The sequence below is a fragment of the Crocodylus siamensis genome, chromosome 1 (assembly GCF_052110815.1).
Source record: "Crocodylus siamensis isolate JL-2025a chromosome 1, ASM5211081v1, whole genome shotgun sequence".
Taxonomy (NCBI): Eukaryota; Metazoa; Chordata; order Crocodylia; family Crocodylidae; genus Crocodylus; species Crocodylus siamensis.
Genome location: NC_143395.1, coordinates 54464165 through 55577897, shown reverse-complemented (window position 1 = coordinate 55577897; position 1113733 = coordinate 54464165). Strand labels below are relative to the sequence as shown.

Sequence of the window (1113733 nt, the reverse complement as noted above, 5' to 3'; positions counted from 1 at the left end):
ATGCACGTGGGATTTATTGAAGGTTATTATTGGCCACATCAGCCAAAAAAAGCCAATTGCCGATCATGTCAATATTCCTTTTGTTGATGCTGATATGATATGGACTGATGTATTGGTGCACCTCTACTGCTTTGATTCATGGGTTTTAGTTCAAAGGGGCTGGGAAGGTATGGTGAAGGGTTATAGTCAAGTAGAAAGTGAGGATAGTTCTGTGTACCAGAGTGACCAGTTACCGCAGTAAGGTGGGGAGGGGGGAGGAATGATGCAATGTGAGATATTTGGAGGACAGGTCTGATGAGCCCCATGTCATCAAATGTTTGGTATCTACAACTTACACATAAATTGGTAGAAGTGGTTGGAAACCAGTTCAAATCTGTAACACAACAGAAGTTCATTGCACATAAACCGCTTTCAAAATAGCTGAAACTGGTTAAAGATAGACCTGGAGAGACGCAGTATCAGACTTGTGCAGTATCAGACTTATTCAGGTTAAATCAGTTTATTGAACTGTTTCAGATCCCCTCCAGATTTAAGTTAACTCATAGTCCACCAACATCCCATCCAGAGACCTAGCGGACCTACTGTGGCTAAAAAGGAAAGCCTACAAAGGATGGAGGATGGGATTCACCTCCACGGAGGATTACTCCGCTCTGGTCTGGTCCTGCAGGGACCAAACCAGGAAAGCCAAGGCTGCAACTGAACTCCAACTAGCTTCAAGCATCAAGGACAACAAAAAGTCCTTTTTCAGATATGTGGGGAGCCGGAGGAAAAGCAAGGCCAGTGTTGGACCCCTGCTAAACCAGATGGGGCAACTGACAACTGACTCCCAGGAAAAAGCCAACCTATTAAATAGGTACTTTGCGTCAGTCTTTCATCAGTCACACGGGATGCCCATGCCTGCTATGGGACAGGGAAATCTGGGTGAGGGGGATCCCCTACCCTCCATCAATGCTGACCTTGTGAAGGAACACCTTGAGAAGCTGGATACCTTCAAGTCAGCTGGCCCTGACAACCTGCACCCCAGGGTACTCAAGGAGCTGGCGAGCGTCATAGGCCAGCCCCTGGCACAGATCTTTGAAAACTCCTGGCGCTCTGGTGTAGTGCCCGAAGACTGGAAGAAGGCCAATGTGGTGCCGATCTTCAAGAAAGGGAGGAGAGTAGATCCGGCTAACTACAGGCCCATTAGCCTGACTTCTATCCTGGGGAAGATCTTAGAAAAGTTTATTAAGGAGGCCATCCTTGAGGGACTGGCCCAGGCTAACATTCTAAGGGACAGCCAGCACGGGTTTGTTGCGGGTAGGTCTTGTTTGACCAATCTCATTTCCTTCTATGACCAGGTGACCTATCACCTGGACAAGGGAGAAGAGATTGATGTCATATATCTTGACTTCAAAAAAGTTTTTGATCTGGTATCCTATGATCACCTCTTGGCCAAACTGGCCGGTTGTGGCCTTGGCTCCACCACGATCCGCTGGCTGGGAAATTGGCTTCATGGTCCGACCCAGGGGGTTGTGATTGATGGCAGTCACTCATCATGGTGCCCTGTGACCAGTGGGGTCCCTCAAGGCTCTGTCCTGGGACCCATACTGTTCAACATCTTCATTAATGATGTGGACATTGGAGTCAGGAGCGGACTGGCCAAGTTCGCCGATGACACCAAACTTTGGGGCAAAGCATCCACGCCAGAAGATAGGCGGGTGATCCAGGCTGACCTGGACAAGCTCAGCAAATGGGCAGACGAGAACCTCATGGTGTTTAACACCAATAAATGCCAGGTTCTCCACCTTGGGAGGAAAAAACCTGCAGCACCCTTATAGGCTCGGCAGTGCTACGTTGGTTAGCACTACAGAAGAAAGAGACTTGGGGGTCATCATTGACCACAAGATGAACATGAGCCTCCAATGCGATGCTGCAGCTAGTAAAGTGACCAAAATGCTGGCGTGCATCCATAGATGCTTCTCGAGCAAATCCCGGGCTGTCATGCTCCCCTTGTACTCGGCCTTGGTGAGTCCGCAGCTGGAGTACTGTGTCCAGTTTTGGGCTCCACAATTCAAAAAGGTATGTGGAGAAGCTTGAGAGAGTCCAGAGGAGAGCCATGCGCATGATCAGAGGTCAGGAAAACAGATCTTACGATGACAGGCTGAGAGCCATGGGACTCTTTAGCCTGGAAAAGCGCAGGCTCAGGGGTGATCTGATGGCCACCTATAAGTTTCTCAGGGGTGACCACCAGGATCTGGGGGAATGCCTGTTCACCAGAGCGCCCCAAGGGATGACTAGGTCGAACGGTCACAAACTCCTGCAAGACTGTTTCAGGCTGGACATAAGGAAGAATTTCTTTACTGTCCGAGCCCCCAAGGTCTGGAACAGTCTGCCAGCGGAGGTGGTTCAAGCACCTACATTGAACACCTTCAAGAGTAAATTGGATGCTTATCTTGCTGGGATCCTATGACCCCAGCTGACTTCCTGCCCTTTGGGCAGGGGGCTGGACTCGATGATCTCCCGAGGTCCCTTCCAGCCCTAATGTCTATGAAATCTATGAAATCCCAGGATGTTTTGTACATCTCCCACAAACTCCATTTGCAGGGTGGGTGGGCTAGGCTTAGCCCAAGCTGTCTGCTCCAACCAAGCAAGGAGGTGTGCTCCAGTGCAGCGTTTCTCAACCTGTGGGTCATGACCCAACAGTGGGTCTCAAGAATATATGAAATGGTCATGAACAAGCTTTAAAAATGGATTCTTCTTTAAAGGAGAAAAGCATGGGAAACTGTAGCTTTTCTCTTGTAGGCTGGCAGAATTCTAGCCTGCAGGGGGATGCTTGCCCCCCCCCCCCGACCCAGGCCCCATACACTTGAGGGCTGGGCCCTGGAAGAGGAGACAGGAGTGAGGGGCACTGGGTTGAGGCTGGCCATCATGTTGGCAAATGGTACTTGGTACAAAAAGGGTTGAGAACTACTGCTCTAGTGCACCCCGGCTTCTGGGCTAGGCCACTGCAGGCATGTGGCTGTATTTCCAGAATCAAAAGTGAATGTCTGTTCACTTGCTTATTTGTTCAATCTACATACCTCAGACTAACCTGTGAAGACTGAATCGATTTAGCCTTGGGCTTTTTGATAGTCTCTACTTAGCCCACATATGACACTGAACCAGTACCACAGTGAACTGGTTCAAAATAGTGCTTGATTTTCCAGGTACCTGTTTGAACCATTCAGTGTCCACTTCAGGTTTCAATCACTTTTAAACCTTTTAAAATATTACGTGTATCCAGGCTTCTGAGTCTTCTAAGTTATAGCTGTCCATTTTCTAAATGGTTGAAGGCAAAAGGCTGTAGAGGCTGCACCGGTGGAGGCCACATGCTCATGTGCTGTGCAAAGGGGACACTGGGCTGGAAGCTGTGTGAATGCACATCCTTCTCACAGCATTATATGAGCCTGTAAGCCTCCTCCTCTTCTGTAGTGAACACCCACCTCCTTCACCCCCACTGCTGCAACATACACCTGTGTGACCCTAGCTCCTCTTCAGGTCCTTCAGCCATATTGCACTGCACTGCTCTGGAGGGAGATCTTAGAAACTCTGGAGCAATGAAGGAAGAATCATCAATTTGGTAGGAGCCTAGGGGGCTGCAACTTAATCCTTCCTGGGCCATATGCAGCCCAGGACCACCATATGGACAGGTCTGTTCTAAATACTTGCAGAAGTATCAGCATGCCACAGGTAAAAATACCAAGTCTGAGCAGTAGTCAATATTGCAGTGCTTCAGAGAAAAGGGAAAAATACCCCACAAGGTAGCAAAGTGTATGAGGGGAAAACATTGATTGCCTGGCCCCAACAGAAGGTCAGAAAAAGCCCTGAAGCTTTGCATTACCAGACACCTACTACACTGGAAGATTTAACTTGTATGCATAGTACACATAGTTAAATCCCTAATTCTCCTGATCTTTTTATATTAAATTGATTCTCCTGTTTTTAAAGCTTTAAGGTTTTAAGAAAGTGTTGTGCTACTTCATTCATGCTGCCTAACTGGCCTATCTTGGATTGTGGTGGCAGTTAGTGAAGTTATAGCTTTGTGCAACGTGGCCTGTGTACTTTTCATTTTTCCGTAATATTAATGCTGTATCAGATTTATGAGGCTCAGAGTGAAATTGTTCTGTTAAGATTCATTCATTCTTTTATTAATTTATATAAACTTTATTCACACATATACACTAGTATTTCAAAATTTCTGAAAGGTGTACAAATCACAGGTAAAAAAGGTTGTAATGAGAATTCATAAAATGTTCATAGATTGATAGATATTAGGGCCAGAACAGATCTCAGCAGATCATCAAGTCTGACCCCCTGCCCTGGGCAGGAGAGAGCGCTAGGGTCAGATGATCCCAGTCAGGTGCTAAGAAAGATTATTGAGCTGTAGTTAGATGTATTAATTAAAATTAATGTAGACAACTTAACTTTGTGCATAACCACAGGTATAGCCCTACCTAACCTTTGTCTGCCCCAGCAAGAAGATTCAAAATAACCCTGTTAAATAACTAGAATCTCTATGAAGTTAAGGGAGAGGGATGTTTAAGAGCAATTCATGTCTAGATACCTAGGTGCTTTGTACAGGGAGTAAGGAGTAATGTGTGCCCCCCAAGGGTGATTTAGAAGGCGGGGAGATGCTGCAAGGCAAAGGGGAAACCATAAATAAACCATGAGCTGTGTAGATTGAACTGATAAGCAAGCTTCTGAACTCCTCACATCAAGCTATTTGTGCAGGGAGTGTACATTTGTCTCTGTTCACTTGCAATCCCCATATACTGACATTTCTCAAATAGTCACCCTGAAATACCTTGAACTGTCCTAGGAAGTAGAAACTGGAGTTTAAGGTATTTTAGGGTGAGGAGGATCTAAAGCCCAGGTCTCCCACTGCTTTGTGTGAGTGTTCACACTACCAGGCTATGGGGCCAAAGATGGGCACAACCTCAATGCTGCATTTTGAATCATATACTTAGCAATAAATAACTTTTATGGTGGTTTAAAATGGACTTAGGTGAAGGCATTCTTCACCCCTCCCACTGAGCTAGGACACCAGGCAGGGTGCAAGGTTCATGGGACTAGATGGCAAATGAGCAAAAGGGAAGCTGACCTTGGGCAAGTTGAGTACTGGGTTCTACTTCTTAGTATTGCTTATGAATTTTACACTAGTCATTGGAAAAAAAAAGGACGTAAGCCCGGCCACAGGAACTGGGATCCAGGACCACCCACCTTGCCAGGGAAGTACTTTCAAAACTAGGTTCTAGGGTTCGGTTCCTTTTGGCTTGTTCTTCTTCTGGCCTCAAGAGCCTTGTACTCCTATCTGCCCTAGTTCAATGGGAGGGATAGAGAATGCTTTTGTCTACACCCATGCTCTAGTCTGATAATTAGGACAGTCTCCTGTGATGTAGGAATCTATGGTTTGAATTCATTCAGGGTGAGGAGGATCTAGAAATTAGGACTCCCATGTCCTGGGTAAATCTTCCAACTGCTAGGGAATTGGGTCAAAGAAAGGAAACCCTCATCATTTTTCACCAAAATCAGTGATGTTGATGCCCTCCTAACAGTTGGGGCCTCTTGAAGGCTGTATGCAGAATTTGTACATATCCAGTGAGTGATCTGTATCATAAAGGAGATCAGGCAGTAGACAGGCTGCTCCAGGGATGATCTGACCATATAATTGAGCATCAGTGGAAATGTTAAATACCAAAATGGAGGCAATGTGAATTGTTCCCCAGGCCTTAGATGTCCAATTCCTATTATGGGTGTGTCCAGATGAGCCTGCAAGTGCCTCTTGCTGCATCTCAAAGCAGTTTGAGATGTGGCAAATGGCATGCTGATGTGATGGGTTAGCTGGCAGTGACCTAGCTCAGGGGTTCTGAAGGGCAAAAGATGATTGGAGGACTTGGGATTCCCTTCTGCACCAATCAGGCCCCAGAGACTCACCCCCTGTGTCCCGACTGGCCCCTTGGGTCACCTGGAGGGGGGTAAGAGGGGCAGCATGGGCTGACTCAGGAGAGCAACCAGTGAGGGACAACAAGGAAGGAGCTTCACAGAACTGGCAAGAGCTGAGCTAGTGGGGTAGGAGCAGTGCCCCCGAAGAGCCTGAAAGAGCAGGACCTGCAGGCAGCAGTGGGACCCTCAGCAGCACGGCGTATAGCTGGCAGGAGAGGCTTCCCACTGGGCTCCAAGATCCCCTACAAGAGGCTGCAGCCAGCAGGAGAGGCTCCCTCTGCTCCAGGAAGGATCTGAGCAGCGACCTGAGGGGTTCCCAGTTCTGCTTCCAGCTCCTCCAATCAGAGGCCAGGCAGCTCAACATGAGGCCAGGGCTCCAGGAAGGTCAAGACCCTTAGGAAACTGGAGTAGTGCTACCACTGGTGGCTGTGTGGCAGTGTTCCTGTCTACCCTGTGTGAGACTTGAGTTCAAGTCCCAGCTGAGGTGACTTTGGGTGAGTGAAATAACAAGAAGCAAATCTTCTTGCAGTGGAAAGGGGCCATTGTGTTTTCCCCCCTTCCTCCCCCTCCAGGTACCAAGGCCCTATGTTTCTTTGTCATTTGACATTTTGCGCCTTTTTATATTTCACCAACCCATATTGTTTGTTCTGCTGTTTGTGTTTTATATTTTGTTAACCCTGTTTTTTGTCAATGATTGTAAGTGTCTGATCTTTGTTGAATCCTGCTCCCTTGGGGCATTGTAGTGTCCACTATACCCTCTGATTTATGCCTGTTATGTTCCTAGTATTAAAAAGTACATGGTTAAGTCCCCCTTGATGATCTGGCTCTGCTCTATAGGGGAGGAGAGCCCCTACACCTCCCACAGCGTTTGTGCACCTGCTTTGATCTCTTCAATTTAGAGAGGGGGTACCTCTTGGAGTACCGCCCAGGTTACACTGAGAACAAAAAAACATTCTTCGTGCTGCATATGTGTAGCGGGGGCTCAAAAATGGATACCTAGATATCTAGGTATCAAAATAAAACATGGGAGGCAAAAAGTTGAGGCAACCGGAGGCTTAGGTCCTCCAAAGAGACACTTTGGTAGTCAGCCAGAGCATCTTTATGCCTGCCCCTTGCCCTGGTGCTGAAGCACACTGACTGCCTATGCAGGGCCAACAGTGGTGCAGGCTGCAGGGACCTGGACCTGATCTCTGTTCCAGGTAAGCAGGGGTGGGGGGTTGGGAGGATGTGAGGGGTGGGGGACTGTAGGGGGAGGCAGCTTAGGAAGGGTGGGTCCCCTGCCCACCCCCCACATAACCCAGCCCCCCTGCATGGCCCACAGTTTACTAGCAGGGGTGCTCAGGGTCTCGTGGTACAGCCCCCCTGCATGGCACAAAGTGGCATGTTTCTGCCCTGGCTGCCTGGCACCTGGTGCTGCCTCTGCAACATCATGTGGGTGCAGCCCAGCTTGGTGTGGCACTGCGTGTGGCCATGAGCCTTCAGGCAGCTTTAGGCCATTTGTCGCTTGCAGGGACTATCTGTCCTGCCAGGTTGGGTCCTGAATGCACAGCCCCATGCGCTGTTGGGCCGCGCCAGTTCCCTGAATGCAGGACTTGGCCTGGCATGACAGGTGATCTCTGTGAGCAGCGCAGGGCCCCAGGTGACAGCCCGAGTGGCCCAGAGCTGTCCAAAGGTGCATGGCTCTGTGCAGCATGGCGCCGAGCTGGGCCACATCCATGTGACGTGGCAGAAGCAGCACTGACTGCTGGGCAGCTGGGGCTGAGCTGTGCTGCCCTGCACTGTCCTGTGCCATGCAGAAGTGGGAGAGGCTGTGTCACAAGCCCCCGAGCGCCCCAATGGCCACTGTTGCTGCCAGTGAACTGTAGCCCCTGTGAGGTAGCTTTGGCCACTGCAGAGAGACTCTGGGGTCTGCAGCATGGCTGTAGCCTCTGTGGGGGGAACTTTGGCCCCTGTGAGGGGCTCTGAGCCCTGTAGCTCCTGCAGGGGGGCTGTGGCTCCTGTGGGGGTAGCTGTGGCCCCTGTGGGGGCCTCTGGCCCTGTGGTGGGGAGCTCTGTGAGCTGTGCGGGGGTGGGGTTATGCACTGCAGGTGGCAGAGGGCCCACCACTCCTGAGTGGCTCCCCCATACAGTCCCCCACACCCACAGTCTCCCCACAAACCCCACATCCCCAAGTCACCCCCAAAAAACTGTCACCCACATAACTGGCCTTGTGGGTCATAAGTGAGGGGACTGGGGTGGGGGGAAGGTTGTGGGTTAAGAGTGAGGGGCAAGGGCAAGGGCAGGGGCAGGGCACTGTGCTGCACATCCTGGTAAGCAAAGCGGTAGACAAAAAAACCAAAAGTGAATGCCAAAGTGTATAGATATTTAGAATTTATTTTATTATGATGATAGAGACACTGGTAGGCTTCGAGACTGCTTTATACTTATAAAGATATCAATAAAACATTGCCTAACTGATCTCTTTCTATATAGTGGCATTTCATTTTAATAGTGAAAGAACACTATTTTGGGGATTTTAATGAGAGGGCTTTTCGGGTTTCTTAAGAAATCCCTGGTTCAAATTTGCATTGCTTCTACTTGGGCTGCTGCAAGCGCATGCGCTAGCAGCAGCTCAAATAGAAACGGTGCAAATTTGAGCCAGGGCTTTTTACTTCAGCACATGTGCCTAGCTCCCCCCGGATCTTGAGCCAGGGGTCTAATTTTTTCCCTGCACTGCAAGTTTGCAGCACGGGGAATATTTTTTCATTTCCTCATGTGTCTGTCGCCCCACCTCAAAGGGGTTTGAGGTGGGGCAAGAGGCATGTTCTCACTCATCTGGACATGCCCCATGTATCTACAGAAACAATTTGGTCCTATATTTATTAGGCCCCATCCTGAAAACTATTGAGCAGTAGTCTCATTGATTTTAATGAAACTACAAACTAAAATTCTTAGCTGTATAACACAAAGGGTGAAATTCATCTCCGCATGGAAAGCCAGCACAAGGCCCATGGCCATTTAAATGTTATTTATTGGGTATAAATTATCCAGAGGTCTTTTGCTGGCTCAATACATAAGGGAGAAATTTCGCTCCATTTGAATGGTTAATAAAGAAAATATTGTGTTAAAAGAGTCCTTCTGCATTCAAACAGGATTACTTTTTGCAAATGACTCATCAGTGTAATTATCTAAAATTAGAGTAGATCCTATATCTGTAAGTCATATTATGGAGAAGAATTTGTTGATTTTATCTTATCCTTGGAATAATGGATAAATTAGATTTAGTTTGTGAAATACCAGTAACAGGCAGTAAAAGAAACCAATGTAAGGTAACAAAACTATTTTGACATTTTTAGTGATTAGTTCTAACAGACATAATGTCATGTTTAATGCAGTGCTGCATAGGTAAACTGGAGAACATGAATTAAAAATTGAAGAGTCCATTTGTAGCCATACCTTTTTTACTGAGAAATTCAACATATAGAGATAGCATGGCATTAAACTTTCATAGTTTCATAGTAGCTAGGGTCAGGAGGGACCTGAACAGATCATCTAGCTGACCCCCTGTCACATGCAGGAATGAATGCTGGGTTCACAAGACTCCAGACAGGTGATCATCCAACCTCCTCTTGAATTTCCCCAAGGTAGGGACGAGGACAACTTCCCTAGGAAGTTGGTTCCAGATTCTGGCCACCCTAACTGTAGAAAATTGCCTTCTAATTTCTAACCTAAGCCTATTCTCCATCAGCTTATTACCATTGTTCCTCGTCACCCCAGGTGGTGCTGGGGAGAATAGGTCTCTTCCTATTTGCTGATGATCTCCCCTGATAAATTTGTAGGCAGCCACCAGGTCCCCCCTCAGCCTCCTCTTGCTGAGGCTGAATAGGTTCAGGTCCCTCAGTCTCTCCTCATAGGGCCTGTCCTGCTGCTCTCTCACCAAACGGGTGGCCCTCCTCTGAACTCTCCCCAGGTTGGCCACATCCTTTTTGAAGTGCAGTGACCAGTACTGGACACAGTACTCCAATTGCAGCCTGACCAATGTTGCATAGAGGGGGAGTATCACCTCTCTGGACTGGCTTGAGATGCATCTTTTAGATGCATGACAAAGTATGGCTGGCCTTGCTGGCTGTGGTCTGGCATTGGCTGCTGTGGTCTGGCATTAGCAGCTAGATTTCATAGATTTCATAGACATTAGAGCTGGAAGGACCTCGGAAGATCATTGAGTCCAGCCCCCCACCCAAAGGGCAAGAAGTCAGCTGGGGGTCATAGGATCCCAGCAAGATAAGCATCCAGTTTGCTCTTGAAGGTGTTCAGTGTAGGTTCTTGCACCACCTCTGATGGCAGGCTGTTCCAGACCTTGGGGGCTCGGACAGTAAAGAAATTCCTCCTTATGTTGAGCCTGAAATGGTCTTGCAGTAGTTTATAACCACTCGGCCTTGTCACCCTTGATGAACAAACATTCCCCCAGATCCTGGTGGTCACCCCTGAGAAACTTATAGGTGGCCATCAGATCACCCCTGAGCCTGTGCTTTTCCAGGCTAAAGAGTCCCATGGCTCTCAGCCTGTCGTCGTAAGGTCTGTTTTCCTGACCTCTGATCATGCGTGTGGCTCTTCTTTGGACTCTCTCAAGCTTCTCCACATCCTTTATGAATTGTGGAGCCCCAAACTGGATGCAGTCCTTCAGTTGTGGCCTCACCAAGGCTGAGTACAAGGGGAGAATGACGTCCCGGGATCTTCTGTAGTGCTAGCCAGCGTAGCACTGCTGAGCCTATAGCATAGCACTGCCTAGCCTATAATGACTTTATGCCTTTACACCTCTGTGCTTTCAAGAGGGAAACTCCCCAGCCTGTATGCTGTGGATTCCTTCTCCCAAGGTGCAGCACCCTGCATTTGTCTATGTTGAACCCCATCCTATTCTCATCTGCCCACTTTTGTAGTCTGTTTAAATCTAGTTGCAGCCTCTCTTTCCCTTCAAGTGTGCCCACCTCGCCCCACATCTTAGTGTCATCAGCAGACTTGGACAACGTGCTTTCAATCCCCTCATCCAAGTCGCTGATGAAGATATTAAACAGTGCGGGCCTGAGGACCAAACCCTGGGGTACCCCACTGCTCACATCTCACCAGGTTGAGTACAACACATCCACCACCAATCTCTGGGTGCACCCCATCAGCCAATTTTTTACCTATCCAACTGTGTAGGCATCAATGCCACAGTCACTCAATTTATTGATGAGCATGGGGTGAGAGACAGTGTCAAAGGCCTTCTTAAAGTCCAGAAAGACTACATCCATGGTGAGACTATCATCCAAGGATTTAGTTATTTGTTCATAAAAGGCAACCAGGTTGGTCAGGCAGGACCTGCCTTTGATGAACCCATGCTGATTGCCCCTGAGCATGATCTCCCCTGTTAGCCCCCCACAGATGTGCTCCTTGATAATTCTCTCCAAGTTCTTCCCGAGGACTGAGGTGAGGCTTACGGGCCTATAGTTACTTGGGTCCTCCTTCCTCCCTTTCTTAAAAATTGGGACCATGTTAGCTAGTTTCCAATCCTTTGGCACCTGGCCAGATGACCATGAATGCTCATACAGCTGGGCCAAGGGCTCCATGATGACCCCTGCCAGCTCCCTCAACACCCTTGGGTGGAGGGCATCTGGACCTGCAGATTTAAAAATGTCCAGCCCTTCCAGAAGATCCCTAACTACATCTGCAGTGACCAAAGGCCTGACAGACCTTTCCCCAAGATTGTCCCTACCTCTGGTAGGGGGAATGTCCTGATCCCTGTTTAAGAAAACAGAGGCAAAGAAACTGTTAAAAGTATCAGCTCTCCCATCTGGTGTAGCCACAAGATTACCATTTGAGTCTTGCAGGGGCCCTACATTGCCTGGTGCTCTCTTCTTGCTCCCCATGTACTTGAAAAAGGACTTTTTGTTGTCCTTAATCCTGGATGCTAGCCTGAGTTCTATCTCTGCCTTGGCCTTCTTAATAGCCCTCCTACACTCCAGGGCAGAGGAGGAGTACTCCTCCTTGGTGATAACTCCTCCTTTCCACTGGTTGTATGCCCCCTTTTTAATCCTCAGGCATTCCTGAATGCCCCTGCTAAGCCAAGGGGGGTTCTGAGCACTCTTTCCCCACTTGCTTCTCTCACAGACTGTTACCCTTTGGGCCTGGAGGATCATCCCCTTAAGGTACGACCATCCCTCGTGGACTCCCGTCTCCTCTACCTCTGGGCCCTCAGTGCCTCCCCCACTAATCTCAGAAGCTCATTGAAGTTGGCCCTTCTGAAATCAAGGGCTTTAGTCTTGCTGTAAGCCCTTGACACCCTGCACTGGATAGTGAATTCCAGCAGGTGATGATCACTATCGTCCAGGTGGTGAAGGACCTGCAGTCCCCTCACCAGATCATCCCCAGTGGCCAGGACCAGGTCCAGCAAGGCATTACATCAAGGGGTGTCTGGGGAGCAGGCACAGCAGTAGTACGAGCTGCCTTGGCCTTGACAGAAACCTGCTGCCACAGATTAGTTGAACGTTTTGGACGTGGGATCTCTCTGGTGGATTCCTGTTCCTGCAGAGAACGGAAATACAGATCAATTTCATTCTCCGCCACCTGGATCCCCCGCAACATGTTCACCTTGGCCTGGAGCTCTGCTACCTGCCCCTCCAAAGCCTGAAGATGCTTACAAGAGGGGCAGGCGGGGGAGTCACCAGACCTCAGTCCCACCTCCAGGGACCCCACCCAGCTGCCCCCACAGCTCGGGGGGCAGGTGGTCACCAGGCCCCCCAAAGGCTCTGGGCAGCAACCTCAGAGGAGCCCGGGAAGGGTGGCACCACTGGGGCAGGGCCCCTGGCAGCACTGCGAGTCCTCACCATGGCTTGCAGGTAGTTCTTACCTGTCTCCTTGTTGGTGGAGCCTCCTACCTCCTGAGGAAGACTCTCTCGCTGCCCAGCCTGCTTCCGCCTGCACTCCCTTACAGAGTGTGCCTATTTGCACACTCTGTTCATGCTCGGCTTGGGAGCACGGCTCAGCAAAGAGGGATCCAGGGGCTTCCCCTCCAGATCCTCTGCAGCTGTGCCAGCTCCTGCCCCACCTACCTTTGGGGGATCAGCTGCTGCTGTCCCCGCTGTTGATCCTCAGCTTTCACCGCCGCTGGTAAGTTACAGGGCACACATGTGTGCTGAGAGCCCCCATGTGTGTCCAGTCAGCCCCCTCTCAACTCCTTCAGCTCCCAACTGCCAGGTGCTTTTTAAAGCCCAGGGTCTGAATTTTCCTGCACTGGTTGAGCAGCCAATCAGGTGCTCCGGATTACCTGGAAGTGCCTGCTGGCTGCCAGCTGTCCCTCCCCCCACACTGCCCTCCTGCTGGGGGGGGGTCTTGGATCCTGGTGGTCTGGGGCAAGCCCCTAGGAGCAGCCTCCGAGGGATCCCCTTGTCACCTGGGGGACAGGTCCCCCCTAGCCAGCTCCCTGTTTGCACGCTCTGTTCATTCTCTGCTGAACTTCATGTAGACATTAATCCTATTTTGAAGGTTTTTCCTTTAAATGATAAATTATAGTAATGAGTTCACATACAGGGACACAGTGTGATTGCTATTGGAACCTTTAAAATGTTGCTTTTTATCTAATTACCATAATCAGGGAAGCTATAGTTTTCACAAACTGTAAATATAAGCAACTTATAAATGTTGATTTTTTACAAGCAGTAAAAGACTTTTAAAAGAGCTCTTATTAGAACTGTGACTTTGTATGTGTGAAAAATCTTTAAACAGCTTGGAGTAGGATTTTATTTCACTATTCCGTAAAAGACTTCATACTAATTCTTAGCTATTACCTCAGATTGGGAATAATAAAATACAGCACAAGATTAAATTACTCTCATGGTTTATTTACTAAAACAAGTCCAATATATAGATAATCATTATAGTTAAAATAACAGATCCATGGCTATCACAAATCTTTAGCATTTCTTTTTATAGTCTTAATAATTCTTATTTAGTTATGGCTCTGTGGTGTCCATTATTTTAATATCTTATTGGTAAGGTGTTCAATACTATAGCGTTCATAAAAAGTTTATATATTCAAAATGCAGATTTTTCCCCCCATTTGGGAAAAGAACACTTTTAGCACTGTTCATAAAAATATTGAATTCTTCATAGCCATAGCATGTGTGACATTTTGTTTTCAAAGCATACATAATTAATGAATACTAATGACATTAAGGAAGACTAGTTGTGGTGGATTTGTTACATATAAATAAATAATATGAAATACAAAAAATGCCAAAAAGAACATGCATAAAATAACTGCTAAGATTTTTTTACCTTTTCTCTCCGAGCTCAAGATACCATTTTACCTGTTTCTATGTTTGAAAATTAACCAGAATTGCCTTCTTGTCTTTTTTATTTCACTTTTATTACTTTTAACGACAAGTATTTTTTTCCTTGAAAAAAGTGTTTGTTGAACATTTATGACCTTTTCTGTTATTTTTTTCATAAACTGTTCCTGATTTCTACAAATGTGTTTATTATTCTAATGTATTTACTAAATAGTGTAGGACAGGGGTTTTCAATTTTTTTTCAGTTATATGTCCCCATTTAAGTTTGTTATACTTCTGTATGCACCCATGATACTGCGTCCTGGATTAGGGGTGAGGGGTAGCTAACCTGTGATATGCATGCCACAAGTGGCAGAGGCAGCCTGTGTGTGGCACATAGCAGATTAGGGAGGCAGCAGGGACCAGAAAGAATACAAGGGTGAATCCAGAGGGGGTGCAGTGGTGTGACATTTTGGGAACTTCTGGGGACTTTTTTAAAGTTCCCAAAGAAGGTAAGAATCCTGCCTCTTTCCCTCTGGGCTCAGGCTCATGTCCCCTCTCATTCCCCCACCTGCTGCTGCTTTCCATACTGCCCCAGAGGCAGGGAAAGCTTCAGACCCACTTCTGCCCATTCCACCAGGGCTGCCTGGGGACCAGGCTCAGCTGGGAAAGCAAAAGAGGCAGCATCAATGGGAGGTGCATGGGTCCTTCTCCCTGCATCTGCTCCAAGTGGAGGACCAGGCATGATTGGAGAACCCATGCCCTGTCTGTTTGTGCTGCTGTCACTGTCCTGAGTACAGCCCCCACTGCAGACTGGCAGTAACAGGCAGGGGCAGCTACTGAAGCTTCCTCCTACCCTGGGAACAGTGCTGAAAACAGCAGTAGTGACCAGGCGATCAGGGGAAAGTCAGGAGAGGACATGACTCTGAGCATGGAGGGGAAAGTAGGGATTCGCACCTGCTCTGAGGACTTTAAAAAGTCCTCGAAGGCTCCCACAGCTTGGTCTACTCTGCACCAGTGGGTGGGAAAGCAGAGGAGGCGGGGAGAACGGTTCAGCCACCCCTGCAACAGAGATTGTTGCTCCTGTACTCCTCTTTGACAAATCCTGGATCTGCCCCTGAAAGAAGAGAAGCAGATTGGGCAGGGGAAAGGGACTGGAGTGACATAAGGGAGGTTCGGGCTTTAATTTGTGGAATGCCTGCAAAAAAGGTATCCTGCATAATTGTAACAACTGATGTTACTACAAGTGTAACCAATAACCTAAAAAATATTGCAGAATTGTTCTTTGGTTTTCCTTTTTTTTCCATTTATATTTTGCCTTTTTCTTCTTCCATTTTCCCACCCCTTCCTCTCTTCTATGCTCTAGAAGTTCACAGCATTCCCTGGGGAGTAGATATTGTCTAGTTTTAGAAATGCTTGTGTAGGATAATAAAGGTTAGCTCTGGAATACGGTGAATTGTTCACCTCAACTGTATTGCTGTATGTGGTGTGTGAGTAGTCAGCTAAGTCATATAGGAATGTTCCTACTTCATGACTGGGAGAATAGAGCTTTTTGAACAGGTGGACAACAAATTGGAGTCAGGCAGAGATATGAGATCGACTTTAATAGAAACTAAGGATAAGCAAAAATGTTACCAATTTCTGCATCAAGAACAAGATACATTTTTTGGATACAATTCTTCTGCTTTGCCTTCTTTAATATAAACACATAGGATTATGCATATTAAAAAGCACCATAAAAAAATGCAGCAAAAGAAAACACTTCAGAGGATATAAAATTCTTTGTGTGGGGAGATGAGGGGTAAAAAATATTACACGTGACAGACAAGAGTCATATCACTAAATGTGCTACTTTTGTGTAAAAATATAGTGTCATGGGACAGGGTCCTTAGGGATGGCTGTGAGACCCCTAGGTCCCCTTGACCATGCCAATCCTGCCTAATGGGCACCCTCTTTCTCACCTGCCATGTCTTGTTAGTGATTATTATGAATATAGAGTCTGCCCTTGAGTTTATATTGGGCACGGTTCTTATGGACCCTGCTGAATTCTGTGGCTTCTTGGACTCCTTTTGGGTCCCGTTCCAAAATGGATGCCTCTCAGGACACCCTCAGCCTTATGGGCTAGATGCATAGCTCTAAACCGTCCCTTTACTATGCCCCGAGCCTCACAGCTGGCATTCACTCATTGTCCCTCCAAGGCCCTAATTTAGCTTGACCTTTGGTCATCACTGGGCTTTCCGCAGCCCTGTCTCTCTCTCTCTCGGCACCCACCCTGGCACTTGGGTCCCCACACGCCAAATCCTGCACCCACCCTGGCCCTGGGGTCTCCACACTGTAGTTGGTCCCCAGTGAGGCCTCCTTCCTCAATAGCATCAGCCCAATCTACCGGTCTTATAAGAGAGTAACCAAAACGTAAGCCCCTGGGCTATAACATAACACAAAAAGTTCAGGGTGTGTTCTGCCCCTTTAAAAGAGTCAAACTTCTACACCAGCACTAAGTGCCTTGTAGGCGAGAGTATTTGGTGAGTACCCCATTAGCCCTAAGTGCAGCATATCAGGCAGCTGCAGCATCTCTGGGCAATTCCTCCCTGGAAGCTCCTTCCCGTTTGACTGCTGGCAGGGAACTGACTCTCTAGTCCCAGCCCTGGGGTTTATATGGGCCCAGAGCCCTGCCTCTTCCAGTCAGCTGACCAGCTGCAGGTGCAGGCTAATTCCCTCATGAGTTTGCTGGCACAGTAACCTGCACTTATGGGGTTCCTGCCTGACTGCTAGGGCCATCTCTCTAGACAGTTTCTGCCTTTAAAGGAACAGGCACCTTAATGCCCTGCACTGTATAGGAACAAAGGGTGTTTATAGATGTGCTTGGGGGAGAGGGGTGGCTTTAATCAGAATGGCTCTGAGACCTTCTCTAATTAAAACACCACGAGCATCGTATGTATCAGCATCCCTGTGCTGAAAAATGTCAGTGGGGGCACTTTAATTAAAGCTCATTGAATGAGCTTTAGTTAAAATGCCCCTGCCACCATTTTTTAGGGTGGGGACACTGATACACATGACACTAGAGTCTGCTGGAGCATGGTAATTACCACGCTCCAGCAGACTTGATTAATCGAGTCTGTTCCAAAGCACTGTAACTTCAGCGCATCGGAGCAGCCTTGCTGCATGTGTATAGGCAGCCAAAGGTTTGAAAGAGGCCTTCAGGATCATGAGTCCGGTTCTCTGTGCTTGCAGGCAAAGAATTCCTAACCAAACTAACCAAAGAATTCCTCAAAATCACCACTTCAAATTTTTACCCACAGCCACAAGGAACAACACTGAAACCCAAATTGCACTCCATAACTTGCCACAGGATACAGCGAGAGAGATAAGAGCCCTGCTACTGAAATGACAGGGCAGAAGATCCTAGGAAAAGGACCATGTCCCTTGCTCAGAAGGCATACTCCTCCACAGTCTGTGCCAAAACTGGCATATAGAAAACATTCCTTCCTGATGCCAAATTTGTCTGAAGACCTGAAGAGCAAGACTCGTTAGCCAGGGACCTGGCAGAAGCATCAGTGCACCACAGTGATATAACCCTCCTAGTCTTAGTTGTGGCCTAGATCCCAAGGCCTCAGAAGGAAACCCCCCCACCCCCGAAATAAACAAAAAACCTCCCCCAAAGACAGCGGTGTTCATGGGTGGAAAAATATCATACATAGACTTAGGGTTGGCAACTGACCAATCAAATAATGTCAACTGACCACCATGGTCAAATATTCCACAAAGTCAAGAATGTACTTTTGTAGGTGGCAGCCTGCCTTCTTAACTTACCTGGTGTCATCTGTTAGCAAAGGAAGGAGTGAGGGCCCCTTGCTCTCCAACTTGGTCGGAGTCAGGGCACCCCCCTGCCCCCCATAGAATGGCTTCTTTTACTGACCATCTGCTCTAACTGCAGGCATCTCCAAACAGGAAGAGGAAAATGTAAACAGCAACATTTTGTGAAGAATTGGCCTGCTGCCTACTTAGCATAACTGGATTTAAAAACTGACTTGTTGCGAAGTGTGTTTTATTTCTCTTTCATTTACTTGTTCAGTTTGTAATGTTTTGGGCTGACCCTGGAATTTCAGGATAAATGTTAAGTGGAAGACAAAGAAGCATTGTCTTGATTACTGCTCACATTTATGCTTACTTAAGATTGATAATTATAATAATACAATACTATTTTTAGAATTTAATTTCATTGTTTCACAGTAACAGTCAACTATCTGAAAGACATGGCTGTTCACTATATAGTAAACTCAGGTATATTTCCATGTATAACATAACCAAACTTCACTCTGCAATAAAAGTTTAAAAAGAAAGTTGGTAAGAGCTGCAAATTAAGTATCAGATTCAAGACAAAATCCCATTGTCTAAAACAGTGACTAATGCACTAGATTAGAACACTTCCCAGCCAAGTGGCTAAACCTTACTGTGGTGTTTACTCAACCTGAAAAAAAAGTGGTTCACGATAACATTTTCCACTTTCATACTGCTTTTATTTTTTTTGGATGTCAAAGCAGTTCTTCTTTTGTATGACAAAAACAGTTTCCGTATCTTTATCTTTATGTGCTTTGGCTTTTTTGTCAGTTTGGAAGTTCTTGGCTGTTGGAAACGTTACCAGGGATCACTATGCGGAAGTGGCTCTCGTCAATCCATGTCAAAGCAGTTGACTAAGATGGATAACAGCATTATTAACCCAGTATTTTAGTTGGCCTAATTAAGTAAAGGTATTTGAAGTCTTGTGTGTCAAACATGGTAGCCTTGCAGATAAATCACTGAGTATGAGTACAAGATCAGGATGGCATTCCTGGCTCCGCTATTAACTGCCTATGTCATGTCCTGGAAAGTCACATACGAGCTTTGTTTTTCAGTTACTTTAGCTGGAACATGGCCCTACATGTATTATAATTCTAGGCTAAAAAGATGCTAGTGAGGAATCCAAGAAGCAAAGTCCTTTAATCAGATGTTTGATTTCAGTTGGAGTTTCATTTACATTTTTAAATAGTCTCTAACTGGTTTAGAGGTCAATACTGAATGTATTTTCTGTTCTCATAGATTTTGTTGTTGTTTTAATTTGCAAGCTTCATAACAAAAAGCATCTTGTACAGTTTAGAGATAATGGCAATTTCATAAACATTTTACGGTTGCTTCCCTTGCAAACTGAGTCAATGCCAAAATCTAGGTATATTTACGTTTCATAATATAACATGATTTCACTGGGCAGACTAAAATGGATACTAAAATACTAGAAGTGCTGTGATCATTAAAAAATGAACCATTTTAACATCTTTTAATCTCAGTAAATATTTACACATATTAATTCAAATTGTTTAGACAGGCAGCTGCAGTGAAACAGCCTAAGAACAGAAAGCATGAAGATTTTTCTATTTTTTCTCTCAGAGGTACAAGAAACAGTAAAGTTATCCTTAGTATGAGATCATGAAATAAAGTTCAGTCTTGAACTACACAATCGCATAAAGTTCTGGTATGTAGGAGGGAGTCTAGGTGGCTATTAGTGGACTTTTTAATTTCCTTGTCATTTTCACATGTATGGAACTATTTAACACTTGTTACTTGTTAAGCAAGAAGTTACAAGTTTTACTTATTTGAATTATATGAGAAAATTCTCAAGTCAAAGGTGATATCTTTATCTAAACAGCACTGGAGGTAAGGTTGGTGCACAAGAAATAATAGTAATTAGAATGAGGTGCTAGTGAACTGTATCTTTTCCTACTAATGGAGTGGGCTAAGGTGACCTTGTGGGACTACCACCAAAACAGATTCACTCCAATCCTCCCAAACCAGAGGTGTAACTGGGTAGCTCAGACTCATGAGGCAGTGCGGGTCCTGTCATGCCAATCACAGTGACATGATCAGCCACTGCTGTGGTGATGACTATTTTTGTGCTCTGTCCCAACAAAGGCATCTCCTGGGGCTGCTGCCCAGGTCGCCCCCACCTCAGTTATTCTACTGTCCCAGCGTATAAAGAAATCATTTCCATATATGGCTTCTCTCTGACATTAGAGAGGTGACTGTAACACATGAGGCCTCAAGGTTGTATCTGTTAACCCTATTAGCCATTCATTAGAAGCTTCTGAAAACTCATCATCTATGCAAGGCCTTCTTCAGCATTACTGACTAAACACCCCTCGGTGCTCACCTTCACAACTATACTTACTGTTTGCATAAGTATTTGCAGTGCTTAAAGTCCATTAAGTGAATTTTACAGGGATGAAGATCTAATCAAAGACATCCTTAAGGTGTTTATGTAATGATGGTTACTGGGATAGCTCCATCATCATAACCAGGGATCCTGGTTTTCTCCAATTTAAAAAAAATCCCAATTTTTGGTTAACCTCCCCCCCCGAATCCACATTTTTCCATGATTAAAACGAAGCACCACTTACATAAGAAGAATGTTCAGTTGCTGTACCAAGAAATAGAGACAGAAATGAAGAAGAGGATAATGCAGATTAGAAGAAGGACGAGTAATATAAGAGAAGAGTAATAGAAGAGGAGAGAAACAGAAACAATGTGTAGGTGAAAAGGAAGGTGCAGGCTAACATGAGAAAGATTAAGTGAAAGGCAACGGGCAAAAGGAAGAAAACAAACAAGGCAGCAGGGAGTAATTATAAGGAAGAAGATGGAGAAAAGGAGATGCAAGAATTAGGGGAAATGTTGGGAGGAGCCTCAGAAAATCAATGGAAGAGAGAATGGAGAAAATAGTAAAAATGCAGGAAAAGAGCAATAGAGAAGAAGCACTGATTCAAGAAAATTCACTTTTAGAAGTAAATAACTGCAGGAGACCAGAGAAAGAAGAATAAAATACTTTAGCCTTTGATTATAAAAAAAGAGAGAGTGCTCAGGCTTCAAACCATAAGCAACTGCCTTTGGTCACAAGATGCCAGAGGAAAAGTATCTTCTTCCCATAACTTAAATTCTTTGCCTGAATAAAATAACACTAGTAAAAATGAAAGCAGAGACCATGGGTTAAATTCCCAACAGGATAAAAAACATGCATCTTGATTCCTTTAAGGACATGAATATAAAGCAGGTTGTTGATTTAACGTCTCCAAAAATCAGCTCTGTACATCTTTAAATGTATGTCAGACTCCCAAAGAAGTTCATAAATATGCTGGACTACAGAAATACAATGTAATGTTGAGCTCTTTGGCAAATAATGTTTGATTCTGCAGCAGGGAACTGCATGTAATCATTTTGGAAACAAATGAATATACTGAAATTGTCACCCACCTAGTTCTGTGTTTTTGTTGCTTACCCTCCCTTCCTTCCAATCTTAGACAAGGATTCCTAAAGATTTGCCATTGCCTTGTGTTTGCCTACTCATCACCAGATTTCTTGGAAGCAAAGCAGACACACAATTCACTTGGAGGCTAGCAAGAAATAGGAGGGGGTGGATGGGCATGTAGGTATAGTGTTTCCTTGTAGGTTGAAGCTGCCAGAGTCTTGGAGGCTGTACATTCCTTCTCCCCCTCAAAAGAGGGGGAGTTCCCAGTATTAGCACATGTTCATGCCTTCCCCTCCCACAAGCATTGGGAAGGGGACTTTTTGACACATTGCGACAGATTCTCTGACCTGCAGACTTTGTGATTAGGGAGAGAAACGCACAGAATTCCTTGCCCATTCCTATGGCCACAGAATCAGAGAACCACCAGTTAGAGGGATTATGGCAATTACATTAAAATCTTGGAGGATTAAAATGAATACCGGCCAAAGTATCCACTATCATAACCTTTACCAGGGATTTCTGATTGCAAACTAGTCCCGGGCTAATTGGTGGTTTCCACAGGTCATCAGCTGTGATGGACTCCTGGTTTTATTGGGGCACCTCTGTCTTGGCTGCGTTCACCTTGCTGTGGTATGGTGTGACTTGCTTTCCCTCCTTAGCTGGAGCACAGAGAAATGAAGTGTTAAGTGCCAGGCCTGCCAATCTGCAGGACTACCTGGACCTTCAGCCTCACCAGTTTTTTTTTTTAGTTACTTTATTTCATGTTCCAGGTCATACCAGCTAAATCAGCTCCAAATCACAGGTGACGTGTAGGAGGGGCACGGACTGGGGCACGTGTCCCCCCCCAGGTAGGCCCTTGTGGGCCAGTGCCTTCCCAAGATCAGTGCCGGCCGGGAGCGCGGGTGCTGAGAGAAGTGCCATCGGCACTTCCGGTTTTGCTGCCGGCGCTTCCGGGGCTGGCGATCGGTCACCCCACGCTCCCACTCCCAGGTCAGCTATGGGTTGATGGGAGGCCCCCCGGCCAGCTGCTGGTGCTCCTCCAGACTCAGGAGGCATCAGTTGCCCATGATCCAAATCATATCGACTGAGGAGAACTTAGCGGTTCCAGAAAGGGTATCGACTGAGCAGGCAGAACTCAGTCGTTGTAAACGCCACGTACGGCGCTACAACCAGCCAGCATCCTCCGTCCCAGGCGCTCACTCTGGGACTTCGGAGACTCCCAAACCCATTGGCAGGGTCCTACGTGCAGGCCCAAACCCGGAGGTTTTGGAATTCGGATGCCCCCGTTTGATCTTAGTCTGCAGCCAAGAAGCCTCACCAGAGTTTTGCCAGCTTTGTTGATGGGTCAGTGAAGGTGAGGGGCAGGACACCCGGGGGTGGTTCTGGGGGGATACAGGTGACCGGGCTGGAGCAGGCTGGGACAAACTAGGAGCGTAGGGACTGAGGGGCGGGGAGGAGCTCTGGAGAGACTGGGAAGGGAAGAGCTGAGTTCCGCCCGGCCCGGGACCCTACGCCCTCGCATGACTGCCTCTACCAGACCTGTCGCGCTCCCAGGGCTGGGGACCGACAACTGAAACGAGGCGCCGCTGGCAATTCGTGCCCCTGCGCTCCGCCCTCTCCCTTCATTGGCCTCCGGGGCGGTGACGCAAGGCGCTGTGCGACGCGCGGTTGTTTGGCGGTGCTCATGGTAACCGACGCCTCTCCTCCCGCCCCTCTTAAAGGGCCCCGCCCCGGGGCGGTGCTACTGCGCGGCCGGAAGCGAACATGGCGGCGGCGGCCGCGTCTGACCTGCTCACGGGCTGGTGCCTCTTCGGCCTCGCGCTGCTGGTAGGAGGCGGGGCCCGCCCCCGGGGAGGCCGCGGTCGCTTGGCCCGCGCGGGGCGGCCTGTCTCCTGTGACGCTCGCTCTCCGCCCCCCGGGGCCTCGTGCCCGGCGGCGGGAGCGGGGCTGTTGCGGGAGGCGGGTGGAGGTGTCCAGTGGAAACCCCCGTGCTGGACCCGCCGGCTGTAGTCTCGGGGCTGTGTGGAGGGCCGGGCAGAGCCGTAGCGAGTTGGGGGCTGGATGGGACCTTGTCTGCCCCGTCCTCCCCCCCTGCCCAAAGCTCGGCCTGCCCCAGTTCCGTCCTCCCAGCCAAGGTTACGTCTACCTGGGTCTTTTTAAACCTCCAAGCAGGGTGGGTTTGATTTAAATCCAGTTGGTTTAAGTCACTGGCCAGGGAGCCTCGATTTAACCAGTTTTCTACAACAAGTGTGTTCTTGTTGTTTGATGTCCCCTAGTCATTTAACTTCTTGAAACTTTGCACTGTTAGAGTGGTAGAGGCTTGGTTGTGTGTACACAAACTTGTGGAGAGAGGAGGGGGCTGATGGGTGGGGAATTGAGTTTGTTCTCTTGTCTCCATACAGTGCTGTTAACAAAGATGTTTTCTCTGAAGATGCCAAACTCTCCCTATGCCTGAAGAAAGGTGTTTGTGCCCCCAAGCTTGCAAAGAGCAACTCTTCCAACTATTTAGCTGGTCTAATAAAAGATAGCACATTTACCTGAAGAACTTTCTCTGTCTGTGGTCTCTGGAGACATCCACAGTTTGAGAGCTGATTCTAAGCATCAGAGATGCTTAATGGGATCTTTTAGATTGAGCCCTGAGTCTGGTTGGGTAGTCCCATTCTTTAGTCTTTCTACTAAGATGTAAAGGAGCCTATGGCAACCCTTTAAGATTGGGCCCCTAATATAGTCCATGGTCTATTGTAACCTATTTATAAAACTTCTGCCAAGGTTACATGAATATATTGTCTCATAGTATATAATTATAAGGATTATAAAACTTATTCTGTAATGATATTTTTGAGCTTTGACATAAATTAAAACTATCTTTATATGAGGTTTTTTTTTATTTGGATGACCTGCTTTACTTTGGATTTAAAGTTCCATATTTAATGTATGAAATATGAATAAGAATTAAAGTGATGAACTAAGGCCTAAACCTCATGTAACTAGTAATCTATAGCTTCTGAAGTATAAGGCTCGTTTGTAAAGTTAGTATTGACTAACCAGTTCACAGGATTCACCATTATGGGTTGCCACAGCTATTCATTTATTGTATACATGTTCTGCAACTCATGTGAATGAAATAACCAGTACTCTCGATGCAGCATACAGCACTTCACTCCTTTTTTCCTCCTGTAATTACTCTGTGTACTTACTGAACACTGTCGACTTAATTTTCTAGCCTGTTTTCACAGGTGATAGAAACTTTTTAAACACATCAGGCATTTGCAGGTTGGCTACAAACTTTATGAGGCTGAGGGCAGTGTTACACCGCAGATGTTCATCTTTTCAGTTTCATTCAACTTAGAGCTGCACAAGTACAGGAACCATACAACAGGGTGCCTAGATTCTTCTGATCAAGGTGGCAAGAGATATTGGTATCAGGGGTGTAGTAAGTGGTGTTCCTTCTAATTGCTTTTAAAAGCCAAAAACAAATTGTTAAGCCTCTTAATAAAAACAATATGGTTAAATAAACAGATTTAAATTCACCTGGTTTTTTTTTTTTTTAAATTAAAAAAAAAAATGTTGTTTTATCCACCTGCCTCCTAGGATGGAGATTCTACAGCCTCTCTGTGGTGCCAGTTCCAGTGCAAAGAACATGCTATATCATAGTGAGCACTGTTGTTTGAATGAGGCTTAGTGGCACCCAGCTGGCAATGCCAACTCATCCTGTCGTCTTGTTCTTTCTCTGTCAGGTTATCTTGGCTTTCTGCTGGATTTATGTACGCAAGTACCAAAGTCGACGAGAAAGTGAAGTGATTTCCACCATCACAGCAATCTTTGCACTGGCAGTAGCGCTTATCTCCTCGGCCCTTCTACCCGTGGATATCTTCCTGGTTTCATATATGAAAAATCCAAATGGTACATTTAAGGTACTGAATAGCTTATGGAATGCCCACATCTTGGTCAAAACTTTTTGTCTTGTGGATAGAGGACACTTGTTGCTATATTCAGAAGATCAAATTATGTGAATTGCATTTAAGTATCTTAGTGGCTGGAGAGTGTGAGTGTGTGTGTGTGTTTTGTTGTTGTCTTTGTTTTTTTAATGGAAGGCTAGTATTGTTAACAGTTCTTTTATAGTTCTTAAGTAACTTCTGTTTTGTGTACTTTCATAATGTATATGTGCTATAAACTCAGATGAAAATAAATATGATGCTGTTAACACACTTATAACAGATACACAAAGAGCGTCTGGTCCATATTTGCATGTTATTTTAATACTGCATGAATAGAAATGACAAGACTGCAATATAGCCTGTGTAGGTGTGCTTAAGAGAGCATTACAAATGCTAAGAGCAGAGCAAGATGGGTCTATCCCAAAGAGTTGAGTCAAACTTGTATAAAAGCAAAACCTCAGATGACTCTTCTGCAAAAGTACATAGAGATGGTGTCATTAAGGACAGTATAAGATGTATATTCATGGAAGAGGAAGTGTTTTTGTTGTTGGTTGGTTTCTTTTTTGAGTTTAAGTTCAACAGATGATGCACTGTTCCTCATTTTGTGGCATCACAAGAGGCATATTCTTGAACAGGAGGGCAGGTATCCAAGTCCAGGTAAAAAGGTGGTGAATCTGGCATGAGCTACAGCAACACATCTATCCAAGTTCCAAACAGGCCTTTTTATTCAAAGCCCTCTGCAAAGGAAGTCAAAGGGGCTACAGTTTGTGTGTGGTGTGTTTTTCCTAACCTGAAATGGGGGGAGAATTGGCAAAACCCTGCCACTCTCCCTTTAGGCTCTCAAGATTTCTGTTTCAATAAGCTTCTGCTTCCATGCTCTCCTTCAGCTAGCCCTGCCTGTAGTTTTACTCCCATCCACCTGTACCTCATTAGCAAGCAGTGCTAGCTGCACTTTGGATTCTCAAAGCTTCTGCACTTTTTTTTTTTTTTCTCCTTGACCCAGATGAAAAACAGTTGACTCAAATTTTCTGAAAAGAGAGCCTGTTTTGAGTGTAGCAGAGTGGGGCTTTGAAAACCATGCAGTCTCCATTCTTTCTGTTAAGAGCAAAGGGAATATCTGTTTTTGATCATGTCCAATCAAGCTCTTCTACCAGAGTAATAGTGAAGAGGTGGCTCTGATCAACTAAAACCATATCGGGTCAAAGTACCCATCCTTGATAAATAAGAACTTGCACCGGTTTATCTCCCAATTAAGGTCAAAGAAAGCTATACCTGAATCTCTTTGTAACTGGCAAGGGAGAAAATGATTGATACTTAGTGTAGCAAAGCTATTAGTTGGTTCTGAATACTCCGTTATGGAGCTGTAAGGGGAGGGGAGGTAGAATTCTTGCACTCTTCTGCACTTAATTCTGGAAGGCAAACTGGCTTTCCATAATATCTTTATTCTACTTTCTGCTTTTCCCTTTCATGAAACGCTCATCAAACATTCAGATCTGCTTAGATATGAACCTTGTCCCCAGTGTAGAGAATGACGTGGTGAACTCACTTATTTTGTGTATTTAAACCCTTCAACTTAAGGAGGGGGGAGATATTAGACAGTTATCCAGTACTATCCCATTTTATTAGTGATCACCCTTTGGCTGATATTGCCATAGTAATGGAGTGGAGAGTAAGCTGTTGACCTGGATTGGTTCTGATTCTGTCACGCTTTAAGGAGGTATTGGAAGAGGGATCGATCATTGGTTGGTTTTTAAATCAAGGGTGGGGGGAAGGAACCCTCCTTTTTTTTTTCCTCCCCCTCCCCCCAAAACAAACAAACCTCCCAAAAAACTGAATGCTTAACTTTGACTGTTATGTACTCTTATCTAAACTTCTAAGACTTATGGAGGAGAGGGCACCATATGTATTGGTTCAGTTTTCTGCTTTGTAGAGAGCTGAGACAAGAATTGAAAGTAAATGTGAATTCTGTATTGGAGAAGCTACTGTCTGTAGATATAAGGAAGTACTGTTCAGTTGTGAAAGGCATCAGTAAGACTACTTTAGAATATCTGTGGCATGTTTTAGGGTTGGTTTTTTTTTTTTTTTTTTTTTTTTTAGGTTGTTTCCATAAGGTACTTTGAGGCTGTTGGTGGGGTGTGTGTGGAGAACTACAGTAAATAGTTCCTAGGATGCTAGCTGAATGGTTGCCTTCTGAGTGCAGGGGACTGGACTTCATAGTCTAGGGCAGTAGTCTTCAACATTTTTTTTTCATTTGCTGACACCTTTGGAAATTTCAAGTGGAGGTGCCAGACCCCTTTAAGTGTAAGTGTGGTTATTCACATACTTTTGATTATACTTTTTTTTTAGCAGACCACGTGTAAGGAGTCTGCAGACCTCCATGGGTCCGTGGACCATAAATTGAAAACCACTGTTCTAGGAATACCTTTCCTGGCATGTGTGGTGTTTGTTTGTGTGGCGTTTTTTTTTTTTTTAAGAAAATGTGAATACTTGGCTTGAAAGAACTAGCGCTTATTATTATGCATAAGAACTTCCATCCCCCCGCATAACCAATATTTCATTCTCCTTAAACCTTGCTTAAAACCTAACTCCTGTAGTGATCCTAAATCAGGGTTACAAGTAACAGCATATGGGCTAAGAGTTAATTTTCTACTGAACTCCATCTACTTGTGGTTATGTACTAGTGGACTTAATCTGCCGAAATCTGTATCTTTCAACTTTTCTAGACATGTTCTAAAGCTCATCTTGTTTTCTGACAATTAGTTATCAAATGGGTTGTTTTACCTTTTGCTAAGCAAGTCTGGAGCTGTATCTGATTTTTTTAAGCTATACATTTTAAAAGGTGCTAAAATTACTACCATACAGCTGATTATGGAGTTTTTGACTTCCTGGATGTTTTGCCCTTTAAATTTGCATGCATCTTGTGGCAGGGGTTGGTTTGTTTGTTTGTTTCTGTTTACAATCAATAGGTATTGAGGATGTCTTCCTAGATGAATTGTGTGGTAGGGCAATGATTTGAGAAGCTACTGTGTGTGCTTAAGTATGCTCTGTATGCTGAGGCCAAGGTGGCTTGTGTATACTTCTATCTCATAAGAACTAACAGGGTCTGATTTAAACAATACTGAGAAATTAAGGCTTAAGTTCTTCTGAAACTCAATACAACTTGACAGTTATTTATGAAAAAGGGTTATGGTCTAAGATCTATTTCCAGGAGTAGGCTTAAGAAATGACAAATTTAGAATTGTTTTTAATTCTTAAGGGTTATCTAAACACAAATTGTGCCACTCTTTACACACAGACTATACTGTTATAGTTCTGCATGCATAATGACATCTAGATGGACAAACTGCATTCCTCTAAGTAAGAGATGTGGTTTTTATAGTGTTGTCAAACTCACTTGGCCTGCTGTTTTGGTTTTAAGAGCATGGGAGTGGCTTCCAAATCCAGCCCCAGCCAGGAGTGCAGATTAGATGCAGCTGGGGCCACATGTGGTGCCTGTGCTGGACTGGATCTGGCATGTGGGGATAGTCCTGGGGCCTGATCTGAACTGGCTCCAAATCCAGCACTTGGGGGTAATCTAGCATTGGCATCTTAAGCAGCATCCACCCCAGGCTGGCCCTGTAAAGCATACAGCCCATGCCAGACAGGCTCAGTGTGTGCTGTGTATGTTGGGCAGCACTGGCCCAGATTATATGGCTTGCAGATTGTATCTTTGACATTCCTGCTCTAGTATAAAGCACCATTTTATGCTGGTAACTGTATCTGTACAAATATACTACTTTAGTAACTGTCACACACATTTTTTACGTTTAAACAGTGGATAGAAAAAAATGCTAGGAGTGTTATTTCGCATTAAAAAAATGTAAGACACAAACTTCATCGCTAAGTGAGTAGTACACGTGTGCTACCAAGCTGTTTGAAGAAAGTCAAACTGCTTAACTAGAAAACTACTAGCTAAGTTCCTGGAACTAGAGTGGTGATTTCTTAACCAGGGTGCCACAGCACCTTAAAGCACCTTCGCATCCTCTTGAGGGTGCAGCTGGTTGCCACACAGTATTGGCACCATTACATTTCCAGATATAAACTCAGAGACTTTAAATAGAAATTCATAGTTCTGGTCTTTCTGCTTTTGTTTGCAATAGAAAAAACTTTCTATTTTTCTGTAAGCAGAAAAAGTAAAAGCTAACAGCTGGTACCTCCCTTTTTTTTTAATCAAGGGGTATCTCAAGTCTAAAAGGTTGAGAACCACTGAGCTGAAGTGCTAAACCAGCTTTTGATAGCAGTAGCCTCTTGTAGAGTGAGACTGTTTCCAACCTTTTTGGCAGGTGTCCCACAAATTAGCTCTGTACCCTCCCCAAATGCTGCTGATTCCTCTATCCAATCTGTTGCTCAGGTTTCCATTCCTTGCCTTATTCCCTGAGCAATCTGATGTTCTGTTCTTGTTTTCTGTTTTGTTTTTGTTTCAGGTTGGTTTTTTTTTTTTTTTCCCCCCTCCTTGCCTGAGTTGATGCTCTTTCTGTTCCCTGCCCTATCTGCCACAGTGCTGCCTGTGCCACTTGTAGCACCTGTGCCACAGAGTGGCGGTTACTTGCCCTGTTTTTAGCTTTTTGGCTAATTCAACTCAATGACTGCTTCATTCAGATGTTGAAATCAATTGGGAGCTGAAAAAAAAAAATCCTCACTGAGTATCTCTTTAACTGTGGAGGCATCTTGATACAAGATCATAGGAAAGTAGGGCTGGAAGGGACCTCACAAGGTCATCTAGTCCCTGCCACCTCAGGGCAGGAATCATCTGTGATTTAAACTATTCCAGTCATATGTGTGCCCAACCTGCTCTTTGTCCTTGGAAACTTTGAAAATTTATTATCTCTAGATTGCCTGTTCCAGTGTTTCACTACTGTAACAGGAAGCTTAATGCTCCTGTTAATTAAGAAAAAGGCTGCAGAGTGGGCTTAATCAGCAATTGGAGGAGATGCCAGTCCAGAAAGGTGGTAGGCTTAGTTCATGTATAAGTCAAAGTCCTGAGCTGGGCAGGCAGTCTGTCCCTGGAGGCTGACGTGCTCCTGAGCAGGCTACAGAAGATGGGAGACTCCTGATGGGCACCAAGAAAGCTTGTGGGTAATATAGCCTTGGGGCTGGGATAACACTGTAAATTTAGGGTGGGACTAAAGAGAAGTGGAGGTCCAGCGATTGGAAGCTTGGGGGGGGGGCATGGTGGAGGAGGGGAACTATGGGGAAGGAGTAGGGCCAGAGGCCTGTAAGTAAGGCCAGAGCCTGGGAGCAGGGCAGAGAAGGGGTTAGGGATCCCAGGGCCCAGAGAGGGGCTGAGATGAGGCTAGAGAGCCCAGGACCCATGGAGGTGCTGAGTGAGGTGGACTGGGGCCAAGGGTCCATTTGATTGATTGATATTGTGTTAATTGGTAACATCTGAGGTATGGTTATGACTAAAAGGGGAGATGAGACCACAAAATTGCCTTTAAGGCAGTGAGCAGTTAGACCATGGCTTGTAAGCAGATGAGGTCTTGCTCAGGGATCCCTGGGGCAGCCTTCTATTTCTAAATAAAAACTAACGTCAAGTCATGCAAGGCAGGAAAATGGGAGTATGCTTAAAAGATGGCCTGAGTAGCTCTCAAGGGGCATCACAGCCACCCTTGGGGCTGGCTTTTCTTGTACCTCCCTCCTAGCCAGAAAGTTTCACCTTATTGCAGAGTAAATTCTGGTTAAAGCTTCAGACCATTGTTCCTAGTGTGGTTCCCTATGGCCACAGAGGACAGCTCATCTCCATCTATGCTGCAATTGCTCTTTAGGTATTTGAAGACTGTTTATCAAATCTCCTGTCAGTCTTCTTTTCTCCAGATAAATAGCTTGAGTTTTTACCCTATCCTCACAAGTATTGTTTTCTAGGCTCTAATCTCTCTCTCACATTTTTTTTACTGTGCTGGACTCTTTCTAAACTGTGCACATTCTTTCTGAATTGCAGGGCCTAAAACTATTCCAGGTGGGGCCTCACCAGCATTGAATGGAATAGAAGAGTCATCCTCTTTATTTGCAGGTGATGCTTCTTTTAATACAGCCTAGTGTGCTGTTGGCCTCTTGCAACAGTTGTAGATGGTTGGTTCATATTCACTTCATGGTCTACTGTAGTAGTCTTCAACCTGTGGTCTGTGGGCCCCTGGGGGTCCACAGACTGTCTAAGGTATGCGAAAGATGACTAATCAAACAAAAGTGTGTGAATACCTATACAGTTGAAAGGGGTCCACACCTCCATTAATTTTTTTTTTTAGGTGTCTGCAAATGAAAACAGTTGAAAACCACTAGTTTGCTGGGAACCACTGGTTCTTCTCTGCAGTACTGCAGTCTAACCAGTCATGCCCCAGTCTGTATTTCTGAAGGCAATTATTCTGTCCCAAATGCTGGACTTTGCACTTATTCTTGCTGAATCTTATCTTATTAGTTGTGGACTACTTCTAGTCTATCCAAGTCATTCTGGATTCTAGATTTTCCTTCCAGAGTGTCTGCAGTACCACTCAGCTTTTTCTATTGGTTTTCTCTAATAGGCAGGGATCTGGAATATTTCCTCAGGAAGGTGTGAGGCACCCAGCTTGGTGTCATTCCCCACTTGAGCAGGTTCAAACCCACTTCATGTTCTGGAGAATTGTTCTAAATGTCTGGGTCTTGGCAAAGCTGGTTAGTGTTAAACTCTACGTCTTTGGAGCTGGGTCACAGTACAGAAAACTTGTAAATTTTCTGGGGTCGGTGTACAAGAAGGAAAGCAGTGTTATCTCTCTTTCCAAGGAGGTGTGTGTGGGAGGGGGTCATTGAGGGCTTGGGGTCCTAGGGTTTTGGTTGTCATCCCAAGGACTCTCTTTAATCCAAGTGTTTAGTATAAAATGTATTTAAACAAGTAATGCTTAGGGCAGAATCAAAGGCTCCTTGCCCTAGGTGAGTACAGGCAGTCCTCAACTTACAATCTTTTGAGTTGCAATGAATGGCACTTAAAACGTTTATAAATTGACACCCTGTCTTGACTTTTTGATGTCAGGCCAGTGAAAAAGTTCGTTCTGTCTTGGGGAGCATCTGTCCGAAATTCCTTGGACACTTTTTTTTTTTTCTTCTTTAAGAAAGCAGCCCAGACTCCAACCAAGATCCCCTCCAAAAAGTCCAGCAAAGTCACCTCTAAGTCCTTCCAAATCAATATGATTGCTATTTACAATATAAATATGTTTAAATATATTACTCAATTCAGTACAACATTCTGGGTTATTTTGGGTGAAAAATAAGGTATTGGGCCTTGGTTCAGGAACCAATCCCCCATTCATAACACTGTTCCTATGGGGAAAATTGGTTCTGAGTTGCATTTCAACCTAAGACATGGTTTTCAGGAACTAGTTGTTGCAAGTCCAAGGGCTGCCTGTATCCCAACAAATAGGCTAGTGCCCAACCCTCTTCTTGGTCCCTTCTGGGCTTTAGGAATCTTGCTTTCCTTTCCACACAGTGCAGAAGAGCTGTTCTAGTTATAGTCTGCTTTAAGGCATTCTCTTGGTGGATGCCATGGCTGCCATTAGAATGGTGTGCTCTGTTTAGTTTCTTGAAAGGTGCCTGTTACTGAGGTTTTGGGTGTTAGATACCAGTTGATAACGAGTGCATTTGCAGCACTGACTGCAGTGTAAACTGAAAAGGTGTAGGATTTTAGGTGCTCTTGCTCTCTGTTCACTGTGCTGACTGTTCTGGATTATCTGTGGGTTCCTTGTTTTTTACCCTCTTTCTCCCCTCCCCTCTAGGTATAGGGGCCTAGACTAGACTACTGAGTTTTCTTGGATTCTATTGTGAGGGGTAGTTGCTTAGACTTTGCAATGCTTAATGCTCTGTTTCTCTACTGGGAGCAGTCCAGAGGATTTGATCACTATGGGTGTCTGTAGATGTGCTTGGAGGCTCTCTGATATGCTGTAATTACAACATGTCCAAGCAGCCTCGATTAATTGAGTCTGCTGGAATGTGCTGTTTTGGTATGTTCCAGCCAGGCTCGTGCATCAGCATCCCTGCTAAGTAAGCTTTAGTTAAAATGCCCCCACTGCCCTTTTGAAGCATGGGGATGTTGATATAGGAGATGCTGTGGGCACTTCAATTGGAGGTGCTCTCGGAGTTGCTCTGATTTTTTTGTTTTTGTTTGTTTTTTGTTTTTTTTAAAGAGCAAAAATCCCTTGCCAAAAAAAAAAAAAAAGGCAAACCAAAAAACCCAGAGTACATGTGGGGGGAAAATGCCCTATGTGCTAAACCATTAGTTTAGGACATATTTTAAAAAATATTTTAATATACTTTTATTGTGTGTGTGTACTTGTATATAAACAAAATGCTTTCTGAACCTTGCTGTAAAATATTAAGCATGTAAACAAAGTAGATTTATTTAACTAAAACTACTTGAAGTGCAATCTATGTGCATTTCTGATTTTCATTTTGGTTTCATCCAGCTATAATTTGACAGTAGTCAGAGGTAGAAAACAGACATTTTTTTTATTAGATTAACTTTGGCATAATACGTGGTAAACTATGTAATTGTGTAAATATGTATACAGCAAATCTTCCAGGCTAGAGAACAATCTCAACCAGGTGGAACCTAGCACTTAGCAATGCTTTCCTATATTTTTAACTTTCCTAGGAATCGGGGTTGTGTGTGTGGATCTATAGATATAGCAAGTGAATATCAAACACTTACTGCTAAGGGAAGAGTTAATGACTTATGAAGCCTATCTGAAATAACTGAATGAGGAGCTGGTACATTTTATGATAGTGGTTTGCTCATCTGGAAGTACTTTAAAACTATAGAGGACTTTAACTTTGTTCAGTTGTTTGGAAAATCTCAAGTTTCATTGAAATTCACTGGTTCTCTCACTTGTTTTAAAATTGGCAAGTAGCAAATGTAATAAGATTATCTCTTTAGATATTTGACCACAAATTGTTTTTAGGGAATCTGTTATTTGGTAGAGTATAACCTCATAAATCTGGACATCAAAAACTTGGAATTATCGAAAATCTGGCACTTTTTTCTTTAAAACTACTCTCCAGCAGGGAGTAGCAGTGGCCTGTCCTGGAGCAGTGGCAGGGGGGAAGCTTGCATGCAGTGGCTGCTGTGCCATTTACCACCCTGTTCTGCAGCTTTATATGCAGCTGCTGTTCTGGGACTGACCACTGCTAACCACCCACCCCACAACTCTGGGACCAGCCACTGCTGCTCTGGTTTAAAAAATGTGGAACTTTCACATTTCTAGCAGGTGCTTGGTCCAGAACATGCTGGATTCATGAGGTTATACTGTACTTAACAAGTGTTGGCTAGATGTTGGGGAATGCAGTCATTGACTTTCTAGTCTAGTCTAGTCTAAAATTTCCTTCTCTATTTATACTTGTTGTCTAACTTTGAGCCAAAGTTTGCTCCTTGTTCACAGATTTGATAATGCACATGCTATTACAGGAAGGGCTAATAAACTTGCATCAAGTTCTGCTTGCTTTTTCTGAAAGCCAGGGGGGGAGAGAGGGGGGAGTCAGTGGAGTTCTACATGGACATTCCCCCTGTTAGCAACTCGCTTTAGGGAAATGAAGTTACACATCTGTTGGCTTCCTCCACTATTTTGGGAGGTATGCTGCTGAGATGCCATAGTCTAGTCATTCTCAGTCAGGGTACAGTGGCACCCCGGGGTTTCTTGAGATGCTTTTGGGGTGCTGTGGGGTACCATGCAGTGTGAGGCACTTGAATATATAAACGTGGTTTACAAGGTAAATACGAAGCTTTTACATCGGAATTCATGGGGTCAAACCTTCTGACCTGCTACGGTCTTCCTGAGTTCTTTGCCACAAAATTGCTCTTTTTCTGTATTCAGAAAGGTGAAAATGAAGAGTTGGTATTTTCTGAGGGGTGCCTTGAGCCTGAAAAGGTTGAACTATTGCCCTAGTCCATTGAATGCTATCTCAGGCTGTTGGCTCACATAAGCCCTGATGCTGCCAGGTATGACCCTAGGCAAACCCAAAGTGACTTCCTGGCTTTGCAGGTTGGGGTGGAGGACATGGCTCTGGTCAGTGAGGGTCAGGAGCTGGAAGTGTTCTAGAGACGAATACTTGCTGTGCAGATGTTGCCTGCAAAGTTTGTTTCTTTGGCCATAGGGATGTCTTTCAACAAGGCAGTCCACCTTGTTTTGTGACTGCAGGTTGGGGAAAGGAGAAATTGTGTGAGGTAGACCTGTTTGAAAGTCTGAGTTGAGGTAAAGGGGGGATGGCAAGGGGAATATTGCTGTGAATATCTAGTATAAATTACCAAGTCAGAAAGAAAAGGTATACAAGGCTTAAAAATGTTTTCACAACCTAAAACATCCAAATAACAGGATCTGATGGGGTGTTTTTTTTTTTGTTTTTTTTTTTTTATGTGAGACTTGAATTACTGTGATAAGTGCTAGGGGAGATGACCCAACAGCATAATCCAAAACTTGCTGGATTATATTTAGGCCATGGCTTTTGGGGCACATGGTAGAGAAACCAGTCGGGGTGGGGCAGATCCCTAACTTGCTCATAAATAAGGAGGAAATAGTTGAGAATCTGAAAGTAGAAGACAACTTGAATTACACTCATGGTGGAGTTCATAGTCTGAAGGAAGTACGTAAGAACAGGATAAACACTGGACATGAGGAAAAGCAGACTTGCCATGGATCAAAAGTCCAGAGAGAAGAGGGAGTCCAGGACTTCTTGTGGATTCTGAAAGTATTAATATGACAAGATCAGGGGTCAGAGGATTTTCAAGTAAAATGTTGCTGCAGTTTAGTTTCATTCACAGCATCTTTGAACTTCATTAAAATATTGATTACTTGTGTGTCTACTCCATGGTGGCTATGAAACTTTTTTGTGGTTCTCAAGCCATGGACAGGTATTTAATTTCTAGTGAGAAACATGTCCTTTTGGCACTGCAAAAAGGCAGCATTCAAGTAGCTTTTTACTGGGGAGGAGGAGAATGCAAACCTCTCCACAACAGCAACTTCTCTGCAATTCGACAAATTCCAGTGCCACGTGTAACTGCTGTAGTTGTAAAGTGCGATGTGCATGCCTACAGATATAGTACCCCAAACTCTACTCCCCCAGGGAGGCTGAACCAGTTTCACAGGTGAATGAGGCTGAGCAGTGTGGTAGTCTGGCTTTCTTTGCAGATGAAATTTTAAAGTCTCCTGCCCAAGGAAGAACCCCCTCCTGAAGTGGAGCTGGTCAGAGCTCTTCTGCTGCTAACCTCCCATGGGTTCACAAACTGTGTTTATGTGGTAGGTAGCCAGGGACATGTGCACTGCTTCCCACACTGGGGACTTTCCTATTCTGAACTGGCTAGCAAACCCGGTCATGTCTGTATGGCCATATGTGGCCTTGTGCTCCAGCCTGCACAGGAGTTAAACAGGCTCTTGGAAGTGCTGGTTGGCTTCAGCTCTGTGCCACTAAGTACAGCATGCTCTGGACTTGCTGCACTAGACTTCAAGAAATTCAAGGTTCTCTCCTTTCATTTCCCTAAACTCCTCTTTCCACATGACTTCACTAACTAATTCCCTCAGTTTGTCAAAACTTGACCTTAGGGAATAACCTTTTTCTTTTTCTTTTTCTTTTCCAAACAGTAATAGACCATGACCAAGTAATAGTTCATGACCAAGGCTACCATATTTCATGCATATATATATACCCTGAAATATAATGCACATCTCCAGTTTGAAAGGGAAACTACAAGGAAAGATCACTTCCCTTCAGTTACTGAGTAGCAGCAGATCTGAGCCGCCTTGCTGTTTTGCTCCCTGTAGCTTCCTGCATACTTCACTGTAGGGTTCACCTGTAAGTGGTGGAACCTGCTCTTACCATATTTCTTGCACATCATGCACACTCCAACTTCCAGCAGCTGGCTTTTTGGGCAGGAGGGGGCGGGAAGGGATGGGATGTATGCAAGAATACAGTATTTATGATGGCCTCATCTTCAAAACTAAGTCAATAGAATAATCTGTACATGGACCTGCAGTACAGGTGGGTGCAGGGTCGCATTGTAGCTTGGAAGTGAAAATTGAACCCTCTTGGTTGAGAGGGCTGGGGGAAGTAGGTGGGAGTCTAGTGGGTTTAGTTCCCTAGGCAGCCAGTAGGCTTTGTCCTCTGGAATCTCTGTACGCTGTGGGAGTAGGGAGGGGAAGCAAAGCAGTTTAGGATATCAATATACCAACCTCCTAACTCTTGTGCTGGCAGTATAGGTTCTCGCCATGCTCTGCAGTACTCTGGGCTGTGAGGCACTTGAACACCTGTAAACACAATAAAATAGTGTCTGTGATGCTGAAATTAAATGTCCGTCCTTGCTCTTATTTCAGGGGTGTAGGCTGTAGCCACGTTGGTCTAAGGACATGGGCAAATAAGGTTCTTTTGGATAAATCCGATTATCTTTCCATCAGAACGACTCAAATAGTTGGAAAAATTCTTCTTAGCAAGCTTCTTCACAAGCTTGCCAAGAAGAATTTTTCCAGCTATGAGTTGGTTTAATAAAGTATGAAAGCATAAATTCTTCAGTCTAATCCAGAATAAACATGCATTCTTTCTACCATGTTCTTAATTGTTTCCTCAACCTATTGAGGTCTCGTAGCACTAGAAAAGATGAGAACAAATTTTATGCTTTTTAGGTAAACCATACTTAATTTTTTTTATAAGTTTTTTTTTGTTTGTTTGTTTGTTTTGTTTTTTTATGTAGATAAAGTGTTTAGAAAGAAAATAACCTCTTCTCCTTCAATCTTACTAGGACTGGGCTGATGCTAATGTTTCAAGACAAATTGAGGACACAGTATTATATGGATATTACAGTGAGTATTTTTTAAATGACTTCTGAAAAATAATCATTTCTTGTTGTTAAACCAAGCATTCACCACTCTTTATCTAAAGTGTAAGCCAGTTTTTAGGAGGATACAACTTAAGTTATTTTGTGATTTAAACTTGGGATTAGTGTGTATTTGGGATCTCTCATACACTTTGCTTTATAAATGGAGGATCACTTTCTTTTGTTACAGTTGTAACAACATCATAAATGTACTGGAAAGACTATATTAACAGACTAGCAGGTTTAATGCATGCACAATATAGACATTAGTGGCTTGCTTAAAGAAAATTTTGGCCTGCTCTGGTTCCTGGCAGACTACCTTTTATCATGTGGTTAGGGCATTAATCAAGTCATAAACTGTAATGTGGCACACATTCAACCAATTTCCTATGTCATTCATATAGTGGCAAACCATCCATAAGTGTTCCACATTTATGTGGTTTGTATCATGCTTTAGTTTGAAAATGCAGCCTTATCTAGGACACTTGAAGCTAGACTGTGCAGCCTGGCATTGGGAACAAGAATTTTATCCCAACTCCCCAAAATAGGATGTTCCATCTCCCAGATATAGCATAGTAGGTAGTACACTTGAATTTCTTTTTTAATCTTGGGTAAAATTCCTCCAATATCATCAGCCATTTTAGATTAACATTTGCCAGGGACATACATAATATTTTTCTTACAGTTAGCATGCAGTGTGTCAGCATTTCCAGCAATGTGAAACTTTACACCTGTTTCTTACTCGGCAAGTGATCTGATACTGCCATGCACATAGCATACAAGACCATCTGCTTTTAAGAGACTGTTGTATTTGGGGCTGTAGTATCATTGTAGATATGTATACTAGAACTGATTTTTTTTTTTGTTTAGGGGTAAAGTGCCTGGCCCTAAACAATTTTTATTCGCAACCCTTTATATCAAAGTTGATATTCCTGGTAAGCAATTTACTGTAAACTTACACTTTTAAGTATGAGGTTGATGCAATGAGACCTATTTTCACCTTTGTTTTACAAAATGCTGAAGACTTCCTTCAGTTACTAAGTAGTTTCTTGCTTATGACTTTTTTTCCATCCATGTTTTGCTTGGCAATGCATTCAGTATCTTTTTATTTACTAAAAATATCTCTTAGGTGTACTAGATGCCTGCTTTAACATCCCTGGCTTTAAAACTAACACTTATTACATATAGGAAATGCCTACGGAGTGAGCTGAATGGAAGATTTCTGTTCACTGTGCTGCAGGATCCTAGATCTCTTTTTCTCACTGATGGAATGGAAGAGAAAAAATGCTTCTCTTCTTCCCCTTGCTGCTTTGTCAACTTCCATTTGGTGTTTGAACTTGTCATTTTTACTGAAATTGCTGAATAAAACTGAAACAAATACAGAAAAGGGTACTTCTGTCAAATGGGATTAGCACTTCAACACTGAGCCTTTTAGTTCCTTAGTCAGTTGCTTGACTAACTTTTTAAAATTGGGATGCTTGTCTTAACCAGCTTCCCTGTTTTCCTTCATTGAAATAAAAGCATGGAGGTACTGTACTGTAATGGCTGTCCAGATAGCTGCTACTCTTCTTGGGGGGCCACTAAGTCGCAGGGGTGGAGTCCAGTTTAAACTCCTACAGTTCTTGCTAAACTGGCAGCTTTTGCCTGAGCAGCTAGAAAACTGCTGTCAGTTGACAGTGGCTATGAAAGGGTTAACATTAGCTTGTGTCTAGCAGCCTTTGAGCTTGCTCAGGATGAGTGAACTACTGCATTCAGTTGGCACTCTTGGCTATGACTCTGGAAAAGTCTTTCCTTTTACATAATGTTCTCCAAAAAGATGCATGTCACATGCAAAAAAAAAAAATTGTACTAATGAGTGTTTTGTGTACTGGGTTGTAACATACATGGCTATTTTACCTTTTTTAGAATAGGGTTACTCTAAAGCATTGTTTAAATGCACCCCTTTTATAATGTCAATTTCTTGTTATCCCTGTCTGTTTTACAGTCAACTATACTGATTTGACAGTATAGTTTAAATAACAAAATTTAAGGGGCCTGGCAAATGCTCACTTAATGGCATAATACAGATCTAGTCTGTGTTCCCAACAACAGTGCCTTCTGCCACGCTTGACATGGCAGGAGGTACAGTTCATAGGACTGGGGATCAACTTCAACTTCTAATTGTGACATGATCAGTAAGGAACCCAGGGTTTGGATTAGCAAGTGCTGGATTAGGGGGAGTTGGTCGACTCTTCCTGCATGACACCTACAAACTGTTGAACTCTCATTGATCCTAGGGGTCCTAGCCTGCTGGGAACTTTTAAAAACTGAACGTGCAGCTTGGCTGCACAGGCAGAAGATATACAAATACTATACACAGGGACACTGGGATTGAGATGATAATCCCTGATTCTGGGATCCCACTGTATGCCAGATGCACTAGAAGTGGCATGTGCAGCTGGGCTGGACACAGCTTCTGGACATCGTGGAGCAAGAAACCTGGGGGTCAAGAGCTATTCCTTGACCCCAGGTGTTCAGGCACTCATTTGCACACAGTGTTCTGGCATCCTGTTGCACAGGTGTTCTTGGGATCAGGGAGTCTCCTTGACATGTGAGGTCCCAGGGGCTGGGTCTTCTGAAATAGCCTTGTTCAGCAGCAGCTTCTTGGTAGCTGTATCCCCTGTGTCTAACCCACAGGCAGGCTGCTAATAGTGTGAGTCGTCTTATTTCTCTGGGTCAGTCATTATTTTACCTCATGAAAAAGCAATAAAGACCATTGCTTTTCCTCAAAAAAAACCCAAAACCATACGAACCCCAAAACCTCCCCTAGCAGACTTTACTTGCACTTTAATTGTTAGTAGAGCAATACATTGCAACATGCATCAGGTTCCGACAGTGTATTTGCCTGATGATGAACTGCAAAAATGGGGATGTTGAAATGTAAAGTACTTTGGCAGCTTGTTTGTATGTATCTATCTATCTATCTTATTTTATTTTGTTGTTTTTTATTTTGAATAGTGGGTTATTAGTTTGAACAGGGCTTTAAATATCCCAGGGTGGATTGATTATTTTATTTATTTATTTTTCCTTCCACACCTCCTTGCTGGAAGGTGACTCTGATTTAAGTCTATTGCTACGGGGTGCCTCAACAGCAGACGTTGGGATTTTGCTGCCCAACTTCGTATTAGCCTAACTAGCTTTCAAGACTGATCTTCTAAGTATCCATGTAGCATCTCTTGAGTGTTATCACTCATGGCTCTCACAAACAACAGGATGTGCTTTACTTGCACGTATAGGAAAGGGGGTGGAGGGGATAGGAAAAGCACATATGTAGCAGGAGATCAAAGTGTCCTTGGAGAATGTCTCATTTCCCTATTTTTTCCATCCCCCTCCTTTTTTTGCACATGTTTGGGAGGTGTAGCACAGTTGGAGGGAGGTAGGAGGGAATGACAGCCCCTGTGAGCAGCTCTCTAGCCCATCTTGCTGGCAAGTGCATCAAGCCCTCTTTTGCACCTCTTGGATAGCTTGTCCTGTGAATGTGAATCAAGTTTCCATTGAGCAATATTACTTGTTGCCTGCTGGAATTAGTCTGTCAGGGGTCAAAGAAACATTTCTTTGTACTACTCTTGATTGGGCCTACTACAAATAATTATGTTTCTGATTTGACAGTATAGGTTAAGTAACAAAATTACTTGTAATTTTTTTAAATCAAGGCTTGTCTTTTAATCTTCATGAAGTCCAATAGAGGAAGGAAAATAATTCCTACAAGTGACATTTGGATGCACTCAAAGACAGATGAGTTTTCTAGTTTTTTTTCCAGAGATTTGAGTCTGCTTTGAAATGACTACTTGACATTACTGGAACCAAATTCTGGTGGTGGTGGTACTGCTCTTTGGGAAGATGTGTGCAGGTTAATTTCATGAATAAGAGGGATATAATGTGGGTTTAAATTTCATGTTAAAATGTTGTTTTTCTCTGGGGATTTATACTTTTTTCATTATGCTTATCTATTTTACTTTTGAAGACTGGGTTTAAAGAGCTGTAGCTTTCTCACTGTAATATAAACCTTCTGGGTAAGGTACTTCAGTCAGGGCCAGTGGCCTCGATGCCTTTTTTTTAAAGGCCATCTGCATTGCTTACAGGTTTTTTAGATTTAGTTTTTTAGAAGATAAACAAGGAAGGAGGCTTTTTCAGTCTAATGTTAAGACTTAAAATGTGCTTTAGAAAACTTCAGTTCTGATTGAGGAAAAGAGCTCTCCTTGCATTTTTATAAAATGCATTTTCTGGGCTTCTATTTATATCTACTTCTGAAGAAAAGAAAAAAGTTGATAGTCATAGAAATAACTACTTTAACTATGTATGCTAAACTGGCTTGGAGAAAATTAGTCCTTCCTGGGCAACAGAACTTTTTTTTTTTGCTTAATGCTTGGTCAGAACAAAGAAGGCATTAGGACTCAGTAGATGGAACTGCTCCTTTCCTTCCCTTTTGCTATTTTAAAACGACACTTAACTTTTTTTTGGTGATCCATGGACAGGGAGAGTCTAGGTGAAAGATTGTGTAAATAACTAATCTGCTTTTAGTTCCTATGTAAAAGGCACTTCTGAAATAAAACTTTTGAATTGGTTTATAACCTCAGATCCTTTAGTACTCCTGCATTTCTAGGGAGTCTCACCAAAATAAATAAATTTTCTAGAAATACATTTTGAATTGTTAAATGCGGAAATGATGCATGCACAAATTAGATGCAGATTATCAGATGCTTGAACGAGAAAAATAAATGAACTTTTATCTAACCTGGCAGCTGCTGTATATTTAAAAAACCTGTTTTTAGTGTGAATAAGGTTTATGATTTTGAAAAAGATAGTTAGTGTGCTCTTCCCCCTGTCCCCCTACCAAATCGAGTTCTTGGGCTGTGCAACACATGCTAAAGCAGCCAGTTGATTTAAAATAAAGTAGTAATTTATTTTCCAGTGGCTTTTTTTTTTTTGAGTGTGTGCTACATAATCTGTTTTAGCAGTTTAAACCATCTAGAATATTAAAACATCTCAAACTACTACATTCTTAGCTGAGAACAAATATGAAAGAGGAAGGTAACTTGAGAGAGATTTGACACCACTGAAAGTGGCCATAATTATGGTTAGTCTCATGCTGCTGTAAGATGTAAAGCTGATTATCTTCATTTTAGTATGTAGATCTTAATGTTGTAGCACTGTGTAACCTCCAGATGGTGGTAGAGATTTAAGCATGAGTTTTTAAGTATTGCTTTTGCAGTATTGCACTTAAAACTTTGCACACTGTCTTAATATGAAGAATACACAATAATAACTGGAAGGTTCCTCTGGGGCAGGGGTGGGCAGTTATTTTGGGCAGAGGGCCACTTACTGAGTTTTGGCAAGCCAACCTCATGACAGGCAGCCCAAGGCAGATACAAAATTTAGGGAATAAATATTTAGGGGCCCTGTGAGCCAGATAGAATGGCCTGGCGGGTTGCATCCAGCCCCCAGGCTGCATTTTGCCCATCCCTGCTCTGAGGTCACAAAGTCCACTCCATTCTGTCTCTAAATTTATGCATAGCTTCCTGCTATAAACTGATGTGCTACATCCAAAGGCCAGTCATAGGGGGGTGGCGGTATAATTGTGGTATGGCAGTTTTTTGTATTGGAACAGCCAGAAGTGTCTGCAAAGTTTGCTGTAATTTTTGTTTTTAGCCTGTAAACCCACCCTTAAACTATTTAAGGCTTAGTAATCCATTGGGGGGTTGCTAAGGCCTTTTTGCTACTTTGTTCTTTTTTTTCTCTTGCTGCCTTATAATGTAGGTATAAAGAATTAGGGTTAACAAATGATGTTGGCATGAAAAGGTTAGGCGGAGAGGAAAGGAGATGTATGGAACAACATAGGAAGTATTCAGAGCCCCGGTTTTTTTTAATGGCTAGCCAGGTGCATAATGGTGGTATTTATTCCCAAATATTTTGGGGTTCTAAATCTTGTGCAACTGGTACTTTCTAAGTACTGCTGAACTAATTTGGATAAGCTCATAGAATTGTAGAGAAGTAGTGCTGGAAGGGACCTCCTCCATAGGTTAACTAGTCCAACCCCATACCTCAGGCAGGATCATCTTTATCCAGATCATCCTATACAAATCCATTGTCTAACCTCTTGGGAAAATTAGTCAACCCTGATGTAGTTTGGGCTGGTGATCCTGCAAAAGAGGTTTTCCTAAATTTCCAGTTCTATTGAATAAGTTTAATAAAAAGTGGTGTTTTCAGACGGGGGATATGATGGACTTGGTGTTGGTGGAGATAAGAGCTGTATGATAAATCATGTCTGTGCTTTGCAAACCCTGAAAGAGAATGGGGGGGTTGGGGGGTTAAACACTGAGCTTAGCTCTTCAAACCTTTTTGTAAAACTTTGGGGGTTTTTTTGTTGTTGGGGTGTGTGTGGGGGGGTTTTTTTTTTTGCCTATTCATTCTAGTAACGCCCTAAATACAGCTTGAGTTCAACTTTCCTGAATTGTGATTATTGCTGCTTATGTACGATTTGTAACTTTTTTTTTTATATGAGGTCTTCCCAGTGCCTTGCCTTGCATGATGACATTTAATGCTTAATTTCACTGGGAATAGCTTGTTTACTACGTCATAGAATTGCAATTGCCTTTTTGTGGTTTGAGTACATGGTCAGTTCAGTCATTCCACAATCAACTGATACACCCAGGTCCTTAAACTTTGGAGATCATTGGTTGGAAACGGATAGATCATGAATAAGTACTAAAAATGCACTTTTTCTGCTCTTTATTCCATTTGTTACTCTAGTTCTCCATATTTTTCCATAGTTTTCTACATCCAGGATGTGGAAAAGCTTGAGAGAGTCCACAGAAGAGCCACCCATTTGATCAGAGACTTGCAAGGCAAGTCATATCTTCAGCCTAAAAAAAAAAAAGGCCGATAGGGGGCTTGGTAGCAGCTTACTGCTACATGAAGGATGCAGTGAACAACTGTTCACCAGGGCAACCTTGTGGAAAAACAGGAGTAATGGCCACAAACTCCAGTCCTGGAAGACTGTTTCAGGCTTAACGCTGGGGAAAAACTTCTTCAGTCGGGGTGCCCAAACTGTGCAATCACCTACCCTGGAAGTCTTGAAGAGGAGACTAGACAGTCACTGTGCTGGGGTCACTTTACCCTAGTTATCTTTCCTACATAGTGCAGGGGAGCTGGCACTGATGATCTTGTGAGGTTCCTTCCAGCCCCTTACAATCTATGAATCTATATCGATCTGGTTCACTTTTTCTGATAGCCTAGTCTTCTCTTAATGCCCTGTAATGTTCTTACAATTTCAGTATACTTCTGCCTGCCTGATTTTGTTATTTGTGCTAAGGCAACTCCATGAGAAGAAAAGTTATTTTTGGCTTTTTTTTTAAACATTGCATTAAGGCTGGCTACTCTTTTTTCCTTCTCACTATTTGTGTATGTTTTGTCCCTGCTTTTCATCTTCGTATTCATGGGCAGTCCATATTGTAACTAAGACACTGCCATCATGCTGTGTTGTTTAAGATATTGATGTTTAAGACTACTTTTTAATGGAATCTGAAGAAAAATCTAGATGAAAATTTTACAGCTATCAGTACCCTAATACCATGTTTACTACTTCCTTATTCCCCAATTTTATTAAGGGCACTGACCATAGGACTGTGACAGACATTTTGTCTTGAGCTTTCATAGTAGACTATTAAATTGACTCTAAATTGATCTTCTCTCTCCCCACTCCTCCATCCAGAACAAGAATTATTCATTTTCATTGGTAGACTTCACCAAACCCTGCTTGCATACACATGTTCTGCAGGCTCTGTCTGTATCGTTTGAGTTACCTACCAGATTGTAGGGGTTCGCAAATATTCCCATCCTCATCCTATTTGGACACCATTATGATAAATTTTGCATGCAGGTTAGCTTCTGTAAGCAAGAAGCTTTCATCACTCTTAAATTAAACACATCACTGAAGGAATGAGACTTGTATCTATTTAAGGTGGTGGCTCTCAACAACAGTCACTAGATTGGAGAAACTGCTTCATAATGTTTGAATTGAGTGGTACCCAAAACTAACTTGTATGTTTTATAGTAATTGTTACCTGATGTTTCGGGAAGGCAGTGGAGGCAGAGGATCAGCCAGGCAAGGACAAGCTTGAGTCTGTGCTAATCTCATCCTTTGTGGCACTTTTCAAATGATCTGTTCGTATTGCAGGGTACCACGGCACTCGGGCTACATAGCAAAGTCTAGGTAACGTGCAGTTGGCACATGCACAGTATGGGGGGGATTGTGCATGTGTAGCCTTGACGTTGTGATCCACAACATGGTTGGCTTTCCCAGAAATGTTTTTGGTGTATAAATCCAACTTCAAAAAGGAAGCTATGTGGGTTAAAAAAACAGAAATCTTGAATAAAACTTGACCTGGAAAGATTGCAGCAACCAAATGTTTGGTAAATGTTAAACTAGTTTTGGCTAGCACCGAAACTGCCATCTAATAAGTTAATAGATACATTTTACAATTAAGGCCCAACTTGTGTAGAATACACTAAATAAATGCCATGAAGCATTTGAGAGCTAGCTCTCAACCTCTTTGTTCCCCTGCAAATTTTGCCAGCAATATGTTAATATGAGCCAACTGGGTGCCTTTTATCAGCTGTCCTGTACACATTTAGCAGTGGAGTCTGCCCAGTATAAAGCATACAGTGGAAGTATATATTGATACAGCAAAATTGATTTGGGTAAAATTTTTCAAAAGAGCATATATTCAAAGATCCATTTTGAAACACAACTCTGTGCTAGAAAATGTTATCCTAGGTGGCATTAATTTTCCATTTACTGCATAGGCTGTGCTGGTTTCAGGTTTATCAAGTGTTTGAAATAAAAACTCATGCACTTGGCCGTCTCCATTCAGATGCTATAGAATGGTCACTGAGCCTCAAATTACTTGTCTGTACATTCTAAAATAGTTTAAGTTGGGGAGGTCGGGTGTACAGCTTGTGGAGCCCTGCTGTATGTCCCCAGTACTGCCCCTGGGTCTGATTACAGCAGCATGGGACATGTTGCACATCTGTAGTGCGTGTGACCAGTCTGAGGCCTGGATTATGTTCATGGGGGGGCCCCCCCTCTGCCCTCCCACAACATAGCTGATGTAGTGCCTACTCTGGCTGGTTTGGGACCTGCACTGTATGAATCCCAGAGTGGCTAGAACAGGTGCCATGTGTGGCATAGCTTGTCCAAAGCAGAAGCCATGGTACACACAGTGGCCATCCCAGCCTGACTGAACCTTTCCCTTCCCCCACCCTGGCACCAGCTCTGGGATGTGCAGTGAATGCTGTGCCTGCTTCAGCCAGTCCAGGACCTGTGCTATGCTTGCAGGTGGGGTATGCAATGTGGGCTCTGGATTGGCAGGAGCAGACAGTGTGGTGCAGTCCCAGAACTGCCAGTGTAGTCACTTGTGGGTCTCAGGGGAGGGTGGACACTGCTTGCAGTGCACCGGTGCTCTAGCTGGCCTGCACTGTGTTTTTGTATCCCTGGTGGCTGCTTCTGGTTCTCTGCAGTGTGGGTTGTGCACTGGCTGCAACAGCCACTGGCTCAGGTGTGCTGAGTGACAGGATCCACGGGCCTGATCCAGCCTATGGACTGGCTTCCTGCCACTAACCTGGCTTGGGGGACCAGAGGGGTTTGACACCTTCAGTTGAAGTTGAACAGAGTGACAGTTTGGAAATGAAAGAAAAAGGGAAAAAATGACTTACCTGGCTATGGAAGTGCTATAGGTGGAAGCTACTCAGTTCTGTCTGAGTTGTGAAAAGAAGAGGCTGAGATGATTTTGGCTGAAGATTGGTGTTTGTAACTGGCTCTTTCGTTCTTTACCTGTCTTGAGTTTGAGGGGAAAAATGTCAGTTGGAACACTTCTTTTGTTGGTGGAGAATGGTCAGGAATCAATACTACTTTGTTAGATGGACACAATAACTTTGTAATTGTCTTTTACTGACTTGTACATAGTTTAAGGCTCTGATATCTATTTGTGTGCATTAAAAAGGTGGATGTTTAAAACTAGCTTTTCTTTTTCCCTTTTGATCAGTTACCTATTCAATCTAAAGTAGTAAGCAGTCAAGGAAGGTTTATTAAAACTCTAGAGTAGGGTCCAGGAGTAAATTCTTGGTGCTTACCTTGTGGAAGCAACTCAAGTCTTACATTTTAGGCATGGGTATGTGGTTAGAAAATTACTTGGTCAATTGACTGGTCAAATATATTGTCAAAAATTATTTAAGTATTTTACTACTATTAGGTTAGAGAGTCTTCAATAGGTTTGATGGCTAATGTTTTTTTACCCAAAAAGTAACTGTTACTTGAAGAAAATGAATGTTATTACTGTTTGATAATAGTTTTAAAATGGCTAACAATGCTATAAATGTGAACATTATTCAAGAATTAAGTATTTTTCTTGGCTCTTTATTCTAACGAGTTACAAAATGAAAAAAAATGGTGGAGGGAGAGTTTTAAATAAAAAATAAAATGCCTACAAAAGGCTAAAAGTCTATTTAAATGCCTTGCAGTAAATAGGCAGAAAGGCAATTCTGCAATTCTTCAGGCATTTTACTGTGTATTATCTTCATCTGCTTTAGCTCTTTTATTTGCATCACCTTTTGAGATCTCCTTTTAATGTCATCTGAATATCAAATTGGCTTCTGTATTGGGAAGTGTTAAAACTATTTCTGCCATAGTAGTTAGACTGTAGGGAGGACATGAGCCTTTTTTTCACTGTGATAAAGCCAAGTTCTTTTGGGTTTTTTCCAGCTTTTGGGATTGCGGTCCATGCTTTGATTTGATTGAGTTTCTGTTTGCTGTATTATTTCTTACTTAAGTCAGAATTGTTTGCTTAAAAATATATATCTTTTAAAAGTTACAGCATCTACTATAAAGCTGTAAGCTAAATTGAATTAATCAGAAAGGTCACTGCCTTGGACATGTAGGATAATAAGAAAATTGATCTGGATAGGACCTCACAAAGTCATCTGGTTCAGCCCTTGTTCAAGGCAGGATCATCCCTTACTAAATGGTCCCAACCAAGATAGATACATCTATGCTGCTCTTAAACTTTCAAGGATGGAGCTTCCACAGCCGTTCCAGGTAGATCAAGGTGTGCAGCACTTACATGCAGGAGTGATCACTTGACTTTGTATCTCTTTGCTGGGTCTCCTGTAGACCCAATTCATCGATATTATTAACTAGTTTAAAAATAAATATCATGCTGTATAGTGATGCTAAGCTGTGCATCGGAATGAGCCAAAAATTTTTTTTGAGGGTGTTACCATGAGGTTGATTTGCTTGTGGAGCCTGTTTAATAAGCATCGGTTTTTTCACATCTTCCAATTCAGCATTTGGAAGACTTTACACAAGCCGCTTCCTATTTGGAACTTTGTAAATTGGGATGGTTTCAAAAACTATATCCAGGGCATACAGCTTTTCATCTATATGAAATGCTGTATTGCTGGCATGAATATGTTTAGCAAGCATGTGGTCAAATTATTATTTTTTTTTTTCTGGTTGTCAGATACTTGATCCCAAAAAACCCTCTTAATACCAGTATAAACACCTGATGATATCTCAGGAGTAGGAGTCTTTGACTGAGAAGCACACAGAATATTCAACTTATTATTGGACCATGTGGAAATAGTGAAAGTAAAGGTAGTTATTGCTCGTGTCTTCACCATGTAGTTTTTTTGTTTTTGATTTTTACGTGCTGCTTCTGGAGATGGAGAATGTTGAGGGGGAAATAACAAATTTTAATGCAGACTAGTCTTCCTCTTGCTGTTTGACAGACTACAGTAATCTATTTTGTTGACAGTAGCTGGACACCTAGGACAGAAATGTTAACAAGCTTCTCCATTTTATATCTTCGTGTGATACAACTGGACTAAAAGGACTTGCACTGAGCTTTAATGCCCCCCCGTGTACCCCTTTTTAACTTAAAGTCTGAATTGGTTATTTTTACTCTTCTATTTCTTAATTTTTTTTTTCCCCAACTTCCTGTAATATCACAGTATCTCTCTTGTATTCAGTTCAACCAGTAGTCTTCCCTTTTTTGTTTCAAATGGCTCTATCTCCTAGAAGACTCAGCTTCTGTTAGTCCCAGAAGCTTTACAGAGCAGACTGTCAGATAATCTTAGGGTGGGAATAAGTGGCTTTACCTTGCAGCAAGTGCAGTGGGCCCAGGGGCCTAGTTACAGTGACCTTTTTGCGTTTCTGGTTCTGGTCCCTTGCAATGAGTGTCCCTGTTCCTGTTTTGGAGATGTCTGTAGTAGATAACCAGTAGAAAAACCTTTTACTTTAATCTAATTAATTTGGTTTTTTTCTTATGCGGCTGGTTTTGGTTCCTCCCTCAGCAGAGCAGCTCACTTGTAGCTGTATAGTATCCTAGGCAGAACCTTTTGGTTAATCGCCTGCTGATCTTAGCCAGATTCTCCATTCTCCAAACCAAGAAGATGCTGGCTGCAGGGGGCCTGGACAGCTGCCTTTCTTTCCCTTATCCATATGCATGTGAGTTAAGGATGTAAATATCAGTTAAAATATGCCCTGCTGCCACTTGCTCAGTCGGCATGCGAGGGGAGGGGGGAAATGCAGGCATGGCTTGCTTTGAGGGGCGGCAGGGCATAGTCCTTGCTCCCAGTGCTGCTGCACCTGCATCTGCTCTGGGAGTGGGTGCTCTGCCCTGCTGCTGCTTGCCAGCTGGTATGGGAGGCAGGCGCGGCAGCACTGGGCGCAGGGGCTATGTTCTGCTGCTACTTGCCCCTTTCTGTCTGGAGTGAGCCATGCCTGCATCCTACCTTGGCTGGGCAAGCAGCAGCAGGGCAGAGCCGAGCCCCTGTTCCCAGTGCTGCTGTGCCCACATCCTGAGCCCACTGGCCCCCTCCTCGAGTAACGTGCCCCCCTGACCCAGCTGTGCAGCTTGTCCCAGCCCTGATCCCTCCCTCCCCCAACCCCAGCAGAATTTCTGGCTGGAGGCAGCTGTCAGCTATGTGCTTAGTCTATGGCTAAATCTCCAAATCAGCTGAATTCTTCCAAATCTTTTTCCAAATTGATTTGGAGCTTTTACTTGGTCTCCTGATTTGAATTGGAATCTCTTCCAAATTGAATTGGCTACCAAAGCTTCACACAACCCTAATAAATGATAAACTCACCTGTTATCACTGCACTTTATAAGTTAAACAATTAGTTGTTTAATCTTTCACATCCCGAATCTGAGTGGAGTTTGTGGCATTATCCAGTGACTCCTAAAATGCCACTGAATGCTGGCTGTAGCTTCTTGCTTGGGGTTTTGCCTGGGCACACTGGTTATTAACTTCTAATCTTCACTTCTGTTTCTGTTATCCTGTTCCAAGGAATCTCTTGTGCATTTAGGAGCCTCCCTCTAGTCATTGTGAGGGATTGTCATTCTTGGTGGGCTTTTATTCCACTGACACTAGACAACCAACAAACCATGGGAGGCAGGCAAGAGGAGAAGGGTTGGGAATAGGAAGCTGGAAGAGTTTGTGGTGGGGGTGGGGGGGCAGGGATGTGCTCTTGAAAAGACCATGTATGCATATCTTGATATTTATAGGACTGAGTGTAAAGGAGCCTTTATTTCTGCCCTTAAGAGATGATGCATGCTATGATGTAATAAAAAAACGCAGCTATCTACACAACAGTGTTCTTGGCTTTGTGGAATACTTGACAATTTTTTACTGCAGTCAATTGACATTATTTGACTGGGGAATTGACTGGCTGGGTAATGCCAACTCATTTCAGAGGCATTGTGTTAAATGATCACTTTGGCTGGCTGGTATCTATCTCATGGTCAGTGGCCTCAAATTTGTCTCTTGTTTAGCTTTCATTGGACTGAGGAAAAATAAAACTTACTGCTAAGCACAGCTTAGTTAACAGAAACATGACTGCACCAGAAATAAGTTTTTGAATTTTAATTGTAAAAATAGTGCCACTTGGGCAAAGTAGATGCACAGAGAACAACTAGCCTTCCCCTAAAAGGGGATAATTTTTTTTTTTTTTTTTTTTTATGATTTAAAGGATTAGTAATATAGCATTTGCTACTGCACCAATTCTGTTAAGTTTTCCTCATGCAGTAGCACTTGAAGTAGTTTGTGGCTTTCAACAGAAGTAAAATGATATCAATAGTTTTATAGTAGGAGTTGACTAGAACCTATTTCAAGTTTGTCATTATTAATGACTAGAGAAATCTGAAGAATCCAGTCCATAGTGGACATGGCTAAAATAGAAGAGAATAATGCTGTCCACATTTAGATGGTCACATTTGCTGATTCTGTATCTTAGTTTCTGTGAATTGCTTGAAGATGCTGAAATGTATATCAAACCTGAAGATGGCAACAAATAAGCAAACTAAACAGATTTAAACATAGAAGTTTCCTTACACTGGTGGGGAATTTGTGTGGTGTGTTTTTTGTTTTTTGTCTTTTTTTTTTTTTTTTTAAATTGCCAAAATACAAAGCAAGATCAGTAAAACTGAAAGAAGGTAATGCTACAATATCTCCTTTAAAATGGAGTTGGTTCGTATTTTTAAAGTAACTTTTTGTTTAAAATTCTTCTAGAGAAGTTTTGATTTGATGCAACTAAAACAACAAAAAGCACCCTTTACTTAATATTATTCTGCACTGAAACCAAATCTGTAAAAACAGTGCTATTTTTCCTCATCTGATCTTCCCAGTCTAGTTACTATGGTAACAAAACCAATGAGTTTCTCTTCCTCTCCCATGAGCAAATTGCAGGCTGTTGCAATGATGGGGTGGTGAGCTGGATTTTATTTTAGTACATGTGAATTGTCAATTGCACTCCAATCGCAGTTCCAAATTCTTCCTTCCATTTACTACATCCATGTAAAGAAAGCTGTTGGTTTTTCATGCATATGAAGGTGCTTTGGCATTGAAAGTCTATAACATGTAAGATTTTGGAGGAGACTATTTAAAAAAAAAAAAAAAAAAAAAGTATTAACTTCTTAGCATGAGACTCCCTTTAAACTTTTTTTTTTTATCCTAGGTCATACATTGCAGCATGAGCCAGGCTCTTTGGTTAGGTTACATACCACCTTTTGCACAATACAAATAGCTGCTGCTTTAGTTGACTACTTGATTTGCTGTTAAGAGGCTGTTTTGTCAGGGTCTGTCTTCCACTAATCTTGATCTTGCATTTGGATACAGCTCAAAACAGTGCTATGTGCAGCTTCAGTACATGTTTTCCTCTGCACCATTGTATTTATTTCAGCAATTTAAAATTCCTGTCAGGGCAGGGATTGACTTACCTCTTTGTGTTTTTTCATCACCCTGGTCACTGATGCCAGGGTTATAATGTTAACATTTCTCAGGTTTCATTTAAAAAACATGTGCTCAGTATTCCCTGGTGCTTTTAAAATATATTCTTTTTTTTTTATATTGGGAATATTGGTTGAAGCTACTTTTTTAGTGTTTTACCAGCAGGTACTTGGTTACATATTTGGAGGGAGGAAAGGCGTTTGATCAGTGATGCCAAATGACAGCAGTGGGACAAGGCTACATTTAATCTTTGCACACACTTTAACTTCAACTTCTTTTAAAGGGGAGGTATAGTTGGTCCTCCAGCTTGCATTTCCTTAGTTACACTGTAATTGGGTGAGTGTTCACTTAAGGATACTGATAAGGTGAATAGCTAACAGTATTTCATTCAGGGTTAAAAATTATTTAAAGGTCCAAAAGCTTTGTATCGCCACTGGAGCATGCAGATGTAAATTGCCTCATTCTCTGTAATGCCAATATAACTTTGGCAAGAATGTCAGTACCCCAGTACCACAAAGAGGGTCCCTAATGAGCAAAGGGTAGCAAAACTACAGAAAGCCAGCACTAAAAGAAAAAGGCATCTTCAAGACTCCAGGGGAAATTGAGACTGAGACCAAGTGCCCTCTCATCTACTAAGTCCAAACAGCTGCTATGGTAACTTCACAGGATCATAGAAGATGGAGGTTGTAAAGGACCTCAGGAGGTCACATCTAGTCCAACCCCCTGCTCAAAGCAGGATCATCCCCAAATAACCAACAGGTATGTAAGCAATGCATCTTGAAGAACTTGTTACTGGAGTTCCTTTTCCCTACCTGTTAAATGTAGTAATGAGGTCTTGGATTGCACATGGAGCAATAAAAGATCCATCCTGGTGATCTTCAAAAAAGTCTTGACTTCTATTTTGCTGGAGTCATCTGATTCCCAGTTTCTCTTTTTGCCGAAGCACAGGGGGGCTGGACCCAATCTGTAAGGTCTCTTCCAGCCCCTAAGAACTATGAAATGATATAATAGCCTATGTCGGTATCATTTAATATTATTCCAGTTTTCACCCTCCTGGAATTGGCCATGATGTTTAAGTTGGGTAATATTGCCTGAAGATGGTTAAGATCACTAAACAAATGAGATGCTTCTCTACCATTTTCTTGAAGAACCTAAGTTCCAATGCACTAAGTCTTGCAGAAATCAGAAAGCCTCTAACCCAAAGCATGAAGGAACCAGGACTGACAATTGAGAGACTCTCCTTATTGCTGGAACAGACCTGGCTCAATTCTTTTTGTTAAAGATGAGCAGTATTATCACAGAAGTTAGCCAAATATTGAGGTTTCTAGATTTGATTTTTTTTTTTTCCCTTCCTTTTTAGTAGTCAGACTTGAACAATGAGTACCATTCTGTATTGGTGAAAAGAAAATATCTTTCTTATTACATTATATATTAGGAGCTCAATGCTCTATCAAGACCCAATTTTGAAAACCATTTTCTAAAATGTTTAATCTGGTCTACCTCTTGCATCATCCCATACTCAAATGGAGACTGAAGGCTTTAATTTCTGAAAGCAATCTTATTTATATTTTTGTGTATTGGATAGAATTCCTTTCCAAGCTTCTCTGTTCTGTTGCACTTTTATGGATGGTTATATTGACCATTTATCTAATGGCCAGGTAAATGACTAGAAAACATTAGTATTGAGCAGGCTTGCAGCAAAATTAAGTGTATGCTTATCTGAAACAACTGTCAAATGTCCTGATACAACCCCATATCTAATTTCCCTTATGCAGATTTGCTAGACCAGGGGATGGCAAAATGCTGCCCACAGGCCAGATGCAGCCTGCTGAGCCATTCTATCTGGCCTGTGGGGCCCCTAAAAAACTTAAAATAAATATTCATCTGCCCCTGGCTACCTGTCATGCAGTCCTTGATGGCTTGCCAAAACTCAGTAAGTGGCCCTCTGCCCAAAATAATTGTTCACCCCTGTCCTAAACTGTGTCTTTTTTTTTTTTTAAATAGTTGTAGGGCTAGAGCGAACCTCCAGGGGATCTAGCCAAACTTCCTGCCCACTGTCAGCTGCTCTGTTTTTAAGCCATTCCAGATGCATTCTATCTAGTTACTTATTGGAAAACCTCCATTGAAGGGAATTCCAAAACCTTTTCTGGGCAACCCATTTCATTGACTTATTATTCTTAGTTAAGACTTCTTTTAGTCTTCTGTAGACTTCAGGTGCAGCAAAAAATATTAGATTCAAACTGTTGCTTTTCCTGTTCTCCAACAGGGTAGAACTGTTCCCCTTTCTTTATAGCACTCTTCAAATACTTCAAAGGCTGCCATCATATTCCTCTCCTTATCTCTTCCCTTCTCCAACCAAAACAGTCAGGAAGAGAATAACATGTAGCTGCCAGTCACGCTCCCCCCACCCTTGGCTTGCTGCTGGATCCTCTCAAGCTTCTCCATGTCACTGTTAAAACGGGGAGCCTAGAACTGCACACCATACTTCATCCACTCTATCCATATGTGTTATTTCAAGTAGTCACTCCCATTTTGCATACAGTACTCTCTTACTACAGTATCACATTGACTCATTGAATCTTGGATCAGTCAAAGTATTGAGATGCTTCTCAGAAAAGTCACTGCCTAGCGGCTAGCCAGTTAGTTCCCATTTTGTTTGTATGTGTGTTTAAATGTTTCTTTTCTTTCTTTTAACCACATCAGTCTACCATGGCAGTTCTTACTATTTTTTTTTTTTTCTTGGGTCAGAATAGTTTGAGCCTCTTATCTACTTGTTCATTTTGTTGAAGCAACTGCCAGTCTTCCTGGACCTTTTTATCTGTCCACTGATGGGACCTTGCCACTCTATTTCAAGAGTTGGTTGAAATTTTTGCTCTTTTTTTGAAATTTAGTCCCCTTGTTCTGTTCTGACACTTTCCCTTTCTTCAACTTTGTGGTTCCATCATATTGTGGCAACTTCATCCTATTGCCTTTTATATTCACTTTCAGTTCTTCTTTTATTGTTCAGAACAGTATCAATGGTACGTTATCTTCTGTTTCCGAAAATGTAGGATATAGCTTGAAAGTTCTCTATACAAGTTGAGACCTGGCTTCCTGTTTTTGCTGCATTATTCTTGTAATGGAGGGGTTTCTTTTTCTCTTCTCTTTTAAGTCCTCCATGAGTACTACTTCATTACTATTGGAAGTTTTTGTTACTTGCTCAAAATCTCATTCACCCTCTTTCTGACTTAATTTTTTTTTCATGGTCTATAGTAAGTTTCCCAGTGTAGTATCACTTGCTCTTTACCCTCACTTTTTATAATTGATAGACCTGTTTCTTTCTTCTTCCTGGACTTACAGGATCAAGCAACCACTTTTTTTTTAGTCTTTTTCTCCTAAGCTTGGATGACACTTTTTTTTTTTTTCCTGGAGGTCATATGCTGACACTTGCCTTCCAGCTTTTCTTACGTTGCATTTCCTTGTCTTTTGAATCCTATCCCTCTTTCTCCAATATGGTCACAAGTTTGCACTTCATGCAGATTAATTCAATCTCTGCCTTTGTCAGTCTCCTCTGCGGCGCCGCCCCCCACCCCCCCCGAGATGTAGTACATTCCCGCAAATGGTCACAAGACAAGATCTACCACTATTTTTGTGCTTTCTTGTTTAAAACCCATTTAGGAACTCTTTTTTTTTTTTCTTCTCTTGTCTCTCCTTATGCAGCTGAACTTTGTTTAATCAGGGTGGCTCCGGTAGCCTTGGCTTTCTGTTCCACTTGACTCTTGAAGAGGCAAGCACCTACTTTGTACTAGGTATTGAATGTGAAATTGTGGTAGCAACTAAAAGGCCTCAAATAAGCTAACATCCACTGTATTTTTCAATAATACATGTACACTGTACTAAAATGTTTCTGTACCATATGCTAGTGGCAACTTTAAGGTCATGTCTGTCTTGCATCATCCAGTGGTCTGAAAGTTCAGAAAATAAAATCAGATTACCAGGAATAAATTTAATTGGAAAAAGTAGAGTGCTGAAGTCCCAAACAGTGCAGCAGACTCTGCTTCAGAAGTCTTTATTGTGCCACTACAGTTTCCTCTGTCCTTCCTTAGATTCTACTCTGTTCTCCCTGGGTCTGCCCTCTCCTTATTCCCCAGCTCTGAGCCTCACTTTTATTTTGTTTTTTTTCCTTCCAGCCTCAGTAGGCCACATAGTAACAAAACTGTTCAAAAGCTGTAGAATTGGCCTGAGGACAGCATTTGCTCAGTAAAATGAAACTAAGTAATGGGGAACCAGTCAGAGCAGTCTAAGCAGTCTCTTGTCAACCTAGACAACCATCTGCCCTGGGGTGAAAAGGGCACTTGGATATTTTGCTCATAAAACCAGGAACCATTTGCAGCATTTTGGATTTTTGTCAAGCAAACAGTAAGTATATATGACGACAAAGGTTAACTGGACTGAGTTCTAGCCTGCAGCTCTTTTGGGGAACTCTTTTTTTTTTTTTGCAGGGGACACCTGTATTTGATGCCTCCCTGAAGCACCTTCATGTTTTTAGACGGTCTTTACATTTTGATGTTCCACTTCTGATGGAACAGATGAAATGGATCAAGCTTCCTGATTGTACTGCTAATGGTATCCACAAATTGGAGCCAGAGGATAACATAGCTAATAATGCACTAATACCAGTGGCTCCCAAACTGTCAGATTGCACACAACCAACCTAAAATGATATAGCCTTAAGTACCACCAGGAAATGTTTTTCATATGAAGAAATTATAATAAATCTGATGCATACCATTGATAGGCTGTCTATACTACTACAGGTGGTACCTATTCCACAGATTGGGAACTGCTGCACTTTACAACATTCAGCTTGGTGTGCAGGTGAAGGTTTATATCCACTTGAAACACACACTTGCACTCATATTATCAGGCTGGCCATCACTTGATGGCTAGCTTGGCTGCATGCTGTCAGTATAGAGTTCATAGTCAAGTTAGACTTTAAGGCAAGATTAAATATTTGGAATGCCATCAATGGATATTGTAGTGGGGACAGTCGCCTCCAATGAGACCTGTTAAATTGTACAAGATTAACTTAAAGTGTATTTTAGGAGTAGGTCTGGACTCTAACAGGTCTTGGATATATAGAATGTCTTAAGATTGCTCTGACATGTCTATGAAGTATAGTGACATGGTGGCTTTTAGGCTGTTTTTATACTTCTATCTTCTACCTCAACCTGTAACAAGCTTAAAAATAGTAAGGCAAGTGTGTTTCTCTTGATATATACTTTTTTTAGTCAAGATTTTTAGACTTTCATAATAAACTGCCGTAAGACTTGTAAAGATGCTACCCTACAGAGTATTTGCCTACTATTTCCCCCTACAGCCCTGTCCCCCAGGCTGCACAGAGCCCTGCTGGCAACCAGTGCCCTAGTGGTGGCAGTGGCAATGTTATCCTAGGCTTGCATATGTTCTCCAGGAAGCGGGACAGCTGGCTGTAGGCTCTCTGAGGAAGACTCCTGAAACAAGGTTTTGGGCCTGGCAGTGAGGCAGGTGGCTCTGCATAGTACTGTGCGCACCACCACATAGATGACCTAATGTTTAAGGAAAACGGATGTTTACATCCGCTAAATGGACAACTTCCTAATTAAGGTACATATGCCTTGTATACCTTTTAAAGGTAGCAGCGTGGCCACTTCTGTCTTCACACACTAAAGAGCTTTTTGCTTGTTGGCTGGAGCAAACAAGTCAAAGTCACTGATGGACTTAGATATTTTGTAAAGGATGATTATAATGCTTTTGCACTACTACTGCTCCAACTTTAGTATCCTGCTTTTTGAGTTAACTTGTGAGTTTCATCCTGTGAGGGGATAGTCTTCAAAGAACAGTGTAGGGAAACTTTTTTCTTTGCATAGTTTTCTGTTCTTGCTTCCCCGGCCTGAAGAAGGGTGGGGGAACTTCCAGTGACTTAAAGCATCTAGTATATAGAGAGGGTCTTTGGAGGGTCCAACAGAGTGGCCATGGCCTCTCCTGCAGGGGCTGCCTAGTGTTGGTGACTGCCAGCACCAGTGGCACTGGCTGCTGGCTTTGCATCCAGCCAGTTGTGGCCCCCCCCCCCCCGCCATCAGTGGTGAGGGAGGGAGTGGGGCTGGGGAAGGGGCAGGGGCAGGTGCTGTCTTGCCAAGCCGGGGCACAGGATGGAGCACCCTCTTTTTGCTCCCAGCATACCTAAAGAAAGACTCTTTTTTTTTTTTATTGTCCTTAATCCCTATTGTTAGCCTCAGTTCTAGAGCTGCCTTGGCCTTTCTGACTGACTCCCTGCAGGCATGGGCCAAAGAAGTATATTCTTTGCTAGCTACCCCCTGCTTCCACTTCTTGTATGCCGCTTTTTTTTTTCCCTTCAAGTATCCTGGATGACCCTGGTTAGCCAAAGGGGCTTCCTGGCCCCCTACCTATTTTCCTCTGCCATGGGATTGTCTCATTCTGAGCCCAAATAATGGTTTTCTTGAGGAATGACCACCCATCCTGGACCCCCAAAGCATGTAGGCTCTTAGTTCCTAGTACCCTGCTAACGAATTGCCTGAGCCTATTAAAGTCAGCCTTTTTAAAGTTTAGTACCTGTGTCCTGCTGGGTATAATGCCCGCTCTTCTCTAGATAGTGAATTTTTATCATTTGGTGATCACTGCCCCCAAGTTGCCTTGAATCTGCAGGTCCCCCACCAGGCCATCCCCTGGGGCCAACACCAAGTTGAGCAAGGCGTTACCCCTGGTGGGACTCCTTACCTCCTGTGCTAGGTGGACGTCCTGAATACAAGTTAAGAACCTGCATGAGTGATTGGATATAGCTGACTGATCCTCGTAGCATATGTCTGGGTAGTTAAGGTCCCCCATGACTACCATATCTCTAGACGACACCGCTTCTGAGAGCTGCCTGGAAAATTCCTGGTCTAGCTCATCCTCTTGGTGCGCAGGCCTGTAGTAGACCCCCGCCATCAGGTCCCTTTTCCCCTGACCCCCTTGGATCCTAACCCACAGTTTCTGCTCGTCTATCCTCTGATCCCAGTTTGATTAGGGAAGATGTGTACTGTTTTCTGATGGAGAGAGCAACACCTCCTCCTTCTTTCTTTCTCTATCTCTCCTATACAACCTATAGCCTTTTATTCCTACCACCCAGTCATGAGTAGAGTCCCACTAGGTCAAAGTTGTCCCAATCCAAAGTCTGGGACGCTATTGACCCACAAGCCTACTTCTAATTTAGAATAGAATGTAGGGCTTGATGGCAAAACGTATTCCCAGCATATGAAAAAGCCAGAACAGCTTATACAAAGCGCTACACACTGGTCAGAATATTGTGAGGAATTGTAACAGAGGTTAAAAGATCAGATCTGCTGTACTTATTCATTCCCTCCAGGCCTTTCTTATGATCCTCAGCCACCAGTAAATGTGAATTCCTGTGTTTTGTGTTGGTAAAGGTATCAATTACTAGATTATAGCAGCTACACCCATAGACTTGAAGAAAGTCCATTCCAGCCATATTCTTTGAGGTGATCATCTAGTCCAACCCTCTGATCAAGGTAGGATCATCCATATCTAAACTGTTACAAATGCGTGTTTTTAATGTGCTCTTAACTTTGCAAGGATACAGATTCTGCAACCTCCCCTGTACTTTAATTTGTTCCAGTGCTTTAACCACTCGTTGTGTTTCTTACTATCCAAAACTTCCTTGTTGCAGTTTTAAGTCTGTTATATCCTGCAGTCATGGAGAACTAAGGCAAGAACAGTCACCCACCCCTTAAATAATCTGAAGAAAGTTTATAAAATCCTTCCCCTTCCCTTCAGTTATGATTTAATAACCCTTGGGTTTTTTGCCTTCTTTCTTGAAAGTTCTTTTTCCTGGTCTTCTAATAGTGATTATTGCCCTCTGCTGGATATTTTTGTGTTTTCTTTTTTTTCTTTTTTTTTCCAGCTGCATTGCCCAAAATTAGATGCAGTGGGCATTTTATACATGTGCCTGGAGGGAGGTGCTTTCATCTGAGAGCTGTTCTAATTAAAAACTCCCAGAGTGTCCTGTTCATCAGCGTCCCTATGCTCCAAAATGGCAGCAAGGGAGCTTTATCTAAAACTCATTCCAGCTTTGGATAAAGTGCCCCCACTACTGTTTTGAAGTACAAGGATGCTGATGCATGACATGAGGGAGGCTGCTGCAGTGCACGAATTGCCATGTGCTTTGGAGCATGCTTGTGTATAGGTACCCAGTACTTCCAAGTGAGGCCTCACCCATGCTGACTTGAATGGAAGAATCATTTCCTTTGACTTGCAGACTGTGTTCCTATTGATACAGCCCAATCTGTTTTGCTTTTTGACTCCTGTTCATCTTTTGGTTTGCTATAATCCTGAGGTCCTCTTTCTGCAGTATTGCAGAGTGGCAAGTTGTTCTCTAGTTATGCGTATGCAGATGTTCACCATCTCTCCACTTTCAGTGTGCTGGTATGAGTACATCTGATTGATTGTTCTGCCCTAGATGGAGGACTATGCATTTTATTCAATTCCATTTTGACTCTTTTGGACCATTTCTCTAGTTCTATCAAGGTAATTCAGAACCCTGATGCATCTTCCAGCTGTCTGCAGCTCCATCCAACTTGGTTTATCCATAGATCTGTAAAGTGTAAGTTTTTTAGTGCCATCCTCAAGTCTATATTAATGAAGTTATTAAACAGTTCTGCATCTAAGAGAAATCCTGGGACCTTCCTGCCCCTGCTTCAGACACCTGGCCATCTGTTCCAACCAGTTCAGTATTCACTTTTAGTCTGTATTTCCTTAGCTTCTTAAGACACTAATTATGTTATGGGAGATGCTGTCAGTCCTTGCTAAAGTCAAGGTTGATTACACCCATTGCTCTTTTTTTTTTTTCTCCTCCTTTGTCCTTCTGCCCTCAATCTATACAGCTGATCACTTCTTCTTATAAAAGAAAATCAGGTTGGTCAGGCATGTTGAAGCTTCGAATTGATGTTGGCTGTTCTTGATAACCTTGTTCTTTTTGTGCTTAAAAATGGATCCCTGGTTGACATGCTCTGTAAAATTTCTAGGTATCAAGGTTAAACTTATCAGACTAACTCCTGTGTATCCTCCTTTCCTTTCTTAAAGGTGGGGCCACTGTATTTACCCTTTTTCCAGTCATCCAGAACTTCACTTGACCTCTGTGAATTCTCAAAGAATAGCCAAACACTCTACAGTTACCACAGCAAATTCCTCCACTAATCAAAGATGCACCTCATTCAGTCCTGGGTACTTAACCTCTAGTTTCTCTGAACAAACTGAGCTGTTCTCCACCTATTTGTGCTGCCTACTGTGCTCCTAATCTCACTGCTGGCCTCTCATTTGTGAAAACTGAAGTGTAAAAACAAACAAAACCCAAACATTAAATACTTTAGCTTCTGTTCCTAGATCACCCTCCCTACTTACTAAGGGGCCTATGCATCCCATGGTTTTCCTTTTCTATGCTTATAGGATACTTTTTCAGGGGGGTTTCTTGGTCTCTTGTTCTTGCTAAGTTCAGTGTTACTTGTGCCTTATCTTCCATATTCTCTGACTGCATACAAATACTCTTTTTGTAGTTGGACCTGGTAACGTGTTAGTTTTTTCCACTTTTTATGTAGGATTCCTTTTTGAGCTGAAGCTTGCAGGAGGGGGTTGTTTTGCCAAGCCTTGCTGGACTTTCTATCAGTTTTCATTTAGATAACCTGCTCTTGTGCCCTTATAGTTCCTAGGGTATAAGCAGTTGTCTTAAACTACTGCCTGAGGGGAAAAGTGAAGGGATATTACTTTTTTTTTTTTTTTCTTGGGAGAAGGCCTTTGTCACCTGCATCCTAAAGATGTTCACACCGATTTGTCCTGCTTCAAGTACCTATGAAGTATGCTGGATAAAATATGCTAACAGTTGTTGGGGTATATGGGTTGTGGTGATGGTCATGTTTTGGTGGTTTTTTAATTCCAGGACATAACTGTAAGTTAGTTGTAGCTCATTTAACTTTAACTTTAATTGTGGCTCATTCTAGGGACAAGGCTATGTGCATTCCTTGCCTAATGACAGAGAAGCAGCAGTACAGCTTAGAAGGTGCACAAAGTGTTTTGCAGATCATATCAAGTTGAGATCAATCAGGACCACCTCAAAGTGCATTTACAACCTTGGAGTCTATCATTGGCAGTGACTGAAAGTGCAGACAGAAGTGACACTTGTTGCATAGTTGGCTCCTGAAAGTGCTCTACAGTCATATGGTGACACTTGTGCACTTCTGCAGAGCATTTTAAGTGGCTGATTTAACCCTCATCAAATGAGGGGTCAGATAAAGGCGCTCCACTTTGACCCTATGCAACTGTACCTGCACATGTCCTGGATGCCTGCTCTGACATGTGCTAATTAGCACACATCAGAGGAGACTGCCAGCAGCCTCCGTGTCATGTATATTCAGCGTCCCTGATCTTAGAATGGTGCTGGGGGTGCTTTAACTAAACCTTGTCAAATGAGTTTTTTAGTTAAGTTCCCTTGGCACCATTTTGAAGTGTGGGACACTGAATACATGTGATGCTGTGAATGTTTTAATTGGAGCAGCTCCTGAGAGCCACTCCAGTTAAAGTGTCTTCTCCCTCCCGCACCCCAGAGCACTTGTAAAGATGCCCAGAAGTTCCTGAAGCTGCTCCAATCCATTGTGTGATTGGGGCTAGGCTGATGCAGCCTGTGCTGTGTTCAGGAAGGGAGGGGTAGGGGAGGGGGGAGTAAGTCTTCCAGGCTTGGGTTTGCCTGGCCTGAGCTGCAGGGAGGGGATGGAGTGGGGATGGATTGGAGCCTCCCTGCGATGTGGGCCATCATCCCCACCAGCCCATTTGCTCAGCCTGCAAGTAGCATTGTTGGGGGGCCTGAAGGCTGGCTCTTCAGGTTTGATCAGCTCCAAAGTAGAGCTCTTTATCTTTTTTTCTTGTCCCCTCCCCACCGACCTAACAGGTGAACATCTGTTGGGTTGGAGCGCTCCTAACTTGTGGTGATTTATATAATGTGCCATGAGTTGGTGGGGGCCTGCATGTCTGTCAGCATCCAAAGTAACCTAGCAATCTGTATTGACTTCTCTGGTTTGATCTTCCAAATGTTGATGGAGGTGTTAACTCCTTCAGAACTTTAGCTTAAGAGCTTCAAAATTTTTGTTTTTTATGTCTTTCTTTAAATTGTGGGAACGCTTTTATTTCCAGATATTGGGATGAAATTTTGGCTTTTTAAAATTGCAGTTAATAATTTTAATTGCCTGAACACTTGTATCCATTCTGAGCACATATTGACAAATGTGAAGTGTTTAGTTATAGGACTGTGTCATCCTTTTTTTAACACCTAGTCTAGGGCTACTGGAGTTTAAGCTGTTTCAGGACTAAGTTAGGTCTGTACCCACCCTGTACACAGATTTGGGGGGTATGGGTTCCCTTTGCCTGCCCAGGAGTATGCACACAGGTGGGGAACTGGCCCCACCCCAGCTTGAACCCATGGCGGGGGGCGGGGAGCCAGGCTCTCTGCTCTGCTGCAGCAGCTACCACTGCCTCATGGGTGGCAGCTGGGACTTGGGTTCTGCTGCAGGGGTCTGTGGACTTAAGCTACAGCCCCCCTCAGATCAATACTGACTTGGGGGGTGGGTGGGAACAGACCTCACTCTGTATTTGAGTCAATACAATAACTAATTCTTTTTCTGTGTTTTCTTTTCTAGCTTTGTACTCGGTCATCCTATTCTGTGTTTTCTTGTGGATCCCTTTTGTCTATTTCTATTATGAGGAGAAGGCAGAAGATGATAGCAATACATGTTCAGTAAGTTTTGTTTACCTTTCTATAATCTGCATGACTACTCCATGAACACTCATGCAAAAAACGCTGAAGTCTAGTGAATTAGATTTTTTGTTGTTGTTGTTGTTGAATCTATTGAAAATAATTTACAGACGTTTGACTTTTTTTTTTTCTCCTAATGATTTTTCCAAAATGGAAGTAAGACTGCTTAAGTTAAGATGTGAGCTGAACTCCATGTTAAACTTGCAAAGATTTCATAAGGGTGGGTTGCACAAACATGCATATTTTTGAAATTGTCAGCGTCTTAGCTGAAATTAAGTTTAGCTTGAAGCCCTTCTCACTGATAGCAGCCACTTCCATTTTCAATATGTAGAAAGGCCTTTGTATTTATCTATGATGTGACTAGCACTGTGGATGCGGGAGATCAGTGGATGTAGTGTACCTTGATTTTTAGCAAGGCTTTTGGTACAGTCTCCCACAGCTTGCCTGCAAGGATGTTAAGGAAGTAAGAGCTGGATGAATGGGACTGTAAGGTGTATAGAAAACTGGCTGGAGCATTGGGCTTGGAGGGTACTAATCAATGGCTCTGTGTAGTTGGCGGCCGGTATCCAGTGGAGTGCCCCAAGGGACAGTCCTGGAGCTGTTTTTGTTCACTGTTTTCATCAAACATCTGGAAGATGGCATAGAGTATACCCTCAGCAAACTTGTAGGTGACACCAAGCTGGAAGGAGTAGTAGATAGCCTGGAGGATAGGGCTGGGATTCAGAGTGAGCTAGACAAATTGGAGGATTGGGCCAGAAGGAATCTTATGAGGCTGAACAAGTACAAGTGCAAAGTCCTGTATTTAGGAGAGAACAATCCCATGTACCAGTGCAGGCTGGAGCTGACTGGCTGGGCAGCAGCTCTGCAGAAAAGGACCTGGGGGTTACAGTGGATAATATGCTGAATATGAGCCAGCAGTGTGCTCCTGTTGCCAAGAAGGCAAACGACATACTAGGCTGCATTGGTAGGAGTGTTGCCAGCAGGTCAAAAGAAGTGATTATTCCCCTCTATTCAGCACTGGTGATGCCACATCTAGAGTACTGTCATGTCTAGAGTACCGCGCCCCCCCCCCCCCCCAACTACAAAAAGGATGTGGACAAATAAGAGAGCTCAGCAGAAGAGGGCAACAAAAATGGTTCGGGGTAAGGCACATGACATGTGAGAGAGACTGAGGGAACTGGGTTCTATTTTGGTGAAGAGAAGATTGAGAGAGGATTTCATAGCAGCCTTCAGCTACCTGAAAGGAGATTTGAAAGAGGATGGGGCTAAACTGTTCTTACTAGGTGTGCACTGATTTAAAGATTTTTTTCTTGGCTGTTACTAATCCAGTAACCGATTTTTATAGGAATGCAGCTAGGCAGCTTGGAGAGCAGAATCTTGCTAGTAAGTCGGTAGAGGGGAATGGTGTGGGGGGATGGATTGAGGCTCCCCACAGTGAGGGAGGGAGTAGAGCAGGTGCTGCCCTGCCAGGTGGTGAATGCAGCCAGGGTGCGTGGGGCAGATCTGTGGGTGGCTGGAGGAGGGGTGAGGGTGGTTCCCTGCCACTACATGCACTCCTGGGGTGCAGCATGGTGGGGCATGTGCCCCTCCTGGATTTGTGTAGGGCAGAAGTGGACTACCTGCTGCAGGCTCAGGGCCAGTCCAGGAGCTGCACCAGCCTCTTCCTGGTGGGGGTGCTGGGCTGTGACTACATTCAGGGGAGACTTGGCACTGCCACCCACCCCACACATCTAGGAGGGAGGGTTTATGGGGATCCTCCCCTAGTGCCACTGTGGCCCACCCGTGCAGCTGAGTCTGTGCTGAGCACAGCCCCAGCCCAGCCCAGCTCCATACTCCTGGAAGAGGCTGGTACAACCCTTTGTCCCAAGCTTGCATTGGGCAGCTGGCATCTTCCCTGCACACATCTGGGGGAGGCACATGCCTCTGGGGGTGCATGCAGCAGCAGGGAGCCACCCACCCTCTGCCCCCATCTCCTTGTACCCCCAGGATGAACTGCCATGCACCTTGGCTGGGCTGCCCCAGCCCCACTCCTTCCCTTACCAGGGGGCCTTGAGCTGGTTCCCCATGCCCCTGTCCTCCCCAACAAACTTATCAGTTGGATGCTGCTCTCCAAGCCACCAGACCTGCATTCCTACCTGCATGGATGCTGTGGCTGCACACATGCATGCAATGCTTATTGGTAACACTATTGGCAGTCTGCTTTTTTGGCCAATAATGTTAACTTTCCTGTTGGTGCCGATCTGATATGCGACCTGATGCATCAGTTCACCTCTAGTTCTCAGTGGTGGCAGATGACAGACCAAGGAGCAATGGTCTCAAGTTGTAGCAAGGGAAGTTTAAGTTGCCTATATTAGGAAGAATCTCCTCAGTAGGAGGGTAGTAAAACAGTGCAACAGCAGGTTACCCAGAGAAGTTGTGGAATCTCCATCCTTGGAGGTTTTCAAGACCCAGCTAGACAAAGCTTTGGTTAGTATGATCTAATTGGGGATGATCCTGCTTTTTCAGTAGGGGGCTGGACTAGATCACCTCCAGAAAGCCCTTCCAACCCTAACTATGTATAATTCTGTTTTTGTTTTTGTTTTTTTTAAAATCACTTCAGGTCTACTTCTAAACTGAGGCTTCTTGTCATGTTTCCAGTACAAGCAAAACAGGGAAAGTCATTGTTTACATCATTGAATAATATAACAAATATAGCCAGAGTACTTCTATTTCCTTTGCCAACAGCTTGGGTAGAACTTAATGGCTGATATCTCTTAATGACAAACTGCAATATTTGCATCTGAAGTGAATCTTAATTCTTAATATGCTGCCTCACTGAATTTCATGTAAATCTTTTACTAAAAAGAACAAAAACACGTCATACTAAATGTGGAATGTAACTTTACTTGGATTTGTTTGGTCAAATGCTTTTTTTTTTTCCAAGTTTCATTAGGTCAAATAAGCTAATGTTTGCTTTGATCTACAGCAGGTCAAAACTGCGCTCAAGTATTCTCTGGGATTTCTTGTGGTGTGCACAGTTCTTCTTTTAATTGGGTAAGTACAGGCCTTTCTATGTATTAGAGACAAAGATGGATCAGATTATTATTGCTGGAAATAAATACTTCATAATAAAAATCAAAGTATTTTTGGCATATACAACAATAAGCTTGGGTAGATAGTACAGATGTTAATTTCCCCAAAGTATCTTTTAATTCTTTTATAATATTCAGCTCTAAGAAAATTTAAGCAAATTCCTCAATCTGTTAAATGTGGAACTACTTAGCTTGCTGTATCTTGAGTTCTGTTCCTTGGAGTTTAGGCATTAAGGTGTAAATGCAGGTTTAACTTTAGCTTGCTTCTGACTGTCTTGCTTAAGACACTCTTATGAGAGACTTGCTTACTTTTAAGCTTACAGTTTAATATACACTAGAGTTGGTATCTTTTAACTTCTAGTTCGGTTACTTTACTTTCTAATTTTATGAATTAATGCCTTGATTCAGCAAACCATGTAAATATTAAGGGTTAAAACTTAAGTATACTTAATGTTTTCCCAAGCAGGGATTCTTTTTCTTTGTACTGATATAATCTTGTAGTCTTGATTACTTAATGTACATACACATGGGAATTATGGCACTGGACTAGAAAAGGGCCAATGTAGTGCTCTTTTAAAAAAAAAAAAAAAGTGGGGGGTGTGAAAAGGGGCCCCATGGAACTATAAACTGCTTAGGATCACCTCACTACCTGGGAAGTTACGGGAGTGTATTCCAGAGAATGCCACTTGCAAGCATTTAGAGGAGGAAAGGTGATCATAAGCTTGTCAAACACTTGATCTGCTTTTTTGCTTAAGTAACTACCCTTTAATGAAGAGAATGCTTTGCTATAGTGTTTGTCAACTTCAGCAAGGTTTTTTGACAGGGTCCTGCATGACCTTCTCAATAAACAAATTGGAGAAATGTGGGCTCAAAGAAAACATCTACCAGGTGGATAGGTAACTGGTTCAGTAGCTGCAAGTCAAAGGTAATTGTGAATAAGTGCATGTCAGAATGTGAGGAGGTATCAGATGGCGTCTGTAGAGGTCCATCCTGGGCCTGGTGCTGTTTAACATGTTTCATTAATAATTTGAATGCTGGCATAGAAAGCTCGTTGAGCAAGTTTGCAGATGATCCAAAACTGACAAGGATTATACACATGTTGGACGATGTGAGTGCAATTCAGAAAGATCTCAACAGAATGGAAAGTTGGGCTAGAGATAATAAGATGAAGTTACATGAGAACAAATACAATATCTATGCTATATCTTGGGAGGAATAATCAAAAAACACAAATGCAAACTGGGGGACACCTGGCTGGATAGAAGCACTATGGAAAAGGCAGTTGGGAGTCTTGGTAGGCCACAGACTTAGTACGAATTGTAGTGTGATGTAGCCACACAAGGCAAATGCAATTTTTGGGATGCGTCAAAAGCATTAGGTGCAAGATGGGGGTGGTGATAGTGCTTCTACTTGGCACTGGTTAGACCTCCATGTGGAGCACTGGATACAGTTCTAGTGCCATATTTAAAAAGATGCAGAAATGTTAGAGAAGATCCAGAGGTAGGAAATGAAGATGATCAAGGATTTGGAAGGCAAGTCATATGCGAGGGGGCTGAAGAAGCTAAGCATGCTCAGCTTGTGGAAAAGGTGCAGAGGGGACATCAGAGCAGTCTTCAAACACCTGAAGGGCTTCCACGAAGAAGAGGGAAAGCACCTTTTTTTTTTCTCTTGCTGCAGAAGATGTGGACCAATGGCTTGAAGTTGCAGCAAAATAAGTGTAGATTGGATATCCAGAAAAACCTTTTTCACATTTTAGAACAGCGAGGCAGTAGAATAAAACTGCTAGGGAAGCTGACCCTCCATCATTGGAGGTATTCAGGAAGAGGTTGTGGATGACTTGAGCATAGCTATACCTATATTTTAATTTCTGCCTGCTTCTGGGCTTTGGCTGCACCTGCACCCTCCCCTTCCTCACCTCTCATTTCCATTTTTTTTTCTGCTCCATGTCTTGGTGATTTTTTTAAGCCTTCTTCAAGAGTCATCCACTGTTGGCTACAGCCAAGGCTGGGGACTTCGACTAGGGTGTGCCAGTGTTCCTACTGGGCCCAAAGCCAGAGTTTCCTGGCTAGCAGGTCTTGCTTGTCCACTTGGTCAGACTGATTGCCATATTTGGGGTTGGGAAGGAATTTTTACCCCATGGTCAGATTGGTATGCTGTGGACTGTGTGGTGTTTCACCTTCCTTTGTAGTGGGGGTATCACTCTTTTACTGGGGATCTCTTGAGCATAGGTTGACATTTCATAACAACAGGATGCTTGCTGCTCTGGTTCCCCCTGCTTTTATCTGTGGTAAGTTTTATAGTGTTATGTCTGTTATGTCAGGGTTGACAGTCTTTTGTATGGGGTTTTGACTATAGATTGTTTAGATTAGTTTTGGATACGGAAGATTCTGCCTCAGGAAGGGGATGGACTAGATCCCTGGAGGTCCCTTCCAGCCCTACTTTTCTGTGACTCCCATGGTTGGTATTAGGGGTGCACCAACGAAGATTTTCTTGGCTGATACCAATAGCTGATTATTAATCGACCATATTGGCCGATGCTGATCCAATAACCAATTTACTTTTAAAATATGAGGCACTTGGCATTTTAAGTTACTGACACTAAATAAACCTTTTTGGGGGGCACTCTGTCTGGGAGCCTCCTGCTTCAGCATCCCAATGCTTAAAAATGGTGGGGGGGGTGCTTGAACTAAAGATTGCTGAATGAACTTGAATTCAAGTGCTGCTGCCACTATTTTTAAGCACAGGGACACTAAGTGGAGCAGGACGAGGGGTGGATGCAAGCTACCCACTGTGGGGCTGGGGATCCCTGCTCTGCTGCCTTTGCCCTGGGAGCCCCACACTGGCTGCAGCCCTGCTGCTTGCTCAGCAGTGGGAGGCACAACTCTGCATCCCGAGAGAGGCAGCAGAGCGGAGAGACCCATGCCCACAATGAGCAGCTCGCATCCACCCTGTGCACAAAACTGGGGGGGCACATGCCTCCCCTGGGGGGGGGGTGCATACAGTGGTAGGGAGCTGCCTGACATGTCCCCTGGGCAAATTGCCTATGGCTCCATCCCACTTTGGCCCTGGATCCCATGCATTGCCCTAGCTGGGGAGTGCCCCCATCCCCTGCCCTACTTCCTCCCTCATTGTGGGGGCTTCTGAGGCTTCTTCCCCACATGCACCTTCTATTCATAGACTTACCTGCAGGGAGCTGCTCTCCGTGCTTCCTGACTATTCCTGGCCATGTCCATTAGGGCTGTATGAAACAGCTGTGTTTTTGATTTGGTTTCAGATTTGGCCATTTTGGAGGACGGGGATTCATTTTGGTGTTTTGGATCACTGTCCTCTTGTTTCAGCCGAATCTGCTATGAGGATTTGGCTCTGCCAAATCTTCTTTGAACCCATTTCGAACAGGGTGCAAGGGAATCTTTGCATAGCCCTACCCAGCCCAATGAGGCTTGGGGCCAGGGGCTGCAGGGTCCCAGTAGGGAGCAGGTTGGGACAATGGGTGGCTTGTCTGGGGGGGGGGGAGGGGGGAAGACCACTGCCTTCCGTGCAGGGAAGGTGACCCCCATATGGATCTCCGATCCCTGTCATGCTAGGTCTCAGGGTAGGGAAACCAGTGCAGAGCAGTGAGCAGGTCTTGCTGGTCCCTGTCTCACAACTCTGCTCCACAGGGAGCAGATATCCATGCTGGGGTCTTTTCCCCACTGCTGCCAATCGCATGCTGCCCTGGGGACATGGGGCTGTGTAGGGCAGACAGTGGTGGGGAGGAAACCCTGGCACGGATTTCTGCTCCCTGTGGAGCCAGGGCATGCAGCAGGGATTCCTTGGCTCTTTCTGAGGGGCATGGGCCCCCACATCTGCATGCTGGGTTTCAGCAGGCTGCCGTTGCAAGGCTGGAGTGAATGGCAGCACTTCAGTTTTCCTGATACTCTGCTGCTGGCCCCAGCCCACAGTGGCAGCCTGCTGAAACCCCGTGCATAGATTGGGGGCCTGTGCCCCCTGGGAAGAGCTGGGGAAATGATCGGAGACCTGGGGGATTGAACTAGGAGCTAGATATCAATATTGGAGCAGTCCTTCCTCCCCTCTCTCTTTTTTTTTTTCCTCTGCCTCTTCCAAGTTTTTGCTTCCCTGCAAGCTTGACTCAAATTCTTTGAAACACTTTCTGAAACGTTTTGGAGCCTTCCATCTTGATTCAGTGTTCTGGGCGCAGAAATGCCTCCAAAACTAAACAGCTGCCAAAATTTTGCACGGCCCTAATGTTCATGCATGTGGCCACACGTATGCACACGGCACCCTGTGTCTCGCTTCTGGCAGCCCAAAGAGCAAGGCCCCTTGTAGGCTAGAATGCTGCCTGCCTGCCTGCAAGGTGAAACCTGCCATTTCTTAAGGGAACCGAGGCACCTGGGGACCATGGCCGCACAGGGGAGAGGGAACCCAGGTGTCCAGCACCCTGGCCAGAAGGCATAATCATTGGTAAACATTGGCTACAACAGTCAAAAAAAGCCAATAGCAAATTTAATGCAATTTCCTTTTTTATTAGCATTGATCCAGTAGGCAATAAATATATTGGGGCACCTCCTAGTTCATACTACATTCGGTTGGCATAAGTTCAGGCTATATACATTATGCCAGTGAAGGAACAATTTTTATTTTAAATTATCCATTGAAAAGCAGGAATCAAAATCCTGCTTATTTCATTTCTAGTAATTGGTTCAGACTTACTGAGGAGAATTGGCCATTAAAACATGGAAAAACAAACTTTCTAAGGTGTGCTGGAAACCAGATATTTAGTTCTGAGGTTTTGACAGATTCAGCAAATCCAGTAACTGTTGGATGCATGGCAAAACTCTCCCTATTTCTGCCCATGAATGCTGCTGCTGCTGTTGTTGTTGTTGATAACCAGGTCTCAGTAAAACCGAATACCAGGTTTTGGAATACTATTGGTTATTCTGGTGGTAAGAAGACAAAAATTGGAAAGGATTCTCAAGAGTTTTTAGAAACGATTAGGAAATAGGAAAAATTCATACTGAGACACAGTTCAGCCCTTTAAGTGTTTTAAGAGTAGTGATTTTTTGATGTGGAAATGCAGAGTCTAGTAGTCATGGAGTGCTAATGTTTGTTTTATTAAAGGATAATATTGCAGCCTGAATTTCTTTTAAAGCTAATCAGATTTCAGATTAACTAAACTCAATAACAATTATTTTTAATTAAAAAATACTAGAACAACTTGCTGGTAGGTAGGTAGAGGCACTATATCTGTCTACCGTATTCACTGAAATCAAAGAACTGTTTTGTGGCTTGTCCTTCCCTGTTCAAAAGTGGGGAGGGGGAGGTTCAAGTGTTGGCCTGGGGCAGGTGATGGTAATTCAATTCCATCTTCAGCTCTACCAGTGCAACTTGAAGTGTGGGGGAGACCATGCAGTCTACCTCCCTTTATCCTGAACTTTTAAATTTTGGGCTTGATCCTGTCCCCACATGCAACCCTCCTAGGTCCTGAGCTTCTACCACTGCTTTTGTCTGCCAAGGTTAGGTCAGGGTTGCAAAACAAAGTTTCTACCACCTGCCTGTCTTCACCTTCCCCTTTCCCTACCTGTGCTCTGGCAGGCTCCGTTCCAGCCACAACCTGGGTTACTGAGCACAGCCCTAGCCTGGCCCTTCAGCAGCAGTGCTGACTGCACTGCTGCTACAGGGCCAGGCTGGAGCCATGGTCTGCTCCAGGTGCCTGTGAAGGTGGAGCCAGCCTCCAGTGGAGCAAAGGTAAGGGGGAATGCAGTGCAGCCGAGGAGGTGGGGAATGCTGTTTGGGATAGGGGGCAGGCAGCAGCTGTGCTGCCAGCCCTGACCTGGATTTGGGGTCAGAGCCAGAGCTGCAGCAGCAGTCTGCCCCTAGCACTTTGTACTAGATTTGAAGATGTAGGGCTTCCCTTTCTCCTCCCCCCATGCTAAATGGAGAGGAAAAGCCTTGTCCCCTTAATTGAGTAAATACTTTACGTAGATTTATTTTAGTCTAAAATTATTTTCTGTTGTGAAGAGACATTTTTCTGAGATTTTCCTGCAGTTTTCAGACTTTTGCTTCAAGCTGTTTAACCTGTGACACCTTGCTCTTTCCAGCTGCGCGTGGAGATTCCTTAAAAATTAACCTGCAGTTTTGCTGCCATATGTCTGTGGGGCTGGGCTATAGTTTGCCTCAGTAGCATAAACAAGATATTAAAAGCTTTAAAGGAAAACCAGCCTGTTCTATGTAATGTCAGTTGTTTATCCCCTGTGCTATCTGAGAATTGGATTTTTGAAGTGAACTGATGTATATGGGGAATGCTCAGCTGTATCAGTCAGTTCATGATTGCAGCTTATCAAAGGTAGAGAGAGAAGAGGTGTTTTTCCTTGTCACAAAGTCCCTTATTCTCCACTTGTACAGTATGCATTGATGTCCAATTCACATGAAATTCAGTACAGTTTTGTTATATGAACTTAGCATGTTTTTACTAGAAAACAAAGTACACTGGGATAAAAAATAAATAATAAGTTTGGATGCCCAGTGGCTTATTTCTTTTATACTTCTGAGTCAAACTTTTTATGTTTTTGAAATGTTTACTTACAAAGGTTCCCAAGCTAAAAACTTGCATGTAGCTGCTGCTTTTGTTGGATCATCTGAGGTTTTATTAGCAATTCAGGATGAGAAAAACCTCTGGCTGGCTGGAAAGAAAGTTTTGACATGTGGTGGTAGCCTGGCCCTTTCTGCGTGTATCCCCTAAGTACAACTTTTTTCCTCTCTTGCCGTGTACCCAGAATAAGAGTTCATTCTTCTCTTCCCTTGGGGGAACCTATGAAACTTTCCCTGTTCTATGAGGTTTGGAGTTAGGAGTTGTCAGTGAAAGTTTTTATGGGCCTACACTACTGTTTGATTGCCCTTGGTCACTCGTGCGTGTTAAACATCCCTTTCTGACTGGGATTGCTTACTGGAATGCATCAGTTTCTGGGTTGGGCAAGGGTAGATGTGCTCATCATGTAGCAAAAAAATGAAGGTCATAATTTGATCCAGGTGTATGTCACAACAAGATTTTATTTTTAAACGTTTTTCAGAATTTATCTGTTTCTTTACTAGCATCTTTCACCCTACATTTTTCTTTATTTACTATGGACAATAGTAATTCTCTCATGCGTGGATGACCTCTACCTGACTCAAGAAGTCTGTGGGCCAATGAGAGGCAAAGCGCTGCTCGACCTGGTACTGGCTAAGGGGGACGACCTAATAGGCGACCTAGTGATGGATGGGAAGCTGGGTGACAGCGATCACCAGCTGATCACCTTCACCATCCGCTGTAAAGCTGGCAAGTCAGTCAGCACCACGGAAGTCCTTGACTTCAGAAAAGCCAACTTTGACAAGCTCAAGAGGCTTGTCGGTCAGGCCCTCAGGGACCATGACCCCAGGGAGATGGGAGTTCAAGAAGAGTGGTTGCTCCTCAAGGAAGCGATCCTCAATGCACAAGCTAAATCTATTCCAACACGGAGGAAAGGCAGCAAGAAGGCACAGCAGCCTTCCTGGCTCTCCAGGGACGTAGCAGACCTCCTGCGACTAAAAAGGGAAGCCTACAAAGGATGGAGGATGGGATTCGCCTCCAAGGAAAATTATTCTGCGCTAGTCCGGTCCTGCAGGGAGCAAACCAGGAAAGCCAAGGCTGCAGCTGAACTCCAACTAGCTTCAAGCATCAAGGACAACAAAAAGTCCTTTTTCAGATATGTGGGGAGCCGGAGGAAAAGCAAGGGCAGCATTGGACCCCTGCTAAACCAGACGGGGCAACTGACAACTGACGCCCAGGAAAAAGCCAACCTATTAAATAGGTACTTTTGCGTCAGTCTTTCATCAGTCCCATGGGACGCCCATGCCTGCTGTGGGACAGGGAGATCTGGGTGATGGGGATCCCCTACCCTCCATAAATGCTGACCTCGTGAAGGTATCCAGCTTCTCAAGACGTTCCTTCAAGTCAGCTGGCCTTGACAGTCTGCACCCTAGGGTATTCAAGGAGCTGGCGAGCGTCATAGCCCAGCCCTGGCACGGATCTTTGAAAACTCCTGGCGCTCTGGTGTAGTGCCCGAAGACTGGAAGAAGGCCAATGTGGTGCCGATCTTCAAGAAAGGGAGGAGAGTGGATCCGGCTAACTACAGGCCCATTAGCCTGACTTCTATCCTGGGGAAGATCTTAGAAAAGTTTATTAAGGAGGCCATCCTTGATGGACTGGCCCAGGCTAACATTCTAAGGGATAGCCAGCATGGGTTTGTTGCGGGTAGGTCTTGTTTGACCAATCTCATTTCCTTCTATGACCAGGTGACCTGTCACCTGGACAAGGGAGAAGAGATTGATGTCATATCTTGACTTCAAGAAAGCTTTTGATCTGGTATCCCATGATCACCTCTTGGCCAAACTGCCCAGTTGTGGCCTTGGGTCCACCACGATCCGCTGGCTGGGAAATTGGCTCTGTGGTCAGACCCAGAGGGCTGTAATTGATGGCAGTCACTCATCGTGGTGCCCTGTGACCAGTGGGGTCCCTCAAGGCTCTGTCCTTGGACCCATACTGTTCAACATCTTCATTTAATGGTGTGGACATTGCAGTCAGGAGTGGACTGGCCAAGTTCGCCGATGACACCAAACTTTGGGGCAAAGCATCCACGCCAGAAGATAGGCGGGTGATCCAGGCTGACCTGGACAAGCTCAGCAAATGGGCAGACGAGAACCTCATGGTGTTTAACACCGAAAAATGCAAGGTTCTCCACCTTGGGAGGAAAAACCTGCAGCACCCTTATAGGCTCGGCAGTGCTACGTTGGTTAGCACTACAGAAGAAAAAGACTTGGGGGTCATCATTGACCACAAGATGAACATGAGCCTGCAATGCGATGCGGCTAGTAAAGTGACCAAAATGCTGGCGTGCATCCATAGATGCTTCTCGAGCAAATCCCGGGATGTCATTCTCCCCTTGTACTCGGCCTTAGTGAGGCCGCAGCTGGAGTACTGCGTCCAGTTTTGGGCTCCACAATTCAAAAAGGATGTGGAGAAGCTTGAGAGAGTCCAGAGGAGAGCCACGCGCATGACCAGAGGTCAGGAAAACAGATCTTACGATGACAGGCTGAGAGCCATGGGACTCTTTAGCCTGGAAAAGCGCAGGCTCAGGGGTGACCACCAGGATCTGGGGGAACGTTTGTTCACCAGAGCGCCCCTAGGGATGACGAGGTCGAACGGTCACAAACTCTTGCAAGACCGTTTCAGGCTGGACACAAGGAAGAATTTCTTTACTGTCCGAGCCCCCAAGGTCTGGAACAGTCTGCCAGCGGAGGTGGTTCAAGCACCTACATTGAACACCTTCAAGAGTAAATTGGATGCTTATCTTGCTGGGATCCTATGACCCCAGCTGACTTCCTGCCCTTTGGGCAGGGGGCTGGACTCGATCTCCCGAGGTCCCTTCCAGCCCTGATGCCTATGAAAATCTATGAAATCATTCCTGATCAGATCTATTCTCTTTCTTAACTTAAACATTGTGCTGTTGCTTTCTCCTGCAGTGTCTCTGAGTTTCAGTCTTTCTCTTGGTCCAAATGCTAAAATTCTTACTCAAATTCCTATTCTTTTATCTTGAGTAAGAGTTTCCTGCTTTTTAGCATGGCAAATGCCACCATTGAAAATACAGCTCTCAAAACTACGTGGACAATACTTCCACTCTCTACTTCGCAGGGGTTGGTTCTGGCACCAAGCCAGCTCCCCCGCTGCCCCTGGGGTGGGACCTTCCTACCCCCAGGGGTTCAATCCTATGGAAGCAGCCTGCAGAGCACATACCAGTTAGCCACGTCACCGGGCATAGACGGGTCTGGTGGGCAGGAGGGGGGAGACAAGGTAGGGGGCCAGGCTTGGTCCTCATGAACTGAGGCTTCCTCTCCCCCCACCCTCCAGCACAACTAGCACCCCTCAATCCAAAACCCAGTCTATTAAAACATGAGACTTCCTTTTAATTTATTTCTTCTTTTTTTCCTTTTTTGAATTTTAACTTTTTAAATTGATCCTTCAGTAGCTGACTTCCTTCATCTTCCCCCATCCCACTCACACTTTTTTTTTTTTTTCCTCCCAGCTTTATTAACTCTGTGCCCACATCCCATGTCTCGCATAGCCCCACCTAGAGCAGGGATAGAGGTCTCCTGGGTCACCAGCTTTCCATTGGCAATTCACAGCTATAGCTCCTAGTCCAGCCCTTGGTGGTCAGCCCTCTGTGGCAACCAAATCACAGCTGTGCAGGTTAGACAGTTGGAAAAGGTTTTTAATTTTAGCCTTAAGGTGCCACTGCTCCAGACTTGAGCTAGCACTGAAATCGATCAACATTGAGCACAAAGTGCAGCATGTGACGAGGCCTGTAGTCTTCTTCAGAATTTCAATTTCCTGTCAAGCTTTTAAAATAAGTGTGCTATGAAAGCATCTTCTAGAGGTCCTTTCCTCTCTAATGTTTTTTTGCAGTTTATGATTTCTGTTTTGCATAAGTGGAATGGGCAGATTATCTAGTCTGACCCCCCTGCCATGGCAGGAAAGAGTACTGGGGTCAAACGACCCCAACAAGGTGTACATCTAGCCTCCTCTTAAAGACCCCCAGGGTAGGAGCCTGCACCACTTCGCCTGGAAGTTGGTTCCAGATCCTAGCTGCCCTGACGGTGAAGTAGCGCCTCCTGATGTCTAGCTTAAATCTACCCTCTGCCAGCTTGTGACCGTTATTCCTGGTCACTCCTGGCAGTGTTTGGGGGGGGGCAGGGCAGGGACTTCCCCGGTGCCTGCTGGTCTTCTCTGACTGGTTTGTAAGAGGCTACTAGATGCCCCCCTCAGCCTTCTCTTGTGGAGGCTGAACAGGTTCAGGTCCCATAGCCTCTTCTCATAAGGCCTGCCCTGCTGCCCCCGATCATGCGAGTGGCCCTCCTCTGGACCCTCTCCATGTTGTCCACATCCCTCTTGAAATGTGGTGCCCAGAACTGGACACAGTACTCCAGCTGCGGCCTGACCAGTGTTGCATAGAGGGGGAAGATCACCTCCTTGGACCTGCTTGAGATGCATCTGTGGATTCATGACCAGGTATGGTTGGCCTTCCTGACTGCATCCCCACACTGCCGGCCCATGTTCATCTTAGAGCGCTTCATATTTTTCTGTAGTTCTTACCTGCAAATGAAGCATCTAATATTCTTTTTGTCCTGCATTTCAGACTAATCACCAAACAGGAATTGGGTACTAGAGCAATTTTGTATTGGAACTATAGGACAGAACTAAGACTTTAACTGTTCTACTAGAAGTGTTTTGATGGTTGTAAATAGTTGCCTTTCAAAGCTTTCTTTGGCACTTCTTCAGCAGTGTTACAGATGTCCAAAAAAACCAAACTGCTACCCCTGTTCTTTCAACTAACTCTGCTTAGCAGGTTCTGAGGGGGTAAGAGGGGGGAAAACTTTGCTTCTTATGCATGTCTTAACATGTTAACTTTTAAAGTATTTTTCTTAGTGTCTGTGATTGTCCAGGTGGGACAGAACCCTGAAAGTCTGGGAACTCTGGTGGTTTTTGGGCATTGGTACCTTCTCTCTCTGGTGGAATAGGTCACTTAAACAGACTTAGGTGAAAGACTGAAAGTCAGTTTCCTGCATAGTAAGTCTACAGAACAAGATAACTCCCAATTAATTCATAATTTTGAGGACTAAAGGTGATCAGAAATATCCTGAAGCTTGGTTCTTGTATTGTTCTTTACTTGTAGGCTTCATATTTGGTTATTTTTTAAATGGCAGAATTTATCAATTTTTCCCTAGATGGGAACTATGAATAGTAGTATTTTTATGTTTGTTACTTGGTGTTGGGGCCCTATCCTTTTATACAGAATCTTGGTAGTCTGGTAGACTAATGCTTTAATGAGCAATAGAAAAAGCACAGATGCAACTATCTAATTACACTGAAGCTACTTAGTGTTAAGTCACCTTTTTATCGCTTCCATTTGTCAAATTTTGTTCTGGAATTGGGTAATTTATTCCAAATTGTTCGTCCAGTAAGTCCTTGTTTTTATAGGTGCTTTTGAAAACATGATTGCTTTTTGGAGGCTCCTGCCATATTTCATGCTGGAGCCAGTACTCTTGTGTTTTTTTTTTTTCTGAAGAAAACGGTTCACTTTTGAATAACATCTCTGTAATATTCCTTCTAGTAACTTAGTAGTTCAGCCTTGACCAACTTTGCACTTGAAACTATTTGTAACCACAACATCTCTTTTCCTCCTCCTCCTTCCTCTTCCTCTCCCCTCCCCCACCTTTTTTGGGTATGAGCATAGATCTGTTTTTTCTGGTCAATACTTGAAGTTTATGCAGCTGGGCAACTTTCTTACAGATGGAAGACCTCTGCTTTTTTATCAACCGATAAAACTTAAGTTGGTCAAGACTGGCAGCAGCACAAGGGCTGCCTCCTGAGAGAGAATTGGCATAGGGGCTCTGTTACCTGTGCACTCAGCACTGCTGAGTGAATATGATAATTAGCAGGCATGCAGTACCATCCAGAGGCTATCGCCTGAACTGTTCAGTTGAGATGGCTGCCTTTGTGGAGCAGGATGTTGTGATGTGAATGTGCTGTAATTTACAGTCTTGACATGTTGTGTACATCTTTGGGTATGTTTACTCAGCACAGTGCAGTGCTGAATATAAATACCTGATCTAATTCTGAGCATCTAGTTCTTGTGTTCATACCGTTCTTTGTATCTGAGCTTGCTTAGTTGGTTTAAATTCAGCCTTCGTATGTCTGTTCATCTTTTAGTGTTCTGGTATAGATGCTTTTGTGATGACTTTGATTCCAAAAGGTGTTATCAGTTAAGGAACCTTTTGATCCCTTTGTGTTGTCCTTGAGTAGCATTTTGCTGTTGTCATATTTGCCCATTAACCTTTTAATATTCATAAAATTCCCTTTAGTTTCACCTTGGTCGCTCTCTTTTTCATTCCACATTCTTCTTCTGTCCTGTCAAACTTGTTGATTTTGTGTACCGTATAACTAATTAAGCAAGATCTTGCATATTTCACTGTTCCAATCCAAGAATAAGGGTTTTACACCATTCTGCAGTAAAATCTCTGTTAACCAGCACCCCACATTTCCCACTCATGCTGGATATCTAAAAATTCCAGTTACTGGCACAGCAGGAGGCAAAGTGGTGCGGCACTGAAATTTGAGTTAATAACATATTACTGAAGTACCAGATAACAACAGATTTTACTGGTAAGGAAGAATTGCATCATGGCTGCTTCTTCCCCTTCAGTGTTCTTAATGGCACTTTATTCAGAGATCAAGAACACTGAAAATAACAATGGGTACTTCTACACAAGGTGTCTGCTACGCAGTTGACTAACTACTGAGTAAATGTCTATGTCTACAGGTGCACCCTTTTTAGGGTGTACCAAACGAATAAACTCTGCAGCAGGATAGAACTTGTAAATACAAGTCCTGCTCTGCCATGGAGTTTGTGGTGTTACGGTTTTTTTTTTTTTTGGTGCAGCAGCACATCTATAGACACCTGACCTGGCTGGCTGGGGAATGGGGGTGCTTCAGTGAGGGGAATGACTGCCTGCCAGTTAGCTCCACACTGAAACATCCTCATGCCCTAGCCAGCTCCTCTGCAGTACATTGAGCCTAGTCAGAGCAGCCCCAGACCAAGCTTCTGTGACCCAACTTAATGTGCTGTACCCCAGTAAGCTCTGCAGTTTATTGCTGTCCCCTACTGGCACATGTAGATGGGCCCTCTGTCTAGCAATTGGTAGTTTTCTTCATGTTTCCATTGGACTGCTCCCTTAATGTCTTAGAGCATGTCACTGCAGGAGGAAGAAGAATATTTTTGTGGCTTTACTGTAGTGGCACTTGCTTTCAGCAAAACTTGCAGCCTTGTGTTGTTCTCTGCTGGGCTTCCTTCCTCAGTTTTCATTGCTTTACTCCCTCTGTAAAATTAAGGTACAGTACTTCTACTTGACCTTTTTTATCTCTCTGGAGTCCTTAGTGTTAACTCCCTTCCCATTTTTTCAAGATTTTATATATGCCATATTCACTCAACTTTATAAATGTGATATAATTTTCTAGATATTCAAGACAAACCTTCAAAAAGGTTAGAGAATATGTGCCCTTCCCACTGCTACTGTGGGGTCCAAGCTCAACATGAACAAAAGCACTTGTTGGCTGTAGGGGGTATCTGTTGCCTGTGATTTTTTTTCATAGATTTCATAGACATTAGGGCTGGAGGGGACCCCGGAAGATGATTGAGTCCAGCCCCTGCCCAAAGACAGGAAGTCAGCTGGGGTCACAGGATCCCAGCAAGATAAGCATCCAATTTACTCTTGAAGGTGTTCAAAGTAGGTGCTTGAACCACCTCCGATGGCAGACTGTTCCAGACCTTGGGGGCTTGTACAGTAAAGAAATTCCTCCTTAGTCCAGCCTCAGACAGGCTTGTAGTAGTTTATGACTGTTTGACCTTGTCATCCCTTGGGGCGCTCTGGTGAACAAACGTTCCCCCAGATCCTGGTGGTCACCCCTGACAAACTTATAGGTGGCCATCAGATCACCCCGAGTCTGCGCTTTTCCAGGCTAAAGAGCCCCATGGCTCTCAGCCTGTTGTCGTATGGTCCGTTATCCTGACCTGATCATGCGCATGACTCTTCGCTGGGCTCTCTCAAGCTTCTCCACATTCTTTTTGAATTGTGGAGCCCAAAACTGGATGCAGTACTCCAGCTGCGGCCTCACCAAGGCCGAGTACAAGGGGAGAATGACATCCCGGGATTTGCTCGAGAAGCATCTATGGATGCAAGCCAGCGTTTTGGTCGCTTTTACTAGCCGCAGCATCGCATTGCAGGCTCATGTTCATCTTGTGGTCAATGATGACCCCCAAGTCTTTCTTCTGTAGTGCTAGCCAGCATAGCACTGCCGAGCCTATAAGGATGCTGCAGGTTTTTCTTCCCAAGGTGGAGACCCTTGCATCTTTCAGTGTTGAACACCATCAGGTTCTTGTCTGCCCATTTGCTGAGCCCATCCAAATCAGCCTGGATCACCTGCCTGTCTTCTGGCGTGGAATGCTTTGCCCCAAAAGTTGGTGTCATTGGCGAACTTGGCCAGTCCACTCCTGACTCCTCCAATGTCCACATCATCATTAATGAAGATGTTGAACAATATGGGTCCAAGGACAGAGCCTTGGGGACCCCACTGGTCACAGGACACCACGATGAGTGACTGCCATCTATTGCTACCCTCTAGGTCTGACTATGGAGCCAGTTTCCCAGCCAAGGGATCATGGTGGACCCAAGGCCACAATTGGCCAGTTTTGCCAAGAGGTGATCATGGGATACCAGATCAAAGGCTTTTTTGAAGTCAAGATATATGACATCAATCTCTTCTCCCTTGTCCAGGTGATAGGCCACCTGGTCGTAGAAGGAAATGAGATTGCCCAAGCAAGACCTACAGGCAACAAACTTGTGCTGGCTATCCCTTAGGATGTTGGCGTTGGCCAGTCCATTAAGGATGGCCTCTTTAATAAACTTTTTCTAAGACCTGATGGGCCTATAGTTAGGCGGATCCAGTTTTCCTCCCTTTCTTGAAGATAGGCACCACATTGGCCTTCTTCCAGTCTTCGGGAACTACACCAGAGCACCAGGAGTTTTCAAAGTTCTGTGTCAGAGGCTGGGCTATGATACTCAAGGAGCTGGCGAGCATCCTGGGGTGTAGACTATCAGGACTGGCTGACTCGAAGGTATCTAGCTTCTCAAGGTGTTCCTTCACGTGGTCAGCATTTGTGGAGGGCAGGGGTTCTCCCTCACCCAGACCTCCCTGTCCCGTAGTGGGCATGAGCGTCCCATGGGACTGATTTGAAGACTGACGCAAAGTACCCATTTAATAGGTTGGCTTTTTCCTGGGCATCAGGTGTTGTTAGTTGCCCCATCTGGTTCAGCAGGGGTACCGTGTTGCCCTTGCTTTTTCTCCGGCTCTCTACATATCTGAAAGACTTCTTATTGTCCTTGATGCTCGTAGCTAGTCAGAGTTCAGTTGCAGCCTTGGCTTTCCTGGTTTGCTCGCTGCAGGACCAGATCAGCTCAGAACAATCCTCCTTGGAGATGAATCCCATCCTCCATCCTTTGTAGGCCTTTCTTTTTAGCCTCAGGCGGTCTGCTAGGTCCCTGGAGAGCCAGGGGGGCTGCTGTGCTCTCTTGCTGCCTTTCTTTTTAAGATGGAATAGACTTAGCTTGTGCATTTGAGGATCGCTCCCTTGAGGAGCAACCACCCTTCTTGAACTCCCCTCTCCTTGGTGTTATGGTCTCTTAGGACCTGACGGACAAGCCTCCTGAGCTTGTGAAAGTCAGCTTTTCTGAAGTCAAGGACTTCTGTGTTGCTGACTGACTTGCCAGCTTTACGGCGGATGGTGAAGGTGATCAGCTCATGGTCGCTGTCACCCAGCTTCCCATCAATCACTAGGTTACTGATTTTTAGGTCATCCCCTGTAGCCAGTACCAGGTTGAGCAGCGCTTTGCCTCTTGTTGGCCCGTACACTCTCAAGTCAGGTAGAGGTCATTCATGCATGAGAAGGAAGCTTGGCGACCACTCGGATTTTGCTGAGTGGTCCTCCCACGAGACGTCCGGGTAATTGCAGTCACCCATGACAACCAAGGTCCTGGAGCAAGCAGCCTCAGTCAGTTCCTGGGTGAACTCCTGGTCAAGCTCAGGACTTTGAGTGGGAGGTCTGTAGTAGACTCCCACCGTTGTGTCCCCTGTGCCGTATTCCCCACGAATTTTTACCCAGAGGGTCTCTAGCTGTCTGTGCTGGTCGCCAACATCAGCTTGCAGGAACATGTAGCTTTCCTTGACATAGAGAGCTACACCCCCGCCCCTTTTGTCAACACGATCCCTCCTGTACAGGGTATAGCCCTCTATACCCGTGGTCCAGTCATGGGTGGAGTCCCACCAGGTCTCCGTTATCCCAATGACATCATAATTCTTTGCACTGAGCAGAAGGACGAGCTGCTCAGCAGGCCAGCAGTGGCGGTAGTCCCCCATGCCCCAGTGGGCTTAATTATGTGGTTAAGATCTTTGGTAGCGTTTGACCCCCAAGTTGGATGGATGGAAGGTAGGGGAGAAAATGGAGGCCAAAGTGAAATGGAGGTTGGGACTATGGCATGTGCTGCCTCTCCATGGAGGGGTGTGGCACCTGGTACTCATCTAGGCAGTGCTGCTACTGATGCTCCTGTACACTGCGCTAGTCTTTTTTTACCCCTGCCAAAACATGTCCATAGAAACCAGAGTCATGTGTTGCTGCTTCTGGAGATACAGATGGGGAAGAAGTACAGCATTTTACTTGTTAGAAGGCTAAGCAGACTGGGGTTGGGAATGCCAGATACCCAGCTGTTCCTTTGGGCCAAGTACATGAGCCAGATCTGCCTGCTGGTGACTGGGATAGAGATGAAAATGGCCTGCTTTGTTGAATACTAAGCTGGGCACCTGCTGAGATGTTGGCAGGTATACATGTATCCCCATGGGAAACCATGGACTTTGGAGAAACCATGATTCTCCAAGGTCTTGGATGCTTTCTGGAGTAAGTATATGTGCTCAAAGAAGCCCCTGGAACCATGATCAACCACTGCAAGATGGAGGAGGTGGTCGGAGCTGTCAAAGATCAAAGTCTTTGATTTTAGATGCTGATGGCAAAAGGTCAGAGGCTAACACAACAAACTCTGCAATTGTAGTCTATCCCTCTGTATTAACAGTGCTGCATATACACACCCGTGTCTGTGCCTCATTTCAAATCACTTGAGCTTCTCATACGAGAGAGAAACTAACCTTGACAGCCCAGCACAAAAGATAAAGTACCTATAGTAACGAGATTAGCTGACTTTAATGAAACTGTAAGATCAGAATAATGTGTCGTGCTTACCCTCTTGTGACCAAACAGTCTCAGTACCACCTAAACTAAAAGAAAGGCCCCCCCTTCTTGAAGGATGGGCTGCCAGCATGAAACTTGAGCAAACAACGAAAGCACAAGTGCCAACCTGTTAATTATTCATGCCTGGCTTGTAGTAATTGGCTACCCTGCCTAGTATAACTTTGAAAGAACTTCTGCCCAAAGCGGAGCTCTTGGAGCATTCCCAGGAGACACAATCTGTAATCTGATCAGTTACAGACATCTCCCTGCCCCGGTTTATTTTCTTTTGGCGTAACCCCGTTTCTGCCGGCTCGTCTTATTTTCGTCGTCCGTCTTTCTCGTCAAGAGCTCTCGGTAATCTGCAGACCGTAGTAATTTGTGTGAACTGCTTGAAACCTGTATTCAGCAAGTCTGCAACCCACTAATGGCTGGGTGACAGAGCATCTGCATGCTGTAACTGAGTAATCAACTCCTCTGCCTACGCTGCACTACATCAGTAGCGTAAGTAAACTTTCTGTGTAACCATCACGCTTTAAATAATCTGACTCCTGCTCACCGTTAACACCCACCTGTCAGGTCATAAATCCCTCCTCGCGCCAAGCTGGTCGTGCCGACCCAGGCTCGCAGGTCAAGGGTGCACTGGTCATTGGGGTGTGATAGCAGCCAAAGACCCTGTGGACTGTAGACCTATTCCCTGGCAGTGGCTGCCAGGCCATGTGGGAGCAGACCTTCCACAAAGGTCTACAGAAAGACTACAGGGACTTGAATGGGCAGGCAGTCCAGTAAGCACTCCCCATGTGGGTTGAGATGCAGAGAAGGGAAGAAGCCAACCCAGTTGCCCCAGGGAAACTTGCCAAGAGAAAGTGGAAACCATTGACCGTCTCCTGTGGTTCTGTCCATAAGTCTAGGAGGTATAGAAGAAAGTAAATTGGCTCTGCTAGGTGGTGATAGGAGTCAAAACCATGACCAGAGAAGTGGTGCTCACTTGACCAAACAAAAAGGGTCCCTATCAGCCTGCTTTGATTGGTTAGTCTCCTACGGCAGACACACCCTATGCAAGACCAGGAACCTTCTGATGTACTAACGGAAAACTCTCAGTCGAGACCTGTGTTTTTAAAGTGGGACTGAGCAAGCTGCAGATTTGCTACCAGAAGATATTAGGAGAGGATGGTGAAGAGGTGGCAAAGCTAACTTTGTAGAAGAACCACTGGCACAGATGGTTCAAAGACACCCCCCTGAGGAAGAGAGCATTGATAAAAAGGAAGAAGTAGAAGATGGTGGGTTGAATCGCCATGACTGAGGACAGTGACAGAGATGGTGGAGATACAGCAGTCAGTGACATGATAGTTGTAAAGGCTAGGGACTAAATAAAGAAACAGAAGGCAGAGGCAGGCAAGTGTAATTGTAAATCTGAAGGGTATGTGGATGGGAGCATGGGTACACAGGTGTGAGGATTGGAGCAGGTATGTGATACTGTAGTGTTTTATCTGCTTGAAGACTAGAAAGGTGTAGTTCCTGTATCAAAACGTATTGGGGGCGGAGGGGGGGTGGTGGTGGAAAGGGCTGCACTAGCATAGTCTAATAGTAAGCTCCAATGGGCGGGGGGAAGCAATGGGACTATTTGCACTTTTTTCTCCTATCTACTCTTAGTCTTTTTGGCTAGGAAGAAGTTAAGACTAGATGGCATCTGAACTCCAAAGGTTCTAGGTCTAAGGCTTGCAAATAGAATGCACTCCTCCCAAAAGTTCCTATTAGCATTTTGCCCAATATGGGCCATGTGCTTTTTATAGTCATGCTTCCTGTTGGCTACATCTAATCAACTTCATAGTTGGTTTTCATTGCTGAGCCCATGTTGCTTTTAGCATATAGACACTGTATTTAATGAGGTTTCCTCTTATGCAAATCTGAGGGGCTTTTTTCCCCTGATGCTGATTTTTTTTTTGGTGGTAGGAGGAGGAGGGGGCTTGTCTCTTGTATTTGTGTGAATACAGTATTTACATGATACAGAAATAGCTTATGGCCTAATATAACTGACTAGTGTTACTTGCAAAAAGAAGTTTGAGTAGCACTTGATCAGAGGAAGAAGCAAAAGGGCCTGTTCACTTATCAATTACTTTGGTGAATTTTTTTGATCTGGAGTCTGCATGAGGAAGTTGTGATGGTCTCACTTATAACAAAGCCTTATTTAGGACCTTGTAGCTTTGTTGCCTGTCCCCTATATGCAGTTATGCCTAATTTTGAGCTAGCCTCATCCCCCAGGCTTTGAAACCCAAACAGCCACTGAGAGATTGCAGAGCTGGCAAATAAGGTAGCTGGTGCTGATTTGTAGGGAGGAGTTTGGGGTATGGCTTCTTTTAAGGGAACTGAGTATTGGGTCCATGAGTCCCTTTTGTGTGAGTTGTTCTTTGTTGTGCAGATAGGGCAGTTTCTCTTACCAGGTGGTCTCAGATGGCAGGAAGGTGTAGAAATTTTGCTTTCTTGTTTGGCAGCGAAGTTTATAATTCCATGTGCTTCATCCATGGAACAAGATCCAAAGACTAGAAACCCAACTGAAGAAAATGGCATTTTAGGGATGTGATTGGAAAAAGGCATGGGTGACTGCACATAAGAATGAGAGGGTTTGCTTACTCTTCAGAAGAGGACAATCCATTGAGACTGGTGACTAGAGAAGCAAGATGGAGATAAACCTGGAACGCATTGATAGAATCAAATTTAAAAAAAAAAGAGGGGGGGTGGAAGGGACTTCAGGAGGTCATTTAATCCAACTCCCTGCTCAAAGCAGGACCATCCCCTACTAGATCATTCCAACCAGGGCTCTGTCAAGCCAGGCCTTAACCTCCAAGGATGGAGGTCACACCACCTCTCTAGGTAACCTCTTCCTGCGTTTCACTGCCCTCCAAGTGAGTTTTTCCTAATATCCAATTTAAAACCTCCTTTGCAACCTTATGATTGCTCCTTGTTCTGTCATGTCACCACTGAGAACTGTCTAGCTTCATCCTCTTTGGAACCACCCTTCAAGTAAAGGCTGCTATGAAATCCCCACTCAGTCTTCTCTTCTGCAGACTGAATAAACCTGATTTCCCAGCTTCTCAGAAGTCATGTGCCCCAGCCCCCAAACCATTTTCATTGCCCTCTGTTTGACTCTCTCCAACTTGTCCAAATACTTTTCATAGTGAAGGGCCCAAAACTGGGCACGGTACTTGGATGTGGCCTCACCAGTGCAGAATAATTATTTCCTTCGATCTGCTGGCAGTGCTCCTACTAATGCAGTCTAGTATGCCGTTAGCCTTCTTGGCAACAAGGGCACACTGCTGACTCATTCATCTTGATGCCAGCTAGACATTGAGCCATTGATTTACTACCTGTTGAGCCTGACAATCCAGCTAGCCTTCTATCCGTCTGCGGTCTATTCATCCATCCTTTACTCCTTCAACTCCTTAGCAAAGCTTTTGATACAGGCTCCCACAGCATTCTTGCAAAAGTCAAGATATATCACCTCTACTGCTTTCCCTGCATCCACAGAGCCAGTTACCCTGTCATAGAAGGCAGTCAGGTTGGTCAGTCATGGCCCTTGTTGAATCCATGCTGACTGTTCCTAATCACCTTCTCCAAGTGTTTAGAAATATAGATTCTAAGCACCTGCTCCAAAATCCTTCCAGGGACTGAGGTGAGGCTGACTGGTCTGTAGCTTCCTGGTTCCTCCTTTATTTGCCCTTTTTTCAGTTGTCTGGGACCTCCCCTGATTTATCATGTTTTCAAATATGATAATGGCCAGTGGCTCTGCAGTCGCATCAGCCAACTCAATCAGCACCTTCACATATATGATATTTGCATTGTCTCTTGACTGATGGACTTGTACGCGTCCAGCTTTCCTAAATGGTCCCTAACCTGTTCTTTCAACACAGTTGCCTGCTTACCTTCTCCCCAGACTGTGCTGCCCATTGCAGAAATCTGGGAACTGACCTAGCCAGTGAAGACCAAGGTGAAGAAGGCATTGAGTACTTCAGCCTTTTCTGCATAATCTGTCCATAGGTTCCCTCCCCTATTCACTAAGGGACCCAGACTTTCCCTGACCTTCCTCTTGTTGCTGACCTACTTGTAGAAACCCTTTTTGTTGCTCTTCATGTTACTTGCTAGCTGCAACTCTAATTGCTCTTTGGCCTTCCTGACTTTAATCCCTGCATGCCCAAGCAATATTCTTGTACTCCTTGTTGGACCCCGACTCCATGTGGTGTCCAGCGACTAGGGAGATGATCCAGTTCCTCATGGATCCTGTTACTCATTAGCCAGAGCAAGCAGGGAGCAAATGCTACTTGCACACATTGCTCACAACAGCTTTATTTAGAATGGAAATGGCTTTGGGTGAGCTCCCTCACAGACACACAGCCTGTGAACACAGGGGACAGCCACGAACAATAGTTCTTTCCACATTTATATACTTTGGCACATTTCAGTCCACCCTCACTCCTTTTTGTTCCACCCATTTCTCCTCCTGTCTTGAGCTCCACCTCTGTTTACTGTTTGTTTCATTAGCATGGAATTTCTTGTACTTACATGCTTCTCTGCTAAGAGGGCATGCATAAGATGTTGACCTCCGCTTCCTTCGGTCATTTTCTGTTCTTTAATGGTTTCTTGCTGACTCCATCTCCAAGGTCTTGCTTCTGCTTTATCTCCTGATGATAGCTGGTGGGCTGCATCTTGTTCTTCTTGCACCATATATGCTACACCCTACCCCACTGTTAAAAAACTGCTTGCTTCAACATTTGCAGAGTTGGTTTTAATATATCATCCTGCCTTATGACTAGCAGCTTTTACTGAGATGCAGATTTAAGAGCCTTTATTCAGCTGTAAATCCAGTGTTCCCCAAGATTCAAATGTGATCATCCTAATACTCCACCCAAGTTTTGATTGACCAAACTTTCACTTCTTGTAGGTGTCCTCTGCAGAAGGGAGTCTCTAGCTGCTGCCACCACCTGTTGCTGCTGCTGCTTCATGGCAATGATCTCAATCCTCCCCACCTTGGCTATTTCTGGCCTGGCCTCTTTAGCTAATGGAATGTTCTTTTCTTCCTCTCTTGCTAGCACTCTATCTGTTCTCCAGGCAAACCACTGCCGGAAGATGCAGGCTTCCACCTTTCTGGGAGTCCATGGCCCCTTCGTTTTCCTTCCTAGCATCACCTATGGCAATCCTTCTTCCACCATCCTAGAGGCTTCCTTCAGCATGGAATCAATGAAGGCCTTATGGCAGAGGATGCTTTAGAGCCTTGTTACCTTGTAGCTCTCTTTCCTTCTCCCTGGGGAATGCCACCAGAAGGCACCACTCATGCTGAAGGCTCTTCCCCTACCTTTTCTGACACTGGAAGGAATCTCCAAGCTGCAGTCTGCAGAGCACCAAACCAGGACCTGGGTGGAAACCTCAGCAGTGCAGTCCTGCCCAGACAGACACCTTGCAGTTGGAAGCAGAGGAGGACTTGGAAGTGGTAGTGGCTCTGGGATTGTGACATCTTCCAGCTTTCTCCCTGGGTCGTCTGGTCTTATCTGTTGCCCTTCACTACTTGCCTCTCTTTCGAAGCAGACCTTCCTTAGCAAACTCCTCTGTAGTGGGCCAGTTTGCTGTTCTTTGATCTGAAAGGAACAGCAAGCAGGCCTTTTCTTTACCCGCTTCCTCTCAGCAAGCTTACAGTGAATGAATGCAAGGGTTTCCAAGCAAACTTGCTAGCAAACTCCCCTTTGCTATAGACTTCAGTTTAAACAAGGGGCTTAAATCTTGGTCTAGTTGCTGAGTTTCAGCTGCTAAAAATAAGCGACTGGCAAACTGTTTGCTTCTCCCTGTTCGTTGTGCCTGTGGTTACTTGGTCTGTGTCCTTTTATATACTTCTGGGCGTGGACTGGCTAGGGCCCTTTGTCACACCCAGGTAACAAGGGCCATAACCAAGTCACTTAGGTGGAGTTGAAGAAGACTAAAAAAAAAACCCTCCCCAAAACAACCAACGCCCCAAAAGAGAGGCCATCAGGTGACGGGACTTAAGATGGCATGGAAGAGAACAGATGACCCCAAAATAATTAGGGAAGGGAGCAGTAACTGGTATATTTGGGGGGGAGGTTCATTCTTTGTAGAGAACATCCTAATGTTCTCTTTTGTTGCACCTTGTTTATAGAGTGCTTTTATGGCTGTGGCTAGGGTGCATGCTTTCTTGTGGGTGGTTTTGGACCATTATACTACCCTATGGTTCCTAACAACCGTGTATTTAATGACCCAGGTGGCTCTTCCAGTGCAACCTGTACGGAAAATGTTCAGCTCTGAAAATGAAACGGCTTCTATAACAACATGTTAGCAAATGAACACCCTTTGAAAAAAGGGGAGTTTTCAACTAATTACTTTTTTAGGAGAAAAAGTACTTAAACTTTGATTATTCTTTGTTGTTAGCTGCTGGTAAAGGTGGAGCAAGGGAATGGAAACTTGCATAATGCATTTTCTTAAATTAGTTTTTTGTTTTCATGCCAAGTGTCATGCTTTAAAATGGTTAAAGTCAAACTGGCATAAACCTGTACAACTGCAATAGGGCCTAAAAAAAATAGAAATCCAAATTTTTGGCTATTTACAGATCATTATATGAGATCCTAAAAAACTTAAAACTGGGCAACTGGTATTCTGAGAGTGTCAAGTGTATAGCTAAATAGGCCTTTTCACCACAGTACAAAAAGGATAATGTTACCTTGCACCAGCAGCTGAATGAAGAAATTGTCTTCCAGGTTTTAAGCTGTTCCATATCCCTGTTCTCCCCTTTTTATATACATAAAGAATCCTGTAAATGAAAACTGTCTAGAATAGTCTTCATAACAGAACATAAAGCTGTTCTAATAATTGACTTATAGGTAAAATGTCAGGTATAGGGAATAATTATGTGAAAACACGACTAATATGCAGGAAATATCGACTGAAGATGAAGAGGGTTTTTCTCCCTTTCTTGTTTTAACTTCGTAAGTCAGCTTGCTTTAGGGCAGTGTCTGTTTCCTAGGTGGGGGTGGCAAATAGACTGAATCCTTGGCGGCCTCTATCTCCCCCTAAATTGGTTAGTAGCAAACCACTGCATTATAACTGAAGACTTATGACTTCAAACAAGATTAACTTTTTTTTCTTAATACAGCGCTTTTGTTCCTTTGGATATTCCGTATAAGAAGAACTCCACGGAGTGGGAGAAAATGAAGCTCCTGGTTGAAGAATTTGGAAGCAGTCGTAAGTGCAGTGTTGTGTTTCTGTGCCCCCTCTCCCCCCAGACTGTCAAGAATTTGGTATTAAGTCAGTTTGTCACTTCATTTGGGTATGCCTACTCTAAAATTGATACACATACGAGAGATGGTATGTGCACTTCTTAACTGAGATTAAAACAATCTTTTCCTTGGTAACTGAAAGTTGAAACTTTTTATTTCTGTAGCCTGGGAATTGCCATCCTTGGTCAGACCCTGAGCCCATCTCTAAATCTAGTATTGTTTCAAATTGGCTGGCACCTAGATGCATAAGAGATGGTTGGAATGGTGTCCTACAATTTGATACCAAACCCTGATAGTTCTACTGGCTTAACCTCATTCAGGATTCATCCATTCAAAAACTGTTCTGGTATTATGCCTTGGAATATAATTTTTAAGGCATTTTATATTCATAGTCATTTTGAGGAAAGTGGATCTGGCTAACTTGTAGGCCCATCAGCCTGACATCTATCCTACAGAAGATCTTAGAAAAGTTTATTAAAGAAGCCATCCTTAATGGACTGGCCAATGCCGACATCCTGAGGGATAGCCAGCATGGGTTTGTTGCAGGTAGGTCTTGCTTGGGCAATCTCATTTCCTTCTACGACCATGTGACCTATCACCTGGACAAGGGAGAAGAGATTGTTGTCATATCTTGACTTCAAAACAGCTTTTGATCTGGTATCCCATGATTGCCTCCTGGCAAAACTGGCCAGCTGTGGCCTTGGGTCCACCACGATCCACCGGCTGAGAAATTGGCTCCATGGTCGGACCCAGAGGGTAGTAATTGACGGAAGTCAATAATCATGGTGCCCTGTGACCAGTGGGGTCCCCCAAGGCTCTGTCCTTGGACCCATATTGTTCAACATCTTCATTTAATGATGTGGACATTGGACTGGCCAAGTTTGCTGATGACACCCAAACTTTGGGACAAAGCATCCACAGCAGAAGACGGGCAAGTGATCCAGGCTGACCTGGACATGCTCAGCAAATGGGTGGACGAGAACCTGGTGGTATTCAACACTAAAAAAATTCAAGGTTCTCCACTTTGGGAAGAAAAACCTGCAGCATCCTTATAGCCAGTGTAGCACTGCCAAGCCTAGCACTACAGAAGAAAGAGATTTGGGGGTCATCATTGACCACAAGATGAACGTGAGCCTCCAATGCGATGCTGCGGCTAGTAAAGCGACCAAAACGCTGGCTTGCATCCATAGATGCTTCTCAAGCAAATCCTGGGACATCATTCTCCCCTTGTACTTGGCTTTGGTGAGGCTACAGCTGGAGTACTGCATCCAGTTTTGGGCTCCACAATTCAAAAAGGATGTGGAAAAGCTTGAGAGAGTCCAGAGAAGAGCCACGTGCATGATGAGAGGTCAGGAAAACAGACCATACGACAACAGACTAAGAGCCATGGGGCTCTTTAGCTGGAAAAGCGCAGGCTCAGGGGTGATCTGATGACCACCTATAAGTTTATCGGGGTGACCACCAGGATCTGGGAATGTTTGTTCACTAGAGCACCCCAGGGCATGACTAGGTTGAACGATCATAAACTACTGCAAAACCGTTTCAGGCTGGACATGGACAGTAAAGAATTTCTTCCCTAAGCCCCCAAGGTCTGGAACAGCCTGCCATTTGGAGGTGGTTCAAGCACCTACATTGAACACTTTTTTGAGAGTAAATTGGATGCTTATTTTGCTGGGATCCTGTGACCCCAGCTGACTTCCTGCCCTTTGGGCGGGGGCCTGGACTCGATCTTCTGAAGTCCCTTCCAGCCTTGATGCCTATGAAGTAAGCCTCCAAAGAAGTCTAGTCCAATGCCCTGCCTGAGACAGAATCATCCTTATCCAAATCATCCCATGTAGCCATAACCTAAACTCTGGGTAAGACTACCATCAACTGTGTTGCAACCTAGACCTAACATTCTAGCTTACGCAGGTAAAGCAAGGGAAGCAAGGCAGCTAATGTCCTGCTTCTATGAGATGTCAATATATGCTCAAGAAGTCTTGGGTAGAAGGCCATGCCCCCTGCTGCAGAAGAAGGCAAAAACCTTCACGGTCCTTGTCAATCTGACCATGGGGTGAAAAGTCCTGACTCTCTAAATATGGAGATCAGTTTGATTCTGAGCAGAGGAGCAAGATCCTCTAGATGGGAACTTCTGGCTTTGTTCTTAGCAGGAGAATTGGCACACCTCAGTTGAAATCCCCAGCCTTGGCTGTAGCCAGCATCCAGTGCCTCTGGGAAGCCTTAAAATATAAAATATATTATATGGAAGGGTGAGGTGGGGAGCAACTAGGCAAAGGCCAGAAGCATGGGAAATATCCATGGTAGAAAACCAGGCATAGCTACACCTAGATCATTCCTAACCCGTGGCTGTCTCTAACCTTCAACACCTCCAATGATGGAGAGTCCACAACTTATCTAGGCAGTCCATCCCATGCTATTCTCACAGTGAAGAAAATTTCTTTCCTAATATCCAATTTAAACTTACTTGTCTGTAACTTCAAGCCATTGGTTTCTGTCCTCTTTTCTGCAGCAAGAGAAAAAGGGTACTTTTTTTTCCCTTTTTCTTCATGGTTGTCCTTCAGGCATTTGAAGACTGCTCTCATGTCCCCTCTTCAGCACCTTTTTCCACAAGCTGAACATCTACATGTTTGGCCCCCCTCACATGACTTGTCTTCTATGGCAGGGCACTTGATGTGCCTGCCACTTGAAGAGGTCAGGCAGCCTTTTGAGCCACTGGCATGTTGGGATCAGGGCTAACTGCAGTTGGCTGACCCCGGGGCTAGCAGATATAGCTCGGTCTTGTCAAAGGAGCTATGTGACTTTCTTTAGGGAGTTACCCGATTTGGAGGAGGACTGGGCTTAGGCAGGTTATTGATCCAAATGGAGCAGAGCAGGCAGTTGCATCTTGGGAGCTGGGGTAGGAACATCACCAACAGGAAGGTGGCTAGGTAACTGGCTACAGGGTAGAACCCAAGGAGTACTAGTTGATGGGAGCAAATCAGTGTGGTGCAAGGTGACCAGTGGAGTTCCTCAGGGCTCGGTACTTGGGCCGGTACTCTAATATCTTCATTAACTGCCTGGATTTGGGAGTTGGATGCAAACTGGCCAAGTTTGCAGATGATACCAAATTATGGGGGAGGGTGGTCACACTGCAGGACATGCTGGGGATACAGGCTGACTTGGACATGCTCTCAAGGTGGGCTGACAAAAACTTGGTGGCCTTTAATGTAGAGAAGTGTAAGGTGTTGCATTTTGGTAGGAAGAACCCTCAGCATATTTACAGGTTCGGCAGTGCTTTGTCTACTAGCATAACAACTAAAAGTGACTTGGGGGATGGGGGCAGTCTTGATTGACCATATAATAAATAGGAGCCATCAATGTGATGCTGTGGCTGGCAAAACAAACCAAACTGTGGCATGCATCCACTGATGCATCTTGCACACAACCAAGAAAGTCATCTTCCTGCTTTACTTGGCCCTGGTGAGACTGCTGCTGGAGTACTGCATCCAGTGTTGGGCCCCCCATTTCACGAAGGATGTGGAGAAGCTTGAGGGAGTCCAGAGGAGAGCCACTCATGATCCATGGAGGTTGAGGGACTTGGGACTCCTTCAGTCTGGAGAAGAGAAGGCTCAGGGGGGACTTGGTGGCAGCTTTCAACTACATAAGAGGGGTACATCAGGACCTGGGAGAACAGCTGTTCACCAGAGTTCCACAAGGGATAACAAGGTCCAATGGCCACAGACTCCAGGAAGGCTGACTTTATTTATTTTTTTTAGACTAGACATAAGAAGAAAAGTTCTTCATGGTGTGAGTGTCCAGGGTCTGGAACAGACTCCCTTTATCAGGGTGATAAAAGCACCTACTCTAGACTTTCAAAAGACAGGTGGATGTATTTCTTGCTGGGGTCACTTTTGATCCCAGCTGACTTTCTGCCTATGGTGGGGGCGCTGGACTTGATCTCATGAAGTCCCTTCCAGCCCCTAATGTCTATGAAATTTATTATATCTATGAAGGCTGCTACTGCTGAATGCTGGCAGGGAGAAAATTCCTACCCAAACTTCTGGATGTCAAAGGGGATGGAGATTCCTGGAGACCCAGTGTGGGGTTCAGATCCCTGAGAGAGGGGCTGACTGCCTGGGGCCTGTTGGGGAGGATTCAGGACAGGACCAGAGAGGAGCTGTGTGCAGAGGGGCCTTGTGAGAGGCCAGGAGGGGCCCAGATGAGCCAAGAGAATGAAAGGGATTGTGTTGAGAGACCTGTTGGGGGCTCTGGGTGAGCCCAGAGAGAAAGAGGCAGTATGATCTATGGAGGTGCCCAAGAGGGCAGACCCACAGAGGAGAGGACTGGTGCTTGGAGGACTGACTCTGGGGAAACATGACTGGCCTATGCTGGGGTAAGGGCCCAGGAAGGGCCAAAAGGTGAAATAGCCCCTTGCTAGTGGTTGCCTGAACCAGCAGCCTGGAGCTTCAACTAGCCTGGAGATGGGGCCAGGTCTTAAGCACAGAGGTCCTTGTAGGGCCACAGCTGAAAGGGAGGGGTCAGGGAGCATGCAGCCTATGGTGACAATGGCTGGTAGGGGTCTGAGAGTGGGCTGGGGTCCAGAGATGGAGGACTTGATGTGAGAGAGGGCCAGGGGACCCATTGGTTAACAGCCCAGGAAGGGCATACAGCTTCTAGGCAACAGCCCAGAGAGGGATGTGCAAGACCAGAAAGGCTTGGAAACCAGTCCTGGGTAAGATCTAAAACTGCACCCTACTAGAGTTGGTTGATGTGGTGGGGCAGCCTCTGACATGCCATGCCTGGGCCATTCAAGAGAAAGGTGAGCATGGGGTGCTGGAAAGCCTCAGCTTCCATTCCCTTGTGGGTGACCCTGTGGAGGGGGAAGGGTAGGGGAGCGCACACCCTGACAGAAGAACACATGGCCAGGTGGGTTCAGCAGCTGGGAACAGAGCATAGGGCTGGGTGGGGCTGAGGGCCTGGACAGCAGTTGGGGAAAGTACAGAGAAGATAACGCTCTAGAGAGGGACCAGGAGAGAGATTGAGGAGCCTGGTAGCCCAGAGGGCAGTTGAGACTGAAGGGTCTGGCAACCGCAGAAAGGCCAGGAGAGAGACCAAGGGGTCTGAGGGCTAGCTCAGAAGCCAAGGAGTTGGAAGGCCTAGAAAGGGGTGGCATCAGCAACTGGCAGAACATCTGCAAGGATGCCATTTAAGGCATAGGGTGTGGTGTAGGGGACTATTTGGAGCCATGCAATTTTCCTTAAGGCTCAGAGTGCTATCTGGGGGCACATTTATGGAATGAGGCGCAGCAAGGGGCCTGGGTGCAGGTACTGGCTGATAAGGGTTCAGTGGACCTGGGCCATGTGAAGGCCTGTGGGCAATCTCCCTATTATATTTACCATCGGGGCATGGCAGGCAAAAGGCAAAGGCGCTCTAGGGATGGAATAACGTATGGTTGCAGAGCCTCTAGAAGAATGTCACGGCCACCCCTGGGACCTGACCTTGTGACACCCTTCCAAACTGATCATCTTTGCCTGTCTCTGGACCCTCCTTGGCTTCTCTGTGTCCTTCTTAAAAGTGTAGAGCCCAGAACTACACACAGTATAAGCCCTAGCCAGTGCCAAGCAGAGAGGAACTTTTGCCTCTAATGCTTCTATTGATGCATCCCAAAACTGCATTTACGTTCTATGCAGCTGCATCACACTGTAGACTTGTACTGAGTCTGTGGTCTACCAAGACTTCCAAATCCTTTTCCACAGTGCTGCCATCTAGCTAGTTCTCCCCCATTTCGTATTTGTGCGTTTTTTATTCCTCTTAGGATGCAGCACCTAGCACTTGTCCACGTGGAAGTTTATCCTGTTAGTTCTAGCCCAACTTTCCATTCTGTGCGATCCTTCTGAATTGCAGTCACATCCTCGGTGTTCACAATCCTTCCCAGTTTTGTCATTCTTAAACTTGCTTAAGAAGCTTTCCTTGCCTGTATTCAAATTATTAATAAACAGGTTAAATAGCACCAGGCCCAGGACAGATCCCTGTCAGACTGACATTCTGACATAGATCTATTAATAATTATCCTTTGCTTTATGGCTATTGAGCTAGTTATCTGTCCATCTAATAGCTTTGTTCAGTCCACACTTCTCCTATTTGTTTATGAGAAGGCCATACTGGACCTTGTCAAAAACTTTGCTGAATTCCAGGTACTGTATCCACAGCATTCCCATCATCTACCCAAATAGTGGAAGAAGGAGATTAAGTGTTTGACACTACAGTAGAACCTCATAAATCTGCCATCCTTGAGACCTAGCACCTGCCAGAAACTTGAAAATTTCCAGATTTTTGAAACATAATTTTCTTTGCTATTACGTTATACACGTGACTTACAATTACTTGAAACAATAGCTGTAGGCTGATTAACAAAAACAGTGGCGGTCAGAGAAGTGCCAGACTTCTGGTGAAATTTCTGGATCATTCAGAAGCCATTTTTAAAAGCGCCAAGTTTTTGAGACTTTTAGAATTTTGAAAGCCAGATTTGTGAGGTTATACTGTACTTGTTCTCCATAAATTCATGCTGGTTGCTTATGTTATCCTTTCCCCCTCCAGAGGCTTGCAAATGGTCTTCCTTATGATATGCTGCAGTAACTTCCTAGGTATTGAACTCTGTAGTGCCCCAGATCCTCCCTCCTTGCTTCTTTTTAAGAAGAGAAGCTATGTTGGCCCCTTTTCAGTCCTCTGGTACCTGGCATGTCTCCCATGCTTCATGAAAATCCATTGCCAGGAGCTCCCAGATATCCTTTGTCAGTTCCTTCAGGACCCTGGGATGAAACTCCTCCAGACTTACTGACTTGAATTCATTAAACCTGACAAAAGCTCTCTGATTCTCTTGTTATCTTGTTCCTCATCTTGGCACCTTCCTTATCCAGATAATCCCTATTAAAGTGCCTGGCAGCTTAACTTTTTTGTGGAGTCTGAGGCAAAGCAGTTGTTGTGTAGCTCCACCTTGTTTGTATCTTGTAGTAGGAGTTCTCCCTGGCTTATTAACAAAGGACCCACAGCCTCGTGTGGTGTGCATGTGTACTTACCCTGAACAAGATTTAAAAAAAAAACTGCTTGGATCAAAAATCTCAAAAGGAACATGTAGTCTTTACTTACAACTATCCTAATAGAATAATAGAAGAAACTTTTTTTAGCTCTTGAGATTTGGAGATGAGAGATCAGTATCTCTTTCAAATTTCTTGTGCACAATTTGTAATTACATTGAAAGGAAGGCAGTGTTGCCCATCTAGTTTTGTGTGGGGGACCAGTCTATTAATGACCTAAAACTTAAAGCAGAAAGTTGCTAAAGTGCCTCCTCTCCGCTGCTGTCTGTTCCTTGTTACCAGTGTTTCAGGAAAAGGGTTTTTGTAAAGATAAAGAGATTTTTTTTTTTTTTTCAGTATTCCTTTCTCTCTTCCCTAACCCCTCCCATATGGAAAAGCATTAACATAATATTTAAGTTGGTATACTTTTATTCTCCCTTCCCGTCCCTCCCCCCCCCCCCCCCGAAAACACCAGTGAAGTTTAGTATAATTGGTAAGAATTCTACTCGGAGGAATAGTGGGTAAAAAGCTATGAACAGCCGTAAATTGTACTTGAATGTTTTCAGTGATTTTTGATTTGTAGAATAAACTTTTTGGTCTCCAATGAGAGAGAATATTCTTCTAACAAGTATTTATAGGGGTAGAAATCAGTAGCTTGTACATGGTAGAAATATTGGGTAAACTTACACACCCATTATATGCTTCCAGCCTACAATTACAGAGAAAGCATCTCACTTCTGTACTTTTTCCAACACTCTTCTGAATTATTTAAAGACTATAAAAACTAGTAGTTTTTACAACATCCTCAGTAGATTATTGCATTTGATTTGACTGAAGGTGTAGAAAAGAATAAAGGCCTAACTGAGGATTTGATTATCTGAAACTACTATTTCTGCTTTCCTATAATAAACCACAACTATTTGAATGGCTTAAGGCAATGGTTCTCAACCTTCTTCATACCTGTACCTACTTGCCGGAGCCTATGGCTTGTCCCGATGTGCAGTCTGCTGCCCCCATTGTGCTTGGGCCAGAGTGCAAGCAGCTAGTGCTGCCCCTGTCCCATCCCCTGCGCGGAACTCTGCATGCATGGGCACTGGCCCCATGCCACCAGCCCAGGCATGCAGCTCCTTGCCACAAAGAACTGCCCCTGCCCCCTTCCCCTGCTGTGAAGGGCCAGGTGACTTCCCCCCTTCCCGACAGTCCCCTGGACCTCCAACCTCTGCTCCCCATGCGCTTACTCACCTGTGTCCAGTGGCTGGGGCTGCTCTTGCAACCCAGCCTTGCTGTATGGCCAAACTAAATACTTAAGATATTAGTGTCCTGCCCTGACTGGCTGGCTTGAATATTCTGGAACAGAGGGTGGTGGGAGCCTTAACTAGTAGCACATTACTAGCCGACTGGAACTGGTCTACTAAGTTCCTGAACTCTGCTAAACTAAAGGAGCTGTTTGGTTTCTGAAATAAACTTGCAGTTACAATGAACTTTTATTTTAAATAAGTTTATGGGAAACTGAACAGATCTTGATTCTAGTGCTTGAGCTGCAGCTAATACTACTGTAATACTACAGTGTAATGTATTGTACTACATTACAATATCTGCTCAATAGTTTCCCTTTAAATGAAATAATGTCTCTAAGCCATTTACTGCACTGATCGTGTCCATGTATACCCCCAAATTGAATGCTCTGGGTTTGCTTTAAGGGCCTCAGACTCTGCCTCTTGGACTATCTACTATTTATGCAAGCATTATTGGTGCATCAATAAAACTATCTTTCTCCTGTAAGTACTTTGTAAATGGGAGCATGGAAGGATGTTTATACATATTCTGAGCTAGTCTAGAAGTCATTATGAATTTCTTTATGCTTTTTCTCTGACTTGGGTGCCTAGATACAAGAAAGCAATTTATAGTTAGGTGCACTGAACTGAGTAACACCTGAGGGTCTGTGTTTAAGTTGTTTGTGTCTTTTGAAATTACTCATGTGCATAATATATTATTGAACCTGGCCAAATACTCTGCTGGTTTGGTGAAGCAGAGTTGCTTCTTGGCTGTTGGGGGTTTAAACTAGGTAGGTGTTCCTGTGGTGAAGCCCCCTCTGAGGGACTTGATCTCTGAGTGTGTCTCTGTACCCTGAACACACTGGTTGCTTTACTTTGATCCAGGAACAGAATGGAGAATAATAGTTCAACTGTATCATAATACATTTAATTTATCTGAGTTAAATAGCTTTGAAAATTTAATGTTACCTCTTTAAAATTGTGGTGTGTGCAGTATCTCTCAAGGAGGCTGTTGGCAAAAAAGAGTTTACTACCTTAGTACTAAAAACAAAGAGAAACTCTGCATGAGCTGCGGTTCATTTCACAGCTTCTCATTAAGTGTCAAGTTGATAACATGTAAGCATATGCAGATGTTTAAAAAGCTTGTACCAATGTAGCTACAGTAGTAAAGATTTGTACTGATCTAACTTAATGGTGCAAATTTAGTAATAGCGAAGAAGTTAATGAGATATAGTCTTCAAACAAAAATTGAAAATTTTCAAGTTTTGTTCTTTTTTTTTTTTTATCCTAAAGACCTAAAAATGAGACTTCTTACATGCTGTAACATGTAATGTAATGAACTCTTTACATTCTTTTTTGCCATTTTCTAAAATGATTTAATATGAATGGGGCTTCTCAGGTGAGAGAAACTATTTGCATGCTTTTAAATAAGTGAAATGAGGAAGCTTATGTAAAGATGTACCCATTAGTTATCTGTTCTTCTGACATCAAAAAGTAACAGACCATGGTTTGATCTAAAATAAGGCTATTTTCACATTGACATCAATAATTTGATCAACTAACACTTTTTTTTTTTTTTTTTTTAATTCCTCTTCACATATTTAAATTGAAGGAATGAGGGGGAAATGATTCCCTGAAGGATGCAGAAGACTTAAAACTGATAGTGTAGTATCTTTTGGTTGGAGTTAGCAGAAGGGTTTTATGACTGACTTAAGTTTTGAGGGAATGCGTCATGAAAGTGACCCAGGACAAGATTATTTTGGGGGATACAATCATGTGGCATGCATGGGTATTCTCCCAATTAAGGTTAACTGTTAGGCTAGGGACAAATTACACTCAAACTGATGAAAGGTGATCAAAAATCAGTTTAAACTTCTGTTGTGTTAAAGTTTGTGCCCATAAACTGCTTTCAAAATGTCCAGGAACAGTTTTTAAGATGAACCTGGATAGATTGTAGTATCAGACTTAACTGGTTTAGGTTAAATTGGCTTATTGAATTTCTGTCTCAGACCCCCTCCAGATTCAAGTTAACTCAGTCCCCTACCATTCTAGGATGCTTTGCACCTCCCCTGCAAGCTGCCCCCCCCCACGCACGCACGCACGCACATGTACAGTGCCCAAGCTGTCTGTTTCATCCAAGCAGTGAGGTATTCTCTCATGCCTCCCAGCTTCTGGCCCAGTCCACTGCAGGCACGTGGCTGTATTTCCAGAATCAGAAGTGAATGTCTGTCTACTTGCTTTTTGGTATCTTAGACTAACCTGTGAAGATTGAAATCGGTTCAACTTTGGGGTTTTTTGACTGTCCGTGCTTAGCCTTAGGGTGTTTGGTCTTTTAATTGTAGCTATTGCAAAGCTGTATTCAGTTAGAGTTCTAATGTTGGTATGTTACAGTATTTGATTCTGAAAGTTATTTTGATGGATGCATCTTATTTCAGCTAAGGTTGGGTTAGTAAGTAATTTAGTGACTTGAACCTCTCCCAATTGATCACACTTGGTCAATGGCTGAGATTTAGCATTTGACTTTGCTTGTTTATTGATCCTCACTGTGGAGGTGCTAAGAGACATCTGGGAAGCCTGGGCCTGTCCAGACAATAGTATATTTATGTTCTAATAGAAGTCTGTAGCCTAGCTGGTCAAACTCTCATACAGGAGTGACACAATATCAGATTAATGGATCTAAAAAGGATATAAGACTGTGTAGTCCAGTAAATATGCAAGTCTGGGCTAGGGACAGACATTCAAAAAGCCTGAGCCTGAATTGTTTCAGTCTTTGCAGGCTAGTCTAACCTGGCTAGGCTAAATCAGTTCTGTATTGCACAGATGTTCCAAAAATACAGGCGCATGCCTGCAGTGGCTCGGGCTAGAAGCCAGGGGGCACTACAGCAGCCCTCTATTCCTTCCTTCCACAGCATGGAGCTGAGGGGGCAGGATGCTGTGATATTATCCCAGTAGGGAACTGGTAAATGTTTATCACTTGATTTTTAAGAAGACCACAGAGGGACATTACCATCTACTTGTTGATTCTACCTGTTGCTAGCTATGGTCCTTGCTGAAACATGGTCTGCTAGCTAATATACAGGGTCTTCAAAAAGTCCTTGTGCACTTTTTAAACTTAACTTGTGCAAAAGGACTTCATGAAGACCCTGTACAGACAAAGGGGAGGGGGGATCAGGGAATCCCTTCTTAGCAGGGAGTGGTGGTGGTTGGGGGGGTGGGGGGAGAGCTGCAGCCCTGGAGCAGGGTGGGGGGAGGGGCAGCTCTGCTGTGGAGCAGAGAGCCTTGCTCAGCCCAGAGAGCATGCTGGGGGTGTCTGGTTTATCTCAAACCAGTGAGAGGTCTGGGACAGACCTTGCATAAACTGGTTTGAGCCATATCAGTTAAGTCTGCTACATTCAACCAGGCTTATCTCAGACTGGTTTCAGCCACTCGCAGGCTGGTTTATGTGCCCTGACCGTATGTTCTGTTACAGGTTTAAACCAGTTTCTGATTACTTAAACTGGTTTGTGTGTAACTTCTGTCCCTAGCCTTGAGGACCAGGAAATTAGTGGTGTTGGACATGAAAACGAACACGCGGGATCAGCAAACCAGGGTTTATTGTGTAGTAATAGCCAACTGAGACTATTTAGCAGTGCACCAAGCACTCGTATCATGCACACAGTTCATATTAAGTCACCTATCTGCGGCTCTTGGAGTTGCGCTGTGATGACCAGTCACAGGCTTCTTCAAGGTGATGTCCATTTGAGGGGGCGTTGACTCTTTGTCTTGTTTTCTCTTGTGGGTAGGTTGGTGTTGGTTGTCGAGGTGCTCATCAGGCTGGCTTTTCGCTGCCTTTTTATTTCCCCTTAGGGCAGACTTTGACCAAAGCATCAACTTTTGGAAGTTTCTTTACCAATCGCCATTTACCTTTTTGCATATGTTTATTTTGGACTCTGTCACCAGTTACGTGTTGTCTTTCACATTCCAGTCTGTTTTTTCAGTCCCACGTTTGTACCATCTCCACATTTCTTAGACCCCTGTATCTTATCTCGTTACTTACTATAGCTGGTTTGTACCAGACTTCATTTTAACCATTACTCCCACATTATTCACAGCACACAAACTCGCTTGCTGCTTTTCCAGAAAGTGGTTGACACTAAGATGGCTATTTTAGCATAGGCAAATGACTTGCTTAGCATAAACATTCACAAGCAAAATCCATAGTATAAGTATAACATAAACAAATTTATAGCATAATATAACATAATTTAAACAGTAATGGCATTTTCCAAAAACCAATTCCAACAGGGGCAGTGTGAGCCTTCTAGAACTGAAGTGTGTGTGGTGTGTATGTTAATAGCTACACTAGCAAAGATGCACAAGCCTGCCCAGAGAGAACATGGCTTTGTCTTCAGCCTTTTCAGTTTCAAGATAGTGGCTAAGCCACCCAGCCAGACTATGTAAGGCTAGCTGATAAGGAGATGCAGGAGGCCCTGATGGGCAGGGAAGGAGCTTGAAACTTCATTTAGGCCCTTGAAGTCAGCTAAGCACTGCATCTTCTTGATGTAGGGTATGAACAAGTTGGTGTTCTGTTACTTTTTTTGTTTACTCCTGTGCCAATCTGAACACCTAGTTTCTGGTTTCACTTATTGTTCTATTTTATATACTTGAAAAAAAACAACTTTTTTTTTTTTCTTACTGGTTGCCTGTGGAAGGGATGACTTATGGGCAGATATCCAGGCTGACTCTCTGGATGGAGAGGAGGACCTATAATTTTGTTACTCAAATGGGGACTGCTTGGGGCCAAGAGAGATCCTTCTACGTGGACTCTTCAGCTGTGAGGGCACAGACAGGTGCTGTGATGGGGAGCTATCTCAGAACAACCCTTGTTTGTTCCTTGGAGCAAGTGGCAGTACAGTAGGAGGGGAAACTCATGGCTCCGGGAGTCTCCCACAGATGGGCTTGTGACAGAAGATGTTATTAAACAGTCACTCAGGGTAGTACACCCAATGCATGGCACTTTGGAGAGGGCTCCAGATGTGCTTCTGGAATAATGAAGGGGCAGACAGGAGCTTTAACTAACAGTGTTTCTGTTGAATAATTGTTTTGATGCTGGGGATCTCTGCATAAAGCTCCTTGTATATTAAGACACTGACTCTGAAAAATCAAATCTAAATGAGCAAAACCAAATCCCTAGTAGGATTTCAGGTAATAAATTGTATTATGTATGTATGGTATTCCTAAAGCAGCTTTCTGTATCTGAAAGGAGAGCTTTTTAATTCCTGTCTTCACGGTAAATTGTGGATTAGTGTGTTCAGGCATCTAGACTTCATGATGAAGACAAGTTTCAATATGATTGGAAAAGAGAGACGAAGTGATTCAGTGAGGTTTTTTTCCCTTGGGGAAAGTAATGCCAGTATTACTCCTCTACATAAGTTCTACTGATCTTTTAAAAGGGTATCCTCTTATTCATTGACTGGTTCTAAAATTGCAGCGTGAAAGTCCTTGCAAGATCATATGGATAACAAGGTAGGTGTATGGGTGAGTGAGTGTGTGTGTGTGTGTGTGTGTGTGCACACGAGCGTGCAGAGATGCTTCTGAAAGTAAAAAAAACATGCAGCTTTCTTCCTTTCCTGTCCACTGCCTCATCTTCCCTCCTTTCAAGCCTTTGTGCCTTTACGGAAAGGGAGAACCCTCAAAAATGTATGGTTTTCATCTCATCACTTTTAACACAAGAGAATAATGCTATCAGTTTATTCTCATTTCAACTGGTGTTTTTTAAAAGAAAGTCCATCCTCCTGCGTTTTATGGCTTGTGCTGTTGACTGACTTTTTATAGTAACTGGTGAATTGAGGCATAGTCTTTACTGTAATACATGAGTTTAAAATGGTTTTCAGGGAAACCTATTTTAGCACTATGGATGTCAATATACTTAAATTCAGAGACTGTGAGTCTGTTATGTAACATCCCAGGTGGCTTCCTGGTTAAGGCATTAGATTGGATGCAGGAAACGTGTATCTAGTATGTGGCTCTGCCACAGGTGTCCCATGTGACTTTGCATAATATCTTTTGGTGCATGGACACAAGCAAGTTACTCTCTGGTAAAAGATGGGCAAGGTTTTCTTGTATGTCAGCTGTTCCTTAGTATAGGAAAGCTAACTGTGTAGTGGCTTAGTCCACAGTGAGAGGGCTTGTTCACTTACTCATTTATTCTTAAGAGTCACTTTGACCTGAATCTGAGATGACCCTGACTATTAGATGACCCCTGTGGCAGGGCACTGGTTGTGCCTGCCACTTTAAGGACTGAGCCAAGCAGCCAGCAGGTGCTTACCTGCAGCTGCCTATATAAACACAGCAGTTTGCTGGTAGGCCAGGCAGAAACCATGCCTGGCCGTAAGGCTGAATGCAACATCCTGGAGGTAAGGGCAGGAGCTTAACGGGATGGTTTGGAGGCTCCTGGTCCTGGGTGTGACCTAGAACTGCACCCTGCTGGAGGTGGGTGGCCTGGTGGGGCTCTCAGTGGCATGGGAGCCCCCAGGAAATACCAGGCCAGTTACCACCCTGTTGTAAGGTGGGTTGGGGCACCTTAACCCCAGGTCTCACAACTAGGTGGGTTACCCCATGGTAGGGCCAAGGAAACGGACCCAGGTTAGAGTGGGCTATGGACTCAAAAGCCTGATTTGTGGTACCCTTGACTGGTCAATGCTGGGGCAGGACCAAAACAATCAAAAGGGCCAGGGGCCCACTATGAGGAACACCCAGAGCTGAGGGCCTGGGGTTTCTGACTGGCCTTGGAGGTGAGGCCAGGATCTGTGTGGCCAAAGGTCCCAGGGGGGCCACGCCCAAGAAAGCAAAGAATTCAGGGAGCTAGGCAGCCTAGAATGAGGGTGGTGGAGTAAACCGTCTGATTTGGAGGTATCCAGTTGGGGTCTGGATTGGAGAATTGTGGGAACTATAAGAACAATGGATGCCATCTGTATGCCAGCTTGGGCCATGGTGTAGGGGAGGAATGGAGCTGCAGATAACACTCCACTGGGGCAAGAAATAGGCAGCCTCCCAACTAATTAATATCCTAATTGTATATCGTCAAGGCATGGCAAGTAAAGGTGGGCTGTTGGCCCAAAAACAGGTAGGTGGGCCAATGACAGACCAGCCCCAAGAAGAGACCCCCTGTTACACCCCGCCCCCCCGAATTTAGATTCAGTATATGGAAAGATTATAAGGTGGTTATAATTGTCCAGGTACACAACCTAGTTATTGGAGGTTTTGCCTTGAATTTTTAATCCTTCCCACTGCTACAGCAGGGAAAACTAAATTTCAAGGGATCAGGTAACTCCCTTGGCCTCTTTCCCCGCCCCCCCCCACCTTTTCCCTGCAGCCCCCTCCTCAACCTTACTGTCAGAACCTGCTGTCCCTGAGCATATGGAAGTGAGGGGTAAACTAGAAAATACTGACTTGGAAATGATGCAAATTAATTATGGACATGTTTATAGGCCAGTTATGATGGGTGTCCATAGACTACCTTCATCCAAAACCAATGTTTTTTTTTTTTTTTTAAACTGCTGGAAGTTTAAACCCTGCAAGACACATTAGGAAATTTGGTTGTCACACCAGACGACAAAGCCAACATGTATTTAATGATTTCTTTGCCTCCATTTTCCTAAGCAGGGACCAGAACAGTCACCCCCCTGCTGGGCCCCCCTCAGGCCCCAGGTGAGGCACACCTAGGCCAAGGGTTAGTGAGGAACTAGTTGGGGAACTTCTGGAGGGACTGGATGTATTCAAATCAGCTGGTCCAGATGATCTCCACCCCAGAGTACTGAGGGAATTGGCTGAGGTCATTGCAGGACCCCTGGCATGGCTTTAAGAGCACCTGTGGTGCCAGAGGACTGGAGGAAGGCTAATGTGGTTCCCATGTTCAAAAATGGGAAGGAGGAGGACCTGAGAAGCCTGTAGGCCAGTTAATCTTACCTTGATCTTGGGCAAGCTTTTTGAGAATTATTCTGGTGCATATCCATGAGGGGCCAGCAGGGGAAATCATGCTTGGGGTCGGTCAACACGGGTTCATTAGTGGCAGGTCCTGTCAGACCAACCTGGTGGCCTTCTATGATCAGATCACCAAATCCTTAGATGCAGGGGTAGCAGAGGACATAGTCTTCCTGGACTTTTGGAAGGCTTTTGACACTGTCTCTCACCCTGTTCTCATTAAGAAACTGGGGGACTGTGGTGTTGACACCCACACAGTCAAATGAGTCGCCAACTGGCTGGAAGGCTGCACCCAGAGAGTGGTAGTGGATGGGTCACTTTCGACCTGGAGGGATGTGGGCAGTGGGGTTCCGCAGGGCTCGGTCCTCAGGCCGCACTGTTCAACATCTTCATCAGTGACTTGGACGAGGGGGTAAAAAGCACCCTGTTCCATTTTGGTGATGACACTAAGATGTGGGGGGATGTGAGTATGCTAGAAGGGAGGAATAGGCTGCAATCAGACCTAGACAGGTTACGGGGGTGGGGGGATGAGAATAGGATGGGATTCAACACTGACAAGGGCAAAGAGATGCATCTGGGGAGGAACAACTGGCACCATACGTACAGGCTGGGGAACTCCCTTCTCATCAGTACAAAGGTGGAAAAGGATCTTGGAGTCATCATTGATGCCAAGGTGAACATGGGTCGGCAGTGTGGGGATGCAGTCAGGAAGGTCAACTGCACCTTGTCATGCATCCACAGATGCATCTCGAGCAGGTCCAAGGAGGTGATCCTCCCCCTGTATGCGGCACTGGTCAGGCCGCAGCTGGAGTACTTCATCCAGTTCTGGGTGCCACACTTCAGGAGGTATGTGGACAACATGGAGAGGGTCCAGAGGAGGGCCACTCGTATGATCAGGGGGCAGCAGGGCAGGCCCTAGGAGGAGAGGCTACGGGACCTGAACCTGTTCAGCCTCCAAAAGAGAAGGCTGAGGGGGGATCTAGTGGCCTGTTACAAACTAGTCAGAGGGGACCGGCAGGCACTGGGGAAGTCCCTGTTCCCCTGAGCACTGCCAGGAGTGACCAGGAATAATGGTCGCAAGCTGGCAGAGGGTAGATTTTAGGCTAGATATCAGGAGGTGCTACTTCACGCTCAAGGTGGCTAGGATCTGGAACCAACTTCCAGGTGAAGTGGTGCTGGCTCCTACCCTGGGGGTCTTTTAAGTGGAGGCTAGATGTATACCTTGCTGGTGTTGTGACCCCAGTACTCTTTTTCCTGCCATGGCAGGGGGTCAGACTAGATTATCTACTCGGGTCCCTTCCAACCCTGGAAACTATGGAACTATAAGTTTTAGTACAGGTACTCTACAAACACATTTTTAAGCAGCACTCTTATATCTCTTTATATACGTAATACAAACTATGCATAATACTTAGTCCAAAGCCAAAAAACTCATGATTTTACTGTTTTAGTTGATTGGACTTGGCCCCAGCAGAGTCAACAGGGTTTCAAGGCATGGTGACCCAATAGTGTGTGTGTGTGTGTGTGTGTGTGTGTGTACGTACGTACATGCGCTCCAGATAGTACTCCTCCTATTCTTGCACGATTTTCATGTACTAATTTAACCATCAGTCATGACTAGAACCATCCATCTTGTTACGAGTCCCAGGAACCTCCAAAATCTTATGCAGATGAGACATGGAGCAACCTGGCCTGGCTCAGTCTCCTCTAATCATATGCAACAGTCAGAGAGGGGGTGACAAGGGTTCTAGGTGAGCTGTTTGGGGCCCTGTTTGGTGATTTATTTTTTTTTTTTTGCCAGACATTTAAGGGGAAGAATATTTTAAATGGTAAAGAAAGGCACAGGTCAGCTATGGGAGTGAAGAGGAAGTTTAATTGTATTCCATGTGGCAGCTCATCGTGACTTGGAAAAGAGTTGGTGCTGAGGGGGACTGCGTTCAATGGACACCACCAGACATCTTGTTCAGATGGGCTACACTAATATATCCTTGTGGTAGGTTCTCATAAGTATGTTTGTACAATATAGGCTATGTTGTATAGTTGTGTTCAGTGCTTGGCTGCATTTATTCTGCTTCATAGTTGGTTTCTGTGACTGAGCATATGCTGCTTTTGGTATCAGTTTAATGATGGACAACATATTTAATGAGGTTTCTTTGTATGCAAATGAAGATTGAGGAGCTTTTTTTCCCCCCGCCATGCTTACTGGAGGAGAGGAAGGGACTTGTCCTTTTATATTCAAGTAAATCTAGTATATGCATGAGCAGTTGCCACAGAGTAGCTGATATACTATTAATTTCTGTCATCTTCTTTTATACTGACTTGTTCATCTGCCTGTACTCACCAACCTTAATCTTTTGCGTTTGTTCCTGTGGTTTGCTGAATGTTTCTTTCACCATTTGGCTTGTGTTTTAGCTGACAAGCTTTTAAAAGTGTTACTAAGTAGAAAGAGCCGAATAAATGATACCCAGAAGTCCTAATCTTATCCGCACTTGTCTGTCTCCAGAAGGTCAGATATTGCTGTCTGAGGCTTACATTGGAGGCTCATGACCAGGATGTGTAAATTCATTAATTTTTTTTTTAGGGAATCCTTATAGAAGATTATGTAAAGCAGAGCAGATGGTCTGCAAGCTACATGTGACCTGCAACTAGGCCCTTTACTTCCTTAGACTGTCTTTTCCTGTTCGTACCTCCAGAGAGCAGGGTAGTGAATTACAGTAAAGTCAGGGGAGCTGAGGATGGGCTTGGTTGTGTGATGAACCAGGGTAGGGGCAGGTGCAGCGGTGTGGGGGGCATGGGTGGATGATGCAGTTGTTGGGGGTAGGAGAGGTCCTGCTGCATGGGGCTGGGAGAGCTCATCAATATTGTGTGTATTGTGACTCGGTCCATTGTGGTACATGGGGTGTTTGGCCCTCATCTACTTAAGTTGGACAGCTATGATGTAAACTACAGTATATAAAGGCATAGTGAGAAATTTTTAAAAGAGCATGTTATATTGCCTATTTATATTCAAGATTTCAGGTGTTTAAAGCCAACTTTCATTTTTAATTTAACTTCAGCAGTATGGTGGTTGGATCTTCATTCAAAATAAAGCAAGGTTAAAATTATACCTTACATGATTTATTTTGCCTGTTAGTGGGTAAAGTCTGTTCTTGATAGAGAAAGATTTGAAGTACTTTACAGCCTAAGTGCTAGTGCTCTAAAGCAAGACTAAAACCTGACAAAAGATCGATGTATTTTTCTTTAACTTACAGATCGTAGGTAAAATGTTCGAAAACTCAATTTCCACAGCTTCAAATACCAAGTTGTTTGACTCCTTATTCTTTTCCATATCTGCTTGATTTTTTTTTTTAAATGCGAACATGGCTTTTTCTGAATAGTTACTGTAGAGAATTGGTCTACAGTCTAGAAGTCAAAACTTTATAGCTTGTGCATCACCAATAACAATTCTGCAGCTAAATTCATTTAAAAAAAAAAGTTAGCTATAAAAGGGCAAGTTTATATTTCTTTCTGTACTTTTGCTTTTGGTTCTTTTGGGGATGTACAAGCTGCTTGATAGATACAAGTCCAAAGAAAGAGCCAGATATCTGACTTTTTGTCAGTGAAGACAACAGACCATTCTCAGTACATATAGGGAGTACTTGTGTTCAGTAAAGAAGTAGTAATTTAACAATTAACAGGCTCCATCTCTGTCTCCAACACCTTCTTAAACTGTCAGCATCTCCTCATGGAGGCATCCAAAAGTAGCGCTTTTTTTTTTTTTTTTTTTTTTCAGGGAAAGTTCAACTTGTTATAACAACTTTTAGATAGCTTTCTGTCAAATATTTTTTGAAAACCTGAAATTCTAGTTTTGAAAAATTAAGGAACATGAAGCATTCTGAAAACTAATTTTTGGTAATGGAAGTATAAAGCTAACTTTTCTTTATGCTTTCCTACAGAAATGGAATACACCTTCAGAGTGCATATGTCCTTTTTGGTGTGTTGTTTTTGATTTGCATGGTAGAAATGAAGGTTTGGGAGTTTTTTGTTTTGTTGTTGTTGGTTCCCCCCCCCCCCCCCCCCCCCCCCCCCGCAGAAGGGAATCGATACGAGGGGCATAGACATTTTAAAATGCATATCTATCTAAAGTTCTTTATTTAATCAACATTGGGAAAATTACTATCTCTGACATGTATTTTAATTATTATACTATGTTACAGTGTTTAAATACCTTCTTCAACTAAAATAGAGTACTTAAATCATGACTTTGATATCAGAAAAATGTTTACTTGTATCCAGTTTGTTAGGCATGTAAGATTGTATGTTGCTACTGAATGATGAGTTTAAACATTCAGGAATTTTATATGTAAAATATGAGCCTGAAGTCCAGTTATTGTGTGAGATTGTACTGTTTGTAGTAGTAGAATCAGTCAAGTGCCATTTTTGTCAGGAGAGTTAGTGACGTGATGGACCATTACTTTTCTATCAGCCCTATCGTTCTACTTTGTATGTAGTTCAGTCTTTTGTCATCACTTCCTTAGTTGACCCCCTCTTCCTGTTCCTGACAAAGTGTTCTATCCTGTCTTTTTCTGATCATAGAATGTCTTGTGGTTGAAATCAAATTTCTGTTGCACCTAAAAACTTACAACAGTTACTACTGTGCTTTACATTGCCATCAGCCTATAATTTCTGTTAGCCAGAGTAAATAATAACTGGCCAGAGTAAGCAAAAAATAATTCTATTGTGTTTTTAACTTTCAATTATTCCCTTCGATCAGAAGAACGTTGTAAAAGCAGATGCATAATCCAAGGCAACAGATATTCATGATACTGTGACTTGGGTGCTTTGCAAACACTTGTAAACAATGCAAGTATTTATTAAACTGCAGACATAACTGCTCAAACAAAATTTAGCAGTAATGCTTGTTTGTGTGAAAATAATTTGGACTGTTTCCAAAAAGCTGAAAGAAACGTGTACTATACTAAATAAGCTAACAAGGCTCTGACGCAAGTAGAATTGCAAGGCTAAAGAATGCTACCAAAAGAGTACCATCCTGGAAAGGTCCTGTTCTTTTAAAGTGGGAGGCTGTTGGTTTTAAGCAAGCAAGTCGGTGAATGGCAATCGGGGCTGTTGGCAATCTGTAAACTTACAGGCAGTCTGGTTTTAAAAAAAAACAAAAGGAAAAACCAGAAAAACAAAGTGGTGGGGGACAGCTGAAATCTCTGTTGTGGGTTTCTTGTTCGTTTCAAAGCAAATCTGATTTTAAGCTGCTTGATACACAAACAGAGCAGAGCAGCTTCATCTGGTGCCTGAGTAGGAGTTCAACACACTTCAGGGAGTTCTTTTTAGGGTTTTGTAGCCCATGGGACCCTTTGGAGGTCTCCTATCTCCCCTACCAGCCATGAGCAGCTGCTGCTGCTGTTCTTGCATCCTGTTGCCAGCCTGTATCCTTGTTGGGCCTGAGTTGGGCAGGGTTCATAGCCCAAAGCAGGATGGGGAGAAGGTGCTACAACTGGGATGAAGCTGTAGGGCTGAGAGTGAGGAGAGTTGTTGGAGGTCCATGTGGGGATGAGGACTAGGGTCAAGGCTGGAAGGATAGCACAGTACCATCACAGGCATCAAGTTTGAAGGCAAGTAGGGATCCCCTGGAATGGGGCAAGCATGCTGTAAAAACCACTGCTGCAGTCAAGAAGCATTGCAGTCAGGCTGCAGTTGAGAAGCATCCAAGAAAACTGCTTTACTGACAGTCTGCAATCTTTATTGACAACCAAACTGTTTACTATGTTTAACGTCGGAATTCCAGCTTTTAAACCTGGACCTTTTTATCTATTGTCTGATGTTGGCAGAAGGCCTATATTGTACATAATGTGTCAGTAAAACGTGTTTAGTAAAGAAGCTTGAATGTCAGTAAAAGTTTTCAGATTGCCAGTAAATTCTTGGTTTGGCAACCCTCAAAATCCATAGTTTTGGTCTTGCTCTTTGCAACAGAAAAAAAAGGATCTATTCCACTCCCCACTTCTAGATGCAGAAAAATAAGAGCTTGCCTTTCCCAAGAGATGCTATGATTCTATCCAGGGTACCTTGAGTATGAATAGTTTGAGAACCCAGTGCAATAATAGAGTGTAGCTTCTAATGGGTTTAACCCCCAAATTTTTGTTTCATTAGGTTTAGCTCTAGGAACTATAATTTGAACATAAGAGGCCAAATTGAATGTAAACTTCATAGAAATACAAAGATATCTGTCATAACAGCAAACTAAAAGTTGAATGAGTAATACTTATTACACTAGCTACTGTCTGTGGAAACCTGTGAAAAGTGGGTGGTGGTCAGGTAGCAGGCTGTTGAATGATATCTTGTCTGTTTAGCCACTGGGCTACCCCAGTTGTCTTTTTATATGCTATATGACAGGAGATGCCTCTGAATAGCAAATGCATATTTTTCTAGGGTTAGAAGTACTACATTTTTAGTGCATACTTGTAAGGGCTTTATTTCACACCCCTATATTAATTAGTACTAAGGTTTGCTTGTTGCTATGGAAAATGTAGTTAAGGTATGATAGAAACTCTTGTAGTGGGCAGGATTTTTCTTGACAAACTCAATCCTAAGGTAGACCTACTCCAAAAATATAGGCAGTTATGCCACTTTCTACCAGCAGAAGGCTAGACTCTGATTTGCTTAATCTTGCTTACTAGGCTACAAGCAAAGCCTACTCATAGCAAGCTGTTCACAGATGCCATATTTACCTAAATCTAAGACAACCCCTCAATTAATTATTAGATTCTAGACATGGAAAACTTTTATAAATGGGTTTAAATTTTCCATGTCTAGAATCCTAGTTATGGGAAGGTTCTCTCGTAAATTTAATGCTCCCCCCAACATTGCCGCAGGGAAAAGAGCAATGGGGGTAAACTGGTTGGGGACCAGGCAGCCTTCTCCATGTCCCTTGTCTTCCCCACCCTTCTGCCACTTGGAAAAAAGAAATCTTTGTTGGTGACTCTGGCCCGGCTGGGGGAACAGGGCACAGAGGCAGTTCTGGCTTCAGCCTCAGGCTGGGGCCATGGCTAGACCTATGGCCACAGCAGCGCTCTCTCTATGTACCCCTCCCTGCTGAATGCATTCCCTACCTGCCATGTGAGCCATCCAGTCCCCATCTTGAATCGCAGCAACTTCTTCCCTGGTCTGTACTTGAATCTAAGATAAGGGTATTTTTACCCCATGCTGGGGGCAGGGGGTGTACCTTATTTTCATTTTGAGTAAATATAGTGTTCTGCTCGTGTTGCAGCATTGCTGTAATGCAGTAGGGGCAACCTTTTCTGTCAGGTATGCTGTATCATCCCCATATCTTCCTGGAGTGCTGCTGATCCCTTCCCCCAGCTAGTCTTTGGTTTCTTACAGTGACAAGCTACAGGAGCATGTGGCATCTTGGTTTAGTAATGAAGATTGGAAGAAGAGGAATATATAATCTTTTTTGCCAGGTACCAAGAGGAGGTATGGAGTCCCTCGTGCTTCTATGAGAAGCTTGTAAAAAGTACAAGGGAAGGTATCTTTAATTTTACTGGAAGATGTAGCCAAGAGAGATTCATCCAGAGAATAGATTGCTTGCCAGCAAGCAAATAGAATTCCATAAGGCTGTCGAGAGAGGAACTGACATGTAAAAGGCTTTTTGTTCTTATCCATTACCTAAGTTAAGCAGTAACTGTTACTTAAACTGTACTAGCACAAAAGTACTGAAAACTGAATTGAACAGGGCTATCTATACACTTTAAAGTCCTTACACTTTTAAAAGCTATAAGTTTTTAAATGATGCAGAACGCTTCGGGGGTCTTGGTTACTGTACTGGCTTGCATTCTTAGTTATCTGTAATGCAACTCTTAAAGCCAAACTTAGCTTTTGGAGAATAGCCTTCAAATGGTATAAGATTGTGTATCTTTGTAAAGATGGGATCAGTACCCCATTGTACCAGGTACTTTGGAGAGGCGTTCTTTGCAAAGAGCTTATAATCCAAACTTTTAAAGCAATACATTGGAAGGAAGAGATATAATGAGCAAAATATTTGGAAATTGTTTTTTTTCCCCTCTTATGCAGTATTGCAGAAGGGGACTAACCAGTAAGAGATGAAAATAAAGGGAATGTTGGTATTTGGCTTTTGTGTTTTGGGGTGGCGTGTATGATAAATTGAAACTGTTTTGGAATCTGGTCACTGCTTCAGTTTCAGTTCTTCCCAGCTGCCTGAGTTTGGCTTCTCCTGGTAGTTTAGCTCTGAGCTCACTTAAGAGGAGAGAATGGAGCTGCCATGGGTTCTGGTGCCTCAAAAGTAAGATGATATCTTACATAGTTTTGGGTTTAGAGAGGCATTGTCCAAATTGACTTCTTGCTTCCCTTTTTAACAAGTGAGACCTGAGTCTGCTGCAGTTGCTTTCTGACCTGGCCAGTAGAGTTTCTCATTGGCATTCATTAATATTTATTCTGTATTCAGGTAATCCCTAGCAACTGGGAAGTGAATTTACTGTGGATTGAATACAGGGCATGCCCATCCATAATTTATTTCACCAAGAATTCTGTCCAGAGATGCACAGTATTTTGTTGTAGGACATTACTGTCAACTCTGCTTTTAGGAGAAGTGTGTGTGTTCTTCTGTGAAAAGAATATAATAGGTTCCTCTTGTTAAGAATCCAGGTAATAACGGGAGAAACATTTTGAATGAGGATACTGTTTGTGGAATGATATTCCTTTCCATGAAAAGGCGAGTTTCTGAAACATAACTTCATAATCTAAAGTAAAATGCTTGTGTAAACTAAAAACTCATAAGCAGTGATTGGTATCTAAGCCTGAGGTGTGTAATATTTCCTTTTAGGGCATGCTCAATCTAGAGCAAAGGTAATTTGAGGGAAGATGACAGACTGAGACTGGAAAAACAAAGGGCATCTTCCAGTTAATTGGTCCAAATTTATTGCCTTTTTTCTGGCCAAAATTTTATATAGCAGAAAAAATACTGGGGCTCGGGTTGGAAGTTTACTTAATTTTTTGAAAACTGTTTGACCTTACTTTATTAAGTGACAGCCATTTTGTTTTTTCATGTTGGGCTTATCCAAATTGTGATTTCTTAAAGAAAATGAATGAATTAAAGGATGTAGACTTGCTGAATGTGATTTTGTCTGTTTGCTAAATATTTATGTATTGCTGGGTATTGTTACTTAACTCTTGCTCCATCAGTTGTTTTTAATATAAGCTCTTATTTCTTGTTTTGTGGGGTTTTTATACCTTATACCACAGGGCCACCCTATATGTATGATTTGGACAGGGGATTAGGGGGCTCTCGTGTCTTTTCTTTTTGTTTTTCGTTGGGGGGGGCACTGCAGTATCAGTTTGGGGAAAAGCTTCTATAAAGGTAGATTAAATGATTTTTATACCATTTTTTTTATAGGAGCACAGATATGACGGTTTTTTTTTTTTTTGAAAGATATGGTTTATATAAGCTTCACTGGGATTGCCTTGCATGCTAGTTCTCTAGTTCAGTGTGTTGTGATGCAAAAATGAGTTGCAAGAATGTATGAAAGGGTTGTGAACAAACTTTACAGTGTGGGTTTTTTTGTTTGTTTTGTTTTTCTTTTAAAGAAGAAAAATGTGGGAAACTGTGGCTTTTCCCTTGGAAGCTGGCAGAGTTCCAGCCTGCAAGCAGCTGCATGGGGGCCCCCTCCTGCCTAACACACTGGAGGTCTGGGGGTGGGAGGCACTGGATCGGGACTGGTGATCGTTTACAAATGGATCCCTGGTATGAAGGTTGAGAAGTACTGCTCTGCTTAAGCAAATGCAGTTCTAACATGTTTTGTCTAAAGTCAAATTACTTGATTTGTTTAAGCTTTTTTTATTTTTAAACTTTATTTTTAAAGCCTTGACTTTAAAAGAATAAATCCACTGTGGCTGCAGAAGTGTATTATCTTGCATATGATTTTTAAGTGGGTTTTCTCTGCTCTCATGTTGCAGATGGCCTGGCTGCTCTTTCGTTTTCCATTAGTTCCTTGACCTTGATTGGTATGTTGGCAGCGATCACCTACACAGTAAGTCTCTACCTCCTTTACAGAGGCTGTTCAGTACTTTTTTGACTACCATTTTGTTGATTCTAACTTACCAATATTAAATTTAACTTGTGTGATTTAAGTTAATGCTAAAAACAAATCTGTTGGCACAAAAGGGTAATAAATGGTTACCTGTTATAACTATTAATGGAATAAATGTCTTAACTTCCAAAAATATAGTAGCAATTTGAAGTGACCTAGTTCAGAGGTATCCAGACTTCCTAACCCTTTGAGTTGCAAACAAATCTTGATGTAGCCAAATGCTGCATGATTTACTGATGTCCAAGAGTCACTGATCTGGGCCTTAGCAAAAATAAGTTGGTTGTTAAATGATTTAAATAAACAAGAACTAAAGAAAATAAAAAATAGAAGATAGATATAGACAAATGTTTTTAACTGCTGTGTTCTGTGGTGTGACCTTTATATAAGTGTTTGATAGGGTGTAAAATGTTTTTTTTTTTTTTATATTGACTTTTTTAAAGAACAAACAACCCCCCCTCCCTTTCTTTACTTGCTACTTTTCCATATGTGGTGAAAAGTTCTCATTTAAATCAGCTTTTTAAGTTAATAAGTGCATATCTCCATAGGTGATGCTGAGGTCAGGCTTGCTATCCTTTTGAGTTGAATTCTAGTTGAGCCATTCTAAGACTGGATCTGCAGACTTCAACTGTTGGAGATCCAACTGAGAGGTTCATCTGAAAACCTTTTTCACCCGGGGAACCTTTGACAGCAGTGGATTCAAAATGGAGTATTTCTTCACCCAAAAGTACCATACAGAGAGAAAGATAAAAAAGGAAAAAGTGCCTGGTGTACACTTTGCATATGCCCCCCCCTTTTTGTTCCATTGTGGCACTGGGGAACCTGAACCCATCAGCTTGTTGACAGAAGGGGCGCTATGACTTCTTCTTTTTTTTTCTTTTTTTTTTTTTTTGTCTAGGTTAGCATATTTATGGTGTTTAGTATAGTGGTATAGTAATGTAGTATTTATGGTGTTAACTTGCTGTCCTGTTGCTTACGAAGTGGCATTCAGAAATCAAAAATTGTTGGTGAACAGGTACAGTATTTATGGCTAAAAGCTGAAGAGTAAATTGTTTGAACTAAACATGTCAGATCAGATTTAACTTAAAATAGATAATAGCTTGTCTCTTAATTGAGGACAAACTATTGTAATATATTAAATTTTACAAAGACTTATCCAAACATAACGAATCTTAACTGGTAGTGGTATCCCCTTTCTCCTTTTGAAGGCCCCTGAACAACTTATTTCCTTGTTCCCAGTCAAGTTACCTTTCCCTCCTGGGCTAGGGACAGAAAGTGCACACAAACCAGTGTAAGTGATCGGAAACTGGTTCAAATCTGTAATACAGTGGTCACCAACTGGTCTATCCCAATTGCCTGGTTGATGGGGGAGCACCTGATGGTTTGAGTCTGGAGGGGCTAGCCTTCCCAGACTCGGATCAACTGTTGTCAGGGGCTCTGAGATCAGGGGTGGTGGGACGCAGTCCAGGAGTGATGGGACATAGGAGCAGGGGGATGCACATGGCTCAGTTGAGCTGTGCCTCCTTCGAGGCTGGGTTGGGAGAGACGGAACCCAGGTGTGTGGGGGGGGCCTCTGCTGCACATACCCCAGTGGGGGCCTGGGGGCCACATGGCCCCCCCATCTGTGGGCAGCTTGTGCCCCAAGCTGCACCAGGGCGTGGGACTCAAAACCCAGCATGCAGCAGCAGTCACCTCCCCCATGCACAGATTGGAGGCCAGGGGCCATGCACCCTGGGCCTCTGCCATAGTGTATGCAGTGGTGGGAGCCCCCCCATGTGCCTGGATGATCTGCCCAGGCTCTGACCCTCCCCTGGCCCAGCCTGTCTGGTCCTCCTCACCCCTGACCCACTCCCACCCTTGCTGTGGGGCGCCTTGATCAGCCCCCTCTCCCACTGTCATCCCCCAGACTGACCTGCTGGGTGGAGGGGCCCCTGTAGATCCTGAATTGTCCTTTACTTCAAAACGTGATTTCACTTGAGAAAGTTTGGAGACCACTGATGTAACGCAACAGTTTATCAGATAATCAATGAACATGAACTGCTTTCAAAATGGCTGAAACTGGTTTAAGATAAATCTGGATGAATATAGTATCAGACTTGATTGATTTTAGGCTAAATTGGTTTATTGAACTTCTGACCCAGATCACCTCCAGATTCAAGTGAACTTGGCCCCTGAGCATCCCATGAATGCTTTGCACCTCCCATGCAAACCTCTTTTCTTGTTCACACATCTGATCCCCCCCCTTTTTGTAGGGTGGGTAGGCTAGCCTTGGCGCAAGCTGAGCAGGGAGTCATGCTTTAGCACCCTCTAGTTTCTGGCTTGGGCCAGTGCAGGCATATGTGGCTGCATTTCTTGGAATTGGAGGGCATTTATGCACATACCTTTTCATCCTGCAATGTGCCGGAGATCCAGTGGGTCAGAGCAGATCAGTTAATAGTCTACTCCACATGCAAGCTGACACACACTACACTTCTTTGCTTGCAGTTGTTGTATAAATAGCAAAATGTGTATCAATGACCAGAAAATGGTGGTGGTGCACTTTTTGAAGCAAAACCCCTCTGTTTTAGTTCAAAATCAAGCCACCGCCACCATTTTCTCAGTGCTGATGCACATTTCACCACTTATACAACTGCTAGTACCAGGCACTCTTTAAAGAGTGCCCAGTATGGCAGCGCAAACGTGTATGAATGCCCAAAAATTTAATGTCTGTTCACTTGCTTATTGGTTCAATATACACAGTTTAGACAAACCTGAGAATATTAAATAAATTCAGCTTTGGGCTTTTTGACTTGTACATAGAGCACTGCTGTTCAAGGTGCTCTGTATTAATGTAGCTTTGATTTGCTGGTGAATGGGTATGGGGCCAACCCTATCAGCTAGTATCTATTTCAGGCATTTCAGTGGTAGCACATTGCCAAATAAAGATATGTAATATTTAAAACACCCCCCCCCCCCATGCACTAGTCAGTAAAGATGTTTTTGTAACTAAGTAAAAAGGAAAAATATATGGGTTGGGGGATTGGAACACAGTCATGGCAGGAGAAATGAGTGGTAGAGTTGTCCAGAGAGACCTTGAGGAAAAACCTGTTCAAAATTAAGGAATGACTTACTTTTTGAAGTGGGAGGGAGAGTCTTGGTTTTAGCTGGGGGGGTGGGAGTTAGGGGGCAAACCTGCAAATGCCATCACTACTATGGCTAAAAGGTGAGAGAGGAGGATTATTATGTTCCTCTTGGTATTAGTTATTTGTCATCTTGGCTTTTTGTAACTGAGCTTTTTCCTGGGGGAGGGGGAAAGAGGTTTGAATAATTAATGTGCCTTCCTGGGCAAAATGCAGTTACAACAGAACACAAAGTGTTGTAACAAATCCCTTCTGAGAATATTTGGAAGGGCAAGGGGAAATAGAATCTAAAGTCACAGAAGTTTCACAAAATGATACTTTTGTGGCAAAGTTTAATAGAGTTGGTGGTACATGCCTGCATAAGAGAGAATTGTATTTGGGTCTGAAATTTAGCTTTATTTTACAGTCCATGGGGAAAAAACTGAATATCATCAGTTGTAATAATATGCTAAGTGTAGATATCTTTGCAGTCTGGCATTCTGAATCAGGTTTTTTCCATCTCTTGTTTGCTTTCATTAAAGGCTAATTTGCACATAGTATGTACTTTTTCAGTCTTTAGTTGATTAGCATTTTCTTGCAGGCAATGTTAATGATTAGTGTACAGTACCAATGCACAATTATTGTATAGTACACTTTTTTATAATTTTAATTGGGGAATATTGACCATAATTGTGTGAAAGGTGAAAGTAGGTGAGAATACTTCAGTTTAATCTCAAATTGGGTTTTTATCACCAAGATCAGTTAAGTACTTTTTGACACCATTTTTAGTTTGGTTTACTGTATTTCTCCATTCAATAAGAGAACAGTGGAAGTGAAGTTGGCATGCTGAAAAATTCAAAGGGTAGTTTTCAATTAGATCAGTGATCCATCCTTTTTCTGCTGTGCTTGTTAAGTACTTCAGAAGACGGGAGACTCAGAAGTACTCAGTTTATTGAACTTGCCCAAGGGCATCTAACTGCTATCAGTTGGCTTATGCCTGTAATACATTGTTACTCTGTAAGATGTAACTATACATGTTTGCATTAATACACATTTTATCTTATTACCACTTGTAGCATTATAAACTGACTAATTGTAGTGTGCATTTTGGTACCTCGGTTAAAGATCAGTTCTGTAAATTTACTTTCAGCATTGCTTTTCAGTCATTGAGGTTAATTGGGTAACGTTACTGCTGTAGTATGGCAAATTTAGTTTTAGCTTTAAGCCTTCATAGCTTTTAAAACTTTGCTCAAAAGTTGTGAATGTCTGTAAAACTGCTGGGGGCGACACACATCAAATCACTTTACTTCTCTTGTTTCTACTAAATTCTACTGAGACTTATTGTGCTCATGTTTCCTTGTTCTCTGGGGATCTCTGTATTAACACTTGGGGCTTAGTTCTGCAGCTTGATGCTAGGTTTTTAACGTTTTGAAAAGTTATGCTCTGTGTGGGGTGCACAAGAAGTCTCATGAGGGTGAAGTTTTTCCCCCCTGCTCTATGGAAAGGAGAATTGCTGCTTTTGCTACAGTGGCAGAGACAATGCTTTCAGCCACAAAAGTATGTTCAGACTAGACCCTCCCTAGCTCTGTTTCCTTGTAAACAGCTACCTTTTAGCGTAATATTGATTCGATTCAGTAGCTTCAGACACCTGCAGGGGAAAGAAAACAAAACACACTTTTTGGCTGTACAGCTGTTTTGTATCCAAAACCAAAGTAACACTTTATCTACCTTTGCTGATAAGGAGAATATGAAGACAAGCTCACTCGTGCAGTATATCCTAGGATTATGATGAGTGGTCCTTGAAAGCAGGCAATAGACCAACCATAATCTTGTAGTTGAGATTTACTTAATGAGACACTTGCATCATCTGAGCAGAACTCACTAATCAAGTCATTGCATAACAGGTCAGAGGTGCGTAGTTCCTTTTTTTTTTTGGATGCATTTCTGTGGGCATCAAGTAAATGGGACAACTATGTGTAAACAATATTTTGTTCCAGCCAGTCATAAGGATAATCAAAGTTGAACAGAAACACTATTCTCTTACTGTGTCTACAGTTTGGAATACACTTGGGCACAGTGTTTTTCCTTAAGAATTGTGTATTTCATCACCCCATTTGTCCACTGCCTCATTTACAACATCAAATCTGTATCTGCTTCCATGTGTAGATTTAACAGTGTTTCTTTTACATTCTCTTGTGTATTTCCCAATGGACATGACTCTTTAAGTCACCCTTGTACTTTAGTATGGGACTAACACTATCCCAGTAACTTTCAGAAAGCATCTTTTGCTTTGTTCAGGATTCTTCCTGACCTAAGGAGCAAGTCACTACATGCTTAATGAACCAGTGACAATTAATTGAATGGTGTATTAGGGTTCATGCTTTTACATTTTGAGTGTAACAGATTGAGCTGTTAGTACAGATATGGGTAGAGCATATTTTGAACCATTGTATTTACTTGAATAAAACCCACAGGGAGCTAGTGTGACTTGTAGTATGTTTGTATTTTGTGTTCCAAATTAGCTTTTATTCACTGAATGCTTTTTAATGCGTGGTCTGTGGGACAAGTTTTAAATATGATAAAGGCAAGTGTAAATATAGTAAGCATCAGACATGCATTTTGTATGCTAGAAAAAGGTTCTTTGCCATTTTTGGTCTAGTAGAGGTCTGTTCTTCAATAAGAGCCACATTCAGAATCTGTTATTTAGGCTGGTAAAACATGAGAAACTTCCTGGCTGGTAACTGATGAACCAGAGCACCAAGAGGGTGGCAGGATTGTAATATTTTGTCTAAAGTAAGTATGGCATGTAATTTTGAGGCACTTAAAGCTGCTTCTTTTTAGGGAACAGAGGGCCCCTTAGAATAGCTATACTACTACATGGTGGCACACACTACCTTGTGCATGCAGTCTAAAAATGATTTGCATAGTAGACGCTTTCATTAATCAGAAATGAAAACTGCTATCTGCATGAACTACAATGATACCTTTTTATAGCAAATTGAAAATATTTCCAGAACGATTTTACAGTTGATGACACTTTGAAGACCAGCGGAGTAAATTTAAGTTTACTGATTTCCTTATTCATTATTCTGTATCTCAAGTGGTATGATAAATGAAGAGGTGTTGGGGAAAATAGTTAAGGAGCAGTAAAGAATGGCGGCTTCTAATAACTAGGTTCTCAAATAGTGAATTAAGTGGGAGTTGGATTAACATGTTCTGTTTATCAATACAACATTGAAAGAATCCAAAGCTGCAGTACTGTATAGTGTTTGAGAATTTTAACTTTTTTATGAAGCTAGAGGAGAGACTCTTCAGTTGGGGGGGGGGGTGGAATTTGCTGAGAGACTTGCCTGGGAAATGCTGAGTGTCTCTTGCAAGATGCTGTGCATTTTAAGGTTCCCTTGGCTGTAAAGAGAGATAAGTATCTCAATTGCCTTATAGTAACAGACCTAGAACCTTTATTTGGTATCATAATGTTGGCTGCATCAGGTGGGTGGTATAGTCTATGAAGATAACATAATAAATTGTTTTTTTGTCATTATAGTCTCATTAATGTGGTAAGTAGGAGCTTCTTTAGGGGATTTACAACTTAATCCAACTGGTATAGACACTTTTAAGCTTTGTTCATTGCATATTGACGTCTTGTTTTTATAAAACCTCTTGCCATAAATTTAGTATGGTTTCACTCTGAAGATGCTTATTTGCATTTGTAGCTATGTTTTTACCCCAGGCCTCAGCAGTTTGTTTATTATGCAATAAGAGATGCCACTTTTGTTTCTGTAGAACGAAATCCAAAAGGGTAGCTGGGAAGGGGGGGAAGCTTATCTGAGAGAACTTGATATCTGAAAAAAGGAATGATTTGAATTAACACTTCTACAAGCTAAACAGTAAACAGTCCTGAAAGTACTGAATGCTTACTGTTTTTAGAAACAAATGTATCTTAAGATTTCTGAGACTAGAATGTGCAGCCCGCTTATGGTCAAAACAAAGTTTTCTGTGTAAGTTAGAAATTCCTCTTCTGTAAACTAGAGTTCCTTGTTTCCCCTGCCAAAACTGAATTCAGCACAAGATCTATTTTCTATCTTGTATGTTGTAATAAGACTTCTGGTTAAGTGAAGGTGCTTTTCTGCTGCTGCTTCTCTCTCTCTCTCTCTCTCTCTTCCCTCCCCCCCGCTTTCATTGGATCACTTTAACAGACAACTGATGTCAAGCTTTTGCCTTGTTCACAACATGTTTGAATTTGTATTTTTTTTTTCTCTTGCATTTCAAACGTTCAGGTAGTTTCTCTATTGTTACAGGCCTAAAATGTCTTCTAGGTAGTGTTTTGACCTGCAATTACTGGGAATAGTAATTATAGAACGTGTTTTATTGGTATGAATTGAATTGGGAAGCTGCTGTTTTCTTAACTTAAAGTTATGGTAAGATTGTTTCCTCCTTTCCTTTAAAAAATAAAAAATGAAGTCAGGTTTCAGAGTATATACAGTGAGAAGAGGTTGCTATTTGAGCTTCTCAGTCCCATTAGTGTTAGAAAAATGTAGTTGTGATGGTCCAGGAAATGAGAAGTCAAGATTTTTTGTGGATGACTTTTTTTTTTTTTTTTAAATTTTATTTATTTTGGACCAACTGGATGGCTGTGCCAAGCTTTTGGGTACAAGTTGCCCATCTCCAGGCTTGAAGAAAAAATTGGGCACAGCTTGAGCCATGTAGCAGGTAGAGCAATGATTTGTGTAAAATAAGCCTTCTGGGCTGTGAAATAGAAGGAAAGAGACATTGTAGTTTTGGGTTCTGGTCTGAGGGTTGCAGATAAGCTCACTGGGTCTAGTGGGTTTCTTGAAGAAGCTTGAACAGAAGATGTCATCACAATTCTCAGACCTTGGAGAAGGTGCCTCGTACAGAAGGTTATCTAAATTTCTCACAGCCATACAGTTGGTCCATAAAATAACACTCATAAAAATCCTTGCCTTCTCATAAATTTTCTCTTATACACTTTTTTTAAAATCCAGCATTAGAAAGAGTCTAACAGATGGTGTTATACGTGATGTGGGTCTTTAAGACTTGAGGACAAATTTGGGCTTTTCTCTCATTGGGTTGCAAATGAATAAAACACACGCACACAATCAAAGTAAAAGTGTAAGAAATTTGAACAAAAGGTGCAAAAGCTTAGGGCTTTACAAATCCTATGGCCTTGATGATTTATGTTTCCAGCTCCTAACTGTGTGTAAACATGGAGCCTAACAGTAAAATGATAAATTAATGCTAGGAAGTTTTTGTTGTGAAGCATTTTCACAGATGTAGTTGGCATCTATACTTTCATTAATGTGTTTTTGTATTGAAGTGGCTTTGTATAGCCTCAGGTATTAATACAGTAGTTATCAGCCTGAAGTTGCTATTTTGAATTCAAGGCAGAATAATATATTACTCGCACTATGATAGGCAGATTGGTTTTTGAGTGACTTTTTGTCCATTTCATGCAATGTGGACTTGATGGCTGAATATGATTGTTGTCATATTACTAAATGTTAATTCTGGAAAAAAAAAATAGTTGATCTTCCTTGCATATCTTTTTCTGTCTAAACTCTTGTATACCTCTATATTGTTTTGAAGAAACATCATGGTGCATGTTTGGGTTGGATTTGAAAATTTCTAATGGCACTTTCATGCATCGCATTATCCTGCTGTCTGAAGTGACTTTTTTATGCATCCCAGCTTTGAGTACTACTTTAAAACTTTCACCTTTTCAAGGTAAAGGTGTTCTTTAGGTCTGCTAAAATCTTTTGACATGTTTCATGCAGTCTGTGGGGAGAAACAACAAAATAATACTGTTTTTAATACTATTATTAATAGACTTAAAGATCCAGCAGTAATGGAATCTTAAATAGAGGAAAAATAATGGAAGTGTTGCTGTGGCTTATGATACCCTGAAAATGTCAGATAATTAAGTCTGGAAAGTCTTTCCCTATTTTGGTAACCTCAGTTTATTAGTAAAATAGATTACTTGATTCAGCCAATGGGTGCTTTGGTATGGTGTTGACATGAGCTTACAAGGTGTGTGGTGTGGAAACAATGCATTATTTACAAGCGCTTATCTAATAACTACTGTATAGGAGGAAATCTTGCCATTGTCTTTGCAAGGGTCTAGGTCTGGTCTCATTGCTGCATCACCACACCAGGAAGTATGTCTCCTGGGAAGTTTTTGCACTCCCTGGAAACGGAGCATCCAGGAAGACTGTCACCTGATCATGATTTGGGAAAATTCCTCTTTCTACATTCTGCATCTGAAATATGAGAATACAGTAATTTAGTGCTGTACTCCAATCAAACATCAGCTCTACTGACTGTTGCTGCTGTGTTGTCATGTATGTTTTTACCCTATGTAGGTGTGTGACTTTTTTTTGTCACAGTGTGATGGTTGCTATTTCTTTTGTCAGATGCAAGAAAAGCTTAATTTTCAGTCTTCTCTTTGTGTCCTACATATCTGAATCTCAGTAGCTGCTTGTGCTTCAGACCTTTTTTTTAGTAGAATGTCTCACTACTGAACCAAACCATAGAAGATGCTACCTGAGAAGGAAATGCATTTAGCAATAGCAGTATTTGGTTCTCAGTCATAAGAGGCAGTCATATTTCTTATTTCTGCAAGGAAGCAAACCCCCTTCTGGTTCAGGTAGTTGAAGTTGACTGTTCCCAAGAATAGCCAGTGTTACTCATCAGTGGCTACAGAGCAAGTCACTGACTGTACAACAGCAGTAAAAAGTCATCTTTAATTGAGGTTTTTTTTAAATGAGATTTGCATGAGGGAAACAATCCCTTCAGTTTTTTTTTCTACAAAAAATCAGCAGTTCTGTATTTTTTTTTTTTCCAAGTACTGTGATAGATACGCCAATATATAGGGATTAATATGGGGAGATGCTAAATGCATGTTCTCTTGAATTGTTGGTACTCTGGTCTTTTTGTTTTTGTATGCCCCTAAATATGTACCTGGTTTCAGGAAGGCAGAATGGGGATTTTTTTCTAGTCATAGCTGAATGCTGACTGCAGAGGATCCTGACTGCAACAACTGTGGCTGAGGGGGTTAAAACCTGTAGCTTGGTTTTGAAAGATGGAGTCTGCCCTCTTCTTCCCTTACAGGGAAGAGGCCAGTCTCTAGAATGTGGACCTAGAATAGACATGCTTATTAAACAGTGGCTTGAAACTTGAACTTCAAAGGAAAATGCCTTGTCCTTTATAATGGATAAAGTGCATTCAAAAAGGAAATTTCGGGCTATGTGGTAGTCTGTCTCTCTCCCAAATAAATCAACTGAGGGGAAATATGATGGGTTTCTAGTAACTTTTACTGGCTTTCCTATTCCTAATTATAGTAAAGACAGATAGCTTGTCAAATGATTCCTGTCTGGAAGAACAGAATCATCTGCATAATACACATACTCCCCAAAAATGAAATGGAGAAATAAAGATGGGGAGATATTATTAGGATACTTGAGAGCTGCCTTCTGGGAAGAAGTGTTGTCAAGGAAACTCCTGTGCTTAAGCTGGGAACAGTCTAGAAGAGCAAGCAGGAAGACTGGCTAGGCAAAATGGTGATGGGTCTCAATGAGAGCTATTTCTAGTTAGAGAAAGGGGTGAGTTATTCTGTTTCAGTTTTGTATCCTCCCTCCAAATATATTGGTTACTTATATTTTTTGGATTTTTTTTCCTTATGATTTATCCATATGCAACTCATCTCTACTTCTTACCATCTGTGGGGAGAGTTGTTCCAGGACACTTGTCAATTCTAGGCATTATTTCTATAGAGATGGCAGATCTAATTTTATTCAACTTCGGGGTGGTGGTGGGGGGAACTATTGGAAAGGAAGACAGGCTGGTGGGGCTCTCCAGCCAAGCTGTATAGTCTGGTAGGGGCACCAGCTTGGAATCGGGTTTTGTCCTCCCAGAGGAGTCTGGGGAACAAGATCCACTCAGCGCCTGAGGACAAGCTGTTGGACTTTCCAGGCCAACCTCCCTTCTATTAATCACAGCAAAAGAGGGTTGGAAGAGGGTTAACAAATCTTAATCCCCTGCCCAAAGCAGAAGCAGCCCAAACTATCCCTTACAATCCTTGTCTAACCGGGTACTAAAACTACAGTCAACCATCACAACCACAAGACACTGCAACCTAACTAGCCACGGGTAAAGCAGGGGGATAATAGTAGAAACTGGCCTGCACTTGGTGCTGCAAGTCTTCAAAAAATGCTCAAGAGATCCTGGGAAGAGAGCCACAACCTCTGCTACAGAGGAAGGGAACCCCCCAGTCCCTACCAGTCTGACCATGGGGTAAAACTTCTTCCCACCCCCAAATGTGGTAGTAATTGGCCTGACTGAACACAGAGGCAAGACCCTTCAATGAGGAATCTTTAGGTTTTAGTCCCAGCAGGAGCACTGGCAAACTCCAGCCAAAATCTCTAGCTTTTCCTGAAGCCAGTACCCATGGTTTCCGATGAAGGTAGGGATAAACAATTCCTCGACACCAGCTGTAGCAGTTGGGGGGCTGGGGGTGAGGGTGGCATGTGGTGGAAGTCTTTCCCAGCCCCATGTGGCAACCAGCAAAGCATGGGAAATACCTGGAGTATGACAAGCATGGCTACTTCTGGGTCATCCCTGACCAGTGCTTATCCAGCCTTTTTTTAAACACTTCCAGTGATGGAGCATCCACAATTTCCTTAGGCATTTTATTCTACTACTTCATTGTTTTTAACTGAAGTTTTTCCTGATATCCAGTCTAAACTGTTATGCCGTTACTACAAGCCATTTTGTCTGTGTCCAACTGTGCAGCAAGGGAGAAAAGGATCTTTCCTTTATGGGTTGCCTTTCTCAGGTGTTTGTAAGACTGCTGTCAAGTCCCTTTTTAATTGCTGTTTCCATAAAGCTGAGCATCCTGATTATTTATTTTTTTTTCCTTTTTTCATATCGTTTACCTTCCAAGTCCTGTATCTCTTTGTTACCTGCCTCTTTTCTACCTTTTCTTCATGCTGTTTTTAAATGTAGAGCCCAGAACTGCATACGCTACTCTTATAACTAATGCTGAGTAAAGAGGCACTATCACTCCCTCCTCACCCTGTGTCATGCTCCTGCTGATGCAGCTCAAAGTGAGTCACCTTTTGTGCAGCTGTTGCACTGCAGACTTGTTCAGTCTGTAATCCAAGTCCCTTGGGTCCTTTTCTGTAGTGCTGCTATCCAGCCAAGCAGCACCCAGCCTGTTGGCAGATACACTTGCTAAAATGTATTTAGGTATTTATATAAAAACAGAATTACTTAAAATAACAGTAAGCTGTCAAGACAATACAAGGTGCTAGAATTAAGGTTATATGTTAACTATGAGAGAAAAATATGGTGCTTTCATTTTTTTTCTCCTCTCAGGGATACATTTTTCCCAAAATTGTTACTGGAAATTAGGGTACATATTATAAAATTAAGTAATATGGCAACAGCAGCTTCTGCTACAGAAACCTCTTTCCTTGGAAGTTATTCTCTTTCAGAAATAAGGCATGTATTGTACTTTGGGGGCATATAGTACATAGGAATATGGTCACAGAAAAACCTTAATCCCATGATCTCTGTTTCTGCAAGATGTTTTTCGTATTCAGTTCAGACAGTAACAGAAGGGGTTGCAGAAAAGAAGGTTATAAGATCAGTGCATGGGACTGAAAAGGAATATTTTTCTGGTGTAGACTTTTTGCTTCATTAGGTCACTTAAAACTGAGTTTTAGAGCACATCCAGCTTGCACCTATTTTTTGGGTGCTGAACTAGATGCTTAACCTCATCTCTTTTTCCAAATGTTCTCAGTATTCACAATTCTAATTAAAGTAGATGTTTAGTTTGATTTTTTTCCCCCCCCCCACTTCTGAAGAATGAGCTCCTCTGTTCAGTACCAAAATAAGCTTACATTTTTCAGCATAAACTTCTGTAAAATGGCTACTGCTTTCTGTCACAGTGCCGTGAAGAATCTCCTTCGAGGCATCTGGATATTATGGTTATGAGTACACTAGACAAGCTTGGAAGGCAGGGGCGAGCATGTATTTTGGGGGAGCATTTGTAGTCTGAAGTAATTTGGAGTCTTGTACTAAATAAGTTATGGAGTGAGTGGTTGCCACATTGAGGGCAGTTGGTTCTGGGTGTTGAGTGAAGCAAGAGCATATGGAGGTAGGGTGGGAGAAAGGGGAGCAGGAGAATTTAGTTTGAAGAATTTGGGAAGAGGGTTTGTTCTAGTGACACCAAGGCAGCTTTTAACATTCATAATGATTCACAGTTTCCTAATGGTCAGTTATTTATGGTATTGAATACATTTTTTGAGGGTAACTTGTTGGAGAAGTCCTGTTTTTAGTGTTGTCAGCCACACAGTGTATTTGTTCTGAAAGTCAGTTTGGCTAAGTGAGTGAGACTCAGATCTGCCAAACTAGCAAAATGGTTTCAAGTACTTGCCTTACCACAAGTGATGCATAACTTTGAAGATGAATGACTTTAGTTAAGAAACAGAAGGAATTATACATCTGCTTTCTGAAATAGAGGTATGAAGCTGTTTTTAACATTGTATACTCTTGTATCTAGTGAAAGAAGGCAAGATCAAAGTGAAATTGTTGGCTTCTTTAGTTCTTAGCCTGTGGTTATTTCCCATCTGGATTTGTGGCTCTGCCTGTCATGATTTTGATACAGGAGTCTCAATGGGGCCTGAGAGCATGTACGAGAGAGTCAGAATAGTCACTCAAGGCGAGCAAGTGCATATTCCAATGTCAGTCTTATCCTCTGAAAAGTTGGGATTTCCAGAGAAAGCAAAAAGGCTTTAGGACTTCTGCATTCCAGTTCTGAGCCACATGGGTACTACAGCTGTTGGAGGGCTTTTTTTATTTTGTGAAACCTAAGCTGTCTTTCATTTTTAAATGTAAATTTTAGTAGTTTTCCCTCTGTACATCAGCTATTATTTAAAGATGGTACATGGCAGAAATCATGAGTACTAGAGTATGCAGTAACAGTATTGAATCTTTCCAGATAGACCTATTCTTAAACACTATTAAATGAGAGAGTCCTCTGAAGTAATAAGGGATTCCAATTACTGAAAGAAGTACCAAGTTGGGGTAACTGGAAGGCTTTCTGTAGCTAAATCCTTGTTTAACTGTTTATTTTTAGCATTTGTTTTCCTTGGTACACATTCTAGAAATAATGCAATAAAAATTAAATTTTATGTGAATTAATAGTCTGACAAACTGTGTATGTTATACATTTATAATGGGAGCTGTATGTGGCTGCATATTGTGCATATTGGACACCTGTTTTGGATCATGTTTTGAAATTCAACATCAGAAAAATAGCTTCTTAAAAATTAAAACTGAAAAGAAAAACCCTTAGATTTCCCTCACTCCTCAAAAGGCCACTTTAAATACCACTACTTTAATTTTTTTCATTATTGATTAGGTTTTGCTTTAAATACAATTTTATACTCTTTCTATTTTGTTTGGCTGCATTCTGTGACTTCACTAGAGGGCAGTGTTAGGCAACAAATATATAAAATAATCTTGTAAATTCCTGTACAAAAAACCCATTTGTACATGAATGACTATGTTTAAAAAAAAACAAACCAACAAACCCTAATTCTTATGTTGCAACCATAATGGGGAGCTGCTTATTATTGTACAGAAAGTGTGTTTTTGAAACTAAACTTTTCTGTTAACAAATGCACTTTAATTGCTACATCTCAGGTAATTAGTTGGGGGGGGTAGCTTCAATTGCTATAGCATTCTATGTTGAGGTAATGGTCAGAAGTCACACTATATGAAATATTGTCCTAGCCTACTTTTTATGTTACTTAGGTAGGCAAAAGAGGATTTCAGCTTGTGGCGAAATGCCGGGCTAGCGGCTCCGGCACCGCTTAGGGGAGCCGCGGGCTTTGCGGAGTTGTGTGAGCGCGCGGCTTGTGGGGCGGGATTGAGGTAGCTCTTAGCCGCCCTCGAGGTTCGCCGAGTTGGCACAAGTAGACGACTTAGAGTAAGTAGTTAGTGTCTCTTAATCTATAGGGTGTCCGTTGGTTCACGAGGTTCCAGAGCCAGCCCTTGCGTTCCAACAGTGGAGCTAGTCCAAAGCTAGGTGCGGCTGCCGGCTCCTTAAGTCCCAGAACTGGTCAACGGCTCATTGATATGGAATGTTAGTCATAAAAGTTATTACGGAGTAGATATAGAGTAAAATAAAAAGATTTATTCACTCACCTGGCCTCACCCTCTTACAAGTAAGAGGGGAGGCCGGTTGGAACGAAGTTGCAGTAAATACAAGTATAGCGAGCGTAGGTATGCTGTCTAAGCTACGATGAGAGGCAGTCGAGAAGCGGAGTCTCCGATGTTTCTTCAGTTACAGTATGCCGGATACTAAAGGGGTCTGTTGGTTCACGGGGTTCCAGAGCCAGCAGCTGCCGACTCCGTAGTCCCAGAACTGGTCAACAGCTCATGAGTGGGATAGTCTATAGGGTGTCCGTTGGTTCACGAGGTTCCAGAGCCAGCCCTTGCGTTCCAACAGTGGAACAAGTCCAAAGCTAGGTGCGGCTGCCGGCTCCTTAAGTCCCAGAACTGGTCAACGGCTCATAATTGGGAAACACAAAGCAATACTGTAACACAGTGAATCGTTGTCAGTTGTCGGATTTCTGAGGCCTTTATCTTCGCTGGGATACGCCCAGACGGGGAGGCTGAGAACCGGTCTGCGGGGTGATCAGGCCCACAGAGTTTTCCAGTTGTCGTCTCTGCTGCTTCCTGCTTTTTGCCTCTTTTATAAATGTTTGTTGGACTGCCTCTATGACACTAACTATAGTATACAGATAGGATAATTTTCTTTTACATAATTATTGCTAGGCAGATTTTCTACATAAGTTTCATTTCTGCAAAAATGACACTTTTAGATAAGAAATGAAATTTACAGAATGCGCATGTGTAGCTTAATGCCAGTGGAGAGAAGTACAAAGCGTTCATTTTGATTAACAGTCTACTTCAAGGTTACATAAATGTGAGAGTGCCGCGCGGCAGTTACACAAAAAAAAAGAGAAAATAATATAAAGTCTTTGCTAAAAACTATAAGACAGTTACACAGCTTTTAAAGAGAATATACTTCTAAACTAAATTTAAAAAAAATCTAATGATGGAACCTACCATTAAACTTAGGAATGTTGAATTTAATCTTAAAGGGTTGCTTGAAGTTTACTGCTTTTGCAAAAATGGCAAAAACAAAAGGACTTTTTGAAAAAAAACAACAAAAAACCCTAGGCCTTGACATTTATCTTTCAGGAGCCTAGAGTTCCTTTGCAAAATGAGGGGTATAGCCTATGGGTGTGGGGGGCCTACAATGACTTGATCTGTGTACTGAGAAGGAGCAGAATTACTTGGGGTGGGGGGCAGTCTGATTTGGGCCATGTCAGAGGGTGGGGAGGACTATAGAACTTGCATTCTAGTGACGTAACTGGTATTTTCTCCCCCCAGTGGATAGCCTAGGTAGGAGGTGAGACTTTAAGGGGAAGAGAGAGAATGGAGACAGTAGGGAAGTCTCCTTCCCATAGAAACTTTCTCCCTTTAGGATTTCTCCTTTTTTACTTGGACAATTGAGAAATGGAAGTGAATATATAATGGTGACTAGACAACTGTGCAACCTTAGCTGGGAGAGAAGCCAATGAAACTCATCCAATCTTAAGTTCTAGTGGTTGGCATAGACTTTTAGCTCCTTTACCTTGGTGTGTATTCAGGGGATTCAAATAATGGGGGTAGGGGAGAGAGGGCTGGTGATATGCATGTCCTCACTAATAAAGAGAAACTGGGAAGCTCATACGCTCTTAAACTCTGTAAATTGCATTTGACACTATATAAATATGAACCTACTAGATATGTTGTCTTCCTGAAGAAGCTACTGCTGTAAGTACTGCGGGGAATCTAAACACATTTTTCCTTGGGATAGGGGGCAAGGTACTATGCAAATACAACTTATTAGGTTTGGATCAGTTGTGGTTTCTTCTTTCTCTCTTCTGTGCCATGGAGTAGAAGTCCATTGTCCTTGGCAATACCTTGATTCCAGAATAATCTCTACTATGGCTGCTTGATGCGTCTTGAGGTGTGACTTAAGCATTCAAACACTGAGCCACACTTCTGTCTGCAGGTTCTTCTGCAGGGGAAAGTAAGCTGCAGGCTGAGATGTTTCATGCTTTCTTTGCTTTGAGAGCAAAACACTATCTAGAAGCAGGATTCCACCTAATTGAGGCTGCAATGCTGTTGAGATGGGAGGAGCTGGCTACCAACCTAACCCTTGATACTGGAATCTCTCTTCTTGAGGTATGCCTTCTACATGGTCTTTCTTGTAGTGTTTCCTCAGGGTGTTACTAAGTTGGCAGTGGAGCATTTGTTTTGGGGGCTGAGTTGGGCATCTGCACATGATGTTCGGTCCAGGGACACTGGTACATCAGGATCACCAACTCAGTGCTGGTAACATTTGGCTTCAGCAAGAGTGCTGGCATTTTGTATGGCAATCTTCCCACTTGGTATAGAGGATTTTCCCGAGCTAATGTTTATGATCCTTCTCTGGGCTCTTGATGCATATGGTAGATAACCCATGTTCACACCCATAGAGGAAGATGGAGATGGTGACTGCATTGTAGACCTGGGTCTTGCCTTCATTCATCAGAGTCTCTAGAACAACAAGGCAAAGCAGTTTCCCACAGCAGGCACTTGTACACTGAATCCTGTGCTAGATCTTTTCATTAATGTTCACTCTGAGGTGACTACTGAGATTGTGGGGAGGGGTGTGCTCAACTGCTTAGAAGGTCTTCCTCTCAATGATAATTTGGGGAGTGGGATCACATTCATGGCCCAAGGCAGGGTGGTACTTTGGGCCCATCAACAAGGCTAAAGTTCAATAGATTTCTCTGAAAAGATCAAGTAGTCTGGAGGCTTTTGTTAATGTGTTCAAGCATGGTACAATCGTCAGTGTATTGAAGGTTAAGAATGGTTGTTTTGAATAGGACTTTGAGCAAAAACATCCAAGACTGAATACCAAATGGATGGATGGCTGTTCACTGTCAATTACAGAAAGGCTGTCCTTAACAAGAATCAGGATCACTGTCAAAAAAAAAAAAGTTGGGGTAATGATGCATCCTGGCTTAACCCCAGTTCAGATGACAAATAGATTGGTCTCCAGTCCACTACATGGGACCTCTTGCTGAGGAAGTCCTGGTAGAATCTCTGTGGTTTCTGACCATTCTGTAGGGCAGTTGACATGACGCGATTTGCCTACCAGGTCCAAGAAAAGTGTCAAGAACAACATCAGGACTTGTATGTGACCTCACTAAGGCTTTTGATTCCATCAATTGTGAAGCCTTGTGGAAAGTACTGGCCAGATTTCAGTGTCCTGAAAAGTACATCAAGTTCCTGAGGCTTCTCCAAAACCAGATGAGTGTAATCATTGTACGTAGGGGACCAGAGATTTTTGATTTTTTTTTTTTTTTTTTTTTTCCCAGATCCTCCTTTTGAACTTTGGCTTTGAGGAGCCTTTTATGTCATTGCGTGCTGAGGTGCAGTGGTGTTATGTTGCCAAGCAGAATGGGCCTTTCCCTTCTGGTTGAGGAGGTCTTGGATCTCAACACCAAAACTGGTTCAATGAGAGATGCTGATTGGTGGCATAGCCAATAAAGTCAGCATGGGCTATATGGAAGGGATTTAAAATACTTTCCAGAGTTCCTCAGCGTTGTTTTAATTTGTGGACATGGCAAAGAGCTTTTCATGAAGATGCTGTTGGAGATCCTTTCAGATCTGACTCCTGGGGTTTTGGTGTTGAGCTCTTCACATTTTCGCTTTTTGGTAATTTTTTGGTGTTTTGGGAGAAGCTGGATATTCATAATCTGTTCAGAAGTCATCAGTTTCTGACAGTTTGTCTAACATGGACTTTAGGTGACTGGTGCCACCTTAGTTGGGGGGCACATGGCCCCCCTGTGACCCGTCTCACTGACTGGGGCTGATCCTGCAGTGGCCACTTCTGGGAATGGCTGCGGCCACTTCTGGGAGTGGCTGCACGGATCAGCTGGTGCTTGTAGTGGGGGCACTGGCACTTCCGCCTGCCCATTGCCTAAGCAGTGAGCGCGGCTGGCTGGGGGTGCACAAAGTCACAGAGGAGATCGATATTGTCCTTCTTGGAGGCATCTCTGGATATAATACTGCAGGATAAAAGGAAGGAGCAGTTAACCCATAAAATTGTGAATTTGCTCAAGTCTTGCACCTGAATAAACAGGATTAACTGGAAAACGTAATGGCTCTAAAATACTAAACATTTAATACAATAGCAGCATGTTAAGGCTCTGGCATTTTGTATTCATGCTGTGACACTTTTGAACACAAAAGGGTTAAGTATTTTATTCCAAATGCAGGTAAAAGACTGACTGGGGGCAAAGCTCACCAACCTGTAAGCTTTGGATGTTTTCTGATGTGGCTCTTCCTTGCTCCTGACTATCATTGTGGTGTAGTTCCAATTAGATATTAATTGGTACGAGTCCTTTCCGTACAGCATCAGGGAAAAATGGCTGCACTAATGATGGAAAATTTGGGACCTATAACTTTTTTTTTTTTTGTCATTTGACACCAGTAAAATTTGGTTAAGCTATAACTGACCCCAGTACAGGACAAGACTCCCCTTAAAGCTGCCATGTGATGAGGGATTCAGATAGTTGCATCAACTTCCTTTGTACTTGCGCTAATTCCAGTAAACTCTTTTGGGATTATAATAGTTGAACTTCAGTATTTAGCACTTCTATACATAGCACATCAACAAGAATGTAGCTAGTTTGTGCAGTCAGATCAAGACGTGGCATAGGTTGCTTGGCTCTTTTATGTCCAAAGCTTTTAATCTGAAAACTTGAATTCCTATTTGTTGCATGCATTGGTAACTGGGAATGTTGGTCAAGGGGATGGAATTTATCCAGCATATTGGAGCATGCTAGAAGGCTGCACTATGATCCTTTTAGCTCTGCACAACAACAGCAGCAATAGGCATGTAATCTGGACACGCTTGTTATTTTTCTCCTACTTTAACTGTGTTGATCTGTGCAGGGACACTGGCTCATTCTCCCCTTCTGCACCTAACCTGGAGGCATGCTTGCCCACTTGATCAGCACGCACATTTCCATGTGAAAGGAAAAACTGTTACACAAGTGAGTGATGCCCAGAAGCAAGGAAACAGACTTCAGGAGAAATGTTTGCTTAATTATTGTTTTCATAATGTGTGGTGGTAGCCAAGTCATTTGCACTTTCTAATTTGCATTTTCAAATCTGAAGTGGAGTAAGGATTTCTGGTTTCACTTAATTACTGTTTGCATAAAGTAACACGATAGAAGCATTTCATAGTGGTTTTTAAATTAATTTTAATTTCATTTTTAATTATTCAGACAAATTTTAGGTCCTTGATAGAGGACCACATATGGATAGTTTCCTCTGTGGGTGGGCATTAAAAATTTTCATAAAGTCAATATGTGAGCTTCAGTGAAGATTAATGAAAGAAAAGTTTATTACATATATGCAGATGGGAAGGAAGTAGCTATAGGATGATAGAAAAACTAAATGTTTAATTTGAAAACAAGATGTGAAGATCAGTCTAGGAAAGATGGCTGTGGCTTACTGAGGGTGATGTATCTGCAATTTCCTGGATCATAAATGCACCAACTTTATTCAATGTGACCTGAATGATAAAAAGATTTTTCACAAAATGAGTAAACTTCAAATGTGATTTATAACTTTGCTTGGTATGTCTCTTTTGCTCCAGTCCTACTGTGACCTGCTAACACTACCAGCTGGGTAGACTTTAGGTTCTGGTCCTCTACCTAACTTAAATACTATGGGGCAGAAGCACTTTTTTATACTTGTACAGTTGTGGGGAGGGGGTTTCCATTAGTGATAGACATTAAAAATAAACATTTGCTGAAGTTTACTGTTTTCAAAGCTAATTCTTACTCTCTTTCAGAGAAGTAAGGTGATTTGGATAACTGTCTATAGCAGTACTCACTAAATCCACCTACTTTGGGAAGTTTCCAAAACAAATCAGAACTTGAAGATAAAGTGGTGATTTAGGCACTATATGTACAGTTTATAGATCTTATTTGAAATTTATGAATTCCTTATATGGATATGAGACTGCAGTCTCAGTTTTAACTAGGAAGCTGACATCTTTCACTTGTATGTTGGGCTATACTGTCAGCATTTGGCTTTTCAGACTTCAGATAAAGCTGGTCCTCTGTTCAAAATGTATAAACAGTGCATCATGTGCTTTAAGTAAAAACAGTGATATATTGGAAGCTCTGTGCAGGACCATCTTCATGTATATATGTGTGTATTTTCCCTCATCTGTCAGCTTCTGAACAGCCAAACTGTGAAACAGAAGGCTTTTGCCTTGCTGCATCTGGAAAAGTTTACTTTTAACCACAGGGAGTCAGGAGTCCCAGATGAGATTCTGTGGATGTAGTTGTACTGGCTCTGTTCACCATGTGTAGCCCCCAGATCTCAGGTGGCGTTGTGCTTGCAGCAGGCCCTGAGCATGCCAGTGGCTTAGCTGGCTTCTGTTGGCAGTGCTAGGGGCTGTGCACTGCAGGGGGGTGGCACCCTCCCCTTAACTCCCCCCCCCCCAAACCCTGTATACCCACCCTCTGTCTAGCCTCCAGACAGGATGGGAGCTGTGGCTGCAGGGGCAGCTGTCCCTACATCCTGGTTAGAGAAAGGGTCAGGGTGAGCTCTGTTTTTAGGAGGGGAAAAAACCCCAAAAAGAAATGCCAAAGCAACTGGCCTAGAGGTTGCAGGTAGCTCTGCTGCATTGCCTATGAGGCTTCCATCCGGATGTGGCAGGTGGGCAGACATGGAGCCTCAGGTCTAAAGTGGCAGCAAGTCGCAGCCAAGCAGCAGCCAACACTGCCAGACTGTTGCAGTGGATAGAGAATACAGGGGCCACTCAAGTCGGGGCTGCTGCAGCAATCCAGCTGGCACAGGTGGTGGTCAGGTCTCAGAAGTTCCTAAGGGCAAGTAGCCCTGCACTGCTCACTAGGCCAACTTTTTGTGGTGCTGGCCCCAGCCTTCAGCTCCCCCGGCTGCAGATCTGGGAGGAGCTGGGCCTCCCAGGGTCAGCTTGCCCCAAGTGGCACTACGTACCCCACACCAAAGTGCATGTTCAAGCACATGGGCTGAGGCACAAATATCTGGTGCACATCTATGCCTGCTGTTTTGAGCTACTGTAAGCACACATGCCTCCTTTGTGGACATAGCCTGAATGTTCAGAGTCCAGAGGCTTAAAACTGGAAGTCCAGCCTCTTTATCCCCCAAGTATGTATCATGTAGCTGAGAACAGGTACTTACTTAGCTTTCTTTGTTAAGAAAAAGATCTGTCAATAAGGATGGGAGCTGTTAGGGTAAGATAAAGTAATAGATTTAACTTAAGGTCTGCTCTGTGTTTGCAGATGTGTGGTGTTTTAGTTTGCCAAAACTTGCCTTTTAAAGAATGGAATTAGATTATTGCAACTTGAATTTGGACTTTGGAAAAGTTGAAAATAAAGTAACAAACTGACCTGGCCAAAAAGATGGTGTTTGTGTGGTTTACCACTCCTAGATACTTCAGTATCTTAAAGCTGTTCAGAGTGCCAGTAATGATTTACATCATCATCATTTACCATAGAAATAATTATTTCTCTTTACTGAAGATGAAGTTATTTATTTGTGTGAGAGCTTCCTAAATCACAGTTAACGCTTGTACTCTGTTGCTGCACGCATTTGTAAAATGGAGATGTGTATCTTTACTTATACAGTCTAGTATAGTTACAAACTTTTTAATAAGAACTTCTTTACATGATATAGAAATTTAATATAGAGTTCCTCCCTTGTACCCCCCACCCCAGCTGAATTGGCACACTCCCTTCCCAGCCCACAACAGCTCATCAAAGCTCTGTAAGTGGCTGTGCCCTGTGCTCAGCTGGATGGATGGAGTGGGGCCACAGGTATGTGGGGAGCAGCATCCAGGAGTGGGACAGGTGGGTGGGGCTGGGGCTGGGATTGAGGCGAAGGACAGAAGTTGCATGCATGCATGCATACATACCAAACTGGTTTAAGTGATCAGAAACTAATTTAATTTAAACCTGTAATGGAACAGAAGTTCAGTGCACATAAACCAGTTTCAGCCATTTTGAAACTGGTTTTAGATGAACCTGATTGAGTGTAGTATTATACTTAACTGATATGGGCCAAACTGGCTTCTGGAACTTCTGTCCCAGACCCCTTCCTGGTTAAGTTAAACCAGAGTACCCCAGCATACTCTGCAGCCCTGAGCTCCACCCTTCTCCCTAGCCAGAGCTATAGCTGGCCGAGAAGTTGGAGACTGCAGCCAGGAAGCAACAGCATCTGCCTGGCTTCCTATTGCTGCGCCTACCTCAGTGTTGCTGTGCACCCAGGGGAACTGCGACTGGCCACGTGCCACAGCTGGGGCTGACCCCATGCCTGGTTTGTTTGGGGCTGAGAGTTCTACTGCAGGCCAGATCCAGTCTGCAGGCCATACTTTGCCCACCCTGGTCTAGCGGTAACCAGAGATTAGCAGTGTAACAAGCTTGTTTTGGTTGCACAGAAAAAGTGTGTGTGGGGGGTGGGCATTGTAGTATCTGAGATGCTGGTGTGTTAACTCCTTCTAGCCCCCCACCTTTTGGGGGCGGGACTTTTACATGAAATATTTTCATAAAACTAAATGGACATACTTTTAACTTGGGGTATAAATTACCTCTCCTTTTTACATCTTTTATCACTTGAGGAAGTGGAAGTAAGCAGAAAATGGGGCATATGCAGCATGGTTGTTTTTCAAAAACATTCAGACCAACCTAATCTTTAAGAACCAATTCCTTAAAGGGAAATGTGGTGAATCTCTCTCTTGCCTACATGTTAAACAAGGCACTTGATATACTGCCTCAAAAGAAACCATTATTAAAGGTAGGTGAGGACTTAAAAAAAAAAAAAAGGTAGACTAGCAACTATAAGGGAAAGATTGTGACAGGTTCTACTGAAAGAGGAGTGATCAAGATACAGGGTACTCTGGGTCCTTTGAGACCAGGTTTTAAGACAATTCTGCTTGGTATTTATTATTAGCACCCATCTGATTCTTGCCTCCAGGTTGTTAATGTACTTTCCATGTGAGACCATTAGGAGGCAGCCAGTACGAAGGAGGACCAGATTATTGTATAGAAGAACTAAATAATGTAGTACATTGGGGAAAAAGAAGTGGGTTGAAACTTAATATCATTATGTGAAAAAACTTTGCAGTACCAAGAAGTTTTTGCTTTTGGGTAGAGAGAAGTGACTGAGGAGGGGAGTTTTCTGGGTGTAATGACCAATCATAAAATGACCATGAATGGCCAACGTGATATAATTTTGGGAAGGCAGGTGTAATTCAATGATGTATTGAGGATTTTTAATAGGGATGTATTAGTACATTTATACATGGTATTGATCTGTCTTGATTTAGACTGTATATTGCCTTCTGGTAATCTACATTCAAAAAGGATTAAACTGGAACATGAGCAGAGAAGGGCTGCTAGTCTGATAGGGAATGGAAAACCTATATTATGAGAAGAAATGAAGAGTCTGGTTTTATTTTCTCAGCAAATGTTTCAGAAGATAGGATTATTTGTCATAAATTCATAGTTTTGTAGGGTCGGAAGGGACCTGAGCAGATCATCAAGTCCAACCCCCTGCCTTGACAGGAAAGAGTACTGGGGTCAAATGACCCCAGCAAGGTGATTGTGTAGCCTTGGCTTAAAGACCCCCAGGGTAGGAGCCAGCACCACTTGCTTGGAAGTTGGTTCCAGATCCTAGCTGCCCTGACAGTGAAGTAGCGCCTCCTGATGTCTAGCCTGAATCTACCCTCTGGTAGTGCTTGGGGGAACAGGCACTCCCCCAATGCCTGCTGGTCCCCTCTGACTAGTTTGTAAACGGCCACTAGATCCCCCCTCAGCCTTCTGTTCTGGAGGCTGAACACGTTCAGGGCAGGCCTCTCCTCGTAGGGCCTGCCCTGCTGCCCCCTGATCATGCGAGTGGCCCTCCTCTGGGCCCTCTCCATGTTGTCCACATCCCTCCTGAAGTGTGGCGCTGGGAACTGGATGCAGTACTCCAGCTGCGGCCTGACGAGTGTTGCGTAGAGGGGGAGGATCACCTCCTTGGACCTGCTTGAGATGCATCTGTGGATGCACGACAAAGTACAGTTAGCCTTCCTGACTGCATCCCCACACTGCCGGCCCATGTTCATCTTGGCATCAGTGAAGACTCGATGATCCTTTTCTGCCTCTGTACTGATGAGAAGGAAGTTCTTCCTCCCCAGGTGCATCACCTTGCACTTGTTGGTGTTGAATCCCATCCTATTCTCATCTACCCACCCCTGTAACCTGTCTAGGTCTGATTGCAGCCTATTCCTCCTGTCTAGCATGCCCACATCTCCCCCCACATCTTAGTGTCGTCAGCAAATTGGAACAGGGTGCTTTTTACCCCCTCGTCCAAGTCACTGATGAAGATGTTGAACAGTGAGGGCCTGGGGGACCCCACTGCCCACATCCTTCCAGGTTGAAAAATGACCCGTCCATCACCACTCTCTGGGTGCGGCCCTCCAGCCAGTTAGTCCCCCAGTTTTTTAATGAGAACGGGGTAAGAGACAGTGTCGAATGCCTTCCGAAAGTCCAGGAAGACTGTCTACTGCGACCCCTGCATCTAAGGATTTGGTGACCTGGTCATAGAAGGCCACCAGGTTGGTCTGACAGGACCTGCCTCTAATGAACCGGTGTTGGTTGCCCCTAAGCATAATCTCCCCTGCTGGCCCCTCATGGATATATGCCAGAATAACTCTCTCAAAAAGTTTACCCAGGATCGAGGTAAGACTAACTGGCCTATAGTTTCCTGGGTCCTCCTTCCTCCCTTTTTGAAGATGGGAACCATGTTGGCCTTCTTCCAGTCCCCTGGCACCACACCAGAGCACCACAAGTGCTTGTAAAGTTGTCGGGGGTCCCACAGTGACCTCAGCTAATTCCCTCAGCACTCAGGTGGAGATCACCTGGACCTGCTGATTTTAAATATGTCTAGTCCCTCCAGAAGTTCCCTGACTAGATCCTCACTGACCCTTGGCCTAGGAGGCAGGGTGGAAACCAGTTAAGTAGCTCTTCTTACCTTTAGGCCAGTATTGGCACAGACTCTAGTGCTGGGTGGTCAGTGAGCAAGTGGCAGGGCAGCTGTTGTTGGCTTCTGCTTTTTACCTTCCTCTGGGGTATTGGTGATGGTGTGTGGTGCACTGTTGCTTACTATTGTACCGAGGAAGCAATTTGAGCAATTTTAGTTTGCTCACATGCTCTGGGTTAAATTAGACTTGGCTTTGGGGAGGAATTAGTTTTTAGGTAGACTTCTTGTCTTTCTCTTCTTCTGTGGGGCAGTTTGGCCATGCAATTCCTTGTTGCAGGTTGTCCAATGGTGAAACCCTGGTCTCTCCCCTACTGTGGCCTGTTCCTACTGTTTTTGAGATTTCTGGCCTCTTGTATTTAAAAAAAACCTCAATGCTTTATTACAGGGTGCTGAGGGCCAAGGGTATTTTGTGGTATGCATGTTCTCTTGGTGTGCATGTTTGTTCTTGTAAACACTACTTCGCTTAATGTAGGCAGTTGCGTAATGGATCAGTGTTCAGCAACTTCTTTTTAGGCTGTGGGTCAAAATGATCCACCCCAGGCCCGAGGCGGGTGGGTGAGCACTAGGGCTCACGCATCACTACCACTTTCTCCCCCACCCCCTCAGGTGACATGAGGAAAGTGGCTGCTGTGCAGCTGCCCGAGCTAGATCAAATGTCGATGAGGGCTGTAGGTTGTTACCCTCTGTAATAGACATTTGCAGAGAGACTGGGATTGTAATTTTGTTTCTCTGTGTTCACTTTTTTTGCTTAAGGTGTCTGGCAGGTCACTTTACTACAACAAAGAGTGTAACCTGAAGTACTTGAGTCAGAAATACTCAAATGTAAAGAGAATGCTAGAAAAAGTTTCGCTGGGAATTGAATTGCTTATCTTCAGCAACATCCAGAAACATAAGTTTAGGCTCTCTTCTGTATAGAATACTAGGTTGTCATAGCTTTTTGCAGGCCCTTAGTATAGATTAGATGCAATTTTTCATCCATTTTGTGCAAAATATGAATGTTATACTGTGTGCAAATTTTTCAGAATAAAGAACTCTTTTGAAGGCCTCAGCAGAAAGCTTAAATTAGATGGGTGTGGTTGCTAGGGTAGTATTAACAGTGATAAATAAATCATATGTAGCCTTGGACCCTTCTGACACTTGAGTGCTTTTACATAATTTTTTTAATGTTTGCTCTTATTTTTTTTTATCTGAGTTGAGATGTTTCTAGCATCGCAGAAGTATTAAATACAAGAATAACACATAGGCAAGAAGACAAACTAGCAGAGAACAAGACTTCATTTGCATCTCCTACATCTCAAACAGATGCAAAAAGAAAATCAGTACTTCATCTTCTAGAACTGCAGATCTTAAGCAAAAGGCTGATCACCTTTTTGTCCCAATGAATAGCCATATATTCAAATAAATAGTAGTCTTAAATACTTTTGCTATTTAAAAAAAAAAAAAAATTTAGTTCATGTGGTTTTAGTTTCTTTTCATTTGAGTACTACAAACAAAGTGCATCACAAAGCATTTTAGGGAAATGGATCAGAGAGAGATTTAGACACAAATATCGGGTTATTCAGTTCCTAGGAGTTCAGCTTGACTGGCTTCTGTCTTGTGTGTGGGCAGGAAATTATCATCAGGTATCTGGTAGCTCTTGGGTGGTCTAACAGCATCTCTTTATGCACTAGCGAATAATTTGCAGCTGGGACACTGATGTAGGACTGTCTGAAGGAATAGAAATCTAAATTGGCTTGTTCACATGCATTGTATGTTAACCTTCCTTGAGCAAAACTACAGTTGCCCTATGTAATGGGTTAATGCCAGATAATGGTTATGGGGAATAATTTGTTTCTATTTTATTTCTCAGACTTCATCTCTGAAAATGACTCTTGGTGATGCCAAGCTTGCTTTCTAGTTACGAGGGCATGATGCATCACTGGACATGCCTGTAATTTAGAGAAGTTGTAGCTTAATTGCAGTAGTAGATACAGATTTGTTCCCAAGAAGGAAGCACCAAAATCTGTTTAGTGGGAAGATATGAGCTATCTACTTGAAAAAAAATCTTAAATTAAAATTTTAGAAGAATGCTTTTTCTGAATTGAAGTGATGCATCTTGTAGGTGGAAGTTTATTTATGGCTCAGCTGATTCCCAGATGAGTGACTGTCCTAGAATGACCCCAAAATATACAATATTCCCTCGCCCAACACCAATAAAATTGGTAGCAAGAGACCTCTGTTCCCAAACAGTAGGTTATGTTTGTACAAAGTCTTTTAAAAGGGGAGACAAACTACCTGTTTGTCTTTCATAGCTAAAGAAAGTCGCGTGGGTGTTCTTCTGCAGTCAGTACGTTGTGGTGATTTTTGCTAGAGTTTATAATATTATTGGGAATAGCTAGTAAGTGCTTCTGCAGATGGTTTCATTTAAGCTGTCCTTGTGGAGGAGGAAGGAGGAAACATTTGTCAGCTGGAATGAAGTTCTCTTAAATGCTTCATACTAAGCCTGCTGTAATGCAAGCCATAGGTGTAACTGCTGGCTAAAAAGTGATAGCTATATAAACAAAGAAATATGTTTGTGGTGCTAAAATTGTCAAATAAATAAAGAGGAAGAGAATTTATGTTAATTAAAGTTTAGTGAAATATTTTTCATGTGCAAGGACAATATTGGACCTACTTGCTTTTGTCTTTTGAAAAAAAAAACCCAAAACAAAACACTGATCTTGAATCCCATAGCCATATGTTGTTTGATACAGATGGCTTTGTCTGGATCCTTGCAGCAATTTTGTTTGGAGACCTATATGACACTGTTCCTGTTCCCTGATCCCCCAAGGAAATTAATTTTTACATTGGTCTGTGTGGTGCAGGAAAGTTGTTTGGGCAACCTTTTTTTGTTGTTCTTGTTTCTTTGGGGTGAGGGGATGGATTAGGTCCCTTTTTAGAGTGCTTCTGAAGTCACTTATCCATGTTTTACCAAACTACTCAGTGAAAAATGAGAGAAGTTTAAGATTTTTGCTGTGTGCCTGCAGGTCCAGGACCAATGGGCAACTAATTGTTTGCTCTGGCCCTATCGCACATTTAATAAGCCATAAAATGTTTTATTTTGAATGGTTTTGTGTGGCTTGTTTTATGTTGCCTTCTAAAATGGGTGCACATGTGGCATCCTTTTCATTTATGCTGCAATTGAATATGTTAATCATGGCATAAATGTAACTTTTATAGCAGACCTTAATATTCAAAACTTTTCCTTTGCTCTCATAAGAAATGGCACTCATAAATGTTTCTTTACTAATAAATGTTACTTCCAGTATTGCCAGTACATCAGACTTCTAACCAGTGTTTTATCACAGAATACATAATGAGAAAATTAAGTAGGACTAGATGGTGAGCAAGTTGATAGTTATCAGTGTAACTACCCATTAGAAGTGATGTTTTTTTTTTTTTTGTATGTGTTTTACTTTTTGCATTGTTTTACTGTAGAATTTCAGTGTTTTTTTAATACGCTCTACTTCATTCTCTTTTGGTTATATCTATCTTTTTGATGGGTAAGATTTGGAAAAAGGTAACTTTTGACTGAACAAGAATACCACAGGACAAAATAAGGTTTCAAAGGCCAGGATTTTCACAATGGTAATAGATGTGTACGGTCACTTAACAGTTCTTAAGCTTTTCCTCTAATAATAGAATCTAGGACAATATTGAACATTTGTCACCTAGGCTATTTCACAGGTTTGCTTTTGTGCAAGGTATTATGGAAAAAAGCTGATGGTGGGTTCTTGAAACAAACTAATGGGAAGGGAGAAGAAGAAATGGAAATATTATTGTGCAGGTGACAGTACATCTATGAGGTGATATTTGTGTGTTGCTTTGGTAATAATTTTAATACCTCTTCTTGCCCTTTTTAGGCTTATGGTATGTCTGCTTTGCCTTTAAACTTGATAAAGGGAACTAGAAGTGCTGCCTATGAACTCTTAGAAAACACTGAAGATATTGAAGATGTAGAACAACATATACAAAGGATTAAACTGAAGGTTTGGTGTTCAGTTGTTTTTAAGTAATGTTCAAAATTTTGTCTTTTCTGATAGTAGCTGTTATGGTAGTGTTTGGTGTTTAGTCCAAGAAATTGTAAAAGGGAGGACAAGATTAAAGGAGTGTGATTTTTTTTTTTTTTTTCAGCTAGGCTCAACTTCATTAACACCTGGGAACTACAGGAAATAACTTCTGTGGTTCAGATGGAAATTATGGAAGGAAATCTTATGTAATGGAAGATTAGTATCTTCCTCATCAGAGCTGGTTTAAGCCCTTTGGGATTCTTTAGTCTTCATCCTGACTTCAAAGGGGGTCTCTTTTCTTACTAGGAACCCCAATTTCACTTCCTAGCTTCTGTAGGGCTTACCTTCCCCAAAGTCGCTACCAGCTCCAATTTCCAAGCTAAATTTGATATTCCTATTTGAAGGAGTATCTGCACTGAACACCTACTACCACAGTCGGCAAGTAAGTGGGTTTGATTCCACAAATCTCAATCCTCGTGCTAGATTGGGAACCAGTTCATAACCAGTATCTGGCTGCGAAGCAGAAACATTTGTCACAGAAGTGTACTTATCCATACAGTGCATGAAATACTGATAGATAATTCTCTTCTGATTCTGGAATAGTAATTTCAGTAGCATTGTAGAGGGAGATGATCCTGCAAGAGGCTAGAGGGACACAAGTCTATATTCTGGACCCCATGTGAAGAAAAGGGCAATAGCTAACTTAAATGCTCAGATAAAACTTTCAGCCACATCTCCAAACTCTTGAGGATGGGAGTCATTCTGAAGATGAGGTAGTGCCTCCTGATATATATATTTTTTTTTTAATGGAATGTTTCTTTATCTCCAGTCCAGATAAAGCACCTTGCTATGAGGCTTCAGGACTTGATTGTCACAATCACATGTACAGCATTCTAATATTTTCTATTCTTCCAGTTTTAGGTTCTTTAGCTACCCAATTTCTTTCCTAGAAAGCTTGCTCCCTTCCATGGGTTGGGAGCTGTGCTGGGTCATGAAACTCAAGGCAGTAGGGTGGTATGTTCAGTTTATAAACTAGGTAAGGCCTCAGTTTTTGTGAAGAGTAACATTTCCATCCAAAATACTTGGCAATCTGGCATATTATAACTGCTGAAGACTAAATTTTGTTGTTCAAAGCATGTTGTGGAACAAATAAAAATAATACAGTTTTATCTATTGCAAAGGGCTTTATTTGAAGTCCTCATGTTTACAAATTGTCAAACACTTGGTTGTATTCATGAAACTTGTTAAGTCAACTAGTGTGCATCTTGGAAGTGGTATATCCATGAGGTACAAATCGTTGTAGCAAGTGTGGTGTGGTTTTAGTTCTTTCATCTGCTTCCAAGTGTTGTCGCCCTTTTTTTTTTTTTTTAAAGTGGCTTTTTATTATAAAGCCATGTTCCTTGGCATTTTTGAATTATAGCCAGGTTTTTTCTAAATTGGGAAATTTGCCTTTTTCTAAGTAGTGTCCATATTTAGAGAAAGTGATATTGGCATTGAGAATCCTTTAGAAAGGTGCTGTGGAAGCTTCGTCTGCTGTGAAGTCTTTGCTTTAGTCCGACTTCTCTTGGAACAGGGTCTACATTGGCAACAGCCATGCTAATTGCTTTAACAGGCAAATAACTAAGTTACTTCTTGAAAGTGAACCATCCATCCTCTATTGCTGCACTTCCCTCTTGAGAGGTAACATGCTGCAATGGTTTGGGACACATTTTTGTAGGGAAAGGAGAGGTCTCTAATTTATAAGCATCAAAATTACTGTGTCCTTAAATTTACTCCCAATTAATCAATTTTCTATTAATTTTAAAATGGTGCTGCAGCAGGCTTGAAGTACATTGTTAATTTATTTACAATGCTAGAGGTTTTAAGAGCAGAAAAAGGTGAATTTTATTAAATCCCTTTTTATAGTCTTTTTTTTTTTTTTTAAGGTACAATTTTGATACAAATATGGCTATTTAAAATGAAGTGACTAAATAATAACCAACATTTACAAGCCTTTTAAATAACCTATGAACACTTCAACCTGTAGTAAGAATATGAAAAGTTTGAACTATTTTTTTCATATGTGTTGTATGTAGTGCTAATTACTCTGTATTGACATGAAAAGCATATTGTAAATTTAACTCACCCATACAGTTTGAAATATTCATGCCCAGCATTTTGCGGATTAAGGGAGTTTAAATGTACAATGTTTGCTGGGAATCAAATTGATTAGTTAATTATTACTGACTTGTTGCTCACAAAGCTAGCTAAGACTACTACTGTATTTTTTTTTTTCTTAGAGATTTTGTTTATGGTTGAAAATCACACGGCTATCCTTATGGTTATTTTTATGGCTGACTTGAACAGACTAAGCCCTCTGAGCAATGGGTTTAACTGGTATTGTTCTTGACTTTACCTGATACTTCTGATGTGAACTCTGGCTCTTCTAAAAGAAGTGGAGGGCTGGGGAGCTGGTAGAAGTGGGGTCAAAATGTTCCTACTGGATAATTCTGACTCCTTACATTTGCTAGTGTTAGCTTATAAATAAAATTTAACATTTTATTTACTTCATTGTTCCACTACTTTCATGCATTCATTTTTGATTGGCAGTGCAAAGATGGTCGGCCTCTATCAACAAGGGACAGGCGAACCCTACAGCAACTGGAGGAGAGGCTAAGGACACTTCGAAGAAGAGAGAGACACCTAGAGTTTATTGAGAAAAGCTGGTGGGCAAAATTCTGTGGAGCTATGCGACCCCTGAAGGTAAAAACAAATCAAATCCTTACCTGGGTTTTTCATTTTATGCCTGCTTTACTATAGAATAACTACTCTGAATTTTACGTTGTCTTTCCTACTATGGCCCAAGTCTGTTGGGGGCGGGGGTGGTTAATACCAAATAAGTTATTTCCTCAGTTCTCCAAAACAGTATTAAATAGCTGTTACTACTTCAGCTTGTATAGATGAAAAATGCCACCTCATTCTCTACCCTTGAAAGAAGCATAGGGTGCTGCAATTGCAAATATGAATGTGTGAGGCCTAGGTATTTATAAGCAAAGATGTGCTTCATCTTTTTACCTATGCTATCATTTTTTGGAAGTCTGAGGCTTCCGGTCTTTCTCTGTAATGATATATGGCTACTCTTACACAGTAAGAACATGAAATAGTTATTAGGTTGGTCTCTATGGGCACTCTTGCACATATTTGGGGTGGGGGGCACTTTTAATTAGAGCGTCTCTGAAGGCCTCTCTAAAGTGCTAGCATATCTTGTGTATCTGTGTCCCCATGCTTAAATAGTGGTGGGGGGCACTTGATCTAAAGCTCATCAAACAAACAAGCTTTAGATCAAGGGCCCCCACCACCATTTTTAAGCATGGGGAAACTGATGCTTGAGATGCAGGAGGCTGCTGGAGCATGGAAACCGCTGTGCACCAATAGACTCAATTGAGTTGGCATAACACTGGAATTCAAGTGCATCAGAGCAGCCTCTTTACTTGTGTGTAGGTGCCCTAGAAAACTAAGCTGCTACCTGCTGTTTCTATAACCACTGACAGATGTTTAGAATTGTCTAAATGGGTTGTAGATTGAGGGCTGTTTCACATGCAGATATGTAGACTAGCTTTTTACCAGTGGAAAGTCGAAAATTGACATTGTATGTTAATTTACACATTTCTCTGCTATAGGACCTTCTACGTAGAGGGGTACTTAGCTGTGTTTAGTCTGAAGTTGGGCAAAAGGCAGGGTAGAGGTGCACCTTTCTAGAGTAACTGAATCAGTGATGCCTAACTTTTCTAATTTTAACATCTGGTGAAGTGAACTCTTGGTCATGAAAGCTTAAGTATCTCATTGACTTAGTCTGTAAGGCTCATCACTACTCTGGTTTCTAAAGGTGTGTGATACTCAAACCAGAAAACTAACATATAATTGTAGAAAAACTTTGATTACTTGTTAGAAATGTCAGTACTTTAACACTTTTTTTATATTAAAGCATAAAAAAACTGATAAATTGGAATTCTGCAGGTTGGTGTTGGAAGTCTCCCAACTTTAGCTAACTTCGTCATACCAGCTCTTTACCTTTCTTTAGTGGGAATAGGTCTTGCGATGAAATATTCTGACTCCTGGAAATAAACAGGGAAGAGAAGCAGAGTGGATGAATTGCTTTGTAGTCCAGTCTTCTGAATTTCTTCAGAAGTATGAATTCCATGCAGCATCTAAGTTTTTCCTTGGCCTAAAGAGAGAACTAAAAGCTAAGTGGTCATTATATATATACTGACCAAGCATATATACTACTTCTGTGCACTGGGTGGTCCTTGGAGTACACTATGAAGTCCACCTCCTCTTAAACTGTTTATATTTCAGCTGACTTCCCTTTCTAGAAGAGAGGTGCTTATCTACAGCTTTAGTACTGAGGGGCTATGGTTTTTCTGTTGGCACCGTCTTCTCCAACTGTCCTTTCCCTGTCTTCTTTAGTGTGGCCCAAACGAAAGTCCTGATTCACTCTATAGATTGGTATGTCTGAGAAGATGGCTTGTTCTTAGATTGCTGCTGGGATGATTGTAGTTACTTTATTTCTATCGATGCAGTTTCTTGGAAGGAAAGACGACTTCCATTAAAATATTCATTACACTTAATGCCCTGCAATAAGAAGGATCATTAAGGTAGTCACAACCAGAGTTCTCTTGTTAGAAGTCTTTGGCTGAGCAGTTTGTGTTCAAAACAGTCCTTGGTGTACAGACTTCTTTTCTTCACAGTTGCATCTCTTACTCCTGTCTGATACTACCCTCTCTCCAGAATCTGAGGGCTGGTTCTCTAATTGTCTTCTCAGCCCTTCGTCTTGATATCATTGCTTTCTTGTGGCCTAGTCTTTTGGCCGCCACCCTAAACAACTGGGATACTTTGAGAGAAGTGGCCCTTGTTCCTTCATGGAACTCTAGAGTCTTAAATGAACTTGGAATTCTTATCTGTACAGAATCTCTTAAGTTTTCTTGCTTATGAGTCCCAGCATTATGTTGAGAATGGAAGCTTTCTTTTACCACTTCAGTGTTTTGATTCCTGTAGGTCAGGGGTGTCCAAGATTTTTGAATGTGGGGCCGGATCATGAATTTTTTTATTACCCAGTGGGCCAGCAGGAGCAGGCACTCATGTGGCCTGTCCAGTCCGGCCTGGGGGCACAGGGGTCAAGGGGTGCTGCCTGACACTGCTGTGTCCTCCCTGCCACCTGGGTGGCCTTGAGGATACTCCCACACCTGTGTGCCTGGGCTCCGCAGCCAGGGGACATGCGGGGACCCTACAGGGGGGTGCGGGACATGCAGGGACACCCCCTTGCTCCCTCTCCCCTGGGGCAGGCCAAGCCCAACCAGCAGGGCTCCCTTCCTCCCCAAGGCCTGCAAATCACCATCCCCAGCACGATGTCTGTGGGTGCAGGGGGATGCAGGGAGGTGGGAGCGGTACCAGCTTCCTGCCCTGACAGTTACAGGAGAAGCGACACTAGCATCTCGCACACACCTGGCTGCAGCATTCCTCTGAGTTGGCATCTGTGCCAGCTGCACAACGATTTGCTGTAGCCTGTGTGGCCAGCTGGGACCAGTGCAGGGTGGGGCAGGCATGCAAATGCAGAAGGGAGAGGCAGGGCTAGGAAAGGACACTGAAATGAGGGGTGAGGGAAGGAGCTGCACCATGTCAGCAGTGATAGGCTGATACCGTGCATGTGGGAACTTTGTCCCTTCCCCAGCCCTTCAGCAGCCATTAGGAAGCTGCTGTGGGTCTGGGGGAGGGACAAGGGGTGGGAACAAAAGTAAACTGTTTACTTTCATTTCCCATTGCAGCACCTTGAGCCTTGGAAAATGGCTTGGTGGGCTTCATGTTGGACAAGCCTGCTGTAGGTAGTTATGGTAGCAAGTTCCTCTTCTACCCCCAAACCCCTTTGGACTGGGATATGCTTTTATTTATTTATTTATTTATTTTATTGATTTACATCATTGTTACCATAAAAATAATAGAAAAATTAGGGTTGGAAGGGACCTCAAGTTATCTAGTCCAACCCCTTGCTGAAAGTAGGACCACCCCCAGCCAAGGTTGTGTCTTACCTAGGTCTTAAATCTCTAAGGATAGAGATTCCACAACCTCTCTGGGGAGCCTGTTCCAGTGCTTCATTACTCTCCCCATGAGAGGTTTTTCCTAATATCTAACCAAAACTGCCCTTGCTGCAGGTTGAGACCATTGCTCCTTGTGTTATCTACCAGCACTGAGAATAGCTCAGCTCCATCCTCTTTGGAACCTACCTTCAGGTAGTTGAAGGTTGCTATCAAATCCCTCCTCAGTCTTTTCTCTAGACTAAATGGGCCCAATTACCTCATCCTATTTTCAGCAATGATGTGCCCTAGGCCTCTATTTTCATTGCCTTCTGCTGTACTCTCCCCAATTTGTCTGCTACTTTTTTCTGTAGTGAACACAGTACTCCAGATGTGGAGTACTCCAAAACTGGAATACGGTGCTCTAGATGTGGCCTCACCAGTGCCGAAGAGAGGGGAATAACCATTTCCTTCAATCTGCTGGCAGTACTCTTACTAATGTATGCTGTTTAGCCTTTTTGGCAATAAGAGTACACTGTTGACTTATTCAGCTTATTGTCCACTGTAATCCCTGGCCCTCTTTCTGTTTTACTTAGCCTCTGCAGAGGAAGGAGGAAAGACCAGCTTGTAACAATTAGGGGTGCACTGATGGATTTATTTTCAGGGAGGGCAATACAAATAGCTGACTTTTAAGGAGGCGTATTGACATACACTGATCCAATTTCTGATGTCAAGTCTGACAGCTTGAAGAGCAGTGTCCAGCTGGTAAGTCTGAGGGGGAAGGGAAGAGTGGGGGGGATATACAGATCGAGGCCCCTGTAGTGAGGGAAGAAGTGGGGCTGGAGCAGGGACTAGGGCAGGTGCTGCCTAGCTGGGGTGGGCCAGAGCCTTGGCTCGTCCAGGGTGTGTGTGTGGGGGGGGGGGGGGGGAGGCTCCTACTGCTGCACCCACCCTAGAGGAGCAATGCGGGGGACATGTGCTTGATCTCTGCCTGGGGTGAGGCAGGCTATTGCTGCGGGCTGAGGCTGTGCTGGGCTCTTGGTGGGGGGCTGGCCTGGGCTGTGCTCAGAGTGGGTGGCAGTGATGCTGGGAGGGGAACTATGGAGGGGAGCAGCAGCCATCCCAAAATTTTGCCACACCCCCTCAGTCCCCTGTCCCAGTGTTGCCACCTGTCTCACCCTGAGCACAGCCCATCCCAGTCCCTGCTGGGAAGATACTGGTGCAGCCCCAGCTCACCAGTGGTAGCCCACCCTTGCCCCATGCAAATCTAGGGTCACATGCCCCCATGCCCTTGCAGTGTGTGCGCAGCACTGGGAGTCACCCCCTTCCTCTCCTTCCCTAACAAGCCACTGCTCTGTCCTGAACTCTGCTATGCCTGGGCAGTGCCTGCCCCTGCTGACGGCCCAGCCCCACTTCCTCTTCCTCCCTCACTGCGGCGGACCTCAGTCTGCTCCCCCCCACGCCCATTCCCCCATAGACTTACCAGCTGGATGGAGCTCTCCAAGCTGCCAAGATGTGCTCCTCCCAACCTATGTGCTGCGCTGTGGCTATGTGCATGAATGGGGCGTTTATTTGCCACATTATCAGCCACATCAGACAAACAATCTGATTTCCAATACAGTCAATTTTCTTTATATTGGTGCAGATCTGATATTGGACTTCTGGTAACAATTGTATCAGAATCGTGACTCCAAAGCTAAGAATACTAACAGTCTTAGGGCTGAACTACAATGTGCTAAAGGGTTTTTTGGTGGGGTTTTTTCTTCCCCTTTTCCCTGGAGGTGCTTTGTTAAGGGCATATCGGCTACCAGCTCTAAATCTTCACAGTTAGAATTTTATATTGTTTCAAGCTGGAACACCAAAGGTGCCTCATGATACCATACTGGGAACTGAGCAAATGTTATTCATACAACACTTCAGAATCCTGAACAGCCTGGGAACTGGGTTTTTAGAGGGGAGGCTTTGACTATGAAAAATGGTAGGGCAGATGGAGTGCCCCGCGTGGCAGTCTGCTTGGTGGCAGGCCCAGAAGTGGACTGGAAGTACTTCTGGTCTGCTCCTGTGGGATACTCCATCCACCCCACCATCTCGGTGTTCATAAGCCGGGCCTGGTACCTCGAGGTACACAGAAAAAATATCTAAAGCTGTATCTATGGCCGGATTGCTGATTCTCTGACCCAGCATCGAATCATCAGATTTGGATTCAGCTGAATCGAATCAGGACAGTGTTCCAAATCAACTAATCAAATTGCTGTCCCTCAAATCATGCTGAATCCAAATCAAATATGGCCTGCTTTGCATATGCCTACTAACTTTGTCATAATGTAAAAAGCATGTTACTGTTGTCATCTTATTACCTGAAGACTTTCTGCTCTGTGGAAAACTGGCTGTTGCAGAATTATAGCAAATGCTGTGGGTCTTGCCACTTAGATCCTTAGGAGTATAATGGCAGGACTTTTTTCTTATCCCTGAGGGGCTTCCACTTATGAAAGAGTCTTTTCCTTAAGTTTGGCATCTTCTTGGGAGTTTACACAAAGTTAATATTGAAGTTCTTGCTCATTTTAAAGTTCTTCATTACCAATATAGCAGTGGATAGTAAAGCCTATTTATATAAAGAATATTAGTTTTTTATAAACATCAGTTCAGATTTGGCTTAAATGTGGAAACAAGCTGTATAATTTGTGTAACACTTACTTTAATGTAACTGCGTATAAAATCCCTTGTAGGTTAACTGCTGGGAGGTGGGGCACAATCTCTGGATACCAACTTAGTGGGGGTGCCAAAATGTTGTCTGTACCAGAATCTCCCCCCCCCCCCCGACCTGTCAGCAGTAGCTGAGCCCAGAGAACACACTGTTGGTATAAGAGTAGCAACAACTTAGGCCGGCATACTATACCATAGCAACAGCAGCTGGGGATCTCTCTCTCTTTTTGAGTATCTGCAGCAGTTATGACTCCGGTTCCCCCACCCCTTGCTCTTGACACCCCCTAATCTTCAGCTCAGTGGCACCTCCTACCCTCCTTCCATCCTGCCCACTACTCTGCAGTAAAACAGACCCTGCTGTTTATGGCTCTTGCTTTTAGAGATGTCCTAATTTCCTGGTCTCTGTTGTATTTGTACATTGCTGTTTTAATATCTGTGATCAACATATTTTACGTAAATGGCCACATTCTGAACTGACATAATCTTAAGATGTCTTCAAAACCCCATTCTTCACAGGCTGAGGAAGTTACAAGGGTAGTTTTTCATTCACTAGACTAAAGTATTTCATAAGAACAGTGAATTTTTACTAAGAGTACAGCAGAGGCGTAGCTGCAAATCGGTTCAGGCAAAGCCTCATTAGCATGTGTTAAATTTTTAAAAGTAAATTCTAAAATGTCTGACTCAGAAAATATTTTTATCAGTGGGAATGGAGATTGTCTTGGCTTTCGTAGCCCTTTTTTTTTTTTTTTGCTCAAATATATTAAAACAAGTTGTCATTATACCTGTTGGTACAGAATGTTAGATTCTATTGATTTTTAAGGAAGGACAATATTTTACTATTTTATTTGCTTTGAGAGTCGAAGTCCCTAAGATCGCAACTAAATAATTGTCTGTTTTCTACCTTTTATTTGTAGAGAGGTAAGATGTAAAGCTCCTGCAAGAGTTCCTCAATTCTGTTTTAAAAACAAAAAAATACTTGGATTGCTACTCTGAGCAATGTTAATTGTATTGCATCTTTGCATGTTCGCCAAATAAAAAGGGAAATTGGGATGAGACAGTGAAATGTGTAGAAAATGAGAACTTAGGATGGGAAAGTGACAGTATAAATTTGTGGCTTAAATTATGGGCTCAAAAATATGAGTGCGCAAGTGTTTTTGAAACACTAGAATTACACTGGCAAATTTGGTTGTTTTGTCTTGTGAGTCTTAAGTTCTGTAAAACTGCTTCTCCATTAGCCCACTCGTTTCTATCCTCTCTTTTCCCATCCATTCTACCAGTAGTTTTGCTTCCCCAGCAGTCCTGTTACTTCTGACCATTAGCCATTTATCATGGAATGGCCATTTGGAGCTAGTTAGGGAAACCTCTAGTGTCCCCACTCTCTTAGCCTATCTCTTTCCTTCAGTTAAATTCCTTATAGGCTTCCCAGAGAGGTGGTGCTCTCACCTTCCCTGAAAATCTTCCAGAGGAGACTGGATAGGCACCTGGCTGGGGTCTTATGACCCCTCCCACCCCCAGTGCTCATTCCTGCCCATGACGGGGGGGTCGGACTCAATCCATCTAGGTCCCTTCAGACTCATTGATTCTATGATTCTGTGATTTCTATGATTCTTTACAGTGTGGTAGGAATGAGTGGGATATAGATTTTGGAGGAAAGGCCATCAATGTTTTTCTAATATATGGCCAGTGACAATAGTGAATGCCAAATCTATACTTGGGTACCTTCCTGCTGTCCTTCACTCGACTCTAGTTTCACAGGCCAGCTAGGCACTGTGGGTATCAATTTTATCACAGGCCAACTGGACTGTTTTGATTTCAGTTTCGGATTGAGGAGGCAAAGTTGGGAGTGACGTGAAGGCAAACTTATTATAGCTTACACACACACAACAGTTAACAGAAAGATAAATGCGATAAGCAGACAATGCAGTATTAAAGAGCTAAACTTGATTGAAGCCTTCAAGAGGCTGAGAAGTGATGATCAAAATAACAGATGGATCAATTCTGTTGCAGGCCAACTGGGCACTGTGAGGGTATTAGCCACTGGGCTGTTCAAAACAACAGATAGACAGACATGGGTTGGCAACTTTATCAATAGTCCCTCAATGCCAGGTATGTGTCAAGTGATTCCAGCAAAGTTAGGTGTCCCCAATTGACGCTGTCAGAGGGATTACCGGGGAAGGTCCCTTGATCAGGATCTGATCCTCACTCGCATTGGGAATCTGGGGTCCGGGTGTGGAACAGAAATGACCGTTCTGTTCTCTCCTTCCTGCTGGCTAACTGATGCATTTGCTTTTTATACCTAGTCTAATGCTAACCTGTTGGCTTTGGAGCCACTCATGTTGCCCTATAGCTGCTACCCTATGAGATTTGAAAGGTGTTAAAAATTTATTATAAAAGGTTACTACCCAGACTCGGGTTTATCCAGTAAGCAAATCATAATACAACACCTTTAGGTCTGAAATTGACATTGCTCCGCCTAAGCTCCAACCCCTTTTAGGTTTCATTTGAATATGTTTTCTTGGAACGTGCTTTCCTGGAATGTGTTGGGTGTGCCAGGCAGTTGGATCCAGTTTTTTATCATCACAGCTGAACCCTGAGCAGAAACGGTCAGGCCAGCTAATCTCACATGTACAGTTTTGCCTATGGGGCCCAGTCAGTTCCATGAACAGTTAAGTTTAACCAAAATGATAAAATTATGACAGACAAGTTACATTTGCAGTTTACAAACTTACACACTTTATATTAATTAGTATTACCTGTTTAGTCAAAATACCAAATGCCTCTAAGAAGTGAATATTTATTGCTTATTAATCCCTCTGATTCTGGCCGTCACTCTAGTTCCTTTCATTTTTTTGCCCTTGAAGTTTCTGGGGTCACTGGGTATAGTTGTCTTTTATGGTACTGGATATCCAGGATAGAATGGAAGGGGCCACCTTTACTAAGAGTGTTGTAGCTTAAAGGGCAAAAATTGGTTACCCAAAATAATGATGCTTTTACTTGAGTATATAGATTTGCTCACTTGTCACCTTGATTAGTTTCTATGCCTAGGGAAGTGTTTTAGCATTTCAGGAATTATGGTAACTTAAGTTGATTTAATTCATGTAGTAGGTAGATAAATGTCACTAGTTGTTGAATCATCACATTAATATCTCCCATTGAAAAGGGGGGGAAAGAAAACCCTCTTTTGATTTGCAGATTTGGAAGGTTTAATCATAGCTTCTAAATCTGTAATATCCTTGGCTTCTGAAGAAACTACAGGCTTGGAAGGGAGTTGGGGCGGGTGACTTTCCCATTTATCTTAAAGATCATAGAATCCTACTTTCACTATATGAAAACACAAAAATCTGTAAGTAACTTTAAGAGCACAACACCTATTAATTTGTCATGACTTATGATAACCAAAGTTTAAAACTGACTGGTTGGGAGTTGTTCTGTCTCAGAGAGCCCAGAAAAACATTTTGTATATGCTTACTAGTCTTTGTATCTATTTTAATCAATTCTGAACAATAAACAAATAAGATAAGCCTGTCTTATTAGGGCCAGAAATACACAGCAGACTAAGGATAATCCTCCTTTTTTCTGTTTTTATATAGGATAGATATTTATTTGGAGTGAGTAGGATTCTGGATTTGGACCTCCTTACCCCACTTTTAATAATGGAATCATTTCATGAAAAATATCTTATTCATCGTGAGAATCTGTTTTAAAGTAGGGAGCATACATTGTTTTTGTTTTATCTGCAAAAACATAATACTCCTAAATAAGTAGGTAATCAAGTTCAAATGTTAAGCAGGTATAACATAGATAATGCTATGCCAAAGATTAGCAAAGCAGTGAAATTATACTTTTTATTGTGGAATTTGCCTCAAATTATAATTTATGTTAACTTTTTTAGTAACATTCTTGCAAAGTGTTTTATACTGTATCCTTCACAGTGGTGTTCAGGGTAAAGTTGTAGCCATCTGGGTACTATAATAATTGACTTCCTAAAACAGATCTATGACAAGTGGAACTTTCAACAGTACAGTTAAAGGAATGAGAATCAGTTAATTATTAAAACTTTACATACCTCAGTGTTGTAGACATGATGCTTTATCGCTTGTTGGACTCTCCATATTTGCTGTATAGTTGCTCTATAGCAGTGATTTTCCAACCGTTTTAAGTAGCGGATCACCTTTTGGCATTTTAAAAGTAACCAAAGATCTACTGTGTGCCACCCCCTTCCCCAGCAGCTAAGTCTGTGGGGAGGGGAAAGGGGTGGGTGCAGATGGAGAAAAAAATTATTCCCCCACCCAGCCAGGGGCCCCACTCAACTTGCTTCTGGCTTCTGCAGCACTGTCCCTCACCATGGGGCCCTCAATCTAGCCCCCACTGTTTCTCTACCGCACAGAATGACCTGCTGGGTTGGGGTGGACGTGTGCATGCACTCAGGAACTCGCTCCCCTCATCTGAGCCTCGGATAGATCTGAGAGCCTCTTGGACTCTACCACAAGAAGCTCCGAGATCCACTGGTTGGTGACCACTGCTCTATAAAAAGCTGTTCTATAGCTGCTTGTAACTGCTTAAGTTTGTAATGTGCCAGCCAATCACCCCTCTAGCATATGTTTCTAATTATTTTCCAGCCAATTCTGTTTACTACCATAAAATTGCAAGGGAGAAGAACATCTGTGTGATCTGCCATTAGCTTAGCTATGTAGTTTCTAGCCTTTATCTAAGGACCTGGAAACATCCATTGTGAAACTTGGAAATGGAGCTATTCTAACTACAGCCAATAGTTTTCAGCATTTTACCAAGAAACCACTGGCTGCTCCTTCCCCTTGCTGCTCCCATTTGGCATGGTCTTTATTTTTTTTTTAATGACATAGTGGCACTGGTTTAAATTGCTTTCCAAAACAGTATTTGCCTAGATCCTGTTTTGATGTAATACAATGAGATTACTATATTTACTTGAATACCAGACCAGGTTTTTTTTTCCCAGTCAGCATGGGAGTATGGGTGAGCCCCCTGTCTTTTTATATTCACATACAGAGAAACATGATTAAATACATTTATCTGTTGCACTTAAACTGCTGCCAAAAGCAACATGTGCTCAGTAATGGAAACAACCCACATATACATTTTTGCAGGATCCCAGACCCATGAAACCCAGGGGAGCAGAGGGCAAGGGGGCTATCTGATTTCCCCCCCCCCCATTTTATTTCCCATACTGTAGCAGTGGGAGGGGGACAAAAATAAGGCAAGCCTCCTATAACTATATTTTATACCTATAAATGATAACCAGTTTATAAATATTCCATATATAGAATCTAATTATTGGAGGTAGTCTTGTATCCAATGTCATCTTAAAATTGAATAAATATGGTAATTCCCTGTTTGACAATTGTTCTCAAAAGAAAACTAAACCATATTGACAAGGCAGACAGTCAGTATTGGGATGATGGAGCATTCCACAGGTTCACTTCACAGTGTGCTGCAAACCAGAGACAGACATGTTCCACATTTAATGTGGAATATCTTTGTAGTTTATTTTACTATTTTTATGATTCTTTTTACCTGACTGAGAAGGTGACATGTTATTTATGGTGAAATTAGCTTAGTGTTCGTTCCATCAATATACCTTTATAGCTGAAAAACTTTACGTTTAGGGAAGGTACTGCTTGCCAGTCCCTATACATTAGGTTCCTTTTTAATGAATTTATTGTTGAAAGAATAGATGATAACCTATACTCTTGTGTTGTAGTTGCTGTGGATCCTAGGACAAAAAATCATTTCTCATATTTTTAAATATTTAACTAAGCCTAATACTAGTTTTGGATTGTAAGGGAGTATAAAGAAGAAATTGGTGGGTTTCATTGATCCCCATTTTGCATGTCCTTGTGTTGGAGCCAACAGAAGTTGTGTGCATGTCCCTAATGGACCTTGTTAGTTGTGGGAAGGAGTGGGGCAAAAAAAACCCTTGTACACATCTAGATCTTGATCCAAACTGACTAAAACTTGATGAACCAGTACTTTAATATAGAGGAAGTAATCATTTCTATCCATTGAGCTAAATTGCAGATGGAACATAACTTACTATGTGGTAACTTGTGGGGAAAGAAGGAAGAATTTGTAGGGATAACTTAAAAAGATGAGAGCAAGAAGTTTGCAAAAAGGGGGAAAAGATAAGGAAATGAAGTCTCTTGGAGGTTGGAAAATGTAAGGTTAGTGTGTATTGTAAAAAGCAAAGATGATTTTCCTTTGCAAGGTCTAAAACTGGTAAAAGCCTTTTAAGCCATGTATAAAAGAATGAAAAATCATGCTGCTGTGCAGCAAGGATGGAACTGAAGTTAGAAGATACTGAGGTCAAGCTCTGTTTATGCACATGAATAGTGGAATAGCTGTTAAGAATCAGAATATAGGTTTAGAAACTACCACACAGTACTCCATTTCATTAACATCAGTATATGATTATGGTCATCTGCTTGGTATTTTAAATTAAGCTTGAGAACTTTAGAGAGGCCAGTGGGCTAACTGAAAGGATAGAGTTTCTTTTATGTGGAAACTAAATTAGCTTGGTTTCTTTATATTAGTAAAGAAAAGGCAGAAGGGTCTATATTTGCAGTCTATAAACATATTGGGAGTAAATCCAAGGCAGGAAGAAGGGCATTTAGGCTAAAGGACTGCTTTGGCAAAAGAATAAATGGGTATAAAATGGCCATGAGTAAATTTTAAAGTTGGAAATTAGAAGGCTTCTTGATATGCAGAGTGAGATTCTACCTGTAGTAGTAGTGAGTATAAACAACCATTAATCAAGATTTGGTATTTGATTAGGTTTTTTGGTAATAGCAGGGAATTGCATCTATCCTAGCACATCTTAATACTGTTATTCCTACATATTGATTAGGTCCAACTGGCTTTTTTGGCAGAAACTGTTGGCATAATCTGTCATTGCTTGCTGTCATGTAACTCCTGATTTTTCTTTCTTTAGAGTTCCTATTCTATTTTAGTGTAACAACTTTTCCATGTCAAAGTTTCTGGATAACTAAGCCTTTTCTATTTGAAAATGAATATTTTAGTCTAATTTTGCATTTAGAGGTTCTGGGCATAATTGTCCAGTTTGCACCACTATACAAAGAGTAAAATATAGTTTCTAGGGTCGGAAGGGACCTGAGCAGATCATCTAGTCCGACCCCCTGCCATGGCAGGAAAGAGTACTGGGGTCAAATGACCCCAGCAAGATGTTCATCTAACCTCCTCTTAAACACCCCCAGGGTAGGAGCCTGCACCACTTCTCTTGGAAGCTGGTTCCAGACCCTAGCTGCCCTGACCGTGAAGTAGCGCTTCCTGATGTCTGACCTAAACCTACCCTCTGCCAGCTTTGTGACCTGTTATTCCTGGTCACTCCTGGCGGTGCGCGGGGGAACAGTGACTCCCCCAATGCCTGCTGATCCCCCCCTGACGAGTTTATAACAGGCCACAAGATCCCCCCTCAGCCTTCTCTTGTGGAGGCTGAACAGGTTCAGGTCCCATAGCCTCTCCTCATAGGGCCTGCCCCATTGTCCCCTGATCATGCGAGTGGCCCTCCTCTGGACCCTCTCCATGTTGTCCAGATCCCTCTTGAAGTGTGGTGCCCAGAACTGGATGCAATACTCCAGCTGCGGCCTGACCAGTGCTGCATAGAGGGGGAGGATCACCTCATGCATGTATTCACTGAGAACTGGCTAGTGGAGGACTTACTTTGGGAAAGAGGACCCATGACTGGTAGAGAGCTGGCAGACCTAATAGACCAATGTGCTATGTTGTTTGCTGTTTTACCTTTAACTCTGGCATGGATAGAGTGGAAAGAAGGTGTTAAGCACTTTGTGCCAGCATTGTAAGTTGGTATAGCTGTGGTAGTAGTGCATCAGAGAATCCCACCTATTTCTTGGTAGCTCCTCATCCATTGTGTCAGATAGTGGAGAATATGGCTTATTATGTATTTCCTTTTGATTTGTCTTGGGGCATAAAGTAAACAGCAGTATAACTCATCTTAAAGCGTTTTACAGCTCTACCTGTGGAACAAGTTGAAATCGGTACCTTTCCTTCCACTTTTCTTGCTGCTATCTTTCCTCCCCCTCCCTTTTTTGAATTATTGTGAGTTCAGGTTTGGTAACCCCCATGGGAAATGCTCTGCACAGCTGAAGTGCAAGCTCAGCTGCTGTAGTAAAGAGAGAGCACTCTCCTACTCAGCAACTATTTTCTGGCTTATTGACTAAAATAAATGGGGTCTGAAATGAGGTCTAGTCTGTTGCCAGAGTAGGTTGTCTACACTAGTCCTGGGTTACAAGATGGGAATTTTAAGCCGTCGAGTAAGAGTGCAAGACCTTTCTGATTCTCTTCGAGGAGGAGGGAATAGGAATACTTATCCCAAAATAGTCCAATACCAGTATATCCTGTGCGTACAGTTTCACAGGGGTTACTGAGCAGCTATGGCTAGAAAGAGTCCAAAAAAGAGATGATTGTAAAGAATTTTGCTTTGAGGTAGCTTTTAAATCATAGGAGTATTATGCTTGACTAATGTCAAACAAAATGGCACTTGAGGAAAGAGCTAGAAAAAACACTGAGAAAGTAGCATTAGCTATTAAAGAAATGTGACTCTGCCTGTCATGCCCTCTACAGTTATTTTGTTAGACTGTGCAATTAGGTAAGCTTTTAGTGGCCTTCCAGTGAAGGAAAGGTGTAGATTTCTGCCCCAAGAACTTTTTTTGCTTCAGTGTACATCTTGTGTTGGGGACTGTTCTATCTTAGACCACTTCCGTTTTATGTATTGGACAAAAAAAAGTTCTTAGAAGTGCTAGTTCTATCTTTTATGAATTGTGAGTAGGTTGCAGAGGAATTGCATTCATTGTTACAAAGGAAGCATATGATGGATCTAGAAGCTTAATTGGATTCTCCTGAATATTTTTACCCTTGAACTGTTTGCTGGTATTGTGTACACATCTGACCATATAGGTAGTAAAGATTAATTTCCAATTGGAGCAGTAAAATGACCTACTATTATGAGTTTCTTGAAGCTCTTATTGGGCTTAACATTTTTGCTGTGTGGTGGGGGTGGGGAGAATGGATTTTTATCTGTTATTTTTAAGACTACCGTTATGTGTCAGCTACATGAAATTTGTTTTAGAGTTTTAAATATCCATGTGGAGATTTTAACGTGGAGAACATAATCTGGTGAGAAATATTTACTTTGTCCTTGTTTTTAAGGTATTTAGTCCTCTGTGACCTTCCCTTGTTAGTACATTACTTGTCCACTTAACATTTCACTGTGAGAATGTAGCACATAAGTAATTTTAACACATTTGACATCAGCATATTTTTAGGACTTTTTTAGGAAGATCAATGCTTCCTTACTTAATCTAGTATCCCGTGAATTTTTGAAACTTTTTTTCTTCATATCAACTAACTGAAGTTTCTTTTAGAACTTAATGAGCAGCCTAATAGCTCTGTACTTCTAAATACGTTGACAGTTGATGGTTTTTAATAAAGATCTTAGCCCTTCCAAATATATTTCTTACTTTGCTAAACTTCAAACTTGATGAAATAGCAGCAGTTTCATTACATTAATCTACAAAGCTGTTGCAAAAAGCGGTTCGTTTCTTTGGAGGCCCGCAAAAATCACAGACACACAAACATCAGCCGGTACAAAAGGATGTATTTGTTTGCAGACAAGGTCAGAGTGGGGCATTGATGCCCAAATCAGCTTCTGACAAACTAATTGTGTTTGCAAGCGGAATTTATCTTCTCTCTCCTGAGCACGTGTGCAGACACCAGAACTCTTACAGCTACTTCCGTTTCATACAAGCATACATGTAGTTGCATCATTACATACATCGCATGTATAGTATAATTAGCTACTTAAGTATGCAGGGCGGAGAGGTAAATATGCATCAGCTCATTAAGCATGCCCAGAAACTACAACAGTTCGCCAAGAGTTCATACCCCAAGGCCACAGTCAGTTTGAATTCCAGCTTCTGCAATCAGCATGAGAGAGGTTAAGGCGGGTGAGGGGGAGAAAGGAGCCTTGGGCAGTATTTCTTTCTTATCAGGTGCAAGATGCAAGCTGCGCATTTCTAACAATATTCCATTTCTAACAAAGCCATGTGGTGACTTCTATCCATGAGGTATGAACATGTAATGGCTTTTCTTTTAGATCATTGTGTCGCCAAAGTACAACATGAATGGGCATTCCATTTTGAGACGTTTATCAGGTTTCTGGTATTGTAGCACACCTGTTTGTCATGGACTGAGATCTTACTGTATTAGGTCATGCTCCAAGGAAAACTTAATCCAAGTATAATGGGGCAAAAGATTATACAGGTTTCCCTCTATGCAGTACATGTTCCTGGAGAATGGCGCACAAATCAAATTCACATAAAGCAAACCTACTTTACAATGTAACAAATAGGGATAGGTTCCAATGGCAGTGAGGCTGGGACTAGGGAAGGGGCTGGGGGAGGGTGCTGCTCCCAGGGCTGCACAAAGCAGCAAAACAAAGGGAGCAGAGCAGCATTCACCCCAGCTTTGGCTGTAGCAGCCCTGGGAGTGACTGGCACCAGCTGCCTGAAGCTGCTGGGTGGTGCTGTGCTCTACCTGTCCCCACTCAACTCTGTACCTGGGTTGAGCTGTGCCCTGGTGCAGGCAGCTGGTGTTGGCTGCTCCTGGGACTGCTCCAGCATGGGCTGAAGTGAGTGCTGTGCCCTGTACCACCCAGGGCTCTGCTTGTCTGCACTCACCCCAGTCCATGCTTGGCTTGGGAAGAGGGCATTTATGCTGATTTCCATAAGAGGAAATTTGCATATAAAGAACCCACATAAATCAAGGGAAACCCATACATGGTAGACTCTCTCTCAAAACATCAGTTCCTAGTATTCAAGTTTTTTTGTAGGCATCATGGCAAAATAGGCCAGTAATAGGGTGTCTGTTTTGGCAGGGAGAGGAGGGGGTGGCGGGAGAAATTTTTGTATGAAGAATTAACAGATTGACAAATGTATACAGGCAGTATAGGAAAAAGTCTGAAGGTGCCTGTTCAAAAATTAAACGAGTGGCTAGGGAAGTTTTGCATCACTGATCTGTGGTCAAAGTTCTACTTTTGATATAGTTTTCTAGTAGATAGTGAAAAGAGCGCATGGATTTTTGAAATTGAAAACCAATTGTTTTTTATGATTTTAAAAAAGGCGAAAGTGGTGAGAAAGGTATTCTGGATGAATATTAACAGGGTAACCCTACATTTAAAAAGGACACAAAAAAGAATGATGCAGCAATTGAAATAATATGAAGAATAATTGGAAGATTTGGATGTCCATAGATGGATCGAAAAGGCTGCATCTCAAGATAACATTGAGCCTGATATACAGTGTGTTCCTAAATATGCAAACTTGCATTTGGTCACACTCTTTAAAATGTAAAATGGGTTCTTATGAACACATGCAGAAAGAGAGCCTGTCCTTATTATTGTTTAGTCTTACCAAGTAGTTAACTGCATATTTCCTCAAGATGATCTATAAAAGAAAACAAATAATGCTCCCTGCCTTCCTCCCCTCCCTCCTAATCCCCCAGTGTCAGGCCAAAAAATGTCCTTGTGGGAATCTCGCTAGAAGGTAGTGCTTGGCTTTGGATTTTTATTTGCTAAATAAAATAAATAACTAGAAGCATTTCTGTAGGGCAGGAGTTATGGCCTGGGTGCTAAGTTGGGCCTGTAGATCCAGGGAAGCTGGGTGTTTTGGTAGTAGAGGCTTCATCGCAAGGTTGCCAAGCAGTGGAGAGAAGTAGTTGTATGGGAGGTGTGAGTAGGAACTGTGATTTGCGGTGGTGAGAACCACTTTGGAAATCACTAGCACCTGGAGTTAAGCTTCATTACAGCAATCCTTGGCCCAAAATGTTGCCAGCTCTGCCTCGTACCACCCAGAGCTAAGCTCCATTGCAGCATTGTTTTGCTTCAAAATATTGCTGATTCCTGGAGTTAGAACTCTCTTTATTTACAAATGCTGTTTGCAAGCTGTCAGTTAATTTAAATTTGGTGTTGGCTGCAGTGATTTAGTATAGGTCTAATTATTTTATCAGTACACTTTTATTGCATACTTGACTTATACCACACTCTCAAAGTGTCATGTGGCTTACAGTAAAAACAAGATGCATTGTAAAAATATTAAAATATGCTATGTAATAAAACAACTCTTTAAACAATATCCCAAAACTTAACAAAACCCACTTGCTAAAAGCTTGCCCAAATAGAAAGGTCTTACAGCACTTCTGAAAGAGCCAGGTTTAGTCTCCAAGAGACTTCAAGGGGAAGGGGGTTTCAAAGCTGAGAAACAATGACTGAAAACAATCTTCCATGTATTTTCACTAACTAAACCTGGGGCATAGGCAGAACTTCTGTTGTCAGGGCCTCAGCTGACATTAGGGAGGATCACAATGAAACGAACCTGTGGAGGTAGTTTCTTATTTTAGTTCACATGGCATTGGACTAAAATATTGGATTACAAAATAACAATGTTAGCCAAACTTGCAATTGGGGATGTTAAATGTTTAAACAATAAGTATATTTATATCTGCTATGCATTACCAGTTAACACTTAGTGCAGGGCACAGTTTGGCAAGGAAGGGAAGTGGCACAGTGCTTCAGGAATGGGCAGGCAGGAGGGAGAGGTAAGGAGGAGGGGAAGGGCAGGGGTGAGGAGGGACTAGTACCCATAGCCTGTGAGGTTAAAGGCTATTTAAATACTTTAAATCTATTAAAGGTATTGAAATTACCGGGCACAAGAGGTTTTCCCAGACTACTAAACCTTCCTAGTGTTCCCAATTTAACATCAGTGGTTCATCGACCTTTTTAAACAGTGCTTTTGCATAAAGGTTATCTGATCCTTCAAAACTTCATTTTAATTGTTATATAATTGCTGTTCCTGTTACTTTTCAGTTAATCGGCTGGTTAGGAAGCATGTAAAACTGAATTGATTTCTAATTGCTTTGAAATTGTTCTGGTTTCTGAAATTTAGGGCAGAAGATGGGGAGAATTAAGCTAAAAAAAAAAACTTCCTTTTTTTTAAAGCAGAACCTGATATTATCACAGAGTACTAAAGGAACTAGTAAGAGCAGTTTGAGCCATTAGTGACTTATGTGACATCTTGGATGAGATGGATGAAATCCAAAATTCTAGAGAAAAGGCAAATGTAGTACAAATGTATTAAAAGGTGGAGGAAAATGGAATTAGGCCAGTCAGTCTATTCTCAAAAAGAAGACGGGTAAAAGATGTGAGTTTGTATAGTCTAGAAAGAGAGAACACTCAGGGGTAACAACTAGTATTTTATTATGGAAGGATTTTTAAATAGATAGTAGTTTTCCTTGTTTTGTTCTAAATTGAAGCTAAAATAATTTACTTGATTTATAGCAAGTGAGATCTTGGTTAGGAAATTCTTTCTAAATATAACTATTGAAGTGTTGTAATAGGCTATTTTAAAACAATTATGAAATCTGTGTCTTCAGTGGCTCTTAAGAGTAAATTATGTATATTCTTTCAGAATGGAGTTGGGTTATCCAGTCTGAAATAATTATCTCTAATGGACAATGGAGGCCCCCTTACTATATTCACTTGAATACAAGATAAATTCTTCCCCCCCACCCCAGTCAGCATTGGGCGGGGGGGGGGGGAAAGTCCCTCAACATCAATTCTGGATGAACTAATTCTATGGGTACTATATGTAAATTGCAACAGCTATGTTTTATTTCAAGGTCAGCATTTTTCGAACTTGTTTCTCACTTCCATGTGCTCAGGGAGAGCTGGATCTGACTGGAGGGAGGGGCAGAGGCATCAGGTAGAAGGTGGGGGGGGGGAATAGGACAGCAAGGGGGCTAGCTGACCCCTCATACTTATTTTCCCTACTGTAGTAGTGGGAGAGGGACAAATTCAAGGCAAAGCTTCCAAAATTAGACTGTATAACTGGATAATGTATGATCCATTTTTTAAGTCTTCCATATAAAGATTCAGTTAGTGGGGGGGCATTGTCTTTTTATATTCAGGGTCATCTTATTCAAGTATCTAGGGTATTTCCTTTCTACCCTTCCACCTGGCACCACCCCCTGTACCCACCCTTTTTTTAATAATCCTTGCTATAATACAACTCTGAACCACTCTTCTTCATACAAAGGTACAGAAAGTGACCTGTCAATATTTGTGTACAAGGAAGGGGGATCAAATCTGTAAAAGCTAGTTATTAGAGGTAATTAACTACCTCTTCTAGACTCTAATCGAATATAATATGGAATGTATTGAAGTCCTATAATGATACTTGTAAGGAGGCCTGTTCTGTTTCTTTAAATAATTGCTTTGTTGCAGTTGCAAAGTTAGTGGAAAAAGTCAAAGGTATATTTGTCTCCCACATGCACATTCTTAGTTCTTTTAAGAATTTTTAATAGGCTCGCGATGGCACTTTGATGCAAGCAGATGTGGGTCTATGATCTTTATAGTTCAAGTAGGTTTTTTTGAAAACTTATAGGGTAAGAAAACAACTGACTAAATCTTTTTTTTATAGGCTGTTACAATTCAGAAATTTTTAAAAAAAAAAAAAAAATCTTACAATGCCAAACAGTCTTTTTTTTGATGTTGTTGTGCATTTTATTTATTTATTTATTTTTTCTCCCCCCACCCCCTGGGCCAGTCTGTTCTCAGGAGTACCTTGCTATAAAGATTATTTTCCTTCCTCAGATGGCTTAAATCTGAGCCAGGCTGTATAGTTCTGAAAAAATTATATTTACTTGGCTGTCAGGTTAAATATGGCCTTTGAAATACTGTATCTTGTTTGGAAGCGGAACTGGAAGTATTCTCATAGACGGAAGTTTCTTTTAATGAAGGTGTACAGAATGGATATTTGATCAATATTACAATGTTTCAGTTCTTACTGGTCATAGCTCCGGGAACTAAGGCAATCACCAGTGAATATTTTAGACCCTTATGTTAAGTAGAGCTCTTACTCCCTTGATGGTTTATCAGAGCCTTCTCTTATATGGTCCCAAAGCTTTGAGGAAGGAAATCTTTGCTGTTCCAACAGACTAGAGAGCCAGATAAATAATAGTTAACATATTTACAGGGGTGTAGGTGTATTGGTTTAAGGATATAAGCAGACAAGGTTCTTTGGGTAAATCTGATATATTTTATTAGACCAACTCAAATAGTTGGAAAAATTCTTCTTGGCAACCTTTCAGGTATAAATACCCTTCATCAGGCTAAGAATAATCTTTCCAACTATTTTTCAAAAAGGAAATAATCACCAAGCAATCTTATTTTGATGAAGCATTACAGCACGCAAATAATCCTTGATTGATTTAACACACAAAATGTATTGTGTAAAGTCTAATAGCAATGTCAAAAACCATTTTAAGTTGGATAATAATGTGTCTTTTTGTTTTAGATCGTGTGGGGAGTATTTTTTGTTATTGTGGCACTATTGTTCACAATTTCTCTCTTCTTGTCAAAGTAAGTACATTGTAATACCTGTTGTGCAAATCAGTTATACAAATCATGTAGTTTATACATGCTTTAAGATGAAATACATTAGTGGAACCTGCTTGCTTTTAAGAGTTACCTGATTTACTGTAGAAGCATTCTGTGGTAGTATATTTTCTTTTCTCTTGGAAAAGCAAACTTGCCATATTCCTTTTTAATTAGCCACAATGCTTTACTTTTAATAAACTACTTCTAAATTCAGTTTGAAGGGAGAACTCAATAGATTTTGGATCTAAATAAAGGTTACTATCTGACTGTATTTAATTTAACAAAGGAGTTATGCATGTGCTTTAATACTAACTTGAAGCATGCATCTGTTTACGTGGCCAGGAAATCAGTACTTTAAGCTCATTATTTTATGGTTAATTTTTTTACTTTTTGCACGTTTAAGATAAATCACTTCAAGTTGAATGTACTACTTCCCACTCAGTGAAAAAGGGAAGTCTAGATAGTTTTCAGATATGGTACTCATTTGTGAGAGCCTCTCAGACTTTTGTATCTCCTTCCTTTTTTTAGTACTTTTTCTCTCCTGACCCAGAAAACTAGGTAGAGGAAACTAAGGCCATGTACAAGTGTTGTCTTTCTACCAGAACAGTTGTTGTGTACTCAGTAGAACCTAGAAGCATATAAACTTTCATTCAGTTTCTCCTGGGGGAAACATGTTCCTTGTCTCAACCTGGAAGATCTCCCCTGGTGAGAAATTCATACAAGGAAAAACCTCTTGCACATTTCTCCATGGTGTGCTCTGGGAGGTCACTAGTGTGTAGTAGGGCAAGCCTGTCCCCTCTCCTGCTCTCACTCTTCTCTTCCCCCCCCCCCCCCAACCTGTCATATCCCAAACTGGGGAACTGTGGTCTGGGGAATGTGTAACGAGTCTCCTAGAGTGATCTGGCAATTCCTGGTTTAGGAAGCAGACTGGGGGCCTCATCTTACTGCTCTCTGCCTGTTCCCAAACCCAGGCACTGTCCAGCTTACAGAATGGGCTGGGTAGTAGGGGGAGAGGTAGGTCTGGGGTTGCCCTCCTATTCCCTTCTGTCTGCTCTTGGAGGCTGAGAGCAGAGCTAAAGAGACTGCTTCTCACCTGTTCCTCAGACCAGAGACACCGCAGTCCGTGGAAGTTGTGGTCTTTCCCTATTTCTTTTGGTCCCTAAGGAGTATAGAACTAGTAGTAGAACAATCACTACTCCTCGTGCCTTCCCCAGAATGGGGTCACCCTACTTGCCTAGAGAACAGGGAAGAAAGGGTAGCTGCAGGTTAAACTTGTATACTCCCTCTCTACCAGTGGTCATTTCTGAAACATGTTCAGCACTAGAAATGAACACCTGTTTGTGGCCTAAATGATGCATTTTATACAGATGCATAGCAGTGCCATAGATTGAACAGGAATCGTCTGACTTGTATGTGTGTTTACAGCCCAAACTTTCCCTGTTTAATATAGGGGATGGTGTAAAAATTCAGTGTACAAATGGGAAAATAAATACATTCTTTCAGTTACAATTTTTAATCATAACAAAAATGATTCTTAATATGACAGTACAATTGATGCTGTTTGTAGGTGGTATTGTCTAGGAAATATACAACAGATGAGCATTTTTAGCGATCTTTTTTAATATTTTGGTGCAGTTGTATAGTTTGATTATACCAACTGTATATCCAAAAAAAATCCTTGTCTTAATCTAAGATCTCTTTAAATGAACTTGAAAATGTGTTACCAGGAGCAAAGACGTAAATATTTAACCAGTTTTTCCTAATTACTACAGCTTGGACAAAGCTCTTCATTCAGCTGGCTTCGATTCTGGATTTATAATTTTAGGAACTAATCTGACCAATCCATTGAATATGCTCTTACCCATTTTACAAACAGTAAGTAACAAATTTTGATTGATATATGTTATGTTCTGTTTTTACTGAAATAGTATGTTTTGTTCAAGAAAACTTCCAAAAGGTAAATTATAATGGACCAAACTTATTCAAAATCTTTTATATCTGCAGTAACTTCAGTAACTTTTTTTTCTTTTGCAGGTAGGAGGGGGATGGAAGGGGAAGCCAAATTTATTTTTTCTAATCAGCACTGTTGCATTCTGGGTCCCCTTCTTCCTTGGTTCTTGCAGTTATGCTGGCAATCATAAAGATCTTGCATTAATGTGAAAAAAAGTTGCTTGTCATAGTAACATATGACCAATCAGTAACCTTTGTATTGCCATTTTTTAAAAAAAAAACAAGTTTGTAGAGACATGGCAAATGTTGCCCAACTTAAAATGATTGTTTAAAAGATGAGGAAAGCTATCAAGTCCTCCACTACCATATACAGTTCAGCTAAACAGCAAACAATCTTATTTGCCTCTGTTAAAGCCTACAGGACAAACAAAAAAAAGTGTACAATTTTATAAATGCTTATCTAATAAGGAGTTGTTTTGCTTTCAGAAGAACTTCCTTTAATTCAATACATTGTCAGATTTTTACCTTTTTAAGACTAGTTTGTGCTAAACATCTTAAACTTATGAGAGTAGATGCAAGAGATTTTGAAAGCATAAGAATAGAAACAAGAGCTGTAGATATTGTAATTAGGGCAAAAGGATGTGAACAAAGGTATTGATGTGTGTATGGGGAGAGGGAGGGAGCCAGGACAAGGAGAAACTTTGAGAAGCCTTAGTGATGAGATTTGTACTGTATCAAGAGGATGTGAAGAACTAAGTAATGTATCTAGAGTAGTGTGCTAAGAGCTAGTGAGGGTAACGGATCATGTCAAGCTGACATTAAGTGACTTGGCAATATAATGCTTTACGAATAACTTATATTTATTGACTCTTAATTAATCAATACAATTCAGGCTCCCAAGATTACTTACTGCAATGTTATCTACAGTAGCTTGTAAAAGTGCCCATGGAAGTGATGGATGTTTGTTTTTCCTGCAAACAAAAATGTTGCCTCTTTGTAAAATTTTTAAATACATTAAACCTCTGAAATTTAACACTAGATGTTCCTGTAAGTCCCTAAAGAGTGGAATTGAAGAGATCCAAGCTTGCAAAACTTATATACATGCTTTTTTTTTTTTTTTTTTAGTTTCAAACATAGATAATACTTACAATTTCAAATACAGGTGAACCATAGAAAAACTAACTAAGTTGGTCAGTTTCTTCAACGTGACTGACCACACTTGATGCAGGTGAAGTTAATTGGGGGGGCTTTTGGTTTTTACACTAATAAATTATTTCCCTTCCTCACTATGTTGCCTACAGTGTGAATGTACGGGATGGAGTTTGTACTTCTATTATGCAACATGAGGATATTTTAAATGTTTATTTAAAATGAGATGATTATTCTTGTTTTGGTGTTCAAGTTTAGTAACATGTTTTTAATGCCCTCTTTTTTTTTCAGTTTTTATATGTTACTGTTCATGTCTCTTAGGTTTTTCCACTTGATTATATCCTCATTACAACTATCGTTATGTATTTTATCTTCACTTCAATGGCAGGCATTCGAAACATGGGCATATGGTTCTTTTGGATAAGGGTAAATATTGCTTATTTATTTGGATCTTGTTTAATATTTATTCTAAATTTGTGTAACGAGAATGTAATAGAATGTGTGTTTGAACTCCAAATCCCTTTTTTCTGTAAAACGTGCAAAAATGGAAATGGTGCAAAGCGAGCATTCTGGGTAAACAGCTCTTTCAATGAATTTTAGTAGGAAGAGTAGTAAGGAATTCAGCAATTAAATGATACAAACTACTAGGCTTTGGGCTGATGGCTCAGTTAAAATGCAGGTTTAAATCTGAGATAATTCTAAGTTAATTCTAGCAAAGACTGGGAGCTTTGTGCAAGTAGCCTGTTAATTGTATGGTTCTGAGATGCAAATATGTTAACATTTACTATTTTTTTTTTTTTTAATTTGACTTCTTCTGGATTTTATTTTATATTCTTTCTACATTTTTCATTGCTCCACTTAGTTTTCTTCTTGAATCAAAGCTCATCTTAAATGCATTGTTCCCTTGTGGGCTACTTATAGGAAGTCTAGTAATTTCCTAACCTCTACAGTAAAGTAAAAGATGGATTAATACCTATCACCCTGTTTTGCTATTCTTTGTTCCTTCTTCATGCCATTCACTAGTTCACTCACTCTTCTTTAGTCTTCTATGCCAGATTTTTTTTATTTTTTATTTTTTTCCTGAAAGGCACCTTTAGTATGATTTCTATTCCACCCTGCTTGGATCCTTTAAAATTCATGAATACATCTATTGTTGTAACATATTGTATCTTACCTTGAAGACTGAGCTGCAAAAAAGCAGCCAGGAGAAAAGAATGTACTTTCCCCAAGTTTCTGAAAAACGGTTAATGCAATGTGGAGTAGAATCATATGTAGGCACATAAGTGGACTTTTCACTTAAGTGAAACGATATGTGACCCTCAGTATTTCCCTTGCTCCTTGACTTCTTAAGCTTGCTAATAATAAAGTCCAAGAAGCATCTATCTTAACTGCAGGCGTTTTTACTTCCTCATATAATGTAATGGAATTCATTTTACGTGAGAACAGTTTGGTCCCACTGAAAGTGGTGGGAAGTGGTAGTCATTTGTAACAAGGAAGTTTTTTTGCCAAGTTTTGAAGTTGGGGATCTGAGACCAGGGATCTATTCACAGGACTTGATATTTTCTAGACTCCCATGAATTGGCGACCTGGGTGGGTACAATATGGAAGCACCTTTTTGCTTGGGGAAGTTCTCCTACTCAATGATCAGAACCATCAACTGAAATTTTAAGTCCTCAACTAAAGAGCTTAAGTATGTTGTAGGGAATTCTACTGTAGATGGAAAAAAAATATAGGAATTTCTTTGTTCTTTTGTACTTTGTCATGTTATAGGATTTGGAGCAGTATGGTTGCAATCCAAAGCCACTCTAAGTTTAATGACCAGGTTATGTAACCACCAGGGTGGCCAACCCAAGAATATTTTTTCTATTGATGCATGTTGCTGAATTGTATGATGTGAATATAACTTTTCTGCCAGGCCCTGCCCTGCCCTGCTGCTAACCCGCAAAGAAAGGTTGGGTTTAAATTTAGGGGTTTAACGTCAGCTATGGTTTTTAAAAAAAAAAAAGTTGACCGTCTTTAAGACTGTGTTTGTTTGCTTGTAATAAAAATTTATTCTTGGATTGGCAACCCTGCTTAACTACATTTGATGGGCTTTGTTTTTTTACACTGTGCTGCCCCCACTTACCCCAGGGCCCTGTACCATGCTGTACCTCATCTCCCAGCCTTACTCCCTATGGTCCCAATTCTCTTGTCCTGGCAACAGAAGTCTACCTGTTACCCAGCAGTATTACAGGCAGGCTGGAATGGTGCAGCAGCATATGGGTGAGAGCATGGGTGCAATGCTTCTGCTTGAACACCAAGTGGCATTGTTGCCTGGAAAAACTACAAGGCGCATCTGCTCAGTGTTTTTAATGGATGGCTAAAGGTTTTTACAGACTTTACTGGCAGCCACTTAAGCCTAGTTTTGTTTTGTTTTTTTAACTGATGTTGTATAACCCTGTTGACCATTGTCTTGTAAAGTGGATTTACTACTGCCTACTTTCCTGATTAGGATGATGCGATTCTTAGCTTTCACCAAAGTATCTTGAGAGGCTACTACATGAGCAAAGTGATGTTGTAAACATAATTAAATTGTATTAATCTTTTGTAAAAATTTGAAAACAGGACTGATTTTAATATGTACATAGTGTGTAGAATTTAGAATTTTGTGGGTGGATTTCTTTTTGTTTGTATGTTTTTAAAGTTCATATTATGCTGGAACATGTCTTGAGCAGGGCATAAGCCCTCAGAATACATGCTTACCCACCATGTGACTTGGCTTTATTGGTAGAAAATAAAATAAACATCATCCTAACTTCCTTTCAAGTGTGGCTATCTAAGGTTTTTCCCTTCAGAATCTTCTTGCATTTCTTGCCTGTTTGTTTTCCCCATCCTGAAAACCATTACTGTCACCACCTTCCCTCTTGGAAAGTTTTAACAACCTGTACTTGCTGCAGTGAATCAGCAGGAAATTTCCTGCACTCTTCCAGTGTCCTTTAACAGGGTCAGATTAAGGAAAAGATCTGGTTCACTTAGTTGCAGTAAATCATAAACCATCTTCACTTACTTACACTTGCTTAACTTTAGCAGTTACCTTAAGTAAAATAACTGCAGAAGAGTTGGAAATTTCAAATACAATCAATTCAAAACAAATTGAGTGTTTAATCACTTTCAAAGTTAGTGTAAATTTACGTTTAGAGTGTTTTATGTTTTAAATAAGATGTTGCATGTAAAGCTGTGTAGGGGAATGCACGTTTTTAGAACAGTTTTTAGGATATGTACGTTACCAGCATAAATGTATAGGATGCAACTTGGAGAAAAACAAAACAAAAAAATTGCTTTGGACTGAACTAAAACTCGGTTTACATAAGCAATGGTGAACTTATTTTTGCGCATGTTTCAGTGTATGTTTTCTTTTAGCTGTACAAGATTAGACGAGGCAAAACTCGACCTCAGGCACTCTTATTTCTCTGCATGATACTTCTACTGATTGTTCTACACACAAGCTACATGATCTACAGCCTTGCACCTCAATATGTAATGTATGGAAGTCAAAAGTACCTGGCACAGGTGAGGTCCTTTTAATAAAAATGTGTGGGCAGGGATGTGGCAAGGTCTTATTGCTTTGATGGAGTGTGATTGTAGGAGGACTTTTAATGTTATAAAGTGTGTATTTTGTTTTGAAGACTGTACCCTTACTACAAAATGCAGGGTTAAATTCCCAAATACTGGTCATTTTTATTTTAGGACAGAAAAACTAGTTGGTGACACTAGTCTCCAGGTTTTCTTTAGCATAAACAGTAGTTACCTAGAAAGTAGTGCCAAAGAGCTGTAACTGATGCCAAAATTGCAATCAGGAATAGGACTATTAAAAATTAGTGGTATGTTGGGTGCCACTAAGTGGAGAGGTAGTTAGCTATGTTGATCTGAGTTCAGGCAGAAGTCTAGGTACACTTCTGCCTTTTTCTATAGACTAAATTTAAAAGTGCATAGCATAAGCTTTCATAAGCAGCGGATGCACTTCATCACTAAAATGGTCATGATTAATGATTATTCTGGTTTGGAAGTGTAATTGATGCTTTTAAAAAGAAAATTCCACATAGCTGGAAATAAAGAAGAACCAAACTAACTGGGAGGAGGAAGTAAAAGAATGATCAGAATAACAGGACACTACAAGATGCCCCAAAGCCACAGTATCACAACCAAGGGAGAAAGCTGCTGCCAAACTGTGTCAAAAACAATAAAAATGCTTAAAAATAAAAGCAACAAAAAAGATCCAAACTGCATTGTAGTCTATTGCTAAGTGGAAATGGTAGACTCTTCAGTGCAGATAAGGCTGAAGTCTAAGGAAAAATTTCTCTTCTGTATTTGAGAAAAGGACAGAAATAGATATTTTCACCATATAGGAATACATTCACTCCAACAGTTAGTAATAATATTTGACTCGTTAAAAAATACTTGATAAAATAATTTGAGCATTAAATATTACAAAAGTAAAAGACTTTACTTTTGTTTTTTGAAATTAATCTTCAGTGGGCTAGATATTTGTGGTAATTATGAAACAATGAAATTAATTTCTGTAACTAGCTATATTGGGTAAATGTGAATGATACTCGAGACTGAACAGAAAGTTCTTCTTTCCTTTTGGCTTTTATCCCAAAACACCAGCCTCAACAGTTACAGAATTAAAAAAAAAAAAGATTAAATAGAAAGCAGCAGCTATAAAAGACTTAAGTCAGTTTTTAAAATACAGCATGTTAAGTAGACAGTAGACCAATTCTTGATTATTTTTATTTCTATTTGGAAGTACCTGCAGTTTATAGCAGGTGGCCAGGAGAAGCTTTTCTGTGTTGCTGCTTTTTCTGTTTCACTCAGCACGAAGTTGTTCCTACAGCCCCATCTTGCTTAACTGGGGGAGAGAGGGAGGCAGAGGAGTGAAGGCTAAAGGGGTGCCTACTCCAAAACAGAGTGTGTTTGTCCTAAGTCTTGCAAAACTGAGGGGCATGGACCATCACTCTTGTATTTGCTAACAATGCAATAAAAAGGTAGGCCACTAACTACATAAGACCGTTTTTGGCTTCATGTAATATTTTGACCTTTTTTTTTAAGTGGAGTTAGTTGCCAATTGACTGACTGACCAACCCTAGCTCAAAAGGATATTGAACTTCTTAAGAGGCCTGGCCAAGGAGCATACTTGGCCAGGTCTTCTCCAAGAAGTATTTGAGAATGGGAAGCTTCAGACGACTAAAATCTCATGTTATGCCAGTACTTCTAAAATACTAACAAGGTGACAGTGTCATTATACCCCAAAATTAGGAATTGTGGGGGTGTTCAAAGAACATCATTCATAAACGGTTCCCTCAACTGGATTTACTGATGTAATGTGTAGTTGAAGGGTAATACTAATAGCAAACTGTTTAGATTTACTGTATAGTCATGTGTAGTCCTTTATGGATAGATGATTCTAGAGACTTTTAAACTTTTATTTTTAATTTGTGTTAATTACAGTATTTGATATGAATGTGTTTTTGTTTTCAGAGTACAGTTGAGACTTGGGTAATAGATAAGATTTGTACCTATATGGAGCAAAGCCTAGATGGCTTAGGAATGGTAAATGTTAAGAATTCATATCTGTAATGGCTATGCAGATGAGCCTGCCAGGTGATCAGATGAATTTTAGACTCCAGATTTGTCCTCTTGAGCAATGATCCCTTAGCTTCCCTTTCAACAGGAAGGAAGGTGTTAAGAGTAAATTGTCTTCTGTCAAAATAGTATCTGATTAGAAATTAAAGACTATACTAATTTTCAGATCAAAGAATCTTTGTGGATATAGGGATGTAAATTACTTCCTGGTTATAATTAGAAAGAAACCTGTCTTATCAAACAGATATGCAACTGGGGCCAGAAATTAGATGCATGGTATAAGCTCCCCAAGAATCCAGTAAAAATATAAATGGGTGGATAAGTTATTTGAGATGCCATGGTAGTGATTTTCGGTGCTGGTGCCAGGAGGTCCTTTTTGAGGGTGCCACCCAATATTAGGAATGCAAACACTTATACATGATTCACAAAATAAACCTAGAGATTACAGATGGGAATCTATAATTTTCAAAAATGTTCTGATCTGTTCTCAACTTTCTGAGTTCTTTGCAACAAGGAATTGCTCTATTGTTCTATACTCAAGAAGAACAAAAAAAGAGAAAAAGTAAAAGCTAAGAGCTGCCATTTTCTGACGGGCAGCCAGAAAGCACTCCCAAATGAAATGGTGGAGCAGCTGATGCAGGACTTGATTAATCAGGAATTAAAGGATAGTAATACTGTTCATGCAGCTCCATGTGGGCTTATGGAACATCTTTCATTATACACATATATTTTAATTTGTTTTTTAATTTAACTCTGGTTGCTTTGTGATACTAGAGCATGGTAGGTATGTAAACTCTGTGTACATGCTTCGTTGCTTAAAGCAGTGCACAACAAATCCAAGCATACTGTTGAATGTAACTCCCCCCACCCCCAGATGACTTGGTGGTTTAGTCAAGGGGTGGCAAACCTGTAGCATGGATGTCATGTGCCATCGGCAGCCTTTGCGTGTGGTGCACAGCAAACTGGGGAGGGAACACGCAAGTTCAGTGGCAGATAAGGTAAAAAACAAAGCAGTAAATTGAGCCTGGTAGGGAAAGATGGTTTTATATATGCGGTGTGGATATGGAGCTTTGCAGAGAAGACTGCTTAGAGAGATGGATGAACCCAACACCTACCTACTCTGTAGCTCTAACTTCTCCCTAACCAACTTTGGATTTGAGTGGGGGTTGTTGTTGTTGTTGGTTTTTTGTGTTGTTTTTGTTCCAAGAGTCTAGCCTTCAAAAACGGGCTGTGGGGTTAGTATGCTGTTCATTGTTCTTAGCAAGGCTCCAGTGTCTGGAGAGAAGAAAACTGCTTGCCAAGCTCCCAGGAGCTGAAATATGCAAAGACTACACTGTGCATTCACATTCTCTCTTTGGCAATCTACTTCTCCAGGTTTCATTTTCAATTTCCAGTCTTAGGAGGCTGTGTGAAGAACCAAGCTGACTTTTTTATTTTATTATGCTACTTTCTGTGAGTTTTGAAGTTGTTCCACTTTGCATATATTAGAGGATTTGAGGACGGTTGCAGAATACCCAAAGGGCTACTAGCTAGTGTGCTCTTCTAGGTTGTAAGCCACCCTGCTCAAAGTTTCCTGTTCCAAAATGAGCAGGGTTTGGAATTGGAAACCCCCTTTCAAAGTTCCCTAACAACAGCCATGAAGAGAGGCAGAGAAGAACAAGTGGAGCCTAGGCATTCCAGTGCCTATTGCTACTGGATGGCTCCTTTTTATTAGTTTTGAATTTGCTAACTTTTTATCTCATTGACTGACATTTGATTTTTGTATTATGAAGCAGCAAAACAAACTCCTGTTATGCTTTCTCTTTTATTGGGGTAGGCAACCCCCAGCACTAGTGCCAGAGTGTGGTACTCAAAGGCATTTTGCTTGGTGCATGTGCCTCAGGGTGGACAGCAAGGAAGAGGCTGGGGATGCACTGCCACAACAAGGACCAGGCCCCTCTTGGCTCCCCTACCATCCACCCCTGGCACGCTAATATCTTAAAAATGAAGGTCGCGGGTGGTTTTTAGCACTGTGCCCAAAAGTCTTGCTGACCACTGCTCTATACAGTTTGTTTCTATCTACTCATACTCTTTATTCTTTCTCCTCTTGGTGTCTTATTATGTCTCTTGTCTTCCAGTCTCTCTCCATTATATGAGTTTCCTTGGCAACTTGCATATAACTGGCAAATTGTTTTGTCGCCTTTTTCATTTTAACCTCACAATAAAAAGCAAGGACAAGAAAGGCAATACGCTCTCTAAATGCCTCATAAATAGACGGAAGAAATTTTTTAAAAATAAAAAATTGGATTTAAAATATGTGAATAGCTTCTCTACCTTGGGTATGTAATTCCAGTTATGGAAAAGTTGAATAACAGTACTAGTAGAAATGTGAGAAACCTGAAAAGAAATTGGGGAAGGGGTCTATAGAAAGTATAGGAAAAAGCTCTGTACTGGCAAAAGGAACGTTACTATTTTTCTTCCCATCTAGTTCAGCTGTTTGGATGCTTTGGCATGTGAAAGCTGTCCAGTTTTTTCATATCTTTGAAAAAAATTGAGGTTCATATTACAAGGCTTACTCATTTAAACTGAACCTAGAGGCAAAACTAAAAATTGTATTTCCTACTTTTATTTAGGTATAGTTGACCTTTATTATTATTTTTTATTTCTAGTCTTTCTTGGAAATTTTGAAAATCGTAGTAATGTTTGCCTAGTTTTTAAATTTTATTTTTAGAAACTGGTTTACATAGAAATGAAAATTGCAGCCCTATTTTCATTTTATTTTATATTGTGTACATGTTTCCCTGCTTTTAATATTTTATTATCTTTGGCAAACTCAGGTTGATCTGTGCATAATCCTATTGAGAGTAATATTTGGAGAGAAATATTTTGGAAACAAATGTGTCAAGTGTTTAACAGGTTTCTTGTGTTTGGTAGTGGTGTTTTTCAAGTTTTGTTTTTATTTTACTGTTTCAATTATATTTTCAGAAACTTAAACCAGAATTTTTCAAGTAGAGCTATTTATGCCATACAGTGTTTTCCTTTCTAATCAGATGAAAAGAAGAAGGCATTTTCTGTTTTGTGGTACAAGGCATTGGATTTGCCTAAAACTTGTGATTAGAGGCAGGAATTGAACCCACATTTAATTGACGAACTTTTGAAAATTCATGGAGAATCTGAGAGGTCCAAGAAGACAGGAGATAACTAAATGTAGAACAAAGCTTAAAGGAAAGTGTTTGTTTTTTTTTCTGATGATTTGCTATTCAATCTGTTATCAATACCTAGTTTAAGAAAGATGCGTAGTAGGGAAGGTAAAAAAATAATGGAACTGAGAAAAATCTTGATAAGCCTTTGTGGGCTACTTCTCTCAAAACTGAAAGGTGCCTTTTTGTTAGAGCTTCATTTGTTGAAGTAGGAGTCTGCTACCTGCCTAATCTCTGCCGTCCTCCTTGACTTTACATCAGTCATTAGTCACCATGTTACATCAATAGAATTATTCTCCTCCCTTACCTAAAAATGAATTGCTTGCTTTCAGTTTTATTACTTTATACTTAGTGTAAGCTGTTTTTAATATTTCTATATACATTTTAATATAATATTAAAAACCTGTTTACACTAAGTATATACAGTATTATATAAAACACCCGCCCCCAGCTTATGTGCTACATAAGCTTATGTTTAACTGCAATTTATGCATTTCAATTTCCTGAACCACTCTTAGTCTTCATTTTAGCATTATAAGGTCTTCAGAGCAACAACCTCATTCTGTGATCCGAAGTCCAGTGATATGAGCAAAATATGTTTCTCTGCCAGCTTTTTATTTCTTTATTGATCCTTCTTTTGACAAATGGTGAAGGAAAGGAAATGTACATATGATTTTACTGCTGAAAAGCTTTCGATGCTGTTTTTCTAAAATGAAGACTAAATTCATATTACCCAAGTAGATAAATATCCTTGAGCAGACTGAAAAAGACAGATTAAAGGGCTACACAAAATTTTAAAAAATATATCTAACTAAAGATGGATGTGGAACATTGGAACATTGTTTTGTGGGTTTTTTCCTTGAATCTTGTAATAAACTGAAAATCCAGTCCTAGACTTGGGGTATGTTTTCAAAGGAGCAGTAAAAACACAGTAGAGCATGTAACAGCCATGTTACTTGGGAGCATCCCCTGTGCAGCTGTAAAAATATGGTAGATCAGTAACTGCTATAACCATTACTCCTACATGTTTCTCCATTGCATCTTAACTTTGTGGAGTTCATGGTTAAATTTATTCCTACAAGCTTTAAGTGATACAGGTGAGAGGAGAACCACTGTTGGTTAGAGTAACGGTTAGTGGGAATTCTGCAGCAGAAGCTAGCTCTGAATTTTTTTTGGAATCTGTTGCAAGGAAATAAACTTACTGCAGAAGCAGCATGCAGTTGATTAGGCTGCAGTTGTCTGGTGTTCTACTGCACAATAAACAACAAGCTAGAAACTTCCTAATACAGACAAGATGATCTGTTTCCCAATGTGCTAACGGAGGGGGATAACTTTTTTTAGTGAGGAAACTTAAGATCGGGGTGGCATTTTCATGTGAAAATGCTTCTCTCTTTTTAAGCAGAACGCGTAAGTTTGTGGAACACAAAAATATGATTAAACAAAAGTAAAAAATCAATGCCTGGTGTTAGAACAGTAAAACCTACATGTTCAGGAAGATTTGTATGGAAAAGGGGTAGTGTCCTTGTAGATTTAGCTCAGGAAGGGCATGTGTATATGGGAATCAATGAGGAAGAAAATTCAAATGAAAGGGATATTGAAGGTGGAGTTATTAATGGGCCAGATATGGTGATTGTGGGAGAAATGAAAAACAATCATTCTGTATACATTTTTATGATGATGATGACAATTATTGTTAGCTGGTGAGGGATGTCACACTTCTGGTGAGTACTAGCAAGAACTGCAGAAGTGAGTTTTAGTAACTGATGAAAGAGGATGGTGACAAAGGCAGAACCAAGTTCTCCCCTCTTGTCTTTACCCTCTAGTGCTCTGTGTGTGCATGTGTGCGCAGCTCATGGTAAATGCATTTTTTAAAGGGATTTGAAAGGGAAAATTGAATGCCTTTGCAAATATTTGGGAGGAGCCCCTCAAATGTGAACATTTTAAATTAGTTGGCAGTGGAGGCTGGCATTATGGACTGCTGATTATAGAAATTCAGCATCTCGATACTGAATAAAAGATGCTTGGAAACCAGGGGTAAGCCATAAGTGATGGTTAAAGTGAGGACAAGTAGGTTGCTGTAATGTAGCTGTGGTATCTAACCTATGGCTTGCCTTTGAGACCTTACTGTGTTTGTAGCAACGGAAAAATAATGTTTCTTTAATCAATTGACAAAGTGAAGTATGATTTTTTTCCCCCCCTCGATTTTCCTTAATGTATCACTTGTTTATTATTGTTTGTTGCCTTTGGGTTAACAAAAGTCTAGAACTCCTGGGATAATAAATAAGGTAGGCAGCGGAGGAATGCATAAAAAGTGATGCAGTTTTCTTAGCTTATTGGGAAGATTTGGGAGATTCAAGTCAGAAGATGTTTTAGTTACAGGTCTGATGGACAGGATGCTTATAGTGGCCAGTGATCAAGAAAGGAGATGTTAAGGAGCATTTGGGGATGGCAGAGAGCATTATCTTTGTTAGCCATGTTCAGATTTTGTGGGCTGCTGTGTCGCCTAGGAATTATTTCAGGGTTGGGGGGGCAGGGAGCAAAGTGAAGAATGTCTGTACTAAGCCTCAGCCAAATCATGTCTTGGTTAGATAATGTGTGTAGAAGGGCAGGGGGTGTCATAAGTCTGAGTCCATGTGAGAAAACTGGAGGCAAGAGATATGGAGTATGCACCCAAAGAACATGCTGAAGGAATTCTTAAAGCATAAAGCAGCTGGAGAGAATGCTCAGGCTGTAGTTGGTTTCATTGAATCATCTGATTGGTGGTTCCTTTGCAGTCTGTAAAGGGCTTACTGCATCACTTATGAAGCCCAAAACAAAACAGCACCTCATGATGAAATTATGGCATTCCCAGTAACCAGAAGCCATGCTCACTTTAGCTATTAAAGCCAATCAAGATACTCAAATAGTGGTGAAAATGCTAGGGTAACTGGATATTTGTGCTGGAAATGGGTATATTTAAGTTGATTCAAAAAGTAAAAAACAACATTTTGATCCCCGGGGAAGGGGAATCAATTGAAACTTTTTAGTGGGTAAAAGACCAGTCAATGTTGGAAACCAGAGTGACATTAGTAGGCAGCAATCTCGGTATGTCTCAGATGTAGTGTGGCACTGGAAAGAACTAATGCAATTTTATGCTATATACAGAGAGGCATCAGAGGACTTATTGATCTGCTGCCTCCAGAGCTGGAATATTGCAATTGGTTCTGGGTATCTTTTATTATCAGTAAAATATTGACAAATAAGAGCAAATTTAATAGATAAAGCAATACTTCATCAGTGAAGCACAAAGATTGGCTTTCAAGAAAATATTTATGTTTACCTCTAATGAATAGCTTTCTTGGGTGGGCCAGCAAATATACTTGCAAAAAGTAAATGGCAAATGGAGAAGAAAAATTCTAAGGACTAAAAATAACTAATCCCAAATTAAATAGAGGTTGATTATTTAGAAAAAAAATTGAGATGAGTTTTTCTTAATCTGTGGGATACCAGGGGCACTAATGAAGTTTTGTTACTGTGAAGTATTTTGGGGTTTTTTTCAGCAGATCCAAATGCTAAAAGTGTGAAAATAAATAAATAAATTGTGCATTGCTTTCCTTCCTTTATTCCTGCTCCGCATCACCATACCCCCTTTTTTTTCTCCCTTCTCTCACCCGAAACAAACGGGATTAAATGTTAAGCATATAATTTTTAAAAAGAAAGATTTCTATAATAATCAGTAGACCATAAATAATAATGAAGTTAGATGGCTTTGAATTATATTGGCAGGGACCTCTGCTCTAATGTAGTACAGCATTTTTTGTTGTTTTTTGATGAAGTTCAAAGATTAAATTTAAGCATCTCAAAGGACTGAGCTTGAAATGTAGTAATCTTTCATAGTAAATATTTTTATTTTTATGCATCAGTGCTTTATTACTATAAATTTAATATTAGTTGCATAGTTAAGTAGCAGATGCGATTCCTGAAAGGGCTGCTCAGTCTGTAGAGTGAATTTAAGCTCCTAACTCTTCATGTAGGCCCCTTCCTTTTTAAAAAGAGAAAAGTCTGACTGAGGTGTATGTTCTCAACATTTCTGAGGCAGAGGGAAATACAACTGTGCTCAGATGATACAGATTGAAGTATCTGGTTTAGAAAAATTTGCAGTCCATAGTATGAGCAGTATTCTTTAGTTAATGCAGCTGTACATTTTCCCCATTTCTGTTCAGACACCATCTTACCTTAGTTGATTAAAAAAAAGTTAACATGAAATCATAGTTTGGAACAGTTTTATATGAAGATGTTAATTTGCAGCACTTAATGTGTAGCTTTGGAATCATCTTATAATTTCTTATGGCATGTACAGATTACATAGGTACGGTAAAAATATTTGTTTTCTCATCTTGTTCCTGGAAAAGGAAAACCTTATAAAGTAAAATGTAATGCATATCAAATATAACTGGCTCTTGGAGAACTGTGCTTTAGGAATTATCACAGGGAATAGTGTGCATATCAGTATAAAATATTCTTCTCTAATATTGTGTGTGTTCTTCATGCAGAGTAACATGACTGTTGATGGCCATCTGGGAAATGTTACAACATACATGCCTAAAGTCTGTGATGCAGCTGCCCCTGAAGGTAAGACATTATTTTGAATGCTGTATCAATGCAAGACCTGTTATGTTATACTTGGGTGAAAAAAGCAGTGAAATATCACTTTTCTGAAAAATAGCATTCTGGGCATCTTCTCAAGCTGCTTTAGTATATTGGTTTGTAATAAGTTTACTTGCTGAAGGTAGAAGTATAGCCAAGATAGCAGCTTTATTGAGTTCCTATTTGTAGAACATTTCTTCTCTTTAGTCAGACCTGAAATTCTGTAATACGGCATGCTATATAGCTAAAGTACCTAACTTGCAGATCTTGGCCTACTTTTAATATGTACATATTAACATTACCCTTTAATCTTGAAACCTAAAATTTACTTACTATTTCAGCAACTGAATGTTTATGTGTAAGCAAATAGCAGCTAGTAATACAAAATTTATGCTATTAAATTCTGTACCATCTATTTTATTACACAATTCAGGATTGCCTGATTGCATGGTGTTCCAGTCAAAATTGTAATCTGACTTTGACAAGCATAGCTATAGACCTACATAATGAGTCAGAAAAACACTAGAATTATGCACAATAGAAAAATCTGTTCTCTCCAACATTATCCTAAGTTTTTATAGTAGTCACAAACAGTTTTGAGGATTTTTCCATACCCTCTCCCTACCCCCCACCTTCCACTACTTCTTTGGGTTTTTAAACTTCTGCAACAGTCTTTGCAATTAAGATTTCTCAACTCCATCAAAATTGGCAAAAACAGACTTCTGGCCATTTAAGAATGTTAAGTAGTCCTGAGCTTGCAAAAAGAAACACTAAAGCCATACCCCAGTTTTGGCAGACCTTTCTGTAGCTTTCATACTCTGACAGAAAATTGACCAATTTTAGAATTTTCTGGAGATTTTTTTTCCCTCTAGCCACAGAAACATTTTCTTTCACAAAGGGCAAAGGTGGGTATGGCGGATTACAGGTTTTATGGTGATATTTCCATTAACTGCTCAAGTAGGTAACACACTGCACAATTAAGTTAACTTCATTAGTCTGTGCAGAGAATGAAGGATTAAGTGCCAGGGCTTACTATGTTTGTGCAGGTTGAGACCAGATGGATCTTTAGAGGACCATACAGTAGCAAACCAGCCACACTACATACAATGTGGTGTATGCTTAGCTTGTTTGTATGGCACCATAGTTTGCATGTGTAGCATCTTCATGTCCATGCTGACAATCAGCTGATTGTCAGCATCAGCATTGGGATGGGGACAGCCCTAGTTCTAATGCTGAAAATGGGATGCTAAGAAGCAGGTTGCAGGGTTCTGCAGTGTACATGTGTCTTAGACTTTCACTGTGCCCCAGGATCAGAAAGAGGTTCTGCTATTCCAGGGCCTAGATAGCACCTACAAACCCCTAGACCAGGGGAGTTGTAGGTTTCATAGACGCTGGGGTTGGAAGGGACCTTGAAGATTATCAAGTCCTGCCCCAGGAGCAGGAAGTCAGCTAGGGTTAAAGGATCCCAACAAGATAAGCATCCAAGTGTTTCTTGACTTAAGCTAGAGTAGGTGTCTGCACCACTTCTGGAGGGAGTCTATTCCAAGTCCTGGGGGCTCAGAGTAAAGAAATTTTTTCTTGTGTCCAGTCTAAAACCGTCTTGGAGTTTATTACCATTGTTTCTTGTTTTTCCTTGGGGCACTCTGGTGAACAGACATTCTCCCAGGTCCTGATGTACACCCCTTATGTACTTATACGCAGCCATCAGGTCCCCCTGAGCCTGTACTTTTCCAGACTGAAGAGTCCCATGGCTCTCAGCCTGTCCTCATAAAGTCTATTCTCTTGCCCTTTGATCATGTGCATGGCACTCCTCTGGACTCTCTCAAGCTTCTCAACATCATCTTTCTTGAATTGCAGAGCCCAGAATTGGATTTGGTACTCCAGCTGTGGTTTCACCAAGGCCAAGTACAGTGGGAGAATGACATCCTGAAAGAGACCTGAGAAGCATCTATGGATGCAAGCCAGGGTTTTGTTTTGCTTTACCAGCTACAGCATCACATTGATGGCTTGTGTTCATCTTGTGGTCAGTCGTGATCCCCAAGTGTGTGTGTCTCAGCAGTAGTGCTAGCAAGCATAGCACTGCCAAGCCTACAAGTATGCTGCGGGTCTTCGTCCCCCCCCTGCCCCGAGGTGGAGTACCTTGCAAACCTGATAATGTTTAATACTGACAAATGTATCCGCCCACTTAGTAAGTTTATCCAAGTCAGCCTGGATCACTAGCCTCTCCTTACGCTGTGCCCCAAAGTTTAGTGTCATCAGTGAACTTAGCCAGTGCACTTCTGACACCAATGTTCACATTGTTGACGAAGATGTTAAAGAACTGGTCCAAGGACAGAGCCTCAGGGGACACTACTGGTCACAGAGCACCATAATGATTCACTACCATCCACCACTGCTCTGGGTCCAACCTCAGAGCCAGTTTCACAGCCGTCGGACTGTGGTGTAGCCGAGGCCACAGTTGGCCAGTTTTTCCGTGAGAAGGTTGTGGGACACCAGATCAAAGGACTTTTTTTTAAAAGTCCGGATATGAAGTCAATCTTTTCTCCCTTGTCCAGGTGATATGTCAGGCAAGACCTACCTGCAATACAGCAATACTGGCTGTCCCTCAGGATGTTGCCCTCAGCCAGCTTATCCAGAAAGTTCTCCTTGATAATTTTCTCCAGAATCTTACTGGGGATTGAGGTTAAGTTGATTGGCCTGTAATTCCCCAGATCTTCTTTCCACCCGTTCTTGAAGATTGGTACCACATTGGCCTTCTTTCAGTCCTCAGGTACTTCACCCTGAGCACCATGAGTTGAATATTTTTGCCAATGGTTGGGCTATGACACCTGCCAGCTCCTTGAGTACTCTAGGGTGTAATCTGTAAGGACCAGCTCACTTGAAGGTGTCCAGCCTCTGAAGGTGATCCTTTACTAGATAAACACCAATGCTGGGTATAAATATGCCCTCACCCTGGCTGTGAACCCACATCTTGCAAGGCAGGGCAGTCCCATTGGACTGATGAAAGACTGATGCGAAGTACCCATTAAGCAGATTGGCCTTTTCCTGGGTGTTGGTTACCATCTATCCCGTTTGGTTCACCAGGGATCTGACTCCCTACATATCTGAAAAAAGAATTTTTGTTGTCCTTGGTATGTGAAGTCAGATGAATGTCAAGGCTGCAACTGAGCTCCCTGATCTGCTCCCTGCAGGTATGGACCAGTGCTGAGTACTCCTCCTTGGTGATTAATTCCAGCCTTCCATCATTTATAAGCCTCTCTTGAGGAGGTGTCGAAGGTCCTCATATTCCCTGCTGAGCCAAGGGGGCTGCTGTACCCTATTGCTACCCTTCCTCTAAGATGGGATGGCCATCCCTTGTGTTGTCAGGATCGCTTCCTTGAGGAGCATCCACTCCTTGGATTCCTCTTCCTGTCGAGTTGTGGTCCCTTAGGGCCTTGACAATGAGCCTCCTGAGCTTGGCAAAGTTGGCTTTTCTGAAGTCAAGGACTTCTGCATTGCTGCTTGGCTTGCCAGCTTTTGCAATGGATAGTAAAGGTGATCAGTTTGTGGTCACCATCACCCAGTTTCTCATTGATTCTTAGGCCACTGACTAGGTCATCCCCTTTGGCCAGTACCAGGTTGAGCAACGCTTTACCTCTCATCAGCCCATGGACTTCTTGAGGTCAGGTAGAGCTCATTCATGCACATAAGGAAGCTTTGGGACCAATCAGATTTGGCTGAGTGCTCTTCCTGTGAAATGTCTGGGTGCTTAATCTCCCATGACAACCATGCACCAAGAGCACACAACCTCAGCCAGCTCCCTGGCAAATTCCTGGTCCAGCTCTTGGTTAGGGGGTCCATAGTAGACTTCTACCATGATGTCCCCTATGCCACATTCCCCAGTATTTTAACCCAGAGGGATGCTGGTCATCCATCCTGGGTGCCAGTGTCAATTTGCAGGGGTGTGTAGCTGTCCTGGCCAGAGAGAGCTACACCCCCACCCCTTTTTATCTGCATGATTTCACTTGTACAGGGTATAGCCAGCTATACTTGTAGCCTAGTCATAGATGGAGTCTTACTAGGTTTCTGTTATCCTTATGAGGTTGTAGTCATTCTTGTTTAGCAGGAGGACCAGACCTTCCTGTTTTATTCCCCAAGCTCCTGGCATTGGTGTACTGGCAGGCAAGTGTCCTATTGGGGGGCCCCTTCCTTCCTCGCAGATTTCTTCTGGGGCTAGGGTAGGGGTGGGTTCCCTTAAGTGCCTTAGCCTGCTGGATTTACAAGGGTTGCCCAGCAGGCTTGCAATGGTGGCAATCCCCCCTCAACTGCCAGCGGGCTTAGTTTTTAAAGCCCAGTTGAGCTTGTCAGCCAGTCTGGCTAAGAACAGCCTCTTCCCCAGTGGGGTGAGGGTGGAGGCTGTCTCTCCAGCAGACCACTGCCTCTCTCACCAAAGAGCAGGCTGTGAGCATGAAGCCAAAGCTTTCACGATGACACCAGCATCAGTCTGTGGGTGACTGCCTCGACCCATCTCTCCCTCCTCAGCCCATGACCCACAATCAGGTCGAGTGAGGAAAAGACCACCTGTACCCCTAAACCCCGCTCCCAGAGCCCTGCAGTTCCTCATGACCTGGCTGGGATTGCTCCGAGCTGAGTCATTCATGCGCACATGAATAAGGAGCATAGGATAGTGGTTGGAGGGCTGGATAATCTTTGAGATCCTCTCTTCTGTGTCCTGCATGCAGGCCCCCAGGAAGTAGCAGACCTCCCAGGCTAGGGGTTTGAGGTGGCAGTTTGTGAGGAGGGAGTCTCCCATGAGGACCACTCTGCATTTCATCTTAGGGAGAGTAGGGGTGGGTGATCCTCCCTTGTCTGCAGAGATGCCAGCTCCTGCAGGCTCAACTGGGGCTGCAAGAGGTTCATACCCGTTTCAAAGCTCCAGAGGGGAGGGGACCTTGGTGTGGCAGGTCTTGGGGCCCTTGACTACCTAGGTCTAACCCCCTGGCTGGACAGTTTGAAAGATCTGAGTCCTCTCTTGTCCTGGAAGGGGACCTTAGTCTACACTCTGCCTCCAGGGGGTGAAGGCCCTGGCAGTAGCAGTCTGTTTCCTGCTCGCAATCCTTGATGGCATGCAGTCTCTGGACTGTGGCCTGGAGCTCCTCTGTCTGGTGTCCTGGAGACTCCAAAGTGGAGCAAACCTCACAAGGGGAGGAGGCAGCCACGTTTCTGGTCCCAGGAGCCTGGAAATGTGCCAGGCATCCCCCACAGCCGAGAGCCAGGGGCTCCATCTACATGGAGCCCACAACCATGGGTTCCATCTGGGTGGAAGCCTCTAAGGTGCCAGAGGGGGAGGCCGCAAATGCCGAGGGAACCCTTGGAGTGCGGTGTGTGTCCATTTGCATCGTGCCACTGGTAGGCCAGCTACTGATGGGACTACCGTCCCTAGGGCTCACAGGCAGGGCCTCGGGCCTTCTTGCTTGCCCTCAGCATGGGAGTTTGCGCAGAACTCATGCACAAGGCTCAGGAGTGCTCCTGTTTGCATGTCCTGTTTTGTGAGGCTCCGGTTGCATGGCTCCCTGCGGGGCTGAGTGAAGTAGGAGCCAAGGTGGGGTGAGACCTTCCTTGGCTCCACTCAGCTGCCCTGCAGCTGGGCTGTGTCCCTCCCACCATGGGCCCCGCTTGCCTCCCAGTGTACTGGTGGTTGTTGGGGTGCTCCTTGGCTGCTGGGGAGTCACTTGGGGGGGCTTCAGGATGCTGGGGGCAGTGCGTCTCTTACCCATACGTCTATATCCTTATAGGCTCAGCAGTGCTATGTTGGATAGCACTACAGAAGAAAGAGACTTGGGGGTCATCATTGACCACAAGATGAACATGACCCTGCAATGCAATGCTGCGGCTAGTAAAGCGACCAAAACGCTGGCTTGCATCCATAGATGCTTCTCGAGCAAATCCCGGGATGTCATTCTCCCCTTGTACTCAGCCTTGGTGAGGCCGCAGCTGGAGTACTGCGTCCAGTTTTGGGCTCCACAATTCAAAAAGGATGTGGAGAAGCTTGAGAGAGTCCAGAGGAGAGCCACGCGCATGATCAGAGGTCAGGAAAATAGATCTTACGATGACAGGCTGAGAGCCATGGGACTCTTTAGCCTGGAAAAGCACAGGCTCAGGGTTTATCTGATGGCCACCTATAAGTTTCTCAGGGGTGACCACCAGGATCTGGGGGAACGTTTGTTCACCAGAGCGCCCCAAGGGATGACGAGGTCAAACGGTCACAAACTCCTGCAAGACCGTTTCAGGCTGGACACAAGGAAGAATTTCTTTACTGTCCGAGCCCCCAAGGTCTGGAACAGTCTGCCAGCGGAGGTGGTTCAAGCACCTACATTGAACACCTTCAAGAGTAAATTGGATGCTTATCTTGCTGGGATCCTATGACCCCAGCTGACTTCCTGCCCTTTGGGCAGGGGGCTGGACTCGATGATCTCCCGAGGTCCCTTCCAGCCCTAATGTCTATGAAATCTATGAAATAACCGTTCCCAGAGCCAACGGAGGCTTTTTTTCTTTGGTGGGCCCTCTTTTTAAAGTATGTGCATGCGCAGTGGGCCCACTGCTGGCACTGCACTGCTCCCAGGCAAGGGGAGGGGTCCTACCTGGGGGTCTTTGGGAACCCTGATCTACCGGAGAAGGACTAGTAAGTACCCTTCCCTTCTCCTCCCCTCCCCCCCCCTTTCTCTGGGTGGCTGGGCCAAGTAGAAGCCAAGATGGGGTGAGACCCAGGGCGAGCCGATTTGACTTCTGCCATCCAGCATGTGCAAACCTGTGTCCTGGGCTCCCTGCTGGCAATGGCATGACTGGGATCAGATTCCCAATCCCAGAAATTGTGCTTCTGCTGCACCTTTTTAGCATCAACAGTCTTAGATGTCTGATATATCAATGAAGGCAAGATGCGGGGATACCCAGTAGATGTCTAGAGGAAATAAACATGAAATTGGTAGAGCAGGTGTAAAAGAACAGCTTGGCAGCTCTTGGCTAGAAGAATCTAGGGGCTGAGATGAAAGGATTTGGGGAAACTAGAGTTGGAAAACATAACACCTGAGTATCTTTGGTAGTGCTCTAGGCTTTGCAGGTAGGACTGGGGACGGGGACTGCTTAACCCCTGTGAAAGAAGCAGAGAACCTCTGGCTGTGTGGCCTATATCCCATTAAATGCCTCTTACTGAAGAAACAGTCTGCTGTTTTGTTTGGAACCTCAGGCTGTGTTCAGTTCCTTCTCAGCCCCCCTCCTTCCCACTGAAGAGAAGATGAAGCCCCTCTGTCAGAAGAACTGGGTGCTACCCCCTTGAGTCCAGGAAGGTGAGACACCAAAATCTCAGAGTGGGCAGGAGCCTGCGGCTTCCCTTTTGCATTGTGGGTTAAGCCTGGGCTGTCTTCGTAGGACTCGGAGACTAGGTAAGATTGCATTGGTCCTGAACAAATATGCCCCTGGAGGGTACTCTGACAGTGAGGAAAAAATATTGTTATGTTTACATTACCTCAAAGTGATAATGTATGAACCTTTTACTCTCTGTTTCCAATACAAAACATCCAGATTTTATTACTATGATGGCTGCTTTCAAAAACTGCTTCCTCAGCAAGGCTTGCATGTTTGGTTTTTTTGTGTTTTTGTTTTTTGTCCCCAAATTAAAAATAGCTCTCAAATTTATTAAGTTTAGCATCAGTATCTCTATTTTACTGTGGTATGGCAGGTCTCCTTGAAAGCCTTTTTAAATGAGGAATCAGACTTGTTTGGTCATCCCATGAACCCCAATCTCTTTGATTTTATGATCTATTTAAAGTTACGTGTGTGTACCAAGTGTAGGATACACTTTGCTTTTGCCTATCGTTTTTTTCTTCTTTCCCTTCTGGATAGAAATATTTTTTATTCTGAAGTATCCATTGCTGGTATGCGTGTGTGGCTATGGAAATGTTTCATCCCAACAGCTTTATTTTGTGATCAGGAGCTAAACTGAGAGAGAATGCCATGTGTAGGTAGTTTAGAAGCATCAGTTCTATATGTCTAAATAAGGTACCTTTTCAGTAATTTTATCTATGCTCAATTTAATAAATTTTCAAGTTTTGGGGCTAGGTTTATTGTTTTGTTTCAGACCCACAAATTTACATACATACCTCTTTGTTTTCAGAAGGCAGAATGTAGAAAAGAAAACTATTCTAGTCATAGCTGACCTAAAGTAATTACTCCTGTAAATATAGGGTGCATTTTCATGTGCTGGGGGGGAGGTAGGTGGTGCTTTAGAGAGGCTCTTGGGAGCTGTTTTAATGAAAGCATCCACAGCATCCCATGCTTCAAAATGGCAGCAGAAAAACTTTTTTTTTTTTTTTTTTAAAGCTTGCTTAATGAGCTTTAGTTAAAGTGCCCCTGCTGCCATTTTGAAGCAAGGGAATGCTGAATACATATGACAATGAGGTTGCTAGAGCATGGTAATTGGCACACTCCAGCAGACTCAGTTAACATGTTGGGTATGTGTATAGGTATCCAGGAAGTGTGGCATCCTGGGAAATAGTGTAGGTGAGGCAGTACGAACTTCTTGGTGCAGCAGGACAGCCACAAGTCTAGGTACCAGATCCTTGTTTCCCCTTTATAAGTAGTAGTTTTGTTTTCACCCCACAAAAATTATCACTATATTGCAGAGCTCTGGCAGAAGCTTGCTCACCCTTACCTGTTCGGCTAGCTCTGGCTCTTCAGCAAAAAGCTAGTGCTGCACAAGCAACTAACAGATAAGTCTGCCAACTATCCATAAACTTGTGGATAGTCTGGTTTTAAAAAAACAAAAAAAGCTTAAAATTGCCTGTTTTGTAAATTGCAGAAAAACTTTTTATGAAAGTGAATATAAGTCCTGAGATCACTTCAAATTTCATTGCCTGAATGAAATTACATTCAGTGTTCATGCAGGGCAGCATATGGAGCATTGCCACTGATTTGTATAATAAGCAGTAACCCTGGTTTTCTATTTCCTATGGAAAAACAGAAAACCACAGATTTCCCTGTTTTGTTTTTGTTTTTTTATCAGAGGAAATAAAACAGATTTTTCTCTTTTAGCAGGGAAACCTGCAGATTTTCCCCTTTTGCAGAGAGCTCTGCAGGCTGGCTGAGTTCCAGCCTGCAAGAGTTGTTTGCAAAAGGGGCAGGAAACCCCCAGTCATGCCCAGAGGGGGAAGGGTAGTACCTGAGGCTCTGTCAGCCAAGGCTCTTCGCTTCTGGAGCCTGTGAGGTAAGTGGTGCTTTCTGGGGGCTGGGGGCCCCCTCTGGCAGGGCTGGGGAGTTGCAGGTCACGGTTGGGAGGCACTGGTAAGACTGGGGGGGTGGGGCTGGTAGCCAGCCCCACCCCCACCCAAGCCCACAGCAGGCAGCAGCAGTGGGAGAGCCATCTCGCTGCTGCCACCACCGCCTTCTGTCAGGGCCAATGGGATGCGGACCTGGGTCTCTACCCCCATAGCCCTGGTGGCTGGAGACCCCCTCTGGCAGGGCTGTAGGTGGGAGGCAAGGGGCATGAGCAGGGTGGGGAAGCGAAGGGCACCAGGATGGCTGGGGCAGGAGGGGAATGTGGGGAGCCTTTTAATATTAATCACGGATTTTGGAGTTTTAATCAGAGAACTTTGTTTTTTTGTTTTTTGGGGGGTGTTTTTTTTCTTAACTTTCCCAGGGACAACCAGGATCCCTGATAAGGCTCGGGAAAGAAGTTGCACACAAACCAGTATCAGTGATTTGAAACTGGTTCAAATCTGTAACAACAGAAGTTCAATGCACATAAACCACTTTCAAAATGGCCAAAACTGATTTTAAGATAAATCTGGATGCATGTAGTATCAGACTTATTTGATTTTAGGTTAAATGATTTATTGAACTTCTGTCCCAGATTCCCTCCAGATTCAAGTGAACTCGCACCCCTCAGCATCCCAGGATGCTTCGCACCCTGTCTACAAACCGCTCCCTTCCACCCACAGCGTGAGCAGCTTAGCCTAGGCCCAAACTGTCTGCTCCAGCTGGACCTTTAGTTACTCAAGGGGAGAAGAGGTGGCAGGTAGAAATTTGTGTAAGATGGGGAGCAGGCCTGGCAGGCATAAGGTTGGGTGGGCGGTGTGGGGGGGGGAGAGCAGGATGAAACATGATGCAGTTGAATGTTTTAGAGTGTGGGGTGAGTATGGGCCCTCTTGCAGGGGCAGCTGGGTGTAAAACCATAGCTGCAGTCACACAGGACTGCCAACTCAAAGCATTTTTATTTTATTTTATTTTTTTTAACTGATGGTAGAAGTGTCCAAAATGTCAGGAAAAAAAAAAAGTTGGCAGATTATCAGTAGAAAAACTGTGTTGGCAGCCCTGCTGTGAGAAGGTTAAGGCTAAACTGCCCCTGCATGATCTTCTCCTAAACCCCATTCATATTTGCCCTTGAAGGTGGCGACATTGAATGGATTTGGCACCATATACTTCTTCCTCTTTTCTTTGAGCAGTGAAAAGCTAATATTAACATGGTGTGAAATATTCTTGTCTGATCAGTTGAGACAGACTAGGTAATTTACACCCTCTGGGACTCTTATTGCACCCTCTTTGGTAAAGTTGGTACCTCATTGTGCTGTATACTAGGCAATTTCCTGTCAAGAATGGTGGGGCAGGGCAGGGAAGGGGGCTGGGATGGAGTGCTGCCACCTAACACCCCATGCTGCCGTTGTTCTGCCTCCTGCAGGGAGTGGAGTGGGGGAGCTGGGGCCAGCACCTCAAACCTCTGCCCGGTCCTCAGCATGGCTTCAGAATCATGGCAGCTCTCCCCCACGCTTAGAGCACTCTGGCTATTTCCGTCAGCCGATCAGAGTGCCAATAAAGGGAGACGGACAGGCTTTGATAGTATTAGAATTCTTGATGTTGTATTTTCAAGCTTCTTCACAACTATAGCAGCTGGCTACCTTCCAAAAAAAAAAAAAGTTAAGGTGCTGAGGAAAATGAAGTACTTGGAGCAGAGCTGTTCTGCCATTGTGTAGTACTTGAATTTGAGTCTTGTGGATGACTGTCAAGTGTAGATATGTTATGATGACTTAACAGAAGACTGGGCTGGCATTCACTGCACATATAGCCAAAACATAATAAACTGGGTTTTTTTGTTAGTTTATTTAAATATTACTGTGTAGTGTTCTTTTGGAGGTATTTGGAAAGAACTGTTTCTTTTGTGTTGATTTGAAGCAATTTATGTATATGTAGCTTTTGTTTTTAGCCTTTGAGGCTTCCATGCATAATTAATAATAATTATGGTCTATCCATGTAATGGGGGAGAATCTGGAAATGCCAGAAAAAACAAAAAGTGGTTTTTGGCAGGAACATCTAGCACGAAGAAGAGAGAAAAGACCAACAAAAGGTGACGGCAGGAATCTTATTTGTCTGAGTCTCAATTAAATATTTATTATCACTTAAACACCTAATTGAATACTTATAATGGGACCAGGTTTTAGACATGCATATTGACTTTGAAACCATAAATGTGGGCTAAGCAAGGGTTTATTAATTCTTTATACAATTAGGAATCTGGAATTAAAAAGAAGTTAATTATAGGAGACTTGTTTTAGCTTACTGATAAAAGAATTTTATTGCTATAAAAACTGATTTAGACCATTCACTAGAGTTTGTAGAAAAACTAATAAACTGGTGAACATTTTTGTAAGCTGCTGAAATAAATGAATCCTCGGATACTTTAAATGTTTTTCTCTTTCAATGCTCTTCAAATAAATAACCTTTTAAAATTGCATTCATTTGAACTGTTAACATTTTAATGTTAATGCTCTTCTCTAGTATTTAGCCATTACCTGTTTTAAGATGCAAGTATTCATGTCTCAATTTTAGATGCTCAATATTTAAAATTATCATGTTAGTTCTTTTATACTGGCTTTGCTGATATAGATAAGTATATAGTCACTTCCTTAGTTATTCAGATACCTTGAAGATGAGAGCACTGCTGATTTTTATTGCACTTGAATTGTAATTTTTCTTTTCTGAAGAGTGAGCAACCTGACTGAGAGATGTTGTTATGGCAACTAATCTTCTAAAAATAATTTATATATTGTTAGAACTTTTGTTGCCTTTTAATGTGAAATACATTTTACATACATTTTTCTTCTAGCCAGTTTTTGGCTTGCTGCAGCGGACAGGTTGTTTATCTCCTGCACCTGATCTTTTTTCTCTAAAAATAATTCATCAGAGTGCAAAACTGAAATCACTGAAGTATTTAAGGTTAGTAAATGTAAAGCTTAAGATTTTTTTATTTTAAGAGTTAATTATTTATATTCAACTCTTAGTTTTTTCCAATTCCTTGGAAAAAATGTTTATAGTATACATATAAATGTACATATAAACACTTTTCAAGGAATTGTTTTAATATAGTCTCTCTCCCTACTTCTAGTGTATTGAAGACTGATGTAGTTTTTACTGAATGCCACAGCCCATGATGGTGCAACTCACTTAAAGGAAAGCAAAACAGGAAGCAGTGGAACTGATCTAAGATTCTTTTAATTCTGATAAAATGCAGAACTTTACCTGCTAATTAACTACAAAAAAAATCCTTCCTGTTCAGTTTAAGTGCAGGAAGTTGTTGTTTTGGGTTTTTTTCTTTTTTTAAGAAGTCTATTAACACTCTTAATGATGCACAAAATATTTGGCTCCTTTGTTTTGAAAAGCAAGGATTTCTTAGAGTGATATCTTTAGGAAATAATTGGACCAACTGTGTAGTTGGGATAGAGTTAGAGAAGCTTTTGAATACAAGCCATTCTTCTTCATTGGGGGATGCTGTGAACCAGCTTTTACAACTTGACAGCTTTTTAGCTGAGTAACATATATTCTTTAGTGACAATAAATAAAACAACAAATTTTTAGTTTGTCAGTCCCCTCTAATAGTTTTTTTTAAGTAACTGTTTACTTTTACTCTAACACTTCTCTCCTCCTCCTTCTAACTTTACTTTGCCTCCACCATAGATTTCCTTAGCTTTGCTTAGAAATACAGCTTTTTAATGTACTTTTCCTTTTTTGATTATTTTGGGCTGAGGCGATTTTAAAAAGGACTGTATATAGTATTGCTAGCAGTGACATGTTGGATTGAAGTTGAAACGTTTAACATTTCAGTCAGCTTTACTGTATCTCTTAATTTCTGTCCAGTACTGGTCAATATCAAATTTATGGGGATGAAGTTGAGCTGTAACTTGCTCTTCAGTGCTTCTGTCGGTAGATTTTGCCAATGTCTTGCCTATCTGACTTTGGCTTTTTGCTTGTTCAGAGTCTAAAACAAGTGGGGGTTTCTGGTGTTAAGGGTCCATAACTCAATCTAGTATCTTAAAAACATTCATTCCGGAATAATTAATATCCTCTTCTTTAAACCAAACACATTATAGAATAAAAGAATTTGAAGAAATGTGCCAAAACTGGGTAGGCAAGGTTTATTTAAGTTGTGAATGAAATTATTCAAACTTGAATATGTGGTGATACTTAAAATTATAGCTTTAAAATTAAAAACAGACTTCTATCTGTTTGGGTTTTTTTAAAGCCCTTATTCTTTGAGGAAGTAGTGAAAATACATGTATGGATTATGAGACAGGCTGTAAGCTGTTAAAAGGAAGCAAATTTGTTTTTTTTTCGTTAGTCCAGTACTTTGATTTTTCTGCTGAGAGATGCGTTTCCCTCTTATTTTTTTTTCAAAGAACAAACGACCACAAATTGATTAATTTTTTTAGTCAATTTCATTTTTCCTGAAAGAACATATCCTGCTGGAAAATGGGGTCTGACCCCCCCCCTTCCATGATTGTGCATCTCATTAGAGTGAATCAGTCTTGTAATGGCCTCCTTTTTTGTGTGGGTTTTTTTTTTACTTCAGATTTCTAGGCCAAAAGAATGCTGTATCAATTTCAATAAGGGGGACTTTGGGGAACATCTCACTTCCTGCACATCTGTATGTGTGTTGGTATCTTTAACTTGAGATATAAGATTTATATGAAGGAAATATTGGGTCAGTAACTGCCAGCATGTTTCCCAGGATCTAGAGAAGGGTATAAATGTTAATTAACTAGCCAAATAGGGCTTTATTTTGAAAAGAATTCCAAAATACCTTTCTTGGGTTATCTGATTGGGGGGGGGGGGGTTGAAGCTCTACATTTTATCTAATAATTTAGACTTGCTAACTAGGCTAAAATGCTCATATTAAGCAGCTCTTTTTCAGATAGTAGAGTTTGGTAAAAAAATAAAATAAAAGCCACCTTAAGAAATGCATTTTAAAAATGTTTTTATTTTGGAATGAACTATGGAATGGCTTCAGCATCCCATAGTTCTACTCCATACAACAAAATGGATTCTACCTTGTATCTTTAGACCTAGTGCTGTCAGCACCCCTTTTACTGGTCTTATTGTAAAGGGATAAAACTCTGCATTAAACCCTTTTAATGTTTATTTATGGTGCATTTATTCCAGCTCAGATTTATTAAAACAAATTCTGAGGTATTTAAGTGAGGGCACCACATCTATCTTATTTTTTATAAGAACCATACTTGTTTTGTCTTTTATTTCCCAAAACCAATACCTGGATTTAGCAGTGTTGATTTCCAAGCTCTTGTAGCCAACAATGTTGAAAAGAATCCAGTAACTCTTGGAGGCCTATGTGGGATTCAGATATTAAGAGTGCATCATCTTCATAAAGCACGAGAGAGGGGGAGAGAGAGAGAGAATCATTCAACAGTGTAGGTGAATGGAGTGGACTTTCTGTTAGCACATGTTTTAGACCTTTCAGGAATAGATTTTTAAAAAGTAGAGTAAGCAGACATCCTTATTGTACCCCAGTTTTACTTGGGGAAGTAGTGGACAGGACACCAAGATCCCATAATACTCCCTTGACACTAAGCAGTACTTGGTTATAGGAGAAACTGGCAGTAACATCAATTTTAAACTGTGTCTTTTGGCGGGGGTTGGCAGCCTATGGCCTGTGAGCTGGATTCAGCCTATGGAGCCATTTGATCTGGCCTGCAGACAGGGGGTGGGGGGGCTTCAGCAGCTGGATTGATCCAATCTTTTCAGGCTGCAGGCCACATTGACTCAATTGGGGTCAGAGATGGGTGGGCAGCCATTAGGACCCAGCTGCTGCTGCTGCTTTTCTCAGCTGCTGTGCAGGGAAAGTGCCTGCTAATAATGCTTTTCCATGTGGTATCACAGGGACAGTGTCCACTGGTGTCACTTATCTCCCCAGCAAAAGTGGGACTGCTGCTGCTGCTGCTGTAGGAATGAGTACTGGCTGTGGACACTCCCCATGCAGCAGTGGTTGTTGGCGCTTCCCCTGTGTTACCACTGGGGAAAAAGCAGCAACAGTTGGGTCCTAATACCTGCTCTGCCTGCTTCTAACCTGAACTGGGTCAGTCTGTCCTGCAGCCTGAAAAGGCTGCCAACCCCCTATCTATGGAGTCAAAAGTTCCCTTTTAGATTTGTGAAGGTTACATACAAAGTACTTTTTCTTCACATATTTTGGTAATACAACACTAAGATGTGGCCCACACAAGGATAACCTTTTCTGAAATCAACCTGGTCTTCTCCCAAAACATTATTTACAAAGATCCATGTTTGTAGTTGAAATAATAGTCTCCGCTAAATATTTTGGCTGGAATACACTAAACAAAACTAACGGGATGCTATAGTGCAGGAGTTCTTATCACCATTTTTAAAGATTGGGATTCTTATTATTTTCATTCCAATACTAAAGATATATGCCTTCTAAAATTATTATTCAAAAGGTTTTTTTAAAAAAATTTGGAGACTATCAGTCAGTACAGTCCTTTGATTTCTGGGGAAAGAAAATTGAAGGCAGAGGCCATTCCATTACTTAATAAGGATATGTATGATCTAACTGGAGTTTGAGGCAAGAGAATGATCTGCTTGTAAACTTAATAGATAAAGTTTCCTTCAGGAAACAGTCATCAATTCACTCACTAGCTGGAAGTAAGTTGTTAAACTTATTTTTGAAAAAGCTATCCTGTATTTTTCAGGAATATACAACTTTTTTATTCTATTTTTTTCTTTGTCCCTTTTGGCTATAACCTGCCCAAAATGCTGGCTATCTTTACTTTTCCCAGTAACTGCCAGTTCTTCCCACAGCGTTATTTGATACCATTTCTTCTTCCTTGCTATTAGTTTCTGTAACTTAATCTCCTTGATCTGTTGAGAAGTGGTATAATCCTTTTAGACTTATATTCGTTCAAGGCTTTTACGAAGAAGTCTTTAGCTGTAGAACAGTCCTCATCGTGGTTTTATGGCACCAATACTTACTCCCTACAAAGGCACTCTTCTGTGAGAACATTTTACAGCTGTGTTTTGAAGAACAACTTCATAATGAATAATTGCTTCTTTGGGTTCTTTTCCTTTGAAAATGCAAAATGAGTTGTCTAAGACAGTATCTTCAAAAACACAGTTCTCTCAACTTATTGTCCTATTTGATTCTCTCCATATTGATTTAATTCTAAACTGGGAGCAGTTATAATTTGTCAGGAAGACCCTTCATAAAATTGTTAGGGGGAGGGGCGAGTGGTCATTTTCTAGATATGGCAGGATGTCATATGATTTATGCTTATACAGTATATGTGGTTCTGTTTGTACACAGTCTGACAGTTGCCCCTTTAGGTGACTGCCTCTTGTTCATCATTTAAGCATTCTGGGATTTATCATCTGCAATAAATGTAAGCAATCACCACCACCCTCTTTCATTTAGTGTCTTATTGTGGAAGATTGCTGGGGACATTTCCCATATTTTATTATATCTTCATGTTTATATTGGTGCCATCAATTCTAGGAGGTGGTTTCAATGCTACAGTTTTTTCTGACTGGATATTTATTCTGGATTGTCTCCAGATAATTATGTAACAACTCATTTCATGACTGCATCATCCATTCTTGATGTGAATAGTAGGACTAGATCCGTCATCCATGGCTAGATACATTAATGGGTTGGACTGAGAGCCTGGGCATCTGGGTTTCACACCCAGGCCTGCAAAGGGACTGGGGTACATGAGTTAGCAGGGTGGGGCTGGGAACCAGGATACTTGGGTTCTTTCTGCTGTGGGAGTAAAGCAAGTGGGATCCCCTCCCACTCCAAAATTTTTAACTTAATCTCTGATGTGTATATTCACAAAGAAATATGGAATCTGTTTTTTAAATAAGTTTAAAAACTTCCTTGCAGCTGTTGAGGGAAGGGACTGGATACATTCATGGATGATGGATCTGTTAATGACTGTAGAACAGAGTCGTTGGAGATTTTCTCTGGCATCCCTAAACCAATAATGATGGGTACCAGGGAGAATAGTGAATAAGAATAGATTATTCTAAGGGCATCCAATTCAAAGCTCTCCTTTTTATAGCATCCATTTCTGCCACTGTCAGGCAAAATACTAGGCTAGATGGAACACTGGTCTGATCCAATATAGCACTACTTATCTTATTCATGTTTATTTTCCTTCATAAGAAAAATTAACAAGAGTAAGTACTGCAAAAGGGTAATTACTATCTCTTAGTAACCCAGTCTCCCTGCAGCTGCCTTTTGGTTCTGTCTTTGCAAAAGCAGGAATGGACACCATCTTACCACACTGTCTCTTGTAGCATCACAGTCATTAATAAAACTTCTCCACAATGGGTGAGGAGTTGTTGACAGCTCAGCTGTATTCCCAACCACAAGATCAATTCACACCTAGAAATGAAGCAATATGCTTTTCATTAGGATCTAGTCAGTTAGTTGAGTCTACAAATACACGAGTAGGACAGTCACTGGTAAGAACAGAGGCCCCCAGCTGTCTATCATGTTCCATGAACCGAAAGTTATGATGATTTAGTTCGGACTCTACCCTCACTTTTTTGCTTGGGGTTGGGAGGAGTGGGAGAGAGATCATGCCTTGAAAGTACATCCTGCAGAGCTTTTCAGTCCATCTTGACTTCAAATTTCTTTTAGCTTAGTATAGCATAGACCTAAGGGTTTGGTGGGGAGGGGTTGGGGTTTTTTTGTCTGTTTTTTCTAGATACTCTAAGGGACATCATAGGAAACTTCCCTTTGTACTTTTGTCAGTTCTTGACATCCACTGCATAATGCTCTTTTACAAGATAATAAGCATGAATACCTACTGCAAATTATACAATATACTATGAATTGCATGTAAACGATATAAACAACACAACACACCATTAGTTTAACTTGTTAAACTTTAAATGGGTCTTCTGAACAGCATGATGCTCTAATTCTGCATATTTATACACTTGTCTTCATATTCTTCATTTGATACCAGTACTTTTATCAATATATTTCTGGGATGTAGGTTAAAAATGCAACTTTGGAGTATTCGAAGACTGGAGATTCAACTTCAACTTCTACCTTTTTTAAAATAAACAATTCCCAGTTACTTGAGATTCTGGAGAAAAGTTTATAACAGATGACAGTTATAGTTTTTCCGTCTTTCATGCTGTATGTTAAAACAAAAACAGTGATATTTGGCTCTCATCCTCATAGCTAATTTAAAAAATCAAAACTGAACTAAATATAAAGGAAGCCATGATACCTACGTACATCTGCAAGCGCATAGGATAGCTCTAAGAGATGTGAATGGTGCCATTCATCTTGATCAAGTCTGTATGTGTTCTATAATGCGCTGGCCATTGAATCTGACACTTTTCTTTCATGTCCAGGTTCTTGGCAGATTTTTATTTTTTCTATCCTCTGTGCCATACTGCTAGTCATCTGTCCTTAGTCACTTCTTGCTCTTCTATTTTACATCAAAGAGGAAGTTAAGTGCACTTTCCCTGCCCTGTTCCATGGAGTCAAGCAGCAAGATAATTGCAACTGTCCTCCCTTTCTTCCCTTTTCTGTGGATCAGTATCTCAACTATTGTCTGATGGATATGAACCACACCACACATCAGAATGTTCTCTTCTCAGGTACCACAGTACTTCAAGGGTGTTGAAGTAGCAAAGGACTCTCAGACATGCATAGTTCCTCTTGAAAGAAGAGAGCATATAGAGAACGAGTACTTTTATTTTTTGGAAGAAACCTATAGTTTATTATGAAATCCAGCTGTTCTTTTTAATGTCAGGTCTATCAGTGTAAAAGCTCTAAATTATTCTCGTCTTCTCTATATTTAGTAAAAGCTATCAAGCCTCATAATTGAGAAAACAAAGTGCCCTTTCTCAATGTTATCAGTGCAGTGTTGAAAGTCAAAATGGGCTCCTATAGATGTGTGCGGAGACTGCTCCAACGCATTGGAAATGCAGTGCATTGGAACAGACTTGATTTAACATAGTCTGCTGGAGAATTGATGCACAGAAATTGATGCTTTCTGGCAGCCTTCTGTGTCATGTGTATTAGCATCCCTGTGCTGAAAAAGTGGCGGTAGGGCACTTTGAAATAAAACACATTCGATAAGTTTTAGTTCAAAGTGCCGCACCACCACTTTTTTCAGCACAAGGATATGCTGGCACATTACACGTGAGGCATAGGTGGGTTTAATTAGCATGGCTTGCTAATTAAAATGCCTGGCATTGTTCTGGAGCCCGATGTTTCTCTCTTCTGTGAAGCAGTCAGCTTATGAATTTGTTCCAGGGCTGCTGATGTTTAAGAGCATCTACTCAGAAGAGCTGCTACATTTCCTCCAACCAAATGAAGCTACACATCTTTTGTCCAACCTGTTTGAAACTTTTTCAGTCTGAATGAGAAGGATCCATATGTAAAACCTAAGCTGTTTCCTTTTTGTGGGGGGTGGAAAAATCCTACCTGAAAGTCTGGTGTATTTAGGTTGGATTGGTGTTGCTGTATTTATATTTCAGTGATCCTGAACTAACAGGAAAACAGTATGACTTTGTGACTTGCAATCAAGTTTGTACCCCGAGACACTATTCAATCCAATGGGAAGCTTTGGCAGCAAGGAAGGAATGAAAAGATATTTAATGATGTTATGAAAGTCAAGTACTAGTTAATTAAAAACAAAACTATCAATGCATACCTTTTACTACACTGTTTAAAGAAAAGGTGTTCAACATCATGATCTGATCCTTTTCTGTTTGAGCTGAAGCACCCCCATAATAAGCCCAGGGATGGCAAGTGTTTTTATTGCTGAATGTAGCTCTTTCCTTGCCAAATAAATACTTCATTGTTCTTTAGTGTATATTGAATGCCTCTCTGCAGGGACAGAATATAACGGACACAATGTGGAGTTCTAATAAATTGTTAGGAGAATCAAGGTTTCCATCCTTGCTACATGGGAAAGAACCTTGAGGAAGAAGGATGGGCATTTGTACATGTGCTCTGACATGTCCTGATGGGAACATATTAGAGCAGACTTGGTTGAGTCTGGAGCATTGTAATTGGCACACTGCACCATGCTGCAGCGTCTTGTGTATTCAGTATCCCTGTGTTTCAAAATGGCACAGGGGGGTGCTTTAACTAAAGTTTGTTTAAGGTCATTTAAGTCTAATAGGCTTTAATTTAAGTGCCCCTGCTGCCATTTTGAAACCCAGTATTCTGAATACATGAGACACTGCGTGAGTTTTAACTAGAATGGCTCCTAAGCGCAGCTCTAATTTAAAATGTCACCTGCGCGCACGTGCACACACGCGCGCACGCCGTTCACCCCAGAGCATATGTAGGTGCCAGATTAGTTCTGAAAAGGAAACATTTGAACTGGTTCTTCACACAAATACGTTCAAGACAAGGTTTCTCCTTTTCCACTTGTATATCAAGTAAGAATTCTAATGGAAGACAAATAACTAAAAAGACCAGACATAAGGATGGTTAGTGACAAGGGAGATTTGCTTTGAAATGTTAGCAATAAAAAAGAAGTTTCAAGGTTGTCACGCCCCATAACACCGGTGCACCCTTGACCTGCGAGCCTGGGACGGCACGACCGGCTTGGCACGAGGAGGGGGATTTATGACCAGGCAGGTGGGTGATAACGGTAAGCAGGAGTCAGTATGATTTAAACACAGCATGATGGTTTCACAAAAGATTTATCTTACTTACGCTTCTGATGGCTAGAGTGTAGGCAGTGGAGCTGATTGATTTAGTTACAGCATGCAGATATCATGTTACCCAGCATTTACAGGGTGGGTAAGAGTTGCTTCCGAGCGATTTATATAAGCCGTTGCAGTCTGCAGATTACTAAGAGCTCTTGATAAGAAAGATAACGTCAAAGATAGATAAACGGACCGGTAAGACAAGACGGGGATACGCCAAAAAGATAACGTAGGCGGAAGAGATAACATTCGTTGTGCACAATCTGTTTTCCTTGAGTCTATACACAGTTGTCCGTTCTCTGCTCTCTCTCCTCTGTTCTCTGGTTTGGGCGGAAGTTCTTTCAAAGTTATACTTTTCACAGGTGACCAATTGCTATACGCCAATTATAAATAATTAATGAGTTGGCACTTGTGCTTTCTATGTTTGCTCAGGCTTCATAAAAAAGGGGGGTTATTTTTACTTGGGTGGTACTGGTTCTGTTTGGTTACAGGATGGCGCGCGTAGTATATTTAATTTTACAACTTTACTAAAGTAGTTTCATTTTTATCTGGTCACTATGGGTACCGATATCTCTCATGCTGAACTGTCAAGGCCAGTCTCTCTCTCTCTCTCTCTCTCTCGTGTGGGAACTCAAGTGATTTGAAATGTGGCACAGATAGGGGTGTGTATATGCAACACTGTTAATACAGAGGTATAAATTACAACCACAGTTTGTGGTGTTAGCTTCTGACCTTTTGTCATTTGACCTTTTGCCATCGGCATCTGAAATCAAAGACTTTGATCTGTGACAAAGGTAACTTTTTTTTTGAAAAGGAAAAAATTTTATACCTTGTTCCAAGTTGACTAAGCTGTGTAAGGAGATCAGGCCAAGGCAATACAGCATTTCTTACTCTGGTATCAGGATGCTGACTTGAGAAGGGAGGGGAACAGGGGGATTTCACAGTATTATTGCAACTTACACTGGTTACTTATGTTTGCAGAGTATCTAGGTCCATATTGGGTTGTTGGTTGTAGCCGTGTTAGTGTGAGGACATAGGCAAGCAAGGTTCTTTGGGTAGATGTGATATCTTTTATTAGACCAACTAAATAGTTGACAAAATTGTTCTTTGCAAGCTTTGGGCACAAACACACCCTTCTTTAGACAAAGAGTCTTGGTGTGTTGTGTGCTCTCCTGGGTAGAATAGAAGCCAATATGCAAAATCCAGGACTGTGAAAATGCAAATGCATAGCAATGGGGATCAAAGGGAATGGGAGACAATAGGTGTAAGACAAATGGCGTGGGAGGAAGGGGATTGTTGAACTGGTGATAGAATGTAGCTGGTAAAATGCAGACAGGTTACCTGGCGTTATCAGTTGGCAGGCAGGTGATAATGTGCCATAAATCCAATGTCTATATTTATTTAGTTCATGCTCTTTTATATCTGATGGATGAAGTGAAGTTCATAGGCTTGTCTACAAAAGGTGTTCTCCAAATTCCCTTTGAGGATTAGAATGGAGAGGGTAGGTGTCTTGTGAGAAGTGTGCCCCCACAGGTAATTGGGGATTTTTGTCTTTTGATTTTTGTGTGTGTGTGTTCATTCTGGTATGCAGTTGTTTGTTTGTTTTTTCTACATAATTTTTATCACGGCATTTAGTGCAGTGGATGAGAGTTGCACCTGCACCTCCAAAAATGTAATATAAGATCCAGGAATGGTGATGGTTCTGTTGTGGGATATAGTTATTGTGGGAGTGGTGGAGCTGTGATGGCAGGTTTTACATTTTTTGTCCCAGCATGATCTGGATCCATTTGGTGTGCTTTAGGCCTTAGGAAATTTTGCTTCTAATGATGAGGTTGGTGAAGTTAGGTGCTTGTTTAAAGGCTAGGATGGGTGGTTCTGGAAAGATGTCTTTGAGAATTGGGTCATCTTGTAGTATGGGTTGCAATTGTTTGAAGATTTTCTGTACAGGTTCAGGGAAGGCTGGTATGTCATAACCAACAGTGTGCAATTCATGGGGATTTTCTTTTTGTACTGCAGCCTTTTCTTCACATGGTATCCAGGTGCCTTTTTCAAAAGTGCAGTCCATCTCTCTGGAGGAATATCCTTGTTGCTTGAAAGTCCTTTTGAGACTTGCAGAGTGACGACTGTGGGTATTCTCAGTGCAAGTCCACTGATATAAGAGGACTTGGCTGTATATTGCATCTTTCTTGGTGTGTGTAGGGTGATTGCTTGTTCTGTGTACACATGTATGTTGGTCCATGGGTTTCTTGTATATGGTGGCTTGTACTTTACCTTTCTGGATATTTGATTTATAGGATAAAAGGAAATGTTGGTGCTGGAGTATTCAAGAGAGTCTGATGTTGGCATAACGGTTATTGATTTTTGTTTTGTTTTTTTTTCCCCATCACGCGTTCAATCGGAGGCTGCAGGTTTTCAGTCCACCTTGGGTATACCTTGCTGGGTTTGGTGCAGTTCTTAAGGAATTCTTCTTCCAGTTGGCCAAAAAAAGGGGTGGCATATTGTGGTGCCATTTTTGTGCCCATCAATGTGCCCACAGTCTGGAGAAAGTTGATTATTGAAACCTGAAGTTATGTGAGGATGAAGTGTATAAATTCAGTAATTTCTGTAGGTCTGTACTCTGAATTGTAATCTTGCTTCTCTAGATATGTAAGGCAGGCTTGGATGCCATCGTGGTTGGGAATATTGATGTATAAGCTGGTAACATCCATGGTGCCTCAGAGGGTATTGCTGGCAAGGTGGTCTATGTCTTTAAGTTTTCGTAGAAAGTCTGTTGTGTCTTGGACAAAACTCGGTCTTTGGGTGATAGGAGGTTTTAGGATGGATTCGATGTAATCTGATATTTCCTTAGAGCACACAGCACCAACAGACTCTCTGTATGTCCTGAAGAAGGGTGTTCGTGCCTGAAAGCTTGGAAAGAACAATTTTTTCCAACTAATTTAGCTAGTCTAATAAAAGATATCACATCTACCCAAAGAATATTGTCTACCTATGTTCATCTTGAGTACATTGTTTTTTGAAGCTAACCAGTATTGAGGCCCTCAAGAAGAATAATTTCTCACTTCTGATGAGACTTTTTTTTTTTTTCCTTCTTCTTTTAAAAGTAACTAGGAAAAGCTCCAGCATTTATATGTTGGCCTCTAATTGGACTTTTTTATATGAACCTATGGCTGGATCAGAAGCTTAAGCTCAAAAGACATTATTCAATCCAGTCTGACCTCCTGCATATTGTATGTCACATTTAATGGTCTACATCTTCTTGTATGGAGCTCTCTAGCTTTTTGTCTTACAGGCATACTCCCAGAAGGCATCTAGACTCTTATTTGACAACTCCAAGCAATGGAGAATCAGCTACTTCCCTTAGTGGTTTTTTTCAGTCATCTATTGCCACCGTTAACGTTTTTTCTTATTTTTGATTTTATGTGACTTCAGCCATTGGTTCTTGTTGTGCCTATTTCTTTACACTAAGCTGAAGAGTGTTAGTCTCTGGTGTATTTCTCCTTTTTAGGATACTTAAATGCTATAATTGGGTCACCTTACAGTCTGCTTTTTGATGGACTGAAAGGATTTAGCTTTCTAAATCAATCAGAGGAAAGAGAGCTTTCCCCTATCCCCTAAGATAACTTTTCTTTGTGGTGCTCTTCTGTACTTTCTCCAATTATTTTACTGGGGGTCCCAGTTAAGGTGTCCAGTTTTCTAGTATTAGTATCACCACTGCTGTATACAGAACTAAAATAGCACTATTACTGGTACTTCCTTTCACATATATCCAAGTGCTTATCAGTGCGTGGTGTCTGTGGTGACCTTTTTTTTATTTCCAGTTCATTGCACAGACCTTAGAACTACTTCACTCCTTCAGTGCAAGATTTCTTGATCCATCTCGTAGAAGACTGTATAACACCATTCTTAAGAAACTGTTTATTACTGTCTGCATGAGCTCTGCATGTTTAGTAAAAGGAAATTCTCAGTAATAGGCCAATTCTCTATGCATCAGATGTGTTTAAGGATAAACTTTAATTTTTTGGTTTTTGTTCCATTTGGTTTGTACTGGATACCCAATCTCTTAAAGTTCTTTAGGTCAGTTACTTGGTCTCTGCTGTCAATAGCAGATAGTATGTCATCTATCCATGTGCCACACATCTATCTTTACTAGCTCTGTGCTTCCTAAACTGATTTATACTCAGTAATATTAACATTCTAGTTATGTGAACTATCCCATCAAGTTTCAATGGATACCAATTGTATCAAATTTCTCCTCATCAGTTTCCAGTTTTTGTTATTCACAGTGATCTTATTGGTAAATAAGCAGATAAAAAACAGGAAAAGAGACTTTCACACTTTGTTGTCATGTTGCTTCAATTTGTTCATGACAAACTGAGTTTGAAATGATCACATTTTCTTCCTTAGCATCTTCCCTTTCTGTTAGTAGTTTAGTTCCTTCCTGGCTACTCCAGTTAATTTCTTGCTGAAAAGTTTGGCAGTAACTTCAACAGAGAGCTAGAATTGGCTTAAATTGTAGTTTGGTCATTCTAATTAATAGCTAGCAAAATTGGTACTCTAAAGTGCCCTGAAACTTTCCTGTAGAATACAGTTTTTTCCTTTTGAAAAAGCAGAGTCATTGCAACTAAAGTCCTGTGGGAATGATTCTTCTACTTGATTTGGTTGTAATTTTCACTGATTTCCCACAAAAACCTGCTTGCTTTTCCATCTAACTTGCCTTTCTCTCTGGCTCGCTGGCAGACTTCTAGGTTTCCCAATTCATGGGCAGCCTGCCAGTCTCCCAGTGTCTCAACAGCTGCTGACTTCCATCTTTCTGGCTCCTCACAAGTATACCTGATATTTCTCTCTGGCATGTTTCCAAAGTTTCTTGAAGAAAATGGACAGACTTCTATTGACTCGATCTGGTTCAGGTTCGGGCACCTGTGGGTGGTTTTTGTTTTTGTTTTTTTTTTGTTTTTTTTAATTTCGGTTTCAGTTGATCTCTCCTTTTGTAGAGATGGCCCAAAACACCAATTTCATCTATCTGCCAGCTTCCTGAATTTAATTTTAAAATTCAGCTATTATGGTAATAGTTTATCATCCTGGAACTCAGGATATTCAGGTTGGGAAAGAACACGTAAACAAAAACACTACTTTTAATGTTTCAGCTATGTACTGTGCAGACTTGGGTCCTACCAGTTTAAAAATTGTACTGTTTCAGAGCTATTGAGAATCTTAAATTAAGGCTGGAAGTGTCCTCTTGATCATCTAGTCCAACTCCCTACTCAAAGCAAGACCATCCCCAACTAGATCATCACAACCAAGGCTTTGTTTAGCCAGGTCTTAAAAACCTCCAAGGATGGGGATTCCACAAGTCTTTCTGGGTAACCTGTTCCTGTACTTTGCTTACCCTCCTAGTGAGAGAGAGTTTTTAGTCTGATACCTAAAATAATAACTATCTACTTCTTCTATCAGAATTCCTTATTTTAAAGGCAGAACACTTACGATTTTTTTTTTTCAAACCAGTGGTATCTTTGAAGCTCCCACTTGATCAAAACGTGTGCCAGGTCTGGCATTGTATGTAGCTCTTCTGTAAAGCTTTTCAACAACTTTCTCTTGAAGCATTATGTAAGATGGTATGCTTCATCACAAAAGCTAAATTTTTCAGGTTAATATTTTAAGTTTCAGAATACTTAGGTCATTGCTAAAGACCAGAAACAAAAGTAGTGATAAATTAGTGCTAACTTAGTTGACAGTTGATGGGGAAAGGCAACTAGAGTTGTGAAGTTGCAAGCTATAAGAACTGCAAAAATAGTTGAGTAGTAAATACATTTGGCCAGGGTAGCTAGAAAAGAAACAGCAGGGCAGGTCTGGCTTTCATAGTTGATTGAATCTGGACTATGGAATTGTACATGCGTGCAGAGGTCCCTTCCAACTCTGAATTTCTATGATTCTATATAAAACAAAAGAATATTACAGACATTTGTTGAGGAGGGGCATCAGATAAACCACACAAGAACCTAATTTTAGTGTGGAGACTACTGGATAACAGAAGATACAGCTAGGAACAAATAATGGAAAAATGGCTTTGTCATGTATAAAAAGAAAATGCCACTGAAACACTTAATCCCATTGACTGGTCTTGATGGCACACTTTCAGCAGCTGTGAAGCAGCTGTCATTGCCACTCTGCAAAATTATATTCAGGAGTATGCTGTGAAGATGCCTTCTGTATCATTTATCTAAATATCAAATTATTTATGCAGAAACATGAAATCCAAGGTCATTCCAGGACTTCTTCCAGAGGACTATATAGGTAACAGCAGGGTAGCTATATATTTTTATGATGGTATGATTTATGTAGGCACTAATGTCCTTTCTAATATTTAACATCAGAAGGCATTTATTTTCTTTAAGTCCTTTCTAGGCCATTACATGAGAAGGTTGAGCCCGAACTTCCTCTTCGTACTTAAGGGAAATACAGCTATATATGATGTGGTATCATGCATAATAAAAATAAGGTATGCATAAAAATAAGTAAAAAATAAATAAAAATATAAAAATTATATTTATAATTTATTTTTAAAAATAAATAAATGATTATGCATAATCATGCATAATAAAAATAAGGTATCTTGCTATCTCTTAGAATTCCTGGCTAAAGACTTCAGTTTCTCCTGATAAAACTCATTAATATGTCTAGAAGATTCTGACTGTAAATGGGGTGAAAAAAAATTGCCTAAAAATATAACTTGCAGATCTGTCTGCTTCCCTCTAGTGATTATGCAGAGCAATTACTGTTTCGATATTAGGAAGTACCAGTTGGGAGCGGGGAGGGAGCACACAAAGTATCTGACATTCTGTAGATTCCATGTACGTATGTGAAGTAAACACATGGTGCTCATTTTTGAGTCTTTCTAGGCAGTACTAAATATAGAGAGTTCAGAGGTATATTAAATGGTCAAAATTTTACCTGCATCTTTAGTATGGATGGATAGAATTTTTTTTTCAAACTAGTAGCATCCCTTTGGAGCTCCCACTTTATCAAAACATGTTCCAGGTCTGGTATCATGTGTGTTTACATTTTGTTGGGTTACTCAAGGTTCACAAGTGTTGTTGTTTTTAAGGAAGTTAGACAAGGCGAGCAGTAAATCTTACCTCATTTAATGTCACCAGAAATTTGCAGTGTTTTATCACTTGGACAGTAAAAAAACTACCAGCTTGAAGCTTCCTGTACACTGTACTTTAAGACCTATACCCAAGAAGGTATGGATTTTTCCTTACATTCCCTTGGGGCGATATTTTTATACTTGTACTTCTTTTATTTTTTTAAAGCACAGAACTTGCTTCTGCACTCTGATATTTTGGACTTGGCTACCAAATTCCATTTGAATTGGAAGTCCAAGATGAAGCCTGTATGATGGTACATGCTTGTGGGCTGTCACTAGAAAGATTTCTCCCCCACCCCAAAGAATGTCCATATTGAAATAGGTTTTTAAATTCAGGAAATTGGTTGTTTCTGCCCCTCTGGGGACAACTTTTTCCTCTCCTCTCCAATCAAGATGTTTCCTGGAAGTTAGACATGGTCTTAACATTGTCTTTTTAATCTCAAAAAGCTGTTCCATCTTCTACCATAATGTGAATGTACTTAATTTCAAAAAGAATTCAAACTGTGAGAACCATTTTCACAGCTTCTGTCCAAAGCTAAGATTCCACACTGTCTACCCATAGTAATCCTACTACTTCTCTACCTTCATTCCCTTTCTCCCATGCTGCACAGTGCTTGGTTCTAGATGGTTCAGATGAAGCCTGAAGTCCATAAAGCCACTAATCAGGTGCTTGGCACCCAGCAGCAGTCTGCATAGGTAGGTGTTCCACAGGTTCCACCATCTAGAACTGAGCACTTTTCTGTCCTAACCCCAGCCCAACAATCCTTTTTGGTCATTAATTTGTTGCCTGCTTGTAAAAGTGCAATCTAGACTTGCTGCAATAAGCTGTTGAATAAAGTTTGCTGTGAGGAGAAACTGTTGCTATCTTCTGTATCTATCTAAAAGGTTGATAACCATCCAATGCAGGGTGTAATCCAAAACCAACTGATTTGCCTTGGTATAATTTGTGGTTTGGCCTGCTGAAATTATATTTTTATGCAAAAGGGGAGGATTCTGCTTGATTCCTGGAAAACAAATGAAGTATGCAGGATTAGTAGTTTAAAAAAGTACTTTATTTACAACATATTTTCCTGCATAGCGCCACTGTGATGCACCGAATTCCATACTAGTTTTTTTTAGTTGGTTTGTCCTTTTACAGTGGTAGCAGCAGTTTTTAATGCTGGTGTATCAGGGATGCAAAAATGCATATTTAACCATCGTGCCTCCTAGAAAACACCAGCAGAGCTAGTGTGTGCTGCTTTCTAGCATGGGCTCAGAATTAAGCTGTGTTTACTGCAAAAAGTTGCTGAGTGTAGGCTGTTTCCAGCTTGATCTGTGCTGCTGAGCCAGAGCTGAAGCAGTTTCTGCTCTTGGTCCTAGCCCACTCTCCCTCCTACTTTTCATTGCCATCGCCTCTCCTGCTGCCATGCAGGCAAAGCCCCACACTGCCAAAGCATTGCTGAAGTTCCCTTGGGAGCCAGAAAAAATAATTCTGTGGGCTGGATTACTGCTCTGCATTGGAAACCCCTGCTATAGTGGCTTTCTAGGTTGAGGTGTGAGACACTGCGATCAAACAAGTAGATAAAAAAAAAAAAAATCACCTAATTTGATTATACACTATTGGTTAAAAGTTAACCTAGGTAAAGATGTATTTGATTAGATTACTTTACTTAACAAATTGTTCAATAAAGGTGGGAAAGAAGCAGGTACAGAACTAATATAAATAAAGTCCTTCCTTCTCTGTTTACTAAGAGTTCATGTATTTTTATGCAGAGCAGCTGACTGCATGCTCAGCTGTTAACATTGTATCAGGGGGAAAAGAATGCCCCTTTTTATGGCTCAGTTCAGTAAGGTATGAATGCGACCATATTTTTCTTTACGTGCTATAAAAATACCAACAAGAGTGCGGGTGTGCTTGTACATGTGTTTTTTGAATGCATAAATACCCTTGGACTTTGTTTCAGGCAGGTTTGAGAACTATACAAGTTGGATGCAAGGTGGTAAACCAGGACTAGGCAAACTACAGTCCCTGGGCTGGATCCGGCCCCCAAAGGGTCTTTGTCTGGTCCATGGTGGATCTCTTGGTTCTGCCTGGCCCAGGTACCATCTAGCCATTGCATATCTTCCTGCCTCTTGAGCACACAGCGGGGTTGGGGCAGCTCTGTAGCTGGACTGCCTTTCTAGGCAACCCAGGCAGTGGCACCTCCTGGCTGCTGCCACTGCTGTCCTCAGCCCTGTGGTACTAGTGGGGACCCACATACATAACTCTGACCCAGCCCACCCTCCCCCTGCTCCAGACACTTCTGCACTGGGCAACTATGGTGGCTAGGAAGTAACTGTTCCTTGGTGTAGGGGAAAAGCAGTCCATCCCCCTCCCTGCTGCCAGGCACTTCTTGCTGCAGCTGGCCCATAACCCACAACAGGCTGCCCTGCATGTCTGCTACCATCACTGCTGCCTCTGGGCTGCCCAGCAGGGCAGAGGTGGCAGCACAGAGCACCCACCCATACTGTCTTACTCCCTTCCACACCCCCACAATGTACAAGAGTAAGACTTTATTTTGAGCTATTATGCAATCACCTCTATATATACTGTGCAAACATGCACAAATCAGGACAAAAAAAAGATTTTAAGATGAAATTAAAGTATGTTATTATCAGTGTTTTGCTTTGTAGTATATAAATTGTTTTTTTCCAGTTCCAAGATGGCAAACCCTCTTTCCAAAAGGAATACTTCTCGGGGCAAAGGTCGGGGCGGGGGATGGACTTCTAGTCCCAAGATGGCAACCAGGGGTGGGGCACCTATCAAGGGGCAGGGCTACCCTTGCAACCCTTAACAGCTCACCAAAACTCATTAAGTAGCCCTCCAGCTGAAATAATTGCCCCTGTAGTAAATGGTCTTAAAGTCCTGGGTGGTACAAGAAAGTGTACTGAGGTCCTATAAATTATACAGTGCAGGGAGTGCACATACAATGCTCCTGTTTACAGTTACCACTTAGCTGATTTCATACTAAGAAGGAATTAACCTTTTGTGAATACTTTTTTTAAACTAATGTATTTTTATAATTTTTGAAGTGGCAATAAGTGGAGTTTGAAAACTTAATATTTCATCCTTGTTCCTTGCTTTCCACTTTCTACCTGTCTCTCTCTCAAGAAATCATAGTGTTGCTATTTTCTAATAAGACTCTAGTGCTGTAAATTGATTCTAGGTTTTGGGTGCTTACCACTAATCCCACCCATCTTTAGTATAGATTGTGCAACCTGGAACATTCCAAGGATAGTAAACTTTGACAAGCAGGTGCTTACAGATTTGATGCAAAGCCTTATGATGGGGCAGCAGAGACTCGTTATTCATTCAAGAATGCTTTTGGGAGGGATTAAATTTTTGTTGGAACAAATATATACACCCACTTACAAGTTGTCAAAACGAAATTATATTAATTTTTAAAACAATGTTGTCAGGGAAGGCAGGCATTCATCAGCATCTGAAAGAAGAAAAGCGAAATTATTCAATAATTTTAAGGACTGAAACTTAAGTAATGGTAGTAAGTGTGGTATTGCTATTTCACCATGAGAACTTGTGCTACAAACACACCCTGACCCTAGAGTCAGCTAGGTGTTTGAGTAACTTTTCTAGGGTGTCCTTGTACCTTCAGGGATGTCTTCCAGCTCCAAACCTCTTGCTGCTATTTGCTGTCTGATCGCTGAGATCTTCCAGAATCTAGATCCTTGACTTGTGGCACCTCAGCCATACCCTTCTTACTCAGATCTTACCAGCTTATAACAGTGGAGAATTTTCCTGGCCAGAAGAATTGCAGCCTTTGTAATTGCTCAAACTGTAATCTTTTCTGTTCTCACTCCCCCCACCCCCCTTTTTTCTTAGAGAAGAGGCCTGTCTGTATACTCAAAATCATACATCAATGACAATAAGTTTATAAAAGATAACACCAATGTATTAAAAACAAGCAGAAGAAATCAGTAACTACATGTTGAGATACAGACCAAGATGCAAAAATATTGAAACAATCATTTTACCTTATGCATGTATCTTAGTCCTAAACTCTAAGGATAGAAACAGATTTCCAGTTTTGCAGGTGTAACTTCTCTGTCCTGGGGACAGAGCAGTTCCTGTTCAAACATCCCTTGCAGGTGTCCTAGGACAAGGCCCAAAATCTACTGCCACAAAAAAAAAAGGTAAGTTTTATCCTGGGACAAATGCAGCAAGCATTTTGAATGCTTGTCCCCAGCAGTGTAACAAGATAGGGGATGAAGACATCCCCTAAGACGGGCTGCCGCCTTCGGATCTTGGTCTGTCTTCATGAAGATTTTCCACACTGTATTTGCAGACGTATACTCCAGGAATCCATCTGCAGATGATTCCGGGTGGAGGGGGCAGGGGTGTTTCCGTGCTGCAGAGGAAGGGAACCTCATGGGTTTCCCCTCTGCTCTTGCAGATGCATGCCTGAATTCTAGTATCTGGGACTTGGTGAATAACTGTTCCCTGTTCACTCTTGTCCACACCCTTCATGATTTTATAGACTTCTATCATATTCCTCACTAGCCTTCTCCTTTCCAAACTGAAGAGCCCTATCCTTTTTAGTCTATCCTGGTATGGCATGGCTCCGTTCCCTGTATTCTTTTGGCTGGTCTTATCTACATTTTCCAATTCTACTAGACCCTTTTTGAGATGCAGAGACCAAAACTGTACACGGTATTCAAGATGCAAGTGCACTGTGGATTTGTATAATGGCCTGATGATCTCTGTTTCCTATTTGAATGATGCCCAACATTTTTATTGGCCTTTTGGTTGCTACTGCACACTTGGAGACCTGTCTACACTGACCCCAAGGTCTCTTTCCTGAGTGGCATTAACTTCTGATTCAATCTTTTTAGCTCACTTTGTCATGAAGTTTATTTCTTCTGCATGACTATTTTAAAATTGCGTTAAGTAACGCATACAGTAGGCCTGTATGTTTCCTAGGTATGATCAATGTTGTCAGTTTTCTACCAAGGTCCATTCTTGGAGATTTAATTATGCATATAAGTTTCCCTCCCCCCATTTGACCTGTCATGCATCTCTTATGACTCATTTATGACTAGGGAAATATTTTCATCCTTTCAAACAAAGATGATTATTCCACTTTTCCTGTTTTAATCCAATACTATTTGGGGAGAAGATTATTTCCCTCAAGTGATTTCTCTTGCCTGGGTCAAGCCATTGCACATCAAGTCTGCACTCAAAATTCTAATACTCAATTTTTCCTGCTGCCTGTTATCTAGCCTTTAATTCTTCTAGGTGTGAATAGCCTTGGTCTGTCCTGAGGTCTCATAGGCCTCTTTAACTGGCTGTCACATAAGAGGCTAGAAATACATCCATATCAAACACCATAATTTACGTACATGTATAAATAAGAAACTTTAAGCATAGTTCCTTTTAGCTACTCAAAAATATGGAACACCCTATATAAGTAAACCTAATTCAGAGGTACATGCATAACATTGCACGAACACCTCCAGAATATTGTGGGTTTGTGACATGTGCCTCCTTTTGAAATTGGAAAATAACCATCATGTAAATGTGGAAAACTGTTATAGCCATAATCCAGGAAATACGTGAGAAGCAAGAGCTTTTTGGTGATATGTTTTATTGGACCAAATGTATAGGTGGGAGGAAAGTTAGATAAATGTGCCCAAAAGTTCTTATGTGAAGTCAGTTTCTTCTGAGCAAATTTCTATAAACAAGGTATAAAAGTAAGTAGACCAGTTTTTGTGTGTCTCTTTCTTTTTTTTTTTTTTTTTAAATTGCATTACTTATCCAGCTTGTTCTAAACAAGGAAGCAATTGCCTCTGGTAATCCTTTTTAAGGTTTTATGCATTTAAAAAAGACAAAAGGAAGTAATCATAACTAACGTCCATGGAGAAGATCATGTTTTGCAGGTGTAAGTGCCTTAAAGTTTAATACAAATGAGATCCAATTTTAAGAGTTTTGACAGCTAAATTTGAAACTAGTTATTCCTTGCATGCCTGTCTCTTCCTCTTCCATTCCTCCTTGTGCTCTTTCTTTCCTTTATTACAGGTGACTATCAGGTTGATTGGTATGATAAGTGAGAAGTTACGTATTTCTAGATTTTCTGTTGCAATTAAAATCAGAAAAGGGAAAGTAGAGGTCTATTTTTCCACAAAAATATCAAATGTATGATGGCACTTTCTTTCTTTTTCTTTTATTATTTTGTAGGATGCATTTTGAGTAATTTTTTAATTCTATTTTTAAAAGCCTACTTGCAAACGTTATGGTTAGTCTAGCACTTTAAACTTACGAGTGTAATGAACCAAAGTGTTGCATAGGGATGACATTTTCCTGGTCATTCATGCATCTTAAATGACAAAGATGACACTAGATGTTCTTTTAAGATTAAGAATGTAATCAATTGTTTGGTCAATTTGCTATTAGTTGCTAGGCAACTGGACTTTTAATATTTGATTAAAAATGGCATATGATAAATCAACATATTCTTTGTCTATCTGCTGTGCTGATGTTGAGTAAAATGACTTTTGACATGAACCTAAAGAAAAAATGTCCATTTAATATCTATATTTCTAATAAAACATTTGTTTTTATGTTTGGTTGAGTACACCAGAGTTACTGTGCAACAAAAATATCTTGTGATAATCTTTTTGACTGATATATTGATCAGCAATGTTGCTACTTACGGTAATGTTGAATCTAGAATATCTGTGGATTCCTTTCTTCAAGTTTTGTAGACTTCTGCCATATCATAAAAATGAACTCATGAGAGGTGAATGTTGCTGTAGTCTTGGGCAGTTGTCTTACCATTTCAGTTCAGTCAACAGCAGTAAAAATAGTGAACATTTTACGTAGTTACTCTTTTCTAAAGTTTATGCTGTCAGATGAGGAGAGGAGTTTTAAGAAATCATATCTTATCTGATTAACCTTTTTCCTTCAAGTTTCCCTTGCGTCCCCCACCCCATCCTAAGGATATTTTATTTTTGTAAAAGACAAAAGAACCTGGTATTTCTGTAAAAGCTATAATTGGAGCCAAGCATGGGGAAGTGGCTTCCTTTTCAGCCTTAGAGAATTGCCTCTTGTCACTTCAGTTTCTTGTGAAGGTAAAATAGTTACTTGTCCATCTTAGTAATTTATCTTCTTTAAGTAACAGGCTAATTCACTTCTCTGAAATAGCCCTTGGTTAAGAACATCAGTAAATTGAACCTAAAGGCTGCTACCTTGCCAGAATGAAAAATTTCCATCAGTGGACTGAAAATAAAATACACTTGGCTTTTCTGGTTATTGTTGCTATTAGACCCTGTCACTATCTTTTCTTGGGTCTCGATCATCCAGTTTCTGTAAAACATGTTTCTTCTTTTGTATCTTTGTTGATTTTAACTAGATAGCAGTGATCAAACATGTTCTACTATTTTTTTCATCCACTTTTTTTCCCCATGTCTGGGGTGTGTCTAATACTTAAATGTTTTTTATTTTTTTCAGCTTCCATTCTGATTAAATGATTGTTTTAATTCTTACTAATGTCATCATTACTCTCCCCTGTACTCTCATTGAAGAGGCTATTTACAAAGCCTTTCCCCAACGACAGAGAGAGTACCTTGAGTTTTAATAGTAAATGTGAATGTCCAAATTAACTCTTAAAAATTTAGAATCTTTGCTTATGATTTATTTCAAACCTTACTAATTAGAACAGTCAAAGTGTGATTAATATTCACCAAATCAGCAGTCTATAATTTAGAAAAAAAAAATAACCAAAGCTTAAACAGTTGAACTTGTCATATTTCATTAACATATCTTTTGAAGGTCAGACTGTTCCAAATTATTTACTGTAATTTGTTTGGTCAGATTACTGTTGAGAACCATCTGTAAGTCTTTCCTAGCTGTTGCTTAATTCAGGTAAGCAGCTGGAGGGCTGCAGATGGCAGTGGGACTATGGTATTTCCACTTATGTGCTGGACTTCTACTTTTTTCAAATAAAGAGAGAGCTATTAACACATCTCTTCTCCATTTCTTTTATCCTGGTAGGTAGTATATTACAAACAAAGTTGTTTTAAACTGTCATAATGCTTGCACTTTCTCTCTTAATAATTTACTACTTTATTTGGAGTGGGTAAATAAGGTTCAGGTGTTTGTAAAAGCTGGTGGGGGAAAAATCAGTTCCTTGGTCCAACAATCCCAGTTGTTGTGAGTTAATTCCCACCCCTCTTCCCATCTGCATCCAACTTGCTAATTTTGGTAGTATGACCTAACTCTTCTTCCCGTGGGCTTGCTATTGTGCCCTTTAAAATTGTTTTATGGATCTTACTGGTGGGTGGGTGTATGGTTAGTTTGTTAATTGGTTTATTTGTTATGAATCCCTGATGATAAAGTATGTTTTCTGCTTCACATGGAAAAACAAAGTAAATCATAGATTTTACCTTTTTAGCAGAGGCAAACGTGGATTTCTCATTTTACTGGAGAAGCAGTGGATTTTGCAGTTTTGCAGTGAGCTCTCTGCAGGCTGGCAGAGTTCCAGCCTGCAGGGGGCTGGGAGGGAGTGGGAGGAGGGTGGTTAGGCAGCGGGCACCTGGAGAGCAGCTCTTGCCGGGGGGGGGGGGGGGAGCGGCGCTGAGGAATTGAGCCCATGTGTGTGTAGGTGGGGGAAGTTGGGCAGGGCTGGAGCTGGGACTGGGTAGCTTGTCTGGGGAGTGGAGGTGGGGCCAGCTCCCTGATGCTGCACACACTTCCAAGGGGCAGGGTGGGGATCTAGTGCACCCTTCAGATCTGTGCATGTGGTGGGGGTGAGGGCAGGTATGATCTGAAGCTTCTGCACTGCTGACCTACCCCAGAGTCTCTGCAACCCAGTGGCCATGACCCGGCGCAGCACAGAACAGCAGAGCCACACAGAAGCCATTTGTTGCTCTGAGCTCCACACTGCTGCCTTCACTGCAGTCACACGTGCAGGGGGCACATTGCCAAGGCAGCATGGAACTTGCAGTGACAAGCAGCTTCTACACATGGCCCTGCTGTTCCCTGCTGTGCTAGGTCACGCCAGCTGGGCTGTAGAGGGCCCAGGGTAGGGCGAGAGCCCAAGCCCACAGCCTGTGCATGCCCGCACACCTGTTCTGCACACAGATCTGTGGGTTGTGGGTCCTCCCTGGCTCTCAGAAGTTGCACACAGCAGTGGAGAGCTGGACTCCCAAGCCTGCAGCAGGGTGGAGTTGGGTTCTGCTCTGCTACAGTAGCTGTGGCCTCCTGCCAGGGGTTGAGGCTATGGACCTGGGGTCAGGACCCCATGACCCAGGGGGCTGTGGTAGGATGGGGAAGGCGGGGCATGAGGGGTGTCAGCAGAGCCAGGGGGCTGACAGGGGGGCAGTGAGGGGCACCAGCAGGGCCGGTAGGGCCTTTTATTTTAATCACAGATGGGGGCCTAGCAGAATCTGCATTTTTTTTTTTTTTTTTTTAATGAAAGAATTTATCGTATTATCAAAGAAAACCAGGATCCCTGCTTACATATCCCAGACCCTCAAGAGGCAAGTAGGTGCTTTTTATAGCTCCTAAAAGAAGCAAAATTAGAACTTAGGCCATCTATTACTAGGTAGATGGGCTTCAAACCCTTTTGCACTCATTGTTCAAGAACCTCTACTATGCACAGAAGGGGCTGTAGAACTTTTACCAATAACTGGAAGAATAAAAATTGCCTGTGCGCTTCTCTCCAGGGTTTTTGGTGTTGGTTGGGAATACAAGAGAACTGGAAAACTTGCCCCACAGAACTATGCCCACTCCAGAGAAGAATAGTTGCACTTCACAGCGCTTTATATGCTGTTTCTAGCTTGAACTAACTCAGTCATTTTAGCTGCCAACTGTTTTATTTAAATACGAACAGAAATGTGACAGAACAAGTTATTTTTGCCTAAGTAGCTATAAAAGATGGCTGACGTACAAGAAAAGGAGTCGGTACAGGTCAGGTTACATTTTAACAATATGATATCTACCTTTTTGAACATTTTTTAAGCATATCTTTTTAACAAAATCTTGCATTGTTTATCTTGCTTGCTTGGTTTTTTTTTTTTTTCAGTTTTCTATGCATTAAATATTACTTTTCTGTGCTATTCTTTGGTACTTCGCTGAAGAAATTGACTGTCAAAAATTCACTGTCACTATACTTCCAGTTTTCTTATTTTGTTGTATTGTTTTGGTGATGAATTTGGAATCCTAACAAATTTTTGTGCATGAAAGAATAATACCAATTGCTACTGTTTTTAAAGCACGTAATGTTGGCAGAGGAGTACAATTCTGTGTAGACTTCTATCGGCAAAGCTCCCAACTTTCCTATATGACAAATTTCCAAAACCATCCTGTTCCTTTAATTAAAAGGGTTGGGGGGGAGACCAGAAAACACAGCTTTCTAAATTTTGCTCCCTACCAGAAAGTTACTGTTTTATATCTCTAATTTTCAAGGCTTCAGTTATAAACAAATCTAAGCTTACATGAATGAATAGCCTCAAATCTGATAAAATACTAACCCATGCATTTAATCTAAACTCTTGACTTCAATCTTTCCTTGTCTATACTTATAACTCATAATGCTGTTGTGTTAGGTTTCTCAACATTTCTTTTCTTTTGAGTAGCAGAGTGAAAATGTGTAAAGAGGATATGTGCTTGCTGTCTGAAGAGGTTGGATTCCTCAAGAAGACAGTGATTGTCTGTTATCTCTGTTCAAATGTCTGTTTTGGAAAGAAATATGAGCTTTTTTTCAAGGGGGTAGACAAACTATCAAATCAATTTTAAAAGGAGCTCAGGGCATGTACCATGGAACATCTAATACTGAGTAGCTGCATTACTCCAATAAGTGGGAAGCTAAAGTGTAGCAACTAAACAAGGCTAAATTGCCTCAGTTTAACTCTCACTTACTGAAATATAGTTGCAGGTACATGAATAGTTACTGCATGTCCCCTATTCCATAGCAAGTCTGTGCTCCCTGTTAAACTCACTACTTCACTTGATTGTTTGTCCACGTTCTCCCAGGTTTGGGGCATTCCTTTAATATTTTTCTTTAAAAAAAAAATAAAAAAAAAAACAAAAAACTAACGGCTAACACCTGTTTCACACGAGAGAGTGATTCAGGTTTACTGACTAATGCCACTTTTCTTGAACAGAACATGGGCTTTCTCTTTGGGCGCTGACAGAAGTGACATTGTTGTCATGCAGTCAGCCACTGAAATTGTCAGCCGTGCGCTGACAAATGTAGGGCTGAAGAGAGCTTTAAAAAGTGCCCAATCATGTGACAAATGAACCTCATTACATGCAGCCTCTTTCTGGATTAGCTCGACCCTCCCAACCCAGCCGAGATTCAATTTAACTCATGGCGTTTTATGTTGAACTCCGTGAGTCAGACTGTGGAGCTGTATATCTGTCAGTGCCCTTTAATGGTCCTAATTCCAGGAGTCTGCAGATGAAGCAAACTGGACTAAACATAGGTGCTAGTAATACTTTTTAAAAAATGGTAGATTTAGTTCTGGCATTTAGTTCTCATAACGTTAGCAGCAGAGTTCAGCTCTCCAACCTGTCAGTTTAGGATTTCTGAAATAAAACTCCCATTGGGAAAAATATTCTTTTTTTTTGCAGGGGGGAATGAAATTTAATGTTGAAGCGACTCAGTGAAGGTGTGACCAGACTGGTGGTCACTCTGTGACACTGTTTGTAGTTCTTGTCAGATCTTGCCACTTCTGCCCAGGTAGGCTCCAGTGCAGTCTCTGTAGCTGCTCTAGTTTGTTTCCTAGGCAACAACTCAATCTTATGCCCCATTTATGGAAGGAAGACCTTTTAGTTCAGCTGCTGTAGGCTTTTGGACTCAGTGGTAATCTTTCCAAGACATCCTGGTCCCTTAAGGCAGGGGGCTTCAGCAAACAGCCTGTGGGCCACGTCCATCTCATAAAGGCAACTACATCAGAGTGGCTGACTTGCAAGCTCTGGTGCCAGGTGTGATGGACTATGGGTTTTATTGTAATAATAATTGGCCACAGTTAATGCACATGGCTTTTATAATGTTGCCTGCCTCCATTTTTCAGTGTAGCTAGCAATGGTAAAGATGGGTTAGAGTTGAGAAAGCAAGAGATCTGCTTGTGGGACAGACTAAATGGACCTCTTAGATCAACAAAACTATTCAAGACTGTTGATATGATCAATAAAGGTGAGATTGCTGAAGCACAAGCTGCTGGAGGGAATTTAAATAACATGAGCAGAATATTGAGGAGAAGAATGTGAGCAAGCAGTATGTCAGCAGCTGGAAGGAAGAGCCTGGAGATGAAGACAGAGTCTCTGGGCTGTGCGGGTGGTTGAAAACAGAGGAGCTACTTGTTTAATTATTTGGAGATGGAGGAGAAAGAGAGAACATATGGATGGGTTACCTTTGCCCCAGTAAATGCTGCTGTAACAGAGCTGTCCGTCTGCTGTTTGGAACTTGGGTTTCACTTGATCCTCCCAGCAAGCGTTGTGTCTTTCTCAGCAGTGGAACTGGATGCTAGCTCCCTAAGTCAGGATCATGAGAACCAGGGAAGGTAGAGGACAAAGTCCAAGGTCTCGGTGCAATAAGGAGCCTGTGCTCCTTCCCTTTCCCCACCTTCCTGCTGCTCTAGGAGGTATGCCTGCTGGAAGGGGACTTTGTGTGGTGGTTAGGGATTTTGAGACCAGACAAGGTAGCAGAGATCTCTTATCAAGCACCTCCTAAGCAAGGCACCGGGTATACTGTAAAATTTTCTAGAGTTAAGGTTACAATTGTACCACACCTTAAATTTCTCTGGAAACCAGACATGTTTTTCCCTTAAGCCAGGAGTGTCAAAGATATAGCCTGCAGTTGTGGGTAGGTCTCGCACTGCCTGCATGTAGTGTGCCCTTGCCAAGTCTTTGGACTGAGTCCATAAATATCCTTATTCTGGATTTTTTTCTAGAAACATTGCACATTTTCAAAAGTTTGTCATATAACTTTATAGCTTTTACATATATAACTAAATTATACCAATTTGGGGCTTGTAAGAAAGTAAAACCTTGTATAACTAATTTTTTCTTTTTCAACTGCTCTTTCCACAAAATGCATTTTTCTGTATCCATACCTGTTAATGAAAGGAAGTAATCTGTTTGGAGTGCAATAGTAGATTCTCTTGGTATAGAACTGTATTAGTCTTCACAGAACACTTTTTAGCTGTAATTCTAGATTGTAGTCTTCCATAAAAATATTTGCTTCCAGTTGATGTCACTTTCAGTCCATTTGTTAGACTACCACTGTTTATCTTTCTTTTTAGATCAGTGCACTGTTACTCGAACATACCTTTTCCTTCACAAGTTTTGGTTCTTCAGTGCTGCTTACTACTTTGGGAACTGGGCATTCATTGGAGTAAGTAATATGGTTTAAATCCATTCTAAAGCAAATGGGATGATTTAACATAATTTAAGTCATGGTATCATTTTCATAGCAGTACTGTCATTTGGTTTTAAACTTACTGCTTTTGTATTCATCTTAATTAAGCAACAGTAACACATTACCAATTTTTCAATTCACAGGTCTTCTTAATTGGATTAGTTGTGTCATGTTGTAAAGGGAAGAAATCAGTCATTGAAGGTGAAGTAGATGAAGATGATTCGGATATGAGTGACGATGAACTGTCTGTTTATTATCATTGACAGCATTTTTGTCTTGAAGGTTAAAACCTGGAATTCCAAACTCTTTTGAAGTTATGCTTATGTGGGATTTTAATCCAAAGGTTAAGCAGGACTCACTTCCAGTAAAATAGAGAAACAATAGGGATATTGATTTAAAATGGCAAATTGAATATTGTTTTCTGAATTAATATACTAGGATATTATCAGAGCTAATATTGAAAATGAGTTAGTATAAAATTATTTGTTCTGTTTTTTTGAGGAATGTTTTACATAAAATGTTTTCTGATTTTGAGTTTGAAATTGTGATTGCAGTTGACAGAATTTCAGGGTTGATGTTGCCATTCTGTTGCTAACTTTCAGTTTCTTTAAATTACATTCGAGTCTAACTTACAGCTTTTTATAGGAAGACTTTATTTTCTAGGTAAATTTAATTAATTTATATCAAGAGAAACTGCCTGAAAAATTTGGCTCTGTTGCTTTCTAGACATGTGGCAATTTAATATATACGGTCAATATTATCATTGCCATTACTGTAATATGCACATAACTCAGTTCCTTGAGTGTTTGGTGGTATTCCTGATGAAATCCCAATATGTGAAGAATAAATGTTTGCACTTTCTATCAGATGCCATATTCCCCATTTACTAGACCTGAATTTTGTGGTGACTGTCATAGCCTTTGTTCTGTTCTTTTCTCTAATATGCAGAAGTTAAAAATATTCTTGTGTAGTAATACCAGTATTCAGCGCCTTTTACCATGTTTCTTTAAAACAGTTAAGAACTTAAAACTGCTAGGTGATTACATTTTTTGCTGAGGAGGTAGAGGTGTAGTAACCACATCAGTTAAGGATGAGATTAATTCTTGAAACTGTTCTTGTTTCTGGTATTTAATAAAGGTTCTCCTGTTTGAAACTTTTTGCAGTTTGAAGAACTCAAAGTGATTTATCATTTTGTTATCAAATTTCCTAAGAATTAAATATGTATATTTAAGTATTAACGAAAAAGTTGTAAACAGCATGTAAAGTTAATTCTATAAAATTAAACTTTCTGCATATACTTTTTATAAAATAAACTCACAATATCTTAACTGCATTTATGTTGTGCTTTTATTTCTAAACTAGAAAACAATCAAGTGTCCTTTTAATACTGTTTTTTTTTTCTTGCAATGTTACTATTTTTCAAGTGTAGATTTACCTGTTTTTGAGGCTGTTGGAAATTAAATGCATGAACTGCATGAAATTCTCTGTACTGATGCATACAAAGAGTAGCTTACAAAGATTACTTCCATGGTAACTGTTACATCATTACCTTGATTTAGAGTAAACAACTTACTGATCTGCCTCCTCTGTATTATCAGCTGCTAATACAATGTGAGAACTTTCTAATAAGCTGAAATACTGCTGTAACAAATGCACAGAGTATCTCCTGATACCAGACTGTACTTTTGAAATTTTGAAATAAAGTAGTCAGTTGCATCATTTATCAAAAAAATGAATCTTTAATTGAAAGCGTTTTAGTTGAATCTTGGTTGAAACAGACCATGCTTGGCAAATTTGCAGATGAGACAAAGTTGGGTTGAGTTGCTGACACTGGAGGGCAGGGCTAGGATCCAGAATGACCTGGGTAGACTGGAGAAATGAATAAGATGAGATTCCACAAGGAGGATAGGTGAAAAGTCCTGTTCTTGGGATGGAATAACTGCACGTACAGAATGGGAACGACTGGCTACGCTGCAATACTACAGAGAAGGACTGGGGGAGAAGGTTATGGTGGACCCCATAAGCTGGTTATGAGCTAGCAGCATGGCTTTGCCCCAGAAAAGTCAACAGAATACTGTATTAACAGGAATGTTACTTGCAAATCAAGAAAATTGACGCTGCTTCTCTTCAGCACTGGTGAGGCCTGACCTGGAGTACTATGTCCAGTTTTTGTATCCCGCACTTCAGAAATCATGGGAATGGTTGAGAGAGAGGTCAGTGCAGACCAACAAATTATCAGGGGCCTGGGAGGCAAAACTTGAGCAAAGGCTGAATGAACTAGGGTTATTTAGCTGGGAGAAGAAGAAATGACTGAGGTGGGATTTGATCAGTCTTCAAATACCTGAAGGATGGTTACGGAGAGGATGAAGATGGGTTTTTTTTTTTCTATGAGTGTAGAGTACAGAACTAGGAGCAGTAGCCTCAAGCTGCGGCAGGGGCGATTTAGATTGGAGATTATGGGAACTTTCTGACTATGACAGTGATCATGCATTGAACAGGCTGCCTAGAGAAATTGTGGAACCCCTTGACTGGAATGGTTTAGTTGGGAATGATCCTCCCTTGAACAGGTGGCTAAATTAGTTGCCCATGTGAAGTCCCTTCCTGCCCTCCTTTCCTATGAGCCTATTTTATGAATGAATGACTGCACATGTTAAATAATTCAGTTTAAACACAAAACAAAAAGCAGTAAATTCTGAAATGTTTTAATTTTCTAGGACCATTTGACTTTAAACTCTGAACCCGGTAGGTGAAGCATAGATGGGGTTAAAGATTATAGGATCAGAACTAATACTTGAAAAGGATTTCCAAGTGCATGTTCAAGACTATTCATCTGATTGCTTTTGGTAACCTTGCCCACAGCATGTAACATTTGAGTGATGAGAGTGAAGACACTGTTCAGATATATATTTTCTGACAGGAGGATATTAAATTGTACTAGGTGCTTGGTGGTAAATGCTTTGCCAACTGTTTGAACATAATGCATAGACCATTCATATGTGTCTGTTAACCTGTTAAAATGAGGAGAAGTGTGGGAAGGGTCTCCATTGGTTGTTTTTCACCCCCAATCCCTCTCAAACTAGGGTGGGGCAAGGGTTCATTAAGTACCTCAGATCCAACTTAATAGGAAGCAATGGACCTTGCATGTTGTTACTAGGCTAAGGTAACCGGTGCAGTGAATAGAGGAGCTGCTTTTGAACAGTTTTGTTCCTGCATAAGGGGAGGCCAGTCTAGATTTTTTTGATTTTATTATCATGTACCACAGAAAAGAAATGTGTTGTTATTTATTTAGTTATTTTCAATCACTTTTGTGGTAGGGCACTCTTAACTGATTTAGTGCTTGGGGTGCACCGATGCATCGGTTTGATATCAGATCGGCACCAATATAAAGAAAAATGACTATAAGAAATTGCCCTGACGTGGCCAATAATTTGGCTGATTATTTAAATGCCTGTGCAGGCAGTGAGGAGCACAGCCTGGCAACTTGGAAAGCTGTGTGCAGCTGGCCAGTCTGTTGTGGTGGACAGGGAGGGGGAAGGGGAGGGAAGGGACATGAGGACGACAGATTGAGGCCCCAGCAGTGACGGAGGGAGTCGGTCTGGGGCAGGCATTTCCCAGCCAGGATGGGGTGGGCATGGGATGGAGCTGTGGCTTATCCAAGGGGCGCAGGGAGGGGGAGCAGCTCCCATTGCTATGTGCCCCCAGATGGGGGCTGGGGCCAGAGGCTATGCTGGGCTTTTCCCAGCAGAGGGATAGGAGCAGGCTGTGGGCGGCAGCAGCACTGAAAGGGGGGCTATGGTGAAGTTTGGGAGGGCTGCAGCCCCCACTTAACCCTCCCTCCCTGCACCCCCTGGACAAGCTGGCTCTATCCCATGCCTGCCCCACCCTGCATGGGCAATGCCTACCCCAGCCTCTCTCCCTCCCTTGCTGTGGGGGGACATTGATCTGCCCCACCACCACACCCCTTCCCTCCCCATCTACCACAACAAACTTGACAGCTGCATGCATCTGTATCAGAAATTGGATTGGTATCAGCCAATATGCCTCCTTTAAAAATCAGCTGTCAGTATGGGCCCCTAAAATCTGTCAGTACACTCATAATCAGTATACATAACCAATAATTTCAGGCTTGCCTACATTGCCCTTTCCCTCCTTATCTCCATAAGCATCAGTTCCACTGCAGTTATACTGGATGCCACAGCTGCAGCAGCCAGTTCTAGGTAGTCCTCTCCTTTGGTTTGTGAAAGTAATTTTCAGTTCCCCTTTCCCATAGAATGGGTTAGCCTGCAATATCACTTGCCCAAAGGTCACTCTTTTGTCTCCTTACTGGTTGTCTGTGGAAAGAACAAACAGATTTATTATATAGAGGAAAAAAAATTATACAAGCAAAACTGACCCTAGCTCTCCTGGGTGTCCTATCAGTATCTCCAGAAATTGGTTCCCCCAAGCCATGGCTCCTGGGGCGTTGGGCTCTTCTTCAGGCCGGGGGGAAAAAAATCCCAAGATCAATTTTATCATAGCTAGACCCTTTCAGTTGGCTAGTTAATTATGTTTTTAACCCCCTCAGGAAGCCAGCGGCTTCCTTTGCTCCCCCCCACATCCCCAACATTTTTGCAAGTGGTCATGAGTCATCAGAATCCTCCAGAAATTTCTGTTTTCCCTGAGGCACTTCAAATTCCTGTGGTTGGGCTGTGTTTCTCGCATGCTTTTTTTTCTAGAGAGATGATATATGCCTACTATAGGCAGATCAATGCTTTGGGTGTTCAACCCAATAATATCCTTTTCTGCCTGGTTCAGGGAGTGGCATTTGTCCTTAAGTATGCATTCCTAAATTCCTTGTCTAAACAATGTCCAAAATCATAAATATACAGTTGGCATGACATCTGTACAATGATAGCAGTAACATAATTGGATTCAACATAACACTAGCTTTCCAATGATATAGCACATGTCTTTAGTACAGAAAAACCCAAGAAAATATTAATTGCATCCTAGGAAACCCCAGAGAGAACATCATGGGGTCCAAGAAAATGTGGTTCTCAAATTCGGGCAATGTTTGTAGGCTACTTTTCTAGTAATTTTTGTAGGAAAGAAATTGTGTAAAGGTTGTTGGTACTCTACTTCCAGGGATCTCATTGACAATTGATGGTTGGGCTCTTTAACTGCAAATAATGTTTCAAGATGAGCCTTTAGTTGTGAAAGTTGTTTGGGTGTCCTCCCTAAAAAGTTATTCATCTTCAAACATGCTTTAAGTAAACATGTTACTATGAAATAAGTGGGGGTTTTAGCACCACGCTTTGGGATAATTCTATAGGCCTGTAATAGTTTAGCTTAAAGTACCATGTACTTTTAGTTGTAACCCCATTATAATTCAGTTGTAATTTTAATGTATGTTATTGTCTGGGTATATAAAAGTCATGAAAGTTGAGTGCAGAAATATCAAATACTGGTTTTTAAGCTAACAGTTTCCTCAAGTATCTTTACAAGCCCAGTCTATTACAATTAACAGAATACTAGGAAGTAAGCTGTAGGGGAGAGATCAACAATGGCTGCAAGATGAACTTGGTAAGAGTCTTAACTGATCTCAAAGTGCTATTTTTCTAAGAAAATTCAAATGCTTTTTTTCTATATTTTAAGTGGAATGTTTCTTGGAAACTCGGTAGTTCTCATCAACTGGCGGGCTTTTCTAAGCTCCTTCAAGCCTGCTGATACTGTGACTTGAAGCTGGTCAACAACCTTTGCTTAAATTTTCCATCAGAAAATGCAACTTCATCAAAAACAACTTTAAACAAGAACATACCAATTTTGATATTTTTTTTCATCTTCCATGAAGGAAATATGTATACGTCTTTGTTAAGGTAACTTCAAACCATTGTTTCAGTTTTATCAGTTAGATTTATTAAAATTGTACTATTTAATATTTGATGTTTTGATATTATTGGAACATAATTTTTAATTCTGAACTAATTTTTTTCAGGATTTTAATTTCACAAAAAATAGCAAAATGAAAAAGCTGAAATTTTTAATAACTAGCAAACAGGAGTTGCATTTTCAGTCTCTCTAGGTTCTGATCTAATCTCCACAGTCTTAGATGGATTGCTGGTGTTCTCATTCTGTATCCATGTGTGCTGTACCTACTTGTTTGCTGCATCCTATTTATTTAAATTGGGACCGACCAACTGGTGACCAGTGAAGGATTAATATGAAATCCCTATCCTTATTCCTGTCCACTGTTCTTCCCCCATGGTTGTTCCAGCTGCAATATCAGAGACTCTGGGTTTCCCCATAAGAAGGCTCTGACTTCTCCTTTCTGTGTCCACCCCCTGGGGCAGGGCAGTGCAATGTGGGCCAGTTGAGCTTGTGGTGGTACAGTTGAGGGTGGGGGGGCGGGGGATTGTGTAGCCTATGTAGTATGCAGCCCAAGGACATGTGGTCTTCTAGCTTACGTTCTGCTATGGCTGTTCACCTTCTGGGCTCTGTATGGGACTGGGATAGGGAAGAGGGAGGAAGGTATGATTCATAGATTTCATAGACATGGGAGCTGGAAGGGACCACATGAGATTGTTGGGATCAGCCACCTTCCCAAAAGGCAGGAAGTCAGCTGGGGTCAGATGACCCCATCAAGATAATTATCCAATGTTTCTTGAACATGTCCAGAGTAGGTGCTTGCATTCTGGAGACTCTGGAGACTCAGACAGTAGAGATGTTTTTCCTTATGTCCAGTCTAAAATGGTCTTCCAGCAGCTTGACTGTTTTGACCTTGTTTTCACTTGGGGAGCCCTGGTGAACAGATTTCATAGATTTCATAGACGTTAGGGCTGGAAGGGACCTCGGGAGATCGAGTCCAGCCCCCTGCCCAAAGGGCAGGAAGTCAGCTGGGGTCATAGGATCCCAGCGAGATAAGCATCCAATTTACTCTTGAAGGTGTTCAATGTAGGTGCTTGAACCACCTCCACTGGCAGACTGTTCCAGACCTTGGGGGTTCGGACAGTAAAGAAATTCTTCCTTATGTCCAGCCCGAAACGGTCTTGCAGGAGTTTGTGACCGTTCGACCTCGTCATCCCTTGGGGCGCTCTGGTGAACAAACGTTCCCCCAGATCCTGGTGGTCACCCCTGAGAAACTTATAGGTGGCCATCAGATCACCCCTGAGCCTACGCTTTTCCAGGCTAAAGAGTCCCATGGCTCTCAGCCTGTCATCGTAAGATCTGTTTTCCTGACCTCTGATCATACGCGTGGCTCTCCTCTGGACTCTCTCAAGCTTCTCCACATCCTTTTTGAATTGTGGAGCCCAAAACTGGACGCAGTACTCCAGCTGCGGCCTCACCAAGGCCGAGTACAAGGGGAGAATGACGTCCCAGGATTTGCTCGAGAAGCATCTATGGATGCAAGCCAGCGTTTTGGTCGCTTTATTAGCCGCAGTATCGCATTGGAGGCTCATGTTCATCTTGTGGTCAATGATGACCCCCAAGTCTTTTTCTTCTGTAGTGCTATCCAACGTAGCACTGCCGAGCCTATAAGGAAGCTGCGGGTTTTTCCTCCCAAGGTGGAGAACCTTGCATTTTTTGGTGTTAAACACCATGAGGTTCTCGTCTGCCCATTTGCTGAGCTTATCCAGGTCAGCCTGCTTAAGCAAAAAACAATACACAACAAAGGTAGTACATGAAGTTTTATTTATTGTCACCAGGTTTACAATTTGTAGAAAACCTGGGGGGTTTTTTTAGTTTTTTTTACAGTAAAAGACACATTTATGATTAATTATATTAATATGCAGTTCATCCTACTATGAAGCCCCCACCCTAGCTTTGTTTTTGTGGTATGCCAGCACTCGGACACCTTACAATGTAGATATTTTTTTTTGGGGGGGGGGGGGGGGAGGGGTGTTGGCACTCCAGCCAAAAACATTGCTTACCCCTGCCCTAACCTGTTCTTTTGCTAATGTTAGATGCTCACCTCCTCCTCAAACCGTGCTGCCTAGTGCAGTACTTTGGGAGCTGACCTTGCCTATGAAGCCTGATGTAAAAAAGGCATTGTGTACTTCAGCCTTTTCTGCATCATCTGTCACTAGGTTGCCTCGCCTATTCGGCAAGCAACCACAGTTCCCCTGATCATCTTCTTGTTGCTGACATACTTATAGAAACCCTTGCTGCTACCCTTCACATCTATTCCTGGCTGCAACTCACTGCACTTTGGCCTTCCCTGCATGCCTGTGTAATACTCTTGTACTCCCTGGTTATTTGTCCAAGTTTCCAATTGTAAGCTTTGAGTTTTAGATCACTCTAAAACTCTAGCAAGAGTTCCTTGCTAAGCCAAGCGGGTCTTCTGCCATACTTGGTAGTCTTCCTGCACATTTTCCTGTCCCTCTCCACATGGCCAGATGTAGACCCACCTCAGGTGCCTGAGTGCCAAGATCAGGGCCATGTGCCAGATCCAGTCCACAGACAGACTGTGCATCAGCCATCTGCCCACTTTGGTGAGAAAAGTTGAACACCACTACCTTAAAATAGCTTCTGAGGCTATATTACACTAGACCGTTATTTATTAATAGACACTTCTTTGAGCAATACCTGAAAGGAGCACAAGCATCTGTGAAGTTGGTTAAATGCTAAGCTTATCCTAAGTGGGGCTGGTCATTCTTGTAACAGTAGATGTTTCTCTTTGTACTGCCTGATGAAGACCCATTATTGCCACAGATTTGAAGCAATCTCCTTCATTTGCATTAGCAAGGCAGCAGTCCCCAGCTTTCACTAGGGTGTAGACTCCTGCTATAGGAAGCTTAGTCACAACAGCCAGAACTCAAGACTTTGGTCTGGTGAGTGGATGGTGGTGACTTCCACATTCAGGTTCTCACCCCTGGGCTTTAAAATGCTGCCCCTTGCTGCACAGCTGGTGGCAGGGACTGGCATTTAAAACCCAAGGGTCATTCAAGAGATTGTCAGTTGCATATCTTGGGGCTATAGACTGCCTGAATCTCTGGAAAAAATTATTAAAGAATCATTAACAGCAGGTTAACAGAAGTCATCATTCTGCCAGACAGCCAATACAGCTTAGTTACAAGTAGGTTTTGCCTGACCAACCTCCATTTCCTTTTATGACTAGGTGACGCATCATAGACTGATGTAATTTATTTGGATTTCAAAGGCTGATGTCATTTACTTGAGTTTTAAAAAAAGCCTTTGATTTGGTCTCCCATGATGTCCTCATAACAAAATTTGGGAGCTGCGGCCTAGATAACCTTATGGTACAATGGCTGGGGAACTGGCTCTGTGGTCAGACCCAAATAGTTAAAGTCAATGGATAGAACCGAGTCAACATGGTGCATGGTGACCAGTGGCATCCCTCAGGGTTCAGTCCTTGGACCAGTACTCTAACATTCATAAATGACCTGGATTCAGGTGTCAGAAGCAGACTGGCTAAGTTTGCAGATGACACCAAGTTATGGAGAAGCATGGTCACACTAGAGGATAAGCTGAGGATTCAGGCAGACTTGGACAGGCTTGCAAACTGGGCAGATCTAAACCCGATAACTTTCAACGTCGAGAAAAGTGCAAGGTGGTCCACCTCAGGAGAAAGAACCCACATACCTATAGGCTTGGCAGTGCTACACTCACCAGCACCACTACCAAAAGAGACTTGGGAGTCACGACTGACCACAAGATGAATATGAGCCAAAATGCAATGCCACAGTCAGCAAAGCAAACCAAACCCTGGCTTGCATCTACCAATGTGTCTCAAGCAAGAGCCAGGATGTCGTCCTTCCACTTTATTCAGCCTTGGTAAGGCTGCAGCTGGAATTCTGCATCCAATTCTGGGCTCCACACTTTATAAAGGATGTGAAGAAGCTTGAGAGAGTCCAGAGGAGAGCCACACACACACAATAAAAGGTCAAGAGCACAGGCCCTATGAGGAGAGAGAGGTAAGAGACTCTCTTCAGCTTGCAAAGGCAGACTCAGGGGGGACTTGGTGGCAGCCTATAGGTACATCAAGGGTGTGCACCAGGACCTAGGAGAACCTAGCTTCAAGCATCAAGGACAACAAAAAATCCTTTTTCAGATGTGGGGAGCCGGAGGAAAAGCAAGGGCAATGTTGGACCTCTGCTAAACCAGATGGGGCAACTGACAACTGATGCCCAGGGAAAAGCCAACCTATTAAATAGGGACTTTGTGTCAGTCTTTCATCAGTCCCATGGGGCACCCATGCCTGCTATGGGACAGGGAGATCCGGGTGAGGGGGATCCCCTACCCTCCATAACTGCTGACTTCGTGAAGGAACACCTTGAGAAGCTGGAAACCTTCAAGTCACCCGGCCCTGACAATCTGCACCCCAGGGTACTCAAGGAGCTGGCGAGCGTCATAGCCCAGCCCCTGGCACGGATCTTTGAAAACTCCTGGCGCTCTGGTGTAGTGCCTGAAGACTGGAAGAAGGCCAATGTGGTGCCAATCTTCAAGAAAGGGAGGAGAGTGGATCCGGCTAACTACAGGCCCATTAGCCTGACTTCTATCCTGGGGAAGATCTTAAAAAAGTTTATTAAGGAGGCCATCCTTGAGGGACTGGCCCAGGCTAACATTCTAAGGGATAGTCAGCGTGGGTTTGTTGCGGGTAGGTCTTGTTTGACCAATCTCATTTCCTTCTATGACCAGGTGACCTATCACCTGGACAAGGGAGAAGAGATTGATGTCATATAGCTTGACTTCAAAAAAGCCTTTGATCTGGTATCCCACGATCACCTCTTGGCCAAACTGCCCAGTTGTGGCCTTGGCTCCACCACAATCCGCTGGCTAGGAAACTGGCTCCATGGTCGGACCCAGAGGGTTGTAATTAATGGCAGTCACTCATCATGGTGCCCTGTGACCAGTGGGGTCCCCCAAGGCTCTGTCCTGGGACCCATACTGTTCAACGTCTTCATTAATGATGTGGACATTGGAGTCAGGAGTGGACTGGCCAAGTTTGCCGATGACACCAAACTTTGGGGCAAAGCATCCACGCCAGAAGATAGGCGGGTGATCCAGGCTGACCTGGACAAGCTCAACAAATGGGCGGATGAGAACCTGATGGTGTTTAACAACGAAAAATGCAAGGTTCTCCACCTTGGGAGGAAAAACCTGCAGCTTCCTTATAGGCTCAGCAGTGCTACGTTGGATAGCACTACAGAAGAAAGGGACTTGGGGGTCATCGTTGACCACAAGATAAACATGAGCCTCCAATGCAATGCTGCGGCTAGTAAAGTGACCAAAACGCTGGCTTGCATCTATAGATGCTTCTCGAGCAAATCCTGGGATGTCATTCTCCCCTTGTACTCGGCCTTGGTGAGGCCGCAGCTGGAGTACTGCGTCCAGTTTTGGGCTCCACAATTCAAAAAGGATGTGGAGAAGCTTGAGAGAGTCCAGAGGAGAGCCACGCGTATGATCAGAGGTCAGGAAAACAGATCTTACGATGACAGGCTGAGAGCCATGGGACTCTTTAGCCTGGAAAAGCGTAGGCTCAGGGGTGATCTGATGGCCACCTATAAGTTTCTCAGGGGTGACCACCAGGATCTGGGGGAACGTTTGTTCACCAGAGCGCCCCAAGGGATGACGAGGTCGAACGGTCACAAACTCCTGCAAGACCGTTTCAGGCTGGACATAAGGAAGAATTTCTTTACTGTCCGAGCCCCCAAGGTCTGGAACAGTCTGCCAGCGGAGGTGGTTCAAGCACCTACATTGAACACCTTCAAGAGTAAATTGGATGCTTATCTTGCTGGGATCCTATGACCCCAGCTGACTTCCTGCCCTTTGGGCAGGGGGCTGGACTCAATGATCTCCCGAGGTCCCTTCCAGCCCTAATGTCTATGAAATCTATGTTGGGATGATGAAAGAGAGAGGGGATGAAAGATAAAGGGGGGAAAGAGGGGAGAAAAATAGAGGAGAAAAGAAAAAAAGGAGGGGAGAGAGAGAGAGAACCAGACACACACGCATACACAGACAGAGAACAAGACCTGCACACGCACGCTCGCTCGCTCACTCAACCAGACATAGATGCACATGCACACATACAGATGTACATGCTGCAGGGCTGCAGAACAAACCATCCCAATGCTGCCCCAGGCCCACCGCAGACCTTGTGCTTCCCAGGGCCCTCGGCCTTCAGTGCAGCCCCTCAAGGCCCCAACCTTTAGTCTACCCATCAGCCAGCTGCGTCCTCCGGAGGTGGAGAGATGCCATGCCATGCTGGGCTGGATGGGGCTCCCTGCCCTGGGGCTGCAGCTTTTCTGCAGCTTGTAGGAGGCAGCACAACAGGTGGGGATCAGAGGGGAATGGGGGCAGTGCAATCCCAGCCCCACTGCTTTCACCTTGGGCTCTCTTCAACCAAGTGGCTGTGGTACAGCTGCAGCATCCACAAGGAGCCAGGGTGATGCTGCTGCTCCCTACCCCTCAACTGGCTGCGCCTGGCATGATGGGGCATGATGCCCCCCACCCCTGCCAGTGCCATCCTGCTTCTCATCCTTCACTCATGCACACACAGGCACCTACTCCCAACAGCCTGGGGGAAAATGCATCAAGGCAGGCCAGGCAGAGAGGAAGAAGCGGGGAAGTCTGCTCCACTGGCAGTGGTACAGCGAGAGCTGCAAAAGCAGGGGGTTTACTCTGGTGCTAATAGCTCTTCCTGAGGCCTCTTTAGGCATTACCTCCTTCTGAGTCTCTTGAAATAGCCTGGAATAAAAACTTAAACTTTTTTTTTTTAATAGTGTCTCCACGTGCCACCAACTAGCCAGCTAGCAGCTGTGCCAAGGCTTGCCTTTACCTGGGTTGGTTACTATTTTAAAAAGCTGGAAATGTAGAAGTGTATTGGCTAGATATAATGCACCCAAGGGTGCTGAAGGAGTTGGCTGTTGCAGTTGCAGAGCTGCTGGCCATCATCTGAAAATTCATGACAGTTGGGAGAGGTTCCTGATGATTGGAAAAGAACAAATATAGTGCCCATCCTTAAGAAAGGGAAAAAGGAGGTTCCCAGGAACTACAAACCAGTCAGCCTCACCTCAGTCCCTGGAAAAATGGAGCAGGTCCTCAAGGAATCCATGTCTAAGCACTTAGAAGTGCTTTGAAGAAGGTGATTATGAACAGTTGGCATGGGTTCACAAAGGGCTGTCACCTGAAAAGGTGCACCATGCCCAACTGGGGCTGGGAGTCCTGCAACTGAAGCTGCCAGGACCCAGCTAGGTCCTGGCAGCCAAGGGGTGTGGCTGCCACAGAGGAGTGTGAAACCCCTAGCCTTTCACTAAGTCATGCCTGACCAACCTGATTGCCTTCTATGATGAGGTGACTGGCTATGTGGATGGGGGGGACCAATAGATGTTATGTACCTTGATTTTTTAGTAAGACTTTTGATATGGTCTCCCTCATATTCTTGCAGGCTAACTAAGGAAGTACAAGCTGGATGAATGGACTGTAAAGTAGATGGAAAACTGGCTGGAGCATTGGGCTCAGAGGGCAGTGATCAATGGCTGGATGTCTAATTGGCAGCCACTTGATGCTGGAGTGCCCCAGGGGTCAGTTCTGGGGCCAGTTTTGCTCAATATAGTCATTGACGACCTGGAAGATGGGATGGAATTCACCTTCAGCAAGTTTACAGAAGACACCAGGCTGTGGGGGGAGTAGTAGATGCACGGGAGGGTAGGACTAGGATTCAGAGACACCTTGGCAAATTAGGGTATTAGACTAAAAGAAATCTCACAAGGTTTAATAAGGAGAAGTGTGAAGACCTGTACTTAAGACAATCCCATGCACTGGTACAGGCTGGCAACCAACTGGTGAAGCAGCAGCTCTGCAGAAAAGGACCTGGGGGTTACAGTGGACAATAAGCTGAGTACAAGTCAGCAGTGTGCCCTTGTGCAGAAAGCTAACGGCATACTGGGCTGCATTAGCAGGAGTGTTGCCAGCAGAGTGAAGGAAGTGATTCTTTCCTTCTGTTTGGCACTGGTGAGGCCACATCTGGAGTAGTGTGTCCAGTTTTGGGCCTCCCACTACAGAAAGGATGCTAACAAATTGGAAAAAGTCATGCAGAGGGCAACAAAAATGGTGAGGGGGCTGGGGCATGTGACTTCTGAGGAAAGGCTGAGGGAATTGGGCTTATTTAGGGTGGAAAAGAAAAGACTGTCAGGATTTTAACAACAGCTTTCACTACTTGAAGGTAGTTCCAAAGAGGATGGAGCTAGACTGCTCTCTGTAGGAGCAGATGATAGAACAAGGAGCAATGGTCTCAAGTTGCAGCAAGGGAAGTTTATATTAGATGTAAGGAAAAATTTTCCCATGAAGAGGGTAGTAAAGCACTGGAGCTGGTCACCCAGGGAGGTAGAATCTCCATTCTTAGAGGTTTTTAGGACAAGGCTAGACAAGGACTTGGCTGGGATGATTTAGTTGGAGATGGTCCTGCTTTGAGCAGGGGGATGGACTGGATGACCTCCTGAGGTTCCTTCTAATCCCAACTTTCTATAATTCTATGATGAAAAAGGGGGCTGGCTGGCCCTGATGAAACCACATGGGGTGAAGAGGACTTAGCCTGGTCCCAACTCAGCTCTGCCAGGGCAGGGGGTATGGCCCAGCTCATCCTGCCTGGCTCCCTGCAACTTCCCCCTGCCACTTGACACTTCCTTCCCCTCCATGCCTGCATCCTCTGATGCCTGCCTCTCCCTGTAGTGCATGTATTTTGGGCACCTGCCCCTCTGCCAACTACTTTCCCTTCCTCCCATATTCTTCCCCTGCTGCTGCATTCCCTCTGCTTCCCAGAACTGCCACGACCACCACTATTGGCTGGGCTGCAGATGGAGGCAGCACATGCTCCCTGCCCCCAGAAGGAGCCAGAGCCCTAAGGGTAAAGTGAGCAGTGGTGGGGAGGAAAGGCAGAGGGGAGCAGAAGCTTTGGGGGGCATATGGAATGGGGTAAGGGTGAGCAGTGCCTGGCTTCAATTTGACCCTTGTCTTGGAGTTGGAGCTGCTGCCACTGCCCCTCTCTCCCCTCTCTCCCCACCCTGCTTGTACTTGCATCTGAAATAAGGGGCTTTTCTTTCCATGCTGAATGAGGGGGAAAACTTTGTCTTGGATTCTAGCAAATATGGTAAAACAAACTAAACTAGAATGTGAGTTATGTAGTTGTTTCTACCATATAACTTTTTTTTTAAATTAGAAACTGACTAAGAGAGAGAATTAAGAAGTGAGAATTGGGACATGCAGGAGTCTGTTTTATGAGTCTCAGACAACCAACATTATGATCCAGGCCCCATTGTTCTTGACATTCTGAAAACATGTCAGTAGAAATTACTCTTCTTCCAAATAACTTCCAGTCTGATAATGCAAAAATGACAAAGGGAGGCAGATCAGGGGAAAGTCATACCTTGTGAAGAGATGGAATGGAATAGGGTGCTGTGGAAAGAAAGGAATATCTTTAGAATGAGTATAAAAAGGCCATCATTAGCTGAGAGCAACTCATGGATATTTCTTTTATTTCCCATGGACTCTGAGCGGGTTAGGATAAGATTGAAAAACGTTTGTTACACAGGGAGACCGTTAATACAGGATATTTCATGAACTGATAGGGGGAGACAAGAGACGCATGCAAGCCTTCAAATGAACTGGTGGAAGTTTAGCAGTTTTAGTTTGAGCAGTTGGAAATCCTACTGGTGGAAAACTGTAGAAACGTTACAGGGTCTGAGTGAGTCCTGCAGACACCCTGCCCCATTGATAAAACTCATGGGCCCTGCCATGTGCACATTCTTGCATGCCTTAGAGGCTCCCCTTTCTGCCTGGAGACTGCTGACAGTGGCTTAAGGCACAGGTAAAGGCTTATTTGGTGGTCAGTCCAAGGGCTCATGCCCTCACCTCCCACACAATACATCCTCCTTCCCAGCTGCCAGGCTGGAAGACAGCAGGCCTGGAACCTGTCTACTATCTTTTCAAGCCTCCAGCAGACTGCAATGGATTTTTACTTCTCCAGCACAAGCCAACAGACCCAGTTCCGGTGAAGGTCAGGTGAGTCTGGTTGGGGCTAGATGCTGGTGGGCTGGGGTTGATGAGTTCCATTACTGGTGTGGGCTGTGTTTGGGCCCAGAGGGGATGAGATCAAGTGGCCACAGTGGCATGGTTTTGCTCAAAGTGCTGCTGAAGCTGCTAGTGCACAAGCTCTCACAGGGGCTCAGGCTGTTTCCACAAGGGAAGTGTTTCAGGGCTTCTCTGCATGTACAAGTTAAGGCATGATGGGGTCTAATGCACAATCCACAAAATCATACCTCCTGCTATGGCACACATGCATGGCAGGAGGTGTGGTTTTGGGATTGTGCATTAAATCCAATTGTGTTTTATTGCCAGTACGGGGGAACCCAATCCTGGGCTTCTGCACCAGCAAGCAGGTTCCTACAGCTGAAAGCCTCAACTGAAGGGACTTCCAGCTCCCAGGTGCCCCACACAGCCCTGGGGCTGAAGGACTGCAGCTTCTGCAATCCCTCAGCTGTGGGGGTATATGAAACCATGGAGGTTAGGGAATCATGGTTGTTGCAATCCTTCAGCCTTAGTGGTTTCTAGCACCCCAAGACAGCCACAGTCCCCCAGTCCTAGTCCTGGGGGTTTCACACCCCTGTAGTAGCCACAACCCTTGACTGCCAGGACCTAGCTGGATCCTGGCAGCTTCAGCAGCAGGGCTCCCAGCTCCAGCTGGGCATGGTGTACTTCTTCAGCTGAGACCCCATCAGCTGAGGGAGCTTCCAGCCACAGGGGAGATGCTTAATTTACACATGCAAATTAAAGTTCAACAGGAACCAGTTACACAGTACATGTTTTCAAGGTCTAACTTTATAACTGGTTGGAGCTTTTTATGGTTTGATGGCTCCTTTGTACATCTAACTGGTCTCAGGGTAACTGCTCAATTAACCAGTTAATTGTGTGGTTCCTGTGAACGCTAGAGGAGGCCTCAGCATCATAAGCATGAAAAATGTATATAATTAGTTTCCTTTTCTGGAAAGTAAGAGTACATTTCTTTAAAATGTCACAAACTATATTTGATGTGAAAATATTCATAGACTGTAAGGGACTGGAAGGGGCCTCGCAAGATCATCGGGTCCAGCCCCCCATACTAGGTAGGAAAGACAACTGGAGTCAGGTGACCCCAGAAAGGTGACTGTCCAGTCTCCTTTTGAAGCTCTCCAGGGTAGGTGATTGGAGGGAGTTTATTCCACAGTCTGGGCACCCTGACTGAAGGAATTTTTCCTAGTGTTAAGCCTGAAATGGTCTTCCAGGAGCTTGTGGTCATTACTCCTGGTTTTCCCCAAGGGTGCCCTGGTGAACAGTTGGTTGCCAAGCCCTTGGTGTGTTACCCTGATGTAGCAGTAACCTGCTACCAAGTCCCCTGTCAGCCTTCTCTTTTTTAGGCTGAAGAGGCCCAAGTCCCTCATCCTTTCATCGTATGGCTTGCCTTGCAAATCTCTGATCATATGGGTGGCTCTTCTCTGGACTGTCTCAAGCTTTTCCACATCCTTGTTGAAGTGCAGCGCCCAGGACTGGATGCAGTACCCCAGCTGTGGTCTTACCAATGCTGAGTAAAGCAGAAGAATCACTTCCTTGGTTTTGCTTGAGATGCATTGGTTGATGCATGCCAGAACATTGTCTGCCTTGCTGGCTACAGCATCATATAAACAGCTCATGTTCATACTATGGTCTATTATTACTCCTAGGTCCCTTTCAGTTGTGGTGCTAGTCAGTTTGGCACCATCAAGCCTGTAAGTATGTTGGGGGTTGTTTGGCCCCATATGGAGCACTTTATGCTTCTCAATGTTGAACTTCATCTGGCTCTGATCCACCCAACTTGCCAGCCTGTCTATGTCTGTCTGTATCTGCAGTCTATCTTCAAGCATGACCATGCTCCCCCATAACTTGGTGTCATCTGTGAACTCGGCTAGTGAGCTCTTCACCCCCACATCCAAATCATTGATAAATATGTCGAAAAGCACTGGACCAAACACAGACCCCTGAGGGACACTACTGGCCACTTCTCTCCAAGACAACGCAGATCCATTCATTAGAAATCTCTGGATTCTACCCTGCAGCAAATTCATACCCACTTAACTGTTAAGCAGTTAAGCCTGCAATCCTCCAATTTTCCCATGAGAACAGCATGGGATAACAAATCAAAGTCCTTTTAGAAGTCTAGGTATACAGTGCTGGTATACAATGATGAAAGTTAGATGGAAAACAGTTTCCCCATCCCAAAATATTACTGAGATCTTTTGAAGATTTAAGTAGAAAACCAAAATTAGTAAGACCCTTGCCAACCCCAAAATATCCAATAGTGTTTTTGGGCTACTTACCAGCTATATGGTGGAGAACACTACAAAGACCTTATCTTATTTTGTCAAGGCAAAGATTGTAACCCGAGATTACACTCATGTAAACAAAGAACCTCTGTATTTCAGTAATTTCAGGCTTGAAAAGTCCACTGATTCAAAGTCAGCAGGATATTTGAGGTCTTGGGTCAGTCTCCAGAAATTACTTCAAACCTTCTATAGAATTCCTGACTCAAAATATAATTTAAAAAATGCCAGGCTAGCAGAAGTTGGAACTGATGTCCTAGAAAAATGCCAATCATACATTCACTCAGCCATGTATGTAAAGAAGCTGTGCTTTATTCTTCTGTTTTTCCTGTTTTGTAGACAGATGCATACAACTTCCCTTTTATATTTTGGTACTCAGCAGGCCTGCTTTGAACAGCAGTTTTAACACACAAATGTAAGTGCAAAATTACACTGTAAATTGGTAAGAATAAAGTACCAATGGGGGTGGAATCAATTTTTATTTGAAGCTTGTTTACAACACAAATAGCTTTACGGAGGTACCCCTGCCATAAAGACATCCTCATCACATACAGTAAGACTTGTTGAAGAAAGCATCTGTAAGAGCTGGCAGTAGCATAACTATGGCAGGGCAAATGGGGCAACTGCTGTAGGTGCCAACTTGAGGAGGGAAGTAAAAAAAAAAAGCAGGAGTCACCACTAGTCCTTTGCCTGAGAGGCCCATCCATGTCCCTACGCTACTGGGAGTTGGAGACCTATTCACATTTAAAAAAAAAATTCTACAGTTCCAGCATGCCTTTTGGGAAGTTATGTATACTTAATTTGTATAAACCAGAAACTATATAATGCAGAAACAGAAAGGAAATTTGGGCCTCATTTGTAGAATCACCCTGTATATCATGGAAAGTCCTTACACTTTTTGTGCGTGTCTGTCTGTCAGAGAGACATACTACCATGTTATCAACCTAGTGATTTATTTGGTTGGTACAAACTGTCCAGCACAGAGACACCTAACGTTATTGGGAAGGGAGTGGGGAAGGAGCATCTTACTTCTGCTACTGTTGGTGTACAGGCTGCTTATGTGGCAGCTGCTACCACAACAGTAGCATCACCAGAGGTGAGACTCTTCCAAGCACAGTACCCTGACTCTCTGGCCCTTAGTTTCTTTCATCTGGGCCCTCAGTGTCACAAAATGGCTCAGCAACTTGCTTCACCCTCTTAACAACAACATTTTTGAAAACGAAGGGCCTGAAGTGTTTTTGTAGTTCCCTCAGCAATTAGTTTTCTTCAGGTAGCTTCCATTAATTTAATAGGAATTGAATTGAAAATAAAAAAAATGTGTGGGAACTAGTGTACACAAGGATACAGACCTTGTCACAGACCAGTCCTTTAAACTGCTAATCTGTCTTGCTTGCAGGCAAAGATGGTGACCTCTGTCATAGGATGTCCACATTTATTCCTAATGTTGCTGATGTGTGCATTTTGAGTGGCTGGTGGGTTTTTTCCTGAAATCTTTAAACCAATTGTCTCACTACTTTACAGTGATTTAATAGAATTGCAGACCCTTCCTATAAGAGTGCTGGATGTCAGCTTAAGTTCTTTCTACTCTAGTATGGGACCTTTAATTTCAAAAGTAGTCTGTGGTGCTTATCTTCCTTTTGATACTTTTGGGAGGATCACAATTTTACAGCGTCTGTTGTATGCTCTACAGAATATTTTTAAAAACTGTTTAAGTAAACTTTTACCAATTGATATAGCCTAAATTATTGTGTAATTACAACTAACAAGGTCGTGTTTTCAAGTATCAGATGTATTTGTACCTAATTTGCCTGAAGGTAGTAGGGTACCTGATGGTGGTACAATTTAGGGCAGGAGCCCCAGTCACTGCCTTTGGTGAGGGTGGAGAATGTGTGTTTAAAAAAATAACCATGTTATACCTGTAATAGGGTGTAGATGCTCTGTTATGCCTTGGCCTGAAGGCGTAGGACAGTGCTAATAACCATAAAAAAAAATCAAGGTTAAGAGTGAGAGCCTTAACTCGTAGCCATATAAGAAGAAGCTATAGTTCTGACCCTAATGCTAGTTTAGGAGTAGTCAAGGGATAACGACAAATAAAGTTGAAGTTGCACGTTGCATTTAAACTATGCTAAGGTTACTTAAAACATGAGCATCTGCACATTTAAATCTCATTGACTCATGCTAAGTTCCCTCTGAGCATCACAAAATAACATTGCTTTAGGCAAGGTTTAACTCTGGGCCATGCTACCTAGCTTGTGTTAGGGTAGCTTCAGTCTGCTCCATGGAGATAAAACAAGCAATTTCCAGTCCTTTGGCATCCCAGGATGCACTGCTCCCAGCCCTGCTTCCTACCTCTTCCCCTAAGCAGGGATAGGGCTCTCGTGTCCTGGCTACTAGCCACGCCCCTGCTCGACAGCCTTCTAGTGGTAAGCTTAGAGCTGTGCAGGCAATAAATGGTATTAACCGTTAACATGCAACTGCTCACAGCATTTTCTAACTGTAGCACCACTTAACACTCCACAGATTTAGTCTGGTCTAAGCATAATATGTAACTTTACCCCAAGCTTTATCTAGTCTTCCTGTATCCCAAAGTCCTGCCAACATTGCTCTCCGGTTCCTCAACCAGCTGTCTGGTAGTGCCAGTTCCCATTTCACAAGAAAGGCAGGAAAGTCTATGAATCCCATTACCTTTGCACTTTATTTTCTTTTTTAATTGTCTTTTTGTAAGTGGGAGAAATTCTAGCATTTTTGTTATTGTTTTAGCCTGCTTCTGGGCATGCATATGAACACTTCCTCTGTTTAAGAATTCTAAATCCTGCCTCAGAAAATATTCAAAAGTCTTCCATGCTGCGTGTAGAATCCTAAGAAACTTAAAGCTGCCACCCATAAATTGGTGAAAAGTTGCTCGATTTCTGTTCATTAGAGTGTTCAATAAAGTATGTACTATCTGTGGTAGAGGACAGCCAGTGAGAGGTTATCCATCACAAGTTTAAATATAGGAAGGAAACTTGAATTGACATTGAGGTTGTGGCTCAAACCTAAATCAATAATTTGGTGTTATATCCTACTTTACCAATTGCAGTCAATTCAGATCTTAGACATTTTAATATTACATTTCTCTTTAGGATTAATACAGATGGATTATTTGCTTTACTAACTGGCAGATTTAACTAATTTATTATTTGATTCAAATCCACTATTTCTGCTAGCAGATCAAGCTTGGTATGAAAAATTGTATTGCTTAGTTCTTCATTTAATGCAGCATTGTTAGTAGTAGGTTAGTTTTTATTATAAGCATATAAGAAAATATCTGCTTGTATTTTCATTTGTTTAATACCTTTAATGAAGTTTATAAAAAGGTTCCTAGACTTTTCTTTCAATAAGTAACATGGCCTAGAATCACTGAGTGCTCAGCTGGATGTCAGCTGGTCAACCCCAGAGCCTAGCTAGTACATTCTTAAAACCGTTCCCATTCACAGTAAACCTCTAAACACTAGGGCTAGGGACAGATATTACACACAAACCAGTTTAAGTGATCAAAAAGTGGTTTAAACCTGTAATAGAACAAATGTTTAGTGCACATAAACCAGTTTGAAAATGGCAAAACCAATTTGAGATAAATCTGGTTGAAAATAGTATCCAACTTAACTGATTTGGGTCAAACTGGTTTATACAATGTCTGTCCAAGATCTCTTCCTGGTTTAAGTTAAATCAGAGTTCCCCAGCATCTCAGTTGCTTTGCAACCCTTGTCAGGGATCTCTGCTCCCTCCCCTCTGCTACCTGGCTGCAGCCTGGCAGAGACTGCAGTACAGTGGTATCTCCCTGGCTTCCTCCTGCTCTTTCCCCCCTACCCACTCCCTGCTCGAGCAGAGATTCCCCCCTCCACTCTGCCTTACACAGACACCTCTCAGCATTAGCTAGTATACCACCTGCTGGCTAGAGGCCATACTGTGGGAGACAAGACAAAGGCAGACAGGATAGTGTCAGCTTAGGGCTTTTTGGAGAGAATCAACAGGTAGCTGGTAATGTCTTTCCATTCCTTCCTTGGAAAAAGTTGTTTAAGAAGAGTTTGAACTAATGAGAGAGGCTGTTGTTTTGTTTGATGGGTTGATAAATGCTAACGACTCCCTATGTAACTCTCTGCTGTTATCAAGAGCGAGGGGGGTGAGGGGGAGAACACCTTCCTAATCAGAGCGTCCTGCTGGGGCCTAGCCATGCCTCCCCCCATCAGCTCAGCGTTATGGAAGAGGAAGGAGAGCTGCTCTAGCGCTCCCCTGGATTCTAGCCGGAACCACTGCAGACATGTGCTGGCATTTCTTCAGTGCAGTGGGGATGTCTGTGAGATTACAAACTGGTTCAGCCTAGCCAGGTTAGACTAACCTGCAAAGATTGAATCAATTCAGGCTCAGGCTTCTTGAATGTCTATCCCTAGCCTAGTACAGCTTTACTACTAGCTAGGATCTTTTTCACACCTCCTTCTCACACTGCTTTGCCCATCACCTAGTACTTGTATCACCTGCCAGAAAGCATCTTCTTCCATTCTTCATCTTCCTTCCCTTTCAACACTCTCTCTCTTTTTCATACAGATGTGAATGCATGTGTTCTCTCTCACTTCATCTGTAATATACAAATTTATTTTCTTCTTTTTACTTGAATTTATGCAAGAAGTTGAAATTGAGAGAGATGGACCACACCAAACTCAGCACATTTTAGATTAATTTACCATACACATTTTAAATTAATACAGATCTGAGTGGAGATATTTTTACAAAAGAAAAACTTCCTTTTCAGCAGCCTCCTTCACTCATCCACATCACCCTGCAGCATCTATCACTGCACATAGGGTCATATATGAGAGGTACAAGGAGTTATCTTACATCATAGATGTGTTGCTCCAGCTGGCTGAGAAGGGGTGGGGTTGGGAAACCCTACTTTGGACTGCAGCCCTTGCCAGGCTTTTCTCCACTCGGGGGGGCAGAGTGTGTGGCGAGATCCTTGGCCGGCACCCTCAGGCAAAGCAGGGGACAGAGGAGGGGTTAATTCCTCCTCCCTCCCCTCTCCCACTGGCATGGGTCCCCAGCTGGAGTCTGCCTGGCAGCAGTGCAGCAGCCCCTGCCAGGCTTCCCCGCTCAGTGCTTGACTGGGGTACCATACTGGTGAGAGTAGGGGGGGAGAGGAGATTTATCCCTCCTCCTTCCCCCACCTTTGCCTCAGGGTGCTGGCCCATGGCTGGAGACTGGCCATGCCTGCCCCCCACAACCCCCACTCAAGGGGGAAGTGGGGAAAAGCCTGGCAGGCGCTGCCTCTCACCTTCCCCTGCAGGCACACACTAGCTGTGGTCCATGCAAGCCAGTATGGGGGTTTAAACTCTGCTCCCCCAGTCGTACTCAGCAGCCTGCTAGGGCCTAGCCACCCCCTTCCCTGAGAGGGGATCCCTCTCAGCTCAAGCAAGGATGGGGGAAATGCCTGGAGGGCTTCCCTCCCAGCTTCCCTCCACCCTTCCTGCCACTGCTGAAGTGAAGGGAGAGCTTGTTCTACCACCTCCAAGCTTCTAGCCTGAGCCACTGCAGGCATGTGGCTGCATTTCCAGAATCAAAAGTGAATGTCTATTCCTTTGGTTCTCGGTTCAATCTATGCAGTTTAGACTAACCTGCAAAGATTGGAATAGATTCAGGCTCAGGCTTTTTGAATGTACCTACTTAGCCGATATGGCCTCCAGAAATATGTGCTGAAATCATTTTGCTATTGAAATCTGAGATTATGTTGGTATCGTCCCAAGGATGGCACAAAACTACATTCTAATAATGCATCATGATGAAATGGTTTTGGAGTCTTGATACGCTCACATTAAAATTATTTTGCCATTGAAATTAGTCATAATTAGAGCTGCTGAAAACTGTTTTTCACCTAAGAGTGCAGAACCCTTCCTTTGAAATGTATCCTCAACAATCAGTCAATTTGTAAAAGCACCCACAAAACACTACATAATAATATGAAAATTCACTGCACAGATCTAGAATAAATTCAGTTTTGTTAGGAACTTGCAAAGGGAATAGTGCAAGTTTTGTAATGTCTAAAACTTGTGTGGTGTTGGGTATATTAAAGGCACACGGACACTTCCACACTCCTTTCAGTATCTATGTCCAATGTTAGGGTCTATTCTGCCTGAGAGAACTTACATCTAGAGACAGAACTTGTCTCTTAAGAGACAAGTCAGCTGTCAGAGTTCTCTCAATCCATCCAGTTGGAGCAATGCCTTTTTGTATAGAATTTATAAACATTCATGGGCTGAAAGTGGGACAGAATGTGAACAAATGAGTATATGACTCCAATGCCTGGTATAAGGCAGAACAGGGTGGCAGCTAGTAGTTTTGACACTCCCATGGCAGGCAGTAGCTAGTCCAGTTCCCACTCAAATGAATACTAAATATATCACTGGTAAGTGGGTTTAGAATTTGGCCCTTTAACTGCAGATGATGGCAATATTAGGCTGTGAAACAATCAGGCTGAAAATTAAAATGAATTAAGTTCTGGGATGAATCAATGGAAAGAAAAACCCTGCATCTGCCACATTATATGCAATTAATTGGTTGTTAGGAAAGACTCAGAAGAGAATTGACCATCAGTAACATTGAAAAATGTCTTTCTCGGTATTTATTAAGTATTTAAAATCATGCATATTTATTGTACTTTAAGATAGTAATGACTTATTTCCATATCATTAGAAATTGTGGCCATAAAAATGAAAGTGTGCACATGCATAATGGGTTAGTCAATACCAGAATTTAATAAGAGATTCCAAAATATTCAATCAATTAGAAGAAAGCAACAAATTGGGTTCTTTTAGAAAAGGAATCACCAGGCTATTTGTATCATGCTGAGAAGTAACGACCACTGAATTAATTTAGTTGTGTTGGGAAATTTGTTATGCTGCAAATATTGTAAAATACGTGACAGCAAGCAATACATTACAATTCTGATTTTCAGGAGAGTAGAGAGAATCACCTCATCTTTTCGTGAGGGGCTGTATGAAGCTCTGAGTAGGTGCTGAGTGATTAACTCATGAAAGTGGGGCTGTTGGTCTCAGTCCAGTTGTTAATAGGTGGGCAGGTGCTCAGATCCTGGGGTGATGCACATGGTATAAACCATGGATGGATGGATGGGCCTGCCACAAAAAAAGTGACACTGGGGTTGCCATTAAATGGAAGCTTTTGTTAGCAGCCTCTGCTGAAAAGTCAAAGACAAAATGGACAAAGAAATTAATCTTTCATCTCACCCTTAGATAATGATAGTAATTACTTTTATAGTTTCTCCTCCCTTTTCATATCCGTACTGGAACAATGTGGCAGTTTTTTAATTTGCATCTGTCCAGAGCTCCTTACTCTTTCAAATTGGATGTGTTGGTAGTGTGGATCAGTTGGGTTACCATGTGGTGTGCATGTAAGGATTATTAGTTACTTTGGTTCTGCCAAATTACCTCATGGTTGCTGTTCTGCTTGTTTTAAAGCACCGAGTGTGGGCTTGCTGCCATATAAATAGTTTTAGAACCCAGGTTTATGTAACCTCAGGAGTTAGCAATTAAAGCAGACTAAACTGTTATTTGGCAGAAATAAATTAAGTTAAATTCACACTTTTTCTTGTTCACAAATTATCAACGGAGAGATCATAACAAAGGCATTCACTAAAACATATTTAGGTAATTCTGAGAATTCTAAGCTTTGGCTTTTTCACAAACCATGCATACAGGATATTCACTTGATCATTTGTTGTTCAGAAATCAGAAGTTATTATTTGAGCTATGCTATGGGTTGCTTCGGTAACCCTAATGATTATAAACCAGTTCGGTCCAAAACATATGTAACTGTGTTACAGAAGTAATGGGTGCTAAGTTGCCATGGTGAATAATGGATAACTTCATGTTTAAAAATAGTGGGGGGGTTTTCTTTTGAATAAACCTGGACTGCAGGCCTTTTCATATGAACATAACTTTGATGCATGAAGGTTCTCAAAGTGACTGTGATGGATATGGTGGTAGCAAAATGTGATTCAGAATTTGGAAAAATATGCTGAATATATTTTCTTTTATAAGCCCCACTGTACTAAAAAGGAATTGTCCTACATCTATCAGCCCATGGAGGACTTTTCTATTGAAGACATTAAAAATGTAGTACCATAAAATAATTACATTTGAGTTTTTGTTGCATCTTAATGAAGCATTTGCTGTTAATCACCATTATTGTTAACTTTTTTGTTTCTAATCCTCAAGGAAACATTGATCATAGTAAGAACAATTAAATTTACCTTTCTTTAAGTTTCCATGAATATGAAATCATCTTGAGTTTGGAAAACTTCAACCAAAAATGGAAGGAAGAGGGAGGAGTGCATGACTGAAGTGTGAAGAAGGTCAGATTTAAGTTATAGAATCACATGGATGCGGAAGAAACCTCAGAGTCCCCTGATCCTATCTCTTTTCCAAGCAGCAGCAGCCCTATTTGAATACTCCCAGCCAAGTGACTGTCTAATTTCTCTTTAAAATATCCAATGTTGGAGACTCTGTACTCTCTCTGGGTAACTTGTTCCAGTGCTCAACCACCCTCATAGTTAGAGCCCTTCCTAATATCCAGCCTAATGCATCTTTTCACGTACTCCAGGGTGGGTGCTTTAATTAGAGCAGCTCTCAGGAACCGCTCTAATTAAAGCGCATGCAATATCTCATGTGTTCAGCGTCTCATGCTTCAAATGGTAGCAGGGGTGCTTTAACTAAAGCTTGTCAAATATGCTTTAATTAAAGCACCCCTGCTGCTATTTTCAAGCACAGGGACTCTGAATATGTGTGACACTGAGGCTGCTGGAGCACACTCCAGCTGACTCAATTAATTGAGTCTGTTTCAACACATACTAATTAGTATGCGTTGGAGCAGGCATTAGGCACATGTATAGGTGTCCTAAGTTTCCTTTTTTGCAGTTTAAGGCCATTACTATATTTATGCATCTATGACATGCACCTTTTTCTTGAAAACAGCTACTTAAAATTGGAGTACACGCCTAGAGCAAGGAAAAAGTAGCTAGGAACAGATCTAGGACAACTGCAATGATGCAGTCATATCCCCCTTAAATCCCTCCTTCACTCCTGGATGCGGAAAACCCAATCATTACCAGCTGATAAGTGGTGAACTGGGTACTTTTGTCCTCCTTGATGCAATTATGGAAGGCCAGCAAGCAGAAATCACCTTACAAGCAAGCAGATACTACCATTTCTGTCTTAAAAGGTCTATTATGCTTAATGGTATAAAAGTTGATATGTTGGAGTCAGAAGTATTGAAATAATTTGTATCAAATGGTGAAGTTACCAAGTTAAAACACCTTAACAGTAAATTTTCAGAAATCATTTTATGCGAATTTGCAGAGACCAGTTTGGGTTTCGGACTCAGTATTGGTATTCTCTAGGTAAACTTAAAAGACTCACAGTTAACTGTACCAGCTAATATTTTTTTTTTATTCTGCACAGTGTGGATGTTGAAAAGGATCCCAAAAAGTACGGTGACAATTCTACAAACACAGCAGAAACAGATAGTGAAGCTAGTTACGTTGCATCTGCTGCTTTCAGAATTTTGGGTCATGGTAGAAATCAAAGTACCGAGAACACCCCTAATAGAGAGTCCTGCAACAATCCCCGAGTCCAGTTCTGTCCCACCTGTTTACTCTAATCCTGCCATTCCTATCTCTTTTTAGGGGCAGAGAATAATTGTTGAACATGTTTTAAAACCTCAAAGTGAAAAATACAGCTATGCTTCTTGCAAATTTCAAATTGTTAGTGGTACTAACCCTAGACCTAGTGGAGATGTGAACTTCAGTGTCTGGAAGCTGCAGATTCAGCAAGTGCGGTGTGATCCTGAATTGACCTCAAGTGGGAAGAAGGGAAAGGTAATGGATAGTCTTCTCCCATGAGCATTAAATGTAACTTTTTATATGTGGAATCCTCCACTACCTCAAGGGAAATGTATCCGGAACTAGACAGGGTATATAGTTCTGTGGTTAGTGCAAAGATATGGTTGCAGTTCATCTCAATTTTTCTGATGCCAGACAAAAAGCCTTCTCACTATTTGACCAGATTGAGCTGTTTGTTGCCTTACAAAAAAGGCAATAAAAGAAGTGTGGTGGGTCACGCCCCTGATCAGGAAATAGTCCAACAATATGTGAGTGGCTGTTGTGATGAAATCCTAATTACCCAATTACAAGTGCGTGACTACTTAGATTTTTACATTTTATTTTATTTTGTTTAGAAGCTAATAAGTGTTTTACATATATAGATGATGATGTTATAGTCATGACATCATAAACCATGTTTCATAAACCATTGGGTGAATGTCAAACCATCATTTATGTATTTTACTTGTTCCTCCTTCTGAAATGCTCTGAGCACTGGAGAGGCACCTGTATCATAAAATTTAAATTACATAATGAAGGAAGGTCTGTCCATAAGTATGCCTGCCTCTGCCCACCCAGAAGAACTAAGGAGAAAGAATGAGGGTTTGTTGTCATGCTGAAGGCCAGCAGACCAAAGGTTAGAGGAAGTCCCAGAACTGAGGATGCTTTGTCAGTAGCTTCCCCTCAATTTTATTGTAAGAGCTCCAGCTTGAGCAACTTTGCACATCCTGGAGGTAGATAAAAATACCAAGGAAAGAGGTGATCTCCAGCCAACTAGATCCCAGATTATTAAGGTCACAAAAAAAATCTTTGAGTTGTCCCTGGAAGCTAACTGGAAACCTTTACAGATCCCAGTGTACATGGAGTATTGTGCTTTCACTACAAATCTCAACAGCATTCTTAAGGGGTTCAACTGCCTTATGGTCCCAAAGCACAGCCACAGGTAATGTGTGTTTTAACATTCTAGTCTTGTGCAAGAAAGATGTGGCCAATTGTGGCATGGTCTGCAATGAAGAGAAAATATGACACTTGTATTTTTAGGTACAAGCAGACAAAAGCACTCTTGAAGGCAGCTGCTACAGGACATCTTAGAACAGCCAAGGATGTGATGGTGCCCTTAATTCATATACCTTTTTAGAAATTGTGGTCACACTCAGTGTTTGAGGTGTGCTGACATAAGGTCCACATGCTTTTCTGGATACTTCGTCTAGCTAGCCTGAAATGAGTCACCACCTATTAGCTCTCACTGAAGTCTCAAGTTCATTTCACAGCAGATAATTTGTTAGTTAAATGGGGTACCATTGATACACTGTAGCTCACATCTTAGCCTTATCCCTCCTACCTACCCATCATATCAATCCCTTCAGCATTCCAGAAGAGACCAGCCTTGGAGTAGAAGAATAACTGGCCCTGGTTTGCTAAGAAAAATAAGAATGGAATTAGGCTAAAGAAATTCCATCTGCTCTGCTAGTGTCTGGTTGGTAGGGAGTCAACAAAATCTCCTGGTAAACTGTACCAGGCTGCTGAAAGGCTTAAAAGATTCAACACGGGCACTTTATCTTCATCTGTTGCTAGGAAGAGATCAGCAGCTAATGCAACCCATGCAATTTCTTGCCTGTAACGAGAGATCACAGTCAATAAATCTGAAATGTGAAGAAATAAAATAGTTTCTCCATGGGTGTTTCATAAGATTGCCTTTCCCTTAAGGATGGTTTGAAACTAAACAACTTGATAATGTCACTTAAAGCTTTTTTTTATGGAGGGGAAAAAATCTAATACCTGGATATTGAAAAAGTAATTGAAAACAAGATGTTGTAAATACCCTTTTTATCACTTTACTTATATCATTTAATTAAAATAAAACCTTGACTTTATACCTGCTGAATTTCTGGTGTAATTCTTTTAAAAATTTAAACCAAAATGGAAGATTTATTGAATCATGTTCCTAGGCACTTAAAACAATGTATGGTGATAATCTTCCTTTTGTAGTGCTAAGGTGGATATAACAAGACAACAAGTCAGTTACAACAGCACATTTATATGGCACATCTATTGGACAGTGTCTCTGCAACATGAAGATTTTTAGTAAGGGCCTGTATTCTGCTATCCTTGTCCTGTATTCTGCTATCCTTGTCATGTTCAGCAGTGATTAGCAAACAAACAAGTCATACCATTAACTTTTGCAGTGGTATACTATTAAGCAAACAGGTGTCTATTGTACTGGAGTAAGCCTTTGCCATACATCAGATACCAGACCAAATACTAAACTGAGAAAGCAAAGAAAGAACCGTTCCTCTCGACTGTGCTGTATATAACACTGAGGCTCTCTCTCAAAGTGCAGGAATACCAGAGAAGGCTGACAAGTGGGACCAATGACCCATTTAGTGCACCAATCATAAAAACAGAAAAAAAGTAATAGAGAGAATTTTTTACCAAATGAAAAATTGGCATGAGTAGACACGCTCGAGCTAAGCTTTCAATGAAATATGGAAAGCACAAACCTTGGAACTATGAGCAATCTGAGTACAACAAACAGGACTGCTGCCATCTGACAAGTCTATTTCTGCACTTTTCTGCAGCCTCATTTCTCTTGGCAAATGTGAAACTCTGACGCCTCTGGAGAGTTGGGCTTGTCGACATGCCCACCAACCCCTTGCAACAGTAAAGCATTTTAGGTGAAATTAATCTTCATACAGCGGGGCCAGTACAAGGAACTTCTCATGTTTAAACAGAACAGTTGTATAATAGATGCTGTACCAGAGTTCAGTTCTGCACATTCCCACTCCATAGCTCTTCTTGCTCGCTGTGTTCACTTATTGTTCCAAGTGGGCAGTGACTCACATCTCACCATCCCAATTCTAGCAGACCATCCTGGAGGTACTCTTCTGACAGCCAGTAGAGATACAAGGCCACCAGTTATTATACTGTTCAATAATTCCTCCAATTATTTCACTGGGAAATTAGTCATGCTCTTCCATTCCATCGGAGATGCAAACCATATTTTTTACTTTCTTATTTTTCAAAAATGTCTAAGTGGTTCTCAAGGGTTTTGTTATTGATACTTAATGTCATGCACCTTGCACATTAATACAGAGTTCTTTAACTACCTATCTCCAACACCTTAAGCAACAGTATTGGACTAGACCTTTACCAAAGAGGAATTGGCACTCTCAGTTTCCTTGCTACCACTCCAGGCAATGCACAGACCTATTATCCCAAAAGAGAAACTGTTTTTTTTTCCCTTCTATAACTAAGCTACATTCTCTATAAACCTCTTCTTCCCCATATCCTTCCTAACATCCCCTGACTTGGCTTTACTTGCAGCTCACTCCCTCCTCTCACTAAAAGGACAACCAGTATATATTGCAAAGTAGAAATGTGTAAAAGATGACTCCTTTGGGTGGCAGAACTAGAGGGAATGGAGTCTGTGGTACCACACACATTCTGATATAGGCTGTACTGGGAAGCTTGTCATGGGGATGGAGGATGGGAATCTACGCAGCAACAAAAAGTGTGAGTCTGGGAGGTTAAGAGAGGCCATAGGAGCCATTCGGGCTTGTCAATAATCATCTTCATCCTCCAGATTATGGGCCACTCTGAGACTGGAGTGTCCATTGGCATAACTTCAAGAGCTCTGGAGGGCAGCATTAGTCATAGTAATGCTACTCAGAATTGTTGTGTTGGTGTAATCTGAGGTCTCCCTCGTGACCCATACACTGTAACAGAGCTTGCAAAGAAGACTGTTAACTGTCTCTCTTGGTTCCTGGTATCGGGGAGGGTTATAGCTGTGTGCGTGTGTGGGGGGGCATAGTTTTGAGTTCCTTTACCCTGCTTTGTGTTTAATCATCCCAGAAGGGGCTAGAACTGGGATGAGCATCTCAAACCAAGCCTATAGGTCAAATATTGGACCATTAGCAAAGCTAAATGAGCACATAGTGGCAAGAGACAGAAGGCCTTGCAAAGGATGTTTTATGTTATGATTGTATTAAGCTAAGAATAGACATTGCGTTAGGCACAACTTGTCCAGGGACAGTGTTTGTCCCGGAAAATAAATGTCCCAGGATTGGAGTGTACACACACTGCCCTTCTGCTCAGGGTTTAGTGAGTGGCTGAATGTACTGCCATTTTCCTGTCATTGATTCAATGATGCAATTCTGGGACAACCATTGAGGCACATTCTGCAATGCCACAGGAAAATCTGTTAGTACTACTTATCCACTTAATTTTTTTTTAGGATTTATCCTGGGAGAATGGACATGGACAGCTGAATGATTTCACTTTGTCCCAGGATAAAATGGTTCTTTGTCAGGTCTCTAATCACAGGAAGTCATGCACAGCATAATGAAAAAGAGCAGAGGGGAAGGACTGAGAGAGATTCTCAGGGGTAGCAGACACATGAGTAGCAGAAGAAAATAAGCTGATTACTAGGAGATCAAGGTCTATCAAAAGGAAGGAGGATCATTCTCATATCTTGTGTGGAAAGAATTCAGGAGTTAATTAAAATACAATATGCCACAAATGTAATATCAGTGTTTACCCCTTGGTTCTTAGGGCACCTATCTACATGCAGGGAGGCTGCTCCAATGCATCACAATTAGTGTGTTGGAGCAGACTCAATTAATTGAGTCTGCGGGAGCATGCCAATTACCATGCTCCACCTCACTCTAATGCCATGTGTATCAGCATTCCCATACTGAAAAAATGACAATGGAGGCACTTTAAGTAAAGCTCATTCAACGAGTTTTAGTTAAAATGTCCCCGCTTCCATTTTTCAGTGGAGGGACACTGATGCACATGATGCTTTGGGGGCTTTAAAGCGGATCTTGGAGCTGCTCTAATTAAAGTGCCTCCTGCAAAGCATGTCTATAAATTCCGTTAGTCTCCATCCAGCTTCCCAGCTTTTGCATTTTTGTTCCCAAGTTTACCTTTTAAAAGTGTTGGGTATATTTCTCTTGAGCACAAGGATAATGAAGTCAGAGAGGGTATGGTTGTTCTGTGAGAAATGTGCTCCTAATGGCGTGCATGTCTCTGACCTTTATGTGTTTTCTGTGACAGTTCATTCTGGTGTGTAGCTGCTGTTTAGTTTCACCTGCATAGTTGCCATAAGGGCACTTGGTGCATTGGATCATTAATATATGCATAATAAATCATTTAGTTTTGTCATTTGACTTCTCTGGTTTGACTTGAAACTAAAGACCTGATTTAAATGCAAGCCTTTCTTCACAGTCAAGAGGTCTCAAAAATAATGGTTGGAACTTTTTTCTATTTTTGTTTTGTTATATTTTTAAATCAATGCTGGAATTCTGGTGTATTCATGTGTCCCAAGGTCTGGGATTTAAACTCCGCCCCCACACACCAATTTATGTGATTACAATCAATGAGTTTTTTGCCTCCTTGTTCCTGAACAAGGGTAAAGACCAGTCTCCTAATGGGTTCTTAGATGGCCATCAGAGGAACACCAGCCTAGTAACTGTTGATGCTGACTTGGTGCAGAGTCACTTGGATGGACTGGATGTGTGCAAGTCAGCAGGCCTAGACGAGCTGCATCCAAAGGTACTGAAGGAATTGTCTGGTGTCATAGTGGAATGACTGTCACAGCTGTTTGAGTGCTCATGGCACTTGGGTTGGGTCCCATTAGACTGGAAAAGGGCTGATGTGGTCCCTGTTTTCAAGAAAGGGAGGAAGGAGGATCTAAGTAGTTAGAGGCCAGTTAGTCTCATTGCTATCATTGGAAAAGTTTTTGAAAAAATTATTAAGGATCATATTTGTGAGAGTCCAGCAGGCCAAATAATGCTGCAGGGCAACCAGCATAGATTCATAGCAGGTAGATCATGCCTTACTAATCTGGTTTCTTTTAATAACCAGGCCACAAAACACTTAGATGCAGGAGTAGAGGTGGATGTCATTTATACTTGGATTTTAGGAAGGCATTTGATATGGTATCTCATCCCATTCTCATAAATAAAGAAAGAGACCTGTGACTTTGACACCCACATCCAAGTCACTGATGAAGACATTGAAGAGTACAGGTCCAAGGACCGAACCAAGGACTGTGATTACACAGTCTGGTGGGTGGCAAATTGGCTTGGGGTTGCATCCAGAGAGCCGTGGTGGACGGGTCAGTATCAGCCTAGATGTAGGTGGGTAGAGGGGTCATGCCAGGTTCGGTCCTTGGACCTGTACTCTTCAACGTCTTCATCAGTGACTTGGATGTGGGTGTCAAGTGTACTCTGTCCAAGCTCACAGATGATACTAAATTGTGGGGTTAAGTGAATACATCAGAGAGTAGGGAACAATTGCAGGTGGACCTGGCCAGGTTGGAAAAGTGGACAGGACACAGTAGGATGCAGTTCAACAAGGAGAAGTGCAGAGTGGTGCACCTAGGGTGTAAAAATATCCAGCACACCTACTAACCGGGATATGACCCTCTCCACAGCACAGAAGTGGAAAGGGATCTCAAAGTCATAGTAGACTCTAAGATGAACATGAGTCATCAGTTTGACTAAATCATCAGCAAAGCTAACCATACTTTATCATGCATTAGCTGATGCATGACAAATAGAACAAAGGAGGTGATATTTCCCTTCTGTGCAGCATTGGTCAGACCATAGTTGGAGTACTGCATCCAGTTTTGGGTGCTGTACTTTAAGAAGAATGTGGATAACCTCAAGAGGATCCAGAGGAGGGCCACTCGTATGGCTAAGGGTTTGCACACCAAGCCCTATGAGGAGAGACGAAGGGACCTGGATCTCTTCAGCCTCAACAAGAGAAAGCTGAGAGGTGATCTCGTGGCTGCCTACAAATTCATTGGCGGGGGGCGCAGCAAGGAACCGGAGATGCTCTGTTCACCAGGGTATCTCTTGGGGTAACAAGGAACAATAGTTACAAACTGACAGAGAGCAGATTTAGGCTGCACATCAGGAAGAACTTCTTCATGGTAAGTGTGGCCAGAATTCGGAATGGGCTTCCAGGTGAGGTGGTGCTCTCCCCTACCTTGAGGGTCTTTAAGAGAAGTCTGGATGGGCATCTGGTTGGGGTCATGTGATCCCAGAACTCTTTCCTGACCAGGGCAGGAAGTCAGACTCAATGATCCGTTGAGGTCCCTTCCAACCGTAGCATCTATGAATCATTAATCTCATGTGAGTTGGCAATGCAAAAAATTGGATACAAAGTTTAATGTTAAACTACAACTCTTGATATAACCAATGTAGAGACATGGCCTAATTCCTTTTTGTCTTCTTGTGACTGAAGTTCTAATTAAGTGACAGTTTATTAAGTGATTGTCCCTTTTTTGTAACATATGTGATAATATGTAAACTTGCTTTCTATTTTTATTAGAAATTCGTTGGCCCTCATGAGCATGGCTTAACTTCTCTGCACAGAAGAGAGAAGCATTTTTCAATGAAGAATTTGTTTTGAAGTACAAACTGCAGTGAGAATTTAAAATTATTGATTTCTACTGTGAATTATGACTCAAAGATTTATGCTTAGAGCCATGCATTCAGTATTTATGTCTAATGCCAAGTTGCAGGGAAATATTTCTGACAATATTTTCCTTGTGCTTTGCACTGACTGATCTAAATTTACAGTTGACCTCTTTGACAATAATTCTGTCAGTGGATAGGTCCTTTAGACAAATTGCCAGTTCAGATCTGAAACACTGCAAATGGAAGAATGCACAAAGTCTTCTGAATTAAAACTCTAGTGTGAGTAGGAGATGTAAATTTCTCCTGACAAAGCTGGCATTACAGTTCCTTTTGCAACTCTCTCCTTTATCACTTTTCTTCCAAGCAAGGGGAAAGAATTGATTTTTCCCCCCTTCTGGGTAGAGTCCAATCATGCTAAAATGCTGATGTACTAAATGCTAATTACTCATTATTACTCTTGAAACTTTGCCCTCATAGATGAAAATTTGTGGTCACTAAGAAAGTTTCAGTTAGTTCTTCACTCTGTGAACTGAAATAGCTTTTCTACAAACTCCTAATGGAAAAGTTTAATTTTGGATTAGTCTGGAAGAAGAGCATTCTTAATAATAATTTGATGCAGGGGTCTATGGGCTATATATTAATGTTGTAATTATTTGACTTATGTCTCTGTGTGTGTTCCATGCAGTTATAAATATGATTAAGATTAATGTTTTTCCTATATTTGTATTGTTTATCAGTTTTTCTTGGCTACACATTCACTATTGTGAATGAACTATTAAGATTTTTTTCACGATGGTAATAACAAAAATAATTGTCACTCCCTAGTGATGATAGCTATTTTCCATGACATAAAAAGAAAGCTTTCAGGGTATGTATAATTAGTATACATAGATAAGCATTTGCTCTGGCATTCATTGTTCACAGGATATCCGTGCCATATGGGAATGGTCAAATATGCTTGACAGGTTAGGACTCTCAATCTCTAACTAGTTTCTAGCTAGTGAGTAACTTAGACTTCATAGATAAGAAGCCCTTAATAACATAGCTGGATATAAAATGATGATTATTATTGACACATTCTTATAATTTCATATAGGTAATATGTCCATACCTGTTGAAATCTAGCTGTATATATGCAGCCATACTGCTATCAGACCTCAAAATAAGCCAAGAGGGGTCAGGTTATTATTAAGTGTTTCATTCTTGTCTCTCTACAAAGTAAGTATTATAGGAAGAGGTGACAGTGATTTACTAGGAGATACTCTTTCTCAGTGAATGGATGCAGTTGCATTCTGCTGCTGTAGTTGTTGTCTTTCAGATGGGCTGTAAAAATAGGACTCCGATTAAATCTTTAAACACCTTGGGTCACTTTGATAGATTTGGGTTTAACCCCAGTGTCCTAGAGAAAAACGAGCTTAGAGAAATGCATTCTGCTTTTCTCAGATTCTCCTGTCATATAATTAATGCTTTACTTCAGGATCCAAGCTATTGTGTGATACAAGGCACAGGATGAATTATGTACCTTGGGTTGTGTTTCCCCAGATCCAGCATTCCGAGAGGGGAGATAGCTAAGTTAGCCATAAGAACTGACAGAAAAGATCAATTTTAAATTCTGCCCTTTTGTGATGCTTAGATACTTTATTCAGGGACGTTCTTCTCTCCCCTCAGGATTCACATCCCTAAACTCTTAAGTATTTTCATTCAAAACCAAGCAAAAGGAATGGTATTCTTTATAAAAATAACCCAAAGTTGAAGGACTTATCTTCAGTGTTTGGAAAACTCACTCAGGATGCTGAAAACTGATTCCATTTCTTTTCCCTGCCTAATGGCATTTCAACCCACTTTTCCCACTGCTCAGGAGAGTGCCCTAGTCACATTCTTAACCCTTCCTGCTGAAGCTTTTCCTCTTGGCATCAAAGAATTCAAGATGTGTTGGGCCAGGTTGAGCTAGAGAGTGAGCATGACTCTGAAGGGGCAGACCTGCAGATCTTGGTAAGTAAAAGTGCATCAGACTACTTTTTACAGTCTTAAACTACTATATTTATTTAAGTCGGTGGGGCCTAGTTAAACTCATCCTAGGGCACTGAAAGAATTGGCTGAAGAAATCTTGGAGCCACTGACAATATTATTTGTTATCATGGATGACAGGTAAGTGGACATGATATAACTATTTTAATAAGGATTTTCATACTGTCCCACATAATGTTTTAATAAGCAAGCAAGAAAAATGTTAGATTGAATTTTTATTAGGTGAATACATAATACATAATCCATAGGCAAAAGGTAGTTATAAATAGACAAATGTCAGAGTGGCAAGAGGTCACCGTAGAGGGTCCACTGGAGGCTTTTCTCGGTCCAGTGCAATTTACAATTGTTAATTGGTTGGATGCAGGAACAGAGCATTTTCTAATCAAGTCTGTAGAAGAAACTGAACTAGAAGGACTGGCAAGCACTTTGGAGGGTAGGATTAGAATTCAATAGGGCCTTGGTAAACTGGAGAACTGGACTATAGGCAATAGAATGAAATTCAAGACAGACAAATGTAAGGTGCTACATGTAGGAAAGAAAATACAATGCATACATCCAAAATGAGGGAGAACTGGCAGGGTATTACTGAGAAGGCTCTAGGCTTACAATAGATCACAGATTCGCCATGATTAGAGTTGTACTGATACATTGGTCCAATTTCAGATCGGTACCGATATAAAGAGAACTGGACGTATTGGATATCGGCCCAATGGGGCCAATAATTTGGCAGATAAATGCCTGTGCTGCACGCAGCTGCAGTGCAGCACTTATGTCATGAGGAGCACAGCCAGCAGCGTAGAGAGCTGCCTCCAGCTGGTAAGTCCAGTGTGGTGGAAGGGGAGGGAAGGGACATAGGGGGGCAGATCAATGGCCCCTGTGATGTGGGAGGGAGCAGGGGCAGGCATTGCACAAGCAAGACCGGGGGTAGCCAAAGCTGTGGCTTGTCAGGCAGGGGGCAGCTCCCACCACTGCTTGCAGCATGGGAGGGCATGGGATGGAGTGAGCCAGATCTGGGGCAGGGCAGGGCAGGCTGTAGCTGGTGCTGTGCGGGGCTCTTGTCATTGGGGGCTGGACACAGAGTGGGTGCTGGTGGTGCTGGGAAGATACTGCATCCATACCAAGTTTTGCTGTTGCTCTGCTCCCAGTGCCAGCACTGCCAGTCGTCTGGCGCGGCCCCGGCTCTTCCTGGCGCGTGGGTGGAGGCGGGGCATTGAGTCAGGGCTGTGGCTGGTGTTACGCAAATTCCCAATTGCTTAAATTAGGAACAAGACTTTATAAAGGGGAATAAGGCAGAAAGCCACATGTATTGATTACATGAGTTAGACATAGAGGTTCTGACACATCATCTATACAAACGCACAGAAAACACCATATACAATATCACACACAGACATACATACACACAAAACAACCATTATATGCATACAGACAGACACTAGATATAGTTACCAGCAATAGTTGCTCAATGTTAACACAGGGTGGTCAACCCTATGTTCACTGAGTAGCTGAGATGTTGTAGCTGATGATGGTAGTAAGCTGGAGCGAGGTGAGAAGCAGGCACGCCTGTGCTCTGGAAGGAAGACAGAAGATTTTTCACTCAACTTGGCATAGTTTATGTTCTCCTTATATATGGTTTTTAGTCTCTGTTTTATTTCTTGGGGTTTTTCCATGCTTAGTCTGTGTTTCTAGTAGTTGCTCTGCATCCATCTCTTCCTTATCTCACATCGAGGTCACTCCAGTTGTAAAAGATGGGTCTCAGCCTTGAAGTTTTCTCACTGCCCACATGGTAGCATTTTTGCTTCTGTTGTCTCCTTTGTGACCTCAAGCTTCAAAGGGATTCTTCGGCCGTTTGTTAGTTAGTTGCTGGCTGGTGGTTTACACCTCTGGCGCCTTATTGCTTACATAAACAATTACATCCTCTCTCCTTTTCTCATGTAAGCTCCCATTCACTCTTCACTCACCCCTTGCCCATCTCTCTCATGCCCTGGGCATACAAAGTTCATTCACTTGTGACAAGCTGGAAGCATCATAGAATATAGTCAAGCTGCGACTTGAAAAGACAGAAATCAAATTATTATATTCATGCTAGATTTAACTATACTAAGAAAAGAGTTTAACCAAATGTTACACTGGTGGCAGTGGTTCTGGGAGAGAAGCAGCAGCAAAATTTGGGGTGGATGCAGCATCCTCCCAGCACCACCAGCGCCTGCTCCAAGCCCAGCCCCCACTAAGAAGGGCTCCACACAGCCTGGCTGCAGCCTGCCCTGCCATGCACAGATCTAGGTGGCACATGCCCCCCCCATACCCTTGCGGGTGCAAACAGTGGCCCCCATGAGCTGCAGTTCTGCCCCCTTACCCTGCCTGGGCAGTGTCTGCCCCTGCCCCCTTCTTGCTCACTGTGGGGGAATGTTGATCTGCCTCCCCCGCACCCCTTCCCTCCCTGCTCCCCTTCCACTACACTGGACTTACCAGCTAGAGGCAAGTGTATCGGAAATTGGATTGGTATCAGCCAACATGCCTCCTTAAATATCAGCTATCGATATCGGCCCCAAAAAATCTCTACTGGTGCACCCGTAACCATGAATCAGGAGTATTATGCTGCAACAAAAAAACAAAGCAATCTTGGGTTGCATTAATTAGGGGCCCCTCTACACAGGCAGGTGAAAGTGCAATTGGATCTAATGCACAATCCACACAGTTGCTCCTCCTGCTGTGCCACACATACATGCATGAGAGTCCATCATGTCTTATTGCTGGTGCAGAGGCAGCCTGATTCTGGGCTTCCCCTGCGCCAGCAAGAAGCAAGCTCCTATGGCTGGGAATCCCCAGTGATGAGGTTCCCAGCTGTGGGGGTGTCCCACACACCTTCATGGCTGGGAGACCAGCTGTTGCGGTGATCTCCCAGCTGTGGGGGCATACCATGCACCTCTGTTGCTAGGAGATGGCAGCTGCAGTCTCCCAGCTGTGAAGGTGCATGGAACTCCCCTATGGCTGGAAGCCCTGTCACCTAGGAGCTCTCAGGCTCAAGGATGCATATGTGCCCCTCCCCCTCCACCCAGCTGGGAGTTTCAATCAGCTGATGGGGATCCCAGCCACAGAAGTCCCATGCCACACATTCAATTAATGGCATGGTAGGAAGCAGCTACAAAGTTATCGCACACATTTTATGGAATAACTTTTTAGCTTACTCCTCGTTTTATCACACCATTAATTAATTGAATGTGTGGCCAGGTGACCACTTAAGGCATGATTAACTGGCAGGCCATAGAGAGGAAACTGGTTAATCGCACCTTAAGTGTAATGTGTAGATGGGGCTTGGCAGTATTATATATAAGTAGGGCCTGGTTTAAGTCATGGGCCCAGCTCAAATATTGTGGCCCTATCACAGTGGAGGCCACCAGTTTCGTGCCCAGATCATGGTGCGCTCTGCGTCTCCCCCACCTCCCCACGATTGGCTGAGGGGACAGGTTTAGGGCCATTTGGATAGCTGAGCTTGCCTCCCAGTGCAAGACTGGGGTTAGGGATCAGGGGTATCCAACAGGGAAGGGTGGAGGGATAAAGTTTCCAACTCACCTGGGGACCCACCTGGCTGCTGGGAAGTGGGGGGGGGGCAGATTCACCTAGTAGCATGCCCAGTACCAGGCAGAAAGGGGCTTATCAGGGGTTGACAGAGGCAGCTCTCTGCCCCACCTCCTCTCCACAGTGCTGACAGAGCAGTACCCCTCAAAAGGCAGTGGCAGGTGGAACCCCGTGGTACTATTCAGTGGGTAGCAGGCAAGCTGCACACCAGTATGGAGAGGGGCAGGGACTGGGAACTGCACAACAGCTCAGGCACACACTCCTCCCCACCCAGCTCATAGGGAACAGGCTATGAGGTGGAGCACTGTGCCTGTGCTGGTTGCCCCACCTGGGTAGCATGCACCTGCCTGAGCCTTGGGGGGCTGAACTCTTGAGCTTCTTTTCAAACAGTCCCTCTACTACCCAGTGCCATCTTTCTGGCACTGGGAAGAGAAGCTGTTTGAAAGGAAACACAGGGGCTGAGCCCCACAAGGCTCAGGCAGGCGCACATGCAAATCACAGTTTTCTTGAAAATCACTTAATTTTGTCATTTTTGTCATGAAAAATGAGAAATTGTGATATAAACCAGATCCTATATATAAGATACACAAAGGTACCACTCATCAGGATTGGGTAAATCAGCACTGTATCCAGTTCTTGACACCACATTTTAAGAAAATATAGAGAAATTATACAGGATCCAGAGGTGAGTAATGAAAATTAGTAAAGGGAATGGAATTGAAGCCTATAAGGAAGGCTAACAGAACTAGATGTGTCTAGTTTTGAGAAAATGACATTAAGAGGGGACATGGTAATCATTTTAAAATATTGAAAACTTCGATAAAGAAGAAGGAGAATAACTGCTCTCCCTTGCCTTGGAGGGTAGGACAAAAGGTAATGGATTTAAAATGTAGCAACACAGAATTAGATTAAACTTCAGACAAACAAACAAAAAGAAAAAAACCTCTTCCTTGGTTTCAGAATGGTAGGAAGATAGAGCAAGCTCTAAGAGAATCCATTTTCCGCCACAATGAGGTGCAGGATACTGAGCTAGGTCCATCTGCAATCTGACTCACTTTGATATTTCTTATACGTATATCAAGGAAAGATTCAGAATCTCCTTCATTGAAGGTTTTCAGGAAGAATCTGCATAAACATTTGTCTGTGATAATACAGGAATAACACATCCTACAATCATGCAGGGGAGGAGCATGCAATTTTTGTATATAGAAGTTCTTGAGGAGCATGCGATTTTTTTTTTTTATATAGAAGCTACTGCTGTATAGAATCCTGATCTTCTCTGAGATCCCTAGATGTTACTGTAATGTGACTAATTAGAAATAATAATGTAAATCTAATTTGTTGTTTACAGATTAAATAGATACAGGATCATCTTATTAATTTCTTTGTATACTTGTTTTGACATGCATGAGAAACATTCCTGCTTCAATGAATTTCCCTTTTCATAAAATATTTCAAAATTAAGTAAATATTTATTTCACCAAATAATTCTTTTGATATAAAAATAACCCATTCCTTGACACATTACATTTATTGTGCAATTAACCGCTTAATTGTACAATACATTTAGACATGCAACATGTGCAAAATAATTATCACATGATAAAAATAGCCAGTTAGCCACAAAAATGGCCAATATAGAACACTTTTTATAGCTGGTTTCTATCAAGCTTTAATTTCACACATTGCATGATAGATCTTTGCTGGGGCCTCTGGCATTTTAAGGTGCAGTATTCTTTTCCCCACTTAACCACCCATCTATCTGCTGATGCCCCTACCCTGCAGGGGCTCCAGAGCAAGAAACTTTAAAATGCTTGGTTGCTAGGGAACTGGGCTGAAGATGTGGCTTTCAGATATGCTGGGCCACAGGGACACCAGGATGGGGGAATGGCTCCAGTATCCTGAGGCTCTGGGACTTCTAAAACACTGAACGTGCGCTTGGGCAGTCCCAGGGCCAGCTAATAATCAGCTGATTGTCATCAGGAACTGGACAGCCCAGGGACTCTTACCTGCCCCAGGACTCTGGGATTGTGTCTGTCAATCAGCTGATTGTCAGATCCAACCCTACACAGTCTGGGGTCTTCAAATGGCTCTGGAGCTATCCCAAACCAAGTCCAACAAGCAGCTGATTGTCAGATTTGACTCTGGACAACCCATGGTCTTGAACCCTGGACTGGGGACAGATTCCCTTTGCCTGATCTGAAGGACTGGGATTGAGGCAGCTTCTGAAGGACACAGCTGGGATCAGAAGAATTTATGTCTCATCCTAAATGTTGCACCACCTACCATGCATGTATGGCAGTTGAGATAGTCTACAAAGGGTTCAAGTGTACATGGCTTTCAGCATAAAGTCTAAACTAGCTGTTTAAAATAAAACCACAGTATGATCCCACATTATTGAAAAACAGATAGGCAAAGTGTGTATTTTGACAAACTTTAAAGTCTTACATTTCTTTAAGTTGTCTGACAATGAGAATGGAATGCAATATGAGCAAAGAACTGGGTTGGAGAACTAATATAACTTTTAGACTGACAGGTAAAAATATTTAGAGAGAGGAAGTCAAGGAGATATTAGCATCAGAAATATATTAAAAAGAAACACTAAACACCAAGATGAATAGGGAGAATTCCCTTTAGTGCCAATTACAAAAGTGAGAATTCAGTACTATAAGAGTAGATAATAGTAAAAATGATTAAAACAGCATGAAAAATGTCCAAAAGTTTGTGCATCAGGAGAGCTGTGTTTTCTGCTGTCTGCTTTCCCATTTAATTTCTTTTTACTCTTTAGTCATCTTATCACTAATAGATCTGGTCTTGAACCACAGATTTCAGATTAATTCCACCATTGCTAAACTGGGGTTATATCTTTAGCCACCTGCAGTTTTGGAGAAGCTCTGCATATTTCAGTGTCTCATTTAAATACTATCTATGCTTACCGAAAAAAACACAATCTGTTATAAAGTAATGCATGCCAATTATAATCCAGGCCAAATCCACTCCTTGCATCATCGGGTACATAATTTAAGGCTGTTTATACACAACTTCCAGGAGTAGGGCAGGGTGCTTTAATTAGAGCACCTCTGAGAGCACCCTGAGTGAGCCATGTATCAGCGTCCCCATGCTAAAAAAAAAGGTGGTTGGGGGTACTTTAACAAAAAATGGCAGCGGGGGTGTATTTTTCAGTGCAGAGATGCTAATACATGGGACGCTGGAGTCTTCTGGAGCACAGTAATTACCACACTCCAGCAGACTCAATCAACCAAGTCTTCTCCAATGTGGTAATTACAGCATGTCAGAGTAGTCTCACTGCACATGTATAGGCGCCGTATCAGTCAGTTTCTCCCAGTCTGTCTTGTCCTGGGCAAGTTCCGGTAATCTGCTCAAGTTGTTAACTTGTAAGTTTGCTGCTTTAGACCTTAATGTACTGGAAAGATCCCTGTGCATCAATATCCCTTCCTTTTGTATTGAGGCTGCCAAAATAGGTCTCCCATGGGGAGCCCATTCTCAGAACATAACCACGTAAATACACCTTCTTGCCTTGCCTATATGCTTTGTGTGTCTGTAATAATTGAGCAGTTCCAATTTCTCGGCATACTCAACTACATTCTGTCCAACAACTTTACTTTGACTCGCCATTGTAGGCCTCCATAAAGAAAACTGTGTAATATCTTCTGGAAAGGCTTGTTTTTTCACAACTCCAGTCCATACAAGAGTATGCTTAGAATGTACATGTATACATGCCAATTAATGCCCACAGTTATCAAACTTAAAATACTATATTGCTAGCTGCCTATAAAGAGTGAACATCCATGTTCCTATCCATGTAAATGTGAATCTAGTAAGAATAATGGCCACTTCTTACCACTGTGTACTAGTCAATCTATTTATTAGAAAAGTTAGGATCAGAGAGAAATTTTCCTTTGTAATATAATTAAGTACACACATAGATGGACATAACTAGGACAGATCAAACCGGGCATCCATGCCAGGTACTGACTTGAGGGGGGTGAAAAAGCAGTTAATCCTAGCAGTTCTGCAATTGCAATCATTGTGGCAACCACAAGTTGCTGCTGCCCTTGTGCCCTGGGTACCTGGCTGTGGCATTACACTGCTGCATGCGTACAACCTATAATTCTGCTAATAAATATTGACATTGACATTTCTCATCTATATTGTAGTATAGTTAATAAATATTGTCTGTTTTCTTGTAGGTGTTATAGTAGAAGTGTTCTTGTAAAGGAATTTGAACTGTGTGGACTATTGATTTGCATGGTATGGTAGTTGTTATGGTCTTTTCCATAGTTATGGAAATTTCTTTTTCACAGGAAACTTTTAGGTATTTGCCTCAAAAGCAACTCACCTTTAAAATATCAGCAATTCCTCCCGTCTCCTCTGTCTCCCCACCTCACCCAGTGAAAGCTGTTCCATTGAACAGAGAGAATTCAAGAGGCATTGGTTCAGAAAGACAAAAAGCACAAAAGCAAATGTGACTATCAGTTAAGACACTGATCTAGAAGAAGACCTCTTTTGTTCCCATTCTCATAAGTTGTTTATGCAATTTAAATAAAACTAATTATTCCAATGATATTTTTACAACAGATCAATATATTTCTCTTTATTTTGGTAGGTTTATTTAGAAAATAGAATACATATTGAGAATCTCAGATAAGAATTAGTAAAAATAGAGTAGTGTGAAAGATACAGAGTGCAAAATAACTTCCATAGATTATTCTATACAATGCACTGCTCATATTATTTTATATAATGTATTTCTCATAAAGAATATGTGTCCAAGACTAACCTACAAGTAGAAAATTATTCCATGGACAATAAAAATTGACCAAGAGAAAGAACAGATAAGTTCATCTATTAATTTCTGACCAGCAATAACAACCATCTTGCCAAGCCCACTAAAAAAATAATCTGTAAGATTCTTTGCTAATTTGAAGAAGATGCCCAGCCTTGGTTCTCCATTTCTGGAAATAAAAATAAAAACAAAAACATTATTAGCCAATGGCTAGAAAATGTGCAAAACACTAACCTGGGGGTGCGATTTAGTTTCAAATTCTTTTAATTTTTCTCATACAAATAAGCCCATTGACATCAGCACAACTCCTTGTACAAGTCAAATTTACAAGATCACTCAGACAAATAGTTGCAAATTTCCAAAGACTGCCTCTCTATTAAAAATAAAATTCACAACTGTGTTTTTCATTATACGCCATATAACATTCATTCAAAAAATTTGGTTGAACTGCATAAAGTCAGATTAAAAATATGCTGTCTTCTGAAACGGGTCTTCATATCAGTTCTTGCAATGCAACAGATCTTTTCTGTTTCATTAATGTTAACCTATTGTATAATCACACGTTGGTGGAAAAAGACAGCAACCCAAATGAATAGTCTGTGTTGAACAGATTTTTATTGTAAACTCTGCTTTCTCTTCCCTCCTCCTCATAAGATGCAAAGCCTCCATGCTGTTATGCCAGATGAATTCAACTAAGTTGCAATTGCCTCCCATTTTTCATGAAGGCCTGAAAGGACAGCATTATGTTGATTTAATCAAGTATGGAAGGAATTCAGTATTGTTATGGTATATAGTGATTGTTAATATACAGTAGTTTTTTGGGGGGAAGGGGACCATATTTTAACCCACGTCTATGAATCCCTTGCAAATCTTAAAACAATGGCAGGAGGTTTAAAGAAGCATATGTCAAAGCAGCCTACAGGCAAGAACTGGGAAACTAAAAACCAAAAAAACCGCTAGAGAAACGAAGACAGATAATTTGCTCAGGCTCCTGGCAGACCAGGGAGGGAAACCAACTCAGAAAACCTAAATACAGTTACATTTGCTTAGAAACGAGCAAAGAAAGCATTTTTGTGCCAGGGAACAGACTACACGCGGCAAGAACAGGTGAAACTCCTGTGGTAGGAGAGGAATAAAAGAGAAGCAAAGCTCATTGGCCTCCAGTGGCAGAAGCAAAGCTGGTGCGATACAGCCAGCTCCACATTCTGGGCTAGCTGTCCAAGTAGCTATTATAGAAAATGCTTCCTGTCAGAAGGCATAGTGTAAGGAAGGGAGCTGGTACTTCAATAGCTGCCAGCTATGCCTAATAGTAATCCAGTTAAAAGCCAGAACCAGCAGGGCAGAGGAGAATAGGAAAGGAGCCCCAGAAATTCACAATCAAAAGGAATTCACCCAAGAAAGTACTATATAGCCAATCCTAACATAGAGACTTTCTTAAGACACTTGGGAGTATAGCACAACTGTTTAGTTTCATAGGAAAGAACTCCTTAGTGATAATTTTTCTTGACAAACAGATCACTGCTCCTGAGTCTCCTAAGTACAATGCCATAAATAGTCTCATATTCTACCTAAGGGATTTTCCCAAATACACTGTTGATATTCAGGGTGGGTCAGCCAACAAATAGACTTGGCAGAATTTGGCAGCATTGGCAGGCACAAACTGTGATGCCAACGCTACTGCACAGTTGCAATGAGTAGCTCACCACTACTGCGCTGTAGGGTCAGAAACAACCTGTGCACCTCCAGGACTGTGCAGTTATGGCAGTTACTGTGCAGCCATTTAGTACTTGTTAACGTAAGTACTAACTGGCTGCTCAGTAACAACTGTACCGTCAGGTACACGTGTAGATGTGCCATGTAAGTATGAATGAGGGGCCTGAAAGACAGTGTAAACTACAGCAGTTCAAACTCCCTTGCAGTTGCTTGCAATCACCGCTGAATTAAGCCCAGTGAAGGCCAAATTTAATGAGCTGTGGACTGCAGTCTTACAACGCTAATGTAAACTCTTCTAACTTTGATAGCAAAAGCAGCAACATATTAATTTTTAAAAGTGAATATTCTGTTTAGTGAACCTTTCTGCCAAAATATATCTTGAAGTCCTATTTAAGATGGAAAGCTAAACAAGGTGTCAGAGTAAGACATGAAATAGGCTTGTCAGCTTCCTTTAGCAGGATAGACTGCATGATAGAGATTTCCAGTAATATTACATTACAATGAAATCCTATGCTAAGAATTACTGATGAAACAATAAAATATTTATTAGAATCAATGATGTATGTCTCAAACCATTTTATCTACCTATCCATTTAACAATAGCTTTGAAATGAGTAAAAATGGATACATGCATTAAAAAGCCTCAAACCTTTATTCCTTCATGAGTTTTGTTCTCTCAAAATTTGAATACATTTTCCAAAAACCTCTGTTCTGAGTGAGCATATAGAGGCAATTTGAGTGTGCTCATCTGTGACTCTTCAGGAGGATTGAGATGGGAACAGTAATGGCACACTGAACTCATGAGCTAATCACATTGTGGTTCATTACAGCATTGGTATAACTTGTAATGTTCAGGGAGAATGTGGCTGTCCAGGATAATTTGTAAAGCTCTGATCAGTGTGAGAATGAAGGATCTGTTCCAGATGATCTCCTTCTCCGTAAATTCAACTTGGCAGGTGCAGGTTCTTGTTCTGGAATGGGAGAATGTGAATAATAACTTTTTCTATGATCGGACACTTACACTGAGCAGTTTGATGCAAGACAAGAATTGTTTCTGGTAGTTATCTTATGAGGATTTCTAGAACTAGTTCAGCCAGGTGCTTGTGACATAGCTGCACAACAACCTTCCAGTAGGGGTGAAGGGAGATGGCTGTCCATGTTGGGGGGCTGGGGGGAGGGGGAAGAAGGTCAGAGGAAGAGAACTTACCTCGGGTAAAGAGCACATATCTAGGGGAGAGTGTGGAAGAAGAGGATGAAGAGAGTAAAGCAGTACCTGCTGGAGGGTAGGATAGGTGGAGAGAGCAGGGAGGACAGTGGAGGGGATCAAGAGCATGGTGCAGGGCAGGGAAGGAGACTCAATGGGCTAAGCTGCTTGCTGCTGATTCCTTGTACTCATGGGCCAGATCCAGTCACTTCAGGGACCAGATCTGGCCTGTGAGATGCAGGTTGAGTACCAGAGCCCTAAAAGATTACAATATGTAGCAATGTGTCAATGGCCTGGTACAGCATTCTTCTATGGTCACACTATTTCTCAGGTACGTATACAGTAGCACCTAAACATCCTTTTTCTGTATGTCATCTACACAGATCACTATACATTTCTATTATATATTGCTTGTATGTCAAGCTGTGCAAATTATGGTATTCTTGTGGTGGGAAAGGCTGTTCCTGAGATCCCTCTGAGAAACAGGCACAAGTTGTTCATTGTGGCTGCTGTTATGGAATTATCCACTGTACTGGTTGTTGATCATTCAGTAGTAGATTTGTGCTTAGGACATGCAGGTAGGGTGACAATGTTGGAAATTGCATTCCATGTCTGACTGGCAATGGGGAAAAAAAAGGAAGAAAAGAAAAGAGAATTACAATCCTGCTTTGTCTGTGGTTGAGGCAAAGAAAATATTTTTCATTTACACTATTAGATTTATGGAGCCTCGTCTGGTAGTGTTTCAGAGGGAAGATGCCTGAAAAATTCAATGATCTGAATGACAATTTTTTTTTTTCCTATGTCTTAGTCATAGAAAAGTAGATCTGGAAGGGACTCCTGGAAGTCATCTAATCTAAACCTACCTGAGGCAGGATCCATCTATACAAACCATCCCATACCAATCCTTGTCTAACCTGTTACTAAAACTCAACCCCACAATCAGTTCTGTTCACAGCTTCAGCTGCAAGGGCTGTTAAGAGAGATCCAAGGAAGAGGTTCACCTGCCCCCTACAGTGGAAAAAAAAAAAAATCCCCACAGTCCATACCAATTGACAATGGGGTAAATGTCCTTCCTGACCTCATGTGGTGGTTGGTCTGATCCTGAACAGAGGGGCAAGGTCCTCTAGCCAGGATCCTCTGGGTTATGTCCCAGCAGGAACACCGGCACACTCCAGTCACCAACACCCAATGCTTTTGAAGTAGTGGTATAACTAATTCAGGGTGACAAGGTAAACTGCCCTGGACTTCAACTGGGGTGGGGGGGATAGGGGTGTGTGTGTGTGTGTGTGTGTGTGTGTACAAACCTTTTACCACAGCTGTGTAATTGTGATAATGGCAGCAGCAACAACTAGTAGTTGCTGTTGCCCCTGTGTGCAGCAGCTGCTACAGGGACCTGACTGTTTTCTTATGCTGTTCCTTCTGAGGAAGACAAAAAACCCATCTTTACACAACAGGAGGGAAAAATTCCACCCTGGCCCCATGTGGCAATCAGCAAAGCCCAGAAGCATGGGAAATACCCATAGAATAGCATAGGCATGACCTCTCCTAGATCATCCCTGACCAATGCTTATCCGACTTATTCTTGAACACCTTCAATGATGGAGAGTCCACAACTTCCCTAGGCGGCCTGTCCCACTGCCTTACTGTTCTAACAGTGAAGAAGTTTTACCTGATATCCAAATTAAATCTACCTTGCTGCAACTTCACATCACTGGCCCGTGTCCTACTCTCTGCAGCAAGAGAGAAACAATGTTTTCCCTCTTCTTTATGGCAACCCTTCAAGTATTTGAAGACTGCTATCATGTCTCCTTTTAATTGCCTTCTGCATGCTTAACATGCCTATATCCTTCAACTTCTCCTATGTGAAGGGGCATATCTAGAGGGGTGCAGTTGCACTTACTTCGGCTGTGCGCTACATGCACGGTGAGCTCTGAGTGCATGTCAGCAGAGCTCCTGCTGGAAGCTTTCCATGTGCAGTGAGCTCCATAAGTTCACTGGCTGGGCTGCCTGGAGTCCCTGCTTCCAAGCCTCTCAGAAATCTGCTGCTATTTGGTCTTCCCTTCCTTCCACTTGCCTTGAATTCAGCAGTGGGGAAAGGCAGGAGTAGGAGTTGCATCTGGAGCAGCATCAATGCTCAGCCCCTGCTTTCACCCACCTCTGGACTCTTTCTACCTTCTCCATATTTTTTTAAATATAGAGCCCCAATCTGCACACACTATTCTAGATGAGGTCTAACTGGTACGAGTAAGGTGGCACTATCACCTCCATTATTATGTCTTGCACCTAATGTTTCCATTGATGCATGTCAAAACTGAACTCACTTTTTGTGCAGCTCCTATTGAGTCTGTGATGCACCAAGACTCAATACTTCTCCCTAGAGCTGCCATCCAGCCAGGTGTCACATTTTGTATTTGAGGTTTTGATTATTTTTCCTGGGATGTAGCACCTTGCATTTTTTCTGCATTAAACTTCATTCTGTTATCTCCAGGCCAGCTTTCCAATCTGTCAAGATATTTCTGTTCTCCAATGTATTCACATTCTTTCCTAGTGTCATGTCATCTGCAAATTTGCTCAAGAATTGCTTTATTCCAGTGTCTATACCATTAATAAACATGTTGAACAGCACTGGGCCCAGGACAGACACCTGTGGGACTCCACTCAAAGCTTCCTGCCATTTTGACACTGATCCATTTGTAATGATCCTTTGCTTGTGGCTTTTGAACCAGTTGTTTATCCACCTTGCAGTTAGATCCAGCCCACAGTTCTTCAGTTTGTTTGTAAGAAGGTGACAAGGGACTTTGTCAAACACTTTTCTGAAATCCAGATACACAATATCCATAGCAATTCCCTTCATTCACCCAACGAGTTATCTTGTTGAAAAATAAGACCAAGTTTTTTTGTCATGATTTGTTTGTAGTAAATACATTCTGGTTGGTTGTGATAAGCCTTTCCTTCTCCAGATGCTTACAAACAGACTTTCTTATAATGTGTTCCAGTAACTTCCTGAGATAAGGCTAATAGGTCTATAGTTCCCCAAGTTTTCCCTTTTTGCTTTTTTTAAAGAGGGGCACTGTGCTGGCCCTTTTTTCAGTCCTCTGGTACCTCAGCTGTTTTCCATGACTTGGCACATAACATCGCCAAGGGCTCTGCTGCCAGTTCCTTCAGTACTTGGAATTAAATTCATGATGCCTGTCTGACTTGAATTCATTCAGACACATGAAAACCTCTCGGACCATCTCTCTTATCTCACGCCTCCATTTGTGTCCTTCTTTACTGTGACAAGGCCCTTGCCCGGTGGCACTGTCATGCCCCTTGGTGTACAAGCAGCTCCTGCTCACTCTGATCCCTTGGGGTGCTCTTCCCTGTTGCTCATCTGCCCCTTTGTTTTTCAAAAATGGGTTGGGAGCCTGCGCCGAGGGTCCAGAGTGAGTCCAATCCACTGCAAATTTGCCTTCAGCCATATCCAAGATACAAGATAAATGATCTCCAGGTTGTATCCTCAACTTTATGAAACAGGTTAGAAACTTGCTCATTGTTTTATGTTTGGCTGTATTATTTTTCCAGGTATCTGGAAAATTGAAGTCTCTCATCTGTACCACCTCATTATTTTTGGATAATTTTGTCACTTCCTTGAAAAGTGCCTCATCCATCCCTCTTCCTGATTTGGTAGTCTATAAAAAATGCCCATCATTTTATTGGTGGTGTATCTTTCGCCTGTTATCTTCACCTAAATACATTCTGATCTGCTATTCTCTTTCCCCTAATCCAGAGATAAAGTGTATGCTTTTTTTTATATATATATAAGGCAATGCTATCACCTTTTACTCCAACCCTGTCCTTCCAAAACAATCTACCCCTCAGTGTTGACATTTCACTTGCAAGGGCTGTCCCACCAAGTCTTTGTGATACCCATCAGATCATAGCTCTTTTCGCAAGCTGTGACTTTCAGATCATCTAATTTGTTCCTCATACTTATCACTTTTCTATACATACATCAGACATATTTTGTGTTCTGACCTACTTGTTTCCCTTTTGCATGCCTTATTGTCATCATATGACTCTCTGATCCTTTCCCTGAGTTGATCTGCTTTTTCTGGCCCCGTCTGGATTGCTTGCTTTGTTGCTGGACGGTTTTGTTCCTCATTCCCCAGGAAACCTAATTTAAAACCCTCCTTACTAGGCTGGCCAAACAACACTTGAAGATCTACTTTCCAGCTCCGGTCAGATGAATCCTCTCTTGATAGTGGCCTTCCTCCCAAGAGCATCTCCCCACTGTCAAAAAACTGAAAACCTTCATGTTGGCACCACCAATCTCAACCACACATTTATTTCCGTGATGCAATGTTTCCTGTCTGGGTCCTTACATTTTACTGGGATGATTGACAAGAGCATGACATGAGCACCACTTGTGCTCCAAGCTCCTTTACCCTTCTGCCAGGAGCTTCGTAGTCTCCTCTGATCTGCTCAGTGTTATTCCTGGCAGTGTCATTGGTGCCTACATGGACAAGCAGAAAAGAGTAGTGGTCTAAGGAATGGATGAGTTCTGGCAATCTTTCTATCTTCTTCATACAAGAGCTAAGTTGGATATAGACTGAGGTAACCGGTAAAAAAAAAAAAAAAAAAAAGTCTATTTTTCTGAGGTTGAATTTAAGTCAGTGTTAGTCATCTTCATCCTAATCCTTAACTGGATAAATTGACATTCCTTCCCTAAAGCCAGTAGAGCTAAGCTAACTTATACCAGCTGGGGATCTAAATGAAGCTGTGCCAGTTTTTATACTGCTTGAGGAGTTGGTCTTAAATTTCTGAATAGTTTGGGAGTTTCCTGTGTTCATTTACTGGTAATGGCTATATAATTAGGTGAAGAGGACTTCAGTCCACTCTTGGTTAAGAATGTCCTTGCCTCCCTGTTGTGGGGCAGGGTGTCATCTTTCATTAAAGTCTGAAGTTCATAGGTCTTTGCTTAAGAAGCCTTTTCATGGTATTCAGGATATCGCATGTACTAGCTGCCTATCTGACAGGTGTTCAAGGATCCTATATATTAATACAAGGCCCCAGGAAATTCCTATGTAATGGTCTTTAATTATGCAAGTAAAACTTATATCTAGAAATAAAATTAGGAGCACATAAGCAGCATAGAACCACATTATTACTTTATGTATAAAATCTGCCTGAGAGGAACAGCCAAGAGAAACATGATCAAACAGTGTATATACAACAGCTACAAAACAGAACTTTTCTATTAGGTCAGTGGTTCTCAACTTTTTTATACTCAAGGCAACCCCCTCCCCCCATTAGACTCAAAACACCCCTTGGGAAAATGCCAGCTCTTAGTTTTCACCCATTTTCTCACTACAGAAAAATAATGTAGCAAATCTTCTGTTGTAAAGAACTCAAAAAGCCCACAACATGTCAGAATGTTTTTAACAATATTTAAAACCTCTGGGTTTATCTTGTGAATCAGGTCTGTGCACCTGATTATGTGGCCCTGTGGCACCCTTGAAAGGAACTTGCAGCACCTCAGGGTGCAAAGGCACCTTGGTTGAGAATCTTAGAGTCAGCAATAAGTCTGTTTCCTTAGGTAACCTACCACTCATATATAGTCAGCTAGCCTCCTGCCTATTTAAAAGGAATAAAGAAATTGCCTAGAAATTTGGAAAAATGTTACACACTGCTGTGGGCCCACTGAAAGAACTTTTTCCCCACCAATTCATATTTTGCTCCTGGCTATAGCTGTATTAAAAACTCAAGCTGATATTTCATTTGGACAGTTCAGTTAGTGTTGACTGAAGGAATGATGTGGAAGAAATATGCAGTAATGGAAACAAGTTCCCTCAAGTTAGTCTTTTGCCTGTTAGTAGCAGAGGCTGAGGGCTTTGAAGTGCTGGCTTGCTTTTGGTAGGATGGATGAGGGTGTCTTTTATGTGAATAAAACATGGTCCAGACATAATTCCATTTTTCATTCTATGAAAACTTATCAAGCATATGGCCACTGAATATGTGGACATGACACTTCTGCTGTTATCAACTTCATTTTCCGAGTCCCTACTTTTGGCATCTGTACAGCATTATGGTGTTTGGACAAGTAGCCTGATGCTTTTCAAGGAGGGAGAGATTACTGGCTGATGAGTGTGTGCTACTGAATGATTTATTGGTTGCTGAATCTATGTCCACAGTCCTGCAAACAAACCGCTTTCTGAGATTGTATTAGCTGAGGAGCTAAATGAAGCTTTGCATACAGTGCACACACAGTGGGATAATTTGTATAAAAATATAGCAGGCCTGTAAGTATTTGCAGGAGTGAGAACTGTATTAGAAAGATGAAAATGGTTCTCTTGCCAGTACAAGCTAGAAAAACTTCACAGGCAAAATATATCATGCTTAAGAGCCTTTATCATAATATCCAGGGCACTACTCATTTTTATATAAGTAAGAATGCTTCTTGTAAGAGTATTATGTAGATGGGTAGGATAGTCAGGTACTTAATGAACCAGCCTTGGTCTTAAGAGACTGTGGTTATGTCTGACTCTGGGCTTACCTGTGCCTCAGTAAAAGTGGGAAAATAGTATTTCCTTACCTCAGATATATGTAGTGAACATAAAGTCATAAAGGTTGGAGTGTGAGGTGCTCAGATACTGTGGTAATGGGGAGCTGGGCAGAGAAGATTAAAACAAGTTTTCTGCAGCAAACTGTATTACATATTTACATATCAAATGCCAGTCATTTGGAGATGAGCTCTGTAGTGGAGGGCAGCTGGAGACGCATGCTGGCCTCTAGTAGAGTTCTGAGAACAGCATGTTCTCACAAGGGGTTGCGGGTTTCTTGTTGCAACTTGTACATATCTTCCCTTCCCAGGGAAAATGACTTCTGAGGTGTTTTTTTTTTAATAACAGAGCATCAGTGAGATAAAGCTTGCATAATAATACCTAGCATTTCTATATACCCTTCAGTTAAAGATCTCTGTGTGCTTTAAGGTCATTTATTAGTGCAAGCACAGACACCTCTGTGCAATACAATACAACACTTGCCAGCAATCCTTTTACAGCAGTATTTAAGGGAGAATATATTTCCTATTATAGCAAAGTACAGCAGGATCTCATGCCTCATAGTGCTAACTGTAAATTCAGTGCTTAAATTGGGACCATTAAAGGAAAGTCCTTTTGCAGAACCTTATTAAATGAGGGAAAATACTGAGTTTCAGGCCAGATGCAAATGAAACTTGCATGTGCTCCCATGTGGCCATTGCAATATATCCAACTTGGGTGCCTCAGGTCAGGATGGTGATCAGACTGACAAGATCAGGTGCCTAAAATCTCTATAAAGGCTGCAGGCTTTCTGGTTCCATGTATTGGACTTCTAGCTATCCAGTGGCCCAGCTTCTGCAGGAAGGGTGGAGGGCCCTCCATCCAAACTATAACCTGTCATATAATCCAGCGCTCAGGCCTAATAGGTCCCTCTTGGCCTGAATAGGCCCCTGTAGGGCATTAGTATCCTTAAGGGCAAATTGCATGGCTCATTTTCCTCCCCTACACCATACCCCAAGCCTCACAGATGTTCTCTCTCTTTGACTGACTTATACACTCAGCCTCCTTGGGCCTGTGGACCCCCTGGTCCCTTATACATCTCCCTCGAAATTATCGGACCCCGGTCCTGCATGCAACCCCTCCTCTAGGCACATGGACCCTCTGGCTCGGCTTAGCCCTTCCCTGGGAACATGGACCCTCTGGTCCAGATCTCAGCCACAGCAGGGCTCAAGGCTTAACTGTCAGTGTAACTTAAACAAAGAGTATCTCAGCCCTCTGGTAGATATCTCAAAGCCCCTATCGGTTTAACATAAAGGCCATTTGCTTGTAAAACCCAGTGATGTTTGGCTAACTGTAGGTTCCTGCAGGAGCCCTGCAGCCAGGAGCTCCTCATTTCTTAGTTGCCAGGGAGAGACTGACTGGTTCAGGCTCTGGGCTTATATAGCTCCAGCCTGAGCCCTCTTCCCATCAGGTGGGCCTCTCGTTAGCTCCCTTCTGCCATCTGCAAGCAGGCTGCTTGCTTTATTAAAGGAGAAGGCACATCACAGTGCCCTGCTACAGTTGGAACCACTATTTTTATTATGAACTGTACATGCTGTCGCAACATGTATGGTAAGTATGTTCTGTGGCCACCTAAGCAACTGGGGACTTTGGCAGACTTTAAGCATGTCACAGCATTGATCTGGATGTCAACAGGGCTTCAGGTACCTAGAACCCAATCTGGATTGCTTCTCAGCACACACAGTATTCTAAGAAAAGATGCCAAGTCATCTTTTCAGGCCAAATTTCAGGCAATTGTATTGTTAAGCCTGCAGGAATGGAATCCTTCTGAATTGCTTTTTATGATTTAGGAGCCTAAATTCCATCCAAATCCAATGAAGGCGTCTGCAAGGTTGATTTGGATGAGAACATGCCAGAGCTTTGCTTCTCTTGTCTATTTAGAACCTAGGCTCCTTGGGGCAGCAGCATCTCTTACCCTTGTCTGCACAGTGCCAAGAACATGGAACCTCGAGTTAATATCATAATAAAAATCAAAATGGTTAGACACTAACATATGACATCCAATACTATGTTACACTCCTCCCCTGAGAGACCACACATAGAGAGGTGCTTAGCATCTGACAAACCTTTTGGCCCTTCAGGTGGGATAAGTGGTTCTGGGGTTGTCCATGGGCTGGATCTGCTTCATGGGCCTGATCTAGTATGTGTGGGGACCTGTCCCTTGAGCCATAGTCTGCCCATGGCCCCAGCTAGATTAAGCACACCACCCTGGCCCCAGCACTGTGTTTGCTGGATCAGGTCTGCCATCCTGGTCCCAGTCCCACACATACTGCTGTACCCCCATCTCTGTATACACTGGTTTGGCACTGCTGCCACAGCTCTGGCCCCTTATACACCCACCACATCCGTGCTCAGGGTCTTATCATACGGTCTGTGGGCCTTGGAAATTTGGTGGTGGGGGAGCAGTGATAGCATTAATTGGCACTGCTCCCTCACTGGAAAATTTCCATATCTTTGGGGGCCCACAGGCCAGATCACACAACTCTACAGGGTTGGAGGTTCTGCATCCCCGAAGTAGGTTGCGGTCTATCTGTGAAAACTCATGCCTATCTGAACCAATTGGTCTCTAAGGGTGTGTCCAGATGAGAGGGAATATGTGTGTCCTTGGGGACTAATAGCAGCAGCTCATAGTTGTGCTGCTGTTACTTGTCCCTGGGGAGAGCCCGTGTATGCACACTCTGGTGCATAGCAAATTGCCCGAGGTGGGGTAAGGGAAGCTGGGGCAGCACTTGGGCTGGCCACAGCAGCCTTACCTGGGGTCCTGGGGGACTCCCAGGGCTGCAGTAGTGGCAATGCAGGAGTGCAGAGCCTAGCCGGCAGCTGGAGCATGGCTCTGGTCAGCCAGGCTCCAGATCTGGGCAGCACATGCTGCAGCCACATGTGTCACCTTGCTCTTTTTTGGTGCATTTTTAGATGCTGGGATTTCCCAGTATTTAATTTTGGCTCTGCCCTTCAAATATGCAGTGCAGAGAACCTTCTCATGTGCACCATGACAGTTTTGCAGCACCTCAAAAACCTTTTCCCTCACTGGAAAATTTCCATATCTTTGGGGGCCCACAGGCCAGATCACAGAACTCTACAGGGTTGGAGGTTCTGCAACCCTTTGAGGTGCCACAAAGAGCACATTCCTGCTCATCTGGACGTGCCCTTAAGTGCCATCCTGACCTACCTTCCACACTTGTATCAAGGGACAGAACGGTGAAGACAAGATGCAGCTCGGCCAAACTGAAATAAAATCTCTTGAAAGGTGGAAACAAATATTTGTGAGCTTGACTTATGCATCACAAAGTACATGTTCTCCACCACAATTCCAAAAAAACAAACATCCCATTGTAAAAATAACTTAAAAACCTTTACTACTTGCAAAGTATTGCTTCAGCAGTGACATTTTAAGACTGAGCTCCAGAACGTTATTGAAAAAGATAGCCAGGAGTGACAAACAAATGACTCAGCTTTGGTGCTCTACAGAAAAATGTCTTTCTGGAGCTGAACATTTGTACAGTTGGGTTCACAATAAATGGTGACAGGTGGGGACTTCTACTGCTTTAAATGCGGACTGGGAAACCACAACAATGCTGTGGAGAGCTTGCCAAAGAAAACTCCATGTTTGAGAAAATATTCTGGGTTTCCCAGACATGTCTATACCAATTTCAGCTGAAATGCTGGTGCTAGAAGTTAACAAACCATTGATTCTTTCATTTTTGAATGAGAATCGCCCTCTCCTTAACAAAAAAAAATATAGCCATGAGGCCTTCTCTATATCATAAAGTCTCCCACTCCTATACCCTTCACAGGCAATAGAAAAACTCACAAAGAAGCATGAAAAAACCCTTATTTCTTATGCCACTTGACATTTAAAATACCCCATTCACATGATCTTGCTGGGAATTTGGCTGAAGGTCTTTCACATAGAAGCTCAAATTGTATGAATTTCTAGTGCTCTAAAATTAATAGCACTGTAAATAATATGGGTCACAATTTGCTCTTTTCATTAACTGCTGAGTTTAGGACTGTTATCAGAAGTCTCACTTTTATTTTCTTCAGCTCAGGAGATACCAGACTATGTACAAAATGCTCAGTAGGCATATTGGGCTGCAACAGGAAGAACCGACTCTGAAGGTTTTTAATATGCCAGTGACACACAGCTTTCTAGCTCCATTTCATCTAGTCCATGCAATGGGATTGAAGTCCAGTCCAGCACTGAGGGAAGTTCAGGACATGGATGAGAGCTAGTTTAATCAGATAGTACCAAAATGATGCTGGTAGGTTGGTTGAAGCATCAGGTAGAGATGGTGAGGCTGAAGTGTAGTCCTTTCACTGAGGGGTGGGTATTTGCCTGCTTTGCTTTTTTCGTTGCAAATGTCCAGATTGAGGAGAGCCATTTTGGAGCAGAATCTGGATCACGTTTCTATGGAAACTATAACCGCTGTTCCAGATGTGGGCCTTGATACCATTATCCATGCATGTATCATATCAAAACAGCATTATTTCTCCAAGACCATATTAACACCATGAAAAGAGAATGTTAGACAAAAACAGTAGAAAATATTGACTTCACACACTCCAGCAGGAAAGCCTGGAACAAGATCAAAAGGCTCACTGGAGAAGGCAAGCCCAAACAGCAATGCCTTATGAAGGCAGACTCAGTAGCAGCACAACTTATCCAAAACAGCAGGTTCACAAATCCTGATAAGAACTTCTTCAAAGAGATCAGACACCAAACAACTGCAATGAAATGCCAGCCCACTGTGGACCTGCATCTCACTGGTTCATTCATACACCTTGAAATGAAAACTGCAATAGCCTTGATCAAACCTCATAAAGCTGCAGGATAGGATAATATCTCTCCAGAATTTCTCAGGAATATGGGGTTCCTGCTGGAAAGACTGATCCTAAATAGGATAACTGACATCACTGATCCACAGTTACCACCAGAACAGGCAGGGTTCTGCAAAAATAGAGGCACCACTGACCAGGTAGTAAGGCTTACTCAAGATACTGAAGATGCTTTTCAAAGGAGAGACAAAGCAGCTACTGTGCTGGTAGATCCAACAGCTGCATATAATCCCATCTGGCTGAAAGGACTAGAGTACAAACTACTCAAGATGATCCCATATAGGAGAATGGTGGCCTTTATCACTAATATAATATCAGATAGATCCTTCATCCTCTCTACCAGTGGAAGAGATAGAAACAGATACAAGCAACTGTGTAATGAGGTACCACAAGGACCAGTGCTAGCAACCCACCCTTTTTAACATCTGTATATTGGACATTCCACCCACTGCAGCTAAAAAGTATGCCTATGTAGATGACTTGACCCTGTCTACCTTTGACACGTCCATCCCGAAAATAGAAACTTCCTTGTCTCAGGATATGAATACAGTAGCCTTTTACCTGCACCAATGGAGACTCAAGCTCAGTCAAACAAAAACCACTGCATCACTGTTCCACCTCTCTAATGCTATGGCACATAAGAGAATCAAGATTGACCTGAATGGTAATGACCTTCCCTTCACAGATAACCCAGTGTACCTGGGAGTAATTTTGGATAGGAGCCTTACCTACAGAGAACATCTACTGAAAACATCTAAGGAGGTCAACGATCGCATTGTTGCCCTGAGTGGCAGGAACAACATGGGGAGTCAGTTTCACCACTCAAAGGACATAGTAAATACTCCTGTTGAATACCGCTGCCAAACCTGGGGGCGCAGTAGCCATGCCAGCGAAGTTAATGTTGTCCTGAAATCAGCAATGAGAATAGTAATGGGGTGTTTAACAAATTCTCTTGTCTATATGCTGCTAATACTATCTGGGACACTACCTCCCCAACTAAAACAACAGATGGCAACTCTTGACTTTGTCCAGCGCACCCAACAAAACCAGGAGCACATGCTTCATGAAGTCTTGGAGCAACTAGTACCTAAGCAACTAAAGTCAAGAAACTCATTTAGATGGGAGGTGTGGGTACTGTTGCCTAAGTGTGGAGAGGGAAGCAGCATCCTATGGGCACTTGAACACCACCACACAAAGTGGAATGAGACTGATTCTCATCTCAAGCACTTCTTAAGCAACCCACCACCCTATCCACCTGAGTACAAGCTCCCCTGCAATTCATGGAATAAACTTGGAGCTGGATGCTTTAGTGCCATGCTCTATAAGACTGGCTTAAAGGACAGTTCAATATGTGAATGTGATGATGTACCACAGATTGCTGACCACCTCCTCGTGTGCGGCACGCAGAATGAGGATCTGGCAAGCATCAATGATAAAGCAGTTGTCTGGTTCTGCCACAATGATGTGTAGAGGGGTAAATAAAGTATACAAGACAAGAAGAGTATTATTTCAATGGACTGGGGGGTGGGGGGGAACATTTTAAAATCTGAATTTCCTGGAAACTCATTAGCAAAGCAGCCTCATTCTGTTGGGGCACGTTACCAGTGCTCCAGTACTTGTCCTGAATGCCTGCTGGTTTTCAGGGGAGTTTAAAATATTGGTTTGGACCTGTAAAATATTGATGGCTTGGGATCTTTTTACTTAAGACACTACATTTCTCTGTCATGTTCTGCTACTGTTATGGTCAGGAGAAGCATCTGAGCTTGATTTTCCTCCTTATGGAGCAATGTAGGCCATTGTCGGAGTGTTTTTTGCAAGGCTGCTTTGCTTGGTTTATAGAATAAGTGGTATTTGGTGAAATTACAAACATACTGCAATGACTACCTGTTTTCAGTGGGCACTGGAAGAGGCAATGAAGGGTGGGATTTCTCTGTCATGGAAAGGTGAATGTGAATAAGGTTGGGTTGTAAACTACATTGCTTACTTGACAGATCAGATTACGTATTGTACAGTGTGAGTAACTGCTGATGCTTTGATTTTTTTTCCCTTTTGTACGTGCTGTTTTTCTGCTTAAAATGTACTTTAGATGGGCAGCCTTTGAGGCTGAACTTGTATGCAATGTGCAATGAACTAAATCATTGGAATAGCTTAGAAGTCACTTCTGCCTGTGGAAATTAACACAATAATAAGCCTATACATATGAGAAAACCAGGCAGCAGCTATATAAACGTGCTACTAAGAATGTAGCCTGACTATAGTACTACTTATATTTTGGGAAGTAAAACTCATTTATAAAAGACTTCAGTTCATTGGGTAGCCACTCAAAATGGCTAACAGCTGTATGCATTATCCAATACACTCTCAGAACAATTTTTTTCCCAGTGTGTACTCTATGTGCATTTCACTTATCTGATCCAAAAGAACGTGTGATAAGCTGGTATGTTCTGGATTAGATTAGATAAACTGGTGGATTCCCTGTCTTTTGTGTGAGCAGCAATGGGATAAATTCAGGTAATCTTTACAATCTTGGTATCTCAAATCTTTTTTTTAATTCACACATCACGATGCAGCAGTGGAGCCATTGTTTGTCTTAAATTCTAAATATATGACTCCAGTCATAAGCACGTTCAGTTTAACTTCTTGTTGGTCTGTCAGCAGTGGCGTAACTAAAGGCGGAGGGAGAGGTGACCAGGGCATCAGCACTGGGAACTGCCTTCGTGGGAAGGTGCAGAAGCAGCCACTACTGCTACTGGCACAGCAGCAACTGTTGTTGCTCAATGTCCTGAAGCAGCCCTGCTGCGTCTCTGTCTATCAGGAATAATATACTGCAAAGTACCAGTAAAAACTAGTTTCCTACTTTTTAAAGATGATCCTTTGTGCCAGGTTTTGTTTAGCTACTGAAGCACTTATTTGTATTAATGCAGAACAACTGACGGGTCCTGTATGAGACCTTTGCCCTACTGTAGTATGTATCTTATACCTGCACAGAGTACAAAACTATCTTGCCCAAACCAGATTAATCCAAATAGACCTGATAAGGTCTCAAAGAAAGGAAGCTTTTTCGGCTCTTGCTCAGGCATGTGATAATTATGTAACTTGGTCAAGCTAACATACAATGTCTGTGGCAGAGCAGAGAACTAGCATCTAATCTCACTAGTTACAGGCTAGTGCAGGGGTTGGCAAGAATGGCCCTTGGGCTGGATCTAGTTATGGAGCCATTTTTCATCCCGCCCAGAGCCAGAGGGCCTCAGCCAGGCAGTGGGCTGCTTCTCAAGGCATGATGGAGCAGCCAGGAAGAGTGGTGGTGGTAGCCATAGCCAGGTCCTAGTGCCAAGCATCTTCAGACCTGAAGCCAGAAACATTGCCAATTGCAGGTCTTGTGTTTTACAGGATCCAGTGAAAAGTTTCTTCCTCTTTAGCTGCTCTAACCATTAAAGGAACACTAACTTATGCCACTAGTACCGTACCTACATTAATTTGATAACCATGCATACGCTAATTACTTTAGATAGGTATACTTTGGTTGGTGCATTTTAAGGGTTGTCAGCTGGTGCTGGAAGTCATCATCTTTCTGCATGGGAGGAAAACTAACTACAGTACAACATGATCTGAAATCCCATACGGAGTGAGCAAAATAAGCAAGAACTCTGCCAATCAGATAATGAAGCTGTGGGTGGTGGAAAATATCAATAAAGAGTCATCAAAAGCTGATCTAAGCAATGAGCTAATGAGCTCCTATTTTATAGCATTTGACTTTTTTCCTTTAAGGAGACACTGTCAAATAAATAAATCTCAATGTGATCTTTTATGAAGGTCATTTAAATCTGGTGGGACTGTTCCTTTGTGTTCAAGTGTATACTTTACACTTTAAAATCTCTCACTCCATGAAAAATTTGAAGAGACTGTAACTGCTCATAAATAATGTTATGCCCTTGTGCTCCCTTTAAAGTCTCCCCTCAGCAGCTAAGAAATGTGCCCAGATTTAAAAAAATAAAATATTAGTAGTTTAATTGCTGATGGAAATCAAATCAGTTACTTGTTGTTTACTAAGGAATTGAATATGGTTTGAAAATTAATAAATGTAAATGTCCCACAACCCATCCATCAAACCTAAACCCCCTGATTTTTGGCCAGGCTGGGGCAGTGGAAGAATACCCCCTTGATTCAGTTATAGCTATTGTGTTTCTGGTTCTAACCAAAATGAAAGTACTGAGAACCACTTCATAGTTTCATAGTTTCTAGGGTCGGAAGGGACCTGAGCAGATCATCTAGTCCGACCCCCTGCCCTGGGCAGGAAAGAGTAGTGGGGTCAAACAACCCCAGCAAGGTGTTCATCTAGCCTCCTCTTAAAGACCCCCTTGTTGGTGCCCATTTATAGAGGGTCTGTTGCAAGCCCTTTATTACAATGCTACCCAGCACCTACTTACTGCTTTCCCCTCTTTTGTGCCTGTATCTTTTTCCCCCAGAACCCTTCTTTCTGCTTGAGGGCAGGCGATGAAGAAAACTGGGTTAGGGAGGAAGGCAAGTGTTATGTTGTGAGTTCAGCAACAACACTCCTGTGTTGAACTAACATGGATTTATTAATATAACTCTCTGAAATCATATCCAGGATGGATCTTAACAGTTGCCCTAGTATATATGCAAGACTTATAGTTGCTCTGTCCCTGACCTTGACCTGGCCCAGTCCTGGTGAGTGAGAGGAACCATGAATATGTTCCCTGGCTCCTTGTGGGAGGGAAACATGGAGTCCCCAGTGCTGCAAAACAACGGGAGCCCTGCAGTGCTGAAAATGAGGGCTTTGGCCTTAAAGGGACAGTTTAAGGAAAATACAATAAGACACAACAGGAAGCATGAAACTACCTTTTTTCCATGCTGGCACCCCACTCCCTCCTCCCCACCCCACGTAAAGGGATAAATCTCCCTTCAGCCCCAAACAACCCCAGGGTCGTCTTACTTTCACTATCCTCTGGGTGGGCTGAATTGCTCCCTGTGAGTCCCTCTTTCCTGGATGATCTTCAGGATCACTGATGTTGCTTAATTACTCAAATTCCCCAAAGCAGGCTGTGGAATGAATAAACTCACCAGAGGGAATTTCAGTACAGTCTGGGTGAGAGGAAGAAGAGAACATGTATCCTGCACCAGAAAGGCAGAGCTCTTTGGAAGGGAAAGGAGCTATGAAAAAAGCTTCCCATGTAGCAGAAGTCATCACCCTTCTCCTCCTGATGAGGCTTTCCCAGGGAATCACTGCACCCCTGGGACTTTACTCATGTGGCGGCAATTAGTGAGCAGGAAAAGCAGATCAAGAGGGTCAGGAATTCATCCTCTGCCTTCAAAAAAACAAAACCTGTGCCTTTCAAACGTGTGGGGATTTTCTGTGTCCCATTTAGCTGTCTGTCCTTGTTAATGAGCAATTGTTTCTAGCTACATATCCACTCAGAGGGTATATAAACCATTGGTATTAGAAGTCCAACAAGAAGCTAGTCTGACATGATGGAAGCACAAGAAGAATGGGAAGAGACTGATGTGGCGGCACAAGGAAATTGTAGGGTGCCATAGAAGAGGAGAAAAGAACACAGCTCCACAACAGCTTAGTCATGAAATAAGATCAGAGGATCTGGGATACGTTTATAGAAGGGATAGGCTTATAGAAAAGGGAATTCAGGCTTTCTAGGTAGAGGGTGTGATGTATGGAGTTACGTTTCTTGCACCCAGGATGCAGAACAGAATGGAGAGTGCTTGGTGTTTCCCATACTTCTGGGCTTTGCTAGTTGCCACATGGGAACAGGAAGAAAAAATTTTCCCTCCTGCTGCTACAGGTGTCAGGGTTTTTTGTTTCTTTTTGTTTTTAATTTTCCTCAGAAGAACTGGGTGTTGGTTTCAGCTAAAACTTGGGGTTTTGATTGGGATGTGCCAATGGTTCTGCTGCGACTAAAAGCCAGAGGTTCTGGTTAGACAGTCTTGCCCCTTCTGCTCAGCCCCATAGCCACCTTGGGCTCAGGAAGGAATTTTACCCTATGATCAGACTGATATGGACGGTGAGGTTTTTGCCTTTGTCTGTAGTCGGGGCATGGGCCTCTTATTTGGATCTTTCTATTGTATTGTAACAACCTTTGCAATAGCAGGACATTGTCAGCTCTTGTTCCTGCAGTTTACCTGTGACCGGTTGGGATGCTCTTAGTGTTTTGGGGCAATATGCCTTGCAGTTGTGTAACAGGGTTGCTTGTGTGGTTTCATAAATAGATTAGATAAGTATGTGTATAGGGTAGTTTGGGTATGACTGACCAGGGGGTTGGAGTAGATGATGTCCCTTCCAACTCTACTTTTCTCTGATTCTATGAATTCTTCCCTTGGGTAACATGAAGCAATGCACTTGCTCTGTGTTCCCTTTATCATTCTTCAGTAACCTCATATGGGGTAGGTCATACCTGAGGGCTACCAAAGGGAAAGAAATTGGGTAGTTATGTGACCCTAGAGGTTCCTTAGAAGCATCTAGTGGTAGCTAATAAGCAGAGGATTCTGCCTATAATGTGCATTTGCAAGAAGCAGCAATCAAATAGGAATTTTATCTGCGGGTTTTGCTTGTAAAACATTAAATCTAATGGTGCATTAAGTCACTAACAGTTTTTTTTGTAGCAGGTTAGCTTAGGTTTTAGGAAAGCAATAAGTTTCAAAGGCTAAGGGGTATCTTTAATCCGAAAGACTTTTAAATGGAAGAACTGCACTTCTATTTGTTCAGTCATTAATCTGAATTGAGTTTCAGTCTCTGGGACTTGTTGATTCATATATCAAAGCTGAACTTAGAGGTAAAGGTTTATGGCTGTAGGCAAGGTCGGTTAATTGCTAACCAATGGTCTGAATCCTAAGTACCCTGAAAGCTGATTTAAGAGATGGATAATGGTGATTAATTAATAGATAGGCAGGCTACAGTAATAGCAGATAAAGGAGAAAAAATCCCCCAACAACATAATGAAAGTGAGCAGTTGTGGTGGCTCTATAAAGAAATATTTTCTTGTTTTCATCTCTGCAGAATCCGACAGGCAACTAGCGAGTCTGAGAATCCCTGAATTATTTGTAAATAGACCACTATTTCTGTAACAGCGTGATAACTTGTTTTCTAAGGGGTTACAGACACATTTGTGGAACTGGTTTGGGGCCAAGCCAGGAAGACAAATCTAGTTCATGAATATCAATTGTCTGCAATAGCCAGATGTACACTGATTTGTTTTTATCATTTATGGTAACATTGTTGTCCCTCCCATGAAGCCAAACTTCAGTGGCTTTGCAGATGCAATTATGGACTAATTATGGAGGATTTTGCCCTTTTTGAGTATTTAATGAAGTAAAATAATTTTTCATTAAAATTTCCAAAATTTCTGTTTATATTTTGTCAGTTTACCTTTCTCTTTAAAGATTGAAGCCTCCATGTTTGGAATGAGAGTGGTGAATTTTGGGTGGTGTCATAATATGAGTAATACTGGTGAACCACTTTGTGAACAACTCAAAGCATTGGTTTTTGAAACATCAAAAATGAATGGGTATCCAATCTGCAAACTGATTAGCTGGTACTGCTATAATTTATTACAATGAAAATAATTATAGTAAAACATGTGAAAAGGAAAACATATATATTAATAGAGCTAGATGAACCCTTAAAATGACTCCATCCTGTTATCCTCCTGGAGGCAATACCTAGAAACATTGATGGAACGCATGTGGTGGCTTAAAAGCTATGAAGCCAACCTCAGGTGGAAATGTGCATCTTTTAGTATGCCAAAGTCTGAAGTGACCATGAATAAATTAGTTCAGAGAGGCTCTAAATTGTCAGGGATATCTATTACTATTTTTTAATGCAGCCTAGTCTCTATAGAGAACATAAATAATGGCTTGTATGGTGTATGCAAAAAACATTCTTTTCTAAATTCAAGGGGTTTGATGTAGAATCGGAAGTTAGTTTCATGTAATGTAAAACTGGAAATTTAGTTTCTCTCTTGTCCAGGGCAGAATTGTGTTCTATTGAATATTTACTGTTGACTTTGTGACATTTATAACTAGACTGAATAAGAATTGAAGCTCTCAACCTATGTTTGGAGTGCCACTACAGCCAAGTAGATTTTACTGTCAGAGATATTTTGGTGATTCCTAGATTTTCCTTTCCTTAATTTGATCCTATTACTCCTAATGATCTATAATCCTCTCTTAATGAAGAGTTAAGCCTTGCTTAAGGCAGAGGTTGGATAGCAGTGAACAAAGCCATTGAATTGGATGTTGATTTCTTGGTAATGGTCCATACTATTGCCATTTTTAGAGTGGATGATAGTATTTTTTCTATAAAGAATGCAATGATTAACATTATTAGTAATGTATTAAGGTCTGCTTTCTGCTTGGTTCCAAACTCTTATAATTACTGGGGAAGCAGGAATTCATTCAAAATTGACTTCCACACAGATCTCTCATTAAGCCTTTATGAATACAGAACCCTAGTGTTATGGCAGAGGCAATGCCAGGACAGCTTAATTCCTGGGTGCCTAAAATAATTTAACCTCCAGACTGCTCAGACAGTCCTCAGACTCACAATGCAATTGGTTCCTGAAAACAGTGTCTTAAGTTGAAACTTTGTAACTCAAAACCAATTTTCCCAGAGAAACAATGTTATACATGGGTGATTGGTTCATTTATGCTCAATACAGCTCTGTCCAGCTGGTAAATCTGTTGTGGTAGAAGGGGAGAGGGGAGGGAAGGGATGTCAGGGTGGGGGCAGAATAATGTCTCTGCAGCGAAGCAGGAATTGAGGCTGGGGCTGGGACAGGGGCTGAAGCAAGTGCTGCCCAACCAGCGTAGGGGGCTGTGGGATGAAGGTGCAGCTTACCCAGGCAACATGGGGAGGTGTGGGGCGGCTCCCAATACTGCATGCTGCTGGTCTGGGAGCTGTTCATCTGGTGGCTCCCACTGCTGATCCTGCCACTTTTCTGGCATGGGGAAGTGTGTGCCCCCAGATCTGCATGGGGTGGGTGTGTACTGTGCTGTGTTCCAGGTGGGTGGCAGGCGCCATGGGGGGCTATGGTGAATTTTTGGGTGACTGCAGCCCCCCCCATATCTCCCACTCTGCCACGTGCCTCGCCCCAATCCAAGGGCACATGCCCCCCACCTCAAGTCTTCCACCATTCACCCAGCCAGGTTGGGTTAGGGGGTTGCAGGATGAAGGTGCAGCTCATTCAGCAGGCACGGGGCGGTGGGGGTGGCTCCTGCTGCTGTGCCCAGCTTGTCTGGAGGCAGCACAGCAGCAATGTCCTGCTCCCCCCTGTCCTAAACTGGCTGGGTGAGTGGCAGCAGGGCATAGCCCCCATTCCCAGCAATGCCACACCCAGCTGAAGTGTAGAGCAGCAGCCCTGGCTCTGTCTGCCCCGTGCAAATCCAGGGGCACACGCTCCTCCCCATGTCCTCCTGGATGAGCGGTGGGAGCAGTGGTGGGAGCCACTGGACGAGCAGTTCCCAGACCAGTGGCATGCCATGGTAGGAGCCACCCCCCTCCCCTGCATCTCACATATGAGCAGAGCCTTCATCCCATTCCCCCCTTCCCCCGCCCTGGCTGGGCAGCATGTGCCCTAGCCCCTGTCTTACCCCCCAGCCCGAATCCCTCCTTTGCTGTGGGGTGCTGATCTGGCCCCTGAACATCCCTTCCCTCCTCCCTCCTCTTCCAGACTTACCAGCTGGATGCAGCTGTATTGAGTGTCATAAAGTTGAAACCTGCATCAAAACATGGTGTTAATTTATAAAGGATTTAAGTGCCGTTCACCATAAATTGAAATGTCTTAAGTCAAGGACTGCCTATATTAACAGCAACTCCAGGCAACATGGGGAGGTGTGGGGCGGCTCCCAATACTGCATGCTGCTGGTCCCAGATTAAGGCACCTCATTAATCTTTAGTCCCAGATTAAGGCACCTCATTTCTTTTTTGCAGTGCTGTTCTTTTTGTATGGGAGTACTACACATTCAGGCTGTTACCTAGCACAGTTCTCCAGCCTCAAGCTTGAACTCAGCTCTATTTTGGCCTACAGTATTGAAGGTCATCCCAGTTGCAGGGGAACTGGCAGCAGGACATAGGGGCAGGATTTCTACTAGCTCTCTAGAGCATTGGGTAGGCCTAGAGATGATTTCTCTAGCCTGTCCATTCTTAGGCAATCAAGGTCCATCCTTCACAGCATAGAATCTTTTCCATGGAGTAAGGGCTCCATACCAGTTAGAAGGCTTTTGGCAGCCAAAAGAGAATAGATCATTTCTAATAGGGGCAAGGGTTTCCATTATTACAGAAATGCAGAAGTGGAAGAGGGACCTCAAGAGATCATTTAGTCTAATCTCCTTTACCGAATCAAGCAAGTGCTTCCCTCACTAGGCATAGGCTAGGTACAGACATTCAAAACCTCCAAGGTAGAATATTCAAACCTCTGTGGGTTACTCTAAGCTGCATAGATTGGATCAGGAGCAAATAGAACATGTTCACCCTTTGCAGGAGGGCAGCACATAGATGCCTGCACTGGCCGAGGCCAGCGGGGGGGGGTGCTTCTGCATGCCTCAATGTGCCAAAGACTGCTGAGGGTACCTGAATGCAGCTGAGTGGCAGGCCACCCTGATTGGCTGCTGGACACATACCCCTAACCCCTACTGTCAGCTGCAGGGAGGGGGAGCCAGTGCAAATCTCTCCATAGCCAGTGGCGTTGACACCTACATAGTCAAATGGGTCACTAACTGGCTGGAGGGCCGCACCCAGAGATTAGTGGTGAAGGAGTCATTTTTGACCTGGAGAGATGTAGGCAGTGGGGTTCCTCAGGGCTCGGTTCGAGGGCCTGCACTGTTCAACATCTTCATCAGTGACTTGGACGAGGGGGTAAAAAGCACCCTGTTTAAATTCTCAGGTGACACTAAGATGTGGGGGGAAGTGGGCATGCTAGAAGGGAGGAGTAGGCTGCAATTGGACTTAAACAGGTTACAGAGGTGGGTGGATGAGAATAGGATGGGATTCAACACTGACTAGTGCAAGGTGTTGCACCTGGGGAGGAAGAACCAGCAGCTTACCTACAGGCTGGGGAACTCCCTTCTTGTCAGTGCAGATGCAGAAAAGGATCTTGGAGTCATTATTGATGCCAAAATGAACATGGGCCGGCAGTGTGGGGATGCAGTCAGGAGGGCCAACCACACCTTGTCCTGCATCCACAGATGCATCTCAAGCAGGTCCAAGGAGGTGATCCTTCCCCTCTATGCGACACTGGTCAGGCCGCAGTTGGAGTACTGCATCCAGTTCTGGGCACCGCACTTCAAGAGGGATGTGGACAACATGGAGAGGGTCCAGAGGAGGGCCACTCACATGATCAGGGAGCAGCAGGGCAGGCCCTACAAGGAGAAGCTATGGGACCTGAACCTGTTCAGCCTCCACAAGAGAAGGCTGAGGGGGGATCTAGTGGCCATTTACAAACTAGTCAGAGGGGACCAGCAGGCATTTGGGGGAGTCCTTGTTCCCCTAAGCATTCTCAGCAGTGACAAGAAATAATGGTCACAAGCTGGCAGGGGGTAGATTTAGGCTAGATATCAGGCTAGATATCAGGAGGTGCTATTTCACGGTCAGGGCAGCTAGGATCTGGAATCAGCTTCTAAGAGAAGTGGTGCTGGCTCCTGCCTTGGGGGTCTTTAAGAGGAGGCTAGATGAACACCTTGCTGGGGTCGTTTGACCCCAGTACTCTTTCCTGCCATGGCAGGGGGTTGGACCTGAAGATCTGCTCAGGTCCCTTCCGACCCTACAAACTATGAACCCCCTACAATCTCGAGTCAAGGAGGTATAATCTTCCCTGGTGATGGCCCCTCCCTTCCATTGGGTGTATACCTCCTTTTTAAGCTTTGAGATGTTCCTGGATGCTTTTGGTGAGCAATGGGGGCTTTTGAGCACTCTTGCCCCCTTTGATCCATGTTGCGATTGTCACCCTTTGGGCTTGGAGGATAGTCTCCTTAAGGAACGACTGCTCTTCTTGGACTCCCAACTCCCCTCCCTTCTGGGACCTTAGAGCCTCCCCCTAGTCTCCTTACCTCATTGAAATCCTCCCTCCTGAAGTCCAGGGCTGCTGCCTTGTTGTAGGCCTTTGACACCCTGCACTGGATGGTGAATTCCAGTAGGCGATGATCACTATCTCCCAGGTGGTCGAGCACCCACAGTCCCCTCACCAGGTCATCGCCTGTGGCTAGGACCAGGTCCAACAAGGCATTTCACCTGGTGGGACTGTCCACCTCATGGGTTAGATGGAGGTCCTGTAACTCGGCTAGGAACCTACATGAGTGGTCAGACCTGGCTGACTGCTCTTCCAAGCAGATGTATGGATAGTTTAGGTTACCCATGATCACCACATCCTTTGACTTAACTGCCTCCACAAGCTGACCTGAGAATTCCCGGTCTAACTCTTCTCCTTGGTTGGCTGGCCTGTAGTAGACACCCACCATTAAGTCCCTTTCCCCCTGACCCCCTTGTATTTTGACCCAGAGCACTTCAGTCTGCCCCTCCTCTGACCCAGTGTTGTTTGTTGAGGACGTGTATCGCTCTTTGATGTAGAGCACCACACCTCACCTTTCCTACCTGTTCTATCTCTCCTGTACAGCTTATAGCCCTTGATGTTCACTGCCCAGTCATGTGTTGGATCCCATCAAGTTTCAGTGAGCCCCACTATGTCCGGGTTTGTGTTTGGTAGCAGGAGGGCAACTTCCTCCTGCTTGTTTCCCATACTACGAGCATTGGTGTAGAGGCATTTAAGGCCTCCTGAAGGTGCATGCACACCCCCCCGCCCCCCATAATCCCAGGACTGTCTGGGCCTCTGTCTCTTACCTGGGTATTTCTTGTGCTCATCGCCTGTCTTGGCTGGGCTGTTCTTGTGGGTGACTCTTGGTTTGGTGTTCTATGGATCCCTCCGTCCTCATCCTCCTCTTCCCCTGACGAGCCCAGTTTAAAGCCTGCTGGAGATCAGCCAACCTGAAATATAACACGTTTACCTTTTGGGGAGAGGTGAAGCCCATCCCACCCGAGCATGTCTTTTGTCCTGAAGTATGGGTCATGGTCCAAAAAAATGAAACCTGCCTCGAAACACCATTTCTGAAGCTGCAAGTTGACCTCTCTGATGCAGGTCTCATGGCATCATCCACATCCACTCACTGGAAGGACAGATGAGAAGACCACCTGTGAAGACCACATAGATTGAACTGAGAAGCAAGTGAATATATATTTACTTTGGATTTTGGAAATGCAAGTGCATGCCTGCAGTGGCCCAGGCTAGAAGCTGGGAGGCACTAGAATGAGCCTTCCCTTCCCTTTGGTAGTTGGCCAGAAAGCTGGAGGAAAGCTGAGCTGGGGGGGGGCATGGCCAGGCCCGAGCAGGCCACTAAGGATGATTGGGTGGGGGTTAAACTCCCATCCTGGCCTGCAGGCCATGGTGTGCCTGGAGTGGGAAAGGGGAAGCATCCCTTGCCAGGTTTGTTCCTGAGCACCCTGTTAGGCCGGAATAGATGAATTTACTCTACAGCAGGATAGTATTTGTATTTATACTATCCTGTTGCAGAGTAAAAAATTCCACGGCAGCATGTGTAGACACTGCATTGACTGGCTAGGGCAAGAAGCTGTTTCAATGTAGGGGCTTCCTGCCAGCTAGCCCTACACTAAAGCACCCTTGTTCCCCAGCCAGCCCCCCCGCAGTACACTGAGCCAGGGGTAGCAGCCCTTAGGCTGGCAGGCTGACCCCTGGGATCCCCTGCCAGCTGGGGTTGCTCTGAACTGGCTCAGTGTGCTATGCTTCTGGGGGACACGTGTAGACACACACCTGGCAGTAATAAACTCTGGGGCGATAAGCTCTGTAGTTTATTGCAGCACATTAATAGGCACATGTAAATGCACCCAGAGAAAAACTGTTGAAGGGTTAGGATTAAATCTGTGCTCCCAACTCAATCTTTTGCCTAAATTGCCTAATTTATTAATCATCTTCATTTTAAGTAATTGCTTGTGGCAGAAGTGCCTTCCATATAGTGGAGCTTTGCTATAACTATATTTGAAAACAGTATATGTAAGAAGAAATTTTCTCTGTATCAAACCACCATAACTACTTTTTATTCTTCTTTCAAGGACTACTCTGCCAAGAGGCCTCACTGAGCTCTTCTCTTTTAATTAGAACATTAATATTCCCACTGTTTCTCTTCCAACTAAAACTAGTTTTAATTCTCCCCCTCTCCAATCACTTGACAAAGATGAGCTTCTGTATGCAAGCTTTCTGAGTCACAATGTATAGGGCTGAGTGTTACACCTGTCAGATTCTTCATCTGCTTGTACCCATGCAGACAAATGTCACATTATCTCTGCACCACAGCAGGACTTCTTTGCTTTGCTCCTTTGCTCCCTTCAGCAACATTCTCCTTTATTTTGAACTGGAGGGAATTATGTAACGAAAGCATATTAAAACTGGTTGCAAGGTAACATGAGTTTACCTCTCCAAATTAAAAAAATATGTTGTGCAACTGAGTACGTTGCTAAGCAACATGATACCGCAATCTTGAGCTACTGCTCAGGTCCATTGAAATTGACAAGGGAGCCACAGACGAGCCACTGAGCTCTGCTATTAAACAATTCTGAGAGCAGAGGTGGTGGGAGGGAGAAAGCAACAAGAAAAGAAAACTGAGAATAAAGAGAGGGGGAAGATCATTGTGAGAACAGGGAGAATGGGCACTGCAGAAAATAAAGAAGTGGCAATAGCAGGAAACCAAAAGAAAGCGGGAAATGAAAAGATAAAAATTAAAAAGGAAGATGGCTTGAAGAAAAATTGTAGACATTGCTTTTAGTCAGGTGATGTATTTAGTGTGCATTTCTTAGCACTGCTGCAAACTTCACTTGATATGAAATGAGGTGAGTATGCAGGGATGTGGACAAAGGGGTTTGATGCATGTGATTAGGCCTGTACTCACTTGTGTAACTCACTTTAAAATGTGGCTGTGAGCTGTGTTGTCAGGACAATCATTGAACAATTAGTTGAATGGGCATTGATGAAAGTTAACAACCCGCACAAGCACTCTAGCTTAGATCCTTCATGAAGTTTTGCAAAGACCACAAATGCACTAAAGTAGCATATTTTTTATTTCATAGAATCATAGAAAATTAGGGTTGGGAGGGAGCTCGGGAGTTCATCTAGTCCAACCTCTTGCTCAAGACAGGACCATCCCCAAATAGATCATCCCAGCCAAAGCTTTGCCAGGCTGGGTCTTAAAAACTTCCAAGGATGGAGCTTCCATCACCTCTCTTGATAACCTGTTTCAATTTTTTACTGCCTTCCCAGTGAGAAAATTCTTCCTAAAAGCTAACTTAGCTTCCCTTGCTGCAACTTGAGACCATTGCTCCTTGTTCTGTCATCTGCCAACACTGAGAACAGTCTAGCTGCATCCTCTTTCAAACTCCGCTTAAGGTAGTTGAAGGCAGCTATTAAATCCCCTCTGTCTCTTCTTCTCTAGACTAAGTAAGACCAGTTCCCTCAGTCTTTCCTCATAAGTCAAGTCCCACAGTTCCCTCACCAATTTTGTTGCTCTCTGTTGGATCCTCTCCAATTTGTTCACATCCTTTCTGTAGTTGGGGCCCAAAACTGACCACAGTACTCCAGATGTGGCCTCACCAGTGCTGAATACAGGGGAATAATCACTTTCCTTGCCCTTGTGGCAACACACCTATGAATTCAAACCAGTATGCCATTAGCCTTCTTGGCAACAAGAGCACACTGCTGGCTCATATTCAGCTTATTATCCTCTGTAACCCCTGGGCCCTTTTCTGCAGAGCTGCTGCCCAGCCAGTCGGCCCCCAGCCTGTACTTGTGCATGGGATTACTTCATGCTAAGGGCAGGACTTCACACTTGTCCCTGTTGAACCTTGTGAGATTGCTTTTGGCCCAATCCTCAAATTTGTCTAGGTCACTCTGAATTGTAGCCCTACCCTCCAGTGTATCTACTACTCCCCACCAGCTTAGTGTTATGTGCAAACTTGCTGTGGGTGCACTCTATGCCATCTTCCAGGTTGTTGAAGACATTGAACAAAAGCAGCCTCAGGATGGACCCCTGGGGCACTCCACTTGATACTGGTTGCCAACTAGACATTGAGCCATTGCTTGCTACCCTCTGGGCCCAATGCTCCAGCCAGTTTTTTATCCACCTTATAGTCCATTCATCCAGCCCATACTTCCTTAACTTGTGTGCAAGAACGTTGTGGGAGACTGGATCCAAAAGCCTTGCTAAAATCAAGGTATACAACATACACTGGTCTCCCCACATCCACAGAGCCAGTCATATTGCCTTCTATGGCTATCAAGTTGGTCAGGCATGACTTGTCCTTGATGAATCCAAGCTGATTATTCCTAATCACCTTCTTCTCCTCAAAGGGCTTAGAAATAGATTCTTTGAGGACCTATTCCGTGATTTTTCTGGAAACTGAGGTGAGGATGACTGCTCTGTAGTGCCCTGGATCTTTCTTTTTCTCTTAAATATGGGCACTGTTTGCCCTTTCCCAATCACCCAGGACCTCTCCTGGTTGACATGAGTTTTCAAAGATGATGGCCAGTGGCTCTGCAATTTCATCAGCCAATTCCCTCAGCGCCCTCAGGTGCATCCCATCCGGCCTCATGGACTAGTATATGTCCAGCTTTTCTAAATAGTCCCTACCCTGTTATTTTACCACTGTTGGCTGCTCACCTTCTCCCCAAACTGTGCTGTCTGGTGCAGTAGTCTGGGAGCTGACGTTGCGTGTGAAGACTGAGGCAAAGAAGGCATTAAGCACTTCAGCCTTTTTTGCATCCTCTGTCACAAGGTTGCCTCCCCCACTCAGTAAGGGACCCACACTTTGACTGATTCTCTTCTTGCCACTGATGTACTTGTAGAAACCCTTCTTGTTCCCCTTCACATCCTTTGCTGGTGGCACCTCTTATTGCACTTTAGCCTTCCTGATTTCATCCCTGCATGCCTGAGCAATGCTCTTTATATTCCTGCCTATTTATTTGTCCAAGTTTCCACTTCTTATAAGCTTCTTTTTTGTGACTTAGGTTCCCTGCTAGTTCAAGCTGGTCTTCTGCCATACTTGCTAGTCTTCCTGCACATCAGGATGGTTTGTTCCTGTACTCTCAATAACGTTTCTTTAAAACATAGCCAGCTGTCCTGGACTCTTCTCTCCATCAAATTGGCTTACCAGGGGACCCTGCCCATGAGTTCCCTGAGCAAGCTGAAGTCTGCTTTTCTAAAGTTCAGAGTCCTTACTTTGCTGCTCTCCATCCTTCCTTTCCTCAGGATCCTGAGCTCAATCATCTCATGGTCACTGCTGCCCAAGTTGCCATCCACTACTACATTCCCTGCCAATTCTTCCCTGTTTGTGAGCAGAAAAAAATCAAGAAGATCATGGCCCCTAGTTGGCCACTACAGCACTTTCACCAAGAAGTTGTCCCAAGGGCTCTCCCAAACCTTCCTGGATTGTCTGTGCAGTGCTGTATTGTACTCCCAGCAGATGTCAGGGGGATTGAAGCCCTCCATCAGAACCAGGAAACTTGTGATTAGGAAACTTCCACTAATGGTCTGAAGAAAGCCTCATCCAACACTTCTTCCTTGTCTGACCTTCCTGAACAGTATGTACACATCCAAGACAGTGCTGCAGTCATGCAAGCTATCCTACCAAGTCTCTTATTCCAGTCATGTCATAGTTCCATGATTGTGCAAGGACTTCTAAGTCTCTCTGCTCATTTCCCAGGCTCTGTGCATTTGTGTACAGTCACTTGAGGTAACTAGTTGATTGTCCTGATTTCTCAGGAATTAGGAAAACACCTCCACTGTTGCCCTCTCCTGCTTGCACTTCCTTGAAGTCTCCTGCTTCCCCACTTACATCAGGGCTTTGTTCTCTATCGCCTGATGAACCTAGTTTAAAGCCCTCCCCACTAGGTTAGCAAATCTGTCTGTGAAGTGGCTCTTCCCTGTCTTCATCTGGTGGATCCCATTTCTTCCCAGCAATCCTTCTTCTTGGAACATCATCCCACGGTCAAAGAAGCCAAATCCCTGCTGGCAACACCACCTGCACAGCCAGGTATTGATCTACAGGATGTTCCTGTTCCTTCCTGGGCCTTTTCCATTGGTTGGGAGGATCAAAGAGAACACAACCTGAGCCCCAGACCCCTTCACCCTTGCACCCAGAGCCCTGTAGTCACTTTTGATTTGCTCAGGGTCTCCCCTGACAGTATCTTGGTGCCTACATGGATAAGCAGCATGGGGTAGTAGTCAGAAGGCTGGATGAGTCTCAGTAATCCCTCCATGGTATCTGAGATCTGGCTTCCAGACAAGCAGCAGACCTCCTGAGACAACAGGCCAGGTCAGCAGATGACTCCGTCCATCCCCACAGAAGGAAATCTTGAGCCATGACCACCCATTGCTGCTTCTTGGTGGCAGTTATCTCAATCCTTTCCACCTTGATGAAGCTTGGCCTGTCTTCCTCCACCAATGGAACGTGCTCCTCACTTTCTGTTGCCAGGACTGCATATCTGTTCTCTAGATGAACTGGTGGAGGTGGAGGTGAAGATTTCTGCTTGCTGCCAGAGCTCACAAGCTTCCAGTTTCCACCCTCCTGGGAGTCCATATCCTCTCTCTTTTCTAATGCTGCCTCTGGCAGTTCTTCCTCCACAGTCCTGGAGGTCTCCTCCAGCATTGAACTGATGAACTCCTCATGGCAGAGAATGCTTCAGAGCCTTTTGACCTCCTCCTGTATCTCCCTTGCCTGTTCCCTGAGAGACACCACAGGCACCCCCAACCTGACCATCACTGGAAGGAACTTGTAAGCCACAGTTCCCACAGTGCCAGACCCAGACCTGGGTGGAAACCTTGATGGTAAGCAGTCCTGCTTGTACAGAAAGCTCACAGATACAAGCAGAGGCAATGGCAGTGGCTCTGACATTGGAACATCCTCCAGCCATTTCCCAGGGTCTCTTAATCTGCTGCTTCTCTCTTACCGCCTTTCTTCTAAACACACCTTCCCTAGTGAACTCACCTGGAAGCTGGCCTGTTTACTGCTCATTGGCTCCAAAAGGTTTCCTTTTCCTGCTTCCTCACACCAAGGTGGGGAGGGCAAACTGACCTGTGAATTGTCCTGCAAACTGCTTATCCTGTTTGCTGGCTCTTTGTTTGCTCAGGAAATCTCCTATTTATACCTTGCTGGGCCTGGACTGGCTTCACCCCCCTCATTAGGGCTTCTGTAAGGTCCAGGGAGCAATCACTCAGCAATCAGCCCTCCCAGCTTCTCAGAGCACATGCCCCAAACACACACAGCCCACTGAACAAACATTCAGCAAACCAGAGGCACAGGCAGCTCTGGATCACTTACTTTTCCTGGGCAGGATCTGGTGCCTGGCTTCTCTTCTTCCTCCTTTTGCTTACCCTGTTTGCAGCCCCTATGCTGCAGCCCCTAGTTGCTGGTCCCTATGCTTTGTAGGTTTTAGCATTTTGAACAGACTAAAATATAGGCTAAATCATCAGTCATCAATTAATACTTTGTAAAGTAACAATTCAGTGAGCACACAATTCAAAAGAGTGAGGGGCCAGCCTGTTTTGACAGATGTGCTACAAAGTAGCCCCACACCATCCCCAAGTGCTACTTATACCCCTTTCCCTGCTTGTTCTGCTGCTCTGCTTTCTGCTTCTTGCTCTACTGTGGTCTACTGCTAGGTAAAGGTCTGCTGCTTCTTGCTCTCCTGAGGTCTACTGTGGTCTGTTACGTGTGAGAGAAGATCATCCTTATCCTTAAGGACTCCAAATTGCTTTACACTTTTAACCATATGAAATATGCACTGCACCAGAATCTGCTTTCACTTAGACTAATATCAATCCACAGTAATTACATGGATTTTCATAGCTGCTTCAGATTTACACCACAAGTGTGACCAGTTAATGTCTTCACTTATAGCTTTGGAGGTCCAATGAATGTAGCACTGAACCCAGAATCCATACAGATAGCTTCACTGTTTCCTGAAAAATAATCTTCTCTCGAGTCAAGTGTGACAACTCTTTAACAAAACACATTTTAGCTGTTTATATAACCCATAATCCTTTGGACAATGATTACAAAAACATGCTGTTAAATTGTCTTCCTTCAAATAGCTTAGAAATATTATATTTTATTTCCATTGATTAATTGTAGCAATCCCTCTAGTGCTTCTGAAGAATGACATTTTAAATCACATCTGTTATCTTTTTTTAAGGACTGAAGTTGACTTAATATGCTGACATGATTTATTTAGAACCTGAGGTAAATTTTTTATTTTCTGTTGGTTCAGTCTGTCCTTTCTGTTGGAGACAGAATATCATGTACGTACATGCACTGTTGACAATTGAAGAAATATGTATAAAGAAAAAACCACAGGTTTCCTTTCAATGTTATATCAAAGTGAAATCCATGTTCTATTAGTTTTTATTACCAATAAGGTTACAGGTAGTATCCTATGATTTTCAACATATTTTCTTATGAATTTTGGTAAAAAACTAGAAATTGATTTTGAAAAACTGAGAACCATGAAGATTTCATAGATATCATAGACATCAGGGCTGGAAGGGACCTCGGGAGATCATCGAGTCCAGCCCCCCTCCCAAAGGGCAGGAAGTCAGCTGGGGTCATAGGATCCCAGCAAGATAAGCATCCAATTTACTCTTGAAGGTGTTCAATGTAGGTGCTTGAACCACCTCCACTGGCAGACTGTTCCAGACCTTGGGGGCTCGGACAGTAAAGAAATTCTTCCTTATGTCCAGCCTGAAACGGTCTTGCAGGAGTTTGTGACCGTTTGACCTCGTCATCCCTTGGGGCGCTCTGGTGAACAAACGATACTAGAGGGGGAAAAGTTGGTTATTCTATTTTTGAAATGTGAAAGGAGGTCAATCTTAGTAGTTACCATCTTGGTAAATCAAGCATTATTTTATTCTAATTAATGGAATAAATAAAAAAGGGAAAACTTCTGTAAACAACTAGAGGTTTTTTTTGTTTTCTGCCAGATACGAGTTCAGAGGAAAAAGTCAGGCATTTAGCTCATCTAGCTGGTTCCTTTTTGCTAAACTTCTGGAAGGTGGCACCTCTGAAAAATGCTTTCTACCATCTCTGATTGATTGGCTAGAAAATTCTGTCCCATTCCAGTGAGGGTAAACTGGCTTTGATTTTATATGCCTTTGTGACTTCTTTTCTGATCTATGGCAATGATCTATCCCTGGATATAACGCTTTCAGCCCTGAGGAAACTCCAAATAGCACAGAAGGTTGTAGCACATCACAGCCACCCAGGTGATGATGAACACATCAGTTATGACTTTACTGGTTTCAGTTAAAGGCCATGATCTTTATTTTCAATGTACAGAATAGGTTATCTATCTACAAGATTTCCTAAAGCTTTGAGAGCAAGACCAAAGTCATCTATTTATCAGGTAAAATGTAGCTTTATACCATCTGTGGGTCCAACAATTTTTTTTCAGAGGCAGGTCTTTGTGAAACAAATCTTCACAGGATCTAAGGATCATCCTTTTCTGTTCTAAGTGCAAGGTGCGCTTCTTTGACTGTCATCTCTAACAGCAGCACATAGCAACATGTACATTTATAAAACAAAACAAAAACAAAATTTTCTACCTGAGAATGTGGATGAGAAAGAACACACGTTGCTTTACATACGTTAATAATACTCAGACACTAAGATGAGGGCAGTACAAAAACCTACAGAAGCTGTTTAACTCCCCCTGTTCAAGTTTGATTTAGATACATTCTGATTACTGATAGGGTAGCTTACCCAGGCTAGATTGGCTGGAACAGTAGATTATTATATTAACTTTGCATTAAAATATAATTGCATGGGATAATGTGTTTGCCATGGTCACTTTTCAAGGAGCAGCAACTTTTACTTCATGCTGTCTGAATATTTCATTTCCTATTGTACTACATTTATGACTGATTTAGTCCCTCTCCCCCACCCCAATGCTCTTCTTCCATCCCTTTCTCCTCTGCTTTCCAAATGATTAAGTGATGAGCATAAAGGTCTTTCCCTTACATTTTGCCCATGATTCTGGTATGCAGTAATTAGATATATTTAACAGTCTAGCATCTTTGGGCTGTGGTAGGGACCAGAGCTCTCTCTCAAAACTATTGTAGACAATACACTTATTTAAAAGATAGTCCAAATACTACCTCTTTGAAATACTACATAATGAAGGCAATCTTGGGAGATCTCACAAGCACAGAGCCAGTGGGAAGGCACATTTGGTGCTTTTTCTGAAGCAGCACGTCCTAGAATAAGTAGATTCTAATCTATTCAACCAATAAAAGACCCAGATGCTATAATACAGTGTTATGAAGGGTCCTCTACATTAACCACTTGAAAACAAATAAATAAATGAATGAAACTACCCTGTAGAGGGAAGTGAGTGCATTATTGGCATCTACTACATTATCAGGGCACACTGCACTAAAGACAGATTTTTAGAAAGCCATCCAAAAAAAGAAAACCTATTTAAAGAGGTATGAGAGGCAATAATCAGATCTACACTTGTTTCCAGTGACTGTTCAGGTGTAAACTGGAAAAGGATCATATGTTCATAGAGAAAGTAGGGCTAGAAGGGACCTAACAAGGTCATCTAGTTAAGCCCCCCAGCTCAAGACAGGATCATTCCTGACTAAAACCATCTGAGACAAGAGATTCAACATTTTTCTAGGGCCACTGACAGACATGAAAAAAACCAACCAAACAGCACTTTACTGAAAGAAGCAGTGCATTAGTTTGACCTGGCTCCCCAGTGTCTGTATTGATTGGCCGCTTCAGCAGGGTTTTTTGGTGCTTTTGTCTAATAGCTGATTCAATTCAAGCTCCTAGATAAAAGCACCAAAAAGCCCCCACTGAAGCCCCTGATCCATACAGAGGTTGGATGATCTGGGTCAAACTAACGCTATGCCCCTTCTAGGAATGGGCTGCAGTAAAGTGCCATTTTTTTCAAACCTATAAGTAGCCTAAGTGGCCTGTTCCAATGCCTGACCACTCTTATAGTCAGGAAGATCCTCCTAATCTCCAGCCTCAATTTCCCCTGCTGTAGCTTGGGGCCATTGCTCCTAGTCCTGTCCCCTACAGCCACAGGAAAAAAAAGCATCTCCATCCTCTCTATAATTGTCCTTCAAGTATTTAAAGATGGTTTTCAAAACTGCTTCAGTCTTCTCTTTTCCAGGCAAAATAATGCTAGTTCTTTCAGGCTTTCCCCAAAAGTATTGTCTCCTAGGCCCCTGATCATTTTTGTTGTCCTGTGCTGCACTCTTCCCAAACTGTCCACATCCTCCTTGAAGTCAGGGGCTCAAAACTGGTCATAGTAATCCAAGTGAGGCCTCCCCAGTGCTGAACACAGAGGAAGAATAACTTACCTTGATTTGCAAGTGACACTCCTGTTAATACAACTCAGGATGCTGTTCACTTTTTTGCAAGAAGAGCACACTGTTAGCTTATATTCAGTTTATGGTCCACCCCTAACCCCCAGTCTCTGCAGTACTGCAACCTAGCTGACATTTCCCCAGTCTGTATTTGTGCATGCAGTTGTTTTATTCCAAGTGCAGGACTTTGTACTTGTCCTTGTTGAATTTCATCTCACCGATTGTGGACCATACCTCTTGTCTATCCAGGTCATTCTGAAACCTAGCTCTACTCTCTGCAATTCCACCTAGCTTGGTGTCATCTGCAAATTTGCTAAGTGTGCACTTGATCACATTATCCAAATCATTACTGAAGATGTTGAACAATACTAAACTCTGGGCAGACCCATGGGGAATCCTACTTGATATCTCATCTCTACTAGACATTGAGCTACTTAGGACTACTCACTATGTATGATGGTCTAACCTTACATCGCTTTCTTCTTGTCATAGAATCATAGAAAATTAAGGTTGGAAGGGACCTCAGGAGGTCATCTAGATCAGCCCCCTGCTCAAAGCAGGTAGAGTCCCAACTAGATCATCCCAGCCAAGGCTTTGTCTATTCTGGTCTTAAAATCCTCGAAAAATGAAGATTCTACAACCTCTCTGGGTAACTGGTCCCAGTGCTTTACTAGCCCCCTATTGAGAAAGTTAATCCTAATATCTAACCTCAACTTTCCTTGCTGCAGCTTGAGATCATTGCTTTTTGTTCTGTCATCTGCCACCACAGATAATAGTTGAGCTCCATCCCCTTTGGAATCACCCTTCAAGTAGCTGAAGGCTGTAATTATATCCCCTTTCAGTCTCATCTTTTCCCTCATCTTCTCCATACTAAATAAGCCCAGTTCCCTTAGCCTCTCCTCTGAAGTCATGTGTCCGAGCCCCCTCACCATTTTTGTTGCCCTCCCCTGGACTCTCTCCAATTTGTCTACATCCTTTCTGTAATGGGGTCCCCAAAACTGGACACATTACTCTAGATGTGGCCAAATAGAGGGAATAATCACTTCCTTTGATCTGCTGGCAACACTCCTACTAATGGAGCCCAATATGCCATTACACCTTCTTGGCAACAGCGGCATACTGATGGCTTGTATCTACTTGATTATCCACTGTAACCTCTAGGTCCTTTTCTATAGAGCTTCTGTTTAACCAGTCAGTCTCCAGCCTGTACCGGTGCATGGGATTAATCTATATTTCCTTAGCTAGTTAATGAGGATATCATGAGGGACAGTGTCAAAACCCTTGCTTAAATCAAGCTATACTATGTCCACTGCTCTTCCTTCATCCACAGTATCTGTCATGTCATAGAAGGAAATCAGATTTGTCGGGCATGACTCATTCTTGGTGAATTCAAGCTGACTGCTCCTCATCACCTTGTTGTTTTCTAAGTGCTTCACAGTAGATTTCTGGAGGACCTACTCCATGATTTTTCTGGGTATAGAGGTTAGGCTGACTGGTCTTTAGTTCCCTAAATATCCCATTACAGTCCTGGAAAGAATGGTGGGTAACACAGGCTTCCTGGCACACATTCCATTTCATAATTAAAAGGCTATAATGCCTAAAGCAGTATATAACTAACTGTACGAGTGGCTGCTGCATTAATCAAAATAGGCACTAGTAATACTGGTATCTGTCTTATTTTGGGGAATACCCTTGAAAGGTCTCCACAAGGAAGGACACTTAGTGGCAAAGCCCAGCTATTATTAACTGAAAATTTTAGTGATAGAAGCACAACTTTTTGTCCCTATTTTGACACATCCTCCATTGATTTCCATGTACACCTACACAGTTTTTTTTTAATTACCAGAGGCACACAAAAGTCTCTATCACAACAGCTACCAATAAACTGAAAGGAGAGGCAAGGGATAGATTTTATTCAAAGAAAGCACATTGCTAGCCCCAGCAGCTTGAAAAGATTACACTGAAGCATTTTATAATTGCTATGAAATATAACTCATATTATGGTTCATTTATTTTTTCTTTAAAAAAAAGATTTCTAAACTTTCATAAATTGAATTGGAAGGGTGTCTGGCATATTGTAAAACTGGTAGATAATGATGCATCTCTTTATAAAAACTAAAGATTAGTGATTGGGGGCAGGGTAGGAGAGGGAGAAGGAGAGAGAATGCTAAATGATATTATATATTGTCCCCATCCAATTCTGCACTTTGAATATAATAAAATGACATGTCCTCAACCCTTTAAAATAGAAAGCAAGCATATGCCTCCTTTCTAATCTTGCCCTACGTCAGCCATTTACTTTTGACCTATGATAGAAATCTATTGTATCTGCTCAACATACTGATTTTATTGCTTTCCTTGAAGGTTTTTTTAACTTTGTGGATGGCTATAACAGCTTGCCTTATATTTTCAACGTACTGCCATATGTAAAAAGGATCAGTGATGCAATATAAGGTTGAAATTTTGGCTGTGTAGACAAATGAAGGATGAAAAACGACCTCTCTGCAAAAGACTGAGCTTTTCAGCCTCGGAGAGGGAGCAGACCAAGAGACAGACTGTGCAAGATTGTTGCTAAGCTAAGTACTTAAAAATTAGGAAATGCCAAAATTAAGGTTTCCTGATGACCTAAAGATTGTAAGGTTGAATAACTAAAGAGTGATAATGATACACTCTTTAGGTTATCACATGCTGTTTTTTCCCCACAGAATGCTTGCCTCATTCAGGACACAGGGTAGCCAATGCTTTCTTAATGCATAGCTTTTCAATATTTATCTTAATCGTTCAGTATGAAGATGCATAGACCAGTGCCTGCCAATACATTCATTTGTAGGCCAAGCACATGATCTGTTTGTTAGCAACATTGGAATGAAGAGAAAGGTAACTGAAAATTATTGTTTTAATAAAATAATGTAGGGCATATTATGAAAGCCAGAACAAAAGATGGGCTACAGTAAGGAACATTATAAAAAATATGAGACGTAGTCTTCTTTAGATGTGCTTTCTGTAGGAAAGAATCGGAGCCAGAAGAAAACCCTATTTCTGTAATTATTTCTTTTTATACTTCCTTTAGTGCACTATATGTTATCATTATTGTTATTAAAAAGGACAATCTGTTTCTATCAGCCTTAGTTGGTGTGTCAAACCACAAAAGCATAAAGATGATGGTACCAGTAACACTTGCCCCTGGTATATTACCCCCTAGTAGGAATGATCATACTCACAATAAGGGTTTATGGATGGCAATATGGATGTTTATTCAAATTGCCACTTGCTCATTCACTGATACTTGCTTCTAGGCTTATTGGATTTCACTCAGTCTGTCTGTTACCTGAGCAATAGTTTCCAATTTAATTAATTACTGACCAGTCCTAGCAATATCTTTTACTCTATTAAATTAATCAACTGTTCTTTCTTCAAAGCTCAGCTGGCTTTCTATAGCAATAAAGAGTTATTTAACTTAATCTAAACCTTTTTACCATGCTTATCACATTCAATCTTTCTACCAGAGGATCTGTGAAGTTGACCTGACATCTTAAAAAGACTACTTCATTCCTTGGGCTGATTTCTTGAGTAATGCTGCATTTGCTGGGAGGCAGTGTAATTCTCCAAGGGCTCCTTAAGAAATTAGACACCTTCTTAATGGAGGGCTCAAGATATCTGAGTGGTTAGTCTCCTTATTTGGCACTGTTTCACTCTTGAGTGATGGCAGGCTCCTCAGGCACTGATTCCACTGGTTTGACGTCTACAGTCTTGGCCTTTTTACGAACTTCTCTTCAGTCTCCTGGGAAGTGTGGCTGCAGACTGTGCAAATTTATGATGTTTTGCTTGGCTGTACAATCTTTGCTGGGTTATGTCAGGCAAACACAGGGTCTGCTTTTGTGTGTTAAAGTTCCTTCATTTGTCCTTTGGATTTGCAGAGCAGGTGATCAGTTCCAAAATGGAAAGGTTTTTCAGGAATTTTAACACCTCAGGTTTCCCTCCGCCGCCTCCTGCCCCTGGTAATTTTTATTTTATTTTAAATGCCTGTGGAAAAACTTCTATTGCTATAAAGTATTAACATTATAGTTCTTCACAGTCTTAACAGTCCAAAATAGCCTTTAGACAATATTTCTTGAGTCCTTCACAATTCTGTAAGGTTTCCCCAATGATGGGACTCAATGAAAGTAAACACTGCTTTTACAAAACAAAAATTTAGGGTGAATCTACATGTGAATTTAAGCATGATTAAATTTAATGCACATTAAGCTAATGTGCATTAAGCTTCCTGTGTCAGAGGAGCAGTGTGGCATAGATGAAGGCAGAAAGTGCCCACTGTGCTCATGCCACATCTGCACTACCCAGCCCCGGCTGCCTCAGCAACTCACCCTGGCACCCAGGGACACGTTCCCCTGCTCCTCAGGGCCTCCCCAGCTATCCTGCTTGCCAGCCACCTGCTGCCCGCTGCTGCCAAGGAGGACATTACTACTGGCATTGATGCCTTCCTTGGCATGTGAGAGGCCTGTGCCCACCCAGCTATGTGAACATAGATTCATAGATGCTAGGGTTGGAAGGGACCTCAACAGATCATCAAGTCTGACCCCCAGCTCTGGGCAGGCAAGAGTGCTGGGGTCAGGTGACCCCAGCTAGATGCCTATCCAGCCTTTTCTTAAAGACCAGCAAGGTAGGGGAGAAAATCACCACCCTGGGAAGCCTGTTCCAAATTTTGGCTACCCTTACTGTGAAGAAGTTTTTCCAGATATCTAGCCTAAATCTGCTTTCTGTCAGTTTGTGACCGTTGTTCCTTGTTACCCCAAGAGGTGCCCTGGTGAACAGAATATCTCTGATCCTTTGTTGTGTCCCCCTAATGAATTTCTGGTAGCCACAAGATCACCTGTCAGCCTTCTCTTGCAGAGGCTAAAGAGGTCCAGGTCCCTCAGTCTCTCCTCATAGGGCTTGTTCTGTAAGCCCCTTAGCCATACGAGTGGCCCTCCGCTGGACCCTCTCAAGGTTATCCACATCCTTCTTAAAGTACGGCACCCAAAACTGGATGCAATACTCCAACTGCAGTCTGACCAATGCTGCGTAGAGGGGATGTATCACCTCCTTGGATCTATTTTCCAGGAATCTGCTAATCATGATAAAGTGTGGTTAGCTTTGCTGATGATTTAGTCAAACTGATGACTCACATTCATCTTAGAGTCTACTATGACTCTGAGATCCCTTTCCACTTCTGTGCTGTAGAGAGGGTCACTTCCCAGCCAGTCGGTGTGCTGGATATTTTTACGCCCTAGGTGCAGCACTCTGCGCTTGTCTTTGTTTTACTGCATCCTATTGTGTACTGCCCACTTTTCTAACCTGTCCAGGTCTGCCTGCAATCATTTCTTACCCTCTAGAGTGTGCACTTCACCCCACAATTTAGTATTGTCCACAAACTTGGACAGAGTACACTTCACACCTACATCCAAGTCAGTGATGAAGATATTGAAGAGTACAGGTCCAAGGACTGAACTGTGCGGAACCCCAGTACCTACATCCTTCCAGGTCGATACCAACCCGTCTACTACCACTCTCTGGATGCCACCGCTAAGCCAATTTGCCACCCATCAAACTGTGTAAACATCCATGTCACACCCACCGGACTATGTAAATATTTATTTATGACAATGGGATGAGATACTGTATTGAAGGCCTTGCTTAAATCCAAGAAAACAACATCCACCTCTACTCCTGCATCTAAACATTTTGTGACCCGGTCATAACATGAAACCAGATTGGTTAGGCATGATCTACCTGCTACGAGTCCATGCTGGTTTTCCAGCTGCATTATTTTTCTTGCTGGATTCCTACAAATATGATCATAATCTTTTCAAAGACCCTTCCAAGGATGGAGGTGAGACTAACTAGCCTATAATTACTCAGATCCTCCTTCCTCCCCTTCTTGAAAATAGGGACCCTAATGACCCTTTTTCAGTCCTCTGGGACTTGACCTGAGCACCATGAGCTGTGCCAGTGGTTCTTCTATGACACTGGCCAATTCCTTCAGTACCCTCGGATGGAGCTTACTTGGGCCTGCTGACTTGAACACATCCAGTCCATCCAAGTGACTCTGTACCAAGTCAGCTTTGACAGTTGGTAGGCTGGTGTCCTTCTGATGCCCATCTAAGAACCCATTAAGACACTTCTCTTGACCCCTGTTCAGGAACACAGAGGCAAAAAGCTCATTGAATAGTTCAACCTTCTTCCCCTTGTCTGTCACTGTACCCACTGGGCTATGTCTGCTCCTGAGGCCACTGCCCTTTAGACGTCGGTCCCACCCCAGGACCCTTGAAGGCAAAGTGGATGTTCCTTCACTGCGTCACCGCCCCCGCTCCCTTCTGCCACATCTTGATGTATCTTCAATGGGGGGGCACCACCTGATGGATTCTCGTTGCCTGGGTCCTCCCGATGGATGTACACGGGGCTCCAACCATCCCTGCACCCCGGCCTCACGCCACCTTCTGGAGCTGGCCCAGAGGAGCAGGCACGTGGCTCCTCTTACCCGTCTGCCGCCCTCCTTTACCCCTTTGCTCTATGCTAGAAGGGCCGAGCCTCTCCATCTACGAATCTGGCTCCAGACCCTTAGTCCCTCGGACCCATGTTCCTAATAGGTCCGGGCACCTGCGGTCCCAGCGGTGACCCCGGCCCAATCTGGCTCCTCCTTAGGGCTCCTCACTGCCCCACTGCGCCCTGCGTGCACCTGGCTCTGGCGTGTCCTCCTCGGCGGCTTCACTCCGCCGCTATGTGATGCAGGCGTCTCTCACCTGCTGTCAACTCCTGGCCGCTGCCACCGGCTCCTTTCCTCCGGCTCCTCCTGCTCTGGCTCCCCGTCCTTCCCTGGACACCATGGGGTCTTGCCCTCCTCTTCCTCCGTCCCTGTGCGTCCTTCTACGGGGCCCTCCGCCCCCTCCGTTGCAGCTGCCACTGCTTTTATCTGCGCCAGCTGGCATTCCCCGCTGACGTCACCGGCCGGCCGCAGCTGAATGAAGAGCCGGCTCACAAACGGCGCGGCTTTCCCCGGAGCATTGACTCCTGCTGCTGGTGAGTTTTTGTTATCGTCCTGGCCCCCGGAACACAACCCCCTGCCAGCTGCCTTGTGGCAGTTCCCATGACCGTGTGCGTCCATTACCTGTGTCTTCTTGCCGGATTGGCACTGCTGGTTGTCTTGTGCCCTGCGCCGGCTCCTCGTAACACCTGGACAAGAAATCCGCAGTGACGTTAGCTTTCCCCGGACAATATAAGATGGAGAACTTAAATGGTTGAAGGACTAAGGCACACCGTGTGACGCGTGCATTCTCTACCTTTGCTGCATTAAGTCACTTCAACGGCGTGTGATCTGTTACTAGGGTAAATGCTCTGCCAAGGAGGTAATATCTAAAAGACTCAACCGCCCACTTGATTGCCAGGCATTCTCTCTGAATCGCTGCGTACCTGGTTTCTGCAGGCAGTAATTTGCGGCTGGCATATGCCACCGGTTGATCTACTCCAGCGTCACACTGGGTCAATACTGCTCCTATCGCTACCTCGGACGCGTCGGTTTGTAATGAGAAGGGTTTCTTAAAGTCAGGGGTGTGTATAAGCACCTCCTCGCACAGTGCACGTTTCAAGGCCCAAAAGCTCTGTAATCAAGCCTCTGTCCACCGTACCCCCCCTTTGGTGGACCCTTTAGCGCCTCTGACAGCGGTGCGGACACTTCCACAAACTTGGGCACAAACCTCCGGTAATATTTTACAAGCCCTAGGAAAGACTGTAACTGTTTCATCGTTCGGGGGCCTTGGAAGGAACGAATGGCTTGGAACTTATCCTGTAACGGTCGCATCATTCTTTGTCCTACGAGAAACCTCAGGTACTTTGTATATTTGTGGGCAACTGCACATTTCTGGGGTGTTGCTGTCAGGCCCGCCCCCTTTTAGTTCCTGGAGGATGGCCCGTAGCACCTGTAGATGTTGGTCCCATGTTTGAGTGAAGATGACTATATCATCTATATACACTGCTGCATATCGCTCATGAGGTGCTAGGAGTCGTTCCATTAACCTCTGGAATGTGGCCGCCGCCCCATGTAACCCAAAGGGCATCTTTATGAACTCATATAGCCCCCACAGGGTCCTGAATGCAGTCTTGGGGCAGTCACAGGGTCCCAGGGGGATTTGCCAATACCCCTTGGCCAGGTCTAAGGTAGTGATATACCGTGCCACTCCGATTCTTTCTACTAGCTCAACTACCCGTGGCATAGGGAAGGCGTCGAATGTCGCTGCACTGTTTAACTTGCGGAAATCCACGCAGAGTCGCAGAGACCCATCAGTTTTACAGATAGGCACCAGGGCACTCCTCCATGGGCTCTGCGATGTCTGTATTACCCCTAGTGTCAGCATTTTCTCCACCTCGGCTTTCACTTCTTCATTCCAATGATATGGCAGCAGCCGCCACCGATCTCGTATCACCACTCCTGGTGGGGTCTGGATGGCATGGTGCGTGTCCCGTACCCATCCGGGTTCCTTGGAGAACACAGTCTTGAACTCTCTTAGAACCTCCTCTACTTCCATCCTCTGTGACGGCTCCAAGTCCCCATTCACTTGGACCGCTCCCGCGTCCTTACTATCTGTGATATTTCGCCCCTCGTCTTTCCCACCAAAGGTCACCCAGCCCTCCGGTTGCCGCCACTCTCTCATTAAGTTAATATGATAGATCTGTTTCGGCTTTAAATGTCCCGGGCAGTAGACCTCGTAGTCCACAGGCCCCACTTGTCTTACAACTTCAAATGGCTCTTGCCACTGCGTTAATATCTTACTAGTTGAGGATGGCAACAGGACTAACACCTTCTGCCCTGGACTAAATTGTCTCTCCTTTGCCTGTGTATCATACCGGGCTTTCTGCTGTTGTTGGGCTAGTTTCAGGTTCCCTACCTCCAATTCTCGTGCCGTTTGCACCCGCTGTTGAAAGGCTTGCTGATATTTCGACGAATCCTGAATGGCCTCCGGGCCTTGCTCCCACTCCTCTTTAAGGACTTGCAGTAGGCCCTGGGGCTGATGCCCCAGCACCAACTCAAATGGGGAGCACCCCAAGGACTCCGACGGGGCATCCTGCAGTACGAATAGCACCAGTGGTAGCAATAAGTCCCAATGGCGTGGGTCTCCTTGAATACACTGTCGCAGAACTCTCTTCATGGTCCCGTTCATTCGCTCAACTAATCCATTCGTTTGCGGATGGTACACTGATGTTTTGAGTTGCCGAATCCGTAATGTCTGACAGACCCCCCGCAATACCCCCAACATGAACTTCCATCCCTGGGGAATCCCCACTCGGGCTATCCATTTCACTAGTTCTTCCGCAATGCGCGGCGCTGTCACTGACCTCAGGGGTATGGCCTCGGGGTACTGCGTAGCATAATCCATGATGACAAGAATAAACTGATAGCCATTGCTGCTCCGCGGTAAGGGCCCTACCACGTCCATTGCTATGCGAGAGAATGGTTGATCTATAATGGGCATGGATTGCAGCGGGACGGGGAAAGGCTTATCCTCTTGTTTTCTGGCACACCTGGCATACGGCGCACTGCCGCTCAATATCCTCCCCCAGCTTCGGCCAGTAAAACCACCGCACGATTTTGTCCACGGTCCGCTCCCAGCCCAGATGTCCCCCCATGGGCGTGGCATGAGCCATATGCCACATGGCCTGTCTACATGCCTGTGGTACTACCAGCTGGACTCTCTGTTCCCATCCCCCCCCTACCTGGGGTTACCCGATAGAACCGGCAATGTCTCACCTCGAAGTGACTCGCAGCATCTGCCGCCATCGATGCTCGTGAGTTCCCCTCTGTAGCTGTACTCCACAGCTCCTGCAGCTCTGGATCTCCTCTCTGGGCTTTGCGGAACTGAGGTCCACTGATGTTATCTCTCCACTCACCACCAGAACTGTCCTCCTCCTCCTCAATCAATTCTGTCTGGCTACCCGCATCTCCGAGCCAACCTTCCCACTGCTTCCACTTCCAACGTGCCACTTCCACATCCCGCACCTGGTCTAACACCTCATATAACGGGGCCCAGTCTCGTCCCAGCAGCATCTCGCAGGTGAGGCACGGAGCTAATCTGACCACTAGCTCTCCTTGATGCTTCATTACCTTCACCCGTGCCCTAACATGGTGTAGGACTTGGGTGTCACCATGAAGGCAGTACATCCTCGCCGAGTCTTGTTGTCCACCATCGTCTCCTGACCACAGGTTGGCCCGAATCACGGATTGGGCACAACCCGAATCCAACACTGCCCGCACCGGTTGGCCTTTGATCCACGCCTGCACCACGGGGTGCTCCCACATGGGGCTCTCCCTTGCTGCCCCGAAGCTGCAATCCATTGGCTCTCCCTTACTCCAATCTCTGGGGCATTCCTTCATCCCCTTGGACATACCCAGGGTATTACCCTTCCCGAGCCCCCGCAGGGGACATTCACGTGCAAAGTGGCCCCCTTTCCCACAATGATAGCACGCCATATCTCGGCTTTGGGGCCGATACCCTGTCTTCCTACGCTCAGTGTCTCCCGGTGCTGGCATTGCCCCTGTGGCCCCTCTCTCTTCCCCTGGGTAGAACCATTCCGAGGCCGCGAAGGCTTCCACCACCTTTAAGGCCTCTTCACACATCTCTGGAGCATGTTGCCGGACCCACTGCTGGGTTCGGTCTTCCAAATCATTAACAAACTGCTCCAGGATGTTCTTGTCCACCAAAGCCACCATTGTACACGCCGACAAGTTGACCCACTTCCCAAATGGATCACATAGCTTTGAAGAAGTACCTGCGGTCTCCTTTCTTTTGGTACCTTATGAGCTCGGAAGAGCCACCAGAAGTGTTCCGGGCTCAACTCCAGGCGGTACAAAATAACAGCCTTCACCGCCCCAAAATCTTGGGCCTCTTCCCGACTCAAGGACCTATACGCCACCTGGGCCTTGCCTACTAGCAGCGGCCCAAGTTGGCCTTCCTATAGCTGTTTATCCAGGCCCATCGTAATGGCGTGCTGTTCAAATGCCTCTATAAAAGCCTCGGGGTCATCTTCCTCTGACATCTTCGGCATCCCCAAGGCTGTTGAGCCCTGCTGAGCTATCCATCTCTGCTGTGACCCCACAATTTGAGTCAAGGCCTGTAGGTTCTGGGCAATCATATCAGTGGGGCCCATTTCGGAAGCCTGCATCCCTAGTCTCCCAGACCTCCGTTCCCGGCCAATGCACCAAGTACTGCACCCGCCGGGCTGTGTCTGCTCCTGAGGCCACCGCCCTTTAGACTTCGGTCCCGCCCCAGGACCCTTGAAGGCAAAGTGGATGTTCCTTCACTGCGTCACCGCCCCCAGTCTCGCCTGCCACGTCTTGATGTATCTTCAATGGGGGAGCACCACCTGACGGGTTCTCGTTGCCCAGGTCCTCCCAACGGATGTACACGGGGCTCCAACCACCCCTGCACCCTGGCCTCATGCCACCTTCTGGAGCTGGCCCAGAGGAGCAGGCACATGGCCCCTCTTGCCCGTCTGCCACCCTCCTTTACCCCTTTGCTCTATGCTAGAAGGGCTGAGCCTCTCCAACTACGAATCTGGCTCCAGACTCTTAGTCCCTTGGACCCATGTTCCTAATAGGTCTGGGCACCTGTGGTCCCAGTGGCGACCCCGGCCTGATCTGGCTCCTCCTTAGGGCCATATGGTGAATTTGATTGATTGAAGGTCACTGTCCCCAAGGTGACCATGAATCTGCAGCTCTCCTACCAAGTCCTCCCCCATAGCTAACACCAAGCCCAGTAAGGCATTCCCCCTAGTGGGACCATATACCTCCTGCATTAGGTGAAGGTCCTGCACTACATGAATGGTTGGATTTGACTGGCTGCTCCTCCCAGCAGATGTCAGGGTAGTTTAGGTTTCCCATGACAACCACGTCCCTAGACTGTGCAGCCTCTGAAAGCTTCCTCAAGAATCTCAGGTCTAGGTTTTCCTCTTGGTGTTGGTGGTCTATAGCAGACTCCCACCACCAAGTGCCTTTTCCCTCAACCTCCAGGTATCCTAATCCACAATGTCTCAGCTTTCTCCTCCTCTGATCCCATTTTGATTAGGGTAGATGTATAATGCTCCTTTATATAGAGAGCTACCCCACCCCCTTACCTTCCTACTCTGTCCCTTCTGTACAATCTGTATCCCTCAATGTGTACTGCCCAGTCATGAGTAGAGTCCCACCAGGTTTCCATTAGCCCCACTAAATCAAAGTTATTGTTTGCAAGCAGGAGTGTGAGTTCTTCCTGCTTGTTCCCCATGCTCCTAGCATAGTATAAAGGCACTTGAGAACTCTGGATGATGCCTTTGGTGCACCCCTGTTCTGATGCCCAAAGGGCCCCTTGGTACTTACCAAGGGTTTACTGCTGCATGTCTTGCAGTTTTTAGGTTCTAGACTCTCTCCATCTCCTGCCTCCCAAGGCTGGTCAGTAAAGTTTTGAACTGTGTCCTGTCTCTGTGTGCTGCAGGGGGAAGAACCTAGGGCCAGGGGGAGTGCGAGCGGGCCAGGCAGGGGCCGGGCCAGGTACCGGAGGGCCATTTTCCAGCTCAGGACTTAACATGTGTCTGGGACTCACAAGGCTGGAGGCTCAGTGCAGAGCTCCCCATCAGCGATAGCATCTGGCTGTGCCTGGTGTCCATCTGTGCCCCCACTGGGGGAGGAACTGGCAGCTGGTGGTGGCAGGGTCTGGGCCTGGGTCAGGGGTGAGGCAGGTGCTGGGTAGGGTGCCCTGAGTTGCCAGGGGGCACACAGGGGCTGCTGGGCTTCTGCACAGCATTCCCATCCAGGCTTCTGAGCAGTGTGCCCCAAGGCACAAAATGGCTACAGGCTTTTATAGTTTTCAGCTAGGGGCTACCAGAGAGCATCCCAGCCCTGGGGGAGAAGAGGCACCCAGCCAGGGACTCTGGGGCTGGGCTCTGGCTGGCCTCTTAGTGGCTGGGCAGATGCAGCACTAAAATCATTCTGTTAATGTGCTTTAATGTGTTGATATGTGCATTAACGCAATTTAACTAATCATGCCTAAATTTGATACCTGCAAAAGCAGGATTAGCCTCAATTCATCATTTAAAATGTGTATTAAAGGCACGCATGTGTAGATGTGAGCCCTTAATGTGCTTTAAATTGAACTAATGCTCATTAAATGCACACAAGTAGACATGCTCTGAAAGTCTGAAATTTTCTCAGTTTAATAATTAATCCTGAGTATCATCCAGTTTATCAGTTGTTCATTTTGAGAAATGAATGGCCCCACTCCCAGCCAGAGTAAGTTTTCATAATTTTTTGTTAGTGAATCAGTACCACCTTACAGCATCTAAGGATCTCGTCCCATATTTTTATATGGGTTTATCCCTTTGTGTTCACACCTCTGTCTGGCTACCTTAAAATAATTGTTCCCTGTCACACCCTGATGAGGTATTACACTGGACACCTTTCTGAATTGCTAGGTACCAAAATACCTTAAAAAGACATTCCATGATTTTGTTAAAGATAACACAAGATGTCTGTCAGACATATCAGACCACATTTTAAAATGTGTTCAGTCACCTGAAGAGGCAGTGGGAAGCCAAATGGGATTTTCCAAAGCACATAGGCACCTGACTGCCTCTTCCAAATACCCTTACAAATCTAAGTCTTTCTGACTCTCATTCATTATCTTGCTCACAGGACCACAGAATGAAGTATGTAACTCTAGCTGCCATTGAATGCCATTTTTAGAGAAAAAATAAAAGATATAGATTAAAAAAAATTATTCAAGCTGAGGGGTTTGTATGTGAGCTAGCAGACATAGCAGGCTTTGTTTTGAAGGCTGTACAATGATTGATGGCCTGCCAAGTTCTGTCATTAAAGAATACATTATAGGATTATATTATAGTGCTTGAAAGACCTTTCTCAACATATATATTTCTGACAATTGGTTTGTATTCAAGTTGTTAACATTTCCAGTCTTTGTTCAAATAAATACTTCTAGAGATTCAGACAATGACTTAGAAGAATTGTATTTTTTGTAATATATTGTTTTTTTGTATGATATTGGAATTGTATTATATTAAGTTCCAGATATAAATGCTTGAATTTATTATTATTACTACCACTACTACTGCTGCTACTGCTACCAACTACTCCCATTAATTTTGATAGTTTACCATATATCTGTTCCAAGGCTGTAGATGTCAATGCAAACAAGGTCTCTTTATTGAACTTAATAGATCAAATGGACATTCTCTTCAAGCAAAAGAGAAAAGAGAATGCATAAAATCTCTCTACAGGGACATTAATAAAGGAGTGAATTTCTTCCAATATATTCATGATTATATACTAGCCTTCTGCACTGCCTAGTACACATACCCTAATGCAAGACTTGACTTGTGAGGTGTCTCCCCTCCTGATGCACTGCACTGTAAATGATTCCATGTCTCCTCCACTCTCATAATGTCTTGGACTGCATTTCTGTGATATGCAGAGTAAGCATTAAAAAAACTCCATGTAACTGAAGAGATTGCTTTTTTTACGACCATAATAGCTATAACAAGAATATGACAAGACATTATATTTGTGTACTTTGAACACGTAGGAACTCAAATATATATGTCAGGTGTGTTGAACAATGTATTATTTACTGTAAATAAATCAATAATTTAGGGTGGATTTTGCTTGAATTTACCAGCGTCTGGCTGAAACAATGCAAGAAGTTGGAAGCATGTTTCCTTTAATGTTTACCCTACTCAGGATTGAAAAAATTACAGGTAGGAAATTTCTAAAGTGCTTAAAACAATTTTAAATTATGATCATTGTGCTGGAAGGAATGTGAAAACTTAATAGAGAACTACATGGGAGCATCCACACATGCAGACACGTGCGCTTCCAGCAGCTCAAATAGATGTGGCCCAAATTTGTGCTGGGGATTTTTGCCTCAGTGCATGTGCCTGGACATGCACTTTGCTGTGGGGCATGTTGTGCCACCTGGGGCAAAATAACCCTGCCCAGGTCCTCCCAGATCTTCAGCATGGGGGAGCTAGAGCCTGTGCTCAGTACCTGCACCCAGGAAAACTTGCCCTCAGGAGCTTCTGGGGGAGGAGCCTCTGGGAAGAAGTTGGCCATGCCCCTTCCTGTCCCAGGATGCTGCTGCTGTTGCTGCAAGCTTGGTTGCATCTTCTCCTGGGGAGAGGATGACTAGGCCCTTCCCTGCCTCTGGCTATTGCTCACTGCTGGCTTGGTCTCAGAGCTTTTGTGAGTGAGTTGGCCACACCCCTTTCTGCCTTGGGGTGCTGCTGTTGCTGCCCCCCCACAGGGGAGGTCCTCTGCTGCCCCCCCTAGGGGGGGAGACCCACTATATTACACCGCACTCAAGCACCAAACCCCAGCTTTTGCACCCTTGTTCCAGTCCACTGCCAAGCTGTGGTTAGGGGACAGCCTAGGAGGCTCCTCCCTCACCATCACTGCTAGACCCTAAAGGTGCATTGCCTGCCCCAGCTGCCTTGGTAGGCCACCCCCACCTTCATCTCCACTTCCACCAGAAGCACACCCTGAATGGCTGAACTGGATGGCTCTCACTGTTGCTGCTGCCCCTTCTCAGGAAAGAGGGAGATTCCCTGCTGCACCACCTTGCATCACCTGACACCACACCTGCACTTGATTACTTCCTAATTGACTGACTGCTCCTGCCTTCCCCAACAGCTACCTCACTGCATCTGATCCTGCTTTGTCTTCCTGCCTACTGCTCTGCTGCTGAGTGTCTGGCAGGAGGCCTGAGGGGCTTCTGGACTGATCTTCAAAAAACTTTTGACTGGGCGGTAGACATAGAGGGCTATAGGTTGTTTAGAAAAGATAGGAAGGGGAAAAAAGGTGGGAGGGTTGTGGTCTATGTTAGGGAATAGTATACCAGTTCTACCTTCCAAATGGGACCAGAGGAAGGCTTAACTGAGACCCTGTGGGTCAAACTTCAAGGAGGGCTAGGGGAGAGGGATCTGGTGGTAGGGGTTTACTACAGGCCACCACATCAGGAGGAAGAGCTGGATCTGGAATTCTCCAGGCAGCTGGGGGAAGCCATGAATGCAAAGGATGTTGTGGTCATGGGTGATATGAATTACCCTGACATCAACTGGGAGGAGCAGTCGGCCAAGTCTAGCCACTCATGAAGGTTCCTGATGTGCATACAGGACCTACACCTCATGCAGGAGGTACTCGTCCCCACTATGGAAAATGCCATACTGGATCTGGTGTTAGCCTCTGGGGATGACCTGGTGGGAGAGGTGCTAGTACAAGGAAGGCTAGGGGACAGTGATTACAAAATGATTCAGTTTGCTATTCAGAGAAAGGTGAGGAGGGTAACTAGCACAGCGCAAATGCTTGACTTTAGGAAAGCCAACTTCGATGTGCTCAGGGCAGTAGTTGGGGAGGCACCTGGAGCTCAGGGGGTAGCTAGTATGGGGGTCCAGGAAAGGTGGTTCTTCCTCAAGGAGGCTATCCTTGGGGCACAGCAGGACGCAATTCCTCTGCACAGGAAGGTGGGAAAAGGGTCCAAGAAAGCTTCATGGCTGAGCGTGGATATCCAGGCTAGCCTGAAGGCAAAGAAAAAAGCGTACTGGTGGTGGAAGCAGGGGGCAGGGACAAAGGAGGAGTACACCTCCCTGACCCGAGGTGGTAGGGATTTGGTGAGGAAGGCTAAAGCAGCACTGGAGCTTAGATTAGCTTCTGGGATTAAGGATAACAAAAAGTCCTTTTTCAAGTATATAAGTATAGAAGAAGTCTTGGGGTAACATTGGACCCCTACGAGGCAGAGTGGGGCAGTTGGTGATGGACGTGCGAGAGAAGGCAGAACTCTTCAACAAGTTCTTTGCCTCCGTGTTCCTGTCTGCTGACAATGGGGTGCTCTTGGGTGATAGCGCAGAGAGGCCTGGGAAGGATGTGATTCCCCTGACTGTTAGTTCACACCTAGTTAAGGATTACCTGGAGGGCTTACATGTGTCCAAGTCAGCAGGCCCGGATGACCTTCATCTACAGGTGCTGAGGGAATTGGCTGGTGTCATTGCGGAGCCATTGGCATGGCTGTTCAAGGACTCCTGGTGCTCGGGCCAAGTCCCTGAGGATTGGAAAAGGGCCATTGTGGTCCCTATTTTCAAGAAGGGGAGGAAGGAAGAGCCTGGCAACTACAGGCCAGTCAGCCTCACTTCTATCCTGGGGAAGGTCTTTGAAAAAATTATCAAGGGCCACGTTTGTGAGAGCCCTGCAGGGGAAGTGATGTTAAGGGGTAACCAGCCTGGGTTCGTGAAAGGCCAATCCTGCCTGACTAACCTGGTCTCTTTCTATGACCAGGTAACAAAGAGCTTAGATAGGAAGGAGGAAGTCGATGTCATCTTCTTGGACTTCCAGAAGGCCTTCGACACAGTGTCCCACCTAATTCTGGTAGGCAAGCTGAGGGACTACGGCATTAACGAATGTACGGTCACATGGGTGGCAAACTGGCTTCAGGAATGAACCCAGAGGGTGGTGGTGAGCGGGTCGATGTCAACCTGGGAGGATGTAGGAAGTGGAGTCCCCCAGGGCTTGGTCCTTGGGCTGGTGGTGTTCCACATCTTCATTAGCGACCTGGACGAGGGTGTGGAAAGCACCCTGTTCAAGTTCGCTGATGACACCAAGCTGTGAGATACAGTGAATACACCGGCAGGCAGGGACCGCATCCAGGCAGACCTGGATAGGTTAGAGAAGTGGGCGGATCTGAACAGGATGTGGTTCAACAAGAACAAGTGCAGGGTGCTGCACCTGGGGAGAGGGAACCAGCATTATGGTTATAGATTAGGGGCTGACCCTCTCAGCAGCACAGAGGCAGAGAGGGCTCTTGGAGTCAGGATTGACTCCAGGATGAATATGAGTCGCCAATGAGATGAAGCAATAGGCAGAGCCAACCACACCCTGTCCTGCATCAACAGGGGCATCACTAACAGGTCCAGAGAGGTCTTGCTCCCTCTCTGTGCGGCACTGGTCAGGCCGCAGCGGGAGTACTGTGTCCAGTTCTGGGCGTCGCACTTCAAGAAGGGCATGGAGAACCTGGAGAGGGTCCAGAGGAGGGCCACTCTTATGGTTGAGGGCCTCTGTGGCCAGCCCTATGAGAAGAGGCTGAGGGACCTGAATCTCTTTAGTCTCTGCAAGAGGAGACTGGGGGGGAATCTTGTGGCTGCCTACAACTTTATCAGGGGCCACAAACAGGGACTCAGGGAAAGTCTGTTCACAAGGGCCCCACTTGGAGTCACCAGGAACAATGGCCACAAGCTGAGGGAGGTTAGTTTTAAGTTAGATATTAGGAAGAACTACTCAGTGTAAGGGTGGCCAGAGTCTGGAATAGGCTTCCCAGACAGGTGGTGATCTCTTCAAGAGGAGACTGGATAGGCACCTGGCTGGGGTCTTATGACTCCTGCCACCCCCAGTGTTCCTTCCTGCCCATGGCAGGGGATCAGACTAGATGATCTGTCTAGGTCCCTTCTGACTCATTGATTCTATGAAACAAAGCTCCTCCACCACTCCAGGCATCTTTTACATCTGCCTTCAGCAGCCTTCCCTGCGTGTTCTTGCCCTTGTGTGGCAAGTCCTGTGGTCTGATCCCTCTGCCTTAGTGTTTGTTGTATGGCTGAGTAAGCCAGCTCAAGTTTCCCCAGCCTGTGTGTGTGTTCCCCCTCCCCCACATTCTCAAAGCATAGGTTTCCTGTTTTTTTTTCCTGGGGGGCTGTAGCTCAGTGAGCTTCATCCCCCTTTTTCCCTATGCCCCTTCTCTCCCACAGCCCCAGCCTGCCCCTACTAGATTCACCAGCCCCGCTGGATATTTTGTTTCTCTTTATTGTCTTCCCTGCCCTCGTGTAACAATGGCAGGGCAGGAACCTTTTGGGGAGGGTGGGCAGATGCCCCCAAAGAACTTCGTTCAGCTCCCACTATGGGGATGGATCCCAGCCAAGCCCCCAACGGGGTGCATGTCCCTGAAGCCTCTGGCCTGGAGGCAGAGTCTGACCAACCTCCTTTGGGGGTGATTAAGCCTGCAACCTCTGTTGCAGGGACAGGTAGAACTCGAGTAGGGAGCCAACAGGGCCATGGGGTCTCCCCTAGCTAGGCCTCCCCCAGAGGGTTTTCCAATCCCCCTCTCCTGTCATCTGGAGCCAAGGCCAAGGGCAGTAGGAAGGGCTCCTCTTCAACCTCCTCCACAGCTGGGGGTGAGAAGGGCAAGGGCCCTGCCCCCAAGCCTAGACCCACCAGCATCTGAGGAGACCAGGTGCACTACACCCGCCAGCACACCCACTTAGCCTGTTCCTGGCTCTTGCCCTGGCTCCACCAATGTGACCCTCTGGAGGGAGAAACAAAGCTATGCATAGGCAGTTGTGGAGAGACCTGAAACTGGGGGCCACCATCGGCCCTTCCAGCTGGCAGGGCCCCCTTCCTGGCACTCACTCACAGGCATGGGGTGAAGTGCCAACTGCCCACGAGGCAGAACCTGCAGTTTGAGACATGGGTGCAGGCCTGGCTCAGGTAGTGGTGGCCCCCCAAGATTGTGGAGGGCTCCCACTTTCATGGCAAGGGGGTCTTTTTCCTTGCCTCAGAGGCCACTGCACAAAAGGTGGTGGAGAGGAGGCTCATGGTGGAAGGCGTGTAGATCCCCCTCAAGCCTCTAGAAGAACTGGGGACCAGGGTGGTCCTCAGCTCTGTATATATACCCAATTGGGCCCTCCTCCTGCAGCTCCAAACCCTGTGGAGAGTTATCTCCCTGGTGATGGCCCTGTCACTGGCATGCTGAAATCCCCCTCATGACTGCCCCAGTCATGCCCCTGTCATGGCTGCCCCCCAACCCTCATGATCTCCTACTGGAGTCTGTCCACCTGAAGACCACCCCATGGTTGAGTGGGTGCAGGTCCCCTCGAGGTGTAAAGGCAAGAGGAAGGCCTGGGTGCAGCTGGAGCCTTTGACATGGAGGACTCCTCTCCCTCTTCCAAGACCATCACATGGTGAGGAAGGAGAGGCCCAGCCTCTGGGAGCCTCCGCAGCTGTGCCTGACACTCCACCCCACCCCAGAGAAAGATCAAATGGGTGATCCCCATGGAGGAGGTTTTGGGGCTGTTGGATATTCCCAAACAGGAGCCCATGGAGTAAGTCCCTCATTCTGCTGACCAGGGCCTATCCCCTGAAACCATGGGCGCTGAGGCCTTGGCCTACCCAAAGGAAGGCCCGGAAGCAGAACTGCCTCCTGATCTGGGGGATACAGGGGCCCTAGGGCTCACCCCAGTGAGGAGGTCCCCTTTCCCAGGATCCTGGGGCAGATACTAAAGTCACCCCAGTGCCTGATTAGTCTCTTCCCTTCCCCTCCCAAAAAAACCCCCTCACCTCCAGCCTGCCCCATAGTTCTGCACCAGAGGGGGTCACAGTGGGGTCCCTAATCAACAGGCCGATCTCTTGTTGGGGACCCTGCACAGACCCCCAGGACTCCAGCTCTACCCCACCATCTTGTGAAGGAGCCCCACCCCCACCCTTACTGCCAACCCTGTCCCAAGGGGCTGCAGAGCTGTCACAATCACAACCACAGTCTGGGGTCTTAGCAGACCAGGGTGTTCAGATGGTGCCTAAGGAGCCCATTGAGCCCCAGGACCAGGAAGAAGATGCCTGAGGACCTCTCAGTCCCAGCAGTCCCCAGGGGTGAGTAACTTACATTTCTTGACTGTAACTACCTTTGCCGGTCCACCAGCAAGGTACAGCTGGCCTTGGACCACTGGGGGGATTTTAACAGAGTCCTCATCACTGTGAGGGCACTGATGGGGGAAGGCAAGGGGCCCAAAAGATGCAACATCCAGATCTATAGGCGGGCCTGCAGTTTCATAGATGCCCTCTATACATATGGGAGGGTGCTACGTGACTCAACAGGCCCCACACCGGGTGTTAAGATGTGTGAGGTCCCTTACTGACATATCTACTCCATCCCCCCAGCCATAAGGACATTTAAAATTGTGACCTCAATGCCCACAGCTCCAGGAAGTGTCTCTGGAGATGCTGGGTACTCTCCTTCCTTCAGAAGGGAGGGTACCCCATGGTATTCTCGTAGGAGACCCTGATGACATTCACCAATGAGCCTAGGTGGCAGCTGGAGTGGGGAGATGGGGTCTTTTTTAGTCACCACTCAGCCACCTCCTGAGAGGTGGCCACCCTGTTCTCCCCAGGCTTGCATCCAGAGGTTCTCCAGGATGTTGAGGTGGTGCCCAGCCGCCTGTTGCACCTCCAGGTCCAGGTGGAGGCGCTGGTCCTGAGGCTTCTGAACATGTATGCCCCTGTAGAGGACCTGGAGTTGGCAGATTTCTTCCAGGCAGCCACATATATCATCACCCTTAACCCTCATGAGTGCCTGGTCCTTGGCGGGGACTTTAACATCACCCTAGATGAATAATACAGGTTGGGCAGGGAATGGAACCAGGCCACCGTGGGCATCCTTGGGGAGATCCTGACAGACTATTCCCTGATGGATGTCTGGCGTGCCTGTCACCCTACTGACCCCCCACTCCTTCACCTATGTGAGGATGGGGGAGGAGCAGGTATGCCACTTTCAGTTCAACTGGGTTTATATCTCTTTGCTGCACTTTACCTGGGCCCACTCCTCTGGCATCCGGCCAACCCCTTTCAGTGATCACCACCTTGTATGGGCCTGGGCCACTCTAGGGCCTGGGTGTACAGGATCAGCCTGACCTGTGGGAGTCCCTCTTACAGGGTTCAACAGGCTTTCACATTGATCGGATCCTCCCCCTATTCCAGAATAGCTGTGCTACCAGCCCGCCCTATGGTCCCACCCCAGCAGGGGATGAGGTAGGGTCCCCTGACCAACTGGCTGATCTTGCCGGGGACCCCACACAGACCCACCCTGGGGTTCCATCTCTGCTCTGCCATCTTGTGAGGGAGGCCCACACTCACCCTTACTCCTGCCTCTATCCCATGGGGCTGCAGAGCTCTCCCATTCCAAACCTGAGTCTGGGGTCTTAGTGGACTGGGGGGTTCATAGGGTGCCGGCTGAGCCGCAGGACCAGGAGGAGGATGCCTGAGAACTGGTAGGCTCCATTGGAGTCTCCGTACTTCTTGGTCCTGGCAGTGCCCAGAGGCAAGCTACTTGCATTCCTTGATTGCGAATCCACTCAGTGGTCTGCCAGCAAGATGCTGGCAATCCCAACCATCCTTACCCTCACCCCTGTCCCAAGGGGCTGCAGAGCTGTCCCAATCCCAACCAGAATCTGGGGAGTTCAGACAGTGCCCACTGGGCTTTCTGCTTGGCTCAGAGATGGTGGGATGTGGGGAAGGTGCATATCCAGCTTTTTTGTCGCAGCTAAACTTGGGGGGGCAGGGGGCACTCCTGGCAGAGGGAGGTGGTCCGGAAGCAGCTTGAGCAGGAAGTGCTAGAGCTGGAGAGGTGCCTAGCCACCGACCCAACCAACCTGTCCCTCTGCAGAGAGTTCTGGGAGAGGCGGGAAGAGCTTTGTGCTCTAGAAGAACACTGCACCCATGATGCGTTTCTCTGCTTGCACATCTAGCTCCTTTAGGAGACTTCTACCAGGACCTCCTCTGGGCTTGGAGGCTGGTCTCTGCCTCCAGGTCCCCCTGCAACGGTCACCTGGGGTGCCGACCTGCATCTCGAGCCCCTTCTCTGGAACCCCCAGCTGGAGGTGCCGATGGCAGAGGCATCCTACTTGTGACAGAGTTTGTTCCTGGCTTGTGTCCCTCATATTGGAGACCTTCTGGACTACAATATGTGGAAGTGGATGCTCCCTGCTGCATGGGCCTGGTGCATGGATCTACCCATGACATGTGCAACTTGCCATCTGGTCCAAGAGGTGAAATCTGCCCTATTTCCTGATGCCCTTGCCTTTGTTAAACAGGTCCTGTGCAGTGGTGGCCCCCATCTCCCCATGTCCTTCAGCCCACCAGAGTTTGTTGTGTGGTTGGTGCCTTGCCTGGCTTCATAGCACTCCCCACTCTGCCAGCTGGAGGACACCAGACTGGTCCACTTTTCCACCATCCATCACTGCCACCTCTATGCACTGCACTGTCTATTATGCCGCCCTTGTGTCCTGCCCAGACGCCAAGACCTGGTGAGACCTGGTCAGCGAGGGCATGGCTGGGGCACCCCAGTGGCTGAGTCTGTACTCCACCATCATCACATGAACCACTGAGGACCTCAGCTGTGGCTTCTCCATGGAGCCATCACCATGGGTGGGTATGTAACGAGCTTCATGGACACCCCAATCTCCTGCCTGTTCTGCGGGCAGACGGAGACCCTGGACTACATGACCCTTGAGTGCGCCAGGCTGCAGCCCCTCCACCTCCATTTCCAGATCCTCCTCTTGAGGTTCTGGTTGAATTTCACCCCCCACCTTTTTGTTTTTTGTCACCTTGCGGCCCCATCAAGTCCTGAAACTTCCTGGTCAACCTCCTCCTGGCCCTGTATGTGACTACGAAGGAGGCTTTGACTAGGATGGTACACAGAGACTGTGGGGCCCTTCTCTTCTCATTGGTTCACACACGCTTCTGAGTGAAGCACCACTGCGTGACATCCACCAGCTCCTTGGATGCCTTTGAGGACTGGTGGGTATGGCCTGGTGGGCTCTGGTCTGTGTCCCTCTTGGGAGCACTCATTTTCATGTTTTGACCCCTTGGCCCACATAACACCCCTGTCCTGTTTTTCTTTGCCTTTGTTGTCTTCAGAATTTTGTTGTTACATTCATCCATTGACTCCTGTACAGCAGGGGCTACTAGTTAGCTGGGTGGGTCTTAGGGCTCCCAGTTATTGAAGGAAACAAATAGACAGAAGCTTCTAGGGCCCGGCTAATTGGTATCTGGGGACACTAGCCCCTTGTGCCAGCTGGACTGCTGAAGTAGCTCTCACCTAGAGTTCCCTGCACTCTACCCACTGCAGTAGTCTGGCGGTGGGGGCTGCTGCCTGGATATGACCTGCAATGGCATATAGCCCCAAGGCTGCACACCTGCCATATCTGGATGGGGATAGAACAGCTGCAGCAGAGGTGTCTGCACCTCTGAGCCAGCTGCCAGTGGGCTATGGTAGCACTTCTGCCAAATGGCCAGGAGGTCAGCCAGCTCATTTGCCCTCCAGTTGGGCCCCAAGTGCCTGCCCTGAGCTGGTTCCTCTGCCTGGGTCCTGCCACTTGCCTCACTAGCAGGAACCTTGGTGTTCCTTTTTTAAGAACTGCAAATTCTCTGATAAAAAAATTCCAAATTCACTCTTTAAAATTCATGTTCTTGCACAATTCAAACAAAAGACCACTATATATGTGTATATATATATGTATGTATATGTATATATATACACACACATATATACACAAACACACATATATCTGTGTGTGTGTATATATCACACACATATATGTGTGTATGTGTGTGAATATATATACACACACACACATACACACATATATGTATGTGTATATATACATACACACACACACACACACACAGAGACACACACAATAGATCAGTTGGGCAAAGTTTCATTGATATATTTACTATTTTAAAGCAATTTGGAAGCCTACCAGTGTCTCTATCATCATAATAAAATACATGCTAAATATCTGTATGCTTTGATGCTTACTTTTGGTTTTCTCATCATAGAAAAATTGGAGACCCCTTCACTAACCAGGATGTGGGGACAGCTTCTGCCCCTGCAGCCACAGCTCCTTTCAGTAGGTCTCATCCTGTCTAGCTGCTGGGTGTGTGATAAGGAGACGTGAGGTTTGCAGATGTGGGGTGGGTGGGTGTGGGGGGATTTGGAGTGGTGTTGGCTGTGTGTGGGGGGGTGAGGTTTGTGGGGGGAGCATCACATACCTGCCTCCACACTCCATGCAATGCCAGCTGGGCTGTGTGCATGGCAGAACTACAGGACCTGCAGTCTGTGCTGGGAGAATGGGCCTGGACGAACCTGCCCTGACCCAACCCAACCCAAACTGGCCTGGCACAGCCTGTTAGTGCACCTCTGGGCAGGACCGGAATCCACGGTTCCAGGACATGTGGCTCCAGGACATGTGGCTCCTGTCCAAAGACACGTGCTAGCTGGCTGGGCTGGGCTGGGCCAGGTCACATCTGGCCCATTCTCCATGAGGGTTAGGTGATGGTGCATTGTGTCCCATTGTAGGCGCAGCTGTGCATTGCTGCTTGGCATTCATGGAGAATGGACCCAGCCCACCCAGCTAGCATGCACCTTTGGACAGGACCAGTGCATCCCAGTTGTGTCCAAAGGCATGATAGCAGGTCATGTTGTGCCGGTTGGGTCCTGTCAGGTAAGTTCTCTCCACACAGACCGTGCATCTGGTAGAGCTGCTGTGGGTATGACCTGGCTGGTGCTGCAGAGGGTGGGGGGTGGGCATGTGGTGCCCCCCCACTCACCATACACCCCACACCCACAAACCCCTCTAGAAACCATAGAGCTCCCACACCCCAAGTCCCTGCTTACCTGGAACAGTGCCTGGGGCTGGGTCCTGCTGAAGCCTTGCCCTGCTTCTGTTTGCTCCACACACAAAGGGTGTGTGCTGGGGCAACAGAAGCACTATAGAGATGCTCTGGCCAGATACCAGTGCATCTCTGGAGGACCCATGGCTGGTTTGCCTCGGCATGGTCCTGTACCATGCCTTGCCCCACTTTTCTCTCCACAGGTTTCAGGTTTTTTTATTTTTTGTTTTTTTTGACACCTGGATTTCCAGGTGTCAAATTTAGAGTCAGTGTTACAAATATGCAGTGCGGGGCAATGTTCTCAGCGTGCCTCTTGCGGTGTCTCAAACTGCTTTGAGATGCCTCAAGAGGCACATGGGGGTTTTTCTGGATGTGCCCCATATGTCCTTATTCGTAATTCATGCTGAAAATTTTTTCTTTACATTATCATGTTTAGTTGAGGGATATAAATCCCACTCCAAATGGATGACCCAATGTTACTTAAATATGGACTAGCTTGGCTACCACAGAACTGAGATTAATATAACTTAAATTTGGAATATATGCTTTGAATATTTTCGAATTAAACTATTGTATTTAATTTGCACACCTTCAGATCATTTTAAAATAACGTAATTGCCTTTGACTGACTCCTAGATTTCTGAATCGTGCATTAATTCCATAATTAAAGAATAAAAAGCTGCCCTTAAGTTTTGGAGTTTTTAAAAAAATTATTTTTCACTTGAGAATATTTTTCATTTGTGTGGACTATTTCCAGGGCTAAAATCCAAAGCACTCAGAACTGAAAGAAAATTCTTTAAGCTCTTGTTTTCACTCAAGGAGTTGCAAAATAAGATATGCCTAAACCTACAGGACAGCTGTACTTCTACATTTATTTTTTCAAAAAATCATGTTCTTGAAAGGTTATGGAAGATGAAATTTTTACCATTACAAATCATTTATGTCTCCTATACATTTGACATTTCAAATACCCTTACAAAGATCTATATCTCAGTCATGTGCCTCAGTTTTAATCTGCTGTATGTGATCAAGTTTTGAAAATGCATCACTTGCTTTTCATTAGCAATGTTGATGAAGCTCTCAGGTTGCCTGCCATTGCTTGTGTCTCAAAAAGCTTTTTCTTGACATTATTATATGATGACATGTGCACAGCTTTCCATCACAAAGCCTCAAGAACTATCAACTGCAACACACACAAATTATGCTACCACCTCTTTCCTTGATTTCCAAATAAGTTATACACTCTTAGAGAAAGCTTTCTGAAACTGCTCTTCTGTATCTTGTTATGGACCCTTATCTCCTAGACATTCTGTGATATGCCTAACACCATCAGATATGACAACCTCATCCCCTTCCCCAGATTCACATTTTGAAGTATAAAGATGAAGACTATCCTGATGACCTTCTTTATCCTTCTCTCTCCTATGAAAATCATAGGTTTGGAGGATTTTTTTTTTCTTTATTCTTTTTAATACCAGAAAGCAGTTCACTGATTAAAGCCACTATTAGCTTCTGGGTAAGACCCAAGGAATGGAAGTGACAAGGTGCTGTTTTTCATTTTTCCATGAAACTATAGAAAAGACATAATTAACTCTCCAATTTAAATTCTTCAGTGCAGAGCTTCATAGGCAATGCAAATGTAGGGAGATAGCTCACATGCATTATGTGCCAAAATCCATATTATTTCACACATTGTAAAGTTGTACTCATTTCAATAGGTTGCATGGACTGTGTAGAAAGCTAAGGTGAAACCTGACATATATATTTGAATTCCTACGTATTCAAAGTACGTAAATATAATATCTTGTCATATTCTTGTTATAGCTATTACGGCTGTAAACAAGCAGTCTCTTCAGTCACAGGGAGTTTTTTTAATGTCTACTCTGCATTTCTCAGGAATGCAGTCCAAGTTGTTATGAGAATGCAGGAGACGTGGAATCATTTATAGTGCAATGTTTCAGGAGGGGAGATGTTCACAATTCAAGTCTTGCATTAGGGTATGTGGACCAGGCAGTGCAGAGGGCTAGTATCATGAATATATTGGAAGAATTTTCACCCTTTATTAATGTCCCTGTAGAGAGAGTTTTATACATTCTCTTTTCTCTTTTGCTTGAAGAGAATGTCCATTTGATCTATTAAGTTCAATAAAGAGACCTTGTTTGCATTGATATCTACAGTCTTGGAACAGATATATGGTAAACTATCAAAATTAATGTAGATTTACTGAGTATAGTTATCTTCAAATTCCTCTTTCATTTCACGGTTGCTGTTTGCCATAATTCACCAATAAAAACAATCTTGGTTAATGTGATGAAAATGGATTTTTCTTTTAAATAACAGTCTATACTGCATTGTACCCTGCTCCTTTTCATTCTCTCAAATGGTTATGAAGGCCTTAAATATCAGTTATATCAGGCCAGGTTCTAAACCCTTTCTTATATCAGTGAATAGCAATTTATCCGAGGAGTCTCAAGTAGCGACTCTCAGTATGCAAGTTTCTGGTTATCGATGAGAATAAAGGAAGTAGGTTACAATCCTGCTAATCACTGAAAGGGGCTTTTGTAAATAATTCTAAATATAATGCAATATGCCCCATGGTATTTCAAAGCTATTTAGGGAGATTCTCAGTTGTTTTGAATAGGCTTCATGGCAAGATTCTGCTCATGCTAATATTTCTTTGGTTTAACTCCACTGACACTAGAAAGGAAGTGTGATCTATTGTATAGGGCACTGCCATGGAGCTCAGGATACTTGAGTTCTAGTTGCAGATTTTCCACTCCCCTGCATGATTTACGTATGCCACTTTGGTGCAATATTTAGAGATGCTCAACTCTGCTGTTTTCCCAATTATGTGTATTCATGGAAGTTCTTCAGAGGATGGACCATCTGCCATTTGGCACAAGTACAGTGCCTAGCAGAATAGGTACCTGACTTCAGTGGAAGCATCTAGATGTTACCATAATTCTAGCCATAGTGATTATTCCAGATTTATACTCGTTTATTTTAATTCAGAATCAGTACAGTTATTGATGAAAGACAACCATTTGATGAAAAGTGTCAATGGGCTAGGTAGGTTCTATATATTAACACAGGAAGATATGGCATGTCTCTGCAGAGGGTATGACAAATTATAAGAGGAAAGATGTGGAGGGTTGATAAGGATAACGAAAAAAATTGTAGGTTGACCCTATGGACTACTTAGTAGTTTCTGTGGCTTTAAAATGTTGGGTTTTCTTTTAGAAAAGACATGCATTTACATCAGCTATCCCCAACTGCCAAAGGTCATAGACATGTGTCTTGAGGAAGGTCTTGATGTAGAGATGGGATTAGTGGGGTGCAGTGGAGTGTTGCATTCAAGTTTGGTTATTGTAATAATTAATATAAGCAATGATGACCTCCGGGTCATGTGGATTCTTATAGTTAATGACTGTCTGAGCATCGAATGTTGCATCAGACATATAAGTCCTCCAAACAGTCATTTGGGTATGACTAAACTTGACAGTCATTATTGCTCAGTTGCAATACACACATTTAGCAGGTCTCTCAGGCTTTTAATGTGAGGCCATGGTATATTTTCTTCTACCAGTTACCTTTTGAAAGCATGAGATACTCTATTTTATTTACACTTTGATTTTTAGGCTATTAGCTTAGCTTGTAGGAGGGTGGATAAGCAATTCTGCATTTCCTGATATCTATTTTTAATTTGATGAAAAAACATGTTAGAATGAAAGGATTTTCTGTAATAAATAACCTTCCAATGGCATTATCATTGGGAAGATAGCTGAGAACTAAATTTTATGACAATATTCATCTTCTTTTATTTGTTTCCCTATAAGTAGACATTATAGTCATATCAACTTAATGCAAATACTGCATGAAGTGTTTTAATTGTTGTTTTAAAAAACATAGTCAGGTATTAGATCCTTTCCTTTGTAGATTTAACATATAGTTTAGCATAATGTGTGTTCCAGTATACTGCATCTGCAAATCTTCCTATGATTCCTGAAAAGGTCTAGTATACTTGAAAGAATGTGTTCTTGTTCTGCAGCAAACAAACGGAAGTTATTTCAATAGATGGGAGATTAGATGGCAAGATAACATTTTCAAAGGTCATTCTCAGTATTTGGTATGGGACAGTTTACAACTGAAGGCGATACTTCTCTTATTACTTTGCCAGTTCAGGGTCTACTAATCAGGCTAGGTACCTCTCTATTCCCAACTAAAGATGAACAAACAATAAATCTTTCCTTGTCTAAAAGGAAATATGTCTTCTTCTCTCCTTGCCTTTAAAGAAAGCAAGCTGAATTTCTCTCACTATTCTTATGAAATAACTCAGGGAAACCTGTGAAAATGTAGATGGCCTAAAATGCAGTGATAAAATTAGAAGACAAGTTTGAAAGCCTTTTTTTTGTCTGAAACTATATGGTAATGTCTTTACATCTTGGTGAAAGGAGGAAAGCCAGTAACAACTTACTCACTTTAACTGGATAGTTCAGTTCTGTTTCAAATAGGAAAGACCTTCAATCATTTATTGTTTGTAAAGCTTGTAATGTTGAGATTAAAAATTCAGTTGAGTTGTTTATTTGGCAATGTCATCAGGCATCAAGCTTACATAGAAAAGAATTAAAATAGTTTGAAGAGGTTTCAGGATCATTCTGAAGGATGGACACTGAAGTGTATTAATGAAAAATCACTAACGAGGCTTCGCTGGAAAAAAAAAGGTATAGATTATTACAAGGTAGGAATGAGATGGTGGGTAGGGCAGGAAGATTGTTGGTACCTCCAGTTGTGCATTTTCTCAGGCAGAGTAAGTATCTTCATAGAAAAATATCCTTGTACACAGAAAAATAATTGCCAGCTGAATTTGTCAGGCTTCAGATCCATGTTACACACCATCTTTTACATCATTCTCCTAGCAGTAATGAGTAAGTGTCAACACTCATGCAATATAACACTATATTTTCTCATGCATAACACCCCCTTCCCTGAATCAGACATGAACCTTGTTTTTGAAAGGCAGACTGAAATCAAAAACATCTTTCCTTGAAAATACTAGTAAGTAGCAGTAAGTAACTGAGTAACAGATTCTTCAGTGGGACTCTCTGACATCAGGGTGGGGTAGTGAGAAAGTGTCCGCAGCCAGCAGCTAGGAAGCTCCACTGTGCAGCACTGCAGCATTACTTTTGTTTCACCCAGCAGAAGTAGAGACTGCTATTACCATATTACTGCTATTGCCTCACTTATAATGCATATCTCAATTTCCAGAAGCTGAATGTTGGAGAAAAGGTGCATATTGTATGTGAGAAATATGGTATCTCTTCCAACTGCACTAGTATAGGCTTCCTCAGCGTACCCAACAACTTTCATTCCTCTCCTCTTTCTCAAATTCTTATCTGAAACAAAAAACAAAAAATTTTAAAAAAAGTTCTGCAAATGTATCAGTCATTTCTCAACAGCCCAACCTTGCAGCCTTACTTGGTTATATTACTTATTTAGGTAATAATTACGATAATGGCTGAAGACAGCAGGATTGAATCCCAAATGAGACATTTGCTCTCGGGGATATAAGAGAGTTAATTACCCAAACACCTGTTTCAGTTATCCAAACACAGGATGTCTTGGCAAACTGTGTGGTGTGTGGTACAAGTGAGAACATTGTCAAATAAGAGAAAAATGTTTTAGTGATGGAACAAAATATTGAAATAATCAACTAAAACTGAAAATAGTATATATATGTTTTGAATGTTATCTATATAAATCTTCATTTAGCGTGTTTTCATTAGCTGAACAATTTTATTTTATGAATAGGTTTCATTCATCCCAATTAGTTCCAATAATTGACTCTGTACTATACTTTTACCTACTTTAAACAGTATTAAATGCCCTCACAATGTGATCGTGATTGTGGCCAGATTCTATTCCACCTATTAGGCATCAAAATGGATTTAGAGTGGTGTTACAGATTACATTTAAGCCATCATGGAGGCATTTAAAATGGGAGTGTTTAGCCATTAAAGGGTGTTAACCTGCACTAAGTGCCCTCTAAATGTTTTGAAGTTATACTAATTCAAGTGAGAGTTATCTCTGATTTGTTTTAATCAGGTCATTCCAAAGTATTGTTGGTTTGCTCTTGGGTATAAAATGCTCTACTTTCATTCCTCCTGCATCTTAGGATGCATCATACCCAGTCCTTCACACTCCTTTGGTCTGTGGCCAAACTTTCAACTGTTTCTGAACTCTGCTTCCGAGGGGGTGGTGCTGGCCCAAACCAACACTTCCTCCTGTCTTGGGGCATATGACCCCAGCATATCCTGACCCCTCTGAGCACCCAAATGCTGCTCCCTAGTTTGATGGTTGCTCTAGCACCCCTGTGCACTGAGCTGGCTGGCCACTGGTGCAAGAAGAGTGGCTAAAAAGCCAGTTAACTGCTAATGAGCATGAGCAATTGGCTTTTAGCACTGGGCAATCATTTCCTTTCCCAACTATGCCACCTCTTCCCATAGCTGCTCATCACCATTTCCCCTCCCCCATGGTATTAATTTGAACTTAACAGCTATTCATTCATTAATTTGAACTTAACAGCTATTTGAAATGGCTCTGTCAGCAACCCTCCTCCCCTCCGCCTTACCCAACCAGTGGAGTGAATTTGCTGGGTCTCAGCTCTGCCTTAGTCATAGAATCATAGAAGTAGGGTCGGAAGGGACCTTGTAGATCTTCTAGTCTGACCCCCCGCCTGGGTGGGAGAAAAAAACTGGACTCAAATGAGTCCAGCCAGGTAGGCATCAAGCTTCTTCTCAAAGATCCCCAGGGTAGGAGCCAGCACCACTTCCCTTGGAAGTTGGTTCCAGATCCTAGCCGCCCTAAATGTGAAGTAGTTCTTGTGGATGTCTAATCTAAACCTACTCTCCAATAATTTGTGTCCATTGTTCCTTGTCATGCCAGGGGGTGCTAGGGGAAACAGTGTCTCCCCAAACCCTTCTGGTCCCCCCTAGTGAGTTTATAGACAGTCACCAGGTCCCCCCTCAGCCTTCTCTTGTGAAGGCTGAACAGGTCTAGGTCCCACAGTCTTTCAATGTAGGGTCTGCCCTGTAGTCCCCAGATCATGCGGGTGGCCCTCCTCTGGACCCTTTCAATGTTGTCCACTTTCCTCCTGAAATGGGGCGCACAGAACAGGATGCAGTACTCCAGCTGTGGCCTGACCAGCGGGGGAGGATCACCTCACTGGCTCTACTTGAGATGCACCTGTGGATGCATGACAAGGTCCAGTGTGGCATGCATGCAGCAAGCTCACTGGGTCTCATATCTACCCTGGTGGAAGTACTAACCCAACTCCCTTCCAGCCCAAACCCAGTTCAGTGAAACGTGTAAAGACTAAAGATTTTAGTCTTTACAATTTTTTACCAGTCCTTTTGCTTTACTTATTTTTACTTCTCCCCTCTGCCCATTCGCTTCAAACACTTTTTTCCCCAAGTTTCCCCCTCTTCCTCTTCCCCCCCCCGCCCCAATGGCTCGAACTGGCTCCAGGTGGCTGCAGAGTGAAGGAAGCCATAGGTCTCATGGTGCTTTCTTCACTCACCAGCTACATCCTACTCACTGCCCTCCTCTCCCACCCCAGAGTGGGGGATAGACTTCTTCTGGCTTCAGTTCACACCCCTGCACAATAGGCCTTTTAGTGGCAATTCACAGTTGTGCAGGTCTGAGATGGCATTAAGCCTTAACCTGCGACTCCTCTGAAATAGTTCTCACTTTATGATGGCATAAAGTTGCACTGATTTAAGATGTTTTAAAGGTAAACTGTACAGTGCCCAAATGCAGTTCTGTTTCACCCTGTCCAAGGCCTAAAAATGCATGGATGGATCTAAATTTGGAACACACCTGTTTATAAAATAAGATCCATCCAGGTTTATCCAAATCCTCTTAATTAAATTTAAATTAATACATACCATTTACAGAGGGGAATCGTTAGAAATTACTTCATTTTCTTAAGATGTGGTATGTCATCATCACTGTTCTGTCCTGTGCTTTGATATAAACATGATGGGCTCCTTAAATATACCTAAGCTAATTACTTAATATTTAAACTGAAGCATTTTGAATAATTATCTATCACATATATGGCCAAAGTCAGTTACTGCTACTTTGGGCCAGAAGGACTGCTTTTCTATTTCAGCTAAGACAGACAAAATTTCAAGCCAATATGAAATAAACCTCTTAACTTCAAATTTTATTAGGTTTATGAATCTTGGTCAAAGGATACATTACTGAAGAAATATAAAGGGATGTTAGGAAGAATTTACTTGTCACACACATGCCTACTTCTACACCAAACTCAAACTTAACTTCTCTTTCAGACCTGCAGGATGCAGCTATGTTACTGGTTTCACCTGCAGTTGCTTCATTTTGCCATAACCATGCTCTACACTCTCCCACTTAAGCTTGTCTGTATGTCTTTTGTTCCTTTAGTAAGAACTCCCTGCTTTTCTCATGCTGCCCTTTGTCTGGAATGTTCCTTCCACAGCCGTTATGCTATGTAAACTCTTGCAGGTCCCTTCCATTCTTTCTCATTTCTGCAAAAGTCATTTTTGGCAGACCCTTGATACACAAATGAAGGTCTTCCAGCAAATAGGGAAGTCATTGGCGAGTCTTCTCGATGACTGAGGAGGCTGGTCTGAGATCCATAAGTTGAACTGCAGATATGGCAAATAGTTCTATGAGGAAGGAATAGTTCTTGGAGATTTCAAATTACAATCTTGCCCTTTGTCTCCCTTGTTTATCTGCCTCCATGGTGAGGTGAATTTATTTCAAATGTCTGATGCTTTGTCATACATCATGGTGCCATTGGTGACGATTCAGTGCTCAAATCTCACAGGCATTAATGTTAATATTGCATTTCTTCAGATTGGCCTTCAAGGTGTCCTTGATTCTCTTCTTCTGCTCACCTCTAGAGTGGTGATCATCCATGAGTTGGGAGTATAGGACCTGTTTCTGAAGCCAGTTGTCAGGCATCCTTATGACATGTCCAGTCCAATGGATCTGTTGCTGTATAAACATGGCTTCAATGCTGCTGGTGTTTGCTTAAGCAAGGATGCTGACATTTATATTTCTGTCCATCCATTTGATATTGAGGATTTTCCAAAGACATTACTCATGATAAGATTCCAAAGATTTCAGGGGTTTCTGATATGTCATCCATATTTCACACCTATTCAAGGGGGTAGGGATAATTACAGCCTGATAGATAACAAGTTTGGTTTGGTTTGATGTCACAGTCATCAAAGACATTATTTTGAAGATGTCCAAAGTCAGCACTGGCAGATTTTATCTTGTGCTGAGTATCATTGTCTATGTTACATTTTGGGAACAGTAGCTACCTAGATAGGGGAAATGCTCAACATTCTGAAAATAATATTTTGGAGAAGAGCAAGCTGGTTTTACAGAAGGCTATTTCTGTATGGACCATTGCTTGGTATTGCATTATCTGGCATTGAAATTGTCAAGAGACAAAATCATGTGTGTGTAGCCTTCATAGATGGATTGAAATTATGGAAGAGACTGGCAATAACATCAGTAGACAGAAGTCTCTTACAATTACAGGCAGTCCTCAACTGACAATGTTTTGAGTTACAATGGTTCACACTTACACCATTTATAAATTGACATCCTGTTTCTTCTTTATGATGTCAGTTTCGACATCATTTGATATATACAACACTTGATCTGATGCAACACCATGGCAGTGAACAAGTTTGCTGTGTCGCTCATCTCCCTGGAGAACATTTGTCCAAATTTCTTTGGACACTTTCTTTAAGAAAGCAGACAAGACTCCAGAAAAACCTGCAGCCAAGACTCCTGAGAAGACTCCAGCCAAAAACCCTTCACAAAGTCCAACCAAGAGCCTTTAAAAAAGTCCAGCAAAGTCACCTCAAAGAAGTCCTTGCAAATCAATATGATTGCTATTTACAATATAGATACATTAATGTAGCTATATTACTCATCTATAATTGACTGAGTACAAAATTCTGGGGTATTTTTCGTGAAAACAGGGTATCAGGCCTTGGTTCAGGAACCAATCCCCTATTTATAACATTGTTTCTTATGAGAAAATTGGTTCCGAGTTACAACGTTTCGACTTAAGACGTGGTTTTCAGGAACCTATTGTGTCATAAGTCCAAGGACTGCTTGTAACTATCACTTTCTATTCAAACAGCATCTAGGGTGTCTTAAGGGATTGGTGGTGTCTTACCAATAGTTTCCCAGCTAAGACAGGGGTAGAGAAAGGATGTTTGCTTGCTCTGCCACTTTTTAATTCCATGCACCCATGATTTTGAATGATCCTATCCCTCTCTTGCTTTATGTAGAAGACACATTAATTCCATCACAATCCCAAATAGGTTTCCAAAAATTATTAGATACCTTTCAACAGTATTGCAACTCAAATAGCTTAGAAATCAATAAAACTAAAACAAAGGTATTGGTCTTTGGGAATGAAAGAAGGAAATGCAGTGCATTCTTTTAAATATCTTGGAACATATTTTAGCAAAAATTTGAGCTGGAATAAGCACATTAAAAATGTAAATATTAGAGCAAAACAAGCTTTGGGTGGAATTTTATCCTTTTACAATAAAACTGGCAAAGAAGCTGTTTTGGAAGCACTAAGGATCTATAGTCCAAGGTAGAGTCCATTTTAATTTATGGAGCAGAACTCTGGGGTGCTGACCCTGTGGTCCATTTGAAAAATGCAAAAAAGTCTAATTACTTTTTAAGGCAGCTTTTATCTCTACCTAATTCTATAATGGGAGGCACATGTGCTCTGAAACTATTGATAAATGTGAGCACTTAAGTTCAATTAAGAACCCTAAATTACTGGATGAAAACTAAATCTTTTACACCTCCCAGATATCCCAAGAAGTCCATTTTAGAAACCTTTCTTTTGCCAAATAAACCTTAGTGGATGGTTAAAGAACATCTATATGCACCTCCAGCCAAATAGCTTAGGAAATGCACAGAGGATAACTGACTCAGTATTTCCCCTGTGTTTAAAACAAGCATAGCTCCAGAAGTATGGCCTTCGTAAACCAAAAATCCTATCTTCTGGTCATCCTATGTTTCCATGAGTGTGTAGTCCCACTCTCTGCTGCTCTAAAGACTCTCTGTCTGCTTTAAAACCTAATCCTGAACTGCCGCTGAATGTAGTGTATGTCTTTTCCCAGATGGCATATGGTTGGAACAAAGCATAGATACCTAGATGATCATATTACATTGCTTCTGAGCAGGTACAATGGACCAAGTCTAGTGGTGTACAAGGTAATGTAATGTGGTATAATGGTGTAAAGCAGCCATTTTAAAGGTGAAATAAGATTATTCTCAGTGATTTAGCTGCCCCAAAACTGCCTAAATAACAGTTTAGATTTGAGTCTGTCTCTAATACTATTGAGTGTAGTGCTAATATCCTCATGAGGCATAAAAGCATGCTAGTGGAATAAGATTATTATTGCCAGTACAGGACATATCTACATGTCATCCCACAGCACTCTACAGAGATGCAACAATTGTGGTTCTACATGTGATCAACAGCTACACTGCTGTAGCGGTGCACTTCCCCAGTATAGCGCGCTGCTATGGCAACGTAGTGGCAAAATTTAACTGCCACCCACATGGCTCAGTAACCACCTGTACTGCACCATACTTTAGTACTGCCGAAAGGAAGTACTAAAGCATGGCACTGTAGCAACGTCACTGTACAGTGAGGTGTAGATGTGCCTGTAGTCATGCTTTCTGGTGCCACCTGGCATAAAGGTAAGTTTGTCAAGACTGACTTGACTGTGATGTGTACATTTTCTCAGTCTGTAAACTAAACTTGAGTCAGGGCCTTTTTTATATTTGTCTGTAAATTATCACACCTATATAGCACTGGTGGTTCTCTATTAACATTAAATTAGCTTAGAAAAGATTAATTCAGCTACTCTGCCTGCACATTTGAGATTGTGGAACACTACATGGGAGACCCCCCGAGTATTAGTTCATTTCCTTCAATGAACTCTCATGATTGTTTGGAACACTTTTCAGGACAGGCTGTGGGACCTGAACCTGTTCAGCCTCCAAAAGAGTAGGCTGAGGGGGGATCTTGTGGCCTGTTATAAACTAGTCAGGGGGGACCAGCAGGCACTGGGGAAGTCACTGTTTCCCCAAGCACTGCCAGGAGTGACCAGGAATAACGGTCACAAGCTGGCAGAAGGTAGGTTTAGGTTAGATATCAGAAGGCGCTACTTCACAGTCAGGGTGGCTAGGATCTGGAACCAGCTTCCAAGAGAAGTGGTGCAGGCTCCTACCCTGGGGGTCTTTAAGAGAAGGCACATGATGAACATCTTGCTGGGGTCATTTGACCCCAGTATCCTTTCCTGCCATGGCAGGGGGTCGGACTAGATGATCTGCTCAGGTCCCTTCCGACCCTAGAAACTATGAAACTATGATTTATTATCTACCAAAGTGCACCCTCTTCCCAGAAAAATAGCGATTTTGAATAATTTCCAGCCACTGGGAAAGAAGTTTCAGCCATTGCTTAAAACATCAATGAATACATGGGTGGTGTACAGCTGGGTCATGTACTCACTATCACTTCTGCAATGTCCTGAGCTCTTGCAGCCTCTTCTCACAGCTGACTACCACTGTACTTTCTCTCTCCTTTTCATTTTTGTCTGAGTCACCTTTGTTTTCTGTCTACTGCTCACGCTGTAGTGCACTTCATCTGCTGTACTTTTTGTCATTTTGTCTTGCACAGTGTCTTGCCCAACACCATATATATTTTATTTTCCAATGACTCTTACACCTTCTTCTCAGAGGCCCTCATTTGTTTCCTTGTCTCTCTGCACTATTCTCATCCTGCACCCTTTTATATTAATCTCCACTTAGTTGCCATTTTTGTTTAATTTTTTAAAGAGCTTCTGAGCTTCTAATCCATAAATCACTGAAGGAAGAACACACTGATTGAAACCCTCTCTCTTCAGGCAGAGTAGTAAATTGCTTTTTATGATATTATTTAGATTTCTTGAAGTCTCTAGTTCCACCTAGGTCTTTGTTATGGAAAAAGAATCCCATACCTTATTAAGAGTAGGAAAACATTGTGGATGTAAAAATTTAGTTTGCATAGCTTTAAGTACAATTTAGTGCAGGAGTGTAAAAATGTGATTTTAGTGGCCATGTTATGACAGTATTTATTACTGAAAGCAAGAATTCAAATTTCCTGGCTGGGGAAAGAAGAAGGAAAGAACATTTCAGCAGAGGTCTTCTCCATAGCTAGAGAGGATGGTACCTAAGGAGTAGGCTGTCGTATTATTCCCACTACTATGCTGCTAGCATCTTACTAACCTGTGGATATGTTATGCTACATGGTTTTTCTTTGTAATTTGAGCATCACAACTATAAGGCAGGTGGGGAGAGCTGGGGGAGCATTGGAAGAATAGTAATTCATATAGAGTTCTGTAATGAGATGAGCTGTTTCAGGACAGAGCTAAATAATCCATGATGGAAAAGAAAACTCTAGGCAATAATATCTGGAAGAAATGTCCCACTATCTGAACCACATCCCACATCCATTACTGTTCCTGAGCCATACTGTAATTTTTGAATTCAGTGGGTTCATTTCTGCCTCTCTTATAGACCATGCCCTTGGAACAGTGCCTTGGATCACAATGTCATAGTTTAATAGTACGGTATTACTTGATGTGGGTAAGGCCAATGCTACCTGGTTCTGTGGAGCTGCTCCTAGAGTATGATGCTGATGCTACACAACATGAATGAGAACTGGATCCTGCCACCTTGTGTAATGGTGTATTTTTTCTTCATTTCATTGCCTATATGATGATGGAATTTTTTCCAAAGGAATGCCTGCTTTAGCATACGTACAGTTATGTAACAAAAATAACCGTTTCTTGGTTGCTGAGGTCACTGCTTATAATAAATGCATCTCCCTCCTTTATTCAGGAGCCCACAAAGGCCATAGAACAGATTTTCACACAGAGCTCACTGATTTACTGTCAAATTTGGCAGGGCTGAGAAAGCACATTTGGCCTCTTTCCCATGGCTTTGTGTAGAAAGGCAAAAAGGCCAGAGAGATGATTTTACCAGCTCCTTAGCTATGCCTAGGACATTGCCTGATTTACCAGTGTGAAAATCATACCTCACACAACTGTGGAAGTTAATTTTTCCTTTTTAAAAAAATTACTGGCATCTAGCCTATCTCCAAGAGATGTGGAAGATCCAGAGTCATTTTGTAGCACTTAATTGGGAATCATCATGTTTCATACATGCATTGTTTGTTGTTGCTTAGCTCTGATATTCGTGCCAATCTGTTAGGATGGCATAGGGCCTATTTGCAAGTTGGTCAGGCCTTTGCCCTTAGGGAATCATATAATCAGCCAAGATTGGTATAAAGCAGCAGGCAGGAAACTACTAATACCCTCTCTTCTCTTCAGAATGCTTCTTGTCTGTGACAACACCATATTGGAGACACATTGATCTGAATTCTATTCTGTTTTGCTTGTTATTGATTGAAGTAGTCTGTGATATTTCATACTTGCTCACACTGCTTGATATGTATAGCCTGACTTTTCAAAGAGACTTTTAAATAAAGGTAGAGCCACTCAAAACTATCGTGTAGCAAGTTCTTGTTCAGATTAGAGATCACTCAAATTTGTAAGGCTACCATTTGCGGGGAAAAAAATCTTCCTCTTTCTGTTCAGAATATTGAGAACTGAGTGGATTGAAGGTTGAGTGGTTCTATTCATGAAGAAGAGAAACATACAAAATAATACAAAAGAATAGTCTCTCAGCTTTGTGGAGCTTAAATTTTGACACCTAGAATAACAATTTTGTAGTTTAAGAGGTTTTGTCTTCCTGAGTAACAGAAACTGTAAATGCTTGGGAAAGAAGTGTTCATCAATAAACCAAGAAATAAAGTAGTATACCTATAATATACTTATCTGGAAACTACTGTGATATTCATGCAGATATGTTAGAAACAATGACAAATTGCTAAAATCTCAACCATCATGATGGAAATTCCCACGTTTCAAGCCACTCCAAGCTTTCCTGGATAGGGCAGCATCTAAATCTAAATAATAATGACTAAATATATGTAGGAGGCTGGAAGAGATGGTCTACAGCAAAGTTCCATCATTGTTACAAATAACTGGGAAAACAAGGAGAGTGCCATTCTGCTTCTGCTTTTGGTGCAGAGTCCACGCAGATGAACACCTGCCTTGTCCCATGAGTAAAAAAAAACAAACAAAAAAAAGTAGAACTGTTTTTCTACTCTCAGCTTGCATTCAAGGAATGTGGAATAGTAGTAATGAGATAGTTCAGTCTAATAAATATAGTTCAGAGAGAAGCAACACACGTGTCAACTGGGAAGGGAATAGACAATAAAACCAAACAACAAACTCTTGTGTTTCTTATCCTGTATGTCTTTTCCTAGAGAAGAGAAAAACCTGGAAAAGGTGAGACAGGTGGGAGAAGCACCAATCACTGAGCTGCCACCATTCTGGTATGGTAGAAATCTGATTCTTTATACAGCTAAGTTCTTTCTTTAGCTCTCAGCACAGATTGGGTTTTCTAAACTCTGTATGTGTGTGTGTGTGTGTGCGCGCGCACGCGTGTGTGTATACACATGCAACCCCTCCCCCACACACACCGCAAACAGCTGAATGGAGAAGCAGTGTCCATTCAAGTGAAATCTGCAGCAATCATCTGAGTGCCTCATCCTGAATCTGGCAGTTCACTATAGATTAAGAAGTTGCGGAGCATCCCAATATGAAAAAAAAGGAGTTCTGCTGTCTGGAGTTTCCAATGGCACAAAGTTGGATGGCTGATTTTGTAATACTTTATGCTTGTGCTCTCTTCATTTACATTGAATATTACTGCCTTCTCCTTAGGTATATTCCTGTGCCCATTTATTTTGGGGTTTTTACTCCTTATGACTATCTCTTTATTTATATTACTGTATTTTCCTACATACCTCCAAATAAGATATGTACCTTGTTCTGGAAACGGCAGGATGAAGAAAAAAAGATTTTTCCACAGGTATGGCCGCATCTTCAGCTCACCCATCCTCTCTTTCCTACTCGAGCAAAAACTACAGTTTTAACCCTTTTGCAGCTGAAATGGCTTAATTTACCTGAGCAGGAAAGAGAAGATAAGCGTGCTGAAGATCAGGCTCTATCCCTTCTGCAATTCAGCTGTAAAAGGGTTAAAACTGTAGCTGTTGCTGAAGTCTGGACTTTGCATCTTCATGCTGCCACGGTGTGGTGGGGAGGGGGAAAGAGAAGTAAAAGAAGCAGGAGCCATTTTACAGCATTTCTGTACTTCTACTGCAGGCAGAAGAATCAGCCTCCCCACTTAATACATGGATTCTACTTTTGGAGTGTTAATTTTCTGGGGAAAAGTTCATGTGGTATGCAAGTAAATATGGTATCATCTTTAACATCTGTACCAGTCAGTTACCATATTGTCAATGAGAAGCATTGTGGTTAATACTTATACCAGGGGTGGGCAAAATATAGCCTGCTAGGCAGTTTCATTTGGTCAGTGCCACCCCCTAACAAATTATGCCCCACTCTTATGGGTGGAAGGGCCCAGCCTGGCCAGCGGCTGCTTCTGGGTGGGGCTCCTGCTTCAGCTGCCTGCCCCATAGGAACCTGCTTGGCTTCCTATGTGTCCAGCTCACTGGAGGAAGCACGTAGGGAAGCGGCAGGGCTGGTACCAGGAAGGCAGGGGTGGTGTTGGGTGTAAGGACTGCCCCCACACTCCCATGCAGCCCCTGCTGCCAGCAGCAGCAGCAGGTGGGTGAGGCTCAAGGCATTCTGCCTGGCCTAGCTCTTGGTGCCCAGTGGGGCACGGCTCCAGCCAGTGCTGTGCGGGGCGGGTAAGGAGAGCAGCCTGCCAGGTGGTTTCATGCTACTCACCTGCAGCTCCTGCACTAGCATAGGGGGAAGCCCTGTGCTGGAGCTGGCTGCCTTCCCCACTCCTTGCTGGGCAGGTCCCTGGACTCTTCTGGGAGTGGAGGGAGGCCCACCACCTACTTCCCTGCAGAGTCCAGCGTGGTGCTTCCCTGGTGCAAGTGTAGAAGGTGCAGTTGCGCCACGCTGAGCCCCTGTGCTAGAGGTGCCTGGGCTGGCTTTGCTTCTCGTCCCTCTCCCCACAGCGCTGGCCAGAGCCACGTCCTGCCAGGCATCAGCACCTGCACCAGGCCCAAGTGTCCTGAGCCTGGCTGCCTGCCTGCTGCTGCTGGCAGTGGCGTCTGCATGCCATGTGAGGTGGCCCACACCTCCACCCTCCCTCACACTCCAGAAACCTCACACACCCACTCCCTGCCCCCACAACCCCCACTGACATATATACATATCCCAACATACCCTGTCCCCCTCACATGCCCACACCCTCTCAAAAATCCCCCCATACACCACACACTCACACCCCCCCACCATACACACACACACCCTACCGTACACCCCCACACCCTCCTACCATGCACACATACAAACACACCCTCCACCCCACAACCAAACCCTACACCCCATCATACACACACAATATAAAAGTGAGACTTTATTTTTGACTTGTTATGCAATCCCTTCTATATACAGTTCATAAACACAAATCATGAAAGATATTTTTTGTTATCAAATTAAAGTATGTTATAGTAGATGTTTGACTTCTAGTGTATGAGTTGGGTTTTTTCTGGTTCTAAGGTGACAACTCCCCCCCCCCACCAAAAAAAAAAAAAAAAAAAGGATTACTAGGGAGCAAGAGGAAGGACTTCTGATAGCAAAGGTCAGGGGTTAGTGGGTGGGATTTTTGCTCCCAATATGGTGACCGGGAGCAGGGCAGTTGTCAAAGGGCAGGGCTACCCATGCAGCCCTTGACAACTCACCAAAATTTGTTAAGTGGCCTTCCACATGAAATAATTGTCTGCCCTGGCTTATACCAAACTATTCTAAACCCAGCCTCAGAAATTCCTAAAATATCCATAGCTTGTGCTCATACCAGTCAACCTTTGGTTATTCATTGTGCTTTAATCTTATGTCTTACAGTCACTTATTTGTCACCTATATCAAATGCTACCTATGTCTTTGGCCTTTTAACTCATTCTATGTCTATACCTATGCTAATCTTACCCTCACACAAGTCCTTAGGTCTGCTGATTTGCCACTTCCTTGACAAAACTATCACTTACAAGTATCAAGGGGAAAAACCAAGAACACAATCTGGATCTGGAACTAATTTCCTTGCTACTATCATAATTTTATCTGTAATTTTTTTGATAAACTTGGCAATACATCCATATTATTGTTTGCATATACAGGACAAGTTATACTTGTCTCCAGGAGTTCTTAATGAATGTCCAGTCTCTGAATCAATGTGGAGCAAAAATATCAGTGGCAAATGTCACATCCCCTGCTCACCCAAGCAGATGCTAATGCTCCTCTGATTGAGTGGGTTCCAAATTTTGCATGTCTATACCTGCACCTCCCATGTGAAATATCCCAGATCTGACTGTATTAGACCTGACAGGCTTCCTGGACCCTCCAGCTGTCACAAAAATAGATTCTATACCAGCCTTTCTATCTGTCCAAACTTCCTTGAGCAGCAAGGAATACACATTTCTGGTTCTTGTTCATCTGTGGTGACATGGAACAAAACAGGGTGGTAATAAAACTGAGGGTTGGACTTCCCTGATATGATAGACTCATAGATTTTAGGATTTTTCTCTCATGCACAGTATCAGAGTTTTCATGAGGTCCAATTCTGACATCCTGCTGAATAGCATAAAACTAAAAAGCCTGTCAGCTTTGCAAATAGGTGCCTGAGATTGCAAGAGCAGTTGTCAGTTGAAGATGGATACTTGAGTTTAGTAAAACATTCACATTCCAGAGTAAATTGTATGCCATTTTTTTACTGGCTTTGATGAGGAAGCAGTACTGACTAGTGTGCAGTAGTCTGTTTTTAAAGACATCTGGGAAATCAAGGCTAATCCTGAGACGCACACTTTTGAGCCTGTAGTGGACTTATGGACGGCTACTCCTTGAGCATGGAAATCAGTGACTAAGGTTTAATTTCTGAATGGGAATCCATTCACAGTTTTGCTGTGACCAATATTTTGAAAACGCTGTCACCTCCACACGGGACCTTGAGTAACCAAAGTTATTTTGGGAGTGGGGGGGGGAGGGTGTGGTTTCAAGCATACAAGGCATTTTAGCACGGTAATTTATGCTTCTTTAAGTTCTTATGTCCCTTCACATTTACTTGACATTAAGCACTTTCTCTCCCATCAGGCAGCAGACCTCTTTCCAGGCAGGAGACCAGTGAAGGTGAGCCTGAAAAAGCAATTCCTGTGCCTTCCCTTTCCCAGACCCTCAGGAAGGAGGAGAGGATATTCAGCTGCATGACACAAAGAATGGCTGGTGCACTCTTCAGGTCTAAATGAGTGGCATCACTAACTTTTCTACTGGCTTTGAGGCCTAGGGGAAAGTGAATGTCAGGATCTTCAGCTCTCTAGGGAAGGGCCTCTGCTAACTTTCCTCTTCCTCCTACCTGCCCTTGGAGCATGAAGGCAGTATTTTTGGCATCTTTATTTCCATAAGGAGTGAGAGAATCAGGTTCTTAAAATCACATACCTTTTCACACCTGAACAACTATTCCCCCTCTCTACAGAAGATAGTGCACGTGTAGCAAACCCCCAGTTTTTCTTTTTTTTTCTTTTGAAATGCATTCCCTCCCTTCCCCAACTATTTCTGAGTTTTTCTCTCCCTCTGTATTCCCTATAGATAAGTATAAGTAAACTAAGACATAAGATAAGCTTTAGCATTTTTGTAGCAAGTTTTTTTCTTCTTTCTCTCCTCCTTTGATCCACTGTTTTATATTGTATAATTATTGTGTTTATATTGATTTTTACTGTGTAATTACTGTTTTACTGATTTTTACTGTTTTTTTCTAACTGATACTGTATGATTTAGGCCTACATGTGTAAATTAGCATAAGTAATGTCAAGTTATGTCAAGTTTCCATTTTGAATGTCAAGCCTCCATCTTGTCTCCTCTGCCCGAGTGTAACCTGTGACTCATGTCTAACCAGTCTCATGTAAATTGGTTCCTGAATGAATGGGGATGAATGAGGATGCTTGAGATACAATGGTAGCAGGCCTCTACTGAATAATCAACTCAGTGACTGGACCATTGCCTTCCTTGACTCTCCCAGGAACCACGGATCTAGCATTTGAAAGAAAAAGACCCTACAGAAATCAAGCAACCCACTATCGCAACACAGACACCTGGAACTGCATGTCTTTGACTGGCGTGCACATGCTCAGAACACCAGGGCTGACGCTTGCCTGGGCATGCCCCTCCCACTAGGGTCATAGAAGGTCTGCCCCTACAAAAAGGGCGAGTGAAGACTGACCCAGTGGGATGCCCTCTCCATCTGGACCAACACCATGCTACACCACCTATCCACCCAGAGGCCCTGCCGGCGACCTCCTCTGGACAACACCTTGCTGGAGAAGACCGTGACTGGCCATCGAGGATCAAGTCACAGCCCAGGATAGGTAGCTTTCACCCACCTTCCTTCCCCAAGCAAAGGACCTGAACTATGTCCCTACACACCTTGACTTCAGCCTTTTTCTCTCCTGCTACCATTGTGTGGGTGTGTGTATGTAGGAACCAATAACTTTGTGAGGCTGTGCAGTGTGTTCTCTGTTTAATAAACCTATTATTTTGAAAGCTTGAGTTTGGTTTTTGTCTTATTGACATCCTGACCCTCCTCCTTGATTTCCTGGCTATCTCCCAGCTTTCTGACTCTCTGTTTCCTGGCTGTCTCCTCCTTGCCACCGGGCTTTTCCCCTTGCTCACACCCTGGCACCAGGTGATCCCGAGTAACCCACATTAACCCTAAGTAACCCCAAGCCCTGGTGACCCTGAGTAACCCCGGGGCACTTGACCTTAAGTAACCCCAACTTCCCCTCCAGTCCACCGTTTCTAATCCTGGCCCTGGCAACTTTCAATCTCTTATTTTTCCCTCTCTCATCTTAACCCCCATCCATCTCCCTCTTTCCCCTCCTTCTGGAAATCTTTGATCCTTGATTCCCCCTCCCAAAGTCACCAAGCACCCTAGGTACCCCAAGTACCCCAAACACACACATACACACCATACCACCCAAGTTAGGAACTCACTTTTGTGTATGTGTAGGTGGGTGGTGTGTAATGGCAAATATATATATCATTGTGTGCATGATATATGAATTAGTGATTCATGTATGTGTATTGAGTGTGTGGGTATTAACAACTTATTTTTGTCTAATTTTTGGTGTGTACAGTGTGTATGTGCTTGAATTGGTGATAGGTGTACATGTGCCTAGACTAGTAATCTTGGATGTGTAAGTGCCTGAGTTGGTAGTGTGTGTGTATGTGCCTAGTGTGTGTGTATGTACCTAATTGATTTCTGTGTGCATATATGTGAAATTGTGTCAGACCCTCAGATCAGTGAAATTTTGAGATCCTAAGAGTTGGCCTTGGCCCACCAGGACAACACATGAAGGAATTATTTTAAATTGCAGCAAAGCAGGCTAGAATCATAGAAAGTTAGGGTTGGAAGGGACCTCAGGAGGACAGCAACCCCCCCACTCAAAGCAGGACCAGCCCCAACTAGATCATCCCAGCCAAAGATCTGTCCAGCCAGGTTTTGAAACCACCCAAGGATGGAGCCTCCACCACCTCTCTGGGTAACCTGTTCCAGTGTTTTACTACCCTCCGAGTGAGAAAAATCCTTCCTAATATCCAGCCTAAACTCCCCTTACTGCAACTTGAGATGGTTTCTCCTTGTTCTGTCATCTGGCACCACTGAGAATAACTTAGCTTCATCCTCTTTCAAACCCCATTTCTGGTAGTTGAAGATTGCTATTAAGTCTCCTCACAGTCTCCTCTTCTCTAGACTAAATAAGCCCAGTTTCCTCAGTCGTTCCTCATAAGTCATGGCCCCCAGCCCCCTCACCATTTTTGTCACCCTTTGCTGGACTCCAGTTTCCAATTTGTCCACATTCTTTCCTGTAGTGGCGGGCCCAAAACTCGTCACAATATTCCAGATGTGGCCTCACCAGTGTTGAACAGAGGGGAATAATTACTTCCCTTGACCTACTGGCAACACACCTACCAATATGGCCAGTATGCTGATAGCCTTCTTGGCAATAAGGGCACACTGCTGACTCCTATTCAGCTTATTGACAGATTCCTTGTTAGGACACCCAGAAAACCAAATTGGTATCGCTTCCCCATTGGCGGGGGTGGGGTGGGGGTAATGGGCCCAACTCACTGAAATGACCAGGGTCTCAGACTCAGGGTGTGCATCTACAAGTGTGCTCTGTTGTGCAGTACCTCTGAGTACTGCACAGTCCCAGCAGCTCATGGGCTGCTTCCAATACTACTGTGCAGTAGCAATGAGTAGCAATGAGCTACTGTGCAGTACTGGTGTCGTTACGGTGTTGTTATGGTTATTTCCCACTGACTATGTTACCATAGCGATGAGATACATTGTCGTAGCTTGTTGCTACAGCAACATAGCATCTTGTATAGACACATCCAGTAAGGAGTTATTTGGGGCTCAGGTAACTACTGTCACATGCCCAGTTTTTTATCTTTATCAGGCTATCACCAAAGAACTTCACCTTGGGAGGAAAAACCTGCAGCACCCGTATAGGCTCGGCAGTGCTACGTTGGTTAGCACTACAGAAGAAAAAGACTTGGGGGTCATCATTGACCACAAGATGAACATGAGCCTCCAATGCGATGCTGCGGCTAGTAAAGCGACCAAAATGCTGGCTTGCATTCATAGATGCTTCTCGAGCAAATCCCGGGACGTCATTCTCCCCTTGTACTCGGCCTTGGTGAGGCCGCAGCTGGAGTACTGCGTCCAGTTTTGGGCTCCACAATTAAAAAAGGATGTGGAGAAGCTTGAGAGAGTCCAGAGGAGAGCCACGCGCATGATCAGTAGGCAGGAAAACAGATCTTACGATGACAGGCTGAGAGCCATGGGAGTCTTTAGCCTGGAAAAGCGTAGGCTCAGGGGTGATCTGATGGCCACCTATAAGTTTCTCAGGGGTGACCACCAGGATCTGGGGGAACGTCTGTTCACTAGAGCGCCCCAAGATATGACAAGGTCGAACGGTCACAAACTCCTGCAAGACCGTTTCAGGCTGGACATAAGGAAGAATTTCTTTACTGTCCGAGCCCCCAAGGTCTGGAACAGTCTGCCAGCAGGGGTGGTTGAAGCACCTACATTGAACACCTTCAAGAGTAAATTGGATGCTTATCTTGCTGGGATCCTATGACTTCCTGCCCTTTGGGCAGGGGGCTGGACTTGATGATCTCCCGAGGTCCCTTCCAGCCCTAATGTCTATGAAATCTATGAAATCTATGAAATAACTTAGAATCTGAACAGAGCTTCAGACCCAAGAAAGCCCATCTTACTGAAGAGAGTTTTTACTCAGAAAAAAATATATGTTTTATAGGATTTGTGTTGCTTCTAAATGCATTTTAAGCTATCAATAAATATAATAATTTGAGCTTAAATACAGTTTATATTTAATAAAGAAACCAAGAAAATAGAACTAATTTGGCATTATCTCTATATTTGCTGTCTTAGACTGTGAATTCTTCACTGCAAAAGTCTTATTTCCTTTTTGCCTGCAAGACATCTGCTACTCTTTGTATGCCACATAAATAGTATCTAACTATAATACCTGCCCAGGGTTGTTTATTAGATTGTAACGGAGCATCTGTATGCTGCAGCTCTGTACAAGTAAGTACAATGAGGCTTCTTCCTACTTACTGGGACTATTGTACTATTCCATTTACTAGTGTAAGAAAAATTAGAGTCAATCAAGGTTGTACCACACTTTATTATATACAGTAGTGCAAATATACATTTCAAATCATATTCTTTAGTTAAAAATAATGTTTATACTTTTTAATGTATGCATTGACATCCTACATAAATGTGAGCAGTATAATTTAAGTCTTCTAACATATAGTAAAAATTGTCAATGAGCCCTTAATATCATGATAACAATTATCATTCAGTAAAGCAGTTATTTTCTGCTTTAAGAACATGAAAAAAATAGCCTAGAGTCCCCATCCACTATATATGAGACTCTTCACTATAGTGAATGATTTTTTAATAATATATGTATTTTCACAGATTCATAGATGTAGGGTCGGAAGGGACTAGATCTTCTAGTCCGACCCCCTGCCGGAGAGAAAACTGGGCTCAAATGACCCCAGCCAGGTAAACATCGAGGCTCCTCTTAAAGACCTCCAGGGTTTGGGAGAGACCTTGTTCCCCCGAGTGCCTCCCAGAGTAACAAGGAATAACCAGGGCGGCTAGGAACCAGAAGCTGGTTCCAGATCCTAGCCACCCTGACTGTGAAGTAGTGCCTTCTAATGTCTAGTCTAAACCTACAACTTATGGCCATTATTCCTTGTTACTCTGGGAGGTGCTTGGGGGAACAAGGTCTCTCCCAAACCCTGGGGGTCCCCCTAGTAAGCTTATAGACAGCCACCAAGTCCCTCTTCAGCCTTCTCTTGTGAAGGCTGAACAAGTTCAGGTGCCATAGCCTCTCCTCATAGGGTCTGCTCTGCTGTCCCCAGATCATGCAAGTGGCCCTCCTTTGGACCCTCTCAATGCTGTCCACATCCCTCCTGAAGTGCAGTGCCCAGAACTGGATGCAGTACTCCAGCTGCAGCCTGACCAGTGTTGCATAGCGAGGGAGGACCACCTCCTTAGCCCTGCTTGTGATGCATTTGTGGATGTATGACAAGGTATTGTTAGCCCTACTGACCGTGTTCGCACATTGTCAGCTCATGTTCATCCTGGAGTCAATAATGACTCCAAGATCTCTTTCTGCCACCATGCTTTCAAGAAGGGAGTTCCCCAGCCTATAGGTATGCTTCTGTTTCCTACTGCCCAAGTGCAGCACCCTGCACTTGGCAGTATTGAATCCCATTCTATTTTCATTTGCCCACCCCTGTAACCTGTCCAGATCCTGCTGTACTGTGTCCTTCCCTTCTAGCATGCCCATCTCACCCCAAATCTGGGTGTCATCTGCAAATATAAACAGGCTGCTCTTCATCCCATCATTCAGTCTGACCCCCTGCCTAGGCAGGAAAGAGTGATGGGGTCAGGTGACCCCAGCAAGATGCCTATCAAGCTTTTTCTTAAAGACCCCCAAAGTAGGGGAGAGCATCACCTCCCTTGGAAGCCCATTCCAAATTCTGACCACCCTCACTGTGAGGAAGTTTTTCCTGATATCTAGCCTAAATCTTCTCCCTGTCAGTTTGTGACCATTGTTCCTTGTTACCCCAAGAGGTTCCCTAGTGAACAAAGCATCTCCAATCCCTTGCTGCATCCCCCTAATGAATTTGTAGGCAGCCACAAGATCACCTGTCAGCATTCTCTTGTGGAGGCTGAAGAGGTCCAGGTCCCCCAGTCTCTCCCCATAGGGCTTCTCCTGTAAGCCCCTAACCATACGAGTGGCCCTCCTCTGGACCCTTTCAAGCCTATCTATCCTTCTAGAAGTATGGCGCCCAAAACTGGATGCAGTACTCCAACTGTGGTCTTACGAACGCCACATAGAGGGGAAGTATCACCTCCTCAGTTCTATTTGTTATGCATCTGCTGATGCATGATAAATTGTGGTTAACTTTGCTGATGATCTTTAAAACTTCTTTTATAAGCACTGGTAATAATTAGCTTTAATTCTGTTTTTTTTTTTCAACTTTAGAAACAAGAACTACTTCTCTCCCTACCAGTACAGTGTTTGCCTCCCTGGGTCACAGAGTCAGATTTTTTTTTCGTTTTGTTCCTGTGACATTTGCACATGTTTGTCCAGTGGACCAAGTTCAAGATGAAGTGCTCACAGCCATGTCTGTGGGGGTTAGGACACTCTCCCATGGCACAGAAGTTATGGGTTGAGGCCCCAGAGTCTGAGAGGTGCATAAAACCCAGGTTTTCTATGTCCTGGGCAAGTGGGCAGTCACTAGCCCATTTATTGAGGAGGAGGATTCTTAAGTTATCCATGAAAATATCTGGCTACCAAGACAAAAAAGCCCTGCCAAGAGAAATATGCCTTAAACAGTCAGAAGGAGATAATATTTGGCTCAGCAGAATGTGCCTTGGCAGAAGCTGTGTACCTCTCCTGGGCAAAGTAGGATTTGTTCTGGGGATGCACGAGCTGAATGCTTATGTCCATTGATACATGAGAGGCAAGGATTTTTTAGTGATATCTCTTATTGGACAGTATAGCTGTGAGAGCTGATTGACAAGCTTTTGGCATTTGCCTCTCATACAATTCCTGGACCATCACAGCTACAGCAACACACCAACCTCACAACACCATTGAAAATATAGGAAACCTACACATACACAGAAGTGAAATAGATCAATTCCAACTTGGGCTTTTTGAATGTCTGTACCTAGCCCTAATATGCAGCAGCCACCAAGGCCCTTATTTAGTTGACTATAATCAAAGAATCAAAGTTATGCAGTTTTCTGTAAGTGGCATAGTTTAGATAAGTAGTGAACAGAACACACATTCGGGTTTGAAATATTTGGGAATGGGGGGCTGATCCCCCTCATAAGAGTTGAGAGCCCCTCCCCCCCCATAAGAGTCCCTAGCTCACCCCACGCTTTTCTAAGTAGCTCAGGTAGTGGCAGCTCCTTCCGACTTCTGGCTGCTTCCACCACAGATCCCTCTTCCCTCCCTCTAAGAGTCAGAGTCTAATTTGGACCCTGCACACACTTGCCCTTAGGTGGTGGGGGCAAATCTTAGACTGGGTTTCACCATTTTTAAACCAGTTTGTGTGCTGTACTTCCGTTCTGTTATGGGGATAGACTGGCTTTGTGCACCAGTTCTGTTACAGGTATAGACCAGTTTCCAATCACTTATACTGCTAAAGTGTAATATCTATACCTGGTCTAGCTATTTAGGGTGGTTTTCTATTATTTAGTCTGGGCATCTAGGAGTGCCATATCTAGACAACTATGATTTTTGGTGCTGTTCTGTTGTTTTTCCTTTAGGTGTCTAGGCGTGAGAGTCTTGGTGTCCAGACCTGGCTATGTATCTTTGTGTCCACAAGGAAAATGGGTGGGGGGCAATGCCTCCATGTCCCCCAGGAGAGCAAGACCCACAGAGGTGGTCTTTCTAGGGGTCATAAAAAGAGGGCTATAGTTGGGTGGCTTCCAGTGGAGCAGGAGCAGGTCTTTAAGAAGCAGATCCAATAGTTTACCGAAAAAATATTGTGGGGCAAGGCTGAAAATTGCAGCGTTGTTCTTGCCTCAAGCACAGAACCCTCCAAAGGAAACACAGCTGTACAAGGCTGGCCAGTAGGTCAGAAAGCAGGCTGTGGTGGAGCAGTGTGCCCTGATGGCATCAGGTAGTTAGAGAGGGCTTAGAAAGGCACAGGGCCAGCCAGAGGCTCTTGTTTCTTATGGGGGGGGGGCTTATGGGAGACTCTCATCTCTTATGGGGGGTTCAGCCCACCCCAAACCCACCCATATTTTGAACCCTGAATGTATGTGTTGCTTTCCCCAGACAATGGGAATCTCCCTCCTCAGACAGGTGAGATACCTGTTCTGGTATGCTGCATAAGGACATTTGAGGCAGCCCCAGTGTCAGTCTGGTGGTCCCCAGACCTCACTTCCAGGCACTGAGGCAGACAGCTCCCTCTTTGAGTGCCTGATACCATCAAGGCACATTGCTTCACCACAAGCATAGTGAGCCCTTGCTGAAGCTGAGAGCTCTGCTCACTGTTGCACTAAGAGACACAGCTCTGTCCCCTACGTGATCCAGAGCTGCATCAGGGGCACCCCACCTAACCCTGGCACTCACCTCCCCATGCCCTGGTTTATTGGATGCAGCCTGGCACCAGATGACCCACTAAAACCACAAACCTCACCTCTGCCTTAAGGGCAGCATTCTCTGAAGCACTCAGCAAGCCATCGCAGAGGGCATGAAGATTGGGGTGGACATGTGTGCTTGGCTATGATGGCAGCCAAGCACACAGTACTGACTTCAGGGAGACAACCCGAACCCAGAAGGCTGGCTGGTCCATGGGTGTATTCTGGGAGGCAGGCAGAGACAGGGACTTCAACAAGGCAGGGGAAGTGGAGGTATACACAAGCATGCACACACACACACACACACACACACACACACACACACACACACCTCTCCACCCAGAAGGTTTTAATTGCAGGAGTCTATGCAAGCTGCCAGCACACATGGCAAAAGGTGCTACAAAGGGGTATACACACATGACCCTCACAGCCACTTTACATGCAGGCTTCTAAACAGGCTCTGTAGAAAATGGAGTGAAAGTGGCATTCTATTGCAGTTTTGGCATCCAGACTTTCATAGATTTCATAGACATTAGGGGCTGGCTGGAAGGGACCTCATGAAATCATTGGGTCCAGCCCTCCCACCATAGGTGGGAAGTCAGCTGGGATCAAGTGACCCAAGCAAAAAATAAATCCAGCTGTTTTTTGAAGGAATCCAGAGTAGGTGCTTGCACCACTTCGGGGAAGATTTTTCCAGACCCTAGACACAAGCACCATAAATAACTTTTTTCTGATACCTAGTCTAAATCGGCCTTCCTGGAGTTTATGGCCATTAGACCTTGTTATTCCTTGGAGAACTCTGGTGAAGAGATGTTCTTCCAGGTTCTAGTTTCATAGTAGTTTCATAGTTGATAGGGTCAGAAGGGACCTGAGCAGGTCATCTAGTCCGACCCCCTGCCCTGGGCAGGAAAGAATGCTGGGGTCAAATGATCCCGGCTAGGTGATTGTCTAGCCTCTTTTTGAAGACCTCCAGGGTAGGAGCCAGCACCACTTCCCTTGGAAGTTGGTTCCAGATCCTAGCCACCCTGACTGTGAAGTAGTGCCTCCTGATATCTAGCCTGAATCTACTCTCGGTCAACTTATCACCATTGTTCCTCGTTACTCCTGGTAGTGCTTGGGGGAAAAGGGAGTCCCCCATGGCCTGCTGGTCCCCCTTGGCCAGTTTGTAGATGGTCACCAGATCCCCTTTCAGCCTTCTCTTGTGGAGGCTGAACAGGTTCAGGTCCCATAGACTCTGCTCGTAGGGCCTGCCTTGCTGCCCCCTGTTCATGCGAATGGCCTTTCTCTGAACCCTCTCAATGCTAGCCACATCCCTCCTGAAGTGTGGAACCCAGAACTGGATGCAGTACTCCAACTGTGGCCTGACCAGTGTTGCATAGAGGGGGAGGATCACCTCCTTGGACCTGCTCGTGATGCATCTGTGGATGCATGACAAGGTGCGGTTAGCTTTCCTGACTGTGTCCCCACATAGGCAGCCCATGTTCATTTTGGAATCAATAATGACTCCAAGATCCTTTTCTGCCTCTGTGCTGACTAGAAGGGAGTTCCCCAGCCTGTAGGTATGTTGCTGGTTCTTCCTCCCTAGGTGCAGTACCTTGCACTTGTCAGTATTGAATCTAGTTGATTGATCTCTAGGCTCCCAAATGTTGCCAATGCTCAGGATCTCAATATTGCACTGTTAGGAGGGCGTGGTGTACAATTGCACATATACAAAAACACGAATCAATTAGGTGCATACACATCCAAACCAGCCTAGGCGCATGGATACCTATCACCAATTCGAACACATACACCCCAAAAGTTAGACAAAAATCAACTGTCCATACCCGCGCACTCATTACACATACACAGATCACTAATTTGTATATTATGCACAGAGTGACATACACACACACACACACACACACACACACACAGAGTCACCAGTTCACACACATACAACCCACCTACACATACACAAAGGTGAGTTCCTAACTTGGATGGTACGGTATGTATGTGTGTGCTTGGGGTACCTGGGATACTTGGGGGAAAGTTAAGGTGAGAGAGAGAGTTAAAGCATAGGGAGTGAAACTTGCCAGAACCGGTGGACTAGAAAGAAGCTGGCTGAGGAACTGAGGCTTGGGTTTACTTAAGATCAAGTGGCCCCAGGGTTACTTGAGGTCACTGGTGCAAGGGAAAAAGCCCAGTGGCAAGGAGCAGACAGCCAGCAAAGAGAGAGAAGCAGAAACCTGGGAGCTTGCGGCTGGAAACTGAGGCAGACAAGTGGTGGCAAGGAGGAGACACCCAGGAAAGAAACTGAGGCAGAAACCTGGTAGCTCAGGGGAAAAGGCAATGGGGCTAAGACAGTGGCAAAAAAACAGGGGGTTTGCAGGCAGAGAAGAGCTCAGGACAGATGCTGGAGGTGGCGGTGAGCTAGAAGCAGGAGAGGGAGAAATGATAAAGAAGTTAGAGGGGCGAGGAGCAGAGATTGGAGCAGGGACAAAACTGTAGTAAAGCAAAACGCAACTCAGGGGTCCAAATAACAGTTTTATTAAACAGACAACACACTATACAGCCCCATGAAGTTATTGGTTCACACACACATACACAAGCACTCACAATGGCAGCAGGAGAAAGATTCAGTGGAAGGGTTGGAGTCCAGGTGGGGAAGAGAAACAGAGTCCAAATCCTTGGCTGAAAAGGTGGGGGTGATAGCTACCTATCCAGGTTGGAAAGGGGTCATTGTCTAGTTGTCCAAAGGGGCTTGCCAGCAGGGCCTTTGGGTGGATAGGTGGTGTGGAATGGTGCTGGTCCAGATGGAGAAGGCGTCCCAAGGCCTTCACTACCCCTTTTTAAGGGGCAGGCTACCTCTGATCTCCTATGGGGAGGGCCTGTCCAGGCAAGGTCATTCCTGTTCCAGAGGGCTCCAAGAGTTCTTAGTGAGCATGCGCAGCCCTAGCACAATGGTGGATTGCCTCATCTTTTGTTTCTTGAATGCTGACGGGTGTTCCAAGGGCTGGGTTGTTGGTCCAGGTATTGGTGTTGATGGTTCGGTCATTCAGAGGGAGCTATTTTTAGACCTACTGCCATTGTCTCTCAAGCACCTTCATTCACCCCCATTCATTCAGGAAGCAAGTTATATAGGAGGGGTATGTATGAGTCATAGGCCAGGGGACACAAGGTGGAGGCTTGACATTAGAAGATGGAAACTTGACATGACTTACGCTAACTTACATATGTAGGCCTAAAACAGTTATCACACAATATAAAAGCAGTAAAAAAAATCAATACGAACATAATAATTATCACTTATAAAAGAGTGGATATTTATATCAAAATAACAGGGCACTTATTTGCAAAGAGGGGAGAGAAAAATAAAATTTACTACCTAAAATAAAATGTTAAAGCTTGTCCTACATCTTAGCTTACTTATACTTATCTATAGGGAATAGAGAGGAAGAGAAAAAGTCAGAAATGGTTGGGGAAGGAGAAGGAATGCATTTTAAAATAATAAAAAAAGAAAAGCTAGGGGTTTTGAAAACTAGGGGTTTTGCTACACAGTGGTCTGGTGGGTCTCTGTAGTCAATCAGGTATATCTGTCTGTTAGCAGGACCCACCCAAGGGGCTCTTAGTGGCTGCTCAGCCCAGCCATGTTGTCAGGCTTCCCTTAAAAGGATTAGATAGCAGGCTACACACTGCTGACCAGGTAATAATCAACATGTGTACATCAGTGCCAGCCTTAGCATGCCCAAAGCTTTCAAAACAATGGAGGGACCTCAGGTAGTGGGCAAGGTGACACTTACTGGAGGGGAGGCAGAGGTAGGCAGAAGTGGGGAGCTTCAGCCAGAAGTTTGCTACCTGTACATACAGACTCCATGATCTCCATCCCAGAGATTAGGGTAGAAGCCTCTGAAAGGAGAGCTCTGAGATGAGGTGGGTACATGGGAGCCTAGCAGAGGCCCCCTGCCTTGCTTTCCCTTATTGGCTTCTCTCTGATCAAGCATGCCCAGCATGCCAAACACCCAAGTTACCACATTTGCCCCTGATCCCTAGAGAATGCAAGTTCCCCAGTTCTCTGCAGCTGGACTGGCTGCCAAAAGTGCGACTCACCCCTTATAAGCACACCTGCAGGCCTCAGGCTGCAGGCACGCCTTGACACAACCTCAGTCTATTCTGGCAAGCCTCACATTCACAACTCTTCAGAGTTCTCCTCACTTCTGACCTTGGTTTGACTTCCTTAACCCTGATCTCAGATTTTCCCTAGAACTTGGCACTGGCTCTCTAGCCCCTAGCTCCTGACCTCAGCTTACATCTCAGACCATGTCTCTTGGATCTCCCCTCTCGACTCCCTGGGAGCTAGGTTGTACTCTCTCCGCTCCACTGACCTGATGATCTGTTGTTCCTTAGGGCCTAGCTGCAGGTCCAGCTGCCTACATCCAAGCCTAACCCTCACAGACACAGGGCCTGGCAGATGGTACACCTAGGAGAAAATTAAGAACATCCCTTAGGGAAGTATAGCTTTGGGGTTGCATGCCCATCTCTCCCTAACCTCCTACCTTACACCTCTAGGTAGGGATCCATGACCCTCTGTTTCTTGGATCCAGACAGCTCTGAGCCTGATACAGTATTTTTGTAGCTACACAGGACCCTACTCTGCTAGGGACACCCTATAGACCATCTCTAGCCACATAAGAACAGTTGAATGTGGAGATGTGCAGATGTTCCATGCTGCTGTATTTAGCTGCATACCAGGCACTATATGCATAAGTTACCTAGATGGGAGAAGACAAGTAGAAATAGAAACTAAAAATTGGATTTAGCTATGTTACGTCACCTCTGCCCATGAATAATATTCCTAAATTGGATAACAGAATGTACCCCGAATTGGTAAAGTAGGAGTCTACCCTAAATATATAGATGTAGAAAAAAATAAGATGCTTTTGATGCATATTGTGTCTTAATTGCATTAGCATGCCGGAACATCCTTTAGGCTAGGGTCATATTCTCGGGGGTTATCCAGCATCCTTTTTAACAGCTCATATCTTGGCTTCTTACCAAGGAATTTTTTTCAGCTTATCTCACCCTCTCCTGACCTTGGCTGGTTCTACAGCTTAAATCACTTCACTTCAACACAAAAGCTCAATTTCCCACCCCCACACACTTTCTGCTCAAGGCTTTCTGTATGCCTCTGTGTAGCTGCCCCCCAAACCCTCTTTCTTAGATAGCTTTTCTCTTACCCCCATCCCTTTATTCTACTCAGGGATTTTCCACTTATCAGATCCTGTCCTGAGAGGTAGGAAAAACTTATTTTCCAAGTCCCAGCTATCCAGTTGGCACAATATTGTTGGTTAAAGCCATGATTGTTAAAGTAGATGGGGCTGGTACACAATAAAGATCTTGCAACAAAGGTGGTTACAAAGGTGGCAGAGAAGCATTTTATAATACAGCAAACTTCTAGAGAAGTGAGATAAATAACATGGATGACAGCTGCAGACATACGAGAGGTCAGACCGTGCTAGATCAGATCAGTGCAGAGTAATCAGTATGATATTTGCTTCCTTTTTCCTCCTCTTCCACAAGGGCCTAAGGAATAGATTTAAAAATAAGAATATCAGGCTTCCAGGGATTACTGTTTTCTTGAATATTGGTGTAGATCATATTCAGCTATACTGTAAATTCCTGGTCAGTGAAGTTTTTCCCTTGCTATTACCTAAATAAATTGGAGCATATTTGTTAATAAACTGTCCTTAAGGAGCAGGATTTGGTGAATAAACTAATCTACTTGTTTACAGCCACATGCATAACTCTTGTAGAAAGAGAGGATGTGACTCTGTCCATAGCATAATTCTGAAGACTTGCTTGTAAAGACTTCTGCTGATGCATGTGATACATAGGGTACAGATTAGGATTGAAAAGTTGCACTCTTGAATTCTGAAGGAAAGCAAATACACTGAACTTCCCTGTCACTTCAAAGTTTTGCTGTCAAATGATGTGTTCCAAAGTTGATCAACTTGGAACACCTACCTTATAGAGACCACCACATGCATCACTGCTACAAGAGCAGCAAAATTCTTCCAAAGGTGATTTGAAGGTATTTCTGAGCTTTTCGTTTCTGAGCTGACTGGGGACTGGAGCCTCCAAAAGATATTGTGTCTTTCAATTTTTCCACTGAGGGGGAGCAGCTTTTGAACCAGATATCAGTGGAAAGGTCAGATTTGTTGAAACTCATCATGTAATGGGGAAGATGGTCACTCACTCCCCCACCATGAAAGATCTATCATGTTGATGGATATCTTTGATGTGTCTTACAGGTGTTGTCTTCTTAGCTCTTACGTTAAGCTGAACTAGAGTTAACAAGGTGAGATGGGATGAAGGTGCTGGGTTGATGTAAATTATTTGGTGGAGAAGTAGATTTCTCTATTGCCACCATAGTGGGGGAGGGGAGAGGGAATTATTGGGCTCCAACTGGCTTATTGTGAAGTTAAGAAAAAGACTGATGTGAAATTTCTGTTGATACAGAATAGGTGCCTAGTGGTGATCAGCTTCTGAGGTGGCTATTTTTCACCAATAAAAGCCAGATGGAGGTACTGTGTTAGGTATTGGGGAACAAAGCTGCCAAATTTTATCATGGTGATAATGATGATACTCTAGAACATTTATATTCTGGAAACATTGTATGATGCAAATTTGTAGCACAATTTCAGATCAAGGACTAAGTTTGGCCCTCTGTATTTTGACGGCCTCTCAGAAAACAATTATTGTGATCACAGGAACTTGTCTTACAAAGCCCTCTGCTCCTTTTATTTCCTTGATTCCAATGGTATTATTCTAAAATATGTTTTTGGGGAGAAAGATTTCTATCTAGTACCTGAAAGAGACCACTTATAACACTATTAGTTCTTGTGGTGTTCCCTAAGGGCATTTATACACATGCTCTGGGAAGCAGGAGGAAGGGAGGGGGCAGTTTAATTAGAGTGGCTTTAAGAGCCACTCTAATTAAAGTGCCCAGAGAGTCACATGTATGAGCATCCCCACACTGAAAAATGTTGATGGGAGTGCTTTAACTAAAGCTCATTGAATGAGCTTTAGTTATAGAGCCCCTGCTGCCATTTTTCAGTGCAGGGATGCTAAAATACATGATGCTGGAGTCTGCTGGATCATGGTAATTACTACTTGATTATGATTAATTGAGTCTTTTCCAGCATGCTGTAATTACAGTGCATCGGACCAGTCTTGATGCAAGTCTATAGGCACCCTGAGGCTCACTGAAGGGGAGAGAGAAGGCCCTCTTCCCTTTCCTTCTTTCCTCATATAGAGAAAGATCACTGTCTTATGGTGTGATAAGTTAATACTTTATATTTTGTTTTATCTTCTTGGCCCCACTTCTGAAATCTCAGAATGCCTATGACTTCTGAGATCTCAAACCCAATCTAGATTTGGAGGAGGATTATTCAGTTTTAGTGTTGTTTCTGCAAAATTAGCATGTTCTTTAGTTTGTTCTTTCCCAAAGAGCATATCAGAAGAGATATTAGTTCTTAAAACAATAACCATTGCTTGAAACCTAAGTACCCTAAACTGAGTCCTGAAGTGCATCTTTTTATTACAATTTTGATAGAAAGGGCAGGTGATAAAGCAGTCATGCCCAGGGATACATTGGATAAGAAAACTAACATTATGCTAATCAATTGTTGTTTCTTTTTTATACTATTAGGACTTTCAGGCATCACCATTTGCAAGTTTTGGAGTCAGCAGTACAACAATACAACATAGTAAATAATGGCATGAGTCAATGCTAGACAAACACTCAAGAACCTTTCTTAAAATTGTTTCTAGTGATTAGATTTTTCTGAGAATGTAGGTGTCTAAAGACTAAGTCAGTGGTTCTCAACCTTTTAAGACTCAAGGCACCTGTCTTTAGACTCAATGCATCACCCAGAAAATGTCAGCTGTTAGTTGTCACTCAATTTTTTTACTACAAAAGAAATAATACAGCAATTCTTCTGTTTCCAAGAACAGGGAGGGAGCATCTACACATGATCTTTGTTGTGGAGCTAATGGATTAGTTCTGCAATAAAGCATCATCATTTACATGTAGACCCATATTAAGGCACAGTAAATTAATTAACTCCACCATAGGATAGAACTGTCTGGGGACAAGTATTACCCAATGGCAGGGGTAGCCAAAAATGGCCTGGGGGCCAGATCCAGCCCACGAGGCCATTCTATCCAGCCCCTGAGAAATTTAGAAAATTAATATTTATCTGCTCTTGGTTCCTGTCAAAAATGAAGAACCCAGTAGAACCCAGGGGAAGCTCGGTGGGCTCCCACAACAGCAGGGCCCCGCCAGCCCCACCCCTACCCCCACAGATGGAATCCCCACCAGGTGCCACTTCTCCCCACCTCCCTCCATGCTCAGCACAACCTTGTAACCCGGCCTCACTGCCAGCCTGGGCCCTTCCCCTGCTCCGGGCTTGCCCGTTGGGGCTGCGCGTGGTGACAGCAGCTGTGGGCCCCCCACTTGCCGTACTGGGCAGTGTTTGCCACCGCTGCCTCTGTGCTGCCCAGTGCATGTGCTCTGGGCAGGCAGCAGTAGCCAAGACTGCCCGGCGCAGCAAGCGGTGGGGCCGCAGCTGGTGCTGCCAATGGGCGAGCCTGGAGCCAACTTAGAGTCCAGGTTGGCAGCAGGGCTGGGTTACAAGCTGGTGCTGAGTGCGGGGAAAAGTGGCCCCTCACTCACCCCGTGGCCAGCGCCCCACGCTGCAGCCACTTGCAGCTGCTTGCAGCCTGCATGGAGCTGCCTGTTTCTGCTCCAGACAGCCCCACATGGTCTGTGAGTGCCTGCAGCAGTGAGGGCCGGCCACAGGGTGGGAAAAGGGCCAGTGAGAAGGGGGTTGGGCCTGTGCGCTGCCCCCTCCTGTACCATGGGGCTGGGGGCACTGGGTGTGTATGGGCGCAGGAGCCAGCAGGAACACAGGGCCCACACTGATGTCCCGGGGCCAGTGCTGTTGGGCCCACAGCAGGGTGGCAGGAGCATGGTGTCCCAGCCGGCAGGGGCTCTATGGAGCTGGGCCAGCTTCCCACTCTCCCTGCTGGTGCAACTCAACCTAGCTCCACAGACCCCTGCCACACACTTTGGGCCCTACTGGTGCTGGCCTTGGGACATTGGTCCCAAGATGGTGACCAGGGGGTGGAGCAACTGTCAAGGGGCGGGGCTACCTATGCAGCCCTCAACAGCCTGCCAAATCTGGGTGAGTAGCCCTCCACCTGAAATAATTTCCCACCCCTGCCCTATGGCGCAGTCATTTAGTGTGCCTCAACACACTTGTAGATGGTGACTGGGGCTGGCTGGGGCATGAGGGTCCTACAGTGTGGGGGCTGCCTGCTGGCTATCCCCACACTGTAACACCTTTTGCCCCAGCCATCCTCTCCACCACCCAGTGCTACTACCTGGAGCACAGGGCTGACCACTCTGGCTCCCTGTCAGCACAGGGCTGATCCGCCCCAGCTCAAACAGCTGTGGCTCCCAGGTGCACATGAAGCTGCTGTGCCTGGGAGCAGCTGACTTCAGGGCAAACTGTTCCAGAGTTTCTTTCCCAATGCCAATTGCACATGTAGATACACCCAGAATGTTTTTTAACATTATGAATTCCCATTTGAAATTTCTGGGTGTACTCTGGGGTGGTGGCTGGGCACTTTAATTAGAGCAGCTCTTGGGAGCTCTTGGGAGCTGCTCTAATTAAAGATCACATTGCATCTCGTGTATTCACCATCCCACACTTCAAAATGGTGGTGGGGGTGCTTTAATTAAAGCTTGTTAGATGAGCTTCAAAGTGCCCCTACCACCATTTTGAAGAATGGGGACACTGAATACATGAGACACTGAGGCTGCTGGAGCATGTTAATTAGCAATCTCCAGCAGACTCAGTTAATTGAGTCTGCTCCAATGCATACTAATTGGCACATGTCAAAGCAGGTGTCAGGCACATATATAGGCACCCTATAGGTTTATCTTGTGAATCATGCTTGCACACCTAGCAGTGCAAACATTGCGTGGCATGCTGAAAGGATTGCAGTGCACCCCAGAATTGAGAATCACAGGACTGGATCTGCAAAGGTCTTATACATTGCAATGCTGAACATCACATTTGGATGCCTCGCTCCTGTAGTAGGATTCATAGCTCTGGGTTAAGTGTCGAAGTTCCCAGCAGAGGCCAGTTAGCTACCTCAGAATGGGAGTCACACAAACCAGTATACTGACTAGTTCACTACCTAATCTAACAGGCACACACTGAGTACATGTATATGTACCCATTTCTGGGCCTCTGGCAGGCTAGTTGTCAACATATCTGAACTTGGCTATTATGTCAGTTAAGATTCACTGTCCATACCCTACCTGGAGTTAGAGACAAGTCATTCCTTTAAAAATGAAACACAGAGCATTTCTTTTTTAAAATTCTCCTTTTTTTAAAGAAGAAAACCTCCTATTTAATAAAAGAGCCCAGGTTGTTGTAGAGCTGTTTGTATAGCAACCATACCAGAGGAGATGCCAGCTCACCTCCTTCGTTCCCTTTCAGAGTGCCCTGCCTATAAGGTTATTTGGGAGGGATGACACTCTCTACCTCTTCTCTTGAAGTTGTGTCACTTTGGAAAAAGAAGAATTCAAGATCCTTTGGGCCAGTACGAAGAAGCAAGTGGGGCCATGATTATGACTAAGGTTCTCACCTGCAAGAGGAGGTGACCTGTGGAGTCCAAACTTTACCCCAAGGACTGCTAATGCCTTTTACATTAAACAGTCATTAGATGGAAAAGCCCCATCAAAACTGAACTACTTCTGGTCCATTTCTTCTTCTGGATTAAGGAGCAGTTCAGAGTTTTCTTAAGGGAAAGCTGCTTATGTTGAATTTAGTATGAATTATATGCATTTGGCTGCAAATCGCTGTCTTTCTGAGGCTTGGCCTTCTTGGGAAAACAGGATAATAACCTATGAGCACTTCCTGTCTTCTGACAAAGATGAGAAGCCTACTCTTTTGCTAGTTGTTAGCCTGTGTATACCTTTTCCTAGCATCTGAGGAAAGGGCTAGCAGAAGGGAAAGAGATTTCCTAAGTTCCACTTCCATGGGGATCCATGCCTTGAAAATAAAAAGAAAATTTTCTTCCAAGTGGTCACTAGCACTTGGAAGAGGAGTGGGAGGCAAGTTGCAACTATATAAGAGGTCATCTGAGTGGGAGTGCAATCAGTAGGGCTAAGATCCCTAGTGTGTGCTTTTCTTGCAGAAGGAAAGGGGTACATTTTAATGTTCCTGAAAGCTTAAAGAGGAACAGGGAACATAAAGGACAAAAGGGCCATATCAAATCAGGACTGCCTGGAAAAGCTGTCTCCTTGGTTAACAGCCTCTTGGATCCTTTTGACAGACTCATGCTCAAACCCTTGATATGCCAAAATACCTGCTGTGCTCCCTGTGGAAGTTTCAATAAGTGGGTTTATTTATTATATCCATACCTAGAGATACAACTTGGTCCCGGGAATGTAAAATTTTCCCAGTTGTGGTCTGAGGAGCCAAAATGTAGAAGTCAATACATAGTATCCTAACCCTTTGGTCCTTATTGTATCTTTTGCATCACTGGATTTTTTTTTGGGGGGGGGGGGGGGCACAAATAGTGACTGCATCTTGCCTCTGCATAATAGAGATCTCAGAGATCTCAGAGAGACCTCCTCAGAAGTGGTAAGTTTTCCTGGTGCTAAACCTTGCATCTCCTGGCAGTTCAGAAGCAGCACATTATTTCCAAACTGGGGAAGTTTGAACAGAAATTGATATTTTTACAAGTGTAGTGTAGTGTAGTGTAGTGTAGTGTAGTGTAATATAAAATTAATCCATTTTTAAATAATCCTGTCATCTATGTCTTCCCTGCAACATCAGAAGAGAGTTTTCTGGCAGGAAAGTCTTGGCAGGCAAGCTCCTCGGAGAAACACAACATTGCTTCTCTGGGGCAGACAGCAAAACAGATAGCTGCTAGGACTCTCGTCTGTCTCTCGGGATTTGTATGCATCTCAGCTATACAAGCTCAAGAACACTGTGCCTGTGTTCGACCGGGCCATTCCCCTCCATGGCACTGTCAGAATGGTGAAATTATCATTCTACCTATGGTAACTTAGTAGCAGCCATCTTCACTTATACTCTTCAGTGCATGTCACAGAGCATGAAAGGAAATGTTAAACTGAATGACTCACAATTAACCTTCCTGGAAAATTCTGGATACAATGACATCATTTTGTACAATGCCATGGAGATTGTGCAATGCAGACCTAGTTTTTCCCCCCTAGTTCCTTCAGCTTGAGCACTTCCCCACTATCTGTACCAAGTAGAAAAGACTTAGATGTCTTGTTTTTCTATCTGACTGATGTGGATCTGTTGAGGGCAATGTGCCCTGTAAGCTTGGCTCCCTCATACAACAGCAGCTGGGCCACAGTTGTACAGCAGTAAACTGCTAGAACTCACTCCCTCACTCTTCTGCAAAGCTGGGATACATTTGCTTTCGAAGCACACATTTCCGGGATTCTGGTTTTTTAAACCGAGTTAAGATATATTTTCATATAATGTTTACTGTTTAGAACAGCCAAAACCAACATAAACTTTCTAGCATCTAAAAACTAACAGGTTGTGATGCTTAGACTGTTGAATTTTCTGATGTGTTTTTGGTCTTAAACTTGGTTCTTAATAAAAGAAAAAGCTATACATTTATAAAAAATATTACCAGCATCAGCTCCCTCTTTTAGGTTTTCCAGTGCCCTTGGTCTTCTCTGGGTCTAGTTTTTAGGCTGCAAACCCTTTAGAGCAAGGCATGAATTTGTGTTTGTCTATAGTATAGGTGCCACACACACACAGAGACAGTGCTTTAAAAATTATTAATAAATAATACATTTATACAGTCCATTTGTTCTCTTAGTGCTGCAGTATTCAGAAACAGTGAGAAACCACCTTCTCAAAGACTTGGCTGCATGCAGAAGACAGGAGAGCTCTGGTTTAACATTACACCAGTCAAATAAATCATTGAAAGCGTTGTGCTCTAACATGCGCTTAAGGCCTTCAGTTACTATAACTATGAAATATATTAAGACAATATTAATATATAATAATTCTTGTATACACATACATGAAGAGAGGTAATGCAGCCAACAGGTTATCAATAAAAATGGGTCTGTGTTTCAGTACATACTGCAGAACAGAAATGACTACAGTGCACTGTAGAAATACCTGTCCTAGCTTTACACTAGCTAGTTCAGGTACTGGTAGCAGTAGAGCTGCAAAAGCATAGAGCTCAGTGCAGTTAATGTACCCTTCTTTTTGGGTGGGTCTTGCAGCCTGCAATGAACTCCTTGCTACTGCAGCTACCAGTATTTGTGCTAGGTGGTTTATAGCTAGTTCAGGGCTCATTTGTCTCTACACTACACTGCAGTCACTGTGACTGCAGCATAAATGTACTCTGTTTTCCACATTGGGTTTAGGCTTAGGTACAAATATCAGTCAGGGACTGGACTGTGGCTGGTGCCTGAAAATGGCATTGGATGGCATAGACATCTCCTACATTGATGTTTTCATAAAATCTATTCCCTCTGAGGAGCTTCCATTCTCTTAGGCTGGACTATTGTGAGAATATGAATTTTTGGCAGCATTTGTACCCAAAGTGGAAAATAAGGCCTTTCCCGGTTGGTGTTTGATTCCAGAAACATAGGGGCATATCCAAATCCAAGACTTCTAATCCAAATCCACTCCTTCAAAATGTGAAGCAGTTTACATTCAGGACTAGGCTTTGGCTCATCTTTATGTCTGACCACAGTGATTTTATTAAGTCACCCAGACAACTATGACAGTCAGCTCCCTCAGTCTTTATCTTTTGATTCAGGATAGATCCACAAAGGAGACTTTGGCATTGCAATGCTGAGTATTACAGCACCTAGTTTTTAGGCATCCATCCATGTAACACAATGCACAACAGTCAAGTTAGGTGGCTAGGCTCTCTATACATCATATTGGTACATTTAGGGAGCCATATGAGGTAGCCATTAGGGATGCCAAGACCAGGGCTGTAATTTTAAATTCTACCTTGAGATGGAGGGAGAATACAAAGAGTATAGAGGTAGATTTTTTTTTCCTGTGGCAATAGAGGACAGGAATAGGAACAGTGGTCTCAAACTATGGCAGAGGAAATTTAAGTTGGAAGCTAGGAAAAACATTCTGGCTATGAAGGTGATTGAACATTGAAATGGGCTATCTAGAGAAGTTGATAAATCTCCATTACTGGGATTTTCAAGAGCAGGTTTGATAGTAAATAAATACAGACACTTGACTGGGATGATTTAATTATGGGCGATTCTTTCCTGAGCAGGGGCTGGACCAGATGACCTCATGAGGTCCCTTCTAGCCCTACTTTCCTGTGATCTTATGATCCTACATTCTTCTCTCTCACAGGATTCATAGCCCTAAACCTTCTCTTGAAGTTAAATGTCTAAGCCTTCAGTCATTTGTGAAATGAACTGGGGACAATCTTCCTTTTCTAAAAATGGCCAGAGAAAGAGCACTCGATACCTTGGTGGCCTTTTATCCAATAGATCTTTTTTCAGAATACTGCCCTGAGACGTGGGAGACCTAGGACCTTTTCTGCCTGAGGGACTCTGAATGCACATTTCTTTCCTTGCAGGAGTGTACCCTAACAACCAGATTAAAGGAATCAGTCTTCTAATCTAAGTTACATTGAATATTTCCCCACTTTTGAGTAGTTAGTGCAGCAGGGACTCAGGCACTTCTAAGCATGCTCAGAATCAGACCTTTAGACACTGATGGAAGTTTAATCTCAGAAACGTAAAGATATTGGGTGCCTGTAGGTCAAGTGGTACCAGAGCAGGGTTGTTGATTGTCTAAATATGAGATGTAGGCACTAAATATGGGATGAAGCAGCTAGCTGCCTACATCCATTTGTAGATTTAGTCCTAAATGTATAGTTCTTGATATAAAATAAATTACATGTCTTTATTTATAATATGAAGCACACTGTTTTACCCCTTAAGAAATATGTTTGACTTTTGATTGTTAATTAGTGCAAAAGTTTTTCTTGTTGTTATACAGCAACAAGAAGCACAAATGGCTTTCTTCTCATTATGTACATGCACAAAATTTAATGATTATCAATCAACATTTTCCTTGGGGTGTAGTGCATAGTAGCTTACTTATTTTCTATTAGTTGTCTTTCTGCAACAAGACAGAAAAAACATAATACTTATATAATAGAACAATTGGAGCAGTATTCTGACACGTCCAATTTACATGGTACATTGTCTCCAAAGAATATCTGAGTAGAAAATACAGAACAGCTATACAAACCTACTATTACATTTGAGAAATTATTAGCTTCAAAGGAGTTATAACAGTATGCTATTACAACTCTGAATACATTTTCAGTATCTGTGTTTTTAAAGAAAACTTTATAAATATGCAAATTTAAGATCAACAAATCCAAAATAAAATGCACTAAAAAAACTGATATGTAGACAAAAGTTTATTTACACCATACAACATTTTAAATATTTTATACACAGCTGCAGCAGAGAAAGCTAGTCTGAGCTTTCCAGAGAAAACTGCAATAATAAAGATGTGAAATATATTATTCATATAAAAGTGAGATTATTACTTTATTGCATTTAAAGCAATGAAGAATGTAGCTCAACAGACATTCATTTAATGACAAAAACTTTGCTTTTATATTATAAAGTAAAAAGTGTAGTAATGGCCAAACAGACTGTTATAAACTTTAAAAACTGCATAAATATATACATTGTGCTTCATGGTGAAGTTTTTTGAAAACTAAACCAAATGAAGCTGTTACAACATGAATCGTTGCTTGAGGTTTATCTATAAAGATTACCTTACAAATCCATTCCACGGGTACTTACAACACACGATGGTAAGAATTGTACACCTGGTTCTCCACTAGCTTTACCAGTGGGAATATACTGTACGAAAAAACCACTGACATTTGGCACATGAAGATCCTGACATAAAATAGTCACAATGTTCAGACAGGAATGTCAGGCTTCTCAAAGTCTCTTTAGTGTCAGTGCAAATAATTCATTGTGTTTGTTCAGTTTGTTTAAATTTTGCTAAACTTCTGTTTGAAAGTCACCTTCTTGCACATCTAAAGGCAAGTTCAGACACTTCTCCCATTCTGCTGGTCTTAGTTCTAAAGCATCTTTTGCCTCTGTGTCTAATACGTTTATCGTAGTATAGTGTTGGTATTCACTTGTGTTTTTGAAACTGTCCCATGGAGCCTTGTTCGGTGTTGGGTTTTCCTGAAAACAGAAGAAAAGAGAAAAGGGAAATAAATCAAAGGAGGAAATGAAGTGCTTTCTGTTTATAATTTTGATCACTGAGGTAGCCTCATGAGATGATAAAGTCACAGAGAGGAAGTGACTTTGAAGGGAGCCAAACTGGCTGGTATTCAGCACCACTCTGTCTTTCCCTCTCTGTGAGCAATCAGTACTTTGGCAGCCTCATAACCTGAGCTGCCAGCTAAACCCTTTCCTTCTAGCAAGTGCCAAGTTTGAATAGAAAATGGCAAAGGCCATGTTGCAGACTAGCACTGAAAGCTTTAATTCATTAACACTTTGGTAGAAAAGGAAACAAGGGAAAAATAAATGAAAAGATACTCTGATCTTGAATTATAGAATTATGCAAAATAGAGGTTGCTAGCTTGGTTTGAAACTGGAATAACTTGGTGATCTGTTTATGAGATACCAGTAGAACTGCTCCCAGCTGGGATGTGAAAGGCCTCTTCCTGTAGACTACTAGGGGAATTGAGGGCTCTAAACATGTTGCAGGATGAAGCTGTTTCTGATGGGAGGAATGAATTTTGAGACTAAAGGCTGACCATTATATTACCAACATGTTACTATAATTCCACATGTTAGAGAAGGGCTTGTTTAGGACTCCAGTATTGGCCAGTTATGCAATCTAATATCTTATCTAGCACCTGAGAAACAGAGGTGTGACACACAGAACAGCTTCCAGTTGCCACTGCACCGTGCAATTGTGTTTGTGCAGCTGAGTAACAGCTATTTTTCATCTCCCAGTGCCAAGTGGTGCCCAGGGCAGCTGCCCCAGTTACCCTGCCCTAGACACCCCAGCCCTGAGAAGTAGAGCATACCATTTGTCTGCTGCTTATTAATAAACCCTTCATAAGCCTTAGGCCAGTTACATGTTTCATATCAAAATCATCTCAGATTTGTACAACAAAATTGTTCCAGCTAAGTTTTCCTTTGATATTTCAAGTTGGTTCAATTCTTAAAAAAAAAAAAAAGGAGAAAAGAAAAAAGGCATAATTTGAATTGGAAGGGAATGCCAGAATCAGATGTGTGCCTTCATGGACCACAGCTAAAACTTAACTAAGCCCCGAGGAGCAAAAAATCTGGAACAGATTTTGACTGGTGTAAATTGGTGTAGCTTCACTGACTTTACATTGGCTGAACATCTGTCCCTCTGAGCTGAGTGCAGCTCTAGGCAAATAGATAAAAGAGAAAAGACTTTCAAGCCAAATATTTTCTTTTAACTTGCATTTTTACACTAGTATAGTATTATTACTGATTAATAAATGTGGCACAGTAAGTTATAAATTAGCTATTTTAATTAAGGAGAATCAACTATTCCCTTTCCTATTATTAATCAAATCTAATCAGATTATAATTTACTTTTTCTTTCTTTTTTTGCTGTGCACAGACAACATTTAAGCAGGAATGACTGCCTGATTTTTCAAATGGTAAATATTTATAGAACTCTTGCAGACAAGACTCAGTCCTACAGGGACACTGCGTACTTCACAGAGTGTGTTAACTGTGAGTGAATTTAGCTGAAGATACTTTTACATATGATATAATACTCACTTGGCTATTACAAAAAAAGAGAGAGAAAAAACAAAACTAACCCCCCCACTGGACACATTAAACCATTCAGACACTTTCTTTGTGTTACATGGTAAGTTGGGGTGGCTCCTGGAGCTCTTAATACCTGCATTGTCTGCACATTTGCACCTGAAACTAGTTTTGAGCACATGGCTCAACTCAGGGCAGGATTTGATGCCCTTCTGATGTGTGTTACTCAGCTTCTGTTATATTAAGGCATAGCTACTCAAGCCTACACCTTAGTGTAAACATAGTTTCATAGTTTCATAGTTGGTAGGGTTGGAAGGGACCTGAGCAGATCATCGAGTCCTACCCTTTGCCATGGCAGGAAAGAGTACTGGGGTCAAACGACCCCAGCAAGGTGTACATCTAGCCTCCTCTTAAAGACCCCCAGGTGATCTGGATCAAACCCACTGCCCCCACTGCCCTCCCCATGCCCCAGATCCCTGCTCACTACCCCCTTCCCACAGCCCCCACACTAGCTTACTTGTGGTTGCCCATGCTGTCTGCCCTAGGGGAGAGATAACACACCTGCCTGGCTACTGCAGGTAGCCTGCAGCTCTCTGGGTGGGCTCAGCTCAGAGAGAAGTGGCAGCCTAGTGTGGGGGTAGGCAGGTTAACCCGTCTCTGCCTGCTCCCTGGTGTAGTCCACATGGGCAGCCAAAAGTGAGCAAAAGGGAGCCCTGGGAGGCAGGGAAAGGTGACAGAGTGGGGGGAACCTCAAGGAACAGGGGGGTGCCAGGGGCAGGGGGTGGGGAACTGGGGGAGCCCTGGGGGGAGGTGGAGCAAGAGGGTAGAGGGGGAAGCCTGGAATGGGCATTCTTGCCTTTGAATCCTCAAGCTGAGCTAGCACTAACACCAATCAACATTTGAGTGTCTCACAATATAAGGCCATAAATCTTTTGGATCTGGTAGATGAAAACTAATTTTAAATGTGCTCCTATCAGTTCAGTTATTTGTCATCCATACTGATGTCAATGAATTAGTTACCGCCTAGTTATGAAATCTGATGAATTAGAATTTTTCAAACGTCTTTGATTGTTTGTTCTGGGGCTAAGAGTAGCTCAGAATCATACCTTAAAAAAAATGGTGTGAAACTTGCTATTTTGTCCATAGGTAAAATTATTTTAAATAATAAAAATGCAACATAATACTCACCATACTTCCTGATTTTGGTACATCCCGAAATCTGTCTAGAGTCTGAAACTTCTGATTTAACTCCTGAAACAATTCCATATGCCTCTTCCTTGTATGCATGACCTTCTGTAAAACAGAATGCAACTGCTTAATCTTTGTAGTTGAATCTGGGCATATTTTAAAGCATCATTATTTTCTCTAATATAATAAATTTGAGAGTACTGTATTTTCCCTATAAACTCAATAAATGGAAATGAATTGCTCTCAACCTCCTACCTGCTCTGTTTAATGTAATTCCTGTATACAACATTTTTGGTTTTTTTACCCTTGCTCTTATCAAATCGCTGAAAGCAGGAGATGTTCCCTTTTGTGCTAGTGCAGACGTATTATGAATGTGATGGCAGTCTCTCTGGAAGATCTTAGTCATTCACAAGTTAAAATTGGTTTCTAGAAATGCCTTCAGTATTAAAATATTTTAATTTCAACATGAAGGGACAATATGGTGTGAATGCAGCTTATAGGCATAATTTTTCTGAAAACATTGTTGATGGGGACAAAAATCATAACTTTGATGTTATGGAAGGCTTGATTCGGTAATGTATATTGTCATCTCTGAATAATCCTAAGGGTCTCAAATGTTATCTTTCCAATCAAATGCCTTCAAGTCATTCATACATTCACAAAATGAAGTTTAACTAACATTTCAATTGTGCTCTGGAGGGTAGACTTTCAGCAGTACATTGGGTTTGTATTCCAGGAGCCTGGAATGATCTGCTGTGCGAGCCTGTAATTAGCACTGCATCTGTCTGAGCTATGGGCCACTTTCATTGCTGCTGAAAACTGGTGCAGTTCCACTGACCTCAACTGAACAGTGCCAACTTAACACCAGCAGACAAGGTAACCCATGAAACTGTTACAAAAACAGAGTCTTAACTGTTTTCAGAAAGATGCTGCCCCTGCTTTAGTAGGCTATCTTAAAATGTAGTAAACCCTTCAATTTTATTTCAATAACGTAGTGAAAGAGCTGATTTCTTATTTTATGATAACAAGGTTTACATGCAAATAATGGATTTGTATCATTAAATGTGAAAAAATAACTCCATCCACATCCAGGAAATATATGTGCCACACTTGCATGTGGAACAGCTCAGATACCACATGCGTACATGGACCCTGGTTCTTTTTTGTGGCTTATATAAGCACTATTCATAGCTGTAGTCCCTACACTTGGGGGAGCCTTTATACTCTTATTATGCCTGCATTTGTTCTCTCACTAAGAGCAAGTAAGAGTCACTGCATGGAGTTAAGGTCAGCACTACTTAATACAGGCTGGTAGTGGCTGGCCCTGAAATAATAGTATAGCCATATTAAATTTTAATTGTTTTACCTTCCATTTCTAGCATTTATAAATGGCATGAAGGGCACCTACCTACGCTGTTAGCCATGCAATTTTACCCATGCAATATAACAATCATGTTATTCCCACCATTGCTACTCTGGGTCTTGAGGAGTTGTTGGATGATAGATCAGACTTCCAAGGTCTGGAAATTGGCAACATTATTCACAGTAGGGACATGAGTTATAGCTAGTAATTACAGACCGATTAAGTTAACATGAGTTGTATGGAGAACAAGGGAAACAATTTTGAAGGATTCTGTGAGAAATTCCTGTGCAACATAAATTAGCTGGCAATAGATGACCTAAATTTATGAAAGAGGTCTCACTTAAGCAACTTGATGGACATTTTTGAAGATATTACTTCTATGGTCAGCAAGGACTATATAGCAAATTCCATATACACAGAATTTCAAAAAGGCAAGGGTCTACCTCTCAGATTATTTGACTAAAATAAAAAGCTATGATAATGAGAACAAAACAGATTTTGCAGGTTCAAAAAAATGGCCTTAGACCAGGAATTAGTATAAGTGTATGAAACCGATGTCTCCAGTTGGGAGGTTTTTAACCACAGATTAGAACGTACTGAATCCTTTTTGATATTTGTCTGAATCATTTACCTAAGTATTTGCTAAGTAATGTAAATGCCTTTCTCAGTTTGTTACATTATTCCTGAAGAGAAGCAAAAGTGGGATGGGAATTTAAATACTTTCTGCAGGTTGTCTGCCAGAAAAATACTTTAGATGTTATTGCTGTAGAATAATGAATACAATCCACATAAAGCAGTGGGTCTCTTCTGTTTCTTTGTATTTTCATGGCCAGCTTTATTCCTTTCTCTCTAGTTCCCTATCCATCTTGGTGTTTGTAAAGAACAATCAATATTTTTAGCATGATGAGAATAAACAACACTGTCCATTTTTCTCCATTGTTGCTTTCTTCCTTTAAATGCCCTATGTAATTCTTATTTATCTACTTCCTTGCTTTATCTACATTCCCCCAACCACATCCCTGGCTGAAGTCCCCCATCCCCCTGAAAACAGGCAAGTAGAAAACAGGATAAGTTAATATACTTTCTGATATATTAATGTGTACCAGCTCCCTGCACTGAAAATGGGAAGGAGAAGGATCTTCAGAGGAGATGACCTGGCACCTCCCTTCACTCCAATCCAAGTCTGCATTGCGGTGTCTCTGCACAAAGCCTTCCCTAAGAGTGGGAGGATGGAGAAAAAAAGCCACAGAAGCTGCATTCTCTTCTTCCACCCACTTCCCTCTGCAAGATGGAAAAAGCAGGTGGTCCTTTTCCCTCAGACAGGATTAGGTTTTTTTTCTCTTCATGACCTTTTTTACTGTTTCTATCTAATTTTACCTCCACAGTTTGTTTGTTGCTTTATTATTCTCATTTGATTTCTTTGCTTTTGCTTACTTTTATTTAGAGTTTCTCTCCCCTTCCAGGGTTTTCTTTGTTTTTGCTTCCCCAGTTTGGTGCCTCCAAATATATTTCCAAAAATCCTTTTGATCCACCACAGTCTGGAAAGGTGACCTGAGCACAGTACTGGGAGCCAGCAACTCTTGATTTCTAGCTCTTTCACCTTCCTATTTGCCTTGCAGCCTATTTAAAATATTTGAGTTATGCTCTCTTCACTCCAGCTCATTACTCTCTACCAAAAAAAGCCCAAATTGTGGAACAAGACACAAAATAAGGCAACCCCTCCTCCCCCCGCTGTTTATTCAGGAAAATTGAAACACAGTGGAATTCTTTAGAAAAGAAACTTTTTATAACTTTAGTTTTATGGTCAGGCCCTTGAGGATAGACTAAAGGGCCTGAATCTATTCAGCCTCCACAAGAAAAGACTGAGAGGGGATCTGGTGGCCATCTATAAACTTACCGGGGGGACCAGCGGAAAATAAGTGAGGCTTTGTTCCCCTGGGCACCACCTGGGATAACAAGGAATAACAGCCACAAATTGATTGAGAGCAGGTTCAGGCTTGATATCAGGAGGCATTGCTTTACTGTTAGGGCTGCCAGGCTTTGGAATGGGCTCCCAAGAGATGTGGTGCTCTCCCCTACGTTGGGGGTCTTCAAGAGGAGGTTGGATTGGTATCTGGCTGGGGTGATATGATCCCAGCACTCGTTCCTGCCCAGGGCAGGGGGGCGGACTTGATGATCTGTTCAGGTCCCTTTTGACCCTAAAAACTATGAAACTATGATTCTTTAATACTGATATTAATATGTTTCTAAAGCTTTTATCAATAAAAACAAACCTACACCAAACTGGCATGGAACATGGATACTTTAGGATTATGGTCAGTGACATACTATGGTATGAGACAGAGTTGAAAAGTATGGTCCCGCTAGGGTCCTATAATTGTTACATGTAGTAGTTCTGTTATTTATCATCTATATTGGTACACAAGTTACCCTGCCAGATTGCTGCATAGTCTGTTAAAATATGAAAGATTAAGATGATGATCTTTTAATGCATTCTGAGGTTACTTGCAACTGATATAAACAGTTAGAGCCTATCAAAATATGAGCTGAATCCTGTGTGACCAAAAATGCACAGGCTATTCCTTGCACTCATATAACCTAGTGCTGCTGTATGAAGCATGACCCATATCTACTTATATTTATTTGCCCACCTACTAGAGGATGCTGTTTTGCTGTTAGGTTTTACTGTGTAATGTTTGTGAAGTACTTGGAAAATATGGGGCCCTAGTAAATCAGAAGTAATTTAACTGAAATGAAACTGAGGAAGAGGGAGAAAAAGGTAACAACTGTTGTCCCTTGTGACAGAGAACATGACACAAAGTACAAGCTAATTTAAATTAAATCACAGCTAATTTAAATCACAATGAAAGAAGAAACAAAACCCCTTTCCTAACTGTAAGATCCATAGGACCAAGGAATAAACTGCTTAGGGAAGTTATGGAATATCTTTACTTGGACATTTTCAAAAAGAGGTTGAATAAGCAGATGTCTGGGATGGTTTAGTAATAGCACATGCTATATCTGTGCAGGAGATTGCATAAAATACCCCTGAGTTCACCTTCAAACCTAAGATTCTATGATTCAATACATTAAATACATATGAAAATAGTACAACTGAGTACTGCTCTGTCAAGCAGACTGCTAAGAACTACATAAAAGCTGCAGATTTATTACTAAATTAGGAATCTCCATTTTTAAATGTTCCCATAGTCCCAGATGGGAAAGTAAATGTAAAATGTAAAATTAGTGAAATATGGTATTGTTTAGTGAAAAACATGATTGAAAGATATTATGAAAAAACAAAAAAGAATAGTTGATAAAATGAGCTATGGGGAGGGCTTATTTATAAACATGGTTCAGTTTTCTATTCCCATTGTCCTTATGTCTAGTTTTATACTAGACTAGTTTAAAGTTGAGCATTTAGATTTTCATTGAGCAAATCTAAGTGCATATGAAAAAGATAAAGATAGTAAAGGGAAAGATAGTCCTGTGTACAGTCAGACATGTTTCAGGTGATGCGTGGGATGCAAGAAACGCATTCTTATCTGAATCTTGCCTGCTATTTTGGTAGCTCATTTTGTTTCATAGAGACTTTTAAACATTCTAAGTGAGATGGTAGATTTTTTTTAAACAAGTGTCTTCCTAGATTGAGACCATTAAAGTCATGTCATTTTTAAATTTTAAATGGATTTGAATCCAGGTGTTCAGAATCTAAAGATAAATAGCTGGACTCGATGATCTCCCGAGGTCCCTTCCAGCCCTGATGTCTATGAAATCTATGTCTATGAAATGTGTTGCTCTTTTTGCATGAACTGAACTGACACAGACAGCATCTCTTGGGTATCATTAGTTACAGCCTTTTATTTAATGAACTTTGTAGGTGCTTTCTAAATCTTGTAAAATGGTGCCTGTAATAATAATTGGGAAGGAACAATACTCATATTTTTGGTTTTGTTCTTAGGATGGGTGATTGGTGCCACCTTGGTCAGGGGGACGTGCCCCCCCCAGCAACCAGTCAGTGACTGGGGAGGGCCCTGCAGCCAATCTTGCTGAGTGGAGGGTGTGGTGGGGGCCCGGGGTGTCAACCCAAGGCCAATCTTGCTGACCAGGAAGTGGCCATGGTGCTCCCGGAAGTGGCCACAGTGCTACATCCAGCGCTCCCACTCCCTGACTGGCACTTGCAGGTGGGGCACTGGTGCTCCCGCCTTCCCCCCTGCCCATCACCTAAGCGGGGAGCATGGCTGGTCTGGGGGTGCACCAGTGCTCTGAGGGGGTGCACGTGCCCCCCTACACATTGCCACTGGATGGAAATCCTCTGCTATGTTTATCAGGAAAGATTCACAGTTAGTGATGTATCAGGAGTATTATTTCAGAAGATCAGAATGTTTTATTTTGTACACCCCAGCTCCTAGATCATCTACAGTGCTCTCTCAGAAGGTTGTCCTTGATGTCTTAGCCTCCTTTCCTATTCATCTAATTAAATCTTCCTTTTTGTAAAAAAAGTGATTTGATTCAATCTCTTTCCTCGGGAGTAAATATTTTATTGCAGATTCTTGCCAATTCCTACCTCAAATAACACATGTTTTTTAATGTTCAACTTATCTGTGAAGTCTGCCCACTGCCACAAAGAAAGATAACTTCAAAGTGCAGTGGGCAATACCTAAAACGTGAAAAGGAAATGCTTTAGTCTTCTGTAATTGAAGTATATCATGCTTCCACAACATTGTGGGTCTTTCCAGTATTAGGGATTGAAAGCTACATTTCCCTAAGATCAATAAGGCCATGGATGGGCTTTTTAACTTTCCTTACAGTGGATAATCCCTGAATATTGAACATGTGGCAAAGGGGCCATTTCATACAACACTGGATACAAATAAATGTCTGTTATTTTTTTCTTTAGGGAGGGTTTTATTAATTGTTCCCCTATGCTCTATTGATAGCAACACTTAAGATTAGTTTGTTAACCAAAAGTGTGTGTAAATGTAAAAAAGACCTAGTGAATGGTTTTTAAAAGGCCATGTTCTTGATGGTTCATAAGCATTCTTCATATACTTGATATAGAAACATTTTCAGGAACCAGATATATTTTGTGATTGTAATGAAGTACGATGCAAAAACCCATCTGGAGTTTTGAACAGGGATTTACAAATATCAAACCTGTTCTGTGTGATTTTTGTTTATAAAGATGGAGTGTAAATACAGGAAAACCGCAACATTTTTATGGGCAGTATTCTGCCTTTGATTCCCTAAGGCAGACTAGATATGGTTGGTCATTAAAATAAATAGTATCTGAATCTTATAGGTAAGAAGTATGATGCAGCTGGTGTCCTAAAAATAAATTCTGGTTGAGCCGGTAATAATTTCAACTTTAGGGAAAGAGAGGGAGAAACATAATGCTAGACTACACATAATAAAATCTGGCCATGTTTGTTATATTCCATTTTTTATTGCTTTTATGTGATAAAATAGACTGCATATATAAATTATGGCAGAAAAATACTAATGAAAGACTGGAAAAACACAGTATAGAAAGGACTGAAGTGTTAGAATGAGGGGAGGCTTTAGGAGTCTAAAACATAGAGCTAGTTGTACTTCTACATACTAGGGGGACAGTTAGCTGTACTTATTACTATTAGTTCTAGTTTGTGAATGGGAAGCCATTGATCTGCATTGAGTTAGAGGTACATATGGTATCTTAAATCAATCCTTTGCAGTAGAGTTAGTCCTGTGACTGGTCATTAGGAAGATTTCAAGAGTCAAAAAAATTGGATTGCTTTGTATAAACTATCAAAGCATAGTGGCAATGAAAGTGACATTCTCCTCCTGCAAAATAAAACTCTTATGTTCTAGTCTGTGTTATAATGGTAGTTCCAAGAACCAGCTGTGCTACCAAATGTTAAACTGTTCACCATGGAAATACAAGACACAGAGCGCCCAATGTGAAGATCTGACTCAAGGCAAGGTCTAGGAGCAGGGATAGCAAAAAAGATATAATATTACCTCTGATCCTGGTTATGGGCAGAGATCAGATTCATCTCATAATGAAGCTCTGAGCAGCCTAATAGCTATTCTAATGACACTGGCACACATTAATTTAATGGTACAATGGGATCTGATCCTGGATCCCAACAATCACAGGTCCTGCTATGCTACACATTAATGACAGGATGTGTGATTATTGGGATGAGGGACCAAACCCCAATGATGTATGGCTGTTCAGAGAGCCAGCATGTGGAATTGGTCCCCACAGCCACCTTCCTACGGTGCCCTTTCAACTTGCTGGCATGTGTGAAACCCAGGATTGCAATCCCAGGCTCTGCGTGCACCTGAAAGTTGGAAGTCAGCCATGGTGCAGCCCTACCTGCATGGGCCTGTCATATACATGGGTTTGCAGATGCTATTTGGGGAGAGTCAACTGGCTGCCTCTGATCAACAGGTTCAAAGCCATGCACCTAGTAGACCTGTATGTGAAGCTATCCCACATGTGAGTCTGCAAGTTCGAAATCAAGGGCCCAGCAGCTCTAGTTGTGGGGTGCAGCTTTGAACTTGCCAAGAACAAAGAGCCAATTAACTCATCCTGCCCAGCACTTGCAGATCTCCATGCCTGGCAGCTCTCATGTGTGCATGTATGTGGGGCTGCATGTGTGCTTCTTAGGGCACTCGGACCTTGATATTGGGGATAGGCTCTCTTATGCTAAGATCCCAGTGCCTAGGACTATTAAAAACTGTGCATGCAGTTTTTAAAGTCATGAGGTTTTGGAGGCCTGAGATCAGGAAGCCTCCCCCCAGTCTTGGGGTCTCGGTTTGCCAGGGCATTAAATATCATGTATGAAACTCAGCTATGCTAATGGGCTTTTTGACATGTATGTCACATTAGCAAATTACAGTGTGATACAAAACAACCTTCAAGATGTCCTACATTAAATTATGATGCAAATAAAAATCATTCTATTCTATTCTATTCTATTCTATTCTATTAGTCTCCTTTTGTGGGTACACAGTAGAGCTATGTGAAGCTTTGGTCCCTGATTATATCCAGCAGAGATTCAGCCCGATTTGGTGGCTGAATCTCCAAATCCGAATCAAATCGGAACCCTCCAAAGCAATTCAGAGAGATTTGGAAAGATTTGGCAATTCGGACATAGATACAGCTTTAAATGTTTTTTCTACATACCTCAAGGTACCAGGCAGCTTGTGAATGCTGCGATGCTGGGGTGGATGGAGCTCCTTGGGTCCCCCTGCGGCCAAATGCTGAGCCAGGGGCATGTAGAGGGACCCACCATGTGCTCCTCAGTGGATCCAGAAGTGGGCTGGAAGTACTTCCGGTCCACTGGGTTCACTGCCAAGCACGCGGCCCCCCCGCCCGTACCCCCTGCGCTCCTGTGGGATGTTCTAACCGCCTCAGCATTGCAGCGTTCACAAGCCACGCCTGGTACCTTGAGGTATGTAGAAAAAACATTTAAAGCTGTTTTAAAGCTGGAATGGCCGAATCACTGATTCTCTGAATCAGCATCGAATCTTCAGATTCAGATTTGGACGAATCAGATCGGGACAGTGATCTGAACCAAAGAATTGAATCACTGTCCCTGATTTGGGCTGAATCTGAATAAAATATGGCCCATTTCAGCCTAGCTCAAAGTACTGTCAGATATATATATGTGTGTGTGTGTGTATAAACATTATAAGTGTTGCAGTAGCTGCTAACCAAACACAAGGAAAAGGTGTAGCATGCACTTTGTGAGTCAGTTGAAAATGTATAACAGGATAGATGACACTAGAGAACAGAATATGGACAATATTGTCACTGTTTGTGCTGAATTGACTGGTAGGAAGGATGCTTTAATATCTGTTGCCATAGAGAATGTTCTCAGAGACAAATGCACTGAATTCCTGACCTTCTAAATGGAATCGAGTAATTCAGATTTCTTTTGTGTTCGTACTGCTTTTATATAATTTTAGAATTACTTTTCACCTAGATTTTGTTACTAATATATATTTTTCTTCCTCCTTTGTATGTACGTGTAGATATATGTATCTCCTTAGAACTTTATTGATACTCTTCTCATTTTTTTCCCTTTTTGTGTGAATGTATGTATATTTCCTGAAGGAAAATTCTATTAAATTGTGTTAAATTTGAGAGTCAATCTGGGGTGTGTAAGAGTAATTATCCACAAAACAAGCATTACAAACTCAAAATATTTAGAGGTAATGTTGAACTTCAAAGGAATCCAAACAAGTTAAGATCTGAAAATGCATTTTAAAAGTCAAACAACCCTAACTCTTGCCTGCAGTGACACCATGGAATAACAGTGCAATTATGATTCTAGTGCTGTTTTCCAAAACGGAATTTAAATTGATTTTTTAGAGAGACATTTTTTGTACCTGTTCATATGTGCCCCTTCAGGGCATTCATATTTTCCTCCTCAAGGCACTGCCACAGGGCAAAAGTAACCAAGGAGTTGAATTACCTTAGCTACCATGATGGCTCCAGGTACTAATGATCTGGGCTGTTGCCCTGGGCCTGTCTACATTCTATATAATCACCCAACTTGAAAGCACGACCACTACTAAAGTGGCTGAATTATGTCTTATGCTTAAAATAAGGCTTTTATAGGAATTCTGTTCTCCTGTTACTAAGATAATTTTAAAAAAATCTGAAATGCCAATTTTATTGGGCCCAAATTGAAAATAATTTTACTACAGGCTAGACAATAGAGTTATTTGTAAATTCTTAGCAAATTCTGTAATTACACAGAAATGACTTTAACTTGTGGGAGCTGGGTTTTTTCATGTGACACAAAGGCTGTCTCTCATTCTAAGTAAAAAGACTCTACTCTACATTAATGATTGGGTCCTGAAAAAATGCCTAAAATAATTATCTCTTTCATTGAATTACGTTTTATGGAGGCACTATGGCACCCAATATAGTCTGTGCTTTAGGATGTTTAAATGTTAAAGGTATTCATCCTGCAAATCTTTTTGGTTTAGTTGTCACGTTCATATTTTATGCTTCAAATTTCATACAACGTATAACTCAAGAGCAAACCATACCACTACTAAAGGACGTAATAAAGGTATTAATAAAGCTCTTGCAACCCATAAGCAATAAATGTAAGCCAGATTCTTAACTCTGATGCAAGATATGCCTCTCAACATAAAAAGAAAAATCCATTCTTGCGTTTGTCTGTGAAAGCATATACTTTTTTTAAAGTTATGGTTGTTGTATAGTGCTCACAGGTTGTCAAAATCTGGCCTTGACTGACTGGTGCTCTATGCAAACAGTATGAGAGTTCAGTTTCATTGGAGAAACGCATGATGAATTATATCAAACTATTAACATTCATGACCCCACAGTTTATGCAAAACTTAAAATCCAGAAATCATTAATATTCTGCTGAACATTGTATGCTGTATTGCTTTGACTAGTGAATGTAGTTACTTACAGCCAAGCCCAAATAAACAGGAAACTGAAAGACCTCCACAGTGTTTGTGCCTGCATAAAATGGAGTAGCTAACAGCCAAAGCTATTTTTTGTCATAAATGACTACAAAGTTTATGAAGAAGTAGTTAGCTGTGTTAGTCTGAAGTCATGCAGATGGCAGGATAGATTTCAAGTTCATAAATGATTTGAAGTAGAGATCTATAGCATGAGCTTTCAAGCTGGAGCTTAAGCTCAAACTATACAGCTCTGATTTAATTACGATGCAAATCTGTCCTGCCTTCTACAAAGTGTCTGCCTCTCAAATTTGGGGTTCCAAACTGAGAAACCCTAGAAAAACCCAAATTTCACAGAGCAGCTGCCCAGTGATGGCCCTTCGGCATTCAGAATTTGACACCAGCAGAATCAGTAATCAACTGTAATATCTTAAAAGCCCAATATCCAGAGAAACCCCAAAGGAAGAGATACTGCTAAATGAAGCAGGTTGTCTAGGACACTATCCTTACTTACCATAACAGAGACGGCCTTTTTCAAAAAGAAAAACAACATTAACCACCACCAAAAATTAACAGATTTATAAAAAGGAAAAACAGACTAATCTTAAATGGTGCAGGAATTTAAGAACAGAAGCCACAATGACTCTTTAGTACTATGCAAAGATTTGATCTGAAAACATTTTACAAGCAACTCACACCAAAGTAATCTTAATGAAGTATCTATCGTGTTCTATGTAGCACCCAGTTAAATTATCCTAATAATATGTACTATATCAGATGGTTTAAAATACATTAACGCTAACAGTTCACATTTTAATTTTATTAAAACAGGTTTAATAAGTAGGAATAATTCAGCCAGACTTACTTCAAAGTCAAGGTCCGAGTAACGTGATTTTCTTCTCTATTAGACATTCAAAAAAGAAAGAAAATAGTAAGTGCATTAGCATGGGGTCTATTTATCATAATCTAAATAACAACTCAGTTCCTTTATTATAAATTTACATTAAGAGTTTCATAAGGAAGTTGAATATCTTGGTTTGAAAATTGAAGCATAACTCATGGCATCACAAAAACGTTTTTAGAAATGCATTTATCTTTCCTAGTTTACACATGATCAGACCCTTTATGCTATAAGATGCTGCAGCTGTTTGTGATTTCTATTGTATTTATCAGTTAGCTTTCATGGTTAGTTAGAATATATCTTTTTCTTTTTCTTACATCAGATTTATGCTAGTGTGGCTTTACTAATTTCAGTGTAGTTGCACCTGATATACACTGAGGTACATGAAAGGGAATTAAGCTAAAGATCTTTGTATCTTCTGTTGGGACTTCTGCTTGTTTGTAATAACTCCATTTGAATTCACATTAGTTTCACATTTATAACAAACTGTAGTCCAAAAATCTGATGAAAATTGATTCTTCAGTTGTGAGAATCATCAACTCTCATGTGCAGAAGCATCTACAGATACCTGTGCTACAACGGTGTCACTTTTGCTAGTGCATTTTCTGTAAAATGTAACTCAGAATGCTTTACAGGTTTTTCTTTTTTTAAGCACAGTTCTAAAGAGTAACAGAATGAAAGAGAAATTAGCAGTGTAGGGGAGGATAACATATCTATTTTCTGTTGGATGTTGAAAATGAGATAAAAGCAGAGGGAGGCTGGAAGGAAGTTTTAGATGGCAGGAGTAGCCGAGGCAGGATTTGCTCTATAGTTGGGAGATTTTTTGTAGGGAAAGCAAATAGGGGATGAGGGGAGAAATGAGGGGAGAAAAAGTGAAGGAAAAGAGAAATGATTTCTATTGTGAAGAAATCAACTTGCAGTAATCTACTCTACACCTGTATATGGTGTCCTTTGCAGTTTTGCATCAATCATAAGCTGCATACCTGAGCCTAGCCACAATTTCACTGATCTCATAAAGACATGCAGTTGTAGTACATATCATTCCTGCTAATGGGACTTACTTGAGTCCTGGGAAGGTTGAGAATTTGTCTCAGACTCTAGTATCATGAATAGATCCATGACTTTGTAAAGGGAAGTGCAGGAATAGTGACTGATCCTGCAGGGGTGGCTGTAGCCACTTTTCCCAGCTTTGCTTTTGCCAGGAAGTCCATACCACAGTGGCCTTGGAATTTTTAAGTCCCTGAATCAGGTAAAAAATCCAAACTCATCCCCTGATTTTGGCACTTCTTCCCTTATCTTTGATGCTAAGCAGCATGTCCCCTCCCCTTACATTCCCTCCCTCCCCTGTCCACTGCTACCATTGTCTCTGGCTGCCCCAGGAGTGGGGAGAACCCCAGAACTGCTCCAACCCACTCCAGCTGGGCTGTGGGGGGAGTTGAGCTCAGTTGGAGGCAGTGGTGGTGGCAGGCAGTGTCCCCCTCACTGAGCCTGCTCCTGGCCTGGCAAGGAACCCCTAGGGGGGACTCAGGCAGCAAGGAGGAACTTGCCCACTGCCCTGCTGCCTTGCTGGAATGGGACAGGAATGGTTCGGGAGCTCCCCCTGACCCAGAAAGTGAGAGACAGTGGAGACAGCAGCAGTGGATAGGGGAGGGGAGAATGGGAAGGGAGCAAATGTGTTGTTAAGCATGAAGGAGGAAGGGGGGAAGGGGATTCTTACCTGATTCAGGGACGTTAAATTATCCTGGACTGCTACTCCTGTGGTGTAGTCTGAAAAGGACATGCAACCATGCCACTTCACCATCTCTGGATCCACCCCTATTTAATGCAAGTCCACTTTCCCACTCATCCCCAAAGACTATTCTTGCTTTTCTCCTTTCTGGGCTACTTTCATGGTAGTAATTATGGACATTTATACACATACCTTTACATCCCGCAATGCACCACCTTGCGTGCAGCGTGCTGCTTTGCACTGCACTGCATTGCACAGCACTGCTTTGCGTGCAGTTATATAAGTGGTGAAATGCCCACAGAAAATGGCATCAGTGTGCGTTTGAACCAAAACACCTCTGATGTGTTTTAGTTCAAAAGTGTGTTGCCACCATTGTCTCAGTGCTGACATGCATTTCATCGCTTATGCAACTATATGCACCACAGCGCCGGGTGCTTTTAAAAGCTCCCGGGACTGCGGCACAAACAAGTGTAGAAATACCCACCCTGGAGTTATATAATCAGTGGCTAGGTACAAAAATTCAAAAAGTCTGAAGTAGAATCGATCTAAGTTATGTGATTTTTCTGTAAGCAGCATAGTTTAGATCGGTAGTAAATGGAAAATGTTTGCCCTTTGGTGGTGGGGGCAAATTTTAAACTGAGTTCCCCCATTTTTAAAGCAGTCTATGTGTGCTGAAATTCTGTTCTGTTACAAGTATAAACCAGTTTCTGATCGTTTATACTGGTAAAAGTGTAATGTCTGTACCTGGCCATAGAGAAGTAGGGCTTGAAGGGACCTCCAGAAGCCATTTAGTCCAACCCACTGCCTTAGGCAGGATCATCCCTATCCAAACCATCCCATACAAACAGAATCTAAACTCTAAGGCTACCATCAACCCTGACACTACACAGAGTGCAGGAAGTGTAAAGTTGCATTAAACTGGAAAAGGGGAAACTTGCTTTCTTCACTTGGGGCAAGATCCAAACTCATTAAAATTAACATAAAAACTCTTGTTGATTGCCACTAGGTTTAGATCACAACCTTCTGAGGTAGTTTGAATGCTTGCTGAAAAATACCATTCCTTTCTCATGCATTTAGGTGATGTCCTTTACATTAAGGTCCACAAGATACATTAGCTAGGCCAAAATCTCTGGGCTTTAAAAAAAGAAAGGTAATGTGAACAGTGTTCTGAGCTGACTGGCAATTGGCTGAGCATGGAAATTATGAGGTGCCACTGAAATGTTGATTTTCCATGTGAAAAAGTTACATGAAACCAATAATATTTTGTTTTTATTTAAAATTTTTCTGAGTTTCATTAACATGCTTTATCATCTTACAACTGAACACTGAAAGAAAATTGGTATAACAGACATTTTTCACAGAGGCTTGGTCTCCAAATTTTGGTGTCAAAATTCTTGATAAAAAATGAAATGTTTTATTTTTCAAATATATTTCCACTGAGTGAAAAAGTCTTTTGGGTTTTTTGGGGGGGGGGAGGAAGGATATTATTTTGGCTGAAACTAACTAGCTCCCATTTGTAATGATGTTAAGGAGAACAGTGTGGAATTGCTGGTATCTGGAGAATTTGGAAGAAGGGAATTATAATAGCATTTTTGAAAAATTCTAGATTTGTGGTTAGTCCTTTATTAAACTGCCAGCAAGGCTTGACTTTACTTGTCACAATACATAGATTACATGGGTTATGTAAAGACTAATTGGACCAGTTCTGTCACAACCCCCAATTACAAGAAAATCTAAAAAGAACAAACATTTACAAAATAAAAAAGCAGAAAGAGACTCTATAATTTTATAAAGGATTAATATCTTAAGAGACCTTTATAATCCCAATAAGGAAGGATCTATTTTTAAGGAATAGTGGACACCTATGATATATAGCACTATTTTTGGTTCTATGGTCACAAAAGGGAAAAAATGATCCTTCAACAGATAATGAGGTAAAGTTTAGAAGAACAGCTTTCCTTGAAAAAAGCTATTTTAAAGCACAGCTCAGTGATAAACCTAATTTTACTGAACTGCTTCAGTGAGGATTTAAAGTCAAACATAGAATGTTTGGAAAAACACAGTTTGCCAGAAACAGCAGCTTGGAAAATTGGAGCATTGAAAAAAACATTTTGTATTTTGCCTGTGTGCCTGCTCATGGGCAGCACAGGCACCACTGGCATTATGTATAAGCAGACCTAGGTGATTAGCCTACAGCACCCACACAGCTCTATTGTTGTGTGCTTTAAACTGCACAGTAAAAGTGAGTAACTAGCATTCTGCACCATGTTTCACTGCAATATGATTGGAGAGATGTCACTGGTTTTGGATAACGCCAGCTCCTTATCACTCTGACTCAGCAAGCTATTTTGTCTGTCTGAATTGTTCTGGAGACCACAATGGATCCAGCATGAGGACATTTATTTTTTACCTGTATATTAAATAATATTATTGCCATGCTTTTATTTTTGATGGCTATATAAAATACAGATTCTTTCTAACAACATCAAAGAAATTCTCTGTCACAAATCAGAGTGGCAGTAGTGTTTCATAGTAGCTAGGGTCAGGAGGGACCTGATCAGATCATCTAGCCTAACCCCCATGTTATGGTGAGAGTTTCTGAAAACAGCTCTGTTGGTAACAAAAACAGGATCAGGTCTTGTTGACCACTACACTGATAACATAAAACAATTTTAATGCTATTTTATGGACAGAAAATATGCTTAGGTGCCTAATTCAATTTGTACAGAAGTCATCAAGAATCCCTACATTGACATAAGAGAATCAGATAATTTCCTAACAAGCCAATTCAGAAGCTGTTATTTCTGGATCCCATTATTGCCATTTTAAATTCTACTGGTTTCTGTATGATATAATGCAGGGATGATGTGGCACAGGTAATCTACCTCTTAAGTGTGTGTGTGTGTGTCTTAAATCCAGGCACATTATTCACTCATGTGGGGTTTCCACTGGCAAGAAAAGGGCTGCATGCAGCCCACAAGCTGCTGGTTAGACAGCTTATACAGATATATAGGTTTTTTTCAGTGTTCAGTGTTAGGCCCAGCACTATGTGGTATCTTTATTAATGTTCTGGAAGAAATAGCATTCATCACATGAAGCAAAATACACTGATGATACCTATTTAAAGGTGTTGTAAATAACAGTGAGCTCTAAAGGGTCCTAGAGAGGGTAAAAATCATGCAAATATTCAGTGGCAGGGAGATATCTGAGAAGCAGTAAGGCTGAAAAAGGCCCAGGGGTAGTGTGGGCAATGAGTTGGATATCAATTTACAATTCAATGTGCTAACAGAAAAAGTCCAGGCTGCATGTTTCTGGCCAGGGAGATGAGTATCCCTCTCTACTCTGTTCTAGTGAGAGTGCTGTATTAATGCCCTGGACCTGGCAATAATAAAGAAAATGTCAGTAAATTGGAGAAAACACAAAACAAAGCAATGAAAGAAACCAGTAAGGGTCTAATAAAACTGAATTAAGAGGAAAAGGTCAAAAAGCTATGTGGCTCCATTCAACAATGATTTGTGGCAGAAAAAGACAAAACAGCTGTTAAAATATTAGAAGGGCATAAACATCACATAATGAAAAAGAATACTGGTGAGGGAGATGTTTGAGAAGCTGTAATTCAGGAGCAATCAAGGAAAATTTAGACGATGTGAAGAAAATATTCCCCACCATGAAGTTCATTGACCTGCTGAATGTTCTCCAGGAAAGGAGTGAGAGGCCCATCATTAGGGACTTTGAAAATGAGGTTGGATAAGGAACTAGGGAACTACACCAGAAAAAAATCCTGCATCAATAAGGGTATCTAAAAGATGACCTGGCAGATGACTTTCCATTCCTAATTGTACAGCTGTCTAATTTTGATTGATAAAACCCACTGTATGCAAAAAGCTTTTATAGGAAAATCAGAGTAAAAGTCTGTGGAAAGAAGGTCTGTAGCAGTAATTCATTTTAAATCAATTTTGCTCTGTCCTAATCGTGTATTGCTTCTCTGTATAATTCCACAGCAACTTTGAGCTCCGTTCACTGGGGAACAAAAATAGAACGGTACTGAAGGATAATTTCCATACACCAACATGCCCTAATCTGCTGGCACCAGGAAGGAGCTGTTCTCACTAAATGACTAATGCAATCCTTCTCCATCTGTGTAAACGGATGGATGCTTGGTTTTCTTCCTACTCCAGTCTGCAGTATCTTGCTACCTGATTAATTATATAAGATATTCTTGAAGCTGTATTACATAGTGCAAAGCATAATTGAAACCAGGGATACCATATTATAGTGAAGGCTATATCTGTGCTTCCATTAATACAAACTGTTCTTATTAAGAGTGGTTTACAATTCACTCCGAGATTAAATTTAACATAAAAGATCTCAGCCCAAGGGAGGATTTTTTTTCTTTATGAAATTAAAAAAAAAAAATCACTTTAGGTATTCTGAAGATATAGATTTGCAATTTGAAGAGAAGTTTTGATTTTAAACTACCTTTTTATATGCCTGTAACTGAAAAAAAAGCTTAGTTTCTCTATACAAGTTTGGGCAAGCAATTAGTCTTTGATGAGACCTAGCTGTAAAGAATATTTTTATGGGGGAGAGGGACAAGTGAACAGCTTCCTATATGTTGGAAGTCTTGTGAGTTAAAATTTTAGAACACCAACCTATAGTGTAATTGCAACATCAGATAAACCTCTAAGCTATTGTGAAAGGCTCCATTTTAAAAAGGCTCCTATATATGCATTTACTTAGCAAACCATAAATATTTTTGAGCTGCTATAATCTATGGGGAAAATATGGCATTTCTTAAAAAATAATAAATTACTAAAATATGTTTTTTTAATGTCTCATTCAACTTCCAATACTGAGGAAAAAAAGACAGAGTTCTACTCAGTCTAGATGGCCCATTATCTCAGTGTAGTTAGGATATTACAGCTAATGGCACATGGAAGAGAGATACTGCAAGTAGAAAGTACTCTGTCTGGCTGCCTTTGACCCCCCAGTCAGAATGAGCAGGTAACCATTTTCAGCTGAGCTGATTGGGAATAAATCATTGGCACAAGACTGAAGTCACACTTGAACTCATCTCTGGACCAATACCCCAACACCTCACTCCCTCTGGTGGCATGCCCTCTTGCTCTTGTAATAGTTACAGAAAAAGAAGGAATGGCAATTTTTGAACCGTAGCCACAGCCAACATTTATGGAGCTGTAATAGGTATAGACTTTCATTAGGGTTGAGAGTGACGTGATTGACAAACAGACATGCCTCTACAGCTGACTGAAAATGAAATCAGAAAAGGAAGGGAAGAGAGCAATCTGAGTTCAGAAGATTTAAAAATAAAATCTGGAAGCATTTTCAGGCAAAAATTCATATGATGCTTTTCCCTTTCTATTTCTCATTTTCGTTTCAATTCTTGTATGGTAGGTCAAAAGAAGATGAGATTGTGTTCTACTTCTGCACTGCCTGGTGCCTGAGTACCTTTTTGACAACTACTGTTTTACAGTATATTTCTTTTCCCCTTTCCTGTTCTTTCTTGTTACCACCTTTATCTCTTATTTTTATATCATGGGTCTTAAATTTATATTTCTAATTTCTATTCCTGTCCTTTTAATTTTTAGTTTCTTCCACTCTCCCCTTTGGTGTTTCTGATTTTGCCTTTCAAGTGTGTTTGCTTGTTGCTTCTACCTATATCTTTTCTGTGCCTACACTCTTCTCATTTATCTCATATTCCTGTCTGTAATAATATTCTCCTGAATCTAGACCTTCTCAACCACATATCAGAACTGTGGTTGATGAGATCTAGAAGGTCTCAATGTATTACTGTATTGAGTTAGTTAATTTAATGATGCAAACAACTTCCAAGACGCTGTATCCATAGGATGGATATGGCTTCCAGGAGGCTATATCCATAGAACTCTCAGGATCAGGGACTAGAAAATCAATATGGGGAATGAGAGATGGCAAACTGAATCCCAGGATGGGATATATGAAACCAGATGAAGGGGATCCCGTATTCAAAGAGAACATTGAAGAAAGAATATGACAAATGAATATGTTGAAAGCTTGTCTAACTTTATCCCAACTACATAGTTGGTCCAATAAAAGGTATCACCCTAAGAAATCCTTGGCTATCATATAATTTCTGGATTACCATGGCTACAACATCACTCTTATACTACCATAGCTTGGAAGTTACATATTTTGGAGATTGCTTGCATAGATCTTCTTCTCCTTCCTCTTTAAATCTTCCTAACCTTCCTCTGTATCAAAGTGGTTGAGAACACTGCTTCACTTCAAAGCAATTTGGTTTTAATGAGCACAGCACTTTAAACGTGCACTTGCAAAACAAAAACCATTCCACGAGAGTACATTCAGAGAGTTTTCTTCATTAAATTAAAAACACTTTGAAGTGAAATAACATGCTCCAAGATACTTTGATGCCAAGATAGTAGAGTCATCTTCAATCCATATATATAAGGAAGGTATGGGAGATTAGCCAGATGTTAAATTACTCTGCAGAAGAAATTTAGTGGTGCATGAACATGCCTGCCATGTGTTTACAAGTATTCTGTGGTATGTACTTGCATGTTTATAACCTGCAGACTCCTAAATGTACACACTTTTGAGAAATCCTTCTGTGTAACTATTATAACACTATCAAAAAACTTTTTTTTGGAGGGATACAATTCTTCTCTGTAATACAAACCATATAATTGTTTTCCATAAAATGTTTTTTTCTTAAAAGAAAACATTAGTTAGGTACTAGAGTTTCTAGTAAATTAGAGTGAAGCCTATGACAGAAAGAAGAGTCAGGTTTTTATGATATATGCCTCATATATTTGACCTGAATTGCTGTTATGATAAAGCTGATACTCCTTGTTCTGCATGGAACATTATTGGAGGTTTGTAAACACAGAAACCTTAATAATGTTAGTCCCTGGTAGCAAAATACCTTCAATTTTCAAGTATATTATTTATTTTCTGTTATCATAGGTATGTTTGCAACAGTATAAGACATTTGTTTGGTAAAAGCCAAGATTCTGATTTTCAGTAATAAGTGTGAAAAGGAATGTTAAAGTAAATGCTACGTTTTGTTAAGGTATTTTAGCTACTAGCTTGAGCTTTTAAAATTTAGCATCAATGCTAGCTCAATCGCATGGCTTGTAATACTTGTACCCATGAAAAAAACAAAAATAAATAACAGCAGGATATACAGAAACTACACTATAGGTTTATATAAATTTGTTACCACTAGGCATGATTATTTTTGTGGTTTTGAATATTTGTGGGTGAAAAACTGCATCCACAAATCAGAAATATAATCAAAACCCGAATCCTGCTGAAAACGGACTCTTAAAACTACTTCTGTACTGTGCTAAATAACTTCCCAGTTAACCAATCTAATTGCTTTATAAACAAACTTTCTTTCTTGTATTATGCATTCAATAATTACTGACCTTAATTGTTAAAATTTTGAATTTGACATAGGTCACAAATTATCCAAGTGTACTTTCTGTACCTTATAACTGATGATTACTTTATAATTACATGGTAAAAATAATAGTGTGGCATATGAATTACAGCAAGAGCATTACAATATCAGGGATTAAAGTAAGGAGGAGTGTACGGAACTCAACTCATGTGCTGAATTTGCAGGAAGAAGTCCCCTTTAGTTGAAGCATTCCCCCTCACTCTAACTGGTGACTGAAGAACCTGAAGTGGGAGCTCCCTGACAGAGGAGCTTCTGGATGTCAGCCAGCCCTTTCCTGATCTTGGTAGAACAGCAGCAGTATCTAACTGGGGAGGAAGGTTTTCTCATTTCTATTTGCATACTCTGTCTATGAAAAGCAGGGTGGGAGACAAAGATCACTTCTCTCCCCTCTGTGAGTAAAAGCAGATCGATAACATCTAACAGAGTTTTACTTTAAATCTGAGTTTTGAAATGTCATAATATATTCAACACAGAGGAAGAGGGCATTGGATAAAAGACATAAGAAACTCCTCCACATCCTTACTTAAATTTGCCTTTACATCAATAAAGTTTCATCCATCTAGTCAAATGTAATCAATGACATCTGTAGGAATCTACCTTGACTTCTTCCTACACACACTTTTGTTTGGTTAGCTATAGACCTGTTAGGAGTTCTGATGTTCATTGGCAAATACTTATTTTTGGCCCCTCGTTTTACATATGCTCTACATACTGCTGAAAACCATGATAAAAACACAAAAGACAAGGCAGTTTCTCATTTTAGTCACTGTGTACCACTACAGTCTCTATGTTCTCCAATGTCTAGATTACATGTTAATTATTTTGTGTTCAATAAAATATTGTTTATAGAATTCTAGTAGTCTAAAGAATTCAGAATTACAAATGCAATTGTATATATTTGCCAAATGTCCTGGTAATAATATGAATTGAAAAGCTTATCTAAATGAAATAAATGTTTTAGAATCTAAAGGAGTAGAACAATATACTTACAGACTTCAATATGTATTTTCAAAGTAGCCGCAGGAACTGGGCCTATAAAAATGGGAAGTGTGCCTGTACACTGGATAACTTGACACATCTTTGTAGCCTAGTGGTAATGTCACTGTTTTCAAAGGCATATTCTTTTTTTGCTTTCTCCCTTGGTACCATGACTCTTGCACAGCAAGTATATTTAGATGTGCAGTGTTCAGCCTGAATCGGGTGCCTAAGTTCTGGAGAGGAACAGGATATCTCTGTCTTTAATATGTCATATTTGATGCACTTAAGCCACCTCTAGGCTTTCTGAATCATGCTCTGGTGGTGTTTATATCTACTCATTCTCTGAACAGAACACCTAGACACCTAAACTTGGTCAACTTGGATTGCTCCCTGGAGGTGCTTAAATTTCTCCACTGACTGTAATATCAAGGCCTCTACACCTATTCAAATTGGACTCCTGTCTAAGGGTGAGATGCCTACATTTTAGGCACTGGACTACTTAAATGCATACAAAATTAAGCTAAATTTGTGCTCTGATTTATGCATGCATTCAACTGGGTGCACCTGAAAAAAAATTAAGACATTTGTCAAAGATTGTATACCTACATTTTAATACAGCTTGTAAAACAGTCATCATTCCTTTGCTTATCTAACAAATCCTATATTCAATAATTGTTTTCTTTTAATTTATTTACTTACTGTATGCTTTGCATACAACAGTTTGTGATGTTACAAGCACATTACTATAGAAAGTGAAAGAAATGTTTTGTTTTCAAAGCCTGCAGAGGCATCTCTTGAGAAGGGAAACTCATATCCTGCCTAAATTCTTTGGTTGATATAAATGTAAAACTCCTACTGACATCACTGACGGTTTGCATAAAGACGGCAGTATCTGATCTTCATGTAATAAGTAAAGAGAAAGTAGTTTTCTCATATACCGTGATTAAAACCTACAGACTGGGTCTGGTAATGTTTTGGCATTTCTTTAAGAAAATGGGTCAGTTTACTTTTACAACCAGATTGACACCTAGGATACTCTGCAAGACATGTATCAGCACCTGCTGTGCATATCAATTGTACACGTGTCTGCACAAATGAGCACCTATATATGCGAAGTGGATTACTGCATGGAGAGATACCATAGACCTGTGAACAAAATCATATCCAATATCCTAATTTGTTGGTAAAGCTTTATACACATTAAATGATAAATATAAATAAGAAATACTCTCTATAATTTTGCCTTCATTTAGATTTTTCTTTTTTCATAGGAGCTCAGAGTAATCCAATGGAAATTATCTTATAGATCAATAAATACTTTGCAGCATAGATGAATTTTTTCGACTCCAAGATAGTATAATTCCATTCTGAATAATTTAGGAACTTTACTTTGATATTTTTTCTAATTCTGACTGCTTTTAATATCATTTTATAGGACTGCAAACAGCAATACATAATTCCAAACAGTAATTTAGTCTTAATTATGATATGACCAGTACCCTTCAAATATAACCATGATTGTACTAAAGAAGCCACAATACTATTTTACTATACAATTAGAACAACTGAGCATGAAATTTGTTTATGTATCACTGACCTCTAAGGAACTCATTGATATCGTGGATCCAGTTTCACTTCTTGATAACCCTGCGTTGTCGTCCAACTCTGAAGCTATGAAGTTCTTTACAGCTGTGCGGGGCTCAAAGGATAAATTTTGCATATGTTCCTGCGTGGGAAGATGCTGATCTAAATTTATATTAAATTGGTCCATTACAGAGGCATTCATATTGAATTCTGGGTTAACTTTGTAGTGCAACAGCCTTTCATGAGGTAAGGTATCCATGCCTATATTCATTTTGTTTTCATCTTTCAGTGATGGCTGGGTGCTTACAGAGCCTCTGGGCATAACAATATAGTCACTTTCCATCATTCGGTCTTGAGGATGGACTATGTCCATATCCGCACCTCTCAAGTTATCATCAGTACATAAATAAACAGTCCTCCGCAATTCACTGTTGTCTTTTTTCAAACACTGATTGGCAAGCTCGCTCATACTCATAGGCATATGGAGGCCTGTGGGCTGCTGAATGATGACTTTGGAAATGATGTTTCCAGGCAATGTTGAGTAGCTCATTCCTTCAGGGTTGGCTCCTTTCTCCTCTTCATCATCATTTAGTGATATTCTAGAGAGTGTTCCTGTTATTGTAGCTGCTCTACAAGGTCCAATGTCTTTATGTAGAACTGTGAATAAGAGAACAGGATTCTAATAACAAGAAATTAGTTCTGGTTGCTGCTGCTCCTTTGACAGTGCTATGCTTTTGTTTACCCATATTACCTCCATGAGTATGATTCCGGTTCTCTTTTTTTATCCATTTAATAACTGTTTTGTTTCCATACATATGACCTTAAAAGGGGTTTTATTTAATCAGTTTCTTCTAATCTATAGTATGTAACTGACTTGGATCTCTGCCTTAGATTGGATTATTTATATAGATTAAAATCAGTACTTCATTTATTTCTATTTCCTAACATAGCTCTTAGGTAACATACAGTTTAAGCAGAAGTCTGTTATGCGGAGCTTGTTTAAAGTCTTCCAAAAAATAGTCTTTATGGTATCTGTGCTGTTTTTATCAACCCTGTATAACCCTTCGTCTACATGTGGCTTGCTTTAAGTGGTGTGACTGTAGATTGGGAGCAGTGTGTACAGGTGTTTGCTGGTGCTGGTTACCTGGGTGAGAGGAAGGGCAGGAGAGATCAGTTGAGTCTAGCTAGTCTGGGGGTGGGGGGTGATGGGACTGGGGCAGCAGATCTATGTGGGGGGTGGAGTGGTTGGTGGGTGCATGGGTGGGGGGTGTGCATTGCTTGTCCAGAGATAGGAAGGATCAGGGAGCTAAAAATAGCCAGTCAGGGTTGGAAGTGTAGACAGAATGCAGTCCCAGGGCTGAAGCGGGGAACTGGGGTTTCCCAATCCAGGGACTGTGCTCTGAATGTGTGCAGACATTTGCTAGATAAGGTTAACCCATTTCTACTCAGGTGAACCAGCTTACATTGGGCCCACCATTTTTTCACCTCCTTCAACCTCCCTGAATGTCTGCACAGATGAGCATATGTGTTTTTCTCACTTTGCTCCTAAATGTTCTTTTCCACTCAATTCTGCAACCCTCCTATATTAAATTATTTTGTGAATGCATGTAACACTCAACTAAATAAGACAAGTAAACCTCTTACATCAATGAGATGTATTTCACTGTACCTGAAAAGTCTCTATATTACATAAACATTTATAATAAAACAGCCATTCTCTACTTTCAATGAAGGTCTCTCTGGTCAAGGTTATAGCAGTGTTCAATATTTTATGGGGCACAGTTCCATTACAAAAGTTATCAATCTCTCCATTGTCTACAGACCATTCAGGTGCACTAAAATGCCCAATCAAGGGTTGAGAAAAATGTCCATATCCAGCCCTGTAACACTGTCATGAAGGTTTGTTTTTTAAAAAAATGTAAAGATTTGGTCTTAGGACCTGAAGTGTCTGCAAAAAAAAAAAAAAAAAATCAATTTAAAGAGTAATGCTGGCAGTCTTTTATTTGCATATGACCATTCCCCTCTTTCCTTTTTAAAGGTATGTATTAAAATATAATAGCTCTGGCATGGTCACCCAAATTAGGATTGTGTGGGTTAGATAATGAGAGGTCCAGAATTACCCAAAGTGGTACATTTAGTCCGTTTTCTGTATCCTGAGGCTCATGATGCCCCAGATGTTACTGTATGTGTCAGTTCCCTGATATGAAGAATAATAATCCCCTCACTAAAACATCCCATTGTATTAAATCATACATGATTGTGTCTAATTTTTCAATTACAAGAATGAATTATTTGCCTAAAGCAAAGATACATAAGTGAGAACTTGGGGCTTTTTAATGATCCAATACCATTACATAGCAAAAATGAAAAATAAAATAAAAATAAAGTCTATTTTAGGTAATGCAAAGGGGTTATTACACTGTTACTAATCACACATGTCAAGCTACCTCAGCCAGTCACCTACTGTTAAATCTTTTATTATAAGAAACTGAATTTTACTCACTTAATTCTTCATTGTGAAGCCCACTCATGTTTGCATTAAGAGCATCTTTCTTAAGGGTATCCTCACCATGACTTTCTGTACTGCTTAGCTTACAAATGCACCTACACAGATTAAGACTTTTCACGATGCAAGTGATAGGAATGCATTTATTTCTATATTTCATTGTTTTGCCTCATCCAAAGTACATTAGTAGTAGTAAACATTAGTAAATAAGGAAAAAATGTTCATTGTGAAAAATATATCAGAACATTTCCAATGGAATGCAAAGATAATTCATTTTTCATTTTTTTACATTTAAACTTTGCTGACTGGATAAATTACTGAAGAATAGTGTTTTTAACATGCACAAGCAGAAAAAAGCTGACCCAATTATAATTCAGAGTGCTGAGATGCTGTAGCATAATAATTTGTAGCTATAATATGGAATTAAAAATACATTTTTATTTTCCGCTACTGTGCTGCTTAATCTGCTGTAAACTTTAGATAGATCTTGAGAAAGTTACCCTCTTTAGGACATACACTGATTGATATAGCCTCTCTATATTGTCTGCATTGATTTAAAAGTGCCCTTAGAAAACCAATTTTCAGTGCTTTGTTTGCATGGCTGTTTCATATTTTGCGTGTTAATGGGAAAGTAATTTTTTTTGTTTGTGTCAAGTTGACAGCACCTGTTTTCTAAGGTACAAAAAAACTTGTGGAATGCTTATCAATTAACTGAATTCTATTAAAAGGTACTTGGATGATCTTATTTTACAGTGAGAACAATATATCTGTATAGTGGCATCACTGCTGTAAAAAAATAAAATAATTTTTTTTTTGTAATGAGGTAAACCCAGATATTTTTTGTTTCTTTCCCTTATTTCCCAATGACAAGAATATATTTCTTTTTAATACATACTGTTCCAATACTCTTACCTGACCGACAAGCAATGTCCACATCTTTTTCAAAATCTGTCTGTAACAAGAACAATGAAACAAGACTTTTATTATTAACTAAAAACTAAACTGCAATATTGTCTGCCAACCTATGTTTCCAAAATGTTCTAGTTATAGAGTCATAGTATCTTATAAATGGTTTCCTGTTGCTAGGAAGATGGATTTTATTGTTTTATAACAGTAGAGCAATACAACATTTCCTAAAGTATAACTAGGTTGTTTTCAAAATATGCTGCCTGACTGGAAAAAAAGTATAAAATAGATGGAAATACTGTATGTAATTTTGGTACGATGACACAGTGTATAGTTTCATATTTACTTGAAAGAGAATTTTCTAATATGCCGTAGAAGGGTCATTTTAAAGGAAGCTTTTCAAAGTGATTACATAAAGAGGAGAAAAGAACCTGGACCACACAATATCATGAGTAATCTTCATTAAATTAATTGACTATCTGAAATATTCTTATTAAATGTAGTATTTGTTATCTTACATTCTATATATCCCCGCAACTAAAGTAAGCTCATTACCCCCATTAAAGGAGCTATTATTCATCTGAGGGGAAAAAGAGCCTGTCAGATTTAAGAATAAAGCGTGAATACTTAAAAATCCAAGGTCACCCTTCACAATTATTATAAATACTATTTAACTTGGAACAGAGTCTAAGAACATTTCAGTTTTGCCGTCATAGTTTGTACAGCTTTATTGATGTGCATATATTAAATAACATAATGATAAATTGTTTCCACATAAAAGGCATTTTTACAAAAAGTTGTTTAATTAAGGCCAACTCTTTCTTGTGGTATCCAAACACTGACTTCCTTTGCTCCAACAGTTCTTTCAAAGGTATTTCCTAGGACAGCATTGCATCTTCTAGGACCTGGCCATGTTTGTTGAGAAACTCCCAATATCATCAGTGAGGTCAGTTTTTGGCACTGCTATACATTAAGGCTTTGTAAAGCTTCAGGTGCTGATTTGATTCAGAGGAGATTTGGCCCAATTTGGTGCCTGAATCTCCAAATCCGAATCAAATCAGGAGACCAATAAAAAGGCCTGAAACTATTTGAAGCCTCTGAATCGATTTGGAAAAGATTTGGCGAAAGATTCAGAGATTCAGTCCTTGCTCACCATTGCAGGGAGCTGGACCCAGACTACATGCCAGTAAGTAGGGGGAGGGGGTGGGGGACTGGAGGAGTGGGGAGGGGACCTGGGGAGGACTCCAGCCAGGCCCCATCTCCTGCCTGCTCCCCAAGCCCCCCTGAGTGCCCCTGACCCCTGCCTACTCTCCCAGCACTGTCATTGGCTGCCCTGTCAAGCCCATGTCCTGGAGCTTTAAAAAAAAAAGCTTCGTACTCACCGGCTACAGCCATAGGCGCTTCTGGGGACTTGTGGCAGAACCCCCCCACATGGTGTGGAGCAGTGGGGTGCAGCAGGGATCACCCTCCCAGCCCCAACTGGCACGAGCCAGTGAGTGTGGGGTTTACTTTTTTTTTTAAAGAGCTGGGTTGCTGGGGCTGGGTGGGGCAGCCATTGACAGGGCTGGGAGAGCAGGTGGGGGATACGGCAAGTTTGGAGACTTGGCTGATTCAGCAGCGGCCAAATCTCCAAATCAGATTCAGCTGAATCAATTTGGGGCAGTGATTCAAATCACCAGTTTGAATCACTGTCCCCCAAATCAGCTGGATCTGAATCTGAAGCTAATACTAGAAGCTTCACACAGGCCTACTATACATCTAGGATTATTAGGAAATCCAGAACAATATGCATATGCTTTCAGTGATTCCTGCTAGCCAGTTCTCTACAGACCTCCTATAGACTCCCACCTCCTCCCCTCCCACCTTTCTCTCAGTCTGACAGTCTGATGTATTCTTTTATTTTTCTTTTGAAGCAGGGGAAGCAGGAATCCTGTTAAGTTTCCTAGAAAGATTACTATTGAGTATTACTATTACTTATGGATATAAAAATTCAGGAGGTTGGTCTCTTTTCTCCATTTAACCCTGACAAATCACAATCTACACAGATTTTGTTGTTCCATTTGTCCACAAAGGCAGAATCTTTGATGTTTTAGTACCTTGGTATGCAGAGAATTAGCACAGGATAGTGTTATTCAACAGACTACTGAACCAACAACTTGAACATTTCTAAGAAATTTCAGAAAATAGATAACAAGCTGAAGTCAGACTTATACTTATGACCTATATTAATATTTCATGTACACATACTTAATCTATGCAGTATTGTATGTACGTTTTACTGTGGCTAGGAACATATATTTAGAAGTCAAGGATAATATAAAAACTAACCATAATTTGAGCATGCCCATTAGGAAAAGAACTAGAAGAATCTGCATTGATTGGATCTTGGCAGTTTCTTAATCGACATCTGAATGCATCTTGAACCTGTAAAAAAAATATCAAGTTTAGTGTTTAATTCTGTTCCCATTTTTAAAAATGTTATAAATGCAAGTAATGAGAAGATATAACCCTTAGCTTTACTTTAGGATACTCAACATGTCTCAGCCAATAAACACAAACGCTTAACGCTACCATTTCACGCTCTTGCTGTATGCTAGTGTTTTTTTTTGAAATCTGTCAATATATCAGATCTGGTCTATAGAATTATATGTCAGTAAATGGACTAAGTGCTAGTCAGAGCAAAGCGATTACTTGGAGCCAATGTCTCTAGCAGTTATATTTGGTTATGGTCTCTTGCTTATTCTGGTATGGAGTCACAAGGCAGTCTTATAAAATGGACTTTTTCTTCACTACTATGACTGAAGTTGTATTGCATGCCTGACCAAATTTAAGACTCAGAGGGTGTGTCTACATATTGCCATATGGCGCTGTTGCTATGGTGCTGTGCTTTAGTATGTCCTTCTGGAAGTACTAAAGCAGTATGGGTGGTTACTGCACCATGTTCATGTTGCATAGGTAGATTTCACTGCTACGTTGCCATAGTGGTGCACTATGCCCAGGGAGTGTGCTGTAAATGCACCCAGAGGGTAGCTATACTTCAGCCATCAGAAGTACAGCATACTATTAATCACCTTTTAAAAATATATTTTTCAGGAAGTTGTTAGTTCCTATTATATTCTTTAGCTTTAGGTAGAGGGAATTGCCCTTAAATTTGTAGCACCAGTGACACCTTTCAAATGAGAAGAAAATATTAACTATGAGCAACTTGTTTGGTACTCAGTAAAGGTATACATTTTTACTATGTGCCTCTCTTCTAGAATGAACACACAAATGTTCATGCATCCTAATAAATATAACTTTTAGGGGGAAATATAAAGATTCATTCCAAAAACTTGAGCCTATATCAGGAATTACTACTATGAAAATATAGTATACACATTTTGTTAAGAATCCTTTACCTAAGTATATTATTACCAAAGAGTAATTTCTAAGAAAAAATGCATGTAAACAATGAGAAAAAGGGTAATGCAATACCTATTCTTCTGCCATCCACTGTAATCACATTTTGTTGCATTCTCTCAAATTCAAAATGGAGAAAGACAAAACATATTTTTGGAGTGGGAAAGAACATGTTATTGTGGCTTGGGATCATAGCTGAGAATATCTCTGATAAAAACACTGTAAATTGTTTTACTTTGTTTCATGTCTTTTGTGTTCATTTACCACAAACTTTCTAGCCAACTACTTTACAGTGAAGAATATCTAAAGCTATGTGAGGTCTAATTACAACATGAGATTTGGTTTCCCTGAGAAGTCCTGGTGGATCAGTTATCCAGGAACACATGACCTATGTTTAATCAAACCTAATCAATATCATTTCTACGATGAATATCATATGCTCTCAGTAAACTGCTTGTGAAAACTGAAAAGACCATCTCTTATCTGTAGAAATTATTTGGTGAAATCAGAGAAGATCATACTCTACTCATGGACATTTTTGAAAAGCTAAATTCATCAACTGAAGCTGAACATAAGGTCTTGTTTTCTAAATTCCATTATTTTCTGGTAAAAGGTCTTGGAGAGCTTTGACAGCTTTCACAGTAGGAGAAAAACAACAGATGGGAAACTTTTCCTGATTTTTGTAATTAGAAAGCACTGTTTTAAATTGCTCAACCTTAAATGAGTAAAAGTGCCTTGTAATCTTTATGTTTAAGTGAATTCTGCAGACGGAGTAAGACTAATACAGGTTAGATAGAAGAAACAGCACATCCTAAAGGTTTGGGCTGATTTTAAAACACTGAGATTCCGCATATGTGATAGAGTAGTTTAAAGTGTGCTTGACTTGGATTACAAATCAGATTTTGACTTTAGGCATTCCCTAACAAACTAGGAAATGTTATGAACCTCTCCATAAATATCAAGCTAATTGAATTCAAACTTTTTATAACTTCAAAAACATGTTAGGTCACAACCTCTGAGCATATTCTCTCTTTAGTTAGACATATTCAAAGAGGTTTCCCCAACCCAGGGGTGGGCAATTATTTTAGATGGCGGGCCACTTGAGTTTTGATGAGTTGCAGAGGACCGCATGGCCACCCCTTGACAACTGCTCCACCCCCTGGTCACCATATTGGGACCCAAAGTCCCACCCCCTAACTCCTGACCTGTGCCACTGGAAGTCCCTCTCTTTGCCCCCCAGTACTCCTTTTAGGAGGAGAGGGTTACCATCTCAGAACCAGAAAAAAACAAATCATACTCTAGAAGTCAAATACCTACTATAACATTTGAATTTTATTACAAAAATATTTGTCATGATTTTTGTTCGTGTATTATATATAGAAGGGATTGCATCATAAATAAAAAATAAAGTCTCACCCTTTTATATTGTGTATGTATGGTGGGGTGTGGTAGGGGGTGGGGAGGGTGTGTTTGTATGCATGTGTATGTGGTTGGGTATGTGTGTATGTGGTAGTGTGTATGTGTGTGTGTATGGTGGAGTGTTGGGGTGTGTGGGGAGATTTGTGAGGGGGTGTGGAGGAACACAGTGTATGTTGGGGGGTTGTGGTGACAGCGTGTGGGTGTGTGAGGTTTGTGGGGTGTGAGGGAGGGTGGGAGTGTGGGGACCCCCCACACACTCCCCCACATGGTATGCTGCTCCCACTGCCTACAGCAGCAGCTGGGTGGGGGCAGGCTCAGGGCACTTGGGTCTGGTGAGGGTGCTGGCACTTGCCGGGCACAGCTTCAGCCAGCACTGTGTAGATGCCTCATACTGGGCTCTGGAGGGAAGCAGGGGCCAGGGCTCCCTCCACTCCCAGCAGAGTCTGGGGACCCTGCCCAGCAGAGGGCAGGGAAGTCAGCAACTCCAGTGTGGGGCTTACCCTGGTGTTAATGTGGGAGCTTCAGGTGCACTGCATGGAGCAGCTGCTTGGCAGGCTACATGCCTCACTCCCCTGTACAGTGCTGGCCTAAGTTGTGCCCCTCTGGGTGCCAGCACCTGGGCTGGGCAGAGTGATCTGAGCCTCCCCTGCCTGCTGCTGCTTCCAGCAGCAGGGGCTGCGGGGGAGTGTATAGGGGGTCCCTACACCCCCCACCCTCCCTCACATCCACACCTTGCCCAGCTGAGCTCCACACTCCCACCATCCCCCTGGCTGTGGGCTCCATGCTGCACCCTGTGCTTCAGCCCAGCTGCAACTCCACCCCCATTGCCCCAGCACCAGCCCTGCCACTTCCCTAGCTGCAGCTCCCAGCGAGCTGGATGTATAGGAAGCCAAGATGGTTCCCATGGGGCATCTTCAGCAGGAGCCCTGCCTGGAAGCTGCTGCTGGCTGGACCAAGCCCTTCTGCCCTGGGGCACAATTTATTGGGAGACACCATGGGCCAGATGAAAGTGCCTGGTGGGCCATGTCCAGGCCACAGGCCATATTTTGCCCACCCCTGCTGTACCCTGATAGTCCTCTAGATGTCAAGAATTGCCTTTACTCTTTAGCTGCATTATTAGAGATTAATTGATGTTATGACTTTCTTTCTAGAATGTGTCTTAAATACAAATAACATGTGATTTGGATGTTATCACTGAATGTCTGAGGTAGAATGACATAAGTTTCAACTTTTAAACATATACAGTGAAAATAAGTTAATTACAATTTTTATTGTTTTTGTTTTTGCTACCCTATTTAGCCACTCTGTAATCACTTTCAGGCCACCTCTTCAAGGCGGCACATAGGAGTTCCTCTGCAGCCATTGAAAATTCCCACTACTAGAATGATTCTGGGAGAAGGAGAAACATACTTATTCAGTCTGCACTTTCTCCTTTCCCTTGTTCCTCATGCCTTGCTCACCCAGGGGTGATCCTGGTTTTGGAAAAGTACTGGGAGATGTAGCTGCCCCAGTTCTCCCATTCTACAGAGTACTGAAGCAGTGCTGCAAACCCCCCACCCCCCCAATGGAGCAAAACTCTCCTGAAACTAGGGGATCTGGTATGGGAGTGGTCAGGGAGCAGCTGGGTGACTGGAGTGGCAGTGGGAAGCTGGCAGAGGCTCAGAACTTGGTGACAGCCTTCCTGAGCCTGATTCCTGGTCCCCAGGCTTGCAATCCCACTCCTGCCACTGAACTGAGTGGCAGGGGCAGCAATAGGAACCAGAGGGAGCTGGCAAAGCCCCCCACCTCTTCCCCAAAGCAGAGACTGCTAACTTTGGAGAAGAAAGAGCAAGCAGGAGAGGTAAAGCCCCCAGCCCATTCTGTTCCCCTCCTTTTCTGGACCAGACTGGGAAGGGAGGGGAGTGGACAAGTGCTGACTTCTGCAAGAGAAACTCTCTCACAAGGTAGACCTTTCAGGTTGTTAACTGGAAGATGTTTTTCAAAAAGGGACATTTTTCTCCCTGACAGAAATTCAGTGATTGCTTGTACATTTCTACTAGGAGAATAGTGATTCTCCTGGTTATAACGGCACACTTGTACAGTATTGGGGACAAAAATGTTGTGTAATTTAGTTTGCTAATTGAGAATACTACCAGTTTTCTTATTTGGATTTGGGGTGTCTGGCTGGTTTGTTATATTTGACGTACTTGGTGAAAAGATGAAGTGATTGAACTTTTGTTCCCCTCTTCTGAAACCTAGGCAAAACCGTCACACAAGGCAGCGCATAACAACAAAAAATGGGCCTCTTAAATACTTGCTTGTTTTCCAAAGTTGCCTTGTAGCTTATTTTGAAGCATAATCTTGTTTTTCCCCCTCCAACATCAAGCTGCAAGATGTTCTGAGCGTCAGGCAGAGCAAGAGAGACAGATGTGATGAACGTGCTGGTACCAAGGAAGTGGTTTCCCTAGCAACAGTAACCAATTTAAAGCTTCTGTTACTTACCCTTTCTCCCTACTCATGTACTCTTGCAATTTAGAAATGTGGGTTGTAGACTTAGACACCAAACATGTATTTAATCCAAATGTATTCAATGAGTAGGAGCAGAGCAAAAGGAGAAAATACATGTGGGTTCCTCCCATCACCACAGTCTTTGGAGTTGTTTAGCATGACTCAAGCTAGCTTCAGAGGAGTCTGTGTTCAAGCAAGTCATGCAAACTGTACTGACATTGTGATAAGGAAGATTATTAACAGTCGGCTTTCTTATCCTTTTCTCCTTTATGACAGATGAACACATACCACACTCCCATTGTGTCTCATTAGTTACATTAATAGTAAGAATAAAATAATGAACAGTGGTATCTTCAAGTTGAAATACAAGATAAAATAATATTACTTAACTCTTATTTAGCATTTTTTCAGCAATAGAAATCATTTACAAAGGAGGATAAAATATCATTACTTTTTACTTTCAAGATGGAGAAACTGAGACACAGAGCAGAGAAGTGGTTTTCCAAGAATCATATAACAGAGGGAGGGTATTCCAATTCCAGTTCCTAGTGCTTTATTCACTGGCTCCACTGCCTCTTTAACAGGCTATTTTCATTACTGAGATGTTGAATATATCTATGATAGAGCCGATATCTGTTTTGTAACTTAACCATGAACGGGCATAGTAAAGTGGGCTGACCTTTACTTTTTTTTTAAATTTCATTGTGATATTTTTTCATGTTATTTAGCAGTCAGAAGTATCATTTGCCTTTGTTGCTACAGTGTAAATATTAGATGAATCCTATGTAACATACAGTGAGATGGCTTCATTATCTGCATGTCTCTCATCATCAAAATGACAAAATGTTGGCAAGTTTTTAATGTCACATATGGAGGGGGAGAAGTGTCTTCTTTAGACCTTGTAAAATGACAGACCAGATTTCCAGGCGTATTGGGCCAAAGACAAAAATACAGCTTGATTCACATTTGAGCATTTTGTGTTACAGCAAATCTCATACTTTACAGATGGACAAACCCATTGCCTCAGTTTAAGTACCTGTGAATTATTCGAATTAACACTTTGCCTCAGAACAATCATGGCTAATTCGACTTAATTGCCATTTAAACCTAGCATGTAAATGGCTGTGTCACATCTGTTTTGATGCGAGTTGTATCATGGCCTAATCAGGGCTGCACTAAACCACTTGTCTGTTTTTACCCTTAACTGATAGTGAGCACTGAACTGGGGACATCCAGAACTATAAGCTGAGACTAGTTTGACTAAAGCTTGACTAAGCTGAAGCATTTTAATTCAAATTTTTAACTCAGGTTTTGATGCAGAATGAACTAAAAACTTGTTGGAATAGCCTATAGTTAGGAATTCTGGGTTCTGACCATTACAATATACAATTTATTGTATGTACCTTCCCTTCTCCCCCTCTACAGATAATTTTTCATGTTTCCCTACAGAGGTGTCATACATTATGGGAAACATTGGGTAGATTTTCAGACTATAAATGCTCCCTTTCCCATATTATTTGCTTTTAAAGGTAGTGAAATTGTTAATAATATTGATATCTGAGTAGCATCCCTTAGTTACAGACAGGGTCTGGGATTTGCTGCAAGACAAAATGCTCATATGTGAATCAAGCTATTTTTTTGTTTTCAGTTCAAGATACCAGCTATCACACAGACATGTTCAGGGTGCAATATTGTCCTTAAATCATATAGAGTACTGTACACCTAGAAATCTAATCTTCCCCTAAGTTTAACACCTAAAAAAAGTAAATGAGGTAATTTCTACCACAGAACTATGATTTAATAGTTTCTGCGAACTCAAGCAAATGTCTCTGTCTTGGTTATATTAATTCATTGTTTGAAGGTTTTAATTGATACTGTAATAGCCAGGGTGTTTATATTTTTTTAAAGTTTAGTCTCAAAAGAACAGTGCCCCTGTCTAATCTTTGTTCCCTACTGCAGGGTACAAGTTTGAGATCCAAAGAACACCTAATCTATTTGAAAATGTCAGGGATGGTCAAATGGCTGGAGAAATGAGATATTGCAACCTTGTACCACTTCACTGTAAGAATACATGACCTAGAGGTTTCAAATTCTATATGTGGTGGTACTTGTAATTTTAGAAATGTATGTCATATTGGGAAGGAAAGTGCACTGTACAATGGGTATGTGAGTATGCATGCATGAAGATAGCTCTGTGCCTGAAATGTACAAAATAGAACTGGCATCTATATTTTTAGGCCAGATATGGATGTTGAAAAAGCCTGAATAAAAATGATCTAAGTTTCGTGCTTTACTCTAAATGTAACAGGACACCCTTGATTGGCTTCTGGATCCATGCAGCAAAAGCCTCCATTCTCCCCTGCTCCTTGCCTCTCTGCCTACTTGTGGATCATAGTTAGCAGGGGCAGGATTTGGGGCTAGGATAGAGATTCTGTGATTGCTTGGATTCTGAGCTGTGTCCGTGCAAGAGAAGCCTCCATCTCCACCCTGCCTCCCGACTGTCATGAGCATGAGCAAGTCCAGCATGCCTCCCTGCAAGCGGGGCTTAGCAGTGAGTTGCAAAGCATTCTGGGATGCCAGAGGATAACAACCTTACTTGAGTCAGTAGGGGATCCAGGACAAAAGTTTGATAGAGCAGCCTAACCTAAATCAATTAAGTCTGATACCATATCGATTCAAGTCTATCTTAGACTGAGTTCTGCCAGTTTTAAACCGTCTACATGTGCTGAACTTCTGTTCAGTTATGGGTGTAGATCAGTTTCCGATCATTTATACTGGTTTATGTGTAAAGTCTGTACCTGCCTTAGCTATCCTTATGGATAGTCAACTGACAGTTGAAGTTAAACAGGTAAGCAATATATACTATAAAGATCAGTAACAAATTAGCAAAATGAGGCTGGATATATAGCTGAAGTAAAATGCAAAGTATTGATCTTTAAAGCATATGTATTCTTAAAACTGTTCCTTTAAAACATCTGGAAACTTTAGTCCCTACCTCCATCTTACAAATCTACATTCTCAGATGTTAACTGAGCTCTCTTTGTATTTCCTATTTAATTAGCATATTTGGTGAGTTGACTTGCCCTTCCCTAACAAACTGCATTACAGGAGGATGTATGAATATTAAAAAATAACTTTTGTAGAATTATATTTTGAGTTCCACTCTCTATGTAGTGGAATAAAAAGTTTTCAGTCTCTTTTTTATGCATTAAGGCTGTAAGAGATTCATGCAGCAAGCACTTATGTGACTTTGTGAGTTTGGAGGAGGTATTTTTGGCCTCTTGTTTACAGATGGGTAAATGGAGCCCACACCTGCACAATGTTATACCAGGAAGAGAGTAAGGAAAGTCTGAGCAGAAAAGGTAACTCAGGAAACTCTTGCTTTAATCAGTAAACATGATTCCCTTTTTTAAAATGTTTGCCTGTCTCCAGAGAACTGCTAACAGAACTCAGTGGCTCATAAAGTAATCTCCTACGACCACCCACACACACATATGCACACACATGTATCCACAGTGTAGGCTACCCGTGTAATACTCATACAGATTGGAACAGCATAGAAAAACTGAAACAGGCTGTGTGATTCATACTGTTTTAGATGAATTGGGTGTGCCTGCGTCCTTAGGACTGTGAGTGATGGATAAAAGAATCACTGTGCAAGATTCCTCACTCAGCACTGCCAATAAACCTTAAACACGGCCTGAAGTGTCCTGTTATTGCAGTCCTGGAGCTCCCTTGAGTAACTGCTGCCAATCACTGGGAACTGTGCCAGACAATGTGGTATAGTTTAGTGATGTGGATGAAATATCCTAAAGCAGATACATTGAAACCACACTTCTTCCTGTCATTCGTGACTTAACAAGATTTGAACCTACGTACGTTGAGCTGAAAGACAAATCCTTCCGCCTACATTCTATCTAACTCCTTTTTTCCTGCATTTTTTTCAAAAGTATTTTTTTCCCATTTAAGTTGAGGTAGGGTAACGAAAAGCAATTTTACATTTGAATCCATCTTTCATCACTTGCCAAAACTCTAGACACTATTCCTTCGGGAAAGGAATTCTGTTTTTAGGCTTGTCTATAACCACAATATCAGAGCAGCATAAACGTTAGCAATAGACAAGACCTACTGAGACTAATATAATCTCAGCCTACTATCTGTCCCTGTTCATTGAATTTCAACACTTGAGGGCTAGTCTCTTACATATATTGTGCTACCTATCTGGAACTACCTGCGTGTGAGAGTTTTAGTCACTTGTCCCTCTTTAAATTTCATTGCAAAAATATTTCCTTTCTCTTCTTTAGACAAATGCATATTTTTGAAGACTACATTAAATAGTGAGAAATTAATAAAAAGCATAGGCATTGAGAGAATCAAGAAGTTACTTCTCACCTCTCTTCGGAGAATGCAGTGGACCATGACAATAACAAAGCCTTGCAAGGAATCAAATACTGCAAAGAGTATCTGAAATAAAATTGATCTTTTGTCTGTCATGGCCAGAACTGCAGACATCCAGGTCAGAGCCAGAAGAGGTAACACAACACAGGAACTCCAAAGGGAAGCCCTATTCAGAGACAGAGAAAAAAAACACAACATTACATATTGCTACATGGGGACATATTAAAAACCCATTACTAAAACAAAACATATTTAAAGACAGCAGTTTATCAGTTAATTTGGAAACCACAGACAAATATATAAGAGTTGGTACTTTATGTTCTAAAGAATTTCCTATTTTCATTTAACAAACTCAGAATCCAATTTAAAAAAAAAGGTCTATTTAAATAGGTTCAGTGCTCTAATACAGTATTAGCAAACACAACTTTCATCATCATAGTATTTTCTCACATGCACTGTATAAGATTTGTAACAAGAAGATGTAAATGATTAGGACTAACATGGCATTACTGGCGGTGGTGGCTGACAAAGCTGTTGTTGAAACTACTCCACACTTGGCACATTTGAGCGTCAAACCGCTATGAGGCTCACTCATCTGACTGCAAACAAACAGAACACCCACAAAAAGAACAAAATATTGAATTTTCACCAAAAAAAGTTGCTACTGAAATTTAGCTTTTAAATATGATGTCATGCAGAAAAAGTAATTAGACTTATTCAGGATGAATGCTCTAGGTTGTTGCAAAACTCTATTGTATTATACATTATTGTTAACTGTTAATGCTATGGGGCTGAATTTCATGCAGGTTCTTTCTATGTCTTCCATTTAAGTTAAAAAAGGCCCCAATGCCCAGATATCAAAGTTGCTCAATACATTGAGGTAAACATAAGCACGTGCTAGTGTAGACACACACAGTGAAATCCCTCTATTCAGACCATTAACAAATCTGAGGTTTCAATGCTGACTTACTTGAGAATGAATACAGGGCATACACATTATCTGAGGATTAATAAAGGAAGAAACTTGCAAAATTCCTTCATGTCATTAGTTTAATGGGCTTAAGGTATTGTTTAGTAAGTAAATGAACTTGTACTAGTGACTTGAATGTGCGGGCTAAAATCTGGAGTGCCCAGGGCAGGATTTTGTCATGCTTTAGTAAGGTCTGAATACAGGGTTTGAAATGTATGGAATCTGATGAAAATAAATATCATCTGGGACTAAAAAAAAGGTGACCTGTTATTGCATTTTAATAAAACACAGTACACAAGCATTAAGCTTCAAGCATTTCATACAGACAATAGTGCTTCAAGCCCTGTCAAAGAGCTAAAGTGCAAAACCTGTATTTACATTTTCTTCTTGTTTTCAACATTTGTAATATTTCTTTGCAACATTTTTAAAGTTCTGATTAAAGAAAATACTTTACTCCTAGCCTATTTCTCTCCTGCCACCAGAACTGGATTTTGAAAATATAGGGAAAAGGGTTTTTACCTACACACAGCTGGAAAAAGGGATCCTGTGTATAATGACGAAAACTAACAATGGAAAAATACCCCAGTATTTCATCTCACTTGGAACTTTTTATCTTGATTATGTATATGTAATTAAAAGAAATAAAGGGATTGAGATAAATTGGCAAAGTGGAGCCATGTGATCTTTCTGAGCTGAAGGCACGGCCTCTAATCAGGTCAGCCAGAAAGAACTAAGTTTTTATCTTAGTACAGTCATATGATGTTAGAAACTCCATTAGAAAATGTATCAATGGATTTATAGACAGCGCTGTCCTTTGTACACTACCAATGTGTGTTTGTATTACAAAAGAATGGATTATGTTTTCCTAAACTTAGAAAAAAGCCTCCTCAGAAAACACATTTCCACATAAAGAGATGTTTTGGTAACAGATGCTCATCTGATGTAAATCACCATAATTGCAGCGACTTCCCTTCTCATCTCATATGCAAGGTAATACCAGCTCAGGATCTGGCCTGTTCCTTTTACCTTCAGAGTTCATATACACTTCAGCAAGATGAGAATCAGTGGTTCTGTTAATGTGTCAACCCTATTTAAATGGCTTCAACTGCTGAAATCTTCAGTGAGCTTCAGGGGTGGGTGAGTGACCTTTGCTGGGATGAATGCAATTGTCTTTCTGAGTGCAGATAGCAGGAAATATTTGAGTAGTGAGTTAAGAATTCCTTGCCCACTACAGGGCAAATGATACATACATTTTAGTGCTCCAGACAATGGCTTAAGAACCTGGGTCTGCCAAATTGTAGCAAACTATGCCGCTGTCAAGCCACCCTCTCAGCATATCATAGAAGTCAAACTGCTTCTTTCTTTGTTAGGGCATTTAGTCTTGTCCTTTGTCAGGATTGTTTCTGACAGCATATTTTCTAGTGATTTTTCCAATCTAGCTTTCAACAGACTGTTTTTTTTCTGTTGAGCTGCAAACTTTCAGAAAGTAAGCTGTTTGGTTCATCAGAAATGTATCCATCAAGCAAACAGATTTATAAGACATGCAGTGAAGTCAATAAAAAAAAAAAAATTTGGTTGTTAAACATGACCTCCCCTATACCTTGATGTATTACACAAACGCCAGCCCCCAGATTTGTAAGGCCAAATCCATCTAGCTATCAGAATTTGAGGTGTTAAAGCAGATGTGAATTTGAGCTCTTGATTATCAAGTTCTCACCATTACTGAAACATTTTGGCTGGTTTTATAAGATTGCATATTTAATCAGAACACAAAGAATATATTGTAAAAGCTAGAAAGGTAGATAGAAGTCTGTGGACAAGGGTAGAATTGTGAAAGTAATACTTTCCAACAAGAAAAAAGAAAAGGATGAATGGTCCCTCTTCCCTCACCTACCACCAAAGAAAAAGGAAGGAGTCATAGAAGGGTTTAAAGCTTAAATAAACATCAAATGGCAATGTAATCCCAACAAAGTATCACATATGTATTGTTGTCTAATCAGTTCTTTGACCCAGCAAGAATGATACTATTACAGCAAATTATTCAAGTTCAGTGTTTAGAAAAAGTAGTGATATATTCATATAAAAAAGAGGCAAATCATTGATAGCACTGATAAATTCACCTACAAATTATCCAGTAGACAGAACACTGGAGTATGTGGAAAAAAAAAAAAAATCTGTATAGGATATCATTAGAGGAAACACTGAGATACATTTTTGCATACATTCAGAAAACAGGGCAATGTTTGGAAAGGTTTTTGTTTAAAGTGGACCTCTGATCTGAAGCAGAACTTGAAATGAGAGCATCACACACCCAAGTCAAGGGCAATATTATTGTTACCTTTTAATAGGATCCATACAGCAGTCCTTTCCTATTTTATTCTTGAAAATCCTGAATATGTATGTAGAAGTATGGAATATGTATGTATAAATGAAAGCAATCATGAATATAGAAATGTAGAGAACTTTCTATTAATCATGTTTTTGTATTATATTGTTTTCATTTACATTCAAATTCTATTGTAACAATGTTAGATACACACACATATTCATATACATACCCACAGAGAGACAATTCTCAAAATGACAACAATGCCATTGTATTGACCTCAGTGGCTTAGGTAAAAGGTTGACTATCACATTAATTAAAATGGAAAGAAAAAGATTTTGGTTTTTTTTGTAAAGACTCATTTATAAAACAATTTTAATGATTCCAAGAATAAAAAAGTGTGAAATTTCCATGAAATCTCTATTAGATTTGTGGTTAATCCGCATTCTTATTAACTTAATACTGTTGTACTTGTGTTTTATTATTTTCAGTTTGCTCAGTCACACTCCCTCAGGATAATGTAACTGCAACTCTTGAGATGAATGAAATCTGTTAGACACAACCATTATGCTGAGAAAAAAGTTCAAAGCACAATCAAATGCATTTTTGGTGAATATCTGTAATTGAAAATATGTGATACATTTGTAATATGTTTAAAATATCCCAATTGCTGCTTACCCCGCTCTGTGTTTGAGCTTTTTATCTAGGATCCCATCTCTGGAAACAAGTTTATTAAATACCAAAATGCCAATCACCATGTTGACCTGTCAAACAGAAACAAACAGTTGACCTTTCAGTGACAGCGAGGGAAAATATTCTAGCCCATTATTCCAGAAAATGGCCTCTCTTATACTGGCCAAGGTAATGGAATTGGAACATGGTTGGATGCTACACTTCTGAAGAATTTAGTCAGAGATTATGTACCACATTAATCGCAGGATACACTAAAGACAAAATTCTACTTTGCCAAGTGGACCACAAAAGTGCAGCTTGAGACTAACTCAGAGTTACCCAGCCACAATGTAGGAGTGATTATATTTCCTCCCCTCTATGTGTATAAATGTTGCCATTACAAGAATAGGGATATACCTGCTCATCTCTGGAGGGTGATTCTATTCCAGGGGTGGGCAATTATTTTGGGCAGAGGGCCACTTCCTGAGTTTTGGCAAGCCATCAAGGGCCACATGACAGGCAGCCCAGGGCAGATAAATATTAATTTTCTAAATTTTTTAGGGGCCCCATGGGCCAGACAGAATGGCCACATTTTGCCCACCCCTGTTCTAGTCCTATAATGAAGGCACTTACATGTCCAACAGGCGAAATAGACTTGGTCCTACGTAACAGGCAACTCAAAATTAGTCTCAAGACACATTTAGGTTATCCACTAAGTAAAATAAAATTCTGTCCTAAAAGTGGCAGGGCTACCCATGGCTTCCCACGCATATCCTTATATAGGGGACACAAACATATAAACCAACAACTGTATTAATTAAAGCCTAAATTATGTCTGGTATACAGCCACAAATATGCGTGCCAGCTAGCAAGAAGGTAGTGTGATGTGACTGTAAATATTGCTTAAATTTTAATTTTAAGAGTGCGATATAGGTCAAGTGTAGAATATTTGAAAAATTTGAATTCTGTGTGCAGCACAGTGGACCAGAATGACTTTAATCCTGTTTTTTAAAGAGATGTCATGCTCACGGTAGTCCATGTAATGTCTTTCTTTTGCTAAAACAGATTGTTTTTCCCCATTTCTCCCCTAATCTCAGAATTGATCACTGCTTTTCTCATTCACCAGAATGCCATTACGTAGGATGGTTTCAGGGATGGAGCTGGGCAGTTGCATCCCCGTTTGAATCCTGGGCCACCCAAAGTTTAAAACCCACTGGCTGGCAGTGGCATCAACATTTCTAGTCAGTCAGTGCTGAGGGAATTAACTGACTTCCTGGCTCTCTAATCTACCTGATTCCTTCTAAACTCTTCATTCCACAGCTGTTAATGACTCTCTCTCCTTTTTAACGGGTTTTGATGGTTCCACTAAACAACCTTTCCTTTCTTCTGCAATTGTGCTGTCTGTTAGCTTCTCCTGGTAATGTAGTTCCTATTTCACAGCCTTGCAGACTACCTAGAAGTATTAACTCTAGTATGGAAATGTTAACTCAAGTGAACATTAACTTGGGAGTGGAAATAACTTCCAGTGAAGCACTGGGTGCATTGTCAAGATGCTTATAATTCTGAAAAAGATGTATATTTAATTATAATGACTAAAAGACTCATGAAATAACTTCTTTGAATTATGTTTGTTTATTTTATTGTGATTTTACATATACTATATGCTATAGAAAAAATAAGGCACATTCCAATAAAGTTTTTTTTGCTTTGATCTTAAACTGAATCATATAGCCCTAGCACTAGCCCTACCCTATTATTAAAGCTTCTAATTTCTTTTTAACTGAAAAGGAATGTGTTATGTTATATGTGATGATGCACCACACCATCTGTACCCCTATTTCAATATACTAGGTCCACTCATGGAACATTTGCTTTTATTTTTCTTTTTTATGGGCCAGATGCTTAGATGGTATAAAATTGTGTCACTCTACTGAAGTGTATGGAGCTATGATCATTTATGCCAGCTGAGGTGGTTAGCTGTGTTAGTCTGAAGTCAGGCAGAAGGTAGGCCAGAATGGCAATTTAGAGACTAATGAGCACTTTACAGATGCATGACCTTCTGTAGATAACAACCTGCTTCTTCAGATATTTAGCATCTGATGACATAATTTGTTGCTGAGAGAAGCACAATGCCTCTCTGAATCAGTTAGACTCTTGGGTCAAACTGGAGTGTGCATGTTTCCTGCGGACATGTTTCCCTGGGAAATATGGGCCACTGCTATTTGTCTCTGGACACACCCCTGTACGTGTGCTCTGGTGCATGACAAAGTAACCCTAGCGGGGTAGGAGAAGTTGGGGCCGCTACCTGTGCTGGCCCCAGCAGCCTTACCTGGGATCCTGGGGGTCACCCAGGGCAGCAGTGGTGCTAAGCTGGTGGGTAGGAGCCAAAATGTATCACTGGATTCTGGCCAGCCAGGCCCTGGGTTCTGACAGTGCAAGCTGCTGCTGTGTGCGCTGTGCTGCTTTTTTCAGTGGTGTTTTTTCTTTTTTTAACACCAGGATCTCCCAGTGTCAAAAAACCTGTCACGTTGCAAATTAGCAGTGTGGCAAATGGGTGTATGTATGCAGTTTGCAAGACCTCAACTGAGTTTTTGGCACTGCAAATGGCATGTGTGCAGTCGTTGGGACGTACCCTTGGGTGTTGTCCTGTGGATCTGAACCAAAAATCATGTAGTTCTAAAGGCTGAATATCCTTATTATATGCCTGATTACTTCCTTTTTTGTGTAACTGTACTGCTTATGGCTTCCAGTCATGAAGCCCTGGTCCATTGTCTGTGGCACTTTATTAAAATGTACCATATTTTTAATGTAGCCTTTAAATGAATCTGGCAAATATCTTTGGTTAGGACTTTTGAGAACCTTGCCTATAAATGGTTTATATACCTTACCAATATTCCAACACTTTCTGCCTTTTTTATTTGCATTTTATTAATACTTTTACTTTTTTTTTTTTAACTGAAGCTACTTTTTCTTTATTTTCCTTTATATGCTCAGACCTGAAAACAGATTTGAAAACAGACCTAGATGAAACAGCTACCCCCACAGTTACTAAAAAGTGGTAGAACAAATCATGTCTCTGAACTTTAGCATTTTGAATAAATATTGCCAATTACACAGAACACATGCAATTCCATGTGGAAATTATGACTACCTTTTAAAAATCTCCTTCAATTCCCCATTGTGGATTATGAGTTGTACAAAAGGATCCTGGTTTGACTTCTAGAAAGTGAGATGATATGCAAACAACAGCATCAGGAGAATCTTCACAGCTACAGGCCTATATCTTTCATAAACTGTAGGCCTGATTCACCTCCCATGAGTGCTAGTATAGGTTTAGTATAACTCCACTGAAGTTGATGAAGTTATACTTGTGTAAAAATTAAATGAAAAAAAGAAGAATCAGGCCCGACACTTTAAATTCCTCCTGAGGAAAGGTCCTATATTATGAATTGTATAACAACCAGATAAGATGCATAAGGACTTACTTAAAAAGCTGTTTTGTGATTTTTGCAGAAACCGCAAAAAAGGGATTTCTGTGATCACTGCGAAAAATGGCGTTGCCCTCATATTTATGCAGAATCACCCTCCAAAAAATAAAAGCTTACTGGAATACAAATTAAGTGTAGCAATCACTGAAGCTATAGCACACCTGGTTTGAGAGAGAGTTCCTGAGAGGCTGAGCAAATGATGCACTTAGTGAAGGCACCAGTCAGGAAAGAGGAAGGGTTTCAGCATCAACTTTTAAGAAGCCAGATGCAATACTGCAGCAATGCTACACTCTGAAGATGAGCAATTGGTCTCTTGGCCAATCAGTGGTAAGGGACAGGGCTGCTGGGACCCGTCAGCCAATCAGCGGTGAGGGGTCTCACTGTGAAAAGACCATGAAATGGATTATGTGCACCTTGAGTGGCCTGAGAAAATCCCTTTGTCTCACTGCAATTTAGGTAGGTCCCTAGCAATAAGACAGTACAGATCTTTGTGATATAGAAGATGTATCACAAAGATTTAATGACTTCTTTGCCTCCGTTTTCCTGCTCAGGGACCAGATCAGCCCCCCCACTGGGCCCTCCTCAGGCCCCAGGGAAGGCGCACCTAAGCCAAAGGTCAGGGAGGATCTAGTCAGGGAACTTCTGGAGGGACTGGATGTTATTAAATCAACTGGTTCGGATGATCTCCACCCCAGAGGGAATTAGCTGAGGTCATTGTGCGACCCCCTGGCACGGCTTTATGAGCACTCGTGGTGCTCTCGTGTGTCGCAGGGGCACTTTGGTGCCCTGCTCCTAGGAAGAGATACAGGTGTTGGTTGCCAGGGGAACCACAGTCGGTCAGCTGACCGGAAGGGGGTAGGGCCTGGCCTATATAAACAGCCTTGGCTGAGGCCAAGCAGGCAGTTCCCCTCTGGCAGTTGCGGAAGATGGAGCTCTGGGGGAGCAGGCTGAGTTGAGGAGCCTGATGGCCTGAGCACCTTATGAGCGAGGATACCAGGCAGAGGAGCCCCTGGTAGGGATTTGGGAAAGATAAAGAGCATGATGGTTTCGGGTTTATGTTTTGGCCAGAAGGCCTGAGTTTGAGTTGGGGCCGAACGGCCGATGGTTTTGTTTGTTGTTAAACTGGAGGACCGGGTGAGGCTGTAGGGGTTGGAGGAGGCCTCATAGGAACTCCCCAGTAGCGAGAGGGTTCCTGGTGCCAGAGAGGGCACAGCAGTTTGGCGCCGGAAAGTGGCGCTGCATTTTTTTGGGCTGTCCCGACCCCGGCCCCAGTGTGGGCCATATCGGGAGGAGCCCAGTGTGGGCGCAGGCGAAAGGCCCCAGTGGGGCGCAAGACCCAGAGAAGGGGGTCTGGGACCAGGTAAGGCCGAGGCCGCCTGAGCCCCAATTGTGTGAGCGCAAGCAAGACCCCAGTGCGGGCATGGGCGCGAACGCGAGCAAGGCCCCAGTGCAGGGGTGGGTACGAGCGCATTGAGAGAAGCCCCCGCGAGGGTGAGCGCATTGAGAGAAGCCCCCGTGAGGGCGAGTACATTGAGAGAAGCCCCCCAAGAGGGCAAGGGATTGGAAGGGCGAGTGTAACAATGATAGTTAGACCTAACAACATCCAGTACACCTGGGAGGCTTGGGGCATGGTATGAGGGGTGGTAGGAGCCACACATAGCCCATAAGGCTGGGTGCAACAAAGATCAAGCTATACAGCTCATTAGGGGCCACGATAAATAAGAACACCGTGTCCAAGGGGACAAAAAGGCAGCCTCCCTTTAACAATATTACCAGCAAAGATGTGGCGGGCGAGAACGAGGATGTTTAGATGCTAACTTGGCACAGTAGGGGGCGCCAGGAGAGTTCACGGCCGCTCCTAAGGCCCGCGCCATGACATGGTGCAGTGCCAGAGGACTGGAAAAGGGCCAACATGGTTCCCATCTTCAAAAAAGGGAGGAAGGAGGACCCGGGGAACTATAGGCCAGTTAGTCTTACCTTGGTCCTGGGTAAGCTTTTTGAGAGAATTATTCTAGCACACATCCACTCAGGGCCAGCAGGGGAGATTATGCTTAGGGGCAACCAAGATGGGTTCATTAGAGGCAGGTCCTGTCAGACCAACCTGGTGGCCTTCTATGACCAGGTCACCAAATCCTTGGATGCAGGGGTAGCAGTGGACATAGTCTTTCTTCTTTACAAAGGCCTTCAACACTGTCTCTCACCCCGTTCTCATTAAAAAACTGGGGGACTGTGGTGTTGACACCTACACAGTCAAATGGGTCACTAACTGGCTGGAGGGCTGCACCCAGAGAGTGGTGGTGGATGGGTCATTTTCGACCTGGAGGGATATAGGCAGGGGGGTTCCCCAGGACTCAGTCCTCAGACCCGCACTGTTCAACATCTTCATCAGTGACTTGGACGAGGGGGCAAAAAGCATCCTGTTCAAATCTGCCGATGACACCAAGATGTTGGGGGGATGTGGGAATGCTAGATGGGAGGAATAGGCTACAATCGGACCTAGACAGGTTACAGGGGTGGGCGGAGGAGAATAGGATGGGATTCAACACTGACAAGTGCAAGGTGATGCACCTGGGGAGGAAGAACCAGCACCATACCTACAGGCTGGGGAACTCCCTTCTCATCAGTGCAGAGGCAGAAAAGGATCTTGGAGTCATCAATGATGCCGAGATGAATATGGGCAGGCAGTGTGGGGATGCAGTCAGGAAGGCCAACCGCACCTTGTCATGCATCCACAGATGCATCTCAAGCAGGTCCAAGGAGGTGATCCTCCCCCTCTAAGCAACACTGTTCAGGCTGCAGCTGGAGTACTGCATCCAGTTCTGGGCACTGCACTTCAAGAGGGATGTGGACAACATGGAGAGGTTCCGGAGCAGGGCCACTCACATGATCAGGGGCAGCAGGGCAGGCCGTATGAGGAGAGGCTATGGGACCTGAACCTGTTCAGCCTCCACAAGAGAAGGCTGAGGGGGGATCTAGTGGCCTGTTACAAACTAGTCAGAAGAGACCAGCAGGCATTTGGGGGAGTCCCTGTTTCCCCAAGCACAATGAGGAGTGACTAGAAATAGTGGTCACAAGCTGGCAGAGGGTAAATTCAGATTAGACATCAGGAGGTGCTACTTCACTGTCAGGGCGGCTAGGATCTGGAACCAACTTCCAAGTGAAGTGGTGCTGGCTCCTACCCTGGGGGTCTTTAAGACAAGGCTTGACAATCACCTAGCTGGGGTCGTTTGACCCCAGTACTCTTTCCTGCCATTGCAGGGGGTCGGACTAGATGATCTGCTCAGGTCCCTTCCTACCCTACTAATTATGAAACTATGAATACTATTGTAAATGGCAGCAATGTTATGTGGTCATTTTTGTGAATATTTTAGCTTCAGAGAAGCCTGTTTTCTTCATGAGTCAGATTAACCAGTGTCTTGGTTAGTGCATATGCATGTGAAAAAAAAGAAGCTTTATTGAACCAGGAGGATTTTTACATATGTCTTCTTTTATGCATGAAATGAGACATACTACAAGAACAGCTCAGGAGGATGAGTTTATTTGTGAGACTGGAATTTAGCATGATAGGTTGAAAACATGAACAATTGCTGCGGACAGTCAGGCAGCCTGGTCTAACTCTGTACTTCGTCTCCTGGAACTTGCAGATTACATTTGGCCCTGTGAAAGGGTACTGTTATGTTAAAACAAAAGGGAAAACTGTCAATGAGGAAACCTAGAAAAGATTAATTCTATTGATACAAGACCTAAAAGAACATTAATACATTTTGGTTTATTGAGAAGATAGTTTGAGAAATAATGAAGTTTTAAAATGTATTTATTTATTTTTATTTGTTAGATACAAGCCAACCGTGCAAAGAGATGCATTTTGGGGTTTGGAATAGTTTTGTAGCCAGTAAATGAAAGTTTTGTTTAGCTAGAGTCAATGAGCTGCAAGGGTTTAGCAAAACTAGGAGGCCAATTTATATTCAGAACATATGGATAACCTACAGTCATCACTGTATGTGAGAGCCAGGGGAAAGGATGGAGGAGGAGCAAGGCTGTTTGGGAATAGGTGACATGAGGGCTTTATAAGTGAAGTTTGCTTTGCGTCACTCTGAAGGTTAATAAAAGAGGATGGAGAGGAATCACAGTCAGTACTTTCCTAGTGGTAAGGAGAATTATTAATATCTATTAATATCTGCCTCTTTTTGGTAAAATATACATGCTAACTGATAAGGTCCCTGGATAACTTTACATGTATACAGCCAGATCTAAGAAAGGCCCAGATTAATATACAGGATCTGAAGATCAACTTTCTAAATGTTTCAAAAGTGTATGCATTAGTCTCAGTGTATGGATCTAGGTAAGTGTGCATGCAAATCCCCAGTTTACTTTCATGATTTAGATCAGGGCTGCCAAACTCATCCAGCTCTGTGGGTTGGATGAAGGTCTCTGAGCTGGTCTGTGGGCCAGATTAGGACCACATACCAAAGCCAGTGTGTCGGGCTAGTCCATTGGGGTGCTACAAGCAGCATAAACCTCATGCCAACCTGCTGTATCAAGCGCAGCATGTGCAGCTGGACCAAGCACTGTGTGTAGCATGCACTGGATCTGGCTCTGAGGGTGCCACACGTGGTACAGAAGGTCCAGGTGTGCAGCATCCCACCAGACTAGCCCTGTGTGCTGGCTTCAGGGCCAGTCTGGATTGTGCCCCAGGCCGTCTGTTCATGCCAGAGCCAGTGTATATGGCTGATCTGGCAGGGCACTGCATGCATCCCATGGCTTGTGGTGGCCCTATGCCCCATTCCCTACATACAGTGTGAGCTCCAGAGCATAACCATTGCACGCTGCACATGGTGCATGGGACTAGGCTGGGTCTGGGCACTGCATACAGTACAGGGAGTTGGCACAGGATGTGAGCTGAATGGACCAGCTCACACCTTGTGCCTGCTGGACCAGCCCTGTGCCTGAATGGACCACTTCACAACCCACCCTGCTGGACCAGCCCTGAGTACTAGTTCTGGTGTGGCCCAATCCATGCCAACTCCAGAGCCAGCGCTTAGAGCTGGTTTGGTGCAGGTGCTGCACACAGCCTGTGCCCTCGACCAACTTTTATGCTGAATGCATGGTCAATCTGGGACCCACAGGCCAGACCATACGGCTCCATGGGCTGGATCCAGCCTGTGGACAGTCTCTGGCATCTCTGATTTAGATGATTTGTTAGAAAACCTTGTTATACAATATGTACAGCAAAACCTTCTGTTCTAAGACCTTTGTAGGAGTCCAGAGATGATCCATTTACAACATTCTTCCAACAGTGCAAGATTTAGAATTTAGGAAAATTTCAAAGAAATGTTAATGTTTGCTTTATTAGCAACATACTTAGGAAAAAACATTTGTCAGATGCTCAGATACAATTGCAGAGCTGTAAAATGTGATAGGTAACATTTTTTAACTATTGTGAATTTTATTCTTTGAGGATAGTACTCCCAGAAGACCTGACCTCTAATTCCATTCTTCCTGCCACCCCTGAAAAACAGTGTTACAGTGTCCAGCACAAGGCCATTAAGACTGTAACCAAATTTTTTTACGTGGTGGCAATAGTTAAAAGGATGTGACTGATAGGGATGAGAATTCTGTAATGCTAGTAATACATTTCTTGTGTCAGCAATCAGCATAGCACCTTTGCAGCTTTATTTCTGACTGTATCAGGAACAAAATGCAGAAGGCATATTTTTGTGGAATAATACTTGTTCAGATATACTCATAACCATTTTCTAGCATGCTGGCTTATATCCTACTTTAAATATAATGAAACATAGTTTTTTAATTCTTACATATAGTTCCCCTGTCTGGTAACTAGCTCCTCTAGAGTAACAGTATGTTATTATGATGGATGACAACATCGGGTAAAATCTCAGCCTGAGAGTAATCAATAAGAGTTTTCCCAACAGGATTTCATAGTTTGTCCTTATTTTAGTAATGAACTTTTGCCAATTCTCCTACCGAGAATTACTTTAAAATGTGTACAGCACACATACTGCATAAACTTGTATGAATATATATGTACTAATACAAATGTATACAGAGAGACATTTGTGCAGAGTATGCAAAAACATCTCTCATTATGCTTAATGTTCATATGAAACACGGAGAGATACACTATTGATGTAAAGCACATAATAAAATTGAATGAGAAAAAAACTGCATTCAAAACATCGAAGGAATCTTTAACTACTGTTCTGAAGATGCTTATAAAGAAATTTCATCTGCTGCATAGCTAACCACTCTCTACTTCAGATAGTGTATTCAACAATTTCTAATGAAAATACCGAAAATGATTGTTATGTTTACCAAGACAACAGCAGCCGCAGGTCCAACAAAAGCATAGAGTAACCCTCCTTCGAGAGACAGCCAGCAGCTGGAAAGAACATCAGAAAAGAACTAATACAAATTAATAATAAGTATTATACCATGAAAGTAATATGAAGAGAACATACATGCTGGATATATGGTACCAGTTCTTCTGGCATAATGCATATATATTCATGGAGAGATTTATAAGCATAGAAAAAGAAATGAAATTACTTTGGTGATACAATGATGCTCTGGGCAGTTGATAAGTAGCTTTTATTATTCAACCCTACAGTAATGCTTCCACAACTTTTAAAACACATTGTAATTATACTTAAATGCCTTGTGCTTATTCGGAGTGAAATATATTTGGAAACTTTTGTGAATTTTCCTGTAGGTTTTTGAGTTAATGGAGTATGATAAAAGAGAGGTTTTAATATCTCTTTGTTAAGACGTTCTTTGGAAACTTACTTAGTTCATTTTTTAAATGTCAGAGTGGTCCTGAGTACTTTCACTAAGGTCAAATAGCTGTGAAATTGTTGACGGAACCTGATTTAGAAAAACAAATTCCCTATACATTTTCATTGATGTAATTTGGTAATTAATGATGGGATAATGTCTTACATATTATATACACTTAGAAAACAAGCATGTCTATACCTTCTACACTTGGCTTCTCTGGAAGGTTGCACAACTATTACAGCATTTAAAAATATATGAATTTCTGGTGTGTTATTAAAGACCTGATGTTGCAAGCCTATTGCATCTCTTGAAAAGAAAGGGATTTTAAATATGTAGACATCTTGCAGAACTGAGTCGTAAATATATAACATATCGCCATGCTAAGCTTTAGAAATGTCTACGTACTAAAGTAAGTGCAGCTGCAGTTTTTTTTTAAATCAGTGCTTATACATTAAAATGCATGTTTATTTGAATGTGTGAGTGCACATACATATAAGAGCATTCAAGGAAATGCACTCAGATAATGTATTTGAATATCGCACTTAAATAAACTTGCATCAGAATATATGATCAGTACAGATCTCTCTATTCCCTATCCCTCATTGTCTGCATTTCTTTTAAAAAACAGTAAGTTACATACAGACCCATCTTAGTATTAGTATTCTGCTATGGCTGAAATTATGAGTGCAAAAAGGACAGAAAAAAAGACTTTTGAGATTCAGTCATTTCCCAAAGTAAATAAAACATATCTGGGCCTTGCCACATGAACCCAACCTTATTAGAGTGTGAAATGCTAAAACGGTGACAATATGGGTATATTTAATCAGTCTTAAACAGTAAGCAATTGCAAATAACTACTGTATATAAAAAGACAAAAATCCTAGTATTTTCAATGCCACTGTATGGGTTCTCCCTAGCAAAGTTTCTTATTAAAAAAAAATCAGTTAAAAATGTTTGGAAAAAATCTGATTTTTTTTCTGTTTCTCTATGAATTAAAATGTTGGCATGACTTAACAGTTGAAAAGTTGGCACAAAGTTTTCACTAAAAGTGTTGAAAATATTTCTGCAATTTTTTCACCAGCTCTACTTCTTAACTGTAAGCATTGCACATAGAAATCCCAATAGAACTCTCTTACAAATAAATTATTTTCCTTCCTTGCTCATAAAGTCAGTCCTTACATAACAGGATGTACTTGAATTTTTTTGTCAGGAATTTTAACCCAGATGTGATTATACTGCTAAGATATCTAAGTGGCACTTACATGGCTTGTAGGTACTAAGTTACTAAATACATTCCTTGTTCAGCCAGCCCAAGACCTCTAAAATCTCTAGATTCTGTATATATTCACACTTTAGCTTGGGAAGATCCTGAAGTGACTAGACTTAGACAAATATGCATGTTCAGAAACAATCCAGAAAGGTACACCTGGGAAATTCATAAGGGCTCTTAATTTTCAGATGTAGAAAAAACCCGACTGAATAACTGTTTGCAACTGAGATGATGCATGCAGCAAAGAGACCAACCCATCTTTTGTATCCTGCCCAACATCCAAGTATCCAAGGGCCCCACCCCATCCCAGCTGTATCTGTGGGAGCTGCATGTTGCTTATTGGTTAAAATGCTTGCCTAGGAAGGAAGAAAGAGACCTCAGTTCTAGGCTCCATTCAGGCTGAGAATAATTGAACCCACATCTTCCATTTCTTAGAAAGTGCCCTAATCACCCAGACTGTGGGCACCAAGAGTACCCTCTTTTCAGCTTGTTAAAGCTGAGTGACAGGGAGAAAGGAATGCAAGAGTCATGGGTTCAGAAGGAGAGCATGAAAGGAAGTCTAACTCCATAGCCTGTCTCTGTGTCAAACATTCACTGTCCCTAATTTTTCTTCTAAGGAGTGTTGGTCCTACGTGGAATTTATGTTGATTCCCATGGATCACAACAATGCAGCAAAATACAACATATTAGAAACATATTAGATCACGTACATATTAGAGCATGTACAGTATGTCAAGCCTAGTCATGCATGAATCTTTTCAGGCTAAAAAAAAAAGGTATATCAGAACTAATACAACTCTGGCTGTTGCATGGTGTGCAATAGGATCATGTTTAGTGACTCTGAGACCTTAAAGCCATGAAAGTGAATGCAGGAAGTTTAGGAAGCTCTAAAAAAGGTAGTCTGAAAAGTCTCTTCAGGTTTCCACCACACCACATTGCCAATAGGGTTTTGTCAACAGAAAAAGTAAAGGGAAAAAAATCTGGCCACACTTAGTCTGAGAAGTTTTATAACTTTTAAGAAGTTGCTAAATTTTAAATTAGCAGTTATAATTGTGCCTTTAAAGAAAGACTATACTAGGAGATATAGTATAGTCTTTCTTTAAAGGCACAATTATAACTGCTAATTTAAAATTTAGCAACTTTTTAAACATTTCCTACAGAGGAAATGGCCTTGTCCGTCCACATAATTGTTGCCATCTTTTTGACCATTTTATCTGTTTCTCATTTTTTTCCTCTGGTCCTATTTTTCGCTTCCTTTCTTTTTTTTTCTGCTTCATAATTATTTTTATTTCTCTTTCCTAGTTCTATAGTGCCCTTGCTTTGTTTATCTCACAGTGGGAGTAGAAAGTACCTATGGTCAGTGCATGAGGCCAGCTCATATGTTCATAAACTTTAGCTGGTAAGCCACAAGGGCTATATTAGAGGGAGCTGCATGCTGCACAGGTGGCACCAGGGGGGCTGCATATCATACAGGCTAGGCTAGTGTGAGCCACATGCTCCATGGACTGCACACTATGCAGGCATCTCCCATACCGCACAGAGCTTCACAGGTGCCCCAGCCCTCACCCTCAGCCCCTGGCTGTGAGCTCCCTGCACTATACTGAGCTACTCTCTGGAGCAGTGACAGGAAGCAGAAGGAAGAGCCTGAAGACCTGACCTGCAGCAGTAGCCAGAGAAATGGGGAGAGGAGTGGCTGGGTGGGAGATCAGGGGCCATAAATTAACCATTCACAGGCAGAATGTGGCTCACAGGTTGTAAGCTGGACATGCCTCCTTTGACCTATTCATCTTTTGAATAGTGTGCATCATCCTCATCACCGCTATAATGGAAACCCTTGCATCATCTTCACTGTGGTTATTCATACCTAAAATTAAACTTAATGCCTAAATTTATCTGTAATGCCCAGTAATGCAAAATGTTATCCAGAAATGCAAATGGGCTGTAGGGCTGGGCTGCCCATCATTTGGAAGTCCCTTCTGTGCATCTGAAACATCAGCAATGGCGTTAGTGGAATAATGGTGTTTTCATAAATAATACATACGAAGTAAATGTAATGCAAGTTACTTGTAATTAGGGCTACATGAAAAGTTCAGGTAGAAACCTGAGCTCCCTTGGAACAAAGTAAGGTGAAGCTGGGCATGTCTACATGCCTGTCTGACTGTGCAGTTGTTACTGTGTGGTCATTTATTACCTGCTAGAGCTGCAGAAGCTGCAGTCCTGGTCCTGCATGTACTGTGCAGTCCTGGCACTGCATGGGTCATTTCTGACCCTACTGTGCAGTAGCAATGAGCTACTGTGCAGTAGCAGCAGCATCACAGTTCATGCCCACTGATACTACGTCACCATAGCTCATTGCTATGGCAATACAGAGTCTTGTGTAGACACAATTACTGTGTATCAAGCACATTAATTTGGGTGTACTACTGGTATACTGCTCAATGAAACTGGTTTGGTGTGGCTTTAGAATGGCAATTTCATCCTCTCTAATCAGAGGTGTCTCTTGGCCACCCCTCCTTGGTATTTTCTTACCAGTAGGTCATAGGCGATGAGAGTGCAGAATCAATGTTCTGTTTCATTACTTTTTGTCTTGGAAAGTAAATGATAGAAACTAGGAAGACTGGTAATAAGTTCTGTTTCTGCTGCTTTTACCGTTGCCACTGAATAAAAGGCAAACAATTTCTATAGATTCCTTAGCAGAGGGTAGTTAGAGAATGCACAATAGTGCCATATCTCCTGTGATCTAGGAAAGATGACAGAGCAATCCTGCTCGATTTCTGTAGCCAAACAGGTATTAGTTATCTTTCCTGGGTTCTGAATGGAACAATTCCTCAGTTCCCACTATGTTAAATAAGGATGATATTGACCCAATGAGTATTTTTACATATGCTGTAGGGGTGAGAGGGTTGTTTAATTAGAGTGGCTCCAAAAACCTCTCTAATTAAAGTGCCTACAGCATCTAATGCATTAGCATCTCCACCCTTCAAAATGGTACCAGGGGTGCTTTAACTAAAGCTCACCAGATGAGCTTTAGTTAAAGTGCTCCCACTGCCATTTTAAAGCACAAGGACACTGATACATGAGATGCAGAGGCTGCTGGAATGTGCTAATTACTATGGTCCAGCAGACTATTAATTGAGTCTGCTCCAATGCACTGTAATTACAATGCCTCAGAGCAGCAATTCTCCTTGCTAGACTAGGAGAGGTTGGGTACATCTGCACGTGCGCTTTACTGGAGGGTTGACTAATTAGCTGTGCAGTAAAGCAACACTGTCTACACGTGAAGTGCTATTTGGCTGTAGTAAACTAATTAATTCCATCGTAGGATATTACTGCCTGACACAAGTACTATCTTACGGTGGAGTACTCACCTGCACTCCAACAACTGTGAAGATGGTGTCTGGGGCTGGCTGGAGCATGAAGGTGGTACAGTGCAGGGACTGACTGTGGACTAGCTCCATGTTGTAGTACTCTTGTGCCCCAGCCAGCCCCTCCTCAGCATGTTGAGTCGAGTCAGAGCAGCTCTGGGCTGCCAGGCTCACCACCCAGACCACCTGCTAGCCAGTGTTGTGCTGTCCCAGCTCAATGTGCTGCAGTCCCAGATGCACATGTAAATGCTGCACCTGGAAGCAATAAACTCCAGTGCAAACTGTGTTGGTGTTTATTCAGGTTAATTAAGGCACATTTAGATGTGCCCACAGTGGTCTTATTTGGGCCCTCCCAAAACCAATAATGTGGAGGAATGTTCCCTATGTCAGGTCAGAAGTAGAATTGGTGAAGTACTAGAAAAAATTATTCACAAACCCATTTGAAAAGTCCTTTTGTATTTTTGTTCTGCAAGTATTTGAACAGCTGATTTTTGTTCAGACTGCTGCTCTGGATAAGACCTACCATGCATAAAAATTCTTACATTCCCTTACATTCAGGGCTTACTCCTTATTACTGATGTACCATTCACTATTAATATTTCAGCACTCTCTTTTAAAATTTTCATCCATACCAGCAGGAAGCAGGAAGGAATATGTGTGACTGAAGTAGCCTGTAACGCTTGAATAATTTTAGCAGAATAAGTCAAGTGATACTAAAAATGGGCTTGATTCTGCAAGTAAGAGAGTCATAGAGCCATAAAACAACTTAGACTTTGAAATGTGGAGTGTTGTAATGCCTAGCTTTCAAGTACCTTGCAGACCAATGGAATCTATCCAGACTGCCTAGGTACATATATGATAAGGAGACTTAGGAACCTATGTATGGGATTCACAGAAGTCAGGAAACTGAGCAGGAGTCATGTAACTTAGCAAGTAGGAAATGGCAAGGAGAAGGATGGGGGTCTATGCACTGCCCTTAAAACACTGGCATTCAAAGCACTTCAGCCCTTTCCATGAAACAACAGATATAGAGAAATATATGCCCTTACTATTAAACCCAATAGCCCAACAACCCACCTAGGAGAGAGACAGAGCTGTATTCAAATGTCCAGTTTTCTAATTTGGAGCAAGAACTTGAGCTCAGGTCTTCTGTATGCAGCAGAATACCCCAGCCACTTCCACTACTGGCCTACGTGTGTAGGGAGATATTTCAATCTCTCTAATTGAAATTGCTCTTTATGTATATAATTAAACATTTACCGGAGAACAGATCTGACCCTGGTTCATCTACATCCCAAGTGAGTGCCATGGCACTCCAGGATATGGAATTACCCTCCTTGTTTTCTCTTACTTTCTGGCCAATGAATGGCAGGTGGGAGACTGAATTTAATTTACTGCTCAAAATCAGGCAGAGGGGGATTTGCAAATGGTCTCTCATTTCATCAATAAGAGCCCTAATCTCAAGGCTGTTGGCTAAAGAAGCATGCATGCCAGCCTGCCATGAAGAGTCTTTTGGATATCTTTTATGAGAAGCCTGATCTAGTGGGCGTGCTTTCAAAGTGCCAATTGGGTTGGCAAGCATGGGTGTGATAGGTAAGGGAATTTATAGCCTGAGAATTTCACTGGGCTTAGGAATGAATTAGGAGCCTGAGCATCCCAGCAGCATCCAGACTTAAGTGACTGTCTGCAGGCTCACTGGCAGGAACTTAGGTACCTTCAGGCTTAGATGGTAACTCAGAAGAAGTTTACAGGATCTAACTGACCTTGCTGTTGGACTTAGGTGCCTATAATAGCAGTTAGGTGTCTAAGTTCCTTTGTGGATCTAGACCCAGTGTCCCCTGAGAGATGCTGGGTGACATGGAGGATTATTAGGAATGTACACAGTATATTCTTTGGAGTGTACTTTGTAGAACTAGCCCAATACTGGGTTTTGATTTTCTGATCTATTTAATGCAACACTCATTGACTTTTTAGGGGTGTTTTGCATATGAATAGATGTACAATAGGCCCTTGGACTGTGCTGTATGACTCCTGATGGGCATGGTAGCTTTGTTAATTAAAAACATATTTTGTCATTGCAGACTGACTTACTAGTGAGGCGTTCCATATCCTTTTGTCTTGGTAAAGCCTATCGAAATAGCCACCACTAATGCTGGTAAACCTGGAAAACAAACAGTAATTTCCATTAAGGCTTGGCTAAATAACCACTGTTCTCTCTGGGTAGGAAATGACAGAGCCAACCACTTAATCTAAAATCACATTTTTGGTGTAATTAATAATTTCATATCTTTTTGCTGGATTTGTTTTCTGAAGCACTGAAAGGAGAGTGAGCTCTTCAGCCTCAAATGCATCACTTTGATGTTGCTAAGTTACCAGCTTATTTGACATAGCTTAAAGCGAACTAATAACATAGACATTCTGTGGCTATTCAGTAAGGGTTGTTTTTTTTTTAATTACGTTGTTTTGCAGACAGCCTAAAAAAATGAAGTTAAAAATACATGTTACAGCATGAAAAGCAATGGAAAATTCATTGCTTGTAACTTGAGCCAAATCAATAATACAACATTAATATTATATATTGCAATAAAATGACAAGTCTTCTGTACTAGCTTTCTTTGTAGTAACTGTGCTATCAATGACCAGTCATGATTACTTCAGTAAATATCAATGTTCCAAATTTTTTCTTTTTATTAAACAGTCAATACTAATGATTTAAGCTAAATGATTTTTATGGACTTACCCCATCCAAGGCACAAGAAGCGCTTCCTTATAAGCCGTGTCCTAATTTTTCCAGTAACAGCCATATATGACTGCCACGCTTCTGTCAAAACCCAACAGAACGAAGCTAAGAAGAAGAAGTGTAAAAATGCAGTGGTTGTGGTGCAGATGCCCTGCAGGAAGCAAAGAAAAGCTCACGTTGAATACTAAGGGACAATCATTTCTCCTTGAAAGGGTTGTCATATTCTATAAGCTTGACCTTTTACCCTGTACATCACCTCTGTCTTTCTAGTGCAATTGCTACAGAGAGATGCTGATTTAGATTAGGTAGAAGAGCTCTGAAATACATGAACTGCATGTACATGGAGACTGATTGAGAGATACTTAAATATAGAACACAGCAAGTATTTTTACATCTTTACTTTGGCCATTGAGCATTGCAAAACTACTGCAGTGAACAAGTTACATTGTTATTGAATCCTGCAATCACACAGTATTAAGCAAAGAAAACATGGAAATACAAACAATCCTAAATGCCATTTTTATGGTCTTTCCTTCATGCAGACAAAACTTGGCTGTAAATCTAAACTCCAGGGGGTAGATTAAGCTTCCTGCCGTATTTGATTTTTCATTTCAATCTTACAGAATATAACCCCATGGGAAGTCTTTGAATAAATACCTAACATTCTTTTAGGCAAGTTTAAGAAACAGAACCTTAGCAATTATTTTAGTTATTGTTTTTATGTGTGTCAGTCATTTGTTATCTGAAAGCTACTCATCCAGTACAGCCTCTCCACTGTCAGTGTAGACTTTAATTAAACTTGACATTGTGGCTCATCTAAGTGAGCTTGACTCTCCCTTGGAAGAAAATTGTGTTCCATCATTTTACTGCTTTGCTTTTGGTATGGAACTCTAGGTATGGGAGCACTCAGACAATAAAATGCAGTTGGTTGAATGCTCAAGAACCAATATTATACCAATAGAGAGCATAAACAGCTATGGTCCTTATTACAATTTTAGTAATGCATTAATCTGATCAATGTTAAAAAATAAAGCCCCAAAGACCAGGTGTCAGCTGCATAAGAACATAGTTTAGAATTACTGGCACTATTTTATTATTATTTAGATGGCTCAAAATATTTTTTAGTTATTTTAAATGCATACAATAAAAGATAAGCTCTTCATCCAAAGAATTAACAGGTTAAAGTGCTAGTTTAAAAACTACTGAGGGGGACTCAGATGCCTGACATGCCACTTGTGCTAAAGTATTGTGCTGAATAAAAGCCTAATATATAAGATACAGATAAGAAAGAAATGGGTACAACACTAGATGACTTTTTAGTTTACACTTTTCAATTAGTTGTAAAGCATCCTATTATAGGTTTTGTGATATGATTTGGGTTTTGATCATATTGATTTTGTAATCCCTCATCTGAAACCAATTACTTTCCTTTAATGTACTGCACATATTAGTTTTCTGGTTCTCCTTCTTTTTCATGGTTCAGTCTTATCTTCTATATTTTTTTCAAATACTTGGTTCAGTCAGATTTCTTAACTTGAACATTGCCAACATGTTTTACTTGCAAGACTGCATTCACAATTTATTGTTAAGAACTAAAGATTAAGTATTGAGAAGCTACAGAAGTATCATTTAAGTATCTGAGGGTGGGGCAAAAGTAACAATTGAAACATTTTCAATATTTTCCACAGAAGACATGGGAGCGGAGGGAAGGGAGGGAAGAGAGGAGGGGGAAGGGTTGGCAGTCATGTAGGCTGACTGACGGTTACCAGACTGTGCAGCTGCTGGGTCACAATCCCTGCTCCTGGCTGCTCCAGCACTTGGAGGCCTACTGTTGATGCCTATGCCTGGTTTTTCAGCACCAGTCAGCTCTATACCTCTGCTCCGATGACAGCAGGTGCAGAGAGGTGGAAGAGGCTGGAGAGTTGGAATCCCAGTCAAGGGAACCCCAAGCACCTTCCAGAGACATCCCCTGCCCCCTGTGATGCACCCTGATAGAAGATTTGGATCTGAATGCAGATGTGGAAATCTTGAAAAGTACTAGACAGAGGAGGGGAGAGGGGGGTTCTACAGAGACTATGTATGACCTCTTGCTGAAACAATTCCTATTTCACTTGGAAACATTTCAAAAATTATTTCAGTCTATACACTGGAAGGTATAGAAGAGGGGTGGATCTGGTCATGCATTCTTTTCCCAACAATAAATTGCTGGGATCAAAACTGACCATACTTATACTATTTTCATACCAGCGTAACTCCAGTCACATTAAAAAAAAATACCTTTACATAGGTACAAATTATATTAGATCACAATTAAGACAGTGTGAGTCTAAGTACAGAGACATTTGTTGGATTGAAAAAGTTTGCCTGCTTCACTGAGTGTTTCTCTAACCTATCACACCAACCACATGAGAAACATGGAAGCTCTTAGCTTTCACACTGATGTATCTGGTGTAAGACATGTAAGTGGAGATAAAAGTTGATTTGAGGTAGCCTACAGAAAATCACATTGTCAAACAAAGACCTAAAAACAGGTCAAATCACAGTGTTGACTGGTACATAGTGCTTTCAATGTTAGTTTAAAAAAAAATAGTATTGCAATGACTGTAAGAGGCCTTTGAAATTCACATGGAAGTTAAAGGAAAAACTCCAATTGTCTTCAGCAAATTCAGAATCGGGCCCAAACTATACACACCTCCATTTATTATCAGGCAGCAAAGACATTGTAAAATTCTTTTGCATAGAATTATTATTTGAAAACAACTCTATTTTGTTCTGCTCTAGCAGGTAAGGATAACTTACTAAACACATGCCCATTCCATATTTCTTGGGAACCAATTACAGTGGTGGCCAGTGAACAAGTTTATTATCATTAATTCATCTATCTAGCTGTTCCAAAAGTATGTGAGTTTATGAACTCGAACCCAATAAAGCCACAATGACAGCAATATTGTGCAATATATATTACAATAAAAGGTTACAATATGACAATGGAAGGTTTGGTCAGATAAACAGATGAACTTGAAAGCAAATCAACAATAGTATCACAATCATGTAAGCACACTTGAAGTAATAAGATTATGAGGAACTAAAGTAATGCTTATGTTAAATCCTGGATGTTTATGCTTCAGAATTAGTTTTCTTTTAGTGTTATTATACATACATACAGTATACACACACACACATATATACATATACAAGTATGACATTTTAACTCTTATTTCTAAATACGTTTCTGCAGATTTTAGATTTATCTGTATCCGCTACTGGTACATATAAAAACACTCCTGTAGGAAATTAAGTGGACACAATACTGCAATAAAAAAATTCTAAACTGGCTGGACTTGCTATTCAGCTGATGGAATTACTATGCAACATAACTTCAAGCTCCCCGATTCTGTAACATTAAACTAAAGCCCTTATGTCACTCACTTAACAGGAACTTCATTTTTTTTCAGGTCACTTACATCCAACCTCTCTCTTATTCCACAGTTATAAGCCAAGAACTACATACAGTATCTGGGTTATCGCTGTCCTTCCAGCAGCTGTTGTTAATGGAACATCAACTGCAATGTCATTTTTAAATAGTTGCAAAATAAGCTTTTCCTTTTTCTCCTTGATAAAAATCTTAGCTAGTTCACTCACTTTCCTATTCCTTCTAAAAATGTCAGTAGAAGGGCTTCAGACCTCCTAGAACTTGTTGTTTAGGATTTCCCCTCCTGTTACTGATAAATTGGTTGGCAGGGAAAAGCTGCCACATATAAATTGTTATTTAAAATCAAGAATACATAGAGAAATGTGAAACAAATAAAATGGCAGATAATACAGAAATGATTAGGCTCTATTAGCAGCTGGCTCACATATTATGAATATATTCCATACGATCTTATCAATCTTTTTGTAAAAACTGAGGCATGCTCTATGGAAGAAGGAATTCTCCTCTCCTCCTCCAGGTGCATTTCCCAAGCAGAATCAATGTAGAATCCTTCACAAAAAAATCAATTAGGTTGCAGTGGGTGCATTGTCACTGCACAGTCATTTAGCACTTGATTAAGTTAGTACTAAATGACTGCACAGTAACCAGTGTTACTGTGCAGTCCTGATGCTGCATGGATAGTTTTAGCAGGTAGTACACATAGCAATGAGCTACTGCAGATAGCGTATTGTGTAGATTCACCCACGGAGTATTACTTATTTTGAAAGAAATCAAAGCTTAGGACTGTTTATGTGAAAATGCTAGACAGCTAATATAAAATGCTTATGGAGACTGAATCCTGCTCCTGAACCCTGAGTACTGGCTGCAGGATTTGCTCTGTAATTTATTCATGTATTGAAAAAATAGGGACAGAAGTTACACATAAGTGGATTTAAGTGATCAGAAACTGGTTTAAACCAGTAACAGAACCAGTTTCAAAATGGGTGAAACTAGTTTAAGAGACACCTGGTTGAACGTAGTATTAGACTTAAATTGATTTGGGCCAAAACAGTTTATGAAACTTCTGACCCAGACTCCTTCATGGTTCAAGTTAAATCACAGCCCCCAGCATCTCAGCATGCTTTCCAGCCCTGGGGCTGTACTGAGCTGTGGTGTCTGCTCCAGAGAGCAGGACTGGCTCCTCCCCTCTGCTCTCTAGCTGGAGCAGTGAGGGCTTGCTGACAGGTGTGGGGAGAAGAGGGGCAAGCCCAGTCTGCAGTTTGCCCTTCAAGGCAAAACCCGTCTGGGGCCAGGGAGGTGGGTTAAACACCCTTCCCTCCACCCAAACCTACTGCTGGCTGCAACTGTGGACTACAAATCCCAGAGGCACCTGGAAGCAGGAAGAGGAAGTGATAAGCAATCCTGCAGAGTCCTGCTGCTATGATTCTGGATTGCAAATCCCAGAAACCTTAGGGGCATCAGGAAGAGAAATGAACACACAGACAGAGAGCTGTGCTATAGTGCCCCCTGGCTTGTGGTCTGAGGCACTGCAGGCACGTGGCTGCATTTCCTGAACCAAAGGTAAATGTCTGTTCACTTCTGTTTCAATTTAATCTGTGCAGGTTAGACTAACTTGCACAGACTGAATCGTTTCAGCCTCAGGCTTTTTGACTGTCTGTACCTAGCCCTGATGCAAATATTATGACATAAATATGGACCCAAGTGTTTTCAAGAAAAGCTAATATTTTCATCATGATTTCTATCAAGTTGCCAACAAAACTTGAAACCGGGGAAAAATAGTTATCTTTGAAGAGATGTGCATGACTAGCAATGTCTCAGGCTGAACTTTTAGGTCAGAACTCTGCAGTTAACATTTTTCATGTTTCTGGACAGTGTATGGGATATTTTATTATTTTGATAGGTAAAGACATATCCTATTCTGCCTGGTAAATGGTGCCTTCAGACTCTCTGAGGAACAGGCATTAACTTGGTTCCAGCACCACTGCTGGGATTCCACAGCCTTCCTGTTGGATGAAGTTTAAGATGGTGGAAAAAACAGTATTGTGTCCATGCTGTGTCAGACATTACAAACAGCAATTTCCAATTGCACCTGTTTTAGGAGATGCTAGTCTGACTCATCAGGAAACAAGACCTCCAGCAGTGAATGCCTGCATGCCTGGCAAGTTGTGACAGGATGAATTTTCCAGTCTAATCCAACTACCAACTTCCTGTACTGATGAGATGCAGGCAGCAGCTCCTCTTGCCATATACACAACCCTCGCAGGCCATCTGGAAGTAAGGGGAGCAAATGCCTTTCTAACCCCAAGGATAGTAATCAGTTCCTACTTTAATTCTAAGGAGTGATTTTTCATGTGCAATTAATGCAAAGCAATAAACTCTGGTGTATATCATGCTGGAGTTTATTGTTTCCAGGTGTAGTGTTTACAGTGCAGCATGTTTAGCTGGTTTGGAGCAGCCCTGGCAGGGAGAGGCCTTGGGGAGTCAGCCTCCCAGCCTGGGGCTGGTCACATGCAACATAATGTGCTGTGGAGGGGCTGACTGGGGTACAAGGGTGCTTCAGTGCAGTCTAGCCAGCAGGCAGCCCCTGCACTGAAACACCCTTTTGCACCAGCCAGCCCTATATACACATGCATTGCTATACAGTAAATAACACCATTTATTAGTTTACTATGACCTAATAGGTCTGCACATATAGATGGGGAGACTTTATGGTGGAGCTAACTGTAAACATTTCATGTAGATGGGCCCAGGCAAGGAGAAAAGAGTCCTTTTCCTAAGGCAGAGTCTATACCTTTAGGAGCCTCAAGCAATCTTTTGAAACATAGTTAGCTTGAAACCCCAAGTAACTTATTTTTTAATGGATAATTTACCTTTAAAGCAGGAGCCCTTCTCAGCTATCAGATTATTCTGCCTTTTCCTATTTGTGATAGCATCACAGAGAGATTACTGCCGTCCAGCTTGTAAATGTAAATAATCAGTAATGAAAATCCAAAGCAACAGATTCTAGGACAGTGGTTTTTAACCTGTGGTCCATAGACCCCTGGGGCTCTGCAGACTATGTATAAGCGGTCCATGAAAAATAACTATGATCAATCAAAGGTATGTAAATACTCACATTTACAATTCAAAGGGGTAGTTTGTACCTCCATTTGAAATCTCCAAAGGGGTCTGCACATCCATTCAAACTTTTTTAGGGATCCACAAATAAAAAAAAGATTGAAAACTGCTGTCCTATACATTTGTTTTTTTGATTGCAATGATTTTTAATACCATCTGAAACTTACCCACTATTATTAATATCCAAAAAAGTTAGATCCATGGTAGCATTACACCTTTCCTGATTTCAGAGCTATTATATACACCATTACTACTTCTACTACTATTACTGCTACTACTAATAAAGTAACAGTGGTTTAGAATGTAACAAACAAGAAGGGTCTAAAACAGCCTAAGAGCCAAAGTGGCTGCAGAATGAACAGAACTAATGGCTAGAAAATGACATTTAGAGGTTTGTTTTGGGGAATTTGCTTGTAAATAAAATATATATGCATTAGAATAATGGTCTAGGGTGATGGCAAGGGTTAAATGGTTTCTAAAGGCCTGGTTCTCTCACAGTTTTACACAGCCTTCAAGGCAGACAGGATGTCTAACCCAGGCAAGCAACAAGGCCAATGGATAGACACATAGCCTGGGAAATTGAAGGCCTGTACCACACTGTTCCATAACATGAGATAGGGTGGCACCAGCTTACAAGGCCCAAGAGTGGGGGGCCTGAGAGTTCCAGTTTCGGGAGAACAGAGCAAATTAGGAGAAGACTGGGAAAGCCCAAATTAGGATTTGTGCATGTGATGGGCCTGTGAAACAAAGGAATAAGCTAACAGGGCAGAATATGGATAGTATGACAACCACAGAAAGACCAGTGATGCTCATGGATGAAGAGTCATCAGGAGGAAAAAAGAACACAAAAACAGAGACTTTACAGCAACAAAAGGCGACTGTCCCCAAAAGGGCCCCCCTCGAGAGGAAACCCGAGGCATCATGGACAGAGGGCATACCAGCAGCCTGTCTCATCCACCCCACTGGGTGGGGGGTTGGCTTTAGCCTCCGACTTCCAGGGTACTGACTTCTGACATTCAAGAGAGAACCTCAGAGTGACACTCGCATCCTGGCCAGATGTATCTTGAATATGATGCCACCCCTAGGATTGGTAGCTACAGAATTGCTTGTTTGTTTTTTTTCTGTTATCACTGTGTATGAATACATTTGCCTACTATCGAATGGAAAGGTTACGGTTAGTCTGAAGGTTTTGGGTCCCTTCAGAACAAAGCATCTGGGTCCTAAATCCAGCACCAACAGAACCTGCAGTCTTAATAGGAATCAGGATCCATTTAATTGATTGGAAATGTGATGCAGCAGAAATGAAAAGTTCCACAGAAACCCATAAAAATGATCATACCTCCTTTGAAATTAGAAAATTTACTTTCAATCCTCATTTAGATTTGTCTGTCAGGATAAGGCCTCGTGAAAAAAATAAAATGGGTAGAAATTTTATTCCCAAGAAGCCCGATCATGGCAAAGACAAATTACCAAAAAGTGAAGTATTGTTTTGTGTTTAAGGGACTGGAGTGGGATTCCAGAGCCCTGGGTCCAATTCCCAGCTCTTCCATATACTTTTTAGGCAACTGAGAGACTTGGACAAATTTTTCAGTCTGTCATCTAACATCAGAATTATAATACTTTCTTTGCCCTATTGTTTTATCCAAACTAAACTCAACTATGCTACAGTCTCACTTGGTTAGGATCTTTGGACACTATTGTTATTCAAAAAACAAATAAGTGTTGGACAGATACCATTATAAATTCTGGAGTAATATTTCACTGAACTATTAATAATCTTTCAGAGTCTGGGTGGAATTTATGTAAAAGTTTGTCTCAGGATTTTTTTGGGGGTGGTAGAAGATGCAAAAGTACCTCTGTAAGAAGTTAAAGTATGAAAACGTAAAGAAGGATGTATTTTTTTTTACACTTTCACTATCTTAAGCTCTTGAGAACAATGAACTGCAGAATTTTTGGAAGGCTGTGGGTATATCTACACATGCACTTTACTGAGGAGTAGACTAATTAGCTCTGCAGTAAAACATCACAGTTTTACATATGTGCCAGTATTGGGGTGCAGTAAACTAATTAACTCCACCATAGGATAGTAGTCAGGGACAGTGCTATCTTACAGTGGAGTACTTTACCATGCTGAAATGCATGTGTATATGGTGACTGGGGCCATAAATTGCACTTGGTCAGCCAATCCAGCCAGGGGCCTCCTCCACTCCAGCTCAAACTGTTGCTATCCTGGGTGCATGTGTAGATGCTGTGCCCAGGAGCAGATGGCTCCAGCACAAACCACTCCGGAGTTTACTGTGTCGCATTAATGCATCCTGTAGGTCATACTTCTAAGGAGTATGGCATGGTGTTAATTTTCCTGAAATACAATGCTATTTACATTTTAAAACAGCTACAAAAATCTCCTTTTCCAACATTTTACAGATCAGTTTTTATACTTTTAGAAATTAGATTAGATTTTTAGAAGTACTGCAACTGATTTTTAAGGCTGTAATCTAAATTGATTTGATTTTAGTAATATGTGCCATGATATCTGTATATGACAAATCTGACTGTATATCATTTGGCATCACAGACGTTGATGCTGTGGGAGGCATGCCTCAAATACCTTTTTGCGGGCATGCTACAAATTAGTCTAGCACCCTCCCTGAGTGCCACTCCAATCCCATTCCTGACTTATCTGTTGCTCTACTTTCCATTCCCTACTTTGTGCTCCTTGACCCAACTCCTGTTCTCTTTTCTACTTTTTTCCCTGTGCTGTTTGCTCTGTCTTCTGCTTCCTGTCCTACCTGCTGCTGTCTTGCCTGTCCCATCCCCGATCTGCTGCATACAACACACAGAGGCTGCTCCTGCCACTTGCGGCACTTGCATCACAAGTTGGTCATCCTTGCTATAGAGACACATACAACAATCCAGATTTGTCCATAGAGGCTGTATCCAGTGAATCTGGATGTGTGGTATGTGGCACCACAGACCCATCTGTGGCACGATACACAGCACATGCAGGCATTCCCTGCGCTGCTACTTTGCAGCCTGGTGGGATGGGGTTTTTTTATTCATTAAATGAAGGCACAATTTGACCTGTAGACTCTTTATTGCTATTTATGATTCATGAGAAAGGAAAGAATTGACTCTCAGGACAAGCTTATAAGGCTGGTAGTTAGAAATAACTTTTACTTAAACTGAACAAGTTAAGCTACAAAACTATTAATATATAAGAAACATGAAATTCATTAACGCTATTTACATGTTGTTTTGCAGGGTAGGATTAGATATTAAAGAATTTAAAAAGGCGTTGTTTTGTTGAACTTGGAACATACATGATACCTGCTGCCCTTAGCAGGCTTGAAGACATTTAATGATGAAGGCACATAATTAATAACAAAACAATAGCTGTTTGACAACTGCATATTGAATGTGCTCTATATGTTAGTTTAAATTAATTTCATAGAGACATCAGGCTGTAATATTCATTCTAAATATTCATGGGTAGAAAGATTTTGTTGTATTCACATTTTCAAAGCTATGTATGACTGGAGTATAGTGTGGGATCCAATAGGCAACAACAAATTCGAGTTATGAGTAACCAGTTCTAATGAGTGTTCCTAGGGTTCTGAATCTTTTTTGTTTAAAAGTTCATTGTGGGGGTTGAGTGGCTGGGGGCAGTAAGCCAGCATTGATAATGAAGGGGTAGCTGAATTAAGAGCTAGGGCAATGAATCAGCAATCATTGCCACTATGTCAAAAAAAGCAGAGTAGTTTAAAGGAGAGTTCAGAGGGAGTTTCCTTAGGAAGCTCTGAGAGAAAAGGACTGAAATATCTGGGCACTGACAAATCCAAATAATTGAAGGAACTCTCTTGAAGAAATGACATAATGAAAGCAGGTCATAGAATGGATATTGATGTGACTGAGATAATAAGATGTGAGGAAAAAATCATTTTGTGAAGGAGGATCAAAAGCCTATATTTGCATCCAGAACAAGATGATTTTTTCTTCTGGAAGAAATAGTACAGGACTGAAAATTACTAGGAAAAAACAACATTGGGTGGGAAGAGAATATTGCTGAGCATCATTCTTCACAATGTGAGTGAAAACTAAACTGGATGTATCTTTTGTGTTTCAAATAAAATGATTTTTCTCTTTGAAAAAGTGTTATCATCACATCAGAAGCTCCCCTCTTATATTTTAAATGGGGTCATCTATTTGCTCTATTGTCAAATCTGATTTTATTTACTAACAGAGAAATTGCTACAATTTTAGGCATTTTTCACAGCAATCAGAAAGATGCCTAGAAAGAAGTTCAACAACAAAGCCTACAGTTGCCTTCCACTTAGTCTGACTGTGATGATTATAAGCCTACCATATGAAAACACTCTGTCTTCCTGTCCAGGCTATTGGTCTCAGGCACTATTCCTCCCCACCTTGTTCCACCTCCACTGTAACAACTTCATCTCTATTATTGATTACAATACAGTAAAGCAGTAGCAATGAAATTTCATTGCATGGATATCTGCCATGACATAAAATTAAAATACTGTATTGATCAAATTGTTCAGTACAGTATGATTAAGCTCCAAATAATCTTTTGTCAGTGTGGAAAAAATAATGCCCACTTCTTTCAAAACTTGATGCAAACTACATATATTTCATGATTTCTCATAGAGAAGTGCCACTCTAAACAAAGACCTAAAGAGCTCCATAAAGGGGCCTTAAAATAATAACAAGAGTAAGCAATGTAATAAACACAAAGCCAACATTTTCTCAAATGGGCTGAAACTATGCAGGCTGAGTACCATCAGCTTCTTTTAGTGGGATTTGCAATGTCACCTTATAGGAGTTGCTTTTTGTCTTATACAGTCTGGGCTATAGACAGTATGAGACAGATCGTTTTCCAGAAAGCAGATTTTAAGAGGTGCATGACTGACTTTAATCTGCAAAAGGACAAGTACACAAATTACTGTGATCACCACTAGCCTTTCCACTAGGTTTACTTACTGCTTATGTTTAAATAACTTTTATGCATTTTTCAACAGTAACTCTCTCTCATATGAATCCACTTTTAAAAAAATTATAAATAATTGTTATTGAAAGTTACTATTATAACTTTCAATAATGAAATCTTCCCGCTAGTCATGGAAACAGTGTCTTTTACATAGTTGGAGAGAAAGCTTATCCTTTCTAATTTGTCAGTAAAAGACTAACTCAGGAATAGAGTTAACATTATACTATCCCTAGGAGTCAGGAAATGTTTAGTTAATCAGAGGAGAAGTGAGGAAGCTTTACCTCTGCTTTTAGGAAAAGGGGCACAACTGTACTCTATCCTCCGTTACATTAACCAGATATGGTGCCAGCTAGCAACTGATCTAAGTTCATAAACTAATTTCACATAGGTTATTCAAGAGACATTTGGCAGTGTTAGTCACCATTCATCTGGTCTGAACCTGAACAAGATGCACAGATGTTTAATTTATCATCATTTCTTTGAACAAGGTAGTCCCTTTTTTTTTCTTTTAGTTCAACCATGCTTTCTTCCAAAACCAATCCTTCGACTGTAGCACTAGAATCAGAGCAAACAATATTGCCAGACTTCAGAGAAAAATGAATGCAGAAAAGGAACAACCTTGGATAGATTCTTTTTTCTTTTCTTTACAATGCAAAGGAAAAAAATGAGATAGGAAACAGTGTGGCATTTATATCATTATGTGAAGTTACTTCATCTTGCTCTAGGTGAGGTTTGTGGTGCAGCCATATGGAAACTACAACTCCTATAACAACAGCAGTCCAGGTGCTGGGCAGAGTCAGATCAGACTACAACTCTATGAATTACAGATTCCTTATAGGATTTATAGTACAGTTCAAGATTCTGGCTTGACGCTTCAAAATCTCAACAAATTGGAAATGGGTTATCACCAAGACAGTCCCTGATTTCTCTGTTCTTTCTAGTAGGTTATGTAGGAGCAACATGATGACTTCACCTCCAGGGTGTACTTGCAAAAGCTGGAGGCAGGAAATGCTTAACAGCAGGTCTGAGACTGTGGAAATCTAATAAAAGAAATCAGACTGAGCCTGTGTTAGTGTGCTAGGGGAAAACCGCAAAACTCCCTTTTTCATTAGTCTTCCTACCATGATGATAGTGATGAAAGCTCAGTAGTTTTCACACAGGAGGAATATTCTACAATAAGGTGGGCATGTATACACAAAAGGCACATCTACACGAGATATTTACTGCACAGCTGTCTAATTAGTTCCACAGTAAATGTCTCTGCATCTATAAGTGTGTCCTTATTAGGGAACACAAAACCATTAAACTCCAGAGCAGCCTAATATTTGTAAACACAAGTACTAGCTTCCTCTGGAGTTTTTTTTTGTGCATAGCAGCACAGGTGTAGGTGCTGCCAAGTTGGCTGGGGCACAGGGTATTTCAGTGTGGGGGATGCCTGCTGGCTAGCCATGCACTGAAGCACTATTATTCCCTAGCTAGCCCCTCTGCAGCACACTGAGTCCAGTTGGAGAAGTCCTGGGCTGCTCCCGGCTGGGGCTGCTCCAACCAGGGTCACATGAATAAACTCTGGAGCAATATATCCTAGAGTTATTTGCTCCCAGGTACACATTCAACATGTACATTAACTGCACAGGTAGATGCACCCAAAAAGAGTCAATCTACTCTCTTGTGTTCTTTCCTTCTGATAGGTTGAATCAGGAAGATGAATGTCCTGTAGTAATGATAGCATGAAAGATTGTGATGAGCCAGCCTGGCCTGTATCACAATAATTCTTTTAGCATGACTAGAAAATTAGTCACACACACACACACACACACACACACACACACACACTAACTGCTTATTAGTTTGTAAATGAAGTAAGGGCCAAAGAATGTGAGGAAGGGTTAGAATGGTATGAGACAGAAAAGAACTAAAAGTAATTATTAAACAAAATTAGCTCATGTGCTGATGATTTCTGCAAAGAAATTTCAGAGGAAAACAGCACTTCCTGGGTCTTCCTTGCTGTGCTCTGCTCAGTTACCCATATGCCTTCTTAAAGAGCCATGGCAAAGAGGCTAGGACAATCTGTTGTTGGCCTGATGCATACAGACTGAGGTCATATTTTTTCCTTCTCTACACAATCACTTGGGTAAGAACAGGGCCATTATTATTTGGACAGCATTGAGTCTATGTTAGTTACATTACAGATGGCTATGAACACAAGTTTCATGCCCTGATCTTAAATATATTCTAACTTGGAACAGGCATCCCCTAAGCATTAATATTTTATCATTTCTCTGCTAAGCCCTGATTCTGCTCTTTTTGAGTACAGTCTTCATGCTGAAATATCCATGAATATACCAGATCCCGTCTAGATGGAACAGTGGGAAGGAAGGATGTAATTTGGACCTGCTTGGGGGAAAAACATAGAATTGCATGTTTCTTAAAATGGAACAACAGGATCAGTCACGAAGACTGCTGGGATTCAAAACAGAACAATTTTTATCTAGGGCTAGGGACAGGCATTATACAGAATCTGGTTTAAGTGATCAGAAACTGGCTTAAAAATCTAGTAGATTTAGCAGATGATCACTGCACATAAACCAGCTTGAAAATAGCTGAAACCAGTTTGAGATAAACCTGGTTGAATGTAATATCAGACTTAACTGATTCGGGTCAAACTGGTTTATGCAATGTCTGTCCCAGACCCCTTCCTGGTTTAAGTTAAACCAGAGTCCCCCAGCATCCTGCAATGTTCTCTGGGCTGGGCGGGGCTCTCTACACCGGAGAGCTGGGCTGGCCCCTCCCCTCTGCTCCCTGGCTTCAGCTCCGGCAGAGACTGCATGCACCAGCAGGGTCTTCCTCCTGTTCCCCCACTCTCCCTCACCACTCCTTGCTGAAGCAGGGATTGCCCACTCCCCTTTGCCTTACACAGATACCTGTCAGCATTAGCTAGCATACTACATGCTGGCTATGGTCCATGCTGTGGGAGATGGGACAAAGGCAGAGTGCACAGTGTCAGCTTAGGTCTTTTTGGAGTTAATTAGCAGGTAACTGGTAATGTCCCTCCGTTCCTTCCTTGGAAAAAGTTGTTTAAGAAGAGCTTGAACTAATGAGAGAAGCTTTGGTTTTCTTAATGGGCTGATAAGCACTGAGGTAGGAGTAGTAAACACTGTGTTATTAACTCCCTGCTGGTCATGTGCCTGCACTTCTGGAATGAAAAGGGAATGTCTATCCACTTCCAAATTTGTTCAAGCATTGTAGGTTAGAGTAACTTGCAAAGATTGAATCAATTCAGGCTCAGGCTTTTTATATGTCTGTCCCTAGCCTAGGTGGACTACTGGACATGTCCCTAAAGATGTCTCCCATGGAGATGGGGAAGGTTGTAGAACTTTTTATGAAAGGGCTTAATGGAATATGAAAAAAAACACCTAGTCCTTCCAGAGGCCCGAAATTCCTGGTAGAGGGAAGAAGGCTATACAATCATATTAGAGAAGTCCATGTTTGGTTATCAGAAATAAACATGAATAGCAATAAAATGAGAGGAGAAAGGGAAACATTATAAAGCCTTCTTTATTAATCTCTGGAAAGAGATTAATGTGTATCAGGAAGGTATAATTTGTATTCCCTAAGAAGGATATGAGATCACTGTATGAATAGAATATATGAATCCTAAAGTTGGCCTTTCAGTGATAACCTACAAAAGAGGGAATGTACTTAAATGAAACTATATTTCTATCATTTTGAGTTTGGATAGTGTCTGATCTGTGTCTGATTTAGGCTGCAGTCTCCTTGAAGAATAAACTATTCAGGAAGGAGTTTATAGAGCTCAGCATTCATGGGGCACTGAATAAGTAAATAATATCAATGGTAGTGTAATTCAGAGAGATTCCTTTATAGCAATTTAATTTCAATATTGTCTTCCCCAGGAGAGATTTAATAGAGCTTTGAAAAAACATATATTTCCAATGAAGTCCAGGAATGGGAAGAGCAGGCACATTTATTGAACATTTGAATTTTTTTTAAATCACTTAAAGGGCACAGAAAGCAGCTAAGTTTATAAAACTGCTAATTTTTCTTTACACCATATATCAAAATGAGGACTGACTGCTTGTGCTGGCTTACCTAAATCTATCATTGCTTAATAAATTACTTATCTGTTTTTGATTGCCTCTTGCCATTGATTTTGCTCTGCTTAGCTTTAAGTATGTTGTTATTTCCTGACTCTTTCCCTCATTAATATTGCCTTCTCAATCTACGTTAGGAACACTGTTTCCAGGAGATAAATTGTTTTCAAGCCTTCAAGGTGGTAGCACTGCGACAGCTTTATGGTAAGTCCTTGTTACTAATTATTTTAGAACTGCAGCAACTTCTGCTTGGTGAGGCTGATGGTTTGCTTTCTTCTCTCTCTTCTGTAATTAACCTTGCTATTCTTAGCTGCTAACCACAAATCTTGTTTCAAGACCCTTGACTATTTTTTCATTTGGATGGCTAGTTATAGGATGGTCTCCTCTCTAGACATGGTGTATTATTATTGGGTAATATTATTAGTGAGGATGAATTGATTTTTTTTACATTTATGCTGATGACATGCAACCCAATTGATTAATCAATTTATCTCACTAACCCACATCGACAGATACATTTCAGAATTGCCTTACATGTCTTCTTGTCCTGAATCACAAATCACCTAATACTAAACCTTTAATTAAGAAAATCCAATGTCTTAGCAGATTTGTAGCAGATCTGCTTGTTTCTAAAAGCAATGAATGCATTCTGAGGAAGATAAAAAGCTGCTCTACATTTTGACATGTATTACTGTATTATGTCACTCACATGTGACAGATTGGAAAATGAGACACAATAGACTACACTGTGAATCTTTAGTGCTGGACAGAGATGAGGGAAAAAACTAAAGGCAAAAGAACCTGCTTTCAGTTCTCATTTTTTAAATGTGCTTATAGCTACCAAGAAGTTGAATATAAAGACAAGAAGCAGAAGTAGGTTTCCTAAAAAAATCAATTACAGTTTAAGGGTAAAAACCAAGAGTCTTACCCCTAGCAGTTTAATGTGATATTTGTTTCACATAATCTGAAGTAGCACATATGCATGCATATATATATATATTGGAGAGAGAGATGGGGGGAAGAGGAAGAGGAACAAGAGAACATATTCTTGTCACCCCTTTACCCCAGTAAAACCTTGGATGAAGAGCAGGGCGTAGAAAACTCTGCAAGGGTCCCTTTGCAGTGTCCCTCCCAAACTATTAATGCCTTTTCTTGAGAATCTCTATTTATGAGTATGTCATCTGATTAATCATTACCCTACTTCCCTGTGCAGATCCTCACAGATGCAGAGAGCCCTACATGAGTCTTGCATTAGGAGGATTGCTGCAACAAAGGCTGCAAACCAAGAGGAACAGGGTCTGTATCGAGGTGATAAAGGTCCCTTCCATATCTGCTGTGATGTGACATAATCTGGCCTTGGCATGATCACAGGAAAACTATGCTCTGCATAGGGTAAAATGTGAGTGCATGCAGTGCAAAATTCTAAAACTCTTGGTTCAGAGATGATACCAACATGGCTACCAAATATATCCCTGCTGCACAAAATAGCACTAAAAGCAGATGTCTAATTCACTTTAACTATTCCCTTGGTCGGTTTCAGAATTATTGCTTTCCCTCGTCTACTGAATGCATAAGTTTCATACCTCCTATTCTTGCACAAAACACCTCAAATTACTATAACAGGCAGACACTGGGTAAAAAAAAAGCTATTTTGTTTTTGTAGGGTTTTTTTTGCTCTGAAAACTTAACACTACTTTTAGTTCAATCAGTTTCACCATTTGCACTGTATAGTAAATTTACCTAGCTTTTATATGTGTCTTCAGCAAAGCAAGCAATAGACAAGAGAAAAATGTTTAAAGAACAGGGGCTTTTTATTGTAAACCCATCAAATATGGGAGGAGGACAAATGGGTAAGGGTAGTATCAGAACCAGCATTTAGAATGAGATATTAAAGTTCTATAGATAAGCTGCTGGATTGGGGGATACGAGGCCTGGCTTCTATTCCCAGCTCTGACTTATTGTGGGACTTTGGGAAATTAATTAGTTATTCAGCCTCTCTATAGCTCATGCCAACCCCCAAATGTAAAAAAGGAATAAAAATTCTGGTCCATAGATGGCAAGTGATTTTATTTATCTGTCTGTCTAAAATGCATATTTATTTAGATAATTGGATTTCAAGTTAACAGTATCCCTTAAAGATAAGCAAGGAAAGCTCAAATTCTCACAATGTATCTATTGTAAAGAAACTTTAGTGAAATGCCAGGAACAAAGCAAAACAAGGATAAGAAAGTTATTGCAAAGTTCTTACATTTTTATATAGCAAAATTTCCAGAGGTGTACTTTTCTTATGATATGACAGTTGAGCAAATTATAGGAGGAAGGTGGAAAACTTAAAAAAATCCAAATGGGCAGAAGAAGTGCTGCCACAGATACTAACTCACACACTATGAAAAGAGCATCACTTATTGTGGATATTGTTATTTTGATTTCTAGTATTCTGCATTGTTGTAGCAACCAGCCACAGCAGGAGTTTTGGAATCTTCAAAAGAAAAGTAGCAAATCCATGCAGGATATCAGACGTTCATAACAGGCTATCTGTCAGTTTAGGTCAAAACTACCATCCAATAAGGCAACCCTTAGAAACCAGCTCTAAACTTTTTGGCTCTCTAAAGTTCCTTCAATCTGTTCCAGCATCATGGGAGTTCTATGGATTATTATATATACAACTAAAAAGGAAAACAGGAAAAGAACGCTTGCTTTGTCCCTTCACCTTAAAATTGGATCGGAGTCTTTTTCAGGGTAAAGCTGTGTTTTTATTTTTTAGTGATTTGAAAAATAAAACATTATTCAGAGACTTTCTGCACAGATAAACTTCCCAGTTTTATGGCAAAAATCCTTGGATGACCTGTTAACATTATGTCCAAGTTTAATAAAGTGACAGACATGAAATAAATCTAAGCTAAATTGAATTAACAGATATATTGAATTTTCCATTTAACTCTGACAGGTCCAAATGACACAAGAATCACTGTACACCCCCTTTCTGGTATGCTCTTGCTACATCTATAAGGAATGGCATTTCAATTTATTTTGTGTGTGAAACAAAATCATGTTAGAAGCAGGCTCGATTGGAGTCCTTTGAACCATGGACTGTGCTAGAAAGACAGACATGATGGGAAAGATAGACCACAGATAAGTTTGGGAAGCAGAGTAGCATTCAGGTTAATTATGCATTGTTTGTTTCAAGTATGTATATGCCTGTCTCCACATGGAGAGGCTGGGCAATGCCTAATTATGTTTTGTTTAATCTGACCACAAGAATGACTAGCAGGTTAATATGACTTATCTGTTTTGGACATATAAACAATCAGTACTTGTTTATTTTCTAGATGAAACTCTTTATTTTGTAGAAAAGTCATAAAAAGTAACATGACTAAAATTGTTGAAAAATTCATGGCTGATTTTGACAAAGTAAATCCCCAAAACAATTTAAACTCAGGACCTTAGTATAACCATTTTTTTTACTGCTAGAAGGTTCTTTTAGCACAGGAAAACCTATTAAGATAACAGAGCATCATCTACTTCTTATATAAATGTGGAGGTATAGCCCTGATAAAGGGGTGCTTCAGGAGCACCCTTATATTCTAGAGAATTTTGGAAGGGGTTTTTGGATCCCTTGCAGCTGGGTGCAAGTTAGAACCTGCTGGTTACAGGATGGATGGGGGAGTAAAGAGTGAAAGTACAGTGGGGCTCAACCTAATGAGCACTTTTTGCCCAGCATATCTTGCTAATAGGAAAGTGTCTTTGATGCAAACCATGGATTATTTACAGAATTCCCTGTCCTATGCAGTACCCAGAGAGGCTCAGGATGTAATGCAGGAGGAGGAAGAAAATAAGTTAGGGGAACTTGCAAAAAGAAGAGTTTCCTAGTTACAATTCAAAACATGGCTCTTGTTCCTGTGATCTCACCAGCTGGGAATGAAGCAATGTGATAAATTCTTCTGTCTAAAGAAATAAAAAAAGAAAAGACCCCTTTTCATTCCCCAGAAAAATGAGCTAATTGGTAAAGAAAAAAATGGGAAGAGTCCTGCGGCAGGAAGGAGACAGCAATACTATCCATAGTGCAAATGGCTGTTAGAGGAGTCTTATTTTTGTTAGATTTTGATGGGTCTGCAGAGCTGAACAGTTCTAGCTTGCTTCTAATTTAAGAGAGAAAGCACAAGAATAACAGCAAATGATATTTACCATAGGTGATGTTACTGATGATATCTTTTAAATCCTAACTTTCACTGAGGAGGAAGAAAAAGGATACAACAAAGTAAATGATGCTTTTGATGCCTGTTTCATGAGACAGAATATTATATATGCAAGAGCCAAAATTGATAGAACGTTCCAGGAACAAGAGGAAACAGCTGAAGCTTTTATTGCAGCAGTTTCACAGTCTTGCTGAATATTGCAAATATGTAAAACTGAAAGAAAAACTAATAAGAGACTTGATAGTTGTTGGCATAAGAGATACCAAATTATAAGCACAGCTTCATTTAGACTCAGTTTTTAAACATTAGCAAAAGTTATAGAACAAATGAGGAAGCATGAAGCAGCGCTGCTTGCAGCAGACAGGGCTAAGCTTGGCTGGTACAGCCCCATCCCCTGTGAGTGGTGCTGCAGCATGTGTCTATCCCCCAGGTGCCCGGCCTGCAATGAAGGTGCGCAGGGGTCGGTATAAGTTGACCCCATTTTTATGATCCCAAAAGTTAGGTCAACTGATACATCAGATCTACAAAATTCCTAACTTTTTGCATCAGAAAAATGGGGTTGCTTTATATACTGTGCCAACCTATACACCATGAAATATGGTATATCTTAGACACTATACAACAACATGCAAAATAAAAGAACTACTAAGAAACAACGGTAGTAGCAGATACATCTTCATACTATCTAGGAATAATGTTCACACACATGCACATATAGAGAGATAAAGTTGTACTCATATTGAAAAGCTTCACAAACCCACGCAGTAATACAGTCAAGAGAAAAAAAGAAGGTCTAGCAATCATTTGGCTTTGTAAAAACCTCAGTGCATTTTTTGGCTTGGTTTTTAACACAGAGAGAGATCACAAGCCCTTAATGTCATTACTGAATGCAATACCACCAGATGATATTTCACCTAGCAGTCAACAATTTCAGCTTCAACTAATAGCATTTTTTGACATTGGACAAATACCAAGAGAACCACTCAGACACTCTGTTTAGACCCCTGACTAAGCAGACACCAATGGAAGGAGAAAAGGTTATAGATAGGGATGTTAAATTCTTTGCTGGCTTTGCTTTGGCAAGAATCCCAGCATCTGCCAGTTGACTGCAGCAAATTGGAGATGAGTAACTAAAGGATGAGTCTTGTCAGAAGCTGATTCAGTTCTGCCAAAGAAGGGTAGGATCAAGGGACTCAAGTTCCAATAGGCCTACAAACATATTGGGAAGACTTAAATAACTGATCTTACAAGACTGGCACCCTGATTTGGAAAATATAACATTTTAAAATACATTAGAACAATTTGATCTCCAAACAGCAAGATACAAGGGACAGCAAGATAAAAGCAAGTGCAGGGCACAAGCACAGCAATCTGTTTGGTTTTCCACTAAAAGTAGTCAAATTCATACCCAACAGGCAGGATATGAGTAAGTAAGAGACAACAAAACCAAGCCCAAAACAGAACTGCCAGAATAATTTTTTCTGTACAAAGCTGCCTGATAGACCTTGGCAACAGATACCAACAGATTTGTATTTATGGAAAGGACACACAGGCATTATTGAAGTTGATTACTTCTCGTGATATATTGATTTGTACACCTTATCCAAAAACTGAAGTCAATATTTGCAAGACATGGAGTTCCTGAAGTCCTTGTATCAGATAAGGGGCCTCAATTTCCTTTTAAACCAGTGGTCTCCAACCTCTTTATGGTGAAGATCATTTTTTGTAAGTAAAAGGCACCCAAGTAAAAGCGCCCCTGCTGCACCCCAATTGATTTCAGTATGTCAAAGGCTTCATGATTGGGAGTGGTAGGATGCATGTAGCTGGGCTGAGATGAGCCCCTTGCTGCCTGGGGTGAGTGGGGTCAGAGTCCTGGTAGGTGACCACTATTTTAAACAGAGAAACTTAACAGAACTTTGATTTTCTTTAAGTTTAACATTCTACATTAGCTTCCTAGCCGTGCTATCTTCATGGACACTTCTCCAAAAGTCACTGAAGCTATCTATAGCACTTGAGGTACACCAGTCAACACTGCATCTACGTTCTTTCTAGCAAAACTTTTAATGGGAAGAAGATTATGGATGCCTTTGCTTGTGGTAATGATGCAGTTTAAGCATATATGGCGTACACTGAATGAATTTGGCAAATGGGAAGCTGAACTAAAAATTTTACAGCAACAAAACATCAGTGTTTGGCACAATGCCGAACCACTACCTGTACATAATGGAGACTTCAAGGCGCCTTCTTTGGAGAAACTGGGCTGACCTTCACAATCACCCAACACAGTAAGGGGATTTCTGGGCATGCTTGCAAGACATAAACTACAGCTCCAAGAACTCTACAAGAAAAACTCAACTGAACTGAGTGGAAAACTGATCAATCCCTCTAGTACTTGCTAAGGATTAATTAAATAGTATCAGATGACTAATGTAATAATAATGTAAATAGTTTAAATGACTTGAAGTTTATTTAAACTATTCATTCATTATATTACGTGTAATATAAATCTTGCTTATAGTTTAAGTTTACTATCAAGAAAAGGAGATAGGGAGACATAGAGTTCCTGGTTTTCCACATTTATCAGAAGGACTCAAGATACTTTGCTGAGGAAAGATAATAATAAGGGGAACTTCTTGAAAATGAGTTCTTATTGCAATGCAAAGCATGGCTTTTTTTGTCTTTGTTCACATTATGAAAACAAAATGTGATGGGAAGCATGATCCAAAGGTTGGGGTACTAATCTGAAACACAGGTGATAGAATTCAGTTCTCTGCTGTGCTTGCCATTCACTTCCTGAGCTCAAGTAAGTCTTTTAAGACCAGATTCAATGGGGTTTAAGTGCAGATAGGTTCTTAATGTTTTGAAGTGCTGAGGTACTTAATATCTATTGAAATCTGTCAGTTGAATCTGCATTTATAGATTCCATTAAAATTTGGCTTTTAATCCATGGGCAGATCTCACATTTTGCAAAGGGAAGTGCAGATGGTTTGGCATGTCATCACATATAACAGCACATATTTTTCTCCAGTTAAAAAGACACTAGAAGCTTTACTAATAAGCTAGGGGTCCAGGGCTATATTATTCAGTCTAAGATTAAAGCAAAAACAACTATAACTTTATTGGAACATGCATTAATTTTTTGTATTCCTATATTATGTATACAAACTAAAACAAACTAGCAAAAATAATCAGAAGATGTTTCATTAGTCATGTTATTCAAATCAAAAGTATATCTCTTTTTTAGATTAATTATATAAAATCTAGCTGTCTTGAGCATCTTGACAATGCATCCAATGCTTCACTGAAAGTTATTTCTTCACCTGAGTTAATGGTTTTTTAACTAGAGTTAAAAACAGTCTGCAGGGCGATCACATAGAAGCTACATTACCAGGAGCAGCTAACACACAGCAGAAATGCAGACGAAAGGATAGCTTGATTAGTGGAACGTCAAGACCTTTAAAAAAGAGATGCTCATTAATACCTATGGAATGAAGAGCTTAGAAGGAATCTGGTAGATATATGATGAGCCATGAAGTCAATTGTCTCATCCCTGCCTGAGTGGAAATACTGCTCTCATTGCAAGAAATCTGATTTTAAACTTTGGGTAGACCAGGGATCAAAGAGGGGTACAGCTGCATCCCTGGATCCGCCCCTTTGTGAATTTTGTTGCCCCTCTACTGCCCTCCCCTCCCCCCAACTTTAAAAAGGAGATAACTCCATTCCCTATCTCACAGGGGTAGCGAAGATAAACACTGAAAAGACTGTGGAAAACACAGACACAGGGCTGGGGGTCACAGATTACTTAGATGCTATGAATTATGACTCTTTTAAAATAGAAGGGATCCAATACTTAAACGAAATGCATTACTTAATTCACAACACGAAATCCTTACCTGGAATATTGCACAAAATGAGACTCGATATTGTTTTCTTTCCTAAATGAGCTGCAACAAAATATTGTTCCTCACTTTGGACTGTATATCTTAATATATAAGTCACTTATTAAAAGACCTCTCTTCCCCGATTACCCATTGTATTCAGTTCTGCATAAACTGCAGTGCTCATGCTCTAACTTGGCTTTGTAACACTAATGCAGCTCTCACAGAAAAGTATAAATGTGTTTGTTTTTGATAATGGCTGCTGTTTCTTATAGTAACCCTGGTAGAGCTTTTTAATCTAATTCACCACTGCCCTGATCTTTGTATAGGCACTTACGCTTATATAAAATATGTGTGAAGTGGGTGTAAAATTTTAACATTCTGGTTTGGCTGCTTTCTGCACAGGTATAAATGATTACAAAAAAGCCTGGCAGCAGAGAATCCAACTTTTCTATTTAAGGCTTTTAAAATAATTTTATGTCAATTTATTCATAACACTTTACTCCCTACTAAAAAGTACTGGAGGTCCACAATGCATTTGGCAGATGCCTGCCGTTTAACAAGAGTTTTTCTTCACAATTATGTGGAATTCTGTCATACTAAACGGAGGTTAAGTACTTAGCAAAATCTGTAGAGTGAATTCCTGCAGTTTGCTACTCTTCGCTACTGCTGATACTGTACAAAAGTTTTTGAGGTACCACTACTGGAGCAATTAACTTGGATGGTATGCAAAGGTGTGTTGACCTTTCCTATTAAAACCTTCATTATTCTTTTTAGTCAATAAAGGCAGAACAGAAAGCTTATGTTACAGCAGGGAAAATGGGGTAAATATTAGGAAAAGCTTCTTGACAACAGAACAAGCTTTCAAAGGATATAATTGAATTAGTATTATTCAAGATTGGACATTGATTCCACAGATGATGGTTTAGAATTAATGAGACCAGTTCTAGTGTAGAGTGATGGAGATGATGTCAAATTTAAAAGGAAAATTAAGGAAGTATTTTTCAAGCAGATTTTTTTTTCAATTCTCTATGGCTAAACTGCACTAAAAAGGCATTGCAAACTGAAAGATTTTACATGTTTGAAAGATATTGCCTGCATATGAAGTGGAGATCACTTCTGGAATTTGTAATCTCTCTCAAAAATGAGAGTGGTTAAATCCAGCTAGAATAAATACTGCTGATACGTATAACATTGAGCAATGGAAGTTGGTGAATGATATAATTTAGTAAAGAGAATGCATAGTTCATTACTTTATTAAGAATCTTACAAATCATTTGTCACAAAACACTAAGAAGTTTGAGTCTTCAGTCTAGTCATCATTAGGCGTCTCTACACAAGGTGCTAACTACACAGTAGCCAAATAATACTGAGCAGTAGCACATCCAGGACTGTCCCGGGGCGGGGGGAGGGGAGGGAATCAGGGTGACCACCCCAGGCCCTACGCTTTGGGGGCCCTGCGGATAGTGCTGTACAGCCCCTGCCATGGCCGCCATGTGCTGCTGGCTCAACACTCTGGCCGCCTCTCCCACCCCCACCCCGCTTCACACTCTGGGCACTCAATACCCTCCTCCTCCCCCCCACTCCATGCTCTGGCCACTCATCACCCGCCTCCCCCGCTTGCTTGCCTCCCCTGGTCCTGCATGGGCAGATATGTCCTGGGCCCTGCACACCCCTAGGGATGGCTCTGAGCACATCACAGCATGGAGAGTGCTAATAATACTGTGAATATTGCTAAGCTACTGCGCAATAGCATCAAGAAAAAAGGCATTCACTGGTGCTATTGCACAGTAACTCCAGTTACTGTGCATTTATTTGGTACTTGATTATACAAGTACCAAATAAATGTGTGGTAACCACTGTGCAGTATCATCTCACGTAGATACACCCAGTAATTATACTTTTATCTTTTGCTGTACATTTATTCTGCAACTATGTGCAGTCATCCCAGATCCATGGACAGGAATGAGTCTTAAATCTCATTTGTCCTTGAAACTTAAATGCCTTTCTCTGGGCTCCAGTGAGGCACCTGTCTTAAACTGGGATTCATAGCTGGATGAACAGGATGTAGAAGACTTGGACTGAACTCCCTCCTGTGTCTGAAGTCAGTTGAATCTATGTCTCCCATCCCCCAATACCGATGCTGTTTCATTTGCAGGGAGTGAGATAGCATGATTCTATAGCCTAGTGGTTAGGGTAATCAAAGATGAGGTTACAATCTCTGCTCCAATGATAATTTAAAATGAAATAGTGTAATATTCAGTGAACAGGGACTGGGGCAAGCATCTTTCCCCTTCCATGTGAATGCCTGAACCATTAAGCTACCAAGTCATGTTTATTTACTGGCTGCATATATATGTTCAAATGATCTGAGAGAATTCTCCCAGGTTTGTTTCCCAGTAGAAAAACTTACCTGGAAGTGCCTGAACAGACAGTTGAATGCTGAGCCACTGAAGAGCAGAGAGCATACCTTGCTGATGCTGTGCAGCTAGGGTGCCCCTGTGCACACCTAGATTCATCGATCTCACCATGCTCTTCACACTCCCTCAGTCTGCCCATGGACAGCTAGCAGCTGATTGCCAAAGGGCAGTCCTGATTGGCTAACTCAAATGCTCAGAGTCAGCTTGTGCTTCACTGCAGCACAATATGGGATTGTGAAATGGGCACGTTCTGCTTACTGCCTGGTTGAGGCAGAGTCCAGTGAGTAACATCCTGTCCCCCTGATGTGGTGAGGGGAGAAAGGAGGGGCCAGGTGGGGCAGTAGAAAAGCACCCTGAATGCTGGAGTGCTATGGCTTCTCTCAGAAAATAATATATACAGGCATTCCCTGTCATAGGAGAAACTCTCCTAGGAGTGAGAAAGTTTAACTTAACTTTGCTTGTTCTTGGGTTATTTTTCTCCTGGAACAGCCATTTTTACTTTGGAAGAAAAATCCCAAAAATCTGTATAGTTGTGGTTTCTACTGGGAGAGCAGAGGAGAAACTGAATCTCTGTACATGGACACAGACTTATGTATATTAAATATTCCCATGAAGAGTGCAACAGTTTCAAGAGCATAGCACTATTTACAAGTCTCCTGTTCTTTAGGAGTAAGAGGCCTGAGTTTGAATGCCCTCTGCCAGAGTACAGTTTTGAACATGGTCTGCCACATGTTGGGTGAGTGGTCTAGTTATTAGCTAAGGGGAGAGGTGTCTCATCCTCTGGATGTGTTGTGTCTGGTCCCCAGTCAATTTGATTTGCTTTGAGAAAGGCCTGCTGGATAGAGTCCAAAAGGCGAGAGAGGAGAAGGAATGCCCATCTTATGAATTCGAACTGGATGAGGTGAGTCATTTTGCTGCTCAGCACTGTCAAGAGAGATGTTTCTAGGCATGCCCAGGGCAGCTCTGTGGATGCTTTGGGAACTTTACTGCCAGAAACTGATGTGCCTACATACTTCAGATGTCTCCAGTGATATGTAGTAGCTAAATAGTGGTTGAGGATAGACCTGTGTGAAGCAGCTAGCATTTGCTTTAGATTCAGATTTGACTAGTTCTGGGGACAGTGATTGAGTCAGTGATTTGAAGCACTGTCTCGAATTGATTCAACCAAATCTGATTTGGAGATTCGGCTGCTGCTGAATTGGCCAAATCTCCAAATCAAACAGGCCCCATCCCCAGCCTGCTCTCTCAGCCCCGTCAATGGCTGTCCTGCCCAGCCCCAGCTCCTGTCTCTTTAAACAAAAAAAAAAAAAAAAAAAAAAGCCTTGCACTCATTGGCTCCTGCCTGGCCGGGGGGGGGGGGTGTTACAGAGTAATCGCTGCTGCCCCCCACTGTGTGGGGAGCTCTGCCACGAGCCCTATCCCCTGGCCACTTCACCTCTCCTCCCATGACTGCCCTGCCCGGCCCCAGCATCCCAGCTCTTTAAAAAAATAAAAGGGCCCCCACTCACCAGCTCCTTCTGGGCGGGGGGGTGGGCATCCCCGCTGCACCCCACTGCCCCACTCTGCATGGGGGGGCTCTGCCACAAACCCCCAAAAGGCCTGACAGCTGCTGCAGGAGCTGGTGAGTACGGGGCTTTTTTGGGGGGGCAGTGGGGTGGGTATCCCCCTGGTTTCTTTCCCCCTCTTCCAGCCCCCCCTCCATTCACCAGCACAGAGTCCGGGTTCAGGTCCTTGCAGCAGCAAATGGGGACTGTCCAAATCTCTGAAGCTCTCCGAGTCTTTTCTGAATTGATTCAGAGAGCTTCGAGTTGATTCAGATCCTTTTATTCATCTCCTGATTTGATTCAGATTCAGAGATTAAGCTACCGAATCAGGCCAAATCTCCTCTGAATTGAATCAACACTTGAAGCTTCGCACATCCTTAGTTAAGGATATACATTCTATCTCAAGTGGCTAATCAATCCCTTTGTGGATTTAGCCCTTAACTCCTATTTGCATCTTCAGTGTCTACATACCCTTGAAAATCTGGCACTAAGCCACTTTTAAAAATGTGACTTAACTTTCTAAATCTTTAGCCAATTTTCAAAATTTTACGCAGGATATCTTTTCTTTTCTCCCAGTTTAAGGATAGACAGTAATTGTTTCAAGCTAGGGCACTGCAAGTATGTAATTCATGGCACAATTTTTTATTTTTAACATGCAGCAATATTACTTGAACTCAGTTACTGGTCTAGGAACTTCACTTTAAAACACATTAGTCTGTGATAATGAAATAACTTTTCATGCAGGGTAATTGCAAATGCATCCTCTTTTTAAAAACAAAGTGCAGGATAGCTCACTCATCATGAAAATCTAAACTGATCAAAGTCACATGGTTATTTGTATTTTTGGACATTTTATGCTATTATTATTATTCCAGTGTTACTTATGGTGGGATTTCTTTTTCTTTTTTTTCAGATTTTTATATTCTCTTTTCCTCATTCTGTCTGGTTCAGAAAATGTAGACTATGTGTAAGCTCTTTCAGACAACAAAAATTGAAGTCTGGCTTTGGGTATTTTTATAGTTATATGTTTTTTTGATGTTTAATAATGCGTAAATATAGCTATTGAATTCTGTTATCCTTTTGCATAACATTATTTTAAATTAAATTTTAGATTCTTGTGTGATCTTTCATAATTAAATTTGATTTAATTTCCCAGTTTTTATCTAACTTCTATTATTGTATTCTTTCCTTTTTATGGCTATAATTTGTTTCTGAACAGATTCTCTTTTATTGCCACTTTTCCTCCTGTCATCCTTTTAGCTTTGCAGTCTTCAGGCATCTGCCTTTATCACCCAAAAACAACCTTGAGGACGTGCCAAAGAACTCTCTGTTCCCTAATGCAGGGATTAAAGAAGTGCGGAATGAGGGCATTTAGATATCCATCTACTGCTCCAGTCCTGGCAGTCGTATTCACCTCTATGCAATACTTCTGGCACCCAATGAGCATGTCTACACATGCATTAATGCATGTAGGTACTGCACATTAAGTTTAGTACCTGTAATAACAGATACTAACTGAATGCGCAGTAACCAGTGCCAGCATATGGCTTTTAAGTGATGCTAATGCACAGTAGACTAATATTACTGCACATTAGTGCAACAGCATGGCTTTTGCCATGGTGTGTAAATTAGTCACGTAGATGCACCCAATATGTCTTATACAATAACTGTGACCATAAGCAACACACTCCTGGAATTGCAATGGAAAGACAATGTGTGCTATAACCCTAATCTTCTGTCAACAGAGTTTGAGGCTTGCATCCCAACTATTCCTTGTCCGAGTATTGAGTATGCATTGGAATCTAGGCTTCATGAGTGATGGATAACATATAATTATGTTGAAAGCCAAGTGGCTATGTTGTGCCTCTGTTTGTTTTAATGAGAACCTGTTTTCTTTTTGTTCTTATTCTTGCATTTGTCCCTGGATAAGTTGTGCCCATGTCTGTCCCAGAACAAAAATGTGCCATGATTGGCATGTACACATATCATCCCTTCTAATCAGGGTTTAGTGAGACGCTGAATGCAGTGCTGCTTTTCTGCCACCGTTTCAGTGATGCAGCCCTAAGATAACTATATATGTAGTTTATAGTATCATGGGATAAACTGTTACTACCTCTTATTTGGGAAACTTTTTTTAGGATTGATGCCAAGACAATGGACATAGACATTCTTGTCTCTTCTCATTTGAATCTCTGTTCCCCATATGGTTGTCATCACATCATCTTGGACTTCTTTCACTTCCTTGTTTGCTTACTTTGGGTAGAAACTTAAGGTGTCATAAGTGGACACAGACACTTGCACTTTGTCTCAGGATAAATGTTTTATCTAGGTATAAATGTGACATCTGTTTGCAAACTGTCTGTCACTAGTAAAACACTGAACCTCTGCATGAAACTCTTAGTACTTTCTAAATTTATTTCATAAGGAAGAACTTTGGATTTCATTCAGCCAATGCTAATATTTTAAAAGCGGATCTGAATACTCTATATAATACTGAAATTTTTACTAAACGCTAAGAGTTGAAGAGCACAATAATTCTAATTATTTTGTATTTGTACTGAAAAGTGAATCCAGAATGAAAATGAGATCCACACACAAGGAATTTATAATAATCCTACAAACTGAGTGCAGCACATTATTTATGTGAAATCCTACCTCTAGTTCTGTTCTTAATTGTGGCCTTATAGTAGGACTTAAGAGATTTTTTTGTTCTTCTCACAACATATAGTTCTACTTTACAGAACAAGGTTCAATTAATCTTTGGTCCATTTAGGACTACAATCTAGATATGGAATTGGTAAAACAAACATACATGCAATATTTAGGCCTTGTAGTTGCTCTTTGGGGAATCTGTCTTTCCACCTTAAATATATTTCAAGGCTACTAAGTAGCTGTTAAATCCTACTATGACTCTCCATTGCACCAAACTGTTATGTTGTGCAAGATCTCATATTGCACAGTGGGCATGTCTACATGCTTGAAGTGCAGGAGACTAATTTTACTGCACATTAGTATGATGGGCAAAACCCATGTTAATGTGCTAATGTGCAGTAGATTTAGTCTAATGTTAATTTATGTCACAAAAGACCATTTGTTTGTGCTAATGAGCAGTAGCGCCGATTACACAGCATTTAGTACCTGTCTTAGTTTCATAGTTTCATAGTTTCTAGGGTCAGAAGGGACCTGAGTAGATCATCTAGTCTGACCCCCTGCCGTGGCAGGAAAGTATACTGGGGTCAAACGACCCCAGCAAGGTGTTCATCTAACCTCCTCTTAAAGACCCCCAGGGTAGGGGCCAGCACCACTTCCCTTGGAAATTGGTTCCAGACCCTAGCTGCCCTGACCATAAAGTAGCGCCTCCTGATATCTAGCCTAAATCTACCCTCTACCAGCTTGTGACCATTATTCCTGGTCACTCCTGGCAGTGCTCAGGGGAACAGGGACTTTCCCAGTGCCTGCTGGTCCCCCCTGACTAATAATAGGTACTAAACTTAATGTCCTGTAATTCGCATACACCCACCCACTGATAATCATTTGTAACTCAGATACTGCATGAAGCAGACCTCTGTCAGATGCACTGACTCCGAGTGATTTCCAAATACGTGATATTAGGAGAAAAACAAAATAAAGAAAATACCCTCAGTTAAAAGCCCATTAGAGTTGAAATTCTTCTGGAATGTGTTGGGCAGCTGGAGAAATTTTAAATGATATTTCAGTTTGTATCTGCGAGCGTTGGGTGACTGCCAAAAGAAAAGTCATCAGAAGATGGCTCTATTTCTGAAGTCCCTGGTGTTTTTAATGATTCTTAGTTAATGTAGGTAGATCACCCTAACTAGGAAAAAGTAATATATACATATGAGGAATACTGTACTCTCCAGAAAATCAAGTATATGAGTGATACCTTTCTAAACAGGAACTTTTCTAGAGGGATGAATCATGGGGCAGTTGGGCTCTTTCATCTCTATTCCCTATTCTGTTGAGAACAGTATAAAATTGGACAGCTCTGAACTTGGGAGCACCATGACATAGTGTAGCACCAGCTCCTACTATGCTGATTGTGGCAGTGTGTCCAGCCACTGCTGCGACATTGGCTGCTTTTGTCACCTTCCTAAAAAGGCAGTGCCAGGGGCTGTTTCCCCTGTCACCCTCTTAGTTATGCTACTGGTGAAAACATAGAATATGTGATTTATGAAAAGCCAGTGTTACAGTTTTGGGGAAATAGATCAGCTCTTCACTGGGCTATGGTATGGCAAACATATAATTAATCGATCACAAAGCAATTGGAATTGGTAAGTGAAGGAATTTACTTAGTCCAGAACAAAGCTGTTGGAGGGCAGAAGTTCTTTGACCCTACAGATATAACAAAGGACATAAATTACTATAATAGAATATGTTTCAAACATAGAGGCATGAGGAGCTTGAAGTCAAAGTTTACAAAAAAAAATCATACAGATTTGCATAAAGTGTGGCAATCATCATAAGCCAAGACAACCTCTGGCATTTGGAAAAAGATGCAAGAATTACAAGGGATTGTATCACTTCCCAGGAATTTGCAAGTACTAATAGCATGCATGAGCAAAGAGGGCTATTACTTTAGTAGAACTGTTCATTGATTCAACTGACTACATTGCAGCAGAAGATGGATAGTTTGTCAGCCTGAAGGAAACTGGAACCTGTATGAAGTTGGATGCAGCTAATCTGGTGCCAGAAATGGCATTAGCACTGAAAGCAGAATATAATTAGATGAATCTTGGGGCTGATAGTTTTCTACTTCCATATTTCCACTAACAAATTGGAAAAGATAATATTTGTAAATTGCTATAGAAACAGGTACCCAGGCTGTCAAGTCCTTAGTCTCATTAAAAGGGTGCACTCATAAGAGATGCAGGGCCCTGGAGAGTTGAAGGAGCTCCAAGGAAGCTCTCAACAGAATAAATAGAGATAAATGAGCCTCTAGGAATGTTCCTTACATCAGCAGGATTGTAGTAGGTGCTCCTAGAGAAGGAGAACACATGTTTGTGCATGCTCACCACTGCTTTGGGAGAGCCTCAGCCTGCCACTTGGGTTGGTTTCACCACTGCCACTATAGGCAGATACAACACTTTTTTGGTGGTGCAGATGGTACTAGGATCTACAGAGATGGGATTTTGATCTGGGAAAAAATAGTAGAGACAGTTCTGAGCAGCTTTGAACTTGAGTTGGAGCTGCTGGACTAAAACTATACAATTTTACATAATAGAAATAACCTGGGGAAAAAAGATGGAGGAAAAAATGGGAGCTATGTTAACACAGCAAGGTATACAGGCTAAATATATTACATATAGTTGAGATGCCTGAGCCTGAGAATGATGCAGAAAATAGCTGAACCAGAACTAATGGACTCACTAATGCCTGAAACCTCCAGTGCTGTGCAACATCAAGGAAGCTGTGTCTACACGAGAGGCTGACTGCACAGTAGCCTGATACTACTGTGCAGTAGTATTAGGCTACTGCAGAGTCAGCGGCACAAAAAAGATGTTTGTTGATGCCACTATGCAGTAACTCAGGGTTATTGTGCAGTCATTTAATACATGTATAAACAAGCAGTCATTGTCTCATGTAGATACAGCCAGAGCGTCTCAGCTAACTGAAACTTATTAGTATTTTTTAAAAATTTATGTTATGTTAATGCTGATTGATAATGGTTAGTACTAGTTGGCTGGGAAGGAAGGAAGTAGTGACTGCACCTTTAAGAGACTTGCACAGAAACCCTTTGCAATCAGTTGTATTGTGCAGAGCAGGACTGGGCAACATGCATCCTGTGGGCAGCAGGGAGGGCAACTCCATACTGTGTGCCTGCAGCTCCACAGTTGCAGCAGGGAAGCCCTGTGCTGGACTTGGCAGGGGCATGGGGGCATCCCCCCTGCAATGCTGGAGCTTTAGGCACACAGCGTGGAGCTCCAGTGATAGGGCAGGGTCCGCCCCCTACCTCCTGGGTCCCCCACGATACCCAGGGTAGTTGGCTGTGAGTTGAGGGAGTTGAGGGAGCTCCATTCCACCCCACCTTCCCCCCAGCCCTGGCCATTCAGAGCAGCTGACAGCTCTGTGCTGCCGCTCTCCCCACCCATTGCACCCATCATTGACAACCCCACTGCCATGTGAGAAATTAACCCTGGAGGGAACACAATTTCCCTAAGGTGCTCTGCTTTACAACATCTTAATCCAAGACCTTGTTTGGCCAGGGTAATGGCAATTGGCCATTTTAAAAGCACTCTGCAGCCATGCACATTTGTGAAGTCAGGGGTGTAGAGCACTTTCAGGGGCCTGATTACGTGAAAAATGTAACTTATATAATCACTCTGTGTCAAAAAACCACTTCAGCATTTAAGAAAACTACTGACACTTGTTCCACTCATTCAATCAGACTGCTGTGAGTCTAGGTTGCTTTCTTCTCCAAATGACATTTTCCTTTTGATTAAGCTGTCATGCTAATTAATTGGCACACTGATACTTGTACAGGAAGAGAACTTTGAAAGATCTATGTGGCACCTTTTATTTGTATATAAAATGAGAATCACAACGAGCATTTTGGTGTTACAACTCCAGTAAATGGTTTTCATTCGCTGCTTTAAAAATCAATAATTTCCTACTACATTACCAGGAACAGTCAGAAAAAATAGTTACTTGAGCAAATTCTGGGATTGCAATTGTGGCTGGGACCTTTAGGGGTGGACATTCTCTTCAGACACAATGGGGTCTGCTGCAAGAGAAGTGAGTTGGGATGTGCAAAACAATATTTTTCCTGCTTATGTATACTTGAGTTGTTTAGAGCTCTTAGAAGCTGTGAATGGTGATATTACTTTCCACAGTGTGCACACTGAATTTTCTCAAAACAGGGGAGGAGTATCATTTTTATCAAGATAAGAAATACAATACTCTGTGGTAAATGCTCTTGAAAGTACTTTAATGTGTGGGTAATAAATATTTATTAAAACACAGACAGCCTGGCTTTAAAACAGATTTTCTGGAAGGGTATATAATGCCATAGATTTGTTTCACGTTGGCCTTCCAGCAGTGTCCTCTGTAATTCAAGACTTTTCTCATGGATTAGTTAGACATAAACTTGACATTTATGGAAAATATCCACGCAGTACCTAAAATATGATGGTTTTGTGCAAAGGATACTATAAGAATATTTTCTCTTAAAAATGTCTGAACATTTTATTCTCCATTCCTATTACACCTGGAAAGGAACATGCAAACCTAGGTAAAACATCTAGATTGATGTTTTTACTGATCAGCTTTGAGTGCAGGAAAACTGGAAATAGCCTGGCTGAGCTTTTTAAAAATTGGTCCTCTTCAAGCTTCTCAACCTCACCTGCTGTTATGGACCCTTTCAGTAATTTCTTTTAAACAAAATGTTAGTTCAGTCTTTAATACTGAACATCCTTGGCACCTTGGCAACTGTGTGACTTGAGTCTTCTGCTGACTCTCCCTTTGACTCCTGCATAGAGGTACTGAGCCCTGTTGGGTCACAATGGCACAATCAACTTGTTAAACTCACAATAAGGTAGGGAAGAATGGTATCCACTATCAGAGAAATCCAGTATTTGCTGTTGACACTCCAGCAACAGCCAAAATAAGGGAGAAGGCAGGAGCTGGAGATTTATGGTTTTTTATTTTGCATGTAATTCATTAATAAAGGTGAGCTCCAGGAAATGAGGGAGCTTTTAGTCAAAAAACATATGCGGACTGTCTCAAAAATTCTGTCTCCAGCTCAGAATCTTAAATTATCACTTCTTATAAACTGCAATCAGGATCTAATAACCAGTTTGTCCTTTCTCTCTTTACTTTTATTTAAAATATGTTTTTGTCTTTTAATTTTTGTTTCAAATACTATTTTAAAATTAAGCACGTGTGTAATTTTCATTGTGGTGCCAAGGGATATTACTCTGTCATTTTCACTCACATTTAATGGGTTTACAAAGCCATTGATCACCCTGAAAATGTACTGTGTTTGCACAAAACAGAAAGAGCTGTTTCATTGTCAGAAAAAATGGCAAAAGACCTTGCGCATGTTGGCTGTAACTGCACATTTCCATTTTACTGATGGCTTTTTGACATTTGAGTGAAGATTATTACCTGCAAAGGTAGGAAATTGCTGTAACAGCTCAAGACAGGCAAGAGCTGGGTGGGCCTTGTTCAAGCTTTGCCATAATCAGCTTCAGTGGGCCATATATTTGGCTTTCTTGAGCTGCCAATCACCTCACACAGGTATCAGCTTTCTGGATATGGATGTGGTTAGAACGTCTAACCTAAGATGTTTTCTAGCAAATAATAGTTTGTGCATATATCTAGTTCCTAATGTTTTCATCACAAGCATTTGTCCATACTCTTTGAGACTAGCAGAAATGGGTGTGTAACTTTTCTTTTTCTATTACCTTGCATTTCTAAAAGACTTTGGTGAGATTCTTAGCTGGCTTCAAATCAACATAACTGTACTAAAGTCAGTGGAGCCCCTACTTAACACCTGCAGAGAATCTGTCCTTCAGGAATTTCCCCCTAATCCTTTCCACTAGATTTCTGCAAATATTTGGCAGCCATAATCTTAACCTATTCTTATTTCCAACCTGCATGTTTGGATTTTGCCTGATTTCTCTTTACCTAGTTGGCATTTTTTCTCTCTGCTTTTAACATAATGTATCATCTATACGATCTCTTTCTTGGGGCCCATATCATGTTGTATGTTATAAGAATGAGGATGTTGTGTCCAGGTTTTCTGGCATGGTTCAGCCACATAGAGCCACACTGCTAGCGTAATCTTCCCTAAACGTGTATTAAGCAGTGAGGATCAACTCCACAGGATCCTCTGAGTCCAAGAAATTATGTCTCAGGGGTATAGACTCAGCTTAGGAATCCTTACTCCACACAACTTCTGTAGAAGCACGCTCTACTACATTATTCTGATAAACGGTACCAGTTTTGGCTCTGTTTTGCTACCTGATGTGCCTTAGAGAAAACTTCAGGCTATTCTAACAGCACCAAAACCAATGAAGTAAAAAGGAATGTTTTAAGTCATTTTTTTAAAGCCATTTTCTTTCTGAGCTTTCCTCTCTATTGTTTTGCTCGACCTGAAGATCTGGCTTTCAACACTTGAGATTTATTAGATTAGATTTACCATATAGTCTTTGTCATGGCATGGGGTCCCTAGGGATGGCCATGATGCCCCTAGGGCCCTGTGATCTTGCCATCTTTGCCCTATGGGTACCCTGCATTCTTTTCTGACACGTCTTGATGTTTAAGATAATAGATGGTAGATAGGGAGCCTCCCCTCAAGGTGCAATGCAGTGATAGTCCTGGTGGATCCCACTAAACCGCATGCGTTTTCAGACCCTTTGCTGGGTCCCACTCTAAGTAAGCACCCCAAGCCTTATGGGCTAGATGCGTGACTGCAAAAGTGCCCCTTTATCACACCCCATGCCTCACAGATGGTATATAGACCTTGTCTTTCATGATGAGGCCTCAGTTTAAGTTGGCCTCAGTTGGTAGTGTGCCCCAATGAGGCCTCCTCCTCCCCAATAGCCTCAGTCTGGTGCACCGGATTAAAAGCAATAACATAAATATGAGCCCCTGCGCTGCCCTAACTGCCTTCAGTCCCAGTGCTGGAGCTTATATGGGCCCAGGGCCCTGGCTCCTTCTGGTCAGTTGATGGATGCAGGTGCAGGCTAATTCCCTCATTAGCCTGCTGCCACAGTAACCTAAACCTGTGGGGTTTCAAACCAATCAATAGGACTGTTGCAGGGCACTAAGGTGCCAGGCTCCTAGGGCCCTCTCCCTAGGCAGTTTCTGTCCTTAAAGGAGCAGTCACCTTACATTTAAAACAGTCCTATATTACATTTAAAAACTGTATGGATGACCATAAATAATAACTAGCTTAAGTTAAAGTTATAAGGTCAAGAGAAAGTCTACCGACTTAATGGATGCTCTTTGTCAAATGAAAGAAAGAAACCAAATTTACCTCTAGTGTCAATCAGTCCAACAGTGGTAAAAGTCAATGAAAGTGCACTTATAGTTTCATAGTTATAGTTTCATAGTAGCTAGAGTCGGAAGGGACCTAGGTAGATCATCTAGTCCGACCCCCTGCCTTAGCAGGAAAGAGCACCGGGGTCAGATGACCCCGGCAAGGTGCTCATCTAACTTCCTTTTAAAAATCCCCAGGCTAGGAGCCTGCACCACTTCCCCTGGAAGCTGGTTCCAGGCCCTAGCCGCCCTGACTGTGAAGTAGCGCCTCCTAATATCTAATCTAAACTTACCCTCCGCCAGTTTGTGACCGTTATTCCTGGTTACTCCTGGCAGCGCACGGGGGAACAGGGACTCCCCCAATACCTGCTGATCCCCCCTGACCAGTTTGTAGCAGGCCACAAGGTCCCCCCTTAACCTTCTCTTGTGGAGGCTAAACAGGTTCAGGTCCCGTAGCCTCTCCTCATAAGGCCTGCCCTGCTGACCCCTGATCATACGAGTGGCCCTCCTCTGAACTCTTTCCATATCGTCCACGTCCCTCTTGAAGTGTGGCGCCCAGAACTGGACGCAGTACTCCAGCTGCGGCCTGACCAGTGCCGCATAGAGGGGGAGGATCACCTCCCTGGACCTGCTCGAGATGCATCTGTGGATGCATGACAGGGTACGATTGGCCTTCTTGACTGCCTCCCCACACTGCCGGCCCATGTTCATCGTGGAGTCAATGACGACTCCAAGATCCTTTTCCGTCTCCGTGCTGGCAAGAGGGGAGTTCCCCAACCTGTAAGTGTGGTGCCGGTTCTTCCTCCCCATGTGCAACACCTTGCACTTCTCAGTGTTAAACCCCATCCTATTCTCATCCGCCCACCGTTGCAACCTGTCAAGGTCAGCTTGTAGCCTATTGCACCCTTCTAGTGCGCCCACATCCCCCCACATCTTAGTGTCATCAGCAAACTTGAACAGGGTGCTTTCTACCCCCTCATCCAAGTCACTGATGAAGATGTTGAACAGTGCGGGCCCGAGGACCGAGCCCTGCGGAACCCCACTGCCCACATCCTTCCAGGTCGAGAAGAACCCATCCACTACCACCCTCTGGGTGCGGCCCTCCAACCAGTTGGCGACCCATTTGACCGTGTGGGCATCGACACCACAGTCTCCCAGCTTTTTGATGAGGACAGGGTGAGAGACAGTGTCGAAAGCCTTCCGGAAGTCCAAAAAGACTACATCCACAGCAACCCCTGCGTCTAATGATTTGGTGACCTGATCGTAAAAGGCCACCAGGTTGGTCTGACAAGACCTGCCACTGATGAACCCATGTTGGTTGCCCCTGAGCATGCATTCCCCCGCAAGGCCCTCCTGGATGTGTGCCAGGATAATTTTTTCAAAGAGCTTACCCGGGATTGAGGTCAGACTAACTGGCCTGTAATTTCCCGGGTCCTCTTTTTTTCCCTTTTTGAAGATAGGGACCACATTGGCCCTCTTCCAGTCCTCCGGCACCTCGCCAGAGCACCACGAGTGCTCATAGAGCCGCGCCAGGGGTCCCGCAATGACCTCGGCCAGTACCTGTAGAACCCTAGGGTGAAGATCGTCCGGACCAGCGGACTTGAACACGTCCAGCCTCTCCAGAAGTACCCTAACTAACTCCTCGCTAACCCTTGGCCCAGGCGTGTCTCTCTCGGGGCCCGAGGGGGGCCCAGCAGGGAGGTGGCTGAACTGGTCCCTACTTAGGAAGACAGAGGCAAAGAAATCGTTAAATATGTTAGCTTTGTCATCTGGCGTGATGACTAAGTTGCCCATCGTGTCCTGCAGGGGCCCCACATTACCCGGGACTCTCTTTTTACCCCCTATGTATTTGAAGAAGGACTTCTTATTGTCCTTAATCTGGGAAGCTAGTCCTATCTCCAACTCTGCTTTGGCCCTCCTGACTGCCCCCCTACATCCTCGGGCGACTGTAACATAGTCCTTCTTGGTGATGACCCCATCTCTCCATTGGGTATATGCCTCCCTTTTAGCAAGGAGACATTCCCGGATGCTCTTAGTGAGCCATGGGGGTTTATGTGTCCTCCTGCTCCCTTTGACCCTTGTTGGGATTACCTCCCTTTGGGCATGGAGGATCGTCTCCTTAAGGAGCAACCACTCACCTTCGACATCCGATTCCCTTCCCCTCTGGGTCCTCAGCGCTTCCCCAACGATCCTCCTTAGCTTGTTGAAGTCAGCCCTCCTAAAGTCTAGGGCTGTTGCCTTGCTGCAGCCCTTTGCCACCTTACGCTGGATGGTGAATTCCAGCAAGCGATGATCGCTGTCTCCCAGGTGGCCCATCACCCGCAGCCCCCTCACCAGGTCATCACCCGTGGCCAGCACCAGGTCTAACAAGGCGTCTCCCCTGGTGGGACTGTGCACCTCCTGGGTTAGATGGAGGTCCTGCACTCTGGCTAAGAACCGACGTGAGCGATCAGACTTGGCTGACTGCTCCTCCCAGCAGATGTCTGGGAAGTTCAGGTCCCCCATGATGACCACATCCTTAGCCCTCACTGCCTCTGTAAGCTGACCTAAGAATTCCTGGTCGAGCTCTTCTCCCTGGTTGGGAGTCTATAGTAGACTCCCACCGTTAAGTCTCTCTCCCCTGGACTGCCTTTTACTCTAACCCAGAGCACCTCAGAGTGCCCCCCCTCTACCCCCTTGCTAATTAACGAGGAAGTATATTCCTCCTTGATGTAGAGTGCTTTCACCAGGGCTGCATGCCATGGGAGGAGTGTGGGGTGGGTCCCTACACCCCCACCCTCACACCCACACCCTGCCCAGCTGAGCTCTGCCCTCCCACTGCCCCTCTGGGTACAGGCTCCATTCTGTGCTCCAGCTTCCGCCCAGCTGCAACTCCATCAGCCCCTCCGCTTCCCTACCTGCTGCCCACGGTCTCAATACCATATGGGGTAATATTACGGTTGAAATGGCATTCTATTTTAAAAGACAGAAGCTCATTATTCAAAAGCAGAAAATATGCATTGCTGGAAACGTGTTGTTACCGAACAGTACAGCAAACAGAATAGAGAAAACAATTTTTATATTGGTTGGTAATAATTGGTAATATCAAACACACATTAAGACACAAGGTAATTAAGAGATAATTTCAGTGGATGATAAAGTTGTCACAAGATAATGGTCTCCCACTGCTAGATAAATCCTGAGGATATTTGCTTTCAAAGCAGGAGACATTTAACCTGTAACAAAATACTCAATTCATTAATTAGTTTCTACTATACCAAATCATGAATCGACAAATAAAAATGACTGATGGGTGCTGAAGCAAAGGCCAGGGTTCTCAACTGCCAAACTGCATTTTCTCTGGCCTAGAGTTCATAGCCATGGTTACTGAGGAAGAGGACTACATCCCTCAATTTGAATTTGAGCAGGACTAGGCCATTGCTCAGATCCTTAAAATGGATCAGAAATTAAGTTGGTCATAATCAAAACTGCTACAAGTTAACTGCATTTTCATTTGAATGTTTATTTTTTTAACTGGCAAAATATTATATTTTAAAGGTGTTACTATTGAACACAAAATCACTGATTTGCCTTTGGGGCCAATTTTGGTCTTTTTACTCACTCTCTGAAGATATCTAAATTATCTGAATTTCACTCTTCATTTGCATATATGGTCAAGAAAGTTGTTCCTTAAATTACCAGGTTACAATCCAATTATAATGTTTATGGGATCAAATCAATAGTGATTTCATGAATTAAGTTTGTGTGAATGCTTAAAACATAGGATGATGGCTAAATTCACAAAAGAACTTAGTTGCCTAATTTCTGAGTTCAAAGTTCAAATCCTCAAAATCCTAGTTCTCTAGGTACTGAAATATTTGCTGCTGGTCATGTGAACAACCATCAAGTCCTGATGCTGCTCAATGCCTCAACCTGAGCAGGCTTCAGAAGGTATGTTCCTCTACCTGTTTTACAAGTGGGGCCTGGCTTGGTAGGCCTCTCCATAACACGCCTGTGAGATGAACCTTATACAATACACAGCCATGAGAGGGGTTAATCTCTTTTACTCAACCACCCCATGATTAGAAAATTCACTTGGGATTTGAGAAACCTAGGTTTCAATCCCTATGTCCAACTGAAGCAGTGACTTGACCTATAGCTCCTAAATTCTCCAAGGATGTTGATTACTGGTATATAGAACAGTTTGAAGCAGGTGCTTTCAGCTGCCCTAACTGAAGCTGTCTCATTTGTCTTCCAGAATATTTAAATACTCATTGATCCAAAAAAATGGGGAAAATGACTCTGGCTTGCACGCTGGATTCCAGTCTCTGTTCCAATGAATTTTTAAATATTTTGTAAAATGTGAAGTCTCTTCAACAATAGAGAAATACCAGTTCACACTACCCCATAGTCCAGTGGTTAGGACAGTCCCTGGAGGGAGTACTGTTTCTGAGCTCATGCTCCAAGGCCAGGTACAAACAGTACCAGTATAAGTTATTGGAAACTGGTCCTTAGCCATTGCAGAACAGAAGTTCAGCAAAAAAACCTGTTTATACCAGTAACAGAACAGACGTTCAGCACACAGACTAGTTTAAAAATGGCAGAAGCAGTCTAAAACTCACCTCTTCCCCTTCCTCCCCACCTCCCCCACGGCCACCAAAGGGTGAATGTTCTGTTTACTACTGATCTAAACTCTGGCACTTACAGAAAACCATGTAGCTTAGATTGATTCTGCCTTGGGATTTTTGAATGTCTGTACCTACATAGCTCCAATCAAAAAGGGGAGAGGTTTGACTGCTTTAACTACAGGGAAACTGGGTGATGGCACCATGTCATTATGTTTCTGTGAAGAAGGATGAGCTTGACTTAGACACCTAATTCCCGACACTGATTCTCAAATATAGGGTGGTGCTGTGTTCCTGAGAGATGTGCGTCTCAGGCTTGTCTGCAACATTTCCCCCTGGGTAACTTAGACAGTTCCTGATAGAGCTTACTGGCTTTTATTGTTCCTGTTCTGAGGTTCCTAATTCTTCCCATATATTGTACATGGAGCTGTGGATTCCACTAGTCAGCAAGAATGAGGTATTACAATGTTGAGTCTAAATTTCTTTGTGGATTTTGCTCTGAGATACTTCAGGTGAGTCAAATACTGCTTACTTTATTCAAGCCAACAGTCCAAAAAAGCTTTTGGTTAGTCAGCAAGTTCATTCAGTTCATGGTCTCTAACATGAATAACAGAAAAGACTAATTTAAATTTTGCGCACAGGGCATTGCAGCCATGACATCTGTGATCTGGCATATATTATATACAGATGCTAGTTATTCTGCATATTTATTTAAGCTGTTTTCTCAACCTGACCATAATCATCAACGTAGAAATGAAGGACTGCCATGCAAGATAGTTACACTATGCTATCTTCTATTCATAAATATATATATGAAAAAAGAAACAGAATAAAGAAGAATTATAGGCACTATGTATACATAACCCAGATACTTACCATGTGGAAAGACATTATTTCATGAATGATACAGCATGAATCCCCCAAATAAATAATATAATAAATTATTTCAATAGCTTAATGTAGCTGTATGATCTACTATATATTAAAGACTTTTAGAGAACTGTTTTTTAAAACAATATATAAATCCTTCTTGTCTCTGTCCATACATGCATTTGTCTGCCACTAGAAATATGCCTGGTTCAAGGAAAGTTAATAATAAAATTTAAATTCAAGTCAGCAAAAAAAACCCAATGCTCTATACTCTACATCTCTTTTTCTCTTTGTGCTATTATGACCTTAACAATAGTATGTTCATTTAGCATTTCACTTACGATTGTACTTGACATTATATACCAAAAGCTCTAATCATGAAAGCCTGAGTAATCTAAAACCCATCCCTGACAAGATTTCACTGCTGGAAGTCTAATTTCAAAATGTCAGCCAAAGCTGAGGAGCCATATATTGCATGCTTATTAAAAGTAATAAACTCATCACAAATGTCTAAAAATGTTCTGTAAACTTGCCTGTAACCCTGAAATGAATGTAATACTGAGTCCTGTCACATGTTCAAATTAAAGCTGGAGAAACCAGCTTTAGAGTTGTTACACATTTAAAGCACTAACTTTCTAGCTGGTTGGTTCTTTTTATAGCTAGATAGTTGTTTGTATTGCGTGGTAAATAATTTGCATGTGTGGCTGATCTGAATCTCTTGTGTATTTAACCAGTTAATTGTGATAATTACTTTGCACATGTGGCTGGTCTAAATTTATCACATGATTAACCAGTTAATTGAGTAATAAATGCAACATGTAGCAGAGGCCAATAAGAAAATGAAAAAAAATGGTGCTTTTTATAACATGTTATATGAAAATATCACTTAAGGGTAACTCCTTTTTCTGCTCAATTGTATAGTTTATAACCAAGTTTCATGTTTTGTGACTTAAATGATATTTCAGGTATTTATATGGCTAGGAATCTATAAAGTCTTAGACTTAACAGTCAACCTACAAAATGCCACACATTTTCTAAATATATTTTTTCACCCACATGCAGTATGCCATATGTGCACAGTGCCAGCAGGAAAAGAGGGAGTTCAGTGGAATGATAACATACTTGAGGAGGAAAGTGACCACTGAAGACTTGATTCCTATGAATATTCCCTCATATTCAACTAAAATGCTATTTGACTTTGTAGCAAAAGTGCAAACAAATATTTTGTAACATGTCATACCAGGGCATTTATTTTTTTTGAAATATCTTAGAAGATTTACAAAGTAGAGACCAGGTTTTCAAAGTTCCTGGCTCACCTGCACACACATTTCTTCTGTACCACACATGAAAACAGGCATTTAGGGACATGAATATGGGCAGTGACTTGGGGGTACATTTTGATTTAGGCTTAGTTGTGAATGAGGTGCCCAACTACTCAGCCTGGTAATGATCAGGGTAATTAAAAAAAACAACTTAAGGCTGTAGCAGCAGCTGAACACCTGTTTCAAGATTAGAGTTTTTGATTTAGTTTTTGATTCAGTCTCCTGTTGTATATCTCTTTCATTGGTTCTAGCCCAGAAATTGTATGGTAGAACTCCCATTGATTTTAAACAAATCAGGATTTTCCCTTTCTGTCTTGTCACCTTACTTGTAAAATAGAAATGACATTTACCTTTAAGCTTAGGAGTATTCTGAGCATTAATTCATGACCATCTGGAAGTGTTTTTAGCTGAAAAATCATATAGGTTGAAAGTATCTTCATCTGCTTCAAATGAAACAGCTGGAAATACTGAAGTGGATGACAATTGCACTTGCATGTTATGATTTTCAAGTTAAGAAAAAATTATTAGCATGCTGCTTCATAATTAAATTCTCCAGTGAAATATTAAAAATTCATAATGAGAACCCTAGTTACACTTGAGAAAAAAAATCAATGGTTTCTTCCTTAAAGGTACAGTAGATATGGAAAATGCAATTACATTAATGGTTTCTGTATGGAACACGAACTGCTCCAGTACATGATAAGAACCGCCACATTAAAGAAGTTTAATTTTTCATAAAAAATCAACACAACTGCATCTAACTGAATATCATATTTCTTGCTGAAATCTAGGAATCTATAGCCTATGGAATAAAGGCAACAATCAGTCTAGAGAGCAAAACCTGTCACTTCTTTTTGTAGAACTATCGGAAAATCGGCTGTCCCGTGGGAGCCTGAAGACAAATCAGCTCCCCTTCCCACCCCGGCTGCTTTAAAATGTTAACATGGCAACCTTGTCAGTATTGTGATTGCTCAGAGAAAACCTTAATAGAAGAGTAAAAAATTCAACTGGATATAATGTCATAACTACTTAATGTAAAACATCACTTGACTGTGCTTATCCAATACAACTGTTTCATTGTACAAATAAGACTCAATTTAAGCAGTTTGTTCATAAAAACGTAATGTATTCATGTTTCTTTTTACCATGAAAACTACATATATTCACTTCTAACAAAGACAAGTGATGCAAGGAATCACATGGTACAGAAGACCAGTACTGTATCAACATGCAGTGCTGTGCACAGTACTGTGTTCAACATGCTTTTACATTAAACACATTACCTACTACTGTCAGCATGGGTAAAAGACCAAATCTTATTTGGAATGAGACAGAATTTCAAAGGAAAACAAGACACATGATTAATTGCATTTTAGACGATCAATAAACATTAGTTTAATTTCTTCCAAATGCCATTATAGGAATTTGTAAGTGATGGTATCTATTAGCTGAGAAATAACAAAGCTCAGACTCCTCTTTCCTTTTTAGGTATCCTTTAGTTTCGTTACACACCCCACTTAAATTAATATTTCAAAAACAACTACAAAGTGAAAGGAAACCATCTAAAATGATACCTGTTCAAATTCGCAGACAACATTAAGATGCAGGGGGAAGTGGGCTTGCTAGAAGAGAGGAATACCCTGCAACCAGACCTAGACAGGTTACAGGGGTGGGTGGAGGAGAATAGGATGGGATTCAACACTGACAAGTGTTGGGGAGGAAGAACCAGCACCATACCTACAGGCTGGGCAACTCCCTTCTTGTCAGTACAGAGGCAGAAAAGGATCTTGGAGTCATCATTGATGCCAAAATGAACATGGGCCGGCAGTGTGGGGATACAGTCAGGACGGCCAACTGCACCTTGTCATGCATCCACAGATGCATCTCGAGCAGGTCCAAGGAGGTGGTCCTCCCTCTCTATGAGACACTGGTCAGGCTGCAGTTGGAGTACTGCTTCCAGTGCTGGGTGCAGTTCTAGGTGCCTTCAAGAGGGATGTGGACAGCATGGAAAGGGTCCAGAGGAGGGCCACTCACATGATCAGGGGGCAGCAGGGCAGGCCCTATGAGGAAAGGCTAAGGGACCTGAACCTGTTCAGCCTCCACAAGAGAAGGCTGAGGCGGGATTTAGTCAGGGGGGACCACCAGGCATTTGGAAAGTCCCTGTTCCCCTGAGCATTACCATGAGTAACTAGGAATAATAGTTACAAGCTGGCAGAGGGTAGATTTAGGCTAGATATCAGGAGGCGCTACTTCACCATCAGGGCGGCTAGGATCTGGAACCAACTTCCAAGAGAAGTGGTGTTGGCTCCTACCCTGGGGGTCTTTAAGACAAGGCTTGACAATCACCTAGCTGGGGTCGTTTGACCCCAGTACTCTTTCCTGCCATTGCAGGGGTTCGGACTAGATGATCTGCTCAGGTCCCTTCTGACCCCCTACAAACTATGATACGTCAGTGACATGAATTCTTGTTTTATTAAGTTTTATATGTGGTAGGCCAGAGCATTGTATCCTTTAAGTCAATGATAAAGCTCTCATTTAAATCCTTTGAAATTCTAGCTCTTTTTTTATGGACATTTTTTCATTATTTGTTAATGCTGGAGACAAAACCATGAATGGGGCCAAAGCAGTTTTGTATTTTTATTTCATACCGGTGAACTTTGATTGATGAAATAATCATTCAGACAAATTCGATCCTCTAGAGTCAATGAAAGCTGTATATCTGAAAGCAGGAAAAAATTTATAGCAGTGATTCTTTCTTTTTTAGCATCCAAGCACTCTCCCATAACCTTTCTGAATTTTGCAGCACCCCAGGTGAGAATCACTGAGCTAAAATCTAAATTCAGAAAAGATATGGAGGAGTGCCTTGTGGCTAAAAAGGTTGAGAACCACCTGTGTAACTAGCTGGTGCCATGTAAGAGCAGCAGAGACAGGACCTAACCCTGCTATGCCTTGCTTTTTCCACTGTCTGCTCGTGCCCCCTCTTGCATCCCCTCCCCACTTTGTTTGTACCTGGTGGGTGGGGAGGGCAAGGGCAGCCTCCACTGCTGAGACTGATCCTCACACACTGGCAACTACTCTTATGGACCCTTCCACCAGCTGTGGGATTGTAGTAAGAGCGAGGGGATGATCCGGGCTCCAAAGTGTGGCTGTGTTCATTCATCTACCCACAGTATGCTGCTGGTAGCATGGGGCACATGGCACAGAGGTTGCCTGGGGTGATGAAGAGCAGGGGAGGGAAGCAACAGTGGCAGTCCCCAGAGAAAAAGCCACAGACACCTGCTGGAGTAATTGGGGCAGGCACAAGGTGGCAGATGGGGAAAGACAGCTTTACCTCCTGACATAGGGGCCAGGTGGTGCTACATTCTTAATAGCATCTTGTGGAAATTCAGAGTGCCATAGCATCCCAGTTGAGAACTGCTGTCCTACTGTATGAAACAAAAGGATTTCTATATACTTTAATAAGGTTCTACAAAATTTAAGAGGGAAGAATATATTTTCCGTTGGCCATGCTTCAGCAATCTTCAACAGGGATATACTTTTACTTTATATTCTCTAGGAAATGGTTAAAATATAGAATGCTCATAGACTTCTATTGGCGTTAATAGGGATTTTTCATAAGGGTGTTTTACTATATGCATTGGTAAATATTACGCAGCAATGGTGATGTAAGGCAAACTAATTCAAAGCCCTGTTTTAGTACTTTATAACTACAAATCATACATGCACTACTCCTTTCTGGAGGTAGCCCTCAGCCACTGTGCAGCCCCATTGAAGCCAATGCAGATTAGGACCCATCTCATAGTTTCATAGTTTCATAGTTTCATAGTTGCTAGAGTCGGAAGGGACCTAGGTAGATCATCTAGTCCGACCCCCTGCCTTAGCAGGAAAGAGCACCGGGGTCAGATGACCCCGGCAAGGTGCTCATCTAACTTCCTTTTAAAAATCCCCAGGCTAGGAGCCTGCACCACTTCCCCTGGAAGCTGGTTCCAGGCCCTAGCCGCCCTGACTGTGAAGTAGCGCCTCCTAATATCTAATCTAAACTTACCCTCCGCCAGTTTGTGACCGTTATTCCTGGTCACTCCTGGCAGCGCACGGGGGAACAGGGACTCCCCCAATACCTGCTGATCCCCCCTGACCAGTTTGTAGCAGGCCACAAGGTCCCCCCTTAACCTTCTCTTGTGGAGGCTAAACAGGTTCAGGTCCCGTAGCCTCTCCTCATAAGGCCTGCCCTGCTGACCCCTGATCATACGAGTGGCCCTCCTCTGAACTCTTTCCATATTGTCCACGTCCCTCCTGAAGTGTGGCGCCCAGAACTGGACGCAGTACTCCAGCTGCGGCCTGACCAGTGCCGCATAGAGGGGGAGGATCACCTCCCTGGACCTGCTCGAGATGCATCTGTGGATGCATGACAGGGTACGGTTGGCCTTCTTGACTGCCTCCCCACACTGCCGGCCCATGTTCATCGTGGAGTCAATGACGACTCCAAGATCCTTTTCCGTCTCCGTGCTGGCAAGAGGGGAGTTCCCCAACCTGTAAGTGTGGTGCCGGTTCTTCCTCCCCATGTGCAACACCTTGCACTTCTCAGTGTTAAACCCCATCCTATTCTCATCCGCCCACCGTTGCAACCTGTCAAGGTCAGCTTGTAGCCTATTGCACCCTTCTAGTGCGCCCACATCCCCCCACATCTTAGTGTCATCAGCAAACTTGAACAGGGTGCTTTCTACCCCCTCATCCAAGTCACTGATGAAGATGTTGAACAGTGCGGGCCCGAGGACCGAGCCCTGCGGAACCCCACTGCCCACATCCTTCCAGGTCGAGAAGAACCCATCCACTACCACCCTCTGGGTGCGGCCCTCCAACCAGTTGGCGACCCATTTGACCGTGTGGGCATCGACACCACAGTCTCCCAGCTTTTTGATGAGGACAGGGTGAGAGACAGTGTCGAAAGCCTTCCGGAAGTCCAAAAAGACTACATCCACAGCAACCCCTGCGTCTAATGATTTGGTGACCTGATCGTAAAAGGCCACCAGGTTGGTCTGACAAGACCTGCCACTGATGAACCCATGTTGGTTGCCCCTGAGCATGCATTCCCCCGCAAGGCCCTCCTGGATGTGTGCCAGGATAATTTTTTCAAAGAGCTTACCCGGGATTGAGGTCAGACTAACTGGCCTGTAATTTCCCGGGTCCTCTTTTTTTCCGTTTTTGAAGATAGGGACCACATTGGCCCTCTTCCAGTCCTCCGGCACCTCGCCAGAGCACCACGAGTGCTCATAGAGCCGCGCCAGGGGTCCCGCAATGACCTCGGCCAGTTCCTGTAGAACCCTAGGGTGAAGATCGTCCGGACCAGCGGACTTGAACACGTCCAGCCTCTCCAGAAGTACCCTAACTAACTCCTCGCTAACCCTTGGCCCAGGCGTGTCTCTCTCGGGGCCCGAGGGGGGCCCAGCAGGGAGGTGGCTGAACTGGTCCCTACTTAGGAAGACAGAAGCAATTTCATTTTCAGTGCCCTCCTACAAAATGAAGTGTATTTGATTACAGGGCCCATTTACTTTTCTTGTATAGTATAATGTTAGTACACTTGACACTGGACCCATCTATTCCAACTCTCTGACACACGCAATAAAATAACATAGCAGTCACTACTTTAAAAAGAATAAAAATGTAATCTGTTTTAAAAAAAGAAATCTTGGGTAAGGACAGCTATCAGTAATGCAAAAGCTGAGCATCTCTCAAATGAACAGATTAATACCATGACAAGCACAAACTCTGCTTTTATGTTCCAGCTGTCACAATTAATCTTTCATTATATTCTCTAAAACATGAAATAATATGGGGTTGTTTTATTGTATCTGGAGCAGTTAGTGGTAAGGGATGCATCCACAGTGGCCCCTACACAGAATGAGCTGTGGTCCATTAACATTCATGGGAGTTCCTGGGCTCACTTCCATCCTGACACTGCCATACTTTGCTGGAAATCTCTCTCTTGCTTTCACAACAGTGCATGGGTCTTATGCAGTGTTATTCCTATTGTAATCAAGGGGCACCAAACAATTTAAAAACCTACACATTGTTTCGGAAATGTAGTCACAGATGAGACTTTGGAAGCACCTGACCTCATATTTTGGATTGCAGTAATGAAGGAACTAAATAAACTAAAGGAAAAGTGAGCATTGTGTCACCTTTTTGATAAGCAGCAAATGTAAATGAAAATGGCTAGGTTTACCAGTGGGGCTATTTTGTGCTATTGTGCTGACAGAAAGCAACCATAAACTAGAGGTTTAATAAGGCAGTGGAGATGGATTTATGGTCTGTCTCTATTCCCAGTGGAAGGAAAAGTCACTGACTCACACATAGGGCTTGATTCTCACTGGTTTGCAGTTTGCATGGTAACTCCCACCTGCTCAAGGTGAGTGCAAAATTGTAACCATTCAGATCTGTAACTATTCTATACTGACATGGCACAGGTGCCTGTGGCTATGCAAAGCACATGGCAGCGTCTTTGCTTTTTTTTCCCCACAATCATTATACTGGATTGTAGAAGGCACAATCTAGTGCACATGTGCATAATTTCCATGGAGAAGACAGACCAGGACAATCTCTAATCACCATGGAATGATGTTCCCAATTTCTGACAGCTGCCAATGTGTGAAAGCCTGAAAAGTGGGTGTGCACCACAATCTGTGATTTATTTGACTGCATTTTTCTTGGGTTTTTTTGGAAGCATGTATAATTAAAACAATGTTAAAAGTAACAGTTCCATAATGGCAGGATGGATTAAAAATGCAAAAGATTTATTAATCAAAATATCTTGACTTTAGTTTAAAAGACCATCAAATGTCAAAAGATTTGATAAGCACAGGAGATGTAATCATAGAATAGGTTTGGAAGGGACCTCAGAAGGTCATCTAGTCCAACCCGTGCTCAAGGCAGATCTTCCTTGACAATCCCTCTCAAATGCTGTGTCTTGTCCCCTGTGGCCACACAGAATATCTCCATACTCCATATAATTAGTCTTGGGATATTTGAAAGCTATTAACAAATTCCCCCTTAGTCTTCTCTTCACTAGACTAAATAACCCTAGTTTTTTCAGAACATCTTCACATCTTCCAGGCCTTTAATAATTTTTGTTGCTTTCTGCTTGACTCCTATTTTTTCACATCTTTCTTGAATTATTGAGGGGCCCAAAGCTGGACACAGTACTCTAGGTTAGGCCTCACCAATGCTAATTGGACTAGAAAAAGCACTTCTCTTGATCTGCAAGTGACACTTCTTTTAATACAGTGCAGTATCCTATTGACCTTTTATGCAACAAGAGCACACTATTAGCTTAAATTCACTTATGGTTCATTGTAGCCTCAAGGTCCTTTTCTGCAAAAATGCAGCCTTGTCATTCCCAGTCTGAATTTGAGCATGTGATTGTCCTGTCCCAAGTGCAGAACTTTGCACTTGTCCCTATTGAATTTCATTCAATTGATTTCTGGCCATTTTTCCAGTTTGTCAAGGTCACTTTGAATCCTAATCTTACCCTTCACAGTGTCTGCAACTATACACAGCTTGGTGTCATTGGCAAATTTGCTAAGTGTGCACTCAATCCTATCTTCCGAATCATTAAGGAACATATTAAATGATATCAGAACCAGTACATACTCCTAAGGGACCCAACTCACTACCTCCTACAACTAAACATTGAACCATTGATGACCACTCATTGAGCATGATGATTCAACCAGTTATTTATCCACTTCACAATACTTTCATCTAATATATACTTTCTTAGATTACTAACTCATAGCCCTGTTGGCTATAGTATTATGAATAATTTGCAGAAATAAACCAGTAAGCAATACAAAACCACATATAGAAATGGGCTAATCACATTAGGGGATGGATAGACTTATGAATACAATACAGGACTGGGACTCACAAGATAAATCCAGAGATTGCAAATAGGAATCCATGGTGTCAAAAACATTTTGACCTGTAGTGATATTGCTGAATTCTTTGCAAAAGAAGAACTGCGTAATTACTTTTCTGTATTAAAAAAACAAGTGACAACTAAGAGCTGCTATTTTCTAAGGGGTGTCTTGAGCCTACTGAGGGCTTGCTTGAGTTTAAAATATTGAGAAAACACTAAGCAAAACAATTCTTTATTAGTTCCATGAAGGCAATATTACTCCTATTTTCTTTTAAAGCACAGCTTATTTTAAAAAATAGAGAAAAAAAAGGATATTTATTATAGGGATGTTGTGATCACCAGACCCAGATGGTCCCTTCAAGTCCTGTGTTCTTGTCCTCCTATATGGTTAAATATCTCTCATCTGATAGTTCAACATTGGTGAACTGCTTGCACACAATGCATGTCCTACTGGCAGAAGATATGAGGGCCCGGAACGTATCACAGCTTGTGACAGCAGCACTGTCCTTCATTTAGCTTTTATCTATCTGGAAAGGAGAGACACTGTGGGTAAGTGAAAGTGGGTACATGCCAATAGAAGTCTTGAAGATAAAGGCAGCAGGATAGGTGGCCAACATCATGAAGAGTGAAAGCTGGATCAGGGAGCTGGAGACAAGACAAAGAGAAAGGATAAGAAAAAATGGACAAAGTGAAAAAAAGGTAATATGTTCAGAGAGGTAAGAGAGATAGAATGCGGACAAAAAGAAGGCGGATAGGAATTACAGAGTGAGCAAAAACATGGAACTTAAAATTAGGAAATACTGGAGGGGAAGTAGGAAAGACATTAAAGTAAAAAAGTCCAAGAAAAATGAAGGGAGAGATGTAAAAAGGAAGACCAAAAGAAGAAGACACATTCAAAGAAAAAAAGAGATGAAGAGAAAAGCACTGACTGAAGAAAGAATAGAAGATATAAAAAAAGAGTAAGAAATAAAAGGAAGAGGAATTAATGGGATATTTTCTCAGGAACATGGGACTACAAGGGGCCTACTATGTGACTGAGTCTAGAAATGCATGGCTTACTTATCTATTTATTTTTTTATTTAACTTAAAATGAGGTAACATTCTTTTCACTAGGTCCTGTAAGGGAACTCTCCAACAATTATGCTTGTGTCCAGCATAAAGGGAAGGGAACAGAAAGGAAAATACAGGATTTTCCTTCATATGCCTCCCAAAGGAATGCTTCAGCATTCAGAACTTCAGGTTGTGTCCCTAAATTTCAATCAGGCAGGTGCAAGAGAGAGGTGCTCATTTCATTTCTGTGTGCCTGATAGACAAAAAAGAATGATCCATCCTCAATCTGTTCAGATTTTGAGCATTTGATCACTCTCATTGCAGTCAAGGGAGATAAAGAAACCTATTCTAGCTCTAAATTTACTATGAGTGGGAAGCACTCTAAACTGACCCTTCCCAAACCAATAATGTTACAGCCCTGCTAGCACAGTGATGATTTTCCCTTTGGGAAGGAAGTTAGGGTTTGAGAAGGGTTAGAGAAATTTGTGTCAATAAGATAGCATTTCTCCTGAACAGGGTGGTGTGCTGTGCATCTCTCATATTCTTTTTGGCCTGGAAGGCCCAAGATAATTTAAGCTGGATAAACCCCATTGCTAGTAGCACTTTATTTCAGTTTTTAGAAAATTTTCCCCTTAATTAGAAATCATTAGCATATATAAATATTCCCTTTCCAAAGTGCTTTGAGCTCTGTTCTAATTGGACTTACTTACTTTGCAAGGTAAATAACCACAAGTATTAAACAGAATTCAACACTATACATAATGCTCAAAGCAACATAGAAGGCAATCATACATGGAAAAACAGCTTGAGGTTTGCAAACCCGCACCTCCCCCCAAAAAACCCAAAACAAAAAACCAAACAACAAAACCGACTATAATGTTTTCAGTTTGTGAGACTTCAAATTGTTTCTAAATAACACAATTATCATTGACTAAGTCTAGGGGTTTTATTACATACAAATTATGACTCACTACATTGTTCACTGGCAGCATTTTTAAGAAAATAAAATCCTTTTGGTTATTTTAAGCTATTAACCATGTAATTAACCCCTGGCTTTTTGTTTGGCTGAATTGAAAATAAAACTGGAGATAAATGGAGTGAAAAGAGACCCCAGGAAAATTTAAAACCTTTTTCACTCTGTTTACCCATAACTACGCTATAAACTGAATAAGTATAGTCCTTAGGGATATCCTTAGTGGAGCACAGTTCCCAAGCAAAGGTTTTATGCTGATAACCTAATGTGCTGTAAGTTGCCTATTCTCAACTTGCAGATCCCAAAGGAAGTTGCTGAAGTCAGATTCTCAGTCAGAACTTACCTACTTTACAGTTGGGCTGCGAATGTCCCCAGACTGTCCATGAATATGTTAAGTTCTTCTGAGCTTGAACTAAAATATGTCTGCTTTCATTTCTGTTTCTTACAAAATTCCAAAATAGCCTGGTTTATTTTCATCAGAACACTGAACTTGCTGCTTCATTTCTATGCATCAGTGTCTCCTGATGCAGATATAGCTTTCTGATCATACAGGTATCTTCTCTTTCTCTCAGAGAGTTTCCTGGATTTCCATGTAGCTGTTTTGGCCAATTCTTCCAATTCTGTATTTGCATTTGGATAGGAAAGTGTTACTTTCTTTTCTGATTTAGACTTTAGTAGTGTTTAGTAGTGTTCTCCTTTCACTACTGTACTGTGCTCAGACTGGGGTTCACAGTGTAGGCTAGTTCTGAGACAAATCAGAGGCTTAAAGTAAAAGCTGGATCCTGTTTGGGCTCTGATCCTACACTGCTTAAAGTCAATGGGAGTTTTGTCCTTGGCTTCAGTGATAGGAGGATCACACTTTTTCTTAGTTCTCTAACTATTGTACAATTCTTCAGCATTTAAATTCTTAAGATATTTATTTTGTTCTTTAAAGCCTAACAAAGTCCCAGCATTTGGGACAGCCCCCACCTGTGTGTACTATTATCTAGGAGAGATCAGTACATAAGCAGTCCCCAGAACTGAAGTGCTCAGAACGAGATGTAGGGCAATAGTGTAGTTGAAGGTGTCCCCACTTCTTTCCCTCAAAGACAGCTCTGAAAAGAGAGCTGATAAAGCTCAAATATATTGATCTTGAGAGCACAAAACAAGCTTTTCTATGTGGGGGCTTCTTTGAAATGAGGTGAGTCTATGGCAAGAGGGAAGAATTTTTAAAGAAGCTATAATATACATTAATGCATTAAACTAAAAGTTTATTTATGTTGGAAATACTCCCAGAGCTTTAATGAAGGGCTTTTTTTTTTTTTACCAACAACAATAATAATTAATAATGAATCCTACAAAGCTCTCAGAGGCATTTGGGCAGCTAAAAGGTCCAGCTTGAAATTATATATTTATCACAGATGCTTCATCTTGCAGATTCCTCAATACCATACCTGCATCCAGCTGAACCTTGCCAACATAATAAACTAAAATATCTCAGGAAATCTTGGCCACACTGTGCTCTAGGCTCCCTTAGGAATTCCCTCAGTAAAGGGCTTGTGATCTGTGAAAGAAGATTGCTGCACCTGCAGACTGAAAACAAAGGGGCCCTGTGGGGGCAAAGCAGTCTTTCTGTGCAGATCCCAGTAAGGGATTCAGATATTTGTGTCAGTCTTCACTGGCAGCTTTCAGCAATGGCAGCTTTTTAGTTCAGGATTTCACAATGTGCAACATTCTACTTCCACTAGTATATCTTAGCAGACATGACTGAAACAAAATCCTATCCCTAACCATGAACAGAAAAACAGCTTGTCTCAGGAAAGTTTTATAGTGTGAAATACATAAAAAGATGAAGAAGACATAGAGTGTGCATTGAAGACCTAATTGTTCTGTATGTTTATAATCATTCTCCCTCACCTTCACCATCACTTAGAGTTTCCTGTAAAATTTAAGCTTTCAGAACTCACTGGCAGGCTTCTGATCCCTACCTTCTATTAGCTGAAGTGCAATGGAGCCTTTAAAAACATGATAAGGACTAGAAGCAATAGTAGATGAGACTCAGCAAAACCCTCATGGCTTTGGATGAAAACTACACAGCATGGACAGGCCAGCTAGGTCATGGATAGATGCCTCCTGGGGATAAATGCTCTAAGCAGGTAGTTAATGGCAAACCCTGCCCCAAGATACTTCTTCAGCTATTCTCACCTTACCACACAAACACTTACTTAAAACAAGTTTAAAAAATTAGTCATCCAGCCCTCTACATGTTCTTAAAAAATATTTTGTCACTCTCTAAAACAAAGTATCCAAGAAATGACTTCCCTAACCACTATGGCTAGGGACAGACATTACACATAAATAGGTTTAAGTGATCAGAAACTGGTTTAAACCTGTAACAGAACAAACATTCAGTGCATATAAAATGGGTTGAAAATGGCTGAAATTGGTTTGAGATAAACCTGGTCGAATGCAGTATCAGATATAACTAATTTGGCTCAAACTGGTTTATGCACTGCCTGTCCCAGACACCTTGCTGGTTTAAGATAAACCTGACTTCCCCAGCATCCCAGCATGCTCTTTGGGTTGGGTGGCACTCTCTGCTCCACAGCAGGCCTGGCCCCTCCCCTCTGCTGTCTGGCTGCAGCTTTGGCAGAGACCTGCAGGCACAGCAGCATCTGCCTGGCTTCCTCCTGTTCTCCCTCTCCCCTCACCACTCCCTGCTAAGCAGGGACCCCTCCCTCCACCCCCTGTGCCCTCTGCCTTACACAGACACCTCAGCATTAGCTACCATTCTACATGCTGTCTATGGTCCATGCTGTGGCAGACAGCTGTATTGGCTTAGGCCTTTTTGGAGCTATGTCCCTCCATTCCTTCTATGTTTAAGAGGAGCTTGAACTAATGAGAGAGGCTGTACGTTTTCTCATGGGGTGATACATGCTGATAACAGAGCTGGTAAATGCTCTGTTATCAAGGGTGGGGGGACACCCCTCCCTAATCCTGTTGGGGCCTGGCCACACCCCTCTCAGCTCAGCCCTATGCAAAATAAGGGAGGGCTGCTCTGGTGACCCCCAACTTCTAGCCTGAGCCACTGCAGGCATGTGTCTGCATGTTTGGGATGTCTGTGCAGTTAAAAAATTATTAGCCTAACCTGCAAAGGCTGAATCAATTCAGGCCCAGTCTTTTTGAATGTCTGTCCCTAGCCTGTGTACCCAGGTTACCTATAACTGATGTTACATAATCTAGAAGGGTAGCCAATATAAATCTGACAGCAGAACTATAGAATTTTTCGGACATAAGATTCACATCCTGTTAATTTCACTTATTTTAAAATAATGAGCCTGTTCCAAAAGATATCCACCTGGCAGGGCCACCCCGGGGGGTGGGGGGAGAGAGAGGGAGGAATCAGGGTGACCACCCCAGGCCCTGTGCTTTGGGGGGCCCTGCAGAGCTGGGTGGAGTGGCCTCAGTGACTCCATGCTGCCGCTGGCTTTGCATTCAGCTGCTTGGCCCCCCGCCACCACCAAATCTGCCACCAGCTACCTTGCATCTGGGTGAGGGGCCCCACACAGGCTGATTTGCCCTGGGCCCCGCACCCTGCTTGGATTGTCTCTGCTACCTGGAAATAAATGAGTTAATAACTTCTGTGTATTACAGATACACAGGAGCTTTAAAGCTTCCTGTTTTTAAGGGAAGGAAGACTTCCTAGCCTTAAAAAGGAGTGTTTTGTTCGCATAAACCTATAAAATTCTTAAGTGCCTATTATTTAATTAAGAAAGGCACATTGTTTAGATATTTGTGGAAGCTGAGTCAGTATTCTTTTTAGGGTTTAAAAATCTGGCTAGGATATATTTTGAATGGTATATAAAACATTAGGGCTATGCTTGGATTGCAGGCCTTGATGATAAAAGTAAGGAAGCATCAGGGTGCTTATGGTGTAATGGAAAAAGACAATTTTTGCTCAATTTTTGAGGTTTTGTGGATTGGTCACTCTGAGGGTTATATGGGCAGGGCGTATGAATATATATAAGAGAACAAGCAAATCTCATGACAGTTCTTGTATGACACTAATGCAGGCCTGACATGGATACTAGTTTGTGATTCACAGCAAAACCATTTTTATTCCTGTATCATACAATTGGAAAGCCTCAGTTCAGTGCCACATTATTACTATTCTGTATTTACTTTAAAAGATAAGCAGTCTGAAAATGAAGGTTTTATAACAAGGTTTTATAATTAAATTGGTAACACTTATGCCTGAATTCTGATTGACATGACATAAGAGGATATGCGGTAAATGGCAGAGACTTGAGAGTCTTCTTAAATATAAAAAGTGTAAAATCTCAATGCAAATAACAACAGATTTAATATTAATCCCATCTTTTTAAAACCCAAGTTTCAATAGCAGTAGGTTCTGACATGTTGGGCTTTGTTGTCCTGTATAGCTCAGCTAAGCTTGTTAAGGATACAATTCTTACTCTAAGTCCTTGCCTAATTTTAAATGGTATTTAAGGAATAATAAATCCACTTAGATGCCCTGGCTTGGGGAAATTATTTAATGAATATAGTATGAGATTGTGACTTTTACAAAAAAGAATTACGCACCATAAATTATATGCAGTTCTACTAATTATAGGCAGATATGTAATCATTTGCAGTACAACATATTGTGCCAACCTTACTCATACTTCCTTCCAACTGCTGGACTCCTTTTGCCAGATACAGTTCAGTTTTCTTCAGAAGAAAAAGATATTAAAATGTTTTTTCCATCCTGCTTTCAAAACCCACATGTCTAGTTCATGCTGAACGTTCTAACATTACAAGAATTCTATCAGTTTTAACAGCTTGAGGCCTTTTTATTACAAAAGTGTAAGTTTTCCCACAGGGAAGTCTCATGGTTACATTCATTAAGAAAGGGCATGATTATAGTCAAATTCTATGTTACTTAACTTTACTTTAAGATTTTTCCTTTCACAATTATTTCTAGGAAAATTTTCTATTCAGTTGCACAACTATCTATAATTATTTGCCCACAAAAGCCTACTTTGTGTAGATTCTGACAAACCCATCAAAAGTGGAAAACAATAAAACATAGCCACTGTCATGAAATTTAGATCCTAAATTTATCCACATGAGAACTGTTATCATTTGGTGGGTAATTTCCTTCACATTCTAATATTACATTTGACTTCAGTCAATCAAAATTAACCTATGTAAAACAAACAAACAGAAAACCCACTACCTGTGCAACACAAGGGCAGTTTATCTCATGACTGCTCACTGCTGATCTTCCTGTGCCTTTCTGTGAAGCAGCTGCACTGACTACTGTCAGAAGCCATACACTGGACAAATTTGATTTAGTATGGCAATTCTTATATATATGGTTTTCTATGTTGAGATGCTACAGAAAACAGAAATTCAGGCATAAAGGATTACTTACTCACTAGTAAGCTCTATTTCCAGAACTGGATATACAGAAGTGATAGCTAATAACAACAACAAAACAAAATCCATTGTTATATTAGCTTATGATCTCTATCTCTGGGCCCAGGCTTGACAAAGATATACATGGCTCACATAAGTAGAACAATGTGCATGGTTAAGGATTATTAATTTATCTAGGGATGGCAAGTCCCAACCCTGGATCTGTCAGGCAATGAAGTACAAAACAGCTAAGGAAAGAACTATGATTTCCAAATTTGTAATCAGTACACTCCAGGAGTCATTTCCCGTATAGTACGCTCACTTGAAACTACAAGATAAAGGGCCTAAGGAAATTGTTACTGAGATAGAAAGGTATAAAAACAGAAATTTAAAACTGTAAAAATGAACTTGACAGTGTTTCATCAAGGTTGAATTTACCATATGTTCCTGAATACATATAGACACAACAGGGAGCTGTAGAGAAGTGCAGAAGGAATGTTGTACTGTAAGCTCATTGCACTAAATTTACATTCTTTTGCATCTATATCATGTTTGGCTGAAAAGGACTCCATATTTTTTATATGTGTTTTGGTTTGGTACACAGGAGGTATATTGATTTAGATGATTTATTATTATGAGATCAGTTTACCATTAAATATGGCCCATATGATTATGTTTAATGTATTATTTTACTAAGCATCCATTTAAAAAGACTTGTGCTTTTATACTTATTTTGGTTTGTGTTACAAGTGTATATATCTCTATCTGAATATATGGAAGTGTGGTAATCCTGTTCCTTGAATTGAAGGGTTAACAAACAAAAATTTACCTTACCCAGCGCTACATAAATCACCCCAAATTTGGATTGTTGTTGTTGGTGGTGCTGGTGCTGCTGTTGTTGCTGCTGTTATTACAGTCATTATAATCATCAGTATTATGTGCACTTAAAAATCCTGCTCTACCACTTCTACTTTGGCAAAAGGTTCTTCCTCCACATTATGTGAATCAAAGATCATTTAAATGGTTCTAAGCTGATTCATAGCCCACTGATTACTCTGCTACTTAAACTGGAATCCAGTAAACAAGCCCAAAAGGAATGGAAGGAAGGAAGGTGTGAAACCAGATATAGCTATTTGAATCATCAACAGATTGCCTAAAATGACACAAACAGGTGTTTGTGTGGGGATGAGCTATTTCTCTTCAGGGTTGTGGGGATGACTTCCAGAGAACAGGAAGCAATTGAAGAACAGAGAAGGAGAAACTCCAATTTCAGGAACAGCAAAAAGTAATGTCCAACTGTTATGGAAGATGTGACCCTGTATTCTTCAGGGGTAAATGATGATAACATTTTAGGATGCCTGAAATAAGGGCATTTCCCTTTTTGATTCAGCTTTTCAGAACACCTAGCCAAAGTTCATAACAGGAGACTGAGCATTGTAGATAATCCTTACTTTTTCTTAATTTCATTATGTTTTTTCCCTGTAACATGATTAAAGTGAAAAAAGTAATTTGTTTAAGAAATCCCAAACTGACTGGTAAAATTGACACATTTAGAGTAAAAGACTGACAAGTGTTCTCAAAAACAATGTTACAGTGTCCTCTGAAACTGGTTAACATTAACATGTTTACTGATCTTGGGTAAAAAGGATCTGTTCTCCAAAGACTCTTCTGGGAATCAAAGATTAGAGAGTGAGTTCTCCTGAATTAACAGGTTTAGTCAGAGTTTGATGTGGTAAAGCAGTATTTTTAAAGAGACCTACTTTTTTATTCATTGCCAAGGACCCCATAGTAGTTAACTGGTTTGCAGCTCCCGAACGAGCAGAATTCAGTCACATGTGGTAAATGCACACTACCTACTGCTCATTGTACCTGGTTGTCCTTTCTTAAAGGATCTCACTTGGTTTAATGACAAGTTGTATCTGTCCTTCAAAGAAGCCCACCATATTCTGCTTCCACAAAGAAGCAATAGTAAGAATCAGCAGGGAAGGAGTTAAAATAGCATCATGGTGTTGACAAGAACAGGAAGATATTTGTGGCCAGATCTTCGGCTGTGCAGATGGGAGACACAGCTTAAATGACACCAATTTTAGATGTGAGTTATGGAATGTTACTTCCTCAATTGTAAATTACCTACTACTACATTGTTTTCTAACACAACCATAATGCTGTTTGAACAGTTATTCTGTATGTCCCAGCTGCTTGTGAGATCTCCCCTGAGGTTTTTTTAGATGTGCTGAAATTGGCTCTCCTAACTCCACCATATGTGGCACTGTCATAAAGAGGTGGCAGATATGGGTCAATTAACTCTGCTAGAAGAGCATGAATACCACATGGTATCAGGCTCATGGCACATTATATTTTATGCAACTGCTAAATTCTTTCCACACAGGAAAGGTGCAAATGACCCTCCTCCCAGTAACCACCTTCTTTTCTTCTGCTTAAGCGGGTGCATCTACACATGCAATTCATGAGAAGGGATAAACTCCGGAGCTGCACAAGCAGGAGTACCCTGCTCCTTAGTGCAGTATCTACACATGCCCCTGGGACAACAGCACTTTGAACTGGGCAGAGCAGGCACAGGTTAGCAGCAGGCTCAGGCAGTCAGCCCTGGGCTCTGGGTGGCCATTCTGGGTGGTAGAGGGGCTGGCTGGGGCATGAGAATGCTGAAAGTGCAGAGCTGTGTGGCTAGGCAGCAGGCAGGCAGGGGTTAGGCTGACCTGGCACAATTTGCACCCGTGGTCACTGTCTCCTATGTACTTTTCATCACAATTAATGATTCTGTCATAAGGGTACATCTACACATGTGCATTTACTGCATACATCTACACATGTATGCCCATACTAAGCAGTAAATATGGTTACTTACACTGACTTGAGCATAAATTTGAGACCTGCATCATGCGCAATACTGTTACTGCGCAATAACACACGTGCAAAAATCAGTTACTGTTCAATAACACACATGTAGATGCCTTACTGTGCAGTAACACTGCCTGTGTGGACTGACTTTCCACACACAGAGTTAATATGCTTTAATGCACATGTAGATGCTGGCCTAATCCCATTTACTGCACAGTAATTTATTGTGCAGCAAATTTAAGCTGGCTTGATGCATGTGGAAACACACCCACTGTGTCCCCAATGCACACACTGTGTATTTGCTACTCCTGAGAATTTCTCTCAGACTGTGCTCCCCTGTGCTGTTTTTCACTATGCTGTGCCTGAGTTACTGTGATGAGAGACCTGATGAAGAATGTCTTACATTTGAAAGCTTCTCTATCTTTATCTTAACTACATAGTTGGTCTAATAAAAAGATATTACCCTAAGAAATCCCTGCCTTTTACACGGCTATGGGCAGAATCCTTGGGGAGTCTGCTTCCAATGCTAATCTAAACCTTGTGCAAACTTAATTACCCAAGGAGCTTCTTTAGAGAGTACGATAGGGACATCCCATACTGGAACCCATAGCTCTGGTGGCTTTTCCCTTCATTTTCTTTGCTTGTCCAGGTGCCAGAGTGGATGGGAGGGGTAAGGATTTCTTAGGGTGATATATTTTATTGGGATAGAGTTAGATAAGCTTTCAAATGTAGGACAGTCTTTATCAGGTGGATGGGAACGTTCATTTTGTAAAAAGAAGCAATTTTATAGGATTACTTTGACCATTTGCTCAGAAACATCTAATGCAAATTACAGATTAATAACCTGCAAAATGTAAGGGGTGTTTTGCTTGATTATTAAGCTATCCTTATTCCTCATAAGCAGTTTATAGGAACTGCTGATTAGGTTTCTTTGTATTTTAGGTAGTCAAAGAGATTTTATTCAAATTTGCCACCTTGTTTCTCCACCCCCAATGTGCTCCAACTTTTAATAAGGAACAGCTCTTATGGCTGAATTAAAAACCATGAATGCAAAGAAGGGATTATCACTAAAATGGTATAACGGGAAGCATAACAAATATGTGTTACAATTAGACAAGGGTGACACAGAATATTAAGCATACTGCCCCGAGAGAGAGTCTCTTTCCCTGATAGGCACACATAACCCTTAAAACAGTTAACAGAATCTGCAAGTGTGAACGAAGGGAAGAACATACACTCCTGAAGACACCTATTTCTCAAGAACCCCCACACAAGCTCTATGTGCTAACAAAATCAGAAACAGATAATAGAGAAAAGAATTAACTTCCCCCCATCTGTAGGATGTATCTTGCTGTTTATTTTAAACTTTATTTAGGCCTGTTTTCTTCACAAGGAAAATATGCAAACAGTATTTATTTACCTCAAATGGCTAATGTGTTGTTATTTACAAACAACTGTTAATGAAACAGTGATAGTGTTTCTGATATGATCATTTTCAAATGTGCATATACTGAAAGAAAAAAGGCCCAATACTAAGGCCCAATAACTTATTGGAGAGAAAAGAATCTCACTTGTTAAATTAAGGCTGGAGCATAATTGAGATTTTTAGCTTTAAGTAACGTTATCCATGTACAGAAGCAATCACCCATCTTTCTCAATTGCATAGGAAGTAACAACAAATGGATAATGTGAAACTATTTACATGATACACTCAGACCCTCAAATCACTTATACTTCCTAAAATAAATATGGCAGTCTCTACAAAGTGAAAACACAGGATTGTGTTGATCTTCTGAATTCTAATCCTATTACAGACATTCCCAAGTTAAAGTAAAATAATGCAGTTACTATTTTAAACAATAGTTTTAACTAGGAAAAACACTACTTTGCAGAAAAAAGTATCCAAGTATTAAGAATAAATCAACATGCTTTCTATCTTTCTCCATCTGCAACACTGATTATCAGAGCTAAATTAACCCTTTAGTGGTCCCTAGGTAAACAAACTCATAGGCCCCAGGCTGGTCAAGACCCTGCAGGGAGCAGGGCTAGGAGCCACCACCAGGAAGCATCCACCACAGTGGTGAGGCTGGTGGAGGGGATGGGAAGGGAAGGGAGGTGAATGGGGTCATTCGTGCTGCTGCCATAAGAGGGAGGACTGGAACCCCCTGCAGCGCAGGGCCCTAGGCATGCGCTTTTTTTTCCTACACATTAATCCAGCCTTTCTGATTATATTCACAAAGAATCATCAGGGAAATTTTAATCAACTTCAAAGCAGGTGGGGAACCACAGCTTCCAACAACCTAAACATGGGCTTAATAGAACAACGTATCAAAAGTTGATTTATGCTTTAAGAGAATTTCAACAAGATTTTTCTCTATTTGGAAATTTTGTTGGAAACACATTGAAGAAAGCAAGCCACTTTTCATTTCTGTCTTTCAATAAAGTGCATAACCTGTGCAGCTATGAAGGAATAAAAGAACATGACTTTCTGCTGACAAAAGCTATTCCAGTCTAGCTCTTCCAATAGGTTCCATCCTTTGCTTGCACCAAATATCTTAAAACAAGTTAAAAGGCTCTATGGCCTAGACCTCAAGTCTATTGTCTGAAACCTCAAGTAAAAAAAAACTAGTTCACATACTGAGAAGGAGGAAATTCTGCCTTTAAACCTCAAGTATTTGAAATTTAAAAGCTCTACCAGCTTTCAAGACTTTAAGCTACTTCTGCAGAACCTTATCTGTACACAGTGTGTCCATTTCTGCTGGAAGGAAATATCATGACCTTTTTTTTTTACTAAAAAAGACAGTATCTACTTTAAATAGAGAAAGTACAGCATTTCAAACTCACTTAGTCCTCATTAATTTTTCATGAACATATGAAAGTTATATAAAACCACAAAAGATACAATCATCCTTAAGATACGGTTGCTAGAGCTAACTTGCAGAATACTTGTGATATATTTAACAAACAAAAAATAAAAATGAATTAATAACCTTCACTTTGGCAGTGCAGAAGAGCCAAATTTATTCATACATTGCCACAGAATGCACAGAACCTTTCTTACAGGAGCAGGGATTTCTCGAAGTTCGTAAAGAAATCAAAACTGGTTTGTGAATTAGATAAAGCAAAGAGAGTAATATACAAACTGTAGATCAAGAAGAGATATTCTTTCGGTAGCGGACACATCTTTGTTTTGCTTAAGTTTACATACTACTCCAATTTACAATTAGAACTGAGTTCTCATCAGGCCAAAACCTCTTATTCTCCATAAAGCACATGCATAAACAGAGAAATTCAGAACCCTGTTTCTGGTCTATATCCAATTATGAAAATCACATGTTGGCCTGTATAGCAGTTTGAATCAAAACATCAAATGTGGTAAACATTCTCAAACTTTGTGGAAGTCATAATGAGCATACAGATACTGATTAAATGCCCAGATACCTTGGTGACAGTGGTCCTACAAGAATGAAAATGGAACACAACAGAAGTCAAATCTAACAAATGAAGTCCATCTCTATAATACATGGAAAAAATTCTTCTTGTGCTTTCATTTTTTAATATTTCCAATTACTTTTTAAATACCAAAGCATGACTGTTCACCAAGAAACAATTTTTCAGTCTTGAAATAAATTCTTCTCCTGGGTAAGAACTTTAGGATTTGCCACCCAAATCTATAATCCACTCCACAAATTTTTAGGGAATAACATCAATATCAACTCAAATAAAAGATTAATTTCAAAAAGGCTTTCCTCTTCAACATGGGAAAGATATAGTTCTTTTTGTAAGTCAAACTGATATTTCCCATCTAGCTGTTGTGGAAATCTAAACCTGGGGTCTAAAAATCAAAATATATTTTTCTCCATACATTAACATAGAAAATAAAGAACAAATAACTCATTCAAATCCAAGTTCTAGCAAGCCACATTCTTAAGGGCATAGTCATTCAAAAATGGACTCAAATATATGCTAAATTCACAGTAATTTCATATACTAGACATATTCACAGCTTGCTTTTCTGGAGCTTGGAAATGGACATGGTGGTTAAAACCCATTTTGTTAAGTGACAAAGGAAATATGGCTTTAAAGAAAGAACCATGCTCGGCCCTTGATCCATCTAATATTCTCCCTTGTTATTATCAATTCTGTAGATGTATCAAGGGCAATTATGGATTGCAGAGAGTAGAAATGTACAGAGAAGAATGTGCTTCTGTTGATTTGAGTTTTTTTTTAAGATCACAGCATTTAAAATGTAAATTTTGTTAGGCCTACATCACTACATCATTGATTCCCTCGGAAGATTCCATTTCATAGGTTTTCCTATTTTCAAAAAGAATTTGAGAAAATATCCAAGTATCTTTGGAGACTGAAAAACAGAAATGGGAAGACTGAAGAGTCATTTAGTAGAGTGAAGGTTTTCAAATGAGTTGGATTAGAAAGCGTGACACATTTCCAAGTGAAACACATTTCAAACATGACTTAGGCTCCTTAGTCACTTGAACAATTTTGAATATATTCTTTTTAAAACTGCAGCTGGACAGTTTCTGTTAAAGTCAATGATAGTTGCATTGCTTCTTTCTGCAAACCCACAACAGATAATTATACAATAATTCATAATAATATATTAAGGTAATTTATATGTATATATTTGAGGTATATTTTTCAAAGTATTACCATTTTGCCCTAATTGAATTGGAGCAATTGAGTTATATAGCTAATTTCTTAAGTATTAGATTAAAAGAATAAATAATTTGGAGGAACGGACTAAAGCAGTGGTTCCCAAACTCTAACAGATTGTGCACCACCAATTTAAAATGATACAACCTTAAGTACCGCCAGCAAATTTTTCAGTTCAACCTTGAGTACCACCAGTGTATTTTTATCATATAAAGTAGTTATAATAAATCTGTTAATGCATACCACTGACAGGTTGCCTGCGTACCACTGGTGATACGTGTACCACAGATTGGGAACTGCCGGATTAAAGGAAATTATGCCTGAACTTTAGGTTTTTTGTCAAAAATATATTGTGATTTGATAGTTGAATGATATATTTATTGCATGCTCAGCAAACTGTATTGCTTTTATAAGAACAAGATGTATTATTTCTTAAAGACAACTCCTGTTCAATGCAAAATTTAACAGTATTCTATTACAATCCCACACAATAATTACATTATGTTTTCTCAACCTTTTGAGTAGTTTTATTACATTTTAAAACAACTGTTTTGTTTTTCTCAGAAAAATTATCTGGTTTCACTTGGAAATTTGTGATCACCCAAAATATAGAAAGGACTTCAACTGGTAACGGTGGCCTGCTTCAGAGAAAAGGACAAATACTGATCGTGTCCACTAACAGGCTGAAACAAGGTTTGCTGTGATTACCATCAGTTCAACAGTAAATAAGGTATATTACTGATCTATAACCGTTTGCAAGCAAGTTTGAATGATTATGTATCTGTATTGTGCCCTTTCAGCCTTGCTATAACATTATTTTGTGAGTGCGCACATTTTCAAGAGTAGTACTTTTAACTTCTGAACAATTTAAACTTGTCTTTGGAGTGTCAGGTTGTTAATAAAAAGACAAAAAACATTGTAGCACAATCCTATTACAACTATGATAATGAGCCAGAATTTGTGCTTTTGAAGTTTCATGTCTTTGAACTTTTAGGCTTTGAAATTTAGTTATAAAACACAAGTCTACCACAGAGAACACAGCTTATCCAGAAGGAATAGTACCAAAAGGGATTTTTGGAAGCAAGAAAAATATTAGGACATACGTTAAATAATTTTTTTGCCTGTTACTATTTTACCACAAAGATTTTCCAGTCTTGTTAGGATGGATTTGTATCTAAATATAATAAAATAAACACAAATAAATAAATAGATATTCAAACACAAATCAATACAATTGTTCATACCTTATTCTGTGTCTGGGTTTGTCCAACCAGTATAAGGATATTTGATGAGATAATAGATAGGCAAAAATTAATCAGAATTATTGATCTCTCAGATCTGATGTACCTGTCAAAATAGAAAAATACAGAATAAAACATTTCTAAAGCCATTTAAAATAAAAATAGCAGATCAATTATAAAACTTTAATGCAATACATAGGAATTCTGGCAATACTTTAAGCTGAAGAGCTCTGTTGCCAGAATGTCAAAGGTAAATTTGCTATTAAACTGATACTATATAAACATAGCATTTGGAAAGGCTATTTTTACATTACATAACCTCTGATTTTCTCAGTGTCTCAAGACATCATAAACAAGATTGTATTAGTGTTTCCATTAAGATCATTTGGTATTCTTTATATGACATCATATGGATAATAATGTGACTGCATAAATTCAGATCAATAGTAAGTTTATTTTGCCTGCTCCTTAATGGGAATATTCAGAGAAAGGGAGGCCCACAGCTGGCATAAATCGGTATAGCTCCATTGCAGTAATTGACTTTAGTGGAGCTATGCTGATTTACATGAGTAAAGGATCTGGCCTACAATGTATAATTAAGATGTAGTTTAGTAGATTATACCATGGGAGTGCATTCTTAAACGCTTACTTTATTAGGGTAATTATAACACATACATTAATCTTGAAGTTAAGCTACATTTAAAACATAATTTGTGTGCAGAAGCAGAAATACAGTAAGTTCTTCATGTTCATATAAGCAAATACCCAAAATAGCTGATTTTTGTATATATAGAGTAAATTATAGTAGTGAGCATTACATAGTCTCTATTGCCAACTTTTGTCATATTATTCATTTTACAAGTGTATTATGAAAATGGTTGATGGGATAACAAAGTATAAATTCTTCATCAGCTACTTCCTTATAAATCATGAATGCTCTCATATTAAAACATAATATGTTATGTGCTAAAGAATACTAAAGCAATGACAAATATTTAACCTAAGCATATCATTGGTCTGCTTTTCAGAAATGCTGGTTACCTATATTGCCTGTTCTAATCAATGGGGGTTGTGAATGCCAATTTCTCTGAAAACTGTACAATTTACTAATACAATTCTTAATATGGCTCAGCTGATCTGCACTTAGGTGTATGCTCATGCGTGAATTTCAGGGCACTAGTGAACATGGGCTGCATCTGTTTGAAGTGCTCTTTGCTCACCTGTCTTGATTTAAGTTAAGGATGCCATGACATTTTTCATAAAAGAGTACAGACCAAACCTGATATCATGGCAAGGGGGATATGTGCCATTGTAGATGAATACAAAATAGTACATTTGTCTATATAATCACATCACTACCGATCTCTAGCTCATTATTAGTGAACTGGATCCCAACATCAAATATTGGAGCTTTGGGCAAAGCATAGGGGTATCTTCAAAATGTGGGTAATTATAATGCTTATTAATTTAGAGACCCACAAGTGTGTTTTGAGCCAGGCAAAATCTATGTAAACTTAGCAAATGCACCTTATTCTAGTGTCTAGCCTTTCATTCCTAATGCTTTGGTTTTGTGAACAGTACCTGAAATGAAAATGAATGCTTTCTAGTTTTTCATTTGGATGAGGGGAAAAAACCCAATTTTTATTTTTTTATTAGATCCAAACAGAATTTCCCCCCTGATTTTTCATATTGGGGCCAAACCAAAAGATTCATTATTTACAGAGCACTACTTCTAACTAATAATACCACAGTTCTACAGTTGTTGATGTTTTCTGTGTGATGTTTCAATTCAAGCCAAACTTCGGATATTTTCTGCAGTATAAAAATATGCACAAGGATGATATGTCCATGCTCATAGAAATGTAACAATAAGTGATGGAAAAAATGATTACCATCATAGTCTATCCTTCTCCCAGGGCAAGTCTGTTGACTAAAGTACATTCCTGCTTGCTCAATCCAACTTTAAATAATCAACATGAGGAGATGGCCAATCACCATTATACAATTGAAACACTTAACTGAAAGGAAACTTTTCCTGATATCTGTCTAAAGTGTCCTCTCTTGTGTCTCACTCATGGCCTTGTTTAGGCCTTCCTTATCATTTTAAACAGTTCTTTTCTCAGCTTGAAAGTTGTCACACTGGAAATCAACACTAGTACATTCCCTGATGGCCTTTTACCAACAACGATAGAAATGTCAGAAGAAGCAGGAATAACCACAGAAAGTACCTGACCAACTGTGCATTGGGGAAAGTGAGAAGAACTTCTTGAATGTATATTTCTCTGGAAACTTTGATTGATAAGTTTTATATATTTGTACTGACTAATGTAACTAGATTGGGTATATTTATTAAATATCTGTCTAATTGTGTGTATATATGTGAAAAAGAGAGGGCATGTGTCAAATTCGTAAGCTGTTTACTTCAGTACTTTCTGTTAGCATCAGATTTCATTGGTCAATTTTACATTTATAAGTTTGTATTCTTTTCGTGTCTTTTTATCTTGTATTATGGAAGAGGGCAAACAGAAGCCAATAGCTCACTCCCACTCTAATATTCATTATTCATTATTTTATCAGGTGTTTCCTCTCAGTCTTCTTTTTCCACACTTATTTATCCTTTTATTTTAAATCCCAACCCAGATAAAATTTCTGTATGACTCTCAGTTGCATTTATATTCCTAGACAAGATTTGAAAGTAGGAAGCATAAAGCAAGTTCAATATTGGATTGTGCCAAATAGTCCTTCCGAAACATGTTTTTCAAAAGCAGACTGCTACATTTTGTGCCCTTCAGTGAATTATGTAGCTGAAATGGGCAAAGTAGGTTGAACATCTGTCAACCTCCAAAACTTGGAACTTCTGTGACTTTGAAATGTAGCTTTTTTATTACTCATAGACTTCATGTTCAAATGTAAATGGAGAAGTAGGTCAGGAAATAGCCCATAGGCCATGGATCAAGTGTAAACATTATTTAACTGTTTTACTTGTGGATGAACCCCGAAAAATCCTTATTTGTTGTATGACTACCTCACTGACAGGGCAATATCATTAAGTCTGAAGAACTAGGGGTGTCAATTTGTTGTTGGTCATTTCACAACATTTTATGAAAAGCAGATTTTTTTTCTAAATAAAGAAGATAAGCATGTAACTAATTGTGCTCTTAGCTACTAATTTAAATCCAGATAAGTATGCATTAATGTTCAACCCTATAAATCCATTACATACCTCCATAGTGCTGCATAGACAACTGCTAGGGTGATCAAGGCCAAACATGAAAGACCACTGCCTACTATTAGAGTTACTGAGGGTGTACCAGATGATTCCATGATCTGTAGGTTACAATAAACAGCTATGAGGGAAAACCATCTTTCAGAAATTAAAATGGCACATCAAAACAAAAAAGAACAATATAAAGAAAAAAAGATAAAACACCAGTGTGTCAAAACTAGCCTCAGTACTATTACCTATCAAGCAGACATCTACTTCATTCCTAATCTGATCCATACACATCTTTAAGATCTCCTTAATTATTGATTATCGTCCCCAGAGGCCTAGTAGCATTAAAATAATGTATTATACCACCTACATAATGTTTTGTAAAGTAAAGAACAGGAGTCATACTATAACTTAATGGGAGACTACAACATAAATTCAGGTTTTAAATACTGTGCTGTTAAAATTAATTAGAATACTTATTTCTTTTGGGGGAGAGAAATATTTTTAAAGTAATGTGATAAACAAGTAGTATGTTTTTACTGTACTCTGTTAAATGTCTTTCAGTATTTTGGCCAAAAATCTGATTCATGTTCACTGCAGTATTACTAAACTTTCTGACTTCTGATAACTTTGTCTTGAGTCCAGTATTCTCACACACTTAATTTATTTGGGACTCAACTCTTATAGGAAAATGGCAATACAAAGAACAGAAAATATCTTATACCCCTTATGAAGAAGCAGAACATCTAGAATTATTTAATTGAGCTTTCCTTCATTAATTACAGCTGAAAATCAATAGATGACCTTGAAAGACATATTTGCTTTTTTTTGTGTGAAATACAAACTATTCCCCCTGGAATCAATATTGTTCATTTTGTGCATGTGTGTGCACTCTGAAATAAACCTGGTACAGGCTACTACAATCTAAAAGGTGTAGACTTAAAAGTTTGAAAGGATGTTCTGTATGATTTACCAAAATGGTGTTTAAAGCCTCAGGGATGCATTGCAAATTATGTTTTATCAAGACATCTTTTGTCACTGAAACATGAGATAAAACTAATGTACTTTTAGGCCAGATTTTAGACAGAAAGTCAGATTTTATTTCATTCACTTTGTTTTCAAGCAGCTCTGCTTCACTAGTAAAAACAGTCTCTGATCAGACACTTCCAAAACCAGGAAATCCCTTCTGGGGATAACTTCACAAATATTCCCTTTCCAACTATTTTAATGCAATGATACTTAGACTGACTGCTCATACACTTGATGTCTCCCACTGTTTCATGCATGCTTGATTATTTTTCTTACAAGATGTCAACAGACAGCATAGAAAACCTGTGCTGAAAATGTCCAATGCAGATCTGCAATCTGTTTAAGTACAGTATCTAGGGTTTTCCTACCAGTAGCAATAATAAAACCTTCTCCATCACTCTGAGAGGTTTACATCCTTTTAAAAGCTTGTAAGTTGATAATGGCTCGATATGAAAGTTCCCAATGCATTTGCATTACAATTAGAAGCCTTTTCCTAGAAAATTGAGAGTTGGAAGAAACCTGAAATGGACTACAATTTAGTTCTAGCACAGATTGTGGAAATCATTTCTCTGAGCTGCTGGGGTGAACAGGAGATGATCATAATTTTGCCAAACTACAATATTAAAACAATCCCTCAATGCAACGTCTGAAATAAAGCTGGGAAGAACACTACACCACCTTCCCCCCCCTCCCCGTCTTTGCATTAAACCTGGATTTTTGTCTTTGTTACTTACTATTTCTCTAGGTTGCTGAGCCAAAATGGCGAAGGTAGAGAGACGATCACATAAGCATTTCGTATGGGATGCATCGGTAAGCACAGTTTTACATCCCTGGGTGGACCAGGTTCCCAAAGAGTCGTTCCTGCAAAGGAGAGAGAGAGAGAGAAAAAAAATCGGGATAATTACGCCTGACGGCCAATTCCGTGAGGAGCAAACGCAGTTTAATTGAGAGGCGAGTCTAGTGCAGCTCCCGGACAGAAGAGATCTACTTGTTGTTGAATAGGACTTAATTTAGATGCATCTCCAGCTGTACAGTAATGCGAGGGGAGAGGGGAAGGAGAAGCAGGCAGGCGGCTGCGCTGCGTGCCGGGAGCTGTCCAGCGTCCGTGGTGCTGAAACCTCGACTAGCTCTGTAGAGCCCTCTGCTAGCAGCAGCAGCCTTGTGCGCTGCCAGCCACTTCCGAGCCTCCCCAGCTCGCTGCAAAACTCGGAGGGGGAAGGAAGGGGGGAAGAAGAAGAAAGCAAGGGGGGCCGATTTCTTTCTTTCGTACCGGCTCTGTGTCTAGTTCCTGGTTTGTGTGGCGGGCGTTTATTTGTGTTGTTTCTTTTGTGTGCGCTGGTGAGCCTGTGTGCGGTTAGTGCAAAGGCAGATGTCTGTTCAACGTCTGCTTAGGTGACACTGGTTGGACTGGGAGTTGTCGGATCTTCTTCTCTGCTGGCTATTTGTGTTAGGGATTTTTTGTGTGGTGGTTGTTTTCCGTGGCCAGCCGTGGAAATTTCACTCTGGAAACGGCAGCATCAGATGCTTCCAACTCTTCCCACTGCCTGGGCTCCAGAGGAGGGGTGGATTTCAGCACGGCAGCACACAACATCACCAAAGAGACGGGAGTTCGCCCTCCAAGCATCACTCAGTCCAACTCGCCTTTTCGTACCTCCCTTCCCCCTTTCCTTTTTCTCTTTCTTGGGGTAATAGCACCGGGCTAACCCCAAGCCAAAGCAATCATTTGTTGGGACTTTCCACCAGCTGCCTCTACAGGAACAAGATTAAAACAGCCCCCGATTCAATTAGCCATTCAAAATGCTAAGGCAAGCTCTGAAACCCACCCCAGAAGAACAATAAAAATGGTATCTACCCACGTTTCCTTTGTGCACGGGGAGGGGGTCGGGGGAGAGGCAATCACCTCCCCTTCCTCTGAACCATAGCGCTGGGATTATTTTTGCAAGAGAAAGGGGTCGTTTTCTACTAAATCAAACCCATTATCTTTACATATGTCATGTTTAGAGTATAACAATTGATTCCCTTTTTTCTTCCTTTCATGTCTAGGGATTAACTGCAGGGACTCTGCTGCTAGCAACAGCATGTGTGTTGTCAATTCCTGTCAATTTCACCCTAGGTCACTAAATGACTTGAAATAAGAAAGAAAACAGGAAGAAAGGGGGTAGGGAAATAACTCTATATTTAATCTCCTTTCACTGTGGTCAACTTTTGATTCATCTCTTCTGCTTTTGATAATCCCTCTTTCTGGGTGACCCTACAAACCAGGAACTTCATGAAGTGTTAATTTGTGATCCTAAATTGAGTGTCCGTGTACAGTTCATGCAAGCCCACTTTTACATCTTGCATTACTAACACTTCAATACCCAGCAGAGGCAACACTGGCATCATGTTGTACTCTAAACTGTCTCAGAAAAAAACAAAGTAAACAGCTGAGGTTTATTAAATGAGAGCAAACAACCGAATCTTTAAGCTTGTGAAGCTTTCTTTCAGATGCCTTCATTCACAAATTGTCCCTTGCACAAAGCCACAATACTAAATCAACATCTACTTTAAATAGTCATGCATTTTACTTAAAAGTGAATACATTCTGAGACATCATCTGGTTAACCTTACCAATTAATTTTATTAGCTTTCCTGTCTGTTATCTTATTGTGACACACAGCTAATGCCAAATGAAACACATTTATCTGATCTGATTAAATATTAAAGAAGAATGATAGTTTAAGAGAAACTGACATGTTTTAAAACATAAGGGTGATGTTATTCAGTTGGAGAGATTTAGCACATTGAATTTAACCTGTGTTGAAATGTATTGTATACACAATGTAGTGATCCGGCATTAAATCTTTCAAGATGGTATCCAATGCATAGCACTAGGCAAGGTATAATAATAAAAGGTAGATGGCCATATAGATCAGTTTTATTTAAAGTAAAATGGTTATGATTATGATCACAATTAAACAGGTGTAAATCAAAAGTACTCCATTGGCTTCAGTGGGTCTGATTCTGCTCTCAGATAACTTATGTAAATCAGAAATTAAAATCAAGAATGAATTGAACAGGTCACTTTAATAAATCCATTATGTCCCAACACACCATCAGGTATTCCATATGTACCACGTATTTCATAACACAACTATATTAAAAATACTGTAAAGATTTATGATAGCATTTTAAAAAATATTCAGTATAGAACTATTCCAATTGAACTCAAAAGCAAAACTCCTATTGACTAAAATACAAATGTGAACATTTTTGACAACCTCATCCTACCTTTCTTTCCATCAAACTTCCACATCTTGCCCTACAGGATTGTGAATATCGCAATTTCAACCATTGCATATTTGAGACTGACTATTGCCCATAGTTCACTTTTGAGCAGTGTAATTTTCTGGAGAAACACCATATTTTGAGGACAAGAATTACCATGTCTGTGGTAGGTTAATTATTTTGAAACTGAAGGCTGGTGAAAGTTGTTGCACTAAGTCCCCCCAAGAGAGATGGGACAGTGATCAGATAAAAGAGGAAAATGATAAAAGATGAATGATAAATGTAGTTTAGCATATGGTTCTGGTGCCTACATGTGTCAATATGTGCAGCTATATTCAGCTCACCTCTATGTACTTAATGTCATGTAATCTTACATCTTGTGATCCCTTCCACCTCCTATTAAACTTTTCCTGTTCCTTTAAGACACATACATATAAATCTACAGGTTTTGTCAATAGGTTTGTAAATCTCATTTGTTGCTATTTTTTTTAATTGATGCATGGGTAGAAACCTATAGCTATCACACACACACCCAAAAAGTCCTTATTACTCTTTCCACAAACCTTTGTGTATTAAGCTATGGAGGAATTATAGGCATTATTAATACATATTCTATTTATAGCAAGGAGAGTTAGGAAATAAAAGCCATAGTAATTCCTGCTATTAATAGTTTTGCTTTATTCTATTGTGCTAAACCTGATTTGTTCAGCCAGGATAGAGTCACGTGGTAAAAGAAAAGAAATTTCCAGGACCAGGAAGCACTGGTCCACCACTGCTGGTGCGCTGCTACGGACAAGCAAAAGGAGATTGTAATGATCAAGAATTACCAAGACAAACACAACTAGTACAAACAAGATCAATTTTTGTCTTGATACCTGTCTGTTTAAGAGATTAGGAAAAGAGGAGTGCAAAGGTTCCTTAAAAGCACCTTTACAAAGCTTCCCCTCTCCCCACCACCCTTTTGAGAGCAATGAGAACTCTTTGGCTATAATCAAAGATCAGGAACATAATGTGCCACAAAATGACCTTCCACATTGCTCATAGAACAGTTTTTGTCATGTTCAGAACACCAGAAGCAGTTATATTTTACTATTCAATAACTTTTCATGCAATGTCTTATACATACTTAACAATTACCAAAAACAATGGAGCTAGTGCCTCAGATATCGCAGTGCAAATGAGTATTATAAAGCAGTAGCATTTTTGTATAGTAAGAGTATGCAGATGTAGCTGCCAAACTTACACATAATGATGATCAGGCCACATTTGATGGGCTAACTGCCACATTTTCCTTACTTTGCAGTATTCTTCTAGGTCTCACGACACAATATCACCATTTATTATAGATTTGGTTAAGTTAGTAGTATATATGCCTTATAAATTCTGGTATTATTTTGTCAACTTAAAAATGAAAGATTAGTAAAAATATGCATTGTCACTACTGTCAAAAGTTAGTGAAAATCTGCAATGTCACTACTGTCAAAAGTACTGTCAAAAGCACACACTAAATAATGGATTTATTTTACAATGTATATCAGCTACCTCAGTTATTCTATTCTGATGAGCCCTATCCAGTAATAGAAAATAGGAAGGGTTTATTATGGGCCAGATTGTTAACTGTTTGCCCATACTGGTAAATAGTGACTCCAGTGGGATTCCTTGTCTGGGTAATGGATGACCAGTGTGAACAAGAAGTTTACAATTTGGTTCTGTGTGTGCTGATGGTTTATTTTAGCAATGTTTGCCAGTGGATATTTTACATTCTATGGGATGAAGAGAAGCTTAATCTTATTACACATATTTAAAACCTGTGCTATTTAAAGTCAAACCTTTAAATGTTAGGAAATGCCATAATTAACTTTGCCCTGTGCAACCTTAATTCAGTCCCCTTCAGTTTTTGCATTATGATACACTTTTTAGTTACATCACGAAAAACCAATGTTTCCACAGGAAATCTTTCTCCACCAGTGCTCACTCATAGACAGGTATTTTATCTTATTGGCTTTACAGTTTGATGCTGACAAATAAAGGAACTCAAGAATCCGGGTTTAATTGCAGGTACTGCAGAGAAGTGCATTTTAATGATTATAGATCTTTCTGCTAGTGTATTCAACAAATCTTTCTCAATTCCCTGTGTACCTGCCTTTCCCTCAATTCTTCTGGTCCACTGTGCTTTCAGTCCTTCAAAGACTTTGAGGGACCTATTATATTTCCTTCTGCACCATGTTCATTACCCTTCGGCATTTGATGATTCCTCAGTGCACTGAGCACTGAGAGCACAGATGAGATGGTATCCCCACTCACACTTCTGGTGTCTAGCATTACAGAATGCTTATCTCAGTTTATCTCCATGAGCTGTTCGGGAATAAGCATGCCTTGATTTCTGAAGGCAGAGTGCTTATTCCAGTCAATATGTCTGAACTGTTTAGGTTGGAACAAATTGAATTTGTTAATTTCCAGGTCAGCAGAATTCTATCAAGCATGTGCAAACTGCAGTATTTAAGGATTTATATGTTATATATTTAATCAGATTTTTAAGAACATGCCTAACGGGAAAAATGTGTTTACTAGTTTTTAAGTCTCTGATCTAAACACTTCCTCCTAAATTCTTACTTAGAAATGGGCAGAGTGAATTACTGAAATAAAACATTTGAAAAAATCCCCAACTCCCAAATCTCTCCTCCCGCCAAACAAAAGAACAATGGCAACCCAAGCCATCATAACAAAATCACTGCCAGCTTGAGACAGACATTTGAAATAGAAAGTTTCTACTCCTAATAGCAAAAATTTTGTGACGTTCTAAGCAACTGGAAAGTTGGTCTTATAACAGAAAGTGGTACCCAACCTTATCTATAGATATTCTTACCAGTTCTGACTGTCTAATATGTTTGTTCTGCTTTTTACTTTTTAGAATTAAAACTAAGAACTGGAGTTACATACATTGTCTTTGAGTTTTACCTAATATTAACTCAAATTGATACAAATGGAGACAAAGCAATATTTAGCCTTCAGCCTCTAGTCTATTCTTCATGAACAATACTACTACTAGAAAAAGAGGAAAAGAATCAGGCCATAGAATTTTACTCCCATTGCTTTCTCCATAAAGGTAGAAAATCTATTTAAAATAGCTTCATGAGACAGCCATTTGAGTAGATATGCTGCTGACACAATAGAGAGGAGAAAGCCAAGGCTCCATTCATTTCCCAAGTCTTTTCCTATCTGCTTACTCATAACACACCTTTCCCTGAGGCCCACATAGGGTTGGCCTGGGATAATAAAACTACATTCCTTTATACCTCAGCTTTTTACACAAACTGGGGAATGATCTAGCATAATTCTTAGTGTGATCAATCTTCTCATGATCAATAAAATGCTGCAAGGATCTGGCTGGTCACTGAATGCCTTGCTAGTTATAAAAAAAATACAGAAACCAGACATTTGCACAACATTGTTATACAACAAGATTTTAGCAAGACAATGTTATTCAGAAGTAGCACTTCTATTAACATCAGTGTTGGTTCATCTAATCCACTGAGTAAAAAAAAAACCTAAGGGAAACATGAAAATGAAAGTAAATGTGCTGGACAAAAATACATTATAGAACATACTGCTTTCAAAATGCCCACTGACTTTGTGGGAGGCCAGCAGGCAGAACTGTGGTAGGTGGTGACTATGAAAATCTTGCAATGAGCTCCTCAGTCAGACACTATTTCTTCAGACACATAAAGAAATATGCCACTTTACCAACAGATACATGAGATTTTTTTTCTTGGTACTGTATGTGTAAATTTAGAAGTTTAACCAAAAAAGACCAAAAAAAAAGTCAAGATACCCCAAGATTTCGCTGATTTTGAAATAAGAAAGGAATCATCTCATTATTTTTTTTCTTTTTTGTAAAACAAACATTGAACAAGGCTGGAAACCAAGTTTTATTTCATTGTGATTTGAGTAGAAATTATATCTCCAGCACACAAAAAAGGATTTATAATAGAGACACTACAATAATAAGCACATAATAATTGTTACACTGTCTCATAATCTCTGACCACCCATTTTCACAAGGAAGACCCTGAGAGAAAATATGATGTTTGATTTTACTTCCTGTATAGTACACAACGGAAATCAGATTTGATGCAGCCAAAATAGAGCTGTGGAAGTGGGGAGTTTGGTTGGAAGTATTTCACTCCCTTTAATACCTCTGCCTGTATCTCCTTCTTTTCTTGATCTTCTCACTATCAGTCATGGCTGTCCAATATCTTGACAAATGAAAGGAAATTCAATGAAATCAGTCAATGGTGCTTGCCAGTGATGTGGGAGAAGAGCCTGATGTGTGAGTGGCAAGCCTTCCCACAGTGGCTACATATCCACTTGTCAGATGGAAGTTGAAGTGCACTCTATTTCTGGCTCACCTGTGGGCCTCAGCCTGGGCTCTTTGGTGGCTCCCTATGGTGACTGCATTAGGTTTGACCTGGCTTCTCTAGACTCAGCAGATGTGGGCAGGGTTCTCCCAGATGTCAGTGGGAATGCTGAATTTCTTAAAACCTTGGTTGACCTTGTTGCTGTAGTGGAGCTTTGGCTTTCCTCTGCATTGTGGGTGGTTACTGAGTTGGCCACAGAGCACAGCCTTTGGCAGACAATCTTGACGCATGCGCTCCATGTGGCCAGATTCTTCTCCCTTAATTGGGGTGACCAGATTGTACTTAACCTGGGCCATATCCAAAGTATACCAGCTGCCTTATTGCCAGGAAAAAAATTAAGTGATTCCGTTATCTCTACTTTTCTGCCTTTGCTAAAACTAGAATCTGAGCTAGGTTCACATACTTGGAACTTAAATATCAGTAAAAAGCTAAGATAGCCTCTCTCCTTAGAAAAGGATTTCTTTGGACATGGGTGGTGGTGTCTCCACAAGTTCAGTGCAGTTTGGGGAATGTTCCCTCTTCTTTTATGAAGACCTACAGGGGCCACCCATTTCCCACATAACTAGATTCTTAAGTCTCAAATTTGCAAGTTCTGTCAGAACAATCAGCAGTTGTTATTCTTTAGCTGGATGTGCCTATGAGATGTTGTTGTGGAAACACCACAATGTTAACAAATGATAGATAAAATTATACTGTCAAGTTTCTAACCTAATACTTCATTTCTTTGTGTAGTGAGAAAAATCTTCCCACAGATAAGATGCATATTGATAAAATACTCCATATATGGCCAGATATACAGCTGTTGGTTTTCTTTGGGGTGCTAGTTGCAAACTGTTTCAGCTGTTTTGTCACTTGCAAATGAGTCTAGAATAGGAAACTTTCTCCCTGAAAATGTTGATGTTTTTAATAGTGTAAAAAGAGCTATCAACTTTAATTGTTCTTGATTGCAACACCTAAAGTAGTTGTTGGCAGGTGGCCCAGCCAACCCACTTGCAAGACAGCAAGAATTCTGTTGCCCTGCCTTGGGTCTGCTGTTTTCAGGGTCTTTGATAAGCCCATCTATTTTGCTTCATGCTCAAGAAGGTACCTCACCTGTAAGCATTGACTCCTGACTGTACAATTCTCAGCAAGCAATCCCATAATTCTTACTGATTACCCCTTCATCATAGTGAGCTGCAGGTCAGCTTTAGAAAGGGATAAAAGCTTTCAGAGTAGGGGTTGGACTTCTTGAGGGATCAGTTTCATGTCCCATTAGATGTAATGAGTTGAAACAACATGTAAGGGAAAAACAACGTATCAGGGAGCTTTGTGGCTGGATGCAGTGTCAAAGTTCCAACAGGCATTGGCAAGGGGCTGGGTAAACCTCCACTACACGGAGTGGACAGCAAGCAATCAGAATAGAAGTGATACTGAGTAGCAGGAGTGAAAAGGGCAGTGTGGAAATGGAGACTTAGAGTCAATATGTTTTCACATAGAAAAGTTAAAGGTCCTGGGCATTACTGTAAGCAATGAAGGAAGATTTGAAAGGTCTGTTACATGTTGGGTAATCAGTGAACATCCAGTGTAGTCTGCCTAGACTGTAGACCAGTCCTCTCAAGGATCTCATTGTTGGTGATCTGTTTGTTCCAAATGACTCCAAGGATTTTTCTGAGACAGTGAAGGTGGAAGCTGCTCAATCTCTGCTCCTGCTTAGACTACATGACCCAGCTTTCATAGCCATAAAGGAGGGTACTGAGGACACAAACTTGATAGATGGACACCTTTGTGTTCAGGGTTGACAGCTTGTTGTTCCAGACTTGTGAGGTAAGTTTGCCAAAGCTGACAGAGGCTTTGCTGATTCTTGTGTCAAGTTCTCTATCAAGGCTAAGTAATTCCTCTGTAGGAACTCAAGCACAGTGAAGACTTCACAGAGATCTAGGAACCTGATCCTGATTATAAACTGATTTCTGGCATTTGATTTGTTTCTGATGTTAATAAAAATTCTGTGCTGATGCTGTTTAGGAATTAATTCTAGTCCCTTCTGCTATGAGATTGCTGTAAACAAGGAAGGGAACAGAACAACAATATAGGATGGTCCAGCCCTACTTCTGAGAATTCATGCTTCTTTTCTTTATACATCCTTGGGACAAGATGAGATGATAGACCTCTTTCTGCTCTATTCCCTCAGCATACCAGCCTCCACTCTTTTGAGATAGAGGTTAATGTAGAAACCAGGGGTGGTCAGAACAAGGGAAACGTGAAAAAATTTCCCTGGTTTTCCTTAAAACATAGTTTAGAAATTTTTGCCCATCTCTACTACAAATTCCAGAGGCACTTTTGAGCTCATTTGCTTCTTTCTTAGGTTTTCTACATTTGGGGATGGGTGAGTTGTGGTCATTATTGCTCTGATTGTTTTTTCCATAACAATACAGTTTTGTCAACTTTGTTGACAGTTCAAAGGAGATTGTTTAAAATACCTGATAATGATTAACACAATGCTGACGAATACTCCTGAGAGATCACACTGCATTCTGTAAGCATGTACTCCCTGTGTTGATGCTGAGAGATCTGGCACTTCATTTAACCCCAATTATGAAATACTTTGGCTTCTACGTGACTAATACTGAAACACTTGTATAAAGGATCTTGCTATATTATATCTCCTCTGATTTATAGTTTTAGTGTTGAGTTTAGTGGCATTTCAGCTGTGATGGAAATCGTGTATGATTAATTAGGTCAATTTTATAGGGGAGCATTACAAGATATTCAGTAGAAGAGTAATATGAAGTTCATGGTAGGAAAATCATTTTTATTAGCTTTTTCTCATCACAAAATAGGCATAATCTTTGGTAACCATTTGTTCAGGCTGTATAAATGATTTTAAAGATTTATGGTGAGCTGAGGGAAATTTTGCAATTTGATATTTTCCCTATGATCAACCTGTGAAATCTGTCAAATTTTACCATTATTTACAAATATCCTTAGCACCAAGGCACCTTGTTAAAATGCGTATTGCTAAAGTATGCAAAAGATTAGGTCAGAATTTCTTCTTGGAAGTTAAAAATGGAAAGTTTGCTGAAGATTGGAACAGGGCAGAAGCTTTCTTTAATGTTTTCTTCTAAATGACAAGATTAACAATAAAACTCTAGGAGTTATATTGTTATGAAAAGTTTTGAGGGCAAATATAATTAGCATGGAGAGGAATAGAGATGAATGGAAATAGAGGTGAATGGAAAAGACAGAAAACCATGTTTTCTATTTTTGTTTTTTATAGTTGCACTGCGAAAGGCTAGATCCACAAAAGGACTTTGTGTTTTGCCATGCCTAGCTAGTAGGTGCCCAGCTACCTTGTGTGATCTATAGTCCTTAGGTAGGCACCACGGCTCTCTATTAATGCAAGGGAAGAGCCTCAAAGAGGGAATTACAAAAGAAGGGAGACACCTAAAACCTATAGAAAATACTGAAAAGACACATGTCTTAAGCTTCATCCTTCTTAGGAACCTGGAGGCCTAAACTTCAGGGACTCTAAAGTTGCTCCACTCAGAACCCTGAGCCCTCTTCTGGAGTTTGGTGCCTACGTAGCTTCTTGAAGACACTTAGAAGGGGATCAATACCTCCTTTTGAAAGATGGGCAGAGGTGAAGCAATCATTCTAGCCAACAGTTTATTAGAATACTCACTCAAGATTTGGAAAACCTAGATTCAGTTTTGTCCTTTGCCTGAGGAGATCCAAAGACAAATATACTGGGTGAGTGCCCTCTTAGGATATTCTGGGATGGGGAAGACATTTTCATTCATTCATTTCAAGACAACTGTTGAAGTTGTTCCATTTTGGAGTCAACAAGTCAAACATACACATGGCTCTCCAGCCTAGTGGTCAGGACCCTCATCAGAAAGAAGAGGACCCATAGGTTCCAGTCTCTACTCCATTGAATATTTGGGTTTTTATTATGAAATATTTAGTGGAACATGGATTAAAAATAAAGATTCCCCACTTCTAACTTAAGGTGAGACCCTTAGCTCTATAAGCACATGGCCTGTACAGTCATGTGCAAGCATGTGTGTTTCTCACCTAATGAATATTTAATTCTGCTACACAAAGTAGAACTGCTTCAATAGGAGCAAATGAATGTGCCTTCCCCACCCCAGAAGTACCTCCAGCCTTGTAGTTAGGCACTTTCCCAGGTGGTTTGAATGCAAATTCCCTTTGGCAGATGAGGGATTGTACCCAAGTCTCTCATATCTCAAGTGAGTAGTCTGAGCTATTGGATAAAAAGAAGGCATCATCACTTCTAGTTGTCATGTTTTGTGTGGTACCTGAACCTTTAAGTGTGCTCTGAAAATGCCTATTGGTCTATGAGAACATTCCACAGTCAAGATATGTTGGGGAACAACTAACTTGTGAATCGCAGTCTTGGGACTTAGCAGCGAGAAAGAGAAAAAACACTGTCAGGCCTTAGGGCATTCTAGGCATGCCAATGGGGTGTGCCTTCAAAATTAGGTGGAAACTGATCTGGGACTCTGAGGTCTCCAATGTGCCTTTAAGTGCCTAAAGTAGCCATTAGGTGTCTATCTCACTGAAATCTCTCTGCAGACCTAGGCCCTGATTCTTTATTGAGAGATTCTTTAGAGCAGAAGCTGTATGGGTAATATGTGTTAGGAGTCTAGAATGAATTTCTGTATGTTCAGAGGGGTAAAGAAGTCGTTATTAAAGAACCATTCTTAGGTTTAGAATTAACACCCTTATTAGATTCACACAGTGTGAATCTAAAACATGTTGTTCCAGGTTGTTTGCAGACTCTGGAAGATGACAGTATACAGGTCCCACTTGGCTCACAGACGGAATGTTATCTTCACAGTCACACAAGCTAGAAATTGACATTTAAAAAAAAAGATGTGGCTGACTTTGAGCAAAGCTGGCTGCATGTTTGACACAACTGTGTGAGACAGTGCTAACTTGCATGCCACATATAACATGAATGGAATGTGTGAACAATAGTGGCTGGAAAAACCTATATATTTCATTGGCCCATTTTATCTGTCCATAATCTCAAGTCTAACAATGCAATAAGGCATCTGTTTGCATGTAGCATGCTTCAATTTTTGATGGAGGACAGAAAGAACAATGATCACACACCCAAACAAATACATAGTTAGTAACAGGTTCTCTTAAGAACCAGAGATCTGCTTGGCACAAGAAACAGAGGCTGTAGACACCTTTAGGGCTTTCTCAAACATTCACTTAGAGTTGTTGCTGGAAAGCTATAACACCACAGTCATCAGTTCCATAATAGAGCCTACGTTAGCAGAAGATAGACACAGTGGAACAGAGAAGTAATTGCCCACCTCCCTTAAAGGCCCTGTCCAGATTCTGGAAAAAAATGTGATTACAGTCATTACTGATACACTTTTCAGCAGCACTTAGCACCTTAGACTGGGGTGGCCAGTGTGTATCACTCAGGCCACAAATGGCACAGGAGACCTCTGTGTGTGGCATGTGGGAGTGTGGGAAGGGACAGGTAGCACAGCAGAAGATAGGACAGGAAGCAGGAAGCAGAGCAGTAGATCAGGGCAGGGAGCACAAAGCAGAGCAGCAGAAGGAAGAGAGGAAAGAAATCAAGGTGGCACTCAATGAGGATGCAGGGCTAATTTTTGGCATGCCTTTCAGAAAAGTTGTCTCCCATTGCATTAGAAAATGGCAGCAAAGTTTAAAAACTTTGTGTTGCTAGTCATTTAAAATCCAAGACGGCAACCTCTGGGTTGACACAAGCATGGTTATACACCTCAGTCTTTGTCTACTCTTAAAAAATGCATCAGTGAACAAGCTTTAGCTAACACTGGCTAAATATGATTAATTTGCTAAATCAAAATTGTGGTGAGGGATGAAGGATTGAGGCAACATATCTTTGTAAATAACTTTGTAAATATGATTCAGCAAAGCAAAGATATGCTCTTTTTTTCTATCATGCCTCTTGCGCTGGGTTGTTCTTGGAGGAAGCAACTCAGTAGAAGCCCTGATGCTTATTGAATGCAGGTGGTGTAATTCTGGACATCCTTTCTGTAGGTGTAGAAGAGGAGAGCATTACAATGCTTTCTAATTGTGGAGCTGCAGAAGGACTGGCCAAAATTATTCTTCATTAATTAATAGCAACATTATTAATACTTTTACAGTATGTAACACTTTATCACACATGAGGCATGAGGAATTTATGTCTGAGAGTCAGGGGTAAAATATAAACTTCTAGAAGTTATGTTTTTTTAGGTTATAATGAAAGCATAGCTAATACACACAGATATCCTATTGCTGATATTTTTGTAACTTCAAATTATTCAGACCATATAAATGTTATATATCTGACCAACAGAAGTAATAACAAGAGGCAGTTGAAACTGCAGTATTTGCAGTATGCAACTAACTTTTCTCATTGAGATGAAAGGCATAGCACAAGCTGGCTTTTTCTCTGTGAAGTACCCGATGGATGCAACACATTGCAGTTAAAAATTCAAACTCTGCCATGCCCTTCCCATCAGAGAGATGTAGCACTCCTGGAAACTGCTGTATCTTCTTATAGCTTGAGTAATTTGCATTCTGTTGTGTTCTCATAATTCATATTTCAAATTGTGCAATAAAATAAAGAATACAATTAATTTCTATTAGGTAACTTATGTTGAATTATATTTGGATTACTTAATAGAAAACTTATTAGTTAGAATCTATTTCCCAGAAACTACATAATGATGATCATAATATATTCATTGCCTGTGTTATAGAGTATTTTAGGGAATGCCACAAATCCACTTCATGACGCTGAGCGCTGCATAAGCCCATTGACTTCACTGTAGTTGTATCAATGTAACTCACATCACAATCTGGCACTATATTTTTATCCCTGAGATAGATAAATAATATCTAAATAAATAATTAAATGTAAACAGCCATCTTTGTATTGAATAGGTATCAAAGGAAGCTTACATTTATTTTTTTAATTCAAGGATGCCATAGAATATGTCATAGATTCATAGATTGTAAGGGGCTAGAAGGGACCTCACAAGATCATCAGGTCCAGTCCCCCTGCACTAGCAGGAAAGACAGTGGGGGTCAGGTGATCCCAGCGAGGTGATCATCCAGTCTTCTCTTAAAGATTTCCAGGGTAGGGAGTTTATTCCACAATCTGGACACTAACTGTGAAGAAGTTTTTCCTACTGTTAAGCCTAAAGTGGTCTTCCAGTAATTTGTGGCCATTACTCCTGTTTTTTCCCAAGGGTGCCTTGGTGAACAGTTGTTCGCTGAGCTCTTGATGTAATCCCCTGATGTAGCAGTAAGCTGCTACCAACTATCCTCTCAGCCTTCTCTTTCTTAGAGATCCAAATCCCTCAGCCTTTCCTCGTAAGGCTTGTCTTGCAAGTCTCTGATCATATGGGTGACTCTCCTCTGGACTCTCTCAAGCTTTTCCACATCCTTGTTGAAATTCGGTGCCCAGAACTGGATGCAATACTCCAGTTGCAGTCTTACCAGTGCTGAGTAAAGTGGAAGAATAACTTCCTTGGTTTTGCTTGAGATGCACTGGTTGATGCATGCTAGAGTATTTTTTGCCCTGCTGGCTACAGCATCGCACTGATGGCTCATATTCATGCTATGGTCTATTATTACCTGGAGGTCTCTTTCAGTCATGGTGCTAGTCAGTCTGGTGCCACCAATCCAGTAAATATGTTGGGCATTATTTGTCCCAAGATAGAGCACTTTATACTTCTCAATGTTGAATTTCATCTAGTTCCAATCCACCCAACTTGCCAGTTTGTCTAGGTCTGCCTGTATCTGCAGCCTGTCTTCAAGTATGATCACACATAAGTTGGTGTTGTCTCCAAACTTAGCCAGTGAGTTCTTTACCCCCACATCTAAATCATTGATAAAGATGTTGAAAAGCACTGGACCCCTGAGGGACACCACTGGCCACCTCACGCCGGGATCACACAGAGAGTTCATAAGAACTCTCTGGGTCCTACCCCGCAGCCAGCTTCCTACCCACCTAACTGTTGAACAGTTAAGCCCACAATCCTACAATTTTCCCATGAGAACATCATGGGATATCAGATCAAAGGGCTTTTGGAAGTCTAGGTATACAATGTCAACCTCCTCTTTCTTATCTAGGTGGCAAGTTACCTGGTCGTATAAAGAAATGAGATCGGTAAAACAAGACCTGCCTGCGATGATAAGCTTGCAGAAAGTAGGATTCTGAATGACAGGTGGCATGGCTGTCATTCAGAATCCTACCTTCTGCAAGCTTATTGTACATCGACACCTTAACGATTTTTTCCAGGCTTTTCCCTGGGATAGAAGTTAGGCTAATTGCCTTATAGTTGCCCAGGTCCTCTCTCCTCTCCTTGAAGATGTGCACAACATTGGCCCTGAACCACATGGCCCAACATATCAAGCTACTGAAATATTTTTCAGCTTTACTACTTTCAGACAGGAGTTTGCAATAACTATTAGGTAGAACTTAAAAGTTTGATTTCTGTTATATCCCTTCTTGGTTTGGTGATCTTTGAACCTATGTACAGCAGCCATTTATATTTAAAACCACAAGGATCTTTGAAGGATGAGAGTAACATGAGAAAGCAGCAGGGTTATAGTGGGAGTGTTACCACTATATAATACCATGATTATCAAACTTCTTGGTACATGGGGAGATACATAATCAGAATAGAACTTCAATGCTCAGAAGCAATTAACTAGTGGGAGTAAAGGATGTCCTGGGCTCGTCTATATGTGCATTAATGTGCCATTCTTGCTGCACATTAAGTTTAGTACCTTACAGGTACTAACTTAATGCACAGTAACCAGCACTACTGCCCAGTAGCACCAGTACATGGTCTTTTAGTGATGCTAATGTGCAGTAGCCTAATTCTACTGCCCAATTAGCATGGCTTTTGTCATGATGCACTAATGTGAAGTAAATTAGTCTGTGGTGTATTTAGAGTCTCATGTAGATGAGCCCCCTGATTCTTTAATTTTTTAAACTGGGGAGGTGGGGCAGGGTTCAAAATCACTTTAATGATAATCCAACTTTACTAACATTGCAATGAATAGGAATTATTTAATTGACTTTAGGATGTTACCACTCAGCAGTTTTAAAATCCAAATTTGATTCTCTTTGATTCTTCTAACTGCATGTATCTTTACTTTCCTAAGTGGATGTTGGAGGCTGTGTTTTCCCCATGAGTAGAGTCTTTTCAATAAACTTGTGAAGTTTTAGGGCACTGCCCATGTTTGCTATAGTGGGAGCTCAGGAAGTAATTGTTCCTCATAGGTGTTTTCTGAGCAGCAAGATGTAAATATACACATATTTTATATCTATGTGCGTCATACATGAAGGTGGTATCTGTCTGTCAAATTGCTGGGCCATGGGATAAATACCAATCATTTCCACTGGGATTCATCCTAACAATAGCTTCATGCCTTTAAAGATAACAACAATAATAACAATAACAACAAGAACAAAAATAATATTTTCAAAAACATTTTCTTCTCTTCTCTGCAAGTATGGACTTTCTTTACACTTCCTTGAGCCCTAAAACTGGCAAATTTTATGCCTGGACCAATACCATCTTTTCTATGCTTAAAAAGGTCACTGCTTTTAAGTCCAATATCTTGCAGTTCTGCAGGGCTAGAGGCAATAGCTTGTAAAGGGAAGATTCCCACTTTTCCAATTGGAAATACAATATTTGCTTCTGATCATGGAGGGCTGCAAGCTATCAGACCTTAAAGTCATGATGTTTAAAGAAAACATATAGAGAAGCTTTTTTATTGAAATAGAAAAGTGTTCTGGGTCATTCTGGGAAGTTTTTATGACTTGTCCTCATTACTGTCAGTTGGTAAGGAGCTAGCTTTACAAGTGTAAGGCTACAAAAATATTACCAATAAAATGCGTTACAATCTCTATACTATTCTAAATAAACATTCTTATTAACATAACTATATTTTATGTTTCATATTCATATGCAAAAGTACATAAATATGTATTCATACACACTCTTGTGCAGGGTATATATGTACATGTGTGTATATTTTGTATATAAATAAATATATGCATGCAAAAACAGCATTACTATAACTTAGAAACAGAGTAATCAAGAACTCAAAATCAGGCAACCAAGAAGAGAGACTGAGACCTCAACTTTCACTTCTTTTTACTTGTGCCTTAATGTTCCAATCTATCTCCCATCAAAATGAACTTAAATTTCTATCAGTGCTGATTGAATTAGGCCATTTATTATATGATAATTAATATAAGTTGTGCAATTATATATATATATAATTATATTATTTTATAAGGAGTGCAAACTGAAAAAAATGTCATTGAACTGATTTTCCTCAAACATGGCTTGTCTTTAGCTTGGATAATCTAACTCCAAGGCATCACTTATCTATAAAACAGGATAATTTAAACAACATTTTTACCTGATTAAATGGAAAAAAACTTAATACTTTTCTAGATATTGATTCAGTCTGACACTTAAGTATCTCTTTAAGTTTAAAAATGTGAGTAGTTCCTTTGCCTTCAATGGCCTTACTCATATGCTTAAAACTAGCCATATACATTTGCATTTTGCCTAATCTCAGCTATAGTAATTTCCTTTTGAGAATCTCAAAATATTAATGTATTAAGTCTCAAAACATGCTTTGAAATAAATAAGGATCATTAACCACATTTTACAGATAGTGAAATTCTATGGCCTGTATTATATAGTATAAAACACTAGATGATCATAATGGTCCGTCCTTAATGGCCTTAAAATCTGTGTCTACGAAGTCAAGGCACAAGAGATTAATGGTCTTATTTGCAAAACTATGCATATACAAATGACTGCAAATCACAATATACAATCTTGGTAATTGGTCATTTTCATGATCAACAATGTAGATCTCATGGAGTTTAAAAAAAATCTGAAGCTTGCATGCACAGTAAAAAACACAGTGATGTTAAGGGCATGCCACTTTGCGCCCTATGGGCATTGACAGGCATTCATTTTTACTACTAGAAATTGACAGCGTACAGGCATTAATCCAGTTTCTGCCATGGGAAATATGCTGATTCCAGGAGAAAAATCTTCCTTGTTCCAACACAGAAGATCTCCTCTGCAGGAGAAAGTCTCCTGAAGAAAGAATGCCTGTATGCTTCCCACTTGACTCCTCTCAAAACTTGAGGAAGGTGCTGGGAGCAGTTGCTGCTCCATTTCTCTTGGTTCCTGGAAGCAGTGGAGTGGCAAGGGTGGCTATGTTTACCCTAGATCAGGGTGACCCCATCTGGAGACCCCACAGGGAGCAGTAGCAGTTCAACTCTTCCTTGTTCTGGAAAGAGTTGGGTTGCTGGGAAATGCTCTCTATGTGTTTCCCAGACTGGCATGCCTGCAGTTTGGGAAGGCATGTGGACAATTTCCCTGGGCTGGGCTCCTTGCAGTTTCTGGGAGAAGCCAAGCAGGGAAGCATACAGGCATTTGATCCTACAGGAGAGATCTTTGTTGAAATAAGAAAGATCTTTCTCCAGGCATCACAATGTTTCCTGCAGGAGAAACTCCATGAGTGCCTGTACATTCCGAGTTGCTAACGGAAGAGTAGCAGTTCCCCCCAGTAGAAATGCCTGTCCATACCCTAGGTTCCATTATTTCACATATACTTGATAATGATAAAAAGAAGGTTTCCAGTTGTAATCTATTTATAATAGGCACTTACTACTTGTATTTGTTTGCATAGCACCTAGCCTACGGAGGCATTCTGATTTGGGGTGTTCAAGGTTCTATTGCAATATAGGTAAAATAGGAACATACTTCTAAGGGTGGCTCTAGACATTATTTTAATTGTGGCATATTTTTTCTTGCATGTTGAAGACATGGTGCTATGTGCATGGCTATACATGCATAGGACAGGCTGTCAGGAAGAGGAAAAAAGAAATAAGAGGTTGTATTGCTGCTGCTGAACAGAAGGGGTGAAAACTGGTCAGCAGCGCCACTGAAAGAATTAGATGACTCCACTAAGAGACATCCCCAGGACTCCCGGGGTCTCTCCATGAAGCAAGCTGCAGGGGGGAGGGAATCCTCCCTACACTTCCTCCTATACGCACAGGGAGCTGGGTTAATTCCCCCTACCCAGCAGAGCCAAGCAGGAGAAAGACTCCACCAACCATTTGATCACAAAGCAGGTGAGCGGAGACATCCCTGCTATGCCAAACCTGAGCAAGAATATGGGAGGGGAGGGAATCCTAGCTGCACACGGAGCTGGGGATACCCTGCTCAGCCATAGCACAGCTGGGGGCTCCCAGGCGGCAGCAAGCATGGGTGAACCACCCCTCATCTCCCCAGTTTGACACTACCCAGGAGATCTGGGATGTGTTATGGCTGTGCAGGGTGTCCCCAGCTCCCTGTGTTTGTGGGGTTCCCTCCTCTCCTCCATTCTTGCTGCCACTCAGGAGAGCCTGGACTCAGGATTGGCAAAGCAGGGATGTCTCTGATCACCTGCTTTGTGATCAAATGGTGGGTGAGGGTAGAGTGTTTCTCCTGCTTGGCACTGCTGGGTGGGGGGAATTAACTCAGATCTATGCTGGGGCAGAGGTTTTCTCCTTTACCTTTTTCTAAGAAGTTTACACTGGAGCAGGAGCAATGCACCCTGGGATGCTGGAGGGCCAGCAGATTGCTATCTTGGAACGTATTCCTTGATACATGGGTAAATTAAAGCTGGATAGCTACTACTATAAAGTTAGTACACATTTTCAAGGTCCAGCTCTATAGCTGGTTGGAGCTTTTTATAGCATGATAGCTACTTTGCATGTGTAGCTGGTCTCAGTTAATTGTGCAATTAACCAGTTAATTGCACAATAACTACCATGTGTAGAGGGGACCTCAATGTAAGATTGTTAATACTCATATTCTGCATGAAGTATATTTGGTTCCCCTCTAAATTTCTCTTCTTAAAAAAACAAACAAATCAGTTTGTCCAGCTGTCGAGTTAATTCTGTAGCGTGGAACTATTCAGCCTGGTGCCTCCTAAACAATCAACTTTAACGGAGGTCCCTTGAAGCCCAGTACTCTTAGCCAAGACCATGAGAACCCCCTGGTGTTGTTTATTGGATAACTGAGAAAAACATACCCTTTAATATTTGTTTGGTGCCTCTATCACAAGAAAGCAGAGATTAGAATTTCACATCCACTAAACACCTATTTAAACTTTTGGCAATAGCCACAATAAATTTATCCCCATTAAGCAGAATTCATGCTAACACTGTCCTGCTTAATTAGTAGTCATTGCTATTCACTGTTATTAGGCTGAATCTCTCAATTTCTTGGAAGAAGTCCCAATAAAGCTGTCAGCCTGAATCAGCAGGTCCCAGTAAAGACTGTGCTGTAATATTTTCTATATGGATAGGATAACTCATTCCCAAACAGTTTTTGATTCCTCTCTATGCAACACCATTCAAGTGGCACAGCCGCTGGGGATATATCTGCATTAGAAAAACTAGTGCCTACGTAACATCTTCATTCAGCAATGGTATAGCTACACTGGTACATCCAATGGTGTAAGCACTAGTGTGTAGATAGGGCTCAGGCAATTTTGCTGAAACGTGATAGCAAAACCACCCAAAGTATGTACACACTAGCACTCACATTCTTAGCAGATGTACTGTTGTAGCAGATGTTGTACTAAGTGCAACAATTTGTTTTAGTGTATACAAGACTTCCAAGACCTCTGAAGTGATTTAGGAAGAGTGCCTAACTGATTTTTGGTAGTGTAAGGGCCCTGTCACACATTATTTTAGGTGACACTTGGAGCGTTAAACACCTGGATTATTCACACATTCACACTGGAAACTGGTTTTAAGCACTTGTTGGCAGCTCAGTTTTATATCAGTCCAGGACAGGATTATCTCTGATCCATGTTATCCAGCCAATGGTACACTTACACCTTAGCATAAACACCCCACCCAGCACCCGCCTCTGGCCTGAATTTTCCCACTGCCCTTCTCAGCACCCCAGATCCCTGCTCACTGTCCCCCTGCCCACTTGTGGCTGCCCACACTGTCTGCCTCTAGAAAGCAGAAAGGGAAGGGTTAACCTGCCTGCCTGGCCACTGCTGCTGCCTATCTCTAGGCCAGGCTTAGCACAGAGAAGAGCAGCAGCCCACTGGGGGTAAGGCAGGTAGTTTAACCTTTCTCTGCTTGCTTCCTGGGACACTTATACCTAAAATTGAATGCTGAAGACTTGTGCCTTCTATCAATCAAAACAGAGTTGAATAAGAAAAAGCAGCATAGTTTAAGTCTGTCTGTTTTTCTGACAGATCTCTTCCGTACGACAAACTGATTTAAAAAAAGAAAAGGGAGACTTTGTGAATAGGTATTTGTGCAGACTGGTGAAAATCCAATATACTTATAAGGAAGTCTACATTTTCCCCTTAACAATAGCTAAATTGTGTTTAAAAAGGAATTGATTTGGTTCTTTAATCAATAATTGACACGCAAAGCACTGACACGAAAAGCATATCAGCTATTATTATACCTAGTACTTCCTTTTTCTTTAAATTAAATGTGCCTTCTTAAACCTAGTACCTTCTTTTCATAATTGATAAAAAACCCAGGAAAGCTAGAACTAGACCTAAGGCTCTGATTATGCATACCTTAAGGTATGTGATTTCATATATGTGAGCAACCTGTTATTTATGCATGTCAGTGTTTGAAGAATCAGGGTCTATAATGTGGCTGGTTACAGAAATTAAAACTGTTTTAGGACTATATGTACCTAATGCAGGGTGGTGGTGAGTTCTACTCATGTTCCCAGTTACACTTGTGAAAGTATGTGAAGAAACATATGTTGCCCAATGTTGAATTTGTGCCACCATAATAATTTTTATGGCGGCACAAATGTTGAGCAAATAGACATCAGTGGCATGACAAAAGGTGCTGTTTTATTATAGCCAACAGAGAACCCTAGGCACTGTATGCCTCCATGCTGGGGCCTGGGCCTCCATGAGACTCGCGCTGACCTATGCCTCATATGGAGGCATAGGTCACTGCAGGTCCTTGTGGGATGGGAGGGGATGAGACAGGTGCAGGAGCTGGGAAATCTCTCACTTCCATGCTAGGTGGAGACATGAGTCAGCCTGGGAACCCATACGGAGGTACAGAAAGCTGGGGATTACCTAGTTCCTGTGCCACCCTGTGTCAGGATCCATGCTGACCTATGCAAGGTCCCGCACTAACCCATTCCTTGTTGTGAAGCATGGGCCAGGTCAGGACCCAATGTGGGGCAGCAAAGGAAGCAGGAATCCCGGGGGGAGGGGAACACACTGCTCCTTATTCTACATCATGCAGGGGGCCCAGTGAAAACTGTACAAAGATCACATTACATTACAATTTGGAGAAAGTCCTCTGAATCCATTAGACAACATGCGTGTGGCAAATGCATGTGCAGTGAGTACTTGTTTGTAACTACAAATAACAAATCATATTAATAAAGGCAGAGGGCTTTCAGAAATTTTGTGATTTCTGCACTTTTTAAAGTGATTGGCTGTGTTTTCATGAATGTACAGAAAATTTATATGCTAGAGTACTAATTGTTTTAAATGACCCTTTCTATTTTTTGGATTAGTGAAGGGAGATGGCTGTATGTAATCATGAAACAATATATAATGGGGGTTAGCAAGCTACAGTCCATAGGCTGAATCTGGTCTGAGGAACTGGCCTGCTGATGTGGGTCTTTGATGGCATTTCTGCACAGGGTGACCATATGGAACAATGTGAAATCTGGGACACCCCAGACTCCTGCCTCTCAAGTCAGCAGTGCTGCTGCAGGGAGAAGCGGGGAGGGCCAATGTGGTGCAGCTTTGGTATTGCTATTCAGGAAGCTAAGGGAGTCAATGGCCTATTAATGACACATTGTTCTTTACTATACAGGTTAGCAATCATCTCCCCTTTTTAATGGTCATTCTCCTACTAATCAAGTTAACTTATTTTAGGGCAATTTTGCTGTCTTTTAGGACTTCGTATTTCACAGCTTGTGCCACTCTGCCTCCCTGCCCTGCTCCCTGCACTCGGGACAGTGGTTTTAATTTTCACTGGCTGTCTGGGACTGGCCTCTGAAATCTGGAACTGTTCCAGCCAGACCCGGACATATGGTCCCCCTACTTTTGTGGGCATTCTCCCCATGCTGCTGAAGGGAAAAATCCTGGCTGAGGATGTTTTCCTTGTGCTGTGGAGTCCTAGCACCCGCCTTTCTCTGACCGAGGGTAGGTCATTCTGGCCCACAGCTGGAAAATCACCAAAGTTTCTCTTTGAAAAAGCCAATTTTTCAGTCTCTCCCAAGTGAAAAGCTCATGAACTTAGTACATGTATATTGTCATGCTATCAAGCTGCAGCCACATGCTATATTTCATTCCATATTCACTATCAATATAATTGCTCCTCTTCTCACCTAATTTTTCATTTCTGTAACTCCTCTAAGGAATCTCAGTAGATTTATAAATCATTAAAACATTGTTTGATCATATCACTCAAACACTTTTGTCAACCTATGTGTCAACTCTCTAAGATAAGAGAGCAAGACCATTTTTGACACACCCTCTTTTACAATTTTAAAATATTTTATGTTAAGAAAAGATCTATTTCTTTCCACCTCCTCCCTTGTGCTCAAGGTAACAGGCATCTTAATTCAAGACTAATTTTAAAAGTGGCAAATTACACAGACTTCAAAGCTAGAGACTAGCTTTGACTGACAGACAAATATCAAAAGCAACGCCTCTTCAGAAAAGGCCATTGACTTATCTCTTAAAAAGAAATCCATCTCTGAAATGAACCAGCTGTTGCTCATGATGTGTTACTTGTTCATTAGTGATAGCCAGAGGCCAGCAAAGGTTGGCACCACTGGTATAAATCAAGTTACTTCTTAGGACTTAATTCACTTCTGGGTTCCTCAATCCTCTCTTCTGCCCCAGAAGTTCTAAACCCTATATCTCGAAGGTGACTCCATGATACAGTGAGGAAGGCAAAAATGTCATTGAACATCAGCCAATTTGGATTAAAAAGGTAAAGTTCCTACAATCAGTGGGTGCATCTACACATTTATTAATGTACTTTTACTACTGTGAATAAAATTTAGTATCTCTAATGTGAGGTACTAAATAAATGCGCATTAGGTTGCCCTAATGCACAGTAGTGAAAGCACACATTTTAAGTGATGCTTAAAGTGCAGCTATTTTTACTGCACTTTAGCATATCAGGACAGTTTTTGATGTGACACTTTAATGTGCAATAAAATAGGCTGCTGTGCACTGAAGTGCACCTGTAGACATGCCCAGTCAGACCCAACAAATCCTGGGCACAGAACTCATTCTCTACCACTACTGCCATGATTGCTGGTAAAGATGAAAATACAAGAGGATTGAGCAGGAAGAGGAAAAGATTTACACTGTTTGGGATGGGAAAAGAAATGTGACAGCTGATTAGATACTATCCTCCAGCCCTGACTGGACAATGGAATGCAGTAAACCCAAGTACCATCTATAACATGGCTGTCTTCTGTTGCCTTGCTCCTGGGAATCCACTTTTCTTGCCCCAACCTTTAAAATTCCTGTGATACAATAAGGTAGTTGGGAAGCTTCTTACCCCTACCCACTTTTCTTCTGGATACTGGGCTTCTCTCAGCAGTCTGCAATCTTAACTGAGATAAGCATGTTGTTCTCTGTGTTTGTACCCTGATTTTTACTTGACTTCAGACTAACATGACTGACTACATCTCTTTATGCCTCACACCTATAGATGGAATACATATGAGTTCTACGTAGGTATAGAATTCATTTCCTGTATGAAGTTTTCAAAGCTAACAATGGGGTTCAGGTCATGATATCATTTTATTTTCCTTATCAAGATGTGTTTGCCTTTTGGGAGACACAAATATGCTCTTAAATAGACACTTAGATCTGGATAGAAGCTACAAGTAAAGATGTGGACACAGATGTCCAGGGCCATACCCAAAGATCACGGGAGTCAATGGAAGTCTTTCAAATGACATCAAAGAGGCTGTGGGTCAAGTTCCCAGTACATGTCTATGAATATAAATGGCACGGTCAGGCACTTCGCCTAACTTTGGAAATGTGGCCCTTTGTATATAATGTATTTAGGCTCTAATTCAGTAAGATCCTTAAATACCTACTTAACTTTAAGCACATAAGTAATATTTTAATGAGAGCATAAACCAGAGTGGTGGAATTATTAAGATTTACAAAAAAAGGAGGTGGAGTTAAAGCTTTTTAAAGGTCACACTGCATTTTTAAATAAGCCCAAATTATTTTATAAGATCAGAATAGTTCATCCAAAGTAAAAGAATTCTTTTGGTTAGTATCAATTCAATAACACTAATGAGTTAACACCCTGAGAAACCCAAGTTTAAAAGCATATCACAGTCAAATCAATGAGAATAAAATATAGTTTTGAGAAATATTTTTATCTTTCATTGTTTCATAGAGGGGACATAGTAATCTTGCATAGAATTGATTTTAAATGAAAAGTTCCCCTATTTATTATAATGAAAGCCAACTGGATTTTAAAACAGAATTAATAAAAGGCTCAGGCCACAATAACAAGTTCTTTTCCCTAAAGAGTTAAACTTAGGTTGCTAGACTAAGTAATCAAGTGAGTTAGAGATCTAACTCATGAGTTTCTAAAACAAAATTTAAAAATGGCCTATAAATGGCTTATCTAATCCTGCATAGATTCGGTACCTACTGTGTAGTTCTGAGTGCCCTATGATATTATTTAGAACTGACAGACCATATCACCTCTAAGTGATATACGGCCCTGTATGTGATATATGCTATAATCTTGGGAAGTTTTATGGTCCACCTATTGTCATTGATCTGAGCATACAGCTCCTATTGACTTCAGTGATAGCTGTTGAATACTATATGTCCGGGGTGCTCAACCCGTGGTCCATGGGCCAAATTCAGTCCACAGAGCCATGTCATCTGGCCTGCATGGATCTCTAGAGATCAGAAAATTTGGCAGCAGGGATTGATGAAAGCTCCACATGGCTTGATCCAGCTTTGCCTGGGCCATCGCCTATGCAGCAGCATCAAGGCTGGGCCTGTCCCCCATGCATTCAGATTGTTACAGGTTGCTTCTTGTTCCCCCACATGTACAGATGGGGTTGGGGATGCTCCCCGCACACATCTGGACAAAGGTTGCTCTATCTGACCCCACCCTGCCCCACCCCCCACATATCCACATCGGGGCTTGGCTGCTCCCCCACACCGTGTCCTAATTGGTGGCTGATCTTCCTACCTCCCCCCCGGCCATTCTGCCACAGAAGAGCAATTCAGAGGGATCTTGACAGATTGGAAACCAGGGCTGAAGTTAACAGGATGAAGTTCATTGCTGACAAATGCAAGGTGCTACAACTCAGAAAGAAAAGTAAAAAATACAAATAAAAAAAGGGGACACCTGGCTATATGGCAGCACTAAGAAGAAGGATCTTGGAATCTTAGTACATCACAAACACAATATGAGTCTGCAATGTGATGCAGCTGCACAGAAGACAAATACTATTTTGGGATGCATCAACAGAAGCTTTAGGTGCAAGACATGGGAGGCGGTAGTGTTTCTTGTACTCCACACTGGTTAGGGCTTATCTAAAGTATTGTGTGCAATTTTGGACTCCACATTTTGGAGTTAGGCACGTTCAGCTTTCAGAAAAGGCTCTAAAGAGGGAACATGATAGCAGTCTTCAACTACTTCAGGGGTTGCCATAAAGAAGAGAGGAAACACCTTTTTCCTCTTGCTGAAGAGAGCAGGACATGGACCAATGACTTTAAGTTGTAGCAAAGTAGGTTTAGATTGAATATCAGGAAAAAAACCTTCTTCACAGTTAGACCAGTGAAGTAGTGGAATAGACTACCTAGGGAACTTGTGGAACTTCCATCACTGGAGATGCTTAACAAGAAGCTGGACAGGCATTGGTTGGCGATGATCTAGGCATAGCTATGCTTGTGTTCTATGATGGCTATTTCTTCTGCTTATGGTCTTTGCTGACTGTTACATGGGGCTGGGAGGGAATTTTTCCTCCTCCTGCTGCTACGTGTCATGGTTTTTTAAAGCCTTATTCAGGGGCTTTGAGTGTTGGCTGCCACCAAGACTGGGGATTTTGACTGGAGTGTGCCATTGCTCCTGTTGGGTCTTAAACCCAGGGGTTCTGGACTAGAGGGTCTTATCCATCTGCTCAGGGAGGGTCAGACTGACTGCCATATTTGGGATCAGGAAATAATTTTATCTTATGGTCAGACTGGTATAGACTGTGGGGGTTTGCCTTACTGTGTAGTGTGAGGATGTAGCAATCTTTCTTGGATTTCTCAAGCATTTTTTAACAATCTCTACAGTAGCAAGACTTGGTCACTATGGTCCCCTTGCTTTACTGTGGCAGGTTAGGGTATTGCTATTTCTTGTGCTTGTGTCAGAGTTGATCACATAATATGAAGAGGTTAGACAATGGACTTGTAGAGAATGGTTTGGACAGGGATGATCAAGCCCCAGGCAGAGAGTTGGACTGGATGACCTCTAGAGGTCCTTTCCAGCTCTGCTTCTTTATTATTCTATGAGTGGTGGGCCCTGGAAAAAATCCCGCCTGTATTCAACTAAGACCACTTATATATCACCTTCTTGGGTCCACCACGGAAGAAATCAGTCCTATCTATTCATAATGGGCTGCACTGGAGACTAGCAATCCCAGCCAACGTAAGTGGCTCGCAATAACAGAAAACCTGAGCACAGTAATAAATGGATGTGTTTGTATACAGGTTGTGGGGCTGACCCTGACCTCTTTGCACTATCTAATTATTGGTTCTGGTGCACTCCTAAGTGAATCTAGTTTATATCCTCAGTGTGGTCATTGCAGCATTGATGGAGAAATAGTACAGCCATGGCATTAGGGACACTTGGGGATTGTAGCCTCAGCACTGCAGTTGGTGTGAACCTTATCAATCCAGTTTTGAAGAAAAATGCCACTTATTGATAGAGAAGCCATGCAAGATGTTTAAGATGTGCATAGCTATGGTACTATAATGATTAATGGACAAATAATGGCTAATAATTAATTCATTAGATCTGATTTAATTAAAATACCTTTCCTACCTCACAAGCAATATCCAAGTTTGCTATGTAAATCTATATCTGCTTTGCAGTCCTCGCCACCATATGAGATGATAATATAATTATGCAGACCTAGGTATCATTACTATACTGATCACACTGAACCTCTGAGCATGCCATTCTATCTATTACCTATCTATTCTATCAGTGTGTGCAGGGTTTAGTCATGATTTGGCAGCTACACTCATCAAACTATAATAAGTTAGACTGTAACACTTCATTTTTAATCTGTGTCTCTAATGGAGAATTTAAAACTACCCACCTCCTACAGTTTTTCTTAAGGCTCTTGTGATCTTATTATCCTCAGCTCAATGCTTTTGTTTTGTGTATATTACCTTTGCAGATCTGAATTCTTCGAGAAGGTGTTAGTCTCTATCATTATATTTCTAATACATAACTTTACATTTTTTTTCTTTGACAGCAGTGCTTTTTAGTGCTATTTAATGACAGCAAACTCTAAATCATGCACTTGTAAACTGATGAGCTAGCTCCAATTTTCTTCAACTTTTTTTTAATGTTTTGTCATTTCTGTGGATGCTGATGATTTGAATGGTGATGGATTGGTTGTTGGTGATTATTATCTCACATATGGTCCAGCTGGAGGCTTTGCTTGCTTGACTCTGGAGTCATTTAGAAGTTCACATTCCTACTGTTGTCAAGGTTTTCTTCCTATTTATGGATATTTTAATGAACAGCCCTACTTATTTTGCTCTTCTTCATGGCTGCATTAAGGCAAGTTGGGCAACTAACTATACCACAATCCAGGGCTCTACTAACATCCTATCTACTTCCCATTTCGATCTGCAGTAGGCAAAATTTCTCTTCCTTGAAAGAGGAGGACAGCAGAATGGGACTTTTTTCCAGGAGTGTAGACTTATCTGTCTTGGGTCATTGAAATGAGACATCTCTGTGATCAGGGAACTCTCATAAAGAAGGATGCTGCCCAACCTGAAACTCAGTTTTTCAAGTGGTTCCATATTCAGTATGATATACAGAGAACATGGGCCTAGGGAGCTGGCATCTGGCTTCATGTCACTTGAAAACCAAGCTTTGGGTCAGTTAGCACCCTGCCCAGGATTCTTCTGGAAAGCCCCCTGATGGCAGAGATATATTGTTTGGGGTGACCCAAGGTAAATTTTGCCCCATAATCCCAGCCCAACTAGTTTCCTTATTTAGCACAATGTTTTAGTTTTCTGATCTAATATTACATTTTTATTAGCAAATGCACATATTTGATGAAACCTGGAATTCTTTACCATCTCATTCACTGCTAACAAATTCGTAACTGTGGAAAGAGAAACTTTAAAAGGAGCTGGAAGTGCAAATTCAGAACTAGGAGCTAGGAACCAGGAACCAGTTTTAGCCTCATAACTAGTAAGTTGCGTGGAGCCATAAACAGGGCTCCTGGGAGCCAGCACAAGTGTGGCTCTAGTGGATGATCCGATCCACACTTCACCCTTCCTCCCTTCTCCCCGCTCCTTCATGTGGCCAGCATTGCTGCTACTGCAATGAGAGAACAAACTGCCTAATATGAAACCAGTAGGGAATGTATTAAGCAGCACAGAGTCCTGAGCCATGCTCTTCAGCGTAGTCCAATCTCTTGAAGCTGTACAAAGAAAATCAGCAGTGGAAGCCCTGGCTTGCCTTTAAAAACAGCACTTTAAGATGTCCCAAAGCCATATTGCTCTGATGCCTCCCTCACTACACTCCTGCCATGCTTGTTGCAGTCCCACACAGCACAACTCTTACTTAGTCATGTTGATATTTGCTGCTCTTGAGGCAAGGATTTTTTGTTATAACATTTACTGGACTAGCTGTATAGTTGGGAGAGCTGCTGGACAAATTTCTGGTGGCATGAGGTCACCTTCTCCAGCAGCTCTTCCTACTATACAGCTGGTCCAATAAATTATATCACAAAAAATCCTTGATAGAGACTTAAAACTTGGCTTTGTTCAGCAATGGCAGAAGAGTCTTTCAAGGAACTGGCCATGTTGAAAAGTAACTCAGATGTGGAAATAAATTTGCAATGTATGATGTAATACTTTACAACATACATTAAATTTAAGACTTTCTTAAAACTACAGTAAACTATCTCTCCAGAGATGTATGCACATTATGGCTTATTCATATTTCTTTCGTCTTTCATATACTGCCCATTAAGTACACTGTTGACACCCATTTCTAATAAGAATGAGAGAAATTGACATGAGATTTAAGGTATGGTCCTGAAAAACCTTTTTTTTGTTTCCTTCAGTAGAGTGAACCTAGCTCTAGGTTTGATCACTGTACATTAGCACCAAGGCCCAGGTGGTTAATAGATACACTACACCGGTTAGAAGAGTGCAAAGGTGGGGGTATTTTTGCTCTATCAGTCCAGATTTGGGTGACGGTTTGCTCCTATCAGGTGACTCAGACTGTCCTCGAGGCTGCTCTAAATCATGCTAGCTCTCAAGTGGCTGTGGATCAGGGACATGCTGATAGGTCATGACTCTTTTCCTCTAGTCAACATGAAAGAAGGAAGGTACAGAAGCTTCTAGACTTACTCCACACTACAAGAGAATCTTTCTACATGGAGGTGATGTCCTATGGCTAGCTGTGCTGACCTTAGGACTAGTCAAGCAATTCAAAGCAATAGTAATAGAACTAAAGTGAAACACTAGATTAGGTTTGTGCATATAAGTTATTTGACTTGCAAAAACAAACACAAAAGAAACCTGAAGGAAAATGTTCTTTTGTAAACTGTTGCCCCTGGTATACACAAAACACTGGGTATTTATTAAGGGCTAATCACCTGTAAAATTGAAGTGATAAATTTTTTTTTACATTTATAAGTTTAATAATTATTCAGTGATACATATCGTATTCTCCCTCTCTCTGGCTGTAATTGTACATTTACGATTGAAGCAATTAGGCAAGTTTTGATAAAGCTTTTCTTTAATCTATAAGTTGTTTTTTTAATACAAGTAAATTTTAAACTCCCCATTTTTATTAATATTATTAAGCATGCAGTTGCCATTCAAATTGTTGCCCTTCTGGAACAAAACTAAAAATATTTTCAATCTGGCTTTAAGGTCTCATATAGCAGTAAGGCTGCACTTTTGAAAATAAAATGGTCTGCTGGCAAACAGTGCAAGTGTTTTCCTTTCCTCCTTATTCTCTTGGAGCTTACTGCAACATTTGACATTATGAACCATGAAATTTTACTTTCTAGGACTAAAAAATGGGATGGAATTACTTGCATTACACTTGAATAGCTCCAGTCTGATTTAACATACTATGGATATCTTCTAATCAGCTATACAGTCATATTTGTAGCATCCCCAAGGCACAATAATCAGTCTTTTATTATCTGTGATCAATATGTTTGCACTAGATACTTATTGACCATTATAGTACCAATTTCCACAAAGATTAATGCTCATGCTTAAAGATATGCATTTGTTTCTGTCTGTGCCAATTTAATTTTCTGTCCTCAGTGCAGAAATTCAAGGTAACTCAGGAGTCCTGTTTGACACCTTGGATAAATATCTGCATCACCTCTCATTTTTGTAAAAAAATGACATTTATTTCTGTTTGCAAATTTAAGGCAATAAATCCCTTCTTATCTCTTGCAGCTGAAAACAGCATTGCATACTTTCGCCATACTTTTTTTGTATCCAGATTTTTTGTTTTCAATCTTTTAAATACACTAGTCCTCAAAATATCTATTAGCTATTAATAAGTTCTAGTAATAGCTTACATAGTTTACCTTTCATAACCAAAAAATGCTAAAGTGCTTCTCGAATTTAAATTGTAGGCAAGCTGTCTCTGGACTCTTCCACTAATGAGGAAATATCTACATATTACATATGCCCGTCATCTAGTCTGCTTTAGCTTCATGAGACTAATTAATTTCCATTTATTATGTGCCATATTAATTTCTTAATCAGGGCTGGGGACAGAAATTACACATAAAAAGGTACAAGTGATTAGAAACCAGTTCAAATCTGTAACACGACAGAAGTTCTATTTGCATAAACCACTTTCAAAATGACCAAAACCAGTTTAAGATACACCTAGATGGATGCAGTATCAGAATTAACTTAAGTTACGTTAAATCAGTTTATTGAACTTCTGTCCTAGAACCCCATCAGGTTTAAGTTAACTCACAACCCCCAGCATCCCAGGATTTTTTGCACCTTCCCTACAATGACCCCCACTTTCCCCCCTCCCCAGGGTGGGTGGGCTAGCTTTGGCCCAAGCTGTGTGCTTCAGCCAAGCAGGAAGGCATGCTCTAGCATCCCCTGGCTTCTGACTTGGGCCACTGCAGGCATGTGGCTGAATTTCTGGAATCAAAAATGAATGGTCTGTTCACTTGTTTATCAGTTCAATCTAAGCAGTTTGGAATAACCTGTGAAGACTGAGTCGATTCAGCCTCAAGCTTTTTGACTGTCTGTACTTAGCCCAGAAATAGTTATTTGCAGGTTCATGTCAGCAAACAGCTACCTAGGACCTTGAAATTAATCTTAACTTCCATGACATCTTTAATTCTGAGTTTACAGCTAAATTGCTTACATTGCTTGTTTCTATCCAGTCTGGTTTCTGACCACAACTCAGTTCCAGGTCTATTTCATTCAAACTTGTCAGTGGTCTCTTGTACAATGCTGCAAAGTAAATTTTCTGCACTTAACCTCCTAGATATTATAGTTGCTTTTGACATAAGTAGCCACTTGATTCTCCTTAAATGGCTTTTGAGTTGTTTTGAGCTGTTGTGTTATTTCTTGTTTCTGTTTCATTCTGCCCAAAGGAGAGCAGCCTACATCCTGTGGCTTGATCTGTTCCATGAAATCTTTTTTGCAGGTGTCACACTGGCTTCTGTTCTCAGCGTCCTGATTTTTAATCTGTACATGCTTCTCCTACATAACCTGATCTGTCAACATGGGCTTAAATTTCATTTATATGCTGATGACAAACAGATTGATGTTATAAAATTAGCCCTTAATATTCCTTCTGCCACATCTGTGCTGTCTGCTTGCCAAACTGATGACAAGGTTTGGATGTCTAGAAATTTTGTACGATTTAATGCTTCCAAAATAGATATTACTTGGGGGAGATAGACACCACTTCACATCACCCTTCTCTGATAAGCTATCCTTTGTTGGCTATGACTACATGATATTCTCCAGTGATTTGAAACTTAAGACTCCAAATGCTCTAACACCAAAATTATATGGTTGTTTAAAGTATTTTATTGAATTTGTGATGCCTTAGGAAACTAGTATTAGGTCTCAACTGTGCAACTGGGTCTGCTTTAGAGGGCCTCTGTACACACATAGTGCCAGTTGTTCAAGGTCAGACAATTCAGCGTCAAGTCTTAAGTGTCTGGGTTGAATTAGATGTCACCTGCTATTTTGTAACAAGCATAAGGCTACTTTCTAAATTGTCTTCTGAAAATTCAGACATCTGTGGATCATTCTTTTAAAATAATATACAACTTACACAATTTCATCACATCTTTCTTTTTAGTTTTGAATAATTATTTTTATCACAATTTCATCACATACACAAAAGTATTCAAATAAAGAATATACTAAAGGTAGCTGATAATATCAGGCCTGAACCAAGAAACAAAATCCCAAAGGACACATAATTTGAACTGTGGATCAAATATAATAGTTTCTGGTGAAGCTCTCTGAAATGATTGCAATTTCATCTGAAGCCATGAAAAACAAGCCTTGTCTCAATTTCAGACCTGATGAAAAATGACTCGCATTCAAGAGCTTCTCTAACTCTTTTCCTACTATACAGCTGGTTCAATAGAAAATATCATCCTAAAAATCCTTGCCCCTTGCATAATTTAAACCTGAAACTCAAGCAAAGTTTGTTAGCAGGTTTAACGAGGCCTATGGATGTTTGGATGAATAGGGTTCATCTTTAAAATTTGCCCCTTTAATTCTTTTACACTGAAATGATATGAAACTAACCAGTTTGCATTAAAAAAAAATATTCAAAACTAAAAAAAAAAGTTTCTTACACCATTTGTATCACAATCATATTCTCACATGTGAGTGGAAACGATGATTTTGACCCTGTCAATACCAATGAATGAATTATCCATGGCCTGAGTTGCCAGTTGTCTTACTCAATCTGTAATAGTACAGTACAGTAAAATCTCTGTTATCTGGCATCCCCAGGGATTGCCAGTTATGTAAAAATTCCAGTTATCTGAAAATCCTCAGCAGGGGTTTTCAGCTAATGTGGAGCGGGGGGTGGGGAGGGAGGGTGTGGCAGCTGCACATGGAACAGGGGAGGCGGTGTGTGGCAGCAGCTGCACATGGAGTGGTGACAGTGCAGGGTGGTGGGTGGCAGCTGGGGCTGCCACGTGCAAGCTTTCCCCTACCCCTTCCCACCTCCCTCCCACATCTGGCCGGCTAGCCGGAAATTCCAGTTAATGGAATTTCTGGTTAGTTAAATGCTGGATAAGGGAGATTTTACTGTAATATTAATCCCCATGAACATTATTATCCCATACTTTTAGGCAAAGAGAGGTCAGCTGATTACAATTCTCCATGTTACATATGGAGGATTGTAGATAGTCACATTAGATGATCGTCTATTACTATGATACTCTTTAAATGCTTTACAGTTTTACAGCTATATATAGAAATATATAGTGATTCACCTACTAGAATATACAATACCTATGAACCATGATAGTACATTTGACCATTAAAAATCTTGTTTTGCCCCTTGGCTGATGAGTTTCTCTTGACTATATCCACACCATGGTGTTTGCATTGAGCCTATTCAGAGGACAGTGATTTGATTTGGAGGTTTGGATCACTGTCCCAAATCGATTTGGCTGAATTGGCTCCGGAAGATTCAGTGCTGATTTGGAGAGATTTGGTGATTCAGCCATAGACTATAATGGGGAATCATATAAATACCTATAACTTTGTAATTTTTTGGCAGATATGGATGATAACAGCAAGGATGGTAGCCCCTTCTGAGGGCATGAGCCCTGCCAAGTTTCAAGGAGATAAGTGCATGGGTTTCTGGGAAACTGTACCTCAAACTGCTCAAAGCAAAACTCGTGATGTGTGGCTTTGTGTGTGTGTTAAGGCACAGCAGGATGAAAACAGCAGGGATGGTAGCCTGTGAGAGGGGGCCTTCCCAGTGCCAGTTCAATCTCTACCCACCTGTTTCTGAGCTAAATGCCTGCCTCTCTTTTGCTCAGGCAGAAACAGCTCACAAAAGGGACAGAAAGGCTGCAGACAGAGGCTTATATGCCTCACCAGAGCACTGTGATGGGAAGGGAACTCAGGTAAAGATCAGTCACTAGCCAGCTACAGATGTCAGTCTTCCCCACCCACCCTGCTCCCCCTTCCTTCTCTCAGTTTCTGTTTCCCTGCAAGACTGCCTTCCAAATCACTGAATCTCCGAATATTTTTCCGAATCCTTTCTGAATTGATTCTAAGGCTCCAAATCGATTTGGAGGGTTTTTTGGGTCTCCCATTCAATTCAGATTCAGTGATCCAGCCTCTGAATTAGGCCGAATTGTCTCCAAATCGAATTGATGACTGAAACTTTGCACAGCTCCAGTTTCTGAGGTTGTATCAAGTATAGAGATATGAGATGACACTAAAATATAAGGACTGCAAGAAGAATTTGGCAGGGCATGCAAAGAATACCAAGTGGAAAAAGATCACGATTGGGCACGAATAGGTATGGATTGCTGTGGAAAAGGAATTGTTTTACTGCCTTACTACACCAAAATTAATGAGAATGGAGAAAAGCCTACAATAGAAGAAGGGGAGTCACTGGATACACAAAGCAGAACTATTTACACATAATGAGGAGAGTGTAATCTGAAACATAATCTGACCAGGGCCTTCCATGTTTTGAGTTCAGCCACAGGCAATTTAACCCAGCATCTGTGTGAATAACTGAGGAAATATTTTCTACCCATCATTTCTATAGGAAAGTCTTTTTCCTGTGAATATCCTCAGTATTGGCAAATTGGAAGAAAGATCCCCCTCTTAAAATGACAGATGGCACCAGATTAGTTACCATACATTCTCCTTTCAAGACATGTTAATCATTTCTGATATGCTAATTATTTTTCAGATAGTTAGGTGGGTACCTCTTAGTCTTTCCAGTGGATGCTGTTTCTCTTTTTATAAAAAATGTAAATGTTCATTAGTACAGAGTAATTCTATTCGCTGGTGGTTAAGGCACCCATCTAAAGCACTGGTGAATTACTGTCCCTACTCCAAAGATTAAAGAAGCATCTTCGGCAAATAGCTTCACTAGATCAGTGCGGTGACTTGGATAACCTCCTAGGAAGGTGGAACTGAGATTTAAAATTGCGACTCTTGATGAATCCTATATAATCACTAGATTATTCAGGGTAACAGCACAATCCTATCCTGTGATTGCCTTTGTGTGAAGGCATGTTCTGAGTATTCCTAAAGGAACCAAGCCCCTCAGGTGAGATAAGTGGAGAATACCCAGTTTGCCTTTGGTGCTAAGCAAGATAATACCGTTAAGACTTAGAGGTCTTTGTATACATACACTGGGAGGAATGCAGGCAAGACAGAACTTCAGGAAACTGAGAGTCAGGCAGGAGATGAATGGGGGTTTTCTGAATGCCAATGGCACCTAAAGGTCAGATTTAGGCACCTAATTACCTAACTGTCTGCCCATCTGTAGCTGCCTTTCATGAAGATAGCCCATATGTTTAAAACAAAGGATGGCTTCGAGCTCCTAAGAGCTTAGGTGATTACAACAGATGGGGAAACACAAGGTAAAAGTGAGATTGCTAATAAGTGAAAAGGTCACAGAGGAAAGTTTGTCTGTGCTAAGTGTTTTAAGGGCTCTTAGCTGCTTGACTCAAAGTTGAACCAAAAGTTTATCAGATTTATTTATTCTGTTAACAAAAATTAATTAAGGAAGTAATTGACCTAATTTATATTCATGTGTAACACTATGCTTTAATAGATCTTTCATCTTATTTAAATGCAAATGCAGAAACAACCTCTTACTCTCAACATTATGCCAGTCAATAAATTTATAGAAAAATGTTAGGAACATGTCTACTTTTCGGTAGGGTCATATTGTAGTCATTACTAGGAAGATGGTATATTTATATCTATTTCCTTCTTTGTATCAAACCTAACTGTTATTTCTGATGTATGTGACACTGAGTCAGTTTTATCAATATACTCTGTCTAGTTTGCACCACTCAAGTGATATGCAACAGCTATAAACTCAGTTTGGCTGTTTAGTGCTGCTCTATACTGGCAGTACAAAACTGGCAAAGTCTACTGGTGAATCTGGTTCTCCAGCTTTGAAAATCAAACCTCAAATGTATTCAACTAGAGAATTCTCTTTCTCTCTTCTGCAATTATTCTTGTACTAGGCCTGTAGAAAATATGTGGCTCCTAACATTTTGATACCCAATGGTTTTGTTTTTGGCAACCATCAAGCCTTCCAGATCCTGGCGCATGCGTGAAAGGTCACCCAGACCTTCAATGCATATGCCTAGCCAGGAGTTTGGAGGAGTGGAGGCAGCCCAGACTTTCTACCCCCCCTTTAGGCCACTGGGACAGAATCCAAAGGCCAGACTGAGTCCAGATATTTGGTGCTTCCATGGCTGTAACTGCATAAGCATCTAGAAATCAAACCAGTGTTTCCTGTGTGGCAGACAAGGATTCTACCACTGAACCACGGGGACTCTAGTACCCAATAGAGATGCATATTAATATGTACACAGACATATACACATACAGAGTTATCATATACATGAAACAGTGCATAAATTAATTCGTTATGTGGATGTGTCAAATCAACAAAACAATTTCAATCTCTACTCTCAAGTCTGTGAGAATTCAGATGAAGGATTTTGGGTCCATTCATTATTAACAGAGTGAGCCAGAAAAAGTCTACTTGGGTGGGGATTACGAACCACACTCATGGGCTCACTGGCTCTCTTTGCCATGTGGAGAACTGGGGCACTCCAGCTACCCCTGCCAGTCACCGTGGAAGGAGTTACTGGGAGGGGGAGAGTGGCAGGAGCCCATAGGCTACATGATAACCCTTCAGGAGGCTACAAGTAGTCTGTGGGCCATTAGTTGGACAGACCTGAATTAGACACCTGAAATATTTATATAGTAATGCAAGAATCATAAGGAAGAATCAGTGGCTCTAGTACAATCAATCAATTATTATGTAACTGGGATTACAGAGACATGGTGGGACTGGACTCCACATGACTGGAGTATGGTCAAGGATTGGTTTAATTTGTTCAAGAATGACAGGCAGGTGAGAAAATGAGGAGGTGTTTCGCTATATATAGAGGAGATACACGTATTTCGGGGTCCAGTACAAAATGGAAGGTTGGCTGGTTGAAAGCCTCTGAGAAAAGGTCAGAGGGGAGAGAAATAGGGGAAATGTCATGGTGGGCACCTGCTAAAGGCCTCCAAACCTGAAGCAGAAGGTAGATTGAGGCTTTCTTTAACAAAACCTGATGAAAGCTTTTTAATTGGAGGACCTGGTTTTTAGTGGGGGCTTCAATTATTGGGGTATTTGCTGGGAGGGAAACAAAGCAGTGCACAAGCAATCCAGCAAATTATTGGATTGTACTTGGGATAACTTTCTGATACAGATAAAGAGCTCTTTCTTACATGCTGCTCACAAACAGATAGGAATTGGTTGAGAATATGAAGGTGGACGGCAACTACTAGTGACCATGAAATAATAGAATCCAAGAACTAAAGCGGGGGAGTAAGGAAAGTAGACTAAAGGCAGCACAGGTGCTGGCCTCAGCTTCCCCTACCCCACCTCAGTCACTCTGCACACATGCAGGGACATGACTGGGCATAAATAGCAGCAGCACAAATATATGCTGCTGCTATCTGTCCTGTGGGAAACATGCATCCCTGTACATACTTGCTCCTTTGGATGTGCCCTATGAGTGTAGCTGGCAGCAAAGATAGCGAAGGAGTTACTTTAGAGTAATTTCAGAAAAGTTTAGGGATTACTTAGAAAAGCTAGATGATTTCAAGTTGGCAGGGCTGGATGGGCTACACCCTAGTGTATTGAAGGAATTGACTGAATTAATTTCAGAGACATTAGCTATTCTCTTTGAGAACTGACAGAGGTTGGATGAGGTCCTTTATGACTGGAAAAGCCAACTCTAGTGCCCATCTGTAAAAAGGGGGGATCTAGGAATTTCATCCTGTTACAGTCCATAATTGCAGAATTAATCTGACCTCAATACCTGGAAAAATCAAGGAGTCTATTATGAAGCAACTAGAGGAGAACAAAGTGATCAAAAATGGCCACCATGGATTTACCAAGAGTAAGTCATTCCTGACCAATCTTGTTTTTTTCTATAATAACCTGAGAAGCTTGGTGGCTTGGGGAAAGGGCAGTGAATATGATATTCCTTGATTTCAGCAAAGCTTTTGACATTTTCTCCCATGAGATTCTCATTAATAAGCTAAAAAAAGGTTATATGATATCACTGTAAGTAGATGTGTAATGTTAGATCACCATGACTAACAAGTAGTCATCAATGGCTTAATGTCTAGTTGGGAGGAGGTTTCAAGTGGGTTTCCTCAGGGGTCTGTCTTGGGTCCAGTACCTTTATTAATGATTTTGATGATATAATAGAGTTTACATTTAGCAAATTTGTGGATGACATCAAGTTGGGGAGAGCTGCAGATACTCTGGAGGGCTAGGATCCAATGTAATCTGGATAGACTGGAGAAATGGTTCTCAGTTGACCAGATGAAATTCAACAAAGATAAATGCAAAGTCCTGCATTTGGGACAAAATATTTGCACAAATACAGACTGGGGAATGACTGGCTAGGCTGCAGTGAAGGATCTGGGTGTTATGGTAGACCATAATGTGAATATGTGCCAACAGTGTTCTTATTGCAAAAAAGGCAAGCAGTATATTGGCTTGTGCTAACAGAGGTGTCACTTGAAAATCAAGGGAAGTGATTTGGCAATGATGAGGCCTCATATGGAGTATTGTGTCCAGGTAAAGAAAGGCTAAAAAATTGGGATTTTTAGACTGGAGAAGAGAAGACTGAGCAGGATTTGATAGGAAACTTCAAATAATTGATAGGCAATTATAGAGAGGATGGGGAAGGGCTTTTTCCTGTGGCTGTAGGGGGCATGACTAAGACAAATCACCTTAAGCTGCAGCAGAGGAAAAGTAGATTGGAGATGAGGAGGAACTTTCTGAATACAAGACTGGTCCAGCATAGGAACAGGCTACCTAGAGAAGTTTTGGATCAAGTTGAACAGATATTTGGGGTAGGTACAGATATTCATAAAGCCCTAGGTAGAATAGATCTAAGTTACACAGTTTTCTCTAAGCAACATAGTTTAGGTTAGTAGCAAACAGAACACAGATTTACCTTTTGGTGTTGGGGAGGTGCAAATCTTAGACCTGGTTCCGTCATTTTTAAACCAATCTATGGGTGTTGAACTCCTGTTCTGTTATGGGTATAGACTGATTTTGTGTACTGAACTTCTGTTCTGTGATGGGTATACACCACTTTCTGATCACTTACACTGGTAAAAATATAGTGTCTGTACCTGGTCTTGGTTTGAATGCTTTAGTCAGAGATAATTCCTCTTTGAGCAGGGGGCTGGATTAGATGTCCTTGTGAGGTTCCTTCTAGCCCCACTTTCCTATGATCCAATAAGGTATAAACATAGATCATAGCTTTTATGTGGCAAGACAATATTCTTTTTTCCTATTTATAAATGAATTAACTGAGGATATGAGAAATGTTTCATGTCCTGGTATTTCTATACAATATATGTATACAGATACAGTGTTTGCATAATCAGGGAATTAGAAAGAAAATTAATTATCAGTAATGAATCTTTGTTGTTACATACACATACACATGCACACATCTACCTGCTTTTATACTTCAGCCCCTGGCTAGATATATTGTATATTCTGAAAAGTACATGTGAGCATGGTATAAATTGATGGTGGTGTCCCATTCATTAGGAAATTATATCTTTGGGCATAAAACTATTTTTTCACAATGCTTTGACATTCACGTAATTAAATAAAAAGTTTGAATATGACAGGATTTAAAAAGTCTCAGTTTGACAGCATTGCCTGACTTTATATTTAAACATTTTCTTTGGGTTACAAAATTTTAATTACGTATTTAAAAATAAAACTGAAATTGAAATTCAGGTCATGCATCTGGTGTCTAATGATTAAAGGATTTCAACTGTTGTATAAGCCTTTCACTTTGGAAAGATTGGGGTTTGGGGTTTAGAGTATACAGCAATTTAAAGTTATTGAAGTGCTTCACAAATTGGAATTCCAATTTGAAAGAATGAAGATCTCCTAAAAATGTGAAGCACACCAATAAGTCTAAATTATTTTATACTTTGTAAGACCAGAACACTAACCATTTACTAAGAGAGACACTTATAATCTATAGTGCTACAGTAATTCCAAATCACTGCATGCAGTGTAGAGCAATTTTAAGGCAGTGAAGTGCTACATTATTTTTGGTAGAAGACCTTCAATCTGAAAGTAAGTTAGGAAGTTAAGAAGCTTTTTATCTGAGAAGATTCATTGCACAGTGAATTTATTTGGAATGTAGGAAGCTGCATATTATGAAAGAGTACATAAAACTTTCAGAGGAAACTACAGAGAAGATACATATCTATAAATATGCATGTGTACATATAGTGTATACATATTTAGTTTTCCTGAATTACATGTATACTCTTTAGTACTATAATTTATGATATACAGGTTTCCCTCAATTTATGTGGTACATGCATCCCCGGAGTACAGTGCATAAATTGAATTCCCATAAAGCGAACCCACTTTACAATGTAACAAACAGGGATAGGTTCCCATGGTGGTGAAGGAGGGAGGGAGGCTGGGACATGGGAAGGGGCGTGGAAAGGGTGCTGTTCCCAGGGCTGCACAAGGCAGCAAAACAGAGGGAACTCACCCTAGCCCCGGCAGCAGGACTCCTGGGGCCATTCCAACATGGGCTGGGATGAATGCAGATAAGCGGAGCCCTGGGTGGCGTGGGGCATGGCACTCACCCTAACCCGTGATGGAGTGACCCTGTGAGCAGCCAACACCGGCTGCCTGCACCAGGGCATGGTACAACTCAGCTACAGGCAGCTGGCATCAGCCACTCCTGGGGCTGCTGCAGCAGGAGCTGGGGTGAGTGGGGACAGGTAGAGCCCTGCGGGGTTTGGGGCATGGTGCAGCCCAGAGGTTACAGGCAGCTGGTGTCAGCCACTCCTGGGGCCGCTGCAGCCGGGGCTGGGGTGAGTGCTACGTCATGTGTCCCACACCGCCCAGAGCTCTGCTTGTCCACACTCACCAGGGCCCATGCTGGAGCACGCCCAGGAGCAGCTGACACCAGCTGTCTGCACCAGGGCACTGCACAACCCAGGAGCAGAAGTGAGTGTGGACAGAGCCCAGGCATGGGGGGAACAGGTGGAGCATGGTGCAGGCCAGCGGCTGCAGGCTGCTCTGCTGGTGTTGGCCACTCCCAGGGCTGCTGCAGCTGGGGCTGGGGTGAGTGGGGCCACAGCCCTTTCTCCTCCCCCCACAGACTTACCTGCTTGGCTAGGGATGGTGAGGGGGCATCTATGCTTCTTGCATAAGAACACATTTACCTTGCATGTAATGGATTATGGGTCTAAATATGTTCATCACATAAGAGCGAATTTGCATATAAAAAACACACATAAATTGAAGGAAACCTGTATTTAAAATCAGTTCATGAGGTCAGCCCCCTTTTAACTTTTATTTCTCCCTAACTGAGAAAACCCACCATTGTGATAGGTTCCCATGGTGGTGAAGGAGGGAGGGAGGCTGGGACATGGGAAGGGGCGTGGAAGGGGTGCTGTTCCCAGGGCTATAACACAGCTAGGTTATATATGAATGTAGAAAACAGGGTAGATGTGTAACTTATAGACTAACTAAATCAGAGCTACATAGCATAACCTTTGGTGAGCCCAACTCACTTCATCAGATGCTGTGAAATTGTCCTAAAGAATTCTAGTGTTTAGAATGAGTTTTTCTTTGATAGACATTCCCTGAATAATACATAATGTAGACCACTTTTCCACAGAGACAGGTTTTCAATCTTTGCCTTCCGTTTGCAATATGCTTTTCCCATACATCTTGTAAGTTTGGAAACCATCAAGCAAACAGTCCATTCTATCTCCTTGATCTTGAGTCTCCCTACCTACTGCCTTACCCACTCATTGTTTCCCCTCCTGTCTCTAGTTAGGATTTACTCTTCCATTACCCAAATATCAGTAATTCAGCCTTCCCTCTTATCTGCCTCTTTGTAAAAGTGTCACATGATTGCTCCAATAAGAAACTGAAGATAGGCTTATTGAAACCCTCTTGGTTACAGTCAGAGGAGAGAACAACAAGGGTGATGTCATGGTGGGGGCCTGCTATAGACCACCAGACCAGGAGGAAGTGGTGGATGAGGCTTTCTTTAAACAGTTAGAGGAAGTTTCCTAATCACAGGGCCTGGTTCTCATGGGGGACTTCAATCACCCTGACATCTGCTGGGAGGGCAATACAGTAATGCACAGGCAATCCAGGAAGTTTTTGGAGAGTGTTGGGACAATTTCCTGGTGCAAGTACTAGAGTGGCCAAATAGGGTCCATACTCTTATTGCCCTGCTTCTCATAAACAGGGAAGAATTTTTGGGGAATGTAGATGATAGATGGCAACTTGGGTAGCAGTGACCATGAGACGATTAAGTTCAGGATCCTGAGAAAAGAAAGGATGGAGAGCAGCCAAGGAAAGACCCTGGACTTCAGAAAAGCAGACTTGAGCTTGCTCAGGGAACTCATGGGCAGCATCTCCTGGGAAGCCAGACTGAGGGGAAGAGGAGTCCAGGAGAGTTTGCTGTACTTTAAAGAAGCCTTACGGAGAACGCAGAAACAAACCATCCCAATGTGCAGCAAGACTAGCAAGTATGGCAGAAGACCAGTTTGGCTTAGCAGGGAACTCTTCAGTAAGCTAAATCACAAAAATGAAGCTTATAAGAAGTGGAAACTTGGACAAACAACTAGGGAGGAGTATAAAAGCATTGCTCAGGCATGTATGGATGAAGTCAGAAAGGCTAAAGTGCAATTGGAGTTGCAGCTAGCAAGGGATGTGAAGGGTAACAAGAAAGGTTTCTACAAGTATGTCGGTAACGAGAGGAAGAGATGGGTAAGTGTGGATCCCTTCCTGAACGGGGGAGGGAGGGGTGGTGCAAATTAATGACAGAGGATGCAGAAAAGGCTGGCAAGGTCAGCTCCCAGACTACTGCACCAGGTGGAACAGTTTTGGGAGGAGGTAAACAGCCAACAGTGGCAAAAGAACTTACAAGTGGTAAGCTGGACATGTACAAGTCCCTGGGACTGGATGGGACGTATCTGAGGGTGCTGAAGAAGTTGGCTGATGTGATTCCGAACTTCTGGCCATCACCTTTGAAAACTCATGGTGATTGAGAGAGGTCCCAGATGACTGGAAAAGGGCAAATATGGTGCCCATATTTAAGAAAGGGAAAACGGAGGATCCAGGGAACTACAGACCAGTTAGCCTCACCTCAGTCCCTAGAAAAATCATGGAGAAGATCCTCAAGGAATCCATTTCTAAGTACTTGGAGGAGAAGAAGGTGATTAGGAACAGTCAGCATGGATTCACCAAGGATAAGTCATGCCTGACCAACCTGATTGTTTTCTATGATGAGATGACTGACTCTGTAGATCTGGGGAGACCAGTGGATGTGATTTACCTTGATTTTAGTAAGACAAGGTACTCTGGGTAAACCGCTATCTTTTATTAGATCTACTCAAGTAGTTAGAAAAATTCTTTTTTGCAAGCTTTCAGATAAAATTACTTTTTGTCAGCTGAATCAGCATGGGGATTCCTGGGATGCGCTTTTCATGCTTCTGCACCTTGACCCAAGGCATGCAAGTGAGGGAATCCATATGGAGGTTTCCAAGTTTCAGGTGAGCATCCTGGGAATTCCCTGTTGGGGGAATCCTGGGGCATACAATAAATGAACAGATATCCTCCCCTTTGTGCCAGAACAAAATGTGACTAAGTTTGGTCATGTAAACGTTTTGGGCAATTGAAGCGTGACAAAGGGCAAGTAAGTCTTTTGCCTTGCAACTTGTGCCTCCATAAAAAAAATTATGGAGCACAACAGTGACGTCCCTTTGCATTCTTAGTTAATATTTATGAGCAATTTATGCCTTCCAGTTTTGAGCTTCAGAAATTCTAGGCCTGCTTATTTATGAATTAATTAAACTTTATTTTTTGTTGTCTGTTTAAATTCATCCAAAGACGGATGTGCTTTGTGATATGCTTGTGTATGCTGCTTATTCTCAGTGCTTCTGCTCACTTGGAACCAATTTGTTATTCCTTACTGATACAAATATCACTTCCAAAGGTAAAATAAAAACATTTTCCATTTACTTATTTTAAATACATGTGATAGGTTAAACTTTCCAGATATTTAGCTTATTTGTGGGTGCATCTACATGTGCACATGCTGCAGGGTGGGTTTACTTTAGAGTAAATAGAGTAACTTGCTGTACAGTAAACACACCCTGGACAGGCATCTACATGTGCAGGGATGCTGAAGCAGATTTTCTGCTCCCAGCAGTTGACTCCTGGCTGGGGCTGAGAGATTGCTCCCTACCCCCTGGAGCATCCTGCTGCTGGGGTGGGCTCTGGTGATGGAACTTAAGTGGGGACAATGTCCCCTTGCCTTGGCAGCAAGAAGCTCCTGGACCCAGCTCCTCTATTCGGGGCAGGGGGCTTAGAAAGAGCTGCAGGGGAGGGGAAGGTCCTAGCTCCACTGGTGCAGCAGCTAGCAGCGAGCCCCTGGCCGGGCAGGGACTCGAGTGCAGGATTCCCCACCCAGCTGGGAGCTCACTCGTAGCTGCTCCACTGTCAGATTGGGGCAGGGGGCTGGGACCTGCCCCTCCCCTGCAGCTCTTTCCAAGCCCTTCACCTTGATTACCCAATCAGGGCATGGGGCTGCAAACTGCCCTTGACTGGGACAGTTCTGGGACAGTCCCCGGCTGTGTGGGGAAGTCTGCACATGCAGCTCAGAGCTGGCTGGGGACCGACAGAATTGGAACAGAATTGGGAGCTTATTTCCAGCCCCTGCTCAGTGATCACAGAGATGGGGCTGGGAACAAGCTCCCAGCCTGGTCCCAGCCCCACAATCATGGAAAGGGGGCTGGAAGCTCCCTGCTGCTGAGGCAAGGGGATATTGGCTGTGCCTGGGCTCTGGTGGCAGAGCCTGCCTTGGCAGCAGACAGCTCCCAGGGGCAGGGAGCAATCTCCTGCCCCTGCTGCCTGGCTGACTGGGAGCCATCTACATGTGCCATACTGTGCACTAATTCCTCGGCAGTTAGTTTGTTACTTGCATTTGAAGGTAGCAAATTAACTGCCAAGAGGAAATTATTGTGCAGTGGGAGTGTCTACATGAGACGCTACATGAGACCGTAGTGACAAGCTACTGAGACCTAGCTCAGTGCTACAGTGATGTAGGGTCAGCAGGCAGTAACTGTGATGCTGCCACTACGTCACCGTAGCTCATTGTTACTGTAACTTAGGGTTGGAAATGAGCCATGCGGTGCTGGGACTGTGCAGTATTGGCAGGTACTATGCAGTCATTTAGTACTTGCTTTAGTACTAAATGACTGTACAGTATCAATGGTGCAGTCAGGGGCATATGTAGACATACCCTGTAAGGGTCAGCACATGTAGACAGTGATGCTTATTATGCAATAATTAGCTCTACTGAGCAGTCATGCATCTCGTGTATATGTGCCTGTAAATATGTAAACATTAATTTTGTATACTTGAAAAAATGTATTTGCACATATACATGTAATAGAGTAGAAAAGCACCAAAGGCCTGAGCCGACGTCTATTGATTTTAGTAGGAGTCTTTCAATTCATACTTGAAAATGCCCATTTACACACATTACTGCAGTAATTGTTTGTTTCAAAACATGCATAAACAATTTTGCATTCACAAAATTAGAAAACATTTTTAGAAAATATAGATCTTTAACATATATTTTATCAATTTATTTTAGTGTAAAGACCTTTGAAGTAACAGGAGGTAGAAATAAAACCAACAAAACACATGCTCACATACATATATATAATAAACATATATAAATGTGTGTGTGTATGCACATGCATATGTGCACACACGGAGTTCTATAGATGTTCTTGCAGTATGCTGCTGATATTTTGCTCTTCCAAGAGAAATCTTATTTAGTCTGTTGACTGGGGAAAGCATTAGTTGTAATCATCTTATCTTGGAGAAGAATTTCTGCCCTGTCTTTTGAATTATACAAAGAATTGCAAATAGGTTGAATCAGATGGCAGCCAGAAATAACACCCCAGAGGTGACAATGTCAATGGACGGATTCAGTTCTAGTGTAAAGAAAAAGGTGGCCACAGGAGACTGAGTCATTGTAGAAAAATCTAAGCCATTATCAAACAATTTAGCAAAGCAAGATGATTTAATGATAAATAAAACACATAACATTTTAGAGTTCATCTCCCATGCAATGCACACAGGGGTCCTAGTGAGAGTATTGTGATGGATGCAAATAGAGGGAAGCAACCAAGGGACATAAGTGGCAGCTCAGAGAAACAAAAGCTGTAGAGAATCCAATGAGCAAGATATCATGACACCAGGTTAAGTGTATTTAATCCTTTTCACTTTTCCTGGCAGCAATCTTCTTGTTATCTTTGTTGTACTTCTTGGATCTCCAGTGTGAATTCATTTCCCTATAGTGACCTGACCAAAATTTCACATGGTAAAAGCTTAGAAAACCAAACATTTTGAAATCATTTAATTAACTTGCTCTAGACTTTTTTTCACACGGCCATTACTATATTATTTGGCCTTATCAACTGGCAGAACACATGAACTTACATGATTTGAGCCTGGCAATATTAATTTATACTATAAGTGGTTGGTTTTGGGTTTTTTTTGTATTCTTTTTCTATCTAAAATCACTTAGGTAGCTTGCAGACATGGGAAACCCCCCCCCATAATGGTGCTTTACTTTAAACTTGGCACATTCCTGTGCTGGGCTCAGTGCATGCCCAGAAGAGGCATTATGTTAGTTGGACCCAGCTTTCCCAACATCTGTATAGATTGGGTGCTTTAGAGGGGCTTTTTTGGTGCTTTTATCTAATAGCTGATTTATCTAAAAAACCCTGCTAAAGTGCTGCTTTTGGTAAAGTGCATTTTTCCCATGTCTATCAGTGCCCTTAGAAAGGTAGTTTTGGTTATCCTAAAACTACTCATGAATTCTGGCCAAATCAGCTGAATAGTTGTACCTGGAAAAATAGGGGTAAATTCACAAAACTTCAAGCGGAGAAAAAGTCAAGCCCAGGGACTACAGAACTCAGATGGATTGCAGGAGACCCTAGTTATGTTTTCTTCATTGCCGGAGGGAATTTGAACTCACAGCTCTAAGTTCCTTACATGTGAGGGCGTTATCAGACTCTAGGTTATCCTGGGGCAGAATATCCTCAATCCCACCTGTTGGAAATATCAAATACTTAAATAGTCACCCTGACAAGAGTGTAAGACTAACTCTCTGGCCTAAGAGTCAGTACATTTCCCTGGACAGAAAGATATTTGGGTATTATTCTCAGTGGATATTTAACTATTCATACAAAGTGCAATAGTACTAAGAGGACAGATTGAGGCTATTTTACCACTCCAGAATACCCTTTTATTTCAGGGTTAGCACTCACTCTTGCAAGATACAGGTTTATATTCCATCAAACAGAGGAGAGAATTAAACATGGGTCTCCTAAATAGTAGGCAAGTGCTTTAACCCATGAACTTTTGGACTCTTCATTCTCATTTTTTTTAACAAGTGCTGAAAATGACAATTTTTTATTTCAGGTCAAATGAAATATTGCATGGAACATTTTTTTTTCAATTTTCTTTTTTGATGAGAAATACAGAATAATATCATACCTGTAAAATACAAAAATAATCTAACCTGAAGCTGAACCATGCATCATCACCACCACTACTATTATTTTTACTCCTATTATTATTTTCTAGCTTGGCAGTCAAACTGAAAAAAAACGATGATTTGCACAACCAAGCCTAATTTGGATTACCTTAGTTTACAATAATTACATAAGTAGTGAATTGCCTGTCAAGAATGATGGGGAGAGGGGTGGGTGAAGATGAGGCACTGCCACCCACCACCCCATGCTGCTGCTGCTTTCCAGGAGCAGTGGGGGAGGGGAAGCTTGCTCTGCCATCCGCTGTGTCCCCCTCTGCCAGCACCCTGCACTGCCTCTACCTCTAGGGTGGGGATGGAGTAAAATGGTGGAGCACCGCCATGATGGCAGGGATGGAGGGGGCAGAGGCATGGCAGTGCTCTGCCATCCCATTCTGTCCCTGCCATCCCCTCCACCCCTCTATGCCAGCACTCCATGCTGCTGCCACCTCCAAGGAGCAGAGCCGGGGAAGGGGGCGAAGCCAGCAGTGCTAGCCTCACCCCCCTGCCCCATCCCTCCCGTCCCCACCATCATGGCGGCACTCCATGGAGCACTCTGTGTGGAGCATGCTATCTGTGCGGAGTACTCCAATTGGTTGTTTCAGTAAGCATTGTGATTGACTGCCAAGACAACCAATCAGAGTGCTCCAAAAGCATTACAGACAAACAAACACACAGACAGACAGTCTAAGCCCTTTATATACATAGAATTTTGATTTCTATGGAATCATGTATCTTTGGGAAGATCTTTCGGAAGCAGATGTGTTGTCTTCCATGAGATCATCTCCAGAGACCTGGTATTTTAAATACACAAATACACCGATCTTCAGAATGTAGTGTTTGTGTTGCATGCAGCCTTTTGCCATATAGCACCTGGTAACACATACTTTTAATTTGAGTTTTTCCCCCCTAAGAGAAAGTTATGATTTATTCTTTACTCATTCTCCCTTTGGAATTTAAGAGATTGGGTGAAACATATTGAAACAATGTAACAAAATAGTCATGAAATGGTATCTTGACATTGCACTAAAATAGCTGTGTGTCATCATGGCACAGAGACATGATTTTGCATTGTGATGCAAAGACATAAAACTGTGCAATACTGTGATACATGTTACAATGTGATACACTGTGACAATGCTATAATAGCAGACCACTCCCTTGTGACTTCTGCCACTCCATTTAGGAATGACGTGGCTCTCAAGCTCTGCAAGGCTAGGGATCACTGAACAAAGGATTTAATTATAACAACATTTTTTCTAAGTGACTTAAATTTCTTAAGCAGCTAGCTCCAAATTTCTGGTAGGAGTGCTCATTCTACATAACACAATACAAACATTTACTTTTACAAGACTGCTAAGATGATAAATTATTTCCAATTATGGCCTCAAACAACCAGCAACACTTATGATTCTCAATTATAACAAATTTGTAAAGAATAATCAACACATGCACTTTAATATCCTTCCACAGTCTTGTTATTTGAAATAGAAAGGTATACAGCTTGTGAAATTTAGTTACAACTTGGCTTTAGTTATGAATATTTTGGAAGCCTTAGCTCAGATGTTTCTTGCATTTATAGAATTTTTGTTCCATCCTTAAAATAGTTACATGGTAATTTTCTTATAATTAATATTGCAATTCATTTCCTATGTATAATCATATAGTCAGCCAAGCAAAATAGGTAGCTAATACACAGAAATAAAATTACACTTATGACCTATCAGTAGCCACCAATCAGGGCCATGGGAAGGAAGAGTTATCAGCAGTTATGAATGCTAATCAGTTAATAAACTACGGTGCTACTGAAATGCAGTTGGTCTAGCACCCAAAATGAGAGCTGCTATGCATGTTGGCCCCTACATTTGCATTTATCCAGAAGTCTGCATTGGAAAAGTGTGAGGATAACATAGTCACAGATAGCTATAGCATTTTTGCCGCTTTCCTGGTACACAAGCAGTGCACTCTTTCTGAGATGTGCTCAACAGAAATACAGCTATCAAATACATGATACACCCTGTTCTGTGGCATTACTGGATTTAGCTGCTTATACCGGGACATTAAAAATTATAGACTGTATTGGAGCCTCAATTTCTTTTTAATTTGGAAAAGCTTTTTGCAAACAGGTGATTTTTCATAAATGGCTGAATTAGGTTGGGCTTAGTTTGCTAAATAGATCAAGATTCTACTGATTTTTGTGTGATTCTAAGCCAACAATATATATCACCTTGGATGTGTCTACACAAAACAAGTTATTGCGTGGCTGCCTAATTTTCTCTGGGGTATGGGCAAGTGTCTAAATGTGTACACTCTTACTGAGCAGTAAAAATGGCTAATTGCGACAATGAAGGTAGCAAATTCATGATTAATTACTGCGCAGTAACACACAGGTAGACATGACCCAGCAGCAGATATACTGCCAGGTCTGCCCTGCCACTAGGGGGCCAGATTGAGGCCAGCCCCAGGGCTCCTGGTTAGGAACCTCTCCTGGCCCAGAGCTAAGGTGTGTCTAGCAGCCCCTAGCTGAAGCCATTTTGTGCCCTGGGGCACATACCACACACAACCTGAGGGTAGTGCAGGCTCTATGTGTCCCCCTAGGTAGGCCACAGCTCTGCTGTCCATGTCTTCCTGGAAGTGTATGCTGCAGCATGGCCCTGGTCAGGCTTGAAGCTGCCAGGGCACTGCTGCCTGGCCAGTAGCAAGGACAATACTGCCAGCCTTGTCATCACCCCAGGGCTGCCTGCAGACCACATCTGGCAGCAGGGCTAGCAGCAACTGCCTGCTGCAGACCTCAACAGCCCGCACTGAACCTGCAGCTGCTGAGGGACATAGCTTCTACTACCCGGCTGTCAGTTCTTTGCTGTGACCCTGCACTGGGTGCTGCTGGCAACTACCCAGGGCCAGCAACATGGGCACAGCCATGTGGGGGCCCAGAAAGCGGACATGGGACAAAGTAGTATGGACTCATCCTTCCATCCAGGCCCACCCCTGTCCATGTGTGCATGCCAGTGCCCTACACCCAGGGTCCCAACTAGAGCCAGGAGGAGGTTGGTGACCTCATGGTGCTTTGGGGCAATGCAGAAGTGCAGGAATGTTGTAGGAGGGTGAGAGCTCGAATGTCCACATTTATGAGGCCTTGTCAGGAGAGATGTAGTAGCATGGGCACTCCTGGGCAGTGCAGCAGTGCTGCATCAAGGTCAAGGTCTAGCAGGCACAGTGGGTGGCCATGACCAACCATAATCATTGGTCTGGTCACGCTCACAAAACCATGCCCTTTATGGGACAGACGACCCGTATTTCGATGCTCTGGGACCCAGGTTGCAGCCGTGTGGTTTACAACAGCATGGGTGGCCTCTCTGAGTCCCTGTCACACCCTGACCCCTCCAGTGACATGTCACCAAAGGAGGCACTCTTGAGTGTTCAGTGTCACACACTGCCCAGCTCCCCGGCTGCTCAATCCACTAGCAGCTTGGGTAGTCTTGGACAGTGGCTGCCTCACCAGCTGAGGAGCCCCAGACCCTGCCATGAGGAGTGGCTGGCCATGACACTACCAGCTGTCAGCAGAGCTAGTTCCTCCCCAGGGAAAGCCCCTGGCTGGGTGCCTGCACACCATGCACAATGGGCCAAGGACACCAGGTGCAGCCAGACACTATCACCAATGGGGAGGACTGAATCAAGCCACCAGCCTTGCCAGCTGTGGACACGTAGTAAGCCCCACACCGAGGGGAGGGCTCTCCTGCCCTGGTCCCTGCCCCTACCACCATCTCTGGCCCCATCTCTTCCCCCCTTCCCTGCCTGGCCTGCCCACACTCCCATGGCCCCAGGTTCCCCCCACCCCTCCGACAGCATGCAGAGAAGCAGGACACAGTGCAAAACTTTATTGAGTGGCCTGTGCCCCTGCAGCTGGATGGACACAGGCCTCTCTCACCCCAAGGAAGGGATCAACGCCAGTTGCAATGACTTCCTTGGCAATGTAGGGCAGGGATGTGTAGCAGGTTCCCCAGGCTACCAGGGGATCATCATCAGCAGGGCATACTGCATCAGGCACCCCTCAGCCTGCACAAGCAGCTCATCATGCACCAGATGGGGCACATGCAGCAGAGACACCCTCGGGGTGCAGCAGTGGTGTGGGAGGGGCTGGACTTGGAGAAGACTCCTTGGAGAAGACTCTGAAGAGGTGGGTGGGTGGGGGTATGGCCAGCTCCTCATCCCAGTTGTCTGAGAGCCATATGTCCCCCAAACCCTGGCACCATTGGCTGGGCGGCAACACAGCAGGGTAGGTGACCTGCAGGGAAAGAGAGGGGGAGCAGGGTCTGGAGTCACAGCAACAGATGCTGCCAGCAACCTGATCTGACCCACCCTGGGAAGGAGGCAGGGGAGGCAGGCTGCCTGTGGCCAGTACCCAGCAAGCCACTGGCCCCAGCAGAGTGAACAGGAACAGGGGGTTTGGGCAGTGGCCCCCCTGGCCCTGGCTTGCCTGGCCTGCCCTATCACAGTCCTTGGTCACCCATGCATGGCTGACCCCCTATCTAAGGTTGGGTAGCACACAGCCCTTGGTGCAGAGCATCTTCTCTCTGAAACACTGAAAACTCTCACAAAATTCTTCTGTCTCTTGGCTCTGCAGGGGCAGCATCTGGATGAGGGGGAAAGGCCACAGCAACCAGTAGGGATACTGGCTCTAGGTTTTTATGCCCACCATTGGGGCCCTCCACATGTGGAAGCTGTGCCAGAGGTGCACACAAGGCCAAACCTTCCTTCTCCAGTGGCTGGTGGTGGTAGCTGAGGAGCAGGAGGAGTGCACTCAGACCTGGCAGGAGGAGGACCTGGCCCAGGAGGAGAGGTGGTAGACAGGGCACCTGGCATTCCAGGCTGAGCTCCTGGCCCTGGAGAAGAAGAGGATTCAGGTTTTGCAGGAGCAAAAAGCCATCCTGGGCCAGGCAGTGGAGGCCACAGATGACCACTGGACCCCGGTGGTCCTGGGCCTGGTGGCTTCATACATTCTGCCCACTACCCAGCCTCCATCCTTAGCTCTGTAGGCTCCATGGCAGCTACCCACCACCCAACAGCAGGCTACCACTTGGGCCTGGGATAAGGTCCTCTGATTCCTCCTGCTACCAGTGTTTCCTCTAAGGTGTGTGCATGCATGCACGGCTGTGCACAAGTAAAAATCATGCCACACACAAACTTTTTCATGCCATGCACCCACCCGAAGAGGAGCTGGGCATGGAGTGTGGTGAGGCACTGGGGCCAGCGTGGGACATTTACCTAAGGTAAGCTCCTCACTCCTCATGCAGGGCAGGAAGTTGCTCCTCCCCAAGTCGAGGTGAGGCAAAGTGAAGCGGGGGCAGAAGTTGAGGACTGGTGGCTGATGCGGGCTCTGCCAGCTCTGGGGAACTGCTCTGCTTCCCTGCATCACCTTAGGGAGCAAGGAGGCACATGGCACCAGGGCTGGGGAATGGGGCAGTTCCCCAGAGCTGGCAGAACCTCACTTAGGACAGGCAGTGGCTCCTCCCCAAAGTGAGGCAAGGCAAGGCAGGGCCTGGGGCTGGGTGCTGGCACGAACTCTGCCAGCTCCAGGGAACTGCTCCACTCCTCAACCCTGATGCCATGTGCCTCATCTCTCCTCGAGGCGATGTGGGGGGAGTGGAGCAGGTCCCTGCCCCAGGCCCGGCCGGTATAATCAGGGGAGAACATATTCAGATGGGTGATTAAAGGCATGAATAACTTAGGGCAGCTGGTGCTTGGCCTTTAGGACGAGTGATGCTGGACCAGTCAGTGGGCCAAGCCCCTTGTGGGGTCCATACATGGGGTTGGGTCCTGGGCACCCAGACTGGGCACTGCACTGCCTATGCCCAGCCCCACATGCCCAGATTTGACCTTGTGCCACCCCAGCCCCACATGCCCAATCTAGCACACAGGGTCATGCTACCTGACCTGCTGGGCTCCCCATGGATCCAGAAATATAGCAGCAGAGGAGTGGTCACCACTCCCCCACCGCAGTTAACATGGAGTTAATCTGGAAAAGGGTGGTGGCCGAACCCTGCCCGCTCCCACCTGGACACTTACTTTGGGACACTTACCGGCAGACCACGCTGCGCTGAAAGGGGGAGGTGGGACTGAAGCGGCACACTCATGGATCAAAGCAATAAATTCACAGACCACTACTCTTTAGAGGGAACACTGCCTGCCACCTGGAGCCCTCAGCTCAGCCCCCTCCCTGGGTCTGCTGCCACCTGTTTGGACCCAGCCCTTCTGCTTGCCCTGGCTCCACATGGGCATAGAGCCAGATGTGCCTAGAGCAGTGCCAGAACTGGATGCTGGCCCTGCTGGGTCTGGACTCTGCCAGGCAGAGGAGGAGATGCCCACACCACAGGAACACCAGCTGCTTTTGCCTCTGGATGATCCCCCCGCCTGCTGCAGTTACTATGGCCCCTGGACCCATGGGGGAACAGCCCAAAGATGTGGTGCTGGCCACCTGCTCCAGGGCTCCGCCCCTTAGGCATCTCTAGCCCACAGCCCCCCACTTGGGGCCACCAAAAAACCCAGGTTGTATATAGTTTTCAAACTGGGAGGAAGGTTTTTTATTGTTGATGGGTGGTGAGGGTAGTGCAGGAGCTTTGCTTGTTGAGGAGGGAGGTGAAAGGAGACTCTGTGTGCTGGGGAGGGAGGGATAGGCAGTATGAACTGTGAGAGAAATAAAGTTGTGTTCTTTGGATCTGTGCCTGGCATCAGAGTGGTGCTGAGGGTGGTGAGGGGGTAAGGGATCTGTGGGTGGCAGGACAGGCAGGCTAGAGTGGTAAGTGCTCCAGAAGGTGGTCTGCCAGATCCTCCCACACTTGGTGCTCTGGCCCCCACTGGTAGACATGCAGCTCACGTGGCGCTTCACTGGGGGGGCCAACCTCTGCCACTGTAGCTGGTGGTTCTGCTGCCTGGCCACCTCTGCACACCACACCTCCTATGTCCAGGCCTTATGGAACAACTCTCCCTGGGCCTTGCAATATATTGTGCAGCACACAGGCTGTGATGATGACCTGAGGGAGGTTCTCTGTGACTTCAACGTGGGCAGTAAGGGAGCAGCAGTGGCTCCTGAGGTGGCTGAAGGTGCATTTGACCAACGTACATGTCCATCCCAGGCAATGATTAAAGTGGGCCTGGTGGGGGTCCAGGTGCCCAGTGTAGGGCCTCATCAGCCAGGTCAAGAGTGGGTAGTAGGCAGGATCCCTGATGAGCAGGACTGGGATGATGACAGTGTCCAGCTGCAGGTCTGCCACCCCCAGTGTGAAGTTCCCTCCCTCCAGCAGTGTGGCCAGGCCAGAGCTTTTCAAGATATGGGCATTGTGTGACATGCCAGTGCTCACAGGCATGAACATCCTCTGGTGGTCTATGATGGCCTGCAGGACCGTGGAGTGGAACCCCCTGCACCTATAATAGGGGCAGTCTCAACGGGGTGGCAGGTGACCCATCCAGGGCCCCAGTACAGTGAAGGAACCCCAGTGTACGGAACCCTGCCACCACCACCTGGCGGTCATGGACACAGAGAACAGTGTTCACCAGCATGTCTTGGAGGCATCATTCATGCCAAACAGGTTGCCCACATACTGAAAGCTGGTGGGCATAGCCAGCTTAAGCAGTGTGAGGGCTGGGCAGGTGTCAGCAGGGAGACATGTCTGCATGTTGGTGTCCTGGCATTCCAGGTAGGGCTGGAGCTGGTGGATCAGCTTGGCCAAAAGGCGTACACCCATTGCTTGTCATCCCAGGTCTTCTGCATTAGGTGGTACCACCAGTGCTGTCTAGCATGGTGGGCCCAGAGGCAGTGGGACTGAAGGCCCAAGAGGGTGATGGAAGCCCCAGAAGTGGCAACATGTAGCCCCTTATCAGCATCCCTGGTGGCGGCAACTGTGCAGTGGTGGCAGGGGTACTGGGAAGGTTTACTGCAGCCAGGCAGGAAGTCGCTTCATGTGGGGAAGCCAGGCAGGGACAGCTGGCCATTGGCCACCCATCAGTCAGCACAGCAGGTCAGCAGGATGACCAAGGCAGTCAACAGGATCATGGAAGCCTGTTCCATGTTGCCAGGGCCAGGGCCAGGGGCTGGGGCAGCCATAGTGCAGGGAGGCACAATGGACACAACATAACTTCCGCATGCTGCCTCTGTATATGCCACACTGTTCCTCTGAGCACATCAACTAGTTGCCCAGAGAGCACAGAATAGGTTAGGTTTTAAAGATGGCTGCCAGGTGCTGGCAACTGGGGCTGGCTTCTGAAATGGCTACCACGTGGTATCTGTGCTAACAGATGGGTTTAAAGACTCTTTGCAATGCTGAAAGAAAAAGAAGCAGCCAGGTTATACCAGTAAATTTGGTTCTAAAACCAGAACTACAACACCTATTTTAAACTTATTGTCTCTTGTATTTACAGGACAGTTTCTGAAAGAAAGGCTGTGCAATTGCTGGGCACCTCAATAACTTTTCTAATCTGGAGAAGCCATCAAAAATTGCTGACTACATTAGTCTATTTTACTAGTCTATCAACAGTATGACTGTCAAAGGCATTTGCTAGTAAGTTAAATGGTAAATGAGAACCTAAAGTGGTAAAAGCAAAAATATCCCAGTATCCTCTCTGTGCAACAATGAAAAGAACAAAGGCTCATTATTTCTACATGTGTCATATAAAGGGTCATTATGATTGAGTAAGGATAGAGCAAGTCTAGTCATGATGTATCATAGAAAAAATATTTCTTTAAGTGGAGGATAAACTGAGGGAGGCTCCCTTGTTCTTGCAAATAGAATATTGCTAAAAGAAAGCACTTTGAAAGATATTTTGTAACCCCCTCAGGAATAATTCTCATATACCTTTTTATTTTTAATTTCTGGAAGCAGCAAATGTATTTTGTTTTTTTGAGTAGTAGTCAGCACTCCATAGTCACCCACACTGGGTGCTTCTACATGTGCAATTCAGTGTGCAGTAGCTTATTTTACTGCATCACATAAAAAACTATGTAATTATGTTAATGTGCAGTAAAATAGGCTACTGTGCATTAAACATCACATAAAAACTGGGTGCATTCATTAGAGGTACTAAGTTTAATGCGCATTAAAAAAAGCACCTTAATTCATGTGTAGATTTGTCCACTGCGTTTCACCAGTATGTTGAACCCTCTGGACCAATTTACACCACTGCAAGGTAGGTATAAAATGCTGTTGTGATTTAGCATTCATAACTATGCAAGGTAAGACTGACTGACACCCAAATAAAATCTACCGAAGTAGGCTGTAGCATACCCAAGCACATGCTCTCTGAATGAGTTAGTCTATATGTGCCACCCTTCCCTAGTTTCTGCTTCACTTCAAGCTAACACAGCTACCAACTTCTCTTGACCCTCAAATGCGTAGAATAGGAGTAATCATTAAGAGGAAATAGCAAATACATTATAGTTTGCCTATAGCACATGTTGCACTAGAAATTACTATTCTGCAGTAAATATTTCACTCAGGTTTTCAAACAATGCAATTTCAAATAAAATGTGCAATTCTAACCAATTGTTATTTAGATACAACATATTCCAGATAATCGGCCACTCTTTTCAGAGTGAAAGCATCCAATTCATGCTGAAGATGGTCATGTATTTTCAATCTCTTTCAAAGTATTTTCAGGATAGCAGCCCAGAACTGAAAGGAATACAATGTCTCCAAAGAACATTGTGAGGAAAGCATTAAATTTATGTCATTCTCTTCGGTGGTGTGAAGAGTGGTTTATGACAAAAAGAGAAAGGCATATATTTTTCAAACCCCTTTACTGGTTTGAAAAGTTTTGGAAGGCTATCTCTTGAAATAGGTAAGTGATTTTTTGTCTTTTATTTTATTGATGTGGATTAAAAATAAACTTGCTGTCTTTCGGTTCCTCCTGTGTGTAAGATTATACACCTTTTTATGAAGTTTTTTAACACAATGGCCACATCTACACATGATGCCATTTTGCCATAGCAATGTGCTATGGCAACGTAGTCATAGTTTCATAGTTGGTAGGGTTGGAAGGGACCTGAGCAGATCATGAAGTCCAACCCCCTGCCATGGGCAGCAAAGAATGCTGGGGTCAAGCGACCCTGGCTAGGTGTCTATCTAGCCCCCTTCTGAAGACCCTCAGGGTAGAAGAGAGCACCACCTCCCTCGGAAAATGGTTCCAGATCCTAGCCGGCCGGACTGTGAAGTAGTTCCTCTTGATGTCTAGCCTGAATCTACTCTCCATCAACTTAAGGCCGTTATTCCTTGTTACTGCCAGTAATGCTGGGGGAACAGGGACTCTCCTATTGCCTGCTGGTCTCCCTTGGCCAGTTTATCGATGGCCACCTCAGCCTTCTCTTGTGCAGGCTAAACAGGTTCAGGTCTCATAGCCTGTCCTCATAGGGGCTGCCCTGCTGCCCCCTGATCATGCAAGTGGCATTCCTCTGGACCCTCTCCATGTTGTCCACATCCCTCCAGAAGTGTGGCACCCAGAACCGGATGCAGTACTCCAACTGCGGCCTGACCAATGTCATATAGAGGGGGGGGATCACCTCCTTGGACTGCTCATGATGCATCTGTAGATGCATTACAAGGTGTGGTTAGCCTTCCTGACTGCGTCCCCACATTGGCGGCCATGTTCATCTTGGAGTCTATAATGACTCCAAGATCCTTTTCTGCCTCTGTGATGACAAAAGCGGAGTTCCCCTGCCTGTAGGTGTGCTGCTGGTTCTTTCTCCCTAGGTGCAGTACCCTGTACTTGTCAGTATTGAATTCCATCTTGTTCTCACCTGCCCACCCCTGTAACCTGTCCAGATCCAATTGCAGCCTGTCCCTCCCTTCTAGCATGCCCACTTCTCCCCACATCTTAGTGTCATCTGTCAATTTGAACAGGATACTTTTCACCCTCTTGTCCAAGTCACTGATGAAGATGTTGAACAGTGCGGGCCCAAGGACCGAGCCCTGGGGGACCCCACTGCCCACATCCCTCCAGGTCATAAATGACCTATCCACCACCACTCTCTGGGTGCAGCCCTCCAGCCAATTGGTGACCCATCTGACAATCTAATTTTTTAATGGGGTGAGAGACAGTGTTGAAGGCCTTCCTAAAGTCCAGAAAGACTATGTCCACCAAGGATCCTACGTCCTGCATCCAAGGATTTTGTGACCTGGTCATAGAAGGCCACCAGATTGGTCTGACAGGACCTGCCTCTAATGAACCCCTTGTTGGTTGCCTCTAAGCATAATTTCCCCTGGTGGTCCCTTGCAGATATGCACCTGGATAATTTTCTCAAAGAGCTTCCCCAGGACCAAAGTAAGACTAACAGGCCTATAGTTTCCTGGGTCCCTTTTTTGAAAATGGGGACCACATTGCCCATTTTCCAGTCCTCTGGCACCTCACCAGAGCACCATGAGTGCTCAAAAAGCTGAGTCCACAGAGAAAAACCATGATGTAGCAGCTACGTCACTATAGTGATGAGCTCCCTTGTTCTAGCACACCGCTATGGTAACATAGTGCCTAAAAATAATCACGGCCAAAAAGAAGTAGTAAATGACAGTGCAGTAATAACAGCACCATAGGGGCACATGTAGACACGCCCTGTAAAGCCTTTAATCAAACTGAGATGTTCTTACAAATAGTTGGAGTCTATGTTTATATATTTTATTTTTGTTTTTTCAATTTTTGCTTCAGATTTCTTACTTTAGTTGTTGTATTATATGTGGAATAAAAAGTTTCATGTTATATGGTTTATAATTTCAAGGTTTAATTGCTTCATGTAAGTGGAATTACTTTGAGAGGAAACACATGTGGGAAAATGAGATAAATGTCCAGTACTTGTTGGGTGCTTCATTGCTAAATGCCAATATCTGATTGCTGGGAGAGGACAACAAGCAGAAAGCAAAACAGATTTAGATCTACAGTTCTTTGGGTTGGCAGTTTAGATATTTTATTAAGGGGCAGCATTGAAGACAGCAATAAGGATTTATCATTTATTGCTGCCTATTAGACTAGGGACTAACCAGAGCTCTCTGCTCAGCACCCCTATAGGAATTTAACCAGAATTAGTCCTATTGGATTAAAAAAATCTCACAAGAGTAGCAGTGATGTTGGCTTTACGCATATCTTTCAGGTTAGGTACAGACATTCAAAAAGCCCGAGCTGGAATTGATCAACCCTACATGAGTTTCTGTAAGCAATGTAAGTTAGATCGGGAGCAAACAGAATACATGTTCACCCTTTGTTTTGGGAGGCATGCAGGCTGCCTGCACTGGCCAAGGCCAGTAGGTTGAGGGTGCTTCTGCATGCCTGTCACAGAGCCAAGCCAGCAGAGACTTTCTCCCCAATGACTCTTGCCTCTGGCCAGCTGTCAGCCACAGGCAGGTGGGGGGGGAAGAGAAGTTCTGTGTCCCCGCACAAGTCCCAGCACCAGTGACAGCCAGTGACAAGACGTGCCCAGTAGCCTGGGACGCTTGCACTGGGCAGTGGGGATAGGGGGACTCTTCTGATGGAAGAATCAGGTCCTTCAGAGCTCCGCACTAGCGGCAGCTGGTGGCAGGACATACCCAGAAGCCCAAGAAGCTTATGCCAGGCAGTGAGGAAAGAAGTGCTCCCTGGTCTCTTGCCACCATCTGCCATTTTCCAGAGCTTGGCAGAAGCCAGCTACCATTGGCACCAAGCTCCAAGGACCCAATTTTTCCCTCAGTGGAGTCTGGAGTCCCCCAGTCCGTACTGCCCAACATGAGCCACCAGCTGCTGTTGGTGCCATGGCTCATCCAGTGACACAGACTCCACCTCCCCCCAGCCTGCTGTGGTTGACAGCTGGCTGGAGGCAGGAGGCAAGGCTGGGGAAAGAGTCTGTGCTAGCTCAGCTCTCTGTGAGCCCAGGGGTGGAGCCTACTGGGCATTCAGCCACAGCAGCCAAGCACAAAGCTAGTGCTAGTGCATCTTCCCTGTAAGGCGGGGCTAAAGGGTGGCTGCAAAGGCACCTGGGATGTCGGCAGACAGTGACCCCATATGAATTGACAGGGGATCTGGTACAAAAGTTCAATGCACTCGTGTATCCTAAATCAATTAAGTTTGAGTGCACACTGATCCAGGTCTATCTTAGACTGGGTTCTGCCATTTTAAAACTAGTCTATATGCACTGAACTTTTGTTGGATGCAGGCCAGTTTTTGGTCACTTATACCAGTTTATGTATAATATCTGTACCTGGCCTCAGTCTGAGGATGGGCTAATATCTGAAGAGCACCAAAATATTAGCTATCACAGTGCAGGAGTGGAGGTTCTTATGATTGTACATTTTCTCTATTTGAGAGCTAAGAAATCAATATGCAGATGTGTAGAAAATGGATCATCACTTCTGAAAAATGTGGATTTAAGAATAGCATTTTCATTTGTTTTATTAATTATTAATGAGCAGTACAGCTTAATCATGGTTACTTAAAGTATCTCTGTTAGTCTTTTAAAATGGTCAAGGAAGTTGAGTTTATATTTAAGAAACAGAAATGTAATTGTCTACAAAATGTGACTTTTATTAGGCAGCTGTTTTGTGAAAGGAGAAGAGTAGGCACTAACATGTTACATGTATTAAAACCCACTCCTCATTTGCTTACAAATCTCACCTGCAATAACTATCAGATTAACAACAAAAAGGTAAAGTACAAGATTCTAACCCCATTTAAAACAGCAAGGAAAGAGGCATTAAAACAGCAAGGGAAGAGGCACATACTTGAAATAATCTATTTATCCCTTTACGGTATGTTCTGATGAGAATGCATGTACAGGGTCGCATATTTCCTGGGGGACAAACAGCAGCAGCAAATATTTGTGCTGCTGCTATTTGTCCCTGGGCATGCCTCTGCATGTGTGCTCTGGAATGTAGCAAAGGGACCTGCCCCAGCAGCCTTACCTTGGATCCTGCGGGCCTCCTAGGGCAGCAGCAGCACTGAGGAGGCTGCTCAGAGCCTAGCCAGCAGTCAGACCATGGCTCTGGCCAGCCAGGGTCAGGTTTCTGGCCATGCACACTGCTGCTGTGTGTACTGCACTGCTTTTTACATGCCCTATATATTTTTTTACACTGGGATTTCCCACTGTAAACCGCCCCCCCACTGTGTTGTAAATTACAGCATACTGAATGGGTACATGTGCACCACGTGTGGTTTGCAGTGTCTCAAACTGCTTTGAGGTACCACAAACCACATGTGTGTGCTGATCAGCAAATGCCCTTATGGGCTGATGAATTCAAGTAGGAATAGATATTATCCATTTTGTACATAGGTGATGCTGTGATGGATTGGAATGACATACTACCCAAGTTTGAACACTGGTCCCCCCGACATAGTTTTTTGAATCCCACAGTTTGGATATCAACAGTCCATAAGAAGCTACAAATCCTCTTGAAACAAAAGGGTAAAGAGACAAAGTTTATGAAGTACTTTTCACTGTGAAAAGCTTTTTCTTTTATTCAGAAAGTGCTCAAAGAACTGATTTGCCTTTTAGATAATAGCATTAGATTGACTGAGAAAGACTGATACAGGCTTCTCTATGATCAAAATCCAGTGATGATTCAATTTTCTCTTGCATCTAATAACCTTTCTTTCATAAACTGGCAGCTTAATGTTTTTTACAATGCAGAGTTTATAAAGCACTTTGACGAAGCAGATATGTTTACAGAACTTAATGACAACATAACATCAGTTGCTGCATCTTATGCAAAACCAATAAAGCGTGTTCCAGAAATTTATTATTTAGTTTTTGTCAAACACAGAAAACAAGTTTAAGCCTATCATTGCCTTGGATAAAAATGGAGGACCTAGGTCTGGAATCTATTGGAGATTAAGCACTCTCTAGGGGTAGTATGGCTCTCTAGATACGACAGCCATATTCCTAGCATATCATATGAGTGCTAGAAAAATCCAAAAGCATCATGTATAGGCCAGATTCTCACTGGTGTTAATGGCAGTATTTCAGGAGATAGAACATTCTAACCTGCTGGCTGAAGGGTACATGTACATTTCTGAATGAATCACAAGATGACACTGAGAAATTAGTGATAGAAAACAATTTAGTCATCTGAGCTAGAGATAGACATTCAAAAAGCCTGAGCCTGAATTGATTCAATCTTTGCAGGTTAGTCTAACCTGGCTAGGCTGAATCACTTTGTAACTCCACAGACATGCCAGACATGCAGGCACAGTCCTGCAGTGGCTCAGGCTAGAAGCCGGGGTGGGGGGCGCTAGAGCAGCCCTCCCTTCCTTGTATAGTGCTGAGTTGAGCGGATGGGCTTGGCCAGGCCCCAGCTGGATCTCTGATTAGGAAGGTCTGCCTGCACCATTCCAGGCTTTTCCCCACTAAAGGGGCAGGAGTGTTGCTAGAACCCAGCCTTCTGCTAGCACTCTGAGACAAAGGGAGGCATGCAGTGCTTGCATCTGTTGATGATACAGAGCTTTTCACTCTCCCTTCCTGTTTCTCTATACTGTCTGCAGCAAACTGACAGGCAAGCAAGCCAACAAGGGGCTGATAACAGTGGTTATCACCTCATTAGCAAAACAAGAGCCTTTCCCCATTACTTCAAACATTCCTTAAACAGTTTACTGGCTGACATATTAGCTCCAAAAGAGCTGTAAGTGGTCACTGTTCTGTCTGCCTGTCCCAGTGAAATTGGAGCAACTCACACACAGAGACACCTCTCAGCATTAGCTAGCATATCACATGCCTAGGGTCTGTGGGGCTAGGGTCTGTGCTGTGGGAAACAGGAGGGAGGGAAGGGGGAATGGCAGGATCCCTGCTTGTCCAGTAAGTGGGGGAGGGGGGGAGAGAAAGGAGGAGGGGGAGGAGCAGGAGCAGGGCAGAGGAAAGCCAGGCAGACCAGAAACATGCCAGGATGTTGGGGGGGAATTTCGTTTCTCTTAAACCAGCAAGGGGTCTGGGACAGACATTGCAAAAACTGGTTTGAGCCAAATCAATTAAGTCTGATACTAGATTCAACCCAGTTTATCTCAAACTGGTTTCAGCCATTTTCAAACTGGCTTATGTGTGCTGAACATCTGTTCTGTTACAGGTTTAAACCAGTTGCTGATTACTTGCACTGGTTCACATGTAATGTCTGTCCATAGCCCTGGTCTACCTCACTTCTTTATGCCAACTTTTAGAATGCTGTACAGTGTACCTCAGGGCTTAGGACCCCAAGCAGTGGGGCTTCTGCCTTATTCAGGATACTAATGCTAACAGAAAATTTATCCCATATCTTTTCCCATTTATTGCTACAAGATAATTTCTTTGGTCAGTGCAGAAGGTGTGGGGCTGAAGTTTACTGTCTTCAATCCTAGATTGGATTTATTTGAGGCATTATGTGACCTAATGGTACAACAGAGAAACCATGAGATTATACTAGGCTCTTGTAATGGCTATACAAGGACTTGTGGGCTATTCTGCCTAGTTTGACAAATATTTATAAAAGTGCCTGTCACAAATTAGTCTGAACAAATTCCTCACTCTTACTACTTTCCAATCACTACTGTTTTCCATATTTCACTCCTCCAGTCAGCATGCAAGTATTTCAGATCTCTCTCCCCTCCAAGTGAATTCTCTTCATTTTTCAAAGATGAATACTGTTTGTTATTTCTGCCCATATTTCTAATCTCTCCAGGTCCCTTTCCATTAGTTCTCTGTCTTACTGTTGTTTACATCTCTTTCCAATTTAATTTTATCTAGCAATTTCATTAGTCTGTTGTTTACTCCCTCTTCCAGATCATTAATAAAGATATTAAAAAAAAATCTCACACCAATCCCTGATGTATACACTAGACTCCTCCTCACAACATGGTATACTGGGGGGGAGGGTGGGGATTATCCTTCTTTCTTTCTTTCTTTCTTTCTTCCCTCACCAGGCTGCTTTTTTGCTTTCTTTTTGTGTGGAAGTTGAAGGTTTTGTTATATGTATGAGGGGATGGAGCAGGGTCTGAATCGGTTAGGACTGTGTGGCCGGCACGCCGACCGCGTAGCATGTGAGACACGACGTGAAATGCAGCGAAGGTGTCTGTCACGGTGTGATGTGTGGGTGGTTTGGTTGGCCCGGGGTTTTTTCTTTTGGCCCGGGATTTGGGGTGCGTGGGACGCACTTTTGCGGACGGGCTGTGGCTCGGATCTCCTTGTAATACTTGGGTGGGCATGAATTCCCTTGCCCAATTTGGGTTCTGGATCCGAGGACAAAGAGACTTGTCCGATCTCGGTTTTGGGTTGGTAGTAAGTTGTTGGTGCTTTCGCTTGCAAGCGGCCACCATTGTTGTACCCCTGAACCCTTGAATAAAGTATTTAAAAAATCAAATCTTTCTTCCCTCACCAGGCTGCTTTTTTGCTTTCTTTTTGTGTGGAAGTTGAAGGTTTTGTTATATGTATGATGGGATGGAACAGGGTCTGAATTGTTTATGACTGTGTGGCCAGCACACCGACTGCGTAATTAGCATGTAACACACGATGTGAAATGCAGCAAAGGTGTCTGTCACGGTGTGATGTGTCGGTTGCTTTGGTTTGGTTTGGTAGTAAGTTGTTTGTGTTTTTGCTTTGTTAGCGGCCACCATTGTTGTATACCTGAAACCCTGAATAAAGTAATTAAAAAGTCAAAGTCTTTCTTTCTTTTTTTTTTTCATTTAGCCAGTTTTCATCTTGCATGATCTTGTTGTTATCCAAGCCAGTATGCATCAAATTTCTAAGCTGAGATTTCAGGAGATAGCATACCAAATGCTTCACTAATATCCTGATATATAAATCTACATCATTCCCTTTACTCATTAATTTTGTAATTGTATCAGAAAAACAACTAAATTTGACTGATGAGATTTATTCCCTACAAACTTGTGCTGCTTACTGCTCATGGCTCTGTTATCCTAGATATTAATGATGTAATATTTACTCCAATGCTTTTCAAAGTTATTTAAGTTAGATTTATGGAATCAGTCTTAGCTTTTCCTGAAATCAGTCCCAAATTTATTTTTTTCTATCCATCTGTTTCCTTATTATCTAAAACTTCTTAAAAATGATTACCAATAGGTTCACTAAAGTTTGTAATTATTTGAATATCTAGAAAGCCATTCATCCAGACATGCCTGTTTGCATATATATTCCAAGTATGCTACTGCCATTTCTATGAATAAACATTTTAACAAGTTAGTCTTCCTTTGTAACTACATAAGCACATAGGACAGGAATGGAAATGACTCCTTGGGTAATTGTACCCCAGTATCCATCTATTGCAGGCAATTACGGCATATAATCATGATGATGTCTGCCCTTATTCATACTTGGAAGCTAGTATAAAATTTCACTTCTTTGATAGTAAATATATTTTAATTTCTAACCTAAAATTTATTCAGGGTCAATTTATACCCATTTTTACTTCTCCCAAAATTAACTTAAGTTAAATTCTACCTAACTTCCCTTTTTCCTTCATGGTGTTTACTCCTTTAATCTATTTATAGAGGCCATATTGACCTTATTTTGTTTTTTATTTTCTTACTGATAGCATATTAAAAGGAGTTCAATATCTCATGAATTTTGAATAATTATTCATCTTACCTCTTCCTTTATTTTTTAACCTCTTGATGTATTTGAATGGACTCTTCTGAAACTCCTTAAGTAACTCATTGGCAGCTAAGGTCATATTTTGTTCCTTAAAGAATGAACTATGAACCTGGGTACACATTGGTTAAATCTAAATTTGTGCATGTTTTACTTTTGTATGTACCCATTATTGTAAATTCCTGCATGTGCAAGCATACATCCATATGTATAGAAATAGGCAAGTATTAATTTTGATGAAGTACGTTATTTCTAAAAGGTGTACCTATAAATATTAAGAAAACAACTGACTTCATCAAATCCAGTGCTGACACACACATCTCACACCTTTGTTTCAGGAAAACAAGAACATTATTGGCAGTATTGTTCCAAAAACCTAAGAGTAACTAAACCAGTAAATAAGATAAAAGAAACCAGAGGAAGAGAAAATTCCCCTGGTGTAGGATGTTTCCCTTTCTTTGGTCTGTAGTGGCCATTTCTAAATAAGATGTCCTGCTCCACCCTCAGAGACTTAAACATTCTTCCAAATGTTTTCTCTGAAATTGAAGTTGGATCAGCTCTATCTGCATCTTCTCTTGACCCTCTTCTGAATTAGCATTATCTCTGCCTTCTAACATTCCTCACAAATCTAGGCTATATTATAATCAGTGAACTTCTTCAATTGTAGACATAAGTAATCTCTACCCTTATTTCTTTTTAATCTGATGATGTGTGCTAGCTGCTCAAGCCAATGCTTTCAGAACCAATTGCATTGTTATCTGCATGCTCTTAACCTTCTCCACTTCTCAATCAGAAAATGGAAAGACTGGCTTAAGGCAGTTCTCTGTTCTTTTTCTCTTGGTCTGGGAAACTAAACTAAACTGCTTTAAAAATTGGTAGGCCGGATCCTTAGTTGCTGAAATTCTATGTAGTTCAGAGATGGCTAAGTCAATTGACTGGGCTAGCTCAATGTGAACAGCTGAAGAACTAGCCAGGTTTCTTTAGCTCCATCATAGATACCCATCTGCTATTTTAGTAGAAGGGTTTTCCACTTACCAGGTCTGTTAAAACTATCGGAGGAGTTCTTTATTGTTAGCTGAATTATGCTCTGCAATTCATCATTACGTGTTTCTTTCCCCTCTTTTAATTAGCCTCTTAACCTGTTCCTCCTTGTTGTTATGGATTTCTTCCTCCCACCTATGTAGTCTGTAGTAATGTATCAATACTAGAGACAGATTGCTGATTTCTCTGAGTGGGAGTCAAACTGAATGTTCCTCTATAACTTCTATTAAAGCCAAATTTGAGGAGTACGTCTTTTACAAAAAATATTGGAGTATTTTATAGGGAGTTTATATATCAAAGAAACAAACAAGATGATTCTATCTAGTTTTATTTACAGCACTATCAAATGTACCTGTGATTTTTTTTCCATTCTGCTTTTTTGAAGAAGGTAACAATATACTTAAACCCATCTTAAAATCTGAAAGAATAACTTTAGTGTAAGAGTGATGTTGTAGCCAGGATGGTCCAGAAATTACATGAAATACAAGACTTTCTTAAGGTAGTATCTTTTATTGGACCAACTGTGTAGCTGGGATAAAGTTAGACCAGCTTTCAAATGCAACACATTCTTTATCAGCTCTCACAAAGAAGGTCTTGCATTAAAAAACATTCATCTAACTTGTTCCCAACTACACAGTTGGTCCAATAAAAGATATCATCTTAAGAAATTCTTGCTTCTCAAAGAATAATATTTAGCAATATATTTTAATAATAATATTTTAGCAAAATATTTATCACCGCATGTTCACAATTGGCTTCTAATGTGTGCCTTGTGACAATTTTGCATATGCATTCAGCTGTAAGAACAAATCATGGAAACTAGGCATCCAATAACCTGAAATGATGGAACAAATTTTGCCCTGGTAAATCAGGTAGTTATGTATGATAAGAAAGATTCTCAGCTAGTATAATTTTGATAAAAATCAGGGAGGGGAGCTGAGTAGAACTATCTATTTTGTATCAATTGAGAACATCTGCCTGTTATTCTTGTATATATATATTGAATATTCATAGACTACATTTGTAAAACAAAAACACTTGCCATAAAGTCTTTTGAAAATTGAAACTGATATTTGACAAAAAAGAGATAGTGAGCTTAATATTGTCTGCTCTACACTAAAGAATAATGAAAATAAAAATACCCCTACTTTAAACATAAAACTTTGAAGCATGGATATAGTCTGAGAAATGACTGTAAAATGGCACTGTGCCATCTCATACTTATTGTCTCAGTGACTCTATATCAAATATGCTCCATTTACAGATAAAAAAAGGTTTCACATGTATCACACATTGCCTAATGGCTAGGGACAGAAATGACACACAAACCAGTATAAACGATTGGAAACCAGTTCAGATCTGTAATATGACAGAAGTTCAGTGCACATCAACTGCTTTCAAAATGGCTGAAACAGCTTTCAGATAAACCTATATGGATGTAGTATCAGACTTAAGTGATTTAGGTTAAATCCATTTATTGAACTTCTCTCCCAGATCCCATCCAGATTCAAGTTAATTCACAATTCCCCAGCATCCTAGGATGCTTTGCATCTCCCCAGCAAACCCCTCCTTGCAGGCTGGGTGGACTAGCCTTGACCCAAGCTGTCTGCTCCAGCCAAGCAGGGAAGCATGCTCTAGTGCCCTACACCCTCTGGCTTTTGGCTTGGGTCACTGCAGGCATGTGGCTGCATTTCCAGAATCAAAAGTGAATGTTTGTTCATTTGTTTATTGGTTTAATTTATGCAATTTAGACTAACCTGCAAAGATTGAATAAATTCAGCTTTGGGCTTTTTGACTACCTGTACTTGGCCAATTTGGCTTGTGAAATCTTTATTGCTGGCAATGACATGTTAGGAATGAAAGAACTCGGTGGTGATATTCTGCAGGGAGAAAGGCTAAGAAAAATATCTATATTTGTGAACTGGACAAAATTCATGTGGCATGTGAAACCCTACAATATTATTAGGCAGTAAGCAAGGTATGTTACTGGGTCTATTTTCTGAACAGCACTACACTCTAACTTTCAATATAACTAATAATTTTGATCATGCAGGAGTTGCTTCTGAAAATATGAACTTTTGAAACAGCTTTGGGAAAAAATAGGCTTCCTTTAAAACATTATTTTCCAAACCATGGTCCACAGACCACTGTTAATTGAATTACCTTGCTAAGTTGTTCAGGGATTGCACCCATTTCCCCAAAGCTTGTTAATTAAAGTTCCACAATGAAGTGCAGAGTGAGCTGTGAGAAAATCCGAGGGTTGACAATCGTCTTTTAGTCTAAATTTTGAGATGCTTGTTTTAAAGCATCAAGGAACTCACAGGAAAGAAACAGCATTTTACATAAAAGTATAAGTCTACTTACTGAATGTCAAATCTTGATTATTTCCAGCTAGATTAAAATTACCCCATAGATCCTTAAGCTTTTAAATTGCTTTTATTACTTTTTTTATTTGCAGTATTTTAGGGAACATTTGTCAGCTAACTGTAAGTCAGGTTTTTATATCTGGTTATTTTGCTGATAAATATGATCCAAAATACTTCAAAATAAAGAAAATAAATACTAAGCCAATTAAAGATATTAAGTTACTAAGATAATGTGTATGTAACCTTAACATTAAAATAAACTGGAAAAAAATTAGCCTACCAAAAAAAAATGGGTTCAAGGACCTGTTTTTTTGCTGCTGCCAATTTGAAATCCATGAGTGGATGTTCCCTGTAATCCTATGACTGCCTAATTATGTTAAGAGCCTCTGCTGGGGGATCTTGTCAAAGGCTTTTTTGAAGTACAAATACACTATGTCAATTAGATAGCCCTGATACACCTGTTTACTGACATGTTCAAAGAACTCCAGTAAGTTGGTGAGACATAATTTTCCTTTGACAAAGCCATGTTGCTTCCTTCTCAGCAAATCATATTACTCCAAGTGCTAAACAATTCTTTTTTAAATTATTGCTTCTACCAGTTTTCCAGAAACAGAAATAGGCTCACTGGCCTTTTTTTCCTTGGACCCTCTCTAGAGCCTTTTGAAAATATGGGTGTCTGTAACAGAGAGCCAGAGGCTCCTGTTACTTTAAAGGTGAAGGAGCAGCAGGGAGAGCCCAGGATGGGGAAAGCTACCTATTATAAGCAGTCAGGGAACAAGTACCTGGGGATTTACCTACTTCAAGCCATTATTACAGCAGAGGCCAGCAACAGTAAGTTTCCCTGGAATAGAGCTAGCAAACTAAATCAGAAATCATCTGCAGCAGCTCAGGGACTCATATGACCAAAATGGGGTAGGGCTTCTAGCCATATAAACCCAGGGCTTGAGCCAGAGAAGTCAGTTGTACTCTGGGAGCTGCTGAGGGATGAGTTTCAGGGTAGGAGAGTTGCAAAAGAGCTCCCGGCTGATACCTGGACTACCCTGGGAGAAGTGCAAGTAGAAATGATGCTGACTTGCAGGGGAATAGGACTCAGAGTAGGGGAGGGCTGAGTGATGGTGCCAAGGAGCTGGGGTTTTGGCACAGACCCAGCTGAGGATTTGTAATATAGCCAGAAGGCTTATTTTGGATTAGAGTTCTATACTGGTGGCTTGTGGAAAAGACTAAGGGGGATTTGGAGGTCCCAATAGTGCCTGAGAGGCACATGGCCACCTTCAGCCCTGCCAGGGATCAGGCTTAAAGTATAGACTAGGGCTAGAGGGCTCAGGGCCCAGAGAAGGGCAGAATTTGGGGCTAGAGGGCCCAGATCCAAGGTAAGTGAGATAAGAACTCATGCCTAAAGGCCAAGTCCAGAACAGTGGGCCCAGTCTATAAGGGTCAGCTAGAGGAAAGAGGTGGAAGCTGGGAAGCCTAAAGTCCTGAGTTGGCCTGATGGCTCTGGGGACAAATATCCTACTGGATGTGTGACATCTATGATGTATGGATATGGCTGTAGGGGAAGTACAGAGGCTGTGATTCCATCATAAGGAGATGGGTGCCTTGTGGGCACACGTGGGCCAGGAGGGCTATCTTAACAGAAGAGACTGGTTGGACCAATGGAATCAGAAAAAGAGGGAATTTGCTGATGCATTTTGACTACCGTTCACTCTAAGACCCATGGGCAGCCTCGCTCTGTTAATCTCTTAATAAGAACAAGGCATGGCAGTTGAGGGTATCTTCGAGATCAAGCTGAGCAGGAGCCATATAGCCACTAGGGTGCATCATGGCTACCCCTAGGGTGCATCATGGCTACCCCTGGGAGCCCAGCACTGTTACAGAGTCACATGGCAATGAATACCAGCACAGCTCGCTTCCCAGTGACAATTACCCCAGTTCTCCCAGTATTCCCTGAGGAATAAAGACCATTCTTGCACTACACTATAATCTGTGTAGTAATATACTGACTGGGGGTACCCAAGTGTATTTATGGAGGAAAGATGCCTTGACCCCCTCCCTTGCTCCTGGGTTCCTAGGAGCTGCATGCACTGGGATTACCATAGCTTTCAAAAAACAATTTCCCCAAAGCCACTTATCAATTCAGTCCAAATCCTGGCAAAGAACCAGGTTTTGGTGTATTGCTGGCTGGTTTGAGCGTGAAGGGGTAGCCAGCTGGTAGGGATGGGGACACCCAAGGTCTCTACTTCAAATGCCAGAAATGGAATGAAATTGAGTAGTAGCTTGGGGGAAAGTGCTGTTTTAAAACTGTGAAGACTTTGGGCATCCCCTTGGGAATGGAGAAGCAGGGGCCCCCATCTATACCCCTAGCCACCTTCTGTCCAAGTCCAAATCCGCATGAGATGCCATGAAGTCAGGTTAGTTGTCATTAGTGGATTAGTGCATGAGGTCAGGTTAGTTGTCATCAGTGGAATGAAACTGACAAGTGGCTTGGGGGAAAGTGATGTTTAAAAGCTGCAGAGACATTGGGCCATTGCTACAGAGCACCCAGCACCCAGTGAACCAAGAAAAAGGAACATCTCTCCTGACCACTCCCCTCCACCCAAACAAGTCTGGGACAAGTGCAGGCAATATTGGAGTAGTATTCTGACCATGTGCCAGAGTTTCCAGTTGTCATGCATGGGTTGCGGCAGGGGGCTGAAGAGAGGTACAGTGTGGGATGTCTGGAGGACTGACCAGATACAGAAAATTTGTCACAGAAAATTTGGTACCTAAGTATAACACTGAACTGGTTTGAGGAGGACCCGTTGAAAATAATACTTGATTATCTTGGTATGCTGTTGAAATGTTCCAGGCAATTTTAAACAGTCTAAATTGGCTTATATAACTGGATGCTTGCAGTTTCAACTGCTTTTAACTGATCTAAGTGTTGTGTCTTTCCCTAAACATTTTCCTAATTATTTTGGATAGATATGTGTATGAACAGGGGCTCTTCATCCAATTTCCTCTGAACTTTTGCTAGAAATGGATTCAGGCTTTGAGTCTGTCCATAAGAGAGTCTAATATTCAGATTTGTGGATTAAAAGTGATAAAAACACAAATCATTCTACTCATGTTTTTCTTCTGACTCACCACTGTTACCTCTTGGGAGAGAGATCCCATACACCACCTCAACATTACCCTATTTCTTCCAACATGTTTTGGGAGGAGTTGATAACCTGAATCCTCTACCCATATTATCTGTTCCCTTTATTCCCCATTTTTCTTCGCCCTCATCTCTTTGCCTTAGTCATCTTTCTTTTCATCTTTGTTTTTCTCTTTCTTTCCTTACCTTTGTCTCTCTTCCCTTTCCTTTATTTCACCTTTCTTCTGTTTTTCTTTCTCTCCATTTCCAAGTGCTATAATAGAACATGATTGTTCCCTTTTTTCTCCCTAAAGTACTTGGTAATCATCGCATGATCCTATAATTTAGGTGAGTAAGTGGTCGTTACCATTAAAAGAGAGAGAGACTGACAAAACAAAGCCCCAGTGAATATCAGGAATGACTGGCTTCCATCCCAAACCAAGACACTACTTAGCTTCTCTCTCATCTTTCTTCCCTTCTTTTTTCATTTTGTCTTTTGCTATTTGATTCATCTTTTCCTTATTGCTACTCATTCATTCTATTTCTCATTTAGTGTATATTTAACTCTTTTTCTTGTTTCTCCTTTTCACAATATCCATATCTACTTCCTTACCTGTTATTTCTTGTAAAGTCCAACTGATTGACTTAAGCCATTTAGCTACATCTGAAGGACTACATCTTAGCAGGTAACATATATTAAGGTCCCTTAGGAAGGGGTGAAAGCCCAACTGTTGACCCTAAAGACTTTTAAAACAGAAGCAGTGTAACACTTAAAAAAAAAAAGTAAGAAAGGAAGGAGGGGAAAAAATTGCACCTTGCTGCAATTACTGTGAGTCTTTTTATTGATGCGTAAGGATGATACATATCAGGAAGTTTCCACAGTCACAGGTATGTAAAGCCACCTACACAGAGTAACTGAGATTCTTTATGTCCTTACAAGTGTTCTCAAGCTGCACTGTGATTCAAACAACACTTAGATTTACCTTTTGAAAAATGGTTCAAGGAGGAAGTATTGCTACCACATTTACATTTGTATAGTATGGCTTGCTCTAAAAGTGTTAGAGTAGATTACCTGGCTTAAAGCCTGGCTCAGTGATTCCTGGAGGATATTTTTTTCTTTCAGTCTCCAACTAGCATATGGACTGCCATGTAGCATAAAATAAGATTTCAAAAGCAATTCTATGATTACAGTTACTATACATTAAAGACGCAGAAGGACTATTGTAAATTATCTGTATGGTTCCTATATAATAAATTATTCCCCCCAAATTGCAGGTGACAGACTTCCATTATAGCCCATTTTATTTAAATGCAAGACAATCTTTTAAAATAAATTACTCCTAACAGTTGAACTTTTGTGATTCTAGTAGGATCTAATCCCAGCTTTGCCATTAAATGCCTGCTGTGTGACCTTGATCAAGTCATCTTCTTTCATTTCTCCCTTTACCCAGGGTTTGTCATGTGTGTTTAGATTGTAATTCTTTTGATACAGAGAGTATGTCATTATTAGTATAGAGCAGGATTTGGTATGCACCTTTATTTAGGCATTTCCCTGCTAAGTCTTTGAGTATCTATCTCAGGACAGCAATTCCAAATGGCATGTTAGGTAGCAAGTAACCCCCTAAACCAATGGACAGACTTTGGAAATTAGAACTGTAGATTAGAGATGGAAAGGAAAGCCAAACTGAAGGTCTTCCCCATTAATGGGATGGCTACATATAACTAAACAATAGTTTTTAATCCAGGGCTATAAATAAAGTCATATGGGAGGAGAGGAAAAAAGGGCTGTGCTTAGGCCACCCAAAGTCAGGGGTGGCCTACAGCACCTAGAAGTCCTAGGTGGTTTGCCATCCAAGTATTACTCAGGTCCAGGACAGTTTAGTTTCTGAGACCAGACAAGACTGGGTGCATACAATGCAGTGTTCATAAAAGTAACAGACATTTCAACACCTCAGGACTGTAGAGGGAAAATACAGAGTGGTATATACCTCCAAAGGGCAGTTCAAAAAGACCAGAGGATTGCAGGGATATTGAATGGGAACCACTTACCAAAGAAACCTGTCTGAAGTTCCACCCCTCTCAGATGCTAAGTTGCATGACTTAGCTTGTCCATTATACATCTGCATTCATTTATGTTTATAATGCCAAGTCCCACTTCTAAAGATAGGCAAGTCATCACGGTGATTCCCACTTTTTGCTTAATAGCTTGGAGCACTTATCCAGAAAACAGAGACTCTGGGTCTATGACTTCTCATAAGCAAGGGGATCCCCTATGTTTCCTCTTTTCCCAGTTTCTAGGGCAGTTCTCTAAATCACCTGGCTCCAGAATATGATGGGTGAAGGCATTCTCAATTTATCCTTTAGAAGCTGGGCCACAGACAAACCAAGAGTATAGGAGACAAAGGATTTAGATAGTGAAAAAGAGAGTCTGCTTATATAGCCTATGGATATGGCACTTTGCTGGGAGAAATAGTAGAGAGTCTTGAGTTCTGGTCCCTGATCACAGCAATTGGCTACATGAAGTTAAACGGTGGTGATGAGTTCTAGGTGGACCTAGATGGGTCTGGGAAAGCATTCTAAGCAGTAGACTTCTGGGCAAAAAGTGAGGGGGGAAGGAGGGCAATCACCACTGGCCTTGAACTGATTTTAATGCTGTAGATATGAGTAAGTTGTAATTTTTAAGTCAGATATCTTTCTGGGGACTGGGCAAAGTCTAGATGACTGCCAGTAGCAACTTGAACCACAACAGAGATTAGGCAGGATTTAGATAGTGTAGAATGCCTGAGTTGTCCACTTGAATTGCTTCTCAGCATAGAAGTCGTAGTGTTGACACTTATAAAACTTTGCCATGTAAAAAGAAGGTGGCCAACGCATTCAGGCTGCGAGTGCAGGGACATTACAAATTGCTTTTGGAATTTTGGTAGCTAAACTCTACCTAAGTCTCATTTAGGCACCTAGGTAACCAATCTGCATTTGGTTTACAGGACCTAATTTCACAAAGACTGAACTGGATTCCAGGAATGACATGAACAAAAATTACCCATTAAAGTGGCAATATTAACAGAATAAGTTCTAGGATAATGTATCTTGCAAAGTAAGGAAACAATCTAATTATTTATAAGATTTTCACATTGAGAAATTTGTGTAATCTTCTTTTCCCTAAAAGAAGCTAACATAACACTCAGAAACATAATAGGAGGCATAAAAACACACTGGGGAAGATTCTCTGTTCCTGCCATTGGAACAGGAACATAAATGTTGGAGGTATCAGAAAGAAACATGGCCTGAAATCGCCTTTGTATCTCCTATATTTTGGAGCTAGACTTCAAAGAAATTACAGCAGCTTCCACATTGCTTTCACATTGCGTTTAAGCCCCCTATGGGCACACCTTAGACAAAGGTAGAATTGGCACTAGCACACTTTGTATGCTTGGTGTCTGCATAGATTCATAAATTGTTAGGAGCCGCTCTAGGCAGGAAGACAACTGGGGTCAAGTGACTCCAGTGAGGTGACTGTTCAGTCTTCTCTTGAAAACCTCCAGGGTAGGTGACTGTACCACCTCTAGAGGGAGTTTATCCACAGTCTGGACACCCTGACTGTGAAGGAGTTTTTCCTGGTATTAAGTCTGAAGCGGCCACTGGTCCTGGTCTTTCCCGGGGGTGCCCTAGTAAACAGTTGTTCACCGAGCTCCTGATGCACTCCTCTGGTAAGCCACTATCAAGTCCCCTCTCAACCTTCTCTTCTTTGGGCTAAAGAGGCCTAGGTCCCTCAGCCTTTCCTCGTATGGCTTGCCTTGCAAGTCCCTGATCATACGGGTTGCTCTTCTCTGGACCCTCTCCAGTTTTTCCACATCCTTAGTGAAATGCAGTGCCCAGAACTGGTTGCAGTACTCCAACTGTGGTCTCACCAGTGCTGAGTAGAGCAGGAGTAGCACTTTCTTAGCTTTACATAAGATGCTTTGGTTGATGCATGCCAGCATGTTGTTTGCCCTGCTGGCCACCGCATCACACTGATGGCTCATGTTCATACGATGGTCAGTCATTACCCCTAGGTCCCTTTTGGCCGTGGTACAAGTCAGGCTGTCACCTCTGAGCCTGTATGTATGTTGAGGGTTATTTGCCCCCAGATGGAGCACCTTACATTTGGAACTATTAAACTTCATCTGGTTCTGGTCTGCCCAACTCCCTAGCCTATCCAGGTCTGCCTATATCAGCAGCCTAGCTTCTGGTGTGGCCACACTGCCCCATAACTTGGTGTCATCCATGAACTTGGCCAGCGAGCTTTTCACCCTACATCCAAATCATTGATAAAGATGTTGAAAAGCACTAGTCCAAGCACGGATCCCTGAGGGACACCACTGGCCACTTTGTGCTAGGATGATACAGATCTGTTCATGAGAACTCTCTGGGTCCTACCCTTCAGCCAGCTTCCCACCCACTGAACCATCAAGCAGCTGAGCCCACAATCTTGCAGCTGGAAAAGAGGAATGGTAGAGCTGTTGCAAGTGATCTGTGGTGTCTGGGAGACCCTGCATGCCAGGGACGTTCTCTAGAGACTGCTTTCACCATGTTTCTTGGGTAGAGGGCTACTACTGCAGAATCAGGATTACTATGGCAACATGAACATTAATAACTAATTGTAGATGTCAAAATAGTATCACTGGCAGAAGGGAAACTTCAGAGAGGTGAAAAATAAATTTCTTCTAGACTACCCAGAAAGAACTGAAAATACTTCACATTCCTTGCTCAACTTAACCACAAAGTTTACTACAAAGAGAAGACAGAGGGTACATCTACACATGTGCTGACTATGCAGTAATCTGTGATACTGCACACTCCTGATGCTGCATGTTTTTTTTCCCCATGCTACTGTGCAGTAGTGTTTGCATCACGGTTTGTGCCTGGTGAAGCTATGTTGCTGTAGCAATGAGCTATGGTGACGTAGCTTGTTGCTATAGCAATGTAACACTGAATATATATGTGCCTGGATTATTTTTATTCTTCAGGCTAGTCAGCTCATGAAGGACTAGATTTAAGCCCCAAGTGAGAACATGCCTGACTTGTTTGGTAAAGAAGGCTTTCAAAAGGAAACAAACTGCCAGGCTAAAGGGAAAGTTCTTTTACCTTAGTCTCTCATATACTTACATTCCTTATAAAAAGGCTACGCTGATAGAATATTATTAAGGTCGCAAAGTCAAGAACTTAAGATAGGAAATAGCAAGTAGTATTGCTTATGTTCCCCTTAAAATGGCCTCCTTGTGTATTTGTATTAGGATACAATCTGTAATTACATGTTTATATCCTATTTTTTTCACAGGATCCCTGCCTTCTTCAGGGCACAGAATGCACAGTGCTCTTCTCATGAATAGCTATTCAATATTTTGTTTGATTCTCACTATTCAATGTATATATAGCCTTAGACTTTATTTAATTCAGAGACATTAAGAATTATTTTCCTCATGGACTTTTCTACAGCCCTCATCATGATGGTATCTGAATTTATCATAAATATTTAGTAATTTATTTTTACAATACCCCTATGAAATGTGGAAATATTAATAATCTCCATTTTACAAATGGAGAGTGGAAGGAGAAAATGATTCTAGTCAAAAGTATCCATTAATTTTTAAATGCCCAATGTGATATGGCTATTAACTGATATTTCAAAGTACTTAGCATTTATATTACTTTGTGGGCATGTCTACATGTGAAATTAATTTGAACCAAGTGCCACATTTACATGTGTGCCTGGGACTGCAGCATGTTGAGCTGGGTCAGAGCAGCCCCAAATGGCACAGAGTCTGGAGAGTCAGCCTGCGGCTGTTCTGATCCAGCTCCACATGCTGCAGAGGCACTGGCTGGGGTGTGAGGGTGCTCCAGTATGGGGCTAGCCAGCAGGCAGCCCCTACACTGAAGCCCCCTCATGCCCCAGCCAACCCCATCAGTGCCCATATGTGTATTGCTGCATGGTAAATAATGCCACTGCAGGACAGTACTTGTATTTACAAGTACTAATATACAGTGGCATTTATTAGCTTACAGGGACCTAATAGAGCGGCATGTGTAGATGCAGACTTTACTGCACAGCTAAATAAGGAGCTCTGTAGTAAATGTGTTGTGTAGATGCCCCATATATGGTTAAAACATAGCTTCCATTGAACTAATTTAAAACTGTAAGTCGGGGGGGGGGGCTCAACATTTTTGGATCAGTGTACCTCCAGCGGGAGTAGAGGGGAGGGGTGCACAGCCAAATGCAGAGTGGCGGCAGCTGCTATGTGCGAGCTTCCCCTGCATCCAGCCGGGTGGGCAGCACATTTACAGCAGTGTGGGATGGTACAGGGTGGTGCTATGTCCCCGCCTGCCCACATATACCCTCTAGGACCTTCTCAAGTACCCTGGGGGTATCTGTATCCCCAGTTGGCAACCCCTGCTGTAAGTGATCAGCACTTTTGAAACTCAAACACTGTGGTGTCATACCAGGGACACAGAAAATTAAGGAATATCTAAGTGGTGGGACTGTGAAATGTGGTTTAAGTGATCCAATAAATACATAGAAACTCTATGGTGAAGGGAGAGAGAAAAATTATTTTTTCCAAGACAACATTCAATCATCTTAACTATGAAATGATCTTTTATCTTGCTGTAGTCTCCTGCTTTATTTGCTCCTCCTCACAGTAAAACTTCTGTAACAAATGAAGCAGAGGCTTACAAGATTCCTTTACTACACAACCCCAGCTTCAACTGCAGCGAATTTATCCTATGTTATCCTAGGATGAGAAATTGCAGGGAAAGTTTCTTTTTAGTATCTGAAGCTCTCGGTTGGACCATGCTCAGGACAGAGGGAATGTTTAGAGACCTTCACACTCATACAAATCTATACTATACATGCAGAAACTGAGTTTTCAGAGACTTATCTAGCAAAATTTGAGCTGATTTTAGCAGTGATGGCTAAAGGCAAAATATCTGTCAGCAGAATTACCCTCTCCTCCCCAGTGAAATTTTAATTCTCTGCCCACAGACATAGAGGCACTAGAATGTTTCAGTGAAGAAGCCATATACTCTTTTTTAAGCTGAGCAGAACAATATACTTTTCTGTAACATCAGCACAGAAGGTGATGTTACATACAGAAACTGATGTGTAGCTGGCAAATTTATTTCTGAAATTTCCCCCAACATTTCAGTCTGAAGGCGTCCACCTGGCATTCCAAAATTTGGCAAAGTTATACACAAGGAAAAAGTACTTTTTATAATGGAACGTATTGGGCAATTTCTACCTGTGCTGTCAACAGTATACCAAAACAGACAGTCACTAGCTACTCTTCGTGGTTTAACTACTGCATTTACCTTTGCATTTGTATGACACCCATCACAATAATATTTGATTCTCTTTATGTGGCTGGAAGCTGAATGTGTAGGGTAATAATGATTAAAGCTTTATTTGTTCTCAAGCCTTTTCTAGACTGAGGGAGAGTGCCAATTACTTGAGATGCAAATCCCCTCTTTTGAAGGATTAGCTTCTCACATATCATGCCATCTCTTTTAGTATACTAAAAGAGATGAGACATGTGAGAAAATGATTATCCCTTTGTCTATGGATAAGAAAAACACATCTAAGAACCAATTATATCCAACACTGTCACACTGATGACAACTACGGCATAGCTTTATGTGTCAGAATCTTGTGAATGGAGGACTAGTCAAGGTACTGATTCCTTTATTTTTGCGGGAAAAAAGACAAAGTCTTCAAAGAAATGTCTTTCTACTGCTCCCGAAATCAAAAAGTACACTTCTAAGAATTCCAAAAAAAGGCTGGGCAATCCAAAAGGAAAAGTAAAGATAAAGACACAGACCAACCTCAGCACGCACAATTTGGAAGTGATTTGTACTGGGCTTTTATAAGGAAAAAATAAGTACTTGGAAAGTGGTTGGCTGACTAGCATGGCACTTTCAGGATTTTAAAGAGGCTATCTTTTGTTTCTGACCTGGAGTAAAATGCAAAAAGATGGTAAATAATAATTACCTATAGTTACTCTTACCTGGTGAATTTTAGGGGAAATTAGAGAGAATATCTAAAATCCTTTGAAGTTTGAGGTATTTTGTGTTTTACAACCTATAATGTTAACATACGTGAGGAAAATGTTGTGGTATGTTTTTATTAATAATAGGGAAATATTTCTGCTCTAACTGGACATTTAAATGACAAAGTAATGTTTCAATTGTTTCAATATCTAACGTCAGAAGGAAATATCATGCTTGCTTTGGTAGTCAGAAATAGAACTGTAGTACAGGTTCATTTTTGGCCAATATTGTCTTCTCAGGATATACAAATAAAGCTGCATGAATAGATAGGGTGATAATGAAATGGGGGATCACTGTGATGTTAGGTCATTAATGGGCTGAGGAAGTGAAATTATATTCAGGATTTTTCTGCCTTGAAGTCATTTTGAAGATCACTTCAAGTTCACTTCACTTGGAGCAGATGTCTAAATTTCAAGCAAGCTAATTGCAAGGAGTATGATTCCTACCCCCGGCCGCCCCTTTCTGCTGTTGCATTTCTTTGACAAAAAGAACTAGATTTTGAATCCTCAGCATCATCTGTAGTGACTCATAGGCCCCATCAGACATTCATATAATTGGGGTCACAGAAATTTTATGCCCAGTCCCAAAAATCATGAGTCCTGACATGCCAAATGTGCATTGAAGGATATGTCTTGCTTGGGATCAGGGATAAAATTCTTCTGATCCCAGTCACATGACTGCCAGCACAAGGAGCCTGGCACTAGGGACCTGGTCCTTGTTGTCATGGTCCCTAGCCACCAGCAACTGGAAAGGCAAGAAGGCAGCCCAGTGTGGGGAAACCAATTCATCTCTGGTAGGCTGCAGTTCAGCTTTGTTAAGGTCATGTGACATGACGAGCCCAAGATCAGGGATCTGGGCTGCACATTTGCTTTTTAAAGCCCCTGGGTACCAAAGGCCTGACAGGAGACCCTGTCATGGTGCCCCAGGACTTTAAGCCTGGGATGCAGCTGCATGTTCTGGGACACAGATACATGGCCACTTTTAAAGGTCTCAACATGCTGTTAGCCCAACATCAGGGAGAGGCGTTGACTTTTATGAGCCATCATTAAAACAGGAATAACTGAATTTCCAGGGATTTGAAGTAACTTTACTTCTCAACAAGGAGTTCTCAGGAAAACAAAGACCTATAGACTTCACACCAGTGTGCAGCTTAGGTATTCTGGAACCACCAATCCATTGAAGTTAATGATGTTAGCCCAACATCAGGGAGAGGCGTTGACTTTTATGAGCCATCATTAAAACAGGAATAACTGAATTTCCAGGGATTTGAAGTAACTTTACTTCTCAACAAGGAGTTCTCAGGAAAACAAAGACCTATAGACTTCACACCAGTGTGCAGCTTAGGTATTCTGGAACCACCAATCCATTGAAGTTAATGAAAAGATTCCCACTGACGTAAGTGTGAACATTTTCCTTTATTTCTAGTTCTTCCCCACCCCATCCTGCATGCTATCTATACAGTTTGAAGAAAACTATTTTCAGAGACATGGTGAAGAAGGTATTTGTTTCTGTAGCTCTCCCATGAAGTGAGTCCATGGGAGCTCTAATGGTAGTAAAAAGATATAACTAAGAGTAAAATCAGATCTGGAAGTCTTTAGAGATACTTATCAGATGCTTAATGAAAAAATTCATAGTATTCCAGTTTATAACATGCTCTCCATATCCACATTTGCTATTTGCACATGAATATGAAAACCTGTACCAAAGAAATCCTTTCATGGACTTCTGGGGACACAAATACTAGAAGAACTCAATAGCGCTAGACAGAAAAGTGAATTTCATTTTTGTGAAAAATGTTGCGTTTTTGGAAAAAACGTAACTTATAAGAACAACAAAGCCAAGTCGCCATTTTTTCTGTCCCTCTTTCACACAGAACTATGTAATAGAAAGAGATCATGAAGATCTTTTTTGGAGACAACTGTGCAGTGATACTAAATAATTCACAAGGTCACTTGTGCAGACCTAAGCAAAACTATCTGAATCTTTGCCCATTGTGCATACAAGTATAAAGGAACTAATTTAAGAAATCTGGATAATGTTGGGTTTGTGTTTAAATGAAATCAGAAAAATGAAAAGGAGCAGGGAAGATTAATTAAAAACCTCTTAAATATTTAACATACAATATATAATTTGGCATATTCTATATGATATTATAATGCTAAAAAGATGCATGCTGGACAGTATCTTGGTCAATCCAAATGTTGCAAGATAACTACATTTTTTGCAGTTTCTTTTAGAAGGCATTTTTAAGGAGGCTACAAAAATAAAATCTAAATAACTAAACTGCATATATAAAAAACACTGCATATTTCAGTAGGTAATAGGGTTGGGATTTCTAACAGAAAAACATACTAGATAGCAATAGTTTTTGTACCATTATCAGAAAAAAATGTAGTCTAATGGATGCTAGGAAATTAACAGATGGTTGCTTAATGATTAAATGCTGAAACATGAATAGATGCTGCTCTGCTATCCAAGTAAGTCTTCACTTTTTTGAAGCTCTGTTTTTCTTGCACCTCTTTATCTGTCTTGACTATTTAGACTATATGCTGTTGGGAAGGAACTGTTTACCATTCTGTGTTTGTATAGGTCCTACCATTAGGTAGCTCCTGGTCTCTACAACAGCAGCAATAGGCCACAACTACTAGAAGCAACAAATGCACTAAACCCACACACATATTCAAGATATGTGTAAGAAGGTAGAGCAGGAGTCAGCAATGTTTTGAGGCAGAGTGCCAAAAGCACCCACAATTTCAGCTTGTAAGATGTTGGTGTGCCAGGGCAGACAGTGAGAGACCTGTGAGGGGCCCAATCCTTGTTGTGGCAGCACAGCCCAAACCTCTTCCCTGCTGTCTGCCCCAAGGCTTGCATGCCAAACAAAAGGCTTCCACGTGCCGTGCTCTTGCACCCATGCTGGGTGTTGTGTACCCCTGGAGTAGAGTAAAAGTAAAGTCAGTATCTCTCTGAGCTGCAAGAAAAAGAAAAGGTGGATTGCGTTTTGGATCTGACAAATAATAAGGTTCTGAAATGAATGTGCAAAATGTACAATATACCTGTGAAAGATTTAAAAAGGTCAATTTGTCACAGGAACAAAGACCAAAATGTAAAATGACCCATCCAGATGAACTCTCAGACTATTTTGTGTAATATTTTAGGGGCACAAATGGATCTGGGGGCTTTTCCCCTTTATTTCAAGTCATAGTTCTGGATTCTTAATAAAACCAACAGGAGAAAAGATTCTGCACTGATTTTAGAAGATATAACACTTCTGTGCTTAAAGTCTTCTTTCAAGCTATGAATAATACTGATTCTTGTCCCAGTTTTTTCAGTCCCAGAAAATGTTAGCAATGGTAGAATGTAGGGTTCTGAAATAAAGTGCAGTTCTGGAAGGGTGCTTTCATAGTATGTGGCCTGTGTAGGCTAACAGAGATTCTGCAAATATTTACTGGCAAATAATCTAAATAACTTGTACAGAAGCTCACAAATAGATAATACTTTGGCAATACACAGCACAAACACTATAGGCCAGATTATCAGATGTTGTAATTTGACTGCAAATAAATAGCATGAATTTTCATGCGTCTATCTTTGCTATAACTCTTCTGTTCATTTATTAGAGATTAGTCTTTTGTGGAGATGAATGCTTCCTGTGGATAGCTGAAAAGTGCAGGTTTAGTGGGTATTCAACATGTAGAAGACTTGGCCTAAAGTGTATTGTAGAACTAGTTAATATTTCTGTGATAGAATTTTTCTACTGAAAAACATCTTTTCATCAAAATATTTTCCCCTGGAACTCATCTATTTTGATTATATTTTTGACACAAAGGTTTTCAAACAATTCAAATTAGAAATGGAATTTTTTTCTCATTTAATTTCATTTTGTTAAGATGTTCTTATTTCATTCATCATGATGTTACCTTTCATTGCACTGTATTAAGGTTTTAACATTATCAAAATACATTTTTTTAAGTATCAAAGTGTTTCCTTTTGATAGAGGATCTTTGATGTTTCTAAATTGGAAAATTTCAGAATATTTGTACTGGAAATATTTCAGATGTCAACTTTTTTGGCTTAATTAAGGATGAAAACAATTAAAACCATTAGGATCTCCCTTGCCATAGACTTCTACTTTCTAACTAGCCCTGCTTATTGAATCAATACTATACATCTAATTCATATAATTTAAAATGAATTATGTGCTTCCTAAATCAACATAATTCTAAATAGGAAGCTTTATAACTGGGTTATATTTTAGTCCTTTTAAAACTGAAAATAAGTTAATGCTAAGGATAAAAAAAAAGATAATGCTAAAGATGACAAAGATAGCAAAGTGACAATTAAAAACATTTTTTCCAGTGCCAGCGGCATGCTGTCACAAACATTTGGACTCCTCCGGTACATTAGTTGTGTTACTCTTGCCTCTAGGTCTGTTATTTGCTAAGGGATCTTGGGTTGATATTTCTACTTTCTGATATTAATTGCAAGGACAAAGTTGATTATTTTGATTGTATAATAATCATCATATTTTCCTACTCAGAAAAAAATATTTCTATAGCAAGTATTAATCAAATGTGATCATTTGTTAAGGGAAAATTATTCTTGATATCCATCCTAAATATCCCTTGTTGCAACTTAGTAGTTTTATTTTTATCCGATTTCCTTTTAAGTTTCCCATCAACACCTGGAGATGAAAAGAAAGTCACAAACAAGCTGAAGTTTTGAAGTATTGAAGCTTTTTCACAAACAAGTAAAAAACTGGAAATTCCTAGGTCACCAAGTATGAATCCTGTAGGATGATAAACCAATTACAGCAACCTTTAATCATTCCTTAACCGTTATTTTTACAACTATTTTAATTTTTACATTTTAACCAAAATATTTTGTTCCTTTTGACTTGTTCTTTCCCCCTCTCCTCGACTCAAAAAACAATTCTAGGGAAAAACAGATATTTTTTCTCTACATTGGTCTGTATGACTTGCTATATTGCCTTTGTTTCCGTTGTGCTCTGTCTGCTTACTGGTTATTCATGCAGCTTTGTCTGCAGCCTTTGTCTGGAGCTTCAGCCCCATGCAACTTTTTAAAATCTGACTTAAGGCTTTTTCAGGGATCTTTCACGTTTAAGTCCTTGTGTGGTCAGTTCAATTGACTTCATTAAATCTATTAGTTTGCATTTTTAAATAAAAAAGCTTAGTTGGCCAACTGTTTTTACTCTTAAATTTAATTTTATAGAATTACATCATAATCACTCAATCCAAGGCTATTTTCTATGACTAAATCTTTTGTGGTATCCTTATTGGTTACTGAAACAAAGGTGTGTCTACACAACACCCTTTACTGTGCAATAGACTAATCTACTGCACAGTAAAGAATCAGCATGTAACTGTGCTCATAAACTGCTGCATAGTAAATTAGTCTACTCTGCAATTAGCTAGTACCTATAAATACAGGTACTAAACTAACTGCACAGTAGGGCTTGTGTAGACACTGACTGGGATCCTAATTTGCTTCTGGCTCCCCCTAAGACCTGTGGGACAATCGGCATGGGGACCAGGTCCCTGCCCTGACCATCGTGGAGATGGAGGGATCTAGGCAGCACTGGGACTGGGGAGCTCTTCCCTCTCTGCTCAGCCAGGGGCTGGCAGGAATTGTCCCACTGGTGGGGCAGCAAGGCCCAAGCTAATCAGGAAACCTCAATCAGGGCACGGGGCTGGGAAGCAGCAGGTGTAGGATTGCATGTTTTACCAGCCCCATGTCCCAATCTGAAGACTGGGCACAGGGCTAGGAGGCAGCTACCTTGGAGGCGGGACAGCTTCCACCACACTCTAGAGACCAGGCCCTGACTCTGGTGCCCTTTGCTAGCCCAGGGCTAGTACCCAAAGGATCCTAGAGCTCTTCCTGGATGCTGTAGAGGGGCACAGCAGGACTGGAGTAGCCCTGCACCGAGTCAAAAAACCCTGTGCAAAATAACAGCCAAGCGGTACATGCAGGAGAATCATGCGCCGCTCTAACCGGAGCCCGGCTGGCCAAAGTCAAGCTCTGGCTGTTGACCAGGCTCTGAATGGCAGGATTGTTGCTCCTGCAGCCCCAGGAGGTCCCCAGGACTACAGGTCCAGTGCTGGCCCCAGCCGCCACTACGCTACCCAGAGTAACTTGTCACATCCCAGAGGGCATGTGGAATGGGCATTCCCTGGGGACAACCAGCAGTGGCAAAAGGTGTCCTGCTATTAATTGTCCCTAGGGAACCAAACATCCACGCTTGTGTAGACATGGCTATCCCCAATGACAGCATATGTAAGCACCCTGCTGATGAAAGCTTACTGCACAGTATTTCACTGTGCAGTAAGCTTTCTGGGCATTAATTGCATGTGCAGATGTGGCATTAATTGCATGTGTAGATATGTTCAAAGTGTACAAAAAGGGCCTTAGATTTTGTTGGTTGAGCAACTATTTGGTGAATAAAAAATATTCAGATCTTATATCCTAGTATTATCCTATTGCATCTTATTACTATTATCCTATTATTTCTAGCACTTATTTTCAAATATATATTTAGGATACAGTTTCCAGTAGTATCTTTCTCTCTAGTAACAGTAAGGAGAATGTTGTTAATATTTACAGATGACCTAGAGGTTAGCAAATCTTTAATTTTATGAGTCTAGCATCAGCCCTATTCAGTAGAACATTTTATGTCATCCTTTCCCAATGCAGTTTTGACCAAAGAAATTCTCTTTTATCTATGCTGGAACTTGGGTCTTTATGATCTACCACTTCATTAATGCACACCACTGTACTACTGGACAATACTTGTTACCCAGGTTCAAGAAAGATTAATTAAGCTAGAACAGGTTCAGGAAAAGGCTAATAGGACTAAAAGAGCTTGGCTTTTTTAGCCTAGAAGATAAAAGAGGGATACAGTTGCTCTCTATAAACACTGATGTAACTACATTTCAGGGAAGAAGAAAAGCTATTTAAGGGAAAAGACAAGAGAGACACAGAAACAAGTGGGTATGAACTGGCTATGTACAAATTTAGGCAGTAAATCCATAGAATAAATTTAAAAAACTATTACCACAATTGAGTTTTGGAATAGCTGTCCCATAGGAGAAGAGGGGCTAGGCAGTTTATTAGTTTTAATATGGAGGTCAATAAATTTAATATCAGAATTATCTGATGTGGTTGCCTGGAATAGGACTGTCAGTAACCTAAGAGGTTCCTTCTGGTTCTTTCCCCAGTGATTCAGTGATTTACAACCTGACATGACAAAAAGTTACAACATCATGTTTTCATATTTTAAATGCACAATTTTTTTTGCTTTTTTGGCACTGTGAATTACAGTAGAACTGTTTCTCATAACACTTTTTATGAAAAGAAGCCTGCAGTATCAGAAAAATTCCTATAAGTTTGGTTTCTTGAGAAATTAAGCATCCTTAATTAAGAACCCATAAACATGAGAAACTTGTTAGTGGTTTACAGAAGAAAATAAATATTAGGGAGTGCAAAGATGTGTTTAAATTAGAGAATTTCTATGGAACAATTATTTCAGAGCAAAGAACATTTTTCCAGCACCATATGGATTTGAAATTTATTAAAGTCTGCTTGTCATGAAGTCTCAATGCCTCAGTCTGGGTATCCACAACACTTAATGCTAATGTTTTATTTCAATTTGCTGTTAGAAATCAGCAGCTGGAAAAAATTATAATAATGTTTTAGTTGTGATGAAGTTTAAAATTAATCTAGATAATTGTTTTTGAATGTAAATTTAAAATCAAATTTTGAAAACTATGTTTTGCCCTATTAAAATAAATGCATTTGGGTCCAATTGGAGTATCTGTAATCCAACTGCTAGACACTATGCACATCTCTACAATTCAAGTCTGTTAAAAGAAGCTGGTATCCTGGAAGACAATATGTCCTAAACAATCTTTCAGCAGACAGATTCTGGATCTGTCCCAGAGGCAGCATCACAATTACCAGTGTACCAATTAACGGAGCTAGGCACAGCACCAGATGCTTTTGCTGCTGCTTCTGTTGCTAGAAAATAATATATTCTGAATCTTGCCTTTGGGTCTTGAAATGTCAATCATGCCCTGTGTGTGACCTTGTGTACAGACTACATGCTTAGAAGAGGTAGGAGAAAAGGGAAAGAGGAGCAGGATTACAAGTTTTAGCAAATATATCATGGCCCAGGTAGGCAATATTGATACTGTCTTCATAGATCAAGAAACTGTGATGATACAGCTGTAAAATATGGATATTTGTATTATATATTTGGAGATTTGTAAATGTGGAGAGTTGAAATGGAGAAGAACAACCTCAGAGTCTCATGCATGTTGGCAAACTTAGCAAGAGACTCAAGTTTTGATAACTGAAGAGAAATGAAAACAAGCAGAGGGTACCCTTAGCAGTGATACTCTTGTCACAGGAGGGCTCCCAGAGGCCATGTACAAACATTCAATTCTAGCAGTGGAAATGTTCCACTGCTAGAAATTATTCTAGGAGAGGCAGAAATACAGACATTCAGTCTGTACCTGTCCTCTCTCCCCTGCTCCCCTGCCCAAGCCTTCCTGGGACAGAGGTGACTCCAGTCTGGAGAAAGTGTGGCCTGCTCCAGTCCTGCCATTCCCAGGGGACCAGAGCAGTGGGGCAAACTTGGTGTCACTGGTGTGAGAAGCTGGCAGTGTCTGTCTGCGGGGTGGAGGGAGCAGCATGGCAAAGCCCCTGCCTGTGTCTTACACCAGGAACTCCAGTGTGAGAAGCGGAGGGGGAGCAGCTGGTATGTGCTTCTCTCCTTCCCTCCTGGTCTACAGAAAGGTCAAGAGCAACTACTCCCTATACCTTCTCCAGACTGAGGTAGTCTGTTCGTGAAGGTACAGAAGCCTTTCCTGTCTCCACGCTTCCCTAAAAGGAGTTAAACAAGGGGAAAGTATGCAGATGTTTGGTCTCCAGAGAGAAAAAATCTCCCAGGAGTGATTTCAACTTCACTGTAGTTGGCTTATTTTTATCCTGAAGTGGCAATTTTTGTTCTGGGTGAAAAAGCTTGAAGGTTTGTACACTTTTGGTTTCTGTTGGAAACACAATGATTCTCCGGGTAGAAACTCAACATCTGTGCATGGACAGGGAGAAATCTCTATACCAAAGAAATAAATTGCTCCTAATTGAGGAGGTTTATTTGTTTTTCTTGCTGTCCTTACAAAGTCTAGGCACTGTCTGCCATGAATGTTACTTATTTCTGCAATGATAAGGAACAATATTTATTTCTTGGCATATTTTTGGTATGAGATTTTGAATAAATTTATTTTTCATTGTGATAAAACCTTGATAGATAAACCTTAATCCAGGTTGGGTGCATCTACATGTGCTATGAATCTGCTCTAAGCTTATGGTGCAGTTAAACAACGTTCAATAAGTTTTCCCCAGGAATAGGTCTGCACATGGGCCTATTGGGAATTAACTTGCTCCTCACAGGAGCAGTTCAGTGCCCCAGGCAGCTGCTTGCTTCCCAGCCTCTGCCAATTTAGAGCAGAGGCTGGGAGGTAGCTGCCCAGGGGAGGGGACAGTTCCCCCTCCCCTTGCTGCCTTGGCAGACTAGGAGTTGCTGCTGGTTAGTTGCCTACACATGCATTATTGCGCAGTAGTTACTGCACAGTAAATCTATTCCCTATGTATACAGGTAGTAGCTAACTGTGCAGTAAATGCTGTGCACATGTAGCGGATGATGCTCTACTGTGCAGATTAGGCTACTGTGCAGTGAAGTGTCTTACGTAGATGATGCCATTGAAGTATTAAAATGGGTATTGTTCATAGTGGCTTCAGGAATGGAAACCAAAAAAAGTATCGTTCTTATTTGTGCTAAAAAATACAAAGTATATTTATTCTGAGCACAATGCTCTGATGTTTAGCACTGCTAAATTGACTTTAATGGATGCATAAACTGGATCAAAAACAACTAGTGTTCAAATATTTGAATTCTCAAAGCAATACCATGAAGAGGCAAAGATAAAAAGATGTTCCCTGCTACTACACAAGAGTGCTAGAAAGAGGTAACTTAGAGAAAAAAACTACCTAAAGTGATTGTTTTCCAAGAAAAGACTTTCCTAGGGAGAGAAATTCATTCACAGTATCTTCAGTTATACCCTACTTCCACTCTCATATGGAACTTCTGGAATGCACCTAAAGAAATTGGGAAACCCTACTCTTCAATAATCTGTTAGAAAATGTAGCAGAATGATATTAATATTTTGTTTTTATGCATATTAAAGGTACCTCTAATCAAGTCTTGTACCACATGAGGCATAGAAATTGCTTGCAACCATGTTTTCTATTATGCGTTTTGTCCAGTTCTAAATCGTCTTTTGTAAGCTTGGATTTTTAGTAGAACTGTGAAATCAAGTTAAACAAATTGAGGGAGAGCTGCTTCTGTGTGAAATACAGTATATATGAGAGGGAGAGCAAGAATGAGTGAGTGAGTGAGTCATTAAGTGGAAGATTTCCCTTGTGTTTTATAGCAGAAGGGGAGAGATCATTATTTTATTGAAATTATACACACAAGATTTAAGAAAGAAACATGAACTGAAATAACAGTAGAAAATATTGCTTATAGCAGCTTTTGCTGACCAAAAAGCAAATGTATATTTTGTACTTGCAGCAGACTGAAACAGATGACTTTTTAAAAGAACTGCTGACTTAGAAAGTTTTCTGGTTTTGTGTGCCTGTAAATCCAAATATGTACAAGTTTAATTTTTAACATTCCCCAGAAGGGCTGCTTTGAAATATTTAAAAAATTGTCCATAATGTGAAAAATGAAAAATAAACGGCAGTATTAAGAACGCAGTTATTTTTCCCCATTTTCTTATTGCAGCACTAGCAGTTGCCTAAAAATAATAGTTACTATAGGCCTGATTATACTTTCATAGAGAGAGGGAAAGACTTCTATTTACTTTAATAGGAGTACAAACAAGCCCTTAAATGGAATGGAACTCTCATTTTGATAGACCTTGATTTTTTTCCAACAAACTATTTCTCTCACATTTGTCATTTTTAGCCAGTTTTTTTCTCTTCTACAATATTAATTAAGAACAGGGGAAATATACACTATCTTGTTAGCCATGTACAGTATATATTCAATATGAAATACACTGATTGCTCCTGATCTCTTCAGAGTAACTGCTATTTCTGCTTTTAGACATGGCCCAGCAAACTGGGCTTCTTGATCAAAGGACAGACAACTACACAAACAAGCAACCCAAAGCTTTAATTCCTACTATTCAAATAGCTAGGTTTCTTCCTATACAAATATTTTCCTCTCTTTCCAAACTCGCATCTTTGGTTAGATTTTTTAAAAAGCGGTATTAAAGATACAATAAGAAACAGAATTGGTATAATAATAATTTTCTGCTTCCTGCATATTTCAACAGTTGTTAGCTAACAGAGGTGTACAGATGATTTTTTTTTAAATGAGTGATTATTAACTGCTGGAAGTAGGGATCAAAGAACTCAACTATGAAGGCAGAGCATATCCATATATAATCTTCAAAATAAAGGCTTGTATTATTTCAAAATATTATAGTAAAAAGAAACCTCTGAGTGGTCTGTGTTATCTTCCTTAAAAGACCCTTTTAGCTTTCATTCAAGGACTGAGTAGAAGCTATAAAGACATCTGAGTTATGTAGACGCTACTCCCATGAGTAATAGGTAGTTAAGTCCATGAAAAGCTCATAATTGCTCAGCTTAGTGTGTACATTAGTCAAAATAGTTTTCCCCCAATGGAAGCATGATAGCATATAGTCTCTTAAGAACTGTGCAGTCTTAACACTTACATTTATTATATGAGGTACAACCTTATGCTTCCTACTTGGGAAATATTCCAATGGAAAGAAAAAGGCTTTTTCACATAGTAAGGGATAAGAATTGCAAGATTTGACCTTTACTTATTCCTCTCCAGTACATTTATCTTATTTAACAAATATTTATATAGCAGCTTTAGACAAAATAAACACATTCCAATAAAAAAGAAAATATCTGATATAATTTAAAAAAGATTGATACAAGTTAATAAGCAGCTACTTACATGTATCTAGAACCACAAGAATGAAGCCTGGACTCTGGAAACATGAGCATTTACTTTCCAGACAAAGTTGTAAGCACTAGTTTTGAGAAATAGCATCACACAAGAGTGCTATATTCACAACTGCATTACACAAATTATACCAGATAAGTTGAGGTATAATTAGCAATTTAGGCACTATGGACAGAGATGTTGTCAAGTGCCACCAGCTTCCCTTAAATTGCCTAAAAACTACCCAAGTGCCAGGGAGTGAATTCTGTGTTCTGCCTCCTCCTTCCAATGTTCTTATATATTTTAACCAATAATTATTTAATGTCAAGTGCACTGATGTAAATCAAAAATAATACCATTGAAAGTAATGCTACCTATTCCAGCCCCACTGGGAATCAGTTTAAGACTTTGAAAGGATAAAATGAAGAAGCTTGCTCTCTCTCTGCAGTATTGTTTATACCTTTCCCATGACTACTGATTGCAAGATACACAAAAAGCATTAGAAGTAAGGGCCTGGCTTACCTACATAATGGCACCTTCCTGGGCCACAGAGCCCAGCTTCCTCTTATTTGTTATCCTTTTGTCCCCCAGGACTCCTTATTCTTTGGCTTCCCAGTGGCCTAGATTCAACAAGATGTGCTTGGATCTACCTAATCTGTAGCCTAGTGACCAGATCTTTGTCCTGTAACATACCTGATCAGGTTTAAATCCTCTGATGGGGAGGCAAACCTATAGTCTATGTCTCCCAAGTACAAGGTAAGTACTGCAGTCAATGGGTACTAAGCAAGAAATGGAAACCATGACCACCATACTGCAAGCTGTGAAAAACAAGTACTAGCCATGGATTATTAATTATTATCCATTAATTTGGGGACATCATGCAGTCTGTCTGTACTTTTACGGTGAAACTGAATTGCAACTCAGTGTAAATGGAGTTGGATGCCTTTATGGCTATATAAAATCACTTCTGAGTATTTGTAGTAGATGAGCTTCATCACACATGGCAAAAATGCAGATGCATAAGAAATTTGTGTTACTGTAGTTCATGCCATTACATGGGCCAAAGCAGAATACTGTTTCCCGACTGAGCTGCCTAAAAACTAGTTAAGTGTCACTCGCATGCCTCATTGGTAAAGTGAGTTCTGCCCCTAAGTTTCTAAGCTCTATTCCAATTCTATCTTCCTGAAGTTCCTGGAAAACTGGCATGCAGTCACTTCCCTAAGGCTAGGTACAGACATTCAAAAAGTCCAAAGTGGAATCAATTTCACTTATGTGGTTTTCTGTAAGCAGCGTAGTTTAGATGGATAGTGAACAGAGCACACATTGTGGGGGTGAGGAGGGAAGAGAGGGGAAACAAATCTTAGATTGGGTTTTATCATTTTTAAGCCAGACAGTGTGCACTGAACTCCTGTTATCTTATGGGTATAGACTGGTTTTGAGTACCAAACTTCTGTTCTGTGATGGGTGTAGATTGGTTTCCAATTACCTATACCAGTAAAACTGCAACATGTACCTGGCCTAATACAAGTTCATCTTATCCGTAACACCATATAGATCATGAGAAGGAGGCCTGACCACCTTTCGTTTTTCTTCAGTAACTCAGCGATGAAGGCATTTCCCCAGGATGTTGGAGACCCGGATTCTAGGCCCTCAAAGGCCTGAGGAGGTTTAAATGAAAGTCCTACTTTTTTAAGTAGGTTATTCTAACTACCAGGCTACAGGCTATGCAGGGCTGTGGGTTTCTTCCATTATTCCAGTGGAACCTGGCATACTGAAGGGAAAGGAACGGAAGAGTTATGCAGACAGAACGAGCATAGTAGGGTTTGACTCTATATCCCGCACAAGCATTCACTTCCCTAGACAGGAGAAAGCTATGGGGTCTTCTCCTTCTCATCTTAACTTAGACATCTTGGCTGGATCTGGATGTGCAGGCACATGTGGTTTGTAATGATGAAACTCATCTCAAGGCACACTGCACCCCAGCAAGCTTCTCTGCAGCTGGCTGGGAAAAAATGTGCCTCAACGTGAGGGGTTCACATGCCTCAGTACAGTCTGCAGTGAAGTCCCCAAGGCTGCCCGGTCCCCTGCCTCAAGGCACACTGTGCTCCAGCCAGGCAGGGAGCAGCTGGGTGGGGTGCAGGGTGTCTTAGCATGGGGGCTCCACAATGCACAGAGACGAGCAGGCACCAGACAGCCCTGGGCTGCTTGCCGGCTGCTTGCTCCTCCATTCCATGTGCCATTTTCTGGCTGGCCAGGGTACAGGGTGCCTCAGCGTAGGGGATGGCTAGTGCAGGATGGCCCCAGCCAGGCCAACGTGCAGCATGTGGAGCAGTGGGACAATGTGCCCCACTGTAAAGTACATGTGCAGGGGCAGGCAGTGTGGCACCAAGTAGTGGCACAAATTTGTGCTGCTACTATTTGTGGGCATGCCCCTGCTTGTGTGGACCTGGCCCTTAAGGCTAAGATGAAGATAGGTTATAATAGGACTGGAATCAATTAGAAGAATACAGGTCTCCTATTTCCTGGGCATGTATTCTTGGATAAAAGGAATAGGGTTCCAAGATGATGCAGACACATAAGGTCCTGCCTAAGTGAGCAGTCTAATGGGAGGATTCCCATGTCTAGCATTTTTGTTAGCTTCTTGGAGCTGTTTTCTTGTCTCCCTAGAGACTGCCTTGATATAGTTTTGTGACTTACGCATGCACTTGAGTGAGCATCTAGAACCATGTACCTGCCTGGCCAGAGAACAGCCTACTGCCCCATGGTCTGTAGCCATGTAAATGCTCCACTGCATGTGGAGTAGGGTTGCAAACAGTGGTAAGTGCCAAAAATGGCAGTTATATGGTTGGGTAACTGCTATATGGGCATGTAAAGTGAAACAGGATTTTGCCGTATATGTCCAGATGCATAGGCCTCTAAATAAGAAACTTAAAACTCGAAAAAAGATTTCAAATATCTTGTATATAAGAAAATATCATGGTTTGACATATTTTGACACCTCTTGAAACAGAAATTCTGTCTCTATTAATAAAAATCTAACAATTTTCCTTTTTCAAGGGTATGTAGAGTCATTTCTCACTCTGATTGGTTATACCTTCAATTTTTATATATTTTAGGCCAGTGATAGTTTTTTGCCTGTTTTGTTCATTTGTGAGAAATGCACGTTAGGAAGAGAGAATTTCACAACTAGAGACACCAAGAATGATGCATTTTTCTGAGTATCTCTTCACCATAGCACACTGAATGTTTGCAATGTAGACATACCTTTGAATGCTATTTCCCCCTGTGAATGGTTATGCCTTCAGAGATGGCATGCATCTGCAGTGATACTTGGAATATTGTGATCAATGTCAGAGCACAGCGGAAATGAAAATCAAGGAAGCTAGAAATAGCAAAATGTGGGATGCATTTTGCTAGGTGTTATTTTGCAGTTCATCACAAGCAAAACACTGAAATACTGCCAGTAGCCACATACAGTTGTTGCAATTTTTATACGTGCAAGAAAGACAAAGGGAAAAAGCACCTTTCTAGTTTGGTTCTCCTCTTAGTCCTTATTCCAAAATCTTCATGAGAGGAGTGAGCAGGAAGAAGAAATGCCAGCAAGTCTCTTTACTCAAATTTGAGGTGATCTGAATACTGATTTTGAGATTTGGGGCTAATAAAAATGGATTTTAAACAAGGTTTGGGGAACTATTTTAATTTTATTTTTTATTAGTTATTGCAAAATATCTTGCCATAAATAGCAAAAGGCCTCAGTTCTATACACATTTAAAGTTTCCCCGTTGATTTCAATTAGACTACTCATGGTATGTAAATTTAAACAAGCTTACTCTAAAATTCAGGAGCCACTTTGAGACAGGGAAAGGCACATTTGGGAATTTCCTTGCAGAGAATTAGAAATGTCAGAATGTTTTTATGGGCTCCATCTGACTTTTAAAGGGCACCAAATGACAAGTGAAGCATAGGCTCTGATCAAAGGAAATGTGAAGAACCTGATTCTGTTCATATTCATACTGATTTTACATCACTAAAATGAATTTTAAATCACTGAACTTATTGGAGTGACTTATAATTTAAATGGGAATTGTGTCAAGTCTCTAATTCTGATCCTTGCAAAGACAGCCTTCCGGTAACTAGGGAGTTTGTCAAAATGATTCTTTAAAAGAAGTCAAAACCCCCTCCAAAATACAGTGTAAAACCACAGTCTACCCTTATCAGATGGGCTCTTGCCGAATAATCCCATAGCCACAGGCAGCTAGAACTCCTGGTATCATTTTATTCTTCAATATCCTGTGAAAGGGCTAGACATCAATAACAATTATATACACTCTCAATTCCTGTGGCTGTGGCAGCACTCTCTTATGTAGAAACGTTTCAAATCTTTGCCCTAATGTGTGAGCTGATGTTGCTTCTTGCAACCTCTCCCTCAAAAAGTGAAGTACTATGGAGAACTTCAGATCTGATGCTTTCATCTTGACATATTTAAATCTTTTTCTTTCTTGTAGCAGCCTTACCCTTTATCCTACCAACTAGATCCTTTTCACAGTACTTTCAAAGAAAGTATTCTTTGTTATGTATTGTAGCTACTCACATAGGGCCTGATTAAAAAGATATCTAAGCATCTTAGAAAAAGCCAGAGGAATTTAGGCACTAAGGCTAGGTACAAACACTCATAAAACCTGAGGTAGAATCAATTTGAGTTATGTGGTTTCCTGTAAGTGGCATAGTTTAGATTGGTGGTGAACAGAACCCACATTTGCCCCTCGGTGGGGGGAGGACGCATGTACAAATCTTAGGCTGGGTGCCACCATTTTTAAACCAATCTATGTGTGCTGAACTGCTGTTCTGTTACGGATATAAACTGATTTCCAATCACTTATCCCAGTAAAAATGTAATGTCGGTACATGGCCTAAGGTGCCTAATAGCTTTTGAATCTGGCTCCTGGCAAACGTTACACATAAACTGGTTTAGGTGATCAGAAACTAGTTTAAACCTGTAACAGAACTGACATTCAGGGCACATAAACCAGTTTAAAAATAGCTGAAACTGGTTTGAGATAAACCTGGTTGAATGTAGTATCAGACTTAACTGATTTGCGTCAAACTGGTTTATGTAATATCTGTCCCAGATCCCTTCCTGGTTTAACTTAAACCAGAGTCCCTCCGCATCCCAGATGCTTTGCGGGGTTGTCTGCTGGAGCACAGCTGGGTTAGCCCTGCCCCTCTCCTTCTTAGCCAGAGCACTATCACTGGTCTGGCTAGCTGAGGGGAAGTGGTGCTCGCTGCTACCCTGGGGGTCTTCAAAAGGAGGCTAGATAATCACCTAGATGGGGTCATTTGACCCCAGCATTCTTTCCTGCCCATGGCAGGGGGTTGGACTTGATGATCTGCTCAGTTCTCTTCTGACCCTACCTATGAAACTATGAACTCTGGCGTGCATCCATTGATGCATCTCAAGCAAAACCAGGGAAGTCATCCTCCCACTTTACTCATCTCTGGTGAGACTGCTGCTGGAGTACTACTGCATCCAGTATTGGGCCCCCCACTTCAGGAAGGATGTGGAGAAGCTTGAGAGAGTCCAAAAGAGAACCACTCGTATGATCCATGGCCTGGAGGGAAAACCATACGAGGAGAGGCTGAGGGACTTGGGACTCTTTAGTTTGGAGAAGAAAAGGCTAAGGGGAAACTTGCTGGAAACCTACAATTACATAAGAGGGGTACATCAGGATCTGGGTGAACACTTGTTCACAAGAGCTCCACAACGGATAACACAGTCTAATGGCCATAAACTCCAGGAAGGCTGATTTAGACTGGATATAAGAAAAAAGTTCTTCATGGTGTGTGTGTCCAGGGTCTGGAACAAACTCCCCCCAGAGGTGGTGCAAGGGGGACGGCTCTGTAAATAGCACTAGTCTGAGACCCACTCTAATTGAAGTGTCCATGACGTCTCATGTGTCAGCATCTCTGCACTTCAAAATAGTGTTGGAGTGCTTTAACTAAAGCTCATGGAACGAGCTTTAGTTAAAGTGCCCTGCTGCCATTTTAAAACATGGAAACACTGATACATGAGATCCGGAGGCTGCCGGAGGCAGGTTAATTAGCATGCTCCAACAGACTTAATTAATCAAGTCTGTTCCAACACATTGTAATTACAGTGTGTCAGAGTAGCCTACCCCCCACATCTACAGGCACCTATGGATGTATGCAAGTGTTAATTAAACAGAAGCTATAATTGCAATTCAGCATATTCCTTACTAATTCTAAAGGGGAATTTTGAAGTTGGATTTCAAACATTATGAATGGGATAAGGTGATGGATTTTCCTGTTTTAATGGAATGACCAAAATGCTTGCTGGAGAAGAGAAGGATCTGTTTTTGTGAGGGTAATTTTCTTTTTTGAGACTGGTAGAATTGGACTAAATTTTAGGCTGGACTTGACATGCAGTACGATAAAACTCAGCAGGCCATGTGATGTTAAGTTATGTATGAAATAAGGATAAGAAGTTTGTTTCCTACATGATAGAAGAATTGGAGGTATTGGAAAGAGTTAAGATTCTGATTATCCATGAAGATGGCTTAGCAGCAGCAAATAAAGAGTATGGGTTTTGCATTTGCATTACATTAGAATGTGTTTTTTTTTCTTCTGAATACCAGAATCTAAAGATGGAAAAGTCAGTTTTCTCGTACATAAATTAGAGATTTGCTGTATCAAAACATTCTGAGATCCACAGACAGAAGCCCTATACATAAAAATCAATTTATTATTATTTTTACAAAAGAGAATGAACTAGAAAATAGCAGCAGCAGAACTGTGTACCCTGCCCTAAATTAAAAAATCTTTACCTAAGAGTATACAGAACCACACACCACTGGTGTACCTGACTCATCACCTGTAATATTTCAATCAAAATGGATTTCCTGATGGGCTGGAAGGAACAAAACAATGCTTAACTTTCAGTTCTACAGCTGACAGTTAAAAGAAATAACCCTTTTTAAAACAACCAAAAAAACTACAAATTAAGCCAGTGTAAAACCAAGGTAACTGAAAGACAATAGATATGGAAGCCCCTGCACCACTTTCACAAAGTCTTTTTTTCCAGTAGGACTGACTTCATATCTCTTTATTTCAGTATAGGGTATGTGTGTGTGTAATTTCATATTATATCTGTTTTGATGACAGTTTGAAACATGAATTCATGTTTTGTTTAAAAGGAACAAGACAACAATTTTATAGTTTTACTTTTCTATTCCCTACAATGAGTATGTAGGCTTTGACGGGTGGTAAAATGATGTAGCTAGAACATTATTTATTTCCTATGAAAGCATATCTTACATAACTTAAAGCATAAATATTTAAAATCAACATAGCAATTTATAAATTTGTAGTTCATCCTAACCATATGATGTAGTTGCATATATTTGAATCAGTTTAGATGAGTCTGAACAAATAAAATGGGCATGGGTAGACTATTTGTTTCAGACCTCTGCTACAGTATTGTTTTCATTTATGTTAACGATATTCTATAGTTAACCTTTATTTATTACCTATAACATAAAGTCTGAATCCAGAAAAGTATGTACTAAAATTTAAACACATGAGCAGTACTACTTCTATAAAAATACAGTATTTAACATGTAGATCTCAAGCTAAACTTATCGAAGTTAACATTAATGTGACTACTCATACACTTGAAGTTAAGAACAAAGTGCCTTGTGACTTCCGTTCTTTATTTATCCACCAACATTTAGCTACGTGCCAACTTATACTTTTATAATGAAGAACTTGACATCACTGACAACCCTAAAATGTACACCGAAACCAAACAAAAACCCACTCTCTTGAAAAGCAATTGAAAACTGTATTTTAAATTATGTATTTAGAAAAACAGAACTCATGCAGATGTTCAAAATGTTTAGAAAATAAAATATACACCACATGCCCTCAGTCCAAAAGGTAATTTAGTTAGATATTTTAAAACCAAATGTCTGAATAAACAGGGACAAAAATAATTAAGTATGGAATTGTTTGGTACCCAAAGGAGATTTTCTGAAAATAAATTTTGTCCTTTATATGTTATTTATTGCCTTTTCACCACCCGAATAACTGCTTGGGAGTTTCTACACATTTCAGTGATTACATTATTGTAAAAGGCAAAATATCCCTCACACCAAAATTTCATTATTGTCATACGTCCTCCTGGAAAGGCTGCATAAAATGCAATAAAAAAAGAAAAAATGTGATTTAACAATGATCCAAATTTATACTCTGCTGTACACTGAGAAATAGGTTAAAACATGAGAGCAGAAATGAGAACAACCAAAACCCAAATGTGATAGCATGTGGAATTATTCAATGCATGGCACAGAAAAACACAAGTTGAATATTTATAAGGCACGATTCATGAAACTCTTGCTATAATGCTCCTGATAATGTTTTATTGTTAATTAGTTTTCTTGCTATGTAACCCTGTCTGCTGACACAGGTAATCCCTGAAAACAGGATGTTTGCCCCTTAATGGGATCTACTTTATATGTGTGAGTGTTATCTGTCTTGTTAAATTAATTTTAATACATAGGTAAATAGAGGTGCTAGTTTGGGAGGCAGAAAAAATGATGTGCCATTCAGTTCTAGTTCTTAAGTTTCAGAATACATTATTCACTCAAAGTAAGAAAGACAGGCAGTGGAAAGGTTACTTTTAAGTTTTTAGGCTCTTGGAGATGATTTAAGAGGCAATCAAAAACACTAAAATACAATTGTTATTAATAAAACACAGATGGTTGGTCTCTGTTGTTTTTGTCGGTAAGCAGAATGAGACTGGGTTTTTCTGCTCCACAAATTTCAGGCCACCTCAATATTAAGAAAATATGACAGTAAAGCCATAAAACCAGAATATTTAGTCTGACTGATTCCTTCTCACATAAACTGATAAATGGCACGTACTTGTTGTGACAGCTATTGAAGCCTATGAAAAACAGCATTGTTCAAACAAACACACCAAATGCTACTGCAAAAACTTAGGAATTTTCAAATATCTCTATTTAATGGGGAAGTTAGGGTCTATTTGCATATCAGAAGCATAAAAAATAGAACCTATGCTGGCTTTTAAAACTAAACTTGCCAGCTTTGTTCTATCCCAAGTATGGCAGTTGTGAAGTATCATAAAATTATAGTCTTCAGAGTGCCATGAAAATGAAATTAGGCCATTTTATGTTCTGGTTACAATTGTTGTCATGAGAACAGATTGATTGTGTGCTTCTACTTTCATTACAATCTCTTCTTTGTAGGAAGTGTGACACAGTATAAGGCTGATATATATTACCCTTTAAATTCTCTAATTATTTTGTCTCACGACAAAGCTTGTAATGAGAAGAGAAATTGCACAAAAGTGTTTCTGAGGCCAATCTGAAGATTCCAGGGTGACCAGTAAGTGCAGAAATTCTGTATTTTTATGCTACACAGAGAATGACGGGAAGGACATTTTGTTGTTGTTTTCACTCTTTGTTCTCTTCTGTTTCTGGCTGGCTGGAAATTATTTGGACAGGTAGTCTCCAATACAAGGGAGCCCTAGTTGAGAATGTACATCTACTATACAATCCCAACATGCTATAATAATCCCATTCCATATTTGTTCTTTCCTGATTTTGTTTTACAGATTGCTCTCTGACTGTATATCAGCCCTTTATTGTCCCCTGATGATTTTTTCTGGCAGGGAGTGCCTAGTATTCATTTTGGGTACGTACAAGTGTTATAATATAACACTTATATAGTATAATTGGCTGAGTGTGCAAGTAGTCACAAGGGCTTCAATCACTCTAAAAATCGTGCACCCCATCTGTTAGTTTACCACAGCTTCAGGGCTGGGAAAGCCCAGCAACTCACCCCAGCTCCAAGGCTGCTGTTCCTGCCTCCCTGACCTTAATTGTGCTATTTTTCATTCCTGACAATCTCCCCCCCACCCACACCAGATGGGGCAACTCTGCTGCAGACCTACCAACCCCATCCCAGATCTGCCAGCCACCCTCACACCAAATTTCCCTCCCGCACTCACCAGTGAGTTACCTCAGGCTGCCTCAAAAAATGCCTGTACATGTCGAACCCAGTTTAGGTTTAGGCAGCTTAAAGTAAGGTACTTTAAGTAACTGGGAATTCCTGTTTGTGTCCCATAACTGCAACAACCAACCAAACTAAAAGGTTTGGGAAATGACACTTTTGAACACATGGTACCCACAAAGAACTTCTGAAATTGCTTTTAATTATGATTTCCCTGAGCCTGGTGTGTCAGCTTAGCTTTTGTGATCATTTTTTTAAATATTTTAAAAATATTTTGATTTTTCCAAGAGTAAATAGTGATAAAGCTGTTCAAAAAGCCTTCTATAACGGAGATAGAAATAAAGCATGCTTTAATTTATTGAGGTTTTCCTAAACACAGTCTTTCTGAATGAAGCTAGGTCAGTTTATTTTCATATTTTTGCATAATATATATTACCAAAAGTAATTTATAAACAGGCAAATATTACAGTAAAGGCTGCAGGTGGTTTATGCCCCCAAATCAAACAAAAAAAAATAGAAAATTGCTGACACTGTCTGTAGAAAGCACATCTTGAATCTCTTAATCCTTAAGTTATCAAGATGTCAGAATGCATAGTGTTGATCACAATCAAATGAAATCATTTAGGCCTGGATAAACCAAAAGGCTGAATGTTTACATAGGATCACAATGTGATATTCACATGATTGCCTGAGCTGAAGGTAGTGCAGAACTATATCAAGTTCACAGAGGAATCATTTCTCCAGAAGGAAAAAGCTCACTGTATATGAGAACATTATAGATTGCACTAGATTGCATTATAGATTCTCACTCTCAACCTGTTTTGTTTTGTGGGGGCTCTCTTCACACTTGTAGGATGATTGAATAAGCCATCCCCTGCCATCCCCTTCACTCTCCTATGACTAATGGCTGAAGTAGGTCTGTGTGAATAGGAAAGTACTTGATTTGGATTTGGATTCAGCTGATTCAGAGGACTGTGATTTGATTTGGTGATTTGAATCACCATCCTCATTCAATTTGGCTGAATCAAAATTAGAGATTCAGCGCTGATTTGGAGATTTGGATCAGCCAGGGAGAGGCAGGCACAGCTGGGCAGCTGCAGGTTCTCCCATTGCTCCTCTGGCTGTGCCAGCCTCTCCCTGAGTGGGGGAAGCCATGGGAGAAACCCTCATGGCTGTGCTGCCCAGCATCATCCCCCACCCAGCCCAGCCTCCTGGCACTTAAAAAAAAAAAAAAAAAGGCCTGTACTCGTCGGCTGCAGCAGTGGGGATCAGGGCGTTTAAGTGCTCATGGCAGAGCCCTCCCTTCTCTTCCCTTCCCCCACTTCCATGCAGTGCAGGGCAGTGGGGATCACCATCCTGCCTGGCACCCATAGGGGGAAGGCTCTAGGATGAGCCCTCAGAGGCCTCGATCACTGCTGCCAAAGCTGGGGAGTGTGGGGCTTTCTTTCTTTCTTTTTTTTAAGTGTCACGACTAGGCTGGGGCTGGGCGGAGGATGGGCAGGGCAAGGCAGTCATGGGGGCTTCTCCCATGGCTTCCCCTGCTGGGGCAGAGGCAGGCATAGAACCCCCTGTGCAGTGGGGGGGGCAGCGGGGATCGACCCCTAGCTTGGCACCCATGAAGCAGCTGCCTCATGGTGTGGTTGCAGCACGGCTTGGCAGGGCACTGCGTGCTGTCTGGGAGCTGGGGCAGCTCCACCTGTCAGTGAGAGCCTGGAACCACTCAGCCCCAGTGGCCTGAGCTCCCAGACAGCATGTGGTACCCTGCCGAGCTGCGCTGCACCTGTGCCATGGGGCAACTGCCACGCAGGTGCCAAGCGGGGTCACCAATTCCCGCTGTCCCCCACTGCCCTGTGCTTCATGGGGCGGTCTGCCATGAACTCCCAGAGGTTCCTGATTCCCTGTGCTGCATCCGGTGAGTGTGGGGCTTTTTTTTTTTTTTTTAAGTGCTAGGAGGCTGGGGCAGGCTGGGGGATGGTCTGGGCAGGGCAGCCCTGAGGGCTTCTCCTGCAGCTCCCCCTGCCTAGGGAAAGGCAAGCTCACCTGAAGGAGCTGTAACCTCCCAGCTGTGCCTGCCCCACCCCAATCCAAATCTCTGAATCTCTCTGAATCTTTTCCAAATTGATTTGGAGGCTTTGGATTCAATTTGGACCTTTTAATGGGTCCCCCGATTCAATCTGGATTTGGAGGTTGAGCCATCGAATAAGGCCAAATCTTTTCCAAATTGAATCAGCAACTGAAGCTTCACACAGCCCTAGTGACAGACCTTTTGTAGGCTACAAAATTGGAATGTTTCCTTGCACTGTTTCCATCGCTCTCCTTTGCCCTTACACTATTGTGTTTCTATACAACTGTACAGAACAGAGAAGTGCTGTGACAATATCCTTTTTCTTTTATTTGATCACAAAGCAAAAGGAAGGTGAGGAAACATTCTTATTTTACCAAATACCTGGTGAAGTAAGTGGGACAGATCTCCACTTCTAGATGTTTCCTGCATTCTCACCTTTTTATATGGGGCATTTGTATGTAATTCTGATCCAGATGAAACTTTTCAAACCATAAGGTAAGCCTCCGACAACCTGAATTAAATCTGAACGTTTATGTATAAATCAATTACAAATGAGGAAAAAAACCTTATTTATTGCAACCAAAAAACAAACACACACAAATATCTTCAACAAGTTACAGCACAAAAGAAATCAATCATAAAAGCTTAGTATCTGGCAAGTATATTATATTACTCCCCCTGAAAGGGATATAATGAAACTTGCATAACTGTGTTATTTCAAGATGTCAGTCTGCTATTATTCTTACTTACTGCTAAGAACATGCAGCATGTGGCATATAAGTATTGTATTCAGTTGAGTGTGTCTTGCTCTGGAGTAATAATATCCATATTATATAATACCACTTCAGTACTCCTGTAAGGCCTAAATAAGTTCTACATCTTTCCTTTTAAACTAATTTCAGCAAGACAGGTATGTACATGAGTTTATGTGTCTGCCCATGCACACTGTGTTGTATTGTGCATTAGCCATTATATATGATACTGTTTCTTTAAATGTGGTTATGCTGTGTGCTTTCTTAGCAGGGATCCGGGTTTTCCACTTCCTGTGGAAAGACATGGAGTTTACTTTTAAAGGAGAAAACTGCAGATTTTCAATAACAATCTAGCGATGGAGCAGGAGTTCACAATGGATTAACTGCCTGGATATTTATCCAGCGTCTTGGGTGGATTTTATAAACCATGCTGAGGTCTATGCTTCCACATCTAGACTACTACTAATAAGTGAGTAAACAGATTGAAAGCTAGCTTGGCTATGTCCAGAGTACCCTGAAATAACAGTAGTGCAGACATATCCATTCTTGCATTATTGGGAAGCTCTAATTTAGTTATGCAACTGAAGTTCACTCAGGGTTGACTCTGCTTTATGGTTGCTTTACGTGTGCCTGCATATGATCTATTAAACAGTGCCATTAAAATCAGTGAAATGACCCATGGAGTAAGATAGCAATACATGACAATTAAGGTTAGATAGATCCTGGCTCTGTGTCCCCAAATATACTGTTTAAACATGCAATTTCAATGGGGCAATATACATGCTTAATTTATGCACATCAATAAGTTAAGGGCTTTGCTGAGGGGCTTTTGATTCATAATTTGGTATTCAAATGTTACTGACTAATTTCCGAAATGAACATTTTACCTGTGTCTCAGAGAATAAGGGGGGTTGCAGTGGGACCCCAGATATACAGTATTAGTCTCATACAGACATTGAGTTTCTCCTGGGATAGTTACTGCTTTCTGAGAAAAATCCACAAGTGTACAGATATTCAAGATTTTTCTCTCAGATTAAAAATCTCCATTACAGAAGAAAAATAACCTGGGAACAACCAAAGTTAAATCACTCCCAGGAGAGTTTTTTTCCTGGAGAGTGAATGTATGTATATACCGACAGATTGCAGAATTAGGATACCATGTGCAAATGCGATTAACATCCATAATGTGAAATTTTAAATTATGATATTTTCTTCATTTCTCAGAATAATAACATAGATTGCAGAATGCTATTCCCTGCACGTGTACTTGAATGCATATGTATATTACATTTAGCTAACTATCTATACAAGAAATCTCTTACTCAACACAATCAGAGATGATGATGATGATAAAAAATAATCACAAATACACTGTGCTTTCAGTTGAAAATCTATTCAACCATAATCTTGCAGCTATTCAACATAGTACTTTTTAGGAAAATTGCTTTGCTTGAAGCTGTTCATCCAACATATTACTCTCCATTTAAACATATTTAAATCCTGAGATACATTTGTATTATTCTTATTAAGTCTGGTCATTCTGCATAGCTTAAGCTTAATAAAAGGTCTAATCATATTAAATGGTAGTAGTATAAACATTGTTCTCACTATCTTTAAAAATATTCAGATTTTAAGATGATAAATATAAATCAGTTATTTTTAATGTTTCATTCTTTTGCCAGTTATTTAATATTTATAATGAAATATATTCATAGTAAGTATGTTCCTTTAGTCAAATGCTAAAAGATATAACGTTAGCCTCCAGTATTTACCTTTCATGGGAATTACTTATGTGGAGAATGAGAAGTTAGTTAAAAAAAGAAAAGAAAAGAATTCAGTGCAAATTGTGTTTTGCTTCCCGGAAACAGTCCGGTTCAGGATTAAAGTCAACTAAGGCTACAAATAGGTGTTATGTTACCTCTCTCTTTGTAGAAACTAGGAGCATACAAATGTTCAGTCAATGTCTGAGGGAACTTTCTTTAAGTTTCTCAGTCAGATAAGGATCCTCCCTTCCCCTCCATGACATGTAGTCTTCCCTCTCCTTTCCATGCCTGCCATTGCCATTGTCCCCATTGATCTGGGAGTGGTGCAGGGGGCTCCAGATGTTCTCCTTTCCTATTCCAGCTGGGCTGCATGTGGAGGCAGGCCCAGCTAGAGGCAGGAATGACAGCGGTGGTTCCCTTCCCCTGTGCCTGCTCTAGGAGTCAGACTGGAAAATCTCCCCTGTGAGAGGAAATTTCTTTCAAGAAAGAATGGTTGTGGTCTCCCCACCCAGTCCGAGAGGGGACTGCGGCAGTGGGGCAAGCCCCTAGCCTGTTCCCCAGCCTGGGGATTTCTAGTTAGGAGACCAAGTGGGGAGCTTTGGGGGGCTGCTCCAGTCCAAATAATTATTTGTTCAAGGGGGTTTGTTGAAATCATCCAGACTTCTCACATTTAGGCATGACTTCTCCTGTGACATAAGCTTCATCAGACTGGTGAATTTTTTGTACATATTTGGTGCTTAAAGTAGTCAGACAGAGGTAGTTAGTTGTATTAGTATGAAGTCAGGCAAAAAACAGGGTAGATTTACACCTTAGACTAAATAAATCATAGTTGTACAGTTTAAGCTTTCATAAGCAAAGAGCTTGCGTTATCAAATTCTGTGGAAGAACGGAGGACATAAAGGACAAAGCCACAGGAAACTCTGAAAAGCATGCAGGTCTATGCTTCCCTCTAGTGACTGGTCCCCAGAAAAGGTTTAATATGCTTGCTAGTACCTCCAACTAAAGGCCATAGGCCCTGATTCAGCAAGCATTTAAGTATATGTTTAAGTCCCAAGCTAAAGGGTTTAAAGGTAACTAAATGCTTACGTGCTTTGCTACATATGGATGGTCTTAAAAAGGTAAGCATGTGCTTATGTGCATTACTTGGGTCTTATACCTTTTACTTAAGTAAAGGCACAACTTTAGCACTTAAGGTCCTAGCACAAGCAGGTTCAGTTATGCCTGAAGGTATTGTGTAAGGTCCACCTTTTCTTTCAAAGTCCTTTCAATGCACATTCTCCATGATCACCACTCTTGATGTGCTATTACTGGACTTTTTAATAATGACTCTTACTTTTGTTATATTGAGTGAAGGCTTTGAAATCCAGAATAATGACTTGTTTCACCAGGTATTCAATCAGTTTTGGACCCAGAGGTCTGGAAATCAAACAAAACAAAACAAAAGAACTTCATACTGCCCCAATTATTGTTCTCTTCTCCCTACTTCCAAAAAATAAAAATATGTATGCTAGCTGAACTCCTGTTTGTGCTGTGATGGTATGCAATGAAGTGTAAAATTAACAGATGCACTGCAGTACAAAATTGTGCACAATTTCACTTACTTATAAGCCATTTATGCACATTTTCTGTAATCCTGACCCTTACATCCCCATCCAGGTTTGAAACCATATTAAGTTATCTACATTCTTTTCTTTTCTTTTATGCATGATTACCATAAGCTTTAGGTATAATGCTGATGAGGAAATTGAAATTGCAAAACCAAGAGACATCTCAGCATAATAATTATAACAAATACGTTTATTTTCTGAGAAATGATAATTATTTTGAGGCACCAAAATTTATTTTATAGACATCAGTAAAAATAGCTTGTAATATCCCTATCAGGCAGATTTCTATTATCAGCCAAAAAATGATGGTATCTTAATATTCGTTACCATGTTGTTTATTGTATAACTACTACTTATATGGATGCAATTTATATTTTAGTTCATAGTAAAAACCAAGATAGAATTTTAAAAGGGGTTTCTTAGATTTGTAAATGTTATTCAGGGTTGTAAATATTTTGTTCCTATTGTAAGTGCTATTCACACAAAAGTTGCTTGTCTGACAAGTGAGGCTGAAGATGTATAGAAAAGTCTTAAAACCCAATGGGAGACAAGGAAATCTTTTTATATGTGCTTTAAACTATCCTAGAGGAAGTAATAGATTTATATCTAGGCTACAAAATTAAAAAGGATGATTCAAAAACCGATAGAATGTTCATTTGCTATTAAATAACATCTAGATGCATGATTTTAGACTAATTTGTGTAGCTATTCTGTTTCTACAAGACTAAGTCATTTTCATATCTAATAAATTCCATAGGACTTTTTTTATAAGACTTGTAATAAATCTTTTGCTTCCATTTGCTGGTTTCCATAAAGGATTTGGGTAGAATACCTCCCCATCCTTCAGCTGCTGCCTAGGTGTAAACTCCAAGTCATGGGACCAGAAAGAAACCAAGTGAGGGAGAGTCTGCCACTAGTCAGGCAAAGGAACCTGGTTCCAATCCCTGCTGCCAAATTTATCTCTGTCTTTTTAACCACTAACTACCCCATGTAAAATGATCAATGGAGCTGTGAGCAAGCAAACAGAAGCTGCCTCTGCGACTGTTTAAGTACAGAAGTAAACCTGGCAGCAGGAACTGTAACCAGGGACTCCTCACCAAGTGTCCTAACCACTGAGGCAGACTGTTGCTGCTACTTCTTCTGGCCTGATAATTCATTATCAGCTGTGCAGTGTCCAAGCTTCAAAAGCAGGGAAGAACATACCCTCACCTAACATATGCTTATTCTGATGGCTAGATCACTCTTCTAGTACAGTGGTTCAAATCACCTCTGGTTGAGAAAAGCCTAGAACTTAGAGCACTGAGGAAGTGGAAGACGTAATCACTGAGAGCATCTTTACACATGCTCTGAGGTGGAGCAGGGCATGCTTTAATAAGAGCGGCTCATTTGAGCCTTAGTTAAAGTGCCCCCACCACCATTTTGAAGTGTGGGGATGCTGAATATTTGTGATGTGGAGGCTGCTGGAGCATGCTAATTAGTATAATAAACTCAGTTAATCTAATCTAATCAATCTCGATTAGATTAGGTTAATCTAATTGGCATGTATCAGAGCAAATGTCTTGAACATGTACAGGTGCTCTGGCTCTTGGGCAAAACATGGATATCACCACTGATTTTGAGCTGAATTCAGTGCTCTCAATATAATATAAATACTAGAGCCAGGGAATTCTTCACAAATTTATGAAGAATATTAATCCCAGGAGGACTTTCAGATTCAGTGTGCTTCACGCTTCATGCAGGTGTTAATTTCTGTGGTGCAGCTATCTACCTAACTGGTTTCTGAGCAGAAGCCCTAGTGCAGTTGCCTATGGAAAGCTGTAGTCCAAACTGGAAACACCTAATAATGTTATGTGCCTATTGAGTTTGGAATTTCTGGCAAAGGACAGTTTTGAATTGTTCTTTGGCACTTAGGGGCGTGTCCAGATAAGAATGTACATGTATTTCTCCAGGGACAAATAGCAGCATCACACAGTTGTGCCACTGCTATTTGTCCTCAGAGAACACCCCTGCACAAACCCTTGAATTTGCACGGAGCAAATTCCCTAGGTGGTGTAGAGGAGGCACCGATGGGCCTCCCAGGGCTGCAGCAGTGGCAATCTGGGTGCCAGGAGCCTGGCCAGCTGGAGGGCTCCAGTTTAGGGAAGCACATGCTGCAGCCACATGCACTGCCTCACTTCTTTTTAGACTGTTTTTTAAAAATACCAGGAATTCCCAATATCTAATTTTGGCTCTGCAGTACAAATGTGCGGTGTGGAGAACCTTTTCACATGCTCTGCATGCATTCTGTGGCACCTCAAAAGCACTGCAAAGTGCATGCGTGCACGTGTCTGGATGTGTCCTAATTGCCTAAAATCCATCTAAATCCCATTAGGTGCTCAAGGAAATGCTGAATCTTGTCCCCTGTAAGAAACACTGAGGAAGGGGTAGAACTTAGACACATTCTTCTGCTCAGTATATTCTTGGATGCTACAAACCTTCTCCTAGCATTATGTCCCTAGACTGGATCAAACAGCTGCAAGTGAGAAAGAAAAGTGGAAACCCTTCTGGTCATACCCAGTTCACTCCCTCTTTCAGCATCCAATCTCTGCCACTATGTGAGATGGGATACTGGGTAAGATGGACCTATGGTGTGAAAGAGTAAATGGAACTTCTTATGTTCTGTTGCTTGCTAGGAAAGCTGTGAAAGCTTGGAACAGTGCCTCTGGCACAAAAATGTAAGACAGTGGCTGGGGCAAGACTGGGTTGTGGTAACAAGCATGCCACAAAGAAAATCAAACTCTGCAACCCATTAGGTGTAAGAGAGATTGGAGCTTGTGGTACCTAATGCCAGACCCAGGCTATAAGATAATAACAGTCATGATAAGTCCTCAACCTCCAGACCCAGGCTATAAGATAATAACAGTCATGATAAGTCCTCAACCTTCTACCACACCCGGACCAAAAAAAATAAAATTGATGGTTAAAATTATTGGCAGAGACCTGACACACTCATTACATGTATTTAACAAGACTCAGGGAGCAAGCCAGAAAGCCAAGTGGCCTAGGGAGAAACTACATATGCATCTAAGTTAAGCTAGGTATCATTAAGGGAAACAAGAACTAAAATATCCACGTCAAAGCAAAGCCTGTAAGAGATGCGAAAAGCCAAGGTGCACTGAAAACATGACTGTAAATATGTCCTGGTTAACACATTTCCCCTTTGATTAAGACCTGTTTCCCAAAGTAAACATCCAATATTTTACAAATGTCTAAATGTTTATTATGCTAAATCAGACTCTGTGACTACATCTAACCTACCTCACACCTATTGTCTGATCCTCACTGCCTCATATTTGCATTAATAATTAAGGCATATTTCTCAAAATAGTCAATCTTTAAGTGTTTATTATGCTAAACCAGTGTACTCTCACACCTAGGCTAGGGACAGACATTCAAAAAGCTGGAGCCTGAATTGATTAAATCTTTGCAGGTTAGTCTAACCCGCCTAGATTGAACCAATTTGCAAGTTAATAGACATTCATGAAATGCAGGCACATGCCTGCAGTTGCTCAGGCCAGGAGACGGGAAGGAGCGGGGTGGGCACTAGAGCACGCCCTTGGCTGCAGGGAAGCTATGTTGGGGGGCATGGACAGCCCATGCTGTAGCTTAGAGTGAAATTGCCAGGGAGGGGGTTTAATACCCCCCACTCTGCCCACCAGCATGGACCCAAGCTGAGGTCTACCAGGTGCCCCACCACACTGCTGTAGCAGTAGGGTAGAGTGGCTGGCATGGTCCCTGAGGCAGAGGGGGCAGGGATGGGGGGTTATTTTCCCCTCTACCCCATTGCACCCAGGAGACTGCAACCAGGGTCTGCTCACCTGACTGCCGCTGTTTGCTCCCTGCATGGGGCAAGTGCAGGATATACCCGATCCTGTCCTCTCCACCAGATGCCAGAGGGAGTGGGGAATGACTCCCATTCCTTGCCTTTTTGCCAAAGAGGCCCTGCCAGCCACTTTCTGACTGGGCCCCCGACCTTGCCACTGGAGCGTGGATGGGGCAGGGCCCTGACAGGGCAGCAGTCCCTGCCATGGTGTCTGGGAAGCATGAGTCTCTTTCCAGTGGGAGGCCACAAACAGGGGTCAGAGCTGCCATGAAATGTGTGGGCAAAGCAGTGGCACTGGGGCTCAGAGGGGGCCACTACTTCCCAAGCCTCCCTGGCACTGCAGCCATTTGCCCTGTGCAGTATGCAACAGCTCTCCCTGCCCTGCAGCATGATCCCTTCACTGGGAAAAGGATCACACTCCAGGAAACCATGACAGGGGCTTCAGAGTTGCTCCCCCCTTGCCACTTCAGCAGCAGGGGCTGGGCCAGAGCCTGACTGGTATGGCCCCTTAGGCAGGGGGCAGGGAGGGGGTTTAGTCCCTGCTCTGCTCCCAGGGGACTGCAGTGTAGTCTGCCTGTCCTGACCACTGGTGCCACCACTGGCACTTGCTCCCTGGAAGGAGCAAGCAAAAGAATAAGCCCTCTGTGCCCCCTCTGCCAGATGCGGGAGGGAGGGGGAAATAACACTGTGCCCCACAGCCTAAGGGGCTCTGCTGGCTGGCCTCTAGCCTTGCCACTGCCTCTGGAGCAATGAGAAGGCAGCAACCCTAATAGGGGATGCAGCCCCTGCCATGGTGTCCCAGAGTGCGAGCTTTTCCTTGGCGGGGGGTCGTGCTGTGGGTGGGGAAAGCTGCCACAGACTGTGTGAGGCAATCAGTGGCTGTGGCTGTGGCAGTGCGGAGGGGCTTGGGGGGCTATGGCCCCCCTTCAAGCCCTGGTGCCACTGCCTGCCCCATGCAGTCTGTAGCAGCTCTGACCCCCACTCGTGGCCCCCTGCCAGGAAGAAGCTTGCACTCCCTGGACACCATGGCAGGGGCTTCTTCTCTGTCAGGGTCCCACCCACTTGCGGCTCCAATGGCAGGGTCAGTAGCCTGGCCGGAGTTTGGCCAGCAGCGACCCTTAGGCAGGGAGGGGAATAACCCCCTTCCCACTAGGGTCTGGTGGAGGGGGTAGGAGGGAGCTTGTCTTGCTGCTTGCCCACATGGGGACTGAGTGGTGGTGGCAGTCGGGGCAGGCAGTTGTGGTCCCCGAGGGCAGAGGGGGTGGAGGGGAGAATAACCCTCACCCCTGCCCCCTCTGCCTCAGAGGCCATGCTGGCCAGAGTTTGGCCACCCTGCCCCACCCCTGTCTATTCCTGCCTGTCCCTGCTCCAGATAGGGAGCAGTGGGACCAGCTCTATTTTGCTGGAACAGAGAACACAGCCCAGAGAGTATGTTGGGATGCTGGGGGACTCTAGTTTAACTTAAACCAGGAATGGGTTTGGGATGAAGTTCAATAAACCAGTTGGAGCTCAATCAGTTAAGTCTGATACTACCAGGTTTATCTCAAACTGGTTTCAGCCATTTTGAAATTCGTTCATGTGCACTGAACTTATGTTCCGTTAAACCAGGTTTAAACCAGTTTCTGATCACTTAAACCAGTTTATCTGTAATGTCTGTCCATAGCCCTATTGTATCCAATGTTCTTTGATCTTTGCTGTCTCCCCAAGCCATTTGATGCAGCTATTTATTAGGCTCCATTGTTAAAATAAAGACTGAAAAATAGTATTCTGTGATTAACTTCCTAATAGTACTTAATTCAATCAATACACATCCAATTTGATTCCAAACTGATCAAAATCTTTCAAACTTCACAAACAAGATACAATAGTGACATGTTAATTCTGTCCTTGCCTCTGTTCAGACTTTAATTAACCAACTATCAAGAAGGAATGTTTTGAAGCTATACAATTAAAACAGTATAAAAAGTATAAACTGCCAGCAAGGAGTCTGCAGTCCAGAGAAGATCAAGAAGCCATCTTGCAGCACCCAGTGCACCAGTGAAGGACCCACACTCTGTAAAGCTGTACAAGAACTGCTTCCTGCCCGCTAAGGGTAAAGATCTCTTTGCAGCTAAGATAATACAAGGACTGTAATAACTCATTTATTGAATATTAAGGAAAATTCTTTTGTTCTTCATTTAGTTTTATAGTTTGTTGGAGTTATTAAAGCAAGACTTTCTGTTATTCATCAACTGAGTGTTATGTCAATTCTTAAAGGACTAGATTTAGACATTTGGTTTCTAAGTGTGACACTATGTTCTTACCCACCTCTTGTTAAAAAAGAAGGAAGAGATTTTCTCTAAAAACAATGTTTAAGGCACTTAAGGGGGAAAACGAAACATCCAGATTCAACTCTTGTTTTCTACCTGATTTGGAGGAAGGATTTGAACCGTTAAGCCTCAACATGCAGGTGGTGCCTAAGGAACAGCATTAGTGTATTTTGAGGTGTATCTCTTGATACCTAGGGCCCCTCTACATGTTTAGGTAAAAAACAGTGGGATCTAATACATGATTCATACAATCGTATCTCCTTCCATGCTACACATGCGTGGCAGGAGGCATGATTGTAAGATCACAGATCAGATAATGAATGACTGCTGCCTCCCGAGATTGGTGGGGCACCATTTGTAGGCAGCAGTGTCAGCAGTGAGCAGGGATCACCCACAGATTCTGGTGGTGGTGGTGAGGTAGGTGGGTGTAGCAAGTGGTAACCACCCACGGAAGCTGGTGGCAGCTTCAGTGACAGCCAATCTCAGGGGAGACGCATGCCCCTGTGGCCCTCCTACGCATCGCCTATGAATCAGATATCATTGCACCTGATTGCCACTTCAGGGGGAACCCAACATCAGGTTTCTCCTGCCTTGAATCAGCAAGAAACAAACTCCAGTGGCTGGGAATCCTATCAGTTGATGGGGCTCCCAGGTGGGGAGGTGTCCCATACACCTCTGCAAGTGGAAGACCAGTCGCTGCAGTCTTCCAGGCAGCGGGGTACAGCAGTTGCTGGAATGCATGGTATGCTCTTGTGGCTGGGAGACTGCAGCAGCAGTGGTCTCCCAGCTGCAGGGGTGCATTGGGCACCTCCACAGCTGGCAGATTGCAGCATCTGGTCTCCCAGCCATGGGGATGTGTGGTGTGCTCTATGGCTGGGTGATCACAGCAGCTGTGGTCTCCCAGCCACTGGGGTGCATGGTGCCCCCCACAGCTAGGTAATCACAGCAGCTGGGTTCCCCACTTTCCTCCCCAGCTGGGAGTCCCAATCAGCTGGCAGGGCTCCCAGCCACACGGGTATTTAAGCACATATCAATTAATGTGTTGGAGAAGGCAGCTACAAAGTTATTATGCATATTTTGTGGAATAACTTCGTAGCTTATTCCTCTTTTTATCACACCATTAATTGATTGAATGCGTGGCTGGGTAATCACTTAAGGCATGACTAACTGCTTAAACATGCCTTAAGTGTAATGTGTAGATGGGTCTTTTTACTGGTATACATCACTTATTTTAATGAGTATTTAAAATGTGTTACTCATAATATTAAGCATGATACATGTGAGCAGAATCAAGACCCATGGTTTTTTGTGTGTTACTTCTATTATTAGACCAACTGAATGGTTGGGATAAGTCAGACAAACTTTGAATGCAAGACACTCAGTTGCTCTAATGAAAAGATATCACCTACATAAATCCTGGACTCTCAAAGTAAGAAAAATAGAAATTGTATTATTATTATTTTTTTAAATGAATTCTGCTATGTTTAGAAGCAAGAAAAAAACCCAGGACACAGACCTCATCCAGTGAATGAGGCCTGATAGATAATATACTAGACTGGACTCCAGGGCTTCATTCCTGGCTCTACCACTGATCTCCTAATCTTTGGCAAGTCACATTGCCTCTTCATGCCTCAGTCTCCCATCTCTAATATGACTCTAATATAAAGTACTCTAAAAGCAAAAATACAAACACAAAATGAGTGTTTTGAAGATATGGAACATATGATTCTATATTCTTCCTATTTTATCCACCTTATTGGTTACATAATGAACATATGCATTATGATCAACTTCTGCCCAGTTGTGATTTTTATATTAACTGATTTGTCTTCTTCAGGTTACATAAGGATATCACGTTTCCAAAAAGATTATATTTCAATCTTTAAAAGTTGGGCACAAAGCTGTACCAGCTAACCGTTTTTATCTACATTAGAAAATTATAGTTGCCTGACATCTCAAGAAAATACTATTTTTAGTTCCCTAAAATTTACATTACGTGCAGGCAATAAATAGCAATTAAACCCTTTACAAAATGGGGTTGACTCATCACTTAGCAGCAGAAATTAAAAACTTATCAGTAATAATTAAATAAATTTCCTTTTTTTGCTGCAATTCTTAGGAGGCAGTGAAACTCCCTATTCAGCATAGTGTAGGAGTTAGTGAAAGGCAGTATGACAAAAGGTGACTGAATTATGAATTCCACCCCAGATAAACTGATTCATTTTATAACTTAAATATATAAAAAAAATCTCTCTAAAAAGGCCCTCCATTTTCTCTAGTTCAACGTACACAGAATGGTTGTAGAATAAGTAATTCTGCAACACAGTACAATGCACCACAATCAAGTTTTAAAGAATATCCTCACTGGAGCCAATTCTCATATAGTTTTCAGTCTGAAAAAGTTATCTCATACACTTACCCATAGCCTGAATCTGGCCTTTTCCTTATTAAGCAGCTGCTCAGAACTACCTAGACTGTGTATGCTGTTGCTTGGAATTGTGCCATTAATTAAATCCATCTCAATATAGGAGTGTTAGAAAAGTTGTTATATGGTAGGGTATTATACAGATACAGATGACAGAGTTATATGCAGATCTCGAGAAAGACAACTACTTGAAAAAAATAGTTAAATAGGGTACTTGTAACTTTAACTTGACTATTTTCATCTTACAAACACAAAAAACCCAAAACTTTAAACTGAGAAAGGAACCCCTTACCTTAGAAATACAATATATTTCATTTGCTATGCTAGAAACCAATGATTTTGTTATTTATTTATTTATTTTAAAGATGAAGTTATGTTTTACATCCTGAACTTGAGACTTCTGGAGCTAGACCTTCTTAGAAGCTGGGCATCCACCACTCCAAATACTGTAAAAAGATACTCATTGGGCATGTCTACATGTGTATTCATGAATGCCTAAACTTAATGCACCTGGGTGCTCAGGGTGTATTAGGGTAATTTAGGCGCACATCTACAGGTGGCGGCACTAATGCACATTAAATCTAGGCACAAGTAGCTAAGTTGCATTAGTGCACATGCAGATGAGCTAATGCACATTAACACTGTGTCTATCCAGTGTTACACATGCACTAATGTGACTTAGCTATTCGCACCTAAATTTGATAACTGCTTTATGCAGATATCAAATTTAGGCTCGCATAGACTTCAATTGCCATTTTTATGGTGCATGAAGGACACGTGTAAGTAGACATGTGTCCTTAATGTGAGTTAAAAATGGCAATTTTAGGCTAAATTCACTTAAAAGAGGCATGTGTAGACACTCCTTTTTTGGTATAAATGGAGAGAGCTGAATTGAAACCAATTACAGATTAACTTTCATTTTGTACTTCAGTTTTTAGGGACTTGGCTAGATACACTTTGGCCCCAATTTTCCAAAAGCCTTCCTAACTCTTTTCAACAACGATTACAAAACTGGTCCTTAATAAAGAGTAGTAGTTATTTAGATACCCTGCCTTTAGATTTTAAGCATAAAGAACAGAGAAGTAGGAAGAGGTAGTTCACTGTTCTTTTCAGCTTTATCATAATGCTAAGATAGAAAAATGAAAAAAAAAATCATGCTAGTGGGCTACACTTTTGTGGGTGTGAGCAGAACTGTGAGAACACATTTATCCTGCAGACAAAATGAGATGACTTACATTTTAACTGGTAAATGTTTCTCTGTAAGAAGCTATTTTCATTGCAACACAGAACATTTCTCTACAAAATTGAGAAAAATCAAATCAAATGACAATTTTTTTGGAGAAAAAATCCTATCTGTGCTAGGTAAAGCTTCTTAAACATTATTTTTCACCATAAATATTATTTTTTACTACCAGAATTGCTGAAATAGTCTGGACAATTTCTGAATTTGAGTAAAATCTCATGGTATTTATTTCATTTGCAGACAGGTATCATTTCTTAACTTTAAGTAAAGATGTGAATTCCCACAGTATAAATTAGGAACAGGTAAACCTTTTGTGAAACAAAAATTAGTACTTAAACCAGATAAAAAATGTTGTGATATTAAAAAAATCCAATTAATTACTTCTCCAGAGTGTGCCTGCCAGTTACATATTCAGTGGGAAAACATATGGAAATATGAAAATTTGCTGTAATGTTGCCTCACCTTTTCTATGGAAGCTGGCAGGGAAGAGTTACCAAATACTGGTAAAAAAACCCCTGATCAATAATCAAGTAAATGTATGTGTGATACATTATATCTTTCTATTTATCAATCTATCCACTCATTCATGTATTCATATGGTCCTCATACCCATAGCAGTTAAGGGCTACATCCACAAAGCATTTAGGTATGGTAATATTGAGTGTTGCAACACCTAGCTCCTTACTTAGTACAGGTGTTCACTCTCCTGAGTTAGGCTAGATCAACAAAGGGGGCATAGGAGGCACAACACTTAGAGCCAGATATAAGAAAGTATTTAGGTGCCCTGTGTATTTAAAAGTATTTAGGTGCTTCGCAACCCATGATTTAATCTTTTATATTCAAATAGCTGATTTCAACAAGAATTTTGAATGCTAAAGTGCATAAAGTCCAAGGCTCACCAGAGCTTGAGCCTGGAATTTTTTCAATAGTGCTGTAAAACTTTCCCATTTGAATAGGTGTTTAGCAAATAAAGTTAGACTGAGATACTGTTTCGGGGTCTCTGTTTTATGTTGATATCCTAGTCACTTTTAGGCTGTTTTGTTCTCTTATTGGAACTATCCTAAGCCTTTGTTGGGAAAGGCTGTATATCAATCAATCAAACAAACACTTTAAAAAATGTTCTCCCTTACCAAAAGTCTTGGATTCTGTATAAAATGCCTGGAAAGAGTTAGGCTAGGTATAGATGTTTCACTTATTATGTGGTAAGCATGCAGAAAGTGCTTTACAGTTATAAGAGCATGGATATTCACAGCACATGAAGTGGTTTAAAAATGGTGGATCCTGCTCTAAGTTAACCCAGGATGGATGTGGTATCAGACTAAAGTGCTTTAAGTTAGGGCAGTTTATGACACATCTGTGCCACATCCCATTCTGAGTCAAGGTAGGGTACATTCCTTCAGCATCACAGGACCCCTCACTGAGTTGTTTGTTAACTTTGGCTGCTGCTCAGCTGCTCTGGGCAAACGCTGGCCTAGCCCCGTGCCGGGCTGTTACAGAGAAAAGAAAAAAATGTCTCTGTCTCCTCTTTTCATGGCTGGGTGGGGGTAGAAGAACAGAATCTTGAAGATACATAGTCCTACCCCTAGGATAATGGGTCAGAGGTCTTGGCAGGGGGGGAGGGCCTGGCCTGAGTTCACATGGCAGGGAGGGCTTCGCCCCCCGTGCCCAGTTCCCAGCAAAGCCAAAAGCCAGAATTGGACATCCTTGTGCTGCAGCTGTCAAGTGTGGGAGGGAGTTTCCCTGACATGATCACCTGGTCTACTGCCCTGGCAAGGCCTGGCTCAGCAATCTGAGGAGGGTCCATGTGGCAGGGGGCTCCTTTCTCCCTCACTGTAGCCTCTTGACAGTTGCAGCCAGCAGCTGCAGCACAAGACTGCCTGCCCTAGCTTTTAGCAATGCCAGAATCTTAGGATGAGGTAGTAAGTCCTCATGCCACGTGGGCCCTGCAAGACTGCTGGGTCAAGTCTTCAGGGAAGTGACAGGCTGGGTCCCTGTGGCAGGAGGTTAATTTCTCCACCCCACCCAAGCTTCATGACAGCAGCAGCCAGGAGCTGCAGCATAAGACTGCCCAGCCCAGCTTTTGGCTGCACTGGGAACTGGAGGTAGTGGAAAAGAGTCCTCCCCCAAAGTGGCCCAAGCCCAGTCTCCCAAAACCAACCTGGCAATCTGGGGGAGGGGAACACACAGCATGGGGGCTCCCTTCCCCCATCCCAGTTCCAAGCATGGTCAAATCCCAGGCCGGGCAGTCTTGTGTTGCAGCTTCTGGCTGTAGCTGTCAAGAGGCTGGGGCACAGGCCCCACCAAATTCCTGGGTCAGGTGTTGGGTGGGCTGAGCCAGGTCTGTGAGGTCCACTCCCTCCACCCCTTTTCTGCTCCCCCCACATGCTGCTGATAGTCAACAGCTGGTGGGGGGCAGGGCTTGGGAGAGGGACCGCTCTGGCAGTCTCCTGGGAGGAGTGAGGGACTACCTCTCACCCGCTGGTCTTAGCAGTGTGGTCAGGCTCTGAGCCACCCCCACCAAACAGCAAGTGTTTGTTAAGTCTGCTCCCACTATAACATATAGTGATTTAAGCAAAGCACAATAGTTAGAGTAGTTTCACCAGGGGCTTTTTAAATACGTAGCCTTGGGTGAATAGGAATGGGATCAACACAAAACTAAACTAGCAGAGGAAATGTTGATGACGTACTGATAAGAAGAACATGTTTTAAATCCTAGCCTACTCAGATTCATGCACCTATGATCAGCTTCAGAATTTCAAACCCTCCTTTTCTAAAACAACTGAATATTTATTTCCCTGGGGAAACCAAGTGTGAATTCCACTCTCTAGTTAATGACTAGGGCAGTCATCTGGGCTGAGGAAGAGATGCTACCTTTAAAGGAACTAACATAATATAGGTGAATGACAACTCCCAGATGGGTCCTCTATAATTTGGACTACCTGATGGTCTTATTCTTATATCATATCAAAGCCAAGCAAAAAAAATCAGCCAAAAATTGTTTTCTCTGTGCAAGGTATTTGAATTGCAATTCAAAACATTCATATTTACATGAACAGCTGCTCTTCCCTTCCAAATGGCTTACCTGAAAATTGCATTTACAACTTTTGGCATGTGTTTTGTCCACAAAATTTTAAGTTTTTCTGATATATTCTTTAGTTTTGAGGTTTAGTTAGATCACATTTTTCTTGGTTTCCTAATTTTTCTTAGCATACCTGTTATTCTCTAGAGGATTAACAGCTGTGATTTAGATTAGTGTTGTCAGTGGTATCCTGTGTTAGCCAAAAAACAAAAACCCTCTAGGCCCAGACCCTTTATGTACTTGGAGTATTGTTTTCCTGCATGAATCAAAGTTTTCTTACTGCCACACAAGTTCTCACAGAAGGAGCCTCCTGGGACATGAGAATCCTTAGATAGCATACAGTTAGCATAAAAGCTCCCACACCATTACTTGTATTTGAAGAAAGTATAGGATTCTATCCATCACATCCCACAGCAATTCCCAGATGCTATAATGGCTCCTTGTGGCATTTAACTTGTATTTGGGACACAAGCGTAGCCCAGGCATTGGGGCAGCTGACATACATCAAGATCCAGTACTAAGGATGAAATTCACAAGGGAAATTAGAAATCTGAAACGGGACTTCGGTGAAATTCAGATGCTTAAGCCCTAGAGAGCAACTCACAGAAACTCCACTTAACCTGCATATGTGCTGGAGACATCCCAGAAGGCTGAGTTTTCTGGCATACACTATTTAGCTTCCTAAAACTTGGCCAAAAGTCCAAAAGTACTGCCATCTTGGCTGAGTCAAAAATGAGGGGCCTATGCCATCCTTGCATTCAAGACCTGAAACGGACAAATCTGAGAAGCCACTTGGGAAAGGCTGGGTCCACATAAGCAGGGGTGTGCCCATAAATAGTAGCAGCACACATTTTTGCCACTACTTTGTGCCCCAGTACACAACCCTGCTCGCATGCTTTGCAGTGGGACACATTGTTCCCATGAGCTCCATGTGCTTTGGGGGAGGGGAGGGGGCCATAGGGTGCCTCAGCAGGAGCTTGCCATCTCCTGCATTGAGGCACCCTGTGCCCCAGTAAGTAGGGGAGAGGCATGTGGAGATGGGAGAGCAGGTAGCCCTGGGCTGCCTGCTCCCCCATCCCTGTGCACTGCAGAGCCCCCCTGTGTTGAGGCCCCTTGAGTCTCAGCCTGTATTTCTCCACCGTGTGCTTCGAGACAGGGGAACAGGCAGCCTTAGACTGGCTGCTCCCCTGTTTCTATCTGCCTCTGCATGAGGGCTGTACTGCGGAGCCCCTGCACTAAGACACTCTGCACCCCAGCCAGCAGTGGAGCAGCTCTGCAGTGAAGCCTCTGTGCTGAGGCACACAGAGACAGGGGAGCAGTCAGCCCATTGCTGTCTACTCCCCCATCTTGCAGTACACTGTGCCCCAGTCTGCTGCTCCATGGGTGGCTGGGGTTCAAGGTGCCTTAGTGTGGGGGCTCTGCAGTCCATCCCCTGCACTAAGGCACATGGAGACAGGGGAACAGCCAGCTCAGAGCTCCGAACTCTCTCATTCTGAGGCACTCTGTGCCCCAGCCAGCCAGGGAGCAGCTAGCTGGGGTGCAGGGTGCCTTAGCACAGGGGCTCCCTAGTGTGCCAAGATGGGAAAGCAGACAGCCCTGGGCTACCTTCTCCCCTGTCTCTGCATTTGTCCCAGTACTCGCCACTTTGGTGTGGGTAGTGCAGCATTTTTTCCAGGATTCTTTTTTTGCTGCTGGGAAATCCCAGTAGCAAATTCTGGCCCTGTGCTGAAAATTAGCAGCACAGCACACTAATTAATGAACAACTTGTGCAGTTTGTGGCATTGCAAAGAGGTCTGTAGTGCCACAAACCACACATGCCTCCACAACTGGATCCAGACATAGGGTCTGTTCCCTATGCTATTGTGAAATTTATCCCATGGTGACTAATGCAAATGTGAATCTTCAGTCTCAAGGACTGGAGCCTAGGACTCCTCCTCTCCTAGGGGAATGCCCTCCTCACTAGGATAGAAAGACATATTTTCTCTTGCTTGTTCTCTCTCTGGCCCCATAACAGCTGTTCTGGGAAAGAGTCAGAGTTTCAGACATTCAACTAGTGCAGTCATCCACTCTTCTATGTATTGCACTGATTGGCTTAGAATTTCCAATCGGTGCTTTTCATTTATAGTGCTAAACAATGTGACTCACCAGTCCAGGTGCTGAACTACCTCCATTTAAAGCAAAAAGAACTCAGGCACTTGACTCACCATCCCGAAAGCTATTTCCCTTTGTGAAACTCATCCTTAGTGCCTGATCTGCCTGTAGTAGATGAGATTCCACATATATTTTTATTTCCAATTCAGGGAGGGAATGAAGTTCATTAAGAAAGAACAAAGTTTTCCTCTATTTTGTTACAGCATCAGAGGTTTTCTCACAAAATGGAGAAAGTTGGCGAACATAGTTGGGCCTGCATGCAGGAAAAGAAGCAGGCATTTTTCCAGAAGAGTTACTATTATCAAGGGGTTGCAGATGGATGCCAGAAGCCAGAGCCAGGAGTTACAGCAGAGTTTATGCAACACTGCTTGTCTCCTAGGTAGGCAGTTCAACTTGTCATCCCCAGAGAAGCTATATGCAAAAAATGTAGCTCTAATTTACCAAATGTTGTCAGGAAGTCCAAATAATCAGGAAGCACATATCTGCACTAGAAACTAGGCTGCAGATTGTCCAATGACTGCCCTCTATTTTGAAGGTGATACTTCTTATGTCATTTAATCTCAAAATAAACAATTATGCTGCTATTAAAGCCAAGCTTACACAAGTAATGAGAAGCATGAAGAGGCTGAAGAGTGGAGACTCAAATCTAGTGGCCAAGGTGGCTGGCTATGACCTGATGATCAGAAGACAGGAAAGCAACCATAACAGATTATATGCACTGGGTTGCTATCTGTAGCTGTTCTTTCTTGGCTTCTTTCTCTATCATTGTCAAAGATATAACACCAGTCCTCAGCAGCATAGGGCTGTGACTGAGCCAAAATAGTACTGATCAGATTCAGCAATGCTTCTAGGAAGAACAGTGGGATTCAGTGCCCTCAACACCAGGTTGGAGTTATGCTCCTCTTTCTCAATATGTCCCTGATCTATTGATCCTTGCTTTCTTGACTACACAATAACTTTCAACAGGAAGGCTGGAGAGTTGCCTCCCATCCCAAATCATCCTCCAGGTAGGTAGGGCAGTCTTCTTAATGGAGAGAGATGTAGGTTTGAATCCTCTCAGGGTCAGGAGGAAACTGAATCTGAATGTAGGTTCCCTGCTTCCTGGGCGATTTCTCTGTGTTAGGATAATATACTATACTAGTAGTACTACTATTATCATCTGTTACTGAAATCAAGAGTAACTCAGTTGCCCATACCCAAAGGAATTACTTAAGTGAAGAAGTGGTTTTGGACTATAAATTCCGCTCTCATGTAGGTGTCTGACCCAGGGCTGGAAATAGGTGCTTAAGGCCACAATAGAGGTACACATGCCTCTCTTCAGAGCTCAGGTGGTATGGTTCAAATCTTTCCTCGTTTCCACAAAACTCTTCAGAACAATTTCTTTTAAGGAATACTTCCAGGAAGTGGGAGCATTTAGGATTGTAATAAAAAATACTTTAAATGCTTGCAAAGAAGAATTTTTCCAATGCTTTGAGTTGGTCTAATAAAAGATATCTGATTTGCCCCCAAAACCTTGTCTGCCTTAAATGTTTTTCTGTGCTTTTATGTGAAAAATATTCAGAATCCAAAAAATATTATAAAAAACCAGAAATTGCTATTTTAGGGCCAGAAATTTTCAAAAATAGAGATGCAGGTGTGATAACAAATTTCTGAGAAAAAAATTGCACCGCTTTATTCATCCTACCATGAATACTGATAGTCTCACTTAAATTAATCAGTAAGGAAGGTGGATATATTGAAGAAGGATTGGTAATATGACACTAGTATGCAAGAGTAATATTCTATTCCATAGAAAGGAGTGAATTAAACTAAGTTTTCACCAAACAATTAGACCAGATCTTCACACACCCCATAGCAAAGACTTCAGAAGAAAGATGTACAATCAAAATGATGGGGGACACACAACCAGATATGATCAAACAACTCACAGTTCAAATTCAGAACATTCTTCAAGAATAGATGGAACAAGAATTATCAGTCACTAACCAACCATCTGTGAAGGATGATCAAAACTTCTTCCCCCATTCCTGGAGCATATGTTAAAATGATAGCATCACTAGAGAAAGGTATTAGTTGCTACACACAGACTTGTGGTACACTGAGATAAAAATAATAGATACTGGCCAGGTAAGTAGCCAGAGACTTCAGAGGTTATGGATATCTTAAACAGATGTTGAGGGCAAACATTTGAGTACTTGAAAAGCATTTAATTTAAAGCCCTTTCATTTGTGTAGCAGTGATTAGCTAAGCATCTCCAACTAAAGACTAACTACTTTCTTGCTGGATTGATCCCAAAGTGTTTGCCAAACCCAGATTGTAAAAAAATCAGCCATTTTTTAAGGATGTGAATACATCAGAGCTCCATGGGATATGCAACACTGGATCAGGCCATTAATTCATTAACTTTGATCGCTTGCCAATTCCTATTACTTTAAAGTGGAAGGGAAAAAAAGAACAAAACAAAGCAGCCCCAACAACACACCATCACCGTAATGCATCCAGCCAATTGCATAGTGCTGTACATATTTTTTCATTTAGGCTTATCAACATTAGGCACTCATCCAATGTGCAGGGAGCTTCCATAATAATTTTAAACTCACAATATCAGAATACAAATTCCATAATATGGTCACAGGAACTCAGTTAAGATGCACCAATTCAAGCAATTAGATGGCAAAAAAAATTATTAATCATGTAATGACCACAACATTTGCACTGTGGACTTTTTCCCAAAATGGGGGAGAAAAAGAAAAGTATACAGCAAATAAATTCTCTTTCTTATCACTGGTGTTCAGTTTATATGCTGAAGGAAGAAAAAAACACCAGCTTCATAAAAGAATGTATACCTACACATATATACGCACACATATACATACTCGCACATATATATAGATATAACATGGGGTTGGAGTGCAGGATATCTGTATCCAATGCACCTCATAGCCACTATAAATTGTACTTAAAATGAATCTTTGAAGGCCCTACCTATTCTTTCTTGATGGTTATCACATCCAGAATATTCCTAATACTTCAATTTTATGAGCAGCTGTAGTAACCATCATTAAATAAAATATTAGAAGAAATATTTTTTCTTACCTACAACATAAACATGTTCCTTCTTACCCCAAAGCTATGTTATATAAGTTTTAAAAGTTTCAACAGTATATTACACTTTTCTCTTTTCTTTTGAATTCTTGGCTTCATATATAGAGAAATAGTGAAAAAAAACCTGAAAATATTTCTGAAATTTATAATAAATTAGTTCCAAAATAAATGCTCTGTAAAAAACATGGCACAGGGAAAAAAAAAGAGGACAGCTGTTGCATGTAGTTTTACCACTAATGATTAACATGTTCATTCTGAACTCCTGTAGACTTTTCTTTCAGAATGTCACATTTTAATCTTATCATATGCATATTCTCTTTACATAAAACTCAAAACACTTGGATCAAGTAAAATCTCCTTTAATATGCTGGGTTCTGAAATTGCAGCATAGGCAAAGAGAAAGTGTAAATGGTAATTAGGGCAATACATCTAAAGAAAATTGGTAACTGAAGCATCACTGTGTCATTGTGTGAGTAAAATATTATAGCGACAATCAAAGAATATGCTGTAGCATGCTTAAATATACACATAAAGTAATATACTGTCATAGATTACATTAACTATTTTGAACAGTTTATTCTATATTTTACTTTGAGAAATGTGTTGGCACATAAATGAACTATGATCCAATCCTACAAATCCTTTTCTTATATGAGTCATCTATGGAGCTTCTTGCATATAAAGAGTTCCAGGATCAAGTGCATAGTTTTTGCTTATTCTCACACTGTCTGCCAACCAAGTTTGATTTAAATGTAGACTCAAGAATAACATAAATTATTTTTAACAAAAGACATACTATTTCTAATAAATATGTACAACAGTCTGTAGCTAGATACAGGCACTGTATACTTAGAAAAGCTGCCATTAAAATAAATATAGCTGTAATACAAGGCCAATTTCTGAAGTCCTTAGTCAGTACTTATTCCCTATCAACTTAATGGCTATTCTTATTCATGAAAAAAATAAATATAACAAAATACCTCCATCTCAAACACCTTTTAAGCATATACAAAGTCAACCTTTCTGCTTTGTTTCCTTTGATAGATTTCTTTATATATATATTGTTACATTAAAAAAAGGAGTCACACAAAAAAGTCCATCATAAGAAGTTTATACCTCTTTTCCTATTCAGTACAAAAGTTAACTATTATTTTGCTTAAACTAAAATGGAAACTCTAACTGAACCTAAGTATCACTCAAGTTTCATAATGGAAAATGATATTCATTATACCAAGACTTGAAGGTAGAAGATTTCCTTATTTATCACTCTAATCAATTACCTAATAAGCTGCCCAGGAACTAGCCATTCAGCAACTACAGTATCTAAACAACGTAATTTTAAGCTTTTTTATCATGAATGAACAGACAATCCAGGTAAATATACTTGTTGATGAGATATTCTGCTACTTCAATATTAGTTTGTTTTTCAGTCCATGTAACAACTTAACTGTGGAGTATAGAATAGGAATATTTTTACTCTATGGATAGTACATTCTCCTTGCTCTCTTAATGACCTTTGTTGCCTGACAGGCTACTGAATTATTATGTGTTTTGGAGTATTGAATCTATAGTAATAGAAGCAAAAAATCTGTGACTTACATTCTTGAATCATCCCAAAGCACACAATAGGGATTCAGAGTGCCCTAAAACAAACAAACAAAACCATTAGTTGCTGATATACATGACAATTAAAGTGACCAGTACAGCAGTCCTTCTTAAGACCTTGATCTAGTGAGACTATCTTCAGTTCATACTGAATTTGCCCCCTGGAATGGAACAAAGGGGCCCAGCACTACAAAAGGACTTAAGTACCTAGCTTCTGTAATGATGTACCTATTAGCTCAAAGGTGGGCAATGGTTTGGGCTGGAGGGCCACTAAAGGAATTTTGGTGACCTTGCCCCACAGGTGGGGAGGGAGACATTGACCCAGCACAGTGTGGTGGAGGGGAGGTGCCAACTGATCCTACACAGCCCTACACAGGTGCTGGGATTGTGGGGTGGTGACATCGCAGGGCCAGGGGCCTGGGGTCTGGGGCAGAGCCACGATGTGCTCCTTGCAAGGCCCTCCCCATGGAACGAGCGCCCATGTCAGTGGGGTGTGGGGAGCAGATCGCAGATCGTAGCTCTGCCATAGGCTGTCACCACACCATGATCCTGACACGGCCCCAGTTCTGTCCACCTGTCCCACTTCTGGATGCCTCTCCCCACCCACCCAGGGCCCCATCCAATCCACTTGGCTGAGCACAGTCTTCCTGTGGGAGTTTTGGGCTGGCCTCAATGGAGTCCCTATGTGCCCACAATCCACACACTCCATCTGGCACCCCTGGTGGTGAGTGCAGGGTGGAAGGGCTGGGATGTCGGAGCAGTGGGGCTGGGTCCAGTGGCAGAGGCACTGGCAACAGCAGCCAGGCAGAGTGAGCTGCCATGGCAGGGGCTGCCAAGAAGCCAAGTCTGGCCACCAGGCTGCCCTTATCCCTGCCCTGCTGTGCACCTGGTGGTGGCGGGCCCAGCTACAAGCACCTTGGCCTGGGCTGCCCCATGCAGCTGGCCAGGCAGGGCCAAGGGACCCGCAGCAGGTTGAATCCAGCCCTCAGGCCATATTTTGTGCACCCCTATGTTAGACTGAGGGCCATAGGTAAGGTAGGCAGAAGGAATTAGTTCGGGAACTTGATGTCAAGTAATTAGCAGCTTAGTCCTATCACAACAGTAGAAAAACAATAGGCATCTGAAGAACATAAATGTTGAAAACTGAGGGACCAATGGACTTAAGATGCTTCTAGAGCTGATTATGGTTTACAAGCCTGCAATCATGGACTGAGACACTTACATTTTATCTAGGTCCCAACTCTAATGCCCAAGTTCGCTTATGAATCTGAACATATATCTTAGCAGAGATTCTGACCCCAAAATGTTAACTTTTTCTCTCATACTCTGGGCCCAATTTAACTACCCTTGCAAACTTTGGAACAGTATTGATTTGAATGGGAATTGAGCTGGGTTCTCCAAATCTCATTATCTCAAAAATCATTAAATTGGGGTAATGTTTCAGAAAATGGAAAACAATGTATTACTGCTCTTATTTACTTTCTCTTGCCCATTATGGGTTGACAAGCAATTAAAATTCATATTTTGAGACAAATTCTGCAAACTTTCCTCAGGCTAAACTGAGACTGGTTTTAATAATGGCAGGGCATTTTTCCTGACTAAAGACTACCATATAAACATTCATATGTATCAGGCCAGTTTTACACAAATGACAGTATATGAATAAACCCAAACAAACAAAAGTTGAATAAAATACCAGCCATATAAAGAAAGAGCTGAAAGTTTCTATTTACATATCACTTGATATGACTTTTGTCATGATATGAACATTACCGAAAAAAGAAGCTGGTACAAATTACTGGTGGTTCAAGGAATAAGCTATGCAATACTTTTTTCAAAGATAAAATGGAGTCATATTTCTTCACCCCTACTACATGCATTTGATGTTATACTATAGGTTTTATAATTATAGAAATTAGCTACAGTAACTAATAACAAAAATATGCATTCCTTATTTTCTTGAATTCTTTCTGAAGTAATCCTTTTCAAGACCCCAACAACAGAAATATTTAGTGAAGTTCTGATTTTATAGACAGTTCACTCTAAGTAACTTCATTACATTTTCTGGGCATTTAAAACAGCATATTTGTGTAATGTATGTGTTTAAATGTAGGTAGTGCTTAAATTCCATGCCTCAAAAAATTTATAATCTAAATAAGGAAGATTGGAAAGAAACCTGTAAGATATAAAGATCAGAGTACGTGTGTTGCACAACTGGCCCAGAATATTTAAATGTATCAATAGCAAAGGATGTGAAAGAATCAGGAATAGGAACATTAGAATAAATAGGGAGTGATGACACATATCTTTCAGAGAAGACTCATTCTTTGTTTGGTGGAGTACGTTAATCCGTTTTATGAGCATACATGAAGTAATCTGCGTATGTTCAGTGTTACAGACTTATAAGCATATTTTAAATCCATGCCAATAACAGCTAAACTATAATCAGATACCAATACGTAACTCATGTAAGTGAGAATTTGTTTTTTTTCTCCTGGAGATAGATGTTGAACAATACATTTCCTCTTTGCAAGGAAAATACTTTCATATGTTTTGAGAAAAAAAAGAGCAACTGTTCATACAGAGCAAAAGAGTGACAGTAAAAAGGAAAGGAATTTCAAGCAATGCTCCTCAAAAAAAACACAACTAAAATACTGTTGGCAGGTTTGGGGAACTGATGCAACTGTGTTGCAGTCAGATCATGGACTGCCCCTTTTGGAGCAGTTTTCAAATGCAAACAGTAGGTTTGCTGGGTAATGACAAAAAGTCTTAGGAAAGGAATGTGTAATTTGAAAGTAGCATTGAAACTTGTTCTTTAGCTGATTTTGTACACCTTTTAATTTACCCATGAATCTGAGAAATTATGATGTTAATAATAATTGTGGACCATGGATATTCCCTTGGCTGCTTATTGCATCCTCAGGAGGTTTCTGGGTCTAAATGCCTCAGCCATTCCTTGCCAGGCTAGGTGTAAAGAGTCTCCTTGAAGTAGTTTCCAACCTTTCTGGGAGCCAAGCCACCTTCCTAAGTTGCAGCCTTTTATCACAGCTGTTGGCAGATAGTTAATTAGCTGCAGCTGAATTGTCTATTAACCTCTTTGTGACTGTTACTGGGTGGGTTGTATACACACCATCAAAGGTTCTTGATACACTGGCAATAGATGTACACTAGTACTTTCAGTTAGCAAGGTGTGATTTGCAATTCTGGAAGGTATGCAAAGCAATGCCACTGTGGCCTATGGCAACTAGAAGGCGCTGTGTAAGAGGCAGTAAAGGCGGCACAAATTTTCACCCTAGATTGCTGCTGTTATTGCTCCATGATATAAAAGCAGAGGCTCTGTAAAGTTATGAGTTATAAGTTTATATTGTAGGACAAAATGGCTTTTTGTTAGGGTCAATTTTGTATATCTTAAGGCCTCTTTCAACAAAACTAATGGAAAATGTTTCTGATTAAACTAATCATTCACGCAATCTATGGTAATTCCTGATTGTGTCAGGTACTGTAACCTTGGCTATTCTGTCTATCACATAGTACCATTGCCAGCTGTATTTTAAAGTCATCCTAATCCCAATATCATCTTGTATTTGAAAACATCCTACTCATCTGTAATTTAAATAAATACAAAATAATTTGCTTTTTATGAATAACTGCCTAACTTGTATGTTTAATATATAAATAGTCACCTATAGGGGCATGTGATGTGGCGGCTACCACACAACACTGATGTCTTCCACAGCATCTTCCTCTGCAGTGCCCCACTCTTCCTGCTTCGTGTGCAGGCCTGCTCTAGCACTCCACTTACCCTAGCCATCAAGTACTGCTGATTTCTATTGAGAACAGCAATGTGGAGCTGCAAATTTGGTGGTGAAGGTAAATGGAGGCTGAAGCAGTCCTTGGAACAGAACAGGAACTGGAGACTTTATGGGTGAATGCTGGCATGCAGCAAAAGAATGCACAATATAGGGCAGAGAAAATGGCTCTGTTGCCAGGTGACACATACTGATCCCCCTACCCAGGAGCTGGATCCAGTCTCTTTGCAGGCCAGATCTGGCCCATGGGCCATAAGTTGTCAACCCCTGACCTGTATCTTTCCTGGATACTTTGAGTGGAACTTATTAGCAAATACTTTCTAGTTCAAAAGCAGATTCCAGTAATATCTTAACCATAAACCACAGGTGTTATTACACACCAACAGGTCTTTTTCAGTTACTTATTATCCACATTCTTGCTCTGAGCATTGCTGTATCTTGGATGTAGGCATAATGTTGTTTTGTTTGAGCGAGCAGGAGAGAAATAAATTAGCAAAACTAATGAAAGAACATTCTCCCATACATACATAAATTTTATTGATTGTCTAAATAGTAATTATTAATCCACTTAAATGCATACCTTTTGATTGGTGAAGGGCAAACAATAGCTAAATAGCAAAGCTGTAAAAGGAACAGCAGTAATAAAGAGAAAGTCCCAGAAATCATTGTATGGAATAAATCGCTTGGATTTTAATTCCTATTAATTTAATGTAATTTAATTTAATTAATTTTAAAATTTGTCAATTTTATCGACATTGTGATTAAACCTTAAGAAATTAATGTATAACATGCAATGTCTACAGATGAAGTCAAACCACTTTCACTTTAATTAATGTGTGTGAGGTATAAGGTTCAAAGATAGATTGTTGTATATTAAAACAGTATAATTAAATAGATTAAACTGTCATTTTCAGCTGAGGTAAATTAGAGCAAAAAGGAAGATGAAGATAACTCAGTCTCAAAGTACAAAAAACACGTATCAGGGAAGTGCCATTGCCTCTTCAGCAAAAATTCCTTGGGTAAAAAGCTTGAAAGCTTTTTTTGTGACTAGAAAACCACTTCAGTGTTAAAATCATTAAATATTGTACTGTCAGTTCCTGGTTCCAAAGTTTAAACCAGAGTTTTGCAGTTGGATCTTGAAAGACAAACTCTTGCATTCAGCTAGAATTAAACTGGGCAAAAAAGAAAGAGTGTTAATTTGGGGCTCAGAATAGATGTTGCTTTTGTCTTGGGACAAGTTGTGCCTTTATTTATCACAGAACAGCTAAATCCTGGGATTGGCATGCATAGACATTGCTCTCCCAATCAGGGTTAAGTACAGGGACAGGGATGGGCAATTATTTGGGCCCATGGGCCATATAAGGAGTTTTAGTGAGCTGTCACAGGCCAGGTTAGCACTCCTTCCCCCCTCCCCACTCCCCTGCAACAGCCTACCAAAACTCCCTAAGTGGCTCAGCTCCATGACTGGCCGGGCAGATTGAATGGGGCCATGGGCAGGTAGGGACTGGCAACCCAGAGCATGGTGGGCAGTCAGGGCTAGGGCTGGGATTGCAGGGTGGTGACAGCATGGGAGTGGAGCCTGAGGCAGAGCCATGATCCACTGCCTGCACACCCCTGCAATGGGGGCCAGTTCTGTGGGCAGGAATGTGGATTCCAGATTGTTTTTCTGACCTGGGCCCTAGCCCTGTGCTGCCACTGCCCCAAGATCCCGCTCTGTGATCCTGACCTTGCCCACTCATCTCACTCCCTGCTTGCCTGCATCTCCATCCCATCTGTCTGACAGTATTCCTTGCGCGTGTGGGTCCCATCCCTGGCAGTGAGTGCGGGACAGACAGGTTGGGGTGCCTGGGACCTGTCATGGGCTGGACAAATCCTTCAGTAGGCCAGATCAAGCCCACAGCCGGTATTTTGCCCACCCCTATTCAGTGAACGGCTGAATGCATGGCCAGCTTTTTTCCCAGGAAAAATGCAACATCTATTTGTAGCCTGGGTATGTCTACATTCACTAGTCAAGAGCCTGAAGAGGCACCACAAATGATGCCTCCAGAAAATTCTCCACATCAAATGGGAAGAACACTACACAAATGCCAGCATCCTTGCTGAAGCCAATGTCAGCAGCACTGAGTCAAACTTTTGTGGGCTAAGACTCTTGCCAAGGTTATTTTAGTAAGGTGATGATTAACTCAAGTGGTTTCCACCTAATCACTTAGAGCAGCAGTTACCAATCCGTCGTACGCATACCACCAGTGGTACGCACACAACTCATCAGTGGTATGCATTAATAGATTTATTATAATTACTTTATATGACAAAAATTTGCTGGTGGTACTCCAGGTTGAATTGAAAAAATTGCTGGTGGTACTTAAGGTTGTATCATTTTAAATTGGTGGTGTGCAGTCTACCAGAGTTTGGGAACTGCTGACTTAGAGGAAGAAATCACCACACATTACCATTTAACAGGAGTTTGTTAATTCAGCACCCTTGTATACCTGCTTTGAGGCATGGGAGCTAGGGTATGTCCAGAAAATGGTGAGTGTGTACTTGCACTTTACAAGGAAAACTATAGCATGAAGTAATGCCTTGAAAAAGAAAAAAATTTCCCACTGAGAGGAAATTAGGAGACAGACAGTATACTGGGTTATTGAATCTTCATGCCTCAAAGGATGCACATATTCCTGTTGTCTTAATGGCTAGGGACAGACTTTACATATATATTGGTTCAGAGGATCAGAAACTGGTTTAAACCTGTAACAGAACGTAAGTTCAGTGCATATAAACTGGTTTAAAAATGGCTGAAACTGGTTTAAGATAAACCTGGTTGAATGTAGTATCAGACTTAGCTCGTTTGTGTCAAAACAATTTATGCAATGTCTGTCCCAGACCCCTTCCTGGTTTAAGTTAAACCAGAGTCCCCCAGCATCTCAGCCCTGGGCTGGGCTTTCTGCTCCAGAGAACAGGGCTGGCCCCACCCCGCTGCTCCCTGGCCAGAGCTCCTGTGGAGACTGCAGGCACTGCAGGCACTGCAGGGTCTGTCTGGTTTTCCCCTACCTCCCCCTGTGCCACTCACTGCTCAAGCAGGGATCCCTCCCTCCCTCCTTTCCATTTCTCACAGCATGGACCCCAGCAGGCATGTGGTAGCTAATGCTGAGAGGGATCTCTATGTGTTTGTCTCCAAATTCACCGGGACAGGATAAAGGCAGACATGATAGGGTCTGCTTAGGACTTTTTGCAGCTAATCAACAGGTCATCTGATAATGTCCCTCCCTTCCTATCTTGGAAAAAACTGTTTAAGAGCTTGAACTAATGAGAAAGTCTTTTGTTTTCTTGATGGGCTGCTAAACACTGTGTTATCAACTCCCTGTTGCCTCCCTCACTGCTCAGGTTTGCTGCAGACAATATGAAGTATCAGGGAGAGGGAGACTGAAAATCTCAGAATCATCAACAGATGCATGCATTACCCTGTGCCCCCCTTGCCTCAGAGAGCCAGGGGCTGGGGGATGGCAACTCTCCTGCCCCTTGAGTAGTGAGCAGGAAAAAGCCTTGGACTATACAGGCAGGGTGAGGGGTTTCAACTCTTCCCTAACCTGAGCATCCTGCCCAGTCCTGGCCACACTCTCCCTCAGCTCAGCACTATGGGAGGGAAGGGAGGCCTGCTCTAGTAACCCCCGGCTTGTAGCCTGAGCCACTGCAGCCCTGGGCCTACATTTCCTTAGTCCAGAGGGAATGTCTGTGCACTTGTAAACCAGTTTAACTTAGGCAGGTTAGACTAACTTGCAAAGTTTGAATCAATTCAGGCTCAGCCTTTTTGAATGTCTGTCCCTAGCCAAAAGGAAAAGGAAAAGCTTGTAGCCTGGAAAAAGTGCACCACTCGGAGGCAAAAAGTTACTGGCATAATGTAAGCTCCATAGAATTGAAGAGATGACATGTGTAAATAGCCAAATAGGAAACTGTACTAAAACATGCTTTGAGAGCATGGCTTTCCAGATACAGGGGGGGCTAGTGTCCCTTAGCCTGAGAAAAGCAGGATGAAAAAGAAAGCTCACAGGAGAACTTGCAGAAGGCCCCAATAGAAAGATCATAGTCAGGGTCTCCTTTTTAACCTCTTGAAGCTGACTAGGGACTGCACCTTTTGGGGACAGAGTAAGAAGAGGTTATTGGTTATTGTTCTGATATTTTCTCTTGTTTGTTTGCTCATATTTCTATCTGCATCTCAACATATGGTCACTGTTTTCTTATACTTGTTTTTGTTTTTTCTTTATGATAAGCCCTGTTTGTTACCTTTTTACAAACCACTTGCAGTCAGTTATATTTATGATTCAAGAGTATCTGACCATACGGGCTTGCCTATTCTACAGAAAGGGAATCCATCTTTTCTGACACATAATCAGACAGGGGTATGATCCATGTAGATGGAAAATTTCCCTCTGCTAAGTTCTGGCAAGGCCCAAGCAAGACAAGTACAGCTGAGACACCACAGGCCAAGAAATTGACCTCTGGTACACCCCGCTAGTTGTCAGTGGTAAAACAGTAGACAGCAGAGAGGGGTTTAGGAGAAAAGGGCACCCAATGTGTGGAAGCAGCCTGGAAGTGTGTCTCAAAGGTCTCCAGACTCCAGGCTCGCTTCCAGGCTGGCAGTGTGTCTCAAAGGACATCTAGACTCCAACTAGAGCCAGGGCATGTCATAGTATCATTTGTGTCTGAGTGAGGAGGATTTTCCCTTGAAAGACAGAGGCATGAGATCCAGACTCTGTTGCTAGGAGTGCCTATGTGTTTCACCTTAAAAAGGTATTATTAAAAAAACAAAGTAACACAAAATCTTTGAGGTTGGTTAGGATCCAGCCCACTGACCTCAGCAAAGGGCTCTTCGTACATAGACTGAATTTCAGGAATAGGACCTTAAATTGGATAAAACTTTCAGATGTTTGGAACAAAATGTGTGAAAAATGGCCAAAAACTGAGCTAGTTTTAGCATCTATTGGCAAAAGTATTGTCATCTTGCTAGCTCAGCATTGCCTAGCCCTGTTCTAATACAGTAGACATTAATATCCTGTTACAGAAAGATGAACACAGCCAGATGACAATCAAGGTCCTGCATTTCTGTTACTGAAAAAAGCTAATGAACTTTTTAAAAAGTGCTGGAAAATGTGCAAAAACTGTGTTTGTAACTACAAAGAATAAGAGAATAAACAACCTGAAGAAAGAGGTCATTTTTAAAAGTCTAGCAGAGATATTGATTTAACCTTCCCTTAGCCTACCTTTGTTTGTGTTGTGCTGTATTTTATTGGTTGTGTTGGGTTATCAATTGATTTCAACACTGATACAAAGCTTACTGATATAATTGTGATTATTTTTTGCTTCTTATCTAACAGTAATGATCAAAGTCAATACAATCTTCTAATTTCCCTCCACTCATATGCCTTAGGGTCTTGTGATTAACCATTCATAACAATTTAAGTTAAAAAACAATAAAACAATATTCTAGTGTTCATGATCCATGAAAGTAACATCAATAATGATCTATGAAAGTAACTCCAAAATTAATATTAAATTACTTTAAAAAAAATCCAAGATCTTGATGCATCATTAGTTTATCTGAAGGACACAGCAGTCTGACATATCTAAATACTGTAAAGCAAACATATCCTTCAAAATGACTGTTTTTTCTAATAAATAGGAATGAAGTCTTGGGCTCTAACTTCATGTTCCTTTTTGGTCCACATCACAAAAAATTCTAATAGTTCTTAGAAAATTTCTGGTCCTAGCACTACTAGATATCTATTTTTCCATTAACCCATGCTTGAACTAAAACACTGGCTACAAGAATAAACAGGTTTTATATGCTGTGTCACTGGTACGCGTCAACACTGTCTTAAACAGATTATCTTTAAGAATCAGAAGTTAACTCAGGTTCCATCATTGTTCCATTCCTGACTTTTCTGATAAAATTTACATTAAGGTTAGGGACAGAAGTTACACATAAATGGGTTGAAGTGATCAGAAACTGGTTTAAACCTGTACCAGAACAGATGTTCAGTGCACATAAACCACTTTGAAAATGGCTGAAACCAGTTTGAGATAAACCTGGTTGAACATAGTATCAGACTTAACTGATTTGGCTCAAACCAGTTTATGCAATGTCTGTCCCAGAACCCTTAATGGTTTAAGATAAACCAGACTCCCCCAACATCCTGGCATGCTCTCTGGGCTGGGGGGAGGGGGTCTCTGCTCCACAGCAGGGCTGGCCCCTCCCCTCTACTCCCTGGCTGCAGCTCTGGCACAGACTGCAGGTATAGCAGGGTATGCCTGGCCTCCCCCTATTCTAACCCCCTTCACCGCTTGCTGCTTAAGCAGGAATCCCTCACTTCCTCACTCCCATCTCCCACAGCACAGCCCCCAGCCCTATGGACCCTAGGCATGTAGTATGCTAGCTAATGCCAAGAGGTATCTGTATGTGACTCTTGTTTCACTGGGACAGGCAGACAGAACAGTGGCTGCTTAGGGCTTTTTGGAGCTAATCAACAAGTTAGCTGATAAGCTGTTTAAGAAGAGTTTGAACTAATGGAGAGAGGCTATTGTTTTGCTAATGTGGTGATAAATACTGTTATCAACTCCCTGCTGGCTTACTTGCCTGTCAGCTTGCTGCAGTCAGTATAAAGAAGTAGGGAAAAGCTTTGTATCATCCACAGACACATGCACTGGACACTTGCCCTTGCCTCAGAATGCTAGCAGCGGGGTGGGGCCTAGCAACACTCCTGCCCCTTGAGCAGCCAGTGGGGAAAAGCCGGGATGGTCCAGGCAGGGTGGGGGTTTACACCACTCCCTAATCAGAGTGTCCTGCTGTCACCCCCCCTTAGCACAGCACTCTCAAAGAGAAGTGATGGCTGCTTTAACAGCCCCTGACTTCTAGCCTGAGCCACTGCAGTCATGTACCTGAATTTCCTCAGTCCAGAGGGAAAGTTTGTCCAGTTATAAACCAGTTCAGCCTAGCTAGGTTAGACTAACCTGCAAAGATTGAATTGATTCAGGCTCAGGCTTTTTGAATATCTGTCCCTTAGTGACAATTGTGATGGCCTTGATACCTGATTACTGGGAACTAAATGAGATCAGTAACTCCATTTCATGCTGCCCATGATGTTTTACATTAGGTATTTTTAATGTTGTGTGCCCGTTAATATTGAGTTAAGTATAACTGCTTTTTTGGGGGTTTAAAAATACTTTGAACAGAAGATGGAAAAAAGAAGAAAAATAAGTGCATGAAGGACCTTTTGAATTAATAGAAATTGCAAACTAAACTAGAAGGAGCCTGAATTTTCATATTCTGCTAGTGAAGGTAAAATATGAATTAGCTTTGATGTATCACATAATAGAAGAGGGAGAAAGGTCTTGAGGCATGAGTTGTGCTATGACCTTATCTGGTAACAAAACAGAAACCAATGGATAAATACCACATTTTACATTGTATCCATCAAAGCAGTTGGTATTTAAATCAACATTTAAAAAATGCCAGAAACAAAGGCCAGGATTGTGCTGTATACATACATCATGCAAACATTCTGTTTAGCATAAGCATTACATCTCTGTGCTTTATTTTTACTAGATACATTGCTCGTTACTAGCAATACATTTAAAAAGCTAAGATAAAATGAATACAATTAAATATAATTATTCACAGCATAAGTACTTACATTAGACAGGTGTGCCAATTCTATCTCTAGAAAGGAATCAGTAGTTTTAGGTTCAGGCCTTATAGTGACAACGATGATTTTGGAATTAACAACAGTAAAATTTCTGAAAAATAATGATTAAAAGCAAAAGATTAAAGTTAGTATCAACAGGCAGTTATAATTTCATCAAATTAAAATGAATACCTTGTGGAAGTTTTCACGAAGCATCAGTGCATAAGGATTAGGTTCAAAAATAAGTTTGTTTTAGACTGGTAAATATAGTCACTCATATTACCAACTGTACGAAACACAGGAAAGATTAGAGTGCAACTGTAGCAACAGAAGTGCTATTTCTTGTGATGATTCACTGATTAAAAAGAAAGATTGATAACACAAACCTTCAGGCAATCTTTAAATGCACTACATTCATTTATCTAAAGGTAGACCAAGTAGTCTTGTTTTACAAGGGACAGAGCATCTTTCTTTCAAACTGCTTGCCTCGGCCTTTTTTTCTGATCGCTAACTATAAGAATGTGAAGATGGATGAAGGCATTGGGAAAGTCTATGAGACAGATATTCCTGTGTATATGCAGAGGAAGGCTATTTACAATTATTGAAAAATCATTTTAATTTTAGTACATGTCTGAGTGGCTGCATATTCAATAGTCCTGTTAGTCTAAAGTCAGGCAGAAGGCAGGGCAGATTTGCACCTTACAGACTAACTAAATCAGATGCATATAATCAGCTTTCATAAGCACAGGGTTTACTTCAGACCCATCATCAGATACTATGAAGGGACTGGAGGAGGTAGCGCTGATAAATAGGAAGTGGTGATTAGAACACAAAGGGCAGGCAAAGGGAAAGGAAAAAGGAGGGGAAACTGCTGAGAGGTGGTTAGGAGAGAAAAAAGAAGTTAGCCTTTTGAGGGATACAGGACTTATAAAAAGAATATACAGTTAATGAGATAAGAATCCATAGCCTCAGTTTGGACCACACTTAACATAGTTCAGTCTGTGGATGATTTCTTGTTCTTGTTTCTGGTACTGATGTCAGATCAGTGTTCATTCATTTTTACAAGTAAGGATTGCCCCAAGTGTCCAATGTAGACAGCATTTCTTTGTCACCTACAGCTCCCATCTTGAACACCTCAGACATATCATAAGTAACTTCCCCCTAGAAAATGGTGACCATCTCAAGCCAGCCACAGGGGGCAAAATGGTTTGCTTCTAGGCAACTCCCCAACCACGAACAGCGTCTCTCCAGGAACAGACAATCTAACTCTTATTCTCACCAAGGCACCAGGCCTTGGTCTGGACTGAGTTGCCAGGCATGTCCCCTCATCAGTACAGGCTGATTCATCACTGGACCAAATAATATGGATTGTAATAGCCAATGTTCATTTCCCTGCACCTTTACCAATGTCACCTTGTATGCCATCACCTGCTTACAGTACCTGACAGTACTACAGTACCTATATTGGACAGACGGTCAATCCCTATGTGTAAGAATGAATGAACACTGATTTGACATCAATATTTGAGAGACAGATATGCCCGTGGCAGAACACTTTAACCTTCCTGGACATCTCATTACTTACCCTAGGGTAGTGGTTCCTAGACAACAAAACTTTAAAACTAAATTGAACAGGAAATTGTGGAATTCTTAGCCTGCTACTTGGATTATCTATTGTTAACCCTGTGTCCCTCATTGGTTAACTGTTTTTTTTTTCCTTTCTTCTACCTGCCCTGTCTCTCTCAGCAGTGCCCCCTCTTTTTTCATCTCTGCTTCCCTACCCTTTGTATTCTGCTTCCTGGATCCCTTCACTGCATCTCATGAAGCCATTTGTTTACAGAAGCTTATGCTATACATCTCTGATTTAGTTAGTCTGTAAGGTGTAAAACTTCTCTGTCTTCTACATATCCAAATGTATTTTAACAGCTAAATGTTAACTTCCTGTAGTTTAGGAACCTGATTAAGCCAATTAAAGACAATCACTGCTCTTCCATTTATAGGTTTTAGCTTAAGTTGATAATAATCTCATTTTAAAGTAGATTTGTTCTCTTAAAATAACATTTTTATTATAGGTTTTTTATTTCTCATCTCCATATCTGTCATTACAGAAAGAATATTTTATTGTCACCTTTTGTCATAATCCAGTACTTATCAAGGGCTATCTGTGCTAGTGTACATAGATGTTTACATGATATCTATAATTCAGGCTGCCTGTGACCCCCTCAGGCCCAAAGGAACCATCAGATGATGGCTGCAATTTTTCTGGTGACCCTGACATGCCTTTATGCTCCCGTTTCCCCCACACTCATAGTAATAATAAGTCCAAATGTACATAGGAGCACATATTAATACAAAAGGCTTTACCATTTATCACAGCAAAGTCTAGATAATCTAGTTTTCTTTACAATAACAGGACATCAAAATGATATTCTATTTTTAAATTTGTCCTATGGGAGCACTGTTTGGGAGCAGATTCCATTTTACTGGAGCACTGAGATATGAAATGCTATTTCTACAGTATGAGTAATTTAGCACTACTGACACCAAAGAATAAAACGCTTTTTTCCAAAGCAGGGCATGAGTTCTACATTTTAAATATATTTGGACAAATTATACAATGTGAGCTTAGATATTTAAATAGATACTAGTTCTTTAATGAAATAAAACTTTTTTTTTGGTTAACCTCTGACTTTTTGATTTTGGTAACACTCTAGATTAAGACAAATCTATATACCTTTTGACAGTAATGTACTTCTTTAGCACTATCACATAAGAGTAATAGGCAATTTTTAAATGCACTATGTAGAGATAGAATTGTGAAGCTACTGAGATTGTTAATATGAGTATTTTTGTCAATTCTGCATGCATTTTGTAGAAAGCATATTTTAAATGCATGATGTAATTTAAAGGAAAACAACCCCAAAATTTCAGGACATACTGATTTTCTTCTACATATCTACAAATGACAAAACTGGTTTACTAGCCTCTAAATAGTACACCAGATTTGCTCAGTTTACATAAGTGATTAATAATTTATATTTAGTCAAACACTGTGACTGATTAATGTTTCCTGGCTGTGTCCAATATTGGGTTTATAATTTTATAGATCCAATCTTTATACACATATAAAGTATTTAATATATTTCTGCACATTCCCTGTACATAACTAAAGAGTGACATTATTCTTTAAAACTTTTGTTTAATGAGAATCTAGTCATAGTAAAAATATGTGAAACAGGAAACAAGTGAACACTGGATGAAAGGCAGAGTTCAATGAGTCAGCAATACATACCAAGCATGCCAAAATTCATCTTAGTGAAGAGAAAAATATCAGAGAAATATATGTAATATAGGTCTATTGGCTGTTCAGAGCAATGTACCACTGAGGACGAATCCTAGGGCATGTCCAGACATGCGTGAATGTGCAGTATGCCATGCCATAGACCCACACACCTTACATGCCTTACATACAGGGGAGATCCCAAGGTTAAAAAGATACTGCCCCTAAAAAAAGCAGGGCAGTGCATATGGCAGCAGTGCGTGCCACCCAAAACCAGAGCTTGGTCAGCTGAACCCACACTCTTGCTGCTGGCCAGCTTCTTGCTGCAGGACCTCCATGATGGCAGCTCCCAGAGGGCCCCAGGAGCCCAGAGCATGCGTGACACAGGTGTTCCCTGAGGACAGGTAGCAGTGATACACATTATACCACTGTGGTCTTTCTCCAGGGAAACACACAATCCCATTCATGGGGAGATGCTCCCAATGTCCAAAGACCTTAGATCTATTTTCAGATGTGAATTTATAATAGCATTTCAAAAAATCCACTTGTGGCATCAAAACATTTATAGGTAAGCTGCATTTAGTACATAGATAACAGAATATTTATGTCATATAGAATGCAGGGGTTTTTTTTTTCCCTTGGAACAATGAAATCATGTTAATCATGTTACTGAAGAGAGGCAATGATAGGAGCAAGGTTATCCCAAGCAAACAGAATTATTGCTCATCACAATATCATCATGTATTATGTAAATGCCATATATATGCTTAAGGAAATTAATATTTTAGAAAGGTTTGAGCACTCTGTCTCCAGCTTAACAAATCACCTGAACTGACCTATGGGGCTAAGGAGAGTGTAACAAGGGGCAAGCTCAGTGCCAGATCTCCTGCCGCCCACCCACCTGTTTCTATGGGCAATTTGCCTAGTTACACCTGCCACGTCTTTGTTGTTTTCATAAACTGTTGGTATAATGCAGGAGACTGTCCATTATTGCCCCAATGCTAGGGGTACTATCTGCAGCTCTGTTCCTCCCCTACACCATAGTCAAAGCTTCTCAGATGGCATCCAGATTAATATTACTCCCAGTCTGAGACCGGAAGAACTGAGTCCAAAGTTGGGCTCCAGACACACACACATTCAGACCACCTCCCGTCTCACAAGAGGCCTCTTCCACTCCACCCCTCTCTCACAGGGGCCTCTGGCATACTGCCTGTTAATGGGTCATACTCCACTGTCCTTCCCCTTCTTGAGCAGCCCCTCTTGGGCCATCATGCTTCATTACTCCCATACTGGCCTTGGCACGCAGAACCTTTGGTTCCTGCAAGTTCCCCTACTCTACATGTCCCGCCTTTATGCCAAACCCTGGGCTAATTCTGCCCTAAGCCTCTCACTGGGCACAACTTCTCATAGGGCTGGCCCTTGAGCTGTCCTTCAATCATAGAATTATAGAATCAATGAGTTGGAAGGGACCTAGACAGATCATCTAGTCCAACCCCCTGCCATGGGCAGGAAGGAGCACTGGGGGTGGCAGGGGTCATAAGACCCCAGCCAGGTGCCTATCCAGTCTCCTCTTGAAGATTTCCAGGGAAGGTGAGAGCACCATCTCTCTGGGAAGCCCATTCCGGGCTCTGGTCACCCTTACAGTGAAGTAGTTCTTCCTAATATCTAACCTAAAGCTATCCTCTAACTCTAATGAGAGTTTACTCTCATTCAACCCTACTCAGTGCACCCCTTGGGCTGTCCTTCAGACCTAGTCTGACTTCAGCCCCAGTCAGCCCCCTCACACGCAAAGCCCTTCAGGCCTACTCGCACTTCAGCCCTACTCTGTGCAGGGTTCTCCATATAACCCCCTCTGGGGTCTCTGGGACCTCATATCCCTGCTAGGTTCATTCGCCTACTCATGGACATACCTGGCCTCTACTACTTCCCCAGCTGCCTCCAAAACCCACCCGAAGATGGGGGCTGGGGTTAAGGTGCCCTTCCTCACCTTTCACCAGGGAGGTAATTGGCCTGGCATTTTCTGAGGACTCCCACGCCACCAGGAGCCCCACCAGGCCACCCTTCCCACATGGTGCAGTTTTAGGTCATGCCCAGGACCAGGAGCCTCCAAACCATCCCCATAAGCTCCTGCCCTTACCTCCAAGATTGTTCCTGCTGCAGCTCAGCTAGGCGATGTTTCTGCCTGAGCTGCCAGCAGTGAACTGCTCTAGTTATATAGGCAACAAGAGTTCTAAAATGGCAGCCATAATCAAGCACCTGCTGACTGTTTGGCTCAGCCCTTAAAGTGGCAGGCACCAACAGTGCACTGCCACAGACAGACAATCGAAAAGTCAGAGCCTGAATTAATTCAATCTTTGCACTTTTGTCTAACCTGCCTAGGTTGAATCAATTTGTAACAGCACAGACCTTCCTTGTGGACTGACGCAATGTGGGCACATGCCTGTGGTTGCTCAGGCCAGTAGCTGGGGGGCACTACAGCTTGTCCTCAGCTGTCCTGGGACCTATACTATTCAACATCTTCATGTGGACATTGCATCAGAAATGGACTGGCCAAGTTTGCCGATGACACCAAACTTTGGGGTAAAGTGTCCACACCTGAGGACAGGAGGATGATCCAGGCTGACCTTGACAGGCTCAGAAAATGGGCAGATGAGAACCTGATGGTGTTTATCACTGAAAAATGTAAGGTTGGGAATGTACCTTAGGAAGAAAACTTGCAGCATGCTTATAGGCTTATAGGGCTACGCTGGGTAGCACTACAGACGAAAGGGACTGGGGGATCATGATTGACCACAAGATGAACATGAGACATCAGTGTGATGCTGCAGCTAGTAAAGCAAGCAAAATGCTGGCTTGCATTCATAGATGCTTCTCAAGCAAATCCCAGGATGTCATTCTCCTGTTGTACTCAGCCTTGGTGAGGCTGCAGCTGGAGTACTGCATTCAGTTTTGGGCTCCACAATTCAAAAACGATGTGGAGAAGCTGGAGAGAGTGCAGAGAAGAGCCATGCACATGATAAGAGGTCAAGAAAACAGACCTTAAGATGAGAGGCTGAGAGCCATGGGACTCTTCAGCCTGGAAAAGCACAGACTCAGGGGTGATCTGATGGCTTAACCTATAAGTTTATCAGGGATGCTCACCAGGATCTGGGGGAACATCTGTTCACCAGAGCACCCCAAGGGATGACAAGATCGAATGGTCACAAACTCCTCCATGACCATTTCAGGCTGGGCATAGGGAAGAACTTCTTTACTGTCCAAGCCCCCAAGGTTTGGAATAGACTGCCACTGGAGGTGGTTCAAGCACCTACTTTGAACATCTTTAAGAGACATTTGGATGTTTATCTTGATGGGATCTTATGATCCCTGCTGACCTCCTGCCCCTGGGTCAGGGAGCTGGACTCAATGATCTTCCAAGGTCCTTTCCAGCCCTACTGTCTATGAAGTCTATGAAATCTGATCGGTCACAAAGTTTCCTCACATGCATGAATGAGCTATACCTGTATCAAGAAGGTGATGGGCCAACAAGAGGTAAGACACTGCTGGACCTGGTTCTGGGGATCTAAGAATCAAAGGGAAGCTGGAATACAGTGACCACAAGTTGATCATTTTCACTATCCATCTCAAAGCTGGCAAGTCAGTCAGCAATGCAGAAGTCCTCAACTTTAGGAAAGCTAACTTTCATAAGCTCAGGAGACTTGTTGTCGAGGTCCTGACAGGCCATGATTTGACAGGTAGGGCTGCATAAATCAAGGACAATAAAAAGTCCTTCTTCAGCTATGTGGGAAGTCGGAAAAAGAAGCAAGGGCAACGTTGGGCCCCTACTAAACCAAATGAGGCAGCTGACTACCAACACCCTGGAAAAAGCCAATCTGCTTAATAATTACTTTGCATCAGTCTTTCACCAACCCAAAGGGACCACCCTGCCTGACAAGATGCAGGATGACCAGGCAGAGGGTGAATATTCTCCCACCATTGACGTAGCTCTTGTGAGGCAACACCTTGAGAGGCTGGACACCCATAAATCAGCTGGTCCAGATAGATTGCACCCAAAAGTACTAAAGGAACTGGCAGACATCATAGTGTGGACACAGGCAAGGATACTTGAGAAGTCATGGCACTTGGGCGAAGTACCCGAACACTGGAAGAGGCTCAGTGTGCTGCCTGTCTTCATGAAAGGGAAGAAGTAAGACCCAGGAAACTACAGACCAATCAGTTTGACCTCAATCCCTGGTAAGATCTTGAAAAAAATTATCAAATAAACCATTATCAACAGGCTAATGGAAGGCAACATTCTGAGGGATAGCCAGCATGAGTGTGTTGTGGGTAGGTCTTGCTTGACCAATCTCCTTTCCTTCTATGACCAGGTGATGCATCACATGGACAAATGGGAAGAGGTTGCTATCATATACATAGACTTTAAAAAAAGCCTTTGACCTGGTGTTCCATGATGTCCTCCTGGAGAAATTGGGGAACTGTGGCCTTGATTACCCTACAGTTCGATGGCTGGGGAACCAGCTCTGAGGTCGGGCCCAGAGAGTGGTAGTTGACAGAATTGAATCAACATGGCACACAGTGACCAGTGGTGTCCCCCAAGGCTCTGTTCTTGGACCTGTACTCTTTAATGTATTTATTATGTATTTATGTATTTATGGACTCTACTGTCAAAAGCAGATGGGTTAAGTTTACTGATGACACCAAACTATGGGAAAGAGTGTCCACATTTGAGTATAGGCTGGCGATCCAGGCCAACCTTGATAAGCTCTCACAAGGTGGGTGGATGAAAACCTGATGGTATTCAATATGGAGAAATGCAAGATGCTCCACATCAAGAAAAAAAAACACCTCCCACTTATAGGATTGGTACACTCACTAGCACCATAACCAAAAGAGACTTGAGGGTCATGATTAACCACAAGATCTACATTAGCCACCAATGTGATTCAGCAAAGTGAACACAACTCTGGCCTGCATCTTCTGATGCATCTCAAGCAAGACTCAGGAAGTCATCCTCCCACTGTACTCAGCCCTGGTGAGGCCACAGCTGGAGTACTGCATCCAATTCTGGGCTCCACAATTCAGAAAGGATGTGGAGAAGCTTCAAAGAGTCCAGAGGAGAGCCATGTGCATGATCAGAGGACAAGAGGATCAGAGGACAGCATGTCTTATGAAGAGATGCTGAGAGCCATGGGAGTTTTCAGCCTGGAGAAGTGTAGGCTCAGGGGTGACTTGGCGGCAGCCTATAAGTATGTAAGGGATGTGCATTAGGATCTGGGGGAATGCCTGTTCACCACAGGGGAAGACAAATTCCAATGGTCACAAAGTCCTGGAAGACCATTTTAGACTGGACATAAGGAAAATCTTCTTTATGTCCGAGCCCCCAAGGTCTGGAGTAGACTCCCACAGAGGTGGTGCAAGCACCTACTCTGGACACTTACAAGAAACATTTGGATGCCTATCTTGCTGGGATTCTTTGACCCTAGGAGACTTCCTGCCCCTTGGGCAGGGGGCTGGACCCAATGATATTACGTGTTCCCTTCTAGCCATAATGTTAATGAAATCTATGAAATTTCCCCCTCCCTTTCCCACTGAGAGGGACCTGAGCCAGGTCTGCTGGGTGCTCCTCCTCACTGCTGCATGGCATGGCCAGGCGTGGCCAGACGCTGGCCGACCTGGTCCCTGAGGAAGAGGGAGGAAGGTTATTCCCCTCTCTGCCCCCAGGGGACCACAGCAAGGTCTGCCCACCCCAGCTGCCACTGCTGCTCTCTCCCTGATTTGGGCTACAAAATAAGCCCCTTCCATTGGACGCTGGGGAGAGAGGGAATAAACCCGGTCCTGCCCTCTGCCTAAGGAGCCCTGGCTGGCATCTGGCTCGTGAGCACTGAAACTGATTAATGTGAGCATCATAGCTCAATTAAATGTTCTAAACTACTGAATAATTAGTAAATCTTTTATGCCTACCAGCTACCCTAGAAAGTGTGTTTTAGAAGTTCCTCCTTTTCCAAATAAGCCCTTGTTTGGATGGTTAAATAACATCTATGTTCTCCTCCAGACAAATGGCCTGAGAAATGCACTGGAAATCACTGACTCAACATTTCCCTTGCATGTAAAATGAGATGTAAGTTTATGATTTAAAGATGCTGGCATACATACAGATACACAGAAGGTGAGACTCTTGAACTTCCCCTTTTTGAGATTAATAAATTTCTCCTTTGGCCTAGAAACCTACCTATCTGTGGTTCAAAACTAAAATAACAAGAGACCTTAGACTGTGATTCACGTGTATGAGATCTGCATTGTAATGAGCAAATGGTGTCGGACCCCATATTTGGACAAAATATGTTCTTGCAGGAGAATGAGAGATGCCTTAAATCATTATTTGTAGTCTTGTTTATTTTTTTTAAGAAACAGGTGGAACATGGATTTTGCCATCAGTGGAAAATTTTAAATACTAGGCTACTGAAGAAAAAAACAATTTAGTCTCTCTCTAACAATGCAGAGCCTGTCCTATACTCAGCCTGTCCTATATTCCTTAGGAGCATAGGACAGGTTACTTGCACAAAGAATAATGGCCAAAATCGAATAGAATTCTCCAATTTATTTTACTTTATTGTACACAGCTTCATTTTATCTATTTTTGTATTAGCAATAGATGATCTATTTTTGTATTTGTTTTAATTTTGTGTGAACTGGTAGAATGGAAATTCTTATTGTTTGCAGAAATTATACCTCAAACTATACAAATGCATTGTAAAGGTGCTGGAGGGTTTTCTCAGGGCTTGCAAGCCCAATCAGGGATTCACACTGTTGGGAAGAGGATCTGCAGCAGGGAGCCCACATAGGTGTAGCAGCCGGAATAACCAGCTTGGAGCTAAAAGCTGCAGAGCATGCACATGATTGGACAGCTGTAACTGGGGTGGGAAGCCTGGGAGTGGGTCTGAGAGGGTAGCTAAGGGCTGTGGCCAGAAGGTTTACTTCTGAGAGGGCTGCTGCCAGATGAATTGTTTGTAGGAGAGCTACTACTGAAGGCAGAGGAGCTATAAGCTACTGAGTGCCCAGGATCACTTGATAGTCTTTGCTAACAGAGCAGGGTTGGTGCAAACAGTCACCGCCCCCCACCCCCTTAAGTTCACAGTGTGAAGGGATCCACTGGGAGGGAATCAGGGAAAAGGGTAGCTAGGGAAGATTCTCTGGGAGGGTTAACGGAAGCAAAGAGAAATTGTGGCTTTGTGGGAGGTCTAGCAGAAAGCTCAATAAAGTACAGCAGAGAAGGGGGATTCCAGGTGTCAAACACAGGGTAGCTGCTTTAGGTGATGGTGTGATTGTTTGTAGGCACTAAGGAAAGACTGGGCAGAGGAAAGAAACCCATCTCCAGAGCAGCTGCACCTGAGGTCCTGACAGACAACTCCACTTTCAGACCAGATGGCAGCATTGCAATTTCTTTTCTGAGGCAGAGTGAGCACAGCTCCGCCAGGTGCTCAACTGTAGCCATTACACAGTTGATTACTTTGCTGCTGGCACAGCGATTCTGTGGAGTTTCTGCTGATTAGGTGTATATGCCTGTTATTAGTTGCCTGAGTGTTAAAGTTAATTAATCTTTTTTTGCCTTCTATATAGTAAGTACTTTCTTTTATTTATTAGTGTAGACTATTATTGGGTCTACTAAACTTTTTTTGTTATGTATGTGATGTTGAACCTGCTAATTTCTTAGTTGTTATTGTAAATAATAAATTCTTGTAAATAGTCATTCAGTGTGTGATCTGGTGTGGGGAGAACCACATAAGAGCACTCCACTAAGTGGTGGCTCCCAGTCTGTAGTCGGGGTGGGACCTGGCTTATTGGCACCCCAGAATCCCAGAAACTGGGCCGTGGCCGTGGGTAGCACCACAGCCAGAGTTACACTATTATAATATTATGCATATTTTTATTGTTCATATGACTGTATTGTTTTAACAAAATATGTAAATATACTACTACTATGACTATCACTATCACTACCAAATCAGGTGGGTTTCTTTAATATGATTTAAACTGCTTTCTTTTTACAAGTGAAGGTACATCTTTGCATTTTCATATTTCACTGTTACATGATTTCAATCACTACAAGTCTGGGATTTATTTAAATCAGAAATCTATATGGCTAGGGATAGAAGTGACACAAAACTGGTTTAAGTCCTCAGAAACTGAATTAAACCTGTAACAGAACAGCAGTTCAGTGTACATTAACCAGTTTCAGAATGGCTGAAATTGGTTTGCGAGAAACTTGATTGAATGTAGTATCAGACTTTACTGATTTGAGTCAAGCCAGTTTATGAAACTTCTGCCCCCAGATCCCTTTCTGGTCCAAGTTAAACCAGAGTCCCCCAGCATCCCAGCATGCTTTCCAGACCTGAGCTGGGTTGTGCTGTCTGCTTCAGCAGAAAACAGTTGTGTGGGGGAGGGGGAGATAGACAGGGACTGCCCTCCCTCCTTCAGACAAACCCTGGCTGGGGTCTAGGGCCAGGGAGTAGGTAACTTCCCCTGGTTATCCTTCCTTTCCCCCCGAGTACAGAGCTGTCCTGCTGGCTGTGACTGTGGACTACAAATCCTGCATGCACCTGGAAGCAGGAAAATGAAGTGATAAGCAACCCTGAAGAGTCCTCCTTCTGTGATGCTGGACTGCAAATCCCAGAGTCCTTGGGGCAGCAGGAAGAGGAAGTGCCCAAGAGCCCTGCTCTAGCGACCCCTCCCCCTGGCTTCTGGCCCATGCCACTGCAGGCATGTGATTGCATTTCCTAAATCAAAGGTAAATGTGTGTCCACTTGTTTCTCGGTTTAATTTTTGCATTTTAGACTAACCTGCAAAGACTGAATTGCTTCAGTCTTGGGCTTTTTGACTTGTGTCTTACCCCAAGTGAAAATATCATTCCATACTACCAGTCTTCTGACACATCCACTCACCTTCCCCTATTTAGCAGCATTTTTTTGGACAAAAAAAAAGAATTACATTTATAATTGCTTGAGTGAGACAGATGAGTATAAAAACCATGAATAGAGAACAGCAAATGTTGCAAATATCTGTCACTGAATAATTCTTTGAAAATCTGCTTCCAAAGACATACTGATATAAATTCATTTTCTTTTTCATAAGCCCCAAGTAATTCTCTTATGATGATACTAATATTCACTTAACTTTTAGTGCTGACTTAAGGAGTGCCATTTAAATATTGCTTTCTACTACTATTATTCTATAATAATTTGTATTATAGTTTTACAGAAACAATTAAATTGATTTCATACAATTAAATGTTTATTTTTCCTTTCATCTAAAGCCTCATCAGAGCTTGACAGAACTCTCTAGGGTTATTGGTAAGGTTTCCTAAGTACAGCCTTAACCAGTAGAAGTTACTTCCTTTGTCAAGCTGTTGGGGCACATCCAGACAAGCATGGATGTGCAGTATGCAATGCTGCAGACCTGTCTGCAGTGCCACATGCTGCATGCAGACATTCCCTGTGCTGCTAATTTGCAGTGCGGGGTGGGGGTGGGGATAGGGGCAGGGGGTAGTTTGACCCTAAGAGATCCTGGGGTGAAAAAAACCTGCACCTGAAAAAAGTGGGACAGCACACATGGCAGCAGCATATGTTGCCCACTACTGGAGCCTGGCTGGCGAGAGCTATGCTCTGGCTATTGGCCAGGCTCCTTGCTACAGGATTGCCATGGCTGCAGCTCCCAGAGGCTTCCAGGTCCCCAGGCAAGGCTGCTGGTTGCAGCACAGTTGCTGGCACCAGTCTCCCCTACCTGACCTAAAGCAACGTGCCATGTGCCAGAGCTCACATGGCATGGGTGTTCCCAAGGGACAAGTAGCAGCAGCCACTCCTGTTTGTCCTTTGGGAAATGCATGTTCCTGCTCATAGAGATGAGTCCAAATAAGGTGGCCTTTGGAGGTACCACACATGGCTTCCTGCTTCGACTTAGATTTTGATCTCTTTCTTTGCTTAACTTTATTTTCACTGTTTACATTTTTTTGGCAGCAGCAGCAGCCATATTATTTAGCACAATGCATTGTAGACCACATATCCAACAGGATTCCTAAGCTATATTGTACTTATTTACCCCACTTCCAGTAGTTATATAAAGGCAGACTGTATTCCCCTTGTTCATGATGAATAACACTTTGAATCCAAGCAGCACCAATGTGTTCAAGAAGGAAGGCATGACTCAATATGAGTAAGGCTTTCACAGTTCAACTTAATACAAATGAATAAATACAATGCATGTAAATAGTAAGGAGAATGCAATTACAGTACCAGGCAGGTTTTTTATTTAAAACCTAATCACACAAAAATAACTCACTCCAAGCTCCACTAGTCAGAAGGTTGCAACTTCTGCTTTAACATTCAAGCAATAAGGCTCAAGCAACATTTCACTATGGCAGTGGTTGCCAACCTTTTTGGGTAGGAGATACATTTTTTAAATTAAAAAGCAACCCAAGATCTACCTCCTCAAAGGTCTACCCCACCAACCAACCCCCCGCAGGTCGGTCTGTGGGCAGAGAAGGGGGGCAGATCGAGGTGGAGGGATAAAACATTATTTGGGGATACACCCCCCCAGCAGGTAAGTCTGTGGGGGAAGGGCAGTAGGAGGAGGGGCATGGCAGAAGCTGGGTGGTGAGACAAGCAGAGGCCTGGGGGACACATGCTTTCCAGGCCTCAGCTTCTCCCCCACCCTCCCCAGCCCGTTTTCCTGCCTGTGTCCCACCCCCTCACAGCTGGGGCCTTGATCTTCCCCCCCACCCCACAGTGGTGAGGGGGGAGTGGAGTAGGGGCCGGCATGCCAGGGCCATGGGACAATCGGCTCATCTGGGGTGGGGGGTGTAGAGACTAAGGGGGAGTGCTGCCTGAGAGGGCACAGGGGTGTATATACCCCTGGATCTGCATGCAGAGCAGGGCATGGTGGGCTAGAGTCAGGGCAGCATGCAGTGGCTGCACTATGGGGCGGGCTCCCAAAAATTCACCATAGCGCCCCCACTCCCTCCCAGCACTGCTGCCACCACAGAGCCAAAGAGCTGAGCAATGTACCTCCCTGTCCCCAGCCTGCCCCATCCCACATGCAGATCTAGGGGCATGCAACCCCTGTGCCCTCCTGGGCTGCATATCCCCCCTGCCCCATGCCCCCCAGATGAGCCACTCATGGCTCCATCCTGCTCCCACCCTGGCTTTACAGCATTGACCCCTGCTCTACTCCCCATCTCACTACTGCACATGCCCCTCCCTACCCCTGCTGCAGCCACCTGAAGCCCGTGGCTGGGCTGCCTTGTGACCCTGTTGCCTATGCCCTCGTACCCCCTGCCACCAGATGAGTGGGGCTCTGGCCAGGCTGGGGGAGGCTTGAAGCCTGGGTGGCTCATCCAGGCACACAGTGGGCTCCTGCCACTGCATGCACCCTGATGGAGGCCTGGAGGACACATGTTCCCCCTGATCTGTGTGCAGGGCTCAGGGTGCAAAGCCCTATGTGAAGTGGCTGCTGCCTCTAGCCTGCACACATATCTGGAGGGCACATGGCTCCCAGGTGTCTACAGGGGTGTGTGCAGCGGCAGCAACCCCCCGCCCCCCGCACGCCTAGGTGGATTGCCCAGGCTTTGAGCCTCCACTGGCCTGGCTGGGGCCCCTGCCCCTGCCCCTGCCCCTGCCCCACCCCACCCCACCCCACCCCCTCCCTCCCTCCCTCATCACAGGGCACTAGGGTTTGGAGGGAGATTTCCCCACCCAGCCCTGGTGGCAGGGGGTGCAGCTCAGCCCAGCCACATGGATTCCACTACCACTCCCAGTCTACATCTCAGCCACTCCTGATCTGGACCCTCTGACAGTCAATCTCAGTCTGGGGTGGCTGAGCACATGCTGACTGAGATCGACTGTCAGAGGCTCTGGGATTGACCAGTTGATTGGGATCCGCTGTTTGGTGACCACCGCACAATGAGGATAGCATCCTTCACTTCATTCTGGAGGTAATAACCAGATCCTAAATTGGCATAAACTACTTGATTTCCATTTCATTAAATAAGAATTGTTCTATTTTTCATTGCAGTTTAATGTATGTTTCAGCTCAGATTTTGGTTTGGGGTTTTTTTTGGAAAGAGTGTAATGGATGAAGTTATTCAGCACAAAGCATTAAAGGGTTTTTCTTTCAGAATTGGAGTTGTATCTGAATGAACATTGCATTAGAACAATTTAGAGCTGTTGTACCTTTGTTGTTTGTTATATCTTGAGGTCATGAGATCAAATTATGAATGTGGTTTCCATAGGCAAAAAAATCCCAAACACTTCATTACCTGATTAGTTGATAGATCTAAATTGCATATGTATCAGCAGTCTCATTTCAGTATAAATATTGATGAGGTGCAATGATGTATATAAGGTATTATTGCTGTAATTTAGAAAGGTTTATATATATACACACACACACACACTCACTCACTAGAAAATGTGCAGTAATATTATACCACAAAATGAATCATGGCTTTTATTCCTGATTCACAAACACAATCGACATTGCTACTTTCATACAATTTGCATCAACATTCAAAATCAGCTCACGAGTTCATTCAAGTTATACCAAATACTTTAGAAGGAATAGGGAGGTATTATTTCTTTGTATGTGAACTTCCAAAGCTTTTATTTATGATTCAATATATTTAGTTTACCAAGCCATGTAGGTCTGGCAGCTCACATAACCACTTTCTATGGGAGGCTGATATGTTCAGAGGTCAACCAGTTGAACGTCTTAAATGACAAAGGCAAAAAATGAATATAAAGAGCTCTATTCCCTTCATACTTCACAATGCCCTATTTGCTGTATGTTTAGGGCTTCCTCCAAGAAATCTAGCTATTTAGTTTAACTATAAATTTAATGGGAGCAGAAAAAGGTGAAAAATAACAAGTTTCCATAGATGGAAGAAACACTTTAAATGGCTTTGAATAGGCAGAAAAAACTGGCTTCAATGATCCAGACTTGTTTTCACTAAACTTACATTATGGAGCTAGAAGTGCATGATCATTGATTGCTGCTTACAAAATACAAGTTTGAGAGATATGTGACCACTTCCACATTTTTTCTGTGGCTGTCATTGTCCCTAAGGTTTGCTAGGGAGTCCTAAATATTTTAGCCATTTCTCTCTGTTTCTCAGACTATGTAATAAAGGGATACAGCTGTTATAACCACTTCCTCCTTCCTGGTTTATTTTAGGAACTGGCACGTCAAACCAAAGATGCTCACCAATGTTTTAGAACATTAAATTTTACTATTTAAGCAGTGCCAAAAGTATATGAGTCCTTAAAAATGCTTCCTGAGATGGTAGATTGTTTGTTGCTTGAAGAAGACCCTTGGACAAATAAGGTTCCTTGGGACACAGGAGATAATTGTGTTATGTACCACTGTGCATACCACGCCCCTTCCCCCCCCCATTGTGGCCAATCACTGTAGCTTCATAATACCTTAGAACTACATTAGGAGTCATTTTTCTTCTTAAGCTCCACACATCCTCCGCTCCTCCTCCCCTGCCCCCCAAGATTACCACTGTGGGAAAGAAAATTACATTACATTATTCTTCTATCAAGCAAGCCATACGAGGCAGGGCTGAGGGACCTGGGATTCTTCAGCCTAAAAAAGAGAAGGCTGAGAGGGGACTTGGTAGCAGCTTACTGCTACATCAGGGGAATACATCAAGGGCTCGGTGAACAGCTGTTCACAAGGGCACTTTTGGTGAAAACCAGGAGTAATGGCCACAAACTCCTGGAAGACCATTTTAGGTTCAACATTAGGAAAAACTTCTTCACAGTTAGTGTGTCCAGGCTGTGGAATAAGTTCCCTCTAGAGGTGGTGTAATTGCCTACCCTGGAAATCTTCAAGGGGAGACTGGACAGTCACCTTGCTGAGGTTACCTGATCCCAGTTGTCTTTCCTGCTTGGTGCAGGGGCCTGTACCTGATGATCTTCTGAGGTCCCTTCTGGCCTTACAGTCTATGAATCTATGAATAAACCTGCTTCAAATATTGCAGTTTTTTGTCAAGATTTCCCCATTAGCTTTGACTAAGTGAGAGGAGGTGTGCTGGATTCCTGCTTCACTAAGATCTGTTTTGATACAATATACAGTAATTTACTGAACAACAACAACAGAGCTAGCAGTAGAAACTACTGTACAGGTTGGGCTAATGCTTGTGCAGCAAGAATCTGTCTTAACTGATGATCTGGGAAGGAAAAGGTAATGCAAGGGGATTATTTTACATGACTAGGAGTAAAATAAGCTCTTCCTCTCTTTTTAGGTACCTGTATTGGCCTAAAGAGGTGACTGATATATTTGAACTGTAGAGATACGTGGATTTCTTCTTTCCCAGAAAGCTCCTTAATCTTAATGCAACCGGCTCTCTCATCCTAATGCAATTATAATTGATAACATACTTGAAGAGTGGCTTTTGTGAAAATGAGGGCCAGCATTATTGGTATACCAAGTGATTATTTCCTTGCTAGAGTATGTACACTACTAGAGAACAGCAGTATTAAGTCCAAGTACACATAGCTTGAGTATTATTTTACAGCTGTTCATCAGTTGACATACTTACAAGGAAACTTTTTTCTCAAGCTACAGTTCAGATAAAATGACAGTTACATAGTAGAGTTGGAGTGTTATTGTAGCCACGATGGGCCAGGAAATGTACAAGAGGTGAGGATTTTTGTGGTATCTCTATGGTTGCAGGAGCTGTTAGGCAAACTTTTGTCTTCCCTCAGGTTACAGTATACCAATTGGATTTACAGGTTACTGACATCACATACCCCACAATACATAAAGGAATTGCAAATGTACATTTTTAAAGATGATGCAAAATGCAAATGATGAACACACATGTTCTTTGTTGACTGCTTTCATCTTGACATGACCTAGAGTTATGCCTCTGAAGCAATGCAATCTATTGTGTAAGCTGAAATAAATTCTTACCTTAAAGTGGGCAAAATAAGTTCCAGATTTTTGTACAAAACTGCTCCAAGCACAAATACAGTTGATTCATCTAGTTCTTTAAAAAAAAAGAACAAACAAAAAATTAATTGAATCAAAAAAGTTTCAATGTTTTAAAATATTGTCTTTACCAATACATTAGTCAGCATATGTCTCTAGGGATAGGTATGTGTAGGTATTTTATTTATATATATATTTTTTATTTTGGCTCTTAAGAAAAATCAGGTGTGTGTTTCCTCCTCAGAAAACTGGCACCAGGCCTGGAGGTACTGCAATACCAGGCCAATACCAGGAGGACCAGAGCCAGCCCTGACACTTTTCCCTTGGAATCAAAATTGCTACATTTGATGTGTTGATGGGAACTACCACAAGGATAGGTTAATACAGCCCATCTGAATAAGACATGTAGTAGTATCTATTATGCTCAATCTCCCTCAGCACCGAATCTATTTCAAGTCAAGGTTAGTCACTACATTGAATACATTTCAACTTCCTCTTCACTCCCACAGCTGAACTGTGCCTTTCTTCTCCTTGTCTAAAGATTCATGTTTCTTCACCAGCCTTAAATGCCTAACAAATATTACCAGATGGGACCCCAAAACCGTTAACTCAGAATCTCTCTGTCCCACATTGTCCCAGCCTGGAACATATGATTAGTATAGTCCCGCCCTCCATGAAGTGAAGCCAAACCAGGTTGCCCTGCATCTCAGCTTCATATAAACTTTTTAAGGATTTCAGGGTTTGTGACATGAACACCCAGTTCCAGTCATGTGTGGGGGGCTAACTGGCTACATTGATCCTTTGTGGGGTGCAGAGTATCTGAAGTATGTACACATACTGAGCAGTGCTAAGCTGTGGGATCACCGAAGCTTGAAATGCTGTTGAGCCTGCTGGGGCCCAACCCATTGAACAATGTGGTAAATTATGAGCCTTTGGCTTTTGGACTAATATCATGCATAGTTTGTACCACATGTAATAGGTGCCAAAGTGATGCTCAAAAGTGTGTTTCTGGAGTAAAGATAATATGCATCAAGTCTGGATTAACTAAGTATTTGGGTATTATATACAGATGACTATAGCCATGTTTAATTTCAAGGTTATTGTTTTCAGATTTGCTCCTCACTTCTTTGTGCCTAGGGAAAGTAGGGTCTGATAGTAAGGAGAGAGGAGAGGGGCTGCCAGGGGAAATAAGTTTGGGGGAAGCAAACAGCAAAGGGGCTACCTGACCCCTCAGATTTATTTTCCCTGCTGTAGCAGTGGAAGGGGGACAAATTCAAAGGAAACCTCCAATAATTACATTCTATGTTTGGAAAATTATAACAAAGTTATTATTTTTCCACATATAGAATCTAATTACTGGGGGTTTGTTTTATAATCAAGATTGTCTTCTTTTTGAGTAAATATGGTATACTGGTATTTCATTTTGAAATACCTATAGGGGACATTTTTAACATGTAGGAGGTGAGTCTGCAATATAGTTGTTTAGGGTGGGACAGTATATTCCATACTGGCCTTAGAACCACTATGAACAATTTAGAGAGGAAATAAGATCAGTCAATAGAAATAAGATCGGTCTCTATGATGCTGTAATGTGGTGACAGGAAAATGTCCCTGAAATTGTCTACAGTAGAATCAAGAGAATATAATGTTGAGCTTTTCATTTTCTATGAGCACATGTTGCTAACATGCATGAATATTGCAAACTGCAGGCAAGACAATGTAGCTGATAATACTTTGAATTTCTACAAGACCTTAAAAATCTCTTAATATATAAGTCAAGCCTCACCAAATTAATTTGGGGATTAGTAGAATAAAATATCCATTTTGGAGATTGTTAAAAAGAAATATCAATATATTCAGAAGTAGCCATATGGGACAACAATTCTTAGATTCCTTAATCTAATGAGCAAAAATTCTCTTTCAATATAATATTGTGCCTCAGTACTTATTTACCTGATGACATAGGGGTGAAGATATTTTTTGGAATGACAACCCTGTCTTCTGAGTTTCGCGCCCAGTCAACCATTCCTTTCCTGCCTTTCATTGGGAAATTGATGTCTGTTAGAACAGATGCTGCAGGAAGCTTCTGAATACTAGCCACTATTAAAAGAAATAATACAATCAGATAACTCTCATGTTTTACACTTCAGAGCATTATGAAGAGATCATAATGGTAAACAATAACAAACATATGATAATGCAGTTAAAATAAAACCAGTTTATTACTTTAACTGGGGCCGTACAGTTTATTTTGAATATTGTATTTACTCCAGTATAAAATAAGGTTTTTAACCCCCAATCAGCATGGGGAAAAATCCCCTCATCATACATTCATATATGAAATGAAGGGGGGAGCAGGTGGCTGCTGCCGCTCTGACTCTGACCCTGAGCTTGGGTTGGGGTCAGAGTCAGACCCACAGCAGCCTCCTGTGTCCTTCCTCCCACTTCCCCTCTGCAGCTTCTGGCTTCCTCCCTATCCCTCATAGCACTGGAAGCTCAGCTCTTACCAGCCAATGAGGAGCATTGATACTGCTGTATTCCCTGCCCAGCCAATCAGCACACTAAAAGTGCTGCATGGCCAGGAAAAGGTTGAGTTTCCACCTGCTGTGCTCTGCGCAGTGTCTGACATTAAGGTGGGTAGGGGGAAGAGGCATACTGGGAGGAGTGGGGAAGGAGCAGAGGGGAGGTGGGAGTAGGGGGTGCAGATGGCAGGGACTACGAAGGCTGCAGAGGGAAGATGTGGGCAGGACAGAGGGCAAGGGGCCCACCTGACCGTCCACCCCCACCACTGCTTCCTGTGCTGTAGCTGGGGGAAGGATTTAAGATATACAGTCTAAGTATTAGAGAGCTATCTGGAAAATGGTAACACATTTATAAATTCTCCATTTATATAAGCTAATTATTAGGGGGTCATCTTATATTCAAGGTCATCTTATATTTGAGTAAATATAGTATATTACCTAATTTTACTGTGGAATAATAATATGGCATTGATTCCATCAGTCAGGTCATGTAAACTCTTTTCATGTGGATTATTGAATACATTAGCTCATGCCCTGAAATTCACATGGACAAACATATCTGACCTGTGTCTTCCTTGCAATTTATTCTAAAATGATTAAATATGACAGTAGAAGAAAGGGGATGTTGCAAATTGCTTTGGGAAGCATAACTCCTGGATTCAGGCAAATAAAGCAATATAAATGTCTTTATCCTCTGCACAGGCACAATCATATTTGGGGGGAGACCCATCTAAGAGACTTATATATTACACAAACACCTGTGTTGTATCCACACAAAGCAGAATATTGAATATACCAGATGACCTGTTCCCTTAAAATGGTAGTTCTTTGCCATCAAATATTAATGAAACAAGTATTTTAATTGAAAAGCACCAACTGACTATTTATAACATGATTGAGAAGGAAGGGCAGAGACATACAGAAGGTATCCAATATTATAACAGGCCATTTGATTTTTTGTTTACCCATCTTAGTTTACTTTCTGTTTATAACGCAGTTATTACCTAGAAATTGGTTTTATCTTTGCCTTGACATCTGAGTGCAACTCCATGGCAACACTGTCAGTTTCTAGTGGGATGCAGGCTACTTTTAAGAAGCTGACATGACAGAGCTACTAGTCTTTTATGCACATTCAGAGAGATGATAAACAATCTGAAGGCACTAGCTTCATTCCTAATGTAAACCGTGTTGATATTCATTTCCTTTGCAAACCTTTTCCTAATCAATTTATGATAATATAATTGGTACAATTTGCACATGGAGTTTATATTGTGATCTGCATAATGATTTCACTGCAATGGGCTCCATAGAGGGGTTAAAAAAAGATAATTTGGACAACTATAAAACCAATCACAACAGCAAAATTAAAGTAGAAAGCCATTATGCATCTTGTAAGTGGATTTCATCTTAAAGTAAACTGTAATTCAGATCTAAAATAGGAGGTAAATTAAGATGTTAACAATATTAGCTCTACAAAAGTATTACTTGATAACTGGCTTTTAGCTCCAAATTTGACTGGTTATGCATTATAGCATTACATTAGTGAGACTGTACTTAAGGCTCTTTCAGGCTTTCCATTATAAAACTATCATCAGCGCATTTACAGTGCTAGCTGCAATCCCCTCTGGGTTGAAATTTGGCGTATAAATGCACAGCCCTAAAGGATTGTTTTGTCTTATAAAATTCTGGGGGGTGTACAGGAAAGAAGAGTTCAGGTGTTTCAGAATTATTTGGAGCATAAAATGCACGGGATGTTTATCACATGCCTTTAACATTTTAATATGTTAAATACAATAGTCTTACATAAATGCATTGTGTTGGAGCCTAATTGGAATATTTTTTTAATTTTCAACAAAACAAAATTACAATCATGGCTATTTATTTTACAAAATTAAATATGTGGAATACTATCAGCATTTTAGACTACTTTAAATGTATATTTTAGTTGTAAAATATCTATCAGTTCATCTACAAATTTTCCTGAAGTTTCATTTATAAATTATCTTAACCTCTACTTAGCTAGGAAGCAGGCACTGCATGAGCAACAGCTGTGGAAGTGCAATTAGCAAAAAGCCTGATTCTTGTTCTACAAAAACTACTTTTAAAAATCAGTATAGATCAGGGTTTTTCAACCTTTTTTAGTCAAAGTACCTGTGGTGGCTGGATGCTGAGCAGGCGGGGAGGGGGGCAGTTAGCATACGGCCAAACACCAAGGGGGGGGGCACGCTCATTTAGCACACACCGGAATGCTGAATGGGACTGATGCATGGCCAGAAACAGAGCAAGGAGGCAGGGACATCATGCGGGTAAGTGGGGATGGAGTGCCAATGCCTCCTAGGAGCAGGGCTGGGGCAGGGAAGCTCATCAGGCTGATGCATGGTGGTGGCAGCTGCTGCATGTGAGCTTCTCCACCCCACAGAGGGGCACTGCTGCTCTTGCCTTGCCCTGACCCTGCTCCTGGGAGGCGGTGGTGCTCCATCCTCACCTGCTTGTGCATACCTGCTAGGACTGGTTCAGGTACCCCCAAGGGCACACATATCCCTCATTGACAATCCCTGGTATAGATGGTTATTTTTTACCTATTTTGTTAACGTACCAACAGATTGTGCCCATTAATATAAAGTATGACAGTCATCTCAGATGTGGGAATAACTAACTACATCATGGATTGTGGCCTCTGGTTCAGCCTATACTGAGATGCCTGCATGATATAAAATGGTTCTGCTTCTATATATACCATTCTTTCATTTGTACTATATTTTAGTTTCAAATCTACATTTCATTTCTTAGTGAATATTAATATATGACTCATCACTGAGAGATTTTGGAGCATGACCATCTGCATTTCCATTGTGAAATGAGGCTTCATTACTTTCAGACTAAATTTTAATTTGCAGCATAAAAATAATTGTTCACTGTGATGTGAGCACTGAAATCAGAAAACCATTTAGAGAAGAATGCATATAATTCAGGTGCCAGGTTATTCACATGCCAGAAACTCAAATGTCATTTCCTTACATAAGTATCAAACACAGAGAATAAAATAGAATGACATTTTATTCACTCTATATTATGTTGTGTACTCTGTATGGTATATATGCATTAGGAAATGATACTTCAATTACTGGTACTTGAATGAAAATTACCACATGCTTTTATGCCCAAGCTCTCTGATGTCAGCATTTTGTTTAGAAGAAAACAAAAATAATCCATATTTTTTAAGCAAAATTTCATAACCTAAACATTGAACTTGTGAGAAAAAAATAACACCAAAGTAAATTCAGTGGCAGGTATTTCAGTTATAATAATATTCATTGGGAAAATATATGTAAAATACCAAAGATACAATCAAAAGGCTTACATAGTTCCAAATACATATGATATTCAGTGACTATATCAGCAAAAAAATAAATTGTAAAATGAATAAGATGGGAAAGAGAATAGGGAAGAAAGATCAAAAAAGAAGAGCTGTTTAGGAAACAGGAGTGGAAAAGTGAGGGAGAACACACTGGAATAAAATCAATTTATCTTAATATATATAAAGTCCCCATGCATGTAGTTTATTTATTTTTTTACATAATCCAGACAGTACTTAACTCTCTCAAACAAATATGTTTCAGATAGTGATGATCCTGATCCATTCTTTTCAGCTAGCCTGAATCCCTAAACTTTAAACTTATTTTATATTACAAACATAATATAAACATATTTCCAGATTATTTGTTCATTAGATCATTTTTGTGGATTAATCACATCATGCAGTAAACATAATTCAGGGATGCAGGTGTTACATGACCATTATATGGCCAATTCTTATTTTTATTTATTTGTATTATGGAATACAATATGGCACTGCAATATATCAGGCAATGCTGAGAAAATCAATTGAGAGACAGAAGTGCACCAAATAAAATAAATACCTCAGTTTTGATGTAATCACCAGCATAAACCAATTAAAAGAATGCTATCTGGAGGGTTTGAGGACAGAAGACTCGCAGCTAGTAGGACTGGATGTAGAGATATGGCCAATGTGTTGAGAGGATGTACTGATTTCCTGCATTTCCTTGACTGCCTGTGCTAATGGATGCCCTATAGCTTTGTGAATACAATTTAAATATAACTCATCAAGGCAAAAGACCCAAGATAGAAATTAAATCTCCTTGGGATCCATGTAAACTGGCACAGAAGAAAATGGAAGGAACTGCCTGCACTTTAAAAGCATCGCGATCATCCCTAATCTTCCAGATCAAATTTCATATATCTTAAGTGAAAGTTCTACCTGCACATCTACTGCATTCTGGAGGAGAGTACAAAAAGAGATCGTTTCAATCAAAAGCTGTTTTTACTGTATGTTAGTATAAAGTATAAACCTATAAGGATTCAATTCCATGCAAGTATAGATCCAAATACAAGGCTTCCATCATAATTATTGATTTAAACCAACAGGGGCTGCACACTGTTAAGGCTGCACTAGGGTCATTGGACCCCAAGTTTGCATGCTGTGTGCAAACAGGCAGACACCCCCCCACTCCATCGCACCACATATGTGAGCAGGTGTTTCCCCATGCCACTGCACTGTGTGAGCAAATGGGTGCTCCAACCTCCCACTGAGCCATGTGCATAGGTGGTGCTTCCCCACCTGCTGCACTGCATGTGCAGGGGTGGGCACCCACACTGCTGCACAGTGAGGTGTCTTACCCCACCTGCAGCCTCCTGTTGGTTCCCTGGGGGCCCTTCACTGCACAGCTGCTGCAGGCTACTGGCTCCTCTGGTAATGTAGACTGTACTGTACAGCCCTGCCTCCTGGATCAGGCAGCAAAAACTGAGAGGGAGCCCCAGGACCCTGGCTGCTATTGCATCTGGAGGGATAGCACCAGTGTGGCTGAGTAGAAGCCCAGAGACTGCATTTTAAACACTCGTGGGTCGCATGGGATCTGTAGGCTGTCAGTATAAATCTTTTCCTATGTGTGCTCTAGTAAATATAGCAATACTTTGAGCATTAAGTGATTCATTCTTAACAACTCTTCATTTCCCTTCATTTTTTTGAAACCACAAGGCTGGATAATCTGTGCAATATTCCTTTGTAGAAAATTGCAGAACACTGAGTTTGTTAAATTGCACAGGGTGTAGCCAATTTAAGCATGACAGACAGATTACTTGACTTGCTATGGCTGTGGGAAGGGGTTACACAGAAAGATTAAAGGGCCTACTGTTGGATACCCACTACTCCATTTAGCCCATGACAGGGGTCATGACTGTCAATGGCTAAGTACAGGAATTGAAAAAGCCCAAGATGAAATGGATCTAAGTTACGGTTTTCTGTAAGTGGCATAATTTAGATCTGTAACAAACAGAACACACATTCACCCTTTGGTGGGGGAGGGGCAAATCTTAGGCCAGGTTCTGCCATTTTTAAACCAGTCTGTGTGTGCTGAACTTCTGTTCTGGGTATAGAGTGATTTCCAATCACTTACACCAGTAAAAGTGTAATGTCTGTACCTGGCCAAAAAGACCAGGACATAACAATGTGTTCCTGTGACTCCTGAGTGCCAAAGAGAATGATTGAGGCCATAAGCAACCAGGTGGTATTTAGAGTAGCCTGAGGTAGCTTAAACTGTGGTAGCAGCTGAATGGTACCCAGCTGCCAAAAAACCCAAAAAAGGCCTGAAGCCAACTTTGTTTCTCTTCTCATTCTGCTCCCATGCTGAACAGAGATTTGTTAGATTGAATAATCAGCCCTTGGAGTAATAGTGATCATATTAAAACTGCTGCCAGTTAGGGTATCAGATCCACAACGAGGTTGATTTCATGGAATCATAGACAATTGATTTGAAGTATTCAGCTTTTGGTCCAAAATGCAACTTGGGCTTTGTGTCAGTGATCAGAATCTAGGTACAGATTTCACATCTGGCTCCTCAAATTCTATCAAGAAATGAAATGAAATCCTGATCTGAACACCACAAGAAAGGATGTTTGAAATCTGGACTTGAAATTTGCTTCTCTCCTCACTCTAAAGTCACGCTGGAACTGTGACCCTGATTCTTCCCTCACACTGGTTTTACAACAGAAACAATTCAATGCACTGGTCGTTTATTTCATTATGGAAACTAGATAGGAAAATGTATCTCCTGTGTGGCACGATGCCTACACAATGCTAAATAGACTTAACTGCCATATTAGAACTTGAGAGAGAAGTTCTGTTCTTTGCAAGAGGAAGACTTAGAGAGCAGGGATCACTTAGTACTACTGAAATAAATAGATGTGCACAACCACAAACAGCTAGACAAAGGTAACAGCATTGTGAGGCTGAAGAAAGTCCACGTACCACATGTCAAACAGGGTGCATTTCTATGTGAAATTGATGCAACACAATAAACTCTGGTGCAGCTCACACTGGAGCTTATTTCTGTCAGGCACAGTGTGTACATATGCACCTGGGACCTCAGCATAATGAGCCAGGGTGGTTCATCCCCAACTGACAGGAGACCCAGATGGGGTCAGCCTGCCAGCCTGGAGCTGCTCCACCCCAGCTCAATGTGCTGCAGAAGGGATGACTGGAATATGAGGGTGCTACAGTGCAGGAGCTGTCTGCCAGCTAGCCCTGCATTGTAGTACCCTCATGCCACAGCCAGGCCTGATCACCGTTTATATGTGCATTGTGACAGAGTAAATAACTCCACTGTGGGATAGTACTTGTATTGGGCAATACTAACCTACAGTGGAGTTAATTAGTTTACTTTTACAGAGACACATTACTGCAAAGCTAATTAGTCAACTCCGTAGTAAGTGTCTTGTGTAGATGCCCCCACAGCATGAAAGAAGAATTCATACTTCTAAATATATTCCTCCAACTTATGGCCAAAATGAGGGGGAGCTCAGCTCATTTGCTATTTGAGTACCAAACTGTTTAAAATTAGACCTGCCTGCGGCTTCTGCCTCGGGGCAGCAGTATTGTAATAATTAAAAAAAAGCTAACTTTTAAAAAAAGTTTCTATATTTTGCTTTTAAGAATAAGCAAAAATAAGGGCAGGGAAGGATTGTGCACCTCACTGCCCTTGTTTCTCTTTTCTGACTTGCTCACCTAATGCATACTTGATATAGGTCTTTTTCCCCCCACTAATTCAGCAAGGTGATAACACCAATTGCTTTTGCTTCCTCAGATAGCCATCCTTTCCTTTCAGGCAAGTTGCTTACAACTATGTGTGTATATTTTCTGGGAAAAATAGCCAACAGCAGACCTGTCATTGAAATATATTCAACACATTTATTTCATTAAATTTCACAATACTGAAAGTGTTTATGTTTCTTTAATTAATTTATCATGTAAAATAAGCATCCGTATTACAAGGAAGAGAACCCAGAACAACTGAACACATATTTATGCATTTAGAATTATTCTGCTAACATGTCATGTAAGCTCCTGCTACTTCTATAGAATAAGTAAGCTCAATTTCAGTCTGTTCACCCTGGATATATAGGGAGCTTTTGGCACATCATCATAAAGCCAAATGGGTACATTAAAGATGATATTCATAGCAGATTTACCTTGTCCACTTAACAACCTTGCCTCCCCCCGATTTTTCATTTTAAACACACTCTGTGATGACCAAAAATGGTCATTTACCTTTTCCATGGAGAGCCACTTATGCCATGGATCCTCTCATACAAGTCAATCCTATTTGGCACAAAGATAATTTCACCTGATATTGTCCAAACAATAAGATATAATGAGAAGTGATGGAACTCAGTGCTGGAATAAACCTAAAGCAAAGCATTGTAACATTCTCTCATGGAGTGATGTACAAAGCATGAAGCCTCACAGTAGTATAAATTTGTACAATGTAGCATTTTGTGCTGTGGTTAAACAGAAGCCATTTTTTCTGATTGTAGCCATGTAAACAGTACCTAACTTTTAATGCAACTCTTAGGAAGTAAGACATCCCAAAGAACAGAGGTAGGAGTAAAGAGTGGATAGATCCATAGTACTGAACCTCTAGGCTAAGTACAGACAGTCAAAAGGCCTAAGGCTGAATTGAGTCAAACTTTGTAGGTTAATCTAAGATGCATAAATTGAACTGATAAGCAAGTGAACAGACATTCACTTTTGATTCCAGAAATGCAGCCACATGCCTGCAGTGACCCATCCCAGAAGCTGGGGGCTGCCGGAGCACACCTCCCTGGAGCAGACAGCTTGGGCCAAAGTTAGCCTGTCCATCCTGCAAGGGGTGGTTTGCAGGAGAGGTACAAAGCATCCTGGGATGCTGAGGGACTGTGAATTAATTTAAGTCTGGATGGAATCTGGGACAGAAGTTCAATAACTAGATTTAACCTAAATCAGTTAAGTTTGATGCTACACCCATCCAGAAATGTGGGGAAGGTACTTTATTTTTCCATGGGAATTTTTCCATTTCTAAAAATTCATTGTTTCATAAAATTCATTAGTAACAATGAATGGATGCCAATACAATATTAGGCAAGCTTGGCAGTTTCAAAGGTGTAATTAATGTTTTTCAGGTGATTATCCCATGGAAGTGTATGAGAGAGTACATATATGTTTTATTGATTTGTAAACAAGAGGGTAAATACACTCACATAATAATCCAAACCAAAAATCAAGTTATGAATTCACATAATTGGCTCTGCAAGTCAAATAAAAACCAGAGCTAAAATTCTTATTTCATCTCAGACTGCAAGTGAAAGCAAAACCAAAACTAAAACTGCAATTATTTTTTGTTTCACTTTCAGTTCAGCAAAGACACAGCACAGTGTTTCATTTCTTTTATGGATGTGGGGAAGTTGGAAGTGTTTGCATAAGATCTGTTAGTTTTGAAGTGCTTTTGGTTTGAAGTAGTGATAATAATGCCATATTAGAAAAGAAAAACTAGTGTGTGGCATCATTACAATGAAGTTCAAATCACTGAAGGAAGGAAGAAAGTTGGCAGGTGTAAATATTGCAGGCTGGAGTATGCTAACTATACAACAAGAATGAAGAAACATTTAATAACATGTAGATACTGTCCTGAAAGAGGACAAGCCATATATAGAAAGCTAATACAATGTAGTGGTGGAACAACATCATCTGAGAAAAGTCTACTTCAGAAATCCTATGTAAGTAAACAACCTAAGATGTTCAACAACACACAGTATAGCATCTATATTGTTTTAAAAAAATATAGTTTTAAAAGTCGTTAATGCAACACTGGACTATTATTTATTTAAAATATTTGTATCCTGCTTTTCTGCTTGCACTCAAAGTGGCTTAGGGTTAACAATAATTTTTTTAAAATTACATGATAGATAAATAGTTAACTATTTCAACCCAGCAGAGTGAGCTTAGTTCCGTGGCTGATGGCAGTCCAGACTATACTTACCTTTGGCTCTGCAGTCCCAGGGCACCTGAGCAGGAAGCTAAGCATAGTGTTCTTTGTGGCAAGGAGGGGGGAAGCAAGATCTCTGTTGCTTCTCCTTCTCCTTCTGATGGATGATGCCAGATTAGAATAAGATAAAATAAAAATCTTTTCCCCCTTTGTTGCAGGAACTTGGTAGCACAAGTGAAATAGCAGATTTGCAAAAGATGGAAAATGAAAATGTTGAGCTGCCAGGTTTGGGGGAAGAATAAGCAGGATCTTTGCTTTTAAGGTCACTGTCATCAGCTACGTGATCCACCATGAGTATACAGTCAAGACTGTCAACCTTTTTATCAAGCTTTGTGGACAAAATGTCAAAAGAAGATCAAGAAAAAGCAAATGAGGCATTAGCTCAAGCTATATTTGCAAGTGGTACACCTCTTTCTATAGCTGAAAATCAATACTGGAAGGAACATTACAAACTAATTCACCCATCACATAAGTTACTGTCTCTCTTAGACAGAGAGTATGACAGAATTCAAACAATGGTTATTCAAAGGATTGGTGAGGCAGAATCACTGACTCTGATGTCAGATGGATGGACTGATATACAAGGAAATCCTTTATTGAACATTATGTTAGCTACACCTGAACCAATATTCCTGAAAATAATTGCTACCAAATCTTCTCATCATACAGGTGAATACATAGCCAAATTACTGAGTGAAGAGATTGGAAGTGAAGGTCTCCAGGGTACAAGCCCTTGTAACTGATAATGAGAGTAACATGAAAGCCGCATGGTAAATATTAAAGGCAAAGTATCCTAATTTAATAGTATTTGGCTATCTTGCTCATGGGTTGAATCTTCTGGCAAAGCACATAGTAAGTGTGAATACAATGAAGACACTTATTGCAAACTGTAAAGCAATTGTGAAGGTATTCAACAATCATCATGTTGCTAATCAGACTTTGAAGAAACTACAGAAAGAGAAGCAAGGGAAGAAAAGTGCACTTTTATTGCCAGGAGAAACTGGATGGGGCTCAGCTACAAAATGTTTACATAGTTTGCTGCACACAAAGAACTGTTTGCAGTGTGCTTCAATAGATGACAGTATCCCAGACTATTCCCGTGAACATTCAGAAACAGATTCTTGATAGCGATGTGTTCTGGGTTCAAGTTCAAGGAGCATTCAGTTTGCTACTACCAGTTTCAGTAGCTATCAAGAAACTTGAAGGAGATACACCAAGCCTTTCAAATATTCCATAGATAGTCAGACAACTGAATGAAAATCTAATTGATTCATCTCTACCCAAACAAGAAGTAAAACAAATGTTTACTAAGAGATCTGAGTATTGCTCTCACCCAGTTAATCTGGCAGCAAACCTTTTGGATTCTCAACACAGAGGATTTATCAGAAGATGAATTATCTACTGCTCTCAAATTAATGTGTAATTTCTTTCCTAATTCTGTGCAGTTTCAAAATGGCTGAAACAGGTTTGAGATAAAATGGGTTGAATGCAGTATTTGATTTTACTCATTGAGCCGGTTTATAGAACTTCTGTCTCAGATTCCTTCCTGGTTTAACTTAAAGCAGAGTCCCCCAGGATCCCAGCATGCTGTGCAGCCCTGGGCAGGGTTGTGCTCTCTGCTCCAGTGCAGCAGGGCTGACCCCACCCCTCTGGTCCCTATGTGGAGCAGGGGTGGGTAGAGGTGAGGGCATAGCCAGAAGCCAGCTCTCCTAAGGCAAAGGGGGCAGGGAAGGGGTTTATTCCCCCCTCTCTCCCCTGTCCCATGAGTATTTCTCCACTCACTGTTCTGGTGGCAGGGGCATGGCTAGTCCTGGAAGTAGCCTGAAGTGAACTGGCCAGGGAGGGGGTTTAAGCCCTGTATCCCTGTCCCACCTGCACAGATCTGAGCTGGCACTCCCCACTCCCTGGTACAGGGGCAGGGGCATGGCCAGAGGCTGGCCAGCAATGCCCCCTAAGGCAGAGGGGACAGGGAGGTTATTTCCTCCCTCCCTGTCTGGTGGAGGTGGCTTATTGCACCATTTGCCCTGAGCACAGAGAGGGTGGCAGTGGTGGTGGCAGTGGCCGGGGTGGGCAAACCCCACTATGGTGCCCCGAGGGCAGAGAGCAGAATAACCCTGCTCCCTGCTGCCCACCTAAGGGGTCCAGCTGGTGGCATCTGGCCCTGCCCCCCCCCACCTGACTGCTTGAGCAGTGAGAGGGGAGCAACCATGATGGGGACAGGGAGGGGAGAATTAAATCCCTCTCTGGCCAGTTCAGCCCGGGTTGGCCACGTTCCCCCCCGCCCCCAAGTACAGCTTCCCTGCAGCCAAGGGCACGTTCTAGCAGCCCCCAGCTTCTGGCCTAAGCAACTGCAGGCATGTGCCTCCAGTTCCTCGGGCCAGAGGGAATGTCTGTACTGTTATAGACTGGTTCAACCTAGGCAGGTTAGACTAACCTGCAAAGTTTGAATCAATTCAGGCTCCAGCTTTTTGAATGTCTGTCCCGAGCCTAATTGCTTTTCAGGTATTTGAAGACTGTTATCAAATCTCCACCCAGTCTTTTGTTCTCCAGACTAAATAACTTTCTTTCAGTCTTTCCCCATAAGTCATAGTTCCCAGACCCCTAGTAATATTTGTTGTTCTATACTGGAATCTTTTCAATCTGTCTATATCTTTCTTAAAATGTGGTGCCCCAGACTGGACACAATACTCTAGGTGAGGCTTCATCAGTGTTGAATAGAGTGGAATCACTTCCAATGATCTACAAATCACACTCCTGTTAATACAACCTAATATACTATTGCCCTTTTTTTGCAACAAGAGCACACCGTTAGCTCATGTTCAGCTTATGGTCTACTGTAATCCCCAGGTTCCTGTCTCCAGTACCTCAGTCTAGGTAGTCATTCCCTGGTCTGTTTTTGTACATGCACTTATTTAATCCCAAGTGGTTGATTTTGGACCACCGTCCCAGTCTATCTATATCATCTCTGATTCTAGCCCTGATGTCTAAAGTATCTGCAACTCCACCCAACCCAAATTCACTAAGTGTGCACTCAGTCCTATCATCCAAATGTTTAAAGAATGCCTCATTAAACATTAAAGAAACCACATCTGTTATTTTGAAAAATCTGTATTTAAGGACGTATGATCAACTGGGCAAAATCTGAACTCCTCCCTTGTCTCTTAAATTTATATCTTGTTCCAGGTATGGGAAATAAAATGGAAAATAAAAAATTTAGCTTATTTCAGAGTTAAATTAATTGTAATCTTAAAACATGTTGTAACAGACAATACAAATTTTATTATCCAAAGAATAAAAGATGATCTTGAAGGATGGAAACTATTAAATATGTCTCTGGGGAACAGTTATTGATATAAAGATGGTCCTGGCATCAAAACTGAATTTTATGTTCCAGATGCCACAACTGTGCATCTCTTAACTCACTTCAGATACTTAGAAACAATCATCTTAGCATTTTTATGGCATAATTATTATTACTATTCATTCATTATCAGTGCTCATCATAAGGTGGATATGTCTCTTTACAGCTGGTCAATGTGGCATATAAAAACATAATCTTTTTCTCAAACCCACAAACAAGTCATGAATCTGTACAGTATACAATAAAGATGATTGCAATGCAAACACATTCCATATGGGCAGTCATAGAGGGGTGTATCCACATGGTAGCTGGAATGCTCCATGAAACATGATTTTTCAGAGATTATTCTTAAATAAGTAGTGGAAGGAAGCAATCTTGGAATAATTGGAAGATATTTCCATGCATAAATAGGGATATTAAGGAATGTGTGAAGACAAGAGTAAAAGAATAAGAGCCCAATTCAGCAAGTTGCTGGGTTTTTTCAAGAGGTACTGGGGGTACTCTATTTTCATTGACATTAGTGGGAATTCATGGTGACTTGCACCAGGTTTCCCTGGGTTTCTGACCTCCTCTAGCTACTCTTATTTTGTGTCCCTCCTTCTCACAGGGCAGAGAGAAAGGGGAGGTTTAGAAGGAAACAATTCTCAATATATCAGATGCTGCAGAATTATAGAGTGCCTTGGCATTTATGAGGATAAGTTCATAGACACAACAAAGGAATCAAAAGATGGGAGACATGGTAAGAACAGCAGAGCAAGAAAAGTGACCTTGACAGTAGCATTTTTAACCAATCACGTATTGAAGGTACAAAGAACATCAGATTTCAACAAAAAAGGTGTCTGACAGCTGGAATAGAAATCAAAGCATGGTACTGGGGATCCTGAGGAAATGGGCTGAAGAGGAGTGGGGATTGACAGCAATATGTGACAATTGTTTTGTTGTGAGAATACAAGGATACAGTGGAGCTGAAGCTGACATGAAGGCTGCAGACAGAAGGGATAATTTTTGCCTGATCTGGCCACAGAAAGGTCTATAGCTATGACCAAACACTAGTGCATGGCTGCAGACCACTTCAAAAACAGCTTATTGGGCAAAAATCAAAACCCTCACTTCATTATAGTTCAGATGAAGATGTTTCAAAACATACCATCTTTTGTATCTTGTGCCTGCCTGCCTGCTAGCCTCCAAGCTGTTTTCAGAATGGGAGGAGGGAAAGGGAGTGAAGGGACTTCAATCTGTGTTTTTTTCAGCCACTGCTGGAGGGTAGCGTGGCTCCAGTTTATCCACCCCACCTTCCAGCGCTGGCCAGGGAACCCACAGAATGAGCTCCTTCTGGTCCCCTTCCCTGCCATGCCCATTCTGAAAACAGCATAGGCTAGCAGGGGGAGGGGCTATTGCTAGGGGAAACCATCTGCAGACAGCAGCTGCATTCCCCTCCCCTCTGGAACCAATAGTGAACTTCTGTTTGGTTTTAGGGGATCATTGGAACTCAGAACACTTCCTGCAAAGTGCTCAGAATTACAGGGGGAGCTGCACTTCTGTCTGCACCCTAAGGTAGACTGTTTGAAGGATGATGAAGTCCTGATTAGACAAAAGGAGAAGGAGGAGAAGGAAAAGCTTGGGAATTTACTCATTTGTAAGATCTAGGGTGGTGACTGGATATTCACGATGAGATATTGAAAAACTTTTGTGCCACTCAGAGCTGCCCCCGGAGTTGAAGATAGCTCCTCCCTCACTCATAAGCCAAGCAACAGTTGTGGGCGCCTGCTGCCTGGGCTGACTGGGAGCAATTTGCTCTTGGGTCAGCATCTACAGGTTTGTTCAGGCACATTTATGTAAGGCACCATTGGCTAGTACCTGTATCTGTTGATAATAGCAAATTACTGGCCATGTATTTAGTACTTGTATTAACCAGACTTACTGTGGAGTAGCACTGGTGAACGTCTTTTAGGTGACTCTACTGTGCAATAGCCTAACAATACTGTGCAGCAGTGTAGTAGCACCGTCTGGGCTGTGACACACTACTGCACAGTATTTTTTGGCTACTGTGCAGTCAGCATATAATGTAGATGCACCCATTCCATACAATGACACAGTTTAAACAGGTATAGCTTGATAGTAAAAGAATACTTCTAGGAATTTAGGTTTTAAACCTCTCACCCTGAGGAGGGAATTAAACCCAGAATGCTTACTTTAACTTCTAGGTTATTATATAAAAGTGGCATTTGCACTACTTTTTCCTTCTGACAGCATACTATAAAAGAAAACAGCTCTACATAGTCTTTGAAAGCAAATTTGCAGGTGTCTACCCTGGGGGACTGTTATGGATCCCAAGGCAGGAGAAATGTTTAAGTGGGAGGCCTAACTCAGATGATTAAATTAATGATAGGCGGGATCTTAGACATATGCTAGTGCTTTGGTATTGTCTAGTGTAGGGGTAGGTAACCCCCAGCACAGGTGCCAGGGTGTGACACACAAAGGCATTTTGCTTGGCACACGCACCTGAGGGCAGATGACAGAGAAGGGGCAAGGGGTGCACTGACACAACAAGTTTGGGCACCTAATGGCTGCCCCACCATTTGCCCCTAACGCCAATATCTTACAAGTTGAGGTTGCAGGTGTTTTTGGCACTCTGCCCAAAAATGTTGCTGACCCCTGGATTTGGTTAGCTCTAAGAGGCCTTCTGCTAAAATGTGAGATTTTTTTGGATTATGCCTCTCTGGACAAGCTTCTTCCTGAATCAGAAGCTAAATTCATGTGTTACCACACTGAGGCTAATTAGCTCTTCCATGATTTAATTTGGGCATACCACTGCATGAATTCATGCTATTTCTGGTTCAGAAACTATCAGAACTATCTCTGTAACCCAACTCTGGGTACTGGTTTCCAGGATGAGGGCAAGGAATCTAAAAGGTGTAGTACAGAAACTGAAAGCATCAAACTCTATATTAACAATAAAGCAAATAGTTATTCCCTGAGCATCCAAAACACATATTAAGTATAATCTAAACCAAAAGTTATGTCCCCAGATCCCCAGGACTTACAGACTAGATAAAAGATGGCCAAGAAAGCATTTATGTCTTGAAATATAAAAGTTAATGTGGTTACTTAACTTCTTTGTCCATATAGCACAGGAATAATAATTTATTTCTAACAGTCCCTATAATGCTGAAACAAAATGATGATAATTATTGTTCCTTTTTATCAAGGAGAGATGGTGAAAGCACTTGGGGTTGGGCAATGGACATATGGAAGTAGGGGAGTTCTAAAGAAAAAAAAAATGGAGTTAAGGGGAATAAGTAGGGCCAGGGAAAGAATGTAAAGGAGGAAATGTATAAGGGCAAGAAAAAATAACAAGATGGACCCTTCCTGTGACAGAAGCAGATGGGGAAACATTTGAGGAGTACACAAATTTAACAGTTTTCTTGATGTTATAAGCCTGGTTTTATCAAGGAATTCTCCCCCTCTGCCTTAGTTACAGATATTAAGATGGGTCTCTAAGGTGTGTTCATTTTTTAGAGTCCTGAATTTCTTTCTTCCATATATGGTAGGGAAATGAGAGCTCCTGGGATACTGTGTCTGCTTTGTTTTTAGCTACTTAGTCAGGAGTGGCAACTTATTTTCTCTCCCTCTGGTCTAGCTGCTACTATTTAGATATTATTTTTGATTAGGGGTGTGAGAAACGGGCTGTATTCGATTCAGATTTGGCCTGAAATGGGGATAGTGATTCAATTCATTGATTTGGATCACGGTCCCCGGTTTGATTCAGCTGAATCCAAATCTGAAGATTCGATGCTGATTCGGAGAATCAGTGATTTGGCCATAAACACAGTTTTAAATGTTTTTCCACATACCTCGAGGTACCAGGCATGGCTTGTAAACACTGTGATGCTGGGAAAGATAAAGCATCCCACAGGAATGCAGGGAAGCATCCTACATGCTTGGTGAACCCAGAAGTGGGTTTCCAGTGCGGGAGATCCCGGGTGCCCCTGAGACTGAGGAGGGACTAGTCACCAAGCCAGGGGGTGGGGGATGGGGGGCCCCTGTGTGCTCCCTGGCAGACCCAGAAGTGGACTAGAGTGCACTAAGGACCCCCTCCATACTCCATGTGACACTCCACCCACCCCACCATCTCAGCAATCATGAGCCACCTGGTACCTTGAGGTATGTAGAAAAAAAAAATTTAAAGCTGTGTCTATGTCTGAGTCATCAAATCTCTCCGAATCTTTCTGTGAATTTCTCCAAAGCTATTTGGAGGGTTCCGATTCAATTCAGAGATATTAAAGGGTCTCCTGATTTGAACTGGATTTGGAGATTTGGTTGCCGAATCTCTGAATCTCTGCTGAATTGAATCAGTGACTGAAGCTTCACACAGCCCAAGTTTTCATTAACATGCAATGATCTCAAAACACCATGCAGATCAGATAATGAAAATGTAGCATCCCTACTAGACTTAATTATTTTTATGACCTTTAACACCTTTATTATCCTTCATGGATAAACTGAAAGCTGAAAACCTAAAATGTCTCGTGCAAGGTCACATAGCAAGTCTGTGGTAGTGACGGAAAGAGGAACAATTCCAGTTCTGCATTTTAATCTCTTCCAATCTTTCTCCAAGGCATCTATCTCCATATCTTGTCCCATTCCCTCACTGAGACACCTAGATGCCATAATAAGACAAATAATAAGTAATGCTAATTAGAAGGAACAATTTAAACAATTTGTACACCTAACTGGATTTTAAATCAACTTTAATAACTCAGGAGAAAGATCCCAGTGTTATTATGGACATCTCAGTAAAGCAACTACAACTTGCAAAAAGATAAAAAAAGACTCATTAGACATCTAGGCCTATGAAGAATAAGATAAAACATACTATAATAAGCATGTAACAATGTCATCTTATAAATTGATGGCAAACTAACTTCTGTGCTAGACACCACACAGATAAATAAATATTAGGGAAAGGATGGAGAGTAAGAAGAAAGTGCTGTTATTGATAAGATCCATCCGGTAGACAAAACAGTAAAGGGCTGTCCCTCATCTGGATAGGATTTAGTCAGTAATAAACAACCAAAATGTCTGAATACCAGTGTCAGGAGATGAAGCAACAAAATGCATAAACTTGAAATACAGGTGCAGAAGGGAAAAAAACATAGGGACAACAAACATAGTGGAATAGCACTCATGATTAAAACACAGATACTGAAGGGTAGGTGATAGACTGTGAAGAAATAAGAAAGACTGTAGTGTTCTTGGAACTGGTGCTAAGCTAGGGAAAAAGTAAGAAGCAAGACATATTTTGTAGTTAGTATGTGTTATTGAACTGGCTTTATCTCCATAAGACAGGCCTGGGAATAAAATTTCATAACTTTACTAGATACCAAAAAACATAGATTGAACTCAGACTATGTTTTTACAGCTTATTATACTCTATCTGCTTCCTCTCATAACCTTCCTATGTTCCATGGGTTATAACTTCCATCTCCCTCTTTGAATGATCTTATTTTTTTATATAAATAGATGTGTATATGTATTGTTTTTACTTTCTGATAATATCTGTTTCTTCTACAGGTTTGCTGCCCACTTTTCTCTTAAGTGATCACTTTCATTTTCCTAATAAGATTTAAAAAAAGTATTGTTGTGACTAATAATTAGCTTAGGCTACTTCTTCCCCTGGCATTTGTACCTGAACGCTTATTTAACATTTCACTGAACTATAAAGTTGGTCCAATAAAAGATATTTCAAAACAAATCTTCTGATGATGCTAGATTGGAAATTATTAGTTATAATGGAGACAATGGTGATAAGTACATTAATTGTAAGGAGACAAGGATCTGACTAATGGGAGTCAGCAATGGTTAGTATTGAAATATGTTAGAGGATAGTGTTGAAATAGTACTAGTGGGGACTTATTTAATATTTTATTAATGACCATGTCACAAAAGTAGAAGCATGTTGATGTCATTTGATGACAAAGTTTGGAGGCATCATATATATGGAGGAGGTATATCATCTAAAAAGGACAACCTTTAGGACTGGAAATGGCTAAACTGTGTACCTACTCGTTACAGGATGACTACCAGCTGCCAATGAGAGACAATTGAATGAAATTTTAAAAAGTCAAATGACATCAGAAGATGTATGAGGAGATCTATTTCTAGTAAAAAAAACCCAGAAGTATTACTCAGCAGAAAGTATTTACTCAGGAGATCTATTTCTAGTAAAAATAGGAAAGTATTTACTCAGCAGAAACTGTAGAAAACCATGGCTAAATCTTATCTGGAGTAATATGTACAATGTTGATTTGTTTCATAATATCTTTCATTGGACTAATCATACAGGTTGAAGATATGTTAGACAGAAAACATCAGGTATTTATGCACATTTTGTGGGAGATGGGGGGAGTGCTTTCATTACAGCAGCTCTGAGAGCTGCTCCAATTAAAGTGCCTGAAGCCTCACATGTATCAGTGTCCCTTAGCTGAAAATGATAGTGGGGGTGCTTTAACTAAAGCTCGTTGAACAAGATTTAGTTAAAGAGCCCCTGCCACCATTTCTCAGTGTGGGGACGCTAATACACATGACGCTAGATCAGGGGCAGTTCTGGGAGTGTTGGAAGCCTATAGTCACCTCAAAATTCACCTTAGCCCCCAGTAGCCACCCCTCCCAGCATCACCACTGCCTATCTGCTTGCCAACCCTGTGCAGCTGAGCCTGCTCACCCACCCCACATAGCTGAGCCTGCAAAGGAGTAGTGCTGGGGTGGCACCAGCCTCTTCCTGGTTGGGTGGGTGCTAGGGCTGGCCTTGGAGTGGGTGGGTGAGGTGGGCTCAGCTGAATGGGGTGGTGGTGGCAGGGGTGGTGGTGGCAGTGGAACTGGGATGGGTGAAGCCTCCTGGCCTGACCCAGCCAAGGCCTGGCCCAACCCCCAACTGGAAAGAGGCTGGTACTGCCCCTGTACTGGAGTCTGCTGGAGCATGGTAATTTGTATACTCCAGCAGACTCAATTAATCAAGTCTGCTCCAAAGCAATGTAATTACAACATGTCAGAGCAACCTCAATGCATGTGTATAAGCACCCATCATGGCTACAAAGGTATTACAATACTCATCATGAACACTCCTGATAGAAGAACTGTAATGGATTCAGAGAAAAGTCATTAGAATGATCAAGGCAATAGAAAATCTGTTTTAAGAAAAGAGATTAAAAGAACGTGGCTAGTTTAGCTTAGATAAAAAATGAAATGATATGAGGGATCTCTATAAATATACCAGAGAAGCAAGTATAAGGGATAGAATGTAGTTTTTAAGCTAAATGTTAGGATTAGAAGAAATGGCCATGAATTCATTTAACCTGTACATCAGAAGAATGTATTTTTATGGGAATAGTGGGGGCACTTAAGCAACTTTAGACACCCAATAGAAGTAACAGAGCCTAGCTACTAGTCTCAAACTGCATTTTGGTGATCTACTAGGTGAAATCAGTTTTGTGCAAGACATCCAAGATGTAAATTTGATCTGTCGCAACTTTCAATCTCTAAATCTATTTCTTAGTTACCACTATTTTGCTCTGCAACCTTTCTGTTAGCAGATATATGAGCAGTATCTGTGCATAGTATATCCATCCACCATCTCTTCAGTGACTCTACATATGAAGTAGCTATACCTAATGAATTCATCATAGATTTTTTTGTCTTTTATAGCTGTTTTTTAATTTGTTGTTCCCTTCATTTCATTCAAAATGAAAGAAGAATTGAGAGTAGGAGCCCAGAGAAGTAAAAAACATTCTATTTTGGCCAACAGTATCCTTTATGTCTCAGAAGGTTTGGGCTCAAATGACAGAAAATCCTTTTCTCGAATATGGGATGCCATGGATAAGGACAACTTCTGTGTTGAAAATGAAACCAATGGATCTTCTTCACCAACTGCTCACAAACAGGGAAGAATTGGTGGAGGATATAGAAGTGGATGGCAAGTTGAGCAACAGTGACCATGAGATGATTGAGTTCAGAATGCTGACAAAAGGAAAAAGGAGAGTGGCCCAGTACAGACCCTGGACTTCAGAAAAGCAGATTTTGACTTTCTTAGAGAACTGATGGGCAGAATCCCCTGGGAGGCTATTTTGAGGAACAAAGGAATCCAGGAGAACTGGTTGTATTTGAAAGTAACCTTACTAAGGGCGCAGGAGCAAACCAACCCCATATGCAGAAAGAATAGTAAATGTAGCAAGTGACCAGTTTACTCAGCAGAAAAATCTTCGGTGAGCTTAAACACAAAAAGGAAGCTTATTAGAAGTGGAAGCTTGGACAAACAACTTGGGAGGAGTATAAGAATATTGCTTTGGCAAGCAGGGATAAAGTCAGGAAGGTCAAAATACAACTGGAGTTGCAGCTAGTAAGGGACCTGAAGGGTTACAAGAGGTTTCTACAAGTATGTTAGCGACAAGAGGAAGGTCAGGGAAAGTCTGGGTCCCTTACTGAATGGGGGAGGAAAACTAGTGATAGATGATGTGGAAAAGTCTGAAGTACTCAATGCCTTTTTTACATGTCTTCACAGGCAAAATCAGCTCAAACACTAATGTACCAGGGGGCACAGTTTTGGGAGAACGTGAGCAGCCCTCAGTGGTGAAAGAACAGGTTAGGGACTATTTAGAAAAGTTGGACATGTACAAGTCCATGAAGCCAAATGCAATGCATCCAAGGGTGCTCAGGGAGTTGGATGATGTGATTGTAGAGCCACTGGCCACTATCTTTAAAAACATGGCAACTGGAGGAGGTTCCAGATGATTGGAAAAGGGTAAATAGAGTGTTCATCTTAAAGAGAGGGAAGAATGAGGATCCAGAGAACTACAGTCAGTCAGCCTCACCTCAGTCCCCTGAAAAATCAAGAAGCAGGTTCTCAAAGAATCCATTTCTAAACACTTGGAGGAGAAGAAAGTGATTAGAAACAGTCAGCATGGATTCACTATGGGCAAGTCATGCCTGACCAACCTGATTGCCTTCTATGACAAGATAGCTAGCTTTCTGGGTGTGAGGAATGCAGTGGACATAATATACCTTGAGACTCCAGCAAGGCTTTTTATACCTTCTCACACAGCATTCTTGCAAGCAAGCTGAGGAATTATGGGTTGGATGAATGGACTGTAATGTGGATGGAAAGCTAGCTTGATTGTCAGGCTCAGTGGGTAGTAATCAATGATGCAATGTCTAGCTGGCAGCTGGTATCAAGTGAAGTAAAGCCAGGGGTCACTCCTGGGGCCAATTTTGTTCACCATCTTCATTAACAATCTGGAAGATTGGATAGATTTCACCCTCAACAAGTTTGCCGATGACACCAAGCTGGGGGGTGTTATAGATATACTGGAGGTTAGGGGTAGGATTCAGGGTGACCTAGAGAAATTGGAGAATTGGTTCAAAAGAAATCTTATGAGGTTCAACAAGGACAAGTGCAAAGTCCTGTACTTAGGATGACACAATCCCATGCACTGCTACAGCCTGGGGACTGTCTGCCTAAGCAGCAGCTCTGCCAAAAAGGACCTGGGGTTTACAGTGGACAGTTAACTGGATGTAAGTCACCAGTGTGCTGTTGTTGCCAAGGAGGCTAACAGCATACTGGGCTGCCTTAGTAGGAGCGCTGCCAGCAGATCGAGGGAAGTAATCATTCTGCTGTATTCTGCACTGGTGAGGCTACATCTGGAGTACTGTGTCCAGTTTTGGGCCCCACACTACAGAAAGGATGTGGACAAATTGGAGAGATTCAAATGGAGGGTATCAAAGATGGTGAAGGGTCTGCGGGACATGACTTCTGAAGAGAGACTGAGGAAACTGGGTTTATTTAGTAGTATGCAGCAGAGAAGACTGAGGGGATTTGATAGCAGCCTTTAACTACCTGAAGGGTGGTTCCAAAAAGGATGAAGCTAAACTGTTCTCAGTGGTGACAGATAACAGAACAAGGAGCAATGGTCTCAAATTGTAGCAAGGGAGGTTTAATTTGGATATTATGAAAATCTTTCTCTCCAGGGGGGTGGTGAGGCACTGGAACAGGTTACCTAGAGAGGTAGTGGAATCTCTGGCCTTGGAAGTTTTTAAGGCCTGGCTTGACAAAGTCCTAGCTGGAATGACCTAGTTGTGGATGGTTCTGTTTTGAGCAGCGGGTCCCTTCCAAGCCTAATTTTCTATGATTCTATGGGCTCCTATAGACATGCAGGGAACCAGCTCAGATGTGCTGGATGCGCGTTTGGAGCACTCAATTAATCAAGTCTGCTGGAGCACAGAAATAAACAGACTCCAGCAGACTCTAGCATCACGTGTATCAGTGTCCCCACACTGAAATATGGCAGCAGAGTGCTTTGAACTAAAGCTCATTGAACAAGCCATTTTTCAGCACAGAGACACTGATACATGTGGCATTCGGGTGCTTTTAATTAGCACGGCTCCCATATTAAAGCTCTCCCCCCCACACTGTCCCAAGCACATGTAAAAATGCCCAATTATTCTATGAGGTAGCCATTTATGTTGTTCAGCTGAAAAGAGGACTTTTTACTATAAATCATTTGTTTACTTTACTTGCCTTATGTTACTCAGCATTCTGCACCTTTTACCCTGCCATTTGAAGTGAAATATCATACTAAGCAAAAACTAACTTTAATATTTAAGTATGAAATGAAGAGGTCAGAATGGGATTTCTTTTTTGCAACCAAACTAAAGTTTAGCCAATAGTAATAAAATACTATTAGTTTATTTAATTCTCTTTTTTTCAACATAGTACTTTGGTCTAACTGAATTTATATGCCACATGAGCAGTTAATTTAGTAAAAACTTTTATAACCCACATTTTTGCTCTGAAAGAAAGAAAGAAAATGTCAAATAATTTACATCTGCATCCAGTTATAGTATTACTCCTGTGCTATATTTGGAAACATCATTTTCCAAACTATTGGCTCTGTTATATGTAGTCAGAAAATAATTCATACCATTCTCCAATATTTCACCATTTACCAATTTCAACCCATAATCCATGCATTTTTTTCAAATATAAATCATTCCCTGTTGAACTGGACAATCAAAAAATTCCATTGTATTTTAGCTTTTCCTTTTATGGACTGATTATAGAATTGCTACCTAATAAACAAGACTTTACAGAATGTTGGAAAGAAAATTGCTTTTGAGCCTTAACTTGCTTTTTTCCTGTGCTGTATGTAGTTTTTACTGTGCTATTGCTTTTATAGAATATTTTTGATGTACTAAATTGGTTTTCTGTCCCTAATCCCAAAGCATCTAAATGGTACTTTATTGCAAACAAAGCTAAGTGCACTCCAGTGGCAAACATTCATAAAAACATTTATAAAATGAACAAAAATGGAACAAAGTTAAGGGTCAGTACAAGGCTACTCAGTTATATTATTCCAAAGTAATAACTTTTTACACAAGTCCTGGGGTCCTGGATGCAATCTGGCCTTATTGTGATGTGAACTGTACTTGTTAATTAAATCCTGAAGATTTAAATATTTGAGTTCTATAGATATGCTATATAACTTGCAAAAGGTCTGATTCTATTTGCATAGTAATGAGGCATTCTCAGAAGGTGCTGAATGCCTCAGTTGGTGAACGAGACTTTATGTGTATGTGCTAAGACAACATGCTGCTTGCACTCAGAGCAAAAATTTAATTGGAATTTGTGAAAAACTTTTTTTTTTTTATAATGCAGTTCAGCACCCAAACAAACATTAAAATGGAAAGAGACAAGTATTTAGCATAAACAAATATAAGAAAAGGAATCAGTAATGTACAACTGCTAATCTAATCAAACTGGTTTATAGGCAGAAATAAAATGAATTACTCTGGACTGACTCAAAAGAAGGTTCAGTCCATAATGGTGTATTATTTCAGTAAACATCTTATAGCCTTATCAGAAATATGGATGACCATTTTTGGAGTCTCACTTAACACAAAGACAAGAAATAGATGTTGCCAAATGAAGCAGATCAGCTGTGCCACAATGTGGCGTGGCACAGTTGACCTGCTTCATTGGGTGAGATATAAGTTGCCCCTTGTCCTGTCCTTGATAGTGCAGGAAAAGGGGTAATAGGATCTCCCCTGTGCTGTAGCAAGAGGAGGGTGAGTGGGGCAACTGCTCCAGGTGCTAAAGCAAAGGGGCAGCAACAGGTGCAGCCCAGCCAGTGCAGGTGCAGGACGGAGCTGCAAGTGACTCATTTGGGGGGCCGTGGGGGCAGGGGAAGGAAGGGCAGCTCCCGCCGCTGTGTGCAATCCCAGGTAAGCATGGGGGAAATGTGTGTCCCCGGTTCTGTGTGCAGCATAAAGGCAGGCTGAAACTGCAGGCTTTGCCCCAGGTGCCAAACTTTGTTGCTATGGCACTCTATCTCCCCACTTTCTCTGCTCATCCAGAGCTGCTCCCCAGGACAGATCTGACTGAGTGGTCTGAGGAGCTCTCCCTTTTATTAAGAGGCACTTCAAGATTCCTAAGAGTGCCTCTCTGTAAGTGGAAATAATGGGCAGGTGAGCAGCTCGCTGGAGGGCTCCTCAAGCCCCCAGAGCAGCTGCCTGGGTGGCTGAAGAGTGTAAACAGCTCAGGCTGCTCATACTCTCCTGCCATAGAGCTAATAGATCTCTACCTCAGTAAAGTGGTGGAGTCTATTACTACCTTTTGTCTGCCACTGATTTTCCTCCGATATGGCACGACAAAGGGTAAAGACATGAATTTGTTTACAATTTGTGCTGCCATAAAAATATTACGGCAGCACAAAAGAGACATCAGGCAACATCTGTTTCCATCTAAAGAGATTGCCTTTGTGTCTATCAGCCAGGGTGCAGACACAGAATACATTTACAATAGTGTGAGCTGCTTTTATGTAAAAATAAAGGTAAAGCAGATAGATGACATATAACCTTTTGCTAGTGTAAGTTATTCTCCTTGTAGCAAAACCTGTTTTTCTTTTTTTTTATTATTTAAAAATACATTCCCTCCCCTTCCCCAACCATTTCTGACTTTATCTCTGCCCTCTCTGTCTCTTATAAGTGTTTAGAAGTAGTACTAGATAAACTAAGTTCTTATACTCTCATTAGTAACAAGCCCCTTCTATATTGTAAACAGTGTCGTATTATGTTTGTATTGATTTTTACTGTTTTATATTGAATTTATATAATTTAGGCCTGTGCCTGTAAAGTAATGTCAAGCAATATCAAGTTTACATTTTGTATGTTAAGCCTCCATCTTGTATCCTCTGCCCAGGTATAATCCATTGTATAGTATATTGTAACTGACTCGGGTCTAACCAGTCTCATGTAAATTGGTTCCTGAATGAATGGGAATGAATGAGGGTGCTTGAGGCATACTGGTAGCAGGCTTCAACTGAATGATCAGTTCAACGACTGGACCATCAACTCAACAACCAGAACATTGTCTTGCATTGACTCACCCAGGAACCACAGACCTCACCCAGGAATAGAGATAAAACCCAGCATTTGAAAGATAAAGAACCTACAGGAACCCAAATTTGGAAGACAAAGACCCTACAGAAACCAGCAACCCCACCATTATGTCCCACCAGACAATGAGGACACCTGGATCTGCATGTCTGCATCTGAGCAGGACTGTCCTTCCCTAGACATGTCCTTCCCATAGTAGACACAGGTAGCCCACTCCTATAAAAAGGGTGGTAGAGTGTAATCTCTTTGGGACACCCTCTCCATCTGACCCAGGACTATGCCACATCACCTATCTACGCAGAGGCTCTGCCGGCAACACCCCTCTGGACAACACCTTGCTGGAGAAGACCCCAACTGGCCATCGAGGATCAACTCACAACCCAGGATAGGTAGCTATCATCCACACCTTCCTTTCCCAAGCAAAGGACCTAGCCTCTGTCCCCACACGCCTTGACTCCAACCAAGCCTTTCCTCTCCTGATACCATTGTGTGTGTGTGTGTGGGAACCAATAAGTTCATGGGGCTGTATAGTGTGCTGCTTGATTAATAAAACAGTTATTTTGAAGCCCTGAGTTGGGTTTTTGCTTTATTGACCTCCCACCCCTTCTCCTTGATTTTCCAGCTTTCTCCCTTGGTTCTTTCTGCCTCATTTCAAGCCCTGATCTCCCAGATTTCTGCCTCTCCTTTCAGCCCTGATCTACCAGCTTTCTGCCTCTCTGTTTCTCGGCTGCCTCCTCCTTGCCACCGAGCTTTTCCTCTTGTTTCCACCCCTGGGGCACCTTGACCCCAAGTAACCCCAAACCCAATTGACCCAAAATAACCCCAAAGGCACCTTGATCTCAAGTAAACCTGAGCAGCAGGATACCCCAAATGCCCCCTAGTGTTTACACACAGCCACACAAGTGCGTGTTTGTGTATGTGTATGTGAACTCATAGTGGTGTATGTGCAGTTTGTGCATATATAATTTTGTATCATCTCCTGTCTAACAGCGCAATATTGAGATCCCAAGTGTTGATCTGGTGCATGTCAAGTCAACATACTCTAATGTACAGTTAAAAAAAAAGAACTATAGCAACTATATATTGGCATAAGTTACACCTGTGTATATATCATGTCAGCTGCCATTTCCAGGTTACCTTTGCTCAAGCTCTTACTTCCTCCATACCACCTACTCAACAGTCTGTTCCTCTTCGATTACTTAGCTATTTTTCACACTAAATCCTGGTGTAATTTACATAATGGTACCAACACAATATAAATTACACTAGTGTAAAATGTATTGGATAATTCTATCTGGTATATAGAAAAAACTGATTGTTACTAGGCCTCTGTGAAGCAGCTAGTATTCACTTCAGATTCAGATCCAACTGATTCAGGGGACAGCGATTTGATTTAGTGATTTGAATCACTGTCCCAAACCAATTCAGCCAAATCTGATTCAGAGATTCATAGTTTCTAGGGTCAGAAGGGACCTGAGCAGATCATCTAATTTGGCCACTGCCAAATCATCTGAATCTCTGAATAAAACAGGCCCCACACCCTGCCTACTCTCCGAGCCCCGTCAATGGCTGTCCTGCCCAGGCTTAGCTCCTGGCGCATCCAAAAAAAAAAAAAAAGTCCTGAACTCACAGGATGCTGCCAGGCTGGGGCGGGGGCAACTCCCACTGCCTCCCACTGCTCCATGCTGCATAGGGGGCTCTGCCATGAGCCCCCGGAAGCTTCAATGGCCACTGCAGCAACTGGTGAGTGCGGGGCTTTTTTTTTCCTTTTTAAATGCTGGGACACTGGGACTGGACTGGACAGCTATTGATGGCAGATGGGGGATGGGGAATCATGGCAGAACCCCCCCACATAGTGTGGGGCAGTGGGGGGCAGCAGGAATTCATTTTGCATGGCATGGCATGGCATGGCACTAACCCCCTGGCAGCAGTGGGGTAGTGGGGGCTTTTACAGATTTGTAAAAGACACATTTCCTTTACTTTATTTACCTGTTGACTTTTCCAACCCCCTAAACAAATATTTTAAATACAGGCAAAATAAATTCAGAAAATTCCTGAATCTTCCCTCAATACTCTCTGATAAAATAAAATAACTACAAAAACCAGTAGAAATATAGACTGGCCATTTCAAATTCTCTACCTCTCTCTTTGAATAGCTTTGATAAATAGTCAAATCAAAATAGGATTTGATCTCCTTATCCTTACCCTGTGTATGCATAGATCTCTTAAGGTTATATGAGAGTTGTATAGCTATTGTTACATCAAAATGAATTCCAAATAGAATCATGTAAATGAAATAGGTGATTCAATATAAAAATCACAAGCCATATTTTCTATCAGGAAAATTACTCAATCTGAGATCAGCTGTAAAATAAAATTGCTAAAATTAAATGGCAATGTTTTGCAGAAATTAAGTGTTCTTTGTATATAGTTTATTATGAAAAAAGAATGTCGGGGCTTTTTTTGTTTATGCCACAATATAATTAAAAAAATAACCAATCATTAAAATATTCACTCTATGGCTCCTTAAAGATAACCAAAAGTAAAATAAGCTGCTTTCTTTAATCTTCATAACCATATTCTCTGAGGTAAAATCAGGAAGAAGGGTTCAATAAACTCACTGTGCTTTAGATAACTATTATACTCAGAAGGGGAGCAAATAAAGAATGTGCAGAGGTGGTAGACTGCAAAAGCACCATAGCTGAAGTTATAACTGCACTGAGAGGCTGCCTTTTTTTCCCTTCTTTTTTGATAGTGGGTTTTCTTCATTGATCTGTTCTATTGAAAAGAAAGTATTTTGGGATGATATAGTAGGGCAAAAATGCTGCAAAACATTTCCCACACATTAATACATGTATGAAGAATCCTTCTTGGCTTCTGGGGACAGCATGTCAAGAGATCAGATTCTCTCCAAGTTCCAGCATATGAGGGCTCCAGGGTATGTACTACTATAGTACAGATATGTTAGTCCCCATTATCATTAGGGTTTCCTGAACCCTCTCCACTTGACTCCTGAGTAAGATATACATAGTATAAAAATCACCCAGCTGGTTTCTATCTCAAAAGATAGTTTACAGATGATTAGTACTGGTAACAAATGACTAACTGACATCACAGTTTCAATACCTTATTTCAAAACCACAAGCACTCAGGTAGGCTCCGGAGTGGTGAGAGACATGCGGGTGAAGCCTGCTGCGCCCCCGCTCCCCCGAAGCCCCCCAGACACCCCCTCAGCAGCCGCTGAGCCCCTTGCCGACCCCCAGCACAGCCGGAGGTAAGCGGGCTCGTGGTGGGAAGGGGTTAACTCCTCGCTTGCTGGGAGGAGGCCGCTGCCTGGTGCCGGGCCAGGTCAAGCCCCCGCCCAGGCTCCTACTTGGGCCAGCCCCCCAGGGAGCCACGCGACCGGAGCCGCACGAATAGGCTGCGCAAACAGGCGCCTGAGTTAGCACGGAGTTCGCACAGGAGAGGGCGTGGGAGGCCACGAGACCCTGCCTGCGACCACCCCCAGCCATAGCTAGCCCCAACCATAGCCAGCCTACCAGAGGCATGACACTGATGGACACGCGCTGCACCCCGAGGGTCCCCTCGGGCTCTGTGGCCCAGGCTCGACCGCAGCTACTGCCCCTGCTCTCCCCAAGACAAAGCGAAAGGTGTTTGTTGTGGGAGACTCCATCCTGCGGGGCACTGAGGGGGCAATCTGCCGCCCCGACCCCTTAGCCCGGGAAGTCTGCTGCTTCCCGGGGGCCCGCATCCGAGACATTGCGGAGAGGATCCCGCAGCTCCTCCAGCCCACAGACCACTACCCCATGCTCCTTATTCATGTGGGCACCAATGACACGGCTCGGAGCACCCCCAGCCAGGTCATGAGGCGCTACAGGGAGTTGGGAGTGGGGCTTAGGGGTCTGGGAGCTCAGGTGGTGTTTTTGTCGATCCTCCCAGTCTCGGGCTATGGGAGAGGAGGATCCATGCAGTCAACCAAAGACTGCGGCACTGGTGTCATCGGGAAGGCTTTGGCTTCCATGACCACAGCCCGCTCTTTGGCGAGAGAGGCAGTGAGCTGCTGGGAAGAGATGGCCTCCACCTCTCTCCCCTGGGGAGGAGGCTCTTCTCAGCCAGGCTGGCTGACCTGCTCCACCGGGCTTTAAACTAAGCCCGCTGGGGTATGGGGGGACGACTGCCACTGCTGGCCCGCTGAGCGACCTTTGCAAAGCCAGCGGACCAAGGCACTTAAGGGAGCCCACCCCTGCCCCAGCCCTGGCACAATCTGTGGGCAAGGCAAGAGCCCCCAAAGGCACACTTGCCTGCCTGTACACTAATGCCAGGAGCCTGGGCAACAAGCAGGATGAGCTCGTCCTCCTGCTCAGTGCAAAGAAATATGATGTCATTGGGATAACGGAGACCTGGTGGGACTCCACCCATGACTGGACCATGGGTATAGAGGGCTATACCCTGTACAAGAGGGATCGTGTTGACAAAAGGGGCGGGGGTGTAGCTCTCTATGTCAAGGAAAGCTACATGTCCCTGCAAGCTGATGTTGGCAACCGGCATGGACAGCTAGAGACCCTCTGGGTAAAAATTCATGGGGAATACGGCACAGGGGACACAACGGTGGGAGTCTACTACAGACCTCCCACTCAAAGTCCTGAGCCTTGACCAGGAGTTCGCCTGGGAACTGACTGAGGCCGATTGCTCCAGGACCTTGGTTGTCATGGGTGACTTCAATTACCCGGACATCTCCTGGGAAGATCACTCAGCAAAATCCGAGTGGTCGCAAAGCTTTCTCTCATGCGTGGATGACCTCTACCTGACTCAAGAAGTCTATGGGCCAACGAGAGGCAAAGCGCTGCTTGACCTGGTACTGGCTACGGGGGACGACCTAATCGGCGACCTAGTGATCGATGGGAAGCTGGGTGACAGCGACCACGAGCTGATCACCTTCACCATCCACTGTAAAGCTGGCAAGTCAGTCAGCAACACAGAAGTCCTTGACTTCAGAAAAGCCAACTTTGACAAGCTCAAGAGGCTTGTTGGTCAGGCCCTCAGGGAGCATGACCCCAGGGAGATGGGAGTTCAAGAAGAGTGGTTGCTTCTCAAGGAAGCGATCCTCAATGCACAAGCTAAATCTATCCCAACACGGAGGAAAGGCAGCAAGAAGGCACAGCAGTCCCCCTGGGTCTCCAGGGACCTAGCGGACCTCCTGTGGCTAAAAAGGAAAGCCTACAAAGGACGAAGGATGGGATTCACCTCTAAGGAGGATTGCTCCGCGCTGGTCCGGTCCTGCAGGGAGCAAACCAGGAAAGCCAAGGCTGCAACTGAACTCCAACTAGCTTCAGGCATCAAGGACAACAAAAAGTCCTTTTTCAGATATGTGGGGAGCCGGAGGAAAAGCAAGGGCAATGTTGGAACCCTGCTAAACCAAATGGGGCAACTGACAACTGACGCCCAGGAAAAAGCCAACCTATTAAATAGGTACTTTGCGTCAGTCTTTCATCAGTCACATGGGATGCCCATGCCTGCTATGGGACAGGGAAATCTGGGTGAGGGGGATCCCCTACCCTCCATAAATGCTGACCTCATGAAGGAACACCTTGAGAAGCTGGATACCTTCAAGTCAGCTGGCCCTGACAATCTGCACCTCAGGGTACTCAAGGATCTGGCGAGCGTCATAGCCCAGCCCCTGGCACGGATCTTTGAAAACTCCTGGCGCTCTGGTGTAGTGCCCGAAGACTGGAAGAAGGCCAATGTGGTGCCGATCTTCAAAAAAGGGAGGAGAGTGGATCCGGCTAACTACAGGCCCATTAGCCTGACTTCTATCCTGGGGAAGATCCTAGAAAAGTTTATTAAGGAGGTCAACCTTAAGGGACTGGCCCAAGCTAACATTCTAAGGGATAGCCAGCATGGGTTTCTTGCGGGTAGGTCTTGTTTGACCAATCTCATTTCCTTCTATGACCAGGTGACCTATCACCTGGACAAGGGAGAAGAGGCTGATGTCATATATCTTGACTTCAAAAAAGCTTTTGATCTGGTATCCCATGATCACCTCTTGGCCAAACTGGCCAGTTGTGGCCTTGGCTCCACCACGATCCGCTGGCTGGGAAATTGGCTCCGTGGTTGGACCCAGAGGGTTGTGATTGATGGCAGTCACTCATTGTGGTGCCCTGTGACCAGTGGGGTCCCTCAAGGCTCTGTCCTTGCACCCATTCTGTTCAACATCTTCATTAACGATGTGGACATTGGAGTCAGGAGTGGACTGGCCAAGTTCGCCGATGACACCAAACTTTGGGGCAAAGCATCCACGCCAGAGGACAGGCGGGTGATCCAGGCTGACCTGGACAAGCTCAGCAAATGGGCGGACGAGAACCTGATGGTGTTTAACACCGAAAAATGCAAGGTTCTCCACCTTGGGAGGAAATACCTGCAGCACCCTTATAGACTCGGCAGTGCTACATTGGTTAGCACTACAGAAGAAAGAGACTTGGGGGTCATCATTGACCACAAGATGAACATGAGCCTCCAATGCGATGCTGCGGCTAGTAAAGCGACCAAAATGCTGGCGTGCATCCATAGATGCTTCTCGAGCAAATCCCGGGACGTCATTCTCCCCTTGTACTCGGCCTTGGTGAGGCCACAGCTGGAGTACTGCATCCAGTTTTGGGCTCCACAATTCAAAAAGGATGTGGAGAAGCTTGAGAGAGTCCAGAGGAGAGCCACGCACATGATCAGAGGTCAGGAAAACAGATCTTACGATGATAGGCTGAGAGCCATGGGACTCTTTAGCCTGGAAAAGCGCAGGCTCAGGTGTGATCTGATGGCCACCTATAAATTTATCAAGGGTGACCCCAGGATCTGGGGGAACGTTTGTTCACCAGAGCGCCCCAAGAGATGACGAGGTCGAATGGTCACAAACTCCTGCAAGACCGTTTCAGGCTGGACATAAGGAAGAATTTCTTTACTGTCCGAGCCCCCAAGGTCTGGAACATTCTGCCATCGGAGGTGGTTCAAGCACCTACATTGAACACCTTCAAGAATAAATTGGATGCTTATCTTGCTGGGATCCTATGACCCCAGCTGACTTCCTGCCCTTTGGGCAGGGGGCTGGACTCGATGATCTCCCGAGGTCCCTTCCAGCCCTAATGTCTATGAAATCTATGAAATCTATGAAACCTAATGAAAAGTACATTAAAGATGTCAATTAGCTAAGAAATCTATGATCCCTGAATCTTAAGTTGGATTAAAATTCATATTGTAAAACATGTTTGACTTTTTATACAGTGTGTATTCTTGAATGCTTACATATTTGCAGGTGAATATGCAAAAGGTCTGAGTCAGGATGTCTTGGTTATAGACAATTTTTTCTGGAAAAAAATTAAAAAATATTGCCATACCTTTTTCATCCAAGAAAATCTGAATGGATTTGTCCCTAGCTGACTGTGGGCATGCCTATACGAGATGCTAACTCTGCAGTAGCCAAATAATAGTGTACAGTAGCGCATCACAGCACAAACAGTGCTAATATGCTACTGCATAGTATTATTAGGCTACTGCCCAGTAGTGTCACTTAAAAGGTGTTTGCCCAAACTACTGTGCAGTAATTCCAGTTACTGCACATTTATTTAGTAGTTGTATAATAAAGTACTAAATAAATGTGCAATATAATCAGGTACTAAATAAATGCACAGTAACCACTGTGCAATAGTATCTCTTATAGACCTACCTTGTATTTCTGTTTATCTGAAAATCACAGACCACACTTCTAGAAGTGAGGGCACCAATATGTGAATGCGGTCAGTAAGGCTAACCGCACCTTGTCATGCATCCACAGATGCATCACAAGCAGGTCCAAGGAGGTGATCCTCCCCCTCTATGTGACATTGGTCAGGCTGCAGTTGGAGTACTGCATCCAGATCTGGGCACCACACTTCAAGAGGGATGTGGACAGCATTGAAAGGGTCCAAATGAGGGCTACTCACATGGTTTGGGGCAGCAGGGCAACCCCTACAAGAAGAGGCTACAGGACTGGAACCTGTTCAGCCTCCACAAGAGAAGGCTGAGAGGGGATCTGGTGGCCGTCTATAAACTGGCCAAGAGAGACCAGCAGGCAATGGGAGAGTCCCTGCTCCCCCAAGAACTACTGGGAGTAACAAGGAATAACGGCCATAAGTTGATGGAGAGTAGATTCAGGCTAGATATTAGAAGGCACTACTTCACAGACAGGGTGGCTAGGATCTGGAACCAACTTCCAAGGGAAGTGGTGCTAGTTCCTACCCTGGGGGTCTTCAAAAGGAGGCTGGATAATCACTTTGCTAGGGCCATTTGACCCCAGCATTCTTTCCTGCCCATGGTAGGGGGTTGGACTTTATGATCTGCTCAGGTCCCTTCCGACTCTACCAACTACGAAACTATGAAGACTGTCTCATGTTTACAGTGGGACAGATTGCTCATTTTCACTTTTAAAAGCCAGAAAATGGAACTTAATAAAGAAATAGATCAAGTCAATGGAGCTTCTCCTGAACTGCTCTGTGACAGGATAGACTTATCCTGACAGAATATACCATAGTGTATCTCATTAAATTCTTCAACCCCTGCATTGGACCCTTTGCATTGAGATGGAGCATCATAAAGGGGTCTAAAAAATCAGAGGAAGCAGACATGAAGTAGGTATACCCAAAAGTCTCAGAAACCAGTAGCAAACAAAAAGAATCCGAATTATATTTTAAAAACCTTTTATGACTCCTAAGGTAGTCTTATGATTAGGGGAAGGCATGACATGATTTTATTTTATGCATGTGTTTGCCAATATTGCATACTATTCCCTCAATCACAGTTATGCCAGAGTGAGTTATTTATTACTCAAGGCCTGCAGAGGTATGTATGTTCAAAATTTGGCTTAGAGTGTTTTCTGAAAATAAGGTCAGAATCCAAATATCTATATTTTTTAAAGTTTACATATATTACAAATTAAATATTGTAAGAATTATGAGAGCCAAAAGATTTATAAGGTTTGGAAATTTAATCTTAACTATTTCTGTTACTGTATTACTAAAGGAATGTTAAACCATTTATTAACTATAAAAGGGTTCTTGTCTTTATCTGACTGCATATGGCATTTAACCCCATAATGGAAAAATGCAAGGTGGTTATCCAGTTTGTTTGCACAATTGTTACATTTCAATTTTGCAGTGTGAAAGGAGGAAACACATTTTACAGTCATTTGTGATTAAGACCTACAATCATCACACAAGATCTAATGTAATAAAAGGACTTCTCCAACAGAGTGGATGGTTCTATTTCCCCGCTCTGTATTATAACAGACCATGATGCAAATGTAAAGGTTTAACAGATGGTAGGCTACATCACCAATTTAACTGAGTGTAAATTGCACTTAGCTCCACTGATTTCAGTGAACTACATTCAGTTACGCCAGCTGCAGATCTGCTTTGCTATGTTTAAAATATGTATTTTTATATTACATATGGAACTAGTTTTCCTATGTTCATTTCTCATTCACTAAACAGTTCCTACTTGTAATTTTAATACCGAAATATTCAGGAGAACTTTCTCTGTATTAGTAAAGGATGAATAGTCCCACTTACATTTTTTAGATAACACTGTGCTTTACAAACTATAACTTAACATATGGTATTAATAGCAGTAGGTTATATCCAGAGTGGCCAATTAGGGTGCCTGTACATGTGCTCAGATGCATTCTAATTAGAGCACATTAAGGCAGGCTTGATTATGCATTCTAATTAGAATGCTCCTGTGTGCTGTAGCATCATGTGTATTCAGTGTCCTACATTTCAAAATGGTGGCAGGGGCCCTTTAACTAAAACTCATGAATGGGTTTTAGTTAACGTGCCCCCATGGTCATTTTGAAGCATGGGATACTGAATACGCATGACTCAGTAGTGATTAAAGTAGAGCCACTCTATGGGAGTGTGACAGCTGAAAATTATGTCTGTGTGATAAAGGCACTTGCTGAAGACTCTATGAAGATTAGACCAGGTGTTTTTCTGTCATTTGTTCAGATGTTAAGCTATACATTGTTGCTAAAGCCTAATTAAAGTCAAAGGTTAATAAGGCCTTGTATGTAGTGAGGCTGCGTAAATTTAGCAAAGCCTTGCAGAAGTAGAAGTAGGCCCTGTGGTGTAATTAAAATTAACCTTATCAGAAGAATACAAGGCTTGTACTGCTATTGGTCAGTCCTAAGGACAGTTTCAAGTAGGAAGAATCTGGATCGCTGTAAGTTATCAGCATAGCTCAAAAGTTATAAATTGGCTAGCACATCCAAAAATCATTTAGAAGGAAGACGCAGCTCTATAAAAGAAACTACTGATTTGGAATTAGCTGCTGACCTGGATTCATGGGCTAGTGGATCTTGAGGAGCCCGAGGACTGAATACCAGGGTCCTTCCCAGTACCCCTTGGACAGCGCTGATTGGGGATGTCTAACTTCGATGAACTTAAAGAAGAGAAACTTGTCATACATCAGGCATCAGAGAGGACTGCTGATAAGTTGCTGACGTGAATTATTATTGTCTGTCATTGTAACATTATTATTTACACATAGTTGTGTGTTTATTAAGTCAATAAACCTTTCTTACCTTTCTAGCCCCAACCACACTCTCAATCTCGAACCCTCCTTAGGCGGCTAAGACAGGGAGCCACTCTCATTATAACACCCCCCTCCGCCACTACCACCACCACCCCAGAGCACATGTATAAACATCCTTAGGCTGTTTGCAGACATGAAAAACAAAACTAAGCAAAACCATGCTTTACCAGAAGAAGCAGTTTTAGTTCAACCCAGCTTTGCAGTGTCTGTATAGATAATGCACTTCAGTGCAGCTTTTTGGCATTTTTATCTAATAGCTAATTCAATCAGCTGTTAGATAAAAGTGCCAAAAAAGCCCCACTGAAGATGCTGTGGGTTGAACTAACATGCTACCTCTTATGGTTATGTGCTAGGCTTGGCACAGAAGCACACCGAGTAAATTAAAGCACAGGGTTTTGTTTGTTTGTTTTTCACGTCTGCAAGCAGCCTTAGGTATCTCCAACTTAGGCATTGCAATGTCTAAAAATTAGGCTACTGATTCAAAGATGTTGATTGAAAGAAATAGGATTAAGCATACAGCTTCCTGCATGGTCAATAGAGAAAGTGCACTCACAGAGGAAACGTAATCTAAACCACGGAACACTTTACTTTTTAATTAAAAAAAGGAAACAGGTCTAACTTACTATAACATTTGGTAATTTTTAGCATAGAAATTATTCAACACTTCCTATTTGACAAGCTGTTATAGCTGTCTAAACCATCAATTCTAATCGTATAGACTTTACATTACAGTGATAGGTACATTAGAAATACACAGCAATACAAATGAGAGCGTTATATATGTTCTAGAACACTGGGCACATCTATAGCTACCCTGAAACTGCGCAGTTGTTAGTTGCTTTAGAAAGTACTAAATGACTGTACTGTAACTGCCATTACTGTGCAGTCCCGGTAGTGCACAGGTTGTTTCTGACACTACTATGCAGCAGCATTGGCATCATGGTTCATGCCTGGTGACACTATGTCACTGTAGCAAGGAGATATAGATTTCATAGACATTAGGGCTGGAAGGCACCTAGGAAGATCATCGAGTACAGCCCCCTGGGAAGTCAGCTGGGTACATAGGATCCCAGCAAGATAAGCACCCAATTTGCTCTTGAAGGTGTTCAGTGTAGGATTGTGGTGGACCCAAGGCCACAATTGGCCAGTTTCGCCAAGAGGTGATAATGGGATACCAGATTGAAGGCTTTTTTGAAGTCAAGATATATGACATCAATCTCTTCTCCCTTGTCCAGGTGATAGGTCACCTGGTTGCAGAAGGAAATGAGATTGGTCAAGCAAGACCTACCCACAACAAACCCATGCTGGCTATCCCTTAGGATGTTGGCGTCGGCCGGTCCATTAAGGATGGCCTCTTTAATAAACTTTTCTAAGTTCTTCCACGGGATAGAAGTCAGGCTGATAGGCCTATAGTTAGTTGTATCCACTTTCCTCCCTTTCTTGAAGATCGGCACCATATTGGCCTTTTTCCAGTCTTCAGGCACTACACCAGAGTGCCAGGAGTTTTCAAAGAACCTTGCCAGAGGCTGGGCTATGATGCCTGCCAACTCCTTGAGTACCCTGGGGTGTAAATTGTCAGTGCCGGCTGACTTGAAGGTATCCAGCTTCTCAAGGTGTTCCTTCACGAGGTCAACATTAATGGAGGGCAGGGGATCTCCATCACACAGACCTCCCTGTCCTGTAGTGGGCATGGGCGTCCCATGGGTCTGATGAAAGACTGACGCAAAGTACCCATTTAATAGGTGGCTTTTTCCTAGGCATTAGTTGTCAGTTGCCCCATCTGGTTCAGCAGGGTTCCAATGTTGCCCTTGCTTTTCCTCCGGCTCCCCACATACCTGAAAAAGGACTTTTTATTATCCTTGATGCTCGAAGCTAGTTGGAGTTCAGTTGCAGCCTTGGCTTTCCTGGTTTGCTCCCTGCAGGACCGGACCAGTGCAGAATAATCCTCCTTGGAGGTGAATCCCATCCTCCATCCTTTGTAGGCCTTTCTTTTTAGCCTCAGGAGGTCTGCTAGGTCCTGGAGAGCCAGGGGGGCTGCTGTGCCCTCTTGCTGCCTTTCCTCTGAGATGGAATAGACTTAGCTTGTGCATTGAGGGTCACTCCCTTGAGAAGCAACCACTCTTCTTGAACTCCCCTCCCCCTGGGGTTATGGTCCCTTAGGGCCTGACTGACAAGCCTCCTGAGCTTGTCAAAGTTGGCTTTCCTGAAGTCAAGGACTTCTGTGTTGCTGACTGACTTGCCAGCTTTACGGTGGATGGTGAAGGTGATCAACTCAAGGTCACTGTCACCCAGCTTTCCGTTGATCACTACGTCATCGATTAGGTCAACCTCAGTAGCCAGTACCAGGTCGAGCAGCGCTTTGCCTCTCATTGGCCCATAGACTTCTTGAGTCAGGTAGAGGTCATCCACGCATGAGAGGAAGCTTTGCGCCTGCTCAGATTTAGCTGAGTGATCTTCCCACAAGATGTCCAAGTAATTGAAGTCACCCATGACAACCATGGTCCTGAAGCATGCAGCCTCAGCCATTCACCCGAGTGAATTCCTGGTCAGGACTTTGGGTGGGAGGCCTGTAGTAGACTCCCACCGTTGTATCCTTTGTGCCGTGTTCCCCACGGATTTTAACCCAGAGGGTCTCCAGTCATCCAGCCTGGTCACCAAGATCAGCTTGCAGGGACATGCAGTTTTCCTTAACATAGAGAGCTACACCCCCACCCCTTTTATCTACATGATCCCTCCTTTACAGGGTATAGCCATCTATCCTCGAGGTCCAGTCATGGGTGGAGTCCCACCAGGTCTCCGTTATCCCTATGATGTCATAATTATTTGCATTAAGCAGGAGGATGAGCTCCCAAGCTCCTGGCATTTGTGTACAGGCAGGCAAGTGTACCCTTGGGGGATCCTGCCTTCCCCACAGATTGTACCAGGGCTGGGGCAGGAGTGAGCTCCCTTAAGTGCCCTGGCCTGCTGGCTTTGCAAGGGTTGCTCACCAGGGTACCCGTGGCGGTAGTCCCCCCGTCCCCCAGTGGGCTTAGTTTAAAGCCCAGTGGAGCAGGTCAGCCAGTCTGGCTGAGAAGAGCCTCCTCCCCTATGTTTCCCTAGCTAATTGTTATGGTGATATACCATCTCGTGTAGACGTGCCCAGTGACTTTCAATCAGGGTGCTGTAGCACCTTGTGGTAGACTGAAATACTTTCAAGAGTGGTGCAATGAAATGAAGCATCGTTAGCTGTGCAAATGTGATTCACAAGATAAATCCAGAGTTTTCAAATAGCAGTCCATTCTGTCATGTTGCAGTCTTTCTATGTTCTCTGCTACAGAAGAACTACTCTATTATTTTTCTGTAGTAAGAAATAGGTGAAAAGTAAGAGCTAGCATTTTCTGAGGGGTGCCTTGAGTCTTAAAAGGTTGAGAACCCCTGGTCTACATTGTTCTTAATAGTATATAAGTTTTTGGGAGACAAGACTATCATTTTCTTATATTTTTGCAGCGTACCTCAGAGAACAGGGCTGGAGCCCTTTGGTGTCACTGAGGTAAACAATAATAATAGTTTCTTGGGTGTCTATTTACCCCATTAACTTGAGGCAACCTATATAATGCTTCAGTTCCTAAGTCTAATGCTCTTCCGACCTGCTGATGAAAAATCCTCAAGATGATGCAATTTGGGACAAATGAATAAGTAAACCCAGACCTTCCATTTCTCAGGGCAGCAATGAAGTGCACATGTTAACACCTGATCTATCATAAACAAGGTGCTTCTTTTTGAAGACTTTTTTTTAAATTACTCAGGACCAAAAGAGCATATAGATAACAGCAAAGAAAAGATTTGACTGAAGCAGAAATTTAAGGAACAATATAAAAACCTAAAATGCATGAACTTAAGTGCTATAAAAGTTTATTTACACTAATGTACTGTGGATATTGCCTTCTAACTCAGGTTCAGTTATTCTTTTTGATTAGATTGAAGACTGGTTGCCTTTATTTTTATAGCCAACAATTTCTTTAATTTGTTTTGAATCCTTTATTCTACTTGAAAATGATTTACTGAAGTTAGAGAAGGAAAACACCCATTAGATCATACCGGCTTAACAGGATAGTCATTTTAAAATATTCAAGGATTGGCTTATTTAGAGTCAGCTCTTTGCCAAAATAATAAATAGCCAAAGAAAAACTAACAGTCTCTTATTTAGGATACAGCAGCAAAATTAAATTAGGTATATCTCTGTAGTTGTGCTGATGATTTTCATGAGATTCTGATAACTGTTCCCTTAGTTTTAGTCATTTCTTCTCTAAAGCCACAGTAAGTTTAGGTGATGAGTAATTTTATCCACAGTTCTAACAGTCTTATTTCTTCAGGATCACAGATCAGACAGTTTTAGAAAGGTGAGGGGGAAAATTGCCTATACACTATTACACTGTTACCAACTAAAAAAACCTCAGGTAAAATATCTTACTTTTAATATGCTTATTTGACGTCAGAAAGGAAAATAATTAAGGGCAAGGGACTAGATCCAATAAAGGATCTAAGTGCCTGAAAGTTTGTTGCCACAACACCCAAGTTTTAGGCACCTATTGGATTTGGCATTTAAGGGGATTTAGGCAGAGGAACACCTGGTTTCTGGACCGTGACTGGTCTTAGGGAAAAGGCAGGCACTAAATTGATCTGAACTCCAAAGGCAGAATCCATTTTTTTTTTACATATCCAAATAGCAGTTTTGCAGCTGCTTAATTGCCATTTTTGACACTTACGCACAATTAGCAATCATATTCCACATGCACACTGGGTGCATAAGCATCTACAAGGTAACTGAGCATGTTCTGTAGCCTGTGCTCTGCCTGAGCTAGTATATGAGGCTTCTTACATAGGTACCTACCTAAGTATAAATCCTAAAATTGTGACTGGGTGAAAACTCATGACAGGGAAGCACTCCCGTATTTTAGCTCAATAGCCTAGTACTGTATGGCATTTGTTCAGGAAATGGAAGACCCAGGTTTAAGCCACCCTCACTCCGGGGCAGTGGGGTAGGGTTAAATTTACATTTCTTTGACTTCCCACCACAGCGTTCTTGTCATTATTGGCAGTCCCTTGATATGAGGATGCCAGTGTTTGAACCAGCAGGCCACAGGTGAGGCATGATCCAATTCCCACCTCCAGCCCTGCTTTTGGAGCTGGAATCCTGGGCAGCCAGATGTGGCCAGATAGAGATCATGTTGAGCAAAAGGGCTATGCTATGTCTGTGGAAGGAAAAAAGTTGTATGTTCTGGCCTACACACTTCTAACGGGCAAAAAAAACCTTTCCCTACTACTCCTTAGTCATTTTGCCCAATTAATATTATATCCAAGTTGTAGTGCCCAGCTTAAAGACAAGGGCTAGAAAGGAGACTGGTTAATACCTAAACTGTGGCCCATGAATAAGAGCACTCTCTGGGTAAAAGAGGAAGGACCTAGAACCTGCATCTTCTGCTTCCTAGGTGAGTGCCCTAACTATTAGGCTAAAACATAGGATGGTCTGCTTCTTCAAGGATTTTTGTCTGGGTACAATTTTGGAATTTATGCTCAGCTACATATGTGAATACAGTCTACTGCACTTGCTCAGTAGCTGGGTGAATGCCTTTTCATCCATACTCCATATGTAGTAGGATCACAGTATGCCAGTGTCAAAAGCAGCAGTTATATTTTGGCTTGTAACTGCACAGAGAGCTTTGAATTCAGACAAGACAGCAAAAGCTTTTGGATCAAAATATGAACTTAGGCTCATCAAGTCCTCCTAAATTTGTTTACTTGCTGAAGTTATTTATCCCCCAGTCTATGGACCAATCTGACAGAACAAAGTGGTTAAATATAAATGAAGAAATGCTAATCATTGCTTAATAAGTAGTTATATTTTACTCTTTAATGATAAGAAAGGTAAAAAAAAAGTGTAGATACTTTGTCTTAGAAAAGGACTTAGAAGTTGTCTTCATAATGGGTTCAGTCCAAAACCCATTTGAAATCAAGGGAATAAACACTATGAATTGAGGTGTTTATGGTCTACGAAATAACAATAGGAACAAATTCAGAATAAGTCTCAAGCCTAACCTAGCCTTTTGGGCACACATTAAAAATTGTCAAGGTAGGTATCAATGCAAAACAGTACAGAGTAAAGAAGGTTTCAAAATATTAAGTTGATATCAGAAACTGAAACCATCTGACCCTGGCAGATTATAGACCTTCAAATCATGGAGAGGAGGTGGACAAGGTTTTTTTCAAACAACTAACAAAAATTTCCAAATTGCAGGACCAGGTGATCAATGGGGGGCTTTCATTATCTTCTAGGAAGGTAACACAGAAGTGCAGACAGTCCAGTAAGTTTTTTGACTAAGTTGTGTTGGGGATAACTCTTGATCTAGGTAGAAGACAAGCCAACAAAGGTGGAAAGCTGGTCACAAAAAGTGATGAATTGGTTACAAATGTGAAGTTGGAAGGCAACTTAGTTGATAAATGACCTTGAAATGATTCAGTTTGAAATTGTAAGGAAAGAAAAGGAGGAGAACAGCAGACTTCTATAAATTGTACTCAGGGTATTGGTGGGTATGATCCTATGAAAGGCAAATCTGAGGTAAGCTGAAGGAGGCCAAGAAAGTGCAGGAGAAGGCTATCATGATGTGAAGAAAAAGTAGGAAGAAGTTCAGCAAGAAACTGACCTGGTTAAACAGATAATTCTTCGGGGAACTGAATTCTGAAATTCAAAAAAAGAATTTTATGAAAATGGAATCCCAGTCATATTATTAGAGATGAGTGTAAGATTGTTGCATGGGTGTGCAGGTAAAAATCAGAAAGGCTGAGGCAGGCAATGAGATGCAGCTAGTAAGGGATAGAAAAGTCAACAAGAAACATTCTATAGTTACATCAGAAGTAAAAGAATTATGTTAGAAGTAAGAGGAAGACTAAAGAAAATGTTGATTCCTTACTAAACAGAGAGGGCAATCTAATATTTGAAGATGCAGAGAAGGCAGAAGTGTTTAATGCCTTCTATACTTCAGTTACCATGAACAAATACTCTTATCTCCCATGACATTCTCATTAATAAGCTAAGTAAATATAGTCTAGATGGAAGCACTGTAATGTAGATACATAAGGGATTGGAGTGTTGTACTCAAAGGCCATGTACAGGTCTTTGAGTATAATGAGTACAGGGGAAAAATTTCACCACTAGAAATCATTCCAGGAGCAGGCACAGTACAGGCATTCGGTCTCTCCACTGCTTTTTATGGGGAGCAGCAAGGCAAAGCTTTCAGAGTCTCTGGTCTGAGGAGCAAGTAGGGAGCAAGGAGCAGCTGCTTCTATGCTAGGCTCCTGGTAGCCCATGGGATATCCATACCATCTCCAGCAGGGGAGTAGGGCAACAAGGCGAAGGCAGTTATGTCTGGGCTTGGGCTGGATTCCCAGTCTGTGGGTTGTACAATCCCCACCCTTACTGTCCACGAGAGCAGCAATGGCGGCATATATAGCCCAGGGACCAGGATCTCGACCAAAAATAGTTTCCCTGGTCCTTGTTACCAGCTCCCAGGACTTTACAATCCCCACTCCTGCTGCCCTGCTAGCTAGTGGAGGTGGTAAGGAGAAGCCAGAGGGAGCCAGCAAAGTACCTGCTTCTTCTCCCGCAAACCAAAGACTCCCCCCATTCTGGAGAAGAGGCAACTGTTGCTGCTTCCCTCCCAGACCAGACCTGGAAGGCAGTGTACAAATGTTCACAATAGCAAGAGGGATCTTCCAGATTGGGACATGGAAGATCTACCCTCAGAAGGGGCATGTTTCCCCTGGAAGAAATTCAGTGAATGCTATATTCCTATATGCCAATTCTACCTAGAGGATGGTGATTCCCATGGTAGAAGTGCTAATGCTATCTAATATCTAATTGAGAGACAGTGTTGAGTGGGGTTCCCCAAGAGTCTGTCCTAGGTTAGTACTGTTTAATATCTTCATTTTGGATTATGAGGATGGGATTGATTGCATGATGACACCAAGCTAGGTGGAGTTGCACACAATTTGGAGAAAAGGATTAGGATTCAGAATCATAAAGACAAAGGCAGACAGTGAAGAAATACAGAAAGATCTTGCAGACCTGTGTGAATCGGCAACAGAATTACAGACAAAATTCAATACTGATAAGTGAAAACTGATGCATATGGGGAAAAATAACCCAAAATATACATACACAATAATAGGTTCTACAGTAACTGTCACTGCCCAGAAAAGAGATCTTGTAGTTATTGTGGACACTTTCCTGAAAACATCAGCTCAGTGTTCAGTAGCAGTCAAAAAGAAAAACAAAACATTGTGAATTATTAAGAAGGGAACTGAAAACAAAACAAAAAATATCATTATGCCCTTTTATAAACCTTTGGTGCATTCACACCTTGAATACTATGTGCAGCATTGCGTTATAGAAGAACTAGAAAAGGTACAGAGAAAGGAAACAATGATGATCAGTGGTATTCTACATGAGGAGAGGGCTTCTACATGAGGACAGACTTAAGGCCTTGTTACGCAATAATTCTGGGTGGCTCCTGGAGCTCTTAATGCCAGGATTATCTGTACATTAACATCTGAAACTAGTTTAAAGTACTTGCTGTGCAGCTTAAAGTTACAACAGCTCAGGGAAGGATTGTCTTTGATCCATGCTACCCAACTCGTGTTACTCTAGTAAAAACCATACCCATCCCACCTCCCGGTAGCCCAGACTGGGCCCACTCCATCCCCTGCCACTTATTTGTGACTGCCTGCACTGTCTGTCCCAGGGGAGCAGGGAAGGAAGGGTAAACATGCCTGCCCAGCTGCTGCTGCTCCTCTGCAGCAGCAGTAGCCAGCCAGGCAGAAAAGTTAACCCTTTCTGCTTGCTCCCTTGGGGTTACCAATGCAGGTAGCCACAAACAAGTAATGCTCTAGGGCCTGGGGGAGTCAGGAGGCAGAGGGGAACCCCAAGGGGCAAAGACAGAGCTCCAGGGGGCAGGAGGGAAGCCAAGAATGGGAGGGGGCAGATTCTTACTTTTCAGTCCTCCAGGCCCCTGCTGGCCTAAAGTGTGACTGCTCCAAACTTGAGCTAGCACTAACGTTGATCAACATTTGTGCAGTGTAAGGTTTAATAAGGCCCTATGTAGGTTAAGGTTTTTGTGCTTAGAAAAGAGATGCCCAGGAGAAGACATGACAGAGGTCTACAAAATATTAAATGGCACAGAGAAAGTAAATAGTGATTTATTCTTCATGATCTCTCAAAATTCTAGAACCAGAAGACATAAAATAAAGTTACTAGGTGTTGGGTTTAAAACGTTAACAAAAGGAAGTTTTTTTTAACACAGGCTATTTACAGACATTTTCTAAACCTGCATAGATTGGAGCAAATGGAACTCATGTTTGCCCTTCGGTGGGGCAAGTCAGGTAGTGGCTTAGGCCAGAAGACTGGGGTGTTCCTGCATACCTTCCAGGGTGTTGGGCATTGCTGAGGGCAGCCAATGCAGCTGAGGCCATCCCTCATTGGCTGTCAAGCACACACCTCCCCCCACTGCCCTGTTATCTGTCAGGCAGCTCATACATAGCTGCAGACAGTCAGAGGAGAGAGGCATGTTTACCCCTGCTTAGCATCATGGAGGTCCCTTGACTTTATCTGGGGTGGGAGATATGGGGGTCTGCTACGTGCAAGATGGAGGCAGGGAGGGAGTTGGGCTCACGAGCTGCTGAGCTATGGTGGTGCCAGCAGCGCAGCCTGCATTCCTGACCAGGTAGACTGGGCACAGAATGTCCCTCCCTCGTCCTCAGTTCTGGAAGTATGTGCTGGAGTGGCTCCAGGAAGCTCTTGAAGGATTTCTGCCACCGAGCCAGTGCCAAGTTCTTGGCTGAAAACGCCACCTCCTGTGCAGTCCAGTTCCTGGAGTGAGGCATTTGGCAGGTGATGATTCTAGTGACAGCCGACGGCTGGACTGGCTCAGCTCAAGGAAGTCCATTTTCCAAGGTTTGGGGAGGGATGGCTGCCAGCTCATCCTAGCACAGACACCTGCTGCCCCACAAATCTCAGTGCTAGAACCATCTCCAGCCAGGCACTGTAGCTGCAAGGGCATGGCTGTCCCTCCCCCCACCAGTTGCATGGGTGGAAGCGGCTTCAGCCAGAAACTTGGCACTAGCTCAGTGGGGTGGGTGTGAACGGGTAGGAGATAATTCTCCAAGCCCTTACCAGAGCCACTCCAGCACACAGACCTGTGTCTTGGGACAGGGGAAGGACATTCTGTGCCCCAGCGACTCAGCCAGGATTGCAGAGTGTGTCACTGGCATCACCTTCCTCCAGCAGCTTCCGAGCCCCACTGCCCCCTTCTCCTGTGTCCTTCCTGCAGCTGACAGGTGGGGCTGACTAGGTGCTCAGCTGGAGCAAGTGAGCCATGGCTCCCTGCAAGGGGGCACTAGTGGGGACTCAGAAAATCCCCTGAGATACTGGTGGGCAGTTACCTACTTTCATTCATGAGCAGACCTGGCATTGATGTTTAATAGACTGGTATAACTTAGATAGAGTAAGTCTGTTAGATTGAGGAAGTCTAATACTATATCAATCCAGGTCCATCTTAGACTGGGATCTGCCATTTTTAAAGCAGTCTATGTGCCCCCAACTTCTCTTCTGTTATAGGTATAGGCGGTTTCTGACCATCTAAACCACAAAAAACATAATGCCTGCACCTGGCCACAATGTATATTTCACTTGTGGATCTCACTGCCACAATATATTGTGGCAGCTTGTGCCTTAATCCAGTTAAATGGGATTTTACCAGTTCTTGGAGAAAAGCTCTATCAGGAGGTATTGGACGTAGTAGATAGGGTGCAGCTTTGTCCTGAACCAGTGGCACCAAACCTTTTGGCCCCATAGATCAAATGAGTGGCACAGGGCTGGTCCACAGGCTAGATCTCACATTGGGCATTGTGCACAGGGATCTGGCCCCCAAGCTGTCTTGCAGACCACTAGTCTTGCAGGCCAGCTGCATTCAGGACCAGGCCCCATGCACTCCAGTCCAGTCATGCACCAAACCAGCCTGGCTCAGTACCATGCACCTAGATCTGGCCTCTGTGTGTGTACCAATTGGGCCCCCAAGTGCAGGAACTATCAAGCACACAGGGCCACTTTATTCAGCCCATAAGGCTCCCTATGGGTCTGGAAATTTGGCATCAGAAGAGCAGCAATTAATGCTGCTACCACATTTGACAGGAGCTAAGTGGATATTGTAAATTAGTGTATATGAAGAAAGAACATCTTGATTTTGTATGCAACCCTTTTTCTTTGATCAAATATTTATTTCTAAAGAAACTTGTATTCCATCCATCTATCTCACCCAAGCGTTTAGTGTCTGTCTTTGCAGAGTCTTGCAGCATTTCTGGTCAAAACCATAACATATTACAAATGCCTAAAACTCATTTTAAAAATGCTTAACAATAACCTCCTCTGTTTATTTTTCTGCAGACTGAAATAATACCTTTGTACTGATTATTGGTTTTTTTCTTGTCAGAGTTATTTCATTTCTTTCTAATTACAAAATTTCCTATTGTAAAAATTCTAACGCAAAGTATGAACCTTGCATTTACTTCTGAATGTATCAATGCTTAAGTCAAGAATATGCATTATATTTCAAGGGTGAAAAATTACTTGTACTGTTCTGTCTTTAGCAGAGACAGAGTACAGAGTTACAATGTTGGCAGAAATTAAAGACAAGAAGGTGGCAACAAGAGCTGGTCAGAGGGTAATGCAAATCAGTCAGAAAAAAAAACACTAGCATGGAAGCAGGCTTTGCAAAGGGAGATCAAAGCAGTGTTAGCAGCACAGGAGGGGAATCAGTAGTTAATGAAAGGTGATCTCAAGGCAAACATCAAATCTAGGCAGTCAGAAAAAAGCCAACTGCAAGATAAGATGGAAACGGTAAGATAAGATATAGAATTGCTGTTACAAAATGTCCAAATTAGAGCGGAAAAAAAATTAGATAGAAGAATGGCTCCTCAGTTTACTGAACAAGAAAGATAAAGTTTAAAAAAAAAGAAATACTATAAAAAATTCTCCCCAAGTCAAAAGCTTTTTAATAGGAATGAGGTGAAGAGAGGATTTAAAGAGCATGAGAAGCATGAGAGTAAGAATATTTGAAGGTTACATATGTGACAAGGATGAAGAAAGCAAGCAAGCATGCAAGAGAATGACAACTATTTCAAGTCTTTTCTGTCCTATGGCACCCTACCAATGTACAGTGTTTGTGGCTAAGGACAGACATTACACATAAATTAGTTTAAGTGATCAGAAAGCAGTTTAAACCTGTAACAGAACAGAAGTTCAGTGCACATAAACTGGTTTCAAAATGGCTGAAACCAGTTTAAGACAGACCTAGATAAAAATAGTATCAAAATTACTTGATTTAAGTTAAACCAGTCTATAAAACTTCTGTCCCAGTTCCCCTCCTGATTCAAGTTAACTTCATTCATTCCAGCTAGGGCTTTGTCAAGTCAGGCCCTAAACACCTGCAAGGATGGAGATTCCACCACCTCTCTGGGTAACCTGTTCCAGTGCATCAGCGCCTGCCTTGTGAGAAAGTTTTTCCTATTATCCAACTTAAACCTCCCTTGCTACATCTTGAGACCCTTGTTTCTTATTTTTATTATTCACTTTAGTATTGGTTCAATCTATGCAACTTAGAGAAACTTGTGAAGATTGAATCAATTCAGCCTTGGGCTTTTTGACTATCTGTACTTAACTCATAGGTCAAGCTTTGCCTCCTTAAAAATATCTGAAATGCTTATTTGACCCAGTTCATGATAAAATGCCCACTAACTGGTTACAAATATAGGAGTTCCCATCCCTGGATCAGAATGGTGCTCATTTCTATGTCTTCCCCATTTCTGATTTTGGCCAGATACCTCAGATGAAGGGGCAAGAGTTTATCAGTTAGGAGTTGAGTTATGTGCGGGAGCATGCTTTTATATACCTTCTAATTCATTCTTTTGATATGAGTGCAGATACTCCCATTCTCTATTAAACAACATCTTGTTTTTTCAGCATTTTAATTCCAAGTCCAGATTCAAACAGCTTTTGTAGATACTTCCACTTAAGTATACCAGTACCTAAAAACTTGGTGCCTTCATGATACATGCAGATTTGAATCACTTCAGGCTGAGAAGGGCCCTGAACTCATGTGTCCCACTTCCTGTCCAAGTGTTTGAACTCAGTCCAAACCTGAAGCACCTGCACAGAGCCCAGTTGATCTGAATCATTTCTTGTTATACTGAACCAACATTTAGACACCTATAAGAATAATCTGGAACATGGCTAGAGAGTGGGGGACTGCACACCTTATGGACTGTAGGACTCTACTCCCTCATCTCCCTCATCCGTGCACACACATTGCACAGCTTTATTTGGCCATGCATACAGCGCAAGTAACCTAGACCTTCCAGCCATGTGCACAGAAAGTGATCAGCCTAAGTCTCCAAGCCATGCACAGAGCATGAGCAGCTTGGGTCTTCCACCTGTGAGCAGTGGCACCACTATATAGCCTCCTTCCTGATCCTGCTGACAGTGAAAGCAACTATGACAGTCCACCTCTCCCCCTGTCACATGCAAAGCACCCTACCACCACCCCACTTCTGGGAATGGGGGTGGGAAACAGAAGCTGGTCGAGGGAGGGGGAGTGTGAAGACCTTGGCCTCTGCAGCAGCAGGACCCAATGGAAGAAGCATGGGGGAGGGGGGCAGTGGGAGCCTGGGAACTGCATGTTAACCCCTCACAGGCTACATTTGGTGACAGGTTGTCAGTTGGGCAGGACTGATTTGTATCTTGCCCAAAGTAACCAGAACTAAATGCAGTTTTCTAGGTCATATGCACGTCATATATTCCACATTTCTCCTATGCAGTTCTTTTATACATCCTAACATTCTGTGTGCCTTTGGCCACTACTGAACATTCATCTGGGCTTTCACTGAGTTATTTTGCAATACAGAAATATGTCTGCGTAGTTTAACAAGCCCTTCTTACAGGTATTGTTTCTGCCACTGCATGTCCTTTCATTTTACCTCTTCTCATGGTCTACTCTAAACACTTTGAACTATCCGCATTTTTTGCCACTTTATGATCACCTCCTTTAACATCAGTTTTTATTTAAAACAAAACAAGACGCTAAAGGGCATGACACTAGTAACCTTTTCTCATGCTGAAAATTGAAACCGTTTATTTTCTGTATATTAGCCAACCACTGTGACAATACCTTTCACATAAGGACTACTTGGTTTCCTTAACAGCCTCTTGTGAGGGATTAAAGCATTACACAGGATTCAAATAAATTTGTCAGTTGCTTCTCCTTTAACCATTCCTTTGCTTCTACTTTAAAATAAAACCATTTGACATCAGAGGTACAATTTTCCTGTACAAAGCAATCCCAGTTTGACCCTATCATATGAATAAATAACTTTCATTGTTGCTTGAGAAAATGTATCTGGTCTAAAATAAATCTCTGGTTTTATCCCAAGTTTGATCCATCATTTTTCTAAAGATTAGTACATTTGTTACACTCCAAACTTGTGGAATAACAAATGATTTTAACAAACGATTGAATATTTCTTGTTAACAGCAGGGTAGATTTGCTCCTTACAGGGCGTGTCTACATGAGATGCTTTACTCAAGATCAGAGCAAATTACTGTGCAGTAAGCATTGCCATCTACACATACAGACACTTACTGCATAGTAACTTGCTCTAATTGTGAGTAAATTTGCTACTTGTAGATACAAGATACCTGCAAATGTGCTCCTGGTCAGCCAGGCAGCAGGTGGCAGGAAATTGCTTCTTGCTCCTGGGAGCTGCCTGCTGCTAGGGTGGGCTCTCCTACTGGAACCTAAGCAGGGACAATGTCCTCCTGCACCAGCAGCAGTGAGCTCACAGCCTCTGCTCTGTGATCACAGTTGTAGAGTGGGGGCTAGGAAGTAAGAAATTCTTAGCTCTGTGATGGGGAGCAGGGATTAGGAGATTCTAATACCAGCCCCTGCTCCCTGACTGTGGAGCCAGGGATGAGAGATAAGAGTCTCTCAGCCCCCGCGCCGCCATTGAGGAGTGGGGCCAGGAGCTCCCTGGTGCTGGGGTAGAGGGACATTGACCGCTCCTGTGCTCTTATGGTGGAGCCCACCTCTGAAGCAGGCAACTCCCAGCATTAAGGGAGCAGGGAGCAATCTCCCAGGACCCAAGGTGTAGGTAGCCAACATAAATCAGTAAAGAAGTCCAAGGACACACCACTAAATCAAACTCTGTTGGAAAACTGTTAGGTATGGGAGAAAAGAGAATGGAGAAAAGAAACACTATAGAAGTTAGGTAGTTATCTGGTGTGGTAAGACAATTACACTGCTTTCAAGTTGGAGGAAGATACTGCTCATAAGAATGTTTCCGCTGATTATCCCAAATTGTTTTGCCTGTCTGCTTTTATCCTACAGTAAGTGAAGCTCAACCATAGTGATTTACCTCTGAACAAATTAGTGTTAATTTAGTATGTTTTAGCTTCCAGTTACCGCAGAATGGAGCAGACAGAAAAAAACAATTACAGCAGTTTCAGATGAACCATAGTAATATGCCTCCCTCCTCCCAGTTCCACTTCATAGGTAGAACTGTTTGATGCTCAGAGCATCCAGTGCAACACGTGGCTCTTGATTTTGTTAAATTGTTGTTTCCTACTTGACATGCTAATTTTGTGGAGGAAATGTACATGGAATCCTTTCATGCCATTCCTGAAGTCAATTTCCAGAACACAAATTTTCAGAACCCAGGCAGATTACGGTACAATAAAACATGCCAAAAAGTATGTAATAAACAATCACTTATTTTACCATATAAATTTCATGATCCCAATAATTGTGCCTCCTGCCATGCCACATGTGCATGAGATCAGATCCCAGGGGTGCCACTACTTCTTGTCAGCAGAGGAGGAGCCCAGCAACCCAGGTTCCCTCTGCACCGGCAAGTTGAAAGCTGGGCAGCTGTAGCCCAGCTGAACCCAAGTGGTCCCAAGGCCAACATGAATAATCATTGCTAGTGATTGTTGGTTCCAGTCCTTGGACTGCACTAGAGCCAGTTCCATACCCCAGTACAGTCCCAGGGATGGGACCAACAATCAGCTGATGATCTGAGCCCTGGGAACACACTAGAGCCAGTTCAATACTCCCATGTGGTCCCAGGGCTGAGAATGACACCAGAGCTACTTCCAGACTGTCACATGGTCCCAGGGCTAGGCCAACAATCAGCTAACAATTAGCATTCACTAACATCCAACCAATAGAAATCAATTCCTTTCAGGATTAATCCTACCTGCCCAACTCTAAAAGCTGAGAAAAATAAAGAAGTATTTAATAATTTGTTAACTATATGTTATTGGCAATTATTCAACTGATACTATCAAATGACACATATTATACTGATTTACATTGGGCATAAATCAAAAATACTGAAACAAAACCTCACATTTCTACCAGCATGACAGTATGATTACTTTGATGATGTTTTAGGTTTTTCAGTAGAAAGATTTCCTACTTTTTCTGTGATGTTTTCTAAAACCAACCAACTTTTAAATCATCACATATTCTGCCTCATTGTAATGACCTATCTTAAAACAGACTGATATTCATAGGAGGCAAAACATTAAATATTGAAACTCTGAAAGAACTTATTGATTTCAGTGTATTTACATCTTATGTCTGCACTCAAGTTTGGAGACCCATTTAAAGAGAAGATTCATTTATAAAACATACTAAGCAAATGAATAATCAAGATAGCAAATGACCAAATAATAGAAGATAAGTTTAGAAGAGAAAGAGGATGCCAATCTAAACTATCATATACTTGGCATCTATAAAGTATGTACTTGCAATTTTTTATTTTTTATAGATCAAATATTTGATAATAGAAATTCCTATTTCTTACCTACATTTCCAGTCATTAGATATGAATTCTGAAAGTCCATCATCCCCATTCCAACAATGTGTATAAAATCTTCAATCACCTGCATTAGCTCTACTGATCCTGGATATATCTAGTAAACAAAGGTAAGATACAAAAATAGCCAGAAGAACTTCAGCAATTCTGTAGCACTGAGATAAAACAGAAACTAAGTGTAATAAAATGAGGTGGGACAGACAAAAACTGTATACATTATATTTTATTATCTAAAAACTTAAGTGACTGTGAAACCACCATGTTTAGCTTTCACCTGACATAAAATCTCCTGGTAAGTCAACATGATCAGCTTTCAAGCTGTGGGAAAACAATTTAGGTTGGCCCAGAGATCATTGCACTTAACCCAACAGGATTACAATACTATATGGTGAGTACACCATAGCTCTCAGTAATGGTTACTATTTAAGACATAATTCAGAGGAAAAAAAGACAGCGTTTGTTTTTTTTTAAACAACTGGGTAGGTAACCCAATAATGTTGATAAAAGCGAGTTTATAAATCTGAAGACAAACTCTGGCCCTTAAGAAAGGCAGTGTGATTCCCCTTTGTTGATTTAAAACAGAAGTTAACTAATAAAAATTATTCCTATGCTTTTAATGCTGTTTTCACAATGATTAAGTAAACAAAGGAATCCATGGTAGTGTCTACAACACAAGAACCACATCAAGGTAGGATTTCCAAACAGGGAAAAGGCTAGCTCATTTACAAGAAAATGTAATTCATTTTCAAGGTTATATGCTAATATTTACCACAATAATACTGAAGTGTATTTTATTAAGTAATAGTTCCAATAGTTTAAAAACCAATAGAGTCATCAATAATAAATAAGTCATCATAGAGACTGTTGTCTGTTTCATGGACAAAGTAGTAATTTTCAGTAATGTGATCCTATATATTTTTTTCCGTCTATTATATACATATATATATATAATAGACAGAAATATATATATTTCTGTACACAATACCCTTTTTCTCCTCATAATAGAAGGGTTGTCAAAGTGCAATTTGTAAGCAATATTCACCCCATTTATGTCTGACACGGGGAATATGTTACCTCCCCATGTTGCTTCTGGAAACTCCAAGTTTCAGTAACCAAATGCTCCAGCTTAATCTTTTTTTTAAATAGATCCTTTGTCATTTAAACTAAGTTGGGTAACTTCATGCTGGGTTACATAGATTGGCCAGGCTTTAAAGTAAAAGTGAAGGCATCAACATGATGTTTTATGTTAATTATATGATGTGTTCAAGATCCTGACAAATAGCAAATGCTGCCTCAAGTGAAACTAACTCAAATTCATTTTTTCTAATGGTCATTAGTAAGGTTACAAATAAATTTTCACACCAGTCTCACCCCTACCACAAATAAACACATGCTCTGTACTGAGGACCATGGCTGGTTTTTAATTAAAACGTTCTTCTGCCAGCATTCACTTTGTTAGCATATCTTTAGCTAAGAAACAGTTGAACAATACGTTACCAAGTCACTCTGTAGCTTTACAGATACAGATTATTTAATTAATAAATAAGGTGTCAGCAGATTGTGATGAAAAATATGCAGAATAGTTCCTGAGTGTGGCTGAGCCAATATAAACTTATCACTGGGGACTGCAAATGGCTTCTCTGCAGCTCTTTACATCAGGTCTTAAAAAGGCATGCATTAAAGTGGGTTCTTTACATAACCTGTAATTAATGGTTTCTAATGCTGCCATTTAATCTAGTAAAAGGATATGCTCTGGCACTGCAGCTGTATTCTGACTGAAAGTCAACAATTTGTTGATAGTGAATGAGGCTTTTTTCTACCAAAAGATCGCAGAGCACAATCTGAGGAATCTAAACTACGAAAGATTGGAGAGCTCAGGGAAAATATCTCAGGCAAGCCAGTAGAAAAAGATGGTTAGAGTGCTCTGACGTGCACATTTTCACTTTGTTGTCTTTGAAAAGAACATAGAATCAGACTGCAAAACTGCAGCTATAATCCTCTCTCCATCATTTTTAACTAGTTAATACTGTTTACACTGGTTGAAATATGCATAACATAGAATTACATATATTTATATTTTTCCTGATTATTTGATGTGGTCAGCAAAGGATAAGAAATTTTTAAAATATTCTGTACAGGATTTACTAGTTTCATATATTTTTTTGTCACTTGAAATGTGTTTTTGGCTGTAGCTTTGGAAGTCCTGATTTGATGATAGCACAATCTAATGATCTGAAAGGGACTTGAAAACTCATAGGACAATGGATTTTCTCCATCATTACCTTCTTAAAAATGTTGTATAACACTGAATGCAGCAACAAACCCTCAAATATCATCAATCTTTCCACACACACGCTTACCAAAACTGAAAAATCTGTCCTTTCTAAAGGCTTAAATCTCTGCCCAGAAAAATACCCTAATAAAATACTTGAACGTGGAGAAGTAGAAGAATTCTTCCAATGCCTGTGCCTCAAGGAATACTTCCACAACCAAAATTAATCCATTTCCAACAACAACTCATCCTCTAACAACATTGAGGAAAATTTCAACCCCGAAAAACATCAGATTGGACACTTCACAGTGGATGAAACTATAACCTTGACTGCGACATCGACTGCTTCAGGGAAAGAATGAACAATTAAATAATCAACAACACATGCCACCATGACAACCTCTCTCCACAGAGAAAGGCCATAGAATCTCTAAGATCTAACCACCAAATACTAATAAAATCAGCAGATAAAAGAGGAGCAATAGTCATCCTAAACTGTGAAGACTACATAAAGGAAGCCAACAGACAACTGTCTGATACCACCTACTACAAAGAACTACAAGAAGATCCTACTTCCCTTTTCAGCATGAAATTAAAAAATACCATCAACTCATATCCATCAGAACTATAAGAAAAATTACAGACCTTGATTCCCCCACCACCCAACCCAGGAACTTTTTACATGCTCTCTAAAATCCACATATCAGGGAACTTTGGCAGACCTATCATTTCCAAACATGGGACCCTAACTGAGAAAATATCAGGTTTCATTGAATCAATCCTAAAACTGCTTGTCACCCAAAATGCAATTTTTGTCCAAGACTACAGACTTCCTATGAAAACTTAAAAACATAGTTCACCTTCTCAGCAACACCTTTGTAGCCACCATGGACGTTACCAGATTATATACCAACATCCCACACCAGGATGACATCCACACCTGCCTTACATATCTAGAAGAGCAAGACTACAACTCAGAGTATAGACCCAAAGATATTACTGACCTTATACCCTTCATCCTCACACACAACAATTTCACTTTTAATAACCAACAATTCCTTCAGACCATTGGCACAGCTGTGGGCACCAAAATGGCCCCATAGTATACTAACCTTTTTATGAGCCACCTGGAAGAAGAATTTCTCAAGGACTGTACCATCAAACCCTTGCTATACTTAAGATATATCAATGACCTCTTCATCATTTGGACTGAAAACCTGCAATCTCTAAGTTCCATCAGAAACTCAACAATCAGCATCCATCTACCCAGCATAAAACCAGCAATCACCCTAAGCACAGCAAGAAAGCTATGATATACAGCCAAGCCTTCAGATACCACTGAATTTTCACTGTGGCGAACACCCAGGACTGCCACCTCACCAATCTTAAAAAGACTTTCACCCAAGAAGGACGCTCCTCCAGAGAGATAGATTGCATGTTTGAAAGAAATGCCACATGAAGAATCACTGCGATACAGAAGAAACCCCCCCACGAATCACACACTGTGTTATGATATATCACCCCTCCCTCAGACCCATACAGAAAATCCTTAAACAATTGCAACCATATGTAACAGGGAACCCTAATTCTGTTACTAAGAGACAGGGTGGCCCCTTTAAGCCCAGAACCTTCCAGTCCTGGCCGGCTGGTCAAGTAGGGGTTAAGGCTCAAGCCTTGCCAGCCAGTCAGGTGACTGGAAGAGGCAGGACCTGGCTTGCATATGAACCCCAGGGCCAAGGCCAGGATGGCAGTTCCCTGCCACGAGCCAAGGGGGAAGGAGCACTCCCAGAGCAACCAAAGGGGAGAGGCCTGACTGCAGGTACAGCCTCTGGTACAGGTGAGGGCTGGAGCACCCCAGGTGTGGTTTGGATGATGTTATAGATGGGTGGCTTGAATTTATGTTATAGCCCAGGGGCTTGTGTTTTGTTTGCTGTTTAAAACCGGTGGCTTGGGTGAGGCTATTAGGGGATGGAGGAGGCCTCGTAGGGGACCCATGGCAGCGTGAGGACACTGGCGCCAGAGAGGGCGCAGCATTTTGGGACGCGCCGACCCCAGCGCCAGAGAGGGTGCAATATTTGGGGATGAGCTGACCCCCAGCACCAGAGAGGGCACAATATTCAGGGGTGAGTGGACCCCAGCACCACAGAGGGGCAGGAGCCCGAGTGAGGGTTGTTTTTTTTTTGAGAGTTGGAGCCTGGGAGTCAAATCCTGATTAGTGGGTTGTTTTTTGGCTCACAGGCCTAGCTAGAAAAAAGAGGTAGACCCACAGTGGCCTAGACCCCGACATAAAGAGGAATTTACAAATACCATCTGCAAAGCTTGGGCTGCAGTGTAGGGGAGGAACGGAGCCACAGATAGTGTCCCCTAGCATCGGGGCAGAAAATGGGGAGCCTCCTGCTTAATTACATGTATTAATCAATTAACAACAAGACATGGCAGGTGAGAAGGTGGGCAGTTGGCCATAACAGGTGGGCAGGGCCACCAGTGGACGGACCCCAAAGAAGGGTCCTGTTATACCATACTAGAAAGAGACCCTATTCTTAAAGAGTTCTTCCCACGACCATCCATCCTAGCCTTCAAACAATCACCGAACCTCACTAACCTCATCACCAGAATCAAACCTCCTCAGGCCCAGAACACACCAAATGGATCCAAACCATGCCATGACAATAAATGCAAAACCTGTCAACACATCTCCACCACCCCCACAATTACTACATTCCACAACAGGTCCATCAGCCTCCCTGCATCTTACAGCTGACCTCCAGAAATGTAATACATCTCATACAATGAACCAAATGCCCTGATGGAAAATATGTAGAAGAAACCAAACAATAACTGCACAGCAGAATGATGCACACTGGAAATCTATCAAAGATAAGAATATCCAATTACCGGTGGGGGCACATTTCTTACAAGAAAACCACTCTCTCTCCAATTTCTCAGTTCTAATCCTCAATGGAAACTTACTTCCCAGAGACGAGCCTATGAACTCCACTTCATCAACCTCCTAGATACAAAAAATCATGGACTAAATATAGACATTGGATTAATGACACATTATAACCTGCCTGACATCTGACTCTCCAGGTACTTCTCCACTATTTAACAGTTACATTCATCCCACTTTTTTCCGCCCCCAGCTCCTGTCTCTCATCCACTGACTCCTCAATTTACATCTTCACTGATTGCCTGTCTCATATGCATACTAGCCCAGCCTCTGGCTTTTTTACTATTCAGTCCATCCAGGAAAAGCACATACCAAATGCAGAGACTTCCTCAGCCTGACGGAGGGTTTTTAAACCTGAAAGCTTGCTAAAATTTTTTTTCCAACTATTTAAGTTGATATAATAAAAGATATCAGATTTACCCAAATAACCTTGTCTGCCTATGTCCTTAGACCAACATGTCTACAACCTACACCCTTGTATAAGTGAAATCACTTAGACAACAAAAAGTAATACTCAGTCATTTCAGTTACAGCGCATATTTTCCAAGTCTGCAAACATCAGGAATTATCCCATGAACAAAATGAAACTGTTTATAATATAGGCCTTGGCATATAAGACACTTAGTATATGTTAAATCTGTTTAGTGTTGAAGACAGAATGTGTTCTGAGCAGTTCCATGGCAATGTTTACTACAAGCTTTAATATGCACAGGTCTTTGATTGTCAGTGTCAGCCCCAGCATTGCACCGGAGTCTTGAACTTCTGTTATCTCCTTGGAGAAGTCTGATGATAGCTGAACAAGTATTACTTTATATTATCTGGATATACTCTTCCCATGGAAAGTCCTAATTTTGCTATGATACAATCATTCTTAGAAAGTGTTTTACTTCTTGAATGTGCAAATCCTCATATTTTAAGGACAGTTAATATAGTCTACATGTAACGTGTGACATGTCTCTAAGTGTTTTCATGATCATAAAATAGTTTTGATGTCCAGTAGTTAGCAGGCAAGAAAAAAATCCTTTTCCATCAGGGCCCGATTATTTCAAAACATTTTTCCATTCATTGTTACATTCACACCAGAATATGCTTTATCCTAGCTTTTACAATATATTTTTTAAAAAGGTATTTCCTAATTAAACAAGCCTCACTACATTGAGGTATGGTCTCCTACTCAGCAATACAGTAAATGCTTTCTATCCACATAATTTGTAATTTTTTAACTGAGTAACAAAAGAAGCAAGTCTTACCTGTTGTGCATCTTCCCATTTTTCCTTGTTCTCTTCATCTAGGAGATTACTAACTATTTGAAAGAAGTTCTGAAAAAAATCAATGAAATAAAAAAAAGTCAAATTAAACTCAAGCATATAACAAATATCATTCATACCACTAAGTTCATGCCATTAAGTCATTATTGCAAATGATTGTTTTAGTGATGGCCTTTTGAATTGCATTGCCTACTGCTATTATAAGACATTATCCAGAGATTAAAACATTGAGGAACTGAAGTAATTTTTTCCAGACAGGGTCAGATTACTAAACCATTCATTCCAATCATACTTGTAGTCACAGGTGCAGTAGTACCAGTATTAGTATTCAGAGATTAGTAGGTGGTAATCTCAATTTTTCTGAAGGTCCAACATAAATAGTTAACAATCAGTCTTTCCAAATTTTCCTGAGTCTGTACATTCTTTGGTTTTAGTTTGCACAAGACAGTAAAATGCTGAATTATTTTGCTATATATTACTGTTATATTTCTAGTACAGCTAAAATCAGGAGTACTGGAAATCTCTGAAAAGCCACATTTCCAAAACCATAACATCCATGTAAGTGCATAAAAGATTTGGATAAGCAACATAACTGAAATTTTATGGGACTGTTTTTAGGTTTGCTCATGGATGATGTTTCCACTTTAGCACAATTTTTTTCAAGTAAATTAATATATTAGAAAGAACATCATAAAACTGGGAAAGAGACAAAGTGAAATAGACAGGGGTTATATTGTAATGCAGTACAGAAAGTACAAATAGAAAATAATTCCTAAACCTAGGATTAGAACATATTATTACAGTGGTATTACTTAACTCTTTAACACTGGAAGACTAACTTCAGATATATAATAGGTGGGATAGTAAAATCTGTCTTGTACAAAAGCAAAAGCCCCATAAAGAGGTTTGCTTCAAGATTTTAATGCATTGACATTAATATATAATGCATTTAATATATTGCAGTAAATATATTTTGGTCTTTTACCCACGCAGAAGTTCACCAATACCAATAAAATGGTCCAAACCCTTTGGTATAGACATAGTTACACTGCACTGATATAAATGTGTTCATACAAGCATAGTTTATTCATTATGGGAATGAAAATAAACTAGACTACTGATCTAAACTATGCCAGTTACAGAAAACTATGTAACTATAATTAATTCCACCTCAGGCTTTTTGAACGTCTGTAGCTAGCTTATGTATTTAAGAATATTTATACAATAGTAAATGTATCTACTCTAAAGGTTGTACCAATGTAACTAGATCAGTAAAAAATAACTTCTAAACTAATTATACTAGTAAAAAACTGTGTAGGTGAAGCCTTAATAATGAATTTCTTTTTAAAGCATGGTATTCCCTTTCTTAAAAACTCATAAAGACTAATCAAAGTACGGGATGGAGGGAGATAGTGGTAGAAGCTGATATATATTAGTTTCCAAGGACCAATGTGCACTGTTGTTCAGTCCTGAGTTATTCTTGATTTGTCTCTCTTGAGTGCAGTATAGTGGTTCTGGAATATGAGTAAACATTTATTGGAAAGTACTGTGAAAGCACATTACCACATTGTTTTTCCTTGTTCCTTATCTATGTTAGGAACAAGAGAACAGTAAAATATAGTTGTATTAGAACAGTAAATATTGTAATCGATCATTGATGCCATCACTATACTCAGAGACTAATAAAGGACACAAACTTTAACTCACTATTCTTCATATTATAGAAAAAAATACCAAGTTTTTGTACCTAAAAACAGAAAGGTTAAAGGCTTGCAATCCAAAGGATGTTTTAGATTTGGAGGGCCGGCAGGAGCTAGAGAATGGCGCAAGGTGCTGTGAATTAATCAGTAGCCTTGGCTGGACAGAGCGAGAAAGCTGTTTATTATGACATGGGAAAAGTGCCTGGTCAGAGGTCCCAGCTAAGGGCATTGACAAGGTTTCTTTTCTAAACCTCTCCTGTTTCAAGAGAACAGGCTTAGTGTATAGCCTGTAGATAAACAAATTACACGAAGTAAACACCTGACTCAGAGTCACCAGTTTCTGTTCAAACTGGAAATCTGAACTGGAAGGCCCCTAAAATTTTCTACTCAACAATTATTATTATTTCATTATATAGAGGGCAATCTATGGTCTCTTTCCAACCAGGTGTGCCAGCTTTTGAAATGTTACATTTCCTTCTGTCATTTTAGAAACTTAAACAGAAAAGGAATAATTCCCTCTCACTTTTTTGGCCTCAAGCTGTTACTTACTATATTTGATTGTCCTATTTATTTGACTATCATTAAGCAAATCACTTGAATGACACCTAGAGTCATAACCATCTTTAAAAGTTAGACAGCTTTTAAATCACACATTATTTTAAAATTAGTTTTACAAGAGTTCTGAGAACTTTCCTTTTTAATCCCATATGTTGCATCATCCACCCTTTTATTTACCATTTCTTTTCTTTATCCCCAGAGGTTAAAGTTTCTAGTTGAGAGTCTGTTCAGCTGGAATCTGTACTGTTTTTCCTGAAGTCATGCAATTTTGTCTACAATCTGTTAATTATCTAATTGTTTTATAGTAATTTACAAAAGATGCATGTAGTTATCAATCAATCAATCATTGACTTCAGTTAAAGTAATTGGGCTGAGAACTTCTGAAAACTTGAGTGTTTTACTCAAGGTCACACAGTAAGTCCCTGACAAAAACTAGATTAATGCTCCCTTGTCTTTCTGACTGGGTGCTTAGGAGCTCCTGTCACAGCTATTGCTGCAACACACTAACAAGACCACACTTCTTGACATAAAATTGATTTTTAAAAATATGTAAGTACAAAAGTTCCAACACTAAATATTATTTCTTGGGAGTGAAGAGTTAAATTAAGCCGGTGAATTTTTTTTGCATATAATAGCATTTTCACTAATTTAGCCTACTATGGAAAACTTATCCCTTTAAAACTTAGTCCTCAAGTTTTTTCTCTGCATCATGTAAAGAAGAAAGCACCAAAAGCATAAGTTTTATTTCCTGAAGCAGTCCCATATCACCATGATAGAAAAAGCTTATTATACCAATAAAATAAACAACAATTTGCATTATTAAAATATACACTTTTTGGACTCAATTTTTTCATTGAGTATTTACGTAAGTGTTTTAGTGTTTTACTTAGTTGGGGTAAAAGAAATACAAAATGGTACATAAATGATGGCATGACTCTTCTCCCACTGAAGCAGATGCTAAAGCTGAAGAGGGCTTCAGTGATGCAAAATTACATTGGAAGAAAGGAAACGATTCAACATTCTATTGTGCACTGTGAGGACCAAAGGAGTTATAAAATCAGAAAAAAAATAACCTCTAGATTTAATCCAGCATCCATTGACATCAATCATCAATGGGAATTCTTCTGCTAACATCAATGGCTGCTGAATCAGCTCCTCAGGGTTCACATCATCAACTGTTTTGAGTATTCATTCATATTCAGCACTTTGTTATAATTACTCATTATTAAATACAATAATCCATTATTGAAAATTAAATATAAAAGAATTTAACCTACAGCATTCCATTCAAAGGTGATCCTTCTTCTCTGGATATCTATTTTCAATTCTCAAGAAATATGGAAGGATGTAAGCCTCATAATGAAATATTTAAATGTCACTACATTTTATAAAGGTTAATTAAGGGGCATGCAAAGACACTTTCATGTTAAAAATGCCCATAGAATTTTATTGGCTATCATTTATTTTTTTACACGTATAACTAGCATAATATAAAATACTTAGAAGCAATGTAATTCTTTAATTAATACCCTATATCTAAAACTAGCCCAGTTCCTCAAAAACATTTTTCCTTGAACAAATACCCATTTCAAATACCTAATAATCTCTTTTCTAGTAATAAACTTTTAAATTTGCCATAGTTCCCATGAATGTACCATAAGGTATTTAAGTAATTTGTCCACAGTACTTCTAGGAATATCTGAGATGTTCATACTCCATAGCTGACTAAAAATCGATTTAAGCCTAATTCTTTGCTTCATGGAAATTTTAGGTGCTTTACCTGCAAGGTTAGGCTCCTATATCTTAATCCCAATTAATGTTTTATCATTTTACCCTCATGTAAAATACAGATTAATGGACAAATTCTGGGCTCACTTACACCACCTGCATCCCCACTGGTTTTAATGACATTGTAGAACATTGAAGCCCTGTCATAATTTATATGTAGGCTAATGTATTATGAAATACTGAAACATTATAAAAAAGAAGACAATTCTTATGAAAAATCAAAAAGCAAAGGGGTCTTTCCTATAGAAAGAGGAGGACACAAGTAGGACTTACAAAAATATTAAACCTCCCAGAGAGTATGACATAGGCATCTTATGAGATTCCATGTCACCTTTAACTTTTGGCTTCAAAGTTATAACTTATAACTTTTTGCAAACAAAGTTAAAAGTTTGTTCTAGCTCTCTTCATGTCCTCAAGCCATGTGTGTTTATGCTACATTTGTTTTGGGACTGGTTCCTGTATGTTTCCTTATAATATGAAAACTCTACTTTCCTGCTTTAGACATATCTTCTTTCTTGTTGGCAGAGATTGTCTGTTGATGCTGAATTCTTTAAAAAGGATTTTAAGATAATGCATACGTATTTCAAATTTGAATGTTTATGAAGTATGTACATATATATATATTTCTGCAGCTCTCCTCTTGAAGCTGGCACACAGGGCACTCAAGGGAGGCAGCAATGTGTGACCAATAGGATGCATAAAAGGCAGAGTGTGTATGCCTTAGGGAGAGGGCTGGCCTGGCAAGGAGAAGGCCCTGGATTTTAGAGTAGGCCCCCTTTCCCAATACAGCAAAAACTTGCCCAGTGCTATGAATCTAGTGAATACTATAAACAAAGTGCAGTGGGCTAACTCTAAGAGAAAAGATATGAATAATGCCTGGTCTATGACAGGGGTGCCTAGAAACAATTTTCTGGGAAGCAGGAGATGGAGCTTCAAACATCCCCTACTGAGAGGGATAAAACTTGGGCACTCTACTGCCTGCAGAAGTGCCCTAACCGCTAAGCAATTGGGTCACAAGATGTTTTTCCTGTGACAGAAAATTCAGGATTTACCTGCCCTTATATCTATATGTGTGCAGTTGCCTGGCCAGAGTGCAGCCCTACTGATCATGCTTGGAGAGCATCTGTGGGCTTGCACACACAGAGCTAAAGCCAAACTGCGTGTGCCAAGATTTGTGGTTAGGCAGCTGTGTATTTGTCATTTAGGAATATAAAGTGAAATGGGATTTGGCCCTGTGTGTCTAATAATGGATAGTAAACACATTTAGCAAGATGGATACCTATTATATGTCAAAATCTATAGATTTGAATAAAAAAATACACCGATTTACTGTATTAATTAACATTTTATAGCACTTTAAGAAAGTTACAAAATTAACTCAATTATGCCATTTCTAAAAGTAGATTATGAATATAATTGGAAGTGCAATATTTCAAAGTTAGGCAGTTCTTTTTGGCACTTCTATTTTGCAGGTGTGTAAGAAAGAGTGAAGAGCAAAATGATAGTCTCTCAGCACTTCAGAGAAACCATCTGGAGCACATGGGTCTGATCTCTTATGCACATGACACCCTAAAATGCTTAAGGAGATGTGAGAAGTTACAGCAAAGACCCTGCCCTCAAGACTCAGGTCAAAATAGGCATATCTGTTTTGCCCTTTAAGGAAAATAGCACAGACACTCCCTTATAGCATGTTGACAAGACTTAAACTTAATATAGAGTTGAAAAGACTTGAAGGTATAACCATATCAGCAAACCCTCCCAGTATACATGCATTTCATTTATAGCAGGGCTGTCAATTAATCACAGTTAACACATGTAATTAATGAGTTAATTGGTTCTTGTGTTATTTTTTTTAATGCATTAATCGCACATGTGGCTTTGGAGTCTGCATCTAGGCTCCGCTCCACCGCCATCACTGGGCCACCCAGCAGGACAGTGGTGGCAGTGCAGAGGAGCCACAGGGCAGCCCAGGCATGGGCTCCAAGCTGCTGCAGCAGGATGGTGGGGGTGGGGGTGGGGAAAGAGACACACACACACAGATACACACATGAGCAGCCGCAGCATGCACATGGCCAGGAATGCAGCCTAGCAGCGTGTAGAGCAGAGCCCAGCAGATAAGTCTGTGGAGGGAAGGGGCATAGGGGGCAGATCGAGGACCCCACAGTAAAGGAAGGAGTGGGGCAAGGGGCAGAAGCAGGGCCTGGGGTGAATGGGACCCAGGGCCAGGGTGGGTTGTGGGATAGAGGCATGGGCGGCTCATCCACGGCACAGGGGGGGAGGCTCCCCACCACTGTATGCACCTCCAGGAGGAGCATGGGCGGCATGTGCCCCCTAGATATGTGCATGGGGTGGAGGTGGGCTGACCACTGAAGGTTGTGGCTGTGCCACCCTGCTGTCTTTGCCCTGGGAGTCACTTGATGCCATGTTGTGCCTCCTGCCAGCAAGCAGGCAGAGGATGTGATATGGCCAGCAGGCATCTCCCGGGGCAAAGGCAGCAGAGCGCAGTGCCCCAGCCCACAGTGGGCAGCCCACCTCTGCCCTATACACAAATCTACAGCCTGGCTCTGTCCCCCATGCCTCTCCTGGGGGTGCGTGCAGCAGTGAGGAGCTGCATCCCCCCACTCACACTCCTCAACAAGCCTCCACAGGTCCATTCTATGACCCACCCTGGCTCTGGGTCCCCATTCACCCCTATCCCTGCCCCACTCCTTACCTCACCACGGGGGCCTGGATCTGTCCCCTCCACCCCTTCTCTTCCCCACATTCCTTTCCTCCAAAGACTTACCTGTATGGTACTATGTGTGTATGTCTATGTATGTCTGTCGCTCACTCCCAAGCCACAGCAGCCCATCCCTGCTGCTGCCCCTCACTTCTAACCCAATGGACCCCATACCATGCTAGAGCATTGGGGGAACCCACTCCACACACACACACACACACACACACACACACACACACACTCACATGCAGCTGCTTACACCTTCACAAATCCCTCCCCACAACACTCCATCCCCACCCCCAAACCATACAAAGTGCCTGCATAATTTTGCATAATTTTGAATTTTTCTGCACATAATTTTGTTTTTAGCTGTGTGATTAAAATTGCAATTAATATTTGCAATCACTCAACTAATCATGATCCAAATTTTAAATTGTTTGACAGCCCTAATATAGAGCAAAAAAAATCCCATTGATTAGCTCCAAATAGCCCTAAGTAGTTACTGTTCTGTCTGCCTGTCCCAGCAAAATTGGAGACACACACATATGTCTGCATTAGTTAACATACCACATGCCTAGGATCCATGGGGCTGGGGTCCCTGCTGTGGGAGATGGGAGAGAGGGAGGGGGAGATTTCCTGCTTGAACAGCAAGCAGAGAGGGGAGGGCAGGAGAGCACAGAGGGAAGCCAGGCATACCCTGTTGTGCCTGCAAGTCTTTGCCAGAGCTCCAACCAGGGAACAGATGGGAGGGGCCAGCCCTGCTGTGGAACAGAGAGCCCTCCCCAGTAGGCCTGTGCGAATAGGAAAGTATTTGATTTGGATTCAGATTTGGCTCATTCAGAGGACAGTGATTTGATTCAGAGATTCAGATCAATATCCAAATCGATTTGGCCAAATCAACTTTGGAAGATTCAGCATTGATTCGGAAGGATTTGGTGATTCAGATCAGCCCAGGAGAGGCAGGCGCAGCCAGGCAGCTGCATGTTCTCCCACAGCTCCTCCGGCTGTGCCTGCCTCTCCCTGGGTGGGGGGAGCCACAGGAGAAGCCCCATGGCTGCTCTGCCTGACTCCATCCCCTGCTTGGTCCCAGCTTCCCAGCACTTAAAAAGAAAAAGCAAAAAAAAAAGCCCCATCTCACTGGCTGCAGCAGGATTGGGGCCTCTTGGTGCTGGTGGCAGAGCCCCCCCCATGCAGCACGGGGCAGTGGGGGTGGGTGGGAATCATCCTCCCCCACACCTGGCACCTGCATGGCAGCTGCCCCATGGCATGGTGCAGCGCAGCTCGGCAGGACATTGCATGTTGTCTGGGAGCTGGGGCCACTGTGGCTCAACGCTGCTGGGCAGGGAGCTGTGGAACTGAAGTGGGGGCAGGAGAATCAAACTGAGGTCTGAAGAACTGAACGAAATGAAACACTGTTCCTTCAAAACAGTGAACCGGAAGTCAAAACAAAATGGTGCTGTTTTGCACAACCCTACTGCCTAGATGTACCTTCTCTCTGTGACAGCCCTAGAACTGGTAGATATAGAATTGAATGGCGGGGCAGGTATTTTGTTTGCCTTGGCTACATTTTTCTTATCTGCTATTACTGTGTATCAATAACATTTGCCTATTATCGAGAGGAAAAGTTGTGGTCAGTCTAAGGTTTTGGCTGGAACAAGGTATTTGGATCATAAATCCAGTGCCAACAGTACATCTGTTCTTTTTCTAGGCCCATACTGTTTCCATGCCCTGTATGTGGTAGCTCTGGACCCTGAGCTGTGCAGGGATTTTCAGACAGGTAGAACCAGTCCATGAATTGAAAGAGAGGAGCTGTAATGTACTTTTCTGATTAGATTATGAAAAAATATGAACCAAGAATCTAATGCTGGGAAAGGTTCTAGAAGGCCTAAAAGTATTTCTGCAATTCTCTTGGTCACTATAGATAAAGTATATCTATGAGAGAGCATTTTACAGGACACAGATACAGGTACAATTCTAACTACTGGAAAATGTTTGATTTACCAGGAGAATTAAATTCTGAAGAGATAATAGAAATACAAAATCTAATGGTCCCATAGGTGCTAGATGTACTTATAGAAGCTCTGGTCCCTCATTTCCTGTTAGTGGTACTTAGATACTACAATAGTGGGCATTGTAGAAAATAGCATGATAGAAAGAGACAAATTCGGAGATCTGTAATTTCCATCCGGTCCTTTCTCTGACTCACTCTGCTTACAGTCAGGTTTGGACAGCTATGGTTTCTTAATTTAATTTCCTTTCTTTCAAATGTTTTCTTACTGTAAATATAATGACTCCAATTCTCTGTTCCAATACAGACATTCTGAGCCAATCTGCAAGTTTAAAGCTGCTGTAAATCTTATTATGCAGTTAGGCAAGAATTGCTCTGTGTACTGGAACTAAGGGAAAGCATTGAGTTTGGTTCTGGGCTTGAATTCCAAAAAGGGAGCATGTCCTGAGGGAATGGGCTGGGGCAACCCAGCTGATCAATGGCTGGTCTAATTGTTCCCCTAAACCATAAGTAGCCAGTCATAAGCTAAACAGCACTAGGCTGTTATAACATGCAGGAGACAAACCTAGTTCCCAGCCAACAGCAATTTCAAGGAACCATAACACTGGCTTATAATAACTGTTGGACCACCCTGTTTAATGATAGTCCAAAGAATATCCCAACTAGATGTAATCTAGGTCTAAGATAATATTCTGAATTGTTGTTTTAAAATTCATGCACATTTATTTACAACTTTAATTCTCTCTTACTAAATATTTTTATTTATAAGTAATAATACAGTTGCCATCTGTTTTGTTCCAGTGCTCATTCATAATAGTATATTTTCAAATATTCCCCACATGAAAAGAGTTCTTGCTTCTGGTGTAATTACTGTCCCCCTTTTTGCTATTCATCAGTGTGCTGTATTTTTCAGTCACTGATCCAGAACCCCATCCTATATTGTTATATTGTCTCCTGCATGCTTATTGTTCTACTTGACACTGTGTCTGAGCATCTCAATTGTTGCAAAAAAAATTCTTAAAATATGCAAAGGGAGTAAGGTCTTTACAATGAATAACTCAGCACCATTATTGCATATTTAACAAGCCCTGTATTGAGCTTACTATATTGTCTGCTCAAATAAACAGCTCATTCCATACAACATCTGAAGTTGCAGCATTTTAGTTTTGTGTAAGTATGTTGAAATCTTGTAATTTCCTTGCAATCCTTTCATTATTCCCCTCGTCATCTAAAGCCAATGGATCATATTAATTTCAGTGTCTACCTTTATCAATATTAGCACTGTCAGCAGATAAAAGAGTGAAAATCAAAAGAATGTAATAAATGCATGGACATACTTTAGAGCCTTCTTCATTTTAAGGTTTAATTTGTTTGATAGTCTGGAAGATGACAATGATCTGAGGACAAATCATAGTAGCTTTTTCTTGAGAAATACATATTTTAAAGTATAGAACTACCAGGATTCATAAGGTACTGTTCTGAAATGTAGCAAAATGCTAAAGTATGACTTTCTGATTATTTAGATCTCATTTTATGGAGATAAAATAAAAATAAATTAGCATGTATGCATGTGTGTTTTAACGTTTACTTTGAGTTACTTTGTGTTCCAAGAAGAAGGACTATTAGGAATAGATGGGGTCCACTTGACAAAGACAGGAAGTAGTGTTTGCACCTACAGGTTTGGTAACCTAGTGAGAAAGGCTTTACACTAGGTTTAGTAGGGGATGAAGAGGGAAGCCAAGAAGGAAGTAAAGAGCCATGGGACTTGGATAGAATATAGTAAAGGGAAGAAATAGTAGAAATCTTAGCAATGCTCTCAGTGAGAAGACAGGATAACCAATTAGATACCTTAAAGGTTTATGCACTAACACAAGAAGCACTGGGAATAAACAGGAAAAATTGGAAGTCCTTGTACCACTGAGGAATTATGATGTAATATCGATTATGGAGATATGGTGGCATAGTCCACATGAGTAGAGTATGGTCAAGGATGGTCACAGCTTATTCAAGAAGTATAGGAAGTGAAAAAAGAAGGGGGTCCTGCCCTATATACAAAGGAGATGTACATATATCCTAAGGTGCAGTACGAAGTGGAAGGTCAGCCTATTGAAAGGCCTCTGAGAAGAGGTTAGGGGAGAAAGCACCAAGGGAGATGCCATGATGGGCATCTGTTACAGGCAACCATATCAGGAAGAAGAGGTGAATGAGGGCTTCTTTAAAAAACTGACAGAAGCTTCCAGACTGCAGGGCCTACTTCCCATGGGGGACTTCAATTATTGGGACATCTGTTTGGAAGGCAGTGCACAAGCAGTCCAGCTAATTCTTGGAGTGCGCTGGAGATAATTTTTTGCTAAAGATGGTAAGCAGGTCAACAAGCAGAGAAGCTCTTATCAACTTCCTGCTCAGAAAGAAGGACTTGATTGAGAATGTGAAGATGGAAGCTACCTTGGGTGACCCTGGACATGTGTACACGTGCCCCTATGGTGCTGTTGTTACTATGCTATCATTTAGTATTGCACTGGTAGCACATGGTTATTTTTAGCTGCTACATCACCATAGCTACATGCTATAGTTAGGGAGCACATTGCTAAGGCAACGTAGCAGCAGTGTCATGGCTTTTGCCCATGGATACTATGTCACATGTAGATATGCCAAATAATAACAAAGTTCAAGAGCTAAGGGGAGAGAAGAAGAAGACAATAAAGACACTGGACTTCTGAAATGCAGACCTTAACAACTATTTAGCAAGATCCCATGGGAGGCAGGTCTGAGGGAAAAAGGAGTCCAGGAGCACTGGCTGCCTCCATTAAGAAGGCCCTTTTGAGTTCTGAGGAGGAATCTATTCTTCTTCATCTACACCAGAAGAATGAGAATTGCAACAGGAGATCAGTCTGGCTAGGCAGCAGTGTCTCCAATAAGTGGAAACTCAAACAGGAATCTTGCAAAAAGTAGAAATATGGTCATGGTACTAGGGAAGAGTATTTGAGTATCACATGGGGGATGACATTCAGGGAGAAAATTAGGAAAGCAAAAGCATATTTGAGAGGCAGCTGGCAAGAGATATAAAAGGCATTTTACAAGCATGTCAAGAGTAAGACAGCAAAGCTAGGGATGGAGTCAAGAAGCCTAGCATAGCAGCAGAACAGGTTAGGGATTATTTAAAGAATCTAGATTTCAAGTTGCCAGCATCAGATAAGATTGGAAAAGGGCAAATATAGTGCCCATCTTTAAGAAAGTGAAGAAGGAGGATCCAGGGAACTACAGACAAGTCTGACCTCAATACCTGGAAAGATCATGGGGTATGTCCTCAAAGATCATTGAGACTATCAAATAAATTAAATTGTGAAGCACCAAGAGGAGAACAAGGTGATCAGGAACAACCAGTATAGATTCACCAAGCAAATCATGCCAAACCAACATGATTTCCTTCCATCATAAGGTAACAGGTTCTGTGGATGCAGGAAGAGTAGTGGATGTGATATACCTTCATTTTAGCAAGACTTTTCACATTGTCTTCCACAGCATTTTCCATAACAAGCTAAGGAATAGAAGAGTAGATGAAAGTACTGTAGGGGTGGTACGTAACTGGTTGGATCATCATGCTCAAAAAATATGCTCAACATGATCATCGGTGTTTGTTGGGAAGAGGTATCAAGTGGGATTCCTCAAGGGTCTGTCCTGGATTCAGTATTGTTTAATATCTTTATTAATGATTTGGATGATAGGATTGAGTTCAGCCTTCGCAGATTTGTGAATGGCATCAAGTTGGATGGACTTGCAGACACTCTGGAGAGCAAAGCCAAGAACCACAATAATCTGGATAGACTGTGAAAATTGTCCACAATCAACCAGATAAAATTCAGTAAGGAGAAATGCAAAGGCCTCCACTTAAGATGGAATAACTGAATACACAAATACAGACTGGGGGGTGGGGAGGTGGTGATTGATTACGTTGTAGTACTTCAGAAAAGGACCTGGGGGTTACAGTAGACCATAAGCTGAATATGAGCCAACAGCATGGTCTTGTTGCAAAAAAAGCCATCTGTGTACTAGGTTGTATCAACAGGACTGTCATTAGAAGATCAAGGGAAGTTATTCTTCCACTCTATTCAGCACTGGTGAGGCTTCATCTGGAGTACAGTTTTGGGCCCACCACACTTCCAGAAATATGTGGACAGATTGGGAAGTGTCCAGTGCAGAGCAACAAAATAATTTGAAACAAAACAACAAAATAATGAGAAAAGGCTGAAAGAACTAGGGTTTTTTAGTCTGGAGACAAGTAGAATATGAGAGGATTTAATAACAGGCTGAAGACTGTTAAAGAGAGAATGGAGATGAGATTTTCTCTGTGGCTGTAGGGGACAGGACTAGGAACAATGGCCTCAAGCTTCATCAGAGGAAATTTAGGTTAGAGATTAGGAGGTACTTCCTTACTATGAGGGTGGTCAAAGATTGGAACAGGCTTCTTAGAGTAGTTATAGAATCTCCATTCCTAGAAATTTTCAATAGTAGGCTGGACAGACACTTGGCTGAGATGGTTTACTGATGGATGATGCTTACTTCAGCAGGGGTCTGGATTAGATGAGGTCTGTTCCAGTCCAACTTTCCTATGATTCTATAACTTATTGAATTTCACTTTTTTAACTTAGCATCTTTTTCAGAAGAAGATTTTAAAAAGAGTTTACAGTAGTTTTACACTCTATTTCCGCTGGAATTCTGTGGGTTTTTTCCTTCAAAAAATCAGTAATTATTTCCCACAGGTTAATGTGATATTAATTGTTTTTTTCCAGCTGGTTCAGGCAACATTCTAACAAGAATTTAAGAGACAATTCTGGCATGGAAGTAGGTTTGGAGCAGACAGAACTCAGATCTATATTCAGTCTGTAAGCACAGGCTACTACATCCCTGAACTGAATCAGTCTTTCATCAAGAGGCTTGTCAGTCAGGCCCTAAGGGACCATAACCCCAGGGGGAGGGGAGTTCAAGAAGAGTGATTGCTCCTCAAGGGAGCGACCCTCAATGCACAAGCTAAGTCTATTCCATCTCAGAGGAAAGGCAGCAAGAGGGCACAGCAGCCCCCCTGGCTCTCCAGAGATCTAGCAGACCTCCTGAGGCTAAAAAGAAAGGCCTACAAAGGATGGAGGATGGGATTCACCTCCAAGGAGGATTATTCTGCACTGGTCCGGTCCTGCAGGGAGCAAACCAGGAAAGCCAAGACTGCAACTGAACTCCAACTAGCTTCGAGCATCAAGGACAATAAAATGTCCTTTTTCAGGTATGTGGGGAGCCGGAGGAAAAGCAAGGGCAACGTTGGAACCCTGCTGAACCAGATGGGGTAACTGACAACTAATGCCTAGGAAAAAGCCAACCTATTAAATGGGTACTTTGCGTCAGTCTTTCATCAATCCCACGGGACGCCCATGCCACTACAGGACAAGGAGGTCCAAGTGGCGGAGATCCCCTGCCCTCCATTAATGCCAACCTCATGAAGGAACACCTTGAGAAGCTGGATACCTTCAAGTTAGCTGCCCCTGACAATTTACACCCCAGGGTACTCAAGGAGCTGGGGAGCATCATAGCCCAGCCTCTGGTATGGATCTTTGAAAACTCCTGGCACTCTGGTATAGTGCCTGAAGACTGGAAGAAGGCCAATATGGTACCTATCTTCAAGAAAGGGAGGAAACTAACTATCTGGCTAACTATAGGCCTATCAGCCTGACTTGTCTCCCAGGGAAGAGCTTAGAAAAGTTTTTTAAAGAGGCCATCCTTAATGGACTGGCTGATGCCAACATCCTAAGGGACAGCCAGCATGGGTTTGTCGTGGGTAGGTCTTGCTTGACCAATCTCATTTCCTTCTGCAACCAGGTGACCTATCACCTGGACAAGGGAGAAGAGATTGATGTCATATATCTTGACTTCAAAAAAGCCTTCAATCTGGTATCCCATTATCACCTCTTGGCGAAACTGGCCAATTGTGGCCTTGGGTCCACCACGATCCACTGGCTGGGAAATTGGTTCTGTGGTCGGACCCAGAGGGTAGTAATTGATGGAAGTCAAGCGTCATAGTGCCCTGTGAGCAGTGGGGTCCCTCAAGGCTCTGTCCTTGGACCCATATTGTTCAACATCTTCATTAATGATGTGGATATTGGAGTCAGAAGCAGACTGGCCAAGTTCACCGATGACACCAAACTTTGGGGCAAAGCATCCACACCAGAAGACAGGAGGGAGATCCAGGCTGACCTGGACAGGCTCAGCAAATGGGCGGATGAGAATCTGATGGTGTTTAACACCCAAAAATGCAAGGTTCTCCACCTTGGGAAGAAAACCTTCAGTATCTTTATAGGCTCTGCAGTGCTCTGCTGGCCAGCACTATGGAAGAAAGAGACTTGGGGGTCATCATTGACCACAAGATGAACATGAGCCTGCAATGCGATGCTGTGGCTTGTAAAGCGACCGAAACGCTGGCTTGCATCCATAGATGCTTCTCAAGCAAATCCTGGGACGTCATTCTCCCCTTGTACTCGGCCTTGGTGAGGCCGCAGCTGGAGTACTGCGTCCAGTTTGGGTCCCACAATTCAAAACGGATGTGGAGAAGCTTGAGAGGGTCTAGAGAAGAGCCACGTGCATGATCAGACATCAGGAAAACAGACTTTACGATGACAGGTTGGGAGCCATTGGGCCCTTTAGCCTGGAAAAACGCAGGCTCAGGGGTGATTTGACGGCCACCTATAAGTTTATCAGGGGTGACCACCAGTGTCTGGGGGAACATTTGTTCACTAGAGCGCCCCAAGAGATGACGAGGTCGAACGGTTATAAACTACTGCAAGACCATTTTAGGCTGGACATAAGGAAGAATGTCTTTACTGTCTGAGCCCCCAAGGTCTAGAACAGCCTAGCATAGGAGGTGGTTCAAGCACCTACTTTGAACACCTTCAAGAGCAAATTGGATGCTTATCTTGCTGGGATTGTATGATCCCAGCTGACTTCCTGCCCTTTGGGCAGGGGGCTGGACTCGATGATCTCCCGAGGTCCCTTCCAGCCCTAGTGTCTGTGAACTCTGTTAAATCTGTGAATTGCTGGTGGCAACCACTCAAGACTAGTTCTCACAAAGATTTTTGTAGTTCCCTCAAAACTTGAAAATCTAAAGCAAAAATGTCAAATTGTTTAGTATTAGGGTTTGCAACCTACAGCACATGGATATGGGTTATGAAGATGTCATCCAGCCTGTGACAGAGTTTCCCTCGTCAATCTTATGGCTCCTGCACCCCTCATGGGAGACCTTTCTGCAGTGTGGCCAGCAGCCAAGGGGTTTTTGTAGTACCCTACCTGGCCCAGTCCTGCCAGTTACAGGAGTTGGCAGCAGTTGATGACAGGGAGTTCATGGTGTCAGCACCTGCAGTAGTAGGTACCAGAGACTGGTTGCTGCACTGATGCCTCCCCCCACTGTAACGGTGTCTCTCTTGTGGTAGGGGTCAGTGAGGCTAATGAGGAGACTGTGGACAAGTCTCTGTCAGTGCTGTGTCAGGGAGGAAAATACAGGGGAAGAGGGAAAATCACCTGTTGGGGTGGTATTTGTGGTCTGCTGTTAAAAGGTTGCTTACTGCTGTTTTACAGCATGAAACATTTGTTGTGAAGAACTCCATGTTTTAGGAGCAAAACTTTCTAAAATTACTGAAAGCCTTGGTCCCACAAAAAAAGGAGGATGCAAACCTGACATTTCTAGTTCAGTTTCTACATCCTATTTTAATCAAACTAATTCCCTAGAAATGAGGCCATAAATGTCTGAACTGGCTGAGGGTCACATATGACACAAATTAGGTTGATTAATTTAACTTGTGAAATATGTGTGTGTGTGTGTGTGTGAGAGAGAGAGAGAGAGAGAGAAAGCGAGTGAGTGAGTGAATTAGAAATATAATGGAGAGCCTGTCAAAACCTTAACTCCAGGGAAATTCTGATTAAAATATACCCATCCATCTATATTTATTCACATTTCCTACCTCCATTCCTTTATATTTGCATAAAACATTAATAAGAATTCTGTACATTAAATTATTTTATTATTAATTTATGAACAATCATAAAACCAACCATTTAATAAGTGATGTACTACTGCATTTTATCTTAGCTTCCTTTTTAAAATGCACCTGCATACTTAGAAAAGTGCACATAAAATCCTAAATATAGACAAAATACTACTAGATCCTGGCATCCTGACAAACAGTCACTCTTTAGGGATACTATACACTGAGACAAGCAGCACATCATACAGAAAAACCCTGTTGTTCATGGCACAGGCACCATTTTAATTGTCCTAGGGCATAAGAAGAGTTAACTGAACTTGCAAAATACAAAACTGACATGAAATGTATTATATGTACTTATGCACTCTTTCAATAAGCTCTACATTTTTGAACTGCAGAAGCAATGCCTAAATGAATTAGGTATCTAAAAATCATGGGTAGATTTTTAATTGAAAGGAACTAGAACAAACAAAACTGTAGAGTTGAGTGATGTTAAAAGAATAGGGAATGCAAAGTTCTTAGAACAATCTTTATGTAAAAAGACTCGCGTACTTTTGATGCTCTGCTATTCTTAGATGTTTGCTATATTAAATGTACCAGTGTCCTTTTGCTCCAATACCTTCATTTTATTTAGTAATGTGCAACTGTTACACTTAATAAGGACATTTAACTTGTCTTACAGGGTAAATAGATGACAATGAATGCTGAATAAAATTGTAAGCAGAATAATTGCCTTGGTATACAGTATTTCTCTTACCTGGACACCATCAGATGCAGGAATGTAACTTGCCCTTTTAAACGTGTCTGTAACATTTCTGAGGATTTCCACAGAAATAAGAAGATCCCCTGCATAAAAGTTTTTCCTCTGAGTTAAATCCAACAGAGTCTTTGTGACCTGGGACATTCCATCACCAGCCAGCATCCTTTGTCCCTTGGCAAGGTGCTCTTTAATCTGTGACAATCAGAAGAGTGAAGTAAATATCAGAACCTACTTTACTGCACCCAAAAATTTCTGAACCAAAATACACAGAACACTTTCTAAGGAGTATTAGGAATCCACAGGTCAGCTGTGCAATAATAAAGGAGTCTTATTTGACTTATTTTAAGACACTTTAAATAACTTTACAACAGGATATGGTAATTAATGCACAATTTATCATTGAGTTAGAGAGTTTAATGATAAAATGGATCATAAATCATTTAATCTTATTTCTGTTATTTCATTCATTTACCCATACATTGAATCTGATAACTTCTCAACAACTGTTCTCACACAAATACATTGGGTTGGGTTGCAAACACAGCCTGTTGTCCACAGTACTGTGAACATTCAGTCTTTTCCCAGAAAAGCAGCTGTAAAGCCATTGTGTTTAATGCAGAAACCAAATATATAATCATAGAAAATTAGGGTTAGAAGGAACCTCAGGAGGTCATCTACTCCAACCCCTTGCTCAAAGCAGGACAATCCCCAAGAGGAGCTGTATAGGAATAAGGGCCAAATTAGTCCAGGCTGCCTTTTTAAAATAAGTTTAATTTAATGTAGGATATTCTCCACCTATCCCGGTCCACTTATGTTGGCCAATTTGAAAATGAAAGGACATGAACCACTCATTGATCCTCTTGTTCACTTTAATTAAATTGGCATCCCTGCAATCTTGGAATAATACTCATGCTCAGGAAGTGTGAAGAAATATGAACAAGAATCAAGGAGCAGAAGGGTTATTTTTAACTTATCTCCCCCTGAAGTTCTATGCCAGGCCACTGACTAATATAACTTGTGATAGGGATGCAGAGGAAAGAAATTTCTTTTGTCAGAAGGGAACAGTTTGTCAAAGTGGAACTTGTGGATTTCAAAAATTCCTAAACCCCAACTCAGTATTTAAGTAGGATGTAAAGCATATCACAAGGGCAGATGTCATAATGCCAGCATATGCTGAAAAAAGAATGAAGAGGTTTAAGAAACCTGCTCTTTGTTGTATATGAAAGTATAAATTTCTCTGCATCAAAGTTCACCAGACAGACCTTCCCTCTAACCAAAGTAGCTACAGAGTCAACTCTATAGCCAGCAGCCATACTGTGTGGCATCTCCTCTGAAAATGTACTTTCACCTGTGTTTTATGTTGGCCTGATTTTCAACATCCAAAGAGAAGGATGACTGATACGATATAGTGATGCTTTTATTTTTTGCTTTTGTTTAATTACAAAAAAGTAGCACTAATTCAGTATCTTAAAATCTCAACATTTTAAGGAAAACAAATAAGAATGTAAGAACATCCTGATATATAATATTTAAGAATTTTTATTAATACTACTATAACATACTTGGGCTCTATCCTCAGTTGCTGTGGGATAGACTATATATAATTAACAAGGGGTGAATATGTGAACAAAGTTGGTCTCTCAACCCTAGGACTATATCCCAGCATAATTCAGAGCAGTTATAAGTTGCTCCAAGGTATATCTAGATGCTTATACCTCTATGGAGCATCAGAAGCAGCTACCTGGCACCTAAGGGTTGTTCCTACTAAGGCAATCCTCAGGGATTTCTATTTGCTAGGTAACCAGCTGCTGTTACCAGAACAGGGTGACTTACACAGTTTTATTCAGTTAACTACATTAGCAAAAAGATAAAAGCATTATTATTCAATTTCAATGTACAACTGTTTATAAGATTAATTTAGGCAAATGACTTCCTTAGACAGATATTTCAGCAGAATGCCTCCTTCAGTGTTCAGAGAAAAGAAAAGGGAAATTATGTGAGAAGCTTGTTTACAAAATTCATTTTCAGTGATTTCCTTCAGATTTAAGAGTGGACTTTTAAAGCAATCTTGTAAAAATAGTTTAGAATGAATAGGGGAGAGAAAGGAGACTCTTTTAGATTAGCATCTCTAATCTCAGGAGTTCAGGAAATCTGGGTTGTATATATCATTGAGGTAAATAAATCTTTGCTCTTGGAGAAAGTGATCTGCTGGGGAAGAGTCAGCATGGTTTTTGTAAAGGGAAATCCTGCCTCACCAATCTGGTGGAGTTCTCTGAGGGTACTAACAAGCACGTGGAAAAGGAAGACCTGATTGACATACTATATATTTGGCCTTTCAAAAACCTTTCAACAAGATCCCCATCAAAGGTTTTTAAAACCTGTGTTGCCAAGGAATTGACGGAAAGGTTCTTTTGTGGACTGAAAGCTGGTTAAAAGATAGGAAGAAAAAGGTAGGACTAAATGGCCACTTTCCAGAATGAAGGGAGATCAAAAGTGGGGTCCTGAAGGGATATATGCTGGGCCCGATTTTGTTCGACATTTTCATTAACAACCTGGAAAGGGGATACACAGTGAAATCTCCAAGTTGGCAGATGGTACCAAATTATTCTGAGTATCGAGTCCCAAGCTGTTGGAGAGGAGCTGCAAAAAGATCTCATCAATCCAAGTAAGTGGGCAAAAAATGGCAGATGAACTTTAATGTTGACAAGTGCAAAGTAATGCACCTGAAGAAAAATAACCTCTACTATATGTATACAATACTGGGTTCTGAACTATTATGACTCATGGAAGAAACCTTAGCGTCATTGTGGAAAGTTATCTAAAAAGGTCAGCTCAATGTGCAGCAGTGATTAGAAATACAGAAGGGAATAGAAAGCAAAATCCAGAACATCATCATGCCATTATACAAATCATGGCGTGCCCGCGTCTTGAATACTGTGTGCAGTTCTGGTTTCTACTTCTCTAAGAGGATGTTGTTTAATTGGAAAGGGTACAGAGAAGGGCAACTGAAAAGATCAAGGGTGTAGAACAGTTGCCGTATGAGGAGAGACTGAAAAAGCTAAGACTCTTCAGTTTGGAAAGGAGAAACCTGATAAGGGATATGATATAGATCTATAAAATCATCAAGTGAACAGGGAATTGTTATTAACTAAGTCCCAGAAAACTAGAACTAGGGGGCATCCACTAAAGTTAATAGGAGACAGCTTTAAAACTACAGAAAGTACTTTTTATGCAATGCATAGTTAACTTATGGAATTCATCGCCACAGGAGATGGTAGAGACAGATAACATAATCAGATTAAAAAAAGAACTAGACAAATTCACGGATTATAGATCTATTAATGACTGTTGAACAGAACAGTTGGAGATTTTTCCTCTGGCACCTCTAAACCAATAATGGCAGATGCCTGAGAGGGTAATGCATATGGGAAAGATCATTCTACATTTATCAAGTTCATTGCTCTTCATCTAGTATCTACTTCTGCTAATGTCAGAGAAGGACATTGGTCTAATCCAATGTGGCACTTTATGTTCTTATGTTGCGTGGAAGCACAGATAATCTAGGGCTACCCTTCTTATTGGTGAAGTTCTTAGAACAACGTGGCTATACCCCATGGGTTCTATCTCTGTGATAAATCAAGATGCGTGACAAAATCTACCAGATACCTAGCCATGTTAGGTATCAGCAGAGGTTTACAGACTGGGTTGAAGAAGGACAGGACAATGAATGTTACCTCCTCTGAAACATTTGGAAAGTCACCCTCTTGTCCTTGTGAAAGCTCTCCTTTATTATAATGCCCTTAAAATAGTTGACAGTAGATAGCAAGATGTTGAGCTGTGACTACTGATCAGCATGTTCTTCAATACTGCATCACCATCTCTTTCTACTCCAGCTTTCATATGATATATAAATTGAAAATTTTCTGAGAGGACATCCATCTTTTTGTTAATTTTGTACTCTAGCTAGCACAGTGGTTTCCTGATCCATGACTGGCACCCTCAGTTGCTATTAAAATACAAACAATAAATAACAATAAGAACAAGAGTACTTAATGTTTTTGAAGAGTTAAACAGATATAGTGAGGATGTGTTTACACTGAAGAATTTTGCAGTCCTGCAGCAGCATCAGTTGAAGTGCTAATGTTGACCATGTCCTGAGAATAAAGATAGGTGCAGCGGTAGGAGCCTTGACTACAGAAATTTTCCCACAGGCAATGGAATTATAATAAGACCAATGTCTTAAACAGGAGCCAATGTCAGCAGTGGCATTTGTGAAAAAGAAAACAACAATAGAGTAAAACAGTGAAAATGGATGCAAAGAATGTCGTCTGGTAAAAAAGGTGGCTCTAGGTGGAACAGTAACCACCAGAAGTGAGTAAGAAAATCTATACAGAGCAGCCTCCCCACCACCAATTCCTATTATGCACGCTCGTGTGTTGCTATTTACATCCCTTGATGTAATGTAGCTCTTTGCTGCACCCCTCAGCCAGTTTACCAAAATAAAATGTTGCTACCATTTATATCATCCTTGGATGGAGTGGGGACAGGGAAGAGATGGCAGGAAGAAGAATGCAAATGCATGTCTGCGCACTCTGCAGAAAGTAGTAGTGCCATTTCCAGAACTGTACCATTACCTGCTACTGTGCCATTCAGGATCACTTCTGCTGTGTGAGATAACTATGCCCTTGTGCTCAATAATGTATGAGTCTTGCAAATACCGTCAAGAGAAAGTAAATGTTAGGCCTGTAGCTCCTACAGAAATCTTTAACCATCACAGGCTAGAACCTCACTTGGTATGAACTAGCATAGCACTGCTTACTTCAATGGATATAAAAATGTACGCCACTGGTGATCTTGCCACATAGTACCCATGCAGTGGGTACTGAAAGTCCAGAGAGAAGATAAATTATATTCCTCAGAAGCTCATGACAATATGCGTTCATATTTCTAACCATCTGCTGGTTATTTCATTCAGGATATATTACACTATACCAGGGTTGGGCAATTATTTGGGCCAGAAGAACACTTAAGGAGTTTTGGTAAGCTATCACGGGCCACCCCACTTCACTATCATGCCCAACAGCACAGCCAAACTCTCTAAGTGGCCCTTCAGCCCAAATAATTGCCCACCCTGATCTCAGGTCATAGAGGTGAGTGAACAAAGGTTAGAAGAGCTTAACCTTTGTTCCCCACTTCTCCTTGTACCCCCTCCCCCGACCCCAGTGCATGGCACATGACCAGGCCAGGTCGGTGCTGTGCCGTGTTCTTGCACACTGCAAAGCTGGTGCAGCCATATGCTGGGGACTAGGGCAAGGGAAGGGGTGCAGGGAAAAGGGGGCCAGGAGCCACAGATGACCTGAGCTTGGCCAGGCCAGTGCCACTGTGTGCTCCCCACTTTTCCCTGCACCACTGTCCCTCATTGAGTCCCTGGTGCATAGCCGGGCCAGGACAGTGCTATGCTGTGTTCCTACACATGCTGAGCCATGTGGGTGCCCTACCTGGCTGTGTGCCAGTGACTCAGGGTCAGGCAGAAGCCAGGCCAGGATTGGACAGCCACTCCAGCTGCACCTATATGGTGCTGCCTGAAGCAGTGCATGGGAACACAAGGCCTCAGCCTGGCAGAACCCTGATAACCCATGGCTCCTGGTCCTCTTTCCCCTGAACCTCCTCTACCACCAGCAGGGAGAATCTTACTTGATCTTTGACTCACTGGGGGGCTGGGGTGCCTGGTCTGCAAAGGGCTAGAGGGTTGGAGCTGTGTAGACAGCTTCACTGGGCAGAAGCCTGGTAAGGAGCTCAGCACCCCCTGCCTTGAAGCATACACTGGGAGCTGGGGAGAAAGAACAGGGTGGATCAGGCTGGGAGACTGGCTGCTGCTGCAGCAGCTGGCTATAGCATAGGGAAGAAAGAAGGGTGGAAGGTGCTGAAAATTAGGACAGCCATAGGCCAGATACAATTCTCCTACAAAGAAGCAACCGCAGGCTGGGTAGTATCATTTGGTGGGCTGGATTTAGCCCATGGGTTGTATTTTGCCCACCCCTGAATTATACGCTGCCTTCCATTGCCCAAACAAGTTACTCTGGTCATCATTACAGGTCCTTCTAGCATTCTGTGAAGGTCATTTTTTAGTAGTCTTTCAAGCAGGCTCATTAAAAATAAAGTTTATGAGCTGAGAGATGGTGAAATGAAGCAGCTGTTAAAGTGATACTTCAATTGTCAGCCCTACCTCTAGCAGCATGCATTATATATCTATGTACTTGAAAAATGACTGAAATGTTTAGCTGGACTTTGACTCAGGGTCTCAGCTGTCTATGTCCTCTGATTTGTCAGCATGTATGACACATTTAAAGTCTATACAAATTAATCCTGACAAAGTCAAGCCTTGGCTGCTGGCATCAAATTGACAATTTTATTTATGGTACTGTAATTCATGTAAATCCAAATAGCTATATGCAGTCTGAAAAGCTTGTAAACATCAGCCTTTAGGCAAATTATAAAAGATTTTAAAGCATCATACATTTAAAGAATCAGTAAGAGCAGTTCTACCCTCTATTTTTGTTACATTTTGCAATTTGATGGCTTAGGTTAAGATTTGGTCATTACTAATGTTGTCATTGGTCTACTCTGAGATAGGCATAGCAAATAAGTAAAAATAAAAATGAAATAAAATAATTGAACAAAAAATATATATCTAAAGTATCTTTCATTATCTGCAAAGATTTTGTTTTGTATCTCCCCCTCCTAGCTAGCACTAGATACTAAATAATTTAAGAAGAAAACTGCAGAATATTTAAATTGAGAATCTGAGCACCCTTAATAAATATTAAATAATGAATTGTCTTCACAACATTTTTGTCATGTAATTATCATTAGTACTATTTAATAGGTACTAGGGATTAAGGATCAGAAAGTTTATAGACTTAATTTGCAACCATGGCTGTCTAAAGTTAGGCATCTAAATTAAAAGCTTAAAAATGTAGTCCTGGGCACAATTCTGTTGCCATTCTAAATTGCATAGACCTATTCAATATATCAGTGTTTAACTTAGTGTCACCATGGCTAAGATTACATTTATCCTGGAACCAGCTGTGACTATATTTGTCCCAGAACAAAAATGTTGCAGTATTCTTGTGCACACACATCAACCTTCTAATCAGGGGTTAGTGACTGTGTGTGACACGTGTGCTCCGGCGCATGTGTGCTCTCGGCTCCCCCCAGCCACACATGGAAGCATCGATCAGGTAAGCTGGGGAGAGTGAGGGGGAGGGGCAAGGAGCCAGGCCAGCTATAGGGGATCAGGAAGGGTTTTTCATCCTCCCATCCCTGTATAGCTGAGGTGGGCAGGAGCCACACTCCCGAGCCACACAAACAGGCTGGGCAAACAGGAGCATTCCTCAGGGAAAAAAGGGGGTGGGGTGTAGCTCTCTATGATAAGGAAAAATATACATCTTCTATAATCAAGATGGGATCAGAGAAAGGCCAAAGTGAGGTACTGTGAGTTAGGATACAAGGGAGTCGAGGGGAAAGGGACTTGGAAGTGGGAGGCTACTATAGACTGCCACACCAGGAGGATGAGCTAGACCTGGAATTCTCTGGGCAGCTCTCAGAGGCCATATGGTCAAGAGATATGGTTGTCATGGGTGACCTAAACTACCCTGACTTCTGTTGGGAGGATCAGTCAGCCAGAACTAATCACTTACGTAGATTCTTAACCTGCCTACAGGACCTCCACCTAACACTGGAGGTATACAATCCCACTAGAGGGAATGCCTTGCTCGACTTGTTGCTGGCTACAGGGGATGACCTGGTGGGGGATCTGCAGGTACAAGGCAACCTAGGGGATAGTGACCATGAGTTGATTGAATTCACTATCTGGCGAAGGATGGGAAAAATAACCAGCAGGGCAGAAATGCTAGACTTCAGAAATGCGGACTTCAGGGTGCTTAGGAGGCATTAAAGCTCAAAAGCATTGACAAAATGGGGGTCCAGGAAAGGTGGTCATTCCTCAAGGAAGCGATCCTTCTGGTGCAGAAGGAGACAATCCCACTGCATAGAAAAGGGGGCAAAGTGGCCAAGAAACACTCCTGTCCAAACAGAAAAGCCAGGAAAGCCTAAGGGCAAAAAAATGGGGCATACAAGCTGTGGAAGCAGGGGGTAGCTACCAAGGAAGAGTATACCTCCTTGGTTTGCACTTGGAGGGAATCAGTTAGGGAAGCCAAAGCAGCATTAGAACTCTGGCTGGTGATAAAAAATAAGGACAACAAGTCCTTCTGGTATATAGGGAGCAAAAAGAAGGCACATGGCGGCATAGGACCCCTACAGGATAGACAAGGGCAGTGTGACAGATAGAAGGGACAAAGCAGAGCTCTTCAATGAGTTTTTTGCCTCTGTATTCTTGAACTCAGATCTAGACAAATCTCCCAAATACATTAGTGACAGTAGCAGGAGAAACAGCAGCCCACCTACTGTCAGTGCTGACCTAGTAAAGAGATATTTGGAGGGGCTGAATGTGTTTAAGTCAGCAGGCCTGGATGATTTCCATCCAAGGGTGCTGAAAGAATTAGCATAGCCACTGGCATGGCTGTTTGAGCACTCGTAGCACTCAGGTGAGGTCCCAGAGGACTGGAAAAGGGCCAATGTGGTCCCTATTTTCAAGAAGGGGAGGAAGAAGGATATGGGTAAATATAAGTTAGTTAGTCTCACCTCCATCCTTGGGAAAACCCTTGAAAAAATTATCATAGATTACATCTGTAATCCAGTGAGTAATATAATGCTGAAGGGCAACCAGCATGGGTTCATAGCAAGTAGATCCTGCCTGACTAACCTTGTTTTTTTCTATAACCAGGTCACTAAAAGCTTAGATGCAGGACTTGAGGTAGATGTCATCTACTTGGACCTTAAGAAGGCCTTTGACATGGTATCCCATCCTATTCTTAAAAACAAATTGAATGGCTGTGCCATAGATGACATCTCTTTGAGACCTGACCAAAAGATCATTAATATATTTTTTCTCTGTCAGTCAACATGACTTGGTATAATTAAGGAATATGAGGTCTAAAAATTAAGGGTTGTACCCCGAGAGTGGTAGTGGATGGGTTGGTATCAACCTTGAGAGATGTAGGCAGTGAGGTCCCCCAAGGCTCAGTCCTTGGGCCAGTGCTGTTCAATATCTTCATCAGTGACCTGGATGAGGGAATGGAAAGCACTCTGTCCAGATTCTCAGATGACACCGAACTATGGTGTAAAGCAAACACACAGGTGGGAAGAAATAGAATCCAAGTGGACCTGGACAGTTTAGAGAAGTGGGCAGGGAACAATAGGATGTAGTTCAATAAGGACAAGTGCAAGGTGCTGCACCTAGGGGTAGGGAATCACCAGCACACCTATAGGTTGGGGGATGACCTTCTCAGCAGCACAGTGGCAGAAAGAGATCTCAGAGTCATTGTCAACTCCAAGATGAATATGAGTCATCAATGTGATGAAGTAATTAGCGGAGCTAACCTCACTTTGTCATGCATTAAAGGGTGCACCATGAACAGGTCCAGGGAGGTGATGCTTCCCCTCTATACGGCACTGGTCAGGATACAGCTAGAGTACTGCATCCAATTTTGGGTGCCACAATTCAAGAAGGATGTGGACAACCTTGAGAGGGTCCAGAGGAGGGCCATTGATATGGTTAGAGACCTGCAGGGAATGCCTTATGAGGAAAAGCTGAGGGACCTCAACCTTTTCAGCCTCCATAAGGAAAGGCTGAAGGGAGATCTCATGGCAGTATACAAATTCACCTGGGGGGTAGGGGGCAGGGAGTCAACAGGGAATAGGAGATGCTCTGTTACCAGGGCACCCCTGGGAATAACCAGAAACAATGGCCACAAGCTGATAGAGACCAGATTTAGGTTGGACATCAGAAAGAACTTCTTCACATTTAGGGTCTCCATAATCTGGAATGGGCTTCCAAGGGAGGTGGTGCTCTCCCCTACCTTGCGGGTCTTCAAGATGAGACTGGACAAGCACCTGGCTGGGGCCACATGACCCCAGCACTTTTTCCTGTTTCTGGCAGGGGGTCGGACTTGATGATCCTTTGATGACCCTACCATCTATGACTCTATGACTGGCTGCTGCCTTTCTGCCATTGACTTAGTGAACTAATCCTGGGATAACTGTTCAGATGCACTTCACAATGTCTTGGAACAAACTGTTAACACTTCTTAGGTGTGCCTATATGTGCCCCTGTAGCACCATTGTTACTGCACCATCATTTGTTACTTCTTTTGGACGTACTAAATAATGGCACAGTAACAGCCCATACTGCGCCGTGTGCACAGTGCATGGTTATTTTTATCTGCTATGTAACCGTAGCAACACACTAGACTGAGGTAGCACATTGCTATGGCAACATAGCTGCAGTGTCATGGTTTTTGCCCCTTATCCCACAAACCTTTTTAGGGTTTGTCCCAGACAACAGACATGAATACCTAAATGGCTGTACTTTGTTGAGGAAGCAATGTAACATCTGTTTGTAGCCTGTGAGAAATCCATCTCTTTGAGACCTGACCAAAAGATCATTAATATATTTTTTCTCTGTCAGTCAACATGACTTGGTATAATTAAGGAATATGGGGTCTAAAAATTATGTATTCTTCTTCTTTTAACTAAATAACATGTTTATTTTTATTATATTATTCCTAAGAGTTCTTAAAAATAAAAACATAAAGCGTGCCTCTACATGAGCAGGGAAGCGTGGGGATACTAATATATGAGACATTCCAGGTGCTTTAATTAGAGCGGCTCTTTGAGTGCACCCCCTCTCCCAGAGCATGTGAATAAATTAAAGTACTCCCCAACTCCCAGAGCATACGAAAAAAGGTCCAAATTGGCTAAAAATTCTGCAGATCAATAATATTATTTCAGTCATTATTATTTTTTCAAACAATTATTACGGTTACACCTAGCATCCTAGAAGTACTATGTAAACATAAAAATATAGCAAGACACACTTGTTGCTTTGAATACCTATAATTTAATCCCACTTAAGGGCTCTTCTCTTTAGGAGTAGAAATCCTTTGTGAAGGAACTGCTAAAGCATTTTGTCACTTTGTTTTCACTGAAAGTAGTCAATGGTCTCAGTCTAGTCCACAGTGGGTGCTCGTATATGTGCTATTACAGTGACATCATAAACTCTGGTGCAGTTCACACCAGAGTCAACTGCTCCCAGGCATAATGTTCACACAAGCGCTTGGGATCACAGTAGCTTGAGCTGGTGTAGAGCAGCTCTAGGCTGGCAGGAGGCCTAGGTAGGGGTGGGCCCCAGGCTCCGGATGGCAGCGGCAGGTGGCAGAGGCACTGGTTGGGGAATGAGGATGGTAAAGTGCAGGCTAGGCGGCAAGCCTGCCAGACCTGGTCACTGTCTACATGTACCGTTTCAGTGCACACAATTACTCCACCATAGGATAGTGCTGTCCTTGCCAGGACTATCTTATGGTGGAGTTAATTGACTATACCCTAATACCAGATCAGGTGTAGACAGTGATGCTTTACTGCAAAGCTAAAGTCAGCTCTGCAGTAAAGTGCACATATAGATGCTCTCTCTCTCTCTCTCTCTCTCTCTCTCTCTCTCTCTCTATATATATATATATATATATATGAACCCCACATCACTGTAGTTTGTATTCTCATCATAAAGGTCAGCAAATGCTGTGGAAAATTAACTTTCCTCTTATCTATTGATGAATACCTCATACTCATTAGCAGAGTAATACAAAAATTTTGCCCTGCCACTGGCCATCATCTGTGGAGTAACTGGGCTTGATCATCACCCTCTCTTTAAATTACAGTTCAATTCTATTGTCTCCAGTGGAGTCATTTTTTATTTATACAGGGGTAAATAAGTAAAAAATGGATGCTTTTTAAGAGACAGTTCCTGCTTTGGTCGTCATCTTTTTAGCACCTATTGCCTATTTCACAGGCAATACATTTACCAAAACAGTTGAACTGCCAGAAAAGAAGAAGAAAAAAAGAGTTGGTGTGCAGGGCAAGAGACACAAACAACAGAACTGTACACTGCTCTACACAGTTTGCAGGAAAGCTGAAGCTTGGCACCAAAGCCAAACAAACTGTATGTGCTCAGTCCTTATGGCTTGGTGCATGATGCAAAAATAATATCATAAAATTAGCTACTGTCTGTGCTGAATTTACATACTTTCAGAGGAAGAAAACAGCCCATAGGGATACTAAGTTCTTAAACTACTTTTTTCCTCCTCCCAATAGAGGGTTTCCACTCTCCCCTTGATATTTTTTACTGCTCTCCCCAATATAACTCCTCCTCTCCCCCAAATGCTTTATTACTACTAATTCCCACCATAAAGCTTCAGTCACCAAGGAGGTATTATGTGCAGCTGCAGTTTCCTAAGACGGATGCTGCCTGCTGCATACAGGTGTACAAATATAATAGCTGATATACTTGGAAGTATGTAATGATGCATTCCTTAGTACAGAACATCATTATAAAGTGTCTATATTTTAATCTACCACAGATGCAAGAATATTTCTGAACAGGAGGATTGTAGAATTATCCTCCAATCTTAGAAGAAATAATTTGAAGGAAAACCATCACTAAAGGGGCATCTCTTTCTTTTGCTGTGATTTCTTTCTTTCTTGAATTTGTTACTGAATTTTGTTGAACAGGATTTTTATGACTCTTTTTGTAAGTAATAAATGCAGCAATTATCTGGCATTAGTTCTGTTCACAATAGAGTTGCTGTGTGAGGGGTTTTGTTGTTGTTGTTATTTGTTCACCAGAGGGCACATTTCTACATTTTTTGTTGACAATACATAATGCAAGTTGGCACAAGCAAGAGTTGAGGGAACAGAGAATAAGTCTGAAAGGTTTGTTTTCATTTTATGACAGAGTATTGCTAGGGGTTTCAGTCTCATGGCTGCCCATACTGAAGGAACAGCCAAAGCTGGCGGGTATAGAGATGGGATGCACATCTGATGAACTGTTTTCTGATACAGGACATCTTGATAACCAGGGCTGCTCATGCTTGTTTCCCTAAACCACCTTTCCCTTACTATACGTTACAACTTTACATTTTCTGTTTACCTTACCAGAACTAAATATTTATTATTTCTATTACAAGCCAGAGGTACTAAATCATATATTGGAGCCTCATCATGGTAGGCACAAAGTACACAGAAGAAAAGTACAACTCATGCCCCAGAGACTTTTCAATCTATGTTCAAGACAAGAGATAATAAGCAGATGCAGCAAACAGACCGGAGGAGCACAAGGTAACGGTGGGATGATTATGTTAAGTGTAATGTCCTGTGATCAGTGCTTTCCAAACTGTCTTACCAAATGCCTACAGCCATTTTGCAAGGCACATTAGAGGAAGAATCCTACAGTTTGGTAGGTTTTAGGGGATAACTGAACAAGTACTTTTTCTATCTAAATCCTAAATTGTCTCCTTTTTTCTTTTTCTCTCTGCCAACAAGGTAGTGAAGTTCACCTGTTGGCTGCAGTGTTGGTTGGTTTGGAATATCAATGTGATCAGGGAGCACTCAGCTCTGACTGCTGCTGCAGCATAACTCAGCATAAAGAAACAGCAACAGAAAAACCAGGAATAAAATTCATTCTACTTCCCCCCACCCCCTTATCTTTGTAAATCAGACATGACAGAAAGGCCTGAGGATGGTAAATTAGGGAGGGATATTTTCTGGCATCCTGACACAGGGTATACTTGGGTTTTAGAGAGGGAATGTACAAAAACAGGAAGGATGAAAGGCAACCAATTCTCATTAAGACAGTCGTAGCCTATACATTTTTCTGGGATTGCTGCATCTATTTGCGTACGTATTTCCTTTTTTCTTTTCATTCCCCTTTTTTATTTTTGTGAATAACTTTGAAAAATCTTGATAAAGAATGAGAAAAATTGGAATCTCAACAAATTTCAATAGAATCATTGGAAAATAGGGTTCAGAGAAACCTCAAGGAGGTCATCCAGTCTAACCCACGGTCCAAGGAGAATTATCTCTATCTATATTAGCTCAAGTTATTAATCTTGAACTTAAAAAACCTCCAATGAGAAAGAAACCACAGCCTCGCTAAGTATAGGGACAGGGAAATTGATTCCCATTTCCCACCTCATTCTTCTGATCAGGTGCTTTGGAAAAAAGAGGAAAACAGTATTTGCTGCTGCAGCCTCCTAATAAGTTACAAAGATGACAGAATAGGATCGATTCCTGTAATGTTCTAAACATACTGATTTGGGAAACAGAAGGACCTGATTCAGTGGGAATGAAACAGAAATAAGGAGGCACTAGTGGGAGAGACACATTTAAGTCTCTATGAAAATAAGAATGCCCATTTTGCCCTCTAAATATCTAAAAAGAGTAAATCGACAAAGCAGCAAAAGCAAGCAGAGGAAGCCTTTTTTTATTAACATGGGTAGAACAGGCATTTCATTGAGGAATACACAGTCTGGCTGATAAACTGCCCTTGTAATGTAATTTGGAAAAAAAATGAAATCATCTCTAATGAGTTGCAGCTGAGCAAATCATTATTCACCTCAGAGTTCTTTTGATCAAATTATATTTCAGCCCAGCATTTGCAAAATACTGAATAATGTTGAGGAGAAAATGGAAGCAAAATTATGATGTAAGCTGGAAGATGTAGAAAAGCATTTTACAGGAGATATCTTTTGACATACAAGATTCACCAGTGTAACTCCTAATATATTGGTATGAGACAATCTTCATAAGTCCCATATCCTAAAATCAATATCATAAAACCAGGCAGCTATTTTATTTACCGATTTCTGCTGCCAGTGTCTCAAGAGTTAACACTTTTTTACCAATTAGAAAAACTGTGTTTCTCCTCTAGAATAAGCGCCTGAATTTTAAGCATAATATAGTGGGTAGATCATTTAAGATCACTAATCATGGACTTAGTTGTCCAACTTTAGAAACTGTTTAGGAAATAAGCTGTGATAACGGAGATTTTTCTGCCTATTGGTTGAGTCACCAGGGAAAGGTAGGAGTTAGAAACCAAGGAGGCTGAGTTGCCAGATGCAAGGGAGAAATACAGAGCCAGTCCAAGTTCCAGACCTGGGTGGAGTTCTAGAGTCAGAGATCAAACTACCAAATCCAAAGGGAATTCCCAAAAATCCAGCATTCAAAGCAGAGCCAAGTGGGATAAGGAGTCAGAGAACCCAGAGCTTGGGACCTAGGAGGTTCTCATTATGATGATGATGAAAATATCAAACAGCTTCTTTCTTCTCACTTTACACATTCTCTTTAGCCACTTCCAGCTCCCTCCCCTTTTACTCCCATTTCCCTATAAGCCCTACCTACTTTGTTACTCTTACCCTACCCTCAAAACTAAACGACAAAAATAAGTAGGCCAGTAATACTGATCTTCTCATGACCAGATTCTGTCTCACAGGGCACATCTACATGTCACCATGCTTTAGTACTTCCTTTTGGAAGTATTAAAGCACCATGCAGTAACTGTCCATACTGTCCCATGTGCACAGTATGCAGTTAGGTTTTGCTGTAGCTGCACTGTAGTGGTGTGCCAAAATGGGAGAGCATGCTGCTATGGCAAAATAGCTGCCAATCATGTGTAGACTTAGGTGATTGCTGCACCATCCCTAAGGTTACATTGGGCAATATGTAGACACACCCATGGTGTACTGCTATGGGTACCTACTTGCTGCCCCACTCAACCTACTCATATCCCATCCCCTTCCACACCACTACAAGGACCAACATACCTGTAGAAATTACACTGACAATAAATAATGGATTTAAAGGCTTATAATCCAAAGTAAACTAGATATATAAAGCCCCCAAAATAATTTTTCTTACCACATCAAACACACAAAACCTGATGGACATTCTTAAAGTTAATCTCAAATACTACGCTTTTTTGTTTTTCTTTTAAAAAGCTGTAAACCCATTCCTTTCCCTTTGTCCTTTAAAACAAATAGAAATCACGAGTCCTTTCTCTTCCATTTTTTCTTTGCTTCTTCCTGTTTGAGTTCTTCTTGCTCCTGGGTGCTATAAATATCTCAGTTTGTTCAGTCTAAGTTTCAAACAATCTTTGACCACAAAAACTGGGTTTTTAAAAGCCAGAAGATTCTGTGCCTTCAACAGCCTCATTTTAAAACAGATTAACAGTGTCATGAAACAGGTACTTTCTGGTCTTTTGGAATCTAGCCCATATAAAATCATATCTTCCATGAGAGTTTTTGTGCACCATATGTTGGCCAACCATTTGTCCACTCTACAGCAAACATTTTTTTGGTGGAAAAAAATGCCAAAACATGAGAGTTATAGGTTTTCTCCCCTTCCCCCAAACACTTCTCATTGCACTGGGGAGGCCTACCCAAGTGCCATCCGAATCGGATCTTTCTTACTGGCAGGATTCCTCAAGCCAGTATTGATGCTAAGTCAGCATGTTCCCCTGCCAGCTTTTTGTCTGCAGTCCCTTTCAACACCTTCTTCGACATCTGCCAATGAAGATTGCTGATGGGATTCACAGGGCTTCACACTAACAGTTTCTATTATTTTTCCATGGCTTCCCATCCCTTTCCACAGCAACTAAGCAGCATGTGCTCCTATAGTTGGCATACACAAATTGGCCTATGTCCCGGAGTCTCCATCCATCTACCAGCCTCCATTTAAAAAGTTTCCACTGTGCCAACCACTGTCTTGGCCTGCCAAAGAACACACGGATTTCCCTTTGAACTTGCATGGCCTGTTTCCATGCTGGGAGGGGGCACTATGCCTCCAATAAAATAAGCAGTAATAGCAGGGCTTTAACTGCTGCCACCTGCCCCCTCATGATAAAACTCTCCCCAATCACAGCTCCAGCACCTGTTGGACTCTCTAGATCCTTTCCCATGCCTGGTCTCCTATCATCCTATTGTTAGATAAAACCCATAATACTTTTATTTCGTCAAATTCCACCTGTACCGCCAACTCTGACTTATCACCCATTCCCCACCACCATCACTGTGCTTGTATTCACATGTAGTTTCACCCCAGATGCCTCCCTATATCTTTGTGTCTGCCTCACCAGCCATTCCAGGGAGTCTATCCCTTACCATGACACTAATATTATTTACACACAGCACTGCTTTTGTTTTTTGCCCTCCTCCGTCTTGCACTAGGACCCCACTAATGACTGCATCCCACTGCAGACTCCATGCCAGCAGTTCCATAGCACAAATAAGAAGTCTGGGGACAGGGAATACCCACGTTGCACCCCAGAATGAATAGTAAAAGACTTGCTCAGCTGGCCCTTTATTAAAATGTGAGCAACAGTGGCTGGATATAAAATGTTAATCTAACTCACCAACCTGATAGGAAAACCCATTACCTCTAAAATCTTAAATAAAAATGTATGTGCCAGTCTATCCTATCTCTTCTTTAAGCCTAAATTCATAAAGGCTAGGTTCAACTACATATCCTTATAATACATTGCATCAATCCTTATAATTTTTAATGCATTTGCAATACACCACCCCAGCACTGTAGAGATGTGATCTTCATGTATAACACCTGCTAACATTTTTCATATCCATAAAACCAGCACTTTTGCTGAAATCTTGTCAGCAGTATTTAGAAGTGTTGGGAATCTTCAATTATGCAGGGACTCCTTGTCTCCCTTTGTTTATATAAAACAACCACTCTTGGGTTAAAATCATTACCCACGACCCCTCTCGCAGCACCTCCTTAAAAACTGGAGTCAGGTGCAGCCCTGCAAAATCCCAAAAACGCTGGTAAAATTCCATTGGCAGGCTATCCTGCCCCAAGGTTTTATCCGTTTTGAAAGTCTTCAAACATTCCCCTGCTGCTAATAAAACCACCTCCTCTTCCATTTTTAATGCATCCTCCTTCCTCACCTTCATCTCTGCTTCCCGCATAAAACTCTGCAGTTGTACCTCTTCCACTTTGCTCCTCTGGTACCATCCAGCATAAAGCCTTCAGATTACCTCTGTTACCTTTTCCTGGCTTTCTATCCAGGCTCCCCGCTCCTCCACCACAGCTGGAAGTGGGATCAGCCTTCTCCCCTTTCTACCCATGGGGCACACGCTAAGACCTGTTTTTCTTATAAACCACTCCTCCAAGGCCCTGCTTGTGACACCTAGTTCTTCTTTCAAGTACCAGCCCCACGTTCCCTTGTGAAAGAGATTTTGTACCTGTGTTGCAACCTTCTCCTCACTCTGCTATGCTTCTCCACCATAACACCTCCCCCCACCCAAACTCTTTTGCTTTCTGTTTTCCTGATTGTCACCATTCCCACCGAGGTCTAAAACAGATTTTAAGGATCTGCCAGCCCCTACACAGTTCTCTAAAATTCTCATACACCTCCTCCTCCTCCTCCTCCAACAACTGTTTAATTTCCATAGGCCCTGCCCCCTCATGCTGCTTCGCTTTGCCCTCACCTCCACTTTTAACATAAAATGGTCTGTAAAACCCACTGGTAAATCTTTCCTTCTTGGCCCCTAATCTTTTGAGCTAAAAAAAATGCAAGAGTGTACCTGAGCTCTATGGTCCACTCATGTCACCACTTTTTCTCCCTCCCAAACATCTTTTAACACTTTCTCTTTTAAAATCTTATGAAGTAGCCTTCTTGAGCTATCTAGGTTTCCAGCATCTCCTCCTTTTTGTCCATCCCCCAGCTCAATTATACAGTTAAAATCCTCCACCACCACCCAGGACTTTCCACTCACCACACAAACTGACAGTTTTCTAAAGAGCTGTCACTTGGACTCTCTCTCCAGAGAGGCATAGACATTAAAAACTTCTATTTCTGTTCCACCTTCTTCTACTATTGCGTATACAGCAGTCTGCCACTAATCACTTTTTCCACTCTCACCATTTTCACCTGGGGGATTTTGATGAAAATTGCTACCCCTGCAGTCCTATTTTCATGAGTACCTGACCACCACAAGAGCCCCCACCTCCACCTCCTCTTAAAGCTGTTGTCCCAGTTATCTGACAGGGCAGCCTGTGCTTTTTCAAGCACAAGATATCTGTGTTCATTTGGGCCAGGAAGAACTCCACCTCATCCCAGCACTTCCAACTAAAAACACTTCTCATATTCACTGATGCCACTTTTAAAACCATCACTGAAAATGCAGTTAAATAGTCCATCTTACACATCTGCATTGCTATTGATATTTGAGCTATACTCATCCTTTAAGGAGATTTCTGTTGCCTCCTCCAAATGTTTGATCCCTCATTTATCTAAAAAAAATCCCTCTGCTGCTTTACTGTTCTGCTTCTCCAACATCACTGCCATCCATTCACGGGTGGAATCAATGACTGATTGACCTCTGATTCCATCAGGGGTGGAATCAATCTTTAATAGTGAGGAGAAAGCCACCTCCTTCCTTGCCCCTACCTCCATATATCTTTGGCTTCTTCCCTTTTTTCACTTTTTTCTTCCTCTTTCCTGCCCATTTTGCTCTTTCTTCTACCTCATCCTCCAACTCTCCAACTTTCTTTGCTTTGCCATCCTGCTCCTATTCTCCCCCCTTTCTGGTTTCACTTCCCTCTTTGTTTCTTGCTCTCCCCTATATTTTCTGCACCTGTCTCTTTTCCCACCTTTTCCACCCCTTGAGCCACCTCTTCTATGTTAAACTTGAGGCTGTCCCACTATTCGTCCTCTTTGGGGGGCCCTTTCATCACTTCAGTCTCTTCTTCCCCTGTCTCTTTCCTTAGTTCCTTTTCTTGTGCTGCCTTTGGGGGTCTTGTTCTATTCACAAGGACTTGGGGCATGTCTGAAACACATACTCCTCCTCCCTGCACAAGTTACATTTCTTTTACCCCAGGACTCCCTTACCATGTGCACTTTCTCCCCACACGTAAAACTAATGGTATTAAGGCAGTAGAAAGCCAGGTGGCTTGCCTTCCCCACATCTGCTGCATGCTTTGCATTGCTCAAAGTAAATTATGTATCTGTAATGTATGCCCAGTGTAGTTACCAGGAGCAAATGCTGGACCTCCTCCTCTGTACACTGGATCTGTTTTCAGTACCACTCTTGTCCTCCATGCTCCTGTCCATATGCCTAAAACACCCCATATTTTCTTCACAAAATCTACCTACTCAATACATTTCTAACCATGGTTCCATGTCTTTGGTATTGTTAGATCTGTTAATGGCCTTGACTACTAATGATCTTAGCATCTTCATTCATTCCTTACAGAAAGATCCCATTAGGTTCTGGTAAGTAATTGCTCTTCTAGTCCATTCTTGTCCTGCATTCTTACAGTTCCCCTTTTCTCATTTACAGTTGTTGTTCAAGGTGGGGGGCTGTCTGTGAAAAAATCTCTTCCCCTTTCCTTCTTGCAGTCCCTAAACCCAAGCAATAACCCTTCAGTTGTTGGCCCCAGATAAAATTGTGTATTCAGAGAAGTCAGCTACAGGATATTCTTAGTAGTAGGATATGTACTCCTCTCACCAGATATCTATCAGAATTTGTGCAGAATCTTCCTTGTCACTAATCTACAAGCTGCTTGCAGTAGGAAAATCCCATATCAAACCCAAATGCAGTGATTAGCAGGACTCTGAGCAAATATGGAAGATACTCCAACTGGTCAACTAAGAAAGACATTTCTCTCCACTATATCAGGGTGCCAGTGAGTCATTGGCTCTGTCCCATATTCACCCATGGCCAATATCTGATGTTTTGAGGAAGATGGAAAAAAACAAACAAACCCAAACAACAGCAAAAACAAAAACTCTTATCAAACCAAAAATCCGCAGAATACATCTAACCAATTATTAATTAGGGAAAACATTTCTTTCTGACCCTGCAACTCAAGACTTGAATCACAAAATTTGATTATAAGAAGTGCCTTCATGGAAAGCTGGGTTAGAAGCACAGTGAGGACAGCTTAAGTAACTGTGTTCCTTTGTAGAAGAATCAAAAAGGAAAGTGGTATATAGTCTATGAGGTACATGCCATTCCTCTATTGATCATCAAGTTATTGATTTCAGCTGCTCTTCAAGCCACATGATTCCAGAGTGAAAAGAATAAAGGTTTATCACTTAGCAACCTCCAAAAAGAACTAAACTAATACTAGTACTAATTATACTCACTGGGTATGTGTGCATGTGCATTAAATCTGGGAGCAGTTTACTTGTGAGTAAAGATGTCCACATGTGTAGGGAAGTGGGAGCAGATTTGCTGTTAATGGCAGCAAACTGTTCCTGATTTCTAGGACCTTGCAATGGGCCCCTACTGCCACCAGAGGCATCTCTAAGCTGGCAGGGACCACTGATCTGGCTGGGGCTGGGACTTTGTACCCTGCCCCCATGGGGCTGCCTACCGCTGGGGCAGGTACAATGTTCACCCTGCCCTGCCAGCAGGAAGCTCCTGGCCCTGACTCCCTGATCAGGGGCAGGGAAGTTGAAAAGAGCTGCAGGGGAGGGGAAGGTTCTGGCCCTGATCCACCAGTGAGGCAGCTAGTTCACTGCAAGCTGTCCCACCAGTGGATCAGGGCAGGGGGATGGGACCTAGTCCCTCCCTGCAGCTCTTTCCAAGACCCATGCCTTGATCACTTGATTGGGGCACAGGGCTTGGAGCTGCCCCTGACTGGGACAGTTCCCAGTCCCTGCTCCACTAGTGAAGAGCAGGGGCTGGAGAACCTGTTCCCTGCTCAGCTCCGTAAGCATAGAGCTTGGTGGGGAAGATGGTGAGGAGCCTGTTCCCTGCTCAGCTCCATGAGCATGGAGCTGGGTGCAGAACAGGCTCCCCAGCCTGTTCCCCATCCAGCTCTGCACTCATAGAGCAGCAGGGAACAGGTTTCATAGGCTCCACCAGCAGGAAGCTCTTAGCTCAAGCCCTGTGACTGCAGAGGATATCCCGCCCTCCCACTCCATCATCATGATGGTGAAGCGGGAGCTGGGAGACAGAGATCTCCCAGTCCCAGCTCCCCAAACACAATCTCAGAGTGAGGGACTTGGAGCTCCCTGCTGCAAGGGCAGGGGGACATAGTCCCCTCCTGGGCTTTGGAGGTGAAGTTCCTGGCGGTAGGGAGAAATCTCCCACCCGCTGGTGGCTGGCTACATGAGCATTACTGCACAGTTAGTAATGGCAAATAAATTCACTATTTGCATTTTCAGGTACCAAATTTACTCATGATCAGCAAGGTTTACTGCTCAGTAAGCATGTGCACATGTAGATGAATATGCTCACAGTAAACTATGCTACTGCATGACAGCACATCTTATGTAGATGCACCCTGTAAGTATCAATTATTAGAGCTGACCAATAATTTTATAGCAGTTTATTTGATGGATCTTGGCACCTTTGTCCCTTAAATTATTCGGTAAATGAGTTTTTTCATATTACTCAACCAGCTGTATAAGCTGGTCAGACAGTACTTGTTGACCTATTTGATTATTATTTTGTTAGTAATGGACAAATTATTCACGAATAAATGGTTCTATTATTCAACCAGCTCTAATTATCATGCCCACTCTACAAATGGGATAATGCAAGCACAGACAGATTACTGATAATTCTAAAGAGGAGTTAATTGATGGGGCGTCACATGTAAAACACATTAACAGCAGGTTATAAGGAATATTGGTGTCATATGTTAAACTTAAAGTCTATTTATTTTACAGCCTACACTTAACTGTTTTTTCCCCTATAAATCTTCCTCAGTACCTTAGCCTGGGGAGTATTAGGCATCTGGATTTGTATAATGGCTGATCCACTTCCAATCCCTATACCGCATCCCTATAGAACCATAGGAGAATGTTCCATGTAACTCAGAGCACAGAATTCTTTGCATACTTTTGTCATAGGTTTCCTCTTATTTCTACAGATTTTGCTTTAGTTGGGATTTTCCTCACCCTCAGTGGGTGAAAGGAAGAACAATTCAATGCTGTAGAGAGAAAGGATAACACAGTGATTATTTAATTAGTCTCTATGTGCTTCTGTTCTTTGTCTTTAAAAAAATAAGATAGTAAAGTTGTGATGTCTCAAGCAGGTTGAGAAGATAAGTTTATTAAAGATCTTACACAGATACCACTATAATGGGGCTATATAAGTACCTTAAATAGATATTACAGTTCATACACTTAGATCATACAATTTTGCTGTGGCCATATGTCTTTGTTACCCCATTTGGGTCATCAGATATTCAGGGACATGTGTGGAATTTATCTGGACCTTTTGCAAGCTCCACATGCTTGGGAGAGCACTGCAGTGTGTACTGTGAAACAACCAAACATAATCTGTATAACAAATTTAGAGTTATGTGAGTATTTTTAACTACAGTAATCCTACTACCTTTTGCAAATAGATTTGCAAATGGCCTCTGAATTGAAAACTTCACACCCTATTACTGCACTTTATATAGAAAATGTACTTGCTGTTATTATAAATCATGGTCCAGGCTGGTTGACATGCAACTTCTAAGAGGTTTTTTTATGTCTACAGATGTGAGTAAAGGAGACATAAAAGGCCACAAATCTTTGTCTAAGACACAATGTAGGCTTTGAGTGAAAGTGCCTTCCAATCATTAGTGGCTAGAGCACCTCAGGGTCTCAAACCCTGTGACCTACGACCAATATCTAATTCAATATCAGCACCTGTAGAAGAGATTTGTTCAGCAAGGCAGACTTTTGAATACAATATTTTGAAATAGGGCTGGTTGTCCATGTTCTGGCTTGCAATTTACTGCTGGGACATCGCCCTGTGGATTCAGGATTTCATACTCCCCTGGGAAAGAGGAGCTAAGGATTCTGGCCCATGCTCTTAAACAACACTGGAAACAGAATTAATGCTCCCTCTTTTCCATAGGGTGTCCTCCTAACTAAGACACAGAGTCAGTCAATCTCTGTCTTGGAGACAGAGACTCTCAGGCCTTCCTAGAAAATAGCTTGGTGATTTTGGTACTTTCCTGGGAATTGGGAGCTGTGGGTTCACACCTCCTCAGGCTGAGGAGGTCTGAGGATCCAGGTGTTCCACTCTCGGGCAACAGTACCTGTAAGCTGTTGGGAACAAGATAGGGAGGCCTTTCTGTTTCTTTTCTGACTTAGGGCCAGATTCTATTCCATATATTAGGTGTGTAAATGAACGTTGGTGCATAAATGTGATCCTATTTCATACTGCTCAAGTGCCTGAAAAACTATTAATATAAAGGTAGATGGGTCCCCCTCCTTGCTTGTTTGCCTTAAGGGTAAAAGGACGGTGTGTTACAATAGTAGATGCATTCAAGGATGGAAAAGTAGATGCATTCAAGGATTTTCAGGGACCTAAACAGTATGGTATAGATTTGTAGGTAGGTGCCTAAATCTATTTACATGCCTAATAAGTAGAGGAATATCTAGTCCAAAAAACTGCCCAAGTGTTATTTAGATGTCTTAGAGGTGGAAAAGAATCTGGGGCTGTTGCATAATGCATGTGATTAATATGCATGTCACATACTGAATTTCAATTGGTTTAAATTTTTGCATAATGTGTGTGGGTTTTTTTTGTATGATTCAGAGCTTCTTGTTTTAAAGATATTCAACTCCACCTCAGATTTTGAGAATGCAGTTCACAGTATTTTAATATATAATATGCTTGCTTCTAATCAAAGCTGGTAAAATAATAATAGTAATAATAATAATAAGGAAGCACAATAAGACATTTAATTATATGACATCATCATATTTTAGCAGTTTCTTTATAAAAACCTATTTTAAGGAATGTTTAGCATGACATATATGTTGGAAACAAGCTTCCGCTTGCAGAAAGATGTACTGGATGACCTTATAGTTCTTTTTCCATCTCTATTGTTTATGATTCTCGAGCAGAGAGAGGTAGTTAGGTTAGTCAGAAGTCAGGCAGAAAGCAAGGTAGATTCATAGACTGCAAGGCCAGAAGGGACCTCAGAAGATCATCGGATCCAGCCCCCTGCACCAAGCAGGCTAGATAACTGGGGGTTAGGTGACCTTAGCAAGGTGACTGTTTAGTCTCCTCTTGAAGATTTCCAGGGTAGGTGATTACACCACCTCTGGTGGGAGCTTTAGTCCACAGTCTGGACACCCTGACTGTGAAGAAGTTTTTCCTAATGATGGGCCTGAATCGGTCTTCCAGGAGCTTGTGGCCATTAATCCTGGTTTTCCCTTCAGGTGCCCTGGTGAACTCTTGCTCACCGAGCCCTTGATGTACTCCCCTAGTGTAGCAGTAACCTGCTACCAGGTCCCCACTCAGCATTTTTTTCTTCAGGCTGAAGAGTCCCAGATCCCTCAGCTTTTCCTTGTATGGCTTGCCATGTAAGTTTCTGATCATAAGGGGGGCTCTTTTTTGGACTCTCGCAAGCTTGTCCATATCCTTGTTAAAGTGCGGTGCCCAGAACTGGATGCAGTACTCCAGCTGTGGTCTCACCAGTGCTGAGTTGAGTGGAAAAATCACTTCCTTGGTTTTGCTGGAGATGCATCGATTGATGCATGCCAGAGTATTATTTGCCCTACTGGCTACAGCATCTCGCTGCTGGCTCATACTCATACTGTGGTCTGTTATTAACCCCAGGTCCCTTTCATTTGTGGTGCTAGTTAGTTTGGTGCTGCCAAACCTGTAGGTGTGTAGGGGGTTGTTCGTCCTGAGGTAGAGCACATTACATGTCTTGACGTTGAACTTCATCAAATTCTGATCCGCCCAACTTGCTAGCCTGTCTAGGTCCACCTGTATCTGTAACCTATCTTCAAGTGTGACCACGCTTCCCCATAACTTGGTGTCATCTGCAAGCTTGGCAAGTGAGCTCTTCACCTCGATATCCAAATCATTAATAAAGATGTTGAAAAGTAATGGACCAAGCACTGAACCCTGTGGGACACCGCTGCTCACTTCTCACCAGCATGACACAGATCCATTCACTACAACTCTCTGGGTGCTATCTTGCAGCCAGTTTCTCACCCATCTGACTGTCTTGGAGTTAAACATTCAGTTTCACTCTGAGCAGCACCAAGTGTCAGACAGGTTGACAGTCCCTTGTGTGAAATTTCTAAGTGTAAAACAAATCTATTTGTCTCTTTTATTTGCGTGAGTGCAAACAAAACTAACATTTAGTTCAGCTGAGTGATTTTAATTTCTTGTGTAACTCTAAAAAGATTTAGTTATTTGGCAAAAGATTATTTCACAATCTGGTTAAACATTTTTAATATTTTGAAAATGGAAAAGTACACAGATGGATAAAAACTGATGCGGGGGAAGAAGTGTTGCGTTGTTCCACTATGTTTTTTTCTGCCCAAAAGGGCTTGCTAGGACTCTACTGTGCCTAACGTAGGCAGATAAATCTCTTTGTTTAGTAAAATGAAGAACTGTTTACTCCACGAGGAGTACCTAGTAATACTTTCAGCCCGTACTATCTCAGCAATCTGGGACTGAGTATTGAGCTGACTCTATGGCAATTAAGAATACATCTTCTGATATGTCCTGCATGATATAGGATTTAGGTGGAAGATGCTCAGGACTCTAGAAAGGATTAGAATAATTTCCAGACAGAAAGGTTGAACTCTTCTACAGCTCTTCAGAAAACATAAATGATGAGGTATCAAATATTCAATTCAACATAAAAACCTGAAAATATTGTAGGTGTTAACATTTTCTCTAAAAAAAAAAGATTTTGAAAAGCCTTCAGTTTGGCTGGGGAAAAGCCTTCTGGTTAGGGTTTAAAATACCATAATGGATTATCATATGTGGCTTTTCATTATATGGCCTGCTTCTCAGGTCAAGAGTACCAAGAAGATGGAAGACAGCATTCTGCAGAACCCTCTGCTGGTCAGTTAAAGCCATTACTTATGCAGGGTTTTTATTTTTCCAACATAAGAGCATGTTTGTACAGGGAGTCTTTTGATGTATTATATCAGAAAAGAAAGTTTGTCGATGGGTGAGAAGACCCTTTTCAGAGTGAAAGTGCTAGCTCTTATTCACAAACATTTAATACTTAATTTCAGTTGAAACAATCCAGTTTCTGTATGTGTAACTTACTGCAACATTCTAGATTCTGTTTTGTGGCTATTCTGTTTTGCCTTTTCTCGAGAACTTGGGTTCGGTGAATTCTCACAAGCAGTGGGTGATTTAGCATGTATAGAAGTTTGAAACACCAAGAGCTGCATTTGGAGATGTAGTTGTATTCTTCAGCTGCTAAATGTATATACACCATCTCAGTACTCATGTGGACTTTTAAACAAAACCCCCCCAAAAAACAAACAAAACATTTAAAACTCGAGAAGTGAAATTCTGGCCTCATCAAAGCCGATGTCAAAACTCCCACTGGAAACTGGATTTCACCCCAACAATCAGAGAAATCACCAATATAAAAATTCTGAATTAGTATTTTTTTGATCTGGTTTATAAGACAAATGCCATTGTGAATATTATTAAAATTGTGTATTTACAACCCATGGTATTGATATTAATTGTGGTATTTAAATAATTCCATATTTTAAGTAGAGGCAATGGAAAAAAAAACTGTTATTACTGCCCATTTTAAATGGAATCCACAATTAACACTGTCTGTACTACAGAGACAGCGGAATAAAACTTCTAAATGAATAATACTAAATAGTTTTCTTTGCTCTCTAAGTGAAAGATAAAGGTACATAGCAACACCCAGTGGGGCACTTGCAGGAGTCCAAGAGTGTTTGTAGATGTACTGTGGGAGTGGGCAGACAAGGGGTGCTTTAATTAGAGCAGCTCTGTTTAAAGCATCCAGAACACCATGTGGATCAGCATCCCTGCACTGAAAAATGGTGGTGAGGTCCCTTTAACTAAAGCTTGTTGAATGAGCTTTAGTTGAAGTGCCCACACCACCATTTTTCAGTTCAGGAACGTTGAAACATGTGACACTGGAGTCTGCTGGAGCACGGTAACTACCACGCTCCAGCAGACTCAAGAACTCGAGTCTGCTTCGATGTGTTATAATTACAGTGTATCAGAACAGCCTTGCTGCACTTGTACAGACACCCCAAGAATCTTTCTGTGTTAGGGAGAATCATTTAGGAATTTTCTTGTTGTCTAAATTGAAATATAATACTTTCACTGGCTTACTCTGAAGCTTCATCCTTTGCCTCAGTTAGACTAGAATCTAATGAAACAGAAAGGCAGCTCAGGGGGAATACATCACAGTCTCTTCCATATGAAAAACTAGATTTCAGGAATTACAGTCACATTCCTATTTTTCAAGCCACTGAAAATTAAGCATGTCAGAGATGTAATGATGTGCACAGGGCTCCAGGGAAGCTGCCACCCCCAGGAGCAATGGTGAGTTTTGGTTGCATCACCTGTGCAATTGTGTGACCACTTTTTTGTTACCCCCATCCAGGTCAGTACTGAGGCATCTGTCCCACTTGTCATACCCTATTCACGCCACTGATGCATGTTACCATATGTGTTGTGCTTGACTGAGAGACTGGGAAGCTGTCCAATACACAGCTGTATTAGTGTTCTACAGAACGATTAATTGAGCAGCATTAATGGTAGCCCTTAGAAGCAGAGGGGGAGTAATAAAAATGTCAGAAAAATATATCTTGAAAGGAAAAAAAAAATCACTGCCCATTAGAACGTTGGAGTCAGCTGTGCCAGATGTTAGGATGACCTGGAGAGGCATGGACTGGCAGAAAGGAAATTTAACAAGTATATTTACAAGAGCATTATTAACATATTTGCACCTATATTCTGTCAAGAAAACTTTCTCTAGGTCTATTTGAAATGCGTGAAATAATTCTCCTGCCTTTTATTTTCTTCACAATCCAAAGCAGTAGCTTTACCCTTTAATCATTCTTCCTTTTATTTCACCTAAAAGTGATGTTGATAATTTGATAGCAAGAAAAGGTATCAGGATCCCTGATTTGCCAGTGTGTAGTTAAAAGATTTTAAGAATTATAAAATTACTTTAGTAGGTCACACTTATAATAATTCTCATTTTCTAATAAGCCAAAATATGTGTCTTGCCCCCTGACACCTATAAAAAGTTTACACAGTGAACAGTAAAAAAGGGAGCCTGCATCATTCTTTTCACTGCAACAGTACGACAAAAGGCTCTTTCATTCAAACAGCAACAAAATATACCAGATCAATATATATCTACATATAGGATACAAATTATGCTTTCTGAGGTCCATTTTCCCCCCTGTTATTTCTCATGAGAAGTCTGACCAGAGAGTAAATAGGTAAGTTCTTTAATGCTGATGATTAGCAAAAAATAAACAGAGCAAGTACTAAAGCTGGCTTTGCACCTACTGAATGCTGCAAGTGTCTGTACTCATTTGATATGCATCTAGCAAAACTTGGATGCTCCCAGAAGGCCACTCCATGAACACTGAGAGAGCAGCGTCTGCTAGTGGTGCCTGTGAGTTACAAAGAACAGAGAAAATATTTATATAACTGAGAACAATCAGAAAGAATGAAGGATACATAGACTGACTTCTACATTCTTTCAAGTACACAGAAAAATAGATTCATGCAAATAAGCAGCAGCAGCATTCACAAGGCAATACACATTTCTGTAACACATTTTGTCATTCATTCATATAATTAGCTTGTAGGATTCTTTTTTATTTAAAAGAGCTTTCTGCTTTGCTCTATTTTCAGCAAAGTGCCTGTTACATCTGTCAATTAATTTCTATTCCTATGTATATATTTATACGTAGTATACTTTACGTACATGTATCTTGTTTGCATGCATAAGTGTATGTGCATGTGTCTATACGTGTGTGCTGCTGTATCTAGGCAATTATTAAACACTTCTGAATGTGGATGGAAGGACAATAGCAATAAAGCTATTTTTTCTCTTTCGTCAGCATAAATAATAAATGTAACACTGTACCTGTGGCATTGAGAGGACATCGATTGAATGCCATGTCCCCAGCTGGGGTCCTTTTCCACACCATTGACATCAAATAATCTTCAGGACATATTTCATAGGGTGCTGTGATTTAAAAATGAAAATTTGAATATAGGCTTTTGTACATTTCAATATAGGCTTTTGTAAATGTATATACTGTATATCAGGGGAAAATACATCTTTGCCCTTAATCCTGTTCTCTCTGTGAAATGCTCAATGTTTTCTTCAGGGGTTCATTTTACCATGACAGTGCATGAATGTAAGAATCCCTTTGATTTCTTTAGAGGCTCTCTTCCTGCTGAGCTTTCATTTTAATCTGCTGCATTTATTCCCCTCTCACATGCACATACACTCTACTATACCACTTTTCATCAACAACTCCAAACCTTAACTACAAATTAATATTACTTAACAGACTTGAAATACGAAGAAAATCATTTAAGATTTTGAGGTTTCTAAAACGTTGAAACACTTAAAACAATCTGCTTGACACACAATACATTTACATAACATGTAACTCATTACAAGATTTCATTCACTTTGTATGTTGATGTAAATTACACCACGATCTGAAGTGGACAGACAACCAAATGTTTCAGTGTTTGCTTTTGCACTAAGCGCTGTTATAATGTCCTCCCATTAGGTGGCAAGGAGCATGTAACAGCCTAGTTACCTACAGCAGACAGACAGTTTAGAATAGCTCTGGGTACACAACACTTCCTCCAGTGTAACTTACACTGATTTTACTCTGATTTTTCCTGGGGCAATTCTATACTGGATGTTATACCAGTAAGTTATACCAGCGTCGGCTTCTACACTTTGTTCTTTGTTACACTAGTGTAACGGTTGGTTACATTGGTGTAAAAGTGCTGTGAGTTTAAGCCCCTGAAGCCATTCCTCAATCATTAAAAGTAATAAGCACATCGATTTTGAAGATATCGGGGAAACAAAAGAATAAGTTGCTTCTTTTGAAATGTGTTTCATTGTGACTGGGTTATTAACAAGTGAGGTCAGTACTGTAAAATACAGTGGCTATAAGCCAAAATGACCTTTTTACTGATTATCACAATGTTTTTTAAGGAAGGGACATTTTTCACATTCCCATGGTAACAGATTCAATGGGCATACACGGAAGCAGGAAAAGAAAGCTGTATTTCTCTTGTTTCATGTTTCTTTTGTATATACTCAGGATTACTAAATTCTTTCTGTTGTTCACTAGTTTTAGTGTAGTTTCCCAGCACGTTATTTTATTAAACGAAGCAGCAAACATCATAACAGATATCTCTGGTAACTTGAGCCGATATGAAACATCAGCAGCTGAAATCTAGATCACTTAAACAGCTCCAAAAAACCCTGAGACTATTTTCCTTTCATTATTATTTGCATTACTATAGAAATTGGTTCTATATGCTGAAGGTATACAAAATAAGAGGTAGTCCCTTCCTCAAAGCAGTTACATGACAAACCACAGGGTCAGCAAAAATAGGTATTATCACCATTTTACATACGTGGATGAATATAAAAGGATTAAGTAACTCATCTTTAGTTACATAGGAACATTAGGATGAAGAGAGAATTGAACCCAGACCTTCTAAATACTGTTCTACTACTTCACCTATACAACTGTCCTTCCTTTCCCTTTACTTCTACTGACAAAGCAATGAAGTAGGTAATGAAACTGTGCAGACTTCTGCATCAAGTACTCAACTCTGTAGCTGAAAAAGAGTTCCTTGCAGATGGCTCAGCAATACTAATATGAATCACAGTCCTTCAGAAAAATTGCTTGCTAAATTTGCTTCAGCATCATCATTCCTGAATTGTGAGTCAAAACAGTTGATGAAGCTAGAGAAGAAAGAATATCCTTAATGGCAAAACCTTAAGCAAGCAAGCTGTTTTACTTATGTAGAATGCTAATTTGCTTCAGATAAAGAAGTCTAAAAGTAAGCACAGGAGTCCACTCTTTTAATGGGGAAGGCAAAGGATGCATGATGACAAATGGGGAGAATCTGGTGACATGAGCCAGTGCAATTACTGTCATACTAGGACCTTGTAAAAAATAAAGTATTGGTCTGTGGGCTGTAAAGACTGACATAGCTAACTTGGGGGATGACTCATAACTGAATGTCTTCTTCTCAGGGGGTCCTCCCTCAGCGTTTGCTACATAATACTTAATTTGACTTTGCATGACTGTCTCACTCCATCTCCATTCATCACTCAAAAAAAAGCTCAGCTGTAATCAGAGAGAACATTTGTTTTGTTGTTTTCAAGACCTTTTAATATAAAATATATATCATATAAACTATATAGAGTAATCTGTTTGCTATTTAAATAGGGTAAATTCAAGCTAGTTTTAAAACCATTTTCTTAACTCTTGTCAGGATAAAACTGAATGTTATGTTTTATTGAGAAGTAGCATGACAGGATAAAACAGTTTATATTTTGGATTATTTTTACTCGATGCACTACTGGCTACGGGCAAGTTTGACTAGGGTGGGCTCATGCTTCAAGCAGTCGTTAGAAACGTCTTGGGTGCTTATTGAATGTGTCTGGCTCATGTGCTTTGGTTAAACTGACAGCCTGATTTGGGGTCAAGAAGAAACTTTTTCTCCAGGCTAGATTACTTTCCTTTGTATGGCCCTCTTCCTAGGATCGTCAGAGCATATTTGAATTTGGCTAGTTTTCTGATACTGTAGTAGGAAGGTATTGATGATGCCCTTCTTTCCCCTGCTCATTACCTTTGGCATGTGGTTTACTGTGCCTGTCATGTAAAAGAGGGGTCAGAGTGGATAGTCCTGTTCATCTTTTAGACCAAAGGCTGCTTGGGAATGTAGATTAGACTCCATGGCCTGGAAGGTCCTTTCTAAAGCTTAAAGCTATATTCTTATGCTATTTCAATACATAGAAAAACTGTCAGACTACATTCTGGGTCCCCAGTGTTTTTGGCTGATAGAGTTTTATGGAAAATCCCCAGTCTGAGATTAAGGGATGTTTATTCTCCAAAAGTTAATTCTTTATAGAGGGTGGCTAAACTATTCTGCTTGGAACCAGGGACCTTGTGTGGTGATGTTTAGATTGTAGGTGGGTGCTTATGAATTTTCTGTTCCTTTCCTGAAGGCTCCCCAGAGTAATGAGGATGCAACAATGAGATGACAAAGCTTGTGGAAAGATGGGAGTTCTGTTTGTGCACAGTATAAACCTGATATTTAAGCTTGCATTTAGAAGACTAAATAAACTACCAGTGAATCAAGAATGGCCCCAGTCCTTGTGGGTATGAAAGGTTTCATTTGTACTCTCTCAGTGGAGATCTTCAAGAGTGGTTTGCATTTCTTTGGCAAGCCAAAGTCCTGTAATCATGAAGGGAGCCTCATTATGATTGCCAATGCCATGAACTGAGAGGTGGTATATCTCTGGCTCCTTTCAGGGCCCTGCTAGCTACCAGCTGACCTTCTAAGGCCAGCAACACAGGATTTCCTTTCATTCCAAAGAAAGGGCACCTTCCAGGCCTGCAATCCATTTGTATACTCCAAAACTGCAATATGCTAAGAGTACCTGGAAGTTCACAATCCCAAACTGCGTATCTGCTGATGAATATAACTTTTTCTCAAACTGGTTCAATTTCATGACCTCCCTGTCCTTAAAATGTTTTGCTTTCTTTTTACAGATGAAAGCATGAGTGAAGATGGCTATAAATAAAGGTATTTCATCCCTCCCTAGAGGGAACTTGGTAATAATTTTCACCCTGCTTAGCTGACCAAGGATAAGATGCTGTTATTTGCCAAACTAGCTGTATGGAGTCCATAACCTTGTTAATCAGTGATATCATCAGCCAGCATAAAAACATAAGAAATGCCATACTGGGCACATCTATACATGTGCTTTAATGAGCAGTAGACTTTTTTACTAAACATTAAAGCTTTACATAAAAGCCATGACATTATGCTACTGTGCAGTAAAATAGTCTACTGCACATTAGGTATCACTAAAAAAAGCATGCAAATGCAGTACTGTGCAATAGCACAGCCTAATGCGTATTAATTTAGTACCTCCAATGGGAAGTACTAAATTTAATGCACATTAGAAAAGGAGCATTCATAAACATGTAGGCACACCCACCAGGTTAGATCAATGGCCCATCTAGACTAGTATCCTATCTCTAACAGTGGCAGAGTTGGATGCTATAAAGGGAGAACACTAAACCAGATACCTCTAGAGTGATCTATTCCCTATTCAGTACTCTCTCCAGCATCCACCATTTATTGGGTTACAGATGTCAGAGAAAATATCTCCAACCATTTAGTTCAAGGATTGTTCCCCCTTTCAGACATGTCCTCTGAAGAAATTTTACATGCCTGATGAATTCATGTCATTAAGGCCTCCATTAGCCTCAGGTGTGCAGGAAAGAACAGGAAGAAACATCAGTGGTGCAGAAGGTTATGGAGAAAGTTCTCTCAGAGATAAGGTAGCAGATAGCTCACAATGTTCCAGAGCATTTTAAGTGTCCTCCTAATAGATTAAAGCCGAGTGAGTGTTGGGTGGATTAAAGTGAAGTCATCCTCTGAAAAATTACACTTCCAACTCAAAAAAAAAATCAAAAAAATAAAAAGGACAATCAACTCTTTGAGACACTGAGGACAATTAGGACAAAAGGGTCTTGCCCAGTATGATGGTACCTCATGATACAGCACAGTAATGAGATGGAGGAAAGGCATGTCAAAAAATGTGCCAAGGCACAGTCCAATGGCTCATCTTGGCATCTTCTTCCCAGGCTTACAAAAAGAGGTGGAAATAAGATAAAGGAATCATAAAAAAATAAAAAAGCATAAACAGGTAGTTAGTGCAAAATTCCTCAAGGAATAAAGTTTGGTACCAGTATAAAAAATAATGTGCTTCATCTCCAACCAGGCAGTTGGAAGGAATTGAGAAGCCCACAGTATGTACTGCACTTTATTCCCTCTGTGTGGGCCACAAACTAAGATCAAACCACAGGAGCATAAGGGATATCTGCAGTGAGACTATGTTGACAACTGGCTCAAAGGAACACTACTTCTTTTCAACCTAAGACTGAGATTTGGGTACATAATCCATCATAAGCACAGTATGGTGATAAGAAGAAATTTGGCAAACCTACTGTCTCACACACTACATTCTTCACTTAAACTGCCCAATTCAAGTCCAAATCCTGACTTCTGGATATAACCTTCTTGGCAGTTCTTCACAGATGAAGGTATTAGGAAGGTAACTGCCCATACCAGTAGCAGGCCCCCTGGCAACTGATTGCAGAGAGGCTGAAATTCTGCTGCAATGGTTATAGGTTTATGGAGGATTGCTGCTAGATGAGGATGTATCTTTCCTCCTTCTCCTCAATTGTGGCTCTGTACTGACATTCAAAGATGAATGTTGCCTTTTTCATTTGGAGTTTCCAGGCAGCACAATCTGCAGCCTGTTTCCCACAGTTTGAAGAAGACCTACAGGCAGAAAAGGACTTCTTCAGGGTGTTCTTAAAGCACTTACTTGGTGTCCCTCTGTCATGTTTCCCAGTCATCAGTTCCCCATACAGCACAGCCTTTGGTAGGTGGTTGTTATCCATCTGGGCCACATGGCCTGCCCACTGCAACTGAGTCTGGAGGAGAATCACCTCAATGCTGGTGGTATTGGCTCTTTGTAGCACCTCCATATTGGTGACACAATTCTACCAGCAGATCTTGAGAATGGTGTGGAGGCAGCAATGATGAAAGTGTTCAAGAGGTGTACGTGGCAGGGATATAAGACCCATGACTCAGCACTATACAGTATGGTGAAGATAAAAACAGCTCTGTACACCTTAATTTTAATCTATGCCCATAGGCTGTGACTGTTTTAGACCTAAATGACGAGTCTGTTGAAGGCACTACTGGCTTTTGAGAACCTGTTGTCTATCTCCTTGTAAATTGTGGCATCATATGAGATGACACTCTCTGGGTAGGTGAGCTGCTTGACAGTTCCTTTGATAGTCATCTTCGGTGGCACATAATCTTGGTATGGAGCTGGCAGATGAAGAACTCCAGTCTTCTTCACGATGATGGTGAGCCCAAAGTGTTGTGCTGCAGTAGCAAAGCAAGTAGTCATGTCCTGGAGATTGTGTTGGGTGTGGGCCACCAGGTCACAGTCATCTGCAAACAGAAGTTCCTTTGTGTAGGCCTGCAGCCATATGAGGTTGAAGAGGTTTCCATATGCCCAGAAGTGGGCATCCTTACCTTCCCCACGATTGTCCAATGCTTGTTGCAGCATCATGATGAAGAAAATGGTGAATAAGGTAGAGATGAGTACACAGCTTTGCCTAACTCCATCAGGAGTTAAGATCAGGAACAGACCTGAGAGGCTGTTGTTGTGCTTGACTTGTCCATGCTGACTCCATGGAGTTGCTTAAAGATGGTGAGGAACTTAGGTGAGCACACAAATTTCTTGAGAATCTTCCAAAGGCCATCTCGCCTTACCATGTCAAATGCCTTCATGAGGTCAATGAAAGTGATGTACAGACCCTTGTCCTACTCCCAGCACTTTTCCTGGATTTTTCTGAGCACAAATACCATATCTACTGTGCCCCTGTTTGCTCTGAATCCACATTGGCTTTCCAGGAGGACTTCTGCTATGGCAGGCACTAGCCTGTAGAAAAGGATTCTAGCTAGAATCTTCCTAGTGATCGACAGAAGGGTGATCCTTTGGTAGATGGAACAGTTTGATATGTCACTTTTATTCTTATACAGGGTAACGATTACAGCATCATGCAGATCCAGTGAAATTTTCCCTGGTCCCAGCAGGCTATGCAGAGTTCTTGGAGCTTGGAGCATAGAGCAGTCCCACCATATTTCAGGGCTTGAGTTGCTTAATTCAGTTGATGACAGACTCAGGTACAGTGAGTTCAGTGCTAAATAGAGTTTGAAAGTGCTCAGTCACAGTCTTCATCAATGTATAAAGTCCATCCATCAGAGCTCCTCAGTGGACTTTGGATCAGGAAGGTGGGACCATAGGCAGATTTCAGTGCTTCGTAAAAGATTCTGGTGTCTTCATTGTTACCGTACAGTTGCGTTCTTTCTGCAAGAGTAATCCACCATTTGTTTTGGATATCACGCAATTTCCAGTGAAGGGTGTTTCATGCCTGGTGGTAAGCCACCTTTCTGTCTTGGCTAGTTGGCTGTGCTAGAAGAGATTGATGACTAGTCCTCTTTTTTGTGAGCAAGGCTTGGATGTCTTTGTCATTTTCATCAAAACAGTCCCAGTTTCTCTTGATACAGAGCTCAACAGTCTCCTTGGTGGTCTCCAGGACTATTGACTTAATGTGTTCCCAGAGTCCATCAGGTGAGGTATCTGCAGTATGGACTTGGCTTTCAAGATTAGACTGAAGTGTTTTTTGAATTTTTTGTTGGCAAGATTAGTTCTATAGCTTGGAAATATCAAATTTCTCTGGTGGGTTGTCTCTGTGCTTAGGCTGAGGCTTGAAGTGGAAGGATCATAGTCACAGTATGGATGATCACTTACCAACAGTCAGTGTAGAGCTACAGAGACTGGATATCTATAAGTCAGCAGAACTGGATGAACTCCATCTGAGAGTGCTGAATGAACTAGCCAAGGTCATTGCAGGACCACTAGCAAACCTCTTTGAAAATCTGTGACACTCAGGAGAGGTCCCAGAAGACTGGAAGAGGACCAGTGTTGTGCCCATCTTCAAGAAGGAGTGGAGAGAGGACCCAGGGAACTACATGCCAATCAGCCTGACCTCAATCCCAGGAAAAACCCTTGAAAAAATTCTCAAGACGTCTACATGTGATAAACTAGTAGAAGGCAAAATTCTGAATGACAGCCAGCACGGTTTTGTCATGGGTAGGTCATATCTGACTAACTTCATCTCCTTTTATGACAAGGTTAACATCTTCATCAATGATCTGGATGTAGGAGTGAAAATCACACTGGCAAAATTAACTGATGACACTAAGCTGTGGGGAAGTGCAGCCGTGCCTCAGGGTAGGTAATGATCCAGGTGGACCTAGACACAGACCAGAACCAGATGCTGTTAAACACTGAGAAGGGTAAAGTGCTTCATCTGGGGAGAAAAAATCCACAACAAACTTAAAGGCTTGGTGCTGCTACACTAGCTAGCACCATGTCCTAAAGGTTCCTGGGTGTCATAATTTACCATAAAATGAATATGAGCCACCAGTGTGATGCTACAGTTAGCACAGAAAACAATATGCTGGCATGCATCAACTGATGCATCTCAAGCAAAACTAAGGAAGTTATTCTCCCACTCTACTCAGCACTGGTGAGGCCACAGGTGGAGTACTGAGTGCAGTTCGGGGAATCCCATTTGAAAAAGGATGTGACGAAACTTGAGCAAGTCTAGAAAAGAGCCAGTTATATGATCAGAGGCTTGAAGAGCAAGCTATACCAGGAAAGGCTGACTAATAGGGGAACGTTCAGCCTAGAAAGAGAAGACTTCGGAGGGATTTGGTGGCAGCTTACAAATATATCGGGGTGCATATCAGGGGCTAGGCAAACAACTACTCACCAAAGTGCCCCAGGGGAAAACCAGGAGCAATGGTCATAAACTCCTAGAAGGTTTCAGACTAGATATAAGGAAAAACTTCTTCATGGTTCATGTGACCAGACTCTGGAATAGACTCCCATTGGGAGTGGTGCAAGCACCTACCCTGGAGATCTTCAAAAGGAGACTCACCTTGTATGGATGCACACCTTGCTGAGGTTATTTGACCCCAGGAGTCTTTCCTGCCCAGAAAAGGGGGCTGGACCTGATGATCTCAAAAGGTCCCTTCCAGCCCTAAACTTCAGTGAATCTGTGACAACTTTGAGTGAATGAATTGGTGGTCGGTATGGCAGTCAGCACTAGGCATAACTCTGGTGTGAAGGACATGCCCAAGATCACACTGATGCACAAAAATATAATCTATCAGGTGTCAATGTCTGGACCGGGGATGCATCCAAGTGGTCTTGTAGTTGTTTTTTTCTGCTGAAAATGGGTGTTGGTTATTGCCATTTGAGGTGGGGGTTGGGGATTTCGTTTCCCTTTTTGTTGTAATTTGGCCACTTTGAAGATGTCTGCTGACCACAGTGAGCCAGCTGAGTGGTAGGGAGATGAGTGTTTCTTTAGGCCACCTTTTCTAGGCATTTTTCCTATTTAGAAGCAAGAAGTGCTGTCCTTCAAAAAGGCTGCTCATGCTGAGGATGCTGCTGGGTGATGACGTCATCCGAATAACCTGTACTCCTGAGCTGCCTGCATGCAAGATTGGGACTGCAGTTTCCAGTGTCATCTTACATCTGCCACTATCACCCCACTCCTGGCACTGTTGGACTTAGGGGACTTGTTTCCTTCCTGCCTGTATATGAAGCTTTAAAGTAGAACACAGTTTGCGCTGACTGGCCCCAGTCTTTAGCACTGGAACCCATGAGTGAAACTAGGACAGTGACAGAGAGATCTCCAGGCTGTAGGTTTAGTTTTGGAGTATCCTTCTAGGTGGATTGCCGAGCCAGGGCTAAAGAGTTCCACCTACCCTAGTTATTTGGGTTGGATTGCTATTTGTCTGGAACCTCACCTTTGATTACCACCATGGAAACATTTCACCACCACCTTACCACGAAAAATTTCCAGACAGTTCTGCTCTCTGTACCACCGAGACAAGCAAGCTTCTCCACCACAACAAGGTTTTGATCCAGGGAGAGGTATATCTAACCTCAAAAATGGAAATCTATAGAAATAGGAGCAAACTCTACTTTCCTACTGGACACTCTGGGACTGGCACTCAAGCTCTTTTCCTAAAACTGGCAATGTTCAATTTCTGGATATATTGTAACTACCCCTGGCCTTGACACCTCTTTGCCTTTCTGCAAATTGTGTTGTATCAAGCACAACTCTGTGGCAAGAAAACATGACTGATTTCTATATATGATTTCCCAAGATTTCATATTTCTGTAAAGCAATGCAGCTTCTTACTGGGCACTCATAAGGAGACAGGGCAGCATTTAACTTTACATGAATGTACCCAAAGCTAAAACTAATTGACTTATAGCAACATCTGATTATAAGAGGCAGACTTTCAGGCCTTTTTAAGAGGCAGACTTTTACTCCTCCATAGCTGTAATAAGGAATTATTTTTCACTGAGACAGACCCCCACATTATTTGACCCCATATTTTAACAAGTTCTTCATTATAAAGGGAACTGAAATAGCCAATGTAAAGTGTCATGAATTACATTGTTAACACTGATCTGAAAGGCAGTGGATTAAAAATCTATGCCTGTTGTCAACCTGGGATAAGGGAAAGAAAAATGTATCTCTTGGACTGGCCAGACATAAAAAAATGTATTTTGAAAAAAAATATTATAAACTGAAGCTACCAATAGAATATGCTAAAAAAATATAACTGGTATTCTTTCTGAGCACAGATATTATTTAAACATTCTCAGAACATATTACATATTTTCTTAATTTAAAAATATTGAAATTTTTCACATACTGACACAGCATTCAGAAGGACAACTTGGTATCTGAATAAGCCTGGTTAAAGCTCTCACTGTACATATTCTGTATAATTGCGCCTCCTTACTTCCCAGATTTTACTCTGTTAAAGAAGACTTTTCAAACTAATGGCTTCAAATGTATTTATAGACTTTTCCCTTAAATGGGTGATACATTGGCCAAATTTTTACTTCCACAGACTAATTATATGTTCAGATAATATGCACTAATGGAAAAATGAGCCAAATTTTTTTTAGATGGTTTAATGGGAAACAACTTATTTGGGACCTCCTATACACTGGTACAAATGCCTTGGAATTCTTTTCCTTTATGCTATAAGAATGTTTGGCCTTTGCTACTCAAAAGGTTTTATTAAATTGGAGTTGGGGACATCAATGATAGGTGATATGAGATGTAATTCACTTTTGTGCCTCTAGACAAAGTATTGCCATACCCCAAATTTCCATGCTGTACTATGGTAATGATAGGAAGTGAAATATGTACTGACTATTTCATGAAAATGTACCTGATGGAAAGTTTTGAGGATTTAAAATTTGGTTTTAGTGCAGAAGGAAACCAAGATTTTCTTTTTTTTTATCACTCAAACACAGAGAGAGATGCTTCCTACTCACTCCCAAAAACCTAAATTGTTAGAACACCCACATCTGAATCAGAAAAATCAAACTTCCTGCGGCACTCTGAGATAGAGGAAAGACTTGAACCTAGGTCCTCTAGATATCAGTTGAGTATTCTAATTACCAGGCTAGCATCTCTCAGCTCTTAATGACAAATTAGATTTTAAGAAACCTTCCCAATGAAAGCCTAATCTAACCAATATGTTTCTGCAAAATGTCTCAGTTTCAAGGAATTATTTTCTTACAGAAAATGGGGTTTTTTTTGTGAAAAATTACCAACCAGCTCTAATAAATGCATTGGATTACCCAAATTCAGTTTACATAGCAATTATTTTTCAAAATTATATCGTAAATCCACTAACTGTTACTTATTCATTTCTTGGTATAGTGCAAGCCCCTGTACCTGAATTTTTGAATTGGTTGTTATTTAATCTATTGTTTTGAGTACTGTAAGATCACATCACTTGTCAACATGAAAACTGAACTACTTTAAATTCCAATTGGAATTACATGCACTGACTTCAGTAGGAGTGCAGGAGACTCAGTATGCTGTAGAATTTGGACTTCCAAATTCTTCCTGGTTTAAAACCTTTTGCAAATCATTAAAAGTTAAACATAAGGCAGGAAAGGCGGTACCTTAGGTCATTTATATGCATGCTCCAGGAGTGCGGGGAAAGGGTTTTAATTAGAGTGGCTCCAAGAGCTACTCTAATTAAAAGTGCCTGGAGCATTGTATCAGTGAACCTGCACTTCCAAATGGTGGCGGAGGTGCTTTATCTAAAGCTCACTCAATGAGCTTTAGATAAAACACTCATGCCACCATTTTGAAGTGTGAAGATGCTTGATACACAAGACACTGGACTCTGCTGGAGCACTGTAATTGTCACACTCCACCAGACTTGACTAATCATGTATAGGCACTCCTGGGATTAACTGGCTCAGAAAGACATGAGATTTCATAGACAACAAACTACTTCATAGGATGCTAGGAATGAACCTAAGTAATGGGACTATACAATGGTCTATTACAACCTTCAGCCATTTTACCTTCCCAGTTGCAGTGGCAGTGATAAAGATTGGTTAATCATTTGTTTATTATAGCTTTATTTTATTCTTTACTTAGTAGAGAATGCCATCTCTCAAGCAAAAAAAGTAATAATAGTTTTGCAATTCCTGTAAAATTGTGTTGTAGCTGGAGACAATTTCTTAAGCTTCTAAAAAAACTTTGCATTTCAATAGAATTATTTATTTGTTGATAATATTTTCAATCTTTATACTTATTCTCAAATTTGACCTTGAAAGATTAATATCTCCACTGAAGAACCTTATCTTTGGTGGGAAATCATTAGTTATTCTTCAGAAGTACTTACGATATGTCATCTTTAGGCTAATTCAGAAGATGATTTACCATCCATTCCATTAATTAAGTCAAAGCAATTCCTATATTATGTTTTTTGTCATTGACAAGAAGTATATGGTGGAAATTTGATGTATTTGTTTTGAGTTAAAATTGAGTAAAGCATAATACAAGGAAAAAAGAAATTTTCTTACAGACTTCTAGCCACTAAAATATTAACCCTGAGCAAAAGATATTTTTGAAGTACAAGAAGAAAAGTACATTGCATTTTTTAAATAAAATTTATGGAGAATTTTAAAAAGAACATTCAAAAATGGACTTCTTTATTTTTTAAAAAACATTGTTCTTAGATGAGAAAAATCTCTGTAATGGCTTTAAAAAATTGAATTCTACTCACCTGTGATTAAAATGAAATGCCCCTATATGTATAGGCATCAGTTGAACACAATATTCTACTGATATATTTATCATTTTAAAGCAATTTGAAAGCCTACTAATGCCTATAATACAGTAAATTCTAAATACCTATATATTTTGGCATTTGATTATGTTTCTCTTATAGAAAAACAGAGCTCTCCCTGCTCCATTTGCTCACAAGCACCTGGGTCCAGCTGCGGCTTTGCCCTCTACTGCTTTGCGGCACTGAGCAGCCCTAATATGCTGGTGCCCTGCCCCTTCCACTGCCTCTTCACTTTCATGAACATATAGCTTGGTTTATTTATAGCGGCTGGAGATTGGCCCATTACATTTACAGAAAACTGTTTTCAGCAAGAAAAGAATCTGTGTCTGCCAGATCTATCACCTATCATAAAAAGAGAAATTAACTAATGATAATCCTTTTTTAGTGTTTTTTACAAATTTTCTTTGGGCCATGAAAATATAAAAACATAAATTAGAAAAAGTGTTAAATTAGGATAATAATCCTTAGAGATTTCCATATTTCAAAACATTTGAAGGAAAAAGTGGAGACATCTCTCCTACCGTACTATTCAATGTTGTTTTGTTTTCATAAAATGCTATTTTTACACACCACACACACGCACATGCACATGCACGTGCACACACACGCAAACACATATTTAGTAGTAAATTACTATTGCTTAGGTCTGATATGTACTTGGAAATGAGTATTAACTGAATCTGGATAATGAGATAAAATAATCAAATATCTATAACTGTGTGTATAAGCTTCTGCATTATAATTACAGTTTTAAAAGATTGGGTTTTAGGTTACTATTTCCGGTAGCAACCTGAGTCTGATCTGAAATTAATGAGGCTGTAAGCAAAACTAGGGAATGGTACACAATGCTCTGCATACATTTGACTTGTAAGTATATTTGTAAAATATTTTATTAACAGCAGGTGGCAACCTTTTAAAATTGGATTGCAGCACTACCGTTTTACTTTTAAATTCAGAAATGCAAATAATTTATGGACTTTTTTAGGGTTGGGACTTGTTTGGCTGAGTATCTGATTATCCAGATTTGTACTAATCCTATCTAAGTGTACTGTGCAACATCTGTATAGGAAAAATCATGTTTTCAGAGAAAATTATCATTTTTTTAAGGATCTCAGTATAAATAGATATTCTGAACTGCTTTAAAAGGATGTGCATTATATTAAAATAATACACCATTTTAATCATGTTTTATTTAATTACTTTAATGAAGTTTTATGTAATTACTTTAATGAAGTATTATTACAAATAATTACTCTTTGAATGTAACTGTGATTCCCTATTCTATCTCAGAGTCTTATTTTAACATTATTTTATTTTAATATGGTAATATTTTGAGTTCTATTCTTGGGATAGATGTCAGGAGATACAATTTTGCTGGGCTTGAAAACATAGGATTCACATCCATTCAGTTCCCCTATTCCTGATCTGAAGAATCCTTGCCATTAAAATCCTGTTTTCCTGAGTTTAGAAGATTACTACTGATATGTGAAGTGGAATTGTTCAGATTTTAAATAGACTGTTGGATTTATTGAATCATTACTGTAGTCAAAATTGAAAACACATGACTTCCAAGGACTACAACATAAAATCACTAGACCACCTCAACTCTATTAAATATCTTTAATAATGCATTCTTTAATAATGCATTGTTCTACCTCAAAATAATGCCTCTGTACAGAAAGGCAGAGTTGTATACATCTATTGTTTTCCTTAGTGTTTTAGGAGTGCTTCAACTTTGTTCTTACTGAGTTTAGGCAAAAGGATTTAAATCACTAAAAAGGCCACATTAACAAGTATTTAAATATATACAAAAAAAGGAAAAAAATATGCCCTTTTGACTTCAGCTTCCTTTTATAAAATGATGGTCACATACAGCATTCATTCATGCTGTACATTGCAGTACCGTACCTTCTTTTCCCCTTATCTTCACTCTATTTGGAGTTTTCCCCAAATGTATTACATAGAGGTCTCTCGTATGGAGAAAAAGGAGGAGACTGAATACATAAATTACAAAAAGAGGCCTTATATTTTCAGAACTTATGCATACAGGAATGATTTTCTTGCATCCACCCCTATTGTCCCAATAGTGCAAAATAAGCAGATGGACCTAGATAATTTTTTGAGAGACAGTGACAGAGACAGACAGAGAGAACATTTTGGGTTTTGTTTGCTTGTTTGCTTTTTCCATTTAGATGTTCCTTTTAAAATGGTTCATCTCTCATGCATACATTGTGCTAGGTGATGCCCAACTCCATGAACACAAATCATACTGATGAACACAGAAGTTACCTGTCAATATCCAAAGGCAAGACTGTGTGATGTAACTAAGCGGGGGGTGGGGGACAACAGGAAGCAATCTTGTGAACCCACCTAGGAAGGATGCACAAAAATAGCAGCTCCATTGCTGCCACCAGCAGCTGCTTCTGCCTCCTCAGAGCACGGAGCTTCCCTGTTATATCTCTGTAAGATCGTATTTATGAACACAGTTCATATGTGATCCTGCCTCTTCTAAGTATGATAGCTTAAGGTCATCTGTGTCAGCTACAAAACATACTTGATTGTACAAAATATCAATAATGATATTTGCTTCTCACCAGGACACCTCTGTTCACTGCATCTTCTAACCTCTTCACCAGTCCCTTCACATTGTTGTCCAGTCACAGCAGCACCTTGACAAATCCTTATTCGCCTTTCCCAGCCACCATCACATGATTTGGAACATCCACTCCAGTGTCCCCATTGGTTCCACTGACCGTTAGCTGTTTGGAGGAATGCCATAGTCAGAACGGTGACATACTGTGTCCAACTAAGGATTTTCAGTATTTGTCTACAAAATTTGGCCTAAGTGTATCTCAAGTAGTAAAAAAGAATCATCAAATACTTATTCTCATACAAGCTTCTCCTATAAAGCTTGAACATAAATATTGTCATTTTGTTTTTTCTTTCCAAAGGCACTTATTAAATGTAATTTTATGAGTATATATATGCACTATAAAAATATATTAAAAATCGTAAATCAAAAAATCCTATTTAGAGGCTTGATTATATATTCTCTATCAACAGAGGATATGTAATAGGCTTGAAGATCTACAACTAAGCATAAAAATAATTTACAGGCATACCTCGTTTTATTGCGCTTTGCTTTATTGCGCTTCGCAGATATTGCGTATTTTAAAAATTGAAGGTTTGTGGCAACCCTGCGTCGAGCAAGTCTATCGGCGCCATTTTTCCAACAGCATTTGCTCACTTCGTGTCTCTGTGTCACATTTTGGTAATTCTCGCAATATTTCAAACTTTTGCATTATTATTATATTTGTTATGGTGATCTGTGATCACTAATCTTTGATGTTACTATTGTAATTGTTTTGGGGCGCCACGAACTGCGCCCATATAAGACGGCGAACTTAATCGATAAATGTTGTGTGTGTTCTGACTGCTCCACCGACCGGCCGTTCCCCCGTCTCTCTCCATCTCCTCGGGCCTCCCTATTCCCTGAGACACAACAATATTGAAATTAGGCCAATGAATAACCCTACAATGGCCTCTAAGTGTTCAAGTGAAAGGAAGAGTCGCACGTCTCTCACTTTAAATCAAAAGCTGGAAATGATTAAGCTTAGTGAGGAAGGTATGTTGAAAGCAGAGATAGGCTGAAAGCTAGGCGTCTTGCGCCAAGCAGTTAGCCAAGTTGTGAATGCAAAAAGATTACGACTCGCTGAAGGCTCAGATGATGGTTAGCATTTTTTAGCAATAAAGTATTTTTTAATTAAGGTATGTACATTTTTTTTTTAGACATAATGCTATTGCACACTTAATAGACTACAGTATAGCGTAAACATAACTTTTATATGCACTGGGAAACCAAAAAATTTGTGTGACTCGCTTTATTGCGATATTCGCTTTATTGCGGTGGTCTGGAACTGAACCCGCAATATCTCCGAGGTATGCCTGTATTTAAAAAATCAGTTCTTTCATGTATAATTTCTTGTAGATCCTTGAGATCCATTATTCCATTTCTAGCTCTTGAAGTTTTATTCTAAGATTTATAGTTATAAAATAAATGCTTATACTGTATGGCTAAATTCAGGAATGCCAACCTTTTGGCATTCAGCTTTATTTGTGCAAATCTTTGGCTAAATTCAGGAATGCCAACCTTTTGCACCTTTTATTTGTGCAAGTCTTTTCGGCTTTATTTGTGCAAATAGTCCTATTGCCTTCAACAGCTATCTTCTACAAACTCCTATGCTGCAGCTGGATTGCTGCAGAAGGACCTCTGGGCCCACATGCATAGTGACCAGGCTTGTAAAACTCAATATAGGCTCAGTGGCTAAGACCAGAATAGGTTCCAAGATGTCTTTTTAATAAGAAATTAATGTTACACTACCTGGAATTTTTCTCTGGATCAACTCCTACTAAGTGATCCTACTTACCAGTACACTCCGGGTTATGGCACTCCCTGCTTTCAGCCCAGGGGCCTCTGCATTCAGAACCCCCATGAGCAGCTGCTGTACACTGTCGACTTCTCTGCTGAGTGCCATTGGAGCACGTCACTGAGCACTGACTCCATGAACTCCATTCCTGCCACTGTCCATCAACTATCACAGCAAACATAAAACGACAAAGAAACCCAAATTACCATAGTGTCTATATACTGCCAAGATACTTCATCGTATATTAACTTATATCATCTCCCTTTGAAAACTAAGATAGAACCTGCAGCAGAAATGTTAAATATCATGCAATAGCAGCTTATATGTCACTGTTCCCTTTTTGTTTAGAGGCCTTTACTGCACTGTTGATAATTATAAAGCTTCACATGAACAAATACAGAAATTGCCATTGAGAAGTATGCCCTATTCAGCACTGGTAAGGCCTTAGTCAGAGTATTGTGTCCAGTTTTGGGTACTGCACTTCAGAAGATGGGAAAATTTAGAAAGAGTTCAGCAGAGAGCAACAAGAATTATTAAAGGATAAGAAACACGGTTTCAGAGAAAATGTAGGAAGAACTGGGATTATTTGGTCTGGAAAAGAGAAGATGGGATTTGATAACAGTCTTCAAATAACTGAAGGTAGTTATAGAAAAAATGGTAACAGGCTATTTTTTGGCTAAGGGGGCAGGACAAGAAATAGTAAATTGCAATAAGGGAGACTTAAGTTGAATATTGGGAAGAACGTTTTATAATGGTGGTTAAGTACTTGAATAGACTGCCTAGAGAGGCTGTAGAATCTCCATCCTTGGATGTTTTTGAAGAGAAGGTTAAAAAAAGCACATGCCTGGAATTGTTTAAATAGGAACGATGCTGCCTTGAGTAGGGGGTTGGACTAAAAAACCTTCTGAGGTGCCTCTCAGTCCATTTTTCTATGATTCTATGAAATCATTTTAATGTCTAATATCTTTTTTCCTCCAAAAATAAATGAGACCTCCCTCTCTAGTATCACAAAGAATACATTTCATTTCTGTTAACTACCAGTCAGGATAGTTGACAAGACTTTCTTGGTCCCTTCTGTTATAAATTCCTTGGCCATATTTCTGTGTAGAACAGAGCTCAGGTTCTATAAATGTTAGCCCTGATCCTATTGTCAAATACATGCAGATGATCCTTGGCATGAATAGGCCTATTTCAGAGAAGCTTAGGAATGGTCATACTATGACGGACTGAAGGATCTTCCAGGATGGGCACAAGTAAAAAACGATCAGTAAGTGATGATTCAAAGGATGCTGAAGAACCTTGCAGAAGGCAGTCATGGAACAATTACTCTATTATTCATGATGATCTTTAATACTTAGGGACTGGGTCATTCATAGATTTCATAGACATTAGGGCTGGAAGGGACCTCGGGAGATCATCGAGTCCAGCCCCCTGCCCAAAGGGCAGGAAGTCAGCTGGGGTCATAGGATCCCAGCAAGATAAGCATCCAATTTACTCTTGAAGGTGTTCAATGTAGGTGCTTGAACCACCTCCGCTGGCAGACTGTTCCAGACCTTGAGGGCTCGGAGAGGAAAGAAATTCTTCCTTATGTCCAGCCTGAAACGGTCTTGCAGGAGTTTGTGACCGTTCGACCTCGTCATCCCTTGGGGCGCTCTGGTGAACAAACGTTCCCCCAGATCCTGGTGGTCACCCCTGAGAAACTTATAGGTGGCCATCAGATCACCCCTGAGCCTGCGCTTTTCCAGGCTAAAGAGTCCCATGGCTATCAGCCTGTCATCGTAAGATCTGTCTTCCTGACCTCTGATCATGCGCGTGGCTCTCCTCTGGACTCTCTCAAGCTTCTCCACATCCTTTTTGAATTGTGGAGCCCAAAACTGGACGCAGTACTCCAGCTGCGGCCTCACCAAGGCCGAGTACAAGGGGAGAATGACATCCCAGGATTTGCTCGAGAAGCATCTATGGATGCACGCCAGCATTTTGGTCGCTTTACTAGCCGCAGCACCGCATTGGAAGCTCATGTTCATCTTGTGGTCAATGATGACCCCCAAGTCTCTTTCTTCTGTAGTGCTAACCAATGTAGCACTGCTGAGTCTATAAGGATGCTGCAGGTTTTTCCTCCCAAGGTGGAGAACACCATGAGGTTCTTGTCTGCCCATTTGCTGAGCTTGTCCAGGTCAGCCTGGATCACCCGCCTATCTTCTGGCGTGGATGCTTTGCCCCAAAGTTTGGTGTCATCGGCGAACTTGGCCAGTCCACTCCTGACTCCAATGTCCACATCGTTAATGAAGATGTTGAACAGTATGGGTCCAAGGACAGAGCCTTGAGGGACCCCACTGGTCACAGGGCACCATGATGAGTGACTGCCATCAATCACAACCCTCTGGGTCCAACCACGAAGCCAATTTCCCAGCCAGCGGATCGTGGTGGAGCCAAGGCCACAACTGGCCAGTTCGGCCAAGAGGTGATCATGGGATACCAGATCAAAAGCTTTTTTGAAGTCAAGATATATGACATCAATCTCTTCTCCCTTGTCCAGGTGATAGGTCACCTGATCATAGAAGGAAATGAGATTGGTCAAACAAGACCTACCCGCAACAAACCCGTGCTGGCTATCCCTTAGAATGTTAGCCTGGGCCAGTCCCTCAAGGATGGCCTCCTTAATAAACTTTTCTAAGATCTTCCCCAGGATAGAAGTCAGGCTATTCCAAATTGTTCTTATAATAAATTATAGTTCTGTCGATAATTGGTATCCATATAAATATCCAGTCTATTTTTGAATCCTGTGTGATGTTTGTGGGGTTAATGAATTTTTGTGGCAGTAAGTTCCACAGTTTGAATAACATATTGTGTAAAACAATATTTTCTTTAATTACTTTAGAATTTTACATCTTTGCATTCCATTAAATGTCCCTTTGTTCTTGTGTTATGAGACAGGAAGAACAGGAGTTCCTGATCTATTCTTTACAATTTATAATACATTTATGTGTACCTTTCAAGGTAAATAATTTCAGTCATTTTAATCTCTCTCTATGAAAGATTTTTTCCTCTCCCTTGGTCAATCCTGTCATTGCTCTGTTAACCCTGGACTCAGACAGACTTTTTCTATTAAGGGAGTTGCTGCTGTCCCAGGAGAAACCACGAATGTACAGATATTCAGGCTTTTTCTCCCACAGTAAAAATGGGCACTACAAGAGAAAAATAACCTGGGAAAAACTAAGGTTAAATCACTCCCAGGAGAGTTTCTCCTGAGAGACTGAATGTCTGCATGTGCTGTGGCTTCTCTGAGAATAATCCCTGTTCATAATCCTCTCACAATGTGCTCCAGGGAAATGCAGGCTGACCATGGACAGTCTTTGAAGCCAATCAGGACTGCCCTATGCACTGCTGTCACCAGGCAAACTAAGGGAACCTGGCCAGCATGCTGAGATGTGAACACAGTCCCCCTCCTCCTGCCCTTCCCCCAGCTGTCATCACTGCAAGCTCTCCACTCTTCAGGACCTCAGCATTCAAATGTCTTTATATGCAGCTGTGGATAGGTTTCTATACCAGGAGAACAAACCTGGGAGAATTCTCTCCAATGGGCATCAGAGGGACACCAGCCAGCCACTCTGACTTGCCGCAGAGTCACTTGGATGGGCTGGATGTGTTTAAGTTAGCAGGCCCAGATGAGCTGCATCCGAGGGTGCTGAAGGAATTGGCCAGTGTCATAGCAGAGCCACTGACACAGTTGTTGTGTTGATTGGGTTGGTCCCAGAGGACTGAAAAAGGGCCAGTGGGGTAACAAGGAACAATGGTCACAAACTGACAGAGAACAGATTTAGGCTGGACATCAGGAAGAACTTCTTCACACTAAGGGTGGCCAGAATTTGGAATGGGCTTCCAAGGGAGGTGGTGCTCTCCCCTACCTTGGGGGTCTTTAAGAGAAGGCTGGATAGGCATCAGGCTGGGGTCACCTGACCCCAGAACTCTTTCCTGTCCAGGATAGGGGGCTGGACTCGATGATCTGTTGAAGTCCCTTCTGACCCTAGCACCTACGAATCCATGAATCTGAATGTGTGTACATTCCACAATATCCATTTCATAACATCCATTTGAGATGGAACACAAAACATGGGGCTGGACCTATCCCTCCAGGAATTTCAAATCCAGCCCCCACACCACCCTCCCCCACATTTTTACAGGCAGTTGTATCATACAGTCTTGTTTGTGAATTTATCAAGCACCATTTTAAAACTATTTAAATGGGACCAGCAGTGGTGCACACAACATTCTAAATGAAACTGCACATGTAATTTATATAAATATTTTACTGAGTATGGGTTCCATTAGTTTGAAAGCCAGTTTGCTGCAGGAAAGAGAATGTCAATTACACCGGGTATCTTAAAAATATATAGCTTTCAAAATCTCATATTAGTAAATATATATAGAAAAATACCAGGAGGATACATTTATAAAGCAGGTGAATCTTCTTAAATGCATTTGTTTTGAAAAATTCTGCCATTATAGTTACAATAATTATTTTTGTGCATACAATTACCCAATATGAGTTTACAAATTCAGCTGGTTATAGCTTTGTATTTACTTATTTTTATTCTTTAAAATCTGGTCTTACAAATATACTTGCAATTAAAAAACAAACAAACAAAGGGATAGAAAAATCAATAATTTGACCAGATGACTCTTGACCTCAGGATTCTGTATTTCTGTTTGAGACAAAAATTGAGGAAATAAAGGAGCTCTTAGAAGGCTTCTCTTTCCTCTCTGCATTTTAGGACTTTATGGTATCAATAGTTACAGACGAAACAGAATTCTTAACTTAGTGATTTAACTTTTACCGAATTTGTTAAAAAAGTAATGTGTCTGCAACATCTCAGTGAAACATCCAAGATGAAATATTAATCAGTCAGTCATTTTACAAGGACATCTGAGACACCACAGTTTTCCTTGGTACTTTACATTTAAAATAAATGAAATATTTCAGAGATCAATGAGTTGCAGTTAGTGATGAGTCACAGGGTTTTTTTAAAGTGTTATTTTAAGTGTTCTTTTTAATGCAAGGGTTATGCATCACTTCTATATGCAGGAGACCACTTTGGGCCATGAAGCATAGTATATTGATTACCTGTTCAACAGAAAACTGAAGTCTCTTCAGGCATGGAAACAGGCTTTGTTCATTTATCATGAAACTTTATGCAAAGAAGAAAATATTATGGAAACTATATTTCAATTCTTGCCTTTTTCTTCCCCCTCAGTTTTATCCAGTATTATGCACTGTTGTGGAGGGTAGGGTGAGCCAAATAGTCATTGTGAACTGAAGGTTTAGAAATCAACTCTCCCCCTTTAAAAATCCATGGTAGCTGAAATAGTACCAGGCAAGTCAGATAGCCACTTTATCCAAAGGTCTTATCTTATAGTCCTTTTGAAATGAATTTCATTATTTCTCTTTAGTTTCTCATGCAATGCCCTCACTTGCCCTTATTAACCTAAGGCAAACAAACAGTGATTAAATATTCCATATCTGATATACTGAAGGGAACCAGACATGAACACTTCTACTGTAGAACACGGGGCTGGATTTGTAATTTAGTATTAAAATACTGTTCAAGCATATTATGGTTGCTGCTGAGCTTACAGAATCATAGGACAGGAGAGTTAGAGGGGACTTCAGGAGGTCATCTGGTCCAACCCTGTGCTCCAGGCAGGATCAGTATTCTCTCCTAAGTCATGTTTTCTAGACTACTAATATTTATTTATTTTTGCTTTCCAGTGAATTTTCTATTTTGTCCACATTTTTCTTGAAGTCAGTGCCTGAAATTGGACCCAATACTCCAGGAAAGACATCAGAAATGTTAAAAAGAGTGAAAGGGTCACTTTAATTGTCTTGCAAGTGATGCTTCTATTAATAGATTCCAGTATGCTATTATTTTAGTGGGGGGGGGGGCAGGGGGAGGGGTTGCAATAAGAGAATGCTATTGGCTTGTATTCAGCTTAACTCCTGTAACATACAGCATGTAATCACAAGTGCCTATTTTAAGGCTACAGGGTTATAGCTACAAAGTCCAAATTGGGTTTATTTCTTCACCACAGTCTCCAGTATTTGGATACAGAAACATTCTCTGTAAACTGCTGCAACTTACTGAAATCTTTATGGGAATTAATAAAGGCTTTTTTGTGTAGATTTGTAAGAATTCACAGCCTTTCAATTGACATTGGCTCAGAAAAGAATACCTGTCAATAGCCACAGACTCTTCTGCATATCTCTCATATAATATTAAACATAGTCTCTCCACAGTATTAAACTAATGATTCAAAGTTATAACATGGGTTGCGTATTCAGAGCCTATTAATGGTATTTTTTTTCCTCTCACACTGCAATACAGCAACCAGAAGAGCAAAGGTCCATAACACCAAGGCTAAGTACCAACAGTTAAAAAGACTAAAGCTGAATTGATTTACTCTTTGCAGGTTAGTCTAACCTGCACAGACTGGCCTGATAAGCAAGTGAACAAATATTCACTTCTGATTCTGGATAAGCAGCCACACACCTGCAGTGGCTCAGGCCAGGAGCCCAGGGGTACTAGCGCATACCTCCCTGCTTGGCTGGAACAGGTAGCTTGGGCCAAAATTAGCCTGTCCATGCTGTATTTGGGGGGAGGGGGAGGAATGCAGGACAGGAGCAAAGCATCCTGGGATGCTTGGGGACTATGAGTTAACTTGAATCCAGAGGAGATCTGGGATACAAATTCAATAAACCAATTTAACCTAAATCTGTTAAGTCTGATACTACATCCATCCAGGTTTATCTTAAATTAGTTTTGGCCATTTTGAAAGCAGTTTATGTGCACTGAACTTCTGTTGTGTTATATATCTGACCCAGTTTCCAATCACTTGCACTGGTTTATGTGTAATTTCTGTCCCTAACCCAAATGAGGAATAAGACTTCTCTCCATAACAACTTACCATTAAGTGGACAAAAGTAAATAAAGGACTTTATTTACTTGTCTAATGTGGGGTATTTGTACAGATTTGTAATAAGGTGAGACCTTAAAATAGATCAGTGAATGCCTGTTCCTTTCTGGAGAACAATAGCTCGAAAACCAATGGCAGGCTGATGCATTGATAAGAAGTTGGTAAGAAGTTGTTCATTTTGTATTGCTCTGGGAATTAATGCTAAGATCACTGCCTTTGGATGTGAAATTTCTGTTTGTGGACAAATGGGATATTACTATTTGTCTCACTCTAGTTATGCAGATTTTGTCAGAGGGTCAGGATTAGGGAACAACCATATACTGTGTCAGTTAAAGCTTATGACCAGAATTACATACATACATCAGTGACCCGGTTCCCTTTAGTAATTCTGGCTGAAGTCTCTACTGCATTAAACATATTTAGAAAAACTAGAGAAGAAGAGCAAGTGGCAGTACTTAAAAAAAAAAAAGCACTCACATATCTGTAAATTACACCCAGTTTGAACAAGCTAATTAGAATTTAGGGCTAGATTTATATTGATTCTTTAGAGGCCTAAGTGGGACTTAGGCACTCATTAGGTGTCTCCATTTTGGACTACAAAGTTCCTAGGTATTAAGACTAGGGTCTCTGAGCATGATCAGGAGTAATTCAGGTGGAATGTCAAACTCCTGTGTAGGCAGACAAGGTTCTTTGGGTAAATCTGGTATCTTTTATTAAGCCAAATAAGTACTGTAGTTGGAAAAAAAATGTTCTTAGCAAGATTTGGGTTTAAAAACCCTTCATCAGGGTGAAGTTCACAGGCTCATCTGTGAAAAGTGTTTTTTTAATTTTCTTTGAGGATTAGAACTGAGAGATTGGAGAGAGAGTGGGTTTCTTGTAAGAAATGTCCCCCTACCAGTAATTGAGTATTCTTGTCTTGAATAGATTTCCAGTGTGTTTTCATTTTGGTGCAGTTGTTGTTTGGTCTCTCCTATGTATTTTCCATCAGGGCATTTGGTTCATTGAATGAGATATATTACATTTCTGGAGGTGCAGCTGTAAGATCCAGGAATGCTGATGGTTCTGCTGTGGGGTGTAGCCATTGTGGGGGTGGTGGAGATATGTTGGCAGGTTTTGCATGTCTTGTCATGTCATGGGTCTGGATCCATTCAGTGTGTTTTGGGCTGTAGGAAGTTTGATTCTGGTGATGAGGATAGTGAGGTTCAGTGCTTGTTTGAAGGCTAGGAATGGTGGTTCTAGGAAGATCTCTTTAAGAATGGAGTCTCCTTCTAATAAAGGTTGCAATTTTTTGAGGATTTTACGTATAGGTTCAAGGGAGGGGTGATATGTCATAACCAGCAGTGTGCAATTTGTGGGGGTTTTCCTTCTGTACTCAAGCAATTCTTCACATGATATACAGGTGGCTCTTTCAAACGTGTGATCTGTTTCTCTGGAGGAGTATCCTTGTTGAGTGAAAGCCATTTTAAGATTTATGAGGTGGCAATCAAGGAGATGGATTTACAAAACACTTTTCACAGACAAGCCTATGAACTTCACTTCATCAACCTCCTGAATACAACAAATCATGGACTAAATATAGACATTGGATTTATGACACATTATAACCTGCCTGACATCTGACTCCCCAGGAACCTCTCCACTATTTACCTGCTACATTCACTCCCCTTCTACCCCCTTCCCCTCCCCTAGCCTGTCTCTCACCCACTGACTCCTCAATTTACATCTTCATTCGCTTTCTTGTATGCAAAGAAGCCTCTGGCTTCTTTATTATTCATTACATGCAGGAAGAGCACACCCCAAATGCAGATGCTTCCTCAGCCTGACAAAGGGTTTTTAAATCAAAAAGCCTGCTAAGAAATTTTTTTCCCCAACTATTATTTGATCTAATAAAAGTTATCAGATTTACCCCAAGAACCTTGTCTGCCTATGTCCTTAGACCAACCTGCCTACAGCCTACACCCCTGTGACATGGAAACTCCTGTATAAACTCTTCTGCAATTCAAATATTTTCTGGAAGGCACCCAAGCTACTTCTGAGTCAGAGGTCCACATCTGTAGGCAGAAACAAACCCCATCTAATTCCTATAAAAAAACCCACTGAATTCAGCTAGACAGTGGTGATGATGCCCATCTTTTGCCCAAGAGCATAGTTATATAACCCACCCAGGAAATATAAAACCCAGATTCTAGGCCCAGTTTAGTCTTAGGGGGTTCAAATCCAAATCATCCATTTACCAGGGCAGTACCCTAGCTACCAGACTATGGAAAAGGCTAGATTATAGGATCATAGGAAAGTAGGGCTGGAATGGATGTCATTAAGTCATCTAGCTCAGCCCCCTACTGAAGGCAGGACCATCCTTTACTAAACAAACCAAGCCAAGTGTCCATCTGACCCGCTCTTGAAAATGTACAAGGATGGAGATTCCATAGTTTCCTTAGGTAGCCTGGGAATGCTACGCTGGACCACCCTCATAGTCAGAAAGTTCTTCCTAATCTCTACCTTAAATTTCCCTTGCTGCATCTTGAGGCCATTGCACCTAGTTCTGTTCCCTATAGCCATAGGGAAAAGCCCATCTCCATCCATGGTAACTGCCTTTCAGGTATGTACATTATATGCATGTCTGTGAGATTCTATTTCCACCAGGAAGCTATGCAGCTAGAGTGCATGCTCACTTGGGAAGAACTGGGTGACTGTAACTATGCCAAATCCTGAACTGTGTGTAAGTGCAATTCAGGCACATAAAGAAGAAATATGATCAGGTTGTAGGTTACAGAGATAGGTTCCCTCTGGTTTGTTTTCATTCTGACCACAGCTGTCTTTTATTCTTGGCTACTCATTTAGAGTACCTGCCCAGGAAGCAGGATTCCAAGGTTCAACAGGAAAGTAGTCTCACCTGAACTATATTATAGCTTGCTAATTAGGTTATTTTCCTAGTATGCAGGAGATACAGGTTGAAATACCCTCAGGGTATGCCTAAAACCTATATGTCCCACTTCCTGGGTGAGTGCTCTGGCCAGCTGACTAGGAACAGGATGGAAGTGGTAGTAGCCTATTTCAGAAATCCTTACGAGGCTATCCTCAGAATGAAACTATGTATTGTGAATAAAAAATGAATGGAGAAGCCCTAATGGCATGAGCTAGGCATCTCAGCTCCTGAGAGGGATGGAAATCCAGACATGTCCCTCTGCTTAGCATTTCCTTTTGGGGCCTCAGGGCTTTATGATTCACTTTTTGAAGGTGCTGTTCTATGTATAAAATCAAAGCACCTCTGAATGAATCATTCCTTAGTGCAATGAAGTCTCTTCATTGACTGTATAAGCAACTCTGGAGCCTATCCAGTCAAACTTAATTGCTCTCCTGTGCAAGGAATCCTAACACTCAGGCAATGTAAAAATCTAAGAAACCAATTTGAATTTATCTCAAATTTTACAGTTTCAAAATATTTACAAAGACATTATATGTGCGGTTTGCAAATAAATTAATAATTATTAATTAAGTGGGTCCCCAGTAAGGTACACAATAGTAAAAATAGACATGAGAAGATGCAAACTGCATACATTTTGAATATTTCCCTTCCCTTTGCCCCAGGTCTATTACTCATATTTTTTCTTGGGTTTCTCCTGCATCTTCCTAGTTGTGCTGCAGCTAAAAAATAGATTCCTAATTCTGTTTGCACTTTCTTGGTACTGCAGTAATGGTAAACAATACTAATATTCCACATATTTAGGCTTTAATTCCAATGTTTTTAGTTTGGAAAAGATAATAAAGGAAATGTTAAATTGCACCCGATGTACAACTGTAAAGCAAAAGAGTTACTATATAGGCTCACCAGGGCAGAGAGCAATATTGCAAGGCTTATGCTGTGTTTCAGGTCCATCACAGGATCTTCCCCCATACTGGGGAGGTATACATGACCTTGTTCTAGTTCTTTGGCCTCGACCACATGTGAATGAACACAAACTCCAAGGTGACCATTCCTCCCAAACTCCATGTACTGTAACAAAGCAAACAGATTTCAACAAATAATGGACATATATGGGCAAGAGGATTCAGAATAAGAACAATGTTGTAAATGAGAATGGTTTTGCCATCACCAAAAAAAATAAATACATATTTTTAATTTGGCAGCACTAGCAAATGTAAATCAGTTTTGAACTTCCAGTTGAAAACAGTATTTTGTTCCATATTACCCTTATAGAACGTTGACAATTTTTCTGATGAGTTAGTCTAATCTCAGTGGTTCTCTTTGATTTCTTTCTGTTCTTTAAGTTCTGTGACATGCATTTGCAAAAATGACTAATGACTTCAAATGTCCAGCTTGAAAAATCTTACAGAGGCCCTATTTTCAGTAGACAAATGCTCAGTGCTAAAAAAATCAGGCCCATTTTGGGTAATCAAAGTCAAGAGTCAGATTAAAGGTACCATGGTGGGATATGTCCCTAATGGTTTCCTTAAGGGTTTTTTTGTTTGATTTTTTTTGCTTCTATGAGAATCTTCAATGAATTTTCACAGTAAATAATGCATTCATCTCTATATTTTAAATCAAAATGTGAATTATAATATTTCAATTACTTTTTGTGGCTACAATAAATAATAAATACATACAACAAATATTTATATTTTAAAATTAGCCCCTTAAATTAATTTTAAAAATCTGTGATAAGCATTATTTTATATTCTTCTATCTTTCCAGTATAGGAGAAACTGGGAAGTATTTTCCCTCTTAGTTTGCCAGTTAATACATTGTACTTCTTTTTTAAATAGAATCTGAATCAAATTTGCAGAAGACGTTATATAGACAGCATATTATAATTAACAGAATTTTGTTAAAACTTAATTTAATGAAAACAGTCTCTATATATAAAGAAAATTCTTTCAGAGAAAACTCTTGTCCTTTTTATTTTCCTTAATCTGAGAGTAGTTCCATTAAACTGGATCAGGTTGCCACACACAAGGGTACATGCTGGTGATGACAGACATTTAAGACTCAACCCAAGAACCTGAAGTCCTTAGAGGGCAGCCAGGTGCCCTCTAGGAGTTTCTCTTCAGGGCTCGTCTCTAAAATGTCTGGAAAAACTAAGTAATATGCCATGGCCTCAACACATTCCTGGCATAGAGATGAGCATCAGTGTGTCACATAGTGCCAGACTTTTCTGGCTCCAGTCTTACTCTCTCCTTAGCATTGCCTTCTGATTTACCCGTGGAACTAGCTTAGTTATCACCAGAGATGCCACATCTCTACGCAATTCCTGCAAACTAAGAATTCTCCTCTTGTGCAGCAGAACCGCACAATTTCTATTACCAGGTGATTCTCACTAAATATGAAATTTGTCCTGGAGGCATAATCATGGCATCATGAAATCACATGTTCCATTAGAAATACAGAGTTGTTTTTTTAAAAGCTATGTGGGGATGGAAAGTTTTGCATAACTTCAGAGAATCACTTCTTGACAAGAAATGTCACTGTATGTTTGCAGGTATATGTAAGTGAATATGTTACATTTTTTTGTCAACACGACAAATTCTCTGTTGCTGATAGGTTATTTAGTCGGTCAGATACAAGAGTTCTAGAAATACCATGATTATTCCATACTCTTATTTGAAATTTCTAACTTTATTTTCTCACCTTCTAAATATTACATCAATCAGTATTGCATTAGCAGAGAAACAGGACCATTCTAGATGAATGTTAAAGTGACAGGTTTTAGACTAGTAATCTTGCAAACCTTGACTGGCCCTGACAACTTGGTTAAATGATGAAACCTAAAGCTTCTAAAAACTAACAACTTGATGGATATATGTTTTGTTGAGCTTTTATGGTTTCAACTATTCTCAACAGATATTTGTTTCATATGGAGATGCTTCATAAAGCTTTTAAAGTTATTTTTTCAATTGCAATGTGTTACATTTTGAATCTATCCTGGATTTTAAGTCTCAAAATTCTTTTGATCAGATGAAAAGGATTTAATGAGGAAGAAATTTGTCAGTTCAGCTTCTGGAGGGCAATTAATAACAATGACTAGGGGATAATTCATTTACTGAAAATATAGTGGTTGATCAAGAGTCTCAGGTTGAAACAAGGATCATTTTAAAGGAGTACAAAATATACAGAATCAATCCTTTCAGGCCAACTAAAAATGTATGTTTAACATTTCACCGAATTACTAAGGGTATTAAGTGGGAACATTCTTTGTCTTAGCAGAAATGGGCCAACAGAATGTTGTTCAATTTTTAATACAAATTAAGCTAAAGTTAAGTTTTAGGCTTGAGTTCAGGTCAAAATATAAGATGTCCTCATAAAACTGTCCTCATAAAACTTCACTTAAGATGACCCAACTCTTACGAGATAAGCTGTTCTTTAAAGGTATTGCATGAGTACCTGGAGACAAAATGACTTTTTGCACAAATTTTTCACTGCATCCAATCCATAACCAATATAAAATGTTTCTTTATGGTTTGGAATCTAACCAAGAGCCAGTTTGGATCTGGGGATTCAAAAATCTCTCTCTGTTAGTCTAAGAGTTGTCTGCCCCATGACAAGCTTTCTGAGGCAAAATTGCAACCTGTACAGTCTTTCCTCAGTGGATATCCAAGCAACCGGGTTGCAGTGTCCCTTCCTGTTTGGAGATGCCATATGCAAATTTAAATAAAAGGTAATTAATGCAGTTAAAGATAGAAAAGATATATATTAATACTATAACCAATGTTATATCAATAACCAAGCAGGAGTCATCCCTACTGAGCATCATCTCTAGCATTGTCCAGATCAGATTTAAGTGGCCCCCAAAATGGTGTTTCCAGGGTCTAACAAGTCTTATTCAAGAATATATTTTGTGATTTTTCATTTAGATTTCCTTTGCATCATATCATTTCATAAATGTTAAAAAAAGGCAAAATGCTCTGAAGAATTATGAGACAGGTGAACTATGCCAATATATACCAAATGGAGGACTGGCCTGTGGTGGAATTATTGTTTTCAATAGAACAGTTTCAGCTGAAGATTTATTAGTTGGGATCAAAATGTTCAAGAACTGCAAATGCATCTGTCAGAAACCTTATTAGTAAAACTAGGTAAAGTAGGTCACTGCAGAGCAGGTTTTCTCCAGTCCTGGCACTTCCTGTCTCTAACCACGTTGAAGTATAAGGTCATACTGTTCACAATACTTAGTTAATATGAGGTTGACGGTGAGGTGTAGGATCACTGTAGTTCTCCATCTAGCAGATCTGGGGAGATTTTATCAGGATCTAAACACATTCATTTTCTTTGTGAAAAAATAAAGATAAAGAAGAGAGGAGAACCAAACATAGACAAGTAGAAACCTGATAGAGTATTCAGTAGAATTCAGTGGAATTACTACTAAGGACCTTCATTTTGTTACTCACGATCTAATAAATTAAGTAAACCTGCAGTATTTCAAGAATGAGCCCTGACAGCCTGTTTGCAACAAAGAAGTTAGCTAACAAGAGTGATTAGCTAAGCAGTACATTGTTGTCTACAATTTAGGACCAACCTTACGATTATAGCTGCAACAAAATCCAATAAACTGGGTGAAATGCACACTGTTATTCTTCCCTCCACATATCATTAAAGCAAGAAAAAATTAAACAATAGTGATTTCTTAAATTTAGTTTCAATATGGGGAGTAAGAGTTTGAAATTGAATGTGTTGTGTCATCACTAAAAATAAATATGAATGACATCCAACACAGAAAAAAAATCAAAGTGATTTTCCAGGTAGCTTTGCTAACTCATTCAACACCTGTATGAGGATATTTGTGGCCCAGTTAATTATTTAGTGATAAAGCTAGTGTGTACCATTCTCAAAGCATATCCAAATAGAATATAACAGCTGTGATACTTTACTGATTTCAGGGAAAGGGGCTTGGAAAAACAAGAGAAATATAAATGTAAGTGATAACATACTCTTATAATTAATGATCCTTTCTGCTCTGATTTTGATACTAAGTGCTACAGATCCTGATCCTTGAAGCTTGTAGATAGGTTTTTGAGGCACATCCCATGATCCTCACAAGGTATTAGTTCTTGGGGATAACATTTTGTTTGAGGATGCATTGTTACAATTTTTGAACTGGCTTGCTATCTTCCAGATGACACTGTGTGCTTTGAATATTCCCCAGGAGGTAGGATGCTCCTGGATTTTAAAGTCAGAAGATACCTGAGAGATATTTTTATGTTTGTATGGCAATTAAAGTGAATGCGAGGTATGGGAGCTTCTAGTTTGCTATCCAGAGAGTATTTATGGAGATATAAAAGCTTGCTGTAATTATGGTGTTCAATCTACTTGAAATAGATGGAATGGTAGAAATGAATGAAATATGCACCAGCATATATATGAAGGGTTGTTGTTCTTAATTGGACAACAAACAATTTATTTTGCTTTAAACCAGGGGCAATCCAGATTCATGGAGCTCTTGGTCTGAGACAGAGATAATAATAAACAAGGATTGTATATGGAAATATGAGAATCCAGAGAGCTATTGCTAAGAAACACAAATGTTTAAAACTCCAGTCTTGCTAACTGCAATGCACCTTAATCCTTATAGATATCCAGCACCACCCAATTTCTTCTCTGCTGTTCCCCATTTATGATAAGTCTTATATCAGGGTAATGGAAACCAGAAGATCATGAGTATGACTGTGAGTGGTCTGGAACTACAGTGAAGGTATGTGCGCATGAACCTTTGCCTCAAGTTGTACCTGAAGGAGTTAGTGAGTGCATCCCAATGACCATGCATGTGCTGGGGCATGAGTTTCCTGTGGGACAAATACCTTTTGCACATATTTGTACTGCTGCTATTTTCCCCCAGGTGTGCCCCTGCATATGCCCTCCAATGCATGGTACAGTGACCTGAGTGAGGTAGGCGAGGCTGGGGCTGGCACAGGTACCAACCCCTACCTGGGCTTCTGGGGGCCTTCTGGGGCAGCAGTGGTTCCACGTTGGCCACTTGGAGTGTGGCTCTGGCTGGCCAGACTCCCTTCCTGGTGGCTCATCCTGCTGCCACATGCTCCACAACTCTTTTTTTAGTGGTGGGTTTTTTGGATGCTGAGACTTCCTGGTGTCAAAAACTCCAACCGTGCTGCTAATTAGCATCATGGTGAACAGGTGCACGTGCGCTGCCTGCAATTTGTGGTGCCTCAACCTGTTTTGAGTCCCTGCAAACCACGTGTGCATGCTCCCTGGGACATGCCTAGTGAGGCTAAAGGATTGGGGTGTAATTGTGTCTATTGGTTAGCAGGGATGGCCCTAAATTACAATTATTTATGTGAAGTAACTTAGTGCATTTATAGTCTCAAGAAGATGTCAGCTGTGGTGGTAGTGAAAGTGAATTCGTTCATTGTGTCACAGGATAGTCAGTCAGAAATGAAAGCCTTTGCCCACTGTGAGTGTCCAAATAATGAAATATACCCAGAGGCCGAAGAGCTTCAGGAAGAACCCTTGTATCTTTAAGGAAATGTATTGTAAGAAATAGAGCATCATTTTTGTGTGCCTGCTTTTACAGCTTATTAAAGAACATGAGTTTAAAGAATAAATCAAATATTTGGATGAGACATCTATTTGACTTTTGAATCACATGATAATAAATAGTGAGTTTTTTGCTTTGACCTATGAATGAGAAGTTTATAATGCTTTAGCAGGAATATTAGACATAGATTTATTCTACAAAATAAACCAAATTTAACAGATGCAAGGCACTTAGTGGTTCTTAGATAGTACTGAAAATATAGTGAAAACAGGCAGAAAATGTGCCTCTTAGTGTACTATGAGATTTGATGACTCATGCAGTTCCTAAGGGGACTATACTGAAGTGGTGTTTTTTTTTTTTAGTTTGCAAATTTTCTTTTGTATTTGGCTAACTTTTAAATCAAGAGAAACCTCCATTATCCTTTGAGCTATTCTACCCTCTTTTGGAAATAATAGGGATTCTTGTGTGGACATATTTAAAATGATCAATTCCATGCTTGCTTGGGCTTTTACACCAGACAGTATTAATAAATCCTATATTAATTGCTTATGTAAAGCAAAACATAAAGCCATCAGATATTGACACTATTTCTCATTAAGACAGTCACTTGACTCAATTTAATATTTTATATTTTACAGTATCTTTCATCCCATAAATTCCCCAAATTCTTATGAAATTGATATACAACCTACAGTGATCATCAACATTGAAATGATCTCACCACTCGACAGTTCTTTAACACAAGCAATAGATTAGAAGGTTGGTTCTGCAATTCATTACTAATATCAGTCAGGCACCAAGGACCTTCTGCATAAAGACATCTTCCCCTCCATCTCCCTAGAACCATCAGAAGGTTCACTGTGGTTATGAGGTCATGTTCTCCAGAAATTTTAGGGAATGGTTACTCCATTCACTGCAGAAATTTAATTGTAAAACAATAGTCAAATTCATTCTCTACTTTCCCCCCCATATGATAAGTCATATCCCGAGGACATGGAAACCAGTAGGTGATGAGTATGACTGAGAGGTTGGGAACTACAGTGGAGGCATAGGACCTCACACATGAACCTTTACCTCAGGTTTCACTTCAAGGAGTCAGTGTTGCCCACCAGAAATAGGAAACACAACAAAGGGGATTACTGCATGAGTATGGCCTGGCCATATTAAGCAGCTAAATAATTTCATCGCTTGACAGTAAGTTAACTTAGACCCCTTTGCTGAACAGTTAAGTGTTTGCATCTTCTTAATTTGTTGGTGATAAATATTTCTTCCCTTAAAAATGCCATTTGTTGCCTGTTTTTTTTCCAGTCAAGAGGACTGAGACATTGGATCTGAAACTGACAGAAAATGTACCTGTATTCAGTTTGTTGACTGCTCTGAAAGTAGAAATAATCATCTATATAATAACATCTCACAGCTGAATAAATATTGCACTAATCCATTCTACTTAATGTGCCTTTATGCAATTAAAGTTCCAAAAATATTTTCAAAATTTTAGCATTATACAATTAAAAAACATCCACAATTTTATTTATTGGCTGCTAACACTACCTGGACAGAGGGCAGTGTTATTGCAAACCCTTGATTCTCTTAAAGGGCCGCTGCAGTGTGTCCCGTAAGGTGATACACAAGTTCTGGTTCGCACCTGCGACCCTTGACCACAAGTAACTGAACACGTACTCCACTGGGCCCATTCTTCAACACCAGATTCACCTGCATTCAAGACAACAAACAAACATGAATATAGCCATAAGTATTAGTACAAATTTTATGTTTGAAATTGTTATGGTAAGCATACAGTTGTGTATAATTTAAAGACAAACATACTAAAGTAAATACTTAAAATTTCAAGGAAAGAAAGCACCTATGAAAATGTGCAGTGAATAGAAAATAAATACACTCAAAAGCTGAAGGCACACAAAACCTGCCAGATTAAAACTATTTCATCACTTAGCATCGCTTATGGCTTTATAACAGTTACTGTCCTTTAACATTCCAGGAATAATGTTGCCTTCAGGATACTAAAACAATACAGAAAAGTCATTTTTTACATAGAAAAGAATTCATTTTTGTTGTTTATGCTGATCTCTCCACTGTGCAGGCTAGGTGATAGTGTAAGGTAACATGACAATGGAGAATTTTTTTTAATAAGCCTTATTCTTTTGTTGGGGAAGAGACAGAAAGGGAGGGCATAGGATAGAGATTGGGAAGGGTACATAGCATTTGCAAGAAACTTCCTAAAGAGGAACATTTTGCAGCAAGTACACACATATTAATATGAATAGTGGGATAGGAAATATGATTTGATATTTCATTTTGGGATTGTATTACCAGCCTTTGAGCTAAGATGCCCTAGGGTATTTGTTGTTCTTATCACTGTTATTGTTTACCACCATTACCCCTATTTTCAATAGACTCATTTGATAGGTACAACTCAGTAGAGCTGAATAAATAATTCATAATTACTACTTTGTTCAACAATTTTTTCAGCTATTTCTGTTCACAGGATAATCACATGCAGATTGTAGTATCCTCAAATTCATTATTTCAAAATAGCTAACAACATTTTTCCTCTGGATTTTCTATGGATCTACAAAAGTAAGTGAACTCCCAGTTCTACTCAGAATGTCCAGTACCATGATCACATTGAAATAGATGAAGTTATTCAGCACACTGTAATATTCAGTGAGAACACATGTGCAAAACTAGCCCCATTTGGGCTATGTTTAACTTTGTTTGGGATTGGTGAGATGTATCACATGATATAACTTCTATTCCCTAATCTTATGATCCCTACTCAGGCAAGGGTATTTAAAATTCAGTTAACATGCATATTTCTACATGTAATTCTGAAATTCTGAAAGGCATTCATACAATGAAAACTTGATCACTCCTGTGCTGATAAAGAAGCAAACAGAAAGTGTGCAAAGATGGCTGACAAGTTGTTGGTTGTAGACATGTTGGTCTAAGGACATACTCAGGCAAGGTTCTTTGGGTAGATGTTATATCATTTATTACACGAACTATATAGTTGGAAAAAAAGTTCTTTGCAAGCTTTCAGGCACAGCCTTCTTCAGGCATTGGGAAACTCTGCTGTTGTTATGAGTTCTCCAAGGTAGAAAAGAAGCTAAAGTAAACAAGAAGTCTGTGAAGATGCAAAAGATGGATGAAGGAATTTAATTGAATAATCTTAAAAAACGTGTGTGGAAAGGTATTCACTTAACTCCATTACGTAATTATAAAATGTGATACTGTTGGCCATATCATGCAGCTTTTAAATATGAGGGAACTTAGTTCCAAAATCAATGGTAATGTATGACCTTGTAGCTAGATTGCATGCATCACTATACCTCTATCTATTCTTCTAAGATTTTGAACACAGAAGTAAGTAATTATGGAAAATGTTCCAGTCAGAAAGATTCAGGCAGTATTCTCCAAGAATACATAAAATCTTACATTGTGATTTTCCAGAAAAAATTCTTCTGGACCAGGGCATCTGGCCCACCCTTCCTTTTCTTGATAAACCAAGCACATCACCTTTTCAACATGCTGGTCTCCACTAGATCATTTAGTAGGAGTCCTAAGGCTATTCAAAGCCTCACCAAATCCCTGCATAGAAACATTTGCTGCCTATTCAAGAAACAAGAAAGTCTACCTTATGACTAGAACATACAAGGCCTTTACCTTTTTATTGAATTGTGTAATGGTTCCAATAATATTTATGAGCAACAAAATAGTTGAGATTCTCTAGGTGTAGAAGTTCACAAAACGTGACTCTTAAAGCTTTTCACTCATTTTTAAGAGGTTCAAGGAGTAAATTAAGCATGTTTATTGCTTTAATAACCTCAGTGGTGTGGCATTTTGATTAGGCTGTTTCATGATTTGGGCTGAAAAAATTAAATGAAGTACCATATAAGCAACCAATAATTGTAGTATTTTAATATAACAAATACGATAGACCCTAGGAAGAATGTAGTAAAATAATGTATTTTCTATTTGAGGAAAATCCTTCATATAATTTTTTCTTCTTCTTCCAGTTTTGACACTTGACTTTGCCTTTGTTAAAGTAGTTTAAATGAAAGGTCAAACAGCACAAAAAGTCAAAGCCATGCTTCTCAATTTGTTCCTCATTATGTAAAACAGTCCTATATACTGAATGTAAATTATCCATTATCCTGCACAGAACTGGTAACAGTACACTGCTATTAAAATACAGAAATTAAGTATTAAAAATTAAAAATGTTGGAAATCTTAAACTGGAGAAAAATTGTTCTTAACCTTTGTAATATGATGAACAAGAGTAGCATCACAGTACTGAGAAATGTTATATCAAGTGAATCGTAATTAATGAGTTGAAAAATGTATATATTTTACAATCGGTTATCAGGGCCCCAATCCAGTAGGATACTTAAGCATGTGCTTAAATTTAAGCAAATGGAAGTTTCCACAAAGGTCAGGAGAAATTAAGTACATGCTTAGTTCAAAATTGGATTAAGACTTTACAAAGTACCACAATGTTTTCTTTAAAAGGAATAGGACTATTTCATGAGACTGGGCCAGTATCCTGTCATGCAATGTGTATCCTGGGAGTATGCAAGAACCTTACAGAAGCTACATGAGAAGAAGGAATAGGAAAGCATATGAAAGGAAAGGGGCACAGGAATAAAAATAAAAATAAATGAAGAACAGCTCAACATCGTAAACAACAGTATTTAGGTTGTTTAAGAGGTTACAGTGTGGTTGTAGTGAAATAAAGTATTATGTTTTTATTGTTGTTAACACAGCAATATAGATGTACACAACAGCATAACAAACAAAATGGGCTAACTAGCCAAATAAGTTTTAAGAAACACTGAACTATTGAAATCAAGGAACAGATGTCTCACAAAATATTCCCATTTCTTTTGCACATTATGTTACTTTTATCATTTCACTACAGCTTGTCCACAGAATTGATTGATGTTATTGGGTTTTTTTCAAATGGAAAAATGGTATAAAGACATGCTACAATAGGCAGCCAACTTCTTTTCTTTATTAGTAAATATAGCCTATTTTATTCTATATAGTCTAGATTAAATTTAGACAGCATAAACCCAAACCACACTTTTTTTTTTCTCTTCACTTCATACTTCACTTTCATACTTCACTTTCCCTTCAGTTCTTTATTCTAAACCTACCATGCTAAACCGGTGATCTCATATTGAGAGGCAAAATATTAATGACCTCTCATTCTCCACAGTTGCTAGACATGGAGGAGGAAATAAAGCTTACTGTCTGGGAAGTTTCATTGATCTATAAAACACTTACCTGTATTTATATTTTCTAAGTCCCATAACACCTAAGGAAAGGATAATTTCAGGAACAAAAAATAACAAATATTGGATAATTATATCATTAACAAAATATTTGTTTGAATGTTTTAAATATGGAGCATTGCCTAGTAGTATCTTTCACAGACACATTTTAACCAATGCATGTTGTGCCTCATCTAAATTCCAGTGAAGTCAGTTGGAATTTTTCCACTGAGTCAATGGCTATTGGATTGGTTCCACTTTTTTTAAAGTCTGTTTTTCATTACTCTTTTCTAGACCTCTACTCTTTTCCTACACATTATTTTAAATTTCTACCATCTCTTTGTCCTTACTTTGTAGACCAAGGTAGGTGTATAGTTTTACTACACATTTTTATTTATTCTTTATTTCATTTAAGAAAATAAACACACTAAAATACAAAAACTGATATAAACTCAAAGAAATCTAAATTATTTCTGCTTTCAAAACTTCAGGTATAAAGACTTTCATCTTCCTTAGCATATGGGTAAAAACATGAATAATGTTAGAAAATCCTTATGGTTTTGTTTAAGAAGATATCACATTAATTGTATCACAAGCAAATGAATGCATCACAGTGGTAAAATGATCACTACAAAGTAAAATCAAAATGAAGAGATGAAAATTAGTAACTATGTCCAAAAAAAAAAGCACAGCATTATTTAAAATGACTTAACCTACAGTAGACAAAAGGTATGTTTCCTCAAAATTAGGCATACAATTTTATATGCTCTGCTCATACATCTTTTACATTTCCCAAATAAAACCCTGGACACCAAGCTTATATATTTTTAACTCCCATCTCCCAGTCCACAGTCACAAAATTTCCATAATAATGGTAGTGCTTTTAACATGTAATTCTCTAAGACCCACAGTAATTGCACTGCAGTAGATATCTAGACACTGTTAGGTAGCAGATTTAGAATTTGTTTATATGAAAAGATAAAGCAGATTTTGACATACCTTTTAGGGTCATTAAAAGAAATCAAGTAGCAGCATACAAGCACAAAGGTTATTCTATATATTAAGCAGCTGGCATCAGAAGTCTCAATTAAGTATGTGAGTAACAAGCTCCAATTGGTCTAAACTAAAAATGTATTAAACCAAGGGAATTCCAGGGTTGTTTCTTTTGTTTGTGTGTGACATAACTGCAGGTATACTAGTAATGCCTGTTGAAAGTTAAGCATAAAAATAGACCCATGTAACTAATGGGAAGACCGCAGCACTCTTTTTCTTCAAAAAGATTAGAAAAAACAGCATCTACCTTGCTATGTTATGTATATGTGTTCAGATTACCTAGGCCAGAAATTGTGTAAATCTGTTAAAATAAAAGTGTAAAGTACCTTATGTCTAAGAAAGGTAACATGAGCAGTTATAGCTCATTTTCTCAAATGATTGTAAAACTGGAACCATTATACATGAGGGATGTAAACATTTTGCTAGGTTAGTATTTATGGAATACAGAGTAAGTTGGTTCAAATCCATGCAATGCTTACATGGTACAAAATTTTGATGGAATAAATTATTAGAATGCATTATGGTGGTTACCATTACCAGTCAATATTTACCAACTGTTACAACATAGCAGTATCTGAGATACAGTGCTAAGACCCTAGACTTATAATAAGTTGTAACTTTAGTATCTCAGACCTTCAGCCATCTCCCACAGAAGTCCCTGGGATCTTTGCTGTGGATCTTAAAAGGTTTTGAATTGTGATAATTGCTGGTAAATGTTGACTTTTTCATGACAACAGCTGCATGTATATAGTGTATTTTTCTATCTTTATCAGAAGTAGATGAGGTTACTAAAATAAAGTTGGAATATATGTCTTAGATGTAAAATTGTTAGATAATTTACATATCCAATTAATAACTATTTATGGCCACTTTCATGTAGCAATTATGACTCTGGAAACTGGAGAATGGAGCATTATGTTGAGCCAAAGATATTAAATGCTAAATGCATGCACATTAAAGTTTCCTAGTAATTAATTAATTTGATAAATGCCTAAATCTGGGATTAGACTTCACTTGTTCTAGTTATATTAAAATTGTAAAGTAATTCCTTAACATCTATTTTTTAAAGATAAACATATTTCACTGTAAGCTACTATAGTTATCCCTAAGCTGTATGGTGCCTTTCATGTATGAGTCTGTTTCTATCGTTAAAAGAAACTCATGTTCATACTTAATCATTTAGAATCCACACTGACAGTGCATGTTGTTTTTTTAATATGAACTACCTAATTCTCAGCTACTTTATTTATGGACTTTAACTGGTGAAAAAAAATAATAATAAATGGTTCAAAAAAAGTATCAGCTCAGAAACTGACAAATATGCAGCAAAAGATCATGGAAACATGCAGTGGCTTTGCTAAAAATAACAACAGTAAATAGAAAAATGTAACTGATGTATTACCAGTTTGTGCCATAAATTTAGCAGCATCAGCTTGTTCCTGAGGCACCCTTTTCTCATGAACAGATCGAGGTCGCTGACTTTTAATTGTATGATCTCCCATCATTCCAAATTCTAAAGACAGAATAAAGGTTTATGAAAGCTGGTGTGTAGACATTTCTCAAAAGTTACATACTGTCTCATGCAATATGTTCCTAAACATACCTGGAGATTGCTGGCAAAGTTCAGACATGTGAACATGGAAGTTAACATCATTTTTTTTTTTTTGCTACACTCATCTTTTAAAATGTGTTTGCAGAACTTTAAACATGAATTGATTGTATGAAAGAATAAAAACATTCAATGTAGTGACATCCATACTAATAAATCAGCTGTATGACAAAGGACAAAAACAGTTATTCAAATGCAACATTGTTCTCTTGTAATATTTTAAATCAGTGCAAGCCATACCATAAAATTACCATCATAGTGTTAATTATTGCTGTTCTGTGAAACTACCTGGTTCCTTTTGCAGAGAACTCCTGTACAGGCACTCATCAGTCTGAGTGATTTTATCATCAGACAAGTAGCCTTCCTTGAGAATGCTGCCAATTCAAGTTCATAAATTGGCCAATAAAATGCTTATTTTTAGACTGAATTCAACCAGAATATTATTTGTTACCTTTGTTGCTTCAGAAAACTGTCAGTTATACAGCCCAGGGCTGTATCTTGATGTTAGTTTTTAAACAGAAGTCCCCATTGAAGTCAATCTGCATGAAAATCAGTGGCATCACCTGGCTTTCAGTGCGGGAACCAAGAGCTCTTGAGCTTTAATCCCAGTTCTGTCACTAGCTCCTTGTCTCACATTGGGAAAATTACTTCATCTCTTTACTAGGAATCAGTGCTCTCCTTTTTGATTCACGATGCAGGGCACAGCATGCTATATAAGTGGATTTTTGACTTCAGGATAGGTTTCCCTCTTTTTTCCCTGCTAACCCTACAAAAGAACTTCCAGGGCTTGGTTGCTATAAATTCAAACTCTGCTAGCTTGGGAGAAGACAGAAAGCAAGAGACATGCACAAGGGATTTATGAAGTGATGCAGTAAATCTCTCCTTTCCTACAAGGAGACAACTCCACTGAAACAGATGAGCGTGTCTGAACTCCAGAAACTGCAACATTTAGAGTTTCCTTTTTGTAGAATGGTTATTCCTAAATTTCTCTTTTGTTAAATGGTGGAGATAATCACACTTTCTTTTTCAAAAGGTCTGAGTAAGGATTAGTAAGTTATTATCTTTTAAATACTGTACAAACTAAATGCTATTGCTAAAAACCTTTATTTTAGTATAAGCTTTAAACAATCTAACCAAGACTCATTTAAAATAAAAAGACAGTGTAAGAAAATATTAATAAACTATAAGTAAACAATTTAGCAGCAAATCAACTAATTATTTACATATCTAATATTTATCAAGACAGCCTTTCAAAAGTGTCATTTCATTCTGTAAATATTCTTTTAAATGGATGTTTCTAATAAAATAGTAATAATTAATTTGAGAATGACAGGGCATTTGGCATTCTAAAGAGAATATTTGAAAAATCTGATTAATAAAATATTTTGTGAATGATATATGATACATTTTATATACAAGTTAGACTTATTTATTACTGTTGATTAAATTATTCAGTATATATTCAGTTTTTATTCCCCCCCCCAATTTATGGATTTACCTTCTGACTGGGAAGCCCATCATAATCACTAGCTTTGTGATTTACATGCTCTAATCTAAATAAAAGTTAGCATTACCTTTATTAGAATGATATAGGGACCTGTAGTCTGGATGTTCATTTAAACTGAAATAACCGCCACAGTTTAAACCTAATCTACACTAGAATGTTTTCCTGAAAGAAGTCAAGCTTTGTTGACAGAATTTAGATGTCAGTAAACCTATAACTCTCCAAGTGTGTGTGGGCTATGTAAAATGCCTCCCCAAGTAACCAAAGACTTCAACCATTGTACAGTCATCAACATAAAGCCTATATATGCCTAACTTTACTTCTATTGGTGTAGCAGTCCTTCACTAGAAAACCATTGTGGCTACAGTTTTGAACTCCACTATCTACGATCAAACTAACAGGAAGTCTTCCCTCCATTTAAACATGCCCTTTATTTTGGAAAAGCATCTCTTTCTAGTAGCCCGCATGTATGAATAGAAAAACATGGCTGGCTATTAAGAGAAATGCACACCAAACTCTGTGTTCCTGCCTTGCGCAAGAAAGAAGTGCTGGATATTTGCATCTTCTGAGGATAGGAAGCTGTTGAAATTCAACTCCATGGGAACTGCAGGAATAGAGATGTCTATTAGGAGCCTATTAGGATGTCAGAGGAGGGCTGAAGGGTATGAGAGTGGGATATTAAGCGACTCCAGGCCAAGACCAAGACCAAGGATCTCCACCAGACCTATCATAGGATCACCCTTAATTAAGACAAACAACCAAACAAAACAAAATACCCAAAAGCTATACCATCTTTAAGGAGTGTTTTCTTCAGGTTTAACAAGGTTTTCTCCAACTCTACTGCAAAGAAAAGGAGGACAATTACTTTGGACAAGAAGGAAGGGGATGGCAATGCAGACCCAGACCACCATTTGGGCAGTGACAGCCAAAGCCAGAGCTAGTCCCAATGAACACATTGTATCAAGGGAAAGAAAGGTAGTAGATTTGTAGTTTTTCTTTCTTTCTACTTCTCTCTCGTTTCTTTCATTCATTCCTTCTCAGTGACCCCAATCCAGTTTTTGATACAGTGCTCTTTTCCATGTGCGTAAACCAAAAGGAATTGTAGATTGGGAATAATGGTTTATTTCATAGAGGTTTACCAGATAGTAAATGATAAGGGCTGAGAAATCTAAGCTCCCTGCTACACATGCACTTTAATGTGCAATAGCCTATATTAGTATGCATTTAAACATCACTGAAAAAATATGCTAATACACTAATGCTCAGGAAAAATAGGCTACTATTCATTACGCATCACTAAAAAAAAATGCTTTCACTACTGTGCAGTATGGCAATTCAATGAGCATTTAGTATTTCACATTGGAGGTACTCAATTTAATGCACATTAAGAAAAGCACATTAATGAATGTATTTTTCCAGTCAGAAAATGGGGCTGATACATAATATAAATAGATAATCCAAATAAATAGTGTATAGTTTAAGTGGGATGGTACATTGTGATGTTTTGTTTTACCTGGAAAAATTATTTGCAGACATGTAAACATGGTTTTGTTCAGGTGTTTACTCATATCCTTACTGAGGTAGACAAAAGTGGGAGGAATACAAGTGAGGTAGAGTCCAGGTCTCCAGCTATTTTTTTCTGGTCTCCAGAAAAAAATCTTTTTGCAGCAACTGGAGCTAATGCTGCCTGCTCAGCCTGTGCTTCCTTGCAGATAATCTTGTTCACGTGCACAGAGATTTCTGTTTTATACGGTGCTCAAACAAAAACAGCCCTATTTTTCCCTTGAGTTCCCTATACAAAGCTGCTTTGTTTTTTCTACCATGATAGGACTGCTTTTGCATTGCTCTGCATGCTTTTCCATCAGCACCATCACTTATGGTGAACTGTGTATTAGCAGATTAACAATGAAGCTGCCAGCATTTCCCCTGCCTGCCTTGGAGCACTTCCTTTCTCTGGACCTTGGTTACTCTCCACAGTGAAGTATCAGTCAAAATCAGAACACCCTGTAATGAATGATTTTCTTTAACTTTTACTTTTCTGGCCCTTTCAGCAATTCCCTTCCTGCACAATCCTCCCCCAAAGCCACCTTTGAAATACAGGAATGTTATTACTCGACTGAACTCAACATGACACCATTAGTTGGTGTTTCTTACAACAGGCTTCCCTTCCCTACATGCTGGCTCAGCAGTTCTGCCCATTCCAAATATATAGAAGAATACTTCATGAATTTTACAGGTACCTTTCCCTCTTTGCTATCCTTGTAAGTCAACTTCCTTGTCTTTAAGTGTGTCCCTGGTTGGAGTGTTCCTGAAAAGAATATCCTCAACAGAAAGACTGATATTGAGAAGGAACCAATGAACATGCTCCAGGGAGGGTATGTCCCTCCTTGGTGTAATGCATGAGCCTGACTGAGAAACAGTAAGCAGAAAGAGTGCTCTGGGAGAAGGAATGAAAAGAGAACATCTTCAAAGAAGGGCAGATGAGGAGGCAAGTGCATAATTAAGTGGGAGGAGGACATTATGAATCTACTTAAGCATCAGGTAAAATGCTGAAGAAAGTTGTTGATGTTGTACACTACATCCTGCACCGCTCCATTTTTATCCCAAGGAAAACACTGAACCCACAAACAGTAGCACCACTCCAAGAATGCCCCTTGATGCCTGTGGGTAACAAAGAAAACTACAACTTTAGATATACAGGCTTTAGGCAGTGTAGTGATAAACAACTTGCATTATCTATGCCTCTTCCTTCTTGACTTTACAGACCATAATTTTGACAGTGTTAATGCAACAGACTTTCTTCCCACATCCAACAACATCAAGATGGGCTCTAGTTTATGCCCTTGGGTAATGTATGACTCAGGGAAACACTAGCTCTGTGCATGGTAGCTTCTAACCTGGAGGTCGTATAGCTACATTTATGCTACTCAGGCTATTTAGTTCTGCTTCTCAAGAGGTTCAGCAAAGCTAATTAGGCCAGATGAAACACTGCACAAACATGGCTATATTGCCCCCAGTTTGGCAGCTGGCACTTGAAGTCCTAGTTCAGGTAGTTTTGCTTACCTCTGTTTTGTGTCATATAGTCATACTCTTTGTATCTGATGTTGCAAAGTCCATAGAATCTGTCCATCTCTTCTTCTACCGTGATTCCCCTTTAGCCTTGCAACTACTGGTCTGGACACAGCAGGCAGAAATAATGATGGGGATGCCTGGCTCTTAATTCCAGCTTCACTGTGAGATATTCAGCACTCTCCTTCATATCCCCCAAAGCAGACCAAACTGTCAGGTTATATTTGGTTAGTCAGAAATTAAACCCATCTTTGCTGCTATCCAGGTTAACACTATATACTCTCAAAAGCTAGAGAAAAGGCTGGGTAGCCAGAGACTAGTAGGTTGGTTGGGTCTCCCAGAATGGAATTTTAGTACTCCCAATAGTGTTCAATTAGCAGTTTTGCCTGTACCTTCCCTGATCAGCCAATCTTAATGTCTGAGAACTGCCCCGGGTATCTACAAATGCTTGCATCATTAGAAAGGAGGACCCTTTCCTACTGATGTATTCAGAGGCCAGGAGTACCACAATCAGGATAAATCCTGTCTTACTGCGTTTCCACAATTTGGGAATCCAACTGTTTCTGACATTACAATGATTTCTTCTAGACTGACTTAAGGTCATGCCCAATGGTTGTGCAAATCTCAGTGAAAATGGCCACAGCAACAGTGGACTTCAACATACATTCATTTTCCTTGTATACTTCTGCATATAGAACATAACAACCTCCCAGTTTCATACTCCCATTATCCATTTGGTGAAGAAACAAAAGAGAATGGAATCAAGAATGGTGGAATTCTCTTAAGCGTTCATGCAGATGGCATGGAGAGAAAGTACAAAGGACTAGGCTTTCAAAAAACCTGTGTGTAAAGTGTGGTAATAGACAAAGAATGGCTATTTAGCATTGCATAGGGTTAACACCAAGGAGTCACATTGCCTTCTGTGAAGCATCTATTTCCCATGATGCACTGTTCCCACATTCCAAGATACATTGTAAGAGAACATGCTGTAAAACCTACTGGGATTTTGTGGCTAAGTACTGTGAACTGCTATGAGCTGCCTAAACTTTGGTACCAAAATCTCCTAGTTAGGACAGAGCTTTAAATTCAGGAGCTCCTATAAAGCTACCACCTGAATCCAAGGGCCTTTGAAAGCACAGTATTTATGCTACATAAATTATTTGGAGACAGCAATTCATTTCCTGCCAGCAAACTGAGTGGTACTGGCATCATTCTTGCGGAGGGTTTCTTATCCAATCTTTCATGTCACAAAATGAGTGCAACAACCGGAGTTCTCTGCTAGAGAAAACTGTTTCAGAAGCTTAAAAAGAAATGGTGATAATTTAGGCCTCATTCTTGCAAAGAGCTACATGGGAAGTTCAATTTTTTCAGCATCTTCTGGAGCTGTTGCTCAGCACTTATGGTAATAGGATAGAGCTTCTTATGAAGAGATAAGGAAACTTACCTTATACCAGTATTACACGTAGATAACTCCATTTGCCACAATGGAGTTATTCATGAGCAGAAAGAGAACAAGAATGAAAACACACCACACTAAAGGATATGCCTAAGGGCTAAGGGACCTAACTTTATACATACTCCAGTTCTTTTTACATTAAAACCCCCCCAGCAAATATTTATTTTAATTCACAGACTGTCAGAGCTACTTTTGATGGCCTGCCTTTAAAGCAAATTTTATATCTAATCTGTCTTTAAGTTCTTAGGTATTTATAGAACACCAATCATAGTATCTCTTGTAAATACCGGTAGTATAAAAAAAATTCTTTATATAGCTTGTTAAAAATATACCCCAGGAAATATGTATTCATCTTAATTTGCATATTTAGTTGAAATGCTTAGCCATATGTCCTACAAAAGAGAAACAGTAACAAGAAGTGCACTATACTGGTATGCATGAGAACTTAAAAAGAAACAACTACAAAATACAAAAAAGCAAGTGGGTATTCAGTTTTAGAAGGGTCAGGTTGGCATGTAGTGGGTTGTGTTGATTGATATACTTTTATGAAACGTTACAGGCATATTTTGATGAAGAGATGGCTTAGCATTTTGTTTTCCAAATGGTTCCACCACCAGGTTCAAAGCCAATACTAAATAAAACAAGGGCATCAAACATATGACCCACAGGCTGCACCCAGCCTGTGGAGCCCTGTGATCTGGCCTGTGAGTCTCAGCCCCATATGGCATGCAGAGCCAGTCTGGCATTCAGGCTGCTCCAGTGCCACAATGTTACATGCAGTACAGGGGGTCAGTCCAGAGTGCACACTGCATGAAGTGCCTGCACTGGACTGGCCCTGACCATTGGCTCTGGTCAAGACCGGGCTGTACAAGAGCCAGTGCGCAGGACTGGTCCAGGGAGGTGCCACATGTAGCGCATAGCCTGTGCCAAGCCCCTGTGCTGCATGCAGTGCATGCAGTCAGTCCATCCCCACATGCCATATGCAGCACACGCTGGCCCACTTCTGGGACACATGCTGCATGCAACACATTAGGCCATCATGGGGCATGCACTGCACCTGGAAACCCGCTGAACTGGCCCTGTGTACTAGTTCCAATGCGTGGTCCTGATCCAGTCCACAGATCAACCCAGCAACCCTTGTCCAGGCTGCAGGGCCAAATGAGTTTGACATTGACATCCCTGAGATAAAAGAAAGTGTCCACTTCCACCCAGCTGTTTGTTTCCACCAATATGTTGAGAGACCACAGCCCCTCAAACCCTACAGTAACTTTAAATACTTTTTGTGTTGCTGAAATATGGCCAAAAGCTGTTTGAGGGTGCTGCATGTAGGGAAAAATGAAAGAGAAACATTATATAGCAATATGAGGCATCTGACACAGATACATCTTGGACTAACAGGTCAAGATGATGCAATGGAGGCTGCTGCTGTGTAATATTGGTGCTTTAAACTGAATTTCTGCGCAAGAGAAATGTGTCCATTCTTGTTATGTTTGGCTAGTTCATATGGCCCTGTGTGAAAAGGCCACTAAGTGAAAGCCATGTCCTAAGTTGATACCAGAAACATTTGGTGATGTGGGTCTCTGACTAGCCCTTTAGCTGGCTGTACCACCCAACACTTTCTTAAACATTATGGGAAAGTCCTTTCCTGTTCTTATTCCCTGTCATAATCCAGGGATATGAATAAAAATACTTCATGAAGTTACAGAACTTTTCTACTGAATGCCAATAGCTTTAAGATAGGTATAGACTGAATAAACCACCAGCATAGCTTTAAAGTTTGGTATTGCTATGATACCATAATTCAGAATCTACCTTACATGGAAATTCATCTACTGCTATTTATGACACACCCTCACGTTAACCTCTCCCCCACCAATGCACACTGTATGAACACTGTGTTCTGGGGACTGCGCAAAGTTCTTGGCCAAGTCAGAAAGAGCATATATCTTAACCTATGGAGCATCTCCATTAACTCCTAGCTCATCATAATATGTGCCAGACTTCTGTTTTCTAGGTTCCAAGGAAGATCCTTAGAGTATTTCATACTAACGGCATTAGAGTTTACTAAGCTCTGAACTATATTACTGCCAGGAATGGAATTCATCCTTTCTTTCCTCACCTCAGTTACAGGTTAAAAGATCAAACTTGACTCTATTTTAGCAACATATTATACACATTCAAATCCATTAATCTGGATGTAGTTTTAGAATTTTCTGTCATTTATAAGAAATACGGTAATGTGGTCCCATGTCTTTTATTAGTACAAAATTAAATTATGACAGTAACTTTTAGAAATGCGGAATCTTCCAGGCAGGTGTTACTCTCAACATTGTTTAGTTTTACTTTTTATTTCCATGTTATATTATGGGAATTTTTATACCTATTGATTAATATTTTTTTAATTTGGAGATATATCTTGAGCCCAGTGTAGGTATGCATATTTAGAGTGATATGCACTTTAGAGTGGCACCATGTGTAGGGACAAAAAGTCTGTTAATAGTACCAAAATGCCAATTAGGAAATTGCATAACACAATATTAAATACTAGTTTACACGGCTGTAATTACGGATTAGCTAATATTTTTAGGGCAAACGGATAATGCATAATGGGGTTGTATTTATTATCTTTAGAAATGAAGTATAAGAAAGCCAATGAAATTTGGCCTTGGTTCTTTAGCCCCCGCTTTTTTTATAATGGTACTACATGTACATCCTAAAGATTAGATGACACTCCAAATCACTTTTACTTTGCTGTCATGAAAATCACTATATCATTAAACCCCACAACATGGAGTTATTTTCTTACAGCTATCTGTCATTTATGTAATATGAATCATGACACTGTGAATGGAACTGCATATAATGACATAATGAAAATATGGCATTGTTCAGTTGTTGTAGCTGTGGTATCAGTATGGAAGATCTCCTGGACTAAAGAAGCACTGGTAAGAACTTTGCTGCTATTTTTTTAGGTCCAGATTCTGAGAAGTGCCAAATATCTTCCACTCTCACTGAATTCACTTGAAAATGAAAGGAACAGAACAACACCCAGGAAATGATCCACTTTTCATAGACAGAGTTGTACATTAAGGTCAGCTGCTTTTTTTCCCCCAGTCATAGTATTATTCTACAGTGTTCTTCAGGGCACTGTAACATCCTCAAGTTGTCTCTTTTTTATTCTAAAATGTAAATGATGTAATTTCACTTTTTAAATTAGTACTGACTAAAGATTTACTAGTACAGTCCTTGCTGCCAAGGGTGTACATGATTTGGAATACCACAAATCCTACCTCCAAATTTATATACAAGCAGTTTGATTTTTACTAACACAAAAAGTCCTGCTTAGAAGGTGTCCAAACTTCAAGCTATCTGCAACCATAACAAAATGGGGTTTGGTATGAAGAGATGTGGGAAGCATCAGGGCAAAGAGCCAGACTGCAGCATTAACTTTTGTGCAGAACTACTTACAGTTTTTGATAGATCCAGCCCATCCTCAGACTGCAAGAAGCTTGAAAAGTTTTCTGCATAGATTTGCCTCTGTAGCCATTTCTTCAGTTTCTGCCACCTATTTAGCAGTGCACTGAAGGATTAGGGTCTCCTAATTCTTTATCATACATTTCTAGTACCATCTTCAGCTGGTCAATGAATTTTTCCTGTCACTAGATGGTAGAATATGTACTAACTTACCAACACAGGTTTGTAGTAAATTTCAAAATCCTTTCCACTTGTATTTTGTTAAAAGATGCCCCAATGTTCTTACTCAGGCAACCTTCTCCCCCCCCCATTAACTTCTGGGGGTTTTCAATGATAGTGTGCTTTTTGTCCCCTGGGAAATGCTGGAATAGAAACAGTAGGCTGGGGTTGTTCCCACTTATAGTAAAACGTACAATAGGGGACCAAAGGAAAGAAAATTCCACGAACAGAGTTTGAGTTGCTTCAACCTTTTTCCACTGGAGACGTATTTTCCCCTATAATGAACTGCTCTAAAACCTTAGACTGACTGGACACAAGGCACTAGGGTACCAGTGGTAATCCTTACTCCTTGGCAGGGACTCTCACAATGGGGTCCCCTGAGGATCCCTTAAAAGTTGATTTCCCCACCAAGGACTAAGCTATTGATAAGTAATATGGAGAAAAGTAGTATTAGATTTCCATGGATGTTTCTGTTTAGCCAAGGTGAGGACAATATTTGTCTCTCAAATGCCACCTCTGACTCCTGTTACATGTCCCAAGCAATTCCTGCCTCCTCCATGCACACAGGTCCTGACCCTATCAAGAGATATCTGTAAACTGCCAAGAGGGGTGGACAACAGCTCTAAATAATTACATGTTGAACAGAGTAAGCTCTTCCACTAAACTGTTGTCAAATCTGAAGTACGAATGCTTAACTTAGTGAGCTGTATTTTTTAACATAAAAAATACCTTATTAATCATGCTTATATGAAGAAGTAGTAAAACTACTAATTGTAATAGTATCCATGCTAAAAAATCTCTGTATTTTAAATTTACTACCACACTCTTGTGTTATGTTCAGGGAAAACCCACAGATTAAAAAAATATAATCAGATGATACAATAACACTTTCAACTCTCCCCCACATACGCATGCGTATGTACCCCCAATCTCTAAACACCCTGTCTAGGAGCAGACATTCAGAAAGCCTGAGCCTGAATTGATTCAATTTTTGCAGGTTAGTCTAACCTGGCAAGGCTAAATCACTTTGTAGGCACAGAGACATCCCCCTTGGACTGAAAAAATGCTGGCATATGCTTGCAGTAGCTTAGGCTAGAAGCTGGGGGGCGCCAGAATGCTTTTCCCACCCTTCCACAGTGCTGAGCTTAGGGGCCTATGGCCAGGACCTGGCAAGATGCTGTGATTAGGGAGGGGCTCCCCCCCACCCTGATAACAAACCATTTATCAGCTCTGCTATCAGCATTTAGCACCCCCTCAGAAAACAAAGACTTGATCATTAGTTCAAGCTCTTTATAAACAGCATTTTCCAAAGGAAGGAATGCAGGGACATTACCATTTGAGCTGTTGATTACCTCCAAAAAGCTCTACCCAGATACTGTCCTATCTGCCTTACATACCACATGCTGGCCATGGTCTGTGCTGCAGGAGAGAGGAGGGAGGGATCTCTCTTAAGCAGCAAGTGGTGCAGGGGAGGGGAAAGGGTACAGGGAAGCCAGCAGATCCTGCTGTGCCTGCAAGTCTCAGCCAGGAAGCAGAGGGGAGGGGCCAACTCTGCTGTGGAGCAGAGAGCCCCACAGCCCACTAGTCTCAAGGGAGAAACATAGGTTTCAATTGAAATAATGAGATGCCAACAATTTATCTTTATTTTCATAGGGTTTTTATATTGGTTCTGAAATGTTTTCCCCCCTATATTTTAGCCACATTTTAATTCTGAATCTTTAATGAGTTCTTCATGTGAGTTCCCTTAGGAATAAATATGACATAATATCATTTTAATATTTTAATCTTTCTTTAAAATGTATACATTTTTTGTCTTTGTGTTACATATTTTGCTTATATGATTGATAAATTATTTTATTTTGAATGCTTAGTACCATTCGTGTACCCTGTAGCAATTTTAGACAGCTTGAATTTTCATATAATACTCTCTTTTCAACTTAACATTACTGTACATAGCCTGAATATTTTGTTTATAGCATTATGCAAATCCTTACTGCTCTGTAGACAGAAAAAATTACAGCTCAAATTAAGATCAGTGAGGATCAACTGCAATTTTCTAAGCAATTCTTCAATCCAGGAACTTCCATAGCAAATAGCACATTAAACAACAACAACAAAACCTTGCACTTTCTTTTTTCACTACAACAACATTGATAAACAGGAAATGCTAATGAAGCAGCAGCAGAAGAACCAGATGAATTCTACCTAGAGATTTTATTTTTTAAAAGAAAGGTTATAGTCTACAGAAAACTATGACACTGAACAAAGAAAAGAAAGAGAATTAGCATCAGGCCTTTATATAAGCACATCACACCTTTCTCCCTATCTTTCTCTCTACCATTTATCTGAACGCATTTATTTATACAAAAAGATATTAAAGCTTTGTTTTGAAGTTAATGTTGTGGTACATTTTCCTCTGTGTCCTTTAAATATATTTTCTTCTCTTATTTCAGGCCTTCCTATTCATCCTTATGAATGAGGAACTAAAAACTACAGGGAATACATCTTGGTACATAATAGAAAAGCTTTTACTAACAGAGATCTGTACGTTATACTTTATCATTCATATTGTAACAAAACTGTGGCTGTGTTTATATAAATTTCATGGGCAATGGATAGACTACATACAAAAAGCAAAGGGAACAGGCATGAAGTGACTTTAGCTGCTTAAAAATGGCCTAATTCATTTTACATCAATAGAACTAGGCCAAATTACAGCAGCTGAGGATAGTCTAAAGACTTCCTGCTCAAAAAACACAAATATCTGGCTGTTTTTAAAAAATCTTCATAAGCTGTTAGTAATAATTATAAAAGACTTTGTAGGTCAGCAATTAAAAGGTAACTTAAAAATGCAAAGTTATATGATTCCACACATCTGAGGCCTATGATTCAAGTGTATACTTGCCAGCACCGTGCTTTAGAATTTAGAAATGAACCTGAGCAATTTGTGCTTTAACTCTCAAAAGCCTGGACACAAAAGTGACACATGTAGGGCCTCATTTTCTTCTGATTTAAGTCAGTGTGAATTATTTGGAACTCAACTGAATTCAAGGGTGTTAAATAATTCAAGTGAGTTGAGACTCAGGTACATGAAATGTAGGCCCAACAATAGATTTCAAGTAAAATTATAAAATGAAAGGGCAAAGACCCCCTAATTCCTTTCTTTACCAAACAAGTGTATAAAATGTTAAGGAGAATATTTCAAGAGATATTTGAGAGACCTAAGAGGTCTTAGGAACACATGCTAGGCCAGGATTGGGCCCTGTGTACCCCCAACCCCTCTGCACCCAGCTCAGCACCATAGATCCCCACTCCTTGCCCCCTTATTTGTGGATGCCTCTCCTGTCTGTCTTGGGAGAGCAGGCAGGGAAGGGTGCCACAGCTGCTGCCATTCTCTGGGCCAGAAGAGCAGCAGCCCAGCAATGGCAGGGGCCAGAAAGGCAGGTTAACCCTTCCCTGCCTGCCCCCTGTACTGTACAGACAGTACAAGAGCCAAAGATAAGTAATGTCCCATGGGCAGGGGGAGCCACAAATTAGGGTGGCACCCCAAGGGGCAGGGGGGGAGCCCTGGGGGTAGGAAGAACAGGGGGTGTCCCATGGGCCAGGATGCAATGGGAGGGGAGTTAGTTCATACTTTACAATCGTCCAAGCCTCTGCTGGCTGGGCTGACCGGGTGCAATTTACACCTGTTGTCATTGCCTACATGCATGTTTCAGCACAGCAAATAACTTTGCCATAAGACAGTACTGTCCCCAATTGTACAATCTTATGGCAGAGTTGATTAGTTTACTGCACCCTAATACCAGTGCATGTAAGATGGTGAAGCTTTACTGCAGATAATTACTCTACTCCACAGTGGGCCTGTCTACACAAGATGCTAACTGTGCAGTAGCCTATCAACACTGCACAGTAGCGCGCTGGGAAAAATCCGTGCTAATACGCTACTGCGCAGTAGTGTTAGACTACTGTGCAGTAAGTGTCAATAAAACCCATGCAGCGGTGCTACTCTGCAGTAGCACAAGTTACTACCTATTGATTTAGTACTTGGTTAAGCAAATACTAAACTTAATACACAGTAACCATGGTGCATTAATGAACATGTAGATGAGCCTTGTAAAGTGCACATGTAGCTGCACCCTATGATACTAGTCTGTGTGGAATTATGTAACTATGTAATTTGCACTGGGAAAGAAAGAATGGTTCAAGGAGTTAGAAACCCAGGAGATATCCTGTGTGAACTTGAATAAGCACTAAAAAGACTTAGAAATGACTAAACAGGACTTAGAAGTAAGGTACCCAAGTTGATCTGTATAATCCTTTGAAAACTGGATCAAAAGTCAGCATTCCCTCACAAGGGCCGTAATGAGAGGATACAGACACATGCTACCTCATGTTTACTCTCCTTCTAGCCCCTTGATTCTTAAATTTCTGGCTGCCCTGGGGGCCAGCTTCAACCTCAGGAGGGGCTGAGGGTCTATTACATTTTATATCATAGTGATTAGTACAGTTCCCTGCAGTGAATCTCCTCTGAAGAGGGCCTAGAAACTAGCTCTTCCACTTCCTGGGTGACTATTCTAACCACTAGGCAGGCTTGGCCAACCCATGACATGCGCCAACCCCTCATATGTGGCATGAAGCAGGGAGGAAGCAGGGAATCCAGTGAAAGATAGGGGAAGAACAGATAACAGAGCAACAGATCATGCAGGAGACACAAGGCAGGGAGAAGAAAGCAGAGCAACCAACTGGGCAAGGGAAAGGACTTGAGTGCCACTCAGAGAGGGTTTTGAACTTCCCTTGTGGCCCGCCTGCCAAAAAGGTTGCCCCCCACTAGAGTGAAAGAGAAAAAAACAACTTGAAAGGGAATTAGAATATCACGATAAAACAAAGGCATCCCTAAGCAATATCTCAACCTAGTTCTGTTTGCTAGATGCTTACGCAATTAGAAGTTTGTTACTAAACTTTTGAAAGTGCCCAGACAAGCATTGTGGTAATTGTGGAACCTCTATCTTTGAAAGTTTTCAAGAGCAGAATAGACAGACACTTGGCTGGGCTGGTTTAGTCAAGGGTGATCCCATGAGGTCCCTTCCAGCCCTACTTTCCTCTGATTATAAATGCATTCTGAACTTGACCTCTTGAATAAAGATGCCTAAAGAATTTAAGAAATTTCAAAATAAAATAAACAAAGTTAACATGGAACAGACTATTTTCAGGTGAATTTTACTTAGTCTTATGGCAGCATGATAGGGCTTTGTTACATGTTAAACGTTGAGCCACATAAATGTTGATCAGTGTTAGTGGTCTCTTGAGTTTGGAGCAGTCACTCTTCAGGCCAAAAGGGACCTGAAGGACTGAAAGGTGAGATACTCCTTCCTCCCCCCGCCCCCTTCTCTTCCCTTTCTAGGATTCCCTCCTGCCACTGCCATTCCCCCTCCGGACCTCTCCCTTGCCCCCTCCACCTGCAGGCTTACCCCCCACCCTCTCTGCCTCTGCTTACCTGTAGCTGCCTATATATAAGTATTGATCCATGATAGTGCTATCTTGAGTTGGAGCATTTACTCTTCAGGCCAGCAGGGGCCTGAAGGAGTGAAGGTAAAATACCCACCCCACCCACGCCCTTTCTGGGCTTCCTTCCTGCCCCTGCCCTTCCACTCTTGGCACTCCCCCACCCCCAAAGCTGCCCCCCCCACCTTCTCTGCCCCAGCTTACTTGTGGCTGCCCATGGTGTCTGCCCTAGGGGAGCAGGCAGGGAAGGGTTAACCTACCTGTTCAGCCCCCACCTCCCACCCACCCTCCCCCAGCTGGGCTCCTGCTCTCCTCTGGGCTGTGCTAGCCTGGAGAGCAGAGGCAGTGGCCAGACAGACAGGCCAACCCTTCCCTGCCTGCTCCTCTGGAAGGAAGTGGAGGGGGAACTGACAGGGGCAGGAGGGATCTGGGGAGCTGGGAAAGGTGGGAAGGGACAGTGGGCCTGATCCTGGCCAGTGGGAGGGGAGGGTGGAGCTGGGTAACAGATCAGAAATTATCTTGTCCTGAGGTAATGTAAGGAGTCTTAAAACTAGTTTCAGGTATTGTGTGGGCAATCCAGGTGTTCGGAACTCCAGGAGCTGCCCCAAATTACTGTGCAACCAGGCCCATAGTCTCACGTAAGACACTTTAGTTAAAGATCTAGCAATTCATATGTATATCATTACTTTTTTAAATTAGTGTTCTAAAACTTTGGAATTCCCATCTTTTCCCCTGAAAGGTCTTTTCTTCCAAGTAGCAAAATGATGATCCCTCAGACTTTCCATTCTTTGAATTCTTTTTACAACTGGTCCTGTTCATGTATGTACACAGACATCTGTGAAATTCCCCTGGAGTCCTCATTGGCCAGGAAGGTCTGGATAAGAATGGACTCCCTAAAGAGTTCAGCCTGGAATCTGGGCAAACATCTTTTATTTGAGAATATTCTCAAATAACAAACTGAATTTGCTTCAAGTTATACTTGCGCCTCTTGTGTGTTGGCTGTCTGCAAATATTCTAACAATTGAGTTACCTGGAAGGAAAATTCTCTGAAATGGGACAATGTAAGGAAATATAATAGAATATTTATGGTACATTCTGAACTCCTAGATATGATTATTCTCAATGGAGAACTGAGCATTGGGGTGATATTTTCCAATTGGGGAACAGCATCAAAACCATAGGATGAATCTAGTCAGAACTAACAGATGTTTCATTTTGAAAATTAAACAGTCACAATTAATTGTTGATGGAAAAATTTGTCAAAGTGAAATTTCAGCAAGTAACTGCAAATATTGAACAAATATGACACAAACTGTGAGTTTCTTGCTGAAAATTCATAAACAGAAATACTCAGGCTAAAATAAGGGCAGAATTTTTTAACTATGAATTATTTGTTTAGACAATTGGTTCTCAAAGTTTTTAGACTCAAGGCATCCCTTGGAAAATGCTGGATCTTGGTTTTCACTTATTTTTCAAATACATAAAGTAATAGAGCAATTCTTCTATTGCAAAGAATTCAGAAATACCAAGACAGGTCAGAAGGTTTTTGACACAGTGGATTCCTATATGAAATCTTTAGGTTTATCTTGTGAATCATATGTAGGGGGTTGCACATCTAACAGTCCTAATATTGTGTAGCACCCCACAGAACCCTTGAAATGATCTCATAGCACCCCAGGATGTTGTAGCAGCCTGGCTGAGATTCAGTGTTTTAGACCCATTTCGGAGCATCACATGTTAACTAGCCAAAAAAGGCAGTGTTGAAACATATATGGTATTATTCTCCAGAAAAGTCATTATCCTATGTGACTCAAAAGCAGACCTCATTCAGAAACTGAACTCTGACTTAAATACCAAGACTAGTCACAGAAGATTGGCTCTGAGAATACATTTTAAGGGTGGGGGAGGGAAAACCCCTTTGGGTAGGGCATATTTAAATTAGATCTGTATAAAGGCATTTGCTATTTCAGGCTGATTTTCAATTATACCTCAGGAAGAAATACAGCACTTGCCAAAAACAAAATTTCATGCTTCTATAACCATTTCTTTGTAAATGAAAATACAATTTTAGTTTTAAAAAATAGCTGAGGTATTACTTATAAATTCCACTAAAATCCAGGCAAGTAATTCCAGGATTCAAAAGAAATGTGCCATTAGTTTTAATGCAGCATTTCTAACTGCTGCAGCAGTGGGCCTGCAAAGCCTGACAGAACTAGTGTGCTCTATGGCTAAGTACAGACAGTCAAAAAGCCTAAGGCAGAATTGATCCAATCTATGCAGCTTTTTCTAAGCTGCACAGATTGGACCATTAATGAACAGAACTCACATTCACTCTTCAGTTGGCCAAGGCAGACAGATACCTCAGCTGTGGGAGGGGATGGCAGAGGGGGAATGCCCCGCACAGCCAGGGTCTGCACAGCAGGTGGTGGGAGAAGCCCCCAAGGTAGGGGCTTCCCCACACCTGTTGCCCAGATCTGCTGGGCACCCCCTTGTTAGCCTCCAACCTGTCAGCCATAGGGGCACATCAAGAGGGGTGGCGAATGGAATGCCTTGCGCCCTGCCCACCCCCTCCAACAGGGTGGGGGAAAGCCATTTTCTGCTTTTCTGCCGACTGTGGCTGAGAGGCAGGGGACTGGCAAGGTGGGCAGGGCTAGGTGTTCACAACCTGACAGAGCTGGGCTGCAGAGTGGAAAATCCCCTTTCTTGGGGGTTGCCCCCCACACCTGCTGTGCAGATCCTAGCTTTGGGGATTGGGGCCAGAGCAAGGGGCCATTGCCCCCACTCCCTGTCCCCTCCAGGCTATGGAGCAGAGGCTTTGCTGCCTCAGTTCTGTGACAGTCTGGGGGTGGGGCCACCTGGCTCAGCTGGAGCAGATAACCTGGGGTGGAGTTAGCAGGGAAGACCGCAAAAGATCCTGGGGGACTGCAACCTAACTTCTGTCAGGAGAGGATCTGGAACAGAAGAAGTTCAACAGACCAGTGCTTCAACCTAAAGTGATTCAATCTGATACTACATCCATCCAGGTCAATCTGAAACCAGAGTCTGCCATATTGAAACCAGTCTATATGCACTGAAGCTCTGTTCTGTTACAGGTTTAGATTGGTTTCCAATCACTTATGCCCATTTATGTCCAATTTCTGTCCCTAACCTATACCGGTAATGATTCTTGCTATATCCAGGGTGTGTCTACACATGCCTATATGGCAATGTTGCAACTGTGCCATGCTTTAGAACTTCCTTTTGGATAGCAGCCCATATTGTGCTATATGCCAGGCACATGGTTATTTTTAGCTGCTACTTTGCCAGAGCAGTATGCTATAATGAGGGAGCATGCTGCTATGGCAAAGTAGCTGCAGTTCACATGTAGACACACATGGTGGCATCATGTGTAGGCATGCCCCCACAATCAGAGCTGTTTGTTTCCCAGGATAATGGCACACTCCATCCATGCAAGGTATGGAGTTATGAATGCCCATATGTTAACATATGTAAAATATTCTGAGAGGAGAGGCTGGATGCTTATGTCCTGAGTCTAGGAAAAGGGCTGGTATCACACAACAGCATGTCTGGGGTCTAGACCCCTTATCATAGGCTTCTGTTTCTTCCTGCCATATATGTTGCAATCTCTGAATGCATTAGAAACACCCCAAGGATATAAAGAGGTACTTTTTAAATAAGATTCCTTCAAAAAAAAAAAAAAAAAACTATCTAGAAATAATATGCAGACTACCTTATATTATTTATAGTAATAATTAGCTCTTACCTAGCACATTACTCATTTAATCCTCAGAAGCCATCAACAGAGTAGGTATGTCTTAATCCTCCATATCAGCTTTATAATTTTTTCAAACCAGAAAAAATACACAATTAATGCTTTCATTTACATCTATTTAAATCAAAAGTAACTGAAGTCAGTGAAACTATACCAGTGCCAAACTTGTATATGTGACAGTAGAACTGGATCCATAGATGTTAATTCCTAATTTAGTCAGCAATACAGATGTCCCATTTGTCCCAGGAGAAACCATTTTATCGTAGGCAAAATGCTGTAGTTCAGACATCCATATCTGTTGTCCTGGGACAACCCCCCCCAAATTTCCCAGATAAGAAGTGCTAACAGTTTGTCCTGGGATGTTGTGAAGTACATTTGAACAGTTATCTCAGGACTGCATCACTGAATCAGTGGCAGAAAAGCAGCATTGTATTCAACCATTCACTAGACCCTCCTTAGAAGGGCAATGTGTATACATGGTAATCCTCTGATTTTTTTCTTTGTTTCTTAGATTTCAAATAATCATGTCTCTTTTTGGTCTTGCTAAGGATATTTTAATCAAGTAATAAACAACTTAGTGTTCATCTCAACTGATTATGGTCTCCACTGAAAGAGTTGTATCCTTCTAGGTCTTGTTTGTAGGGGGACTTCACAAATGGATTAGTTTGTCATCATAGCAATTGGAAGATGCCGATTTAAGAGCATGACTAACTCTTGTTCCTATTAAGCCAAATGGCTCTATCTGGAAAGACTGCTGATCAACTGTCATACTTCTCTAGGGAGAATGCCCTGTAACTGTATCCTTGTAGGACATTTTCCTTGATCACCAGTATAGTGTCCCCTAAGCATCCTCTACCCTATATATCATTCAAAGGTCACTTTGATATAAATAAACTGTGACAGATGAAGCCTGTGGGTGGTGGTTGGAGAGACAGTGGTAGATATTTTGCTTTGAGTCAGATGGATTGCAGCATAGAGAATTCTTAAAGCTTTGTGAACTGCACACTACAACCAAAGGAAATTTTTTGTTTTCTATCATTGCGTCTAGAAAGTCTGATCCAATGAAGGTGTGACTGCTTGCAAAGAGATTGTTCTCTGGCTGACTGCCATCTCCTGGAAGGAGACAGTTTGTCCATGCACTGGGGAATTTTCTGTCTACTTTGCACACAAGGCTTATCTTATTTGAACAGGGCTGTCTAACATAATGGATGCAGACCTGTTTCTGAAGAGGACAAAAACAATAGTCTTTCTTCCCATGAGTCAATGAGTTTAACTATCCAATGATTTAGACATGGTGGGGGAAATTAGGCATATAATCTATGTGTTGGACCCTTGAGGATAACAAACATAAGCGGGAGATATTGGATACAGGAATTATGACACTTTCAGCACTTTCCTATGACTTTGCGAGGTGGGGCGGGGCAAGAAGGGACACAATTTCAGAAAATTACCAAGGTAGCAGCGGGCAAAGTTCCGGTGTAATTGGAACTCATGTATTTTAATGAGCAAGAGTCAAGTGTACAGAGGTACAGAATTTTTGTCTTCTCTGAGAAGTTCTGAAGACTGTATTCAGAAAAGTACTCATCTGCCCATATTTATTCATTTTTGAGCTTTGAATTTTGTGAATGACCATCACTCCCTGTTTATCATGTAAGAAAGTGAGAACCAGGGAGATGTTGGTCTGTGATACTTTCTGCATAGAGCAGAAGGTTCATCACATCCTATTCTCTTCACACCCTGGTAAAAATGAGGTGCATGTTATAAATACAATAATAATACAATACAGTAACTCAAACACTATCATCATGGCTTCAAAATATTCTTAATGACAGTTTACGTAGAGTCCTAGAATGTAGAATAAGACCACTACATCAAATCAAGGGAAGTGATAATTCCACTCTTTCCACCACTGTTGAAGCCTTACCTGGAGTACCATGTCCAGTTTTGGGCCCCACACGTCAAGAAAGATGTGAACAAATTGGAAAGAGTCCAGTGGAGAGCAACAAAAATTATGAAAGGCCTGAGGAGCATGATTTACGAAGAAAGGCTGAAAGAACAATGGTTATTTAGCCTGGAGAAGAGAAGACTGAGAAGGTTGGGATTGGATGACAATCTTCAAATAGCTGAAGGGCAGTTACAGAGAGGATGGAGGTAGGCTTCTGACAGGACTAGGAGCAATGGCCTCAAGCTGCAGCAGAGGAAATGTAGATTGGAGATTAGGAAGTACTTTCTGACTATAAGGGTGGTCAAGCATTAGAATGGGCTACCTGGAGAAGCTGTAGAATCTCCATTCTTGGAAATCCTCAAGAACAAATTAGACACTTGACCAGGAGGCTGGACTAGGTGATCTTGTGATGTCCCTTCCAGTCCTACTTTCCAATGATCCTATTATTCTCAAATGATCCTATTATCTTTTAGTCTGATTCATTTACAGGTAATGAATTTCATCCAGTTACCCTTGTGCTGAGTCCAATAGTTTGTGATCAACTGAAATATAATTTGTACTTAGACAAAGCATTTCTACAAAAAAGGTGTTCAGTCTTGATTTGGAGATAAAATGGAGAATAACTGGCAATGTAGTAGTCATGTAGAGAACAATTTGTGGATTATAGCAGATTACGTGATGAACATGAGCAAACATGAGTCACAATGTTGTATGAACAGCAACGTAATACTGGAATGTGGAAACAGAAATACTGTATCTAAGACCTGTGAATTACTCTTCCTATTCCTCTCAGCAATGATAAAATTAGTTTTAGAGGACCACAGTAAGAAAGATTTCGATGAATTGGGGAGAGAATCCAGAACACAGGAACAAACATATTCAGAGATCTAGAAAACGACCTATGAGGAAAGCCTGAAAGAATCTGGGTTTTTTTAGCCTAAACCAAAACTACAGAAAATAAGGGAGACATGATAGCAGTTCTAGAATTTTTAAAAGGTTAATGCAAATAGGAGGCTTTGTTCACTGTTTCCACTCCATATAGGACAAGCAGTAACAGGCTTAAACAGAAAAAAAGAAATTAAGCTTTGATTTCAAGAAAAGTATATCTGTAAGGTTAGTTAAAGTATTGGAATATATTACCTAGGGTGCATGTAAACTCCCTATCACTGGAGGTTTTTAAAATCAGGTTAAGAAAGTGTCTATAAGGAATGCTTTAATATTCCATACCTATTTTCTATGATTCGGAGATTGTCTATCAAGAGCTAAAGAATCTACCACTACCTACAGTAGTTTGTTCCAATGGTTAATCTGTTAAAATCTGTACCTTATTTCTTATTTGCATTCTTCTGATTTCAGCTATCAGTTATTAGCTCTTGTTATTACTTGCTTCACTAGATTTAAGAATCTCTTACTACTTAATATTTTTCTCACTATTAAGTTATTTACACACTGTAAACATGCCACCTCTCAGTTTTCTTTTTGATGAGGTAAACAGGCTGAGCTCTTTAAGTTTCACACTGTAAGGCATTGTCTTCAGGCCTCAGATCACATTTGTGAATCTTCTATTTTGCTTCTCCAATTTTTCAATGTCCTTTTTAAAATTTGGACATCAGAACAGTGCGTAATATTCCACTGTCAGCTTCAACACTTCTGTCCATGTATCATGATAAAATCCTGACCGTGTTCTTACTCACTAGTTCTCTGGTTACACACCCACCTAATCCTTCTTTGCACAGCCTCACACTAGAAGCACATCATTACTTAGTTAAACACAAGGCTAGATTAACTAGGGAGGCTGTGGAATCTTTGTATTGGAATGATTAATCCTGCTTTAGGGCAGAATGGTCTAGATGACTTTTGGCAGTCTTCTCCATCCTTCTTATCTCTAGGAATTGCTTGTCCATTGTGATCCCTAATTTTTTTTCAGAATCACTGCTTTCTATGATAGTCTGTAAATATGATCCAAATTCCTTCTTCCTAGAAGTCTTCTTCTTCTTCTAACTGTTTTAACACAATTTTTGCTAGACTGGGTGCGATGTAACAAATGATCAAGCACAGTATTCTGCCAATCTTTTGTTAGCTGCAAATGTTATCAGCCCTAGTTTTAAATTTGCTTCCAAATAATCAATAAGATATTTGATCTTTCTGGAAAATCACTAATAGCAATTCCCATTCTAGAATGATTCCTCATGGATGAATACTCTTGAGATCTGACAGTTTGCTAGACTATAATCCATTTAACGTCACTTTTTCAGGATCCTGCATGACCTGTATATGTACAGGTGGTTAGACTAGGTAATACTTGAGGTCCTTTCCAAATCCTATGATTTTGTTATATAATCATACTGTATAGTTTTAGTCAGGTTATCATGTTCTTCTAAGCCAACATGATAACATCTCTAAGTATATTAAATAAGTGTGGCTTCATCTACCTGCACACTTAACTTTGGAGTAGACTAATTAGCTGCGGAGTAAAGCATCACTGTCTGCACATTATGCTATTAAGCTGCAGTAAATGAATTAACACCACTGTAAGATACTGGTTTTGGGGACTATTTTAGGGTGGGACAACTGTGATTAAATGCATATGTAGATGCTGAGTATGGGCATAAATTGTACCCAGTCTGCCCAGCCAGCAGGGGGCCAGATTCCTGCTTGCTGCCTAGCAACATGGTTCCGCACTTTTAGTATCTTCATGCTGCAAACAGCCCTCACACCACCTGACACCACCACCCAGAGCCTGGGGCTGACTCTCCGTGCCCCGTGCCAGCCCAGGCCAAGCAGTGCAGGAGCAGCCCTAGCATAAACTGCTGTGTCCCAGAACAAATTGCTGCTCTCCTGGGCACACATGTAGACACTGCACCCAGGAGTAGTTTACTTTGACTCAAACTGCTCCAGAGTTTATTTCTTTGAATTAATTGCATGTGTAGATGAACACTATGATTACCTTTATCATCCAAAACTATAACCTTATTAAAGATTGAGAGGTTTCTTTGACATGACCTGTTTAGCACACAACTATGTTGTCTCGTACTAAAGTCTTATAGAAGATCTGTTGTTGTTTTGTATAACTTCCAGGAGATTCCCCTCCTCTGGAAAATATTAAGATTCAAGGAATATTGTTTGTGATTCTTTTCCAAGCCCAAATAGATTGCCAAATATTACACATTTGTAGGAATTAATATAACATTTTTTACTACATTTTTTTAGCTTGTGTCACAGTGGGTACACCTACACAAGACACTTACTGTGCAGTAGCATGCTGGTCAAAATCCCTGCTAATATGCTACTTCACAGTGTTATTAGGCTACTGCTCAGTAATCATCACAAAAAAACTGTGTGCTGGTGCTACTGCACAGTAGCACAAGTTACTGCACATTAAGTTAGTACTTCATTTAGCAAGTACTAACTTAAATAGGCAGTAACTAATGCACATTAATGAACCTTTAGACACACCCGGTATATTGTTTATGAACATTTACATATTTAGGGTTGTATTTTATCTTTTGCTATTGTATTGAATATATCTATTTTATTTTTTTAAGGAACAGTTTTCAGGGTAAGTACATTTTCTTTACCTTATTTTAATTCTAAAGTATACCCAGAAAGAAATCTTAATTCTAGTTTATGCTATACATATACAGTTATAGGGGAAAATTTCCTAGAATAATATGCAATTTTCATATGCCAAATAAAACTATATTTGTAAAGCATTTCATATATACACTTTCCCAAGGAGCCGAAGTTGAATAGTTATCATAGCAAGGAATTTAAACTGAACCATTTTCAGGACATCTTAAAGTAACATTCTATATCTCAACCATCTATCCATCCATGAGGTTCTTGGGAAAATATGTTGGCTTTAAGCTTATCATTACACAGTCCAAGGACAATACAGATGCCTATATTGCTTGAGTGACAGGAGAAATGAATTCTTATTTTTCCTCCAAAATATAGGGACATAATTTTACACTGTATTATAAATGAAAGGAAACAAGGCCTGGCTTATTTTTTAGTTACATTCATTAGGGTACTAAGATGCCTTTGGTTAAGACTGGTGCTGATAATTTTATGCATTTTAATTACTCAGAAAAAGTTACCTAGTGCAAAGTGTTATCCAGCATCTTGATTACTGTAAGACAGACATGAGAGAAACAAGTGAAGATAGCTGGATGTCATTAGTTTTGTGACAAGAAAATATGAAATATACCTTGCTGGAATGGCAAATAGTGAAGATCTAGCTATGTATCCACTGGATATGTAAGCAGCTAAGGAAGGAAAGTGAAAGAAGCTTCACTATTTGTGGGAATTAAAGAGGAGAAATAATTTTAAATGTATTTTAAATTATATGTTAATGATACTGAAGTCTTCAATGCCTATTCATAAAATATAATTCAGCCCCAGGCAATAACATACACAAATACCAGAAATGTTATACTTACAGCAATAAGATTTTCCAATAAGTCTAATAGGTATATCTGGTATATCAAGGTACAAATGAGAATTAGGATACATCCATATCAGATATCCAGCCAAAATTCATTTTGGTTTGCAGAGCCAATTTCCACAAGGGATTTATATAATCTCTCAACCAGTTGAGGAAAGGCAGATAACAGGTATTTGCCAATTTAACTTCTTTAGGCTTTAGAATGCAAGGTGAATTCAGCACTCAGTAACCCAGATCCCATTCTGCTTATTAAACATCTAAGACTTAGGTAGGTTGATGCAAAAAAACCAAAAAAACCCGCCAAAACAGAAGACACATCTCATATCAGGAGTATAAAACTTATGCTGCCCCTTGGAAACATGTAACTCTCCCATTCCCTTCAGGTGTGTAAAGGTGTTTGCTATGCCCTGTCTGTGGTCATATGCCTTACTTTAAGATGTGTGAAAGTAGAGTGGGAGCAACATGTACAGCTAGTCCCAGGAGCTGCACAGGGAAACTGGAATAAGTAACTCAGGCTGGGGGAAGGGGCAGGCAGGATTGTGGGGGAAGCTAGAGGGTCTGAGGTAGGAAGTCTGGTGGGATGGTGTGGGGGTCGGTAGGTCAACAGGAGGAGTTGTCTATAGAAGGGGCTAAAAATAACTTGCTCAGGGCAGGGGGTGGTAGGAAAAGCACAGCCCCAGTGCTGGGGTTAGCAGCTGGGTTTTTCCAGTCCTGGTGCTGCACTCTGAATGCATACAGGTGTTTAATAGATTGAGTTAACCCATTTCTGATGAACTAACTTTGTTGAACTTAGATCAAGCCTGATTTAATCTCCTTGAACACTTGCACAGGCCAATATTTAGATCAACCTAATAATAGGTTGCTCTAAAGGCAATCCCGGTATGTACTAAATGTAATGCCTGTATGTACTCTCAATGGGCCATTTCATTTGCTTTTGTCATACTGGGATACAATTTACTCAGAAGGGACATAACCATCTGAAGCAATATATCTAAGAGCAGTGTAAGACAAGGCAAAGTACTAGAAGGAGCAGAAGGAGAGCCACACAACTTTTGCACAATAGCTTACTGGTTACAACACTTGCTTAGGAAGTGGCAGACTTTAGGTAGAAGCCTCGCTTCACCTGAGTGCATTTGAACACAAACCTTCCACTTCCAGGGAAAGTGTCTTCACTGCCAGGCTGTGAGATAGGTTGGTGGGAACCATCTTCCTTCACTTCTGTTGAATTTGGATCACTGAGCAAAAACAAGTGTAAGAGTCACAGAGTCAGATGTAAAGCATGTAAAATAAAGTATGTCTCCCAGTGAGGAGGGTCACTTCTTTGGAAAGGGAAAAGCACTGGCTCATGCTCCCAATTTTGTTTAGATAAAACAATGGGCCTTGGCCTCTTGGCCCCACATTCTTGTCCTTAGGCCTCAGGCCCCTCACTGGACCTTGGCCCTGGCCCCTCCCTGGGCCTATATACTTCTCCTTAGGCCTCAGGCCACACTCAGTGGGCCTTGCCCCCTCCCTGGGCCTTTCATCCCTCAGACTTCAGGGCCCACTCGGTGGGCCTTGGCCCCATAGTGCTGCCACAGTCAGATTCCAATAAATCTATGAATTCTGCTAAATGCCTTGCACAAAAACATGAGAAGAAAGGAAAACCAAATTTGTTTCTGCCAACAGGCTTCCCCATCCTGGTCTCTGAGCTAAAGAAAAACCATTCCCCTTTCAGCACCATCTTTTTGGTCTCATATTTCTCTTAACATAATCAGCAGTAAACAGGTCTATCCCATTTGGAAGATTACTCAGAATGATATAGATGAGAAAGCAGGAAAATTCAAATTAAAAATCCCACAGCAAGATTAAATGGAAACATGGGGGTAGCTGTTAATGCAAAGTTAGTTAGAGATTTAATATGATTCCAAGCTCCTCAGCAAAACTGATGACACAATTAGGCTCAAAAATGTGTACACATGGCTAACATTAAAATTGGTGAATCATAAACATACCTCTGAGGAAGGAATTTGACCTGTAGAAAATACTGTCTTGTACATCTGTACTGTCACTGTTCAAGATTTTTGTCCAAAATAAATTAGAGGGAGACATGCTTTCTATTCTTTCTATTATTTGGAAGAAAGAACAAATAAAACCTACTGTGTAAACCAGAGAACAGGAAACATAATACCAGAAGGGAATAATGGAAGATCTCCCTGGCATGAGTGACTGAGATGAATTTTGAAGACAAATGAAAATTGGCTTGCATTGTATTCGCAATGTCTTTTCCCACAGGGGCTAGGTAAAGTAGATAAATGCTTCTCAATGGAACTTACTGAATACTGACAGCTCAGTAGTCCCTCATCCTTCCTTTTCTTTGCCCAGTCCCAAGGCAACTCTAATTCCAGATACCCTTATTAAAACAGCAAAAACTGAGAAGCAATCTCATGGAAGCAAAGCTGTCAGTCAACTAAAGCTGTTTGTTTTTATTTGTTCCTTCATAGTTTCACTTTATCACATTTTGTGGGTGTAGGTATTTTTACGATGATGCTGATCCTAGATATTTTTTTCCAATCAGAAATAGCCTACCTAAGAAAAGCTAACTCATCTGTCATTTGAGGCAATTTAGGTAACATTGTATTCTTGATCCCCTTTCTTTTGACGAATTTTCATTTATAGCATAGAAATATCTTATTTTTAATGTCACAGACTTAAACATTCAAAATTGGTATGCTAACTTTCCCATAAATGATCTGTAAGCTCCAAGCCTCCTTTTCCAGAGATATATGTGATTTTAAACATTGACTTTTAGAATACAGAACATCATTTTAGTTAATTTAAATGTTTACGAGTATTTTTAGATTTAGTTTGAAGTGCATTTTGAGATTTGGAAAGGATAATCACTCAGATAACTCTTCAAAAGTATCCGTAACACCTGCAATATGAAGACATGACCTTATAAAATGTGTCCAACAGGCAGTAATGAACTATTATATAATACCAATTAATTAAGACTGAATTCAAAATATACATACCAAATAGTCAAGCAGAGTAGAGTATTCGGGATACAAACAACTAAGTGAGAACAGATATGCCAATTATAGGGGTGTTCAGCATGGAACTTAGACTTGTTTTGAAAGAATAATAATTTAATTTCCTGCTTCTTGTATCTGTATTGTGGAAATGTCTCTTATTTGTCATCCTCTTCTGGAGTCATGTTAAAAGCCTGGCCGAGGTATCAACATGCAAATTAGATTCATTTGCATGACTATACTGCCTTACCTTTTGGAAGATCCTCTGCATAAAAGCAGACCACGATTTACAGTATTTTATACAACAGAATAAAAATCATATTTTCTTTTCTTAAGCTGTTGATTACAATAGTGTTACTGCAGATTTACACTACTCTAAGTGTCTGCTGAATCAGGAGGACTACAACCTTAGTTTATGTTGTTCACAGCCTTTCCTACTGTGAGTGACATGTTGCTTATCTATAGGCTCCTTGTATCACTGCCTTTAAATTTGCTGAGTCAAGGTATTGCATTATTTGCATGACCAGAAAGCCATTAATGTCCATCTCACACTCCAAACAACTATGCTCTCAAGTAAAGAGTAAATATCCAATATACATATTAATATACTTATGCAAGCTGTTAAGGTAGCTTGTCATATTTTATGCTTTAAAATTGCACGTGTTTATAAATTGGTTAATTATACTATTGTTTAAAGTTCTCTTTTATATTCAGCCTTATTTGATCATTGTTTAAGTTCTGTATAGCCTCATTATTATCTGAACTTTTCATTTTGCTGGTGTCTGCAATATCAGCTGACCTTGCCTCTCACGAGCATCTTATGACCTTGAGTTTGCTTGCATGATATTTCTTCCCTTTTCCATCACTGTGAGAAGATTTTTTAACATAACATAGTAATAGTTTTGTTACCAGCTCAAATGAACTGAACTTGGCAGTAACTGGCTGAATCAAAGGGATGAAATGATTGTATATGAAAGGTGATAGGGAGACCAAGGGACAATGCCTAAAATAAGACAGCAGAAAGACCAAATTAAGAGGTCTGCTCACAATGGGTTTGTTGAACAGAGAAATATGCTGACAGGATAAAATATGGACAGTATGCTGACTGCATAGAGACCAATCCAAAAGAAAAGAGTCATTGAAGGAGTGAAGTTGAAGAAAAGCATAAAAGGAGGCAGCAAGAAATTTGTGTCTGCCATTGTCATCATTATAAATCCATCCTTCAACACATGCCTGGATCATCCCAGGCAATGATGCACCCTTTGCTTTCTAGAACTGAGCAGACACCTTTTCTGTTGAGGAAAATAACATCTGGGATTGGGTGAGATCATTGTACTAAGTATTCTTCTCTCTGTGTACATAGAAACTGCTAAGATAAACTTTGATGCATTAATAAAATTAGACTATGATTTTAGGACACTGAGTCATCTGTGTTTGTATTTCACTCCATTTAAAGGTTAATTGTGCTTTAACAATACCTAAGCACTATCTGGTGGACACTGGTGCTAACAAAGCATCCGAGTGTGACTAAATGTCTGGCTAGATAGATTATGTATTGGCATCCCAGTATGCATGCACTGATCCTCTGATCGTCTTGTCTTACAATGTATTCTCATACCTCTGTTAACTTTACCACCTCAAATTAATGCCTAAAATAAATAAATAATTAAATTGCCCCTTGTAATATGTACTTATTCAGGGCTGGAAATTAGACATGTGCACTACTCCATTTAATGGAATAAAATGATGGTAGTTAAAACTATTAATAATTCATTTATATATGCAGTAGCTTCCCTCAACATGCATTATATTTAATTAATTATATGTTCAAGATATTATGAACCATTTATAGAAAAAGTTGTTTCTCAGAAAAGATAACTTTATAACCTTATTTAAATGGGTTGTAGGGTGTTAATATGAGTGACAGGAGAGAAGTATACCATGACTCATGCTGTCTAAAGTAAACTAGTCTTTCTCTACCACCATTTGTTACAGAATCTAGATATTATTTTTGGCTTATCTCACCAAAGCACCTTTGCTTAATTTTATGGAATAAATGTATTCACTTGGTAAAGTGGACTTGATTTATCAAATCTTATTTGGTAAATCAAGCTGGACAGAATTAAAGCAACTGGATTTCTGAAAGAAAGTGTTCACAGTGTTCAATACAGTTCAAATACTGTTTTTTTTCAAGTCACAGCTTTAGATTAAGCCTTTGAGTGTTCCTGTGTAGACAAGCTCTACATTCCACCCGATCCACTCCCGCCCCGGCACTTACACGTTTATTTTTTCCAAATAGGCATCTACTTTTTAATTTTTTCTGACTTCTTTCATTTGTCTTTGGACCCATAAGGTATATAGATTTAATCCCCAGATCAGATTGTCAAGAACAGTGGTATGTTGGGCTTAGTACAGTAAAAATAAAACTAAAAGTAAGAATGTGAAAGAAACATGTCTTTAAAAATGCCTGTTTGTTACAATCAAAATTCTGCAAAATCCTATGGTGGATCTCAAGGGAATGGCAATTTGAATGTTTACCTTTAAAATTCCCTGATAGCCCATTTCCACATACAAATGAAAAAAAGAAAATCCAGACAGAGGTAAATACACTGAGCCATTCATAAATCCTTATAATGAGCTCCAAGTAAAGACAGACATGAGATATCCCTGCATGTGATCCAGAAGAACTGTAAAGGAACCCAGAATAGAACCAGAGTGAAGAAATTATAGAAGAGCAAATACCAAGAAGATATTTACTTCCTGGTGAGTATTTTCTATCTTTCTGTATATTCATAAAGTAGAAACATGTTAATAAGATAATGTATCAGTTTGTTTAGCAAGTATTTGTCTTGTCTACCTGCCTGGCTATCCCAATATAATTGTCTTCTTTCTGCCTTCCTTTAAAACATCCTTTTTTCAACAGCACACACTTCTAATGTTTCTTCTATACGTTGTGAGGTCACAGGCATTCTTAATTATATAGCCTCGTATAGCTTCAAAATTTTTTTGTGTTTGTTCTTAAGGTTTTGGCAACAAGAAAATATCAAAAATTGGAAAATGGGACCCATTTACCTTAAATGTCACTCTGTGAATTGGGAAAATTACAGCACCAGCAGCCCCTAACACATTTAAGAGGGCTTGACATTTCTCTTTTTATTTACCAACCTAAATTATATAGCATGAAAAAAAATCTTAAATTTCCAAAAAGATTTAAGAAATAAGGCTCTGGTCTGGCCTGTGAAGACTGGAAACCTCTGAATACTGTTACTATACATTGAAATTGATTTTCAAAATATGTAGCTTGACGAAATTTTGGGATTCACAGTATTATGTGCAGATGCAATTGAATGTATGTGCCAGTGGTCTTTGGAATGGATTTGTTTAATTTAGAAAAGAGAAGACTGAGGAAACAGCCTTTAAAGACATAAAACAATATTAGAAACTGTATAATGATCAATTATTCTCCAAGTCTACCCAGCACAGGATGTAAGTAATTGGCTTAATTTGCCAAGAGAGAGATTTAGGTTAGATAACAGAAAAACTTTTGAACATTAAAGAGAGTTATGTAGTGGAGGACGTTACCTACAGAAGTTTGCAATCTGCACCACTGGAGGCTTTCAAAGCATGGTCTAAGTATACTTGTCCCCACTGTAGAACAGGAGGATGGACTAAATTTCTTGAAGTTCCTTCCAGATCTACATTTCTGGAGTTCTGTGACCAGTGGCTTGTAGTCCCTTTGCTAGTAGTGCACTGAATGGAAGCATGAAATTCAAATTCTGAAATAAGGGATGAATAAATCCTATCTTATCAAACACATCTTCAGAATGTAGAAGAGAAACACTAATTAAAAAAAACACAGGGACACAAACACATTCACAAGTATGTACCAGCTTTCAAAACATCTGTGTTTCTGAAATCATTTAAATATTTAACAGAAATTCTTGACCATTTGGGGAAATTACATAACTATATAATAAATAGTAAGCTAAAGTAAGTTGAAACTGATTTGGATATTTAGGCTACAGTTCTGGCCCCTGTCACATCTGCTGATTTTGCAACTGGTGTAGCTTAAGACAAAACACTTACATGTTTTTTGATGGTGCCAAATTAGAATGTGTATATTATATGCATATTTACAGGGATTTGTTTGGGTCTGTCTTTTAAAATAATCCTGATGCTGTTCTTACTTCCAACAAATAGGATTTTGAGATACAAAAATATCTCTTTAGACAACATGTATACTAAAAAAACTGAACAGTGTTGACTTATAGCATCCTCTACAAGTTCCTGTTGCAAGATAAATGATGCTTTACCACACAGACAAAGGAAATACGGAAGGGGATAATGGTGTCTCAGAATAAATAAATGGGAACAGCTGTCTTCACTCAGAAGAATTTTCAAAAAGATATATATTTCTAAAACATCATATAGACAGGGGAAGTGCATTTTCATGAAAGAAAAATCCATAGATTTGTACATTTTTTGAATTCCATACGTCTCTGAATAAACTTTGCATGGGGCTGGATAATGAGCAGAGCTGCTATATGTTTGATCTTATCTATTTATAATTTTTGTCCATGAGAGGCATTCCAGATGGTGGCAGCCTCGTATTTGAAACTGTTCTCAAATGCTGCCACCTAAAGGCTAAATAGCAGTATAACCAGAGAAGTGTGATTGTACGGGGGAAAAGGGGCGGGGGGGGGGGCAGGGAAAAGCAAGCAGCAAATTTGACATAGTTAAAGCATATCCAAAATTTGTAATCTAGAAATATATAATCAGGCTTGCCAAATTCATTCTTATTTAAACCCATATTTCTAATTAAGCTAAAATGCTTTTGAGATGTACTTATCTCAAAAGGCAGGTTAGCATTTGATACTAGAACATTAGCAGTCAAATTACTGCTACATCATCATGCTGGAAAATCAAGTTAAACATATCTAAATATCAAGTAAAATAATATCTTTCATGAACTGCATAGCTGCTAGGTTTAAGACGTAGTTTAGTAGTGTCTGTTTCCCTTTTGAGACACTGCAGACTTGATTCCCACTTGTATCAAATACGAATCTTTTCATCTGAGTGGATTATTCATGGTAAGTATGAAATCCAGTACATTTAGACATTTGTTATGGAGACAATCATATAAATATGTCAGAAAAATGTAAACAACTATATATAAGTAGTTCTTTTGTATATTTTATTCTAATCTTACTGTGTAATGAAAAAGAAAAACAAACTGATTTGGCCACTACTTGTTACCTTCTACATAACAGAACTCTTACAAGGCAAGTTATAAATAGAATAAATAAATTGATAGTTACTTTAGGATCACTTCTTTACTCTGATAAATAACATAGTACAGTTAAGGCATAATAAAAAGAACTTAGCTAAACTTAATTCCCATTTAATGCAATTCATATATGCTATCATTAGTGTTTAAAACTATTTAAAAATGAAATAATAGAATTTTTTATCAAATATTGTGCTTTCTACATTTTAACTTTGAAATTACTGGATTTATTGACAATGAAACATTATGTACTGAATGGTTTTGTGTATGTGGTATGAGGAAGTGAATTGTTAGGAGGACTGAAGGTATAGTTCAGGTGATACTTTTTAAATGAATATTTTTCCCATTTTTCAGCAAATTAATCCACTGCTACTGATCTTTATGACCTAGCTGCCAGTCCCTCTCTACCAGTGTGAAATTAACCATGAGCATGGTGAGTAGAAATCTAAAGTAATGCAAACCAATTTGTTCAGAGCTATTTTTTTCTCTCTCTCAAAATCTGTAAGTGAATTTAATCCTAGGGAAAGTGAAGAATTAAAATATAACAAATGAGGGCAGAAAAATATATATTGAAAAAGGAAACACTTGCACTGTAACATTAGCATTGGACCTCTCACAAGGAAATGGAAAACATGTCTAATTTTGTCATATGAAAGTATAGATTTCCAATGCATTAAAATGATATTTAGGAGCAAGAACATCTAAATGTATCTACAGTGGGCTTAAAGAAAATCTGAATTTAAATGTGCTAAAGAACAAAGGTGAGCATAAAAACTTGTAGATATAATTCTGCATTTCCACAAGTCTCAGTTTTAACTCAACAGGCTAATATGGGGGAAACAGCTTAAAATAAAAAAAGAAGAAAAACACATAATTTTTTTGTTATTGCAGTAGACAGACTACACTGAAAAAAATCTTAATTATTGATAAAAAGGAAGAAAGAATTCAAAACTGGTTTCTTACCAAAAAATTATTTTTTCTAAACTTCTCTGTTAATTTTACATGGGTAAAATATATGCAGTGTTAAATCCTTGCTACAGCTTCAAAAGGACTAACATATTTCTACCTACTACTCTAGTTTCCTTAATAAGATAATTGGCCAATGAAAAGTGTTTTATTTTTATATCATATCTATTTTTCTGGTCTAGAAAACCAGGACATTCAGACTGGATGCTCTCTGGGAAAAGAAAAATTGTGAATTTTGATCCTCTCCCTTGATTAAAGTGACTCCCTGGCTGCAATGCAGTGCTGCTGATATAAATGATAATATGAATCTATTACAGAGGTCAATACTGACAAATTGGGAAGAAAAGTAGAGAACAATAGGAGTTAAGAAATGGAACTGTGACAGAGAATATTCTATGGTATATTCCAAGGGAGGGGGTTTTAAGGCAAGAAAAGAGGAGTTTAGGCAAAAGATTATATTTTACATCATTTTTATTTACATTAATTTGCATTAGCTTCATTAAGCACCAACCACTTTAAAGCCTTTGAAGACTGATCTAACATTAATAGCATTGTAGCAATAAGGAATGCAGTACAATCTGAAACATTATTCTCTCCAGATTACTAGCTTTAGAAATGAAATGTGAACACATGATCTCTGCCCTCAGGGGCTTATAATTTATATAGCTGTGATTTGATTTTTCACATATAATTTAAGAACCACAAAGTTTCAAATATTTCATTTCAAAGGCAGAGTTTCTTCAATAATACCAAAATATTTGTGGTTACCGAGGCAGCACAATTCCAGGCCCAGTGAAATAAAGAAATTCTATTCACTTTATTACAGTGTAAAGTCTGATCCTATAGACAGACCTTGCCTGGATAGAGCTCCTGTTGTTTACATCACAGACTGTGGGAAGAAAGTCGATAAGCTTTCTTAGGGCCTTATTTTGTAACTTTTCTTCTGGCTGAGTAAAGTTTGTCCTTCAGGCCTTCAACACCAAAGACACATTTCTACTTTATTGTCCCTGAAAAATGTATTACAGAGGCCTTTTTCAAGAGCTATACAACCCCTAATTGTGTTTACTGATGAAAGATACTTAAATGGCTTAATTACTTTTTTTCCTATTCAGTAGCTAATTCCATCATAAAGATTCAATGAAAAGAAGAGTGGTTAATTGCTGAAGAGGCCAACCCAGGACAAATGTGATGTTTTCTCATCATATCCCCTCACTCAGGGTTGCCATTTCTCTGCTTTTTAAATGTCTGTTCCTTGCTGCTAACCCACAAAATTCAAACACTGCCTGTGGCATTTACTGTACCTGCATCTACTGGATTAAATGTCGTCTCAGCTACTGTACAATGCCCCTCAGGGATCTAAACTGTACTAGTCAGAATACTTTCAGCAACAGAAACAGCATTAAACCAATGTCTTTTCCAAACTAACATCACCAAGATGATATCTCTCTCTGATACTCACCTTCTCACCTTTTACTTAATCTTCTATATTTTTTCCTTTTAGCTTATAGTCCATCCAGTAGCAAAAGGGGAGTGTAAGAACCAATAACTTTCTTAGAATTTCTAATCAAATGTCATTATAGTTGAGCTAGAAACTACATTTACCCTTGGACTTAGCTGTGGAGGGGTGGAAGTTCTGTTTCACAAAGAATTATCAAAACTTGTTATCTCTGATGTCAGGGGATTAGTCTCAATGATTCAAGAGATACTTCCTAGACCTATTTTTTTTTTTTGAGATTTCAAAATCACTATGAGGATCCAAACATACAAAAAAATTCTGCAGAGGAAAATTCCAACTTTTTTTCCACTTTGAGTCCATTGAACTGTTTTTTCCCACACAAACCACTAGGTTGCAATTTAATTTTGACTTGTTATTATGTATCATTAAAAAAGGGCATTTCAAAATGGAAAACTGAAAATGTTACCATTAGAAAAATGTCAAAATGGACATGGTCATATATTTTTCCCAGTATATTTTCCCCTTAAATACTGGAAAAATTAACTTAATTTGATGAAGCAATTAGGATTCATTAGACACATGTATCCTGATAAAATACACTTCTTTCAAATTTCTCCTGACTGGCTTCCTCCTAAGTTTTGAAGAGAAATAGCTCTGGAAACACTGCCTCTGCCCCTTAGCTTTATGATGTGGTACATCAAACCAAACCCCCAAAAAAACCCCAGACATGGGTGAAGTTGAGACCAAACTCTATTATTACTGTAAGAAAATAGATTTCAAATAATACTGACATAATCTAAAGTACCTGCTTATTTCCCTTGCCATCTGCTTTCATAGTAAGTCTCTTTATAAAAACATTTTTAAGCAAAAAGAAACATGTAATTAAACCTTTCCTGCTTGAAAACCAGTATTTCAGAATTTTTATTTTATTTACCATTCCCAAGGCAATACATAATTGCTGTAATATTTCACATCCAGCTACTTGATGTATTCATATGACTAGCATCACTAGACGTAATTCATTATGGCAAGGCCTTAACAAATTGTGATTCTCTGAAAAAACTTCTATTCAAAATATTCTCAACTATGTTCTTTTAGCAAGGAAGGTGGATATTATTATTTTAATAAAATAACATTATTATTTGATATGAGGGTGTGAGGGGATTAGATAAGTATAGGTTATTCCTGGCTAATGATATTTTGTATCCCTGTAAGCACATGGACATCACAAAATGTGAAAATAGATTCCCTTTCGTTTTGAAGTTTTAGTCACTGGTGTCATAATAGAAAGGAAGGACTAATATGAACACCATTTTTAGCTGGATATGCCACTACTTACTATATTTCCAGCAAACATTAGCCAGCTGTTTTGCTTACTGATAGATATTAGATTTTTACATAATTATGAGCTGGCATAAATATAAACACTGGTGAAGGATAAACCAACTGAAAGGAAATAAGAAATTAACCAAAGTCTAGGCTCACAATGTGAGCTTAGCATTACACTTTTGAAGTCCATTAAACTTCAATGATTGTCTGTCTTTTATCTTACTAATTTGAGCTATAACCTGAAGCAAGAAAAAAAGACCCAGGAGAAAAACTATTCTATTTCCAAGGTGTACTGGAAACTTTACAAAGAAGTCTGTTCTCACAAGACTTTCCCTGGCACTGGCAGAGGTGCAGTAACAGACTTCTTAACAGAAAGCAGGATTAGACTACTTAGGTGTCACCTGGGCAAATGTGAAGACTATATTAGATTTCTGCTGCAGTGGAGGCCAAATAGGAAGCTGCACTAGCTCCACAGATGTACTTCAGATTAGATCTGGTCCTTTAAAGTTGTTGAAATTGAGAAAAGGATTAGAAGCAGTACATCCTTTCAAATTAAGGCACAGTAACTTTTGGGTAGGGATCCTGTTTTGTAACCTCATAATTTATGCATATATGTGGTATCTGCTGTCTTCCCTTATCCTTGTCTCATCAACAAGCATGGTGCTTCTTTACAAGTTCATCAGACCCTTGCCCTAGGGCACAGGTGTCAAGCAATGAAAGGTAACTGCTTTGATGCAAGTGAATGGTGAGTTTAAAAGCAAACATTTCAAATGAGGTATAGAAGAACTTGAGTTTCTGACTTGTTCTCTATGCAGTTGAACTAATCTAATCTAATTCTGATAGCTTCTTGACATAAGAATATTTTTTCCAATATATCATGAACTTGCAGATGGACTATAACTTAGAAAACAGCTGTGTTTAAAAAACAATTCGCAAAAGCTTTAGATCCCAATTCATATTTTCTCTCCATATATTTAACACTCTGTGGATGTGTCTACATGTGCAATTAGCATGTAGCAATAAACTCTGGTGCAGTTTGTGCCAAAGTTTATTTTTCCCAGGTGCAGTATTTGCATATGTGCCTGGGATCGGAGCAGCCCAGAGCTAGCAGGAGTCCTGGGGTGTCAGCCTGCCAGCTCAGGACTACTTCACCTCATCGCAACATGCTTTGGAGGGGCTGGCGGAGACATGAGGGTGTTAGAGTGTGGGGCTACCTGGCAGGCAGCCCTCGCATAGTAGTGCCCCAGATAGCTCTGGTCACTGTCTACATGTGTGTTTTGGTGCATGTGACTGAACAGTACTATCCTACAGCAGAGTTAATTAATTTATTGTGCCCTAATACAGGCACATGTGTAGACAGTGACACTTTACTGCACTGCTAATTAGTCAGTTTCACAGTAAAGCACGAGTGTAGATGCACCGTATAATTAATTTACTCAGCTTCCAAAATTTTTTTTACTTTGTTTTCTCTATCTTTTTGCAGATTTCTACAAAACATTTCCTTTCACTGCTTCACTTTCTGCTTCTTGATGTTCCAGTTTTCTTTCCTTCTCATTATATCCCCTTCCCTCTGATTTCTGTTCCTTGACTCAATATGCTTTGTTGCTCATCGCCCTGCTAACACTTCACTATTCATTTTCTATTCATTTGTTTATCTCTCTTCCTCCTCATTTAATGTTTCCTTCTTCAGGCATTCATTCTTTCCTTACCATTTATCTTTTTTTTCTCCCTGCCAGCAGAAATGTGGCTGTTTGTCACTAGAACCACTGTGGAACAGTTCCCACGGTATTCCATGAAAATAACTTCAGAGTCAGTGTTCATCTAGCAGTTTTCATCTTGTTTTTCAGAATTTGGGAAAGTGGGAAGGAAAACAGCAAGAGGACAAAGGATTCTGATTCGAATAAGAAAAAAATACTACCCATTGCTAAAATACCATTCCCTGTTTTCAGTGCCCCCACCTTCCTTTTGAAAGTCTTTAAGCATTATCCCTACATGCCTCCCTATATTCACACCTGTTGACAGTTACATGCCAAGAAATGATAACATTAAGAAAGCAAGATCGGGACTTCATGAGCAACTGAGATTGCCAAAACAACAGGCTGATTTGCAGCAGGTGCTTTAATGACTCACCACAGCCATCTGACCGTGCCAAAAATGTACCTACAATAGCATCTTTTGTGGAAGCAGCCCTCCTGCAGACAATGATAGCAGAAGCCAAAATGAACCATGAAGAAGTCAATCTAGCAGAATGCAAGCAACACTTGTTTTAGTCCTGGAAAAAAAGTATAGAGCCACGTGAGACAGAAGTCCAAATGCTGGTTACATTTCAGTTACTAGGAAAACTTCCACAATCTTGGTTCCTGAATTTGCCCTATTATTTTAAATACCTGCCAGACAGGAGATAAGACATAAGCACCTAATTCCATGTCTGTGCTCCCTCATACCATGTGGCCCTTAAAAAGTAAACTGCGGGGAGACATCAGACAGAAACTGAACCCAGCTTAACAGCTTCAGAAAAGAGTTCACCAGTACACTACAGGATGAAAGAGTATATGGAGTCCAGCCCAGTTCTGTCTCCCCCCACTGCATTTCCTAACTTTATGGACACCCTATTTGAATGCCCTTACCACTAAAAGTATCATCATCATCTTTCAGGTATGTTCCCAATTAGGTGGGTTCTGTTTTTTGAGTCATGAGCTTCACCCAAAGCTGAAACCCTGCAGCTCCTGTAGAAAGAAGTTAAACCAGGAACCCACAGACAGTGATCCTACTCTAAATGGTCTCCACTGTGCTGACTGACTGCTAGTCTCCTTCCTCCTGGCTTACCTTGTTTTACATTCTTTCTAACGTCGCTGTTATACCAGGGTGTTTATAGCCACTGTATTGGTCACTCAGTTCTGTTAGAAAAGCCTTCCCTTTTCCTTCATCCTGTCTCTGTTATCTCTTGTAAGCTCTCCAGGACAATGTGCAAAACAAAATACCTTATTCTTTAGGTATTACCAAAATAAACATTGGGAATAGTTACTAATTAACATAATAAATATGATTGATTTTGTTATATCAGAGTAACAATTTTGATGGGCCACAGATGGGACATGGGTCATAGTGTTTCAAGTGGGACTGACTGTTGTGATGAAAGATAGTCCAGAAATCACTGCACCTGACACAGCATTGCATGTACCAGTTGTCAAAAGCATCCAGGAAGGCAACCTTTGTGTTTTTTCATTTGGCCAAGTAGTTTCCAAGAGCACTTTGTCCTGGCTATGTGCAGATGTTAAATTTATACTGGTATATATTGGCAATGTGTAGGGGGGTGCATGTGGGTGCATGTGCACCCTCTGAGATTGGCCATGCACCCCCTGGAAGCACCAGCCACAAAACCAGAAGTGCCGGTGGAAGTTCTGGGCTCAGGGATCAGCCGCTCAGGGACCCTCCCCCCCATTCATCTGGTCCCCTCCAGATTGGAGAGGCCATGTCGCCCATGCTGGTATAAGTGATGATCAGAAACTGGCCTAAACCCATAACAGAACAGAAGTTCACCACACACAGACCAATTTAAAAATGGTGGAACCCAGTCTAAAATAGACCTGGATGGATGTAGTATCAGACTTATGTAATTTAGGTTAGAACAGGCTATCCAACTTCTGCACCAAATCTCTTCCTCACTCATTAGGTTGCAGTCCACCAGCATCCCAGGAGCCTTTGAGGCTCCCTTCTCTTCCTTCCTTGCACACTAGAACTTGGCTTGTGTTTGGCTGCTCTGAGCTGTCAGCCACAGACAGGAAGGAGAAGAGAGCATCTGTTGCTCAGTATTTTTCTGTATGCAATGTCCCCAGGTGGGAGAGGGTGGATGCTCTGCAGAAGGAAGGATCAGGCCCTCAGAGCTTCAGGGAATGACAGGTGCCAAGCAGCAGGCACCCAGAGTGATTATAGGAATTGTGACTCCTGCAATCGCGCTGGGCACCTGATACCACTGCCTGCCAGGCTGTAGAGCTCTGAGGGGCCTTATCCTTCCTTCTGTAGCATTCCCCTTTTCCCAGCTGTGGGAGGTCCTGCTTCCTGTGGTGCACCAGCTTACACATGACCAGAGCTGTGCTTGGCTGAGCGGGATTGTTATGCATGTGGCTGGTGCTGCTGGGGGAGGTGGCAGGAAGGCTGCCAGGCTCCAGTGTTGCTCCAGCTGATGCAGGGCTGGAACTGGGCACAGCTGAGCAGGGTTGTCATGCCTGTAGCTGATGCTGCTGGGGGAGGCAGAGGTAGGGATGCTTGGCCTAGCCTGGCAGCTAGTCAGGGGTGGCCCAGCCGGGGAGGGGGAGAACTGAGAGGTATGAGGGAGTGCCCCTAACCTCCTGGCCTCAGCCAGTGCAGGCAGCCTGCGTGCCCCCACCACCGAAGGGCAACATCTGGTCACTCCTGACCTAACCTCTGGTGCTTAGAGTAAAGCATGAAACTTGGATCACTTCCGCCTCAGTCTGAATGTCAGTGTTTTGTCAAAATAAATTGTCTTGAATTAGTCTGACTTTAACAATGTAGACTTAGCTATAGGTTTGGTCATGAAACATGAATTCTTACTCCACTGTAGTTGGAAGAGGGAGGATTTCCAAACCTCCACATCTGAAATTAAAAAAAGCCTTTCTTTATAACTAGCAGGTCCTGAGCCCTGAATTTCATTCTGAAACAAAATTAAAGCAGTTTCATGGAATCTTTATAGTCTTTTAGTTACTGCTATTATTGTTCAGACTGTAAAACATTTATATCTCTAAAACTGATTTAAATTAACTCTGAAAAAAATATGTTTTCCCTTCTATTGAGGTTTTCTCCTGCTAGAAATATATTGTGTCAGGGAACATAACAATTGACTCTTTCACTTCAGCAGTATCCAGCCCATATGAGCCAAAATAATTCCAGGAATGCAGAAATATTGTCCTTTCTGGTCCTTACTCCTGAGCCCTTAGACACAAGATGGTATAATAGTATTTAATTTCCCATTAAAATCAATGGAAGTGCTGCATGTGTACAAGTGCAGAATAAACTAGAAAAATGTTGTTCTGAAGTAAGAGATTCACAGGATATGAATGGGACTACATCTTTGCCCTTAGCAGTTACTGAGGTTAACCAATCATCAAAACGGATATTTGTTACAGTTTTGTAAATGAGTCCTCTTTTAGAATTAAGGATTTTAGAATGTTCACATGTAAATGACATTTTACCTGTGCCCTCATATAAGACTGGAGAAAAAAAGAATTAAGATTCTTCTGTATAAAACACACATTTCCTCTCATTTGCAATATTTATGAATTGAGTTGTCAGATAGGTTTTGCTATGCAAATGTTGTTTACTCTTTGTCATTGTCACCCTTCAGCTCCTATCACCATGAGTTAAACATTTAAAATTGAGCCTTGAAGCTTCTGAACAAATGCTAAACATATTTCCATGCTAGAAAATCCAAGCTTCCTTTCTACTAATTACTGCTGTAAATGTGGATTTTTTCAAGCAGTACTTGAAAACCAGTTGAAAGTCCCTCCTGTACATCACCAATGAAAATTGTAATGTATATTATCCTGTTGCATCTTTGATCAAAAATCTGATTATACAAAGAAAACCAACAACCCAACAAGTAAATTTAATTTAGCAACCATCTGTGTGACTGCAGATACTTTATCAACATTTCAGATATGGTTACTCTACAATAGCAAATAACAACAGAAAACTTTTGAGACAATATTTATATTTACTTTTTCATTCTTATATAAAAATATTGAAAAATGGTTAAGATTTCTCATTCCACTGAGACTAATAGAATTTCAAGCTTCCTGAAATCAGTTTCTTTCTAATGTGCTTTTTCTCTAGCAAACTCATTTATTCAGAGCAAAGATACCATGGGTATGTAGCCCTCTGATTTCAATTGTTTCTGCTTGACAATCAAAACTGACTGCATGCTGCCTTGCAAAAATGCATTAATTTAGTCATAAACATAGTCCCCCTCCCCGATAAAAAAAAAAGAATCACAAATTAAGATGATCTTGTCTTTTGCTACTCACATCTGGGGCATGTTTGTTACCTAAACTTTGTAAATTTGTTGAAATCCTATTAAAGCAACTGGCATAGCAGAGGCCTGATTCTTCAGTGATTTGTACCTTGGATGACAATTAGCATCTATGTAAAATGAGCATGGAAACCTCCCCTCCCCCCCACCCCAATCAAACCAGAATTTGCCACTCATTGGTAATTCACTTTCTTATAATAAGAACATAGAAATTACAAAAGGGGAAAAACACTGGAGAAATATGTCTTTTATAGCTTTATAGAAGCCGCATCAATACTTTTCCCTGAAAAATATACAGGCAAAAAGCTTATTAAAAGAAAACATCAATTTTGTATAACAGCAACTAGCAAGCAGCATACAATATGCCTTGCAAAATGTACATGTTCAATTTTCAAAAAGGCAAAAAAGCTCTGGCAACATATGTATGTTATGGCCTCAACTGCTAAAAATATTTAAAGAGATTGGGGAACATTTTCCAAAGCACAAATGGGTGTCCAACTCCCACTGAAAATCGCCATGAGGTGGGGAGGTAAATATTCTTTATGCTTTTAAAAATCTGACTAAATGACTTTAACCTTTTGAAAGCGACTAAAATAAAATGGACCAAAATGAATGAAGTGGGTTTTATAATGAGGGATGTATTTTTGCTCCATTCTTTACCAAGCTTTTTCTACATTTTCTACATGGATTTAAAAATGACGGAATACTTTCTATTCAGTCTCTTCCAAAACTGTATTTTCTGATAGATCTTAGTCTTAGAAAATGCAATCCAAAAATATTTAGAGTTTTTGAATAGAGCTGCTCTGAGAAATGTGTTACCCTGTTTTAATAAAAATGAAACCCCCCCGATTTATTTTAATAAATTGCAGTGCAAAATTTTTTTTTTATAAAAACTTGAAAACCAAGTAAAAAAACAGCAGCTACAGGGAAAAAAAGGCAAGCAAGCAAGAAAGCAAAACAAAATGGCAACTGAAATCTGAAGATGTTTGGCTTAATACTGTCAGGAACAGATTTTTCTTGGATGGTTTTGTTTTGTTTTGTTTTGTTTTTTGCTTTCAAATTCAACCAGATATTTTAATACTTTAGTATTCAACTTTCACATGAATAATAATTATATAAATAATAAAACTTGGGAAGTGGATAATTAAGAAGCGTTTTCAGGAAGAATCATTTTAACCTGTCCTAATTCTGTCTCATAGATGCAAGGAGTTTGAATAGAAATCATTACTTAAACTTAATATAGTAGAAAATACCCAGAAATTTACTATAATGGCACATGAATGCAATACACACATAAAGACAGGAGATATAGTGGAAAATTACTAAAAAAGGTATACTACTGAATCTCACTTTATTCAGTTACCATACAATCACCTTGAATCACTAACGAAAATCTGAAGGTTATTACAAGTGTAAAAATTATAGCTTGGTGAATATAACAGAAAGTATGCAATGTATTTTAGTTTTTATATAAAGCCTTCCAATTAACTTGTATTTATAACTTACTTTTTTCTAATTATTCATGAATTTTGTGTAATGAATTTTATTCCAAAAATATTTGTAGATGCCAAAACTTGGGAAAAATGTTTATAGGAATATTTTAACTAGCAGTCCTCTAACTATCTTTTGAAAACCTCTTTTAATCCCCACCTTCAATTCATGATATAACTGACAGCATGATATAATATTCAGTAAATTTACAAATAGAAAAAGTGATCCCTCTCTTTCTATAAAGCTTAGATTATTTAATCATCAAAATAAACAATGCCTATGACATAGGTGATCAATATGCTATAAATAAGAAAAAGCAATAATAAAAATTCGCTGCTTTGTGAACAAATAGTAATTTGTTCTTTTGACCTATTTGTTGAATACTTCAGATTATATTAGGAAAATTAGATGTTCATAGATAATTCAGAAACAGAAAAAGGGTAAGCAGATGAATTTCCCTTACTTCAGTAATGCTACCACAAACACTATCACCACAAACACTCACATGTGCTGGCTGTAAACCCAGAGCTGGCAGCAACAAAAGCACAAAGCCCTAATAACTTGCTCTAAATGTGCATGCAAGTCCTGCAAGATGGTAAGTAGTCCTCTGAAATACTGAATAATGCAAGTGGGAAGGCAGACACAGAAGTAGTCAAGTACCTAGCCAGATTAGCCCTGTGTTACTTATATTCATAAGCAAGCAAACATTTATCCTTGAGTTGGGCCAGCCACTAGTGGGAGCTATGAGATCACACACTTAAATCAGTATGTTTGTTATATAATCAGCAATTGTAGCATCTGGGTTCACTGTTCATAATAAGAATATTTAATAAAGGCATTCTACTAGGAATACATTCACTGTTTTTTGTGACAGTAATTGAAGTAGAAGTTATGGAGTAAAATTTTGCACACAGTTTCATAATTATGTGGTTACACCCAGAAACGTTTGTAATTGGGATCATTTTTTCACATAAACTGCTATGGTTTTTAGTCAACATACTCCAGTGCTTCCTGGGTTTCTCTTTTTCTAGCCTTTTTTAAATATTAAAACATTTTAGTTTTTCTGGTCAGTTTCTTTCAGGTTATAAGAAGCAATTCCAAGAAATAAATTCTGTATTGAGGTCATATGGTTTTCTTTACTATCATCATACCCAACCCAAATACATAATCCAGAAATCAAATCTCCTTATTTATTTCACTTTACCCATTTTAAGGGAAATATTACTTTGAAATTCACATTTCATTCCATGCCCTTATTAGATACCATATAGATCCATATAGATTCCAGAAATGCACATTTAACAACATTAATGGAAGTAGTAATTTGTACACAGTTTTAAAACGGTTAGAATAAAAATGAAATGTTTTACTTCTCTAAATTAGAAAAACATGAGAACATTGAAGGAAAAATCAAAAGTAGAAGGAAAGGTGGGGAAAGGGTAATAGAGGACAGGAGTTCAAGTAGCAGGAGGTGGTTAATAGAGTAAGTGGTAGCTGAGGTGCTCAAGTGAGGATGAAGTACATGCCCATTAATCAGGAAAAGGCTATCTGATTTTTTTCTTCTTTTTATAAGAGTCTACTTCCAGCAGAATGTAGATAGAAATTAGACTGGAGAGGATTTGGGATGGATCTGGAATTAGGAATTGGGAGAAAGGATTTCAAAGGGAAATCTCAGTGACAGTGCCAGGGAAAAGGAGGACCATAAACTAAAGATTTGTCAGAACTTGTAATCTTTTTCATTAAGAAAAGATCAGCGAGATTATACTGTCAGAAGAGGAAGGAGTACACGAGAGAAAAATTTTAAGGAAGGAGTTTAAAGCAGCCAAAAAATAGCTGTGGTTGTGGTGCTTGTATGATTTTATGAGACCTGACAAAGAATATCTTGCATTTGAAAGCATGTCTAACTTTATCCCAACTACATAGTTAGTTCAATAAAAGTTATCACCTTAAGAAATCTTTGCCTGTTATGATTTTAAAGCTATTTTGATGTTTTTTCTCGTGTATGCTAAACCCACACAGACAACAAGAAAAGAGTCTAAATAAATTCTTTTCAGTTTTTCCTTTCATACCAGGTTATATTGGCATATCTTTTATTTAGTTCTAGGATTTCTCTAGTTAAGGTTAACTCTAAATTGTAAAAGAGTCGAGAGAAGGTTTAGTCTCAAAATCATTACATTCAAGGGACACGGGCATTAAAATTGCTAGTTAGCTCTAAGGAAGAAATATACCTGTCCCAATTCAAAAATCTGTTACTTAAAACAAACATCCAAAAATAAAGGTCTTACAAGGTGAAGTAGTAAAGCTAGGCACTGTCTCAAGGAACTCTCATAAACAGTCATATTAGGGAAAGTCAACTCATTTTCCCTATAATACTCTTTGAAATAACTAAGGGACCTACACACCATTAGTAACTGAATCTGTCACAATAGTCACACCAGCATATTTATGAGAGGTGTAAGATAGTGGCATGAGCTACAGTTTTCACAGCCCCCAGAGGAAAATACACAATAAGAATTCAGTGGTCCAAACAAATTTAATGGCAGCAGTCATCATAGTCTCCAGAAGGGCTGCTTCCATTAAATTCCATAATATAAGAGTCCTTTTGAATAGAACTGGTTCTGCATATAAGCCTTGCAATTATGTCTTTAATACAGTCTAAAATGTCTCATGCTTGATTTCACAAAACTAACCAAAGAGGACTAGTTTCCAAAATACCACTACATGCTGTCAGAAGAATTGTATGATTACTTTTATTACTGTATCTGAAAAAATATACCAGGCAGGGGTAGGCAACATTTTAGGTTGGAGTGCAATATCTACCTTGTAAAATGCCGGAGTGCCAGCACACCAAAAAAAAAAAACAAAACTGGGGTGGGGGGTACATGGCATGATGCATTGCATATTAATATAGGTAATAATCATGAATATTGCTTTTTCAATGGTTATACCAGGTAGATTTTTTAACAGTAAATACAAGGTTTTCTAAACCTGGTGACAAGAAATAAAACTTCATATACAACCTTTGTTCATGTGTATTCTTTTTTTGTTAATCATGCTGTGATGAGAAAAACAAAAAAGAAAGAGGAAAGGGAGAGGGAGAGGGAAGAGAGAAGAGAGAGGGAAGAGGGGAGATGGAAGAGAGAAGAGGGAATAAAGAGGGAAGAGAGAGGAAAGAGAGAAGAAAGAAGGAAGAGAGAAGAACGGTAGAGGAGCAGGGAGAAATAGGTATTGGGGGGAAAGCACCACAGTTAGCCTGGCCTGGCCCTTGGGACGGGAGCAGCTGGAGGAGAGGGGGTCTGGGCAAGGAGTGGGGGCTGCCCCGGGCTCTGCAGACTTGGGCCACGGCAGGGGTGCCCAGCTGCACCTGATGTGGGGCCTGGCCCATTCAACTCCACAGGGATGGGGAGCAGCTGCCATGACTGTGAAAGGATGCCACCTGGCTGGGACAGGACACCAGGCTTGGGGGAGTCTCCTGGCTTGGCTTCTGTGCGTGCTGGGCACAGTGCAAGTGGGGCAGAGCCTGTCGGGCCATGGCAGGAGCCCCCCAGGCTCTGGGAACAGTTGCCATAGAGGTGGTGCTCAGGGCTGAGCTGTCCAAGAGCCTGCAGCACAGCTGCCCTGTGAAGTGCCTACCCCAGCCCTGGCCCTTGAGGGGAACTGTGGGTAGGCAAGGCCAGGGCCCAGATAGGTTGGGGCAACTGTGGTGGCTGTTCCTAGGAGCTCCTGTGGCCAGGCCCTTGCACTGGGGATTGCTCTGCCTTGCTCACATTGTGCCTGGTGTGCAGGGAGGCCAAGCCCAGAGCCAGAAGCTCCCCAAGCCAAATGTCCTGCCCTGGCCAGGCAGCATTCTGTTATGGGCAGGATGGCTGCGGCCCATCCCCAGAGTTGTGTGGACTGGGCCCCACCTCAGGTGCCACTGGGCACCCCCACCTGCCCGCCATGACCCAAGTCCATAAGAGCCCAGGGGCATCCTGTGCATCTCACCCACCCCCCACCTTCCTAAGGGCCCAATTGGGCCGACCTGCCTGTGGCACCTCCCTCCACATCACCTTGCCCCTGCCCTGACCACCCGGTTCCAGTGCTTAGCACCCCAGTGCTGTCTCCACCTAGGTGGGACAGGGCATCTGTCTGTCAGGCCTACGGCTTGCCCACCCACTGGGAGCCTCCAGCACAGCAACCCTGTGCAGCATCTGCCCGGGCCCCAGCCCTGCTCCCCACAGCTCCATCCAGGGTTCAGGCCAGGCTGGGGAGCACAGCCCAGGGACAGGGGGCAGGGTCAGCAGAACACAGATAGCAACCCTGCCTGCGGCACCTGTGGCTGCTCTGGAGAGCCTGGAGCAGCAAGTTAAAAAAAACATTAAACAATTTCCTTGGCTGCTTCCTGGCATCCCAGGGAAAATGTCTCCTCATGCCACTAATTGGCACACATGCCAGGGGTTGCTGCTCCCAGGGTTGGGGCCAGAGCCAGAGCCAGAGCCACAACTCCTGCCTGCCACTTCTTTTCCCTTTCTCTCCCTCTGCCACACTCCTCTTTACTCTGCCCTGTGCTGACAGGCTCCATCTCACTGCAGTCTGGAACATGGAGCATGAAACATGCTCCAGCTTGACCCCATAGCAGCAGTGTTGGCTGTGCGCTGCTGCTACAGGACCAGGTTAGAGCCATGCTCCATGCCCCAGGCTGCAGCAGGGGTGGAGCCTGCCAGTATGAAGCAATGGCATGGGTGGGGAGGGACAGGTGCAGGGGAGAGATGGGAGAAATGGGGAGGTGCAGGAACTTGACGCTATGTGGAGGGAAAGTGGCATTGACTGGGAAAGAAGGGGGACAGGATAAGGGGTACTGGGGCAGCCTGAGGCTGCTGCGGGGTAGGCAATACACAATGAGGGATAAGTGATGGAACAGGCAGCAGGAGCAAAGCTGCCTGCCTTTCACTACCTGCTCCACTGCCTCCACATTGCCACTACCACTTGCCCTCTTAATACCTGTTCCTCACTGCTGCTTCAGCTGCTGGCCCCATTGCTGCCCCCTACCATCTGTCCCTCCACTACCTGCCCTGCCACCTGCCCCCCTCTGCTTATCCCCCACCACCCCTTACTGCCTGGCCCATTACTGTCCCCATCACTGTTCCCTATCACTGTTCCCCCCACTGCCTACAGTAGTGGGGGAACACATTTAAAGTAATTCTCCAATAATCATATTCTACACATGGAAAATTATAATACACTTATAATTTTTCCATATATAGAATCTAAATATTTGGGGGGGTATCTTAAATTCATAGTCATATTGTATTCAGATAAATATGGTATAAAACATGTATTGTGATGCAAACTAAAATGTTGACTCTGTTTAATAAACATGGCACTAAGACTGTGACAGAAGCAAAATACATGGTTGCATCTTAAAATATGTTAACACAAGTTACAGATTACACTGACAACATACTAAATCTGTGGAATGTTAAGTGGTGTTATAGTTAGAACATGCTGTGAGCAGTCACACATTAAGGATTTATACCATTTCTTACCTTCACTTCTCTGACTTGCCTCTAGAAGGCTGGTGAGCAGGGTTGTGGCTAGTACATTTGGACTCTATCCCTTCTCTTAGTTGGATGGGGGTTGGGAGTGGTACATCCTAGGAGCACTGCAAATAACACAAGCTAGTAGCCCAGAGTTAACCCTCACCAGAAATGGCATAATTTTGAGATGTTCAGAGAGCAATTATCACAAGTTAACAAGCTTAAATATGCAGATACTGGTATTTTAAATGCCCTTAGTATGGTCTAAGTATAATGGGCAACTTCATGCTTATGGTTGTCTCCTGTCAAAATCAAACCCTGAAACATAAACTCATGTTAGCTAACCTGTGCTAGCTAACAAGATTTAATACTATATTATATTGTACTAATCCTGCACCCCCAGAAACTGACACAACAATCAACAGGGAGTTTCCACTTTTATATAGAAAATCATATGGCTCACAAGCCAAGGGCCAAAGGGAGGGAACAGATAAAAGATAAAGAAACATTCACACTATGGTAACATATACTCAGCACCTCAATTTTCCCCTCATACCTCCAGAGATGTCTCTAGAGAAGCCTTTACTCCCTGAGTGCAGTAACAGCACCCTGAAGCTGCTCCCAAGCCTGAAACCAGCTCCTTCAATTCATAGTCCTGTCTGGCTAAGCCAGTAGGATTTCCAGCTCCACTGTGCACCCATTTTGTGTAGGTAGGACTGACCAGGTTCCATGCGCATGGTACTGTCTCTTCTTCCTACTCTAGCCTCAAGCTTTCTCTGCCTTCTTCCCCTGGCCCCCAGCCCATAGGGGTTTCTGGGAATTGTAGTCTAAATTAACAGTCATCACAACTCTGCAGATTGCCCCCTGGTTCCTCTTGCTGTTATACATATTATGTTCACATTACATTATTTTTCTTATTCTAGACTTGCCTTAAGAATACAGGTAGTGAAGTAAAAATAAATAATTATTTGCACTTGAAATATGTTTTTTATATATAAGGACTACAAAATGCCTTACAAACACTAATTAAGCCTCAGTACCATTGGCAAAGCATACTAGATGTAAGTACTCTTTTGAAATGCTGAATAATGTAAGTAGGAAGGTAGACTTAAGAATACTCAAGTACATAACCAAATTAGCACTGTGTTACCTATGAGTAAACAGGAAGCAAGCATGTCTCCTTGAGTTGGGCCAGGCACTAGTGGGAACTACACGACAGCTGCTCAAATCATCTATGCAAGGATTTGAGGGGTACTATGGAGTCCCATTGTGTTTCTTCTCTTGCTCTACATACATATGAAACTACCAAACAGGTTAGTGAGATAGTGGGCATGTCTACATGTGCTTTTACACATGCCTAAACTTTAAACACATTAGCCTAATACGTATTAAGGCAAGTTAGGCACACGTCTACACATGAATGTGCTAAGGAGCATTAATGAGGGTGTGCAGACTGACTCGGGACTAAAGTTAGTCTCAACTGAATGGACACGCATGTCTACACATTCGCTACTTCAACTTAGCTATTTGTGTATAAATTTGCAGGTATCAAATTTAGGCTCATATAGCATACAATCACCATTTTTAAGGCACATTAAGGACATGCATCTGTAGACGCATGCCTTTAATGCACCTTAAATTGGGCTAATGTACATTAAATGCACATGTGTAGACAAGCCTACTCTTTAACATTGTTCCACAAGCAGCTGTATTTCACTATTTCATCCAAACATTTATACCTTACCTCCCTCTGTCCCAGAAGACTCAATAAACTATCTTGCAATAGGTTTATGTACAAGGTGCTTGTTCCCAACCACCTAAGCTAATCTTACTATACTAATGGAACAAATGCTATTTCTTGTTACTCTCAGCTGTCAGATTTCTTTAAAGGGAGGTTTTTTTATCTATTCCCTGTGATCTCCACTGACAGAAGGGAACTACACAGACACTTTTTCTGAAGTTGTCTTTGAAGGACACAAATAGTTGCCTCATCTGCTGGCTCTATATCTTTATATTTCTGCAGTTTGATACAGAAATAGCCTGTTCCCTAATTGTTGCCATGATTGCTTTCTCTGCTGTTGTCATATGAATCCACCAATTACTTCTCAGTCGGTAAACATGAGTCTTTCTGTCCCCCTATCTAAAAAGCAATTTTTCCTTCACCTGCTCTGAAAACAAGAAGAACATAATTGGACTGGACCTGAACTGAGTTAACAATTATAGATTATTGAGTTTTTTGATTGACAATGTTCATCCACAACTTAGAGTTCATATGATTACCAGATTTGATGTCAGGAAGCAGTATTTCCCAGGCTCAGATTCATAAGGATCTTTGAAGGGATTTACTTTCTTCTCTAGCATGTGCCATGGTACATCTTACTTTACAAAATCCTTGACATTGCAGGGGCCTGTGGCACTGATGGCATTGCTGTCTCTCCTTACCTCTCTACCTATGGAAATTTGTAGGATTTTTATAGTAAACTTCTAAGAGTCAAGAGTTGTAGGGACAGTTTGTTGGCTGTGAGTTTGGCTTGGAGTGGGCTCATGCCCTGGCAGTATATAAATGTTAACATTTTGATTTTTGTTTTGGCTTGTTTTCTGGAAAAAGAATTAAATTCTTCAGTCTTTGTAGATAAAAGCCCCAGTGACTTCAGTGGAAGCATACACTTTTCCAGTATATCATGACTGGACCTAAATCAGGGGTCAGCAACAAACGGTCTGTGGACTGGATCTGACCCGCTGAGCCAGTAGACCCAGACTGCACAGACTGGGTCTTTGCCTGTGCTTGAGTGTGCCCACTCTGGTGCTCAACCCACACCAGAACTATGCTGTGAGGAGCTTCCCCAAGGCTGGAGAACTTCTAGATGCCATAGAGCTGGAAGCCATTGCCTTGTTTCTTCCACCTACCCTTAGCCTCTCTCTAGCTGGGGCAAGGGCACAGCTTCCAACTAGTGGGAAACTGTGCCAGGGACTGGCATCTAGGAGCTGAGTTAATGCTGCCATTGTTTTCCCCTCTCTCCTTTGTCCCACCCTGCTTCCCAGCTGTGGTACAGAAGTGGTAGCAGCATGGATGCAGCTCCCAGCTTTAGCCCTGGCTCAGGTGCAGGAAAAGCCTCTCCAACTACTGAAACACTGTGGAAGCCCCTGGCCTGTGCTGGACCAGAACTGTGTCTTTCAGCCTGTGGCTTGGAAAGGTTACTGGCTTCTGGTCTAAATTATGAAATTATGAATTACTGATCTTTGCCTCTTCATCTTGTTAATGGTGCTGCAGAACAACGTGCACAATGCCGCATTCTCTCAGTTGCTTTCTATATATAGGAGGAGGTTCTGGCTCTCAGAGCCCTAAGTCATTTTTGAATTTAGTATTTTAATTAACTTAAAATTTTACTTAACTTCATGGACTGCTTAACACAGTAAAGATTTCCTGGAAACTTTTTTTTTATATATAAGCTGTATATAATTATTCCCATTATCCCATTATAAAGGTCTTCCTTATCTCATCAGATATAATTACCTCATGTTTGTATCCATTGGTTTTTTTTACTTACCTTAGTTTTTCTTTATTAGAAAACGGATTGTATCAAGCGCATTTGGCTACAAATTCTCTTGCAGATTAAATGCATTATCTGTTCACTGGGTTAACATTTTAGATTTATGAAGAACTGAATCTCTTTTCTCTGACTTCTGGTGTGAACAAAAATGACTCATTTGAGTATGTTCTCTCTCACCACTATTATTTATTCAGTAGACTAGTCATTACAACACATTCACTTGTTATTATTTAATAACCCAAAGAGTATACCTTTGTTCATAATGCAGAACCTAAGAGTTTACTCTGTTCTTGATGTGCATACAGTACAACTTAAGTTGTGGTACAGCCAAACCTGTATCTTGAGGAAAATACATCCTTTAATATGCTACATTTCACCAACAAATAAACGTGTACGAAATTAGGTGTTTGCAAATGCTCATGGTGCAGAACTAATAATAAGCTTATGTAGTACCACAAACTTCCTGTCAATTGTTTATGTGGTATCAATATATCTTTCATCATTCTTATCTATAAGAAAAGATTGAAAATTAACTAATATATCTTGAAGCAATGCAGTTAATGTTAGTAGGTTCAATGTTTTTTGCTCTTTTATTTCATGGAAAATTTCTGAATTAACATTCTTTGGTGGTAAAGCCTTGTTATTTATCAGAAGAAAATTGCAGTATGAACAATAGCAGCATAAACTATTCCACAATTGATTTTCAAACCCTGACTGGAGAGACCACCTTGAGTATACAAAGGAAGTTCATTTACAAATAATTTGCAACTAAATAATAGAGGATCCTGTAGTTTTGTAGTGATGTTGTAGTCATGATGGTCCATTAAATATGCAAGAGGCATATTTTTGTTGGAGATCTCTTTTATTAGACCAATTGCATGGCTAGGATAGATTCAGATAAGATTTTCAATGCAATGCATTCTTAATCAGAGATAATCCTGTAAATGTTTAGTTCTGATCTACCCATAACATTAGTACTGCTTGTATTGTAGTGGTGTAGTTAAAATGGTACAAATCCTGTTATGTGTATGTTGTTATGTACCATGCATACATTATCAAATAATTAGGCTAGAAAGAGAGAAGTGAGATATCGACCCTCTATCCCAAGTGTCAGGATATTTATGAGGGGTGCGTGAGACTCAGATTCAAATCCCAAGAAAGAGGAACAGCAGCAAAGGGAAAGCCTGATAAAAGACTGTCCAGAATATTCAATTGTCTGGCCAGTTAGGGACTCAAGGCATTCTTATGGGAAACACTTTCCAAAAAAAAAAAGAAGAAAAACCTGAAAAAAGACTTCCCAAGTGAGGGCTCTAGCTATTGGTTATAACAGGGTAGGTCTGCTTACTTTTTCCAAAGAAATGCCTGTCTTGGCTTAGGCACATAACTCAGGGAGAACTTTCTGGCTGAGAATCCAGTGCAGAAATGGTCCCTAACTACCACTGAAGGATAATGCTTTTCACTTCTCTCCTTAGCATATCCCATTGACCAGCTTACAAAGTTAAGTGTTTTAGCTTTTGTAGATCCTTGTTTCTCTTTGTGAATCCTACTGTATATTGCCATTTGCAATGCAGTGTAAAGATATGCAACTAAATTAAAATGCACTGGCTTGGGTACCAGAAGCCAGTCTGCAGCAATACAGAACCCATCAAAGGTTAAATTTACCTTGTTTCTTAGGGCCATGGAAGGAGTGAGAGCAAATGTGAGCATGACTATCTTAGCAGATGAAGTAGGCTTAAACTGGTTTGTTGAGTGATCCAGTGAAGGTATACAGAGGAAGAGGGAACTGAAACTGGTTCTATAGGGTACATGTACATGAGATGTTTACTGCACAGGTCAAGCACACCTGTGCCCCAGCCAGCCCCTTCACAGCACTTTGAGCCCAGTCAGAGCAGCCCTGGGCTGGCAGGCTGAGCCTTCCCAGACCTTCTGCCAGCCAGGGCTGCTGCGACCCAGCTCAATGTCCTGAAGTCCAGGTGCACATGCAGATGCATGCCCAGGAGCTTCCCAGGAGCAATAAACTCCAGAGCAGTTAGGGGCAGTTTATTGCTGCCCCCTAATGAAATGTGTAGACTTGTCCTCTGAGTCTCTAACTACTACATCATCCTGTTTCCTTGCTAGTAGTTAAATTATGTTTGTTATCTTTTATTTACAAGGTCCATTTTATTATGGATTACTTTTAAATAATAATTAATTTAATAAATAATACTTCAGTGGTCTGTTCAAGAAGATCTGGCCTCATAAGTAATTGTGTAGTAACATGGGTGACCAGTGTGGAAGCAGAGTATTTGCAAAGGAGAAGAACATGATTTGAAGCAGTTCAGATACTATTATCACTCGTACTTAAAAAAACCCAACATTGATTGTAATTTAGGCCAAATTCTGCCCTTATTTTTACCTGTACATTCATGTTCAGTTCCCATTACTGGGTCCTATGTGCATGTGAGTGAGTGCAGAATGTGTCCCTTTAATGAAAAAAAAAATTAACTTAAAAAACAGGTAATATGTATGCTACCTTCCACTTCCAGATGGCAGATTCAGATCTGGCTTGGATTATTAATGAAGAGGGTCCCAATTCATTAAGCTGCTTAAGCACATGATTAAGTTCCATGAAAGTCAAATTGGACTGATGCTTGTGCTTAAAGTTAAGCACATGCCTTAGCACTTTTCTAAATGAGACCAAAATCTTTACCATCTGAGATAATGGACTCAGAGATCATCTGAGTCCATGTCACTATAAATACCATTAAAAATTTCTGCCCATATTAGAGGTCTGTGTAGGAAGTGCAATAATTTTACTGGCAGAGAGAACTATTTTCCTAATCATAACAATGGCTTTCAAGGACATGGCTGAGAGATAGTAGTACAGCAGAAATTTGTATTGCTTCAAAGCAATATTCTTAATATTCTATAATTCTTTGTTGACATTAATCTCTATGGAATAAAAAGAATCTAAGCAAAATTGTGAACATGTCATTTTGATGTCTTAGGTATTAAAATGGTGTGTTTGGTGAAGGTCAATGATATATTGACACTGAAAATGAGATTTAAGTGAAACTGTTAAGCAGCTAACATAGTATAAAATGGAATTCCAACAACATTAAAGGAAAAAAAAGTTTCAATATTTCAAGAACATGAGTGCTAGTGAAAACAGCACCACATAGTTGCTTTTACCTTGGTTCACTAAAGATTTTGTTTACCAGTCAATTAACATTTGTGGATTTCTTTTAAACACATACGAGTGATTGTAAACAAAACAAAAAAACAAGGAAGGGGGAAAGAGGACAGCTACCACTATTTTGTTGAGAATTAGTAACAAGCAGGTAAAGCAGAACCACTAGAAATGCTGACTATCAAACAACATATGTGAGAGTGAAGGAAAAAAATGAGAGAACAATACGCAACTAAGTAAAAGAAATCTGTGGCACAAGCAAAGAAAAAATACTTACATCTCATATCTAGAGAAATAGTAACTGGGCAAATATTTGTGTTTAAATGGTCATAATAAACCACGCAAATTAGAAATAATTGGATTCTCCTCCCTAATTAAGACTTTCCAAATATAGATTTATGAACTATGCTTGTAGTATGGGAAACAAGCAAGAAGAACTTACCCTCCTGCTAGCTGACACCAACCCGGACATAGTGGGGTTCACTGAAACATGGTGGGACCCAATGTATGACTGGGCGGTGAATATCAAGGGCTATAGGCTGTACAGGAGGGATAGGACAGGGAGGAAAAGTGGGGGCGTGGCGCTCTACATTAAGGAGGAATACACATCCTTGTAAATTAGCAAAGAAACAGAGGAGGGGCACTCTTAAGTGCTCTGGGTTAGAATACAAGGCAGTCGAGGGGAAAGAGATTTAACGGTGGGGGTTAAATCCAACAGACCACCCAACCAAGGGGTAGAGCTAGACCAGGAATTCTTAAGTCAGCCCACGGAGGTAGTTAGGTCAAAGGACGTGGTTATCATGGGTGACCTGAACTTTCCAGACATCTGCCGGGAAGAGCAGTCAGTGAGGTCAGACCACTCACATAAGTTCCTAGCCAGAATGCAGGACCTCCATGTAATCCAGGAGGTGCACAGCCCCACTGGGGAGATGCCTTGTTGGACCTGGTACTAGCCACCGGTGATGACCTGGTGAAGGGGCTGCAGGTGCTCAACCACCTGGGCGACAGCGATCATTGTCTGCTGGAATTCACCATCCTGTGCAAGGTGGCAAAGGCCTACAGCAAGGCAGCAGCCTAGATTTCAGGAGGGTGGACTTCAATGAGCTAAGAAGAATAGTCGGGGAAGCACTGAGGTCCCAGAGGGGAGGGGAGACAAGTGTTCAAGAAGAGTGTTCGCTCCTTAAGGAGATGATCCTCAAAGCCCAAAGGGAGGTAATCCCAACACAGATCAAAGGAAGCAGGAGGGTGCAAAAGCCCCCATGTCTCACCAAAAGCATCTCGGAGTGTCTCCTAACTAAAAGGGAGGAGTGCATCCAATGGAAGGGAGGAGCCATCACCAGGGAGGATTATACTGCGGTTGCCTGGGGATGCAGGAGGGCAGTCAGGAAGGCCAAGATGGAGATGGAACTGGGACTAGCTTCCCAGATCAAGGACAAGAACTCCTGTTTTAAATACATAGATGGCAAAAAGAAGGTTCCGGGTAACATGGGGTCCCTGCAGGACAAGCTAGGAAATTTGGTCATCACACACAACAAAGCTAACATGTTTAATGATTTCTTTGCCTCCATTTTCTTGAGTAGGGACAAGAACAGCCACCCCCCATTTGGGCCCCCTTCAGACCCTAGGGGAGGTGCATCGAGGCCAAGGGTTAGTGAGGAACTAGTTAGGGAACTTCTGGAGGGACTGGATGTATTCAAAAGAGCTGGTCCGAATGATCTCCACCCGAGAGTACTGATAGAATTAGCTGAGGTCATTGCGGGACCCCTGGCATGGCTGTACAAGCACTCGTGGTGCTCTGGTGTAGTGCTGGAGGACTGGAAGAGGGTCAATGTGGTTCCCATCTTCAAAAAGGGGAGGAAGGAGGACCTGGGAAACTATAGGCGAGTTAATCTTACCTCAATCCTGGGCGAGCTTTTTGAGAGAATTATTCTGGCACATGTCCACGAGGGGCCAGCAGGAGAGATCATGCTTAGGGGCAACCAACATGGGTTCATTAGAGGCAGGTCCTGTAAGACCAACCTGGTGGCCTCCTATGACCAGGTCACCAAATCCTTAGATGCAGGGGTAGAAGTGGACATAGTCTTCCTGGACTTTTGGAAGCCCTTCAACACTGTCTCTCACCCTGTTCTCATTAAGAAACTGGGGGACTGTGGTGTCGACACCTACACAGTCAAACGGGTCACCAACTGGCTGGAGGGTTGCATCCAGAGCGTGGTGGTGGATGGGTCATTTTTGACCTGGAGGGATGTGGGCAGTGGGGTTCCACAGGGCTGGGTCCTCAGGCCCGCACTGTTCAACATCTTCATCAGTGACTTGGACGAGGGGGTAAAAAGCACCCTGTTCAAATTTGCTGATGACACTAAGATGTGGGGGGATGTGGAGAATAGGCTAGAAGGGAGGAATAGGCTTCAATCAGACCTAGACAGGTTACAGGGGTGGGAGGACGAGAATAGGATGGGATTCAACAATGACAAGTGCAAGGTGCTGCACCTGGGGAGGAAGAACCAGCACCATGCCTACAGGCTGGGGAACTCCCTTCTCATCAGTACAGAGGCAGAAAAGGATCTTGGAGTCATCATTGATGCCAAGATGAACATGGGTCGGCAGTGTGGGGATGCCTTTAGGAAGGCCAGCCATACCTTGTCATGCATCCACAGATGCAGTTCAAGCAGGTCCAAGGAGGTGATCCTCCCCCTCTATGCAGCACTGGTCAGGCCGCAGTTGGAGTAGTGCATCCAGTTTTGGGTGCCGCACTTCAAGAGGGATGTAGACAACATGGAGAGGGTCCAGAGGAGGGCCACTTGCATGATCAGGGGGCAGCAGGGCAGGCCCTAAGAGGAGAGGCTCAGGGACCTGAACCTGTTCAGCCTCCACAAGAGAAGGCTGAGGGGGGATCTAGTGGCCTGTTACAAACTAGTCAGAGGGGACCAGCAGGCATTGGGTCCCTGTTCCCCCAAGCACTACTAGGAGTGACTAGGAATAACGGTCACAACCTGGCAGAGGGTAGATTCAGGCTAGATATCAGGAGGCGCTACTTCACTGTCAGGGCGGCTAGGATCTGGAACCAGCTTCCCAGAGAAGTGGTGCTGGCTCCTACCCTGGGGGTCTTTAAGAGGAGGCTAGATGAACACCTTGCTGGGGTCGTTTGACCCCAGTACTCTTTCCTGCCATGGCAGGGGGTCAGACTTGATGATCTGCTCAGGTCCCTTCTAACCCTATAATCTATAAAACTATGAAACTATGAAACTCCTGTCATGGGTTTAGTAATCCCTTAAATTTTGTTTTGACATTTATTTAATCATCAAAGCATGAACAAACTTTACAAACTTACTAAATAGTGTGAGTCAGAGTCTCTGAAGGAATATGTTGTGCCATGAAAATAACCTGGTATTAACACTGATGCAAATAGTACAGAGGATCAACCCAGCGTTGGAGTGATCCTGAGATGGCAGAAACCATATGAAAGATATTTTATGCCATTTAGACTCCTTGCCTAAGTGCGGACATTTGGCGAGGGTGGGGGGAAGGATTAGGAGGAGGCTTGATCGGGTTCAAAATAGGTACCTTATCTAACTTAGTCCACCCTGGTACTGATCTTGCACTCAGACCTGGTCTAAACAATTGGAAATCAATCTAAACCTGTAACCGTACAGAAGTTCTGGGCACAAAAACTGGTCTACAAATGGTGGAACCTGGGAGTTGATGTAATATCAGATTTATTCAGTCTAAGTTAGACCAGGGCATGGAACTTTAGTACACTTACCAGCCCAGCCCCAGGACTGGGAAAGGCCAGCTTCTGGACCCAGACTTGGGATCACACCTTTCACTTCACCTCCCACCCCCATCTGCCACCAGGCTATTTGTAGGCCTCTCCACCGCTCCACTCCCCCTTGTGGACCAACCAGCTCCACCCCCTCCCAAATGCCCTATCCCACAAGGCATTCTGGGTACTACCAGTTTTATCAGTGTTTGCTGCTGCCCAGAGCTGAGCAAGTAAGTATCAGTGAAGATAGGGGCACGAGGGATTATGGTGAAGGTTCAACAGGGGGACTAAAAGAGGTAAAAATAGCCTCTTGTCGTTCCCCCCATTCCAAGCCTGCCTGTGGACCTTGCAAGTCCCCCTGATCTTGCCAGACCTACCTGGAGCCCAGCAATTCCCCACTCTTCCGGATGCTGCATGTCCCATCCCCCCCACCCCCTCCCATGGATGCCACCTACACCCCCAATCCTCCAATCCCTCCTGCTGATCCTGCCTGTCCCTGACCCACCATTCCCTATGGACATTGCCTGTATTCCTGATCCCACTGATCACTCTTGCAGGTGCTGCCTGCCACATCGATCTCTTCTGTGGAGATTCCATGGATCCTCCCCGAGCCTGTTTGCATCCCCATTCCCTCAAGTCTTCCCTGCTAGTCTCCCCATCCTGACTTACCTTAGATCAGGTGGCCATTTTGAACAGAATCTAACCTCCTCCTAACCTCCCTGAATGTCTGCACTTAGGCCTTGTCTGAAAAGAAATAAAATAAAGAAAGCACATGGCATACATGTACTACAGTGGTTAGAAACAGGTGTTGTATTTGTCCAGTGACAATTTGTGTCTATGTCTGTCCCAGAACAGAAAAGTTCTGTACACACATTGCTCTTCCACTCAGAGTTTAGTGAGCAGCTCAATGCACTGTTGCTTTTTCTGCCATTGATTAAATGATGAAACCCCAGGACAAGTGTTCAGATATGCTATGTCCTCAGACAAAGCATTAACATTTCTTATCTATGAACATTTTTAGGGATGGTCATGAGGAAGACATGGATACCTGAACAACTACATATTATCCCAGGATAAAAATGGTTCCTCCTGGAAAAAAATGTGACATTTGTTTGTAGCCACTGATCCTCAGCTGCAATTTTTGGCCTCCTCTGCTTGTTACAGCTGTTAAAGTTGTTCTGCTACAGCAAAGAGGGACCAGTATTATAGAGAATAGCTCAGGTCTCATGTTGAAGCTGTTCCATTTTGCATGGTTCAATTAAATATTCACTCAGCCAGAGAGCACAAATGAGTATGACTCTATAGCTCATTTGTCAGAGCACTCACCTAAGAAGAAGGACACCTGGGGCCTAGTCACTGGTTCCATGAATTTAAGGTTTTTATAGTATAACAGCTTCTACAGAAGAGACTAAAAGCAGTGGTATAAATTGAGGGAGGGAGGTACAGGGGCTAACTTGGGGTGGGGGTAGAAAAAAACAAAAGCAGCTGCTGCCAGCAACCACATGTTCATATTTGCAAAATTGCAGTGCCAACTGGAAACCACTACTTCCATTGTGCCCCAGGTGCTCAGCCATGTCTCTATACTGATGACTGAATAAGTTCCATTTTATAATACAACATTGCTAGGTAGTTAAGTTTTTCATCTGGAAGTTGGAAGACTAAAATTCAAACCCACTTCATTCAGCAGGGAGTACTGACTCAGTCATTATTTGACTTAACTTTTTAAAATAAAGTACAGCAGCATCCATAGAAGAGATTGAAAGCATGTCACTTCAAGATATCCTACAGTATGTTGGTTCCAGAATCTCCTGGGACATGGAACTTAGCTTCAAATCCCTTCAAGTGGTAGGGTGGGGGGCGGAGGGAAAACGAGGATTGAAACTGTATCTCCCTTATTCAATATGAATGGCTAATCAAAATACCAAAAGGGTCTATGCTACTTCTATAATTCTGTCTTGAGCCCTGAAAATTTCTAAAGCCATCAGTGATTTTGATTCAAATTCACGAATAGTTTCAGAGTAACTATAACTACAGTTATCTTTTTTGCTGAATAAACTATTTGCTGAAAAGAATTTTCCAAGTTGTTGAACTTCAAATTGAAATTGCTACAGCTTAACTGAAGGTTCTCCTGACAATCTCATGGCTATCTCTGACATCCAAGCTAATAAGATCTTATTGACTGCCTGTGGCCTCTTTTGCCTAGGACATCTTCATAAGTAGGTCATAAATACCTGCCAGAGAGTTCATCCAGCACACAATGGAGTCAGTAGAAACTGAAGTATTAAAACAATACGCTCAACACTTTTCAGGGATGGATTGTTTAACTGGTTGTTTTGTTGGGATAGAGAGAATTAGATGATGTTACAAATCTGAGATCTGATATATCTCTACTAGTGACCTTTGCTGCCTTGTGATATCAAGAACTGCTTTATCTCCAAACTGCCTCACTTGTGAGGAAAAATTCCTCTTAATACAAAATCCCTCTTGATATAGCAGTAGTATCATCCAGGTTCAAACAAAAGAATAGGAAACTGCAACTATAAATAGAATGTGGTATAAAAAAAAGCCGCAGCCTCATGATGACGTAAACTTGCAAGGACTACAATGAAGCTGATATAAAAAGAAAATGTAACAGGCCTGTAGAAACTAAAATGCCTAGTGGTTCAAAATTCAAATATAGACACCAATAAACATAACATGAATTTTCATAAGTAAGTTAATGAAAAACAGGGAGTATATAGCTGGGTAGATAAACATAAAAAGTACTTAAAAGTAGTTATAACTCAATATCAAACTGGCAAAAGGTATCAAGGATCTATTCTGAGTTCAGCACTGTTCAGTATCTTTATTAATGACTTGGAGGATGGGGTTGAAAGTACGCTTAATAAATCCATGGGGCACAAGCTGTATGGGATACTAGACACTTTGGAGAACAAGATCAGGATTAAAATAACCTAAATTGAAAAAAAAATCTGAAATAAATTGGATGTAATTTAACAAAGATGAGTGCAAAGTACTGCATTTAGGAAGTACATTTTATATAACACATGAATATAAAATAAGGAACAACTGGCTAGAGTGAAATACAACCAAAACAACCTTCGCGTTACGGTACATAGCAAGCTGAATTTGAGTCAATATTGTAATATTGGTGCAAAAAAGCCAACAGCATAGTGAGATGTGTTAACAGGAGTGTTGTAAGAAAGTCATAGGAAATGATTATTCCCCTTAACTCAGTTCTCTTGAGGCCTCAGCTGGAGTCCTGTGTCCAGTATTGCTTATCAAGAAAAAATGTAAAGAGTCTAAAGTAGAATAGCAAATATGATTAGAGGCCTAGAAAGCATGATATATGAGGAAAGTCTGAAAAAACTTGGTCTGAAAAAAGAAAAGAACTACTGGGGATTTAATAACAGTCTACAAATACAAAAAAGGTCTCTATAAGAGCATGGTGCTAATAACACCAAGGTCACTGGTTCAATCCTTGGTTAGACTAGGTGATCTTTTGAGGTCCCTTCCAGCCTTACTTGCCTATGATAAAGAGGATGGCCAATCATGTAACTGAGGAGGAAAACAAAGACAGGAGCCCTAGACACTACCTTTATGAAAGGGTGCAAAAATAGCCACCACCACAGCAGTACCTGATTGCACTGCCCATTCTGCTTGGTGGCAGCCAGCACATTCATTGAGGCTACCCAGGGTGTAGAGCTGCATTGCTATGTGTTTGAAGATGGCAGTCAATTTTTCTCTGTGTCCCCAGGGACAGGACAAAATATTAAGGTCTTAATTTGAAAGATGGGAAATGTACCTTAGATATTAAGAAGAACTTTCTAACTAAGGGTTTAGGTAAATATTAGAAATTATTACTTGGGGAGGTTGTGGACTCTCCATCACTGGAAGTTATTAAGCTATAAATGCCAGGTTGGACAAACATTTGCTTAGAATGGTTTAAACAGAAGTGACCTTCCTTGAACAGGGAGCTTGACTAGATGACCTCTTGAGGTTCCTTTTGCTCCTGTTCAGGCCCATCACAGGACACAGATAAGTCTTCAGGGCAACTGGTCAGGCTAGTAAAATTGCAAAGGTAGGCAGAGGTTACCTAAACAGTTTATTTAAGAATCGGAGAAGGTCCTTATGAATCTTATGCAAATCTTATGACCTACCACAAAATATTAGTGACAGTCTGATAAATATGTTTTTGGCTTCTATAAAATATTATACAAATATATGCAAATACGGATGCCTCCAACATTAATTTTTGTTAATGCAGCACAAATGTTAATGCCTGCTCAGTGTGCTTATTATTTTCCACACAGGACTGAACCATACAGGTAACAGAACCTGTTAGACTTGTCACTTGATATTCCAGCCACACTGGTGACGTGGCTTCTCAAACTTGGCATTTCAGCCTGTTGAGCCTAAAGAAGTAACTCTTACTATTCTGCACTAAAAGCCAACATTTTCTACTAGAGACACAATTCCAACAAAATTAATGTCAGATGAGAAAAGCATTAATTCACTTTCCACGTAAATTGGTTATCTAGTCTTTGACAGCTTATTGTTCTAGTATGCATGCAGGCATCAGAAATCTTAAAAGAAAAGAAAAAGAGGAAGGGAACTTTCTACGTATTATAATGTGCACAGACACACTACAGGTAGAGAAGGGGATCTTAAAAGAACTCATGAATTAAATTTTGACATCGGTCTTAGAAAAAGTGAATTTTATCCACATTTAAAATGTTAATAGAAGAAAACCAAGACTACTCAGTTCAGATGAAGGTTTAAGCACATTTATTTAGCTCCACTGAAACAGAATTCTTGATAGAGTTTGTGTGATTTTTGGCAAATAAATTCAGTTTTTCCCTTTGTAAATACTGCCATAAAAAATAATTAAAAAATTTAAAAAATAATAGACATATCTTGGCCATCTTATAATTAGCACTAATTTTCCATATTTATACAATTAGCATTCTGCCTGAATTGTCTCAATCTTATCTTTCCCAATACTCAACATGCACATTTTTGTACACTTTTCCTAAATATGGTAACTTTTCCAATTCATGGGACAAATGCATTTCCTAGAATTCTTTCAAGAAATACAAGACCACAGTGGTGGAAAATAAAAGAGCAGATTATTATATGCCTTAAGTGTTTAATGCACACTGCAAAAAGTATATATCCTGATTAGAAAAGAAATAGTAATAAAACTGTGTTCATTATTGATTTACCATTCTGTGTTTCTCGCAAAGGTTTCTTATTCAGCAAGATATTCAGAAGAGTAAAACATCAGCTAGCTAATTTAAAAATACCCTAATTTAACTTCAGTAATAAAATACCCCATGGAGGCTAACTGCATAAAACTGCATGAAAACTAAAATTATACTGCTACGCCTTAATAACAAAGTTAAGATAGAAGATAGATTGACCGAAAGAGAGAAAAAAGATCTGCATTTTGTATCTTTCTTTGCTTTCTTCACTCTTTATTAACTCATGGGGAGACAAGGGAAAAAAGAGACCTCAGCAGGCTGAGAAGTGAACCAGACTAGAATGTGGAACTTGAAGAGAAAAAAATTATACATCAATTGGTATTAATGCTTTTTGTAGATTCAGATTTAATAACAAGTCAATTCACTAGCTATATGTAGAGGGAAAATAAAATCAGGCCAAAATAAAACCACAGGATCCTTAATTAAAATTTTACTGAAAAGTATTGTATAAATATGAGTTAGCCATAGTGTCTTGATCAGATTCTGACACAGTAACAGCTGCTTATCTAAATTTATCCTATAAGTTCAGTTGAATAATGCAATTTTTGTTTCTCCCACATAATTATTATGTTGCTAGGGGGAAAAGAAGGCTGATGTTTTCATTTTACAGTTGACTAATTAATCAGTTTTTTCAACATTCCTGTAAAGTTGCTATCCATGTTTTTCAGATGGCAGAAGTAGTAGGTTAAGTGACTTGCCTAAAGCCATGGATAGGGACCTATTTAAGTTGAGGTTCCACAATTTCATGGAAACAGTGGAAAACAATGATCTCTGCAATCACTGTGAAAAATGGCATGGACTGCAAGTTCTCAGGAAATCAACCAAAACAACCAAACTTAATAAAAATAGTGCTAGCTCCCCAGTGGGAGCCAGCAGTCCTCACTGCCACTGCAGCTTGGCCTCATAGTCTGCTCAGGAGGGGAAGGAACTGGCTGGCGGTGCAGCACAGTGGACAGCAGCCAAGATGGTGGCCGCCCCTTGTTCGTCCCAATCAGTCAGCACTGAGGGGCAGGGCCACATGCCATACAAATTGGCTCTGCATGCTGTGAATACGCCAAGAAAACTGCTTTCTCTTACTATAGGTAGGGCCCTAGCCATGAATCAAGTTAGCACCAGTAAAGGTTTAATACATTCTGATGGGTAAGATTCCAAGCTTCTAGATAGTATAAAAGTAGCAATTTCCAACTCTCACTCCTTTCATTATGTGTGTTGCTTAAATCATGACACACATGAACTGTGGAAAAAAGTGAAATTATAATCTGAATGATGTATAATCAAGCTCTGATAATTTAACAAGCTGTCAGGATGAGACAGTAATCTTTATATTTATTCATATCCAGGAATCTCTACTTCCTAACAGCATATTTGTTTCTAGGATTCTTTGAAGTTTTGAGCCATATACTAGTTATTAGTCTCCCAGCTTCTTGCCAGCTGCCCGTGACTGAATATTGCAAGTTACAAGCTTTGATCTAGGTGATTTTTTAATCCTTTCACTCATAGCAGAAGATCATATACAAGTACCAATGGGATAACTGAAAAATTCTTACACATAACAGTACAAAGTCAAATAAATCTATGAGGTTGTCAGTTTGCACACACTGCAGTGAGATATTACATTCCAGTGAAACTCATGGGGCACGTCCAGATGAGCACGCACATGCCTCTTGCCCCGTCTCATACCTCTTTGAGGCAGAGCAACAGGCACATGCGGGAAAGAAAAAATGTTCTATACACTGCAAACTTGCAGCACAGGGAGAAAATTATAGCTTTTTAAACTGCTGGGGACAGCACAGGTTCTGGCCCTAGGCTTTAGCTGCCCCTGGCTACAGATCCAGGACAAGCCAGGTAGGGTTATTTTGCCCCAAGTGGCACAATTTTCTCTACACCAAAGTGCATGTCTGAGCATGTGCGCTGAAGCAAAAAGTCTGGGCTCAGATTTGCACCGCTTTTATTTGAGCTGTTGCAAGCATATGTGCTTGTATGTGTGGATGCACCCATGGAGTATAGCAATATTCGCTATACTATTTCAGATCTGGCAATATAAAAGTGCACCTCATACTATGGTTCAGGACCAAAAACTCCAATATTCTAAGTTCCATTAGTAAAATAAAGAATTGTTAAAAGGAACATGGAAGCAAAACTCAGGAATACCATTTTTCTCATTAGGCTGATTATTGACATGACCCTGCAAGTTCAAGTGTAAAGACATAACTAAACCTGAAATAATTTAGGTTACAAAGATTCCCATAGCGAAAAGCTCCCAGCACCTTACTGGAGAAGGAATTACGTCAGTTTATCTTGGCTCCCCAGCACCTGTATAGCTTGCACCACTCAGTGGGGCTTCTTGTCACTTTTATCTAATAACTGATTCAATCAGCTATTAGATAAAAATGCCAAAAAACCCCGCTGAAGCATGTGTGCTATACAAATGCTGGGTGAGCCAGGTCAAACTGACATGATTCCTCTTCTGGACATGCACTATGCTCAGCACAGGGGTGTGCCGAGCAGAAAGTAAAGCACTGTTTTGTTTTTTTCTTCTACGTCTGTAAGTACCCCTAGTTATCAGCTCAAGTAAAAACTGTCATTTTAAAACAAGCCTTAGTCCAAGCTAAAAAAGAATGCTTTTCAGCATAGTGCAGGCCTTTATTAGGCTTCTAGGATAAAAAGTCTTTCAAAGTTGGGACTTACCTCTGGTACATTTGATCTCCAGACTAACTGTAGCTTCTGAGCTTGGGATAGACTTCAGAGCTCCAACACAGCTCCTCTTCTAACACATTCCCAGTATTGTCAACTCATAGTTTCATAACAAGTTTGTACAATTTTTGTTGTTTTTCTTAAAATTACTACTTTTGGATACATCTGAATAGGAGAGAATCTTGACTATCATTGGAAAAAAAAAAAAGATAATCCCTCTGGATGCAGAATGAACCTTTCCTAATCTCCTGAAGGTCAGAAACCAGAAGGCAAAAGGACTTTATATGTTTGATTAAAAATAAAATGAAACAAAATAAAACCTCTCACAATATCTAAGCCAAGAATCTCATGATTTTTCAGTGCCTCTAATGTAATCCTAGGTTTTGACCAGCGAGCTTCTTCTGTATAATTTAAAAAGGAACTTCCTAGCTAATGCAAATGCTTATACTTTCTTCTGATCCAGAATAACTCCAGTGACATGCCCCCTCTTATTTAATCTGTTAGCTCAGAAATAATGGAGAAATCAAGTTTGCATTTTTCCTGGAACTTAAAATTAATGCCAACTACTCAGTTATCTTACACCAAACAACCCTGCTGATTTCCCTAGTCCCTGTGACAGACTATTCTGTCACACTTGTAAAACAGTTGTTGCACAGACATCGTAGAATGAAACTGAGAAGTGACATTTAAAAATTATTGAACAGGTACAGAAAAAAACTTACATATTCTCAAATTATTCTCTTTGCAAGAAAGATCATGTGGGTTTGGGCTAATAAATGTTTGTGAGGGTTCTATAGTCTGTCATATAGAGAAAACATCAACTGTTTAGCATGCTGTAAACTATCTTATTTAGGTACAAGCCTTATCATATATATATCTTATATAGCTATAAGCCTGTACAATTAAACACCAAGGAAAAGAATCACGGTTTAGCACTAAAATGAGTTATATAAAATTTTAATCCAGGGCACAAGCAGCTGGAACAAAACAAAAGCTTGTATGAATGTCTAAAAAAAGTTTTGATGTAATTCAGCAACTGCCAAGGTCATGAAACAAGTTGGAGGTCTATTCAGGTTCAAAGCTAACCATCACAAATTAGAGAGCAAGACATATATTTCCTTCTTTTCCACAAGTCTAAGCAAAGGAATCCTGGAAGCAAAAAGCAGAGAAAAGCTGAATTAATTCCTAAAATGTCAGGAACAACCTTCATAAAACAGAATCCTCCCTCACCCCCCAAAAAGAAATATTAGGAAGCAAGTGGCAGTATATATTTATTAGGGGTGTGTGAAATGGCTGTGCTTTGATCCGGTTTCAGATTCAGCTGTTTCAGAGGACAGTGGCTCATTTTGGTGTTTTGGATCACTGTCCTATCTTGTTTCAGCCAAATCTGCTTCAAACAGGCTGCAAGGGAAGCTTCATACAGATCTACTCAGCCAGCAGGGAGCAGGATGGGGCCATGGGTGGCTCATCCAGAGGAGGGCTGCTGCCCTCCATGCAGGCAAAAAGACTCCCATGCAGATCTCTGATCCTTGTCATGCTGGGACATGGGGCAGGTAAGCAGTACAGAGTGGCAAGCAAGCCTGCTGGTCCCTGCCACGCAACTCAGTTCCGGAGGGAGCAGAGACCCATGCTGGGGGTCTCCTCACTGCCACTGCCTGCCCTGCACTGCTGTGGCGATGTGGGGCTGTGCAGGATGGGCAGTGATGGCAAGGAGACCTCAGCATGGATTTCTGCTCCCTGTAGAGCTAGGTTGTGTGGCAGGGACCAGCACTGCTCTGCCACATGACCTGGCTCTGCAGGGAGCAGAGATTCACGCTGGAGTCTCCTTCCCACTGCTGCCCACCCCGTGCAGCTCCAGATCTCTGCTCCCTGCAGAGCCAGGTCATGTGGCAAGGATCAGCTCTGCCCTTCCACATGACCTGTCTCCTCAGGGAGAATAGATTCACACCAGGATCTCCTTGCTGCTGCTACCCGCCCTGTGCAATCCCATGTCATCTGGGCAGCACAGGGCAGGCAGCAGGTGCGAGGAGACCCCCGGTGCGGATCACAGCTCCCCGTGGAGTCAAGTCGCTCAGCAGGGCAGCAGAATACAGCTGTTTCCCTGCAAGCCCAGCTCTGAAACTGAAATTTTCCAAAACATTTTGGATGCCTTGTTTCATTTCAAAGATGCTTCTGAACCTTCTGTTTCAATTCAGATTTGGTGTCTCAGACTCTTCTGAAATGAAACGGCTGCTGAAATTTCACACGGCCCTAAAATGTATAGTACAAGGCTTGCAGTTACAGGTTGAATATTATATTAGCCCCCAGTATTAAAAAACATAAGAAGGCCTCTGGTCATTCATGTACCAATGAGAAAGACATTCTTTACATATTATCAGATATTTTTAATCCTTATATGTTAAATATTTTTTCCCTAGAATTATAATGCAAATACTTGCTCAAATAGGAAGACTGTCCTGAAAAAAAAAGTTATATATTGCAATGTGGCTTGCTAGAAATGTAGTTGGTAACTTTAAAAGAAGACAAGAAATTCAAGAGTACTTTACATTATGGTCAATATTTTGGACTGATTTTAGATTCTCAGAATTGGCATGAGATACTGAAAAAAAAAATGATTGTAAAGTACTCCTACTGGAAGAACTTAAGTTGTTTAAGGCCTTTTATGGTTTTCAACCGCTTTTTTTCTTCAGAATGAGGTATTTTCAGTCTCAAAAAGAAGCCAGATGAGATATACATTTTACTCAAGGTCTACTTAAACAAACCTATCACAAATGCTTTGGTTACCTCCTGAGCTTTATTATGAGTCTGAGCAACACTTAACTTTCATCAGTCATGGTAGACAGCAATTTTTAGTATTTTCCTCTTTGATCCTCTACAGGTCATCTAAGGTCAAAGGTCATCTAAACTGGAGGGATGACCGCATTAACATAAAGTGGCCTGCCAGAGTTTGGCACGAGGAAGGGGTATAGGGGAGGTGGAGCCCCATGAATATTTGCCGGGAGGAGTGACCAACCCTGAGGGACATACAGAAGAAGACCCCTCCACAGAAATACATTCAAAGTCAAGGCAGGTGAGTTTATGTGCTTCCTCCAGGGTGATCAAGGTCCCTTTCTCAGTGGTCACATGAACCCTCACCGCACCCACCACAAGGTGCATGCACTAGGGCAGTGCACAAATGGATATTCGAAGCAAGGCAGGCACACAGTACATTAGAGAAGTCCCTTCATTACAGCCTGTTAGCCTATTATTCTTCAAAATGTCCAGGTCTTACAGAAGTTTTAAAGAACAGGTATAATACCTATCCACTAACCACAACAAATGAATGACAATTTATACTTCAGAAGCACCTGTTGGCCATGGGTCTCAAAGCACTTTAAAAACAGGTATAACAGCATCTCTGCAGGCATAATTATGCCTAGTTAAAGATAGTAAGCACACCAAAGAAAGAGCACAGTTTAGAAATCTTTACACACACAAAACACTCATTCAAATCAGTCAGGTTGTAAAAATGAAGTATTCAGGACTGAGCCCAAAAAATTATGTGATTAAGGATACATAATAAATTTATGACAATAGAACAGTACTAGAAGGGGTTTGTATATGGCACACCCGTTCAGCTTTGATAGATACAATTCATTTGTTCAACTTTGGTGTGATATTTAAGTACCAATCCATCATAATTAATTTATATTTCTCTACTATTCCTTTCAGAAGATTATCATCAGCCTATCAGAAATGAAACGAACAGATCTTGATGAAAAACAGATAACACAAGCCCCTTAAAAAGGACAGCAATATTCAGGATCCAGGATGTTCAGATGGATCCAGACATGAACATTTCACCTCTGTAAAGAAGCAGCTGATGTTTATTAGCCTTTATAGCAGAAGTTGAAAAATTAAAAACTTTCAGTCAAAATCCAAGTCATTTAGGAAGGAAATGTATTGAAAAAAATGTAATGAACAAAATTATCTACTTTTATTAAAATCCAAGTAAAATGAGATGCATCTTTTTTCTCTCTCTTCTAGGAAATGCTTACCCTAACTATAATCCTAACACCTTAAGCATAAGGACCTTAGGTAATATATATTCTTATATATTAGGAGGACTCCATATTGGTATTGTAAAAGATCTTTATCACATATTGACTAAGGAAAGTATAAGAAAAAACCTGGAGTAAAACTATGTGAGAATGTAATTTAAGATTTTAATGAACATATCACAAAGTTTTATTTCCTGCCACTGCCACTTTCTTCCTATGTATGTCCATTTTATAAAACCAGTTACCTAGTTATAGAATATGCTATAATTATGAATTGCAGAATATACACATTTTATATGCACTAATATATATGTAGTTGTTGTGCATAATCCATGTAGTCTAATATTGGAACAACCTACTTACCTTGCTGCCACACACCTCTTCTCTGTGGCTAGATTTGGGGAGGTTAGGGGGAGGCTAGATCACATTAAAAATGGCCATCTGATCAAACTTAGCTCACCCTTGGTGCAGACCTTAAACTTAGATCCCTAATTAGGTTGATCTAAATGTGACCTGCACAAAAGTTCAGGAAAGTTAGACTGGTCTAAAAAATGGCCAACCTGATTTAAATTGACTTATCTTGCAGACAGGGGTTGCATCTACATGTCCACTTTAATGTGCAGTGGCTTATTGTACTGTGCATTAAAGTGGTGTATAAAAAACCATGCTAATATGCTAATGTGCAGTAGAATAGGCATCACCTAAAAAGCATGTGCTTCACTACTGCACAGCCTAATGCATGTTTTTTAGTACCTCATATTGGAGGTACTAAATGTAATGCACATTAGGAAAAGCACATTAATGCACATAAAGGTACTCCCAGTCTAATTTAGATTAGGTACAGTAAAACCAATTTAAGTGCACTTCTGTACAGGTTCCCAGTGCAGACCCAGAGGCTGTGCCTTTCCTACCATCCCCAGCATGGGGCTATTTTTAGCTCCTGCAGCCCCTCCTCCCATCCCCAGATGGACAGACCTTCTCTGCAGACCACTAAGCCTACCCACTGAGCATGCCAACCCCTCTAATCCCACAAGCCTGATGGAAGTAAGTTGGAGTGAAGGGAGGGGTGGGTAGAATCTGGGGGGTGAGGTGTTGTTCACCGGGGGGGGGGGGGCGTTGTCTGGAGGTGGGGAGAGTCAAAGGTCTAAAAATAGACCCTGATCCTGGGGGAGAGAGAGCTCCCCCAATCCCACCAAATCTGCCCTATGAAGGAGCCAGCACCCCTGATCTGCCCACCTCCCCACCTAAGTTACTTCAATCAGGTTCCTGGGACCAGTGAACATTGGTAAAAACCACCTGGAAGCATTTTGCAGGATTGGGGGCAGCTCAATGGTATCAGGGATGGGGCTGCAAGGATCTGGGGAAGTGTTTAACTGGATCAGAGAGCCTCTCTAATCCTGCCAGCCTCCCCAACCCCACCATGGACTCCATTATCCCCATGCCACAATTTTATCAAACCCTCCTGGACCCCACCAACTCCTTTATAGAGCCCACCCTGATCCCTCAAACCCCTCCCACAGAGTCTGCTAGCCCCACTTGATTTCTCCAAGCCCCGCCATTCAGGGCCCTTGCCATTTGTCAGACCACTAGATAGCCCTCTCTTAACCATACATTGTCACGGGTTAAAGACAAATCTAACCATCAATTACTTATTGCTAAGGGTGCACCGATAGAGATTTTTGGGGCTGATACTGATAGCTGATTTTTAAGAAGGCATATTGGCCAATACAGAACTGATTTCTAATACAGCATGGACAGCTGTGTGCAGTTGGTAAGTCCATTGTGGTTGAAGGGAAGGGGAGACAGAAGGGGTGGGCATGCAGATCAAGGCCTCTGCTGTGAGAGAAGGAGTGGAGCTGGGGCAGGGACAGGCACTGCCCAGCTGGGGTGGAGTGGGGCATGGAATCGAGCTGCAGCTCATCCCAGGGGATGTGGGGAGGGTGGGGTGCCCCTACCACTGCCCATATCCTAGGATGGCACAGGGGGGCATGTGCCCCTGGATCTGAGCAGAGCGGGCTGCTGCTGTGAGCTGGATCTGGGGTTGCACTGGGCTCTTCCCAGTGTGGGGTGGCTTGGCCAGGCTGAGTTTGTGGTGGGAGGCAGTGGTGCTGGGAGGGAGCTATGGGAGGGGGCTGCAGCCATTCCAAAATTCATCGTAGCTCACCTCACCCTGCCCTGCCCCAGCTGGACAGCACCTGCCACAGCCCCATTCCATCCCTCATTACAGGGCCCTTTATCTGCGCCCTGCACCACACCTCTTCCCTCCCCCATCCGCTTCCATCACAACAGACTTACCAGCTGCACACAGCTCTCCAGATGCTGGGCTGTGCTCCTCGCCTCCTATACGCCGCGCTGCAGCTGTGCACATGCACTGGCCATTTATTGGTTACATTATCAGCCACATTAAGCTGATTTCTGATGCAGCGAATTTTCTTTTTATCAGTGATGAGCCGATATCAAACTAGGGTATTGGTGCACCTCTACTTAATACAGGGTTTTTTTCCTACAAAAATCCAGAGGTTGCCTATCTACAGCCTGGAGGCTGGATCTGGCCCATGGAACCATTGGATCCAGTCTGCAGCTATTCCAGCTTGCTACCAGAAAACACTGTCAACTGCTTTTCTAATCACTTTTGAAAATAGGATTTTATGCTATATTGACTTTTAAAAGTATAGAAAAAGAAGATAAAAATATGAATATTAATATAGTTGCAGTATGGTTATTTATAACAAGCAATATATTTTGTATTAAAATTATGCAAAACTGACATGGTTTTATTAATTTGAGTCTTAAAATCAAGGCTTTTTATTTACTGAGGTTAAACTCTCATTCAGAGCCAGCACTTAGTCTGCTTTCAACTTGGCAGGCCTGGATGGGATGAACCCTAGCATGCTGAAGGAATTGGCTGAAGTAATTTTGGAGACATTGGCTATCCTTTTTTCAGAATAAATTCATGAAAAAATACAGACAGGGGAATGACTAGCTAGGCTTCAGTACAGCAGGAAAAGACCTGGGGATTACAATAGACCATAAACTGAATATGAGCCAACAGAGTGCTCTTGCTGCAAAAAAGCCAAAGCATACTGGGATGTACTAACACAAGTGCTACTTGCCAATCAAGTGAGGCAATTCTCTATTCAGCACTAGGTAGGCCTAACCTAGAGTACTGTGTCCAGTTTTGTGCCTAATATGGCAAAAGAGATATAGACAGATTGGAAAGACTGCAGCAGAGAATGACAAAAAAATATTAGAGGCCTGGGAAGTGTGACTTATAAGCAAAGGCTAGGGTTATTTTGTCTGGAGAAGAGAAGACTGGGTGGAGGAGGTAGAAGGCAGGGTAGGATTTGATGAATCTTCCAGTACCTGGAGGGTGATGATAGAGAGAATGAAGATGAATTATTCTCTAGTCATAGGGGACAGGACTAGGAGAAATGGCATCAAGCTACAGGAAAGGAAATGTAGTTGAAGATTAGATGGAACTTTATGACTTTATGACTATGACGCTACTTTAAGGGTGGGCAAGATACAGCCAAATGATTGGATCTAGCCCACAAGTAGGCATCCACCAATGAATTGTATCCAGCCTTGCCCATGGCTGCCTTGAGCTGAGTCTCGACCAAGGCAATATGTGCTGTGCTCCCAGCCTCCTCCACCAGCAGGCACAGCTTCTGAGCAGGGCTCCTGCTGCTGCCACTGCCCAGAGAACTGCTGGGCTGCCCCAGTCTCCAGCAACTCCTCCCATCCCTGCTGCAGCACTCCAGGCAGCAGGTAAGGAAGGGAAGCTGCAGTGTTGAGGGGAGCGGGGTGAGCTCTGCTGGCATCTCACTCTGGGTCTGCTCATGCATTGCAAAAAGCAGGGTAGGGGGAACCCCCACACCTGAACACCTAACCCATCCACACTACACACATGCACTCACACACACCCACAAATCCCACCCCCCTCCACATACATACACACCCGACACAGTCCCACACACCCCACTATACACACCCCACACACATACACCCGCACCCTGACCCCCACCACACCCACACCCTAGCAACACACCCATCTCAACCACACACACATCCCACACCTACACTTCCCTACACATGCACCCACACTGCCTCACACACCCTACCCCCTCATCATATACACATCTAACAGTCCCACATACATCCACATGATACCCCAAACACACCCTACCCGCACCATACCCCCCACACAGAAGTCCCCCACACCCCACACATCAACAACACCCACACATATCTCTCACAGCACAGACATACCTCCTACGCCCCCATACACTGCACCTGCACCATACCCACACCCCATACATCCCCAACCACACTCCCCTACCCCTCCACACACAATATACAAGCAAACTGCCCCCCACCGCAAACGGATTACTGCCTGGGAAGGGGAAAGACTCCCAGCAGCAAAGGTCAGGAGTTAGGAGGCACGACTTCCAGTCACAAGATGGTGACCAGAGGGTGGGACACCTGCCGGGGGGGGGGCGGGGCGCTACCCTTGTGGCCCTTTATGCCTCACCATAACTCATTAAGCGGCCCTCCATCTGAAATAATTGCCTTCCCCTGGGCTACTTAGAGAAGTTATGGAATATCCATCCCTAGAAAATTTCAAAAGCAGGTTAGACATACACTTGGCTGGGATGGTTTAATCAGGAATTATCCTGCATTAACCAAGGGGATGGGCTAGATAACTTTGTAAGGTCACTTCCAGCTGTACTTTCGTATGATTCTGCAAACTGCGGTGAGCATTAAGTACATGTGCTTCCCTTGTATTTGAAGTTAAAGATGGAAGCAAGTATATGCAAATTTTCAGTCTTTCATTCTTTTACTGTAACATCTTAGCCTGGAAAGCATGGAATTATTTTTCATTCCAAACACATATTTAACTCATTTTAACAATACAGTAAGATTATTTCTGTGAATCTAATTACTTTTAAGTGTTTGATACACTACTTTAATAAAATAAGTTAATTGTGGATTTTTTTTTAGATTCATTCTCTGATTTTCAAGGCACTTATCTTTTCTTTGCCCTGGATCCATGAAAGAGTTATTTTTATATGACAAATAATTTCTGAAAGGGAGAAGGGGAAGTGAGATCAATCTAAAGTAGCAAAGTTTACTTTCTTAACCCTTTAATCTGACATGCAACCAAAAGAAGATTAAATAGTTCTCAGAGCACTGTTGCTCTGTATTGCTTAGAAATAAACAGCAACTGGAAACTTGTACTGACAGCTGGCCTGGAATCTTTTTCCAAGGCTTATGGTACATCTGGGACATACTCTTTGATCAACCCAGAAGGGAAAGAAATCTTCAAAAATTCTCCTTGATAGAGATCTTCTAGCTGCTGCTGTACATCCTCCAAACAGTTTGCTCCCACGGAAAGGAAGGCATTTCAAACTCTTTGAAATGGTTTCCAACCAAAACACAGGATTTAAGCACTTTATAAATTTGAGCCTCCTAGATCAGGAGGTCCCTGACTGGATTAAGATGAGATGATCTATAAAAATCACCTGGAGAGGCTGGAATCCTGACTTGATTCTTTATCAAACAGATCAGAGCTTGAAAATAATAGCTGTTCTGGAAAATGTTTGACCAGCTTGGGCAGAAATGTGGAAAGAATCTGAGAGGATGCATCCCCCACATGTACCATTGAAATGTAACAATTCCTGAACTGAGAAAGGCAGCAGCCAAAGAAAGAGAAACAGGGTTAGAGAGGATATTTATGTTACAAATAAAGCATATTTTATGGTAAGGACCAGTGGTTTTCAAAGTTTTTTGACCACACTACTTTGTTTATATAATATTGCTCTCATACCCCCTACACCTGATGCAACCACGTGTTCACTGATGCCAGTGTCTGGTAATACCATTACTCGTTGTGCTTTGACCACTCAGACTTTCTATCACTAGTATTAAAATTTAGGTGACATACACCTTGTCATAGGCTGCATAGCCCCAGGGGTAAGTGTACCCCAGTTTAAAAACCCCTGTCTTAGAGGCAAAAGAGGGAGAAAAAAGGATGGAAGAAAAAGAGCGTGTTGCTGTCTCATGGGAAAAGGGAACAAGAGTCTCACCTTGATTTTTACACCCTTGGCTCTAAGAAGTGTATTTTAGATAGTCTATGCTGACACAGACATATAGGTAGCTTGAATAAACCTCTGATAACAGGGTACTAGTACAGAACTCAGATTTATGTGATTCCAGCAGGGTGATCTGAATAAAGCACTCTTCTTTGGAATACCAGAATGGCCCTTTACTTACTCATTGTATGCCAGATTACAGGAGAAGACACTGACAAAATGATTTACATTGCCATAGGAGCATTCTACCAAATCATTTATACATACTGGGTACATCTACATGTGCACTTTATTGTGGAACTGACTAATTTGCTCCACCGTAAAGCATCACTGCCTACATGTGAGCTGGTATTAGGGCACAGTAAATTAATTAATTGCCCCCAACAGTGCTATTTTACAGTGGAGTAATTAAGTGCAATGAAACTGTCTCCTTCAACTTAATCTAGATCATGTTAACTATATGCTGTGTTAATAACTGAAAACTGAGATATAGGGTGCATCCCCATGAGCACACATGTGCATTTCCTCAGAGACAAGTAGCAACAGCAAAACTATGCTACTATGTGTTGCACAACTATGTGCTGCAGCTATTTGTAGCTGGGGAATGGCCCTGCACATGTGCTCTGGCATGCAGCAAATTGATCCAGGTTGGGTAGGGGAGGCTAAGGCCAGCACCTTGGCTGGCTCCAGCAGCCTTACCTGGGGTCCTGGGGGACTTCTGGCCTGGCAGCTAGAACATAGCTCTGCAGCTACATGCACTGCCCTGCTTTTTTTAAAGCATTTTTTTAGATACTGGGATTTCCCAGTATTTAATTTTGGCTTCACTCTGCAAATATGTGGTGTGGAGAATCTTTTCATGTGTGCCATGCACATTTTACAGTGCCTTAAAAGACTATGAGGTGCTTCAAAGTGCATGGTTCCACTTGTCTGGGCGTGCCCATAGTGATGCATTTAATCTAGTTTTTACTTGAAAATTTGTCCAAGCATTTATTATATGGATTTAGGAAAACTGGAGCTACTTGAAAATGGTAATGAACTTAGGAGAAACAATACATGTCTCCAGCCCTGTGGAACAACCTGATGCATGTGCTTACACAAACACATGACAGTACAGCCTTATCAAATGGACTACTGTTAAGGATGATAGCCAGTGAGTTGCCATGACAAAAAGGCAAAAAAAAAAAAAAAAAAAGAGGTGGGAGGATGCAAGAGAGAGGAAGGTGAAAGATATTGTAGTGGGAGAATTCTTACCCTTCAACCAGTTTAAAAAGCAGTTCAGCATTCTTGCTGTGTACAGTTGAGATCACTCATTTCAATCCCTTCCCAGGAAGTGGAAAGGAAAGCAAAGGAAAGGAAAGGAAAGGAAAGGCCTAGCTGGACAGTGAGTAAAGAAAAGGACTCTGAACTCTGCTGCTATTTCGGGGGGGGGGAGGTGTGTGCGTATGTGTGTGTGTGTGCGCGCGCGCGTGCGTGCACGTATGCAGGAATGTGTATTGTGCCCTCTCTTTCCTGATGACTGACAGTGGGATAAAAAGATACTGAACTAATTTATAGGCCAACACAAATAACAAGAGGCTGAGGCTGGAGGAAGGTGATTTAAAGGTATATTCATAATTTCTTAATTTTTAAAATTCTAGATACTGATACGGTATTCATGAGCAATTTAGCACAGGCTCACTATTGATCTAAGTTGTGTGAGCTTCATTGGACATCTAGAATACTGCCATGCTTTGGCACACAGCCTCTTTATTTCAGTCTTGGTCCACACATGCTGGGAAATGAGGGGGTTGGGAGGGTTGTCATCGGGCCAGGTTCCCCAAGCCAGGAAAACATTAGGCAGAAAACTTAGTAGACTTCATTAAAGTTTTGCTGTATTGCACTGATGCAAAGTAGAAACAATTGAGCCTCTAGCTAGCCCATAACATGTGTGGCCTAAGCCCAGTTATTCACTGTATAATATTTTTAATTTTTTTCTGTTTTGCAGTATTTCTGCATATCTTATAAATCTAGTGTATAGTGGATCTAATGAAGCTACTTCTAGAATAGGAGGATATCTACTTTTTCCTTTGAACTGTGTATACTGTGAGTGCGCACACTTCACATTTAGTGAAGTGTTAGGATTGGCAGCAGAGATAAAAAAAAAACAAGGGAATGTTAAAAGAGACAGAGAGAAAACATAAGTTGTTACTAGTCCACAAAATCCTCTGCTTTAATTTTCACTCTTACACTTTCTGTTTTATGCTTTATTATGCCATCCATCTTACTTTGGTTGAAAAAAAGATTACATTTTCTTTCATAAGTCTAAGAGTGGCTTCATATATTTATTTTTTATCATCTTATTTATTTAAAATTTTCCTTGTTTCATCATATGCTCCACCATATGTCAGTAAGTTCCAACTGTGCCTCTTGGGTGTGATATGTTGATGGAGGCTTCTGGCATCTACATTATGGGAATCTTTGATGCAACTGCCTACTGAGATGTATGCGATTCTTGCAGTTTATATTTACAAAACAACACTTTGCATCAGTCTGTGATCCAGATCTTTACTCTCTGTATGAACATCTGATGATGATGCGATACATTCACACCATCATATTTAATCCATAAGAACTGAGAAAAAGACTTTAAGCTGTGTGAACAGCCTATGCTGTGGATGGGGCCAATAGGTACACAAAGATAATCGCCCATTAAGATATTTTTAAATGTTCTTCATGTGGAGATGCATTCAGAATATGCAAAGATACCACCAGCAAGCTTGCAAATCCACTTTGATGCAAGGCATTACCTGGTTGGTCTTCATATGGAGATTCATGTTTGGCATATGCTAGGAACTGGGTTTTCCAAATAATATATCATAACAGAGAGAAGTTAATTGTGTTTAAGTGTCTGCTTTGAAGTTATGTGACTGTATTTGCTAAAGGTTAGACTGACCAGTCACTAAACAAAATCTTTTTGTGTGCTAGGGTGGGGGAAATAAATTTTGCAAAAGTAAACGTAGAGGGAACATTTCTTGAATGCCCCATGTTACACGCTTTAGTGGGTTTAGTCTATATTTTTATCTTGATATTTTTCAAAATTATTTTTACATGGGCAGGAAGGAGCAGCTTGATTTCCCCCCTCCCGATATAGTCTTTAATCTTCTGTTATTACTATTGTTTGCCTGGTACGCTGAATGAGTAGGACCAGAGTGGATGACGAATAAAAATGAGTCAATTGACATTTCTGAAAGAAAGTTGTGACATTCTGAAAAAAGTGTGCATGAAGTACCATTATGTGAAAAGTGAAGGCAATTGGTGTCAAAGTTGCAATTTACCACTAGGATATGTTCTGCTGGTCATAATATGATGACTGTAATGAAAGAGGAAGAGAGTCCTCTTTGCTTCTACAAATTCTGCTGAGCAGTATTGTAGGGAATTCTTATATTGCAGTCTGTCAGCTTCTGTCTCATATTTTCACCAAAGCTCATAATTCGTTTTTTTCCTGCTTCTTTCACAGAAACTTATCATGGAACTATGATGATGTGAGAGAGGTGAGAGTGGCCTTACAGTGGGAATAGGCAGGAATTTAGATGTCAGTGTTTCTAGAAAGGGGGAAACCTCTAACAGAGACTCGGGAAATCTATCTGTTGGGGGGGAAAAGCCATGTATGGCAAGGAAAGATTTAAGATTTATACTGAAAGGGAGAACTCGTTCTGGGCTCTATGCAGCTCAACTCTTCACAAACAGTGGCTGCCTCCTACTACTCTCCTCCCCACCTAAACCCATCCTTCCTGAGGCGAGGGGGGATACCAGTATAAGAAAGATTTGGGGAGAAGGATATGCTGGATTCCTCCTAGGCACAGGGCAATCAAGCTGCAGCTTCCTCTACAACCTTCCCACTTGGGGGCACTCTGAACTGGGAAATATAAGAGGCACTACCTAACACCTGGACTTCTCCCATGCTCAGAAGTCCAGCCACTGCTACTTTCCCAGCCTTCTCCAGACTGGGAGTGACCCTGGAGAAGGCATTGGGAGCAGGGAAGAGGGGGATGTCTGTAGGCTTGAGCACCTTATGCTCCCTCTCTCAGGAAGATTTTCACTTCTGCACATTTCCCAGAAGTCTGAAGCAGTAGAAAAGAATGCCTGTCTGTGGGCTCAGTCTTTGTTTAACTTGTGAAAATGCAAGTTGCCTACTTTTAAAGAGATGTGGTTAAAAAAAAGTGTATGTGTGTACATGCATGCACACGCGCGTGCGCACACACACACACACACACATGCCACAGAGGAAATTCCAGTTCTAGTTCAGTTTAACAGTCAAGTTACTCAATTACTTCTTGTATGGAACAATAGTATTGAAACTGCAGATCATATCGTTTTTTAGCCGAGTGGCAGAGCACACATAATTGTATGTTTAGGGTTTCCCTTTGCATTTCCTTTTTACATTTCAACATTTTGGCACCAATTGTGAATAGTTCTGTGAGTTTTGTTAATCTAACAATAAAGACAGAAATCTCAATTTTTCTTAAAGCTAACCTTTGCTGGATATACAAAAATAATGAACTAGAGGATAGTCTTATTGAAATAATTAACTGTAGATAAAGAAAAGATTTTAAATATCAAAAAGAAAAAAAACCCCTCTTAAATTGACTACATTTTTTCTGTGGTTGAAACCTGAAGATCTGAAATAATGGTCACATCCAGACAAGTACAGCCATGCAGTTTGTGGCACCGCAAACACATCTGTGGCACCATATACCGCACATTCAGGTGTTCTCCCCGCTGCAAGGGAACACTGTCCATGCATTTTTCACTCTCCTTTTTTTCCCACAGTTCTTTTTGTCCCAGGAGAACAATGTGTGCTTTGGATATCCAGGAGTCAAAAACCCTGCAGAAAACAAAAGTGAAGCACTGCACGCACGAGCAACATGTGCCGCTCAAAAGCAGAGCTGGGCTGCCCAGGGCCATGTTGCAGCTCCTGGCCAGGTTCCACATGGCAGAATTACCACTCCTGCAGCCCTGGGAGGCCCCCAGGTAAGGCTGCTGGGGCCAGCACAGTGCTAGCTCCAGCCTCCCCTACCTCACCTGGGATAACTTGCCACCCACTAAAGCATGCGTGGCACAGGTGTTCCCCAGGGACAAGTAGCAGCGGCGCAAGTTGCTCCCCAGGAAACCAAATATCCATGCTCGTGTGGACACAGCCAGTGAATCTGGACATCAGAACACCTCTATACTCATTAGGTTAATTGCAACATTGGGTGTTTAATTCTTATTTTGACTGGAAATGCATTTCAGTTAAATTAATTAATTTGTTTACGTTAAGTCACTTTTCATACATAGTTTTACTTTGATAATTTATTCTTCAGATGGCAATAAAGAACAAGGTCTTTTCAACTCTCACTGATATGATTTTAGTCTTGGAAATGTCAAAAATAATGTTTGCTAATGGTGACTACTAACTGATGCTGATGCTGATAATGCATCCAATTCACAACAAATCAAGTCTCTTATTTTATATATAAGCCTCATCTATCACCATTCTTTTTCAAGGACAATGTTCAAGTTCTTTTAAACACAGCTGTTTCCACAATCTACAGCTCAGGCACCACTATATTGATTATTTCTTGTTCTTTGGTAAGGTATAATTTTTATCCTGCTTATTCTATAACTGAATTTAATACAACTTTGTGTATTCCATTCTATTAAAAGATTAACTAAGAGCTTTAATCCTGATACAAAACAATTTTGCTTCATTTTTCACTTATAATAAATCCCATTCAAAAACCTGTTTTCCTTTCCCACCACCATGACACTTCAGAATGCAGTAGGTAGAACTGGTTGATAGAAAGGTAGTTGGAAAGTCACCCACAATTTGTGCCCCCCCACAGTTTCGGGAAGCACCAGTCATTCATGAAGGGAGGTGTCTGTGTCCCTGCACAGACTCTGCCATGAAGCACCCCATGATATACACACAGCCCTGACACTGCGCCCAGGAAAACCCCCATGAGTGGGTGCAGCCCCATGGAGTCTGATGGGGCTGCCAGGCATGAACAATCATTTTTGCCTGTCTGCAGCTGACAGATGCTTATGGCAGGGTGAGAGAGGAATGCTTGCCCTTGCCTGGCAGCCAGTCAGGGGTGGCCCAGCCGCTCAGCTGCACTTGCAGTCTTCGGCAGCCAAAGGGAGCCCACTGTGTGTGCAGGAGTGCCCCCAGCCTGCTGGCTTTGACCAGTGCAGACAGACTGCATGCCCCACAAAGGGGCAAAGGTGTGTTCTGTTTGCTACCAATCTAACATATGCCACTTACAAAAACCTACATAACTTAGGTCAGTTCTGCCTCAGGATTTCTGAATGTCTGTACTTAGCCTTGACCACACCTTCTCTATCAGAATAATCATTTATAAGCATCTGTAAAAAAAAAAAATCACGAGCAGAAGAAAAGAGAGCAAACCTGAGAGGGATGTTAATTGCAGGGGTTAATGTACTACTAGAAGGCATTCAGACACTAAGTTGATGAGCATGCTGTAAGAACTGATATAGAATAAAATGAGAAAACTAATAGCTGAATAAAATTTCAAACCTTAATATTTTAATTAAAAGTAGTCTTGTACAAAGCTGAGAAGCACCTTAATCTTTAGAGGTTTCTCTGAAAATGTCATTTTAAAACTATGAACTCTTCCTTTTCTGTAAATTTCTCTTCAGTTAGTATATACACAAATTGATGGCATGAGTCATGTTGTCTGTGTCTGGCAGTAGGAGACTAAAAACCTTCTAAAAATATCCCATAACTAGTCTTTCCTTCTTATCACCATTTTAGATTATTTCAATAGCAAGAGGTGCCTGTTATGGATTTTTTCCTGTTCTCCGCTCTTCTCAACAAAATTGCAAAGGAAGAACTGTTTGACAAACTTGCCTGACTCTTGAAAAGTCAGCATTTTGGGGAATGGACACTCTTCTTATTAACTGTCTCCATTAAGTCTAGTTCTGACCCTTGACAGAAGTACCTAAATACTTACTATAGTAAATAATAATACAAGGAAATAGCAATGGCTAATAAAAAAAACCATCAGTATACCAAAGGTACCATCATTGTCATGAAAATATACTAATGTAACTAGAACTCATCAGAAAAGGTTTCCCTCAACTCTCCAGGCAATTGTTATTTTGAAGTTTTGAGGTAAAAAACTTACCAAATTCAGATATTTAATCTGAAAACCCCAACACTAATAAAACACCAACTGCCAAGTGAGGAGCTGTTCAAATACCTCCTGCTTCTCCTCTCTAAAGGCTGGACTGCCTTGCTAGACTCCATCTCCCTTGAGGCACAGATACCTCAACTGGCAGAGTTGTTGTGGAGAGGAGGAAGTACATAAGAAGTTCATGGGCACTGTCTGTACTGGAATATGATGTCCAGCTGGGGAGTCTGGTCCATGTAGGAGAATGAGTACATAATACAAAAAGTCTACACTTCCACTTCTAATATAGGAAGGTATTTTCTCCCTGACGTCTAGAGTGAGGTGAGAGGCAGTACTGTTGAAAACCTTTGGGTAAACATAAAAAGTAGAAAAAACAGGGGTGACAGCATGGTATGTGTCAACTATGGAGCACTGAAAAAGGAAGAGGACGTGATGACATTTTTGAACATATAGTGGGAGCATCCAAAGGATCTAGCTGTAATTGTTTGTTTCAGAGATGAAGGCATCTACTAAGCAGGCACATACGTTAGATGCAAGTCTGACTAATAATGATAGACTGGTTGAGAATCTGAAGGTGAAAGGCAATTTTAATAAAACTGATGACAAAATGATAAAGTATCTGATTGTAAGGAAAAGAAGGTAGGAGCGCAGCAGAATAACCAGAATGATCTTGAAAAAAACAGGTTTCAAAATTCAGAAAACTTACACATAGGACATAATTCTATGGGAAAAAAGGAAGGCAAGCAACCAGCAATATTACAATATAAAAAAGAGACCATATTAAATATCCTGAAACAGAGGAAAGATAGAAAGTATAGAGAAAGTAATATAACTGCATTAAAGACCTTTAATAACCTTAAAATGAAATATTTAAAAAAAAATGGAAAAATGGTCACAGATCAGATTAGGAATAAGAGAATGACACAAGCTTCTGGATATGCCACACATTTCTACAAATACTTCTACTCTCTTTAAGTACATTAGTATGTACTAAAAGAATATACTAAAAGAAATACAAAGAAAGGTTTAGAGCCATTGGTCAATGCGGAATGTGAACAAATAGCAGATGGCACAGAGAAGATATGCATGTTCAAACTCTTTTGGCTTTAGTCTTTACAAAAAAGATGAATTGTGACCAGATGCTTAACACTATTTAAATTAACAACAAGCAGGTAGCAACACATGCAGAATGGGGAAAGATCTGGTTAAGGAATAGTTGGAGGTATCTGAGTTGCAGAGCCTGATGAAATTCACCCTTTAGCACCTAAAAACTAGCTGAAGTAATCTCTGAGCTATTTTGGAAACTGAAAAGTTTGAAAACTGATGAAGAATAGGGGAGATCGCAGAGGACTGGAGAAAACCAAAGAGTATCCATGTTTAAAAAAGGGAGAAAAAATAGAAAACCTGAGGAAGAAATTCAATAAAGACAAGTATAAAATATTAAACTTATGAAAGAAAAAACATATGCAAAGTAGAGAATAACTGCCCAGCCAGCAGTACCAAAGAGAAGGAACAGGAAACCACAAAAAATGTGAATCAAGAGTTAGCCCTTCATATAATCTTATACTTTCTTCTGCCTATTATTCCTATCAAGCACCTTTCAATCTGTTTGGAGAAAGGAATGAATGAACATGCACTGATAGGATGCAGAATAATTAACCTATAAATCTTTACACTCTGTTAAAAGAAGAACCAAAAAAAGCATATAGGTAAATAACTTAAGAGCTATTTACAGGAATCCTTGCTGAATGCTGCATCTGCCATGATGTGTTTATGAATAACCCAAACTATTTTTCTCAGTAAGAATTAGATAGCACTAAGCTTTTTTTTTGTTTGAAGAATATCTGTTATTTTCTTTTAAACTCCATATGCAATTAGTTTTCTCAGAATAGACTTGAAAAATCACAATAATTTATTTTCAGTGGATCCAAATACCACACATTTTTACATTAGGAAAGTCTTAACAAACATGCTGGAAATTTCAAGACACAAACTAAATAGTCAGTGCAGTTTCTATTTGGAAGAATTCCACGTGTTCAAAATTACCTTCTAAATTAGAAGAAATTTTGTTCACTTCAGAAGATTAGCATTAAAGTTATTATTTCAGCTTTGTGTGGGAGAACATGGTGGAAAGGTTAGATAAGTAAAAGGGACTTGTGGAAGAGAGTAGTTTTTGAATATACAACATAATGTTCTCCACTAATGATAATCAGAAGTGGCTGATGACAGCTAGAATCCTAAATCTCTCCCCAATAAAAAAAGGAATCATGTTTTCAAAAATTATGAATCGTAAACTCACCCTGTAAATAGCACTACCTCTCCAGACTTCTCTCAACCTACATAATTATCTCCTCTTCTCCCACTCCCAAGATCCTTATTTTCTGACAACTTATGGATTTCTAAATGGAAGCCACCATTTTCTGCAGACTCTTGCACTCTCCGCCTTTTGGGTGGTGATATGGAAACCCTCAGGTTAGGGACAGTTGTTTATTTGTAGTGCTACAAATTGCCTCAGCACTTAGTAGCACTACAGAAGCGTAGCATTGTGGGGGCACAGAGGTTTTCTAGTCTTTTGGTTGGAGCACTATAAAGTCACATCAAAGGCATGCTTTCCAGTCAGGTGGTAATAGGGGGCTGCTCTTCAATCCCCTATCCCCAGGGAAGACTGATCACTGATAGCCTACCCTCTTCCCTGATGGTGAAGAGGTAGGCCGCCAATGTTTAGGTGGAAGTTGCTGAAAGGCTAAAGACAACCTTCCATTGCCTACGTCAGTAAGGAGAACTACCTTCCCTTGTAGGGCTCCTGTCATGGTGGAAACACTGGCTTTTGTTCTATGAATCACAGGTGACAGAGTGCCAGGTTTTGCCTGTGAAGGGAACTCCGTGGTGCTGTTGGCACTCAGAGCTCTGGCTCTTGCTCAGGCTCTGGCAGCAGAGATAGGAACTCAGGCTGTGGCACTGCTGCCGCTGCCAGACACCAGGAAAAAACTGGGGCTCTGACAGTGGTGGCAGCTGCTCCCCTGACATTACCATTGTTACTAAACAACCCAAAAGGCCTAGTGCTCTAGCAGGCATGACAGAGGTAGCAAGGTCCCAGCAACCAGGGCTCCCTGACAGCTTACCAGCTGGGAGAGCTATCAGGGAACCAGCTACTTTCCCTTCCTCCCTTCTGCCCCCCTTGAAGATGGGAGAGGGAAGACTGGAGAAGTATGGGATGCTGGGCATCCTAAAGACCCCTGCAGCATTATGTGTAATTAAACAGATCTTATAGGTGGTGGTACAAAACCACCAGAGAAGTTCCTGTATCAAACAGGTACTTTTCTGCGGTGCTTGGGCTATATTTGTAGCACTACAGACCAATTACACGCCACATGTTGTAGCCTTACAAGGGCTTCTGTAGTGCTACAAATGTAAAGGCTGCCCATATTTTTAGCAGTGTAGTCTGCTGCCTCTATGGTATGCAATGCTAAAAGGAAGAGTGGGGAAGATACAGTAGTTCTCAATACCAGCCAGAGTGGGCCTGCCTAGAATGTTTCGATTGGTCTGAAGAGAGGTACAAGGAGCAGCATCAGGATGGAACCTAACAAAAATGAATGAGAAACAGCACATGGGGTTTATAGAAATAGCACAGGTCTAGGGAAATCTATAAGATAGAAAGAACGGAACAACAAGGATATGGAAGTTGGAAGGAGCATGGGGGCGCGTAATTTAGGATCTCTGGGGAGGAGGGGAAGGTACATGTAGCAGAGACAAACATAGAAGATGAGTGTATTTGGGTGGAAATGAAAGACAGATTAAAGGAAAGACCGAACAATCTAGAAAAGGAGAAAAAATAAAGTAGAGGGGATGAAACAAAGTTTCATGTTTCTGAAGGCAAAAGGGAGGGAGAGGTTCATGTGACACACAGAGCACTGAAGAAAGTTTCTGGGCATGGTACCAGAACAGAAAGAAAATGATGTAAGTAAATTAAAGGCAATACACACTGAAAAAAGAATGCTGAAAGTTCATATGAACAAAAGACAATTGAGGAGAGAAGAAAAGTAATGAGCAAATGAAAACATAGAGACAAAACAAAAAGAGACGAGAAGAAAAGAGTTAGACAAAGTATAACAACTAAGAAATCGGTAAAGGATTTTAAAAAAACCAAAAGAAATAGAATAAAAAGTTAAAGGCATAAGGGAAAGAAGAATAACTACAAGACACATCCATTTTTTAAAGTTTTAAAATAAAAGTAATTGTTATGAAATGAGGTGACATTTCATGTTCACAGAAAAAGTAGTTTATACATATTTTAGACACTATTGCACACTTTATTCCTTGTTTCAGTTGTCAAGAGGTATATAGGTCTCATTTTACTCAGACATTATTCTGGTCCTATTTTCCATTAATTATGCTAACAGAATACAGAGAACCTCTTTGCAATTTTGATACTGAGGAATGAGAAGAATTTAAATTTTCAAACTTCCAAGTTATTGCAATGCTGAAACTCTTCCATAATATTCTAAGCAATTTCCTTCCAGAAGCCTGCTAGGTCAGGGGGTGGCAATATTTTCCAGCAGGGGAATAACCTGGCTTGGGTCAAAGGAAGGTTGGTACTGGGACCCAGACTTTGCCACCACTTCTTCCTATTGACACCTCTCTCTGCTGTCCAGATAGGCATAGGCAAAGTTCCACACTACCTTAACACTGTTGAAGTCCCCAAGCCATGGGCCAGATCTATCTTGCAAGTTAAAGGTTGCTGTAGGACCTCTGTGCTACACAGATATTAAGGGATGGGGAATAGGAGATGGAATCCTACTGCCAGGCCCTTCACCCCAAGAAAGAACAGGGAAGACTTAGGTCACCTGCCAGGACCAGGGAGGCCAAGAGGCACTCTCATACTGTCCAGCCAGGGGGTTGGACAAAGGTTGTCTCTGGCACCAAGGCTCACTGTACCAGGGTCACCAGCCCCCTGGGTCATAAGCCTGCAGAGCTGCCAGCTACTGCAAGTGAGGAAGAAACATGACCAGCTGTTATCCCTAAGATGAAATGCAGAGTAGTCCTTGTGGGAGACTCCCCCCCTCGGGGGGACAGAGGGAGCAGTCTGTCTCCCTGACTCCTTAGCAAGGGAGGTCTGCTGCCACCTGGGAGTCCATATCCAGAATGTGGCTGAGAGGATCATCAAACTTATCCGATAACTACCCCATGCTCCTTATCCATGTGGGCACAAATAACATGGCTTGGAGCAATCACAGCTGGGTCATGAATGGCTACTAGGCTCTGGGGATTGGGGGTGCAGGTGGTTTTTTCCTCAATCCTTCCAGTTATGAGTTACGGGCTGAGGAGGGAGAGACAAATCACGGCAGTAAACAGAAGACTGTGGCACCTGTGTCATTGTGAAGGCTTTGACTTTTATGACCACAGTCTGCTCTTTGGAGAGAGAGGCAGTGGTGTGTTGGGAAGATATAGCCTCCACCTCACTCCACTGGGGAAGAAGCTCTTCTCAGCCAGAATGGCTGACCTCCTTGACCAGGATTTAAACTAAGCTCACTGGGAGATGGGAGGACAACCACCAGAGCAAGCTCATCAAGCATCAACCACAAAACCAGCAGGTTAGGATGCTTAAGAGAACCCACTCCTACCCCAGCCCAGAAACAGAGCTTCTCCGTGAGTACAAGGAAGCCTAGGGCCACCAACTGCTTACTTACTTGCCTGTACAGTAATGCTAGGAGTTTGGGGAATAAACAGGAGCAACTGGTCCTGCTAAACAAAAATAACCACAATGTCATAGGGATAATGGAGACCTGGCAGGACTCCACTGACTGGACTACAGGTATAAATACCATGTACAGGAGAGATTATGCTGAGAAAAGGGGTGGGGGTGTAGTTCTCTATGTGGAGAACTACACATCCTACAAGCTGAGATTGGCACCCAAGGAAGACAAGTGGAGATCCTTTGGGTTAGAGTATGAGGGGAATGTAGCGAAGGGGATACAATGGTAGACTCTACTACAGATGTTCAAATCAGGAACAAGAGCTTGACCAAGAATTCACCAGGGAGCAAGCCAAGGCTGAACACTCTCACTGCATGGTTGTCATGGCCAGAAATCTCATGGGAAGAGCAGTCAGCCAAATCCAATTGGTCTCAATGCTTCCTTACATGTGTGGATGAGCTCTGCCTGTCTCAAGAAGTTTATGGACCGACAAGAGGTAAGGTGCTGCTGGACCTGGTACTGGCAAAAGTGGATGGTCTAATCAGTGACCTAAGAATCAAAGGGAAGCTGGGTGACAGTGACCATGAGTTGATCACTTTCACTATCCATTGCAAAGCTGGCAAGTCAGCTAGCTGACTTTCATAAGCTCAGGAGGCTTGTTCTTGAGGCCCTGAGAGGCCATGACACTTGACAAGGAGGGGAGTTCAAGATGAATGGTTGCTTCTTAATGAAGCAATCCTAGAAGCACAAGGGGAGCCCATCAACAACCCCCTTGGCTCAACAGGGAACTCATGGACTGCCTACATCTAAAAAGAGAGGCTTATAAAGGATAGAAGACAGGAAACACCACTAAGAAGGAGTATTCTTCACTGGTCTGAATCTGCAGGGAGTGAAGTAGGAAAGTCAAGGCTGCAACTGAACTCCAACTGGCTACACGAATTAAGGACAATAAAAAGTCCTTCTTCGGATACGTGGGGAGTTGAAAGAAAAACAAGGACAACACTGGACCTTTGCTAAGCCAGCTGGAGCAGCTGATTACCAACACCGAGGAAAAAGCCAATCTGCTCAATGATTAACTTTGTATCAGGTTTTCATCGGCCCAAAGGGACCACCCTGTCTAACATGACGTGGGATGACCTGGGTGAGGGTGAAGGTATGCCCACCATGGGCGTGGATCTTGTGAGGGACCATTTTGAGAGACCGGAAGACCACAGATGAGGTGGTCCAGATAAATTGCACCCTAGACTGCACCCTGGACCTGGCAGACATCATAGTGCAGCCACTGCCAAGAATATCTGAGAACTCATGGTGATTGGGCCAAGTACCTGAAGATTGGAAGAGGGACAATGTGGTGCCCATCTTCAAGAAAGGGAGGAAAGAAGACCCAGGAAACTACAGGCCAATCAGTTTGACCTCAACCACCAGGAATATTTTGGAAAACATTAGCAAAGAAACCATTTGTGACAGGCTAACAGAAGCAACATTCTGAGGGATAGCCAAAATGGGTTTGTTGTGGGTAAGTCTTGCCTGACCAATCTCATTTACTTCTATGAGCAGGTGACATACCACCTGGACAAAAGGGAAGAAGTTGATATCATATATTTGGACTTTAAAAAAGCCTTTGACCTGGTATCCCATGACATCCTCATGGAAAAAATGGGCAACTGTGGCCCCAACTACTCCACAGTCCGATGGCTGGGGAACTGGCTCCAAGGTTGGACTTAGAGAGTGGCAGTTGATGGAACCAAATCAACATGGCACTTGGTGACTAGTGGTTCCCCCAAGGCTCTGTTTTTGGACCTGTACTCGTTAATGTTTACATAAATGATCTGTACACTGGTGTCAGAAGTGGACTGCCTAAGTTCATTAAGTTCAAACTTCGGGAAGAGTGTCCACACTTGAGGATAGGCTGGTGATCCAGGCTGACCTCAATAGGCTTGCAAGGTGGGCGGATGAAAACCTGATGGCATTCAATACAGAGAAATGTAAGATGATCCACCTTGGGGAAAAAATCCTGCATCACACTTAGAGGCTCAGCAATGCTACACTCACTAGCACCATGACCAAAAGAGACTTGGGGGTCATGACTAACCACAAGATAAACATGAGCCACCAATGCGATACTGCAGCTGGCAAAGCAAACAAAACTCTGGATTGCATCTATCGATCCATCTCGAGCAAAACCCAGGATGTTACCCTCCCACTGTACTCAGCATCCAATTCTGGACTCCATAACTGAGGAAGGACACGGAGAAGCTTGAAAGAGGATGGGCATCAGGATCTGAGGGAACACCTGTTCACCAGAGCACCCCACGGGAAGACAAGGTCCAATGGCCACAAATTCCTTCAAGACCATTTTAGGCTAGACATAAGGACATTAGGCTTCTTTACAGTCTGAACCCCCAAGGCCTGGAAAAGACTTCCCCCAAATGTGGTTCAAACACCTACTCTGGACACTTTTAAGAAACATTTGGATGCCTATCTTGCTGGGATCCTTTGACCCTAGTTGACTTCCTGCCCCTTGGGCAGGGGTCTGGACCTAGTGATCTTATGAAGTCCCTTCCAGCCCTAATGTCTATGAAATCTCTGAAGTAAAAATCAGGTAAATTATAGGTAAACCAATCAGGCCAGGTAGCAGAACCAATATGTATAAGTTGCCTCCTGAAGTGAAGCAGCATAGCTACATCTAGGTGATGATTTGGGTAGGCTAATTAGCACTGATGAATAACAGTTCCAGTTTACTTACCCTATGCTGAATAGCCGTGCAGATACCACTACTCTCTTTCCAGTTCAGGAGGAATCCCACATAGATCAATGGCATATTTTAGTGGACTGCTCCCTAGCATAGAAAGTTTGCTATGTAGAAATGGCTTTAGTCTATATCAACCATTAAGATTTTAATGAACGTAAAACATTTTTATATTTTACTAGATCAAACATAAAGGCTGCTTCCTTAAAAAAGAGAAAAGGAGCTTATCTTTATGAGGCAATATCTAATCATTTCTCGTCAGCCAGCCCTCACTGCTCCAGCTACAGAGCAGACGGGAGGAGCCAGCCTTGTTCTTTGAGGCATAGCCCAGCCCAGAAAAGAGCTGAAAAGTATGCTAGGACTCTGATTTAACTTAAACCAGGAAGGGGTCTAGGACAGAAGTTTCATAAACCAGTTTGACCTGAATCAATTAAGTCTGATACTACATCAGCCAGGTTTATCTTAAACCAGTTTCAGACACTTTGAAGCTGGTTTATGTGCACTGAACTTGTGTTCTGTTACAGCTTTAAACCACTCTCTGATCAATTAAACCAGTTTCTGTGTAACTTCTGTCCCTAGCCTGGGAGAGCATAAAGCTGACTTAGTCTTCTCACATACATTCATACCCAAATAACCTACGATTTCTTCAAATGCAGATGAGGATCTGGACCAATACCAATTAAACTCTTCCCATTAAGCCCAGAAATGCCTGTCTTTCCCACTCCTTTATTTAAAGTTTTGTGAAAATTCTGGGTCAATAGCTAGGGCTTTGTAGCACATCATAGAAAGGTAAATAGTGAAGGGGAGGGAGAAAAAGTAAAACTTGGCATAAAAATGGCCAAATAAAGGTGACATCTTGAAACCATCTATATCCACTAGAGCTAAATGAGATAATGCCTAACTGCATTTGTATTCAGCTAAATAGGCCAACAGAGCAGCTGAGAAAATTCATTTGGCTTGCCAAGACGCTAAATAGTTGTTATCTCACACAGGACAGATTAAGGGACATTTACTGAAAGACCAGAAGAATCTTTAATTGAAGAGAAGAATAAATCCTTCTGTACAATCATAATATCTGTTTGGCTCCAAATTGGAAAAAAAAAGAAAAAGAAGAGTGGCTCAGAAAGGAACTTTTCATAGTATCTAGCATTGCCACAACACTTAGTTAAAGACAGAAAATAATCTAAATAGCCAAAAATAAATATACTGATTTCTTAAACCAAACAAATCAGAGCAAGGAAAAAATGTTTCCCATTTTCATTTTGTCCTAATTAATTCTGCAGACATTATTCTTACACTCTTATAAAGTTAATTATGAATGTTTAGTATAATTCAATGTTAATATCAGCAATATTTTCTAATAACTTTTAAGTTAACACTCCCATTGCTCAAAAGAGATTTTTGATGGTTATCAGCCATTGTGTTCAATCCTTACTTGCTCACAGGGGCATGTGTTATTATTTGCTTAAGAGTTGCAGAAGTTAGGCCTTAATTTTTAAATTTATAATTGTATAGTGCTTTCTCTAATTTTTAAAATATAAACTTTAAATATTTACATGTGACATGTAGTAGCATTCTTCTGTATTGTGAATAACATATTTTCTTAACCCTGATGAATAATTATCACTGAAAAATGTGTAAGATAATTCTAAAATCATTACTTCCCATCTGTTGGTTGCTTGAGAATCTTCCTTATATACTGCTTTTATGTACATATGGAGTTATATGCAAGCTTTTTCTCCATCTGCTACTTAGCTTTGCTGTGTCTACTTCTTTCCTAGAGGCCTAAGGAAGGGTACTGTGACACCCGAAAGCTTATTTCTGTCTAACCCATCCATACAGTTCATCCAATAAAAGGTATCATCCAGAAGAATTCTTGCTCCTAGGTTTTAGTTTCCTCTTAGTGCTTTAGGAGATTCAGAGAGACACACATTTTAAGATCAAAAGAGACCCAGTGTAGCCAGTCATCTATTCTGATATGCTTATATAACACAGGACACATCATTTTATAGCACAACCGAATCACAGGATTCAGAGACCTCAGGGGGTCACCTAGTTCAACCTCTCATATGGATACATGATGCACTATTTCTATAGTATCCCTGCACATGCTTATTTAACACCGTCTTGAAAACCTCCAGTGAAGGAGATTCCACAACTTCCCTTGAGCATCTTGCCCAGTTTACCCAGTACAAACACCCAGTTTACCTACAGAGATGAGGGGGCAGAAAGAGTGCCCAGTTCCCCTTCCCACCCCCGGTTTCAGGCAGCTGCAAGACATGCTTTATAGTTCATATTGCACCTTTGGGATTAGTAAGGAGTAGGAGAGAGGGAGTAGTACCCCTTGGGTGCTGAAGAACCCAGAAAAACCCTGCCACATGTTCAAATTATAGTATGATACAAATGACCCATGATGTTCCACATGTAATGAGTAACACCTTTGAGTCTGGTTCACCATTTTTGCAATTATTCACCATTTTACTGCACGATAAGTTGCCTGAACACAAGGCATATTACAATTTATCGCAAGATTAACAAATTAACCTCACAATAAATGTAAAGACTGTCAGGGGCTTCAGTAATTCATCATTCCTGCATTGACAACATTTCCCTTTTGATTATAAGGTAGATGGGAAGCTCCTTTTTCTCATCTTTCCACTTGTAAGATTAGTAATTTGTTGAGCCACCTCTACTATGCTTTATAAGGGCTGTCAGTTCTTCTGGATGCCTTTATCCTTAAATATATTATAGGAGGTATCTCATCAAGGGTCTGGAAAGTCAACTAAGTCATAGCCTTCTTTACATGTGACTTCCGATTCATCCTGCTTGTTCTATATACTCCTGCTGGTTATATATACACATCAAAGATGCTTTTCCATCTTCCCCATTAGTTTTCATCTTGCATCTCTTTTGGCTATCCTTCTTCAGAATTAGGCCTCTTGGCCAACATCCCTCAGTACTGAATGTATCATGGCCTTTGGTTTTCTTTATATCCTCCATAGAAGCTAATTTAAAAATCTTCACCAAGTTAGCTAGATGATGTCTGAAGTAATTCTTCTCAATACCTGTCAGAGAAATCCTATCTTTGTACAGTCATCCTCTTTTTTAGAACACTATCCCAAGAATGGGTCCTTCCTATCAACACCACATTGAGCTATGCATTTGCTTTTATGATGCAGTGAACTCTCCCTAGCCTTTACCTTCATTTTCACTAAATATTTCCTACATCAGAGGGAAATAATCTTCTCTGTTATGTAGACAAACACTAAGTACAGCATAGGAGATGGAACTGAATTGGAATATTATTTTAGAAATGTATTTTATTTAAAGCCTGAAAATTAAAATGAATTTAATATTTTATTTGGTAAGGTTTTCCAATCTTTTGTTACCTTCAATTAATAAATAGGGATGTATTTCTGATTTTAATTTACCTAGCTCCAATTCTTAGTCATTAGATCTGTCTTTCTTCATAAAACTCCATCTACTGAGGTTCAGAATTGCTCTGAAACTATTGGATGTAAGAGAGAGTGTGTGCGTGCACGCACACACATACATATATACATACATCCACACATACTTTTATGTGGTTTTAGCAAATTCAACCTTGCAGGATTGCTTGAAAATTGAGAATTCATTGTGCAGTTTTTAAACTTTAATATGCATTGAATTTTGATCTCACACTTATTTAATATTCACTGACTTTGCTGTAGAGTCTCCTAATTACACTAGTGTCACCAAGAACATAATTATGCTCAAAGAGTGTACATACACTAGACAATGTGCCACTTTTACTCAACAAGCTGTTGTACTTCCATGTTTGGTGAAGGAATTCCTTCATATAAATGCAGTGCGTAAAGCCCTTTTAGAACCTTTATATAAACAGCAAAAAAGAATATACCCACTTTGAGCTTTTTTTTCCCTTTGTTAAAATTACATTTCTAATTCAAGAAATACAATCTATATATATAAAAGGCATCTGTCTGTGTGTCTGCCTGTCTACAACTCTCTTTAAATGCAAATAGCTTGAAAACTGTAAGAGCAAGAACATTTGTGTCTTTGCTAAACCATAGCATTTGTTTAGTGACCATGTCAGGATGATCCCAACTCCTAGAATTGGGAAAAAAGTCAGGGGCCAGAGATGTTTCTGCTGAGCTCCTACTGGGAAGGCACCAGCCCAGTGTGTTGGGGAGAGCAGAGAGAGGGGCCAGCTGAGGAAAAGTGGGAGCTGGACAGAAGCACGAGGTAGTGGGCAAGCAGCGGTGCCCCTGTCCTGTGCCCTGAGCAGGGAATGAGGCGCCTGATGCGGTGGGGAGGGAAGTGGGTGGGGCCAGCTGAAGAAAAATGGTAGCCAGGCAAAGATGCAAGGTAGTAGGTGAGCAGTAAAGGCCCCATCCTGAGCCCTGTGCAGGGAAAAAGGTGCCCAGGGTGAGCCTGGCATGGTGGGGAGGACAGTGGGAGGGGCCAGCTGAGGAAAAGTGGGAGTGGGGCAGAGGCATGAGGCAATACATGAGCAGCAGTGGCTCCATCCCCAGCCCCAAGCAGGAAAGGAGGTGTCCGGGGGCAGCGGGGAGGACACCCCAGGGTGTGGGCAGCTGTTGCAAGTTGCAGAGTTTGCCTGCCCTTGCCCTTGCTCAGCAAAGAGGCATGCAGGCGGCAGCTGGGTGGCAGCATGGGTGTTTCCGCCTCCAGCCCACTGGACAAGAGCAAGTGCAGGAAGGGATTGGTATCTTCAAATGTTCAACCTTTAATATTCAATTTTTAAGTTTTATAAATATTTAATTTATTTAATAAATATAAAAAGTAAAATCTATCTGTTTGTTTTTGTTATCTGAAATGCATCCATCATTCTTGATGGGCAGTTCACTAGTATATTATAAAAAGGTACAGTAGAGATTTTACCATAGTAAAAATAATAATAATTAAAAAAAAATCAAACAAGTTGCCTAATTCTGCTCTCTTTCTCTAATTTTCACACTGATGTAAGATTCCTACTCTCAGTGGAGTTACTCCTGATTTTTACTATCAAGAGAGCAACTTATATTTTCTAAATTTCTATATTTTTACACATGAACATAATTTATTCTGTTCCATTTAATCTCATTAAGTGTGTAGGCAGAATACAGCCTGATCCTCTACCTTGAAGGAGGTACTTTATGATAAAAATTTAAGCAGGAATTTTTCTTGAGGCATCTTTTGTGCCCCTAAATTCAATATAAATATTAATATCATACTATATATATATATTTAGAACTGAATTTCTAACTACATTTTAACATCATTTTACAGAGATACAGTTTTATGCTATACAGTTTTAGTCCACTAAAATCCATTGGGTGGTTTGTTATCATTCACTTTATTCCATTTTTAGTGGTGAAAGGTATTTACAATTCTAAATACTGCATTATTTTCCACTTCAGTGGTTTTATAGTTTAGCTACAATTGCCTTGATAGACTGTAACATGCATAGATAAAATTAAAGTTAACCTGCTTCTGCTATAAAAATTAATTTAATAATCAGAAAAATATGAATCCAGTTCAAAAGAAAGTTTCAAAACCTTTCTAGATTTTAATGATAAAAAGAACTCAGATATGTTATTATTATTCAGCTTGGTCTGTTACTTCTTCACACTTAGATGTCATAACAACTTCAAGTGAGTTTTTAAATGTTTCAATAAGAATTCACTGCCTTATGCATTTTTTAGTTGTTTCAGATTTCGCAAATTAATTTTCTAAAATATATTGAGATCATGCAACAGAAAGGAATAAACAGTAAAGTATTCAGAATTTAGTGCTCAGAATTCCAAACTCTTAGTCCAATTGAAAAGTATGAAAGTGTAAAGGATTTGCTGTACTACCACCCATGAATTATATTAACAAGAGATTGTGAACTCCGTGAACCAGATCTAAGCTTATGTTTGTGTCATCTAAAACAACCACACCCTGATCATGATCAAATTCCTTGAGTGGTGCTATATAATGTCTCATAATAATAAAAGGAGTTAATTTTTCCTAATAGGAAAAAGCTATACTATGTGCCAGGAGTATTTAAGGAGCACTAGAACAGTTCCAAAGGGGATCATAAAGTGCCCTGAAATTGGAATTTTGTGTTTTTGTCTTCTTATTTATATGAGCTTGGAAGATAACAGGGGGGAAATAAGAATGGGTTAAAAATTAAAAAAAAAAAAAGTTTACTTTTGGTTTGTAATTCTGCCAATTGTACATTACACACATTACAGTTATAACAAAAATAATCTATCTAAACAGCTATAGCTTTTCATTCAATAGATGTAATCTTATGGAATCAAAGATTTGGGCTTACTGCAGTGATTGGTTTATTTCCTGTTCATGGTACAGCAGAAAGGACAGATAACTCCTTTCAGCTCTATTTGATTATAGCCAGTGCTCAAACTGGTAATTTTATAGTCCTTGAAGAATCTGAAATGTGAGCATCAGCTTACTTAGCCAAGGAGTCACATGCTACATTGTGTTAATGATGCTGCAGGGAGAAGCAAATGTAATGGGGAAAGTTGTGGCACAAAAATTAGGGTCAAACTGGCCAAAATTGTTAAATTAGTGACCATGAGCAACTGAAATTTCCTATGGCATATGCTTTCACAATGGCCAGAAATATGCTCATATTTTAATGCTTCAGGCGCACTGCTACAAATGAACTGAACTTTTCACTAAATAATTTATGATAAAATATGTATTTTCTGACATTACATTTTCAGTGCTTGGAAAGAATTGATCTGATTTACATAATATGCTTGAGTTGAGAATTTGACTTTTAAAAAAAGGCCCAGCCTAATAATGTGTTTGTAGTTCAGCTTCCAAATGCATGTGTCAAGTTAAGTTGCATCTTCAAGTGTTTTTCATTAATCAATGTGCCTGTGTTAAAGGATTTTAAAACAGACAAATTACAAAATTATCTACTGTCCTCTGGGATAATAAATATTTATGCAATTTGGGAATTCTTTTTTCAAATTCCATCATGAAAGTTTTTAATGCTGCAGAAACAGTAAAATAGGTTTTAAGTTTCCTTCACAACTTTCACAGGCTCAGTAAGCATGTATACAATTTATTGTGCATTGGACTAATATACTTCTCAGTAAACTGGCACCATCTACTCAGCGTGGCAACTAGGCCAGTGTAAACTGATTTACCAGCACAACTGAATAGTCCTGTCAGACAGAGGTACTATCTGATGGTGGAGTAAATTACTATGCTTAAACAAACATGTAGATGGTGATGTCAGGATTAGTTTATTCCAGTTCAAATTGTGCCAGAGATTATTCAGTCGCATTAATTGCATGTGTAGACCCACTTAGTAAAGACTTAGTTATCCTTTGCTCATACTGACCAAGGAAAAGAAAGAACTCCTCTCCCCCTCCCTTGCCTTTTTAACATATTAGCAGCTCATATCAAGGTATAACTGAGCAACTTTATCAGTGGTGCATGGGGCAGAAGCACTGGCTGGGCTGTGGGTTGTGGTGGCACTGCTACTTTTGTACTCCCTACCTTCCCCCACCCTCAAGTCAGTGGCTGAGGCTGGTGCCTTGCTTGGCCTTCCTCCACCACTTACTGATTTCATCATTCCACCATTTTGAGCAACACTCAGAGCATACTTTTGCCCTTGCATAAGTCCAATTTCATGCAGTAGAGCTAACAATACTTAACATTTAGTGCTTTTGCAGTGGCTTCCATCTGTATATATCAGAGTGCTTTACAAAGCACTTCAGTATAATTATCCTCATTTTTTAAAGATGGAAAATTGAAGTATCAAGCAGTTAAGTTATATATTTAAGGTCACAATGTGAGGTAGTGTTAAAGACAGGAATAAAACCTGAGTCTCATGATTATCAGTCTAATCTCATTTGAATAACCTTATAGCCTCCTAGGCAGAAAAAAGTGGAAACACACAAAGTTTTTTTTACTTTTTATTATTTTTATTATTTAATTTTTAATCAGATATTGGGGGGTTTTCTTATTTAAATCAGCCCTGTCTAGCCTACCTCCATGATATGGCATTATTAGATAGCTAATCAAATTAAAAGGATGAAACATACTTGAAAAATTTCTTTAGTGCATTACACAAATATGTATTTTTCTTTAGCATACTGCATGCAACTTCCTTATCTTTGTTTTTTATTAAATTTTTGGTTTGTAGAATGAAAAAAAATAACTATCCAGGAATGTACACCAACCCCTAACTCAGAGGGTTGGAATGCAATTCTCTCTTTATAATAATTTCATTTATAACAGTCAAAGATATCAGTTAAGATCTCTTTTGTTCCATGGTATTTCATATGCAATTTTCAGCAGTACCTTAATTTATATGACTATTATTTACGATGTTCAGTTTTCTCTCTTATCCTCTCCCCAGGGGAAAATGTGTGTGCATAGTGAGATTTTGTTTGTTTTTTTTGATGGGGCTTTTGTTATTATGTGCTTCTGTGAAATAATTATATATTAAGGTCAAAGAAATGCATCTGGTTTTGGGAATGGAAAATAGGATTGTATTAGCATCCTTAATTCCTGTAGGATTTTGTTTTACTATCTTGAATGGTCCCCTAAGGAAATGTCTGAACAGACAAGCTTAATTGCTGCAGAACATTTCTCTAGTAGCAGAATTTTCCAGCATGGTCCTCATCTCAGAACTTTACATGGCTTTGAGAATACCTTGGGCTCAGGCAACAAAGCACCTTGAAAATAAGGACCAAGACCTTGAACTTGACTGAATATCTGATGCATAATCAGTGCACAGAATGGAGAATTAGATCGCCATTGCCCTAGGCATGGTCTAGATATATGTGAAAACACTTCCTTTTCTTGACGAGCTCACAAAGAATAGTGTTCCACACTTGTCTACTGTGACAAGCTGCACCTTTTTCTGATACACTGGAAAATGGTTGTTTGGGAGTTCTATATCCCTTCAACCTTCCTATTTAGTACTCTATATCAGATCCAAAACTGAAAAACAACCTGTTTTTTTGCAGTGTTTATTATATATCAGAATCAGGTATAATTTTTCACAGTAAGATAGCAATTTTTGATTCTTCTAATTTTTTCCTTGTTAAGAGATTCTTTTAGCATCTTAGCATTTTTAAAACCCTTTTCTTAAATATCTGTGAATGCAGGGTACTAAACTTAATGGCAAAGGAGGCTCCATCCTGTCCTATGTTCCCTGTAATTGTTTTAATTATATGGGTTCCTGGTACTATAAGTAGGCTTTCTTGAGTCACAAAATAAATCAACCTCAACACCATACTGACATTCATGCTACTGCATTGCACTGTAGGCAGTTTTGGAAAATCTTAAAATATTTGAAGGGGGAGATCACTTCAGATAACTCCTGCTCCAAATTCAGATCCTTTTTAGACCTTTTGGGTGTGTCCCCACAAGTAGGAACATGTGTTTCCCCAGGGACAAACAGCATCAGCACAATATGTGCCACTGCTACTTGTCCCCATGTACACATGTGCGCTGGCACATGCCACATTACCATGGGTGGGCCAGCGCCTGGGCTGGCCCCAGCAGCCTTACCTGAGGTTCTGGGGGACTCCAGGAGCTGCAGCTCCAGCGATCCTGCAGCAGGAAGCCTGGTCGGCAGCTGGTGCATGGCTCTGGTCAGTCAGGCTCCGGTTTTGGGCAGTGCATGCTGCCACTATGTGCACCGCCCTGCTTTTTTTGTTGTGGATCTCCTAGTGTCCAACCCCACCCCCCACTGCAAAATTAGCAATCCAGGGAATGGTTTCATGTGTGGGCCTGTGGTGCCACATGCCAAATGTGTGTGTTCATCTGGGTGTGCTCTTTGTGGGTAACTTTCCCACATTTGTGTTATCAAAGCTTTATATCAAGGTGCAACTTGCAGAGTTAAAAAGTAATTCTAAACTTGGGTAAATATTTCATAATGAATTCTGATGTCAAACAAGGATGCATTTTCTTACTTTCACTATTTAGTGTTAGTATTTTCATTACAAGGATGAGTTTGGAAAATTATAATACAGGTACCACATAGCTCCACACTGAACTGTGAGGCACTGGAAGGATTCAGCTCCAGATTCAACAAAACTGTGCCTCTGTTCCTGCCTGTATAAGGGACATACTTACCATACCTGGAACAACATACCTTGAGAAAACTAGGCTTCCTGTTACCTGTAATAAGAGCTCCTCATTGGAAGTGACACATTTCTCTCTCATTAACAGGAGAGCTCTTGAACTGAGACTTCTTAAACTCTACTCCTGCCTACCAGCAATAGATGGGTGTGGGTACATCAGCCACTCTCCCTATACCACTTAGAATATTTTGGAAAAGAAAGGAGAGAAGAGGTTGTGGGGGTTTCCCTTGGGATGATTCCTATTAAGAGAGAAAAACAAGCAAAATCTCCTTTTTCAGGGAGGAACAATAATTGCAGCAAAAGAGGGCCTGTGCATAGCAGTTTGCAAGATCCGAATTTCAGAAAAAGTTCAGAGATCTCACCCTCATATTCTCATAACCACAAGATATCGTCTTTATATCGCTTAGATTATAAATAGTATTTATTAAATTAGTTGTTAAATGAAATGAGATTTTATTATCCATTTGAAAAGAGATTAGCCTATTTCTTCAGTCATGAAACTTTATATTCTTGCAACTTAATGTTCTTTGTTGTTCAGGTCTAATGGAGAATGGGATTGATCCAACACACAGTGAAGTCAATGTGAGACTATCCATTAATTTCAATGGGCTTTGGATCAAGCTCTGTGTAAACAGCTGTATTCACCTGATTAAGTTTCAATACTGCAGAGTGTAAAATACGTTTTATGTTAATCTTGTCCTTTTGTACAGCATGCATTAAGTTTTAATGTACTCAGGAGGATACTAGTAAAACTGCAATAATTATATGTGAAACTTTACTTTGCCTTTCCATTTACAATGTATTATTAAACACAATACATCTATTCTACAATCGTCTTCCAAGAAACTAAAGAATCTGGATAGTATTAGAAACTGAAGAATCCATACGTAATTTTAAAGTATTTTTCAAAAAATATCTTTATTAAAAAGATAGTAAATGTATATATGGGTACCATAATATAAGTGCCAGTTTCACAACAGACAAGATGACAGCATCTAATAGAGATTATGTTTAAACTCTGCTGGTACCTAGTGACAAATGATAGTATCTGCTTGTTCTTTGGTTCTCAGGTCAACTGTGCTTTTGACACTGTTAAAGTAGCTGGTAGAACTTGACAAATAATTCTTTGCAATAAGAAAGTTTCAAAATTTAGGACTCAATCTTACTTTGCTCTACCAGATACCTAAGACTTTGTAGCAACTTACCCGAAAATGTCTTCCCTCAGGAGAGTGGTCCTAAGGCTGACTCAATTGGATGGAAAAGAATGTAAGAGTTCTAGCTGAGGAACAAGAGCATATAATATGGTACCCAAGTATGTAGCCCAGAGACCTAAGTAATCCTTTGGGAACAAAGGATGCCTATGTTCCACTGTTTATACTTTTTATCTATAGACTAATACAAAATGCATGAAGAGTACTGGGATCAGCTTCCAGAACCCCTGGTTCCATTCTTCCCAGGAGAGTGCCCTCTTCCCGAGGCATCCGAATCAGGCTCTACCGTCCAGCATCTCCTTCTTACCCTGTCACTCCAGTGGGCAATTTCAGAAAAAGGGATACTGCAACTGCCCCCTAAACCTGTAAAGATTGGGTATTATGTGGTTTTGCCTAGTGGGTAGGCCATCAGGACAGAACTAGAGACTGAAACTTGGGGGCCAAGGATCACACAGAGGAAAGGAGCTAGGGTATAAGTTACCAAATCCAAAGGGGAGTTAGAGGTAGAGTCCAAGTCACAGATTGAGTCAGGGTTTTGGAGTCAAGGGCTAAGTTACCAAAACAGAGTGGAGTTCCCAAGAGCCAGAGTCCAGAAGCCAAGTTGAGCAGGGTCAGAAGCCACAACACCAAACATTTCAAGATCCAGAGAGGTTTTATTTTAAACTACAAAAGTATCACAAACTTATAAACTTAATGAGTAGAAGCGCAACAAATCCCTTCCACCATTCAAGATTACATTTCGGCAACAAAAATAAACATTAACCATCCCTCTCATACCTATCCCTCTTATCCCATCCCAATCAAAACACTGATTCCTAGTATATTCTCCTTTCTTTGGCTGAATAATAATTACAATAATTATAACATAACATAACTTAAACATCACATTCATAGGCTTCACCTGACCTCAACAATTGTATGTATAAGGGTAAAACCTTCCTTCTAAACTACTCCAGCCTAGTTTTAGGCCTACCATGTTCCCATCCCACTCATACTGGTAAACAAAAACTGTTGTCAAAAGACAAAAGGAAAACATGTCCCTTTTCCTCATCCCTGACTGTCTACTGTGTCTCTGATCTGCTGCTTCTGTACAAATTATCCTGTCACTCCTCTTCCAGGCCTCATCCACCTTCTCTTGCCAATAGTCTATACAGTCCTGGCCATGATACTTTTTTAGCGGTCTCATACTTAGACCTTAAAACCTTGGTCATTAAAATCTAAGATACAGTACTGTATGCATATTACCTACAGATGTTAAAGGCAGCAACCACTGTCTCCCATCCACTTGCTAGATTAATCATCTGATCTTGTCCCATAAGTTTTTTGCAAAGGGGTACCCCCAAAACAGGTATGCCTTAGTTTTTTCCTGTTCACACAGCTCCCTTCAATACTACACTGTCCTCCTGAGGTGCCATGTATATTGAATTGCCTGTACCAGAAGAATCAGTTGTTCTATGAGCCAATTCAGGTTGACTTTATCCACTTCCATCATCTGCTCAGTAATGCTGGTTCATATCTGCTTGGACAGCTCATAGGATGTTGCACTGGTGCTAACACATGCCCTGCCCTCACCTCCAGATCATCTTTCTGAGGTCCATCCATTGCTTTGCCATGTAAGCCTCAGTGTGCTCCTGCCTCTTCCTGCTTAACTTCATAACCATGACCTGCAACACTGATTACAAAAGATCAGTCTTTTGTGCCTTTCTACTTAGACACTCTCTGAACTACTTTCTTCTCCTCCCTCCTTTCCCTTTCCTGCCTTCAGCTATGTAGCTTGCATGAAGCCCTCCAGAACCTGTCTCCTCAAGGAGGTCTACCACCCAAAAGTACTGGGTTTCAAACACCCTTTAGGACATTCAGGGCTTTGGAGAAACAGGTCCCAATTATGTGCTGTCTGCAGCCAAGGACAGCTCCTCCCACATCTACTATCCCCACCCTTTGATTATCTTCCTCCCTTTATCCTCCTGCCTCACTATTGTTCACTCTTCTGTTTTGTGCTTGGTTCTGTATACATTTCCTCTTCTTTCCCCCCTTTCTGGGTCCCAGCTGTGTCCCATGCCCCTTCCTCTTCACCTGTCTTCTGTGCATCTGGCTTCTCCATATCCCCAGTGCTCTTCCCCTCCTTCTCCTCTTCCTGAATTCTCATCATCTGGCCTGTTTCCTTCACCATCATTTTCTTGGTTTCCTTCTTTAATTCTTCTTCTGCCATTTTTCCTCCATCCCCAGAGGCACCTTCCTCCCTGCTGGTTCCTTTGGATCCTTCTCCAGAAGGAGAGCTGAAGGAGCCAGAGTCATTCTGGTATTTTGGACTCTCCCTCCTGCTCCTGGGACACTCTATCTGGCTCCTTTGACTATTCTTCTGGCTTCTTGTACTCCTCCTCTTGCTCCTTGTGCTCCTGTTGGCTTCATTGGTTTTCCACCTGCCTCTAGGCTTTTGGCTCAGTTGGCTTAGGATCAGAGGAATGACCTTCCTTCCCCTTCTCTTCCCTTCCAACTTAACAGATGCAGGCAGCTTCCGGCTCTGCTCCCCTCTGCCTGTGTGCTGCACTGTGACTGTGACCCTTCTTTCCACACAAGTTGCACATTCAGCCTTTGTGACACATTCTGTCATACAGCCGTCCCACCTACGTACTGCACACTTTTAAAGGAGGCAAAGTGGTTCTGTTCTTCACATTTACAGTGTAAATGTGGTTGGCCATGTTATCTCATAAAGCATTAAATCACTTCCAGGGAAGGTGCCATTACCACCTACACCCTTGGGGTCAGAGCACAAGATGACATGAGCCCACCAGGCTCTGGTCAATACCCTGTTCTTATCATACAACTTATTCACAGATCCAGCTCTCTCAAAGTACCTCACATTGCTTTCCTAAGTGTTGAAAGTGGCTTCAAAACCAAAGAAATTCATGCCTCATACCACTCTTGAAACCTTCTATAATTATGAAGGTCTTTAGGTAGAACTGTTGGCTGGTCTCTAGTTTGCTGTCATAGGTGTAATGAGATGAGAAACTTGCTATTCCCATCAGCCCAGCAGAAGTCCCTAACAGTGGTTAGTTTGGTTCACGAGCTGGGTTGGGGCTGCCAGTTCAAGCCTCTGTAATTTGTTCTGGGCTGCTTATAACATGGTGGTTAGGATATTTTCTTGCTTTTTGGAGATGCAGTTTTAAATTCCCTTGGCTGAGTATGTCTTTGAACCTGGGCTTCCAATTTCACAAGAAAAAGCCTTAATGACCTATGGCTCTGGGATGGATCCAGGCCACAAGAAGCCCTATGGTCCAGAAGTATCCCAGGGCAGAAGGCAAGTTTGAGATCAGGTCTAGGAACACATATAGGTACTACCATTAAGAGTCAACAATTGCTACCAGTTTCCACAACTATAACAATATTTTTAGTGTGAAATAAATGCAGTATTTCCATAGCCATAGTGAAATAAGCTTTGGCTATTAAAGGAAAGCTGTAACCTTAATAATCATAATTCTGCTAATCTATTAGATTTGTTAATTTATAGTGCCTGCAACAAACAGTAAAAATGAAAGAGAGACAATGACAATAAAGCATTTTTTTCTCTTTTGTTTTCAGTGCAGGTTGTATATGAGATAGGACTTTCTGAGTAATCAGTTTCACTATTTGCCCTGGATAAACTATTAGGCTTCACTTTTGTCTGAGCAGTCATACTCATGTTCATTTGCAGTATCAGGATTCTTCTTAAACACTATCTTTTACATTTTTCTCTCTTGTATTTGTATGAAAGGCTCAAGTAAATACAACTATCTAAGGATAATCCGGTGAATGTAAATGTAAACTAAAACTGGCTTGTGAACTAGGGTCACATGTCGTATCTAAGACTATTTTTAACTTCTGTGCTTAATCAATTAAATTTAGTTGAATGGTATCACTTTAACAATGATCATTTGTACATTCTTACATTTTGAAACAAAAATTTTGCAATGATAATTTTCTTGAAATAGAGAAATGTAAAAGTCTACAATATGACCTATGGAATTGGCTCAATTCTGTTCATTTTTTTAAATGAGTCCTAAAGATTAGATACTTTTTATACTTAAAAGCAAATGCAGGGCTTAATTTTCAAAATGCTAAGCACATCATCAGCTCCCATTTAAGTAGGCTGAATGGGCCCTGGGAGAATATAACTCTTAATCATTAGAACTAGATTTATACATTCAAAAACCTGGGCCAGAATCGAGCTAAGTTACACTGTTTTCTGTAAGCAATGTAGCTTAGATTGGTAGTGAACAGAACACACATTTGCCCTTGGGAGGTGAGGAGGGGGGTGTGACAACAATTCCTAGACCAGGTTCTGCCATTTTTAAACCAGTCCATGTGGTCTAAATTTCTGTTCTGTTATGGGTATAGACTGTTTTTTGATCATTTATACTGGTAAAAGTATAATGTCTGTACCTGACATAAGGGTGTGTACAGAAGTGCTCCATGCATGTTTTAGAGAGCTGTAATTTACAGCACTTTTTATAGCACTATAAGGCGACAGAACTCAACTTGACAGAAGTGCACTGTTTGGTTGGGGGTGGGGGGTTGCTCTGAGCTTCCCTGCACTTTCTGAGCTAGGTTGCAGGGAGAGCTGCACAGCGTCGTAAGGCTTCTCCACCAGTCAGAGATTTGACCACCATACAGACATTATATAAAATGCTATAGGTTGCCAAAGTGCTGTAAAATATATCACTTCAAATTTAATACCTCATTTAACAAGGGTTAATTTAAATCACTGTACTCATTTTTAAAGTGCTGTAAAGCTGTGCAGCTCTGTTAAGTTATAGCAATATATTGCTTTAAATGGCAAAAAAACCAAACAATTTCTGTACACAACTTGGCAGACAGCAAAACATAAGGTGGCAGGGGGCTGGGGGACCGAGGGAATGTGTGCAGACAATGGCTAATATTAGGTAACTCATTTTGATAATGTTTGCCTAATTGTGGACAATAAACAAAAATAGACTATGAAAAAATTAACAGTTCAGAAATGTATAAAACTGTAGTTTATGGATTTGGTAAGCACTGAATTCACAAGAGTAAATTAACAAGACAAAAAAAACAACCTCTCAAAGCAACCCCCCCCCCAACCCTAGAACATTAATATTTTATATTGGTAGAGTAAGTTTAAATGTTTATTCTCCTCTGATTACTATTGCACAACAGCTACTGACTCGAATTTGAGTAAGCTACATTCATTAGAAGGACTAGCTCTCCTGGTTATACTATTTACACTCCATGGTTTTTTCTTTAAATTTTTACAAAGATTATATAGAAAATGCCACCATATGTAATATTATATTAGGTAGTTTTGGTGTTAGATGTAAGAAAATGAGGAAATCTAATCTTGATACTATCAGGTTCTAATATTTGATATTGTTGTTTTATTCTTCTAACCTTGTGAAATTTCATTCATGACCATTCTAGGAGAAAATGTCATTTGCTTGTTTGTTTGTTTGAAAGAGTTAGCTTAATGTTTAAAGTATTTTAGTCATTGGAAGTGTTTATGGAGAATTAGGCACACTTTTCTTAATACTATTAATAGGATTTGCATGGTCAATTCTCTATGCGCAAAGCTAAAGATATAACCCTTTAGACATTGTTTAAAGAAGCTAATATGAGGTAAACCCCTGCTGGTAAACCTCATATTAGAAAACAAGACAGTTTTTTAAAAGAAGATATATGTAGTCCAGAAACAGTGGCAGGCTATCTGACGTATTATAAATTGAATGATTTTTAATTTAGTGTTGTGTCCTTTGCTTTTATTTTAAAACCTTGTGTTTTCTGCTCTTCTCAAATTGTACTTTACTAACTAAAAACCTCTCACTCCTTATCTGACCTTTGAAATCTAATTTTTTTAATAGACTACCTACACTTTTGACGTGCAAAGTAAATTACTCCATATAGACACCAGAATACTTGCAAGGACCCACCCTGGTTATGAGTCCTAACCTTCCTCATACTGCAATTTGCTACTTCTCTTTTAGCTCAATACCTCTAAAAGCTGCAAATTATGAGCACATTATCACTAAAGTAAATAGACCTTCAGACATTTTAAGGTCAGAAAATTGTATTATGATGCTTTAGTTTGGTTTTCTGCATCAACTCCCTTATTTTACCCAGAGATTTCTGTATCAAGTAAAAAACTCTTTTTTATTATAACACCCAGTGTAGTCAAACTTGTGGCTCTATTTTATTGAAACCTATACAAATATATATAAAAGTAGCTTCTTTCTATAGAGTGAGTGCACCTACAATTACTGCAATTAATGCTACTGAATATACTCCAGCTCAATTTTAGTCAGGGTAATCTAATCTTGACATCACCGCCTACACATGGGTTTAAGCACAGTAATTTACTGCGCTGCTGAATACCACTTGTATGTGATGGGACTATCCAAAAGCACAATTCAGTCTGCTGGCTAGTTTCTGAAGTACAATTCTGTCTGCCAGCTGGCTCTGTACTACCAGCTAGCTCTGCAAACTGCACCAGCAGGGGTGTGTACTGTAGCACAAAGCAGTAGCACAAATCAGTCTACTGTACTCTAACCGAGATACACATGTAGATGGTGACACTTTACTGCACAGCAAATTAACCTGCTCCACAGTAAAGCATAGACGCACCCATTGAGCATGTCTATACATGCATTACTGTGCTGTAATTAAGGCACATTGGCCAGATCCGGACATGCAGGCATGTGTGTTTTGTGGCACCAAAAACCTCTTTACAGTGCCATAAACCACACATTTCACGATAAACTATGCCCTGTGCTGCTAATTTCTAGCACTGGGGAAAAAATTGGTACTAGGATATCCTAGTAGAAAAAAAAAAGCAGAAAAAAGGGGGGTGCAAAGCATGTCATAGTGCTATGTACTGGGACAAACATGAAGGGTTGGGGCAGGCAACCCAGGACTCCCTGCTCCCCTTTCTGCACACACTGTTGAGCTCCTGCAGTGAGGCACCCTGTGCCCCAGCCAGAAGGGGAGGGGCAAGGGGCAGGTGGAGCAGGCAGCCCCGGTCTCCACTTACCTGGGGGCCACCATTTTGAGGCACCCTGTGCCCCATCCAGCCGCTCCCCAGCTGACTGGAGCACAATGTGCCTCAAGACAGGGGAACAGGCAGCCCTGGGCTGGCTGCTCCCCTGTCTCTTCATGCCTCAGCATGGGGACTCCAGTGGAGCCCCTGCACTGAGGCACGTGGTGCTCCCAACTCAAGGCATGCAGCACCTCAGCCAGCCACTTCTCAACTTCTCAGCTGCCTGGCGCATACTGTGTCTTGAGACAGGGGAGCAGGCAGCCCTGAGCTGGCAGCAGAGTCCCTGTGCTGAGGCATGCAGAGATAGGGGAACAGCCAGCCCAGGAATGCCTGATCCCCATCACGAGGCACTCTGTGCCCCAGCCAGCCGGGGAGTGCTTCATGACAGGGGTTTCACAGTGCGCAGAGACAGGGCAACAGTCAGCCTTAAGCTGCCTGCTTCTCCATCCCCAAGTGCCGCTTCCCTGCTGGCTGGGGCACAGGCTGCCACAGTGTGGGGCCTGTCTGCTGGCTACCCTGCTCTGAAGCCAGCCTGCTGTGCAACCCACGGAGCAGCAGGACAGTGTGTCCCACTGGAAATCACACCAGTAGGGGCATACACTGCAGCACAAAGTAGCAGCAAAAATTTGTGCCCCTATTAGTGCTGCTGCAAACACCCCCCCCCACTTGTGTAGATGCAGCCACTAAGTTTAGTATCTGTAACGGTGGGTACTAACTTAATATACCATAATTGACAGTACTGCGCAGTAGCTCTGGCAGATGTGTATCTTTTAGATAACCCTAATGCATAGTAGACTAATTCAACTGCACATTAGCGCATTAGCATGGCTCTTGCCATGACATAGTAATGCACAGTAGAATTAGTCTACTACACTTGGAGTGTCTTGCATAGATGTGCCCAGTGTCTGCACACTTCTCTCCTGTAAGCCATAACCATGTCTCAAAACTAAGAGTGAAAGTTTTCAGGTGACACTTTTTTCCCACAGAAAACTGTGTACTTATGTCAACCAAAACAATAAGTGATTTCCTGTTAAATCTGTTGAGTTGAATAAATATTTCACAAAAGTTTAAATGTTAAATTCTGTTATTTCCTAAGTTCTGTCATAATAAAATTATTTTTATTTTTTTAAATGCTGTTTCACTTAGACATTTACCTAAATTCACTGTTTTAAAAACCTAAAAAGTAAAAATCTTGCAAAAACAAAACAAAATCTAACTGCAAATCTAAGAAACCATTTTGTTTCAGATAAACCTATATTTTGTTTTAATTGTTTCAGTGGAAAACTGAAAACACTGTTTCACTTGACTTAAAAGCAATTTTTTTTTCAGTTGAACCAATGAACTGATTCAGGACTGAATGAATGTTGACATATCCTGATGGAAGGCATAGTGCTAAAATCCATTATGTGTCAGGTGGGCAATCATGTTTTGTGAGAAAAGTTGTGTAATAGTTTTCAGCTCATGACAGGTATCACAAATACCATCATATAGTGAGTGCAGGAAAGTAATGATTTTTCTTCATGACAATAATAAATACCACCAAATTTTATTTTTAGAAATATAGATATCACCCATCATAAATATAATATAGCGCTGCTTACAGACATTAAAAAAACCAAAACTGCATGTTATTTACAGCTCAGCATGCCCCTGCGTCAAGTGCAGCCCATGCGTAGAAGAAGAGCTATTACGTTAGTTCAATCTGGCTCACCCAACGTCTGTATAGATCAGGTGCTTCAGCAGAGCTTTCTGGCACTTTTATCTAATAGCAGATTCAATATAACATCTGATTAGATAAAGGGGCAAAAAGCTCTGCTGAAATGCCTGATCTATACAGAGGCTGGGGAGCCAGGCTGAATTAATATGCTCCCTCTTCCGGTATAGCACTGTTTTTATTTTTCATGTCTTTCACCACCCATAGAATGTGAACATTCCAAATTTTAAACTGTGTTATTAAAAATATATAGAACTGTGTTTTATTTATAAATTATTTAGATGGTAACTAAAGATAAACTAACTGAATTAAACCTGAATACTAACAGAAAATTGTTTATCATTAGTACATAAGCCTAATTCCAGTTTGCATGTAAAAAAGTTTGCCCGATCCATTTTATCAAAGACATCTTTTAGAGAAGTCTGTTTTCTTAAAAAAAGAAAAGAAAAGAAAAAAAGAATACATGCTTGGTGTGCTAGAAACACTATGGCTACATTTTGAAAAGAAATGGGTTCCTACTCACTTTTTGTAAGATTGTAATAGTAGCCACTTACGTGGGTCACTGTTATCTTATTCGTTTGCTGGCCACTTAAAAATGTGACTTAATTTGATTTCTGTATATAGCAATTTACTCTTACTCCCACATATTTGTGTTAGTCACAGAGGAAAGACAAATAATTTCTTTGTGATTAGAAACTATTGGAATGCACAGAAAAAAAAATCAATACACTTTAAGAGATCTGGCATGAAGCATAACTTTAACCGATGTGCTAGGCATTTTGTAGAAGAGTTTTCACTGTGGCGTAAGATAATGTTCCTTTTCCATTCTTTACAATTACCTCTTCTAATTTGACCAGGATGGTTTAGTTAGCATCATCATTAAAATTCCAATCTAACCTCAGTTAAAATCAATGAGAACCTTTCTGTTCACTTCCATTGGAGTTGGGTCAGGTCACAATTACAAACATGACTAAGGACTCTTGACCACCTGACACACCATTATTAATATCTAACTTATGCAAGACCTTAGCTTCCTGGAACTAAAACTACCCATGCTAATTTGCTATTTTCCCCTTTATACTATAAAAGGATTTAAGGAGAGTATGTTAGCATGTCAACACATACAATGTTACTATATTAACTCTCAAGCCTTGCATGCGAATAGATTATCTCCATTAAGTATGCAATGCTTGTCAATACAGGTAAGATCTGGGCAAAGAACATTCATTTTTAAATGATACTACCCAGTTACTGGTACAAAGAATAAGATCCATTATTAAACCCATAGTCTGCATCCACGCCTGCAGATAAGAGCAGTCTGTGCAGTCTTCTGCTCCCCTGTCTGCACACACTGTTAAGCTCCTGCAGTGAGGCAGCCTGTGCCCCACACACCACACACATTGCACATTAAACCATACACAGTGCTGCTAATTTGCAGCACAGAAGCAAAATTTGCTACCACCCAGTAGCAAAAAAAAAACAAACAAAAAAAACCTGGCAAAAATGTTGCACAAAGCAGGCAAAAATAGCATGGACAAATGTGGAGATAGGGGAACTGAGGGCTGCCTGCTCTCCTGTCCCTGCACACTGAACACACTGCATCCCGGCCAGTTGTGAAGTGGCTGGCTGGGGTGCAGTGTGCCTTGAGATGGGGGAGCAGGCAGCCTTGGGCTATTCCTCGGTTGGCTGGGACATGGTGTGCCTCAGCTCAGAGGCTCAACAGCACAGGGAGACTGGGCTGCCTGCTCCCCTGTCTCCACATGCTGCTCCCCAGTTGCCTGGGGCACAGGGTGCCTCAGTGAGGGGATGCCTGCTGGCCAGCCCCACACTAAGGCACCCTGTACCCAGCTAGCCTCCCTCCCCCTGCAGCACACGGCACCTGGCTGGGGGACAGGAAGAGCCTGGCATGGGCATTTTGCCCACAGAGGGACATGTCCCACAACAAAGCTCAGGTGCAGGGGCATGTGCTGCAGCACAAATCAGTGGCACAAATTTGTGCTGTTGCAAGCATACACCCCTGCTTGACTGGACACAGCCATAAAGATGATCCTAAAAAAGTAGACGACATACATTTTTCATACACTTGCACAAAATTAACTGAAAGTTGGACATGAAAAAGCAGCCCAGATCTGTCCTGACATAGTCCATTTCTGAAAATATACTATACTTGCTTGGATTAGCATTGAGAGGACAGTTACCTAATCCTAAGCAATATACACACATGGCTATTGGTACTTTAAGAATAAGACAGCAACATAAAACTAGCAGACTCAGCTATCTGCTGTATTAAATACTTACGTTGAATGGGTTGGCTGGAGGGAGAATGGAAAATATAGTACTATAGATTCTGGCAGTATATATTACTAGGATTCAAAGGATCTTGGTATGTACTTCCAGCGTTCTGATGATTCTCTTTATTTTTAAGAGGATTTCATTAAAATTATCACAATAAAAAGGAAAATAAAATCAATTCAAATTACACATTTAATTGATTTTTTTAATCTTCTGCGACTATTAAGTACTAATAAAATATATATTTCTATCAGTCTAACAAAACATAAAGAGCAGGTCTTCCCTTTAAAATTTCAGCAACTAGGACATGTTTACAGACCAATTCTCCCACATGAGCCCCCTGTTTGAAATGTGGCTATATAAAACTGTAACTATGTCTAATTATTTGTACATCTGCATTGATATAAAATACACAGAGAGAAGATTATCAACCTACTGATTCCAAAGTGAAGCAACATCAAGATACAGAGTGGAAATAATGCTACTATTTTTAATTAACTTTACTACAGTCCAGAAATACAGAATTAGCAGAGGGCAGGAAAAATGAAAGCACATCTGAAAAATTAAAAAATCATCACCTAACAAGTCTAATGCTCATACTCAAAGACAGCTGAGGAAATATCCATACAAGAGAAAATAGATTGCCTGAGGTCGATGATATGAGAGAACTCATCACACACTGTTCTTTTTAGAGCCATATTACTGTTTAACTGTAGTCATGACACTTTGTGCATTAGATTGTTAAATCTCCAGAACCAGCATTAATTGAGGTCAAGCACATTTTGTTCACAATAGTTACGTGAAACATTCAGTCTTCAAAATCGTATATTAGGAATTCAGTTAAGGGAGGCACTCTTCCTTCTAAGTACTACTGAGCAAATGTCCAAATACGTGAGGTACTGATATATGACAGCCTTCAGATGAGACTTTAAAATATGGTTCTGCCGGCTCTGGCACTTTTAAAACTATGCAATATACACTAACCTTGAGGTCATCACTGCAATTTTAAGAAAGCCAAATGAGCTAGTTCAGCCCCATGTTTTCTGCACTTCATTAAGAAAAATGATCAGTTTCCCACTTCAGATTTAAGTGGTTTACAGGGATGCCTGCATTTCCATGGTTCTACTGCAAGAATTTACTGATGTACTTCTCAGCCATAAACAGAGACAAGACTATCAACCTGTGATTCTGTAGTATCAAGCAGTGTGAAATATTTATATTCACCGTTAGAGAGCTTCTTGCTATAGTCTCTAGTGCAAGATACACAGCAAAGAAGATGTATCAATTTGACAACAGTTAAGAAATTGGCTAATTTCAATGGATTCTTTAACACTCTGATATTTGAGTGATTAGCACTATGGAAAGTCAAGCCGTGATCACAATAAAAGAACAAGGCGAAAAATCTTTGATCACCTAAGTTTTCATGCTCACAATTTAGATAGAAAAGAAAAAACAATGACATTTCATTCCACTGTATAATCACTTGGTGCTCTGTGATCAGTTACTTTGCTTCAAATCAATTGTTCCTCATCAGATTCCAAGCACAGCACAGAGAACCTTTCTGATTCTTTCTTTCCACTCCCCCCCAGCATAAAATCCCTTTCCCTCACTTCCTGATGTAGTGCCAGCAGGTGGAGTTGTGCAGAGAATTGGTTGTCTCCACTTAAACTTGTAGGAGGCTCTTTAAAGGCTCCCTAGGGAGAAACTTTTCTATTTGTTAATTTCCCTTTTTTCTCCTTTAAGTTGGTAACCTGAACCCCTGCTTCTCAAAGTCTGTCTGCTTCTTGCCTCTGCTTTCCACAAACTGCCCCTGAAACAAAAGTACTAAAACAGCAGCTATGTGCTACCATTTCCAATTATATCAGTCTGAGGGTTCTGCGGAGAGTTTCTGTCTCCTCTCAGAAGAGGGTTTATACAGCATATGCTACCTTGCTGGACCACTAGCTAGAGTGGTCAGAAATTCACCACTTTTCCAATTTAGGAAATGGATTTGTTGAAATTATATTTCAAGGTGGTGTTTGATTTCAACAAATCATGAAAAAAGCCAGTGAGGATTTAAAAACCAGCCTACCACACTGGTCTCAATCAGGAATCTGCCTACTTTCCTGTCTGCTTACTTCCCAGTAGGCTGCTGGAAGGCCCAGGCTTCTAGATCTTTGGAAACACTCCTGTTGGGCTCATGGGAATGGGGGACCTAAGTTCCTATCACTCCCAAGTATCTGCTGCACATTTTGCTTGGTAAGCCATCGTTAAGCAGAAGTCCCAGTGCTGCTTGGCTCCTGAAGAGCCTGCCAAGTAAATCAAGCAGCAGCCAGGCATCTGGAAACCCTGGGAAGTAGACACTTGGTTCATCACCTAATAAAGATTACTGACAGACTTAAATTCTTGAGACCTTGGCCCAGTCCTTCAGCTCCTTCAAATGTCAAAGACTCCAGGGGAACCAACATGTTCATGGATCTGTGAGTCTGGAGCAGCCACTTGATGGATTGTCCCAAAACCAGGGAAGAGGAGAAACATTGCTTTCAGCTGCTATTATCTTTTTTCTTTACAACATACAGGTCCATAAAAGTTTTCAAGCTTTTTGAATCAAATTAGAAAAAACTCCATCAGACCAACTGAGAGTTTTGCCATAGATCTTTCAAGTCCTGGCTGTCACTATTGTTTCCTATACACCTGTAAATCACAATCAATAACTCCATTTCACCAGAAACAATTACTTTTTTTTGTTTTTACTGTTTTTGAAGTGCTCATTTTGTGCTATCAGTCCTACTTGTATCTTGCAACATTTCTTTTCACTCTACTCTGCACTGATTCTTACTTGCAGCTCCATTTCCAATTCTAGCCAATGCCTCTGGCTTCTCTCACTCTCCTTGTTCACTCACCTGTCTTATAGTAAGTAATCTAATGGCTAGTCTGTAATGAGGAGGACACAGGTGGCTTATTCACAGCAGCCTTGTTAGTCTGAACCTTTTCAACTGCTCAAATGTTTCAGAGTCTTCATCTATTTTTCAGAGGAGTTTCTTAGGCCAGTTTCAGGTTTTGTCTGGCAATCCTCATTCTAGTTAAGTTATCCAAAGAAAGATTTGCTGTTTGTATTTCTTTTAAGAATAATTTGGGTATCTGATGTCTAGGAAATGCAATTACTTTATATGACAATAAATTATGTAATGACAACTCTATTATAGAGTCCTAAAACATTTTCTGATTATTAATGGACTTTATTAGAGATGCTTTGATATATTGGTCTATAATGGTATGGCACTGATAAAAGGAAAATTGAGACTATTGGCAATCAGCTTTTTTTGCAAAGTGTAGCCGATGTCACTGACAAACGACACATGCATGAGTGCAGCTGCAGCATGCATGTGGCCAGGAATGCATCTCAGCAGCTTGAAGAGCAGTATCCGGCCAGTAAGTTTGTGGTGGGAAGATTGAGGCCCCCATGATGAGGGAGGGAGGGAATGGGGCTGGGGCTGGGGCAAGTGCTGCTCAGCTGGAGTGGGACAGGACATGGGGCAGAGCTGTGGATAGCACATATGGGGGGTAGCTTCCACCACTGCACAACCCCCCCCGTGGGAGGCATGGGAGCATGGGGCCACTGATATTTGTGTGTGGGGTGAGGGTGGGTTGCCTGCTGCAGGTTCAGGGCCAAGGGCTGTGCCAGCCTCCTCTCAGTGGCGGGGCTGGGCTGGGGCTGCACTTGGGGTGGGGCAGGACAGGGTGAGTAGCAGTGGCACTGGGAAGAGGGCCTATGGGGTGGGCTACAGTCACCCCAGAATTCATTGTAGCTCCCCCGTAGCCATCATTTCTAGTGCTGCCACTGCCCGCCCTGTCCCCATGGCTCTTGAGCGCAGGCCTGGCCCAGGAAGAAGCCAGCACAGCCCCTGGCCCTGAGCCTGCAGTGGGCAGCCTGCCCTTACCCTCCACACAAATCTGGGGAACACATGCCCCTTGTGCTTCCCTCTGGGGTGTGTACAGAAGTGGGGAGCTGCCCTCCTCCCGATACCCTGCACCCCCCAGATAAGCTGTCCATAGCTCTAGCTGGGCAGTGCCTGCCCCTGCCTCAGCCCCATTCCCTCCCTCAGCATGGGGGCCTCAATCTGTCCCCCCCATGCCCAATCCTTCCCCCACACCCCTCCCCCCCACAGACTTACCAGCTGGACACTGCTCTCCAACGTGCTGGGCTACATATCAGCAATCCAATTGGTATCAGCCAATATGGCTGGTTAATAATCAGCTATTGGTATCGGGCAAAAAAATGTTTATCGGTGCACCCCTAAACTTTATACAATCAGAAAACAGAATACTTCCACACAGTATTGATCAAGCTCAGATAGAGCACAATCAGTTTGTTAGAAGGAGATTTGTTAGAACAAGTTTCTAAAGTTGCAGGCAGTTAAGATAGTGGGTCTCTCTCTATTGTCAGTTTTTTTTTTCTGGATTTACTTCTTATTTGTGTGAGCTACAGTAAAAATGTGATGTGAATGTAACGTGTGTAAGAGCTGGAGGAAACAGGGGGCAGCCTGCAGAGCCGTGATGTCTGTTAATTTGAACTACAACTAAGAGAAACCCCCAGCACCTGGAGGACAACAGGAAAAGAAACAAGAAATTTGAGGCAGGAGAAAGGGTGAGAGAGCATAGGCGATGTGTAGAGGAGGCACGGAGGGGGCACATACCCTCCCTGAGAGCACTGGTACCCGACCCCGACAACGAGCGCTCCAGGTGGTAAGGGGGCATAGAGAAATTGGCTCCACCAGTGGCATTTCCACTGCCACTGTGCCACAAGTGCACTCTGTGACCAGCCGCTGGGGGACCCCTCCCCTTCCCATCCAGGTCACCGGCCTGCTTGTGCCCTGCTGGTGCCTCCCTAGACTTGAGAGGCTTATGAGAGAGAGCAATGTGCATGTGGAATCTAGTCAGCCCTACACAAATGAGTGCACAGTGGAGCTGGAGATGTCACTGACTCTGTTAGCTAGGACTGTGAATTGAAGGAGCTGAACTCAGATTAGAGGGCAGCTTTAGGCTGCGTGTGAGTGTTCTAGAGACTAAAGCCTGTTTGGGGCACCTCTGAAGGTGTAAGGGGAGGGAAATTAAGGTATTAATGTACTGAGGTACTAAGGTACCACAATGTTGATGTTTCTTTATTCCCTCTTTAGCCTATTGGCTTGTGATCACTATAATTTTCTATATAAAAGGAGCTCCCCCTTGCTTCTTATGTCAGTTGCTGTTCTACACAATAGAAACTCAGTGGCACAGTGACACTTTCATACTGATACAAGAAGTTAAAACATTTGGAAGGAAGAGAAAATATCTTGCTCCTGGACAAAATATTATTTTTATGTTAGTGCCCACGAGTTGTGGGTACTTTCCGAGGCCTCATTATACTTAGTGGAGATATTAGAAAAAAACTCTCTCACAAGGAAGGTGGTAAAGAACTGGAACAGGTTACTCAGAGAACCTGTGGAATCTCCATCCCTAGACAAAGCCTTGGCTGGGATGACCTAGTTGGAGATGGTCCTGCTTTGAACAGGGGTTTATACTAAATGACATTTTGAGATCCCTCCCAATCCTAATTTTCTATGATTCTACATGAAGGACTCCTTCATGATGACAATTACATTTATATTGGCCAGTTGATTTTGTGAATTGGGGGCCAAAAGGTTTTATCCAATTAGAATCTTTATTGCCAGTTTTGCTGGATTAGATGACTTTAGGGCTGCAATCAGAATCTTCTGCTCCCAAATCATGGTCTTCACATGAATCATTCTATTTATCTGCTGTCCACAAATATCCACAACTAGGAAAGTAAATTAAATATTTAAGATCTTGTTGAGTTATACTGTTTGCACAAACCTAATTATCGAAGAAAATTAGAAGCAATTTGGGGCTTACAGAGTGACCTAAAAGGGCTTAAAGGCATAAATATGTAGATAAGATTTGTTGGGGCTACAAATGGTTAATAAGAGTCCTATAAAAAAGTTCATTCAGTGGAGTATGTGGCTATTTTATTGGTAGAATATCCTAGTACTTAAATCAAGTAATTTTGTTGTATGTTTACCAAGTCTCCATTGCTTTTATTTTCTTATCACTTCCATGGAAATTGACTATCTTTGTCTGATAGAACTATTAGATGAATGTATCTGCAGTTTCAGGTAACAGCTATTTCCCTCTTGATTCCATTTTCCTCATGTTTTAAGTTTCCCTTCCATTTGTGGAGACACATTTTATTGCTGGTTCCTTCCCTATTGTAATGGATTACAGCTGTCTACAAGGAAAAAATGTAAAAATACTTTCCTACCAATACTTTTCCCTTCCTAAAGAGGGCATCTAGTACCATGGGTGGAACTAGGATTTTGTAAAGGACGACAAGGGAGTAGCCTCTGGCACTACAGGGGTAGCTGCACCCCACTCCTAAATTTCCTCTTTCAACTGGGACAGGCAAACTGGAGACTACAGGGAGGGGGCAGGATGTGTCATGGAGGTGAAAAGAAGTGGGAATACTTACTTCTTTCTGGGACTTAAAAAAGTTCCTGACTGCTGCACCTATGGAGTTGACTACAAGTGGATGCATCTGTGCCACTGTGCCCCCTCTGGATCTGCGCATCTTTCTAGGACTTTGTGCAACCCCACCCACAGTGACACCAATTTATGTGGAATTTCTGTTGGATGGGGTCTGGCTTAGTCCTCAGATCTTCATATTGAAATCAGCTTCGCTATAAAACATAATTTCCATTTTTGTATAGTATAAGATGTTAATATATCAAGCATTCTGTGCAGAAATGGTTAATCTTACATACTGCTTGTTCATTACAAGTTAATGTCTGTTTTCCTTAGCTATTGCTGTTGGCTGGGGAGATGGATATTATAAACCATTATCTGAACAGCCCCACCTGCTGGCAGTATGTTAAGAAGCTAGAGAGGACTCTTTTGTCTGGTTCTTAATTTTTAATAAAGAGGAGCCTGCATGCTTGGAAGAAAAATCAAATTGTAATGGATGAGTGGATTACAGTGCACTATTTACCTACCTCAGAGAAAGAAATATATAGATAGGTAAGTAAATTTAATTCCCATATCTTCCTAAAATTGTGACGGTTAATCTCAGTTCAGAGAGAAAATAGGGATAACAAACATTTATTATAATGATATAGCCTAAGCAAAGAAGTGCCATGATCATCCCTATAGAGACATTAGAACACCACTATTGTCAAAATAAAATTATGAAGCCTATAAAATAATCCTAGGACTGATTACAAGGCTGTATATGGCAATTTTGTCATCTTAATTTTACATTTTTAGAAAATTTTTAGAAAATTGTGAATTACAGCTTCAGAAAAAGAATATAATCAGTAATGGAAATATTTCAAAATGGTGAAATTATCAAAATTATCTCTATATGTCTGCATTGCCATGTTAGAGAAATATAAAAATCTATGTAAATTTACATTTTGTTCATTTTGTTCATTGCTATTCCCTCTTCAATAGCATATAAAATAGTTTCAGCATATTGGTAAAATAAACAAGAAAAGACTGTCTAATAAATAAATAATAGTTGGAAAAACCAAAGTAATACAATGCATTTTAAAAACACTAAAAAGCATGCAGATGAACTAAAAACCATATTAATTTTGGATTATAATAAGGCACTGAAATTTGAATCTATTTGTTTTGTCTATATTGTATACTTTCCTAATTTACTTTTATCTGAATATTTTTGTATTGCTGAAGAGAGACTGCCTCATCTGTGTGGAGCCCTGCTATGCAGTGATTTATTAGACTAATCACTCTATTCACAAACCAGAAGTTGTAGCAGATATTCTGTTTTCTAGTTGATTAATATGTCCATTAACACTTTAATCAGAGATGATCTTCTTATGTGGAATGTGGGCAAGTATAATTTAAATCTACACAAATACACAATGGGTATAAGCATTTACACAAATATTTTAGATATAAACTATATTAATGAGAGATTCTGAAGATGTCTGTCTTGTAAAAAACATGCTTTCAGAGGCAGAAAGGTCTAAGTTCCTTTATCAGTTCCTGGTACACACATGCAATGAACACATCATGGATGTGCTCCATCCCTCTCCATTTTGTATTAAGAAATCCAAGCATTCATTTGTCATTAGTTGGTTGCACATAAGAGGAGCCAGTAGTGCCAGTAGATAAACTGACGCTTTTTCTTCATTGGCTAAGAAGAACACAAAAGTTATAGAAACATAGAGATTTCTAACTCCTGGAGTATTCATGCAGCTACTTTATTATCTGCCCACATATATCTAGTCTTTGACTGGTATTTCACATTCTGTATACAATACAAGGAGTCACTTCTCTTGAAAAAGTCTGCTAGCTACTTGAATATTGTGCCAACAATATTCTCACACCAGCCCTTTAGCAGCTATACCAGATACATAGTTTCATAGTTGGTAGGGTCAGAAGGGACCTGAGCAGATCATCAAGTCCAACCCCCTGTCATGGCCAGGAATGAATGGTGGGGTTAAACGATCCCGGCAAGGTGTCCATCTAGCCTCCTTTTGAAGACCCCCAGGGTAGGAGTGAGCACCACTTCCTTTGGAATTTGGTTCCAGATCCTAGCCGCCCTGACTGTGAAGTAGTGTCTCCTGATATCTACCCTGAATCTACTCTCCATCAACTTATGGCCATTATTCCTTGTTACTCCCAGTAGTGCTCGGGGGAACAGGGACTCTCCCATTGCCTGCTGGTCTCCCTTAGCTAATAGATGGCCACCAGATCCCCTCTCAGCCTTCTCTTGTGGAGGCTGAACAGGTTCAGGTCCTGTAGCCTCTCCTCATAGGGCCTGCCCTGCTGCCCCCTGATCATGCGAGTGGCCCTCCTCTGGACCCTCTCCATGCTGTCCACATCCCTCCTGAAGTGTGGCACCCAGAACTGGATGCAGTACTCCAGCTGCGGTCTGACCAGTGCCATATAAAGGGGGAGGATCACCTCCCTGGACCTGCTCGTGATGCATCTGTGGATGCATGACAAGGTACAATTAGCTTTTCTGACTGCATCTCCACATTGGCGGCCCATGTTCATCTTGGAGTCAATGATGACTCCAAGATCCTTTTCTGCCTCTGTGCTGATGTGAGGGGAGTTCCCCAGCCTGTAGGTATGCTGCTGGTTCTTTCTTCCTAGGTGCAGGTTACTGCACTTGTCAGTATTGAATCCCATCCTATTCTCAACTGCCCACCCCTGTAACCTGTCCAGATCCAATTGCCGCCTGTCCCTCCCTTCTAGTGTGTCCACTTCTCCCCACATCTTAGTGTCATTCACAAATTTGAACAAGGTGCTTTTCACCCCCTTGTACCTGTCTCTCTAACTCTGTTACACTATTCTTTGTTAGTCTGAGAGGGCCAAATAGGTTATCTTAAATTTATATCCCCTTAATTAAGAACTTGAGTGAATACTTTTGACATAATTGATGTATTTTTCAATTCTGTGGAAATTTTTAAATTTGACTACATTCTTAGATTGTTTAACTTAAAGTCTAAAATTAATATAATTCTCAGATTGATGTGAATTACTCGTGGATTACAAATAGGCCTTTTGTCTCTTGGATAACTACGTGAGCAATCATAAAAAAATATTTCCCAAGTATTCAGTATAAAATCAGATTGTGGTCTCAGTCCACTGTTTGAAAAAAATGTGTGGCTTCCTTTTCTGTAATTAACTGCTTAATTGTGCAATTACCTGGGCCAGGGACAGACATTCAAAAAGCCTGAAGCTGCATTAATTCAGTCTTTGCAGGTTAGTTTAACTTGGCTAAGCTAAATCACTTTGTAACTGTACAGACATCCCAGACATGCAAGCACATGCCTGCAGTGATTCAGGCTAGAAGTCAAGGGGCACTAGAGCTGTCCTCCTTTCCCTTCAACAGGGCTGAGCTGAGGGGGGTATGGCCAGGCCTCAGTAGGATTATGAATAGGTTCCCCCTGTCCTTGATAACAGAGCATTTAGCAGCTCTGTTATCAGCATTTATCACCCTATCAGAAAACAAACAGCCTCTCCCATTAGTTCAAGCACTTCTTAAAGAAAGAAGAAATGGGGGAACATTACCAGCTGAGCTGTTGATTAGCTCCAGAAAGCCCTAAACTGACACTACTGTCTGCCACAGCAGGGACCGTAACCAGCATGTGGTTTGCTAGCTAATGCTGAGGGTGCCTCTGTAAGGCAGAACGGATAGAAAAATCCTTGCTTAGCAGGGAGTGGTGAGGAAAGGGGAAGAGTGGGAGGAAGCTAGGCAGATACTGTAAGCCTCTGCCAGAGCTGCAGCCAGGGAGCAGAGGGTAGAGCCAGCCCTGCTGTGGAGCAGAGAGCCCCGCCTGGCCTAGAGAGTATGCTAAGATGCTGGGGGAGTCTGGTTTCACTTAAACCAAGTAGGGGTCTGGGATAAACATTGCATAAACCAGTTTGACCCAAATCAGTTAAGTCTGATACTACATTCAGCCAGGTTTATCTTAAACCAGTTTCAGCCATTTTCAAACCAGTTTATGTGCACTGAACATCTGTTCTGTTACAGGTTCAAACTAGTTTTGGGTCACTTAAACCAGTTTGTGTGTAACATCTGTCCCTAGCCCTAGAAACCAGCTCCATGTACAAAGTACTTATAATGCCAGAAAAAGCTCTAACCAGCTATAAAGTTAGAACATGAAAATGTGTCCTAACTTTATAGCTGCTTGCTATTGAGCTTCAATTTGCATGTGTAGCAGGGTTTCCCTTGTGGGAATCATGACAGCTGAATGGGGCTCTCAGCTGAAGGGATACACTGTACCTGGGGCTGGGTGTTCTGCAACTGGGGGGACTCTCAGCTCCAGCAGCTTCTGACTCTGGGTCCTGGCAGCATGGAGACCACAGTCCTACAGCTGTGGATTCTGAGTTACAGCAGCTGCAGGGCACAGCTGTGATCTCCCAGCCAGGTGTGCATTTTGGAGCCCCCAGGTTTGGGACCTACAACCTTCCAATTTGATGCACCCCTGAGCCTGGGAGATTGTGGCAGAAATTTTCCATCCTCAGGGGTTTAATATACTCCTGGGGCTGGGAGACCATAGCAGTGGAGGGGGAGCCCCTCAGCTGAGAGGGCTCCCAGGTGTGGGACCTTGCTTATTGCTCCCTGGCTCCCCCTGCACTGGCAGTAAGTCACAATGGCATCTAATGTGTAAACCCACAATCAGGCCTCCTGCCATGCACACATGGCATGGCAGGAGGTGTGATTGTGTGGTTTGTGCACTAGATCCCATTGTGCCTTTACCTGCACATGTTGAGGGGCCCTATTTCATGCAAATATTCCTCAGAATTGGTACATATGTTGATGGTTACAGCAGACAGGTCAATGGTTATGGAAAAGATATGAACTGAAGCTTACAGACCTATACATAGCATGTATGTTTATTAGAGAATTTTCCTCATACAGATTATAGGAAAACTTTTTTTCCCCATCTGCTTCTTTTTCTGCTTCTCTTTTTGCATAAATAATTATTCATTCTAGATAGCAAGTAGTAGGTAACTAATGAGTTGTCTATAGGATCATAGGAAGTAGGGCTTGAAGGGAACCTGTGAGTCCCTCCTAGTACAGCCCCTGCTCCAAGGCAGGATCATCCCTAGCTGAACCATCCCAGCCAAGTATCTGCATAACTGGCTCCAACCTTAGTTCAGGGATAGTTATTCCACAGCCTCCTGGGTAGCCTATTCCAGTGTTTCCCAAACTTTGCCAGCCCAAGGCATATTTACATTAATAAAAATTTTCCATGGCAAACCTGTTAAGGCATTCCCCATTGTCGTACCTATTGTAGCTCATTGCCATGGCAAAATTCTGCGGCACACTTGTTCATTTCCGATGACACACTTTTGTGCTATGACACACTGGTTAGGAAACACTGGCCTATTCCAATGCTTAGCAACTCTCATAGTGAAAAAATTCCTAATCTCCAATCTAAATTTCCTTTGCTGTAGTGGAGGCCATTGCTGTGAGACCTGTCCCCTATGACAGCTCCCCTGTCACCTGGCCACAGAAAATAGTCTATCTCCATCTTGTTTATAAGACTTCTATAATTATATTGTTACTCGTTATAACAATAATTTATTTGTCGATGTGTACAATAGAGAGGTTCAGGCCAGGTATGAGAGAGATGGAGATTAAACTGTGTGGAATCCAGTTGGTCTATAATTATAATCTTTAATCAATATAGTGGTTAAAGAACTGTGATACCACCTATCATAACAATTGGAAATTGGCATTTAATCCACTGTTATCTATTAGTATCTTAAACAGTTTGCCATCCCCTCTTGTCCTTTTGTTCTGCATCATAGGTCTGACAATTTTGGAAATGTCTGCACAGGTTATGGAGTCTTCTGTTTTGAACTCTCCATATGTCAGACTTCAAACTCCATCATGACTGTAAACCTGGCCTTTCTCCTTTTACTGTCTTTTTCTCTCTGTCTTGGACTAAAATTACTAAGGAGTGTTGGCAAAGGGCTGAAATAGAAGGTCACTGACATAAATGCTATACTAGTGAAAATAATCTCCCTAGACAATAAACTAGCTCCTATTGAGAAGAACTGGAAAAATCACTTCTATAGCCATCACCTGGTAGGGGCCTGTTATCACCTGATCAAAACTGATCAGGGAGTCATTTGATACAGGGACTGGAGGATTACACAAGGTCAGGAGTTGAGCCATCCATCTTCTCATGGACATTTTCAGGCTAAAGGGGGAGCCATCCTATGATCCTACAGCAGGGGCCACATGAGGCTGAAAGAAACCCTGACTTTTTAAATTCAGACTAGCCCCCGCAGGGACTTCCAAGAAAAACATGAGTTTAGACTTTACTGTTTTCCTACTAGTCTATGACCAATTGTACATTATTCTTATTGAACATTATTCCTCTACCTGTGATTTCTTTCGCATATATTGATAACTTTTTATAAAATCAGGACATTGGCTGCCATGGTTCCACTGCCTTAACTTCGGCAGGTTAGGGCGTTAAGCCTGTGTTATATCAGGGTTGATGGTATGCTTATGTAGAGTTTAGAATATTGATTATATAGCATGGTTTGGATAGGGATGATTCTGCCTCAGACAGATGGTTAGATGAAATGACTTTTGGAGGTCACTTTCAGCTCCACTTCTCTAAGATTCTATGATTTGTTAAATAAAAGCACCTGCATGCCTAGAAATTCTATACAAAGACTGTCTGTCTGTTTTAATCTATTTTATGCCTCTTGGATAGTTGAACTAGAAGGTCAGGACTGGACCTGAAGAAAGTTGGACTGTGGGTTGTACCTGCTTTCTCTCTGTCTCTCTCTGTCTCTCTCTCTCTCCATATATATATATATATATATAAAAGGGCTTAGTCTGTTTCTCCATGTATCTGTTTGTGTGTGTGTCTGTCTGTAAAGCTCTCGCGGGACAGGGCGCAGCTCCCTGTGGGGCATGGCTCTGGCCAGTCCTGTGTCAAGAATACCCATCAAGAATGATGGGTGGGGCATGGTTCTAGCAGAGTGGGCCAGGAGGACATGGAGCGCAAGGGGGAGGGAATTGGGGGGGGTCCAGAGCTGGATGCAGAGTCGGGTGTAATGCAGGGCTGGATGCAGAGCAGCAGAGGGGAGTGGTGCAGGGCCAGACACAGAGCGGCAGGGGAGTGGTGTGGGCCCAGACATAGAGTGGGGGGGGGGGTGCAGTTGGATGCAGAGTGGTGGGAGGGAGGTGTGGAGCCATGTGCAGAGCAATGGGGGCAGGTGGTACATGGCCGGATGTGGAGCGGGGGTTTAGGTGGCATGCAGCTGGATGTCGAGTGGCAGCAGAACGTGCTGGTGCATAGCTGCATCAGCATCCATGTACAAGCTTTCCTCCAACCCGGCTCCTGGGAGGTGGTAGTGGTGCAGGGTGGTGGTGCTCTGCTCCTGCCCCCCCTCCCCCATCATTCTTGACGGGCAATTTGCTAGTATACATACATCCAGCGTACAGTCCAACTGTCTCTACCTCAAGACTGAGCATCATACTGGGTCAGACCAATGATTCATTTAGCTCAGTATCACCGACAGTGGTAGGAGTAAATGCTATAGAGACAGACCATTGAACCAAATATATCTAGTATGATCTATTTCTTATTTAATACCCTTCTTGGCAGCCACCATTATTGGTTTAGAGATGTCAGAGGTCTCTAACCATTCTGTTCAATAGCCATTAATAGAGCTATCATCCACATATTTATCTAGGCCCTTCTTGAACACAGCTGATACAACGAATGGTGAAACATAAATATGTATATCACTGTTTAACACCCCAGCTCCCTCTGGTTCACAGTGCCACTAACAAGAGATGGATGGTATAGGAAACTACATGAAATGTAAAGACCTCAAGATAAGGAACTCTGGATTCTGCTTATTTCACAGAGGAGTCAATGGCTACTAGATCCCTTGACAGAAAGTTGGTATGTGATCAACAGTGGCCACTATTAGATGCTGTGAAAAAGTCTACTGCTTGTGCCTGGGCAGATGCATGCAAAGCAGGCAGTTGTTCCTTATATTACTCATAACTTTACTCCCACAGTACTTCAGAGCAAGAAATTTTTTTAGTTCTTGAGTATTGAAATAGATATAATTTATATGGGATAGGAAACGACTTGATGCCACGATTACCAAAAGTCCTTAATGCAGGGGCAATTAATGAACAAGCCAAAGATCCAACAATGCTCTTTGCAATAAAAATACCTCACCCAGAAACTACATTTTATATGAATTAATTTTAAACTGTGCACCCAGCCAATAATTCCTATGGCAGTCTATTTTTTCTAAAAAGGATGCCTTAGGCTAGGTTTTTGTGGTACAGAGGAAATATTTCTGGATTTTATAAAATTTAGTGCTTTTATTTTCTACCCGTCCCAAGGATGTAAAAATTGCAGTGACTTTTTCAAGTGCTTTTCTTAACTAAACTTTAGAAAATGTTCATATGCTTGCATTTATTCGTTACCCAAAAGAAGATTATTTTTGTTCAGAATATTACTCACTTCAAATTATTTTGTCTTTTTTACAATGTGCATTTATTGTACATGAATGGGCATGTTGGTCGTTGGACACTTGACAAAATATAGCGAAAAGCATTGGACAACTTCTGTCTATACTTTTATCAGATATTCAAATTTATTGCTCTGGATTAATCCACATCAGATTTATAAAATTATTCAGGCACCTAAAAATGCAGATAAACATATGATAGGATTTACAAAAGCTGTTAATGGGTTGAAAGTCAACAAGAGTCAGGCTCCTAGCTTATCTAAATGCCTAGCTGGGTTTACAAGTGCCTATCTGCATCTTTAGGCAAATCTTTGCAAATCTGGCCTTCTGCTCTTGAGTTCAAACATATACCATATGTTTTTGCTTTATGTGGTCCCCTGTACCAGAAATTTTTTTGTCAGTGGCACTGAGAGACAGAGGATGATGGAATAGTTAAGCAATGATATACATATTTTATGTTTCATGGTTCTCTTTGTAAGTCTATCTTCCTCCAGATGACATAGTGCTATATATCAAAACAATAGCACATATAGCACTGCACATTCACTACAATCATTTAATTGTCTGTACTATTCTTTTTTGTATCTTGTTCTTTCAATGTTCTTACTAGTTGGGCTAAGACTGTTTCAGTTAAAACCAAATTAAAAGTATATAAAATCACAAAAAGCAAATTAACCTTGTCATTTAGAAATACCATATTCCCCAAACCAAGCATAGGTGTCCAAACCAAAAATGGATTCTAGGAAGTATCATGTAATAATGTCTATGGGTAGATCATTTATCAAGATAGAGTGAAAATCCACCACGATATGGTTAAGAGGGCAATAGAAATCCTACAAATCTGCAGATATGATAACATGAACAAGTTGATGTTAGGTCACAGGCAGGGTAGGGCATCTTATTATAGACTAATTCTGAGAGGCAAGCACTGTCATAAACAGCAGCTTGTGTCATTGTTGTGAGGTATTGCTATTACCTAGTTACGGAAGTTTACGCCTTTCTGAATTAGTTATTGCATAGTAAATTAAGCAGTGTATGCATCTCCTCTGTTGCAATTGCACTTCTCTTAGGTTAAGCGATAGCTTACCCCTCATTAATAGACAGGATAAGCTACCTTACGTTTACTGCAAGGTAAGAACGTGCATGTCAGCAGTTCTAGTGGAGCTGATGATATGGTGTACGTTCACACCGAATATTATGTTTTGGGAATTTGTTCATATAGCCTACTCTGAGATTTTTCTTGATTTTTTTCAGCCTGCTAATGAATTATTCAATGGCTGGTGTGTGCTGGTCCTGACCAGGATAACCAATGTCCTTGGAAGTCATGGAAGGATCATGCCTAATGCCCTGACCCAATATCTACCTGGCACCAACCATGACCATCTGAATAGCCTAATAATTTCTGGGACTCTACCCAGTAGTAACAGTCCCTGTGAGATTATACTTCAGCTAAAGCTTATATATAGCACAACACACTCACTCCTTGCTTCCTTCACCAAGAATCTGAGGTAGGGAGATGAGAAGACAGGACATGGGTATCCTGTCTTCTGCCATCTGATAAGCTCTTTGTACACTGGGAGGATTTTCAGCTGACAGCTCTGGCTGCTTGCTGATACTTTTGCCCTTTTCTGAACTGAAGGAGAACATCTAGTTCTAGTCCAGTTATTTATGAAGTGCCCAGTATAGGGCTGCAAATCTCAGATTCATTTCTAAGTCTTAAATTCAAGTAATAAATTATAGTAAAGTATTAAATGGCAAGTCATTTTATCTAACCTATGTACGTGTGTAGAAAGCACAATTTTGTGTGATGCAGTGACTAATAGGTTTAATGCAATTTGTGGATATATAAAAGGAAGTTATTTACCAGTAACTATAGTTCTTCAGGATGTATTGTCTACACACACATTCTCCATGCAGGTGGGTCAGCCCCTAAGATTTTCAACCAGACTTTTTTTGCTCTGCACTACCCACATAGGTCACTCCCATCACTCCCTTTAAGTTTCTCCCCCTGTATTGAGAAGATAAAGGGCAGAAAACTCTTTATCCCCCAACCCTAAGTTTCTTCAGTATTTCACAGAGGGATGTTCTGAGGAAGAGCGGAAGAAAAATTGGGTTTCAATGTATGACCAAGGTGGGAACTGAGCTTCTGCATTTCAGCTTTGGGAACATTCCAGAATTCAAGTGATCACATGGAGCAGTTGCAGAGCTGAGTGGCATGTTCTGCCATTTTCTTGAGAGATCAGATTGAAGAGAAGCAGGAAAATATAGTCAGATACCAAAAAGCAAAGGCCTGAAACTAGGGCTGTCTGACTCAGGCTGGTGCTATCAGAATGACTCAGGTTGGTTATGCTCCTTCATGATGACTTTTGGAATTAAGGGGATTCCCCCCACAGTGAGCTTGAGCACTTTTATGTGTTTTAAGGGCCATCTCCTGGTGCAAACATATAACCTGGAGTTGCAGATTTCCAATACATGCTCCTGAATCAGTTTGAAGGGGTTTATCCCCAGTGAGGGTATAGATGGCTGAGGCTTTAAGGTACCTCCTTGAAGGCATTGAATGAGTCCTTCCACCTGGCTAATGAGGCCAACATTTTAGCATTTACTTTCATTCCTAAGCAATGACTTCCTGAATAACAGGTCAGCTATAGCCTCTGAGATATGCTGTGGCATGTGGTATCCCAAACATTAAGGATGCCATATGCAGAACTGTCCCTTGGGGGGTGCGAATCGGGGTGACTGCCCCAGGCCCCACACTTTGGGGAGCTTGTGGACAGTTCCAAAAGCACTACCACTCCATGCGGCTACTGCCCACTCCCAGCTTTGTGCTGTCGCCATTTCCCACGCTACCCCCGGACCTCCATGCTCTGGCTGCTTGCCACCCCTCCACTCCAGCTGCTCACCAGCCCCAACCTGCCCTGCAACATGCTCTGGCCACTCACCACCTCCCCTCTACGTTCCCCCCCAACAAGGCCCCACACAGGCTGATATGCCCTGGGCCCCACACACCCTAGGTTTCGGTCTGGCCTTATGGGTAAGGAAACTGAGGCAATCTTTTCACTCAAAGATCAGTCTCCTTATGGTGCACAGGTCCCTTGGTGGAAGGAATACCTTTGCTGACATTGTGTCCCAGGTAACATCTGGACTTCACAGGACCCACACTGGGCTATTTTTGATTTTTAATAATTTACAATGAGACCATGTGAAAAAGAGGTCTATAGTAGTTGAGAGGTTGAACAATACATAGCCCCTACTATGAGGTCTTCCATGATGTTCCCAGGCCAGTACAGCTAGCAGAAGAGATAATAATAATCCTGGCAAAGCACAGATACCGCCTGTGGATGGTGACATGAAAACAGAATAATGGCTTCTAGTTTGACCATTTTAAATTTGACTTTGCAGAAACAATTATTTAGGCTTGTCCAAACCAGGATTAATCCCCATCTTCCTTTTCTTTTTGAACATGAAAGCACAGCCTTTAAAATCTTTTCCCTCCCAGTTAGACACATTTTACTGTTCCACCGTAACAATGACAACACCTTCTACTTAAGAATCCTGTGAGAATGGCTCCTGAAAAAGTATCAGGAATGTAGATTTGGAGGAGGAAGAACAGTCAACTCAATCACATAGCCATCTCTGATCTCATCAATGATAAACATCTCCATAGATGAAGGCAGACATACTATGGTGAAAGGGAGAAAATGAGGGTTACAGAGCTTTTTTCATACACCATCAAAGCCTCATCTGTCCTGGATGACTGCAGTGGTATGTTGGAATGGAAAGGTCCAGAATGGTAGTAGCTATGGAACCTATCCCTCTCCTTCCATGGCTCATGCTGGTGAAGAAGCAGGAGGGGCAGGTGCAGAGAGGAATGATGGACCTGTCAGAGAGTCTGTGGGTCTGGAAATTGTTGAGGTAGTACTTATGTCCAAAAGAAAATGGATAGATTCCAAGGGAGTATAGTGAAGCCCTGGAGACCTTTAACGATTAGGATCTTGTCTATGTTAGGACTAAACAACTAGGTTCCCACAAAAAAGAGATCTGATACTAAGGTTTAAATCTCATTCAGGACACAAAATCCACTAAACATGATACCCTTCTCATAATTACTACGGTGGCATGCCTATTCCATCCCAAACAGTTGAGATGCCATTTTGAATGCATTTCTCCTATATATGTGAGAGAGAAACATCTCTAGAATTAGAAGGGAAAAGGTTTTAAAGGCTGTGCTTTCAGGTTCCAAAAAGAAAAGGAGGATGGGGATTGATCCTGGTTTGGACAAGCCTAAATAATTGTTTCTGCAAAGTCAAATTTAAAATGGTCAAACTAGAAGCCATTATTCTGTTTTCATGTCACCATCCACAGGTGGTATCTATGCTTTGCCAGGATTATTATTATCTCTTCTGCTAGCTGTACTGGCCTGGGAACATCACGGAAGAACTCATAGTAGGGGCTATGTATTGTTCAACCTCTCAACTACTATAGACCTCTTTTTCACATGGTCTCATTGTAAATTATTAAAAATCAAAAATAGCCCAATGTGGGTCCTATGAAGTCCAGATGTTACCTGGGGCACAATGTCAGCAAAGGTATTCCTTCCACCAAGGGTCCTGTGCACCATAAGGAGACTGATCTTTGAGTGAAAAGATTTGCCTCAGATTTGCCTCAGCCAAGCTGGATATTTGGTCATATAGTTCAAAATTGTATTGGGCTAATAAATATTTCATAATGAAGAACTTTAAATTTGCCAAGGATTAGGTGTCCTTAACAGAGAGGTCCAGATGCCTTCTTTATTAGAACTGACTTGGTGTGTCCAATCTTTTCATTAGCTGCCACCACAACAGTCAAAAGGAGACAGGTAGGAGTAAGTAAAGGAGCCCATCAGTAGAACTCTTTATTTCTTGTGAAGATGTTTGTCTACTGACAAGCCTGATGGGGAGGAGTTCTAATTATATGCACTGGCCATAAATAGCCTTGTTGATAAGAAGTGTTATTTTTGAAGGGCCTGTTTGGTATAGTCTGTCCATTATAGGCATCTCAACAAATTTCCTCTGGGGAGATTCTGCGATCCAATGCTGTGCATGTGAGGACATCAAGGAAGGCCCCAGATTCCTCTGTCAGAGGGATGGACAGAAGGATAGTGCCTGAGGTTTATTCTTTTGATTCATTTTGTGAGGCTGAGTGGCCCAAGGAAACAGTACCCCATGAATGGGAGGTAAGAGGGATCAATGTGACCCTGGAAGAATGGGAGAAAAGTGACTTCAAACAACTGGAATACTTGGTCAGTTCTGTCAACAAATGCACTGTCACCACATGAAACCCAAGGCCACATGGCCTAGGGGGGTACACAGACCCACCCTGAAATGCACCAGGACAAGTATTGGAACCTCAGTACCAGATACATATTTATGTGAGGACTGTATGGCACATGAAACAGAAGGGCTGGGACAAGATCACCTGAGAGAAGAATATAAAGGAGGCTGCATCAAAGGGCAGTACTAAAGGACATACTAGCAAGGTAAAAGCCAGTGAGGATGAGAACAAAAGCAGCAGCATTGAGCACTGGTTCTGAACAGTGCAACAGTGTGGAAGCACCCAACCAGGGTTGAAATACATTCTATACTTCTATACTATATAGATCCATGTGGGTGACCAGTTCAGCAATATGGGGTAGACAGCACTGAAGAGGAAGACAGAGCTGGCTTAGAGGATGCCTTCTGCATCTTAGCATGGGAGTGGAATGGATCAGCTGCTGCTTGATGGCCTCAAAAAATTGAGTTGTTCCACTCTGAGAGCCTGTGGCTGACATCTCAGTATAGTTCTTCTTGAATCCCAAAAGGATGGAAGTGCATTTAGTCCTGGAGCTTTACAAACCATCTCTGGATCTTTACATTAGTCTCAAAGCTCAGTGCCTTGCTCATCTGGGGGTATGTTCCTGGGTCGTCACAGCTGGACATAATGGGTGGGGAGAGAAAATCAAAGAGAATTTTCCTTTGGGTCTGGTTCTAGAATGGCCCCTGGGCAAATACCTGGAGCAGTGTACCTTGGTCCCTGAGGCATTAAAAGTTCCTTGTATAGGATTTGTAAGTGGGAATCAGGCCCTCACAAGAGAGGCAGCAGCAAAAATATATTGAATGGAAAAAAGAGTTGCAAGAATGAGGGAGCAAGAGGCCTTGTTCATAGAAATACAGATGATAATAAAAACAAAAGCACTAAAAAGTTCAGAAAGATAATTTGCCTCAAACACTCAGCTAAAAAATGGTGGCAGTGTGTAGCACAACTGAAAAAAACAATAGAGGGCATGTCAGTAAGCCTAAGCCCCTCGAAAAATATGCTTAGAAACCCACAAGAGAGAGAACAAAAAGAACAGACACTGAAGAGCAACAAAAAAGAAGTTGTAAGTACAAGTCTAGTAATGGGCTGTCACAAGTAGCGAACAAGCCAAGCAGTTGAGAGAAACTGAGGACCAGGAGTACACATTTCACTCATTATTGCCCTCAGTGCAGAGGGAGCCTAAGGGTAGGGTCTAATGTACTTTGTACTAGTAAAAACAATTTTTGATCAAAAAGTTCAAGTCCTGAGCCCAATCAACATGTGAGACTGTTTTTATGGACAGCTGCTCAAAGAAGATATAGGGGTATGAAGGAGGAACAGGGATGCAAAAGAATTGTAAGATCACCCTGGACATACTGTGTTCAGTTCTGCTGTGTACATGGTAAAAAGGATGCTGAAAATTGATGAGGGTTCAGAGAAGAGCCCCCAGAATGACTGTAGGTCTAAAAATCATGCATTCAAATGCCAGGCTTAAGAGCTCAGTCTGTTTTGTATTTCAAAGAAAAGGTAGTGTGACTCTGAATATGTTTTGTTTTTCCCCCTACTACTTACAGTCATTTTATGGCCATTTTCATCACAAATCTTCTCTTTGTGATGAACTTATGAAGGAATCCTTAACAATAAGTATTTTTTCTTACTGCTTAGTATTGTCTTACATTGTGCAATGAGTATACTGAAATATTCTGAGCTATCTAAATTATGCACTTTCTCAAGGAGAACAGGAAAGTGAGGAATTTCCCACAAAATCTCATTTCTCCACCTCTTTTATAGGAAAAAAAATCACACAGTTTTTCCTGAAGCTTTGTGACTGTAGGAATCTTCATGGAAAGCCATAGAAATTTGCATCTGAGACCCTGGATCTTTGCCACAGTTGTGAACCTCAGACTCTTTGCTGATTAAAAAAGCCTCTCCTCTGCTATGGTTGCCACTGAGAGCCACAGCAAATAAATATACACTGTTCTATATTTTTAGAGGATTTCCTACAAGGCCAGGAGTAGGGCATTACACATTGCAAGCTGCCAAGTCCTCACTATTCCCCTTGTATAAATCCTAGATGAATGATTTTTAGCCTGTGTGCCACAACATCCTGAGGTCCTTTGAGATCCTTTCAAGGGTGATGTGAAATGACACATAAAGTTAGCACTGTTAGGTATCCAGGATGAACCCAGAGACTTCAAATAGGAAACCACAGTGTTATAAATATTCTGACCAGTTGTTGTCTTTCTGAGTTCTTTGCAGTAGAAAAATCGCTCTACTATTTTTTGATAGTCAAAAAACAAGTGTAAACTAAGAGCTGGGATTTTTGAGGGGTGCTTTGAATTTAAAAAGGTTGAGAACCATTGTCTTAGACCAAAAGAGACCTTGTAGCATTGTAGGGGGAAAGGACATTGGATTAGAAAGAGTTCCTTGCGTGTCCTGGACTATAGAAATATGAAAATAAAAAGGTACAGGTGCCACTTACAATTATTCCCCTTTACTTGCTCAATATTATTGCCATGTTCCTGTGCACTATTAAACAGCTTCCATGTTCTACTCAGAGATTTAGCTACACTTCAGTGGTGTGTGAAGTAATCAATCTATACAGTTTAGAAAGCACTTAAGCTTCCTTTGGGACAGAGATTACTTTAAAATGGAAGATATTATTATTTCCTGTGTGTTTAACTTGTCAAATATTCTTACTTTCTTTTCCTTCCAATCCAACTTTAAAACTAACTTCTTCAGTGAAGCTGACAAATGCTAACTCAATTAAATTAAAATGCTATTGCCCACCCTTGATCTTTATAGAAGGTATGTGCACTAATAGAGAACCTCTTTTTATCTCACTCATGCCTTGTGTTACTGTAGTCTTCACTCCAGTGGAATTTCCAGTCTCAGTAGTTCAGTTTCTATGTCTACTTCTACAAATACTGTCCTCTGAGTACTTGTACATGTGGCAGGGGTTTAATCCTCAGGGTTTTATTCTGTGTCTCTTAAATTGAAATGGTGGGTTTTTAACTGAAATCCACTGTTTCATTTTTTCCATCATGTTACCGTGAGGGGCCTGATCTTTTTTTTTTTAGCTGGAGCCTGTCCACAGCCAGAGGGCAAGCTGGTGGTAGCCTGATCAGCCCCTGAGCTCCAGAGGACACAGGTCCTTCCTTCTCTGGAAGCAACACCTGACCCACTAGCAGCCCATCCAGGAAGCCCCCAGGTGTGCCACCATGACAGAGGGAAGGACTGGGGCCTCTGAAACTCACGGGTCATTTGGCATGCTGGCAACTCACCCCCTGACTGTGGGAGAGGCAGGCAGGCCCTACTAAAAATAAATAAACAAATAAATAAAGGACCAGGTCCCTTGCCGTTTATGCCTTAGCAGGCACCTATTACAGGCAGAAGCATCAAGTGCCCCAATACTTTTTTTCTGTGGAGCATGGCCGGGGGCTGAGCTGACAGCTGCATTGTTGCAATTTGCAACATTGCAAACTCATCTGAAACCCCCAAAACTGGCACACGTTTAATGTGTGATGCCATTAAGCCACAGAAATTACATTTTCATCACATGCACATCGTGATGACCACCACATGTACAAGCACCCTGAATAATTCCAGTGCAAAGTAAGTTAGCTGTATGTACCACATGGCATGTTGATACTGCTAGGGAGCAGAACTGCTAGGGAGCAGAACTTCCAAAACATTCTGAGCTCCCCAAATACTAAATGAATGGGATGTGTCCACGTTACAGGGTATACCCATGGTTTTCCCAGTACTGTTGCAATGACAATAACATTATATTTTTTCAGTGTTTGAGTCACGCACAGCAGATACAAGTGCGTAGCATGTATGTTTATAGCAGCACTCCATATTATAGTCTGGCATGGTGAGTACATCCCTTAAAACTCTGTTTGCAAGGATTAAAATCCTTTTTGTTCTTCATTAGGTTTTTTTTCACTTGAATTTTTTATGGGACCTCTTAATTGTAATACAGACTTGTAGAGATAATACAGTAAGCACTACAGAAAAATGCTGACATATATTTTAGAAAATAACAGTAACTTCCACTCCAGTAGAATCAAGCAAGCAATTCAACTAATTATATGATACTAAAAATGTCACTGGAATGGGAAAGGATTCCTGGTGACACTCATTTTATTGTAGAGAAGCTATACAAAAAGCCATAACACTACTTAAAACCTGTATCAGGCCATATTTAAGTACTATAGGTGAAGTAGTTGTGTCAGAAATTTTTGTGCAACTTCTGTAATAGTGAAGGTTGCAACTAAGGTAGGTGAAATAAAAGAGGAACTGAGGGATTCACTAGCCCTTCTTACATCCTATGTAGGTGGTATGGTCTACTAATGTAGTGGCCTTATGGTGTAGGCCTTTCTGCCCCTCTAGTCTCAAATTTAGAAGTAGGAAGGGGCTGAATTTCACTGCAATTCCCAATGCCATGTTAAAAATGTTTTTATAGATATATGTAAAATGTGATCATTGTGTATTTTTAAATATTTAAGCTAAAATCCTGGCTTGGTAGTAGATTTTAGGTAAAAGAACATAAGCAATTATTTTTAAATTAAGTTTTTAAAAGCTGAAGGGAAAAATCCCCTTAGCTTAGGGTTTAAAAAGATGAACATTATAAAATGAATATCATAGCCTAATAATTTTACTTTACTGTTAAAAGTGCAAGTCATTGTGGTGTGAAAAGCAGATGTACCAATTTGATCTAAAAATATATTTCAAAGATCAAGTCAATAGTTTGCATGTTAAACTTACTAAATACACGACACCACTTGGTCAGTAATCCATATTTGTTTAGAGATTTATTTAACTTTTTAAATAAATACTGCAGTTTAACTTGTGTAGAAAAAAAGATCACCTAATGCTATAGTCCAAGTCCCTTTAATAAAGGACCATCACCTGCAATATCTCAAACATAAAAAGTGAGTTAAGGACAGACTTAGCTTTTAACTCTCAATTCCCTGCCTCTTGAAGGCTTAAGCAAGACCCTTAATGTTACTTTAATGTAGTTTTTGGTGGTATGATTCTCTTTAATTCTATCCATTGCAGTCCTTTGATACTTTATGAATTACTTATCTCACATTAATAAGGCTTAACATGGAGTATTAACCTCCTATACATTCCTAATTAGTTTTTAATGAATTTTAGTTTCCTTGTTAGAAAAAAAGCTAGCTAGCTAACTACCACAAATTTAATCTCCATTACTGGAGCATAAGACAACCACCCGTGGGGATGCATGTCCTTGAGATTTTTGTGTTAAACTAGCAGACGTACAAAAGCGTCAAACAAACTAATATGCATCTCAGCTTATCCCTTCCACTTTGATGGTGTAATAAGTTTTGAACTATTTATAACTAACAACACATCACATAATCTTCAATACATGTACTGCATGAAAGCTAGAAAGGCCAATCTTGCAAAAAAGATATATTGAAAGAGACAAGAAGGATGAATTCGCTCTGTAATGTATGCTTTTTTATTTTTATAATAATAATTAGTTCCATCTTCTAATAGTAAAGTGCTTTTAGATGACGAGAAAAAATATATTTTCTTTCTTTTGATACGTATTTAATTAGCATAACATTCCACTGCATAATTCTATAATTCAGGGATGTACTTAAAACAAATATAAATGTGTTTAATTTTAAAAAGTCCGCGGCAGATAAGCAACTTTCAGTTAACCATTTTTGGGTGAGTTACAAGAATATTGACGATCAAAACCTGCTCTGTTTTGACAATATTTTAAATAAATATTAAGATACTGCATTGTCTAATATACCTGGATACATAAAATACTTGTAAATAAATGTACCTCCTTGTAGAACACAACAGTAACCATGAAATCAAATGTTGGGGTGAGACAAAGTTTGGATTACCACAACAACAGAGATTTTCTAAAGCAGAAACATAGGTTTAGTGCTGGTTGTTCAACTTTAGAACCACAGCCTCATCTTTTTTTAGTTCAGTGTATACTTTGTTATTCCCCTGGGCTTCTCCTGAAGGGGGGAAGGATAAATGGATATACTGCAGCTAGTGAGAAGATCTATTGCAGAGGTTCAGTTTGAAAAACATTGGTCCTAACTGTTGTTTTTATACTAAGTGCATAGGCTCTCAAATGAGTGCATGTTCATAAGCAAATGACATCTGCAAAACTATATGTTTAGTGAACATCTATTTATATTAAAGTGATAGGATGTAATGGCATATGCTGTGGATGGCTGTCTAAACTAAATCAGACAAGTTCTTTTCCAACATCACAAATTGTATTTGGTTCATTTCATTTTACCAATAATTAGAAGGGGGAAAAAAAGAAATTATGGTGTCCTAGACAGTTAAAATTAATACATGTGCTAATGTATGCAATTAAAGTATTTTAAGTAGAAACAACTCTATACAAAACAAGACCCAATTACATTTCATTTAAACAAGATCATTCTGCATTTTGATGTCCTTTTCATCATAGTTTTACATATTTACAAACAGTTGGATAAACATTACAAATATGTGATATTCATTACCCATGGTAAAATTTATCACTCCTAGGCAAAGCTTGAATAATAGGACACTATAATAGTTGGATTCCTAAGCCAAAGGCAAGCCCCACAGAGATGTAATGTACTGTCCCACAGCTGCTGCTCCAGGCTCATAGTCTTAACTTCTACTACACAGGGTGTGCATCTACATGTGCAATTAAGATGAAGTAATAAATTGTAGCACAATTTGTGCCAGAGTCAACTACTCCCAGGCACACTACATGTGCACCTGGGGACTGCAGCACTTTGAGCCAAGCACAGCAGCTCCAGGCTGGCAGGAAGCATGGAGGGCCTGAGGCTCCGGGTAGCAGCGTTGGTTGGTGGAGGGGCTGCCTGGGGCACAAGGGTACTAAAGTGTGAGGCTAGGCAACAAACAGCACCCTCACTTTAGCACCTTTGTGCCCCTGCAGGCCCCTGTCACTCTCCTCATGTTTGTTTCAGCACCCAAAATTACTCTGCTATAAGACAGTACTGTTACCAACAGTACTATCTTATGGAAGAGTTAATTAATTTACTGTACCCTAATACTGGTGCACAGATAGGTGGTGACATTTTACTGTGGAGCTAATTAGTTTACTCCGTAGTAAAGTGCATATGTAGATGCACCCATTGGTTTTGGACTACTGGATCCATGTAAGCCAGGCTCACAGATCACAGACAACCCTCTCATGCTCCAGTCTCCACACAGAATATGGATTCCTCTGTATAGGCATAGGGAATGTGGAGGTCTGTTCAGCTGATGCCCATAATGTGGGACTTAATTGATGCATAAATGAAGTATAAGATGTTCTTCATCACCAGTGAATTTCACACATTATTCTTATGCTTACACAAGGTAGTGATAAAATGCTGAATTATCATACATTATTACATTGTGTATTTAACACTGCATCTTGAGACCTGTCATCATGCAGTAGCTGATGGAAAACTGAGACCAGGCTTAAGTGAAACAATGTACTCTCCAAATAACTGAAATGCTATTGGCAACTTAATCACTGAGTCTGACATGCAGGAGGAAAACTAAGACATATAGATGTGGTTTAACTGGGTCTGAAGCTTCATTAACTTAACTCATCTGGGAGCTATCAGCAATAACTTATACAGTGTAGGTCATAATTCCTGCCTGCTAACAGGCCACCATCAGTACATCACTCCCCCCACCTGCTTCCATTCCATTTCTGGAATCCCACCACTCTCCCTTTGTATGTTAATGAACTGACGGAAAAGGTTCTTAGCTCATAGCTCTACCAAACATCAGGAGCCCTAACATTTATTTAGGGATTACCTTGGTCTAAATCCATTTCCCAGTCCGGTCTAAATCCATTTCCCAGTTCAGCATGTCAGGGACCAGATGCTTTATCAAACAAATATGTGCACTAGACATTTGCTACCAGGATGTGCCATCAGTTATCCAGCCTCCCTTCTCTCTAGCCCTTGTTGGATTCCTAGGTTGTTGACCACTCCTTCCAGGCCAGAACCTGGAGAACTCCCCAGCTGGAGAAGTGTACAATCTTAACTGGATAAATGGTGTGTAATGGTACCCAGACGTTTGGAGAAGGTTCATATGGTCTCCCTCTTCTGCAAAATTCATTGGCATCTGTTGACCTCCTGTTTTTCCCCATCCCTAGCTGAGAACCCTATTCCAGAATTCATCTGGTGTGAAGAGGCTTGCTATTCACCTTGAGTTCTCTCCCCAAATAAATGATAATGGGAGGGGAAAATATCATCCACTGATGGCAGTTTGAGGAGGAAAGTTTGTTTGGTTAAAAAAATATATATACTGCAAAAGCTTTGTTATCTGGCATCCATCGGGATTGGGGGGTGATGGATAACAAAATATGCTAGTTAACTGCCTGTTTGGGCCTCCGCCTCTCCCACTGCATCCGGGGCATTACTGCCCTTCCCACCACATTGCTGCCCCTCCCACGGGCCCCAAGGCACAGGGAGGTAGGCCGTGTGCAAGCTGCTTTACCCCAGGCCGTGGGAACTCAGCAGCACAGGCTACTTTGCCCCAGGCTTTGGGGTTGTGGTGAAACCAGAAGTGCTGTGGTGGGCACTTCTGGTTTCGCTTTTACCTTACAAGCCAGCATGCTGGTTAACAGAGCATGCCGGCTTGTAAGGTGCCAGATAATGCAGCTTTTACTGTATATGAGAAAAGTCACGTCCACACAAGATGCTAAATGCACAGTAGCCTAATAATACTCTGCAGTAGTGCATTACAGCAGAAACAGTATTAATATGCTATTGTGCTGTATTGCTAGGCGACTGTGCAGTGGTGTAACTAAAAAGGCATGCACCAGCACTATTGTGCAGTAACACATTGTTACTGCATGTCGATTTAGTACTTGATCATACAAGTCCTAAAATTAATATGCTGTAACTACAGTACATTAATGAATGTGTAGATGCGTCCATGGATTTTTAAACTTATTTTTGTATTTTTTAGTGGATTCATAGATTGTAAGGCTGAAAGGGACCTCAGAATATCATCACGTCCAGCCACAACAAGCAGGAAAGATAACTGGGGGTCAGGTGACCCCAGCAAGGTGACTGTCTAGTCTCTTCTTGAAGATTTCCAGGGCAGGTGATTGCAGCTTATTCTACAGTCTGGACACCCTGCTTGTGCAGAAGTTTTTCCTAATGTTGAGGCTGAATTGATCTTCCAGGAGTATTACTCCTGGTTTTCCCCTCGGATGCCCTGGTGACCAGTTGCTCACTGAGTGTTGTTGGATGAAAGAAGCTCGTTTTCCTCCTCCTATTAGCAGTTTTGCCTTAAAGTTCTGATGTCTCCTAGTGGCTCCATCTGAAGGAGGACAGTGCACAAGACAAACACCAGCCTAGAACAGAGTTGATTGAATAGAAAGCAAATAAGTTGCTTCAAAAATTCCTGCTGAAAACCCCTTTTGTTCTTTTGTGTTCCTGCCTAGTAGTTTGAAATTTCCTCAGAAGAATGCAGCCAACCACACAGCCTATATTCTGGGTTTGAGCCACTCAGAAAGCCATAGTTATTTTCCTTGCAATTATTAGAGCTAATATATCCACTGAAAAAAAATCTCAGCAAAACTGTGCATGCATGGATGGCAGGGGTAATGAATTTCAAAACCAGTTTTCTAACCAGTTCTAGTAGTATAACTCAAGGGTTGGCAAAGTAGGTACCACTGGATTTGGCCCATAGCACTGGAGGTCTTTGCCTGTGCTGGTGCCTGTACCTACACCAGGGCCAGGGGGCTTCCAGCAGAGCCCATCCCACTGCTACTTCTCTACTCCTTTCCAACTGCAGTCTAACATGAGCCAGGTAGCAGATCATGAGCATTATGGGGCTTTCTCTGTCATGCTTCCCCCACTGTCTGTTCCCCAGCATTGGTTCAGTTTCCAGCTGATGAGGAGCCATGCCAAAGCTGGGCACCTGCAAACTGTGTCTAAGCTGCTGCCACTTCTCCCCCATCCCCTTCAGCTAGCAGGGAGCTGCTCTGGAGCCGGCAGCTCTCAATTGTGCTCACACTAGAGCCAGAGCCAGAGCCAGAGCCAGAGGCCAGGGCAGGGTGGGGTGGGGTGGAAAAGGGAGAGTGGGGAGAAGCATCAGCAGTGCAAACTCCATTTGCTGATACTTCGTCCTGGCTCAGCTTCCCACATGGTCCCAGGCCTGCATCCCAGCCAGGGAGTGGGGTGCTGGGGGAAGCAGCAGTGGTGCGTGCACAGTGTCCAGTTTCCTGGGCCTGGCACACGTGTGGAGAAAGAGCCTCCCCCATCACTGATAGGCCACTGAAGCCACCTGGCTCTCACTGGACCAGAGCTGGGTTGTTCCCACCTGCAGCTTGGAAAAGGTTACCAGCCCCTGTTATAACTTCATGCTTAAATGTGCAACCATTACTCTTGTTGAGCACTTATTCACTGGAGCAATACCATGGGAGTGCTCAGAGGAGTAAGTATTCAATAGCAGGAGTAACAGTTGCACAATTTACCCTTCAGTCATTATGAAACAGGTTGCACATCAGTTAAGTTTAAATCTCCAGTCATACTCTGTCTCTGTTGTAAGAAAATATGGATTTACTCTTTGGTTCAATGTTATGACCAATATGATTATGTTTATTACCCACAACCCCTAGCTTTACAGCTTTAATACATTTTTAATATTCTTTCACAATCCTCAGTAGACATCTTTGCTGAATCTTAAATGCCCTGTTTTTTAAATCATGAAGCAGCAGTGACGTTATCATTTCCACAAAAGCCAATGCTAATGTACTGTAGTGATTAAACTGCAGTAATTTATTATACTTTTTTGCTATACTATTTTTTCCTTTGACTGTTCCAGCTACATTGGCCAGATTCATATTATCACAAACCTGCATTACGATGCAGTCATTTTAACCTTTACAGTATTTCACTGATGTGAATATAACATTGCCAATAAAATTAAAATATTGAAAATTGTTATATTTTTTTACCGAATGGCAGCAAAATGTCCTAAATATTCTGTGCTACCAATGCAACTTTTCCATAGCTAGCCTTGAACTTTTTACAGTTTATGGGCCATCATAAAATACATGAAAATCAGTTCGATACTTTATTATACTCTCTCCTTTATCTATTAACTTTAGAGGAATGCAAAAAGGCTGAACTGATTAACCATCTCATGTTAAAATATAAGAATATCAAATTTATGAAGTCAAGAAAAGATCAAGAAAAACAAAATCAGAGAGTAGGCCATGTCACCAGTAAGAATTTGAGGAAAAATAGAAATATTTGATTTCCTCCCAGAAAGGAAGATCTGAGATGAACTTTAAGAGACTGCAAGCAAGGGAAAGGGTAAGGCATCAAATCCCTTCCACAAGGACAGGAGAATTAAGAGCTTTTTGGAACTTCTCCAAGAGGAGGAGGAGACAAGTGGAAGGGAAGAGAAGAAAGGTTGAGAAGACTTTAGGTAGAGGGAATGTTGGAATAAACTTCTCTCAGCAGGCAAAACATGTACAAAGCAAACCCACAGAAAGTAGTCAGATGACACCCATCATCTTCAAGGGTTCTTGCTGCAGCTGGTTGAGGGTTTGTTGCTTCTAGCTGAGACTCTGCCCCAAAATGCTTCTGAATCTCAATTTTCTTTCTCACTGTGACTTCAGGAAAAAAGTAATATGTTAGGATAGTCCCTGTGGTTTTCAGATTATATCTTCACTATTTTGGGGTGATTATAACAACTATAATGCCTTTGAGTGAAATTCAGATGAAACAACTGAATCCTGAGAGATACAGGCTCATATTAGTAATTCTACTTTCACCTCAAATTTGAGCAGCAGAGCTTAAAATTCATACATTTGAGGATTTGAAGACTTGAACTGTCACTGTTCCTTTTTTAAGTACACAAAACTTTTGAGTTTACCCAAGTACTTTGAATGTATGTAATGTCTGTAAACATTGTAATATGCCTAAATCTCAGTGACTTTGGTCAGATGAATTAGGGATGCAGTTACCTTTTTTCTACAATTCATGACAGTCACCAAGGTGTCATTTTTGTGAAAATGGACGAGAAAAGATGTAAATCCAAAAGGACAGATTAATGTAATTGTATAAGTCCCCATCACTGTTTTCTGGTATTCCTATTAATTCTGTATTATAGTGTAGAAAGGTATTTTTGAGTTCAAGCAATGCTCCTCTGTGTGTTGCTAGAGTTGTTCTTTGGAATTCCATCTTGATATTTTAATATTTAACAGTTAGGGGTAAGTTTGACACTGAGGAGCTGCTGAATATTCAGGATAATTATTGTGAAGAAAATAATTCAGAAATGCACAGGAAAGTAACTTTTTTATTTCTTATAACACACCCCTGAATAAGAGATGCACCTGATTTTTAACAGGTAGAATAAAGAAAACAAATATTTCCTTGAAAACACTGGCAAGCAACATTAACTAACTGAACAGCAGCTTCTGTAGCCAGCACCTCTGTGGGAGGGAGGGATGAAGGAGGTGGAACAAAAAGTGTCTACAGTCAACAACTAGGGACTCCCATTGAAATATTATATTTCCCTCAGCAGAGGCAGAAACTGCTGGTGACGTGTTTCCTCACAATGCACACCTCAATTCAGCAGCTGAATTTTGGGAAAAGCTGTGTGCTGTATGTGAAAAAATATGGAGTCTAAAATCCCATAATGTACCGAACTTTTACTCTATGTTTCTAAAAAATTTTTTTGCCAGCAACTTTGCTTCCCCATTTCCTTTCATTGCTACCCATGAGAACCTAAGTGAAGATAATGAATTGCCAGAGTTACTCTTGGCTGGATTTCTAGTGTCCTTGGAGAGTTTTGGATTAGAACCAAGACTGCGAAAGGAATATTGCTGTTGAAATTTAGGATTTTTTAAAACTAATTTTAGCTAGGTACAATAAAGGGAAAGCTCCAAATGCAAACCCATGCTGTATTTCTTGAAGACAAGGTAAAAAAAGATCTAATCAAGCTGAAGAGTCCAGATAGAAGAGATACGTCTCTGACTTCGGCATAAAAGAACAGAGTTTCACCTCCTTTTGGATGAAGGGGGTGTGTCAGGAGAGTTACACAGAAAAGGAGAAATAAAGAGAAACAGGAAGAGAGTGAGAGACTCAGTTGATTGGCTCACAGGCACTGGCAGCCCTGGCACCTGCTGTTGATCTGCTGGGAGGCAAAAACTGTCATATATGTAAAATGTGTTTTTGCCTCCCAGTTGATCAGAAGAGAGTGGCAGAGCCCCCAGAGCCTCTCTGCCAATTCAGGGGCAGGGGGGTTACATAGTGAAAAGAGCAATATTAAAGGAGCCAATGTACAGAGCACTTCCAGTGCGATATAGGTAGATCCCTACCTATACCAGTTTACATGTAATTTCTGTCCCTACTCTAGAAGAACATGATTAAAGAAATCAAAGAAAGGAAGGACCTATCTTGTACTGATTCACTTTGTGAAATATTTTTTTCTCCCTGCTTCCAAGCTTTACATGGCAGTCTACATTTGTTTTCATGGGCAACCGGAAAATACTGCTTTACTGTATTGGTGATAAAGATTTCCTATTTTTTTCTACTGAAATAGTAATATTTTTCAGCCAATAGAATATCAGGGAATCTAACTGAGGAGTAACTAGACTGATTACCAGAAATAGTGGAAAGCAATTTCTGAGATGGAAAGAATTATATATTATTTTATTGCTTGTGACTATTTCATGCAAGAGCACAAGTGGTAGGTTTAGTAACAACCATATGACTACTCACTTTTCTTTCTTTCCAGAGCAGTATACCTCAGCAGGAGGTGAAATATGCATTAAATAAGAAATAAAACAAAAACCCAGCTCTTCCAACTTTATGCCCATGATCATAATTCTTGTGATATTTAATCAGAGAGAATTCCTGATTCTCAGTCTGACAGAAATCAATTGCAGCTGTGGTTGCACCCAGATTTTGCTCAGTAACTTAATGATTTGGCATTTGCTCAGGAGTTGGAAGACTTAGATTCTAGGCCTTGCTCACCTTGAGGGGTTTAAACTGAGTAAACTGCCATAATCAATAAGGTATAAGCTAGGCAGGGCTCAATACATCCTCCAAACTTCCTACTGAAGTTGAGCTAGTGGGACGCCAAGAGAGAGACTCATGAGTTCAAACAGAGAACAAGCAAACTGGAGTCTAATCTGTGGTCTAGTGTAATAGACACTGCCTCAAGAAGGTGGTCAATTCTGTCTGGTGCCTCCTGGGCAGAGCACTTGCACAATGCAGCTGAAGAGTGAAAGCAGCTCTGCACAACTAGCACTCTCCTGACATAAACAGATGTCTGCTGTTAAATAGCGGCACAAATTGATACCACTTCTGTCGTGGCCACAATTTAAAAGAGACAAGAGTATGGACATCTGTTTGCTTCACCATACCACCATAAAAAAATTATGGTGGCACAAAGATGATGTAAAGCAATATCTGTTTCTGCTCTTAGCTGCCCTGGTTCTGGTAGATATCTCCCCTGAGTGAGATGGATCCTGACATGACAGGGTCAGTTAAGGATGTTTTAGGGCTGCCCATGGAGTTCTGGGTGCCTCATGGGTGCAATAGGATCTGAAGCTGGAGGCATGCAAGACTCAACAGGGTGGAAGAACCATGTGATTCTGCTGGGCTAAACAGGTTCAGCCTCTGGATGCACAAAAAGAATGAGAGCTGTTCCTTCCTAAGTGGTGTACTCTCCTGAACTAAACAAACCCTTTGGGGATGAGAAGAAGCTAAGGGCAGAATTTATTTTCACTATTGAGCAGCCTAAGTCACATGCAGTTTTTAGATGCCTAATTCACACAACTCCATAGTACTTTGCCTCATGTAACCACCCAAATCAGTTACATAACAGTAACATTTCTTATGCAGTTATAGTTTTTCCTTATTGCATGTGCCTGTAATTGATTAATTGCTGCTTCAGAGACTCCATGTATGCCCCATATCAATTTGTTTCTGAAACAGATGTGCAGTGATGAACTGTAAATCTTGAAATCATAGTTGACCAAACCTATGGCTTAGAAGGGCTGTGCGAAGCTTCGGTCCCTGATTTGGTTTGGTGGAGGTTCAGCCCAATTTGGTGGCTGAATCACCAAATCCAAATGGAATCAGTGAACCCTCTAATCTCTCTGAATTGACTCAGAATCCTCCAAATCAATTCAGAGAGATTTGGAAAAATTAGGCAATTTGGACATCGACACAGCTTTTTTTTCTACATACCTCTAGGTAGGTGGCTGTGAATGCTCCGATACTGGGGCTCATAGAGTGTCCTACAGGAGCACAGGGGGTTACCTAGCATACTTGGCAGCAGACTCAGAAGTGGACCAGAAGCACTTCTGGTCCAATTCCAGGTCTTCCAGGGAGTGCACTGCAGGGCCCCCCCATGCCTCCCTGGCTTGGCGACTGGTGCCTCCTGGGTCTGGGGGGGTACCTGGGGTCTCCCAGCGGCTAATCACCAAGCCGGGTGGGGCACAGGGCAGCCCCCCAGTGTGCTCTCTGGTGGACCCAGAAGTGGACCACAAGTTTATCCGGTCCACTTCTGGGACACTCCATGTGCCCCAGTATTGCAGCATTCACAAACTGCGCAAGTACCTCGAGGTCTGTAGAAAAAACATTTAAAGCTGTGCCTATGTCCAAATCACTGATTCTCTAAACCAGCATTGCATCTTCAGATTTGGATTTGGCCAAATCAAATCAGGGACAGTGATCTGAATCAATGACTCGAATCGCTGTCCCTGATTTGGGCCAAATCTGAATCCGAATCGAATAGGGCTCACTTCACATATCCCTAATGGCTAGCAACTGTGTAACATGGATGGGTGGTATTGACTATCCAACCATTGGCCTAATTGCCTAGTGACTGCAGTGCCTACCCAAGACAGGAAAGACATGAGGGACCCAAGTTATAGGCCCACTTTCCCTTTAAAGGATGCAGAACATGACTTCCCATTTTACAGGGTAGCATTGTAAACATCAGGAGAGTGGACAGGCAAAACTTAGAGCACCTTCTAAGACTAGGTGTATATAGGTGCTTTTAAACATGTTCACTGTTATAGTAACTGGCGTCAAATCTTTTTCTTTCAGAATATTTTCTTATTACTTGTGCGGTAAGGTAGTACTTGAGGTAAGCAAAGGTAATCAGATTCCAACCCATGTTTAGTACATCATGTGACACCTCAGCATATTCACGTGTTCTGAAAATAATAATAGAAAGGTAAATGGATGTATAAATACTAAGTAAAACAAAAATAAAGTATGGATGTAAAATAACTGAAAATAAACTTCATGTTGAACTCCTTGGATGTTCAATATCTATTTTAATATGTCTCAGATGATCTTTCAAATATGTATCTTTGGTCTGGTTTGGAGTTGTCATTGTCATTGTAGATGCCTCTGAAAAAGAAAGACTGGAGTCAAGGTAAAGGAAAAACCATAGGTGGTTCATTATTGTGATTTATTTTTTTTTTTACCAGTAGGCTCCACTTACTGAGCTATATTCGCAACAGCTAAAAAGCTTTTCCCTTTTTAAAAAATATGGTCATAGCCATAATACCCACAGCTTGAACTGATTTTTCTGAAGTTCAGCTTTATGACAAACTATATTTTAAGGGTTACTGGCAATGGTATTTTAGAATCCAATCCATCCCGATAAATAGGTAATTTCCAGAACCTTACAAACCTTAGAACACTGCAAAAGCTAGCTTCACAGCAAGTCAGCCTATTGCACCAGTGTCGCCTATTGCACCATCATGTCAATTCAGAACAATTCTTTAAAAACAAAATAAAACAAGATAAAACCACTTTAGTTAAAGCACTCCTACTGCCATTTTAAGGGTAAAGTATCACATCATTGTGATACAGGATGCCAGAAAGACTGATGTGTTCAATGCCTTTTTTACCTCAGTCTTCACAGGCAGGGTCAGCTCCCAGACTGCACCTGGCAGCACAGTTTGGGGAGGAGGTAAGCATCCAACAGCAGTGAAAGAACAGGGTAGGGACTATTTAGAAAAGCTGGACATATATAACTCCATGGGGCGGGATGGGATGCACCCGAGGGTGCTGAGGAAGTTGGCTGATGAGACTGCAGAGAAAGTGGCCATCATTTTTGAAAACTCATGTTGATCAGTAGAGGGCCCGGATGATTGGTAAAGGGCAAAGATAGTGCTCATATTTAAGAAAGGCAAAAGAAGGATCCAGGGATCTAGAGACCGGTCAGGTTTATCTCAGTCACTGAAAAAAATCATGGAAAGGATCCTCAAGGAATCCATTTCTAAGCACTTGGAGGAGAAGACAGTGATTAGGAACAGTCAGCACAGGATTCACAAAGGGCAAGTGATGCCTGACCAACCTGATTACCTTCTATGATGAAATAACTGGCTCTGTGGATGTGGGGAGATCAATAGATGTGGTACACCTTGATTTTAGCAAAGCTTTTGATACGGCCTCCCACATTTTCACAGGCAAGTTAAGGAGCTATGATGAGTGAACTGTAAGGTGGATAGGAAACTGGCTGCATCATCAGGCTCAGAGGGTAATGATCAATGGCTCGATGTTGAGTTGGTAGCTGGTATCAAGTGGAGTTCCCCAGGAGTTGGTTCTGGGGCCTGTTTTGTTCAATGTCTTCATCATCGACCTCGAATATGGCATAGAGTAAGTTTGCAGATGACACCAAGCTGTGGGGAGTAGTAGATATGCTGGGGGGTAGGTCTGGAATTCAGAGTGACCTAGACAAATTGGAGGATTGGGCCAAAAGAAATCTCATGATGTTCAGTTATCTTGCAGTTAGGACAGAACAATCCCATGCACCAGTACAGGCTGGGGGCTAACTGGCTAGGCAGGAGCTCTGTAGAAAAGGACCTGGAACTTACAGTAGCTTATAAGACAATAAGCTGAATATGAGCCAGCAGGGCACCCTTGTTGCCAAGAAATCTAACAGCATACTGGGCTACATTAGTAGGTGTGTTGCCAGCAGGTCAAGGGACGTGTTTATTCCCCTCTTCTCAGCACTGGTAGGGCCACATATTGAGTACTGGGTTCAGTTTTGGGCCCTCCACTGCAGAAAGGATGTGGACAAATTGGAGAGTCCAGTGGAGGGCATCAAGGATGGTGAGGGGACTGGGGGACATGACTTAACGAGGAAAGACCGAGGGAACTGGGCTTATTTAGTTTTAATAGAAGACTGAGAAGGGATTTAATAGAAGACTTCAACTACCTGAAGGGGGGATCAAAGGAGGATGGAGCTAGACTGTTCTCTGTGGTGGCAGATGACAGAATGGCCTAAAGTTGCAGCAAGGGAGGTTAGGGCTGGATATTAGGAAGAACTTTCTCATTACGGGCACGTCCACACATGCAAGCATGTGCACTTGCAACAGCTCAAATAGAAGTGGAGCAAATTTGAGCTGGGGCTTTTTGCCTCAGCGCACGTGCTCGGACATGCACTTCGTTGTGGAGCAAATTGTGCCACATGGGGCAAAATAACCCTGGCCTGGCTCCTCCTGGATCTTCAGCTAGGGGGAGCTAGACCCCAGGGGCCAGCACCTGTGCTGTCCCCAGCAGTATAAAAAGCCACCCTGGCAAGTCGCTCAGGGCTACTAGCTCTCAGGAGCTTCTGGGTCCCAACCACTTGGTACCTGGGGACACTACCCCTTGTGCCAGCTGGACTGCTGAAGCAGTCCTGAGAGTTCCCTGCACCCCCACTACAGCAGTCTAGCAGTGGGGGCTGCTACCTGGCTGTGCCCTGCTGTGCACCTGTCAGACTCAGAAGGGGACTGCTGCCAGTGGACTACGGTTGCAGGGTTGGCCTTTGTGCGACACTACTGCCACTTGTGCCCCCTGCCCAGCCATCTGGGCAGCTATCACGCAGAAGATGTTCTGGGTGCGGTTGCCTGCTTTGAAGTGTCAAAGCATGTCCTCCTGGCCCCATTTGGCCAGGAGGTCAGCCACAGCCAGATGGGTCCAAGGTGTCAGCTCTGAGCAGGCAGGGTCCTGCCACTGGCCTCTTTAGCAGGAATTCTGGTGTTCCCAATTGGAAAACTAAAAAATCTCTGAAACCCCCCCACAAAATTACTCTGTAAAATATCCCCAAATCCATGTTCCTCTACAAGTAAAACAAAAGAGCACTATGAAAGAGAGAGAGCATGAGACAGAGACAGCGATCTGTTGGACAATGTTTTATTGATATATCTACAGTGTTAAAGCAAGTCTCTTATCATAATAATAAAGTAAACTCTAAATACAGGTTTCATGAATTCATGAATACATATTTCGCTGCCCTCCTACGGGGCAGTGGCCCCCACACAAGGGATCAGTCCCCCACACAAGGGCTATGGCCCCCCAACACAGGATTCAGCCCCTACACAAGAAGACTAAGCCTCCACACAAGGGGTACATCCCCACAACAGAGGGTTTCATCCCCCATACAAGGGCTACACCCCCTAACAGGGAGTTCATCCCCCACACAAGGGGTTCAGACCTCCAACAGAGGGTTTGGCAATATCACAAGGGGTAAGACCTCCCAACAGGAGGTTTGTCCCCCACACAAGGGGTATGGCCCCTCAACAGGGGCCAAATGGCCCCCCACAGGGGCTACCACCCCCCCTGCAAGGCCCACATGCCCTGCCCCAGACCCCCAATTGCTGCCCCAACTGGCCCCATCCCCCACCAGCTGTTGCATCCCTCCCAATGGCTGCCCCACCCAGCCCCCCTCCCACTCCCCCAGACACCCCTAATGGCTTCCCCACCCAGCCCCACCCCCCCAACTTGCACCTCTAGGTCCCCAAGGCTACCCCCACAACCCCAAGCACCATCACTTAAAAAAAACCCAGAAAAAGAACAGGAAAAAATGGGGAAAAAAAAAGCCTCTGCTTACCTTAGAAGCAGGGGTGGGGGGGCTTCAGGGCAGGCAGCCAGCTGGTGGACAGCAAAGCACAGGACAGCGAAGGGGCCACTGAGGCTGTCACCCTGCCCTGCACTGTGTGGGTAGGGTCCCAGGCAGCCACACAGCAGCTCCAACTGCTGGTAAGTGTCAGGTTTTTTTGTTTTGTTATTTTTTTAAAGTATGGGGTGTGGGGGCATGGGGCCAGCCCCACCAGGGGTCAGGGGCCTCAGGGAGGTTGGCAGGGGGAGGGACCAGCCCCAGCAGAGGTCAGGGGCCTCGGAGAGGCTGGCAGGGGGAGGGACCAGTCCCAGCAGGGGTTGAGGCCTCAGGGTAGCTGGTGGGGGGGGCAGCCCCAGAAGGGCTTGAGGGGCTTAGGGGGACTGGAGGAGGGACGGGCCAGCCCCAGCAGGTTTGGGAGCCTTGGGGGGGCTGGTGGGGGGAGGCGCCAGCCCTGGCAGGGGTCAGGGGCCTTGGGGGGTCTGGCAGAGGGAAGGGCCAGCCACGCCAGTGGTCGGAGGCCTGGGGGGACTGGTGGCGAAGTGGGGCTGGCAGAGGGAGGATGTGGGGGAGTGGGTGAGGCTGGCAGAGGTCCCCCCGCAGTCAATTCCCCCTCCTCCCGCCTCCCCAATCCCTTACCGGCATCAGAGCTCTGGTGCTGAAACACGCGGCCTGGCCAGCCGCATGTTTCAGCATCAGGGCCAGGAGCAACCATAGAGATGCTGTGGCAGCCAGAGTGTCTCCGCTGAGGACCCAGCCTCCTGTTGCCTCCATGGAGGACCCAGCTTCCAGCTGCCCTGCTTTTTTTATACTTCACTTTTTTTAGACCCCTGGATATCCAGGGGTCAAATTTTCTCCCAGGCTGCAAACTTGCAGCGCAAGGAACATTTGTTTGTTCCCACATGTGCCTGTTGCCCCACCTCAAAAGAGTTTGAGGTGGGGCAAGAGGCATGTGCACGCTTGTGTGGATGCGCTTTACCAGGGTAGTAAAATACCGAAACAGGTTACCCAGAGAAGTTGTGAAGTGTTTATCCTTGGAAGTTTTTAAGACCCGTCTGGACAAAGCTTTGGCTGAGATGATCTAGGTGGGAATAGTCCTGATTGGAGCAAGGGGTTGGACTAGATGACCTCTTGAGGTCCCTTCCGACCCTATTTTTCAATGATTCTATGTTTCAGTCAACTACATAGAGCTGTGTGCTTATATAATATACTTCTCTGGTTAACAGATATTCAGCCACCGAGCAAAAACTCCTTCCTAGCTTTCAATTTAAAGGAAAATAAATTCTATTTAATCCATGTAGTCCTCATTAATATCATCCTGTTCAGAATCCAGTAGATTTACCCTTTTTAGAGGAGCAGTTTCTATATCAGGAGCCTGATTCTCAAATCTTTTTGCCCTACCCCAAAACTCACACTGATATCAATGTAATTTTGGGGAAATAGGTGTAATTGCAACTTAAAATCATAGCTCATTTATGCTTCTTTAAACTGAAGAAGTACTTTCATGACAGATAAAAGTTATCTCCATCTTTACACACTGCAGTAATATACTCTTTGTATGCTCTAGTTGTTTTCCCCTCCTTAAAACTTAGTATAAGTAGCAAACTAAAAATACATTTGGAAGTTAGGAAATGTGATATAGACCATGGAAAATGCTTATATTTGGCCCAGTGGGAAACTGATGGAAGAATAGAGATAAGAATAATAGAAAGGATTAGGAAGTAATACCATATCACTAATTCATTAGAAAATCAAAAGAACAAGAATATAAAAGAAATGGGACTACATTTTGGATCACAGGCAGAGAGATTACTATAGGGAGTAATTTGACCTTCACCAGTGAATTAATGTATCTTATTTAAGAGAAAGCTCCACTTGCTTTGTAACAGGGAACCCTTACCCCTATTACTACGAAGGTGGGAGAGTACAGACAAATCAGGGCTAGAAATGGCAGCAAGCAATAGCTGCACAGCTGGACTGAGCCAAGGACTAAAAAAAAAAAGCCAGGCTGTTTAGGAAGTAATTAGCAGCACCTGGCCTCTGGGTGCAGGAGAGTGAATCACATGACTGGACCAAGGCTGGGCTTAGGCCTATAAATCAGTCCCTGACCATGTAAGGGGTAATTTGGCTCTGACTGCAAGAAGACAGGGAGCTCCCAAGAGACAGCTGGCTTCAATAACAAGCCAAGTCAGCTTGACATAGGTGCTTGGGGCTTGGAGGGCTAGAAGCTAGCCAGCCAGCTGGGGAAGCAGGGCTCAAGCCCCTGAGGGTTTTATGTTTACATTAGGGCCAGTTAAACTGCTGTTTTGTATTCAGATTTTTCTACTGGAGGGTCAGGTTGTGGTTACAGGGGAGCAGGCAACAGGTGGGGTTCCTGGGTGGGACTTCCCACCATCAGTGACAGACGCTAGTAGGGCTGAGGCTGGTGGGGTGAAACTGGAACCCCAGGAAGGGCTAGTGCCAAGTCAGAGCCAATACCCATGAGCTGAGGTCTTAGACAGTGGACCAAGGTTGAGGGTGAAGCCAGAGAAAAAATAGGCCGAGGTGGCATAGCAGAAGCCCCAGTAGTGTTCAGAACCCTGAAGGAGCACTTCCTTAAAATGGAAGTGCTCAAGGGAAGGAGCACAGCCCTGAGCTGCGAAGGCAGAGCTGACCATCAAGGGAAGCAGCGAGACTGCTCCTGGCCCCAGGACCACCTTCCCAATAATTCAAAAGGTAACATCAAAATCATGGCAGGTGAGAGACTAGAGGTGAGGTAGGCCCAAGAAAGAGCCGCTAGGTGGGTCAGATCACAGCAGGACACCAGGTGCCAAGGTGGTGCCCTCCCCTACCCCCCACCTCAAGACCTGCTACATGTTTATAAGTACATATAATTGGAAAGAACAGTGTTAATGATAATTGCTTGAGGTCAAGGAGAGGGTATGATGAAAGAGGATATATTTTGAGCCTCACTCTAATATTCATACTGAAAGCATGTTACTCCACGACCTGTCTCATTTACTTTAGGAGGGCTATACAAAAAGGCATTGAGTAATGTAAGGGCATCAGAATCAGGCTTGCAGTTATCAAGATGATTGAGGCTAAGTACAGACATTCAAAAAGCCCAAAACAGAAGTGCTCCAAGTATCGCATTTTACTGAAAGCACCTTAGATTAGTGCAAGCAAATCTGGAGTAAGCAAAACTGACATTCATGCTTTGGGAGGAGAGCACAGAAGTAGCTCAGACTGGCTGAAGCCAGCAGGCTGGGGTGCTCCTGCACACTTCCCAAGAGGCTCCTGAGGCAGCTTCTCTCCCCAGCCCCAACCCTGCCACCAGCTGTCAGCAAGGGCTGGGGGAGAGAAAGAGGGGAAACAGAGCCACTCTGGCTTGGCTCTTCAGAGGGACCAGGCTAGACCCACTGGCAGAACAACATTGTTCCCCCTCCCCCACCATCCTGCCACCGTAGCCTTTTGAAAATGGCAGCTCAGAGCCACATGTGGCTTTTTGCTGGGCCATGACTGGGTGTAGAGATTGGGTAAATGGAACCCCTCTGCCACATGAACTGGTGCTTGTTTGGAGCACTTGTGCATTGGCTTAGGCTAGCTTGTCACCCTGTGAGAGGCTCCTGGGATGCCAGGAGACTGCGACCTAACTTATGATGCAGTGGGGTCTCGTACAGAGGTTGAACAAAGTGCTCTAGCCTTTAATTTGATACCATATCCACCCAGGGTTATTTTAGATCAAGATCTGCTGTTTTTAAAGTGCTCTATGTGCAGTGAACATCTCTTCAGTTACGGCTGTAGAATGCTTTCTGTGCACTTCTTGCATAAGTGTAATATCTGCACTTAGTCTTAGTGTCTTTCATGTTGATCAAGATGGCTTTAATCAATCAAGGAAAAAATCTAAATAAAAGCAGTTAGGACTACAATAAATTGCAATTAAAAATCATAATTTCTAAACTATTAGGGTGCGAACAGATATAGAATAGCACACATTGTTTTTTTCTGTTTGCACTGTTTAGTATTTAAAAGTTAAATGTAAGTAATATAATCTGTCAATTGTTTTAGATTCTTTGATACCAAGTATTAGGCCTTAAGGGCACCTATACATGAGCAGTGGTGCTTGAAGCAGACTCGATTAATTGAGTCTGTTGGATCATGGTAATTACTGTGCTCCAGTAGACTCCAGCATCTAGTCTATCAGCATCCCCATACTTAAAAATGTTGGCGGGGCACTGTAACTAAAGTTTATTCAATGAGCTTTAGTTTAAGGGCCCACACCACCATTTTTAAATGCAGGGATGCCAATACATGGGATGGTTCTGGTGCTTTAATTAGAGTGGCTCTCAGAACCACTATAATTAAAGTGCCCCCCCCCACTTCCAGAGTACTTGTATAAATGCCCTAAATGTCATTGGAGGCAACCACATATCTAGATAACAAACCTTTTTATTTTAAAAAGTGTGCAGCAGAATGATCTTTCTTCCCATGATCAGTTTAACTCCAAGATGGTCTAACTTAGTAGGAGCTGGAAAACCTGAAATTGGGACTGTGGAAGAGGTATTGTAGCTCAGAAACTGGGAGAAGGAGAAAAGGGATGGTTCTGGCACAAATGTATCCAGAAGAGGTCCTCTATGTTACCTGTTATTAGGGGGGTAGATTCACATGCCAGTATCTGTCATTCTCTAATAACTACTGTGGACCCTCCAGGGTCAGAGGTTTTTATATGAACAGAGGGCCAAAAGATGCATATCACCCTGCAACCAGCAATAAATAGAAAAAACAATGAAGATGGAAGTGGTTTCATAGTTTTTTCTGAAGTCCCTCTTCCATATTCTAAGTTCACTTCCTTTTCTGACAGCATGGGCAACTGGTACCACCTTACTCGGGGGGGCATGTGTCCCCCCCCCCAGCAACCAGTCAGCAACTGGAGGGGGTCCCCCCATGACAAATCTCACCAACCAGGGGAGGGAAGTCCCTCTGCAGTTGATCTCACTCACTGGCTTCTAGAAGTGGCCGCGGCACTCCTGGAAGTGGCTGCAGTACCTCTGGACGTGGCTGTGGCACTCCCACTCCCCAGAAAAGGCACTCTCAGGGTAGGTACTGGTGCTCCTGCCAGCTGCCCCCTGCCTGTCACCTAATCAGGGAGTGCAGCCTGTCAGGGGATAGACCAATGCTCTGAGGGGGTGCACGTGCACCCCTGTGCACCCCTATGCATCACTACCGGATAGCAGTAGTTTCACTGGATCTGTAACACCAGGCAGACAGGAGGCTAAAATAATAGGTTCCTGAGGCAAAGAACAACCATAGATGAAAGATGCAGCACTTCAACAACTCTTTTAAAAGACCAGGTAGTGGTTACCACTTAATTGCCCTATACTCTTCCTACTGTCTTTCACAAAATAAAATGTACAGAGTCAAAATTCTATCACCCTCTTTAAAAGAAAAGGCACAACATTGCAAAAGAATCAGAAAACTTTAAAATGGCTCCAGAGAAAAGTATATCTCCACAACCAAATAGTCTGTGATGGTTTTGGACAGACATGACCTGTCAAATGTCTATGAGCATACTATAATTGATGTGAAATTTATTGTGGCCGAGTAGTATCTTAGCTTCTCCTACTAGCCTTTCAGCTACAGTACGAGGTGAAATTGCTACTATAAATGAAACTTTAAATCATAAGTCATACTCATAATTCCTAAAATTATTTTATTTCTGCTCCTTTGTGAACACATAGCACAGTCATACTTCAATATGGAACTATTCCTCTTATTACATCTGTTATGAAAGGCATTTGTTGTAATGTACATCTTTCTCTTCTTTTAGACTTTGGTATTTTTCAAGCAGTACTACACTTTTGAAAACATTATTTACTTATTTTTTATTAAAATATGATTCCCCTTTTCTTTGCCTAGCTGCAAAATGAGTTTCTCTCTTTTGTATATTAGCAATTTAGTCACATAAGCAGGTGTTCATTGCTGCAGAGCTACCTCTCTCAATAAATCTGTTAAACTAATTTGAGGTAAAACTGAAGGAATTAGTGAGTTTTTAACATTACAAATTTAGATGGATTTCTTCCCATGCTGTTCCAGCTATTTCAGTATTGTATATGTAGACCTGCTTGCCAATTGCTTAGCTTCCTCTGCACTGTTTTGATCAACTTCAGTGGACAGTAATTTGGAACACTTTTTCTTGCACCTTTCTTTTCCAGATTTGATTTTCCTCTTTTTCACTTGCATTCAGGCAGGTTTCACTAGTTGGTTTCAATTCCATTCCCAACTTTTGCAACATATTCTAACATTTCAAAACTTTTTCTTTCCCTTACATTCATGTAACTTTTTCTTTCCCTTACACCTCTATATTCCATCTTGAACGGGATTACCTATCATGCTACCTATTTAGCATGCCTCGACTAGTGTGACATGGAAGCAATCTATAATACAGATGCCATACATAAAACTGATTTACAATTGAAAAAACTCGGAGCTGGTAAATCAAGGAACCTACACCATTTATTTTATCATTAAGGGCCAAGTAATTATGCTTGGTACTCAGGATTCAAAATGAAATTGGTTTCTTTACCATTTGAGGCTCCAAATCCAGCAATCAGCTCCAAGCAAGCTAGCCCCCACCTAGAGACAATAATGCAGACAAATACAAGGTGCTAAACCTAGGAAAGAAGAAAAGTAAGTACAATAACTGGCTGGGTGGCAGCATTGCTGAGAAGAGCCTCAACATTAGTCAATAATGTGATGCAGTTGTGAAAAAAAACAGGTTTCATCAACAAGAGGTTAGATGTAAGAGGCAGGATGTAAGAATGCCACCCCACTTGATGCTGGTTAATCCTCATCTAGAGTATTGTGTGCATTTGGGGGCCCTACATTTAGAGAGGGTCTAGAGGTGGGTGACAAATGATAAAGGGGTTGGAAAAGTGTGTTATGTGAGGAAAGATTGAGAGAATGAGACAAGTTTAGCTTGCAGAAAAGGCTATTAAGGGTGACATGATAGCAGTCTTCAAATATCTGAAAGGCTGCCACAAGGAAAAGGGAGTACAGCTTTTCTCCCTTGCTGGAAAGGGCAGGACTCAAAGCAATGGCTAGAAATTGCAGCAAAGTAGACATAGATTAGAACAATGTTGAGGAAAAACATCCTTGCCATTAGAAAGGTGAAGCAGTTGAATAGACTCTCCAGCAACCCTGTGAGGTGCCTTCCAACCCTGTGAGTCTATGAGTGCACCATAATTGCCAAACACATTGTAAAGTTCTGAGGAAAAATAACTCAAAAATATTTTTGTAACTATTGGCCAAATCATAAAAATTTTGGATACTCAAGCCGTGTCTACACAAGATGTTTAGTGCATGTGGCTCGTTAATAAAATATATCAGATTTACTCAAAGAACCTTGTCTGCCTATGTCCTTAGACCAACACAGACAACCTACACCCCGATACTTGTTAGAAATTCATTCCATTTAGTTCCTAATATTTTTTCTGAAATTTTTGTTTTTGGATCTACTTATGTATGTATGCCTTATTGTATTTTAAGGTTTCACATCCCTATATTAAGATAGAAGTATCATTTGACTTGAAGATTCTTATGTTTAAGTTGGATATGTTTGACAACCAAGTCTTTAAAGCAGCTACTGCTTTGCCAATTTGTGATTTTATGTTCATCAGGATATTCCTACTGGCCTGCATGTTCCTGCCAAACTACATGATTTGATTTATATTTGCCTGCTAATGTTGTGCTTAAGGTTAGAGTTGGGTTTTTCATTAGATTTCTTATTTTTTGTAATGTTAGACAATTATATGAAGAACATCTAAAGTACCTGCCACACAAACAAGAAAAAAGCTGAGCTATTTACTAATCTCTGAAATCTGTTCACAGAAAAAAAAGGTTACATTAACAGAGTTATGGATAACAGTATCAGTAATTTAAGGGTAAAAGAAGTTAAGGACATAGGAATTATTTCATTACTAAGCATAATATACCAAGAAAATTCAAGGAATCCAAGCATATTCACATAAGAAATGCAGTGAAGCTATTCAAGCAACTTTATTTTTTTCCCTGTTGTGAGGCCATTCAAGCTATCATCATAACTGTATGATTTTGACTAGGTAATTTTAGCATTTTGGTCTCAGATTAGAATCTATTGATTTAGAAACCACAGTGTTTTTCATAAGCTTTTCCCTCAAGGGGCATGTCCAGACAAGTGCGCATATGCGGTTTGTGGCATCTCAAGGTTGTTTGAGGCACCATAAATCATACACAGTAAACATGCATCTGTTCACCACACTGCTAATTTGCAGTACGGCACCAAAATTGGACACCGGGAGATCCCAGTGTCCAAAATAAATAAATAAATAAATAAAAACTGGGGGGGAAAACAACCAGCGTGGCATACATGGCAACAGCATGCCCTGCCAGAAATGGAACCTGGCCATCCAGACCAATGCTTTGGTTGCTTGCCAGACTTCATGTGGCTGGATCAGCAGTGCTGCTGCCTCAGGAAGCCCCCAGAACCCCAGATAAGGCAGTTAGGGCCAGCACATATGCTGGCCCCAGCATCCCCTACCCCACCCAGGACAATCTGGTGCATGCTGGAGTGAATCAGCAGAGGCATGACCTGGTGCATAAAACAGAAGCACAAATATGTGTCTCTGCTACTTGTGCCAGGGCAAACACATGCCCCTGCATGTGGGGATGTGCCCAGGGTGTCTTTCAAAATGGAAGTTCTTCAAAGAAGAAATTGGCAACTTCTATATTTGAAAAGAATCAAGGACTGTAGCATGCACTACCATCATGAACATTAAGTAATAACAATTATCCCTACTTTGCATATGGAAAATAAAAAAGAAATGTTAAGTTTTATGATTTGTATTTACAAATTATTGGGGGGGTTGTAAAGGTATTTATGCTAAATTGAATAGGATACCCATAATGCTTGAGTGTTTATAGCAAGAAATGTAGAATTACAGAATCATAATAAAATAGACTTTGAAGGGGCCATAAGACGATATTTAGTCCAGCTCCTTGCTCAAGGCAGGATCATCACTGTCTAAACCATACCACGTAGGTAAGCTCTAGGCTTGCATGAGATGGCAGCTATTTTTATGAAGCCATTTTTTGCAAAATAGAAAAACTGCAGAATGTTACCCAAACTGTATAGAAATTCATAGTTTCTGAGATGCAGAATGTTTGAGTTATTAAGTAATATTGAGTTAAACAAGTTCTTTAAAAAGTTAACATGGTCGCAGAATGACTGAATAAACTGTATAACATTAAAGGAACATTTATGTAAGATACAGTATTTATAAACATGCTAGCTACAGGAGCATGCTGGAGCAACTCTGGGCTTCCTGAGAGATTGTTCAGTCATGGACCTAATGTTTGAAACAGCCTTCCTGTCTTCTAAGTTGGGGTAACTGATAATGACTCAGTTTTTCTCTGTCCACTAACTATTGCAACTCTAACCAAAAGGATAATTGTGTATTGTAAGATTCTATTTAAGAACCTGACTCCAATCAAGTAGCCTTGCGAGTTGGCTGATCAATTCATTAACCTGATACTTTTCCATACTCTCAAGTATCAAAAGATACTTCCACTGTCTGCTATTACTATAATGGTCCTTTTGAATTTCTTCACCTTAAAATTCATTTCAGTCAGATCAACTGAACCCATTTATCTATTATTATGCAAAAGCTGTATAAAATGTGGCACTATTTTCTTTCTCTCTCTCTCTCTCCTCCTCACACACCCACACACAAAAGCACACAAACTTTTACCTACTGAGAGCAAAGCAACTTTGTCAATTAAAACAGTAATGATAAAGCACAGTGGGGTGATTTGTTTACTGTGGCTCAGATCAAGCGGAGTTACTGCCCTATTTGATAACTCTTTGGACTGCTGCAAAAGGAGGAAAAATTGGTTCTATTGGTTAGTTGATTTGGCAAAACTTTATATAATAGAATGTGTCTTTTTAGATGGCATGAAGCAATATAGGGGTGGACAGCTGACCTAAATTGACCTAGATTTGGACTAACCTCTGGCTCTCAATATAGGATTCAATTTAATTTCTTTAGTGTACGCTGAGGGTGTACAACACTTTCTTTTTAGGCTTAGAATTTACTTTGGCTCAAGACTAGAGTATTGTCCTGTGTGACAATGGATTAGAGATTGGACTTGGAATGCCTATCTTGAAAATGCCTTAAATGACAAAAACTAGTCTTTGTTGTCATGACAAGGTGGCTATGTTAATCTTCCTTATTTTTATAGAACTGACTTGCCAGTCATTCTTTTATAGAATGACCGACTTGCCATTTTATTTTAAATGTTTGGAGCTTGTTGCCCACTTTAAGGATTATTTTTGGCTGATGGCTATGCCCATCCATTATCTCTATTATACAAAATATACAGATACAGAAATTCAGTGTATTATCGCTATGCAGGTAAAATGAAGCTTTTTAGAAATTAACGACAGGATAAAGCAATCAACATGAACATAGTATGGAATTAGGGTCTAAGGATGATTCTCATAAGTCTCCCTCCTACCATCTATATCAGCAATTTGATTGTGGCATATAGCAATTTACAGTTGATTGTGGAAAAATAATGAATTTTTACAATTAAAAAGGGAAACATATGCACATTAATGAGAGACAAAGGAGCAAGGATACACCCATGAAAGTACAAGGTAAAGGCCAGATAAATTGGAAAAGGAGTTCTGAAAAAAACTCCCCTTTTACTTTTGTCTAAATCTCTAAAGTAAACCCAACCAGAACTTTTTTTTACATATATTTAGTTTCACAAATCTCTCCCTGTTCATTTTTGGTTTTATCCAGCTTTGCATCTCCTGGTATCCACTGTATTCTGAAGTTGGATTCTTTATGTACTACATGATAAGGACAGTCTTAACTCTCACTATATTAGGCTTGAACAAAGGAGACCATATTACAATTTTTATGAATTGTACAAACCCGAAGTATGAGATCCATACTCCTGCTCTGGGATTTTAATGCTTGGTAAAAATGTTGAAGCAACCCCAAATAACCATCTAACTCTTAGGACTTCCACCACTTTGGAAGATAGTTTTAAGACTGCCTTCTGATAACCCCACTGTAAGGTCTCATCAATGAATTTTGGGGACTTGACCTGGGGGCAGGAAGTACGTATTCAGCAGGTTTGATAATGGTGGCACGAGTTAACCTGGAGTTTATAATGTAACCCATAAGGCCTGGCTTCTATAATGTAAACCCTTAAAGTTCTAGATTTTTGTCTATATTATAAAGTTCTGCCAGCATAGCTATGTTAGCATCATGTGTAAAAAGGTCTTATATCCAACACACATCTACTGGTAACATACCCACTGCAGATGCATCTCTGCTGGCAGAAGTTGTTTCTAACAGCACAGCTTTTGTTGTTTGAAAAGCTGGTGTAATTCTGGTGGCAGAAATATTCCTTCTTCAGGCAGAGCTGCATCTACGTAGGAAGGCCTGCCTACATTAGCAATGCCACTCTAGCTGAAATAGCAGGAACCCCTACAGTGTAGACATGCTAATTTCTCTACAGTCCCCAAGAATGCTGAGAATCAGGAGGGTAAAGAAATGGAAAAAAGGCACCTTTTTTCTGTTCCCTGGGCTATCATTTCTGTGCTGGGTCCTTAACCAAATCCTTAACCAAACCTTCAGACATTTTAATGATTGGTCTAGCATTAGAGTATTAGAGTAGGAGAGGCCTTGAAACCTATATCAGAAATATTTTTATATTTTAGGAGTGTCTTATATCATATAAATGTTTTCATTCTTTTATATATGCTGGCTGCTTCTATAGGTGGGATTATGAAAAGTTATAAGCAGCTAGTAAGTATATAAATAGATACATGTAATTTTATCACACTATTATATTAATTATAATCATTATCAAGGTAAAAAATAAAATATATTACAACATAGAGATTATATATACCCTTGAAAAATGATATATACCCTTTAAAAGATATTTTATATAGTAAGTCCTGGACCTGTTCCCAATGAAGTCAGATAAAGTCTTGAATGGAAGCTAAAGGAGAAACCAAAAATAAGAAAAAAGAACTCTTTTAAATATCAATATATATAATCTTCCCCCATTTAATCACCTCATCCCTTTGCCTCTCTGTGCTTTTTTATGTTATTCAAAATACCTTATGCTTTTATTAATTTTTATATAATGTGTATATTATCATAACCCAGTCTCAGAGCTGGCCTAATTTAATAAAAATGGAATGCTGCAGAAACTGTGAACTGTAAGGATTTCAATAATTATGAGGTCCCAGTACAATCTACCAGCAATGACAATGGGTCAGGAAAAGGCCTCCAGTCACATTAATACTGAGGTAGCAAAAATAACTCCTACTGTCAAAGTTTGGTAATGAATGTAGAAAAATGGATAAATAGGAATAGATAAAACAGAGAAAGGAAAGAAACCTAGGATGGTGAAGAGAAAAAGATTAGACTTCCAAGCTCTGCAACAGGATTATTATTACTGACTGAGACCTCAAATCATATTAGTCTGAATATCCAAAATGTAGAAGTTTATAATGTTTCTGTTTACTAAGGACTTTGCCTGATTTAAACCTCTGACATTTTACTCTCTGAAATCTGATACAGAATTTTAAAAGTCATTAGCCTTAAAATGCTTTTACCAGTCTTTGAATGAAAAAACAGACAAACAAAACAGCAGCTATACCCTCAAACAGTAAGAGATTAAACTTAGAAAAAAGAAAGAGAAGACACTGAAGCAACAATAAAAGATGACAATAAAAAGTGGTTGACAAAATAGCTAGTGAGAACACAATAAAGGAAAAAAGTACTATGAGCAGAATACAATAATCAATTACAAATTGCCGAGAGGCATTTCATATGTAAAAGGACATCTTTTTTCTCCTTCACTGTTTTGTTTTTCTACACACAAAGAAGGATGAAATACTTTCAGGCCTGAATTATTTATCTAGTTTAAAGGAGGCAACCAATCAAGTAAAAGAAAGGAAATAGCTCTACAAAAAAAGCCCTGTGAAATATCAAGAAGAAGCATCAACTTTTCATCATAAATAGCAGCTGTCGCACACTCCTTGGAAATCGAAAGGTGCACAGCAGAGAAAACAGTTATAAAAAAGCACATAGCTACTGGAGGAAGTAAATTTTCCACTAAATTGATGATATTTTCATGTTTGTCCCTTTCAGCCACAGTACTGAGGTTTACAGTGTAACTAGATTTTTGTCTGAAAGCAAACTCAGTGTGAGATCTCAAGGTGCCATTTACATTGTGCCAGTAGGGAACTTAAACATGCTGTGCTTGTCTACCCAATCTGAATTTTTCATTGATAGTGACCAGACTGGCTATTAGTCAAAACTATGTAAATCTACTACATGAGTTTAACATGCTTCCTGCACATCTGCATGTTTTACCACTTGTTGTGTAATGATACAAGTTTCATAAATATCGCTTTTATCACAGACCTCCTTTAAAGAAAATAAAAATTTTTGTTCATTCAATAACCTTCTGCTGACTGGAAATCTTATTATGGAAAAATCTCCCTTTATATTGTCTATATAATCTCCTCTTTATTTCCTTACTTTTCATACTGAACGGTAATGCCCTGAGTATCAAAAGATAATGCTGAGAGACATCCAGTTTAAGGCTACATACAAATAAGAGATATGATGTTGTATTTTTCTATTTGCATTTATCACTCCTAACTACAGAGACTTAAGCAACCAATTATTACAGTAAGTTAGTTTGTAATGAAGAATTACCACATATTGCAATATTTAAGTAAACATCCTGACATATTACAGAACAAATACTACTTTTTGAAAGGCACCAGCCTTTGAGATGCTATCAAGAAGCTCTCATGTTATGGTGATCAGTAGTATAGAAATGATTATATAACACAGTCTTAATATATCTGGTTCTCTGCATCTCCCCAGATACAATTACATGCTGCATATTAATTCCAAGTAAAAATATATGTGACTAAACTGTTAAGTGACAAATCCCTTCCCTCATGCCTAAAGGAGAAAAGGTCTTAGGTTCCTCAGCTTCCTTTGCTGTTGCAACTCTCTTTGTTGAAGGCAGGAGCCATCAACAGATTGAATTTGGGCAAAGGGGACCAGTCTGATAAACTCATAGAAGGTGACATTAGCTGAGCACAAATCTACTGGTCAGTGTTTTTCCAGGAAATAGGCCTTTACTCTGAACTCACCTGACTGCTCCCAGATGTTTTGAGCTAAAAGCATCTGGTCTACATTATGTGGCTACAATAAAAAGAAACCATACTACAAAGAATGGATATTTCCCTTACTATAATTTAAAATTGTCCTTAGTCACACAGGGCTAGGGTCCATCAGAGGTGCTAGAGAAAAAGAAGACAGAAAGTATGTCACTCAGCCGTTTCCTTCTGGCCCCCAAAATGCTTCTTTCAGAGATTTGGGCTTTTGGGGTTCCCCTCTCTCTTGTGTTTGCAGAAGGACGTATAGAAGTGTACACAGGAGAGATCATAAGAAAGTGTAAATGGTTAACAAGATAACCAGAGGTCAATAAATTCTCATCTAATAGGCTCTATAAGCAGGTGTAATACAATGTGTATTTGGATGTTATTAGTATGCAATATTGTAATTCAACTGAAAGAATTCAGTGTGACCAATGGAAATGGTATTTGCTATTAACTAGCCAAGACAGCAGCAGGTCTAAACTATCTGCATCTCATTTTGGATTTAATTATTGCAATAACATCTCATTTGCTTGGAGGTATTATAATTATCTTCTCATTTAAATGGAGAGGTATTTTAATATGAATGCAGTTAATGAGGCAAAAGGTTGAAAATATCCGCAGCTCTGAGCTTTAAAGTAGAACAAACTATTTTTTAAATTGAACCTTAATGCAAGTTAAATGCATTTTCATTCTGCCAAAAGCATAGTATACACTCAAGTAATTTATAATGATTTTTGCAAATCAGAATGGTGTTAAGTTAAAAATTATGTAAGGTTTTAATTGGCAACAAGTGCTGATATTTATCAATTTTTGTGTTCTTTGCCTTTTCAGATGTATTGAACCACATTTAAAAAATGTAAGTGCTCATTTAATTTTCTGCATTAAAAAGAAACAAAACAAAACAGAATTCCAGTCTGTCATAGGTAAAGTTCAAATCCATTACATAAATATAAGTATGCTGGTTTATTCATAATTCATCTGCCCAAATATAACCTTAAAATAATAATAATTTTGCACTTAGATTCCAAAAAAAATCAGCATTGAAATGCATTTTATAATTAACATCCATTACAGTATATGCATCTAGCTTTTATTGAATATTTATCATATTCCCGTCATCAAAATATCCAGGTGCACTTTAACAGGTTAGCTAATATTCAGTATTCTCATTCACATGTATGACAATTTGAAAACAAAAAATCCAATATGCAATCACACAGAACCAGTATATACAAGCAATACACTGTCCACACACATCTGTATGTAGTTCCCATTCCTACCCATGAGAGTGTAAAATAGAATAGATGGACTCAGGGAAGGAAGATGTTTCTAGGAAATGAAACAATCACTTTAATGCACTCTCCCATATTCCCAAATTATGTAATAAACTTGTAATTATCCAATCTGTCTATATCAGCTACTTCCCAAAGGATTCTTTTGAAGAATCAGAGCTAAGAAGTACTAACTTACCAAACCAATTCTGTTAGTTGTGAAAGGCCTGCACATTCTGTGTGTCTCTTTTGGCTCCTGGCTTTTTTCAAGTTCATAATGTAATGCCTAAGTGGCAATTAGAGATTACAAGGTACAAGTACAGTCTACACATAACATTATTCAGGATCACACAGGAAGTGACAAAGTTCCATTGTGTCTCTTCTATTCCTTTCATTCCATTCCAGGAGAAACCCCAGGATTACAAAATGCTTAGTCATAATGAACTCTAGAGCTCTGTGATCCAATCGTACCTGAAGGATGAGCTCTGGTCTGCTGGTTGAACCAAACCTTACAGTCAAGATCTCTTCTCTATATGGGCCTGGCTCCATAGAATTAATTTTCCTCCTTGTATACCTAACTGGCTCTTCCTTTAACTAATCTGCTCCCCAGTCTTTTATCCATTGCAGAGTCAGTGCTTTCTCAGCTGATCAGCAGCTCTAAGCAGTCACATACTTTCCTGATTCAAAATGTTAAATGTGGTGGTACTGCATGCTGCTATGTAGTCTTCCTATAAACTGGCCTCCAAACTCTTCTACTACTCGCAAATGAGGCCAGACTTTGGACAGAAAGTTTATCATCCCCTCTGATGAGCTGTACTTCATGTATACATCACTGGAGTAGACATGCCCTTGACTGCCCTTATTTTATGGCAGTCTATCTTCAGTTCCTCCACTATGACCAAAAGGCTTGCTGAGTAATACTATTTTTAGAGGGATTTGACTTTTTTTTTTTTAATCTTTTCATCTGTGTAAGAATCCCTGTATGTTGCCATCACAAACATTTTCTGCTCTGTGCTGCTGTTTTTCTCAAATGCAATGAGGACGTTGTCTGCAATTATTTTTTCATCAGGTAGCCCCTTAAGTGCATGGATGGATATTCTCAGAGATGCATCAGTGCTCTTTTCCTTCCACAGGAAGGCACAACAATCTGTAGTGACAAAATGATGCTGCAAAAGTCACCAGCTTAATGAACACTTCATCCAGCTTTATGTGCCAGAACCCAAATGTCAGATGCCAGATTCCTGACATCACAAAGTATAAATATCCCCTTTCTGGAAAAGTCTCTCAGGATTATCAACAACATATGAAGTAGACAGTGACAACTTCTCAGTGCTCAATTAAGTATTTTTGGCTGTATTCAGATCTGTAATTTGCCTGACAACTGTTTTGCAAGTACAGTTAGGGACTAGTGTTATTTTCTGATTCTATGGTTTCTCTTGCTTTTTAGATCTCACCAGAACTTTTCCCTTAGGCAGTCATCAACCTTGAAAACATATACATTTAATACCATCTGCTGATGGATTGGACAAGGCCTGCCTTCTTGTATTGCGCATATGAAATTCATGTGCTGTTCGGATATGTGGCCTGAAGAGATATTTTCCCCAAAGAGTCTGTGGCACACACTGTCATCAATGACCACAAATTTCAGGAGCTATCTTTTGTTAGATTGTCATTTTATTATGGGGAAAAAGCATTTTTCCATTGTGTATTTTCAGAAACTGGTTTCTAATGATCATGCCTATATCCAGTTCATTCTTGGGAATCATGTTGGATAAGCATTTCCTGCAGTTGTGGGTGAGGGCTTGTAGTAGAAATTTTGGGGATTCTTTTAATTAAATAATTGCCTACAAATACATGGGACTGGATTCATTGGCCCATGAGGCCTCTTCCAGTCCTATGTTCCAATGTACCAATGTTCTTCACATGCTGACATTGGTGTTGACTATGTTGGTATTGTATCATGTCCTCCCTTCCTGAATAACAAATGATTATAGGCAGACCTATTTTAGCAGAATTCTTCCTTGGCCTATCTCCAAACCAGCATATGTGTTTAAATCACTTTTCATTGAAATATTCAGCACACTTGTTACATCAGTTAAAGAAACCTGCTATAGTAAATACAAGTTACTATGGGTGAGAATTCCTGATGATTAGTTCTGCATATTGTAAAATAACAATCCCTGAAGGTGGTGTACTTGTGAGATCAGGCAGTGTATGCTGATTGTGGTCCTTTGAACAATATTACCACTACTCATATTACCAAAATTTCGTGTGGACATGATGGGCACTGTTCCCCTTCCCTTGCACTGAATAGAATTCACACCATTCCACAATTTCATTGTACTTTGGAGGGGAAAGGTCTTTAAAGTTCCCAAGTGCCTATTTGGAAGAACTCTAGGAAAACAGATACTGTTCCTCCCTCATGAAATGAAATAACAGTTTTAGTGTTCAGCATTACATTATCTGTAAACTCAAACTCTTATTTCTACTGAGTTTATGCCGTTGCTACATTCTTGTCTGCAAACTCCAGCAATCTTCAGGACTTCAGTCTATATGTTCCCTGGTTAATATTGTTAGTGATACAGAGTAAAACTATAGGAACAAGTCTTTAACATGCATCTGCATGATCAATGGTCGGTACTGGTCTGTACTAAGAAACTTAGTTTCATATCACATTTGCAAACAACCTTTATTATGCCTATCCCCCTGTTCCCCAGCAATGCACATTCTTAATGAAGTACAATCCACTTTTTCAGTTCTATTAAAAACTTCACAAACATTTTTCAATACAAAAAACTATTTAAGGCTGATTTACAGAGAAGAGTGTGTGTGTGTGTGTGTGTGTGTGTATATATATATATATATATATATAAATATACATATGTCATATAGGATAAAATCATTACAAAGACAGGTTTTTTTCTCCACATACACAGGGAATTCAGAGCTAAGATTAAATTTAAAAGAAATTGAAATATGTTGAAGTTTGGAAGTGAGAAATTAAGGATCCCAATCTCTTTCCTATATTCATATCATGCAAGGGCCATCTGTTTTCATTAAGGCAGTTATTGTTTGTAATTACTAGTTACACTAAATTTAAAAATGGTAATTATTATAATTTCTATTCTCACTATAATGTAAGTTTATTTTGTGGGTGCCATACAAGACAAAAAGCCTGAGGCAGAATGGATTCAATCTCTGCAGGTTAGTCTAAATTGCATAGATTGAACTGATAAGCTAGTGAACAGACATTCACTTTTGATTCTAAAAATGCAGCCACATGCCTGCAGTGGCCCAGGCTAGAAGCTGGGGGGGGGACATGGTGGGAAGGGGGCTTTTCCCTGCATGGCTGGGGCAGACAGCTTGAATCTGGAGGGGATCTGGGACAGAAGTTCAATAAACCGATTTCACCTAAATCAATAAGTCTGATCCAGATGGGCCATTTTGAAAGCTGTTTATAGGCACTGAACTTCTATTGTGTTACAGAATTGAACCAATTGCTTATACCAGTTTATGTGTAACTTCTGCCCCAAGCCTGCAGGTTAGTTTAAACTTCATAGATTGAACCAATAAGTAAGAGAACAGAAATTCACTTTTGATTCTGGAAATGCAGTGGTCCAGGCCAGAAGCTGGGGGTGGGGTAGGGCAGGGAAAGGGGTGCTAGAATATGCCTCCTTACTCAGTTGGAGCAGATCACTTGGACCAAGGCTAACCCACTCACCCTGCAAAGGGAGGTCTATGGGGGTAGTACAAAACATCCTGGGATGCTGGGAAACTGTGATTTAACTTGAATCTGGAGGGGTCTGGGACAGAAGTTCAATAAATTGATTTAACCTAAATCTGTTAAGTCTGATACTACATCCATCCGAATTTATCTGAAACCTGTTTTGGCCATTTTGAAAGAGGTTTATGTGCACTGAATTTCTGTTGTGTTACAGATTTCAACCAGTTTCCAATCACTTATATAGGTTTTATGTGTAATTTCTGCCCCTAGCTGATATGTTTGGATTCTGAAAATGACAACAGAATAATGGGAAAATTTCCCTCTGTATTAATTCAAAATAAATAACTAAATGTTTATTTTTTTCTGTAGAATCTTTTTCCTGTTTTCTATTATCCCTTACATTTTAAGTATCTACTAAATACAAATGACTAGAAGTGACTTTTTTGCTAAAGTAAAGCTTATTGCTAATGTTTATATCTGTTACCACATTAGCTGTTCCTGTTCAGTATGGAACTTCTTATAATGAAAGTACAGTCAGAAATTGGGGCCTTTTATATCTGGAAGGGTAATTAGAACTTTGACTGCAAGCCTATTATATAATAAATGCATAGTCACTATTGTTTCTTACCAGTTACTTTAAAGAATGTGGTTTTCCTAAAGGAAATTTTGTAGAAGACAGAAATGAATTATCTTGTCTGTTTGCTGCACTTTTTCCCCCTGCATGTATGGAAAGATTCTAATTTTTGCCTGATGGAATGTGGGTAATTTCCTTACACAAAAAAGGAACAGCCAGGAGAAACCTCTTCAATAAAATCTAGTTACTGCCAGAGGCCATGTGGGAGCAGGTGGAAATCTGGTTCTAATAGTAAACTTGGACCAAGAGTTTTAATGCATTGTTATTCTGTAGTCTGGTAGGTAACTCTCTAAATGGGATAGCAGCAGTTTGTTTTTGCATTTGTGTTCTCTCTCTCTCTTTCCCTCAAGTTTATCATTTAATATGAAGTAGAAATTCTTTTTCCCCTCTATAAACTCTCTTTAGTTCTTGCCCCTCTTTAATGTTTCCTCAGTATAATATCCCAGTCTCCCATATCACCATCCTTTGCAGCCATGGCTGTCTAAGTGCTATAACTCCTGTGGGCCATTTCTCCCCAGTGGGGTGGGCAGAAGGAGTACAACAGACTGAGCGTGGGAAGCACTTATTTGCCTGAGTTCTCTTCCGGACAGTTCCAAAACTCCCCCTCACAGCACTTCTTTGGCTTTGTTGTTTGTTTTTTTGCTTTTCATGATAAGCCAAATTCTCCTCTCTGTATAGAAAGGCTGTGGGTGTATTGTGCTAGATCTGGCAGTATGAGTGTAAAAAAAAAAATCTAAAAGGTTTTTGTGTCTTAATAGGAAAGCTCCATTAAATCAAATCTTGTACATAAAACACCACTGATGATGTCAGTATAGGTTTGGGACAAGTGCTAATTTACAGATGCTGTGGAGCCAGCAGATAGAATCTTACATAATAAAAGCGCAGATAATTTGGATGAGATGAATGGCTGGACCATTCCATTTTAAAAGGTCAAATTTATGGCCTAAACTTATTTTATTGCCCCTTTAAGCAAAATTTGTGAGAGAAAATTTACATTATAAAGACTACACGTATTAGTTTATTTGACAGCATTATGCTAGACATGCAGTTATGGCTGCTAGGCTTACAGTTAGAGAATGAGATTTGTTTAAATTGAGAGGCATCCCATTGCCTCTCCACCCTGCCGTCCTGTTCACTCCTAATGATATTTATAAAACTTGATTTTTTACAGGAACAGAAAAGCCAAAGAGATCAGTCAAAAGAACACATGTACCACAGCCTAAGAGTTTGCTGCAAATAAGCTTTTTCTAACGATACTGAAATTTGAACTGTACCTTCAGCCTTCCTTTGGAAAATTAGGTATCCTTTTTTTTTTTTTTAATAATCCATGCATTCACACTTGTACACACCCACAAACACATATGCACTCTTGAATAGCTGTTAGAGAATTGACAAAATGTTGGCTGTTTATGTATTAACAATGCAGTACAACACCAAACCCATTTAATTGAAATTTAACTTACGTGGTATAATGACTACAAATTTTGATCCAAACATTTTGTTTTGGTATGGTTTAGTTTGATATAGATATGAGTCCACCTGAGCTGCACAGTACGTTATCGCCCAGATTTTGCTCAAACAGACCAGCCAACTATATCATGAACTTCCCATGATGCACTTATCTAAACAGGAGGTGGTAGCATCTGGAGAAAAGGTCTAGGCACAGAGATCCTGGGTTCCATTCCTAGTTCCGAGAGGGAACATGGTTTAGTGTTAGGACAGAGGACTTTACAACACATTGAACAATGCACAATAACCACACACATCTCATAATGTACAGCAGCAGTTGAGCCAGATGGAAGACTGCAGTGCATCATGAGAGATGTACTCTGGCTAGGGAACACAGCCCAGAAAGGGAAATGGGGTTATGAGCCAAGCAACCACGCTTCTGAGGCACTGTCGTATCTCTGGAAGGCATAGATTAATATTGCTCATTGCCAAAACAATCGTTCTAATTCTACTTGACAAGCCAAAATGCTTTAATTTTGCCTGACCTGACCTGAAATCAAATATTTTACTTTGATGAAAAACAGAAAAATCTCAACAAAATTAAAATAGCCATAAAAAATTATTCTGCAGAAACTGCATGTTCTATCTAAAAAGATAAAACAATAAAACAAATGTGCATGCACACACACACACCCACACACTCATTTCCAATCGGCTATAGAATTCCCTTTTGGAAACCTGATTAGTATCAAGGAAATGAGGATAAAAATCTAAATGAAACTAACAAACACAATATTCTTTTCCTAGTTATCCTTGTGCATCACATATTTATTGAATGGTATCAAAAGACAAGTAAGCCTTTTGCAAAAAAAAAGAAACTGAGAAAATGAAGCCATCTGAAACCTACGAGCTAGAAGAGAACCTGGCAGGGGACTGAATGCAAGTTCACCTGCTTTAAGGGCTGTCTCCTTGCTAGGGAGCATATGCTTCCAAATTTCAGCAGAACTATGTTCAGATTGTAATAGATATGCTGGCAATTATTTTAGTTATGAGCAATTTCTTTAAAATGTTCATGAACAGAGATAAGTTTAAATACAGACAGATCATGAACCACTGGAAACCATGTTACACTGGGCATAATACCCACAAGAGTTCCTGGCAACTTTTTCAAGCCTGAGTTAGTAACTATTTGTGGATGACCCACAAAAAAGTGCAGGCCACATGACCAGTCACAGATTAAACACGTTACATGTAAACATTACACATAACAGACAGACATTACACAGTACACATAAACCAGTACGAGTGAGTGGAAACCATTTTAAACCTGTAACACAACAGAAGTTCAGTGCACATAAACAGCTTTCAAAATGGCTGAAACCAATTTAAGATAAACCTGGGTAGATGTAATATCAGACTTAACTGATCTGGGTTAAATTGGTTTTTGAACTTCTGTCCCACATTTTATTGCCTGGAAGTTTCAGCTTGTTGAAGTTGATCTTTGTCCTTCAAGGTGTCTAAGGTATCTATTTTATTAACTGATTGCATTAGTTTGTAGTTGGTATGTCATGTTCTATTGCCTCTTTTTTAAGGAAGATGTAACAGCAGAGTAGCAATTTCTGCCATGTGAACTTTCACATCCATTTGATTTTAACCAGATCATTCTCTTATCTACAAGTCTGTATGTCTTGCATTTATTGCACCCAAGCCAGAAAATACGTTTTGCCTGTACCTGTTAGTGCAACAGTCAGGAAAAGTTCCTTCAAGGTGCTTTATTCAGAAAGCTGAACTTGCCCATATGACAGCTCTGTAACAGACCTTTAGTTTCATCATTATTTACATTGCATTTGAGACCCTAGTACTGGCAAAAGGACATGGATGCAAATAAGAATTAGCAGTATATGAAGAGTAGCAGATATCTTTGGTGCTCAGAGCTAAAATGTTGTTTCTTTGTCCTTGCCTCTCTCAAGTTACTTGCTGAAAAATGGAATCAACATTTCCTTTGAATAGGTCAGCCCCCAAGCAATCCCTACACAGAAGCTCCAGGGGATGGCTCACTGTAAATGGCTGTATATATTTTAGTCACAAGAGAGCCTTAAGTGAACTTTTGCTTACCTCAGTGCAATTATACCATGACTTATAAAGAGTGAAATTCATAAGTTCATTTGCTGTATTGCTTGCAACTAAAATCAGCCAACCAATCAACTGACTGACAAAACAACATGGAAGAAAAAAATACCAACGGCAACAAAACAAAACAAAAAACGAATTAAAAAAAATGGCCAGGTGTGAATACACATTCCTTACTTGAGGCAACAAGGTCCTAAAGTATTCATTAACATCTTTGCTTCTCTTGCCCTAATCTTTTTGCTTAGAACTACTGCTTTTTCTTTTTGACTGCATAATTGTTTTTCTGGAAGGAAACCGTTTACAAAAACAGCTTATTCTCTGCATAACTTTTGATTTGAAGATGAATTAATGAGAGGACCTGGGTGAAACCCAGAAGTCAGATATCACAAAAAGAGGAAAAAAATAATTGTTCCAAAGATTTCTCACTCTATGTATTCTATCAGTAATAGAAAAGTAAAGTAATGAACCAGTTCAAGTTGGTATACAAAAAGAGCATGAAATCAAACTCTGAACACAAAAATGAAACAGGGTAAGAACAAAAATTATAAAAACATAGTTAAGTGACAAACTAAAATAAATGTAACTCTGATATAGATATTGGAATGGACTGAGGTCCCATTTATTCTGGGAGTTACTACAACATGCCTGTTGACTTCAATGTCAGTTGTGTTTATGGAAGTATAGTACAAAGTAGTCTATCTACATACAGAAATTATTACTTTTTTTCAATATCAATGAGGCCTGCTTAGTAATAGTAATATTAGTAATAAATTCCAAGCAAAACTTTGTCAGTCAATTAGACTAAAGGTATTTCTTTTCAAACATAATTCAAATTATTTCAGTATTTTTCATGAAAACTCTCTGCTGCAACTATTTACTGATTTTCAATATCTTGTGTTTTCAAAGTAGCAACTTTTACTTTAGATTATGAACGTATAGGATAGCTTGGATAGGGATGATCCTGCCTCATGAAGGGGGTTGGACTAGATGACCTCTGGATGTCCTTTCCAATCCCACTTCTCTATAGTGCTTTTATTTTGAAAGATTTTTTGAATTAAAAAAATTCTTTGAGTTTTTGATAGTTATATGGAAATATAATGCCTTATATATAATTTCTATATATTTATATAATATTTATATAAATGTAATATATTTTATGTATTATCTACATTTATGATTAATGCCATGTGCATATTATCTGTATATATGTAAATGTATAGGTTATGGATACCTGTAATTATAATTAGAACTCACAAAACATATTATGATGTTCTATATAATTTTTGTGCCTAAAATAACTAGGATTTTAGCATAATTTAAATTAGTATGAATACGTCTTTGCTGGATAGTTTAGTCTGAACAGCAGATTTAGCAAACTTTGCAAAAAGTCTATAATTGAGGATAAGTGAAAAGCAGATACAACATGCATCTCAAATCAGAAAAAGTGGGGAAGAGAATGAACCCAAACAAACTAGCTGTACATATTTTTTAAATTTTTAAAAATTGTGTGTAAGCTAAGTTATGGTAGGCCAGCATGCCATTTTAACATGCATGCATGACTCTAACACACAGTTAAAGGCTCTAGGACTCATTGACTTTGTAGCTCATACTTGTGCACAGATAAAATGAGTAGGGCTAGAGCCAATTTCACCTTATTTCCCTAAATGCCAGTGGCCCAGCTATGTAAGTGCTGTTTCCAGCACTTATGCACAGTGTTAAATTCTGTTCTGGGTGCAATGTAGGCATGTGAGTGTCTACAAGCACACTCACTGGGCAGGAATGCAAGGCTCTATGATCATCCAGATACATACGTAGAAGTGGGCAATTCCCAAAACTGTAGCAGGTATCAGGAAGCAAAGGAAAACCTTTCTGCATTTAGCTCAATAGCCTACTGGCTCAGGCTCTTATCCAGTAGCAGGAGACCCACGTTCTAGTCCCTCCTTACCTAGGTGGGTTCTGAACTTGTGCCTGCTGTTTCCTAGAATAGTACTGTAACAACTAGGCCACAGGTTACAGTGGCCTCTTTAGCCCTTCCTTTGAAGCTAACCCACTACACATTTCATTTAATATGCACTGGATAAAATGGATGGAGATCAGCAGAAAAGCTACCATGGACCATAGTTCACACCACACTTCAGCCTTTTCTTTTCCTCCTGGCCCCATATATGCTTCTCCCTTTGCTGTGCAAGGAACCTAAAGTCTGGGTCTCCTGCCCCATGGTTGAATGCACTAACCATTAAGCTACTAAGAGGTGGCATGGCTGCCCTACTTTTCACCACCTTTTCAGAGGTGTGCAGAGTGATTCTGTGCTGCCAAAAGGCAAAATAGGATCAGAAACTATGCATAAGTTCTAATAATGGCACTTATGTGGCTGGGTAACTGCCATTTAGGTTTGGCAAGTGAAACAGCATTCTGCCCAAAGTGACTTTTTACTACTAAATATTACTTATGACTTCTTTTTAAAGATATATTTTCTTCAGCAAATATTCTTGTAGGTGATGAAGATAATAGTGTCAGATAACCAGCTCTAAGTTCTGAGTTCCTCCTCTCTGGAGACTGTTAGCATCCTGTAGTAAATGAGTACATCATCAGGTTTTAGCACAATGGGAATTTTTGGATATGTCCTATTCAGCACACCACAATCATGCCGTTATGTAACATAAGCTCTATTTCTCATTAGATGTAGATTAATTATCATTATATCGGCATGTGAAGATCTATTGCACACCCCTTCCCTGATTACCTGTGGGAAACAATAGCAGAAAACATGCAGTTAGTGTGCTTCAGGCAGCAAAGTGGCAGCATCACTGGAGGTAGATACCTTTTTCGTAATTAAATCAAACAGCTTCTGTTCAATACCCACTGATTAAGTCTGTTGCGTTTTGGTTGAGCACCATTTAAATGAAACATTATTATCATCCACCATGTTCATCTAGGTAAACAAAAAATAAATAATTCTCTACATTATGCTGATAAAAAATGAAAAGGAAGATTTTTCAAATGCTAAGTAGTAGTCAGATACACAAACACATGCACTTCTGTGCAGGGGGACGTAAGCTCCTATATGGAGACATCTTATTTCTAACAGTAGTGACAGGAGAACGTGGGTGAGTACATTTCCAAAATGGGAAGAACAAGTACAGGATCCAGCAAGAGAGCTGGGAAGACTAGATGAGTTTGGAGGGCCAGCTGCATGCCAATCCACCCCTGCTGAGTGAAGCCAACATAAACATGTCTAATCTTTCTCAATGCTGAGCTGAAATCAGCATCTGTATTGGCAGCAGCTAGCTAAAGATAAAGCCAGGTAAGTCTGAAGTGAGGCTGGGAGGAATAGAAATGTTATTCAGAACTTTTGCCCTCTAGACAAACTATACAAACTCTGTAGGAAACTAGTACCTGCCTTAGCAGTGGCAGGATATTGACAATATTTTCATCTCCCTTCTTTAACTGTGGCAGGTTTAAGTGTTATTTATGTTTTCAGGCACTGTGCCTGTCAGTTGTACACAAAGGTTACTTGTGCAATTTCAAGAATAGTTTAGGCCAGGGATGGCCAACCTGGGGCACGTGTGCTACAAGTGGCACAGGCAGCCAGTGTGTTTGGCATGAAGCAAGTCAGGGGACAGGGATCAAAGCAGCAGGCCAGGGGGGAAATCAGTTGTGGCTCAATGGTTTGGCCCCATGGCAGCTGCTGGGACAAGTGCCACCAAATTTAGTATTGGTATGTCCTAGTGGTGATGGGATCAAACAGCACTGGGTATTGGCAGTGGCTGATTATAAAATGACACTATCTCATACTTTGGACTTGTGACACGTTTGCCAAAAAAGCTGGCCACCACTGTTAGACAAACCCTTCTATAGGATAGCTTAGGGATGATACTGCACTGATCATGGAGTTGGACTCAATCTGAGGTTCCTTCAGGCCCTACTTTATGATTCTATAACGAACTCCATTACTGAGGGTATTTGCCCATAAAGTGTTGCCCATAACCTGTATCTGTTGGTCTGAACAAATGGCACATGATCTGTCATTGCTGCACCTGTGTAAATGGTGATGTTATTGTACATTAAATGAGTCTAATGCACAGTAAAGCTACAAGCATTTGAACAGGCAGAAAATGTATCTGTTTCTGGAGAAGGAAAGATTATTCTTGATCTCTGCTGTTTGTAGGACGCAGAATACTCTATATCAGCTCCTATTTCACTTATATTTATACTTCCTTTCATATTGCTGACCAGCATTTTGAAAACTGAATTTGCATTCTTCCACATACATACCAAGTTTTTCAAACTCAGGAAATTTAATTCTACAGGTGTAACTGACAACCACTTTTTCCTACAGCACTTCCAACTAAAGACGCAAATCGAAATAATTCTGTTTTTTAATCAGCATTTGGCATTACTACCTTTTGTTATCTTGTGATGTTCCTCAATATTTGGCATTTTTCAATGAAAGTGTCAGATTTTAGACCCTCATAAGTGCAAGAAAATCTCAGGTTTCAATTAAGAAACATACGTTTCTAGATTTTTTGAAATCTGTGGAGAACAAACAGCCTGAAAATATGAACCCAGAGCACAAAAACTTTACATATTTTAAACCACTTGTATTATCTTGGTGGGCCTGGTTCTGGTTTTGAATGCTTATCATTAGCTATGCTGGTTCTGCTTGGTTCTTACTGGCTTCAATCATGCAACCACTGATGGTAATAGAAACTCTATGATTTCTAGAGGTACTCTGGTTTGCTTTTCAAATCTTGCTTTCAGATATTTCTTTACTACATTTGTGTACAGTAATGTCATTGCTAAATTAGTAGTTAAAGACCATTCTTCCCATTACAGGTATAACCCACTAAAGAAATCCCTAACTCTGCCTGATAAGCAGAGAAAATAAAACATTTACAGACTCAGGAAGAGGTTGACTCTTTAACTTAAATAAGAAAGCTTTCTGCAAGAGAAATACCAGAAAAATGTCTCAGGTTGATTCAAGTTCAACAAATTTGTGTGGACTCTGGCATTTTCTCCAGCATGCTTTTTAGAAATGTGCAGTTCCCAGGCTGTGCTTATGTGGCACCCATACTGGGGATTGGACCATGGACCTCCAGAAGTGAAAGCTTAAGCTGTCCAGTATAAGCTTTCAATTCTGGAGGTCCCTGGTTCAATCCCCAGTCTGAGTGCCACATAAGAACAGCCTGGGAACTGCACATTTCTAAAAAGCATGCTGGAGAAAGTGCCAGAGTCCACACAAATTTGTTGAACTTGAATCAACCTGAGACATTTTTCTGGTATTTCTCTTGCAGAAAGCTTTCTTCATTTGGAGCAAAGCCAAAAACTGAGAACTCAAGAGCCTTTTGTGGAATGGAACTTCTGCCCTGCCCACTACTGAGAAGGCTTCCCTTGAAAGTTACATAAATGTATCTTGGGACAAGGTTTTGCTTCTGAATTATTTGTGCACAAGTACAAGCCTCTATTTTAAAAACTCAATCCATTTCTAGATGGCCATTAGTTTTGTTAAACTGCAAACAAAAATAGAATTTTGGAATCTTTGTATTTGCATGTACTCTCACATGAGTAACCTAACGAATTATATAAAACACATAATATTGGTGGGCCAGTTGACATGTGTTTGGGTGAGTAGCAATACTAAGGAATATCTGAAAGTCATAATTGGTAATAACCCCATCTGCAGTATTTCTGTATTTCTCTTAAGGGGAAATGATTCAGCCATTCCACATTTATCTACCAATTACCCAAATGCTAAATCATGATTGTAAGCTTCTGGTCTCTCCACATAGATATGACTTTCCACCCATATAAACTTGGAAGTGATTTTCAGCTGTTAAAGGAGTGAGATAGGGACCAGAAGACATTTATCAAAACTCAGGCAGGTACTAAACAAACAAATGGAAACCACAAATAAGCAAACATTCTGAAAACAGGATTCCTGCAAATATGACTTGAACACATGAAAACAAACAAGTATATAAATGTTGAGTCAAGAGATGAACTTAATTCTTTAATATATAAATTGTATCAGAAGGCATAATCTTACTGATAACTAGGATCAATGACTCAAAAATTCTGGCCCTGATTCTACTTTCCTTTGTACTAGGGGTACCTCCTGATTGTTTCATATGAGTTTCACCTAATTTACTGTTGTTTAAATGAGAATAGAATCAGGCTTTTTATTCCTGCTTGAATAAATTAGGTATGGAACAAATCTGTTTGTGGCAATGCGAAAATTATACCTCTTTTCAGAGAAGAATTGTAGCCCACCCCAATTAGAGAGGAAGGGGGATATTCATTCCCTTCAGACCACTGTGGGAATTCTGGCAGCAGAAATTAGTGAGGCAAGGCATTAAACCTGTGAATTTTCTAATCACCCAAATTCTCTTTCCTACCCACGTTGCCAATTCTTACGTTCCACTGCCTATCATGCTCCTTTCATTTTTCAAAGAAGGGAAGTTACAGCCACTTCGCTTTGCTCTAACCTGATCTGCTGCTGTATTTTTCCCACTGTGGCCTTTTTGCCAGGATTCATGCCAGCCTCGGATAAACCTTAACTGAATACAGTACAGTATTTTATGGAGTTTTTCAGTTTTAATTGCAGCCAGATTTTATTTCACTGTTCTTAACAGGCATCAGCAAAATGATGATGAAAAATCCAATCAATTCAGATTCATGTACTGCAGCTTTTAATCACCCAAAGCTCTCACTGATCTCAGCTGAAATTTTATGTGCATGAATACAGGACTAAGATTTGGTCTCAAAACTCTAAAACAGTCACTGTCTCCAAAAAAAGGTTTGAGGGTGTTTTTTTCTTGTTTTCTTAATTTGCAGTTGTGAGAGAAAGGGGCACTTGCAGCCCATAAATGAGTCATTCCAAATCACGGCTCTAATCAAACTTGAATTGCTCAGTTGTGAAGCTCAAGAAAAAAAGCGGGTAGAACTGAAACACCCTTAAGAATAATTGAATAAGCAAGGGCTGCCATGATACAGGGAATAAATATTGGAAAAACAATAGTCTCAGAGGCTGATTCTAAGAAAACTAAATTAAATACCCATGGAAGCTAATTATTGGAAGAGTAAAATGTGCACTGAGAGAAGCAAACAAGAGAAGATGAGAAATAGACCAACTATGAACTAAATGTGATTATCACATACTTTCTTCTGTACCCTGCTGTATGTAAATTATACCAAATAAATTGATTTCAGTGGACTCATGCCAATTTAAGACATGGCACCATCTGACTAACAGTCTACAGAATTTGGATCAGAATCTGTTTTGGGGGCAGGGGGCGGTAAATGGGAAAGTTCTGGAATCGTCTTTGTATTTCAGATTACAAAATGAGAACCTCACTGGCCCTTCTTATCATTTCCAAGTTTTTATTCTAGAGAGAGAATGCATCAAAATCCAATCATCCGAGGTGTGCTGAGGAATGTGAAGAACTTGTGCCAATCTGTTAACAGAGCTTCCGGTGACTGATAAAAAGTCAGATTCTGGAAGTCAGACATCAGTTTTACATGTGTAATTACATATTTCTACCTCATGGTTTCCTTTTGTCAACAAACCTCCTAAAATAAGCTACAAATTTTATATATAACTTATAAATTCACAACATTGCATTGCAACTCGAATGCTTGTTCTTACCAGGAGTTAATTAAATAGTGAAATATTATTCTAGGTTTCATTTTAATTCAATTTTACTAAATGAACAATATATATTTTAGATAGCTCAAATGATGTAAAGATGTACATATAAAATCATTAATAGCCTCTGGTCAAAACTATCTTCTTATTTAAAAAATTCTGTGAGTGCTAATATCCTAGCACACTTTTACACAGACCCCATAATGTCTTAAATATAACAATGACTGCTTCTATTAAGGGCTTAAATGAGAAATAAGATTCAATTATGCTGTACTTAAATACCACAGTGATGGGCATCTTATATGATCCATACTAGAACAGAGTGTTTGCTACTGTTTCTACTCTTCCTTCATATTTAAACTTCTATTGTAAACAATGGATAAGTGTTTTAATTTTTTTATAATTGAATTTGTTATATTTGTATGGGGATGGGGAAACAGTTTTGCCATCCTATGAACATTTGAGATATCAGAATAGTTTCCTACCTTGTAGTAGAAGGAAAAGCTAAAAGCTTTACAATATTCAGAAAACCAACATAAAGAGCATGTCAGACAAATTAGCTGATTTCATTTGTTCATGTAAAAAAAAATTTCAGAATATTTCAGAATAAAAAAGATTTAGAAAATATTTTTTTCCTTTTTCAAAAAAAGTCAACATGAAATGCTGAAGCTTTTGTTGATATTGTTTATGAACCAAAACTGTTGTCCAAACATACCCTTCCAAACAAAAATATCAGTTCTAACAAATGGGCTTTTGAATTAAAACTGTTTGGGAAAAAAATTCCAATCAGCTCTACTTACCAGCAACATTTTGACAGACAGTATTGGGGCATAAGGATTGCAGGGATGCAAAATCCTCCATTACTGGGACCCATCTGCCCCCAATACAGGCAGCCTAAAAGTTTGTGGCAGGCCTCCGAAATAAAGTTACATGCTTCTGTGTTTCTGATTCATATGCATGTTGATTCATTCACCATTGTTCTTTATGAATACTTGGTAATAATCTTTGCAGCACATTAGTCCAATCCTAATTATTAAAGTCATTGTTGATTGTTTTACTATACTATAAAATCACAGAAAATAAAAATAGATAAATACTAAATGCTTTTCAAAAAGGTCCTTCAAGTTGCAAACCCTTCAAGCTACTCGATGTTAGACAGACTGGAAATAACTCTGAATGGACAAAAAACAATAACAGCCCTTTCTTCTTTCATGCTAGTGAGTGTACCCATCTGTCTCAGAATGTTTGTCTTTCTCAGAGATCCAGCACCTCTGGACATGACATTTTTCCTGGATGAATGTCTCCTCCACACTTAGCTAGATGTGGCATACCAATGTGTTGATCCCCAAAAATGACATAATTACAGGAGGTGTTATTTTTTCATGTTGTCAAAGTACAGTGCAACTTTTCTTTAAAACAGTCTTTCCTTTTAAAAGTATTCTCAGTTCTCCTTTCCTCTCTGTTTTTTCCATCTTTCTTTCACAAATTAGTCTTTTGGGATAGGATACTTTCCCACCTGCTTAAACAAAATGCCATGGAATTCCCACCCCAAAACAGAATGAATTAAACTCTTTGCACAGGTGGTAGTTATGCTTCCTTTGAAGAAAGCTTATGTTTAACAACTTCCTGTGAATGGACTTAAATCAACATACTAATTGTATCACAATCCCATTAATAACTTATTAATATTTAAATAGACTGCAGTGGTATAAAAAGTACTGAGCACATTCTAAAAACAGAGGGAGGCAATTTCCTGTTCTAAATCATTAGTACATTTCTGGAATTGTAAATTAATAAAGAATTAAGATGAAGAGTAATCAATAGAAGTACATCATGTAGGCTATGACAACAGCCAGCAATCTGATGTACATGGTGGATTACAATTCTGAATCCACTGAAGTCACAGAGGCTCTACACATGTGCAAAGTTCCATTGACATATAATTGATATAATTGCACTATTGCAGCCTCAGATTGCTCAAGTTGGGCACATTTGTCACAATTTCTAATTTATCTATTTTTATAAATAGGGTGGGTAAAATTCTGAACTTAAGGGCAGGATTCCCATTGTAATTACATTGGAGCCATGATTTCATTCAATACATGTGTCCACTTGATGAAGTATAGACAAGATGTGTGTCAGCTAGACATGCTGGGACCATAGAAAAGGGAAGGGACTTCAGAGGTCAGATGGTCCAAGTGCCCCTCCATGTTTAACCCCACAGAAAAAGAAGCATCTCTATCCAAACCATATATATATGATTATATATATATAATCTGGTGTCTAACCTATTCAACATGACTCTCAACAAGGGATTTAGAAAAAAACTGCATTGCCACAGCATTGGAGAGAAGATTCTGTTATGGATTAGGAGCTGGTTAAAAGACAGGAAGAAAAGGGTAGGGCTATATGATCCCTTTTCAGGATGGAGAGAGGTCAAAAGTAGGGTCCAGCAGGACTCTGGGCTGGGGCTTATTTTGTTCAACATTTTCATCATTGACCTGGAAAGCAGGGTACAGAGTGAAATCTGCAAGTTTGCAGATGACACCAAATTATTTCAGGTAGTCAAGTCCCAAGCTGATGGAAAGAAGCTATAAAAAGATCCCACCCAGATAAGAGAGGGAACAAAAAAATGGCAGATGAACTTCAGTGTTGACAAATGCAAGATAATGTACTGAGGAAAAATAACCTCAAATATATGCGCACAGTGCTGGGTTCTGAAGTACCTGGGACTACTGCAGATCCCTCTATATGAGATAAATTATCACTCCGTGCTGTTGTCAAGGACCATCCAAAGATGGAGGCCTCATTGTCTTCTGAGTGGAAAACTGAAGACTTGGCTTCTTTGATGCAGGGAATAGATAGATAGAGTGCAAGCATTAAAATTACAGTGAATAAGACACATAAATGTGTTATGCATGCTTTGTTGGGTATCCTGAAGAAGTGGATTCAAGGGATAGAGGACAGAGATTCTGCCTGCAAAGATCAGGCTGTGGAAGTGCCCAGGCAAACAGGCTCTTATGACAAAAAGTTGCAGACTTTGATAGACCAAGTGCTGAACTTGGAAGGTTGATCCAAAAAATAGTGATCAAAACTGCCAGAAGAGTAGGAAACTTGACATGAGGTGCTTCTGGATATAATGCTGTTTCCTGATCTTCCCTGTGAGCAGGCTCTGTTTGGAGCAGCATAAATTACAGGCCAGATGCAAGCAGCTAAGATACCTCATGAAATAACCCACTATTCTGAATCTGATTCACCAAAGGAAAACCTAGACTTTCTCTGATCCTAAACAAGTAGAAACCTTTGTTACTACAATAGTATGAAGTTATGGAATAATCTGAGCTGTACCAAAAAAAAAAAACAAAAACAAGCCCCAAAGGAAAAAAAGCAAGGGGTTTTAAACACTGATCAATGAGCAGCATTTATATGATATTTGTTAATGTCTTTGTCTTTATTGTCAGGAGTGGTGGAGAGTTTTAGGTCACATCTACCCAAACCTTCCTGGTGGATATAGTATGACATATGCTGTTAGATTTCTTGTGCTTTATGACGTTTTTCATTTCCTTTCTCTTTCTCTTCTCATTCTCTTGGGAATGTATATTGTTATGAGCTCTAGATATATGGGAAGACACCAATATTAAAAACAATGGTAGTACAGTAAAAGCTCTGTTATCCAGCATCCCCTGGAAATGAGGGATGCCGGATAACAAAATATGCCAGTTAATTAAGTGGCCCTGGCCGCCACTTCTCCCACAGCATCTGGGGTGTGCCTTGGCTCCTCCCGTGGTATTGTCGCCCCTCCTGCTGCATTGGCACCTGTCCCACAGGCCGCTCAGGCACCGTGGGACAGGAAGGTGGGTCCTGCACAGCCCCACGCAGCCTGTTGTGCCCCCAGGCCGTGGGGGCTCAGTAGCACAGGCTGCTTTGCCCTGGGCTGTGGAAGCTCGGAGAAACCAGAAGTGCCGTGGTGGGCACTTCTAGTTTCACTTTATCTTACAAGCCAGCATGCCAGTTAGTGGAACATGCTGATTTGTAAGATGCCAGATAGCGCAGCTTTTACTGTATTTAGATAAATGTTGTACATTGAAGGAAAATGGCAAATTAATAAAATACCAGTTCTAAGAAATGCTCTGATGCATTTGACACGATACAAATCAACCAACAATTAAATTCATTCAGTTCTGTTCGAACTTGTACACTAGGTATCTGAAAGTCATCAGTGAGGAAACAGATATGTTCCTGCAATTTATACCCATACAAAAAATTCAGAGAGAGAGAAGAAAATTCCAGAAGCACCTAGATGAAATAACTTTGACCTTAAAGGACATAAACATTAATAAATAAATCTCTGGGCAGTTATGGATTGCCTGTGGAATTTTATAAAAAACTGAAAGATGTATCGTTACTTCAACTATTGAATGATATAATGATAATAAAAAATGAAGTGCACTACTGACCACTCTGTGTGAAGCTATTATTTCTATCGTCCTCAAATCAGGCAAGGATTACATGAATTTTTCTAACTAAAGATCAATCTCTTTAATTGATGTAGACACCACAATCCTAGCCAAAACTTTATCTCACAGATTGGAACAAGTCCTCCTGAAGTTAGTTCACAAAAATCAAGTAATCAGCAGGATTTATCAAAAAAGTCATGGTTCAGACAGTATACATCAAGTTAATGCTACAGTAGTAGAAGTACAAAATTCCAAAGTCCCTATGGCTCTTTTAGCACCTGATGTCGAGAAGGCCTTTGATTGTGTTTTGTGGAAGTAGTTTTTGTGTATTACAAAAGATGGGATTTAGTAAAGAATTCATAAGGTGGATACAGTTGTTATATACAAATATTACTTCAACAGTTTGACCAATAATATGTTATCTGATCATTCCCCTTGAAATGACAATGGGCAACTTGACACAGTTGCCCATTATCCCTCTTCTGTTTGATTTAGTATTGGAACCATTGGCTACAGTTATTCTATATATATAAAGAGCTTAGTCTGTCTGTCTGTGTGTCTGTCTGTAACACTCTTGGGGGGTGTGGCTCCCAACAAGGCATGGCCCAGTGCTGCACACAGGGTGAATTTTCCATCAAGAATGTTGTTGGGGACGGAGCTGGGGGGCAGGCTGGTGCAAGGCCTGATGCAGAGTTGGGGTGGGGGGAAGAATGACAGCAGGAATGGAGCACCGCCATGATGATGGGGACAGAGGGGACGGGGTGGGGGGAAGTAGGGGGCGCTTTGATTTTCCATGATAATAAAACCAAAATCAAACACCAAAATGTATATGTACTTAGAATGTATTTTATTATAATGATTGAAGCACTGGTAGGTTTCTAGATTGCTTTAAAATTGTAAACATATCAATAAACCACTGTATTAAACTGATACATATATACATATCTACATATACATATACACACACACGTGTGTGTGTGTGCATTTGTGTGTATAGTACTGTTTATAGTAGTGTTATTTTAATTGTGGAAAAATGTGGATTTGGGGGTTTTTAATCAGAGAATTTGTGATTTTTAAATGGAGAAAACCAGGAGTCCCGTGTCATTACCTCACTTAATTTATCTGTTGCATAACCTAACAGTTGTAATCTTATTTTTTTAAAATCAACCTAATGTGCAACAGGAAGAGGAAAAAAAGGCTTGCCTTTCATTTAAAAAAACAAAATGCAACTACCAATTGAAATGGGTGACTTTCATTTTCCAAACAATATTGCAGTGTTTTCTTGGTATGTCAGACTATATGCTGGATTGGTAACTCTCCTGTATGGGTAGAAATGTCTAGGCACTTATGTTTCCCTTTGTATTATCAGCTGTCATAAACTGTACTTATCATCATTTTTCTAATTCTCTAATCCTACAAATTTTGCAGTACAAAAAGCTTGAAAAAAAAATTGTAAATTTACCAAAGTTTCATCCTTTGTTACATCATAAGGTCTCTATTTAAAACAATCCCTTTTTTAAGTATGGCTCTCACAAACTGATGTGGAGAAAGTGAATGGATAAGGCTGTGCATGTAGACCAGCTTTTAGTAGGAAATCATATTAAATTCCTTTCTTAAAAATGTAATGAATTTAATCTGCCAAAGACAGCAGAAATTGGTGAAAAACAATATGCAGGCACATCAATTATTAGAAATATCAGTTTGGATCAGAGGCTTGAAGTATAACAATTACTTCAGATACACTGTTTTTGCCTTGAAATTTGCTTTTCTTCTCCACCGTATGCCATCACACTATGCATACAAACTGAGCATAGACAGAAGTGCAGCTCCCCACTGTAACTGAGAATGCTCTTCAGGAAGCATTCTGAGATATAACAATCCCCCGGACCAAACAGAACTTTGCTGTTGGTTCCAGGAGGGAAGGGAATCTAGCTGCTACTGGTTTCCCTTAGCAATAACCTCTGTTCTCTCATCCCTGTTTTCAAAATGGGAAGTGAGAAAGGAACAGAGGGATTTCATTCTGGGGGTGTTCCCCAGCTGGCTCTGGTGGGGTAGGGTGGATGAACTGCAGCTCCCCACCTTGGGCTGAAAACCCCCACACTGAACTCCCTCTGCTCCCTTTCCCCCATCTCATTCTGAAAACAGCAACAGGCTGGGAGGCAGCACAGACACAAGTTACAGAAGATGCTATGTTTTGAAACATTTCCAACCTACCCATCATGCAATAAGGGGGTTGGATTTTCACTCGATCAGCCATTTTTGAAGTGGTCTGCAGCCATGCACTTGTGTTTGGTCATGGCTATTGACCACTTTCTGTGGCCAGATCAGGCAAAAATTGTCAGTTCTCTCTGCACCCACTGTTACATAACAGACTTGATACAGACTATTTAAGACTAAAATAAAATGAAGATGTAGATATCCAGATGACAGAATCACAATGGAAATAAAGGAATTGCCCTTTATTACTTCTTGTTTGTGACAGACATGCACATAGCTCAGGTTGACATGTAGTTGATATATATGGATTTCTGATTTGTGTTTCATTTAAAAAATGGTTTCCAAAATACCTAGCTATAGAGATAGGGATGGAAGGGACCTCCAGAGGTCATCTAGTCCAACCCCCTGCCTAAGGCAGAATCATATCTCTCCAAACTATTCCTTACAAATCCATTTAAAAAAACAAAATGCAACTACCAATTGAAATGGGTGACTTTCATTTTCCAAACAATATTGCAGTGTTTTCTTGGTATGTCAGACTATATGCTGGATTGGTAACTCTCCTGTATGGGTAGAAATGTCTAGGCACTTATGTTTCCCTTTGTATTATCAGCTGTCATAAACTGTACTTATCATCATTTTTCTAATTCTCTAATCCTACAAATTTTGCAGTACAAAAAGCTTGAAAAAAAAATTGTAAATTTACCAAAGTTTCATCCTTTGTTACATCATAAGGTCTCTATTTAAAACAATCCCTTTTTTAAGTATGGCTCTCACAAACTGATGTGGAGAAAGTGAATGGATAAGGCTGTGCATGTAGACCAGCTTTTAGTAGGAAATCATATTAAATTCCTTTCTTAAAAATGTAATGAATTTAATCTGCCAAAGACAGCAGAAATTGGTCTAAACTTTGCAAAACTACCATGATCCCTAATTCAACACAACCTATAACACCCTAATACGTACAGGTAAAGCAACAGAACCATGGCAGTCAGTGTCATGCTGTTATAAAAGGATGTCAATATACATTCAAGAGATCCTGGGTAAAGTGTCATGCCCTGTGCTACAAAGGGAGGCAAAAACCCACATAATCTATACCAATGTGACTATGGGGTAGAATTCCTTCCTGACCCCAAATATGACTATTTAGAATGACACTGAGCAGAGGATCAAGACCCCTTAGCCAGAAACCTCCAGCTTTAAGTCCCAGCAAGTGCACTGGCACATCCCATAATTAATAATGCTGTATTTTCTGCAAAACTTAAGTAAACTGTCTTTAATATATTCTTCTCGGGAAGGGAAAATATAAACCAAAGTAATGTCTGACTTTCTTTGGTAGTGTTCCAAGAGTGGATTATTTATCTACTTACATGATACAACTAGATAGGGATAAAAATCTCATGGAAGCTGGAAAATAACGATAAAAATATATCCTACAAATGCCATTTCTGTATCAAATTCTATCTGCTTGTACAAAATAAATTTATAGTTGTGAATACTTTGAAAAGCTTGGGCTCAGAGCAAGCCCTATTTTAAGCTGATTACACTAAGAGGTTTTACGTCCATGTTTTAAAAGTATTTATAATATTTTGAAAATATTGAAAAACACACACAGATGAAGATTCAACATACAGTCATGTAAACAAAAATGCAGACTCACAGTTTAAGAGTTACTTATCCCTCTGCTATTTGTACATTAACAAGAAAGCTTAAATAAAGGATATTCAGGGGCTAGATAAGCTAGCTATTATTGTTCATCTTTCTGATAATTAAGTAAAATGAACTCATATTAATTACTAATACTTAATTGCTTTCAGCCCTGACTACAATCTGCAACTGTGAAAGGATTCCAGTAGCAGGTTTCGTCCAAATTTTGAAAGCAGAACATTTCCTAATGAGTGACAGAACGACAACAGAAGCCTGACCTGAGTACCATTTTTGTAAAGGAATTTCTATTCTCAAAGAGAATTTAGTCTGAAAGCTGAAATACCTCATCTGAAAGGAATCTTCTATGTTTTGAGATAGTGACCCAAATAGACATGTGTTTCCAAATCTTGTCACAAACAACAGAAGGGAAAGAAGCTATCTGAAGGAAATTATTTTTATTAAACAAGATGGGTGTTTTGCCAGGGTATAGAACATCATGACATTAACCCAACAGGATAAAGAATTTGAAAGTGACAAAGCCAGGAAGACAGAAGGCTATTCTTTCCTTGATGTCTGTTTGAATTTCACTGCTCCTTGCAGTACTCTGGTTTGCATAATTTCTACTGTAGCTTTGTGTACATAGTCAGTCCTCTTAAATAGTGCAAATACTTTATATTGCCTTTATGAAGTAAATTGTAGGGGTGTGTGAAAAGGGCCATGTTTGATTTGACTTCAGATTTGGCCCAAATTGGGGACAGTGATTTAATTTGCTGATTCAGATCACCGTCCCCAATTTGATTCGGCTGAATCTAAATCTGAAGATTTGATGCTGATTCGGCAAATCAGTGATTTGGCCATAGACACATCTTTAAATGTTTTTTCTACATACCTGAACCTTCAGGTGCAACTTGTGAATGCTGTGATGCTGGGGCAGATGGAGCATCCCACAGGAGTTCACCCCCCCACCCCCACGTGCTCAGCGGTGAACCTGAAAGTGAACCAGAAGTACTTCTGGTTCAGTTCCAGGTCCTCTGGGGAGTGCACTGGGCCCCACCCCCATGCCCCTCCAGCTCAGCGATCAGCCATGGGGAAACCCCAGGTGCCCCGAGACCCAGGAGGCACCAGTCGCTGAGCCAGAAGTGGACCAGAAGTGCTTCTCCTCCACGTTCCTGTGGGATGATCCATCCACCCCAGTATCGCAGAACTAACGAGCCACCTAGTACCTTGAGGTATGTAGAAAAAAACATTTAAAGCCGTATCTGTGTCTGAATCCCTGAATCTTTCTGAATATCTCCGAATCAATTTGGAGGGTTCTAATTTGATTCAGAAAGATTAAAGGGTCTCTTGGTTTGATTCAGAGATTCAGCCACTGAATTGGGCCAAATCTCTGACAAATTGAATCAGGAACCAAAGCTTCACACAGCCCTATAAATTAGTACTTGCAATGGAACTCTCACTTCTAGATTTGTTATCAGTCTCACAACCAGTTTTACAGGATAGTAGGAATTACTCTAACCTTCATGCAGAATTTATCTCTTGAGTGATAGTTCATTTTAAAACATTACACATATTTTACAAACACGTTTATTAGTAATATATTCCAGGTGTGTCCAACAGATGCAGTTATCTCTATGTTACCAGTGATCTATGTAAAAAAAATGCACTGATGGATTCATCAGGATATAAAAAACCTTCTAAGATTTAGAGCATTAAAGAAACACAGCTACCAAGCTATCAGCTGCTTTATCTTCTTCCATTCTTTCTTTCATATACCTCAGTGAGTTCAACTAGGTGGCTCAAGTCTCATCTTTTTAACACTGACATCTATTACATTTTTCATATGCAATGATAGAAACACACCAATCAAATAAAATGATGTCATTTCCATTAGCAACAATTAGGCAACCCACGAACACTTACAATTAATTGATCAAATTCTGACAAAACAGCTGAGAAAAGGACAAATCACATTAGAGTGATACGTCCTTCAGCTACAATGTTAGCGACGGCACAAAATACCAAAAAAGATTTTACAAAGTGATATTTTTGGCAAGGCTTTCTTTTAGTTCTGTTTATCCAAACTATGCATTTTAGGTGCTATTCTGAGAACTTTACTCAGCTCTAATTCCAATAAATGATTACTGCTTCAAATAAATTATCTCTCATGTCAAGGGGTGGTTGCCTGAGTAAGGACTGTCAAAAGACCTTGAGACTCTGGCAATAAAATCCAGTCCTTCTTGCCTTAAGCAACAACTTGATGAGCAAGAAGATAAGAATTAATGAGTTAGCAATAAGTTAGTTCTGTCTATTCACCTCCAAAATTCTGGGAAATCCCTTTCTTGTGAATATAGGTATAATGAGACCTAAATATTCAACAGTAAAGCCAATATATTAAATTTAGCCTAGATTTATTCTGGCTTCCACCATATAAATCCAGGTGTAGAGACCCAAGGGAAAAACTCATGTATAAGCTATCATATCTGAGGGAAACAGATGAGTAGCTCACTCTACTACACAAGTATCAAACTCACTGTACCCCAGGCTAGATCTGGACCAGGGAGCTGGATTTGGACCACCATCCTTGTAGGCTGGATGCAGCATGGGCCTCAAGGTAGTACCAGTTTGGGGCATGCAAGCTGCAGTGGCAGCTCCAGCTCTGGCATTGGTCATATGGTAGCTTCAGCATGGACAGCAGTGGGGCAAGTGGGTAAGGAGGAAGAGCCATGGCAGTGGTAATGGGTGAAGTGGCTGGAAGGCAATGGTGTTGTATAAACTCTTGCTCACCATATTGCCACAGATTACCATGTGCGCCAGGGCCCACGAAGCCCAGGTTCTGTGCCAGGACACTCTTCCTGCCCTAAGCACTTTCCTCAACTTTCCGTGGCCCAGCAAGACAGAAAGAATGGCTCCATGGACCAGATTTGGTCAGCACCTCTCTGATGATAGAAAACTCTGATCTGATGTGTAAATTGATGCTAAAATGGCTGGAGATATCTGTATTTTAATTTATAACTATTTTGATGTATAAATTATTGAACTATGAAAAAGAAAGAAAATTAATTCAGTTCTCTCTGAAGTCTATATGGAGGATTTTGTAGCCTATTAGTGATGATTCTGCTTGTTTTCTTCAAAAGTTCTATATATTTATTCAGTTCCATTACTATAGGATATAAATACCTCAACATATTTATAAATGTATCTTCCTAGCTCCTTTTTAGTTAAAAATATTTCATTTTACAGACAGGAAACCAAATAAGTGACTTGCCATAGTACATATAAGACTTCTGTTAAAAAATTGGGAGTAAGACCCCTATGTCTTTCTAGTTCTTTTATTACTGTTCTGCCAAATAAATCAAACCCCAATTACCCGAAAGTGTTGATGACAATTCTTAGCAAGTTATTCATTTGGCTACAATCCCTATTGCTCCTGAAGAAAATACTAGAAAATAATGCATACAGAAAAATTCTGCATGCTTTCGAAGATAACTAATAACTCTATAGTAGGCTTTTTCATCTTTACATTTGATGGTCTAGGGATATCACACTGGGTTCACAATTTAAAAAAGAGAAGAAATAATATAAAATGGGCTTTAAAAACTGTTACTGAGCCAAATTAAATTCCTAGGAATTATGCTGATATTAATTTAAAAAGTAAAAGCAGAATAAGAAATAACAGTATTGTTTTTTAATTATCTGTTTTACTAAGATCCTAAAATTAATTATATATTAAACCTAAATTAATGAAGAAATAGTTCCTATAGAACAGATGACTATCAAATATGTTTTGGTAATCCTTTCATTTCTAAAATATGTAGCCCATTTTAGAAAATGTAGGTTTTTGATGTTTTCTCACAGATATTTAAAAAGATTCTCTTTACCTTTTAAGTCCTTAAAAAGAAAATTTTAAATCACACTCAAAGAATCCAAAGCAGGAGAAGGAGGATGACTGAGCTGAAGATTAGGTTCTATCTCTGCTCTAAAACAATTTGGAGTAGAACCACTTGGGCTTAGGGGTCTAAAATGGGAATTAGGAAGTACTTAAGCAACCAAATCCATAATGCAGATATTAACACTTTGGCTAGGGACAGAAATTATACATAAAGTGGTATAATTGGAAACTGGTTCAAAACTGTAACACAACAGAAATTCAGTGCACGTGAACTGCTTTCAAATGCCCAAACTGGTTTAAGATAAACCTAGATGGATGTACAATCAGACTTAACTGATTTAGGTTAAATCAGTTTATTGAACTTCTGTCCCAGATCCCTTCCAGATTCAAGTTAACTTACAGTCCCCCAGCATCCCAGCATGCTTTTCACCTCCCCATGCAAGCCCTACCTTGCAAAGTGGGTGGGTTAGTTTTGGCCCAAGCTGTCTGCTGCAGCTAAGCAAGGAGGCATGCTCTAGCAACTCCTCGGCATCAGGCCTGGGCCACTGCAAACATGTAGCTGCATTTCCAGAATCCAAAGTGAAGGTCTGTTCACTTGCCTATCAGTTAATTCTATGCAGTTCAGACTGATCTGCAAAGATTAAATCAATTCAGCCTCAGGGTTTTTAACAATCTGTACTTAGCCTTAAAGTTGTGCTTCTGGTTATATTTAGAAGGCGCTTGGTCTTGACATAGTACCTTGGCAACTACCTCAAGCCTAATCCAAGGATCCACCAAATAGGCACTATTTTCATCTCTCTCATATGTGGGGTGATCCAATAGCTGTTCTCAGAGCCTGTCTATACTACTGTGCTCTACACAATTAGTGAGGGGGTGCTGTAGCTCACTCACCTATCAAGTGGCTCAGCTATTTGAAACCATCACTCAGGATGTAGGATAATTGAGTTTTAAGTCCCTTCCTTGGCCTGAGGAAATTCAAAACTACATCTTCCAAGAGGGTAACCTAATTATATTATGGGGTTTGTGGTAAAGCCGAATGGATGAAGAGAGAGAATAGAAGATAAAAACTGACTGAGATAGATGGAAAGAGTTCAGACATGATTCTGCAGAGGGAGATGGAAGAACTGTATTTCCTATAGCCCAGGTCTTTCCCAGACATAGTCCCTGCCACTCTGACTGTATACATCTGTCATTCTAATTGCTTTATGTGTGGTGCAATATCTTCAAGAAAGGTGGAGAACCAAAATAACACAGTTTAGTAGACAGGGGACTGTCCTATAAACTGGATTTCAATCTTTTCAGGCTACCTAGACCAGTTTCCAACTGACCATCCAGTCAGCATGCTGGGTTTTATAGTCCATTCTAACACACCTAACACTCTTCATGTAAGGCACAGGAGGCCTATATGCCTAATGTAGAGCCATGGTTTCTGATCTCATGACCATAATCTTAATTCCCTTTGGGAGCATCTACATGAGATGCTTACAGTGGAGCTGACTAATTGGCTTCACAGTAAAACATCACCATCTACATGTGCAGTGCTATTATGAGAGAGTAAACTAATTAATTCTACTATGGAATAGTAATGCCAGATGCAAGTACTATCCTACAGCGGAGTTATTTACTCTGCTGCAGTGTATGTGTAGACACTGACAGGGCTGGCTGGAGCACAAGGGTGCTTCAGTGTGGGGTCTGCCTGCCAGTTAGCCCCACACTGAAGCATCCTCATGCCTACTTGCTACATGCTCCTCTGCAGCATGTAGAGCTGGGTCAGAGCAGCCCCGGTTTGGCAGGCTGACCCCCAGGCTTTCTGCCAGCTGGGGCTGCTCTGCCCCCGCTCAACGTGCTACACTTCTGGGTGTATGTGCAAATGGGGTACCTGGGAACAACACACCCTGGTGCAAACTGTGCCAGAGTTTATTTAGCTACTTTAATTGCATGTGTAGATGTGCCCTTTATGGATCTGAGCTTTTATAAATAAACAATACATTTAATGCAGATTCTGAGCTGATATAAATCAGCTAGGTCTTATTACTTCAAGACAGTTTACACAAGCTGAGAAACTAGCCCTGACTGTACAATTAAATTGTAGGCTAATGTATACTATAATAGATCCTCAGTAAATCATGTGTCCTTAAATGTTATAACATTTTAATGAAAATGTCTGAAAGAAAAACAGGATAATTCATACTGAAAAAATTACAATAGGAACCTTTTCTCTTTCGGAAACCATGAGTAATTAGGAAACAAGACACCAGTTTGACAGAGTAGTACCCTTGTACTTTTGCACTTTCAGATTAACACTGGGAACGAGTCAAATTGTGACAAGGGATTTGCACAGATTACCTCCTAGCCTGAAGGAAAGAGTTATATTTATGAGAAGTGCTCACTAGGTATCTGTCCTATTATAAAATGACAAGGGATTGCAAAGTACAAAGTAAGTGCTCTGTTCTTATTAAAGAAGAGCATGCAGTGGAAAACTTTTACTTCTAATTCTAAAGTTCCCACTGTGGAAGCTAAGAGACAATGAATATATAATTTGAATAAGTATTCTATGGGGGGGAAAGCATTGACCACCCAGAACCACAATCTGAAAAATACCAAGGGTAAGTATTGATTTCTTCTATGTTTGTCAAATGATGATATTGAATTAATTAATAAGCCAGTCCTTGAACTATCTTACCTTTCATATATATGTAGGATGGCAAATCAATCAATAAGTGTTGATTTAGATGAGTATATAGAATACACAGTTGAAAGCATATCCCCTCCAAAAATAAACTAAACACTGTCTACAGATATACACCATATACTGTATGCTTAGTTATCTGATACTTTTATAATGCATCTTACCTGAAGTTTGGTCACTAATTCTCTGCATGGTTTGAAATGGGGACTTTGGAAAGGAGAAATTATCACCTTCCAAATAGGATATACAGTACCTACTTCCAGTGCTGAAAATTGTGAGATGTTAGATATTAAGCCTGAAATGGGAAAATACTGCCATCTTTAAACAGTTTCTATGACTCTCTCCAATAGATGGGTGGTAATTAAGGACCAAAAGAATTTAGGCCTCAAAAGTAGGCTTGAGGTGAAATGTGGGTGTTTAGGTCCAAAACTGCAATTCAAAAAAATCCCATGCAATGGCTGCTTAACCCCAGAGATGTGTAAAATCTCTAGGCAATTCTGTTTGCTCTGAGCATTCCCCAGTCACTAGGAGCTCTGCCCTACAAGTAGAACTGTCCTAGGTTGAGCCTGCTTTAGCCCAGTCAGAGAACAGCTGAATACACATCAACTACATTGAACCTTTCCTTCTGGGGTGGTGTTTTTTTGTTTTTTTGTTTTTGTTTTTTTAATCAGTATGTTCAGGGGAGTTCACGCTGCCTATCTTTTGTATAATAACCTAGTAGTTAGACCACTTAACCTGAAAGAGGGAAGCCTGGTTTGATGAACTACGGGTTTTTTGTGATATTTTTCTTTCAACTATTCACATTATTCTCTGGAGCCAGTGCATGGGATCCAGCTGCAAGCCAACTCAATCCAGCTGCAGGCACTAGCCCAGTCTGGCATGCTGTTAGGAAGGGGGCTTCCCATGGGGAGCCCTTTCCTTGTGTAAACCATGCATTCCAATTTTCCTTTGCTGGTTTGCGGAGAAAAGGTGTGGATTATATGTGATAAAATATTGTGTGAGTCAGTTTACCTTCTTTAGCCTGTGCACAGAGAATGACGCATTAAGTGCCAGGCTCGCTACTTATTGGAAGAGGCAACCACTTCCTTGAGGGCCATTGAGAACAAGGGATGGTGAGAGACTGAAAAACCAGGATCCTCAGAGTGTGGAAGGAAGCTGGGCTTTCTCCACCCCACTCTAGAAGCCGCACCTTGGCTGGCTTCTGGGGATATATTCAGAGGACAAAGCTGTAGCAGACTTAAGAAAGCATCTTCCTGGGGAGCAATTTGTGACATCTGGGTTCTATCCTCCCTTCTTCACTTTGGGCCTTCAAACCCATCCTGCATCCTTGAGGACAATATCTTAACCACAAAAATCTTAGCTATAATGCATGTATTGTGGGGTGCCTTTTTCCTCCTGTTAAAGTTGTGCTTTTCTGCAAAGAATCCAAAATTCAAGGGTCCACAATTGTGGTTAGTTCACTCAGCTGGGAGGATTGAGCCCTAGGGTTTGGTCCCTATTTCCAGGATTTTTTTTTTCAATCTAATAACTGTTTATGCATATTAATTAGCAGTCTTTTGAAATGGGTCTCCCAGTTCATAAATATCCTACCCACTAAGCTATTATGTAGAGGTGGGCACACTCACCACTTTCTCCTCCAGACACATATGAAAATGGAAATAGATCCATTCTTTTCAACAGCAAGATCAGGCACCAACTCTTAGCACAGGATTGCAGACTTTGAAGCCTCAGAAGATACAGGCATGTAGCCTAAACTCCAAAGCAGAGTTTCAAATACTCCTCCATGCTTAGTTTTCCCTGGCCAGCTCTGGCAGGTCCTAGCTCATTATGTGTGATTTTTTACCCATACTTTTGAGACACCTGGTTTTCTCCATGCACTGTATATAGAGATTAGACACCTAACCAGGTATCAGAAGTTTAAATTTTAGGTACTGCAGTGCCTATCTTGCAGGCATCTAAGTTTTTATTGGATACTATCCTAAGCTACCTAATATATAACAGACGAAGGATGAATACATAAAGTTATCCTAGTTATATTTTCTAAAACATTATTATTAGGAAAAACTCCACATAGCATATGTGGCATAAACTGAACATATGATGGTTAAAGATGTTTTTGTAAATCTGATATAACCACATGATTTGTGACTTTGTCCCTTGTTAATAACACAGCTATTACAAATGCATGCTAATAAATGTTGTATTATACCATACTTTTGGGTACCTATACACAAATTCATGTACACAAAAATGCACACACACTCCACTTATTATCATCTGAGTTACACCAATTGAAACATGATGTTCTGCTTTAAAGGTTTCAGAAACAAAATATATTGCAACAGTGTAACAGTTCCAGGGAAAACAAATCTTACTTTCAGTTGTTAAATCATCAAAATGAAAGCCCCATTTTATTTTCAGTCACAGAGAATTCTGAACAGAATAAATGATAAAGAAAAGCCAAGGCTTTTGTCATCTCATCAATAGCTTTGCTAGATTTAAAATTAAACCCTTCTTAAAAATTAAAAGTTCTGGAGGAGAGCCAGTTCTCTCCTTAGCAGAACATAAAACCAAATTGAATGAAGAGCAAATAAATGAAGGCACAACACTAACCAATGTCTTAAAGAAAAAATACTTTCCCATCAAACTCAACAGAAAAAGTCCATTTTGAAAACTTAATAACTTTATCATAATTGGTTCTATTTAATTGTTTTTTAAACAGCCAAAATAAACAGATATAAATACAAAAATATGTAAGGTGGTGTTTGGGAAAACCATGGATCTGGACAAAGAGGTCACTATGAATTAAGTATTTTGGAAGGAGGAATTCTCTAGTCTGTTCAGATTTGGTGCATTCACATATTCTCTCTATTTTCTATCAATAGAACCATACAGAATCCCATTTAAAATACAGAGTTAGTTTAAGCTCATCAGAGGCTTATTAATCATGCAGTCCTGGCAGATGTCTCATACTACACATTACCTATTATGTAATGATTTAATATTTTAATTTTACACTTTCAGAAACAGACTTGTTTCTTTAGCTCTGATATTCCCCATTGCCTTTCCCTTTCAAACCCTTGCCTTGAGGATCAAGTATTTGAACATTTACTGATTGTAAATATGATGAAAAGTAGCTAACCTTTTAGTTGAAATTCTCAAGGTTCCAATGTTAAAAAACATTTTAGATATCTCTGTGGTTACATTGTTGAAGTCAATGAATAGTGTAAGAGGAAGTGTAAAATAAAATCGTATTAATGCCTTAGATATATATAGTAGCCAGTTGTGAGGCTGCAATTAAAGTATGTAAGAAGCTTCCTACTTTTGTGCCCTGTATGTTAGGCAATAAAGAATCACAGATTATGCCCTTTAGGAAGCAGGGCTGCTATGAAAAACAATAGACAGATTGGAAGTGACAAAGTATATAGGGAACCAGGGCTCTCCTTTGCCCTTGTGCTGCCATCACAGATGGCCCATCATGGTAGAAATGAATATTCTGCCTCTATGCCCCTTAAAGAAATGCCATAATGCCACTAGAAAGAGACAGTCTTATAATGCTCTTACTGAAATAGTACATTTAACATACTTCCAAATTTAGCTTGTAATTACTTGTACATGCTCTTCCAAGGAAAAATATTAAAATTACATTCTGGGTAAAATTTTCAAGAGTTTCTAAGTGATTTAGGAGACAAAGTTCCATTTTCAAAGCACATAAGTAGTTTAGGAGCTTTGAGTCCCACTGAAAGCCAGTAAGATTTAGACAATGTTGAGATTTTCCTTATTGTGAATAATTTATTTATAAGTATTTACCTTTTTTACATGAGAAGAGAAAATTAATTTTAACATTAGCAAGTGGAAAGTAATACACAGCGGAAAAGGAAGCTCAAGTAGGCATTCACAGTGCTGGGCTCTACACTAGCCCTTGACACTCATGAAGGAGATTTTGGAGTCATAAATAGTTCTCAGAAAAAGGTCAGCAATGAACAAAAAAACCAATTAAATGTTGAGCATCATTAAGAAAGGAATTGAAAACAAAATGGAAATCATTATTATGTCACTTTATAAATCTGTGGTTCACTCACATCCATAATATTGTGAATACCAAAACTGTACATATATAAAAAAGATGAACTGGGCTTATAAAAAGTACAGAAAATAGCAACAATGATGATCAGGGGTATGGAGCAGCTGCTATACCAGGAGAGATTGAAAAGACTAGGCTTTTTTCTTTTGGAAAGGAAGGGGAGGGGAAGCATTTATAAAATCTGATAGGGCATAGATAAGGCTAGGAACAAACACTGAAAAAGTCCAAGGCAGAACTGATCTAATTTATGCGATTTTCTGCAAGTGGCATAGTTTAGATCTGTAACAAGCAGAATGCATATTTACCTTTTGGTGGGAAGGGCAAATCTTAGACCAGGTTCCAATATTTTTAAACCAGTCTGTGTGCTGAACTTCTGTACTGTTACAGGTATAGACTGGTTCCTGATCACTTATACCAGTAAAAGCGTAACGTCTGTACCTTGCCAAAATGAATAAAGAACTCTTATCAAGTCCCAAAGCAGAAGAACTAAGGGGCACCCACTGAAATAATAAGCTGCTAAGTTTAAAGCAAACAAATGGAAATACTTTTTTTACACACTGCTTCCTTAACCTGGAACTCATTGTCAGAGGTGAATGCAGAGGGGGATAATGTAACTGGGTTAAAAAAGGCTTAGAAAAATTCATGGACAACAGATCCATTGGGAGTTTTTAAATGAAAATCAGGGATATATCCTCTGACAATTTTAAACTAATGATGGTTAATACCAGAGATGGTATAACAAGGGTGGATCATTTCAGATATTTCCCATTCATGTATAGTTTCCCTTCAAAGCATCTACTACTTGCTACTATCAGAGACACGATAGTGGGTTAGATGGTGTGACATTTTTCATATGTTTATGAGCTGGAGTTGGTTCAAGCCTAAAAGAAACAAACTTTGTAAAAGAAAAAAAAATTGTTTTCTGGCTTTTAGTTAAAATTCAAAGATCTTACATATCCCACCTAGATGTTTTCCTCTAAAAGTGTATTTAGTTACAGTGAATACGTAAAATACATGTAAAAAAAAAAGCAGAAGTTCAGTAGAAAAGGATATTAGTCATCATGAATCGTGGCCACCTGGTTCTACCTTAGTCAGGGGCACATGGCCCCCAGGAATCAGGCTCCAATCAGGGGGGTCCCCCTGTGGCCAATGTCACCGACTGGGGCGAGGGAGTCTCCCCACAGCAAAACTCATTGATTGGGAAGCAGCCACAGCACTCCTGAAAGTGGCCGCGGTGCTACATCTGGCGCTCCCACTCCCCGGCCAGCGCTTACGGGGGGGGCACCAGTGCTCCCACCTGCCCCCCGCCCATCACCTAAGCTGGGAGTGTGGTTGGTCAGGGGGTGCACCAGCGCTCTCAGAGGGTGCACTTGCACCCTCGTGCACCCCCTACATGTCGCCACTGTCAGGAAAAATTACACCTCCAAATTAAATAACTCTTTAATAACATCTGACAAAGTAGGTTGTTGCCTATGAAAGTTCATGCCTTTCTGAACTGGTTAGTCTCAAAGGTGCATCCTTCTGACTGATTAGTTGTAAATGACATTTTGTGAACTTCTAACACCAAAGTGTCAATTTCTTTGCACTGTACCCAGAGCCCATCTGATATGCTACCCATACAGGAACCCACACATGTACTATACATAGGATTGTTTGGAAGCATTGTGTAAATCATGATGTATAGCAGTTTGAAGACAACTAAAATATTTACTTCTGGATTTGCTGAGCTTGGGAATCCTCAAGAATTGAGGACAGGGACAAAGACTTCTTAGTTTGTTATAAGTGGCTCCTTGTTAGAGCTATACAGTATATAGGTGTACTTATGATAAACTCTGATTCAGCCAATGAAATGAGATTGAAAAAAAGGTCAGTTTGGGTTTGACCAAAAGCAGAATGTTAGTAGCTGTTTCAGGAATTTCAAAAAGCATTTAATGTGGCCTGTGATTTTTTTTCATTTCCCAAAGTGAAAGGAAAGAAAATAGTCTTCAATTAATTAGCAATTTTACCTTCTTTTTAAAAAGTTGTCAGTTCTGCAATGAAATTCCATTTCAAAATGAAAAGTTCTTTCTTTGTAATAAGACTGCCATTTCATTTAAAATGAAATGTTTATTCTGAAAACATCAAAATGTTTTGACTTTTTAAAATTCCCCCTCCCCCCACCCCCCTTTGTTGGAAAAGCTATTCACTGAATTCATAAATCCTTTTTTCGTAACCCTGGAACTGCATTTTTTGGTGAATATTTTTTTTTCCAAAAACAGTTCACCCAGATCTACTCCAAAGTCCTTACTCCTGGATAAAGTTAAGGATGATTAATTAGTAGTCCTAGCATAATGGAAGCAGAAAGGGATCTTGGAGTCCTGGTGGACTCCAAGATAAACGTAAGTCATCAGTGTGACGAAGTCATCTGAAAAGCTAACTGCACTTTATCATGCATAAAGTGCATGATGCATGACAAACAGAACCAAGGAAGTGATACTTCCCCTCTATTGGGCGCTGGTCAGGCCACAGTTGAAATACTAGTGCAGTTTTGGGTGCCACACTTCAAGAGGGATGTGGATAACCTGGAGAGGGTCCAGAGAAGGGCCACTCATATGGTTAAGGGCTTTCAGAGACTAAGGCCTCCGCAAAAGAAGGTTGAGAGGCGACCTTATGGCTGCCTATAAATTCATCATGGGGGTGCAGAAGGGAATCAGTGAGGTTCTACTCACCAAAGTGCCCCTGGGGGTCACAAGAAATAATGGCCATAAGCTAGGAGAGAACAGATTTAGACAGGACATTAGGAGGAATGTCTTCACAATTAGAGTGGCCAAGGTCTGGAACGGGCTCCCAAGGGAGGTGGTGCTCTCCCCTACCCTAGGGGTCTTCAAAAGGAGGTTGGATGAGCATCTGGCTGGTGTCATCTGAACCCAGCACTTTCCTGTCTATGCACAGGGTCAAACTTGATCTATTGAAGTCCCTTCCGACCCTAACATTTATGATCTATGAATCTATGAAACATTATAGTACCATAAAACTATTTTTTTCTTTCCCTATATCATAAAAGAGTACAAAACACTAGTGACTTTCATTTGAAGTAAATTTTAGCAGACGCTTTTACATTTACTAGGATGATAAAGCAAAAATAACACTGACAGCAAAGCCCAGAAAACACATTTAATCTACACATAAATCAACACAAAAGCCTCCCCAATTTAAAAAAAATATAGTCAGGTATTAACAAGAATGGTGATTAGACAGTAGCTACTAAATCAGGGGCGGGCAATTATTTTGGGCAGAGGGCCACTTACTGAGTTTTGGCAAGCCAATAAGGGCCACATGACAGGCAGCCCAGGGCAGATAAATATTAATTTTCTAAATTTTTTAGAGGCCCCATCGGCCAGATAGAATGGCCTGGTGGGCACATCTGGCCCCCGGGCCGCATTTTGCCAACCCCTGTACTAAATGATTCCAATTTTTAACCTATATTGCTCTGCAATTTTACGAAAATATACCCTTGCTGATTGGACTTTCCCAGGTGCTTTTGATGTTAAATGGAACTCTAAAAAATTGTGGCATGATGTTAGAATATGAAAGATACAGATGTCAGATTTATTTAATGAACACAAAAAAATGGGAAACCCAACTAGAAGTCATTTTTTTATAATCTGGAAGATGAAGGATTGATCTTTGATATTTTTTCACATAAGCTTTTATCATCTCTTAATGACATAACTTTTATGTAACTTTTGATGTTTCAACTGATCAAACAGGAGAAAAATTAAAGTAATAAAAAGGAACATATGTAGACCACATAGTAAAAAATATAGAAGAGCACAATTAAAAGCTAGAAAAGGAAGCAGGCATACACAATATTAGAAACAAATAAATTTAATCAAAAGTACTTTAAATAGAAACATGAAAATCTGTCACATACAAAATTAGAATACCACTGGAGAGCACACATTATTAATGACTGCATAATAAAATAATTTAATTATTACTTGAAGATGTTTTCTTATTTTGTCTGTTTAGTGAACAAAATTACCCTTTCCAAAAATTGATGTCAGTAGGATTCATTAATTAAGTGTAATACAGCAATATGCCCCTTAGGAAAAAGTATTTTGTTAGTTCATAAAAGAGGTAAAGGAAGTTTTCAAATTTAAAGAAAAGAGTATATGGTACAAATGCAATCGTTGCATATTAAATCTAGTATTTAAAGTGAAAGATATTTGAAGCATCACCAGACAAATCACTTGTTGGAGACATCATCAGTAAGAAATTCTGGAATAAATATAGGCTAATATTTATAGAATACAAACATAAAACAAATATAGGAAAGATTTATTGCGGGCTCAGTAACGTCTCAGTAAATAAAACCTGCAAGTTATGCATGCAATCTGTAAGTTAACACAGCTACAGGCACCTATTCTTATTCTAAGATAATTCCCTCTTAGAAAAAAACCACAAAATGGTCCTGGAAGAGATGTTTTTCTTCCTCCCTGATAGCTCTGGCATGGAGCTAAAGCCATCAGTCAGAGAGAACCTTCCTTCTTTAACTAGCCAACCTCCCATTTTGATTACAAACATGTTGCCCTGTACTCCTTCCTCTTCACTATCTGATAGGGTTCAGCATAGTGCTGTGGACTCTTCTAATATTTTACTTACCTATTTGATATTTTACTTAAAGCTTCCCTCCCCCAAATGCCTCAAGACAATAAAGCAATTGTGTGAAATTCTCAGTTTCTTTGTTGAAAACAGTTTCTAGCATTATACTGATTCATGGCATTCTACCATAATTTCCAACTAACTGCCCCTCTGCAGTAGGAAGGTTGATTCTTGTCTGGTGTTTGAGAGAAAAAATAAAGGAATAAGCAAAAAAAACCCCAAAAGCAAAACCAGTATCCTCGTATCCCTACACTGCAGCATTTGCTCCCTTGGGAGTGTGTAGTCCTGGCAGGGAACACGAAATGTATCCCATTGATTTGTTATTCTACAGCATTAGTTATGCATCATTGCTAAGATTTTCATTAAAAATACAGGAAACTCAACTGAGCAGTCACAGATCAAATACTAGAAGCACAGACTGGTAATCCACCTAGTACAGTATTATATTTAACAATAAACTGCAGCAGATACTACTGAGAAAAAATTAATAAAACCTTACAGTACTGATTTTTGCTAAGCCTCTTCAGTCAGCATTTGGCTTAAGCCATAAAATATGATTATTTAATTTTCTTCTAATATTTTCAGTGTTATAAAATCATTAAAGTTGTTTTGTATACATTTCTACATTTAACAGTACTGGCCTTTTTCACTAGCACTTACAGTTCATTTAGAATCCAACAGAGCAGATGAGCAGCTCCAATTATTCCTTCTACTGTGCATTAGTGTATATTTGTCAGCAGTGAATTCTATTTGCCCTCATAATGCTTATTCAACCACCTTTACATCCCTAGTCTTCACTAGCCCAAATTATTGTGTCACTGTAATAAGGGACCCCAACCCTGTTAACTGCAATCCCAGGGGGGCACCAGACTTTTGTAGCCCACAGGGGCTAGCAAGGAGAGCAGCCAGCCTCAGCAAGAATACAGACCCTGAGGCTAGGGCCTGTTAAGGACCCTGGGAGGGTGGACTCAGACCCCACAGTCAAGGACTGTATTAAAATTGGGCTGAGTGAAATGTATTGGGACTACAGAAAGATAGAAGTGGACAATGGGAAAGAAATGGGAGAACTCCTCTGGTGGAGAGTGGACTGGCATTGACTTTTTCAGAGGCAAACCCTCTGAAAGGACAGTAGGTGAAAGTAATGGAATGGTGATGGGTGCACAGGTGTGAACTGTTTAATGGACTACAATAGTTCAATTATCAAAATATGTTTTGATCTGCCAAGCGGACCATAGTGTTCACTTGATAGGTTGCTAGAGGTAGATATATATATATGGAAATAAATATTTTTGAAAAAAGAAGGAAAAAATTGATAGTGGTGTGCCTGCTGATGCCAGTGTGGTCACCTAGGGCTGCAAGGAGAAAGCCAAGGGAAGCTCAGGGTACATGGTGAGGCAAGGATCCAAGATGGGGTGACTCTTGATTGGAAAGCAGTTTGCTTGTGTTTATGTTTTGAAAATGCATAACACTGGAGGCCTATATTGTGCCTGTAGGAGCAGACAAGCCACAGGCAGAGTGTCTGAGGGGCACTCTTTGCTACTGGAGCTGAGATGCAGGAAACTAGGGTGTAAGGAAGTAGACCTGGACTGAAGAGACTTAGCCAGATAAAATGGGCTGAAGCCAGGAAGGTGGAAGCCTGGACAAGAGTCTTGGGGCCTGAGGGGCCCAATGTTGGTTTGGCTGTAGAGGGAAACAGATTTGGCTGTAGAGTGATCCCTTCTACTATGAAGGGACCGCTAAAAGGCATCTGTGAGGCATGGGCATGACTATAGGGCACTGTTTCTCAGGCTGTGGGTTGTGACCCAAAAGTGGATGGGAAGAATATATGAAAGTGTCACAAACAAACTTTAAAAATGGATCAACAAACTTTAAAAATGGATTCTCCTTTAAAGGAAAAAACATGGGAAACCATGGCTTTTCTCTTGCAGGCTGGCAGAGTTCTAGGCTGCAAGGGGCTGCTTGGGGTCCCCTATTCCCCATACATCCCACCCCCTGCCCCACACACTGCGGGGATGGGGCCTGGAGGTTAGGGGCAGCAGATCAAGAGTGAAGGGCACTAGGTCAAGACTGGCCATCAATATTTACAAATGGGTCCTGGTCCAGAGAAGTTTGAGAACCACTGCTATAGGGGAAACTGGAAGTCATGACTCTAGCCCCTAAGGTGACCAAGGCACTCTTAGAGTAGGAGTATACCCATGGGGTAACAGGCTCCAAGAAGTAGGCCACCCTGATTTTTGTAGGCAGCCTCCCTTTTTATATATTTAACAGCAAGTCATAGTAGCCAAGAGATAAGAGGTGAAGGGGTTGGGTAACATGGACAGGCCAGTCTGGCCACAAAAAGAGATTACCTGAGCCTGTCACAGTCACCTATACCTGTCAAAGACTGTATGCTGGAATTCTAAAGAGTTTATGCAAATACCTTAATGTTTTGATTTGAATGTTTGATGAATATTTATTACATCGTTTGTCCTGATTACCAGAATCTAAGTCTCAGGCCACAATCTAAAGCATTCTGCAAGCAGAGGCACAGAAAAATGTCCTACACTGTTAACAAAACTAATTTTATCAAATCTCTTATGGCAGGGAACATGACTGCATTTTCAACCCAAATTCTTTCTCCTACAGATTTCATGCTGGAAAATTTTTGTTATTATCCCACCAAGTCCATTAATTGTCTTTCTCTTCCTGTCATATAACTTCTACTGTACTAATCAAATTCATCATGTCCTTTCTGTCTACTTAATGCTCTTTTCCCCTCTATGTGCCCTCTTCATTTCTATCTCTCCCTATTTCCTGAGTTTCTCCAAAGTAATAAGTTTCACATCGCTGTTCTTTCCCAAGAAGTACAATATCTTTTTCTCCACATGCTCTGAAGCAACAGAAACCAGATTCTTTCTCTTCAAAACTGCAGTGGACTCTCTCCTCTATCTTACTTTCCTGTGAACTGGCTGCCTAGTAAATTAGTTTAACCTGCATTGCCCCATAATGTTCAACAACTAAGGAGAAGAAATTTTTTCAAGGGCAGTGGCAAAAAGGATGAAAATTGCTGTATTAATGTTAGATGTCCAGTCTAAACTGGACCATCTCCTCCTAAATTTACTACAAGGCTGCCTGGAAAACAGGAGACTGATTACTACTCAGGAGCCCTAGAAAAAGCAAGGTAACTTGGAAATCTCTTGGAGAAAACTTAGCAGATAAGGTTATTTGCAAATGTTGTTTCTTGCTGTCCATTTCCTTTTCCTGATCATTGATAAAAACATTAAATAAGACTTATCTTAGTACAGCACCTTAGACAGTTCACTATTAACCATTTTTTTCAACTCTGTTTTCCAGTTATTACATAGCTTCTACATTGAAACAGATCTGTACAGCTATTATCTCAGCCAAGTCAGTAGCCACTGAAACTTTATAGTTCTTAATCGTTTCACAAACACCAGAGGACATTGATTCACAAAGCCCAAGCCATATAATTTGAATTTACTTTAATGGACCTGACTCGGAAATGAGAAAATTCTAATGACATTTTTATGGGCTGAATGGGTAAGCTATTAAGCTCTCACTCTTCCTTGCCTCTTTTTATACATAGGAATATATTTTTCTCCCATATCCTTCGGAAAAACATAATTTAAGGATTAAGATTAAGGATTTCACTAATATATTTTGCATTAAATAGTTAATACCACTGCCTTTTTAACAAAGATAAATGTTTCATTTCAAGATCTAACCAAATTTATTATTTGTATTTTCTCTATGAACTTTAACAAGCTATTTGAACTTACCAAAAACTAATGAATTTGGACTCATTTTTGGAGAAATAAGGTCAGAACCAAAGAAAGCATTCTCTGCCAATCTCCAATTTGGGAAGCAGAGTTCACAAAAAACAAGGACAGTAAATATTACTTAATTCATGAGAGAGAGTAACATATATGATCATATGAATGAAAGCACCTCAGCACTTTTTGGTATTTGACTTTGAATCAAGGAAACCATTTACGTCTAGTTAAACATTTTAAACCTGCTGAATTCTGCTTAATGTAGACACATATATATGATTTAATAGTATTAAGATTTTATACATCCCCCTTGTGCTTGTTCTATTTCCTGTAAAAGCCAGAAGCCTCTTTGCAACTCCTCATTCCAGTATTATGATACTGTTTCCATTACTCAGGAATTCCTGCTAATATGGAGAAAGAGGGTCTCCAGTAAACATGGCTTTCCAACAATATTAATTGTAGCACTGTTATTTTTCTAGAGAAGGGCCAGAGAAGTACGAAGTAAGAGACTAAGCTTAGAAATTGTCTTGGTACACCTAGGAATAATTGAAGTCAGTAAAGGAACAGAAAATAGCATAAAATTGTGGTGGCCACTGCTCCCTTGTCACCAAAATTTGGACCTGGGGCCAGCAGATGACATGGGTGTGTGCATGTGTAACAACAACCAAAAAACATGAATAACTTCTATTAGTTTTGCTCAGTTTCTGTATAATCTTCTTATCTTTTGGAGGAAGGGGGTTGGGGATTGTGCAAAATTTACTGGCAGTGTAATTTTGTTATTGACTCCTATGTTTCAGACAAAATTAAATTGCACTGAAGCCTACTTACTGTAGATACTTTATTCTGAGTATTTTGTAATTTATACAAATTATAGGTATAGTAGATAGTTCACAGTACGCTAAAATCTTTGCAGCTCTTGTTACTTATACAGTATTTATAAATTTATCAATGATCTTTGTAGGTGCACAGTGAAGGATGGAATGAATTTAATGTAAATTCTGAATTACCTCTGGACTAATTAAGTGCATCTCAAAATGCAAAATTGACTCCTTCCAAGCAACTAGCAAGTACCCAAATTCTATTCTTCACTACATCTCCTTTTTGATCAAAGACCAAGGATTTGCACTGACAAAATCAAATCCTTTAGTTAGCAGACCCCTGTTGCAATCCCATTGTCCAACACTGTGTGCATCTATACATGTATATTAATGCAAAGCAATAACATTAATGTAAATCAAATAATGCAAGCATATTACATCAGAGTTTATGACTCCTGGAGTTTACACATGCACCCAGGACCACAACACATTGAGCCGAGTCAGAGCTGGCTGGCTGGAGGTCCAAGGGGTCAGCCTGCCAGCCTGTGACTGCTCCAATCTGGCTCAACATGCTGTGGAGGGGCAGGCTAGGGCATGAGGGCTCTTCAGTGCAGGACTAATCAGCAGGCAGTCCCCACACTGAAACACCCTCATGCCCCAACCAGCCTGATCATCCTCATGCAATGAAAACTCTGTAGCAGGACAATACTTGTATTTACACATACAAACCTGTTGCAAAGTTAATTAGTTCCCTGAAACCTAATGTGTAGATGCTGAGATGTTTACAGCAGAGCTAATTAGGAAATTCAGCAGTAACGTCTTGTGTAGAGGCAGCCACAGTATAACACATTTTAACCTTAAAGAATTGGACAAAATACATTCTTTCTAAGTGATTAAAGTGAAATATGGCTGTAGAAATATTTATATAGTAATATCTTGAACAAATTTTAGTAGTTATAAAAATTCCAACCCTAACATTCCAGGTCCCCAGAAAAGTCCTCAAGACATTGTCATATTACATCAAATACCAGACATGCAGTCTCTTTACAATATGTCCTCATCCCACACTTCATGCTACCACTTTATGTTACCTTCTTTCATTCAAAACCTTATACTCAAAAATGCCTCTCACATTAATGCATACTAATTGCTGTATCTTGTTCTTCCTTCAAATTACACAAAAAGTCACCAATTTCCAGAGTGTATGAGCAACCATGCCTGCAAGCCGCTCGGCCTGTCTGATCTACTTACCAGGACCACTCTTTATCTTTAGATTACAAATCTTTTAGAGAAGAGATGTTGTAGTTTCTGCTTCTCGTATTTTATCACCTGTAATGTGCAGTGTAAAATTATAGCTCAGTATAAATAGGAAACCAGTAGTTCCAGAATAATGTCCACCACATACACCTGTTTTTTCTTACCCAGTTGTGCCATGACAGACATTGAAATCTTTTGCCCTTTTTTTCCTGTTTACATTGTCTGTGCTGACTTATTCAGAGGTGTTCTTAAAAGAATATGTAGGAAAACATAGACAGGAATCCAATAGAGTGGATTTAGCATAGCCCTACAACAGTGATTCTTACTCATTTTAGACTCCAGCCCCTCCCCCTCCCTTCATAATTTTTTTGATTTTAGCAGTACCCTTTGTGGATGTGGGCAGAGGGAGCCCCTCCCTGAAAACCACTTCACCTCTGCCTTGATGCAAGAACCTTTCCTGCTAGAAAGCACAGGAACAGAGGTGGCACTTATTGTATCCTATCTGTGGTGATAATGGTACCAGTCTGGGCTCTCAAACAGGCCAATGTCTTCATACCTCTATAAAAGACAGTGTGAATGACGTAAGAACTGTGGAATAGGTACAGTCTGTAACAAAACTTATGGCCAGATGAGGAAGCGAGATGTAAGAAAGCGCTACATTATTTTAATATAATAAAGGGCTTAGTCTGTCTGTGTGTCTGTCTGTCTGTAACACTTTTGGATAACTGTGCATGTGCCGCCGAGAGGGAAGGAGGCAGCATGGGCCCTGACTGCATGGGTCTAAGTTTGAAACCACTGCCAGGGAATTGGGGGCGATGGCAAATACACACCAGCTGCCTGAGCAGCGGGGCTCTTCCATGCCTCCCTCCCTGAGGGTGAAGGGGTGGATGGGCAGTGGGGGGGAAGGTGCCACCTGTCCCTGATGCTCTCCAGAATAGCCAGCTAGATGGGGGAGGTAGTGGGCAGGGTGGGAGGGAGGGGAGAAATAAGGGGGCCCCAACAACACCCATCAGGGAGAGGGAGGTGGTGGGGAGGGAGGGAGGCTGTGCAGGCCTGGTTGGAAGGAGGTGAAGGGGAGGGTTATGGTGGCAGCTGCTTTCACGACTGGGTGGCAGGGAAGGAAGGAAGGGAGGGAAGTGGGGAGGTGAGGAGTGGAGAGCAGGGGTCACAGTGATGGTGTCCTGCTGCTGCCCAGCTCTAGCAACAGGCATCACGGAGTGGGGGCAGCAAGGAGGGAGGGAGGGCAGCAGGGAGGGGAGGAGAGGCGGGAGGAAGCCCTGCTGCAAGGTGGAGATGAGCCGGGGGAGGGAGCCCCCATGCCAGAGGATGAAGGAGGAGGTGGCAGGGGGAGTCTTTACATGATTGGCCCCAAAGAGTGAGTGGGGGGTGAGGGCTGGGCATGTAAACACTCCCTGAAATCTATCATTCTTGACAGACAATTAGCTAGTATGATCATATTTAGCATGTAGTAGTTTAAGCCCTGCCAGAGCTAAGCTCCATTCTCCTAAAATTGTTGAATACTTCAGAAGAGCTCTATTGCATACATCCAAGACATCTTGCTTTATGAATTTTAGGTCCATCATGATCATAACATATGGGACTTTGAAAGTGATACCAATTCCAAGGGGTTGCTTAAAATTCTTTATTTCCTTTTTATAAGGCAAACAAAACTACAATTTATAATAGGTGTTGGGAAGATATGTCAGGAACTTAGTCTAGAAAGCAACTAAAAAAAGTAGGTGAGTATGGCAGGTCAAATTTAGCAGTCTTTTCCCTTCTACTAATTTGTGGTGCAAGTAGAAACAACAGTTACTATGTATTCCAACTTTTGATTAGATGTTCAAAAAAGATTAACTGTACTGATATAACATTTGTTAAGGTTGCATGGGTTGGACTGGACCAACACAAGATTTGTATGGTAACTTGGTAAGTCTGAAGATGAGATCTTGTCCTCCAGAATGACAGTTTTCACATGAACAATAAAGAAGGCAGTATCTAGCTGTTATGGTTATAAAGTTAACCTAAAAGAGAGCCTGCAGAAGCCTCAAATGAGAGCTCAGACAGGTCTGAATTTTAATAAATCTCACTGAGATGTTAACTCAGATACCCCATAATGATCTCCTAGGGAAAACTCAATATGGTTTTTGTAAAGAGAAATCCTGTCTCACCTATCCGCTGGAGTTCTTTGAGGTCATTAACAAGCATATAGGCAAGATGGATCCAGTTGACCTAATATATTTGGACTTTCAAAAAGCATTCAACAAGGTCTCTTACCAAAGGCTTTTAAAAAAACCTGTGCTGACATAGTATTGGAGGAAATATTATTTTTGTGGATTGACAGCTAGTTAAAAGATAAGAAGCAAATGGTAGGGCTAAAGGGTCTCTTTCCAGGACAGAGAGAAGTAAAAAGTGAGGTTCCACAGAGATATATGCTGGGCCCTATTTTGTTCAACATTTTTATCAATGACCTGGAAATGAGGTGCATAGTGAAATCTCCACATTTGCAGGTGACACCAAACTATTCCAAGTAGTCAAGTCCCAAGCTAATGGAAAGGAACTCCGGAAAGATCTTACCCAGCTAAATGAGAGATGAAAAATATGTCAGATGAATGTCAGTGTTAACAACTGCAGGGGAAAAATAACCTCAACTATACATATACGGTGCTCAGTTCTGACGCTATTACAACTTGGGGAAAGAGATCTTGGAGTCCTTATAGTTGTTTAAAAATATCAGCTCAATAAGTAGCACCAACTAAAAATGCCAATAAAATATGGGGCATCATTAAGAAGGGAAACAAAAACAAAACATCATCATGCCACTATACAAATCCACAGTGTCCCCACATCTTTAATCTTGTGTGCAATTCTGGTCCCCACTCAAAAAGGATGTAGTAGAATAAGAAAAAGTTGCAAAGGGCAACCAAAATGGAACAGGTGTCATACCAAGAGAGATCAAAAAGGCTATGGGGTGTATATGATAGAGGTTTATAAAATCATGAAAGATGTGGATCAAGTAAGTTGTTTACCAAGTCCCAGAATACTAGAACTAGGGGGCACCCACTAAAATTAGTAGGTGACAGGCTTAAAACTAACAAGAAAAGGTACTTTTTATACAACAAATAGTTAACTTGTGGAATAAGGTCACTTTGGCCACAGCAGGTGGTAGAGGCAGATAGCAATAGCTAAGTTCAAAAAGGGACTAGATAAATTCATGGATGATAGATCTATTAATGATCACTGAACAAATGGTTGGAGATGCTTCCTCTGGCATCTCTAAACCAATAATGGTGGATGCCAGGGAGGTAATGACTAGGGGTCAGATCACTGTAGATATATAATAGATCCTGCTCAACACTTTTCCACTAAAGTATACATTTCTGCCACTATTGGAGACAGAATACTGAAGTAGATGGACCATTGGTTTGACCCAGTATGGCACTTACTGCTTATGCTCATTATTAATTATTCCAATTCCTTATGTAAAAAAAGGAGAGGACAAAATCACAGACTTAAAACATCTCATTTGGGTACCACAATTGAGCTGCATTTGAGAGAGATCAGATTTTTTTCTATAATAAAAGATTATTCCTGGAATCAAGCCCAAGGACCCCACCACAGCCAACAAAAATATTCAAACCCCTATTACAGTAAAACTAAGCCTATTAGTCCAACAGAGTTTAGAACACATAATTACATTGTGAACATCTACACAAGCTACTAAGATTAGCTCTTCACTTTGGTGATTCATGTGGAACAGTTTATTTTGCAGGCAGAGCTTGGAAGAGCAACATTTCCCCCCCACAAAATTGTCCTTTCTTCATAAACATTTATTTATAGCTTGCACAAATTCTGATCAGGATAGTGAGTATTTGAGAAACAACTCTTCCCAATTTGTTTTTCAATATGTTTGGTCACTTAAGCGGTATTGTTTCTAGTTGTTAACGAAATGATTGAAATGTTTTTCATAGGAGAAACAGGGTGCAGAAAATACTCCAGTGCAGAAAGTCAATACAAAAATCCCAGGCATCATCACATCATTAGAAATTATCTTTTTTATGGGTGGAAGTTGTTATATAATTTGTTTCAGTGAAAGTAAAAATTAATTTGAAAGCTTAAATATAAACTTATCATATACTCAGGACTACAGAACTACTCCAAAATTAATAATAAATTAATTATCACTTATTACAACAGGAGCACAATGACAAATGGATTTTTATTATACAAAAATACAGTTATACAAGATACAATTGATGAGAATAATGCTTCTTCCTAAAAGTTCAAACTATTACTACATTATATGCTATTAATCTTCTTCAGATTGATGCTTTTCTAGCCATTTTATTTCACTACATGAAGTATCAAATTAAGAGGCTTGCCGTTTTCAAAATGTTTTGCAACAATTAAAAATGGCAAAATTTAGCCAGCTCTCTCTATAAGCCAATTAAGTATCTGAAATTGAGAGAAAAAGCTAGCAGTTTCATTTGTTAACTAAAATTGCTGAGTGATACTCTCAGAACAACTGTGGTATTTCATATAAAATTACATTATATTTCCTCTAAGGTATCTCTAATTTGGAAATATTGGGGAAGAAAAGTATAGCACATGAATACAGACTTCACCTCTTTTAAGTTTAGCACACAAGGAAACACAGCATAGGTTTTGCATAGTCTTGTACAGCTATCAATATAGTCTTCAGCTGCATTTCAAAAACTATTTTAGTGACCTGTATTCCAGGAAAAGAAAGCCTATTTGTTATTCATCTGTTTTGTACTATTCCCAAAATGACTAATTGGGTCTGCAGCAAGAACAGAACAAAAAAGTACAGTACTAATGGTCCTGTACCAACCAAGGATTTTCTCATATCTTAATAACAAAAGTATGTGTTTGAAAAATAAAACAGATTATTAGGAGACGTATACTAGAACCATCTTAAGATATGAGGGTCTTAACTACTTAACATTTTTTTCAAAACTAACTTATATTTAAATACTTTTATTTTTGTTCCATAGAAATAGAAATAAAAACAAATTACCAAACTAGCTTTGGTAATAGGGCTAGTCTGGCTGTGGCAGCACAAAATTCCAAGTTAATTTCTCAAAGTAAAGGCAGAAATAGAGGTTGTTCTGTAATGCGTTTCACAGAAAATGGAAATTAACTGTAAAAAGCTTAAACATCACAAAAATAATAGCCACAGCTAGATTGCTTCTAGCATCTTAATTAGCTCCGGTACCTCTGTACTACACTGTAAACTGCAGAGTTGACATACCCTAACAATTTTTTTGACCTAGCTTAAATTGTATATTTGGTTGCTACAGATCAGTCTGACGCATACAAGATCTTGCTTGCAGCTGAATCAACTTCAACAAAATGTTTAGTTTCATTAAAAAAAAAAAAAGATTAAGCTTCTCAGTTCATATTCTTTTGAATGATATCCCATGCCCTGCAAAGTTTGCCAACAAACAGGTGGAAAAATGAACTCTGAAGGACAAACTGCATAACCAAGAACTAAATGACTGTGTAGTAACCCATGTTACTGCACAGTAGCGTTCCCACATGGCTTCCTGGTGACACTTACTACACAGTAGCTCATTACTTACTCATTACTACTATGCAGTAGTGTCATGTCACAGTTAGTGTCCCATGACACTACTGTGCAGTAGTAACAAGCTACTGCACAGTAAATATCTCATGTAGATGAGGCCAATGCAAACAAATGACAAGACCTAACATTATGTGTATTCAAAGGCCTAAATGCAGTGGTGCTTAGAAAGCACATGAGTCCTCTCTACTATTAAAACCTATAGACAATAACAGTGATAGTGGAGTTGCTATGGGCTCATTCTATACAAAATTGCCTTGTTGGAAGATCCTTTTTTTTTTTGGTCCTGGCAACTTGTCTTGCATCCATTGAACAAAAGAACCTATTATTTGGTCCTAAAAGCAGAATCTCCTTATTTCATCTCAATGCAGTATTAAAGCTACTGCATAAATCTTAACCAGCTAGAGGAAGCACTTCCTATAGGCTGATGAGAGTCACAGCCCCAGTGGGCACATTTACACAAGATGCCGTAATGCACAGTAGACTATTTTACTGTGCATTAGTGCATCATGGCAAAAACCATGCTAATGTGCAGTACAATTAGTCACAAAAATACTGTTTGCCTTTACTGTGCATTACCACAGATTAATGCATCTTTATGCACCTCATATTAGAGGTACTAAGCATAATGCACAGGAGCAAAAGAGCATTAATGAACATGTAGAAGTGCCCGGTTAGTGGATATGGAGAACATACTGTAAATCACAGAAGACAGTACCATACAATGTAGAACTGGGCCTAAGAATAACATCACATTTCTAGTTCTCTAAATAAAAGATAAGAAACTGATCTGCTGAAGACAGAAAAGAGACATCACTATGTATAATATCTAGGATAGTAATGTACACAGGTACATATGCAAGACCAAGACTAGGTGTCACAAGTATCAAGTCTTTATTGGCATTTATAATATATATACACACACAGAGAACTTAGCAGGCTGAAGGTGAACTTAAAATAACTGTTGGTTTTGAAGAAAATATAGCATATTGCAACTTGACTTTCTTCTATCATCACCACTCTAAACTCTGTTGTGCAGAATGACAGCTCTGAAACCTTGCATTACAGAGTTTTATAAACTGAAAACTTCAGTGCTACTATCAGAAATGAAAATTAGTTTTGTGAAAAACAGATTGATCCAATAGTAGGAGCTCCATAGCCTTTCCTTTTTTTGTTTTGGTAGTATTAGCATTTTTTTTTAATGTGGGGAAATCTGTCAATCAGAAAAAAATAAACTTGCAGTGATTTCTTTACTTCTACCTCTGCCCAACATGGTATTTTAAACTCAACTTCTACAGGCTACTAAATTTCACTCAGGACTAACAGTAATATAAATGTATTTCCAAACACCACAGTGCAAACATTTTTTTTTTTTCATTTTGACTTGACACACTCAGTTCTTCATTACAATAATTCTGTTCAACTGACTTCTTTTTAAACTTGCAGGGTGCATCCAAATGAGCATGCATATGTATTTCCTGGGAACAAAGAGAAACAACATATTGTTGTCACTAGGGAATGCCCATGCATGCATGCTTAGGTATGCAGCAAGTTGCCCCAGGCAGGGTAGGGAAGGCTGGGGCCAACACCTGGGCTAGCCCCGGCAGTCTTAACTGAGGTACTGGGGATGTTTCAGGGCTTCAGTGGCAGTGATCCAACACACAGAGTACGGCTCATGCTGGCCAGGCTCTGGTTTTGGGCAGCACACACTGCCACTACATGTGCTACCCTGCTTTTTCAGGCATAAAATTTCTTGACACCGGGATCTCCTGGTGTCAAAAAACCCCACCACAGTGCAAATGAGGGGCATGGCAAATGCTTGCATGTGCAACTGATGGGGTTTGGGGCACTGCACATCACACATAAACACTCATCTTGACACACCTACATGTGCCATTCCATGCATTAGAGTGCTTGCACACTCATCCAAACAGGGAACACAGGCAATAGTATCATGTCAGCTACTTTACCAATTACAAATATACAACACAACTCAACTCAGTATCCAAATATGCAGTCAATCCAAAGATTGTATTCAGATACTTAGTCGTATTGTATATTTGTAACTGGTCAGACCGGTGCTATGGTATACACACACACATATCTATAGAAAAATCTATTTATTTATTAGATGTATCTGCTGCTCTACCCAAAAACAATTCAACTAACATACAGGCCAGGTACAGACGTTACACTTTTATTGGTATAAGTGATAGGAAACCAGTCTATACCTGTAACAGAACATAAATTCAGCACACATAGACTGGTTTAAAAATGGGAAAATACAGTCTAAGATTTGCAGCCCCCCACCTACGGCCAAATGTGTCTTCTGTTCATTACTGATCTAAACTATGCCACTTACAAAAAAACAGCATAACAGATTAATTCTGCCTTGGACTTTCTCAATGTCTGTACCTAGCCACAGTATATGGAGAAGGAATGATCTGTTTATACATGTTCTGTGATAAAGAGAAAAAGTCAACCTTTTTTGAATTATTCACTCAGCTTTGCTAATAAGTAGTTAGAAAAAAAGGTTTTAGGTGTTGCTTATCTTTATTATCTTCTTATATCTAAATCACACAGCACATTGGCTTTGTACAGAAAAAAGAGGAAAGACCAATTTATAAGAAGGTTGAAGTTTACTTAGGAGAAGGAACATAATACTTACTGAAGTTTTATAATATTTCATAAAAGAAAACATGATTCAGAAACTAGTAATTTTCCGTAAATTGTTTATGAATCAAACTGATGTTACTGTGAGATGCTCATTTAGCAATAAATTTAAGAAAAACACTCTCTACAGAAATAAATGGCACAAGCACATTTTATATGCAGATTATATGACCTTCAATCTTCATACATTTTCATTATCTTCATAATTAATTTATATTTGTATATAATCTATATATTTTTATAAAATGTTTTAAAAACCATCTGAGTTGTTACATAACAATTTGCACTACTTCTCATTTTGATATGAGAGCCTACTTGTCTTTCTTTCATTATCTCTTGAATATCACATATTGAAAGCTGAATCTTGACTGCAGACAACCTGCAGGTCAAATATGTCATTAAAATGATAAATTTAAACAATTAACACTTTCACTGCAACAGTATAAAGCTCCATAGACCCAAGACATTATAAAAGATGAAATACTGAATGTATCAAGTTAGGCAAGCCTATTATTCTGTTGGCATTTAAAGTGAAAAGGAGAATTCAGCTGAAGACAAAACACCAAAATAAATTATTTGTACCTTTCTGTGAAGCAGTTATGATGGGTTAGATCTAACTGATAAGACTTCTTGAATGGAGAAGTGGAGTTCTAGTAACAATTCATCAAGGAAGCCAGAAAAAGACAGTTTTAAGAACTAGAAGAAAGGTTTGTGAAAAGAAAGGCTGGGCAAATCATTTTCCCTAGAGACGCAACTTAATGATGTGTAATGAAAAAGTTCATTTCATTGCTTGTTTTTAAGGATAACTTTGTAGCTTTATATATTTGTTTTCATGTATTTGTGTATTACTATTCCTGAAATTTTTAACATTTATTTCCTAGCACATGTAACTATCTTATTTATGTTTGTTATATGTTCAATTTTAAATGTATGTTTTAATTTTAAATTTATCTTTGGTGTCACCATCTCCTTGTAGCATATTTCATTAAATATAAGGAAATGCAAATATAAACAAACAAGCTAAAGCTGACACATATTTGTGCCCAGTTTAACATTCTGTATACAAAGAAGCATAAGAATATTTCAATCCTAGTCTGAACAATTAGCTACTAACCTGAAAGACAACAGCAATATAAACAACAGGTCTTTTAAAAATGAGTCTACCTGGTAAACTAGTATATGAAACGCTCCAGCTATTTCTTAAAAGGAAGCCTGTGTTATCTATTTCTCATGGAGAAGAAAACATTTATAATTATGCAGGTCCTCAATATACTGTATTGTGAAAATACATGTATAATTAAAATTTTCTGCAGAAAGCACCTCTCACCTCATTTACAATACCAGAATAGCCTTTTTCCAGGTCTTGTTCTTCCATACCTTTTTTGCCCTTTTCAGTTCACAGGTAACTGGGTCTTCATAAACACCATTTCACATCTCCATGTGAAGTATAGGGGAACCTTTTAATGACACACTTTTGATTAAAAGGTTCATTTAATTTATTTTAGTGTACGTTATAATAAGGATTTATTTTTCTTCCAATATATTATTCACAGGAGCATAGTAGGTGCTAGAACTAATCAATATAATGATCTAAACTTAGCACCCAATCATTAGATTTGTTTTGACTAGGATTTAAAGTTATATTAGGTATACCTAACACATAGCTAAGAAAATACATACTACTTTTAGAACTTAACATTACTAAACAGGGAGACCCTTCTGGGCTTCAGCTTAACCCACTGGGCATATGTTAAAATACATGCTGCTTTGTCTACCATAGAGTTTTATACAACATATTAGTTAGAATGCATCAGAAAACAACTTCAGTTAAAGATGTGCTTGTATGAAGATGAAAGAAACCCAATGATGGTGCAAGAAAAACCAACTGCAGATAGTTATGGAATAACCCACTGATAGATGAAGGTTCTTCCAATTTACATAAATTGATTATCTTTGAACCTTCTGAAATACAGTTTTTAGACTCTTATCTGATGTAGCCTTTCAAATGTTCTGTTCATCACATAACTGTCTAATCATTTCTACTAAGCCCTTGGTCTCAAGAAATTAATTGTTTATTTTGGTATGACATGCCTTGTCTTTTTAGCCCTAAAACAATCTAGAGGTGACACAGGAAATCATCCTAGTCACTCCCCACTGTGTAGACTTCTCTGTTCTTGGACAAATTAATCCTACAATGGGAAATTGAGAAGACAACAAGAAAGAAGTGCTAGAGGCTTGAAGATTGGTTTTATCTTAATTCTCAAAAAAGAAACTCTACTGAAAGGGAATAGGAATTCACTATACCCTGTAAATCTTTCAGAGTCCCTCAATGGTGAAGGAAACCTAATTTGCAGATACGACAACTGTGCAATTGCTGAAAACTTTAAGTTAATGAATGTGGAAAATTTATTTCTGTTAACGGTCAGAGTGCAATCCACTCTACACAAGAGTATCCACCCAAGTCCTATGCACCAAGCAAGTCTCATTTAAACCCACTGTAAACACTTTAGAGCATAATTCATTAATTGTCCCTCTTCACAGATATAGCAAGGAGCAGTATTTCACCCAAAAGAACCAAAATTAATTTTCCTCTTTTGGAGATGTTTAATGTTTTGTATATTCTGTTTATCTATTTTTATTGTTCCCTATTTTTCTTGAAGGATAAAAGGTTTACTTATTTTGTTAATATTTGTAAGTACAGGCATGAACATTTTTTTTAGTGATAGAGACAGTTATAAATATAAACATCCAAAGACAAAGAAACTAATGTGGTCTTTTTGAAGAGATGCTACCTGAAAGAAAGGATACATATGGATACAATCCATTAAATCTATAAACTGAATAATTACAAGAAGTAAGATGTTATTGCCTCTGTATGCAGCAGGAGTTAGACTATGACCAGATGCTGTATTCACATATAAAGTAAATTGTATAGGAAGTCCCAGCAGCAAGGTCTGGAACACACAGCTTTCATTACTCAGGGAATGCCCTTCTCACCAGATCAGAATCACATTTCCACTTTCATGTTCCCTAGACCGTGCATGCATTTTACTGAGATCACCATTAGTTAAAAAGATAAATAATCCTGGAAGGAAATGACAAAGCCCAGGACTCCCCCCCTCAAGAGAATGCCACAAATATTAGGTCACAGAGTTAAATGATCTCTATTTTACTCTCCTTCAGGTCCCATTAACCATGTATTCTTGTCTGTCCAGTAGGCCAGATTCAGCAGGTAGCTGGGGCTAACTCATAGCTCACTGTTTAAGCTTCCTGCTCCTTGGAGATGTAGGTCTAAATTCCCAGGTCTATTCCCTCCTTTAAAGCAGAGGAGGGAATAGACCCAGGTCTTCAGCTCTCTGGGAAAATTCAGTAACCTGTTGGCTGTTGGGCAAAATGTGGATACCCACTCTCACACCTACTGTGCACAAGTGTGAACAGGGATGTTGTCCTTTAGTTCTCATGTTTAGCTCTGTGTCAAATGCTTAAACTCCAAAAATTAGCAGGAATTCAGGGCTGTGTTACACCTGCCACTGTAAGTCACACGTCTTGATGGCTGTTAGTGCTAGCTCCAGTCTCGAGCAGTAATACTTCAGGCCAGCAGAGGCCCGGAGGACCGAATCCCCGCTGCCCCATTCTAGATTTCCCCCTGCCCTCTGGGGCTCTCTTGGTTCCTGCCAAACCCCAGGGCTCTCCCCCTGCCCCTCAGGGTCTCCCCCCTCCACCTACTTGTAACTGCCCAGGACAGCCAGCACAGGAAGCCACAAGTAAGCAGGGCTGAAGGGAAGCAGGGCAGTGAGAGGGGATTTTGAGTGCTGGAATAGATCTTGATTGCTGAGGGGTCAGGGAGACGGGTGGGGCTGATCCATGCCAGTAGGGGAGCTGGGGTAGGTTGGGTGTTTACACTAAGGTGTAGCCTATAGTGGCTGCACTTCAGTGTCACTTAAGATGGGTAGCCGGGATCAGAGATAATCCTGGCCTACAGTGGCATAACTTTGAGCCTCATAACTAGTGCTTAAAATCAGTTTCAGGTGTTAATAGGCAGACAATCCAGGTGTTAAGATCTCCAGAAGCCACCCAAAATTACCATGGAACAGGCATCTTTTCCAAAGTTTTACCGAATCAATTTGGATGCTTTGAATAGATTCAGAGCTTCTAAATGGTCTCCCAATTTGATTCGGATTCGTAGATTCGGTCCTCAAATTGGGCTGAATCTCCTCCAAATCAAATCAGCTACCAAAGCTTCACACAGCCCTACTAATTAACATATCTCCTGATGGTGGGATACCTCATATTCCTTTTCACTTGGGAAATTATATCACAATCTAAGAGATACCATTGTGAGTTAATTTTCCTGATATTCAGCCTAGATTTTCTTTGTTTTAATCCCATTCCTTAAAGGAACCACAAATAATTATTCTCTATCAGTGACCATAATACCCTTTAATTTATTTTTTTGATTTACCACTTACCTTTCTTAGTCAAACTACATATAGTCAGTGCTTTTTTAATCATTTCTTATAAATCATTCATTTTAATGCCCTTTTTATTGTGATTCTTCTTCTCTGAATTGGCTATATATACTTATGTCAATATTTGGCATGAAGCTTCACAAAATTAATCAGCTAAACATTCCAGGTGTTTTAATGTCCAGAGACATTAAAAAGTTTCAGTTCCTGCGTTATATGTCATATTATAGGTCTCTGTGCATGATCCAAAGCAGCACTGGCATTTTATTCTGATTTTTCACTTCCATTTCATGTTTAATTACCTGCCCACAATCACTTCTTAGTTTTTTTCATTATTACTGCTTTCCAGTATTTCATTCAAATTATATTTCACATTATTTCCCTTAGAAGTATAAATTTACATCCTTCCAAGTGGATTTTCATTAGATTTTCTGCCCATATTTCTAAATCCTTCTATCCTTCCAAATGTTTCTAATTTTTGTATTCTATCTGTTTTCACTGTTATTTGCATTTATTTCTAATTCATTATCAGTTTTGACTTTCATTAAAAAGCAGATTCTTTTTCACTAGTTCATTACTCAAGTATTGCCAATTTCTGCAAGATACCATAATACAGTACCATTGTCCTTTGCTTGTGATCTTTAAGGTCCAGTCCACTCTTGTAAACAGTATGCTACACCAAGGTCATTCAAATGAAGACTTCAAGAAAGATAATATAGGGTATATTATTATAAGAAATAGTAACATTTCTATACATATTTCATGCATTCACTTTATAATTCCAATGGCATAAAAAGACAATCAAGTTTGTAGGGAATCTTTATCCTTTTTGAATAAACATTAGAATTTAAAATCCCATACTTATTAAGTAGTTTTGTTTAAAGTGATACTCTCTCAATACTTTTCCATAGTTTGACTAATACATGAAATTTGGTTGTTAGAATAGTAACTAAAAAGACTTATGCTTCTCTGATTAAAAAATAATAGTGCATTTACTTTTCTCCAATTTTCCAATTTCACCCAATTTTACAGTTTTAAATTTCATTATCAGTGCTAATAACTTTGCAACCTTGTGAGCTAGGGACAGACATTACACCTAGACCAGTTTAGGTGATCAGAAACTAGTTTAAACCTGTAACAGAACAGATGTTCAGTGCATATAAACAAACTTGAAAAAGGCTGGAACCAGTTTGAGATAAATCGGGTTGAATGTAGTATCACACTTAACTGATTTGGCTCAAACCAGTTTATCCAATGTCTGTCCTTGACTCCTAGCTGGTTTAAGTTAAATCAGACACCCCCAGCATCCTGGCATGCTCTCTGGGCTGGGTGCAGCTCTCTGCTCCACAGCCAGTCTGGCCCCTCCCCTCTTGTCCCTGGCTGCAACTCCAGCAGAGACTTCAGGCATCTGCCTGCCTTCTGGTCCCCTCTCTTCCCTCTAAGCACAGATTCCACTGTCCACTCTGGCTTACATAGACACACAGCATTATGTAGCAGACCACATGTTGGCTATGGTCCATGCTGTGGCAGGCAGGACAAAGGTGGTAGCTGGTAATGACCCCTGTTGTTTTCTTAATGGGGTGATAAACACTAAGTTAGGAGTGATAAACACTGTGTTTTCAATTCCCTGCTGGGCTGCTTGGGGGGGGAGGGCAGGGGGGAAGCACCTCCCTAACCAGAACGTCCTGCTGGGGCCTGGCCATGCCCCCCTCAGCTCAGCTCTATGGAAGGGAAGGGAGGGCTACTGTAGCATCCCCAGGTTCTAGCTTGAGCCACTGCAAGCACATAACTGCATTTTTTTCAGTCCAGAGGGGATGTCTGTACAGTTACAAACTGGTTTAGCCCAGCCAGGTAAGACTAACCTGCAAAGATTGAATTAATTCAGGCTCAGGCTTCTTGAATGCCTGTCCCTAGCTGTAAAGTCCTAAAGTGCATACCATCTGGACCATGTGATTGCAATATAGCCACATTTTGTAAATCTTCCCTTACTTTTTAAATTTTCTTTACTTCCTAGTGTAATATTCTCCTGTGTTTTGCATATTTTATATAAGAAGCTTCTACTGAGCCATTTTCAGTTATCATTAATATCATCTTTCTACCATTCGCTAGTACTTGTTTCCCTTCCAAATGTTATTAGAAGAACCTTTTATGCTATCTTAATTCCTTTAGCTAACATTAATTTATTAATGCCTTATCTTTTCCCTGAAAGTCTAAAACCTGAATATTCTTGTCTAGTTGCCTCCCCTCTTGTCCATTTCTAGAAGAATATTCAAAAGTAATTATTTATCTTGTCTCTTAATGCCAGAAGTTACCGGAGGCATGGCATAGCCTGGTGACATATCACAAACAAACAAAAAAGCAGGCATGTGACAATGCTTTTCACTTCTCTTATGCATGACACAAAATGCAACAGAAATTCCTGATTCCTTTTGAAACTTCACCTCTTGGTAATAGTGCATAGGCTTTGATTAAAGTTTCTGCTAATATTTACAAAACCTGCAGCTTATGCTTCATAGAATCACAGAATCATAGAATCAATGAGTCGGAAGGGACCTAGACAGATCATCTAGTCCAACCCCCTGCTATGAGCAGGAAGGAGAACTGGGGGTGGGAAGGGTCATAAGACCCCAGCCAGGTGCCTATCCAGGCTCCTCTTGAAGATTTCCAGGGAAGGTGAGAGCACCACCTCTCTGGGAAGCCTATTCCAGGCTCTGGCCACCCTTACAGTGAAGCAGTTCTTCCTAATATCTAACCTAAACCTATCCTCCCTCATCTTGTGGCCATTGTTCCTGGTGACTCCAAGGGGGGCCCTGGTGTACAGACTTTCCCTGAGCCCCTACTGCTGGCCCCTGATAAAGTTGTAGGCAGCCACAAGATCCCCCTCAGTCTCCTCTTGTGGAGACTGAAGAGATTCAGGTCCCTCAGCCTCTCCTCATAGGGCTGGCCAAGGAGGCCCTCAACCATACGAGTGGCCCTCCTCTGGACCCTCTCCAGGTTCCCCACGTCCTTCTTGAAGTGCGGCACCCAGAACTGGACACAGTACTCCACAGCTGCGGCCTGACCAGCACCACATAGAGGGGGAGCAAGACCTCTCTGGACCTGTTAGTGATGCCCCTGTTGATGTATAGACAGGGTGCGGTTGGCTCTACCTATTGCTTCATTGCATTAGCAACTCATATTCATCCTGGAGTCAATCCTGACCCCAAGATCCCTCTCTGCCTCTGTGCTGCTGAGAGGGTCAGCCCCTAACCTATAACCATAATGCTGGTTTCCTATCCCCAGGTGCAGCACCCTGCACTTGTCCCTGTTGAACCACACCCTGTTCAGATCCTTGATATATGCATGCTATTTTAAAAAAAAAAAAATTAAAGATAATTATTATAATTTTTCAGATTATTTGTTATAACTTTCAGCAAATCATCAAAATAATCTTACTCCCAATTTTTCAGTCAGGTCAAGGAATAAATAAGGATACCATTATGTGACTGACAAGTAACAAAGCTCATTGACAACATGGTTCATTTATGTACTGCTCAGGGTCAGTGGGGGGGGGGTAGAGGGGTTTTGATTAAGGGGCTCTCAGAGCTGCTTTAATTAAAGCACCCACAGTACCACAGGTATACTTTAACCTGCACTTTGAAATGGCAGCAGGGGAACTTTAACTATATATAGCAGACTCCAGCAGACTCGCATCAGATTCAATTAATTGAGTTTACTCCAATGCATGCTAATTTGCACGTCAGAGAAGAGCTCCATCACATGTATAGGTGACCATATACACTTGAACATAGCTCCAATTATGGGTCCAGTTATTGACTAAATATGACCTGAGTTCAAAGAATTAGGGTCAGAAGAGAACCCTCCACAACTATAAAACAAGTCTAATATTCAAAGGAAAGGGAGTCTAAATAATTCCAAAAGTTCTACTCAAATATATGGGAGATCTATTCACACAAATAGATTTAAAAGCTAGGTTTCACCTTTACATTACTAAACTTAAAATTGTTGAGGTTAACATTTACTTATAAACTTGCTATAAATGCAGTTTTAAATTAACGTTATTACATTTCTGTGATGTTCTCCCACTAGGACATATTCATCTTTCAGTCGGGAAAATTGCACAGAAATTAACTTTAAACCATTGCACTTTCTTGAATATATGCACTAATAAATGCAAAATAATATTCATTGTGTAAACTGAACACATGAATTATATAAATGAAAAATAATTTAATAAGATGGCACAGACTGAAAGTGTTTCTGAACACTTCTCCTCTGCATGTCAATCAAAGCCACAAAGTTCTAACAGTCTACCCTGGAAAGGTCATCAGTCCATCTGTTTCTTTGGCAGGGAGGTAACAACAAGTCCACATAAATTACTTCTTCCTAACAGTATTTAATATTCTGTAATCCTCAATTGAAATAGAGTCAATAAAAGTCTCAGAAACTACATAAACAATTCTGTTCTTACAAATAAAGTTGTATAGAAAGAACCCTAAACATAATTGTAAAGTAAAAAGTACTCAGCTCAATAGTTTATGATAACACAGTATCTACAAAAACAAAATAAACATGATTTGGGGTAACAGTAGATCCAATAGTCTGTATTTCGATTGAATGTGCTTATAAATATATGCAATAAATAAAAGTATTACTGAAAATAATTTCAACAAAATGTCATTTTAATTTATCCATAATATGTCCAACTACATTAAACTTCCTGCTTTAAATTTTAAACATGACTTATTACTTATTTGTATTAATAAACTAAAATATTTCTTCATGTTGATTATACCTAATTTGATTTTTAAAATCACCAAAAAAAACTTAATCATAACAGTCTGAATTTCAGTTGAGACAGTCAATTAAATATAACTAGCCTTAGCAGATTAATTATTGGTAGAAATATACATCAGTTGTTCATATAAAATTCTGATAAAACTAGACTCATCTCCTTTTGCTATTGGGTTTCATTTACCTACAGAAAGAATGAAGTATGCTGCTGTACAAAAGCAGACAGAAGTTTTACTAACAATTTCATGATAAACTTTGTGACAAAACTGTAGTTTCAATAGCTATTCTTATTTTTATGTTGTCAACCCGCGCCCCCCCCCCAAATACAGGATGCAGTACTGCTTACCTCACTTATTCACAAACCCTATTGAAGTCAGTGGAAATCCCCTGTATCATAATACAGACAGGATTGGTCAACCATCTTTTTTTTAAAGTATACAATTTCTGCTTATTAATTGCACTAAGAAATTAAAATGACATACACTAAATAAAGTTTTGATATTTTAATACATTAAAATAATTATTATATCGTATCTTAAATTACTTAGCCTGTGTACAGTAAAGCTATTCTGTTTTCTTAAAATTTAGAAGGAATTTAGATAGAAGGAATATGATGGACCTGATCCTCTCCCATGCACAACTTTATAATACCACTCAATTGTGTGAGTGGTATCCCTCACCAGTATCCCTCACCTCCCTCACTTTAAAATGAATTGAAGATATTCACAACTGATATTAAGAACATTATAGGATTGAATCTCATGTTTTTAACTGATACAAGATATGATATCTCATAGTAAAGTACAAGTATCTAAAAACATTTTTTAAGATCCAACCTACTCAAGCATACAAATGGCCTACAATGCTATTAAAGCTGCCTTTGATATCAGATAAATTATATGAATCTATTACAAATTATCAGATAGATTTCTTATCAGATCAGACAGATACTTCAGCTAGAAATAACCACAAAAAGAGAGCTCCCCTCCTAAAAAACCTCACGTGGGATACGTGAGTGATTAAGCAGAAAGTAGTCAACTACGTTAGTTTCAAAACAGGCAGAAAGCAGGGTAGATATGTACTTTATAAACTAACTATATAGGATGTGACAACATCAGAAGTGAGTTCAGAAAAACTGATCTTGTATATGTATCTTATTTAGTTAGTCTATATAGTGCATATCTATCTTGCCTTATGGTTAAGCAGATTCCATCTGGCACTTCCATGATGATTTGGGAAATCTCTTCATCTACAGTTTATGTTTTCAGGTTGAGATTATGTAATTGCAGTATCAGTGAATTTGCCCAGTATATACAAAGTGACACCCATGCTGCCAGGGCTGTGTCACAGATCTCCTGGATCAGGAACAATAGGTCTTTAAATCTTGATGGTGCCTGCTGAAAGGAAAATACCTTGTAAAAACAAGATGGCAACATCCTGGGACAGGGGTGCTTAACCCCTTGCTCTTGGACCAGATCCAGTCCATGGAGCTGCGTCATCTGGCACTTGGGGCTCTCCATGGGTCTGGAAATTTAAGACAAGGGAGTGGAGGCATTGTTCCCCAGGTGCCAAATTCTCAGACCCATGAGGAGCTGTGGGCCCTACGCACTGCATCAGGCACCTGATCCCAGTGTGCAGGGCCAGTCAGAATAGTGCCAGTTTAAAAACTACAGAGTGTGAAAGGCTCCCAGGTTTTGACTTGGATCAATCAGAACCACCTCAAATGCAATGTCTGTTAATCAGGAGAAGTTATAGTCTGATCTCAGCTGAAAAAACACTCAGGAGTGGTCAGGGAACAGAGGCAATAAGATGCATACATCTATTCCATTGTTTTGCCTGCATTAAGTATCACAAGAAATACAGCGGTGTAATGAAACCTTTACCAAGCCTATATGTACATTAAGGGTCCTCAGGAAGTATAGGAAGGGGCTAAAGAAAGAACAAGTGCTGCAGCCTATTCACACCAAAGACATCTTAAGAGCACATGGGCCTAGCGTGGTGGAGGAACATCCAAGTGAGCTTACCAGGGCTGTATGATAACTTCCAGTAGAGAACTATGAGTTACAGCCAGCAATGTGATGGTATACACTCCTAAGCCTGAGGGTTAGGGTTCTGAATGAAAAAAGTGCTTGGCTATCCTTCAAGTTATTTTAAAGTATGCTGCCAAAATATTTTATCTCTTCACCAGCATCATTAACGCTAGGAGTAATGTTCATCCACCAAAAGGAATAGAAAAAAAAAAACTGCACCCCCCGCCACTAGTGGTATGTTTGCCAGCCTGCCAGAGGGAATCCTGTCCTGTGATGGCAGAATTCCTGATGAAGAGGATGTGCCTCTTTTTCACCTCACAACACAGGATTCTGGAAGGAAAAGTAAGATTTGGGAATTAACCCATCTGGCACATGCAAACCTCTCCCAATATTTTTCTCTGGGTCCTGTCCTACATCTACTTTCAGTATTTGTGAAACAGATAGACCTCTCTTTGGAATATTATGACAATTTTTCCTTGTTTGCCCAGAAAAATCACTTTTGGATAAAGGAATTCCTCAGAACAGCAGAGAATTCCTATGCCTGAAGAAGGGTGACTGCGCCCAAAAGCTTGCAAAGATTTTTTTTTCCAACTACTCAGTTGGTCTAATAAAAGACCCACCCAAAGAACCTCACCTGCCTTCCTCTTCACCAGGTATCAAAGCCCTAAATGGTCACAAAATAAAAGACTAAGACTTGGAACAATATTTTAAAAATGTTACATCCTGATATTGATACTGCTATATAAACCAATGGCTGATAGTATACATTATGAAGATCCATATCATTGTTATGATAATGCATAAATCTGGGGCTCTCTCACATCTCATGCACATAACACCTTTAGGGATTACAAAATATATATTTCTATATCTCTCATATAAAAACATCAAGTAAACCATGCAAAAGCTTTTTCCTCTCTTTCTCTTTCTAATAAATAGGCCCAAACCAATTTTACTGAAATTTCATGGAGAAAACCCTTGCTAGGCTGAGATCTTCTAAATGCAGATTCATTTCAGAGTGAAATTTTATAGCCAAATTATAAACCCCAAAGAAAAGAGAGCTCCAGAATGAAAATACTGATAGAATTTACTAACCAGTGGCTGACAGTACACCATAGCATTATTTGACAATATATACTTGGGGTTAGGAAAAGATATTGACTTACATTTTCAAGTCTGATTATATAAACTCCATATTTCAGAACAGTATTTCAGCAGATCATTCTAACTTACTGTTACATGACTTGCTTTTCTCAGCTGCCTACTTCTCTGCCCTCCAGTCTATTCTGAATGCTGCTGCTGACATTTTCATTACAGCTCATTGTTCTGATCATCCCTCGGGCACATACCTTTCTGAGCAGTGAATCTCTTTGTGACCCCACTCCCATATTTAACTTTAATGCCTTTTATAATTTAATCTCTCCCTCTTGAGTCACATGAAAATCTCAGCACTTCACTAATGGTGGCAGCTTCTAATACCTTTTTGTCCACTTCTCACACAACTGCATTTGTGCCTTCATATATTTACACAAAATGAAGGTCACAAAAGAATCAGAATTGTTAAGACTATTCCTCCAGAAGTATGTGTAATTCCTATCCGAAACTTGAATGACTCCAGTTTTTTTTCCAGATTGATCTATTGTAATGTGTTTGACAAATACAAATCAATAAACCATTTTGCGGTATTGGGTTTTCTTCAACTAATAAAAAGCACACACGCTTTTAGAATCCAGGAAATCTATCATAAATGCCATCAAAATTTCTGGACATATTCAACAGAAATAAAAATAGACCACAGGAATGGAAACTGCCATTGTTGCTGATTAATTCTACATAGACCTTAGCTCTTGAGAAGAGAACAGAGAAAGATTTATAAGACTAAATTGCTCTAGATTTTAGGTGAACACAGAATGCATCTACACATCACTGTATAGTGACATTGCTACAGCACCTTCCTTTTGGAAGTACTAAAGCACAGCGCAGTAGGGGTCTTTACTGGTCTGCACATGCAGCGCATAAGTAGATTTTGCCATTACATCGCCATAGCAGTACACTATACCCAAGGAGTGCACTGGGACAGTGACATAGCCAGCAGTTATGTGTAGACACACATGATCGCCCACTACACTGCCATAACGTGCCATATGGCAATGTAATGCATTGTTACATCATCACAGGACAGCATGTAGACACACCTACAGTATAAAGTCACTTGTGTAGGAACAGAGGGAGAGGGATACTTAGCTAATTAAATGGGAAAAAATAAAAAAGGAGAAGAAATTATAAATTGTACTATAAAATTAGACTAAACAGATTTATTAAAGTATCCTGAATGTCAGGGTTTTATACTAGTTAAAATATTAGATATTGTATTGTAAAGAATTAGAAACTATCCAGGAAGTTCAAAGTTTCTTTTCTATTACCCATCCTGCAGAAGAACAGATGACTAATTCTTAGCATCTGTTACAGCATATCTAAATTCTAGAACCAAATAAATGGACATAATGTCCATTTAACCTGCTATATAAAACATATAAATTAATAATCTGGATGCTGGGGTGAAATATTTCAAAATGATCTTTTGCTCCACTCAACCTGACTGCTCATTCCTAAAATGAAACCCTAGCAATACATAACATATATGTTATATGTTTATAGTTCTCCATTTTTGCCATCTTTCCAGATAATTTCAGGCAAACAAAATATTTATGTTTTGGTTTTCTGAATTTACTATCCTATTATAATCATAAAGAATGACTTATTGTTGTAATACTGCTTTGCTCTGCTTATCGTATTTTAATATACAGTAATGGGTCCCAAGCATGGTCAGGCCATGAGCAACAATACTGAGCAAGTAATGCACAGTGGACATGTTTTGTTTTTCTTAACAAACTCAGTTTTAACATTTTTATTTTGTGTGGCCATGACCAAGGCGTAAAGTGTAAAAGGTAGGATAGCAATGGGCTAGGACCCATAGAGCTACTGTATGTCTTGTTTGAGAGCCAGATCATGCCTATGAATTAAATTAATTACCTGAGTAAGCCTATGAATTCAGGGAGATTACTTCTTAGTAAAGGTATTTCTGTGTGTTTAGTTGTTACAAGATGAAGGTCTTCATCTCATCTGAAGAAAAATCTTTAAAGTATGTATACTAGCATGCTCTGATTTTTCCCACACTTTATTAGAGGATTGTTGTATCTTTCTCCCTGCATAGTGCCTAAAACAGTGCTACCAAACCTTTTCCAGTCCACGGTGCATTTACATTAATCAAAATTTTCTGCGGCACACCTGTTAAAGCATTCCCCATCCTCATATCTATCACAGCTCATTGTAGCTTATTGCCATGGCAAAATTCAACAGCACGCCTGTTCACTTCTGACAGCCCACTTTTGTACTGCAGCACCCTGGTTGGGAACACTGGCCTACAACACTAGCAATAACCATCTCCAGCCAAAGACAGTATGTACTTCAAAGTCATGAAACCTGCAATCTATTGCATACCTTAATGGTTTCCCTTGTATGCTTTAATACTGTATACAAATTAGCATGCCTAATTTATATTAGGTATATTACAAATATACCTATAATACTGTATACAAATTAGCACATCTAATTATCACAATTCTTTCCACTGGGAAAGTTATGTTCTTAACACTGTGGAGGCAGCTTAACATTTGCATCAAAGAAACATTCCAAGTTTAGCAGTGATAACATAACCTTTCTCTATAGCTACATCAAATAGCACATTAATCTGCACCATACTTCTTAGAAGTAAAGATGCGATGCACTCTTACGCCCACCTTACAGGTAGAGAACACAAGCACAGAGATACTAAGGCTAGATTTACAAAACAGAATGCTAAACTGGCTAGCTGATACTTTTGGTACCTAAATCCAAAATTTAGATCTTCAAAACTCTAGGTTTGTTTCCATCTCAACCTGAGGATAACCATATTAGGTTTCCAAGAGGGCCTGACCAAGTAGGTGTTCTCAGTTCATACTTTTCAGAGTTGTTTTTGCACAAACCGCAACTGCAAGGGATGCATGTAATCAGTGACTAAATCACTCACTAGGTATGTGGAAACCCCAGATTCAATTCCCTCCAGTGCTTGAGTAGATTTAAAAATACAAGTTCCTCCTCCCAGAATAATGGGGGGCTTATGGGGACACAAAAAAGGAGGTGCCCTGAATCTCTCCGCCTAAAGTAATCTAGTATTCATTTGATGGGGGTGGGGGAGATGGGATGGGAATAGCATGTTTACAGTTTAAGGTCTAGGGCAATTGCCAGGAATACAGGTGAAACGCAAGTTTGGGTCCCAGTTCAAATGAATACAGGCAACCCCTGCGTGCAGGTGATCCATAATGATATGTGTAAAGATAGATATGTGTACTTCATACTGAGGGGTAGAAAATCTAAATGAAGAAGGCCAACAGGAAGCTGTATCCTGCTGCTGCAGCTGCTTCGGGATGTATCAAATACCTAAAAGTTGATGGATACCTAAAAGTTTCACTTAGTGCTCTTAACTGGTTCCAGAAAAACAGAGTGCTAAGCGAAACAGAGTTAAGTGAAATGCATTTCCCCTTAGGATTTAATGCAAATAAATATAATTGGTTCAGCACAACTTGCCAGCCCAGACCCCACATAACAGGGCTCCAGCCAGCATGGGGGAAGCAGTGGGGCCACCCACCCACCGGTGCCCACGCCCCGCTCTGCTTAGCGGGGGCACCTGACACTGGGCCTATCTGCCACCACGAGACTGCTGCAGGCTCAGGATGGTGTCCATGCCCTATGAGTAAGTGCGTGATCGGAATGGGACACACGCTGCAGCCCTGGGGCAGCAGAGTGCTCCGCAGGCTCGGTCCCACTGCAGCCTAGGGCAGGGAACAATGTGTACGTGTCCTGCCAGCCTGGGCCATGTGCTCCTGCTGCCCCACCAGCACTACCCACTGGCAATGGGCTTCTGCCACCCCGCCCTGGGCCCTGCCAGCCCTGGTCATGCTGCCTGCCACCCCCTTTCTCACTGCTGCTGCTCTGCCCCGCTGGCTCCACCACCACTTGCAGGAGCAAACCCCACTCTGCTGCTGCCTCGCCCTAAGCCCCTGCTGGCTCTTACTCACCTCTTCACTTGCTACCACCATCACTGCTTCTTCCCAGAGCCACACTGAGCATTATAACGAAATGCTCTGTGCGCTAAGTAAAACCAGGTACGTATTTTAAATGAGCACTATAGCAAAACCGCAGTAAGCAAAATCACGTAAGTGGGGGTTGTCTATAGTTAAATATATAAGCTACCCTCTCTCCTAGGTCCTATGCTTTTCAAGAAGAGGGAACCTCTGGGAGGGAGTCTGTTTCATTGCTCCCTTTCCAAAACACCTTATAACCTCCCATCAACTTTTTGGTATTTGATACATCCTGAAGCAGCTGCAGCAGCAGAATGCAGCTTCCTGTCTGCCTCCTTCATTTAGATTCTCTACCCCTGAATATGAAGCACACCTATCAATCTTTACACATATCATTATGGATTCATCTGCAAGTGGGCTGGTCACCAACTAGTCCAGTAGTTCTTAACTTTTTTAGAGTCGAGCCATCCTTTGTTAGACTGAAGGTACCCGTCCATGACTTGTATGAATTGAGCAGCAGCCCATTTCAAAAATTAATTTATTACAGTCCTTACCTCTCTAGAAGGGCCAGGCAGTGGAGGTAGGACAGCAGCAGACAGGGATGTGCCTAAGTCTGTATTTATCTCCTCATGCCTTGTAGCACCCTTCAAAAAATCTCACAGCACCCCACAGGGTCCCCCAGGACCCTGGCTGAAAAGCAGTGATCTAGCCAGTTCCAGGAACTAAACCAATGGGGTAAAAATATGATTTTCTACAGGTAAAGTTGAAGAACAGGATCGCACAATGTGTTGCTTAGGACATGCACTGGCCAGTAAGAGACAAGAGTTGACTGAAATGTAGAACATATTTTGATGATTCGCCCTGTCATTTTGCACAATATTGTAACTCATAAGTGCAAAACGTACTTGGAAAAGGTCTTTTAATTATGGGCATCATATACAAGAGAATCACCTTTCCCTCCAATGTCCTTTCCCTCCAATATCAGGGTTTGAACCCCCTAAATTTTAAATTCCTAGCTTAGATTTTACTGGAACAATTGCTAACTGCTTTATACACCAACCACAGAAGAACACTTTGATGCACACAATCACAGTAGCCTGCACAACTGCTTACTGGTCAGCAATAGAACGCGTATGAGTAGGGCTTATGGATCATGCCCCTAGTTTTGGGAGAGGAGGTTTACTGACAACAAAAGACCAAAGCTGATTTAGTCATTTGAGAGTCATTTGGTAAAGCGATTCTGATTCTTATGTGAAAAGTGGCACTAGACACTGTGGTCACATCCATATGATCATGGACCTTTGTTTTCCAGGGGACAAGAACCAGCTGCATAACTTGTGCTGCTGCTACTTGTCCCAGGGGAACACCTGTACGACGCGCACTCTGGCATGTGGCAGGTTACTTCGGGTGAGGTAGAGGAGGTAGGGATAGCACTGGGCTGGCCCCAGAACCCTCACCTGGGTTCCTGGAGGTCTCCTGGGGCTGCAGCAGCAGCAGTCCCACCACTCAGAGCAGGCCAGCAGCTGGAGCATGGCTCCAGCTGGCCAGGCTCTAGATTTGGGTGGTACATGCTTCTTCCATGTGGGCTGCTCCACCTTTTTTTACTCTGGTTCTTTTGACCCTGGGATATCCTAGAGTCAAAACACCCCATCCTCCATGGTGCTACCCTGAAGTGCAGAGAACAGCTGAATATGAGGTATGCGGTGCCTCACATACCTCACAGCCGCGTTTGTCTGGACGTGGCCTGTTGAGCAGCTATTTCTTGATAACTCTCTAAATGGAGTATTATGACAATAGTCAGAAATACTGAGTATTATGACCTTAGTCAAAAATTCTCAACAGCATAAAGCAAAAACAGTGACATAAAGCAGGACTGAATAATAATAGGGGTATTAAATTGGATTCTAACCACACACAGAAGAAGTGAGTTCTCAGTCTGTTCATCTTTTTAGTAAGTCAGGCATCCATCTTCTAAAGTAAAGTGACATTTGATTAGAGAGCTGCTCTCACATTTTCCCCCAAAAGTCAGTGATGACATTTTCACTACAGTCACTACAGATTGCCTTTCAAAATCAACAGGTTTAGATTAGTGCACAAATATTCAGTCATGGCTGAAACATTATAAACTGTTCTACTGACAAAATACTGTCTTGATATAACTGGTAGCTGGGTAATCAGTACAAGAGGAACAATGTGGGCTGAAGACAGATTTCAAACTTTTTAAAATTATTGAAAGCAGATAAAATAAGTGAAGCATGCTACTTAAATATTTCTAAAAAGGATGATTTTGATAACTTTAAACACAGCTTACTTTCAAACGTCATCAGTATACATTATCAAAGAAATCGATCAATTTCAATTATGCTATTTGTGCCATTTGTTTTTCAACCTTCACTTCTGGATTATATCTCTACAAAAGTAAGAAGGGGGATACTGAAAGACAACATAATGGGAATTACAGTGTTTACCAGCTTTTGGTGGAAGGAGGAAAAGCAGAATGGCTACCTTTGGGTTGTAGTACTTTCATTTAATAAAAGTTTTAAGTCCAGTTTCCAAAATGAATCCTGGAAAAAGTTTCAGTTACAAGATTACATATTAAACTGAAAACCACCAAGTCATGCTGCTGGCAAAGCTATTGTCATTACAGTATGCTTCCTCAAACAAATTATACCATACTTATTTAAGCCAAATTCTATAGATAATAATGGGAATCTGCCTCAAACAGAAACTAAAATATTAGCCCCCTCCAACTTAAATATCAAACCCAATCATATGTATTGCTTATTAGAAACTGTATTTATTAATTCTAATGATGGGTTAGCCCATCAAAGTGAACTTTTTTTTTATAACTCCCTTAGCAGATTAAAGAAACTGGAAACAACCCCAAAATCCTATTTTCTTTTCCCTTGAGCATTAACTAGCAGCTAAAACAGTTCAAACACTGAAATATTCATAAATAAATTATGCATAATTTGTAAATTTGTATTTTACCTCATGTTCAACTTTATTATAGAGTGCATTTTATATTTCTTGTTAATAATGAACACAAATCATGCTCACAGGAATTCTGCAGTGACCTTTGTTTTAATATAATTATTGTATATTTACAGATGAACAGCTAAACTTCAATTTGAGATTTCAAGAACTACAACTGTGTTTGAATCCTTTGATAAAGCTCATAATATGATTGAATAAACTTCATAAAATTAATTCACCAAGAAGAAAGAATTTCTTCTTCTCTGAACAAATTGCCCTTTGTATATTGATATGTAAAATAGATCTGTCTCTGCTTTTGCAGATTAAAAACTAAACAAAACTGCAATTCTGACAGACTTCAAGATGAGATTTTTTTTCAGAATAACTATGGAAAACATGTTAAAAATAATTCAGTGAATGAATATATAATAATAGAAAATTCACTATATACATTATCATATAAAGACAATTCTATAAAATATTGTTGGAATCTCATATCTTCAAGTTCTCCGTAAACAGAATCCTAGTTGTCTTTAATGATAGCTCAAAATATGAACACTTAGAAATCCAATCTGATTGGGTATATAGTTAAGGAGTTAGTCAATCAATCAGTTGACTGTGTGGAAGAGGCAATATCATCTGACGGATATCTTAAGAGACTGAGATCCTTGGCAAGTTTTGCCACTCTGTCTCCCTTTCCAATGTTTTTGCCTGTCTTATAGATAGGCATCTTTTTGGGTTAGGGCAGTTTCTTCATCTACTTGTGTACATCCTGGGGTTTCAATGTCAAATAAGAAGATCACTATTCAGGTTCTTGTGATGTGGTAGGCAAACTTACACTGTATGGTTTTACTTGAATCACGCATTCTACAGTTAAGTATCTTATTAAAATACTAGTTATCCTTATACTACAGTACAGAAGACATTCTTCTTCCACTGAAACTCCAGAAACTACATCGACTTCAACACGATGACACTACCCAAAGAAGCTGTTCACTGCTCATTTGTTTGTGAAAGCATAAGCATAGTAGTAAGTCAAGCAAGATAGTTGTTCTGCACCAAAAACAATGGGCCAAAAGCCTCTATCTCTGACATATCAGAAAACAGTATTCCAGCTTAAGTACAAGTAATTAATAGTCATGTAAGCTTTTTCTCTGATATGGATTCAGAGCTCAGCCTTATTTTCTTTTTTGGGAAGTGCCAGGTACCTATTTCAGGGGCTGTTCCAAAGTCCACTGAAGTCAATCATTGAAGAAAAGCATAACTGAATTTTCATGTATAAACTCTGGATACTTTAAACAAAAAAAATAAGAAATAAGTTTTTATAACTTATTAAAATAAAAGCAGTGAAAATGATCAATAACACCACAAACTAAAGTACAATCATTAGCAATAAAAGTGTATTATGCTTGAAAACAAGGGTAGGGGCTATTGATTATAAGAGAATCTAATCATTAAATGTTTTTCCTACAGTGCATTGTTTACTTCAAAGAATATCTAAAATCAAATTTTATGGCTCTACACTGTGTCCAAACTTGAGAGGTGAGAGACACAAACATGCTTTAAACATTCCAAGAATTTAAGGGGTTCATCATTTACCAACAGAATGGCTCAAGTAAGTGCCAGATCCAAAGCCCTTCAACGTCAATACAATATAAGCCTTTGAATCGGCTTCAGTGGACTTTGAATCAGTCATAGCAGGCACCGTCTACATGAGTTTACTGAGTTTACTGAGTTTACTGTGCAGTAGACTAATTAGATGCACAATAAACACTGTACATCTACACATGCGCCCCTGTTAGGCTGGAATAAACTAATTTAACTTGTATTTACCAGTACTATACTGTTTCAAAGTAAAAAAACTCCACAGCAGCACATGTGCGGGCACTGCCGCAGCTGGCTGGGGCCTGCTCCACACTGAAACACCCTTCTGCCCGTCAGCCCCTCCACAGCACGTTGAGCCGGGGTGAGGCGAAGCAGCCCAGGCTGGCAAACTGAACCCTGGAGGCCCCTGCCAGCTGGTGCTGCTCTTACCTGGCTCAATGTGCTGCGATCCTAAACTCGCATGTAATCATGTGCTCAGGAGCAATAAACTCTTGTGCAATAAGCACTGGAGTTTATTGCATGGCATTAATATCCACATATAGATGTGTCCATTGAGTAGAAAAATAAAGCTGCAATAAATTATAGAAAAAAAGTAACCATGATCCTATTAACCACAGCCATTTTAGCAAAAACAATACTCAGTATATATCATGAAACTGCTCTTCTTTGTAATTTAGACTCTGGTTGAGCTCACGCTACTTGAGAACAACAGCATTCCAAGCCTGTCTTAGAATGTCTTATATCTACTACATTTTAGTAAACTATAAAGGTATGACAAAATGGCAGTTTTTTTCTTCTAGAAGCTACCCATAAAAAGCTTATTGTTCCATCCGTGCTCATCTTCCCTTCTCTAACTGAATTCTCAGGTTGTGGATAAACTATTGAACCCATAAGGACAGAAACATTGTTTTTCTATAAAAGCTTTCTAAATACTTCTTTGTGCTGACTCTGCGCTTTGGAGGACAAATTTAATTAGTGCAGTTCCTTTATTTTTTGCACTAGGCTGGCGTACTAGCTGTACATTAAATACTGAAGATTCTAGCAGAAGCTATTATATTCTATTCTCTGTTCGTAAACCTTGCATAAACATATCTCCCCCATGTCATCTGCATAGTATAATAATGTAAACCCTTTGATGAAGATATATTATATTACTGCTGTGTGATTTTTAGCTTAAGATACTTGTAGGATACTCAGTCACAAATTGGTCTCCAGGAAAATTTGACCCTGGATGTGTATTATACCCTAATTGCTTTTTGAAATATGGACATAAAATTTAGACATAAATGGAGCAGTATACAAATATATTCTATAATTTTTACAAATACATTGCAAACTCATTTTCTACTTCTGAATGGTACATAATAAATGACTGATTATAACAGAAGTGTATTACAGTAAGTTTACCCATCTTATGTACTTTATGTCTGGAATCAGTAAAGAGCTAGCCTTTTAGTGCTCAGATCTCAGTACCAATGCATATTGCTGGAATTTGTATCAAGAACAGTGATGCTATAGTTCTTGTGTACTGAAAAATCCCACTGAAATCATTTCACGCTGGGTGAGCAAGTAATGCAAGGTCAAGCCAAAGGGCAGCCCTGGGTTTCCAGATGCTGTGATCTAATTAATTTGAATTTCCCATCCCTACCATTCTCAAATAGAATTACTATGGAAAAGAACAACACATACCTGTGGTTTTTCTATGGTAGTGGTGTGCTGAAGACATTTTTAAAAAATGAGACAAGAATGTAGAACAAGATTCCACATGTTAGCCAATGTCTTCATAAGTTGCATTACACCTTGGAATATCTATGAAAATAATACATAGCCCTGACCCTGCCACTCCCAGCCACCAAAATTATTCCTATTCATTTTTTCTGAGTACTTTCTAATGTGCATAAACATAGTGGAATTGGGTCTATGCTAGGTTAATAAACATTGTATATAACTGCATGTGTAGCATTGAAGCCGAAGAGAAGAAACCCTATTAGGCCATCCACTTAGCTTTCTGCCAATCAGTGACTGTTCTATAGAATATATTTGCTAATAATTTGTCACATCTAAATATCTCAGAAGTAATGCTGAAGGAAAAGCCTGATTGTCTGACTGTCACAAGCTAACTTCAGATACAGTGGCTATATATCAATAAAAGTGACCATTATTATTGTTCCATTGATTTATAACACCAGTGATTCATCTAATGAAGAACTGCTACTTATACTATATATTTCCAAAATTGTTTCATTTGGAAAAAAACAGATCCAGCCTCCTTACTTAAGAAGCTAGTTCCTCATATTGTTCAACATTCTGCATCACCTTGGGAAGCAAAAACACCAACTATGTAGCTGTCAGGCCTGTTATAAAATGCAACAATTTCTGAGAGAGGAAAATGCTGATTAACCTTTAACACATGAAAACAGTGAAAAACTTGAGAGGCAAAAAAGAAGGAATGATAATACAGTCCTAACAATCCTACAATGCAGTTTTAAGCTGGAGTCAGAAGGGACAATTCCCCAAAGACAATCAAGACTTCACCTGCCCAACAGAAGGCAGTTCAAGATAGTCAAAGATACTGGAGAGGACCTTGCAAGAGACTGTCCAGCCTTTGTCAATCTCTCCCATTGTCATCACTGAAATTTCAATACTACTAAAAAGCTCAAAAGAAGATAATGTGGTTTAAAATATGTTCCTACAAGGCTCTCAACTCCTCCCACAAATTGCTGAGCACCCTTGTTCCCCATGAAATGACAAGCTACACTAACAAAACATGTGTTTGTACTTGTACAGACATTACTGCAAACAGTGATGTTCCCCTTTTTCTTTACTGTTGGGTATACATTATTTTTTGACTGTCCTGGTTTAACTTGAAACAGATCACCTGCAGTAATACACTTCGCATCTTGTGTGGTAATGTTTTCAGATGCAAGTGACAAAATTCATAATGCTCATGTTAGAAATATATTTTTAAACCTTAAATAAATGCCAGAGGTTTCAAATGTCCTATAAATTGCTACTTTACATAAAGATACCATCCCCATAGGCTTAAGTGTAAGTTACTGATACTACTTCTGAGCTTTAATTTCTATTTATAGGCTTATACGTAAGAAACATGCAACCATATTTCTCTTGTGTTTTCTTTTGTGCAAACCAGGAAAAATAATACTTTAAACTAAATGGGAAACAAGTTCATTGTTATTTGAAAGTTACCTCTAGGCCTTAATTTTGTGCTTGACAAAATATTTCTACCTTTAAGCTAACCACTCCATGAATAAAATCCAGAGGCAGAAAAAATAACACAATTAAAATGTTGAAACAATTCTATTATTTTGTTAAAAATTCCCAACAGCATAAAGCAAACCAAACTGCCACCTACACTGAAAAAAGACCTGAAGGCTATTTCTCCATCTGCAAACCACTTTTTCCCTTACAATAACGCAGTTTGGCTTTCTACTGTGACCCTGAAAAAAGAGTTAAGTTGGGACGGTATTAAAATAAGATATGACTAGAATTAAAAGTGAAATGCATTTGTGGCTTTCAGATTTGACATGCAGAAATAAAAATTAGTTACATCTCTTCATTCCACTAAACATTTTTAGAAGCAGGTTTTCAGCGCCTGCAGTGCTGCTCAGCTTATTTTGTGAGGGGGAAAAAATAAAACTAGAGAGGTTCTGCAAACACAAGAGCTGCCATCTCTGGGCTCACATTTCCCATTTAATCCATAAATGCAGCAGTGCCCGGACACTTCTGTGCTAAAGTTATAGCCAGGGAAGTGTCATCTCTGTTACAATTAAAATTTAATCACTTGCAAAATGCAGCAGCTGAGGAATGACACCACAAACACTCTGCCTTGCACAGCCCCTTCATGCAGCTTATTGAATCTGCCCAGAAGCTTGAGGTTTTGTCCAGGAAAAAACACAACCTGAGAAAACATTTAAGAGGCTTTAAAACTGGTCTTCCCAGCTCACTTGAGAGTTGGCTTTTTCAGTAGTCTATTGAAATGTAGGCAGCCTTAATCCCACGAAGGCTTTTGGGGGGAGGTGGTGGTCTCTTTGTCCAAGGTAATTTAAGTGAAGGTTTTCTGGGCTGGTTTTGGGGGGGGGGGGGGTTAAATCCTTGCAACAACAAAAAAAGCCGAGCTATGTTTGCAGTGCCTACCGTTTAAGTGCTCCCCCTCACACAAGAAGCTGGCAGCCCCTGTAAAGCAGACGCTCAGGCAGGCAGGGCAGGAGCACCTGGGGCTGCGGCGGCTGCTGGGGGTTTGTTTCCCTTTCCCCGCGGGTCCTTCCAACGGTTAGCGCCTTGAAATATTAATGCCCCCCCTCTCCCCAGCCTCCGCCAGCACAGAAACCGAGATGCTTTCTCTGCTGCTTAACTGTCCTAACGGCCAGCTTCACAGCTTAGGGAAGGGGGCTCCTTCCAAGGGACACTAATTAATCTTGAAACGGGAAGTCCTGCCGGGCTAGGGCTTGTCGGGGACGTTGCTGAGGCTCGGGCAGGCCGGGCACGTCGTTGCGCTCGGGCCCGGCTCTGGACCCGTTGGCACGACCCCCTCCCCCCCCTCTGCCCTTGGCAGCGCCGACGGTTCAGCAAGTTCAGCTTTTCCTCTCCCTCCCCGCTCCGGCTTGGCTGCCCTTAAAGAAAATCCTCCCCTAACAACGTGCCAATGTTACAGTCCTCCACAAAGGCAACTTCTATGAGGGGGGGCTGGGAGCTTGGCTCGGCCTTCCCGGAGACAGGGAGCTTTGTGGCCGCGTAGGAAGCGAGGGAGAGAGAGGACATTTCCTGCATCAAAGATGCAGGGGCCTGGTGGGCAGCAGCGTGTGTCCGTCCCCCCCCGGGAGCTGGCTCTGCTCTGCTCAGCCCTCGGCAGCTTCGCCGTGCGCCCCCACCTCCCCGCCTTCCTCCCAAGGGCCGCGGCGTGGTGCCCGCGCTCCCGCCTCGGCCCCGAGCCAGCCCGGGGGGAGCCGGCGCGGCTCCCGCACTCCGGAGCCTGGCCCGACGGAGGACTGGGGGCCCGGCCTGCGGCTCCCCTCGGGGCTCATCCAAGGGAGGAAGCGTGTGGTTGCGATGCCGACGAGGAAAGAAGGAAAAAACAGGAGCTAATGACTTGGCTCCCAACCTGTCAGCGTCGCCCTATGAGAGCTGCCAGAGCAACGGGTCTTCGCATCCCGGGCGTCCCTCGGAGCTCTGACCCCCCACCCTGCCCCGGCCGGGGACATGTCTTGGGGGACTGCAGTGCGTTTGGAGGCGATCAGCCCCCCTGTCAGCTGCGTGGGGTGCGAGCCAGGAGTTGAAGTACCAGGGAGAGGGGAGGGCTGGGGTGGCAATGGGACCCGGACGTCCCCAGCAGCAGCACCTACCTTCTTTGGGCGGCCGCTTGACTTCTCTGCTGAGGTTGCAGACCTGGGTGGTTTGCAGCTCCTGGGTCAGGCAGCCCTCGGTCTGCTCGTTAAGGGGCAGCACCACGTTATTGAGCAGCACCAGGGACTGGTCGTCTATTCCCCATTCTCCCAAATGCTGAGGACAGGTGCATTTTGTATACATGATCCCACAGGACTCGGTTCTCCCGTTCTCGGATTTCAAGCAGCTCTCCAGCCAAGTGCATAACACGTGGCAACCAAACTGGCTCGGGCTCACCTTGTTCAACACCAAAAACTCAAAGAAGGATTTTTGGTCGTCTTCCCTTTTGTGTAATCCTGGGAAATCGATGGGGTAAACTCGGCGGATCTGAATGAAATTCTTATCATATTGCAGAAATACAAAAGCATTCTTGGAATCGCAGAGCTGCATTATAGAGTGGTTATTTTTTAAAAGATCCTTTATTTTCTCATGGGAAAAATGATCGAACTGATAAGCCAAGAGGGAAAAGTTGGAGCAGCTGAAGTCTTTTTTGGAAAATTTCAGGTAAATGCTATATTTGGTCGGATCTGGATTTTCCAGCGTCCAAGTGCAGTTTGTAAAGTTTTTAGGAAACATCTCACTTACAGAATACGATCCATAAATGACCCCCTTCACCAGCGTGGAACACCAGAAGTCTTGGGCAGCATTAAATCCAAACATAACCAGTAGATAGGTGGAAAATATATAAATCAGCAAATTACGAACAGCCTTCATCCTATGTCATTTGGCCTGCAGGAAATGAAATGAAATTAAATGCAAGTAGAATCCTTCACGCATTGAAAACCAAACTCCTTCCAATAGTCCAGCCAGCTGTTTTCAAGATTCCAGTTAGAGCCCTTTTAAAAAAGAAGGGCAGGTAATTTTTATTTTATAACGCAAGGAAATTGTTTGATGCTGTGTGAACAGCGCCATCACGTGGCCATCACAACAGTCAAATTCCCTAAATTCAAATTTAAAAAATAACATTTATTAGATTATTAATAGGAATGCCCTCACTTATCTATCACGTATTCATCTTGGTAATCTGGAACTCTTCAATGTAAATAAAACCCAGGGGCTTTTATCCCATAAATTAAGAGAAGGGGTATTCATTTTTAAGTCAATACATGTATAAAGGTACTATATAGAGTGTGCACTATATATATGTTCATATATATAGCTGCATATATTTGCATATATAGTATGTGTGTGTGTGAATGTACACACAGATAATCTCTCTAGACCAGATCAGTAAAGCCGGTAACATCTGTTGTTACATATCATTGTTTCTATTAAATCTGAGAAGTAATTGTGATGAATTACAACCATAATTTTAAAAATGCACAAATTATTATTTGCTACAGATGGAACATTATCTCCCATATGTCTACATGCCTTTGCAATGGCCACCTGGTATACAGAGGTCTCTATAAAAAGCAAATCCTGGGAGGAAATAACTAAGATTAATATGTGTTAATAAAATCTTGAAACTGGTATCTGGGAAAGACATCTAGGTAGTTAGATGGAACTAGTGGTTGTCTGACACTGACACGGAGACCCAGCATTTTAGACAATCATTTCAGTGTGATAACCTCCAGGGATCTATCAAGTGGATCAGTATATTAGCATCGATAGCCAAGGACAGTATGGAGTGAGCCTTGCTACACAAGGATCTCTGTTGCTGGACTGAGTTTCTTAGCTGCCCTTTGATGATGACTATTTTGTTCAGTGGGGTTATCCGCTGGATTTTGCAGATGTGTGCCTGAGCGATGAAAGGCAGATGTCATTTTCTGTGCTAGCATCTCCAAATAAAGCTCTTCGTGCACCCCCTCCACAGTTACAGCCTCCACATGCTCTGCTCTAACAGGGGCCTAGGACAATAAAGTGAACCTTGGTTATATTTACCTCTGTAATGTTATCCAAAAAAATTAAACTTGAGAACGTTTTCAGATTTAAGAAGTTGCTAATCTCTTACAATTGAGTAGCTTTCCGCTGTTTACAAGTGGGAGCAGACAAAAGTGATGCCAAGTTAATCTACAAACTCTTTAGACTGCAGCCTCCTCCACGGTTGCTCTGGAAGCAGAAACAGACACAGACCCAGACACAGTTACTGAGTTTGAACGTGTGTCTTTGCCCGGCTTTTCATCCCCCCTCCAAATTGCAAGGCACCCTCTGTCTCCGGCTATTGCATAACCCTTAACACATCGGGGATTAAATTCCTTTACAGAGAATCGTGTGTTTTCCAGATATGACCCTAACTCTAAATCTTGAGATGGGAAAAGCAGCACCAACTCCAACCTTTTTCATAGCTGCGGTTTAAAAACAACCCTCCTCCCCCCCCGCCCCCCAAAAAATCAAACAAAAAAACCCGAGCTGCCGACGGATCTACCCAAACCATTGGATTTTGCCTTTCCCGACCGCATCTCTTAGCAAAGAGCCAGGTCCTCTGCCTCTAAATCGGGTCGAGGGAACATTTAAAGACGAGAAAAATAGAAACTCAGAGGCAATTCTAGATACAATTTCCTCTTTGCTGGAGCACTTCTCAGGCAATGCAGCTCTACGCAGCGCTATTCAGGATGGTGGAGGCGTTGGAAGCCAGGGTGACAGTAAGTGTCTAAATTCGGATTCCACCCATGAAAAAGGATTCATGTTATAATCCGAAAAGCGAAGGGGAGGGGAAGCGGGGAGGGAAGGGGTTATTTGGTCATTTATTTTAAAATAAAAGCCCTCCTCTTCTTTCCCACCTTTGCTGGGTGGAAAAAAAAATAAAGACGTCTGCAGTGCCAGGCTGTTTTCTACGGGGGGAACCTAGTCAAATAGCCATCGTTTCAGCTGCGCGTTGGTCCAAGCAAGACTACCGAGACAGAAAATGATTTTAACGCCCCCCCTCCCCCCAGTCTCTCTCTGTTTCTACAGATGCATGTATCGCGCCGGCAGCATTTCATTTAGCCTACAATACTGCTAAATACACTCGCTGCACAGATTAGGCACTCGGATTAAAAAAGATCTTTCTTTCCTGGGGAAGGGGGGGGGGGGGGGGAAGGGGGGGAAGAGCTGTCTGCAACTGCGGCCACCGAGGTTTAAGGTTGCCCGTTTGGGGAGAAATCTCTTTAGCTGAAAAGCAAACGGGCGTTTAGTTTGGATATTCCCCAAACTGATTTTCTAGGTGACACTGTAGTTTAGCCGAACATAGACGGCGCCATCACTCCACTTATTTTTCACACAACAGAAGATCCACTGACTTCCCTTATTTTAACTTCCTATTAACCTAAGATTCCACCCCCCCCCCGAAAATTACCCCAATCATGCACAAACCTCAGATTTTCTTGGTCTCGCTGGAAACGACTCCCGGGGAAGCAGCCCTGCCGCCACCCAGACTTCTCTTAACTTTTCAACTGCGGGCTCGGACCAGGCAGGCAGCGCTGAGCCGCACAGAGCTGTCTGGAGCTTCAGCAACAGCCTGTCCTCCTCCGCCGCCGCCTCCTCCCCGCCAGCCCCGGCTCCAAGCTCTCCACTCACATCATCCCTGGAAACGGGAGAGGCAGAGATGCCCCCGGACACCCTTACCTTCCACTCCGAAAGCTGGCAGGCTCTTTCTCTAAACCACTAGCGCCACAGGCACGCGTCCCAACACCAGTGCTGGAGAGATGCCCCTTCTGTCGGCAGCACCGGTTCCCATTTTCCCCGGCTCAGGTTCAAAACCAAGATTGGAAAAAAAAGGCAAAAAACAAAACAAAAAAAAAGAATAAAAAAAAGAATAATAAAGGCAGAGAGAAGCCCGCTTGCACCCCCGGAGCAGCGTCGCCTCTGGATCCGCTACATCCACGCACACGGAGGGACAGGAAAAGCCCCAGCCCCGACCCCGCAGGAGGGTGGGTGGCGGAGGGGGCAAAACGGAACTGGCGGAAGGGCGAAGAAGACTGAATACACTTGAAACAAAGTCTGAACACGAGCAGGCGGCGGGCAGCGATGCCAGGCGAGCCGGGAGCCAGAAGCACAACTACTGCCCTAATGCAGATTGGTGGAGGGGGGCTGTTGGGTTGTTGTTGTTTGGTTTGGTTATTCTTTATCTGGATATACTTCTTCCTCTCCTCCTCCCCCTCAGGTGCCGATGGGTGGACAGCGACTGGGGCGGGGGGAGGGAGGGAAAGGGAAAAAAAAAAGAAAAAAGAAAAGAAATCCTTGGCTGATGATGTCGGCAAGCTGTTTGAATGCTGAGCGAGGAGGGAGGACAGGAAGGGAGATAGTGGAGCCGTGTGTGCGCGCGGTGGAGAGCGAGGGAGCGCGCGGCCGTGTGTGTGTGTGCGTGTGTGTGGGAGTGCGCTCCAGTGTGCGCCTGTGCGCGCGGCTCCCCCCTCTGCCTCCGCTGTGCGTGTGTGTGTGAGTGTGTAAGGGAGGGCGAGAGGGAGCCTCTCGGCTCCAGCGAGCGGGCCCGCGGTTGCGCTGCGCACGTCACGGCTACTGAAACCCAAGCACGTCCCCAAAACGTTATTTTTCTGCGTCTGGGAGGTTCTTCCAGCCTCAGTTCCCACCGCTGGGGCTGGCTGGGACCGAGTGGGGAGAAACTTGCAGCCTGGGAGACAGGCAGATCAAGGAGGGGCGAGGGATAAATCCAGCACTTGATCTCCTTCCTCTTGGGTTTTTTTCCTTTTCTTTTAAAGCACGCCCCCCAGCCCCCCCCCGCAGGCCCCCGGGGCTCTCAGATCCCCACCGCCATGCAGATGAAGGGATGTAGCGCTCCGAGGAAACACACAGCTCTCCGCTTTCAAAGGGCCGCCTGCCTCCGCCTGCGGCGATAGCGGTGCCCGCCGCCCGGCTGCAGTGAACACCGTGTGGACGTGCTTGGCCCTCCCCACCGCGGAGGCGCTCGGGGAAGCCGGCTCCCTCCCCGCCATCTCGGGGAAGGTGGCCTTGCTTCCCTGGCTGCTGCCCGGGGGCGGGGGCGGCACAGGCGCTGGAGCAGAGATGCAGGGAAAATGTCCTTAACAGCCTCATTTTAGCTCCCGCCTGCTGGCTCCGGCTGGAGCGCGCCAGGCAGGCAAGTGCTCCCAGCGCCAGCTCAGCGGAGGGCTGGGGGCTGGGGGCTGGAAGAAGGCGAGGGTCGAGAGAGGAGTCGTGTCGGAAGAAAGAAGGAGCCGCTGCTCTGGCGCAGCTAAATCAAGTTTAATATGCAGTTCCCCTCCTCGCTTCCCTTGGTCTCGCGCTCCCGGGGCTGCCCTCCGGCCAGAGCCCACTGGCGTGAGAGAAAGGGGCGCGACAGCGGATGCCGAAAACCGGGGGAAGGCATATTCCTGTCAGGCAGCGGCCCCCAGTTGCTTTACAGTACAGCTCACACATTTCTACCCAGCAAAGAGAACAAAGCCTCTCGCAAGCCTGTGTGGTCCAGTACACGCCATAATCACGCACACTTTGAAAGTTCATTTGAAATAAGACTGCCAGGCTTTAGAGGTACTTTTTCTCCAGATGGAAATAAATAAATAAAAGTCTGGATGCCATCCAAGCCAATCATTTCTTAGAGCAAACAGTTGGCTTCCCCCTCCTGAAAGGCTTGAATTCAAATAATGCAGGAGTTTTATTATTACAATTACACGCTGCACAAATTCTGATCAGAGATATTACTGGTCACAAACCACTCTTGACCCAAGCAAATAGGAGCACATTTATTGCTCTTTGCTATATTTTTCCTAGGTACAAGTTGTAAACCACATCCATTTTAGCTTTTACAAACATGAATAGTTTATATCTCTTGTTAAAAAAAAGGGGGTGGGAAGGTTTGCATGATCTCCTCCCAACAGAACATAAGACAAGGGAAACCAAGCAACTGCAGATTCAGAACTAGCCACACTCCTTCACACTCTGTGACACTCCACATTATCTATGAGTGATGACCATCACTTTGTTTTGTTTAGCAATCCTTTAGGAATCATTTGGTTCACTGGCATGCTGACCCCCGCACACTACCCTAAAGGTTCTGTACAATGTTTAAAAACATCTTTTCTCATTCACATTAGATGTGGGACATGATGACCGGTCAAAGAAGAAAGCTTCTCTTAATGAACTCATTCACCCTGCACATGGAGTCCCATGACCCTTGCAATTTGTAGCTCGCTTGATTGTAAGTGAAATGAGGTGTATTTATAAAACATGATTTATAAGTATGCAGCGGATAAGCCACTGTCTCTAGCATCCCCCTAGATATCACAACCCTATAATTAACTTCCACAAAGAGGTCAGCTTTAGAAACCTCTCCGTGAATATTCAATAACAAACGACTGGTGAAGAGCGAGGTCAAGTGAAGATATAGCACAGAGGGAGACAAATCTATGAGGAGAGCTCTTCCCTGACTACTTCCCTACAACTCAAAGCAAGGGACCTCGGCAGATAAAACATGGAGATTAGCCAAAGACCCTGAAGACTGCAACGCTGAGAAGGCAGTGCATGGTGTTATGCAGATCACAGAATTCATTCTAGTCAGGCCTGGATGATCCAGTTTTTTTGGATGGTCCAAATTTTGCTACAGCGTGCTCCATCTTTTATAAATGCACAGTTATCAAGTACATACATGCTTGTGATTGTCTAATAAGAAAATTTCTGGAACAAAAGGGAACTTTCGGATATACATATATTTCAGACATCAGAAACTGTCCCATAGGGAACCTTGAAACTTAAAAATAGTGAGGATCCAGGTATGCCTGACAGTGAAGAAGTTCTCTTGAGGAAGAAGTTCTCTTGAGGAAAACAAACATAGCTCACTTGCTGCCTCTACACATTAATCTATTAACTAATCATTAATGATTAATGCACATGAATAAACTCTGGAGCTGATTGCTCCAGGGCATTTTGCTCCCAGGTGTGCCATTTGAACGTGCATATTGCTCCAGAGTTTATTCATGCACAGCACATGGAGCCTGGCCAGAGCAGCCTGAGCTGGCAGGGGACCCAGGGGATCAACCTGCCAGCCCAGGATGCTCCAGCTGGGTTCCATGTACTGCAGAGCGGGTGGCTGAGACACAAGGATGCTTCAGAGCAGGGGCTGCCTGCTGTCTTGCCCTGCACTGAAGTACCCTGTGCCTCAGTCAGCTGGTGCTGTGTCTACATCTATGCTGCTGTACACAGAAGTTTCACGTGCCCTACCTAATACAGGCACACATATAAATGGTAAGACATTTCTATGATTTGCTGCACAGTTAATGAGTCAACTATACAGTAAACATCTTGTGTAGACCCGTCCACTGTATAATGATGTATGCAGATCTCTTACCTGATATAAAATAAGCAGATCTCTCGTTATTAAGAGTTGCATCTTGGGAAAGTGCAATTTTGAAAGCTAGTTTACTAATTGTACTAACTGATAGAAGCAGAGCTGAGTGAAAGTCACTACTGGGCATTGCAGAATGAAAATACAGTATTCTAACTTCCCTGGATGTTTTCCACCATACGTCTGAAAAAGGAGATTCCATCCAGTTCCTGCCCACACTGTTTTATGTTTTTTCTTTTTTACAGGGTTGCTATTAGAATTCCCATCTATACTCTAGACAGTTTATACTGTTTTGATGGCATGGGCAGATTTAGTATGGATTAGCACAGCTTAGTTACTATCTTGTTTCCAATATAGCCCTCAAAAGAGACATATCCAAACCATGGGTTCAACATTTTTTTCCCCCAAGTAGTGATGAGTAAGAGGAAGAAACTTCTATAACCAGACTTAAAACTTTATTTGGAGTAAATTTTCATTTTGCTGTTACATTTTTAGAATCTTTGATGCACTCTGGGACAGGTGCTGGGTGGTTTCAGTTGAGTTTTCAATAAATAGGAGCTTTCATGACAAAATTTACTTCCATTGCAATTGAAAGTTTTGGTGCCAGATTCAGCATCAAAGATAAATTCACATGGGATTGGAGAATGAATTGTTCTATCATTCACTAAACCCTAGAGATAGATTAAATGCAGGTGATCCCTGTGGCAGTGCTAGTACTCCTGGTATTTGCATTCCCACAGCCTGTACTGTCTCTTTTATGGCCAATAGAAGAGTCTCTATGACAGAAGTACCTTTCAAAGAAAACCAACAATGTTTTCAAGTCCTTTCCTGAATTTAACTTGATTTTGTATCTTATGGCCATTTTTACTATTATTTAGTCAAAATGGTTGATCATCTTGTGGCCAGACTTCCAGAGCTACCAACTAGTCTCACCTGATGCTGACTTCCAATGGAAATAAGGTGACACTGAAAGCTTTCTTTCACTTTCTCGTTCCTACGTATCAATATAGTGCTATCAACACTCTAATGCACTGGCCTAGAACTACCACAATTGTATTCTTTTCTGGCTTTAGCCATATCTCTGCCATAACCCCAACTCATCCGAAGCACCCAGATCACCACCACCATACTCAGGCACTGGTCTAGAAAACTTTGCTCACTCCTTTTCATCCTTAACAGAACTGTTTCTAAGACTGTAATACTATTTCAACATTAGTGGTAATGGTACGGTTTCTTAATATTTTTAGTGGCTCTTATTAAAGCAATTACTATCTCCTTGTATTTTCATATTTTTGTTGTGCTTTATATTTGCAAATATTTGAAGGTGAGCTATAATAATGCTGAAAGCTCTCAATAGCCAGGCTGCGAGCCAATGATATACCCTGGGGATGAGAGCAGTTTGAGAGCTTACATACGTAAAATAAAGATAACAAAAATAGATGGGATTTAACATCATGAATATTAATCACAGACCCCAAAGCTGAGGCTCTGCTTAATGTGTCACCCCTGCATGCACTACTGACAAAGAACATAGAGCCAAATAACTGAGAAGAGACAAGTGTTTTGGACTCTTTTTTGGTTTTTCTTTAGCTGATTATCTCCTGTAGTGGTGGCACTGACCTTTTTCTCTTTGGAGTACCTGCTGCTCTGCACATGTGTCCATACCCATACACAGGCATATGTGATCCTTTCAAATTTCCCCTTATTTGTTTCTGTCTTCCAGAGTGAAGTCTATTGGATAACAAACACTTGAATTCCTTTAAACATCAGCACTCTCGTTCTGCAGGGCAGGAGCTATTTTAAAACAGAGATTCTACACAGCTGTCTTAAAAATAAACATAATTGAGTCACTTTGGACAAAAGGGACATGTCTACATGAGACAGGAACTGCACAGTCATTACTGCACACACATTTAGTGCTTGTATAAGCAAATACTAAATCACTAGACAGTAACCTGAGTTACTGTGCAGTAGCACCAACAAATATCTTTTTGTGATACTATTGCACAGTAGCCTAATATTACTGTACAGCAGCATTGTGTCACAGTTGTTGCCACGTGTTGCTAGTGTGTGGTACTATTGGGCTACTGCTCAGTCAGCTTCTCATGTAGACATGGTCAAGGAGGGTTTTTTTTAAAGACATAATTCGGTTGTTTGAATTTTAATAGACAATATTTAGCTTGCTATGGTTATTAACAATTTAATAGAAAATAGGTGCCTAAACATGTTGTTAGCATATATTCAAGCACAGGTTATTTTGATGTATTCTATACTGTTTTCTTGCCCAGTGTTTAACAGCTGTTTTTCTACTCATGTTTACATTGCAGTAGTCAGAAAAATTCAACCTGGGTTACTTATATTTCTCTAAGCAAAGGAGAACAAGAATTTCAAAACAACAATTGGGTGGGAAAGTGCCAGTAGATGGTGCTCAAGAATATACAGCACTTTTTCCAGGTAGTGATGGTTAAAAAATTCTCATAAAAATTCTGAAAAATTTTAGACAGTATCTGTTTCCTTCAAAATAAGGCTATTTAATTGGAAAAGCAAATTGCATCCCAAATTTCAAACCAAAACTGATTTTAAATGTTCATTTTTTTAAACAGAAGTTTCAGATGAAATTTTCAATTTTTAAATTTGTTTTAGTTATAAGAAAAGGGACCCATTTTTTCAGACATCTCCTATTCCTGGTACTGAAATGATTTGGCTTAATTCACTCATCTACCAGGTTGCTGAGCTAGATGCAGGAATCCATGTCACGCAGGATGTGATACTAAGATCATAGAAACTGCTGTTCTGCAGATTCAAGGTTAATATAGTCCACTATCCCATCTCAGCCAGTGACCAGCAATAGATATAGCTCTGTAAAGTACAACAAAATAATGTCTGACAGTTCTCCCTCAAAGAAAATCCTATGCTAATGGTTGAGACCAGTTTAACCATTCTAACATAAGGCTTTATTTCTCTCCAATATTTTTTTTGCTAGCATGAACTACTGTAACAGGATATTCTTCTTTCAATGTAAACACCTAGTCCCTCTGAATCTTAATGTTTTCAACCCAATTTTTTCATATAGCAATGAATCATGGTGTGGAAATACATCCTATTATTTCTGTTGCATTTTCCACCTTTCAATTTAATTGACTGTCACCTTGCTCTTGTATTATGAGACAGCGAGAAATAAGCTCCTGACCTACCTCTCTAATCCATTAATTATTTTTAAATACTTTTATCCTGTACCCTTTTATTCATTTCCTTTGAAAAATAATCCCAATATTTCAATCTCTCTTCATAGGTGTTTTCCTTATGACCTTACCACTCTTGTCATGCTTCTCTGAATTCCTTCCAGCCTGAAATATCCTTTTAGCCATGTGGAAACTGCTCCATTCCTCATGCATAAGGTGACCATACTTCCCAGTTTGCTCAGAGCAGTCCCAGATTGCAAAGGCCCTGGACAGTTGGTAAAAATTAAAATGGAAGCCCTGGAATCACAGAATCATGGGGCACAGCAGGGAGGCATCATGTGTCAAGCAGCTCCACCTCCCCATTAGATTGCACCTGTGCCATGTGCCCCTGCCTGCTGACCTCTGCCACTGACTGAAGCAGCACTGCTGACTTTTGGGGCAAGGGAAAGGAGGAACAATTTTCTGGATGTCCTGTTTGCCTCAGATTTCCTTATGGTACCCTACTTATGTGTGCTTTATGTGTGCTTTTTTGACAGCTGCTGTACATTGAGCAAGACATTCAGCCAATTATCCAGGGCTTCTTTAGCAGCCTCTGGTAGGATATTTTGTCAAAATTCTCTTGAAAGTCTAAATTATGTCAACTGGTTATTCATCCACAATTTTATTAACATATTCAAAGCGTTCTAATAGATTAGTGAGATACAATTTCCCTTTGTGGAACTTTATAATATCATAATTTTGCAAGTGCTTTATTTTTCAGTTTCTAATGATCATTTCAATCAACTTGCTAGATACTAATGTAAGACTTACTAGTCTACAATTCCTTGGATCACCTTTAGATCCTTTTATAGATATATGAACAATAGGCACTGTCTTCTGTGCCTCCAGTGTGGTAGGTGTTTTGAATTTGCAATTGTATAAATCAGGTTATTTTATGGTTGAGTTTCTTCATACTTTTAGGGATTAATATACAAGTGCCATCTGGATCTGGCAATTTACTCTTTTTTAAATGTTTGGTTTGTTTCAAGACATATTCATCTGACAGTACATCATGTTTCTTATGAGAAAGTATCAAGTATTGGGTAGATATCTTCCTAATATTATGTGTGGTGAAGACTGATATAAGTAAATTAATTAGACTTTTTGTTTGTTTGCATGTTTGTTTGTCTTGCAATTTTCTGGTTTGGGGTTGGACTGGGGAGGGGAGGGCAGCAAGCTATGTACTTTTGCAGGTGTCCTGCTTCTGATATACTTAAAGAATTTCTTTTTGTTTGTTCTGTACCCAAGTAATTTGGTCTTTGAAATCCTTCCTAATCATCCTATGAACTATTTATAGACTACAATGTTATTCTTTTATTGGCCTCACTAGGGTTGGATTTCCAGAATTTGACAAAACACCCTTTGGTTTGAATAATGTCTCAAACCTTGACATTTAATCAAATTATACTTCCTGATTTCCTGTTTTGGTTCTAATATATGCATGACTCCTAAGACTACTGTTGGTTTTTTTTAAGGCACTTCCACGTTGTATCTAAGGATTTTGCTTCCTTTACTTTTGATAGTGCAAGGGCTTTGTGGTATAGAGATTAACATACCTTGCTATGCTTTCAAAGGTGTGAGTTCAAGATTTTCTTTGGACTGGAATCAGAGGCCATCACTAATCAACCTATCTTTGGGTAGATATAGGGTCACTTGGGCTGAGAAGTCAGAAATAACCAAACATGATGCTGATCATGTGGCTTCCTTGTGCACCTTTGGCTACAGATACAGATTCCTTAACTTTGATAAAACAATGAACTATTAAACTTTGACTAGCTTCTTCATTTTATTTAAACCTTCCTTTCTAAAACTTAGTTGTCTCAGTTTTTGGTATCTTACTCCCTGCTAAGCTTGTGAGAACCTAATTATGTTATGCTCACTTTTTCACAGCTGCTGTTAACTCTTGAATTACCTCCTGTTTACTGTTACTAATGGTATCTCTATATTTACTGCAGTCAAATGTGGTTGGGCCTGTCTAGACATACCCAGGCATTTATTTTAAAGGTAGCTCAAGTAAATTTAAAAAGCTGCAGTCTCACCATGACAATTCCCTTGGGTGTTCTTGACCACATTGTTTTAAGAAACAGCCACTTAAAATTACAACAAATTACTTCTCTAAATGTTGCTGTATTGTGCCATTTGACTAGCTTGTACACAGATAGTTGAAGTTCCCCATTATTTTGTTAAATTTTTCTACCTTCTTTTTGCTCTTAGTATCATGCCCTTAATAACCATTTCTTGATTTGCAAGCCAATTGTATTGCTCTATTCATATATTTATATTGGATTGGGGTGCATTATATTTAAACCAATCTCTATGGTGCTCTCCTCTCAAAACTTTTACCTCATTAGATTCAGTGGACTATTTTACATACCCACTTCTTCCTCATATATTTTGCATTGTCTGTCTGTTTAGCATAGTTTATAGTTAGGTAACCCATTATCCCTTTGTCCCATTGATTTTTTTGTCATTTCACCATGCTTCTATAATGCTTATTCTCTAAGTTCCTCTTTCATTGCAAGGATCTTCTATTTCACCTATTTTGTTTTTAGACTTCTTTCAATTGTCTATAAACATTTATAGTTGTTATTTTTTTTACCAGATGCTTGTTTTTATTTATCTCCTTGATATGACATCTTTGCTGATTCCACAGAAATCTCCTATGTGATGTCTTCCTATCCTTGCTATAATTCAGTTGTGTTTTGCATTCTTCCCTTTACTGGATCCTCAGATGCTTTTATATTACCGACATCCTTGAAAGATGACTTATATGCTCCTTGGCTCCTGTCAACTAGAGATTCATAATGATCCCTTCTGGTCTTTATATCTATGAAGTCTAGATTTTCAATACTTTGCCTCCCTCAATTGACCATTTTAGCTATTGCCTCAAGCTGTCTGAAATGAATTAATCACCAGCTAATTATCGCACAGTCTTCAGTAGCAGAGTTTGACTAGCTGTTCTCTGCCAAAACTAGCATGGAGCTAGGGATGGACAGCTCACAATCCTTACATGTGTTAAGCCTTACCAATTAATTGGAGAAAAGTTATTGAAAGATTAAAGTAAAAACAGGTCACTATTTTCATGTTAATTATCTAAATGCCTCTGAATCCTCTTTATACTCAAAGGAAGATACATTTTAAAAAATGCCTTTCCATCTCTGATGATGATATTCTGCTGTAAAGTGTTCCTTAGGCATTAGTTAAATTGAACACCAGTAAATAAATAAATAAATAAACTGTTATAGCTTGGCTCACCCCAGTAAAAGATGAGAAACTCAGAGTTAGTGCTGAATCTGTCTTTAACCTTCTTCATTTTGCTTACACATTGTGTAAGTCTCCAGAGCGAGTGATTTTATGTACTCTGTGCCACTGAGATTTCTAATAACAAAGGGCAGTGTTAAAGATGGTGTCTTAGGTTGCTGTTTTTTTTACATTAGTGAAAGTGAGGGTCTAATAGCATTGGCTTGAATCAACTTTTGTGCTATTAGTAAGGGACTGATTGTTAAGGTGCAAAAATGCATTATTGCAGGCTTAGCCAGCAATAGGATGATCATCCTCTCTGAAGATAAGTGCCTAAGGTGACTTAGAGCTTCCATTGCAACTTCTGTATTTCACAGAAGGGGTGAGTGACAAAATGGGATTTGTAGTCAGCAGTCCATAAACTTGCTGGTCCCTATTAATGGGTCCTTAGACAAATGGTGCAAGGCAGAATTGTCTGAAAGTTGCACTCATATGTACTGGTGGCCAGAATTTAGTAAAAGTGTTCCAGGATTTGGGCAATGTTCTTATTTCTCTTTGCCTACCAGCCAGTGCATTTCAATATAATAGTAGTAACCTACAAAGACCATGCTTTTCAGTCCTTATTTCTTTTGCTTAGAAAACATAAATTATGACAGTTTTTGGTAGTTTTGTGGTGTTAACAGATGCCCACAAATGGATAGGCTATAACTACTTTATGTTGTTGGGTTGTGGGCACACATAACTATTGAACCATTCCTAAATGTCACTGATTGGAAACCAGTTCACAGTTGTCCTGGGTCAGATGAGTCCACACATACAGTAATCTAGTATTCCAGGTAGAACAGTCATCTTTTGCATGTTGAAATGCTGTGGCTTACCTTGCAGCAGGTGAGTGTTCGGAGCATTGTTGCACCCACGTTTTGGAAGTCCCAGGGATGGATGACTTGTGGCTGGGGTGTTTTATTTTATTCTTTCCTTCCCATCTGGACATGAGTTCAATGAATGTCATTAGCCTGCACTTGACTGAACTCTGCAGTGTGCTTTTCCTGACTTGTGGTGCCTGGTGCAGGGGAGAAGAGCTTGGACCCACATTTTTGGAGTTGCAGGGGCTGGGAAGGCCTGACAAGGCACTGTGGTCAAGTAGGCAGTGAGGATACTACTGTTTTTTTGAAAGATAGCTGTTATTGAAGTAGCAATGCAAAGGAGCTTGTTGATAAAAAGTGCCAACGAAAGGGAAAAAGGGGGTAGTAGAGTTTTGGCCATGTACCAGGGCAGCCAGTTAAAGCATTGGGGAAGAGGAGAAAGAAGGGCAGAGAGGAAGGAGAAATGCAGTCTGGGATTGGCCAAACCCTTGTCACAGAATGCTTGGTACCCACACATAAACTGAACCAGTTCACGGTGAACTGGTTCAATATCATACTCTATGTTTTAGGTACGCTTTTGAACTGTGCCAGGTAGTTTAAAACCAGTTTAAGGGATTTGCACCTTTGTTGGTTTAAACTGCATTTAAACCATTCTAAGTGTTACATGTGTCCATACCTTTTAAACTATGCAAAATAACTAAATCCAATACACATTTCTAAGTGCTTCAAGTAGAGCTAAGTGGAAATTAGAGGCCTAAATGATTCTGAAAAATCTCAAATTATCTTTGAAAATCTCCAATTATTACCCAGCTCTGGAGGTGTTTTAAGTAACTTCACAGGTACCTTACCTTTTGCCTTTACAACTCTTCAAGTACCTAAGAGTTGCATCTTCTCTGCTTTCCAGAATGACTCAGGATGAGCAGCTTTGTTAGCTGAATGCCTTCTCAGGATCTAGGTTTCCATTGAAAGGCCATATCTGGTAAGCATCCTCAGAGTATGTTTTTTAAACATCAACAGAATTAAAATTATGTTTTACAGCCCAGATTCTAACACTTGTGCAAATGCAGCTGGTTGTACCCACCAAAATAAGCATGCCCATAAGCGGCTATACATGCCCAGAGGCTGAGTACAGGTCTGGCTGTACATCTGGTCCTCAATGTTAGACTGAATGTAGGTTATAAATTTATGAATATCTATATCCCCCACCACGATATAAAGCCAGTCAATTCAGAGGTAACACAGAATAAGATAGGGCCCATGTTTCTGTTTAATCTATTAGGCATTGTTTCATATCCATTTTAACAGCTGTATTTCATTCTTTTGGGTATGTCTATGCACCGCTGTATGGCACTGCCACTACGGCACTGTACTTTAGTATTTCTAAAATGAAGTACTAAAGCACCATGTAGTACAGGCAGTTATTGCATGGTATGTGTGGCACACAGGTAAATTTTTCTGCTATGTTGCTGTAGCAGCACACTATAGCCAGGGAGCACACCGCTACAGAGATGTAGTTGGCAATCACGTGTAGACACATGTGATTGCTGTCACTGTAGTGCTCTGTAGCGTGCTGCTACATCACCATAGGACAATGTGTAGACATGCCCTTTGTGTACTAATATTGTTTTACATTCATACCTACATACTTTATATTTTATATAGATTAAATAATCTAAGAAATGTAAAAACAATGGCCCACCTAGCATAAAATACATCAAATGTTAACAGTTTCAATCTCTGTCATCCTGGACTTTGTTCAGAAGTGCCCTAGAGGTGAAAAAGTTTGATAGCCTGTTTTCAGCCAGCCACTTATGCTATCATATTTCTATTTTATGTCCTTTTCTTTACCACATATATGTGTGGAGAAAAGAAAAGACTGAGAGAAATATTTCATGAGGAGATTTCTAAAATAAGACATTCATAAAGACAGATGAGCTATTCTAATCTCATTTCTTCCTCCTGCTCTTTTTCATACCCCTCTCTTACCACAAAAGCTAAAATCCTTTTATCCCCATTTGCAGGGCCCTACATAATCCTGACTCTCACTTATCTTGCATTTATTTCCCTCCCACCCCCTGACTCATCCTCTGTCTCCTTGGCTCATCAGACTTTTTCACCTTGCTTCTGTTATCTTCCCTCACTAATGGCTTTCTGCCTTTTACCATGCTGTCTCATATACCCCTAAAGAATAAGCACTTACACATGCTATGTGACTCAGCTAGATTGCAATAAGTTGAAGCATGTTACCTTACCTACCTAGGTTGGTCCCTAGCCTGCTGTAGGGATGGGGAAACATCCTACTTTACCCCTCCCAATCTGGCAATGTGGGGACATTTCTTCCTTCTAAAAGGACAGTCAGTGCAATGCCATAGCACACTAAAGAAATCTGGTTCTACACTAATCATGGGTGTGAAGAGGTTAGAAACCACTACCCTGTTTGTGAAACTGGACTCAGCATGGAGCAGCAGAGTTTACATGCCCTCCTATACATGCTCAGAAGGACAATGGTCAACCTGAGGCTCACTGTCCCACTCACTAACTAAGCTATCTTCTAATCACTGGCATTCCAATTCCTAAGCAGTGGTGAGGGTAAGATAAAACAATGATAAGATAAAACAACATTTTACACTCAGAAACATTTATAAAGTTCCACACTTTTAAGTGCTTATGTGAGGGCAAGGCAGACCTAATACTTAACCTGTAAACTGTATTAGCTGGAAAGGTCAAGCTGAAACATGGGTGCTCAACCCCCAGCCACCAGGCCAGATCTGGCCCACAGAGCCCTGAGATCTGGCCTGGGGGTCCCCAAAGATTCAGAAATTTACTGGGTTGGGGCAAGAGCCATGACAGTTAATGCAGCCACCAACCCTCTGCTGCCAAATTTCCAAGCCCTACAGGTCAGATGGCATATCCCTGCACATGGGATCCCACCAGTATGTGCAGGGCTGGGGCAGCACAGTCTGAGCCAGCAGGTGCCAGTATGGGGCTGAGGCAGAGAAGCCCAATCTGGCATATACAGGGCTGGGAGTGTGGCAATGTGACACATCTGGCATATGTTGGGCTGGGGTGGTGGGCTTGATTCAGTGTGGGGCCACAGCCATAATCCAGGGCCATGGACTATATCTGGACTGCAGACCCATCCTGCCCCACTCATCTGGGCCATGGGGCCAAAAAATTTTGCACCACAAAGTTAGACTAGCATATAGTATGGATAAGAATTTTGAAACTGTAAATTTAATTGGTAGAAGTTTTGAACAATGAAGTCAATGTCTATCTACTTTTAAATTCTGGTTTTCTTATACAATAGTTCATATTAGCTTAACTGAATGATTGTTTATATTGGTAATTGCTGATATTGAATTTCCAGATTTTTATTGTCATATATTTATTATTTAAAACTCTTTTGAGAATTTAGTATTAAACCACTGCTTAATTTAGACCATCTAAAAGTAAAATATAAGTGGGTTATGTAAATACTATGTCTTATGTGGTAGCCCTTGGTGTTAATGATTAGGATGAGCTTTTTACATTGAAATTATAACTTTGTGGTTTTTATAGAGAAACCATGTTAATGATAATATTCTTTAAAAAATCATCACATGCCATTTTTTCTTTCAGTTTTGGATACATAGTGTTAATTGGGCTGTTTAAAGCATTACTCAGAGTCTGTGAGAATGAATACAGAAAGGGTGAGCAGTCAAGTCCTTAAATAAGGAATTTTAGCCCAAGGATTGTTTAGCAAGCAATTTCAGAGGTCCAAATGTACATTAAAAATCCTTTTTCTTCTCAAATAAATTATAAATGATGTATTTTAAATGTCATTAAAATGCTTAATGCAATCTATTATTAAAATACAAAGCCATTTAATAAAGCACATAAGGGTGACAGACTGCAGAATCGTATTTTAAACTTTTTGAAGAAACATCATCACTTACTGTGGTAAACTTCAGTGCATTTCATACTTGATATACTCCTTTTGATTGCATTATTTTGTTTTGTTTGACCAAACCTTTTACACATTGCTATCTTAACCTGACCTTTGATAATTTATACCAACTGTCCATTTGCTTTTCATTCTACACAGCTGGTTGACCATAATATAGAAATAAGTGATAGCAAAATCTCTGCATAGAATCATAGAATCAGTGAGTTGGAAGGGACCTAGACAGATCATCTAGTCTGACCCCCTGCCATGGGCAGGAAGGAGCACTGGGGGTGGGAGGGGTCATAAGACCCCAGCCAGGTGTCTGTCCAGTATCCTCTTGAAGATTTCCAGGGAAGGTGAGAGCACCACCTCTCTGGGAAGCCCATTCCAGGCTCTGGCCACCCTTACCGTGAAGTAGTTCTTCCTAATATCTAACCTAAACCTATCCTCCCTCAGCCTGTGGCCATTGTTCCTAGTGACTCCAAGAGGGGCTCTGGTGAACAGACTTTCCCCAAGTCCCTGCTGCTGACTTTCCCTGAGTCCCTGCTGCTGACCCCTGATAAGGTTGTAGGCAGACACAAGATCCCCCCTCAGTCTCCTCTTGTGGAGACTGAAGAGATTCAGGTTCCTCAGCCTTTCCTCATAGGTTCATAGGGCTGGCCACGGAGGCCCTCAGCCATACGAGTGGCCCTCCTCTGGACTCTCTCCAGGTTCTCCACTTCCTTCTTGAAGAATCATAGCAGCATCTGAAATTTCATAGCAGCAAAAGAAATATAGGATATAATGACTTCCTGAACATTCTCAGTTAAGACACATTTAGAGGAAAGGATGTGGTGGATTGGTCTGGTGGGTAGTTCAGAAAAGTTTACATGAGGAAGAACTGTAGGAGTTTCTTGATAGGTCCTGAAAAAGCTGTCTACAACTGAAAACTGAAAATTGCACATTCAAACTATATCATGGAATTAGTAGACCATTGTACTTCACTGTTTGATTTGCCACCTGCTTGTGTAACTAAGTTACAGCAGTAGAAAAGTAAACTGGCAACCATTGGCAATTGTCAGCAAAACCACCTCAGTTGCCCATACACCGAAGGACAACCTGGCTTGTGTCATGGGCACTAGCCGTGATAATATTAGTCAAGAGACATGAGAGTGCCAGCAATAATTTTTTTATTACTCCTGCAGAAGGGTAGACTCCCGCCTTATGGGCAGAGAGCTACCCTGAGAGGTAGCTCTCATATTTATATGTTTGCTTTACGTATGGTATAGTTAGTTGCGTGCACAATCAGGTTAGTCATTGTTACATAATATTTCTGTTGGTTAAAATTTTCTCTCGGGGTCATGGTCATCATGAGGGTGCCTTCCTCTTTCCAGTTGAGTCAACTCGGCCCAGACTCCGGGGGGGTCGTGACTGTCGTGAGGGCATCTTCCTCTTTCCTGATGGGTCAACTTGCCCCGAAATAGACTTCTTCTGCTTACCCAAGATTAGTATTACACATAACAATTTTTTTTTTATTCTTAAAGCTTATGACTTATTAAGCAAATAATAAGCACGCTAACTTATGCTTTTATATCAAGGTACAGAGATTCAGTACTGCAGGACTCAGAAGACAGGATGATACAGGTGTAGCAGTATCAAAATGCAAGACAAGCAAGCCAAGTATAGTGTATATTCCAGAGAAATTCTAAAACAAAGACTATTGAAGATATTTATAATCTATTTTAGGAAAAAATAATCTTTTTATAAGATAGTCATGTACATTTAGAACCTCTCAAAAGTGCTAGATCTAGAACAGTCTATGGGTGCATCTACACATGAAATTAATGTGACACAGTAAACTCTGGTGCATATCATGCCAGAGTTTATTGCTTGTGGGTGCTGCATTTGCATGTGTGCCTGGTACTGCAGCAGGTTCAGCCAGGTAAGAGCAGCTCTGGCTGGCAGTGAGCCTGTAGTATTACCCTGCCAGCCCAGGGCTGCTCTGACCCAGCTCAATGTGCTGCAGAGGGGCTGGCTGGGGCATGAGTTTGCACCAGTGTGGGGCTAGCCAGCAGGCGGCTCTGGCATTGAAGCACCTGTGTGCCCCAGCAAGCCCTGTCAGTGTCTATACGTGCATTACAACACACTAAAGAATACCACAGGATAATACTTGTATTTCCAAGTACTAACCTACAGTGAAATTAATTAGTTTACTGTGGCCTAATAGGGCCACACATGTAGATGCTGAGCAGTACCATAGCAAGGGAGGGGGGGGAGGGAGGCAAGTGGGGCAACTGTCCTGGGTGCAAAGCGAAGGGGCACTAACAGGCACTGCCCAGTGAGGGCAGGGCATAGGATGGAACTGCAAGTGACTCATTTGGGGGGGTGCACAGGGATGCGGGAAGGCAGCTTCCACCATTACGTGTGCTCCCAGGGAAGCGTGGAGGGGCATGTGCCCCCAGATCTATGTGCAGGGCAAGTGTGGGCTGCTACTGTGGGTTTATCTTGGGTGCCAAACTTCTTTGCTACAGTACTGATGCTGAGACTTTAGCATGGAGCTAATTACTTAGGCAACTCTGCAGTAAACATTTCATATAGATGTGCTCTATGGGTCTATTCATTCTTCATCCTTCAGGCTTGGTCACGGTGTACTACTGAAGATAGGAGGTGCTATGGGTGACAGTGATCACAATTTGATTAGATTCACCATCCACCAAAAGACTGGAAATTCTATCATCAAAACAGAAGTCCTAGACTTCAGATGAGCAGGCTTCGGTAAACTCAGGAGTCTGGTCAGTCCTTTTCCCCTTGTTGGTGCTGATCAATCCAGGTGCAGCAAGTATGGTTAATAACAGCACAGACCCCACTCTGGGCAGCTAAGAGATAATCTAAAGTCATAAGATTTTCTGCAATCACTCATCCCATTTGAGAAACCTCGTCATTGAGGGCCCCTAAAGCATCATTACTGGCATTGAAAAACCCTTCTCAACCACTGATTGGATGACCTGGCAGCTCATGAAGGATGGTGCTTCCTTAAGGAGACTATTCTCACTGCTCAAAAAGAGGCCATCCTCACGTGGTCAAAAAGTGAGAAAGGGGCCAAGAGACCTGCCTGGCTCAACAGACACATTAGCAAACTTCTCAAATAGAAAAAAAGAAATGTACATGTAATGGAAAAATGGATTAGCATCCAGAGAAGAATATGCTCATGTGGCCAGGGTCTGCAGACATAAGACAAGGAAATCCAAGGCATGTATGGAAATCAAGCTGATAACCAAAATTAAAGACAACAGAAAATCCTTCTATAGGTACATAGGGAGCAGGAAAAAAATCAAGCTCCACTGTAGCATTCCTACTGAACACAGAGGGGAAGCCCACCGTGAAATCTGGTGGAAAGGCAGAGCTCCTTAACACTTACTTTGTATCGGTATTCCTGAAACCAGGTGAGAACTCATCACCTGTCCAGAGGTGCAGAGAATAAGGTGATGACAGCAGTCCACATAAAATAAGTCTTGAACAGGTGAAGATGTTTATGGATGTCATATGGATGTTTTCAAGTCAGCTGGGCCAGCATGCATCTGGGAGTACTGAAGAAACTGGCCAAGTTCATAGCGGTGCCTCTGGTGAGTCTGTTTGAAGAGTCTTCGAACTCAGGAGAAGCCCTGAGTGATTGGAAGAGGGCTCACATGGTACCCATCTTTAAGAAAGGGAAGAGGAATGACCCTGCTAACTATAGACTTGTCAGTCTGACTTTGGTCCTGGGAAAATCTTTGGAAAAATTTTCAAGGAGGCCATCAACCATAAGCTCGCAACTGGTGGGGGACTAAGAAACAACAAGCATGGCTTTGTTGAGGGGAGGTCATGCCTAAGAAGTCTGGTGTCCTTTTATGACCAGGCAACTAGCCAGCTGGACATGGGACAGGAGGTGGACATCATCTACCTAGATTTCAGCAAGGTCTTTGATTTTGCTTCCCATGAAATCCTCTCAATTAGGTTGGAGAGTACTGGCTTAGACCAGGCTACAGTGAGGTGGGTTGGCAACTGGCTCAGCAGTCGATCCCAGTGAATGGTAATTGATGGGGTGGCCTCATCCTGGGATCAGTGCTTGGGCCCATGCTCTTTAACGTCTTAATCAACGACCTGGATGAGGGAGTGAAAAACACAATGATTAAGTTTTCAGATGCTACCAAGTTGTAGGGACAAGCGGGCACATTTGAGGACAGGACAAAGATCCAGAATGACCTTGACAGGTCCTATGTGCTGATCACAGTCAGATAAGGTTCAACAAGGACAAGTGATGGGTCCTTTATCTGGGTAGAAAGAACCCTCACCCTATACAATGGGTGGTGGTCCACTGGCTGGCATTGCATCTGAAAGAGACCTGGGGGTTAAAATTGACCAGAGGATGAATATGAGCCACCAGTGTGATGAAGTCATTAACTGAGCAAATAGAATTCTGGCATACATCACCAACAGTTCCAGGATGGTGCTTTTTCCCCTTGTTTGGCATTGGTGAGACCATAGCTGTGTCCAGTTCTGGGCACTAGGGCTGTGCAAGGCTTCGGACCACGTTTCAGATCCAGAGAAGATTCAGATGCTTCAGACACCGAAGCAGCACATCCAGATTGAAGTCCTGGCTTCTTTAGGCTTTCCAAAGTGGTTCGGAGCTCCTGAACCGCTTCGGAAAAGCTTCGGAACTGCTTCAGAGATCTGGCCATAGGGTATAATGGAGAATCAATGAAATATCTATAACTTTGTTAGTTTTTGTTTGATTTGGATGAAACTTGCAGGGATGGTAGCCTCCACTGAGAGCATGAAGCTTGCCAAGGTTAAAGAAGATAGGTGCAGCGATTTGGGGGGAACTGTACCTCAAATTCTTGAAAGCAAAACTCACGTCATGTGTAACTGTTACACCACAGGGGGGAGAAAACTGCAGGGATGGTGGCCCCTGATGAAGCCACAAAGCTTGCCAGCTGTCAAGGAGATAGGTGCAGGGGTTTGGGGGGAACTGCACCTCAAGCTGCTGACAGGCAAAACTTGTGACATAGATGACCCTGTGTGTGTTAAGGCACAGCAGAGTGAAAGCTGCAGGCCTGCTGGCCTCTAATAAGGCCACAAAGCCCACCAGTTGTTAAGGAGATAGGTGCAGGGGGGTTCTGGGGCCCTGCACCCCTAGCTGCTGAAAGACAAAACTTGTGACATGGGTGCTTGTGCAACTGACTGTGTCTGTCTTGGGACAGCTGACTGTGTTGATTATTTCCTCTCCTTAGTCTGTGGTTTTGTATTAATGTGTTAATCCTTGCTAATTAAGTCATTACATTAGCTAGCTACTGTGTATTGATCTGGTCCCTGAGTGAATCATGACTGATTGGTAACTGATAACACAGTAGCTTAGCAGCCAGGCCTGCAGTAGTCCCTTCCCCCCCACCCTCCGTGCCCCAAGACAGACATAGTTGCATAAGCACCCATGTCATGAGTTTTGCCTGTCAGCAGTTAGAGGTGCAGGGCCCCAGAACCCCTGCACTTATCTCCTTAACAGCTGGAAGGCTTCATGGCCTCAGCAGGGGCTACCATCCCTGCAGCTTTCACTCTGCTGTGGCTTAACACACACAGGGTCATCTGTGTCACAAGTTTTGCCTGTCAGCATCTTGAGGTGCAGTTCCCTCTGAACCCCTGCAGCTATCTCCTTGAAACCTGGCAGGCTTTGTGGCCTCACCAGGGGCTACGACCCCTGAAATTTTTACCCCCATCCTGTGGTGTAACACATACATGTGACATCAGTTTGGCTTTCCCCCCAAACCTCTGCACCTATCTTCTTGAAACTTGGTAGACTTCATACTGTCAGCAGAGGCTACAACTTCTGCAAGTTTCATCCAAGTCAGACACCGGTCACAAAGGAGAACTTTATTGATTACAGGGGTAGGGTGAAAATAGGGTACAAGATAGAGCAATATCATAGAAATCCCATAGAGCAAAACAGTCTGGCTGAGGTAGCCTTTTGATCACACATCTGAGCTACTGCCAACTATATATCTAACCAGATCTCGAGTAGCTTACACACAAGCATCATCCTGAGGCTGTTGGAGATTCCCTCTGGATGCAGGCCATTCCTCGCTCATGAGCTATGGGGGAGAGAGCCAGTTTCAGATGGTAAACTCCTCTCTAAGTCTGAGTCCCCCACATGGCTGGTGCCCCCTCCTCCTGGGAAGTCTTAACTTATATATCCCCTGTGACCTCATTCATCTGGTCCAATGGAGGCCAGCACCTGTTGGCTGTTGGCCAACCAATTTGAATTACATCACTAGTTGCCAGGCAGATTCAAGCCCACCAGGTAGAAGCCCCTCACCCAGGTAGGTGATACCAGTCATGTAGGCAGAGGGAGCAGGTTTCCCCCCTCCCTCAGGAATGTAGCCAGCTCAGGTTACCTAAAGAGATAGGGTAAAGGTGTGTCTCCTCTGCTGGGCCCATCCTAATCAAATTGTCACAGCACAGAGATTTTGGGGAGAAACAAAGGTGGCTTCCTGCCACACCCATTATACCCTGTGGCTGGATCTCTGAAGCATTCTCTGAAGCTTCTGAGCCACTTTGGCTGAATAAAAGTGGGAAACCAATCTGGAGCTCCAGGTCAGATTGCTGGCATCTGAAGTGGCCAGATCCGAAGCTAATCAAATAGCTGCCTATTTGCACAGACCTGTTGGGCATCACGCTTCAAGAAGTGTGTGGACAAGCTCAAAAGGGTGGAGAGAAGGGCCACCCATATGATCAAGGGCCTAGGAAATAAGCTGTATGAGGAAACACTTTGAAACCTGGGTTTGTTCAGTCTGAGTAAAAGAAGGCTGAGGGATAACTTGATAGCTGCCTATAAATCTGTCAAGGGAGAACACCAGGATCTGGGAGAGCAACTTTTCAGAAAAGCCACCTCTGGGAAGACCTGGACCAATGGACACAAGCTAGTTGAGGAAAAGTTTAGGCTAGACATATAAGAAACCCTCTTTTCCATACTGGGAACTAGAATCTGGAACACACTTCCAGCAGAGGTGGTGCAGTCACCATCCCTGGTGGTGTTCAAGAGGAGGCTGGACAAGCACCTTGGTGAGCTTGTTTGAGCCCAATTACCTCCTGCCCATGGCAGGAGACCAGACTTGATGATCTTACAGGTCCCATCTGGTCCTTCTTTCTATGATTCTATGACTCTATGTGAGTAAGGGTGTTACATTCTAACCTTAAGTAGCAAAACTGTAACACGACTGTGAGAGTAGAAGTGGAAGTTTCACAAATTGCTCCATCAATGTGCCTCCACTCTTGCTCTGAAGGAAATGCCATTAAGCATTATTGATAAATCCATTTACTATTCAATTCAATATTTGCATTTTTGTGCCTCTGGCAACAGGAGTACCAGTTACTGCTAACTGTTGTGGTATTTATATGTTAGGGCCACCTCTTTATTAGGAGCAAAGAAAAGAGAAATAATTCACCTGTTATGATTAGATTTTTATGTTTGGAAAAACAGAAAACTTAAGGGGGTTTAAATACTTTACTTCTCTTCTGCTTTTCAATAACCATTTAATCTTAAATATTATTTTTAAATAGGAATTTCATTTTCCATAACCTATTAATTTGATCCTTCAGTTATACT

General features: G+C 41.4%; 2 protein-coding genes across 6 annotated transcripts; one reads left to right on the top strand and one right to left on the bottom strand.

Annotated features, from left to right (window-relative positions):
- The first annotated feature begins 22500 nt into the window (after positions 1-22500).
- LMBRD1 (LMBR1 domain containing 1) lies at positions 22501-234092 on the top strand. 3 transcript variants are annotated; one of them, XM_090034614.1, is made up of 16 exons: positions 22501-22860; positions 25254-25430; positions 38236-38296; positions 65349-65446; positions 68430-68497; positions 93586-93674; positions 119958-120031; positions 150279-150404; positions 153015-153167; positions 174595-174659; positions 176450-176552; positions 178098-178202; positions 181176-181325; positions 191110-191188; positions 232644-232735; positions 232903-234092. In XM_090034614.1, exons 2-16 carry the CDS (start codon positions 25404-25406, stop codon positions 233020-233022), a joined length of 1410 nt encoding a protein of 469 aa, XP_089890740.1. In that variant the 5' UTR covers positions 22501-22860; positions 25254-25403; the 3' UTR covers positions 233023-234092. The 3 variants fall into 3 exon arrangements, with proteins under 3 accessions (XP_089890740.1, XP_089890746.1, XP_089890734.1); XM_090034620.1 differs by having other exon boundaries at positions 22501-22870; XM_090034608.1 differs by lacking the exon at positions 22501-22860 and adding an exon at positions 23226-23343.
- Positions 234093-385600: 151508 nt separating this feature from the next.
- ADGRB3 (adhesion G protein-coupled receptor B3) lies at positions 385601-1091922 on the bottom strand. 3 transcript variants are annotated; one of them, XM_090034594.1, is made up of 32 exons: positions 1091179-1091922; positions 1089517-1089684; positions 1087593-1088361; positions 834912-835022; positions 828714-828875; positions 821507-821671; positions 810709-810873; positions 808876-809040; positions 793305-793406; positions 792719-792825; positions 763458-763652; positions 745889-745957; positions 739405-739513; positions 685091-685237; positions 683120-683195; positions 664882-664984; positions 653382-653425; positions 522952-523078; positions 521198-521301; positions 517978-518080; positions 449369-449519; positions 448720-448789; positions 441532-441598; positions 431717-431802; positions 428243-428341; positions 427737-427908; positions 418368-418463; positions 416046-416085; positions 412641-413284; positions 400818-400853; positions 389155-389259; positions 385601-386391 (listed from the first exon to the last, which is right to left on the bottom strand). In XM_090034594.1, exons 3-32 carry the CDS (start codon positions 1088344-1088346, stop codon positions 386203-386205), a joined length of 4563 nt encoding a protein of 1520 aa, XP_089890720.1. In that variant the 5' UTR covers positions 1088347-1088361; positions 1089517-1089684; positions 1091179-1091922; the 3' UTR covers positions 385601-386202. The 3 variants fall into 3 exon arrangements, with proteins under 3 accessions (XP_089890720.1, XP_089890713.1, XP_089890725.1); XM_090034587.1 differs by lacking the exon at positions 1089517-1089684; XM_090034599.1 differs by lacking the exons at positions 428243-428341; positions 1089517-1089684.
- Between the last annotated feature and the right edge of the window lie 21811 nt (positions 1091923-1113733).

What these genes read in the sequence shown, in the direction of transcription:
- LMBRD1 (XM_090034608.1), top strand. Translation starts at nt 23,281, where the DNA reads ATGGCGGCGGCGGCCGCGTCTGACCTGCTCACGGGCTGGTGCCTCTTC. An exon ending in TCTTCGGCCTCGCGCTGCTG is followed by an intron (nt 23,344 to 25,253) that starts GTAGGAGGCGGG and finishes TTTCTCTGTCAG; the next exon opens with GTTATCTTGGCTTTCTGCTG. An exon ending in ATGATAGCAATACATGTTCA is followed by an intron (nt 65,447 to 68,429) that starts GTAAGTTTTGTT and finishes TTTGATCTACAG; the next exon opens with CAGGTCAAAACTGCGCTCAA.
- ADGRB3 (XM_090034594.1), bottom strand. Translation starts at nt 1,088,346, where the DNA reads ATGAAGGCTGTTCGTAATTTGCTGATTTATATATTTTCCACCTATCTA. An exon ending in TAACACTGCCCTCTGTCCAG is followed by an intron (nt 821,672 to 828,713) that starts GTAGTGTTAGCA and finishes GCTTTGTTACAG; the next exon opens with TACATGGAGTTTGGGAGGAA. An exon ending in CTTCTTGTGCCTTGGATGGG is followed by an intron (nt 448,790 to 449,368) that starts GTAAGTCCATAA and finishes TTTGTTTTCCAG; the next exon opens with GTTTACCAGCATTAGTGGTG.